The sequence below is a fragment of the Rhinatrema bivittatum genome, chromosome 3, assembly GCF_901001135.1.
Source record: "Rhinatrema bivittatum chromosome 3, aRhiBiv1.1, whole genome shotgun sequence".
Taxonomy (NCBI): Eukaryota; Metazoa; Chordata; class Amphibia; order Gymnophiona; family Rhinatrematidae; genus Rhinatrema; species Rhinatrema bivittatum.
Window position 1 is genome coordinate 391546089 of NC_042617.1, and position 920089 is coordinate 392466177.

The 920089-nt window shown below is 41.8% G+C and overlaps 3 protein-coding genes across 7 annotated transcripts; 1 reads left to right on the top strand and 2 right to left on the bottom strand.

The window, feature by feature from the left end:
• The first annotated feature begins 15111 nt into the window (after nucleotides 1–15111).
• B3GAT2 (beta-1,3-glucuronyltransferase 2) lies at nucleotides 15112–169297 on the top strand. Its single transcript, XM_029595649.1, is given in 6 exon segments — nucleotides 15112–16107; nucleotides 16198–16675; nucleotides 133576–133720; nucleotides 168944–169033; nucleotides 169036–169091; nucleotides 169174–169297. Coding segments are annotated over 6 exon segments (942 nt in total). The 5' UTR covers nucleotides 15112–16021; the 3' UTR covers nucleotides 169261–169297.
• A 435-nt stretch (nucleotides 169298–169732) lies between these two features.
• SMAP1 (small ArfGAP 1) lies at nucleotides 169733–825810 on the bottom strand. 5 transcript variants are annotated; one of them, XM_029595644.1, is made up of 12 exons: nucleotides 825494–825810; nucleotides 647003–647136; nucleotides 641297–641485; nucleotides 592709–592794; nucleotides 553128–553203; nucleotides 493280–493357; nucleotides 486118–486198; nucleotides 273666–273750; nucleotides 196615–196742; nucleotides 181952–182120; nucleotides 177542–177846; nucleotides 169733–170713 (listed from the first exon to the last, which is right to left on the bottom strand). In XM_029595644.1, the coding sequence occupies exons 1-12, from the start codon at nucleotides 825609–825611 to the stop codon at nucleotides 170579–170581; spliced, it is 1584 nt and encodes a 527-aa protein (XP_029451504.1). In that variant the 5' UTR covers nucleotides 825612–825810; the 3' UTR covers nucleotides 169733–170578. The 5 variants fall into 5 exon arrangements, with proteins under 5 accessions (XP_029451504.1, XP_029451505.1, XP_029451507.1 ...); XM_029595645.1 differs by lacking the exon at nucleotides 493280–493357 and having other exon boundaries at nucleotides 825494–825807; XM_029595647.1 differs by lacking the exon at nucleotides 641297–641485 and having other exon boundaries at nucleotides 825494–825799.
• A 51189-nt stretch (nucleotides 825811–876999) lies between these two features.
• On the bottom strand, nucleotides 877000–901420 carry SDHAF4 (succinate dehydrogenase complex assembly factor 4). The gene is made up of 4 exons (XM_029595651.1): nucleotides 901266–901420; nucleotides 887374–887526; nucleotides 879199–879288; nucleotides 877000–877603 (listed from the first exon to the last, which is right to left on the bottom strand). The coding sequence occupies exons 1-4, from the start codon at nucleotides 901330–901332 to the stop codon at nucleotides 877590–877592; spliced, it is 324 nt and encodes a 107-aa protein (XP_029451511.1). The 5' UTR covers nucleotides 901333–901420; the 3' UTR covers nucleotides 877000–877589.
• Between the last annotated feature and the right edge of the window lie 18669 nt (nucleotides 901421–920089).

Sequence of the window (920089 nt, forward strand, 5' to 3'; positions counted from 1 at the left end):
AGGGCTCTCTTCCAGACTCCCTGAAGAAAACAGTAGTGAGACCCTTATTATAAAAGAACAACTTAGACCTGGCAGATCTCAATAATTTCAGGCCTGTGTCCTTCCTGCCTTTTTTTGGCCAAACTGTTTGAAAGTAGTGCTCTGACTCAACTGATGGATTTCATTGAGTCTAAAGAAATCCTAGATCCTCACCAATTTGGATTTAGGAAAGCACTAAGTGCTGAACTATTTAATTCTATCCCTTATTGAGTCATTTAGAAGTGGTCTTGGCCATAGTTTCATCTTGGTATCGCTAGATATCACGGCTGCTTTCAATACCATCAATCATACCAGTTTATTACACCGCCTCCATGAATATGGCATTGCCAAAATGGTGCCTCAATGATTTACCTCATTTGTGACTCATCGGCAGCAGCACTTTGAGTTCAATAACAAGTCCTCCCATTGGGCTGATATGACAACTGGACTGCCCCAAAGATCAGCACTCTCAGCCATGTTATTTAACATTTATTTGGCACCTTTAGTGCTGGCTGGACTGTGCAATGGTTATAAATTAAATGCAGATGACATCTAGTTCTTTGTTTGCATGCGCCTTTCATGTCAGACACAGTTGACTTGGTCAATTATGCATATCATCCATTAAGCGCTGGCTGCTCTGTAACAAGCTATCGATACATTTATCAAAAACACAATGTTTGCTGGTCCAGCATCCTCTGTCTAAAAATACCCATGATACTACTGTGATTGACAATATCGCATTTCCCTGAAGTCCAGCATTTGTAACCTGGGAGTGCTAATTGACCATTCTTTATCTTTTTGCCCATTTGTAAAAAATAGAATCAGGACAGATTTCTTCAAACTGCGAGTGCTTTGCGGTCTCAAACACCTGTTAGATAAAGTCAACTTCCGAACAGTGGTACAGGCATCCATCTTACCTTTAGTCAACTACTGTAATTCTGTTCTTTTGGGTCTACTGGCTGCAACACTCAAACCTCTCCAACTGTTGTTGAATGCCACAGCGTGACTGATTACTGGCATGAATAAAAAAGAGCACATCACGCCAGTGTTATTCGAGTTACATGGTTCCCAATTGTGGAGTGAATTAAATATAAGATAGCAAGCATTACGTTCAACTTGATCTCTTCCGATGCCCTACTGTGGGGTAATGCACTTTTATAGCTATATTGCCCAACCGACACCTTCGTTTGGCAGAATGTGGGCTCCTTGATGTCACTTCACCATTTCATGCCAGGCTAAGTACCACCAGAGAGTGTGCCTTCTCTGTATCTGCCCCAGTGACCTGGAACTCGTTTCCGGAAGCTTTACGGATGGCAGACAGTGCAAAGTCCTTCAAGTCCCTACTAAAAACATGGCTGTTTAGATAAGCTTTTTATTAAGTCCGCAGATGATTTTTTGTCTTATTTTGCCTTTGTATTGTCTATGACTATGACTACTGATTTTATGTAAATGATATGATTATGCTTATGTACATCACCTAGGATATGGGTGATTAATAAATCCAAATAAAAGATAAAAAATAAAGATAAAGATGTCTTTTTCTTGAACTTTCAACCCCCTTTCTAACCACTGACCTCCATATAAGTTCCAAACATGTCCAAAATCTGTTAAAATACTTTTATTGATAAGCCATTTCAGACATTATCATATTCTTCTATGATTCTCAATCCAACCCTCAGTGCAACAGCTAGGTCCCCTTCCACATCTTATGACCAAGTTTACTAATAATCACCACACTATCAAAATTAGTGAAGCCATTGTCAAAAACATCTGACCATCTCATGCTCATTGCATGAGTTTTAACCATGATCACTCCATGCAGGTTATTCCAATGCCTTCAAGGAAGCCTGATGCAGCCATACCACTGCTATTAGGATCATAGCTGCCACTCTGTGCAGATTACCTCAGTACCTTCTTGGAAGCTCATTGCAGTCATACTACTGCTGTTAAGATTGTAACTGCCGCTTCATGCAGATTACCCACTGGCTTCTCCCATGGCCTGTACTATGCTTCTGCTATCCCATCACTTTTTTCAATTAAACACCCTCTGTATTTATCCCATAACTTTTTCTCAATCTAATTTTTATTCTGTAACAGCACATGTCACAAGTTACAAAATTCCAGAACAGAACAATCACACCATATTGTAAACTGCAGAGAGTAAGATCACTTAACAGTTGCAGCTATACATCTCAGAAAAGTCTATACACTATTAAACTGTCATGCACATTTTACAGTCACTTTTATAGAAAAGAGAAAGAGAAGAAAAATAAATCAATTAAAAATAAAAGTATAATCATCCCAACTCCCACCCTCTCCCCAAAGGCCATCACTAGTATTAGAAAAATACATCCCAAACATACATACATACACTGCCTCTTAACATTCATACACCACCACCCTGCTTTCTCTCATATCTGAAGAGGTGGCAGCCAGAGGAACCACGGATGGCAGTACCACTTTCTGAGGACAGGACTGGTGGCAGGTGGGACCCCACTCCACCAGTTGCAATGAACCCCAGTTAAATTGGGGAGAGTGCCATTGAAGCCAGGGGAGTCTGAGGACTACCGGATGGATGGATATCTCCAATACTAACAGTTCAAGTTCTTAAGTATGCAGGGCGCCAGTGTGCAGCTGGACTGGTTCCGTGATAAGGAAGATTCAGCCGGGTAACAGTTCTCCATAAATAGATGCTATACACAAAGAGTCTCTAGTGGATGGGTCTTTATACCCAGGAGCTGGACTAGATCCTTGAGTATGAAATTACCTCCTGCTCCGGAATCCACCAGAGCAAGGACTGGAAAGGACCGGGAGTCCCAGATCAAAGTGACCGGAACAGACAATTGAGGGGCCGGAGAAGTTGCGCCCAAGTTCAGGACCCCTACTGAACTTAGGCCGGGAAGTTTCCTGGACGGACAGGACATGTCTGTAGATGGTGATCAAGTGCTCCACAATACAGACACAGACCAGTTTGTCTCTGCCAGAGGTGCTCTTCTGGTGTCAGCCGCCCACGACCCAACTGCATGGGCTCTTCCATCTTAGCCACAGAAGTGACCCTGCTCGGGGCACGGATAGTGGTCAGTGGTGAATGGGATTCAAAACAAGAGGGCCTCTTGGGCATCTGACTCTCCTGGTGACGCTCTTGGAGATGGTGGTCAATTCGGCCTGTCAAGTCTAAAAGGTCCTCGAGAAAGGAAGGGAGATACCTTACAGCCAGCTCATCCTTCAGCTGTGAGGAAAGTCCATCCAGGTAGATAGCTTGTAGGCAGTCCTCCTGCCAGGCAAGCTCGGAAGCCAAAGCCCGAAATTCGATGGTATAGTCGAAGAGACTTCTTTGACCTTGATGAAGATGTAATAAGCTGGTGCTTGCCACGGCATGCCACCAAGGATAATCGAAGGTCCATCAAAACACAGCCACAAACTGAGATAACTCCCTTAGGAGGAACTCCAACCATTCCCATAGGGAGGAAGTCCTAGCCAGCACCTTCCCTTCAAGACAAGATAGGATGAAAGCAACTCTGGTCAATTCGTCCTGGAAGACAGAGGGCTGCAGAGTGAATTGCATATAGCATTGGTTGATAAACCCTCTGCAGAGATTGGAGTCATCGCTGAAGTGTGGGGGCACTGGTAGGGCCAGCAAGGATCGAGGCATCGATGGTGATGGCTGTGGATGAGGAGGAGCTGGCATAGAAACCGGATTACTGGTGAGGGCATCAAGTCAAGCATGGAGATGGACAATGGAGGAGGCCAATGCCTCAAGAAATTGCTGCTGTTCTTATACCTTGGATGCCAGGTCTGGGATGGCCTGGAGGGCACGCGGCTCCACCAAGTCTATGGCCTTTGCTACCTGTTGCATCGGAGGTGGACCCTTGGGCCAAGGTGGGGTTGATGCAACCCTTAGGTAAGGACCTACGGGTCCCCACCGTCGGCAGGCGGAGTGAGCTGATAGACAGAGGCTGCTGGAGCTTCACCTATACCAGCCCTCGTTCCCCATGGGTTGAGCCTTTGGGTGCCGGGGCCAGCATGACTTAGGTGGGCCTCTGATTGTAGTTGCAGTAGGAGTTGGTTCAGCCCAGAGACAGCAGGTGAGAGATGGTACCGTCTTACTCTGGACTGGGTAATGTCCTGGAAACTCAGGCACCAATGGAATGAAGACAGACAGGGGGTGCCCGAGCAAAAGCAGGTCGAAGCCTGAAGAAACCACATCCAGGGAGTAAGTGGGAGAGGCATCCAAGGGCAGGCTTGAGTCAGGGCTGGCGGCAATCTGAAGGCAGTGGCAAGCAAGGCTGAGGTCTGATCATGGAGATAGTCAAGAGTTAGTCAGGCAAAGCGGAGGTCTGGGACTGGAGATGGGCAATACGTAGTCGGATGAATCTGAGGTCTGGTTCTGGAGATAGGCAGTAGCGTAGTCAGGCGAAACAGAAGTCTGAGTCTGGAGATAGGGAGTAGCGTAGTCAGGCAAAGCAGAGGTCTGGGTCTGGAGATGATCAATGGCAAAGTCAGGCAAAGCGAAGTCAAAGTCCCTGTAGTCAATCCAAAGCATGAAGCAGGGTAGGAACGAAGAGTAAGGAACCAGGAACAATGAGGAACAGGAACGCAGGGTTGAGACAAATTTCTAGGAGGCAACGAGTACTCGACCAGCGAGGAGACCTGTTGCAAAGGCAATGCTAGGGAGCGGAGCCTGAGCTTAAATACTGTAGTCAGGTTGATGTCTTCATCCGGGGCCGTGACTTGGTTCCCCCGCGGTCCCTACTTAAGAATCAATGGTGCGCGCGCCTAGGGAGGGGCACAGCGCAAATAGCAGCGTCTCTCCGCAGGCCATGCGGAGAGGCCTGACAAGAAGTGGAAGCAGGGCTGAGAATGCCGGGGACTGTGGCAGAGCCAGGGGCACCAGGGGAGGCCCGAGGACGGAGCTGACAGCCCACCGCCAGCAACAAGGAGGAACCAAAGGCTGGAGTCACTGTAGAAAGGTGAGGGGGCCATGCTGCGGGTCTACCATGGATGGCACGTGTAACAAAAGGATTAGTGACTTAGGGTAGATTTTTAAAGGGTTACGCGTGTAACCCCCGAAAACCTATCCCAACCCCCTCCCCCCTGCGTGCGCCGAGCCTATCTTGCATAGGCTCGGCGGCGCGTGTATGTCCCGGGGCTTTCCTGGGGGGCTTGTCGGGGGCATGTTGCAGCATCCGGGGGTGTTCCGGGGGTGGGGCCGTGGGCATGGTTCTGGCCCGGGGGTGTTCTGGGGGCGTGGCCGTGGCCCCCAAACCGGAACATGGTACGCCGGCAGCCGGCCCAAGCGTGCGAGTTACGCCTGCCTCAAGCAGGCGTAACTTCTGGAATAAAGGTAGGGGGGTTTTAGATATGGCTGGGGGGGGTGGGTTAGGTAGGGGAAGGGAGGGGAAGGTGGGGGGAGGCGGAGAGAACGGAGGCCGGCTGCACGGCTTGGCGTGCACAGGCTGACGATTTTGCTCAGCCTTGTGTGCGCCGATCATGGATTTTAACAGATACGCACGGCTACACACATATGTATTAAAATCCTGCGTACTCTTGTTTGCGCCTGCTGCGCGAACAAAAGTACGCGTGTGTGTAATTTTGTAAAATCTACCCCTTAGTGAATAGCCGCTGCTTATTATCAACATTAGTAGCATGGGACATATTTAATGTTTGTATACTTGCCAGGTGCTCGTAACCTAGATTGACCACTGTTGGAGATGGGATACTGGGCATGAGGGACCCTCGACCTGACCCAGTATGGCAACTTCTTATGTTCTTAGGAAAGCTTTTCTCCATTTACAGCAGCAAGTGATGGCACTAGGTGCCACTTTTTTCATTAAGTTTCCTTGCAAATGCCTTCTTAACTATAAGGGAGACATGTTTGTGTTTTTTGACCCTTCTCATTTGTGCTTGTTTCTTTAGGATAAATTAGTGATAAACTAATATTTTCCTTTTCCATCCTATAACTGGGGATCCTAGAACTGGGAGGTAAATAATGAGTCTAACAAGAAGAGCGGCCAAACAGGCTCCAAAGTATGATGACCCCCAGGACGTCACCTGGAGGGTATCCCAGGAGATTACGGGAGAGTGCTTCCGCAAGCCAAGGTAGTCCCAGAATGACTGGGTGCAGGGACTTTTCCAGGATAAGGAGCAAAATCTCCTCCTCATGCAGAACACCAGTGCGTAGCGTGAGAGACCTGGTATGGGTGGCGATGGTCCCTGGAAGAAGTCTCCCCTGAATAGAAGACACACAGAGAGGGGGGTCTTTGGGGTTGAACCCAAATCTGAAGTTGCTGGGCCAAGTCCTTGAGTATGAAGTTTCCCCCGGCTCCAGAATCAATCAGGGCTAGCGTTTCGAACTCCCCATTGGGGAGGAGCAAGGTCACCGGAATGGTGCATGGGGAGTCAGAAGTGGTGTCACCTAGAGTTAGCTCCCCGACTGTCCCTAGGTCCGAGCGTTTCCCGGACGCTCGCTACAGCGGGCAAGAAATGGCCCTTGCCACCGCAGTACAGGCATAGGCAAGGGACTGGCGTCTCCTTCTTTCTTCTTGAGAGATAGGCCCCCGGCTCACCTACATGGGTTCGGTGTCTTGAGCCCCCGGAGAGGCAGACAGAGAATTCCCGCTTCGGGAAGGAGTGGTTCCAGAAGTCCCAGGCCTATGAGCCATCCTCCTCTCCCAGAGCTGGCGTTGGATGCGGTGGTCCACGCGGCCCGCTAGATCAATGAGATCGTTCAAGTCGTCCGGGAGATCTCTGGCCGCCAATTCGTCCTGAAGTCTTGGGGAGAGACTTTCCAAAAAGATACCGTGCAAGCTGTCGCTTCCCCAGTTCAATTTGGCAGCAAGAGTCTGGAAGTCCACGGTGTGTTCCGCCAAAGGCCGGTTACCCTGACGCAGTTGGAGCAGTTCTGATGCGGCAGTAGGTTTGCGGGAGAACTCGTCGAAGACCCGCCGAAAGGCGGTGACGAACTGTACCAGGTTGTCCAGGCGGGAGTCCTGGTGTTCCCAGAGGTTGGAGGCCCACGCCAGGGGTCTCCCATCCAGCAGGGAGATAATAAAACTTGTCTTGACCCGGTCCGTCGGAAACTGAAGCGGGAGGAGGTTGAATCGCATATAGCACTGGTTCAGGAACCCTCGGCAAAGCTTCGCATCTCCTGAAAACCGCGAGGGTACTGGCATCTGTATGGGTGCTGTTGATCCGGAGTTGGTCCCAGCTCCAAGTACCAAGGAACTGGAAGCGGTGGCTCCGCCAATGCGGTCGGCTAATCCCTGCACTGTGGCCATCAGGATGTTGAGGCAAGTCTGCTGCTGTTGCAGTCTCTGGGCAATACCCGGGATGGCCTTCAAGCCTGCAAGGTCCGCCAGGTCCATGGCCTTGCAAACTGTTATGGTTGTGGACCCTTGGGCCGGCTGAGACGGTAGATGTTATACTGTGGGAACCCACAGGAAGTGTCACAGCTGGGAGGCAGCGCTGAAGATCCTCTGGAGAAGACTTCACCACTGGAAGCGCAAGGTCCCTCCAGGAGGAGCCCATAGGGACCCGGGACTCTTGGGCTTAGGCAGGACCCTATGCGACCAAAGATCTGGACAGCGGCCAAAGAGGTGGACGGTGAGGACGGCAGGACCCAGGAGGCTGGAAGAGTCTTCACCCTCGGAAGCCCGCGGCTCCCCCGGGAGGAGCCCGTGAGAGCCCGAGCCACTGGGACTTAGGAGAATCCTCTGGGCCTGCAAGTACCGGATACCTGAGGTGGAAGATGAGGCCGAAGTTGTAGTCCAGGAACGAAGCAGGGTCAGAAGCCAGAAGTCAGAGATCCAAACCAGAGCCAGGGGCGGAAGCTGAAGATGGAGTCGTGAGACGGAGCCGGATCAGAAGCCAGAGGTCAGAAGACAATACCAAAGCCAGGAACGGAAGCTGAAGACGAAGTTGTGGGACGGAGCCAGATCGGAAGCCAGAAGTCAGACGTCAATTACCAAAACCAGGGACGGAAGCTAAAGACAAGTCAGGAGACAAAGCCGGGTCGGAATCCAGAAGACAGAAGAGGCGATCCAGGGACTACAGCAGCAACCAGACACTCAGCAAACTGAGGGAACCTCATTGCAAGGCCCCATCCTGATGGAGTTGCAGGGTTTAAATACCCTACAGCGTCTGACATCATCCGAGGCGTCCCCTCTAGTTTTCCCGCGCTGGCCCCTCTAAGACTCCAGCCCCTGGGTGCGCGTGCGCCTAGGGGGCAGGGCCAAGCACGTCGGGCCGACGGCATCTCCCTCGCACAGGGAGAGCCACGGCAGGCCGCGAATCAGGCCTACATGGCCTATGGAGTGTCCGTGCGGGGAGGGCCGGGCCAGCCCGGAGGTAAGAGGAGGGACCGAGGCACAGCCCGGTCCTTCAACAATCTTAGTTAGTGACTGACACCAAAGTGCTCCAAATTTCCTTTTTCATTCACTCGTTTCATCCACTATCTTTTGGTGCCACTTTTTCCGCACCAAAATCACGCTCACTGGTGCTTCACTCGCTATTTTCTTATGGTGCTGTCTGCTGCTGTATATACGCTGTTATACCTCCCAACATCGGCAATGTTTCGGCGGTTGTTCCTGCCCTCTTCAGGGGAATCTCCTATCATGTAAGACACATTGAACTCGTTGCTCAAAAGTAATAACAATTTAAACATTTCTTTCCTTTAATCTCATAGCACTGTCACTCAAACAACCAGACTTACTTTCAGTTTTTTGGCCGTACCTGGCTCCTTCCCACAGCACACTGATTCAAAAATGGCGCCTCTAGCTCAGACACTCCCCTCCAGAAACAAGTACCTTTAAAACAAGTCCCACTCCTTCACTTCATACCAATCAGCTTCCTGTTAAGTATACCGACCAATCGACTTCTTTGTTCAAACCTTCAGGCTGGATAGACCTCAGTTTGAAAATCCACTTCAGTTCTTTCTGCAACAACCTTAAGTTAACGTTGCCTCCCCGTTGATCCTTCTTTAAACTTCTAGCACTGTACATTTAAGCTCCTCAAAGGTATAACCCTCTTCTGTGCAATTTTGCACTAAGGGTGCTTCCATTTTTAAACATTTTAGAGCACTTTTGTGCTCTATGAGGCGTGTTTTTAATTTTCTTACTGTCTTTCCCACATACAGAAGTTTACATGTACACCAAATGACGTAAATTACAGCATTGGTAGAACACGTTGTTCTGGCTGTTGGGACATAGCCCTTCAACTTTTCTATTGGAATCTGAATGTTTGTGTGAGCAACCATACACATAGCACAGGAGTTGCAGGGGTAATGACCCACCTCCTCAGTGCTCATCTCTTCTACTGATTTAAAGAAAGAGTGAACCACTCTATCTTTAATATTGCTGCCACGTCTATAGGCTACCAATGGCTGATCTTTAAATACTGAATATGTTTGTAAAATATGCCAATTCTTTTTAATACTCAACGCCACCTCTTGTATCCCCTCTGAAAAAGGTAGAACACAGGTCAAACTTTTTGATTGTGTTCTCTTCTGCGGGTTTAATAGGAGGTCTCTGTTATTCCATCTGGCCTGTTTTATTTATTTATTTGGTGCTTTTTTAAACCGACATTCATGATGCAATCATATCATGTCAGTTTACAGGGAACCGGGGTACAATAACCTTAAACATTAACATAGCGAAGAGAAGCAGAAGTTACAATAAAACAGGGGTGATGGAACTTGGGGAAGAAGAAGACAAAGCATAAAGTAACTCAAAGACAAGAAGAACAATTATTTGCAGTGTGCTGATTGTTCACAGACAAGCAACGCTGGGGGCCAACAGAAATGGTTGGAAATTTGTCCATACAGACAGCACATATTATTGTAGCATCGTTTTATAGACGATATCATTATCTTGTGGACAGGAGGGCAGGAACAGTTTCAGGAATTTGGAAGTTGGTTGAACACATGTGACCCTTCGTTACAGTTTACATACACCTTTGGGGGTTCAAAGGTTGCATTTTTGGATATTCAGATTATCATTGAATCAGGGCGGTTTTTCTTTACAATTTATAAAAAAAACCCACTGATAGGAATACATTATTAAGTTACTCTAGTTGTCATCCCCGTAAATTAATTGACAATATTCCCTATGGACAATTTCTGCGGTTAAGAAGGCTCTGCTCTACTATTGAAGAGCTCAAGGAACGGTCTAAGGAGATGGGGCAGAGGTTCCTAGATAGGGGATATCCAGAGCAGGTGGTCCGGCGGGCCCTAAAATGGGCCAGATAGAATAACAGAGACCTCCTATTAAACCCGCAGAAGAGAAGACAACCAAAAAGATTGACCTGCGTTCTATCTTTTTCAGAGGGGATACAGGAGGTGACATTGAGTATTAAAAAGAATTGGCGTATTTTACAAACATATTCAGTGTTTAAAAATCGGCCATTGGTAGCCTATAGATGTGGCAGCAATATTAAAGATAGAGTGGTTCACTCTTTCTTTAAATCAGTAGAAGAGATGAGCACTGAGGAGGTGGGTCATTACCCCTGCAACTCCTGTGCTATGTGTATTGTTGCTCACACAAACATTCAGATTCCAATAGAAAGGTTGAAGGGCTATGTCCCAACAGCCAGAACAAAGTGTTCTACCAATGCTGTAATTTACATCATTTGGTGTACATGTAAACTTCTGTATGTGGGAAAGACAGTAAGAAAATTAAAAACACGCCTCATAGAGCACAAAAGTGCTCTAAAATGTTTAAAAATGGAAGCACCCTTAGTGCAACATTGCACAGAAGAGGGTCATACCTTTGAGGAGCTTAAATGTACAGTGCTAGAAGTTTTAAAGAAGGATCAACGGGGAGGCAACATTAACTTAAGGTTGTTGCAGAAAGAACAGAAGTTGTTGCAGAAAGAACAGAGGTGGATTTTCAAACTGAGGTCTGTCCAGCCTGAAGGTTTGAACAAAGAAGTCGATTGGTCGGTATACTTAACAGGAAGCTGATTGGTATGAAGTGAAGGAGTGGGACTTGTTTTAAAGGGACTTGTTTCCGGAGGGGAGTGTCTGAGCTAGAGGCGCCATTTTTGAATCAGTGTGCTGTGGGAAGGAACCGGGTACGACTGAAAAACTGAAAGTAAGTCTGGTTGTTTGAGTGGCAGTGCTATGAGACTGAAGGAAAGAAATGTTTAAATTGTTATTACGTTTGAGCAATGAGTTCAATGTGTCTTACACGATAGGAGATTCCCCTGAAGAAGGCGGGAACAACCGCCGAAACATTGCCGATGTTGGGAGGTATAACAGCGTGTACACAGCGGCAGACAGCACCATAAGAAAATAGTGAGTGAAGCGCCAGTGAGCGCGATTTTGGTGCGGAAAAAGAGGCACCAAGAGATAGTGGATGAAACAACAAGTGAATGAAAAAGGAAATTTGGAGCACTTTGGTGTCGGTCACTAACTAAGATAAGTAGCAACAAGTGCAACTGTGGTTTTAATTTTGGTAACACAAGTGGGATGATTGAAGTCTTTTAAAAAAATTGAAAAAAAAGTATAATCATTGGGAAAGATTAAATGAGGTGACTGTAAGTGCCACATACATGAAACTGGTTGCAGCCCTTTGTAGGCAAGAGCCAGCTGACCGTAAGAGCACATTGTTTTCTGATACAATTTCCCATAAGAATTTTTGAGAGTGTTGAAATTAAGAAACTGTGAATGATAGGTTCCTCTGATATTGTGGTTAGTTAGTTGTAGATTTACATTGAGTAAGCCTAAGGAATACAATAATTTATAGGTATATCTCTTACATCTTCCTCAGTGAATACCGAAGCAAATAATTCATTTATTCTCTCTGCTATGGCTTTGTCATCCCTAAGTGCTCCTTTTACCTCTTGATCATCTAATGGTCCAAATGACTCCCTCGCAGGCTTTTTACCTCGAATGTACCTGAAAAAGTTGTATTATGAGTTTTTGCTTCCATGGCAAGCTTCTTTTCAAATTCTCTCTTTGCCTTCCTTATCAATGCTTTGCATCTGATTTGCCAGTGTTTATGATGTTTCCTGTTTTCTTCATTTGGATCCCTTTTCCATTTCTTGAAAATATTCTTTTAGATATTATAGCCTCTCTCTCCTCACCTTCCAACCATGCCAGTAATCGTTTAACCTTCTTTCCATCTTTTCTTATGCACGGAATACATCTGTTCTGGGCTTCCAAGATGGTATCTTTAAACAACATCCATGCTTGAGCTAAACTCTTAACCTTTGCAATTGCTCCTTTCATTTTTGTCCTAACCATTTTCCTCATATGTTAATATGCTCTGTATTATGCAGTTTAGAAATGTCAAGTTATGGTAGCCTAGGAGGGTTGGAGTAAATTGTGAGAGAAATGTGGTTTTTACAAAAGAACAGTTCTCCTCATAGTGCAATGCTGGTCATAAAGGGACTGAGAGCAAATGACAATGAAACAATATTTTTTTAACTAGTGCAATTATGTGGACATTCCCAAACATCTGTAGAAAAACCTGTCTAACCTCAACACAAATATAAAAGTGTTATCTCAACCCAATATTATTGTTTACTTTTCCTTTAATTATCCATTTCCTCATTGATTTCTATGGAGTTGCTGCATAATTATTTATTGGACTTCATATACCACATGTAAAAACAAATTATCCAAGTGGTTTACACTAAAATAGATTTAACATTCTACCAAATATCAGTATTCTTGAAGCCATTCTATTGAAGAAATATGATGATGGAAATATGGACAAGCCTTTCTGAATTCTTATCCTGGAAGTTGATGTAATGGCTAGAGCATCCTCAGTGTGCTTCCTTTATACAATTCCAGATGTTATTGATATCAGGAGAGTGAATCTGCTCATCCATAAAGCAATGATGAGGGTCTTGTGCAGTTGATAATATATATGGCAATTCAAACTTGGGACCAAGCTAAAAACTCAAATAAAGGGGTTCCTTCAGTTTCTGCAAGATATGCTAGACCTCTGAGAGACCTTTTTTTATAATATATATGGTGTGATTATTGTTGTTTGCAGAACTTGCTGAATAACTTCCTGCTGGAAATTGTCTATGACGTGAGTGACTGAATCCTGATATTATTGAAAGTAATTTGTTTTTAATACCTTAGATGCTTTTCTGTTCCTTTCTGTTTAATGATTTGAGAACTTCAGGACTGAAAAGACAGAACTTTGAACTACAGAGGAATGCAATTATAGCTTGCATATTCTTTCAGTATCATTATTTACTGAACTTCTGCTGTGCCATTACCCTTGTTATCCTTCTGTGTTATTCATCCTGCTCTATTTACAGCCTGCAGCTGCAAATAAGGGCATGGGCTTCTGTCTTGCAAATGTGAGCAGGCTTGGTTTTGAACTAACATCTCTGCTAGTGAATATTAGTGAAGTTTGTTTTCATTATATCCTATCTTGGAGTAACCTTAATAGGCAGTGATCAGATTCCATTCATTGAGGAGCTATCTGTATGAATGTGCCTTAAGTGAAAAAATAAAATAGAAAAAATTATATCTGAGATACTGCTGAGATAGTTTCATTCACTGACATTATCACACAATGGATGATTTTATGTTTATGATTTTTTTTTTCTGAGCAGAGACTGAACTAGTGTATGTGCTGCATACACTAGTTCTCTGTTCCGCTACTGAGCTTGCTAAGCCTAATTGTCTTTCCACTGCACAGATGTTTCCAAATTTGCTGTTCAGTGCATGGTCATCTGTCACTCTTTTTCCCATACATTTCAGCTTGTGTTATATCCATCTTTGACCTCTCTCTGGATGAATCTTTAGGGCAAACATGCCATGTTGAGTATCTTTTCCTTTATGAAATAATTGACTACAAAGCTATGATTCAATTGAGGGCATCTGATAACATCCAAAAGGGTCATATTATCACCAGAAATATTTCAGCTCTGCAATCACTACATCTTCCTGCTCTCCACTGTTTTTATAACCTAGTGATGAAGATTTACCAGGGCAATTAAACACTTGATGTACTAAAAGGTTTCTCCCATTTTGTCTATGGGCAAAATGCCCAGTACACCTGGCCCTTCCATATTACACTGGATACATAACAGTAGACCATAAAGTAGTAATTGCTATGCTTCTGTGAAAGAAAAAGGGAAGAAACATTTAATTTAGTCCAAAAACTCTGAGATTATACAATATTTTGCTATAAAATACTGAATATAGAGTAGGAATTACTGCAGATGCTCATTTGCACTTACCCCAATTCCATTGTTTATGTGAAATGCATTATATAGAGAAACACACATATACACATCTACTCTAGATGTCCTTTGTCATATAAAAACTTCTCTATGTTTAAAGGGGAAGAGGGGGACTAATTTTCTTGATGAGATATTTTATCTTTAAAGACAAAGATGTTTAAAGAGAACAGTAAGAATATCTTCTTCTCCCCTCCCTCACACATGATAACATATACTGACACGCAAGACATAACAAAGCTGGATTGAGCCTTCATATTTAGGATGGTTTAGGTACTGTATTGACACAATTCATATGACTACAAGTTCTTATCTTCTTTTTTTTTTTTTGCAGCACACTGACTGACAGCTAGAATATATGTAGAGCCTGAAAAGAGACACTACCCAGACACCTTTGATCTTAGTGGACGATACCTGCTCTCCATCTCTATTAGACAGGGAACGCTGTGGTGTAATCCCTAAGCTTTCACCTGCGCTGTTTTGCTTTCTGGAGCCTTGTGCTGGTTGATTCTCTGCTGGCTGCTACCCACGGTATACTAAGGCGCTGAAATCTTAACTGGGCTCTCCAGTCTTGCTAGCATGCTGATTTTATAAACGCGGTCTGGTTAAGAGCATTCCTTTTTACATTCTTTACTATCTGTCCACTGCCAGTCTCATTATGATTGTCTCTTTAGGTCTCTTGAGTTCACAGCACGTGAATATTCTCCAAAGATCCTGCAGCGATTCAAGACAGAGTGAGAGGAAGGGGGGTAGAGGAGGAGGAGGCGGAGAGAGAAAGAGATAACACACCTCTCCATCCCGATCCGGCAGTCTTGCTTCTCTCCTCCTAGCATCTCCCACTCCTCACAGTCTCCACCATCAGGGAGATTCATTCCTCTTCCTCAGCCAGCAGCTCGCCGGACTCCATCCCAGACAACCCCAGATCTAGAGCAAGCCCTCCACCAAAGGGAGAAGAGAAGTGATCTCTCCGGCAGCAAAGTCCCACCGACTGTTTACAGACACCAGAAGCCGGGAAGGGACGAAAGAGAAAGCCTCCCGCCCCCAGATTGTAGAGCCCTCTCCCACGCACTGGATTTCACCTATCAGGGACCCTCTCTGCTCTACACTTGCTGCTGCCAAACAACTCTACAGTGTGAAAAAGCAGAGCTCTGGAGGGACCAGAGCTAATCCCCAGGCATTCCTCTTCTTGCCCCTCTCCTACTAGAAACTCCAGGATTTGGATCCGCTGCTGTGGGATAAAAGAGCCTTGGTCAGCATCGGATATCTGATCTCCATTCTGGACTTGTAGTATTTGAATGAATTAAAGGCAAGTGGGGCTTTTTTGTTTGTTCGGATTATGTTTTCTTTCTAATTCCTTGTGACTGCAATCGGAGTTACAAACTGGGTTACAGTAATTGTTTTCCCATCATTTTTTTTAAGGGACTCCTCGGATGCCAAGCTCAAGCGAAACAATAAAAGAAAGAGAAAATTCACTTAAAAGCACGGAATCTGCCAGAAGTGAGGCAGTCACGACGATCGCGTTCTTGGAAATCGCTGGCACTTTTGTGTACCAACACTTGGGGATTCCTCTTCTGACATTTCTGTTGACTTCTTCTTGGGGGGATGCACTGACACTGGATTTGCTGGATCTCTAGACTTCGCAGCCCTTTCTCTGGCCGAGGAATGCACAGCATGGGCAGAGGAGCCGGGGCATGGGAACCCTGAGGGCGCTGTTGGGAAACTCTCTGATTTCTGTGGATTGTTTTTCTTTTCTTTTCTTTTCCCCCCCCTTGGCTCCACGCTTCCTCCCCTCGGGAAGGCGATGAAGTCGCTCTTCTACAGCCGCTTCTTCATCCTCCTGCCCTGGGTCCTGATCGTGATCATCATGATAGACGTTGACACCAGGAGCTGGTCTTCCTCCAGCCGCGGCCACTCGGCTTCCCGCCACCAGCAGCACCCGCTGGCCTTTAACCGCAGACCGGGGCGCGCAGCCTGGCCGCCCAAACCCCCAGCCGGCGGCGGCGGCTCCTCCTCCACCCCCGCCGCCAAAGCCCTGCCCCTCCAGCCGGCTGGCCGCGGCAACGAGAGCCTGCCCCTCATCTACGTCATCACGCCCACGTACAGCCGGCCGGTGCAGAAGGCCGAGCTGACGCGCCTGGCTAACACCTTCCGCCAGGTGGCGCGCTTGCACTGGGTGCTGGTGGAGGACGCGGCGCGGCGCACGGAGCTGGTGAGCCGCTTCGTGGCGCGCTACGGCCCGGCCTGCACGCACCTGCACGTGGCCACGCCCCGCCGCTACAAGCGCGCCGGACTGCCGCGCGCCACCGAGCAGCGCAACGCCGGGCTGGCCTGGCTCCGGCAGCACTACCAGCAGCAGCAGCAGCAGCAGCAGCAGCGGCGGCCGCCGGCCCCGCCCCCCGGGGTGCTCTTTTTCGCCGACGACGACAACACCTACAGTCTGGAGCTCTTCCAGGAGGTAGTAACAAGTGCCAGGGGCGGCAGCGTGGCTGCTGCTTCAGCACCACGGACAGCTCTTTCCCCTTTCCACTTGCCCGCCCAAGCCTTGCCCGCCGCTCTGTCAGATTTAGATGGAGACGACCTTATTAACATGACCATTTTTTTTTTTTACATATGTTGCCAAAGTAACACATAAAGAGCATAATTTGCAAAGCAATTTGGGTTCGCGTGCATAAAACACAAGGTTATGAGCCTAAATGGCTTGTTAGAAAATTGCTTGATGGAGGTGTGTAACCTGATTTCACACCTACTTTGATATACACACACACAAAATTAGCATGCGGGAGGATGAGGGGAAGAGAGGAGTTGGGACTTGTCTGCATACTTTTGATTTTTAAAAGCATGCACATAAACTAACTCACATAAATTACACCCTGCAAAGATACCTTTCAAAACAAAGTTATGTATATGTTTGCTTAGACAATTGGCATAACTCATGCACTTTGGCAACGTATAAGTCACATGGCTTGTTAAATAGTTACTCTTCAAGTGGTTAAAATACAAGGGAAAAATTACAAAACAGTGATAAAAGTAGTAATATAAAATTAGAAAGAACAATCATTCCTTTACCCTTCACCCTGGCACTCATGGTATTGATTAGCACTTAAATGTAGATTCTCTTCAACAATCAGCCTCTCTTTCGCACCCTAGTTTTGACATTTTGGATATAGCAGATGTGTTTTCTCCCTTTTTTGCCTTTACCCACATTCCTTCCTTTAATTTGGTTTCATGCATGTAAACTATCCTTTCTATCTGAATTTGCCCCTCTTTGACACGGTAAGATAATAGCTATCAAAAGATGAGGACCATTTGGCTCTTTGATAAGTTGATGTAATAAAACATGCATAAAAATGTGTACTGAAACTCGGTGCATAATTTCTTGCTGCAGCAGTACAAAAGATTATTCCAGCTGCAGTAAACTAATGGCATTAAATTACTGAAATGCGCCAACACAAAAATGAACAATAATATGCATAGTGTGTATAAAATATGATTTATGTGCACAAATCAAGGTTTTCTCTTACATAAATTATCTTTTATATGCAGAAAACGTATCATGTGGACTAATCGTTTTTTCTGAATAAATCATGTTTTATGATTTGGCACATAAAACAACTGAAAAGGCACTCTATACAGGTATAAAGTTTTTTAAAGTGCTTCTCTTTGGGGCTGTCACTTAGCATGGTTGTCACCATTGTGCACAAAATTGTATGTATAACTGCCTATTATTATATAAGCTCTTTGGGAAGGCCCTTATATTACCACAGTTGTCACCATCATGAACACTCACTGTATATACCAGTGTTTCCCAACCCTCTCCTGGAGGCACATGTAACCAATTGGATTTTCAAGGTATCCACATGAATATGCATGAGATATATTTGCATACCCTGGAGATCCTGGATATGGAAATCTCTCTCATGCCTATTCATTGTGGACATCCTAAAAACCCAACTCGCTAGGTTTGCCTCCAGGATAAGGTTGGGAAACACTAGTCTATGCAACTGTTATCTCATTTTTTTTTCTGATTTGCTATCCAACAGGTCTGCTGCTGGCTGTTCTCCCAGGTCGTATGCAGATCTGGAGAAGTACGAGGTGACAGCAATAGCTGTACATACAGTGAATGATGTATGATGGTGATAATTGCGTGACAATAAATGTTTGCCCCAAAGAGCTAATGTAATGATATTTATACATACAATTCTGTTACTTTGGCTCAGGGATCCTGGGGCAGAGGATCTATGGGTTGGGATCTCAGACTCAGGTGGCCCCATGTTTAGCCCATCTTTTTTAGACTTGGACATTTAATTCCTGGGGGTAAAGATGGAATAAAGATAACTTACATTTCTGGGGCTAGTGTTAGTCTATGGTACTATATCAGCTTGGTCCCAGACCTGGGATTCTCAGATGTGGTGGTTCACCCTGGAGCCATGAGACCTAATCCAGAAATTCCTTATCTGGGACCATGATTGCACAGCACCCTAGACTAACAGCAGCCCCAGAAATGTGAGCTTTGGTCCTCCTCAAACCAAGAGTTACATTTCCAGCATTAAAAAAATAGCATTAAGCCTTCAGGGCTTTAATGCAATTGCTCTGCTTTGGGGAGCAATAGCTAATGCCTTCATTAACATTAGATGTGCATGGAAACACACTAAACTGTACACACATTTTTATGCACAAAACTTCTTGTTAAATAGGGAGTAAAGATTGTTCACAAAATGTGTGTGCACAACCACACATCAGCATATGCGTGAAGCATAGTGCATCTTATTACATCAACCTTCAAGTCTGCTTATGTGTCCCTGTCTACTGTGTGACTGCAGACCTTCCTCTGTCTCTCCATCTTCCACCTTCTCCATTGCCATTGCCCTGTACAGATATCTCAAGCCTGCTTGAATTTTGTCACATTTTGGGTTGTTAACACCTCTGTTAGTAGGCTATAATGGTTTTAAAAATTACTGTAAGAAAAAGTTAGCAATAAGCTAAAAAAAAAAAAAACCCCAGTTATTTATTTATTTTACTAAATAACTACTATGCTCTAGGCACAAGCCTGTTCCTTGTTCCTTCTATGATAAAATAAATGCTGAGCTTGGATGCAGTGCTATGAAGAGATGGTATGATTCACTCAGGGGTGACCTAGAAAACAAGAGAACTAGCTTTTGACTAAATTCAGACTCTGATTTCCCAGGGACTCTCTGTGACCTTAGAAAAGTCACTTTATCTACCTTTACCTCCATTTACCTGACCTTACCAATACTTCTTCTTCCAGCCCCGTCCTCTGGAAGCTGTCATAAAGATCAGCAATTAAAAAAGTTAGCCAGATTTTCTGATTGTTCAGTGGCTACGTGCATGTTTATGAAGTCTAAAGTTTAATCATAAAAAAGGGAAGAACTCTCCACATTTCAACACGATAGTTAAACTATTTTATTATATTTTATTAAAAGAATAGCAGGCCAACAAAACTTAGGATGACCTGCTGTTCACTTAATGGATTTTATGATTTTACTTGAAATACCCTGATAACAAGATGTGCCCCCATGTTTGTACTGTTGATGTTTCTATTCTTTTCCCACCTAGCTTAAGTTTCATGGATAATACTGTTTAACTTGGTTTGTTAAACTATAATTGTCATCTGCTGGGATCCTGTATGCAGTAGAGATGCTACATAAATGGCTGCTATTGTTATTATAAACATGGTTTTTATCATACTGTCAGGAAGGGTGGCACTTTAGTGCACAGAGAAAAAAATGGCAGCTAATGAGTAAGTTGATAGAAAAAGACAGATGGTCAGAATTTCTATGCAATTCATTAGAGAGATAAAGCAGAACTGGAGCAGGTACAAGAGGGATCATTGGAATAATGCAGGTTGATCTCTTCAAAAACTGTTGAATAAGTAAAAGCAAAAGGTACTGATAGTGCTGCAAAGGGCTTCACTGTACTTTCAGCAGGGTACTGCCATTCTGTATCAGTAAATGCATGATAGAAGAGGATGTTTTATGTAAATATACCTGTGCTGGGGACAGAACAATACCGGTGTGCTGTATGTGTGTATTACATTTTCCCATTCGTCACATCATCATCGTTCTTCTTTTTTTTTCCTGCAAGATCATATCTTCGGCATGTGAAAAGTAACAAACCTCATTCTGAAATCTTTGATTTTTGTAGGAGATTGCGTACTCCTGGCTTTGAAACTGTTTAGTTTATCCCATAAGTACAAAGCAGATATGTTTCCATCCAGTCTTTTCAGGATAGAACAAAGGATTTCTTTTATTCAAAGTGTATTTTAATAGACCAATCAGGCTCAGAAAACACTGTGTCCTTTGTTGTGATAAGGACTGTACAGTGCTTTGGACAGAATGCTAGAATATGAATGCATTAATAATAATCATAATTATAATAATAATAATGAGCCTATTACAGAAAACTACTTGGGAAATTAAATGAAATGAGAAAGCCCTATTTTAATACAAAATATCTATTAGAAATACTAGATGAAATAGGAATTAGTAAAAAAAAAAAAAAAAAAACCAGGGGATATTCAGTGGCTCTTTAATGCACTTGCTGTTTTGCAATTACTTTTTTTTCTGAATAATCTAAGGTAGATGGCCCCCAAATCAGCTTTCATCTTCTATTATTCAGCGTATTGCTCCTCTCTCTAATTTATATGAATGATGCCACAGGCAAAATGAAAACTGTAACAGCAGATAAAATAAAATGCCAAAGGAGAATCTACCAGGTGAAAAATTAGATCCCTAAGGTCGTGGCATCTAATAAGGGAGCTGGAAATGCACAAGGAATGTAGAAATGGTCAGTGGGTTAACCTTCAAATTAGAGGCACAACAGGCAGCTTATGCTAAATTATTTATTATTTCTAAAAGAAAAGTCAGCATCTTGTTAGGTGAAAAAAAAATAAAGCTATTCTCAGTACCCTGCATGGTCTCCACATGGATCACTTATACAGAAAGCTATTGAACTGTATCATTTTCACAGACAAAAAACATTCACTAATGAAGAAAGAGCTGGAATCCTGTCGTGCATTAAAGGCTGCTCGAAATAAAATGCCAACAACCTTAAAAAAATTTGTCAATTTAAATGGATTACTTGAAGCTTGACAGATCTCCTAATGAAAAAGACTGATATTTCCCCTGAAGCAATTATCCTTCCGTATAATGTAAGGGAGTTTGGGGCCACAATATGCTATAGATAAATGCTGAACAAGGCTAGTCTTGGAAGGCTCCCTCTCAGTTGAGAGTTGGGTTTCTGAAAGAGAGGGATCTATCTCCTTCTTGCCTTTGTGCTGGACTCCAGGGAGTGATGCGGTGCCTTAATATGAAGAGGCTGGAAAACAGTGCTGGAGGCAGTTCAGGCAATATGGGGCAATGGTTTTTGGCCAACAAATATGTGCTGACTCCCTTATGGGAGTAATTTTGTAACAGCCAGCATGAATTGTAAATCAAATACGATCACAGGTACCACCAATTTTCAAAGGGAAGGTCCATGCATGCTTTCCCTTTGAAAATTATCCCACCAAACCTATCCGCACACATTTACCACCTGCTAATTTTTCCAGGAAAACATACAAACATACAGGCTTTAGACGCGTAGGTTTATGAGCATATCCAGTGGGCAATTTTAGCACAGGTCATTTCAGCATGCTAAGCATTGTTTTACCCATAGAAATGCCTTTGAAAATTACCTGCTTCCTGCCTTACACAAAATCCTCTTTGTAACATCAATTCTATAAAGGGTAATGTAAAGTAAATTAAGTGAATGGGAACCTGGAGACAAATATTCATGAAGGGATTACTAGAGAAAAAAGTCTAAATAGTCTGTTCAGTTTGAAACTTGCTTTTATTTCAGTTAAGGGAAGACTCAGAGAAAAAGAAATGGGAGCAGAGACACAGAGGGACTGATGCAAAAAGCGGCATGCTGAAAACGGACGCTCGTATTGAGCACTTGATTTCCTAATGCGCGCACAGCCACATCCCCTGGGTGTTTGATGCAGTATTTAACTGAGAGGCTGCGCAAAAAAAAAAAAAAGGAGCACTAGTGGAGAACTGTGTGTCCGTAGTGTTCAATTGCATTGGGCACCCACAATTGCAACGGGCACTCACTATGAGGATCCGTTTTAATCCTAACTTCTTCAGGCTGATTTTTTTGTTATTTTGTGGAGGTTGCTGAAGTGCCTTATATTAAGCGCCCCTTGCTATAGGAGTCTAAATTGTGTGGCCATAAGAATTTTTTTTTAAAATCAAGCCGATGTACATTTACATAAGAACATAAGATATTCTATATTGGGTCAGACCAAGGATCCATCAAGCCCGGTATCCTGTCTCCAACAGCGGCCAATCCAAATAACAAGTATCTTGAAAGTACTCAAACATTAAATAAATGTGACTAATGCTGGCAACAAGCAGTGGCTATTCCCTATTGATTAATAGCAGTTTATGGACTCCTTCAGAAATTTATCCAAACCTTTTTTAAATCCAGCTACACTAGTTACTTTAACTACATCCTCTGGCAATGAATTCCAGAGCATGATTGTGCATTGAGTGAAAAAGAATTTTCTCTGATTTGTTTTAAATGTGCTACTTGCTAACTTCGTGGAGTGCCCCCTAATCCTTGTATTATCCAAAAGAGTAAATAACTATTTCACATTTACCACAAGTAGTAAATAAAAGTGTGACAATGATTCTAACTAGGTGGACATACTCATCGTAATGCAGAGGTCTGTATTTTGTTTTTTCTCATGAGCTCTTGGCTCACAAAGTGACTTTATTCCACCTCTGGGGCTGGAGTTAAATTTGTGCGTTGGGTGCCCAGTATTTTCCTGCACTGGGGTTGACAGATAGTAGCCTCATCTACATGGAATTTCATGTGATGGGAGTTATCAGCTATGCATTTGTTAGGGCGCACGTTTTGGGCACACTAATCTCCTTACTGCATCAGGTGCCAGTGAAGCACGCCCAAAACATGCACCCAACTGCACATAAACCCAAGCACTAGGCTGGGCGCACTTTATTGCAATGGCGCCAGAGAGGGAGAAAGGGTGAAAAAAGAATGAAAACTGCAATGCATAGGAAACAGACAGAAAAATGATAACTAAAAGTGGTAATTAATAAGAAGAAATGATACAGAGTAGGCTGGAAAAAAATGTAATTTTTTATTATAAATAAGTTTAAGCATTTTATGATTTAACTAACATTAATTTTCTTAAAATCATGGACTCTACTTCTGAACTAAAGGAGAAGATCAGCCAGGTGAGATAATGGAAGTTCTCTGTCTACTGTAGTGTGGGGCTCACTTCCCTCCTCTCATTTCCTTTCCTTATCACGAGGAAAAGCCATCAGGAGTAATGAGCAAAATGCAGTAGAGATGTGCATTCGTTGAAAACAAATGGCACACTTGAATCAATAAAAGGCCATTTTTGAACAAACTGAAAATAGCCTTGCCTGAAAATAGCCCAAAGTTTTCTGGTATTTTCAGTTCATTTAAAAAATTTAATAATGTCGCCTCCCATGATACCCCAGGCATCCACCACTATTTCCTGTGGTCTCCCCAGGCCCTCCAAGCTCCCCTTCCCCTGCCAATAAGCAGGGCCTGGACTTACCTGGCTGGGCTGAGCCAAGCTCAGCTGGGTCTTCTCTGACCCCCCTTCCTGCTCCCATGCAATAAGCCACCGCTGGGGACCTCCCTGGCTCCCACTTACCCCCTTCTGTGGGGTCTTCCAGTAAGAAATGGGCAGGAGCACCCAATTGACTCTTTAAAAATGGCACTGTCCAACCTTGAAACTGTCGTCAAGTTGTCGACAACAAAATGGAGCTAGTCTCATGTCCGGCCGATGTCATTTTCTCATACAGCCATACAAACAAATGGCCGCACAAGAAAATGGCACTGTCCAGCCCTGAACCCAGTGCCACGTTGACGTCACACCTGGTACAATTCTCAGGGCCAGCCAGCGCCATTTTTAAAGAGATACTAGCAGAGCAGGAGCAAGTAAGGATCACTCCTATTGCTTTATTGCTGGAAGTCCCCCATGGAAGGGGTAAATGGGGGCCAGGGAGGTCCATGGCCTTGGCTCGTTTGCTGGGGTTGGGGTACATCAGGAGGACCAGGTTTAGCCCAGCCAGGTAGACCCAGATGCCAGCTTATTAGCGGTGGATGGGGGAGGGTTAGTGTGACCCAGAGAGACCACAGGAAGCAACAGTGGGGTCCAGGAGGACCCCCTTTATTTAATTATTTCTTGTTTGGAGGTTTAAGTTTATTTTGGTTCAGCAAATGAACCAAATCAAAATACATGTTAAAATGAACCCAAAAGGAAAAAATAATCTAAAACAACATTTTTTGGGGGGCAGCACACGTCTAAAATGAAGGTCGAATGGTGTGCCAGATTCTAAAATAAATGATAATGTATTATTTGTATTTAATAATATTTATGTAGTGCTTCACCGATTAAAAATCACTCAGAGCAATGGACGACATAATACATATAACAGTGCAATTAAAAACACAATGCATAAATAAGAATAAAACATAGTAGCATTACATGATCCAGTGCATTCTTTTCCTTATCAAACCCAAACTATCTCAATGGATACAATAAGTCAGAGAGTAAAGCAGTAAGACAAAACGCCCAGTACCTGTAGATCTCAATATTCCACCCTCCTCAATAACTAACACATCAGATGTTAAAAAGATTGCGACATTAATAAAGATATTAAAAGTTTAGGGGAAAATTCAGACCTTACAATTCACCCTTACATTGAAAATGGCATCCTCATTTTTCATAATTTATTTTCTCCCTTCTCCCACCTCCAATTTTCCTCTATTCCCTAAGATGATTTGCCTAGATTACACCAGTCTCCCTTGTTGTCTGGGGAAGGGAAGAGAAGGGAAATCTCCAGCAGGACTGAGCACTAGGTAGTGTCCTGTGGCAGCTGCAGCAATCATCATCCTTTCTGGAATCTAAGTCCATCACCTTCATGATGAGTCCACACTACTGGTTCCAACAAGCAGGATACTCCATCATGGGTCTGCTGCTTGAAGCGCTCTAACTAGTTGGGAGTATGTTCTGTTTTGTATTTCCCGTTCTTTGTAATAAGTTACGTGGGGAAATTGATCTTCAGCAGCTATGTTACAATTTAGACACGTTAAAAACTTTTCAGTTTGACCAAACCTTTGCAGATTAAATATTTCAGAAAGTGAACATTTTACTTATGTTTGGTATATGTTAAAAGTATACATTGAAAAGTATAGATTGGAAATGCAGTCACACCAGTGGTGTGCATTGTTTAACAATTTAAAATTCACAATGTTGAATTGTGAATTGGGGCCCTCGTTTCAACATTGTAAATTGTTAACCAATGTATACCACTGATGTGACTGCATTTTCAATAAAAGTGTGTTTTTTGAGATATATTGATCAGGACTTTATGTTTGCCACGCATTAGTCCCTGTTGCATATGTTAAAAGTATTACAGATGAATTTTAAAAGCCCGGCGTGCGCATTAATTAGGGGATGCATGAATAAGTCAGGCTCACAAGCATTGAGCGGATTTTAAAAACTGATGAGATATATGCATATTACTCCTGGAGGAATTCTGCACAACTTACCCCTTGTGTGGGGGGACTTCCAGCAAAAAAGAGAGGAGTGATCTTTTCTTGCTCCTGCTCTGTTGGTGTCTCTTTAAAAATGGCACTGACTGGCCCTGAGAATTGTACCATGTGTGAAGCCAACATGGCGCTGGACTCAGGGCTGGAAAGTGCCATTTTCTTGTGCGGCCATATGTTTATATTGTTTGAATATGGAGCAGGCCCAGTTGTGCCATGAGCGGACACCATCCCGCTGCAGCGAAGATGGAGTAGACCCCAGTGTGCCACGAGCGGAGTCCATCCCACTCATGGCAAAGAAAGAGCAAGCCCTGGCATGCTGTGTCACGCCAAAGAGGGAGCAGGCCCTGAAGGTTATGGCATGCTGCAAGCAGAGCCCATCTCTCTCATGGCAAAGATGGAGGTGCAAGTCCCAGCGTGCCTTGAGCAGAGCCCATCCCACTCGTGGTGAAGATAGAGCAGGCCCCAGTGAGAGTGAGTCTGTGAATAGAGGTTGTTCGTGTGAGAGACTGTGAGGCTGTGTGTTGGAATGTGTCTGTGTGTGTGAGAGAGCATAAGTGAGGGTGTGTATGTGTGTGCCAGAGAGAGGGAGTCTATGTGAGGAGATTGTGAAGGAATGTGTATATGTATGAGAGATTGGGAGCTAGTGTGTGTGAAAAAGGGAACGTGTATGTGAGGGAGTGAAGGTGCTTGTTTGTGAGAGAAGGAGCCCCTGTGTATGTGAGAGAGAGAGAGAGAGACTGTGTGAAGGGATGTGTGTGTGTGAAAGAGAGAGAGAGGGAGCCTGTATGTAGGGGTGTGTATGTATATGTGAGAGAGTGAGGGAACCAGTTTGCAGGGGTGTGTGTGTGTAAGAGAGAGATAGGTAGCCTGTGTGAGGGGGTATGCATGAGAAAGAGAGCCTGGGTGTGTGTGTGAGAGAGAGAAGGAACCTCTATGAGAGGGTGTATATGTGCACGAAAGAGGGAGCCTGTGTGTTTGAGAGAGAAGGACAGAGGGAGCTTGTGTGAAGGGCAGTACTGAGAGAGGGGTCAAACTCTGGGAGTGGAGATAAAGTGGAAGGGGTTAAGCCTAACGGGGAAGGGGAGAGATAGTGGAGGAGATGGGGGGCCTGAGAAGGCAAAGTAAAAAAAGGAGACTGGCCAGGGGAGCAGGGAGAGAGGTTGAAAGGGACATTCTTACATGTACTTCTAAGGAAATTCTGCTCAATATATTTAAAAACTCTACATTTTTAATAACTTTTTTCTGTATAACTTATTAAATTAATTACTTAATTATTGTTATGTATATTGTATTATTTTGACCAATATAAAGTATGCAGAATTTTAAATTTTTGTGCTCAGAATTTTAAAATTGTGTATGTAGAATTTTCAGATTTTTTTGGCACAGAATTCTATTCTCCCTGGAGTAGCATATCTCCTGCAGCGCACCCATCTCTAAAGTTTTCAGAAAGGGGTGGAGAATGGATGTGGTTTGTGTGGGGTGTAGACATTCTGAAGCATGAACTAGAAATGTGCACATAAATACTGATGCAATCCGGTGTGTGTCAAGGTCTCCTATGGATGACGTGCAAGTTAAAAATTAAAGAAAACTAGGCAGATCTGGGGGGTTTTAAGGGTTGGAGCTAAATGGGTGGAGTGAAGGCTATCAAACTAGGGGGGTTTGGAGGATTTATTTCTTAACTGGGTGAATTGGGGATGAACTAGAAAAACTGGGAATAGCATTGGCGCGCGTCCCTTTTAAAATCCCCTGATTTATGTGGTAGAAGTGGCATTTGCGCGCACCCCCTTAAAATTTGGTGCATACATGCACACGGACAGGGTATTTTATAACATGCACATCTATATTATAAGATGGCTGTGTGCCTGGGCACAGGCTGACATATGTGCACACACTCGCCGGTTTGAAAGTTACCGTCCCAGTGAGGAATTATTCATTGTGTTTTCTAAGTTGTTTTTTTTTTCTTTTTAAATGGTGGTTTTGAATATATTTTTTTATTCTTAGAGACCACAGCCAGGTATTTCTATTATATTATTGTGCTGGCCCATGAAGTTTGGGGTTTCGACTTTGTGTGGCTGGGTTGCATTATTTAATTAGTTGTTATGTTGATTTATGCTTTTATAATCTAGTGTTTTATATTGTTTGATGTTTTGTATTTATGAAGGTCATGCTTCATTGCTTCAATGATATTATTTTAAGTTTTTTTGTAACGCAGGGTAATGTCTCCAAATGGGTTTGTTTTGCACACCAAGAGGAAGTAAAACAGTTCACTAATGTCCTTTGAGGTTCAGAAACAACAATCTTTTCATTGTGTATGGGCAAGTGTGTCAGCATCACAACAATTAACTTATAATAGCAGCTTCTCGTTCCCCCGACAAGAGCCGTTTTTCGAGAAAACTGCATCGGGAGGGAACCCACAAACAGTTGAAAAGGCATTTGAGAGTAGGGGCTTAAATAGTGCCAACAGTGGAATCCCCAAACAAACAGTTACAACGGGAACGCCTAAAAATATATTCTTGTATGTAGAGCATTCTTTGGATTCTCGCCTATTTATTCACTTGGGGTAGATTTTCAAAGCAGCACACGCGCATCCATGTGCGTGAGGTTCCCGGCGCGCGCACGTGGACGCGCTGATTTTATAACATGCACACGTCAGCGTGCGCATGTTATAAAATCCGGTGGCCATGCGCACATGCACACCAGATTTTAAAATACGTGAGCGCACATGCGGGCGGGTGCGTGCAGGGAGGTGAATTTTCGTCAATTACGCGCGGCAACACAAGTAGGGCTTCCCCAGTTCCCTCCAAGTCTGCTCCAATACCCCTATCTAACCTTCCTACCTTTTCCCCTCTCCTCCCCGACCCCTAACCCCTACCTATTAGTTTTTTTGTTTTGGTTTTTCTACTTACTTCAGCTTCCCAGTTGAAGTAATCTCTGCGCGCTGGCCGGCTGCTGGCGCGCGCTTCCCCGGGACAGCGGCTAATGGCATTGTCCCAGCCCACCCCCTGTCCCCCAGCCTGCCCCTTTTTCAGGGTTCGGCACTTGTGTGCGTATCAGGACTTACACACGTGGACGGGCCCTTTTGGAAATGCGTGTGACCCACACAGGGCTTGGCTATGCACGTAAGTCCCGATTTTTATGCTCGCGGCCCTTTGAAAATTCACCCATTATTTGTTTTGCACACACCATGCTAAGCATGAACCTCACTTATAATGTAGGGCGCGTTGAGCATGAACTCAGTCTCTCAAATGCACTGCTAGTGCCCACTTCAATACTTGCATTGTGCCCAAAAGAGCTTCCTTCTGGAGTTTATAGGCTGAAATGTGTATCAGCAGCATATCAAGGTATGCCTGAAAGTTCCTTTCAATCAGGCTGGTGGTGCCTAATAAAATATTGTTTTTCTCTCTTTCTGCCACATTTTCTTGGTTTCTGATTCCGTCTTTTGATACTTGAAGATCTCTCTTTCCATACGTTGTACAAAATAGTCAGTTGTTACTGACACTTCTATTAGCAATGCTGTGCTTATGTTTTTCTCCTTTACCACAGTGCCTGCATCAAGCTTTTTATCAGTTGGATTAGGAATGGCCCAGGTGATCACACCTTTTTCATTCTCTACAATTCTCTCAGGGCCATGAGCCCAGCACTTTTATTTATACTTGATTTCACACCTTGCTCCAGAAGCTCTGGGCATGTTACAATCTCACTTCTACCATAATAGCAAAACATGAAAATCTGCATTTACAATTAAATAAAAACATATACAATAAACGATAAAATCAAATACCCTGCCCCCCCCCAAAAAATTTAGTTAACTGTTTTTCCTTGTTTGCTGATTTGATCCTTTATAAAGTACTTTTTCCTGCTTTGCACATTATGTTCCCTCTTTCCCCATGTGAGCTGGTAAATTCCTCCTCATTCCTTTTACTCATCAAAATGATTGTCAGAGCTTAAGGATGGAGACGGATTTTGACTGTTCACTTTCCAGCTTCGGCACTTTTTGAGTATTTGAATCGGCTGGGTATGTAGGTATGCTTGGAGACCTTTAATAGATGCATTTCTATGTATAGTTTATTTTTATAAGGCACCTTCAATTTTTATAATGTACAATCTCAGCATGCGCTGATTCATGTAGATTACCTGGTGGGCATAGAGGAATGTTCTTGTTCTTATGTCCAACTATTTGTGATTTTTATTAGGCCAGTCTGCCATTCCAAAACTATAGGAGAGTGCCGGAATTACAAATTGATTGATAGCTCGTATCTTATTTTATGCTGTTAAAGCACTTTTCAATATCAATTTCAGTCTCCTGTAGTATTTTTTTTTTATCTTTACTCTCAGTAATTTATGCTGGACTGTTGCACTTTCTTCTTTTTCTAGACATTTATATATACCTTCCAGCTCAAGTTCTTTTATGTTACAGTCTTTAGTCAAAGAGATGTTTTCAGCTGTACCTAATTTTCCTTTAAGGAAAGTCATTTCAGGACATTTGTCCAGACATCATTCTGATGTCATCTGAGACGATGTTCACTACTCGGAATGGTTCTGGTAAATACTTCACATCATCCAGAAATAGTTGGTGTGATGTTATCTGTGGATCATTAGCCTCTCTAGCATTAACGCTAAATCCATAGCCCAAGGAGTTTAGAAGAGTACTCAGTAGATTAAAATGCCAGACAAAACAAGAGTAATGACTGAGAATCTCCTTGACATATTTCTCACTGAATCAATGCTAGACATGACTAGGGGGTAATTTTCAAAAGGATTTACACATATAAATGTACTTTATCTGTGCAACTGGGCTTTTGAAAATTGCTACAGTATATGCCATTGAATTGTTGATAGGTTTTATTTATTTATACATTTTTATATACCGACGTTACATCAATGATGTCACATCGGTTCACAGATAACGAAAGGAAATAAGCGGGGGGGGGGGGTTGTACTTATTTCTTACAGTGAAACACATCTCTAACAATGCAACATAATGAAACTTGAAGTTCTTGCGTATATCTAACGAGGCAACATGATAAAACAATATAGAAATATAAAATAAATAGAAATGATACGAAACTCTTCTAACGCATCTTAATGGGACTAGAAATGGGACTTACATGCATAAGTGCACCTTAAGTAGGTAGTTTTCAAAGGAGTTACAGGGGTAAATGTAATACTATCGTACCAATTTTCAAAAACCTTTTATGTGCTTAAAATGCACTTTGGCATGTAAAACCTATTGACAATTCTATAGTATATATTGTAGCAATTTTCAGAAGCCCACTTATATGGATGACGTGTATAAACCCAGTTTTAAGCATGTAAATGCCCTTGAAAATCAGGCCCTAAGCTTGTAAATGGGCTTTTGAAAATTGCTATGATAGTATATTACATTTACAGACGTAACTCCTTTGAAAATTACCTCCATATTGTCCATCTTCATAATTCCAGTGGAGTGTAATCTGACCCATTGTCATGGTGAACACAATGGGGTAGATTTCCCACTGTGTGCAGCGCGCGCGCACATGGACACGCCAATTTTTTAACGTGCACGCGTGGGCACACGCATAATAGAAAATCCATGGGCCTTGCGCGCCAGATTTTATAATCTGCACACATATGTGCAGGTGGCACGCACAGGGATGGTAACTTTTGCAATTTCTGCACAGCGATGCGTTTGGACCTTCCCCAATTCCCTACCCCCCTATCTAAACTCCCTCTCTCTTCCCCTCTCCTCCCCACCTCCTAAACCCTACCTTTTTTTTTTTTTTTTGGTTTGTTGCAGAACTTAAGCTCTCCCTCCCACCACCCAGAACCTGCCCTCCAGCCTGCCCCTTTGAAGAGGCCCGGCAGTTATGCGCGTACCGGTGTTTACGCGCGTGGCCAGGCCTCTTCAGAAATTCGCCCGGCGCACGCAAGGCCCGGCCACGCGCGTAGGCCTTTTAAAATCTGCCCTAATGTACTCAACCAGTCCAAGATTCACTTTGTACGTTTCAAAGCAGTAGATTATCCAAGAGTGTGGGATGTTATTGTAAGCTTTTTTTTTTTTTTTTTTATAGTCAACCCATGCTATACTGGTGTCCACCTTTTTTTTTTATTGCTGGCTATGATGACTTTTTCAGTATCAACTGGTCTTTAGTTCCATATGTTCCTCTTTTGTTGTCCTTCTGTTCTGCACCGTGATGTTGACAACTTTTGTGTGATCATATATTCTGTCTGCATCTATTGGGGGATATTGCCTGGGTCTCCCATTGGTAGGAGAAGTGTTCTTCCTGTTAGCCATTGTGGTGTCTCATCTATTGAGTTAGTGTTCTTCCTGTTAGCCATTGTGGTGTCTCATCTATTGAGTTAGTGTTCTTCCTGTTAGCCATTGTGGTGTCTCATCTATTGAGTTAGTGTTCTTCCTGTTAGCCATTGTGGTGTCTCATCTATTGAGTTAGTGTTCTTCCTGTTAGCCATTGTGGTGTCTCATCTATTGAGTTAGTGTTCTTCCTGTTAGCCATTGTGGTGTCTCATCTATTGAGTTAGTGTTCTTCCTGTTAGCCATTGTGGTGTCTCATCTATTGAGTTAGTGTTCTTCCTGTTAGCCATTGTGGTGTCTCATCTATTGAGTTTTGTAGTTTTCCAGATCTTGGTGGCGAGATGTTAAATGTTTGAGCCAAACATCGGACATTCCCTTCAGAACCAGGGCTCTTTTTAATCTGGCTTCCACTTTTTTTTTATTGTTACTTCAGGCCAGTTCATAGTTTTGAAAGTTGCCATTTCCATGTTCTTTGGTATCCTAGGTAGCCTTTCAGCTTCTCTGTTGTGTTCTGCAGGATTCTTATATAAATTTCTCCAGAACCCTTCTGTTTTGGCTTTGGTTGATGGCATTTAAAATTATATCAATGTTCTTTTCTATTTACAAGTTGAATTGCTTTGGGTACTGTCTGAATGTTTTGCATTGATGCTTCTGTTTTCGGTTTTCTTCATATCTCCTCCACAGCTTTTGCACTTCTGTTGCAATTTTCAATTTGTTATTGGACTATATGAATGTAAGATATTCTGCTTGAAGTTTTTGAATTTTTCTTTTCATTTTTATGTCTTCAGTTCTTTTAGGTACTCGTCTACCAGTGACACCTTTGTAGACAATGAATTTCTTCTTTTTTTAATGTTTTTTTCTCAAGGAGGAATTATCTTTATTCTTTTCTTCTGCACTTGAGTCCTTGTTGAGTTTTGCTGTCCAATTGCTCTGGCTCTTGTGTTGCAGCTTTCTCATTCACTAGAATATCTCCTTCACTTGGCTCTGGCTGTTCCTTCACCTCTCTTCTGGCACTTCTCTCCAAATCTCCTCTTTCACTCTCTTCCTCTCTTTCTACATTATCGCTGTGAGCTCACACTGGAATAGCAAGAAAGACATCAAATTAAATAAATAAAAATAAAGGAGGTTCCTTTCCCAAAGAGCTTGCAGCCTAAAGGCCTGATTTATAAGGCCTTTCTGCTATTCTTAGTAAATGAGGCCCAAAGTATGAAAAAAGTAGACAATCATGCATGTGCAGGAGAGAAGTTGCAGGAGTAGGTTGATAGATCACAGAGGTGGTAATGGGCATTATGGCAATTGGTGAAATTCATATCTAAGAACATGGATCCTCAGATGTGACTTGATGGTGAGGAGAGTGGAGAGGCTGGCGCACTGCAAGGGATGGGGGAGTGAGTTTCAGAAGTAGGGAACAGCAAGGGAAAATGCTTGAAATGAACGCAGGAGACAGAGGGCTGAGATGTGAAATGCCTGTTCTGGGCAGGAAGTGTGCAGGAAGAGTTATAACAAGAAATGAGGAGCGAGATGGGGGGAGAATGAAAGGCGTGCAGGGCACTTGAGAGGGAAGCTTGATTTTAATGCAGAAGTAGATGGGGAGTCAGAGAAAAGAGTCAAGAAGCAAGAAAATAAAAGATGTATTTGTTATGCTATGCAAAGTAAACACAGACAAGTCCATAACAGAATAAAATAAACATTTGGGTGCAGTAGGTAAGGGAGGACCTGTCTTGGAAACCTACATTCAGGGATGGTAATTTTCAAAGCGGTGGTAGGGCATACATATGCATGCGTTCGTTGGCTTGAGACCAGGCTCGTGGCTATTTTATAACATGCACTTGTATATGCACGCATGCTATAAAATAGCCTGACCGCGCACACATGTGCCCTCAGATTTATGTGGGCGCGTGCCTGTGTGCGCAAATGCCATTTCTATCACGTAAGGGGGGGGGGTATTTTAAAAGGCACACGTGCCGATGCCATTGTTTGATTTACCAGTTCATTCCCAGTTTGGCCAGTTAAGGGATAGGACTTCAACCCCCCTCCTAGTTTAATAGCCTCCCTTCCCCCCGTTAGCCCCAACCTTCAAAACCCTGCTGATCAGTCTAGATTTTTTTGTTCTCTAACTTACAGGTCATCCATAAGCAGAAGTCAAGTTATGCCACAGGGACCCTGGCATGTGCCAGCACGTATAAGTGTTTACATGCAAATTGTAGATTAAAATCCAGGAATGCCCATGCCCACACCCCTTTTTAAAAACCTTTCGCTTGTGTGCGCAGCGACATGTACACGCGAATCAGGGCAGCTTTTAAAATCTGCTTGGCATGTGCCAGCCCATAATATTTGCATATCCCCTAATTGATGCACATGTTGGGCTTTTAAAATTCACCTTTAAGTGGGTGGAAATGGCAATATGCAAGAGATGACTGTGTTTATGAGCGTGGTTCAGTCACAAATGGCCATCTTATGGATTGCAAGGGGAAAATGTGGAAGATTATGCTACCAGAAAGAGAGACAGAGTAAAATAATCAGTGCAAGAGATCATCAGGGAATGAAGTAAGGATTTGGCTGTAGAATTAGGGAGGGATCTTGGTTGTGCTGTAGAGTGAGAAGTGGCGAGATTAACTGAGGTATAGAAGATAAGGGATATAGAAATCTAATGTGATTCCGTGATAATGGGTCCTGGCAGGGCTGCGATTTCATTGTAACGTAGCTGAGGAGAGACTAAAGAGCATGTCATTGGACTGGACCCTATTGCATTTGAGTTGGAGACAGGGCATCAAGGAGGAGATAGCACAGAGACCAGAACCCCAGGACCCAGTGTTCACTGACAGGCCAATGCAGTACCATGCGCTGGCCACAGCACACAGCTCAAATCAAGAACGGACGCACACTTTGGACGTGTGTCCTTAACCCCCGATGTAAAACAGGGGTTAGCACGTCCAAAACACACGTCCAATCAAGGTTTAGTAGTATGATGACGTATACGTCAGGCAGGATTGAAGCAAAAAAAGATACTTCCATAATGTCTATGAAATGAGAATTAAGGATGTAATGGGGTCATTTTTGAAGATATTTATGTGCATAAAAGCTGGTTTTATGCACATAAGTGGCTCTTTAAAAATAGCTTCAGTGGGTTTGTATGTTAAAGTACTCGTGGAACACAATTTCATGGGTACTTTTATACACATACTAAATAGGTATTCCAGGGGTGGAATTGGGGCAGGATCAGGATTTACAGGTGTACTTTCAGCTTTTGAAAGTACCTGTGTAAATTCACATGCACAAAGTTACTCCTGGCTTGAGGGCATGTGTGACTCTGTGTACGTGTGCCGCAGGGGGTTCCGGGCACACTCAGAAATTCTCAGAGCGGACTTGTGCACATATATTGATTTTAAAAGCCCTATGTGTGCCAAAGCCAGGTGACACATGCATATCTTGGGCTGGCGTGCGCCACACGGATTTTAAAAAGCATGTGACTATGCGCTTATCTCCCGGTCCGCGCACAACTCAAAACGTTTAAAAAGGGGTGGGGCGTGGGCCTGATCTGGGTGGCGCATGGGCAGGACATGGGTGTTCCAGGAAGTTACCTTGAAATGTACGCATATTTATGCGCCAGGGTCCCCCTATAGCATAACTTTACGTCTGCTATGGACAGCGTGTAAGTATTAAACTTTTAAAAACTGGGCAAGTCATTGGGGTTTTAAGAGTCAGGGTTAAAAGGGTAAAAGGAGGATAAATAACAGGGGAGGTTAGGAAATCTGATCCGTTAACTGGGCGAACTGGGAACAAACTGGGAAAAAGGGCTATTGTGTTGGCGCATGTTTTTAAAATCCCCCCATTTACACAGTAGAGCCGCCATTTGCATGCACATGCTCGTGTCCATATAAAATTGTGTGCACATGTACATGCATACAGCCAATTTTATAACATGAGCATATGTACATATGTGCCCACACACCTGTTTAAAAGTTGCCGTCAGAGATTTTAGCCTATGTGGGCTATTTCAAAATGACTCTCAATATGTATAGATTAGAGGAGAGCGGGTGGGGATATGATATATGCATTCAATGGTATTAATAGTGTTCAAGAAAGAAACTTTTTTCAGTGGTAAGGAAATTCATGAGGCTCAAAGGGGGCAGGCTGAAGAGTTATAGTCTCCAAATTTTCCATTGTATTATGAAAATTTGGAATTATCTATGATAAAAAAAAGATTAATTCTGCCAAATTTTCTCAGACTTTCTGTCCAAACCGTCCAGTCTTTGCATTGCAGTCTAAAAGTACTGCCTAATGAGTTGAAACTTTACAGGCAAGAGTTTGCAATTGCACTCACAGCTGGGAATAGTAACCTTGCTAGCTGGATTTACCTAGCCCTTCAATGGCCAACCAAATGCATTCCAGGCTGAAAACCTTCAGCTTCTCTAAATGAAGTTCCAGCATCACTGCCTCTTCTATCCAGCCTGTATCTGCTAAAGCCAGCAAAACTCAATACATCTCTGCTACATTCTCAGGCTTCCCTAGGAAAATGGCAGATCACTGCAGAATGTTCTGCTGCTGCTTCACTGGGATCCACACTCAAGCTCATTAAACTGCTGATATTGTCAGGATGTGACCATTCCAGCCCAGAATTACAAGAGGATCCTATGGCTGGGTCTGCTGGCATTCTCCATTCCTCCGGGCTCAATGATTCTTCCATGACCAGGAGGTTCCATGGCTCACCTTTCTCCACTTCTGCCTCCCATAGCACTGCTCTAGGCAACAGAAGCATCAAAGATCCACACTGCACAAACTGATCCATTGAGCAAGACATCAAGGCACATCTGGGGTCACCTTGATAATACCGTCTCATGCCCTTTTCTCTTTACTATTGAGCCAGGTAAGAAAAACAGAATATGCAAGAAACAGATCTAATCAAACAGCATTCTGGGTGCTAGCTCCAGAGTAGGCTGAAAAGTAAAATAAGGAAATATTTCTTTACAGAATGAGTGGTGGATGCATGGAACGGTCTCCCGAAGGAAGTGATCTAGGCAAAAATAGAAACAGAATTCAAGAATATGTGGGATAGGCACATTGGTTGATGTCCTTGGATTATGCTTACATAGAGCAGAAGCTTCAGTGCTGATTTTGTTAGATTGAACCAGTGCCTTTGACAAAGTAGATCATGAAATTCTATTAACTAGGTTGCATAACAACATACCTGTCGGAAGCAGCATTGTTCAATGGTTCTGGTCTTTCCTTTTGGAAAGGTCTCAGTCTGTTTCATGAAACAGGATTATTTCTGCTCTTTCCATATAAGGCTGTGGAGTTGTTCAAGGAGCATATTTTCTCCAACATTGTCTAATATTTATCTAATTCCATGTTGCTATAATTAGATTATAGAGTCTGAATATATGATGTTATGTTGACAGTCTCCAAATATATTGTTCTCAATCAGATAATCTGACCTTTATGATAAAAGTTAATAATTGCCTAGTGACAATTTCTACCTGAATGAAAGTCAATAAGCTATCCCTTAACCTAAGGCTAAGATGCTTTACCTTGGTAAGACATTTTTCCTTCTGAGTTGTAGTTTGCTTGGGATTGGACATTTCACTGGTAAACTTTATTTCAAGAGTTTGAAGGTGATGTTGATGTTTGACTTTGAAAAGTAGATCCTTAATATTTCTAAGAGTGGGTGGTTTACCTTTACAACCTTAAACCTTTTCTGACTAACTCTCAGTTTAGCCAAGTAATGTAATCTTTAATAATCTCAAAGATTGACTATTACAATTCACTTTTGTTGGGGCTTCCTACTAAGAGCCCCCAGAATGTTGCGGCTCGCTTGATCTCAGGAACTTCAGTCCAGGATCATGTCACTCCAATTCTGGCTGTTTTTCATAAGTTTCCTATTACTTTTAGGACCCAGTTTAAGGTCTCATATATGAGTCCTGGATATGTATCTAATTTGTCGAGTTATATACTCCTACTTGTACTTTAAGGTCAAGCAGTGATTTATGTCTTCATATTCCCTCTTCTAGGGATTATAGATGGGTCCAAACTAAAGCATGATCCTTAATGCATGCAGTCCCTTTTCTCTGGAATGTTCTCCCAAAGAAACTGTGCTTAGAACATAATTATTTACAGTTCAGAAGAGGTTTAAAATCACATTTTTATATTCTGACTTTTCAGGGCTGTACCTGAGTGGCTATTTTAATGTTTATGTTTGACAGCTTTTTTTCTTGATTTTTAATTCTTGTTTTTGGTATCTTGCTCTTTAATGAATTGTTTATTATGTTATTTTTATTGTTATATATAGATTTATGTATTTATGATGTTTTAGTTGTGTTTTAATAATTTGATATGTTTGCAAGTTTTAGTGCATATGTCCCCTTGAGCTGTAGATAGGTGATTAATCCAATCTAAATAAATAAATAAGCAGATCATTAGTTGCTAAGAAGTGAACATAAAACCAGAGATGAAATGGGATTTACAGTATTGTAGAAGTAACTTGGGCAGACTAGATTAGCCATACAGTCCTTATCAGATGTCATAAGTCTATGTTTCTATGCTACCATTTTATTTGCCATTGTAAGACGCTGGGGAAACAGATACCAAAAAATGTAATAAATGTATATGGATACAGAACAAGAACCCTGTTGTGCTGTATTTATAGCAGGGATTCCCAAATCTGTCCTGGGGACCCCACACTTGTCAAGTTTTCAGGATATCCACAATGAATATGCATGAGATAAATTTTCATATACTAAGGTGAATTTTAAACACCCGGTGCACACCAAAACTGGGAGATATGTGCACCAGTCGAGCTGGCATGCACTGAGCAGATTTTATAAGCCACCTGGGTACACGTAAATCTCCCACTGTGCACACAAATAAAAAGTGAAAAAGGAGTAGGGTTTGTGCTGGGCGGGGTGGGGCATGGGCATGTCGGACCCTGGCCAAGAGATGCGCACGTACTTATGCACCCTGGCATGTGCCAAGGTCCCCTGCCACATAACTTTACTTAGAACATAAGAACATAAGAAATTGCCATGCTGGGTCAGACCAAGGGTCCATCAAGCCCAGCATCCTGTTTCCAACAGAGGCCAAACCAGGCCACAAAAACCTGGCAATTACCCAAACACTAAGAAGATCCCGTGTTACTGATGCAATTAATAGCAGAGGTCATTCCCTAAGTCAACTTGATTAATAGCAGTTAATGGACTTCTCCCTCCAAGAACTTTTCCAAACCTTTTTTAAGCCCAGCTACACTAACTGCACTAACCACATCCTCTGGCAACAAATTCCAGAGCTTAATTGTGCATTGAGTGAAAAAGAATTTTCTCCGATTAGTCTTAAATGTGCTACTTGCTAACTTCATGGAGTGCCCCCTAGTCCTTCTATTATTCAAAAGTGTAAATAACCGAGTCACATCTACACGTTCAAGACCTCTCATGATCTTAAAGACCTCTATCATATCCCCCCTCAGCCGTCTCTTTTCCAAGCTGAGCAGCCCTAACCTCTTCAGCCTTTCCTCATAGGGGAGCTGTTCCATCTGCTATAGATGACATGTAAAGTCATAAAACAAAAAGATCTAAGCAAGTCAGTGGAGTTTTAAGGATCAGGGCTAACAGGGGGGAAGAGAGGCTGTTAAACCAGGGGGGGTTGGGAGTCCTAACCCTCAAGTGGGCGAACTGGGAAAAAACTAGGAAGGGTAGCAATGGCATTGGCATGCATCCCTTGTAAAATTTCCCCTCCTTCGTCCATTTATAATTGAGCGCACCTGTACGCGCATCCAGGCTGTTTTATAACATGTGTGCATATGTGCGCGTATGTTATAAAATGACCGTGTCCATGGGCATGGATCAATGAATGCGCGCACATGTGCACCCATGCAACAGTTTGAACGTCCCCGAGTCTCCATGTATATTCATTGTGGATATCCTGAAAACCCAACTGGCTGTGAGGTCCCCCAGGAAGCTCTGATTTATAGTGTAATGTCAGTTTCCATTTGATTGGCATGATGATCCCTGCAATTGTTTGATAACTGCTGAATGTCTGAAAAGAATCTGAAAACTAGGAAGATTTGAATCCACCTTTGTTTACTTCAGAAGCTTTTTCCTCATTCATTTCAGAATTTGTCCATTAGGTGCAATCAGGTTAAGCCTATCGAATCACTCATTAGTGAATCAGCTAGATGCAATGTTTGTAGAGGTTTGCTCCTTCACCGATTATATACCTCACCCAAAAATCTCCTCGCATCATAAGAAGTGCTGTTTGTTAATTTTTCCATCCCCTGGAGCCTGGGTTAAGGAGCAGTGCATCTGAAGATCATATGCCTTTTCATTGCTTATACTGAATACAAAAAATCCTCTGGCACTGCTTTTCTTTCAGTCGCTTAATGAACTTTGTCGGGGATGGAAAAGCATGTGAAGGGTTAAATATTTTTGTTCTTCTGGTAAAGGGAAGCAAGTCTCAAACAGAATCATGTGAGGAACTGTTGCAGGAAGCCAGAGGCAAATAAATTGGAAACTGTGAGGTGTGATAACACTGTAGTTGTATTAAGGAAACACGAGAAGGAGAATGTAATACAGTTTAATCAGTCGACTGAGGCTTCTTCAGTAAGTGGGTGATCAGGTGGTGTAGTGGTCCGCAAGTGAAAGCACTCAAGCGAAAGGGTGAGCAAGTCTTCTCTGTGGAGCCAGCATCAGAAATAATTGAGGACAACTCCCAAATTGTTTTTTTTTGTTTGTTTGTTTGCTTCCAACTTGTCTGATCTTTATTTACACAGAAAAATATTAACAAGGGGCACTCCACAAGCACAATTCGAGTGTACTCGGTTCTAGGTAGTTTTGTGCTGAGCAAGTGGGTCCGTTTCAAAGCTCCGGTACAAATATTTCACATCGCTCCCTTTCTAGATCGGGTTCTCCTGGAAAACTTGAGGATATCAAAGTGTGCCACTTCTTCCAGGCTTCCTGAGATAGAAGATCTTACAGCCTGTGTGTCCATGGGTATCTTTGCTTGCAATCTTTGCACCAGTTCTCAAGGAGGAAATACATTTGTACTTTCCCATTGAAAACTGCCTAAGAAAAAAGTACCTGCAGAGATTTGCACTGGCATTTCCTATAAGTATTTTTTTTTCCCTTCAAAATAATGTGCATAGAATTGAACATGCACAACTATGCACGTTATTGCATCATCCCAGCTCTAAGCCTGCCTGCTTTTCCATGGGTAAATGTACGTGCATTGTTGATCCCCCACATGTGCTTCCACCCACAGAAAGGAAAGGGCATTTTTCAGATAGTTTTTCCCAGGTAAATGGCTTTACAAACTTGCCCTCCCAAGTCAATCTCCTGTACAAATTTCCTCCTACCAGTGGATCCACTTGGAACTTGAGGATCACAATTTATAGTTTAATAGTAAAATCATCAATACATCTTACTCCAATGAAAGATATGCTACTCGGAGTAAAGTTCCAGGATTTTAAAGCTCGTAGCTTCTCCCCAGCTTACCCAAGGAAAGCACCTTCTGACTCATTCATCCCAGCATGCTTGCATTTTAAGCAGGTATTATGCTGTGAGTCCTTTCTTTTCCAGCAATACCATAAGATAGGGTCTAGCATATCCTTAGAGTAAGTGTGTTGGAAGGGTTCCCTTTTACTCAGTGTTTCAGATCTATACTGCTCAGGCATCCTTACAGGTAGGGCTGCATACTTCTCCCAGCAGCTTGCGGCTTCACTAGGAGACCGGCTTCCATGCTGCTCTCATCTCTTCTGGAAATCTGTCTCTCTCAGCTTCATGCAGGCAGCTATGCTCTCAGGCTGCTTCAGATACCAAACTCACCGAACACGCTGAACTCTAGAACATGCTCACATTATCTGTTGGGGACTATCACTGTGGTTCTCAACACAAGGGTACATACTAGGGATGTGAATCGTTTTTTGACGATTTAAAATATCGTCCGATATATTTTAAATCGTCAAAAACCGTTAGGGCCACGATACAATACCAATTCCCCCGATTTATCGTCAAAAAATCGTAAATCGGGGGAAGGGGGAGGGCAGGAAAACCGGCACACTAAAACCCCCTAAAACCCACCCCCGACCCTTTAAATTAAATCCCCCACCCTCCCAAACCCCCCCCAAATGCCTTAAATTACCCTGGGGTCCAGCGGCGGTCCGTAGCTAAATCGGGGGAAGGGGGAGGGCAGGAAAACCGGCACACTAAAACCCCCTAAAACCCACCCCCGACCCTTTAAATTAAATCCCCCACCCTCCCGAACCACCCCCAAATGCCTTAAATTACCCTGGGTAGAGCAGCGGCCCGAAACAGCCTCCTGCTATTGAATCGTGTTGTCTTCAGCCGGCGCCATTTTGCAAAATGGCCGCCGCAAAATGGCGGCGGCCATAGACCAACACGATTCGACTGCAGGAGGTCGTTCCAGACCCCCGCTGGACTTTTGGCAAGTCTTGTGGGGGTCAGGAGGCCCCCCCAAGCTGGCCAAAAGTTCCTGGGGGTCCAGCGGGGGTCTGGGAGCGATTTCCTGCCGCGAATCGTTTTCCGTACGGAAAATTGCACCGGCAGGAGATCGACTGCAGGAGGTCGTTCAGCGAGGGTTCCGGACCCCCGCTGAACGACCTCCTGCAGTTGATCTCCTGCCGGCGCCATTTTCCGTACGGAAAACGATTCGCGGCAGGAAATCGCTCCCAGACCCCCGCTGGACCCCCAGGAACTTTTGGCCAGCTTGGGGGGGCCTCCTGACCCCCACAAGACTTGCCAAAAGTCCAGCGGGGGTCTGGAACGACCTCCTGCAGTCGAATCGTGTTGGTCTATGGCCGCTGCCATTTTGTGGCGGCCATTTTGCAAAATGGCGCCGGCTGAAGACAACACGATTCAATAGCAGGAGGCCGTTTCAGACCGCCACCGTTCCGGACCACCGCTGGATCCCCAGGTAATTTAAAGCATTTTGGGGGGGGTTCGGGAGGGTGGGGGATTTAATTTAAAGGGTCGGGGTGGGTTTTAGTGGGTTTTAGTATGCCGGCTCACGATTTTAACGATTTTCACGATACTTTACCCACCCAAATGGCAACAATATGATTCCCTCCCCCTCCCAGACGAAATCGATCGTTAAGACGATCGAGGACACGATTCACATCTCTAGTTCATACTCTTCTGAAACATAAATATGTAGCACAGGAGCCAGAACAGCAAAAAACACTGATTCTCACCCATTGCCCATGCCTGTAGTTCCCTAGAACCTCTTCTGAATTCCATCCACTTGCTGTTCATACCACAACTCAATTGATCCTTAATAGAAGAGAGACCTGAAGGGTTGCACTGATGAGGAAGGATACAAATAAGAAATTAGATTTAGATGTTAAAACCTAGCTCTCCAGAATAAGTGAGGAGTCCTTGCCTTTAGCTGTCTAGTCATTCCCTCATTATGAAATCATCTAGGCATGGGAAAATGGGCTACATTTTGTCTTTCATGTGTCTTTTTTGTCTCTGCTCGTCTGTGTTCTTTGACTTTGTAGGTAAAAATAAGACCTAGAGCACAAGAATAGTTGGGTTTTTAATGCAGAAATTGATTTCTAAAACCATGATTACTAACTCAGAAAGTACCTATTTGAGGACCTATAATGCCGTCCTATTATTCAAGCCATAGAGACTGAGAATATCCTGACACCTGGCATAGCAAGTCTGGACTTGAAATGCCTATTTTCAGTACTAAATACCTGTATTGGATCCAAAATGCTCATTTTGGCTTCTCTGACTAGTTGTTCTGGGCCAGATAAATTAGATTTATGGTGCACAATGCTTCTCAATTTGAATCCAAAAATAGTGTTTTTACATGATTTGGGTTTCAGTATCATGCTCTGTGCCATTTTATATTCTAAGCACATGTGCTTTTATCCATTGCATTTTATTTACCACAAGAATGGGAACCAAAGTTGTTATTCATATAGACAATGATGTTCTTAGTCAACCAGCTTCCAGTCTCCTTTTTCTTAAAAAAAAAAAAAAAAACAAACATTTTTCCAGGGGCTGGTTTGGTGGCTTAATAGCAGTGCTTACATTCTGCCATACAGGAGGATTTGAATTCTTTTCACATACCCGGATTCTGTCCCTCGGGCCAGCCAGAGCAGGGGCTGTCTCTTTCACAGTTCCTGGGGGAAGGGAAGCCACAGCCATCACTGAACATCTATATACCTAACAATCAGACTTAGGGGCTATGATTTCACAGCATGCTTCCATGACCCCTAGTTGAGGACTATTTTTTTTCATAATGGTCAGCCTAAAGTACCCTGGATAGTTGCAAATCAAGGCTCATGGTTTCCAGCCCTAGTTTTGATTGAGCTGGAAGGAGGAAGAGAAAACTACCAAAACAAAACAGAACATTATTAGTACTTTTTATATCATCTTAAAGTAGATCATTTAAGGGAATATTTTCAAAGTGTGAGTTACATTGGCTTCCAGTTGAATGGTGAATCGAATACAAAATCGGCATAATGACACATAAAATGCTAAGTGAAAACACCTTTCCATGGATGAATGCAATGTTATGTATTTATAATAGAAACCACTTTACATTTTTGAAGGCATCAAAACTGGAGCTTCACTAAAAACATTTTTATAGTGAAGAATTCCACCCATTGTCATCCCAGAGATGGTATCTCTTTGTTACGAATCTCGGCCAAGGGACTCCACGGCCGGGCTCTCACCTCCTCTTCTGCCGGCTCTGGGCTGCTCACGGCGTTCCCCGCTCCTCTCTGGGCCACGGCTGGGCCTCTCCATGGCGGTGTCCCCACAAGGCAGACGCTGCCGGGCTCCCTCTGCAGTCTCCGCCCCCTAGGCGTGTGTGCACACGGAAGGCTGCAATTTAAAGGGGCCACAGCGGGAAACTTCGGCCCGGCCCCTTGAGTGACGTCAGATGCCGGCAAGGATTTAAACCCAGCACCAGCTTTCTATTCTTTGCCTTGCAACAGGGTTCACTCTCCAGAGCTGCTAGTTTCTATTCTTCGTTCCTGCGTTCCTGATCCAGTTCCTTCTTGTTCTTGTCTCCATGTTCCTGCTCCAGTTCCTGCTTGCTCCTACCTCCGTGTTCATGCTCCAGTTCCTGCCTGCTCCTGCCTCCATGTTCCTGATTCAGTTCCTGCTCCGCACTCCAGTTCCTGTTTCTTCCTCGGCTTGGCTCCTTATAGTCCACTGGTCTGCCTGTCTCAACTACTGGTCCGCTTCTCGACTTGCACCTCCACTGTCTGCCACGAACTCTGGACTTTCTTGACTCAGTTCCTCCTCCACCTGCCCCGACCCAGACAGTTTATCTGTGCTCCGTCACCAAGAGACTCCGCTCAGTTCTGCTGTTCTCCTGGCTCTGATCCACCTCCCGGCTATGGACTCCGCTGCAGGTCTTCCTTCAGCAGTCTCTCTTCATCTCCTACCCGGCTCAAGGGTCCACTACCATAACACTCTTAACTTATGCAGAGCTTTTATAAAACCACTGTTATCCACCTTCCCAGACTCCTCGGCAGATGTTCACTGTGTGGCAGGGAGCCACCATTGGACTTTTCGATTCGTGTGATACTAGGACCCGGCAAAGAGATGCTTAGGGCATGTGTACCCATGATTCAGTGCACGTTGGTCGGAGAGTCGGGTACTCGCCCCAATGATAATGTCACATGCTCAAGACTACATAGCCTGCCTGGACTTGGATTCATTGCCTCAGCAAGAAAGTCTCCTGATTCCAGACTTTGGTCTTGCTCAAGCCCTCCAGCCTGGTTCTGTTTTCTCAGCCTTCAGCTTCTCTTCAATCTTTGCCTATGGCTCTGCTGCAGTCTTCAGCTCTACTTTAGCCTCAGCCTTGTTTCAAGCCATCAGCCTTGCCTCGAGCTGTCAGCCTCAAGTCATCAGTCTTGTCCTTGCCTGCCTTGAGCTGCAGTCTGGTTTTTGTATAAACCTTTGGACTCAGTCAGTCTGGCCAGTGCTAAGTCTAGCTCACCTGCTGCTGGCATGGGTCTCAGTACTCTATCTACAAGGCTACGTCATGGCAAGGGGGGCTCACACATATGCAGTTCCTTACAGTTTGCTGAGGCCATGAGCTCAGAGAACATGTCCCCACCTTGGGCCATCACTGCCTTGAACAACCAGATGCAAGAGCAAAAAACAGAATTGATTGATCTCCTGTACTAGTTCATGCAACAGGCCCAGCAGCAACTCAATCAAGTAAAAGACTTACTATGGACCTTGTCACAGCGTTTAGATGTAATACAAGTCCAACATCCTGCTTCAGTCTCAATTCCAGTTCTGGCGAACCTGACACCAGCACCTATCCAGACTGGTGAGTCCTTGATTCAACTACCACCACCACACCTGCAAGGTATGGGGGTGATCGTAAAGCATGCAGAGGATTCCTTAACATTTTCAAGATGCAATTTGAATTACAGCCGGCTTGTTTTTTTTCTCTAACTGGGTCAAGATGACATATATACTCTCCCTCCTGGATGGCCCAGATCAAGCTTGCGCCTCTCTCTTGTGGGAACAAGGTGATTTGTGTTACGACTGTTGCTGCCTGCTCCACTCCGCCCACCTTACCTTTTTTGCGACTCCTCCCATGGTTGATGGATGTCTGGCTGCCGCGGCGTCTTCCTGCTGTCCTCTCCGGCGTTCCCGGTCCGGCTTAGGTGCTGCATCCCGCCATGTTGTCCAGGTACCATAGGGCGCGCGCGCCACGTGGCCCTGCTTCTTATTTTTCTCTTTGGCGCGAACCTCAGGGGCATCCCCCTGTGATGATGTCACACATCCCGGATACAAAAGCATGGGTGTCCCCGTCCACCATGCTTCTTCCTGAGGCCTCCTAGGGCACGCACGTGCATGCTGCCTACGTTTATGAATACGTCATGGCGGGAACCTCGAGGGCGGCCCCACCGCATGACGTCAGTACCTCTGGGTATTTAAACCACCGCTCCGCTCCAATACAACGAGTTAGCAAAGACTTCGGATTTGCTTCTCTGACCGCTTCTAAGCTGCTCGCTTGGATTCCTTACTACCCTCTGAGGTATCTCGCTCCTACGGAAGCTCTGGATACCCGCCCCTCAGGAGCCTCTCACTTCTACTTGCTCTCGGGGGTCCTGTCTGTTTTCTTTCAGGAAACCCTCAGCGCTCCTAGGTACTCGCTCCTCAAGGGCCTATCCTGCTCAGGGGATCCTGCACCGCGGATCATTGGTCCTTCTCTTCATTCCAACATCTAAGGAAGTTATCAGCACTGCTACTCTGTGAGTATCGCTATGCTCCAGCTCTCCTCATTCCATCCTTCAGGTTCACAGCCTATCCTGTGCTGCGGAACACTACTGGATCTTTGCTACATCTGGGTGAGACCATCTACTACAGAGACTGTCTGAGCTATTGTGATATCGCTGAACTGCAGCACTGTCCATTCCATGGGCAAGATTCAACTCAACAGCAGTAAAATAAAGCTTTCTTTCCTCAGTGTCTGCTTACTAGAGTCTAGCCAATCGTTGTGGTTCCCCACGGGGCCTCTCCCCGTGGAAGGAGTCATTGCCACTTTGACCAAGAGACCACAATATGCCACAAACCCAACAAGATCAAAGCATCCAGCCCTCTTACTCAACGCACAATAAAGCTCTGGAATTTGTTGCCAGAGGATATGGTTAGTGCAGTTAGTGTAGCTGGGTTCAAAAAAGGTTTGGATAAGTTCTTGGAGGAGAAGTCTTGGAGGAGAAGTTCTTGGAGGAGAAGTTCTTGGAGGAGAAGTCCATTAACGGCTATTAATCAAGTTTACTTAGGGAATAGCCACTGCTATTAATGGCATCAGTAGCATGGGATCTTCTTAGTGTTTGGGTAATTGCCAGGTTCTTGTGGCCTGGTTTTGGCTTCTGTTGGAAACAGGATGCTGGGCTTGATGGACCCTTGGTCTGACTCAGCATGGCAATTTCTTATGTTCTTATGACTACCCTGGCTGAGTCTTCATCAACCATCTATTGACTAGAATTCTTTACAGATTGAACCATGAGCTCCATCCTGCCGAGAACATTGTATCACTTCATCTTTGTCTCTGGCCTCTTCACTTCGATCCACTTCTTTTGATGTGCCGGTTTTGCCACTTCAGTGTACTTCCTGTTCCTACTTGAATTCTCAACTGTGATGTTCTCCTGCCAAAGAACATTTGTCTGTTGATCAGGACCATTTTCAGTCCTTAACCAAGCTTTTGCCCTTTTCTTCAGTTAAGTATTCTGCTTTGAATGTTTTTTCAGTCTAGTCTCGAAACCAAAGAATTCTTGGATCCTGGGTCTTGGACCCCCATCCCCAAGTTGGTAAATGAATACCTTCTTTTCCTCAAAAGAAGAAGAGAAGAGGCTTGAGGAGGGGGTACTCTTAGAATCCAGCCACCTTCTCAGACTCCTCAGCAGCAAACATTCACCATGCGACAGGGAGCTGCCATTGGATATCCTAACACATGTGATACTATGACTCAGTGAAGAGATGCTTAGGGCATGTGTGCACGATTCGGCGCATGTTGGCAGGAGAGTCGGGTACCCACCCTCATGATGATGTCACATGCTCATGTTATCAAGGAAATTTTCTTTATATCACTTCAATTGTTACTTTGTATACCTACACCCTGTGGATCTGTTGATTTTCAAAATAATTGAAAAACCTGAAAAAATGTTTTTGGGAAGAGTAGGCTTCATATACAGGTAGGTGTCCCCGCACCAATGTGTTATTGGTTATAATCATCAACCTCCTACCACCTCCAACAACAATTTTTTAAAAAAGTTTTGTTGCAATATATTAGCAATAAAGTCCCGTCCGTCGGAATGGAGTGGAGAACAACAGGATGATGCGGTGAAAAGGAAGCAACTATGGCTATTTGAAGTGAAGCAAAATTCTCTAGTGAGGCAAGAATCCTGCAAATTTGGTAACTGCCAGCATGAGACTCCCCTGAAGAAAGACGCACATCTGAAACACGAACGTGTTTGTGTCGGGATTTAATTTCACCTACCAAAGAAACCAACATTAGGAAGTCGCAAGGTACCCGCATTGAATACCATCTTTGAAGAAAACATTCATCCTTTTCCACTAACAGGTTAACATCTATAATACCACGGATGTTTTTGAAATTGTCGGGACTTTATTGCTAATATATTGCAACAAAAATTTTTTTTTTAATTGTTGTTGGAGGTGGTAGGAGGTTGATGATTATAACCAATAACACATTGGTACGGGGACACCTACACTGTATATGAAACCTTCTGCTCTTCCCAAAAAGATGTTTTCAGATTTTTCAATAATTTTGAAAATCAACAGATCCACAGGGTGTAGGTATACGAAGTAACAATTGAAGTGATATAAAGAAAATTTCCTTAGTAATTCTATTTTAAAAATATCTCTTATACAGCGATAGAGCAGTCTTTTTGCTTTTGATTTGATTCGGATTTCAGTGGATCACTGTCTTTAGTGGTTTGTCACATGCTCATGTTAGCCTGCCTGGACTTGGATTTGTTGCTTCAGCAACAAGGTCTCCTGGTTCCTGCTCCTCCTGGTTCCAGTCTTCTGTCTTGCTAAGCCCTCCAGCCTGGTTCCTGCCTTCAGCTTTCACCTGGTTCCATTTTCTCAGCCTTAAGCTTTGCTTCAATCTTTGCCTGTGGCTCCGCTGCAATCTTCAGGTCTGCTTCAGCCTCAGCCTTGTCACAAACCATCAACCTTGTCTGGCTTTAGCAAAAGCATGGATTTGTATAGACGTTTCGACTCAGTCATAGACTGGACCATGCCAAGACTCGCTCACCTGCTGCTGATGTGGGTCTCAGGACTCTACCTATGAGGATGTGTCACGGCAAGAGGGCTCATGCATTCGCAGTTCCTTACAGACCTGACATCAGTGTTTTAAAGAAATTCTTCATCAGGAGACCTGCATCAAAGACTGACAAAAAAAAAAAAATGCACACGCTTTTTAAAGGAAATTTCAAAATAGCAACAACAGTCACATAACAGCAAGCAAGCAACCAATCACATCATGAATAACAGATAATGAGTGAAGGAGTAGCCTAGTGGTTAGAGCAGTGGGCTACGAACCAGGAGACCAGGGTTTGAGTCCTGCTGTCACTGCTTGTGACCTTGGGCAAGTCACTTTACCCTCCATTGCCTCAGGTACAAACTTAGGCATGAATGATGAATCCTGCGAAAATGGGGGGCAAAGGGAGGGTGGGCCTGCGAAAGCCCGCAGCCTTCGCACCACTGTGTACTATTTCAGCGGCCGTGAAAGATGGTGCTGTTTGGCGCCCTACTGCTGACGATAATGTTAGTAACATTATCGCCGACAGCAAAGACTCCACCCCAATCTAATTTACATGGTATCGCATGTGAAAAGGGCCTTTTCGCGTGCGATAGAGGCTTATCGCACGCGATATGGCCGTATTGCATGATAAATGACCCCCTTACATTGCAAGCCCTCTGTGAATAGGGAAATACCTACAGTACCTGAATGTAATCAAATTTGAAGTGCTGAAAAAAGTGCAAAAAGCGGAATATACATCTAAATAAATAAAAAAATATAGAAATACATGAATGAATGAATCAGCAGTATCATTCCAAGTGACTGAAAATGTTTGTTGACACAAAGACACTTGTTTCATCACAGTTTGTTAAAAAGCAAAATGTCTGGCATATCACAAAAAAATCACAAAGTATACAAATGTCCATCAAAAAAGTTATTGAACGAGGAAGTTTGAAGCATGATGGGGCAAAAAATGGAATGTCCACAATTTAGATGTGATCCACACTGACAATTGGCACTTATTTCTCCTCTAGAAAACATAGAGAAGTCCAAAGACTCCAGAAGATTATAACTTCTCGAATAAGCACACCAACATTTGAAAGTATGTGTGCACTGACAATACATTCTAATATTTTATTTATTTATTTATTTGAGATTTTTATATACCGACATTAGTGTCAAACATCATACCAGATTACATTGTAACTAAAAGAAGGGAAATATTTATGAATGATCATAGTAAGTTGTTGACAACAGGTCGAGAACCTTATGGAACAGATCAGTCCTGGCTGTTGATCTTCTTTATTTACTTTAGACTGAAGAACCACTGTCTGTCACAAAATAAAGCACGCTTATATGCTCGCTTAACTACATTGAAAAAAGCAATCAGCTATTATTGAAGCTTGCATTTCAAATTCATGAAAATCAGAGCACAAATGACAGCAGCAAAGGAACTGTTAGAATGGTAAATTATACTGGAAATGTTTAGGATGAAAATTTGAAAAAGATAAACTGGTATTTCTATCTATTGGTTTTAAATATAACATATTGCCTTGCTTCATCACGTACACATCTAGAAAATAAATGGCTGAAATCATGCTGACAAGTAAATTGAATCCGAGGATGACAAGTACTCAGCCATTCAACAAATTCTTGTAACTGAACCAATAAGCCTTTCCACAATAAAAATACATAATCGATAAATCTTTTCCACGAGGCAATCAGCGCAAAATAACTAGAAGTATAAATACAATGGGCTTCAAACATTGTCATAAATAGATTGACAAGAGACGGGGCAAAAGTCGCCCCCATCCCTATGCCTGATATTTGCCCATATAGTTGACCATGAAAAAGAAAAAAAATGTTGTTAACGCACTTCTTGCCAATGACAATATAAACTCTGTTTGTATAGGCTCTGGTTTTGGTAAATCATCTAAGACACAGTCAATCACTTGTAAAACTTCCTCTTGTGGAAGGAATAATTGTATATAATGAAGTCACGTCCAGAAACACCAAAATCTATTATGATACATCCTGATCAAAATGGGCACTTATTGGCACATTAGGTCTTTAAAAAATGTCAACATGCTGTGGAAGGAGATAAAGTAAAGAATCAGTAGATGAAATTATGCCCCAGAGGATGTGTTTATGTATTTTTGGTAATGTGTAGAAGACAGGAATTTGTGGAAAATACTTATTCAAAAAATTAAACTCTTTCTTGGTTAAGAAATCTGATTCGAAAGCCATCTATGTTAATATTTTAATCTATGATTTTAAGACAGTAGCAAGGTCTTCTGTGAGCAATCTGTAACAGGATCCATCCCTCAGTTGACGAAGGCATTCATTCTTGTAGTCATCCCGATTAAGAATTACCACTCCCCCATCTTTATCAGTTTCTGTAATGATAATGGGTGAATTATTATTAAGGCTAATCAGAGCTTGTCATGATCAAGTTAAGTTATCCTGATACCTCAAAAAGACATTCTCCAAAGCTATGTCATCTTGCATTACCAGATATTTAAAAGTACATGAGGCAGGGTCAAATGGTCTTGGTGGGATCCAGAAAGATTGATTACTGACACAAGAAGACTTGAAATAATTATTAGGCTATATTGAGAAAAATATTGTAGAGTGCACATTAGGACAGTAACTTTTAAACAGCCATGCGGGTATGCATGTACGCACATATGGAAGCTTGCATGACTGGACATGACCATTTTATAAAATACTCATGTATATGCATGTATGATATAAAATTGCCTGTACACATGTACATGTGCACCCAATTTTGTAAGGATGTGCACTTGTGCATGCAAATGCTGGCTCTACCACGTTAAGTGGGGGGATTTTTTTAGATATGCACACTGATGCAATTACCAGCTTCCTCAGTCTATTCCCAGTTCTCCCAGGCAAAAGCTCCTGATTTCCTAACTCCCCTAATTAATCTTCCTCCCTTTTACCCTATTGGCCCCGACCCGTCAAACCCCGATGACTAGTTCTGATTTTTTTATTTTAAAACTTACACACCAACCGTAGCAGAAGTAAAGTTACATGGTAGGGGGACCCTAGCACACATTTCAAGTGATCTTCCCAGAATGTCCATGTCCCACCCATGCTCTGCCCAGGTCATGCCCAACCCCACCTCTTTATTGCATTTTTTGATTTGTGCATATACTGGGAGATACCTGCGTATTCTAGCGCTTCTTAAAATATGTGCAATGTGCACCAACCCAAGACACGTGCATATCTCGGGCTTTGGCACGTGTAGGGTTTTTAAAATTCAACTTAAATCTTTCAAAGTCAATATGAAATTGAAAACTCTGATAGGGAACTGCAGGAACAAAAAGTAAACCCTTTATCAGTAAATTCTTATCCTCTTTCATTAGAGTACTTTGAGATAAATTAAAAATTATGTTATCTTTCCTCTCTGAGAGTGAGTTTGTTGCCAGGGGAATCCCTCTCTACCTGTAGTCTGATTGATGTTCATTGATTGCTCTCATTTCCCTCGATCGCATTTGGATACTTTGTCTCTGGATAAAAAAGATATAATATCTTCCGCTCCACTACAGCCATCTGATGAAGATTCAAATGTGATTACTCTCCTTATTTGACCATTGATAGATGGAATATCTGCGATAATCATTCTCATTATGAGCACATTTTGAGAGTTTGAATTTACGCAACTCTTGTCTAAATTGATGCATAGAATTTTGTAGCTCTTTATAATGAAAGTCAAGCACTTCAACCACGGTTGTAGTTTTAAATGTAGCTAATTGTGTTTCCAGCTCTTCTTGTAACAACACAGCATTTTTTTTCTCATTCTTTCAATAATTAAGATGGAATCCCATCCTATGACAAAACTCTTGATGTTCCATATAAAGTTTGGATTCCTTAAATACCCTAAAGCCTCTAGATATTCTGTCATGATGACAATATTGCACCAAAGAATCACCAGGTAGTTCAGTTCATATCAATTTCTTATAAATAGGGATCAAACCCTGCCAATCCAAACCAGTGCTGGTATTAGTTTCCGTGTCTAAATCAGTCTTCTGCTGCAGAAGAGACTGAACAAAATCCTTTGAGTAACTAAATGTGCTTTTCAAAGATTGAGCCACACACTATTTAATCAATCTAAACTAATCCCAATGACAAATCTATTAATATACACAAAACCCACTGGTGCCACTTTTTTATATTTCACACATAAACCTTTTTTAAAAATCTTTTTCTTATATTTTATTTTAAAAAAATTATGAATTAATATTTTGTATTTTCATTAACCAATCCCTAAACAGGATCTTTAAATCCTGGTATGAATCCAAACATCCTAATCTTTTCTTCTCAAATTGCAGAGGTTTCTGAAAAAAAAAAATGGGGAAAAACACGATACATTTTTAATTTTTATGTAAAAAATAACTTAAATATCACAACTTGAGTATCATTTGGCTTCATACTAGGTTTTAAAGATTCTGTTTAGGGATTGGTTAATGAAAATTACAAATATTAATTTATAAGTTTTTTGTTAAATAAAATATAAGAAAAAGATTTTTAAAAAAGGCATATGTGTGAAATAATATGAAACTGGCATCAGTGGGTTTTGTGTTAATATCTTTATAATCCTACACATGTACTTAGGTCCTTGCAGAAAGGTCTTCTGGATGTTCCTTCACTGTGCCAGGCTCATCTGGTAGAGATCTGTGAGCTTTTTCAATAGCAGGACCAATCTTTTTTTTTAACTCTTTTTCTGAGTATCTCTATCTTGTAACATGCACAATAATCATTTCAGAAATTGCTGAAGACACACTTATTCCAGCAAGCTTTTCCATAAACAGCATGGGATCTTGCTATGCTTCTATCCCTGTGATTGAGTTTAGGATGAATTAGAGAAGTTCTGACACTGACCTTGGCAGGAATATATGTCTTACTATATATAGCAGATTGTCTATTTAGCTATTTGCTCCTTGTATGTATTGCTGGTTTTTTTTTTATTTGTTTGTACTTTGTCCACTGCTTTCAGATGTGGATTTAAATGTGGCATATCATTTTTTTAAATAAAATTAATAAAGCCATTTATGTGCACAAATCCTTGTATGTGCCTAAATAGCTGTTACAAAATCGACCAGGGCTTTGTTCACATAAATGTACGCTAGTAACCCGGTTTCATGCCTGCTTTTGCATGAACTCAGAAGAAACATTCTGAGAGAGAGCTGGGGGGACAGAGTCAGCATTAATGCACATACTCTGATTTAAAAATTGTGTGCTCGTCGGCCCAGCCTTGCTGGGGCCCCGATGCCCGAGAGGCTTTGTGGAGGCACCCACTGGTGGTGTATCCCTCCTTGCACAGCTGGCATTGAACTGGCCCAGGAGCTTGCTGCTGTTGCTGTCGCTGGCAGAGGGAGATGGGGCTTGAGCGAAGCCACCGGACCCTCTTTGATCTTGTTCCCTGGGGGGGGGGGGGGGGGGCTTGCACTGTTTGCACTTGAGGTCTCTTGCTGGGGTTCCTGAGGACGGTGCCAACTTGGAGCTGGGCTGGGCCTCAGCGCAGCTGTTAGCGGCAGGATGTTGCTGGTTGTGGCTGCCATTTGAGGCATCAGAGGCCGTGTAGGAGCCAACCTTGAGCTTAGCGGCTGACAGGAGGAATGGGTGATCGATGGTCCCATGTGTGACTGAGGTTGGGGGGGATGCAGCCAATATGTGGATGCTCAGAGTCGACGTTTCTACTGTCAAAGAGCTTCTCATCATCTGAACTGACTCTGCTTTCCCAAGCTGAATCGGGGATCGGGTATCACCCAGCTGACGATGCTGCAGTGGGGCAGGAGAGTCCCATGGCCAGTCGTCTTCCCCGCGATCTGGTTGGCAGAGGCGGGCAGGGATCAGGGAAGGCCAGAGCACCGGGCTTTGAGCCCTGCCAGACACTCATATTCATCCTTCGCAGAATGGAACAATAGCCAGGGTTCAACTTCCACTCAGAGATTGCAAAAGGCAAATTACCCTCCCCCCTCTGACAGAGAACTTGGACCTTTGTTCCTTTTCACCAAAGACCCCCTGGGCTTCTGTGGCAGAAAGGGGGAGGGAGGTCATTATAGGAGGAGAGGGCACGTAGAGGATCCTCTTCAGTGGGGTTCATGAAAGGGCTGGGAGGCCTCCTCGGGGGGGGGGGGGGGGGGCAGAGGAAATGCATCCTCACTGTTCAGGGGGACTTCCCAGATTGCTGGGATGGCTGCGGTCTGAGAGGGGCTGGCCGGCCCGGCCCTCCCAGCTGGGAGGAGCTGAGGTGGATGGAGGTCCCACAGATGTAGGGGTTCTGGGCAGGGACCTGGGGCCATCTGGTGCTTAACCCAAGGGGGTGCCACATAGGTAGTTGCTGGTTTATGCTCCTCCAGAATCCATGGTCTGTGGTGGACAGGTATTCATGAAGACCAATGGTGTCCTGGCTGTAACTGGAGCGTGGTACACATTGTTCTGCCATATGTGCTTCGTCAAGGGGCCCTTCAGTTTCGCACAGGCCACTTTTCTGAAAGTTTCCCCATTGGCATTAGATTCGGAGTTGGTCTGTGGCTTGTAAGGACAGTGTAGTGGAATCATTCAAATGCTTAGAGGATAATAATGATGCACAATGAAGGAACCTTTTGAATAAAGGGAAAGTCTCGAGTGGGAGGAGGGGATGTGATACTCCAAGATGGTAGATTCAGGATTATTATCAGAGGATATTGTTTCAAGGAAAGGGTGTTGCATTCATGAAACACTCTCCTGGAGCAAGTGATAGAGGCTAAAACAGCAACCAATCTCAAGACGATGTGAGATAAACATAGAAGATTATTATTTCTAATAAAGCATAGATATAGGAGAAGTCAAGTTGGTACCCAGCAAACTCTCCAGAGGCTGGCCAGGTTGGCGCAACAGTTCCCGGTGATGGGGTACCTCCTGAGAACAGCAGGCCCCAGAAACTAACTGGAATTTGTGGCCATTCCTTCATGCTCGAGCCAAGAATTGAGCTGTAAAGAGGAGGTAATGAGAGCCTTAGGGTGAATATGCACCGGATGGGAATAAGTAGAATGAAATGGGATTAATTGCCTATGTGCTACTAGGTGTCTTTCGCCTATTTCGAACTGTTCAGCTCTTTTTCTGCATTGGGCATTGGTCCAACGTTCGGGTTTAATAATATCAAAAATTACCTGGACGACTTTATTCATTGCTACGAGTGAGCCCAACTGATGTTCATTCCTCTTCCGCAATTTTCAAAAGAAGATCGAAGGCTCCACCAATTATATCCATTTCTCAGACATCGAGCCCAACTCAGAGGAGATGACATCCAGATTTCGGGAGGATAAAGTGGTGAAGTTGCGGGATAGATCGAGCGAAGCGGCAAGAGCAAAGAAGCTGACTCTCCAAGATTGGCAACCCATTGTGAGCAGCCCGAATTTCACATGTAGAGTGATACCCCAGGAAGGATCTTCCTCAGAAGACTGGCCATGGTGACTGCAGGTGCATGCAGGCCTTATTACTTCATTAGGATATTGCAACCCATGTGCAATGACATCCCCATTTGGGTATTCTTCCTGGCCAACTTTGACAGGGTATCTCAGTGGCTGGAGCTTCCTCTTTCCAGCAGGGATTTAGATATACACTTTGACACCTTAGGAGGATGTAGTTTTGGGCGGTATTTCCTGGATGTGTGACCGCCACACCTGGGCCGGATACTTGGATGGAGGTAGGATTAATCCAGAATATCACATTCCTCAAGTTATTTTCCCATACTGGTGGCTCTAGTGCTTTGGAAAACTAAGCTGCAAAATAAGCAAATCATATTCTGATGTAATAATCAACCATCAATACGCTAAGTGTCTGCGCCTAGCAGGAGCTGAGGCAGATAGAGAAGTACATTGATGAGACCTTCAGGGACATAGTAGCCAAGTCCCAAATCCAGTGTGGCAGCCCCAGTCCTGCCTTAGATCAGAAAGGTCTTCCAGTTGGAGAACATCACCCTGCTGTAACAGGAAGTGATCCTGTAGCAAGGACCTGCTCTCCAGGTGATGTATTGTCCTCTCGCACTGAGGACAAGTCTCCCAGGGCTACTGCCCAGGAGGGAAGGGTTAGGCCAGCCATCTAATTGATGATTCAATTATTAGAAATGTAGATAACAGGGTGGCTAGTGGATGTGAGAACCACCTGGTAACTTGCCTGCCTGGTGCGAAGGTTGCAGACCTCACGCATCACCTAACTATAATTATAGACAGTGCTGGGGAGGAGCTGGCTGTCAAGGTACATGTGGGCACTGACGGGATAAGAAAATGTGGTAGAGAGATTCTGGAAGCCAAATTTAGGATTTTAGGTAGAAAGCTTAAATCAGAACCTCCAGGGTGGCATTATTTGAAATGCTTCCTGTTCCACATGCAGGTCTCCAGAGGCAGGCAGAGCTCCAGAGTTTCAATGCATGGATGAGATGATGGTGCAAGGAAGAGGGATTCAGTTTTGTAAGGAACTGGGGAAACTTTTGGGGAAGGGGGAGACTTTTCCAAAAGGACGGGCTTCACCTTAACCAGAGTGGAACCAAGCTGCTGGCACTAACTGTTAAAAAGGAGATAGAGCAGCTTTTAAACTAGAACAAGGGGGAAAGCTGACAGTCACTCAGCAGTGCATGGTTCGGAGAAATGTATCCTTGAAGGATACTAATGAAACAGGAGAGTTAGGGCATCCCAACAGAGAGGTTCCAATAAAAGTAAAACGTAGTCCATATGCCTATATGTAAAAAATCACCTAACCTAAATATTTCCAAATTATCCCTATCAACTGAAAAGCAGGTTGTTAATACAAACAAAAAACACACTTTGAAATGTCTGTATGCCAATGCCAGAAGGATTTGGTGAGAGAGGTAATGGTGGTGGGACCACTTGGCAATAGTGATCATAACATGATCAAATTTAAACTAATAACTGGAAGGGGGTGGTTAATAAGTAAATCTACAGCTCTAACACTACATTTTCAAAAGGCAAACTTTTATACAATGAGGAAAATAGTTAGAAAAAAACTGAAAGGTGCAGCTGCAAAGGTTAAACGTTTCTAACAGGCATTGTCAGTCCAGATGTATTCCATGCATTAAGAAAGATGGAAGGAAGGCAAAATGATTGCCAGCATGGTTAAAAGGTGAGGTAAAAGAGGATATTTTAGCCAAAAAAAAACTCCTTCAAAAATTGGAAGAAGGATCCATCTGAAGAAAATGGGAAAAAGCATAAGCATTGTCAAGTTAAGTGTAAAATATTGATAAGACAGGCGAAGAGAGAATTTGAAATGAAGTTGGCCATAGAGGCAAAAACTCATAACAACAACTTTTAAAAATATATCCGAATCAAGAAACCTGTGAGGGAGTTGGTTGGACCGTTAGATGACCGAGGGGTTAAAGGGGCTCTTAGGGAAGATAAAGCCATTGCAGAAAGACTAAATAAATTCTTTGCTTCTGTGTTTACTAATGAGGATATTGGGGAGATAACCGGTTCCAGAGATGGTTTTCAGGGGTGATGAGTCAGACGAACTGAACGAAATCACTGTGAACCTGGAAGATGTAGTAGGCCAGATTGACAAACTAAAGAGTAGCAAATCACCTGGATCAGATGGTATGCATCCTAGGGTTCTGAAGGAACTAAAAAATGAAATTTCAGATCTATTAGTTAAAACTTATCACATATCATTAAAATCATCCATTGTACCTGAAAACTGGAGGGTGGCCAATGTAACCCCAATATTTAAAAAGGGCTCCTGGCGTGATCCGGGAAACTATAGACCAGTGAGCCTGACTCCAGTGCTGGGAAAAATAGTGGAAACTATTCTAAAGATCAAAATCACAGAGCATATAGGTCTGGATTTATCAAAATGCACTAAATATCACATGTGAGTCAGCCTAGCTATCAGGGCCCTCCCTCCTGGGGGGAGGTGGGAGGAGAGAGAGAGAGAGCACCTAGCCATAATGCCCTCACACTAGATAGGTATTTATTAGAGATGTGAATCGGAACTGGAATCAGTTCAGATTCGGGTTCCGATTCACATCGTGTTTTTTTTTCCGTCCGGCCCGATCGCAGTTTTGTTTATCGGCTGCGCCCGAGCCGATAAACAAAAAACCCACCCCGACCCTTTAAAACTAATCCCTTAGCTTCCCCTACCCTCCCGACCCCCCAAAAAACATTTTACAGGTACCTGGTGGTCCAGTGGGGATCCCAGGAGCGATCTCCCGCTCTCGGGCCATCAGCTGCCACTAATAAAAATGGCGCCAATGGCCTTTGCCCTTACCATATGACAGGGTATCTGTGCCATTGGCCGGCCCCTGTCACATGGTAGGAGCACTGGATGGCCGGCGCCATCTTTAAATATGGCACCTGCCATAATGGACGGGGTGGGTTTAGGGGTTATTTTTGTGTGCCGTTTTTCCCGCCCTCCCACAAAATGATAAGAGCACCCCCATGAACAATATCGTGGGGTTTTCCTATCATTTTAGGGGAGCCCCCGATTTCTGACAATTTTGAAAATATTGACAATATTTTCGATCGTCCGAAGCCCGATTCACATCCCTAGTATTTATAGCTCTATGGGAGACCCACCTAGTAACTGGAGGTGAGGTTTAGGTATTAGTGTAGGAGTTAGGGGTCACTTTGACATCTTCTGAAGATTTGATGACCTTCGGAGTGAGGAAACTCACCCAAAGATGAGATTTGTGCAATGTTCTCTCAATCTAGCTTGATGGACTCTCTACCTCTCTCTCTCTCCCTCTCCTGATAGCTAGGCTGGATCTCCAGGAGCTTAAAACAGCATTTACGAAAACATCGCCATGTGCAAATATCCTCCCCTTTTTCTCATTTGCATTGCACCATGCTTTATGGTGCTTTTGCACATGTTAATGGCATTTTCGCATGTGTTAAAGGCGTTTTTTGCATACAAAAACACCTTAACGCATGTGAAAACGCCATATAGCACTTTGATAAATGATCCCCATAGAAAGACATGGTTTAATGGAACACAGTCAACATGGATTTACCCAAGGGAAGTCTTGCCTCACAAATCTGCTTCATTTCTTTGAAGGGGTTAATAAACATGTGGATAAAGGTGAGCCAGTAGATGTAGTGCATTTGGATTTTCAGAAGGCGTTCGACAAAGTCCCTTATGAGAGGCTTCTAAGAAATCTAAAATGTAATGGGATAGGAGGCAATGTCCTTTCGTGGACTATAAACTGGTTAAAAGACAGGAAGCAAGAGAGTAAGTTTAAATGGTAAATTTTCTCAGTGGAAAACGGAAAAAAGTGGAGTGCCTCAGGGATCTGTACTTGGATCAGTGCTTTTCAATATATATATATATATATATATATATATATATATATATATATAAATGATCTGGAAAGGAATACGAGTGAGGTTATGAAATTTGCAGATGATACAAAATTATTCAGAGTAGTTAAATCACAAGCGTATTTTGATACATTGCAGGAGGACCTTGCGAGACTGGAAGATTGGGCATCCAAATCTCAGATGAAATTTAATGTGGACAAGTGCAAGGTGTTACATATAGGAAAAAATAACCCTTGCTGTAGTTACATGATGTTAAGTTCCATATTAGTAGCTACCACCCAGGAAAAAGATCTAGGCATCATAGTGGATAATATTTTGAAATCAGCTCAGTGTGCTGTAGCAGTCAAAAAAGCAAACAGAATGTTAGGAATTATTAGGAAGGGATTGGTTAATAAAATGGAAAATGTCATAATGCCTCTGTATCGCTCCTTGGTGAGATTGCACCTTGAATACTGTGTACAATTCTGGTCACCGCATCTAAAAAAAGATATAGTTGCGATGGAGAAGGTATAGAGAAGGGCAACCAAAATGATAAAGGGGATGGAACAGCTCCCTATGAGCAAAGGCTGAAGAAGTTAGGGCTGTTCAGCTTGGAGAAGAGACAGCTGAGGGGGGATATGATAGAGATCTTTAAAATCATGAGAGGTCTTGAATGAGTAGATGTGAATCAGTTATTTACACTTTCGGATAATAGAAGGAATAGGGGGCACTTCATGAAGTTTGCAAGTAACACATTTAAAACTAATCGGAGAAAATTCTTTTTCTCTCAACGCACAATTAAACTCTGGAATTTTTTGCCAGCGGATGTGGTTAGTGCAGTTAGTGTAGCTAGGTTTAAAAAAGGTTTGGATACGTTCTTGGAGGAGAAGTTCATTAACTGTTATTAATCAAGGTGACTTAGGGAATGACCTCTGCTACTACTGGCATCAATAGCATTCTTAGTGTTTGAGTACTTGCCAGGTTCTTGTAGCCTGGTTTGGCCACTGTTGGAAACAGGATGCTGGGCTTAATGGACCCTTAGTCTGAGCCATTATGGCAATTTCTTATGTTCTTATGGTGCCTTACTGTTACTGTTTGAAATACATTGTGCACAAAAGACAGTGGATTACAATTGCACCCGTGAATGCTCTGATACCTGCTATCTAAGAAAGTATTTTTGATAAAAGTATTCTTACCAGATTGTGTATTGAAATCTATTGTGATGGTAGTGTCCCTGCACCTCTTTTTTATATCTTTGTGTATTGCATTTGGGAAGTGTTGCTCTTTTTTGTGCTTTTCATTGATTCAATTTTAGCATGTGGCTGAGTGTACTTAAGAAACCCAGTGCACTTAGCTTTTGTTTATTCATTTTGTTTAATAAAAAAAGTTTTAACTTAATAACATAACCACTTATTAAAGAAAATAAAGCATTCCAAAGATCATAGGACAGATTGTATCTTAGTGTAAAAACCAACATCCCATTCATTGTATGACAAACTAATCACAAGCATAACCTAGCTTTCTAGGCAAATAAAAGGATAAGTTATTATATTAATTCTTTAGAGCGATAGATTAGCAGCAGTTATGGGCAGGGCAATTTTCAATAGCATTCACTCAGGTGAAATGGCCTGGCTGAAAATCAACCTACTCGAATGGGGATAAAATTATGCCTGCAGACTTTTAGTTGTATTAAAAAATGTGATTCCATGGGGAGATGTTGAGGTCACGGGAGGAGTAAAACAGCACACAGAGATCATTGTCATCTGTACGCATGCCACCATTTTGCCCTGGCTCAGCCGCCCAACCACACAAATAGCAAGTACAAGTTCGGTACCTTTCAAGCGGGCACACATTGGGCATGAATGCATCGACATATACCCAGGGACGCAGCCATTTTATAACTTGCATGCGTAAATGCGTGCATGTTATAATATAGCCTGGCTGCTCGTACATGTGTGCCTAATGTTAAGTGGGCACGCATATGGGTGTGCAAATCCTGCTTCTACCAAGTAAGTCGGGGGAATGTAAAAGGAGCGCATACTTATGGCACTGCCAGTTTCACCAGTTCTTCCACCAGTTCACCCAGTTAAGAGCTAAGTCCTCCAACCTCCCCTAGATTAATAGCCTTCACTCCCCCCAGATAGCCCACACCCTTAAAACCCCTCAGACATGGCTAGTTTTCTTTTTTTTTAAACTTATACCTTCTCCATAGCAGAAGTAAACTTACACAGTACTAGACCTGGGCACATGCCCAGATGTGTACATTTTTGCATGCACATCTCTTGGCCCCACCTTGGAATACCCATGCCCCACCTAGACTCCACCCAGACCATGCGCTCCTGTTTTAGTTGGCGTGAGATGTATGCAGGGCGGGAGATACACGCATGTCTGGGCGGCTATTAAAATACGATGGGCACGCACGAACCCGACTTGTTGGTGTACTGGGCTTTTAAAATTCACCTTAAAGTTTGCAGACCCTCTGAGCTTGCATACATTTCAGCTGCTGTTTTTCAAAGGAGGAACAACAAATGTTTTTATTTTTTCCTTTGAAAATTATGCATTAGATATGTTAGTTAAAAGCACCTGTGTGGTTTGCAATTACATGGGCTATTTTGAAAATTGTCCTCCTCAACAAATCCGTGGAGAGCAGACATTGCTCCAGAAATACATCCTCTCATAATCTGAGTGGTGGTATCTTTTCTTTTTTTTTTTTAACACTGAAAGTTATTTTTATCTTCACAGAATGGTTAGCAGTGCTCTAAAATGATTTTGAAACATTGCAGCTTGAGATTTTTGAGACAGCCTGATATAGCAGTGCCAGATGAGGCACCAGTCAGTGGTAAGCCAGACATCACAACATGCACCAGCCTTCTGGAGGTTTCATCTGGTAGCACTGCAGAAATGCTAAAAAAAAAAAAAAAAAAAAGATTTCACAAGTGAAAATGCAGTCTTCAGTCCCAGAACATTTTACATGTGGAAAAAAACACTCCAGGGCATGCAAGAATCAGTAAATAACAGATGATAACGTCACAAACCCTGGGAACGTAGTTAGGCGTGAAGCAAAAGACTAAGTGCCTCTAGCACCGGAAACGTGCACATGAATATTTTTACATCCACCCAAATTAGAACATGCTATTCCATTCCTAACATTTTCCATTGAAGAATAGTTTAACTATCCATTTTGTTTTACTAAAATGTTCAGGTGTTCATACAGAGTATTAGCACTGCATGGAAAGAAAGTTACTAATAATAGTGGAATGCTAACAACACATTTAAAATAAAATTAATTTCAATAAAACATAAGCCAGTAGACATGTTTGACCAGTTTTCTTTTTTTGAGGGGGTAATTTCTTCCTACTGCAGCTTGATCTTTTGTTACATTGAATTATTTATAAACTGCTTTTATAAATCAAACAGCGCGTATAACTCAATCTGGGCACTACCGGGGCTACGGTGAGGCCTCTCCTGGAGTACTGTACTCAGATCTGGAGACCGTTTCTCAAACAGGATAGAGGGAGGGTGGAAACAGTCCCAAAAAAGGCAACCAAAATAGTGTAGAGTTTGCACTGAAAGACTTTGGAGATGAGATTGAAGACCTAAATATGTATATGCTAGAGGAGAAGAGAAATACCGGAAATATGATACAGACTTTTAAGTACCTTAAAGATATAAATGATGCACAAGAATCAAATATTTTCCAATGAAAAGGAAGCTGTAGAACATGGGGTTATGATTTGAAACTCCGAGGGGGTAGACTCAGACGCAACATCAGGGGATATTTCTTCACAGAAAGGCTGGTGGATGCATGGGATTGCCCTCCCAGAAGAGGCGGCGAAGACAAGAACGGTAATGGACATGAGGTAAATACAGAAGATCCCAAATGGCTAGAGGATGGAAATGAAAATAAAGGGTTTAGCTATGGCTAACTTTAGATATAACATTTCTGAATGGGGGTAACTTGCATGGGGCACTACTCTTAACAGAGAGCACGGAGGATAACCTGCACAGTGCATGTTACTTCCCTTAACAGAAACCATGGGGTGGGGATGAAGGTAACCTGCACAGAATGGAAGTTACCACCCAAGAAATTTGCTGGACAGGCTGGATAGCCCTTTTGATCTTTATCTGCCATCATTTGCCATCTTACAGTGCCATGAAACTTCATTTGCAATTACCTGGAGGTGAAGAGAGGTTTTTCCATATTTTACCCGCCAACCTTTCTATCTAGCCCAAACATTGCAGTGACAACATTTTAGCCAAGGGCCACCAATTGCAGCTCCCACAAGAAGCGAGCACAATACTCAGCCTGACCATTAAGCTGCATAAAGCAAGTGAACTTTTGCCCCTGAAGAAACACACAGCTATATGTGAGATGCTATTGGGGGATTGTTTCTGACCCTCTATACTTTTCTGACCACCATATTCAATAAAGAATTGCCTTTGGGTAAGCTATTTGCCTCCTTTTTGCCATAGAAACATAGAAACATAGAAACATGACGGCAGAAAAGACTGTATGGTCCATCCAATCTGTCCATCCATCCAATTAATTTAGCATTATAATTCTCATCATTTCCTTAGAGATCCCCTGTATTTATCCTATGCTTTATTGAATTCAGATACTGTTTTTTGTCTCCACTACTACTGAGATGCTGTTCCTTGCATCCACCACCCTCTCTGTAAAGAAATAGGGCCGGAATTTAAGACGTACGCCCAATTTTCTAACATGCGCGTGCAGCCGCGTGCATGTTATAAAATCTGGGGTTGGCGCACGCAAGGGGGTGCACACTAGTGCACCTTGCACACGCCAAGCCCTAGGGGAGTCCAATTGGCTTTCCCCGCTCCCTCCGAGGCCGCTCCGAAATCGGAGCGGCCTCGGAGGTAACTTTCCTTCCACCCCCACCTTCCCCCCACCTTCCCCTCCCCTAACCCACCCCCCAGCCCTACCTAAACCCCCCCCTAACCTTTATTTTATAAGTTGCGCCTGCCTCCGGGCAGGTGTAGGTTGCGCACACCGGCCAACGGCTGGCCCACGATCCCGAGTACAGCGCCAAATGGCCACTGTGCCTGGAGGCTCCAGCCCCGCCCATGCCCTGCCCCTTTCTTCAAGCCCCGGGACTTACACGCGTCCCAGGGCTTTACGCGCGCCGCCGGGCCTTTTGAAAATAGGCCCATCGTGCATAACCCCTCTACATGCGTAAATCCTCCCGGATTTACAAGTGTAGGGCTTTGAAAATCTGCCCCATATTTTCTAAGCTTACTCCTGAATCTGCACCCTTTCAGGAGTAATTTTAGGAAATATTTCTGCAGTTGTTCTTTGCTCAGTGCACAACACTACCAGTGATCCATTAGGCTTGCCCTTAAACCACATATTTAGAGCAGGATATGTGGTTTACAAGCTCACTTCCCAACGAGCAGAAACTATAAACGTATGTCAGATAAGCGTTCTGGGCAAACATGGAAGGAATGTGGTGACCTCCCACTGTATGGCAGAACTAAGAGCTTTAAACTAGAATATTCAGATAAATACAGCATTAAACATTTTCATAATAATGGGAAAAAAAAGGACTCCATCTGAAAAGCTATGTATACTAATGCCCATAGTATGGGAAATAAAGTCCTGGATCTATAGACAATCATAGAAAAGCCTATCACAGAGATATAGTACATGGAAAACTATGACAGGGATATAGTTATTCCAAGCTTCAATATATTCAAGAAGGACAGGGTAGGAAGAAAGGGAGGAAGGGTGGTACTATATATAAAAAATATTATTAAAGCAACAGAACTGTAGAGCTTATGAGATAAGGAAGAGGGTTCTGTTGGTTACCATAGAAAGAAGGACTTCAACATCCATTTATATTAATATGATATTCAGACCTCCTTTGCAAACAGAAAAAAATGAATTGAAATTTTATGGATAGTATTCACAAATTTGGTATGAATGGGGAGGTGCTATTGCTAGGTGATTTCAGTATCCCAGATATTGATTGGAACATACCAGCTGACATATTTTTTAGAATCTGAGAGATTTTGGATTCTCTACAGGGAGAACTATTCCATCAACTGATAATGTAACCCACAAAGGAGGGGGTGATACTGGATCTGGTGCTTACCAATTGGAATATGCCAGAAATTGTATTTAATTGTGATGATTCAGAGGAACTGAAACAAATCACAGTAAACATAGAAGATATAACAGGGCAAACTTACAAATTAAACAGTAGCAAATCACCTGGCCCAGATGGTATGCAACCCAGAGTTCTGAAAGAACTTAAAAATGAAATTTCAAACCTGTTACTAGTAATTTGTAAACTATCCTTATAATTGTGTATTGTACCTGAAGACTGTAAGGTAGCCAATGTAATGCCTATCTTTAAAAAGGCTCCAGTGTGATTCAGGAAACTATAGAGTGGTAAGCCTGGTATCAGTGCCAGAAAAAATGATAAAATCTATTCTGAAGAACAAAATTACTAAATATATAGGTAGACGTGGTTTAATGAGACAGAGCCAACATGGATTTACCCAAGGGAAGTCATGATTCACCAATCTTCTACAATTCTAAACATGTGGATATCAGTCAGCCATTATATATAGTGTATTTGGATTTTCAGGAGGCATTTGATAAAGTCTCTCGTGAGAGACTCCTGAGCAAATTTAAAAGTTATAAGATGGGAGGCAATGTGCTATTGTGGATTGTTAATGGGTTAAAAGATAGGAAACAGAGAGTAAGATTAAATTGATAGTTTCTCAATGGAGGAAAGTAAATGGTTTGTCCAAGGGAAATGTAAGGGGACCGGTGCTTTATAATATATTTATAGATGATATGGAAAAGAGAGTGATGAGTGAGGTCATCAAATTTCCAGATGGCACAAAATAATTCAAAGTTAAATCACAACCAGATTCTGAGAAATTGCAGGAGGACATTGCAAGCTTGGGAAGCTGGGCATCCAAAGCAGATGAAATTTAATATGGACAAGTGCAAGAGAAAAATAATCCAAACCATAGTTACACAATGTTAGTTTCCATATTAGGAGTAATCACCCAGGAACAGGATCTACATGTCATCATGGACAATATGTTGAACTCCACAGCTCAGCGTGCAATGGCAGTCAAAACAAGCAAACAAAATTATGAATTATTAGGAAAGGTTCTTATGGCCTGGATTGGCCACTGTTGGAAACAGGATGCTGGGCTTGATGGACCTTGGTCTGACCCAGTATGGCATTTTCTTATGTTCTTATGAATAGATAATAAAACAGAGAATATCATAAAACCATGGTGTGACTGCACCTAGCATACAGTGTGCAATTTTTGATCACCACAAGGTTGATATTCAAAAAACATTTATACAGATAATTGGATCATGAGTTATGTGGCTAGAATAAAGCGGAGGCGGTCACATCATAGCGCTGTCCTAAAGTTATCCAGATATACTGATGTCTGGTTCACCTTAGATTCTGCAGGGAAAGAGCTCTGTGGGTGGGACCCTGCTGGGAGAGGAATAAAGGTTTGAGACCAGCTGGGATCAGGAGGCCCTCATCTCCAGGAGAAGGAGTTCCTGACCCTCTCTGGGAAGTTTGTGTTGTGAGTACACTGCAAAGATAGGCAGTCTACTCTTACGTTGCTTTCTGATTACATTAATAAAAGTCTAAGGTTCCTGCTCTAGCCTGTGAAGATTTGCTCGGTATGTTAGAATATACCGTTTTTGCTTTAAATCTTTAAGTGAGCTTTAGTACTCGTGTTTGTGCAGCATTCTGCATTCTGTATTTTTGGTGATAATATATTTTATCTTATTTGCAAACTCTCCTTAATAACCACAGTCCTTAAGAGAAGCTGTGAAAGGACGATGCACAGGAGGATAACATGGGCGCTGTCCGGCAAGAAGCAGTAGCGTCCATGTCCCGGCTTGAATCTACAGTAAGTTTATACTACTATATGAGCTAGAGACTTTATTGTCATCATTATAATTTAAAACTTATTTTCCTCTCTGGCCCCTGAAGCAGGCAGTTATTGTCGAAACACTGGCAGTGTCGGACGGCTTCACAGGACCTAAGAGAAATTGGTTACAACGCGGTTAAGATATTCATTACCAATGCAGTGAAAAGCAATTCAACTCATGATAGTAGCTGCTCGAGTATGGGCGGCTTCATTTATTTTTTGTGTAATAACCTTTCACAGCTTCTCTTAAGGACTGGGGTTATTAAAGAGAGTTTGCAAATAAGATAAAATATATCATCACAAAAAATATAGAACACAGAATGCTGCACAAACACGAGTACTAAAGCTCACTTAAAAAATTTAAGCAAAAACGGTATATTCTAACATTGAGGTACTCCCTTTTGGGAGTTACGCTTAAAGATACCGGACATTAAAAGTCTACCCATAAGGATTTGCATTTTCCTCATATTTTGTTTATTGATTAAATTTCAGCTACCAAATCTTCGACCATTCTCAGTGCTTGAAGTATTTGGCACCTGGGGTGGATATTTCCTTTGGCACCCCCTCCCCATATATCATTTTAAAATTTCCTAAACATTGATAAAATAATTCAAAACAGCAGACACATCAAATAACACCCAATAATTAAAATTAATAAGTATTTTAAAAATCTCTAGTTCTCCATATTTGTCATCCTAAGATTGTCATAGACTGGGGACACATATGCACACATACACAATATGCTCCCTCTCTCTCTCACATACACAAATACACACTTGATGAGAGACAGAGGGAGTGTGTGTGTGTGTGTGTGTATATGTGTGAGAGTGAGAGAGAAAGAGAGAGATATAGAGGAAGCATGTTTGTATGAGAAAGACATACACACTCACACACTTCCTCTGTGTCTCTCTCACAACACAGACATGCTTCCTCTGAATCTCAAACACACACACACATACACATGCAGACCAAAACTGAAATGGAAACCACGACAAGCCAAATTCTGAATGCAGTGCAATAATGAAAAAGCAGAACATCACTATTCCTCAAAACAATACAATCAAGAAATATAAATCAATCAGAATAGTAAAACCATACAAAAAAAATATGCATATCAAAACAGCTGATGAATAGAGTTATCAAACACTAATAAAGTATTTCAAAATAAGACATCACATCTAATAATTAAAACTAACAAGGATAAAAAAAAATGTGTTCGCCATATCTGGGAACTTTAGATTTCTAGTCATCCTGAGATTGTCCTGGCTTGGAGGAGAGCGCACAGACTTTAACCCCTTTCACACACTTATATACAGGCACACATGCTCAGACACCTGTGCAGGCACAGGCACAATCTCTCACAGAAACCCACACAGGCACCCTCTCACGCACACAGGTGCCCTCTCTCGCACACAGGTGCCCTCTCATACACTCACACACCCTCTCATATACAGGCACTTACTCTCACAGGGCCAATCTCTCGCTCTCTCACACACATTTTGGATCTCTTCATCTGCTACAAGCTCTGGGGAAAGGCTGACAGCACCGCAGGGCCTCTTCATCTGCCGCCGGCTCTGGGGAAAAGTCGGCAACACCACAGGGCCTCTTCTGCTGCCAGCTTGGAGGAAACGCTTGCGGTACCACAGGGCCTCTTCTTCCGCCTCAGGACCTCACTTTTGCTTGTGGGGTGTAGGAATTCCATCAGCATGTTACTTCTCTGCGCAGCCGCAGGACCGCAGTAATGGCAGCCCTCCCCCTGTTATCACCCGGGGCGTACCGCCTCCTCGCCCCCCCTTTAGTACGTCACTCACCACTCTCGAAGCTTTCTTAAATCACTTTTCATTCTCTCTACTCCTTCAGGCAGCTGCTAAGGTAAGGAAAAAATGTTAGCATTCATAAACCACAAAAGACTGCAGAAAGGGGAAGACAGGCGACAATATCTGGAAAAGCTACGTAATCAGGAGACTTCAGATGCAAATGGAAGAAAAAAATAGCAAATATAGTAACAGGGGAAGACAAGACTTTGTTTAGAAATAGTGACAGTGATAGGAAAAAGTTCAAAAGTTGCATTGTGATACTCAGTGGTGACAAGAAGGTATATGTAGAGTCTGTTAAAGAAAAGGAGGAATTGCATAATAAATATTCTGGAGGACTAGGCAAAGGCGGATGTGGTTCATCTTCACAATAGTGGAAAAAAAAAAAAAAGGAGGAGGCTGGGAACTACAGGCTGGTTAATCTGACTTCTATGATGAAGACATTAATGCAATTGCTGCTAAAACAGAGAATAGTGCAGTTTCTGGAACCCAATGAGTTACACGATTCAAGGCAGCATGGTTTTACCAGTGGTAGGTCTTGTCAGACAAAATTTGATTAATTTCATTGATTGGGTGACCAGAGAGTTAGATCAGGAGAGAGTGTTAGATATAGTGTACTTGGATTTCAGTAAGGTCTTTGATGCAGACCCACAGAGGTGATTTATAAATAAACTGAGCACCCTTGATATAGACCCTAACGTGACTAAGTGGGTTAGAAACTGGTTGAATGGCAGGTGACAAAGCTTAGTGGTATATGGGGTCCACGCCATGGAGAGAAAATGACGAGGTGGGTGGTACCTTTTAGGAAAACCAATTTATTGTGGCATGAGCTTTTGAGGACATAGTCCACATTGTCAGATGCATAAAATGAGTACAGGAGGTGTGTAAAATATGCATGATGATGGGGGGTGGGGGGGGAGGATACAGAACAAAGAGAAGGCACTGAATAAGGCAGTTGAACCATGGAATGGAGTATATATATTTGACTCAGTGTAGTTGGCGGAGCATGGATTGATTGAAGGGCTGTGTGATATACGGGTATGGAGGGTGTAGTATACGTGGGTGACATTTGGGGGTGGATTTAGTTGACATACGGGTATTTAGTGGGAGCGGATTTGGTGAAAGCGCAGCCGCGGCGTGTTGGAAGAGGATGCCGACAACATTATGAGGAAGTTTGGTGTAATAAGTGGCGAATAGGAAAAGTAAGTAAAGTAGGTTTTTATGGTGGATAATATATTGAGGTGTAGTGTTGCTTTAGATTTTCTGTTGTGAGAGCCTTTAGTATTGATATATTATGATCTTTATGATTTGAGTAGTGATCGAGGCAGGAAAGTTTATTCAATTTTGAGATTGGAGATGAGGCATGTTGAGCCCGGGATGAATATGAAAGGAAATAATATGCTGAACAATATTGGAGGTAAGTGGCAGTGTCAATGGGGTTTATGTGTTGTGGAGTATGTCATGTGATTAGATATGACCAGATGATGTGTTGTTTGAATATTGATTAATTATTATTGGAAGAGATTTGGTGAGCTTATTAAATAAGGTTTTTTGATGATATTTTTTAATGAATAGATGAAACATTAATTTGAGTACGTATGTTAAAAGGAGTCATTGTTTACTATGTATTTTCTGTTGTGAGAATAGAATTTTGAAGAGACTTGCAGTGAACGACTGGATGTGAATCTGGATGTTTTCCCTATATGAATATGTGGTGATTTGGCTAGATGATGCAAGTTAATCCCCTGATGAAACCGATAGTGAAACAAGAGTCTCTTGTCGGGAATATTTAGGAGAAGAGGAAGAAGAATACAAGGGAATATTGGGAAAATTTAGAAAAAGTAGAAGAGGAATTTAAAAGGTTATTTTAGGAACAGGAAAAAGGAGGAATATATGGGTTGTGATATTCCTTGTATGGAATTGTTGTAGTAGTAAATGAATGGTTTTATTTGAAACTTTTGTGCAATATGGATTGTAATGTATTGTGTAACTTTGTGTGAATGTGTGGTATGAGTGATATTTGATAAACATGTAATGTGATATATGTATTATGATATATATATGTGAGATATATGTTTATTAGTATTAAAAAAGAATCTTTTGCTACAAATACATTTTCAAAAAGATATATACAGGTATATGGTACATGTTATTTACTGAATAAGGCAGGACAGGAAAAGAGAGTATTAATAGAATTGCAGTTCAGCCTACTAACAACTGAGGTAAGTGTGAAAAGACAAGATGATCTGAAAATATTTAAGTTCATAGATACCTGTAGTGTGCCATGAAGCCATTTGTCTCTGTTCAAGCCTAGAGTGATGGTGTTAATTCAGCAGTTTCTCTCTAGAGTGTCCATTTGAAGTTCCTTTGTAGGTATATGGCAACCTTATGAACAGAGAGAGAGAATATTCTGGAAGGATGAAATGTTCTCTTACTGGTTTCTGAATGTTGCCAATTCTAATGTCAGATTTATGTCCATTTATCATTTTCCTTAGGAATTGACCTGTATGTCCTATGCAGACAGTAGTGGGACATTGCTGGCAAGTGATGGCATATATTACATTAGAAGAAGAACTGGTGAATGAGCCCTGGATGTTGGGGTTGATGTTGTTGGGTATTGTGATGATATTGGTTGGGTTAATATGTGGACAGAGTTGGCATCTGGGTTTCTGGCAGGGTCAGGTTCCTGAGATGGTATAATTGTTATACAATTTGTAGTTGCTGGTGAGTATCTATTTGAGGTTAGGGGGCTATAGATAAGCTAGGATAGGCTTGCCACCCATGGCCTGTGAGCAGGTGGTATCATTGTCCAAGATTGGCTATAGATCATTTATGACATATTTCAGTGGTTTCAACTGGGAGATATAGTTAACAGCCAGAGGTGGTGATCTGTTATTTTCTTTTTAAAGATGATCCTGTAACAGAGTGTGCCTGGGAATTTATCTGGCACTATTGATCTGTTAGATGGGTACTGTAATTCAAAAAATGTCTGTTATAATTTCTCCAGATGGGAGTCCCTCGCCAAAGTGTCACAACAGAAGCAATTATTCTATAGGACTTGGCTATCAACAATGGACCTTGTGGTAGGGGTTGGATGAAAGCTGGAGGTATGTAGATATGATTGGCAGATGGTGGATTTCTGATATAATATGGTACTTATGTGTCCCTTATGTAGATGGACAGTGATATCCAGAAAGTGGACTTGCCATGTAGATTGTTCTAAGCTCAGGTTGATGGTTGGGTGGTGGAATTCTTTTAAGTGCTTCAAGTCCATGGGTTCAGATGATGAAAATGTTATCAATATATCTTAGGTAGAGGAGAAGCTTCTGAGTGTAGGAGCTGAAGAAATGTTCTACGCCAGCCATGAAAATGTTGGCATATTGTATAGCCATGCAGGTACCTATTGGCAATGCCATTACTTGCAGATATAAGTCCTCTTCAAATCTGAAGTAGTTGTGTGTGAGGACAAAATGGTAATGTTTGTTGGCCAGGTCAGCTGTGGTGGCATCTGGGAATATATTCCTGATGGCTTGTAGTCCATCTTTGGGCTTCAAAATCCATAGTTGCCAGAATACTGGTAACTGGGAGGTAGCCAGTAGAATAGAGGTTCCTCAGAAAATCTGTGGTATCGCAAAGGTTGCTAGGAGTGTTGGTGGCAGAGAGTCTGAGGATGGAGTCATGTAGTCAGGCAATCCTACAGTGAGAGTATTGATGCTAGAAACAATGGGGTATCCAAGGTTTCCTGCTTTGTGTATTTTGGGTAATAGGTATAAAGTGTCTGGTTGAGGTTCTTGGGGTATATCCAGGTAGATCTGTTAGTGTAATCCAGTCAGGAATCCCTTCAGGAGATTGTGTAGGATCCTTCTGGTATTCTCCAGCGAGGTCTGTAAAATGTTGCATTGGAAAGTTTTCTCTTTGCTTCTCATGTATTGTTCAATCTGTTCATGACAACCACAGCTCCTCTTTTGTCAACTTTTTTGATAATGATGCCTGGATTATTTCAGAATCTATGGATGGCTTTCCATTCTATGTGGCTGAAATAGTGGGGCAAGCGGTGCTATTTATTAATTATCTCTGAAAGGACACATCATCAGAAGCATTCTATGTAAAAATCCAGTCCAGTGTTACACATATATGAGGGAATCTATTGGGAGTTTCTGTCTATGTAGTTTTGAGTAGAAAGAGATGGCATGTCAGCATCTTTTTCCATGCATGGCTGTGTGTTGATGTACTGATTGGTATCAAAGTATTCCTTGAGTCAGAGGTGGCAGAAATAGGATTCCAGATCACTGCAGAATTGTATTATGTGTAGATTTGGTGTGGTAAAAGGAGAGTTCCCATGCAAGGACAGTTTCCTCCGCTTGGCTGAGTTATGTGGTTGGACAGATTGATAATGTTAGTGTGGCTCAGAGTATCTGTTGTTTGACCTGGTGTGGAACGTAGGAAACTAGGATGATTTGCCTCTTTCTTCTTCTTGAGAGTGGTGAAATGTTTGTGGTAGATGGCTTGTCTCTTAGTGGAGAAATTCTGTTCAGTTGGTGGAGGGGGGGGGGGGGGTTCAGTAGTATGTCGGTTCTTTATATCATGTTCCAGGTCTGACAGTTCTTTTTTGATTTGGCTCTGTCTGCTGAATAAGATGCAGATTAAATGACTTGGAGAAAGGATAGTACAATGTGCCTCCATAGATTGTATGGTATGTGTATTTTAGATGATTTTTTTATCCTGAGTCCTTTAGGGATGATATCTAGTTGTTTGCATTTAGCTAGGAAGAAGACATCCATATTTATCTGAGCAAGTTTCTTCATGAGGTTGGTGTGTGGCAGGGATTGGTTCTTGTAAATATTTTCATAAGCAATATTGGTAATTGATAGCTCAATCTGTATTTCTTTAAAATTTAGCATATTTTGCATGCATGTATAGCAAATGAAAGATTACATCCATTCATAGAGATGTATTGAACAAGTCCATTACCTGCTATTAATTAAGTTGACTTAGAAAATAGCCACTGCTATTACTGGCATTAGTAACATGGAATAGACTTAGTTTTTGGGTACTTGCCAGGTTCTTATGGCCTGGATTGGCCACTGTTGGAAACAGGATGCTGGGCTTGATGGACCCTTGTTCTGACCCAGTGTGGCATGTTCTTATGTTCTTAAATGAACTCAAAATCTCTATTCCATGTTCATAGTACCATAACCAAATAGAGGCTGATTCTGATTGAAATGTAATCCCAGGAAGGCAGGTGAAAATGCTGAATCAATAAAAAAAAAAAATTATCTCCAATCCACTCTTTCAAATTACCAAATTATCATCTATAAATCTTTTTCAGAAATATTGTTGTTCTGATGGCAAGACAGTGGCTGATAATCCTTTATGTTTGAGTGGGAATGATAAATATAACTTGAAGTTTGTCCACAATGTAACAGTATTAGCAAAGGTCAGAGTACAGAGATTAATGCTTGCGCTGAAGTAGATTCTTCTGATCTTGAGGACTGCCGCTGGCTTTACTTAACAACAGAGCTCCGTGACTGGAAATCAGTTCCACTTTGACTGGCTAGTTAGTTCCAATCCAGAGAAGCACAGAGGGGTGACTAGTTAATGACTGAAACAGGATTACATAAGGTTAAATCGGTTTCAAATTAAACAAAGCATGCAATGGCATTTAAATGAAAAACTGGAGGCATATCAATTTGCTCTACTGGCCTTCCATTGCCCTTTGGGGAAGTAAAATGACCGAGATGGTCTGAGGATGTGGTTAGGGCAGTTAGTGTTGCTGGGTTTAAAAAGGCTTACATGAGTTCCTGGAAGAGAAGTCCATAAACTGCTATTAATCAAGTTGACTTACTGGTAAATTTTAAAAGGAAAGTGCATGCGACCATAAATGCGCATATTGCAGCGCGAGCAAAAATACATCTTATTTTATAAAGTACACGCGTAGCATTTAAAATACTGGTGCCGGGGAGCGAGAGAACACGAGAGAGCAAGAGCGCCTCTGTATCAGGTCAGTCTGATATTCTATATATGGGCACTATTGTGTAGAGGGGCACTTTGAATCGGGGTGGGTTTTCGGGCGGTGGGTTGGGGTTGGGGGGGGGGGGGTGTTGTTACCTCTGAATGTGTGCAGTATGGGGCGGATTTTCAGAGCCCTGCTCGCCTAAATCCGCCTAAATCCGGGCGGCTTTAGGCGAGCAGGGTCCTGCGAGCCGGTAGGCCTATGTTCAATAGGCCTACCGGCGCGCGCTTACCCCGGGACTCGCGTAAGTCCCGGGGTTTGGCGAGGGGGGCGTGTCGGGGGCGTGTCAGGGGGCGGGCCCAGTCGGTGCGGCGTTTTGGGGGCGTGTTGGCAGCGTTTTGGGGGCGGGCCTGGGGGCGTGGTTACGGCCCAGGGCGGTCCGGGGGCGTGGCCGAGGCCTCCATACCCGCCCCCAGGTCGCGTCCCTCCGGGAGGCGTAAATCCCCCGACAAAGGTAAGGGGGGGTTTAGACAGGGCCGGGCGGGTGGGTGGGTTAGGTAGGGGAAGGGAGGGGAAGGTGAGGGGAGGGCAAAAGAAAGTTCCCTCCGAGGCCGCTCCGATTTCGGAGCGGCCTCGGAGGGAACGGGGGTAGGCTGCATGGCTCGGCGCGCGCCGGCTATACAGAATCGATAGCCTTGCGAGCGCCGATCCAGGATTTTAGCGGCTACGCTCGTATCTACTAAAATCCCGCGTACTTTTGCTTGCGCCTGATGCGCCAGCAAAAGTACGCCAATTCGCGCGGTTTGAAAATCTACCCCTATATGTGCACTTTCACTTTGAAAATTGGTATAATACCTATGAGTAAAAGGTATGCAGGGTCTTTCTCCCATTACGGCGAGATTGAAAATGATCCACAAAAAGACCAGAGGATAAGGCTAATTCATTCCAGGATATATAGAAGTGGAATGCTATCAATTCCAAAAAGGCCTGGATTAGAATAGCTAGTGGACCCTCATTAATTGTGGGGGCAGGCATTTACCTCTTCTTCAAAATAGAAGATTCAGAATTATGATTTTTATGACAGCTCAGACTTAATTCAGATGCTGCAGATTGTAGATTTCTACAGTTTCTCCGTGTTTTTGAGTCCCACTGATTTCTGGACGTGTCATCATAGTTTATGTGCTAATTTCTCTTGCTTTCTTTGTCATATAAAGACAGCTTTTGTATCATTTTAAAGGTATTGATTATATTGCTCCAAAGATATGCATTGTTTTTGTTATAAACGGCTCCTGTCTACTGTGTGATTGGATTTTAGCCTTTTGGGGCATTTTTTTTTCTTTTTGCTACTCACCCTTTTTCTTTTTAATTTGAAATCATTTTATTGTAACAGAGAATGGTGTACATGGGAATCTGTTGCACACCAGGACAACAGCAAAGAAATAATACAGCTTATATTTACATGTTTTACCTTTCCTGTATCCACCCAAAATCCCCAACCCACACCCTCATACCCCACAGAAGCCAATCAATAAGGCAAAAAAGAAAAAGAAAAATAACGTCCCTGTTAGATCAGAGGGTACAATCACCATACAATTAAGGATAATTAAGAACCAAGCTTCTCCCTGTAGGGGAGAGCGATTGGATATATTATTCCCAGATGGCTACAAATTTTGATTTACTTTTAAAAGTTCAAGTAATATCTACATTCTACTTGTAAACTATTTCTCCAAGCCCAATATGCGGGACCGTCTTTGTCACGCCACACAGAAAGTCTGGCCTTTTTCCCCTCAACAGCCAGGTCTTTTGGAGGAAAAGACGATCCCCCTTTTCCACATCATCAATTGCTTCTTTACAATCGTATAATACTCCTTCCAGGGATAAAAGAAAGGGGACACTGTAGGATCTGCTGCAGATATCTTTTCAATTTTCCCCCAAAATTTTGAACCATGGGGCATGTCCAAAAATAATGATCCAAAGTTCCCCTAGCGAAACACTTAGGGTAGATGTCAGATTGTAATACTCCCGCTCTAAGCAACCTAAATGGAGGCAGGAGGGCTCTCAGCAGAAGCTTATTTTGCATCTCCCTCAGACTGGCATTCCCTACCAGCCCTGGTATCCTTGCAAGGGTCAACATCAGCTGCTTCTCCTTCATGTGAATCAGATTCTCAGATTTCCATTTTCCTAGTATGGGACCTAGTTCAAGGGGAGTCTGAAACCGTGACAATGCTTTATATAAGCATGAAATGCCCATTCTCCTCTGTACCTCAATTTGAATAAAGTCCTCCATTTGCACTTTGACATCTTCTTGAAGGTTAGCACTGGGCAGACATCGCCAGGAATGTCTCAATTGATTGTAAGCAAAACGCTGCCCTGCATTCATTCCAAATTGGGTTTCGGTCCATCACTTCCCTTTGTAAGGTAGTGGGTGTCATTTCACACTCGCCATCTTTCTTCAGAGCCACTTCCTGCTCCAGAGAGTTGGTGAAAGTCACTGCAAGGGTAACGTTCACAGCTTGGGTGCATATCTGGGCTGTGTAAGCAGGAGGTTGACTGGGCCTTCTGGGTGCATGATTCTCCACTGTGGGGAACTTCCGTACAGCATGTTTTCTTTTCATAGGTAGTGGTATAGCACCGCTGTCTCCAGGCACATTCAGGCTTTCTTGAATCCACCTGTGGCCAGTTGTGTCCCTAGCTGCTTGATGTCCCCATCAGTGGTCGATGCTTTGTTGCTCCTTTTTTTTCCCAAGTGACTACTGATATTAGTTTTTCTCCTGTATGCAGCTCTCAAGGTCGTTGTTCCCTTTTATGATATGAGCTGAGCAGTAGAACCTGCAGCTTAGTTTCTAGGATTCCTACTCCTCACATTTTTGTTAAATGTAAAAAATCGGGGCCTCTGTACCAGGTTTCATTGCTATTGGTGGCTAGCTGTTGATGGATTTGCTTAAGTTAAGCTGTAGAACCTAACAATTGCTAGAATTCTCTGAGACCAATATTCAAAGGAACCAAAAACAGATAACTAATCCAGCTAAATTTAGACAGAAATGATCCTGGATGTTCAGCAGAATAAAGGTCCCGCTGAATATCCCCGATTAAGTCATCTGGTTACATTTAGCTGGGTAACTTTAAATCTAACCGAATATCTTTTGAAAATCACCAGATAGGTTTAATGTTATGTGGCACCAGCACTGTATTGCTGGATAACTTTAGCTTTAATTAGATATATTCAAAAGAATATAGCTGGTTAAGTGCAGCTGCATCTTAAAAAACAAACAAACAAACAAATAATAAATAAATAAAGGTCATGGGCCTAGTGGCCCTATCACAGCCTCCATCTCCCAGCCAGCCAAGCTCAAAATCATGGGACCTGCCAGGCTAAGCCTACAGCTCCCCCTCCCGTTCCCCCCCCCCCCCCCCCCCCCAAAAAAAAAGAACCCTCCTCAAAATCTCTTTGAAAAGAAAACTTTAAAGGGCCAGCACTGGCTCCCCTCCTCCCCCCCAATCCTACCAAAATTAATTCAAAATTTACCCTTGATGGTCTCCACCTCACCTCAACCCTAACCTTCCCAATTTGCCGGGGCTGTGCAACTCAGAGGTCTTCAGTGTTGATCATGGTAGGCTGCTACTGTGACCTGGGCCCAGTGCTTCTAGCATTGCTAGGTGATCAGTGCTGTAAGTGTAAGCTCTCGGAGTTGCTGTTCACTACACTGGTGATTGCTAGATGATCAACTCTGGAATGATAAATTTTCAGCTTTGCTATTCATTGCAACACCGATAGCTTACACTTCCTGTGATGATTATCTAGCCACAATAGAAGTGCTGGGCCAGGGTCACTGTAGCAGCCTACCATGATCAGCACTGAAGATCTTTGAATTGTAAGGTACCAGTAGGGTGGGTGAGCCAGGGTTGGGATGGGAGAAATATTTGCTTTTCAAAGATAAGTTGGGGGGGGGGGGGGGGGGAGGCACTTGCTGGCTTGGATGGGAGATGGCCCATGACCTTTTTTTTTTTTTTTAAACTGTAATTCCACTTAACCTGTTATTATATATATTCTTTTCAATATAGCCGGTTAAGGATAATGTTATATGGCCAAATGTCTCTTGGCCATATCTGGAGATAACCAAATATCGGAGTTAGCCAGCTATGTTTGGAGTGGAGGAGTAGCCTAGTGGTTGGAGCAGTGGGGCTATGAACCATGAGACCAGGGTTCAAGTCCCACTGTAGCTTCTTGTGACTTTAGGCAAGTCACTTTACCCTCCATTGCCTCCGGTACAAGCTTAGGCCTGGATTTATCAAAATGCGGTAAGTACCACATGCGATAGCAATAGGGCCATGGTTTATGCTAATATAGCGTTTATTGCACCACTGGGGGACCATTGTTAATGGTCCCAGAAAAGAGAGAGCGAGAGCGAGCCTGGCCATAATGTCATGGCCCATAGGTAGGTATTTGTATCCCTATGGTAGGCCCACCTAGTAACTAGAGGTGGGGATTAGGTAAGAGTGTTGGGGGTTAGGGGCCACTTTGACATTCTACGTGACACCTACGAACAGAGCAGTGGTCTCTTGTGAAGATTTGATGGCCTTTGGAGTGAGGAAACTCACTCCAAGATGAGATTTGGGCAAGGTTCTCTCAACCTAGCTTGATGTTACCCAGGTAGAGAGTCCATCAAGCTAGGTTGAGAGAATCTTGCCCAAATCTCACCTTGGAGTGAGTTTCCTCACTCCGAAGGCCATCAAATCTTCACAAGAGACCACTGTTCTGTTCGTAGGTGTCATGTAGAATTTAAACCCTAACTCAGGCTGTCTTGGCGCGAAAACAGCGTTAATCACAGACACTAGTGATTAACTAATTACCCATCATTCCTTGGTTGTCAAACTAGAGTCACAATGGCGCCACTAGTAGCTCACTGGACTCAGACACCGCACACAGTAGAAGAACTATACTTTTTTGTTATTGATGTGGTATCGCCCCCAACCAGAGGAGGGGATTTCTCCTCTATTCTCATTAAAAGGGAACAGAAATGGATTTACATTCTGAACACATTAGCCCCAAATGGACTTAATGCCGAGCTTGAGTGGCATCATTTTTTGTGACTCTAGTTTGACTTTTACAGTCAGCAAGTACCCTAGAGGAAGGGAGTTTGGAAGGAACCTTGTAGACAGCACCCCGAGGTATCAAGACCAGCTTGGAGTGCTGGCAGTAGTAGTGATAGTGGCAACTACTAAACACTGAAATGGTTGGAAAAGAGCAATGTAGCAAGGAGAGTAGCCATAAAACCCCCAAGTTATACTTTGAGGATTGAAGTTAAGGAAGAATGGTATCAAAAGCCAGAAGAGTGATGCAGAAGACATGCAAAGCAACAGATGGCCAGAGCAAGAGCAAGAGTCAACAAGAACCATGGGGAAAGGGATTTGGAAGGAAACTCATAGACAGCTGGAACAGCAGAGGAAGCACCCTAAGGTACTAAGACTGACTTGGAGTGGAGGAAGTATCAAAAGCCTCAGGAGTGAGTGGTGCAGCAGGTGTGCAAAGCACTGGAAGGCCAGATCAAGAGCAAAGGTTGGCAAGTACCATAGGGGAAGAGAAGTTCGAAGGAACCTTGTAAACAGTTGGAGCAGCAGAGGAACTCTCTAGGGTACCAAGACTGGCTTGGACTTGCAGTGGCAAAAGTGGTGCTGTCCATTATTAAAAACGGAAACTTTAAGAGCAAAGCAATACCATAAAACCCCCAAGGTGTATCTTGAGGGCTGCGGTAGAATGGTATCAAAAGACCATCCATGTGCAAAGCTATGGATGGCCAGGCAAGTATCTGCATTACCTAAAATGTAATACATTTTGAAGTGGCTGGCCAGTCATGAAAGGTGGCATATAAATTTAAAAAAATCAAAACTTGTTTATTTACACAGAGCACAGTTATAGACTTGAATATGTCATGAACTTGAATGGGAAACAAACGAATGTGAAAATATTATTTGTTTCATTTGTGGGTTCCCTCCATTTCTTTTTAGGGACCATGAATGAAACAAATATGGACTCTGTGTTTTACCCACTTATTTCAAACAAATGCACATCCATACTGATTTGCGAGAACCATAGATTTTGCAGGAGTAGATCAAATTGGTTTAATTGCAAAGTGCAATTAAACATCTTTGAAAGATGTTGAGCATCCTTAACTCAGTCTTGTCCAGAAGCTGAAAATAAGGGACAATCCTAAACACTGTTTGGAAGATTTTATTTTTCTCTCAAATTAATTGTAGAAGGGTCTGTGATAGAAGCTATGTCACTTTGATTGACACCTGTTTTGATCATTGAGCATTTTCCTTCCAGGAATATTTTTTTGTTCATCGTCCTTTGAATTCAAAGGTGACCATATCATCACTGCTTGATTTCATTTCTGTGAATATATGAATGATTGATCAGGCCAGTTTGTGCTTTGAGCTGTCTATGTCTGCTCATGGTCTTCATGTCCCTTTAAATTCTTTATGTTATTCCTGTCTGCATAGAACTGAGTCCAGCATTCAGCAATTCTCAAGGCCTTTGTCACTATGACATTCTGTCAGTCTCTTCTGATCTTGCAGCATGGGTGCATCTAAGATGTCTTGTTGCAGTTTGGCAGGCAGAAGCATAAACATCACTCTAGTGCCACCCCAAAATAACTGACTTGCCACTCTTTTATCACTCCAGTTTCAGAAATTGTATAGAGCAGGGGTAAATGAAACCCCCATCTGATCCAAAGCTTGATGCACTGCTTTTCAAAGTCATTGCTGCCAATCCTCCTCCTTACTACCCCCCCCCCCCCCCATGAGCCTGCAGCAGGAGTAACATTTAAGTGAATGTCATCTCCAGCTGCCGTGGGCTGGTCTCAACATTAGAGCAAATGATCTTGAAGCTCCTATTGAAAGGCCAACCCTACAGCAACAGGAAATGACATTCACTTCAATGCTGTTCCTGCTGCTGGTAGGGCCCCCACAGTTCTCTGTAAGGTGCGCGCCATGTAGGGGACATCCAGCAGCCATGTACAACCCAATCCCAGGGAGAGAAACAGTAGGGGCCTATGCTGCTTTCCTTCTGCGCCTCTCAGCGTATGACAGCTGGGTGAATATGCTCAAAAGCGGCCATTCAAAACATCTTTTGCAATGAATAAGAACAGCCTAGAGGGGGTGCCACCCATGCGTTTTTAACATGCTTACCCAGCTGATACAGATGGAGAGGAGTGACGGGGACAGCAGCACGGCAGAAGACTGTAATAGCAAGATGAGGGAAGGGGGAAGAGAGAAATCGTGAGGGAGGGGAGGGAAACTGTGGGGGACAGCCGCGGTCAGCCTCAGTACAAAAAGTAGGAGAGGGAAGTGCCTCAGAAGGAAGAGGATGAGAAGGGAAAAGAGCTGGGAGGAACAGGGTGAGAAGATAGAGAAGAACATATGGAGAGTGTGAGAAGGGGATGAAGAGCATGTGGAAGGAGGAAGGAAGCAAGGATGGGAGACGAGTCTCTAGAGGAAGGAGGAGTGATGTGCCATGGGTGGGCAGAGGGAGGGTTGAAAAGCTTGTGAAGAGCATAGGGAAGAGGTGAGGAGGGAAAGAAGATCCTCTGGAAGGCGGGCTGAGAAGAAGGGAAGGGTGAGCACATCTTGGGCTAGGGAGTGAATGAGAAGGAGAGAAGAGCGTCTGAAGGGAGGGAGAGAGAGAGTGGATGAGAAGGCAGGAGAGTGCCTGGAAGGAAGGCGTGATAAGGGGCAAAGTAGGTCTAGAGGAAGGAAAGGATGGTGATAAGGACCTGGAAGGTCAGGGAAGGTTTTGAGAGCCAGGGTGAAGAGACAGAACTGTGGAGGAGTGAAAGACAGAGGAAGGGGACAGATCTGTGAAGGAGATGGAAGATTATGGAAATGGGAACAGGGAGAGGTGAAAGAGGGGGAATGGGGAGCTGGGTAGGGAGTTAGAGAAAGAAGTAATAGTCTAGATGCTAGGAGGAACTGAGTGGCAGTGCAGGGAATGGGACTGGTGAGGAAATGCAAGCCAGAGGAAGGCAGAGGAGGGATGGGACAGATTGAGTAAAGAGAGTGGAAGTGGGTGAATGATAGAAAGAGAATAGGAGGCTGTAGAAGGGAAAGATGAAGGAGGAGGAGGAGGAGGATGGAGGGATCAGATGGGAGTGGGGAATGGAAATGGAAAGCTGGAAGATAGGCGAGAGGTGGAGGTGGAAAGAGGAAGGTTACATACCACAGGATGAGAAAAGGGGAGAATGAGAGGTAAAATTTAATTATGAGTAAATAGAGAGTCAAAGGAGAGAGAGATATATAGAGAGAAAGATCAGTGTTGGAGACATGTAGCGAAGGAAGGGATGAAGGCAGGAGGAGATAGATGAAATGAAAAATGGATAAGCAATCCTGGAAAAGAAATTTGGGGTGACAACAGGAAAGTAGAAAAGAGATACTGGAACCAATTCAATTAGAAAAAATGCCCAGATAACAAAGGTAGAAAACACAAATATAATATCAGTTGCTAGAGATTGGAATATTTCAGCTTTGAGAAATGCGCATCTCTTCAAAGTACAGGATGAATGACTTTCTGTTTCTCTTTCTCCGGTACTGCACTGCTCACAGAGTCTGACTTCTTGGGATTTCCATTTCAGTCTTTGTATAGTTCTGATTCTATTTTGTGGTCCTTTATTCTGTGGCACCCCCATGCGCGATCACATCTCTCCTGTGCTCAGATCTCTGTACTGGCTTCCTGTCACTCTCTGTGTACAATACAAGCTCTCCATGATCATCCATGCATCGATCCACGATCTGAACTCCCCATGGATTTCTCCGATAATAAAAATACACACACACACCCCTCTCTCCTGCCCTCTCAGACCATCTAACCAAACAATATTAGATGCCCCTGCGCCAAAGTTCACCCACCTTATGGAAACCAGAGAAAGCGCATTCTTCTCCGCAAGACCACTCCTTTGAAACAGCCTACCTAAAGAAGTAAGATGTCTCCAGGAAAGAACATTCTTTAATTAAGCCCTAAAAACATTCCTTTCCAAGAAAGCGTTCTGCCCATTCCTCTCTCCCTTTCCCTTAAAGTATTCCCCAGATTCTTACTTATTCCTCCCCCCTCCTTTGAATCATGCCATTGCTAACTCATAAGAGCCTGTTTCTCCCCCTCCCAAGAATTTTGTAGTGTACTGTCTTGTCCTCTTTTAGACTTTTGACTCTGTGTGTTTATTTTGTACCCCACTCTGAACGTAGGAAGGGCGGGTAAGAAATGTTTTCAAATAAATAAATAAAACGTGCCATTTCTTTCTCTGCATCATCATCAAAATCCATTCCTTCCTTTCTGAGCACACTACCAGAACCCTTATCCACTCTCTCATCACCGTCAGCTTAGACTATTGCAATCTGCTCCTCACAGGTCTCCCAGCGAGCCGTCTCTCGCCACCACAATTATCCAAAATTCAGCAGCATGACTAATCTTTCACCAAAGTCACTACATCCATATAGCACCTTTTCTCAAGTCACTGTATTGACTCCCTTTTCATTCGCACATACATTAGAAGCTCCTCTTACTCACCTACAAGAGCTGCACTCTTCAGTTCCTCACTATTTCTCCTCTCTCTCCCTGTATCCCGCCCTCGCGCACTCTGCTCATCAAGCAAGTCACTATGCCCTTCTCCTCTACTGCCAATTCCCGACTCTCTGCTTTCCACCTGGCTGCACCGTATGCTTGGAATAGACTTCTTGAGCTGGTGTATCATGCTCCCTCTTTTGCCTTATTTAAATCCCATCTAAAATCCACTTGTTTGAGGCTGCTTTTAAATCTTAGCCTGAATGACTTGCCTCATTAATTATTAACCATTGTCTTACTAAATGAAATTCCCCAAATTTGGGGGTTTTTTTGCCCTGTATGTTTATCATGATTAGACTGTAAGTTCCCGTAAGGACTGTGTCTTATATGTTTTTTTTGTGCAGCACTGCATACATTAAGTAACACCAGAGAAGAGTCAAGTAGAAGAAGTAGTAGTAGTAGTAACATATCAAAGTGCGTTTGGAAGTTCTTTTTAATAGGCTGGCCATGCCCATTTCAATATGAATTATTTCTGTATCTTTCTACATCAGCTCTCGATTCTTTTAAGGTGTTATCATTTATATATTTCTTTGCTTTAATTTATCCAAATTAGAAATCTTACATTTGTGTCAATTGCTTTTTGCAGCTCTTCCTTTGATAGTATTCCCTTTTCCTCCAGTTATTGGCATGCTCTCTGCGTGAAGCCTCTTGATTTAAATATAAGGTTTGTAGCATAAAAATAGTAATACATTAGCTCCCTTTTATCTCCAGGGGTCCACGTTACTGTATCTAGCCCTATTAATTTTTTCTTTGGCTTCCGTGGGTTGATGAACAAGTTCACTGTGGCCTATAATTGTACCAGGGGTGAAGAGCCTGCACTATTGCCACCACCATCATTAGCCCTAGTGCTTAAGCCAAGGGTGGGCACCGTTGTCCTAGTTGATGGGCACCGAGTATGAATTTTTCTTTTTTATTCCTTTCATCCTTGCTTTGCTGAGATTTAGGCTAGATGTTATAGCAAGACTTGATGAAAAATTGTATTCTTCCTCTTGGAAATGCACAGCAATTATTAATCACTGACATTGCCTCTTACTATCTGGGCAAAGGTAAATTTTTATGGTCAGTACCCAACCACCTTGATCTGCAATAGAGTGGACATCAGTCAGAGAGTATATAGTATGGAAAGTGACCTAAGAAAGCTTGAGCAGTGATCAACTTACTTGGCAGCTCAGTTTCAAAAATAAAAATTGTGGAGTTATGCGTTTCGGGTTCAGAAATCTGAGAGAGCAGTGCATGATGTGAAATTAGATGCCAATGGCAATTTGTAATAATATGATCTAATGGTCAAAATTCATCAAGGAACTTCTGTATATGATGTTAGTTGCTTGTTTTTATTGTTATGAATGTTACTCCGTACTCTTCCAAAAACTGTGGACAGTGCGGGATACCAGTTTTAAAGATAAATAAATAAATAACGGACACGGAGTAGGAAAGATCTTGCAGTGATCGGACAATTTCAAGATAGAGAAACAATGCAACAAGCTGATTGCCATATCAAGTGCAATGCTAGTACGCACAGGGAAAGGCATGACTTTATGAAAAAGAGGAAGTGATTATACCATTGTATAGATCCTTAGTGAGACCTCACGTGAAGTACTGTGCCCAGTTCTGAAAGTCTCACTTCTAGAAGGACCTATAGGGAAGGCAGTCCAGAGAAGAGTTATCAAAATAGGGCCTGCACCAAAACCTGAGATAAGAATCTAAATATGTACAGTATACAGGGCAGAGAGAGGAGATATGATAGACAATCAAATACCCAAAAGGGATTACTCATGCACAAAGGTAAGCCTTTTTCAATGGAAAGGAGGTTCTAGGAAAATAAGTCATGAAATGAGGTTGCAAAGACCTCAGGAGCAGTGTCAGGAAACAGTTTTCATGAAAGGGGTGATGAATGCATAGAATGCCCTATCAAAGCAGGTGTTGTAGGCTGAAACAGTACGGGACTTTAGGAATGTGCATTTGTTTTAAATGAATATGCAATCTGTATGGAATGAGGCCATTTTCATTTTCTTTCATTAAATCCAAAAAACATCAATGTTGCCTCTGAAAACCCAGAAAAGATTTTTTGGTTTTGACACTAATTACAAATTACTAATTACAAATAGCACACCCTATTTACCAAAATGAAAAATACAAACCCCCACCCCAAAACAAATAAGCTCCCCTCCACTGAAAAGAAATTTGTAGAAAATACGGACTGAAAGCAAAACAAACAAACCAATTTGAAAATATTTTGCCTGCACATTCTTAAGAGGGCATGGGATATGCACAGAAGATTGTTTATTGGGGGTTTTTTTTGCAAAAGGTGAAGAAATAGTAGAACCACGAGCTAGTGGCACATATTTAAGTTTTTAAAAGTGCTATACTTTTATGATTCAATAATGAGTGCTGGGACTGCCAGAATAATTAGCAAATTGGGTAATACGAAATTTTTGAAGTCCTAGCAAAAATGCAGGCAACCACACAGCCATGGCAGGCTGTAAGTAGAGCAATAACTAGAAATCCGTGCAGAAACGCAGGTGCTCACATAGATGGCAGGCTCCGCGAGAGACATGAGAGGATGGATGTTTGGGCAACGCCATGCTAGTACTCATAATTTTTAAAATGATTACTGTAGAAAGCTCTGATGCTATTTGGGTAACAGCCATGCTAGTGTGGATGGATAGTTAGATTATTACAAAGCTTTTTGATTAGACATGGGAAGGGTGGGTGGCTGGACATGAACTAAGCAGGCGATCCTGTCTGCTCATCTGTGGAAGATGGTAGAGAGCAAAAGACGAAGATGACAAAAAGTGATATATGCTGTCACATCCCATGATAGGTAGTTGGGGGTATATTCTTGCAGCGTGGACAGGGATAGCTGAACAGACTGGAAAGAGCTATAATTCTTTTTCTGTCTTCATCTCCTGTGTGACTATGTAAATGCATACCCTTGTCGTTTATCACTGAATATTTTATAGGGATCAAATAAAGACTTTTATTAGGACCTGTTGGTAAGATACTCCAGATACAAGTTTATTGCAATGTCTGCTTAAAACAAATAATCGTACCCTCTGGATTTGATGGATGAAAGCTTCCAAATCCTTTACAGTGGGGCTTGAGTTAGCAAGCCGATAACTGCGCAGATTTTGATGATTTTTATCTATCCTCAGACAATCTTTGAAGTCTGAGCTGATGAAGCCTGAGTGAGTAGCCTACCTCCAAAGGATTTATGCATGCTATAGAGCACGCTATGGGAAAACAGAGTTCAGCAATATGAGACCAATATTTTAGCAGAAAGCACTGTAAAAGTCAAATGCATTAAGACTTTCATATTATGCCTGTATATTTTCTTTGAGCTAAGGCAGTGTGAACACACAACACTGGTAATAGCTTGGTGTTCTTTTACTAATGGACCATGAAGAAAAAGCCAAAATAAAAAAAAAAAAGAAGAAGTCTAACCTTTCCCTGCTTTATTGCGCTCCGTTCTAGCTTTCTAAATTGGAAATAGGATCTTTCCTACATGTCCGCACTTAATAAATATAAAACATTACTGCACAAGCTCCGTTCATCTTCCCTTCCGTGGCAGTCGCTCTGTCAGTTTTCTAAGGGCTGAAAAGGCCCCCCACCTAGAAAGCAAAAATTAACAAAGCCTTCTGTGTTGTATAAATGTTGGTTCCAGTGGCACATGAAGGTGATTGTAATGCATTTTAATGCAGTTGGGAGCCTTGTAGCAGCAGGTGCTGGCAGTCATTTGTCACCATTCAGTTCTCTCTCTTCACCTATTCTTTGTTTTATGATAGTATTATACACTGCTTCTATGGCATTAATTGTACACCGCCTCGGACGGACCTAACTGCATAGATTAGCAGTCGATAAACTTATCAAATTAAATTCGGGCATCCTTTTTCTCCCATCCCCGTTGTTTTTAAAAGCTGCATATGTTCCTAATTTGCTCCCCTGTTTTCCTAGTATTTATCATGCAGCTACTTACTCTCTTTTCTCCCTCTTCCTCCTAGCCCAGTCCTTCTTCTTAACCCTTTTGTGCTTCTCCCCACTTGCAGCCATCAGCTTTTCTTTTTTTTTTTTTTTTAATGTTAGCTGCTTCTCTTAATTGTTACCCTTTAAACATTTCATACTTTGATAGCAGAGCCTGGATCATTTTTGTTTCTTCTCTCTGAGTGTAAATGGCTAATTTGAAAAGCAGGCAGCAGTGCTTGTAATAGCATTTACAAGATTCACAGGGTCCAAAGTGCTTAAAAAAAAAAAAAAGAGAGGAAAGCAGAATAGAAGTAGAAGATGAAGAGAAAATGAACAGAGGAGGATCCAAGAAAAAGGACAGAGGAATCTGGTAATTCAATAGGAATTAAACCATGGGAGAGAAGATGTTTTCTTCATCAATATGTGGCAAGCATGAGCTGGTAATGAATTTTATAATGGCAAATACTGACCCCACTAGTCAATGAAAGAGGAGACACAAACAAACCCAATGATCCGACTGAAACACACTAAACGTTGGGTCCTAATATGGTATCGTGCACTGTTCCAATCACCATCACCAACAGATTAAAATATCGGAATGCATCAGGTAAAAGTACACAGTTCAAGAATTCATATTGGGCTATATTTTAAAAGCCTTACGCGCGTGGGAGAGGGGGGGGGGGGTTACGCGCGCCAGGACTATTTTAAAAAGGCTTGGTGACGCGTGTAAGTCCCGGGGCTTGCAAAAAGGGGCGGTCCGGGGACAGGGCCAGAGGCCTCCGACACTGCGTCCATTACCGCTGTGTCGGAGGATCGTGTGCTGGCAGGTTGCCGGCAGGCGCAAAAGGTAAGATAAAAGTCAGGGGGGGTTAGAGTAGGGCTAGGGGAGAAAGGTTAGGGGAAGGGGTGGGAAGGTCAGGCTAGGGGGAAGGGAACAGGGGAAGGCAGCTCGGCTTGGCGAGCGCAAGGTGCACAATTGTGCTCCCCCTTGCGTGCTCCGACCCCCGATTTTATAACATGCATGCGCATGTTTTAAAATCGCGTGTCCATGTGCGCACGCATGTCTTAAAATCTACCCCATTGCGAATAAATATTTCTTATAAGCAGATTTCGTAAGCATGTTACAAACAGACCGTCATAATACCCGCAATGGTGGAGCTATTTATTTTGCCCTCACACCTATTGTTGGGTCATAAATAGTCATTGGTCCACAGTTCTTCCAAGTTTTTGGTTTTTGTTTTTTTTTTTTAATTTTTATATGCAAATAAAATGAGCACTTCCCTAAAAGTTTCTCTCTTCAGTCCAATCTAAATGCTGCATACTGATCCTGCGCGAAACCTTTAGATGACGAGTGTCGGATGCCATTTGAATGTGGGACATCGTGGCAGCATTGAACCCCTGGCGCAGAGTCGCCATTGCCTTGAAACATAGCGTTATGTCAGGTCTGCTTCCGTGATTGGACTCAAGAGCTAAAATTTAAGGGAAGTGCTCATTTTATTTGCATATACAATTTTTTTAAAAAAGCTTTGAAGAGGAGCTGTGGATAGATGATTATTTATGACCCGACAATAGGTGTGAGAGACAAATAAATAGCTCCGCCATTGCGGGTGTTATGATGGTCCATTTAAAACATGCTTATGATGTCTGCTTACAAGAAATGTTTATTCACAATGGGGTAGGAACGGAGGAAGGCTGCGCGGCTCGGCGCACGCAAGTTGCATAATTGTGCACCCCCTAGCGCGCGCCAACCCTGGATTTTATAACATGCGCGCGCAGCTGCACGAGCATGTTATAAAATCGGGCGTAGATTTGTTTGCGCCGGGTTGCGCGAACAAATCTACGCCCGCGCGCAGGTTTTAAAATCTGCCCCTATGCTTTTAATGGCATTACCTTAAAAAATCTCTCAAAAAAACCTGTTGGATTTGTGACAGATGGTATTTTTAAACCATATCCATTCTTAATCTTTGCAGTTGCTTCTTTCAGGTTTTTCCTAACCATTTCTCTCATTTTCTCATAGTCTCCCTTTTGAAAGCAAAATGCTATCACTGTAGATTTCCTTAGTGTCCTCCCTTTAATTATCAAGTCAAATTTGATCATGGTATGATCAGTATTGCTAAGTGGCTCCAACACGGTTAGCTCTCACACCAAATCATGTGTTCCACTAAGAATTAGGTCTAAAATAGTTCCCCCCCCCCCCCCTTGTCTGTTCTTGTACCAGCTGCTCCATGAAGCAGTCATTTATTTCATCTAGAAACTTTACCTCCTTAGCATGTCCTGATGTGACATTTGCCCAGTCAGTAGTAGGATAATAGAAATCAACTGTTATTACTGTGTTGCTAATTTTGGGCTGAATTTTAAAAGTGTTGCTCATGTTAAAAGGCCTATATACGTGAGTGTATGGGCCATGTGTAAGCAATGTGTATTTTAAAAGCCACAAATATGTACTTGTGTGGGTGAAAAAAAGGGGCAGGGCCAACATTTATGCACAGGTCTCCTGTCTATTCAATCATTAGTATCCGCTAAATTAACTTCCGTAAGGGAAAGAGCCTTGTCGCTGGCCGGACCAACTATTTGGAACAATCTGCTAATTAATCTAAGATTAGAATTGAATACAGCACAATTTAAAAAAAAAACTCAAAACATGGTTATATCGGCAAGCTTTTGGCACAGAAAAGGATGAGAAGTAATATGATCTTAAGAGCAATGATTACATAGAGCAAGGATAAGCAAACAGTAAGCATTAAGTAATGATTTGAATGGTTGAATTGAATGCATGTATGCTTTTATTTTATTCTGTAATTTATTATTTTAAAACTAAGAAAGTAAGAATGAAAATATTGTCATTGGAGACGTTATTTGTCATTAGTTTATCACAATTACAATAACTATGTGAACAAGCATGTGCATTTCTGAACACTTTGTTAAACATCGAAACTTTGTAAACCGTTGTGATGGCGAAAGTGAACGACGGTATATAAAACTCGATAAATAAATAAATGCATACATATTTTAAATCCAGTGGCCGAAGGGCAAAGCGAGCTATAAGCCATGCATGTTTACTTCTGCTCTTGAGGAGTAAGTCTGCATAAATCTCTGTTTAGGCCTAAAATGACTGGGTGAGGGGTCCGTTTCAATTGTGGGGTGTGCAGGCTTCAGATCTGGATGATCCCGAGATGGACTGGGCAAACTGGTGGACTAATTGGTAAAACTAGGAATTTCCTTCCCGTGAGCATGTTTTAAAATCTGCTTACCTGTGCACATTAAAGCCGACAAAATCCTAAGAATGATACGCGAAATATGTTTGCTCAAATAACCGCTTAAAATTAGTAGCACACATACGTGCTGTTGGATTCGTGGACCCTTGGGCCGATCGGAACCAGAGGATGAATTGCTGTAGATGGTGGCAGCAGTGGCCCCGACCGGGAGGCGGCAAGACAGACTCGTGGATGGCCGAAGAAGGAACTCTGGAAGCCCTATGCGACCAAGGGCTTTGGCGAGGAAGGGGAAGATGATAGAGCTGGTCCCGTGGTGGAAAGGTCTTCGCCCTGGAAGCCGATCCTCCCCCGAGAGGAGCTCGTAGGAGTTCGGCCGCTGGGACTTAGGAGATTCACCCTGGAAGCCGGAGTCCCCCCAGGAGGAGCCCGTAGGAACCCAGCCGCTGGGACTTAGGAGGGCCCGCGGGGACCAAGTCAGATGGAGTCCAAGGTTGAGTGCCGGAGGGTCGTCGCTCGCCAGCCCAGAGTCAGGAACCAATGGATCACAGTGAGCCAGTCCGAGTCCAGGAGCCAAGGAGTCAACGTAAGCCGGTCCGGGGTCAGAAGCCGGAGGATCACCGTAAGCCAGTCCGAGTCCAGGCGCCAGGGGGTCAACGTAAGCCGGTCCGGGGTCAAAAGCCAGAGGAATACCGTAAGCCAGTCCGAGTCCAAGAGCCAAGGGGTCAACGTAAGCCGGTCTGGGGTCAGAAGCCAAGCAGAATCAAACGAGACAGGAACGCAGCAACTGGAGAAAGGGAATACCTGGGAACCTCGTTGCAAGGCAAGGAGATGATCTCGGTGCAGGGTTTAAATACCCTGAGCGTCTAACGTCATCCAGGGGCAGTGCTGTGGATTCCCGCGCTGGCCCCTTTAAGATCCGGGGCCTGCCGCGGAGAACGCCGGCAGCCAGCACGGCATGGGAGCGCCGTTTTCGGGGCCTGCACGGCCCGACCGCGGCTCGGGGGAGCCCGGAGATGCGGGCAAACTGGAGGGGAACCGCGACGAGGTGAGTGGCGGTCCCGGGGACGGCCTGGGATCGCAACACGTGCAATAGGTATACTTTAAATCATACATGCACAATAACGTGCACTATTTAAAATTCCAGTTTATGGGCACCCGCACACTTGTTTTAATGTTACCGTCATTGTTATATTCCCTAATTTCTGTTCGAATTTCATCATCTGTCTGTTCATTCTGGCCAGGTGGAAGGTAGTATAACCCCCCCACTGCTTTCTCTTCCCCTTCTTACATGGATGATACAAAATTATTCAGAGTAGTTAAAGGACAAGCAGATTGTGACACATTATAGGAGGACCTTGCGAGACTGGAAGATTGGGCATCCAAATGGTAGAAGAAATTTAATGTGGACAAGTACAAGGTGTTGCATATAGGGAAAAATAACCTTTGCTGTAGTTACACGATGTTAGGTTCCATATTAGGAGCTACTACCCAGGAAAAAGATCTAGGCATCATAGTGGATAATACTTTGAAATCGTTGGTTCAGTGTGCTGCAGCAGTCAAAAAAGCAAACAGAATGTTAGGAATTATTAGGAAGGGAATGGTTAATAAAACGGAAAATGTCATAATGCCTCTGTATTGCTCCATGGTGAGACCATACCTTGAATACTGTGTACAATTCTGGTCACCGCATCTGAAAAAAGATATAGCTGCGATGGAGAAGGTTCAGAGAAGAGCAACCATAATGATAAAGGGGTTGGAACATCTCCCCTATGAGGAAAGGCTGAAGAGGTTAGGTCTGTTCAGCTTGGAGAAGAGATGGCTGATGGGGGATACGATAGAGATGTTTAAAATCATGAGAGGTCTTCAACGAGTAGATGTGAATTGGTTATTTACACTTTCGGATAATAGAAGGACTAGGGGGCACTCCATTTAGTTAGCAAATATAATATTTAAGACTAATTGGAGAAAATTCTTTTTCACTCAATGCACAATTCAGCTCTGGAATTTGTTGCCAGAGGATGTGGTTAGTGTAGTCAGTGTAGCAGGGTTCAAAAAAGGTTTGGATAAGTTCTTGGAGGAGAAGTCCATTAACTGCTATTAATCATATTGCTTATGTAAATAAACAAACACTGATCATGCTCACATGTCATCATGAGGTTGGCTCCTTACCTCCCTCCCATATTCCATTGTATAGTAATTTATCTTCGTTCTCCCCCTCTTTTTTTCCTTCTCCCAGTTAAGGCATCCTTGTTATAATGTAACTTTATGCGCCTTTAAATTGTCACTTGTTGATTGGTTGGTTATAGTTTCTGCTTAGTTCAATGTAAACCGAGTTGATTTGATTTGTATCAAGAAAGTCGGTATATAAAAGCCTTAAATAAATAAATAAATAAATAAATAAATAAATAAATAAACAATCAAGTTGACTTAGGGAATTAGCAACTGCTATTAATTCTTTCAGTAGCATGGGATCTTGATAGACTCTTGGTCTGTCCCAGCACGGCAATTTCTTATGTTCTTATGAATTTCTATCCATCATGATTCTTCTGCGCATTTTGGGGCAGATTTTAAAAGGTACGTGCGGGGCCTACATTTGTGTGCACTACCCGGCGCACACAAATGTACGCCTGATTTTATAACATGCGCAGCCTTGGAGGGAATATGCCCGGCCTCGGAGGGAACTTTCCTTCCCCCCCCCCCACCTGTCCCACCCCCCAGCCCGAAAAAAGCCCCCCCCATACCTTTGTTGTGGACACAATCTCACTGTGGGAGGATAAAACATCACCTGGAGGGCAAGGATCACTTCCTGCCTCACCAAGATAATGGTCTCCTGCCAGATTATCTAGATCCTCCGAAGCAGCAGAAGGGCAGCTTGACTGGAGTTAGGACCACTCTATTATGTCCCTGAAGGTGTCTTTTATGTGCCTCTCTCTCTGTCCCAGCTCTTCCAGATTAGCAATCTGAGATCAGGAGCCCTTTGCATCGGGTGCACACATACAACACCTCACCAACAGGTAAATCATCATACATGTGGCACTCGGTACAAAACACTGGATGGCCCCCAACCCACTACTGAACGTCTGTCTACATAATTTTATTAAGCTGCCAAAGTTTAAAAGCTAATTATGCAGTAGGCATGTCGCTCAATTTAAGGGGTTTTAAATTATTGTGTCTTTTAAAATTCAAGGAGGTCATTTTAAAAGCAGCAGTTACACGCGAAAATGTAACATACTGTCGTAGAAATTTTAAAAACCCATTTACGCATAAGCGCACTTACACAGTAAATCCTATGGACAATTCCATGGCATATATTGTAGCAAATTTTAAAAGCCCACTCACACGGCTAAAGTGCATTTATATGTGTAAAACCCAATTTTAAGCATATAAATGCTTTATAAAATCAGGCCCTTTAGATTTTAGATTGATAACTAGGTGACTTGTATTAGTTTGTGAAAGACCAATAACAAGACTAAAATTTGTCAATCACTAAAATCAGGGTTAATTGTATGTTATTCAAAATCGCCAATTGACTCCTATTTTGAAGATTTTCCTCCTAACTGGGGGAAAGGAGCATCTATTTAACAGAAAAAGAACCTGAGGTGGTTCGGAATCAAACTAGTAGCTAGTTGCCCAGGAACCGATACTTTCATCTTTTCAGATCAAGTAAGTGACTTTTGTAAACTCACAATTCTAATATTTACAAATTCTAATTCGTGCTCACTAAAGGCCTCATTTTCTAAAGTATCGCAGGCCTGCGATACTTTAGAAGATGAGGGGCGGAGGACCGAAACAGGGGGCGGGCCTGCGCTAGCCGGCAGCGATCGCACCGTCGCGGTGCGATCGCTGCCGGTTTCGCACCCAATAGCTCCACCATAGGAGGTGTAGATATTGGGAGCGAAATAGGCAGCGAAAAGGCACCTACCTTTTCGCTGTCAGCGGCATCGGCGCAGAGTCAGCCTCGGTGACGCCCCGACTCCTCCTCTTCCGGGGCCGACTCCGCCCCCTTTCTGGTATCGCATGCAAGCGGCTTGGAAAATGAGGCCCCAAATTAGCTCAGAATTACCTGTAAATGCACACAATTCTTAACAGTAGTGAACAAATGCTCACAAATTTAATCTAAAAGCATACAATTCTTAACATTGGCAAATATTACTAGCCTTAAAAACCAATACACAATAAACAAAGTCAGTAATAGTTTAACCCTTTACAATATTTGCTTTAAGATTTTAAGTGTTATTTCCTAGCAAGTCCATTAGATGAAGGTTCTGCCATTAGCCCTCCCTCTGTCAAATTTGAGGAGAATCATTGGATTTGTTTGGGTCCCTCTTTTTGTTGACTATTTCATATTATTTGGTGTGGGCCTTTGCACCTCTTTTTGTGCTTTAGTTTGAAACACTGACCCAAATCACTGATGGAGAACAATATTGCTCAAAGCAAGGGCAAATTGCATTTAGAAATTATTAGTGACTCCTAAGTGGTCAAAATTTCCCACTATATGATGAACTTATTTAATAGTTTTCAAAAGGGCACTGGATACCCAGACTTAGCTGGCCAAATTAAACTAATTTTCATCTAGCTTAGGAATTTAGGTTTTCAGCTGAAAATGAGCTTAAATCTAGGTGGTCAAAATATGACCACTTAGATATAAGTGGTCATATATAAGATATAAGATAAAAGTATATCTTATATATAGATATAAGTGGTCATATATAAGATATAAGGGCTCTGGCTCGAAAGATGCACAATCACATTTAAAAAGAGACTCAAAACCTGGTTGTTCATCCAAGCCTTCTCTTGCTCAGACGAACAGTAGAGCCTTCTTTACCCTAGAATCCGTGATGCTGCTCGCCAGTAGAACAATATCCCTAGCATTGCTGTTTTAATCAATCATTCCAATCCAATTTCATATTATTTCCGGGGCCCGGTGTCCCACCCTTAGACATTGAGCCATATACCTTAGTTGGGATCTGGCTTGCCGGCTAAAGTTTTTGTTTCCATTTAGTCCCCCTTGTTACTCGACCCAAGTTATGCATCCTTGTTTTAATGTAATGCGTTCATTTGCGCAGGTTTCTTTGTTATAATGTAAACCAAATTGATTTGTAACTTGTTGCATGAATATTGGCAAAATGCTACTGCAAGACTCATTACTAACACACGCAAACACGACCATATTACCCCCATCCTCAAGGATTTACATTGGCTCCCCATCCTGTCCCGTATACACTACAAACCTTTGACCATAATACACAAGTCCATCCACACCCACAACTCCAACTGGCTCGACCTCCCTTTCACTGCCCCCCTGTCCACCCGAGCCACCAGATCTACCAACAAAGGCACCCTACATGTCCAATCCCTGAAAATGGCTCATCTCTCCTCCACCCGCGACCGTGCCATCTCCATTGCCGGTCCGGCTCTCTGGAACTCTCTACCTGTCCACATGCGCATTGAACCTTGTGCAATTAAATTCAAAAAGAAACTGAAAACACTTCTGTTCAACCATGCCTACACAGAATAACTCTTTCCATTCCCCTTCGTAGTCCCCCCCCCCCCTTTCAGGTGACCGCCCTCTCCTTATATTAAGGAGACTTTCATTGTAAATTGTAAATTGTTTTTTCTATGGTTATGATTTTTCTTGTTTGCTCTATCCTTCCTACTGCCTATTGTTTTACCCCCCGCCCAGTTACATTCTCCCTGTTGAAATGTATTTTCCAAGCTTTAAGTTATTATGTGAACCGGCATGATGTCCCCACCAATACCGGTATATAAAAGTTTCTAAATAAATAAATAAATAAATAAGAGTCCTAAATAAATAAATAAATAAATAAATAACTATAGGATGCTCAGAGCTAGACATCTACGTTAGGGGATCATATACTAAGCTGCACTTGCACATTTCCACACAGATTACATTTCAAATTTAAATTCTGCTTGTTATCTACAAGTGAAAAATATGGTGTAATGTGGATATTTACATGAGCTGATATACATGTAGAAGCATGAAAATGAGCTCATTAAAATGTTAACCAAATAATACAATTTACTGTCAAATCAGCAAACTATGTTATTTGATGGAAAGTAAACTAGACTTCAAAAGGTGTAGCTAACTTTCCCAGGGGAGAATTGAACAGCTCACACTTGATCCAGTGCTCCCGTGGTCTTTTCTTAAAGAGGCTGAATGACCCCCAAACGCACCCCTCAGCCATAATGCTGAAATCCATGGGGGTCTAGTGAGACATACACACACACACACACCCTCCTAACCCCCTGCTTTACACTCCAGTAGCATACGAATAACATTTAAGAATAAAGATCCCATGATCCTGGTAAATGCCCCCAGCTCTACCCCTAACTACTTTGAACAAAATATCTTCCCCTCCCACCTGGACCACTACTCCCATCCCCAGATAGCCTCAAATTCTTACTGTATATCCCTGGTGGTGAAGCACCCCCTAGGGCTCCAGCAGTTCCATTTCCAAAATGGCACTTGCCAGCCTCACACAGGGGCAAACTGACAGTGATCTGGGCTCGGGTGCAATACTGGCCATTGGCCCCTAACCACCCATCCAAGGCTAGGACAGTGCGCTCTGGGCCATCAAGCACTGCCATATTGCATGAATGGTCAGTCTGCCCTTTCTGTCATACATACACACAGTAAGAATTTGAGGGTATTGGGGATGGGAGACCCAAAACGTTTGTTCAAAGAGTGTGGGGCCTGGACACTTGGGGAGGGGAGGGAGTATGACTGAAAACATGGAAACTTTATTCTTAATTTGTATCATTTTCTATGTGAAGGTGCAGCAGGGAAGGGGAGGGAGGGGGGGGGTCTCACTAGACCCCACAGATTTCAATACTACAGCTGGGGAAGGGGGTTGCCTGGAGACTGCACAGCTCCTTTAAAAGATGGCGGCCCCGCATTCCAGGGCTGCCATCGCACAGTGCCTCGGAGAAAATTAGCCCAGGATTCACAGACCTGATGGGAGAAATACTAGAGTTTAGAAAATCTCCCCCTTAATTGGCCAAGTTCGTTCCTTTCAAGAAAATACCTCACATCCAGCCAGCAATCCCACCGCTCAAGTTAACTTATAATAAAAAGTATCTCCTCCCCATCTCATTCACTGTTACTCTGGCGCTGGTCATTGTAGAGGAATGTTATATGCTAGACCAGCAGGAGGGACAGGTTGGGGTAGGGGGCTCTCAAAGTACCATTGTTTTCTTTTTTTACCGATCAGTTGGATGGGAGGGGATTGGGTCCATGTTCAGGGGGAGGTGCTTTTTATAAGACTGGGTGAGTGGGAAGAGGAATTAAGGCATTGTTGGGGTGTTGGTGAGTGGGGGGAAGACGTTTTCTATATAATGTCAGGTGAGAAGGAAGGATTAGGTCACTAACTCTGCGAGATAGCTGGTGGGATTCAAGCCAGATATCTCTGTATCTAGATTGGGCTGGCCAGGTTAGGTGGCCATCGCTGAAAACCAGTGCTAGCTTCCTAACTTTCGTCCTTGGCCTAACCTGCCCTTGGAACCGCCCATTATTTTGAGTGGCTAAATTTAGTCTTTCAGAGCCAGTAGATTTTTAAAGAGTCCAGTTTAGCGATCTAACTCCTTTGTTAGGTGGCAAGGTCCCTTTGAAAATGCACTCCCTGTGGCCTCTAGTCAGTAAAATTCTTGATTTGTTTAAATGGACAAATATCTAGTTTTCTCTTATGCTTTAAGAACATAAGAACATGCCATACTGGGTCAGACCAAGGGTCCATCAAGCCCAGCATCCTGTTTCTAACAGTGGCCAATCCAGGCCATAAGAACCTGGCAAGTACCCAAAACCTAAGTCTATTCCATGTTACTGTTGCTAGTAATAGCAGTGGCTAATTCGTAAGTCAACTTGATTAATAGCAGGTAATGGACTTCTTCTCCAAGAATTTATCTAATCCTTTTTTAAACCCAGCTACACTAACTGCACTAACCACATCCCCTGGCAACAAATTCCAGAGTTTAATTGTGCGTTGAGTGAAAAAGAATTTTCTCGATTAGTTTTAAATATGCCACGTGCTAACTTCATGGAGTGCCCCAAGGTCCTTCTATTATCCGAAAGAGTAAATAACCGATTCACATTTACCCATTCTAGACCTCTCATGATTTTAAACACCTCTATCATATCCCCCCTCAGTCGTCTCTTCTCCAGGCTGAGCAGTCCTAACCTCTTTAGCCTTTCCTCATAGGGGAGCTGTTCCATCCCCTTTATCATTTTGGCCACCCTTCTCTGTACCTTCTCCATCGCAACTTTCAAAAAGATATTCAGATTGCTTAACATATATTTGTGGTATCAATACATTTTTTTAAATAACTGTTTGATTGTTTCATAAGGTCTGGATATTTTTCTCTATAGTAGTAAATTCTGATAGAAATGACTATCAGCATAAGTTAATAAATATCTCCAAGGAAATCTTCAAGTTAGAATTGTGCACAACTGGAGCCTGCAGTCATCTCATGGACTTTGATTCTCACAGGTGTGTTCCAGAAGTAATAGGCAAGCTAGGTATGAAAGTGCAGAATGCTCCTGCACAAGGACTGCAGACTGTACTAGAAGCCAAGATTTTATCCATGCAGAATTGATAGGGCCTTAATTTTAGCTGAAGGAAAGAAAAATGTGCCAATTTCATGGGGACAACACAGTAAACTTCAGGGGCCCCAGTAAAATCACAGTATTAACTCACATATGCTGTACATGGTCCTTCAAATACTGCTCTATGGACCTGCAGAAAGAGGTAAAGAATTTCCATTTCCATTAAATCTGCTCAGAGCTATTTAATTTCCTGTTTCCAGCCTGACAAGTATTTGTTTGCAGAAGTGCGTTGTTGTGTCTCAGATCTCACATTGCTGTCAAACCAGCTGCTTAATCAGGTTGGTGAAATTGATAGCTCAACTACATCATTGTCTCTCAAGCTTCTTTCCACAAATGTGCAGAAAGCTAAAAGCACTGATGAAATGGAATGTTTCACTCTTTTGCAGGGAAGTTTGATGGAGTCACAGGAGGTGTTTAAATTTAACATCTTCTGGGAAACCTATGAAAGCTATGAAAAAATGTCAGCCTTATTGACAATTCTTATCAGGCCTAGATTTCTCAATAGACACACTAGGTCTGTGCCTGGGGCAGCAGACTGGCTGAAGATTTGCTACCTCCCAGCTGTGCTGAATCTCACTCAGCATAGAAAAACCCTCTGCATTGTGAAACAGCCCCTCCTCTTCCAGGCAAGGTGCAGGAAAGAGAAGGAGAGTGAATGAGACTGGAGCAGACAGATCAGAGCAAAGAAAAGCTACTCTGCTTCATAATCCAGCCCTTCCCCTCCTGTCATTCAGTGAAGGGGGGGAAAGAGGGTTTGAGACCAAAGTAGATGAGCAAACAGGATCATTTTGGAGAGGTTAGGAGAGAATGCATGATCATGGGGGATGAGGAGATTGGCTGGCGTGTGTGGTGTGTGTGTGTGTGTGTGTGTGTGTATGAAGAGAGAGAGAGGAAATAGAGGCAAGGTGCAGTGTTTCTGTGTTTGTGTGTGTGAGAGAGATAGATAAGGGATTGTTGTTGTGGAAGGATGTATCTACATTGGGTGGGAAAATAGAGAGGGAATGCAAGGAGGAGCAGGATCGGGGTATGATAGGGATATCTGCATTCTCCCCCTACCCCCACTGCAATTTAAATCCTCCCGTTCATGATGTCAAATACTACCCCCCAGATCTTGGAACCTCCCTTTCCTTCTCTCTCTCCCTTCTCCCAAGATCCTGGAGTTTCTCTTACTCCCCACCTCCTTCCTCAGTCACATAATTTCCCTCCCTCTTCCAACTTTTCCCCATCCCACATTCCCAATTTTCCTCTCCCCCTTTCTTAATTTTTCCCCATCTCCCATCCTCAGTCCTATCTCCTGCTCCTCCCCACATCCCAAGTCCCATATTCCATTGCTGAACACAGTCTCTTCCCTTTGTTGATTTTCTGGTGTTACATTAGTTCTCTCTTCCTACTCAAACCTTTCCCACATTCAGAACACATGAAAGATCTCTCCTGTTCATGTTTTCTATTGTGCCTGCATTTCATCCATCTGACTGAGGGTTTTGATATAGTCTGTATATGTATAGTATGGCTTCAGTATCAGATATCTCAAGGGCTGCTGTGAGGCCACAAAATGGTTTAAAATAAGGCAGCCTCAGACCAATTGTTAGCTCAGAACACAACCATGCCTCCAAGGATCCAGAATGGTCCTCTGGAGATTTAAAAGGGGTTGCTGGGAAAGTTCCAGTTTTTAGGCAATGAGAGGGCTGAGGGCTGCAGGGTGGAGCAAGATCCCAGAGGTGGTACATCTGAAGCGTGACAGCAACTCTCCCAATGTGGTATTTCTGAGGCATAGCAGCAAGACAGAATGGAAGCAAGATCCCCAAGATGGTATATCAGGGGCATGACAGCCAGGCATAGTGCTAAAACTAAGACCCCTAATGTAGTACATCTGGGGCATGGCAGATGTACTACATTAGGGCTATAGTATCCTCCCAGTCGCCCTAGTCAGCGTTTTCAGCCCCACACGGGATTAGTTACCCTTCTTCTCCACCGCCTTCCACAAAAACGCATTCTCTTCTTGCTCTCCGTCCCGGCCACATGATCAGCTAGACCGGCTGCGCCGATCTTCTTTCTGTATGTGTGTGTGGTTCTGTGTGGGTGTATGTGGTGTGTACGTGAGAAAGGAATGGAGCGTCTGTGTGTGAAACAGGGCCCTATACCACCGGCTTCCAGGCCTGCCTCCAGCCTGTGGCACGGAGTCTTCCTATCCAGAGGCCTGTCGCCATGCAGGCCACCATAGAAACAGAGACCCGACACTGCGTGTCCATGACCTATGGCAGTAGTTATTTAAGCGCTCACCATCCTTACGCAGCAGGGTGTTTTGACCGATGACTATGAGAATAAAAAATATGAAATTTTATCCTAGTTGGGATCTAAAAAAAAGGGTACTATAATGGGGGAAACAAGGTACATATCCCTTCTAGTAGGAAGACATACTTTTTAACAAACTTGGTCATGCAGCCTGTTTGATCAACCTTTTTCTTTTAATATCTAGGTGTGTGTTACAGGTATTAACAACCTTTATGTTGGGATTCTGCCAGTTTAAAAAAATGAAATGTGATAATACATATACCTCAACTTTTGTGCTGGTAGCGCAACTTTTGAAAAGTTGGATGAAAGATTAAATTACTGAATGTTAAGCATCCCTCTTCTGGAAAATGAAATTTAACTTAAAGTGGGTAGAGACAAATACTAAAGCAAAAAAAAAAAAAAAAAAAATTAAAGTATTTAAAATGTTCATCTCAGCAAAATCACAAATTTAAGATACTGATGCCAGGTGGGGTTTGGGGTTTTTTTTTTCTGCAGCATAATTTAAGCATGAATTCTAGAATAGTTCCAATCTGAAACGGTTTTTCTTTTTTTTTTTTTTTAAGCCTTTAGAAAATGTATATTTTTAAATGACGAAGACTGGAATCTTCCCATTTAAAAGAGAAGCTAAGGATGTCTTTCTGTTCCATATCTCCCACATGAATAATCATATGACTGATAGTTTGAAGAAAGACACTTGCTTTATTGCCTGAAAGCATAAAACAAGAGAAGCTGTACGGTGTGGGTGGCTGTCCCTTGGGAGGATAGAACCTGAAGGAAGGGTGGCATTTCGCCTTCTGATAGGAATGTGGTTTTCTTATTTAACAATTGGGAGCATCACTTTCAATTTTAGCAAAAAAGTGAAAAATCATGCTGCAAGTCTGAAAGCAAGGTGCTTCTGTGAGAGTGTAATGTGTATATGAGACAGGGAGGGTGCTCCTGTATGTGTGTGGTGTTTTTGTGAGTCAGGGGGGTGCTTGTGTGTGTCAATGTGTGTGTGAGAGAGAGATGGAGCATGTTTTTGGCTGGCTTGTGGCTGTGAGAGAGGGCATGTGTGTGATTGAGAGTTTGTGTGTTAGTGAAATAGAGCATGTGTGTGATTGAAAGCCTGTGTGTAAGTAAGAGAGAGCGAGAGCATTGTGTGATTGAGAAAGACTGGCCAGAGAGGTGACATAAGAACATAAGAACATGCCATACTGGGTCAGACCAAGGGTCCATCAAGCCCAGCATCCTGTTTCCAACAGTGGCCAATCCAGGCCATAAGAACCTGGCAAGTACCCAAAAACTAAGTCTATTCCATGTTACTGTTGCTAGTAATAGCAGTGGCTATTTTCTAAGTCAACTTAATTAATAGCAGGTAATGGACTTCTCCAAGAACTTATCCAATCCTTTTTTAAACACACCTATACTAACTGCACTAACCACATCCTCTGGCAACAAATTCCAGAGTTTAATTGTGCATTGAGTAAAAAAGAACTTTCTCCAATTAGTTTTAAATGTGCCACATGCTAACTTCATGGAGTGCCCCCTAGTCTTTCTATTATCCGAAAGAGTAAATAACCGATTCACATCTACCTGTTCTAGACCTCTCATGATTTTAAACACCTCTATCATATCCCCCCCTCAGCCGTCTCTTCTCCAAGCTGAGAAGTCCTAACCTCTTTAGTCTTTCCTCATAGGGGAGCTGTTCCATTCCCCTTATCATTTTGGTAGCCCTTCTCTGTACCTTCTCCATTGCAATTATATCTTTTTTGAGATGCGGCGACCAGAATTGTACACAGTATTCAAGGTGCGGTCTCACCATGGAGTGATACAGAGGCATTATGACATTTTCCATTTTATTCATGATTCCCTTTCTAATAATTCCCAACATTCTGTTAGCTTTTTTGACTGCCGCAGCACACTGAACCGACGATTTCAATGTGTTATCCACATGTGTACGTGTGAGAAAGACTGATCAGGGAGATGACTGGTATGTGTGTGCTTGTGTGTGTGAGAGAGTGAAAGAGAGAGACTGGTTGGGGAGATGATTGGTGTGAGAGAGACAGAAACTGGTCCTGAGGGTGTGACTGGTGTGTGTGTGTGAGAGAGAGAAGAGACTGGTTGTGGTCCCTAAGGAAGAGGACTGTGAGGACAGCTTCAGCAGCTACTGCTGCTTCTGGGGTGGCCTGCAAGGGAAAGGAATAGGAGAACTGCTGGAGAGGGTAAGTAAAGGTGGCTTTTTAAGTTCATTTTTCTTGATTGACTACCATTTTAATTATTGGGTTGTAGGTGATGTGTCTGCTGTTTGAAATATTTTATTGGTGTTTGGTAAAGCTTTCAAAATTTGCATGATTCTTTAACTATTGGATATTCTATTCATCAGCTGTTTTGAAATTATTTTATTTGTATGATTTTATAATTATGATTAATGATTTATATATCTTGATTTTATTGATTTGTTTCATGAGGAATGGTGAAATTTTTGTTTTTCCATTGTCACACTGTATAGAGTCTGGCGTGATGCGTTTTCCAGTTCAGTTTTTGTCTGCACATTTCTATTTTTACTTTATGTGGCTTTATTCTATATTTGGTGAGGGTTTGTGTTCTGCATGCAAAGACTGAGATGAAGCATTCTTTTAGCATGTGGTTTCTCTGTAGGGATCTGTAGTAGTTTGGCCTGTTCTGTTTTCCTGATAGGAGGTGTATTGATATTTTCGATTCTGGTGTAATATTTGTGGTATTTTTTTTCATAGGTGGGGTTGTTATTCTTGGAGTGTTGGCAGATAGTACTGTGTTGATACGGGAGGACCATGCCAAAACATATCACAATAGGTATGATGCCATATGAATTCCAAGATGCAAAGGTTTCTTGTTGGCATCACAACAGTGCAAGAAATTATCACAACAACTTGTATATTATTTTTACCTCAGAATGTCATTTTTCATGTAAAATATGTTATAAATGCATAATTTAAAATTGTGTATGGGGAGGGGGCACCAGACTGTAAGGTTTGCCTAGGGTGCCTAATACCCTTGCACTGGCCCTGCTTGGACTGGTGCTTTTTAATATATTTATAAATGATCTGGAAAGGGGTACGACAAGTGAGGTGATCAAATTTGCAGGTCTCATGAGGGACCTATATAGGGGCAATATCAGCTCTCTTTTTTTTTCTAAACCTTTTCTCTCCCTATGCAGCCAAGCATCTTTAGCTTTTCTGTGATGACTTTTGTCTTTTATGAGCATCCCCTTTACTCCAGGCATCTAATGGTCCAGCTGACATCCTCATAGATGTGGAGGGATCCCCCCATTTGTGCCTCATTCTAGTGTACTAGTACAAGATATTTTGGGTGGGGCAGACCACAGAAGTTTTATTGTACAACATTTTATTTAAATTTGTAAATGTTTGAACCTGCGGTATTGCTTAGTGACCACTGAATGGCATGTGGCATGATGTTGGATCAATGGTTTGTGGTTTTGAGAACCTGTTGATTTCTGAGGTTAAAAGTAATGGCATGACATGATTGGGTGGGACATGTCCCAGGAAAGTTTAAATATACTGGGTTAAATTGGCGAGAGTTGCCTTTTCAGCTTGGAGTTTGAAAGGAGAGGGACTTCCAGGGTGTGGAGGCCTGGAGTAGCCAGCCCATGGGCTGGTGAGGCCTGGCCTTTCCCCCCAAGGAAAATGACCCATGACTGAGGATGAGAGAGTAGGAGATTCCTCCCCCTGAGGAACTGGCAGGATCAAGGTGTTGGAGAAGAGGCAATTCTTTCACCCTGAGAGAAAAGATACCTGGAAAAAGAGGTGAAGTGTTGACCCATACAGAGGAGAGCCCAAGGGAAGACCAGAGTGTGGAGGAAGCTGAGGAAGCTTGCATTTTGCTGAAGAGAGAGACCCAGGATGATGGGAGAGAAGAGGTAATAGGAACTTAAACTCCATTATCCATACAGAGAGAGAGAAACTTGGAGGACAGAAAGGTATGTCTGTGAGGAGAAGGGTGGATTGAAGGATCTCAATTCTGTTCAAATGTGGACTAGGAGTAGGGTATTCCAAATATTGGGGTACCAGATGGTTTCTTTTATAGAGTATGCTTTGCCGTGTGTATCCCATCAACTCTGATTATTTAGTACTAAAGGTTTTATCTTTACTAAAATGTACATAGTTGCTGGCTGAACAATCCAGAAAATATAAATTTAGGAGTTTTGGTTAAGCCAGTGTGTGGAGTGACTTTGTTTTGAACCTGTATTTTTGCCAACCCTAATGGAGAAATAGGGGGACCAGGTTCATGGAAGGGAAATTTATTCTGCCCCACTGCTTCTAATAGGGTCCACACTTTGCCATCTGCATGACCCAAATTTTCAAAGCCACTAAATAAATTAGAGAGACTGCCCCTTACTCTATTGGGACAGATCTCGACATTTTATATACTCAGTAATTGGGGTTACATAGGCTTTTGCCTTTGATATACTTGAAAAAGTTTTTATTATTCATGTTTGACTCTGTGGCAAACTTCTTATCAAATTTATTTTTGGCCTGCCTTATGAAGGTACCTTGCCAGTAGCTGTGCTCTTTCCTATTATTCTCATTTAGACTTGCTTTCTATTTTTTCAAAGATGCCTTTTTTACAATAACATGTAACAATGCTAGCAGTCTTTTGATCTTCCTTCAATCGTTTTTAATGCATGGAATACATTTTATATGAGCTTCCAAGATGGTATTTTTAAACAAACAATCTCCACTCATACATTTTAATCCTTGCAACTGCCCTTCTTAGTTTCTTCATCACTAATGTTCTTATCTGTGTCCTCCTTTCTGAAGTTGATTGCTACTGCAGTAGTTTAACTTGAAATTTGATTTCATTATCACTATTGCAAGCATCCCTATCATCATGCCCAGCTCCACCGGGTGTGCAAACCATGCAATTGCACAGGGTGGCACACCCATGGGGTAGCATTGGGAGCAGGGAGAAGCCCGTGCTGCCACCTCTGGACCCAGTCCCACTGGCAGCAGAAGAATAGGAGGCCCGTGGTGCCGCCCGTGGTGCCCAATCCCACCGGTGGTAGAAGCAGGATTCCACAGCAGAGGAAGCCCATTTGGCAGTTTCTCCTCTGCTGCTGGCTCCATGGTATTCAATACTCATGGTGCTAGAACTTCCTGTATTCTCGCGAAATGAAAATACAGGAAGTGCTAGCATCGAGAGTGTTGAATTAGCTCAAGGTCAGCACAGCAAGAGGAGCTGCAAAATGGCTGCTCTCCAAACAGAAGGAACAGGCTGGCGGCAGCAGCAGTGGAGGAGGAATTAACCATGGACCCTGACTTCCTGGTCTGCATGTGTGTGAGTAAATGGGAGGCTGCCTGGAATGAGCGGATGTGTGAATGTGAGACTGCCTGTGATGGGGGTGTGGGTGAATGGAAGGCTGCCTGGGATGGGTGTGGGTGTGTGAATGGGAGCCTGCCTGGGTTGCATATGTGTATGTTTTTGTGTGAATGGGAGCCTGCCTGGGATGAGTCTGTGTGTGTGTGTGAATGGGAGCCTGCCTGGGATGAGTCTGTGTGTGTGTGTGAATGGAAGCCTGCTTGGGATGGTGTGTGTGTGTGTATGTGTGTGAATGGAAGGCTGCCTGGGATGGGTGTGGGTATGTGAATGGGAGCCTGCGTGGGTTGCATATGTGTATGTTTTCGTGTGAATGGGAGCCTGCCTGGGATGAGTCTGTGTGTGTGTGAATGGGAGCCTGCCTGGGATGGGTGTGTGTGAATGGGAGCCTGCCTGGGATGGGTGTGTGTGTGTGTGTGTAAATGGGAGCCTGCCTGGGATGGGGGTGTGTGTGTGAATGGGATCCTGCCTGGGATGGGTGTGTGTGTGTGTGTGTGTGTGTGTGTGTGAATGGGAGCCTGCCTGGGATGGGTGTGGGTGTGTGGGTGTGAATGGGAGCCTGCCTGGGATGTGTGTGTGTGTGTGTGTGTGTGTGTGTGTGTGTGTGTGTGTGTGAATGGGAGCCTGCCTGGGATTTGGGTGGATGTGAATGGGAGCCTGCCTGAGGTGTGTGGGTGTAAAAGGGTCTGGAGTATGTGTGGGTGTGGGTGTGTGCGCGTGTATGACAGAGAGAGAGAGAGAGAAAGATTGGGCTGCAGGAAAATGCCAACCTGCCAGCAGCTGAAATGAAGATGAGGGCCTGGGGCTGCTGTTAGATTCCAACCAAAGAAGAGCTGGAGACGCCTGCAGGTTTGTCTGAGAGGGAGCGTGTACGCACGTGTGTGTAAGAAAGAGAGGAAAATGTTTGTGCATCGCACTCCCACTACCCCATGACAATCCCAGGGTGACAAAGTTCCCACATTATGGAAAGTGTGAATTTTTAAAGTCCTTTTTAGTTTTATTTTTCAAGTGTTATTTGCTGTGTCTGCTGTTTTGAAATATTTTGCTGGTGTTTGGGACATTAAAAAAAACTTGTGTATGAGCTTTTAATTATTTGATTTTTTATTCATCAGCTTTTAAAAAATAATATTATTAGTATGTTTTTAGTATTATGGTTATGTATTTATTTCAATTCTTGATTTTTTTGTTTGATGTTTGAGTAATAGTGATGGTTCTGTTTTTCATTGTTGCACTGCATAGAGTGTCTGGCTTCTTGTGGTTTCCAGTTTAGTTTTTCTCTGCACGTTTCTATTTCTACTTTATGGTTGCTCTATTCTGTATTTAGTGCACATCTGTTTATTGTCTGCATGTGTGACTGAGGTGAGGCATTTTCCTAATAGGAAGTGTATTCCGGCTTTCAGAGGGTCAAGCCCACACATCACAATAGGCCTAAATACCATATGGGTTCCAAGGGTCTTTTTGGCAGGGATTTCTGGTTGGCATCACAGCAGTGCATGTAAATATAATGTAAGTGATAATTTTACCTCAGAATATTGTACTTTGATATTTTTCATGTAAAATATAAATGCATAACTCTTAACTGTGTGTTTGGAATGGGGCGGGGGGGGGGGCACGGTGTGCAAGGCTATAAGGTTCGCCCTTGCACCAGCCATGGGTTGGGGGGGGGATAGTGTCAGTTTTTAAAGTTTGTATCACTGAAGGGAGCTGGACTATTTTTATGGTAGGCCCGGGACAGAGAATGAACCGGGGGGGCGGCAGCACAGTAATTGTTCGGACAGGGCAGCAAAAAACCTGGCACCGGCCCTGCCTAGCATCATTATCCTATGCAATAAGTACTATAAGCCCCTGAGAACCAAGTCTAAAGTGGTTCCTCCTCTCATCTGCTCCAGGATTAGCTTTTCTAAGAAGCAGTCATTTATGGCATCTAAAATTGTAACTCCTTTGCATATCCTGATAAGACTTTCACCCAATCAATATTGGGGGTAACTGAAATGTCCCATTATTATATTGCCCAAATTATTAGCAAACAAGGAAACACCTCTGTCATACCCCCAAACAGCAAATAATATATATATTCAAAACTATATCTTGCTCCAAAAAAGAAAAGAATACACTTCAAAGCTCTATTATTTTCTGTTTGAGGAATGTGATACAGCTGTGAAAAGTTTGCTGCAAATTTTACAACCAGATCCAGAAGATTAGAATCTCACTGACAGGGATAGTAACGCTCTACAAAGTTTACTACCTTGATAAAACTGGACACTTTTCAATTATTATTTAAAGAGGAGGTGAATAGGATTAGGGATATGAACCCAAATGGTTCTGCTCTTGATTCTTGTTCACCATGGTTAATGTAGGTAGGCAAAATAGGGTTTAATTACCTGGTTAAGGCTTATTGTCAGTGCCTCTCTATCCAAAGGTAGAATATCCTAAAGGTACCAGTAATCTACTCATTTGTTAAAAAAAAAAAATATATATATATATATATATATATATATATATATATATATATATATATATATATATATATAAAGGATGCCTATTGGTTTATATCTTAAAATGAAAAAAGGAGATAACTCCATATTAAGTACCACCATTAAACAAAGCAAGTTAAAATAAAACTCACATCTTAGATATGATGTATGATGTTGGGTCACACCATAACACAAGCGACTCGGCCCCCGCACATACCTTCAAATTCAGTGTGAACATGCACATTTCATCTCTTGGAACAGAAACATATTTGGTGTGTCTGTTACGCCTGATGAAAATCCTGAATGAGCTGAAACACTAGGAAGAAGTAAAGTTTCCTTTCTCCTAGTTTGGAACAGCAGCTCACTCTCTCAGACATTTTGTACTGTTTAAGTTTGTTATCCTTTTGTACTGGTACATGGGTTTTCTAATATAATTGCATTATGTTTGTTTTAATTATTGACATGCAAGGGGACTGGTTCTTTTGCATAAGAAACAAGGTACTTTGTTTGCATAATTTATAGTAAACTGTGCAGAATATAACTCATTTAAACTTGGATGCTAGACCACCACATTATTCAAATGTAAAATAACAGAAGGTGATGATGCATTGTCAGCACTTTATAAAGCAATTGGGACCCCTTGAGGCCCATAACTACTGCTCCTTAAAGATTTAATTCATTTATGTATGTGATAAATTCAGTGAAATGTTGGACTGATAATTTATTTTCTCCCTTGACCAGGCAGCCCTTCTATTTCCTCTGGGCTTCAAGTTCAATTTGAACTGGTCTCTGCTGTGGCTCCAGTGCCATGATCTTTCTTTGGCAGCTACCCAGGTTTATCTCCTACCATGCTCCCAACTTTTAGCATCCTTCCATCTAGTGCAGTCAGTGTAGCCACTGTCTCCTGATTGTGGGGCGTAGAGAACAGTTCCCTCTAAAACATGGCACAAAACTACCATTGAGCCAAGCAGTAGGCATCACTGTTACGCAGTGGCCAGGACTGCCTTCCCACAGTACTGTGAGTGCTTCCTCTGCAGCATGCCCAGTCTTGGTTGGCCTGAGGAGCAGAAGCATACAAATTAGGTGTAATTGTATGTGGGTAGATTTGATGGGATAATTTTTATAACAGATGTATTGAAAATCATGGCAATTTCTGCATGCATTTGATTTAATTCTTTTTTACTCAACGCACAAATACACTCTGGAATTTGTTGCCAGAGGATGTGGTTAGTGCAGTTAGTATAACTGTGTTTAAAAAAGGATTGGATAAGTTCTTGGAGGAGAAGTCCATTACCTGCTATTAAGTTCACTTAGAGAATAGCCACTGCCATTAGCAATGGTAACATGGAATAGACTTAGTTTTTGGGTCCTTATGGCCTGGATTGGCCACTGTTGGAAACAGGATGCTGGGCTTGATGGACCCTTGGTCTGACCCAGTATGGCATTTTCTTATGTTCTTATGTTCTTAAAGAATGGTTTTATGCATGCAAATGGCTGTTGGACAATAGCCCGGGCTTCAGTGCACATAAAAGTACTTGTGTAGCCAAATTGCATGCATCCTTTAATGCGAGGGGCATTCTGAGCAGCAGTGCTAGGGTGGAGTTGGACCTTAGAAACATCCTTTTTTATTTTGAAAAGTATGTGGCTAAGTTAAGATACACAAGCTAAGCCTTTTGAAGGGGAGATGTAACTGTGCAAGTTAATCTGTGCATCTACCAGGTCAATTACCCATGAATTTTCAAAGACAATGTATATACATAAGTTTGCTTTGAAAATCTGGGATAAAGTCTGGGTGTAAAAAGTAACATAGTAATTGAGGGCAGATAAGACCCAATGGTCCATTCAACCTGCCCAGCAAGCTTTTTTTTTTAATTATTATTACTTTTTAGGGTAGTATCTGCCACTCCATACAGGTCCCCCCCATGCCTTCTGTTAAGGGAAGTAACTGTTGTTTCATGTAGGTTACCCCTTTTCTTCATTTCCATCCTTCAGCCATTAGTGATCCCCTGTTATCGCATGCCCATTTGAATTCCATGACTCTTTTCCGGTAAAGCATTCCATGCATCCATCACCCTTTCTGTGCAGAAATATTTCCTGATACTGGTTCCGAGTCTATCTCCTTGGAGCTTCATATCATGTCTCCTAGTTCTTACAGCTTTCTTTCCATTGAAAAAAAGGCTTGATTTCTGTGCATCATTATTACCATTCATATCTCCCTTGCCTTCTCCTCCAGTTTATATTTATTTAGGTCCTTTAATCTCATCTCATAAGTCTTTTAATGCAGACCACACACCATTTTGGTCACATTTCTCTGGACTGCTTCGACCCTGTCTCTATCCTTATTGAGAACTGAACACATAATTCCAGGTGAGGCCTCTCCAAGGACCTGTGTGAAATTATGAAAGACCCACTGGTTAGGGTGTCTTGGAGTCTTCATTTCTAGGCCAGTTCTGCAGAGTGTAACGCTGTGGAACAGAAAAACAGAGCTAAGCATTTTGTTTTAGTATATGTCTAAAGTCTTATGATATGATTAAGAAATGAAATGAATGATTAAGTCATAACAGACTGAAATAAAGAATTATTTTAAGGCCGCACCTGAAGCATTAGATCATAAATGAACAGCAATTGTTCCCCTTTCTATAGGAAATAAACATGTTTTCCAGATGAAAAAGTGGAAAACATTACATGATGCTCCATCTAAGATGGAGAACTAAAGGACATCTTGTCCTTGGATCAAAAATGGTGGGTAAGATTTAAGATGGAGGAAAAGGGGTGCATTTTAGCTTACATCATACTAATTACTAATAAGTATATTTTTGGATGAAGGAATAAACCCCATCCATGACAGGTCCATGAGGTCATGATGTCATGAGAATATGATGCAAGGAAATGGGTAGTCAAAGAATAATGTATTGATTAGCTATGTATGTATGTAATGAAAACTATATGAGTTGCCTGTATAGGATGTGGGAAGAGCAACTTGATTTGTCAGTTTTGCTATTAGAGCTGTGCTATTTTGGCAATAAAACCACATAAAAGAGGAAGTATTAGTTTAATATCAAATTTTCTTGGTCAAGTCACTCTGCTACTTTAAAAGTTGCTCTAGGAGATAGACCAGGGACCCGGTTGGCAACTCTTATGCTGATCACCTTCTTTTGGAATTCTGGGAAAATAACCACACTTGTATAGGGGCATTACCATCTCTCTTTGTCCTACTGGGCATGCCTCTCTGTATGCAGTCCAGCATCCCTCTGGCCACTGCCTTGTCACATTGTTTCATCTCCTTCAGATCATCAGACACTATCACCCCCCCCCCCCCAGGTCTCTTTCCAGGCCAGTGCACATCAATCTTTCAATCCCTACTACATTGAGCTCCTTTGGATTTCTGCGTTCCAAATGCACAAGACTGTATTTCTTGGCAATGGAATCCCAGCTGCCAAACCTTTAATTACTCCTCTAACTTTCTGAGATCACTTTTTATTCTCTCTATTCCTTCAGGCATGTCCACTTTATTGCAGATGTTAGTATTGTCTGCAAAACTTCCAAGTTTTTCCTTTTAAACTTTCCTCTATGTTGCTCACAAAGTTATTGAACAGAACCAGCCCTAGAACCAATTCCTAAGGCACTTCACTTAACAATTTTGTCTCTTCAGAGTAGGTTCTATTTACCACCACTTGCCGACATCTGCCAGTCAACCAATTTGTAATCCATTCTATCACCTTGGGACCCACTTTCAGGCTACTCATTTTTTTCATGAGCCTCCAATGTGGGACAGTGTGAAAGGTTTGGCTGAAATCCAAATAAATTATATCAGAGTGTTCGTCCTTTATCTAATTCTCTAATCACCCAATCAAAAAAGTCAATTAGATTTGTTTGAAATGACCTTCCTGTGGTAAAACCATGTTGCCTCGAATCCTGCAACCCATTGGATTGTAGATATTTGACTATCTTTTCCTTCAGCAGCATCTCCATTCATTTTTCTACCACCGAGGTGAGGCTAACTGGCTTTCAGTTTCCAGCCTCTTCTCTGCTCCACTTTGTGAAGCAGGGCCACCACTACCACCCTTTTCCAATCTCCAACACCACACCCATGTTCAGAGATTTATTGAATAAGTATTTCAGAGGACCCATCAGCTCCTCTCTGAACTCCTTCAGTATCCTGGGATGTATCTCATTAGGCCCCATGGCTTTGTCCACTTTTAGTTTTGCTAGTTGCAACCAAACATGCTATTCTGTAAATGGGATGGTATCTAGCCTACTGCCATCTGCACTCTTGCCAACCAGCAATGATCCTCCTCCAGGTTCTTCTTTAGTGAACACTGAACTGAAGTATTTAATATTTCATGTTTTTCCTCCTCTTTCTCTACAGAATGACCCTTGTCTCCTTTTAATATTACAATACTTCTTCTGGCTTTCCTTCTTTCCCTGATATATCTAAGGATACATCCCAGGATGCTAAAGGAGCTCAGAGATGTGCAGACTTTACTGGACTGTGCAGAGTTATATAATTATCCTCCGTATACCCAACTCATTTTTTTTTTTTGTTATTACATTTGCTACAAAGATGTCATGACCTTTAAAGATGAAGAGTTCTAGCATCTCTAATGGTCCTGGCGAAAACTAGATTGTTTGTAGCTTATTGGACCAACATAAGAATTATCAAGGGATTGAATAATGCATGAGCTTTCAAAACTGCCCATTAACATTTAAAAAAAAATAAATTATCCTTCAGTATTAACTTTGTAATAACTTTTTAAGACAAAAAGTCAAATCTTTAGTGACAGTGGACAATAAATTCCCATTATTTTAACTAATAGGGATGTGTGACCCCCGATCTAGTATTTTAATTATGTCTTCATAGATTTATTATTTTTAATGAAAAGTAAGTCAACATAGACATTACAAGGAATAACTTTTTAAGAAGGCAGTTTTCAAAAGGTATTTACCCAGATAAAATGACCAAATTTAAATTACCCTGCTCAAACGCATCTATCAGTGTGCAATGGATCCACTCATACGTTTTAACCACATTAAAAAGAGGTGTCCTTATTGAAAGTTCTGCTTTAGAGATACTAGGCAGAGGTACGCTACTTGTATCGTTTGTCATAGAGAAAGATGTTAGCAATGTAATGAAAGCATACTTTCAAAATTTCTCAGCAATGTTCTTTGGCCAACTGGTCAAGATTTTTCCTGACTTTGCCAGACCCACCCAATTAAGGCGACAGGAATTTCTAAAATTGAGACCTCAGGTAGTAGCCCTAGGCTACACTTTTTTACTTAGATATCCTTGTAGATGTCTAATTAAGGGCAAGGGTGAAAGTTTTGCATTTACGGTTATTGAACAGCTGAAATCTTTTTTGAATGCAAGATTGGTGGCCACAATCCCACAATAAGTTGGTAATCGATAACTATGAGGTAGCCATCAATCGTTAAAGCCAGTTACTTTAAATTGTTTCTTTAAAATCTCCCCTGTGATTTAATAGGTTCCATCTCTCAATGTTTCCTAAGAGAACATATAATATCGTTTGTTTGTAATTTCCTGATGTTATCTTTCTGTTTTGTATGTATCCCTTCTTTTTCCTGAGAGTATAATTTATGTATACTTTTTGGAAATCATAATAAAGTGCAAATTTAAAAAAAAAAAAAAGAGGTGTCCTTGTAGGCAGGTTTAAGTGAGTGGAGTAAAATAGCATAGGTACATTTTGTTTTCAGTTCTATGCACATTGTGTTATTCTTTGTGTTATGAGCTTGCAAAAGTCAATTCTTTTGCTGCAGGAAGGCACAAGAGCTGTTTCCTGGAGAAGTAAATCAGCGGTGATAGATTTACCCACCTGCCACTGCCACATAGTTACATATATAGACAGTTACTCAAATGGGAAGGATTAGGAGGGAAATATTTCACAAGAAGAGGCAATTAAGAATTTACATCAACAAGTGCATTAATTAACCCTGATCTTAGCAATTGATTAACTGTAGTCCTATTGTAAGTCATTGACAAACAGATTAAAATAAAGACCCTTAAATTTATTAGGGTATTTTTAATTGCATTAAGCCTCCCCACTCCTTGTACCACTTTAAATTACTTCAACAGCTCAACAACATCAAGATGCAAGAAGCAAGATATGGGCTACCCAGTCTTTTTTTTGCCAAATGCTACACAAGGGGCAACATTCAAAAGAAGATGAGCCCCTAAATTTTAGCCCCTAAGATAGGCTTTTAAGTTAGACACCTAAGTTTTCAGCTGAAAAATAAATTTAGGATTACTAGTTATTTGCCTAGATTTAGACCCCTAAAATGGATGCCTAGTACTGAAAACGATTGCTAAGCTCCTAATTTTTTCTCCCCACCCTAACTCCCAGTAGTCCCAGTAGTCTAATGAAATTGGAAGCCTAAATTTAGGTACTCAACCCTAGTAAAATTTTAACAGGGCCAATAGAGGAGCCTAACTACAAAAATTAGGAGGCTTCATATATGACTACCTACTAGCTGGCAAGAAGTTGTAAGTGTGCACCCCGTGCAAAGACCTTCTGCTTACCAGAGGTGGAGTCTGATCTCTGAAGGATAATGTGGCACACCTGGAGGAGCTGAAAAACAGAAAGATATATAGAGATCTTCAGGGGGCCCCACCTCCAGTCTGGCAGTCCTTCTGTTGCTTTGGATAACCAAGGTCATTTGGAAGTAGATTATCACCTTGATGTAGCAGAAAGTGATCCTGTAGCTAGGACCTGTCCTCCAGGTAATGAGATATCATCATGCACCGAGGATGTGTCTTCATGGGTGTGTTCCCAGGAGGGTAGAATTACGACTGTTATTGTAGTTGGTGATTTAATTATTAGGAAATAGGAATGTAAATAGCTGAGTAGCTGATGAACAGGAGGATCAGTTGATAACTGGTCTGCCTGGCGCGAAGATCACTAAACTTATACATCACCTAGTTAGGATTTTAGAAAGTGCTGGGGAAGACCTGGAAGTTGTGGTACATGCGAGTAGCAAAAATATAAGAAGATGCAGGAATAAGGTTCTGGAAAGCTTTTAGGTAGCAAATATAAATTCAGTATCTCCAGGATTGCATTCTCAGAAATGCTCCCGGTTCCATGTGCAGGAATCCAAAGGCAGGCTGAGCTCCAGAGTCTCCAATACGCTGCTGGATTGCCGCAGCAGAATATTTTGCCCACACGAATGTTCTCTACACCAGTCAACACCCAACAGACTGTTCAATCTATGTGGACAACCCTCAATTGACCTTTCTGTGTCAGAAGAGGACAGAAAGCTGGAAAAGTTTTCTCAGTTCTTCACAATGAACTCAGATCCACACAGAACTCTTTCTGCTCAACTAGAATACCAAGATGGTACAGAAACTGCTCATAGACAGGGTCCATTTGATACTTAATGTACCAGCATGGCTCAGGTAAGTGTGGGTCACATACCTAGTCCAACTGCCCATCAGCCAACACCCCCCCCCTCCCCCAATTGTGTTAGGGGCAGATCCATCCTTGTTAATGCCAAAAAAAAAAAAAAAGATGGCTATATTATCCGCTGTGTCGGATGATTGTGTGCTGGCGCGTGCAACTGGTGCCTGTCCTGAGGCAGACACAAGAGGTAAGACAACGATTTGAGGGGGGCAGAAGGTTAGGGGAAGGGGTAGGAAGGTTAGAATAGGGGGTAGGGAAGTTCTCTTCCAGGCTGCTCTTAAATTGGAGCAGCCTGGGAGGGAACTAGGGAAGGCCGCGGGCATCGACACATGCAAGTTGCACAAATGTGCACCCCCTTGCGCGCGCCAACCCCTGATTTTATAACATGTGTGCAAGTTATAAAATTGGTTGTCCATGTGTGCGCGCCAGATAGCGTGCACACATTTGAAAATGTACCCCTTATTATTTAATTTATGTAGTTAAAATGAATGGCTGTATATTAAAATGGTGCCCTCCACTCAGGAGGAAGGCAGCAGAGAGACATCACTCTCGCATATCTTCCAAGCGAATGGCACCAATTTGAAGAGTATATTAATGGAAGATGATGTCTGGAGGCCTGGTTCCTGGCCTCTGGTCCTGGGTCTAAGCAAGGCCCCAGTGTCAGGACTCTGCCTCCAGGCCAGGCATTTGGAACCCTGCCTCTGGGTCGGGCTCTGGCATTGGGCCAGGGCCTAAGCCAAGGCGTCAGGACCTGGCCCCTGAGTAGGGCCCAGGCATCAGACTGTGGCTGAGCCTGGGCTTAGGTGAAGGCATCAGCATTAGGACCCAGCTTCTGGGCTGGGCCTCGGCATCATGCCAAGTCCTAGGCCTAAGCTGAAGCCTCGGTGACAGGACCTTACCTCTGGGCTAGGCCAAGGCCTCAGCAATAGGACCTGGCCTCTGGGCAGGCTCCCATCGTCAGACCTGGGCCTAGGCCCAGGACTAAGTGTTGGGAGTGGCATGGGTCTGGGCCTATTCGAGGCCTCTGTGATGGCCCTTTCCCACCAGCTTTCAGCTTTCAATCTGAACCAAGGCCTCAATGATATGTCTTGATCTCCAGGCCAGTCCCCAGTGTCAGGCCTAGGCCCCAGTGATGGGACAGGTCTCGGGCTGCCCACATCATTGGACCCCTTACAGACAGGGTAAGTGGAGGATACGGGTACCTCCCCAACATCCTCTTCAGTAAACACCGAAGCAAAGAAATCATTTAATCTTTCCGCGATGGCCTTATCTTCTCTAAGTGCCCCTTTAACCCCTCAATCATCTAACGGTCCAACTGACTCCCTCACAGGCTTTCTGCTTCGGATATAGTTAAAAAGGTTTTTACTTTGAGTTTTTGCCTCTACAGCCAACTTCTTTTCAAATTCTCTCTTAGCCTGTCTTATCAATGTCTTACATTTAACTTGCCAACGTTTATGCTTTATCCTATTTTCTTCTGTTGGATCCTTCTTCCAATTTTTGAATGAAGATCTTTTGGCTAAAATAGCTTCTTTCACCTCCCCTTTTAACCATGCCGGTAATCGTTTTGCCTTCTTTCCACCTTTCTTAATGTGTGGAATACATCTAGACTGTGCTTCTAGAATGATTTTTTTTTAACAATGACCATGCCCTCTTGGACATTTTTTACTTTTGTAGCTGCTCTTTTCAGTTTTTTTTTAACAATTTTTCTCATTTTATCAAAGTTTCCCTTTTGAAAGTTTAGCACAAGAGCCTTGAATTTGCACACTGTTCCTCTTCCAGTCATTAAATCAAATTTGATCATATTATGATCACTATTGCCAAGCGGCCCCACCACCGTTACCTCTCTCACCAAGTCCTGTGCTCCACTGAGAATTAGATCTAAAATTGCTCCCTCTCTCGTCGGTTCCTGAACCAATTGCTCCATTAAGCTATCATTTATTTCATCCAGGAAAATTATCTCTCTAGCGTGTCCCGATGATACATTTACCCAGTCAATATTGGGGTAATTGAAGTCTCCCATTATTACTGCACTACCAATTTGGTTAGCTTCCCTAATTTCTCTTAGCATTTCACTGTCCGTCTCACCATCTTGACCAGGTGGACGGTAGTATACCCCTATCACTATAGTCTTCCCCGACACACAAGGGATTTCTACCCATAAAGATTCAATTTTGTATTTAGTCTCATGCAGGATGTTTATCCTGTTGGACTCTATGCCATCCCGGACATAAAGCGCCACACCTCCTCCCGGGTGCTCCTCTCTGTCATTGCGATATAATTTGTACCCCAGTATAGCACTGTCCCATTGGTTATCCTCTTTCCACCATGTCTCTGAGATGCCAATTAAGTCTATGTCATCATTCACTGCTATACATTCTAATTCTCCCATCTTACTTCTTAGACTTCTGGCATTAGCATACAAACATTTCAAAGTTTGTTTTTTGTTTGTATTTTCATTCTGCTTTTTAATTGATAGGGATAAGTTAGAATTTTTTAGCTCAGGTGAGTTTTTAGTTACAGGCACTTGGACTATTTTTCTAATTATTGGAACCTCACTGTCGGGATGCCCTAATTCTAATGCATCATTAGTATCCTTTGAAGATACCTCTCTCCGAACCATGCACTGCTGAGCGACTGTCGGCTTTCCCCTTTGTTCTAGTTTAAAAGCTTCTTGAGTTGGTGTGGGTTACCTCTTAGTCCACTCAGTATAACACAGAGTCACTGTAGAAAACCTATGTTTATTCTTTTTATAAGCATTCTATCAAGTTATGCGTGTCTTAGAATTTCTTTTATTTTGAACAACTTGTTTATTCTTTTATGAACTGCCAAGGAAGAACAGGAAACAAAAAGGAAAGTGGAAGTAATATCTAAGCTGAAATGATGAGTTTCCAGAAATGTCACTGTCTCTTTTCATTGAAAGGTCTGCTTAGATTTTATGCACTTGACAAATACTAGTTGAAATTTATCAAAACTTTGCTGCCAGTGCACTGGATTTATTGGTAGAAACACTGCAGCACTTTCCATGGGAAAAATACTGGGGCAGGACAGGAACAAGACAGACAAAATTATATTCATTTCCCCCATGCGCATCCTAGACGATACAGACTCCCATTGTACAATTAAATGTGTTTGTAAATGACAGGATGAGATAACAGTAGTTACTGCAATGACTGTAATTTCTAGTATTGAAATCATCCTTACATATCACCACCCTAGTGACCCAGGATGGTAGCTCTCACAAATGCAGAAGTGCATTTTGAAAGTGAGGTAAACAGCATGTGATCATACAAGATAGGAAGACTAAGTGCAGTATACTGCTGAAGAGCATAGCATACCCATAAAATCACATATGGAACATAATGCCCTTCAAAATATGTACTTGGGAACATCCTGATATGCCTGTTTAAGAATTGCCGTAGGCTTTTGAACCATCTGGAGTTTACTGTGCAGCGTTCTCAGCCTCCAGTGGTGCAGCTGTGCCACAGTACAGCTGTAGGAGTGTGTAGCAAAACCAAGAGAAAACACTTGGGGAAAAAATGTGTTCCTAATGATGCTCTTAATGATGATGTTCTATTTTTTTATGTTTCTGTGTCCAAGGGAATTATCAGAGAGAATGTTTGGCCACACAGAAACATCACAAAATATAATCTTAAGCTGAAAGCAGCTGCTTCATGCATTTGAATGAAACTGGATGTAGGGTATTAGGATCAAGGCACTTTTTCCCTAAATATCTTTAATTACATTAGGGAAGTACAATACATGGTTCTCCATCTCTCACAGAAGTATTCTTGGTAGCAGACTGCATTTGATTTAAATTTAACTCTACCTGCTGGAACTGGGAATCTCAAGGTAATTTGAAGATCTGTCTGTTTTCTTGCCTTAAAGAAATTGCAATTTTATACATATTGAGGACAATTTTCAGAATCATTTACTCAGGTGTATTGGCTCATCTAAAAGTTGCCTCCCTCTACCCAGCTAAAACTACTTGTGAGCTTCCACAGTACACACTCCTTTAGCTTGGCAGGGGGAAGACGCAGCCAGGGTGAGGAGATGGTGGGTTAGGAAAACAACGTGAGATTTAGGAGAAAGGACAGAAGCTATTGTAGCATGAAAAACAGTGACATTTTACAAAGTTCTTTTTTTGTGTGTTCCCTTGCAGAATAGATGGACATAATCCTGGAGCACACAAATAAACAGAGAGCATATTTTTTGGGTGCTGAACCAAAAGAGAAACTGATCAGAATTTCTTTTAATGAAAATTAAGCTAACGTGTAAAATAATAGTGGTGCATACACCCTGAATTTTTAAAGCAAAATGATCAAAAGGAACATAATTAAGGCCGCAGTGGAGGACAGAACATAGACCAAGGCTGGATATTGCTCCTCTTCTTTCTCTATGGTTATTTGACAATAGAGAATATATTAAGGATCTGCAGAGGAAAAAAATAATTCCAGCTTGTTCATTTGTTTTGTGGGCATCTTAATTCGTTTCTTTAGTTTCAATAGTTTCAAAACAAAAAAAATCATTTATTTGTTATATACCTTCATTCAGTGCCATTAAGGTCAATGGAGGAAACACTGTAGCTTAATTTGGGCTTCAGAATAAGGGGTTTCTCATCAGTTCTCATGAAATTCGTGGGAAGACATCATCAGAAGGGGGAAAGAATACCAAGTACTTAGACTGTGGCAAAGTGGCACCAAAAGTGGCATGAATAGCACAAGGCACCATAAAGAGCAAAGAGGTAATAGCAGTGGCAGGAGTTCTGCAAGACACCATCAGAGATGCAAAGAAGCAGCAAAAGTGAGAAGGACACTTCCAAGGCTTTAAAAGAAGGCACCAACAACAGTGGCATGAAACCTCAAAGCAGCACACAATGTAAAGTGGCACCGAGAGTGGCATCAACATCCTACTGCACAATGAAGGGGAAGTGAAGCAGAAAAGTTGGCAGGAAAACCTCTGAGGCACCAATAAAGGGATCAAGCAGCAGAAAGAGAAGCATCAACACTCCAAGGAACCATGAGAGGGGCAAAGTAGCCACCCCACCACCCCCCCCCCCCCCACCACACACACACACACACACACAGTGGCAAGAACACTCCACAAAGTAGAAAAGTAGAGTCTGTTATGGCAGTAAGGCAGATTGGTAGAATGTACCCCAAGGTGTAAAGTCTGGTATGACAGCAAGTCTATTGTCAGAGATACTCTCAAGGTGTAGCATGAGGGGGTATAGCAGCAAGGCAGAGTGGCATGGGAGATGGCAGTTTTCCTGTGGAATTTCTTGCCACTTGTTAGATGCAGTGCAAGACTAAGATCTGTCAGTATCATTTTTGTGAAATAAGCATTTATTTAATTTGTTACTTGAGCTTGATCTTGCTACTGGGTAGAATTATGGGTTTCTTGTGAAATGGGCTCTCCAAATGAAACTTTAGTCACATTCAGAACACGGACTTGATTTCCTCTCACTATAACCATAGGGCCGGATTTTCAAAAGGTTACGTGTACCAGGCCTATTTTCAAAGGGCCCGCCAACGCGTGTAAGTCCCGGGGCTTGCAAAAAGGGGTGGGGCGGGGTCAGAGGCTCCTGGCAGAGCGGCCATTTGCTGCTGTGCCGGGGATCGAGCACCGGTAGTCGGCCAGCATGCGCAACTTACTTCAGCCCTAGGGCTGAAGTAAGTTTTACAACAACAAAAAAAGAAAAAGGTAGGGGGGGGGAGAAAGGACAGGGGAAGTAGGGGAAGGGAAGGTGGGGTGGGGTGGGGTAGGGGGTAGGAAAGTTCCCTTCGAGGCCGCTCCGATTTCTGAGCAGCCTGGGAGGGAACGGGGGAAGGCAGCGTGGCTCGGCACGCACAAGGTGCACAATTGTGCACGCCGACCCCCTTACCTCTTAAAATCTACCCCATAACTTTTAAACAGCCATGCGTGTGCACATGTGCACACATTTTCTGGCTCACGTCCAAAGATGCAGCCATTTTATAACACGTGTGCGTATATGCATGGTACAAAATAGGCTGAACACACACACGTGTCTGCAGTTTTAAGTAGGTGTGCACCTATATGCGCAAATGCCACTTCTACCACTTAAGTAGGGGGTATTTAAAAGGCACATGCGCTGACATAATTACCAGTTTTCCCAGTTTGTTCCCAGTTCACCCAAGCAAGGGATAGAACTTCAAAACCCCTTTTTTAATAGCCTCCCTTTTACCCTGTTAACCCTGACTTTTAAAACCCCATCATCTCTTTTTTTTTTTTTTGTTTTGTTTTCTGACTTACACACCATCCGTAGCAGAAGTAAAGTTACCCAGCAGGGGACCCCAGCGCATGCTTGTGTGCATAAGTATTACATGCTAGTTTCATTGTGAAATCTAGGAATGCCCTTGCCCTGCCCTTTTTTGGGGAAAATGTTTTTATGTGCATAGCGGCAAGTACGCATGTACGCAGGCACCTTTTAAAATGTACTCGGCGCACACCGGCTTGACTTGTGTACATATTTCATGGTTTTGGTGCACGCAGAGCTTTTAAAATTCACCTATATAGTTTTCTTGGTAAATTGTGAGACTTGCTTTATTTTAAATAAATAAATAAATAAATAAATAAATAAAATAAAGGTTTTACCACAATCTATAGATGAACAGAATCTTCTCTTTGTTGATTTTCAGGTGTACATGTAATTTTTTTATACTTATATTTGAATTTAAATGTTATAATAAAGCATAAACTTTGTAAAAGAAACATGATGCAGAAAAATGACATACAAAACAAAATTATACAGTAATAACACATCCAAAAGCCTACCAGCAAGAGGAAAAACAAATAAGAAAAAAAGAGGAAAAGCAAAACAAACTAAATCAAGAAATATCATTAAATTAACCCCACTTCATAACAATTTAATTTGACACTACATATAAGGACCAGTTGGTATTAGCATTTTCTTAGAGTAAATAACTGAAAGTTTTTAATTTTCCTGGAACAAAAAATACAAAACAATCATTATTATACTTGACAATACACTTGCAAGGATATCTCAGAAAAAAAAAAGTTGCCCTATAGCTCGGGTTTCCTGCATAGCTCTAGACAGATCAGGAAATATCCTTACATTTTGACCCATAAACTGAACATTTAAAATTTCAAAATAACTCTTCATTACCAAACTCAAATTGTATTCAGAAAAAAAAAAGAAAGAAAGAAAAGAACAAGGAGACCTCATAAACTGAAGAATCCGATAAAGTAGAGAAAATTACATCAACAGAGAATCACTGATTCACTGATCCAGATGGTAAAAAATATACCTTATTAAAGGAGAGGGTAGATTGTGAGAAAAATACCAACATTTCAGTATAATATCTATTTAATGTAACATGAGGAATTTCCCTCACAACCCTTGGAAAATTCAAAAGACGAAGATTTAAATGTCTCAGGCTATTCTCAATAAACTCAACTCTTCTATCAATGGCCTCACAGTCACGAAGAACAGAAACTTGCACTGCTTTAACAGAGTCAACTTCCTTTTCCACAGATATGAACTTCCCAGTCAACTCTTGCTGTTGTTGAACGTTATCTGTTACCAGAGATTCAACTTTCTGAGAGATAACGGTTCCTTCGAAGTGGACTCTGTCCTCTCTACAAGATGCCACTTGACTGCTGTCATTTTTGCTACACCAGACTAATATGGCTATCCTTCTGAAGATTTATCATCAGGGGGGCTCAATCACAGCCGGGGAGACCTCTCCTCCACTTCTTCCAGCAACAGGACCCAATGCCACTCATCCAGACATGGGGGGCCATGAAATGCATGACTGAAGACTGCCCTGGAGGAGGAAAGGGCTCTTAAGGGTAAAAGTGAACTTTCCCTTTCCTTTTAGAAGGCATTTTATGAAAAGAAACAAGTATGAGGAAAACTTGTTGGAGCAGAGGCAGAGCACAGTCCTCTCTTGCTGCCACACTTTACACTTTTCCAAAATGGTTTCTCACTGTAGAGAGTGCAGTGTTGTGCCATGGACAAATTATGAGACTGTAGACACAGGCTTCACACACCCAACAACAGACTGGAAATCCTGTATGATTCAGTCTCTGTGCAATGCTCACCCCACTGGACTGGTGCCCACTGCCCATTTGCCCAGAGACAAAAGCAATGCTGCAACTTTCCCCACTCTCACACCCAGACCCTGCCTCCACCCTCCCCAAGGGAAGAGAAAAATCAGCAGCAAAGTGCTACTGATGGATGGTTTTCTCTGCTCATTATCATGTAGGATGATTCAATAAAATGTGTTTAGCTGAATGCACAGTTTTACCCACACTTAAATGCACATTTTGTGCAGATAAACATTACTCTCAATGCAGGAAGGAGTTTTACCTGCACAAAACATGCATTTAAAAATTTGGGTTCAGCTCAGCGCCCTTGCATGGAAATTCCATGCAAATGAGGGCATTAAGCATCCTCTCCCAGTGCAGAGAGGTGCACTGGCTGAGCACATATTTTCTTAACACTAGAAAATTTACTCCTGGTCAGAGGTGGAGTAAAGTTTCTAACACTGGATCTGCTGTTGGCACTCGACCCCAACCCGGACCGCCGCCATGCCCCCAGCCATGCCCCTTTTTGCAAGCCCCGGGACATAAGCGCGTCCCAGGGCTTGCTCAGCCCACGCAGGGGCAGATTTTCATGCGTAGCCTTTGAAAATCTGCCCCAGAGTGTTTATTTTTTAAGCCTAACCATGAACAGATAGCTGGATAAATTAGGAGCACAACCAAAGATATGCCCCTAAATTAGGAGCACAAGAAATGATTTGCTCCTAAATTAGGAGCATAACAACACGGCAGCGTTTCGGAGTATATGACTGACAGTCGCGGAAAGAAATGTTGAACAGACAGCACACAGCCGGTGCCCCAAACACATTTCGCTTGTATCTGATCATGAACTGACTACATCCATGTCATCCAAATTATACTGACAGCACTTTATTCCCTGAAGCTCCCTAAGGAAGGAGTCACATACTCCGAAACACTGCCGTGTCGGAGGTTGGCACTTCAGGGCAACATCAGTCATTTACATCAATGTGGACCAAGATAAGTGTTATAGCTCCGTGCAGGAGAATACATGAACTGTGGTATAACGCAACCCATGATTGGAAAAGCCCAGTGCTAGACGGGCTTTACACATAAGCCATAAGCAATTTGTGGCACTTTATGACGGTTGCTACATACCTTTATAATTTTATTTATTTATTTAGCATTTTTATATACCGAAGTTCATGTAACAGGTTACAAATCACCTCGGTTTACATTATAACAAAACCGTTGCATAATAGTGCATTACATTGAACAGGGGTGAATCAAACTTGGATCAAGGGTTTAACATAAAGGCAAGTGGAGGAAAATTTAACCGGCGTGCCGGGTGCTAACATAGGAGTATAGCCAGTTGTCTAAGGAGACACTGGTAAGAGAAATTGAGGAGGAGCATTATTATTATACAAGCTCTATTATAGATGAATCTATATTATACAGACTATAAGACTCAGCATCACTTGATCCAGTTTGCAGCGTTTTCTACCCAGACCATGACAAGGCAATGAGGTCATATAAGACTCACTGGGAAGGGCTGGTTGCTATAGTTACTTAAACCTGTTCTCCCATTAAGTCCTATGGCCCATTAACTTTAAAGGGCCATAGAAATGAATGAGAAAAAAATAAATGAAACAAATAGGATTTGTTTTTCCCTGGGATTCTCCCCCCCCCCCCCCCCCCCCCCCATTCAAAAGAAGTAAACAATGTCCCATTTGTTTAGGTTTGCCCATATGTCCCTGGAATATATGAAAATGGAGAGCAATAAAAACACTAAAATAAGCAAAATGTAAGCCTTTCCATTGCCATCTATGTATGCATGCTTGATTCTAGGAGCTGTAACACAAAAAAAAACCCAATACTGTTGAAGGAAAATGATTCTGTCATTTGTCTCTAAGTTAACAGAGAAACCTCAGGGAATATAAGAAAAACGAGGGCACAAGTGATTCATTGTGTTATCGGATTACGCCACACCTGGAAGAAGAAGCATGAGAAATAATTACAGCCATCCTAGGTGTGGTGTAATCCATAATAATGCACTGTTCCCAAGTGTCCTATTGGTATTGCTATGTCTAGATTCTTTGTAAATTGCAATCCAAAGACATCTGTGATACTGTAGTTTTGGACATTACTACTCTGGAATGTATCAATAAGGTCTAAATTCTGACAGAGCTGCCGGTACGCAAATGTAGCCATCACATTGGTACACTGAAGCATTTGCTGTTAGGCCTGTGGGCCTCCCTATCCAAGATATGACCTAATCATTTCATTTCAATCATTTACTATATACCACCTGCTCATCCTTTAAAGTTGGCCGAAGCGGCTTACAATAAAACAAATGCATCTGACCGAGAAACGGGATGGTGCACTCATTATCGTAAGTGTGCCCCTGTGAAATGAGATGTACGAAGAAAGGAGGAAGAGGGGAGATAAGAGATCTAAATACCTCAAATGCACAAATAATGCACGGGAACATTCGCCAGGGGGAAAGGAAGTTGTTTTGAAAAAAAGGTCATGCTATGAGGCTCAAAGGGAGAAACATAAAAGCATATTTGTTCTTAGAAAGGGTGGTAGATGCATGGAATAGCCTCCCAGTGGAACTGATGGAGATTAAAAAAAAATTCAAAAATTCAGGAAAGCTCTAGTAATGAATACGGCGAATCCTTAAATATATGGATGCGAGGGTAAAGTCTGAGACTGGGAAGGTGTGCAGCACTGCAGCAGGACTAGGCAGGCTAGATAGATTTGCAATTCTTCAATTTGCTCTTATTCTCCGTGTTTCTATCAATATTTTCCAGCTGCAGCACGAAACACCATTTAAAGTAATACAAAGTACCTTAAACAATGGTAATTTACAAGAACTCTGTGCCTGAGCAATAATCTGCTGCTTCTGTGCTTTCCACATCTGCATCTGTGTCAGCAGCTGGAAAAATTACTTCTAAAATGTTACATTAGTAGTTCAGGAATTTGCCGATACATAATATTATTGTATGTGGATTCATAGGAAGTGCTATAATGTAAAGTGGTACAAAGTAGAAAAAGGTGAGCAGTTTAAAAGAGCACATTTGGTCTGCACGTACCAGCTGGTAAGAGTGAAACCTGCAGCCCACAGGAAAAGCGCATTCTCAGAATGCAGAATAATGAATCATTTCCAGGAGCTAATCTCCACCCAGGCTTAAATCTAGCAAAATCCACATGGATGTAATTGCAAAGAAATGCAGAGAGAAGTATAATTATTAATTTATGTACTCTTTGAGAAGAGAAATCCTACTTACTGTATATTTGCTGACCAGGTAGAATTTAAGATGTTAATATGAATACATAGTGACCTGAATAAGATGATTTTTCTCAGATAGTGCCTATAAAATCTTATCCGCCTTTTTTTTTTTTTTGTTAAATCTGCAGGGGGCTGCTATGTAAACTGATTTAAAAAGCTAAAATAGGTTCTTTGTTCCCCTCTCGTCCCCTTTCAGTCTGTTATTGTTTTTAATTTTTATTTAGATTTTACATTTCATGACACTTAAAAGTGGACTTCAGTCAGGTACTGCAGGTATTTCCCTATCCCCAGAGAGATTACAACCTTAGGGGCTCATTCACAAAGCCAAAGTGGGTTTTTTTCCCCCCGAGGGGAAAATACCACTGGCATCACAATGCCGCAGTAAATGACCCTTCTGCTGTGCGATTCCTACGATATTTTTCCACACTGGAAAATACTACGGCAGTGAATGCTCCTAGGGAATGCATGATGGCAGCCCCGAGTCTGTGAAATCACCATGAATTAAAAGGGCCGACAGCCATGAGTAAGCCCCCCACCCAGTGGGGTGACCATTGTTCAAAAATTTAAAATAATATAGTTCAAAAGCTGGTACCAGGCCCCACCCCAACCTGGCCCTCAGATGCCAGGACTCCCAACCCAGTGAACCTCTCCCTTACCCACAAATGCGTCTCTGGTGGTGCAGTGGGAGCCTGGATCACCCCTAGGTCTCTAGGCCTAACGGCCACCATTTTTTTAAAATGGCACCAGACAATCCTTTGCTTCTACCATTTTGAAAAATGGCAGCTGCCAGGACCAGAAGGCACTTTGGGCCCCCCCCCACCGGACCACCATGGACTCATTTATAAGTGGAGGCCCTGCAGGTGGGCTGTGGGTGATAGGGATCCTGGCCTCCAGGGGAGAGGATGGGGAACTTCAAAGGAGATTACATTCAGATACTGCAGGTATTTCCCGATCCCCAGAGGGCTTACAGTCTAAGGGCCCTAATTTAAGCTTTTTTTCCCATAGACACAACATGGGAGAAAATCTGTAATAAATAGACCCCTAAGTTTGTACCTGAGGCAATGGAGGGTGAAATGGCTTGCCCAGGGTCACAAGGAGCAGCAGTAGGATTTGAACTCTGGTTTCCCTGGGTCGCAGCCCACTCTTCTAACCACTGCGCTATACTCCTCCACTTTATTTTTTAAAATTGTTGAACAGCAGCCACCTGCAAGGGTAGGAGGTGGGTCCGGCGTTCTATACAGACCTTGGAGGATTTTGATGTCTTAAGGGGAAAGGGCAGGAGGCAGGTTTACTCTGGGGCAACAGCCCCTTTAAGGCATGGTCCTGGGATATGTTAACGTCCTGATGTTCCCGGGGAAGTTAGATACAACTCAAGAATCGTAGCTAATGTGATTTTTTTCAGCAAGCCATCTCATTTGACCAGTGTCCTTTAGGGCAGGGGTGGGCAATTCCAGTCCTCAAGGGCCACAAACCTGTCGAGGTTTTAGGATATCCTAATGAATATGCATGGCATAGATTTGCATACAACTGAGGCAGAGTGCATGCAAATCTCTCTCATGCATATTCATTAGGGATATCCTGAAAACCAGACTGGTTTGTGGCCCTCGAGGACCGGAACTGCCCACCCCTGCTTTAGGGCATTTATGAAGTGATTAGCTTGCATTTGCACGCTAATCAGGTCCTTTAAATACACACAAGGTGCTGGGGCCAGAATAATCTGAGGTATTTGAAATACCTCGCATTATCCCTACACCTTAGGCCACTTACTGTGCAGAAAATGTCCTAATGCGGTTTGGTGAATGAGCCACCATTTGTACCCCAGGCAATGGAGGGTAAAGTGACTTGCCCAAGGTCACAAGGAGCAGCAGTAGGATTTGAACTCTGGCTTGCAACCCTGCTACCTTAACCACTAGCTTACTCCTTTACCATGGAACTTCCTTCACTTGAAAATCTGCTTGCCTCTCTTATCTTTGAAATACTTAAATGAATCTATCATATCCCCCCTATCCTTCTGTGCTCTAGCGTGAACATGTTTACGACAGGTCAGAATCTGGATTTTCTCATGAAGGCTGGTTCCCCCTTTAAGCCTCATGCCCTGTGGAATACATCTCTCCATGCAGCAAACCAAAAGTACATCTTCCAGATCTTGGCTTCCTCTGGAGGATTATTTAAACTTGTCTTCTGCAGTTCTCTTATTGGTGGCAGCTGACTAAGTTTAATATCATATTTATATATCGTAATGTTTATTTAGTCCTGTTTGTAAGCTGTGTGGCACTGTTTGGGAGTAGGAACATAATAAGATGAGCAAAATATATAAAACAAGATTAAACACACTGGAAAACAGGGCAGCTCGGATGATTTTTAAGAAGCATTCTGAATGTGTAGTAATCCTGTCTTTCCACCTCTACCCTGCAGATGCGCACAACTCGCAAAGTGTCGGTGTGGCCAGTGGGACTAGTGGGTGGACGACGCTATGAGCGCCCTATAGTAGAAAACGGTAAAGTCGTGGGCTGGTACACTGGCTGGAGAGCTGATAGGCCATTTGCCATTGACATGGCAGGTAAGTGCCAATGCAGTCTCATTTCATTAAGCTATGTCTTGGCACACTACACTCCCCCAAATTACAACTATACGCTGGCAAACTGAACTTCAAACAATATGCCACATTTTGCAAAATATTCCATAATAATATTCATGTTACAGTCCTCTTCTCTGACATTTTGGGCCTGCTTCTTTGAGCTATTTTCCCTATAAAGAATGGGGGGAAACCTTATTAAAACAAGCTTTTTGTCAAAACTATGACCACCTCCCCAACCCCCAAATCAGCACTCCCTTCCCCCTCTCATGAGCTTAGTCCATAACATTGTGCCCTCCACCTAACTCAACTCCAGGATACTTTGACCTCCCTCATCAGTCTGACCCCACCACTTCCTGCCCCTTCACCGGCCCAGCCCCAGCACAGTGTCTCCACCTCCCTAACCTGACCCCAGTGTATTCTGCCCCTCCTCCCCAGTGCACACTGACCTGCTCACCACAGCTCAGCCCCTCTACACAAACATCCCTCACTGGCCAAACCCCGGCACACCTTTCCCCTTCACTGGCCATCCCTAGAACACATTGGCTCCCCCTTCTAAACCTGACTCCAGCACACTCTGACATGCCCTCCACAGCTCAAACCCGCCCCCCCCCCCCCCCCCCCACACACACTCTGACACCTCCTCACCATCTGGATCCCAGCATTCCCTTAACCCCAGGGTGTGCTAGGGCTATCCCTAGCACACCCTGAGCTCCATCGCTCCCTAGCCTGACCCCATCAATCTGTGTCTGCTCCACAGCTTGATCCCAGAACACTTTCTACTCCACTAACCTGAAGCATGTACTCTCTGTTCCTCTCCCAAGCCTAACCCAAGACACAATCTCCCCCTCCTCCCATTAGCTCACATGAAACTAAGTGCACCAAAACACCAAACCTTCCTAAAAATCCCAGACAGACAAAAAGTCCCCTTCCCCCACACACAAACAAATGCCTGGTGAACCCCAATCTTCCCGTGACCTCCCACCATCCCAGTCCTTACTCTATCAAGGCTCTATGCATTTATGAGAGCAAGGGTGATCCCCAGTCACTCCTGCCTGGCTGCTCTGGGATTCCAAAATGGCCATCGGTAAACCTGAGGCCAGCGCCATTTTGTTGTATGACAGAATACTACCGTACAGCATAATGGTGTGAGAACTGGATTGACTTTTGGCCATTTTAGAACCCTGAGGCAGCCAGGCAGCAGCGACTACGAATCATTCCTGCAACAAAGTAAGGGCTAGGGTAGGTGGAAGTCAGCAGGAGCTCCTGGGAGACTGGCAAGACCATTAATTGATTTCAGGGAAAGCGATGGAAGTTAAGACCCAGATGTTTTTGGTTAGTGGAGTCTGCTGTCGGGAGCACTTATGCACACCAGTACCCCACCAACCACCTAAGCACATTATATATATATGGATGGATATTTATTTTTATACCCTTTTTTTTTCCCCAGTAGTTTCCTTTTGTACCCTTTAGACTTCAGCTTCCATTGAACTATAGCACCATGAGCCTTCATGCCCAACTGTCTGGATATTTTTCCCTGTTTTACATCCCCTTACAACTACCTTAGCCAGGTCATGGCAGTAGAGGGTCAAGTTGCCTGGGCTTCCTTCCAGAAACCTACAGTCGTGGGCTCGAAGTCCAGGCTGTAGGGGTCAACGCTGTGTAAAGCCTGAGACCTCCTCCCTGGAGGGGCTATGAGTGCTGGCTCTGCAGCATCCCCATCACTGGCAGCTGATCCGAAACTCCTATAAAAGCCTCACTTTTTAAAACAAGCATGCAGTTTTGCATATTTACAGGTAATGTGGTGCTAATGAAAGGTAGGTATGTAGACACGTGTTTTGGACCAGAAATCCAAAATAGCCACTGAGCTATTTACTTATTTAAATATTTCTAACTTGCCTTATTCATTGTAGATGCTCAAGACAGGGTACAATAGATCAAATTATGAATCATCACAATTCTAATAAAGCAATATGGCTAACTGCACAGTTGCCATTCTCTTTATTTTTAGCCATATGTGGTAAAGATATGTCAGTTGTACTTTTTAAAAATGTTTATGTAAATGTTTATGTAATTAATTTCCTTTCAAATAAGTCCCATATCATCATGTCAATCCACTTTGAAGTTATGAGCTCCTAGAACCCTAAGTCGTACTTCTTATTTGTGTAATAAACAATGCACATTTTTAACTTTGCATCCTTTCATATTGCAGATGTGCCATGCTGCGCTCTTAAAAGAATTTAGTGAAAGCACTGATCATCCATGCCTTTGGATTCTGCACACACTGATCAAGTCTAAAAGTTCTGAACATATCTGTCATGTATTTAGTCTATAAAAGAAACATCCTTCTGCATGATAGCTTGATATTGATCAGCAACAATTTTGTATGGTTTTTTCATAACTAGTTTCAGTTTAATGCAATGAAACATACATTATACATCAGGGATGTCCAACTTCAGTCTTCAGGATCCATAAACAGGTCAGGTTTTCAAGATATCCACAATGAAAATGCTACACTCTGTATGCACGGCTTTCTTTATATGTACATATATCTCATGCATATTCATTATAGATATCCTGAAAATCAGGCCTGTCTATTGCTTGTAAGGACCAGAACTGGCCATCCCTGCTATACATCGATAGCATATTTTCCAGGAAAGTCAAAACAATTATATATGTGTCCTACAGGATTAAAGTAAGGATTAATATGCCAGGTACATTTCAAACACTGCACTAAACACAGTAGTCCCTTGAATAATAAACAAATTTAGAGTTACAGAACAATACTTGTTCTGTGTCATGAGTCAGCCTCATTTTATTTCTTTCTAAAAGTTTTAGGCCATCTATAGCACATCTATAGGCATCTTACAATAATGTATTTACATTCATAAATATTTGCAAGATCCCGTGAAAACAACAGCCAGGCCAAATGTACCCAGCAAACAGCATCTTTAACACCTGCTCTTTCACAGACAATAGCACAGTTCAACATGCCTGAGGCACTAGGGTCATTTCGGACATGATTAGTCAGAATTTAAGTACAGTTGCCTAGATTTTATGCAGCAATTAAACATCCATCTGCATTGCCTTAAGCTGTGCAACTAGCCCTTAACAGCAGGTGCATAAGTCCCCTTTTCTGGGGTATTGGTATCCTGGCATGGTAGATCCTGGCCTACCAGAATCTTCTCTGACCAGCTTCTTTGACAAGAGAGTCTCTAATTGGCCTCATCTGTTTTTTCCAATTACTACCACCTTCCTGTGGCCAGTACCTTCTTCCTGATTCGATTTAGGCCAAGACTTCCTGTAACTACATCACTCAATAGCCTTCTTTCTTGGGACCACGACCTCTTCCTTAAAGCAGTACTATTTCTGGAGTTCTCTTTATAATGCTCTCCAGCCTCTAACGTGGTTACTTTCTCTTCACCTCTAGATTGTACCCGTTCACATCAGGTATCCAACTCAACACACTGTGGCATTGCTTTGCAAGCTTTGCACAACAGTGTGCATAGCGGGTCAAGTTCCCTGCAACTGCAAACCTTACTCTGAGAACTATTTTTACATTTTGAAGAAATTCTCAAACCGCATGTGATAATTCTGGAAGAATCAACCACGATTTCATGATTCTCTAGTTAAAAACAACCCCCATATTTCCCAGAATGGGCATTCAATGTGAGCTTAAGTAGCTTCTTCCCATATGTGGCCATTTTGATAACCTGCTCTTAGGTCATGTTATTCAAATGCTGCTGTAAATGTTAGGATGAGTGTCATTGACCTATGTGAAGTGAAAAGTTCTTTTGCGCTTCATTCACACTTAGGGGTAGATTTTCTAAATCTACGCGAGCGCGTACTTTTGTTCGCGCACCATTTGTGCAACTTGCGCGCACCAAGCCCTGTGCGCACTGCCCGTTCCCTCTGAGGCCGTTCTGAAATTGGAGCAGCCTCGGAGGGAACTTTTCTTCTACCCCCCGCACCTTTCCCTCCCTTCCCCTACCTAACCCACCCCCCCCCCCCCCCCCGGCCCTATCTAACCCTTCCCCCTACCTTTGTTGGCAAAGTTACACCGGCCGGAGGCAGGCGTAACTCTGTGCGTGGCAGTGGGCTGCTGGCGTGCCATCACCCGACCCGGGGGCTGGTCCGGAGGTCTCAACCACGCCCCCGGAACGCCACGAAAATCGCGCCACCCACCCGGCACACCCCCGACACGCCCCCCTTGCGAAGCCCCGGGACTTAGGCTCGGCTCGTGCAGGGGGGTTTTAAAAGGGTTACATGCATAACTTATGTGCATAACCCTTTTAAAATCCGGCCGTTATTGAGTTACTTGTAGCAGAGCAATGGAAAACACTGAAACATTCTAAAATTCTTACATATTGCTTTCGGTATCTTTCTGAGGGTGAGACAAAAATGTGAAGGCCTCAATCAGCTGTGAGAATTTATTCTATATTATTTTACATTGTCACTTTTCCATGACCAGCAAAGGGAAATCATGCCTTACCAATTTACTAGATTTTTTTCAGGGTGTAAATAAACATATGGACAAAGTTGAGCCAGTTGATATAGTCTATTTGATTTTCAGATGGCATTTGACATAGTCCCTCATGAGAGACTCCTCAGAAAATTGGGAGGTCATGGAATCAGAGGCAGTGTCCTATTGTGAATTGGTAACTGGATAAAAGACCGGAAACAGAGGTTAGGACTAAATGGTCAGTTTTTTGAATGGAGTGCCCCAGGAGTCTGTATTGGTACCTATACTAATTAGCATATTCATAAACCATCTGGAGAAAGGAACAATGAGTGAAGTGACCAGATTTGCAGATGACACAAAATTGTTTTGAGTTGTTAAAACAGTAACAGATTGTGAAGAACCACAGAAGTACTTTGTGAGACAAGAAAACTGGGCTTTTAAATGGCAGATGCAATTTAATGTGAACAACTGCACAGTTGTTAATGTACGGAAAAATAATCCCAAATTCAGGTACATGATGCTGGGTTCCATGTTACGAGTCACCATCCAGAAAAAGAATTCCGGAGTCCTTGAGGATAACACCTTGAGATCTTCAGATCAGTGTGGTCAAAAAGACACATAGAATGTTAGAAAATATTTGGAGAGGAATTAAGAACATCCAAGAACTTATCCAAACTTTTCTTAAATCCAGCTACACTAACTGCACTAACCACATCCTCTGGCAACAAATTCCAGAGCTTAATTGTGCATTGAGTGAAAAAGAATTTTCTCTGATTAGTTTTAAATGTGCTACTTGCTAACTTCATGGAGTGCCCCCTAGTCCTTCTATTATCCAAAGAGTAAATAACCGATTCACATTTATTTATTTTATTTATTTTTATTTTTTATATACCGGAATTCCTGTATGCAATACAAATCAATCTACCCATTCTAGACCTCTCATGATTTTAAAGACCTCTATCATATCCCCCCCCCCCCCCCCCCCTCCTTAGCCGTCTCTTCTCCAATCTAAACAGCCCTAACCTCGTTAGCCTTTCCTCAGACAGGAGCTGTTCCATCCCCTTTAACATTTTGGTCGCCCTTCTCTGTACTTTCTCCAGTGCAACTATATCTTTTTTCAGATGCAATGACCAGAATTATATACAGTACTCAAGGTGCAGTCTCACCATGGAGCATACAGAGGCATTATGACATTTTCTGTTTTATTCACCATTCCCCTTCCTAATAATTCCTAACATTGTTTGCTTTTTTTGACTGCCGCAGCACATTGAGCCGACAATTTCAATTTATTATCCACTATGATGCCTAGATCTTTTTCCTGGGTGGTAACTCCTAGTATGGAACCTAACATTGTGAAACTAGAGCATAGTTATTTTTCCCTATATGCAACACCTTGCACTTGTCCACATTAAATTTCATCTGCCATTTGAATGCCCAATTTTCCAGTATCTCAAGGTCCTCTCTGCAATTTATCACAATCTGTCTGTGATTTAACTACTCTGAATAATTTTGTATCATCTGCAAATTTGATAACCTCACTCCTCGTATTCCTTTCCAGATCATTTATAAATATATTGAAAAGCACTGGTCCAAGTACAGATCCCTGAAGCACTCCACTGTTTACCCTGTTCCACTGAGGAAATTGACCATTTAATCCTACTCTCTGTTTCCTGCCTTTTAACCAGTTTGTAATCCACGAGAGGACATCGCCTCCTATCCCATGACTTTTTAGTTTTCTTAGAAGCCTCTCATGAGGGACTTTGTCAAACACCTTCAGAAAATCCAAATATACTACATCTACCGGTTCACCTTTCTCCATGTTTATTAACCCCTTTAAAAAAATGAAGCAGATTTGCGAGACAAGACTTCCCTTGAGTAAATCCATATTGACTGGGTGCCATTAAATCATGTCTTTCTATATGCTCTGTGATTTTGATCTTTAGAATAGTTTCCACTATTTTTCCCAGCACTGAAGTCAGTCTCACTGGTCTATAGTTTTCCGGATTGCCCCAGACCCTTTCTAAATATTGGAGTTACATTGGCCACCCTCTAGTCTTCAGGTACAATGAATGATTTTAATGATAGGTTACACATTTTAACACATCTGAAATTTCATTTTTGAATTCTTTCAGAACCCTGGGATGCATACCATCCAGTCTAGGTGATTTGCTACTCTTTAGTTTGTCAATCTGGCATACTACATCTTCCAGGTTCCAGTAATTTGGTTCAGTTCATCTGAACCATCTCCGGAACCAATATCTCCCCAACATCATCATTAGTAAAAACAGAAGGAAAGAAATCATTTAGTCTTTCTGCAATGGCCTTATCTTCCCTAATAGCCGCTTTAACCCCTCAGTCATCTAAAGGTCCAACCAACTCCATCACAGGTTTCTTGCTTTGGATATATTTAAAAAGTTTTTATTATGAGTTTTTGGTTCTATGGTCAACTTCATTTCAAATTCTCTCTCAGCCTGTCTTATCAAAGTTTTACACTTAACTTGATAATGCTTATGCTTTTTCCTATTTTCTTCAGATGGATCCTTCTTACAATTTTTGAAGGATTTTTTTTTTTTGCCTAAAATAGCCTCTTTCACCTCACCTAGTAACCATGCTGGTAATCGTTTTGCCTTCCTTAATGTGTGGAATACATCTGGACTGCACTTCTAAGATTATATTTTTAACTCATCCTTGTGTATGTTTGTTTACAGCAGTTTCAACAAACCTGTTGAATATATTGGAAATCTGAAAATATTTTCAGAGATATTTGTTCCTAAAGGTGGACTACTGCTGGTATGTCATATGTTGTAGTCAAACTGGCAAAGTTGTCATATTGAAAAGTCTCTGTATATGATGAGAGGTCAACTGCATTTAGATTATTCACATTCCCTACAGATATTGCACTATTTAGGAATGTCATGATCCATTCCTATTCAATTTCCATCTCATCATCAGTGGCACCTGTTGATACTGCTATTTGGATTCCACTGAAATATTTCAAAACTTTAAATAAGGACTACTTTTTCACCGGATCATAGAACAACATGGAAGAAAATGAAAAGAAGGTATGGTTGATTCTCATAATAGAAGAGCTGGCCAATGTCTAATTCATCGTTTTCACAAGCATTAAAAGAGATGTGAAAATGTCCACAAAGGACTTGAGATATTTTGCTTCTGTATATTTTTAGGTTAATTAAATAGTTGAATACTGTTTCGAGGGATAAGTGAATGAATGAGATTTTTTTTCTTACTGTTGACCCTATTAGAAGCTATTTGTACTGCTCATTCCTGATCATCTCAATGTTCGTAACAGAGCTTACACTTCCTTTCATAATTTGATATACTCCAGACAAACAAAACTTCCTTTCCAGTTTTATAGAACGAGTTTTCCAACTCCTCCATTGGCTCCTGAAGCCATTCTTTTTTTTTTTTTTTTATCATGAACACAGTTTAAAAGGATGTACTTGCTTATGATAATGCATATTTATTCCTTGTTCACATTAGGTTATTTCTGCCCTAGCTATCATCCATCTGGTCAGTTCCACAGAGGTTTGAAATAGCATCTTCATCACTTTTTACTCATGCAATGTTCTGCTTAAGTGCTTGGTCAATCCTTATTGACTTATCCAGTACAAAGGAAACAAATTTGAAATTTTCAGGGACAGCTGGAGGAGATTATTCACATAAACTGGAAATTTTATGTAGTTGTGGTGATCAAAATCAAAGAATGTTGAAACAAAATGCCTCAGTATTTCAACATACAGTTCATAGACGTCTGATCTACAATACACAGATCTACAGTATGCTGATTTTATAACATGCACACGCTATAAAATACAATGCCCACATGCATAGGTGCCCACTCATGTGTGAAGGGGAGGGGAAATTTTGTAAACCATGTGCAGCAACGAGATTGGGCCTTTGCCCAATTCCCTCCCAGTCCGCTCCAATGAAGGAGTGGATTGGGAGGGAACTTCCCTACCCCCCTATATAACCTTCCTCCCTTTTCCCCTCACCACTCGACCCCTAAATCTACCCTACCTATCTTTTTATTTATTTTTAACTTACTTCCTCCTTGGAGTAGAACTAATTTGCGCACGCCGGCTGGCTGCTGGCACAAGTCACTGGGACACCGCAAAATGGCGCTGTCCGGCCAGCCCCGCCCCGCTTCAATAGCCTGGTTCAATTCTGCGCATTCTGGGAGATACGCGCTTGGCTGGGCCATTTCTAAAATGTGCTTGGTGCGTGCACAGCACAGCCATACACGTATCTCCTAGTATTTGTGTGAGCCGGTGAATAAAATTTACCCGCAAGTGATCAGATATACAAAAGTGTCAGAATTTGGAGATCAAGTCAGGTGTTCCAGAATTTGAGCATGGATACAAATACTGCTTTTAACCAACAAATTTCAGCTTAACAGCTTCTTTGGATTATTTCTGTGGGTATACATCCCACATCAGTTTGTACAGAATGACTGTTGTGATCTGATAGACCAACCTTGTTCTGGTAATTGGGACACTTTTATATTAGATTCTGCTATTCCAGTTATACCAAAATTGGACCTCACTAAGGCCTAGATTCATGAAAATGCTATAATTTTCACATGGATAGCACCCACAATAAGAAAAAGAGGCATGGCTATCGTGAAGTGTCGAGAGAGAGAGCACCTCTTTATAAGGCCTTCATAGTAGTCAACTATTTATATCACTATAGGATGGCCAGCTAGTAACTCGAGGTTAGAGGTGTGAATCGTGTGATCGATAGTCTTAATGATCGATTTTGGCTGGGGGGGGGGAGGGAAATCTTATCGTCGTGTTTTGTTTTGTTTTTAAATCGTTAAAAATTGTAAATCGGGGGAGGGCGGGAAAACCGGCACACCAAAAAAAACCCTAAAACCTACCCCGAACCTTTAAAAGAAATCCCCCATCCTCCCGAACCCCCCCAAAATGTTTTAAATTACCTGGGGTCCAGTGGGGGGGTCCCGACGCAATCTCCCTCTCTCTCTGGCCACGGCTGCATTGAGAAATGGTGCCGGTGGCCCTTTGCCCTTATCATGTGACAGAGCAAAGGTAGCGCCGGCGCCATTTTGGTTCCTGGCTCCCGATGTCACGCCTGCAGGAGATAGCCCCCAGACCCCCGCTGGAACCCCAGGGACTTTTGGCCAGCTTGGGGGGGGCCTCCTGACCCCCACAAGACTTGCCAAAAGTCCAGCGAGGGTCCGGGAGCGACCTCCTGCACGCGGGCCGTATTACCAATCTTCAAAATGGCGCCGGCGCTACCTTTGCCCTCACTATGTCATAAGGGCGACAGTCGCCTGTATAACATAGTGAGGGCAAGGTAGCGCCGGCGCCATTTGAAGATTGGCAATACGGCCCGCGTGTAGGAGGTCGCTCCCGGACCCCCGCTGGACTTTTGGCAAGTCTTGTGGGGGTCAGGAGGCCCCCCCAAGCTGGCCAAAAGTCACCTGGGGGTCCAGCGGGGGTCCGGGACGATCTCAGCAGGCGTGATGTCGGGAGCCAGGAAACAAATGGCGCCGGCGCTACCTTTGCCCTGTCACATGTTAAGGGCAAAGGGCCACCGGCGCCATTTCTCAACGCAGCCGTGGCCAGAGAGAGAGGGAGATCGCGTCGGGACCCCCCCACTGGACCCCAGGTAATTTAAAACATTTGGGGGGTTCGGGAGGGTGGGGATTTCTTTTAAAGGTTCGGGTGGGTTTTAGGGTTTTTTTGGTGTGCCGGTTTTCTCGCACCCTATTTAACGATACAATACAAATGCCCCCTGACGATAAATCGGGGGCATTTGTATTGTATCGTGCACTCTAACGATTTTGGACGATTTTAAAATTATCTGACGATAATTTTAATCGTTCAAAAACGATTCACATCCCTACTCGAGGTGAGCTTTTGGTGGTGGTGTAGGGTTTTGGGGCCAGTTTTACATGCAGAGTGAGACGTGCAAGCAGCACAGTAGACCTCAGTGAAGATCTGACGTCATTTGGAGTGAGGAAAGTCAGACTAAGATGAGATTACTTCAATGTTCTCTTGTCCTAGCTTGATAGTACCCTGGTAGCGAGTCCATCAAGCTAGGGTGAGAGAACATTGTAGAAATATCATCTTTGTATGACTTTTCCTCACTCCAATAATGTCAAATCTTCACTGAGGTGTACATTGCTGTTCGTACATCTCACTCTGCATATAAAATTGGCCCCAATACCCTCACCACCACCAAAACCTCATCTCGACTTACTAGCTGGCCCTCTTATAGCAGTATAAATAGTTGACTAATATGTATGCCACCCCCATGAGGTTCTCTCTCTCTCCTTTTCCATTCCTCTCCCCCTCCACCTCTCACCCCCCAAAAATGCCTGAAACAGAATTTGCAATATTTATCGCAAATTATGTTACAGCTGTTTAGGTCATATTGCACAGCTTAATGCCTGCAAGAAAGGTATAGTTATTTCTGATGTTTAAAAGCGTGCAAATAGTGTGTGTTACGCTATCACACAGTGCGATAATGCCATTTTCATTAATTCCTGCCCAAACCCTCCCCAATCCCGTCCCTTTGAATAAATGTGCCAAATTTGCATTCATGCTGCACACTGCAATAAATATCATGTGCGTTATGGTGTTATCATGGGCGTTAATGCCATAACGCACTTTGATGAATGACTCTGTAAGGTATGTGTCTATCCACCTCTTTGCAGAAAACTTTCCTAAAATTTCAATAAGTCCATACAGTATGCAATGAACAAACATGGGGGTAGATTTTAAAAGGTGCGTGCGGGAGTAAGATTTGTTCGCGCAACCCGGCGTGAACAAATCTACTCCCGATTTATAACATGCGCGTGCGCTGCCACGCGCATGTTATAAAATACAGGGTTGGCACGCACAAATCTGCACAAAAATTGGCAGCTGAGCCACGCCGAGCAGCACAGCCATCCTCCGCCCCCCCCACCTTCCCCTCCCTTCTCCTATCTAACCCACCCCCAGCTCTAATTCCCTCCTTACCTTTATTTTACAAGTTACACCTGCCCAGCCATGTTCCAGTCCAGGGGCTGGTCTGGAGGCCGCGGCCACGGCCCCCCGGAACACCCCTGGGCCGGAACCACGCCTGCGGCCCTTGCCCCAGAATGCCCCCGATGATGCGCCGGCCGCGACACGCCTCCCCCAGGAAAGCCCCGGGACTTACACTCCGCCGAGCCTATCATGCGCGCAGGGGGTGGGAGGGGCAGAGCTTTTCGGGGGTTACGAGTGTAACCCTTTGAAAATCTGCCCCATGATGAATACTTTCTTCTCATCATTCTTGAATGGCTTTTGCTATGTTCATTGTTTGATCAGGTGGCTGATTAGGATTTAAAAAGTTAGTGGTATTGATGCTAACATTCATGCTGTGTGTCGCCATCACTAAGAATGTGGAATCTCTATGAAAAAATGGCAAAAATCCAATTAATGTAGGTTCTAGATATTTTTCACAGCAGCATTCTGTTGAGTAAGAACCTCATGCTCTGGCTTCATGTCCTTATCTACAGCATCAGGAAGTTCAGATTCTGTTTTGGATACATAATTTAAGAATACTGCAGAGAACTGTCATGGTATTGCAGGAACTGATCTGTAGGATAAAAATATACAACCTATTACAGATGAAAACAGGTCAAGTATAAGTGCAACAAAATAGAATTACTGAACTCCTGAAAAGTGCTCTGGAATACAAAGATAACCATAAAAGTCTATCATACAGTTAAATTAATTCTGACAATATAAAGAAAAACAAAATCATACTGATATCTTTTTCAATGTGAGTGGACACAGAGTTGAAAATATACATTGCGTACTATGCAAACAAAAGCGTGACTTAGTGTTCAGGAAGCCATAACTTTGGAACAGATGAACACATGAAGGTGCTGTGGGAAATGAAATTTCATTGCAAAACCATTTTTAAAAATCTCAGCTGACATATCTTTATTGCAGATAGCTGTGTGGCTTAAAATAACTAGAATGGTAGGTATGCAAGCAGTCATATTGGAACTGGAGGCCATTTGGGTATTTCCAGGCCAAAATGGAAGTGTCTACATAGCAAGATTTCATCAGTACCACATTAGCTCTATGTATACAAAAGCATGCGCTTATTTATAAAAGTTCAAGTATTCTTGGGATTGCCACTCAACTATAGCTGGCCTGAGAAGCGGAAGACCTGTCCATGGAAATTAAAATTGGGTCCTCCACTTGGCAGGGTACAGCACAGCCACTGAGATGGTTCCATATTTTGACATTCTGATTCACATTGTTTAGTTTTAACATTAATTTGCATATGATACAGTAATTTCTGCTGACAGTCTTTTTCATTCCGTAATCAACACACGCTGTGTAACTATAGTCACCTGGCAGCCCCTGGTATTTTTAAGCATGATTACTTGATCATAAAAAGAATCACTTTCTGTAGGTTATATGAAATGATGACAGTGATGGCAGCAGATGGCTACAGTTTGAAACACCAGGCTTAGAAGGAAAACACCATCTACAACCTTACAGATGAAAGCAGAAAATTTCAAATTGATCTCATCAATCTTGAAATGTAAAGTTAGTGCAGACTCTGCGTAGCTCCATCTAGCTGTCAGTAGTCCGTGCTTGGTTGGTCTTTTATACATACATCTCAACTCCCTGACTGATTCTCCAGTGTACTGATCCACCAACAATTGTTTACCACTGTCTTGTAACATTGCTGCTTTAAAAAATGCTAGAAAACATTACTTTTTATATAGAAGAATGGATGCAAAATGACTCTCTCTCTCTCCATTATATATGCACACATGCACACACACTAGGAGCATTTGTCTCTCTCACAGGTGTATTTTTAATGCAATTTTTTAAGCTCTGGTTTTAAAATAAGGATGGTAACTTTCAAATGGGCGCGCAAGCACACACACACACACACACACACAGGGATGCAGGGATTATATAACTTGCAGGCACATACACCCTCATGTTATAAAATTAGTTGGGTGCAGGCACAAGGGGGCCTAATTTCAAGCTTGTTCATGATCAGCCATGTAGAACAGGTTTCGGCTGCAGAAGTCAGGGAATTCTAAAACTGTTGTGTGTCCACGCCATGACCAGTTTCACCAGTTTGTCCATCATTTTGCTCAGTGTAGAGCTAGGTCCTCAAGATCTCCCTGGTTTAAATAGCCTTCACCACCCCCAATTAACCCAGACCCTTCAAAGCCTTCTGCGAAGCCTGGAACTGGTTTTATTTACACTTACGCTTTGTCAGTAGTTGAAGGAAAGGTACACGGCACTGGACCTGGGCGCGTACGTATTGATCCTGCCCCAACCATGCCCCTTTTTTTGAATCCGAGTGAGACGTGCACACCGCGGGAGATGCGCACGCATCTGGGCAGCTTTTAAAATATGCTGAGTGTTTGTAAGCCCTAAGTGCGCACACAAGTCCCAGTTTTGGCATACGCCAAGCTTTTTACAATTTACCTAAAAATGTATGATGGGAAATAAAACTAATGAATAAGATTTCTAAAGAAAATTAAATATACATTTCATATTAGTTAAAAATAGTGAGAACACACACAGGGCCAGATTGTAAAAGGCCCACGCACGTAAACCCCGGGGATTGGAGGTGGAAAGAAGCGGGAGTTTTTATTTCTTTGAATTGAACAACTGCCCAGGACAGGAGAAGCGCCTTACCCCGATAACTATTTGCCTGCTTTCAGCTGAGATTTGACGCCACATTGAGAAGTGGGGACGGAGGCGGACCCGGAAGTTAATTACTTAAACAAGGCCAGTAGTGGCGCGCAGCAGAGCCGGTGCGCTGCTTAAGCCGCGTGCGTTCAAGGGGCGCACGGATAAGCTGGGCTTAGCCAGGCTTCTCCGGTACTTCGCTGGGACTTTGCAGTGACTGAGCTGGTTTTTTCCTTTAAGTAGGTATTAATTAATGAACTCTCCGTTTTTCCACCCATATGAGATCCTTTTAAATAAACGACGTGGAGGATGTGTAAAATTCAGTAGGCTTTAAAAACATTTCTTCCTTATGCCACACTCTTCCCGGAAAAGGAAGGCCAAGGAGCGTCAAAGCCTCAGACGCTGCAGTGGCCAAACCAATACTGAGACCTATGGACTCACACATTCTTCGTAGGATAAGAATGGAGGCAGAGAGCTCGCTGAACGGAAGGAGGGGTGAAGAAGAGCCATCCACCGTTCCTGAGCTTTTATTATCAACCCTCTCCTCTGAAGGGAGAGCAACACCCACCAAATCCAGCCGACAGGCTCCAGGTGGAGTGGGGGGCAACCTGGATTACTCGGAGGGCAAGACCGGATTGAACCTCCTTTGAAGCAAGCACTTCACCTGGAAGAACAGACGGAACAGTTTACCAACGTGGAGAGGTGGTGAGAAACTCAGACGGCGCGACTAAGATAGTCTCTGGGGGAGAACCAACTGGGCATTCCCTGATACGATTCCAAGATTTGGTAAGACCCCAGAACTTTACTATGGAATTAATATGGGAAGCTATTAATTCATTAAATAAAAACATTGGTACACAATAGTCAATATTATTGGGAAATATGAAAGAGATAGAAAGTAGGGTATTGAAAACTGAGAAAAATAATTTACAGCTTAATAGTGATGTTAGTTCCATTAAGAATGAAATAAGGAAAGTTAATGATATACAATGTGCGATAATAAAAGAAAATCAAGATATACATTATAAAGTTGAAAATGTCACTAAAAGTAAAAATATCCGGTGTATAAATTTTCCAAAAACAATCTCTACCCAAATGCAGCTTTGGAGGAGGTATTTAATGGAGGTATCGGATATACCTGAAACTACACTACCTATTTTATCTAAAATATATTTTCTTCCTCCTTTGAAGAAAACCTCTGAAACTGCACTGGGAGAAAATATACCTATGCAGGAATTAAAATTGGCTCATGAAGATGAGAAGGTAAATATTTCTGAGATATTGGAAAAAACAGAATCTGACTTAGCGAATCCAGCTACTCTTCTTGTAACCTTTATGTTAGAGTCTGACAAGGAATGGATTTTTAGAAAATATTTTCAAAATAGGACAAAAGAGTTTTTGGGCTGTAAAGTCCAAATATTTCCAGATCTGTCTCGTCAGACTCAAAAACGTAGAAAACAATTTCTCCTATTAAGACCTCAAGCACTACAATTGGGTATGTCTTTTATTTTAAATATCCCTGTAAGTGTTAATAAAATTTGAAGGAAGACATATATATTCTACAACAAATCAGTTAACAAGCTTCTTGGTTGAGAAAGGAAAGCCAACGATGAGTTCACCCCCAGAGGCATCATAAAGTGCTGCGAAAGGAGTTAGATCTCCCAATAGTAAAGATATCCTATAGTCTAATTGCTTGTTTTAGTTTATACTGTGTATAAAATTGCTTAGAGAAATGTAAAGAATCTCATTTGAGGGCTTGATAGACAGAATTGAATGAAGGAATTAATTATTTAACATTTGGTAAATGATTATGTTGTAATTAATGAAGTTATTCTTTCATTCCTGTAAACCGTAATCAAGTGTAATTCTACTTGAGTATTATATATAAATTCAATAAATATTAAATAAAAAAAAAAACAAACCCCGGGGATTAATGCACATAGGTGGGCTTACGTGCGCCGGGCCTATTTTCAAAGGCCCGGCCAGGCGCGAAAAGCCCCAGGGCTTCGGGAAAGGTGTGGGGGCAGTGTGATCGGGGGGGTGGGGGCGAGGGATGGCCATTTGCGCTGTGCCGGGGGATCGCGTGCCGGCATGTGCAAAAGGTAAGATAAAGTTTTGGGGTGAGGTTAGGTTAGGGCTAGGGGGCAAGTAGGTTAGGGGAAGGGGAAGGGAGGTTAGTGCAGGGGGTTGGGAAGTTCCCTCTCAGTCCGCTCCGAAATTGGAGCGGACTGGAAGGGAACTGAAGAAGGCTGTGGGTGTGGGTGCAAGTGAGCACCCCCCTTGCGCGCGCCGACCCCCGATTTTATAACCTGCGCAAACCTGCACGCGCATGTTATGAAATCGGGCGTCCATGTGTGTATGCCGGGTAGCGCGCGCACATGGACGCACGTGCTTCTTTGAAAATCTACCCTACAAGATTTAGCAGGAGGAGGAATAAGGATACAGTAAGTGAATATTAATTCAGAAGTATTTTAATCTGAACAAAAATCACAGAACTAGCCATCTTGTTCAAAATATCAGCTTGCCTGTTGACTGGTTTTATTGTATTCTCTTTCAGTCTTTTTCCTAGGACTAATTTCTTGTGTCTTTTTTAAATTTTTACACTTTTTGTTAATAATATGCATGTACCTTTTATTATAACTATGCCCAACCCTGAGTCCACTCTAGCTACTAATGCTTCATGTATATCAGCGTGAAGCTTGAATAACTTCTGTTAAGAAGCAGCACAGCATCTCTTAAACACACTTAGGGGTAGATCTTAAAAACATATGCGCGCGCGAACAAAAGTACGCTGGATTTTATAAGATACGCGCGTACCTTATAAATCCAGGGTCGGCGCGCGCAAGGGGTGTGCACATTTGTGCAACCTGCATGCGCCGAGCCCAGCGCACGCTGCCTGTTCCCTCCGAGGCCGCTCCGATTTCGGAGCGGCCTCAGAGGGAACTTTCCTTCGCCCTCCCCCCACCTTCCCCTACCCTAACCCACCCCCCGGGCCCTATCTAAACCCCCTCCTTACCTTTGTTGGCAGATTTACGCCTGCTAAAAGCAGACGTAAATCTGCGCGCGCCATCACCCGACCCGGGAGCTGGTCCGGAGGCCTCGACCACGCTCCCGGGCCGGCGCCATGCCCCTGGACCCGTCCCCGAAACGCCGCATCACGCCCCCAAAACGGCGTGTCATTCCGCAACGCCCCCGACACGCCCCTTTTACGAAGCCCCGGGACTTGTGCGCGGCGGTGGCCTATGCAAAATAGGCGCGCGAGGGCCCTGCGTGTGTAAATCCAGCCAGATTTACGCGCACAGGGCATTTAAAATCCGCCCCTTAGTTTTTAATGGTGGAAGTGGATATGCAAGAGCAACATTCAAAAAACAATACCTTCTCAGAAATTCAATAAAAATTTAGAACAAACTCCATCTATGGGAGCTCTGCTAATAGATTGTGAAGGAATATTATGTGCATATTATGGCTTTCAGCTCTGATTATATAAATCTATAAATAAATCATATACATTATCCAAACTCTCAGGCAGACACATTGCACAGAATTACACCAATGTCCTTGCAAACACAGTCAATCCGAACTTTACCCCACGCACATCCATCCAACATTCTTACTCTGCCCTCACCTGGCATACTTAGGGGTGGATGAAATAAAACCCATACTTAAAATTGGAGTTAAATGATAGCATGGGTTTTACTTAGCATGCGCAGTATGGTATCTGAATTCAAGAAAGCATAGGATAAACGGTAGGGGTGCTCTGAGGGAGTGGCAGGAATTGTAAAGCTAAATTATTTGGGCAGATGGGCAGACTAGATAGGCCATATGGCCTTTTTTGCTATCATGTTTCTATGTAAATGCTACCTGCGGTCCCCATGGCATACAGTAAGCTAATGGCATGTAAATACCCCATGAGTAAAAAAAGTGTGCTAAAAGTAAAAACTGCATGCCCATAGAAATGCAAATCCATGCTACAAAAAATGGAGAAGAGACAGCTACATGTAATAGAAGTAATGGCCTAGTGCCATTCCAAACATTTACCTCCTTTGGGCCAGAGAAAGCTGAACGGCAAACCCCTCTACCTACCCACATTTTTAAAAAGTAATGGCAGAGAGCGCATTTTCTTCCCTTTTGACTTATTATGAACCTGCATGTCAAAAGAGCACACTAAGCCAGCTGAGCAGCAAACTTCCCTCCTGCCAGCCCACCCCACCTGAGATAAACACATTAAAAGTAGTGACAAAGGGCACATTCTCTTTCCTTTCCTCCCCTCCCCAAACTGTATAGTGAACCAAACACCCACCCACCCACCCAAATAGTGGCCAGGGCACCTAAGTTCCCTTCTGACACCCCAACTCCTGTCCAACAGCCCACTGCAGCTATCATCTTACCTGGATTGGTATTATTCACTTCACTGCTGGCCATTGATTGGTCCTTTCATTGACAGCTGACAGTGAAAGAACCAATCCCAATACAGAACTCAAGTTCACCCTCTATTACTTTAGGAATAAAATTAGGGCCTCATTTATGAAGCATTTTTCTCATAGATGTAGAATGAGAGAAAAGCCTTAGTAAATCAGGCCCTTAAAGATGAATTTTAAAAGCCCGGTGCACACCAGAGCCGGGAGGATACACACAAGTCGGGCTGGCGCGTGCAGAGGCAGATTTTAAAAGCCACCCAAGTATACTTGTCACTAGGCGTACTAATGAAAAATTCCAAAAAAGGGGCAGGGCGTGGGCAATCCTGGATTAAACATTGACATCTGTGTATAAATACTTGCATGCACAGGCGTGCACCAGGGCCCTCTGATGCGTAACTTTACTTCTGCTATGGATGACATGCAAGTTATAAAATATAGTTAAGGTTTGGATCCAACAGGGAAGAAGGAAGGCTATTAAACAAGGGGGGTTTGGAAGTTGTATTCCTTTCCATGCTCCTTCTCTTGTCCTGTGCTGTTTTTAATTGAACTATGATTTTGTGGCTATACTTAAATGACTGGCTCCTGCTTTATTCAATCTGTGAATATTAACAGGGCAAGAGAAGACAGGAAATATATTTTATCATTGTCTTTTTTTGTTTTCCTGGGGTAATAGGATTATTTTTTTCTTTTTTTCTCCTTTTTTGGTTCACAATCATCTTAGAGTATTGGTGACTCCTGGAGCCCCAATGGTCATGTATTAAGTCTCGGATCCCACAGTGGTGGGAGTACATGTTGCAAGTAGAGTCAAAGCGGGATCTGGACTTGAATGGACTGTTCTGGGATATAGAGTTATATACAGTTTGTCCATTTATGGGTGGTTATGTTTGAGTGTGTGTGAGTTGTATGGATGGTAGCATGTGTGATTTTCATTGCTGGGCAAAACAAATTGAGGTAATCCGAGTTACTCCCTTGGGATGCACTCAGGAGTGGGGAGCGGGATCTGAGCTGGGGGATGATCCTTCTCACCTTGATCGATTTTGTTTTCCATATGGTACTCAATATTCTAGAAGATCATGGGTAATCTAACATTTTGTACTTTGAATATCAATGGTTTACATTCTCCCATCAAAAGGAAGAAACTGCTCTCAGATTTGTGAAAAGAAAAAAATCAGTGGCGTTTTTGCAAGAAACCCACTTGGTAGATGATGAGCATGGCAAGCTTCAGAGGGAATGGGTGGGTCACAGCTGCTACTACTCCTCTTACACATCACAGCAACATGGGTTAACTACTTTAATTAACAATGCTATGCATTTTGAATGTAAAAAAACCCTTAAATATTTGATTGGGCGGTATGTCATAGTAGTCTGTGTTTTGCAGGGTGTCAGTCACTCTTGCCAATATTTAAGCCACAAATTCTAATTCTCGTGGCTTCATTATGGAGATTATGGTTCAATTATCTCAATAGGAGGATTATTCCATTATTCTTGGGGGGGGGGGGCTTTAATTTTGCAGACATTCCAAACAGACTGTAAACCTTCCAAAATGCCCCCAAAAAAACAAGCTGCCTTGAGGGTAGGATATCTTTGCCGCAAGCTGCAGTTAATTGACTCATGGAGAACCTTGCACTTAGAAGATAAGGAATTTACCTTTTTCTCCAATGTTCATAATGTTCACACTCATATTGATTACCTATTGATTGCTGAAGTGTTGTTCAACAAGTTATCACAAAGTTATTTTAGTGATGTACCTTTTTCTGATCATTCCATTGTGGTCACCACACACTATTGTTGAAGTCTGGTTAACATAATCAGAGGCATCGGGCAATGCAACAATGGCTCTATAACAATAAAGTCTTTGTTTCTTTCCTCAGGGTCCGCTGGAAATATTATGTTGAATTTAACTTTGCTGTATTGGAATGCAGCCAATGTGGTGATGAGGGGGCATATCAGATTAACAAAAAAAAAAAGAACAGGATCATAGATTATTAGATTTAACAAAGAAACTAACTAGGTTGAAACGTATTTATGTGCAATGCATCTAAGGTTCACCTAATTGCAGCTCTGAAAGAATTGGAGAGCTCTTAACAAGCAAAGCTGAAAATTCTTTATCATATCATAAATTCAAGTTGTAACAATGGGAGCATAAACCTGGTAAGATGCTTGCAAGATTGATAAAACAAACTAGTCAATCTAAAAAACTGGTGTTGCAGTTGGATTTGGATTCACAAATTTTTGAATGCATCCCTTCCATAATACAAGATTTTCAGTCTTATTATGAAAATCTATAATAAGCAGGGAGCAAATATGAGTTGGAGCATCAAGCTTTTTTTTTTTTTCTGATCTGGTGCTTCCCCTGTTAGGATATGTAGGTATGTGGGCCCTGGGCCGAGGTGAGAGATGGTACTGCCCACAGGGAGGAGCCCAGTGAGCCTCACAGTCGGGAGGCGAGGTCTCAGCGGATGTCAGACACAGCTGTGGAATAGAGTCTATATTAGAGAGATAGAGAGGCACTGCCCACGAAGCGGGGAGTGCAGGAGAAAGACACAGTCTGTGCGATGGGGTATGCCCAAGGGGAATACAGCTGTAGTGAAGATATGGCAATGGTCCACAAAGCGGGGTACACCGATGAGGCTCCTCAGTAGAGATGATACAGTGGTGATCTGTGGAGCAGGGCACACCAGTGAGGGGTCCTCAGAAGAGATGACACAGTAGTGGTCCGCAGCACGGGGTACACCGATGAGGGTTCCACACTAGAGATGATACGGTAGTGGTCCATAGAGTGAAGGTACTCACAGTAGCAAAGGTTCAAGGAGAAGCCCCGGGAAATGAAGCAAGCAGTAGTCCAAGGCAAAAGGCCCTCCGAGGAGCGGATAGTCAGAGACAAGGAAGGACCTCCGAGGAGCAGGTACCCAGAGCGTCTCATGCCAAAGGAGCAGGAACTGGAATGGGAGGCCGTAGTGAGCAAAGCGGATTCAGCAATGAGGGAACTCGTTGCCAAGTTGTAGGTAGGCAGGACCAGTCAGCTTAAAAGTCCTGGAAGGATGACATCATCCAGAGGGGATGCCCCTGAGGTTCCTGCCATGATGCGCTTAAGACTGGCCTCTGCGCACGCTCCTAAGGGATTCCGAGGGCAAGATGGTGGTCGGCAGCATCCGCGGTGTCTAGGGGGACCCGGGAACGGTAGGCAGGCCAGCGATAGCTGGTGGAGGTCGCAAGTCTTCCCCACGGAGTCAAAGCTGAATAGAAGGAGGTGAGCAACAGAGGTCGAAGCAATCTGCGACCGTGGGCATAACAGTACCCACCTTCTTAGGGCCCCTCCCCGGGGGTTTTGGTTTGGTTATATCCTCTTCAGTGGCCAGAGGTTGAGGTTCACGCGGTTTCTTAGAGAATTCAGAGAGGATGAGTGGCTTTAACAGCAAAATGTGGAAGGCGTTATGGATCTTAGCGATGTGGGTAGATGAAGGCTATAAGTGACCAGGCCTAGTCGGTGAAGTACTGGGAAAGGCCCAATGTATCTGGGAGCGAAGCGAGCTGAAGGCAGCTTCAAATGAATAAAGCAGGTGCTGAGCCACACTTTGTCTATGGGGTTCAACTGAGGAGCTGCCCGATGATGGGCATCGTAGAATGTCTTTGCTTTCTGATCAGCTTGCTGTAGAAATTGTTTGGTGTGTTCCCAAAATTGGTGTAACTTGTGCGAAGATCCAGTAGAAGCAGATTGGTGGGAGTTTAAGGCAAACTCGGCCCAGGGTAGTAAGTTGGACCAGTAATTCTGCCAAGAGTTCACAAATGCCCGGAGAAACTGCTTTAGGATACGGTTCGTCCTCTCAGTCTGTCCATTGGCCTGTGGATGGTAGGCTGATGTGAGGTCCAAGGATATGTCGAATTTTTTGCATAATGACCTCCAGAATTTCGCCGTGAATTGAACCCCTCGATCAGAGAGTATATGTCTTGGGAGTCCATGGAGGCGAAAGATGTAGCAAATGAATAATTTTGATATCTCTGGGGCCGAAGGTAGACTAAGTATCGCCACGAAGTGAGCCATCTTCGAAAAGTGGTCCAAGGTGACCCAAATGGTGTTCTTGCCACTGGATGGGGGTAAATCCACAATGAAATCCATGGCTATGTGTGTCCACGGCTCACTAGGTGCAGGAAGAGGTTGACGGAGCCCCCAAAGGCAGCCTGCTGGTGGCTTCTTCTGGGTGCAAGTGGAACATGACTCTACATATACATTGTTCCCCCGTCCTCCGGTGCCATTCTTTAAAAACCGAGTATTGATACTCTACATATGCTTGAGCATCTTTTTTCATGGTTGGCCACCAGTAGACTCTCTGAAGTGTGGAAAGAGTTCTAGCTTGTCTGGGGTGGCCTGCGAGCAAAGAATCATGTGTCCAGCAGAGGATTTTCCTTCTGAGTGGTCGGGGAACCACCATCTTCCCAGATGGCACTGTGTGTGTGGCAGAGAGAAGAACCCTCGATGGATCGATGATGTGCCATGGAACATCTTCCATAGTGAACGAACGGGAGAGTGCATTGGCTTGGGTGTTCTTATTGGCTGGCCGGTATCACAAGAAGAAATTGAACCGGGTAAAAAAGAGAGACCAGCGGGCCTGCCTGTGATTAAGGTGTTGAGCATGATGTAAGTACTTGAGGTTCTTGTGGTCAGTGTATACCGTGATTTGGTGCTGCGCTCCCTCGAGCCAGGGGCACCACTCCTTGAAGACCAGTTTAATCGCCAGTAATTCCTTGTCCCCGATTCCATAATTACGCTCTGCTGGAGAGAAGCATCAAGAGAAAAACGAGCATGGGTGCAAGATGTGATTGGCTGAATGCTGGCTGAGGACTGCACCAACACAGATGTCTGAAGCGTCCACTTCGACGATGAAGGGTCGTCAGGGATCTGGGTGACGTAAACATGGTTCTTGTAGGAACGCCTCCTTGAGTTCTTGGAAGGCAGACATGGCTTCAGATGACCGCTGGGAGGAATTGGCTCCCTTTCGAGTCATAGCTGTAAGTGGAGCAATCAGTGTAGAATAATGGTGGATGAACGACCTGTAGTAGTTAGTAAAACCAAGGAATTTTCGAAGTGCCTTAAGACCCGTTGGTTGAGGCCAATCCTGAATACTCTTAGTCTTTTGTGGATACATCTGGAACCCCTGGCTTGAGACCACATAGCCCAGAAAGTGACAGATTCCTGGTGAAAGGAGCATTTCTCCAGTTATCCCTTAAGCATTGTAGAACGTTGGTGACGTCTAAGTGGTGGCTATGAAAGTCTTGCGAAAATACCAGGATGCTGTCCAGGTAAACCATGACACAACTGTAGAGCATGTCTCTGAAGATTTTGTTCATTATATTCTGAAATACCACCAGGGCATTGCCGAGGCCAAACGACATTATCAAATATTCAAAATGGCCATCGCGAGTGTTAATTGCGGTTTTCCATTCATTGCCCCGGCGTATCCTGACCAAATTATACGCTCCTCTGAGGTCCAATTTGGTAAATATCTTGGCTCCTTGGAGCCTGTCAAAAAGTTCAGAGATTAATGACAAGGGGTAGCGATCCTTCTGGGTAATCTCATTTAAGCCGTGGTAATCTATGCACGGCCGGAGCCATCATTTTTCCCCCACAAAAAAGAACCCAGCTCCAGCGGGAGACTTAGAAAGCCAAATGAAGCCTTTCGTCAAATTCTCTTTTATATATTCAGACATGGCCTTTGTCTCAGTCAGAGAAAGTGGGTAGACCCTTCCTCGGGGAGGCTCTGTGTTGGGTAATAAGTTTATAGCGCAATCAAATAAGCGGTGAGGTGGTAAAGTGTCCGTGGCTTTCTTGGAGAACACGTCTTTAAAGGAGGAGTACTGCAGTGGAAGACCCGGAATGGATGTTGTTGTAGCTAGGCAAGGCATCAGGGACACGACCTCCAAGCACTTCCCATGGCAGGAGTTGCCCCAGTGGGACAATTGTAAAGTGCTCCAATCGAACTGTGGTGTGTGCTGTTGTAACCATGGTAGTCCAAGAACCACAGGGTGTATAGCCTTATCCAGTATCAAGAAAGAAATGGTCTCCATGTGCAGTGACCCGGTGCAAAGTTGAATGGGGACCGTGGAGAAGGTAACTTCACCTGGTAACATTTCGCCATGAATAGAAGAAAGTAGCAACGGTGTAGGTGTCTGGACGGTGGGGATCCGAAGGTGTTCCACAAGTTGTCTGAATATAAAATTTTCACCAGCCCGGAGTCCACCAATGCCGGGGGTGTGAAGATTCCAGAGTGTCTGAGTTAATTGAGACAGGCAGTGTCAGCGGAGGAGAGGGTGCGGTCAGGCCTAAGAGAAATCCTCTGGCAGATCCTAGGCCTGGGAGTTTTCTCAGACAGAGTGGACAGGAGGGTACCGCATGTCCCGGTTGGCCACAGTACATGCAAAGCCTTGATCTTGCTGATGATGTGTCTCCTTTGTGGATAGATGGCTGCCATCGTATTCTTCTTCCTCTGTGCTTGGTGTAGCAGCGGTCTGGGTGGATGGTGTTGGGCGAATGCGTGGAACACCTGAAGACATCTTCTTGGATCCCCTAGCCTCATGTGATTGCTCACGCAGATGGCGATCAATGCGACCGGCTAGGTCAATGAGAGAATCCAAAGCTTCAAGGAGTTCTCGTTTGCTGAGTTTTCCTTGATGCGTAGCTTAGAACCTTCTAGGAATATGGCACGCAGGCAGCCCAGATCCCATTGTAATTCCAAGGAGAGAGTCCTAAACTTGATGACATAGTATGTCAATGACCTGGCACCTTATTGCAGATGCAGGAGCATAGATCCGGCGATGGTCTTCGGCTAGGTCGTCAAATACGGAGCGAATAGGGCGAGGAAGCCCGGCAAGTCGTTGAGGATCAGATCCATTCGCTCCCAAAGGGGTGACGCCCAGGCCAAGGCTTTTCCGTACAGGAGGGACAAGATGTACGTAGTTTTAGAAACTGCATCGGGAAAGTATGCAGGTTGTAAGAAAAAGTGCATGCTGCACTGATTCAAGAAGCCCCTAAACAACAAGGGGTCACCTGCAAATCGAGGAGGTGCCGGCAAGGGCACTGGAGGCCGGAACGGTGACACATGTGAAGCATGGCTTGGCTTGACAGGCGTTGGGACCGAGTCCAGCCGATTACTCAGTTGATTTATGGCGTTAGCCAAAGTCTCTAATACATTTTGCTGCTCTGTAATTCGCTGGGCCAGGCCACGGATGGCCTGAATTGCCGAGACCTGTGCCGGGTCCATGGACTTGGCAATCTGTTAGGATTTGTAGGTATGTGGGCCCTGGGCCGAGGTGAGAGATGGTACCGCCCACAGGGAGGAGCCCTGTGAGCCTCACCATTGGGAGGGGAGGTTTCAGCGGATGTCAGACACAGCTGTGGAATAGAGTCTTTATTAGAGAGATAGAGAGGCACTGCCCATGAAGCGGGGAGTGCAGGAGAAAGACACAGAGTCTGTGCGATGGGGTATGCCCAAGGGGAATACCTCTATAATGAAGATACAGCAATAGTCCGCAGAGCGGGGTACACCAATAAAGCTCCTCAGTAGAGATGATACAGTGGTGTGGAGCAGGGCACACCAGTGAGGGGTCCTCAGAAGAGATGACACGGTAGTGGTCCACAGCACGGGGTACACCGATGAGGGTTCCTCATTTAGAGATGACACGGTAGTGGTCCGCAGTGCAGGGTACACCAATGAGGATTCCTCACGTAGAGATGGTGCGGTAGTGGCCCACAGCGTGGGGTACACCGATGAAGGCTCCACATTAGAGATGATATGGTAGTGGTCCGTAGAGTGGAGGTACTCACAGTAGTGAAGGATCCAGGAGAAGCCCCGGAAAATGGAGCAAGCAGTAGCCCAAGGCAAAAGGCCCTCTGAGGAGGGGATAGCCAGAGACAAAGAAGGGCCCCTGAGGAGCGGGTACCCAAAGCGTCTCACGTCAAAGGAGCAGGAACTGGAACGGGAAGTCCGTAGTGAGCGAAGCGGATTCAGCAATGAGGGAACTCGTTGCCAAGTCGTAGGTATGCAGGGCAGGCCGGCTTAAATATCCTGAAGGATGATGTCATCCGGAGGGGATGCCCCCGAGGTTCCCGCCATGACGTGCTTAAGACTGGCCTGTGCGCTTAAGGGATTCCGAGAGCAAGATGGCAGTTGGCAGCGTCTGTGGTGTCCAGGGAGGCCCGGGAATGGTAGGCAGGCCGGCATTAGCTGGAAGAGGCCGCAAGTCTTCCCCATGGAGTCAAAGCTGCAACAGCGGTCGCAGCCATCTGCGACCGATGGGCATAACACTTCCCCAATCTAACCTAGAAGAGACTACAAAATTAAATGCCCCAATTAGGGATCAGGAAATCTTGAATATCATAACTGATTTGCAACTGGCTAAGATGCCAGGGCCTGATGGCTTTGGCCCTGAGTTTTATAAGTTATTGGGAAGTCAGATATTTACCCCATTAAATAATATGTTCTGTCAAACTTGTAAGACTGGAAGCTTTGAACCTGGCCACAATCTGGTAAAAGATGTTTTGCTTCTCAAGCCTGGTAAGGAAAATAGATACTCTGATTTTTACAGGCCAATTTCTTTATTGAATCAGGATATAAAAACTCTAGCAGCTGTGCTTGCTCATAGGTTAAATGGGGTTAAACACTCACTTGCTTGTAGTCCCAGATCAGACTGGTTTCATTAAGAATAGACTTTCCAACAATAATTTGCTCAAGGCTGTATTGGCCCTTCTTGCTTCAAACTAGGTTAGTAAAGATGGGGTTTTAATGAGTATTGATGCTGAAAAAGCTTTTGATATCGTGGAATGGCCTTACTTAATGTGGATTCTGGAAAAATTCAGCCTCAACAATTACTTTACACAATGGCTTCAACTACTGTATAATGGCCCAGGGGCGTAGTTTTTGGTAAATGGTTCACTTTCTGAAATTTTTTATTTGTAAAGAGGTACATGCCAGGGATGCCCTTTGTCTCCTTTGTTTGTTCTTGCTTTGAAATGTCTAGCAATAGGGTTGAGAGCTTTGCCATTGTTTAAGGGCATTTGAATTCAATAGGTTTGGCTCATTTTCAGGATTCAAAATAAATTATACTACTTCAGAAGCATTTCCAATAGATGAATCCTTACTAAATAGGTGGGCGAGCACCTTTCCATTGTTGTGGGCTCTGAATCAAATGCGATACCTCAGAATCAATCTGGCTAGCACGTATGATCAGTTATATCACTTGAATTTTGGTGTATTGTTGGAAAAAGCTGAAATCTTACTTAAACAGTAGCAGTCTCTACCTCTTACACTATTTGGGGAGATGTGCTCTAGTAAAAAATGATATAAATTCCTAAATTTTTATACTGTTTGCAAATACTTCCTATTTGGATTGGAAACAAGGATATCAAGCAATTGCATGCTTTGATAAGTGCCTTTATATAGAACAGCAGAAGAGCAAGAGTAAAGTTTGATGTGTTAAGGCTAGATAAACATAAGGGTGTTTTACATTTCCCTGATTTTCACCTTTATAATGTCTCGTCTTCTATGTCATGTACAGGATTGGGTGTCCAATCACAATAAATTTCATGTTGAGGGACTGATCCTTGATTGGGCGCATCAAATAAACCATGTAATCTGTTACATGGCATTCTGAGGTGGTTTGGGGATACTGGCAATTCTAATTTGTGGCTTTTTTGCCATTCAGAAAGCTTGGAGTTGGTGGAGGAAGTTATTGGGATAAGGTAGGGCTCTTTCCCCATATCTTATGCTAGTGGGTAATGCTGACTTTTCCCCAGGGTTGAACTCCTCTGTTTTTCAGGAGTGGTTTCGGAAGGATTTATTAATGTGAGTCAATGGATTGATTCTGAATCTCTTACTTTATATTCATTTCTTCAATTGGGAAAGCAGTGGACTATCACTCGAACCAGTTTCTTACTTACTTGCAAGGGCATCACTATTGCTTGCAATTGGCGAAGGGAGATTTAGGGCAATTAGCTGTCAATGATGAAGGAGTCTTTTGGGGAAACAGTGCCTAGATATAATAAAATTACTATTTGGTCCATGCATGTTAAGTCGTTGCTTCCTTCTTCACACTTTGCTAGATTAACAGTGCAATGGAGTGCAGATTTGCAGGAGGTTATAATCCAAGTTTTAACAATGCTATAAAAACACTTTTCATCTGCTGTGATGAGAGAAATACCATTCAAACTAATTCATAGAGTTTATATTACCAGACTCTTAGGGTATAAAATGAACCTTTGGCTCTCAAACCTATATATGAAGTGTAATTATCAAGAGGGTAATTTGGGACATATGTTTATGGGTTGTCATAAACTGAATCCTTCTAGAGACAGATTTATTTTACAGGTTTATGGGAATGTCAGTGGATTGGCTGGGGTCTTTTATTTATTTAAATGGAGCCCTTAAAGACTTTCATCTCCAAATGTGTGCATATGTGGCGGGGGGCAAGACGTTTAGTGCAATTGCATTTCTGTTGGCCAAAAAAGTGATCCTTGCCACGTGGAGGAGTGATGAGCTTCCGGCATATAATAGCTGGAAGCTTTTAATGTCTCAAACAGCTACCCTACAGCTCGTGTGAAAAAAGTCTCTTTGGTTGCTCAGAAAGGTTACTTCTTATTGTGAGAAAAGGTGGATAAAATGTTTAACTGCGGAAACTAAGGGGCGGATTTTAAATGCCCTGTGCGCGTAAATCCGGCTAGATTTACATGTGCCGGCGCACCTATTTTGCATAGGCCGCCGGCGCGCGCAGAGCCCCGGGACGCGCGTAAGTCGCGGGGCTTTGTAAAAGGGGCGTGTCGGGGGTGTGTCCTAAAATGATGCAGCGTTTCGGGGGCATGATGCGGTGTTGCGGGGGCGTGATGCGGTGTTGCGGGGGCGGGCCCGGGGGCGTGGCGTCGGCCCAGGGGCGTGGTTGAGGCCTCCGGACCAGCCCCCGGGTCGGGTGATGGCGCGCCAGCAGCCCGCTGATGCGCGTAGATTTACGTCTGCTTTTAGCAGGCATAAATCGTGCAACAAAGGTAAGGGGGGTTTAGATAGGGCCGAGGGGGTGGGTTAGGTAGGGGAAGGGAGGGGAAGGTGGGGGGAGGGCGAAGGAAAGTTCCCTCCGAGGCCGCTCCGAAATCGGAGCGGCCTTGGAGGGAACAGGCAGCGCGTGCTGGGCTCGGCGCGAGCAGGTTGCACAAATGTGCACCCCCTTGCGCACGCTGACCCCGGATTTTATAAGATATGCGCGGCTACGCGCATATCTTATAAAATCCAGCGTACTTTTGTTTGCGCCTGGTGTGCGAACAAAAGTACGCGCTCGCGCAAAATTATAAAATCTACCCCTAAATATTTGAGAGCTTACTTGTATACAGCTGGGAGGGTTGATGGCCAGCGTGCGTGAAAAACGAGGATTACATGTGTGGCTGGGCCTTGCGCGTGCTGCGCACATTTTAGAAAGGGCCCAGCCATGCGCGTAACCCTCGTTACATGTACAAGAGCCAGGCCAAAGAAAAGGGGAAGGGGCGGGGCTTGAGGCACTGGTACAGCAGCCAGTAGCAACTTGCTACTGCTCCTATGGAGGAGCATACTAAATATAAAAAAAACCCCTAATATTGTGAGAAAATCAATCAAATCAAAAATATATACTTATTTCTCACCTGGGACTATGGACTTATATGTTACTTATACTGTATAAGTTCAGCAACCCTCATAAGGCACTCAGTTCCTGGATAATACACCGGGTAACCAATGAGAGCAGAAAATGCTTCTACAGTGCAAAGTTATAATCATCGGTTGCTTAAAGATGCTATTGTCTTGTAGTCGAGCTATGCATATTTTTGAGCTTGTTTTTTTAGCTTGAAAAAAGTTAGTTTAGTATTTAACTTGTGAGTGGAAATCAGAGTAACAAACCCTGTTACAATCCCTTCCGAATGCTGCATACAACTGTAGTCTGAAAGGTCCCTTTCAGGTACGCGCTCCCATACCCCGGCCGGGGCTGTTGTGTCGTCCTTCTGTAAACGGGTTCCTATCAGGTAGTCTGCGCCGCTCACTGTCGAAATGCCCCGACACTGCAGGGTTTCGGAAATATTCCTTCTCAGGGGTGCAGCAAGCTTTTGAGTGCGATAAATTCTATAGGTATGCAGGTAAAGATCTGAGATCAGCGCTGAATTTAAAGAAGTCTTCCTGTCACTTGACTCTCTTTGGAACCCCAGAGGTCAGACGCCTTCGAAATCCTTGCAGTGACAGGAAGACTTCTTTAAATTCAGCGCTGATCTCAGATATTTACCTGCATACCTATAGAATTCATCGCACTCAAAAGGTTGCTGCACCCCTAAAGAAGGAATTATTTCCGAAACCCTGCAGTGTCTGGTGTTTCGACAGCGAGCGGCGCAGACTACCTGATAGGAACCCGTTTACAGAAGGACGACACAACAGCCCCGGCCGGGGTATGGGAGCGCGTACCTGAAAGGGACCTTTCAGACTACAGTTGTATGCGGCATTCGGAAGGGATTGTAACAGGGTTGTTACTCTGATTTCACTCACAAGTTAAATACTAAACTAACTTTTTTCAAGCTAAAAAAACAAGCTCAAAAATATGCATAGCTCGACTACAAGACAATAGCATCTTTAAGCAACCGATGATTATAACTTTGCACTGTAGAAGCATTTTCTGGTCTCATTGGTTACCCGGTGTATTATCCAGGAACTGAGTGCCTTATGAGGGTTCCTATGGAGGAGCAACAGGTAAAATAAAAAAACCAAAGGTAGATAGGATAGGGGGAGGGGAGGAGAGGGGAAGTGAAATGGAGGTTAGGGAAGGGGTAGGGAAGTTCCCTCCTAGTCCACTCCTTAATTGGAGTGGACTAGGAGGGAACTGGGGAAGGCATGCGTCGCCGCGCAAAACTTGCAACATTCTATCTACCCTCCTCCTCTGCGCGCCGGGTAGCGCATACACATGTTTTTTAAATCTGCCCCACATGGATTGTTCAGCTACACATTGGTGGATACATTCTTATCTAAGGATGAAGTTGTGTGGTGAATAGTGTGTATGAGGGAACTTTAGAATAAGGAAAAAATGTTGATGTTCACTGGGCAATTGACATTATTGCTCATGTAATTCATTCAGGTATACTTTGTTATTACTTTTGATTGTGTTCTATTACTCTACACAATTGGGTCTTATGTTTTTATGTCCTTGGTGACTTGGAGATGTTAAAAAAAAAAAATCATAGAAATAGTTATAAAAATAATTAGTTATTAAAATCCAGGAGGATGTAGAAGGCAATGACCCAGTGAACCGCCTAGCCCTCCCCCTCAACAGATATCCATGAAAGATAACCAGAGTTTATGCATTTGACCCAAGAAACATATTTAGAATGGGAATTTTTCAGTCACCTGAATTTGGGAAAAATCAGTTCAAAACGTTTAAGTAAAATGAGGCCCGATAATGGTTCCTAACATTAATGGTGCATAAACATTAATACCTAAATATATTGTGCTAATGGACACCTGTAGATTTCTGAAAGCTTTTATTTATTTATTTAGGATTTTTATATACCGACCTTCTTAATACAAGTATCAAATCAGGTCGGTTTCAAAGAACAAACTGTCCGGTAAGGCGTTACAATAAACAGAGTTTCGGAACATAGGAACATCAATAAATATTACATAGGCAACAGTAACTCGACAAAGTAACGTGGATAAATATGGGTACTAGCTAAATAGGGGTAGTGTAACTTGGGATATACAGTTAATAGAATAATGTGTAGAAGGGCGCAAACATGATTAGTGCAAGAGCTCGACGAACTAATGCATCAACAGAAGAGTGTTACGATCCTCCAAGAGGACTCTTTAGTCCTCTTGGAGGGTTACATATTTCCTGGGAAACAAAGTATAAACAGTACTTATTCTAGAATTCTCTTTCCCTCCTTCAATTTCATTTCAGAAAACCTTTAAGATTCTTTTAGGAGTAGGATGTATTGGCATCACTGTTTCATTGAAATACCAACATGCGTCATTAACTGCAAAGCAACTGACCGTGTCAAGGGCATCAATTGTTTCTACCCTCAATGAAAATGACGCCGATACAGCCAGGGGACTTGAGAAAGTCGAGGATGAAAATGAATCTGGATACTTTTCTCTGTTGTTCACTGGTGGCTTGATTCAACAAAATGCCTTTCCATTATGCCACAATTTTGCTCATAAAAATAATGCAAGAGTTTAAAGCACTGATAACAACATTACCCAATGTATCCACAATCAGTATGATTCTCCAGTCACTTGAGAGTGGAGTAGTAGCCTCCTGGATAGAGCAGTGGGATGAGAACCAGAGAAGCCTGGATTCAAACCTTTTTTTCTTCTGCTTGACATTCCTTTGTGACCTTGGGCAAGTCACTTCCCCCTCCATTGCCTCAGGTACAAACTTAGGGCCCTATTTACTAAGCATTTTGCCAATACATACAAAATGGGATAAAGCTTTAGTAAACAATCCCCTCAGATTATCTGTCCGCTGGGGCAGGGTGCCCTACCAAACTGCACCGGAATTTGTAACTCTCCTAGATTTCAGATTTGAAAAGGTGAGTAAAATAAATAACTAAAATATCTGCACAATAAGAAAACATCTTTCAGTAGGAAAGAATTTCTAGAATAGCTCAAGATACAAGGCTCAAGGAGGTAAATTCAGGAGCCACAATAAAAATATTTCTTCACAGAAAGAGCTGTGGATGCATGATATGGCCTCCCAATGAAGGCAAAAACAATAGAATTCAGAAAACCCTTGGGGGTATGCAGAGAGGATCACTGGAAGCCAGGAAGGGAAAGGACATCCAGAGCTCAACTGTGGTCTATGGCACTGCACCCAAAAAAAATAAATTGTGCAGACTGGATGGGCCTTTCAGTCCTTATTCCATGTTTGTTTTTTATTTACAAAAGCACCAGAAAGGAACTTGAGGGTGATGATACCAAATAAATACTCTTTGGCCACCTGGGAATATGAAATTTATATTTACATGCCAGTAAGGGACAGAATGGTTTGTGTGAGTAATACAGTAGTGCCCAGTGAGTTATTTTACAATTATCTAGGGATAAAATTAAGATCATCATAGATAGTTTTTACTTCCCTTGAAACAAACAAATCTAAGCACACGTCTTTAAGAGTGAAAAATCCGATTATTAAAACCATTTCATATATTCAATTTTTAAAGAGAAGTGTCTTTGTTTGATGTCTACTTTGCTATTTGAAGCCTCAACATTTTATGCAAAAGTACCCTTTTTTGATATTTTATTGGAACTACCACAATCTGCTTTTCACTCCTTGCTTCCTTTGAATCCATTCACAAAGTTGTTGGGGATTTCATTGTGGGACATGTACCATTTCAAAGCAGAACCAACGTCTTGTCTTTTAGTGGTGACCACGTACTGGAAAGCAGGTTCCAAGGAAAACATCCTTACAAACCCCAGAACTGAAAACAGTATTATTATGAGGAAGTTGATCCATGTAACTGTTTGCTCCTGACAAGTCACTTATCCATAGGGATCTTCAGTTTTGGTTTTTATTTTTAAACTTATTCTTCGGGATTTATCAGGGTTTATTATATCAAGAACAAAAACAGAAGAAAATTGGTGGAAAATTTGACTCATTTTTCTGGGTAATTACTGGTTTATTTTGGTGGACAGAAAGCCAGGACAATATAACAATATTAAGTGGATTCTCTCACTCAGCAGCATTCCTATCTCTACCCCCTTCCCCTGCCCAACATGTCCCTGTTTCTCTCCATACCACTGAGAACATCCCTCTTCCCTCCACCCTATTACAATAGCATTCTTCCTTTCTACTAGCGACTCCAGACGTCTCCTCTCTCCTTCGGCAGCCTGCTTACTGAGGCTCCCGTGCTCTGCAGCACTGCACTTCTGCTTTTATGTGGGTCCAAGAGCCTGCTAGGAAGTGCTTCTGGGGGGCATGGCTTCCTTCAAATGCTGCACTGGTGGCACCTGGGGGGGGGAGGGAAAACGGGACTTCAAATGCCATATATCAGTGGCACTGGAGGGTCGGAACATGAAACACTGCAGATGTTTGGCCCACACTGGCTTCCAGCAGTTGCTGAACACATTGTGACATTGCATCTGCAGTTCTGGAGCTGTTCTTTAATCAGTCTAAAATTAGGGTGCATGTCTGTTTACACTGATTGTCACCTTTGGAAAAATCCAGGAATTTATGGGTAAAAATCAGTTTAAACTGAAAACGAAGGATCCTACTTATCCATTCCTGATTTATGGAACTCTCATAGGTCCTCAGCTTCAAACAGTTCACAACTCCCGATATGGAGGCTGCTCCTTAATTGCTCAAAACACCCTCAACTAAAACTCACGAAAAGGTCAAAACAAGAAAACTCAGATGCCCTGAAATTATGGTGCTTGTGAATTTCCACATCTTTAAGTTACACAGTACATTTACTAGCTTCATATGGAATAATAGAACATTATACACAAAGTTTTTTGAGTATTGTAATTTTGCATTTGTTGCCCTGCTGCATAGGAGAAGATAAACCTTCAGAAAACTTTTAAAAGTGAAAATAATAAAAACTCAAACCCACAAACCGAGTTTTAAAATCTGTGATCTAACCTTTATTTTAAATATTTGTTTTACAAAGGATTTGCAGTGAGCCTTCAAGTGATTCTAGCAAATCCTAAAGCTGTCTTCAAGCGTCGGGGGTCACAGCCAGGAATGCAAGAGTATGATTTCTGAAAAAGATAACTACAGTGGAAGAACTTGAGCCAAAAGCAGATAACTGCACAAAGGTACTAAGTCTACAATGACTGCATACATTCCTTTTTCCTTTATTTTTCAGGGATGTCTAATAGCATTTTTTTTTTTTTTTAGATTCTTGTGTGGCACACTCGAACAGAGAAGGTAAATCTAGCCAATGAACCAAAATACCATCTGGACACAGTTAAAATTGAGGTATGATCCAGAGGTGCTAATACATGGACAGTACAAGAACAGGTGTAAGTAACAGCAGAGGCAGCCTTCCTGGTTACCACGAGCAGGGCATTCATGCACTGGATAATCTGCTGCTCTGCAGTACCCCTCACTGTGCTCTGCAATCTACAAATTCTTGCCCAATGCAAATAAGAACCTAACAGGTAGCACAGATGGTGTAAAACTTCATTTGTTGTGCTGCGCTTCTCAACTGAATTTCAGTCCAACTGAACAAGATTTTTGGCTCTGATATTGGAACATTTTCAAAACAGATTATTTGTATATTTGGTATCTGGTCTCCTAATTGATATGATTATGAACAGCTTTCAGAACATAAAATGATTGGTTGCCAAAGTATTTAAGTATTTACATGCTGATGCTTCTTCCAGATGAAAGGTTTCTTTTTGCAGTAGTAGCAGGTTCTATGAGTAGATATGAAACACACACAAACACAAAAAAATGGTCTCTGGATTCATCTTTTTAATATAGGGAAATAACATCTTATCAATACTAGGCACCATAATATGTAAACACAATTACTGCCATAAACCTGGATATACTTTCAAGGACACAATTATTGTTAAATTACCCTGTATGCATATAGTGCATTCAAAATTCACTATCATAGCACTATGTACACAAGTATATTGCCAAATTGCATATTTATTTCACAGGAGGCTAAAATCACAGGAATACGTGACCCATTTTAAAGACTAAACCCAAATTTTTTGTAACATCCAGGTTTATATTCCTTTCACTAACTGTGCTTTCAGTGAAGCACATCATAACATCACAGTGACATGAACAATAAACCAAAAGCTATTTAATACACTAGAAAACAGTGTTCAGTCATACATTTACATTCTATTTATATGATTAAACATTTGTTCATATAGTACCTTCTAGAGGACTGTTGGATAATTTGAAGGGCTGGAGGGAGGGGCAGGTTTGATATTATTGGTGATATTAACTAACATGATTCTTATGTTCCTTACATGGAAACATTATATCTATCTTTTCATTGAGAACAGAACAGACTGTGCATGTTGGTTACGCAGCTTCCTAATAGATATGGTTCATGAAACTTATATACTATGGAAAAGCTGCCAGGGATACATAAATATTCTCAAACTGCTTTTCACTACATCAAATTTAATTGATAAAGACTGACAAGGTCAATTAGATAACTTCTTAATCGGAACGTTTGAGGGAAAGAGGGAGAATATGTACATGGCTAAAATGAGGGACTGTATATGTATGTAAGCAGAAGGAATGTCAGGTAGAGGCTCCGGAGGAGTAGCAGCGTTCATTTCCACAGTTGCGTACTGAGGGTCTGGCCTGTGGAGTTAGCAGCCCATCCTCCCACCGTGCTTGCAGGCTGGCCAAAGCCCATCATGGTGCCAGGACTGTTCAGATTCATTCCAGCCATTTGCTGATTCATCTGTGAAGCATATGCACAAGGTAATTAAGTCTCCACTAAAGCACACGAAACTCCAGACCCCTGGCTTTCAGATTCACCTGCGTGCATCAAATTTAAAAGCCACCCAATCAACACTTACTTGCAAATAACATTTGTGAATAGGTTTGTTTTTTTTCCTTCAGATTATAGCTTTAACTTTTGGGCAAGTTTTAAGGTAAAATAAAAGTACAGAAACTGTTTCCAGGTACATGTAATGAGATTATGGGCAAATATTTGAAAAAATTCTATATAGTATGCAAAAAAAATCCCCCCACTAATTTTCATTCGCTATCCTTACAAAATCATTTTATTCTTTCATGACAAAAATCTTTACATTGTTAATATATAACAATAATAAAACCTTAATCAAGATTTGGTCTCTGTCACAATGTTACTGTTAATAAGGACTGCATTAAAAAAATAATACAAATATCTGTAAATGATAAGTTGGTGGGATGCTGTGATATCAAACAAGCTGTGCAAAGAACGTGACAATTTCTCTGTCTCTAAATCATGCAACAACTTTTATAAAGCTCGTTTGTTTTAGTGTATTAAGGGAATAAGATGATATGAACTTGGCTTGCAAGTGAGAAGAACTTCAGCATTTTTACAATTCTCTATTTTGCATGCAGAATCCTACAAAGAGGTACTGGGAACAGTTACTGTACTGATCCTGAAAAGTATGGATGGCAGCTACACGCTAGTCCAAGCAATGAGGAAACAATGTTGCTCCTTATGGGGCCATTTTATCTGGGTATTTATGTATGTTTATCTAGTCATGTGTTCTGATGGCAAAAGAGAGCCAACATATGTGCAAGTCACTCCAGAATTGTTCTCTTGGTATTCAACTGATTTTAACTTTTAAAAATAAACATGGATTGAAACTTGACTTCTGTCTGTTACAGGGTTTTTTCCCCACTTTGCTTAGCAGCTGTTTATTAGTGGGGATACTGATTAAGCAGGATCCTTGTGAAAGAGATTCCACTGGTGACATGGGAAGAAAGGACCTGTGTGTATGTTTTAAGTCCTGGCAGTTTCCTCCAGCTACTTCAGGCTTTCAACTCAATCAGAACCAGACTCTGCTGAGATTTAGGTGCCATGAGCCTTCATTCTCAAATACCTGGGGCTTCTTCCTTATTTTTTTTTTGACTCATCAGTTTTTTCTTGCTCCCTGGGGGCTTTAATCTCAAATGGGGCTGGGGGATCTGCTTATACAAGATTTCATTTGAATCTTCCCTGGATTTTTTTTTTACTTTATTTTATATCTACTCCCAAACTGATAGTCATAAGAACATAAGATATGTCATACTGGGTCAGACCAAGGGTCCATCAAGCCCAGTATCTTGTCTCCAACAGTGGCCAATCCAAGTCACAAGTATCTGGCAAGATCCCAAACATTAAACAGATCCCATGAACTAATGCCAGCAACAAGAAGTGGCTATTCCCCATTGATTAACAGTAGTTTATGGACTTCTCATCCAAGAACTTATCCAAACCTTTTTTAAACCCAGCTACACTAGCTGCCTTAACCACATCCTCTGGCAATGAATTCCAGAGCTTAACTGTGCATTAAGCGAGATAGAATGTTCTCCAATTTGATTTAAATGTGCTACTTGCTAAAATTTTCAGAAGGCATTTGACAAAGTTCCTCATGAGAGGCTTCTAGGAAAAGTAAAAAGTCATGGGATAGGTGGCGATGTCCTTTCGTGGATTGCAAACTGACTAAAAGACAGGAAACAGAGAGTAGGATTAAATGGACAATTTTCTCAGTGGAAGGGAGTGGACAGTGGAGTGCCTCAGGGATCTGTATTGGGACCCTTACTTTTCAATATATTTATAAATGATCTGGAAAGAAATACGACGAGTGAGATAATCAAATTTGCAGATGACACAAAATTGTTCAGAGTACTTAAACCACAAGCAGATTGTGATAAATTGCAGGAAGACCTTGTGAGACTGGAAAATTGGGCATCCAAATGGCAGATGAAATTTAATGTGGATAAGTGCAAGGTGATGCATATAGGGAAACATAACCCATGCTATAATTACACAATGTTGGGTTCCATATTAGGTGCTACAACCCAAGAAAGAGATCTCGGTGTCCTAGTGGATAACACATTGAAATCGTCGGTTCAGTGTGCTGCGGCAGTCAAAAAAGCAAACAGAATGTTGGGAATTATTAGAAAGGGAATGGTGAATAAAACGGAAAATGTCATAATGCCTCTGTATCGCTCCATGGTGAGACTGCACCTTGAATACTGTGTACAATTCTGGTCGCAGCATCTCAAAAAAGATATAATTGCGATGGAGAAGGTTCAGAGAAGGGCTACCAAAATGATAAGGGGAATGGAACAGCTCCCCTATGAGGAAAGACTAAAGAGGTTAGGACTTTTCAGCTTGGAGAAGAGATGGCTGAGGGGGGATATGATAGAGATGTTTAAAATCATGAGAGGTCTAGAACGGGTAGATGTGAATCGGTTATTTACTCTTTCGGATAATAGAAAGACTAGGGGGCACTCCATGAAGTTAGCATGGGGCACATTTAAAACTAATCGGAGAAAGTTCTTTTTTACTCAACGCACAATTAAACTCTGGAATTTGTTGCCAGAGGATGTGGTTAGTGCAGTTAGTATAGCTGTGTTTAAAAAAGGATTGGATAAGTTCTTGGAGGAGAAGTCCATTACCTGCTGTTAATTAAGTTGACTTAGAAAATAGCCACTGCTATTACTAGCAACAGTAACATGGAACAGACTTAGTTTTTGGGTACTTGCCAGGTTCGTATGGCCTGGATTGGCCACTGTTGGAAACAGGATGCTGGGCTTGATGGACCCTTGGTCTGACCCAGTATGGCGTTTTCTTATGTTCTTATCATGGAATGTTCCCTAGTCCTTATTATCCAAAAGGGTAAATAACCTTTTCACATTTATCCATTCAAGTGTTTCATGATTTTGTAGGCCTCTATTATATACCCCCCGCCCCCCAGCCATCTTTTCTCCAAGCAGAACAGTCCTAACCTCTTTAGCCTTTCCTCACAAGGGAGCTGTTCCATTCCCTTTGTCATTTTGGTTGTCCTTCTCTGTACTTTCTTCAGTGCAGCTATATCTTTTTTGAGATGCGGCGACCAGAATGCCCAGCTCTTTTCATCTCCTGCCTTGCCTTCCCACTGAATCACTGTGCATGCTTCAGGGGACTTTTATATTCCACTGAAGCCCCCCTAACCCCCCCAAAAAAAGGTGAGGTTTTGGCCTGGGGAGGAATCAACCACTTCAAAACCCCCTCCTTCTGCCCATTGCTGGAAAAATACATGGGGATAATATTAGTAACCGGCAAAGCCCAGTCACATCCATGAGCTGGTTAAATGTGAGCTGTATAAGGTCTTACATTATCTCTTAATTTGGTATCTACAACTATTGGGTGTGTTTAAAGAAAGAACATGTAAATAAAGGTGAGCTGGTCAATATAAGATATCTGGATTTTCAAAAACAATTCGACAAAGTCCCTTATGATAGACTCTCCAAGAAATCAAAAAATTGTAGCATAGAAGGCGATATCCTGTTGTGGACTGGTTACAGGACAGGAAATGAAGAGTAGGACTAAATGGTTTTCCCAGTGGAGAGACGTGAATAATAGTGTCCCAGTGACCTGTACTGGGACCAGTGTTATTTAACTTATTCAGTAAAGACTTGGAATTGGGAACAAATCTGCAGATGGCACATAATTTTCTAAGTAGGTAAGAGTGGGTGAAACTGGGCATCCAAATGGCAGATAAAATGTAATATGGGCAAGTGCAAAGTGATGCAAATGGGGAAAAGTAATACCAACTGTATGCACACAATACCAGGCTCCATGTTATAAGTTTGCACCAGGAAAAGGAGTCACTATGAACAATATGCTGAAATCCTACAGCAGCAGCAGTCAAAAAAGCAAAGGATGTTATTAATTATTGGAAAGAAATAGAGAATAAACTGAGAATATCATAATGCCTCTCTATAGATTCATGGTGCGACCTCACCCTGATTATGTGCAGTTCTGGTCTCTCCACAAAAGAGAGAGAGAAGGGTAGGAAAATGACAATGGGGATGGAAAGGCTTCCCCACGAAGAAAGACCAAACAGGCCAGATGACCGAGAGAGGATATGAAAGGTTACAAAGCCATGAGTGAGTGGTATGGAACATGTTAATAGGAAACAGTTATTTATCTTTTCAAACAGTAATAGGAGACATTGCATGAAAATAACTAGTAGCAGATTTAAAACAAATTTAAGAAAGTATTTTTATTAAGCCATGGAATTTGTTGTCAGAGGATGTAGTCAAGGCTAATAATTATAGATGTGTTTAAAAATAGTTTGAAAAATTGTGGCAACCTGAAAGGCAGGCACAGAGAGGGAGTTCAGTGTGTTATTTTTTGTTAGACGTGGAAAGGGAAGCATTGTAATTTTCTTTACCTTCTATCTCTGGTAGGCCAGGCCTCACCACCTGGTGTTTCCAGGATAGGAAATATACCTTCTCAGTCCACAACCTGCCTGGAGAGGCTGCCTCAGTATCTTCTTGGTTTGTTTGAGAAATTCTGGATTTTACTTTTTGGTATTTTTCCCCCCTGGTTCCAGCCCAGGATTTTCAATAGTCACCCATTATTATGCCTGTGCCCAGGGCAGCCAACACTTAGGGGCAGCAGGCTGGCTAACATCCGCTGCCCTCCAACTCTGCAGAGAACAGTCCTCTGCTACCTTGTAAAAGCCCCCCTTACAGGAGTTGAGGGGGTTGAAAGCACCAAAGCTCATCACAGTGAGAGCCCTCCACTGGGAGCCATGCACTAGGGCTCCTTCCGGGAACCTGCAAGCAGGATTGAGGAGAGTGTTTTGATAATGCTGTAAATTGGGGAATGTAGTAAGATGTATCAATTGTTTTATTGCATGGCTGCTATAAAGATCTAGCCTTTTCCTAGGGAGAGTTTTATATTGTATTTTGTCATTTTGCTGTGAAGCACTTTGGGCTCCTCTCTTTATGAAGGAAGGGATGAATGTTATGTTACAGGTTTTGCTATTGTGCGGCAACTCTGACTCCCCTCCCCTTCAAAGGCTGTGAACGTTGTCTCCACAGAATGCCCTGCCCTGGCCAGCTTAGGGAGTGGAAGACCTGAGCTGGGACGTGAACTGTGGTCTCTGCACTGAGTCACCAGGCTGAGCCTTTTCTCTTCCCCTTTCATCCAACCTAGCTACTGCAGCCATGGTCCTTAGGGCACATGTGCTCAGAGTCTAGCCACTGGCTGTTGGCGCCGTGGGATAGCACAAAGCTGCTCCTCTCCCAGGAGCGGTGAATACTCCTGTAACACCCCTGGTCCAAGGCGGTCTAGAAGGGTAGAAGCAGCTCAGGAATCAAACCCAGGTCTCCCACATGGCGGCTTGTTGAACAGTCTTTGAGCCACTGGGACATAGATAATTTTTTTATGGTGGCTTAAACCCAAATATATATAAGTTGGGGTCAGTAGAAAAGCAGAGACAAATGAAACACAGCAAGATTCAGAATTAAAAGGTCTAGGATTGATACACATTACACATGTATATTTTTCTCTTTCCCTTTTTTTTAAAAATATTTAGCTACATCCGGCATTATTCTTGCTGTATGTCAGTATCAAGCAGCATGCTTTTTGCTCAAAGTTACATGGCAGGATCTGTTCCTTACAGTCCCTTTTCCACGTTTTTGTCCTTATTCCTATAGCTACAATACCTTGGGTTTGACAACCACCAAGGAAATAGGAAAGTTGTGGAATGGTTGAGCTGCAAATGGAATGTTCTCAAAACTAAATGAAAATATGTGAATTACTCTCATTAGATGCTCCAAGCTTATCAATCTTCAATGTTCAAATATTAGCTAAGCAACCTAAAGTAGAAAGTCATACAATACCACAGGAATATAACTTATGAATTATAGTCATACATTTAAAAAGGCATAGTTCTATCTTATTAATGCTCATTTTTGTATCCAATAAGATTAGGCAGGGAAATCACATTACAATTTCAGACATAGTTTTTCCTTTTTAATCAAAAGTAATCAGCTATCAGAGTACATAAGATACTATACCATAAAACATCAAACACTGGTTTTTCAAGAGAAACTTGTAATATTTCTCCCTAAAGTAATGCATATGAATCTATGACTATTCATATATGGTTGCACAGTTGTACTACAAAAAAAAAAAAGGTTTCCTCTATTTAAATGTATGATATGCAAATTGTAAAGAACACCGTTATATAAAGGTGACAGACTTAGAATGGAATTCGTTCTCTTTTTACTTATAACCACCACTATTAACACACATGGCAGCAAATCCTCACAGAATAGGAATGCTACACAGCTACAGTTTATTCTGTTAACACTGACCTCCTATTCCAAGTAGCTGTAGAAGAGAGGAAGGGTTTTATATCATTAATTTGACCTGCCACACAGGCTGTTCTGCTTTCCAGCTGGCTAGAGATTTGTGCCTGTATATACACATGGGAGACTCTCAAAGTGTGCTGCAGAGTACATCATGCGGTTGCTCACCTCGTGACACAGAATTTTTTCTTCCTCTACGTCTTTTGTTTGTAGCAGCAGTTTCCAAATGCATGCAAACATATGGTATGAATATTCATTTTGGGCATCCTGAAAACCAGTCCTGCTGAGGGTTCTTGATGGTCAGATTGGGCAATTACTAGTCTACGGTCTGCCAGCACTTGACTGATGCACATCAGCCAGATACATCTCAAAATTGTCTTTATACATGCTGAAGCTGCAAAGGTAATCATGAAAAACCCTGTTTGGTGATGCCTACCTGAGATAGGTTCCATGGAGCCTGCTGGCTTTGCTGCATGCCATACTTATTTGGTGCCGAACTCATGCTTCCTACCATTCCCGCTTGTGGTCCTAGCATATTAGGAGGAAGTCCCATGACACCAGCTTGAACATTTCCCACAAACCCATTGGGAACTCCCATGCCCACCATCATGCTTGTGTTCTGTCCCATCACATTGCCCATCATTCCTGAAGCTGATGGCATAGGCACTCCCATAGGTGGAAAACCTGGAAAGTTAGCTGAAGGTTGTGAAGGAAACGGTACAGAAGATGCCATGAACATACCTACATTGAAGAGGAAAGAAAAGCAGTGCCATTGTAATATATTTATATTTTAACCTTGAATAGCAGATAAAACACACCATTGTCATTTAATCTGATAAAGGCCAGTGCCAGTCATGTCAAAAACTAGGTTAGTTCCATATATAGCAGATGCATGTCAAATCTAAGGTCTGAAAGTGGTGGCAGAGAAAACACTGGCGTTTGCAACTTAAGCAATACAATATACAATCTTCTGTTTATATAAATATATAAAGAAATACTTACAGAAAACATTTCCCTTAATTGATCTAATTAATGCACCATCAAGCCAAAGACTGTCATACTAGGCATTGCGGTCATCAGAAAGCCTTCATTGCTTTATGCATAATCATCAGTCTGAGTCCAGTGAAATTGAAAATGTTTTAATATATTTTGTTTGCAAATAAAAATGCACTTATCTATTCATAGAAGCAAGTAAATAATTTAGCAATTCTGCTTAGAATCCTGTAATGACTGTAGTTGCCCCAAAGTTTGAAGCATATGAAACATCCCCGACACACGTTCATGTTTTGAAGCAGCTCTGCATGAGAGGGAATCTTCTTCTTCTCCAGGGATCTTGCCAGGTACTTGAGACCTGAACTGGCTCCTGTTGCAAACAGGATACTGGGCTTGATGGATCTTTGGTCTATGGCAAGTCTTATGTTATGAAGTCATAAATGCTTATGCTGAAAAGAGATATAAAACGTAAACCAAAATGGCAATCAGCTTGGGATTATTTTAAAAACAGACTGGAGACAGCAACCAGTCTAATGAAATAATAGATACTTCAATTATTTTTCACTGCAATTTCAATACATTCCTTGCTGGTCCAGGTATATTTATGATGTTTTCTTTTTATGGGCGGCTAAGATTAACTATCTTCAGCAATTTCTGGTCTGGCTTAATACTTTAGATCGTTTTCTTCAATTTTCTGTGCAATTTGACTCACAGGGTCCGATACTGAGTGCTGGCCGGTTAAGTAACTTACAGGGTCATTCATCAAAATGTATTATGGCATTAACACATGCGTTAAATGCCATAACACATGCAATAATAATGCTAGTGCATGACACAAATGCAAATTTTGGTAAGGGGTGGGATTAGGGAGGGGTTTGTGCAGGATTTATGAAAATGAGGGGCAATATCGCATGGTTTTAACACCGGAAATAACTACACCATTTTCCTGGAGTTAAGCTGTGCAATATGACTGAAACGGCTGTAATGCAATTCGCAATAAATTTTTTGAATTGCATTTCGGTCATTTCTAGGCTTGGGAGGGGAGGGGGAGGAGAGAGAGAGAGACAGCCTCTGGAGAGACCCTCACAGTATGCAGTTATTTATTTGCCTATAGGAGGGGCATCTAATAGCTCGAGGTGAGGTGCTGGTTTAGGGGCCAGTTTTTCATGCAGGTGAGACATACGAACAGCACAGTACACCTCGGTGAAGATTTGACATCATTTGGCGTGAGGAAAGTCTCACAAAGATGAAATTTTGTACCTTGTTATCTCACCCTAGATTGATGGTACCCTGTTGTAGAGTCCATCTAGCTAGGGCGAGAGAACATAGTAGAAATGTCATCTTTGTGAAACTTTCCTTACTCCACATGACGTCAAATCTTCACCGAGGTGTACTGTGCTGTTCGTACGTCTCACTCTACATGGAAAAACTGGCCCCTAAGCCACCACCTCATCTCGAGCTATTAGATGGCCCTCCTATAGGCATATAAATACTTGACTACTATAAAGGCCTCACAGTTTCTCTCTCAGCACGAAATAAAATAGGAATTATCGCAGGGTGTGAAACGTTTACCGCACCATGTGATTCTACCGATTCGAAGCGCTATGTTACCACTTGGTGCGGTAATTCTAAAATTTCCATAAACATGCCCCTTTTCTTAGCACGGGCGTTATCCATGCGTTATTATAGCATTTTGATGAATCTAGGGGTTAGCTGGATATGACTTATTCAGCTAAGTTACAAAAGATATTCAGCAGTATGGCTATGTTGCTGAATATCCCCATATATCTCGCTACATAGCCAGATAGGTAACGTTGCCCTGATCCGCCCACTGCCTGCCCACAAATTGACCAGCTAAAAGACTTATGAGTGACTTATCCAGTAGCTGCTGATTTTTAGCAGACTACTAGATAGCCAGATAAATCCTACTTAACCGGCTATCGAGCGCTGAATGTGCTTTCAATATCGGGCCCACAGTGTATATCGTTTTTGGTTTTTGATTTTTAAAGTTGGACAAGAATTGAGCATTCTTTATAACGCAAACTCATCATCAGAAATAATTTGTTGAGGTTTTCTGGTTTCCATCCAAGGAAGCTAAAAGTAAACCTGCCAGTGGGTCAATTTTTACATCTGCAGTGTATGTGCTCTGATAAAAGTAACTTCAATTTTTAAGCTCAAGATTTAAGAGCAAGGTTGTTCTTAAGAGGCTCTCTCTTCTCTATTATAAGAGAAGCATACAAGTGCGCTCTACTTATGGAGCGTTTTTGGTTATTGTTAGATCATAAGGATTTTAAAGGTTCTGACCATGTATGTGCGCCATGCTACTTTTATTTAGGAAATATTCTTGCTTCAGTTATTTTCAAGCATTGGCATATACTCTCACACCACACTGTGTTCTCATCTCCTTCTATAATAGCTTACACCCATGGCTGGAACATCAGAGATTAAGTTGTTAGGTCAGATTTACTTGTTTTGTCCTCGGTTCAAAATTCTAACTACAAAGGACACTGCATATTTTTTGAACCAACAATTACTGGCACATTGGTGGAAGACCCTTAGACACACACAGTTACACAGATAAAGGGATCAAATGATTGATTATTATCATTTGTGGTATACTTCATAGTCTGCCCTTGTAATAAAGTACACATTGGCAGAATTAAGAAGTATACAATAACACGGTTAACGGAATGTAAGAGCTGTTTGGCCACAAGGAAACTTCAAGCATCCATAGTGTTCCAGTGTATCAAGTTAGGACACACTTTTGGTGATCTAAGATGGGGTATCCTTGAGAAAATCTCTGGTTTACCATAAGGATACAATATGCAGGCTTGTTTAAATATCAGATTATTTTTGATTTTTTTTAAATTTAAAAACAATTATTCCCCTTGAATTAAATTCTGAAGGGAATGGTAGGCCTTAATTTAAAGAACCTTTTTCTGAATATTATTTTATTGGTGTATATGAAAGTATTTAAATGATAGGTTTTACCGGGCCATTTCCAGGATGACTTGGCACCAAAATGAACAAGATGCCAGTTTAAACAGGGTAAGACTTGTGATCCATGCTGAGGTGTCCTGTGCTGTCAAAATGAATTGAAGTTATCTTCTATTTCATTAGATAAGTTGCCTTCTCTAGTCAGCTTTTAAAATAACCACAAAGCTGATTGCCATTTTGGTTTACCTTTTATATCTCTTTTCATCATAAGCATTGATGACTTGCTTACGCTGGAGAAAAAGATGATTCTCCTGGATACAGAGCCACTTCGAAACATGGACCCATGTTAGGGCTGTTTCATATGCTACAAACTTTGGGGCTACTACAATTGTTACAGGATTCCAAGCAGAAGTGCTGAATTATTTACTTGCCTCTATGAACAGAAAAGAAATATATAAATATATATAAATATTTAAATGTTTTGAACTTCTCTGGACTCAGATAGGTTTATTGTGCAGAAGGCAATGAAGGCTTTCAGATTCCAGTGTGCCTAGCATGTCAGTCTTTGGCTTGACTGTGTAATAAGCATAGATTAATTAAGGAAAATCTTTTCTGTAAGTATTTGGTTGTGCTTTGTTTCCCTTTAATGACACATTTAAGCTAGTTTGAAATTATATACAAAGAAAGTCAATTTGTATAAAAAAAAATCATGGCAGAAGATCTCTCTCCAATTCATTTACCACATGGATTTTACCCTTCTTTAATAATTTAATGCTTTAGGCACTGTATATCAACTAATCCTAAAGTTACACATCTAACATACTACTACACAGCATCCATGCAATAATCTGCTGATCCTCCTTCAAGCTGGTGCACACACACAATCACTTCAGAAATATGTTTAAAAATTGATTACTGGGAGCATTTTGCTGCGGCATGGTTCCTGTGCCATACAGTGATAAGATGGAGTCTTTTGAAAGCTGCTTCTTTGCAGACTCGTCCGATTTTGCTGTTTGCTCAGTGAACAGGTCAAGATCGCCAGATGCTGTTGATACCGGGGCAGCTGCAGGTTTAGTGGACGTGCCCTGTGAAAAAAAAAGGGTCAACACACTCAGACTGCTGCATGAAACTACTAGTGGCAAATACAGCTACTGTACTTCACCTAGCAAAAAGTATGCAAAGAAAAATCTCCTATGAGTAAAACACTGGTTTCTTCAGCAGCAGAATGCCAATATCTATCACATTAACACAGTAACTATATATCACAAGCTATGTGTTTTGACATTTGTCTTTGCACTGCACCAACCTGGTTTGTGTGTCAAAAGGTCCTGTGTTAATTTCAGAATTAAATATTCTATGTATTATGATTCTGTTTCCAAATGATACTAATCAAAAGTTGCATAAAATATATACCCAGTAGAATAAAAATCAATTGAAAGCAATAGTAAAATCACTTTGCTGCTCATCCTTTAGTGATTTAAGCAGGAATGGAGTATTATTTTGTATAAAGTAAATACACTCTGAACATGTGCTGCAAAGCAAGAGACAAACCCAGATTCAATTCATGATCCTGGCTTGGGCTGAGAGTGCTGCTCCTAATGGTCATACAGAATTTCAGGGGAAGCTGTAGACTATGGCCTGTGATTCACGGTCAAAGACTGTTGCTATACTGGCTGGGCTAGATGGGCGTGGGAAAAGGATTAAAATTAGGCAAAAAACCAGGGAAATTCAAAAGAGGTGCTATTGCCAGCAGAAGCTGGTTTTGATTACTGGAAGCCAAGAGGAGGAGGAAGAAACTGTAGGGCTGTAAAAACAAAACAAAAGCCAACAAAATCCACTTTAGCCAAGAAAGCTCATCTGAAATGCGTCTACTGTGCAGCACAATGCTTCAGTGGGACATACTGGCACTCACACAGTGTGTGGATATTGCCGTTGCTGGCTTGCTTTACACATATGGCTGTGGACCCTCCATATTTATAGTATGGATAATAATTTATATGTATGTATTATTAATGCACTGTATGTATATCCTTTCTTAGTTGTCCATTCTCCCCCTACCCTTAAGGTAACCCCGCCCCTCTCCTAACGTTCCGCCCACCTCCAAGTTACAATACCTTCCCCCTTTTAAAGTTACACCCTTTCCAAGTTCCGAGCACCCTGCTCCATGTATTATCCGTTGAGTTCCGTGTAAACCGGTATGATGTGCCTACAAATACCGGTTTTTAAAAGCGTTTAAATAAATAAATATAACACTGCAAATGTGAATGTTATGATACAAACTAAACTGCATGATTTACAAGACCATATTTCAAAAACGTTTGCAATCTAAGGGCCTCATATACTTAACATTTTTCTCATAGAGACAGAATGGGAGAAAAGACTTAGTAAATCAGGCCCCAGGTTTGAGCAAAAGGACATTAAAAGGGAAACTTTCAAAGCCTTTAGCCTGGGTAAAGAGAAGACTTTAACCAGGTAAACTGGCTTTTATAAAACTGCCCTCAAAGCAGCTAAAAAGCCCATGCACTGCTCTACTGTGTGCATTCTTTTAGCTAGACTGAGGTGAGGTGCTTCTGGGGGTGGGACAAGAAAATTAAGCATGTAAACTGCATTTTCAAGTCTATGCATGTTATTTTCCATAGAAAATTTACTTGCACAAAAATCAGGTGCAAAGGCCACCCATAGCAATTTTCAAAGTTAAAGGATGCACATGCCTTCCCCTCTGAAAATTCAGTAAAAAGTACCTGTGGACTGTGCATCTAATAATGTGGTTTGAAAATCATTCCCTAAATGACTTGTGCAAATGAAACATAGAATGAGGCAGGCAGAAGATTTGAATTTCTATATGTGGACTTCACAATGCTATACATAAGCCACTAAAGCAGTGTTTTCCTAAACGTTTCAAACCAAAGGCAAACCTACATTATCACCAAACTCCACCAAGCAAACAGTGCTGATGTGAAGAGGCCTTATATGGCCAAATGAAGAGCATGAGATACACAAAGTTATGGATGTGCTGCATTCCTTTCATTTTGTATTGGTTGGTGTATACTGAAATGAACATAAAATGTAAAAAAAAACCAAACCCAAACAAACAAATAAACCAAAAAAACTCTTCCAAAACAAAATGAAACAAAAAAATACATTTTTTTGGGCTGCACATACTACTGAAAGCCCCACCACTTTCTTTTCCAAATTTTAAACAGAGGAAAACAGAAGCTGAGACAAATCCCATCACAAAGGACCAACTCCCTCTATTATACTAGTGTGTGTGTGTGTGTGTGTGTGTGTGTGTAGGGGAGGGGGGGGGAGCCAGTGTGATGCGAGCAGCCAGCTCACAGGCTGATTCAGTAAACTCCGCGGGAGAGCCAGCACTCCGAGTCGAGCACCCGCATCCCTAGCGCCTCCTTATTAGCGGAAGCGGCGGCTGTCAGTGGGTCTGACAACCGACGCTTAATTTTACAGGCATTGGTTGTCAAACCCGCTGACAACCATGGGTTCGGAAAACGGACGCTGGCAAAATTGAGCATTTGTTTTCCAACCCGCGGGCAGAATTTTTTTTTTTTATTAAGTCGGAGGGTGTACAGAAAAGCAGTTTTTTCGTGCTTTTCTGTACACTTGCCCGGTGCCGTTCTGAGAGTAAAATGTGCAGCTTGGCCACACATTTTACTTTCTGTATTTTGACTGACTAATAGGCTCATCAACATGCATTTGCATGTTGCGGGTGCTATTAGTTTCGGGGGGGGGGGGGGGGGGAGGTGTTGGCTGCGCGTTTTCCACGCGCTATTACCTCTTACAGTATAAGGGGTAATAATAGCTCATCAAAAACGCGCGGCCAAACAGGGGCTAAACGGTGCGCTCTATTGAGCGCACCATTCTGTAACAGCCTGTCAGTTAGTTACCTTGCCTGCTGCATGTGGTTGGCTGCCAGAGCTCCTTCCACTGTACTGCTCCCAGCATTCAGGGTGAGTCACAGGCAGTGCTCAGGGCATGCTCTGTCTGTTCTCATTCAGCCTGGGGATAAGGCAGAGCCGGAAGGACTCAAAGGAGGTGCTTCAGGAGGGTCAAGATGAGGAGGTGCTGTGTGAGCTGCACAAAGTGAGGCCCAGATGTATGTGCCCTGTATGCTGCCAATTAATTAGCCCACTCGGGGACTCATGCTGTAGCTAGGAAGAAGAGGCATGCATGATTACACATGTTCTCAGAAAGGAACTCCTATACATTTAAGAGCCACCACTGTGTCTCTTGTTGCTGCAAGGTGCTGGTCTGGATCTGAGCATCAGGCAGTGGTGACTTTCCCATGGCACATCTGATCGGGTCTGAAGGCACACCGACTGGGAAACACTGCACTAAAATACATTAAACTGCCAGCCTATACATCACCACCACAGTACTCCACCTCAGGCTGTGCTGTATGAGTCGCTTTCATTCTCTACACTTGCTTGCCCAAATACAATTGAGTAATATTAACTGCAGGATCATGTACAGCAGCATCACAATGAGCTGCAATGACTGAATGTATTGTTTGAGGTTACATTACTGTATAAAGCACACTAGAAACCTTATTTTGGTGAAAGGTGCTACACAAATGCAAACTTACTACATGAATGGCTCATTGGTTTCACTTTATTTTTGGTACCATTTGCATCTCACTATGGGGCCAATGTAATAAGCAGAGCTAAAGCTGCCATGAGTTTTTGCGTGTGTACCTGCGCAGGTTTCTGCATGGGTTTTCCTGTGCTAATCTCATGCGAGTATGTAATAACATATTCAGCGTGGGAAAATTGCGTGCATCGACCCGTTTAAAAAACCCGTGGCAGGTTCTCCGCGAGTGCATGCTAATGGCATGCAAAGGAGGCGATTATCTAATCATGACCAATGCAGGGAGCCCTTCTAGGAGGGAGATTTGGTTAGTGCGGGTTTTTATAATGTGGGTTTTTAGCACCTGGGTCAGGGCAGAAGTTAAGTGAAAGCGCTGGTGTGAAGACCATATTTTTTTTTTTTAATGCTCCTGCAGGTCAGCCAAGCAGTGGGCGCAACTGGTAGAGAGAAGGAAGCTTCTCAATGAGGCTGAATCACCAATCTGCATTTCACGCTCTCGCCAGCAGTCGGAGTTTGATCATGATGGGGTTAGATATTGCTCTTTCCACCTTCACATCGACTTCCAGATCACTAATTTATTAATTAAAAAAAAAAAAAAAGGCTTTCCCCCTGGGAATCAATCGCAGGTGTTCACGCGCCGATGGGTGTCCACGCAATTTACTCCATAGGGCCAGGAGTGTGCATTATGGCGCATGCGCTTGGTGTGTATGCAGATTTCTTGCGCATATCTAATTAGCATAAGCGGCTCTTATTACAACCCATGCTGCTGCTGGTCTTACCGCGTGCGCCCAAAAAATCTGTTTAGAAAAATCAGCGTAGATCTCAGCGAAGGTCTTATTACATTGGCCCTTATATATTCCTTTTTCATGAATAATTTGTGACAAATTACTACTGTGAAACAAATATTGAGCCTCAACAGCTTCCTCCTACACAAGTTACAAAAAGATATTGTATTTATTCATTGAAACATCCTTGGCTAACATAGATGCTTGATAAGAAATGATTAGTATTTGCCTAATGAGGTTCCAATAAAGAGATAATTTTCAATACCTGACTGAATGAATTGTGGGGGCAGCAATATCTGTCTCCTGGTAAAAAGCAAATAATACAGCAGCCGTTAAAACGATCTTAATGTATGTATTTCTTTTTAAGACCTTTACACTGCATATTAAATAGCAGGTCTGAGCAACAACTGAAGAGGAGGTGGTCGTCTATGTGGAGTCTTTTTAGAACCATAATGGAGAGAGGAGTGCAACAGAGAAAGCTTTTAGGCAAAGGGAAGCAGAACTGCCTTCAGGAGGGGGAAGGAAAGCAGAGTTACAGGTAATAGGTATTTTCCAAGGATAGCAGGATGCCAGTCCTCCCACATGGGGTGATCATCAGATGGAGCCAGGCACAGAAATTGGATACCAAAGTTTCCAGAAACTGTAAGCATGCCTTACTGGGCCATGTGCAGCTTGCTATGGAGGGGTGGGGACACTTTAAATCTATAATTTAGCTTAAATTTGGAGGAACCAACTCCAAGGGGAGGCAAGTGGGCTTTGTGAGGGACAGACATCCTGCTGTCCTTGGAGAATACTTATTACAGGTGAGCAATTTTGGTTTCTCCGAGGACACAGGATGGCAGCCCTTACATGACCTTACATGACCTTACATAACCAGGGTGATATGTATATTATACAGGAACCTCCGGTATATAAATTATATAAATAAATAAATTATATAAATAAATAAATGTGAGGGGAAAAGGGGAAACCCCAAAACAGTGCCAAAGGTCAAAAACTATTTTCATTGTTAACAAGACCTTTTTTGTATTTTCTGTCTTTTTATAGGGACAGTCTGGAATCAAAATAAGAGGTTCTAGGAGGGCTGGCGTTGGGTTGTATAATCTCAAATACACCTCCCAGGACAGACTGATCAAATCTACTGCTGCATTAGGAGTCTCTGTCCAAGGATTCATATGATGTGAATGTGTGGAGATAACTCCATGCTACAGCCTTGCGGATCTCTTCCATGGAGACTGATTTTAGGTGGGCTACCAATGCACCATGGCTCTGACACTATGAACCTGGACATAGCCCACCAGATTCAGGCCTGCTTGGGTATAATAGAAGGAGATGCAATCTGTTATCCCACTCAAAGAAGTGTGCTTAGTAATAGAAATCACAGGTTTGTTAGTTTTAAAAGAAATAAACAGCTGGGTGGACTTCAGTCCATTCCAAATAGAAGGCCAAGGCTCTTTTATAGTCCAAACGGTATAGCATTTGCTCACCTTTGTGGACCAGGAAAAAAATGTCAGAAGAGCAATTGACTAGAAAAGGTAGAAGACTGACACTGCCTTAGACTGGAACTAAGGATGCATGCACAGAACCACCCTATCATGAAAAACTTGGTGTAAGGTGGATAAGGTGGGCACAGGAATTTACTCACTCTGCAGGCAAAATTGACTACCACAAAAAATGCAACTTTTCATGGTCAGGTACTTCAGCTCACAAGTCTATAAAATAAAAGGGAGCTCTCAACAACTCTGTCAACACCATGCTGAGGTCCCATGACAGCATGGGAGGCTTGATGGGAAGCTTCAACTGAAGCAAGCCCTGCATGAATTGGACAACTAAAGGCTGTACAGAGATAGTTGCAGTAAAAACCAGTTGCACTAACATGAACTCCAACTGAATTGGTCTTGACTCTGAAAAATGTAGAAGGTAATCAAGCAGTTTTTATGTGGAGCAGGAGAAATGAACTAGGGCCTTTCCCTCGCACCAAAAAAGTAAATCTCCTCTACTTTGACCCGTAGGACTTCCTTGTGGAGTGGTTCAATAAAAGGCCAGAAGAATAGGAGAGATATCCCTAGAAAGACTCCAGGGTTGTGGAGCTACCCTCTCAATAGCCAGACTGTAAAGACCAGGGACCTGATATTGGGATGGCACAACAGTCTCCAATATAGAATGATAGGGATTTTGCCAGGCTGCCTGGATCTCTGAAGGACCATCTCCCTTAGGAATGGAAACCAAATCCATCAGCCAAAAGGGCACTATGAGATTCATAGTTCCCTAGTCTCTTCTGAGTTTCAGCAAGATCTTTGTAAAGAGGGGAATTGGAGGTGCAGCTGCAAAGGTTAAAAGTGTATAGCAGGCATGGACATTGTTTAAAAATACAATCTTAGAAGTGCAATCCAGATGTATTCCACGCATTAAGAAAGGTGGAAGGAAGGCATAACGATTACCAGCATGGTTAAAAGGTGAGGTGAAAGGCTATTTTAGGGGAAAAAAATCCTTCAAAAATTTGAAGAAGGATCCATCTGAAGAAAATAGGAAACAGCATAAGCATTCTCAAGTTAAGTGTAAAACATTGATAAGGCAGGCTAAGAGAGAATTTGAAATGAAGTTGGCCACAGAGACAAAAACTCATAATAAAAACTTAAAAAAATATATCCGAAGCAAGAAACCAGTGAGGGAGTGTTGGACCGGTAGATAACCGAGGGGTTAAAGGGGCTCTTAGAGAAGATAAGGCCATTGCAGAAAGACTAAATTTATTCTTTGCTTCTGTGTTTACTAATGATGATGGTGGGTAGATACCGGTTCCGGAGATGGTTTTCAAGGATGATGAGTCTAATGAAATGAACCAAATCACTGTGAACCTGGAATATATAGTAGGCCAGATTGACAACCTAAAGAGTAGAAAATCACCTGGACCAGAAGGTATACACCCCAGGGTTCTGAAGGAACTAAAAAATGAAATTTCAGATCTATTAGTTAAAATTTGTAACCTATCATTAAAATCATCCATTGTACCTGAAGACTAGAGGGTGGCCAATATAACCCCAATATCTAAAAAGGGCTCCAGGGGTGATCCGGGAAACTATAGATCAGTGCCGGGAAAAATAATGGAAACTATTCTAAAGATCAAAATTACAGAGCATATAGAAAGACATGGTTTAATGGAACACAGCATGGGTTTACCAAAGGGAAGTCTTGGCTCATAAATCTATTTCATTTTTTTTTTGAGGAGTTAATAAACATATGGATAAAGCTGAATCAGTAGATGCACTGTTTTTGGATAATTTTTTGGATAATTAAGGGCTATAGCTGTCTTTTTTTAAAATACTAATTAAAAGCTGCTTTATAACAAGGCATGTGATAACAAAATGAAGAACCTATAGACTGTTATACCAACCAAATTCTACTGTAATAAACCTTCTTATATAACACATTTCTTGGCTCCAAAGAGACAGAAATTGTATATGAAAGTGTTTCCTTCACTTCAATACTTTCTTAAGCATACGGAAGTAAAGTGGGTGGAAAACTGAAACCGCTTTAGCAGCTTTTGGCTTAATTCCCATATTAGTAACAAGACTATTCGAGCGGCTCAAACAGATCTGAAGAAGTCTACACTACACTATCAGATCAGACACACTATATTATATGCTGAGATAGTCAAATATCCAAAACAAGTTCTTTCCAAAGCCTTAAGAAGCAGCAATTTTTTGTATAGCTCAATTTACCCTTGCATCTGCGCAAAGTTGTATAAATGGAAAAAGGCTTCTACTACTACTACAACTTCTTTCTAGAACGCTTATATTCAGAGAAACTGTCCAATCTCACAACCCAGAAATATTTCTTACATTTTTTATTATGAAATAAAAGTTCAGCAAATAAGCAGCAGAGGATGCTGTTCTAATGGACCAACAAAATACATTTGTGCTGAGCTTTCGAAAGCTGTACTCCTACCCTGTCAGTGCATTTATAGAATAAGACAACCAAGCACGAAGCCTTCTTACAACAGCTCTCTCCCTCTACGGTTGCCCTTTACTTTTCAACGAAAAGACAAAAGAGCAACCCATAGGGGACCCAGACAATCTCTGAAACCCTGAATTCACACTGGTTCAACAGGAATCAAACAGAAAACCTACGCAAACACATATACGCAGACAAACATCCCACTTATTATAGTAGTCACAAAACCAACCATCAATGCCTTAGCAAGTTGCAATGCACAAGGAACTGGTGGAATACAAGAGTAGCATGTAAAAAGGGTGGTATATAAGTGTAAATGTAAACAAACACAAAATTAACAAGATAATATGTGAATATTGCATGATGTCTACTGACCTCATTTGGTACAGAAATGTGCATATAATTATTTAAACCTCCTCTCCCCCCCCTTCACTGGCGGTGGGTGTTCACCTTCAGAGACCTGCTGAGCACTAGCCAGCCCAATGTAGTGTCTAGAAAAAGGTACAGATCAGTGCTGTAAGGCTCAAGGAATCACCAAACAAAACCAGTCCATAAAAATGGTGTTCTAATGCAAGAAAACATAAATTTAAAGTCCATGTACCAAAGTATAGAAAAAGGCTAAAAAAAATCAGCAAAAGTCTGGAGTTAAAAAAAAAACCCAAACAAAAATAAAAAAGCAGTCTCTTAGATAATTCACAAATCTCCTATGTGGTTACTCACTTTCTCTTCTCAGGTTCCCACTAAGGTCACTTTTTCCTCCAGACCCCAATGAAAAACAGGAAACCACGTCTCCTTTTTCTATTTCTCTCTGGCTTCAGACTATCCCAGGTCAAGAGTTCTAATCCTTCCAAATGTCCTGTTACTCTTACCAGAGAGAACTATTACCTTCAGTGGATTAAACAAAGCCTCTCCAATTACTAAACTCAAAACCTGTCTGACTCCAGGCTGCAACTCCAGTCTTCAGTTACTGCTCTTTATGACTCAAAAAGCCATCCTTTATACCACCCAAAACATGCCCATTCCCTTTGGGGGTTGAATCTTCCTATCACTCAGTCTATACCATTCCTCCTCAACCTCCCTTTGCTTAGTGATAAATTGCATCCTGCTAAGGGGTCTTGCCTCCTAGTGCTGTTTGAATTCTTATTGGTTAAGAATGATGTCTTTATTATGATGTAAATTCTCCTCCTTTGTTAGAGTTTCTTGCTTATTAATATTTTTTCCTGGAGTTGTGTCTGTATCCTATATGTTTGAGGACCAGGATTTTATATGACATTGCTAATTTCTTTTTTTTTTTCCTCTGATTTTGCTTTATTTGAGTCTTAATGTCATAAAATGTTTTCTTTTTCAAGTGGATTTGTGAAATATTGTATTAAAAGTTTAATAAATAAAAAAAATATAAAAAAGAATAATCAAATACAGACAGGTGTCAGTTATGACTACTAAACAATGACACAGTGGTTTTCACAATACTTAATGTCAATTAATGGCAGGGTAGCTCAATGACATCACAATGTGCTCTGACTTCCCTGAGATTTTAACTTCTCTTTATCTTCTTTAGAGAAAATTAACTTGTGTGGCATGTTGCTGTATTTCAAACTATATAATCAAGGACGCAATGTACTAATCAAAGATAGAGAAGCTCAATGATATCATAATGTGCTCTGACATCCCTGAACTAGCCAGTTCCCCTATAGCAAAGGTATCCAACACCAGTCCTTGAGGGCTACAAATTAGTCTGGTTTTCAGGATATCCATAATTAATATGCATATAATTCATTTGCATAAATGGGAGGCACTGCAAGCAAATATATTACATTCATACACATAAGGGATATCTTGATAACCAGACTGAGAATCAGGAGTTGGACATCCCTGCCCTATAGGAATTAGGTAAAAATAAAACCAAGTATATGTGTATAGGGAGGAGAAGTAGGGGGATCAGAGGCACTTCAAAACTAAGTCAGGTGTCACTGGGTACTCTACTATCTGTGACATAAATTTTAATGAAATTGGATGAATGATTCAAAGGTTATTGGGTGTGTGGGGAGAGTAGAGAGAAAGAAGAGCCACACAGACATGATGATTTTATAAGATTAGTTTCCCAAGAGTAAACTAGGCTTTCTCCTACACACCCAGCAACCTTTTTACACACACACACACACACAACACACACACACACATGACGCTGTTCTCAACTCCTGCATTGCTGTCATGACCTCACACTCTTTCAATCCACTTCTACACAGGCTAGTGTGGCCCCTGTGTGCCACAGAGAAGGTGAAGAGTGCCTAATATTTGAGAGATTGGTGTTTTCTCCTAAGGGAAACTGGCAAGGGTATTATGAAAGGGGAAAGGTTCCAGAAGTTTAGCGTCATTCAGTGGTCAGAGGGAGTGCATCGTAACTCTCTGACAGAATACCAGCCACACAACTTTCCCCTTACACACACACACACCACGCTGTTTCTCAACTCCTGCATTGCTGTCATGACCTCACACTCTTTCAATCCACTTCTACACCCTAGGGGCTGGGTTTTGGAAAGGGTATATAACCCTGCTTAGAACATAAGAGCCACCAAGCCAGCAGGAGGCAGCTGTGACCCCTTCCTGGGGTTACAGGGGGAAGGAGGAGAAGTTGGACAGAGATACCCCAAAGGTGTCTCAGAAGCCTGAGAAATGTGGAGAGATATCTAAAGAAGTTAATCTGATACTTTTCAGACTGAATTAAGGGAATTGTAAGGAGGGCCTTCAGGATCAAAAAGGATCCTGTGGCTGACTGGAGTCTCTGAGCAGGGCTGGGGAGCTGCATTCCATCTACAGAAGAGGGAGTGAGTTGCCTTGCAGCCATCCTAAAAAGCATGAGTAACAAATTGGATTTAAACTCTTGTGAATTCTAAGGAAGATGGGCCTAGGCTGAAGAGAGATTTGTATATAGAACTGAGATTTGAAGTTGTTCTGAACTCTTGCAAAAGGATTGAGATTGAAACAACTGATTTTTATGGAAGTGTAATCTCTACAATTTTTGGACTGATTGAACAGTTTGTTTAAATAAATTATCTTTCGCAGGAGCACACCATCTGTAGTGGACAGTGAATTTGTGGAGGTGTTTGGGAGTGTGTCCTTGGCTCAGTCTAGCCCTGCAGTTTATCTGCCCCTAGTCCACAACCCAGCTGAGACTGATTTCTTCATTTTGGGTGAGTTATCCCAGACTCCCCGAAGCTGAGAAGGTGAACCCAGAAGGACAGGCTATATTAGCAAAGCTAGGAACACTGGCTACTGAAGCCTCATCTATTACATACAAGGAATACATACCTGTACTGCCTTTATACAACCCATTCAAGCAAGCACTCTGCCATCACCTACAACACATCCATGCTACAAAGTGCCTTCTAGGCTAAGATGTCCGGCACATCTTCTGCTGCCACTGCTTTGAAAAGGGCTACATATCAGTAACTCATGGAAGCAACTATACCATTTACATAAAGATGGACACACATGGAAGCCAAAGAGTGTCGACTACCACTCATTCTTCTTGCCGTTTCTTCTAAAGGCTGCTATTTTTTTTTAAACTGTTTAATCAACCAACTTACAATACAAAAAATATTCATAGAGAAAGATATACCATCATGGGCACAACTTCCATCGTACACATTTCTATCTTCCATCCCAAGACTACACCAAGGCATGGGATAAACAAAGTCTTCTAAAACATTACACACATCCACAGGCCTGGGCTCTTATTACCAGTATTGGAGAAAGTAACTTAACAGACAGCAACAATATCCCTACAGCGATAGGCAAGGAATAAGCACATGATAACCTCCATGCCAAGGGGCACATCGATTTGAAGATGCCTACCGGGCTGCCCAATAGGGACCCCAAATACTTTCATAAGTAGTGAGTTTATAGTTCAGCAGAGAGGTAAGCTTTTCCAAGTTCACTATGTCTTGTGTTTGCGAGCGCCAGTGTGTTATCAGGGGAATAGATTTTCACAGTGAAGCAACAGTAAAATGAGCAGCACGTATCAGTTGAGTTATCAATTTACAACCATTCCTGGTAAGGGTCCTTTGGTGTGTGATCCCTAGAAGACACAGGGAAGCATCTATTATTGGTTTGGTTAGAATTTTTTTTAAACTTCAGCCTGTATCTCTTTCCAGAAAGTTTGCACATATATACATGACCACCATATATGTATAAATGTGCCTTCCTGGCCACATTCCCTCCAGCACAGTCTACAAGATGCAAGTGAGAATCTAGTATAGAAGAGTGGATATCGATAACTCCATGTAACAATTTGTATATCAGTTCTACTCTCCTGCTGCAAATATACATTTTTTATGCCCTTTTCCAGATCAATTGCCATTGTATCCAGTCTAGCTCTAAGCCTATATCGCTCTTCAACTTGTCCATTAAAGGTAGTGGAACTTCCCCCACTGTCCGAATGGTCCTATATATGATGGCTAAGCGCTTCCAAATTAAATCTTCATCCATCAGCACATTCTCAAATGGTGACGGATCCCTTCGCCTAAAGCCTGCTATTTATCATCCCCATGGAGAACAGGATGTCTGTAGCTGTGCCTGGGCAGCACAAATGTGGTGGAGACAGTACAAAACATGTAGGAAACACACATACATATTCACTACTTGACTCTGTATTAGAGATAGCCACAGCACAGTCCAGTCCAGACCTTTACAGCCAGCACCTCCAGCTATTACCTGCCAAACCTCCTCTATTTGCTTCTCTGGGACTGCAACTGGGATAAGGAGGACTATCCTGGTAGTTCTCCCTGGCTATTCTAGTAAGTCTGGCACATTTTGTTTATTATCTAATTGAGAAGGTAGAGTATGGATGCTTTGTGGAGGAGTTCAACATGTGCTGCCTGAACAAATATGTCTTCACTAGACCAATACTTTGCTTTGTATCTGTTGGACTCAGTCCATTAATGAGTGTCTATCTCTCTATTTTTTTTTTTTTTTTTTTTGCAGATCAGTCTGGACTTCAAGAGGCAGTTGCTCCTGGTCCAGTAGTTGGAATTGATCTGAACCTGATCAATCAGCTCAAATAGGATTAGTGACACTTGTGTGCCCCAGCAGGACTGAACACTGACCTTAAAATCATAAGATCTGCTTATTATTGTTTGCAGGGATAGTAGAAAGGTCACTGAGCGTGATCAGTCCTTCAGAACAAGCCTCAGTAGAAAGGTCATTGAGCCTGACAATGTAGATACAAGTTATAAGATCTACTTGCTAATACTTATAGAAATGATAGTCTTCTTTGCTAATATTTATAGAAATAATAAAATCTCACTAACCCCTGATTCTGCAGTCATGAGGTTCCTTTGCTACTATTTACAGGAATGGGGACGAAGTCACTGACTTTATAAAACTTGAAAGTTTTGATTAGGCTGAGGGAGGGGGATGGTTATCATGCAGAACTATATAAAAATGGTCAGAACTGTCAGAAATCAGATCTCTTCAAGCAAAAGACTTCTGGAGGTTGCAAAGCTGATCAATTCCTGGGGTCCTAATCAACACTGTAAGGAATGTATGCTTTGCTTCATATATAACTGTATTAATTATTGTGTTTGTTCTCTTTATCTGATAATTGCAATTACCCACTCAGTGACTATCTGATAATGCTCAGTGGTTCTGATTATCACTCATTACTCTAGGCACTTACTCATAATAAAACCTTGCTAAGTACCTGGAAGCGAAGAGTACAGACTCAATGTGTTTGGGACCGGTGGGTAAGAACATTTTGGGTAAGCCCCTGGAGCCTGTAAAAAGTCTGCCAGTGTTACAGGTGAACCCTGGTTAAAAGCCCATAGTCCTGGGGACACTGCCAGGGTTTTGGCACCCTGCCATCCAGATACCAGGAAGTAGAAATGGAGGAGTCAAGGATGCCCTGATGGCTCATGGAGTACCCTCAGTGGGCTCTGAAGGACCACTTCTGGTTGGTAGACTTGATCCAGCCAGTGTGTATTTCCCTATATATGTCTGGCATGTTCCAAATATCTTTTTTTTTCAGGCCTTTTCAAAAATGTTTTAGAATGTTTCAAAAGTCCAAAAATAACAGGCAAACAACCCCTTTCATGATAGCAGATATTTAAGAAAACTCACTATTTGGCTGCTGTTCTAGTGAACAAGCCCTCTGAATAGAGAAAAATATTGTTAAACTTTATTTGATGCTCAAAAGAAAATGACAAAATGTATAAGGAAGATATTACTTTTCTCTTACAAGTCTTACCTGGCTTACTTGTGCAGTAGATGTTGGCAAAGGATTTGAGATCATGGGACCAAATATGTCTAAGTCATCATTTAAGGCTGCTATACTGGTGGTAGATCCATTAGTAACTGGTGCTTCAGCTGGACCATCTTAAAAGAAAATAGGAGACGAGTTAACAAAGATGAATCTTTAAAATATCCAGAATTTACAAAGAAAAACATTTGGAGATCATTAAACTAATGCTGAGAGATTTTAAATCAAGATTTACAAAATAATTCGTGAGTACAGTTATACAGCTGGTAATGCTAAAACAAGATCAGCGGGTCCATCAAATAAACAGGGCATTGCTTTATGCCCATCTCTATGGAACAATTCAAAGGAAAGAAAAACTTGCACTGTATAGCCAATTCAGATGCACCAAGAAAACAATCTCTCTACCTCAAATGTGACAATCGGCAAAAGTTCCTATATCTGCACGTTTTCCATATAGCAAATTATATCATATTCTGATCATTGTCCTTCAGTTGTGCTTTGAAGTTATTCAGTACTGTCGTGATTACTGTTTCCACTAGCAAAATGTTTCATAACTTCAGCAGTCTTTGCATAAAGAAAGCTTGCCACCTTTGAAGGTATAACATCCATTTTCCCTTAGGGTGTTCTTTCAACATTTGTAGTAACTTAGTAGATCGCTTTGGCCTTTTCCAACACTTGGATATCTTTTGAGGGTAAGTGCCCCAAACTGAACCCAATGCTCAATGTTAAGTTCAGCAGCATTCTTATACATTGGGAGGACATCATCTTACCCCCTTTTCAACTCCTATTCCTGGAACACGCCCAATTTGGTTTCTGCAATTTGGCTTTATAAAATCTGCTGTCAATAATAACGACCTAGATAATGTACTTGCACCTGCTAATTTATGTCATTCTTGTAAGTATTACCCTACACTAGTCCAAACTGAACCTCATTTGCCACATCTTTATTGCTTTGTCTAGTGCATTCAAATCTGTCTGTCAAAGAAGTGAATCCTGAAGTAAAACTGCAAATGTGATACCATTTGGTATCATTTACAAAAAGAACAGTAGTTTTGCTTACTCCTTTCTTTAGATCATAGATTAAAATGTTAAAATGGTTTATGCCCAAGCACTGAGCCTTCTTTTACCCAAGTCATTGAATGTATTCAAATTAGAATATACTATTAACTATATCCTGCTGCTGTTTCCCCTTTAGCTAGATTCAATCTCATTCATAAATGTCTCCAAATTCCATCTTGTGTAATTCATAAAACCAGCATTTTATATATAGTACCACATAAAGGTGGCACTTTTCAAATAGCCTGCAGAGTTTCAAACTATGCAGGCATTTTTAACACATACACTAAAACTGTCCATGGATTTGTGCAGGCGCCGTTTCTCTCTTCTGACCTAAACACCCACAGAAACACCTTCTTTTTTGCCTGTGACTTTGAAACTTACACATGCTCTCAGTTGTATTTGAGGTGGGTAATTACTGTTTACTTGGACCACTTTTCCCAAGTAAACGGTACCCTAAATTTTTTTTTTAGCAATGTCCACATACATTATACCAAACGTATTTCCTATATAACATTCCTAGAGCATAGCATACAGCTTTGCATATATGTGTTCATAACAGTATTTTAAAATGCCAACAGTTGGTTCTTAAAAACATTTATCAAATAACCATCAGAAATTATCTGCCTAATGAAATACGTTGGTGAGAAAGTGACTTAGTTATAGATGAGAGCACTAAAGGTCAAGAATGTTTGCATAAACAAACAGGCGTCCTCGATTCCTATCCACTGGTGGATTACACTCTTCCTCTCACCCAGCCCAAATAAAGCTGCAACCTATATCAATCAAGTCAATTGCTTGGCAACCTAAAAAAAATGTATGTTCAAAGGAGGAGAGTGACTGTGTCCCTACTATTAGGGTGTAGCAATGAATATGCTGTATTTTTGTATTTGTTCAAAATTTTATTTTAAATATTTATAATTGTAATCCACTGCGTGTTAAGTAATTAGGATCAGCAGAACCTAGGTGCTTTAAAATAAATACAAATGAATGCTGTTTTTATTTAGACCAGTGTTTTACATATTGTCCATGAAGGAAATGCTTGCAGATATCCAAATATCAGAACTCTCTAAGAGGGTTTTAGTCTTCCATGATAAAATGGCCTTGGAAATCCATATCTTCCAGCCCTTTCTGTTATAAGCTATAACAAAAGGATGGCTGGAGGGGGCAATTTCATTAAACACCTGAAACACTGTTAGAGGAGAAGAGAACTGATAGCCAGTAACATTCAGGAAGCACCGCATCAATACTGAACAAAAAGGATCAAGCAGTAACTCTCTTCTGACAGCATAAAATTGGGAGGTATTCAGTGGCCCAGATAAATGATTCCTTAAAATGACCTGAAATAAGAACGAGGCAAAAAAATAAAATAATGAAGATATGATCTCTCAGCTATTTATGTTAATTTACATTTGTAGACCACCTTCCTTGTACCACAGTAAAACCCAAAACACTTTACGAAAAGTTAGTACAATGATAATAAACATATATCAATACATCATTAATCTAAAATGTTAGTAAAATACATTTATACAAAACAGTTGATATAACAAAAATACATCAACTCAGAAACAACTTAAACCAAACCTACTCTTACCAGGAAGGCAAAGCCATAAACTAGCTAACAATATATCCATTTAACATTAGATTAGCTCATTCAAACATATCCTAACATTCTCATCCCACCTTTAAATAATACTAACTTCCAGCCCACGGTTGCTCCTGAGAGAACCCCCAAAGAGGCTCTCTTAGCGTCACCCCTTCAGGAGTGAACTGTCTCTGCAGTGGGGTCGGCTAAATATTTTGCCCCAAATGACATCATAAGGCAGGACCGGGGCATGTACCTTCGTCAGAATTCAAAGGTGAAGTGCTAGAAAGTACCTGTTTTTGCAGTGTTGCACACAAATGACACATTTTGGTTAAACACAATATTAACTACGAAGACTATATTGTAAAACAAGGTTTGACTATTTTCTCACAAACAAAATACACCCAACAATGAAAGGATTCAAGGTTCTCACTTCTGTTCAAGAAAAGACCAATCCCAGTTGCCAGAATTGAAATTTTGGTGAGTATATTGTAACACTTCATTGGCCAAATGACAAGAACTCTACAATCTCAAATACTGTTGCATGAAAATATATGAAAAGCAAAAAGCAAGTTTCCTTATCGTAAATGGTGTTTTCCATAGATAGCAGGATGAATTAGCCATGCTGTCTGGGTGACATCATCCGACAGCATGGATCAGAGCTGTCTCTTCAAGCTAGCAGACCTCTGCTCTACTGAGCATGCATGGCAGTTCCCATGTGATTGTTGATTGCTAGATCTCCTCAGTTCATTCCAAAGCGAAAGAAGGATCTTTCATGAAGTAAGCTATCCAGGAAGTAGAGCAGGTTAGCATGGCTAATGCATCCCTGCTATCTATGGAAAACACTGTTTACAGTAAGCAAACTTGTTTTTTTCCCATCAGTAAGTAGGCTGAATTAGCCATGCTGTCTGGGGAGTCCCAAGCTGAGGGTTGCTACAGAGCTCTGCTCTCATTTACATATTAATTATTTTTTTTTTTGCAACCCAGACTCCTGTATGGACAGCCTTACTTTTTTGTCATTTGTTTCAGGACTGCTTGGCCGACGGAATTGTCAGAGGCCATAAGTTTGTCCAGGCAGTAGTGAGATGTGAAAGTATGAATTGAAGATTAAATTGCCATTTTGCAGATGTGTTCAATTGGTACATTGTGAAGGTGTAACACTGAGGCTGCAGTGGCGTGTACTTGGTGTGACTTTACTGGCCCTCTGCAATGGCAGTGAATTGGAAGAATAGCAGTGCTATATGCAACAGGTGATCCAGTTGACCAACGTCCTCTTTGCTACCTCCACTCCCAGTTTATTGGGGTTGTAAGAAACAAATAATTGGGATGACTGTCTATGCTCTTGAATTCTGCATTTATAATATGTGAAGGCTCTCATGCAATCTAAGGTGCATAGAGTCTTTTCTCCTTCATGTTTGTGTAGTTCAGGAAAAAACGTAGGAAATATGATTGATTGATTGATTGATTGATTGAGGTGAAAGACAGATACTACCTTTGGCAGAAATCTTGGATGTGTACGAAGTACCACTTTTTCATGGAAAAACTGCAAATAGGGTAGAAAATGAACTAAAGCCTGGAGTTCACTTACTCTTTTCGCAGATGTTATAGCAACAAGAAATATAACCTTAATTAGGAACTTTAGTGAAGATGATCCATAGGCTCAAATGGTTCCTTTGTGTAGGTCTTTAAGAACATATTAATGTCCCATGGTATTGAAGGCTTTTGGTTCGGCAGACAAATTTGATTAAAACCTCACATGAAGTGAAACATCAGAGAATGTGTCGATTATAGCTGCTCCATTGTCACGATAGCACTCAAGTGCACTCCAACTGAGGAAGTCAGCAGTCTTGACTGGGAAAGGTGGTGTAAATATGCAAATGATTGTTAAAAGTCTACAAGAAAAGGGATCAAGAGAGTTAGCAATGCACCATGTTGAATAACTGTTCCATTTGAAAGAATAATTACATCTAGTGGAAATGAGAACCTCTTGTATTTCTTCCGGCAAACTCCATTGTGCTAGAACCATGCATTCAACATCCAAGCTGTGAGGTACAGGGATGTATGAAGGGGTGGCGGAAGGATCCCCCTTCCTAGGTCAAAGGTTCTGGACCACAGTTTAGAGCCCTTGGGGCCTCTATTGAATAGTGTACAAGATACACAATACCATGGTTGTCTTGGCTATGCAGGAGCTATTAGAATCATCCTTGCTTTATCTTGGATGCATTTTTGCACTGTCCTGGAGATTAGCAATATGGGGGGAAAATGCCCCTTTGAACAAAAGAGAAGGAAAGAATTCTGGGTTGCTCTGTTGTGACTGGGACAAAGTAAGCAAAACATTTCTACTTTTGTGTTCTGTTCTTTTGCAAAGAGGTCTATCCATGGCCAGCCCCAGTTCTGAAAAATGTCATCAGCCATTTTATGATTGAGAAACTACTTATGGAGGAGAAAAACTATGCATAGTCTGTCCGCTTCTGCATTTGCTATCCCTGGCAAGTATGTGGTTTGAACAGATATTGAGTGATTGTCTGCTCAGTCCCATATTTGGACAGCAGAGTGTCCATGAGCCGGAACCTCCCTGTTTGTTTATGTAGAATATGGCCTCTTTATTCATGTGAATCATGGTGTACTTGCCTCATAATGATGGAAAGCAATTAGAGCTTTTTGAATTACTCTCAACTCCAATAGGTTGATTTGGAAGGTTCTTTCTGAATTGGACCATACACTTTGCATTTTGAACTGTAGAATACGAGTCCCCCAACTCTGCAATGAAGCATTCATTGTGAGAATTAGCTGATGGGGAATTGACTGGAGAGGAGAACCTGCCTCCAATACATTCAGTGTCAGTCACCAAGCTATGCCCTGTTTTATTGAAGCGGTCAGAAGAATCTTAGTGGACAGGGGTTGAAGATATTGAGTCCACTGATAATTGAATCTCCATTGTAAGTGCCTCATATGAAGTCAAGTCCTGGAAACCACATGAATAGCTGCTGCCATATGGCCCAGTAATACCAACACACGATGAACCATTATCAAAGGCTGCCGAAGAAGTTGAGATGCAAGTTGTCTGAGCATCTGAGCTCTTTGCTGGGGAGGTAGGCTCTTGAATGAATTGAATTTATTTTTGCTTCTATGAATTGCAGAATTTGGGTTTGGTGCACCGAATTTTCATAATTTATGAGAAAACCTAACTTTTCTAGACACTGAATGGTGACTGAGATTGAAACGAAGGGCTACCTCCTCTGGGGATGCTATGAGCCAGTCGTCGAAGTAAGGAAATATCCTTATGCCCTTTCAACAGAGATGTACCACAACCACCAATTGACACTTTGTGAAAAGTCTGGGGCAGCTGAGAGTCCAAATGGGAGAACCCAAACGGGAGAACCCTCTTTACCTGGAGGATCGCTCCAGGTACCGAACACAAAATCCACCCGACACATAACGGCAAGAGATTGGGCATTCTCGACAGCCGGACCCTCACTTTGGAACTCCATCCCCACAAATCTGCGCCTAGAACCCTACCTACCAACTTTCCGCAAAAGATTGAAGACCTGGCTTTTCAAACAAGCCTTCCCGGACAACTCATAACTACTCCCGAATCCTGTAACAATGTTACCATTTGGTACTGTAAATAATCATTAAGTTATTTATCTTATCCCCATACAATTCTTTCTCCCCACTGTTCCTCTTTTTTCTCTCTCCCAGTTATTCTACCCCTGTTTTTTTGTAACTGCTTCCCCTTTGCACTAGTTTAGTTCTACTGTTCTATGCACCCCTTGTTCTATGTAAACCAGCATGATGTGACTTGTTCATGAATGCCGGTATATAAAAAACCTAAATAAATAAACCCTGTACTGGTAATGAGAAGATCCTATCTTGAAGAAAGGAATTGCCAACAAGAGGGATGTATCGGGATGTGAGTATAGGTATTCTTGAGAGCAAGGAAGCACATCCAATCAATGGGCTGGATGAAAGGAAGGATTGTGCTGAGAGACATCATCTTGAATTTCTCTCTCTGCAGATGCTTGTTGAAATTTCTGAGATCCAATATAGGACGAAGGCCCACAGATTTTTTGGGAATGAGAAAATACTGGGAATAATAACCCTTTTCATGTTGGGACTGGGGTAGCAACCGAATGGCCCTCTGAGCCAGCAGTTCTGGGCCTTATTTTGTAGGAAAGGCAGATGAGAGGAGTCCAAAAGGGGAACGACCAGATGGGGAGTAGTCGGCCATTGGATGAAATCTAGGTGGTAACCTTGATGTATGGTTCATAGGACCCATTGATCTGTTGTTATGTGGGACCATACTGTGACAAACTGCTGGATTCTGCCCCTAACTTGAATGGTTGACCATAGTGGCTGGGAGACCAAATACTCTACTGCAACTTTGTGGTCGATTGTTGATTCTGCTTTTGTGGTCTTCGGTCCCTCTGATGTCCCTTTGCGTGACATGTCTGGCCCTGTTGACAAGTTTGTTAGTAGGATGGCTGGTGATATGGCAGGAATTATTTGACTAAATTAGAGGGTAAAAAGGACGTTTATACTGTGGGTAAAAACACCTTGCTGTTCCCGGAGGTCAACTGAAGTGGTTAGTGATTGTACCACCACATCTGCTCTTTGATTTGAAAAACTGTTTCCCGGAGCTTATCTCCAAAGAGATTATCGCCCAAGCAAGGAAGGTCTGCTAGTTTCTCATGAATACCCTCCCTTATGATATTAGTTCTTAGCCAAGCCATATGGTGTACAACTATAGATGTTTCTGAAATGTGGACTAAGGTATTGAAGGCCTCATAAACAGATCAGAGAAGGTGACAGAGTCCTGCCTCTAGCTCATGTAGAGGTTGAGGCGTTATTTCTTTTACCATTTCTGATCATATGAACGGTTTCAATTTCTGCACGCACTCATATAAGTATTGCACCATATAGAATTGATGCTGCTCGATCCTTGAGGTGAGTATCACTTGCTGAAAAACTTTGTGGCTGAAGTCATCCTGGAGATTAATTCTGGGAGGTGCATTGGAGTGGAGTCTTGAATTTTTTGCCTTTTTCATCACTGACTCCACTACAACTGAGGTGTGTGGTAATTGGACTATTCCATATACTGGGGATTTTCTCATACAGAACTTTAAATCCTCCTTCCGAGAGACTACTAATCTAGAAAAGGGGGACTTCCAGGCTTTCACTGTGACTGAGTTTAACACGGTATAAGAAGGAAGCTCCATGGGCTCCGCAGGAATGTCTAGGATTTTCAATATGCCTAACACATCTGAGAGTGAGTCAGGCATCTTCTGTACTTCTATGCTTAGAATAGATCCCAACTTTTCCACAAACTGATGATATATAAGATCTTCTGGTGAGGAAGTATGCTCCAGTGGTTCTTCTAGAGGGTCAGAAGGCATATCCATCAAGTCATTCGGTGAGTTCCCTGGAGATTGTTCAGACTGACCCTCAGACTTTGGTGAGGGGAGTGGACTGTGGTCTCCTATCAGAATAGGCGAAGAAGGAGATTTCTCTGGAGTTGGTGATTTTGATACTCTGTTTGGAAACATTTGCTCTGAGAAATGCAGCGGGATATCTTTTTCCCAATGGCGGACTACTGGGATACATTGGCGGGAAAGCTGATGGCTGCATTTGAGAATGCAATGCAGGAAAGAAATTTCCTAGGATTTTGCTGATTGGGCGGGGGGGGGGGGGGGGGGGGCAATCCTTTCTGGCTCTGTCATTCGATGCTGACCATCTAAAGAAGGCTATGGCGGAAGGTATCCTGGAGTTGGAGTAGTGGAGGGCAGTACTCTAAGGTACCAAGGTATTGATAGAGCTGCTAGAAGAATAGAGGAAGATATAGGCTGGAACACTGGATAGATAAAGGCTCCGGCCAGACCTCTTTCTGTCTCAGATACAACTCTTCCTGAAGGTGTTAAGAATCCTTCTTTCATGGAGATGTCAGAGAATCCTGAAAAGACCTCTTTCCTGCTCTGGGATGAGTTTGAAGAAGCACTAGACTGAGGCCAAGTAGGGGATGAGAACGACCTTCCCTGATCTGACATGGCTTTCTGCACCTGGGGTCCTTCCATGGAATGTAATGGGAAAGTGGGAAGAAAGGAATCTTCTTTGCAGCTGAAGAGATTATTACTGGAAGCTTTAGTGCTGGGTGCTTCGATGTTTCCACGGTCTTGTGCTCCTTATGAGCTGTCAGCTGTGGCTATCAGAGTACCCAGAGCTTGAGGTAGGAGTTGTCATACGAGCTGTATGCATCGATGCATTATAAGTTGCATGTGTCGACATTTACGTGTACTATGAGCTGGTTGCTTCAGTGCATTGCATGCTTTTGTGCATCATACGTTTCGTGCTTCAGCACATTGTGCTACAGCTGCTTTGACATGTCATGCGCTTCGACATGCTGTGTTCCATACACTCCAGCACTCCATGCGTCACATGCTTTGGTGTGGCCTATACCGTGTGTTTTAATGCATTGTGCTTTGACACATCCTGTGCTTGGACTTCTGAGCGGCCTGTGGCGTGCTCTTCAATGCGGTTTATACTGCGGCTTTCTTCTGTGCTGCCATAGCCATCTAAAGCTTTGGGCAGTGAGACATAGGCTTCAATGGCAGATAGGATACCTCTGGAGTGCCCATGGATGTGGCCCATTGATGTGTCTGGTTGAGATTTCTTTGGCCCTGAAGAGGACAGAGTCGACCTTTTGTCAGTCTCTCTTGGGGATGGAGTGTAACTTTCTGAGGCTGAAGAAGACCCTTGCTCCCCTGCCAACTCTTGCTCCTTTAACCGGGCAATCTTCTCAGACCTCTGCCTTTGAGTCCGAGTAGACATTCTCCTGCAGTCTCTGCAATTGACCTGGTCGTGGTCAGGCCCCAGACAAAGATAATAATTATGGCCATCTGTAAGCGACATTATGTGCCCATAGGAGCAGTATTTAAAGCCTGGGCGCTTGGACACAGTAGTACTTAAAAGTGTTGTTTAGGGGAACTGCTGATGTGAATAGTTGAAGAAAAGATGAGATGTAAGAAGAGACAGTCTTTCACATGTCTGTGCAAAGCACAGAAAAAACAAACTGAGGAAATCTGGTAACAGGCAATCATGTGGGAACTACCATGCATACCCAGTAGAGCTGGCTTAAAGAGACACTCCAATCTGTGCCGAATGACATCACCCAGTCAGCATGGCTAATTCAGCCTGTTTATTGACGGAAAATAGCCAAAATAGAACAAATGCCAATGGTAAGCATTTTCCTCCACATCTTTACAGGAAATATGAACCTTTATCAAGCGTATTTCTTTGAGATTTACACTCAAATTAGACTTACCACATCCAAGAATAACAGAATGAAAGTCACCCAAGTTCAGTTCATTTGAATACTTTGTGCTCATTCAGATGTGAATGAAACATAAAAACTGAAAAGAATTTCACATATGTGACATGTCTAGGAATCATGATTAAAGTAACTTATGATTTTGTCCTCCAATACAATATCTTTAGGGACTATTGTTTTCTGTTTTTATTTTCTTTTTATGGGAATTTATTAGTTTTTATTATTACAAGAATAAAAGTGGCAAAAATCAGTGGAAAAAATGTCTTGTCATTTTCCAGGTAAATATTTTTGTTCTTGTAATAAACACTGAAAACTTTATGGGAAAAATAAAACAAAAACTGAAAACAAAGGTCCAGGAGTATCTTTAATAGCAGTTAGATTCTAATAAAGGAAACAAATGTGTTTGTTCTTAGCCCATTTATTCAAGAGGAAACAAAATACTCCCTGATGATGATGGTTTAGAATATTCTATAAATGCCTAAATTGTAATATACAGAATGACTTTCTCTACTTGGTGATAATAAACCTATGCAGATATACAGTAAATTCGCATAAAAACAATACAAGGGCTGCCAGCTTTCTTCTATAGGAGAGAAATTCCCTAACTTTAGAATTAAAAAATGTTCTGTTTTCTCTGCTGTCTCCCTCCAAACGATTCCCTTATTCTAATGAATCTCAATGTTGGTTAAGACATCTTCCTCTTACTAAACTTCTTCCTCTAGAACTTGCATATTTTGACATATGAAACAAAACTAAGAGCTGTGAAAAGATTTGACTACAGAAGCCCAAAGAGGATTAAAAATATTCAACGGATGGTGTGAAGACTGAAGCTATCAAGGAGATGAAAAGGGACTGACAGCATGAAACAGAAGTGGAAAGTCACAAAAGCTGGTAAGAGAAGAAAGCAAGCAGTACAGGTCTGCTGCTGCCATTCTACAATATTTATAGAAAAAGCAATACAGAAGCTCTCACCTTGCAAATTAAATGATTTGCCAAATAAATTGTTTAACAATAAGTAATGTTAACAATTATAGAAAAATTCAAAGACACAAAATGCACTGGAGCTGTCACTGTAAAGAAAAGCTAAGTTCTCAGATGCCTGGAATGAAAGCTGAATAGTGGAGCATGTTAAAAATACACTCTTATCAGGCACATACAAACTACAAACTCGGTGAAGTATTAATGAAAAAGATCAGTCCCTCCTCTACTGTTCCATGAAAGTTATTTTCCACTGCTCTTCTATTTTCCCAGTGATTTGCCCAAGGGAAAAATTTCACTTTGGGGGCAAGGGTGCTATTATCGGAACATCAGCATTAAAGATTCAGTGATAACATGAGAAACGTATGCCTGGTTGCCATAGAGAGACTGTAGGGGAGTGAAACGGAACTGAATTTACAGTTCTGTCCTCTTCCATCATTTTTTTTTTTTAAATTGCACAACCTTCTAACATTAAAACTGCACCATGTCACACAAACCTTGCTAGTGGAAAGCACTATTCAATTAAAATTCAGCTTCATTTGGCCCCACGCTATATTTTTACATAAGAATATAAGATATGCTATGCTGAATCAGACCAAAGGGCCATCAAGTTCAGCATCCTGTCTCCAGCAATGTCCAATTCAAGTCAAAAGTACCCATTTCTTGTTGCTCATTCCCAGGGATAACCACTGGTGTTTCCAAATCTAGTAGCCTGAAAATATTGGTTTATGGACTTTTCCTCTAAGAACTTGTTCAAACCCTTTTTAAATCCAGCTATCCTAGATGCCTTGACCATGTCCTCCAGCAACCAATTCCACAGATCAGCTGTGTGTTGAGTGAAAAACTACTGATTTGTTTTATATTTGCTACCTGTTAGGGTAGCAAATATATTTTCCTGCTCCATCCCACTCATGATTTTATAAACTTCAATCATATCCCCTCTTAAAAAGGGAGCCATTACCTTTAGCATTTTTGTTGCCCTCCTCTGCATCTTTTCTAGTTCCGTTTTATCTTTTTTGAGATAGGGTGACCAAACCTGCACATAATACTTCAAGTTACAGTTGCACCTTGGATCGGTACAGTGGTATTATATTTGCTGTTTTATTTTTCATTCCTTTCTGAATCATTCTTAACATTTTTTTTTTTTGCTTTATTGTGTGTTGCTGCACATTAAGCTAAGGAGTTCAATGTATTGTCCACAATAACTCCAAGATCCTTTTCCTGGGTAGGGACTTCTAATATGGAACCCAGTATTGTGTACCTATGGTTAGGAATTTTTCCCCCTTATTTGCATCACTTTGTTCCTGTCCACACAAAATTTCATCTGCCATGTAGATGACCTGTTCCCCAGTCTCTCTAATTCCTTTCGCAGCTCTTCACAATCCGCTTGTGCTTTACCATTTTGAATAATTTTGCATCAGCAAATTCGATCAGCTAAGTCATCATTCTCTTTTCCTGATCATTTATGAATATATTAAACAGCACTGGTCCCAATACAAACCACTGGGGCACACCACTATTAACCATTCACAATGGGAAAAGTGACCATTTAGCCCTAACATCAGTTTCCTGTCTTTTAACCAGTTACTAATCTATGATAGGATACCATGACTTTTTCATTTTCTGAGAAGCATCTCATGAAGGACTTTGTCAAATGTCTTTTGAAAATCCAGATACAGTAAATTGACTTGTTCACCTTTATCCACGTTTATTAACACCTTAAAAAATGTAGATTAGTAAGGCAAGGCTTCCTTTTGCTAAACCAATGATGTTTTTTACCCCCTTAGGCCACCTCTATCCATATGACCAGTAATTTTGTCTTTAAAAATAGTTTGTACCATTTTGCCTGGCACCAATGTCAGAAAAACTGGTCTGTAGTCTACCAGATCATCCCTGAAGTCATTTTTAAAAATTGGCATTACCTTGGCCATCTTTCATTCTTCAGGTACTATGGCAACTTTTAATGATAGATTACAGGTTATTAGAAATAGGTCTTCAATTTCATATTTGAGTTCTTTCAGAACGTGGGGTGAATACCATCAAGTTGTGGTGATTTGTTATTCTCTAGTTTGTCTATTTTCACTATTACATCTTCCATTTTCATAGTGATTTCCTTCAATTCCTCTGAATAAACACCAAAGAAAGTTTCAGCTGTAATATAAACTTAAGCAGACTGCAATGTGGCATGCATTAGTCCTGTGGGAATTCTGTGCACCTGCAGAATTTCGGCAAAATTTCACCCTCCCCTAGATTTCCCCCCTTCACTTTGCAGAATCCAGCGCTATCGGGCTACACAGTCAGGTTTGCAACAATAATGGCTCAGAGAGCCTGGCAGAAGAGATTGGGGCTACCCAGAAGCACATGGAAGACTTGTGGCAGGCTTGTGGGAGGCAGTGCGACACAAATTGTGGGAGGCAGCGCAGTGCAAATATGGCCAAATAATGCTCACTGGTAGCTCCGTGGCATAAATCAGGCCATATCAGGCTTGCAGGAGCAGCGCAGCACAAATCAGAGTGACTCGCAGGAGGCATTGAGGTACAAGTCATGAGCGGGACCAGGCAGCTTGAAGACTCATAAGAACATAAGAACATAAGAAAATGCCATACTGGGTCAGACCAAGGGTCCATCAAGCCCAGCATCCTGTTTCCAACAGTGGCCAATCCAGGCCATAAGAACCTGGCAAGTACCCAAAAAAAGTCTATTCCATGTTACCATTGCTAATGGCAGTGGCTATTCTCTAAGTGAACTTAATAACAGATAATGGACTTCTCCTCCAAGAACTTATCCAATCCTTTTTTAAACACAGCTATACTAACTGCACTAACCACATCCTCTGGCAACAAATTCCAGAGTTTAATTGTGCGTTGAGTAAAAAAGAACTTTCTCCGATTAGTTTTAAATGTGCCACATGCTAACTTCATGGAGTGCCCCCTAGTCTTTCTACTATCCGAAAGAGTAAATAACCGATTCACATCTACCCATTCTAGACCTCTCGTGATTTTAAACACCTCTATCATATCCCCCCCTCAGTCGTCTCTTCTCCAAGCTGAAAAGTCCTAACCTCTTTAGTCTTTCCTCATAGGGGAGCTGTTCCATTCCCCTTATCATTTTGGTAGCCCTTCTCTGTACCTTCTCCATCGCAATTATATCTTTTTTGAGATGCAGCGACCAGAATTGTACACAGTATTCAAGGTGCGGTCTCACCATGGAGCGATACAGAGGCATTATGACATTTTCCGTTTTATTCACCATTCCCTTTCTAATAATTCCCAACATTCTGTTTGCTTTTTTGACTGCCGCAGCACACTGCACCGACGATTTCAAGAGGGAAGCAGTGGAGTGCAGCATATTATTACTGCATCGTCTATAAGGAAGAGGGTAGTGGGCTGTAAATGTTCGCGATGACGATGATCAAAGGGAGAAGGGGAATAAATGGTGAGTGGTGGTTGGGGAGAGGAGGCAAACAAAGACAGTAGCAGAGATCAAAGAAAGATTCATATTTCCATTTTCCTAGGCCAGGGATGGGGGAGTGGAGGTATGAGGGAAGATGAGGTAAACAGGGACAGAAGCAGAGGGAAGGATTCATATTATTTCTATTTGTTCTAGGTCAGAAGTCAGCAACTTACGGTATATGTGTGCCATGGCTAGACTTCTGATGCTCTCTAAATCAGGAAACCAGCTCCAAACCTCATATATGGCAGTAGGGGTCACATTTAAACAAAATCATCTCCTGCGGCACAAGACCAGCCTCACAGAGGCTGCCTTGGATCAGATAGGTCTCCCAGTAGGAGAACATTACCCTGGAATAGCAGGAAGAAATCCTGTAGCAAGAACCTGCTCTTTAGGTGATGACTTGTCCTCTCGCACTGAGTACAAGTCTCCCAGGGCTACTGCCCAGGAGGGAAGGTTTAGGTCGGCCATCATAGTTGGTGATTCAATTATTAGAAATGTAGATAGCTGGGTGGCTGGTAGATGTGAGGACCGCCTGGTAACTTGCCTGCTGGTGCGAAGGTGGCAGACCTCACGCATCACCTAGACAGGATTATAGACAGTGCTGGGGAGGAGCTGGCTGTTGTGATACGTGAGGGCACCAATGACATAGGAAAATGTGGGAGAGAGGTTCTGGAAGCCAAATTTAGGATTTTAGGTAGAAAGCTGAAATCTAGAACCTCCAGGTGGCATTCTCTGAAATGCTTCCTGTTCCACGTACAGGTCCCCAGAGGCAGACAGAGTTCCAGAGTTTCAATGTGTGGATGAAACGACAGTGCAGGGAAGAGGGATTCAGTTTTGTAAGGAACTGGGGATACTTTTGGGGAAAGGGGAGACTTTTCCGAAAGGATGGGTTCCACCTTAACCAGAGTAGATCCAAGCTGCTGGCACTAACTTTTAAAAAGGAGATAGAGCAGCTTTTAAACTAGAACAAGGGGGAACCGAAAGTCACTCAACGTCACGTGCAAGCCCCGGGATGCACGTATGTCCCGGGGCTTGCAAAAAGGGGCAGTCCAGGGGCATGGCCGAGGGCGTGACAGCGGTTCGGGGGAAGTCTGGGGGCGTGGCCGGGGGCGTGGCGGTGGTCCGGGGGCGGGGTTGAGTGCTGCGGCACAGTGGCCCGTGCCAGGGCATGGCACGCCGGCAGCCGGCCGGCACGCGCATGTTACGCCTGCCTCAGGAGGCATAACTTTTGGAGCAAACATATGGGGGCGATTTAGTTAGGGATGGGGAGTGGGTTAGATAGGGGAAGCTGGGGGGGTCCGGAAAAAAGTTCCCTCCAAGGCCGCTCTGATTTCAAAGCGGCCTTGGAGGGAATGGGGAAAGCCATCGGGGATCCCCTCGGGCTCGGCACGCGCAAGGAGCACGTGTGCACCCCCTAGCGCGCGCCGAGCCTGGATTTTATACCATGCGTGCGCATGCTATAAAATCGAGCATAGATTTGTTTGCGCTGGGTTGCGCGAACAAATCTACGCCCGCGTGTAGATTTTAAGATCTGGCCCTTAGGGAATAGCCACTGCTATTAATAGCATCAGTAAGATGGGATTTTCTTGGTGTTTGGGTACTTGCCAGGTGCTTGTGGCCTGGTTTGGCCTCTGTTGGAAACAGGATGCTGGGCTTGATGGACCCTTGGTCTGACTCAGCATGGCAATTTCTTATGTTCTTATGTTCTAAATGACGTTCTGGTTAAAAGTGACTCTTGCTGCCACATGTGAGGCTTGGAGCTAGTTTCCTGATTCAGAAGCAGTGGTGGCTATCGTCTGCTCAGCTGTCCAGTGCCATGCCATGCCTGATTCAGTAGCGGCGGAAGTCAGTCTAGTGCCATGGCACATGTACCATAGATTGTAGATTCCTGGATAGAACAAATGGAAATATGAATCCTCCTTTGACCACTGCTTCTATCCCTGTTTTCCTCATCTTATCCCTCCCCCACCGTGGCCAGCAGGGGACCTCATCCTACTGGTGGCTGTGTGGAGTCTTTTAGGGTTAGTTTTTGGGTGGGGTACTTGCTCAGTAATAAGTGGGGCCCTGAGAGTGTATGTGTGAGCCTGTGTGTTTATTGAGTTATTTTGACAAATAAATGTGCAGAATTTTGCAGAATTTAGACAATGTTTGCGCAGAGTTTTACAATTTTTGTTGCAGAATTTTCAATTTTTTTGTGCAGAATTCCTCCAGGAGTAATGCACATTTGGATTGACATTTTACTTTACCATCCGGGGTCTCCTCCATTTTATTTACTATCCTATTCTCATTCACAATTATCTCAATTACACAATGAGACTGAAGACTATAAGGAGGTGAAACAACCAAGATTAAAGCACCACAGCATCATCATAACACTATTAGGCTTTTTCCCCTTTAGAAAAACATTCTGTGGTGTCCTAATGAAGGAAGCATAACTCTTGAAAGTTAGTCACAAATGTAAGTTTACCCAATAAAAATATATCACCAACAATTTGTTTTCTGACTTATTTCAACAGAAAGGAAAGGAGACATGAAAATCCTACTGTCCAAAAACGGAATGAAAAGGGGTTTGTTCAAATGTAATGAAAGTGCTCCCAATGCAGAAGTAATCAAATCACTGTGTGTAGCATGTATTGGGAGGGCAATGAACAGATCAATTTCATGCAAGCTGTTGGGAAAGGAGGAGGATTTGAAGTAGTTTCTGAATGTAAAATGAAATCTTTCTATATTGATTGGCTATAGATTATTCATATTCATTTTAAATAATTGGGAAAATCTGGTTTCTACAAACCCATGGGCCTACCTATGTTCTGGAAGACAAACAATAGTTCCAACATCACCATCTCCTTTCTCTATATTGCATCGCTTCTTTTCTTAACTGCAGTTGTGGTAATAAAACCCGTTTAGTGTCCTTATCTCATTAAAACATGTTATGTGAAAGCTTGTTGGATACATTTAGCATTCAGATTCTGCTACCACAATAAAATCAATCATTACTGTTGACACTTGGGACACATACCAATAATTTTGAAATTGTCTGCTCACTGCAGTACTGCCCTAGGAATATTAACATCTGCAAATAGGCATATGATGCAATAAACTGATATTGTTTAAACAAAGTGAGAGAGTTCTGGTGAACAGATATCTACAGTATATTCACCGCATAGATTCCTGTTGCATTCTCTTCTTCCCTAATTTAACCAGGTTCCCAAGAGAAACAAAGAAAACAAACATATCTGAAGTGGGCCAAACTAACAAATGAGACTAGACTAGTGGCTCCCAAAGCTGTTTTGACCAGCCAGTCAGGTTTGCAGAATACCTGCAGTAAATATGTATGAACAGAGTTGCATGCATTGCCTCCACTGCATGCAAGTTTATCTCATGCATATTCATTGTAGATATCCTGGAAACCCAACTGGCTGGGATGTCCCACAGAAGAGGTTTGGATACCACTGATTTAGACTGTTCTAGGGTTTGATGTTTCAGCTTTTAATTGTGGCAAAAATAAAGTTAAAATGTATTGAAGATTACACAAGTCACTACTTGCAAAGAGTCACAGCTTGATGCATTAAGTCAGTCAACTAAATTTGCATCACCTAAGTGACACTGCTGTGTAATTTGTAAAAGCTAAATTAAATGTGAGCTCCCCTACAATACAATACAATATAATTTTACCAACCTGCCATGCTGGTGGTAAACAATAGGACCGTAAGTCCTATTAAGCATTTACGCAAGTATGCTGAAAATAATTTTATACTGAATACAAACCACTGTACAGTATTTGCTCACACAGATATCTAATAAAAATCTACATTTTAAAGTTCAGAAGCAGCATAAGGACTAGCATGTTAATGATGTCTAGCAAGTAGGGTAAAGCCTACATTTGCAAGCAGATAGGTAAATGCTACCTGTTCACAATTAACGCAGAAATGTGCTAATATACCTGTTCTTCAAAACCAGGGCAAATAAACAAAGAGTTAAACATTTCTTACATTCATTTTTTCTAAGTCAATACAATGTCAAAGGACTACAGATGCTAGAATATTTGTAGATATCCTTGAACATATCGCATTTGCTCTTTTCACAGGATACTGCATACATACATTTTTGTCTCTTGGAATTCATCTAATCTTACCCCTTATCCCCATCTGAAGTCATAATCCTTTGCTTGTGACAGCACAGTCATTTCTAAAGCAACAGATATGTGGTAATGTGGCAACAAGCTAACTACTCGGTTCAAATCAATTGTTGACAACTCCTTTTCACCCTTCCTCCCACCTTCCCTTTCTCTATCATGTATGCAGTAAGGGTAAGGAAGCTATTATCTCTAACATTTACTCTTCTTTGCCGTAAAGGATATATACAGGGAATAAAACAGAATAAATATCTTCAGAATAAACGTCTTCAAGATATTCATAAACCGTTGTGGCTAGTTTGACGGCAGCACTAAACACTGCCATATGAGATTCAGGTTCAATTCCCGAGCCCGACATTTGCTCCTTGGGCTAGACCTAGCTGGATATGCTGTGGAGGAAGCATTCACAGCCCCTGAGATGAGGGAGGCCCAGTCCTTTTTTAAACCTTTTGCCCAAATTCAGGCTTCACATATATTGGGTTCTGGGGGAATCTGAGGCCTATGTTTCCTGGCCAAGGACAGTTATACTATGATGGCTAGCCTAGATGGGAGGGGAGTTAATAAAAGGGAATAACCCTGGCTAGTTGCAAATAAAAGATGGTAGCACAACCTCAGTAAACCAATTCCAACTGATGTGGAATGTCAAAGAAGCAGGAAGAAACTGTTGGGCAAAAAAAAAAACCCAAACAAACAAAAAACTTACAACTAAGAATAAGAAAGTGAAAGTTGCTTACCTGTTACAAGCATTCTCAGAGGATAGCAGGATGTCAGTACTCAGAGTTAGGAAGACAACCTCATCCAATGGGAAGATTACACCAAAGCTTCTACATGTTTTTGGCATGGTCTACTTACCAATTGAGGGCCATCCACTCACAGAGTCCCTTCAGTTTTTAAAACATTTAACAATATATAGGAAACAACTCCAAAGAGAAGCAGGCAAGTGCTGTGAGAACTTCTAACATGCTGTCTTTGGAGAACATTTGTTACATGTAAACTGCCTTCAATTTCTCTGAGGACAAACAGGATATGCAGTCCTCACAGGAGGGGAATTCCTAGCTTTTGGTTGCCTTAAATGAAAAAGGGGAAAACATTTAGAAAACAGTGCCAACAGGCAAGTGTTTTTGGTGGGAAAAAAAATCCATTTGGTCATTTTATCTTTATTTTTAAAGGCAGCCAGGAAACAATAACAGGACCTGTGTGTGTGTGTGTATGTGTGTGTGTGTGTGTGTGGTGGGGGGGGGGGGGGAGAGAGCATAGAATTGGATTCTGCACTCAAATTGGTTCTGCAGGACAGATTGACTAAACCTGTGCTATCAAGAGTCTATCTAAACAGTAATAGGATGTGAATGTGAGGCCTGAACTCCACATCGCAGCCTTGAAAATCTCTTCCATGGAGGTTGATCTCAGGTGGGTCATCGACACTGCCATGGCTCTAACATCATGAGGCTTAACAAGCCCATCCAGAGTCAGACCTGTCTAGGAATACCAGAAGGAGATACAGTCTGCTAGCCATTCAGGGAGACTGCACTTGGCAATGACAGTTCAAGGTTTATTAGAATTACAAGAAACAAAAACCTAGGTGGACTTCCTAATGGTTTCAGTATGCTCCAGAAAGAAGGCTAAGGCTCTTTTGCAAGCCAAACTATACAACACTAGTTCACCTTTGTAGACATATGGCCTGGGAAATAATATTGGAAAGATGATGGACTTTGACCCTAACCAGTCAAACACTACATTGGGAAAGAACTTAGGCAATGTGCACAAACCACCCAATTATATAGACGATGTTTGGTATTAGGTTGGGTGGCAGAGTGTTTTCTTAGGTTTATCTTATTTAATTATTTAATTTGTTTTATTGTTTTGGTTGTGGGTTGTCATAATTATGTATATATTTTGTATCTCCCCTGAGATTGGTGGTCAGTGTACTATAAATTCTATAAAATAAATAAATAGAATATTATGAAACTTTGTATAAAGTGGATAAATCACTAGGGCCTGGATCTTATGAACTCTGAGTGCCAAAGTGATCACCTCCAAAAATATGACCTTTCAGGTCAGGTACTTCAGCTTACAGGACTCTAATGGCTTAAAGCAGGGGTCGGGAACCCATGGCTCGCGAGCCAGATATGGCTCTTTTGAGGGCTGCATCTGGCTCGCAGACAGTCGCCACACTTTCCCGCTGACCCAGCTGCTCCCCGGTCCTCCTCCGCCCGGGCTTAAAATGCTGTCAGCCCGGGCGGAACGCGGCAGGACAGCTGGAGTCAGCGGCACCGGCGAGCTCTCTTCTTCCCGCCCCCCCCCCCCCCCCGCGGCCCGGAAGAGGAAGTGGAGAGTATCGGCTGCCTGCGCGGCAAGAAGAGGCCACGCTAGTGCGCTCGGCATCGGCCCGAAGAAAAGAAGACTGCAGCGCGGCTCGGAGGAAAATGAAGAGGTTCAACCGCGGCCGATGGGACTCCGCCTCCGCGAGGGCTGAAAATGAAGAGGTTAGCGTTGGGAGGAGGCTGCTGCTGCCGCGAGTTCCCGGGGTGGGGGAGAGAGAGAGTGAATGAGCTTGCTCGCTCATTCACTCTCTCTCTCCCCCACCCCGGGCGGGGTGGGGGAGAGATCATGTGTGTCTGTGTGTGATTGAGAGCTGGTTTAGGTGATGGAGCATGTGAGTATGTGATTGAGAGCCTGTGTTTAAATGAGAGAGAAAGACCATGTGTGTCTGTGTGTGATTGAGAGCTGATTTAGGTGAGGGAGCATGTGAGTATGTGATTGAGAGCCTGTGTGTAAATGAGAGAAAGAGAGGACATGTTTGTAAGCATGTGAATGAGAGTCTGTGTGTTAGAGAAAAAGACAGCATGTATTTATGTGATTGAAAGCCTGTGTGTGTGTGTAAGCGTGAAAAGATAGACAGCATGTGTGTAAATGTGTAATTAAGAGCCTATATAAGTGAGAGAGAAAAAACATTTGTATATGTGAGTGACTGAGAGCATGTGTGTATAGGTGTGTCATTGAGAGCCAGTGTGAGAGAGAGCGCTGGTATGTGACTGAGAGAGGAGAAAGTTCCAAGCAAACCACCCCACCTCCTGCTAATTCAGAACAATCTCAGGACACCTGGATATCAAACGTTCCCAGGTATGCAGAGCAAAAAAATGTTTGTATCCTTATTTTTCATTACTGGGTCTTTGTGTCTGCTATTTTGAAATATTTTGTTGGTATCTGGAAATGTTTTATATGAGTTTTTAATTATTGGATATTCCACTCATCAGCTGTTTCGAAATATGTTCTTTTTGTTAGTACAGTTTTACTGCTGATGATTTTATATTTCTTGATTTGTTTTATAAGGATGTGTGATGTTTCTTTTTTCCTTTGTTACACTGCATACAGAGACTCTGGCTTGTTGCAGTTTCCAATTCAGTTTTTGTCTGCATGCTTCTTGTTATGCGTTTTGGTCTCTTTATTCTATGTTAGGTGAGGGACAGCACGTGATTCAGGTGAGGTTTTCTGCTGGCGTGTAGTTTCTGTGTAGGACTCTATAGCAGCCTGACTTGGTCCGTTTTCCTAATAGGAGATGTATTGGTGTCTTAAGGCATGGTGTAATATTTTCAGAGACTTATTGTACTTTAAAAGTGTGATCTTACATAAAATGCACACATTTACTTGTATTTAGTTTTAAACATATTGTATGGTTCTCATGGAATTACATTTTAAAATATGTGGCGTTTATGGCTCTCTCAGCCAAAAAGGTTCCTGACCCCTGGCTTAAAGGGAGCTTTTATCACCTGAGCAAGTACCACATTGAGATACCATGACCCAGAGGGAGGCATCACCTAAAGCAAGTCCTGCATCAATCTGACAGCTAAAGGCTGTATAAAGATGGCAATAAGTGCCAACTACACTGAGATGAAACCTAATGGAGTTAATCTTCAGACCAGACTCTGAAAGATGTAGAAATTATTCAAGCAGCTTTTGCGTGAGGCAGGAGAAAGGAGTCTAGAGCTTTTCCCTCATATTAGAAGGCAAACTTCCTCCATCTAAAACCATAGAATTTCATGTGGAGTTCTTTATAGAGGCCAGAAAAATTTGAAAATTCTTTGAAATTGTTACTAGGCACATGGATGCTGGTGAACTGATAGATATTATGTATTTGACTTCAACGACATTTGACAAAGTATTACATGAGAAAACTGATATACCATGCAATAGGGGGCAATGTACATTCATGGATTAGTAACTGGATAAATGGAAGAATATGAGTAGTACTGAATGGCCAGTTGTTAAACTGGACGGAAGAACGTAGCAAAATGCCTCAATGGTCAGTACTAGGCCAGGTACTATTCAACATGTTTATAAATGTTCTAGAAGACAGAGTACCAAGTGGATTGTGAAATCTACAGATGATACCAAACTATGTAGGGTAGTTAAAATACAAACTGATTGTGTACAACTACAGAAGAATCTAGAAAAACTGGGAACTTGGGCATCCAAATGGCAAATGGAATTTCATACAGAGAAGTGTAAAGTGATGCACATTGGGACAAAAATACAAACTACAAGTACACGCTGCTGGGGTCCACTCTGCAAAGCTGCTATCAATAGAGGGATCTTGGAATTACTGTGGACCACATACTGAAATCATCAGTACATTGTGTGGCAGTGGCCAAAAAAGCCAACATGGTAGCATAGTAAATGATAGCAGATAAAGACCAAATAACAGGCCCATCTAGCCTGCTCATGTGTGATTTGTATGCGCATCTTCCCAAAGTAGACCAAATTCTCACATGGAACCAAACCATAGATTAGGAATAATATGAAAACATATCTATAACAAATCCAAATATATTATCATGTCTCTGCATAGAGTTCTGATTTGATCACAATTGGAGTACTGTAAACAGTTCTGGTCACCACATCTCAAAAAGGATATGATGGAGCTTGAGAAAGGCAACAGAATGGTGAGAGGATTAGGAAATATCTCACATGAGGAAAGACTAAAACATCTAGGGCATTTTAGCTTGGAAAAAGAAAGATTGGGAGTGGGGGGTAACCTGAAAGAGGTTTAAAAGATCAGGAATGGAAAAAAAATAAACTCCACATAAGCAGTTGTTTACACTGCCTAAAATATTAGGACGTGATGCATCCAATGAAACTGTATGGTAACAGTTTCAAGACAAATACAAGAAAGCATTTCTTTATTCAGCTGACTCCATAGGAGAAGAATTGAATCAGCTGTCACCACATGCAGTCACAGTATGCAGCATAGTATCTTCAATAAAGGTCTGGAATCATTCTTGGAAGACAAGAACATAAACAAATATTAGAGACTGGGTGGAGTCCAAGTGACTCCACCCAGCCGACGGCCGGAGAACGGGAGCACTGGCCTACGATACTTTAGAAAACTGCGGTAATGAGGGGCGGGGGGGGGCGAAACGGGGGGCGGTCCTGCAGTAGCCGGCAGCGATTGCACCTCCGCGGTGCGATCGCTGCCGGCATCGCACCCAATAACTCCACCATAGGTGGTGTAATTATTGGGTGCGAAATAGGCAGCGAAAAGGCTCTTACCTTTTCGCTGTCCATGCCGTCGTCACAGAGTCGGCCCCGGTGACGCCCCGACTCCTCCTCTTCCGGGGCCGACTCTGCCCCGATGTAGGTAGCGCAGGCGTGCGCTAACCTCGCTCGCTATCGCAGGCTTGCGCTGTTAGCGCAAGCCTGCGATAGCCTTGGAAAATAAGGACCAAAGTGAGGCAATTTCAGCTAAAAAGTTTGAATCTCAGGATATTAAATTTTCCTTCCATAAAATTTGTTTCACTGCGAGATCAGTTTAAAATATACATGATGGACTTTCTTCTTTTTTCAAATGAAGTTATACCACCCTCTCAAATATCTATTTTGTGTTTAAAACAAGTGAAACTGCATCAGGGGAACCTAATGCGCCCTTAGATATGAGTGCTGATTTGACCGGATTTCTTGAAGCTTCAGTAGAAGAACAAGTAGAATATCGGGGAACTGTATTGTGTACCTTTGTTTTTTCTGCAGACAGAGACTCTGTCTTAAAGTGTTTTCTCCGTAATAGGGAAAAACTCTTCTTTGGTGAAAAAATTAGAATTTACCCCGATGTTACAAGAAGCACACAAATCCGTAGAAAAAAGATGTTTGATATGTGTCAAGAAGCAAGGCAACTAGGAGCTAAAATAACAATAAGATATCCGTGTAAATGTCTGATGTATATTAACAATAATTGATATGTTTATCATGATCCTCTACAATTGCGTTATTTTCTGGATAATTTTGAAACTGAGTGAGCTGTACCTTAGAATGTTACGGGCATTAAGAATGTATACACCTCTCCTTTAATTGTTCCTTATATTGATTTTGTTTGTTTATGCTCCTATATAACATCTTGGATCTCCTTACTTTCCTATACTGTGTAACCTGTATAATTATTGGAGTTTTTCTTTTCCTTTGATTTTTGCCTTTATTGCCTATGATGCTTGAACATGATATATGATTTATTGTAATTTGAAGGCAAGGATGTGATAGATATGATGTAAAGTTTTGAAACCCCATGTTAATTATGGAAAAACTAATAAACAAATTAAAAAAAAAAGAATGGATTGGTCCTGTCAGACAAATCTGATTGATTTTTTTGACTGGGTGACTAAAGAATTGGATCAAGAGCGCTCGATGTGATTTACTTGGATTTTAGCAAAGCTTTCGATACGGTCCCACATAGGAGGCTTGTGAATAAAATGAAGCTTGCGAATGAGTGCCAAGGTGGTGGCATGGATTATAAACTGGTTAATGGATAGAAGACAGCGTGTGATGGTAAATGGAATCTATTCTGAAGAGAGAACAGTGTTAAGTGGAGTGCCATAAGGATGGGTGCTGGGACCAGTTCTGTTCAATATCTTAGTGAGCGACACTGCGGAGGAGATGGAAGATAAAGTTTGTCTATTTGCAGATGATACTAAGATCTGCAACAGAGTGGACACGTCAGAAGGAATAGAGAGAATAAGACATGATTTAAGGAAGCTTGAACAGTGGTCAAAGATAAGGTAGCTGGGATTCAATGCCAAGAAGTGCAGAGTCCCGCATTTGAGGTTCAGTAATCCAAAAGAGCTGTATGTGATGGGTGGTGGTGGTGGGGGTGTGTGTGTGTGAAAGGTTGTTGTGTATGGACCATGAGAAGAACTTTGGGGTGATAGTGTCTAGCGATCTGAAGATGGCAAAGCAATGTGACAAGGCGATAGCTAAAGCCAGAAGCATGCTGGGCTGCACAGAGAGAGGAATAACCAGTAAGAAAAAGGTGATAATTCCCTTATACAGGTCCTTGGTGAGACCATACTGTGTTCAGTTCCGGAGACCGTATCTCAAAAGGGACAGAGAAAGGATGGAGACGATCCAGAGAAGGGTGACCAAAACAGTGGGAGGTCTCCATCAAATGATTTATAAGGAGAGGTTGAATGACCTAAATATGTATACCCCTCTGGAGAAGACGTGCAGGGAGATATGATACAGACCCTTCAGATACCTGAAAGGTTTTAATGATGTACAATCGACTAACCTTTTCCATTGGAAAGAAATCAGCAGAACTAGGGGTCACTAGGGGTCACCAGGGAGAACGACTCAGAACCAATGTCAGGAAATATTTCATCACGGAGAGGGTGGTGAATACCTCGAATGCCCTTCCGGAGGAGATGGTGAAGACAAAAACAGTAAAATAATTCAAAGGAGCATTGGATAAACATTGTGGATTCCTACAGGCTAGAGGATGGAAATGAAGAAAAAAAACTAATGGGGGTAACTTGCTGGTGCGGCAGCTACTACCCTTAACCAATAAGCCTTTATACTGTTAATGCAACTCTATCATTGCTCTCTGCTTCAATGGTAAGGGGAAAAGAGGAAAAGGGGAATTGGATTCAGACAGCAACCAACAAAGACTCTGATTCTTACAGTCTGGGGAAGCAAATAAGCATGGGGGTAACTTGCTGATGCAGCTGTTACTCTACTTAAACCTGATACTTCTGATTCAACTCCAACAATGCTTTCTGCATCAACGGCAAGAGATAACGAGTAATTGGATTCGGACAGCAATAAACAAGGTTCCTGACTTTTACAGTCTGGAAAACTAATAAGTATGGGGTTGACCTGTATAGCGCAGCAGATACTACCATAAGCTTGCTGGGCAGACTGGATGGACCGTTTGGCCTTATCTGACATCATTTCTAAGTTTCAATGTTTAAGCAGTTATGCGCACAAGCACGCGCTGGGGTCCCCTACTGCGTAACTTGACTTCTGCTATGGATGGCATTTAAGCCATGTAACAGAAAAAAAATATAGGAATGCTTTTGGGGATTTAAAGCCACAGCCAGAATCATGCATTAACGGGGACTGATGCTTTCACTTAGTGTAGGTTCGATAAAGTGAAATCCTTTGTTTTCTTTTGATGGAAGGAGCTAGATGATGGTTTTTGTCTTTCTGGCCTCAATAGGTGCTAGATATTGAGCGAGATCAATTCTTCCTCAACATCAATGCACTGATAGCATTCAATGCAGCTCCTGGGCTCTTTGATGCTAATGAGCAAGACTTATTTTTCTGAAGAGCTTCTCCATGAGATCCATGCAGGAATGATTGCTCTGGGAGTTATCTTCTTACACATGGAACATTCCAAGATGTTGTGGTCTCCTCCCAGGGACAGCCCACATTATTTATGGGGTTTTGTGAGAGACATGATATGTGTCTATACCAAGGGCATGCATTAAAGGCACTAGCTCTTTTCTCTTTTTTGGACATTGTCCAAAAAATTAGCAAGGTGAAATCATACAACTTGATTTTAACAAAACTCAACCAATACTGCTCGATGCAGCTATGTCAAAGAACACAGTGGCAAATGAAAAATCTAAGAAAATTTGTAAATGATCAAATAAAACTACTGTGTGAATATAAGAAGGTTGAGATAAGATGAATCAAAAGGCCCAGCAATGAAAATATATGAAAAATTTCTAACAAATTTCTTAGAGTAAGAATCATGCGACCATTAGATTCTGTGGAAAAACAAATTGAAGGGGCCCTTTACTGGAGTAATCGTCACTGGCTTGGATCTGTCAGATGATGTCATCCAGCTTATATATGAGGACTACACATCCTGCTTATTCTTGGAGAAAATGTATTTTAGAATACATGGAAGCATGCACACATTTATGAAAAGTACATTTACACAATTATAGAAGACAATTGAGAGAATTTTAAATTCTAGAGTAATTGGAGGGGAAAATGAACAATTATTATGCTTATCATTAAATTCAGGATTAATGACATACAATATAATGCAATTTACCATAATCAAACACAAGTCAACAACACTTTTGCTTAGGACTCATCCCTTCTCTGTAGACTATATCAGTAAATAAAAATGAAGCATCAATTGTGACAGTGTTCCTTGCTAAGAAGGTACAAGTAATAGTGATTTTTCATGCTCAATAAAAACATAATGAAATGTTTAACATACTTACTTGTCACACTATCTTTGCTGGTGTTTGACCTACGTCTATTATTTAAAATATGCCAGAATTAAGAGGATCTATCAGATCCCTCCATTCAATTTGTACTAGAAGCTTATAGTCTGCTGTTACAAAGCATATGCTATCCTAAAGCAGTTGATTAAATGTCATATACAAAGAAGTATGGCCTTTTATTTTAACCTCTTGGCAATGGCATTATAATTTTCCCTGGAAATCCTGCATTCTGAATTTGAACTCCCAAGCAGAAACTTCACAGCAGTTGTTTGGAAAAATAACCAGAGAATAGAATCAAGCCAGGAAATTAAAAATCATTTACCTGTGTAAAAATGCGTAGTTAAGAATATAAGCTTATTTTTCTTCCTTCACAAGATCTAACCACAGGATTTCAGTTTTAGGCCACTTTGGTGTTATACTTAACAGACTGTATGAAAAGAAACTTACTAAAAATGCATGATGTGCTAAGGCATACCACTTCAAAAATAAGAACTTTTACTAAAATGGAACATTTTATTTGCAAAATAGATGGCCACAGCTAAAAATAAATTTCAACAACCAGAACCAGGATTCATTTTAAGATTTTGTCATTTTACTATAAAGCTTTCCATGGTTTTGTGTTCAAATATTTGTAAGATATGTTGAAGATTACAGACTGGTAGGGCCCTGCAAACAGCAGACAAAAAGTTATCAAACTCCCTTCTTTAAGGTCTGTAAAATGGTTACAGGAATCAAAAAATATAACAGATAAACTCTGCCCCATGAGAGCAAAAATTATTAAACCATCTATGAAACAGAACCCTTCGTTCACTAAGACTATAAATATGGCTAAAAAATCCTTGAGGAAGTTAGAAAAAAACTGGAGAAAAGCAAAAGCCCACAAACATTAGGGATCTACCGCACTGCATTAAGTCACTACAAAAAAAGTATAGATGCTGCAAAAAAGGATTATTTTAACCAAAAAATTCAAAAATTCTGTCATAATCCCAGAACACTTTTTTCCATGGTCAAAAACCTAACAAAGCTCCCGTCTCAGATTGATAATTCACTACCAGAAGACAAATGCAACGAAAGCCTTGTTTTTCAAAAATAAAATAGATTCATTAATCTTCAATACCTTACTGAAATCTAACCAAGAAGTTAAAATGAAACCTAAGGAAGGAACTAATTGGATCACTTTTGATCTACATCAGCATTAGAGATAGAATCCCTTATTAAAACGTTAAACCTAGCAGGTCACCCTCCTGATGCCATCCCAGTTTTCACACTCAAGACAATTGCCCATGTAATTGTGCCGCCCATTGCCTCGATAATTAATCTATCTCTAACAGAAGGCACATTTCCAGATATGTTTAAAGACACGATAATAAAGTCAATTTTAAAAAAAATCAAATCTTGACTCCATACAACTAAATAACTACCGGCCCATCTCCAACTTACCATTTATTGCTAAACTTATAGAAAAAGTAATACAAAAACAACTCACAAACTTTCTTGAATCTAATAACATTCTTTTTCCCAATCATTTTGGTTTTACAAACAATTTTAATACCGAAACTTTACTAATCGCCATGATAGACACTGTGTTAAGAGGCTTTGACACTGGGCAAGGTTACTTTTTAGGATTCTTAGATTTATCTGCAGTCTTTGATACAGTAGACCACAATACTCTACTTAACCACCTGATAGAAATAGGAATTACAGATACTGTCTTTAAATGGTTTGCTTTTATCCTTAGCAGACTCTCTTTTCAAATAAAAATCAAAAACTCAGTGTCCAATAAAATTCCGCTAGACACCAGGGTACCACTGGGGTTGGCACTTTCAGCCACCCTTTTTAATATATATTTATTACCAGTCTGTCACTTACTTACAGGACTAGGCCTAAATTTTTATATTTACGCCGATGATATCCAGTTTCTTGTCCCCTTTGAAGACACCATCGAAAAACATTTAAGATTATTGTTGTATATTTAAACACTATAAAACAACTTCTCTTACATATGAATTTAGTCTTAAACATGGACAAAACTGAAATTATACTTTTAGATAAAAGATATAGAAATGAAGATATTCCCTCATTAGAATTTGAGAATAACATTAAGATAAAACCGACCATTTTTGTGAAAGACCTTGGAATAATCTTAGATTCCGAACTAAGCTTTAAAAAATATATATCTACCAAATTGCAAGACGGCTATTATAAACTTCTCACGCGCGAAGGTTAAAACCATTACTTGAAATGAATGATTTTAGGACAGTTCTTCAATCTTTGATTTTTTCTAGTATCGATTACTGCAATTCCTTGTTTCTAGGATGCCCTCAATCCACAACCCGTCCCCTTCAAGTTTTACAGAATGCTGCCACTAGAGTTTTGTCTGGGAATAAAAAATGTGACCACATCAAACCTGTTTTAATTTCACTACACTGGTTACCAATTAAATACCGTACACAATATAAAACTGCTTGCATTTTACACATTACTTATGGCGAAAAAACTGAATGGCTAAATATGGCAATCCGCTTACATAGTCCTCAAAGAAACTTTAGGTTGGTAAATAAGGGCTTATTAACAATTCCATCATTAAAGTCAGCACACCCTAGCCAGGTGTGAAATCGAGCGATATCAATAGCCGGCCCTAAACTCTGGAACACATTACCAGCCCAGATAAGACGACAAGCAGAGACAAAGAAATTTAAGACTGAGCTTAAGACATGGCTTTTCGGATGTGTATATGCAGATATTAATTAACAAATGATCTTATGCTTACTGTTTTGGATTTAAGAAACTTTTTAACTTCATGGCTCACTTTTCTTTTAATGTTTGTAATTTATATTGTAGTTGATCTTTTTATGATTTTAGTATTTGTTCTAGCTCTTATTTATTATTTTCTAGCTACTTATTTACCAGTATTTTGATTCTATTAATGAATTTCATTACTTTTATTGTATTGTAAACTGTTGTGAAGGTTTAACTGATTCGACGGTATATACAAAATTAATAAACTAGAAACTAGAAAATTGCAGAGAACATGGCAGATGAAGGATTTTTGAAGGATACTAATAAAACAGGAGAGTTAGGGCATCCAAAAAGAGAGGTTCTAATAAAAGCAAATGTAGTCCATGTGCCATAAGTAAAGAATGATCTGAACTAAAGAATTACAAATTATCCATATCAATTGAAAAGAAGGTTATTAATACAAACAAACACACTTTGAAATGTCTGTATGCCAATGCCAGAAATCTAAGAAGATGGGAGAGTTAGAATGTATAGCAGTGAATGATGAGACAGACATAATTTGCATTTCAGAAACCTGGTGGAAGGAGGATATTTAATGGGACAGTGCTATATCAGGGTACAAATTATACCGCAATGATAGGGAGAATCAACTTGGTGGGGGTGTGGCACTTTATGTCCAGGAGGGTATAGAGTCCAACAGGATAAAGATCATAAAATAGACTAAATGCTCAGCAGAATCTATATGGGTAGAAATCCCATGCATGGTGGGTAAGACTATAGTGATAGAAGTATACTATTGTCCACCTGGCCAAAATGATCAGAGAGATGACAAAATGCTAAGAGAGATCAGGGAAGTTAACCAATTTGGTAGTGCAGTAATAATGGGAGATTTCAATTACCAATATTAAATATTGAATTTGTCCCATGATTTCAGCCTGACAGCACCTAAATGCCAAGGAAAGAAAATGGTTGCAGAGTCTGAAGAAACATGATGGACCCTTCAGCTAAAACGAAACATTTATAAATATCCAGAGATTACTTGTGACAGCAGTGATTGAAAAACTAAAGAGTCCCTGAGGCAGCAGCACGCAAAACGTGATATCACGTCAGACTCTGGACTCTGGCTACATCGAGAAAGGGAAGTATTATCCTCTGTACTTTTATCAAAAAGTTTAAAAAAGAAAAAAAGAAAAATTCTCTTCATATTTATCCCTAAAAAAAAGGATTAGCGGACCGATGATTAAAGGTGACCCCGAGCGACGAAAATACAAGTGAAAATTATGAACTTGTTCAACCGTGGGGTGGTATGAAGGTCTGAAGTAAAATATAAAAATATATAAAAATACTAGTAAAAATATAAGTTAAGAATTTCATGACACATAAAAAAGATAAGAGCTAGATACAATGTGTTGTTCACTTTAAGATTTCAATTACCCCAATATTGACTGGGTAAATGTAACATCAGGACATGCTAAAGACATAAAATTCCTGGATGGAATAAACGACTGCTTCATGGAGCAATTGGTTCAGGAACCAATGAGAGAGGGAGCTGTTTTAAATTTAATTCGTAGTGGAACGCAGGATTTGGTGAGAGAAGTAATGGTTGTGGGGCTACTTGGCAATAGTGATCAAATTTGAACTAATGACTGGAAGGGGGACAATATGTAAATCTACAGCTCTAACACTACATTTTCGAAAGGGAAACTTTAATAAAATGAGGAAAATAGAAAAAAACTGAAAGGTTCAACTGCAAATGTTAAAAGTGTACAACAGGCATGGACATTGTTTAAAAATACAATCTTAGAAGCGCAGTCCAGATGTATTCCATGCATTAAGAAAGGTGGGAGGAAGGCAAAACAATTACCAGCATGGTTAAAAGATGAGCTAAAAGAGGCTATTTTAGCTAAGAAAACATCCTTCAAAAATTGGAAGTATCCATCTGAAGAAAATAGGAAAAAGCATAAGCATTGTCAAGTTAAGTGCAAAACATTGATAAGGCAGGCTAAGAAAGAATTGGAAATGAAGTTGGCTGTAGAGGCAAAAACTCATAATAAAAACTTTAAAAAATATATCCAAAGCAAGAAACCTGTGAGAGAGTCGGTTGAACTGTTAGATGACCAAGGGATTAAAGGGGCTCTTAGGGAAGATAAGGCCAATGCAGAAAATCTACATGAAATCTTTGCTTCTGTATTTATTAATGAGGATGTTGGAAAGATAACAGTTTCGGAGACGGTTTTCAAGGATGATGATTCAGATGAATGGAATCAAATCACTGTGAAGCTGGAAAATATAGTAGGTCAGATTGACAAACTAAAGAGTAGCAAATCACAAGACCAGATGGTATGCACCCCAGAGCTCTACAGGAACTCAAAATGAAATTTCAGATCTTTTAGTTAAGATCTGTAACCTATCATTAAAATCATCCATTGTACCTGAAGACTGGAGGGTGGCCAATGTAACCCCAATATTTAAAAAGGGCTCCAGGGGCAATCCCGGAAACTTTAGACCAGTGAGCCTTACTGCAGTGCCAGGAAAAATAGTAGAAACTATTGTAAAGATGAAAATCACAGAGCATATAGAAAGACGTGGTTTAATGGAACACAGTCAGCATGGATTTACCCAAGGCATGTCTTGCCTCACAAATCTGCTTCATTTTTTTTGAAGGGGTTAATAAACATGTGGATAAAGGTGAGCCAGTAGATGTAGTGCATTTGGATTTTCAAAAGTTGTTTGACAAAGTCCCTCATGAGAGGTTTCTAAGGAAACTAAAAAGTCATGGGATAGGAAGCAGTGTACTTTAGCGGCTTACAAACTGGTTGAAAGACAGGAAACAGAGTAGGATTAAATGGCCAATTTTCTCCATGGAAAAGGATGAACAGTGGATCTGTACTTGGATCGGTGCTTTTTAATAAATTTATAAATGATCTGGAAAGGAAGTTGACAAGCAAGGTAATCAAATTTGGAGATGATACAAAATTATTCAGAGTAGTTAAATCACAAATGAATTGTGATAAATTGCAGGAGGACCTTGTGAGACTGGAAGATTGGGCATTTAAATGGCAGATGAAATTTAATATGGATAAGTGCAAGGTGATGCATATAGGGAAAAATAATCCATGCTACAGTTACACGATATTAGATTCCATATTAGGAGCTACCACCCAGGAAAAAAATCTAGGCATCATAGTAGATAAAACACTGAATTCGTTGGCTCAGTGTGCTGCGGCAGTCAAAAAAGCAAACAGAATATTAGGAATTATTAGGAAAGGAATGGTTAATCGCTCCATGGTGAGACCGCACACCTTGAGTACTGTGTACAATTTTGGTCGCCACATCTCAAAAAAGATATAATTGTGTTGGAGATGGTACAGAAAAGGGCGACCAAAATGATAAAGGGGATGGAACAGCTCCCCTATGAGGAAAGACTAAAGAGGTTAGGACTTTTCAGCTTGGAGAAGAGACAGCTAAGGGGGGATATGATATGTCTTTAAAATCATGGGAGGTCTAGAATGGGTAAATGTGTATTAGTTATTTACTCTTTCGGATAATAGAAGGACTAGGGGGCACTCCATGAAGTTAGAAAGTAGCACAATTAAGCTCTGGAATTTGTTGCCAGAGGATGTGCTTAGTGCAGCTAGTGTAGCTGGGTTTAAAAAAGGTTTGGATAAGTTCTTGGGAAGACCATTAACTGCTATTAATCAAGTTCTGTTAGAGAATAGCCATTGCTATTACTGGCATCAGTAGCATGGGACCTACTTAGTGTTTTGGTACTTACCAGGTACTTGTAGCCTGGATTGGCCACTGTTCAAAACAGGATGCTGGACTTGATGGACCCTTGGTCTGACCCAGTATGGCAATTTCTTATATTCTATCGTGAGCACCACTTTATAGATTCTATTAAAATTTGTGCTTTGGCAGATTATTTATTCTATAGGACATTAGTTAAAACTAATTTATTTTCCTTTTCTATTTATTATTCTTGTAGATGATGGAGAACTGAATTGCTCTATAAGCATGAAAGTTAGGGGCCGGATTTTTAAAAGGGTGACGCACATAAGGTACACGCGTAACCCTTCTAAAACGGCCCTGCGCGTGCTGAGCCTATTTTGCATAGGCTTGGCGGCGCGCACAAGCCCCGGGAGGCGCGTAAGTCTCAGGGCTTGCAAAAAGGGGCGGTCGGGTGCGTGGCCAGGGGCATGGTGTCTGCTCGGGGGCGTGTTCGTGGGCGTGTGGGCAGTCCGGGGGTGTGGCCGAGTCCCCCGACACAGCGGCCTGTGTCGGGGCCTGCCGCGCCAGCGAGCGTAAGTTACTACTGTCCAGAGGCAGTAGTAACTTTTCGAATAAAGGTGGGGGGGGGGGGTCTAGATAGGGCTGGGGGGTGGGTTATGTAGGGGAAGGGAGTGGAAGGTGCGCGTATCTTATAAAATCTGGCGTACTTTTGTTCGCGCCTGGTGCACGAACAAAAGTACGCGCGCGCTTTTTTAAAATGTACCCATAGGGGTTTTGGTTAGTAATATGGTTTGTGGCAGTTATTTGCTTTTTTTTTTTTTTTTTTTTTTTTTTAGTAATCTTTGGTTTTCAAAGATTGGAGTTCTAAGAGTTATGATGAGAAATTATTAGGGATTCATTAAGATTGTGTTAGAAATATGATTTGGGGTTTTTTGGGTCATTGGGTATTTCTGGTGGATGGGAGGAATGTTAGTTTTGGGTGGGATCACAGGGTTAGTGAGAGGTATGGTTGGGTAATAGTTTAGTTGTTGAGTTAATGCTTTATTACGACTGTATATTTTTATGATTTACTGTATTATTATTGATATGATTCCATATATTGTACTCCACATGGATTGCATCTCTGGCAGTGATTAGTGCTAAATAATATATAAATAAAGTAAATGTTTTTGAAGGGGACTTAGATTCAGACAATAATCAACAGGGGCCCCGACTTTTATGATCTGGGGTACTGATAAGCATGGGGTAACCTGCATGGAGCTGCAATTGCTACTCTTATCAGAAAGCATTGATGCTCTGATGCAACTGCAACATCACTCTCCGCTTCAACGGGATGAGGGAGAATGGAATTGGATTCCGATGACAATCATCACAAGCCCTGGCTTTTACAGACTTTTACACAGACGTAACAGAAAAAGCATAGGACTGCTTCTACGGTCAAGTCCATAAACAAAGCAGGTCAAGAAGCTCTGTCTGAATTTTCAAGAAGGCTCTTCACCCAGTAAAAATGTTGCTAGCAGTAATTTTTTATAGGTTATCATAAGGCTTGGGGATAACTGCACAGAGCAGCAATTACTGGGGGTAATTTTCAAAAGGAGTTACATGCGTAAATGTAGCTACTATTGTAGCAATTTTCAAAAGCCATTTACTCAAGTAAAGTGCACTTATGTGAGTAAATCCTATAGACAAGTCATTGGCATATATTGTAGCAATTTTCAAAAACCCACTTACTCAAGTAAAGTGAATTTACTCCAGTAAACCTGGTTTTTGCTCTAGTAAATGCTTTTTAAAATCAGGCCCACTATCTTTAACAGAAACATGGGAGTAACCTGCACAGAGCGACAGTTACTACCTTAAGAAGCTTGCTGGGCAGATTGGATGGACCATTTGGTCCTTTTTAGCCATCATTACTATGTCCTATATAAATCTGTGGAAGCTGTTCTGCAAGCTGGATACAGACCAATGTTCCCTCTGATGGTAATTTTAAAATGAGCGTGCGTGAGCCCATACACGCTTGTATCGGCTTGTGAATGAAGATATGCTGGAATTTTAAATTATGCGCACACCTGTGCATGTATGTTTTAAAATACACCAACCGCATGCTACGTAGGCTGCTAATTTTAAAAGGTCACTCAAGCAAAGTTAGCCCACATTTTCCATAGGACTTTGCCGGCTTTTACGCGCATATGTAAGTGGATTTTAAAACATGCTTACTTGAAGCACCTTCCCATTTTTCCAGTTAGTCCATCAGTTTATCCATTTAGTATCGAGATATTTCATTGCCCTCTGGTTCTTCATCCTGTACATCGCCCATTTGACTCGGACCCCTCACGCTGTGCTATAAATCCTAAAACTCAAGATCTCCAGACTTGCTCCTTATCAGGAGCAGCAGTAAAGTTACGCGGATATCTAACCTATGCGTGCTGCGGTTTTCGGTTTTAAAATACAGAGTTACGTGTGTAAGTGTTGGATACGCCCCTTTATTTCTCATGTACACATGTGTACAGATTAATATATTTGTGGCTTTTTAAAATCCACATTGCTCGTGTATAGCTCACACGAGCATGTGTGGGCATTTTTGCGCATGCACCAATTTTAAAATTGACCTCTGTATTTTTTTTTTTTAACCAGCTGTGTGAGCAAAAAATGTCTTGTGTGCACTGTAATGTACAAATATGCATGTAATGTTCTTTTAAACACCATTTTTTTTCCTTTCCTTGTGAATGCTATGTTTTCCTATGTGCCTGCACAGTTTACAGGGAACATTGGTCCAGACTGCTATCCAACATCCTACTAGCCTGATCAGAACCTGTCCCAATGCCCATCAATGGCCTTTATGATGAAAGGGTGTGGGAGTCCAAGGTTGAGAAATCATGGATATTTATTAACAGCTGCAGACTCCCCTCTTATTTCCCCCCTCCCCCCTTTCCCCAGGATCCGATAGCAGACCTTAGTAGGAGACTGCAGACCGTGGCTTCTTTTGGAACCTGGTATGTGCATATCCCTGAATCTCACTTATAGGTGTCACCATTCTATGAACGCTCTCTCTCTCTCTGCTCAGGGTCTGAATCTGGTGCCTTCACAGAGCTCCTAACCACTCGGGTTTGGGACTTGAACCCAGGTGTCCAGCATGGCAATGCACGACTGCCATTGGGCTACTGGGTATGCCGGAGGAAGCAATTTTTTAAATAAATCATTTTTACCTCTAAAGGGTATTTAGTGCTCTATAATATTAGATAACCACAGATGTGTATTTTAATAATGCTGCCAATCTTGCTAACTGTGCCCTAGAGTACTTCATGGGTTATTGTGCTTGGCAGCCACTGTACTATGTATGTCAATGTTCATCAATGGCTTAAGAATTATTTAGGGTTCTATTTTCTAAAGCTTTTTGCCACTGGCACAAGATCGGAGAAATCCTTTTGAAAACATAGCCCTTGATTCTTAAAAGCTGCTGAATAGCACAAGAAAAAAGGATTTAACATTTTGAAGTTGGAGAACTTTTCTATTCAATAATTGAATTTTCACAGCTGCTTTAGACATTGAAGAGCTCTTTTAATATTTAAATCTTCAAGCTTCGTTTCCCTGATCTCAGAACACACTTTTAAAAAAATCTTTGAAACCATAAAGGCGTTTAAAAAAAATCATCTTTAAAGTTTTAGAACTACTGCTAAGGGGTTTTTGCTATAACGTTTTAGACACAGGGCTGGGAAATAAAGATTAGAAATTATTCAGGAAGTGAAAATATAGTAGGGAATTCATTTTCATACAAAATATCTTCATGCCACACTGGTGGAATTTTTGTATTAGGGTATTTTAACACTTTGACATATAAAAATGATCTAGAAATTCTCAGATACACATCTGACAAGAACTGATTGATTTGAGGACAAACATATTATGACAGTGTCTCAATTTCTGACCCATGATCCATGGTTAAGCTTTGGAGCTTGGCTCCTGGCTTCAGGACCTGTGCTGCAATGACAAGGCTAAAGACAATGGGGTAGATTTTTAAAAACAGCGCGATCGCGTACTTTTGTTTGCGCAGCAGGCGCAAACAAAAGTACGCTGGATTTTATAAGATACGCGCATAGCCGCGCGTATCCTCTAAAATCCTGGATCGGCGCGCGCAAGGCTGCCGATTTTGGGCAGCCGGTGCGCGCCGAGCCGCGCAGCCTGCCTCCGTTCCCTCCGAGGCCGCTCCGAAATCGGAGCGGCCTCGGAGGGAACTCTCTTTCGCCCTCCCCTCCCCTTCCCCTCCCTTCCTCTACCTAACCCACCCCCCCGGCCCTATCTAAACCCCCCCCTTACCTTTGTCCGTAGATTTACGCCTGCGAGAAGCAGACGTAAATCTACGCGCGCCAGCGGACTGCTGGCACGCCGTCCTCCGACCTGGGGGCTGGTCCGGAGGCCTGGACCATGCCCCCGGGCCGGCGCCACGCTCCCGGTCCCGCCCCCGAAACACCGCGTCATCGGGTCCCACGCCCCCTTCCAAAAACCCCGGGACCTATGCGCATCCCGGGGCTCTGCGCGCGCCGGCGGCCTATGGAAAATAGGCGCGCAAGGCCCTGCTCGTGTAAATCCGGGAGGATTTACACGAGCAAGGCTTTTAAAATCCGCCCGAATGGGAAGATGGGCCCTGTTAAAATAGAAGAATCCCAGAGTATCTGTGAATGAAGATGGATCTCAGAAGGAGCTTAAAAAAATGAGAAAGAAGGAACTATCGGGATAGAGAAAAAAATCCCTCAATTTTTGGAGAAGGATGTAATCTCCAGTTGTTAGGTTACAACTAAGGTTTAGTGTTTTTTTAAACTTATTTATGAAATTTAACAAACATTATCAGAAGACACTTTGTTAAATAGAAATACTGAAATTCCACAAACCAATATCAAAGAAGAAAAAACCATATGAAATGTCAACATATAGCCCACTATTATAAAGAAGGGGGAGTGGGGAGAAAGGGAAAGAAATATATAAAAGGGCTAAAATTACAAGTATAGAAAAAAAATGAACATAAGCAAGACAATAGCGGAAGGTTTGTGAATATGGACTTCTTCAAATCCAGGAAAGATCTCAATTGCTCCAGAGTAAAGAAAACATAACTGATCTGGGCAAAAGTAACTAAACATGTGCACTGACATCTTAAAAACAAAGATGCACCATGAGATCTAGTTTCTTGGTGCAAAGACTGAAACATCTTCCTTCTCTCCCGAGTTAATGTAATTGCATTAGTTATTGCTAATATAACACCCCATGAATTACTCTGTAGCTTTCTGAAAATATAATCGAAAAACCATATCAAGAACCTGCCTGAAGACAAAAGAAATCACAACAAATAAACACTAACCCCCTCTATAAACTTATAACCAGAGGTGTAATGCTTCTGTTCAAACAACTTTTTATAAACCAAACAAAATTTGTGAAGTGGAAAAGTGGTAGTTTCATATTTTTAACCATTTAAAGACCTGCCATCCTGGCGGCTTGTATGGTCTTACTTTATCGTATAATCATCATTATACCACCTTCTACCTTATAAGTTGTTGCGTCCGTCGGTCTCAGACGGCTTCGACTTCTGTGCCTCACCTTTCTTCCTTCTCTCTCCTCAAGCCTTGGGAAGATGGCTGTTGCCGCATCTTTTTGCCGCTCTCTCTGGGGTCCCCGGATCAGCAACGGTGTTCGCCATGTTTCTCCTGAGGGCCTCCTAGGGTACACGCGCACACGCCACCCACGTCTTTATCCACGTCATGGCGGGAACCTCGGGGGCGTACCCTCCAAGTGATGTCACGACATCCGGGTATTTAGCCTGCCCTTCGTTTGCTAACAAACTGAGTTAGCAAGGATCGGAGTTAGGATTGGACTGACTCTGGTCTAAGCTGCTCTGCCGCTTCCTTGCTGCTGCTGAGTCTTTCATCTCTAACCTGGGTACCCACTCCTTGGGGGCCCTTAGGTACCTGAAAGAAAGCATATCTGGGATACTGGGTACTCGCTCCTCGAGGGCCTGCTCTCTCTGCCTTGGTGCCTGCAATTCAACTACTTCTGCCTGCCAGGATCTCCATCAATGCAGCTATCTACTTCAGTGAGCAATCTAACCTCGTCAGTCTGTCTCACCTACAGCTCAGCGCTGGGAGTCTGCATCCGGGACTTCCTCTACTACCTTGCGCTGCCTACCATCTATTCAAGTGTGGGACTGGTCTCCTCTGCTGAGGACTCTGGACTACTTCGACTTGATTACCTCACTACTGCCACCCCCTGGCCAGGATCTCCAAGCTGTATAATAAATACAAATTCTCTGTGTCTGTGTGTATAGAGTCTAACCTAGTACTACGGGTTCCTCATGGGGCTCCTCCCCTTGGGAGTGGCCATCACCGCAGTACCCAAGAATCCACTCCAACACCTCAAAGCCATAACATAAGTGAACAGAAACTCCACCATTAAATACTTTTTTCATTTGATGTGATTATTCTTCTTTATAAAAAACGTTGTTTAAACAGAAGCATTACACCCCTAGTTATAAGTTTATAGAGGAGGGTTATAGTTTCTAATTTGTTGTGATATTAGTGTTAACCCCTAAAGTGAAGATTTATAGTATAGTGAAGACAAAAGAAGCCAAAAGTGTAGCTCTGTCAAATTCTTCATTGTCAGATCTTTCCAACAAGTCTGCTAAATTCAAACTATCTTAGATGAAGAAACTACACAGTTCTCAATTTGTTTTGCTCTCTTCTTCATTGGCAAATACTACACCTTGTTCAAAGAAGGGATAGCTTCAGATAGCATAGAAAAATTCTCAAAGTATCTTTTAAGAATTTACAATGAAGAAAGCAAAGCTGTTTTTGGAAAACTTATAAATCAAAAATTCAGTTGCCTGGCCCGATTTTCCAGCTGATTAAAATGCCTATGAATAAGTAATCTGTCTTGAACTAAAGAATCTGTAAATACTTTAACTTACTTTATTTCATTATTGATCTTGCTATTTTCCCTCTAAATTATTTCAAGTCAGCTTCTTGTTTCCCACCCAAACTTTTAATGGAGTATATCAAAGATAGAGGAATTTAACCTCACTATAATGGCCTAGATCAGGGGTCGGGAACCCATGGCTCGCGAGCCAGATATGGCTCTTTTGAGGGCTGCATCTGGCTCGCAGACAGTCGCCACACTTTCCCGCTGACCCAGCTGCTCCCCGGTCCTCCTCCGCCCGGGCTTAAAATGCTGTCAGCCCGGGCGGAACGCGGCAGGACAGCTGGAGTCAGCGGCACCGGCGTGCTCTCTTCTTCCCGCCCCCACCCCCCCGCGGCCCGGAAGAGGAAGTGGAGAGTATCGGGTGCCTGCGCGGCAAGAAGAGGCCACGCTAGTGCACTCGGCATCGGCCCGAAGAAAAGAAGACTGCAGCGCGGCTCGGAGGAAAATGAAGAGGTTCAACCGCGGCCGATGGGACTCCGCCTCCGCGAGGGCTGAAAATGAAGAGGTTAGCGTTGGGAGGAGGCTGCTGCTGCCGCGAGTTCCCGGGGTGGGGGAGAGAGAGAGAGTGAATGAGCGAGCAAACACAGCTTGCTCGCTCATTCACTCTCTCCCCCCCCCCCACCTCCACCCCGGGAACTCGCGGCAGCAGCAGCCTCCTCCCAACGCTAACCTCTTCATTTTCAGCCCTCGCGGAGGCGGAGTCCCATCGGCCGCGGCTGAACCTCTTCATTTTCCTGCGAGCCGCGCTGCAGTCTTCTTTTCTTTGGGCCGATGCCGAGCGCACTAGCGTGGCCTCTTCTTGCCGCGCAGGCACCCGATACTCTCCACTTCCTCTTTCGGGCCGGGGCCTATGTGAGTGTGTGTGTGAGAGTGAGAGTGAGAGATTGCATGTCTGTGAATGATTGAGAGCCTGTACATGTGAAAGAGAGTATGTCTGTGATTGAGAGCCTGCCTGTGAGAGAGAGAGAGAGCATGAATGTAAGTTTACCATTGGGAACCTGTATGTGTAAGTTTGTGATTGAAAACCTGTTTGTGTGAAAGTGTGTGTGTATGATTGAGATCCTTTGTGTGTGAGAGAAATCATGTGTATGTATGATTAAGAGCCTGTGTGTATAAGTAAGGGAGAGAGCATGTGTGTCTGTGTGTGATTGAGAGCTGATTTAGGTGAGGGAGCATGTGAGTATGTGATTGAGAGCCTGTGTGTAAATGAGAGAAAGAGAGGACATGTTTGTAAGCATGTGAATGAGAGTCTGTGTGTGAGAGAAAAAGACAGCATGTATTTATGTGATTGAAAGCCTGTGTGTGTGTGTAAGCGTGAAAAGATAGACAGCATGTGTGTAAATGTGTAATTAAGAGCCTATATAAGTGAGAGAGAAAGCATGTGTATATGTGAGTACTGAGAGCATGTGTGTATAGGTGTGTCATTGAGAGCCAGTGTGAGAGAGAGTGCTGGTATGTGACTGAGAGAGGAGAAAGTTCCAAGCAAACCACCCCACCTCCTGCTAATTCAGAACAATCTCAGGACACCTGGATATCAAACGTTCCCAGGTATGCAGAGCAAAAAAATGTTTGTATCCTTATTATTTTTCATTACTGGGTCTTTGTGTCTGCTATTTTGAAATATTTTGTTGGTATCTGGAAATGTTTTATATGTGTTTTTAATTATTGGATATTCCACTCATTGGCTGTTTCGAAATATGTTCTTTTTGTTAGTACAGTTTTACTGCTGATGATTTTATATTTCTTGATTTGTTTTATAAAGGATGGGTGATGTTTCTTTTTTCCTTTGTTACACTGCATACAGAGACTCTGGCTTGTTGCAGTTTCCAATTCAGTTTTTTCTGCATGCTTCTTGTTATGCGTTTTGGTCTCTTTATTCTATGTTAGGTGAGGGACAGCACGTGATTCAGGTGAGGTTTTCTGCTGGCGTGTAGTTTCTGTGTAGGACTCTATAGCAGCCTGACTTGGTCCGTTTTCCTAATAGGAGATGTATTGGTGTCTTAAGGCCTGGTGTAATATTTTCAGAGACTTATTGTACTTTAAAAGTGTGATCTTACATAAAATGCACACATTTACTTGTATTTAGTTTTAAACATATTGTATGGCTCTCATGGAATTACATTTTAAAATATGTGGCGTTTATGGCTCTCTCAGCCAAAAAGGTTCCTGACCCCTGGCCTAGATGGTCTCCAACATAACTGCTGTCACATTTACATGAACTAGGCATTAGTGGTAAGGAACTCTCATAGTTTACATTCTACCTCATGAACCACACTCAACAGGTTAAGATTCTTGCCAATACCTCTCAACTGGTGTACCATAGGGCTTGGCTCTGACCGTGGCCCTTTTTAATATTTATCTGACACTGTTATGTAGACTGCCATCTGATTTAGGTGTTAAGCTACAAATTATACATAGACAATATACAGTTTTTCGTTCCTTTCACATTATTTTGGGCTGTCACTTTTGAACATATTTCTCAATCAAGAATTCGTTAGTACATAATAAGTAGCCCTCAATATTAGCTAAACTGAGGTGCTAGTTCTTAGTAGGCTCCCTTCTGCAAACATCCCTTATTTTTTCAACTTAGAGGGTCCATAGCTTCCAAATAAGATGCAACTGTATAGTTTGGGTGTAATATTAGACCCAGATCTATTAAAGTACTGTCATATTAAACATCTGATTAAACTGGCCCTTTTTAAACTACAAAGATTGAAACCTCTCTTAGAACCAAATAGTTTCTGGACCACTATACAAGCTCTTATTTTCCCAGCTCTTGATTACTGCAATTCCCTATTTTTAGGCCTCCCAACAATCACACTTAGAACTCTTCAAATCATGCAAAATTTGGCTGCCTGTATCTTGACATGGATTTGTACATGCAAACATACTACTCTCATAGTTCATTCATTACTTTGGTTCCCAATTCAGCCACTCATTCATTATAAGATAGCTATGTTGATTCAAAAACTACTTTTCCATACTACCTCTATCTGGATAAATGCAACGTTACATGTTTATAAACCAAGATCTTTAAATCCGCTAATTGGGGTCTCCTTGGTGCACTTGTCTGAAATGCATGAGCGTACTTTCTCAGTTGCTGGTGCCTCATTGTGGAACTCTCTTCTAGAAGATCTACATCTTATAGTCAATACATGGGCTTTTAAGAAAGGTCCCAAAATATATTTGTTAAAGAAGGCTTTTAATTAGCTTTAATGATGCATGCTTCCTGAGGTCCCAAATTGCTGTTATCCCGCCAAAGAAATGCTTATCACAATGGTGATATTTTTGGTTTGCAAGGAAGTTTTCTTGTTTGATTGTGTGTAGTTATGTTTGTTCTATCTATTTTATGATTGCTGATGTTGTACCCCACTTCAGGCTTTGTAGAGAGCAGGTAATACATTTTTTTAGATAAAAAAATAAATCAAAAAAATAAAATCTGGGGTTTTCATCAAAGGGGTGAAAGACCTGCAATCTTGCTCAGATGAGAGACTCACAGAATCTAAAACAGTACCTTCAGGAGAATCATCTCTATCGTGTGATAAACTTTTCAATTTTTATATGCCGACCAAAACTCCTACTCTGCTAGCAATACCTGCAATTCATCTCCCAGCATCATCACACCATGATGAGTAGAACTCAGGACCCGGATGCTGTGCTTGGGAGACTGGCAGTATTGAGTCAGGAGGGGTTAGAGAAACCTCCTCTACAGCCAGATCAAGCTCTCCTACTCCAGACATGACAACGGAGACCCCCCCCCCCTTCCCCGCAGAACCCAGGCCACGCTCCAGGAAATGATTCATAGTCTGCTGAGTCAAGGGTGCAAAGATACCCAAGGGAAAACTCTAATCTTGCCTTTCCTTTTAGAAGGCATTTTACAGTCAGAAGAAAAACAATCTACCGGAAAAAAGATTAAGTAGGGAAGACAAATGCTTCCTGGAGTCATGCCACAATCTTAACTCCGTCCCCACTTGCTATTTTAGTGTTTTTGTTAAAGGTACATATAGCACCATATAATTTAGGGCACTTTGCATTTGCATGCCTCTTTGAAAAAAAAATTTGCAGTTAACAGGTGGTGTTTTTTATTTTTTTTTGGTTTTTAAATTTTAATTGAGAGAAATGTACATTTGTACTTGAACAAGTGCAATCAATCCAACAGGGAGTAGAACAAAGTGCAATCAGCATAATACAGAGAAGTAATGACAAGTTACACAAAACCTATGAAAACATGAAAAAGGGGTCGTTCCTGTGCATATAGCATAAACAACGGGATAGAAGGTTGTTCTGAACTCTGTAAGAGCAGACCGTTATCATTGTCAATTTCAGAAAGGGCTAAAGACATCTGTTGTCTTTTGCCCCCAGTCCCATTAGCCCTTCCTCCCATTGGACATAATAGCTCACTCCCTTACTGGCATTGCTGCCTTCCCAGCATCTGTGTCCACAAATTTAAAAAAAGGTTCCCAGATCTTTGGTATGTTCTGGTATTTGTTTCTCAAGATAGGTCACAGTTCCATTGAAAAAACTGCCCATATTAACTGGATCCACATTGTCAGACAGTTTCTGTGGAAGTTGCCAGTGCTGAGCTAAACTCTGCCTTGCTGCAACCAGAAAATGGATCACCAATGGCATGACTTCTGGAGTTGCAAGATCCACAGGGAGTGAAATCCCCGTAATGTCACATATCCAACACAACACTTTTCAATGCAGTTTGATTAGGGGGCATGCCCTCACATATGAAAAAAGGAGCCCAGGTCCCCACATTCTCTCCAGCGCCTATCTGATCCACTTAAGCATTATACCCTATCCTCTGCAGCCAGATTTAACATTTTGCATCAATTTTCCCTAAGTCATGCAGACAGAATTCCCATGGGACAGTCTTCAGAAAAATATGATCCCACTCCTCCTCTAGATCTCTTCCCAGATCTTTTGCCCATAGTACATTATGATCTGCTTTTGGGTCAGGTATTTTACTACCAACAAGAACTTTTCAATTTAGCATGTCAACATTTTCTCAAGAATTTTTACATCGTAGCTGAGGAGGGAAATTAGACTATATGAACTACACTTTTGTAGGTTCCTTCCCTCCTTGGGGAACAGTATAACTGAAGCCACTATCATAAACTCAGGGAGAGTATCACTCTTCAATATTCAATTGTAAATCTCAGACAATTTGGGTATAAGAACTAAGGCAAAGGTTTTATAGTAGTTAAGGGTAAAGCCATCCTCACCTAGGGATTTCCCATTCCTTAAGACTTTAATAGCCCTATCTAGCTTGAAATGTGAGATATTACTCTAGTGCTAGTTTCCTTTTCCGTAAGAGAAATCAACTGGACCCCTTTCAAAATGTTTTCTGTGTGAGTTTCCATGCCTATTGACTCCTGTGAGTAAAACTTTCTATAAAATGAACAAAATACTGGGAAATATCAAGAGTTTTGTTGACATATCCTCTCTCATCATCTCAAGGTCTTTGACAAATCTGTTCACTAAGAGAGAATTTAGCTTACAGGCTAGTAGTCTACCCATTTTGTTCCTGTGATCATAAAATTACTTTTCTGTCAATAATGGCATTTAGAAAACCACATTTATGAGTTAGCTTCCTCTTCAAAGAGTCTGAGGGACCTTTTGCATTCTTGAGATCTAAAGTCTTAACTTCCCCATTAAGCCTGGACTCTTCTTCTCTCCTCTTTTTATTGAGGGCATTCTGTAAGGCTATTGTGTCCCCTAATCACTCCTTTGCCCAAACAATGATTCTCATTGACCTCCTTCAGTGCTAAGTATTCCTTGATGTATTTCTTTATAACGGCCACATTTTCATGTCTTCAGAAGGTACTTGTGACTTGGATTGGCCATGGTTAGAAACAGGATACTGGGCTTGATGGACCCTTGGTATGACATATCTTATGTTTTTAAGACCCATTTTCTGTGCCGAAGGACAACTGGGGTCAGAGAGCAAGAAACTAAGTCAGACCATAAAACAACCCCAATCTGTGCAGACACTGTATCAGAACAAGCTGCTGATTCTGTCAAAGCAGTGGGCAGATTAAATGATACAGATGTCTGATTGCTATATTTTCGATGGATTGGAATGTCTTCTTCTGATGAGTCACTAGATGAACTATCAAAGGTTTGGGTTTTAGGCATGGTCTTGTTTTTATCCATCCAAGGGTATATGTAACCTTTAAAATAATCATGTTTATCACGATGAAACTTCCTGATTTTGGAGGCCTTCAGTTCAAGCCAGTATTTATCCATATTCTTCTTGCTTTCAGCAAGTTGTATAGAGAATGAATCTACCACTGAGTGGGTCTTCAGTTCCTCAATCTGTTTATTTATAGATACTCTAATTTCATTAGCAGATGTGTTTGCTGTTTTAATGATTAAAAGCATTAAATCATAAACATACATGTATATACTTATCTTCAAAAGAGTGAAAGAAGGCAATTTCAGCTCGTGGATATAAAGGGACAAGTCACCTCATACTTAGTTTCCCATACTCAAACTAATGCCTTCACCTTCGACATACTTAAAACAAGCAGCTCATCTTCGTCTCCTTGTACATAGTTTTTAGCTATTACAAATCTCTTTCCTTTATCTCCATCTTCTCCCAGTTCATCTTTCCTTGTTATTTGTAACTGCTTTTTCCTGCACGATAGTTCTAGTTGATGTATTTATTCACTCCTGCATGATGTGATTTTTATCATGAATGCCGGTATATAAAAACCTTAAATAAAATAAATAAATACTGTTGAAGCAGAGAGCAATGCTGGAGTTGCATCACAAGTTTAAGGTTTATTGGTTAAGGGAAGTAACAGCTGCATCAGCAAGTTACCCCCAAGCTTATTTGTTTTCCCAGACTGTAAAATTCAATGGCCTTTTGTTGGTTGCTGTTTGAAAGTAATTCCCTTTATCCTCTTTTCCCCCTGCTATTAAAGCAGAGAGTGATAATGGAGTTGCATCAACAGTATGAAGGGTTATTGGTTAAGGGCAGTAACCGCCACACCAGCAAGTTACCCCTATGCACTCTTTTCCTCATATCCATCCTCTAGCCTTTAGGGATTCAGTGTTTATCCCATGCCCCTTTGAAATTTTTCACCATTTTTGTCTTCATCACCTCCTCTGGAAGGGGATTCCAGGCATCCACCACCATCTCCGTGAAGAAATATTTCCTGACGTTGGTTCTGAGTTGTCTTCCCTGGAGTTTCATTTTGTGACTCCTAGTTCTACTGATTACTTTCCAATGGAGAAGGTTTTTCGATTATGCATCATTAAAACCTTTCAGGTATCTGAAGGTCTGTATCATATTTCCCTTGCACCTCCTCTCCTCCAGGTTATACATATTTAGGTCCTTCAACCTCTCCTCATAAGTCATTTGATGGAGACCCCCTGCTATTTTTGTCGCCCTTTTCTGGACCGCCTCCAACCTGTTTCTGTCTCTTTTGAGATACAGTCTCCAGAATTGAACACAATACTCCAGGTGAGACCTCACCAAGGACCTGTGCAAAGGGATTATCATCTTTTTCTTACTGGTTATTCCTCTCTTCTCTATGCAGCCCAGCATTCTTCTGGCTTTAGCTATTGCCTTATCACATTGCTTCACTACCTTCATATCGCTAAACACCCCAAGGTCCCTCTCTTGCTCCATGTACAACAGCCATTCACCCGCTATCACATACAACTCCTTTGGATTACCACACCCCAAATGTATGACACTGCACTTCTTGGCATTGAATTTTAGCTGCCTTATCTTTGGCCACTGTTCAAGCTTCCTTAAATCTCATCTCATTCTCTCTACTCCTTCCGGCGTATCAATTCTGTTTCAGATCTTAGTATCATCCATAAAAAGACAAACTTTACCGTCTATCCCTTCAGCAGCATTGGTCACAAAGATATTGAACAGGACTGGTCCCAACACTGATCCTTGTGGCACCCCACTTAACATCGTTCTCTCTTTAGAGTAGGTTCCATTTACCATCACATATTGTCTTCTATCCATCAACCAGTTTTTAATCCATGCCAACACCTTGGCGCTCACTCTCAAGCTTCTCATTCTATTCACAAGTCTCCTATGTGGGACCGTATCAAAAGCTTTGTTGAAATCCAAGTAGATGACATCAAGCGTTCTTCCTCGATCCAATTCTTTTGTCACCCAATTAAAAAAAAAAATCAATCAGATTAGTCTTACAGGACCTTCCCCTGGTGAATCCAGGCTACATTGGGTCCAGCAAACCTCCTGAATGTAGATAGTTCACTATTCTTTCCTTCAGCGGAACCTCCCATTAATTTTCCCACCACTGAGGTGAGGCTAACTAGCCTATAGTTTCCAGTTTCCTCTCTGCTCCCACTCTTGTAAAGCGGGACCACCACTGCCCTTCTCCAATCACTCGGCACCACTCCCGTTTTCAGGGATCTATTGAACATGTCATGTAGCGGACCCACCAGCACATCTCTGAGTTCCCTCAGTATCCTGGGATGAACCTCATTACGCCCCATGACTTTGTCCACTTTCAGTTTTCCTAGCTCTTCCCATACATTCTCTTCTGTAAACAGAGTTTCATCTATTCTAGCCCCATCCACTGTCTTGTTAACTAGTGACGGTCCTTCTCCAGGGTCTTCTTTACTGAACACTGAACTGAAGTATTTGTTTAATATTTCCACCATTTCTTCGTCTTTCTCCACACATTGATCCTTTTCACCTTTTAATTTCACTTTACCACTTTGGATCTTTCTCTGATGTATCTGAAAAATGTTTTGTCACCTCACTTTACCTCTTTGGCAATCCTTTCTTCCACCTGTTTTGCTTTCTTGATTACTTTGTCTCCCTCAGTTCACCAGATATTCTTCCCTGTGTTCCTTTTTTTTGGGATCCTTTATATTTTTTTTTTAACACTGTTCTTTTTGCTTTTAATTTATTATCCACCTCCTTTGAGAACCAGATAGGTTTCTTAGTTCTCTTGCTTTTATTTACTTTTCTAACATATAGTTTTGTTGCCTTTGTAATTGCTCTTTTTAATTTGGCCCACTGTTCTCCACCTCTCTCATTTTCTCTCAGTTTTCTAGTTCTACATCCAGGTACTTCCCCATTTCAACAAAGTCCATATTTTTGAAATTCAAAACTTGGGTCTTCGCGCGACTTCTCCATATCCTATTTGCAATATCAAACCATACTGTTTGATGATCACTGGTGCTGAGATGAGCACCCACCTGGACATTAGAGACATTATCCCTGTTAGTGAGCACTAAGTTGAGTATAACTCCCTCCTTCGTGGATACCATTACCATTTGTTTGAACAGAGCCCCTTGCGGGGCATCCACTATCTTTCTACTCTGTTAGATTGCGCAAAAGGGATTCTCCGGTCTACATCCGGCAGATTAAAATCTCCAACAATCAACATTTCTCCCTTCTTTCCTTCCTTTTGGATGTCTTCAACCAGATCTCTGTCTAGTTCTTCCATTTGAGTCGAAGGCCTGTAAACCACTCCAGTAAAAGTAGATGCACAATCATCTTTTTTTAGGATGGCCCATAATGCTTCTTCTTTACTCCACATTCCTTGCAGTTCAGTTGCTTGGATATGTTTTTGACATAAAGAGCTACTCCTCCCCCTTTTCTGTCCTCTCGGTCCTTTCGTAACAAGATACAGCCCAGTATGGCAGTATCCCAATCATGAGAATCAATGAACCATGTCTCTGTAACAGCAACAATGTCCAAATCCGCCTCCGCCCTCCTTTCCCTTCTCCTCCTTCTATCCTTTTAATAAGCTGACCAGCCTCTATCTCTTTCCTCACATTACACCTTCATTGTGAGGTGTTAATTGAGCCTTCAGGGACCCACTACGTTGATGCTCCTCGGTGTCATGTTTCTCCCTCAAACCCGAGTACCGGTGCATGAGCTTAACATCCAGTAACTAAGCCTCTAATCGGCCATGTGGTCCTGTGTCAAGAGCGTGCCTGGTTGCAGATGGAAAGTTTCAGGTCCTATACTGAGTTACACACTAAAGACAGCATTAAAAAGAAAACTGCTGTCAGCTTGACGAAACTGTCGCTGGTCTCTTACATTGAGCAGTGCTGATTGTGGTAAGCACTCAGTGATTGCAGTGGCCCGGAACAGCAACTACCTTTTTGGTGCCTGAGGCTTTCGGCAAATGATCCTCCACATACTGATCTGCTGAGGTGTTCTCTTTAAGCAGCAGCCAGCATGAGAAACAGGCAGGGTTCATCTCTTATCTGTCCCACACCTATGAATGGCTTGCCCAGTAGCAACTACTTAAAGTAGCTTGATTAAGGTGGAGATATGGATTAAGCTACCATTTTGTAGCTGGCATGCTAACACTCTCCCCTCCCCCCAGTTAACAGGTATTTATAAGGTATTATTTCACAGCAGGGTGGTGGCCAATAATATTTATTTATTCAAACTTAATTGCTTATTGAAAGTTCAAGGCAATGTACAAAATGAACACATCATAAAAACATAATAACTAATATAAAATATTATGTGAATTAATAAAAAGTTTAATGAATTTTATCCACTGAAATTCTTCTGATAAACAACTGTTAAAATGTAAAAGAAACCTGGGAATATCATCAGGACAAGATCCATACAACTGTAAATTGTTTGCAAAGCACTGGAAGCTCAGGCAAAAAGACCCTATAATTTCCAGAAGGGGATGGCAATAAATATTAAATAGCATAGGAGACAAAATCACTCCCTGGGGCACTCCAACAACCAGTTTGCAAAGGGCAGCACATGGATTAGGTTCTATTAGACAGAAAGTACTTGAAGTACTGGGTGACCCCACCATTAAAACTATTGTCACTCAGCCTTCAAAACAATTTTATGATCAATAGGGTCAGAGGTGGAGTCAGCCAATCAAATCCAGGGAGCCACTAAATCTAGCAGGATCAGCACAGAGGGCCTACTCCTATCCAGGCTCAACCTAAGGTCACCTACTATAACCACAGCAAAAGCCTGATTGAAAAGGATTCAAACCATTTTTATTCAGAAAGGACTCCAGTTGCTCCATCACAGCCTGTTCAATCAATTTGGAAAGAAAAGATAAATTTGATACAAGGCATAATTCTCTACTTGATCTTGATCTAAAATGAGATTTTTTTTTAAACAATCATCTGATAAAAGCAGGAAATTCAGCTTTATTTAGACAGCAATTAATGTAAGTTAAAACAAGTAACAGAACCTCCCCTGATGCTTAAAGGAGATGAGGAGGTCAGGGGATTCCATAGACAAACAGAAGAGCAGGCACAGCTCAACAATATAGAAACATTATTGCTCTCAAGCTGCTCAAAATGAGACCAACAATTTAAAGGGACAGCTGAACTACCAAACGAGTGCCAATAGAGGTTATGTGAAAAACACCTTTCAGATGAATACTTTGAATCTTATCAGTAAAATAATTAGCTAAATCATCCCTATGCAGCAGGGATATTAGTAACAAAATATTGTCCAAGAGTGTAACCAGATCTTTAATCACTGAGTAAAGTTCCTTAGTTTTACTGGAAACAGACTCAATTTTACCTTGATAATAGGAAGACTTTGCCTTGGAAACAGACTTAGATAACATACTCTGGGCCAGATTCATTAAGGCTTTTCTCCCATTTTGTGTCTATGGGAAAAATCCTTAGTGAATCAGATACTCAGAGTTAAAGCTAACTTTACCTATCTCAGAGTAAGTCATGAGCTAAAGCTTTACCAGTGATTTCCATTACTCTCCACTCTTCTCCATATTAAGGGGCAGTTTTACATTGTCTGATCTTAAACATTTTCTTGGGGGCTAAATGATTAAAAACTGAGGGCAAATTCAAATTCTAGATATTAATGCAAAGTCAATTTCCCTAAGCACATTCAAAAATTATTCATGCTCCACCTTCTGTTTAACCTTGACAAAGAAGATTCCCTTCCTACCATCAATTGAAAATGGGTGGTCGCAATGGTAACTAAAAATGGTCCCTCCAAGTGACATGGTATAGATATACTACATTAGGGAAGGACATGAAAGAATCAAAGCTAAAATAAAATACCATATCTAAACAAATGTCCAGTTACATGAGTATAGGAAGAAACAATCTGCTTGAAAACCATGCCAGACAAAAGCAATTGAACAGTCCCCTTATTGAGATAATCTGCATGGGCAACGAAGTCACCTGGGATTAAAAGCCAGAGTGACTCTAATAACCAAGGGGAGATCAAATCTAAAAACTCAATAAAAACGGATCCAACTAAATCAGGGTGGCAGTATACCACATATGGTCAAAGATTTGGTCTTTCCACATCAAACTAACAAATATTCCAGATACTTAAGCAATGTTCCCTCTTATTTTTGTGGGCTGTGTGTGCAAAAATATACTCATGTGCAATGTAGTGTACAAATTTGCATGCTGTGTTCTTTGAAACATCATTCAATTTTCCTTTTCTTATATGTTATGTTTTCCTACCTGCACTTATTTTATGACCTGTGTGAATGCACAGTTTACAAGGAACACTGGCCTTAAGAGTCTGCCATGAGCCTTTAGAAACAGCCAATTCATCTTTAAAAAGTAATGCTATCCCACTCCCTAACTTCCCAATATGGGAGACAAAGAGGTAGGAAAAACTAAGAGGACAGGCTTGATTTAAAAGCATCTCCTCAGAGTCATCCAACCATGACTCTGAAAACAAAACACAACAGACTGCTTTGCTAGTAGATAAAAAATCATAAGTAGTTTAAATCATACTGAATGTGCTTTAAAGAGGAGAAAGGACAGATTAGAGACTAAACCATTTAGGAATTGAATATTCTCCCTAGGAGGGAGAATGAGGTTCTGAAAATGTATGCCTCTATTTAACATATTACTACTTAACGAGTAATCATCAACCCTTCTACCCCACAAAACTTCAATAGAAGAGGATGATTTTCTCTCTGAACCCAAAGACTCCAGAGACAAAGTAACTGTCACCCTTAAAGAATTACATAAAGAGCTAGTGACAGAAGACTGATATCCCTTATTAGTTGAGGTGGATTCACAAGCTGCAGATAAAACCCTTACAACCTGATGCTGAATAAGAAATCTCTTATATGGAGCAAACTGCCTAGCAGCATATTTCCCAAAACCTGACACAATTGGTATATGCGAAGGTTTCCATTATTTACTACCATAACTGAAAAGCAACACATCTTGTAACAAACAAGACATGCAATCTCCTAGAGATTAAAACCCCAAAAAACAGAACCCACGGCCCAAAATTAGTGTCATCAATCTTCAAAATCAAACATTTGTCCCTATCGGCCTTTTCAATAAACAAGCAGCAAGAAAATCAAAACAAAAAGTTCCCAAAGAAAGCAATCCCAGCTTCTATGTCCAAGAGTCTGCTGACACCAGGACCACACAAAAAGTCCAGCAAGATGCCCACAAAGTTGCCCATCAAGGGGCGCTCACCTTTTGCTTGTGGCTTTGGTGAGTGGCTTCCAGCTTCAGGTTACTATTTCAGAAGGCAGCCAGCCAAAGACATCAGCAAGGGGCAGAGCAAAAGCAAGTGGTAAATTATTTTACAAAGGGTGATGGGTGGCAATTACACATCTAGGAAGGCCTCTAGTAACTGCTGATGACAAATGCAGTGGCCCGCCACACATCAGAAATTTTAAAACAGATATTTAGAAGTCCATATTCAGCCACCATCCGGGCAGCAAAGTTAGCTAGATAAAATTATCCGGCTAACTTTAGAGGTATATTCAATAGTGCAGCAGCAGCAGCAGCACTATTGAATACAGCCGGCTATCTTCAAGTCAGCTGGCTAACTTTAGGATGGCTTTTTGGCCTGACCAGACTTAGCTGGCTATGTTAACCGGCTAACTCTGAATATCAGAGTTAGCCATTTAACATAGTCGGCTAACTCACTTCCTCCCAATTACACCCCCAAAACATCCGTAAGCTTAACTGGCTAAATTCTAGCTGGCTAATAAGTTAGCCGGAGAAGTGCCCAAGTATTCATTTAGCTGGCTAACTTCTGCGTTATCTGGCTAAATGCTTCTGAATATGGACCACTTGTAGTTTTAAAAGTATTGTTGGTCAGACTCAAGCTTTCTTTTAAAATTAAACTTCAATATGACTTGTACACCACTAATCAGGTTCATAACTAGGCCAGGTAAGAAGGGTAGCTCTGTCCAGGGCATAAAACTCCCGAGTGAGAGCAGATCGGAAAAATGATTGAAATGCAAGCATTTGCTGACAGTAGATGAAAGGCCTGAAAAATAGAACCCTCCTCGAGCCATCCAGGAAGGTCAGAGATTTGAGAGGGAAAGAGGACCGGGAATCAGAGTGCAAGGGGTTGAATGAGAGGTGCAAATAAGTTTGCTTGCCCTGGGTGCTAAAATATCTAGTTATGGCTCTGCCACCAATAATTACTGCCAACAGGCTAGAAACTGGATCTCTAAACTTTAAATCCTGTCTCCATGAACAATTGTAGAATCTAAGAGTTGTTCCTAAAGGACATTTACTCTTAGCTTCAAACAACAACAGGAAACAGATATGGGAAGCTCCATGTCAGCTGTGGTTTACAACTAGCAAAGTTAACTCTTGCATACCAGATTTTTAAAAATCAATTTATTAATGATTTTATAAATTACATTTGTGCGGCACTCGGTTGCACAGCAAAAAATAAAATGTGTTTAAGTCTGAATTTGTTGTAATTGGGCAAGATGGATCCCTCAGAAATTGAGCTGGTACTATTTGTGTAGATATTTAGATGAACTGTCATGACTTTTTGCCATACATTAGATGTATTAATTAAAATTGTTTGTTCTGCTGGGTAATAGGCTTCTGCTGACAGTGTGACAGATTTCCATTAATTTTTATAATTATATTTTGATACATGCCTTCAATATACTCTACAAGTCTGTAAAATTGACTTAAATATTTAGCATGTCACAAACCTGCCCAGAAATATAATTAATATGGCTGCGGTACAATTCTTGAAAAAAAATGTATACATTGCAGAACCAGTAAAATTTACAACAAACACTTTTGTATTTATTAGTGAATTATCATGAAAGACTGTGCAGGAACAATTTCTGAAAGACATGTCCATTTGTATTTGGTGGAGCTGCCAATTATTTTGAACATTTTCATTATTACTTCACTTATATAATAATTTTATTGAATTGCCATTCCATCACTAACAATGTGGAATCAATATGTTATTGTGCGATCATAGTAATGGAGGAGCAAGGCTAGAAAATGTGTGCTGCACTTTGGTGTACTCCTGACTAAATAATGCCAACGTTTTTCATGCAGCATATGCTGGGATTGTTTAGAAAATCTTATGTGAATGCTCAGTTGTCTGCCACATTCTTTTCTCAATCCCTCTTGATGGTATATATGCCCATCAAATCCCCGGAGGTAGGGGAGAGGCAGTTATTCCAGGATGAATCCTGAGAGAGAGGCTTCCAGGGCCAGGTTGAAGGCTTATTCAATAGTGTGGAGTACCAGTATAACTCAAGGAAATGCTTTGGAAGACAGTCTCTGCAGAGTTAATGTAGAGGGGAAAGCTAAAGCAGTGGTGAGAGTTTGTCACTCAGATGAACCCAAACACCAACCAGAAAATTGAAGCAACTCTCGACAGCACTGGCAGTGTTCATCAAGCTTTGATGGTGCTAATAATAATCACTTAGCATTGAAAGAACCCTGCAGGTACTCCCAGTGCCCTATGGCTCAAAATTGCTTAACAAAGCCACATGGGAAGAAGAGAAGTGGCTGTCTAACATGGATATTTAAGTATGCAAGCATTACAAGAAATTGAGGATAGCAGGTAAAAGGAATTCTGTTCAACCATATGGCTCATTGACAGGAAAAATAATTTTCCTCACAGATAAAGCAAGTCTGCTTACTGCAAATGGTGTTCTTCATAGACAGGATGAAATAGCCATGACACATGGGTGACATCATCTGACGACACTGAATAGAACTTTCTGTCTAAGCTTGTAGAGCTTTTGCTTTACTGAGCATAGCAGGAATTCCCACATGGGTGTTGCCTCATGAGCCCCCTCGGTTATTTTTAGAGCTAGTTCTAGTCAACTTGCTAGGGAGGCAGACAGATATTTAGCATGGCTAATTAGCTCTGCTGTCTACAGAGAACACGTTTACGGTAAGCAAATTTGCTTTCTCCATCGACAAGCAGGGCTGCATTAGTCATGGCATATGGGGAGTCCAAAGTGGAGGGCCGCAATGAAGCATTAATGAAAAAGCAACCTGGACCCCACCATGGAAAGTATACTGGGTGAACAGGCTACATAAAACTGCTTGTCCAAATCTACTCCCACTCTTTGAGATACTGTCTACACAGAATGGGATGCAAGGGGATATACAAACAACCAAGTTGCAGCTTTGCAGACATCTTAGAGAGGTACAGCTCACAGATGAGCAGTGATGCAGCCATGGCTCTAGCTTCATGAGTCTTGATGGTATTTAACGCATATCATGTCTCTAGCATGTCTTGATGTTACATCTACCCAGTCATTATTGGGGTAACTGAAATCTCCCATTATTACCGCATTGCCAAATTGGTTAGCTTCCCTGATTTCTCTTAGCATTTCATCATGTCTGACCATTTTGACCAGATGGATGGTAGTATACTCCTAACTCTTACCCAACTCACATGGGATTTCTACCCATATAGATTCCACTGAGCATTTAGTCTCTTGTATGATCTTTATCCTGGTGGACTGTATACCCTCTCGGACATAAAGTGTTTCCCCCCCCCCCCCCCCCCACCAAGTTGATCCTCCATATTTATTGCGATATAATTTGTACCCTGATAAAGCACTGTCCCATTGGTTATCCTCCTTCTACCAGGTCTCTGAGATGCCAATTGTGTCTGTCTATCTCATCATTTACTGCTATACACTCTAACTCTCCCATCTTACTTCACTGACTTCGGGCACTGGCATACAGACATTTCAAAGTTCGTTTTTTGCTTGTATTAACAACCTACTTTTCAGTTGACAGGGATAATTTGAAAATCTTTAGCTCGTGATTTTTTACGTATAGGCATATGAACTACTTTTTCTTTTATTGGAACCTCTCTGTTGGGATGCCCTAACTCTCCTGTTTCATTAGTATCCATCAAAGATACATCTCTGAACCATGAACTGCTGAGTGACTGTTAGCTTTCCACCTTTTTCTAGTTTAAAAGCTTTCCCCCTTGTTCTACTTTAAACTCCTGCTTAATTCTGTACCTGGGGAAGCAGGCAAGGCTGTGCTTCAGGAAGAGGACAGATTGCAGCTTCTAAGAGACATGCAGTTCCTCCATTTTCTGGATTCTTGATATTTGAGAACATTGGGACATCTGGCCACAATGATAACAATTAGCCTGGTCTTATTCAGTTCAAGACTATAGGTAACAAAAGGCATGTCTGTCCAAAATGCACATTTTCCTACCGCATACACAGTCCTTAAAGCTGCTCACAATGGGTTTTTTCTTGTTGGACATCTTTAAGAAAATTCTTTTTTTTTTTTTAAAGCACTGAAAAGTGCTGCTTGCGGGCTGCTGAGGCAGTGAAGCAACTTTGAAAAAAAGAGATATTAAGAATTTACAGAAAATTGAAGGAAAATATTACAGAGATAGAATACATGTTCGTGTTGATACTTTGATGAAAAAAGATTGGAGGGCTCACACAACAATACCCATGCAGGAATTACTGCACATGCTCAGTAGAGAAAAAGCTCTATGAACTTAGAGAGAAGAGTCCATTCGGTGCCGCCAGATGACATTGTTAAAATGTCATGGCTAATTCAGCCCTACTTATCGATGGTGAATGTAAAGCACATTATCTTAAATGAGAAAAACACATAATATTTTATTTGCTATAACCTGCTTTTTACTATGAAATATTTTGCTAAATCATTTTACCTGAGCAGCAACTATATCAATTCATGACATATAATAGAACTATCTCGCCTTTGAGTCTCTGGCTGTAAATATCTAGCCCACTAACTGGGACTAATTATTGACAAAAAATAATCTCCTTAAAAATCTTACTGAATAAGCTGCACCTAGTAAACTAGTAAATTAATTTTTGCTCTCTGGTACCACCTCCTTTTTCAAATGCACTTTATTTGCTGCAAGCAATATTTTTGTGTAATCAGTGAAAACAGCAGCATTTTAAGTGAAAATAAGAAGTTCAAAATTAGAAACAACAAACAGGTCCTATAAGTGTTAATGAGAATATACAAAATTGATTTTCAGTATATAGACTAGAAACAGATGCAAGTCTCTGCTACAAATCTTTTCCCATTTTGACTACTAGATTGCCTATTAGACGGTATACCCTCTTTACGAATATTTTCTCCTGTACTACCAACCAAATGGATCTACACAGCAAAACAGGCAGTTAGAAGTCCACCAATTTAAGAGTCCAGCTGCTTTTTATAAACTCTTATCACAGCAAAAGAAATGATGCAATAAAACATAGATTAGTCACACATGTCTGCAGCAGATTAACAAGATATTGAAAAATCAAACAATCACACACCCAGAAAGGTAGCAAACAAATACAATAAAAAATACCCTTCCAAGCATTCACTTGAAAGTCTGAGTGGACCTCATATACCAAGGGAACAGGAAGAAGAGCTTTTACCCCATAAAGATAAAGAAAAATCGCAGGTCCTTGTCCAATTTTTGGATGTTCTTATATGCTTAATGCTCATGTGTAGAAATTTCGGCCAAAAAGTTAAAAAATGACTTTCAAATTTCATGAAACAAAATGAGTTTCTTTGTCAGTTGTTATCACACAAACATGGCTAGACAACAGATTAGAACAAAATTCACAGATCGCTGCTTCAGGGACGCTCATCTGCATTTTAAGGAATACTTTTCTTTGTGGGATCCACACTACAAATATATTTCTAAATGTTACTGCAGCATGCCAACATTTAACTTGCCTCCAAGCAATCAACTATATATAGAACATGTGTTATGATATATAAATAATTCTGCAATCACAAACTAGTCATGCATTTCAAATGAACCACTGAAAAAGAAAATACTACTTTGGCAGAAATCTCTCCAACTCCAAATATGACGTGTTATTTGATGTCTGCTGTTGTGAAATATTAAATAGGTGTTTTGGGAAACTCTATTATATTTTTATGAAATTTTAATTATTGACAGACCTATTCATAATTTATTCCTTTTATTCAGGACATGCTAGAGACATAAAATTCCTGGATGGAATAAATGACTGCATCATGGAGCAATTGGTTCAGGAACCAACTAAAGAGGGAGCTATTTTAGATTTAATTCTTAGTGGAATGTAGGATTTGGTGAGAGGGGTAATGGTGGTGGGGCCACTTACAATATTGATCATAACATGATCAAATATGAACAGTGAATAAGTCAGTAAGGCCTGGAGCTCGCTGACCCTGTTTGCTGAAGTGAGTGCCACCAAAAATATGACCTTCCAAGGTCAGGTACTTCAGGTCACAGAGCTCAATGGCTCAAAGAGATCTTTCATCAGCTGAGCTAAGACCACACTGTGATCCGTAGACGCAATGGGAGGTCTTAGGGGAGCCTTCAATTGAAGCAGGCCCCACATGAAACATACAACTATAGCCTGTACAGAGATAGGAATAACATGTACACCACGGTGGCATACACCAATTGCACTTAAGTAAACTCTAATGGAGTTGGTCTTCAAGCCAGCCTTCAATAGATGTAGAAAGTAATCAAGTAGTTTTTGTGGGGTGCAGGAAATTGGATCTTCTGCTCACACCATACGGAAAACCTCCTCCACTTCAGTCCATAGGACTTTCTAGTGGAAGGCTTTCTGTAAGCCACTAGGATGCAAGACCCATCTTCCGAGAAATCGAGCAGTTACAATATTAACCTCTCAACATTTGGATTGTGAGTGACAGGGCCTGAAGATTCAGATGTTGCAACCTGCCTCAAACCTGTGTAATGAGATCTGGGGAAGTACCCAGTCTGATCAGTTTCTGGAGGAGGGGAAACCAAACCTGCCTCACAAAGGTTTAAGAGTTTTTTTTGCTATCGGTGAAGCTGGAGGATATGCATACAGGAGACCTAATGCCCAGAGAGGGCATCTGAGGCTGGTTTGCTGTGTGTCCTGTACAGGGAACAGAACTGAGGAACCTTCCTGTTCTAAGGCACTAGAAAAAGATTCACATCCAGGCTTCACCAGAGGTGTAAGTTCCGAGTTTCCCTTTTGGTTCAGATACCATTTGTAGAGTCTGAAGGCATGACTCAGTCTGCCCGCTATCGTGTTATCCATTCCGGCCAGGTACATAGCCCTGAACACCATCCCGTGGGACAGGGCACATGACCAGATCTGGATCACTTCCTAGCTTGTTGACATTCCAGATTGCTACTTGGTCGTAGGTTTGGATCAGGTCAATTTTGTTAGACAGCCAATCTCTGAAAGTCCTTAGGGCGTACCTGATCGCCTGGAGTTCCAGGAAATTAATTTGCGGCCCAGAGACCCTGAGTGCTGAGCCCATCTACATGAGCCCCCCTACCCAGGGTGGATGCATCCATGGTGAGGACAATTTGGGTAGGAGGACTTTGAAAGGAGATCACCTATTCCAGATTTGAAATTGCTTGCCACCAAGGCAAAGAGTCCTGGAAAGACAAGGTGACTCAGATGCAGTCCTGAAGGTTCTGCGTGGCCTGGCACCACTGCAACCTCAGGATCCGTCGGGCCTCTCTTAAGTGTAAATGAGCCAAGGGAGTGACATGAACTGTCACAGCCATATGGCCCAACAGCCTCAACATGTGCCAAACTGACACCTGCAAGCTCATTTGAATCCTTGCCACAATGGCCATCAGGTTGATAGCCCTTTGTTGAGGCAGGGAGACCTTGGTGTAGCTGTGTCTAGCAGGTCTCCAATAAAGTCCAATTCAAGTGATGCAATGAGATGGGACTTAGGGTAGTTGATAATGAATCCTAGTGTCTCTATTATCCGGATGGCCGAGCACATGGTCTTGTAGGCCCTTGCCCGAGATGTTTCCCTGACCTGCCAACTGTCCAGATAAGGGCAAATGTGAACTCCCAGTCTGGGAAGGTATGCCACCACCAGGGCCAGACATTTCCTAAAGACACATGGGGTTAACACAAGCCCAAACAGCAGCATGTGATAAGTATTGTTTTTTCACCATAAATCGGAGATACTTCTTCATTTGGCTTGGGAAGATCTCTATATAGATGGACTCATCTTTGCTAACCAGGGAGCATAGCCACTCCATTTTTTGCAAGATAGGGATCAGGGTGCCCAGGGAAACATCTTGAACTTTTCTCTTTTGATGAACTTGTTCAAGACCCTTAGGTCTAGGATGGGTTGGAGTCCTCCTGGTTTTTTTTTTGTATCAGGTAGTATCGGGATTAAAATCCACTCCCTTTTTGCCTTGGTGGAACGGGTTTGACCACTCTGGCTGTTGAGGGAGAAGAGCTCCACCAGTAGTACCTCCTGATGTGCGACCAGGCCCCAGAACGGGCTTCGGGAGGGGGGGGGGCAATTTGGTGGGGTATCCAATAAGTTCCATCAGTACCCTTGGTGGACGATGAATAAAACCAACTGGTCTGAGGTTACACTAGGCCACCAGTTCGCAAAGAACCACACAGCATCCACCACTCTGTGATCCTTCCCCAGGGGCACTGAGGAATGGGTTTGAGAACACTAGGCCTACTTGAGAGTGGATTTGACTACCACCAATTGGTGGGGCAGCTGATGCTTGTCAAATCAGAGTCTTCTGGACGAGATAAGTTGCATCCGCATTCCTGTTGACAAAAAGCACTTTGAGGAGGTATTCCCACATCCTAAACAGCAACTCCACAAGGATCTTGTGCCACAATTTCCTTGGGAGGCTCCACAAACTGGAGGATATTAAGCATTTTGTGCCTGGTATTCTCTTCAGTCATTAGCTGAAAGGGTATGGCTTCCGCCATCAACTGGACAAACCCTGCGAAGAAGAGTTCCACTGGTGGGGACTTCTTTCACACCTCTGGAAGACATGAATCTGAGGGGAGTCCATCAGAAACATCATCAAAGACCACAGATAAGTCATCCCCCCAGGGGGTCATATGTGCCCTCATCCCCACTGTCATCGACCAGGGATGGGGCCTTGGGCGCTTGGCCTTTGTCCAGCGGTGCAGGCACGAATGGAACTGGACATGGGGCTGTAAGCCCCAGTGTCTTTGCTGGTCTGGGAGGAGCTTCCTCCTCCAAGGACCTGGCAATAATGTCCAGACTGGCAGGAGGCAGCAGCGGTGCCCAGCAAGACATTGATGCCAACCCAGGAACTGACACTGGCTGGGTTGGTAACATGCCAATGAGCGCATACAGGGATTCCAGCAGCGGCTCAAGGATTGATGGTGCTAGTCCATGCACTGCTTTCTCCACAGCCAGCTGCACGCGCCTCTTCAGTTCCTCCTCAACCAGTGCCTATGCCAACACAGGCTGGGAGGGAGGAGGTATAACCAGATCCTCTTTGGAACCAAGAGAAGAATCAGTGATTGGCATCAGGACTGGCTCTCCTCGCTGCAGGGTATCTTCAGAGGCATCACAGCAGAAGCTGGTACATCCCTATGCCAGAATCATGCATTGATGGAGACCAATGCTGATACTTCTTTGGCTTCCCTCGATGCTCAGCATGTTCTTTCCTGATGCAGAGGTCAATGATGAGGAACCAGACATCCTCAATGTGGAGGAGCCCAATGATGGCCGGTCCCCAGTGTCCTCAATGGAACTGACAGTCCTGCCAAAGTCGATGGCTTGATGTCCACTGGTGCCTATGCCTTCAATACTGATGGATCGGTCTTCTCCCGCCCAAAGAGGTGCTCCAACTTATCGAGCCAGATCTTATGTCCCTTCGGGGACACCCTGGCACATTTTCTGCAAGCCTGAACACTGTGTGATGCCCTAGTGCAGAGGACATATCTATCAAGAGGGTCCATGACAGACATATTCCACGAGCAGCAGGGGCATCGCTTAAATCTTGAAATGGACATGTCATCACAAAATAAAAGAGATGCGAGATTGAAATCGATGGTGGTGGCTGTCGAAGACCAGCAGGCATGAATGCATCACCGCCCCTGGGGTATAGACCATGAAAAGAAACAATGATAAACGTCGAAAAACCTATCTAGGATGCTAATGGGAGAACTTGGAGGCCCCCTCGTTAATTGATTGAGGTAGAAAAGTAAAAATCACAAAAAGAGTTTTTTCAAAGTAGACCAAAAAGTTTGAATATTGAGACTCTCACCCGACTGTGAGAATACAGGCTCCATGGAAAAGTAGAAACTGAAGGGAACCCTGCGTGGACATGTGGTATAATGCATGCTGAGCATTCTCAATGAAGCTCAGCAAAGTTCTAGAAACTTTGACATAAGTTTTCCATTCTGGGTTCCATCTGATGATGTCACCCATGTGTGAGGACTGCCATCCTGCTTGTCCTTGGAGAAAAACATTTTGCAAATATTTTTATATCAACACTGATTAGGTCTGCAATACATTTTGTGGAACCAAAATACTGAAAGTTACGAAATGTGATTATTAGAGAGAGAAAAGAAAGCACATCAAGCAAAACATTTATAATAGCACATGGTAACAGTAGAGGAAATTAGTAAGACACAACTTTAAAAAACTATATGTCAAAGAAGGCCAAGATAACATCCGCAGAGGAACATGTATCCAGCTGGGCTAACACCTCAACTATGGCTATCATCTCGCCAGCCTTCCCAGACCTAAATAATGATCAAAATGAAGGGTAAATTGAGGGTATATCCTTTAGAGCCTTCACTAGTCTTTCCTGGTGCTATGGACTGGTTTATTTTCTGAAGGGAATAAATCCTGGTGGAATTCTTGGTAGGGATGATTTGCTATCTCCTGAGTTGGACATCCCCGAGATGCAGTCTCCCCCCTTCAGCTCCTATTGACACAGATTTGTCAGCAGCCCTCCTGTTTCAGAATGTTTCTTGGCATGTGGTAAGAAGTGGGAGTAGGAGGAAATGTTTTGAAGTGGCATTGAGTTAGAGTTGTCAAGCATAGGAGGAAAGTGGGGGGAGGGCTTTCTGGCGATGGATTCTTGGAAGCCCGAGGATGCCACTGCAGCTGAAGTACTCGGGAGTTTGTATTTGCCTGAATTTTCAGCAACAGTAGCCATGTTTTTCAAAGTTGTATCACAAGTTGTGGAAGCACTTTCTCCAACTGGAACCAGCTAGGTCTAATGGTAAGGGCAAAACAATACATCCTGATAAGGATTAAAATTTAGATTCTCTTTGTCTGCCTTTGGATCTTTAGAAATGTTTCTGCCAAAAACGTTTGATGAAGTTTCGACTTCAGTTAAAGATTTTCAAACTAATAGGCTTCTTTGTAATACATGCTAATATCCCAAAGCAAGAGCATTAACCCTTTAGTAAATCTCATGTTCACTCGGGGAATGTGCATGTGTTACCAGCAATCACAATGTATGCATGTTACCTGCCATGGGATTGTGCATTTCTGGATCTCATGATCTACATCTTAAATGGGGCAGTAGTCTGAGTGTTAAACTCCCTTCTTCCCCAACTGAAACAGATCCCCTCTCTGGAATTAAACCCTTTCCCTCCCCGAGGCAGACCACACCCTACCCCCTTGCCAGAATCAACCCCAACCACTGAGGCAGACAATTCCTCCCCCCTAAATTTAAAGGGGCATCAAACCCAAATGTTATCCCCCTCTGTTTCCCTCACCCCCCCCCCCAAACTTCAAAGCGGGCTCCAAAGTCCACAGCTCCCTCTCTCCCTCCCCCTTCCATATGAAGTAGCCTTACGAAACCCTGGGTAGGAGCAATCCCCAATTGCTCCTGCCTTGGTGGTATCGAAATTAAAAATGGGACCAGCTGACCAGTGGCTCCCCTTTGCCTTAATCTTGGTGCCTGGCACTTTGATTGACCACACATTACAAGTAAAGTTACGTTTATCTTAAGGATTCCTTTTTATGGTTTTAAGTTTCCTTGCAGTCAGTGAGAGCTCCTGTTGGTGAGATAGTGTAGAATGAGATATATCCTATGCTTACTTGCCTGAAGCTGAGGAGTATAACAAGACCATGCCATTGTGAAACTTTTGTCCCATTTTGGAGAAGTGTGCTCATATGGACAGGCCCCTTTGCAGTTTTGTCCATAAATATCTAATGGTGGCATCAAATTACATGTATACAGGAGATGCAAAATTATATACTCTGGTTTTTACTCCTGGGGGAATTCTGCACAAAATAAAATTTAAAATTCTGCAAATAAAAATTTAAAATTCTGCATGCTTTATATTAGTCAAAATAACACAATATACATGACAGTCCAAGTAATTAATTTAAAATGTAATACAGAAAAAAGTTATTACTTAAAGATGCAGTTTTAAATATTTTGAGCATAATTTCTCTAGACGTTCACTGTAAGAGTGTCTCTACCATCCTCTCTCCCTACACCCCTAGCCAGTCTTCTTTTACTTTGCCCTCTCAGGCCCCAGCTCCTCCACCTGTCACTATCTCTCCCCTTCCCCTCTAGGCTCAATCCCTTCCATTCTATCTCCCAGAGTTTGAACTCTCTGTTAGTACGGCCCCTCACACAGGCTCCCTCTGTCCCTCTCACACACACACAGGTTCCCTCTCTCTAGTCAGCCCCCCCCCCCCCTGCATACAGGCTCCCTCTCTCTCTCTCTCGCTATACACATCCCCTCATACAGGCTCCCTCTCTCATGCACACATACACACACACTCACCCCCTCATATAGACTCCCCCTCTCTCTCTCGCACACATATACCACATATCCTCATACAGGATACCTATCTCTCTCTTGCACCCTCACACACGCACCCTCACACAGGTTCCCTCTCTCTCTCTCTCTCGTGCACACCCCCCCCCTCACAGGCTCCTTCAAGCTCTTGCATACACACCCACACAGGCTCCCTTTCTCTCACACACATAGAGCCTCACACAGGCTACCTATGTCTCCTTCACATACCTCTGCACACTGGCCCACTCTCTCGCTCACCCTCCTATATTCAAGCTCCCTCTCTATCTCTCTCTCACACACACACACATCCCTTCACACAGGCTCACTCTCTCACAAATAAACAAGCACCCTCACATACACACAATCCCTTTTTCACACACACCAGCTCTCACATACAAACATTCCTTCACAATCTCCTCACATAAGCTCCCCTTTTCTGGCATCCACACCCACACCCCCTCACACATGCTCTCTCACACCCCTCAGACTCTCAGTGTTACACACACAGACTCACTCTTACGGGGGCCTGCTCCAACTTCACCATGAGCAGGACGCCAGGGACTGTGCTCTGGAGTAGCGCAGAATTCCCACAAGACTACAGGTTGTCAGCCAAGTGGGTGGGTAGGCCCCTTCTCTTATTAAAAATAGTTTAGACAGATATCAATTTGGGTTCAGAGAGACTTATGGAAGAGAAATTTGTTTAGCTTTACTTACAGATGAAATGCAGCCTATGATTGATAGTGGATCAGCCTTAATTGCTGGTTCATTTGGACATCACTGCCACATTCAACACCATTGACATTATCATTCTTTTTTTCATGGTTAGAAAAAAATCAGAATAAGCTTAACTGTGTTAAAATGGTTCACATGCTATGTAAATAATGACAAAAAGTAAGGAGGGGGAAGGGATTATTTCTTATGGAAACTCCTGGACTCCTGGAGTCCGGTGTGATACAAGGATCAGTGCTATCAGCAATATTTAATATATTTCTACTCCCACCAACTAAATAGTTTCTTTGGGGCTTAGTTCTTATATGTATGCCAAAAATATTCAGTTTATTGTGCTTCAAAGCACTTATTTGATGTAAAAATTATGAATGTATATTTATTGAGAATATGTGAGTGAATGATTACCATAGAAACTTAGAAATGATGGCAGAAAAAGACCAAATCATCCATCCAGTCTGCCCACAGCAGCACCTGCTGCACCATATAGGTCACCCCCATGCTTAACATTTTCTCAGACTGTAAAAGTCAGGGACCCTGTTTACTGCTGTCTGAGTCCAATTCCCTTTTTCCTCTTTTCCACTACAGTTGAAATGAAGAGCAATGATGGAGTTGCATCAACAGGTTATGAAGGCAATAGGCTGTTCCTAGTTATCCTGCTCGCGACGAAGATTTCACAGGCCCGGAGGCCGCAAGCAGAGTAAATTGAATTTGCGGCAAAGATGAGTGAGTCCTGGTGGCCGCGAACATAGCCCATCCCTGAAGAGCTGCATTTGCCAGAAGAAGAGAAACAGCATAAGTATATGTGCAGAGGGGAGGCGAAGAAAGCATTTTGGTGGAGAGGGTTGGGAGACATGAGTGCAGGAAGATCTGACAGGTCCGGTGAGAGAGAGAGCCAGTGTGCAAGGGTATGTGTGTGTGTATGTGTGTAAGAGAGGGAGCCTATGTGAAGGTGCATGGGTTTGTGTGCCAGAGAGAGAGAGCCTTTGTGAGGGTGCATGGTTGTGTATGAATGTGGAGAGACTGTGAGGAACTGTGTATATGAGTGAGAAATTGGGCGCAGGTGTGTGTGTGTGTGTGAGGGAGTGAGGGTGCATGTTTGTTTGTTTGTGACAGAAGGAGCCTGTGTCAGGGTTTGTGGGTATATCAAGATGGAGAAGGAGCCTGTGTGCAGGGGTGTGTAAGAGAGAGAAAAGTAGCCTACTGTGGGTGGGTGTGCAAGAGAGAGAGAGGGAACCTATATGAGGGTGTGTGTGCAAATGAGAGGGAGCCTGTGTGTGGGTGTGTGCGAGAGGGAGTCTGTGTAAGGGTACGGGTGTGTGTGCAAGAGAGAGAGGGAGCCTGTGTGAGGGTGTGTGCGAGAGGGAGTCTGTGTAAAGGTACGGGTGTGTATGCAAGAGAGAGAGGGATCCTGTATGAGAGAGGGAGAGATGGAGCCTCTGTGAGGGGCAGTTTGAGAGAGGGGTCAAACTATGGGAGTGGAGGTCTGGGGAGTGAAGCTAGAGTAAAGGAGTTAAGCTTGAAGGGGAAGGGGAGAGACAGTGGAAAGGGGAGGAGTTGGGGCTTGAGAGGGCAGAGTGAAAGAGTTCTGGCCAGGGGAGTAAGGAGAGAGGCAGAAGGGACACTCTTACAGGGGAATTCTGCATCTTTGAGTAATAACTTTTCTGTATTACATTTTAAATTAATTAAAGACTGTGATGTGTATTGTGTTGTTTTGACTAATATAAAGTATGCAGAATTAACAATTTGTTTTGTGCACAATTCCCCCAGGAGTAAACCTGGTAACAGAATGTTGTGGTAATCCCCTGCTAACAAAATCTAACCTTGACCACTGGCTTAGGTACCCTTGAACCTTTAATCAGCTGTGATATTCAATGAACATAACAGGTAGAGAACAATCAGATCATCAACTTGATAACCATTGGCCTGATTTTTAAAAGCATTTACGTGCTTAAAATTGGGTTTTACACGTGTACCGTAAATGCATTTTACCCGTACAAGTGGGCTTTTGAAAATTGCTACATAAGAACATAAGAAAATGCCATACTGGGTCAGACCAAGGGTCCATCAAGCCCAGCATCCTGTTTCCAACAGTGGCCAATCCAGGCCATAAGAACCTGGCAAGTACCCAAAAACTAAGTCTATTCCATGTAACCATTGCTAATGGCAGTGGCTATTCTCTAAGTGAACTTAATAGCAGGTAATGGACTTCTCCTCCAAGAACTTATCCAATCCTTTTTTAAACACAGCTATACTAACTGCACGAACCACATTCTCTGGCAACAAATTCCAGAGTTTAATTGTGCGTTGAGTAAAAAAGAACTTTCTCTGATTAGTTTTAAATGTGCCCCATGCTAACTTCATGGAGTGTCCCCTAGTCTTTCTACTATCCGAAAGAGTAAATAACCGATTCACATCTACCCGTTCTAGACCTCTCATGATTTTAAACACCTCTATCATATCCCCCCTCAGTCGTCTCTTCTCCAAGCTGAAAAGTCCTAACCTCTTTAGTCTTTCCTCATAGGGGAGTTGTTCCATTCCCCTTATCATTTTGGTAGCCCTTCTCTGTACCTTCTCCATCGCAATTATATCTTTTTTGAGATGCGGCGACCAGAATTGTACACAGTATTCAAGGTGCGGTCTCACCATGGAGCGATACAGAGGCATTATGACATTTTCCGTTTTATTCATCATTCCTTTTCTAATAATTCCCAACATTCTGTTTGCTTTTCTGACTGCCGCAGCACACTGAACCGACGATTTCAATGTGTTATCCACTATGACACCTAGATCTCTTTCTTGGGTTGTAGCACCTAATATGGAACCCAACATCGTGTAATTATAGCATGGGTTATTTTTCCCTATATGCATCACCTTGCACTTATCCACATTAAACTTCATCTGCTATTTGGATGCCCAATTTTCCAGTCTCACAAGGTCTTCCTGCAATTTATCACAATCTGCTTGTGATTTAACTACTCTGAACAATTTTGTGTCATCTGCAAATTTGATTATCTCACTCGTCGTATTTCTTTCCAGATCATTTATAAATATATTGAACAGTAAGGGTCCCAATACAGATCCCTGAGGCACTCCACTGTCCACTCCCTTCCACTGAGAAAATTGCCCATTTAATCCTACTCTCTGTTTCCTGTCTTTTAGCCAGTTTGCAATCCACGAAAGGACATCGCCACCTATCCCATGACTTTTTACTTTTCCTAGAAGCCTCTCATGAAGAACTTTGTCAAACGCCTTCTGAAAATCCAAGTATACTATATCTACCGGTTCACCTTTATCCACATGTTTATTAACTCCTTCAAAAAAGTGAAGCAGATTTGTGAGGCAAGACTTGCCCTGGGTAAAGCCATGCTGACTTTGTTCCATTAAACCATGTCTTTCTATATGTTCTGTGATTTTGATGTTTAGAACACTTTCCACTATTTTTCCTGGCACTGAAGTCAGGCTAACCGGCCTGTAGTTTCCTGGATCGCCCCTGGAGCCCTTTTTAAATATTGGGGTTACATTTGCTATCCTCCAGTCTTCAGGTACAATGGATGATTTTAATGATAAGTTACAAATTTTTATTAATAGGTCTGAAATTTCATTTTTTAGTTCCTTCAGAACTCTGGGGTGTATACCATCCGGTCCAGGTGATTTACTACTCTTCAGTTTGTCAATCAGGCCTACCACATCTTCTAGGTTCACCGTGATTTGATTCAGTCCATCTGAATCATTACCCATGAAAACCTTCTCCATTACGGGTACCTCCCCAACATCCTCTTCAGTAAACACCGAAGCAAAGAAATCATTTAATCTTTCCGCGATGGCCTTATCTTCTCTAAGTGCCCCTTTAACCCCTCGATCATCTAACGGTCCAACTGACTCCCTCACAGGCTTTCTGCTTCGGATATATTTAAAAAAGTTTTTACTGTGAGTTTTTGCCTCTACAGCCACTTCTTTTCAAATTCTCTCTTAGCCTGTCTTATCAATGTCTTACATTTAACTTGCCAATGTTTATGCTTTATCCTATTTTCTTCTGTTGGATCCTTCTTCCAATTTTGAATGAAGATCTTTTGGCTAAAATAGCTTCTTTCACCTCCCCTTTTAACCATGCCGGTAATCGTTTTGCCTTCTTTCCACCTTTCTTAATGTGTGGAATACATCTGGACTGTGCTTCTAGAATGGTATTTTTTAACAATGACCACGCCTCTTGGACATTTTTTACTTTTGTAGCTGCTCCTTTCAGTTTTTTTCTAACAATTTTTCTCATTTTATCAAGTTTCCCTTTTGAAAGTTTAGCACGAGAGCCTTGGATTTGCACACTGTTCCTTTTCCAGTCATTAAATCAAATTTGATCATATTATGATCACTATTGCCAAGTGGCCCCACCACCGTTACCTCTCTCACCAAGTCCATTGAATTGTCCATAGGATATTCACATGTAACTGCAATTTTAAAAATTAATAATTAATATGATAGTATGTTACATCTACATGGGTAACTTCTTTCAAAATTACCTCCATTTTGCCCTGTCTCAAACACCACAGTATATATTGGTACTTATATACTTTTTTATTTGTTTGCCAACAAAATCTAATAAGGGTGGGAGAGAGGGTATGCTGACTGCTACATCCAGTATGGAGAGTGCCACAAATTGCTGCAGTTTACATCTTGTTGTATGTCATCATCTTAGACAGTAAAGATACCCCCTCCTGGGTATGAGCGTTCCCACGCTACACCAGTGCTGAAGACAATGACCTGCACGAGGAACGGGTCCGGGATCTGCGCTTACTGTGTACGTGTTCAAGCAAGGGCAGATAGGCAGATGGTGCCATGTTACAATCATCTCTCATGCACTTGGCCCGGATCCTCAAATTTTTGTTAAAGGAGCAATCATACATAGAGGTGTGCAAATCAGAACTTTGTACATTTTCAGTTGAGAGAGCTGCATGGCTCATTTTAGTTAATTTTCAGCTGCTTGGGACACACAGTTCTACTTTAGCTAGCCACTCTATTCTTTTGGATTCCCTTACCTGTCACATATCAGAGTTTTAATCTATCTTTACTGTCTAAGAATGGAAATGCTTGAAAATGCTATGAAATAAATGTCTGTGTTTTAAAAATTTCCCTAGAAGAAAACTGATTTCACCTTATGAGATGGTTAAAAGGCATATTGTTGAAAATTTAAAAATTTTACGGCAAAACACCACGGGGCCGAGCACACTGGTTAACCCACAGTTTGGAAACGCGTCCGCAACCCCTTACGCTTTAAGAGGAATTGCGCGTCCAACAAATGCATGTTGATGAGGCTATTAGTTATTCTCCCCTGATTTAAAAAAAAAAAAGTATGTCTGACCCGCACATTTTTACGATGAAAAGTTAACGCCTGCCAAGAGCAGCCCAAAAAAAATGCACAGAAAAGCTAATGGTTCTGTCCCGGCCTGGCCCCAGCCCCACCCAGACCATGCCCCCGGCCCGCCACTTTGGCATGTAATGGGGTTTCTGCGAGTGGCCAGGTCCTTCCGAAAATGCGCACGGCCATGCAATTAACCCTCCGTTTTTAGTGCGTGGCCTGTTTAAAATCAGGCCGCAAGCTTCTATGAGATTATTTTGAAAATCATATGGCATTACAGCATTAACAAACGTACCTCCAGGAAGTATATTTGAATGATACATAATAGCTTCTTCAAAAATGAATCCTTCTTAAACAATTATTTCAAACCTTTTAGTAAAGATTTTTTTTACATATTGAGTTCTCCATACTCCTTTGCAGATCCCTCCCCCCAACCAAAGAAATATCGCAAACCTATCTATTTACCACTACAGGGTTAACGGTTTATTGTCAACACACAGTATATCTGGTAGGTCCTTGAGAAATGGAACCAAGTCTTTAAAGAATCTGACAATATTTGTAGATCAAAAACTGTCTCTCCTACATTATTTAAGTCAAAGTTTGTTTGCCTACAAGACAAGTAACATATTGTCTTCTAACCAGAGGCAGCAAAATGCTTTTTTTGGTTAGGGGGCAACCAAGCTCTGCCCCTAGCTCCATCCTCACTGCCAATTTCTTCCTTTATGTTTACAGTTAATGTCATTCTTTTATTCTTTCTTTCACACATTCTTTTCATAAGTTTAAAATTATTCATTCCCAGACCTACCAATAAAATACTTGATGCTAGAAAATTGCTAGGGTATTCCTTCTGCCTGTGGGTAGGAATGGCCTACCCCTGGGATAAAGTTGGACAGGCCTGGGTGGCCCACCCCATTCTGACGCCTATGCAGTGTTGCCAACTCTTACTTGAAGAAAGACACTGAGATGCACTGTGAAAAGTCTCCAGATTGGGTAAAATGTAGTTAAAATCACGTTGTTGCACAGTGGCGTCAGAATAGCTGGCGAGCCTAAAATTAGTGGGGAAAGAAGGGTAGCTCACACACACACACACTATCTTGCTGTCTCAGAAACTGACACATACTCACATTCTCTCAGTCACACACACTTTCTGAGACATGCTCAGACATGGACCCACACTCTCGTGCTCTCTCAGATACAGAGACACATACTTTCCCCAGACACTCTGACATATAAACACACACAAACACACAATGCTTCCACTGCTGCTCATGCGTTCACTTAGCAAGTATTCTCTCCTCTAGACTTGTTAACTATCAAGCCAATTAAAGTGCACGCAAGCATGTGCTTCCAAACTGGACGCACATTTTTTGAATGCGCACACAATCACTTCTCCTGGGTGCTTGATGCAACAGGCAAATAAGCCGCCATGCTAAAAAGGACATGCTAGGGATAAATTGTGCGTCCCTAGTGCTTCCATGGCATTGGACGCCCAGGAGATGTGGCTATGTGCCGGTTAAGAAAGCAGACGTTCAATTAATGAGCATCCATTTTCCTAGCCTACTCACAGCCATGGGTTAGGAAAACAGATGCTCAATTAATGGGCATCCGTATTCCTAACCTGACCACGGCAAGATTGTTTTTTTATGCCTCTTCCTGTGGTTCCACAGAAAAGCAGTATTTTAGTTTCTAAGGCTTTATGGTGCGTTTTCAGATGGCTTAGATCGCCCTGGGGCTGGCATTAGGTTTTTTGTGTTAAAACGTGCGCGTTGGGTGCATGGTGATTTTTTTTGCATTGGGGGTAATAGCTAATACCCTCATCTACATGCATTTATATGTGATGAGCGCTATTAGCTACACACTTGTTTGGACACGAGCTTTGGACACGCTAATCCCCTTATTGCATCGGGTGTTAGCTTAGCTTGTCCAAAACTCACGTCCAAGTGCTCATTAACCTGTGCTCTAGGCTCGGTGCACAATACTGCATTGGACTAACAAGGCGCTACAGCTTCATCATATAAAGTTCCTGCCCTTGTTGCCAGCTCTTACCTAGCCTGCAGCAGTCACCTTTACATTTCCTTTTTCCTTTTCAGGCACTCATGTCTCCATTTGCTCTGTCAATGGCTCACTGTACCGCCCCTTCTCCAGAGATCAGCCCAGCCAGCTCACACAGAGGCCTGACTAGCAGGGCAGAGAACTTCCCTGACTCCCAGCAGCAAAAACAAAGATTACTGATGATAAAATATAGCCCTTGCCTTGTCTTCTGCTGCTGTCAGTCTGTCATAAGGTGATAATAAAGTGGCAGTTTCTGGTTTGTTTTTTTTTTTTTGCTGGCTGTGATTTGTTCTCCTTCCAGCAGAGAGCGCTAGTCTGTGATGACATAAGATTATCCAGGGTAGGGGTTGGAGAGGAAAGAGGGCATAGTATTTTCTGAGGAGGGAGGGGGCAGGACCACCAAACATGGCACTCTAGCCAGAGGTCTACCTCTCTTGAACTCTCCTGCAGCACTCTAGCCAAAGGAGGTCTCACTTCAGTACTCTCCTGCAGCACTCTAGCCAAAGGAGGTCTCACTTCGGTACTCTCCTGCAGCACTCTAGCCAAAGGAGGTCTCACTTCAGTACTCTCCTGCACACTCTAGCCAAAGAAGGTCTCACTTCGGTACTCTCCTGCAGCACTCTAGCCAAAGGAGGTCTCACTTCGGTACTCTCCTGCAGCACTCTAGCCAAAGGAGGTCTCACTTCAGTACTCTCCTGCACACTCTAGCCAAAGAAGGTCTCACTTCGGTACTCTCCTGCACACTCTAGCCAAAGAAGGTCTCACTTCGGTACTCTCCTGCAGCACTCTAGCCAAAGGAGGTCTCACTTCGGTACTCTCCTGCACACTCTAGCCAAAGGAGGTCTCACTTCGGTACTCTCCTGCACACTCTAGCCAAAGGAGGTCTCACTTCAGTACTCTCCTGCACACTCTAGCCAAAGGAGGTCTCACTTCAGTACTCTCCTGCAGCACTCTAGCTATGTCTCACTCATTCTAGCCAGAGAAGGTCTCACTTTCTTGCACTTTTCGTTTCCAGATATGTTCAGTAAGTAGGGAGCCAGATGGAAATTTAGGAGAAGGGAGCGATCGTTGCTGGTGTCCTAATTGGAGGGGGGGGGGGGCATGCCCCCACTTTTCTGCTGCCTATGCATCTGCCAGCCAGGAGAACAAAGGGTACATTTTTGATTAAAATGAACAGTTCCTTCTGTCATCGCAAAGGACTGAGAAGCAATTGAGGCAATGGGATAACATAAAATACAGAAAAAAAGGGAAGGGAGAGAACTGGCTTTAGTCAATATAAGTTCTTTTAACAGATTTCCAGTATGACACATGAAGACATGTATTGTGCAATAATCATATAAGGCACTACTGACATTCTGCTCCTAAAAATACCATCTCCAAACAACTTTTGTATTTAAATGTTGAAATGTCATAGTCCATAAAATCTTTGAAGATCACCTCGATAACTTCTCTTTCCCTAAGGAGCTCATTACTAGCATTTCGATAAAGGCACTGTTGCCAACAGACAGACCCTCTTATTAAGATTTCACTTATAGTGGGTTCTCAGCAGGCTTAATCATGTCATTTCAAGCTCAACTAATAATATCTGTTGGCATATGGAAGATAAAGCTATTATATTTGTGTCAGTAAAGGGCTTGTTGTCATTTTATCACCAACATATGGAACAGGTCATCATTTGTTGCTTACCTAGTCCTAAAAGATCAATAGTGGGCTCTGCTGCTTTCTTTGGGCTTGGTTTAAGTTCTAATTGCTGATCTTCTTTCTTCGTTGGCTTCATTAAAAAAAAAAAAAAAGAGAACACATTAGCTCTATTAATTGGATAGTTTAAATGTACAATCTTCAATTTAGCATTGTTTCAAAGATGCATAAAAGTGTTAGGTACAGTACAATACCAGTAGTTAAAAATATGCTTCAGTTTAACAAAACAAATTGTGTGTAATAATGAATTGAGTTGTATATGAAAGATTCATTGCTGAGTTTTAGGCGTCATTGTCTTACAAGCATCAAAATCTTATTCACATATTTCAAAGAAGACATTTACAGAGTATCAGGACAGTTAAGTAAGGTTGAATTAAACAGAAAACCTCTCCTGAGAGAACAAACTCGATCTTTTATATTTCAACTTTAATCTATAACCTGGCAACTTTAACTAGAATGAAAATCTCTTGTTCGAGAACAAAGGAATAACTAGCAACATAAACTTTTGCTGTAACAACTGAGGGTCTGATTACTTTGTGGCACACCAAAGATCCTTGGGGACCTTTTGCAGGACTGGGAATAATTCTAGTTTCACAGCAAAAATCACACACAAGTTGTTAAAATTCCTCATGTAGCAAGAACCTAATTAGACTAAGAAAAATCTTTGTCTCATTATTAAATATACCTATTTCTCATTTAAAAATGTACCTCTGTACTAAATTTATGGACAAGAGATTTTGATATGAGAGTCCAAGAGGATAGAATCAGGAGTAACTTCAGAAATATTTCTTCATAGAAAGGGTAATGGTCTGGGAGATGAATGAAACATCCTTTCAGGTGAGAAAATGCAAGCTAACAGAGATGAACAATTCCTGGAAAATTTTCATAAAGGTCTCATTTTTCCACTTTTGTCTTTGGAGAAATGTATTAAAAACAGTTTTTCCTGAATTTTTTCATGTATTTTGTGCCTTCACATCTCTGGGCAAAAACAGTAATGGATTTCTAGAAAGCATGATACTGATGATTCCTATTTATGAAAAAGTGAATGGAAAGCCAGAGATCAACTGTGGTCTATGGCATACACCAGAAAGCACTGAGAATTGACTATCAATCAAATCAAATAAATAATTATAATGCTAATAAAGTATATTGGCAGACTATATGGTCCTTACAATCCTTATATATTGTTTGATTCTATGGTTTTGTTTTTTTTATTTTTAATTTTTGTTTAATACCAAATGTGACAATGACGGTACTTCTTTACAATATTATGTGAGTTAGCACGAATCATATAGACATTGAACATCCAGCTTAATCATAATTGTAAAACTCCCCCTCTTAAACAGACACTTCCTCCTACTATCTACTTCCCTTATTGCAACACATCTTTAATTTATTCTTCAAGATCTTTTTCTTGCCATGCCCAATATGGACGCCATAAAGTCTCATATCTGTCCAGCTTATCTTTTAGCATAAAAGTCAATCTCTCCATTACTGCAATCTCAGCCACCTTAGCCTTCCATTCTCACACTTCTGGTTTAGCTCCAAAAAAAAACAAACCCAAAAAAACCCCAAAACCAGGTCTTATTCATTGTTCTTTACATCATTTTTTCTTTCGTTATTCCCCATTTATTTGTCCCAAGTTTCTACACCCTGTTTCAATGTAATTGCATTCTTACATGCTTGCTACCTTTATAATGTAAACCGAGATGATATGTAATATTCTACATGAATCCCGGTATATAAAAATGTTAAATAAATAAATAAATAAATAAATAAATAAATATATATATATATATTTAGTTTTCCAATGGTATGCTATCGTCAAGTGAGCTACATGAAGAAGATGATTCACTAGTTTACTGCAACTTCTCATTCTTTTTTGGGGCCAGTGACCCAATTAATATATTTCTGAACTCTCTTACATTTGTTGGCTGCTGATCCGATTAATACACTCAGTCATCGCAGTCCAGAAGAACTATACCTCCTTACATCCTCACCACGGGCATGTAGGTTCCAATCTGCCCACATCCTTTCCAGCATATATTACAGGTGTAATTAAATTTAGCAAAAAATACCGGAGTACGGTATATCCTGTGTAAAAGCTTATATAACAATTCATAACTTTTACTACATATTGTAACTTTCCAAGATCATAACCATATTGATTTCCAGTGTCTCTCATCAAACGTTCCCCCCAAATCTGCATTTCACTAATAAATTAAACCATTTGCAGTTGCTCTTCACAAACAGCTGAATGTATTGTCTTATAAATCATAGCAATCAAATGTCTAGCTATGGATTTACAGCTGATTATCCCCTCAGTCCTCTCACTCTCTTCCAATGATTCTGCTATCGCAGTCATAGAGACCACAGCTCTTTTTAATTGAACAAATAAATATTTAGTACTTGCAGTTATAATAAATTCTCTCCTTTATTCAATAAAAGTTTTAAATCTCCCATCCATCCAGACTTGCCCCAAGAAATGTAAGCTGTTAGCCTCCCAACAAAACCCATATCAGGAGAGAATGTACACGGAGACAGGTGTGGGTTCTGCACTAGAGATGTTAAATACATCCTCAATTCTTCCCCTGTGTACCACAACCTCTGAACCTGTCTCCATACCCAAATAGTATGCCCTACTATGTGGTGATTAAGGGCAATTGACCTCATCTTATGTGCCTCCCAAGGCATATTTAATAATTAAGCCAGACAATACTCCCAAGTAGAACCTTCTTCCAGAGCAACCCAAGATTGCTCTGTATCGACTCCCACCATTCCTGCAAACAGGTTAATCCATAAATCCAATAATACCATTGTAGATTAGGAAGGCCCAACCCACCCACACCTCTTGGATTAACCAATGATCATATTTAATCCTAGGAGTCTTTCCTTTCCACATAAAATTAACTACTGCACTTCTCAAAGCATACAATGTTAATATTGGGACATTGCAAAGAAAATGCATGAAAGGATAAACCAATCTAGGTAGGTATAGCCATCTTTACCAAATTCACTCTACCCATCAAAAAAATGGGCAGCAAAGACCACTTCTTCTGATCATTCTTTATCTTTTTAACAATGGGATCAAAATAGTCTTTAATAAACTGGAGTAATTTCTGGAAATCCAGATACCTATGTATTTAAACCCCTATCTAGTCCTCTGAAAGTGCTCTATATTTAAAGCACTATACAAATACACTCAAAACAATAACTTCCTCATTCTGTACAAAGGAGAATAGCGTTATCAGCTTATTACTTCAAAATCCATAACTTCTTTGTTATGATTCCACACATTTGAGATTAGTAGATCCAGTATGGCAATTTGTGATACAGCTGATTACACTTTTCATTGATTTTAAAATCAAAATGCAAGGTGAATTATTGACTATTGCTTTTTTGGAATTGTGTCTCATAATCTGGACCTTTTGGTTGTTGCGTCTGTTATATCATTATACCATACATTATACACTGCACTGGTGGAAAATGTTTGCATGATGAATGTAAGAGTATTGTTTAATATTAAGTAAAGAAATAATGATCATAATAAACTGATGAAAAAGACTGAGGAAAGAAATCGTGGAACTTATTGTCTGGGTTTGTACACATTTTCAAGATAAACTTCAGATTACAAGAAAATGTTTACCAACTCTGGTACTATCAGAGCTGTCTAACTATTTTACATTAATGAATCTGTATAGTTAATCATGGAGTAAGGATGTGGTCTGTAGTAGAAAGGCAAGTATTGGATTTGGGGCTGGGAGAGGAAGGAGAGGATTAATTGCCATTGCCACTGCAAATATAATGAGTATCTACTTGGATTCAGGTCACTGTTATCCATATCTTCCATTATATTAAGTACACAAAATCTGCATAATTCTCAAAGTGCAGATGTCATTGCATGTCTTTGGCAATTATAATGTTCTGCCAGAAAGCTTGCAACACCACAATGTGTCCATCTGATCCTGGCATCATCAATACTACTACATAAAGTGTGTTTTGAATAATTCATCTGGTGCTCGATTCAGACAACGCAGTACTGACTTGTGACAGGATAAACAAACCCACTTTCTGGCTCATTTTTTGTTTCTCTGTATTCTAGTCTGCAGTTTGTAATCAACTGCTCTATAAACTTTCAATAAAACACAAATATTGAATATTATATGGCTGAAATCAGTCTTCTGCTACAGAAAAATTTCAGCATTACAAAGAGAAATAAGGCTGAATAAAATGAAATGCATTTCAAACATGACATGAAAAAATGAAAATTTCCTTCCTCACACACATACACAGAACAGAACTAAGATAAATGAGAGTCTACCTTAAATGATTCAGTATGTTAAAATTCAGCATGAAAACATTCTTAAGTGAAAAGAGAAAACACCAAAGCAAGAAAATGCAATGCTGTCAGGATTAAGCTTCAGTAAGAAATCATGTTAAATCACAAATGAGCGGCAGCACGGGCTGGTCCCATGCCGCAAGCTATAATGCGGGGGAGAGTCATGCGGCGGAGAAGTCCGCTGGGAATGGGGGTTGTCACAAAGGGGGTGATGGAAAGAGAGGAGAACCAATAGTGCAGCGCTAGCGATTTGAATTGAGGTGGCGCTATTGGTGGGAGCAGGCAAGAATTGGCTGATGCCGTGGTGCTTGCTTGGGAATCGGAGCAGGCAGTGATTGGAGCGGCTGCACAGGATTTTTGGCTTTTCTTGTCAGCCCCAGTTGATTTAAAATCCTAAATTGAGTGTCTGGGGCAGTTAATCAGTGTCTCCCGTGCTAGTTAAGCTGGTCCGGGTGTAAAAAAAATAATTTTTTTTTTAACTTTACCACAGAGAGTATTCCTTCCAAGTATTTCAGGTTTACTGTGGGGATAGTGATTTAGCAGTGGCTGCGATGAATAGGAAGGGCAGAGAGAGGAGTGTCCAGCAGGCAGGTGACGGTCAGCAGAGAGCGGGGAGCAGGAGAACATCGGCCACGGGGAGGCTCCAAGAATCCATGGAGACGACCATGCAGCCAAGTCCAGTATTCTCAGTGCCCCTGCAGTTTCCCCCCTCCCCCCATTCCCCTTATTCTGCCTCGGGTGAGAGCGGGCCGGAAGCGGAACCTACCCCTTCCCCGTCTCAGATTTATAGTTCTGAGGACATCGACGTCCCAGAAATATCATTACTAGTCTCAGGGGATTTGTTCAATATTTCACCCCCCCCCCCGCCCCCCCGCAGCAGGTCTGGAGACTCCTTTTGGAAAGGATAAGAGAGGGGAGGTTATGGAAAAGGGAGTCGACGGTTCTGGGCTCCCTTCTGCCAAGGGGAGGAGCAATAGGAAGGTAACGACTCAGCATCGGGCAAAGCAAGTGAAAGGTGCCCAGGCCAGGGGTAGACGAGTTAGCTTCCAGGTGCAGGAGGAAGTTCATGGTACAGAATATGGGATGCATTTAGAGAAAGGCTACAGTAAGGTTTCTCAGATTGGTAAGAAGCAGCAAGTTGCCACTTTGGAGGATGCATTTTGTGGCTGGGGGGCTGGGTACTATTGGTAGCGCAAGTGTGCAGCGTAAAAGCAGTAGGTAGGCCGGCAAGGGGAAGGTCTGCTGGTCCAAGCATTGGAAGAGATACAGGCTCAGAGTGGCCAAGTTTTTCCACTGATCTGTGCGAACAATGGGGAGGTGCATCAGGTAAAAGGGGTAGAGAGCACAGGGTTGAGGTGGAAGATGAGCTGGAAGAACTGGAGCCCCTCCTAAGCATTCGATGGATTGGCGGCTTGGGTTGGGCAATAGGGCGGGTATGATGCAGGTAAGGAGGGCATTATCCAAGTACTGGGGAGAGGACAGGTCAGGGATAACTGATGTTAGAGGTACGGGCCGTTCTGCTGGCAGATAAGAACATAAGAACATGCCATGCTGGGTCAGAGCAAGGGTCCATCAAGCCCAGCATCCTGTTTCCAACAGTGGCCAATCCAGGCCATAAGAACCTGGCAAGTACCCAAAAACTAAGTCTATTCCATGCTACTGTTGCTAGTAATAGCAGTGGCTATTTTCTAAGTCAACTTAATTAATAGCAGGTAATGGACTTCTCCTCCAAGAACGTATCCAATCCTTTTTTAAACACAGCTATACTAACTGCCCTAACCACATCCTCTGGCAACAAATTCCAGAGATTAATTGTGCGTTGAGTGAAAAAGAACTTTCTCCGATTAGTTTTAAATGTGCCACATACTAACTTGATGGAGTGCCCACTAGTCTTTCTATTATCTGAAAGAGTAAATAACCGATTCACATCTACCCGTTCTAGACCTCTCATGATTTTAAACACCTCTATCATCTCCCCCCTTCAGCTGTCTCTTCTCCAAGCTGAAAAGTACTTACCTCTTTAGTCTTTCCTCATAGGGGAGCTGTTCCATTCCCCTTATTTTGGTTGCCCTTCTCTGTACCTTCTGCATCGCAATTATATCTTTTTTGAGATGCGGCGACCAGAATTGTACACAGTATTCAAGGTGCAGTCTCACCATGGAGCAATACAGAGGCATTATGACATTTTCCATTTTATTCACCATTCCCTTTCTAATAATTCCCAACATTCTGTTTGCTTTTTTTGACTGCCGCAGCACACTGAACTGACGATTTCAATGTGTTATCCACTATGACGCCTAGATCTCTTTCTTGGGTGGTAGCTCCTAATATGGAACCTAAAATTGTGTAACTATAGCATGCGGTTTTTTTTCCCTATATGCATCACCTTGCACATATCCACATTAAATTTCATCTGCCATTTTGATGCCCAATTTTCCAGTCTCACAATGTCTTCCTGCAATTTATCACAATCTGCTTGTGATTTAACTACTCTAAACAATTTTGTATCATCTGCAAATTTGATTACCTCACTCGTATTCCTTTCCAGACCATTTATAAATATATTGAAAAGTAAGGGTCTCAATACAGATCCCTGAGGCACTCCACTGCCCACTCCCTTCCACTGAAAAACTTGTCCATTTAATCCTACTCTCTGTTTCCTGTCTTTTAGCCAGTTTGTAATCCACAAAAGGACATCGCCAACTATCCCATGACTTTTTATTTTTCCTAGAAGTCTCTTGAGGAACTTTGTCAAACATCTTCTGAAAATCCAAGTACACTACATCTACCAGTTCACTTTTATCCACACGTTTATTAACTCCTGAAGATTTGTGAGGCAAGACTTGCCTTGGGTAAAGCCATGCTGACTTTGTTCCATTAAACCATGTCTTTCTATATGTTCTGTGATTTTGATGTTTAGAACATTTTCCACTATTTTTCCTGGCACTGAAGTCTGGCTAATTGGTCTGTAGTTTCTCAGATCACCCCTGGAGCCCTTTTTAAATATTGGAGTTATATTAGCTATCCTCCAGTCTTCAGGTACAATGGATGATTTTAATGATAGGTTACAAATTTTTACTAATAGGTCTGAAATTTCATTTTTGAGTTCCTGGTACTTCCCAGCAAGAAGCCTAGAGGGATAGAGCTTTTTCGTGCATGGACTGGAGGACTGGGAGAGGAAGTTGGCGGCAGAGAGCTGGAAGTCCTCTTTTATGGAGAGAATGTGGGTGAGTTAAAGGAAAAAACATGTTTTAAGCATAAGAAGGATAAAGGAAAGAAGAAAAAGAAGGATGAAAAATCAAATTCTGAGTCAGACAGTAGTTCGGAGGATTCATCATCCTCGTCTTCTAGTGAGTCAGGATTAGAGAGGAGGCCAGGTCCCAGGCATGACATGGGGCACCCAGCTTTAGCTTCCTTAACAGAACTTTCGGAGGAAGTGCCGCGAAGAATGCGCAGGCGCATTAGGAAACATAAATATGTAAATATATTCAAATTGCTCGAAGGTAGAAGGGGAGGGCGGTAGAAGAAGAAGAAAAAGAGTAAGAGAAAGGGAAAAGATAGGGAGACAGGTCCCAAAGTTTCCAAAAATATTTTAAATTGGACTAGAAGATTTCTGAGGCTGGCCAGTGTGGTAGGGCACTTCGAACCTCAGCAGTATGGGTTGTTGTTGGTTTACGCTGACAGTATCTTGGGAGTGTTTAAAGATTATGAAGGTTGGCCTTGGCTCAACTACAATGAGAGGTTCAGAGAGAAAATGGAAGGCAACAGGCATATGTTGTGGGGAACACAAGACATTAACTTGTGGCTGACCCAGATGACAAATAAAGGTGTTGGTGCCCCTAAGGGCTTGGGTAGTGGAGGAGGGGTGAGAAGTATGGCGGGAGCTCAGCAAAAGGGGGGGGGGGGGGGGGCAACAGGTAAACCTAGTAGGAGTGGGGCAGATGTGTGCTGGTGATTTAATAAAGCTAGCTGTTCATTCCCTGACTGCAAGTTCAGGCATGCCTGCGCAGCCTGTAATGGAGCGCACCCAGCAGTCAAGTGCCCTTCGAGCCAAAGCGTGCCGCAGGAGGGGGGGGGGGGGGGGCAAGCAATAAGGTGAGGTTAGAAAAAGCTGCATCTCCAATAGTTCTAATAGAACTTTTGCAGGGTTTAAAAGCGTATCCAAACAAAAAGGCAGCAAATTTATTAGCTAGAGGTTTTTCAGAAGGTTTTCAAATTCCATACACGGGTCCAGGGGAAGGGGGTAGAGTAAGAAATGCTAGGTCAGTAGTACAGTTAAGGGAGGTAGTGGCTAAAACATTGCAAGAAGAGATAGAGTTTGGGAGCATAGCTTGTCCATATAACAATCTGCCTTTTAATAAGATGCATTTATCCCCTTTAGCAGTTATTCTTAAAAAGGTTCTGGGAAATTTCAGGCTGATTCTGAATTTGTCTTACCCTAAAGGTGCGTCTGTTAATGATTTTATTCCCAGAAGCGAGTGTTCATTTGAATATGCTTTAGCACTGGTTAAAAAGGCTGGGAAAGGGGTGTTGTTAGCTAAGGTGGACACAGAGTCAGCTTTTAGATTACTTCCGATTCACCCAGACAGTTTGACTTTGTTGGGGTTTTCATTTGAAGGGAAGTTTTTTGTGGACCGGTGTTTGCCAATGGGTTGTGCTATATCCTGTGCTTATTTCGAGGCTTTCAGTTCTTTTTTTTTACAGTGGGCGACAGAACATGAGACGAGCGAATATAGTATGCTGCATTATTTAGATGATTTCCTTTTTATAGGAAGCGAAAAGTCGGAACAGTGTAGTAGGCAGTTGGAAGATTTTCTGGAAGTCGCGCGCAGGATGGGAATGCATATAGCACAGGACAAAATGGAAGGGCCAATTACAAAGTTAACTTTTCTGGGTATAGAATTAGACACTGAGGCATTGGAGTCCAGATTGCCTCTAGATAAGGTATTTAAGTTAAGGAATTTAGTTAGAGAAGTGGGGGAGCCCAAAAAGATTACTTTGCAAAACAAATGCAGTCCTTAATAGGGGTTTTGACGTTCGCATGTAGGGTTATACCAATGGGGAAGGCATTCATTAGGAGGCTATCTACAGCTACTGCCGGAGTTAGATTGCCTCATCACTTTATTAGGGTAACACGGGCTATCAAGGACTAATTGAAGGTATGGGAGGTATTTTTGGAGGATTTCAACAGTATACGCATAATGCTGGATGGGTAAGTAACAAATAGAGAACTGGAACTGTTTTCCGATGCAGCAGGGTCATCAGGGTTTGGGGTTTATTTTCAAGGTAAATGGTGTGCCGAGCCATGGCACGAGGACTGGGTGGCAGAGGGCATTACAAAGAATATTACCTTCCTAGAGTTATTCCCCTTAGTTGTGGCTCTGGAAATTTGGGGTACGGAGCTTAGCAATAAGCAGGTCGTTTTCTGGTGTGATAACCTGGGGGTGGTACAGGTAATCGATCGGTTGTCAGCAAAATGCTTGATGGTTTCGGTGTTGTTGTGCGCACTAGTAGGCTTCTGTTTGAGGTGAACGTGAGTGTGACCGCAAAGCATGTTGCAGGTGTTGAAAATGTTATAGCTGATGCCCTTTCTCGTTTTAAGTGGGAGGTCTTCAGATCGTTGGCACCAGGAGTGCATTCAAACTGGGAGCAGCGGAGCTAGGAAAGAAGAAGAGTGGACACTAAAAAGGTCTGTAGCACCTAACCCTTGGGCAGCATATATTGCTGGGCATAGGGCAATGATGGAATTTTTGAGGTTTAAAGTATGGAGCAGGGGAGCAGTGGGGGAAGAAGCAGTCGTGGATTACATACTATGCTACGTCCAGGGACTATTCGTTATCCACGGTTAAGTTGCATTTAGCAGGGTTTGCCCTCTTTGAGAAGCTTAGGGGATGGAGGAATCCAGCTTTAAGTTTTCGGGTGAAGCGAATTTTGCATGGATGGCAAAAGGAGCGGGGTTGGGAAGGGGATAGGAGACGACCCATCCGATATACAGATTTGTTAAGGATGGCAAGGTACTTAGAGCAAGTGTGTGGGTCGGCTTTCGAGGCTCCGTTGTTTAGAGTGGCCTTCAGTCTTTGGAGCCTTGAGAATCAATGAGTTGGTAGTGAGTTCTAAGGTAAATGCACGTAGGGCAGGGCTGATGTTGGAGCAGGTGTGGGATCAAAGCGACAGCACGAGGGTCTATTTGAAAAAGTCAAAGACGGATCAATTAGGAAGAGGGTGTTGGATTAGACTGGGCAGAGCAGGTCACAGCTTGGTGTGCCCTGTAAGAAATTTGCAGGAGTATGAGAGGGTTCGTCCTAAGGTCCAGGGATCCTACTTAGTGCATACGGATGGCTTGCCTCTGATGAGTTTTCAATTCTCAAGGGTATTAAAAAGGGTAGTAGAGGCGATGGGAAGTGATGTGAGTTGTTACACCTTGCATTCCTTTCATATAGGAGCAGCCACCATAGCGGCGGAAACCGGCATGGCTGAGGGACAGATAAAAGCACTTGGAAGGTGGAAATCTAAGGCTTTCAGAAGTTATGTATGGAAATAAGGGATAGGAGGAGGGAGAAGTTGATATTAACTGTGGTCTTTTCTTTTGCAGAGTTCATAATGGTTATAAAAAACAGGAGTGTGCTTGGGTCTTGGGCCACTCATTCATTCGGTAGAGCAGAGGGCCAAAAAGTGGCCGAAGGAGAGAATCTGCAATTGGAAAGGCAGAATTGGAGGATGTGCTGGAAAGGAAGAAGGGGCATGAGATGGAATGGGCTGTTATCCTTCTTGCAAGAGCAGGTTAATTTATTTGGGGTCCCCCAACTGTTATTGGTGCATCTGGGTGGGAATGACATAGGACGGGATTCTTGCAAGAATGGCTGGAGATTAAATTGGGGTGGTCTGACATAGTTCATTTTAAATGCAGGGACGAGCCAATTTGGAAGAGAGGAGTTAAAAAAATAAATGGGCAGATGGGGCGATGGGTAGTTCAGCAAGGCGGGTTCTGGGTTAGGCACGGCTGGGCTTGGGAAATCTTGGAAGGATATTTTAGAGGAGATGGGGTGCACTTGCCAGATGTGGGGATAGACTTATTTAACAATGCCTTGCAAGAAGGATTAGAGGCAGCAATTGGAGGTACATAAGGGGGCCGCAGAGGGGGAACAAGGAAGCATAGCTTCTTGTTTGTGGCAGAAACCCGAGCCCAAGTTGAATGTGTTAATATATTGGATGTTAAAAGGACACGGGGGAGGGGGGGCGAGTCTCGTGCAGCTGGGGAGGCTGCTGCACGAGAAGGCCGGAATGAGCTAGTGGGCTAAAGCTCAAGGCCAAGTCTTACCCTTGCTGGGATGTGGCGAGGTAAGACAACGAGGGAAGTACTTAGCTTACCACTGGGACGTGGTGGGAGCTAGAGCATAAAGGAGGGGGAGGGGGAAACCCAATGTTTTTGTCTGACATGTCAGCATGATCTTTATATTGTTCGGGTTCAGGTATGTTAATAAACTGCGGCCTTGTATAAAGCCAAGAAAGTGTTGTGTTTTTATTGGGAGGGACGTTAAGAGCAAGCACAGATCTCGACTCCCGAAGTTATGAAAAGTTTATATAAATTCAGAAACAATAGAATGTTCATCAGTTTGTGATGAAAAAAAAATGTGACAAAGTATTTTATTCCTATTTTTGTTTTCCCAAAGCAATAGTCCATTTCATTTGGAACCAATTTTTAAGACTTCACATGTTTTGCCTGGAACTAATTTGAATCACAGGCAATTGTCTCAGAATGCTTAATTATAGATCTCGGGAAAACCTCAAGTGTGTTCCTACCTCAGTGACAGTCTAACTGGAACACAACTATCGATTTAAAAAGAATGTGCAGAGCATGTAGGAGCCAAACGTTAAGCTAGATCTATAATAACCTAGATGACAATAATCAGGTGTGATAACATGCATAAAAATGAGGTCTGATTATTGTCCAGTTTTACCCTTCACTGTGTGAGTAAAACAGGCATTTTTAAATCTCCACAGGTACTTTCCAGGATATATTTTGCGCCTGCTTTTTATGTAGGCAACATACAGAGGCTTGCAAAAGTATTCGGCCCCCTATAAATTTAGGAGATTTGTGTGGATTACAAAGGCCATTTTCACAGATTGTTCCAAACGGTATGTTTATTGCAAACCAGTATGCTCTTAAAGTCAATTTTCAAAGTCACAATTCTTTATTTCTCTGCATTTTTTGTATGCAGGTACTGGTTGGGTGGTGGGGTAGAGGCAGGTATAAGCCTGGACTCAGGCGACCTGGGGACAGGTGCTTGGAGCAAGAATGCAGCCTGCTGAATGTGGTGCATGCAGCGATGGCATACATGAGGGGTGAGCAAGTTAAAAAAAAAAAAAAAAAGCCAGTGAAGACATGAAGGGATCCAGGCTGGACAAATACTATAGAATACTGTTCAAGTCACTGACCATCATCCACAAAATCATCTATCATCATTCCTCACTCCAACTCACAATCCCGCTCGAACTCCATACCTCCACCAGACCGATCAGATCCGCATATAAAGGTTCCCTCCAGGCTCCCCCAAACAAAGCCATCATTCACAACTCCATTCAAAAACGAGCACTGCCCACCGCGGGACCACATCAATGGAACTCATTACCCCCAGATATACGCCAGGAACAATGCCATCTCTCCTTCAGAAAGAAACTGAAAACTTGGCTGTTCTCACAAGCATTCCCCTGATGAGACACTACTCAACTAGCAATGTAGCCTACTCCGCTCCCATTACCTTTCCTCCTCACCTATAACCACTTCCCCTGCCACTGCCCCATTCCTGGCCCAGGTCATCGCCCCAGTATGATGCCTCCGCAGCCAAGTATCTAAAGGAATCTGTTATGCTCGAATTACTTATTTATATTAAATGTTAATTTAGCTCTCCATGCTAATCAATTGAATTTGTACTATCCTGCATTACTATTAGGTACGTTTTGTTAAACTTTTTTCTCTCTCGCTTAAATATCCCGAATTGTACTCCCTGTTCACTGTAACTTTCTCTCATTTAGTTAAATGGTTTCCCCTAGTTCTACTGTAAACCGGTACGATAAGACTTGTCTTGAACATCGGTATATTAAAAGAATTTAAATAAATAAATAAATAAATAAATAAATAAATGCTGGCAGACTGCTCTGGCGTCTGAGTGGCAATTCAATTAAGAAGTGGCCAAACGATCCACTGCTGCTGGGAGCATGTGAGGAGACATCAAATAGCATCAAGTGCAGCAAGGCTTTTATGATTTTACTGCCACAGGGGCCTGAGATGCCTGGCCAGGCCCATGGACATGGAGACCAGTGAGCCGGGATGCAGCATCAGGCCAGATCTGTCGATGTGAGCTCAAAGGGCATGGCTGGGCTTGTGGTGGGAGTCAATATTGGGTTCCTAAGTCTGTTGGCATGAACCCCCTCCTCCCCAATTTCTCAGATTTGTCGAGGCCCGCAAGAAAGACTAGTAACAGAAGTGAGGGGGGCTTTATCGCTGGTCAAGGTTACCATGGATGTGCCTGATGAATTTATCACTGTTCCTCTTCCTCTCTTCCCCAGTGCTGTGATCTGTAGCAGTCAATGGACTCATGGTGGGGGTAGAGTTAAAGATGTTTAAGAAATAAAGGGAGGGGATAGTTTTTGGCTGTCTTGGCCTCTGTAGTTGGGCATCTGGCCAAGAGCACTGGGCTGATGCTGCATGGTGACAGAGTTGTGTGTGTGTGGGCTGCTGTGGAGTGGCCCTCCATCAGGGTCCGGTTGTAATCCCTTCCCCCATCCAACTGAGTGTTTATTGCTTGGGGTTATGTGGCCACCTGGTCAAGCTGCCCCCACTCCCTCTGGGTGGTTTTAACTCTGGGCAATTACTTGTATTGACGCTGAAAAAAAAAAAAAAAAAAAGCTGAGGCCATTTGGAAAAGGCATGCATGCTGCATTTGTTTCCATTCCTAAGAACATAAGAAATTGCCATGCTGGGTCAGACCAAGGGTCCATCACGACCAGCATCCTGTTTCTAACAGAGGCCAAAACCAGGCCACAAGAACCTGGCAATTACCCAAACACTAAGAAGATCCCATGCTACTGATGCAATTAATAGCAGTGGCTATTCCCTAAGTAAAATTGATTAATAGCCATTAATGGACTTCTCCTCCAAGAACTTATCCAAACCTTTTTTGAAACCAGCTACACTAACTGCACTAACCACATCCTCTGGAAACAAATTCCAGAGCTTTATCGTGCGTTGAGTGAAAAAGAATTTTCTCCGATTAGTCTTAAATGTGCTACTTGCTAACTTCATGGAATGCCCCCTAGTCCTTCTATTATTCGAAAGTGAAAATAACCGAGTCACATCTACTCGTTCAAGACCTCTCATGATCTTAAAGACCTCTATCATATCCCTCCTCAGCCGTCTCTTCTCCAAGCTGAACAGCCCTAACCCTCTTCAGCCTTTCCTCATAGGGAAGCTGTTCCATCCCCTTTATCATTTTGGTTGCCCTTCTCTGTACCTTCTCCATCGCAACTATATCTTTTTTGAGATGCGGCAACCAGAATTGTACACAGTATTCAAGGTGTGGTCTCACCATGGAGCGATATAGAGGCATTATGACATTTTCCGTTCTATTAACCATTCCCTTCCTAATAATTCCTAACATTCTATTTTCTTTTTTGACTGCTGCAGCACACTGAGCTGACGATTTTAAAGTATTATCCACTATGATGCCTAGATCTTTTTCCTGGGTGGTAGCTCCTAATATGGAACCTAACATCGTATAACTACAGCAACGGTTATTTTTCCCTATATGCAACACCTTGCACTTGTCCACATTAAATTTCATCTGCCATTTGGATGCCCAGTCTTCAAGTCTTGCAAGGTCCTCCTGCAATGTATCATAGTCTGCTTGTGATTTAACTACTCTCAATAATTTTGTATCATCTGCAAATTTGATAACCTCACTCGTCGTATTCCTTTCCATATCATTTATATATATATTGAAAAGCACCGGTCCAAGTACAGATCCCTGAGGTACTCCACTGTTTACCCTTTTCCACTGAGAAAACTGACCATTTAATCCTACTCTCTGTTTCCTGTCTTTTAACCAGCTTGTAATCCACGAAAGGACATCGCCTCCTATTCCATGACTTTTTAGTTTTCGTAGAAGCCTCTCATGAGGGACTTTGTCAAATGCCTTCTGAAAATCCAAATACACTACATCTACCGGTTCCTCTTTATCCACATGTTTATTAACCCCTTCAAAAAAATGAAGCAGATTTGTTAGGCAAGACTTCCCTTGGGTAAATCCATGTTGACTATGTTCCATTAAATCATGGGAGGCAAGCCTCTTCCAATAGAAAGAAAGTTCTAGAATAAGAGGACATGGGACAAGGATGAAAGTGGATGGACTCGGCAGAGCTACTCCTTTACTGGGAGGGTGGTGGATGCATGGTAGCAAACTCCCAGTGGGAATGGCGATATCTTCCTGAGACAGGGGATCTGCTGGCCTTACTCGGTGCCAGTTCTCCTCATGTATACTACTTCACTATCTCAGCTACGTTTTCTGCAAGCAGCGGCTATCATATGACTACCCAATATGTTTTAGAGTGGATGATACACACCCAGTATCTGGGTGACCCGGTTATACATGGGTGGGTTTTGTGTATTCCATTGAAGTCCCAGAAAATGGCCAAAGATGTGCACAATTTCTGCCTTGGCAGCTATACTGGTTTCTTGACTTTCTGCAGGTTGCCAAGAAGGGCCTCTTTTTAGGTTTCCATTAGGTTATAACAAGTATAGCTCATCATCAACAGCAGCATGATCATCAGTGTTTATTTATTAACTGCTTTTCCAACAAATGAGATCAGAGCATTTTACAGAATAACCAATCAACACAACTGCTAAAGGCTTAACTAGTGAGCAATGCAAGAGATACAGAAAAACAGAGTAAAGATGCAAAAAACAATTCAACAGTAGTGCTTATCAGATATATTCCTACCAGAGCCCTAAGATCTGCTGACTAGTGCCTTTTGCAGGTACTCACTATTAAAACAGCCCACTTTCAGATAACCTGTAACAGGGACCTTTCTATTATCGGCCCTAGCCTGTGAATGAGTCACCTTGTGAAATGTGGCATATTATAAATATCAAGCTTTTTAGGAAAATGATAAAGGCTCAGTATTTTCTCTTGAGCTAGTCCCATCATTATTAACTTTGCCTTATTTTAATGTCATTTTATGTGGAATTTTATTGTGAACTATGCCTTGCATTATCATGCATGTTTTGCACATTGCTTAGTACTGTATTTTCAAAAAAGCAGTATATAAGCACTGTGGCATTTTGGGCGGGCCATAACATCTGGAACAGCCAAGGAAGATAGCAAGACTTGACTATTCTGGTCAGGATCAAAACAAAACAGTAGCTCATAAAAACACAGAAATGACAGCAGAAAAGGATCAAACGGTCCATCCAGTCTGCCCAGCAAGTTTATGGTAGCATCAGCTGCGCTGTACAGGTCTCCCCCATAATGGTAGTATCTGCTGCACCATTCAAGTCACCCCCATATTTAGTTTCCCAAAATGTCAAAGTCAGGGCCCTTGCTGGTTGCTGTCTGAGTTCAATTCCCCGTTACCTCTTTCCGCTGAAGCAGAGAGCAATGTTGGCATTGCATTACAAGCATAAGGATAATAACAGCCGCATCATCAAGTTCCTCCCATGCTTGTTTTCCCAGACCATAAAATTCACTGTCGTCATTGGTTGCTGTCTGAAACTAATTCCCCTTTTCCCCCTGCTGTTAAAGCAGAGAGCAATAATGGAGTTGCATCAACAGTATGAAGGCTTATTGGTTAAGGGTAGTAACCTCCACACCAATAAGTTACCCCCATGCACTCTTTTCCTCATTTCCATCCTCTAGCCCTTTAGGGATCCACAGAGATTCTGTCTGGGGTTTCCTTCATCCTCCCGTGTCTCTTGAGCCACATCTAATTTGCCTCTGTCTTATACTGTATAATAACTCGAAAGGCAAAAAGCCTATCAAGCTCTGGGGCACTTTGCGGATTGCAGTAACAAGTCCCAATTTTTGCATTTTCATCTATGAAGTTTTGTAACATTTGCTTAACTGTCTGACTGAAGTGCTCCACGAGGCTGTCAGAATGTGGATGGTACACTGATGTACATAGAGTTTTCACCTTAAGCAGACGACAGAGTTGCTTTATTACTTTAGAAACAAACAGGATTCCTTGATCTGTCAGGACCTCTTTAGCAAGCACCAGCTGAGAGAAAACTTTCAATAGGGCAATCGCCACCGGTAAGAGTTTTCATAGTTCTCAGGGGTAGTATTATCTTGTAGCATAATCTAGGATCATGAGAATATACTTATTACCTCAAGTTTTTCTTTCTAAAGGCCTCACAAGGTCCATGGCCACCCTCTCAAAAGGGGTTTCGATTATGGACATGGGAATGTGAGGTGCCACCCTAACACTGACAGTGAGTTGGCAAGTAGGGCAGGCCTGACAAAATCAATGGACCTATTTCTAGAACCCCAGCAAATAAAACTGGGCCAATATTTTCTCTCTGGTCTTCTCCTCTCCCAAACGACTCCCCTTAGCAGGTGACTATGCACTAGTTGCATGACTTTTTGGCAGTGGCCCTTGGGGACTAGAGGTTGCTCTATCAGTTCCCCCATCCACACAGTCCCCTTGATAACTCTGTATAGCAAGTCTCTTTTCATTATGAAATATGGGGAAGCAGGTTGGGTTGCCGGAGCTCCTGGAACTGGCTTACCGTCCAGCCTCTATAGCTGCTTTTGTGCCCACTTAAAAGGATTTGCCTCCCGCTGTGTGTATGTTTGAAGCCCTCCGACTTTCCCTCCCATTCTCAGTTAAAGGAGTCAGGCATAAAATTCAAACTGGGTGGGGGAGGGAGGGGGGGAGCGGTTCTTCCTCTTAACTCAGAGGTAGCCTCCCCCTCTGTCTCTTGGTGAGCTGCAAAACTATACTTGTCCTGTCTCCATTGTCTCCGGGATTTTGGTATTTTTGAGAATTTAGGAAACAAGTCCAAGTCCTCTATAGGGAAGAGTTTGGGGACTGAAAGGTCCTCATTGATGGTGATGGGTGTCCCTATCGTGAGCAGGGTCCAGAGATTGTTAACGTTCAGACACTCTTGCTCAATTAGGACAGGATAGAGGAGCCATGGAAGAACCCCCACTTCTATTTTTTTTTTGTCTTGGCTGATGAATGTCTAACTGCAGTTGGCAAACTGGATATTGTCTATGGTCATCATGTATGCAGGGCATCACCACCACCTTATCATAGTTGATTTGGAAACGTTTCACCAGCTCATGTCAATTGAGAGTCTTCACGCTCCCTGAATCTACCAGGACCTAGTAGAAAGTATGAAGGAGCCAGCCTCTTGCATGGGAATGTCCGCAAAATGACAATAATGCGGAGTCATAGCATTAAGGTCCATAGATGCTTCTTCACGGTAAGAATGGTCCTGGGCGAAATGGCTTCTTTTTCCACAAGCAATGCATGGGGGCCTCCCCAAGTTGGGCACCGAAGTAACGAGCCACATTTTGGCTGGTTCTTCTGGAAGCCGGTGCCTCCGATTATTAGGGTCTCATTGGCCTCTAAGCCCATCCCATAACTCCTCTGGAAGGCATGGTATCTCTGGTATAGAATGAACCTGGCAGTAGACTTTGGCCATTTCTAAGGCCTTCTCTAGTGTCACATTCCGTTGATCGCAGACCCACTGCCGCATGGGCCTTCCGAGGCTATCTAGGAATTGCTCCAAGAGAACTGTTTTGGCAACCTCCATGACAGTCTTCCCCTCTGAGCAGAGCCACTTACAGGCTACATTCCGAAGCCTATGGAAAAGATTTCTTGGATTCTCCCCAGGCTGAAAGAACCCGCTCTGGAAGCATTGACAATAGGTCTCTGAGCCCAGCTCTCTGAAGAATGGCAGTCTTCACTTCCTGGTATATGGCAGTGTCATCGGGGGTCGTGGTCTGGAAAACTGCTTCACAGTCTCCAATTAATGAGTTACCTAGATAGGCAGTTCACCTGTCCTTCAGCCAACTGTTCAGTCTAACAGTTCGCTGAAAATTCTTTAAGAAGCTGTCAGGGTCTTCTCCAGGAGTTATTTTCAGTAAGGCTGTGGCCTAGGAAGGTAGTTTCATCACTGCTGTTTGCACTGCCAATTTTTACTGAGCCACTTGCTCCTGCAGCACCTGCTGCTGATTGATCTGGACTTCTAAAGCATTTTGCAGCTGTTGCTGCCTGGTAGCCAGGACCTGTATTATTTGCTCCATATTTGCCTGCATTCTGGGGGAGGGGGAGTGCTAGGCAGGTGACTCTTCAGGGAAAGGAGAGTGGGAAGAGAGAAAAAAATCCTGCTGGCCTGTCCAGCCCTGACTCACTTCTTGATCTCTATCTATTCCAGGCAGGCTATCCCCTTAGCCTGTTTGTAGAGCCTTTGGGCAACCAGGACACAGGGAAAAAAACAAACAAACCTCTGTGAGGGTCAGTTCCTGTGGTTCCCCTCTTTAGGCCACCTATCCCACTGCAACCATAGCATTTTGAGCCGGCTGCGGCGTCTGGAACAGCCAAGGAAGACAGCAAGACTTGGTTGGTCTGGTTAGAACAAAGATTTATTTACAGGACTTCAAAGAAACAGTGCAACAAAACAGTAGTTCACCTTGCTTTAAACATCCAAAGCAGTTACTCCATACAGGCATACCATGGGGTTAAAGCAGCTCCCCAGGGCCTCTCTAACCCTTCTGGACCCTGATCCTTTATACTGACCCTTTATACTGGGACCCAGAATCCTTTGCAGGACCATGGCTTAAGATGGACTGGGGCAGATGGCTTTAGCATGTGTTTTAAAGTGATTTGAGGGAGTCTTTTGTATACTCCCTCACAAGTACTTTTAAATAAAATAAAATAAATACATAGTAAGATAGTCCAGATTCCAGAATAGCTTAATTGAACAGAACAGTTGCTGCAGCAGCAGCACTTAACTGAACAGCATATATAGCATCTACATAGAAGGAAATTCCAGATTACCAGAATAACTTAATCAGACAGAGCAGTAGCTGTCAGTAGCAGCATGTACACAGGAAGAGGGTCGGGCATATTAAGGATGACACAGCTTTCTAGGGGCCAAAGGCCTAACAAGTAAATTTTAAAAGGAGTGAGTGTGAACCCACAGAAGCACATATTGGGTAAATGAGCAAAAATATGCTCAATTTTATATCATGCGGGCAAATACAAGTGTACCATTTAAAATATCACTACGCATGTATGTGTTGGAGCCTTTACACGTGTACTCACAAGTGCCCGGGGAGGGGGCACGTTATATATCTCCCACTATAAGAGGGGCACTTTTTCCACTCAGTTGGGTTTTGGAGGGGGGGGCAGCATTACAAGGGTCTACAGACCATTGCTTCATAGGCAGACCAATGTAATACCACCACCCCCCAAAACCCACCCTGAGTTGAAATTGCCCCTCATATAATGAGAGAGATATAGAGCGTCAGATTGTCTCTTTAAAAGAGGCTCAACTCTCTCTCTCTCCAGTGTTCAGAAATCTTCTGGCCCAAAATCTTCAGACTTGCACCTCATCAGAGCCAGTAGTAAAGTTACGCAGGTAACATGGCACGCATTGCCATGGTCAGCCTTGCAAAATTCAGGGGTTACGCATGTACCACTTTGTCCATGCCCCACTCCTTTTCTGCCTCCTTATTCTTGATGCACACACAGGTAAGTTCGCGCGTACTTCCCGGCTTCTTAAAATTCATGTTGCTTGCACGCGACCCACATACGCGTGTATGGGGCCGTTTTTGACCGAGCAATGCTTTTAAAATCCACCTGTTAATGAATAGCCAAGTTTTCAGTTTTTTTTTCTGAAGGTTAGAAGGTCTGAAGCACATCCGATGTCCAGTGGTCGTGAACTCCAGAGGGCTGGGGCTGAGCCAGTGAAGGTTCTTCTTGTGCTGATGAGCTAAGCTCTTTATTACATCTGGTGAGCTCATGCATAACTGTGCCTGTGCACTGTACATTACTTTTCAAGCTCTGGCCATCTATTTCATGTATCCAGGCACCCACTCTGCAGCTTGGTTACCTGCCTGCCTTTCCTTCAGCAGGTTATACATACACAGACTCTCTCTCTCTCTCACACACACACACACAGGTTCTCTCTGTCCCATACAAAACACAGGTTCTCTCTTTCACACAAACAAGCTCTCTTTCTCTCACTCACATAGGCTTCCTCTCTTAGGGCTTTAACAAAGGGTATTCCCCAAGGTTCTTTGCTTTCTCCTACTTTATTTAACTTACCTTCTTCTAAGTCAAATTCTCTCACAGTTAGGTATCGCTTTCAAATTCTATGCTGATGATCTACAATTTTTCTTTCCTATAAAGTCCACTATAATTGCAGCATTTGGAAAACTGGAATATTGTTTCTCAAAAATCAATGAATGGCTGTCTTGCAACAGCCTTGTATTGAACCTTAAAAAACCTGAGATTGTGTTTCTCTCATACTCAAATTCAGGGTGTCCCTTCATGTTAAACCATTAAAGATGTTAATATCCTAATTAAATTTGAAGCCTGGGTCTTAGGGATTCAGCTCTTTCTCTATGTTTACAAACTCAGTTTCTTCTTCATAACTGTTTTTTCAAACTTCGTATGTTATGTACTACGATCTATTACATTTCAAGAAATTTTTGAAAACCCACCTGTTTCTACTGGCTTTTCCTCCCTAGCTCCTGCAATAAAGCAAGGATGTGACATTTCAGGTTAAATGAAAAGGCTTTTATGTTTTATTTTTTTGCTTTATTTGTGATGTTGATTTTAATTTTACCTGTAATTGTTGTATTATATATGTCTATTATATATGTTTATTGTAACTCGCTGAGGTCTGTGGATCAGTGGGCTATACATTTTATAAATAAACTCACACAGAGACTCTCTTACACTGTCACTTAAACACACACATATACAGGCTTTCTCTCACAAACACACACCCATAGGCTCTCCCTTTCACTCACAAAACACACATACACAAGTTCTCTTGTTCTCTCACTCCCACACAAACACATGCTCTCTCTTTCTCTCTCACACATATATACCTTGGCTCTCTCTTTCTCACACTCTCACACAAAAGCACAAGCTGTCACACAAGCTCACTCTGGGCTTCTCCCTTGGATGTCAGATGCAAGGGAAATGCAGGTGGTCCCAAAGGGCCTCATTCTTGGCTGCTGACTACCAGGAAACACCAGTGGCCCCACAGGGCCTCTTTTCTTGGCCACCAGCTGCAGTGGAAATGCCTGCAGCCCTGCTGCACCTGTTCTTTAGCTACCAGAAGAAGTGGAAATGCTGACTGCCCCAAAAAGGCCTCTTCTTTGACTCCACCAGTGGCCAAAGACTCAGGGCACCAGGGAAGAGATTCTGGGAATGGGCCTCAAGTGTCCAGTGCTAATGATGCCTCTGAGTACCATAACTGTAGATAACTCTCTCCCAGCTACTGGGAAAAGCCAACAAGGGCCTCTCTGCATTGTTGCTTAGGTTGGCTGAAGGCAACTTATCTGCTCATGACAGAAGTCACAATAGCCCTGGAGGTGCCCCATACAGCTAGGCCACAAAGAGGTAAAGGGGCCGGAGGAAGGGAGCCCTAGGTTTACTTCTTGGCCTAGCTCCAACTCTTTGAATCACTGGAGATGGTGCAGAAGGGTTTCCCAGCGGTTAATAGCACATGAACCATGACTCTTGCTACAGTGGCTCCATTACATGAGAAAGGGGAAATGAAATAATTAATAGGGTAAATCTATTAGGACTCATGGCACCATTACCCCAGTTAGGGCAGGTTTTCACAGAGAGAAGCACATAGGAGCAGGAGGAAGCTATCAAGCAAAAAAATTATAAATTATTATTTTCCTAGACTCTGAGCAAAGTCTGCATCTGAACAGGATTATCTACAGGACTACCATTCCCAGTATCCTCTGCAATGATGCCTAAATCTCTTCTGGCTTCTTTACTAACTTCTGCTAGTCCTTCCTTCTCACCAGTGACAATTGTTGAACACTTTTCATCCAAGTCTGCCTGAGACTTTTCAACTGCTGCTGGCAATGAATGGAGACATCTGGTTGCTGTTCCCTCGCAACAAGCTTTTTATCCAGTACCTTCACCTGAACATATTGCATTCTGTTTCCATATAAAAATCCAACATCACAATCTACAATAGAGATTCCTTATCTGACCCTGGAAAAGTCTAAAATATCCAAAATTAATTTTTGTCATCTCTGCTGTGCACGTTTAACCTTTATACCTCTTCTACTCATATTCACCAAGTCCTTCATTTTCTTTAAGTTCCTTAGATGGTTTGTGTTAGCACTCACTGACCCATTGTAACACTTTTTGTGCCTTACCTCTAGCACTTGTACGGCATTTCCTTGCCACTTTAGTGCGTGTGCTTCTTCCCTTCTTGACCCCGTTTTGGTTCATTTTTCAGCATATTGAGAAAATCATCCTATATTCTTGCTTCTTACCAGACCTTCTTGGAAAGACCTTCTACTCATTTTTATCTTTTCCCCTAATACCTTCTTCTCCTTGTTCTGTTTCTCCTACATACAGTTTTTAGCCATTGTGATTCTTCATTTTGTCTCCAGCTACCATTCTTTTTACTTCTCTTGCCCATTTTCTAATCACCATTCCAACTCATGCAACTCAAACCCTACATTTTGTGCCAACTGCCAACCTTACCTATCATGTCACCTCGTTCTACTTCTCTCCCTCACTATGCATCATGGAAGTACTGCAGTTCTGATGTTAATAAAGTCACATGCATTAATATGTACTTGTTCATCTGCTCTTCAACACTTAGCCATGAGATACAGGTCATTCCACAAGATACTAACTCGCCTGCTGCATTGTACCTCAGCATTTACTTTCTCTCACTTACTCCTGTTTTGTTTTTTTTTTTCACTTTGCTAGATCTAGTCTTTGCGTTTAGCAATAGAAATGATCATATCTTTTCCCCCTGTTTTGGGTATTTCTTGTGTGCCATCCTGGTTTATTTCAAAGTATCTGGGATTACTAAATTGATCTCTCCACTTGCAGGGTTAGAGTGCCCCAGGAATATATGTTCTTGAATCTTTGCATACACATAGCTATTATATTTCCTGCATTGGCTCCTGCTATTTTGGGACGTCCTATCACTACCTCAAAGTTAACATGGAGAAGACTAAGCTTATTTTCCTGCTCTATACTGTACTTCCTATATCACTCCTTCACTTCCCATTTCCAATTCTAGTAATACCTTAACCTTTTCCTCTGCAAAAAACCTTGGTGTCATTTTAACTGATCTTTTTCAGTTTCCACCCACATATCAGTTAGGAAAAAGTGTACTGAACCATCTACTCAGCATTTTTCACATCATCCTTTCCTACCAATATTCTCTGCCAAACTACCAATTCACACTTTGGTCCTCAGCAAAATTGATTTCTGCAACAATATTACTGTAGTTAACCTTTCTGCCTCTTCCCTCTGCCCCCCCCGACCCTTATTCTGAACATATACGCTAGACTTTTCTTTTTTTTCACTGTCAATCCAGATTTAGACACACCCAACCTCATCAGTTTTACTGATTTCATCTTCTAGTATGTAATCCTGTTATGTTCCTGTAAATCTCAGTTCTAAGATCACTATATGTACACTCCTGCACATTACCTTTGTTCTCAAAACCTTATTTTTTCCTGTCATTACAGTTATTTGCATAGCAATATCCCATTTCTATTATTTCAACTTGATCACATTTCAATTTTGAAACTATCCTAATGCTCTGCTTCCTCACTTGCTATGTCCAAAGAATAAAATCTGATCTCTGATTCACAACATGTGGTGTCAGGTTTTAATTTCTCATTTTTCTTCATGTCATGGACTTTATTTCTTAAAGTACTTTGAGTAAAAGGTACCATAAACAAGCAGTCTAATATTCTCTATCCATGCGTATTAAGAAACAGTATTTCTACAGTCAGGGTATTCACTACAGTATTCAGATTATAAATATTTAGAACGGATGCAGGTTGTATTACCATAGAATTGGATATGTTTCTGTACCTTTGATAAAAGTTGATTAATTCTCTCACGAGCCAAAAACAAAATAAAGCAGAATACTCATCATGGCATATCAGAGCAAATACATGAATAGCTAAACTTAACTGAGCACCAAATACTGTATACTGTAGGGTTCGAATATCATGCCACAAATTTCTGATCAGTAGTATCATTTTTGTTTCATTTATGATCTCATTTTTGGGATAGTTAACTACTAATAGTCACTACTGATACCTTACTATTGATTTATTATTCCTATATTTTCTGCGACAAATGGATATTCTCAAATGTCTGATATTCTCTATTAACACACTGCGATTTTACTTTGGCTCTGGTTTTGTGTTGTTCATCAGCTCCTTCTTTCCTCCTATTCTAAGGAAAACACAGTGGAGAGACAGAAGAAGCAGACATGTGATACTGGGAGTCAGGCCAGCTAAGGCTGTGATCGACAGCACACCAGCCCCAGGGAGCTCTTAGTTGCGGTGCTAGCTCGATGAAAATCATTTTTAGCTATGTTTTGTAAATTAGTACTGGGAAGCACCTGGCTACCCAATAATTACTTATAAAGGGCTGTCAAAATGCAGTATCTAGGAAAAGGGACATGCTAACAAATTCTTCACATCCATAATTCAATAAACCATTTTTAAGCACACAAAATATTTTACATATGTTATAATTGGCAACCAATTGCAAACAATTTTTTAGCCAAATTTATGTAAAATTTCACTGTTGCTCATCTATAGCACACATATGCCACACACATTTCAAATGCCTTTATACATTCTAAAGAGTGCAAATCAATACAAAAGAAACTACTGTAAAATATGGAATTAATATGAATATTTGTCTAAATTACATTAAGAAAATATGGAACAAATATTTAGAAATGCATTAATATATGATGAATTACTTTAAACTGTATCAACACTATGTGTTAATAGAAAACTAAGTATTACTTTGAATTCATTCCCTGGAATCAGAAAGTTGAAATGTAAATAATGTTTACCTTGCTTAGTAATGCACAGATTATGATAGGGAATTAAAATCATATAACCTTAAATGAAAAATGGTAAGAGGAAATTAAGTAGATAGAACCTTTTTCTTTATTTTATCTATTTTTTTTTTTTGTTAAGTTGTTAAAACTCTTTATTTCACATGTATGTTTATGCATAACACCAATAAAACTGTTTATACAAAAAGAAAATGGTGAGGACCCAGAAGATTAATTGACTCGACTTTTATAACAAAGCTCGGCCCATGGGAGCAGTTGCACCCAGTCATCCTGGCTAGCTGATACGTAGGCTTTTAGAAAGTTCTCTAAGATTTGATTAACCTTCTCAGTTTGCCAATTAGATTGGGGATGATAGGCCAATGAGAAATCAATTTGAAACATTTTTATTATTTGAATAAAGCTTACAAAATATCAACAGCCCAGTGATGTTGGTACACTTAACACCATGGGACAAGTGACAAAGAGAATGAAAAAAGATATAGGTTATCTCAACCCCTCCCCCCTCCTTTCTCCCCCCCCATTATACGAACCAGAACAGCCACCCATAAGTCCATACTGTGTGTCCTAGGCACCTCATACAAGTTGGGCCAGGTCTGGATCAGGAAAAGAACTAGTAAGTCAGTCATTGAGAATCAAACTCCTGGATCTGTGCAGTAGGGCCTGGACGTACAGATCCCACATCGACAAAAACTTCCGGCGCTGTAGAGGAGAGCAACGAGCGTTGAAATCATCCATGCACATCATATGGTGGAGATGGTTCCGCCAGGCCCAATAAGAAGGGGCATCTGAATCCCTCCAATGTAACAATTTCACTTTTTTGCCCACTTTCATGATGAATAAATGGGAACTAGCACCTTTAATCAGCAGCATAGGAAAATGTTCAAACAGAAAAATGAACAGGGACAAGGGAAGAGAGAACCCCATTAAATTTTTGATATAATTTGCAATATGACCACAGAATCATCTGATAGAGGGCAGGCCCAAAAAGAATGCGATAGCGTGCCTGTAGCTTGCTTACACTTAACACACAAGTCAGAGGAAGAAATTTGAGAACGGTACGCAATATGAGCTGACACATATGCCCTTCGTAAAAAGTTGTACTGCATTTCCTGATAGTACATACCTACCGCTAATTGGGACACTCGTGTAAAGCAGGCCTTAAGGATAGGGACAGTAAGAACAAACACCCCATCTCCGTTCCATCTATCCACAAGTATTGCATATGGGTCTTGTCGTATAAGTTTTTTGAGATTTTTATAATAAAAGGAAAGGGAGGGAGGCCGCGACCTGTCAAACAAAAATAAGGCATCCAAAGAGTGAAAAACCCTGGTATGCATGGATTTGGGAGACAAGGATTGAATATAGTGTTGAATCTGGACCGGCTGCAACTGATACATTGCTTGCAGGTCAGAGAATGACAATATTTGACTTTCCGCATTAAGTAAATGGCCCAACTGAGTAATACCTTTAGACTCCCACAGGCAAAACCCCGTTGTCCCTAATGTCCCTAATGGATAGCAGATAGGAACACATCTGTGGTATCTGCAGCATCTTGGTGACCACTTGCCATGTTTTCCGAACAGGCACTATCGAGGGGGCTTGAGTCAAAAAGGTCGGATGTTTGTCCGAGGGTGACTGCAGTATAAATTTCAAATCCAAAGGCGTGACCAATCCTCGCTCAGCTGAAATATTAACGTAGAATGATTGGTTCATGAGCCAGTCTCTAATAAGGCGTAAGTTCCCAGCCAGATTATATATGCCCAAGTCCTGCATTCCCAGCCCCCCTTCCCCCCACCTCTCCCGCAAGCCAGACAGGGGTATTCTAGCTTTCCCACCTTTCCACAAGTAGGCGTGTAACGCTTTATCCAAATTTACCAGATCTTTGCGTGTAAGAGAAAGTGGCAAAACGTAAAGCCACTTTGGGAAGAGAACCATCTTAAACAAGTTCACGCGACCTCCTAATGAGAGAAACAAGGCCTTCCAAGTGCGCAGTCTTTCCAGGGAATTCTGAATCAAGGGTGGGACAATACATTCATATAGAAGGTCTGGAGAACAGGGAAGCATAATCCCCAAATATCAGATGGACACCTTAGCCCATTGTAAAGGAAAGGTCTCATCCCACCACTCCTGAAGAGAGTATGGAAATGTCAAGGCCTCTTGATTGTCCATGTTAAGGCAGAGGCCGGAGAAAAGTCCAAACTCCCAAATCAATTGCATCAGAGCTGAAAGGGAACGAGCGGGGTCTGTCAAAAAGGCCAAAATGTCATCTGCGAAGGCCGCAAACTTAAACACATCCTTCTGCAGCTAACCCCCCGTATCGCCTGAGTACACTGTATTGCCAAAAGAAGGGGCTCAAGCTGCAGCAAAAATAAAAGGGGAGATAGTGGACAGCCTTGCCTCGTACCCTGGGAGACAGAGAATGTCTCGGATTGTGAATGATTAGCCACAATAAGGGCAGAAAGATCATGATATAGCAATTGAACAGCATCATAAAAAAAGGCCATCAAACCCCATTGCTTGCAAAATATGAAATAGGTATTTCCACTCCACCCTATCTAATGCTTTTTCACCATCAAAACTGATCACCAGATAGGGGGAATCCATTTGCCTAAACATAGCCATAGCCGCCAGGAAAAATGTACACCCCCCGCGTTTTGAGTATTCAGGGGTAAAGAATTTTTGAAAGCTGTGTACTTCATTGCTTTCCCCATCCCAACCTTTCTTTATTAGTGTGCTTTATATATATATTTCTTTTACTATCCATATGAGTATGTTGGTTGCCCTGGCTAACTGACCATACCAGTGTTATTTCTGCATTGCTTGTTTTAAAATAAGAAAACTGTAAGTTTATATTATACTTCACTACTGTAATTTTCCCATGTAATGTTTTGGTTGGATTTACTGTCTACTTACACAATACCAATAAAAGTTAATTACTGTTTTATACTGATGTGATGATTTTATCTGGTCTGTGGTGCCACAAGTGAGAGGTTGTTTGGGAAGGGCACTGAACTGTGGCATCAGAGTGACTGGGACCCTGTCTCATCCCCTACTCGGGCTATGAACACAAAAAGAAATCATAATAATAAATATGATTTCTCATGTGGTACTCCCCCACCCCAAGCATAGGGGTATTTCATAGTCTGGACCAAAGGTGGGGGGGGGGGGGGGGGGGCACAAGTATAAAGTAAAACAAATTTGAGACTGACCAGTTTTCCAAAGTTAGACTTGATATCACCTAAGGAGATGTTCAAAAAAATATATGTTAGAAATTCTTAAAATTGCAGTAGAGTCTCTCCCCTTTATTACAAAATACTATTTGCCATCACCTAAAGAAGTTACAAGAAAGGAAAACAAGGATGAAATATTATTAGCCTCTCCAGATAGTCTTGATTTGAAAAATTCTTGGAGTCATCTGGAGAAATCCACGTGGAAACTGCTACCTTAATAGTTCAATTGCTTTTGGAGCCTAAATGTAATCTGATTATGAGAGACTTTTCTTTAGATACAGAAAAGTTACGTTATGGATATAAAATCAGGATGTATCTTGATGTCGCTGCTACAACTCAAAAAAGAAGGAAGCAATTTTTACTTTTAAGGCCAAGAGTACTTCAAATGGGGGCTATGTTTTTCCTTAAATACCTTGCCAAATGCCTGATATGACAAAGGTTCCCAACCCTCTCCTAGAGGCACAACTAACCAGTCAGGTTTTCAGGATATCCATAGTGAATATGAATGAAATAGATTTGCATACACTGGGACATTGACATTGGGACAGTCCTGAGAACTCAACTGGATAAGTGTGCCTCCAAGAGATGGCTGGGAAACACTTTGATAAGATATAAAAATGTCACATTTTTTTTAGCCTAGTCAGCTTGTATTTTTTTCTTAGCACCAAGACGTTAGGGGATGCCTGTCCAGGCTCTGCTCCATTTGGACCACCTGAGACTGAGGGCTAAACCTCTCATATTATATAATTAGCTGTCGACTAGGAGTGATGTCTGAGATTTCTTTTTTATGAGTTTTCTGGTACTATGTCTATTCATTCCCCTAGGTCTTTGTGGACTATTGTATGCTGTTTCTTCTGTACTGTACCTTTTTGGGTGATTTATTTCAATTGTACTTTGCTTCTCAAGATTTTATCTTGGAACGTATGTAAACTTAATAAAAATAAAATAAAAATAAAAACATTACCACATCTGGATGATAAGTCAAAAGGATGACTCCAATAAAACCTCTGATATTAAAAATACTAGTTATGTGAGCCCTAATGATTTACCAAACTTGTCTTATAAACAGCTTTAGAAAAAAATGCTACTACATTTCGATTGATTTAGTTTGTGAAGCTTTCACTGAATAACAGATAAGCTACAACAGTTGTAAATAGAAATGGTGCTTTATTTAATAATTTTGAGGTGATATATTTCAAATCAGCATTCTGAAGGTGGTGGTAAACAATCCCCCTATCATTTATGCCTCAGGAGATTTCAGAATAACTTAATCTACAAATTGTTTCTTCAGCAGAAAAAATTTGAAACAAAATAAAAATAAATGTTATTTCATATACTCAGAAACATGAAAAAATAGTTTACATGATTAATATGTCTCATTTTAAAACAGAAGAAATTACAAAACTAATTAGAATTTTACAGAAAATGATTTCAGTTGTAACTTACTCAATAACAAAGTGTACATGCAATTCCTTTTAATTCCATGGCCTTTTCTTTGGGGTAGATTTTCAAACCGCGCGATTTGGCATACTTTTGCTGGCGCATCAGGCGCCAGCAAAAGTACGCGGGATTTTAGTAGATACGTGCGTAGCCGCGCGTATCCGCTAAAATCCTGGATCGGCGTGCGCAAGGCTATCAATTCCGTATAGCCAGCGCGCGCCGAGCAGCCTACCCCCGTTCCCTCTGAGGCCGCTCCGAAATCGGAGCGGCCTCGGAGGGAACTTTCTTTTGCCCTCCCCTCACCTTCCCCTCCCTTCCCCTACCTAACCCACCCGCCCGGCCCTGTCTAAACCCCCCCCCCTTACCTTTGTCGGGGGATTTACGCCTCCTGGAGGGAGACGTAAATCCCCGCGCGCCAGCGGGCCGCTAGCGCGCCGGGACGCGACCTGGGGGCGGGTCCGGAGGGCACGATCACGCCCCCGGGCCCGCCCCCGGAACGCTCCCGACACGCCCCGAAAACGCTGCGCGGTTCGGGCCCGCCCCCGACACGCCCCCCCTCAGAAAACCCCGGGACTTACGCGAGTCCCGGGGCTCTGCGCACGCCGGTAGGCCTATGTAAAATAGGCTCACCGGCGCGCAGGGCCCTGCTCGCCTAAATCCGCCCGGATTTGGGCGGATTTAGGCGAGCAGGGCTCTTAAAATCCGCCCCTTTATGAATAAACACATTAGTGTCATTGTTCAAGGTCAGCACAATAAACATTATGATTTTATACCTAGATAAGAGGAAAAATTCTAAGACATTACAATAATCACAAATTGTCTTTTTATTGCTATTAATGCCTTGAGTATACACACTTTAAAAATACATTCAAATAGCATAAATCAAAAATATATCATCAAACCAAAACAGGAAAAAACAGAGCATAAACTAATGATCAAGTACCAGGGCATATAAAGGAAAACAGATCTGAAATAAGCCATTGAAGATTGAGTGTTTTAGAGTTTCTAATACAGCGGAGACATAAAGGAAAATCCTAATGAAAAAAAGTGACATGTATATCGAGAAAGACAAGACAACTAGGATGTTGAATTTTGTGCAGATGTTGTGATGTTCCAAACCTGGGCTGGCACTGTCTATATAGGTCTCTTGTTTAGTTTTATTTCTGACCTTTTGGATGAATTATTCCGTACTTGTCTTTTGATATTAAGTATGATATACTTTTATGAAACTATATTACAAATGATTAATATGTGCTAGCATATAGGGGTATATGTATGTTCTGTCCCCAGCAGTGGGTACATGTTTGTATCTGTCTGTACTGTAGTTTAACTGTTTAGTGAAGTCCTCACTTCTGAGAATTCTTAATAATGAAGCACTGTTTGTTACCTGTGATAAAAATCTGTGAGCCTTTGTCTTTAAGAGGCCCCCCCACCTCTACTTTCTCTCACCATTGGGAGAGCTTGAATCCTATTCAACCTAACTTAAGTTTCCAGGGTGCCTTATAAGTTCAAAGGTCTGCCCTTCATGCTCCCCGTGTGTTATATGGTTCTTAGGCTCGCTGCCATTGGACCCTGTCCTCTGCCTCTAGCTGTGTGGAGGTGTTTCTGTTGGCAGCTCTCGGCCACAAGTCAGTTGCTCCATGCTTGCCTCTGAGTAGCTTTGTGCTCTGTGTTACCCCCTGAAACGGAATGGGTTTCACCTTCCCCCTTATTGCCTTCTTCTATGGGCTAAATCAGCCTCATATTCCTCTCATCCTTCCCACCTCTACAATAACTCCTGCAACACAAGAAACTCCATTCTCCTACCATAGTTCCAGTTACCAAAGATTCTTGCCTGGGGCTTGCATCTGAAGTACAACAATTGTAAGTAAAGTTTACTTGTGCAATAAACAATTTCAGACTTTACAGAATCTTTGTCATGAGGACTGATTAGGGGGAAAATTTAGTTGCCTGGGTAGTAAAACATGGATGTTTTATGTGAGCCAGAACAATGTATGTATTTTGTGCCCTACTGAGATTTGTGGATTAACGGGTTATAACTTTTTATAAATAAATTACAAAAATCTGAATAGATAATTAATGATATAGAGCAGCCTTAGAGGGTAACTGCCCCTAGCCCAATGATTGCTGTTGACTGTCCATTTATCTACAGCAGCCTCTCTTAGACATACCATCATTCCTTCCTCTGAAGAAAATTTCACATTGATGCATTTGCCTTAATCCTAAATCCTTCAGGTCATGTGCTGAAAATATGAATTACTTTCCTTTCAATACAGTTGGAGATGCCGCAAAATTTGCTTTATGATCACCAAAACAAAATGGACAAGATATTGAGATGAAGTTAATGCCTTAAGTCAGAGGTTCTCAATCCTGTCCTTGGGCCCACCTAGCCAGTCAGGTTTTCAGGATATCCACAATCAATATGCATGAGAAAGATTTGTATACAATAGAAGCAATGAATAAAAATCTCTCATATGCATATTGATTGTGGATATCCTAAAAACCTGATTGGCTAGATGTGTCCTGAAGCCTGGGTTAAGAACCACTGCCATAAGTATGTGATATCACAGAATGAAGAGGAAAAGTACAATGAATACTGAGAAAGGAACAATCAGACTTCTTCTAGCATTCTTATGCTGCAGTTAACATGACAGTAATGTGACTAAATATAACTTCAATAATTTTATTAACAAATGTATAGATTTATTTTCTGGGTAAAGGCCACCCAAAACTATGTACAAGAACATAATAAAAGAATGGCTTTCTCTGAGGACAAGCAGGATGGTAGTCCTCACACAAGTGACATCATCAGATGGAGCCCTGACATGGAAAACTTATGTCAAAGTTTCTAGAATATTGGCTTGCCACACTGAGCATGTCCAGTATGCCCTAAATCATATGTCCACGCAGGGTTCCTCTTCAATCTCTCTTTTTGCACAGAGCTGCAGCATTGTGGTTTGTGAGCTCACGCTCTTTGGCGTTTTGGGCTTTTTCTGGAAAACTTTTCCCTTTTCAATTAACATGATTTTCTTCACAGTAGCCGCCTGTGTTTGACGCTTGGTCCCTCTTGGTCTTCCCTGTAGCATTCCTAGTTAAGGGTTTTCGACCTTTATTGGTAGGTTTCCTTTCACGGTCAACTCCCCGTGGCAAAACTGCCCGCTGGCAACTGACACCCATTGCCATCGATTTTGATCTTGCCTCCCATTTGGCTGTGTCTGGATAAAAGCTGTGTCTGGATAAAAGCAATGCCCTTGGTGCCCAAGGGCCATGTCCATCACTGATCCTCATGATGAATGTGTCCTCTGTCTAGGGGCATGGCATGATGTCCAGGGCTGCTGCAAATGCACCCAATTGACCCCAAAAAGATGTTGTCTTCAACTTGATAAGATGCAACTCCTATTCGGGTCAAAGAACTCGAAGCCGGTGGCATTGGCACTGAAGGACCATGGAGCCTCACTGATGGATAACGAGCCATTGACATCAGCAGGGCCATCGGTTGGAATGGCTGATAGAGGCGATGGAAACCAACCATCATCGGGCTCCTCCATGTCAAGGATGCCGGTTCCTTCATCATTGGCCTCAGCACTGGGGAAAAACTGTGTTGACCATCAAGGGAAGCCGAAGAAACAACAGCATCAGTCTCCATTGATGCATGATGCCGGGCAAAGGGATACACCAGCTCAAGCTGTAATGCCCCTGAAGCGACCCCGTGGTGAGGAGAGCCAGTCCTTCATAGGTGCAATGGTCTCCACTGGTCCAGATGCCAGTCACAAATCCTCCTCTCAGTTCCAAAGAGGATCTGGTCACCCCTCCTTCCTCTCAGTCAATGCTGGCATTGGCAATGTTTGAGGAGGAGCTCGAGAGGTGAGTACAGCTGGCAGTCGAACAGGAGATGTGGTACATCGGTCCTGCGACATCAACAGCACCAAAGCCAGCACCGTCCATCTTGTAGTTGCTGCTAGAGAAATTCCATGTGCATATCAGCACATTACTGAACCAGATGTGTCAGTTCCCAGGTTGGCATCAGTGCCCACTGGGGCACCGCAGTCTCCCCTGCCGATATGAGGTCGTGAATGATTCCTAGGAGGAGGAAGCTCTGCCTAGGCCAGCCAAGACATCAAGGCCTGCAGCCCTCCGTCCAGCTCCACCGATCCCTGCTCCTCTGGACAAAGGGTGAACACCCAAGGCCCCATCCCCTATCAATGTCAGTGAGGACAAGGGCCCCTATGACTCTTGGGGGGGCTAATACCAATGGCTTTAAGGGTCGCTCCTCACACCCTTCTCTAGGAGCAAAGAAAGTCTCAGCCTAAGGACTTAATCTTCTCAGGTTTTGTTCAGGTAATGGTGGAGGTCATTCCTTTTCAGTTGCTGACAGAAGAGGATACCAGGCACAAAATGCTTGAAATCCTCCAGTTCATGGAGTCTCCTAAGGTAGAGGTGGTCCTGGTGGATGACATCCTTAAGGAGTTACTGCTAAGGATGTGGGAATGCCCCCTTACTGTGCTTCCTGTGAATAAAAAGGCTGATGGGATTTACCTCATCCATTAGGCTCTCAGGTTCGATAAGAGATAGATTCCCCATCATATGTTGGTAGCTGAATCTGCTCTCAAGAGAGCCAAGTGGTCTCAGACCCATTCCTTGGTTCCCCTGGGGAAGGATCACAGATTGATGGATGCTCTTGGGAGAAAGGTTTTTCAGAGAGCTATGCTCATTGCCCACATAGCTTCCTATTAGCTCTACATGAGCCAGTACTCACAGGACAACTGGAAGCAGGTGCAGCAGGTGACCAAGCAGCTGCCTCAGCAGTAGCAGGACACCCTCATGTCTCTGGTGCATAAGGGCCTGGTGGGCGGAAGACACAAGGTCCAAGCAACTTACAATGTTTTTTAAATGGCATCAAGGGACTCTGCAGCGGGAATTGGCGCCTGCAGAATAGCATAACTGCGGGCCTCGGATCTCTAGCCAGAGGTACAGGAAAAACGTGCTGTCATGCCTTGTACTGGGGAGAATCTCTTTGGAGATAGGGTGAGAGATGCAGTGGCTCAGCTCCGGGACCACCATGAAACCTTCCAACAACTTTCTGCCAGCACTCTGGACCTGTTCTCTGCTAGATGGTTGGCAAGATTGGGGCAGAAGTCATCTTTTTTTCACCAGAGGAAGTACTACTTCCAGTCAGTATCAGGGCTTTGCAGCCATCCCAGGCAGCAGAAAGCTCCTAAGGCCCAGTCGGAGCCTCATTAAACTCCAGGGACGGAGTTTTGACTGGGTTGTAGGGAGCATAGTCCAGTTACCTGTACTAGAGGTGATAGATCTCCCAGTTGGGGGTAGGCTGCAGCTCTTTGTGATTCAGTGGCCCAGTATAACCTCAGACCAATGGGTTCTTTCCATTGTCCATCAAGGGTATCAATTGATCCTATTGGGTGCCCTGCCAAATGCCCTCCGAGCCTGTTTTGGGGGCCAGTAGAGCATCAGGAGGTACTACTAACGGAACTTATCTCCTTCTTAACAGCCAGAGCAGTTGACCTGTTCCACCAAGACAAAAAGGGGTTGGGATTTTACTCCAGGTACTTCCTGATTTCAAAGAAAACAGGACGACTCCGTCCCATCCTAGACCTAAGGGCCTTGAACAGATTTATCAGAAAGAAAAAGTTCAAGGTAGTTTCCCTGGGCATCTTGCTTGCCCTTTTAAAAAAGGAGACTAGCTATACTCTCTTGATCTGAAGGCCACATACACCCACACTGAGATCTTCCCAAGTCACCAGAAATATTTTTGATTCGTGGTGGGAAAACAGCACTTCCAGTATCAGGTGTTGTCATTTGGGCTCGCATCAGCCCTACGGGTCTTTACAAAATGCCTGGCCATGGTGGCAGCACACCTCTGCAGGCCGGGGGTACATGTTTTCTCTTATTTGGACGATTAGCTTGTCAGGAGTACCTCTCAGGCAGGGGCCATCAAATCCATGCTCTTGACCAGCCGGGTGTTGGAGTCACTAGGGTTTCTCATCAACTACCCGAAGTCCCATCTCAGTCTGTCACTTCAATTAGACTTCATAGGAGCCCTGCTAGACACGGCTCAGACCAAGGCCCTCCTGCCTCGTCAAAGGGCCATCATCCCGATGACCATTGCGCAGAGATTCAGCAGAGCTAGCAGGTGTTAGCTTGGCACATGTTGAGGTTGTTGGACTATATGGCCATAACTGTTCATGTCACTCCCTTGGCACGATTGTATATGCACAAAGTCCAATGGACCCTGAGGGTTAAAGAGACCATGCAGAATCTCCAGTATCGCATCCAAATCACATTGACCCGCCAGTTCTCCTTGTCCTGGTAGCAGGGACTTTTTAATCTGGAACAGAGGATCTTTATCCAAAGTCTTTCCACCCAAATTGTCCTAACCACATATGTGTCCACCCTAGGCTGTGGAGCTCATGCCATGGGTCAGCACCCAGGGTATCTGGTATGCCCAGGAATGCTGTTGGCAAATCAATTTCCTGGAGCTCTGGGTGATCAGGTAAGCACTATGGGCTTTCAGAGGTCAGCTGTCCAACAAAGTTATCTTGATACAAACTGACAACCAAGTGGCGATGTGGTATGTCAACAAGCAGGGAAGTGGTTCATGGGAGCTGTCCCATGGGATTGTGCTCAGGGCTATGTACCTGGCCAGAGTAAAGAATGTGTTAGCAGACAGACTGAGTCTTGCCTTCAGACCCCATGAGTGGTCTCTAGACCAAGATGTTGCTGATCAGATATCCCGCCTCTGGGGGAACCCAGATGTGGGTCTCTTCGTGTCCCTTTTCAACAGACAGGTATCTTGGTTCTGTCCCTGTACAGGACAGCAAACCAGCCTTAGATGCCCTTGCCCAGCATTAGGGCAAAGGTCTTCTGTACGCATATCCTATGATTCTCTTAGTAGCAAAGACTCTCAAAGTTTCATAAGGACAAGGGGACTATTATCCTAATAACCCCTTGTTGGCCGAGACACGTCTGGTTTCCACTCCTGCAGGAGTTGTCCATTCGGAGGCTGATCAATCTGGGGATTTCTCCAGATCTCATCATGCAAGATCGAGGCAGGCTGAGACATCCCAACCTCCAGGCCCGGTCACTCACAGCCTGGATACTGAGAGATTAGTTTTCCAACCACTTGATCTTTCAGAAGATAGTCTTAGCTCCTGGTGGTTTCTAGATAGCCTTCTACTAGAAGGTCCTATGGACTGAAGTGGAAGAGATTTTCAGTGTGGTGTGAGCAGAAGGCTCTAGATCCATTCTCCTGCCCCCTACAAAAAATGCTTGATTACCTATTGGAGGTAGGCTTGAAAACAACTCCATTAGAGTTCATCTCAGTGCAATTGGTGCATACCACTATAGTGTAGATGGTACATCCATCTCTGTACAGCCTATAGTTGTAAATTTCATATTTTTCGTGGCAGTCACCTCAGCACACAGGGTCAGTGAACTCTAGGCCTTAGTGATTTATCCACCTCAAACTAAGTTTTATCATGACAGGGTGGTCCTGCATATGCATCCTAAGTTCCTGCCTCAGGTAGTGAGATTATCATCTTAACCAGTCCATCGTCCTGCCAACATTCTTTCCCAGGCCCCATCTGCACCAAGATGAATGAGCCCTGCACAGTTTGGACTACAAAGGAGCCTTAGCCTTCTATATGGAGTGGATAGAAGTCCATAGACAGTCCACCCAACTTTTTTATTTCTTTTGATAGAAATAGGTTGGGCATTGCCAAACAGACACTATCAAATTGGCTAGAAGATTATATCTCCTTCAGTTATGCCCAGGCGGGACTGCATCCTGGGGCTCATATCAAGGCTCATTCTGTCCGAGCCATTCCAACGTCTGTTATCCACTTACGAACAGTTCCCATGGAGGAGATCTGCAAAGCTGCGATGTGGAATTCTCTTCACGCAGTCACAATCTGTCCTTCCAAACCTGTTTGAGGTAGAGAACCCAACTCTCTCCCACCTAGAGCCCGCTGTTTGGGTTCAGGCTGTCTCTCCCTCTTGTTACCATCAACACCATTGTTGTTGTGGCCAATGGCACCTGGTTGGGTGTGTGTTGGTCCTTCTTTTATGTTGGGCGACAGCCTATAGCTAAGGATTCACCCAATTGCGAGGACTACTATCCTGTTTGTCCTCGGAGAATGCAAAGTTGCTTCCCTGTAACAAGTGTTCCCTGAGGACAGCAGAATATTAGTCCTCATGAAACCTACCCACTACTGCGCAGAATTGGATTTCTCCTGTTTTTTGATTTATATCTACATAAGAACATGCCATACTGGGTCAGACCAAGTGTCCGGTCCATCAAGCCCAGCATCCTGTTTTCAACAGTGTCCAATCCGTCTATAATTACCCAAAAACTAAGTCTATCCATGCTAGTGTAATAGCAGTGGCTATTTTCTACTAGAATGGACTTCTCCTCCAAGAACTTATCCAAACCTTTTCTAAACCTACTCTAACTGCACTAACCACATCCCCTGGCAACAAATTCCAGAGTTTAATTGTGTGTTGAGTGAAAAAGAACTTTCTCCGATTAGTTTTAAAACATGCTAATTTCATGGAGTGCCCCCTAGTCCTTCTATTATCTGAAAGAGTAAATAACCGATTCAAATTTACCTGTTCTAGACCTCTCATGATTTTAAACACCTCTATCATATCCCCCCTCAGCCATCTCTTCTCCAAGCTTAACAGTCCTAACCTCTTTAGTCTTTCCTCATAGGGAAGCTGTTCCTTCCCCTTTATCATTTTGATCGCCCTTTTCTGTACCTTCTCCATCGCAACTATATCTTTTTTGAGATGCAGCACCAGAATTGAACACAGTATTCAAGGTGCGGTCTCACCAAGGAGCGATACAGAGGCATTATGACATTTTCCGTTTTATTCACCATTCCCTTCCTAATAATTCCTAACATTTTGTTTGCATTTTTGACGCAGCACACCAAGATGACGATTTCAATGTATTTTCCACTATGATGCCTAGATCTCTTCCTGTGTGGTAGCTCTTAAAATGGACCCTAACATCGTGTAACTATAGCATGGGTTATTTTTCCCTATATGCATCACCTTGCACTTATTCACATTAAATTTCATCTGCCATTTGGATGCCCAATTTTCCAATATCACAAGATCCTCCTGCAATTTATCACAATCCGGTTTTTTGTTTTGTTTTTTTAACTACTCTGAATAATTTGGAGCGATACAGAGGCATTATGACATTTTCCGTTTTATTCACCATTCCCTTTCTAATAATTCCCAACATTCTGTTTGCTTTTTTGACTGCCGCAGCACACTGAACAGACGATTTCAATTTGTTATCCACTATGACGCCTAGATCTCTTTCTTGGGTGGTAGCACCTAATATGGAACCTAACATTGTGTAACTATAGCATGGGTTATTTTTCCCTATATGCATCACCTTGCACTTATCCACATTAAATTTCATCTGCCATTTGGATGCCCAATTTTCCAGTCTCACAAGGTCTTCCTGCAATTTATCACAATCTGCTTGTGATTTAACTACTCTGAACAATTTTGTATCATCTGCAAAACTGATTACCTCACTCATTGTATTCCTTTCCAGATCATTTATAAATATATTGAAAAGCATGGGTCCCAGTACAGATCCCTGAGGCACTCCACTGCCCACTCCCTTCCACTGAGAAAATTGCCCATTTAGTCCTACTCTCTGTTTCCTGACTTTTAACCAGTTTGTAATCCACGAAAGGTCATTGCCACCTATCCCATGACTTTTCACGTTTCCTAGAAGCCTCTCATGAGGAAATTTGTCAAATGCTTTCTGAAAATCCAAATATACTACGTATACTGGTTCAGCTTTATCTACATGTTTATTAACCCCTTCAAAAAAGTGAAGCAGATTTGTAAGGCAAGATTTGCCTTGGGTAAAGCCATGCTGACTTTGTTCCTTTAAACCATGCCTTTTTATATGTTCTGTGATTTTGATCTTTAGAACACTTTCCACTATTTTTCCCTGGCACTGAAATTAGACTAACTGGTCTGTAGTTTCCCGGATTGCACCTGGAGCCCTTTTTAAATATTGGGGTTACATTTGCCACCCTTCAGTCTTCAGGTATAATAGATGATTATAATGATAGGTTTCAAATTTTTACTAGTAGATCTGAAATTTCATTTTTTAGTTCCTTCAGAACCCTGGGGTGTATACCTTCCAGTCCAGGTGATTTACTACTCTTCAGTTTGTCAATCAGGCCTACCGCATCTTCTAGGTTTACTGTGATTTGGTTCAGCCCATCTGAATCATTACCCATGAAAACCTTCTCCAGATCGGGTATCTCCCCAGCATCCTCTTCATTAAACACTGAAGCAAAGAAATTGTTTAATCTTTCTGCAATGGCCTTATCTTCTCTAAGTGCCCCTTTAAACCCTCAATCATCTAAGACTGAAGAGGAACCCCACATGTAAGCATGGTATACAGCATGCTGGACATGCTCATTGTGGCAAATCAAAGTTCTAGAAACTTTGACTTAGTTTTCTGTGTCGGGGTGCCATCTGATTATGTCACCCATGTGTGAGGACTAACATTTTGCTGTCCTTGGAGAACACCTATTACAAGTAAGCAACTTTCCTATCTCTATAAATCCTCCCAAATACAAATTACTCCTCCCCGCCCCAAATAGTACAGGTCACTTTTGATGCCACAGGTAAGTTGCTCAGCTAATGTTATAAGAAAAATCACTGGAAATTGGCAATATCCTTCTTATTAATTTGCTATCCATATCCTCGCATGCAATTCAAGAATAGTGTTTACACAGATCCAGAAAATAATTTTAGGATTTTCATTGTATAGCACTAAGCCATTTAACCTTTCATTCTGAACTTAATTAACTCTACCTAAACAGGTAAGAGGCCCTAGCTACAACTCTATAGTTTAAAGAAATCCCTTACATGTGCCTATTTAAGTTCAGAGTAAAAGCTGTGTTTCTTAATATAATCGATGCATAGAACAAGAAATATTGGTAAGTAAAAGCTTTATTTAAAACACCTCCATGAAACAGATGCATTGGCTTGCAAATTTCCAAGACTGAAAACTCACTGGGAAGAAAAGAAAACATGTATTCATATAACAAGGGTGTACATAAATTTGTATAACAAAACATAATCAATGAGTTCATAATTAAAGTTTTAACACAGGATGATTAAAATAAGTTGTTTAAGGTGATACTCTTCAGTAATTGATAAGAAACTCAAAATTGTCAGTCTGCAGCTCTCTGATTCAATCTCTATACTAACTTGCAAGATCAATGCCTTAACTAACACTTGTGAAGGATACATATATTGAGAAGCATCTTCCTTGAACTTACATTTTACAGAATGAATTTAGACAACATTTATATTGAATGAACTTGTTTGAGGGTATCAAAAATAAAATCATACAATGAGATGTGCAAACAGTTCATGATGCCTTGTTTCCTTTTTTGGTACAGAAATGTGCATATGGTTATAATTACTAACCAATAGCAGGACGACTTTCAAAATATTCAATGGATTACAATGAAACTGAATTGGTTTGGTCCGCTTCCCTATAGATATAAAACAAAAACAGCAATTTGAAATTCTGGGAGCACTGGGCGCTTTGGAGCACATTAAAAGTGTGTGCTGTGGATCACTGGGAGTTCTACCATCTATGACAAAAATTTGTATGACACTGAAAAAAAAATGGAAAAGTTATGGGGAACAAGCTTACAAAGGGCAGGCGGACAAGACAGATGGAAAAACAGACATGATAATTTTATAAAGCCAGCTTCCCTGTAGGAAACTAGGCTTTAAAAATGGTAATAGCATCCATCTTTGCTTGATAAAGTAAAGGGGATAACCCTGTGCAGTTTTAAAATGTATTTAATTTGCTTCTATCTGTATGCTGAAAGTGGCCACAATGTAATTAAAAAAATGTCTTGAGCATCCTACTTTGGATCACTACATTGCCACTGCATGGTAGGCGGTTTGATTTTCACCATCACAATGAACTTGAGAGTTCCAACAAGGATAGATTATGAAGTCTTAATGCCAGTAAATGTCTTGGATTACACAGACAAAAGAGAGCAATTTTCAAAGCCATTTACACAGGGAAAAAAAGCATTCTACCTAGGTAAGTTGGCCATCTGAAAATTGCCCTTCCACAATGCAGCTAGAAGTATGGGTTTTCCTGCAGGTATGTCTGGTTTGGGGAGGAAAACTGTGTTTAGACTGCATTTTCAAATTTATCTATCCATTCATTCAAAAGGTATCCACACAAAAAAACAGGTGCAAATGTCCATGAGTATTTTGTACCCACAATAATTTTCAATGTAACGCTACATGTGTACTTTCAGTTTGAAACATGCAGCAAAGTCAGCTCAGTGTACTGTGGTGCAGGGAATTAAGAAGAGAATGGCAAATAAAACGATGGATGTCATAATGCCTCTGTATCGCTTCATAATGAGAACGCATCTTGAATACTGTGTAAAATTCTGGTTGCTGTATCTCAAAAAAGATATAGTTGCACTGGAAAAAGTGCAGAGAAGGGTGATCAAAATCATAAGTGGCATGGAACAGCTGCCCTATGAGGAAAGGCTAAGGAAGTTAGAGCTGTTCAGTTTGGAGAAGAGACGGCTGAGGGTGGATATGATAGAGTTCTACATAACATGGGCAGCTTGCACCACTGTGTTCTCTCCCCCCCCTCCCCCCTTCCCTTTCACTGTAGAGCCATCCATTAAACACACGTACACCAGGATTGGTGAAAAACAGGCCGCAGCTTTTATTAATTATTAATATAAACACCAAACTTTCGGTACCCGAGTATTAGTGCGTCCATCCAATATTACTATACCGGGCTTCGTACCGGTGTCCGCCATTTTAGCCAGTCCGCCACACGATCTGACCGGCCCCCCGCCATGTCCAAGCCATGGGGCCATCCCCCGGGCAGCCCACGCCCACCTCTACGCACTTCTCCTTCACCTATGGCCACGGTTTGTCCACCGTGTCCTCCAGGCCCCTCCTGGCCCACTAACTCGGGTACCCCCCGCCACCCCTATAGCTGCGACAAATTGTACATTTGGCAATTCTCTTGTTAACATTGTCTTCTAACTATTTGTTCCTATTGATCCTTCTTAATGTGCCCTCCTTTCCCACTCTCATGTTTAGTTGGGTGGGTGGGTGGAAAGCGCGAGCGCCGGCCAGTGAAAAGAGGCCTGGCCCGGCGCTCGTCCCGTACTTAAGGCCCGTCACAGTGCGCCTGTGCGATGACGTCGCCGCGCGGCAGCGTGCTGACGTCATCGCGCCGATGCCGCCTGCCTGCCTCAACGCCCTGTCCTTGCCTCCGTGCTGCTCCCCCCCCCCCAGCCGCCGAGGTAAGCCGCCACCGGGGGACTGGGGGGGGGAAGGAAGAGGGAAAAGGGGGGGGGGCGATCCGCTGGCAAGCGCCCTGTTAAGGGGGCCCTCCCCACAGGCGCTTGTCGGTCCTTTAAAATCATGAAAGGACTTGAACAAGTTAATGTAGATTGGTTATTTACTCTCTCAGATAATAGAAGCACTAGGGGGCACTCCATGAAGTTAGCAAGTAGCTCATTTAAAACAAATCGAAGAACATTTTTTGCCACTCAGAGCATAGTTAAGCTCTGGAATTCACTGCCAGAGGATGTGGTTACGGAAGTTAATGTAACTGGGTTTAAAAAAGTTTTGGATAAGTTCCTAAAGGAAAAATCCATAAACTGCTATTAATTAGTAAGCAATAGTAGCTTGAGATTTATTTAATGTTTGGGTATTTGCCAGATACTTGCGACTTGGATTAGCCACTGTTGGAGACAGGATAGTAGGCTTGATGGACTCTTAGTCTGACCCAGTATGGCATATCTTCTGTTCTTAATAAATGAAATTCCAAAAGTCTAATTTGCCCTAACTAGACTGTAAGCTCTACTGAGAAATGACTTGTATGTTTTTGTACAGTGTTACATATATCGAGGTATGCTATACAAGTGATAAATGGTAGTTTAATGGGAAATTATTTGGGGAAGTATCACATAGGTGGTTCCTGTAGTAAGGATCTGGTGCACAGACAAAGACAAAGAAAATATATGAGCACCTACAGATGCTGCAGCTCAAATAAGCAAACACATGCATTCACACATTGTATAATTCCAATTTGGGTTTGATTTATTCTATAATCCTCAAAATGATACAGTATAGCACATGCTTAGGAACATACACTTATCTAGCCTTTTGCTTTCTCCCTCTCATGCTCTTTTGGTTTGAAGTTCTTGCACCTTGGCTAAAGGTCACATTTTCCAGGTATGTCTCTCAGGGTCTGAGATCAAATTCACTGCTTCAAAATCATCTAATGATTCTTTTGTTGGCAGCTAGAGATATGGTTGAAGTACAGGTTTGCTTCCCAAAAGCCCCTTGTTTTATAGAGGATTGCTCCATAGGCTAGACTGCTTCTTAGTCCTTTGGTGAATATTTTAGTAGCCTATACGTGGGATCTTCATTATTGGTGGGGTCTGGGTGAAGTTTTGACTTCATATTGATTGATGGGCCCTTGGTACCAGGATGGAGTGTCTGTTATCTAGAGTCTCACATCTGCATCTGTTGAGTTTTGTGGCCCCCACCTTACCATGTGCATTCAATGCTGTGCGCCAATGGCTACTGGTCCTTATCAGATATTACATGTGGCTTGTTAGGCTCATATTTGTTCATTGAGTAAAGCTACATGCTGAGACAACTTTTACTATTCTTCTTGAGGCCCAGGGGCATCATATGCTTTGGGCCCCACAGATCCCAACACACAGCGGCCCAAGAGGCCTAGTGGGGTTGTTGCAGACCCTGTCCCATGGTGGCCCAAGAAGACACTCAATGGGATTAATAGGGAGGCCTCAAATGAGAGCCTGAGATGGAGCATGTGAGAGTGTGAGAGAGGTGTTGAGCATGTATGTGTATGTGAGAAAAGGGGAGCGTGTGTGTGTGTGTGTAAGACAGAAAGAGAAAGAGAGAGGAAACGTGTATGTGTATTAGAGAGAGGGAGAACATGTATAAGAGGTTAAGCTTGTGTGTGAGAGGGGGAACATATGCGTGAGCATGTGTATGTATGAGACAGAGATGGAGCATTCTATGTGTCAGAGAGGGAGCGTTATGTGTGAGAGCATGTATGACTGTGTGTGTGGGACAGCATTTGTGAGAGAGAGAGAGAGAGAGAGTATGTGTATGAGAGTATGTGTGTGTTTGTACATGACATGTATTTGTGTATAGAACAGAGGACAAAGCTGTGTGGGCACCATCCGCCCCACCCCCCGCTAATCTACAACAATCTCAGAGTGACTGGAAATCAATACTTGCCAGGTATGGAGAGCAGAAGATTTTTTATCTTTATTAGTTTGAATTATTGGGTGTTATTTGATGTGTTTGCTGTTTTGACATTTTATTGATTTTTGAGAATTTTTTTAAATTTGAATGTGTGTTTTTAATTATTGGATGTTGTTCTATTTGTCAGCTGTTCTGAAACATTTATTCTTTTTATCAGAATGGTTTTACTATTAAGATTGATTTTTTTTTTGTTTAATGTTTTATGAGGAATGGTAATATATTGTTTTTTCCAATGTTGCACTGCACATATAATCTGTCTTCTTGTGTTTTCCACTTCAGTTTTTGTCTGCATGTTTCTGTTTATACTTTACACAATGTTCCAGGTAGTGGAGGAAGTTTGTGTGCTGTTACTGAGGCAATTCCTAAATTGATTATTTTTTTTCTGTGGTGAGTGGTAAAGGGAAATGTCCTTGTTTTGCTCTGCATCCTTTGTTGGGGGAGTTTCTATGAATCAGGTTATTGTAGAATGTGAGGTACAGGATTTATATTGGAATTCTGTCCTATCTTGAACAGACAATTTCTATCCAGAATTTTGATAGATGCTTGCAAATAATTTTTGTGGTAGTTTTACTAGATAGTTGAAACTAGCCAGGGGGATTTCTATTGTTTAGAACATCCTTTTGTCTAGAGATGCCACTGACATACATGCCCAACACTTTGAGTCAATGGTGCAAAATGTTTATAGCGGTGCATCCTACTTAATGAGCGGGGACTTCCTATCCCTCGCTTGGATAGAATTTGGTAAGAAGCCAGTATAGAGAGAGCTATTGGCACCAGGATCAAACTAACAGGGAGGTTCCCCTGTCACAGATCTCATATGATGACTCCCTGATGACAGCTACATGGGAATGTAAAACAGAGATCATTTCTGGGAAGTAAAATTATGTGTTTGTATAGGATTATTCTTGGTGAGGGGGAAGCTGCCAATTGTGAGTTAATGATCAAAATCTCAAGAGGAGGAAAGGACAACAATTATGGACCCATGCCCCAGATTTTTTCGGTACCTAGCAACACCTCTCTTGAGGCCTACCTCTTAGGTTCCAAATTAAGGAAAGACAAACTAAGTATCCTGGACTAACTTATTTTATTCTTATATGCTACACCTATTATCCCCAAGCTCTATCATACAATAGCAGTAACTTCATTTAGGCCTGGATTTATCAAAATACACTAAATATCGCATGCGATAGGAAAAGTGGTGTGTTTTATGGTAATAGGCAGTTTATCGCAATTTGTGCTAATACCTATGCGAAGCGCTAACTTAGCACAAATTGTGATAACTTTTTCGTACTTTGCGATAAGTGCCGGAATTGATGTATTTCCTACATACAACCACTGGGGGAACCATGTTTAGTAGGTTTAAGCTGCTGGAGAGCCAGCCTAGCTGGAGGGGGGAGGGAGGGGAGAGAGAGAGACACTAGATTGGTATTTATATCTCTATGGGAGGCCCACCTATTCATTCAAGGTGAGGTTTAGGTATTAGTGTAGGGGTTAGGGGCCAGTTTGACATTCAAAGTGAGTCGTGCGAACAGAACAGTGCTCTCTTGTGAAGATTTGATGACCTTCGGAGTGAGGAAACTCACCCAAAGATGAGATTTGTGTAATGTTCTCTCAACCTAGCTTGATGTTACCCAGGTAGAGAGTCCATCAAGCTAGGTTAAGAACATAAGAACATGGCATACTGGGTCAGACCAAGGGTCCATCAAGCCCAGGATCCTGTTTCCAACAGTGGCCAATCCAGGCATTAAGAACCTGGCAAGTACCCAAAAACTAAGTCTATTTCATGTTACCATTGCTAGTAATAGCAGTGGCTATTTTCTAAGTCAACTTAATTAATAGCAGGTAATGGACTTCTTCTCCAAGAACTTATCCAATCCTTTTTTAAACACAGCTATACTAACTGAACTAACCACATCCTCTGGCAACAAATTCCAGAGTTTAATTGTGCATTGAGTGAAGAAGAACTTTCTCCGATTAGCTTTAAATGTGCCACATGCTAACTTCATGGAGTGCCCCCTAGTCTTTCTATTATCTGAAAGACTAAATAACCGATTCACATCTACCCGTTCTAGACCTCTCATGATTTTAAACACCTCTATCATATCCCCCCTCAGCCATCTCTTCTCCAAGCTGAAAAGTCCTAACCTCTTTAGTCTTTCCTCATAGGGGAGCTGTTCCATTTCCCTTATCATTTTGGTCGCCCTTCTCTGTACCTTCTCCATCGCAATTATATCTTTTTTGAGATGCGGCGACCAGAATTGTACACAGTATTCAAGGTGGGGGTCTCACTATGGAGCGATACAGAGGCAATATGACATTTTCCGTTTTATTCACCATTCCCTTCCTAATAATTCCCAACATTCTGTTTGCTTTTTTGACTGCCGCAGCACACTGAACCGACGATTTCAATGTGTTATCCACTATGACGCCTAGATCTCTTTCTTGGGTGGTAGAACCTAATATGGAACCTAACATTGTGTAACAATAGCATGGGTTATTTTACCCTATATGCATCACCTTGCATTTATCCACATTAAATTTCATCTGCCATTTCGATGCCCAATTTTCCAGTCTCACAAGATCTTCCTGCAATTTATCACAATCTGCTTGTGATTTAACTACTCTGAACAATTTTGTATCATCTGTAAATCTGATTACCTCACTCGTCATATTCCTTTCCAGATCATTTATAAATATATTGAAAAGTAAGGGTCCCAATACAGATACCTGAGGCACTCCACTGCTCACTCCCTTCCACTGAGAAAATTGTCCATTTAATCCTACTTCCTGTTTCCTGTCTTTTAGCCAGTTTGTAATCCACGAAAGGACATCGCCACCTATGCCATGACTTTTTACTTTTCCTAGAAGCCTCTCATGAGGAACATTATCAAACGCCTTCTGAAAATCCAAGTACACTACATCTATCGGTTCAGCTTTATCCACATGTTTATTAACTCCTTCAAAAATGAGAAAAAGGGGAGGATATTGGGGAAGGAATTTTGGCCAAGTGGGCTGGGCTCACAGTTTTGCGAAGCCATATCGCACGGCTTTAACGCAAATTTTAACTACACCTTTTTCATTTGTGTAATGGAACATTGCACAAATCTCATCTTTGGGCGAGTTTCCTCACTCCGAAGGTCATCAAATCTTCACAAGAGAGCACTGTTCTGTTCATATGTCTCACTTTGAATGTCAAAGTGGCTCCTAACTCTTATACTAATACCTAAACCTCACCTCGCATGACTAGGTGGGCCTCCCATAGAGATATACATACCAATCTAGTGTGAGGGCATTATGGCTAGGCACTCTCTCTCTCCCTCCCTCCCCCCAGGAGGGCCCTGATAGCTTGGTTGACTCTCCAGAAGCTTAAAACGGCATGTGCGAAAAACATCACAAGCGTGATAAAGCCCTATCTCACGGCTTTACGCAAATGAAAAAGGTGTATTAAAATTTGCGTTAAAGCCGTGTGATACGGCTTCACAAAACTGTAAGCCCAGCCCACTTGGCCAAAATTCCCACCCCAATATCCTCCCCTTTTTCTCATATGCATCGCACCAAACGTTATGGTGCTTTCGCATGCGTTAATGGTGTTTTTGCATGCATTAAAGGCATTTTTTGTATGCGAAAACACCTTAACACATGCGAAAATGCCATATAGCACTTTGATAAATGACTCCCTTAGATGTTTAAACTGTGCTAGAATGGAAAACTTGATCTGGACAGTATGACAAACAGCCAATTTTTCTATTAAAATAATAAGACTTTCCCAATACTGCAGGAAGTACAAGATTATTTTACTTTATTTGCACCACTACTAAACCTGCAGAGAATACTAAACCATGTTTGAAAACACTTAATTCTTGAAACTTGACTATTAGAACACATTGTAGTATTTCAAGATTCAGAAGAATTAATATTCTCATGCCATGCAATCCATCCAAAATATGATCTATTAGCATACAATCTATATAGCACCCTGTTTTGTAATTGCAAACATACAAATCCTTTAAGTGTTGACAGGTAGATTAGCACACAGATATCAGAGAATAGTTTTTCATTAAATAAAGGTGCTGCTATGCTCATGAGCCTATACCCAATAACTGGCAAAGCCTTAAGTTAGAAAGGACAATCCCTTCCTCCATGACTAAACAATCCTCTGGAAACTGTAAATGTATATATAGTTTGCATAAGTTGAAAATCAACCTTTATCTATACCCAACAGATATGAACGACTTTAAAAAGTGTGACATATTCCTAGGGATGTTATAAGTCACAATGCAAACTAGTTTCTTGTTACTAGGCGAACAAACTTAAATGTGAAGAAAATGAATTTCTTTCAGGCTAAGACCACGTAAAAATTCTATTACAACTGACTTATGGGATGGGGTTGTTCATATAAATTTCAGATCATTTGAGAGAATTATTTATTTATAAGCTACATATTGGTTCAGAAACATATTTGAACACCCTTTGAGAAGTACATAAGAACATAAGATATGCCATACTGGGTTAGATCAAGGGTCCATCAAACCCAGTATCCTGTTTCCAACAGTGGCCAATCCAAGTCACAAGTTCTTGGCAAGCAACCAAACATTAAATAGATCCTATGCTACTAATGCTGGCAACAAGAAGTGGCTAATTCCTTTTGATTAACAGCAGTTTATGGACTTCTTCAGGAACTTTCCAAACCTTTTTTAAACCCAGCTACACTAAGGGGCAGATTTTCAAAGCCCTACGCGCGTAGTGGGGTTATGTGCGCCGAGCCTATTTTCAAAAGGCCCGGCGGCATGTAAAGCCCCGGGACGCGTGTAAGTCCCGGGGCTTGCAAAAAGGGGCGGGTGGGGGCCGGAGCGGGGCCGGAGCCTCCAGGCACAGCAGCCATTTGGCGCTGTGCCTGGAATCGCGGGCCAGCCATTGGCCGGCGTGTGCAACCTACGCCTGCCCAGAGGCAGGTGCAACTTATAAAATAAAGGCTGGGGGGGAGGTTTAGGTAGGGCTGGGGGCAGAAGGAAAGTTCCCTCTGAGGCCGCTTGGAGGGAACGGGGAAAGCCATTGGGTCTCCCCTAGGGCTGGAAGATGTGGTAAGCCAGCTTGACAAACTGAAGCATAGCAAATCACCTGGACCAGATGGTATAACCTGAAAGTTCTGAAAGAACTAAAAAAATGAAATTTCGGACTTATTACAAGACATTTGTACTTTATCATTAAAATCATCCATTATACCGGACTGGGAGGCCAATGTAATCGCAATATTTAAAAAGGTTTCCAGAGGTGATTCAAGAAACTATAGATCAGTGACTTCGGTGCTCAGAAAAATCATAGAAACTATTATAAAGAATAAAATCACATAACATTTAGATAGACATGATTTAATGGGACACAACAGCATATATTTACCCAAGGGAAGTCTTGCCTCACAAATCTGCTACATTTTTTTCAAGGGATGAATAAATGTGGCTAAAGATGAACTGGTAGATGTGGTGTATTTGGATTTTCAGGATACGATTGACAAAATCGCTCATGAGAGGCTTCTAAGAAAACTAAAAAGTCATAGAATAGGAGGCAATGTCCTTTTTAGGATTACAAACTGGTTAAAAGACAGGAACCAAAGTAGGGTTAAATGGTATGTTTTCACAGCTGAAAAAGGTAAACAGTGGAATGCTGCAGGGATTTTTACTTGGACTGGTGCTTTTTAATAAATGATCTGGAAAGGAATAAAATGAGTGAGGTGATCAAATTTGCAAATGACACAAAATTATGCAGAGTAGTTAAATAAATGCAGATGGTGATAAATTGCATGATACCTTGCAAGAATGGAAAACTGGGCATCCATATGGCAGATGAAATATAATGTCGACAAGTGCAAAGTGATGCATGTAGGGAAAAATAACCCATGCTATAGTTACATGATGTTAGATTCCATATTAGAAGTTACCACCCAGGAAAAAGATCTGAGCGTCATAGTTGATATTACATTGAAATCGTTAGCTCAGTGTGCTGTAGCTATAAAAAAAAAAAAAAAAAGCAAACAGACTGTTAGGAATTATTAGGTAATGAGTAGCAATTAAATCGGAGGATGTCATATTGCCTCTGTATTGCTCCACAGTCAGACCGCACCTTGAATACTGTGTGCTATTCTGGTCGCTGCGTCTCAAAAAATATATTTGCACTGGAGAAAATGCAGAGAAGGGCAACCAAAATAATAAAAGGCATGGAATGGCTCCCCTATGCGGAAAAGCTAAAGAGGTTAGGACTGTTCTGCTTGGAGAAGAGACGACTGACAGGGGATATGATAGAAGTCCACAAAATCATGAAAGGACATGAACAGGTAAATGTGAATCAGCTATTTACTCTTTTGGATAATACAAGGACTATGGGTCACTCCATGAGCAAATTTAAAGTAAATCAGAAAACTTATTTTTCACTCAACACACAATTTGGCTCTTGAATTCATTGCCTTAGGATGTGGTTAAGGCAGCTAGGGCCGGATTTTAAGATGTACGCACAGGCGTACATTGTGAAAGCAATCGGGACAGCATACAATGGTGCTGACCTGGCCAGCCCGCCCGCCCCCCACCCCTCCCAGACCCTGTTACCTAGCCTGCCTTTTGAAAAGGCCCATCACTTGTGCGTTTATCGGGGTTTACGCGCGTGGCCGGGCCTCTTTGAAAATTTGCATGGTGCACGTAAGGTCCGGCCACGCACATAAACCTCAGATTTTAAGCACGCAGGCATTTTAAAATCCGGCCTTTAGTGCTAGAGCTGTGGATTTACTTATCTCCCTTCTAGACACTGTTTCAAATTTGATCATGTTATGATCACTATTGCCAAGAAGCCCTACCACCATTACCTCTCTCACCAAATCCTGCGTGCTACTAATAATTTGATCTAAAATAGCTTCCTCTCTCTGTGGTTTCTGAACCAATTGCTCCATAAAGCTCTCATTTATTCCATCCAGGAACTTTCTCTCTCTAGCATGTCCTGATTTTACATTTACCCAGTCAATATTGGGGTAACTGAAATCTTCCATTATTATTGCTTTAACATTTTGGTTAGCAACCCTCATTTCTCTTAGCATTTCATCATTGTCTTATCATTTTGGCCAGGTACTCTTCCCCAACACACATGGAATTTCTACCCATAAAGATTCTATTGTGCATTAAGTCTCTTGCAGGATCTTTATCTTGTTGGACCGCATGCCATCCAAGTGTAAACGGAGGAACGAATGGTGGTATGTCATAAAACACACACACACACAACTTGTAAAAGCAAGTACTTAGTTTACTAAATATGTAAATAATGTAAACATCAACAAAGGTAAAACAGTATTGCAGCAAATACTGAATAAATCAGTAAATAGTAGTGCAGTAATAAAGCTATGGATAAAGATTTGTACAAAGATACTTCCCTCACAGTCTCCCTTTTGTAAGTCAATGTAACTCGGAAAATCGAGAGACATACAGACTCGGAGATCACATGAAATGTCTAAGGTGCTCTTTCTCTGATGATCCAATTGGACACTATTAATTACATTTCACTTATGCCCTAATTTCTGGCTCTATTCCAAGTTGTGCAAGCTCAGTGAATTCTATTTAGAATTCACAAGTTCATCAGTTTTATGCCCTAAGCTGTGGTTATGCTATGAGACATCTTGCTACTGCAGGACTCCCAGACAGTTAGATATGAGCCTTATCAGGCAGTCAAGAGATGTTTCCTGTTCCTATTCTGGCTTGTTACTTAAGCAGACTAAGGAAAAAAAATACATGTAAAACTATGATGTTTTAAAAAGTCTTATGCTAAGCTTTGCAAAATATATTTTTCTACATTCATTCATTTATTACTTTTGCTCCACTATTTCCCACCTATCACATTACAAAAAGTTCTTCCAATCTACTTATCTAACTCCCTGCTGGTTCCCATACCCAGACATAAAGTACCTGCCCAACCAAGTTGCCTATTCTTATCATAGCAATATAATTTGTACTCTGTTATAGTACTGTCCTATTGGTTATCGTTCTTCCACCATGTCTCTGAGATACTAATTAAGTCTCTCTCATCATTCACTGCTATACACTCTAACTCTTCCATCTTACATAGAAACATAGAAATGATGGCAGAAGACGACCAAACAGCCCATCCAGTCTGCCCAGCAAGCTTTCACACTTTTTTTTTCTCATACTTATCTGTACTCTTGGCCCTTATTAGTAACTTTTTGTTCTAGTTACCTTCCACCCCCGCCATTGATGTAGAGAGCAGTGCTGGAGCTGCATCTAAGTGAAGTATCTAGCTTAATTGGTTAGGGGTAGTAACTGCAGCAATAAGCAAGCTACTCCCACGCTTATTTGTTTACCCAGCCTGTGCCATTCAGTCCTTGTTGGATGTCCTCTGAATATAATTTCTCTTTTCTTTATTCCCCCCTGCCGTTGAAGCAGTGAGTTGCGCTGGATATGTATTTCAAGTGAAGTATCAGGCTTAATTGATTCGGGGTAGTAACCGATGTAACAAGCAAGCTACACCCATAATTATTTATTTACCAGACTATGTAATTCAGTCCTTTTTGGTTGTTGCCTCTATATTTAAATCTTCTTTTCCTCTTTCTCTCCTGCCTTTGAAGCAGAGAGCTACGCTGGATATGCATTGAAAGTGAAGTTTCAGAGACTTATTTGGTTTGGGGTAGCAACTGCCGCAACAAGCAAGCTACTCCCCGGTTTTTTGTGAATGCAAATCCTTTTTACCACATTTCCTCTTGTTGCTGAAGCATAGAGCAATGCTGGAGTCGCATTAACAATGAGTATGTTTATTGAATATTACTTCTTAGTCTTCTGTTATTTTGGCATACAGTCATTTCAAAGTGTGATTTTATTTGTATTAATAACCTGCTTTTCAGTTGACAGGGATAATTTGGAATCTTTTAGCTCAGATGATTCTTTACTTATATGCATATGGACTACTTTTGTTTTTACTGAAACCTCTCCATTGGAATACTCTAACTCTTCTGCTTCATTAGTATCTTCAAAGATACCTCTCTCCGAATCATGCACTGCTGAGCGACTGTTGGCTTTCCCCTTTGCTCTAGTTTAAAAGCTGCTCTATCTCCTTTTTAAAGGTTAGCACCAGCAGCCTGGTTCCACCCTGGTTAAGAAAACCCAATTAGTTTTATAGCTCTTTGTCTGTTAAAACTTTTCACACCATTCTGGAACTGGAATGCAAATGATGTAACAGACTATCTCTAGCCAATCAGATTTGACTGTCAGTTAAACAATTGTAAAGTCATCACTGAAAGATCCCGACAGTTGCAATCACCAAACAGCCCAAAACTTTTAGATTAGGAGCAAAAGTAATATTTTGTTGAACAAAATATACAGATATTGCAAAGACAAACAGCAAAATAGTTGACCATTAGATGTAGGTTCAATTTTACTACTAGCTCATAGATTCTAGAGCTCCTTATTTATGATCAATGAGAATAAAGTAATTATGACATGCCATTATGTATGCGCTATTTCTTTAATGTTTGAAATAAGTTTATTTAATTTTTTTGTATATATACACACATGTATACACATACACTGTACATTCAAAAACCTTAAGCCTCTCTCCTATCTTTCATACTGTATGAACTATAAGAAGAAACATAACAGCAATATATATAATTTAACCTTATTACAAATGGCAGATGTACATTCATATTATTTTCTATGCATCAAGTACTCAAGCTTTGAAGAGTCATTCAGCTTTAAGAATCTATGCTAATAACCAGTACACATAAAATTCATCTCTTAAGAAATGGAGAAAGCAGTCAACTGTGAGTGGTCATTTATAATTTATTAAACAAATCTCATAACCAGCAAGAACATAGACCTCCTTAGATAAAGTAATTTTATAAAATGTAATTTCCATAGATTCATGTTGAGCAGATGTCTCATTCAAATTATTAAAGTCTTTATTAGTGGAAGCTTCACCAGTCAATCTGCCGGCAATTTATAAAGCAAGTCACAGAATATAATTTAATCAAAAATCATTTACTTCCCCACTCCTGCGTTAGCTTCATTTCACTGCCATTTTACATAAATTATAAAGCAGTGAAAAGCCCACATTTTCCAGTTTTCTATCAAGTTTTTCAATTTTCAGTATTTGAATTCATATAACATTTACATATTGCTCAGTATACTGTCATACATCATAAATGCACTAAGAGTAGTTCTACAAACAGCAAAATCATATTTTAATATCTCCATGTAAATTTGATAAAGTCTTCTTAATGTCAGGAAGAGAAATACACAAAAATCAAAATAACCTCTGTCCCCATTATTCTGTACAATTTTTACTGGGTGCTAAAAAGGATACAAAAGACAGCTCAAAGCGTGTTATAACAGAATTAAGTCTACATATAAACACATGAGGTAACAGCACAGCAGATAACAGATATGTTCAAAGCACAAACATTTAGGACAATTAACTTAGAACATATCTGTAACCATATATACCATAGCATGGGAAGAGAGGAATAAGGGAAACCAACATTTAAAATGACTAGGAGTTTAAGTTTCATCTCAGACAATCGACCAGTGTACATCTTGATAAGCACAGTGGGTAGTAAAATACAGAGATATTTTACATACTGGATAATCTACATATCAGTAAATCAGATCATGGGGATCCTTTATTTAAAGTGTCTGAAACAAAACAGCCATCAATTGGATCGTCTTATGTAAGGCAAATGGGAGCAGGTTTGCTTCACATTAGAAGTCAGAATTTGCCTTGTAAGGTGGAATATGTTACAGTTTCTGGACCAAAAGTTACCTTGATGAGCCAGGTTTTTAACAGTTTTCTAGACAACCAGGTTAGGGTCTAATCTGTTGTTCAGTGGTAGGGTTACATAATCTGTTGTTCAGTGGTAGGGTTACATATGGCGGGAAATGATTCTGAGCAAGTTTTCTTTCTGATAGGTGTTGGGCCCAGGTTTTTGGGTGTTGGCACAACCAGATAGGAATATAGTGATCATCCTAGGGTATGGGAAGGAATATATGGTGTAAGGCAAGTGCACAGGTAGTGTGGTACATATCCTTTGAAGGCTTTAAAAGCTAGTACCAGCGTTTTGAACTTGGATCAATGGAGCATTAGACACCAATACCGCAATTTCAGGATAGGAGTGGTATTTTCAAATTTACTTGCATTTTGTAGCAGTAAAGATCCCCCATTTTGTAAGTGTGGGTTGAATTTGTTTGGTAGCCCAACGTAAAACAAGTTGATGTAATCTAAGCAGGAGATCTTACAGACTTGGATGTTATGTTTGCTGGCTCGCAGGATGTCCCTGCAAGCTGGGGCACTCTCTCTCGAATGCCACAACAGTAGGCCTCACTCGCGCATCACAAATGCCACAATCCTCACACCAGTCCTGCTCTCTTTAGGTGCGCACATGTGCCAGCCACCCAGACTTAAAGGGACTGAGGTGGGAAACAGGCCGTGGCACCCTTGGATGACATCATAGGCTTCAACCCTTAAAAGGGCCTTTTGGACATCCAGATCTCACCTCAGCAATGGGTCTCATGCATTCCCTGCAGTGCATATTGCCAGCGTTCCTGGTCCTTGGTTCCTTCGTCCAGTCTTGCCTTGTCTTCCAGTTCTAGCCTTGTCTAGTCTTGCTGTCCAGCTTCGTCTTGTTACCAGGTCCAGTCTCATCCTTGCTGTCTTCCTTGCTCCTATCCTCAGTGTCTCCTATGTGTCCACGTCTCCCTCATCTTGCTGCTCCGGAACTGATCTCTTGCCTGGACCCAATCATTCTTGCTCACTGGCTGCCTTGACCTTGGCTCTTCTCCGACTTCTGTAAGCCTGCTGTCTACCATGTCTTTGGTGTGTCTCTGGACTCTAGCCACCATGCCAGCCCTAGGGACCCACATAAGTCCTACCAGCTGCCAGAATCCAAGGGTGCAATCTGTGGAGAAGGCGGCAGGTAAAGATGAAGCTCCAGAATGCAGGCCTCGGAGGCTTGCCCTCAAGACTGCAAACAACTGAGCTGCAGAACTATGGGCTCACACACCCTGTGTCTGTTAGAGATGTCTGTAGTGAAGTCAGGGCCATCAAAGAAAGTTTGAAGATGGCATAGTTGATGTAGTTGAAAGAAGGCAGATTTAGCTACTGCTAAAACTTGAGCTTCCACAGAGAGCTTATAATTCAGTGCACATCACAAGCTCCAAACTTGATAGCTGAGAGGCAGAGTTGTCCCTTCAAGAACCATCTTATTGGTTAAAATGCAACATTTTTGTTTGCATTTCCACAGTACCTCTGTTGGTTTACTTTGGTGTAGTCGGCCATCAATTTTCTCTACACATTCATTCAGATTAGTAATTGAGATGGCTGGGTTCAGACTAAGTAGGTCTATCGCTGTAAACTGTCAGTATACAAACAAGGTGATTTGATAGCCTTTGATCATTAGCAGCGATCATTTTAAGTACGATACCATTTCTACTTTTCCACATTATTGAGTCAAATTGGAATTGGAATTGTCATTCCTCTCAGTTACTGCACTATTAACTCTTACAGCAGCTGGGACCTATGGGCAGTAACGCTCAGTATAATTGAGACCAGCAGCTTCAAAATGGAAATTACAAGTTATAGCATATCATTTTTTGTCCTACGTGCTCATTCATTTCTTGCTGCAGTTATTTTTCCGCTCAGTCTAAACACTTTTCAAACAATCTATGATCTGGAATGCACATATGAGTGGTGTATTTTAATATTTATTTACTTTACCCTATCTACTGCACAAACCAACAGAGTATCCTGAGATTCCCAGGCTAATCCAGGGTGTACATGACCATCTCTATCCTTGAAAACCAAAAGTAAAGGGAGACTGAACCAGACATCTTTCCTTAATCAAGAAATGATCTTGTAAATATACATCCAAGGGGAAGACCCTAGTCAAATATGTGAATTAACTTGCATCTTCTCTACCCAAGCACCCCCCAAGAAAAAAAAAAACTTTTTTTGCTCAAGAAAATGTTTCTCTCAATTTCTTTTTATTTTAAATAACTTGACTCACAACAGGCATAGCTCGAGAATACAAACATTGATTTACTGTAAAATAAAACAAAAACAAATTCAGGATGGGGATCAAAATGGTGTCCATCCAGTGAACATCAATCAAGTCAGCTCTCCAAGACAGGCTGGATCTTTTGTAAAGTCATTACTTAATTATCTCAGCCTAGTGAAGAAGAGAAAAGTGCATGCTTACTTTTCCAAGTGTTTGACACCCAGTTTTCGTCTCAATGGATATATTCATTAGTACCCCAACGGCTCAAGACTTTATCCAAGGAATCAATGCGTATGCTGAGACAGTGTCCTTTCGTGCATAGAAATGTCTCTCAGTTCTAATAATCAAACTGCACCATCACCACTGGCAGGTCCTCTGGCCTCTGCTGTTTTCCCCAACACCTCAGCAAGACCCACGAGATGACACCAGTTCTGAGACGGCACCAGCAGGGTCCCACTGTGTTGTTTGCTTGCCAAAGTTGCAGGGTGCACACACAAAGGATGCCCTTCTTGCTTTGTGGGGTGCACTGTAAATCGGATAAAGGCTCAAAGCAGTGCTACTACCGCACCGAGTCTTCAAGGCTGCTGCAAGTGCTTTTTTATCCTTTGGAGCCTAGAAGGAGCTCCTGTTGCTATGTTCCTTCCCAGTCTGAGATTAGCAAAAAACTGAATGGGAAGAATTCTTTTAGGAGCAAGAAAGGAGGGACAGGAAGCTATATGAAGTAACTTTTAATTTGAAGGTACTCATTTCTATTACACTGCTAGAGCAGTAATGCCTATTGCTAAGAAGTCTGAATAGCATACAGTAAGGGGCAGATTTTCAAAAGCCTAAGCGTCTAAATCCATAGGATTTACGCGCATAGGTGGGGTTACTCGTGCCGGGCCTATTTTAGAAAGGCCCTGGGACGCGCGTATGTCCCAGGGCTTCAAAAAAGGAGCAGTTAGTGTAGCTGGGTTTAAAAAAAGTTTGGATAATTTCATGGAGAAGTTCATTAACTGTTATTAATCAAGTTGTCTTAGAGAATATCCACTGCTATTACTGGCATCGGTAGCATGGGATCTACTTAGTGTTTTGATACTTGCCGGGTACTTGCCAAGTGCGTGCATGTTATAAAATCAGGGGTCGGCGCGCGCAAGGGGGTGCCCAATTGCGCCCGCCGACGCCCACAGCATTCACCCGTTCCCTCCCAGGTCACTCCGATTTCAAAACAGCCTGGGAGGGAACTTCTTAACCCCCTAACCTAACCTCCCTTCCGCCCCCTAGCCCTATCCTAACACCCCCAACCAGCATTTTACCTCTTGCGCCTGCCAGCACGCGATCCTCCAACAAAGCAGCAACAAAATCCAGAGCTTAAGAACATAAGTTGCCATACTGGGTCAGACCAAGGGGCCATCAAGCCCAGCATCCTGTTTTCAACAGTGGCCAAACCAGGCCACAAGAACCTGGTAATTACCCAAACACTAAGAAGATCCCATGATACTGATGCAATTAATAGCAGTGGCTATTCCCTAAGTCAACTTGATTAATAGCAGTTAATGGACTTCTCCTCCAAGAACTCATCCAAACCTTTTTTAAACCTGGCTACACTAACTGCACTAACCACATCCTCTGGCAACAAATTTCAGAGCTCAATTGTGCGTTGAGTGAAAAAGAATTTTCTCTGATTTGTTTTAAATGCGCTACTTGATAACTTCATGTAGTGCCCCCTAGTCCTTCTGTTATCCGAAAGAGTAAATAACCGATTCATATTTACCCATTCTAGACCTATCATGATTTTAAAGACCTCTTTTCATATCCCCCCTCAGCCATCTCTTCTCCAAGCTGAACATCCCTAACCTCTTTAGCCTTTCCTCACAGGGGAGCTTTTCCATCCCCTTTATCATTTTGGTTGCTACTTGATAACTTCATGTAGTGCCCCCTAGTCCTTCTGTTATCCGAAAGAGTAAATAATTGATTCACAATTACTTGTTCTTGTCCTCTCATGATTTTATAGACCTTGATCATATTCCCCATTGGCCTTCTCTTCTCCAAGCTGAACATCATCTTTAGCCTTTCCTCATAGGGGAGCCATTCTATCCCCTTTATCATTTTGGTTACCATTCTCTGTACTTTCTCCAGTGCAACTATATCTTTTTTTGCGACGCTGTGATGAGTAAAAAAGAGTTTTCTCTGATTAGTTTTAAATGTGCTACTTGCTAACTTCATGGAGTGCCCCTTAGTCCTTCCATTATCCGAAAGAGTAAATAATCGATTCATATTTACCCATTCTAGACCTATCATGATTTTAAAGATCTCTTTCATATCCCCCCTCAGCCATCTCTTCTCCAATCTGAACATCCCTAACCTCTTTAGCCTTTCCTCATAGGGGAGCTTTTCCATCCCCTTTATCATTTTGGTTGCCCTTCTCTGTACCTTCTCCATCACAACTACATATTTTTTGAGATGCGGTGACCAGAATTGTACATGCTACTCAAGGTGTGGTCTCACCATGGAGCAATACAGAGGCAATATGACATTTTCTGTTTAAGTCACCATTCCCTTCCTAATAATTCCTAAAATTCAGTTTGCTTTTTTGACTGCTGCAGCACACTGAGCTGATGATTTCAATGTTTTATCCACTATGATGCCTAGATGTTTTTCTTGGGTGGTAGCTCCTAATATGGAATCTAACATCATCTACCTACAGCATGGATTATCTTTCCCTATATGCGTCATCTTGCACTTGTCCACATTAAATTTCATCTGCCATTTGGATGCCCTATCTTCCAGTCTCGCAAGGTCCTGCTGCAATTTATCACAATCCACTTGTGATTTAACTACTCCGAATAATTTTGTATCATCTGCAAATTTGATTACCTCACTCATCATATTCCTTTCCAGATCATTTATAAATATATTTAAAAGCACCGGTCCAAGTACAGATCCCTGAGGCACTTCAATGTTTACCCTTTTGCGCTGAGAAAATTGATCATTTAATTCTACTCTGTTTCCTGTCTTTCAATCAGTTTGTAATCCACAAAAGCACAATGCCTTCTATCCCATGAGTTTTTAGTTTCCTTAGAAGCCTCTTATGAGGGACTTTATCAAATGTCTTCAGAAAATCAAAATATACTACATCTACTGGCTCACTTTTATCCACGTTTATTAACCTCTTAAAAAAAATGAAGCAGATTTGTGAGGCAAGACTTGCCGTGGGTAAATCCATGCTGACTGTGTTCCATTAAACCATGTCTTTCTATATGCTCTAAGATTTTATTCTTTAGAATACTTTCCACTATTTTTCCCAGCACTGAAGTCAGGTTCACTGGTCTATACTTTCCTGGATCACCCCTGAAACCCTTTTTAATTATTGGGGTTACGTTGGCCACCCTCCAGTCTTCAGGTACAATGGATGATTTTAATAATAGGTTACAAATTTTAATAATAGATTGGAAATTTCATTTTTTAGTTCCTTCAGAATTCAGGGGTGCATACCAATCCAGTCCAGGTAGTTTGCTACTCTTTAGCTTGTCCTACTACATCTTTAGCTGGCCTACTACATCTTCCAGGTTCACAGTGATTTGGTTCAGTTCATCTGAATCATCACCCTTGAAAAACCATCTCTGGAACCAATATCTCCCCAACATCCTCATTAGAAAGAGAATCTAAGAATTAATTTAGTCTTTCTGCAATGGTTTTATCTTCCCTAAGAGCCCTTCAACCCCTCGGTCATCTAACAGTTCAACCACCTCCCTTCACAGATTTCTTGCTTTGAATATATTTTTTAAAGTTTTTATTATGAGTTTTTGCCTCTACAGCCAACTTAATTTCAAATTCTCTCTTAACCTGCCTTATCAATTTTTTACACTTAACTTGACAATGCTTATGCTATTTCCTATTTTCTTCAGATGGATCCTTCTTCCAATTTTTGAAGGATTTTTTTGGGATAAAATAGCCTCTTTCACCTCACATTTTAACCATGCTGGTAATTGTTTTGCCTTCCTCCTACCTTTCTTAATGCATGGAATACATCTGGACTGTGCTTCTAAGATTGTATTTTTAAACAATGTCCATGCCTGTTGTACACTTTTAACCTTTTTAAGCTGCACTGTTCAGTTTTTTTCTATTTTCCTCATTTTATCAAAGTTTCTCTTTTGAAAATTTAGTTTTAGAGTAGATTTACATATTTTCCCCCTTCCAGTCATTAGTTCAAATTTGATTATGTTATGATTACTATTGCCAAGTGGCCCCACCACTGTTACCTCCCTCACCAAATCCTGCATTCCACTAAGAATTAAATCTAAAATAGCTCCCTCTCTCGCTGTTTCCTGAATCAATTGCTCCATGAAGCAGTCATTTATTCCATCCAGGAATTTTATGTCTCTAGCATGTCCTGATGTTACATTTACTGAGTCAATATTGGGGTAATTGAAATCTAAACAAACGTAAACTCTTTATCCACAGTACAACTAATAGTATAACTTCAGAAGAAATGTTGTATCACAATACTTATATTTAGATATTGTCAATATTTAAGCTATGATATGCTTGCGTAACAATTATAGATTAGGGACCTTCATAACATCCATGGTGCTGCAAGTTAATACTTGATCCTCCCTATCATTGTGGTATAATTTGTAGAATAATATAGCACTGTCCCATTGGTTATCCTCCTTCCACCAAGTCTCTGAGATGCCAATTATGTCTATCTCATCATTCACTGCTAATCATTCTAATTCTCCCATCTTACTTCTTAGGCTTCTGGCATTTCAAAGTGCGATTTTTGTTTGTTTTAACAATCTTTTCAGTTGATATCGATAATTTGGAATTCTTTAGCTCAGTGATTCTTTACTTATAGGCACCTTTGCTTTTATTGGAACCTCTCTGTTGGCATGCCCTAACTCTTTTTTCACTAATATCCTTCAAAGATACATTCCTCTGAACCATGCACTGTCGGCTTTCCTTCTTGCTCTAGTTTAACAATAATCATACTTATCAAAAGGTCAACTGCAAATTACAAAATCAAAAATATAAATTGAATAAATTGAATACATACATAAATATAAAATAAATTACAAAGTTGGTTTAAAAATATTAACATTTCAGTAAAATGGAGTTAATAGCCACAACACTATACAATATTAAAAGCCAACAAATCTAGTTCCAATATCATAAGACTAGACATGACTGTTTCTTTAATAAAAACCATTTGAATAAAAACCAGGTCAAATAAACATGACAACCCTTTTCCTAAAAATAATCATTGATTAGATAAACTTCCTTAGGTACTTTGTTCCATAAAGTTGGACTTTTGCAGGAGAAGGACCTGTACCTTGGCCTAATTGCACTACAGAAACTGGAGGGATATTTAGAAGCTGACTTACTACAGATTGCAAAAGGTAGGTAACGGGATACACAATTATTTTCTGGCTCAAACAGGAAAGCCCAGAATCTTTCACAGCTTTAAAAACAAAGGCAGAGATCTTGAACTGCAAGCTATATTCAACAGCAGCAGCAAAAAAAAGGATGAAGTTCTATTTTCCACAAAAAATGCTACCTTTGTAATGGCATTAATACCACAACCCCATCTAAAGTATGGTGTCTACAATGACCCCCAAAGCCTTGAAACTATGAACCGAAGGAAAGTATGAACTATCTAACATCAACCAGATGTATGCATTAGGTTTCTGATAGTTACGTATCCATAAAACTTCAGTTTTGTTTGCATTTAATTGTAGTTTATTAAGCTTTACCTAATGCAGAAATTTTGTCAAACAATTTAAATTTGAAATATCTTCATCTGTTTTAATATCCAAATCAACACACAGCTAAATGTTATTAGCATAGCAATAATATTTATTTCATAGTAGGACAGTTATAAGTTGTTCAAGCAGAAGCATGCAAATATTAAATAAGTTGGATGAATGATTAACCTCTTCAGGACCCCATACCGCAGGGGTTATGGTTATGATCAGCTATTTCCCAGCATAACCACTTGATGCATTCCTTCCAAGAAGGATCTAAGCTACTTTAGAACTATGCAACCAAACCCAATAATGGCCAACTAAGAAAGAAGAATATCATGACCTATAACATTAAATGCAGAGGATAAATGGAGACAAATCAACTATGATGGATGTCCCTGATTGATGGTCCAACAAAGGCTGTCTATCAAGGAAATCTAAAACATCTCCATGCTATATCCAGTACAGAAACCAGACTGAAATGGATCTAAAGCATATGTACAGACTAAACAGTCCTGTAATTAAATCAAAACTGCTTCCTTGATTAATTACCTCTCAAAAGATCCAAATTAGTTTTCTGAATAGGAAGCCAAATACCTTCCTTTTTCAAAGGGGCTAGAATAGTACCTTCTTAAAGGGATGCATTGATACTGTGCTGCATGCATTGCCTCTGGAATCAAAAAATATCCAGGTCAGCACTCATTAACATTCCTTGGTATCCTCTCCATTTATTTACAATCTCAACTACTCTAATTGTTCTCCTGGTAAATGTCCTGGCCATTTTGAAAAAGAAGGCTCCTCAACTCCACCAAACCAGACCATGTCTGTATAACAGCCATGTCTGTATAACAGCCATGGCTATCTGAACAAGTCACTCTTCAATTGAACCACTGCTGCCCTCCTAATTACCTGTATATTTTCCAGCCTAGAGGCATTAGACGAGGAAGTGGCTTTTTGATTTTCTTTAAGAGACCTTTGAATTTTCACAAAAGGAATGTGTCTATTGCCTTACCATATAAAGGTTTTACTATTAATATTTGAGTCTTTAAATCTTTGCTTAATTTACTGCCCAGCTAGTCTGTAATATTTAAATTATTCTCTACTAGTAGCGATGTTGTCCTAGTTAGAGACTGACTTAATTACAACTGTTATACTAGGTGACTTCAATTTTCATGTCAACCAGATTCCACGATCTAACACTTGTGAATCATTCTTAGAGGTGATATCTGCTAGTGAGGGAGAACAATTTGTTAATTGCCTCTCTGCAAACCAAACAACATGAAGGCCCAGAAATTATCAAAGTCTGATCATTCTCTACTTACCATAGAGTTTAAATCCATTTCTAATACTTTTACCACCACCACTGCTCTAGGATACAAAGGTGTGGATTCATTGATTAAGACCAATTCAATAGTAAGCTTCTTGAGCTTTTGATAACCTCACCAATGATTCTGTCATTGCATTAACTGATCTATGGAGTAATTCACTCTATCAGGTCATTCATCAAAATGTGTTATGGTGTTAATGCACGCCATAACGCATGTGATAGTTATCAGAACGTGCAGTGCGAATGCAAATTTTACAAATTTATTCAAAGGGGCATGATTGGGGAGAGGTTTGGGAAGGATCAATTAAAATGAGGGGCACGATTGCACTGTACAATAGGGTAACACACACTATCATACATGTTTAACACTGGAAATAACTACACCTTTTTTCCTGGTGTAAGCTGTATGATATGCCCGAAATGGCCAAAACGCAATTTGCAATAAATATCACAAATTCTGTTTCAGGCATTTTTGGCCATGGGGAGAGGAGAGAGAGCCTCTGGGGTGGCACACATAGTAATCAACTATTTATACTGCTATAGGAGGGCCAACTAGTAACTCAAGGTGGTCTAGGGTTTTGGGGCCAGTTTTACATGCAGAGTGAGACGTACGAACAGCACAGTTGACCTCAGTGAAGATTTGACATGATTTGGAGTGAGGAAAGTCACACAAAGAAGAGATTGCTACAATGTTCTCTCGCCCTAGCTTTATGGACTTTCTACTAGGGTACTATCAAGTTAGGGCGAGAGAACACTGAAGTAGTCTGACTTTCCTCACTCCAAATCACATCAAATCTTCACTGAGGTCTATTGTACTGTTTGTATGTCTCACTTTGCATGTAAAACTGGCCCAGTACCAAATCCTCACCTCAAGTTACTAGCTGGCCCTCCTATAGTGGTATAAATAGTTGACTACTATGAAAGCCTTATAAAGAGTCTCTCTTTCTCTCTCAAATGCCTGCCTGGGCACTTCACAAATAGCAAAGTACAAATATCGTAGGGTGCAAAATCTCTAACGTATGTCGTGATAACCTACCTATGCGAAGTGGTAAGATAGCGCATGGCGCGGTAACTCTGAAATTATGATATCCACACCCCTTTTCTTATTGCAGGCGTTATCCATGTGGAAAGTATCACATTTTCATGAATCTAGGGGTAAAGTTGCTGATGAACTAGTGCATAAAAGGTTAGGCCAGTTTACTGCAGGATTTCTGCACCCTGGTATACCCTCTCCCTACAGGAAATAAAAAGAGGAATCTACGCAGATTAGAAAGAAAGTGGCGCAAAGACTCTAGTCAGTCTAGCCTAGAGGCATTTAAAAATCTCACTCGATTAATATCATGCTGCCACTACTACCGCCAAAAAGTAAGCGAATATCCACTTTGCTAACTAATTATTTTATATTGTAAGCTAACTTGTAACTTCACCATCTCAGGCTCCGAACTTTTCTCCTGTAACCTCTGTGACTACTCTTCCACAATTTTTCTTACCGAATTTTCGAACCAAAGTTTAGGACATCTGCATTAACTTTCCCACAGACAATTCTCCTCCACTGGACATCATCACTTTAGATGGGAGACAAGGGGACAATTTCTCTCCTGTATCTCCCTCAGAGACACGAAATCAATATTAACTTGAATTCTACCTCCTGTCCCTTGGACCCATGTTCTACAGCCTTACTAAAGTGTTTCATTATGACCGCCAATTTCATAGCAAACCTGGTAAATCTGTCTCTTTCCTCTGGATACCTGCCCAAGTCACTGAAAAAGGCATCCATTCATCCGATACTTACAAGTCAACTACAGACCCTACACTTGTTTCAAACTATTGATCAATCTCGTCCTTTCCTTTCCTCACAAAGGCAATCAAGTTAGTTGTTTTATACCAACTCAACATTTCTAGACCAACACTTAGCACTAAACCAGAATCATCTTGATTTTCATAACTCACAAAACACCAAGAGTTTGCTGCTATCCAGTCTAGACACCATGGGGTAGATTTTAAAAAGGTGTGTGCGGGCGTACATGTGCGCGCGCTACCCAGTGCGCGCACATGTACCCCTGATTTTATAACTTGCGCGCGTAAGTTATAAAATCAGGAGTTGGCGCGTGCAAGGGAGTGCACTATTGTGCACCTTGCACGTGCCAAGCCGCGCTGCCTTCCCCCGTTCCCTTCCCCATAACCTGACCTTTCTCACCCCTTCCCCTAACCCTACTCTAACCTCCCTCAAAATTTTTATTTTACCTTTTGCGCCTGCCTCTGGGCAGGCGCAAGTGCGGTAATGGCCACTCTGTCGGAGGCCTCTGGCCCCGCCCCACCCCTTTTGTAAAGCCCCGGGACTTACACGCCCAGCATGCATAACCTTTTTGAAATCCGGCCCTATTAGAAGATGATTTGAGATCTCTATAAACTACATGCTACATGCTATAAACTACATGCTACATGCTTATTTTACTTGACATATTGACATATTTTACTTGACATATTTATATGACATCGTAAATCACTTTGTTTTACTGTCCTGCCTTTCTGCACTAGGAATAGCATGTTCAGTATTGAGCTGGTTAAAATCATTTCCATCTGACAGATCCATACAAGTAAGGGTGAACCTCAGAAACCTCTTTCTGGTCTTCCATCAGTACTAGTGTCCCCCAAGGCTCTGCCCTCTCAGCTGTTCTTTTTAATACATAATGGACACTTATGTCAGCTTCTTGGGAGCCTTGGATTACACTACAGGATATTTGCAGGTCACATTCAATTTTATTTTCCTTCGAGATCCAACTGGGCCTCCACCACACAATTCACATCACTATGCTTGAGTTGGTTACATCACAAGCAACTCTCTCTCAAAACTGATAAATCTGATATTATAATACTTTCACATTTCCAAGATGACAACTCTCCACAGTCTCTTGTTTTTGACAGCCATCATATTCCAATTTCTACTACAGTGCAAAGCCTTGGTGTTACTATTGATTCTGCTCTAAATATGCATTCACACATCAAAACTATTGTCTAGACTTCATTTGCCAAGTTCTGCCTCCTGCATCACTTAAAATCTATCCTCAATTCTGTACTTTTCGAGACAGTCTTTCAATCCCTGGTCTTATGTGGACTTGATTATTTTAATGCCCTTTGCACCAGGCTTCCTGCTAATACTCTGCACCCCCTTCAGATAATACAAAATTCTGCGGCATGCTTATTCACTGGAATAGCAATTCATTAACACCTTACACCTGTCCTTAAATTCTTACATTGGTCTTTTATTTAATTTTTATTCTGCTTTTCAGTACTTCAAAGCAGATTATATTCAGGTAGTATTTCTCTATCCATAGTGGGCTCACAAACTAATAGGGTCATTTATCATTTCACGATAGGGTATTAACACGTGATAACGCCCTCTAATGCACACGATAAATAATGCAATGCAAATGTGTATGCAAATTCCACAGTGAGTATGGGAGGAGTTTGGATAGAGTTAATGGAAGTGAGGGTCGTTAGCATTCGATGCGATACAGCAATGCACAATTTAGTGCCATCTATTTGAGAAAGAGAGAGAGAGAGTCTATACATAGTCAGTCTGACACTCTCTCAATATATACACCACTGTAGAGGGGCACTTTGAATCGGGATGGATTTCAGAAGGTGCGTGTGTGGGGGGGGGGGGGGTTAGGGGGTTGGTGTTACAGAAACATTTTGAGGTATTCATAGCAAAACTGATAACACAAAAGATTTGTAGTCATTATAATGGATGAAAAGTCTAACTAGAGGAGTAGATTTGTATTGTACACAAATCTCTCTCTCTCTCTCTGTCCTGCTGCAATGTATTAATCAGCATGCAAAGTGAAAACTGCCTATGCGATGTGGGAGCCGGGTAATTAGCCTAATCATGCCCCCCCCCCCCCCTTTTTTTTCACAAGTGCTATTTCTGCTATATTTATAGCATTTTGATAAATCTAGGGTAAGTTTGTACTTGAGACAATGCTTCCCATGCACTGATCCTCCAACTCAGGCCTTCTATATGTTCCCCCTCCTAAAGTTGTCCATTTACACAAAGTCAGAGACAGAGCATTATTGATTGCTGGTCCCATCTTATGGAAGCCCTTACCAGCAACTATACATTCCATCAAAGATCAAAAGGACTTTAAGAGAGCTCTAAAAACACATTTATTCAAACTCAAGTTTGATTCTTCCATCTAGACTTTTTCAAGTTTTTTGTCCTTGTGCAAAAAGCAATTAAGAAATTCTAATGTTTCCTATTTGGATTATTTTATTTGATTGATATTGTATATATGTACTATATTGTTTTTTATTTTTACGATGTATGTAAATCGTACCTCACTCTGAACTGTGAAAGGGGGGGTAATAAATACAATACATAAATAGATAATCTCTAGAATTGATTACTTTAATTCTATATTATATTGGTTTGCCTCAAGCTTCCAAGCAAGCTCTTCAGCTCATACAAAATGCGGCAGAACAGGTGGTTAAGAGTGTGAGCCTTAACATATGACTCCTGTTTTGGAGCGTTTGCCTGGCTGCCCACTATTTGGAGATTAAAATTCAAGATTTTTTTTTTGTTTTTATGTGTATTTATGGCTTAACACCTGTGTATTTTAATTCAATTTTAAAGATATACCACCCTATCCAAACTGAAGATCTTCCTCACAGTTACTTGTAGAAGTCCTGTCAGTTCGTTAAGTGAGACTTGCAGAGTCCAGAAGAGAGCCTATTTTGGGGGGGGGGGGGGGGGAACACACGCTTGAGGAATCAATTTCCTGAGAAATTAAAACTCAAACTTCTATTGTGAGATGTAAGACATTATTGAAAGCTCAATTATTCCTCCAAGCTTTTGTATATATCTAATCGGTTTTCAGATTTGATTTGTACCTTGGGATTGTTTTGATCCTATTGGGGATGGGAAGTTTATTTGATGTAAGCAGTTGTTTAAATTATTCTTCGACGGTTAGGGGTGGTCATGTTTAAAAATTTTTTTCATAAAAAGATAAGCTAATGGTAGCAGTCGATGTATGTAATCTATGTTTGTTGTCTTTATACTTGCCTTACTGTCACCTGACAGTTTTATGAATATTTTTTATGCTTTTGTTTATTTATTATTTAAATATTTTGATATTATACTTTTATGAGTCCAAATTGCTATTTTAAACTCCAAACAATAAAGAAACTCAGACCCCTACTACACTTCAATGATTTCCGTACAGTCCTCCAAGCTATTATTTTATCGAAGATCGACTATTGTAATGCGCTCTTACTTGGCATTCCTGCATCACACACTAAGCCTCTTCAACTCCTACAAAATGCCACCGCTCGGATTTTGTCAAACACGAAGAAAAGAGATCACATCACCCCCACACTTATTGAATTGCACTGGCTCCCTATACAGTCACGAATTCTTTACAAAACACTCTCGATCATACACAAGAGTCTAGTCAACTCTAACCTCAACTGGATTAACCCCCCCTCTCACCCCGTACATCCAAGAGACCTACCCGCCCAGCACTCCAAGGTGCACTCCACGCCCAATCTATCAAATCTTTTAAACTCTCCTCTACTATTAACAGAGCCTTCTCCCTTGCCGCCCCCACCTTATGGAACTCACTGCCCCATGATATTCGCACAGAGACTTATACCCCCATTTTCAAAAAGAAACTTAAAACCTGGCTCTTTCGGCAAGCCTACTCCATCTCACCCCCTATTACATAAACCCCCCTGTGAAATGTTAGACTGATTTCCTGGTATGAACGCCTTTATGTCTGCTGATTTTGTACTTTGCACTATCATGTATATAGTTATAGTTATTATTCTATTCCATAGCATCTACTCATTGATGCTTGTTATATCTTAGGGCTCCTCCCAAAGACTATTTATATGTTGCCGAGTTCAATATGTTATCTGTTAATTGTAAGGGCAATGCCCAAAGTTTTGTTTCACTGTGAACCGATACGATGTGCGAACGGATACCGGTATATAAGAAATGTTAAATAAATAAATAAATAAAATGCAGAATATGTAGCGCTAGGCAGATTAGGAGCCACAAAGTGACAAGGCAATTCAGTCAATTGCACAGGATTGTGAAGCAATTTCCACTTTTATTAGTAAACGAGTATCAGAAGGACTGAATCGCCTTGTCACTTTGTGGATCCTAATGTGCCTAGCGCTACACCTTCAGCATTTGGATGTTTTCCATTGAGTGTATTGCTCGTTCTCTCCACCCTTATTTATACTTTTATGAGTGCCTAGTTGTAACCTGCTTAGTATTTTAGATAGGTGGGCTATAAATTTTTAAATAAATAAATTTCTGCCTGAAAGGGAACAGGAGACTGGATCCAACAAAGTTCACATACAAGTCTGTCAAAACATCATTTATTTTACTTGATTAACTGCAATTCCATTTGCATTAACAAAGTGATTTACAAAATAAGTTATAAATCAATTTTAAACAATTAAATAAGCATAAAAATATAATAGTAAAACCAAATGATACATAATAAATGTAAACAATATAAAAGTGTCATAACAAAAAGTAATAAAACTGAAAATCTGTTTATTTAAAAATGATGGTTATAAAGATAAAATCTGCAACAAAACGTAGAAAGGTCTAATCCCCCACCCCTTTGATGTGACTAGTGACCCCCCCCACTGCAGTGGCTGAGGTTATAAGTGATTATGGGGTTTCAGATGGAACTAGAGGTATCACCAGAGATAGGAATACCAGGAGGGAGAAGATAGAAAAAGGAATTCTCCTTCCGACTGGGTCTCCTAGGAAACTGGAATAGGTGTCCAGAACCCATCCAGTAGGACTCCCGGGGGAGAAAGGGAAGGTAGAACACAAAGATAAATAAATGATTGAGGTCATTTAGACAATGATTCAACAATTGAACTTAAGAAAAAAAAACATTTATTATAACATTACCCAGTTAATTCAATACCCACAGACAATTTTGTATGACCCCCACAATTTTTACTTATTCTAACCAAAAAACAAAGTTTGAAAGCTCTCTGTCTTTATTTAGGATAGCATAGAATGAACTTCAGAACTGTCAGATAAGTAACCTTTTTTATATTAATATTAAACCAACTATTTTGTGAGACTAAAGTTAATTGCTTTCACAGTTCTTAATCTTTAATTAACTTGACTCTTTGTGTTACTCTCCTTTTTAGTAGCTCCTGTTCTCCTCGAAACCAGTTTACTAGGTAAGTATATTTATTTGAATGAAATTTTGTTCTTTCAGTTTCTTGTTTATATGTCTTCTAAATTCGAATGTTGCTATACGTTTTTCTTTTTTTTGCGTTTCCTTTTCAGATATCCGTGGTGTCTGTCTCTCAGTTCAGGTAAACGTTTCTCAGAGTTCTTCAAGGTGATATTCTAGCTAGATTATGTGGTATTGTGATAGAAGTGTGCACACTTAACTCTGACTCTGTAGAACTGGTGTAGCTGATTGGGATGTGTTGATTTAAATCTGCTCCTTTGAATTTCATGTGGCTGCAGACTTCTGGACACTGCTCTGCTTTTACTGACTCAGCTTGGTATCTGCTGCTTGAGTGCACATCTACCTTCTTTTATGATGTAAATTCTTTACCTTAGCCTTTAAATAATCAAAATATATATAACCTACCTACTCTAGCAACTGAAGATCTTCTGTATATGTTCTATTATGTTGCTCAGGTTATCTAGAAGGCTAATTGCTTTTATCTAAATGTTAAGATTTTTGGTATCAATAGTGAAAATTGTTTCTATAATCCTTGAGTTATATACTCTCTGACTTAGGTTCCTCCTTTTTTTACTTTATTACACTGAAATTTCACAAATAAAATGATTTTGGGGCATTTAGTAAACTGCTTATAGTGAATCTTTTTTTCTGCTCTTCTCAGGATAGTTTCTACCAACTCCTGAACACTTTAAGTTAGTTATACTTAGGGGATACACTCAGCTGGGTGGTCACCAATTCTTAGCATTTACATTATTTCTCTATAAACAGCAGTGTTGACATACAATTAAAGACTAGCACAGCCTTTATGATTTCCCCATGAATAATGGTACAAAGGGGTGGGAGTATCTCTGAGGATAATAATCAGTATACTTTAAATGTGTTACTCAGTTAATATTTACTATTTTCTTTTACCCTTCTCTTCTTTCAACATTCCTACAAAAACTGAAGAAAATATAGCCACGCTTCAGCTGAATTTTAAAATAGTAACTGAACTTATTCTAATTCTTACCTGAAGATTTCCTATATATTCAAATCAAAATCTACACATTTCCATTCATACACACATACACAATTCAATAGATGGGTTTTCTCATTCCCTCAATGTGTTTTACTGTGCTTTGAGTGAGATTTAGCATCTATATGAGAGGGGCAACAGACCCTTGTGCTTCATTCAAATCCTAAAGTCTCTCTCCCATAAATTTTCACTGTAACCACTGCTCTGCCATGCTGCGAATCATTACACCTGCTGATGTCATGAACAAAAAGTTCCTGAGTAATAGTTTTAGTACTAAATAGTGTTAGTTCTAAAAAAATCCATTTTAACTTTATAGGACATATTAGAAGGACTACCTGTGATTTTTAGTTTTATAGGGGCTCATGTCAGCACCTTCAGAGGTGAGAGATGTTTAGAGTGAATGCTAAACTGGTATTCTTACCCTGACCAATTTATAATATCTTTTTCTGTCAGCTCAGCTCGAAGCACTTAGGTTACCATGGATATAGTACACTAACAGTTTCCAGCAGCTTGAAAATACCAACTTTTACTGAGTGTGGGGGATGGGAATCCTGTAACTTTGAACTGTGGCAGTTAGAGTATTTGAAATAAAAAAAAAAAATGTAAGGGCAAAGTTTAAGTCCAAAAACATGGATTCTCTCACCAATCTTCCCTTAATATCTCTTCTGAGGTGTTCATTCCCCTTTTAAATTTCTTGGGACACTTTATTCATTAAGAAACTATTAGAATAATTTTGTCCACTTTAATAGTCCAAAAACCTTGCTGAGGGCATATTGGGTTTTACAGCATCTTTTCACGTTGCCTGGGGTGTTATAATGATTTTAAAGCATGTGAAGCCCTTTTATCCCTCAATTCCCATATCGACCATTTAAATATGGTCGCCACCAGCACCACCATTGGCCAGCTTTAAAATCTTATTTGAACAATTTGAGCACCCGTTTAAAACAGGATAATTAGGGTCAGTTCAGGGCTCTGAAACCATATGTGCCAGCCTGAGGAGGTCCCCCTGACCTGTGCACACTCTATTTGGCCACAATTTTACTTTTTAAAGAAGATTTGGGGCAAGTTATAAGTTGGGTCAATCAAAGTTCAGTTGGGATCTTGAAAACCAGATTGGATCACAAATTTTTATTTTTTTTCACCTCTTAGAATTGTTTATTTTTAATTTTAAAGTCACCCTCGAGACAGCACGAAACTGGAAGTGCATCTCCGGTTCCCGATCTTGCGCTTCTTGGCACCGGGGACTTTCCCACTCGTCCCCGGTACAAATCTCTGCCTCTTCAGGGCAGCGGCAGTGTCCTCAAGGACCCGCTGCAAAGAACAGTGCCTTAGGGCATTTTTTTTTTCTTTAGTTGCGAGCATTGCAGCTCTTTGTCCCGCTTCCCTGATGTCAATCACAGTCACTGGCCCGGGATACACATACTGCCTACTCCCAAATGCAGCCGCTTTGATCATGGGCTGCTTCAGAGCAGCTGATGCTGCCTCTCCCGGACCCCGGGGCTAAAAATAACTGCTGCCTCAACCTCCATCCTCTTGCACACAGGAATGATGCTTTTAGTGCATGCCCCGGAACAATAAAAATAAAATAAAATAAAACAAAGACGCTGTCTCCTTACTGCCAGGGTCACAATAGCCAGGTAATGTTAAAATGCTAAATGTATTTGCCCAAAGTTTTCCTTTCTTTATTTAAAAAAAAAAAAAATTATATCCCCCAACTTTAATTTTACCCCTGGGTTACAAAGGCATAAAAGACAGGCAAAGGTAGGAAACCTTACTAATAATTCCTACAGGCCTGGGCAAACCATAATGCTTTCGGGTTTTTCTGAAATTTAAATAGTTAAGACTCTTTCCTAATGGTTAATAGAATATTATTCCACAAAAGGAGTTGAATAGCTAAATGCCACTCTCTGAGTGTGTACCAGCTTTACCGCTGTCAGTGGGGGGGATTCTGAAAAGAAATGGAGCAACCAGGTGGGCTGATAGAGAATCAAGTGATTTGCTGAATATTGCAGAGTCCCCCTGAATAAGGACTTACTTCTCAGGGAGAATATTTTAAATTGAATTCAACTGGATAATAGGAGAAGAAATGGTTGCTAGTTGAAGGCAAAATCAATTCTCCAAATTCCTTTTTGTCATTAAAATCAAATTCCCTATGAATATCTATCTTTTTTAGCAAAATAGTTTGCAAATTGATTGAAGTGCATCACAGATGATATACCAGCAAATGCTAATTCACTATTCTGTAGGATCCCTTTAATGAGGTGAAAAAAAAAAAAAACTCCCTAGGAGAATTTCCAGCCTTCAACACCAAGCTAGAAAAATAAAGTTTTTTTTAACCTCAGCAATTGCCTTATGAAATGGTTGCCTGTGGGCAATACAGAAAGTTTTGTCCACCTTTAAGGTGGACTTATGCCAGCTCTTTTCTAGGTTGCATCTTAATTGTTTTAATTAGTGCGACTGAGGTATAAAACAGGGAATGGAATGATTCATTTTAAACCTATAGTTGTGAGGAGCTATTAAATTTAGTACATCTGAGAGAGATGAAGGCCAGGTATCCACTAATTGGTCAAATGGAATAAGACACACCTCTGCACAAAGCCCCTGCAAGGCACTGAGGAAATTATCTTATTTTATTTATTTATTTATTTATTTGCTTTTATATACCGACATTCATTGGGGTACATCACATCGGTTTACATTAAAACAACTGGAACAGTATGACGAGGGTCATATTGTTTTACATTTTAACATTAACTGAGAATGAGGAACTTATACATTTTAACTAACTGGTCAGATTTTGCTTTAGGAGGGATTATCTTAACATGGCTCCCAACATTTATAGCATTGGAGCACAAGTTAAACAGAAGCCGACAGTGGAGTGGTCAGACCAAGATATTATCTCCAACAAAAGCTGATCCACAGCTAAACCAACATCTGAATCCCTCTGAGAGAAAATCAGATCTAAAACATGCCCAGCAATTTGTGTGAGACCCGTCACATTCTGAGATCATCTTAACGTTTCCTTAAGACATTTTAATGTATTTTTGAATGTATTTGTTTGTTCAGATTGATTTGTATTGATTGTATTGTTTATTTGCCTATGTGTGATATATTGGAATACGCTGAAATCTGTGGATCAGCGGAATATACATTTTTTTAAATAAAGAAAGAAAAAAAGAAAGCTAGTGAAGTAAGTCTGAAATCGCCCAAGGTGATAGTTCCTCAGGCTGCATATTGAAATATCCCAGGATAATTAGCCCAGGAAGCTCCAAAATAAAACAGTCACAAAGATCTTTAATAACTCTAAAGGAACTTTCTCAGAGCCAGATTGAGCATGATGCAACACAAGTTGTCTTATTTTCATAGGACCAGAACATCGCAACAATAAATATTCTACACTTTCTATCTGGAAAATATACAATTTCTTTAAAGGAATAGTGTTTTGACACTGAATAGCCACACTATCACCTCAATGTGCTTCTCAAGTTGATAAAAAAAAAAAAAACATTTAAGAAACAAGGCAGATATTTCTGAATCTGCAAAAATAAGTAACTTGTACCAAAGTTTCTATTAAGCATGCCCCTCCCACTTGTCGTCTTGCTGCAGTGCAATATGGAGGCCAATGCTGTAGACTCCTTCCAGCCTGTGTGCTACCAGAACCAGATTGGCATGCACCTCAGCACCCCTCAAGTCACTGAGACTATGAGGCCTCAATGGGCAATTTTTGCCTCCCACCAGCAGAGGGCCTCAGTGGGCCCTTTGGACTATATTTTCAGTCCTCCCATCCCTTTGGCCCCCACCTCCTGCTGGCGACCATCTTGTTCCCTTCTGCACACGGTTATATATCAGGCTTATGGTTTGCACTTTGTCAGCGCTTGGTCCTAGACTGGGTCCTACATTTCATGTTCCTGTTTACTGCAATGGACCATCACTGCTTCTGAGGGCACCATCATGTTTCCAGGTTTGGGTTTCTCATTGCCTTGTGGTTCCTGTTTTTCTGTCCAGGTTCTGCTGGTCACCAGCACCTGAGATTCTGAAGAAGGCAAATGTTTGTTTCTGCTTTTGTTAGAATCCACCAGATTTGTCCAGACTATGCACCGCCTGTTCTTGGCTTTGAAATCACACCTCTGGCTGCCTATGCTATCATACAGACTCCACCATGGTGGTACCTAAGCATATTTATAAATATTGATTGCTATCAATAATAAGATAAAACATTGTGGCAGATTTATTATTCATCCAACATTAATGTACTTCTCAACCTGCACAGCACGGCAAATACCACCATGGGAAGTTTGCTGGGCAGACTGGATGGATCATTGGTCCATTTCTGCCATCATTTCTATGTTTTTATGTTTAATAAATAAAGTTTACATTAATAATCTCTTGTAAATGAAACCTTTTCCAATCTCTATTTTATTTAGGATAGATTTTAATCTAAATTCGCAGAATTCTCATCTGTTTTTCTGTCTTCTCGTTGCCCATTTGTCTCATTTTTGCTCTCTTTCCTCTTATTTATCACGGCTCCTTTGATTTCTTTGTCGGTCCCCTAACCTCTGTTCTCTTCAGTGATTCACCCTGCCCTCTTCTTGTACCAATACATAAAAAGAAAAGAAAAAGAATAAAATACTAATGAACAGACTAGATTATACAGTATAAACATTTTGTTTCCAATACTTTAACATGAGAATAAGGAATTAATACCAAAATACTTTCCCAGAAGTGTACAGAGCTAAAATAATGCATTAGACAGAATTTATTATCAAAATACCAAAAATAAATTATTCTCTCTTAGGTCTGAGGCTGATTCCATCTACTATGGTCTTGGCCATTTTCTGAATCCCTATGGTAGCCTATGAGAATACTGAAAACAGTGTATGATTTCTGACAGGCCAAGCAAAGTTACTGCCAAACAGGAAACAAAGTTCTTCTAGTGCACCTTGGCCCCATTAACCAAAAACAAGCACGTAGATCATAAAAGTTCTTTCTGTATGATACCCTTATAAATTAGTGATTATAAATTTTAGTGATATATATTAATAATCAGCTGGATACAGGTAGCCTAAAAGTAGGCAAACTTTGTGGGATTCATGGTCAGGGAGACTTCTGGTAAACTAGGATGAGTCTCTGTTTTGGCATTTAGAGGAAGTCTTGGTTAAACAGCCAAGCTTTAAATTTTTCCAGAAGGTGAGCTAGCAAGTTTTCCTGTGCAACATTAAAGATAACTTGTTTCATATCTTAGGGCAGAGCAGCTGAATGCACAAGGTCTCATGCATGCTAGTCTAGCTGAAGCCAGTGGTGGGAAGGATAGAAGGGTCTGTTGGGAAGATCAAAGTTTCCTTGTGGGGGATAGAGGAAAATAGAAATTGGAAAAGATATTCCGTGGCCAGTTGATTCTCACATTTGAAGACAAAGCAAAGTGTTTTAAAACTTTATTTTGCTATCAACTGGTCAGTGTATTTGGCCCCTATGAAAAGTCTAGTTGCTATGCTCTGCAAATGTTGGTGATGTTTGAGACTATATTGTACAATGCCATAGAATAGAGAATTGCAGTAGTCAATGCCATTGTTGATCACTGAGGGGCAGATTTTCGAATCCGTGCGCACAAATGTACACCCAATTTTATAACAGCGCGCACATGTATAAAATCCGGGGTCGGCCCGCGCAAAGGGGTGCATACTTGTGCACCTAGCGCGCTGAGCCCTATGGGAGCCCCGATGGCTTTCCCCGTTCCCTCCAAGGCCACTCCGATTTCAGAGGGAACTTTTCTTAATGCTCCCCCCACTTTCCCCTATCTAACCCACCCCGCAGCCCTACCTAAATCCCCCCCCCCCACCTTATTTCACTTTTTACGCCTGCCTCTGGCAGGCGTATCTTGCACGTGCCGGCCAGCCAACCCCCGGCACAGCCACTGTGTCGGAGGCCTTGGCCCCGCCCCCGGATTGGCGCCACGCCCACTACCCCCGCCCCTTTTTCAAAGCCCAAGGACAGATGCGTGTCTCAGGGCTTCTGCGCGCTGCTGAGCCTATGCAAAATAGGCTCGGCGCAACCAGGGGCAGGTTTTCGGGGTTACGCGCGTAACCCTTTGAAAATCTACCCCTGAGTGTATAATAGTATCTAGGTTATGTGGGAGTATTGAGTAGATAAGAAGATATAGCTGCTAGCTGAAAAGGATCAATGAGTATTACTTTGGGAAATCTTAGAAGATAACTTTTAAGCAGGCGTGTGGGCGCACATGTGCACGCGTTTGTAGGCCCGCAACAGGAAACACGGCCATTTTATAACATATACACATATATGCTTGCATGTTATAAAATAGGTGACATGGGTGCATGCCTATGCACGTAAATACAGTTTCAATTGAGTAAGTGGAGGAATTTTGGTAGATAACCTTCCTGTATCTTTGTTGAAATGTGTATCACAAATTATTAATTTTTAGGCACTTAAAACTCTTACTGAACCACGATGAATTTAGAACTGTTCTCCAAGTGTTACTATTCACCAATATAGATTATTGCAATTCTTTATTGTTTGGTCTTCCAAAGCCATCACTTAGACCAGCGGTTCTCAACCGGTGTGTCGCGACACACTAGTGTGTCGCCAAGCACCGGCTGCTGTATCGCGTGTTCCCGGCCTCTCCCGCTGCTCTTTCTTCCCTGCTGCCATTGCCGCCGGGCTATTAACACGTTCAAGCCCAGTGGGAACGGCAGCAGTGCTAAAAAAAAGTTGTGTCACTTGTGGCTGGGCCTTTTCTTCTTCCCGCGCCTGCCCCCCCCCCCCCCCCCCCGTGACCCGGAACAGGAAGTGATACGCGGTGCGCGAGAAGGAGAAAGAGCCGTGCCGCGTGATAAAGTAGCAGTGGCGGCTGCAGCATCGGCCCCCAAGCAATTGGAGCCGGTAATCGGGAAAGGAGACAGCAGCAGCAGCCTCCCACGGCCGATGGGATTCTTCTTTCTTGGCTTGCGGGGGCTGGAGGAGGAGGCTGCTGCAGCTACCATTTGTGCTCGGGGAGGGGCGGGGAAGAGGAAGTGAGTGAGAGAAAGAAGCAGCCAGCCTGCGTGTGATTGAGAGCATGTGTGTGAATGAGAGAAACTGGTCAGAGAGCTGATGTGTGTGTATATGTGAGAGACAATGAAAGTGACTGATCAAGGAGATGACTGATGTGTATGTGAGAGTGTGAGACATTAGTCGGAGGTGACTGATGTGTGTGTGTGTGTGAGAGAGAGAGAGAGAGAAAAATCTTTGAAGTGAGAAATCTGGGTATGTGAGAAAGCATGGGAGTAAGAAGCCTGCTGTTGGGGGGGGGGGGGTGTGGATGTGTGTGAAAGAAAGCATGGGATTGAGAAGCCTGATTATGTGAGAGAGAGAGCATGGGAGTGGGAAGCCTGTGTGTGTGTGCATGCATGAGAGCGAGAGACTGGTTGGTAAGGTGACGGTGTGTATGAGAGAAAGAGACTGGTGTGTGTGAATATGAGAGAAAGAATGTGATTCAGGGAATGAGAAGCCTGTGCAGTGGAGAGCGAGCATGGAAATGAGAGAGAGACTGGTGTGTGTGTGTGTGTGTGTGTGTGTAACAGAGAGAAAGTGATTATGGGAATGAGAAGCCTGTGCATGTGAAGAGAGTGAGCATGGGAGTGAGAAACCTGGGTGTGTGTGAGACACAGCATGTGAGGGAGAAGCCTGTATATGTAAGACAGAACATGGAAGTGGGAAGCCTGTGTGTGTATGCATGAGAGAGATCAGGTGACTGGTGTGTGTGTGTGTGTGTGTGTGTGTGTGTGTGTGTGTGTGAGAGAGAGAGAGAGAAAAAGTGATTATGGGAATGAGAAACCTGTGCATGTGAAGAGTGAGCATGGGAGTAAGAAACCTGGGTGTGTGTGAGACACAGCATGGGAGTGAGAAGCCTTTATATCTGAAAGAACATGGGAGTGGGAAGCCTCTGTGTGTGTATGCATGAGAGAGATCGGGTGACTGGTGTGTGTTTGTGTGCGTGAGAGAAAGAAAGTGATTATGGGAATGAGAAGCCTGTGCATGTGAAGAGTGAGCATGGGAGTGAGAAAGCTGGGAGTGTGTGAGTTACAGCATGTGAGTGGGAAGCCTGTGTGTGTATGCATGAGAGAGATCAGATGACTGGTGTGTGTGTATATGTGTGTGTGTGACAGAAAGAAAGTGATTATGGGAATGAGAAGCCTGTGCATGTGGAGAGAACAAGCATGGGAGTGAGAGACTGGTGAGTGTGTGTGAGACAGAGAAAGTGATTATGAGAGTGAGAAGCCAGTATATGTAAGTAGAACACGGGAGTGGGAAGCCTGTGTGTGTGTATGGCATGAGAGAAACTGTTCAGGAAGGTGACTGGTGTGTATGTCAAAGACTGTTTGGGAGATGATTGGTGTGTGAGAGACAGAAACTGGTCATGGGGGCATGACTGGTATGGTGTGTGTGTGTGAGAGACATGGGCATTAAGGAAGAGGTATATGCAACCAAAAAAACAAAGTATATAAACTATATCCACAATGTGCTATTATCCAAAAGTATTTTTTTGAAACGATTTTTGAAAAATATATATTTTAAAAAATGTATAAGACCGCATCAGCAAGCCAGACGACGGCAGTGAACCCACTTGCCGTCCGGACTACTCGTCATTTGCGGCGTGATGTTAAATATCTAATTTTTTGTATAGAAGCAACTAGATAGCTTTTTAAATATCCTCTGAGTCCCGTGTATAAGTTGAAAAATGCATCCATGACCCGAACTGTCCCAAATAGCACCCCCGTGTATAAGTTGAAAAATGCATCAATGACCCGAACTGTCCCAAATAGCACCCGACAACGGCCGGTGTTTCGCGATCAGAATCGCTTCATCAGGAGCAAATTCACAAAATTGTTACGGCAGATGCTTTCTGATGGACCCAAATGTCTCTTAGTGTTTTGCAGCCGTACGGGACAGAGAGTCTTATACATTTTTTAAAATATATATTTTTCAAAAATCGTTTCAAAAAAATACTTTTGGATAATAGCACATTGTGGATATAGTTTATATACTTTGTTTTTTTGGTTGCATATAGTTTGATACATAAAACAAGTGCTGTGGTTCTTTGTGCTTTGGTTCATTAAGGAAGAGGACCATGAGTATAGAGCTTAGCCTCTACTGCTGCTTCTGCTGTGTGCTACGGCCTGCATGGAAGAGGAGTAGGAAAGCTGCTGGAGGGGGTAAGTAAAGGTGGCTTTTTAAGTTTATTTTTCTTGATTGACTGCCATTTTAATTATTTAATATTATGTGATGTGTCTGCTTTTTTTTGAAATATTTTGGTGTTTGGAGAATTTTTAATAGTTTTTATGAGTTTTTAATTGTTGGATGTTATTCTGTTCATAGCGGTTTAGAAACATTTATTCTGCTTATTAGTATAGTTTTACAATTATTTCTGTGTGAGGATCTATAGCTGCTTGCTAGTTCTGTTTTCCTAATAAGAGGTGTATTGGTTTTTAGGTCTGATTTAATATTTATAGTGTTGCCTTTTCATAGATAGGGTTGCTCCTGTTTGAGTGTATTCCATAATACAGGTGTAAATGTGTGCGGATTAGTTTATGTGCATTACTACAGATCCTGGGAGTATGTTAGGTCGGTTCTGTGTCTGTTACCGAGATGAGATATTTTACTAGCATGTAAGCATTTGTATCAGTCTTATTTGTTGTGTTTTCTCAAGAGGACATGCATTGGTGATAAACTGCTGTCTTTTCATAAGTAGGGCTATTGAGCCTGGTAGTTGAAGGAGTTTGAGTTCCTGTTACTGAGATGACACCAGAACCAGAATATCTTTTTTGTAGGGTGAGTTGTATGGGGAATGTCATAATTCTGCTTTACATCCATTATTATGGGTCAGGGTGGTTCCCGTGGATGCAAACTGTACTTTTACATCAAACCCCGTGACGATCATGGGTCAGTGTGTCACGCATGTGAGAACCATCTGTCAGGTGTGTCCCGACAGAAAAAAGGTTGAGAACCACTGACTTAGACCATTGCAGGTTTTGGAGAATTCCGCTGCCAGGCTCATTTCTGGTACTAAAAAAAAGAGACCATAGCACCCCTGTCCTGGCCGCACTACACTGGCTAGAATTACATTTAAGACTTTGTGTTTGATACATAAAGCAATCTATGCAGAGCAAGTAGACAGGATGAATGCGGTCATACCCATTCATACCCCTCAGCGAAATCTACGTTCAATGGGTAAAGGACTCCTTACGATTTCTTCTATCGCTACTGCCAAACTTACTTTTGTCAGGGAAAGGGCTGTTTCATTAGCTGGTCCAGGTTTATGGAACTCATTACCCACTGAATTAAGGCTCCAGAGAGATTTAAAAGAGTTTAAGAAAGCACTAAAAACATGGATGTATGTACAAGCATTTCAAGTAGAAGTCAGTTAGTATTATTATTTTATGTTAAAGACCCTTACTTTTATATTTAGTATTTTAGTTTTCGTTATGTATTTTTATTTTATTTTAAATATTTATATGATAGATAGTTTCTTTATGATTGGTTTAAAATTTATTGTATTTTATGTTTTATTTTGAAACGTATTTTTGCTTTATTTTATTTAAGAAACACTGTAAACCAGTGTGAAGGTATACACCAACATCAGTATAGAAAATTAAGTAAATAAATAAATAAACATGCACCGACACAATTGCCCATTTCCCAGTTTGCCCAAGAAAGGGATAGGACTTCCAAACCCCCTTGCTTTAATAGCCCTGCTTACCCCCTGTTAGCCCTGACCCTTAAAACCCCGCTGATCTGTGTAATTTATTTTGTTTTATTACTTATACGCCATTCATAGCAGAATTAAATTTACGAGGTAGGGAACCCCATCACGCGCTTGTGCATGCAAGTACTTATGTTCTGGTTTCATTGTGAAATCCAGGAATGCCCATCCCCTCCCCCCCCCACACCACCCCTTTATTGAAACTTTTATTTGTTCGCGTAGCAGGATACACACATATACTCGGGCTGCTTTTAAAATCCACCTGGCGCACATTGGCCTGACTCGTGTGCATATTTCCTGCTTTTGGTGCACACAGGGCTTTTAAAATTCTGTTAGAACTTAAAAAGTCTGGAGGAGAGTTGAAATAGTAGGGTATATGCTTTAGTGTGTGTTCCTGAAATAAAGAGCTAACATAAGGTAAATTCCTAGTGTCTATTTTCCCCTCCTACCCACCCCTAGCTCATTCTTTGATTTATAGGCAAGAGACACTTTCACATTAAAAATCAATCAGCTTTTTATCTAAAACACAAGATTGCCCCAGCCCTTATCAATTATTTAATTATCCCCTTACAGATCACTACCAAACAAAGTGAGTAAACCACTTAAATATAAAGGACTATAATCTTCTCATCCCTATTCCCTTAGCAACCAAAACTTAACTAAGAACGCAACAATATTAAGATGACACGTTCCTGTCTTTTGGATCAAGAATCGCATGCATGATTTCTTTTTAATAGTTGGTGAGAGGTTGTGTGTATGCACCCAGTACAAAGAACTCCTGGCTCTCAGAGAACGAGTCTGATCTTTGGAGGCTAGAGTCAAAGACCTGGAGGAACTGAGGCAGACAGAGAGGTACATAAAGAAGATCTACATAGTAGCCATGTCCCAACTTCAGTCTGGCAGCCTGGTGCTGCCTTGGAGGAGGAATGTCAACCTGGTCGGAGAGTATCACCCTAGTATAGTAGGAAGTGATCCTGTAGCAAAGACCTGCTCTCCAAGTAATGCATTACCTTTTCACACAGAAGACAAGTCTTACAGGGGTTCTGCCCAGGAAGGAAGGATTAGGTCAGCAATCATAGTTGGTGATTCATTATTAAGAATGCAGATAGCTGGGTGGCTGGTGGACATGAGGATCACTTGGTAAATTGCCTGTGTGGTGCAAAGGTGGAAAAAGCATAAACACTGGCAAGTAAAATGTAAAATATTGATAAGGCAGGCTAAGAGAGAATTTGAAAAGAAACTGGCCATAGAGAAAAAACTCAAAATAAAATCTTCTTTAAATATATATCAGAAGCAGGAAATCTGTGAGGGAGTCAGTTGGACCATTAGATGATCGAAGAGAGAAAGGGGCACTTAGAGAAGATAAGGCCATTGCAGAAAGACTAAACTAATTCTTTGCTTCAGTGATTACTAATGAGGATACTAATGAGATACCTGATCTGGAAATGGTTTTCAAGGTGAGTCAGATGAATTGAAGCAAATCACTGTGAACCTGGAAGATGTAGTAAGCCAGACTGACAAACTAAAGAGTAGAAAATCACCCAGATGAGATGGTATACACCACAGGGTTCTGAAAGAAGTAACAAATGAAATTTCATATCTATTACAAGTAATTTGTTTATTATCATTAAAATAATCCATTGTAGGAGGTAGAACCAAGATGGCGGATGATTGAGGAGTAGGATCAGAACGCTCTCCAGTTTCCTCGGTATATTTGCTTTACCGCTGTTTACCTTTCAATTTTCCTTATGCCGCAAACAAAGCATAAAGCCAAGCTCCGTGAGAACCTGGCAGTTCTAGATTCCTCGTATCTTAACCAACGAAGAATTCAGAGCTTCTTTTCCTTGGCGCCGAATATGCCGGGAGAGAGAGCCGCTGAAGGAGGGGATGTGGAGCGAACGTCTCCTCTCATGGCCAAAGAGATCTCACTAAGTTCCGGTGAGCCAGAGCCTCCAACCCACTGGCCGTGTGCAGTGACCGTTGCTGTTACTGCGGCTTCTTCAGCCATTTCCACTGTATGACCTGCAATGCAGATTGATATGGGAGCCATATGAGAAGGATCCAAGGGGAATATTGCAGCAAGAGAGGTTTTGGAGTGCCATTCTATGGCCTATTTGCCCCCCTCTTTATCGGAACAAACTTGCTCTGCTGTTTCAAACTTGGACTTGAATCGGGACACTGACACTGGAATCACTGGAAGGGGTGAGCATGTGGTTCTTTCAGGCCTTTTTATTTATCGAAGCCTAAAGTTATAACTCTTGATGTGCTCTGGGAAGCACTAGTCTCAATAGAGTCTGCAATTGTTACATTATCTCAGATATACACGGATGCTAACAAGCGTACTATGAATATTGAAAAAAAGGTTTCGGAACAAGGAAAGAGACTAAACGATGTTGACAAAAGATTAGCCTCAGCTGAAAAGCTTCAACAGAACTTGGTGCATTCTGAAAATGTTCAGGTTAAAAAGATGGAAAATATAGAAAATTCTTTAAGAGCCCTTAATATTAGGGTTCTTAATATCCCAGTTATTAAATTGATGCCTACGGTGGATATATTTAAGAACTATATGGTTAATAATCTCAAGATACCTTGCCTTTAGTTACAAAGGCCTATTTTCTGCCTCAGAAAGTTACCGAGGACCCACAAAGTGACGGGAATGTTCAGCAATAAATGAGTCTCACAGATGTTTTGGAACTCTCACAGGAAGATCGAGTTGCTCAAAGAGGAACATTGTTAGTGTGTTTTGCATTTCTAAATACAGTTCTTAGGTTTTTCTTCCGAAACAGGTATTCTCTATTTCATGGACAGAAAATATGGATGTATCCAGACATCACACGTATTACCCAGGATAGGAAAAGAAAGTTTCTTACTATGAGATCTGATGCCTTAATTATTTGCTTCAAGTTTATATTACGCTACCCCTGTAAATGCATGGTAAATTTCCAGAATTCTAAATATATTTTCTTTGAGCCGTTGCAATTGCGGGTTTTTTGGATTCTCACCCTAAGTGAGTGATAAATGTAGCCAATGTAGTTGGCATATGTTAGTAGGCGATCAAACCTCTGTTTTCCTTTTTCTTTATTTCCTAGATTTTTTCGCTCTTGGATTTTCCTGGGCTACACCTCCCCCCCCCAAATTTCCTTATAACTGAAGGTCATATATATTTCTTGTAACTTTTAAGGAGTCACTGTATTTAGTTTCCTGTATCTTTATCTTACCTCACAAGTGTAATTGTATTAAATTTGAAATGCAATAAAAATAAAATTAAAAAAAAATTATCCATTGTACTTGAAGATTGGAGGGTGGCCAATGTAACCTTGATATTTAAAAAGGGCTCCAGGAGTGATCTGGGAAACTATAGACTGGTGAGCCTGACTTCAGTGCTGGGAAAATTTGTGGAAACTGTAATAAAGAACAAAATCACAGAACATATAGACAGACATGGTTTAATGGAACACAGCCAGCATGGATTTACCCAAGGAAAGATTTGCCTGACAAATCTGCTATTTTTTTTTTTTTTTGAAGGGGTTAATAAACATGTTGAAAAATTTAGCCAGTAGATTCAGTGATTTGGATTTTCAGAAGAGGTTTGACAAAATCCCCCATGAAAGACTCCTAAGTAAATTAAAAAGTCATGGGCTAAGAGGCAATGTCCTTTTGGAAACAGAAAGTAGGATTAAGTGGAGAAAGGTAAACAGTGGAGTGCCTCAGGAATCTGTAACTGGACCGGTGTTTTTTTAAATATACATGATTTGAAAAGTATAAAAGGGTCTGTTGGGAAGATCAAAGTTTCCTTGTGGGGGTATAGGAATCTTTATCAGACCCAGCTACGATAATTGTCTTAAACACATCCTCTTGCAATGAATTCCAGAGCTTAATTGTGCATTGAATGAAAAATAGTTTTCTCTTTGTTTTAAATGTACTATTTGCAAACTTAATGGAGTGCCCTCTAGTCCTTGTATTATGTGATAAAGATTTGGACAAGTTCCTGAAGAAGTCCATAACCTATTAGTCAAATTGACAAAGGAAGTAGTCACTGCTTATTACTGGCACAAGCAGCATGGTATTTATTTACTGTTTGGGTATTTGCCAGGTACTTATAGCCTGGTTTGGCCAATGTTGGAAACAGGATACTGGTCTTGATGGACCCTTGGTCTGACCCAGTAGGGCAACTTCTTATGTTATTTTCTTTATACAGCGAAATAATCTGGCATGGTGCATAAAGTAAATCTTTACTATCACTGAGATGTGGCTTTCCATTGTTAGATGCTGGTTGGTTTGTACTCCCCGACTATGTACAGAGTCTTTAGATTGTAGGAGGGCTCCTGACAAGGAGTTAATAGTGTTTGCCTTTGTCAGAGTTACCAGAGAAGCTGAGATTTGGAAGGATTTGACTTAAGTTTGTGTTTGTTAAGCCATAGCACCACTGCTGAGAGACAAGTCACTGAGATTAAGAATCAGATAATAAGAAAATGTGGCAGAAAGATCCATAAATATTCTCAATTGTTTTGAGTGCCACTGGCCTGATTAAAAAGAATGTCCAGATGCATCTAGATATGTTGCCTGTGCTTAGAACATCTTATGAACTTCAGGAGGACTCTCTCTTTGGCACAATGCATGTATTAAGGACATTAGCTTTGAATTTGGGAGAATGCGATTATACTCAGCATAACCTGGATTACAAGTGAGGTTCATTCCTTTCAAGGTATGCACAGTAATTTATTTTGAGACATTACCCCCCTTGAGATTCATAGGTGTGGATATTTTGTTGGCCCATGAGATGGACTAAAATCAGTTGATCAAGAATGATTTGAACCGTTGAAGAGCAGACTGCTCAATACAGATGTCTCTCAAGCGTTGTAGCAGGATTAGGTGATTGACAGTGTCAAATGCAGCAGAAATGTCTAATAGAACCAGGAGGGAGACACTACCTTGGTCAGAATGTAAGTAGATGCTGTTTTGTTAAGATGGATGGATGAATGGATTCCCTTCTGTGGTCTTACCTGAAGCTGGACTGGTAAGGGTGGAGACTGCTGGCCTTCTCTAGGAAGTCAAGGAGTTAAAGTAGACCACTTTCTCCATTAGCTTGGCTAGGAAAGGAAGGCTGGAGACTGGGCAATAGTGATTGACTATTCTGAGGTCATTGCCTGGATTTTTCAAAATGGGTTTCATCACAGCCTTTTTAAGTGGGGCAGGTAGATAGCCTTGAATTAACATAGCACTGATTAAAGTGGTTAGCCAGGGGACTAGGTCTCGTCTCAGACTGCAGATGAATTTTGGAGCTATAGGGACTAAAGAGTCAGGGGATTGACTGATCCTTTGGAGAACCTTCTCTACCTCTTTGGGGGTGACTGTCCTGAATTCAGACAGTTGGATGCAGAATTAGGAAGGGGGTGTTAATTGAATAAGTCTGGCCAACTTTGGAGGAGTGTCTGGGAATGTTTATTGCATAGGCCTTTGGGAGAAGGGGAAAGGTTGATGATAAAGGAGGAGCAGATTGTTTGATTCCAAAATTCAACCTATTAGCTTGCTCTTCTCCTGAGGGGCCCTCCATGGTGGTACTAGCTGCCATTGAGTCAGATCTGGAGAATTTCGTCACTAGTTGGAATAGTTTTCCTGAGTGATTCTTTGCTAGTTCAGGTTGTTTGGTAATAGTCTCTTTTTGCCAGCTAAATGCTGTTTTGTATTGTTTGTGAGTTCCAGATACATTCGTTAGTATCTGGCTTTTGTTTTTATCATTTCCACTCATGTTGCCAGGATTATTGCTTGAGGAGTTGAAGACCATTATTGAACCAAGGTCTGGTTAGTTTGGATTTGAGGGTATAGATGCTGAAGTAAATTCTTTAGATAACAGCTGGACAAAGTGTTCTGCTGGCTCCAAAGTGATTGCTATTTTTGGTAGATTAAGGAGCTTGTGAAGCTGTCACTAGTGATAAGGGAAGTATTCCTGGTGAGAGGTCTGGGCTCAGAAATATGAAGAGTTTTGTCTGTTGGGTAGCATAACCTACACTAGATCATGATCTGACCAAAAGATAGGATCCACCATTACTGAATTAGCATCTACCCAAATGCTGGTGGAGTGGAATATCAAGTCTAGAGAGTAGTCACCCTTGTGGATGGTCACTTTTATTAGCTGGCTGAGGCTCAGATCATCTATGTTTCACTGAAAGCTGATGGTGTTATCTTTAGGAGGAGCCTCTGCATGGCTGCTGCAGTCTCCTTGAACAAGGAATTTGTTGGAACACATGTTAAGTAGTCCAAGTGGGAAAAAGGGAGACATGACTTTTTGGAACAAAGTCAGCATGGCTTTACCCAAGGCAAGTCTTGCCTCACAAGTCTGCTTTACTTTTTTTGAAGGAGTTAATAAACATTTAGATAAATGTGAACAAGTAGATGTAGTGTATTTAGATTTTCAGAAGGCATTTGACAAAGTTCCTCATGAGAGGCTTCTAGGAAAAGTAAAAAGTCATGGGATAGGTGGCAATGTCCTTTCGTGGATTGCAAACTGGCTAAAAGACAGGAAACAGAGAGTAGGATTAAATGGACAATTTTCTAGTGGAAGGGAGTGGGCAGTGGAGTGCCTCAGGGATTTGTATTAGGACCTGTAGCAGGCCCTATCCTGTGGAATTCACTGCCAGATTTTCTTCGTCTTATACCATCTAAACAACAATTTAAGACATCACTAAAAACACATTTATTTCAGAAAGCTTTCAATTTTCTTGCTAGTACTGGTTCTTAATTATTGCTGTTGCTCCCACCCTGACCTTCTCACCTATTGGCATTTTTTGTATTAATTTTGTAGCAGAGTTGTGTTTGTGTCATTACTGTTTTTAGTCTTATGTTTTATACCTTTTATTATTTTACCCAGATTATGTATGTTTTAATATTGTGAACCATTTTGATTAATTTTCAATTGTAAAAGCAGTATACAAACACTTTTAAATAAATAAATAAATTTATAAATGATCTGGAAAGGAATAAGATGAGTGAGGTAATCACATTTATAGATGATACAAAATTATTCAGAGTAGTTAAATCACAAGCGGATTGTGATAAATTGCAGGAGGACCTTAGGAGACTGGAAAATTGGGCATCCAAATGGCAGATGAAATTTAATATGGTTAAGTGCAAGGTGATACATATAGGGAAAGATAACCCATGCTTATAGTTACACAATGTTAGGTTCCATATTAGGAGCTACCACCCAAGAAAGAGATCTAGGCATCATAGTGGATAACACGTTGAAATAGTCACTTCAGTGTGCTGCGGCAGTCAAAAAAGCAAACAGAATGTTGGGAATTATTAGAAAGGGAATGGTGAATAAAACGGAAAATGTCATAATGCCTCTGTATCGCTCCATGGTGAGACCGCACTTTGAATACTGTGTACAATTCTGGTCGCTGCATCTCAAAAAAGATATAGTTGCAATGGAGAAGGTAGAGAGAAGGGCGACCAAAATGATAAAGGGGATGGAACAGCTCCCCTATGAGGAAAGACTAAAGAGGTTAGGACTGTTCAGCTTGGAGAAGAGACAGCTGAGGAGGGATTTGATAGAGGTGTTTAAAATCATGAGAGGTCTAGAAAGGGTAGATGTGAATCGGTTATTTACTCTTTCGGATAATAGAAGGACTAGGGGGCACTCCATGAAGTTAGCATGTGGCACATTTAAAACTAATCAGAGAAAGTTCTTTTTCACTCAACGCACAATTAAACTCTGAAATTTTTTGCCAGGGGATGCGGTTAGTGCAGTTAGTGTAGTTGGGTTTAAAAAAGAATTGGATAAGTTCTTGGAAGAGAAGTCCATTACCTACTAATTATTAAGTTGACTTAGAAAATAGCCACTGCTATTACTAGCAAAATTAACATGGGATAGACTTAGGAGTAGATTTTCAAAGGGTTACGTGCGTAACCCCCGAAAACCTACCCAAACCCCCCCACCCGCGTGCACCGAGCCTATCTTGCATAAGCTTGGCGGCGTGCGTAAGTCCCGGGGCTTTCCTGGGGGGGGGGGGGGGGTGTTGGCGGCATGTCACGACGGCGCATCATCCTGGGGCGGAGCCGCAGGCGTGGTTCCAGCCCGGGAGCATTCCGGGGCGTGGCCGCGGCCTCCGGACTAGCTCCCGGACCGGAACGGTGCGCCGGCAGCTGGCCCGAGCAAGTGTAACTTCTGGAATAAAGGTAGGGTTGGGTTTAGATAGGGCTGGGGGGTGGGTTAGGTAGGGGAAGGGAGGGGAAGGTGAGGGGGGGGGGCGGCTGCGCGGCTCGGTGCACGCAGGCTGCCAATTTTGCTCAGCCTTGCGTGCGCCGATCCCGGATTTTAACAGATACGCACGTATCTATTAAAATCCCGCGTACTCTTGTTTGTGCCTGGTGCGCGAATAAAAGTATGCGTGTACGTAATTTTGTTAAATCTACCTCTTAGTGTTTGGGTACTTGCCAGATTCTTATGGCCTGGATTGGCCACTATTGGAGACAGGATGCTGGGCTTGATGGACCCTTGGTCTGACCCAGTATGGCAAGTTCTCATGTTCTTATGTTGGTACCCTGTAGTGTGATAGGTATAAGTGATCTGGCGTGAACTTGTTCCGGTTACTAGGGCTTCCCTCCTGCCTCCAAATCACCTCATCAGGCAGGATGTTTTTGCTGACATCCATTGTGGTGGAATTGCATAAATCAAGTAATATTCACAAAATGTTCACTAGATGGTACAGGGATTAATGTAAAGGTCGTTGTATGCCCCTTACCCTAATTTCCGGTCTTCTTCTCCCTCTCTATTTATTATTGTCTATACCAAGTGATTTCTAATCCCATTCATATGATAAATATTTTCTAAAGCAATACTTCTTGTATTCACTGACTGAGGCTGGATGCTGATCAGGCATTACTATCCCTAACTGGAGCAGCAGAGACACATCTGGCAGTGTCACCCTCTCTTTGTAGATGGCAACAACTAAACAAGCTCATAATGGATATCAATGGCTGTAGCCTTCTACTAGATACCTAACAAAGAAATCTAATTTGGGTGCTCAATCCTACCTATTGCCTTAACTCTTCCCACCTATGGGAGTTGCCATTGACCCCTTTGACATGGCTAGGACATTAGTCTTTCAAGGTCCACCTGTGGTCAGTGGTACCCTCTAGAAGCTGAATTGTCATAGGGGGTGTCCAGATTGGGCAGGAAATCACGCACAGCAAAATTGTTGGCCTCCCCTTCTATCATCAGCTGAACTAGACTCTCTGTGTATCTTCTTGCCTAAATCTACTGGGCTCATCCATTGTCACACTACTGAGTCTTCAGTACAATTGATCCAAGGCCACAACCCTATAGTCATGCCTTCTTCCTTGATTCCTCAGGCCCCTTCCATAGTCTGCTTTCCCCCAGAACTAGGCTTGATTAACAGCAGGGGTAACAAAGTATTTTAATGAACATACAGACATTTGAAAAACCTTATTAGAATTGCATGTCATTAACAACCACATAACTATGAAGAGGTGGGAATTCATCTGCTTTCAGGGCAAGCGAAGAAAGAGTGTAAAAGCTGGGACTGGTGCTTTTAAAACTGCTGCTGGACTGGTTCCCTGGTGATGCAAGCATGCCCCATCCATGGCAAATTGTGAGGTGTGCTGATGGCACCCTCTTATGATATCACTGTGTCCTGTGATGACCAATTGTGAGGTGTGCCAGTACCTGCACCACTGACAGATGTCTGATGCGCTGAAGCCTCAGGATATCCATGCATCAGTCATTGGACCATGCAGCCAAAACCACTGTGGAGTAGTGGTGCTGAGCTCCACATGCTACTCTGGGCAGGAATAAGTCCTAGGTGGCCCATTATTGGAGGCATCCACATACGCTGCCACAGCAGCTACCCATATCTCAAAGCAACTGTGTGAATACATGGAAGGAGAAGCAGCAATGATTAGAGAGTAACATCCAGTTCTGACTTTGGCTTAATCAATGACTACAAAGAATGCTGCTGGAGAAAATATTTAAAAAATTGTTGGGGACAAGTGGTGTCTGGAGATTTCATGACATGTTTGCAGAATCAGGGTAAAGATCAGAGAAGAAAACAAGCAATATTCACTAATCATTTTAAATTAACTCTAGACGAATAAAAGATTGATTACAAATATATGTAAATAATATATGTATCTGGAAAAACTTGTGAACAATAGTTTAATGCTATACAACAGTGTACACTGCATATGTGGGAAAAATAGTTTAAAGCATCAGCAATATGCAGTCCACCTAAAAAGTATCACATATTAAAATACCATGGCATACTGTAATTTGCAATTACCACACTCTGATGCTATTAAAGTAGTCTGTGCTATGAAGAACAGTCCTTCCAAATTAATATTCTCAGCTACTATCCTCTGCTTTCTCAGGAATAATATGCAGGAATACTTCTATTTAAAACTGAAGCATTTATCAGTCAAAATGCATAAGTTACTGCAGAAATTTATGCATAAAGCATCCGGCTGCAGACCTCAGTGGCATTTATATAATAGCTGCAACTGTTAAATAACTTATATACTTATATCATAAGCTATGCACTTTTTGAAATAATTTTTTTTCATGGTCAACAAGCAATGGAACAACTGAGCTGTAATAATTCACTGCCACACACGTAAAAATTATTTAAAAAATTGTCTGACCCTACCATTCCTAAGATTAAGTTTGGAAACAGATTTAAAAAAAACAAAAAAAACTAAGGCCATATCTTTTTTATTGGATTAACAATACATTTTTGACTAGATTTTGAAAGTCAAGAAATATATTCAGTTAATCCAATAAAAAGGTATTGTATTTTTTGTTAACCTTTATTTCCATGCTTTCAAGAGGATTGACATGGGAATCCCAGTATTTTATATAGTTATGTGTAAAAGTTTAGGCACCTTGGTCACAATGTATGTTTCAGTGAATTTCTAAGTGAACAAAAGCTGGCACAATCTCTACATAGTATAACATTAACATCTTTGCAAATTTTAATGCATAATTACTATTTATTTGCAGGGGTTTTTTTTGTTTTTTTTACAGATTCAAAATTAGAAAACAGTGAATATGGAATGTACAAAAGTTTGGATGCCCTTTAATCAGTGCTATTCAAAACATCCTTTGGAAGAAATAACAGCATCTAAAAGTTTCCTGTAGCCAGCTCAGAGTGTCTCTGTTCTTGCTTTTGGAATTTTTTTCCCACTGTTCTCGCTCAGAAATATTCTTAGGTCTCCTTGCATGCACTGTATGTTTGAGATCTCCCCACAGATTTTCATTTTTATTTAAGTCTGGGGACTGCAAATACCCTTCAAAAACGTTCAGCTTTCTTTGCTGTAAGTACTTAATGGTTGATTTTGAGGTATGTTTCATATCATCATCTTGCTGAAATATCCAACCTCTTTTTAATTTCAAGCTCTTCACTGATAGTGGGACAACAGCTTCTAGAATATGTTGATATTTAGGTGAATCCAGTTTTCCTTCCATCTGCACCATATTTCCTTTGCCACTGGCTGCCACATAACCCCCCAAAGCATAATAGAACCACCCCCATACTTAACAGTTGACAAAGTGATCTTTTCTTCAAATGCTTTAAGGGTAGATTTTTTTAAAATATGCGCGCACGCATGATATAAAATCTGGGCTGGCGCGCGCAGGGGGAGGAGATTTAACCAGATTACGCGTGGTACGAGATCGGGCCTCCACCAGTTCCCCCCCTACCTACCTTCCTTCTCCTCTTCCCCTCTCCTCTCCGACCCCTTTGAAGGTCCTACCTTTAGTAGATTTATTTCTGAACTTACGCCAGCTCCTGAGCTGGCGTAAGATGCACGCCGGCAGCTTGCCGGCATACAATCCCCTGGCACAGCAGTCTCCAGCTCCACCCCGCCCCCTGGACCGCCCCTTCCCATCCCCTGGACCGCCCCTTGATAAAGGCCTGGCTCTTGTGCACGTAACAGGGGTTACGCACGTGGCTGAGCCTCTTCTAAAATGCACGCAGCGGGCGCAAGGCCCGGCCGCGTGCATAACCCCCGTTTTTTTTTTTTACACGCAGGGGGCTTTAAAAATCAGGCCTTTAATCTTTTTTTCTACAAATGCATCTTGGGTGGTTGTGACTGAACAGTTCAGTTTTAGTTACATGAGTGCAAAGCACTTTGTTCCAAAATTATTCAGGCTTATTAAAGTTTTGTTTTGCATACTTTAAATGATGACTTTGGTGATCAGGTTGCAGAAAAGGTTTCCTTTAGACCACTCTCCCATGTAGATCACTTCTGGGTAAACAACGCTATACTGTGGACAGCTACTTCTGTGGCAGCTAGCCTTTCCATCAGATCATTTGCATTCATCTGTGGGTTCTGTTCTTCAGCTATAACTAGCTCTAGTTCTATCAAATATTTTTCTTGGTCTTGCAGATCTTGCCCTGACCTCAACAGTTCCATGTAACTTCACAATGTGTTTTTACACCTGAAATTGCTAGTTGGAAGCATTTAAAGAGCTTTTTATAATCTTCTCCTGCTTTGTAAGACTGAATTATCTTAATTTTCAAATATTCAGACAGTTGCTTCGAGGAGCTCATAGTTGTTGAAAGTAGACGGAACCAGAGTATTTGTTAGATCATGGAATTGTCATCACTTAATTGAAGGCTTAGCAAGACAATCAACATTCTGGGCATTTTTAACATTTTTTTTTAAGGAACAATGAATTAACTGCCAGGATGTCCGAACTTTTGCACATGCCATATTCAATTTTATTTTTTTAATTTCTTAAAATCAGCAAATAGTAATTTTGCATTAAACATTGCAAAAAGATGTTATGTTTAACCTTGCTTCATGCAAAGATTGCATCAGATTCTGTTCATTTAGAGATTCAGTTAAATATACAAACGTGCCTAAACCTTTGCACACAACTATAAGTTAAGAGATGAATTTTAAAAGCCTGACGTGCATTAATTAGGGATGAGTGAAGAAGTCGAACTTGCACGCACTGAGTGGATTTTAAAAGCCACCGAAATGCACCTGAATCTCCCGCAGCGCGCACATCTCTAAAGTTTTCAGAAATAGGTGGGTGTACTTTGGGCAGGGCATGAGCATTTCGGGGCGTGAACCCAAAATACTGATGTGACATGGTGTGTGCGGAGGCCCCCTGTCGCGTAACTTTACTTCTGCTATGAATGAAGTGTAAGTTAAAAAAGAAAAGTAGGCAGATCTGCGGGGTTTAACGAGTCAGTGCTAACTGGGGGGGAGTGAAGGCTATCAAACCGGGAAGGGGGGGGGGGGTGGACATCTTCTCTCGTAACTGGGGAATGAATTGGTAAAACAGGGAATGACATTGGTGCATACCCCTTTTAAAATCCCCCGATTTATGCAGTAGAAGCGGGATTTGCACACACGTGCACCCACTAAAAATGTGTGCACATGTGCATGCGGCCAGGCTTTTTTATCATGTGTGTACATAACAACACGTGTTATAAAATGGCTGTATACCTGGGTGCGGGTCTACGTGTGCATGCATAAGTGCACACATGTCCCAGTTTCAAAGTTACCGTCTCCAGTTATAAAATCGATTTTACTGAGATAGTGCCCCTTTCCTTTTAAGCAGAAATAAAAGTTCAGCAAACAAGTTGTACATCTTTTTATTGGACTAACTTAATACGTTTGCAATTAGCTTTCAAGACCTGTACCCCTTTTATCAAGTCAGAGTAGAAAGATTACAAATGGTGTTTGTTATCAAAGCTGTAAAGAGATTTCAAGTAAAAGGGCTTTGGAAATCAGCATTTAAATTACACTCACTCTACAATATATTGAATACATATCAGGACTGATTTATGTAGTTCCTCCTTTCTATTTTTCTCTTCTATCTCTATCGGAACCAGTGCTGGGATCCTGGTGCCACAAACCTTCATTTGCAACTACCTGGGGATTTTTCCCATTTTAACAGACCATCCCCTCCACTGGTCTTAGTCAAAGCGTTGTAGTGATGGTCTTGAAACTGGGAGATATGCACCAAGGTTCCTTCTGGAGCCATATTTCATAGGCTCCAAATCTGGCCATTAGATGTCATCCTTAATGATTACCATAACTCTCCCTACAGCTTCCATTTAGGGGCTGCAGGGTAAGAATTTAATTCCCTGGCATAATACATTTTAACACCAACCTCTTATGTGTAAAAGGCTTAATATCTATTAAATATTAGTCATTTTGCCACATGATTGCAAGCCTCATTGACAACTAAATAGTAGCATAGTAGGTTATAAAAGAAAAAGACCATATCTGGTCCATCCAGTCTGCCCATTTATTTTAATTAATCTGGAAAACCAAACTTTGCACGTTCGAGTTGCAAGTGCGTTTAGACCAATAATATTTTAGCACTGCCAGTAAATGGGAATAGTAAATCACTCGAAGGGTTTGCAATGTGGAAAAAACCTTGATAAATTGGCTCCACTGACTAAATCAGTCATTCATTAAAATAATAAAATCTTGTCAAAAAAGTATACATGGGGAGGACAATTTTCAAAGCCATTTATGTATGTAAATAGCAGTTCATATACATAAATGTACTGTCATTAAATTTCCCACCTTCAATATAGCTAAAAGTATACACTTTCAGGCCGATACAATAAAGCCGTGTGGAAAATGGGCACTCAGTGTTTGGTGCCCTCTTTCCTAAAGTGTGCTCAACCACCTCTCCTGGGCATGCGATACAATATTTAAATGAGGAGTCGTGCTAAAAAGGAGGCACTAGGGACAAATGTGCGCCCCCTAGTGCCTCTTTGGTAGTAGACACCCAGGAGAGGTGGCTGTCAGAGGTTAGGAAAATGGATCCGTGGCTATACTAAGTCAATGGATGTACAGAAAAGCAGTATTTTCTGCTTTTCTGTACACTTTTTCGGGCGCAAATTTTTTTTTTTTTTTTTTGGATCTGGAGTGAATAGCTAATAGCCTCATCAAAATGCATTTGCATGTGATGAGCGCTATCAGTTTCGCGTGGGGATTGGATGCTCGTTTTAGATGCACTAATCCCCTTATAGTATAACGGGTTGTGGATGCACGTCCAAAATGTATGTGCAACTGCAGGTTAAACTGTGCGCTCAGCTGAGCACATTGTATTGTTATCAGCCCGACTGTTCCAAACTGTGTGTACTTATCGCCATGTTTATAGGAAGCATTCCCCACGGCTTATGAAGGTCAGGAGAGGAAAAAAAATGCAGACTGCATTTTCAAATCTATGCTCATTATTTTCCATAGAAAAAACTTAGGGCCGTACTATCATTTCAAAACAGAACAAAATTGTGTTTTTTTATTTTGATTCATTTTCAACATCACTACCACTGCCAAACTGAAAAAAACAAACAAAAAACAAACAAAACTTACTGGTCCAGATCTCAGTCCTTCCTGCTGCCACCAAACCCTCTTAAACTAAGTCTTCCCCCCAGCCCATCCAAACCTATCAATTATCCCATCGAGGGTCTGTGGGTCTTCCAAGGGCAGGCATGATCCCTAGAGACACTCCTGCCCTGCCACTCCGGCTTTCCAAAATGGCAGCTGATCAACTCTAGGCTGGTGCCATAATGTTGAGGAGCAGCCTAGTCAGGAGAGCAGCAGGCAGAGAACCAGGAGAGCCAGGGTTTACATCCTGCTGACACTCCTTGTGACCTTAAGGCAAATCACTTCACACTACATTGCCTCAGGTACAAACTTGCAAGGTCATTCATCAAAGTACATTATGGCATTAACGCCCGCAATAACGCATGCGATATTTATAGCAGCGCGCGGCACGAATGCAAATTTGTCAAATGTATTCAAAGGGGCGGGATTGGGGAGGAGTTTGGGTGGGCTTAATGAAAATGAGGGGCATTATCGCACAGTGTGATAGTGCAACACACACTATCGCACGCTTTTAACGCCAGACATAAATACACCTTTTTTGCAGGCATTAAGCTGTGCAATATGCGGAACGTTTGCGACACCACTACCAAAACCTCACCTCGAGTTACTAGCTGGCACTCCTATAGTGATATAAATAGTTGACTACTATGAAGGACTTATAAAAAGAGTCTCCCTCTTTCTCTCCCTATATATAGCATTTTGATGTACCTAGGTCTTAGTTTTGTAAGTCCTCTGGGGACAGGGAAATATCTACAGTACTTGAATGTAACTCGCATTGAGAAACCAATGAAAAGGAATGAGCTAAAACCAAAACCGAAAATAAAGTTTGCATGACAGAATGGAGCCGTGCTCAAATGACTGTCAGCCATTTGGAAAGCCAGAATAGTGGGACAAGAGTGATTGGGGATTGTTCCTACCTTGGAAAACCCACAAACCTGCGATACAGTAAGCTCTGGGATGGGCGGATGTCAGGGGGTAGGGCCTGGCGAGGCTTTGCTTAGGCAGGTTTAATGGGCAGAGTGTGGGGATATTTTTATTTAGTTTTGTTTTTCAGGGATTTGTTTTTTAATGTTGTTCTGGGTAAATGAAAAAGTGGAATAAAAAAAGAAAAGTGGAAAAAAAATTGAACTAAATTTTTCATGTGTACACCCCTGAATCATGCACAAGAAGCTGGTGCAAATATCTATAGGTATTTTGTACTCACAGTAAGTGTCACAGTGCAAATAAATGTGCACTCTCACTAAAAATTGGTGCAAGGTTACTCACATAGATCTAGATTAATCAAAATGCTATAAATATAGTGAAAATAGTGCCTGCAATAAAAAGAGAGCATGGTTAGGATAATTTGCAGCCTGCCGCATCGGATAGGCAAATACTGCATGAGGTGTTGTGTCAGTGTGTTGCATCACTGCACAGCTCGTTGCATCAGTGCTACTACAGTGCTACTACAGTACTCTTTCTGCAGTAGTGTTGCCAACTGGCTCCACTTTTCAGGTCAGGTAAATTCTGTTCTGGTTTGGAACACATAACGTGCAAGGATTTCATCCGATTTCCCTACAGCTTTTCCAAGCAAAACCAAGACTATCAATACCAGCATGCATAGGAGTAAGACCAGGACTGGATCAACATATCCAGGAAATCTGGATCCAGTTGGAAAACTGAGTCAGCAGTGGCTCTAAAACTGGTGATGCAGTGGTGTCAGCTGTGTCTTGGCATGCCCATGTGACAGTAAGTCGACCCAGTACAGGTGTATAAGTTCATATGCACACGTTTATCAGCTACAGAATGAGGCAGTAAAATGTCTATCTGTACCTTTAGGCTGTGCTTTTAAGCTTCTGAGCTATTTGATATATACAGCATTTCTAGAGCTGTAGCTCTCCATGCTCGAGGACCAGCTGGGGTGGCATCACACTTGTGGCACTATATCATCCATATGTGAGTACTAGGATGGGGTCCGCAGAGGATGGCAGGCAATCCAGACGGTGCTAGCTAGGCCAAACTATGAACTCTGTGTTTGCAGTCATTCACCAACTCAGCTGCCACACATGCCTCTTTTAGTGTCACTATAAGGCAAAACACATTATGGCAGCCACATGTATTTTATGTCACATTTCTTTCACAACTGTTTTTCCAATACACTGTACAGCTCCATTGTGAAGAAGAATCCAGAGTAGGCATACATGTTTTTTTGATACATAGTGACCCAGACAGAGAAGCAGTGAGAAAGAAAGTTGATAGCAAGGAAAGCAGCAGCTAACAGTCTACTGGCCTCCCTTCCCTGGAAGGGGATGTGGTAGGTGAGGCCTATCAGGCAAAATAGCGTTGTATAAGGGTTTCGCGAAGCTGGCTGCCACTCAGTGTGGTGTCTTCGGCTCATGCATTAACACATGGTGGATCCGGGGGGAGATCAGGAACTATATCCATTCATAGTCCATGGTATAGAGTGAGATTATAGAAGACACAGCAGAGCAACACCATATCTCCAACTTTGGGTGGGGGATACATTAAAGCTACACCTGTCTTGTCCAAACAGCGAAATCGATTTTTGAGAACTCCGAAGATGCATTCGATGGCACAGTAGGTAGCACATAAGGCCTCGTTGTACCTCGTCTTTGCTGGCATGTTAAGAATGGCAGCGGGAGTGAGAAGCCAGGTCCTGCAACTGTACCCAGAATTTTCTGTGGCAAAGCCAGATTTAATCACAAACTTCCACCTGTTCACCACTGTATTCCAGCGTACCTTACTTGTGCACACACAAACACGAAACAATCGTATCACTGGTCAATAATTCATATAAATCAATCTAGCCAAGTATATGTAGGCCCCTCACTCTAAGGGTCTGTCAAAACATACAGACTCCTAAATAGGTATGGGGCCACCTTACTTTAATTATAAATCATTTTTAAAACTTTTTTGAAATTTTTTGCCTTTTTTCTAAAATGTCAAGCAGACTAAACAATGCTCAGCATTCAATCACCGCTTTTTATAGCACGAGGGTTTCAAAAGATACGAGAGGAACCGTCAATACTCATCTGTTCCCATATTTTGGTTGGTCTCCCTCTCCCCGACACGCGCGTGTTTCGAACCCGAAGTTCTGCCTCAGGGGGATATCCTTCTGTATCTGTTTAGTAAACGATTTGCCCAGCTTCAAAGTAGCGATTTGCCTTCTTCATTTTCTTCTTGCTTCTTATCATTTCTTGGCATCTTTTGAAGTATCTTAATTTTTTCAGCGGCCGCGTCCCGCCGCCCTTGTATTTAAATGGCATCCCGCTGAAAGTGAGACTCTTATAGCCTGGACCGGAACTTACGTCATCACAAGCAGTTTCCCTTCACGTCCAAGGTGCCTTATCCATCTATATGATCCTCAAGGAGTGTTCCCATTCAATCACACCACGTGTTCACAATTATTAATATTACTGCTCCACAGAGCATTTATTTATATAGCACAACGGGCGTTAGTTCTACTCAATCCTCGTCTCAAAATTAGAGATCGGGTCTGGCATGCAACTAAGTGTCCTCTATCACGTCCGCTTATGACGTCACCGGGTATTGTCACAAGAGTCCTTAATCTTCCAAGTGTTAATCTTCATCAGAATTGTCCTAAATCTCCGGGCCGTGCCTGTTGCCCTTCTATTTAAAATGCAATGTTTTGATAGCCCTCCTTCATTTGGGGTATAAGCTTCGAAAACTCCGACTGCATTAATGCCCAACATAAGTTTGTTGATTTGAAATGGCTAGTTGTGGAACAGGTGCGTTGTGGCCCACGAGGTGGGGATATTCAAGCCCGCTTAAACATGCGGGAACAGTTTTGGATTTACTGGCTAAACACAATAGATCCGGCGGGTTTGAATGAAAAGATAAACTGGTATTCCTTGATTTAGATCCCGCCGGCTCTTACTGATAACCTATGCCAGTTTTTTAAAAGGATGTGCAGTTTATAGTGATTGAAAAACTCTGGAGTGATATTGGTGTGCTTCCTATAAAAGTTATGCAGTCGGAGTTTTCGAAGCTTATACCCCAAATGAAGGAGGGCTATCAAAACATTGCATTTTAAATAGAAGGGCAACAGGCACGGCCCGGAGATTTAGGACAATTCTGATGAAGATTAACACTTGGAAGATTAAGGACTCTTGTGACAATACCCGGTGACGTCATAAGCGGACGTGATAGAGGACACTTAGTTGCATGCCAGACCCGATCTCTAATTTTGAGACGAGGATTGAGTAGAACTAACGCCCGTTGTGCTATATAAATAAATGCTCTGTGGAGCAGTAATATTAATAATTGTGAACACGTGGTGTGATTGAATGGGAACACTCCTTGAGGATCATATAGATGGATAAGGCACCTTGGACGTGAAGGGAAACTGCTTGTGATGACGTAAGTTCCGGTCCAGGCTATAAGAGTCTCACTTTCAGCGGGATGCCATTTAAATACAAGGGCGGCGGGACGCGGCCGCTGAAAAAATTAAGATACTTCAAAAGATGCCAAGAAATGATAAGAAGCAAGAAGAAAATGAAGAAGGCAAATCGCTACTTTGAAGCTGGGCAAATCGTTTACTAAACAGATACAGAAGGATATCCCCCTGAGGCAGAACTTCGGGTTCGAAACACGCGCATGTCGGGGAGAGGGAGACCAACCAAAATATGGGAACAGATGAGTATTGACGGTTCCTCTCGTATCTTTTGAAACCCTCGTGCTATAAAAAGCGGTGATTGAATGCTGAGCATTGTTTAGTCTGCTTGACATTTTAGAAAAAAGGCAAAAAATTTCAAAAAAGTTTTAAAAATGATTTATAATTAAAGTAAGGTGGCCCCATACCTATTTAGGAGTCTGTATGTTTTGACAGACCCTTAGAGTAAGGGGCCTACATATACTTGGCTAGATTGATTTATATGAATTATTGACCAGTGATACGATTGTTTCGTGTTTGTGAAAGCCAGATTTAAGCCATCAATCATAGCATAGTCACGTGCAAACCACAGCATCCTATAAGAATGTATAAGGTAGCCTGTACCTTTTCCCTGAGCCTTAAAGGCCAATTTGCCTAGCCTAATTGCATGTCATAGTGTTCAGGGCCAGTATATGTGCAAGATACCAGTGGCCAAAAGTAGCTCTGCTCTTCTGGACTACTAAATCGCATATGGGTATTCCAACAATTGCTTGCTAGGCCCTCACAACCGAGTTAAGGCTACTGGTGTGTAGCAGGCTTCCAACCTTGAAGCAATACATAAGAGCTGCCACACTTGTGTTAGCTGAAAAATGGTACTTCCTGGTGTGATTGCAAATGTCCCTGCTGGTTCTGTAGTATGCCCTCCATATAAACCAATTTGTGAGGCCCGACACAGGGAATATACCAGGCCGCCAACATGCACAGGACATTGCTTCTGATTGAGGTGTGTGAGGTTCAAGACAAATTGTGGCCAACATTCTGGATGAAGCTTCACTAACCAGCCACAAGTGATCGTGCAGTACCAGCAGTGTGGACACTTCAAGCTTGTCATTAACCAGTGAGATTTAAATAGCTCCCGATTGAAGGATAGGAACAGGGCTATTATGAAATTTAACTCATAGAAAGTGCATTGTTTGCCCTCACAAGGTTAGCAGGCCTCTGCAGCATGGGGAGAAAAAGTCAGGCCCTGAGCCAATAGCCTGCAGACGTAACTTTACAAACCACTTGTCATGGCAGTGATGCTTTTCCTCCCCCCACCACCCTCTATGTCCGTACTGTTTGCCACAAACACATAGCCCTAGATGGAATATCGAAAGAAGCGTCTCTCTTACCTATGAGCCAACTGTTCACCATACAGGCCGTACGCAACTTTTTTAAATTTTATTATCTATTTATGCAATTTTACAAACATAATTATCAAGTTATTTACTTGAACAGAAATACAGGTGTTTCAGTTGAATTAAATCATACTGCATTGCCACATATAAAGGTAAAACTATAATGTTTTCTGATACACCTGTCTTACAAGCTCCCAAAAGGTAACCAAGATTACACTTCCTAAAGAAATTCTTATAACTAACACAAAGAAATTTAGCTATAGGACAGCTTTATCTTACAGAGATCAATTTCCATTTAAAAAGCTCTTCACTCTGGGCCTGGGGAAGAGCTAAACTGCAGACCTTCTCTACTAACCAGAAATTCCATTAACTGAGATGGCTGGAAAAATACATATGATACTCCTCTATGTTTTATCAGGCATTTACATGGAAATTTTAGGATGAAGAACATACCCAATTGGACCACTTTTGGTTTAAGCAACAGAAATACATTTTTGGGACTGCCTAGACAAGTCCGAAAACATTTGAGTCAAAAACATCTCTAATTGATTTGAAAAATATTTTTTAAACAACCAGACTTTGTCAGTCTTCAATAAGAAAGTCACAATCAGTGTAGATGGTCTCACCATATTACTTTCAGAACCTTCCAAGATTGCAGAGATATCAATATTTGATGTTTCCACTGGTTGTAATTCCTGCATTCCATTATTATTGTCCTTTGTACTTTTCTTCACTGGTGGAAGATAATAAATCTTGGATATAATTGGCAATGTTGTCTTGGGGATTTTCAACACCTCCATTAGATATCTCCGCCATAACTCTTTCGGAGAGGTCATTGGCAACTTTGGAAAATTAATACAGCGGAGGTTCTTTGCCCTTGAAACATTTTCCATGTTCTCAATTTTATACTGCAATATCTGATTTTCTTTAATTAAGACCTATTGTAAATTAGTAGCATTTCCAATATCCAATTTTACAGATTCCAACTCTCCATTCATCTGATCAGCTTCTTCTTCTACCTTCTTAAAATGACACAGATCAACTACAGGGCTGACACATGACATTAAAGACTGCGTGATAGGAGGAGTATATTCTCCCTTGCTTTTTAATTTTCTGGGGGACACCACTATCACACTCTCCCCCAACCCTACTCACCCATTAGTGCTGCAAGTAGTCCATGTGATTTAAAGAAAATAGCTAGCCATTTCCTGGTATACAAAAAGGTTCAGAAACACTGGCTTAGTATATTGGTGACCAACTCTAGGCTTCAAGAGCCACAAACAGACTTGATTTCAGAATATCCATAATGAACATATAAGAGATCGATATGCACACAATGGAGGCCGTGAATGGAAATCTATGTCATGCAGATTCATTGTGCATATCCTGAAAACAACACCTGTTTGTGGCTCTTGAAGACTGGAGTTTGCCACCTTTGCTTTAATGCATTATCATGTGATAATATTTTTACGTCTGGGATACTTTATCAATATATGTTATGCCATAGCTCCATAAGACTGAATTTTACGTAGTGTATATGGACCTAAGCAAAGCTTTGACAAGGGGATTTGCTATATATGAAAATCTTTTGTCTTTTTGTACGAAAATCTTTTTGTACGAAAATCTTTTGTCTATATGACTGTTGACGCTATTGTACATATGGCTATTGTCGCTATTGTAAATATACTGTACATTACTTTTATTAATATTGTTTAACTTGTCCATTGTAATATCTGTTACTATACTTTACTGTTTATTTTTAGTTTCTGTTCCATGTAAAGGCATCGCCTACTAGTTCTGAGTTAAATGTACACCGATACGATGTGCAAACGGCTATCGGTATATAAAAAATGTTAAATAAAAATAAAAAATAAAAATATGCATTTTGTACATATGTGAATAAAAGAGAATTTTCCTCCTAAATGTCTTCTTTATAAGACACTGAATTATTTTGGATTATATAACAGCTTGTCAGTTACTTAAGTGGGTGCTCATATGGGAGTAAAAAAAAGTGTAAATCACAATAGAGGGAAGAGTTATTATTGGGAATAGACAAGGTCTGATCATATTATCCCATCTGACACACATGGAAGTTGGCTATTTGTACCCTGAAATTAAGACAATAGATCACTAAAAAATGCAGACTCTCACCTTGCCTCTAGCTTAGTTCAAACATGGACAGCTTTAGTGAGGTCATAAAAAGGAAAATAAAATAAAATAGGCCAGAGAAAGGAGATGTGGAAAGGGCAGGCATACATTTACTTAACCAAAAAGCACATTTCAGACACATGAGCTGACAGGCATGAATTTTCAAGCATTGAGAGAAAAAAAAAATATGAATTTCAAACCTACTGTCTAAAATCATAATAGAAACCCAGTGTGTGCAAATATAGCTCATTTATATTCATTATGGATAGCGTGAAAACCAGAAAGGCCAGGGTGATAAGGACTGGATTGAAAGCCACTGATATAAAGATTTCTCTTACATCAGTTAGAAAGCAGGAATTCAAAAATTCATAGTGACCTTATTGCCCAGGAAAGAAATGCACTCAACATACACTCCAGAATTCTCCCACTAAAAAAAAAATCCTTCTCTCATCTTTCCTATGTATCTCCCCCTAACACATGCTTTCTGATTCCTCCCCCCCCCCCCCCCCCCCCCCACCATGCAGCTCTCTTTCTTCTCCACTCCCCTTCCACTGCCCTTTCATGCTCCTCCTTCCCCTATCACAGGACTCTACTCCCTTTCCCTCTTTCCCCACAACACTCTCATTCACCTAAAGTCTTCTCCTCCTCCTCCTCCTCCCAGAGTCCAAATGGGACTGAAGACACCACCACCTACTCCAGGGGCTGATCAGGCTAAAGATGCAACCTCCTCCAGGATCCATGTTGCCAATCAAAATCCACTTGTTCCAGGCAAGGGGGCTACTGAAAAACTGGTTAGAACGTGATTTATGGGCACATGAGAACAGACACTTCAAGAAAATTAAAAAGTAGCCCCAAAACTGTGATCTATCTTCCTATCCAAAAGCCCACTGTTAACTCAATAAAGCCCTAATTTTCAGAAGCCAACGCAAGTAAATTTCAGCAGTTACGCACGTGGCCAGACCCTTTGGAAAATGCACCGAAGTGCCAGGCCTCAAGAACGGGGCAGACTAGGGGGCGGGGTCTGGGACAGGACAGCGCCATTAGCTACTGTCCTGGGGAAGAACGTGCCGGCAGCCGGCTAGCGTGCACAGTCTACTGATGCTCCGAAGAAGCAATAAGGTAACTTACAAAAAAAAAACAAAAAACTAATAGCTAGAAAGGGGTTAGGGGTCGGGGAGGAGAGGGGAAAAGGTAGGAAGGTTAGATAGGGGTATGGGGAAGTTCCCTCCCAGTCTGCTCCTTAATTGGGGGAAGCCTTACTCGCGTCATCGCACGTTGCTTTTTAAAATCGTGCATGTTTTAAAATCAGCGCGTCCATGTGCACATACCGGGAACCGCGTGCATGCCTTTTAAAATCGATCCCTAAAGTTCTTGTGGCTGGGTTTTATGAACTGAAGGACCCTAGATCATGAACGCATCAAACTTGATGCATTCTATGTAAACCGGTAGGTTGTCCACAACTAATACCGGTATATAAAAATGTTTAAATAAATAAATAATGATAATATGAACTCTTGAAGCTAAGGTGGATATAGTTAATGGCTTAGAATTTAAACTTCTGCCTACTGGATGATAACATTAAGTAGGACAGAATTTAAAGGCACTGGAATACAGGTTTATTCTGTTAGCAGTAAAACTACAGACCTATTTCAAATCTACTCTTCATTGAAAAAATGAGTGTGATCCAGTTGTCAATATTTGTTGTCTCATTCAAAGTGGTTAGACTCATAGCATTCTGGTTTCTGAAAGGGACACAGAACTGAGACAATCCTAGTGGACATCATAGATGACCTTTGTTATATTCTGGATAAAAGAGATTCCTCATTGTCAATTCTGCTCGACCTCTCTTTGATTAAATGACCAGAGGACCTGGGACTTAGAAAGCATGATGTGGAATGGTTTTGTTCTTACCTTGATGGAAGAATTTAAAAAGTGTCTATGCGAGATACTATATCTATGGAGTTTGGCATTAAACACTGTTCAACATAAATTAAAAAAAAATAACTATATAATTCAACAAACAAAAATCAAATGAAAGGAATGGAGGAACATTCATACAGCTGCATCACTGAAAAAGCAATATACTAAAACAGAAAACAGCAGTCAAATTTAGGAAAATTATTTATAGCAGACCACCTTCCCAACAGTATAATCAACAAAAATAGATAATTACAAAAATAAAAGCAGTATACCATAGCAACAATCTTTTCTCTTCACAGACTTTGTTTTGCTGAAGGTGCATCAAGGAGGGCAAACATACCTAATCAACCAATCTATAAGACTGACAAGCAATTTTTTTTTTGCAGAAAGTATTTGGAAAAGGAAACCACAAAAATACAACTGTAAAAAAATAAAAATAAAAATTATCACCAAAACTTGAAAGCTGCCATTATCTTCATACAGGACTATCTTGTATCATATTCAAACAACCTTACACTAAAGTACTAGACTAAAGTGTAGAGTTGTTGAGCAAGATGGTGCAATATGAAAATGGTGGCAGCTTTCAAGTTTTTGTGATGTTTTTATTCTTTTTTTTTTTAATGCTTACAATTTGCCATTTCTTCCTCTACAAACTGTCGTCTACATTTTTTTTTTTATGTCTGTCTTTATCATATCCCCCCTCAGTCGTCTCTTCTCCAAACCGAACAGGGCTGTTCAGTTTGGAGAAGAGACGACTGAGGGGGGATATGATAAAAGTCAACAAAATAATGAAAGGACATGAACAAGTTAATGTAAATTGGTTATTTACTCTCTCTGATAACAGAAGGACCAGGGGGCACTCAATGAAGTTAGCAAGGAGCTCATTTAAAACAAATCGAAGAAAATTCTTTTTCACTCAGTGCATAGTTAAGCTATGGAATTCATTGCCAGAGGATAAGGTTACAGCAGTTATTGTAACTGGGTTTAAAAAATGTTTGGATTGGCCACTGTTGTAAACAAGACACTGGGCTTGATGGACCCTTGCTCTGACTCAGAATGGCATATCTTATGTTCTTATGCCCCCTTAATGTACCTTCAGAGAAATGTGGTCTATATCATAAGCCTTTCCAGACCCTAATTAAATCTCATTTCAACGACAACCACAGTCAGACATTTTTAGAACATTGTAAATAATTGATCTGTTAAATTCCTTTAGACTTTCCTCCACCCAGTTTGAACATCCTTGTTTTATTGTAACTTCAGATTTCTCTTTTCACTTGTCACAGTTTTTCAGTTTTTATTTTACTTTACATCCCCCTGCTAAATGTAAACCAGCATGATGTGATTCTTATCTTGAATGCCGGTATAGAAAAATGCTAAATAAATAAATAAATAAATAAATAAATAAATATCAGTGCGAGACTATTCTGAATTGGTGGGGTGACTTGAACATTTATGCTTTTATTTCTGTAATTATCTATTTTTTGTTGATCAAACTGTTTGGATATTATTTTTTGGGAAGGTGGTCCACTATCATTATAGAGGCTAAATGTAATAGCCGTTTTCTGTTCTAGTATACAGTGGGCTTGATTGTTCAAACATGATAAAGAGATTATGAAAGTTTCTAGAAGGCATTCAGTTGGACCTGATCTTGGAAAGCTCATTATTGTCCTCCTCTTGATATGCTTGTCTACCTGCCATATTAGAAAAAAAATTACAATTGGCATAAAATTCTGATGGAAAGTGGTGACAAACTACAAGATGGGAGATTTTTATACACCATCTTAAAGAATTCCACTGTTTTAAGATGTTAATAGAAGTCTTCCAGATGATGCAAGGAGTAGATCCAGGATATCTAGCAAATAAACTTAATAACATAAGAACATACCATACTGGGTCAGACCAAGGGTCCATCAAGTCCAGCATCCTGTTTCCAAAAGTGGCTAATCCAGGCCATAAGAACCTGGCAAGTCCCCAAAAACTAAGTCTATTCCATGCTACTGTTGCTAGTAATAGCAGTGGCTATTTTCTAAGTCAGCTTAATTAATAGCAGGTAATGGACTTCTCCTCTAAGAAATTATCCAATCCTTTTTTTAAACACAGCTACACTAACTGCACTAACCACATCCTCTGGCAACAAATTCCAGAGTTTAATTGCGTGTTGAGTGAAAAAGAACTTTCTCCGATTAATTTTAAATGTGCCACATGCTAACTTCATGGAGTGCCCCCTAGTCTTTCTATTATCCAAAAGAGTAAATAACTGATTCATATTAACCTGTTCTAGACCTCTCATGATTTTAAACACCTCTATCATATCCCCCCTCAGCTGTCTCTTCTCCAAGCTGAAAAGTCCTAAGCTCTTTAGTCTTTCCTCATGGGGGAGCTGTTCCATTCCCTTTATCATTTTGATCGCCCTTCTCTGTAGCGTCTCCATCGCAACTTGCCTGGTATATTCCATTGCAACTTGCCTGGTATATTCCAACCCATGCATTACATTTATGCATGAAGCACTTTTATGAATACCAGCTCTGTCAGAATATAGGCCACAAAGGTGCTTTCTCCTAGACAGACCCTATGTTTTGGAAAGCCTCCAGATTACCGGTATCTTTCAGGAAACAATAGAAAACTTTTTTTATGTTGTCTTTTCTATTAGAGAGGAAGGGGACTTGAAAAAGTAGACTTTAATGATCATGATGATATTGTAGGTAAACTTGGTTAGCTCAAATTGGTTCTCACTATATTTGATTATGTGGGGAGAGAAGAGGGGGCTTTTATCATTTTTATTCTGAAGATGTAATCTGTTATGCCGTGTTATATAGATGATATTATTGTAACTCTTATTTTTGGTTACTATGTTTGTCTTGGTCATGATTATAAGCAAATGCTATGTATACAATTTTTTTCTGTTTTGTAATACTGCATTGACTACATGGAGTGTGGTTTAAGTCAATAAGGCGAAACTAGAAATTAAATAACATAATAAATGAAGATTAGGACCAATATTACCCATTCCATCTGCCCACTAAAGTGTTACTTCTTGCCATCTGTAATAACAGTTTTCAATATCTAATTAGTAATTAAAATGGTTTCTTTTTGCTTCTAGTATTCCTTTGTCTGGCAAAATTCTCCTATTTTAGGCTTCTGGTTCCATTTGAACAGACACTACCAGGGCTATGGTGCCAAGAGTTTTCATTTGAAACTACTTGTGTTTTTTCATTAATTTTTAACCTCATCTTCCCATCCATAATCTATCCCAGATATAAGAATACCAGTCATTGGCTAGGAATGACAGATCATAATACGCTTGGAAACCCGAGTCTTTGCAATGGATATCACTGTTTGATGATAGGTGGGACTTGCTCCCACCAGGAGATGTACCAGCCGCTCCATATTGTTTGCTCCTTAACCTGTACATGCCGCAAGCTTGGTGAGTCTCTAGGGATGAAGAGTTACAGAAAAAAAACCCAAAACATTTCTGGCCTGTCCAGCCCTTACTAACTGGTTATTTCACTAGCTGCTTCAGGCAGGCTAAACCCCTTGGCCTGATCTAACAAAGTCCTGTGTGGCTCTGTGGTCAGGCCCCAGGAAAAGAAAACAAATTCTTCTCTGTGGGCTCTTGTCTGTGCTTCCCACTTAAAACAGAACTCCCACTGCTACCACTATATGTGATCACTTGGGAGTCACCACGAATTGGAAAACAGCCAGGAGTACAAAAAGGAGGCCAACTCCAACTGATTGTACACAAACTATTTATTTATCAGCGCAAGCCAAAATACAGTGTAGAGGCCACTTACCTTAGCATTCTTACAACAATCAAGTAAAGGCAGTTCTTGCATGAGCTGGCTTCCTGCCTTCTCCCTTCTGGGCCCTACCTTCTTATCCAAGGCTGCAGGGATCCTTCTTGGCCCAGAATCCCTGGCAGTGATGGCTCTCAAGGAGGACCAGGCCAGATAGCTATGGCTGATCCTTTAAGGCATTTTGAGGGAGTTTCTTATACACTTCCTCACAACCTGCCAATCACAAGAGTAAATGTTTCTGAAATAGAATCTGTCTTTTCTGCACAACAGTAGACAGAAATTCTGCTGAGCCATCAATACCCCTACCACAACACAGAAATGTTACTCCTATCCAATACTGATACTATTCTAAGAGGATCTGATACAGGCACACATTACATGCTAATTCTGCTAGACATCAGTTCGTCTTTCAACACTATAAATCATAACATTCCTCTAAACCACCTAGCTATTGCTGGAATATCTGGCAATGGCTATTACAGACTTTCAGATACTTGAAAGGTTTTAATGATCCAAAGACAACGACAAACCTTTTCCGTAGGAAAAAAATCAGCAGAACCAGGGGTCACGATTTGAAGCTCCAGGGAGGAAGACTCAGAACCAATGTCAGGAAGTATTTCTTCACGGAGAGGGTGGTAGATGCCTGGAATGCCCTTCCGGAGGAAGTAGTGAAGACCAGAACTGTGAAGGACTTCAAAGGGGCGTGGGATAAACACTGTGGATCCATAAAGTCAAGAGGCCATCAATGAAAAGTGGGTGGCTCGCCAGAATGACGGCTACTGCCTGGAGATAATACCCTTATTCAATAAACATACACATGGTTACTGTGACTCCAACATCGCTCTAAGCTTCAACAGCAAGAGGAAATGTGGAAAAAAGGATTTGCACTCACAAAGCGGGGAGTAGCTGGCTTGTTACGGCGGTTACTACCCCAAACCAAATAAGCCTGATACTTCACTTTCAATGCATATCCAGCATAGCTCTCTGCTTCAACGGCAGGGGAGAAGAAAAACTGATACTTCACGCATATCCAGCATAGCTCTCTGCTTCAACGGCAGGAGAGAAGAAAAACTGATACTTCACGCATAACCAGCATAGCTCTCTGCTTCAATGGCAGGGGAGAAGAAAAACTGATACTTCACGCATATCCAGCATAGCTCTCTGCTTTAACGGCAGGGGAGAAGAAAAACTGATACTTCACGCATATCCAGCATAGCTCTCTGCTTCAACGGCAGGGGAGAAGAAAAACAACCAATAAGGGCTGAATAACATAGTCTGGGTAAAACAAATAAGCATGGGTGTAGCTTGCTTATTGCGGCGGTTACTACCCCTACTACCCCTAACTAATCAAGCTTGATATTTCACTTAGATGCAGCTCCATCACTGCTCTCCACATTAATGGTGGGGGTGGAAGGGAAATAGAACCAAAGAGCTAAGAGAAACAGATAAGTATGAGAAAAAAAATGTGTGAAGCTTGCTGGGCAGATTGGATGGGCCGTTTGGTCTTCTTCTGCCGTCATTTCTATGTTTCTATGATGTTTTCTTGTTTCTCCTCTTATCTTTCTGAATGTTCCCAACAAATCCATATAGCTGTCTCTTCTTCCTCTTAGCACCCCATCACCATGGGTGTTCCACAAGGTTCTGCTCTTTCCATCGCCCTCTTTAATATTTATCTAGCTCCTCTCTGCTGTCTTCTCTCAACTCTGGGTCTCAATTACAAAATCTACGCAGATGACATTCAGTTCTTCTTCCCTCTTAAAGCTTCAAAGACTGCTACTGTTAATTTTTCCATACTCTGTCTTTTAATTATTAAAAGCTGGTTAACCCATAACTGGCTAGCACTAAACAAAGAAAAGAGAAGTCCTATTTTCAGTCGCTGTATTAAATATGATATACCATACTCAGCCTCTTATAATAAACAAACATTCCACATATCCAACAAAGTACATAATTTAGGGGTGATATTTGATTCATTACTATCCATGAAACCACACATACCTCATTCATGAAACTAAAAATGTTGCTACACATTAAACCATTTTTAAACCAAACTGATTTCAGAACTGTTCTTCGATCTTCCATTTTTTTCTTCCATAGACTACTGCAATCCCCTGTTCATTGGTTTACCACAAGATACCCTCTCTGTGCCTTACAAATCACTAAAATGCAGCAGCATGCCTACTAACCAACTCCAATATCCACGACCACATTACACCAGTCCTTTTTTCACTTCATTGGCTCCCAGTACAATGGAGAATCCAATTCAAACTAACCACCATTATCCATAGCTAATGTTCAACATAATATCCCCCCTTCCCTCGGGCAAAAGCCACTCTTAAGTTATAGACACCCAATAGAACTTTACACTCTTCACAACAACAGCTACTCGAAATTCCGTCACCCCACTTTGCTCATCTTGACTGCACCAGAAAACAAACTTTCTCAATCACAAGTCCAATCCTGTGGAACTATAACTATCCAGCTTCACAATACTAGTGATCCAAAGGGAATCAGGAAAGTCCTAAAAACATTTTCTTCAACCAAGCCTCCAAAGATCTAATAGCCGACCCAAGCAGCTAATTAGCAAATAAATCTCCTCTAAGCAGGGTCCTTTACCTCCCTAATAAGCTTTGCCCTGACAATCTTGTACATTTGATCAGGTTATGTTTGGTTTTGAATTTTATGGATGTTTTTATGTTACCCATCTCGAATTTTGGAGGGTGTGGGATAAAAAAATAAATAAGCAAGCTCTAAAATGATTTTAAGGATGATATATTTAACAAGTCAGACTTGTTTCTAAGCTACAAAGCTTAAAATATGGTCACATTCTTATATGCTCTAGCACAGAATCTAACCTAAAGATGCTAAAGCAAACTAGGAATTTTGCCTAATGCAATTTAATAGCTTTTTCTTTTTCTATTATCATCTTCTATCAGACCAAATTTAAGTAGTTGCTAGGGTTTAGAGATATATTTTGGGGGAAGAACAACTTTTCTTGTTATAGTTAGTATTCTTACTTCAGTATTGTTATAAAATAAATCTGAAAAGCTCATTAAGAATTCAAGATTTTAAAGTTATGTTATATTAGGATAGTAGAACAAGCTAATCATTCCATTACTCCAACAATTGATGACCTTATCTCAGATCGACTGCTACCAAAAGATTAATTCTAATTGGTCCTACCAGGGAGGCCTATGAATCTGTAGTAACATGCTGGGGAGTTAGGCATAGGAAAAAATATCTATTTGCCTACAATAAGGAAAACAAAATTATCAGCTAAGTAATTTCTCCATTTCCTAGCGTGTAGCCAGATGAACTCAGGACCAATGGGATATACAAAAGCTACTCCTGAACCGGGCGGGAGGCTGCCCGTGGCCCACTTAGTACTGCCCTTGCAAAGGTTGTGTCCTCCCGGGCCTGGACATCCAGGTGGTAGAACCTGGAGAAGGTATGTATGGAGGACCACGTCACCACCGACTGATCTTGGCAGGCGACAGCAACTTGGTTTCCGCCCAGGACACTGTCTGGGCCCCTGGAGAATGGGCCTTGACTTGTATAGGTGGAGGCTTCCCTGCCTCTACGTAGGCTGCCTTGATTATTTCTTTGATCCAGCGGACTATGGTTGCCCGCGAGGCCGCTTCCCCCTGTTTTTCCCGCTATGAAGGATGAATAGGTAGTCCATCTTTCGTACAGATTCCGATCTTTCCAGGTATCGGACTAGGAGTCTGCCAACATTTAGATGGCGAAGAAGGTGTAAGTCTTCCAAGTCCTTATGTTCATCTAGAGATGGCAGCTAGATGGTTTGGTTTAGATGAAATTGAGAAACCACCTTCAGAAGAAAAGAGGGGACAGTGTGTAGCTGTATGGATCCCGGTGTGAACCTGAGGAACAGTTCCAGACAGGATAGCGCTTGAAGCTTGGAGATGCGACGGGCTGAACATACTGCCATTAGAAATGCAGTTTTCAGGGTCAGGAGCTGTAGTGACAGACCGTGTGTAGGTCTGAAGGAAGTTCCCACTAGGAAGTCTAGTACTAAATTGAGATTCCATAGGGGCACCGGCCACTTTAGTGGTGGTCGGATTTGTTTGACCCCTCTCAGGAAGCGTGAAACATCTGATGCCGTCCACTTTGGCTCTGAAGCAGGCCAGCATGGCCACCTGAACCTTGAGGGAGTTGAGAGACAACCCCTTCTTCAAGCCGTCCTGCAGAAATTCCAGGATCATGGGGATTTTGACTGTTTGCGGAAGGATCTCGCGATCCTCACACCAGGCTTCGAATACTCTCCATATTCGTATATAAGCTAGAGATGTGGAGAACATGCATACTCGGAGTAAGGTGTCAATCACTGCCTTAGAGTATCCGCTCTTCTTCAGGTGAGTCCTCTTAATGGCCAGATCGTAAGAGAGAATCGAGTCACGTCTTCGTGGAGGATTGGTCCTTGCCAGAGAAGGTCCCTGTGTGGAGGTAGGCACAGAGGGTTCCCCGCAAGAAGTCTTCGCATGTCTGCATACCATGGTCTTCTTGGCCAGTCCGGGGCCACTAGAAGTACTAGTCCCCTGTGGTGTTCTATCTTGCGGATGATCCTGCCCAGTAGTGGCCATGGGGGAAAAAGCATACAGCAGGTCTTCCTGTGGCCAGGTCTGGACAAGGGCGTCGATTCCCCAGGATTGCGGTTCTCGTCTACAGCTGAAGAACTTGGGAACTTGGGCGTTGGACTGGGTTGCCAGTAGATCCATGGCTGGGGTTCCCCAGTGGTTTACTATCAGCTGGAAGGCTGTGGTCGACAGCATCCATTTCCCTGGATCTAGGCTCTCTCTACTGAGGTAGTCCGCAGAGACGTTGTTTTTCCCGTGATGTGGGAGGCTGAGATCCCTTGCAGGTTTTTGTTTCCACCCACGCCATGAGGGGGTCTATCTACAGAGACCTGGTTCCTCCCTGGCGGTTGATGTAGGCAACTGTTGTGGCATTGTCCGACATGACTGACAGACTCGCTACGGAGTCTGTGGCCGAATCTGCTCGGGCTTCCAGCCAGTTTATGTCCCATCCCGACTCTTCCTTGTCCCACTGTCCCTGGGCCATCTGTTCCTGACAGTGGGCTTCCCACCCTCGCAGGCTCGCATCTGTGGTGAGCAAGACCCAGGTCGGTGAGGATAGTCTTATTCCCTTGCTCAGGTGGTCCTCCTGTAGTCACCATTGGAGCTATGTCCGAAATTCTGCTGGTAGCTGGAGGTGTATGGAGTAGTTCTGGGATGTCAGGTCCCATCATGACAGTAGGGAACGTTGTAGTGGGCGCATGTGGGCCCTTGCCCATGGAAAGACTTCCAGGGTTGATGTCATGAGACCGAGGACTTGGAGGTAGTCCCATACCTTGGGGCGAGCATAGTTCAATAGTTTTCACAATTGACTTATCAGTTTCCTTTGAAGGGGTTAATAAACATGTGGATAAAGGTGAACCGGTAGATGTAGTGTATTTGGATTTTCAGAAGGCGTTTGACAAAGTCCCTCATGAAAGGCTTCTAAGAAAACTAAAAAGTCATGGGATAGGAGGCGATGTCCTTTCGTGGATTAGAAATTGGTTAACAGACAGGAAACAGAGAGTAGGATTAAATGGTCAATTTTCTCAGTGGAAAAGGGTAAACAGTGGAGTGCCTCAGGGATCTGTACTTGGACCGGTGTTTTTCAATATATATATATAAATGATCTGGAAAGGAATACGATGAGTGAGGTTATCAAATTTGCAGATGATACAAAATTATTCAGAGTAGTTAAATCACAAGTGGACTATGATACATTACAGGAGGACCTTGCAAGACTGGAAGATTGGGCATCCAAATGGCAGATGAAATTTAATGTGGACAAGTGCAAGGTGTTGCATATAAGGAAAAATAGCCCTTGCTGTAGTTACACAATGTTAGGTTCCATATTAGGAGTTACCACCCAGAAAATGATCTAGGCATCATATTGGATAATACTTTAAAATCATCGGCTCAGTGTGCTGCAGCAGTCAAAAAAGCAAACAGAATGTTAGGAATTATTAGGAAGGGAATGGTTAATAAAACGGAAAATGTCATAATGCCTCTATATTGCTCCATGGTGAGAACGCACCTTGAATACTGTGTACAATTCTAGTTGCCACATCTCAAAAAAGATATTGTTGCGATGGAGAAGGTACATAGAAGGGCAACCAAAATGATAAAGGAGATGGAACAGCTCCCCTATGAGGAAAGGCTAAAGAGGTTAGGGCTGCTCAGCTTGGAGAAGAGACGGCTGAGGGGGGATATGATAGAGGTCTTTAAGATCATGAGAGGTCTTGAACGAGTAGATGTGACTCGGTTATTTACACTTTCAAATAATAGAAGGACTAGGGGGCATTACAGCAAGTAGCACATTTAAGACTTATCGGAGAAAATTATTTTTCGCTCAATGCACAATAAAGCTCTGGAATTTGTTGCCAGAGGATGTGGTTAGTGCAGTTAGTGTAGCTGGGTTCAAAAAAGGTTTGGATAAGTACTTGGAGGAGAAGTCCATAAATGCTATTAATCAAGCTTACTTAGGGAATAGCCACTGCTATTAATTGCATCAGTAGCATGGGATCTTCTTAGTGTTTGGGTAATTGCCAGGTTCTTGTGGCCTGGTTTGGCTTCTGTTGGAAACAGGATGCTGGGCTTGATGGACCCTTGGTCTGACCCAGCATGGCAATTTCTTATGTTCTTACATTTTCAAGGATTTTTAGCATAATAGGGCCAACTTTAAAAAGCCTCTAAAATGGCTAACTTAAGAACATAATAACATAAGACGAAGGGTCTGACCCAGCCAGACGAAGGGTCTGACCCAGCCAGATAATTTTTAGACATAACTGGCTAGCTTTGAATATAGCTATTTATGTAGCCACATACCAAAAATTAAAAAAAATGTCCTGCAGGAGCTTAGCAGCCTGCATCACAGAATCCCACCCTCCTACCCCAAAGTTAGATAAACAGGCCCTTTCAGGCCAAGCCCCTCTACCCCCACCTAGTCAATAATTTTTTTTAAAAAATCTAGGGCGGCTCGCCAATCTAGGCCCCCCCATACAGATAAGCAAACTTGACAGCAATGCCTCCTATCCTCCTCTCCCCTTATCCTCCCACTTAATCAATACCTTTGCAAAGAACTTTCCGGCTCTGGGATCTTTAGAAGTTGCTATGATCGTTCTATGAATGAACAGCAATACTAGAGCCAGAAAAACCTTTGCAGAGGTACCAGGAGGATAAGGGTTATGGTGGAAGGGCTTGGAGAAGAAAGAAGGGAAGGGGGAATTTCTGACAGATTTGTCAAACTGGGGAGAGGGCAGGGGAAGGGGGTAGATCATTAAGCTGACCCCAGATTTTTTTTTGACTACTTGGAGGGGGTTGGCAGGTCTTGGCCCAGCAGAGGCCATTTATGACTTTGGTTGGAGGTCTGCAATTTGGGCCACCTGGCCCATGCTGGACTTTTTGAAATTTTTTTATTTTTTTTTTTAATAGAGTATGGCCACTTAATCCACCATAGCCAGTTAAGTCAAAAGTTATCCAGGAACAAATACATGAGTAGTTTGGACCTACTCCAGGGCACAACTGGAGTTATCCAAAAAACGTATTTAGTTAATTCCTAATATAGGGAACTGGAAAAGTTTCCCAGCTTACTTGTCCTTGCCACGGAACACCACTGAAATGCCCATTACTTATTTGACAAAAAATTATCTGGATTAGTACCAGAAAAATTGAAAACTCCTCATTTAGCTGGATAACTCGTAAGTTATATGGCGAAATGCCTTTGAATATTGGCCTCTGAAGTTTGGGCTTAAACTTTTAAGACTATCGGTCATTTACTAAAGTATCATATAATTCATTTTGGAACTGTGTATTCCTTTTTCTAGTTAAGTCATCATAAGTTTCACCTTTAGTCACTGATGAGGAAGTAACCAATGTCTAAAATTTACATTACCTTTTTATTGCTTTCTAAATAAATGAAATTTTGATTTTAAGAGAATAATTGTATTACACAGATGTATTTTGATGCCTGTTGTGCGTTTATTAAGATGTCTTTAAAAACAGACTAGGAACTGGGTATCTACATCACTTGGAAACAGCTTTTCAATACATGCTTATTAAAGATACTGTTGCAATAAGAGTGTATGAGCTGCCAGGAAAAATTCATATCTGCAGGTCTACTGCACGCTATCAGCAAATTGCTAACATTACTATTTCTCCTTATGGGAATTCTCAAATGTTTATGCAATCATTTAAAGCTTTATTGCAAGGAAGGCAATAAAAAGGGAAAAAATCCAATTACTTTATGCACAAAGCCTACAATTCCTGCCTAATGAGAGCAAACTAAGACTTTTGTTCAGCAAGCATGCAGGCATTAAAAGCACTAGTGAGTAAATTGGATGCAACTTTGAGTGGAAAAGAAATGAAAAAAGTACTTTCTTGATACAATTCTGTTAAAAAGTTAACCTCACGAAATCTAAACATGACCATATATTTGCACGCTCTTAAACTAAATTAAATGAAGTTAGGTACTGGGACATTAGCCTTATTTAAAATATTTGACTAAATATAGTTAGAAAATAGATTTAAATATCATATTCACTTTGAGGGATTTTAAGAATTAAAATGGCTGAATAGATGTAGCTACTGTAGCTATCTTTAATGAATCTAATAATTAAAATTTGGGAAGGGAAACAAAGCAGAAGGGAAATATTTTACTCACAGTGCAAACACTTTTTATCCTCACATTGGTTGAGTCACAATGATCAGCAGAATTAAGAATGAGGTAAGTACAGTATCTCCAAAAGAGTAATATCTGCTTATCCTTTGAATTCCAATTAACACTTTTTAAAAGTGATTCCACAGAGGTCGATATTGAAAGCTTTTGCCTGGGTAACTTTTAAAATTATCCAAACATAAGAACATACCATACTGGGTCAGACCAAGGGTCCAACAAGCCCAGCATCCTGTTTCCAACAATAGCCAATCCAGGCCATAAGAACCTGGCAAGTACCCAACAACTAAGTCTATTCCATGTTACCGTTGCTAGTAATGGCAGTGGCTATTCTCTAAGTCAACAATTAATAGCAGGTAATGGACTTCTCCTCCAAGAACTTATCCAATCCTTTTTTAAACACAGCTACACTAACTGCACTAACCACAAATGTGAAAATCTCTCTCCTCCCTGTGCTAAATTTTGTCTAGGTAACTCATTACCTGGATAAAATGCAGTTGAATAAGAAGAGATTGTGATGGAGAGCTGGTTATGTTAGCAGGGTAAATCTGGTCAGAAAAAGCAAATCTGCTTACCTGTAAACAGTGTTCTCCATAGAATATGTAATGAATCAGCTTTAACAGGTGGGAGATGTCATCCAACAGCACCAACATGGACAAAGTTCTCACAGCCCAAAGAAAGCATTGCTGAACATGGAAGGAGTTATGGTGCATGGTCACTGCTTTGTGAGCCTCTCAGTCTCTTCTATAGCTTCAGTTTTAGCAAGGTACTCGATTCTCCGGGGAGGCGGGCAGATATTAAGTATTATTGATTCATTCTGCTGTCTGTGGAGAGCTCCATTTACATGGAAGCAAACTTGATTTCTCTATCGCAAAGCAGGTATGTATCATCCATAACACATGGGGAGTCCCATGCCGTGGGTTCTGTTGTGGAGCAACAATTTAAAAAGCGGCCCCACCAGATAGAGAGTGGACTAGTGGGTGAACAGGCTGCATATATAATAGCTAGTTCAAAGTTAGTGTCTCCCCAGGGCATGTTGTCCAGACAATATGGAGTTGTAAAGGTGTGCACAAACCGAAAACCGGACGCTCAATTTTGCCGGCGTCCGGTTTCCGAGCCCGTGGCTGTCAGCGGGCTCGAGAACTGACGCTGGCAAAATTGAGCGTCGGCTGTCAAACCTGCTGACAGCCGCCGCTCCTGTCAAAAAGGAAGAGCTAGGGATGCGCTAGTTTCCCTAGCGCCTCCTTTTCCCCGTTTTTACCGCGTCACCTAATTTAAATATAGAATCGCGCGCAACGGCAAAGGGCCGGTGCGCGCGCCGGGAGAGTGGGCGTTCGTCCGCTCTCCCGCGGACTTTACTGAATCAGCCTGTTAGATCTGAATTACACAGCCTGTTAATATAATAGCCAAATGCCACAGGTAATTTCAAACCTCTCATTACAGTCAAAGATTCCCACTGAAGAATCATGGAACTTGCTCCTTGAATTCCAATTGTATAATTTAACTTTAAAAAGTAACATTCTCTAAGGGGCAGTAGAAACATGGTGAATCCTTTTATGAAGATTTCTTGCTCAATAGATTCCTCTTTAAAAGGGCTTCCTTGTCCTATGCTGCTAAAAGAAATGTCTTATTGCAATATATATATAAGGCTAGATGCTTCAGGGCACACAATTTTGTGCTGTGACAGAACCCCCAAGTCCCTTTATTAGTGTATAATTATGAGCCATACAACTGTGCAGCGCTTTTAGTACTGTGCATTTGTACACAGGCAACACTTAATTACACCTCTCAAACAGAGATTCAAGGTGTGGGTAAGAAAAGAGATAAAAGGTGGCCTGTTCAAATTTGGATAATCAAACAGAGAAGTAGAAATGGAAACATTATTACGAGCAGCCTTAAAAACAGTTTGATGAAAGGAGATTGTAAAGGATATGTCTTTTGCTTTCAAGTCTTCAGCATTCTATCAGTATACACATAGTACAAACTAGCAAATCCTAAGGGATAAGGCAGTGTCTACAACCTCTGGCAACTGAAAGAATACTAAATCCAACAAATATTGATTACTCATCCAAACTGCTGTCAAACATATGGATTAAGTGATGTAAGTATAGTCATTTAGTGTACTTACAGCACTGAAGATAAGGGATTTGAATTGCTTATTTAAGTTCCTTTCTGTATGTATGAGAGGAAGCCAATTAAATACATGTCTTTTATAGGAAAACAAATAAACTTTATGTATTGATTTAAAGTTGTATCTGTTTAATTGTTTTATTATTGTTTACTTAACTTGGACAGCATTTTTCCTCCTCCAATTAAAACCACATAAGCTATAATTTTCAATTTTAACAGTTAATCACTTTCTGTAGCTGCTTTTCACTTACTGAACACTGCATATATCATAAACAAATCAAGTAACTATTTTCAATGTTTCATAGAGAAACTTAGTGTAAATGTACAGATGCATGTATTATCAATTTTGAAATTGACATTATTAATTCCTTCCTGTGCTAACGTTACTATGGAGACTAACGTTTGGCTCGCCACAGGATGATCCCACAACTGGTCACACTCACCACACCGCCATGCTGTCGCCACTCACCACACCGCCATGCTGTAGGTGTGGTGAGTGTGCCTACTGATGATGTCACATGGCTGGGGAATTTAACCCCCAGCCACGCTCCATACGTTGCCCCAGCAACAGGTCCTACTGCAGCCTTGCAGTGTGTATTACTTTACCTTGTCTTCTTACCTTGTCATCCTGTCTACCCTTGCCTGCTTTGCTCATTGTTATTCTTGCCTTTCCTGTGATCCCTTTATCCTGCCTAGCAACCTGGTCCATGTTTTGTCTCCCCATGCCTTATCCTGCTGGACCCACCCTTGTCTTGGTACTCGGTGTCTTGTCTGTCTTGGCCTGATTCTCAGTTCTGACCTCTGTTACTGATACTGACTACTCTTCTGGATTGCTGCCTGCCCTAACCACAGCATGATCCCAGATACTGCTTGCTTGCTGTCTGCCCGACCTTGGACTGGACCCAGATACTGACTGCTTGCTCCCTATCCCGACCTTGGCCTGGACATCTTTGCTTACTGCCAGTTCTGACCTCTGCCCGGGTCTCAAATTCATCTGACCATGTCTCGCAGGATTCTCACCTAAGCCCTGCTGGCCCCTGGAACCCAAAGTCTCAACCTGTGGGGAACAAAGCTGGTATACGTGAAGCCCCAGCTCCAGTCCCAGCAAAAGCGAATCCCCCAGCTGTTGGCGTGGGCCTAGTAGGTATGCCTGCTAGGCTGCGTGAACCATGCCACTGCCCAAGGCTCACATTCATGACAGAAATAGAGCATTGCTATGAGTGGTCACTTGGGAATGGTGGACCATACAAACAACACCATCAGGTATTGTCATCTAATTTTAATTATACTGCTTGGATAAAACAGATTTAATTTAGAGGTCTATCTAGTAAACTGCATCAAAACTGTCAGGTTAAGTCTGTTAACCTGCTCATTTTAATGCTGGTGTTAAAATGTGATTTAATTCTTTATATACCAAGCTTATTGGATCCATGTGCTTAAAGAACCACATTAAAATTTACACAGCCCTTTGACACGAGTGCTTTGCCTCCAAATAGCAGCAAACATGTTCCTGAACACTAACCAAATCAGAATGAAAGGGCTTGTTAGCCTAGAGGAACTCTCTTCCCCTACCCATTCCATGTCTCCCAATTCCCCATCCAGGAACCCCCTTCACCCCTCCTGACTTAGCTGGTAGAAAGATAAAGTGCTACCATTTACTACCTCTAGTGACACTTCTGAAATACAGCATCAAATCCAAAATGGTGCTGTTAATGGAGCAGTCTACAGTGGCACGGCACTAGTTAGAGCCAGTTCAGAAACATTACCGGCGCTGCTAAGAGGCAGGACTTTTCTACTGTTTGCCAGAGGCAGAGGGGAGAATGTGTCTACATGCATTGGGATTGAGGCTGCTGAGTCAGAGGGTCCTTATTTAAATGGGGAGGGTACTGGCAAGGAGGGATCAGTTGTTTTTGCTTTGCAAAGTGAGGGTGGAGGATATCGATTCATTTTCCTTGGGGGCAGGGAGGTCCAGGACACTGCTTTCCCCCTTGTTAACTGATAGCATACCAAAAATTAATTATACTGATCCCCCTCAGGGGACTCGTGGTTCTGTGGCTGTGAGGGAAATCACATAGTCTGTTGCCAGATAATTCACAACCTGACGCATAATCAACAAACTTGAAGCTCCCCCACCTCCTAATTTAATCAATGGTCTGAAGAAAGCTACATGATTCCTGCCTTCAAGCTGCCTGCAGGGAACAGGAGGGGACTGAGGGTTCGGCTGAAGCACATTTGTTAATCAAGAGAGCAGTGAGTCACTCTGGCTGACTAATTGAAGTTAGACTGGCAACAAATTCCAGAGCTTAATTGTGTGTTGAGTGAAAAAGTATTTTCTCCAATTAGTTTTAAATGTGCCACATGCTAACTTCATGGAATGCCCCCTAGTCTTTCTATTATCCGAAAGAGTAAATAACCGATTCACATCTACCCATTCTAGACCTCTCATGATTTCAAAGACCTCTATCATATCCCGCCTCAGCCGTCTCTTCTCCAAGCTGAACAGCCCTAACCTCTTAGCCTTTCCTCATAAAAGAGCTGTTCCATCCCCTTTATCATTTGGTCGCCCTTCTCTGTATCTTCTCCAGTGGAACTATATCTTTTTTGAGATGTAGTAACCAGAATTGTTCACTGTACTCAAGGTGCGGTCTCACCATGGAGCGATACAGAGGCATTATGACATTTTCTATTTTATTCACCATTCCCTTCCTAATAATTCCTAACATTCTGTTTGTTTTTTTGACTGCTGCAGCACACTGAGCCGACGATTTCAATGTATTATCCACTATGATGCCTAGATCATTTTCCTGGGTGGTAACTCCTAAAAGGAACCAAACTGTGTAACTGTGTAACTACAGCATGGGTTATTTTTCCCTATATGCAACACCTTGCATTTGTTGACATTAAATTTCATTTGCCATTTGGATGCTCAATCTTCCAGTCTCACAAGATCCTCCTGCAATTTATCACAATCCGCTTGTAATTTAACTACTCTGAATAATTTTGTGTCATCTGCAAATCTGATTACCTCACTCGTCATATTCCTTTCCAGATCATTTATAAAATATATTGAAAAGCACCGGTCCAAGTACAGATCCCTGAGGCACTCCACTGTTTACCCTTTTCCACTGAGAAAATTGACCATTTAATCCTACTCTCTGTTTCCTGTCTTTTAACCAGTTTGTAATCCACAAAAGGATATTGCCTCCTATCCTATGACTTTTTAGTTTTCTTAGAAGACTCTTATGAGGGACTTTGTCAAACACCTTCTGAAAATCCAAATACACTACATTTACTGGTTCACCTTTATCAACATGTTTATTAACCCCTTCAAAAAAAATGAAGCAGATTTTTGAGGCAAGACTTCCCTTGGGTAAATCCGTGCTGACTGTGTTCCATTAAACCATTTCTTTCTATATGCTCTGTGATTTTTATCTTTAGAATAGTTTCCACTATTTTTCCCGGCACTGAAGTCAGGCTCACTGGTCTACTCTAAATGGAAATGGAAATGTACCAAGTCTGCCTGTTGCCCATGCGAAGGGACCTCCCTACCGCCCCAATTATATCTGAAAATCTACCAAAGCCCTGCTGGTCAACCTTTTCTCTTCTTTGGGAGTTTGAATGTGCCATAACGCCACTCTGTGAAAGTCATCTCCTACTTTTGGGTCTCTAACCTTACAGGTAGACGAGTATAAAAGTTTCTGTATCCAGACTTACACCAATGCCCCTAATTTCTTTTACTGTGTTACTGCCATCTTTATCTGTCTCAAGTTTGCTTAAATTCTGCCATATTTTGCTTGCTACCACTTTTACTGGTAGGCTATTCTAGGCATATACCACCCTTCCAGGAAAGACGTTTCCTCTGTGCTTCCCTCTTTCAAATGTCATATCATGTATCCTTGTGTTTGCATTTCTTTTTCTAGGAAAAATGCCAATTTCTTGTACTTTACTAAAACCTGCCAAATATGTTAATGTTTCTACTATATCCCCCTTTAACTTCTTTTCTACAAAAGTATGTTTTCAAAAGTTTAAGCATATCTGTGTTGTGCTGCAGACCCTGTATAATTTTGGTAACCATTGTCCATACTGCTTCCATTCTTCCAATATTCTTACAAATGAATTGCCTTCAAAGCTAAACACAGTACTAGAGGTAGAGGCTCTTAATGATCTGTGCAAGGGCAATATTACCTTTTTTATTCTGCTAGGGATGCCTCCCCTTTATGCACCCTATTAACTATAACTCTTCCAAATCACCTGAGATTATTACATCTGAAAACCCTTCGTGTTTGGTAGCTGCTTTGAAATTCATGAGTAAGTGACCAGATATGGGCAGAAATTCACCTGTATAAAATTACATATGCTCCTGGAATGCTTTTGGCTCAATCTGCACACAAAACTGAGTTACATGTATAACTATGACTTTGAAAATTACCCCCCCATAGTCACACAGAACAGATGGAGACAATAGTCAACCCAACAGATGTGGAGAGAGACCACTGTGTGTAGGAGCTGAAGTGCGCTCTGGTAACATCACTTTCCACCTTCTCTTATTTTCTCCAAGCTATCTAACTGCTTAGCTTATTGTTACAGAGAAGCCAAGATATTTTATTTCATTTCATCCTGATAGACAGTTACCTTATTTCACCACTATGCACCGCATCAGTAGGTAGTGCTTCCCTGCATGTCTTATATCAGGCAGATGAATGGCTCCCCAGGCCATTGCACACCCTAGTGAGAAAGCTCATAGTAGGGTGGGCTGGCTTGGGATCAGAGTGTAATGCTCCTGTGGCTGATTGTGCTAACAGTTTGTGTCATTTTAGGGATTTGCTGGTGTGGATTGCAGGACACTTGTTTGTGTTTTTGAGGCGAGCACCATGCAAGGAAGGGTACCCTGAGCACATATTTGGGTTTGGCGCCTCACAACACGATGGTGCAATGGCTAGGCAGAGGAGGAATGTGTTGGGGCCAGCTCAATCCCCTTATGTGTCACCTGCTGCTCAGAGCTGACTTCTCATTCACAACATGAGAAATGACATCACATTCATTTCATTCCTGAAGCCTGGCACGAGGGTTGTGTGATCCAAGATTGTCCTCCATCGCCAGTGCCTTCACTCATGGCTATGGAGGCATTATATGCAGAAGTTTAATAAGCAGATTGGCAACTTCGCCAAGTATCGTAGTGGTCATCATACTAAGCACACTTGGCTCTGCATCGAGTGTGAGGACCTGCTCCGCATGATGGTGTTCACCTATCGGATATGGCTCAGGACCTTTTCTTAAACACCTTGAGATGGGCCGTTCTTAAGGTGGTGCCTGGGGTTTAGTCCATAGGCCACAGCAACTGAGTGGGAAAATGTCCCAGGTAAACCTTTTTGGTTACCCAGGCCCTATGGCGAAGGTACCCAAGCCGGGAAAGAGTTTTCCAATTGGAGGCAGTGCATTGTATGTCTGTTATGCTATTATATGTTCTACTAGGGACTGTCTGCCATCAAGGCTGGGTGGCCCTGATACTGCGGCAGACCAAATGTCCCCATCTGTTGGGCAGTCATCTTGTGGTGGGATAACCAGGAATGCCCACGAGGAGCACCTCTCGGAAGGAAAAGAATTTATTTGCCTGTGGCAGGGCCCAGGTCCTCAGATGATGCACTGCCTGCCACTTGGTGCCTGGTAGAATAACCTTTGTTTTGGCTCAGGTATTTAGGTTTTTACTGTACTTCTGTTTAACCTACAATAAAGCAGCATCCATTTTACACCATCATGCAATCAGTCTCTTTTGATGTGTGAGGTATCAGAGTGTGTGCAGCCTTCACCCTCTCCTTCATGACAAGCTGGTCACGGTTACCAAACTGGAAGACTATGTAAAGTAATCATTTACTTTATTGTAATGTAACTGAAGTCTATTAGGTTTGATCTTTTGCTGATTAAATCATGTTGTGATCCAGGCTTATTTGTAACTATTTTGCCTGTAGAAAACAATCTTGATATGTTCAAAAGTTTTAAGTGCCTTTTTCTAGATTTCATGCTGGGGGCTTTTTATCGACCTGTTCTGAAATCTAACTGAAGCAATACATCTACAAACACTAAGCAACCCAATATCTTACCACTACTAAAGCATCTTTTCTTTCTGTTTTAGTCTTTGAAAAAAAAAAAAAAAAGACTTCATTACAAATGAACAAAACCATATTTTTAAAGATTTTAAAAGTTTAAGAAAACAATTAATTTCTCCACAGTGCATACTGCATTGTAGATGATAGCAGAAAAGACCAATCAGCCCATCCAGTCTACCCAGTTCTCTCTTTCCACAAGGATATATCACAGCTGCCAACCATAAAATGTAACTACTTGCAAGATATCACTCCCCATTCAGGGCAGTTTTTTACTTCCTCCTTAGCACACCATCATTTTGTTAGATGATCATGCAAGACACCTTATTTCCTGTACTTCACACCCAGTATCCCACCCTTCCCTGTCAACCACAAAGCTATTGCCTGAACATCCAGCAGCTTAGGTCCCTTCCATAGCTGAGAAACAGACCCAGCTACAAGATTACCTACAATTCAGATTCTGAAAATGTTATTGGCATGACAATTTTGTGTATTACCAAATATACAGAATGATTTAAACAGCTCTTCCCAAACCTGTCCTGGGGACTCCACAGCCAGTCAGGTTTTCAAGATATCCACAGTGAATATACAAGAGATAAATCTGCATATCATGGAGACTCAGTATTTGCAAATTTCTCTCATGCATATTCATTATGGATATCCTGAAAAACCCAACAAGCTGTGAGGTCCCCAGGACAGGTTTGGGAAGCCCTGGATTAAAATAAAAGAATAAGAAAAGAAAGGAAAAAATTACAAAACGGTAATAAGTTAAGTAAAGGTACAGGTTATGGAAAGTTTAGCACCAAGGATATATCTCAGGTTATTGTGCTGCTCTGTATTGTCAACTAGGATATCTAGTTATATTAAACTTGTAGTCTGCTAGACAACTGCTAGTTTCATTCTATAATCACAGTCTATGTGCACATCCTGTGCACCTCTTCCAATTTACTTGTTTTCCCCTCAACTCCATTTCTTGCATTACCATTACATTTATCTACCTTCTGCTAGAGATAATATCTGACCAGATGATCCTACCTTGGAGGAATAACACTGTTATGCAAGTCTTTCCTAATTCTTACTATAGGCTGGACTCCCTTGCAGGCTGCCAGGTTATCACCTGCTAGGTGAATCAGAATGAGATGCAGAGGGGAATTAAAGTTGGTATCAACTGATCCCTATATTGATGCTTACATTCATAACCTCTATCTTTCTTACTTTACATCTTCTTGCCTTGACTAAGACTTGGCTTTCCCCTTCAGTTGCTGCTCTGTCGTGGAGGTTGTCTTTTCTCTCACAAACCTCACTCAGTAGGCTGTGGGGGTGGTGATGGATCGCTGCTCTCCTCCTCCTGTAGGTTTCAATCCTTTCTTCCACCTCAGACCCACTTTTTTCCTACTTTGAAGCTCACTCCATCCACCTATTCACCCCATTATCTCTCTGGGTAGCTGTGATTTACCTTCTGAGAAATCCCCCTCCTCCTTTCTTACCAACTGTGACTCCTGGCTTTCCTTCTTTGAACCATCTTTCTTCCCTTATTCTTGGGTACTTTAACCCCTCTGATTCTTATGTCTCAAAACTTCTTGCTTTAAACTCCTCATTTGGTCTTCAACTCTGCTCTACCAACCTTATTCACAAGCATGGCCACTGCCTTCAGTTCTTTCCCTGTCAGACCATCATCTGATAGCTTTCACACTAAACCATCCTCTCCCACAGCCTTATCCAGTCACAATAAAAATCTTCAGGAATCTCCAACTTGTTGACCCTTCTGCCCTCTCCACTACTATCTCATCTCTCCTCTCCTCCACTACATTGTCTGAATTAGTTAATGAGACAGGTTTTTTTTGCAACATTATACGCTCCCCACGGCGGGGAGGTGCCATGATGCCATCGGATGATATCATGGAAGCTCGGGTATTTAAATTCCCATCCTGCAAACAGCTGAGGCTTCAGCAACAAGTCTTCCTGCATTTCTGTTGGTGTTTGATGCTACTTGCTCTTGTTCTCAAGTCCTGCCGTGTTCCTGTCATGTCCTGTCCTGCCTCTGCCATGTTCAAGCCTGTCCATGCCTTGTTCCTAGTCCATGTCTTGCTCTTGTTCCCTGATTGGTCCCTGCCTGCCTTGTCCTCTTATTCCCACCTTGTTTGCCTCCTGTCCCAGTCTCTGCCTTCCTGACCCTTCCTTGCCTCCTGTTGTTCTTATTCCTCTCTCGTTATCCTGATCCGTGCCTGGACACTGACTCTGCCTGACTGCCATCTGCCCTGACCCATGCCTGGATACTATTTGATTGCCGCCTGCCATGACCAGTGCCTGGATACTGACATTGTCTGTTCGCCACCTGCTTCGACCCTGCCTGGATTCCAACGCTGTCTGACTACTGCCTGCCCTGACTCTTAGACCACTGTCCTTGCTATGGACCTTTGCCTAAGTCTTGCTGGTGACAGAACCCAAGGGTTCAACCTGTGGGTGAAGTTTCCTGCTGGTCAGACCCAGTAGCATGATTGCCTGCTGTTGGTGTGGACCTATCCTGTGCCAAAAGCAGGGTAGTACCAACCATGCCATAGCCTAAGGACTCACACACTGACACCAAAATGTGCTTCCTATGTTCTTGTGCATGGTCTGACTAAATTTCCATGCCCAAGCTGACTTCATACATTTCAAATTCATGCTGACCTTCTTCCGGTCTGCTATTGTACTTGCCAAGCAAGAATACTATGTCCATTCAACAAACTCGCTTGCATCCAACTCTCACCATCTCTTTGCCACATTCATTTCTCTCTTCAAAGTGCCTTCATCTCCCATAGCCATTTGCCTAGACTATAGCTGATTACTTCCATGACATGTTTCACAAAATTAGTCTTGAGTTCTCAAACTAGGTCACCTCTACCTCCTTCTCACCCATTTTATTCCTCTTTCATTCCCCTAACCCCTGCCATCCTCTCCTCATTTTCTGAAATCACAGTGCAGGAAACTGCCCATCACCTCCTCCTCTTGCACACTCATTACTTGTTCTTTTGACCTCATTCCCACCCAGCTCCACAACTCTATTTTCCCTGCAGTCATCCCTTTCATCTGACACATCCTCTGTCTATCCTGCTGACTACAGCATGCTGTGATCACACAACATTTAAAAAAAAAATCCTCACTGGACCTCACCTGCCCTGTTAACTAATATCCCATTGCCTTTCTAACTTTTGCTTCCAAACTAACTGAGCATACTGTTGACCTCTGCTATCTTGACTTGGGACAAAAGAAAATCAAGCCATTCTCAATCCATGCCAGTCTGGATTTTGCCCTCTACATTCCACAGGAACAGCCCTTGCCAAAGTGTCCAATAAACTGTTTATGGCTAAAATCAAAGACCTTTACTTGAATCTTATTTTTCTTGACCTATTTGATGCTTTTGACACTATTGATCACCACCTACTCCTTGATACTCTGTCTTCACTTGGATTTCAGGAATCTGTCCTGTCTTGGTTCTCTTCTTACCTCTTCCATTACACTTTTAGCATGTACTCTGGAAGATTTCTTCTATCACCATCCCACTATCAATTGGTGGGCCTCAGGTTTGCTCCTGGGCCCTATTCTCTCTGTTTAGTAATTCCTTTGATGTTCTAATCATCTCATGGCTTTCAATACCATCTTTAAGTTACTGATTCCTATATTTACCTCACAATACCGAAATTTCAGCAGAAATCCATTCCCAAATCTTAGCTTGTGTGTCTAACATTGCTTCCTGGAAGTCCCACTGTCACAAACTAAACATGGTCAGACAGAGTTCCTTTTCTTTTCCACAAACCCACTTTCCCTTATCATCCTCTCTCTAAATCTGTGGTTAACACTGTCATCCTCCTAGTCCTCTCTGTAAGCTTGGGATCATCTTAGACTCTTCTCTCTCATTCTATGCACAGATCCAAAACACTAAGATGTGTCTGTTTCACTACAACATCGTCAAAATCTATTCCTTCTTTTCTGAATATTCATTTCCTGTTTAGACCACTACAACCTTCTTCTTATAGGTCCCCCTATGAACCATCTCTCTCCACTACAATCTATCCAAAATTCAGCTATGCAACTTATGTTTCACCAAAGTCGCTATACCCATATAACCCCCTCATTTCAAATCACTACATTGGCCTCCTATCTGTTTCTATATCAGTTTAAACTCCTCTTACTCACCTACAAGAGCTTTCGCTCTGCAGCTTCTCCTTATCTGTCTTCTCTTATTTCTCTCTGCACCCCTCCTTGTGAACTCCATTTATCAGGCAAGTCACATCCATCTGTGCCCTTCTCCTCTACTGCGGGTTCCAGACTCTGAGCTTTTCATCTGGCTGAACTGTATGTTTGGAATAGGCTTCCTGAGTTACTGCGTCATGCTCTCTTATCTTATTCAAATCCCAGTCTAAAATCTAATTTTTCTGAGACTGCTTTTAAATCTTAACCAGACTGTCTTGCTTACAACCTTATTGATATTAACCATTTTCATAATAAATGAACTTCCTAAAGTCTCATATGCTCGGTATGTTTGTCTTGATTAGATTATAAGCTCTACTGAGAGGGGACTGTCTCTCATAAGTTTCTGTACAATGCTGCATATGTAAATAGCACTATAAAAGTGATAAGTAGAAGTAGAAATCCTATCTCATTGTGCACATTTCCCATCCAGTGCATGGCATTCTTTTTGGTTCTAACCCTAAATGCTCTCCTCTAAAATATACATATTTAGGTTCTTAAGTCTCATCTTGTATGGCTTTTGCTCTATTTTGGTTACCTTGCTCTAGACTGCCTCCAGCCTGTCTATATGATCTTCACGTTGTCCAGGTTCAAGAAACATTAAAAGGTTTTGCTAAAAATTACCTTTGTCACCAAAAAAGGTTTTGTGGCAAGTACATTGGGAATCAATGACCTGAAGTCAAACGACAAGGTCATATATGATTTTACATAGACTTTCGGAAGGAAAACAGGCCAATAAGTTTGCACTTCTACAACAGAGCAGGGGTGGCCAACTCCGATCCTCGAGATATGCACAATGAATATAGATGAAATAGATTTGCATACAATGGAGGCACTGCTTGCAAATGTATCTGTGGATATCTTGAAAATCTGGCCTCTTTATGGCTCTTGAGGATCGGAGTTGGCCACCCCTGACACAAGTCCGATTTCTATCTATAAAGTTTTATGTAAGCAATAGCTTCCCACATACAGATACACATGTATTTGGTAGTCAATAACTTTTCCATAGTTTTCACTCATGTTTACTACATTGCTTAAGTTCCTTTCCAATCCCAAAGGGTTGTCCAACAGTATAATACAAAGAAATACAAATAATAACATTTATAAACAATGTAACATGTTCAGTAATGTATTATGGCTCAGTATTTAGAATTTCAATTAGACATCTCAAAGTTATTAAATAGTTCTGTACAATAGGTCAATTTTAAGGGCTTTAATGAAAACATCATAACCAGTGGATAGGAAACCAATATAATTTACAGTTTCTTACCTGACGTAATATAAATGAAAATAACTGTACAATTAGAGGTCTTTGTAATATCTCTTTTTCTTCTAGTTTTCTTTTCAAATGAGGTTATTAATATACATTTTCCTTTGCTCTTTTTCTTGCCTTCTGCAAGGTCATTCTCTTACCCTTTCCAAATTAAAGACTCAGAGATACTCCCAGCTGGCTAAGAACAGATAGGTGTGGAAGTAATACAGTGCAAGTCTTCTCTTTAGAAGTATGGAGTGGTTTTCAATAAGTCAATGTAATACAACCACTATAAATTGCATTCTCCCCTTCTACCTTAAAATAACATTTGGAAATCTGTTCAAAACTTTATAAAAATTAAATTTTATTTTTCTTCAGTGCTTTTCTTCACTATTGGGAAATCAAGTCTAACAATTAAACAGAAGTAGCCTTGTGTTTAGAGCTACAGGCTGAGAAACTGGGAAGCCAGAGTTCAAAACCCGTTGACCTCATGCAAGTCACTTCACATTCATTGCCTCAGGCCCAAATTTAGGTTTTAGCCCTGTGGTGACAGAGGAAATTCCTACAGTACCTGAATGTAACTCACTTTGAGCTACCAATGAAAGCATAAGAACTAAATTTAAATAAATAGTTCTAACCAGTTGCATTATGGGATGACTTCCAACAGGGTTCTACAGAAAATCATCCTTTAATACAATGGAGTGATTGTGCTCTACTCCACATTCTTTTCAATGTAAATTAACAGTAGTAATCTCTAGACACTGCATTCATGCTGTACAGCAAGTAAAACTATCCTGTTTAATTTAGAATCTTTGTCTTTAGCTGATCTTATTCTAGAATGTGATTGTCTATTCTACAGCTATCTTAGCAGCAACCATCTTCTTACATCATCTTCTATCCTTCCAAAATCTTACACATTTGTACTGATATATATGATCATCTTTAAAGGCAGTCTCACAAATATTGTTTCCCCCCATTCCCCCTCCCCCCCCCCCCCAACTTCACAGCTAACCCAACCAATACCAATTAATATTTTTCAGCCCAAATGTATGCAATATCCCTGAGATACCCATGGCCCTTGAGGACTGTGCACCTCTGATCTAAAATATACCTAAGCATATTTCTTGCCTTTTGCTGGTCTGTTTTGACTATCACCTCAATCATGTTTGATTTCTTTTCAGAGGACAGAGTTGCTGTCCCTTATGGCATTGCTGCCTTCAATCAAATCATTGTGCATAAGTAGTATAGTTTCAAGGCATATAGAATTCATGTCCATCACTGGCAGTAGCCAAAATAGTCAATAATTTATGTTTCAGAAGGGAGTTTGTGTCATTCGTTTCAAGTGTTGGACCTCCCCAACTGTAAGCTTTACACTGTGGAGCTGTTTTTCTGCAACCTAGGACTGCTTTTAAAGTACTGACTCATTTGACTATTCTTTTGGAAATTCTCATTTTGGCTATCCGTAATCATGCTGAAAATTACATTTATAAGATTTCAGTATCCTAGTTCAATTACTCCATCTAAAAGGTTAGTATTTTCAGTGTTCCCTCTTAATATGCCTGATAGTCATAAATGTCTCCATAAGCTCTGACAGTGACATAACCTACAATTCAATGGGCGGTTGTAGCTTTTAGAAAAACATGATGACACCATCCAACTATTTTACTGTTTTATATTTGATAAATCTAAAATAGAGGGTAATCATTTTCATTTGAGAGGGGTTCTGGAAGCCAAATTTAGGATTTTAGATAGAAAGCTGAAATCCAGAACCTCCAGGGTGGCATTCTTTGAAATGCTTCCTGTTCCAAGTGCAGGTCCCCAGAGGCAGGCAGAGCTCCAGAGTTTCAATGCGTGGATGAGATGATGGTGCAGGGAAGAGGAATTCAGTTTTGTAAGGAACTGGGGAAACTTTGGGGGAAGGGGGAGATTTTTCTTAAAGGATGGGCTCCACCTTAACCAGAGTGGAACCAAGCTGCTGGCACTAACTTTTAAAAGAAGATAGCGTAGCTTTTAAACTAGAACAAGGTGGAAAGCAGACAGTCACTCAGCAGTGCATGGTTCAGAGGAATGTATCCTTGAAGGATATTAATGAAATAGGAGAGTTAGGGCATCCCAACAGAGAGGCTCCAATAAAAGCAAAAGTAGTCCATGTGCCTATATGTAAAAATCACCTGAGCAAAAGATTTCCAAATTATCCCTAACAACTGGAAAGCAGGTTGTTAATACAAACAAAAAACAAACTTTGAAATGTCTGTATGCTATCTAGAAGTCTAAGAAGATGGGAGAGTTAGAGTGTATGGCAGTAAATGATGAGATTGAAATAATTGGCATCACAGAGATCTGGAGGAAGTGCTATATAAGGGTACAAATTATATCGCAATGATAGGGAGGATCAACTTGGTAGGGGTGTGGCACTTTATGTCCGGGAGGGTATAGAGTCCAACAGGATAAAGATCATACAAAAGACTAAATGCTCAGTAGAATCTATATGGATAGAAATCCCATGTGTGTTGGGTAAGAGTATAGTAATAGGAGTATACTACCGTCCACCTGGACAAAATGGTCCAACAGATGATGAAATGCAAAGAGAAATCAGGGAAGCTAACCAATTTGGCAGTTCAATAATAATGGGAGATTTCAATTACCCCGATATTGACTGAGTAAATGTAACATCAGGACGTGCTAGAGACAAAGTTCCTGGATATAATAAATGACTGCTTCATGGAGTAATTGGCTCAGGAACCAATTAGAGAGGGAGATATTTTAGATTTAATTCTTAGTGGAACGCAGGATTTGGTGAGACAGGTAAGAGTGGTGGGGCCACTTGGCAATAGTGATCATAACATGATCAAATTTAAACTAATAACTGGAAGGGGGACAATAAGTAAATCTACAGCTCTAACACTAAGGGGCAGATTTTCAAAGGGGTACGCTCGAATGATACGCGCGTACCCCCCGAAAACCTGCCCCAAGTTCCCCCTGCGTGCCCGAGCCTATGTTGAATAGGCTTGGTGGCGCGCACAAGCCCCGGGACGCGTGTAAGTCCCGGGGCTTTCCTGGGGGGGAGGGGGGGGCACTTGGTTCTGAAAATCTACCCTTTTATGTAAAATTAAATTATGCTAGTGTTTGTAAATGTTAGTTATTTAAATAATGCAATACACACACTGTGACTTAGATTCTTTATGGTCATTTAATAATGAATCTCTATTAGCATATAATGTTCGTTTATATGTTCCTCTTACTGCCATTTTTTAATATCCATGGTCCAAAAAATGTCTCGATAAATCGCAGTCTTGAATTTTAAAGTACTCCTAATTTGAACAAATATGTTGGTGGCTAAAGGAACTGACTAGTGGTGAAATTTGTCTTCATAGCTCTAGGATGAAAACTTTCAAAATTTAAAAGATTGTTCCTTTCAGTATCCAGAAATAGTATCTGATCATAACTGTATTCCGTCAAGAACTCCAAATTGCTGTCTAAAGAACTGAGCCATTGATGAACTTCCTGTAATTGTGACAATAAGGAATCCTAAATAAATAAAAAAAAAAAATCAGTGCATCTAATCCACATGGTAATATATTGAAACCATTGGGAAATCTGCAAAGTGAGGTACGTATAAATACTTTAAAATAAAATAAATAAATAAACTAGCTAAATCTGGTGCCAGTGTAGCTCCTGTAGCTGACCGTGGACTTGAAGATAAAAGTTCATGTTGGAAATAAAAATAATTATGGTACAAAATAAATTCTGCCGACTTGACAATAAAATCAGATGGAATCTTTTGGGGACTAGGACTAGTGTCCAAAACAGCTATTATTATTTTTTATGCTTCTAATTGAGGAATGTTTGTATACAATGGTTTAACTTCCATAGTAAGCAGTATTGTCTCATCTGAAATAACCTTTATTTTACTTAACTTTTTAACATGTGTGATGAGTCTTTAATGTATGAATGAGCTAAAGTGACTTGGTGTTTCAAAAAATAATCCACAGACGTAGATAAAGGTTTTAAAACTGATCCAGCCACTGATACTAGTGGCCTATATGGTGATTTTTGTATATTTTTATGAACTTTGGGCAAAGTGTAAATAACCAGAATCTGAGGATGTGCAACTATTAAGAATTCTGCTTCTTTACTTGTAATAAATCCAGCTTGTGCTCCTTGTGTGGCAACCAAATTAATTTCAACCTTGCAGTTGTAAAGTAGGACCTTGTAAAATCTTATAATAATCTGTAACAAAGTTGATTTATAATTAGTCACATATTGGTCCTTACCTGTATCACCTTTATAATTTTACTATGAGATAAGTGATAGATGTCAATTTTCAGGGACAGTTACTTTCAAACCCAGAACACAGGAGCACATTAGCACATGTGCACCAACACAAGCCAAGGGACACAGCCATTTTATAAATTGCACACATAATTTTACATAGATGCACAAATTCCCGCTTCTACCGCATAAGTCAGTGGATTTTAAAAGGTGTGTCCACACCATTACCTGTTTCACCAATTTGCACAGTTAAGAGCTAAGTCATCCAAACCCCTCTAGTTTTATAGCTACACTCCCTCCAGTTACCGCAGACCCTTAAAACCCTTCATGGGCAGCTAGTTTTTTTTATTTTTTTTAATTTGCATCTCCTCCATAGAAGATGTAAACAAACATGGCACTTCACCTGGGCATGCTCCAAGCAAATAAGTATTTTCATGCACATCTCTTGACCCTGCCCCGAATTCTACACACCACACTGCCAAAAGAAGAGGCTGATGTTGGTCTGGCCGATGATTATATTATGATCACTGATTTATGCTGCCCCCCCCCCCCCCCCCCCCCCGGCCTCCACTTCTCCTCTTGATCCAGTCTCTTGGTGTCCTGAGGTGGAGCCCCACCCTGGTTGTGGCCTCCCCACTCTATATGGGATGGATTGGCTCCTTTACCCTCAAGATGACCTTCAGATTATTTCTGTTCCACTTTTATATTTGCTAAGGTATAATGGCAACCTGCTTCTTAACATTTCAAACAATGTTCTGCTTAGTTATATGTGAAACAATGGGACTATTAATAGTTCCATCTAACTTTATTACTAAGAATATGTCTTGAAGGTGTGTGTGCCCAAGAGGGAATGGATAGGACTCCCATTGTAGCTGGCGATTAAATCATTAGGAATATAGATAGTTGGGTGGCTGATGAAATTTAGAAAATGGTTTCAAGCACATTTAAAATGACAAAATAATTAGAAATTAGTTTCAAATGCATTTGAGAGAAAGTTAAATGAATGCTCTACTGCATGTATGAAAGTAATGAGAGCTGACATTCCTCTATGGCTGGATGTAAAGTTATGGGTGTGGGAGCAGTAGAAAACTATACTAGTAGTGAGAAAAGAAGTTATTATTTCAATACCACAAAACCATTATGAAAATTAATACAATATCTGAGAACATGAAGAGCCTGAACATTTTTATTTAAATGTACTGTATATGAAAGGTAGATGTGACATAACATACTACTTTCCAGTATTTTTGGCTCTAAATAACTATATTAGAGGATTTTTACTATAACAAAACTGACTACTTCAGTCAGCACTGCATAATTGTTGAAAATAATTTAAAACTCACAAAGTATTAAGGGAAAATATTTTGCAGATTCTGTAATTGTGGATTTTGAAGAAAGAGTAATAAAACTTCAAACAAAATATTTTAGTCCATTAAGATTGTCATGCTTTAATAATATACAATCCAGCTAACCCAGGGAGACCATTAAGTTTTAGTGACATTACTGATAGCATACATTATACCTCACCTCTGTAAAAGCCCGCTGAAGTCATTTAACTTTTTATTTTTGGTTAAATTGTTTCCTTTGAAATGTAAATATGTCACAGCCATACACAATAGTAAACTAGAGATATGTGAGCATGGATCACATACTTTGAAACGAGAGTTCTGTTCCCTTCCTAATAATTCCTAACATTCTGTTTGCTTTTTTGACCGCCGCAGCACAAGGAGCCAAATATTCCAATGATTTATTCACTATGATGCCTAGATCCTTTTCCTGGGTACTAACCACTAATATGGAACCTAACATTTTGTAACTATAGAATGGGTTATCTTTCCCTATATGCATCACCATGCACTTGTCAACATTAAATTTAAACTGCAATTTGGATGCCCAAATTGCAGGTTCTCCTGCAGTTTATCACAATCCGCATGTGATTTAACTACTTTGAATAATTTTGTGTCATCTGTAAATCTGATCACCTCACTTGTCATACCCCTTTTCCAGATAATTTATAAATATATTAAAAAGCAATAATCAAAGTATAGATTCCTGAGGCACTCCACTGTTTACCTTTTCCACTGAGAAGACTCAACATTTAATGCTACTCTCTGTTTTCTGTCTTTTAACCAGTTTGTAATCCATGAAAGGACATCACCTCTTATCCCATGACTTTTTAGTTTTCTTATAAACCTCTCATGATGAAATTTGTCAAAACCCCTTCTGATAATCCAAATACACTACATCTACTGGTTCACCTTTATCCACGTTTATTAACCCCTTCAAAAAAATGTAGCAGATATATGAGCTAAGACTTTCCTTGGGTAAAGCCATGTTTGCTGTGTTCCATGGCCACCCTCCAGTCTTCAGGTAAAATGGATGATTTTAATGATAGGTTACAAATTTTTATTAATAGATCTGAAATTTCATTTTTTAGTTCTTTCAGAACCCTAGGGTGTATGCCATCCAGTCCAGGTGATTTGCTACTCTTTAGTTTGTCAATCTAGCCTATTACATCTTCGAGGTTAATTGTGATTTTGTTCAGTTCATCTGAAACATAATCCTTGAAAACCATTTCCCGAACCAGTATCTCCCCAACATCTTCAATAGTAAACAAGGAAGCAAAGAATTAATTTAGTCTTTCTGAGATGGCCTTACCTTCCCTAAGAGGCCCTTTAACCCCTTGATCATCTGTCTCCCTCACAGATATCCTGCTTCGTGTATATTTTTACAAATTTTTATTATGAGTTTTTGCCTCTACGGCTAACTTCATTTCAAATTTTCTCTTAGCCTGTCTTATCAATCCTTTACATTTAACTTAACAATGCTTATACTGTTTCCAATTTTCTTCAGATGGATCCTTCTTGCAATTTCTGAAGGACTTTTTTTTTTTTTTTTTTTTTTATAAAATAGCCTTTTTCACCTCGCCTTTTAACCATGCCAGTAATTGTGTGGCCTTCCATCCAAATTTCTTAATTCATGGAATACATGTGGACAGCACTTCTAAATAATATTTTTAAACAATGTCCATGCCCGTTATACACTCAACCTTTGCAGCTGTATCTTCCATTTTTTTTCTATTTTCCACAATTTATCAAAGTTTCCCTTTTGAAAGTTTAGTATTAGAGCTGTACATTTACATACTGTCCCCCTTCCAATCATTAGTCCAAGTTTGATCATTTTATGATCACTTTTGCCAAGTGGCCCCATCATCGTTACCTCTCTCACCCAAATCCTGTGTTTCACTAAAAATTAGATCTAAAAATGCTCCCTTTCTCATCAGTTCCTGCATCCTTTGTCCTATGAAGCAGTCATTTATTCCATCCAGGAATTTTAACTCTCTAGTATGTCCTGATGTTATATTTACCCAGTCAATATTGGGGTAATCGAAATCTCCCATTATTACTGCACTGCCAAATTGGTTAGCTTCCCTGATTTCTTAGCATTTCATCATCCGTCTCATTTATTTAGACATTTTATGTACTGTTGTTCCATTTATAGATCACAACAATTTACAAAGTGACATTCACAATTATAATTAACAGACAAATATGGACTGTTTACAGAGCTGGCATGAAAAGACAGGCATTTATCAAATCTATCAAATTCAATTTCTAGTACATATAAACATTGATTTAGTACAAAAGGCAGAGAGATCGGATGATGAAAATACGAAGTTATAGTTTTCACGTCTTAGTGAGTTGTTTTGAGGATCTTGCATGCTATCGTTTGATTTACTCTTCAATGCCTATCATACATAATTGAAAATGGGTGGATGGAAAAGCTTCATCTATGCTCAGAATATATATCTGAATATCATCAGTATAGAGAGAATAAAGGACCCCTAACTCTTGCAATACATCACCCAATGGACGCATAAAAATATTTAAAAAAATCAAAGACAAGGACGATCCTTGAACATCAGAATCACTATATTTCCAGGATTCAAAATTTTCCTTTTACCGAACTTGAAATTGTCTACTTCTCAACAATTAATCAAACCAATGCCCAATTGCTGTAATCTATATAATAACATCTTATGTTCTTGTGTTTCTAATATCTAAAAAAGTAAAAAGTAATACAATTTTTTCAAGTGCATCCACCCTATTGCAGATCTTGGTATATTCTGCAAAACAATACAGTTTTCCTACTAAACCTTTTGCAATTTCACTTATCAAAATCCTGAAGAAAACCAGCCACAACATTAATCACCAAGCCACTCCACTGATAACCTCTCTTTGTCCTTGGTGAATAGACCAATACTCTCTGATGTCTATCACTCAATCAGTTTTTATCTAGTTAACCAACTTAGACCCATCCTATGCTGCTCCAGTTTATTTATGAGCCTCCTGGGGGGGACAATACAGACTATCACACTATAGGTAAAAAGGAAAAAATGGATTTCTTTATGTTTCTAAAATCAAGTCTCCCCAGAAAAAAATATATATTGGCTATTTAGTACAGCATCTTATATTTTCTTAAAAATTAAAGGAAAAAAAAGCCAGCATTTGATCAGGATCACAGAAAAGAGGTACATAGCCTTCATGGAAAACTATCTATTTAGTAGAGTATCAGTGAAAAAAAATTCCCGCATCAGAAACTTGCCAGATTTGCAAGAACCTTCTTCTAGGCTCAGTGCTTCCTAAACTTTTATCCGGTTTACCCCATTTTAATACTTAAAATTTCACAGAACCCCACATGGAAAATAAAACAGCAGATCTTCTCTTCCTCTTCCCACTCCCAAATATGAAAGCAAAATAGCAGTGGAAAAAGCAGTGCATCCTCCCAAGCCCAGGGCAGACCACTGCTGACAGCCGCAGATCAAAGTGGAGGTGCATGTGGGGAGGGAAGAGCCCTTTTCTTCAGACACCCATCCACGGATTTTGTGATCCTATTTGGGGTAACCTCAGTTCTAACTTGAACTGCTTGCACCCGTGCCACAAAACCTCATATCCTTATGGCAACAAAAGAAATAACTCATTTAAAAGCAGAAAAATTACATCCAGCTACAGAACAAAAGGAACCAAGAATTAATATTGATACATTAGTTTCTATTTTTTGCTTTTCTTTTAGGAAAGAGTCTAAAAATCTAAAAGTAGTACAAAAAGGAGGAATCTGTTTTCCAGTAATTAAAGCAGAGACTTTATCAGAAGCAACTTTCCTGTCTTTTGCCAGCATAGCTTTTATTTTTTGGTGTGGGGTGGGGCGAGTAGGAAGGCTTATTTTCTCCTCTCAGGCAGACAGATTTGTTTTGACTAAGGAGGGAAGACTCATCTGTAATATTCCTGCCAAGTATTCGCAACCAAAACTTTTTCTACTTTTAGAAAGTATACAAAACATAGGTTTCTAGGTTGGCCACGCTTTCTAAATTCTCCAACTTACGTCTTAAGGTGACACGGTCTCTTACCAAGACATTTATGTTGGCTTCCATTGGGTTAAAGTTCTTTTTAAAAACTTCCACTCTTGATCGTTTCTGTTGGCTTTTATTCCTACAATATGATATTTTTGGGCAAACCAGAAACATCAAATGTATTATTCTCCATTTTGGAGTCTGCTGCAGCTGCTAGCTGACCCATTACCCTCCTCAAGGACTCTAAAGTAATCAACTGTGAGGGAGTTGGCATTTGATGCTCCACTCATGAGACTATTTTATTTGTATTTATTTATTATATTTCTAACCTATTTTTCCAAAACATTTTGCTCAAATAAGTGAAAACTATAATGCAAAAATGTATTATAAACCAACAATGTAATTCCGAGGTCCCCTAACTTTTCAAGAGAAGGGACACATAGGCCATTTCAAACACTGAGAGGGCTGGGGGGGGGGGGGGGGGGGGGGGGAGGGGAGAGATCCTCCTCAGCTTTTGCTGAACCAGGGAGGAAAGGAGAGAGCCCCAAAGAGAAAGGGAGAGGAATATATATATATACCAAAACAGTTTACAGATTAAAAGCATACATAGAATGTAAACAGGAGTGGAGAAGTAGCCTAGTGGTTAGAGCAGTGGGCTACGAACCAGGAGACCAGGGTTCGAGTTCTGCTGTTGCTCCTTGTGACCTTGGGCAAGTCACTTTACCCTCCATTGCCTCAGATACAAACTTAGGCCTGGATTTATCAAAATGCACTAAGTATCGCATGCGATAGGAAAAGGGGTGTGTTTTATGGTAACAGGCACTTTATCGCAATTTGCGCAAATACCTATGCGAAGCACTATCTTAGCACAAATTGCAATAACTTTTTCGCACTTTGAGATGTGCTAGAATTGTTGTATTTCCTACATACAACCACTTGGGGGGACGCTCCTGGAGAGCCAGCCTAGCTATCAAAGCCGAGAGAGAGAGACTAGCCATAATGCCCTCACACTAGATAGGTATTTATATCTCTATGAGAGGCCCACCTAGTAACTCGAGGTGAGGTTTAGGTATTAGTGTAGGGGTTAGGGGCCACTTTGACATTCAAAGTGTACGAGACTTCGGTGTCCAGATTGACCAGCACTTAAACCGGAAAAAACACATCAACTTTGTTCCAAAGGAAGGCTTTTTCAAGCTCAAAGTTATGAAAAAAACTCAAACCCCTACTTCACACCCATGATCTCCGCACAGTCATTCAAGCAACCCTCTCCACCAAATTGGACTACTATAACTCCCTACTTCTAGACCTCCCCTACTCTACTATAAAACCTCTCCAGATGCTGCAGAATGCCGTTGCCAGAACCATTACAAATGCCCGTAAATCTGACCACATAACCCCCATCCTTAAGGACCTCCATTGGCTCCCATCTCCTCCCGCATCCTCTACAAAACACTCACCATCATACACAAATCCATCCACAATCACAACTCCAGCTGGCTCGACGAGCCCCTCCACTTCATACAGTCCAACCGCCCCATCAGAGCAGCCCGTAAAGGTACCCTCTACACCCCTTCCCTTAAGTATGCGCACCTCTCCTTCACAAGGGAGCGAGCCCTTTCTATTGCAGGCCCCACCCATTGGAACTCACTACCCACGAATTTCCGCCTTGAGCCATGCACCATCAAATTCAAGAAGAAGCTAAAAACCTGGCTCTTCAAACAGGCTTTCCCAGATTAGGACATATCCCCCAACCTCATTGCAACAATATTATGCTACCAGTTTTAATTGATACGTTATTGTTTACCTGTCTCTTGCGCTTCTCTTCTCTCCCTTCTCTATCATGTAACCCGTTACGCTAGTTATTGTTCTCCGTACTCCCATTCCCTGCCCTTGTTCAATGTACTTTCTACCTATTGTTTGATGTAAACTGACATGATATACCCTCTAATGTCGGTAAAGAAAAGCCGCAAAATAAATAAATAAATAATAAATAAAGTCAGACGTACGAACAGAACAATGCTCTCTTGTGAAGATTTGATGACCTTCGGAGTGAGGAAACTCACCCAAAGATGAGATTTGTGCAATGTTCTCTCAACCTAGCTTGATGGACTTTCTACCTGGGTACCATCAAGCTAGGTTGAGAGAACATTGCACAAATCTCATCTCTGGGTGAGTTTCCTCACTCCGAAGGTCATCAAATCTTCACAAGAGAGCACTGTTCTATTCGTATGTCTCACTTTGAATGTCAAAGTGGCCCCTAACCCCTACACTAATACCTAAACCTCACCTCGAGTTACTAGGTGTGCCTCCCATAGAGATATAAATACTGATCTAGTGTGAGGGCATTATGGCTAGGCACTCTCTCTCTCTCTCCTCCTCCTCCTCCCACCCCACCCCAGTGGCCCTGATAGCTAGGCTGGCTCTCCAGGAGCTTAAAACAGCATTTGCGAAAACATATAAAACTGTGAGCCCAGCCCACTTGGCCAAAAATCCCACCCCAATGTCCACCCCTTTTTCTCATTTGCATCGCACCATGTGTTATGGTGCTTTCACACAAGTTAATGACGTTTTCGCATGCGTTAAAGTCGTTTTTTTGCATGCGAAAATGCCATATAGCACTTTGATAAATGACCCCCTTAGATTGTAAGCCCTCTGGCGATAAGGAAATACCTACAATACCTGAAAAAAAAAAAGTGTGAAAAGCGGAATATAAATAAAATAAATAAATAAATAAACATAGTATTGAGGGGCAATGGGGTGACACCACAAACCTGCCCAGCTGGAGGGGTTGCTTTGTTAGGGTACTCCAGAATCCCCAGGAAAGCATTAAGATCAGCCACCCGGACAGTACACACTGCTGCCACAGTGTTTCCCCCCATTTTTTAGCCCTGACTGAAGAACCTCTGTAGTACACTAAGACCCAATCAGCTATAAAAAATAGGGAATCTGAACCTGGATTCTCCAAGCTGTAGGCTTGGTCCAACTGGTTATGTTCTTTGCTATAGTTACTTCCGTTGTTCTGCTGACAAATATGTTTGCACTTGGCCAGTGACATTGTGATACATGGAAAGTTGGCTCAATAGGTGCAGCTTCTGATTTTAGATTTTAACTGATAAACTCTGATAACACCCCTGAAGCAAAAAAACTAAATAGGTGTTTATTAGATAAACACTGGAAAAACATTACTTCTCCTAGTAGTCTCTTACCATTCCCCTTGCCTGCCTTCAAGCTGATTCTCTATTTTTGTGCCTTTTCTGTGCTGATAGTTCCTCAGCTACACAAAAGTATGTATTTGAATCAATCAGTAAAGAAACCCAGGAATAATATCGGTGCTGCAAAAACTGAAAACACCACATTTTTTTGTACCCGCAACATGGAAAATAAGCACCTAAATTTACAGGGGCCGATATTCAGCTGCGGAATGGCTAATTAAGTTAACCGGAAACACCTATCCGGCTAACTTAATCGGGATATACCTAGCTATATTAAAAGTTAGCCGGCTATGTATATCCAGCTAACTTTAGACCAGCCCTATGGCATGGCCAGAGTTAGCAGGATAGGTTAACCGGTTAACCTATCTGATTAACTCCACTACTCTCCTCTCCAGAATTCCTACTTCCTGCCCCAGGAACTTCCCCAACTTATCTAGCTAAATTCTAGCCAGTCAAGTCATTTAATATCGTGGCTAAGCCATTTACACTAATAGCTTTTCAGTTTTCCGTCTAAATGACTTCTGAATATCAGCCTCACAATTTATAAACACCTAAAAACAGAAGCTCTAATTATGGGGTACATTTCCATGCTGTGGTAAACAATAACTGTTTGAGAGAGACTAGAGCTAGGAAGATAAGCATCTGTGTGCACCCTCAGAATGGTTACGTGTAAGGGGAAGTAAAGACTTGTATGTCAGATGGCATTTCTCCTTGATAGATTACTACATCCTAGGACTGGAGTGCTGGGAACACTAGTAGAGATGTTAGTAGGTTGGCTTCAACATCTTCTCCCATCTTCTCACAGATGCCTAGTATGTAGTAGTAGTCTGTGAAGGTTACTAGAACCTTGGATTTAGCACAAGCGATGGCTGCTCCCTGAGCTGTATTGGAGCCATTTTGTAGGGATAGTTTGTCAGTACTGGCAGATTCACTGATTGGACAAGCTGGGGTTTCTGTGTGGTGCGAGAACTGCCATGACCTACAGGTTTTCCTTAGCATGTTAGTGCATGCTAAGGAAAGTATTAATTGTTATATGTTAACTTCTGTATTTTATTGTTCTTCAAATATGGATTTGTTATTTAATTGTATCAGAGATCCTCAAACTATGACCCAAGGGCTGGATGCAGCCTTTAACTGAATTTCATCTGGTTCCTGGCAGCAACAGCAGAAGGACCTTAATCTGGCCCTTAGTAATGATGACAGAAGGAGCTTGATCTGGCATGCAGTGGCAACAGTGAAGCACATTCTGCCTATACCCCCAGCTCAGGTACTTGAAGTTGGAACTGCAAGTAGCAACACATCAGAGCGGTATGGACAGGACATGCCAGTGCAGGGCCACCACTAATTGGCTGCATTATGCATTGGTGCATAAGTGCTACTTGTGCAGGTGGAGCCTCTTGGGCCAAAGACAAGAAAGCTGAAGCACAGCCATAAGCGGTGTTCAGCTGCTGTGGAGGGCAGTGCAGATCACGGGGAGAAAGGCACTGGTGGTACCAAGCTATGGGTTCTGCCAGGAAAAGTCAGGTAAGCACAGTAGTGTCTGGATCTCCCAACCGTGCCGCCATCTCTTCAGAGCTGTGGGGCAGGGTGTATGGACATTGCTCTCTAAGGATGCAGGCTTTAGAGATACAGAATGCAGAAATTTTCATTATTATAACTCAGATATCAAGTCTGATTTGTCTCCTCCTTGTCTTAAGGTCTCCAGAGGAGATTGTTTTGCTTATACCGCAAATCTGGAGTGTTACAAGTAAAGAGAGTGAGAGGAAGTGGAAAGGGGAAGAAAGTATAGAGAGAACAAGTGTGCATGAGGGGAGTAAGAGTGAGTGCACCACACACAAACACCTTTTGCTGCTATCCATCCACCCACCCACCCTCCCTGGTTCCTTAGGTAGATATTGGGGAAGGCAGGTGGCACTGTTGGAAGAGTTATCAACTTTGGAGAAACCTAGAAATGTTATTACTGAGACCCTATCTGCCACACCCCTACACATTTTTTTTAAAATAATGTTCCTAATACCAATAGAATATTTTCAAGCAGCAGACACGCAACACTCAATAATTAAAATAAGGATTGATTTCCAGATTCCCTGAGATTTCATAAGGGTTAGCAAGGGGGAATCTGGAAATCAATCCTTATTTTAATTATTGAGTGTTGCGTGTCTGCTGCTTGAAAATATTTTATTGGTATTAGGAAAATTATTTTAAAAAATGTTTATATGAGTTCATTATTGGATATTCTATTTGTCAGCTGTTTTGAAATATTCTTTTCATTAGCATGGTTTTACTATTATTGTTTTATATTTATTTTGTTTGATGCTTTATGAGGAAAGGTAATATTTCTGATCATACAAAGTCTGGCTTCTTGAGGTTTCTATTTATACTTTATGGACACTTTATTCTGTATTTGTTGAGGGTCTGTCTATGTTCTGCAAGTGTGACTGTAGTGAGGTAGCCTGCTAGCATGTAGTTTCAGTATAGGGATCTATAACAACTTGGCTTGTTCTGTTTTCATAAAAAGAGGCGAGTACTGATGTTATAGGGCCTGGCATAATATTTTTAGTATTGCTTTTTCTAAGGCAGGGTTATATAGTAACTTGGTGAATGACAGCAGATAAAGATCTAAATGGTCCACCCAATTCCCCCAGCAAGGTACATAAGAACATAAGAAATTGCCATGCTGGGTCAGACCAAGCCCAGCATCCTGTTTCCAACAGAGGCCAAACCAGAACACAAGAACCTGGCAAATATCCAAACACTAAGAAGATCCCATGCTACTGATGCCAGTGATAGCAGAGGCCATTCCCTAAGTCAACTTGATTAATAGCAGTTAATGGACTTCTCCTCCAAGATATTTAGGGTTTTAACTGCCACTCATTGCAGATTAACCCCATGAAGAAACGTTATGCTTAAAGTTACCATAGATTACCCCATTTCCATCCTTGGATTCTTTGTGCTTATCCCATGCCCTTTTGAATTTCGCTACTGTTCTGGTCTTCACCACTTCTTCCGGGAGGGCATACCACCCTTTCAGTGAAGAAATATTTCCTGACCTTGTTCCTGAGTCCCCTGGAGTTTCATATCATTACCCTTATTCCAATCACTTCTTTTTCATTTATTTATTTAAAAAATATTTATATTCCACACCTTCCATAGTTCGGGGCTGGTTCCAACTATACATACATAACTAAGAGAACATAAAAACAAAACAAACAAAAAACAATCATATTAATAAAGTGCCTGGATACCCCATGGGACATGCTGCCTGGGTGCTGATGCAAAGAGGGAGGAAAAAAATTAACTGTCTGCGGGAAAGCTCTTGTAAATATTCTTTTGTTTCTTTTAAGTAACACAAAGGTAATTCCAAAGAGTTGGTCCAGCGATGGAAAAAGATCTTTTCTGAGTAACAGAGAACCAGGCTGATCGGACAGGAATAGCCAGCAAAAATTGAAATGAGGCCCGTAACATTCTAGAGGGAGTAGGTATCTTAAGAGCTGAGATTTTCCTCTAGGAACATATCCAAACCCAATTATACTAACTGCTATAATCACATCCTCTGGCAATGAATTCCAGAGCTTAACTATATGCGGACTGAAAAAGAATTTTCTTTGATTTGTTTTATGGAATGCCCTTCTATTATCTCCGAGAGTAAATAGCCGATTTACATTAAATTATTCAAGACCTTTCATGATTTTGTAGACCTCTATCATATCCCCCCTTAGCCGTCTCTTCTCCAAACTGAACAGCCCTAACTTCTTTAGCCTTTACTCATAGGGCAGCTGTTCTATATCCCTATTCATTTTGGTCGTGGTGACCAGCATTGCACACAGAATTCAAGATGCGGTCTCACCACGGAGCTATACAGAGGCATTATGACATCAAACCTTTTATTTGCCATTCCCTTCCTAATAATTTCTAACATTTTTTGATCGCCATAGCACACTGAGCCAACGATTTCAATGTATTATCCACTATGATGTCTAGATCTCTTTTCTGGGTGGTAACTCCTAAGATAGAACCTAACATTGTGTAACTATAGCAAGGGTTATTTTTCCCTATATGTAGCACTTTGCACTTATCCACGTTAAATTTTATCTGCCATTTGGAAGCCCAATATTCCAGTCTCACAAGGTCCTCTTGCAATTCATCACAATCTGAGATTTATCTACTCTATCAAACCTTGAATCCTGTCTCCAACAATGGACAGGTGACACCTCACCAACAAGCTGTTCAGGGAAACTATCACCTTTTTCCTGCTGGTTAAGAATCTCTATGCAGCCCAGCATCGCTCTCTCTGTCTCTCCCTATAACAACCAGTCTTGTCAATAGTGTCCGATGGATCTGAAGGTAGCAGAGTAATAACCCAGAGGCCTGTGTCCCAGTCCATGCACATCAGTCTCTCCCCTTCTGCGCCCCCCCCCCCCTTTTTTTTTTTTTTACATACAGCTGCTTTGGATTAGTGCAACCTAAATGCATGACTCTGAACTACTTTGCATTGAATCCTAATTGCTCAGAAATGGCAAGTCATGTATTTAACATAAGAACATGCCATACTGCGTCAGACCAAGGTCCATCAAGCCCAGCATCCTGTTTCCAACAGTGGCCAATGCAGGCCATAAGAACCTGGCAAGTAACCAAAAACTAAGTCTATTCCATGTTACCATTGCTAATGGCAGTGGCTATTCTCTAAGTGAACTTAATTAATAGCAGGTAATGGACTTTTCCTCCAAGAACTTATCCAATCCTTTTTTAAACACAGCTATACTAACTGCACTAACCACATCCTCTGGCAACAAATTCCAGAGTTTAATTGTGCGTTGAGTAAAAAAGAACTTTCTCCGATTAGTTTTAAATGTGCCACATGCTAACTTCATGGAGTGCCCCCTAGTCTTTCTATTATCCAAAAGAGTAAATAACCGATTCACATCTACCCGTTCTAGACCTCTCATGATTTTAAACACCTCTATCATATCCCCCCTCAGCCGTCTCTTCTCCAAGCTGAAAAGTCCTAATCTCTTTAGTCTTTCCTCATAGGGGAGCTGTTCCATTCCCCTTATCATTTTGGTCGCCCTTCTCTGTACCTTCTCCATCGCAATTATATCTTTTTTGAGATGCGGTGACCAGAACTGTACACAGTATTCAAGGTGCGGTCTCACCATGGAGAGATACAGAGGCATTATGACATTTTCCATTTTATTCACCATTCCCTTTCTAATAATTCCCAACATTCTGTTTGATTTTTTGACTGCTGCAATACACTGAACCGACGATTTCAATGTGTTATCCACTTTGACGCCTAGATCTCTTTCTTGAGTTGTAGCACCTAATATGGAATCTAACATTGTGTAACTATAGCATGGGTTATTTTTCCCTATATGCATCACCTTGCACTTATCCACATTAAACTGCAATATTGGGGTGCAATAATCCAAAGGAGCGGTACATAATAGGGTGGGAAGAAAGACTGATATGCACAGATCAAGAGGGAGACCACAGGGTGATAGTATGTGATGATCTGAAGGTAGCAAATCAATGTGACAAGATGGTGACTGAGTGCTGACAGTTAGTGCTGTTTTAATAGGAGATTTACTATATTGTAGCTGCAATTCAGCCTAGAACATACCTGCACCCAACATGTGTTAGAAAAAACCTAATGCCATATGGGCTCCAAATTTCTTTTTTTGCAATGCTTTTTGGCAGGTACCACAGCAGTGCATGTAAATATAACATATATGTTGTAAGTGTTATTTTTCTTCAGATGACTGTACTTTGAATGTCCTTATTCATGTAAAATCTTATTATCAATTGATCATTTTTAATTGTCTGTGGGGAGAGCCAGGGTGAGAAGGGTGCCAGGCTGTAAGATTTGTCTAGGGCACCTAATAACATTCACTAGCCCTGTTCCTTTCTAGTGTGTACAACTCAGAACACTGCTGGTTTCTGGTAGAAACTTTTTTTTCCACTCGTTTGTTCCTTCTGCTCCTTTGGGCCTCCGGCTCAACAGAGACTAGACTGTGCTGAGCTATAGCACCATTACCCTTCACACAATTATCAAGGACTTTTCTTCCTCTCCTTTTTTTTTTGTTTTTAATTATATTCCTCTCCCAATTCAGCCCAGATACCAACAGTCCTCAGCTTAGGGGCCACAAACCATAGTTTTCCCTGGCTAACATGGGCCTTTTAGCCATTAGGTGCCACTGTTAATTGATGGCAGAAACTTCCTACAGGGGATCCAGACACTGCTTCCAAAGCATCCTACCTCTGGTTGGTCCATAGAGCAAAATCCTGGACTAGGAATTAGATGCAAGTCATCCACAAGGCTATGCATCACAATTGCTACCAAACTGTCACACGGCATTCTCTCTCTTTTTTTTTTATGTACATAAAACAGTTGTGTAACTATGTCTCCTTGAAAACAACATAACATAAGTAAGTAACTGTCAGCAGATAAGGACCTCTTGGCCCACACTGTATGTTCAACTGACCTTGTCAACTCAATCTTGCCTTTTGTCCAACTTTTATTACTACTCTCTGATGATGACAGTGCTACAAAGAAGCTATGTATTCTTATCTTTCATTTGAATGCAATCTTTGCAAAAGATTGTGCAATATTACCGAATTAGCTTCTATTGTTGAAACGTTTTTATTGAATTTTCCAAGAACCACAACAATACAACATTACTGTGAGGCGTGTAGTCTGAACACCTCACAGTCCAAACAGTACAACAATATAAGAAACCAAGAATTCCCCCCCCCCACACACACACTTCCCAACCCTCTCAATCCCCCTCTGAGTGAGTGTTCTTGATAACAAGCCATTCAGATTCAGCCATTAATCAAATAACATTATCTGGTGCGTAAGTTATGCCCCTACTCGTTTAAGCATTTAGGACTAAGATGCGGGCCTTATGTGACAGCGACTGTATATACAACTCCCACCGTGCGAGGAATCTACGTCTATTCTGAGGGGATGATTGGGACGCCAACTTCTCCATGAGCATCATCTGATGTAGCCCGTTCCTCCACGTCCAAAAAGAGGGGGCTCCAAGGACCTCCACTGTATAAGAATCATTTTTATCCCTACCAAGCAGGCCTTGCGTAGTAGCATGCGAGCGCCAGAATCACGGATACGTATTGGGGAGATGCATCCAAAGAGTAACCACAACGGGGAGATTGGGAATGCCTTATCCAATAGATCGGCCATATATTCTGCAATCCGCCACCAAAAGCGAAAAATAGGCGGGCAGGTCCAAAATGCATGGGACAGCGTTCCTAGTCCCCGGCCACACCGGGTACATTGTGCCGTGGACCCCGGTATAAAATGTGAGGCCGTTTGTGGAGATATATAGGCTCGATTAAAGAACTTAAACTGCATCTCCCGATAGTACATGCTATCCGTTGTTCTGGCTATTCGCTTAAAGCATCCACGCAGGATGGAGGCCGTCACCTTGAAGTCCCCATCCCTATTCCAGTGGGCCTCCAACACTGAACAGTGATCTAACTCCAGACTCCTTTGCAAAGATTTGTAATACCAGGATAATGACGGTGTCCCTTTGTCATTAAAACGGAACAGATTGTCTAAGGTAAGAAATACCGAGGGACTTCTACTATCTGCTAGCAATGTTCGTATATAATGGCGTATCTGGAGATAGGGAAAAGTATGTGTAGCTCCAAACCCGTATGTGGTCATGAACTCTCGAAAGGGGAGTGGAGTCCCCTCCATCGTCATCAAGTGGCCCAAATATGTTACCCCCCTATCTGCCCATTTACGAAAGTTGGCGGAATAACTTCCTGGGCTAAAATCTGCGTTCCCTACTACTGGGAGGAGGTATGCACACTGCGTTTGTGTCTTCAATAATTTTGTAACTCTACGCCACGTCTGTCTCAGGGGACGGACCAACACTGTTTGGGCAAGAAAAGGCATTAGAGGTGCTGCACTTGACTGCACTACATAGGCCGGTGCCATCGGATTCATCACTGCCCTATCTGCCCCGAGTGGGGTATAAACCGTCTTATGTAACAACCAGTCTCTGATAATTCTGAGATTGCTGGCCAAATTATAGGCCACCAAATCTGGAAATCCCAGGCCCCCCTGGCTCCACCGTGCTTGCAACCAGGCCAGTGGCACCCTAGGTTCCCCCCCCCCCCCTCCAGAGAAATCGCCTAACAGCACTTTCTATTTTCTTGACATCGTTCTTCCTCAGTATTAAGGGTAGATTTTGGAGTGCATAAAGCCATCTAGGTAAGATTGTCATCTTAAACAGGTTTACCCTGCCACTGAATACCCCGGTACACTACCAAAAATACCTTCTGCTGCACATCAAGAGCAATACCCCCCCCCCCCCCACAAATGTATGTATTTGATTCAGTTGGAAAAGGTAATTGATAAGAGTACTTGCCCCACAAACACACCTATTTTAGGTATCCCCAAAGAACCATAATTAGCTTGAAAATAATCACCTAAATATACAACTTATAAATACCTAAAATCAGAAGCCCTATAAATAATCCATTAAATAAGCCATACAAAGCAAAAAACAAATTATGACAAAATAACAAACAAGGTACTGCTCCCTCTGTAAATGGATAGTTTCACAAGCATGTATGGCCATATTTACTGCCTTTGAAAGAGAAGTAGGAGTGGAGGAGTAGTCTAGTGGTTAGAACAGTGGACTATGAACCAGGGTTTGAGTTCCACTGTCGCTCCTTGTGATCTTGGGCAAGTCACTTTACCCTCCATTGCCTCAGGTACAAACTTAGATTGTAAGCCCTCTGGGGGTAGGGAAATACCTACAGTACCTGAATGTAATCTACTTTGAAGTGCTGAAAAAAGTACAAAAAGTGGAATATAAATCTAAATAAAATAAAATATATCCAATATGCTGGTCACAAAGTATGATATATATTAATTTTCTATTGTATGTAACAGTCTGCTTTAAAAGTAAAGAAAAGGCAAAAGCTTGCTTGATTTAAAGTCACAGACACCACAACAACATATAACAACTGACTTTTTCTTAATAGGTTAATTATCTCATCTTGGCACTGAATTGTTGAAAGAAATAAACTTAATTGTAGAGTGATGGTGACAGAGTCAGGGCTGGTGCAAGAGTATTAGACACCCTATGTGAACTTTCAGCCTTGAATCCCTGTTACCTGTCCCCACCCCCTCAAGATTTTGATGGTCAATGATGACCTCCACTGTTAAGGCACATAGTGGGACATCATATTTTTAAATATTAAACACATATTTACATTTTTTATACAAATATGTTTTAGAAACCATGTCACAATACCTGATAAATGTGTCATCTGTGATATTTGAGGGCAGACTTCAAAAATACATATATTTATAATTAAATAAATAAAGGAAAGCCTTACCTCACAGGCTGAAAGCAATCTGTGAAGTATCTGGCTGGGTTGAACTTTAATGTTTTCATTTACTGCTCTATGTTTTAACAGCAATTCACCTTTTTAATCAAAGATCTCCCGAGAATTTATTTTTTTTTACATTTTTACTTCATATAAAATCTTTTCAAATGTCAATTGTACTTATACAAATTAGATGAATCTTCAATTCCTGACACAGGCCCTGCATCTCCTTTAGGAGAATTTGAAAAAAATCAGGCATCAACTGAGAACTTTAATGAGTCTCATCATCCTGTACTTATCCAATTTGGAATATGTTCAATTACCATTTCAAAAAATTTAATATGCAGTACAAATTTCAAAAAAATTCTGGGATCACCTATGATTATAATTAGAGCCCTCGCTTCCTTGTGGAAGAAGTTTCAAGATTAAGTGTGGCAAATTTGCATATTTTTGCATATATTTTCAATTTAAAATGTATTTTTTTTTACTTTATAAAAATAAAGGCATTTTCTGACACTTCCAGTTAATTTATTTGGTTCTTTGTGAGAGGAAGAGGAATCTTAGAGAATGTGGCTGGGAAGGAAGGAGTAGAAGAGATCTGGGAATGGGAAGCGAGGGACTAAGTGGGAGGGGAGAGAAGAGGGATCAGAGATGGGGAAGTAGGAAGAAAGGGAGTATTGGGGATGGGAATGGAAGAGGAAGAAAGAGGGAAGACCATGGATGGAGGTGGAGAACGAGGAGGAGGAGTAAAGATTGGGATGGGATAAAGGAAGGAAGCCATAAGCCCTTCTGCAAATCACACCCTATCCGCTCTTTCCCTTATCCCCCCTTCCAAAGTCCCATTTGATCCTCTCATTCTCTCTCTCTTTTACTTCCCTTCATCACCATCCCCTCACTTTCCCTCATTCACTTCCTCCCCCGCCCTCACAAATCTCTCACTCTCCCCATTTTCCTTCCACACCCCTCACAATCCTTGGTTCCCTTTCTCTCCACTCCACCCATTTCTCACTCACCCCAGTTTCCTCCCTCCACTCACCCCAAGAACCTCGGTCCATTCACTCCCTTCCTGCAGGGGAGTTGCTACAGTAATTACCTGTTATAAAAAACAGATAACATTTACTACATATTCTTTGGTTTAAGGGAGCAAGAACTAATACCTTTCTTGAAGTTGATAATGAAGTTTTATTTTAGCAGCATAAGTATACAATGGTTTTACAGTTTATATAATTCGTTTTAAGTTTCTGGTTTAACATAGCAGATCACTGTTGTGAAAAATATAATAAGAACTCCTGCATTTGAGCCAGAGCCAACTTGTACTTAGTAAATGCAATGCCAATTAACTAACCCAGCTGAAATAGTAATTAAGCCAGTATCCTGTCCTAAGTCTGCACAGTAATAAGGTCACACTCCTGGTAAATCAGGGATCCTGTCTCATGGTATGGAGGGAATTCAGCTGTACCTCTGGCTGGCAAGGGATAGGTTAACGCCACAGTCTCAGACAGGACCCAGAGCCTTCACAGATACTTCTGTAAGCTGTGCAGGCAGGAACGAGGTGAAGGGCTTAACTTGCCAGGGCTTAGGCAAGCAGCAGACCAGCAGGTACTCCACAGTTATGGAGCAGAGCTGGGCTACGCTTTAAACCCAGTCTTGGTGCCAAGTTCCCTAGTGTAGAATTCATGTGAATGGCAGCGATGAATAGCGAAAATTTCCCTTGAAATAGAAAAGGGGAAAAATTGCTGCAGTTAAGGAAAGTTCCTCGCCCTCTTGCAAACTTTAAGTCTAAAGTCTTTTCTCTTCTTAGGACTTCATACATATTCAGATACATATGGTCCAATGTGATCCTGACTGGATGTTATAGGCATGTGATTAGTGGCTCCTGATGGGACTTTGAGTCAAAATGTATGTGCATATTCTCACAGAAATGCTAGCAGGTTCTGGAGGTTTCTCTCCGGAACAATGCTCACTTCATGGCTTGATACAAAGTTTTGGTGAAGGCTATGAATTAGTAGCATAAGTTCTAGAGGTCCCAGCCAGATTGTAAGATGCAGACAAATGTCTGATATGAAGAACAAATGCACTTTATTCTTATTAGTTTTTCACAGTCATTAAAAGTGAAACTGTAGAGGCAATCACGTGGCTAAAAATTCCATCTTATGTTGCACAGGCCTGCATTATGGCTCAGTCTGTTCCCAAGCCTGCAAAATCTTGGTTCAGTTGCACACATCTTCCAGAGTGACTGGCTTATGACCTCCCCTCCCCCCCCCTGCAATCCTTGGTTCATTCACTTCCTTCCTCCCCATCAGTGATTCCCAGTTCATTCACTTCTGCTTTCCCTCCCCCATAGTGATCCCTGCTTCATTCATTTCCCCACCTTCCCCTCTCCCCACAATACCCAGTTCATTCACCCACACCCACTCTGCCGCGTGCCCCCCCCCCCCCCCCCCCCCACACACACACAATTTACTTGCGCTCCCACTCCCTATTGTAAAACAGGTGGCGGAGGATAGGGGCCTTGCAACTCCTCCAGCATTTCCTCCCTCTTCCCCTGCAGGAGTCCAAGCTTCCCGCTATATACCACGTGGTTCAAAACACGACATTTGGGCCCCCAGCAGGGGAGGAGGGAGGGAGTGCCCAAGAAATAAACCTCGATCTCCTACATGTTGAGCTACTGGGCTGGTCTCTGTGCTTATTCCAATAAAGAAGCTGGTCAATTTTTTTAAAATCCTGTTTACTATGTTTCTTAGTTTCTGATTTACATTTGTCTGATTTAAAATGCCAAATGGCCAACAAATGGAAGTCATATTGGGGTAGATTTTAAAAGAAGCGCGTGTGGCCTACATGTGCACGCGCTACTTGGCACGCGCACATGTATACCCGATTTTATAGCATGTGCGCAGGCGCGTGCATGTTATAAAATTCGGAGTCAGCGAGCACGAGGGGGAGCACAATTGTGCACCTTGCACGCGCCAAGCCGCACTGCCTTCCTCCGTTCCCTTCCCCCTAACCTGACCTTCCCACCCCTTCCCCTAAACTTTTCTCCCCCTAGCCCTACTCTAACCCCCCCCCCCCCCCCCCCCCCCCCCCCCCCGCCGGACTCTCGTCTTACCTTTTGCGCTTGCCTCTGGGCAGGCATCCTCCGACAGAGCGGCAATGGCCGCTCTGTCGGAGGCCTTTAGCTCTGCCCTGCCCCCGGCCCGCCCCTTTTGTAAAGCCCCAGGACTTACACGCATCCCGGGGCTTTACGCGCGTCACCGGGCCTTTTTAAAATAGACCCAGCGTGCGCAGGACCGGTTACATGCGCAACCTTTTTAAAATCCGGCCCATTCTGTTCAGTTCTAACAACATACAAATTACAATAAATTTTCTTCACCAGTTCATGTTTTTCTATCAAACCATGGCTTTAAAAGTTAAGCTATTTTCATAGCTATGAACTTTATGCAATATTTTATCTATTTTTATAAGAAGAATTGGGAAGAAAGTTTACTAGACTTGTGGTAAATGAAACCTGAGCACTGCATCAATGAACTGCAGAAATGATAAATATAATTTGTGTATAAGTCAATAAGGACAACAGAGCCTATATCTCTGATCACCATGGAAATGAAGCTATTTTATAGGAATATATAAAGAATGAATCACATCAAGGCAAGTTGGTCTTCATGTCATCCAACCTAGACAACTGTTAAGTACAGCTCAACTTTTCTCTAAGCCTTGCTCTTCCTATTCATCAAAGTATTAGGTTTTGAGTAAAATATGTAAATGAATGCTTAACAATTAAATATTGTAATATATGATAGTGCCGTCTAATGAAAATTCTATTTTGATAAAAAAAAGTATATTGTTGCAAAATGTTTCAATAACTCACAAAAGCTATCAGTCCTTACACATTTTATTGAGGCACTTTTTTTTATTTATATTCCACCTTTCAGGTACTTCAAAGCAGATTACATTCATGCCCCTATCCCCAGAAGTCTTACAATCTAAAAGGTGAATTTTCAAAATGTTCCTTGTGTTAAAAATTAGCATATACGTGGCGTATATGCTATTTATAAACCTCAAACATACATGCGTAGGTACAGGCTCTTGAGGATATGTGTAAAAAATGGGCAGGGCCAACATTTACACATGGAAGTTGCTATTTTATAAGAAATTTACGCATGTAAATTTGGCAGCTTACTCGCGTATATTTCCACCTGCTCTTTCTCTGGAGTGATATGATGACTGGGTGGGCAGTCTGGGTGAACTGGGGGGAGTTCAGGCTGAAGGGCCTCGTTGTCATGGAGAAGGACTAGGAAAACAGATGGACTAATTGGTAAAACTGGTAATTATATTGCCACATGCATGTTAGAAAATCTGCCGAATTACACACGTAAAAGGCAATTTACAAGGGATAAATGCATGTAAATTACGCATGTAACTTCTCTCCGTATATATTTTAAAGTAAAAAGAAAAAATACATGCATAGAGTAGATGTGCACCACTTAGCAGGATAATTCCAGCTTTGCCGCTACTTAGCCAGATAAATCTGAAAAGCACTACTTATCTAGCTAAGTAAGACTTATCCAGCTATCTTACTTAGCTGGATAAGTAGCGCTTTTCAGATTTATCCAGCTACTTAGGCCAAGATTAACTAAGCTGGAATAAGGTGATATCATGAGTTAAATAGCAAGTAATGTGGGATAAATGTGGTTTATCACCCAATAGACAAGAAGATTTCCTCCCCCTATGAAAATAAGCTACTTTATATACATTAGCATGCATAAAAATGCCTAATGCATGCAAAGCAGCTTATGCATAAGCAATCCTATGGTATTAAAATAACTTGGCTGACTAAAAAAAAAAATGACAGCCCTGTTATTTTAGCACATTTGAGGGAGGTGTAGTTATTTTCCCAAGGGAGCATCAGGATGCTAGCACAGGTCCCCTATGGTCCTGTGGGAAAATTAAAGGGCCAAGGTGCCCGAAACACCCCCACCCCAAATCTGCCAAAAATCACCCCTGGGCTCTGCCCCCCAAAAGACTCCCAACCCCATACTTCTAAAAGAAGTCATTGATTTTCAGTGGGGGCCCAGAGCATCTTCTAGTTCCAGGTCTGTCAATGCCATTTTTCAAATTGATATTGACCTGCCCTTGCTCCTATCATGTGACAGATGCAAGGTTCGGGGACCAGACTCAGGCCACATGGTCAGACCTGCCTCAGAATACGGGGGGAGGGCAGGAATTCGGTCATCATTGACCCCCAAGGTGATTCTGACTAATTGCAGGGGGGGGGTGTGAATTTTTGTGTCTCAAGCCCTTTAAGCTATAACAGTCCCAGCAAAGGTGGGCCACCATCACACAGGTAGATCCTGTACTTTGTCGAGATTTTTGTCTCACGCTTGTGGCATGATAAACAATCGCACCACAGTACTGCCATGATAGTTTGTCGGGGAGGGGCTCTATAAGGCTGGGTGCCTCCCCTCAGTGATATTTGGCCCTTTCCGTGATAAGTCAGAAAAGCATGGGAAGTTTATCTGGCTAAGTAGTCTAGTAGCAAGACATTTTTAAAAAATGACAGATATGCTTATTTGTAGCTAGACTATAATATTTATTTATTGCACTTGTATTCCGCAATGTCCAAACAATTTTGATCGGTGTGGTTTACAAAATAACAAACATATTCAGCATTAAAAATAAAACATGTAAATGCTAAATTAGTAATATAGTAAATTATACATTACATTTTTTTTCTAATGTCTCTTGAGTAGGAAAAGCTTTTGAGCAGGACAGCTTGTGACACTGGGAGAGAGCATTATGCTGGAAATAAACAGCTATGGCAATATCAGATCCAGAACGCAATAGATCAAAGAGGCTAAGTCTGAATACTCTTGGAAAGGCAATTAACAAGGCCAGCAAAACACTAAATATTTCTAATATCCATAGCAACCTAGAATAGGGCTTTTGGTGCATCATTTGTCTTTGTGCACTAATGCATATTTTTTTCTTGATTTGAAAACTAAATTAACATATAGAACATTGGTGATCAAAATGTAAAGTGGAATGCAATTGCATTTTTTGCATCAGAAATCTAAATTACAAATATGCAGTTTTGAGGCAGGAGGTGCAGCCAAACTAGACAGAACTTGGCGTATTAAGAAATTCTTGATTATTTCATCTAAATTCAGACTAGAATCAGAATTATAAAATAGCATGTATATAAGGCATCTGTTGCTTAATCAGTCATTAAATGTACCTTAAGAGTTATTCAATGAACTATATGGGAAGGCCAATAGAGAAGTATTGATTTAAAGATATGGTTGGAGTGTGAAGAACAGAATAGGGCAGAAAGAGAAATTGAATGTTGAAATGGATAAGGCAGATATGTTAGAGAAGGGGTAACATGGTGGTTGTTTTTTTTTAATTAAATATTTTGTTGTTTATATGTATGTATAACAGTAAGCTGTTATTGAGTTTTTTTTGTTTTTTGGGGGGTTTTTTGTAAACTGCTTTAGTGGGATATCAAATTTATATTTACAAATAAAGTAAGGCATCCAGGATACCCTCAATTCTGAACTACTATAAGCCTGAAGATCTCCTATCCTGCTGCTGTTTTCAACTGTTCCTCTTTCTTCAGACACCTACTGCCACCACATACTTTTGTGTGCAGTAGCATAACATTTATGCATACTTTGCCTAGTGGTGTCTCATTCAGCGGTTGCCATGGAGCCAGCAGGACTTTCACGACCCTCCTACTGGTGAAGATCAAGACCCTGCAGAACAGAAAGAGATTCATTCTGAAGGATCAGGTAAGCATGGTCAGAGAGTTTGCAGTTCATGCACTGGAAGAGTGATGAAGGAGTTCAGCCTTCAAGGGGGTTGGGGCAACACGTAGGGAAGAGTGAGGCCCAGGGCTTAAAATTGGGGTTGGATTTTCATGTTGGGAGAGCTTTCATTTTGGGGTCGAAGCTTCCTGTTGAGAGGGCTTGAAGTTTGGTGGGGGGGGGGGGGGGAGGAGGATTTAAGAGCATGGATTGGAAATGGCTGTACTTTCACGAGGAAGATAACACAACATGAGTCGGCGGAGACTGAGTTGAAGAATGAAACCCCTGCATTAACTTGCCCTTAAACTCTGGGCCTGGTGGCATGGAGGATATTAACAAGTGGCATGCATACTAAATAATGAACATGTGTTCTGAGACAGGTATTACATTTTAGGCTTTAGTGAGCCTATGGAGTAACACATATCAAACTATTTCCTGCATGCCCACTAAAGCCTAATGCATATGATGTTGCCTAATTTAAATCTGAGTATATGTTAATTTTAGTGCAAACTTGCTAACATGTCAATGGACTGCTTTAGCATGCATGAATCAAAACAATCAGAATTTTACTTAGAACATGTCCTCCTACAGAGGTGCTCAAGGCATGGACCACCATAATAAAATAATACAATATCAAGTGAAAACATAATAAAATACAACATGAGTTACAAAGGTTAACACAATAAATATTAATCGACAAAAACACTATTATAAAATAAACCAAGATAAGAAATAAAGATGAGTTAAAACAGATATAATAACCATTAAAATTCATAGGTTAAAACTCTAAAACATCAGATGCAAATACCCATCAGAGCATAATTGAAAACTTCTAAGATAAAACAGCAACATTCTACATATATATACCATAATAAAAATATTTAGATTACTCTCTGAAGCCCTGGAGAAAGAAACCCAGATCTCTATAATATACTTAAAAGAGATCAAATCAGATATATGACATGCTTGAGAGGATGACAAACCAAAAATAACCAAACAAAATCCACATAGTGAGAAAAATCCACAAAATATCAAACACCACCCATATATACCACTATATCTTACTTCAATAAAAAATGTTTTAATGAGGATAGAGATGGTTTCATATGATGTTGTTAATGATATCAACCAGGTTACCTTAAAACAAACATAAGAATAATCATTAACCGCCTATCTCCTTTTTGAAAGTCAATGTAGTGTATCAACAAATAGTGATATATCATCAAAAACAATCCATCAAAGCTGTGATCTTTTCTTCATTAAGAGCAAAAACTTAAATGTGAATGTCTTTAACAGCAGGGATACTTAGCCAGTTTTTTTTTTTATGATCCCGATCTAGCCAGGTTTCGGAATAATTTTCCTTCTTCAGGGGACCTGACACGGCCAGATGATAAATGTTCTTACATCAGGCTTTCGTTGAAATCAATCATATCCCAGCCAAATAACCAGCATAGTTGTGTTGAACTCCTTTTTAAATCCGTCGTGCGTCCGGCATTATAGCCAACAACTATATGACTAACTACAGCTTTGTGAATATAAATAATAGTCACGGGACTAGGTAACTCTCCAATCAGAATGAATCACATCATAGCAGGAACAGGCAATCACAGTTCTCATTAAGACATGCAGAGGATGTTGTACATAAAGTGAATATCCAAAACTGTTCTCAATAATTTAATATTTTAGACAATTTACCACCACATGGAGTCAAATTTAGTTGTTCAAGGATAGTCCATTTTAAATCCTCAAATCGATTATGACTGGTTATACAGTGGGAGACTAATGTCACCTGGTTATACAGCGGATGACTAATGTCACCTGGTAAAGGTTGACATTAGTCTAACCTTTACCAGGTGACTGGTCCGGCCACATATACTTTAGGGCATGGACAAATGATAACATAAATAACATTAGATGAATGACAATTAGTGTTAGATTTACGTTTCACATGATATCCATTAACAGAATCTTGCCAAAACAGTGCATTAATGATACTTGGTATGGTTACCTGATGATTGACTGCATTTGTCCAAAAAATAAGAATGAACAACACAGTTATTTGATATTTTGTGGATGCTTGAGAGGGTAGGAAGTTCCAAAGAGATGGGGCCATGCATGTGAAGGATCTATTCTGGGTTCTAGCTAACCTGGCATCTTTCATAGCATATAGTGCTAAAGTGCCTCTGTCAGCAAAACAATTGATTTGAAAAATAATCTGACCAAATCTTTGTAGAGACTTAAAGGGCAATATCAGAATTTTAAATTGTTAACTGCCTTAAGAAACAAAATGAACTAGCCCATTGTGTCTTGATGGCGTGTCTATCCCTATAAAAGATCATGCAAGTAATCTGGGGGTTATTCTAAATAATGCATTCAAATTAGATATATTTTTAATATAGTCAAGTTTATCTAATTTGCATGAATTATTTAGAGTAATCCCCAGATTCCTTACATGATATTTTATAGGGATAGACACCTCATAAGGACCAAATGAGCTAATTTGACTCACTAAGGGGAAGGAATTCACTTAGAGAGCATCAGTTTTACTCTGATTTAAGGACATTTTATTTATCACTATCCAATTTCTAATCTCTTTAAGTGCAAGATTTGCTATTTCTAGTACTATATCTCTGGACTATTTAAGTTTTCAGTAGTATGGAGCTATGTAGATATATACTGTACCCAAATATAACTTCCCTTGAGCTACTAATGAAAAGGGGTGAGCAAAATACAAAACAAAAATTCATCTGATGGCACCATATTATATCAATTAAGGGTTTCAAGCATATGTTAAATAAAAGTGATTCAAGAATGGAGCCCTATGGGACACCATATCTAAGCTGATGGGATGTAAAGGAAAATCCACCATAACCAACTGACTGAAACTTTCCAATTAAAAATGACTCAAACCATGACAACATATTTTCAGCAAAACTGCTGGCTGATAGATGTTCTAACAATATTTTATGGCCAATAATTTCAAAGGCCAAACATAAATCAAGTAGAACAGTAGAAAGCTAACACCTTTAATAAGTGCCATCATCATATCATCCAGGAGTCAATTCAGTTTCTGTGCTGAATCAGGACCTAAACCCAGATTGTTTATCATGAAAAAATGTAATCTCTGTTGGTTGACTGGATATTTGAATGGCAAGTGCTCTTTCTATTAACTTGACCAAAATGGCATGTTAGCAACTGGATGAAAATGTACTAATTCAGTTGGATCTAAGTTACAATTTTTCTGGATAGGTCATTTAACCACTGACTTCAGAACATTAGGCAATACCTCATCAGTTAGTGAAGCATTAAAAATTTGTACAGACACTCAACTAAGCCTTTTTTTTTTTTTTTTAAACAGTCTAATGAACTGTGGTGGACATAGGTCAAGTTACATATTATTGGATTAGAGCAGTTCAGAAGATTTATAACGTCTGATTAAGTTATCAGTTAAAATGTATTTATAAGTTCAACAGGAAGGGCTGAAGAGGCAAGCTGAGTTGATAGAACCTGGAAACTATCAATTTCTTGTCTGATGTGGGATACTTTTTCAGTTAAAAAATTTAATTATTCACACACATTATTTGACCCTGCAGGTCAGGATGCATAAATTCAGTTGCCTCAGGCTATTAACTTCTCTAAACAGCTCTATGTTAGAATTTTTGATTGAGCTACCTTACTATGAAAACTGGCCTTTTTTGCATGTTAAAGCTTTTCATAAACTACAGCTCCTAAGCTATTAGTGCACTGACCACTAAATTGGCCTTAGCAACCTGGTAGCTATTTCAGTTTCTCTGAGACCAGGATTCAAATCCCACTGCCAATCCCTGAGACCTTGGGCAAGTCACTTTACCCTCCGTTGCTTCAGGTACAAACTTAGATTGTGAGCCCTCGAACAGAGAACTAACTACAGTACCTGAATATAATCCGCTTTGAAGTGCTTAAAAATGGAATATTAAATAAATAAAAATCTAATCTGCGCAATTTAATTCCTGTACAATGCAATAAACCTCACTTGATCTCTGGCTTACCTCTCATATTTTTGCAACAAGAGATCCTCTGAGCTTATCCCATATTTTCTGGAATTCTGTTACTGTTTTTTGCCTCCATCTCCACTAGAAGGCCATACCATGCATCCATCACCCTTTCCCTGAAGAAATATTTTCTGTTACACCTGAGTCTATCCCCTTAGAGCTTCATATCATGACCTCTTGTTCTAGACCATTCTTTCCACTGAAAAAAGTTTGTTTCTTTTGCATTAATTATACATTCAAGGAATGTAAACATCACTTTATGTCCATCTCTCCCCATTTTATCTCTTCTCTAGAGTATGCATGTTTAAGTCCTTAAGTCTTACCTCATGGAACTTTTGGTGTAGAACCTACACCATTTTAGGTGCCTCTCTCTAAACCATTTTCATGGAGATCATATGATGCCGTGGCAGGAGTAGGACATGACTCTGTTCTGCTCCTCCTGCCATTAGCCCTAATCCTTGCCCTTTTTTCAGCTTGTTCCTCTCAAATTGTTGTCCTGTGCCTGAGGAAAAGTCTCACAGGATAATATCAAGCTGTTTAGCTGCTGCAATGGCCACCAAACCTACTTGCAAAGAAAAGGATAAAGTGCAGCCTACTGATAAATAAAGAGGCAGCCTACTGATAAATAAAGAGGAGGCAGCAAAACACTGCACGGAGCGGCAGTAGCCACAGAGGCATTCACGGAGCGGGATGCCAGTGGCCAGTAGTCGGTGTTCCACCTTCAGGCAGCAAAACACTGCACGGAGCGGCAGTAGCCACAGAGGCATTCACGGAGCGGGATGCCAGTGGCCAGTAGTTGGGGTTCCACCTTCAGGCAGCAAAACACTGCACGGAGCGGCAGTAGCCACAGAGGCATTCACGGAGCGGGATGCCAGTGGCCAGTAGTTGGGGTTCCACCTTCAGGCAGCAAAACACTGCACAGAGCGGCAGTAGCCACAGAGGCATTCACAGAGCGGGATGCCAGTGGCCAGTGGTTGGTGGCCAGTGGTTCACAGAGCGGGATGCCAGTGGCCAGTGGTTGGTGTTCCGCCTTCACGGAGGGCTGCCATCTCCAAAAAAAAAAAAAAAAACCAATAACAAGAAACAAACAAACAAAGCAGGGGTGGGTAGGAGTATGGGGCAGGGGTGTGGCCTGCTTGTTGCGGCGGTTGCTACCCCTGATTGAGCTGGATGTTCACTGGGATGCGGATACGGCGCTGCTCTCTGCATGGTGGAGGGGTGGAAGGGAGTTGGGGCCGAAGGGTGATGGAAGCCAATAGTGATGGGTGGGAGGGAGAAAAAGGGTGGGGAAAAAAAAATAAATGGATGAACTGCGTGGCTTGCTGGGCAGACTGGATGGGCCATTTGGTCTTCTTCTGCCGTCATTTCTATGTTTCTATGATCCTAAGATGGCGAACTACAACTGCGCGGCTGGCGATCTTCTTAACAATGCAGACCTGATACAGGCAGTGACTGCGGCAGTGGCAAAAACCTTAGACACCAAATTCGATCAGGTTTTTGCAAAATTTGATGAGATCGTGGCGTCTGTGGATGTGGTAACCCGCTGGGTGAGCAATGTGGAGCAGTATATATCAGACACAGAGGATGGCGCAATCAAGAGGAAGGATATGCAGGCCAAAATATCACCTTTGGATAATTGTGTCAAGGACCTAGAAAATCATTCCTGCCAGAATAAATTTGCGTCTGGTAGGCATCCCCGAATAGACTGTGGAGTATGAGCTACTCGTTTTTTTGGAAATATGGCTGGTTTCCGAATTACAACTGGACACCTCGATGGGCCCAATATTAATTGAGCGGGCACACAGATTGGGGTCACAGCCAGACAACCAGGCGAGACCTTGGGTTGTCATGCTCACTTCTTAAATTTTACCCATAAGATGGCTGTCATACAGGCAATCTGAAGGGGCTAAACCACCAAAAATAGGAGATCACTGAATTTTATTTTTTCAAGACTACTCGGTGAAATCGATAGGCCTGCGCAGAGCTTTCTCGCATGTCTGTACCTCGCCCAATCTCATTACTTAATTTTACCCTTAAATTATTAGCTAAACGTTTGGCGGACTGTTTAGCTATTCATTTACCAGCTCTTATAGCAGAACATCAAGTAAGGTTTGTGCAGGGGGAAACATTCAGCATTTAATTTTCAAAAGGTGCAGGCCTCCATCTCTCAATGCCTTCAGGCTAACATTCCTTCTTTACTTATCAGTTTTCATGCTGAAAAAGGGTTTAATAGGGTGGATTGGGAATATTTGTTTTTTTGTAATGCGGGAATTAGAATTTCAGGACTCTTTTGTGATGTAGTGAAATTATTATTCTCTTTTCCCAAAGCACAAATTTAGTTATTGGGCAACTAACTGAGGAATCTGATATACAACGGTAAACTTGTCAGGGCTGCCCCTATCAATTTTGCTTTTATCCCTGGAGCCCTTGTTATGGTTGATCCAATTAAATAAGGTAACGGGAATTCCTGTTCGTGATCAGGAATTTAAAATAGTGGCCTTTGCTGATAAATTGCTAGTCCACCTTTCCAAACCCCGAGAGTCTTTGAGTTGTTGAACATGATCTCCTTATTTGGCTCTTTTTCTGATTTCAAACTCAACATGGAAAAATTGGAGGCCTTGGACTCCTCCTGTCAGGTGAAGTCTATGTGGGGAACAGATTTTCCACTGCATTGGACGTACAGTTCTTTCCGCTATTTAGATATAACAAGCCGTTAAGCCCGTCACAACGGGCTACATTACATTTTTGTTTTCGGTCCATTTTCGAAAACAGCACCCTCCTACACTTTTTCTCCCTCATTCCCCCTTCCCCCTCAGTCACTCACCCCTTCCCACCCCTCAGTCTTACTCACTCTCTGTCTCCCACTGCCTCCTTCCCCTCACTCTCACCTCCCTCCCCTTCCCTCAGTCACTCCCACCTCTCTCCCCTTCCCTCAGTCACTCCCCACCCTGTCTCAATCCCATCTCCCTCAGCCCTCCTCCACTCCCTTTTTCTCTGCTCCACAACTTCTTACCCTTCCACTTACTCACATCCCTGTCTCTCACCTCTCCCTCATTCTCACTCTTCCCCACCCCCTACCTCCCTCCCCCTCAGTCCCTCCCTCCCTCTCAATCAGTCCCTCCCCCTACCTCCCTCCCACTCAGTCCCTCCCTCCCTCTCACTCAGTCCTCCCTCCCTCTCAGTCCCTCCCTCCCTCTCACTCAGTCCCTCCCTCCCCCCACTCAGTCCCTTCCTCCCTCAGTTCGTCCCTCCCTCCCTCTCTCTCTCCTCCCTCCCTCGCTACTGGCCGCCGCTGCCGCCGCTCCTCGTCGTCATTCGCCGCCACCGCCGCTGCCACCGGACGCCGCCGCCCCCCAACGCCGCCGCTGCCGCTGCCCCCTGACACTGCCGCCGCCACCGGACGCCGCCACCGCTGCCGCTGCCCCCCGACACCGCCGCCACCGCTGCCGCTGCCCCCCGACACCGCCGCCGCCATGTTTTTTTTTTTTGACGCTGGCTAAGACCGACGTCCTTGCCCGCACATGCGCAGTAGAGCTGTGCTCTACTGCGCATTTGCGGGCCGTCGGTCATGGCCCATTTATAAGGTAGATTCTTACTTTGGATCTACTCCAACTGTACAATTTAATTGGGCTCCGCCTGTTAAAAAAATATGAAAGATAAATTGTTATAGAATTCTCTACCATTGACCTTGTTTAGGCGTATTACGCTTTTTAAAATGATGTTGTGGCCTAAGTGGCTTTACATGCTGCAGATTTTCCTATTTATCTACAAAGAAGGATGTTCTGTTGTGTTATGCCTGCTATTTACGTTTCTCTGGCAGCGGAATTGGGCCCGAATATTGATTAATCGTACATTGGGGGGGTGGGAAGGGGTATTGGGGGTTCCTAGAATTGAGCTTTATAATATAGCTTGCATATTGCGTCCTTGTGGGATTGGCTCTTCAATACATCGACATTTACTCCTCGAACCTGGGAGGAAAGGTGGGTAGCGCTTTTAGGGCTTTGTTTTATTCTACACTCGGATCTCTCTGTTTTGCCCGCCCACATTAAGATGCATTACAATGCTTTATCCATTAAGCATGCAAGACGTTTGCTATGTTTTAGGCTATACCATGACCACCAGGAGTCTGTCTTTATACCCTTACAAGGCAATGGGAATTTCTTACCGGGTTCGCAATCTAAAGCTTTTATTGAGTTGGCGTGGGAGGGGCTATGTCATGTTGTGCAAATGGTAGATACAGAAGGTCAATTTATTTCTCCTCAAGATAAGGAAATTCAATTTGGGATGAATATGGGGCAACATTTTGTTTCCCATCAATTGAGACATTACTGGAGGTCTCTGATGAGCAATAATCTTCAGGAACACTTTAAAACACAAGTTGAGGAGTTTTGTCAAATTGGAATGCAGACCAAGATGGGAATTTCTCATCTCTATAAGGTATTATCTTGGCTACAAGACCCACTTACATTTCGATCTTTATTAAATAAATAGAAGGCTGAACCTCTAATTCAAATGACGGAGAAGCAATTGATTTCAGCTTTTACAAAAATACCAGGATTGGTGGGGAATGTGACTCTAAGGGAGATGCAATATAAATTTTTGTTCAGATTCTATATGCACCCATTAAGGTTGCTTAAAGCAAGACTCCTACAATTCAATGTAAGTCCCAAGTGTTTGTCAGATAGGGGCACTTTGGGTCATTATTTTTGGATGTGTTCTGTAATCCAAGCCTTTTGGGACAAGTTGCACAGGTACCTACAATATGTTGTCAGGGGTTATTTCTCCCTTACCCTGGAAGGTGGGTTATTTGATTGTAAAGAAACATTTGTCACTGTTGGTGGGGGAGACTGTCCTTTTTTGCATAAGGCTTGGTTGTTGGGGAAGAAAGCAATACTCTCCATATGGTGTACTGCAGACAGTCCTGCATATTGAGCATGGAGGAATAGTTTGCATTCTTTAATGCAAATGGAGAATATGGACACCACCAGATCCTTTACATACAAACTGCAGTGTACAGCTATATGGGACAAATATGTCTAACTGCTTTCCCCGAAGGTGAAAAGTATGGAGCTTAATTACCCTTAATGATTGGTGCCTATATCTTCTGCTATAGAGCAGGGTTGGTCAATAAGTGTATATTGTTATGTTTACTCTCTCATTTGTGCATCTGTTGCCAGCTGTTCAAGGGTGGGGTATTTGGAAGGGATGGGAGAGGTGGGATGGGAAGGGAATAGACGAATATATCGTCTTTACCTGCTGAGTATTATCATATCATTACCTTGCACTACTGTGTCTTATTTATTTATTCTCTTGGTTACTCACTACCGTTTCATTTTATTATCATATCTTTCCAGGCACTACTGTGTCTTATTTATTCCCTTGATCACTTATTTTACCGTCTCTTATTTATGTACCATCACATGTATCCACATAGGCTTATTTATTTACTCTACTATACTATTTCATTAATTGGAAGAAATGTATATATTGCATTGTTCAATTTTCCCCCTATTCCAGCTCCAAGTTAATTTTCCCTGTTTTATTGTAACTTTCTCACACACGGTATTGATACACTGTATTTAAAGTTTCACAGTTTATTGGGAATATACGTTACGCTATGCTTTACACACATTGTTAATTGTAAACCGGGTTGATGTGATATCTGTCATGAAACTCGGTATAACAAAAATAATAAATAAATAAATAAATAAATAAATAAATAAATAAATAAATAATATTATAATATGTCTGTAAGCTGTCATTTGATCTCTGCTTGTCCTGGTGTGCATTAGAGTTCCTTGTACATCAGTGCTTTTTTGTAATGTTCTTGTTTACAATAAAAAGATTTGAAATAAACCATTTTCACTCCTTCTCTAGAACTGGACACAAATGAGAGCTCATCAACTACCTGTAAAGAGGCATTGTCATCTTTTTTATACTAGGTATGCCTCCCCCTATGTACTCTAATATTTCTCTGCTTTATCTCGCTATCTTGAAGTCTTCAGACATTACCATTCAAGCAGGCCGATGCAATATCATTGCATTAAAAATGTGCAGCCAAACTGAGTGCATATTTTTTGAACACATGCTCATCCACCTCTCCTGGGCGCTTGATGCAATAGGCAAATGAGCTGCCAGGCAAAAATGGACACTCCACTCCCCTGCCCCCCTCCCAAGCCCAGAAATGGCCAAAATGCAATTCGAAAAATGTATTGAGAATTGCATTACGACTGTTTCGGTCATATCGCACAGCTTAACGTCAGGAAAAAAGGTGTAGTTATTTCTGGCGTTAAAACCATGCGATACTGCCCCTCATTTACATAAAGCCCACCCCTTCCCAAAATTTGCATTCGCACCATGCTATAGTGCTATTATCGCATGCGTTATTGTGTGCGTTAATGCCATAACACATTTTGATGAATGACCCTGTAAGAAAGCTCTGAAGGAGTCCTCCAATTTAACACATAATAAGCAGCATATGGCCCAATAGTGTGAATCACTGTTCTTTAAGGTTGCCAACTTTCAACTGTGAAAATTCCGAAACCTTACAGATACCAAGTAAGGTTTTTGATAATGTCCTTCCACATTCACACGACTATTATTGCCACTCCACCGATAGTAACATTGTAAAGACGGCAGATAAAAACTAATTATTTAATATCCTGCACTTCTAGTCCTGAAAATAAATAATCTGTGTCCATAGAAAGGCCCCAGTAAAGATGCAGAGCAGAGGAGGATGTTTCCTCTTACTATTCGACAAAAAAATTGTGGATAGGAGGGCAAGCACACCAGGTAATCAATTAATAAAGATATGCTGCAAAACTCCTTATGAATGGTCTGTAAATCTGCAGTAAGCTAATGAAGCAAATAAGATTCAATCTTCCTTAAAGATGTATACATAGCAATTTTTAATTAAACTCAGTCCCCTGACACGGGACCGTGTTTCACATAGGATGCATTGGTAGGGATGGCTTGTATCAGAGAATCTTTAACTTTTTACATAATCAGAATATCTTTCAACAGAGATTCATACCAGAGAAGAGATAACTGTAATGCCATGAACACCAGGCTGTGAACAGCAGGTTTAAAGAATTAGAATGTTTAAGTCCATATAGAGAAAACTGTGTAATCAGGAGCTTATGAGCATTTAAGAATGCAGTACAAGTGTGGCTATTCACCATACAAAAAAAAAAAGAGTATTCAAATTTTGTCATCATCTCAGTAACATTGACACAAACTCCATCCTGTAATAGGACTCTGTGAAGCAACTATGTAGCTAACCTATCATTCTCAAACAAGCACTAACATCCAGAACTCAAATAGCAATAACCCTACCTATGAAAAGGTGGCACTGTAAATATTGCAATGGGCCCTAGAACTCCAATACACCTTCTACAGGGAAAACAGAAGAAAGCAGATGGCTAACAATCCCTGCACAAAAATTACATACTAGCACCACATTCACACATGCAGAACATAGATAGACCTTCACTAAATACAGATTAAGAGACCAGAGATTAGAAATATTAAGATAAAAACTGAAATGGAAATCCTGAAAAGCCAGACTCCACACTAAGTGCAACGGTAAAGTACTCAAAACAGAAAGCATTTCCTTCCCTGCTGAGCAAAACGAAAGGATAAGAGATGCATACTTCCAAAACATAAATATTCCAATCAGTAAATTAAAAATAAAATCCTTTCTTCTACCTTTGTCTGGACATCTTATTTTTTAAGTTGTGCTGATCCCAATTTCTCTTTCCTGCTTTTACTATGACCTTATCCAAGGTCTCCTTTTATTTTTTGTTTCTTCTCCTCTTTTTCACTTCCTCCTTTGCATGGCCTCTGAGATTGATCTTTTACTTTCATCTCCTTTTTTCATTTCTTTTCCTGCCTCTAGCCACTCATAGCTAGATTTCATCCCTTCTTCTTTCTCCTCAACTTTCAGTCCTCAATCTTCTCTTTTTAACTCTCACAAGCTTTCTCCCACTCCCACCACCTTCTCAATCCATCTCCCTGCTTTCTCTCTTTCCCAGTCTCCTATTTGCCACTCCCTAGTCCCTATTTCCACTCTTTATTCATCTCCTTCGCCTCTAATCCTCATCAGCACTCTCTCCTCCTGTTTTTTATGTCATTCCCCTGCTTCCTGCCCCTTTCTTTTGACTTTTACCTCCTTCCCAGCATCCAAGCACCCTAATTTGTCCACCTCTTCAAGTTTATTCCTGCTATTTCACCTCTCTATAACACCCCATCCTTAACCTCTTGGGGGGGGGGGGGGGGGAGTGCAGAAACGTTCTCCTCTCTCTGAAATACACATACTTTCCAACACATTCACACAAACTCGATTATTCACACATGCATGCATACCTACAAGTCCTCTCACCCCTATACAAACACATTCATACATGCTTTCTCTCCCTCTCTCAACACATACACATACATACATACCCTCTCTTCCTCCCCACATATACATACATACTCTTCCTCCCCACATATACATACATACATGCTCTCTTCCTCCCCACACACACATATATATACATGCTCTCTCTTCCTCTCCACACACACATACATGCTCTCTCTTCCTCCCCACATACACATGTGCATGCATGCATGCATGCTCCCTCTCCCCCACAGCATGCTCCCACGCCCCCTCCATACACATGTATGCTCTCTCAGATTTATTTTTTTAAGCGATTTGTTTAGATTTAATGATTCACCAGTCCTGCAAGTACATAAAAGTTCCATGGTCTGTTTATTGCTTGCTTTGCTTAGTCTAGATCAGAATTTTCCAAGAAAGAAGTCAAATCACTCTGATATGAAAAACTTTTAATTGAGGCACGGGTATATTGACTATGAAAAACCTAGAGAGTTAGTGTTGCCCAATTTTGAAATTCCATCATAGTGTGAAGCCGAAGAGCTAGTACATAAGTGACATGAATCTATATCTTGAGCTGCTGAGCATCTTGCTCCAGTGAAGTAAGTTACACCGTGTTGCACTTCAGTCACTCCTTGGTTTAATAATGAGACCACAAAAGAAAAGCAGAAACTATGAAGGGCAGAAAGATACTGGCAGAAGTTTTGTACCTCTACAGATAAGTCAATCTATATAGACCTTTTTAATAGTTATAGAAAATGCATTGAAACAGCAAAAAAATAAAATATATGTATTACTATAAGAAGACACGACTCAAAAAAGAACTCCAACAATTTCCATCAACATCAAATCCAATATGAAAAAGGAAATATCAATCTCCCAGCAATATTCTAACAAATATGCCGTTTCCCAATGAAGTTTATAAATTTTTTTAATTTTTATTTTTAATTTATTTGATATCTAGCCGCATCATCAAGCCTGACAGCTTGATGATGCTTCTCCAAACGAGAGCCGCCCGGTCCGGGCGGCTCTCGTTTGGAAAATCATAAGAGAATACGCTGTCAGGCTTGATGATGCGGCTAGATATCAAATAAATTAAAAATTAAAATTAAAAAAATTTATAAACTTCATTGGGCAACAGCATATTTGTTAGAATATTGCTGGGAGATTGATATTTCCTTTTTTACTATAAGAAGATACAGACAGCTGGAAATTCACTTAGCCTCTTTTTAATATAGTTTTACACCTTACAAAAAGTTCTAACTTCTCATACTTGGATTCAGATAAAGCATTTACCATTAGGTATGAGACATTTCCCTGGTCATTCTCTCAAAAAATACAAATAGGGTGCCTTCCTGCTGATGTCTGGGATTTTTCCAGAGTTGAGAGCTAACTATTGGGAGGAATTTCAATGTTTCCAAATCAGGAATAGTCAGCACCTTAAATAATTCATTATGTGCACTGATTTTTTCTCTAAACTGGTAAATTCCTCTTTGGCTGAACATTTTTATCCCAACCTCCTGAAAAAAGTAACTAACTCCAATTTTAAAAAATCCTAAATTACACCAGGATGATCCATTAAATTATCATTCAATCTTATCACTGTCTTTTCTTTCTAAGATCATTTAAAAAATTGATTTTAAAACAATTGCTTTTTTTTTTTTTTTGGTTAATCATGATATTCGATACTTATCAATTCAGATTTTTCAAAACGATAGCACAGAGACTATTCTTCTCACAACTATGGATATCTTCAGGGATGGCTTTGAGATGCCCACTAAATACATTTTAGTCTCACTGGACATCTCAGCCGCATTTGACACTATGAACCACCAATTGCTGTTACCCCTTTTAAAGGGCATAGTTATCTCTGGCTGTGTACTAAACTAGTTTGAATCATTTCTCACTAATCAACTATCAAGTAAAGGTTAGTTCTCAAAATTCTGAATGGTACCCCATTACCACTGGGATTTCTCAAAGGTCAGCGCTTTCTGCCCTATTAGTTAACATTTACCTTTGTCCAATCTGTAACTTACTCACCAGCTTGCAAGTAGATTATAGATTCTAAGCTGATGAGATGCAGATTTTTATTCCTGTTACAACATCATTTACTAATGTCTTTAATTTTGTAGGTCTTGACTTAAGCTCTATTTGGGTGAAGATGCATGCTAATTAATAGGCTCTTAATATTGATAAAACTGATCTAATAATTCTTAGCAGATTTCCATCAAATAATCTCCCAATTTCTTTCAAATCTGAACACTGGTCATTGAAAAAAAATCACCTACAGTAAGGAATTTAGGAATAACCAGAGTTGCTTACCTGTAACAGGTGTTCTCCTTGGACAGCAGGATATCAGGATATCAGTCTTCACACATGAATATCATCATCAGATGGAGTCCAGCACGGAAAACATGTCAAAGTTCTGGAACTTTGACCGTACACGGAGCATGGCCAGCATACCCTATATCATGCGTTCATGCGAGGTCCCTCTTCAGTCTCGTAACTTAGAATTACATTAAAGAAAAGAGAATAATAGGATACCCCAACTCCATGAGGAGGCGGGCGGGTTTCGTGAGGACTAACATCCTGCTGTCCTAGGAGAACACCTATTACAGATAAGAACATAAGAAATTGCCATGCTGGGTCAGACCAAGGGTCCATCAAGCCCAGCATCCTGTTTCCAACAGAGGCCAAACCAGGCCACAAGAACCTGGCAATTACACAAACACCAAGAAGATCCCATGCTACTGATGCAATTAATAGCAGTGGCCATTCCCTAAGTAAACTTGGTTAATAGACTTCTCCTCCAAGAACTTATCCAAACCTTTATTGAACCCAACTACATTAACTGCACTAACCACATCCTCTGGCAACAAATTCCAGAGCTTAATTTTGCGTTGAGAGAAAAATAATTTTGTCCGATTAGTCTTAAATGTGCTACTTGCTAACCTCATGGAATGCCCCCTAGTCCTTCTATTATCCGAAAGTGTAAATAACTGATTCACATCTACTCATTCAAGACCTCTCATGATCTTAAAGACCTCTATCATATTCCCCCTCAGCCGTCTCTTCTCCAAGCTAAACAGCCCTAACCTCCTTCAGCCTTTCCTCATAGGGGAGCTGTTCCATCCCTTTTATCATTTTGGTTGCCCTTCTCTGTACCTTCTCCATCGCAACTATATCTTTTTTGAGATGCGGCGACCAGAATTATACACAGTATTAAAGATGCGGTCTTACCATGGAGCGATACAGAGGCATTATGACATTTTCCATTTTATTAACCATTCCCTTCCTAATAATTCCTAACATTGTTTGCTTTTTTGACTTCTGCAGCACACTGAGCCGACGATTTTAAAGTATTATCCACTATGATGCCTAGATCTTTTTCCCGGGTGGTAGCTCCTAATATGGAACCTAACATCATGTAACTATATGCTTTATTTTAATATTGTAATTATATGGTAAAGAATTTAATGTTATAATTACATAAGTCTCTAATTTAATTAACATACATTTGGGTATTTTATACAAGTTTTATCAATTTTGCATTTGTTTTACTGTATTACTGAATTTGATTTTAAGGAAGGATTTTATTTGTTTCTTTCTGTGATTATAGGATTATGAGACATTTATGGTGACTTCTGGGTTTTAACTGCTGGGGTCTGTTATGCTATTGATTTAAACCCTGGGGATTAAGGGATTGCCTTTTTTAACAGGATTTAAGGATTATAATTGTTGTTATTTGCTTTGATCTTTACGTTGTTACTGAATAAGTTTATAAGGTAATAAATCAAATTAAATCCATCTGAGACTAGCTTTGGAGAGCTATGCTCCCTTTATCAGGTCAGTGCAGAAACATTACAATGGTGATGTGTGGTGGTTTGCTTTCAAAGCTGTAAAAGGTTGTAAAATAAAAGGATTTTGGGAGAGTGGAGAAAAAGGGTGAAATGTTTACACAGAGTGAGTAAAAAAAAAAGGGAGCTAAAAGACAATTTACAGCTACCGGAGGACTATGGCTGATAATGGGTGAAAAAAAACCAATGTTCCTATTAAGTCTCAAAAACAAAGGACTCTCGATTTTCATAGGTGTGAGCATGCTTTGCAGACAAGAACAGTTATTCATCATCCATGTATCTGTTGCAAAACACCACCTGTACACATGCACTGTACCAAGGAACTTGTTTGTTAATTTGTTTGTATTCCAGGCACAACTCATCTTATTCTATAGCTGGAAGTTAAAAACGAAATACGTCACTTTGTTCAATCTGGTACCCAAGCACAGGTCAGAAAATGAGGCAGTTTTCATTCTTCCACTAATTCCCAGTAGACCTTTCTAAATTTCAAGCTACAGACAAGGTCAGAGCATATCTATCTCTGAAAAATATGCATGCCTTTCTGCTAAATCACTAGATTGCAAAGAGCAACACTATTTTTAAGAAGGAAAATCTTTATGCAAATCTAAGTGGCATATTATTAAATTCGACAACAAAACAAAACTTACATACTAACTTACAAAAAATGTATGATAGATAGTAATAAATAATAAGAGAGAGAACTAATGGGTCATGGTAGCTTGACAGCAAGATTTTGCTTAGCAGAAAACACATTTCGTTGATCTGTTACATTAAGAATAACCCTGAAACAATTAACCTATTTTTTTCATCCATAATAAGTATAAAATGTTTGAACTTTGCTTTCCTGTCTCCTAAGCATAAGCCATAAAACTGAGAAGGGGTTAGAGTAGAAAGCCCATCTCTTAATTCTAAGACAGATGCGATACGCCCTAAGCCTGCTAGCCACCATCACTTTCAGCCGCTAAGAGGCTGCAATTACTGCAAACCTTTCCTTGTTCACTTCACAGTGATGAGAAAAGGCTGTTCACTTCTCGGCCCACTTTTGGCTAAGATCCAAGTGCAGGGTCTGAGCTACAAAGGATGGTCCTTTCTTGGTCTTTGGGCTGACACTGAAAACCTGTACAATATTTGAGGAAGGGGGGGAGTTAATGGTCCGCCATCCATGATGATGTTATAACCATTGCGAAAACATAAGGATAAAAAAAAAAAAGAAGCACAAAACAAAGCACTCAATTGTGACTGCCTTTCTACTATTTCTAGAACAGTACTACACATAGTTTAATTTCCCTGTTAAATGTAACTTTGCTTTTTCATGTTCAACCTTTTGTTTTTGGTTACTGTTCTTGGTTCAGTTCCCCTATTCGATGTGAACCGACCTGATATGGTCTCTACCATGAAGGTCGGTATAGAAAAAGTGTTAAATAAATAAAATAAATAAAAATAAATATGCAAGCACTGCACAAACACACTGATGGCCCCTCCTCTGCAGAGTTTACAATCTAGTCAAAAGACATGTATGAGACAAATACGTTTTGGGAAATGTATAATAGAAAACTGACCAATATCAACAAGGCTAGGACAATAGAAAACCAGGGCTTAAGATTTAAAAGCAGGCTCAAAAGTTGGGTGTTTAGATTGGATTTGAATGTGACCAGAGAGAGGATGATGCACCAACTTAGGTAGAATATTTCAGGTATATGGTATAGCAGAGTGGAAAACAGGGAGTCAGAGTCAGCAACAAAGGATCAGGACACACAGAAGTATCTTGCCCACTGAACAGGATTTGTGAGGAGGTGCAGGGACAGATAAGAGGAGGAACAACAGAGTAAATGCACTTATAGGTGAGTAAGAAAAGCTTAAGCTGTATATGGAAGCAAATGGGAAGACTTGAGAAGAGGGATTTACATGATGTAAGCAATGCTGGAGGAAGCCAAGTCATGCAACTGAATTTTATATAGACTGTAGTGGAGAGAGACTGTTCAGTGGGAGATCTATGAAGAGCAGGCTGCAGTAGTCTAGCCAGAAGGTAATGAGAATATGAATAAAAGTTTTGGTAGTGTGTTCATCATTAGCATCAAGAAGAACTTAGCATTCATCAAGACCCTCTAGCCACCGATGGTGTTGGTTTGACCCCACATTATTCCTCGCTTAAGGGTAAATTTTAACATGCCTGTGCATGCCAATACCTGGAGATATTCATGCCACGGCCACGCGTGTATCTCCTGGTACACACAGAAAAGTTAGGTTTGAAAAAAGGGGTGGGCCAGGGATAGGGTTGGGGGAGGGCATGGGACAGCCGGCCGTCCCTCACAACTTACTGCTGCTCTGAAGAGCAGATAAGTTTAGGAGAAAAAGAAAAAGGATAGTTACAGGGGTTTTAGGCAGGATAGGGGAAAATGCAGGCAGGTAAGCTAGAAGGTTAGGAAGATCCCTCCCAGGCCACTCCTTTACTGGAGCGGACTTGGAGGGAAGTGGGGAAATAATCCTATTGCGTCGCCGCTCGTTTCTAAGAACTCCCCCCTTGAGCACGCGAGTCAGCACTTGCACGCACCGATATAAAAGTGACCGTTCATGTGTGCGTGTCTATGTGCGCGCGCCGCGAACTGCACACACATGGATGCCTGCACGGTTGTTTTAAAATTTACCTTTTGGTTTGGAGAAGAGAGAAGAGAGAATTCCATCAAAGGCATTGAAAAGAGCAGGCAGAAATTAAACAAGAGGTGGGATCTTGAGCATGGGCTATAGGGGACACGTTATCATACACAAGGATATATCCACTGGTTATGCAGGATTGTACAGGCATGTATCTGACGTTGGGTTAGGTGGGGGGTAGGGACCAAGTATTACTTTGCATCCTCCTTTCTATCTGTTTTTGGATCGACAAAGCCACACCTCTACCTAGTCTTCCCCTGACTGCACATCTCCTGCTAGCGCCAGACCATAGGTTTTAACCTAGTTTATATCACAACCACGGTTCCCTCTAAGCCATGCGCATGTGCACAGGGATCATGAACCCGGTACACATAGCAAAACATAGCGTGCATAAGAAATCCCGATATTTGAATTATACTGGCTCGCAGTGCACAAATTTGAACTTGGCTTATAAAAAGTTGCACAGAAAGAACATTTTTGCGCATGCAGGCTTTCAAAGTTTGAGGGAACATTGAGTGCAACCTCACTAACTCTAAATGTCCCAAAGTAGATGATTAGGAATGCTGCTACAAATCACTTAGCCTCATAGGTATTTCATGCTACCTCAAGCAGGATCTCCATCCTTTCCCCAAGATGCTTGTCATTATGGGCCAGAGTACCTTTTCCATTATTTGCTTTACCATGAATGCCCTAATGGGGCATTAATTTTTGCATCCCATGCCATGAACAGCAATACTTTGCCTCCTGATCTTTTATGCATCTTTCAAAAAACAATTAAGACTTGTTTTTTTTAAAACCAGCCTTACTTAATTTACCTGATACATTGAATATGGTTCTACCCAGCTTTTTGTTGCTATTACTGAAATGATTTTTAAGCTTGCACTTTTATAAAACTTTTGCCTGCTTAATATTCAGATTTTATGATTGTCATTATTTTTTCTTGAAATTATATATCTCATTGTATTTTACTTATGTATTTTATTTTAAAACACTTTGATTTCAAAGATGAGCCTTCGGATCCTCTGCTGCTAAAGGAGGGCAGGGGCTGAAAAGTTCATGGTGTCTTTTACTGGAGCTGCTAGGAGAAGTATGCAGATGAGCCTTCAGTTCTTCTACTACTGGAAAAAGGAATCCAGAGGACACCTCGAGCCATCTAGGCTTCAGCTTTCACAGCCCCCATACTGTTTCCAGAGCAGAGAAGTGGAAGGCTCAAGTGCATATTTTTCCTAGCAGAAGATTCCAAAAGATACCCACGAGTTGTCTAGGCCTCATCTTCCACAGCTCCTGCACTTCATCAGCAGAGGATAAGGCTCATCTGCATACTCCTCCCAGCAATCCCAGCAGAGGACTCTAGGCTTTAGCTCCCACAGCCCAGCTTCCACATTCCAGTAGTAGAAATTCAGAAGGTATGTGCCAAAATACCACTTCTTATACATTTTCAACCATAGATGGGTTTAAAAAAGGTTTGGATAAGATCCTGGAGGAAAGTCCAAAACTGTTGTTAATCAAAAGGGAATAGCTACTGCTTGTTGCTGGAATTAATAGCCTGGGATCTATTTAATGTTTGGGTATCTGCTAGGTATTTGCAATTTGGATTGACCACTGCTGGAAATAGGATACTGGGTTTGATGGACCTTTCGTCTGATCTAGTAAAGCATATCTTATGTTCTTAATGAAATGGATGGATTTTGGTGATGTTATATATAAAGACACTAAAGTAATGGCTCACTTCCTCAAATTAATACAAAATAATTAACAAGAATCCTTGAGGAAAACTGCAAACTTGCAGATTTTGTATTCATAAATCTCTATTCAAGGTGCTTTCAAAAAACCAACAGGGAATGATATCAGAATAATTAGTGCTTCCAATCTCATGGGCTCTTGCCCTTACAGGGCTACAACCCCTCTCTTGTATGAGCACTATCTGATCACATCACTTACCACTTCCCATATGGTATGGGAAGTGGTAAGTGACCCAGAAAATAATAGCAAGAAAAGCGATTGCGATTTGGCATAAAAGAGATAAGTTCATATATAATAATAAGAGAGGTGACTACACTATAAGAGAAAAGTTAACATATGACTTAAATGGTAAGGTGAGGTGTGAGTTTTAAATGGGTCATTTTTAACGGGAGGTTTTTGCACATTAAAACAGAAAAATATATAAATAAAAAACCAAAAAATACCATATGGGAAGTGGTAAGTGACGTGATCAGATAGTGCTCATACAAGAGAGGGGTTGTAGCCCTGTAAGGGCAAGAGCCCATGAGATTGGAACCACTAATTATTCTGATACCATTCCCTGTTGGTTTTTTGAAAGCACCTTGAATAGAGATTTATGAATACAAAATCTGCAAGTTTGCATCTGGGCTAGTATTGAGTTGGCCCCCTTTACCCCTACTAATATCAGCTCCCTAGCCCTTACCCCCCGCCCCCTACATATATATATATATATATATACACACACACACACACAAAAGCCCAAATAAGCAGAGGTTCTGGACTGATGACTGTTTTCCACAGTGATACAAAAAAAGGAAAGAGGGACATAGGTTTTGGGAGAGATCAGAATTTCTGTCTTGACCCTGTTAAATTTAAGGTGGCACTAGGACATCCACACTGAGATCTGAGGCTGGATTCTTTGTGGTGGAGAGAGGTAGATCTGGAGAGAGTCAGCATAAAGATGATACTGAAAAACAACGATTAGAGCAACAGGGGAATGAGCGCAGAGAAAAAAAAACAAGATCCAGGACAGAGTCCTGAAATACACCAACTGCTAGTGGGATAGCAATGAAGGAAGATCCATCAGATACGTTAACATGTGAATTTTAAAAGCTGGGCATGCATCAAGCACTAGTGTGTGTCCACCCTATTTTATAACATGGGTAAATGCATGCACAAATGCCAATGGACACACATTTCTCATCGGAATAAAAAGGGGTGTGGTGTGGGCAGGGAATTCTGGGGCAGGGCCAAGAGATATGCACAAGTACCTATGCACCTGGGAGTACGAACAGGTCCATTGCTGCATAAATTTACTTCTGCTATGGAGGAGGTGTAAATAAAAAAAAAATACAGGCATTTATGAGAGGTTCAAGGGGTCTGTGGTTACTGGGGAAAATGCAGGCTATATAACCAGTAGATTTGGGAAGATCTAGAACACTGGGCAACTGGTAGATGAACTGGTGAAACTGGTCCTCGCTGGACATGTGTCTTGTTTTAAAATGCAGGCAGCTGCACGTCCGTAAATTGATTCACACTGCTTGGCGCACACAAGCTTAAAATTGTGCATGTACATATACGTGCTTAGTCTATTTTATTACATGCATGCAGGTTATAAAATGCCTGCGGTCTCTGGGCACACGCCTACACACACATATATATGTGCACCTGCTTGAAAGTTACCATCTATAAAGTGCAATGGGAAGGGTCATAAAAGAACTAAGATGGAGCAGAGTCCTGAAATCCAAGTGAGGACTTTCTCTCTTGTAAAACAAACATTTCACCCGAATAAAATAATCCTTTGAGACAAAAATTAAATATATAAAAATACATTCTAACAAGAGAGTCAAATTTGAGTCATTTTTCCTGAGAACTGTTTTAATGCTATTATTAAACACAATTAGCTGGAATGGAGTACTGTGGCGTTTTCTGAGCATTTTTTTCCACGCTCCTTACTCTTGGACACCAAGTCTGCAAAGGACTCTGGTTCTCCATTAGCATGAGAAGTGCCTAGGAAAACAGAGTTGAAGATTCCACAGTCATAGGCTGGTGTAGCGCAAGGTCAATAGACCCTTAAGGCCTGATTATAAAAGGCCAGCGTGCATAAAAAAATGGAGGTTACGCGCACGGCCAAGCCTTGCGTGCGCCGTGAGCATTTTCGAAAGGGCCCGGCTTCTGCGCATAACCTCTGTTATGTGCAGAAGTGCTGGGCCAACAAAAAGGGGTGGGCCAAGAGCAGGGTCTGGGAGGGGTGGGGGCCGGCCGGGACCGCAGCCATTAGACCTTGTCCTGGAAAAGCACCCACCGGCAGACGCGTGGAAGATACTTCTGCTGAGGAGGTGCAGTAAGTATTAAAATAAAAAAAATGGGGACAGCTAGGGTAGGTTTAGGGGTCAGGGAGGAGAGGGGAAGAGGGAGGAAGGATAGGGTTAGGAAAGTTGGGCAAAGGCCCAATCACATCGCTGCATGTGCTTTTGAAATTTCTCACCCCCCCCCCCCCCCCCCCGGCGAGTCATGGGCCACCCACACATGCAGATGTTAAAATCTGACGCCCATGTGCGTGCGGATATTGCATTTTATAACATACGCGTGGTGACGCATTCATGTTATAAAATGATTGCATCATGTGCATGCGCGCTTGTTTTAAAATCTACCTTTGCATGACTGAGGACAGTTTAACATCATGTATCCCCTTATGAGCCAATAAACTACCGTATGTTATGGATAACATCCATTAAAAATCGATACAGATGTAAGCATGTTTAGGCACCCTTGGAGAAACTGTATGTTTCAATGAATATTTAGATTAACAGAAGCTGACAACCTCTACATAGCATAAAGTTGTACATAACTTTCTACAATTTTTATTGCAAAATTATTATTTACCAATTTTAACATATTGCAAATAATAAAACAGCGTCTATGGTATGTGCAAAAGTTTAGACACCTTTCCAGTTGATTCATCAATTGGAATTATTAGGAAGGGAATGGTGAATATAACGGAAAATGTCATAATGCCTCTGTATCGCTCCATGGTGAGACCGCACCTTGAATACTGTGTACAATTCTGGTTGCCGCATCTCAAAAAAGATATAGTTGCAATGGAGAAGGTACAGAGAAGGGCAACCAAAATGATAAAGGGGATGGAACAGCTCCCCTTTATGAGGAAAGGCTGAAGAGATTAGGGCTGTTCAGCTTGGAGAAGAGACGGCTGAGGAGGGATATGATAGAGGTCTTTAAGATCATGAGAGGTCTTGAACGAGTAGATGTGAATTGGTTATTTACACTTTTGGATAATAGAAGGACTAGGGGGCACTCCATGAAGTTAGCAAGTAGCACATTTAAGTCTAATCAGAGAAAATTCTTTTTCACTCAACACACAGGATGTGGCAACAAATGTGTGCAATTAGGGGCAGATTTTTAAAAAGTATGCCCGCGCGTACTTTTGTTCGCGCGACCGGTGCAAACAAAAGTACGCCGGATTTTAATAGATACGTGCATTGCCGCGCGTATCTTTTAAAATCCGGGGTTGGCGCCGAGCCACGCAACCTGCCTCCGTTCCCTCCCCCCCCCCCCCCGCACCTTCCCCTACCTACCCCCCCCTACCTTTGTTTGAAAAATTACGCCTGCCCAAGGCGCGCCATCACCCGACCCGGGGCCTGGTCCAGAGGCCTCGGCAACACCCCCCGGAACGCCCCCCAAACATTGCCCCCCCCCCCCGACATACCTCCTAGCAAAGCCCCGGGACTTACACGCATCTCGGGGCTTAAGCGCGCCGCCGAGTCTATTCAACATAGGCTCGGCGCGCGCAGGGGGAGCTTGGGGCAGGTTTTCGGGGGCTACACGCATATCTTACACGCGTACCCCTTTGAAAATCTGCCCCTTAGTGTAGCTGGGTTTAAAAAAGGTTTGGATAAGTTCTTGGAGAAGTCCATTCATTGCTATTAATCAAGTTGACTTAGGGAATGGCCTCTGCTAATACTGGCATCAGTAGCTTGGGATCTTCTTAGTGTTTGGGTACTTGCCAGGTTCTTGTGGCTTGGTTTGGCCTCTGTTGGAAACAGGATGCTGGACTTGATGGACCCAGCATGGCAATTTCTTATGTTCTTAACATCTGAGCATGCACTATCATTTTGAAGTGTAAAATACTGTATATAAAAGCATTATTACACTGGCAACCTTGAAGGCTATTATTCAATCAAATTATATTTTTCTACTCCAAATTAAAAAATACATATAAATGATGGATTAGAAAAGTTCTGTTAGATTTATCCAGTTTATGCTGTAAATTTGGGTCATTCACTGGTCAGGAAAAAATGACAGGTTTACAAACAGATCAGAATACAATTATATTAAAAATATTCTCAAGACACAAATAATGTATTTGTAAGCAAACTATTGCATTCTAAAGCGATGGTCCATGGACAGATGTACTAATTTAATTGTATTCTCCATTCATAAAGAAATTGTTTGTTAGTACTATAAATATAAGGAAAAGTACACTTTCTACTGGAGCATTTAAAAAAACAATTTTATTAAAATGTAACTCTCTGGAAATTATTCAGCACAAGTATTCTTACTTCCTCCAATGCAGTCAAAAATAGGAAAAGAAAAAGGCACTAATCGAAAAATGTCTCTTATTTATTATTATATGGATTTTAACTTTTTTATAATTTTTGTTTCTAGCTGGATGAACTATATATCTTAATCCAAAGAGCACCTCAATTAATAATTTCCAATGACTGCACCAACATCTATAGACAAGGGCAGAACCAACCAACTGAAGGTTGCCCTGATAATGAACCTGATCAGCCCACCAGATTTTTTTTTTTTTTTTTTTTTTTTAGTGCTTTTCTGTCATCAGAACATTATTGGTACATTTGATTCTCTACTACTGACACACATAACACACCCTAGTGCCAAAAGTCTGCAATTCTTAAAAGGATCATTACAAATATCACTGAAACTCAAAATGTAGTGCTCAACACCACATACACGCACACACAAACATTAATTAGTATACAGTAGACATTTAAATTGGTAAGTTGGGGGAGGGGGGGTTTGCTTTAACCACCAACTGATACTGTATCTCACTTGAAAAACACATTGCCTGCTCTCAACCTTTAACATATTGTACCGTCTTCCACAAAACTTCCTACATGCTTGGAGTGGCTGGTAAAGGGCAAAATATTTGAGAAAAAACCCCTGTATAAAAATGTATATCTATTCAACAAATTCTTTTCACATTAAATAGTCACGAAGCAAAAACATATTGAAAATTTCCTCCATAATTGTTTCGAAAGTGATGCCATTATATTTTCTAAACCAAGAACTTTTACAACTATGTTATGAATACATAAGAACTTACTTAGCAACCAAACCCAATTCAGGTTTTACTCTTGAGTTTCCTTGATTTTATAAATTTCAAAAAAACACATGCATTAACTTTGTGTGTTTTATATTCCTAGTTATGTGCAATTGTACAGTGTGAGCAAGATAATAGCAAAACATCTAGCATCTAATTCTCAAACAATTAGTAAACTGCTACCTGTTACAAATTTACTTCCTATTAGTTAAAAATGGTCCATCAGACTGGTAGAGGCTGGCTTTTGCAGCAAAAAAAAACCCTCAACACAGAACCACTTAAAAGGATTTGCTACCATTGTATGGCTACAAGAAAGATCTCTAATAAAGGCAGCAGTATTTTAAGAGAACAGGCTCTATAAATTCAACCTTTTTTTTTTTTGTATAGCCACCTTTCCAAATGATGCTCAAGGTGGCTTACAGCAGTCATAGTACTCAGGTAAAACAAGTCCCTGCTCAAAACAGCTTATAATCTAAGACAGCTGTTCTCAACAGGTTTGTTGTCACACTTCCCGGTCCCCCACTGGCCCAGCTGCTCCTGCTCCAGTGAACTGGAACTTTTGGAACGCGGCAGGAGAACTGGAATAAGTAGAACCAGTATGGTCTCTTCTTCTCACCCCTGCAGCCCGGAAGAGGATGTGAAGCGCAGCGTGGGAAGAAGAGATCTTAGGGACAGTCTCTGTAGAGTTGGCCCAAGGAAGAGCAGCAGCACTGGCTGAAGAAGAGCAGCAGCACTAGCCCAGAGCAAAACGAGGAGCAACGTCAGCCCCTACAGCCGAGGGGACTCCTTTCTCGAGGCCGAGAGGGCTGGAAGAGGAGGAGACTGTTGCTGCCGCTAGTTCGGTGGGGAGAGTGAGTGAGTGAGCGAGCATATGTGTTTGAGATCGAGTGTGTGTGTCAGACAACATTGTAGGTGTGTGATTAAGAACCTGCTTATGTGAGAACAAGTGTATGTATGATTACGAGCCTGTATGTATAAGAGAGCGAGCATGTGTGCAACTGTGATTGAGAGCCTTCGTAAGTGAGAGAGCAAGCATGTGTGTGACTAAGAGAAAGGAGAAATTTGCAAATGACCCCCTCCCCCTCCTAATTCACAACAATCTCAGGGCACCTGAAAATTGAATGTTTTTTCAGGTATGGAGAACAGAGCATTTTTTTATTATTATTATTTTTAATTATTGGGTGTGTGTCTGCTATTTTGAAATATTTTATTGGTGTCTAGAAATTTTTTATATGAGTTTTTAATTATTGTATATTACATTCATCAGCTGTTTTGAAATAATCTGTTCTTTTTATTAGTATGGTTTAAGTGCTATTGATTTTATATTTCTTGCTTTATTTTACGAGGACTGGTGATTTCTCTTTTTCCTTTGTTGCACTGCATACCAGCGACTCTGGCTTGTTGTGGTTTCCAGTTCAGTTTTCGACTGCATGTTTCTATTTATGCTTTATTGTCTCTTAATTCTTCGTTAGGTGAGGGTCTGCACATGTGACTGAGGTAAAGTATTCTGCACCATGTAGTTTCTAGGTACGGATGTATAGCTGCCTGGCAAGTTACATTTTCATAATAGGAGTATTGGAGTTTTAAGGCCTGGTGTAATATTTTCAGAGTTGCCTTTTCTTAAGTAAAGTGGTTACTATTTGAGTGCTGGAAGTTGGGTGTTGGTATGGGAGGTTCACTATTTATATAATTTATGTTCAGAGAGAGTACTCTTATTTTTCCCTTGTGTCATTCTTAACAATAAAAGTAATATGGGGCCTTTTTTTTTCTGCTGTAGATTGTAATGAGCAGTGTGTCACACAGGTGAGAAACATCTGTCAGGTGTGTCCCGACCGAATAAAGGTTGAGAACCACTGATCAAAGACAGTAACTTCACATTGGCATGTGTGTGCAACAGCCTATGCCCAGGGATGTGGCCATTTTATAACTTGTGCCCATATATGCATGTTATAAAATAGCCTGGTTACATGCACATGTGCGCCAAATTTTAAATGGATGCTCACATGGGCACGTAAAATCCTGCTTCTACCGCGTAAGTTAGGGGATTTTAAAATGGGGGCACACCCACGCCATTGCCAGTTTACCAATTAACAGCAAGGTCCTCCAAACCCCCCTGGTTTGATAGCCTACACTTCCCCTAGTTACCCAAGACCCTTTAAACTCCTCAGAAATGACTTGATCCTTTTATTTTATAACTTACACATCATCCATAGCAGAAGTAGTTACGCAGCAGAGGACCTCGGCGCACACCGGGGCGTGTAAGAATTTACGTGCACATCACTTGGCCAGGCCCTGAAACGCCCATGCCCCCACCCACACCCCTCCCCTCCCCTTTTTAGAACCTTTTCAGATGTGTGCACAGCAGGTTTTACACATGTATCTGGGTGCTTTTAAAAATACAGTCGGCACGTGCAACCGCTCCTTCGCACATCCCCTAACTGATGCATGTGTTGGGCTTTTAAATTTCACCTTTAAGTGAGTACCTGAGGCAATGGGAGATAAAAAGCTCTGGAATTTGTTGCCAGAAGATGTGGTTAGTGCAGTTAGTGTAGCTGGGTTTAAAAAACATTTGGATAAGTTCTTGGAGGAGACGTCCATTACCTGCTATTAATCAAGTTGACTTAGGGTAAGGCCTCTGCTATTACTGACATCAGTAGCATGGGATCTTCTTGGTGTTTGGGTACTTGCCAGGTACTTGTAAGCCTGGATTGGCCACTGCTGGAAACAGGATATTGGGCTTGATGAACCCTTGGTCTGACCCAGTATAGCAATTTCTTATGTTCTTATGTTCTAATGTACACTACTCAGAAATAGTGTGCACTGAAAACAATAGAAAAAACACAAAACTTCATGTTTTGTCTCATCGTTTCATTTTGAAAATGACAAGAAATGACAATGTCATATCTATGTTTCAAATAAATTGCATCCCTACTGAACACTAACATTCCATCTGCTACATAGATTTGCAAAATATATTTTTCCTTCTAGAAATGTTTTAAAATAGATCCAAAAGCATTAATGGCATGTACAAGTTAAAAGCTAGGTGCTGATCAACTCATTCTAAAATCAGTGAAAATCACTATTTTATAAAAGATGTCATAGAATGGCTATGGGGCCTGCTTGGTAGCTGTTTACATTTCCAGCATTCTGCATCTACTGTTTCCCTCTGGAGCAACTGCTAAAAGGGCAGGAAGATGAGTAGCCTAGAAGCCAGAAATGCTGCAATTGTGATCTGAAAGTTTCATGAGCCCTACAGGCTTGTTTTGCTGTTGTGCAACAGTTTTTATAAAACCAGTCATTTTCAGCTTTTTAAAGAAATATTGTATAGCATATCTAACAGCAATCATTTGCTCTTTTCCATTTTTTTCTTGTTCTTTTTAACAAAATATTCTTATTTAAAGACTCATTTCTGTCTACAAGTGCCCATGTCACTCTGAGAAATATCAATAGCCTCAGGCAATCAGAGAGAAAATATGTTTGACAAGTCAAATCTGAAACATGCATGTGCACGCCCACCCATGTATATGGATGCACAAAAATCTAATCCTTTATTTTATAACCCGGTGTATATGATATACACGTTATAAATTAAGCTTAAATGAACTCTGCAATATGCACATGCATGTAAAACAAAATACATGCAAATACATCTGCACTTATCCAGATAAATTTGGTTTTAGCTGGCTAAGTAGCAGCACTTATTCAGATAAGTTCCGATTTATCCACCTAAATAATGGAAAAGCTGCTACTTAAGCAGGATAAGTCTTAAAATGCTATTTAGTCAGATAAGTCTAAAAAGCATTACTTAATCAGCTAAGGGGCTCATTCACTAAGCATTTTTCCCATGGTCACAGAAAAGCCTTAGTGAATCAGGCCCTAAGTTAGACAGCCAGATAAGTAGTGCTTTTTAGACTTATCTGGCTATCTGACTTACCCAGATAAGTAGCGTTTTAAGACTTACAGGTCAATACAGTAAAGTGCGGCCGCGGTTACCCTGCTCCTAACCCGCTTTCTACTCACTTTTCGGCCGCGTTAGTCCAACCCGCGATACACTATCCCCTTTACCCCATTCTTACCGCCTCTTTAAATCACCGGGTAACCCCTTCCGCCCGCGGCATGTATATTAGATGTAAACGATCGAATTAGCTATTCCCTCCCATACAGTAACGCGCGCCCCGACTATCGCTTTTTTACCCTGCCGTTTTGCCGCGCGTTTAACCTGCTAACTTCCCGCCTACCCTTACCCCTGCGTTAGAGGCAGGGGTAAGGGTAGGCGGCAAACTTTCCCCCAGCCCCCGCTCACCTGCCCTGGCCGCGTCCATGGGTGCTGGTCTCCGGGGCAGCCCCAGTCCTCTCTCCCCTCCTCCCGAAGCAACGAAAGCGGAAAAAAGCGAAAAAAAGAAAAAAAGTAGCAACGAAGCGACTTACTTTTCTTGCAGCCCTCCTCCGGAGACGGACATCGACGGAGACGGACTGTATACTGTAAAGAGCGCTATACAGTATACTGGGTGCGCTGGCCTAACGCTTCACAGACGCTTCTTGGACGCAGCTTGCATTTGCAAGCTATTTAAATACAGTATCAAGCGGTAGATGAGCCAGACTGTGCATGCGGCAACCGCGGGTGCGCCCGGCACTAACGCAGCTCTTCCTACCGCTCCTTACTGTTTCGGCCTGTTAATTGGGTAAGTAGCATCTTTGCTGCTACTTAGCCAGGAAAATCAGAACTTGCCCGAATAAGTGTTGCTACTTAGCTGGGTAAGTTGGAACTTGTCTGGATAAGTGCCACTTTCAAGGTTTAGTGAGATAAATCGGAGTTTATCCAGATAAGTAGTGTATAATTGCTATACTTGGGTATTTTTATGTCCAATTTAAAAATATATGTACTGAGATTTTACCTGTGTAATTTACTGCATTTCCCTTTGTAACTTGGCTTTTAGGAGATTTTCTAATATGTGTACAACAATGAAATTACCAGTTTTACCAATTAGTCCACCAGTTCATCCAGTCCATCAGTAGGTCATCAAGATCCTCCTGGCTCTTCATTCTGAACTCCCTCCATTTGACCGAGACTCCCCACTCAGTCAGTATTTCACTTTTAAGACATTTATGATCACTTACTCCAGATATAGAGCAGGTATAAATTTATGCAAATAAACTGTCAAATTTACATGCATACATTGCTTAAAAATATATCAATTCGTGTAAATGTTGGCATGCCCTTTTTTACGAATGCAAATTAATTTACATACCCTTAAATACACATATATTTTGAGGTTTATAAAAAAGCATATCCATGAGTATATGTTATTTACACATAAATGTGCTGATTTTTAAGCACACCAGCTCTTTGAAAATTCACCTTTAAGTGAGTAAAAATCACAAAAATAAATGCTATGGATAAGGAACAGGTATTTAGAATGCATTAATGCAAAAATAGGTGCACCGTTTATATTGGTTAACCAAAGCAAGTTTGTCATATTACTAAAAGCACATGATCAAAGGGATATCTTTGCTTTTTGTTTCTTACAGAAAGTCAGTGTTGTGCTGGAGGTGGACCCTTGGCCTGGTGCAGGATTGGTATGGCCCTCTGGTCGGACCCAGAGAGCGCCTGCAACCAGGAGGCAGAGCACACAAGGAGACAGAGGCTAGCTGGAGCTTCACCAATAGCAATCCGGGGTTTCTTCAGGTTGAGCCCTTGGGTACCCAGACCTGGACTTAAGTGGGCCTCCGAGGGTCTCCCCGAGAGGTAGCAAAGGGGTGTACCCACCATGAGCAAAGGTGCACAGCTGATGAAGACAGGGTCACTGGAGACCTCTTGGATGAGACAGGAAGTGAAGGTCCTCCGTCTATTGGTCTGTTCAAGGAGAAGTCACGGTTAGTATCCGAGCAGGCTGGTCTGGTGGTCATGGAAGCGTGATGGTGAGACATCAGTAGTGGAGGCGACGTGGGTGTTGTGGGATAGTTCTGCCCACGGGAGGAGGTTGGGCCAGTTGTCCTGCTGATCATTGACAAATGAACGAAGGAATGCTTTAAAGGACCGATTGGTCCTCTTGGCCTGGCCGTTAGCCTAGGGATGGTATGCCGAAGTCAGGTTCAAAGATATATTGAACTTTTTACAGCGAGATCTCCAGTATTTCGCGGTGAATTGCGGGCCACGATCAGAGACTCTCTCTTGTAGAAGTCCATGTAGACGAAAAACGTGGGTCAAGAAAAGGCGAGCCAACTCCAAGGCTGATGGGAGCCCCGGTAAGGGGACAAAATGTGCCATCTTGGAAAAACGGTCTATTATGACCCAAATTAGTGTATGCCCCTTGGAAGGGGGCAACTCTACGATAAAGTCCTTAGATATACTAGCCCAAGGTTCCGTAGGTGCAGGAAGCGGTTGGAGAAAGCCCCAAAGACGCCCAGTGGGGGGCTTCTGCTGAGCGCAAACGGGACAAGAGTCCACATAATCTCTGGAATCTTTGACCATCTTAGCCACCAATAGTGTCGGCGGAGCATCTCGAGCGTTCGAACTCGGCCGGGATGGCGAACCAATTTGGAGTCGTGAGCCCAACAAAGTACACGCTCTTCTCTAAGGCGACAGGGCACGACTGTCTTACCGGCTGGTACGTGGTTGTGACTGCCATGGATATGCAAGCTGGATCAATAATATGTGCTGGGCTGTCTGGAGTATCCTCTGGTTCTAAGGAACGCGAGAGTGCATCTGCGCGGAGGTTCTTTGCGGCTGGGCGATATCGAAGCTCGAAGTTAAAGCGTGCAAAGAATAGAGCCCAGTGGGCTAGCCTTGGGTTGAGTAGTTGGGCCTCCTTCAAATGCTCTAGATTCTTATGATCAGTAAAAATAGTTAACTTGTGTTGCGCCCCTTCGAGCCAGAGACGCCATTCCTGGAGGGCGAGTTTCACAGCCAGACGTTCATGATCCCCGATCATATAATTTCGTTCAGTAGGCGATTTGTGGGAATAAAATGAGCATGGAACAAGAGCTCTGTTGGTGGAGTACTGGCTCAGGACCGCCCCAGCCCCAATGGCGGATGCGTGGACTTCAACATTAAAGGGGCAGCTAGGATCCGGGTGACTGAGACAGGGCCCGGTATGGAAGGCTTCCTTCAAAGCTTGGAACGCAGATTGTGCCTTGGGGCTCCAGACCCGAAGGTCAGTTCCTTTTTTCGTCATGGCGTTGAGTGGAGCGGCCAGCGTGGAGTAGTCTGCTATGAAGTGATGATAATAATTTGTGAATCCTAGGAATCTTTGCAGTGCTCGCAACCCTACTGGCTGGGGCCAATCACAGATGCCTTGGAGCTTCTTTTGGTCCATGGTGAACCCTTGACTCGATATAATGTACCCCAGAAATGGAAGGCTGGACTGCTCAAAAAGGCATTTCTCTAGTTTGGTATAGAGTTGGTGGTCTCTGAGTCGTGGGAGAACCGTCTGGACGTGGGAACAATGAGATTCCAGATCTTTGGAGAATATTAGTATATCGTCCAAGTATACTACAACGAATGAGTACAGGAGGTCTCGAAAGATCTCATTCATTAATCGTTGAAAGATGGTGGGAGCATTGCATAGCCCGAAGGGCATAACTACGTATTCGTAGTGTTCATCCCGCATATTAAATGCAGTCTTCCAGATGTCTTCCGATTGAATTCAGATTAAATTGTAGGCTCCACATAAGTTCAACTTTGTGAAGATTTGAGCCTCTTGCAGCCGATCAAAGAGCTCACTAATGAGCGGAAGTAGATAACGATCCTGCCAGGTAATGGCGTTCAGACCCCTGTAATCAATACAGGTTCTGAGACTTCCTTCTTTCTTTTTTAAGAAAGAATCCTGCACCTGCCGGAGAGGTGGATGGTCTTATGAACCCTTTGGCTAGGTTCTCCTATATGTATGTAGACATTGCTTGAGTATCTGGAAGTGACAAAGGATAGGTTTTGCCCTTAGGTGGTGTGGACCCAGTTCAATGGGGCAATTGAACTTCCGGAGTGGTCGCAGAATATCGGCCTTCTGCTTAGAGAAAACATCTTAGTATTTTAAGGAGTGGGTAACCCAGGAAGGGTTGTAGAGGTCAATACTGACACCGACGGGGACACCCGTTGTAAACACTAGTCTTGACATCGAGGACCCCACTGGGTTAATTGAAGGGACTGCCAGTCGAAGTGGGGCGAATGTTCTTGAAGCCATGGAAGGCCGAGAACTATGGGGTGAACCGATTGTTTGAGGATCAAGAGTGAGATCTCTTCCTTGTGGAGTGTACCCACAGTCAGCAGGATAGGCAGTGTACGGTGAGTGATACGATCTGGTAGTGGTTCCCCAAGAATGGAAGCAATGCGGAGTAGTATCTCTAGCTGTTAAGTGGGTAGCTGGAGAAGAATGACTACCTCCTCGAGCATGAAGTTCCCACCTGCCCCAGTACCTATGAGGGCAGTAGTGGCAAAGGAATGCATCTCCTTTAGGAGGGAGACAGGTAGCAGCAGTTGAGGGCCAGAAACTGTGGCGCCCAAGCTCGGGAACCCCGCCGGGCTCAGGCTCTGGAGTTTCCCGGGCGCACCGGGCAAGTCTGGAGAAGATGGCTAGAACCCCCACAGTAGAGGCAGAGACCAGTCTTTCTTCTTCAGAGGCGTTCCTTGATAGTAAGGCGACCCCGGTTTATCTGCATGGGTTCCTCCGGTGGTTGAGAACTCGCAGGTAGAGCCTTCAACTTGGGGCTCATAGACCGAGGTAGTCGTAGGGCGGGAGGTCGGACAGCCTTTACCTCCTGGTACCATTCTCTGAAGCGGTGGTCTATTTGCCCAACCAGGGATATCAGTTCCTCCAAAGATGTAGGGATTTCACGGGCAGCCAACTCATCCTTCAAGATAGGAGACAAACCCTCTAGATAGAGTGCCCGCAGGCAGTCCTCCTGCCATCCCAACTCAGTTGCCAGGGTTCGGAACTCCACAGTGTATTCGGAGAGTGAGCATGATCCCTGACGGAGATGTAGGAGGTGATGGCCGGCAACCGCCTGTCAGCCTGGGTCTTTAAAGGTGCATCAGAAAGCAGCGATAAATTGTGGAAGCTGCTGTAGAATGGAATCTGAACATTCCCAAAGTGGGGAGGCCCATGCCAGGGCCCTCCCTTTAGGACGAGAGAGAATGAATGTGATCTTCGTCACTTCATCCGTAAAAAGAGTAGGCTGCAGTAAGAACTGCATGTAGCATTGATTGATAAAACCAAGACACAGATGAGGATCCCCATTGAAACGGGGTGGAGCTGGGAGGGCCAGCAGTGCCCGTGAGGGCAATGAAACAGAAGATGGGCAGTGAGCAAGAGCCCCTGGGTTGGCCATGGCAGATTCCTCTAGTTGAGAACGCAGTTTTTCCCTCAGAGGTGGCCAATGCTTCAATGAACTGTTGTTGCTCCCAGACACATGTCGCTAGACCCGGAACGGCCTGCAGGGCAGAGGACTCTGCCAAGTCCATGGCCTTGGCAACCTGTTGCACTGGAGGTGGACTCTTGGCCTGGTGCAGGATTGGTACGGCCCTCTGGTCGGACACAGAGAGCATCTGCTACCAGGAGGCAGAGCACACAAGGAGACAGAGGCTAGCTGCAGTTTCACCAATAGCAATCTGGGGTATCCTCAGATTGAGCTCTTGGGTACCCGGACCGCCTGGACTTAGGTGGCCCTCCAAGGGTTTCCCCGCGAGGTAGCAATGGGGTGTGCCCACCACAAGCAAAGGTGCATGGCTGCTGAAGGCAGGGTCACCGGAGACCTCTTGGATGAGACAGGAAGTGAAGGTCCTCCGGGCGAGATAGGCAGCACCTATTGGTCTGGTCAAGGAGAAGCCGTGGTTAATATCCGAGCAGGCCGGTATGGTGGTCACGGAAGCGAACAGAGTGTCTGAATGTAGCGCAAGTGTTAGAGCCAAGGTATCCATCCGACAGTGGTCAGCCAAAGCAAGGGTCAGTTTCAAGATCAGTCCGAACGTAGTCAAGATGAGTAAAGGTCAGTTCCAGGCAGCGGTCAAACGTAGTCAGAAGGCAGGCAGTGGTCAGTTCCAGGCAGCGGTCAAACATAGTCAGAAGGCAGGCAGTGGCCAGTTCCAGGCAGTGGTCAAACGTAGTCAAAAGGCAGGCAAAGGTCAGTACCGTGAATCAGTCCGAGAAGGTACAACAGGAGGATGAACGAAGAGCAGGGATCAGGAGAGATGCTGGAACACAAGGAGGACTACAGGAACGCAGAAGCACTGGAAGAGGACAGGAAGACAGGAGCACGGGAACGCAGGAACACTGGAACGAGACTGGATCGAGGAAGCAGGAGAACAGGAACAAGGAACAGCAAACTAGCTACACCGAAGTGTCGACCCGATTGCCAAGGCGAGGTTCTGGGAACGGGACCTCGCCTTATATACAGGAACTATGTGATGTCATCATCGGGCGCTGTGGACCGGGTTCCCGTGCTGGGCCCTTTAAAGGGACGCGCGTCTAGGGGCGGGGCCGATGCTGTGGAGGTCGCCGAGCCCCAGCATGAGGAGCGCTGAGAGTGGGAAGGCCCCGACGGGCCTGGGGAAGCCTGGGAGCACCGTGGATGGTAGGAGCTGGCCGCGGCACCAAAGACGAGTAGCCGGAGCTGGTAGAAGGGAGTGCAAGGTGAGCAGGCCCGGTCTTGGCACCAACATGGCCGGGACGCGCAACAATCAGTGGAATGCTAGAACAATCAGGGAAAGATATAATCAGCAAGAAAAAAAAAAGGTTGTGGTAATTCTTTACTGAAGTTTATTTAAAAATTTTTATACTGCATAATCTATAGCTACAATAAAAGTGGTTTACAAATTCACATACACAATAAAAAATCAAACAAACAAACAAAATAATCTCGTCTAGCAAGTTACTGGTGAAACTCCATCTGGAGCATTATGTACAGTTATGGAGGCTGCATCGCTAAGGATAGGGACAGAACAGCAGGAGGGCTACCAAAATGGTGCAGAGACTGCTCCTTATACTGAGAGATTTATGTACAGTACACCTTGGAGCAAAGCAGAAAGAAGAGGGACATAATACACAAGACAACATTCTTTTGTTTTAAAACGGATTTTAAAATGTGAGGATTTCTTCACAGAATTTGAAGTAAAAGAATGGAACAGCCATGCTGTGAAGGCAGTGGAAGTTAAAGACTATGAACATTTTTTAAAAGTATAGGACATGTATTGGTGGGAAAGCAAGGATAAAGGCAGATATTAAGTGGGGTTTAAAGTACTGCATCATGCCAGGAAAATGGGCAGATAACATGAAAATAAAATTAGTTAGCTGCCTTCAGTTTCTGTTTCTAATGATTTTTCAGAGTGTTACCAATTTTCTAAATAGATATTTTACCTCCATACTGTGCCTTTTATGATGAGGGGAGCAAACCTTCTGAGCCACGGCCCTCCTTCCTTACATACAGTTGATACGGTGCCCCTCTCCAAGATGGGTTACTTCATATACATGCACACATACATTTATTTATTTACCATCGTTATGTGGTACAATCACCACTGTTCACAGGAGATAATATTCATCACTAAATACAATACAACTATACATAAACATAAAATTAACAATGTTTCTTGCTTAAAATATCATCACCACCTATTAAAGCATTCTCCCTGTTTCTATCAAAAGGTATATACACACATACACTATATAGCAACAGTTACTGTTCCTTGTGAACCGGGGTGATATGTATATTATACAGGAACCTCCGGTATATAAATCATTTAAATAAATAAATAAATATACAAAAGGTATCCACACTTTGTTGGTATGCCAGCCAGTATCTCAGAGCCCAAGTTTTATTTTTCTTCAAGTTGCTGAAAGGACATAAACATACACACCATGGGCACAGAGACAGACAGACAGAAAGAAACAGATATCTTATACCCAAGATAGACACAGACACCGAGCAAAACAGACACAGACATCCAGACACAGAGAAACACAGATTCCCCATACCCAACACACAGACAGACACAGAGACATAGACATATCACACCTAGACAGAAAAACACAGACACACTACATCCAGACACAGAGAGAGGCGTAGATACAGGAGGACAGATTATACACAGCTCTAGACTGTGCAATATTGATATCTTCCATTCTCTGTTAGCAATGTAATGACTACATTATGTCTTGAAACAAAGTTCTGTTTTATATTTTACTGGAGGTCATCTAAGTTATTTTATGGTTTCAAATAACTATTTATGTAAACTTGTTATCCGCTGAACTCTGTGGATCAGCGAGCTATAAATTTTATATATACATAATAATAAATAAGAGAGAGGCAGAGACATATCACACACAGACACAGAGAGAGACAGAGGCAGACAGACCACATCACACATAGAGATATAGGCCACATGCACAGGACAAGCACAGAGACACACACTCTACATCTAGATAATACTTAGATAATACCTAGATATAGAGAGAGACACATTACAGACAAATGGAATTGGCTGGAAAAATTTTTATAAATCTTAAGCTGCCAACCAAAATTGTTCAGGAGCTGAGAAAAAACTCTGTCCTACCCTGCCCACTTTTCTTTGCTTATTTACTGTTTTTAATAACTTTTTCAGTTTTTCTCTCTATTTTGCATTTTCCTTAGTTTGCTCATCTTTTTCAGTTTCTCATGTTTTAATTTGCGTATTTAACTTGTTTACCCTTTTTGCCTTTATTCTCCTTTCCCCCACCTCCTCTCTAGTCTTTCTGGCCCCTTTGTCCATTTCCCTCTCCAACTCACCACTTCTTTTCCCCTGAGTAAGCAGCAGCTGTGATCTCCCTCCCTGAGTAGGGACCCAATCAGCAGCAGGAATTCCTCCTGAGCTGGGGTCAGAGGGTGGCAGCTCTTCCTGGGCTATAGAACCCTGCAGTGGCTCCTCCCATGTCCTAGTTCTGCCACAGAGTAAGCAGCAAACCGCCCAGGGCCTCCATAGTGAAAGCAACATCTCTCCCCAACCCACCTAAAGAGACATATGGCTAAGCTGTAGAATGCTAACAGTGATATCACTATGCTCAGACACTATCTCCCTCCTGAGCCTGCAGTGCTTCCATGGCAACAAAACTTGACAGCATAACCATTTTTTCTAGTGTGCCACCCTTCAGGATTCTTCATATTCCTCTGGGGGATAATAGAAGGACTAGGAGCACTCGAAGTTAGCAAGCAGCACATTTAAAACAAATCAGAGAAAATTCTAATTCAACCAACTCAAAATTAAGCTCTGGAATTCATTGCCAGAGAATGTGGCTAGGGCAGTTACTCAGCTAGGTTTAAAAAAGGTTTAGATAAGTTTCTGGAGGAGAAATCTACAAACTGCTATTAATCAAGTTGACTTAGAGAATAGCCACTGCTATTACTGGCATTAGTAGCATAGGATGTATTTAATGTTTAGGTACTTGCTAGGCACTTGTAATCTAGATTGGCCACAGTTGGAAACAGGAAGTTGGGTTTGATGGACCCTCAGTCTGACTCAGTATGGCAACTTCTTATATTCTTTTTGCTCACCCCTGTTTTAGATGGGCCTGAGCAAGCATTGCCTTATTTGACTAACTGATACTACTGAAAGAGAAGAATTCATTTCAGACCTTTGTATTTCACTAACCACCATGCAAGCTGAGTATAACAAATCTATGTAGTGATCTGACTACTGATGTAAGATGCAAGACAAAGCTGACAGTTTGGAGATCATCAGAATCACACCCTGCCCATCAGTGGAAATAAACAGGAAGACAAACAAAATCATATTTTAAACACAGCCTAAATGCATTAGTGATGATTGCTGCTGGAAACATCTTGGGCAACAAGGTTCATAATAGATTTTTCAAGTGATCAGTTACAAGGCTTGTCCCTCCTATCTTCTTGAGTAGCTCGATTTGAGAAGATTCTCTCAGCTGATTGTGAATCTCAAATGTTACTTGACTCAAATATGGAAAGACACTGTGATGGTTTTTCCAATTTTCAAATGAAGTGGTAGCCAGATTATCAGAAAAAGGCAATACTAATTACTGTAGAAACCCATTGTTAGTTTACTTTGTCCTCATTTTGATCCATAAATAAGAAAAAAAAAATGTGACGTCACTTTCCAGAATGATGTTTCACTATGAAAAGTTTCTAGATAGCCCCATTATCTTTCATGTTTGTAAGCTCTTTCTATAAACATCCCAAGTTGTTTCTCAGCATTTTCTTATTTCTAGCTTACAGAATAAACATGGAAATTTTATTTTTCTAGGAATCATTACAGATGATTCCTAGAAAACCTCCTAGAGAAACACACACCAATAGCTTGTAAAGGTATGTAAGGAAATACAGCCCTTACTGGTAGAACATCAGCCAATGAATTCTTTAAAAAGAGGAATCTTCTAGCAATGGGATGTTCAAGAGCACGTTGTGTATCTAAATGGCTGGAGCATCCATCTGCAAAAAGGGCAAGTCGGTATGGAAGTATAAATGGTGACTATGAGTTACAGTAGTAGTCAGAGGGAGCTTTTGGAGTTAAAATATAAAGAGACATCTTGAAAGGACTCGGGGGGAGCAGCCAAGAGGCTGGGCTCTGCTCAGGGGTCCCACTGGGTTCTGCAGGAGCGGGCACTCTCCTGTAAGACTGGTAAAGAGTGGAAGGAAGCAGAGCTTAACCAAGAAATTGGGGCGAGAACTGCCTTTCACATGCTTGAAACCAGAGAATAATTGTGCACGAAAGAGTAAGGGGATTCTGCAGTTTTTCTTTGAGTGTGAAGAGATAAAAGCTTTTCTTCTGGAAAAACACCAGGATCCCATTGTGTGGAAAATTAAGAAGCATAAGAAACTTCATTTGGGGGGAGGGGGTATTATAGTTATAAAACATGAAAAACTGCAATCATGAAAAGCAAATGTATCAAAAATCCTTCTATTCAAGTAAAAAGCAGCTCTCTTGCACTAAAAGATGCAACAGTAGTTGTTCAGATGGAAAAGCACACTTTTTGCTTATTATGAATATTCAAGAGTCAGTTCTTCCATGGCCTGACAGCTCACAACTGCGTTCAACACATCCATATAGAGCAGCAGTGGCAGTGGGAAGTGCATGGAATCTCCTCTGCAACATCAATTAGAAAGATTTTGGTATATACTCATATGAGGTCTCAGTATTCATATATTACTTGTGTCAAAAATCAGGAAACCTACACTGTCGCAGACGGCTGCGACTGTTCTGCCTCACCTCTCTTCTACCCTTTTCCTCCTCCTTGGGAAGAATGGCTGCCTCCGGTACTGATTGCCGAAACTCTCATCATCTCCGACACAGCATGGGCGTCCCCATCCGCCATGCTTCTTCCTGAGGCCTCCTAGGCGCGCATGCGCCACCTACGCTTTTCAATACGTCATAGAGGAAACCTCGGGGGCGTCCCCACCGCATGACATCAGTACCTCCGGATATTTTAACCTCCGCTCCGCTATAGCCCAATGAGTTAGCAAGGACTTCGGTTTTGCTACTCTGACCGCTTCTAAGCTGCTCGCTTGGATTCCTCTCTACCCTCCGGGATAACTTGCTCCTAAGGAAGCTCTGGGTACCCGCTCCTCAGGGGTCCCTCGCTTCTATCTGCCCTTCAGGGTTCAACTACCTAACCTAGGACACCCGCTCCTCGGGGGTCCTATCTACTTTCTTCCAGGATCCTTCGGCGCTCCTAGGTACTCGCTCCTCGAGGGCCTATCCTGCTCAGGTTACCCTGTACCTCGGACCTTGGTCCCTCTCTCCATTCCTTTACCAAGGAAGTTACCAGCACTGCCACTCTGTGAGTATCGCTACGCTCCAGTTCTTCTTATTCCACTCTTCAGGTTTGGCTTATCCTGCGCTGCAGAACACTACCCAACCTTGCTACATCCGGGTGAGACCATCATCTATAGAGACTGTCTGAGCTTACTGTGATATCGCTGGCCTACAGTTCTATCCCCCTTCCTTGAAGCAAGATTCAACTTACATCAGCAGTACAATAAAGCTTTCTTTCCTCAGTGTCTGCTTACTAGAGTCTAGCCTATTGTTGTGGTTCCCCATGGGGCCCCTCCCCGTGGGAGGAGTCATCGCCACTTCGACCAAGACTCCACAATATGCCACAAACCCAACAGATTGCTAACTCCATGGACTTGGCTCAACTCGTGGCCTTGCAGGCCATTCCTGGCATAGCCCAGAGGATCATCGAGCAACAAAAGTCTCTGGAAAGCCTAGCTACTGCCTTCAATCATTTACATGCACAATGGAATACTTCAGCAACTCCAGTAAAAGAACTGCTGTTTCCGATGGTGACTGTCAATACCACCATAGCGTTATCTACGCCTACCCACTTCACCGGTGAAGCACGGATGTGTAGAGGGTTTGTCAAACAATGCAGTATGCATTTTTCTTTACAGCCTACCCTCTTTCCCACGGAAGTTTCCAAGACCACCTATATCCTATCTCTACTTGAAGGAAGAGCCTTGGCTTGGGCTTCACCACTATGGGAACGTGAAGATCCTATCCTGAATGACCTATCAGGATTTCTGAAACTTTTTAAGTCTGTCTTCGATGACCCGGGTCGGCAGACCGTCGCTGGATCTGCTCTGCTTAACCTCCAGAAAGGTAATAAGCCTCTTACAGACTATGTGATCGAATTCAAGACTTTAGCAACCGAACTACACTGGGACACTGGATGTCTATGTGCTATCTTCATGAAGGGCCTCTACTCTCACTTGAAGGACGAACTGGTGGCTCGTGATCTGCCTGATATCCTTGAGTCTCTCATGGAATTGGCTGGGAGAATTGACCGCCGTATTTGAGAACGAACTCAAGAGGGTAAGAGTCCTCGAAAGTCTGCCTTGGGAGCTAACCATCCTAAACCTGTGCCAATTGCCTCAAGCCTACTGTCTGCTCCCTTAGAAGAAGACGAGCCTATGCAACTAGGCCGAAATCATTTAACTTCTAAAGAAAGACATTTTCGCAAATGCATGGGATTATACATGTACTGTGGCCAATCAGGCCACGCCGTCCAAACCTGCCCCATCTGTCCGGGAAACTGGCGGGCCTAGGATCTGCAGGAGGTCTTCTCCTAGGCCTCACCTCTCCAACTCCTCCATTATCTTTACCAGTCTCACTACTCTGCGGAAGCCTTGAATTTCAGACCCTCGCTCTCATAGACTCCGGAGCTGGAGGAAATTTCATCTTAAAACGCTTAGTAGAACATCTACAGATTCCTACCACACCAATAGTTAAGCCATTGCTATTGTCTTCAATCCATGGGGAACCACTTCCTGGAGAAGTTTCATTAATTAGCCAGGCCACTGGCCTGTGCACCTGAGCTTTACACTCTGAATCCATTTCCTTCCTCGCATTGGAAAAGGCCATGCACCCAGTGGTTCTTGGACTGTCTTGGCTACAAAATTATATGTCACAGTTTGATTGGGCTACGCTAGAATTATCTCAGTGGGGACCTGGCTGACATGGTCAGTGTCTCGCAGAAGTCTCGCCACTAATTTGCGTGCCCACTACACCATCGTTACCTGGCTTACCTCCACAATACGCCTCCTTCCAGGATGTCTTCTCTAAACAAGCAGCAGATGTACTCCCTCCGCACAGAGTTTTTGACTGCGCTATAAACCTGAAACCTAATACGGAGCCTCCAAAGGGAAGAGTTTACCCTCTTTCTGCAACTGAGACTAAGGCCATGTCCACCTATATACAAGAGAACCTTCAAAAAGGATTCATCAGACCCTCCAAATCCCCGGCTGGTGCAGGATTCTTTTTTGTAGGGAAAAAAGATGGCACCTTACGTCCCTACATCGAGTACAGGGACCAAGAGTCCACAATATGCCACAAATCCAACATGCACATCACATCCATCTTTCACATATGTGATAGAATAATCTCCTGGTTGTACAGATCTGTATAGGGATACCAGATATCATGAGAAAAGCAAACAGCTATGAAATCCAGAAAGATATATGTCATGTCATGTCTGGATTCAAAAGGGTGACTTTTGCTATTCCCTCTTCTTGCTCCTTTTATAAAAATTGCTGTTCACTGTAAGTAATAAGTGCACCATGTGCCTCAGCTGTACATACAAGGCCCCTTTAAATAGATCTGTTGCAATAACCTGAAGCTGCATTGCATACTATACATCTTCAAAGATCCACGACAGCAGGAGAGGGCAGGACCATTGTCTGTGTAGCTGCCATTACTGGTCTTCCCAGGCTAGTAGTGAGATTCCACAGAATATCCCTGATGGGTCCTCCTGCATGCTCCAGTAAGTATTTGTGTGTTTCCCAATATCAATGAGTGTTTGACATGTCAGGTTCTCACACAATATTGTGTGAGTTACCAGTAACCATGTGTGTTACCAGTAACGGTGCCTTTGTAAATTTGCTGTGGCCTTATTTAGGCCCTGACCTGAATCTTTTTCTCTCATTTTTTTTTCCAGGCTGAAACCCTATGGCCACCATCGTCCTAGTCCAGAGGTCAAAGCAGGCCATTATTCCATCTAGCTTCCAGGGTGGACCATCTGTAGACTCCCTGATATTCTAATGGCTTCTGGAACATCCAGAAATATACAAGAGTCTATGAGGTCAGCAATGGCAGATAACACTTAAATCTTTTATCTTTAAAGCTATTACACTGGTATATAACTGTTGGAAGTCAGTAATTTTTATTTCTTAGTGGATAGACCTTCGAACAATTTTAGATTTGATTCTGGGTTCAACCAAAAAAAAAAAAATACAATTTCAGGCATCAGCACATAACACCTTCTGATCTAAAAGGCAAGCCAACAAAAAACATCAGGCTGTAATGAAAACTCAACAACTGTTTTCAGTGACATCATGATGATAAAAATTATGGTGTAAATCAATTAATAAATCTTATTAAACAGACTTTAATCATCATAATCTTTTAAACTGTATTAGAAATGCAGGTTAAAATACTTAATTTCTAAAATTTGTAGAATTGACTTCAGAAGTAAAAATTGGAAATCAAAGGACTTATTTACGAACTTGACATGACTAGTAATTACTACTTTTAACTGAATCACTGGACCTATTTTAATCTTATATATATTTAGAAGCTTACCTACCTGATCATAAAGCTTAAGTCACAAATAATAATGACCAACATACAATGCTGGTTTTGTATTTGTTATTAATTGCAAAACTTTCTAATTAGATGATTCAAAACACTCGGTTGTTCTGTAATTATATGGCTTGCATATAGTTTCAACAATCTTCAGCTCATGAGAAGGTATTCAAGATAGCCGGGATCCGTAGTTTTGGTCCAGTTTTCATAAACGTTTAAAAAAAAAGATACCTTACAAAGGATAATTAAATGGGAAGATATCTAGTTTTACTCCTTCCTTTCTAGCACAAAAGTCAGTCATCAGAGGCATGGTTTCCAATGCTTCTTCTATACCCACTTGCCCTTATTGAAATATACACTAATATCAAAACTGCTGTGCTCGTCTTTGACTGGGAGAACACAATGAGGCCTTCTTCAGGTTACTTCACATGTCACTTTCTGATTAATCACTGTGCGCCACAGTTAAGATTTATACTTTTCTTTCCTACCAGGCATGCAGCTAAAACTCTACTACTACTTATTTCTATACATAATGCAGCACTGAATAGATATACATAGGAGTTCCAAAAACTAAACTATTCTGGAGTATGATACCAATCCAATAAGATATTTTTACAACCAGTATATTGCATTCCACCATTCTCATTTAACAAGTTAGCAGTTTTGAGTCCTTATCTCCATGCACTAGGTTTGGCGGTAAAACTATCTTTGCTCTTTTATTTCCTTTCCTGAACAAACCCCAAAGTTGTTGAAACACAGTTATTAAAGTAGAAAGGATACTTTCAATGTTCATTTTTTTCACAGAGATAAGCAGTGACTTCTCATATGTGCTTCAAGTAAACTAAACTTATTTAACTACTTTACTGGAAGCTAGCTTAAGAACGCTTCATTATATACCCAAGAATGAAATGACTGCAAGAAATACATTTTATTTAAAATACTATGCAAACCAAACATGAATTCAAGAAAAAAACATGCCTTTAAATGGCTAAATTGTAACCAATGGGGCACTTTTGTTGTCTGACAGCCATACTTGTTAACCCACAGGAAGTCCCTTACCCTAATAAAGCAGCACTCAGTTGGTAGAAATAACTTTGATACTCTACCAATTCCAAAATACTCTAGGAATAAATGTAATGAACCTTGCCATTATGATTCATTTACTTAAAATTCAACTCTTTCCAACCAGCTCTAATTTACTTGCTTTCTAAATGACAGACTCACAAAAAGGAAAGAGATGCAATCACTCGTAAAGCCTTCTTAAATAAATGAAAACGTAATGTTACCTTTTCAGTTGCTAAAGATTTAGGAGGTTTTTCTGATTCTCTGTCTCTCTTTTTATCTTCCTTCCTTTTATCCTTTTCCATCTATAAAAGCAATGTTATAAAGACAATTATTAATGGTGCCTTATGCAAAATTGAACTGAACAGAATTAAACAAATCAATATTGTAACAGTGCAAGTAAGGACACTGAGGAATAATTCGCTGACTGAATAAACTATTTGCATGTGCTTTGTACTGCCTGAAATACAACAGCTGGGCAGGGAGACTATATGGTTTGGTGAATTTTCATATTAAACAGGGAGTATAGTTTTAATCTACTCAAAAATAAATAAGAAAAGAAAACTAATAAAGTAACCAACTAGAAATATCTAAGACTGAAAAAATTCAAAATGCTATCTTTAAGGACTACTGAAGAAGGGATTTTAGTATTCTTGAAGGCTTGCTTGAAAGATGTTAGCCTTCTATAATATTAGATGTTTCCCGTTATTTGAGTGCGTTTCTTTTACTTAATCTGAATTTGTAAAAGATACAGATACAAAGTCTTTCATCCTGATGCTACCAAGTCAAATCCAAATGAGATAGTGAAAAAGACAATATTATTTGTCAACCAATGTGAAATCAATGGATGGTCTCAGCATGAGTCTAGGTGTCAATTGACAGGTGTCAATATCACTTAAAAATCATTATAATGGGGAAAAAAAACTGGTGCCCTTCCTGGCAGTTTTAGCCAAGGCAAAGGATAGCCTATGGAGACTAAATTATCCACTCAACTGTAGAGATGGCATGCCAAAGTAGGGCTGAAGTACATTGGCAGGACAGTACATAACAGCTTGCAGAGTCACTGCCTATGCTGTACCTGTTCTGTGGATAAATCAAGGACCTTCTGTTTCCAGTGCATACAAGCATCTTTCATAAAAACTGACATTCACTAAAAATATTTACATTTAAAAAAAAAAAAACAAAAAAAACTTTGCAGGTCAGGATAGAAATAATATTCTCTCAATTTGCCTTGCCTAACTAACATTATGGTGAAGATTTTAGACTTGCTTCTGGATCCCATTCAGTTTAGAAACTTTCAGGATTCTTTGATCAGTTCAGGAGATTATGTTTTGTTTTTTAATTTAATGCCCATAGCATTTGCATGAAAAAACAATGATATGAGAAACAGAATACAAATGAATTGAAACTTATAAAACATAGAGCCAATTTTTTGCCAATTATATTTTATATGGTCAATAAGTTAACTAAATATTCCTTTGGCCAATAGATTTTAAAATTATCAGAAATACTTAAACTTTAAAAACTGCTTAGGAATTGCCCTGTCAGTTGACTATAGGGTTTAGTCATATCATGGAGGTGATGCGAGTCAGGATCTAGGTGAGAAAAAATGCAGCTACCACTACTGCAGTATCTCCTTGTAGTGCTAGAGTGGAGCTGAAGAGTTCATTCTTAGATTTCTCTTCTAGCCTTCTACCAGGGAAAGCAAAGTTCCTTACCTCTAAAAGGTGTTCTTCATGGACAACAGGTCAAATGAGCAACACAAGTGGGTGATGTTATCTGAAGGTGCTGTTGCAGAAGTGCTCTCTCAGAGCTCAGAAAGACAAAGTTTCTCTACAGCCACATTGCTCAAGTCTCTTCAGTCTTTTCACTAGCAAACGTCAACTCTTTGGGGAGGAGGTTGGAATTTGTGGCTGATTTGATCTGCTCTCTATGGAGAACATTAGTTACAGATAAGCAACTTTGCTGTCTCTGTGGACAAGCAGGGTCAAATTCAGCCACACAAGTGGGGATTCCATATCTGAGGGTTGTGTATGAAATACAGTAATTTGAAGAAAGTTGGGATTATATAATCTGGTTGAAGAGTGGATGGAGGGAGAGTTGAAGCACTTAGCTAAACAGGTACTTCAGCAATTTCTGCCCAAAGGCACAGTCGCTGCAAAAGTCCTCTTCTAGATAGTAATATTTGACAAAAGGTATAAATGGATGATCAAGTTATTGCCTTACAAATTTCCTGAATGAGTCAAAGTGCAGATGAACTATACAAGTTGCGATAGCTTGTATTTGATGAGCTTTTACTTTATTTGCAAGGATATACAGTTCGATATCCAGGTTGAAAGGTTTGTTTGCTTTGTTTTTTTGTTTTTTTAACTCTCACCCTTGCTTTTAGGAAACAAATAGGTAAGAAGACTTTCTATAAGATTTAGTTCTATTCATGTAAAATAGTAGAGCTTTTCTACAATCCAATGAATGAAGTGAATGCACTGCTTTGCTAGAATGAGGTTTTGAAAAAAATGTAGAAAGTATTATAGACTGACAGATGGAAAGGAAAATTGATACAACCTTTGGAAGAAACAATGTAGTTCTCAGAACTTATCCTATTTTTTAAATTTCTGGGTATAAGGGGAGTGTGCTTCTAAAGTTTGTAACTCACGCACTCTTTTTTTGGATGTTACTACTATTAAAAATAGCACCTTTCAAGCTGCAAATTTTATATGTGCAGTTGCCAAAGGCTAAAAGGGAGAAGCATAAGGCTTGATAAGACTAGGTTAAGGTTCCATTGTGTGAGAGGGCTCTTAATAGGAGGATCAAGATGGAGTAGGAGTTTAACCAATCTGGCTACTTTAGGGAGGTAAGATACCAGAAGGCCTTTTAATATGCAACAATGGCATTCAAATGTACTGTTACAGAATTGGACTTTAGTCCTGATTTAAACAAATCAAGATGATATTGAAGAACAGATGAAGTTGAACATTGGAAGGGATCTTGGTTTTGAGCCATAGGAACATCTAATGGATGGTCTTCTTGCTGTCAGCAGTATTTCCTTTACATCTGAAGGCAAAGGCATTGTATTCAATATCCATGCCATGAGAGCTAGAGATCGAAGGCTGGTGTGAAGAAGTGTGCTGTTGAATTATGTTAAAAAAGCCAAGCGAAGTGAAAGCTGGATTGGCTTGGTGAGTATTAATCTTTGTAATCATGGGAACCATATTTGGTGAGGCCAAAGAGTGCTACTAGTATCATCTTCTTTTATCCATTCTTAGTTAGTAAAATGTCTTGGCAATAAAAGGAACTGGTGGAAAAGCATACATCAGTTTTCCTGTCTAAGATATTACAAAAACATCTGATGGTATGGCATCTGAGGCAGGCCTCGTGGACCAACAGAATGGAAGTTTGTGATTAAAGTAAGCTGCAAAAAAGATCTATGTAAGTAGTTCCCCATTTGAAAAAAAAAAGACTGTAGTATCACTGGGTGAAGGGACCACTTGTAAGGTTGAAGGTGAAGACTCAACTTGCTAACATTGAAGCAGATACTCGAACCACTCAAAAGGTTAAACATGATGCCTCAAATATGGAATTGGGCAATACACTAAAGCATTTACCTCAATGTAATCCATCTCCTAGGCAAAAAAAATATTGCTACTATGCCATCCATCTGTATCTCAATTACTTTTCCTTTTATGAAGAGTTTGAATGCTTGGAGAGCATTAAATATGGCTCTTAATTCCAGGATGTTGATGTACAGTGTTTGCTCATATCTGGAACAAGTTCCGTGCAAATAAATTGCACCAAGTTCAGTGCAAATAAATTGTATCAATAAATTGCCTGGAGGAGTCTGTGGTTACAGTCATCTGACACTGTGAAAGAGAGAATAACCAGCCAGGAAATGAGATGGACAAGCTCATCATTTCAGAGAACACAGAAGAGGAGAGAAAAGTAGAACCTTATGAGACAGGGGTTAGAAGTATTGATTCCAATATAATTTTAGATGCCATTGCGCTATTCTCATATGTAAGCAAGAAAACGGAGTAACAGATTCTGACTGCCACGTAACATAATATGTCCATTAACATTCTGGCTGGAATTCCCACCTTCTTGGAGAGGGACCCAGGTAACTGCATCAATGTGTTCATTCTGTAAAAGGGGAGAAAGGCTTTTCCTTTTCATCTATCCAAGAACGTTCCTATGAATTCCAACTGGATGGATGGTGTAAACTGGTATTTTTCTTAGGTTCTCACAAACACCAGAGCAAGGAGGGTGTGAATAGTATATCTTGTGTTGACCTTCCCTTTCTGTATCTGCTCAATGTTAGCAAGTTGTGTAAGTATGGAAAAAGTAGCACACTGTTTTTTCCTGATGTGCCCAACAGCAACTAGGCATTTAATGAACACTCTTGGAGCTGCTGGGAGAACTTTGTACCGAAAATGTTCTTTTTCTACTGTGAACCAGAGGCATTGCCCTATGATTGTGATGAATGGGTATGTGTGTGAAAATGTCCTTCGAATCCAATGACCTAAGCCAATCACTGATTTCTAAGCGAAGCAGAACAGAGGCTGATGTGTTCCTTCTGAATTTCTCCCTTTTTAGGAATTTGTTTAGATTTAGTGATGTCCATATTCAGTAAGCCAGAAAGCAGACAAGTTATACAGCTAATGTTAGCCAGAAAATCTGTCACGGATATTCAGCACGATGAACATCGTGCTGAATATACTTGCCTAAGGTTATCTGGCTATATGCTACTGCTCTATCAGAAGCAGTGATGGAAACACTGGGAGTGGTAAGTGTGTACCTTGTTCCTGGTAGGGGATTTTAAGGCCCCCGGGGGAGAGGGGGAGAGTCGGCATAGCGTATAGGCACTTTGGATAGGTGGAGGAGTCTCACACTCTTCTTGTAACAATGTGATTACATGCGTGAATTTAATCATATCCACTCCTGGATGTTGCTGATTATATAAAAAGTTTGGCATAGTGGTATACAATTGTAAGGGTTTCTTGACTTTACTAGTAATTAGGCCTTTCTTTTAAAAAAAAAAAGAGGATTTTTCCAACAGGGGGTGTAGGTGTGCACGTGAATGGCAAGAGTTCCATCCCTCAAAGCTTGGGTCAGTATCTAAGGAGTAAAAAGGATGAGGCCTTAAATCAATAGGAGAGGAAGTGCTTTGGAGTGGTTGAAGACATCAGAGAGAGTAGCCAAGGGCTGAGCTTTTGGATCTCAAGGAGAGGGTGAGCTCCTGTAGGACTGGTGAAAGGTGGAGAAAGGGAGGAATCCAATCCAGAAATCGGGGAGAGGACTGCTTTTTACAAGCCTGCCACTAGAGAGTGAGTAATTAATAGTAAGATAAGAATGGGATCCTGTACTTTTTCTTTGTGAAGCTAAAGAAATAAAGATCTTTTTGGAGAGACACCAGGATTTTAGCGAGTTGAATCTCACTTAAGAAGAATAAGGATTCAAGCTTGGATTTGATTGCCTGTGAAAACTAAAGAACTACATCCTGTTTTGAGGGTTTTTTTTCTAGGGATTTCCCTTAATTATGTCACTACTAGACTTTTGATCAGTAACTATTTTTGTTTGGAACACATTCTTTGGTGTGGACTTTTGAATCTTTTAGTGGCCCTACCCCCAAATCATAGAACCTGATTTCCCACACCATGCATCAAGTGGTTCAGTGCTCAGCAAGGCAAGGAAGTGTGGTTCCCTTCCTGGGGTGGGGGTTACACAATTAAAGTGCAACAGTAGTGGTACTTGTGAATTGAAAAGCTACTGTGACCTGCTCCACAATGTCCTATGTATTCTTTGCAATTACATTGACTATGGAAAACAACAAATTACAGACATGCTGAGAAATGACTGAATAAGTTCCCTCAACCATATTTCAGAAGAGTTTTTTACATAATGTACATCTCTGCTATAAGGTACAAACTTTTCAGAGCACCATTTCTATCAGAAGCAAATTTAATGTTACTTATCAAAAGTGAAATCCAAAAAGAAAAAAGCTTTGCAAAATTCTAAACAGACCTTCCCAATGCCTCAAGGGAATATAACAAGACCATAGACTGGGCTTACAGAGTAATCTTGAAAATATATATTTTTTTTTTTATTTCTTTAACAGACAGATACAGAACCAATTACTGCAGAAAATGGAAAAAAAATCTTCAATTATTAAAGCAGACACAGAAAACCAGGGCACTAGGCCAGTATTCATATCATAAAAGCTAGATAGAGGCAATATGGTTATTTGTTCAAAATTGAATGACTGGTGACATTAAATAGGGCAGTGGTGTTCTGACCAGTTTTTTGGGTCCTCCTTAGCCAGTCAGATTTTCAGGATAGCCCTAATGAATATTCATAAGATAAATTTACATACACTGGAGACCAGAGACCTCATGTATATTCTATTAGGAATAGCTTGAAACTCAGACAGGCGGTGGGGTGGGAAGGGGAAGGAGCCAAGGACCTGTTTCATCATACTCATATGGAAGCAGAATGACTTGGGTACTTTACTCATCTCCAGAAGGAACAGTGCATTAACAGAGTAATTGTAAATGCCATTTTGTGAATAAAACAGAGCTTCTCTCACAAAAATCACCTTTTATAACGCTGCTCACCCTATCTGCAGATAAATATATAAGCACATACCACCTATACCCATGTACCTTTGCCTGCAATGAGAGGAGGCGATCCCAAGGGCAGGGTTTGGAAGGATAAGTGTGCAAGTGTAATTTTAAAATGCTAACATGTTTCAATATATGTATTGTATTCCACTTAGCATGTGCCATCATAAGTGGAATAAAATTATTCAAATAAATAAGTGTGAATGTGTGCAGGTAGATTTTCTGGGATAGCACATTTGAAAATTTTAAATTCTAGTAAAAGCATCAATTAAAACAATAGATGCAGGTGCTGCAGTGCATTTGTAAAATCATACTCCACACCCAAGGCTGGGAGATACTTTGGGATTCCTGCTTAAAGATTGCATGGTGCCAATTCCATTCTCGGGCAGATATCCTCAGCTTTTAAAAAGATCAGTAAACAATCCCTAAACACTATGAGGTACAGTAACCAATTGTATAACTGTATTATGAAGAAGGATTGAGGCAATTAATAAAACATCCCAAAAGGGTAAATTAGCTGGAAACCCTCCTGAGCCAAATCTCTGTGCTATAGACTCATGCTCACTTATATAAGTCTGGGGAAAGATGAAGAAAGTGTGATAGGGATCTCTAGCCGGAATACCAGAGGACCCCCAGACAAAAACAAAAATGAGATTACTAAAGATTAGGAAAATGATGTTCCATCAGGTTTGCAAATCATCTGTGCAGCACAACACAACTTGCTGTCTGCCAAAAAAAAAAAAAAATAAAAATGACATGCTAGAAAATAAGATACCTCTAATTTGTTCTTCTCAGCAGCAGCTTGCAGAGAAGGAGAAGATGGCAAAGCCTGAACAGCATCAGAAGAGGACATCTGTACAAAGCAGATGAATGATGAGAAGAGAACTGAGTCAGCAGATCAGAATTAGATTACAGAGAACACAAGCATTTTTTCTCAACAGAAACACCAGCTCTTACTAAAAGACAAAAGAAGAAAGCATAGTGAAAGCATTCACATTTTTTGATTCCTGTATTACTATTTCTAAAAGAAAAAAAAACAGAAAGCAAGCAGGTGTTCTCTAAAGACAGCAGTTCACAAGTTGCACACACAAGAGTGCTGAATGGACAAATTCTTCCACAGCTTTCTGAACAGGCATAAAAGCCTTTTTACTGCTTATGCATAGCAGTTCCTGCAGTGTCACAGCCCCCAGGACTCCCCTTGGTTCTATGTAGTAGCTCTGACTAGAGAACAACTCCAAAGGGGAAGAGAGAAGGTTTGCATGACCGGTGAGCGACTGTCTTCAAAAAACACCTGTAATAAAGTAAGCAAATTTGCATTCTCTGAAAACAAGCAGTTCACCAAATTCACAAATATGGGCTTCCACAGCCAAGGGTGCTCTTCAACAAACAAAGGTAACAATAAAAACCCCTCTATTGAGCAGGACATAATTTTCGTTGGGGGAAAAAAAATCTTTACATTTTGTAATTTTTTTTAAACAGGGAAGACAATCTGAAATTATAAAATAGGCCCTGACTTTAAAAAAAAAAAAAAAAAAAGACTATGGAGAATGGACAGTCTATACTCACTGTCACACTGAAAGGTAATGTCTAAGTTCTATTGAGAAGAGACTATTGAATAAGCTCCATAATGTAGCCTTTTAAATTTCCTTTTCTCCATGAGTTTATTGTGAACCGGTATGATGTGTCCCATGAATATCGGTATATTAAAAGTTCATAAATAAATAAATAAATAAATAAATACTTGTATTCTGTATATTCCAAGGATCACAGAGGATTCCAAAATATATACATATCATAAAATAAGTAAAAAGAAAACATTTACATAAAATTAAATAAACATAAAGCAAACTGACATAGACAGAAAACAAAGTGCTGCTTAAAATACTGAAAGTGTAACCATCCTTAGCATTCATTAAACTGTCAGAAAAATCATGAACCAAATTAAAACAATCTAGTCTCATCATCACCTCAGTGGATGCAAACATTAGGTGGCCCTTACATTATGAGTCTTAACAGATCACTCTCAAGTCAGATCTGCACGGGCATAACAGGAGGAGATACAAACAACTGATCAATTTAAGACAACACACATGCCGCGATCTGGTAGGGTCCAAAAACACAAATAACTGGATGGATTTTCTATGGGTATGAGTCTGCTCCAGTGGAAACGTATTAACTCTTACAATCCATGGAACAAAGAGCCTGAGCACCTTAATCGACCTGTAGCCTAGGGAAAAATGATGACAGGATAATCAACTGATCAACATGGAAGTTCAACACCACTATAGGCAGGAACTTGAAATGAGTGCAGAGTACCACCCCATAATGAAGAACTATGTTAAAAGATGGTCAAGTCACTAGGGCCTGGAACTCACAAAAATGCCTGAAATGAACACCACCAACACGACCTAGCAGGTTGAGCTGACGAGTCTAGAGGCTGGAAGGAGGCTTTCATCAGCTGGTAAGAATCATATCGGTGTCCCCATGACACTGCAGGAAGATTCAACTAAAGGAAGTGATGAAGGAACCTAACCACTAGGTATTGTGATAAGACATGAAAAGGGGCCTGTATGTTAGATTAAGAATTGATCTTATAAGAATCAAAGTTGCAGATGACAAAACCAGGTCTAGCAACAGAGGTGACCATCAGTACTTTTAACTGATTTCAAGCATGCTTTAGACAGATATGGAAAAGAGTGATAGGAAAAGGTTGGTGGGTAAGGACAGTAGGGGGTTGTGATTGGGATCTGCTGTTAGCTTGCACATGGAAATATGTATGTTCATCTACCCAAAGTGGAAGCATCTCAACTGGCAAACTGCATATGCCAATTTGGTTTTATCTATCTGGACTTTAGCTCACTGGCAAGGAAAGACAAGAGCCTATTCTTTTGGGAGCAAACCACTCTAGGCAACATCTTCAGGCAGATATCACAGCCAAAGGTATCCTGGCCTTGTACCAAAAACTGAAAGCAAATCTTGTAAAGGTCAATAATGGACATTTTCTGTTTGCAACTGGAACAGAAATAGCAAATATGGTAAAACAGGGGGGACAAGACCTTTTTTTTCTTATTTTAGATATGTTAATGATAGAAGAAAGTGCAAAAGCTGCACACCAGGAACCCTGGAATTATCATTGACAAAGACCTATCCTTTAAGAACCACATCTCAAATAAAATCAAAGAAGGATACCACAGACTCCTTACCCTAAGACATCTTAAACCATTTCTCAACACTGATGACTTCAGAACCGTCCCTCAGCTTCTTATCTTCTCCACCTTCGATTATTGTAAATCCCTACTAATGGGAATACCCTTCTCTTCCCTCAAACCACTCCAAATACTTCAGAACTCCGCTGCTAGAGTCCTAACTGGAACAAAAAGAAATGACCATATTACGCCCATTTTATCCTCACTTCACTGGCTCCCTATTACTGCACGAATTGCATACAAATCCATGACTATCATCTACAAAATCCTTAACAACTATCATCAAGGCCTAAACACCCTTAACATAACTCTTCAAAACTCCTCAAGAAATCTACGATCCAGTAACTCAAACTACTTATTAATCCCCACCATCAAAGATGCTCATCTAACATCAACAAGAGAAAGAGCCTTCTCCATCGCCTCCCCCAATCTTTGGAACACTCTACCTGAAGACCTGAGAACTCAACACAACATAAAAACCTTCAAAAAAGACCTAAAAACTTTACTGTTTTGCAAATTTTTCACAGACCCTCAATAATCTGCTCATACCAACTCTCAAATGAACTAAGAACTATAATTTACTATCTAACTCATTTCCCTCCTCTTCCAACCTTACATTACTTCCTAGAATTGTTATTTTATGTTTTACTGTAATGTTCTCAATGTTATAATAATATTTCAAAATTTCCTTAGATATATTTGTTCACTATGTAAACCGTTATGATGGCTTTACCGAATAACGGTATATAAAACTCTTCAAATAAATAAATAAATAAATAAATTATGAGACTCAAAGATAAAAGGGGAGGAATATGTAAAGGCTGTTCAGGAAAAAGCAAAGTTGCTGATCAAATATTTCTGTTCGGTGTTCATTGTGGAAGGGCCTGGAACAGGACCACATAAACCAAACACAAATAAGATTGGAAGTGAGGTAAACATCAAATCGATTTTCAGAACAGTGTGTTCATGAGGAGTTAACTAAACTTAAAGTAGGTAAGGCAATGGGGCCAGTTAGGATACATCCAAGGGTACTAAGTATAACGGACCTTTAATTTCCCCTTACTAAAGGAGTGTACCATTAAGCTGCGGAGGTTAAATAGGAAACGACCGAGAGACTTTTAGAGGTTTTGCTCCCCCATTTTGGAACATGCAGATGGCATGTCCTAGTTGTTTATCATCCCAAAGCACCTACTATCTTTGCGGATTTTTAGTTAGACTTTCAAGCAGTCAGGACCTTGCAGCTTCCTGCTGTGTAATTGTTTTCTCAGTTATGCGATTTGGAGTAAGGAAGTTTTCCCATTTAGGAGCCAGCCTCAGCTGACTCATCCATCCAGCTTTTAAGCTTGCTTTGGACACTTAAGTCAATTTTTGAGAATTCCCTATGAGAGCCTTGATATCCCTTCACAGTGGATTGGGGCATCTGCTGCGCAAGGTTAGATCATGTGTGAGGGAAGATTCTTGCAGTCTTTTGTCTTTCCTCTAGAGGATTTAAGCTGTCCGGCGCCTCAGTGCAGAGGAATTATACTTTTTCATTAACTGTCTTGTTGCACCATCTCCTCTGTTTGGAGGCAAGGAAGTTTTATTCCACCCTTCCTGCTTCTTGCTTAATGTTTCCCTTTTTTGGGTGCAACTAATATTTTTTTCCACTTGGAAATGATAATCCATGGTACCTGAGAGTCAGTAAGAAGGAAGAAGTCTTTCATCCAGGAAGAAACAGAAGTATTACAAACTCTTTCTAAAGCAAGGGATCCAGTAAAAGTGCACTACCAGGAGAATCAATATACAACATAAAGGTAACAAGAACTTTGCTGCTACTAAGGGAAGTTTTACATAAAAGGTTGAGAAGTGCCCACCAAAGGCTACCTAAGGAGTTAACAGAATGAAGAAAGAGAGTGAAGTACCCTTCTAATTCCATCTGAGGTGTTTCTAAAGGATTTCTTGGTAGATATTAAATCTGGGACTAATTTCTGATTAAATACTGGGACTTTATATTTTCTAACCACTTTCAGCGGGAAGATTTAAAAATTTAATTGTGAGGTGGAAGACTGAACAAATTTCAATCTACATAATCTGAGGAATTTAAGTGGGAGAAGAAGAAATTTCAGTGTAAATAAGGAGTGCTTCCAAAGTGATTAAGAGACTTTGCTAGAACAGTGATTCTCAATCTTTTTTCTGTCGGGGTACATCTGATAGAGAAGTTCTCACATGCATGACACACTGAATACATGACTGTCACAAGGCTAAATGTAAATGTACATTTTGCATCCACAGGAACCCCCACCCCTGACTCTCAGCAATGGTTATAAAGCAGAACTAGGACATTCCACGTACAACTCACCATACAAAAAAGATATTCTGGTGTTATCTCAATAACAACAACACAAACTCCCTCTACTACCAGGCACAATAGCCCTACTTATAAAACGACAGCAGTTCACCACCAATACACCTATTGAGAAAACACCACAAATAAGGTGAGGTATTTTACTAGCCTACATGCTAAATACCTCACCTCGGTTACACACACAAAATCGACTTTCACCAAGTATAGGACGACCCCAAATTATAAATATGGAGACAGAAACTGGAACGGAAACCCAAAAAAGCCACTCTACATGTAGTACAAAACTGGAGAAACGGAAACAGAAATATAGCACTTAATATAGTACCAGAATCTGCAATAATGTGCACAAACTAATCCGCACAAAGTTACACCTACATTATGGCATGCACGCAAATGGAACAACCCTACCTATAAAAAGGCAACACTACAAATATTAAACCAGGCCCTAAACACCAATACATCTCCGATTAGGGAAAGAAAAAAAACCAAGCTGCTATAGATCCCCACATAGTTTTATAGTTGTAAAACTATATGAATAAATGTTTCAAAAGAGCTGATGAACAGAACATCTAACAATTAAAAATAAATAAAAACTCTTAAAACATATTTTAAAAATCTCTGAACAATAAAATATTTCAAAACAGCAGACATATCACATAATAACCGATAATTAAAATGCCAGTCAATCAAGAAAAATGAACTTAAAAAGACACCTTTACTTACCCTCTCCAGTAGTTCTCCTACTCCTTTCCCTGGCAGGCTATACCAGAAGCAGCAGTAGCTGCTGAAGCTGTCCTCATTGTCCTCTTCCTTGGGGGCCACAACCAGTCTCTCTGTCTCTCTCACATACTCACACACACACATACATACACACCAGTCATACCCTCAGGACCAGTTTCTGTCTCTCACACACACCAGTCACCTCCCTGATCAGTCATTCCCACACATACACACATCACCTCTCTGACCAGTCTCTCTCAATCACACAATGCTCTCTCTCTCTTACTTACACACAGACTTTCAATCACACACATGTTCTTTCAATGACATGTTCTCTCTCACACACAGGCTTTCAATCACACACATGCTCTATCACACACACACACACAGACTGAAGCACCCTCCCCCTCACGTATACACCACACACACAAAAGCACTCTCCCAGTTTCAAATACACACAACACACACACACTGTGGCCCCCAGCTGAACAGCTCAGTCTTCGGCCCCCGCCGGCCTGGTCTCCAGCGGCAGCAGTGCTCCATTCTTTGGACCCCGCCAGCCTGGTCTCCGGCGGCGCCCAGCACTCCAATCTTCGGCCCTCCCTGGCTTAGTCTCCAGCGGCAGCAGCGCTCCGATCTTCAGCCCCCACTGACTTGGTCTCTGGCGACAGCAGCATTCCGATCTTCGGGCCCTGCCGGCCTGGTCTCCGGCGGTGCTCAGCACACCAATCTTTGTCCCCCCGCCGGCCTGGTCTCTGGCAGAGGCCAGCAATTTGATCTTAGGCCCTGCCAGTCTGGTTTCAGACGGCAATAGTGTTCCAGTCTTCGGCGGCCAGTGCGCTGATCTCCACCCCACCGAATGCGGGTAGCACGTAACACATCTGCCGGTGCTTGCTGACACACTGATTGAGAATTGCTGTGCTAGAAGATGTGCAATCACAAGTTTATTTTACCTGCTATCTAATTATTTATTTCTGATAATCAATCAAATGAGAGAAGTGTAAATATTACTCAATCATTTAATGAAACTATTAGTAAAGAAGCTGGAAGCCACCATTCTTCTCCTGTGTGTTTACTGGATGGAGAGACAGTGTAAATTGGCAGTGCTGTGAAGTAAAGGATGGAAATAGGGCTTAGTGCAAAGATGCAGAATATAAGAGTTATTCTTTGTCCCCACACTCAGGAGTGTGGACCTCAGAGAGTAAATCTATCCACTGGTAAGGAAAAAGGTTTTCGTAGAGACATTGGAGTAGTTGTGCATAAAGAGTGTGTCCCAAGTAAAGCATCTGTCCTGCCCAGGGTTTTTGGGTTTTTTTCAATGCTCTTTAGAATCTGGAGTAGTTCTGGAGGACTGGAAAAAGGCAGATGTGGTTTCTATTTATAAAAGTGGAAGTAAGGAGGAGGCTGGAAATTACAAGCCAGTTAGCCTGAACTCTGTAGTGAACTAATGAAATTGCTGCTAAAATAGAAGGCAATGCAATTTTTGGAATCCAATGAATTGCATGATCCAAGGCAGCATAGTTTTACCAGAGGTAAATTTTGTCAGACGATTCTGATCAATTTCTTTGATTGGGTGACCAGACAATTGGATCACGGAAGAGCACAGGACGTAGTGTATTTCTATTTCAGCGAAGCTTTTGACACGGTTCTGCACAGAAGACTAATAAATAAACGGTGCACTCTTTGTATGGATCCTAGAATGACTGACTAGATTAGAAACTGCCTGAAAGGGAGGTGATAAAGGGTAGTATTAAATTAAGTTTTCTCTGAGGAGGGGGTTGTTACTAGTGGTGTGCCTCAAGGATTGATTCTTGGACCCATTCTTTTCAACATTTTTGTGAGCAACATAATGGAAGGATTGTCAGGAAAGGTTTGTCATTTCACCAATACAAAAATCTGTAACAGGGTGGACAGCCAGGAAGGTGTGGAAAACATGAGGAGGGATCTAGCAAATGATAAATAATCTGGAAAGGGATACATGTGAGGCAATCAAGTTTGCAGATGACAAAAAATTATTCACAGTAGTTAAATCACATGTGGATTGTGATAAAATGCAAGACAGGAAGACTGGGCATCCAAATGGCAGTTGAAATTTAATGTGGACAAGTGCAAGATGATGCATACAGGGAAAAATAATCCATGCTGTAGTTACACAATATTAGGTTCCATATTAGGAGCTACCACCCAGGAAAAAGATGTAGATGTCATAGTGGATAATATATAGAAATAGTTCAATGTGCTTTTACAGTCAAAAAAGCAAAAAGAATGTTAGGAATTATTAGGAAGAGAATGGTGAATAAAACAGAGGATGTCATAATATCTCTATCGCCCGATGATGAAACCACACCTTGAATACTGTGTGCAATTCTGGTCACCTCATCTCAAAAAATGATATAGTTGCACTGGAAAAGGTACAGAGAAGGGTGACCAAAATGATAAAGAGGATGGAACGGCTGCACTATAAGGAAAGGCTAAAGAGGTTATCGCTATTCAGGTTGGAAAAGAGAGGGCTGAGAGGGGATATGACAGAGGTCTATAAAATCATGAGAGATCTAGAATGGGTAAATATGACTCAGTTATTTTCTCTTTCAGATAACAGAAGAAATAGGGGCTCGCCATGAAGTTAGCATGTAGCACATTTAAAACAAATTGGAGAAAATTCTTTTTCATGCAACACAAAATTAAGCTCTGGAATTCATTACCAGAGGACGTGGTTAGGACAGTTATTGTAGCTCAGTTTAAGAAAGATTTGGATGAGTTTCTAGAGGAGAAGTCCATAAACTGCTATTAATGAAGTTGACTTAGGGAATAGCTACTGCTATTACAGGCATTAGTAGTATGGGATTTATTTAATGTTTGGGTAGTTTCCAGGTACTTGTAACCTGGATTGGCCACTGTTGCAAACAGGATGCTAGGATTCATCAACCCTCGGTCTGACTCGGTATGGCAACTTCTTATGTTCTTATGAAGCTCAAGGAATGGTCTAAGGTGTGGCAGTGAAGATTTAAGCTAAAAAATGCAGAGTAATGCATTTAGGGTGCAAAAACCCAAGGGAGACACAGTATTGGAGGTGAAAATATTCTATGCACAAGGAAGAGCATGATCTGGGGTAATTGTATCTGATGATCTTACGGTGGTCAAACCGGGGGATAAAGTGCTGATAAAAGCTAGAAAGATGCTTGGCTGCATAGGGAAAGGAATGGTCAGCAGAAAAATGGAAGTGATACTGCCACTGTATAAGTCCATAGTGAGACCTCACTTGGAATATTATGTACATTTCTAGAGACCACACCTTTAAAAGGATATCAACAGGATGGAGTTAGCCCAAAGAATAGCTACTAACAGACAGTGGTCTTCGCTCTAAAGCATATAGGGTTAGACAAAGATCTAAACATGTATACCCTAGAGGAAAGGCGAGATAGGGGAAATATGATAGAGACATTCAAATATCTCAAATGTTTCCATGCACAAGAAGTGAGCCTTTATCAACAGAAAGGAGGCTCTAGAACAAGGGGTATTCAATGAGGTTGAAAGGGGGAAGACACAGGAGTAATCTTAGGAAATATTTCTTTACAGAGAGGGTGTTGCATGCATGGAACAGCCTTCCATTGGAAGTAGTGGAGGCAAAAACAGTATCTGAGTTCAAGAAAGCATGGGAGAAATACTAGTGATATGCATTCGTTTAAAATTAAACTACAAAATACGATGAATAAGGCCAATTTGTTTCATTTGGGGCCCCCCCCCCCCCCAGAATGAAACAAATCTTATATGTTTGTTTTGTTTTAAACTAATGATTTGGGCCTAGCTCTAGGACCGAAACCTGAGCTTTCCTACAACATAGGCAAAGACCCAAAAGTAGGGACCGTGGCCTAGGCCCATGCGTGAATCCAAGGTCTTGGCAGAGGCATGGGCTGATGCCGGGGCCTCGGCCGAGACCCCCAAAAATTAAACAAAAAAACAAAAATTTACCTTATCCATTGGATATCTGACAAAGGCCAGGTCCCGATGCTGGGGTCTAGGCCCGGATCCAAGCCAGAAGCTGAGACCCAACCCAAAGGATGGGTCCCGACACAGGCCGGGTCCTGATGCCTGAGCATAGGCTGAGGCCCAGACCCAGCCCAACGCTATGCCAGGACCCAAACTGGAGGCCAGGTCCCGATGCTGGGGCCTCGGTCCAGACCCCCAAAAATTAAACAAATGCCTCCGGGTTGGGTTGCAGCATTGGGTCTAGGTCTGGGCCTCAGCCTATGCTCAGGCAGCAGGACCCATCCTCTGGGTCAGGCCAAAGCCTCAGCTTTGAGTAGGTTGAGGTTGCAGCGACCTACTGTGCCCTTGGCCCTCACAAGCCCGAGCCTTCAGCCTGAACTTAGGTCGAAGCTGGCATATCCCCACTAGACTCGTTAAGTGGGGGCCGGGAGGATCCCTGCTCTGGCATTTTTTCGGGTGGGAGGCCCCAGGAGGCCTTGTTTTCGTTTTTTCGCCATTTGTTTCTAATTGCTTGATTTGTTTTTTTCTCGTGAATGTAAATGAATCAAACAATCCACGAACTGAAATTTGTGGAAAAACACTTCCCGAAAACAATTTTTTTCTCCTGCACATCCCTAATAAATACAGGGGATCTCTAAGGAAGTGATGAGAAATATAATGCTAAATTAATTGGATGGATCGGCAGACTGGATAGGTCATATGTTTTTTTTTTCTGCCACCATGTTTCTATTTAAGCCACTGGACTGATTCTTGAACCTGGTGAGATGAAATCAAACAAAGAAGTTTTCCTCTATGCAAAAATGGTTCAAAGATATGAAAACATTAGTCTGGGTGGTCTGCTGCATAGCCACACTGAACCAAAGTCCTCTGGCTGGATCAGCAGAATGACAAAAACATTTTAAAAACTTGAAAAATGTCAAAAGAACTAACTAGAGAAACCTAGAGGGATTTTAAGCAAAAAGGCTTGTGGGGGATAGGATAAAGATTCTTGAGCTCTTAAGGGCTGCAGAAGCAAACGTATGTCCAGCGGTCTCACCAGACAAATATGAACTCAAGGAAGACATGGAGTATAGAAAACTACCACACATCAGCCCTGATAGTTCTGGAAGAATCCATCTGTTCTGCACCAAGCAGAGTCACATTACCCATCTGTGTGTCTATAGTGAACTGCTCGTCTTCAGAGAAAAATCATTTATTTTCATTAGGACTCAGCTAATGGTGAAATTCACTGCAGAATGTAAAATAAGATTTAAACTCATCACTAGCATGAGAAAAAGAATTAGGTTCCATCTATTCCTCCATTAGATCCAATATGTCTGCTGAAATATTAATGCTCTGAGCCATGGAGGTGCATTACTAGAGAGGATCTTCATTCTTGTTCACTTTAACAAAATGTTTATTTTAAGAATGAAAAGGAGAAGCAGATCTGAAGCAGTTAAACTAAATTTAATTAACTTCTAATGAACTCATTTCTGTTTGAGGGTAAAATTAAAGTTGCAGAAAGCAATATAGGCTGCTAAAATAGAATCCAAGTAAAAGAGTTAAAGACATTACAAACCATTCTGTAAATGTTTTTTCTTCCTTCAGGTCATTCTTCCTTAGGATCAGTGTGCACAACCCTATTTCCAGTGCTGAATAGCCAGAATTACCCAAAGGTATTACAAAACTGTTATATATGTAACCGATGTAATTTACACATGAAAATGGCTTTCAGCTACAAGCATTTCTGCACATCTTTGCTACCTGATTTTTGCATGCTTGCCTGATCACTTTAATGGAAGCATTATCTTTCCTATTCCCTTTCCAGATAAAAATGCATCTAAAAATACCTTTAAAAAATGTACAGTAGATCTTCAAGGCTATAGAAACTGACATTTCTACACAGTCTTGTATTATTAATAGTGCCCATGAGGGAAATGAAAAAACATATTGAGCTATTACACTACATGCCATTATGCCATCAAAGATCTGTTGTTTATATAAGTAAAAATTCTTTATGGAGATTTTTGTTATCAAAATTCGTTTTGACAGAGCTTTTTTATATATAAAATAAGGCTTTACATACAAATATATGCAATAAAATATTTTATGTTACCTCTTTGCTAAATAATACATGTCCAACTGACCAAGTCTAATAGTAAGGAATAATTATCATAATTATACTACAAATAGTTATTTTCAAGAACATGTTACAACAATCTGTGCTTGTGACAAACATTAATCTCATATGGATGACCAATAAATATCCAGCCAAAGTACTTATCCATCATATATGACAACTGCATTTTCAGCAATTTTAAAAATTTGAAATGAGCAATTAATTTAAATGTTACCTTCTGTCACATTTCTATTTTTAGACTGACAGGAGGAGCTGTCCAGATGGAGGTGCTGAATACTGTGCATACACCTACCCCCCAAAAAACCACACTTTAATAAACCCCTAAGTTATTGGTTATTTTTAAATTTAAAAACTATATTTGCAGGCCAGATGTAATAACAATGTACCCTATAGACGCAAAATAAGGAAAATCCTTTAGTATATCCAGCCCACAGTATGATCAGGTGTATGTCATTGTGTCTCACTTGCATGTACAAGTGGCAGATAGAAAGGTGCTGTGTTGGTTCCTTGAGAGTCCTGGACCTGTAAAAGTGCATGTGAGGCAATTTTGCTTTGTATGGGGAAAGTCAGCCCAAAGTTGTTTTAGATTATTCTTGCCTCCAGCATTTAAGCAGCTATGTTTCTGCTCAAATGCACCAGCCCAAAGTTCATTTGTATCTTTCCCGGTTTCTGCAGTTAAAATCACATTTTCTTTTGAAGCAAGCATATCGCTTCAACATTATTTAGTCTTTTCGAGCAGTATGTGCATTGAGATGGCTCCAGTGCTATTTCTAAAGAGAAGTGCAACCTGAGGATATCAGAGGACATCAGCTAGTGATGTCAACCTTGCATAGTAACCTATATTTGCAGCTCTGAAAAGAAATTCAAAAATAACCACAACTCGAGCTACAAGTACTTTAAAGGATACAGACTTTTCTAATCATACATGGCTTGTAAAGGTAATTGTGATTAATATGAAATGGTCTCACACTGAAATCTGTCCCATAGACTTCAATGATTTAGAAAAAATAAGCGGCATGCTGTATGCACAACTTAAAAAAATGCTTTTTTTAAATGTTGAATTTGATGATCCTTTGCTAGAGGTTGAAGCAATTTAAGAGACAGAATCTGGTTTGTCTACTTATGAAAGTATTTGGCTTTGAATTAATTTATCATTTTGACAGGCTCTTATTTTCATCTAAAAAGATTGGGAAAAGTGACAGCCTCAGTGAAATTTTATTTAAAATTTTCTTTATATATTTAATAGAATTGAAATATATCTTAAAAAAGTTCAAGAGAGGAAGTTTACAAGTTTACGTAAAGGAATATTTTTTTTTTAAATCTGCAAAACAGAAATAAAGTTGATTGGTGAGGTAATCCTAAGCCGGATACAGAAAAGATGGTAATAAAAAGAATCACCCCACTTTCCCCACCTAAATGTGTTTCTATATGTGAAATTTAAAAGTGATTGGAGAATGCTGTTTAAAATCTAACCCCTAGATTCATCATTTTGCTATAAATTTCACATGAATAGCACCCACGATAAAAAAGGTGGTTAGGGTAATTTGAGTTTCCGCAACGTACGCTATTTTAGCCATAACGCGCATTAAATTTATTGCACCCGCAATATTTTCACTTCGCAGCCTGCAAAATGCCCAGACAGGCATTTCCTTGTTTGGGGCTGCTCCTGGCAAAAGCGAGAGACACTCTTTATAAGGATCTCACATTAGTCATCTATTTATACCACTATAGGAGGGTCACCTGGTAACTCGAGATGAGGTTTTGGTGGTGGTCTAGGATTCTGGGGCCAGTTTTACATGCACAAGCAGACATTTGAATAGCACAGTATACATCAATGAAGCTTTGACGTGATTTGGAATAATGAAAGGAACACAAAGATGAGATTTCCTCAGTGTACTTCTGCCTTAGCTTGATAGCACCCAGGTAGAGAGTGCATCACGCTAGAGTGACAGTACATTGTAGAAATTTAATCTTTATGTACCTTTCCTCATTCCAAATCACGTAAAATCTTCACTGATGTGTACTGTGCTGTTCGTACGTCTGCCTATGCATGTAAAACTGGCCCCAAAACCCTAAACCACCACCAAAACCTCACCTCGAGTTACTAGATGTCCATCCTATAGTGCTATAAATAGATGACAAATGTGTGCCACCACAGAGGCTCTCTCTCTCTCTACTCTACTCCTCTCCCTCTCCACTCTTCCAATCCAAAACAAGATTCGCGAACCCTGTTTTGGGCATATCACACAGCTTATTTCCAGGAAAAAAGGTGTAGTTATTTCCGGCATTAAAACATGCGATAACACACGTTACGCTATCACACACATTAATCATCCCTCATTTTCATAAACCCCACCCAAACTCCTCCCCTTTGACTAAATTTTCAGAATTTGCATACGCATCGTGCAATGTGAAAAATAACGCATGTATTATGGCATTATCTGGGCATTAGGGCCCTACTGCTCGCGATAACACCCTAAAACATTTTGATGAATGACCCTGTAAGATTGTAGCTCAAAGGAGCACAAAAGGAGAACAAGGTCATAGCGGAGATTTTAATTGAATTCTTTGCTTTGGTCTTTACCTAGGAAGATGCAAGACAGAAGTGATATTAAAAGGTAATGATTCAGAGGAACTGAAACAAATCTCAGTGAACTTGGAAGATGCAATAGGGCAAACTGACAAACTAAAGAGAAGAAAATCACCTGGACAAGATGGTATGTATCCCAGAGTGTTCAAGGTACTGAAAAATAGAATTGCAGGCCTACTATTAGTAATCTGTAAACTATCATTAAAATCAGCTACAGCACCTGAAGATTAGAGGGTAACCAACATAAAGCTAGTTTTTAAAAAGGCTTCCAAGAGTGATCCAGGAAACTACAGATCAGAGAACCTGACATTTGTGCAGAAAAACATTGTTATAATTATTAAAAAGAACAAAATTACTAAACATACAGAGAGACAGAGTTTAATGGGACAAAGCCAACATGGATTTAGCCAAGGGAAGTTTTGCCTCACCAATTTGCTACTTTTTTTTAAAGCGTGAATAAAGGTGAGCCAGTTGACATAATGAACCTGGATTTTCAGAAAGTTTTTTGACAAATTACCTCATGAAAAACTCTATTAGAATTCAGCCGCCTTCCCAGAATCCTCAGGTTCAGACACTCACTACACGGCAACGAGCCGCCAATGCTTGCTCTGTCATGTGTATTACTAGGACCTGGTGCATAGGGAATACATGTGCATGATTCTGTGCACTCTGGCGAGAGAGTTGGATAATCACCCCAATCTCACTGAACCCCTGTTTACCACCCTCTTGGTGTCATCAGTTTCTGGGAAGCCTTTGCTTGACCGAACAGTTTGTACCACGATTCCACTCCATACATGAACAGGCCTCCTTCACCAAGAGACCATTTGGTTCTATGTGTTTTCAGGTTGATAAATGAGATAATATTTGGTCTTCCCTGGTTAGTTATTCATCAACTTCTCATTGACTGAATCTCACTGCAGTTGGCGAGCTGGGGTCCTACCTGCCACCGCAATGTTTAACCCCCACATCTGGCCTTCTGTCTTGTGCCTGGACCGTTCATGCTTCTCAATGCCAGGGTTGCTGCCACAATATATGGAATTCTCTGATGTTTTCTACCCTAAAAATGCAGATGTGCTACACCCTCACAGAATTTATGACTGTCCGACCGAACTTCAGTCAGGGAAAATGCCCTCTCCCGAGGGAAAGTATACCCACTATCTGAACCAAAGACCAAGGCCATGTCACAGTACATTCAGGATAATCTGGCTAAGGGTTTAACCTGACCATCATCGTCCCCGCTGGTGCTGAATTCTTCTTCGTGGGAAAAATGGATGGTCTCTTCAACCGTGTATTGACTATCAGAGCTTAAACACGATTACTAAGAAGAACTGTTACCCCTTACCACTTATCTCTGAATTCTTTGATAGGCTGAGAGGGGCCCGAATCTTTACTAAATTAGACCTGCGAGGTGCGTACAATTTAATTTGCATCAGAGAAGGCGATGAATGGAAGCCCTCCTTCAATACCCAAAACCATCATTACAAATATTTGGTCATGCCATTTGGCCTATGTAATGCACTTGCAATCTTCCAGATGATGGTAAATGACATTTTTTTTTTAGATCTGCTCCATTCTCATGTCATCATTTATTTAGATGACATCCTCATCTACTCAAAAATCTTGGAATAGCACCGAGCTCACGTTAGGCAAGTGCTACAATGTCTTAAACAGCATCAGCTCTACGATAAACTGGAAAAATGCTAATTTGAGCCTAAGGAACTTCCCTTTCTTGGGTAGATTTTGTCCTCCACAGGCTTCCATAATGATCCAGAAAAGTTAGCTGACATTTTTCACTTAAGGCTCTCCAGCGCTTCTTAGGGTTTTCTAACCTCTACTGACAGTTTGTCCGAGACTATTCTTTCCTAGCGGCACCTCTCACTGTCCTTCCCAGGAAGGGAGCAGATCCTCAGGTTTGGAATGAGGAATTTACCCATGATCCATGCCTTTGCTATCCTGATCCCACCCGACCATTTATCATAGAGTTAGACACCTCCACACTTGGGTTAGGAGTCATTCTGCTTCAATGTGACCCTCATGGTGTTCTTGTTACCTGTGTCTTTTTTTCAAGGAATTTCTCTCCGGCAGAGAGGAATTACACCATTGGTGACAGAGAACTCTTAGCAGTTAAATTGGCTCTCAAAGAAGGGTGCCATTTATTGGAGGGTGCCCCATTCCCGGTAACGATCTACACTGACTACACAAATCTTAAATATTTGGCTCAAGGCCAGCATTTGAATGTTCGATTTGATTTTGAGTTACAGTATCGCCCAGCGGGAAAGAATCTACTTGCTCAAGCTCTATCCCGTTCTTTCCAAGACGACAGTCTTCCAGAACCCTTGACATCTATTATTGATCCTGCGAAGATCCGCCTGGCCACCGCCTTGACCATACCCCCAGGGAAAATGGCAGTACTACGACACTTTAGGAAATGGGTCCATGATTCTCGAATAGCCCGGCCTCACAAAGACTTTTGAACTGCTCTCCCACTATTATTGGTGGTCTCAACTGCAACAAGATCTTAAGTGCTAAGTGGAATCTTGTCCAAACTATGCCACAAATAAGATGCCCAAAGCCTGACCCTGGGGTCTATTACAACCGTTGCCTACTCCCAAGGGATCATGGACCCACCTTGCCATGGATATCATCATCGATCTCCCGCCTTCAGACGGTAACACTACCATCTGGATGATTGTGGACCAGTTTTCAAAAACGGTTCACTTCATCCCACTTCCAGTGCTAACATCTGCTCCTGAAATAGCTTGTCTGTTTATTCAGCACATCTTTCAGTTACATGGCCTACCTATCTACCTGTGCAGCAAATTTGGTATCACACCTTGACCTTTTCTTCCTCGTATCACCCACAGACAAATGGACAAACTGAAGGGACTAATCAATCTCTCAAAGCCTTTTTACGGTCCTACAACAACCAAAGACAGGATAACTGGTCCTCTCTGAGCGGAGGCCTGCCATAACCACATCAATAAATCTACCGGCTCATCCCCCTTCTTTCTAGTATATGTACACCATCCCCGGATTCCGGTATCACTGACCACAACCATGGAATGCCTAGCTGCCAAGATCCAAGGGTAAGAATTACTAGACCTCTGGCATTCAACCCATCAGCTCCTGAAAAAGGCTGCAAACCTTTCCAAAATACAGGCGGATAAGAAACATCGGTTGGCCCCTCAGTTTCAACCTGGAGACTTAGTCTGGCTAAGCACGTGCAACCTGAGGCTTCACATGCCATCGCTCATGATCCTCACTTCTTCAGACCCTTCCCAGTGATCAGTTCTATAGGCCAGGTAGCTGATAAGCTTAAATTACCACCTTTGCTACATATTCACAAAGTGTTTCACGTATCTCTGCTAAAACCTGCAGTACTTTCGTGGCCCTGCAGCCCACCACACCAGTCACAGGAGATGCCAGTAGAAGAAACAGTACAAACTTGCAGAGACCTTGGACTCAAGAAGAGTCTGCAATAAACTACAGTATCTTGTTGCTTGCAAGGGTTACGCTCCTGAGGAAAATTCATGGGAACCGACTTCTAACCTACAGGTCCCCCAATTGCTCTGCAAATTTCACCGTTGATATCCCACAAAACCCAGGTCCAGGAAATTGGGAAATAGACTTTGGAGAAGGGATACTGTTAGAATTCAGCCGCCTTCCAAAACTCCTTGGCTTCGGACTCTCACCGCACAGCAGGGAGTCGCCATTGCATGCTCTGATGCACGTATTATTAGGACCCAGCAAAGAGACGCATACAGCAAGAGTTCATACCTGTGCGCACAATTCTGCACACTCTGGTGAAAGAGTCGGGTAGTCGCCCCAATGATAATGTCACATGCTCAAGACTACTTAGCCTGCCTGGACCTAGTCTCCTTGCCTTGGTACCAGGTTCCTTGGCCTATTCCTTTTCCTGCCTCATTTGTTGAGTGCTTGGTTCCAGATGCTGTTTGTGCCTGCCTGCTGCCTGTCTCGACCTTGGACCATTTTAGATTCTGCTTGCCTGCTCCCTGCCTCGACCCCAGACCAGTTATTGGATTCTGCTTGCCCGCTGCCTGTCTCGACCTCAGACAGGTTACTGGATTCTGCTTGCCTAGTGCCTGCCTCAAACCTGGACCAGTTTCTGGATCTGCTTACCCGCTGCCTGCCTCGACCCCAGACTGCTTCTGCCTGATTGTGCTTTGGGATCCACCTAAGTCCTGCTGGCCCTCCAAACCAAGGGCTCAACCTGAGGGAATGATGGTTAGTATAGGTGAAGCCTCCCCAGGTCCCTTTTTGGCACTTCTGCCTGAGGTCAGGCTCATAGGTGCTGCTTCTTGCTGCCTCATCACACCGGGGTCCACATTACCACCTATAGTCCGAAAGTGCTTACAGAGTGACCCCAGGGCTACTTTCCTGACACCAGCAAGGGCTGTCCCCCTAACACTCTTGAGGAAATTAAAGTCATGCAATAGGAGACAATATTCTATTGTGGAATGAGAACTGGTTAAAAGAAAGAAAACAGAAAGTAGAGAAAGGTGAATAGTGGAGTGCACCAGGGATCTGTACTGGGACCATTGCTTTTTAACATTTTTAAATGACCTAGAGATGGGAACAATGAGCGAGGTGATAAAATCTGCTGATACAAAATTATTCAAAATTGTTAAATCACAGGAGGATTGTGAGAAATTGCAAGAGGACCTTGCAAGGCTGGGCATCCAAATGGCAGACAACATTTAATGTGAACATGTGCAAATTGATGCATTTAGGGAAGAGCAATCCAAACTATAGCTATATAATGCAAGGTTCCACATTGACAGTCACCACTCAGGAAAAGGATCTAGTTAGGTGCCATGGTGGATATGCTGAAATCCTCTGCTCAGTGTACAGTGATAGCCAAGAAAGCAAATAGAATGGTAGGAATTATTAGGAAAGAAATGGAGAATAAAACAGACAATATCATTATGCCTCTCTGTTGCTCCATGGTGTGACTGCACCTCAAAGTATTTTGTGCAATTCTTGACACTGCATCTCAAGAAAGATATAGTAGCAATAAAAAAAGGTATAGAGAAGGGAACAATTCCCTTATGAGGAAAGGCTAAAAAGGTTAGGGCTCTTCAGCTTGGAGAAGAGATGGCTGAGGGAAGATCTGATAGAGGTCTATAAACTAATGCATAGAGTAGAATGGGTAAACGCAAATCGGTTGTTTACTCTTTCAAAAAGCGCAGAGTAGGAGACATGCAATGAAGTTACCAGGTAATACATTTAAGACAAATAGGAGAAAATATTTATTTTATTCAACACATAATTAAACTCTGGATTTTGTTGCCAGAGAATGTGATAAAAGCTGTTAGTGTAGCTGCGTTTAAAACAGGTTTGAACACATTTCTGGAAGAAAAGACAATAAACCAGCATTAAAGTGGACTTGAGGAAATCCACTGCTTAGCCCCAGAATAAGCAGCATGGACTCTACAGTATCGACCTTTTGGGACCCTGCCCGATATTTGTGACCTGGATTGGCCATTGTTGGAAACAGGATTCTGGCAAATCTTATGTTTTTATGATGTGGACAGTTCAGCACTATAAGATATTCAAGCTGACAGAGTAAAAAAATGCAGATTTCATTAATCTGGTACTAGCCTATCAATTTGAGAATGACAGGCTGGTTAGTCAAATCTTGGTGGTGAGTAAATTAATGGAAAAACTGCTAAAACAAAGGATAATGCAATTTCTGGAATCCAAATTCTCCTTGTTTCTCTTGAGGAAAAAACTCAGAGAAATGTTTGTATCCCTTCCAGAATAGAATACATATATTTAATCATGTAGATTTGAAAGGATGCCTAAGTGCATTGCTTCCTTGGTGTTGAAAATAGTCAGAGTTAGCTTGGTTTCTGAGTCCTTTGGAACTGATGTCTTTGGTGCTGATGAAAGTGTACCAGTCTTCTACTTAATGAGAAGATGTCAAACAATCTAAATCTCTGCAACTTGATCCCCCAGTTGATATCTTTCAGCAGATGCCACAATCAGGGACATCATGCTCTAATCCCAAACTGTGTATGCATATTTCATTATGGTCCGTGATGGACATCTTTGGACTGCAGCAGGGGCAAAATTTGAATCCACTGAACATCTTCACTGTGATAAGGAAAACAGATGAAGCAAACTCAAGGATAAAACTTTTACACAATTTGGCAGAAGCTGCAAAAAAAAGGCTTCAACAAGAAGAACAAATACTCAGGGTCAAGCAGCTGCATCAAAAAAATAATAAAACTTCAAAGAGTAAAAAAAAAAAAAAAAGTTATGATACTACTGGATAAGAGAAGAAAAGAGCAACCATGGAGGTCTAGACACACAAAAAATTAGTAGAGATGAGAGGACATACAAAGGAAGATGAAGGCTGAATGTTACGGTGAATAAAAACAGACTGAGGGGGCTTCATGAGGTAGTAGTTGCACAAGAATCCCCATGCATGTCTGCTATTCCAAGCTTTTTCAGAAATCTCAAGGTGATGCTGTGTATTGGGGCCATCAGATGACACTACTCACATGAGTGACTGGTCACTCTGTTTTTCCTCAGAAAAAGTTAGGTACAGTGCTTGAATATCGGCATATTGTTGGAGCGTGAATTACAGATGCATTAAAATAGGGATAGGCCTGCATTAATGAACAGGCACACTAGGCTTGTGCCTAGGGTGACAAAACTCTAGATTGGCTCACAGCAAAACAAAATTTGTCAGCTCTCATGAAGTTGAAGAAAGTCATAGTCTCCAGATGCAGACTGCTGCAGGACAGAGGAAGAACCACTGCCCCTCACCATCCTGAGGTAGCCAGTGGTGGGGCTGAATAAAAGGATGCTACTACATACTGAAGTGAATGAGAGTTGCTGCCATCCCTACTTCTTTTCCTCCAGGGTATACATATCTTTAGGTCTGTCCCCATATACTTTATTATGAAGATCCTTGACCATTATAGCAGCTACCCTCTGGACTGACTATTCGATTTATATCCTTTTGAAGATATGATATCCAAAATTGTACACTGTACTCTAACGGGCAAATTGCAAAAGCCGTGCAGACGTCCATGTGCGCGCGGTTCCTGGCGCACACGCACATGCCAATTTTATATCGATGCGTGCAAGGGGGGAAATTTTTTAAGAAACGCACGCCAACGTGACAAGGCCTTTCACTAGTTCCTTCCCATTCCGCTCCAATAAAGCAAAATTGCTTACCTTGTAATAGGTGTTATCCCAGGACAGCAGGATGTAGTCCTCACATATGGGTGACATCATCAGATGGAGCCCTGGTACGGAAAACTTGTGTCAAGAGTTTCTAGAAACTTTTGGCTGGCACTGTGGGCACACTGAGCATGCCCAGCATGCCATGATATTCTCAGCCATAGGGGTCTCCCTTCAGTCTCTTTTTTTCCACCTTGCTGTAGCAAAGCACATCAGGAGCTCTGGAAAACTAATTCCCTCACATTTATCAGGGAAGAAAACTTTTCAGTTCTATATTCTCAGTCACAATTTCATCATAATTGGGTCTCCTTTTCACATAGTCTCGGTGAGTACAATTTTCAAATACTTTTTGATCGATTCCGGTCACCTCAGTGTCGATTCCCGCCGGTCGTCGACCGTTATCAGGGCAAAAAATTATTATGGCTTCAGGTTTCAAAAAGTGTCCGGACTGCAACCGAATTATGTCGATCACGACCCACATTATGTTTGTGTTCTTTGCCTGGAATCAGGCCATGACGTCCGAGCCTGCTCAACTTGTGCCCAAATGACACCAAAGGGCAGATGAGCTTGGCTAGATAAGCTGGAAAAATTATTTTAAAAGATTCCATCATCATCGTCGACGTCTTCACCAAGGATAACTTCTCCTTCGGCATCGACACATCGAGATGAAAAACGACTCGATGACCGGCCGTCACTGGCGCCATCCGAAACCTCGATAGCTTCATCTTCGGCATCGAGAAGCCATCGTGAGAAGAAGCGGCATCGACATCGGTCTACCGAGCCAACCGATGAACAGCCGATGAACAACTCCTCAAAGAACTTCTGCCAATTGGTAAGGTCCTCTCTCAGTAGCTTGCTGATTTGCAAGTGGTGATGCTCGCGGGTCAGCGCCACAGTGGCTTGGATCAAATAATGCAAGAATACTCTGCCCATCAGAATAACCCGCACTGCAAAGGCCAGGCATTTGATCAAGGACTTCATATGCTTCACCCTGTCTTTTCTGCTATGCACTGTAACTGATATCAGTTTGGCTGGCTTCGCTAGCTTATCTTGAGGGAGTCTGGACTCCATGCGTATGGAATCCAACTGAATCCCAAGGAATGTGACAACATGCATTTTGCGCTGGGTCTTGTTGTCTGCCAATGGGAAGCCAAACTTGTGTGCTAATTCACAAAATCCTTCAAACAACCTTGCTCATTCAATATGTACCTCCTCTTCCAATGAAGAGAAAATCGTCTAGGTAATGTAACAAGGATCTTAAGTTTGCCACTTCTCCAGTGGCGCAATATAGAAAAGAGCTAAATTCTTCAAAGTAAGCGCAGGACACGGAGTATCCCATTGGCATACATCTGTTGTAGTAGTGAAACACTAGCAATGCAAAGTTGCCAGGGTGCACTGGCAACAGTCAAAAAGTTGACTCTATCTGCTTTGCCATGAGCACTCCTTGCCTGCACTCTCTGAGCAGCTCCAGTGCAGTAACAAAGGAAGCACACTGCACTGAGCAGCACTCCTCACGGATAAAGTAATTCCCTGAAGCCCCTTCTGGGAAGGATAGGTTGTGAATTAGCCTATATTTACCAGGCTCCTTCTTCGCTCCGCTGCCAATGGGGATAGGATTAAAGCAATAGATCCCAGCTTGACCTCTTTTGCTAGTTTTGCTCTGATAATGCTGGCCATCTGGCACGCAGGGAGGGTGTGTTTGCAACGTTTCCCGCGCAATGTTGGCCATTGTATGATATGACAAAATCCTCCCGGAAACCGTTCAGGAACATACTAACTGCTTCCTTATTAGGATAGCATTTTAACAAAGGAAGCATCTGTCGCCAGTGCACGGTTCTCTCTACTTGTGGTCTTTATTTGTGCATTTGTTGGCTGGGTAGGCAGCCGCACACCAGTTGCAGATATGTCTATATCTGCAGTTAGCTGCTAAGCATGAGCCCCTGTTAAATCTCCAGCATACATCACTGAGAATCTGTGGTCGCTTTCATTACCCCCCTTTGGGCGGGAGTGTTACAAAATGGTGTGAACTTGTTTTAGCGTCAAAAACCCTGGCTGTCATTTTTGCCAGCCATAAGCCGACATCATGTGGAGTGCAACTACTGCCGGCCATCCTTTCTCAGAAAGCCTCATTGTAATTCAACTAGGCAAACTCACTGTATTCTCTTTAGACACTCAGAATACAGTCCATGTAACTGAAGAAGAGCTGTACTATGTTAGGGTCCATACAGACGATTACTGAGGGCACAGAAGCTGTATATATTGGACTCCATACTTATATTGTACACTTGTATATAATTAACCTCCTCTATCTCTCTTTATTTCTTCCAACCCCAGGTTCATTAGCCCTTGTTAATTGTAACTGCATCTCTTCATCACGTTTATTTATGTTCTTGGTTGTATTCTTCGCACCCCTGTTTTTTGTAAACCGACATGATGTGAACGATTTCATGAATGCCGGTATAAAAAAAACCTTAAATAAAAAATAAAATAAATAAATGTGAATAAAGAATTGCACCCAGCTGACCATATCTCTTTGCAAATGCATGTGAATTAGGCTATTAGCTATTCACTCCAAATGCAAAAAAAAAATGTGCATCTAAGACACACATTTTTGCACTCAGAATTTAATGCCTGCCGGAGCAGTCGTTAATTGCTAAGCGCTCCAAAAAGTAGTAAAGAAAAGCGATATTAAGTAGAAGGAACAAATCTTTAAAAAATAATAATAATTAAAAAAAAGCGCTGGCAATAGGGTGCAGGAAACAGACGCTCAGTTGACAAGCGTCCATTACCTGAACCCCTGGCTGTGCACCGTTTAGGGAAACCGACACTGATAAATACGGCGTCTGTTTTCCTAACCGGCGGACGACAGATGCTCTGGCTCCCATTATCAAGGATGCACTCAGGGCGCGCAAGCATGCCTAGCGCCTCCTTGATAACACGACCCCCTAATTTAAATCACTGCATGGCGCCCCCAGGAGGGGCGCATTAGGAAAGCAGGTGCTGAATGTTTAGAGCCCGCTTTCAGCACACAAATATTGCATCAGCCCCAAAGAAAGGAAGGTTCTGCTGGAGTACCTGCTGGGACAAAAAGAGGAATTTATTCTACAACACCCCCCCTCCCCCCTGCTTGCGCTTGTCCCTTGACTTACAACCCTGTGGCCTCACCTTCCCATGACCATGGAAACAGACTCACCTTGTTCAGACGACAACGCAAGCATTGGCTCTGGGACCTTTGGTGCTTCCGAAATGCTGCCACTCATGTGGACTCCCACCTTCTGCATGAGGGCACTCACGCTATTTTGTTTATTTATTTATTTATTTGTTTGTTTATTTTGCAGTCGTTTCTATACCGTATTATCACAGAAGGTCAATGCAGACTGCTTGCATACTGGTTGCTCTATAGCTGGCAGGCACCGTGCCTCCCTTGAGGTGGAATCTAGAACTGCGTTGATGTCTGCTGCAGCAGGGCTGTTCGTAATTGACGGGGGCAGGCACTGTACTCCCTTGTAGCTCATATGCCTCTGATGTGTGAGGTAATCCCTGCAGCAATATCATGGTAGAGAATACCTGTGTGGTGAATATAAGCTTCTATGATATGTGGACCTAGCAGCAGGTGCATAGCTCAGGGTTCTCCCCCTATACCCTATACTACACCAGATAATAAACCTTTGTATCGATATCCATCGTGGTGTCTGTATTGCGGGCTATGGTTTCCCTAAGACCTGGCAGATGGTGATCACAATGCAGCCCAAGAGAAGGATCTATGCCTAGTGCTGGCCTTGGCATTTGCTTTCCCTATGCTAGCCTACCATGGTCTTTCTGGAAGCACGAGTGCTGTTCTAGATGTTACTGTTTGACTGGCATCCTGCATCATGTCCCTCTGGGAGTCTATCCTATCCTCTTGTAGGGTGTCCCCGCTAACTGCCTCCAGGGGTGCATTCTTTTCACAGTCCCGAGGTGGGTTGGCCACCTGTGGCAATGGTATAGTTGCTATGGCGTCATCTGGTCCCACAGCACCCCTACCCTGTGCTTTTCCTTCACAGCCCTGAAGGTTTCTTATCGGGGTACAGGATTCTGTTCCAGGGTCGGCTTTCTCCTGGTGTTCCCACCCCTCCCAGATCTTGGTGAAGGCCCGGATGCTTTACTCTCCCCCAACTTCCAACTCCCTGCTGGTCAGAAACAATAGCAGGCAGGTGGTCCATAAAGGTCAGGATTGGTTTGTTCGAACTCGAGTTCCAACTCGATGGGTACCATGCTATCAGGAGTCGGGGAATCCATACAAATGTTGGCACTCCACTACATGCACAGGCATTTATTAAAGCCAACCGTCCGCCTCTATGGTGCAGCATTGGTCCAAATAAGCCAAAATGGATTCATTTTTAAATGTCATTATTTACTTACTTATTTATTGATAGAAGTGGAGAAGGAACCTTGCTGGCCTTAATCTGGGAGGGGCAGGGACAAACAACCCTGCAGTAATGCTACTTACAGAAAGCAGAAATTTCTATATGCCCTTCTGATTGAAAAACTTTAACACCTCCCTCCCCCCCTCCTTTTTTTATTTTTTAGATGTATATGTATCATCTCTTTGCCTTCTACCCTAATGGCTACCACCTACCCTTTCCTGCCCTTCTACCTCCACAAGTGCTGGTGAGTAGGCAGCGTCTGTCTCTAATCTCCCTTTTTTTTTTTTATATTATGTTCATAATGCAATTTCCAGGCATCTCCTGTCTTTTGCATTGCTGCTGCCATCTGTTGCCCACTGAATGGCAGAGGAAGGGGTGGTTATCGGGCTGATGCTGATTGCTAGCACACGGACAGCTAAAATGCTGTGTCCACCAGAGCCAGGTGGAAAAGGGGCCCATCTTTGCTAGCCGGCGGAATTTGAATCTCCCACCGGCCAGCCCCTCCCGGTTATGGTAGACACGGCCCTGCTCGACCAAGCCGATGGCCCAGCACTGGGTCATGTCTATAATGCTTCATCACATCCAACTCCAAGCCAATTGGGTGGTGCCACATCGTTCAACCAGTGCACGATCCGCCCTGCACGATGACGGTGCCATGCTGGAGGCTGCTCCCCGGACCACAACGAGGTAAGTATCATCTGCGGGTAGGGGTGACTGCCCAACCAGGTGCCCATTACTAGTGGCACTCACATATCTGCGCTGGGCGGCCACCCAATATTATTATTCGTATCTTATTCATGGCTGGGATGCCAGAATTAAAGAACGGGACATCTTCAAATTACTGTCGATGGATGAGAAATTGACAGGCAGATGTATTAAAAATAATTTACTGTTATGAATGCATCATAATGAGCTAAGATTTAAACTGTCTCTTTTTTAAACTTGCTTGTACAAATTAAAAGAGCCATCTGGATTACTCCTCTACTCTGTTTTTGTACCTTTTTCATAAAAATGACTCCTCAGTTGCACAAAAGTATGTATTTAATTCTACTGGAAAAGGTAACCAACACCAATAGACACTGATTTCTTGGTACTAAGACCTCAAATTAGCTGGAAAATAAACACTTGAATTTACAATTTAAAAACATCTAAGAACAGAAGCCCTAAATATAACTCATAATGAAGGCATCAAATAATCAGAGGAAAGTGGAACAGAATAGGGAATAAGAAGAAAAGTGTTTGATAATGAATGAGCAAGGAGGATAGAAGAAAACAATATGATGGGTAGGAGAGTATTTTGAGAACTGTGTACAAGAGGACGAGGTAAAGAGATGAAAAGACAAGTAAAAATGTCTTTAATATCCATAACAACCTTCAAGAATTATACCAAAAACCTAGTAGTGACTGCTCAATTTATACTCTCTTGAAGTGCAACAGACCCCCATCTGTCCCCCGAGGTGGCTCTGGCCCCCAAAAGAGAAAAAAAACATTAAGAGAAATCATGCGGCGATGGCCTGCATCCTTCCCTAAAGCCACAAAAATGCCCCCACAAACTCAAAAAAACCCTCCCTACCATGCACCCCACCCTTCCAAATACTAAAAAATCCCTGGTGTCCGGTCTTCACACCCCCACCCCCAACAAAACAAATGACCCTGGTGGTCTGTGGAGAGGAAAGTTGGACCCCCTCATACCTCTTAAAAGAATCATTTGTAGTCAGTGGGGGCTCAGAGCACCCCTAACTCCGGGCCCATCAACACCTAGGCCACGTAGCCCGAGTCCAGTCCAGCTTATGCATAGGCAAGCCTATGTAAATAAAATATCACAGCTAACTTTTCTAGGTTTTCATAGGCTGCCTATGCATAAGCTCATTTGCATACATTAGGCAGTTTTACACATGCAAATACATGCAAAGCAGCTTATTTCCATAGAGGGAGGAAATCTTCAGATATATCACGCAACAGTGCCATGATATGGCGGTATCATAGCAACATAGTAATGACAGCAGAAAAAGACCAAATGGTCCATCCAATCTACTCAGCAACTTTCTTATGGTAGTAACTGTCACTCCATGCCAGTTACCTTGAAGCCAAACCCAAAGCAAAATTACTGGAAGCAGCATTTTTACTGAGTGAGCAGCCTTCTCAATAATTCAGACAATGCTTCTTGAAAGTGCTTTGCTTTTAGACTTGGCCATGGAAGCAGTCCTGTGCTTTTTCCCTAATGTCTGTATACCAGTACCCCAGACCATAAAAGTCAGGGCTCTGAATCCAAGTCCCCTTTTTGTCCCCACCAACAAAGCAGAGAGCAATGTTGAAGTTGTGTCAAAAGCATCAAGGCTAATTGGTTATGGGTAATAATCCCCATGTCTTCAGTTAAGAGCAGTAAATGTTGCTTCATGCAGTTTACTCCCATGTACGCTTTTCTTTATTTCCAACTAATAGCCGTTAGGGATCCACAGTGTTTATCCCATGCCCTGTTCAGAAGGTTATTCCAGTTATCCACCACCCTCTTTGTTGAAGAAATATTTCCTGATGTTGGTTCTGTGTTGTCCCCTCTGCAGTTTCATCTTGTGACTCTTGGTTCTACAGTTTCCTTTACAACAAAAAAAGTTTGAAGTTCGTACATCATTAAAACCTTTCAGGTATCTAAAGGCCTATATCATATCTCCCCTGTACCTCTTCACTTCCAGGGTATATATATTTAGATCCTTCAGCCTCTCCTCATAAGTCTTCCAATACAGACCCACACCATTTTGGTCACCCTTCTCTGGACCGCCTCCATTCTGTCTCTATCCTTTTTGAGATACTGGCTCCAGAACTGAACACAGTTCTCCAGGTGAGGCCTCACCAAAGGCCTGTACAAGGGCATTATCACCTCCTTTTTCTTACTGGTTAATCTTCTGTCTATGCAGCCCAGCATTCTTCTTTAGCTATCACCTTGTCACATAGCTTCACTGCCATCAGATCTACACAAAGAAGCCAAAAAGGAGACAGAAATAGCATCTAATGTGCATTACATAATGTTTAACTCGCGATATTGCCTTATCTCGGCTTAGCAAACCTAGGCCTTGGATGGCAATCAAATATTTTAAGAGCAAGGAAAAGAATTTTCCCTTATAAGTTTTTTTTCTGCTATTTTTGCTTTTCTTTGCCCTGCTGCTTCCTCCAGCCTTTTTCTCCTCCCCTCTCCCTCAGCTTCTCTCCATTCCCCCATGTCAGTTTCTTCTTTCCTCTACCGATTCCTATGGGTAACCACAGAGGGGCCAAGGGAAATAACCTGCCCCCTCCCACCCACCCCCAGATTTTAATGCCTTTTTTTTTATCTTTTTTACTATTTTCATGACCTTTCTTGTAATTTCTTTTTGGTTTTTCCCCTCTCTCCAAATAATTTTCTTCAGACATCCCCTTCATATCCCCTCCCCTTCCAATCTCTTCCTGTTCTCTCCCCCTCCCCCCACAGCAGCAGTGGAAGTGGAGATGGGCTACCAGCAGGTAGAGAGACCAACTGCATCAGTAATCTCTCTCCATAAAAGCTTGGCCCTAATTTGATTCCACTAACAATGACATAAAGCCTGTTCACATTTACTGAGCTTGAGAGAGGGGTTTCTCAAGGGCTGAAAAATGAGCTTTCTGGATGTTATCAAGGAATCTACACAAAGAAGCTAGAAAAGAGTCAGAAAGAGCTACTGAGGGCAGGAAAGTGTAGAATACTAGACAAATAAAGATACAAGGTGAATAAAACAGGTGTAATCAGAAACATACAATGTACAATAATATAAATATTAGATCATATCTGAGAGCCATGGAAAATGTTAACAAAACAAAATGACAAGTAAAGTTTCTCGGATTCTGCACTGAAGGTTATAATGTAAATGCCAATGTGTCCAAAGGGAAAAATAAATGATTCAATGTTAGGTACTGCATATAAAAGCCCATAAGTACAAAAGGTAGATCTGTTCAGGGAAAACACAGCAAGTCAAAGGAAATACAGAGATCTAAGTCTGGGGTTTTTGAGGGTCAGGGCAGAAAGGACAAACCAGGCACAGAGATCAGTCTGGAGGTCCAGCACTAATAAACTTGACATTCTGAAGCTGATAATCCAATTCTGATACAAAAATCAGAAGGTAGGAAAAGCAAGTTTCACTGCAACAGGTCAGGTCAGTGAGCATATGAAGCAAGCAGAATCAAAAGGGTCCTAAAGAAAGATCTCTTTGGGTACATTGTAAGTAATAAGAAGAGCAGTTAGCAATAAACGTGAGAGACTGAGTTCATACTCAATATACCCTGACTTATGAGTGAAGTTCATGCCTATAATGGTATGTGTAAACCTATTTGGAGAGACTATCCCATGAAAGACTACAATGTTTCTTCCTCAAACATCAAATTATATTTTCCATTTTGCAAATTCTGAATGTTTTTATTTTCTATATATAATTATAGTTAATAAACCAATCCAAAATAAAAAGCAAAAGAGCAAGACAAATAGCAAATGATTTTAAATATATAGCACATATATGGTAATCATCTCAAAAATCTTTATACCAGATTTGACCATTTTGTCACTCATGCTTAAGAGCTTGTTCAATGTTGTTCACTCTAAGATTTTTCATATACGTGTCTTCAAACAGTGGGTATTTAAGCAGGTCTTGCATTGTTTAAGGTTTATTGCTGCAATCTCAAGTGACTGAACCAGAGATATAGCTCCACATCTTTATCAGTTATTTGGAGCATCCCAATCCAGTGAATAGACAGTTGAGACACTACCATTTTTTCCATGGTTCATCAGCCACAGGTGGTAGGGGATCATAGCAGAAGTGTTTCACATCACAAGCTCTGTTGGCTAAAATCTAACTCTGCTATCATTTAAACCACTTCTTGATGACCTAATTCACATCATTAGAGATATGAAGAGCACCTCCCTTTCATATAGATTTTAATGTCATTTATTTTTGTAAGGCATCCTGCAAAAAATCATAATGCTAACGCAAATCGAAATAAATAATTAAGAAGCCAGAAAGATGCTTGGCTACATAGGAAGAGGAATGGTCAGCAGAAAAAGGGAGGTTGTTACGATCCTCCCTGTTGCTGCGCTACAGGTGGTCTCTCACCTTCCACCGGAGGCCGCTCCGAAGCCAGGGCCTCGCCTGTGTTCCTTCCGGGACTTGCTCCAGGGCCAGAGAGGCCTAGCTGTGCCTGTGGCTTGCATGCCAGCGTTTGGACTTCCTGTTTGGCGACGCCCTTCTCCTAGGGGCCGGCCCGCAGCTCTCCTCCTTATTTATAGGGCCAGCAGTGGGCGGTCCTGGCAAGCTCCTCCCAGGGAGTTGCCTACAACCTCCAGTATTTAAGGACTTTCTTGTCACTTGCAACTGGCCTCCGGATCGGGCTCTACAGTTGCCTGTAACCTTGCCGATCCAGGTCTTCCGTGATCGCCTATGCCTTGATGGGTCCCTGTCCAGTGTCTCTGCCTTGATGTCTGTTCCTGACCTTGCTTTGATGTCTGTTCCTGACCTTGCTTTGATGTCTGTTCCTGAAGCTGCCTGATTCCGTTCCTGTTCCAGTTCCGGTTGTTCTGCCCTATGTCCTCGTCTGGTTCCTGAGCCTTCTGTCCTGTTGGGCCCTGGAGTGGCCAACAAGAGGGATTCGTCCCCCGGGCTCTTGAGCTTCTGTTCCTGCCAGCCGACGGGGCTTCGGATGTCAGTATCCCAGCATCGGAGTTCCTGCTCGCCTGGATCTTCCCTGCACTCTCCTGTTCCCAGCGTGGTCCGCGACCAGCCTTCCTGGGCTGAGTAGGGCGCGTATGGGACGGGGTGGTCCGCGACTCAGTCCCGTGGGTGGGCTGAGTAGGGCGCCCTCAGGGACAGTGCCCACGTCTCCTTCCTGCCCTCTTCTACAATGTCTCGCTTCAGCCTTGCCCTGATGTCTCCGTCTTGCTTCAGCCTGTCTTGGATGTCTGCTTCAGCCCCCGTCTGACGTCTTCAGTGTAAAGGACTCTGCCTGCCCTCGCCTCTGTCCGGCCTGCTGCCCACTGCAGTTCCCAGCGGCAGGTCCGAAAGGGCCGGGAACAGTCGGAGGACCGTTCATCAGTCAACTTCCCAGTGTTGGCTACCATGGGCGTGCAGGTCCGGCTGAGGGTCAGACTCTGTGCCTGCTTCTGTACCCGCCTGGCTCACCATGCCTGCCCAGCTCACCTCCCACGGTGTGGCTGGGGCTCCTCCCTAGCTTTCGCCGTGGCCCAAGGGCTCACCACCAGCTCGAGACGACCGCGCCCGCGCGCGCTCGTAACAGAGGTGACATTGCCCCTGTATAGGTCCCTTGGTGAAATCTCACTTGGAATACTGTGTACAATTCTGAATACTGCACCCTCAAAAGGATATAAACAGGATTGAGTTGGTCCAGAAGGTGGCCACTAAAATGGTCAGTGGTTTTCGTTCTAAAGCATAAGGGGACAGACTTAAAAATCTAAACATATACTCTAGAGGAAAGGCGAGACAGGGGAAATATGATAAAGACATTCAAATATCTCAAAGGTTTCAAAGCACAGGAGGTAAGCCTTTTTCAGTGGAAAGGAAGCTCCAGAATGAGGGGTCTTGAGATGAGGTTGAAAGGGGGTACGACTCAGGAGTAATCTTAGAAAATATTTCTTTAAAGAGAGGTTGGTGGATGCATGGAACAGCCTCCCAGTGGAGGTAGCAGAGACAAAAATAGTATCTGAATTCAAGAAAGTGTGGGATAAAGGCAGGGGATCTCTAAGGAAGTGATGAGAACTATAATGCTAAATTAATTGGAGGGATGGGCAGACTGGATGGGTCATCTGGTCTTTTTCTGCCGTCATGTTTCTATGAACCACCAACTCTGAAGCCCATTTCAAAACTACAAATGTACATTTTTACACTGAAACATCAAAGTGATGCTTCTAAAAGCTTAAGTGCAAGAATCTAAGCACTGAATTCTCTAAACACGTAATAAAATTTACCAGGAAACCTGGCATTTACAAAAAAGGGTCTCCAGTCAGTCTCATTTTAGGAATCTTCAGGTTGACGTGGACAGCTTGGGAAATTAAATGGCAATGCAGACAAAATGAAAGGTGATACACATTAACAATTGTGACAAGCATACTGTGCATAAATTAGATAAGAAAACTAGTAGTAGCAGCTCTAAATAAGATCTCTGTCAGCATTCATGATCAACTACAAAATCAAGCCTCAGCAAGTATAGAATCTATTTTTTATTTTATTTTTTTAATTTGTATTCCGCATTGATACATGGTATGCTCGAAAAGAATTGTAGTCATGTCTGTGCATAGATAAGAATACATAAAGAAAGAAAAAGCTCAGACAAACAGAAACTGTTACACTCTGCTTCGGTCCCACATATCCTACTCAAGTAGGAACTATAAAATTTATGAACACAGTCATGTAACAGGCATTCCAGTCTGATTCGGGACCAAAAGCATACATTATATGCGGAGAGAATGGACAAGACAGCTGCTCTCTCTCTATTTCTTGATCAGAGTCATTCACCTTCATTAGAACTTACAGTTTTTCAAATGCACAAATAAAAAAAAATAAAAAAATTTAAGAGTGTTCTTAAAAGCCGTTGGGCAACTGATTGTACATGAAGATTCAGGCAAAGAGTTCCATAGGTGTGCACCTCTCTCTGTTTATTGTAAGTTGCACCAGTTTTGGAGATGTACTTCTAAGATATGCAAAACAGTGTCAATCCAGATCAGGGAGTTATTACTTATTAATTTGTGTATAAGGGATGCAAACATATATACTTGTTTCAAAGCGAGTAACTACATGAATGAACTGTGTTATTTTTCACCTCTACAGTGAAAATTGTTGGTCTCCCTATCTCAAGAAGATACAACAGAGCTAGAAAAATTAAACAGAAGAATTGTAAGAAAAATCTATCATACCTATGGATATTTATTTTGGAGAGGAGAAGAGACAGTTCAAAATTTCTGTTCACAAATGCTAGAAGGGGGTCCAAAAAATATTTAAATTATGATGACAATTTTAACTGTTCTCCTTCAACAAACAAAAAACACACTTTGAAATGTCTGTATGCCAATGCCAGAAGTCTAACAAATAAGATGGGAGACAGAGTGTATAGCAGCAAATGATGAGATTGACATAACTGGCAACACAGAGACTTGGTGGAAGGAGGATAACCAATGGGACAGTGCTATATCAGGGTACAAATTATATTGCAATCATAGGGAGGATCAACTTGGTGGGGGTGTGGCACTTTATGTCCGGGAGGGTATAGAGTCCAACAGGAATCATACAAGAGACTAAATGCTCAGTAGAATCTATATGGGTAGAAATCCCATGTGTGTTGGGTAAGAGTATAATGATAGGAGTATACTACCGTCCACCTGGACAAAATGGTCAGACAGATGATGAAATGCTTAGAGAAATCAGGGAAGCTAACCAATTTGGCAGTGCAATAATAATGGGGGATTTCAATTACCCGAATATTGACTGGGTAAATGTAACATCAGGACATAGAAACATAGAAACATAGAAACATAGAAATGACGGCAGAAGAAGACCAAACGGCCCATCCAGTCTGCCCAGCAAGCTTCACATTTTTTTCTCATACTTATCTGTTTCTCTTAGCTCTTTGGTTCTATTTCCCTTCCACCCCCACCATTAATGTAGAGAGCAGTGATGGAGCTGCAACCAAGTGAAATATCAAGCTTGATTAGTTATGGGTAGTAGGGGAAGTAACCGCCGCAATAAGCAAGCTACACCCATGCTTATTTGTTTTACCCAGACTGTGTTATTCAGCCCTTATTGGTTGTTTTTCTTCTCCCCTGCCGTTGAAGCAGGGAGCTATGCTGGATATGCGTGTAGTATCAGTTTTTCTTCTCCCCTGCCGTTGAAGCAGAGAGCTATGCTGGATATGCGTGAAGTATCAGTTTTTCTTCTCCCCTGCCGTTGAAGCAGGATATGTATTGAAAGTGAATTATCAGGCTTATTTGGTTTGGGGTAGTAACCGCCGTAACAAGCCAGCTACTCCCCGCTTTGTGAGTGCGAATCCTTTTTTCTTCTCCCCTGCTGTTGAAGCAGAGAGTTATGCTGGATATGCGTGAAGTATCAGTTTTTCTTCTCCCCTGCCGTTGAAGCAGAGAGCTATGCTGGATATGCGTGAAGTATCAGTTTTTCTTCTCCCCTGCCGTTGAAGCAGAGAGCTATGCTGGATATGAGTGAAGTATCAGTTTTTCTTCTCCCCTGCCGTTGAAGCAGAGAGCTATGCTGGATATGAGTGAAGTATCAGTTTTTCTTCTCCCCTGCCGTTGAAGCAGAGAGCTAAGCTGGATATGAGTGAAGTATCAGTTTTTCTTCTCCCCTGCCGTTGAAGCAGAGAGCTATGCTGGATATGCGTGAAGTATCAGTTTTTCTTCTCCCCTGCTGTTGAAGCAGGGAGCTATGCTGGATATGCGTGAAGTATCAGTTTTTCTTCTCCCCTGCCGTTGAAGCAGAGAGCTATGCTGGATATGCGTGAAGTATCAGTTTTTCTTCTCCCCTGCCGTTGAAGCAGAGAGCTATGCTGGATATGCATTGAAAGTGAAGTATCAGGCTTATTTGGTTTGGGATAGTAACCGCCGTAACAAGCCAGCTACTCCCCACTTTGTGAGTGCGAATCCTTTTTTCCACATTTCCTCTTGCTGTTGTAGCTTAGAGCGATGTTGGAGTCACAGTAACCATGTGTATGTTTATTGAATAAGGGTATTGTCTCCAGGCAGTAGCCGTCATTCTGGCGAGCTAGAGACTTGCTAGAGACTTGCTAGAGACATAAAGTTCCTGGATATAATAAATGACTGCTTCATGGAGCAATTGGTTCAGGAACAAACAAGAGAGGGAGCTATTTTAGATTTAATTCTTAGGGGAATGAAGGATTTGGTGAAAGAGATAACGGTGGTGGGGCCACTTGGCAACAGTGATCATAACATGATCAAATTTAAACTAATAACTGGAAGGGGGACAATAAGTAAATCTGCAGCTCTAACACTAAACTTTCAAAAGGGAAACTTTGATAAAATGAGGAAAATAGTTAGAAAAAAACTAAAGGTGCAGCTGCAAAAGTTAAAAGTGTTCAACAGGCATGGACATTGTTTAAAAATACAATCCTAGAGGCACAGTCCATATGTATTCCACACATTAAGAAAGGTGGAAGGAAGGCAAAACGATTACCATCATGGTTAAAAGGTGAGGTGAAAGAGGCTATTTTAGCCAAAAAAACATCCTTCAAAAATTGGAAGAAGGATCCATCTAAAGAAAACAGGATAAAACATAAGCATTGTCAAGTTAAGTGTAAAATATTGATAAGACAGGCGAAGAGAGGATTTGAATTGAAGTTGGCCTTAGAGGCAAAAACTCATAATAAAAACTTTTAAAAATATATCCGAAGCAAGAAACCTGTGAGGGAATCGGTTGGACCATTAGATGACAGAGGGGTTTAAAGGGGCTCTTGGGGAAGATAAGGCCATTGCAGAAAGACTAAATGAATTCTTTGCTTCCGTGTTTACTAATGAGGATGTTGGGGAGATACCAGTTCCGGAGATGGTTTTCGAGGGTGATGAGTCAGACGAACTGAAAGAAATCACTGTGAACCTGGAAGATGTAGTAGACCAGATTGACAAACTAAAGAGTAGCAAATCACCTGGACCGGATGGTATGCATCCTAGGGTACTGAAGGAACTAAAAAATGATTTTTCTGATCTATTAGTTAAAATTTGTAACCTACCATTAAAATCATCCATTGTACCTGAAGACTGGAGGGTGGCCAATGTAACCCCAATATTTAAAAAAGGCTCCAGGGGCGATCCGGGTAACTATAGACCAGTGAGCCTTACTTCAGTGTCAGGAAAAATAGTGGAAACTATTCTCAAGATCAAAATCGTAGAGCATATAGAAAGACAATTAATGGAACACAGTCAACATGGATTTACCCAAAGGAAGTCTTGCCTAACAAATCTGCTTCATTTTTTTTGAAGGGGTTAATAAACATGTGGATAAAGGTGAACCGGTAGATGTAGTATATTTGGATTTTCAGAAGGCGTTTGACAAAGTCCCTCATGAGAGGCTTCTAAGAAAACTAAAAAGTCATGGGATAGGAGGCGATGTCCTTTCGTGGATTACAAACTGGTTAAAAGACAGGAAACAGAGAGTAGGATTAAATGGTCAATTTTCTCAGTGGAAAAGGGTAAACAGTGGAGTGCCTCAGGGATCTGTACTTGGACCGGTGCTTTTCAATATATTTATAAATGATCTGGAAAGGAATACGATGAGTGAGGTTATCAAATTTGCGGATGATACAAAATTATTCAGAGTAGTTAAATCACAAGCGGATTGTGATACATTACAAGAGGACCTTGAAAGACTGGAAGATTGGGTATCCAAATGGCAGATGAAATTTAATGTGGACAAGTGCAAGGTGTTGCATATAGGGAAAAATAACCCTTGCTGTAGTTACACGATGTTGGGTTCCATATTAGGAGCTATCACCCAGGAAAAAGATCTAGGCATCATAGTGGATAATACTTTAAAATCGTCGGCTCAGTATACTGCAGCAGTCAAAAAAGCAAACAGAACGTTAGGAATTATTAGGAAGGGAATGGTTAATAAAACAGAAAATGTCATAATGCCTCTATATCGCTCCATGGTGAGACCGCACCTGGAATACCGTGTACAATTCTGGTTGCCGCATCTCAAAAAAGATATAGTTGCGATGGAGAACGTACAGAGAAGGGGATGGAACAGCCCCCCTATGAGGAAAGGCTGAAGAGATTAGGGCTGTTCAGCTTGGTGAAGAGATGGCTGAGGGGGGATATGATAGAGGTCTTTAAGATCATGAGAGGTCTTGAACAAGAAGATGTGAATCGGTTATTTACACATTCGAATAATAGAGGGACTAGGGGGCATTCCATGAGGTTAGCAAGTAGCACATTTAAGACTAATCGGAGAAAATTATTTTTCACAATAAAGCTCTGGAATTTGTTGCTAGAAAATGTGGTTTGTGCAGTTAGTGTAGATGGGTTCAAAAAAGGTTTGGATAAGTTCTTGGAGAAGTCCATTAACGACTATTAATCAAATTTACTTAGGGAATAGCCACTGCTATTAATTGCATCAGTGGCATGGGATCTTCTTAGTGTTTGGGTAATTGCCAAGTTCTTGTGGCCTGGTTTGGCCTCTGTTGGAAAAAGGATGCTGGGCTTGATGGACCCTTGGTTTGACCCAGCATAGCAATTTCTTATGTTCTTAACATGGCTAAAAGTCTACTTGTTTTTTCACAATGCAAGGACTATTAGACACATTGAAAAGAGAGGGCAGCCCAGCCACTGGCACTGGAGAGCAGCGCGGAGAGTGTGCGGAAGGTGCTCCTGATCCCCACGAAGACAGGAAGCTGCTCAGGTGGGTGCCAGTGCCAATCCATCAGTCGCTCCCTCTGCCCGCTCATTGCTCGGTGACTGCCCACCTCCAAGTGCGGAAGCAATGCCACTGGACAAAAGAGAGGGCAGCCCAGCCACTGGCACCAGAGAGCAGCGTGGGGAGCATGCGGAAGGCATTCCCACCCCCAACAGAGAAAGGAAGCTGTTCAGGTGGGTACTGGCGCCAATCCATTAGCCCTCCTTCTGCCCGCTGACCGCCCACCTCCACTGCTGGCATTCACTAAAGTGCGGCTGCAATGCCAAAGGTGTTTGCACCGACATGAGCGCGCCCTTTGGCACGTGCACGAAAGAAGCACCTGAAGTGACTTCTGAAGCAAATAATTTCTTTCCACAGCAATTAACCTAGCAACCTTTAAAATGGAGCTGATTCGCTCCATTGAAACAGTCACTACACGAAGAAACCACCAAAATCAGAGAACTGTGAAACACAAGCAAAAAGAAAAGATAAACCTGATCTATCCCACGATAAGTACCAATTCTCCTGGCATCTCTTCCAGCCTAATGTTTACTCTACTACTACTAAATGCTCAGTCGCTAGCAAAAAAAGAATCCCTCTTTTAAATGGCCTGCTAGAGGAACTAAACCCCACTACCTTCTGCATTACTGAAACATGGCTGAAAGGACTGTGATAACATCCTCTTAAACCAAATTGATTACCCCAGCTATGAAAGAATACACACGCAAACCAAATCTTGCAGGAAGTGATTTTTGTACAGCAAAGCAGGTGGTATTGAGGCAGTTGGAAAATACATTTCTCATGATGATTGTCTTTTTCTGACACCCTGGCACCAGTTAGAAAATTTGGGATGGAACAGAGGGGAAATGCAGCATGGGAAGGGTGCACCAGATAGCCCAAGTTTATACTGCTTACTTCAAGGAGATAGAGTGAGGAATACCTCCACTGGACACTGCCCTAACCCATCTCACTTCTCCTACATCAAAAAAACATGTCAATGATAATATATAGTATATTTTGAACTTATATACTGTATTAGATGTACAAAATAGATCTAACAAGAGTATAGCAGTGCTATTTGCCAATACCTATACACAATTTTAAAAAATACAAATAAAATGCACATAAAATATAAAATAAATTAGTACTTTACAAAGTAATATTCCAGTATCTAAACAAGATGTGTTTTCCCCTACCCTGTAAATTTATCAAACCATTATGTTACTGTTTAATGTTTCATGTATATACCATCCCCCCCTTATACCCCAATTCAAATGTCTCTACCATTTTTCCTGTTACCTATCCAATCCCAGATCCCCGTATTTATGCTAACATTGTTTTTTGTCATCTGTAAAGCCTACATTGCAAAGTTCACATTGTTATTGTTATCTGTAAAGCTCCTTGCTATTTTGAGTTACCTGTGAACAGAGATGATGTTCCCAACATATCCCGGTATATAAAAACACTTAAATAAATAAATACATACATACATACCCTGGTTCTTCTCTTCTCTCCCTCCACCCCCTCTTTCTCCTGCTTTGTCTTCTTTGTTTCCATTTTCTCTTTTCTTCTATGCTTAATTATTGTTTCCATTGTCTCTCAAAAATCTTTCTTCAATAATCTCTCCCTTCTTTACCAACACTTTCGCTTTTTGCTCTCTCTCACCCCCATCTCTCATCTTTCATCTCTCTATTTCCCATGTTTCCAATCCCCTGCTTTTATTGTCTTTGACCTCAGAGGTCTTACTCTCTTTTTTACTGGTTCACCATATCACTCCCCGACTCTGCCTTCTTCCCAGTAATCCATCTTTCTTGTTCTCCCCCACTTTCCAGTCCATCTCCCTTTCTCTAGCTTGCATCCTCCCCCACAACATACACATCAGCATTCCATTTCCTGTCTTGTCATCCCTCTGCTCCTGTTCTCTTTCTTCACCTATTAGCACCTTCCTGTGTATGCTCCCCAATACTCAGCCCCCATCTCCCTTCATAGTTTTTCCCAACTCTTACCACTCCATCTCTCCAGTCTTGATCTCTTTCCCATAGCAATTGAGGAGCAGAAGCAAGGCAATCACTATAAGCAGATGACTCAGAAGAGGCTGCATGTACCACAAAGATAGTAAAAGTGATGTACTTCTGGCCCCAGCAGCTGCCTCTTCTTCCTCCTAGCCCTGTACAGGCTTCATTTCTAATTGGGAAAGCTCAGGAAATAGAAAGACAGGAAACAGCAGCAATGGATACAAGAAGCATCATGTTTTTCTTGCCCCAATGCGTGCCTGCTGCTTCTGGTTTACCTCTGCAACTTGCTACCTCTCCTGTTTTTCTCATACTATGTATTTTTGGTGGAAAGAAGGATCATGCAAGCATTATTCGTGCACTGATCATAAAACAGGATTGGGGGGAGGTGGGGGGGGGTGAACGACTGCTAGCAAGCCTTGACAAAAATGGCTGTTTAATCCCTTTGCTCTCCTCCCTTGACCCCCCCACCAAAAAAATTTTAAGCTGAAGAGATTTAAATAAAAGGCACTCCAAATGCCACAAGCAGCTGTATAATCACTCACTCGATATAGCTTATTAAGAAAAGGTGCTCTCTGAGCTGGATTGGTGGTGCAGTAGGATAGGTATAAGATACGCAGCAAGGAGGGAGGCAGGCCTCTCCATGGCTGGAGTACTGCAGGCACCAGAACTGCTGGGGTATCCTGATTGCGCTAGTTAAGCTGACTCTGGCCTGCAGGAAAACACAAACGGGTCGATACAGTAAGGCCGCGGTAGAAACAGTGCGGCAGTGTCAGGCGCACCCTTCCTCCCCGCACGCACAGCTCTCTTCACTAAGTCCCCGATACTCTCTTCTAATCGCATGCAAATGCATGCCGCGGCTTTAAAGCGTTAGGGAAGGGTTATGCCCGCGCAACCCATTTTACTGTATAGGCGCTTAATACAGCGCCTATACAGTAACCTGGGTGCGCTGGTACCTGTCATTTCAAATGGCATTTGGAATGACAGGTACCAGGAAGTGTAAAAAAACACGAAAAGTCTTTGTTGCTTCGTCGCTGTGTCTCTCCTCCCGGAGCAGGGCGCGAAAGCAGCCTTGCTCCGGGAGGAGGTGAGGCACAGCGGCGAAGACAGACGGGAGAGGAGAAAAAGCAGAGCCGAGCAGAGCCGAGCAAAGCGAAAGCGTGCGAGCAAAGCGAAAGCGTGCAGCAAGCCGGCGAAATAGACCTGCGAGCAGAGGCAATAGCAGCAGTTCGGTAAGCCTGGCACCCTCCTTGATGTAGTACGTCCCGGATGCCCCCCCCTCCCCAGCGCGCCCGCCACTACCCCTTTCATCAGCTGCATCCACTGCGACCCGGCAGTCCCGTGAGGCCTACAAAAAAAAAAAAAATCCCCGACTCTACCCCCCCCCCCCTCCTCCCGATCGGGCAGGTAGGCGGCGGCGAAAACCAAAGCAATTTTTTTTTTTTTCAAAAAGCGACATCACACAATGCATAAAATAATTTCTCCAGCCTTAAAGCGACTTACTTTTGGGATCTGTCAAGATCCCAAAAGTAAGTCGCAAAAGTAACTTACTTTTCTGAAGCCATCACGATCGTAGCTCAAGACGAAGATGGCCGCCTGCACGGGGGAAAGCGTGCAATTGGCCGCTGAAGACGTGACGTCACGTCTTCAGCGGCCAATTGCACGCTTTCCCCGTGCAGGCGGCCATCTTCGTCTTCGTCCGGAGGAGCTAAGATCGTGTTCCTGATGGCTTCAGAAAAGTAAGTTACTTTTGCGACTTACTTTTGGGATCTTGACAAATCCCAAAAGTAAGTCGCTTTAAGGCTGGAGAAATTATTTTATGCATTGTGTGATGTCGCTTTTTGAAAAAAAAAAATTGATTTTGGTTTTTTTTGCTTTTCGCCGCCGCCTACCTGCCCGATCGGGAGGAGGGGGGGGGTAGAGTCGGCGGGCCAGTGCGGGGGCGCGGGAGCCGGGGATTTTTTTTTTTTGTAGGCCTCACGGGACTGCCGGGTCGCAGTGGATGCAGCTGATGAAAGGGGTAGTGGCGGGCGCGCTGGGGAGGGGGGGGGGGCATCCGGGACGTACTACATCAAGGAGGGTGCCAGGCTTACCGAACCGCTGCTATTGCCTCTGCTCGCAGGTCTATTTCGCCGGCTTGCTGCACGCTTTTGCTTTGCTCGGCTCTGCTTTTTCTCCTCTCCCGTCTGTCTTCGCCGCTGTGCCTCACCTCCTCCGGGTCGCAGTGGGTAGCATGGCGCTGTGAGGGGGGCGAAAGGGTATATACCCATGAACGGATTTGAGTGGGAGCGCTCTGTGAAGCGGGACATGCCCGTGAGGGGCATAATGGGTGGATGCAGCTGATGAAAGGGGTAGTGGCGGGCACGCTGGGGAGGGGGGGGGCATCCGGGACGTACTACATCAAGGAGGGTGCCAGGCTTATTGTTTTATTGTGTTTGAGTATCTTAAGCGGTGTCGATGGATTTGTTACACAGTCCTAACTCCTACTAGGGGGAGGCGGTAAACTAACAGGTTAAGGCCGCGGCAAAACAGCGCGTTCCTAAGGAGATAATATCAGCGCCCGTTATAGTATCGGAGGGGAATAGCTAATTCCTTCATTATACAGCTTTTTCGTTCATTTACATGCTGGGTGCGGAAAGGGTTAGGTGTTTATTTTAGGAAGCGCTAAGGACGCGTGAAACTGGAGACTGTATCGCTGGATGGCCTTACTCGTCTGTATTGTGCGCTCCCAGCACGTTACAGACGGGCAATCTTTAACTGCACGTTACTGTATCGACCTGAAAGGGAGGTGGAAAGCTGGGGCAGGCTGAGGTGCACAGAGAGCTGTGCCAGTGGAGGATAATGGACAGAGAAGATGCAGTATAATGCAAACAAAAGCAAATTCAGATGGCAGGATAAACATGCTGTTTAATTAGCCATTGAGGAGGGAGGAAATGTCAGGACCCCTGCACTGAATGTGTAATGCTGAATCAAGCAGTGAATTTTAAAGTCTGCTCATGCTGTGTGCTTCAAAAGTGCTAATGAGTCAGCAGAATTGCCTGAAAGATGATATTTAAGTGTGAAGGAAAAGCTTTTCCTCCTCAGCTAAAGAGTAGGAATGGCAATGAGTATCTATGGCCTCAGAAGTAACATCTAACTCTTTGCTGGTGATGAGAGATGAAGGCTCAGAAAGAAAGCTGTGCATTTTTCTCAATTCTATCAATCTACAGAGTTCACAGAAACAGCAGGAAGAAGGGGTAAAAGTCCTCTTATCACAAGCTTGTTGTGCACTCAGAATGGAAAACTCAGTAAAGCACTGCAAATAAAAAGGAGACATATAAAATATTTTAAAGGAGGGGCGTCCTATGAAATAATCATACCTTGACTAACCAACACACCTTTAAGGGGAAAGCTATATGACAGAAAGTAGTTTGGGGATCCTGAAAGCTGCAGACAACTAGAGAAGCTTAAAATACGAAGACATATAGTGTTGGGGATTTTCAGTTCTGTTTATGGAAAGTAAAACAAGCTACTTCTCTGTCATTGCTAGTTCAGCACAGTTCCTAGAGATCAGACAAGAGACAGGAAAACATGTCTGAAAACTCTGAATAGCACTCCTGCAGGTGTGAGTAAAGGCAGTGATTTACCAGTAACTAAGTCAATCTGGCTGCCTTAGTTCAAGAGATCAAGATGTTGCAAACAAACCTGTGTAAAATAGTGAGTTTAAAATCTGAGCTTAAAATAGTAGATGGATGACCCAGAACAAAATACACATTGGTGAACAAATTGAATATTAGTCTTATTCCAAATGAAGATTACATTTTTTGAAGCTATATTTAGGGAAAGTAGAGACAAGCAGGATGACTTTGAAAACAGACAATGCTGTAATATTGAGCGTTCTGGGGATACCAGCACCAACTGAGAGAACAAAGGATGAGTTTTGGATAATTAAAGATCTCCAACTTTTGTGCAACTGGAAGTATAGGTGACCTGAAACTGGAGAGCCCACAAAAGTGGAGGAAACCTACAGAAGAGGCGTAATTATACTAGGGCTATTATTGCGTTTTTTCACTATTTTAAAGATAAACTTTAATGAGTATGAGAGTGAAGGAGACTATATGCTTTCAGGGACATGAGATATGTATCTTTTCTGATATTTCTTAGCACACCCTTCAGAAGAAGAAAGATTTCCACCCTCTTATAAAGTTCTTCAAAGAGAAAGATTTCAGATATTGCTGAAGATTCATCTTTACTCTGTTCTTTTCCTATGAAGGCACTAACACATTACAGAGGTGGAAGACAGTTTGGATCCGGTTGAAAAATTTCAGAGTTGTTTCAGTTCCAACTATCAACAAGGTAGCAAAATTGAATGGAATGAAAATTATCTATCCCTAAGGGTTGAAACGATTCCAGTGGCAGGAAGCAGTTATGCAGGTCTAAGGCAATAGATTTGTGTATGAAGCACACAGACCTGGGTTGAAATTGCTGATGACAGAATCGGGAATTCAGAACTCTGGAAGCTATAATTTAGTTTCTTCAGAGGTGACATTTTTGAACAGAGACATTTTGGTCAAAAGATGAAAAATTCTTTTGTATTTCAATGGCTCAATTTAATCCATCAGTGCTTCTCCCTACCACCACCGGATGCACTTTTTTAGAATTCAACATTGGCAAATATTTTTCTCTGCCTTGTTTTATTAAGTTTGAGGCATTGATAGTGGATGTTTGTTTTGTTAAAAGATGTGGAAGGGGGATGTATGGAGGACTAATGGAGAAATTACTTACCTGATAATTTCGTTTTCCTAAGTGTAGACAGATGGACCCAGGACCAATGAGTATAGTGTGCTCCTGATAGCAGTTGGAGACGGAGTCAGATTTCAATCTGACGTCAGCCCTAGTACATATACCCTGCAGGAAGCTCTGCTCTTCAGTATTCTATTCGAAAAACAATTGTGGATATATGTGTTACGATTCCTCCTGTAGCTGTGCCACAGGAGGCCTCTCACCTTTTCCCTGGAGGCCGCACTGAAGCCGGGGCCTTTCCTGGACAGTCTATCCTGGTTTTGCTCCATGGCCTGGGAGGTCTTCCTTGCCATCTGGGCCTGCCTGAGCCCTGCTCTGCTTCCTCCTGGACTCTCTGGTTTGTGTCTCGCCCCGTCTTTCTAAGGGGCCGGCCCACTGCTCTTCTCTCTAGTTATAGGGCCAGTCGGGTATGGCCCATCTAAACTCCTCCCAGGGAGTTGCCTGCTTCCTGCACTATAAAAGGACTTTGCTTTCAGTTCTGCCTTGCCTTGGAGTTACATGCTCCTGGATGTCTCGCCTTCCAGTGCGCCATCAGGCCTTTTTTTCATTGGAGCTCCATGTCTCGTCTTGATGTCCGTCGCCTGTTCCTGAAGTCTGTAATCCAGTCCTGATGTTCCTCGCCTGTTCCTGATGTCCTGTACCCCAGGTCCCTTGTTGCCTCCTTTCTAGCGTGCCATGTTGTGGTCTGTGACCAGCCCATGGGTAGTGGCTGTGTAGGGCGCTTATGGTACAAGGCCATCTTCACCTGCGCAAGTACAAGCCTCTGGAAGACTTCTGCTTCAGTCCTAAGTTGTCTTAGAATCCTTGCTTGCTTCTGTCCCAGTCTTTGGAGTCCATGGCACTGCATCCGTTCATGCCAAAGACTCTGAATGAACCTGTGCCATTCCAGCGTGGTCCGCGACCAGCCTAGGATGGGCTGTGTAGGGCGCGCCTTGGTACAGGCTTCTACCGAATCTTCGCCATGTTCCAGCTTCAGTTTTCCACACCTCGTCTAGAGCCTGCTTCGCATGCAAACGTGGTCTGCGACAAGCCCATGGGTAGTGGCTATGTAGGGCGCGCTGCGTCGCAGTCTCAACCCAGACCTTGATCCTGCTTCTAATACCTTGCCTGCAGTACATCGTGCCCGAGTCTTCGTCTGTGCACCCAAGTACCTCGTGCCCGAGTCTTCGTCTGTGCACCCAAGTACCTCGTGCCCGAATCTTCGTCTGTGCACCCAAGTACCTCATTCCTGAGTCTACATCTAGAGTCTCTGTTTCGGAGCCTCTGTCTGCCCTCATCCTCAGTCCGGCCTGCTGCTTCTTGCCAATACCTTGTGGCAGGTCCAAAAGGGCTGGGAACGGTCAGAGGACTGTTCAATAACCAACACCATTGTGTTGGCTCCAGAAGCATGCAGGTCTGGCAGAGGGTCAGACCGTCCACCTCCACCCATGCTGGGACACGCCTCACCAACCCTCGGTGCTGCCTTGGAGTCCTCTGGGGTAGTGCCGAGGCCCAAGGGCACACACAATCCCCTAGTGCTCCCCTTCCGTAACAGAATGCAAGGCCTTCTCGAACAGGAAGGCCAACAGTAACACAATGCAAGGCCTTCTCGAACAGGAAGGCCTTCCGTAACACATGTGACTGAATAACTTGATTAACTTGGTTAACTTTGATTAACTTGAATAACTTGGTTAACATGATTAACTTGAACTGGTTGATGTGGTTATAGCTGGAGACCGCCAGTGCACTCAACCGAGAAACGTGTCTTAGAGGGAAGCTTGGCTTACCCGTGTTTGTCTTGCTCTCGGGGATTGTCACCCAAGGTTTCCATGTTTGTCGGCAGCCATGGGCGGGATGCTGAGTCCATCTGTCTACACTAAGGAAAATAAAATTATCAGGTGAGTAATTTCTCCATTTCCTAGCATGTAGCAGATGGACTCAGGACCAATGGGATGTACAAAAGCTATTCCCGAACGGGGTGGGAGGTTGCCCGTGGCCCACTTAGCACTGCCCTTGCGAATGCTGTGTCCTCCCGAGCCTGAACATCCAGGCGGTAGAACCTAGAGAAGGTGGGAATGGAGGACCATGTTGCCGACCTGCAGATCTTGGCGGGTGATAGCATCTTGATTTCCGCCCAGGGCACTGCCTGGGCTCTAGTGGAATGGGCCTCGACTTGTAGAGGTGGAGGCTTGCCTGTCTCTATGTAGGCCGCCTTGATAACTTCTTTGATCCAGCAGGCTATGGCTGCCCGTGAGGCCGCTTCCCCTTGTTTCTTTCTGCTGTGAAGGACGAATAGGTGGTCCTTCTTTCGTATGGATTCCGACCTTTCCAGGTATCAGACTAGGAGTCTGCCGATGTTAAGATGGCGAAGGCGGTGAGATTCTTCCAAGTCCTTATGCTCGTCTGGTGATGGCAGCGAGATGGTTTGGTTTAGATGGAAGCGAGAAACCACTTTTGGGAGGAAGGAGGGGACCGTGCGTAGCTGTATGGATCCCGGTGTGAACCTGAGGAACGGTTCTCGACAGGACAGTCCTTGGACCATTTCTTTTCAACATTTTCTTCAATGTCAATGCAGAAGGATTGGAGATGGTCCAGAGGGTGACTACTAAAATGGTCAGTGATCTTTCTAAAGCATACGAAGAAGTTTATAGCCTAGAGGAAAGGCTAGATAGGGAAGATATGATAGAGATGTTTAAATACCTCCAAGATTTCCATGCATAGGAGGCAGGCCCTCTTTCAACAGAAAGGAGGCTCCAGATTGATGAGTCATGGTATGAGTGTGAAAGAAGGTAGAAGCAGGAGTAATCTTAGGAAATATTTCTTTACAGAAATAGAGTAGTAGATGCATGAAACCGCCTCTCCACAAAGATGATAAACACAAGAACAGTCTCTGAATTCAAGAAAGCATGGAATAAACACAGGGGATCTCTTAAGAAATGGTAGGGACTATAAAGCTAAATGGTTTGGATGCACAAACTAGATAGGATTTATGGGTTTTTTTTCCATCAAGTTTCTATGTTTCTAAAGTAAATTAAAGAGCGGGAATATACATAGCATGTTGGGCAAGGCCAGAACAAGCTGTGTTTCTGCAATACCCCTACCCCTTCCTTCCTGCCACACAGCCAGATGCCGAAGCTGCTTCCTTCCTGCCAGCATGAGCAGATGCTAGTTCTTTTCCTTCCAGTCAGTCCCCCAGTAACATTGATGTTGCATCCCTCTAGCAGTAGATGCATGATAGGATGCAGCTGTCCTCCATTTGTAGCTTGCTCACTCACCCTGCAGAGCCAAATTCTGCATGCAAAGGGAATTCTGTGTAAATACTGCTTTGCACAGAATTACTCCAGGAACACAGTTCATATAAAATGAGTGGTTGTGTTTGGGAGAGCTAAAAACATTTTTTATACAGCACAGATTGTTTCTTTAACAATTTCAAAATTTGAAATCTGTAAAAACTGCAGTGTATTAACTTTTCTGAGGAACAAGAACAGCTATAACAAACTAGTCCCAATCCCAGTTCTAATATTTCCAGTCTGAAATAAATTAAATCAAAGGAATAGCACCTAAGTTAGGCTGTGTGCTCGCTACCCACAAAAGCAATTCAGATATTTTAGAAATGTAACTTTATCTCCATGTACCCATTAGTATTTTAATGGGAAACATTTACTGCTATGTTAATTATCACAATGTTGGAGAGAATTTATTTGAAAACAGACATTTTACTTATAAACTACCACTGATGACAGAGGAAACCTAAGTGGAATGGTTAATAGAACACACATCATTAAGCCAAGTACTAGATCATAATGTACTACTAAATGCACTGTCAGAAAATAAAATAATGTCATTGTTAACAAATGATAGATAACATATTTACCTAATACAGCAGTATCAGGCTTAAATTCTGACCTCTCATCTACAATACAGTTCACCAATTACTTCCAACTTTTTTCAACCTCTTTTCCCATTATCTCATTTCAAAGCATTTTCCTTCTATCTCTAGAAATGCCAACTATAGTTGAATCTCTTAGGAATATAGCTTGTACCCAAGGGAACACAGCTAAGTTAGAGTACTTGAAAGAAAAAAATTTACACTTCAAGTATGTACTTGAAACACTATTTACAGTGTAAATGCTATGATGTATTCAAATGACTGTTCAACTGCCAAACAATCACAACTGAAAATCTGTACATACATAGTTATATACTGCTCCATGTCTGCATCTACACTTCTTTTCTGACATATATCATGAACAAACATTCATATTAATATAATAAACCAGAAGTCTTAATCGTAGGGGGGATTTATGATTTGTTAACCAAGAACACAACTTTTTTTTATGACAATACTGTTATTTTATGTTACAAATAGAGAAATAATTCAGCTGGCTTTAATAAGATACCAGAAGGCAGCATTCTTCAAAGAATGCAAAGCTCAAGGTCACGGGTCATTACAAGAAGCTTAAAGGCAAAAGGCTCAAAAAGAATGCCATTAAACAAAGTTACTTACCTATAACAGGTGTTCTTTGAAGACAGCAGTTCACCAGTTACCAAAGTGGGTCACATGACTGCACTTGGTAACAAACGACAGAATCTCCTAGAGCTTTCTGGAAAAGGCAAAAGCTTTCCTCTGTTTGTGTATAGTAGTTCCCACTATACGCTGCCATGGCAACGTGGCTCTCTCTATTTCTATTATTTTGCAAGGAAAAGAATTCCTCCAAAGAAGAGGCAGGTAGGTTTGTGTGGCTTGTGAACTGTTGTCTTCAGAGAACATCTCTGTTATAGGTAAGCAGTGTCACTTTCTCTGAAAGCAAGCAGTACGTCATGGTCATACAAGTGGAATTTCCAAACAAAGGGAAGTTTTCAAAATGAAAAAAGGGAACAAAAAGATCAACAATAGGTAGGAAGTATTTTGTTGTAAAAAATACTGTTGTGCTGACCAACAGGAAAAACAAGTATAAAACATGACTGAAGAATAGACAGAGTTAGGTTCTAACCCTTAAAGAAGCCATAGAGAAAGGAAATGCTTACCTATAATGGGGATTCTCCATAGACAGCAGGATAAATCAGGCATACTAGCATGTGAAGTCATCTGATGGCACTAACATGAACCAGCTCTTAAACATTAAAAAAAAGAAATCTAGAAAGTTTTTCTGAGCATGTGTAGACATGCTTATACAGTTGTTGCCTCACAAAATTCCGCAATCCTTAACGAAGCTTAGGAAAGATGGGAGGGTATGTCTGATTTATCCTGCTATCTATGGAGAATCCCAATTACAGGTAAGCAACTTGCTTTCTCTGTTGACAGCAGGATTAACACTAGAACCGCCAACATATTTTGATTAGAACTGTCACCGGCATGTTTTTGTGCTGCTATGTTTTCAACCTCTAAAACTGAAAGAAAATAATTGATTTTAGTGTACAAATTGTTGTTCTGTAAAAAGTAAAGACAAGAATTCAGTATTTTGTCTATTTATTTCAAAATAAAATCTATAAAATGTACTGAAAACTGCCAGGAGTGGCTAACTCCCTAGCACACTGGCCACACAAAAATATGCAATTATGTAATAGGTTGTATAATTGAAAGAAAACAAATTATTTTGGTGTATGAACTGATACTCTGTAATAAATAAAGACAGGAATTCCTCATTTTGTCTATTTATTTCAAAGTAAAATCTAAAAATGTATTAAAAACTGCCAGGATGGACTAACACCTTAGAACAGCCACTGGCACAAAAATATGCAACTATGTTTTAAACTCTATAAATGAAAGAAACATTATTTTGTTGTATGAATTGATGTTCTGTAATAAGTAAGGACAAGAATTCTGCAGTTTGTCTATTCATTTCAAAGTAAAATCTGAAAATGTACTACAGACCGCAAGAGTGGCTAACACCCTAGAAAAGCAACATGCATGAAAATATGCAACTATGTTTTAGGCTCTATAACTGAAAGAAAACAAGAATTACTTACAATACAAATTTAAATATTTCTTTCATGTTTTATTGCTGTTTTTACAGGTATTTGATGACATTTTTCACATCAAAGTATAGTTTCCTTAGAACCACTGCAGACAGATTGTTATGCAATTGAGAAGTATAAATGGGATACATAATTGCAGCAGGTTGCAGCTCCATGACCTTTCATCATTTATTTTACATATCCACAATGTAATTCAAGCTGGGCCTATATATATTGCATAGTTCATATAAAGATTCCTATTATACAATACCAGCCTTATTATACAAACAGCTATCTTATCAAACAAATATCTGACACTGTACCCACTTCCCTGGGAACGTGAACTAAGGACCTAGCATGTCATTACTAATATAAGATTACATGATGACCTTCAATTCCTGAAAATTTTAGCCTCCCAACCTCTTCAGTTCTTGCTCCACACCATAGAATACATTTTCATGCTGGTGAATGACAACCTCATAGCAGGTGGAAATGGAGGTATGGGAGGGGTGGAGGGAGTTGCACTGATTTTGAGAATCACCAGCATGACTGTCAAAGAGGTCAAAGTACCTCAAAAGCTAAATCAGGACAAGCAGAATGCAAAAAACTTTTACTGGCATGACAATATGCCACCACTAGGGTGATTGACGTGGAGTAAAAAATCTGAATGGAATGGAGGACTACAATACTCAAAAATCAAAGGTAATCAAAATATTGCAAATTTACAGAATCTCAGCATGCTGCTATCATGTACACTGACTGGGCAATCCTTTAAATCTTTACTGGCATAAAAACATGTCAGTGGCAGTTCTAGTAACAGTCACAGTGGTGGGGAATCCAAAACTGAGTTGCTTAAATTTGATTGAATTTTAGTCTGTTGAGAAACCTGGAAGATAGATATAGAGGAGTTGACTCTTAATTGAAAAGACTTTGCAGAACTACTTGACCAAAGATCTCATCTTTTCATGTCATATTCACTAGGTAGTAGTGGGATATGAAAATGTGCATTGAGAACCATTACTACCTAGTGAGTGAACACAAAGGGGCTACTGATGATGCCATAGCTCTTACTTGAGGAGTTTTCACGTTGAAAGTTAGATATATTCCTGTCAGGCCATAACAGTGAGACATACAATTTGCAAGCCAAACAGGGTTCCTTTTGCCACTGCAATTCCCGATCTGTTAAGGTTGAAAGAAACAAACAATTGGGTAGACTGATGATGAGGCTAAGTCCACTTTAAGTAGCAAGAGCGTGCATGGCCTGTTCACCCTTGGAAGCATAAGAAAGTTAGCAGAACTATGGGATTAAATGTAAAACTGACACGACTTTTGGAAGAAACTTCCGGTGAGCCTGCAAGACTACTCTGTTGTGGAAGAACTGCAGGAACTGAGAATAGGTAACTGGTGCTTGATGTTCACTTATTCTGCAAGCCAAGAAAACTGCTAATAAGAATAGCACTTTCCATATGTGTTTTAACTCCATTGATCTCATGGGCTCATTAGGGGGCTTAATAAAATGGTTTAGGTCCCAGGGACCGGAAGTATGGAGGTTTTAACAGGGCCGACTCACCTTGTGTGGGGAGGGCCCCCCCCCTTAACATGGCGCCCGCCGGAGGGGAGGGCCCCCCCCCCACCATGAGGCAGGGCCCGTTCGCGCGGCGGCTCAAGATCCTCCGGCGCGATGCTGTCGGCCCCTGGGAGGGGCGGGGCGAACCGGGGCGGCGTCAGCGCGGCATCGGCGCGATGACGTCGGCTCCGGGAAGGGGCGGGGCGGCATCAGCGCAGCATCGGCGCGCTGACGTCGGCCCCTGGGAGGGGCGGGGCAAAGCGCGTGATGGCGCTGACGCGCCGTCGGCGCGATGACGTCGGTCCGCGGGTCTCTCGCGAGACCCGGGGCCTTTAAGACGCCGGCGAGCGCGGGCCTTGATCCTTTTTCCTGGCCAGCGCTCGCCAGTTCCCCACCCACCCGCCCACAGGAGCAGAAGGAGGGCTGCCATGAAGGGACGGGGTAACACGAGACGGCGGAAAGGAAGGACAACTTTGCATCTTGATAATAAAAGAAGGGCTCGTCGCAGCATGGCGGGGGGTACCCGAGCCGGTAGGTAGGTGGGGACATCGAGGACACGGTCAGGACGGACCGGAAGTCCTAGGTAAAAGAAAGTGCATGTATTCAGGCGTGGGCAGCCTGGAGGAATGGCCCCGTGGCTGTGGCACGGCGCGGGGCCGGTAAGACGGTGGCGGTCTGGCTTAAACGGCGGACGCCGGTTTGACGCCCGGAATGCACTAGGGTTGACGTACCGACAGCTCGGGTACCAGTAATGTAATTATGTTGATTTATGCTAATTAATGTTAATAAATGCTGCGGCCTTGTTTCACCAAGCAATGAGTTTCTGTGTGATGTGTGGGGGCGGCTGTAAAAGGGGGAGGGGGGGGACGACACGGAAGTGCGGACTGCCAATGTTAATGTTCCACAAGTCTTTTATGAAACTATTCATCATCAGTTGTGACACCAGTCAGCCTTCTGTGAATAGTATGCAGACATTGCATGCAAGTGCACTTTACTGGGGATGTATTTAGCTCTGACGATGAATAGGGGAAACAAATATTGAAGTAGAATTTTTAGATCAAATGTGAAAGGATTATAATTGTTATGGATACACCATATTGAAAATCTCTTATACTTGCTTCCTGGAGGCAAAGAGAATGTTCTCCATTTCTCTGGTTAGCTGGAAGAAAGATACTATCTTATGCTCAACATCCATGCTGTCAAGAGATGTTGGGTGGGGCATTTTTCTCTCATTCTGAGTTATCAAAGTATAAATTTCATTTACTAAGATGGGTAGCTGAATAAAACGTTGACAGAGACAGAGATACCACACCTGTTGCAGCCATGCTGGGGCTATGAAGATGATCTGGGCTCGATCTTATTTCACCTTCCAAAATGTGTTTCAAATTTGAAGATATGGACTATAGGCATACATGAGAGACCTATGACCTAAGAGCTTGATCATATCTGAAGCTACTCTGATGGCATTTGGTCTCCTGAAGCGGAAGATTTGTAGTTTGATGTTGTCTTCTGTCACAAAGAGCTCTATCTCTGGGATATCCCACTGTTTATAAATTTGATTCACAATTGCTTGATCACTCAAGTGGTTCTATGATTTGACTGAATACGTCAGCAATCTTGTTCTGAAATCTAGTAGATATTTGGCCAACAAAATGATTTAATGAACAGTGGGCCCAAATCAAAATTTTTATCACTTCCTTGAAAAAGTGTAAGATACAGTTCTTCCTTGCTTATTTATGTACAGAATTATTACTTGATTGTCTGTTTGGATTAAAGTAAGTTTTTGCTGACATTTTTTGACTTGCCAATGCTCATACAGCCTTGTAGGCTACTCTCAGTTCAAACAGATATATCTGATTCGACCTCTCTATACCAGAACTCTTCAGAGCGTAAACTGAGCAGGTGTGGTCCCCATCCTGTCTCTGTTGTGCCTCTGCAAGGACTACTTGGTATTGTGATGGTTGCTATGGAAAAACAAGAGCATTGTCAATTTAAATTTGTCTACTAGTGAAACGCCCCGTTCATCCAATCTGTAATGGAAATGTGATGTGACAAAGGTTGCTTAATCTGATCCCATTGAATGCGTCCCATTCAATAGGTGCTCAAATTCTAAAGACACACTAACGGGGGTGACATGGACTGTGGATGCCATGTGCCCTAGTAACAACAGAATCAACTGCACAAATAAATTGTTTCTGCTGATGAGCAGATTCACTAAGTGCACTATTGTATATGCCAGGGGTGGCCAACTCCTGTCCTTGAGAGCCATAAACCGGCCATGTTTTTAGAATATCTGTAATGAATATGCATGAGATAGGTTTGCATACAATGAACGCAGTGCATGCAAAACTATCTCAAGCATATTCATGGTGGATATCCTGAAAATCTGGCCTATCTGTGACTCTTGAGGACTAGAGTTGGTGACCCCTGGTTTATGCCCTTTGCAGGGTAAGAAGGCTTTCCCTACTTGGGCGTGTACCAAAGTCCCAATGAAGGTGAAGGATTGGTTAGTATTAGATGGGATTTTTTAAAATTTGTGATAAACCCAAGGGATTATAAGATATTTATCACTTTTGGCAGACTGTTGGGTTTCTCTGGGGATTAGCACTTTATTAGACAATCTTCCAGTTATAGAAATACAAATTTCCCCTATTTTCATAAATAAGTGGTTTCCATTGCTAGATGCACTGTGAAGTCTTGTGGTGCTAAAGAGAAGCCAAATGGAAATACTCGATACTGGTAATGGATTCTGTTTACCATAAACCTTAGAAATTTTCTGGGAGAGGCTGGATAGGGATATGCATCTTTTAGATTTAGAGAGCATAACCATAATTATAACTATACAATGCAAAGTTCTACATTAGGAATCACCACTCAGGAAAAGGATCTAGATGTCATTGTTGAAAATACATTGAAATCTTCTGCTCAGTGTGCAGCAGCAGCCAAGAAAGAAAATAGAATGCTAGGGATTATTAGGAAAGGAATGAAAAATAAAACAGAGAATATCATAATGCCTCTGTTTCGCTCCATGCGGCAACTTCATCTTGAGTATTGTGTGAAATTCTGGTCACCACATCTCAAAAAAGATATAGCAGAATTAGAACAGGTATAGAGCAGGATGATCAAAATGATAAAGGAGATGGAACAATTCCCCTATGAGGAAAGGATAAAGAGGTTAGGACTCCAGCTTGGAGAAGAGACAGCTGAGGGGAGATATGATAGAGGTTTATAAAATAATGAGTGGAATAGAATGAGTAAGCATTTATCAGTTGTTTATTCTTTCAAAAAGTAGACTAGAGGATACACAACAAAGTTACAAGGTAATACATTTAAAACTAATAAAATAATTTTTTTTTTACTCAACGCATAATTAATCTCTACAATTTGTTGCAAGAGATGTGGTGAAAGCTAATAGTGTAGCTCTGTTTAAAAACGGTTTGGACAAGTTTATGGATAAAAAGTCCATAAACCATTATTAAGGTGAAATTGCAGATATCCACTGCTTATTCTTGGGATAAGCAGCTTGGAATCTATCTAGCCCTTGGGATTCTGCCAAGTACCTGAGACCTGGATTGGCCACTGTTGGAAATAGCATACTGGGCTACATAGACTCTTGGTCTGACTCAGTATGGCAAGTCTTATGTTTTCATTACACAGAAGCTCTGTATCCTCACAGAATAATCAAACTAATCAAAATAGAGAGGATATATCTTATTTATTTTCCCTTTTATCTCTACTTTTAAATTTATAGAAACAATACCATCAGAACTAGTCCAGATCTGATTTTATCCACTGCCTCTCGCCACGCAATGGGCCGCAGGCAGTTTCAGCAGTTTGTCAAGCACTGTATTTTAATCATTTGGTGTTGTTTCACGTTTACTCTCACAATTTTATTTAATCCACTTAAAAACTTTATTTTTTACCCCAAAAACCAACAATTTTTCATTAAATCCTAAAATTTTTATACTTAGCTCCCACTGTAGATTTTATTTTAATACTGTCCCGACATGAGCCATGTTTTGACTGTTTCCAGTCTTCGTCAGGGGGTGCCTTGTATCACAAATTCTTATTTGCCTTTCCAACGCACTAGTCATTCAATTTAACCTTCAAGGAATATCACTGCATGCGAAATAATTCTGCTATAATTTCAATTCCAACAGTAATGGCGCCTCAGCGTTCAAACGCCATTACTGTTGGAATTGAAATTATAGCAGAATTATTTCACATGCTTGACAAACTGCTGAAATTGCCTGCGGCCCATTGCGTGGCGAGAGGCAGTGGATTAAATCAGATCTGCACTAGTTCTGATGGTATTGTTTCTCTAAGTCTTATGTTTTTACATCTACCTATTACGTGAAGGACAGTTTGAAGCAAATTCATCTTAAATTTATTTTTGTAGAAGAACTTGTTTAGATCCTTCAGGCCTAATGAGAGACTCAACCTTCCAAATTTCTTGGGTTTTGTTATGATTGGCAGCTCGTAGGACAGCCCCCCGCAAGTCTCCTCACTCTCCCCAGATAGTGCCTGGATAATATCGGAAGCAAAGAATGGTGGTCTTTCATAAGTTCCACTGCTTATCTCCAAAGAGATTTCCACAATTCCAGAGTACATCTGCAAGACTTTCCAGCAAATGTGGCCACCTGCTAAGAGTATCTGTGGGCATCAGTAGACATGGCAAAGGTTCTCTCAAAAGCATTGTAGGCTGTAAGGGAGAGATGTTTTTCACATTCCTCATCTGTTACTATAGGATGATGGACTGTCACCTATTTCTCTTGAGAGAGAAATTCTAAATTACTGGGTGCCTTCAGGATTGTGTGCAAGTACAGCATCATACAGATCTGGTGATACATCTTTCCAAAGAAGTCTACAGTCAGAATCACATCCTGGGGGTACCAAGGTGCAAATTATTGATTTTCTGGTTCTTTATACAATAGATAGATTGTATAGTTAACTTTGGACAGAGCAGAATCTCTTGCACTTCCTAGCTCTTGAGGCCATGCAAAGACACATTAAAGTTTCAAAATGTATGCATGAGATTCTGTCAATTCTCTTCTGTTCCTTGATTAAGTGCTCAAGATCAAGTTGTTTGCTTAAGTAGGGAACTGAGTTTTTTCTAAATTCATGTACCTTTCCTTAGATGAGGAGTTTAAAGGCCTTTTCAGCTTAGCCTGGCCACCAATAGCTGATGCACAGGCCCTTGCATCCAGCCTTCAACACTGGCTTTGAGTGATTTAAATTTAGTTTTCCAGCATGAAAGATTTGAAGCCTATTCTTCCAGGCCTAAACCACTCTGGGTGACATTTTTGTGCAGGTGTTACAACCAGAGTTGTTGTGACCCTGTCCCTAGCAATTATAGTAAATTTTGGATGGTCAGTAATGGATACCTTCCTGTTTATATTTGGGACAGAATTGAGAAACAGGCCATTGGCATCCAAACATGATAAGGAAAGTTGATAAGATAGAATCAAATAATTTTTCTCCTCAAAGAGTCTGGAGAGATGGAAAAGATTCATGATGAAAATAAAACATGGGACCCAGCCCAGCAGGGTCACTGAAAAAAAAAATAAAACTTAGAAAAATGCCCACAAATATGGAGAGTTTTGACAGAGAAGAAGAAATTCTTTCAATTAATTTTGGGGCTGCCACATGAGAATATGTTCCCAACAATGTCCGTGCACAAACTGGAATGGGACAGAATTGTAGGAAACAACAATGCCTTTCAGAGAGCTCTGGAATATTCTCTCCATTTAGTGCTCAGCATCCATTTGTTTTATAGTGAATTGCTTATCTTCAAAAAATATATATTTTTTCTCTCTCTAGGAGGGTGGTGAACACCTGAAATGTACTCCCAGCAGACGTGGTAAGAATCAAAATGACGACAGCATTCAAAGGCAAGCATGAGATTGACAGAAAGGGACCTTAGTGAGTATCTTTAGGGAGAAGAGGTGCCAGGGAGAAGACCACAAATAAAATCAGACCTCCAACAGCATAATAGACAGGCACAAATGGACAGGTTGAGTAGACCGGGTGTCAACATCTTCTATATTATCTGTATTCCCAAAAAATTAAAAAGAAGAAAGTGCCATGCACTCAATCTTTGAATATAATTGCCCTATACAATCTTTTTTTTTTTTTTTTTTTCAGCTTTACTAGTGCTGGCTATTTCTCCTAAGTCCATGACATTACTGAACCAGTGTTACTAAGTGGCTAAACAGGTGTTTATTATTTTATATATTTTATATATTAAATAATTCACTGTCCAACAATTTTATGATATTTTCTTTATTTATATTAAATCTGCACAAAACACTTTTATCTTTATGCCAAGTGAGAAACAGAATGGCTATTTGAAGACTGAGTGCTTTCAGCAATCTGTAGATAAACACAATTGCCTAGAGATAACTTCTAAAATGGATTCTTCTGATGAACTATTATGTTTTAAGATTCTGGATTACACAGCACAACATTTTTTCAATTTTATTCTACAGAACTATTCAACAAAAACATGGCATGGAATGGTATTGGTTGGGTACAAGAGCTGAATGCTTATTTCAAATACTGGTTGGTGAAATGACAATGTACATATCTGTCTTCTGTCAAAAAAAAGCAAACAGAAACCATCACAGTACTAGTGGTCAGACAGAATTTCAAAACAGGCTCTTTACTGATGTGAGAAAAATAAGTAATCTAATATATTATAATACCATCATACAGAAGGGACAATGAACTTTCGTAGTATACACTGCTAAATATAACTGTACTGTGTTATCATTGGTCTTAAATATGGTCTCTTGTGATCCCCATAAATAGCAATATTAAAGCATCTTCATGAAAGTTTCATTATAACGAGTAACACCACTGCATATATCCACTTTCCAAAATGGTACTCAGTATCAGAATCTTGTGGAGTGTGGCACTATCCCCTGATGCAGAACATTTTCACCCATACACAGAGCTGTGTATGGGTTCTCTTGATATATAATATTTTGCTGACCTCTACATTCCTTTGATGAAATAAATATTTTTGTACTCAAGTGACTGCACAAATTTTAGAATTTTGTCTGACCAATATTGTTGTGGTGGTTTCTGGTTTGGTTTTTTTTTTCACAGTGCTTAACACTAACTTGTTTTGATTTCCTTTTCCATTACAGATCTCTCTTCTGACACTGAAGCACATCTTGGCTATGCTCAATGGAATTCACTCTCCATTGACATCACATATGACTTGGATTTTCTAAAAAGAGGAGTCATCATTCTGATCTTCTTAATAAAACACCCCCTACCCCCACCCTGAGTCCAAACAGGAAAAAAATATTACTTACATTGATGGCATTAGCTGCACTTTTATCATAGTATTTCTTCCTTTCATATTTATCCCTGATGAAAAATTCCACAGATCTAAGAAAAAAATAAGTTAAGGGAAAAAACAGTAACAAAACGCAAAACATGCAGTAGAAAGTACAGAGCAATTATACTTAAAAAAAAAAAAAAGTTTACAAAGAGACATTCACAATATAAAATCATCGATATATATAGCACATTTAGCAAACAAGATGTCTGTCATTGGGAGTGCATGTGCATCCCACCAGCCATAGCCCAGCCTCTGTGCAGATGTCAGGACATGTGCATGTGGGCTAGCAGCAGACTGGTGGAGTGTGTATGCATATGCTAATCTCAAATAGAAAGAACCAAACACAGTCTTCTCAAACCAAAGCAAACAAGACAAACAAGACAAAAAAGACCCTATATATTATTTTCAAGCTGTATCCACCAAATAGCAAGTGAAAAAAGCAGAATGTCCCGTTCTTATCAAAAACTTCGGAGACGTTTGCGTCCGGGATGAAGCATCTGTCCTGAAAATCCCTTTGAAATTCATTCCTGAAGAAGCAATAGTGTTATCGCGAAACACCGGCCGTTTTCGGGCTTTATTCTTCAACTGCACCTCGGGGAACAGATGTGTGTCTTTCTTTTTTGGAAGAACATTACAACAATTTTTATATAGTTGAGACTTTGAAAAACACTTTGTTGCACACATACCGCAAATGACGAGTGGTCCGGACGGCAAGTCACAATACTGCCGTTGTCTGGCTTGCTTAAGATTATGCTTTTTTCACTTGCTATTCGGTGGATACAGCTTGAAAATAATATATAGGGTCTTTTTTGTCTTGTTTGCATATGCTAATGCCATACACACTCTACCAGCCACTAACTGGCCTGGGTATAGACATCGGATCCTGAATAGGAAGGCGGCAGTGGGACAGGTGAGTTGCATGAAAGACAAGGCAGACAGAAAATTGAAAGGCAGGAAAGGAAAGAGATGCAGGGTCCTACAGGGTGTACAGAATGCTTGGGTTGGGCTGCAGAGGGGCGGAGACAGTGTGTGCGGGGGTGGGGTCAAGTGATGCAGACGTCAGGCTGTGAGGGGTTTGGACAATGCTGGAGTCGTAATGGGGAGGGAAGGAGAAATGACTGTGGAAGTCTACATGGAGAAAAGTGGAGGAAAATGATGGGGGTCAGGCTGGGGGGTACACAGGGTACTGTGGTCAGGCTGGAAAAAGGAAGAGGAGAATGAAAGGGAAGAGTGTGCAGGGGTCAAGTGAGACCATGGAATTGGGAAGGGAGGGCTAGATATGCAGTGGGGAGGAGAACTGGACTGTGCTGAAATCATGTCAGACCAGAGAGGGTTCAGAGTTGCCACAGCTGGGCTGTGGAGGAGGCACAGAAACTGCTAGTTAGGTGGGTCATAGTTCTGAGGGAATACCAGTGAATGCTGAGCCAATTTGGAGAGGGTAAGTGGTGAGGCAGAGCTCCAGGCCAGGCTGGAACTGGGAGGGGGGGGGGGGGGGCAGGGAGCAGAGAGTCCTGGGACAGGCTGCGTCATGGGGGGGGGAGGGGTGGAAGCATAGAGTTCTGGGACAGGATGAGGAGGAGGGTTGCACTATGCTGAGGTCAGAAGGTCCTGGGTCTAGCTGAGGAGGGAGTGGCTGCAGCAGGGGGACAGTGATTGGGCAGGGAAGAGGGTCAAAGAATGCTGGAGTGGGCTCTGGGTGAGTCTGCCTATGCTGCAGTTGGGCTGGGGAGGGTGGGTGAAGTGACCATTGGGATCCAGATAGGGACGGGTAGAGGAAAGTGCTGAGGATGGGCTGGGGAAAGGTGGGTCACATTGTGCTGGGAAGAGAGAATGAATGCTAGCACTGGATTGGGTTAGGGGATCACAGTATGCTGGGGTTGGGTTGAAGAGGGCCATTCAGTGTACTGAAGTTGGACTGAGGAAAGGAGAAAGGATTGCTGGGGTCAGAATATCCTAGGAGTTGGGCTGGAGAGGGGGGAACTATAGTGTGCTGGGTGTGGGCTAGGGAGGAGGGTCATTGTGTGCAGGAGTGAGTAGAAGAGAGTGCAAGTGTTAGCCTGGGGAGGAGTGGCACTAATAAAGGCCTCCAGGGAATTTCAAGGGTATCAGCTAATTTACAAAGAATACAAGCAGCAAGTTTGGAAATATATTTATAAAAATAAATTAACCTATTGCCTTATCCTAAGCCCACAAAATGTATTCTGCCAATGGCTCATTACTTAATAAAATCTGTGCCCACATTTTACAAAACAGAATTATAGTTTCCAATCTGATGCATTTCAAGCTACCTTTCACAAATCTTTATAGTAAACAAATAAATTATTAGACTTGGCAGATATGACCTAATGAACTGTCTCCTGATAGTATATTGTAATGAGTAATTGAGAATGGCCCTATCACATTCACTAAAGTTGCAATAAATGTGTATGTGCGTATGAGTGTGTCTATAAAGAGAAACAGAACTAGATACATACATATATATACAGATATATTTATATAGAGAGAGTGCAAGAACATACAAGTTCTGCAGTGTTACATTTATACCTCATTTTTAAAAATGTATATTGTACATAAACATTCAAAGCACAGTTCTCTATTAACATATTCTGGAAGCAGGGATCAAGGCTTTCTGATCCTCTCTCCATTGGGAACAGCATCTGATGACTGGAGTCAGAGATATTTCGTATTATCTGATTTACACTATGCATTAAACTTTGATCACAAAAAAAATTCAATTGTTTGTCTTATGAAACATTCATGATTTCATAAAATCCATAGCTGAACTACACAAATATTAAATAGAGCAAAAATATCCCCCTGGCAAAAAAAAAATCCAATAAGTACACACTGTACTGCGGAAAAGAAAACAGCAATGTCGCTCATATGAAAAAAAACTGGATGAAAACAGAAGCAATAAAAGTCAAAAAGTCTAGTCGATAATTAGTACAAATGCTTAACCTACATGTTGTTAATGGCAAAATGGCAAAGCATTAAGGAATACAGAGCTTAGGGGTGGAAAATTTGAATGGCAATAAAAATAGCCCTTGGCTTATGTTTTAATTTCACTGGAAATGGCTTTGTTTTATGGCTAAGATCATAAATCTAAGCCAATTCAAGCCTTAAATAAAATTCTCAATGTATCTGGAGTAAGGTAAACCCCAGTATTACATACTGCAGAAAGACTGTGGATAAATATGTGCTTCCTAGTAACTGATCTAGGTCAGAATCTAAATACTTGGTTGGCATGACATTGAACTAATCATTTCCCTGTTTAACACTAAATCCCTTTTATTTATAAAACTCAAAGCTGTTCTTAAAAGATAATGGGATGCTCTCTAATTGATTTCTTTCATATTTCTTTTTTTTTTTTTCCACATGAAGGTTAAAAATGTTAGGGTCTAACAAACAGATCTCTCTACTGATCCTTATTTGTACATTTTAGTTAATTTAGTTTCCCTCCCTGAAAGGGCTTCCAATTTCTGATGCTAAAATTATCCAAATTCAATAAGTTTAGAAGACATGATACTTGATTTTACATTGTTTTGGAGCATTTTCAGATTCCAATAGCTGATATTCACATGCAATTTATCCAGGTCTTAGCTTTTCAATCTTGGATGAATTACTATAGGAATTTGAATTACCTTAAAACATTATTTGAAACACTACACTGAAAGACACCCCTTGCTGTCAGTTACATTTAAGATAGTTGTATTTTTATACGGCAAGAAATACAACTTTACAATAAACCCAGACATCCATTTTATGGTGTCTGATCAATTAGGATCAGATAACCATGGTATGACTGCATTGGGCTTCTAAGACTAGTGCAAATTGCATGGATCGGCAGTTATAATCCTAACTTATAAAGAATAAAATCACAGATAGACAGACATGATTTAATGGGACACAGCCAGCATGGATTTACCCATGGGAAGTCTTGCCTCACAAATCCGCTACATTTTTTTTGAAGGAGTGAATAATCATATGGATAAAGATGAACTGGTAGACGGCATTTGACAAAGTCCCTCATGAGAGATTTCTAAGAAAACTAAAAAGTCATGGGATAAGAGAAAGAAGTCCTTTTGCGGTTTGCAAACTGGTTAAAAAACAGGAAACAGAGAGTAGGATTAGTCTATTTTCAAAGTGGAAAAAGGTAAACAGTGGAGTGTCTCAGGGATCTGTACTTGGACCGGTGGTTTTTAATACATTTATAAATGATCTGGAAAGAGGTACAAGTGAGGTGATCAAATTTGCAGACATAAAATTATTCAGAGCAGTTAAATTACAAGAGGATTGTGACTGCAGGAGAACTCTGAAAAGCTGGAAAACTGGGCGTCCATATGGTAGATGAAATATTATGTGGACAAGTGCAAGGTGACGCACATAGGGAAAAATAACCCGTGCTGTAGGTACACGATGTTAGGTTCCATTTTAGGAGTTATGACCCAGGAAAAAGATCTGGGCATCATTGATATTAAATAGAAATCATCGACTCAGTGTGCTGTGGTGGTCAAAAAAGCAAAAAGAAAGTTAGAAATTATTAGAAAGGAAAATGCAAATCAAATGAAGGATGTCATAATACCTCTGTATCGCTCACTGGTGAGACCGCACCTTGAATACTGTGTGCAATTCTGGTCGCTGCATCTCAAAAAAGATATAGCTACACTGGAGAAAGTACAGAGAAAGGAGACCAAAATGATAAAGGGCATGGAACAGCTCCCCTATGAGGAAAGGCTAAAGAGGTTAAGGCTGTTCAGTTTGGAGAAGAGACGGGTGAGTTGGGATACGATAGAGGTCTACTAAATTATGAAAGGACTTGAATGGGTAAACGTGAAACAGTTAGAAAATAGCACATTTAAAACAAATCAGAGAAAATTCTTTTTCACTCAATGAACAATTAAGCTCTGGAATTCATTGCCAGAGGATGTGGTTAAGGCAGCTAGAGTAGCTGGGTTTAAAAAAAGCTTGGGTAAGTTCCTGGAGGAGAAGTCCATAAACTATCAATAAGGAATAAACACTGTTTGTTGCCGGCATTAGTAGCATGGGATCTATTAAATGTTTGGGTACTTGCCAGGTAATTGTGACTTGGATTGGCCACTGTAGAAGACAGGATACTGGGCTTGATAGACCCTTGATCTGACCCAGTATGGCATCTTATTTTCTAACGGCAATGGTTTAACTGAATTGGGTAAGCTGTATGAAGTGACCATTATTAAAACCCAGATTTCAATGACTGAATATTTTGGCAATAGGCTTACTGATTTTGGAGGCCGTGAAAATTGTTAGAAAGCTTAGTTTTAATACATAGCAGAGGACCCAGTTATTGGACTTAGTGTTGGTGTTGCAAAGAGGACAATAAAAAGGGCTGAATTGGACTACCAGTGGTGGTGATAAAGGCTAGTGCTTCAACAGATTCTGGACATGCTTGGGACTAATATGGAGGGCAGAAGTAGAAAAAGAATTGAAGGTTCAGGTAAAAGACATGGAGGAGAGGGTTAGGAGTAGACGTGTGTTGGCTTACATATAGATGCTGTATGTTTATCTACCCTATGTGGAAAAATCTCAATTGGGCAAACCGGATAAGCCAATTTAGTCATTACTATAATTTACCTTTGGGCCGATTGAGTAAATTAAGCTCGGCCGTGCACACTGTTCAACACGCTTTTGGCTGCGTGTTTTCGAGGTGTTTCTATTACTCCTTATACTGCAAGGAGCGTCTATTACCCCCTTATACTGTCTATTACCCCTTATACTGTAATGCATGTTGATGAGGCTATTAGTCAGTCACCCAGCATTCTGTAAGCAAAATGTGCGGCCAGTCTGCACATTTTACACTCATAAATTAACGCTTGCCCAAGGGCAGACGTTAATTTATGCTCAGCCCAGAAAAGTGCACAGAAAAGCAGAAAATACTGCTTTCTGTACACCCTCTGACTTAATACCCTAGCGATATTAAGTCGGAGGAATCAAAAATGTAAAAAAAAAAAAAAAAGTGCCAGCCGGTCTGGTTAGGAAACGGACGCTCATAAAATTGAGCGCAGGTTTCCTGAACCCACTGACAGAGCCACCTCTCCTAGGCCAAGGAGGCACTAGGGGCGCGTAATCTTCCCTAGCGCCTCCTTTCAGCGTGACCCCTCATTTAAATATAAGATCGCGCGCCCAGGAGAGGTGGCTGGGCACATGTTGGGAGAGCTGGCGCTCAACACGGAGCGCCCATTCTCCCGCGATCTTTTCTGTATTGGGCTGCTTGTGAGGTATGTTGCTGACATGCTGTTTATACTGGTAGTATGGGTCTGCCTTTCTCAAATTTATTCCAAATTGAAGTCTTGGAAAGTCTTCTGTGCTGGTGGAATTGTCACATACCTGCAAACAGTGCACATATGTGGTGGCTGCACTCTAATTAAGTAACTACTGGTACAAAGCATTTGAAAATTAACAGCGTTACTAAAACTAGGTTTCCTGGCATGTGTAAACTGGTACCTGTGAGTATTTTATGACACATTGTCATAATAATTTGTCCATAATGTATCTCTTGTAGCTTTAACAATTCTGAAAACGTAAATAAGATGAGCTATTTTAAATAAAATATATCACTAGGTTAATCTCAAAACACCCAAGAAAAAATATAGCAACTGGATACAATCATCTGTATAGCTTTCAAAGCCAGAACAAAACAAGAAACACTTAGCACTGAGCCCCATCCCTTTTGCCTAATAACTTTTACATCAAAGGTGAAATCTTCCTATTAACTAGGCAAAATAAAGAAACTAGTATAGTATTTTATTTACAGAAAATCAAGGTTTCTTACTTGATACAAATACTGGAACTAGAATATTTCAATGACAGATATCCAAGCTTTGAATTTTCTTGTGAAGCTGCAACATGTGTAAGGTGGGTGATAATGCTGTATTAGATTATGCTCTGCATATTAATATGACAGATGGCTAAAGGAAAAAAATGTCAATTGGATGCAAAACAAAGAAACTTGCCAGCTGAAGGAATGCAGAGTTGGTATCTAAAGACAGAGTATAAAACACTGATGTGGGACTTGTGACTCGTCCCCAAAAGAGTTGACAAAAACAAAGTCTGTCTCTTAAGAATAAGAGGACAATAAAAACTGTAAGCCAATCAACAAAACAAAAGTCAAACTCTGACCAATCCACCTATAGGCATCTAACAACCAACCAGCTTGATTTACGACAAAAATGGAACTGGTCTCTAAGGACAACAATACAGTTAGAAATGTAAGCCAATCAACAGAACAAAAGCTAAACTTTGAGCAATGAACCTATGAGCACTGGGAAATCAACTAGCTTGATTTGTGATGAATGCTTAGCAACCCCAAAATATGTAGAAGCGAAAATAAGGAGAAAAGCAACAATATTTCAAACTCCTACAACAGCACAGAAAAATATAAAATGAAGACACTGCCAACAGACAGAGGGAATCAACACAATCAAACAGGGAATTATCACATTCATCACGATCATCAGAACCATCTTAAGAGCATTTTAAAGAGAGAACCATTCACCCATACAGACCAAAGAAACATTTTAAGAAGAAACATCTCCAGCAGCCTTCAGGGAAAGACTGCTCACAGACAACGATAAGAAAGGAGAAGCACATACCACAACAGTATAAATCTGAAGAATCCCCACAGCTGATTTTGAAAAACTCAACCCCTGAAATCTCCATTTATGATCAGATGTAGATATAAAATTTGGTATAGAACATTATTCTCTGATGCATATTCTTCCATGAAAATCTCCAAAAATATAGCTACAGCAGGTAAAGTACATAAAAGAAATTATGACTGTTATTGTTATTATGAATCTGTAAGGAAGTAACCTTGAAATTTTCTTTTATAAATAAAAAGTCCTTTCACAACATTATAGTAACAAAAGTAGTACATTTTTAACCCTTTGGTGCAATCTAGTGGTAGTTGAATGGTATTGCGTTCATAATCCATCAACTGCAAGGTATGCCAACTAATAACCCCCCTTTTTAAATTATGTATGCCTGTGTCATCTACTCAAACTACATGTTCACGGTGAAGCTGCAACAGCAGATTAAGTGCAGTTACTTCCACTCTTATGAATTACTGGATACATGCATGTTTTACAGATCCTGGGGATGATTGTGCACACAAGAGCAATCACCTGTTTATCCAGATGGATAATATTCAAATAAAAATTTATGTAAGGCAAATATAATAGTACTGCTTTGAAAAAAAAAGGCTGAAATGAAAGCATTCCCACACAAATTTGTAAATGAAAAAAGTATTAATTCACTTGACAGACTTGAGACTTCATATAAATGCATAAAAAAAGGAGATCCCTGTTTACATGTAGACAAACTTGCTTTCTCGGTTGACAAACAGGCATGAATTAGCCATTAGATTTGGGTACTTGCCAGATTCTTGTGGTCTGGTTTGGCCTCTGTTGGAAACAGGATGCTGGGCAATTTCTTATGTTCTTATGAGCCCCAAGCTGATGTTTACAATATGGAGCAATTAAGACAACCGAGCCCCCCCAAATGCAGAATGGACTACTGGATTACCAGACTGAGCAGAACTGCCTGCCCAAAGTTTAGGAACATGGTGGAATGGTCTTGTTGCATTGCAAGAAATATAGCAGATATAAAAACATTGTAAGAAAACAAAACATATGATATGATTGGTATTATGAATGTCGGTATAAAAAAGCCCTAAATAAAAAAATAAAAAATAAAAGCAAAATAAAATCAGTCCAGCACAAACAAAGCACAACACATAGTGAAAGAATCTCCGGGACTGAGATAACTTCCCAGCAGCAGCACCAGATATTATAACGCCACATTGGGAAAACTTCACAAATATATTTAAAAGAAACTAAATACCAAAAAAAACTAAGTAAGCAAATAAGCAACAAGGATTCCACAGGTATACCGAAGTGAACCAGGACTGGACCCTGAGACAAAGCAGTGCAGAATCTGTCCAGTGTCCAAGTAACGGACGTCAGTGCTAATCGCAGGGGTAGGAATACGTAAATTTGGTGCAGTACTCAGGAGTATTACATATAAAAAACATCATGCCCCAATACCACAGATTTGCCATTTGCAGTGTTTTTTTAATTTGTCTGGATACAGCATGGCATACTGCTAATTTAATTTTTGCAGTTCTCACCTAACACTAGTGAATGCTTGACATTTCCTCTGCACTTCAGAGGAAAAATCTTGGGAAAAAAAATAGTTACTTGATAGTTGATCTCCTGGGACTCACTGGCTGCATTTAGTATTAGCCGCTTGTTAGTAACATTATGCAATTTAATAATGACAGCTCAAGGTCAACCATTCTGGAGGGAGAATGAGCTAACAGGTGCTATGTATGGTATATTTTAATGGCTCCCTTAGCACGTTAGTTGAAGCTCCAGTAGCCATTTTGAAAAAAAGGTCACAGTGTCATTACCTTCCACTTTCTACAAGATACCAAGAACTCAACGGGACCTATTTTCTAGATCATCAATCTTTTATAGGATGGAGAGAATTTCTTTCTAGCTTCTCAAGTTTGGCTGTTGCAGATATAGTGGCGATTTCAAGGTCAATGAACTTTTGTTTTTGCTCATTCAGTTTTGCCATGTTGTCTTTCACAGACTTCTATTTGTGCAACCTTTTTAACAATAACACCAAGGCAGGAGTCAAGCTTTTTAGATATTTTATCAGCAAATGTTTCCATCGGTGCATGCAGATAATCAGCCTGCTGTCTCCAGACTCAGCGGCATCAGGTAAGTCATCATTTTCTGAGGCCAACTCCAATGCCATGATCTGTTTTTATGAACAGGTCTTTTTGTCAATTTTTTAGTACACTTTAACAAAAAGGCAATTGCAAATATATATCACATATATCATGTCAAAACAGAAAAGTGATATAACAATTTATATATAAATTATTTTATTCATACAACAAAATACAAAATATGTAAAAAAAATCTTTGAAAAATACACAAACAAGAGCTACCCACCCGATATCTATAAAATATCACACTACCATACACACAAACATTCATACACCATAAAACAGGTTCAAAAGAGCCAAATATCTCCCAACATGTTTCGCTACATAAAGCTTCTTCAGAGGAGTCCACAATATTCTTAAATCCAAAATAGAGTTGGTGTTCCTGTATATTTTAATCTTGAAGGCATCAAGACTTTGTTATTCTCTATCATGAACGCTGATCCATTTCCCCAAGAAAAATGATTCACATGTATACATCTTTTCAAATCTACATAGAAAATAAATAATAATAAAATAAAAAGCACCCAAATTACAAAAACACATTTAGAAATAAACCATAAAAAAATAAAAAATAAACCTTGAAATACAGTATGTTACATATATCCCTGTAAGTTGATAGAAACATCGTTATCTGCATTTTTCAGAGAAAACATACATCTATACAAAATAAATGGAGAATTAATGATATCAAAAAAAGAAAATCTTTATAAAATTTATAAAAACGGGAAAAAGTTGAACCCACCAAAACTCCAAAGACTTTAGTGTAGAACAGGTCTACTGCAACGGGACTGCCCTAACGCTTGTCCAAACAGGTTGCCATCAATATCCAATCAAAATATATAGTATGGAAAAGCCAATCAGAAATCGCCAATTCAAAAACATGACGCCCAATTAATCCTATCACTTTTTTGTTTTGGCTTATTATATCTGTGATATATATTTGCAATTGCCTTATTGTTAAAGTGTACCTTTAATTATGTTTAATTATGGCACATTCTACTGATTCAGTATTTAGTTATTCCAAATCTGTGTCAAATTCTTTGTTAAAGACTGCTCCCTTATTTGAAGAAGGGACCGCTTCTTTGGGAGATTCTCATTGTTCTAATTTGACTTGCTTACAAAAACGTTTGGTGAGATCCAATTTACATGCTTCCACTTTAGTTGAATATCTGAGGGTGAAAAGGATCCCAGAGGATTGAGAATTCATAAAGAACCTCATTTCTTTGGATGATGCAGTTTTTGTTACATGAAGGAATTCTATTCTAAAGAGGTGATCCATGGACTTAATGATCCTTATTGTACAGATGACTCAGACTTTGATAATTGAAACACAAAAACAAATTGATGTTCTGACAGCTACTCTAAGAAGCAATATGTCCATGGAACCTTTTGACAACAAATTCGACGAGTTAACTCAAATCATGGATGCTTTCTGGGACAAGTTGAAGCAAACCAACTTAAAAAATTTAAACGGGATGAAACAGACTATACACATGGATATGTTTATCCATGGTGCAATAAGAACGCTAATCATTTTAAATCTAAGAAGACTGCATCTTTTGACTCTTCTTCAGGAGAATCATCGGGAAATAAGGATAATCATGTGGCTTTTTTGGATAAAGTTCAACAATCCAGATGTCCTGTGGAGCGATGCAGAGGTCGTCCATCTCGCAACCACAGCCCAATGTGATTGGATGAATGGACTCGACCTTAGAAGAATCTTTTGATTTAGGTGGCGATGTCCTTTTGTGGATTGCAAACTGGCTAAAAGACAGGAAACAGAGAGTAGGATTAAATGGACAATTTTCTCAGTGGAAGGGAGTGGACAGTGGAGTGCCTCAGGGATCTGTATTGGGACCCTTACTTTTCAATATATTTATAAATGATCTGGAAAGAAATAAGACGAGTGAGATAATCAAATTTGCAGATGACACAAAATTGTTCAGAGTAGTTAAATCACAAGCAGATTGTGATAAATTGCAGGAAGACCTTGTGAGACTGGAAAATTGGGCATCCAAATGGCAGATGAAATTTAATGTGGATAAGTGCAAGGTGATGCATATAGGGAAAAATAACCCATGCTATAATTACACAATGTTGGGTTCCATATTAGGTGCTACAACCCAAGAAAGAGATCTAGGTGTCATAGTGGATAACACATTGAAATCGTCGGTTCAGTGTGCTACGGCAGTCAAAAAAAGCAAACAGAATGTTGGGAATTATTAGAAAGGGAATGGTGAATAAAACGGAAAATGTCATGATGCCTCTGTATCGCTCCATGGTGAGACCGCACCTTGAATACTGTGTACAATTCTGGTCTCCGCATCTCAAAAAAGATATAATTGCGATGGAGAAGGTACAGAGAAGGGCTACCAAAATGATAAGGAGAATTGAACAACTCCCCTATGAGGAAAGACTAAAGAGGTTAGGACTTTTCAGCTTGGAGAAGAGACGACTGAGGGGGGATATATGATAGAGGTGTTTAAAATCATGGGAGGTCTAGAACGGGTAGATGTGAATAGGTTATTTACTCTTTCGGATAGTAGAAAGACTAGGGGGCACTCCATGAAGTTAGCATGGGGCACATTTAAAACTAATTGGAGAAAGTTCTTTTTTACTCAACGCACAATTAAACTCTGGAATTTGTTGCCAGAGGATGTGGTTAGTGCAGTTAGTACAGCTGTGTTTAAAAAAGGACTGGATAAGTTCTTGGAGGAGAAGTCTATTACCTGCTATTAAGTTCACCATGGGGTGGATTTTAAAAGCCCTGCTCGCGTAAATCCGCCCGGATTTATGCGAGCAGGGCCTTGCGCGCCGGTGCGCCTATGTTCCATAGGCCTACCGGCGCGTGCAGAGCCCCGGGACTCGCATAAGTCCCGGGGTTTTTCGAGGGGGGCGTGTCGGGGGCGTGTCGCATCGGTGCGGCGTTTTGGGGGCGGGCCCGGGGGCGTGGTTTCGGCCCGGGCGGTCCGGGGGCGTGGCTGCGCCCTCCGGAACCGCCCCCAGGTCGCGTCTCGGCGCGATAGCGGCCCGCTGGCGCACGGGGATTTACGTCTCCCTCCGGGAGGCGTAAATCCCCCAACAAAGGTAGGGGGGGTCTAGATAGGGCCGGGGGGGGTGGGTTAGATAGAGGAAGGGAGGGGAAGATGAGGGGAGGGTGAAAGCGAGTTCCCTCCGAGGCCGCTCCGATTTCGGAGCGGCCTTGGAGGGAATAGCGGCAGGCTGCGCGGCTCGGCGCGCGCCGGCTACATGAAATCGGCAGCCTTGCGCGCGCCGATCCAGGATTTTGGCGGCTACGCACGTATCTACTAAAATCCGGCGTACTTTTGTTTGCGCCTGATGCGCCAACAAAAGTACACGAAGGCGCGCTTTTTGAAAATCTACCCCCTAGAGAATAGCCACTGCCATTAGCAATGGTAACATGGAATAGACTTAGTTTTTGGGTACTTGCCAGGTTCTTGTGGCCTGGATTGGCCACTGTTGGAAGCAGGATGCTGGGCTTGATGGACACTTGGTCTGACCCAGTATGGCATTTTCTTATGTTCTTATGCTCTTAGTTGTGAATTTATCTTCATATGTTCTTTCCCCTTAGAATTTTGGGTTTTGAATCATGGCTTATCGTTTGCACCGACCTCATGATATGATCCATTTCGGGTGCGTTTTGCTTTGCAAAAATGTTTTAGATTGATGCGACTAAAAATCTTTTTTTGGGAAGATAATGGTATAAATAATGATGGCTCGATTGTGAGAAAATCTTCAACATGGATGCCTCCTGGCCCTATTCATCAGCTTATGGCGGCATTTGAACAAGTTGTTGAACGGGATCTTATTTTGGCTGAAACACAATTGAAATATCCATTTCGGAATTTGACAAGGGAGGAGCAACTTGCATTAAAACATCTGTGTACCAGGGATGATTTAATATTTAAGCCTGCTGATAAGGGTGGAGCGATTGTGATATTAGATAAGACTAAATATCAGCAGGAGATTTATCGTCAACTTCAGGATAAGAAATTTTATTGTAAATTATCTTCAGATCTCACCCATTCTCTGGTTATACAGATTTCCGCTTTGGTTACTGAGGCCCTTAGTGTTTGTTGGGTGACTGTTAGAGAAGCGGCTTTTCTTGTGCAGCATAATCCCAGGATTCCATTTTTTTTTTAATGTACTCCCTAAGGTACATAAATCTCTGATTTCTCCATCTGGGAGACCTATTGTCTCTGGTATAAGTTCGGTGCTGGAGCTTTATTAATCTTTGTTGATCGTTTTTTACAACCTTTTGTTTCTCTGGTGCATTCCTATATCACAGACTTTTCTCATTATATTAAGGTTTTGGACGCGCTCCCTAAGATAACGGGGTCTGTTTTCCTTGTGTCAATGGATAATTGGATATTGAATCATTATATTCTAGTATCCTGCAGGAGGCTACTATACAGTTGATAGAAGAAATTTTGGAAACTCGGGTTAACAAGAGGATCTCTACTCATTTTCTTGTGCAGTTGGCATCAATTGCTTTGACTTGAAATTATTTTTTGTTTAAGGATGAATTTTTTCAACAAATACATGGCCCTCGATTTGGCATGTCTGTATGTTTCTGTTTTTGAGGAATGTTTTGTATACACTTCCTCTTTTATTAGATTTGTTAAAAATTTGTGTCATTATATTAATGATATTTTTATAATTTGGTCAGGATCACATTTGGATTTTGACAAATTTTTTGCACAGTTGAATCAATTTTATGCCAACCTCAGATTTACATACAACATTCAGACACAGCATATTTCTTTTTTGGATATGATGATACATATAAATGAGGGTATCCTTTCTACCATGATCATAGAAAAGACACTGATAAGAATAGCCTGTTGTACTTTAGTAGTTTTCATCCCAGATTTATTAGAGAAAATATTCCAATTAGTCAGTTCTTTCGGGTAAGAAGAACTCACTGGGTGGCTCTCTACTCTGCTGTCAGCTAGGTCTCAAATCCTTGCAGCACAGACATCTAAGGTCTGGGCCCTAATGCTCAAAGCAAACAGAACACCACAAAGAAGAGCCCTGTACTCCAGGCAGCAGATGAGGGTGAAAAGTGGACAGGTGGGGATGGGCTAGAATAGGGAGCAGAGAATCGTCTCTGCCATTCACTGCTGTAATGCTGGATCCCTGTTCCTGTCTTTCCCTTCCAGTTGTCCTCGGTGCTGTCTGGTTGTCATGGGGATAGGAGGGAAGGAATGGAGTAGCAAACAGGAGATTTGAGGTATTGTTCAATAGCATCAGAGCATGTGCCCAGGGAAGAGAATCATGCTGAGGCTGCCAGCACTGCAGCATAGAAAGAACTTTCCCATGGCACACCACTGGTTGAGAAGATTTGCTCTAACCATTAGGATAATCCTCCACTCTAGTTTATAATTCAGGCCCAATCCTGTAACAGTTTACAAAGAGGTAGCATATATAGATAGGAGGTCCAAAACTGTTGAACACCATGCCAAGAGAACTAATGCTGCAAAGGAACTTAACATTTTCAAAAAAGATCTAAAAACATGGCTTTTCATCCAAGCATTTGAGAGTGAATCAACTAAGTAACTAAATGAGAAATAATTAATCAGAAAAAAATGTTTCTTATCCTTTGACATGTATTTTGTCTTCTATTGATTTATTTTACATTTTATGTTTTAATATGCGCTATTGAAAGTTGTGGTTTTTGTTGTTGGTTTTTTTGTTTGTTTGTTTTTTTAACTGTCTGCTGTAAACTGCCTTGACTGAAAATAATAGAACAGTATATAAATGAAATAAATAGATAGATATATTGAATAGGGTGGCAAAAAACCCAATCCCTAAGGAGCACCTATCTCAATTAACTTCCAAGATAGTTACTATTCGTAAGTTTTACTTGTTGTGTACGATCAGATAAAAAAAGAAATAAACCAATTTAATATTGAACCAGACAGACCTAAATCCTTAAGGCAAGAAAGCAGAATCTAATGATTGACCATATGAAAGGCAGATGAGATCTCTAACACCAATATGTATTTATAGCCCAGGTCAAAGCCACATCATACAATATACAAGCTCAAAAGAAATAACATTTCAGTATTGAGATTTTTGTGTAAACTGAACTGGAACTATTCTAAAATGGAGTTTATCTCTAAAAAGTCAATCAGCTGTTTTAAGACCACTGACTCAAGAAAAGGATGGGAGGAGGTAGGTCGATTACTTGATAGCAAAGGCAAATGCGTCAAGGACTTTTTTTTTTTTGTTAATACAGGATGTATGGAAGCCTATTTTAAAGCAGGGAGCAAGTAACCTTCAGCCAGTAAAACATTCACTATAGATATAATTGTAACGAGCTTGGTATCGGTGGACCCTTAGTGCTGTGGCATGGATGGTGCAACCTAGTGGGCGGGCCAACTAGGTCCACACCGACAGCTGGCAGATGCACCCTGTGGCGAGACAGACAAACTTTACCTACACCAGCCACCTCCCCAACCGGTTGAGTCCTTAGGTTCTGGCAGCTGGCAAGTCTTAGGTGGGTCCCTGGGGCGGTCAGGCAGACAAGAATGCAATGACAGACCAGGGTGAGAATTAGCAGCAGCCAAGAGATAGAGAGGACGGGCCAGAGGTCATAGCAAACAGCAGACAAGGTGTGATCAGATCCAAAGCAAAAGTTCAGGTCCAGGCAGCAGACAAGGCATGAGCAGATCCAAAGCAAAAGTTCAGGTCCAGGCAGCAATGTAGGGATGGTCAAGGTCTAAGTGAAGGTCAGAATTTGGAAAGTGAAGCCAAGGGGAGACAAGGAGAAACAAGACAAAGACATGGACCAAGACAAAGGCAAGATCACGGCAAGGGCATGGCAAGGGAAGGTGGCCAGGATAGAGCACTGGAACACAGGCAACACACACTGAGGCTCAAGGCACATCAGACCTGTTGCTAAGGCAAGGAGTCAGGGCTGGACTGTCCCTTAAATGCCCTGATGCTAGTGATGTCATGAAAGGATGCCATGACTAGCTTCCCACCTCAGGCCCTTTAAGAAGGGAGGTTGGGAGCTGGCAGCGTTCCTGCAGTAGAGCACAGATTTACTGACATGAGGAGGAGTTCATGTTTGCAATAATCTATGTAATTGTATTCATCATTACTAATGAGGAAGATTCCCATACCATTAAAACACCTCTGGAGTCAGCTTCCCCAGATATTATATTTACTAGAAAACTCTTACAAATTTGTGACACCTTATTTGTGAATGAATTCAAAAAATCCATGCAACAACTAGGATCTGAAGTGGACTGGTTGTCAAATCTAGATTATTTGGAACAGATCTGACAGTAGCAAACCACTAATGTGTGTTTCCTTCCCCCTGTGCAACTCTCAAAGAGATGCTTGAGTGGAGGACTAGCCTAGCAGTTAGAGCTGTAGGCTACAAACCAGGGAAGCCAGAGTTCATATTTTGCTGCTACTCCTTTTGACCTTGAGCAAATCACTTCGCCCTCCATTGCCTCAGGTACAAAGTAACAGGCCAATGCAATATCATTGCGTAAAAAACGTGAGTCCAAACTGGGTGCACATTTTTTGAATGCGCGCACATCCACCTCCCTGGGCACTCAATGCAATAGGCAAATGAGCTGCTGTGCTAAAAGGGACGCACAATGGATAATTTGTGCGTGCCCAGCGCTCTACATCGGGCACCCAGGAAAGCGGCTGTGCATCCACAACAGCCCGGCCAGAGCTCCCGCCCCCCCCCCCCCCCCAAGCAGGGCTATTCCCGATTAGTCCTTTTCCCTGACTTGTGACAATAAATGGACCAATCGGCATTAAGTGAAAGAGCGAATAAATTGATATTAAGTTATTCACTCCTTCAAATCGGGCCTGAACTTTGGGTTCTTCCTACTGTATCGCGACAATACTAATAGAAGGAACCACAGAAAGCAGGATTGTTTGGTTTTATTCATGAGCCCTTGAGCATGGCATGCTTTAACGCCTGCTCCCAGGCAGGCATTGAATTTGCCACATTAAAATGGGCACCTTGGCTATTTTTGTCATTGCAGGGTAAAAGCTAATAGCCTCATATACATGGAATTTGCATGTGATGAGTATTATTAGCTGTACACTCGATTGGACGCGTTTTGGATGTGCTAATCCCCATATTGCATCAGGCAGTCTAGCGCATCCAAAACGTGCGTCCAACCACATGTTAAGGGGTGCGCTGATCTGAGCGCCCGATATCGCATTGGCCTGTTATATTGTGAGCTTCTGAGGGCAGGGAAATACCTACAGTGCCTGAATGTAATCCACTTTGAAGTGACTGAAAGGTGGAATATAAATCAAATAAATATTCTTCAAGTGCCAAAGCTGATTGCAAATTTCTTCATTGCTGCTCCAATAATCACAAAGATCATTTAACAAAACTGGCAAGAAACACTACAGCATGTATTCCCTGGCTTATAACGACTGAGCAAGCTCTATCTGGTGCAGATAAATTATCATACATGGCTTTAAATCCACTTTGCACGAAGAGTTGAGACAAACAGTTAAGGGTTTCACCAATAGCTACCTGTAACTGTAGCAAAGAGCCATAAGCTTGAAATCTGCTTTGAAGTGACACAAAAGATGGAGTTTATGTAAACAGAATTATTATTATTACAATTCAATGTCATGAAATACCAGCTGTTTCTGCCTGCAGCATGGTAGTGTAATGACCAAGCCATTGAATATATGAAAACAGCTGATCATCCTCCTCAAATGCCACCTATGGCAACTATGATATACCAGTTCTCCCCCACCCTGCTCTCTGTTTTCCTCTGTCATACCCTACAGCACACTAGTACAATGAAATACATATTTATCAAAGACTGCTTTACAGCATGGACTGAAGTAATGTGGTAGCCCTGTTAATTCATTTGGATATGTACAAATAAAAGACAGAAAACAAGTTGAAGGTGATAAATAGAGATGTGCTTCGTTTAAAGATTTCAGTTCGGGCACTCCGCGGAAAATTTAGTTTTCCCACGGTTTGTTTTTCTTTTTTTTGGCAATTTTCGACGAAGTGCGTAAGTGCACAGTAATGGGCCTTTCTGCGTACTAACAACCAGTTAGTGCACACTATCTCAGCATTAGTGCGCAGTACACCGAACGAGATAGTACACACTAGCTAGATGTGAATGCGCACTAAGTATGTAATAGTGCACTGTAACTAATGTTAGTGCGCACTAAAATATGCAACTTAAAAATTAAAAAGTATCAATTCAGAGGAGTTCGTTAGCTAGAAAAACAGTGCGCACTAATTGGTATTACTGCACACTAAGAGATATGCAGTGCGCAGTAACTCTGTTACTGCGCACTGTTAGTTTCGTGTTAGTGCGCAGTAACTCTGTTACTGCGCACTAACATGAAATATGAATTTTGCCCAAAATTTCGGCAAAAATCGCTTCGTATATCAGTGCTACCAAACCATAATGAATTAGACAATATCGTTGACTAGTGAAGGATTTCAAAGGGGCGTGGGATAAATACTGTGGATCCATAAAGTCTAGAGGATGTAAATGAAGAGAAGAGGCATGGGGGTGGCTTGCGGGAATGACGGCTACTACCTGGAGATTAATATCCTTATTCAATAAACATACACATGGGTAATGCAACTCCAACATTGCTTTATGCTTCAACGGCAAGAGGAAATGTGGGAAAAAAGGATTTGCATCCACATAAAAGCAGGGAAGTAGCTAGCTAGTTAAGGTGGTTACTACCCCAAACCAAAAATGCCTGATACTTCCAACTTTCAATGCTTATCCAGCATAGCTCTCTGCTTCAACGGCAGGGAGAATGAAGAAAAGATGATTTATATTCAGACAACTACCAACAAGGTCTGAATTACATAGTCTGGGTAAAACAAATAAGCATGGGTGTAGCTTGCTTGTTATGGCGGTTACTACCCCGAATCAAGCCTGGTACGTCACTTAGAATACATATCCAGCAGAGCTCACTGCTTCAACGGCAGGGGGAATGAAGAAACGAGGATTTGTATTCAAACAACCAACAAGGACTGAGTTGCACAGGCTGGGTAAACAAGCGTGGGAGAAGCTTGCTTATTACGGCGGTTATTACCCCAAACCAATTAGCTAGATACTTCACTTAGATACAGCTCCAGCACTGCTATCTACGATGGCGGGGGTGGAAGGGAAATAGAACCAAAAAAGTTATTTAAAGGGACAAGAGTAACAGAAAAGTATGAAAAAAAAAATAAGTGTGAAAGCTTGCTGGGCAGACTGGATGGACTGTTTGGTCTTCTTCTGCCATCATTTCATTTCTATGACATTGTCTAATTCGTGAAAAATGAATGCACATCCCTAATACTTAACCATTTGTGACTAGCTTTCAAAAGTTATGCTGCCTTCAGTAGGTCAGTACAATTATGGTGTAAAGAGCTTTAAAACAAACTACCCACAGAAACATTCTCAACAGGGTCCTGTCCAACAAGAAGCTGAAAATGGATTATCAGAAAAGACCATTCACAAACTCCAGTTAATATAAAACTACACAGCTCGAATGATAGAGAACCCGCATGACCATTATCACATTCATCCTTCAAAAATTACACTGGCTACCAATCTCCTACTGAACCAAATTCAAAACCCTGATGCTGATCTTTAAGGCTTTCAGACACAATGGACCAAGTTATCTGAGAGAGAGGTTGGCCTCTAGACACCTTCTAGACCTCCAAGATCCTTACTCAGAGCCTCTTAATCATTCTGTCGACAAATAAAGAACTCTCTTGGGAGAAGCACCTTCCTCCTGGAACAAGTGTTTATTGGAACCAAGGGCCAGAGTCCCCCTTAGAACTCTGTGAATGGGGGAGGGGCCGTTATAATGACAATTATACCCCACAGTCAGAGAACCAAAGCAGCAATCATACCAATATAAAGAATAATTCAACTCAATTAACAAATAGAATAACATCAAACTCATATAAAAATGTTCCAAACACAAAAAATATTTCAAGACAGACACATTAAATACTCAATAATTAATACTAGTAAGGATTTTAAAAAATTCCCCACTCTCCATACCTGGGAACTTTAGATTCCCAGATGCCCCGAGATTGTCATGGATTAACAGGCAGAGAGGAAGTGTTGGGGGGGGGGGGGGTTGTTGCACACACCCATGTGCTCTCTTTCTCTTACCCACACACATACATACATGCTCTCCCTCACCTATCCACGCAATGCTCTCTTACCCACACAAACAATGTGCTTTCTCTCACCCACACACATTCATGCACTCACTCTCACAGACTCCCTTACATACACATGCACTTACTCTGGCTCCCACACACAAACGTTTACTCACTCTCACTGGCTTCCTGATACACACACATGCACTCATTCTCACTGACTCCCTCACACACACACACACACACACACCCCAGACAAGTTCCCATTCATTCACACACACACACACACACACACAGACCCTCCAGGCAGGCTTCCATTCATTCTTTCACATCCCTAGACTAGCTCCCATTAATTCTCACAAATACAGAGCCCCAAGCAGGCACCCATTTATTCTTACACACACAGACAAGCCCCCCAGGCAGGCAGGCACCCATTCATTCTCACAGACATACACAGACCCCCAGGCGGGCACCCATTCATTCTTACACACACATACAGCACCCATTCATTCTTACTCACAGACCTCCAGGCAGACTACCATTCATTCTCTCACACACACGGCAGCCTAGGAGCCTCTCTTGCTCCTCCACTGCTGCTATCCTCACCGCCACATGCCAGGGAGAAGCAGATCCATTGTCCAAGCATGCTCTGTTGCTCTCTGCAGGCCATGCAGTATAAAAAATTCATGGGTGTAGCACTTCCTTCGTGCTGATCTCATGTATTGTGAGATCAGCACAGAGAAAGTTCTGCCCTTGAAAACGTTTAATACCACAAGGCCTGCACATACTACGAGTTCAGTTTGCCTGGCGGTACAGATGTGCAGCTTCTGCACAACCAGGCAAACCAAAGAAATGGGTCTCTTATTGTCTTTGATACCGGTGGGATGAGGTCCACTGGCAACCGCACAGGCCCCTCTATGGCTGGGCAATGCTCTCCGCTTCCTGCCCCGCTGCTTTCTGAGGGGGACCTCACCTCCGGCTGCCATCCAAATCAAAGTCATTAACAAAGGCCTGCGATGTCAGGACATTGTTGATATTGAAGATGCCAGCGGGCCAGATCTAATGGGACAAATTGAGGAGGAAAAGGGCTGGAAAAAAAAATCTGTCGTCATCCCGGGGTTGGTCCACAGGCCACTGTTTACCCATCCCGCCCTAGAACTCTCTCCCTGAAGAGCTTTGTTAAATGAAGGTCTACTGACATTTTAGGAATCAAGTAAAAACTTGGTTTTATCACCAGGCCTTTAATTCCAAACCCATAACTACCTCCCATCCTGGAAAGCAAATAAAAATTAGTTTTCCTCTATGCCTTAAAATCACTAAAATTATGCGACACCATTTCAGAGAACCTTTAATTACTATAAACTGCCTGGTACCATCTAGAGTGCCCGGAACTTCCTGCTATAACCTATTTCCTTGCTATGTCGTCTTTTTTCACTTCAGGTATAGTTCCTACTGTTCACCTTTTCAGACTGGACTTGCTAAGCTGCTACACCTACCACTCTAATGACTGCTATGATACATTCTGATATGTTTTACTCCACCTTGGGTGAATTTCTTATTCAAAAAGACAGGTAATTAATCCAAATAAATTATACAACTGTTCTTCTGTTCAAATAAACTGCAAATGTGCAGCCTGTTTTATAGCTTACACTAAAATAGAATTAAACACTGATAAACAGGGTCTTTGGGTATTCCATGCATCACATACTGGTAATATGTGTGTTTACTATTTTAGATTTCACTGCAGTTGGTTACCATGTCATAGACAGTTAAATTACCAACTAGTCCCATAGAACTAAATCTTCATTTTCCAGACACATCCCACTGACAGTAGAATAACTTTGAAAAGCTCAGACAACCTCAAAGGAACAAAACTGTTGATTAGCTCAGCTGCACAATAGATCTCATGGAACTGAAGTAATTAAAAATCTCAGATAAGACCAAAAACCCTAATAATGAAAAGCTTAATGTAAAACTTTATCATTTGTCATGCAGTGGTACATACAGCCTATAATTAACCACATCCCACAAGAGAAATTACACTTCCATATCTTCACAGTAGCATTTGCTTGACTTTTGTAAACTGAAAAGCTTTAAAAAAAAAATGACAAATCCTATTAGGGTAGAACTGTGAATCTGTACAATGTTGGATGAAAACAGAATCTTTTAAGTCTATTTTGTGCCAGCTGTCTAAAGGATATCCTCATTTAGTTCAGTTTTTCACACCTGATTAGCTTTTGAGATGTATTTTGTAATTGTTTTGAACCAAAAAACTGAAAATTTGAAACTAACTTAAGGAATAACAAAGTTATTTACTGCCACTTTTTGCTCTTCAGCTTACTATAATGAAACAGAGATTTGGAAGCAAAAGAACCTAATCACAGATCACTCAAAATCAAAGATTTCATGTGCTCATTAAAAAATTCATATTATTCTGTGAGTGGATGCTTTTTCTACCTTCCAACATACATAATGTTGGGAAAAATTATATAAAAAAGGATCGATAGCCATCCGTCTCTCTGTAAGCACCATAACTCTCCAAGAAAAAAGAGATGGAAATTTACCAAAATTGGCATGCAGGAAGAATGTGTATATCAGACACTGCACCTCCCAAAAAAATTCCCATTGCTTTCTATGGAAAACAATGGAGATTTTCAAGGAATTATTACTTGCTTTCCTATCAGATTACTCAGAACCAGGGTACAGGATTACAGAGTATGTTTAATACATAATAAATATGAAAACATAGCATAAATTACATAACACACCAAAATGATATGGATCGAAGGTCAATGTGTTGGGGTAAGAGAGGGGTCGGTGGTATGGGGTAGTCTTACGCTTGCTTGAGTGACCAAGCAGATGCTACTGGCTATGATGGGTAAGCTTGGTGGAAAAGACTGTTCTTTACTGTCCAGCAGAATGTCAGTGACCAGCCTGGCTTCTGTCGGGAGAGAATTCCAAAGCTTGAAGAATGAGAAAACATGCTTATCCGGGCCAGCCTGGAGTCCTTAGAAGCAAGGACATCTCTCTTTTGAATCTTAGGCTGCAAGGGAGTTTGTAGAAAGACAAGTAGTCTTTCAGATAAATTGTGCCTTGGCTGTTTCGTAAAGGCAATGCCAAGGACTCTGAATTGAGTCAAGTAGGGGAATGGTAGGCAGTCGATCTCTGTAGTTGCAATCAGGTAACATCTATATTGCAGCACTATGAGCTAACTGCAGACATGTCTGGTGGTTTTGTGGGAGACCTACATACAGTGCATTATACTAGCCTAGTTGAAATAGGATGGACACATATCAGAGTGGTCAGGTTGTATCGATCAACTTTTGGTTTTATATGTTCTTAGTCACCTTTTTCAGAGCATGTTTCTTGGGCTGTCCAACAGTAACACAGGCACAGCTGGTGAAAACCAGAGAGACTGCTTTCTTGGTGGCAGCTCCTAACATCTGTAATTCCCTTCCAGGGGTGGTGTGTTTGATGGAGGATTCAAAGGCTTTCAAAGCAATGTTAAAAACTCATTTATTTAAGCAAGCTTTGATTAAACTTTCACAGAGATTTTTTTTCCTGCTCTTTTGTTTGAAGATGATGATTTCTATTGTCGGGTCTTGTTTGCTTTAAATTGTGTATGTAAATTGTAAATGGCTTAGGAATCTGTAAGCAATTAAACAAACAAATAAAAAAAAGTGTAGTGATTTCAGTTTTCAGGTTTAGTTCAGTTTCCAGGACACTACCCTGGCTTCAGACCACAGATTTTATTGAGAGCCAATTTTAAGTCTTGAAGTAAGGAAGTAAGGAATGTCTAGAGTTAACAACTGTTTTGCTGGTGGTTTAGTTTGAATTTATTTGAGGTGGCCCATTTCCAGATCTCTGCATAACAGCTGATGATCTGGAGTATGGTGGCAACTTTGTGAGCTCCTGGTGACAAAAAGAACAATAGTTGGCGTAGAATTGACAAACCATTGAAGCTCAGATTTTGTAATCTTACCAATCAGTAGCTGGATATATATGTTGAATGAGATTGGAGAAAGGATTGATCCCTATGGTACACTGCAGGACAGGGGTTTGACAAAGGAAGAGTCACTCAGAATAACCTGCTGTGTTCTACCTGTTAGAAATAACAAAAAGAAAATATGATGCCAATGCCTGATGGCTTATTTATTAGTATATCATGGTCAATGGTGTTGAAGGTGACTGGGAAACTGACGAGGATCAGGAAATAGATTATTTGCATCAGAGGCCCTAAGAATGTCATCTAGCAGGACCATCAGAACATTTTCTGTGATGTGACCCTTCCTGAAACTTAACTGGAAATTGTTCAGGCATTGCCCTTCCTCCAACAGGGTCTGGAATTGATGGAAGATAACTTTTTGATGATTTTGGTCAGAAGTGGAGTGTTTGATATGGGCCTGAAGTTGTCTAAAGTCTTGGGGTCTAGGGAGGCTTTCTTAAGGCCTGGACAAACATTTTTGTGTGAATATGTGTGTGGCTGGCATAACATCTTTAATTAGAAAGTAGTTCAGCAACTGTGCAATCCAGTTAGAAAGGCTGTTTGGCTACTTTTACTAATTTAGCTGCACAGGGGCCAAGTTGATGTCGGAAAAAAATCTTTACAACTTGGTTGCTGGAGACTTCTAAGAAATGGGAGAAAAAGGCAATGGTAGAATCTGATGGCCAGGTGTTTGAGTTATCTAAGTCTGTGTATTTTTAAGATTTTGTCAGTGAAGTGATATGAAAATTTCTGCATTTGACATTGGAGAGTAATCATCTGTCATACTGTGGATCCATCTGGAAGATGCCTGTATAGATTCTGAATAGTTCTTTTGTGGTGTTCAGAGCACTGGTGATAAGTGACAAGAACTGGGATTTCTTTGAGAGAATCACTGTCATTTGTTTTGTGTTGGTTGCATTGTTCAGAATCTGTTTTACGACAGATTGTTTCTAGGTGTCTTTCTTGCCTTAGAGCAAGGAACTCACTGCTGAGTTCACTGCTGAACCAGGGCAGAGACCTGTGTTGCTTGGATGCACAGGGTTTCTTGTGAGCTAGTTTATCCAGAACCCTTGATACTTCTGAGTTTCAGTGTTGTATCATGTCTTCCACTGTGAGTTGTGGTAAGGGTTAATTGTGAGATGGTGGATCTCTAGAAGCAGTTTTGGGGTAATATGTTTTATGCTGTGGGATCTTTGCACAAGTGAAGACAGTCGATTCTGAGCACAGTTCACGGTCAGTATCTAGTGTCTGACAAGGATAATGGGGTGGTGTGTAAATTTTTGTTACTTTGGGAGAGAGTGGTAAAAAGCATGAAGATGAGGCCAAGAGTACGAGTGGCATGATGTGTAGCCCCCGCTATTCAGTGCAAAGTCCAAGGGCAGCCATTCTTTGACCAGTTTCCTAGCGGAAACATCAGAATGGAGGTTAAAGTCTCCCAGAATAACTAGGAAGTTGGTGTCTAGTCGAGTTATTGCAGTTAGTTCAAGAAAGTCAGAGAGATGGTCAGTGTTTTCACGGTGTAAGTGGTATACTAGTAGGTAGGCAAACAAACTTCTTCTTAGCTTCTGATACAGTTAACAGGCATTCACAGCAGATACTTAAAGGCTGCAGGCTGTATTAGGATATAGGTGATATGGAGGTGATCATGCCACTGTCTTGCCTTCCATTCCTGATTTGGAGCAGGATTGAAAAGTTGAGGGCAAAAAGCTGAATAGCGTTTATTCTTCCATCTTCGAAAAACATTGTTTTTGTGAGAAAAACAGTCTGCTGATTCTTCAGATGCCAAGTTTTGGATGGTGGGTATCTTATTGTTAACTGGTCTAGCATTCAGGAGAAACAGGGAACAGTGGTACTGGGCACTGATGGATGGGATTCATGAGAGGCAGTTCTGGTGTTGTAGTGCTTTCAGCTCCCATTACAAACATGGCTTGTAAAGGAAAGCAGAGAAGAGGTAGTGAAACATTTTTTGACATGCCACACATGAAGTCATTCTCGTTTTCTTAAGTTTTTGATTTTTTATCATAGGCAGTTTTATAATTACTAACATTATAAGCATGACATTTGTGCTTTAACCTTGGACTTGTTTTCTTAGACACACAGACAAAAATGCTGAGCTACAAAGTTATAGAACACATATAAGGCCAGTTGACATTTCAACTAATTGTGAGCCATAGATAAAATCATTTACATATGAGGTGAAGATAATTAGCATGGAGACTAAGAGCAAACCATCATTTGGCCATTCAGATTATTTTTTTTTTTTTAAAACAGAAAGCCGATCACAGAAATCCTGACAATTATGTAACCTAGTTTAGGGGTTGAAAATATAAAACTATAAGACCTATAAAAAGTCTTGTTATCAGTGAAACATTTGAGAAGGAATTTATGTTGAAGCCTTGCATGACATTTTACCTCTCCATAAGATGCCTTATTATATAATATTTAAGATTTCTATTATTTATAGCATTTAAATAAAATTTTTCTCTATAGCTGTTGGCTCTAAGCATCTATTTTCAGAGAACCACAACAGATGGTGGTCCATCAGGACCTGGAAGAGACAGTACGTGAAATTGCCTGCTTGGCTGATCTGTTTAAGGGGGAGAGGCACGATGATCTTTTCCTTACCTTCATCCTCTCTCCACTGCCAGCTGGCTTTCTCTCGCCTCTACTCCGTGCCAGCAGAGGAGGCATCCCTGAGTCTGGACCTTAGACAACCGCCGGCGCAGAGAATAGTTGTTGAAAATCCCTCTGGGGCTCCAGGGGATGACGTCACTTCCGGGGCTGAAGCAGAGGGAGCGGCATTCCGACTCTCGCCGCTGGAACCGTGCACTTTGTCGGCATTTTCCCGAGCAGGTGAAAGCGGGGTACGCCTTGATGGCCAGCCCCTAAAGGTCGGGGAGATTGGTCTGGACAGTGCAGTAGGGGATATTTTTACCCAAGTTAACAACGGTGTTGGTGACAGCGGTGAGTTATTTAAAATCCTTTCACGGCCCACAGTTGTAACATTAGAGGCCCTGTGGGACCTTGTGGTTGGCTTTGGAACTAACCTTAACACTTTGAATATTAAAACGGATTATTACACTACTAACTTTCAGAGAAACTTTCAAGATATAGCAAACTTAATTTGATGTCTTCCAGAATTTCTAAATCTGAAGGAAATATTAAGCAAGTACAAGACTTTAATGCTGCAACAGTAAAAGACCAAGAGGCTATGGCCAAATGGATAGAATTTCTGGAGAATAACATCAGACACCTTAACCTGAGGATTCTTAACTTTCCAAGGGTAGTTGGCGAAATCCCGTTTACCACTTTGAAAAAATTTCTTCAAGAGGTCTCAGATTTTCCCATGGACTCAGTACCGTCAATAAACACTTGCTTCTTTTTACTAAGCCTAAAATGCCAAATATACCAGCAGATATGCTATTTCAAAATGATTTAACTAATTTCCTTGAAAACTCTTCTATTGAGGTTACTGATAGAGGAACACTGTTAGTTTCCTTTATTTCTTCTATGGATGTAAATGCTGTGATGAAAAACTACTTTAGGAAATATCCAATTACTTTTTATGCCTCATCTGTAAAAATATTTCCTGATTTAGCTTCGACAACCCAAGTTAGGCGTAAAGGATTTATTGCTATTCGTCAAGAGGTTGTTGCTTTAGGATTTTCCTTTATGTTGCGTTTTCCACGCAAATGTATCATAAAAAAAGGAGAAGAGTGTTTAATTTTTTTCACACCTGAACAGCTAAAAATGTTTGTAGAATCCTGAAAGCTTCTCACTTCGTCCCGTCACCTTCATAATTAAAATTAGTAATGCTGGAAGTCTATGTTAAGCCATTAAACCTTAGTCATATTTGCATTTGTATATCTCCCTGTAATTTCCTTTCTCCCCCCCAAAAGCAGTGTATTCTGTTAACTAAGTGGAAGTGTTTATTGCCATAGTATTTGAATTTAACATACATATTTGTAAGAATTGTATTTCTCACAAATTTCCATACAAATTGATGTTATGTTTGTAAAAATCTCATAAATAAAGAATTAAAAAAAAAAAAAAAGAAAAAGAAATTATCAGGTAAGTAGTAATTTCTTCTTTCTTAGCATATGGATAGGTGGATTCAGAACCAGTGGGTTGTACCAAAACTAGTCCCGAACAGGGCAGAAGGCTGCCCGCGGTCCAATCAACACTGCATGCACAAAGGTTGTATCCTCCTGGGCCTGCACATCCATGCGGAAATGCTTGGAAAAGGTATGTAAGGAGGACCACGTCACAGCTCGGCAAGTATCGACGGGAAACACTGTCTGAGCCCTAGTGGAATGAGCCATAATCTGACCAGGAAACAGCTGCTCAGCATCCAAATACGCAACCGTGGCTACCTCCTTAATTCAGCGAGCTATTGTAGCCCGCGACGCTGTGTCACCCTCAAGATGTGCTTCTTGACATTCAAGGGCTATAACGTGATATTCCTCCGCATCTCTTTCCCTGTCCATAGATGGCAGGGAAATTGACTTAATCAAATGAAAATCTGAGACAACTTTTGGCAAAAAAGATGGAACAGTATGCAACTGTATCACCCAGAGTCACCCACAGAAGAGCTCCCAGCAAGACAAGGCCTGCAGTTCAGATACTCTATGTGCAGAACAAATTCCACAAGAAACACCGTTTTCAAGGTCAATAACCTCAAGAAGAGGGTACAATTGATCGAAAAGTGGGGCCCACCAAAAATCCAAAACTAGATTAAGACTCCACAAAGGCACCGGTACCCACAAGGGAGGACGAAGATGAGCCTCCTTTTAAGAAACGGGTCACATCTGGATGCGTCGACAAGGGTCCACCATTCACCTTACTCCAGAACAGGCAAGAGCTGCCACCTGTACCTTTAATGAATGAAGAGCTAACCCTTAACTCGATCCATCCTGAAAAATTTCAAAATGAGCAGGACCTTAACCGAACAAGGAAGAACCCCTCAATCTTCACACCAAGCCTCAAACACTTGCCAAACCCGCACATAGGCTAAGGAAGAGAACTTTCTCGCTCGTAGCAAGGTGGTAATTACTGCAGTAGAATACCCACACTTCAGCAACCGAGTCCTCTCAATGACTATACCGTAAGACAAAATTGAGTCGGATCTTCATGAAGAACAGGCCCCTACCATAGCAGATCCTTGTGAGCCGGAAACTGGAAGAGAGGGTCCACCAGGAGCCTTCAGAAAACTGTATACCATGGTCTCCTGTGCCAATCTGGTGCCAGCATAAGCACTATTTCTGTGTGATTCTTGATCCTTCCAATCATTCTGCCCAACATTGGCCACGGGGGAAAGGCATACAGCAGCTTCCCTCTGGCCACTCCTGCATGAGGGCATCGATGCGCAAGAACTTTTGATCTCGCCTATGACTGAAGAAACAAGGAACCTTCGCATTGTGAGAAGTCGGCCCCAGTGATTCACTATAAGCTGGAATGCCTCGTTTGACAATTCCCAATCTCCTAGATCCAGACTATGACTACTGAGAAATTCGGCTCTTACATTGACTTTTCCTGCAATGTGCGAGGCTGAGATCTCCTAAAGATGCACTCCCGCCCATTCTATAAGTTGGGCTAGCTCTTGGCTCCTCCCTGCCGATTGATGTAAGCCACGGTCATCGCATTGCCCAACATTATCCAGACTTCTCAACCTTGCAAGCCATCACCAAACTGCTAGCATGCCAACCAGATGGCATGGACTTCCAGCCGATTGATGCTCCAGAGAGAATCTGCTGTACTCCAGCGGCCTTGCATTGTCAACTCCTGACAGTGAGCTCCCCAACCCTGGAGGCTCACATTTATCAAGAGTTCTAGCCAGTCCAGTGATCTTAGGGAAAAACTCCTTTCTTAGAAGATCCAGTTGTAACCACTACTGCAGTTGCATGCAGGTTTCCCTCGGAAGGAGAAGCCGAATCGAATAGTACTGAGACTGAGGGCTCCAAAGAGCCAGCAGAGTGCACTGAAGGAGGTGCATATGCACCTCTACCCATGGACCATCTCCAGGGTTGGTGCCATCAAACCAAGTACCTGTAGATAAGACCAGGCTGTCCGGCAGGATCACCCTGCCCTGCTTCATGTCGAACCGAACACCAAGATAGTCTAAGGACTGGGATGGCCGAAGATTGCTTTTGGTCAGGTTCACTACACAACCTAGCTTCTACAACAAGAATTCACCATGCACAAGACCTGAAGGCACTCTTCTAGACTCTTGGCCCAAATCAGCCAATCGTCTAAGTATGAGTGAACCAGAATCCCATCCTTTTTCAATTCTGCCGCCACCATCACCATAACCTTGGAAATGGTTCCAGTCACAGTGGTCAATCAAAAAGCAATGCTCGAAACTGATAATGATGTCCAAAAACTGTGAAATGCAAAAATCGTTGATGCTCTAGCCAGATGGGAATATGAAGTTATGCATCTGACAAGTCAAGAGATGTAAAAAACCCCTCCGATGGTACTGTCATTATCATTGAGCATAAGGTTTCCATGTGAAAATGAGTCACCCGCAAATGACAGTTGACCCCCTTGAGACCTAGGATGGGACTAAAAGAGACCTCCTTCTTGGGCACAATGAAATAAATGGAATATTGGCCTGCATTTTCTTGTGACATGGGCACTGGAACTCCAGCCTGCAGGCTGACAAGCCTTGACAATGTACCCTCCACTACCTGTCTCTTCTGCAGAGTTGCAGGGAGACACCATGAAAACGTTCCAGTGAACACTGTGAAGCTCCAGGGTATAGCCATCTCTCATCACCTCCAGAATCCACTGGTCTGACATGATCTTGATCCACCTCCGATTAAAAAAAAAAAAAAAAAAGAGGCGCGACCCCTTATCTCCTCTTCCTGGGGGTGGGTCGCCACACCTTCATTGGGAGGCTTGGGTGGTTCCACTACTTGAACCTACCTGGAACGAAAGGACTGAGAGCTACCCAAATGTCAAGCCCTCTGAAAGGTCGCTCTTCTGTAGGGTCGAAAATGTTTGACACCCATAATATAACCTCTCGTGCTGGAGAAGCGCAACATCCATTTCTTAACTTCTGGTAATCGAGGAACCTGGGACTCATCCCACTTATTGGCATTTTTTTTTTCAGCTCTCTCCCAAATAAGAATGAACCATCAAGGAGCAATATCATATGGTTAGACTTCAAAATTGCATCGGCTGACCAACTAAGCCATAGCTGACGCCTAGCTGCTATTACAAAAGCCACCCCTCTGGCAAAAGTGCAGACCAAATCACGCCTGCATCTGCCCAAAAGGTGTCTGCTGGTTCCATCACTGTCCTGGAATTTATACCAGATTCATCAAACTCCTGTAGGGAGATGCATGTCCACCATCTGCTGGAGATGGAGAATACTGGTGAGTTGATATCAGTGCAAGGGTATATATACTATGATGTCAGCTTTGCTCCATCTCCATCTGCTGATAGAGGTGCATAACCCACTGGTTCTGGATCCACCTGTTCATATGCTAAGAAATACTCGCTGGGCAAAACAGAACTATTTTCTCTATATATCACGTCACATAACACTAAATAAGAGAAAAGTGTGCAGTTTTATTATCATAATTTCAATATTACTTCAGGAATGTGTTCAGAAATATAAAACCATACTCACACTCATTCACACCTTAAAATTGTCAGAGTACACAATAAGGCCAGCATATGTATTTACCATAGATCTGTGCAATGTTATAATACGCATCTAGTACAACATTAACCTAATTCCCTGTGGACGTGTCCACTTACAATCTATTCAATGCTTAAATACATGGTACATCTGTATTCATCATCAACATCTTGAATGCTGGCTCCTCTCATGTAATTCTTTATTTTGGAAACCTCCGTTTTAAACTTGATTGTATTGGTGTGGTCTGACCCCAACAAGTGGCCCCTGTTTCACATGCATTTGCTTCCTCAGGGGGACTGCAACCACTGAGAAAGCCAAACATACATATTAATCTTGAAACCCCAAGTCACCGAACACATTCACCATAATCATCTATTAACCAAATCTTTACCTCAAAGATGTTTATGCTTAATTTATTTTCCAAGCTGCATCGATCTTCTTCTGTTTCCCATTTTTTCCAAAATTTTCTGACCACTCACAAACAGCATTTCCAAAGACCGTGTTTCATCAAAATCTCATCAATAGAAATCTATAACATACCAACATTCACATACTGAATATGAAGGTACAAAGAATTTAACCATACCTTAGTCAAGTAGCAAGTACAATTTGTTAATACAATTGGTGAAATTAGTATTGACAAAGAGTTATTTTCGATTTAATGGCGTGGTTTACAAACAAATAAGGGGTATCCCTATGGGGTCTCCATTAGCTCCCACGGTAGCGGGATTGTATGTGGCACAGTATGAAAGTCAGTATATATATTCGTCAAAATTTTTTGATTGTATTACAATCTGGAAACGATATATAGATGACTTGTTTTTTCTGTGGAAGGGTGATGAGGACACACTGTTAGAGTTTCAAACTTATATGAATCAGTGTGATTGCCATTTACAATTTACTTTTGTGAAAGATGTTTTCTCGGTGGCTTTTTTAGATATGAAAGTGATCAAAGGTAAGACCAATTTTGAGACCACGGTATTCAGGAAATCTACGGATAGGAACACATTGCTCCATGCCACTAGTTTTCATCCTAGGAAATTAAAAGAGAACATCCCATGTGGCCAGTTTCTTAGATATAGGAGGTTGTGCTCTACCGTTGAAGAATACAAATGCAAGGCCCAGGAATTATCTGATAGGTTCGTGGAACGGGGTTACAGTAAAAGGTTAGTTAAAAGGCATATAAGAGAGGTTTATATGCAAATCGTGAGAACTTGTTAAGAGTGCAACATAAAGAGAAGATCTCAAGAATAGTATGCACATTACCGTATTCCTCTAAGACATCAGCCATTAAACAAAGTATTATAAAACATTGGGTAATTATGTCAGCTTTACCTAATTTTTCAGAATTACCTATTTTTGCCACTAAAAAGGGCAAAAATTTAAGGCAGAGATTGAAGAAGAGGGAACAGGTTAACGTGGAAGCGCTATCCTTGGGCCAGTTTCAGTGTGGCCACTGCTCGGTATGCACCAATGTGCTATCAATTAAACAGTACCAGTTTAAGAGATCCATGCGCCCATATACATTATTAGGATATTACACCTGCTCGTCTGAGCGTGTTGTATACGCTATAGTGTATCCTTGCTCATTAGTATACATAGGTCATACAAATAGAACAATAAGACAGAGAATAATAGAACATAAGAGTTGCGTGAGAACTATGAAAGAATCTGCCCCATTGGTGCACCACTGGTTACAACAAGCACATACTGTTAATGATATAAAATTTTTTGTCATTAGGCAGTGTAATAATTTTGAAGGGGATACTCAACGATTGTTGACGCAATGGGAACAATAATGTATTTTTGAATGGCAAACCCTTATTCCTCAGGGCTTGAATGTTGAAATTGAGTGGAATGCTTTTTTCTAAGATGTAATAATGCAATCCATGAGCAGTTTATATACATTGAGGTTACATAAACGGAGGGATTGTTGGAGTGATATGCGGGGGATTTAGTCAATGCAAGTGTTGATTATTGTTTATGATTGTGTCGAGGGGGGTGTATGGTTGTTGGTGGTGTCATGGTGAGTTCGTTTTCTGGAGTGGCAGCATCGAGAAGTTGCGCTTTTCAAGCGTGCTTATGGCACTGTAGGATTAAAAGTGAGTTTGTTTTGTGGAGTGGTAGCATCGAGAAGTTGCGCTTTTGAAGCGTGCTTGTGACATTGCAGGATTAAAAGTGAGTTCTGAAATATAAGTGCGGAAGGGGTAGGTTAAGTTGAGAACACTCTGACGTCATGCCGTAGCGGCTGGTCACGTGCAACGTAATAGCACGTGAATTGGTACGCTTGGGCGGGTGCCCTAGGCTTAAGCCTTAAAAAGTATCATTTGGGAAAAGTTAGAGCAAGTGAGTAAACACGCGGCGTAATTTGTATTTGTGGTGAGGAGAGTGGTTTCAATCGACTGTGTGTATGGTGCGCCGGGGAAACGGTAAGCATGGTTGAATTTGTTGTAGCCCGATGTCCAGAAGGTGAATTTTGGTGTATTATAGGTATGGGTTGGGTTGAGAGCATTTAGACGCCATGTTGTAAAGTTCAGGTAGGTGGAATGCACTTATAGGTAATCTGAGCTAAAAGGAAAAAAAGGATTAATTTGGGAGAATTTGACCATGTGAGTAAAATTAGGATGTAAGCATGTGGGGAGAGAGGTTTCAATTAGTCTCTTGCATGGTGTATTGGGGATTTAGTAAGTGTATGGTGGAGTTGAGATTCAGGGATACAACTAAGGTATGGTTAAATTCTTTGTAGCTTCATATTCAATATGTGAATGTTGGTATATTATAGATTTCTATTGATGAGATTTTGATGAAACACGGTCTTTGGAAATGCTGTTTGTGAGTGGTCAGAAAATTTTGGAAAAAATAGGAAACAGAAGAAGATCGATGCAGCTTGGAAAATAAATTAAGCATAAACATCTTTGAGGTAAAGATTTGGTTAATAGATGATTATGGTGAATGTGTTCGGTGACTTGGGGTTTCAAGATTAATATGTATGTTTGGCTTTCTCAGTGGTTGCAGTCCCCCTGAGGAAGCAAATGCATGTGAAACAGGGACCACTTGTTGGGGTCAGACCACGCCAATACAATCAAGTTTAAAACGGAGGTTTCCAAAATAAAGAATTACATGAGAGGAGCCAGCATTCAAGATGTTGATGATGAATACAGATGTACCATGTATTTAAGCATTGAATAGATTGTAAGTGGACACGTCCACAGGGAATTAGGTTAATGTTGTACTAGATGCATATTATAACATTGCACAGATCTATGGTAAATACATATGCTGGCCTTATTGTGTACGCTGACAATTTTAAGGTGTGAATGAGTATGAGTGCGAGTATGGTTTTATATTTCTGAACACATTCCTGAAGTAATATTGAAATTATGATAATAAAACTGCACACTTTTCTCTTATTTAGTGTTATGTCATATGCTAAGAAATACATGTTAAACATCTTGCAAATCAGACTTTATAAAAACATTTAAAAAAAAAAAAAAGGCGGCTTTCAGTTTTCTAAAAATTGTATAATCTTCAGACAATCTTACAGCAGGGGGCATATTATTACAGAGAGCTGGACCAATTTGAGATGGGGGTAGGCAATCTGGGTAGGAGGTTGTGTATTATGATATAGGATCCTTGTGCCACTGGGGTGGCTTGCTCTTTAGCCTCCTCTTCAGATGGATTATCCTTTCCGGGAGGTAACAGAGGGGTTATTATGCTCACCCTGACCAACACCTGCCTCATACATGCCTCCAGGCACTGATGAGGGGATTCGGATGGGCTTCTGGATTATTTGATCAAACCTTTGCCCAGGTGTATGCTTCACAAGGACTCCACAATCTTCATCCCTACTTTCTCCTCAGCCATGTTTTCTGTGTTGGTCTATGTCGTTAGGTATTATGTTTAATGCCAGTGGGCCTCCTCCCTCCTGCTAGCCTCTAGACTTGCTCTAACATTCCCCTCATCATTGAGAGATCCCCTTCTCCATGGGGAGGGAACTGTCTCTTGAAGGTGAGCGGCCAACTACTCTCTGGTGGCCAATAATGCGGCAGCAGTGGCCCCAAAAGCCACTACAGATCCCCAGAGAGGAAAGCCCACTTCCTTGGGAAGAAAGTTCCAATGATTTTCCCACTCCTTCCATTATTTCACCCCCAAGGGCCTGCTTTATAGCAGTAGAAATGTCCTCTTCAGGGTGCAGGATATTTCTTTCTCAGGGGCCATCAGTGGCAGTGATATGTCCCTACCGAGGTTCAGGATCAGTCAGGGTATCATTCTCCTTGTGGGTGGGAACAGCTGGGGCATTCTCTCCTGAGCTGTTGGAGATGACCAAGATATTTTCTTCCTAGAGATCAGGGGCGACTATTACTTTCTCTCTCCCCATTGGTCTAGGAAGGCTGGCACTCTCCTTCCAGGGATTTACATATGATTGGAGTGTCCCCTTCTGGGGGATTCAGGGCAGCTAAAGATGTTCTACTCCTGAAGGTTGGGGAGCACATCCCCAGCTCTTGTGGGCATGGCCCCCTGGACCGAGGTGGAGTTGGTACAACCTGCAGGGAGGAGCCCTGCAGTCTCCACCATCGACTGGAGGAGCTGGCTGTGGCAGAGCCCCAACTGGAGCTTCATCTATGCCAGCCTTCATTCGCCTTAGGTTGCCCCTTGGGTGCCGGGGCCAGCAGGACTTAGGCACAGGCCTCTATTGCTGAGGTGGATAATAGAGTCACAGGCCAGGGTCCGGGCAGGCTGAGTACAGGCGTTGTCCAAGATAGGCAGCAGTCAGGGCAAGTGGCATTCCGGCATGGTCAGGAGTCGGCCAGTGGTCAGAGGCAGGTAGAGTTCAATCATGGATGAGACTCAGGCAGTGGATGGTGGCAGGCGGAGTTCAATTGTAGTCAAGTGGCAAGCTAAAGTCAGAACCAGAGATCCATCTGAGGGAAGACTAAATGGATAGGCAGGCAAGGAGGTGAGGAACAGCACAGGTGAGAAGGAGAAGACACTGAAGAACTGAAGACCTGACCATAGGACGAAGACGAAGAACCCGGGGACGAAAATCAGAGACTGCCAGGACAAGGACCAAGAATGCAGGAACACAGGAACGAAGAACAGGAACATGCAGAGGCAATTCGCTATACCAGAGGTGTGGAATGATGGGAGCAAGGCTCTTTAAAGGCCGAAGGCAGTGACATCTCACCGCAGATCATTTAAATCTGAGGCAAACGCGCGCGTGCCTAGAGGGTGCATTGAGCGAGGTTGGCGGCACCCTACCATAGGCAGCATCAGGCCTGTTAGAGTGCAGTGGGAAAGGGGTGAGTGTGGCCCAAGTAAATTGTCTAAGGGAAAAATAAAGCACATATAAATAAATAAATAAATAAATAGATTAATTAATTAAACCAAAGTCCACAAAAGAACTGGAGATAAAAAGGACAATTTATCTTGAGTTCACCAGCAAGACTTCTCTAGCTTAAGCCTAACCTTTACTAATTTTGCAGAGGCAACCAATCTCTAAACAAAGGCTGCAAGCAGTTCTACTTCTGGGTCCAAATAAGCTTTCCCTCTTGGCTCCCCATTTGGTTCTGTCTCCATCTGAAAGGCAGTGCTCTCTCTGGCTTGACACATGCTGATTCTGTAAACAGCCTTAGTTGCATCTCCCAATTAGTAACACATCTTTCCCCTAGCTGCTACCTTAATTCTAATTAATTCTCTGCTAAGAATCTCCAAACTACATTTCCCAGCAGCACTATACTTCCTGTTCTTTCTGGCTTTACAACTCCTTTACCAACTCCTGCTTACTTTTTCCTTTTTTTTGGTTTTAAGGTTGACTGGTCTAAATCTTCTTGAGGATTTTAAGATGAGGGTATCTTCCCCTATCCTTTGTCTCTTACACCACCTAATCTGAAATAAAAACTTATAAGAAGTGCATATCAAACAAACTCAAAAAATAAAAAATGCATTTAGTGAAATTTTTCTTACCTTACATTATTATACTCTAAGTGTGTTACATGAGCAAAAAAAATATATACAAAGGTTTCATAAAACAAAACAAACAAATTAGAAAATAAACAAATACTCAGATAGATTACACAAATGGTACAAAACTCTGAAAGATACCATGATTTTATGCCAGAGGATACCATTGCTATCCAAATGAGAGTCATTTACCATAAATGGTTCACTTTCTTGCTCATTCTGAATGCAGGATACATGACCCAAAGCAAAAAATGTAAAGGAGGATGCCACAATAGTAAAACACGTTAAATGCTTAGGACAAGAATAAACCCTCAGAAACACAATACCCATTATAGAGAACAAAATAACATCTCAATAGCTAGTCACAGATATTTTGAGTTAGCCCAATTCCTGCAACTAGTTTGTTGACACTTAAGTCTGCATTAGAAAGAAAATAAATATATTTTGCCACTTGCTAATTTTAACTATAGGAGAATCACAATTGAATGAAAAGATGCTTTCTCCTCCAAGGGATCAGAGTCCTATATTTTATCAGCCCATGCAGCTTCTTACTGGTGGTTTATGGTATTTAGAAATCACTATAAATCACTATAAGGGATGATGCAAGAACCTGGAGCATGATGGGGCAGTTTTTGCTACACAAGAACTTTTTGATTCCTAACAAAGAACAATGGAGTTAACAGAAAAAGATGGCAAAGAAAAGCCACAAAGAATAGCAGTGTCAGGATACTTTGTAAGCCCCCCTTTGCCTGTAAAAAAAAGAAAGGGGAATCCTTGAAGGAGGAGAAAGGAACTTAAAAGCTGGCAGACAACTTAAGTTAATGAAGCACTTAATAAAGATTTCAAATATATTAATACTTACACTATAAGAATTTTTTGTTTTTTTTTACTGTAAATGAGAAGCACTTGTGCACTACTTGAACTCTACATATATCCTATACTTTGTTTTCCCATAAAATTTGGGAGTTAGAGAGTACAATTTTTTACACAGTTAATACAGTCAAAAAGATAAGAGATAACACACAAAAGGATACTGGTCTGTTTGCGGTCTTCGAAAGTTTTCTGGAAGATTTGCTTCATAACATAGCCTTGCCTTGGTATTTCCCATGTCCTGCATACACTAAAAAAAAAAAAAAAAGAGAAAAAAAATGTTAAACTACAGTGTATCAATATCCTTTTTTAAAAATAATCTTTATTCTGTATCCGCACAATACAATAACACATGAAATATATCAATATCTTTTTAAACACATTCTGCACCACAAACGAAGGTGTATGCAATGCTTCCACAAGGTTCATTCTATTAATGCAGGCACAAGGGCCACTTCTGCTCAGCTACGAGATGGAGAGCCTCAGTGCAACCAGATCCTCAATCAAACATATTGAGCTCTACCCAAAACAGTAAGAGGGCAATTTTCAAAGGCATTAACCTGAACAGATTGCCTTGTTTGAAAATTGTCCCTCTCACATATGCTAAAAGGATATGAGGGTTTCCATAGCAAGACTACTTCAGCCAAATTAAAAAGAGGAGTTTCTAAGGTTGTATTTACATTGGGGATTATTAAATGATGACAGACTGTTTTATCCCCAATCAGCTCCCTGCAGAAATAGCAGGAGTAAATGCACACAGGCACTTTGTACATGTACCTTGTATGCAATTTTCAATTTGAAAATTAGGTACAAGGTCTGCAGTTCTATAGTAGCTTCATACTTTACAGTTATACAAGTTACTGAAAAATTCCCCCCCTAAATTACAGCATATAGCAAAACAAACATATTTTGCTACCAGTTTTCATCAGCAGGTGACTATGACCACTAAACTTTAGAAACAGTGTAACAGAAATCCAATACCTAGGTGCTCAACAACCATCACAAAAATTTGACCGCCAATATAAAAGGGATTTCCGCCAACCTAATATCGAAAGAGGGGGGTAAAATCCCAACAGCCTGATCACCCTGGTGACAATTTGACTCCTAGTACTGCTCCCTCCTACTGAGCTGTGAAGTAAAGCAACCACTGCTGCAGCCTGGCCCAGTCCAGCTCCCTCCCTGCTATGCTGCGGAGTAGAGAAGCTGCTGTGACCAGCACAGCTCCTTCCTGGCAAGTGGAAGAACCAAGCCCACTGGAGCCAGCAAGGTTAGGTGGAGAGGGAAGAAGGCTGGTGGGAAGATGGAAAACGCAGAGCAGTGGGAAGGAAATGAGAAAAGCCAGAGGGAGAAGACAACGTGCAAACAAAAGCTAAATTACATTTTAAAAAGAGCAAAAACTATAAAAATAAAACCATAAGAACTTTTTTCCCTGGTTTCTGAACATTTGGGCTAATGCCCAAGTAGTCTAAATATGTTTTCTTCCCCTGAATATAAGATATTATATGAATCAATAACGATTACCATACTACTGTGTTTAACATATCTGCCATGTGAAAAAATCAATCTAATCTAATAACTCAGAAGTAGGATCCATAACACAAAACACATGCTGAAGACCAAAATCCTCATCTTGAGGTGAGGATCTATGGGGATCCAGAGTGAATGAGATCTAGAGTTAGAGACATCTGAATTTAGGCAAGTTCTGTTCCCTAAACATTGATGCTTTATATTTAAATAGCTGCTATTTGTAGACTTCAAATTTTAGCTTTTATTTAGTATACTCTGTTGTTGCCACACTAAATTTATTATGCTTTATTGGCTTTCTCTATTTATTTTGTACGGCTTTATCTCTCTGTTATCCACTTTGTGCATCTTTTTGAAACACAGAATGTAAAGGAAATAAATGAATGAAAACGCTGGTGACACCTCCGATTCTTGCATTTGCATCATGTTGCTGGACTCTGTTCAAAAACAGTATGCTATGAACACAGACCTTGGTTTTGAATAGAGTTCTGTGTCATGTTTTATTTAAAGGCTATAAGTTGTTTCTTCTCCTTTTGGAACTACTATATCTGATAGTTATAGGAAGGGTGCCTGCTATGTCCCAAAATTTCATGAACAACAATACTGATAAAATTCAGTACATTTTATAAACATCAGTAGCAGTTTATTAACTAAATGAACTGACAAATTATTGATGAGATCTCATTTGAAGAAATGTTTTGGAGGCCGCAGTTCTGGAGAACATAAATAAGAGTACAGTGTCTTCATTGGTGGTGAATCTGTATCATAAGCCCCAGGAAGCCAGGCTTATGGACCCTTAACTATACTAGAAAAGGGGTTGGAGAGAAGTGACCCTTACAGTAGGAAAGGGCAATATAAAGAAACATTCAAATACTTCAGTTATAAACTACACAGAAATGTCATGTACTTTTTACTGGAAAAGAAGTTCTAGAATGAGGTCGTAGACGGACAGACTGAGGAGTAACAATAGGAAGCATTTCTTTACAGAATAGGTAGTGGATGCATGTTGCTGATGGATGCAAACAGCATTCAGGAATTCAAGAAAACATGGAATAGGAACAGAAAGCCCTTGATAGGAAAACAAGGGTAAAGTTAGAGATCAAACAGAAGCTGTGATTTACACTGAATAGGGGAAAAGGCAGCATGAATGAGCATAGAAATCAATACCTGCTGTCAATTTCTGTTTCTAAAGTACCTTCCTCCCAAAAGAAGCAGACCAAATTTGCAACAATTGGAAAACAATCTCCAGATAGTAACACAACAAAGTTAATTGTTTAGATTTAAAATCTAATAAAACTGCTTCTAATGCAATGCATCTGCTTTGTATAGAGTTGAAAGAAGTGCATTTAATCAATACCTAATGCCAATGAATGTACCCCTGTGAAAGACAATGTTCAAGATAAAGATTTCTGTTGACAGAGTGGCATTGCAATGATTAAGGCTCCCATTAACTAATGATTTCCTTCCATTTAAAGTCAATGGTAAAATTTCTTGGTAAAAATAACAATACACAGAAAATGCCATATCATCCTTGTTGGAGAAGGAATAAAATTTGAGTTAACGAACACTTCTCCAGAACAACTACAACATTCCTGAATAGTTCAAAATACCGTTTGAACAAAGCAACTGTCACATTTCAGGACATCCTTAGTACTTGTATAAATGGAGATTTGCTACCTACTTTGTGCAAGAAGCTTGCAAAAATACTGCATTCAAAGCAAGTAGTAAAAGTACTCACCAAAGGTGTGGAACAAACATTTTAATGTTTCCAAAGTGCAATGCTGCAGAGGGGAAGAGAGGACATGAAGAAATATAGAAAAAGTAGAGGTCTTTTGGGGTAGGAGGATGAAGCGGCAGGGGACTGGGGGTTTGAGGACTAGGGACTGAGAATAACAACCAAGATGAGATATACAGAAAAACAAAGGTGGTAAGGGTAATAAGATGAAGTGATGGGAAAACAGGATATCGATCCCTCTCCCACCTCCCTTTGTCTCTCTTTCTCCCTGCCATCCACCTCAACTTGTCTTCTCTGATCTCAGTCACCTTTTTCTACCCACTGCCCCATCTCCCCTTACTATCTTTCTCTCCTCCATCTCCCAGTATCCTTTCTCCCATTATCCTTCTATCCCATGCCACTGAAGTCATTCCCAACAGTACTGACTCTTGCTGTCTGGTCCCACAGACGTCCACTTCAAAGCTCACAGACCAAGCTCCGATGATGATCTCTTGAGAAAGCACAAGAAATACTGGCCTGCAAGTTTTGGAATTAACATCCACAAGACTGAACAGCAGCAGAACTATGAGAGGCAGTGAGCTGTCAGGAACAGGGAAGAGCTCATGCTTCTTTACTGCAGAGTGGGAGGGTGGAACAGGCAAAGAAGAAAGGGTGTGGAGAACTGAAGGTAGGAGTAGGAGTAGAATCACTGACAATGGATTGAGTGAGCAACAGCCGAGGGAGTGTGCAAGAACCAAAATGTAGGGGGATAGTATGGAGGATTAGAAGATGCATTGTGCAGAAGGAATGTGCAGAAAAAGCAATGTGTAAATGTGTGAAAACTGCAGTGATGGGGGTGTGCAAAGGAGTTATGATGCGAAAGTATGGAGGAAGAAGGATGAGTAGGAGTGGCAATGAGGGGCAAGGCCATCTTTAGATCGGTGCGAACAGTGCAACAACACAAAAGCTACAGGGCCCACACAGCAGTTGCACAACACATACATAAAAAAAAAAAAAGACAATGTGGCGCAGGATAACCACGAAGCAGGGATGCAGCTGGTTCTGGGAGAGCACTGTCAGCAACTGTAGCAGCAAGGAGTCCGTGAGCACAGCTCTAGTGAGCCAACATGCACCCTCAGGGCTTACACCTCTCCTCCTCATACATGGGAGTTCTCGTCAGCAAGGAACCCCGCGCGCAGGAAAAAGATGGGAAGTGTGGATAATTGTGGTGTGAGAAAGTGCAGTGCTTGTTGAAGGGCTATGAAGGAAAGAATGGCAGTAGTGGAGGGGTGACCATGGGGGAATGTATGAGTGAAGAATCACCAGCAGAGGAAGGGTTGAGATCTACAGCTGTGGGAGCAGCAACAGTGGCTGAAGAAGGGGAGCATGTGGAGGACTGCTGGAAAATTCCAAACATGTGCGCTACCTGGCGCGCGCGCACATGTACGGCGCGCGCATGCTCCTTTTAAACTCTACCCCAGTATGCACAAGATAGCAGTCCTTTGTATTTTCCCTTTAATGAAGGGCTACTGCAGATTTCTTGAAGATTATTACTGTAAGAGAGCACTGTAATCACTTACCTTATGAAACTCTGAAAAAAAATTGTTTTAGAAATGAGGACTTCATTTGTATACGTTTTGATGCGGTACACTGATAGTGGGAGTTTGACTTTTATTGCTAATGCATGCACACAGTTCCTTCCGTAACATCACTGCAGCTCTATAATTACAGCTGTATCCCTGCAATGACATCAGAAGCCCAGTTCTCACAAACACATGACTAGTGGAATAAAGCTCAATATAGCAAAACAAGAAAATTATTTTTAAAGCAAATGTGGTGTCCAAAGTCATAGTCGCCTACAGTGACTATGGTGTTCATTTACAGTAACGTTGTAAAATGCAGTTAAAATTGCATGGGAGGTGGGGAGATTGTCCGTTACAATTCAACTTTATTCCAAAGTTTAGTCACCATTTTACTAGGTTTTTCCAAAATAAAATCTACCCAGCTCCAATTCAGCTACACAAACTCCAGTCTGATTTGTGAGTTAAAGCTACAGGGAATATCCTTCAGGGCAGGAAGCTAAGAACAGTAACAGAACTGGAAAACCATGGAAGAGCTGTGCATTCATAGTGAGCTACACAAAACTTATAGAACAACTTGTCAGTGCTTAACTATTACAAGTTTGATAATGAGACTACAGTCCTAGCCTATTTAGTTACACTGTTGATTTGTATGTTGAACACTCCTTGCTAAGCTAATGGATAGGTAGGCAAATGTAATATGGTTTAATCATATCTTGATCTGCCCACATATGAACATTTCTAAAAGCTTTGCTCTTTTGATTTATTGATGTTGGCAGATTCATGTGATGTATTTAGCATTCTTGCTCAACCATCTAGTCATACTTTATTTTAGATATCTTCTTCTCATTTGCACCAGGTGACCAACTGATGATATTCTCTCAGGAGGTGTAGTCTTTAACGATTTATGGTTCATCTATAGAGTTCTATCCAAAGCACCTTATAAAGAATAAGCAGATAAAAAAAAGTGCAAAACATTAAGTGACAAGAGAAGCACAGAAAAGAGTGAGTTTAGAGTTTATCACAGATAACAATGAGGGGGCATCCTGCATACCAAATGGCAAGTTGTTGCAGACATGGGATTTAAGGCAGGAAGAAACATGGCGTTTTTAGTATGGGGGATACAGAGAAGTGTACAAGTTTTAAGATCAGAGCAAGAAAAGGGGAAATAAAACAAAGAACAATGAGAAGTTAGACCATATGTGCACTTGTTAAGTCAGAAGCAGTAGTTCAAACTGAGCATAATTTTTATTTTATTTTAATGGCTCAGCAGCTTCCTCCTGCTTTTTGTCTTCCAGCTCAATCAGAAAACAACCTCTGCTGAACTATGCTAGCATAATCCTTAATTCATAACTACCTGGTGGGGGAAGAGAATGCCCACATTTAGAAATCATCTCCAGCCCAAACATCATAGCAGCAGTCCTTAGCCAGGGACCACAGAACCCTGCTCTTTAAATAATCCAATAAGTATGCACCCTGAATCTTATTTGTTTCTGTAATATGAGAACATACTCTCTCCCCACAAGAGCTGTAAATGTTACTTCCACAGCATCTCCCTGTGTTGCTGGCCTGAGGAGTAGAAGCAAGGCTCAGGAACTGATTCTAGCCTTCATATGTCAATGCACAGCACTGCCACTAAGCCCCTGGGCCAGCTTGAACATAAAATTTCATCAGCAGCTAAAGCGGGAAGAAGAGCAGCAAAGTGATGTGACATGGGAGCTGGGAAAAATGCATGCAACAGAATTCTGGAGTAACTAAAGAGGATATAGTTAAGAAACATAGAGACTAGCAAGAAGACTGCTGCAATAATCGAGGTGTGAAAAGTACATAGCAGCGGAGCCAACAGGTATCAAAGGAGCAAATGATTTGGGTAAAACCTCAGCCTCCCACCCCACCCCCCTCCCCCACAGGTAGAATGCTACTATCTTCACAGCAAGACCTCAGCTGAACATCCTGGACCTAGTGTGCTCCATCTGAACTCTATCCATAACTGCCCACTGTGATGGCGTCTGAGGCCCTCCGGGCTTTGGAAAAGCAGGAGTACCTGCTAATACTGCCTGTCTTGACTGTTTGCTGTTAGCCTGTTCATTTTGCACAAACCACTTTACCTTCACAGCATTGTTCTCTTCCCAGCAAGACCTCAGCTGTCCATCCTGGAGCTGGTATGCTCTGCCTCGACTCTGCCAACCCCGAAACCATTGGAGGCTTGTGGAGCTTTGTAAAATCTCGTCGGGCTGGCAGGCACATCAGCAAAGGGCACACCCCTTTGCTTGCAACTTTAGTTGTATTTTATTTTTAAGCAGTTGCCATTTCTAGCTTAGTTATTTCTATGGTATCTCTTTGTTTTATAATCTCTGAAGATTCTACTATATACCTGGAGTCTTAGCAGATTTCTTCTATCTTGGGTAATGGCCGTTATGTGACACACCCTAAGGGTATGTTGCCTTGCACTAAATATTGTTGTGAATATATTGCTAAAACATGCAGTGTCAGCTCAGTAAGTTTTGTACCTTATTTTACATCATTAGCCATGAACTACATTAACATATGTTCTATCAAGCGCAAGACTGGTGGGTTTTTTTTTGTTAATACTAGACAACAGATTAGATTTGTTACTGCTTACAGAAACTTGGTATCAGCATTATGATACTGTTATTCTTAATTCTTTAAGTCCTCCAGGTTAAGCACACTTTCATCAAACAAGAGAAGAGAAACAAAGTGGAGGTGCTATTAATTATGAGGAGTCCTTGAATTTGCACAATTTAAAGCCAAGCATTTTGTAAAGACCCGTAGGGCAGATGTGAGCCTGAACAGCTGAAGTGCTGATTTCCCACCACAAATCGGAGATGCTTCCTGTGACCGGAGAAGATCTTGACATGAGGGTATGCGTCATTTAGGTCAAGGGAGCATAGCCAGTCCCTTTTTTGTAAAAGGGGATCAAGGTTCCCAGGGAAACCAACTTGAACATTTCTTTTCTTAGAAACTTGTTCAAGGCCCTTACGTCTAGGATGTGACTGAATCCTCATGTTCTCTTTGAAAACAAGAAGTACTTGGGTGGCGGTGCACCTCCGCAGGCTGGGAGTGCATGTTTTGCCATATCTAGTTGATTGGCTGGTCAAGAACAACTCTCAGGTTGGAGCTGTCCATGCACTTGACCATTTGGGTGTTGGAGTCACTGGAGTTCATTCTCAGCTACCCGAAGTCCCATCTCAGCTCGTCACCCTCTTTGCCCTAGTGGTAGGGGCTCGACTGCTCTGGCCATTAAGATGAAGGTGAGCTCTGCTAGTAGTACCTCCTGATGCACTAACAGCCCCCAATATGGGCACTGAGGGCAATATGGCGGGATATCCAATTGATTCAATTAATACCCTTGGTGCACGCTGGACAGAACTCACTGGTCCAAGGGTATACCGAGGGCCACTAGTTTGCAAAGAACCACAGCCCGCTGCCAACTGGAGGATCCATCATCTCGGGTACAGGCAACTAGTTTACACTCCCTGCAGTCCAGTCAAAACCCCGTCCCCAGAGTTGACCGAGGAGCCGGCTGGTGCTTGGGGGCTCAACTGCCTGGGACAGCCGCGGAAGCAAGGAGGTGGAGGATAGTACTTCCTTTGGCGAAAGAAAGACTACCTTGGCCTCAGTCTTGCCGGCCTCCTGGATGAGGAGGATGGGTCCAGAGTACTGGTGGAGAATTGTTGGAGGGATTCATGATGATCCCAAAGTTGGGCTATAGCAGCCCTTACCCTATCTCCAAACAGATTCTCTCCAGTAGACTCCATGTCAGCGAGTCATTCCTGTACCTTTGGTCGGAGATCTGAAGCCTATACCCATGCTATTCTGCGGGTGCCAATTCCCACTGCAGAGACTCTCGATGCCATCTCAAAAACATCTTAGATTGCACAGACCTCATTTTTTGTGCACTCCAGGCTCTTATGTCACAGCGACATGAGGGTGTCCTGACTTCCTGCACCTGCTTCCAGATGTCCTGCAAGTACTGGCTCATGTAGAGCTGGTAGGTGGCAATGCAGGCAACAAGCATGGTGCCTTGAAATACTTTCCTCCCAAGAGTGTCCATCACTCTATGGTCCTTCTCCAGGGGAGCTGAGGAATAAGTCTGAGAGCGCTTGGCCCTCTTGAAGGCAGATTTGACCACCACCAACTGGTCGGGCAACTGATGCTTACTGAATCCATCTACCTTCCTACTGACGAGAGGCATGTGATGGGGGTTTTCCCATATCCTCAGCAGCAACTCCTTAAGGATCTCATGTACCAGCACCACTATGATCTCCTTAGGAGGCTCCACAACCTGAAGGATCTCAAGCATTTTTTTTTTTTTAATTTTTATGAATTTCAAAGATTAATACAAGGAACACCTTGATTTGAAATAGGCTGTACATGACAGATGAAAGGAAAAAATCAAGTTACATTGTGAAAATATTCATACAACCCCAAATATTAAAAGGAAATAGAGGGGAAAGTTACAATATCGAGCAGATAATCAAGAAATACAGCAAAAAGAAAAAATTGAGAACCACCAGATCCTATTCTAGTTTACCGGTTCTAAACCTCTGGAGAGTCTAATAATGTACGTAGTTGAGAAGGTTAAAAAAATATGTAATTACCATTTTTATATCTGACCATACATTTACATGGATATCGAAGTTGAAAGTAGCCCCCTTTGGCTTGTACCTCAGAACGCAATAATATAAATTCCTTCAAATTTGGGTTACCCTAGTTAGATCAGAATAAATCCAGATCTTTTGTCTACAGAACAACAAAAAGCAATTGTGAAAAAAGAAACGCAAAGCATTATCTCTATCTGTAGGAAATGCAAATTTAACTAAGAGGGTCCCTCTATATGTAATTTCAAAGTCTTGAGATGATTGCAGGAAATCTGATAAATCCAACGAAGCTAAATTTTCTTAAGGCTCTCCCATCTGCAGCTTAGATATCATATATGCCTTAGTTATCACCGGCATAGCAGTTTCAAAAATCTTCAAAATCTGAGATAGATAGTTCCTAAGCAATTCCAATGGAGAAAGTTGTTTTATAATAAGAAAGTTTATTATCCTCAAGTTTAGTGTACGTAGATTATTTTCAATGTTCTCTAACTTTGAGTTTATTAACTCAGACTGAACAAGCTGATAAAAACATAAGAACATGCCATACTGGATCAGACCAAGGGTCCATCAAGCCCAGCATCCTGTTTCCAACAGTGGCCAATCCAGGCCATAAGAACCTGGAAAGTACCCAAAAACTATGTCTATTCCATGTTACCATTGCTAGTAATAGCGATGGTTATCTAAGTCAACTTAATTAATAGCAGTTAATGGACTTCTCCCTCCAATAACTTATCCAATCCTTTTTTAAACACAGCTATAGTAACTGCACTACCACATCTTCTGCCAACAAATTCCAGAGTTTAATTGTGCGTTGAGTGAAAAAGAACTTTCTCCGATTAGTTTTAAATGTGCCACATGCTAACTTCATGGAGTGCCCCCTAGTCTTTCTATTATCCGAAAGAGTAAAAAAACATATGTTGAACCTAAAAAAAACCCAATGTTGAACCTTTTCCATTTTTATCATTTGAGATTCAATCTTTTCAATCTTATTTTCTTGAACCAGCAATTCAGCAGAATTTTGTTTCAAGGCACTATTAGTTTCCAAGACTAATGAAGCTAATGAGGAAATAGAGGAATCCAAATTGACCAAGGCATTCCAGAGGGTTTCTAAGGTAATAATGTCTGGATTAGATATATTTAAATTGCCAACCTGTACATTTGTTCCTTCTCCAGTCGTCAAAGAAGTTATCCTGCCATGCTCCAAGGTCAGTCTCTGTTCCACACTTACAGGCACAGGAAAGATCACACCAAGGCCCTCATTCATACAGGCTTTTTCCACAGCTTGCTCCGCTACCCTCAGAACACTCGGGGTTTCTGTTCTGTCCGCGGACTCCTGCCATGTATTATTCCCCGACAGGATCCCTTGGACGTCGCTCAAGGATCCCCTTGGAGCCGACATTCCTATCCTTGGAGGAGATGGTGTTTCCAGTGTTCCTGGAATTAGAGAGATTTTGTCGGCCAGTAGGGAGGGACTCTGCCCGGCATCCCTCTCCACAGTGGCCATCGCTCCAGGAATTCAAGCTGGTGTTGTGCCGAACTACTCTACAATTTTAGCATGCTCTGTCCCAGATAAAGGAGAACTTGAAACATTCTCCCGTAGTCTTGCTTTGCACTTAGTGTGAAGCACATAGATCACAAGGAAAGAAGGAAATTCCACAGAGGAGCTTCACAGCGTACTTCTCAATTGGCAGCCATCTTGCCGATCTTAAGCATTTTGTGCCTGGCATCCTCCTCCATCAATAACTGAAAAGAGACGGCTTCCACCATCACCCTCACAAAACCTGTGGGGGTCAAGTCCTCAGGCGAAGACTTCCTTTGCTCCTCTAGAGGAGAAGGGTCTAAAGGGAAGCCCTTAGAACCCTCGAAGGAAGACTCCGAAACATCATCCCCCCAGGGGACACAAGGTTCCTCATTCTCACTGTAGGTGACAGGGGATGGGTCCCTATGTGCTTAGCCTATGTCTAGAGGTGCAGGCACTGGTAAAACTGGACTGGGGGAGGCAGGCCTTGGCACCTCCACCGGCCTCTGTGGAGGAACAGACACCAGCTGAGACAGTAATGCACCAATGTACATGTTGAGCTTCTTCAGAAGCGGTACGAGGACAGACAACGGGTCTAGTGCATTTGTGCCACAGGACCAAAACCTTGCAGTGCCCTGTCCAACACTAGCTGGACTCGACGCTCCAACTCCTCCTCGAACGTTGCCAATGCCAAGACTGACTGGGAGGAAGGAGGATATCTGGTGGGAAGTTAATCCCACTGAATATCCAGGACACATTATCCGGTTAACTTTAGCCATATAACTTGTCCACTAACTGGCCTACTGAATATGCCCCATCCCCCCAATGTTATTTTGAAATAAGGAAGTCTCCCACACTGTAAAGTTGTCTAAGACTAATAGAGAATATTTATTGATATCGAGTTCAAAAATTAGGATTAGCTTTTGTGTGCATTTGCTGTAATAACTTAGGCTATGATCATTCTCTAGTATGGGGTCTGTTCTGATGCTGCTACTAAATGCAATGATAAAGATAGTGTTGGTATCTCCTCCTCGAATAGAAGTATTGCCTCCTATAGGGCTCATGCTGATCCTATCTGGAAGTCAAGGATTGTTCAGGCATAATCGCTGAAAGAATAAGGAGGGTAGAGTAATGATATTTAACATCTACTGTCTCCTTTACTTTGTCTCCAAAGAAATTCTTGCTCATGCATGCATTTTTTACAAGCTTCTGATGCACATTCTCACAAAGTCCTGAAGTGAGTAGCCAAGCCATCCCTCTGGCCCTAACAACCGCCAGCAGTTCTGAAAGCAGTATCATAGTTATCAAAGGTTGATCTGATTAGATGTTTTCCATATGCTACATACAGCTTCTTGAATTAATAAGTGGGCCCGTGCCCGGAACCCACCTGTAACCGTCCGCAGCAGCTGGTTGCACCCAGCCAGTAGGACTCCGGCATCTTGGCGAGCAGAGCAGTGGCTCAGTTTCCCCTCCCTCCCTTTCTCGACCCGGCTCGACGGTGACGCAGCCGGGCAAGGGGAGGAGGGAGAAGCAGTCATGGGCGGATAGCGTTGCAGCCCAGCATCCAGCCTCTTTGCTCCCGGCCAACGTTCCAACATTCAGAAGAGGGCCCTGGCACAGAGAGATGGGGTGGCCGCATGGCATCAGAGAGGCGTGGCTAGCTCTGGACGTGGCACAGTGGGAGCGGGTGATGGTAGTTTGCCGGAGGCTCAGGGCTTGGAGTGAGCTACTTATAAACCAAAAGTTTAAAGGTTCACATTCAACTTCTGCTTTATTTAAATGCTGCCGCTGCCTGGAGGGGAGTCAGGGGGGTGGGGTGGATCTGGCAGGCCCTCCTTGTTTTTGAGCCCTGAGGGGCTCTTGTGCTGCTTGCGTTCCAGTTCAGCGAGCAACCCGGTGGCTAGTCGCTGGCAGGGTTGTGTCTCTTCTGAGTCCCAAGGCTGCTGCAGGTTCGGGGGGGGGGGGGGGGGGGGCGTTTGCCGGGATGCCAGAGGACAATGCCGGCGTGGGATGTTGCTGGTTGTCATTGTGTCAGGGGTCATGGAGGATCCGGGCTTGGGCTCGGCTGCTGGGGCAGGGAGTGGGAGGTCAATCGTGCCAAGTATGGCCTAGGTGGAGAAAGGTACAGTCTCAGCTGGTGGCCCGGGTAGGGCAGTGCAGCGCCAGATGCATAAGCTCCGCATTGTACCGGGGGCTGAGGATCGCTTAGCTTGTGATGCTGCGGTGGGGCTGGAGAGCCCAGCAGACTCCCCCCTTGGTCCAGGTGAGTGACGGGATGTTGCTAGTTGTTGCTGCTGCCATTCAAGGCACCAGGGGTCATGGAGGAGCCAACCTTGGGCTTGGCTGCCAGGGCGAGGAGCAGGCAGTGACACTGTTCCCCGTGTCTGTCGACAGAAAGTAACACATGGAGATGGTATCTTCAAATCTACCTGCACAAAAAGCAGGTACAAAGTTTGCGGGCACTTTTCTTTTGCCTGCAAATTTTGCACTAAATTTCAAAGAGAAATTAAGCACATACTTTCTCTTTGAAACTTGGTGCAAAGTCTGCAAGGACAAAATACCTATGGACTTTACCCCAACTGAAAATTTCCACCTAAATGTCCTTTAAACTTGTACTGTTGCACTGAGCTTTTAGTCCTGAGTCCGTGAAACACTGTAAACAGAACTGTCTCACAACCATTTCCCCCTGCATCTCAAACATACCAAAGCGGAAAGGTGTGCTACTTTATTATAACTATGCCAGATCTGTGAACTCTCTCTGAGAGCCTACTCTTCAGCTGTTTTTGTTATAAACTAATCTGTGTCCTAATGAAATTACTACATTAGCAGCTTTCAAATACAGCAGCAGACAAGGCAAGGAATTTCCTAATCAGAGACAGCTTGATTGATATTTTCCATCAAACCTGCCAAGAGTTATGGAGTGAATATAGCCATCATTGGAGCAGGAGGACCCTAGAGAACAGCCTAATCTACTTGATTAGCAACAGCATTAAACTTCTGCTAACAAAATTGTTCAAAAGAGATAAAACCATACTAGTCAGGAAAACAGCCAGAATTCAAGTAAATGTGTGTGTTCCATATTACTGACACTTTCACTCAACGAGCAAGACTTACATTATGTAAATATATGTTATAAAGAATATATATTTTAAAGAAAAAAAATAGATCAGATCAATGCTCTCAAGAAATCAACTAAGTTATTAACAGGATCATTCATCAAAATGCGTTATTGTGTTAACGCCCGTGATAATACCATTACGCACACGATAATTGCGGTACCGTATGGCACAAATGCAAATTTTTTGAAAGGGTGGGATCGGGGAGGGGTTTGGGTGGGATTACTGAAAATGAGGGCATTATCACACATTTTTAACGCTGTAAATAACTACACCTTTTTTCCTGGCATTGAGCTGAGCAATATGCCCGAAATGGCCACAACGCAATTTGAGATAAAGACTGCAAATTGCATTTCGGCCATTTCTGGGCTTGTGGAGGGAGAGAAAGAGCACATGCCTCTCAGGAGGCCTTCACAGTATTCAACTATTTATATCACTATAGGAGGGCCAGCTAATAACTCAAGGTGAGGTTTTGGTGGTGGTTTAAGGTTTTGGGGCCCAGATGGACATGCAGAGTAAGTTGTACAAACAGCACAGTTCACCTCGGTGAAGATTTGTCGCCATTTGGAGTGAAGAAAGTCTCACAAAGATGAGATTTCTACAATGTTCTCTTGCCCTAGCTTGATGGACTCTATAACAAGGTACCATCAAGCTAGGGCAGAGCTGTGTAGGTGGTCCATATGCAATCCCACCATTACAGCAGATGATCATCTCCCCGTTTAAAGCGGTACCCAAGAAGGCAGGCAATCTCATATCCAGTCAGTTGTTCGGTTAATGACTTTATCCTACGGGATGAGGTCTCTGTAACCTAATCCTCTTTTGACAATGCTCTGCTCATCCTTAGGAGGTGCGGCAGAGGGTCATTATTAACTAAGGTGGACATTGAGTCTGCGCTCCACCTTTTACTGGTGCATCCAGAATCTTTCCATTTGCTGGGTTTCAAATTCATGAGATTATATTACTATGACAAGTGTATGCCAATGGGCTCTTCTATCTCATGCGCATACTTTGAGATATTCAGCTCATTTCTACACTGGGTAGTTGCTCTTTGAGGGGAGGTGGACTCAATTGTCCATTATCTTGACAACTTGTTGGTTCATCTGTCCAGGCGGATCTTCAGTCTGTGACAGACTGTTCCAAGTATTTCAGTCAGTGGCTGGAGAATTTAGGGTACCTCTAAGCTCACGATAAATTGCAAAGCCCTTTCACCCTACTTATATTCCGGGAATAGAGCTTCTTTCCCAGACTATAATTTGCAGGCTCCATTAGGATAAATTGAGGGCCTTCCAAGGCCTCCTGACAATTGCAATCTGCTCTCCCAAACTCTTGTTGAAGCAGGGTCTTTCTAAGATGCCTCATTCTTTCTACCAGAGGCATCCGGAAGGACCATCACCGTGTCCAGATCACAAATGTAATACAGGAAGATCTAACGGTATGGTCCTCATTCCTTAACAGTTTCAATGGGATCACAGCCTGGTTACCACCCCCAATTTCCAGCAATGATCTCAAATTGTTTTCAGATGTGGCCAGCTCTACCAGATTTGGCGTGAACTTCCAAGGCTCTTGGTGTGCCAGTGCGTGGCCACCAGACTGGGTACAGTGTGGGGTCACGAGAAGCACCACTTTCCTAGAGCTCTTTCCTATTGTAGTCACCCTGCATATTCGGTGATCCGAACTGAGCAATAGGAGAGTGGTGTTTTGGTGTGACAATGCCGCTGTGGTTGAGGACATTAATTCTCAGTTGGCCAAGCGCACGCTTGTTTCCAAGTTCTTGCGCGAGTTTGTGTTAGCATGTTTGAAGTTGAATATTGCAGCCAGGGCTCGCCATGTACCAGGGGTCAATAATGAGATCACAGATTCACTCTCTCATTTCAAGTGGTCCCGCATTTGCGAGCTGGCCCTAGATGCAGAAGTGGAGGGACAGCCAGAGCCAACATTCCTCTGGTCCTGCGGAACAGTGCCGCATTCGAACTGCTGCAGAGATCTATGGCCTCTGGAACATGGAGAGCATACACAAGACACTTTGAGGCAGTAACCGCATTCCTGCGGGGAGAGGATGGGTAGGAGGGGTCATTCCCAAGGACCTGATGGTAGAATACATGCTTGAAGGTATGAGCACTAGCGTCTCAATAGGTTCTGTAAAATCACACCTGGCGGGGTGCGATTGCCCATAGTTGCCAAACTATGGGGATGGCCCAATCCCGCATCCTATTTCACTGTTAAGTGCATGATGGTGGGATGGGTTCGCAGTGAGACCTCCTGGCTGGATGGCCAGCACCCTACCACATACAGCCAATTACTGTGGCTGGCTATCCCGGTTGTAGTAGCATCCCCTTATGAAACCCTCCTCTTTCAAGTGATCTTTAGCCTGGCCTTCTTCATGGCTCTGATGGTGGGAGAGCTTGTGCCATCCACAAGACATGTGTCCAATCTCTCCAGCCTACCTTTAGTGCTGGTGGCACTGTCGGGTGATAGCACTGACCTCTGTATCCAAACATCCAAGACCAACCAGGTTGGCAAAGTCTAGCTGCTGTGGTACAGGGTTTAGCCAGTTGCCCACTCAGGAATGCTGCTGCCTACCTATCGTCACTGCCGCTGGGTGGGTACCACTTCCTGGTACATGTTGACCTTCACCCCTCAGTCATTTTCAATTATCTGCGGTCCTCCATAAGTCACTTCAGGCAGCAGGTCTTCAGTCAAAACTCTATCGCACCCATGCATTTAGAATTGCAGCTGCCAGCAGTGCAGCAGATGCTGGTCTCCCACGGTGTGCTATCCAGCACCTGGGCAGATGGCAATCGGCAGCATATACCTTCTGTATTCGGTTAGAGGATGGTACCCCAGGAGGCACCTGCATCTAACTCTGTCTATTCCTCTACAGGCACTTCTAGGAGGTCAGACGTTATATGGGTGGTGGGCCAATTGTTTGTTACCAAAGCTGCAGGAAGTGTGCGGAAACAAAGAATCCCGGGCTCTTGGCTGAACAACCCGCTTCTACTGAAAACTCTGTGGTTTGGCAAGCCAGGGATGTGATAGAGCTGGTGGCATTCCTTCAGCAGCTGCTCGCAAATGTCCAAGACCTTCATGAACATCCAGATGTGATCGTTATCCATTTGGGGGGCAATGACATCAGTCAATATCCCACATATCGGATGCTGCTAAGGGTTATAATTTGCAACCTGGCCCTCAACACATCTTGGCTACCCCATTTCACCTTAATGTGGTCCAAGATCATCCTGTGCTTCAGATTCGTGGACCAGCAGGGGACAAGGGGGAGTGGCTAGACTCAATAGTCAGGTGGGCAAGGTGGTATCCCTTCTGCAGGGACATCACATTCAACATGACTGGATGGGTGTCTCATGTGCAGACTTGTATGAGAAGGATGGTGTACATTTGTTTAACTTGGGCATGTTGCTATTTTTAAACTGCCTGGCAAAGGCGTTGTTAACTACCCTAACTAACCTGACTTCATTTAGTTCTTTGAACGAGTTTTGTTAAGGATGTGGTGCTCTACTGGTAATCAGTTATGGTCCTTGGGTTGGGTCTTATCCACAGACTCATGAGGTGGTCTGGTGTACAAGGAGCAACTGTGGTGGGTGCCTGAGCATCAAAAGGGGAGGAGAAGCATTTGATCGGCCCAGTGTTGAGCCTATTCAGACCTCCTTTCTAGGGCATGAAGGTGAGCTAGGGCTTGGCAATCTACCGGCAAGGCCTGTTCACTGAGGCAAGGGGCAGAAAGTGTTGAAGTGTATCAAGTTGAAAGACTCGATACACTTCCACACATCCAATAGACCCACCAGATCATTATACAAAGGCACTCTCCACACTCCCTCTCCTAAATATATACACCTCAACTCCACAAAAGAGCATGCCATAACCACTGCTGGCCCTTATGCTTGGAACACCATGTCACCCGAACTCAGACTAGAGCAGTGTGCACAGAAATTCAAAATAAAACTCAAAACATGGCTATTTAAGCAAGCCTACCCTAACCTCTGTACACATTAACCCCCATTGATCTCCTTCGTTTTTCACCTAGCACTCTCCGCTATCTCCTCAAATTTCCCTCTCTACTTTAGCATCCCTTCCTACCCTCCAGGAAACTTGCTCTTTGTTGTAGAAAACATGCTACTTTGATAAGCCCCTGTTTCTTGCTACCATAGACTTAGAAACATAACATGTACATAATTTTACCTTTTTATTTCCCGCTAATATATCCTCCATCATCAGTGATCTTTTCTGTTCTAATTCAATTCATCCTATCTATAGTTATATTCTTTGTCTCAACTCCCAGTTTACTATGCTCTTGTTTTTTTGTAACTGATTATTAACTTGTTACCCTTGTTCCATATAAACCGGCATGATGTCCCTGATGAATGTCTGTAAAGAAAAACTTTAAATAAGTAAATAAAATAAATAAATAGTGCAAATGTGGTTCAGGGAGATGGGGCAAGAGACTCTGGCTGGTCCGGCACAGGTCGGGGGGGGGGGGGGGGGGGGGGGGGGGAAACAGTCGACAGGGGAAAGCGTTGTTGAGGCTCAGCACCTGGTTTTACAGTTGCCATTTTGGAAATGCCATACATTTCCAAAAGTGAAGCCGTGTCCACTCCCTTAGTTAAAAGACCTTTCCCCATCCAAATAAATGACAGTCTCTGATGTCTACCTCCCATTTTCCAAACCAAAAATAGATAGCTGGTGCTCTAGGGGGGTCTTCCAGATCCCCACCCATCCCCAAGCCTCCCTCTCCCCTTACCTCATATCTTAATAATCTTTGGTGGCTCAATGAGGGCCTGGATTGCCCCTTAGCTCTAGGCCTATTGGCACCATTTTTAAAAATGGCGCCGACCTGGCCTTACCCCATCACATAACTGGGCAAAGTCCACGGATTCGGCTAGGCCATGTGGATAAGGTCAGGTCGGTGTCATTTTGAAAAAAGGTGCCAATGGCCTTGAGCTAGGGGGCACTCCAGGACCCCACTGAGCTGCCAATGATTGAGATTTAAAGTATGGTGAGGGAGAGGTTTTGGGGTGGGGTGGGGATCTAGAAGTCCCCTCTAGAGCAGCAGGCATCTATTTTTGTTTTAGGGGTGATGGTTGGGGGTGGGGGAGCTCCTAGACATCAGGAATTGTCATTTATTTGGATGAAGGGAAGATCTATTAAATAAGGGGGCTTTTTCCCATTGTAAGGGGAAGGGAGGAAGCTATCGCCACACGGTTGGCATCACTCATTTCGTTTTAGTTAGAGGGGGCTAGTAACACCTCAGAATGTGGTAGGGGGATGGGCGGGGATTTTTGAAAACCCCCAGGGTAATTGCTTAAGCCTCTGAGGGAGAAGCATGTTTAGGGTCCTTTAAGCGATGTTGGCCCCGGAAGAGGTGGGTTGCCATCGTGTGGGAAGTGTGCTTACCTCAGTGCAATTTTTTTGTCACGAGTTTGTACTGAGATAAAATATTGCGCCTTGGTAATTCTGTAATAATCTGTCAGGGACAGGTCATATAACGCAGGGACGGACCCCAAAACACACACACACACACACACACACACACACACACACACACAATAAACTATAGTAACAATGACTCTCCCTCATTATTTGCTTTTTTGACTGCCACAGCACACTGCACCAAGGATTTCAAAGTATTGTCCATGATGACACTCAGATCCTTTTCCTGGGTGGTGACTCCTAATATGGAATCTAACATTGTATAACCACAGTGTGAGATACTTTTCCCTAATTGCATCATTTTGCACTTGTCTACACTGAATTTCATCTGCCATTTGAATGCCCAGTCTCCCGGGGTCCTCCTGCAGTTTTTCACAATCCACTTGTAATTTATATCTACTGGATCATCATTATCCAAGTTCATTAATTCCTTCAAAAAAATGTAGCAGATTGGTGAGACAAGACTTCCCTTGTGTAAATTCATACTGGGTGTCCTATTAAATTATGTCTTTCTAAATGTTCTGTGATTTTGTTCTTTAGAATAGTTTCTACTATTTTTCCCAGCACTGAAGTCAAACTCACTGGTCTCAAATTTCCTAGATCACCCCAGTGCCTTTTTTTTTTTTAAGAATGTTGTTACATTGGCCACTCTCCAATCTTCAGATACAATAGACAATTTTAATAACAGATTACAATTTACTAGTGAAAGGTGAACTGAAGATAAAAGTTGCAACTCTGCAGATATCTTCAATGGACATAGCTCTTAGGTGAGCCAATGAGGTAGCCATGGTTCTTACTTGATGAGGCTGTCCAGAGCACAGGAATGTGTGATACAGTCTGCCAGTCAGTTCGACAACATGAATTTGGCAACAACTATTCCCAGTCTGTTAGAGTCATAAGAGACAAAGTATGTGAAACATGATGATCTGGTTGAGTTCTCTTCAGATAAAGGCCAAAGCTGTATTACAGTCCAGTATATGGATGGCCTTCTCCCCTTTATGTGCATGAGGTTTTGGAAAAAAATATGGGCAAATGAAGTGCCAAAATCACTTTCAGTAGAAACTTGAGGTGAATGCGGACCGCCATTCTGTTGTGGAAAAACTATAGTTACGGAGAGTATCAATGCTTATAGCAGGACTGATGCTGGTTTGCAACAGTATGGATGGGAGTGGGGTAGTTGCCATCCCATTTACAGAAGAGAATGTATGGGAAGAACTAGGAAAACTGAAAGTGGACAAGGCCATGAGGCTGGATGAGGTACATTCCAAGATACTAAGGGATGTGCTAGTAGGACAACTGAAAGACCTGCTCAAGAGATCCCTGGAAATGGGAGTGGTGCCACAAGATTGGAGAAGAGTGGTAGTAGTCCCGCTTCACAAAGATGGCAGCAGAGAGGAGGCTAGAAACTACAGGCCAGATAGCCTTATCTCAGTGGTGGGAAAATTGTGAACTATCTACAATCTGGTGGATTGCTGAACCCAAGCCAACATGATTTCACCACAGGAAGCTCCTGACAAACGAAAATAATTGATTTTTTGCTTGGGTGACTAAAAAATTAGATCAAGGTAGAGCAGCTGATGTGAACAACTTGGATTTCAGCAAAGCTTTAGATACAGTCCCTCACAGGAGACTCATGAATAAAAGGAGAAGCCTGGGAGTGGGTCCAAGGTGGTGGAATGGATTACAAATTGGTTGAGTTACAGTAGACATGTAATGGTAAATGGAACTTATGCTAAAGAGAGAACAGTATGAAGTGGAGTACTTCAAGGATCAATTTTGGAACCGATTCTATTCAATATCTACAGAAGCAACATTCCAGAGGGAAATGTTTGTCTTTTTGTGGATGATGCAAAGATATGCTCAGAGTGCATATGCCTGAAGGAGTAGAGAGAATGAAAGTTATTTAAGAAAGCTCAAAGAGTGGTCAAACATTTGGACTAATTTTATTTTGCTATCTAAGGAAAACACCATTTGCGGTAAGCAAACTTGCTTTTTCTGTCAATAAGCAGGCTGAATTAGCTATAACTTTTGAGGAGTCCCAAGCTGAGGGTTGGCGCAGACATTGCTTGCCTCAGTATCTGATATTTTGTTCCCTCAGGTTGACTCACTAGCTTAATGAGCTAACTGTGGGTGTCAGGTGCTCTGCTGGTTCACCTCCTTTTTATCTGGGAGAAAATTTCACGTGAAGAATGTGTACGATAAGTGCAAAGAGCTCCAAGCCCTTAAAGAATGAGTCCGATCTCTGGAGGCTAGAGTAACAAGACTTAGAGGAGCTAAGGAAGACACAGAAATATATAAAGGAAACCTTCCAGGACATAGGAGAGAAGTCCCACCTCCAATCTGGTAACCCCTGTGCTGCTTTGGAGCAGAAAGGTCACCTGGAAGGAAAGCATCAGCTTGATGAGGCAGGAAGCAATCCTATAGCTTGGACCTGCCCACAAGATGATGCAGTATCCTCTCACACCAAGGAAAGGTCTCCGGGGCCACATGCCCAGAAGGGAAGGGTTAGGATGGCCATTATAGTTGGTGATTTAATTATTAGGAAGGTTGATAGGGTGGCTGGTGGATGTGAGGATCATTTGGTAACTTGTCTGCCTGGTGCAAAAGTGGCGAACCTCGTGCATCACATCAATAATATTTTAGATAGTGCTGGGGAGGAGCTGGCTGTCTTGATACATATGGGTACCAATAATATAGGAAAATGCAGGAGGGAGGTTACAGAAGCCAAATTTAGGGTTTTAAGCAGAAAACTGAAACTACAGCATGGATTTATTTTCCCTATATGCAACACTTTGCACATTAAATGTCATCTTCCATTTGGATGTCCAATCTTCTAGTCTCACAAAGTCCTCCTACAATTTATCATAATCTGCTTGTGATTTAATTACTCTGAATAACTTTGTACCATCTGCAAATTTGATTACCTCACTCATTGTATTCCTTTCCAGATCATTTATAAATATATTGAAAAGCACCGGTCCAAGTACAGATCCCTGAGGCACTCCACAGTTTACCCTTCTCCACTTACAAAATGGACCATTTAATCCTGCTCTCTATTTCCTGTCTTTCAACCAGTTTGTAATCCATGAAAGGACACCGCTTCCTATCCCATGACTTTTTAGTTTCCTTAGAAGCCTCTCATGAGGGACCTTGTCAAACACCTTCTGGAAATCCAAATACAATATAACTACTGGCTCACCTTTATCCACGTTTATTAACCCCTTCAAAAAAATGAAGCAGATTTGAGAGGCAAGACTTGCCTTGGATAAATCCATGCCGACTAGGTTCCATTAAACTATGTCTTTCTAGATGCGCTGTGATTTTGAACTTTAGAATAGTTTCCACTATTTTTCCCAGCACTGAAGTCAGGCTCACTGGTCTATGGTTTCCTGGATCGCCCCTGGAGCCCTTTTTAAATACTGGGGTTACATTGCCCACCCTCCAGTCTTCAGGTACAATGGATGATTTTAATGACAGGTTTCAAATTTTAATAGATCAGAAATGTCATTTTTTAGTTCCTTCAGAACCCTGGGCTGCATACCATCCAGTCCAGGTGATTTGCTACTCTTTAGCTTGTCAATTTGGCCTACTACATCTTCCAGATTCACAGTGATTTTGTTAGGTTCATCTGAATCTTCACCCTTGAAAACCATCTCTGGAACCGGTATCTCTCTAACATCCTCTTTAGTAAACACAGAAGCAAAGAATTAATTTAGTCTTTCTGCAATAGCCTTATCTTTCCTAAGCGCCCTTTAACCCCTCGGTCATCTAACAGTCCAACCGACTCCTCGCATGCTTTCTGCTTCGGATATATTTTTTAAAGTTTTATTATGAGCTTTTGCCTCTACAGCCAACTTGATTTCAAATTCTCTCTTAGCCTGCCTTATTGATGTTTTACACTTAACTTGACAATGCTTATGTTTTTTCCTATTTTCGTCAGACGGATCCTTCTTCCAATTTTTGAAGGATTTTTTTTTTTTTTGGCTAAAATAGCTTCTTTCACCTCACCTTTTAACCTTGCCGGTAATCGTTTTGCCTTCCTCCTACCTTTCTTAATGCATGGAATACATATGGACTGTGCTTTTAAGATTGTATTTTTAAACAATGTCCATGCCTGTTGTACACTTAACTTTTGCAGTTGCAACTTTCAGTGTTTTTCTAACTATTTTCCTCATGTATCAAAGTTTCCCTTTTGAAAATTTAGTTTTAGAGCTGTAGATTTATATATTGTCCCCCTTCCAGTCATTAGTTCAAATCTGATCATGTTATGATCACTATTGCCAAATGGCCCCACCACCATTACCTCTCTCACCAAATCCTGCGTTATTACCACACCAGCAAGTTATCCCCATGCACGCTTTCTTAGTTTCCTTTAGGACTTGGTCGCAGAAGCAGTCCTGTGCTTTTTCCTTATGTCTGAGTAACAATATTCCAAAACCATAGAAGATGGGGCCCTCGGTTGTCATCTGAATCCAATTTATCTTTTCCCCTTGCCATTTAAGCAGGGAGCAATGTTGCAGTCGCATTAAAAGCAAAGTATATTGGTTAAGATAAGTCATCTCCATGCCTTCTGCTAAGAGTAGTAACCGCTGTACAATCAAGTTACTCCTCTGCACACTTATCTCATTTCCATCTTCTAGACTTTAGAGATCCACAGTGTTTATCCCTTTGAATTCTTTGACTGTTTTCATCTTCACCACCTCCTCTGGAAGGGCATTCCCGAACTCCACCACCCTCTCAGTGGAGAAATACTTCCTGACATTGATTCTGAGTTGTCCCCCCTGGAGTTTCATTTCATGACCCCTATTTCTACTGTTTTCTTTCCAATGGAAAAGATTTGAAGTCCATACATCATTGAAACCTTTTAGGTATCTGAAGGTCATCTAAGCTACCAAGTCGAGGGAGGAAAGGTCAAGATGAAATAGACATCCCTCTTCTTGAGTTAATAAATATGGATCTGATCCAAGGGAGAATTGGAGAATGACTGGAAAGCTGTACTAGATTCACAAACCAAACTTGTCTAGACCATGTTGGAGCTATGAGGATCAGATGACTCTCTCCTTCAGTACTTGTGTACCATTCTAACTATCAGTAGAATCGGTGGAAAAGCATACTTGAGATCTGCTTTCCAGTCAAGTAGAAAAGCATCCTGAATAGATCTGAGTTTGTTGGGAAGAACGGGGGAAACTTTTCTAATTTTCTGTTTTGCTCTGACACAAACAGGTTGACTGCAAGAAATCCCCAGAGACTGTTCAGACTGTTGGCTATGGATCGCTGAAGAGACCACACTCATGTGGATGAAAAATTCTGCTGATGAAATTCTGGGATGATAGGTTGCTTGCAGTACAGCTTAATGTCTGCATGTCCATTCCCATATTTTTTTTATCAATTCTTGGCACAGAGTCCAAGATCCTGTGATTCCTGGTATGTTAACATAGAAAATGGCAACTTGATAGTCTATTTTGATGAGAATGCTCTTTCCCTGAAAGAGGCGAGTGAATATTGTTAGAACATACCTTATCGTTTTTAACTCATGGAAATTGATTTACAATTTTTTCTCCAGGAATTATGACCCTTGAGTTCAAAAGGGGACTGTGTGGATGCATCTGTTACTAAGGTTAGGTTGTATCAGTGGACCCTTGGACTGGAGTGAGATTAGCTCTATCTGCAAATAGGAGTTCTGTAAGTTTTCACCGCCAGCAGGCAGACCCAGGTGAAGCAGAGCCCACCTTTCAACTTTACCAGCTTACGTTCCCCACGGGTTGAACCTTTGGGTGCCAGAGCTGGCAGGACTTAGGCGAGATTCTCTGCTAATGACTAGGGACATGGTCCCCAAGACCAGGCTAGAGTTGCAAGCAGACAATGATCAGATATCTTTTTTTTTTAAATTTGGATTTATATTCCACTTTTCGCACTTTTTTTCAGCACATCAAAGTGGATTACATTCAGGTATGGTAGGTATTTCCCTATACCCAGAGGGTTTACAATCTAAGTTTGTACCTGAGGTAATGGAGGGTAAAGTGACTTGCCCAAGATCACAAGGAGCGACAGCAGGACTCGAACTCTGGTCTCCTGGTTTGTCACCCACTGCTCTAACCACTAGGCTACTCCTCCACTCCACTCAAGAGTCCAGGCAAGGGTCAAATCAGGTATCCACCTGAGGGAAAAAGAGAGGGATGGATAGGGCTGAGGCAGGCTGGGCTGCAAGGCAGGAGCAGGTTGAGCAGAAGCAATATACACTGCCACATAGCTAGACCTGCTGCAGAGGCAGTGAGGGAAAGGCAGAGTGTGCCCTTTATACAGCTAAGTGCATATCATCAGGAGGCACCGCGGGACTTTTCCTGCCGCAAGCCCTTTAAGTCTGCCTGAGTTTGGCACGCATGCGTCTAGGGGAGCATCAAAGGGTCGCAGGAGCAGCGACATCCACCCATGCATTGGCGGTGTCCTGCCATACTTCCAGGAGGCCAATATTGGGGTGAGTGACCCTGCTCACAGGGCCACCCATGAGCCAGGAAATGTAAATGGTTACTTGGCAAGGAATTGTTGCAGTAGTGCTCCTTCTTGTAGAATGAAAGGGTTGAGTCACCAACTCAATTCCTGCTTCATTTCTGTTGAAATTCCCACTGTTATTAGGGGCTGGTCCCATTGGAAATGAAGGTCCCACTACAAGAGACATAATTTCAGATGGGTCAGTGGATACTATGTCAATTGCTGCTGCCATGTGACCAATAACCAGCAACACTTCTCTGGCCATTGACTGATCTGTGTTCAATAGTCTGTAAGCCAATGCCCAGAGAGTTTGTGCATGATCTACAGGAAAGAAAGTTCTCTCCAGAAGAGAATCTATCCACACCCCATATGATTTTCTAAGATGGAATCAGAACTGATTTCTTTAAATTCACACTGAAGCCAAGCAACTCGAAGACATGTATTGATTTCTCCAGGGAGATTAGAACTCCCTCTTGGGAATTCACTAACATAAGCCAGTTGTTCAGGTAAGGGAAGACCTGGATGCTTTAGCAGTGTAGATGCACTGCTACTACAACTAGACATTTTGTGAACACTCTCTGTGCAGCTGAGAGGCCGAAAGGAAGCATTTAGTATTTATAATGAGAAGAATCCACCTCAAAGTGTAGGTATTACCAATGGGAGGAGTGAACAGAAACATGAGCATAAGCATCTTTTAGATTGAGAGCATACATCCACTCCCCCTTTCTGGATGAAGGGGAGAATTGTGTGGAGGGAATTCATTTTGAATTTCTCCAAGAGTATATGCTTGTTCAGCCTTCTTAAATCCAGGATTGGACTTAGTCCCCCAGATTTCTTGGAGGAGGAGGAAATTGTGGAAGTAGAACCCCTGGCCATGGAGGAACTGGTTCTATCGCCTACTGTTCCAAGGAGTGACTCCACTTCCAGGGAGAGCTGCACCAACTGAGATGGATATGGATTGAAAATTGAATAGAGAGGAAGCACAGGAAGCCAGGAAAAACACAAGTGATATCCAGGTTCCAAATCTTGAGAACACAATGGTCTTTGATAATCTTGTGCCACTCTACTTTGTAGTGAAGGATTCTACCCCCTACCAGAGAGGATAGGTGCTAGGTATAAAAGGTGGTCAAAACCTTGGCCCAGGCTTGGGCCGGATCTGTTGGGTTGATTTTGATTTATGGCATTCAAGCTATCAAGTGCGAGTCTGAAGTTGTTACAGAAGACGAGGAGGCATACGGTAGCACTGGAATTGTCAGAAGGGGTGTCTCTGGATATAAGGTCCTTTAAAAGCATTGAATGGATGCCTTGCAGAAGACTGCTGTTCTGGTCTCTTGGAGAGGGACAGTACCACCAAATGCTGTGCCTTAATTTGAGCCACTGTTTCTTTAAGCTTTTCTCTGAAGAGGTTTTCACAGAGGCAGAGTACATCTGCCAACTTTTTATAGACATCTTCATGTTTGGTATGGCTTCAACCAGGTCATGTAGCAAGCTGCAATGGAGTTCGAAAAGTAGTATGACGTAGTATTAAATGACTCATAGACAAATTGAAGAAGATAGTATACACATTCTTTGGCAACCAATAGTGGCTGAGGGTATGCAATTCCATTATCATCAGCAGGAAGAAATGGCTTCAGTTTTTATACACAGTTTTGTAAGTACTGGACCATGCAGAATTGATGAGCATTGATCCCTTCATTAAGTACAGAGCTTTGAAACATTTTTGCCAAAATTATCCAGTAGCCTGGAATCCTTCCCTGGTGGCGTATTCGAATATATTATTTTTAATCACTCTTTTAAAAGCTAATTCTACCACAACTGATAGATGGGGTAATTACACTAGTCCAAAGCCTGGGGATTTCAGAGCTCTGTACTTGAGGTCAAGTTTCCTTGTTAGTGGGGCACAGGAAATGGGCTTTTCTTACATGCTCATTTGTAAATTTTGCAGAATATGATGAACTAGAATCGCTGCTATGTTCGCTGGACCTTTCAAAACCTGGAGGAGGCCCAAGACATCTACACAAGGATTTTTACTCTTACGTACATTCATTCCCAGAGCTTTTCCTAATTTGTCCAGAAACCTGGAGTAGGAAAGGTCTTCTGGGGGAGACGAGTATTCCGGAGACTCTGGAAGAAGATTCGAGGGAATTCCCATCAAACCCTTTTTGGAGCCTAAAGGTGAGGGAACACTGATCCAGAGATCCAATGATGAAGCTGGTGACTGAGGAGAGGGTCCTTGGTCACATCGGAGAAGAGAACTCCTGGTGCATATCCTTGGCGTGGCTAGAGTCCACTGCTTGCGAATGCTATGAGCAAAAAGCACCTTGTGGGAGTTCCGATGAAAAGTCCACATGCATTGGGGATTCTGGAATTCTCTCTCATGAAAGTAAAGATGACATCTTGGAAAGGAAAGGGTGTATGTACCCTTCTTATCCTTAACTACTAATGAGGTAAATGAAATCTTTCTCCAATTCCACTACTTGGTTAAATGACTGACGTGCTCTCTGACCTGGTGTGGGTGATAGAACATCATCTTCTGATACTACAGTGGATTCCTGTATATCTTCTGGGCTTTGAACTGGAAGCCGACTGGATACAAAAGGCACTAGAGAGCAAATGGGATCTGGTGTTTCTAGATGCAATCCCTGTGACAGCAATTTCGTTGGCAAGATTGCTCTAGTAATCAGTGATGGAAGATAATCGTATCCCCTTCTGTTCCTATGCATATAATTGCATAGGAAGATCTGCAGTACAATGCATCGATGCTTCCAATGATTTAATGGTCAAAGGCGCCAATAATCGTTGTTCTGAGGTTCTACGCATCAATGAATTTTGTATCAACAGTACCGATGACTTTTGCTTAGATGGCAAGAAATCTTGTGCATCAACATTGCTGAAAGGCATAGACAACACCATACCATGCATCAAAGGAGCCATTGCACTCTATCCCTGTTGCGACCATCTGTCTTCGACGGCTTTGCCCCGCCTACCTCTCACTACTTGCAGCTCCTCCCGTTCACCTCGGACTACTGGCTGCCGTAGCGTCTGTTTGCTGTCCTCTCCGGCGTCCCCGGACCGGCTTTGGTGCTGCCTCCCGCCATGCTCCTCCAAGGTACCTTAGGGCGCGCGCATGCACGCACGCCACCCTCATCTTTATTTCCACGTTGGCGCAAACCTCAGGGGCTCCCCCTGATTTGACGTCACGCTGCCCGGATATTTAAGCCTACAGTATTTGCTAGCTCATTGAGTTAGCAACGGTAACTCTAAGGATGGGATTTGCTCTCCATACCGAAGCTGCTCTGCCACTCCAGCGTTATCTGGAACTCTTACACCCTTCGGGGTTGCTAATGGGGTACCCACTCCTCGGGAGCCTCTTCTGCTTTTTTCAGGTGCTATTAGGAAACCGGTACTCGCTCCTCGAGGGCCCATGTTCACTGAGTCACTGCCTGCATCTTCAAACCCTTCTACTTGGAAGACTTCACTAACAGTTTTCATCTGTGAGTACAACTACCATCTATTCCACAGTACTGCTTCACTGGAACCAGGTACTCGCTCCTCGAGGACCTGCCCTCTGTTCCGGTGCCAGACCTCTCGTCTAGTGGAATCTCTGTTGCTGCTACATGAGTACAATACAACTGAGTCTCTCTGCTCTAAGGGATCAGGTACTCGCTCCTCGAGGGCCTGCTCTCCCTGTCTCGGAGCTTCTCCTATTTCTACCTGGGACTCTGAATGCTTCTTATCGTGTACTCATAACTCTCAGTTTCTTTCCACTACAGCACAACCTAGCAGAGGATTCGCTGTTCCAGCGTTCTATGGGAGACCTGCCCAGCCGGGCTCAACATCTACTACTCACTACTGCCACCTCTGGTGGTTTTCAAAACTGTTTAATAAAAGATTCAAATCTGTGTTTGTGTATCCAGAGTCTAGCCTGACACTGTGGTCCCTCACGGGACTGCCCCCCCTGGGCGTGGTCAGCTGCCACAGTGTCCAAGGATCCACCCAAACATCAATAACCCTAACAATCCCTCTGAGCTTTTTTGGTGCCTGATGCTCCAGTGGCCCTGCAGAGTGGTGCCTCTTTTTCTTCAACTCATGGCGACTATGTTTATTCCCGAGGATTCAGCTCCACTGATGGGGGAGATATTTTAGAAGTTAGTGTTCAACAAGACTGCACTTTGGGAAGAGGACTGACTGTGGCTTCTATGAGACTTATGCAGTTTCTCCATTTTCCAAACCCTGGACCTTTGTATTCGCAGGGACAACCATTGACAATTGTAACAATTGGCTTAGTCATGGTTTGGACCCAGGCAATTTAGCAGAGTTTGTGTCTATCTGTAATCAACATTTTTCTGCCACAAATACAGCTTTAAACCCACTTACTGAGGCTTTTTTCTTGATAGCCATTCCAACAAAAAATTTATTTTTTTCATTTGTTTATTTATTTATTTATTTTTAAAGAAAAATAGCACCGAAAAGTGCTCTTTGGAGGATTCTGAGGCAGCAAGGCAACTTTAAAGATAAAAGTTTTGAAAATTTCTTAGAAAAAAAGCAAGATAGAGATACATATCTATGTTAGGGCTCAGATGGAAAAAAGATTGAGGGGGCTTATGAGGCATCACCCAAGTGGGAATTCCTGCACATGCTCAGTACAGCAAAAGCTCTACTAATTGGGAGAGAAAGGTCCATTCTGTGCCATTAGATAAAGTCATCCACATGTTATGGCTAATTCAGCCCTGCTTATCAAAGGAAAATAAGCACACACCTACCAGCAGGCTTTCTTTAAAGTTTTACAAAAAAAATTATATGGTAGTCCTTTAAAATAATGCCCTGAATATGACACACGCTGCCATGAGCGGTAAATGAACTTTTCTATCCACCAACAGCAAAACTATACATACTGTAGCAATCAATGTAAGAAAATATATTCTGGGGAAAGAAGAATTAATCATTAGTTCAAATGTTTAGGATACAAATTAACATTTGGCAGCTGCAGCCAAAGAAGCTCTTGGGTAGGTTAGTCAGTTTGACATCATTAACTAGAAAATTAATAGAAACACTAATTAGAGAGATAGTACTGTAGAACACCTGGAGAGAAACAAATTGATCAAGATAAAGCAGCAAGGATTTACTATGGGGAGACACCTCTGAGAATATGCTAGACTGGGACAGACATGAGCAGCATCTTTGTCATGCTTTTATTAAAAGCCTTTTACAAAGCAACAGAAAAGATAACAATGAAATAGGACATCAGACGTCACATGGCCATGAACATTAAAAGGGATTTAAAAGGATTCAAGCTGGGGAGGTACTGTAGTGGCAGCAGATAATTGCTAGGGTCAGTGTTAGGGCCATTACTAATCAATTTTTTTTTTCCACCAGTGATCTGAAATATGACACTGGCAAAATGAGACCTAGGAGCTGCTGTGGTGGAAATGACACCATCAATTAAAGTTCCTTCCCCCATGCTGCTGGAAGCCTTTCACTGCTGTTCCTGCTTCTGCTCTGCTACTTGTCACGCCCCCGCTGGTGTTATTGTTGGGCCAACCGTTAGAGCTGGGCCCGTTCCAGGGGTAGAGGGAAAGAGATGAGAACAACAGGCAAGATGTAAGCTGGGCGCTGCTCTGGGGGAAGTAGATTTTGCCATTAAGCTCTCGCCTCTGCTGCTGGAAGCCTTTCAATGATGTCCCCGCTCCGCTACTGACCATGGTCGCTACTGAGGTCACAATGCTGCCAGCAATGGGCAGCTGCTTCCAAAGAGGTGATACCATAGGGGCTGCACCTTTGGGAGTTCCTTTGGGAGCAACTAGGAACATTTTTCTGAGTGAAAATATTAGAAGTCAGCTGTCCCCAACCTCTTTTGAGAGGAGGGCGTGGAGAGGATAGTTTTCGCCTTGTTATTTTTTATGTACCGTATTTTTCGCTCCATAAGACGCATCTGACCATAAGACGCACCTAGGATTCAGAGGGGTAAAATTAAAAAAAAAAAAAATTGTGCTAAACCGGCTCTGCGTCTGGGCGTCTTATGGAGCAAATTAGGGGAGTGCATAGCTTTTTTTTTCCTCCCCATTTTGTTTTCGGGTCTGGGGAGGGCCATTTCGGTCCACTCCCCAGATCAGAAAACTTTTCTTTCTCTGGGATCCCCTCCCCCCCCAAAAAAAAAAACCCCATCCCAACCCTTTAAATTAACAACCCCCACCCTCCTGACTCCCCCAAGACCTGCCGATTTAATTTACCGCAACCCCCCACCCTCCTGACCCCCCCAAGACCTGCCGACTTAATTTACCGCAACCCCCCACCCTCCTGACCCCCCCCCCAAGACCTGCCAAACGTCCCTGGTGGTCCAGCGGGGGTCCAGGAGCGGTCCGGGAACGATCTCCAGGGCGTGGGCCGTCGGCTGCCAGTAATCAAAATGGCGCCGACGGCCCTTTGCCCTCACTATGTCACTGGGACCGACCAATCCAGCGGTCGGTCCCAGTGACATAGTGAGGGCAAAGGGCCGTCGGCGCCATTTTGATTACTGGCAGCCGACGGCCCACGCCCTGGAGATCGTTCCCGGACCGCTCCTGGACCCCCGCTGGACCACCAGGGACGTTTGGCAGGTCTTGGGGGGGGTCAGGAGGGTGGGGGGTTGCGGTAAATTAAGTCGGCAGGTCTTGGGGGGGTCAGGAGGGTGGGGGGTTGCGGTAAATTAAGTCGGCAGGTCTTGGGGGGGTCAGGAGGGTGGGGGTTGCGGTAAATTAAGTCGGCAGGTCTTGGGGGGGTCAGGAGGGTGGGGGGTTGCGGTAAATTAAGTCGGCAGGTCTTGGGGGGGTCGGGGGGGGGTTGCGGTAAATTAAGTCGGCAGGTCTTGGGGGGGGTCAGGAGGGTGGGGGGGTTGCGGTAAACTAAGTCGGCAGGTCTTGGGGGAGTCGGGGGGGGGGGTTAGATTTTTGTTTGTTTTTTTTTATATTCGCTCCATAAGACGCACATACATTTTCCCCCCACTTTTGGGGGAAAAAAAGTGCGTCTTATGGAGCGAAAAATACGGTATATCTTATTGTAAAGCCACTCTTTAGGGTCATTTTAGAAAGGCAACAAAGATTAAAAAATGAAATGTGCAATTTATTCAAGTACATATATGCCACTATTAGCCTAAAGTCAAGATGATATTTGTGACAGAATAAAACAGATTTCAGAACTCAGGACACTAAGACAGAAATGAGAATAAAGTAAACCTCAGCTTAAACCTTCTCACTCAGTTACTTCTGCAATAAATTTGTTAAAAGAAAAGAAAATAAAAAGAAAGGAAAGGAAGCAGGGGTGTGTCTAGGAGTACAGTGTGTGCTTACTTTTTATTTTAATCATTTCTATTTTTTTCTTTGGTTGATAGTTGTGATCCATCCTCCTTCAATTATCTGAAGTGTTAATTCACATTAGGGAGCAACATGTGGAATAGAAGCCTTGTGAGCCAATTTTCTATAGAAGTGCCTATAAAAATTACTATACTAATACCACAAGACTCACTCAGGTAGCACATTATAGTTATGGGTGAGTAATGTCTAGGACTGCAACAAATTATAAAGAAAATATAAAATTTAAAAACACTGGGGTACAAATGCATTGTTCCTGGGCCCCCAAAAAAGACAAGAGAAATGGGTGCACACTTATTTTGTTTGTATTTCTTCAATTTGATTTCTTGCCTTCCAAGCACATCCTCTCAAGGCAAGTTCTAAAACAAAATTAAATCAACAATAATTATTCTTCATACAGTCATCCAAATAAATAAAAATATAAATACAAAATAACTTCAACCAAACACCAGCCTCCCATCGAACATTACCATTCAATCCTGATCTGAATGATGAATAATTCAACCCCCAGTAATCAGAACCATCAATCCTGGCCTACACAAAATATCATCTGAATAGCCATTACTGAACGTCAAAAAGTTAGACTCCTCCCAGATATCCAGTGGTACCACATTTCAAAGACTAGGTTCAATGATATTAAAGGCTGACTTTTGTGTAGTGACAAGCCTCACCTTAGATAAAGGAGGAACAACCAGTAGATCTTGCTGAGACCTCAAATTTCTTACTAGCACATAAGAAATCAAGAGGTCCTTTAGATAAGCAAAAGAATGACTGGGCATTCCTTCTCCCATGGATAGAGTTCTGCCACAATAACCCTGTGGGGAGCTCAACGGGTTCTTCCCCCATTTTTCTGGTCTATGGTTGTCACTTCTGGACACTCTTGCCTATCCCAGAGTCCGTTACCTGCCCAGTTACTAATGTAATGGGTCAGGACCTCCAAAAACCGTGGCAGAAAACTCATGATCTCCTCAAACAGGCGGCTGAGCCATTCAAGAAATAGGCAGATAAAATATGCCGCCCAGCACCCCAACTCCAGTCGGGAAAGTTAGTGTGGCTCAGCATTAGGAATCTGTGCCTCAAGACACTTCCTCTGAAGTTCACTCTGAGGTTTGTGGTGCCCTTTTCCATAGTTCAGCAGATGGGGAGATTGGAATTGCCTCCCACACTTCAAATACATGATGTCTTCCATATGCCCTGTCATGGCTGATGAGATTCCCACACAAACCCACATAGGTAATGACTGAGAAAGTCTCTCTATGCGAAGTTCAAGAAATCTTGGATTCCAGAAGGATCAAAAACAAAGTGGAGTATCTCATCTCATGGAAAGGCTTTGGCTTCAAAGAAAATTCCTGGGAGCCCATCTCAAACCCCCAGGCCCCTCAACTGCTGAAAGACTTCCACAGACACTTTTCCCCAGAAGCCCAAACCTATGGGGTTGAAGTGGGGGCTTTTGGGGAGGCACTGTCATGTTTGGCTGTTTGCAGAGTAGGCCCACAACTGGCCACTCTCACTGCCTGAGTCCTCCATGCCCCGCAGCTCTGACACTAGCCCCTTGGCCAAACTGGCATACTCCTTAGGCACTTATATTTTATACATGCAGTGACAGAAAACCCAGATCCCAGCACCACAGGATGATATCACGCAGCTGGGTATTTAAACCCAGCTGCAATTCCAGCTAGCTGCAGCACATGTCACTCTGCATTCCTGTTTACGTCCTTGCCACGTCCAGCCTTGCCTCATCTGTCCTTGTTCTCCCCCCTTGGCCTGATATCCTGGTATCAACTTCTTGTTTCATACTTGAACCTGACTTTGTTTGCTGGCCCTCTGGACTTGACCTTAGCTTCAGACCTGACCACATTTGCTTGCAGCCTGCCCCAACCCTTGGCATGTTCTGGTATCGTCTGCCTGCTACCTGCCCCTACCTTGGTTTGTTCTTGGACTCTCACTTGCTCAACCTCCCAGGGACCCACCAGGGACCCTGCCAGTTGCCAGTACCCAAGAGTTCAACCTGAGGGGGAGTGGCTGGTATAGGTGAAGCTCCAGCCTGTCCCATTCCAGGGCGCGCTTGCCAGCTGTTGGCATAAGCCTCGTAGGTTCGCCTATGAGGTTGCATCAACTACACCACAGCACTAAGGGCTCACAGGCACCATCACATCACAGGCTCATCACAGTTTGTCTTGAATAAGATTGGACGTATCTTTCTAATATATCTTAGAGAAAAGAATAAGGCCAAAAGCACCGCCAAATTCTGAACTACATCTTTTGGCTGCAATTCAATGCCCATAATCAAAGGAAAGATACAAATGTTATCCCTTCTAGAAATCCACAGCAGTTTTGAATTTTGACAATTTAAACTTAATATATGTGTAGCCAGTCAATTTGCTATCCCTGCAAAGCAGGAATTTACTTTTGCAAGTGCCGTAACTTGATCATCCCCTGCCACTGTGTACAGCTGAGCATTGTCAGGAAACCTCAAAGCTATTATTATTGCTAACAAAGGGGTCAAGTAAATATTGAATAATACAGATGATAATAACGATCCCTGTGGGACTCCGCAGTGATGTTTCTAGGGAAATGATGAATCCCCCTGCCCTTAACCTATTTGTCCATCCTAGAAGTAACTTAAACCACTCAGGTAGAATTCCACCAACAACACCACTTGGCATCTGATTTAAAAACAACACATTAACCACTGTACCAAAGGCTGCCAATTAGATCTAGAAATATCAATAAGATGTCAAGATCTGGCTTCAATTCCTGCTGGACTTCATCTGTTATTGCTAACAGAACAGATTCTGTTCCATGCCCTAAATGAAAGCTAGATTGACAAAGATTTTAAAAAATGGCATGTTCATCTAAAAATTCCATCAACTGGGCCAAAACAACTTTCTCTAATACAAAAAAAAAAACAAAAAACAAACAAACATGAAAGATCGTGCTGTAGTGTGCAGGATTTACAGCATCCAAATCCTTCTTTTTGTAACAGAGGCTTGATAACTGCTTTCTTCAAGCATCCTGAAAGGCAGCCAGATTATAAAGAACCATGCACTATTTCCATTAGCCATGGAAATAAATCTGCCCCCAACAATTTAATCAAAGTGAAGGGTAAAGGATTCAGAATACAAAAAGCTGTATTCACAGACCTCAGTGCTACTTGCAACTGTATTGAGGACATTAAAAAACAAAACAAACACCCAGTTGATTGAACACACTCTAAAATATTCAGGTCCTTCCCTACAGATTAATACAGGACTTGGCAGAAGGGGTCCTTTATCCCTTCAGACATAAAGTACAACCCTGAGGAACTAGGAGGAGAATTCAGAGACTAATTATACAAGTCAGAAATTGATCCTACCTTAGACTCAATTCCCTGGTTGCTCCAGATCAGATTACAACTGATCTAGCTGTGAACAAACCAAGTTACCACTCTTACCCACTGAAAAAGACAAATGGTCTCCACCATTTTATCATAACAGATTGCAAAATATTTACAAGTCAATCCACCTTCATCAAGAACCGATGGAGTAGAGACTAAAGAACTAATCAGTTAAAAGTCTTTTTGGATGATTTTGGTCCAAATTCAACTGATTAGAAAAAAAAATTGCATCTTTGCAGATTTAATAGCTGTTTTTAGTTTTGTGAGGATTGTCAACATCTACTTAAAACTTTGTCAGACCTGTGTTTTTGCTATTTATGTTTCAGTTGATGGGTCTGATGTTTAAGCAGGCATCGGCCCTCACGGAATGAAGGGGTTTTCTTCCAGATCTGAACCCCATATAACTGTTTAAGAGAAAGGGTATAAATGGAAGCCAAAATCTCATCCCAGGAGTCTATCATAATTTGTAATGATAAACAACTGAATTTGGGCATAAATGTAGCTAAATGACTACTCATTTACATAGATTTGTTAATCGCTTAACACTACAAAAGGTTTAAGCGATATACAATAAAACATACATAATAAAATAAAAAATTAAAGCATACAAAATATAAATTAACAGTATGATACATTCAAAAGTTAAAATGAACAATCAGGCGCTAAAAAATATTGGATGTACAAAATTAAAGTGTGTTATATGTATGCCAGCTTAAATAGAAAGGTTTTTAAAAGTCCCCTGAATGTTTTTAACGAGTCACATAACCGTAATTCTATTGAAAAAGAGTTCCAAAGAAACCAGGCCTGCGACAAAAAAGGCACATTCTCGAGTGATGTGAAGAAGTGCAAATTTTGGTGAAGGGATGCCTAAACAGGCCTCTTTGTGAGGAACGCAAATGAATGGATGGTTGGCATACCTTTAAAAGGGCGTTGAATCATGGGCATGAGTGATTGTGCATCGATTTGGATACTGTCATGCCTATTTTATATTTGATTCATTCGTTAATTGAAAGCCAGGGTAAGTCAATCAGGACTGGGATAATATGGTCATCGCGTTTTATGCCTGTGATTAAACGAGCAGATGAATTTATAAGCATTTGTTATGGTTGTAGTGCAGAGCTGGGAAGGCCTAGGTAAAGGCTATTACAGTAATCAATGATTGGAAAAATGGAAGCCTGTACAAAAGTATGAAATTCCGATGCATGCAGCAACTTTCTGAGACCAGATAAGACGTGTAATTTGAAAAAACCCTATCTGACTACTATTTTGATATGTGGAAGAAAGGATAAGGCACGGTCAAGTAAAACCAGAAGACTTGACTTGATTTTGAATTGGAAAAGGCTAATTTTCTAAGTGAACAGTATTGTCTGAAAAGGTGGTTTAGGAACTATGGACACAAAAGAACTCTGTTTTAGACATGGTCAGCAAACGTTTGTTTTGTTTTATCCAAGCTTTAATGATGGCGAAGCAAATAGTCACATGTTCAACAGTGCTTCACCAAGTGGAATGTAGATGCAGCACAAACTGAATATCATCTGCGTAGGAAGTTATAACTATCAGAAAGATTCAAAACAATTTTGATAATAGGAGCCAGATAGATGTTAAACAGAACAGATGAAAGGGAAGATCCTTATGGTACACCTGTTCTAATAAACGAAGCAGAAGAAATTTCATTATTTTGATGTACTGTGAATGATTTGAGAGAAAAGAATGGACCTCCTGCCAAGCCAATTTACTGAAGACAGAAAAGAAGAATATCATGATCAACCATATTGAAGGCAGATGAAATGTCAAAGGAGACGAGAGGGGTCAGGTTGGGTGGGGTCAGATTTTTTAAAAAGGCCCTTAAAGGGGTTCTGTCCTAGCATGCCATTATCTTATTCAGCCTGAATTTTAATAAAAATATGATCCAGCCGGGACAAAAGAATAGAAACAATCTTATCTTGAACCACTATGTCAGAGGAGGACCAAAAAATCAGGTCCAAAGTGTGGTCTTTAACACATGTAGGGTCATGAATCAATTGGGTCAACCCCCAAATCAGTTAATAATGTAATAAATTCAGTAGCTGAACTATCCATTCTAGTATTTAGTTGAATATTAAAATCCCCTAACCAAAGAAATTCCCTAAAAGATCAAACTAACCCTGTATAATCTCCAATAATTCATATGTGGTAGAAACTCTGATAGTTTATATGTATTTATTATTTATAAATATTTGATAGTCTGCATTTGTTTTTTCCAGGAATGGTCTCAAAGCAGTAGAAGCAAAACATGCATATCTATCTCATGCATTTTCATTGTGAATATCCTGAAACTCTGTCTGGTTAGGTGTGCCCCAAGGACTGGGTTGAGAATCACTGCACTAGAGAACTCTGATCCTCCCGAAAAGGCCTTCTTTCATCTCCCCCCATGACTTCCATAAAACTGATCTGCACAAGACTGAGGACCTTCAAACAGGTTTCACTATCCCTGGACTTTAAGCCATTACAACAGCACACAATAATATAATGTTCTAATGTACCTGTTCTAATTAGAACAGGTACATTAGAACATTATATTATTGTGTGCTGTTGTAATGGCTTAAAGTCCAGGGATAGTGAAACCTGTTTGAAGGTCCTCAGTCTTGTGCAGATCAGTTTTATGGAAGTCATGGGGGGAGATGAAAGAAGGCCTTTTCGGGAGGATCAGAGTTCTCTAGTGCAGTGATTCTCAACCCAGTCCTTGGGGCACACCTAACCAGACAGAGTTTCAGGATATTCACAATGAAAATGCATGAGATAGATATGCATGTTTTGCTTCTACTGTATGCAAATTTCTCTTGTGCATATTCAATATGGATATCCTGAGCACCTGACTGGCTAGCTGTGTCCCAAGTACTGGGTTGAGAGCCACTGCTCTAGTGGGAGTGTAGGAGGCAAAGAGAAAGGAGAGATTTTCTGGGGCTGATGTTCACATATTTGAAGATGAAGTAGAGGGTTCTGAATTTTATCCTGGATTCTATTGGGAGCCAGTGTAGCCTGTATAGGACGGGCCTTATGTGGTCCAGATGCTTTGACCCCTATCAAGATTCTTGCCAGTGTTTTTGCAAGAGTTGCCAGCATTTCAATCTGGTCTGGGAGATATCATTCAGGAGTGAGTTACAGTAATCTAATCAGCTGGTGATTAGTGCATAAATAATAGAAACAAGGTTATGCTAATCGAGGTAGTTGCATGGTTTTCAAATCTGGCAGTGGTACATAAGAGGAGGCTCAACTACCTTAGAGGAAGACTCAGAACCAATGTCAGGAAGTATTTCTTCACGGAGAGGATAGTGGATGCCTGCACTGCCCTTCCGGAGGAAGTGGTGAAGACTAAAACTGTGAAAGATTTCAAAGGGGTGTGGAATAAACACTGTGGATCCATAAAGTCTTGAGGATGTGAATGAAGAGAAGAGGTATGGGGGTGGCTTGCGGGAATGATGGCTACTACCTGGTGATTAATACCCTTATTCAATAAACATACACACGGTTAATGCGACTCCAACATTGCTCTCTGCTTCAACGGCAAGAGGAAATGTGGGACAAAGGATTTGCATTCACAAATAAGCGTGGGAGTAGCTTGCTTGTTGCGGCGGTTACTACCCTAAACCAATTAAGCTTGATACTTCACTTTGAATACATATAAGGGTAGATTTTTAAAAATTGCGCGATCGCGTACTTTTGTTCATGCACCAGGCGCAAACAAAAGTACACTGGATTTTATAAGATACGCGCGTAGCCGCGCATATCTTATAAATTCCAGGGTCGGCGCGCGCAAGGGGGTGCACATTTGTGCAACCTGCGCGCGCCGAGCCCAGCTCACGCTGCCTGTTCCCTCCGAGGCCGCTCCGATTTCGGAGCGGCCTCAGAGGGAACTGCGAAAAGCAGACGTAAATCTGCGCGCGCCGGCCGGCTGCCCCGCTCCGTGTTCCGGTCCCGGGGGCTGGTCCGGAGGCCGCGGCCACGCCCCCGGAACGCCCTCAGGCCGAAACCACGCCCGCGTCGCCGCCCCAAAACGCCGCGTCACGCCCCCGAAATGCAGCGTCATTCTGCCACGCCCCCGACACGCCCCCTCCCGCCCCTTTTAAAAAAAACCCCAGGACTTACACGCGTCCCAGGGCTCTGTGCGCGCTGGCGGCCTATGCAAAATAGGCGCGCCGGCGCACGAGGGCCCTGCGCGCGTAAATCCAGCCGGATTTACGCGCGCAGGGCATTTAAAATCCACCCCATACAGCGCAGCTCACTGCTTCAACGGCAGGGGGATGAAGAAAAGAGGATTTATATGAAGACAACCAACAAGGACTAAATTGCACAGGCTGGGTAAACAAATAAGCGTGAGAGTAGCTTGCTTATTGCGGCGGTTACTACCCCTAACCAATTAGGTTTGATAATTCACTTTTATGCAGCTCCAGCACTGCTCTCTACATCAACGGCAGGGGTGGAAGGAAATTAGAATCAAAAAGTTACCAATAAGGGCCCTGACCTCAGCGGTCAGAGTAACAGATAAGTATGAGAAAAATAACTGTGAAAGTTTGCTGCGCAGACTGGATGGGCTGTTTTGTCTTCTTCTGCCGTCATTTCTATGTTTAGATGTGCAATTTCATCATGAGATTTTGGTCACGTTGAACCCCTAGGCTTCATGAAGATTCTTTGGGCTGAATGGGAATTCCTCATAAGGAAGGTAGAGATTGTAGAGAATGTCCATGGCGACTTAGCCAGAGGAGTTCAGATTTGGAGGAGTTAAGTTTGAGTTTATGGTTACTGAGCCATTCAATTTCTGCTGTAAGATAATTATTTAGATTGGCAATGGGAGAGGCTTGGTCAGATTCTTTTTTAATGCAATGTTAGATTTCATCTGCAAACAGTTGCTTTTTAGGTCACAGACTGAGCGAATGTAAGTAATGAAGATAACTGGGGTGAGAACAAGCCCTGAGTCACTCTGCATATGAGGTGTTTAGGAGTAGATAAGTTTGTTGGTCAACAAAACAGACTGAGTTCTGTTGGATAGAAAAAATTCAAACCATTTAAGGGAAGTACCTTCAATGCATTCTAGGTACTGAATAAAGAAACTGTGATTGACCATGTCAAAGGCTGCAAAAAGATTTAATAAGACTAGGATGGAGTCACTCCTTTAATCTAAATTTAGATGAATACTGTTGGTAAAATCCAATAGGATGGATTTGGTACCATGGCCTTTCCTGAAGCCAGATTGTGGGGATGCAAGATCTTGTCCTCTTCAAGGAAGTCAAGGAGTTAGAAATAGATTATATTTTCTACTATTTGTACAAGAAGGAGAGACTGGAGACTGGGCAATAGTGATAGATTATTTTGGGGTCAGAGCCAGGTTTCTTCAGGACAGATTTGATTATCACTTTTTTAAGTGTGTCAGGAAGAAATCCTTGAGATAACATATCATTAATTATATTAGATAGCCACAGGGTTAGGCCTTCAGGTTCCAAATGAACCTTAGGGGAATTGGGTCTAGCAGGCTAGGGGATTGACTAACTCTCTGAAGGATGTTTATTATTTTTTGGGGAGTGATGATACTGAAGTCAGACAGTGTTATATTGTCTGGGAAGAGCTGTAGTGCTCCTGTAAGAAAAGAGGATAAGGTCATTGAGGAAGGCAGGGTGGAGGGAGGGAGGAATCAAAGGAGGAACATGTCGCTAGGATCTTATCCATGAAGAATTTATCAAAGTCTTCTGATGTTTGGACTCCTGAGATGGTAGAGACGGTTTAACATTCAGGTATAGAGAGAGCTTCTGTACTAGTTTGAAAAGTTTTCATAAATGATTCATAGAACGTTCTAGTTGCTCGGAGATGTAGTCTTTTGTAACCTGTTGAATGGATGCTTTATATTTTTTGCATGTACTCTGCAGTTATAGAGGCTGCTATCTGTTTTGGGTTTCCTCCTCGCTCATTCAAGTTAACAGAATTGTTTCTTGAGAAAGAGATCCTCATGGAACCACAGGGAGTTTCTGGGGGTCAGATGGGTCTGGGTTTAAGTGTAGCTACGGTATTAATTACTGAAGAGAATTCAGACTAAAGTTTCTGGTGGGTTGGTTGTAGTTAAAATTTCCAGAATGTTGAGGAGTCATTCAATACTTTTGCTTATATGGCGGATAGGTTCCTAGAGGATGGTTTTAGAGCAAAAGCAAAACATTTTTGCTTTGGGATAGGAATGGTGGCTGAGGTAATGGTCTGACCATGAGATTGGGTCTACTGTTATAGTGTTGGTGGCAAGATTGATGTTTGGGGAATGAAAGATTAGGTCTAGGGAGTGGCCTGTTTGCGAGTAGAAACCTTGATTAACTCAGTGAGTTTGAAATCATCCATTTTACATCAGAAGATAGCTGTGTTGCCAATGGAAGGATACTCTGCATGGCAGTTGAAGTCTCCTAGAACTACAAGTTAGTGAGATAGAGTGGCCATGTCACAGAGGAATTCTGAGAACTTTAGAAAGGAGGCTGGGTGAGTGTCTGGTGGATTGCTTGGAGATATCCCATGTTTTATCACTGAAAGTACCAAATTGAATCATAATAGCCAAAGAATTATGCAGACCAGTGTGCTGACAGGCCAAAACACTGTCACAGCTAAGAAAACAAACCTTGCACAGATGAGAACTTTACACTGAAGGATGTTTATCAAGTGCCTGTGTAAATAAGACCAAGATGAGAGACAATGCAGCACAAACTCCTAAGCAGGAGTCATGGACTGGCCAAGGAAACTCCAAAGGTCAGAAAGACCCCCACCCTTGGATGAAGGGGGGCAGTCTGAGACAGAGAAAACACTAATGCTGGCATATAACTTGATGGAGGGCAGAGAGCCTGAGTTCAAGTGATCCACTGGCTTCGGTCCAAGACGTGGCAGGACACCCCCCCCCCCCCCGAAAGAAATGGGGAGGGGGAAAAGACCCTCCACCCACTATGATTATGCACAAGCTTATGTATATTTATCAGCTGGAAAGTATAAGACAAGGGGGCAAATAAGAAGAAGGGAGGGACCCTGAAAGAAAGAGCAGACCCGAAGCAGGCCAACACCCCCTGCTATAGAGGAGGGAGAACACTAAGGTGTGGCCAGGAGATTGGAGAGAGGGGAGGCCCTGCCCAGGGTCTGATGATGGAACCAAGCCTGAGGCAACAGGGAGCCGAGAGCAGTCTGACAGCTCTACCAGTACAGGACCCAGAAAGCAAACCCCCAGACAGCTGGTAGCTCTGCCAGTACCAGACCAGAAGCAAGTCTCCTTCCCTGCCCATATTCTCCAGCTCTCCAGCTGGAGCTTGCTGCAGAGGTAAACAGGGAGATTGCCTGAAGTTGGGACCAGGGGAAGTAAGTTAGCCATAAGTATTAATATATTAAGCTGGCTAAGGTTTATGGCATGCTTGCAACCACCCATGACACAGAACTTTCTTAGGGAAAATTGGTGCTTAGTGGCCAGGATGTTAGAGACAGGAATTGTTATCTTCTAAATGCTAAACCCTGCCAAATCTGATAAATAAAAGTCTATTTCTAAGGAGAACACGTTATCTTTTTCCTGAACTTAGGATCGTGAAGTAAAGTGGGAAGGTAACTGGAAGTGTCCTGTAGTAAACAGGTTCCTGCACCCCTAAACTTACTTGCAGGCTGGTAGATCAGGACAAGTTTAGGTCCTTTGTTACCTTGGACACTTAAAACTAGGCAGTCAGATTTATCTATTTGTTCGACAGCAACTAGATCAAGAATTGATAACACATGGTTCAGGATGTGTGGCGTATTTTATAGCCAGGTGGGCAAAGTTGAACGAGGGTAACAGTGTCACTCTGTCTTGCCTAGGTCTTCATAAGGCAGAAGATGTGAAGAATGAACTATTTAATGAGGTTCAGGATGTGGTGAGATTTGTTTGTTGATTGTGCATTGAAAAGATCAAGTCGTAGTAACAAGGAAGAGTTTTATGTAAGTTTGGGCAGTTCTAGTATTGCAAGATGACTAGAAAGAGATGCCTTGTGCAAGGCTGATTGGGTAGCTGAGGGGTTCTTCTGCCCCAAGTCACCTGTAGAGGGAGAGAGACCCTTTTAAGGCACATTCTGGTGGTGTTACGTGGTCTTAGTAGTGAAGATAATGCAAACTTTCTCCACCAAACACTAGACTATGCTGTTGATACTGTTTAGGTAATTTAGGGGTGGAATGTTTTTTATTATCATTTTTTTCCTTTCCTTCTCTCTTCTAGATAGTGGGGTAGCTTACAGTTTGGATAGTATGAAGAGTTCCAGGTTGAGTAGACAGCTCAGTGCACATGCATGGGAACTTCTGGCCAAGGAGACATTGCAGGGTTCAGATGGAAACATGAAATCCCCATAGCAGTTATCCCTATTGGATTTGTAATCAGATAGTTACACAGTTACTGGCTAATTTTAAAAAGAATGCACATGCAACCATAATCACAGGTATTGGCATGCGAGCAGAGATATGCTGCAATTTTATACCATGTGCACATATATGAGTGTATCATTTAAAATACCCCTGCCACGCATATTTGTGTTCATGATCTTAAGAGGTGGCTCGAGTAATTGTCCCATGTGTATTGCTACCAGAGCTTTAGCGGCTTTTACTTGCATATGCTCACACAGGGGGGAAAATGTTTTTTTCATGTCCTTACAAGTGGGAGAGGAGAGAGAGAGAGGGAGGGAGGGAAAGAATGAACAAACTGTAGAAGAGAGAATATGACACTATATATACCTACCACTGTAAGAGGGGCACTTTCAACTCAGGGTGGGTGCGGTGTTACATTGGTGTACTACAGACCCTTGCACCCTAGCCATGGGGGAGGGAATGAAGGACTTGAAAAGATAAATGTAAATCGGTTATTTACTCTTAGACAATACAAGGACTAGGGGGCACTTCATGAATTTAGCAAGTAGCACATTTAAAAGAAAATGGAGAAAATTCTTTTTCATGCAAAAATAATTAAGCTCTAGAATTCATTGCTAGAGGATGTGATTAGTGTTATATATAGTGTCATACTGTCTCTTCTACAGTGTTCTCTCTCTCCCCCTCTCAAGTATATATGGTAGTTCAGCAGTCTTGAAGACCCCTCTGATTCTTCATCCTTTAAGCCACCCACTTGACCCTGAACCCTCATGCTATGCTGAAATCCCTAAACTCGAGATCTTCCGACTTGCTCATCAGGATTAGCAGTAAAGTTACACAGTAACACACCAACTCGTGTGCAATGGTCAGCTTTTATAAAATTCAGAGTTACACACTTAACTCTTGGTCCTGCCCAGGAACATCCATGCCCCGCCCTTTTCCCACCCCCTTGTTCTTGATGCATACACAGGTATGTACACGCGTACTTTGTGGTTTCTTAACATTTGTGTCAATTACGCACGGCTCACATACGAGTATACTGGGTCGTTTTTGAGTGAGCAACGCTTTTAAAATCTGTTAGGTGGATGGACATGGACTCAGAGCAGAGGCAAGTGTTGTTCCAGATGCTTCTGAAGTTGCGCATGAAGGGGCATGCCTTTGGCGCGACTCTTCTGCGTTGGACCCACCAGTGGGAGAGCTCACCTAAGGCAGCTCCTTAAGGGGCCTCAGTTGAAGTAGGACAATTGGGATGGTACCAGGCAGCAGCTAGCCATGTTGAGTCTACCCTAATAGTGTAGTAGTAGTGGTGTGAGAAGGAGGGAGAGGGCCCTGAAGAGCAGTGAGGGCAGAGTCTCCTCTCTTCACCTCCTGAGGCCTTGGGAGACCTCCTTCTACTAATAGGCCCATGGGGTTCAGAGATGGAAGTTTTGCAGTTAAACATTTGATATCTCCCAATTGAGTGGAAGTCACCAACTCTATCTTAACCAAATCTGAGAAGATATTTTGTCAGTCCACCTTCCCATCCCATAGTTCTTGCTCTATAACAAAAAGAATAGCCCTGTGGACAGACTTCCTGCAGATTAATTAGATCACTCTCTACTACTGGATTTGCATGCACTACTTAAATTGTACGCAAATATCTCATGAATATTCGCTCGGCATATCCTGAAAACCAGGCCCATTTGTGGTTTTTAAGGACTGGAGTTGGCCATCGCTGACTTGAGAGCTGGGACAAGCATCCCTCAAGCACAGAGACTCTGGAAAGGCAAGTAAAGTGAAATCCATAAACTCTCCCAGGTCAATGCTGGCCCAGCAATAACATCCTTGAGGGCAGGGCCTGGAGCTAGGCCCCAATAGTTTCGCCTTTCTCCTCCTCCTTCCAACTCAAATAGAATCAACGCCGAGATCCTGGAACCATGAGCATTCCTTTATAACTCCCCAGGGATTTTTTTTCCCCTGTTCTGCTTTTGCAGCATCCCAGCCCCAGCCGAGATGCGGTGTAGAAGATCGGATCTAACCAGGAACCCTCCACATAGTAGTGCATCTAACTGCCACCGAGCCATCAGGCCAGCCAACTGGCACACACTAAAGTAATTCTGCAACAGCACACTCTGACTAAACTTTGCAGGAGGAAAAAGTACAAACGCATATTTATAGTAGCTATAGTAAACTATTCAGAGTCTCAGACAGGGTATAGGGGGTGAGAAAAATGGAACAGAGTCAATAACTCTCACTTAGTTGTATTAAATTTAGACCAAATCTCAACAAGGCAACCACTAACATTAAAGAAAAAAAGCAAAAAGAAGAATGTATACTAGCCACATAGGATAAAAAGGTGCCCGCTCATAGCCTCTCCACTAAGCAAAATCTTTAGATAAAGACAACACCCTTGGTGCAATTATAAGCCATGGACCCACTGCAGCAAGAGACAGACCACAATACCTAATGAAAAAACTGAGAAAATATAAGAGCTGTGGGACTCCTGAAGATAGAAAGCCTAAAATTAAATTGAGGGTATGAAAAGAGCCTACCAAAAACTGAGAGAGTAGTGCTATCTAAGGAAAAGCTGCAAAAAGCAACTGACATAAAATTAAGACCTCTAATTGAACAAACAAAAAAAGATAGAAAAGTGATATCACCTTAAAGCTGAGTGATGAGAAAGAGAAAGAGGAGATCCACAGACGATTGCCAGAACAGCTAAACTGTTGCAACAGGTGAGACACCAGTAAATAATGAGGGGGCAACACAGGATGATGAGATCACTGCAAAGCTGGCTGAGAAGCAAGAGTCAAGATGAAGATGGAAGAGCCGATAGCCGATGTCCTGGAAATTGTGATGGATAAGTATGCTGGGATCCAGAAAAGGGAAAGGCAGCCTAAATTAAATCTGGCATCCAACATAAAATGTATGATCAGCAATGTTAATGAGGCCAGAGCCTGCAGAAAGGGATCATCAATAGATATTACAGACGTAAACCTGATGCAACATTGTGTAGCAAAAATCATTACTGATAAAGCCTTACTAAAAAGGACTTGAGGCCAAAGAAAATAAGAAAGAGAACTCTTCTTCCATGGAAACACCATATAGAAAAAGGATATTTAAAAGGTTCAAAGAAGGATATTTAAAAGGATCAAAAATATTGATGACTGTACCCAGGACAGAGGAACCAGAGACCATATCTAAAATACAGTTTCAAGTAGTAAACTTTCCATACTGTTAAAATGTCTTAAATTTTCAAGGCCCTTTGCACTGCAATACTTAATTCCCAATTCACAGTTCATATATAGACCACTGATAAGAACTAACATTTTGCAGCAAAAACCCCAAAAAAACTGGAAGCTGACTTTGGTTTCCAATACTTTTACTGAGATTTTGTAAAATGATAAAATGTCCTTACAGCCATTCAGTTCATTTTTTTTTTTATGTTATAAATGCTTTAAAAAAATGTGTGACTTCTTTCAGACTTGCTTAAGTTTAAAATATTAAAGCCAATTAATTCAGTCTTTAATCTGTTCCTCCCATCTCATTGGTACAGGGCAAGTTAATGCTTCCCTCCCAATGTTGGTGAAATATTAAAGTTGAAATCCATTTTATACAGTTATTTATCTCCTACTGCTTTCACATGGTTTTCTCCTCTGAACTCTAGTTTCCTCACAGTACCTGACTGGCATCAAGTATCAGAATGATACTCTGGTTACTCCTCTGCTCCAAAACACCATAGATATTCATGGGCCCTATAGGGGATCCATCCCAATTCCTCTCTCCTTCTCTGGATGGCTGTAAGTCAACACTCCTTTGGATACTGAAGATCCACAGGTTCCTTCTCAGTAAAGGGACCTCTCCCTTTTGCTGTTAGAACAGGAAAAACAAAAGTAACTGAGTCCCCTGGGTACTCTGAACTCAAATAAATCATCATAAATATATAAAAGGGATAGGGAGAGTGGACAGAAACTCCCATATCTAAAATCAAAGTCTCTATGGAGAAGTTAAGAGTCAAACAGAAAACAACAGAGGACATACTCCCTCTGGAAAAAAAAAACAAAACTATATACCAGAGGAAATTACCAAATACTCTCGTCTACAAGGGAGAGCTCTACATCCTCACTACAATTATTATGTTTCCTCCCAAAACAAAAATAGCTTGCTCCTACACCTGTTCCTAGTAGGGATCTCTACAATGAGAAAGATTCAAAACATCAAGCTAAAGTATGCTGCAGTAACAGAAGATGATCTTTAATTCATATGCTCCAATAAGATGAGAAATTGTTATTGAGCTCCAGTCCTCAAGAGCCACTGCAGATTTTAATGAATACACCGTTCAGGTAATCTCTGGTTGCCCTTTGTCTGCACGCTGGCTTCCAATTGAATTTCGGATTCATTTTAAAATTTTGACATCAGTCCTTCAAAGTTTATATGGAGAATACCCGCTTAAATGAAAATTCTGGTGCACCTGTATTGTCCACAATGAAATTTGCTTTCTGTGAATCAACAATTGCTGTCTATTCCAGGCAGCAAGGAGATGTGCTTAAGGCAAACTTCACAGCAGGCTTTTTCCCAAATATCCCCTAGTTTATGGAACTCTAATATTTAAATGTTTTTATCATATATCCCTTTTCCTTCTTTCCTCCAGTATCTTAGGCCTCTCTTTGTAACATTTGTATTGGTGGCCTTGTATCATTTTATTAGTGCTTATTTAACTGAGCGTACTTGTTTAACTGAGTTTTCCCAGTTGCTTTATTACATTAACTATCTGCTTTGAAGTCATTTGAGGTGATTACTCCTAGATGTTTTTCTTGTTTGACAGTTTCCAGTTCAATTCCTTAGCAATGTAACTAACAAAGATATTGAAAGGAACTGGTCCCAGAATGGACTTCATTTAGCACCACTCTCTACATCTTGCAACTAAACCAGTTCCACGCCCAGTTTACAACTTTTTGACCTACTACCAATATCTTCAGTATGGCTTTTGCCATGGTTTTGCATAAAAGTCCAGATAGGCAACATCTACTCATCTACTGCATCTCTCCAATTCACCACTTTTGTCAGCTTATGAAAGAACGCAACCAAATTTGTCTGGCAGGATCTTCGATTGTGATACCTTGTTGTTTAATATTCTGCTTTTTACTTGTTTCAATGTGCAGTAGTATCTTTTTCTTTAGTAGGGTTGCCAAAGTTGTGCTTTCTACTGAAATTAGATTAACAGGTCTGTAGTTACCTGTCATTTCCCTATCCCTACTTTTGTGCAGCGAGACTTCATCCACTCTCTTTTTGACTCTTGGAACCTCCTCAATCTTCAGGGGACCATCTTGTCTATAGTCCAGTGCAGTTATCAGTCTCTCATCCTTATTTTTAAATTCACCTCTCTTTTGCTGTTCCTTTATCAAGTTTTGATCTACATGTGGTTGCTGAAGTACGTAGTTTTGTATTTCTCACTGTTTTTGCACATTTGCCCCTTGTTTCCTAGTCTAGCTTTCCAAAGAGATTTTTTTCTCTTGTTTTGCAAATTGTGTTGCTTCTTTCTCCATATGTGCTGGTAGAATCTCACTCATTCCTCCTTTTCTTTGGAATGTTTATCCAATTTTAAGAAGGGAGACAGATTGTGGCCATTTACCTTTGTACTGCAACACATTTTGAATATTTGTGCTGGTCAATGATGTTATAAATACCTGGAAGCCTATTATTGCTGCTCTCTATGTATAACATTTCTATATAAACCCATTCCTTTTTCAGCTGTTGGGATGTACAGTCTTGGCATATACTGGTTCATATAGATTAGCTCAGGAATGGCCAACTCAAGAGCCACAATAGGCCTGGTTTTCAGGATTCCTACAATGAATAACCATGACATACGTTTGCACACAATGGTAACAGTGCATTCAAATCTGTCTCATGCATATTTATTGAGTATACTAAACATTAGACCTACTTGTGGCTCTTGAGAACCGGAGCTGACCACCCCTGGATTAGCGGGTGGAAATGAAGGAGGTTCTTATTATTCTTACATCCAGTTGGTCGAGATCTTTTTGTGACCAGTCTATTATGCTAAAGCTATATGAAAGTGCAGGGATTACAACTTGATTTATGAATTGTAGCTTGTTCTATGGTGTATTAAAACAATTTTCAGTATCCATTTCCTATAGTACACTTTGTTGATCTTTTCTCTCATTAATTTGTACTGGATTGTTACACCTTTCTTATAGTCAATCCATGCTATCCTGAGGTTTTGATTTTTCTTACAACTGACAATGATGGCTTTATTGAACATCAGCCGGTCTTTGGTTCCATGTGCTCCTCTTTTATTGCTCTCCTGTTGTACTAATTACCATGATGATGTTAGAGTTTATGTGAACATATATACTATCTGCACCTATTGCAGTAAACAGCTTATAAATTTATATAAGTAACTTAACAGTTTCTGGGAAGATTATTTGGGATTTCATTTTGAAGGAGACATATTCTTCTCGTTAGCCACAAAAATATAAGAAATCATGTCTCTGACAGTGGCCACTCCCAACACTTCCTAAGCAACCTGTATGAAATGCAAACTGGCTTGCACTACCATACAACAGCAAGTGGAAATCTGCAAATTTATGGTCATTGCCTCATAGGCCTGTTTCAGAATAGCCTCAGTCTTTGATCTTGGGCATCCTTCAGGGCTGCTCCACCTTCCACCAGTATGGTGGTCCGTTTTTCACTGAGCACACCACTGCATCCACCTTTGGAAAATGCAACTGGTCCCATGCCTTAGGGTCCAAGGGGTAAATATCTGCCAAGGATCGTCCCTCTTTAAAAATTGCCTCCAGAGCACTCCACTCCAAATCTATCAGTTCTTGTACCATTTCGTGGAAAGGGAAAAAAGCAGGAAGCCCTCCGCAAGCTGACCATAATAGGATCTTTCTTTTGCATCTTAGTAGTATCCAAAGCTGTCCCATCACAGCCTAGCGCCTTTGGCATCTGCGAGATCAGCCCAGAGAACCCTTCCCAATGGAAGAGTCACAGGATAGTTCTATGTGGCTCGACATCCAATTGAATCTTACTCTCTTCCAATGCCATTTCCATGGTGTCTGCCCTAGAAGAACCAAACTCTCCCAAGAGTCCTCAGACAGATCTCTGTCTTCTTCCTCTTCTTCTCTCCAGTCCTCCCCTGCATGCCTTTTGCAGTTTAGTATGATTGGATGGAAAAGCAGCAGAGGCCACCCACAAGGTGAGTGACTTGGAGCAAGACCTCCCCCATGGGTACCCAAGCGCAAATCATCCTGCCCCTTGCAAAAGGACTGCAAGTCCTTAAAACTTTCAACCCAAGACAGGGCTGAGAGGTCCATGCCCATTAGCAGGGAGGGGCAAAATCACTTCTGAACTCCCTCCAGTGGGTACAGGCGAAATAGGCTGTAGCAGAGGAAGGACAAGCTCTTCCCCAACCTGGGAAGGCGCAGCTAAATCCCCCTTCTCCCTGGGTGGCAGTCTCCCCCATCTCTTGCATCTGTGACCCTCCCCCTCAGGGATAAACTCCCATGGAGGCACTTCTCCCTATGCCTCCAAACACCTCTGGCACAAGCTGAGGGACAGTTTTGGACTGATTGCCCTCATGTGACAAGCACCATATATTGTATGACGATTCCCGCGATGGCTGCCTGGCACCATGTTGAGAGCTCTGTTGAATGCAGTCTGCCTGCCGCTCCTGAAATGGTGCCTGCCATATTCGTGCCACACTGCTGCTACTGTTTACACTCCTCAAAGGCTGCCAAAAAAACATACTCGTTCTCCAAGCTAGTGACCTCCCCCACCATCAGAAACATTGCGGTTCCAAGCATGAGATCAGGATAATGGGGGGTTTTTAACCTCACTAAAAACTTTCCCAGTCAGCTGTGCTGCTGTGAAGTCTCCCTGAAATCTCAGACACCTGCGATTGAACAAAGGAGAGAAGGACGACAACCAGGGTAAAAAGATAGAAGAAAAAAAAGACTGAGCCCAGGGCTTCCTTACCCTTATTCAATTGCAGGCGCTAAATGGTGAGGAAGAGGGCCACCAGCCTTCACCTCCCCAAAATCTCCCAGTCTTATTTCCTTCTTCTCTCTTTTTTTTTTTTTTTTTTTTTAAATACTGGGCTTTCTCTGAGGGAGTAAGACCTTGCTTTCACCTCAGGAGCGCCTTCAAACCTGCCCAATACCTGGCAAGCCCATGTCTGTATGAGAATGCATGTCCACCATCTGCTGGAGACAGAGAATACTGGCAGGTTGTCATCTATGCAGAGCTATATATGTGATGACATCAGTGATTCAATGTTCTCAGTCTCCATCTGCTGGTTGGAGTGCATAACCCACTTGTGTGAACTGGCTTCCCTGTATGAAGAAGAACTGTTATTAATGGCAGTGACTTATTTTTCTTTATGTTCTCCACATTGCTGGCACAATAGGCCTGCACCAATAGTGATGGCTCTCCCAGCCAACTACCCATAATCCCAACACATAATGACCACTTACAATAGCAGTAGGTTTTTCTCTGGCATTGCACCAATGTCGTTGCACAGTGGAACCTTGTAAAATGGCAGTGTGTCCAGCTACCTTTGATATTACATCGCCAAATTGTTTTGGGGGGCTTTTGGTAAGTAGCACCAGCATTTTACTGGTACCCCTCATGCTGGAGACAGAACTAGAAGTCAGAGGACATGGAGAGATCCGTAAATGGAAAGAAGTTCATCTGCTTGACTTGCACGTTTGCCTCGGTCTGCGCAAAAGAAGCTTAAAACACCGTGGGGTAGGGGCTATCCAGTGGAATATTGGAGAATACATGCTTAGAAAGCAAATCCTAAAACATAAGCAGTTCTATAAAATCTTAACGCATGTGGCTGGCCCGGTAGTTGTTGGTAGGTGTTGTGCACCGCCATGTGGAAAGTCCCCAGTTCAATCCCCAAGTTGGGTCTTCCGCTTTCCCAATCAGCTGGGGATGCTGTGGAGGCAGCATTCACAGTTGCCAGTGGGAGAGAGAATCATAGTCATTTCTTAAAAGGTGACACCAGGTTGCCAGATCCAGGGTTTATGATTGCAGGGTTCGGATCAGAGCCCTAGTGCATGGCCCCCAGCCCAGGGCTGTCACTGCAATAACCAGATTAGGTATAATGGGTAAGGGAGTTTCGAGGGGGATATAAATGGGGGAAAAATTCCCAGGTAACTGCGCATGAAGGCTCATGGTACCAGATTCCCAGCCCTGATTCAGGCTGTATAAAAGGAGCAGGAGGAAACTGCCAGATCAAAAAAAACAAACAAACCTCAACATATTTACTAAACACAAAAATACCTCCATGAAAATGGCCTATAAATATAGTTACTTTAAGCCAGAACACTGTAACTTACAATAAGTTGCTTTTACCTGAATCTGTTCTGGTGTCCACTGGTCCAAGTTGACCGATTTGACCCTTGATATATGAACCCCAAGATTTCGATGAATTCCAGCACATCTTATGCAAATGAACACACCAATGTTCCAGGAAGCCCATCTTGGACCTAAAGCAGAATAGAGGAAAAAAAATCATTAGTTCATTTGTGGAAAACAAAATAATATTAAAAAAAAAAAAAAAAGTTTGCCTCTAACAGTTCAACAATTCAGTTAACCAAGATGGATACAAACACACACACATACGTGAAAGCTTGAACCAAGACTGACAGCAGCAGCTTAGGAAGAAAGACTTGTCTCCGAGCTAACTCTGACTGGTTATAAATCACCCATGAAGAGAGTAAATGTTTTTTCGATCTCTCCCCCAGTAATTTTAACTACACTTGTCTACCTGTTTGAGGCTAATTTATGAGAGAGAAACTTTTCACTCAGCACATTCAAGTCCAGAATCCCAGGAAAGTTCATAGAACAAATGTTAAGTCTCTTATTAAGGGTGCAAAATCTCTTTCAAAATATACACTAGTCCCCCTTGATTCGCTGCAATAAAGGCAAGGGTTAGTGGGGATGAGAAGGAAAATAGTTTTTATTTAAATTTGTACCACATATGAATCATTTACTGCAAACGTTTACATATCCCCAGCATATATTTATCCAGATCATTGGTCTAAAAAGAAAACAAACTAGTGTTTAAGCCATACTTGCATAGCAAAGCATCTTTTTTATTTCAGGTCTTAAGTTTCATATACATGTATATCACACTGCCTCAGCCTGACAATATAATAATTGGCTGGGACTAATTAATAATATATACATAAAATATGTAAATGACCAAATATTCAAATCTAATTAGTAATGAAACATGGGCCAACAGAGACTCCAAAAAAGCATTTAATTTTAGATCTGTTTGAAAAAATAAACATTTTAAAAAGTAAATACAACAGGTGTTTAAAAACACCCTTAATATAGGAATATAGCTCGTTTGACATAAAAATGGTATAAAAAGCATAAACACAGATATGAAAAATTCTTAGCTCATATCAAAAAATGGAAGAAAAATCAACCAGAATGTTTTACAATAAAATATGTACCCTGAAAGTGGAGGAAAAGAAAATATGAGATAGAAGAGAAATACATCAAGTTTTAGAGCTCAAATAATATATTAAATGACTCATCATGATGGTGTGTTTCATACAAACCCTCCCTAAGTTGTAGGTAAGTATAAGACTACTTTGGTATTAATGAATTTCCATGATGCACTTCTTTTTGTATAGATAAATACCCTTTTCATAAACATATTTTAAAACAATGTGCTCTGGTCCCAATATAACACAAGGCCATCCCCTTAAATTTTTCCATCTCTGCCTTTTTTCTTCTGAAGCATCCAATCTACTTTGCATACCTCCTTCAGAGGGAATCTCTACTGGATATGTAACCTCAGTAAATGAGCTATATGATGAGATGACCTTTTGTTGTCTTACAGAAAGATAAACTCTTGTGACATCTGCTAAAGGCATGTCTATGTAGTGAGGTGCATTTTAGTTCTGATGTTTAGCCACATTTCGTTACAGCAAAAAGCATCCATTTTTGAGGGTGTGTTTATCTGTCAGTCTGAATTTTGGATTCTTTATTGTAGAATTAAATATCTTTAAAATAGCCCGACTCAGGCCGAGTTTCGCCCTCTTCGAGCTGTCTGCAGAATCACTGCTTTGAGATGCACAAAAAAAGTTAAGAGATTCTATGGCAACATTTACAATTACCTTTGCTGTTTGCATTGATCGCCTCTGTTTGGTATACCTACCACAGCAATATTGTTAAGTGACCACAGCACCGTATTTACTTACACCACGCTTCAGAGACCATCTGATGCCTCTCATATACACTCTATTTGAATAATCAAGAATTTTTAATTGATGAAGTTGAGCCCCTGACGCAGCCCCATTGTAAGAGGGCGAAACTCGGCCTGAGTCGGGCTATTTTAAAGCTATTTAATTCTACAATAAAGAATCCAAAATTTGGATATTTAGGCTTCTAATTCTCAACTTATTGCCTCCACGGCTTGGTTAGATAGCCTTCTTTGTTGCTTTATCAATCTATCTGTCAGTCTGTCCATCAATATGCATGATAGACATGGCAAACTGTGCTTTAGCTGAAATTTGGCAAGGGAGATCAGGACTAACAGTTATCAAGCAATTAAGTTACAGTTCCCTGATAGCTTCTATTGTCCATCCCCTGTGCCAACTCACTTGTTGAGAGGAAGGGAAATGCACCATTGTATCATGTTTGCATGCACTTTTCCATTTGTTTTAAATTATGATAGGCAAAGTATCTTGATATATTCACTATGTGAGATTACACAATTCTTTGCTTATAGTATAAGGACAAAGAATAAGTGTTAAGGTTCCAGAAAGAATGGAGTTGATGTTCATCCCTATGATGAGTATGGGACATGGTAGAAATTTTTAGTTATTTAGTGCTTTTTTATACCGACATTCATGATACAGATCATATCATATCAGTTTACAAGGAACGAAGGGCACTAACGTTAACAGACCCATAGAAGAAGGCGGAAAGTTACAATAAAACAGGGGTACTGGAACTGGGGAGGATAGAAGCCAATAGCAGAAGATAACTTGTTAACTATAACAATAACAATTCATTTACAATAGATCATTTACAATATCGATGAAGGAAAGCATTTGAAAAAAGGGCATTAGTATATGACTATTTCTGAGATGGGCCGGAATTAAGGGAAGGCTTGTTGAAACAGCCAAGTCTTGAGTCTTTTTCTGAACGTCAGTAGACAGGGTTCTTGTCTTAGATCAGGGGGCAATGCATTCCAGATGGTTGGCCCCACTGTCGAGAGGGCTCGTTCTCTGGTGGCTGCATGAATGGTGGAATTGGTTGGTGGGGCGCGTAGAGATCCCCTGTAGGCTTCTCTGATGGGTCTCGAAGAGGAGTGAATTGTGAGTGGGTATGGAAGATCGATAGGGATTTGGTTGTGAATGGCTTTGTGAATGATGGTGAGAGACTTGTGCAGGATTCTGAAGCTTACAGGTAGCCAGTGCAAATTTTTGAGGATGGGTGTGATGTGGTCTCTTCTGTTGGAGTTTGTTAGGATTCTAGCGGCCGCGTTTTGAAGCATCTGCAGAGGTTTGATGGAGGAAGTGGGGAGACCCAGTAGAATCGAATTGCAATAGTCTAACTTGGTAAATATAATGGCCTGGAGGACAGTTCTGAAGTCCTGAAAGTATAGAAGCAGTTTGTGTCTTTAGTACTTGTAGCTTGTAGAAGCAGTCCTTGGTTGTTGGCTGATGAACTTCTTTAGATTTAGCTGGTTATCAATTATAACTCCCAGATCTCTTGCTTGGCTGACCAGGGAGTTGTTGTGGGTCAGTTGAAGGTTCTCGCTATGGTTGGGAGATATAAGGAGGAGTTCCGTCTTAGAAGCGTTCAGAACCAGGTTTAGGCTAGTGAGGAGGAGGTCGATCTCTTGTATGCAGTTGTTCCAAAACTTAAGTGTGTTTGAAAGGTATTCTGTTATAGGGATCAGGATTTGCACGTCGTTGGCGTAGAGGTAGTGTTTCAGTTTTAGTTTAGTAAGCAACTGGCAGAGGGGAAGAAAGTAGATATTGAAGAGGGTGGGAGACAGGGAAGAGCCCTGAGGTAGTCCTCGTGGGGAACTAATGCATGGGGACTCTTTATTGTTGATTTTGACTTTATAGCCTCTGTTGCTGAGGAAAGACTCGAACCATCTGAAGGCGGTTCCTGTTATTCCGATGTCAGCTAGCTGATTTAGGAGAATGGCGTGGTTCACCATGTCAAATGCCGCCGAGATGTCCAGAAGAACTAGGAGGAAGGAGTGTCCGGTGTCCAAGCACATGATGAGGTGGTCTGTGAGGGAAATGAGGAGGGATTCTGTGCTTAGCGATTTGCGGAATCCATATTGAGTTGGGTGGAGTATTTTATGGTCCTCGAGGTAGTCTGATAGTTGGGTATTGACTAATTTTTCCATAATTTTGGCAACGAAAGGCAGGTTGGAGATGGGGCAGAAATTGTTAGGTTCCCTGGGGTCTAGGTTCAGTTTCTTAAGAAGGGGTTTGAGTGTGGCTAGTTTTAGAGCATCTGGGAAGATTCCTTGTGACAGCGAGCAGTTTATGATATCTGCCAGATGCTTGGAAATGGCGTCTGGCACCGATAGGAGCAGTTTAGTTGGGATTTGGTTGTAGGGGTGGGTAGAAGATTTCATTCTCTTTATTAGGGATTCAATCTCTAGGGCGGAAGTCGGATCAAATGATTCAAGTAAGGCTCCGGTGTTTGAGGAAGAGATGGAGATAGGAGTTGGGGTAGAGCTGGAGAGCAGGAGTGTTAGAAGGTTGGAGATTTTGCTCTGGAAGAAGGTTGCCAGTTCGTTGGCCTTAGCTTGTGCTTGGTCGTCTGGGATGGGCGGGGTAGTGGTTTTTGTGAGATCAGAAACATAGGCGAATAGGGCCTTGGCGTCGAATACGAGGTTGTGGATTCTGAGGGCGTAAAAATCTCTTTTTGTTCGTAGAGTGAAGTTCCTGTAGAAGTGGCGGGCTGATTTGTAGGCCACTAGTGTGCCGGGGGAGGGGGCCTTACGCCAATTGTTCTCCTTCTGTCTAAGGTTTTGTTTAAGTTTCCGGAGTTCATTGGAGAACCATGGTTGTTTCCTGTGCGGTGTCCGATTGTTTTTTTTGGTAGATAAAGGGCATAATTTGTGGGCTACCAATTCTGTGATATTGTGCCATGAGAGAAGAGCCGAGTTGGGGTTTGAGACATCTAGGTTAAGAAGTTCTTTTGCTAGATGTTCGCTGAGGACCTCAGGGGTGCATGGTCTCCTAAAGTGGAATGTTTGTTGGGAGGGGTTAGAGATGGGGCTCTTTTTCATCAAGAGGGTGGTGGAGATCAGTGAGTGGTCTGACCAGGGGACTGGATGCGAGACAGTGAGTAGGTGAGCATACCAAGCAGGTGAGTGGTGGTAGAGAGGATAAAAGGAGTACAGTAGGTGAGTTAGTAGAGGGTAGCCAAGGAGAGAAGATGAGAAAGAAGGAGGATGCATAACTGAGCAGAAGGAGAGGAGGAGAGAGGGAAATGTATGTTTTATTGATATGTTCTGTATGCTATCGCAATGATGTGTCAGTTTCTTGTAATCCACATTGAAACAAGTGGTATCCCAACAGAAGCAGGAACCAGAACTCTCTCTGTAATAGTAGCTGAAAATAAAGAACTGAGAATGGCTCATCTTCACCTAGATATTACTGAATGCTCTAAACTGAACACTGATTTATTAATGCCCTCTCTTGGAAGAGAAGTGTCTTTTTGCTATTGCAGCTTTCTTTGCATATCACCTTTCAGAGTCTGAGTCTTGTACCCCTTACACTAGAGAATATTTACTTTAATGACTGGCTGGAAAAATATAAAACTTTAATTATACTCAAACATTGCTAGCAAAATACATACCTACAAACACCATGTCTTAAGAATTTGGCTATTTAGAAACATAATCCAGAAAAAAATACTACAACCATGATATTTATTTCTATTTCATAATAACCCAAAACATGATAAAAATAATTCTTGATTTGCTTATACACAGTCTCTTAATGAATAATAATATAGAATAATTTATTTCAGTCAACACACAATGAAGTTGTAGAATCTGCTGCCAGGGGACGTGGTCAAAGTTAAAAGTATAGCTGGGTTTTAAAATGTTTTGACAAGTTTATAGAGGATAGGTCAATTAACAATTATTAGCTGGGCAAGCATGAGGATTGCCACTTCTTAACATCTGGGAATGAGCAACAAGGAAGGGAAATTTCCATTAACTTGTGCCAGGCAATTCCAAGTGACCTTGATTGGACACTGCCGGAAAAAGATGCTGGGCTCAATGAACCACTGGACTGACTCAGCATTGTACTTGCTATAGAAAAATAGAAACATGTCAGTAGAAAAAGATGGTATGGCTCATCCAGTCTGCCTATCAACCCAAGCAATCCAGCTTTATAATTCTTATCATCCCTTTAGACTTGCTTGTATTTATCCCATGCTTCCTTGAATTCAGATACAGTTTTTATCTCCACTGGGAGGCCGTTCCAAGTATTCACCACCCTCTCTGTAAAGAAATTTCCTAACATTACTATTCTTTCTACCCCCTTTCACCCTCAACCCTTTCTTTCTACAACCTCCTTTCCATTGAAAGAGGCTCACCTGCTGTGCATGGAAACCTTTGAGATATGTAAATGTCTCTACAATATCTTCCCTATGTCGCTTTTCCTCTGGGGTATAGATGTTTAGATCTTTAAATCTATCCCCATATGCTTTAGAACAAAGACCTCTGATCATTTTACTAGCCATCCTCTGAATGGACTATCCTGTTTTTAGCCTTTTCAAGGTGCAATCTCCAGAACTGTGTACAGTATTCCAAATGAGGTCTCACCAGGGTCTTACACAGGGGCAATATCATCTCCCTTTTTTTTGCTGACCACTCCTCTTCCTATGCAGTCAAGCATCCTTCTGGCTTTTGTTGTTGCTTTATCCACCCATTTGGCCATCTTAAGATCATCAGATACAATCACTCCAAGATTTCACTCTTCTTCATGCTTAGAATTTTACCTCCAATACTGTACCTCTTACTTTGGTTTTTGCATCCTAAATGCATTATTCTGTATTTTGTTTAGCAACAAATCTTAGCTGCCAGACTCTAGAACATTCCTTGAGCTTCGCTAGATTCCTCCTCATGTTTTCCACATCTTCCTAGCTATCCACCCTGTTGCAGATTTTGGTAACATCACCAAAAAGACAACCCTTTCCTAACAATTCTTCTGTTATGTTCCTCATGAAATATTGAAACGAACCAATCCAAGGATCAAATCCTGACGTACACTGCTAGTAATACTTCCCTCCCTCAGAGAAGAATTTGCAGATGGTCTCCAAAGTCTCAAATCTAGACCAAGAGGTTAGTGTTATCACAGAGGGCCAGGAAGAGCTCGTCTCGGTGGCTGATTCCCGAGAAACTGGAAGTCAGAGTAGAGTGGGAGTCTCCCTTGTGGATCCCAGTGACAAAAGATGTCAGTTTTTTTGGTTAAGGAGTGCATTTCAAGGTCAGATGGCCCAGGGTGTCTGGACTACAGAGGAGGCTAGGTGGTTGATCAATTGCTTAGAGAAAAGCACTATGGAACGTGCTCTTGCATTTTGTCCCTCTTTTGAAGGGGCAAGAGGTCAGGATTTATCAGACAGCATGAAGGCTGTGGCATATATGAATCATAAAGAAGGGACCAGAAGTCTGCAGGTAGCACAAGAGGCAGCCCAGTTGATGCAGTGGCAGAGAGTCATGTAAGGGTTCTTTCAGTAGCCCAAAAAGTGAGAGTAGAGAATGTGCAAGCAGACTTTCTCATCCAGAACTTTCTAGATTCAGGGGAGTGTTTTCTGTTAAAATAAGAGTTCTTGGTGATAGTAGACAAGTGGGGAGAGCCAATGATAGATCCAATGGCCTTCCACAGTAATGCCAAAGTGCTCAACTTCTTCGGTTCAGAGGAAGGAGTTAGTGGATGCACTGATTCAAGCGTGGCCAGAAAAAGGCTTTCTTTATGTTTTAGTTCTGCTCTATCATGGTAAGGTTACAGGCTTGATACCATTTTGTGTGTACTAGAGCTGGGGTAACCAACTCCAGCCCTCAAGAGCCAGAAACAGGTCTGGTTTTTAGAAAAGTCACAATGAATATGCTTGAGATCTATTTGCATATAATGGAGGCAGTGTATGCAAATCTCTCATTCATATTCATTAACGATATTCTGAAAAATAGGCCTGTTTGTGGCTTTTGAGAACCAGAGATAGCCACTTCAGCACTAGTGAAAGAAGTATTGTATCTCTGTAGAAATATGTTATTAATAAAAGGTATCACTGATGACATCTTGATGAGGTCAGCAGTCATTCTCCTCATCTAATCACAGCATCTCCATTATATTTTTAAAAAAATCAGAAAACTCTTACCAAGTGACTTTTTTCTTTATATACTGTGATACTTTTATTGGACCAACATAAGCATAATGCAAAGATGTCTACCAGCTTTCACATCCCCTCTTCAGATGGTCACATGTTAACGAACTTTATAGACTAGAACAAACGGAATTCCAATAATGCAGGCAGGCTGAGAGATCCTATTTCATGGAAGGACCACAGGGGTTGAACTTTATCAGCGTTTTGTTTTTTTTTTGAGCTGAGAGACAGTCATCTGTCTATTTTTACTTGAGTTCAACATTATCCGGACATCCTGTGACCAAACTGGGAAACCAAACTTACTTTTGTATAGAGAAATCAGACAACAAAAAAATTTGAGACCTAAGCAGGGAAAAGGTAAAGGCACAGAATCAAAGATGATGTCAGAAGCTGAAAAAATAGTTTGGAATCAAGAAGAACTAATTAAAGAAATCTCTAAAAATGTCTCTTCAGTGCTGGAAGACAGGCTAAGCAAACTAAAGTCATCACTTGATGAAATCAGAAATTTCTTGCAATCCTCTTATGATTCATACATATGCATAACAGAATAGCTAAGGATTACATTAAAGCTTAGGAGTCTTTCCATAATATTCTTTCGACTACGGTAATCAAATTAAAAGACAGGATATTGCCCCCATTGGATGTGAATGACTAATTCACAAGTGTGTTTGCTCAGTACAGAACATGTTGTGAAGTCTGAGGGGTAAGTGGTTAGTAGTCTTTTTCTTGTGATATATGTGCTGAGGGTCGGTGGAAGCACTAGGCGAACTAGGCCTGGGCCTGGGGTGCCGAGCATTGGTATACTGAGGGGAGGTCAGGGAGAGCCAATGCGGCCGCCGGTGGACCTCATCCCACTAGCGGCTGAGCAGTAAACTACCGCTGTGCTGTGTTGTGTGCTAAACACACATAGCAGGAAGATCGGCAGGGACCTGGTGGAGCTCATGTCACCACAGCCCGAAGAAAAAGGTTGCGTCCAAACCTGCAGGTGCTCCTCCTCCTTCCTGCTGGAGCCACACGGACAGGGAGGAGGAGCATCAGCCGTGTGCAGAAGAGGAGCAGTGTTTATAGTCTTCCAAGAATCTCAAGTCACAGCAGACTGAGAAGAGGAAGAGGCCCAGTAGCAGGGCCGCCTCCGTGGATCCCTCATTGCAGGCGGCCCGAGAAGATCAGGGCCGCTGCAGAGTCCATCCTGAGGCGACCCGTGAAGAGGAGGTCCAGAGGCAAGAGAGAGGCTGAGAGCCTGTAGAGTGTGTGTGTGTGTGTGTGTGTGTGTGAGAGTGAGTTGAGAGACTGTGTGGGAGTGAGGACATGAATGTTTGCAGAGACAGCATGTGAGAGCCTCTGTGTGTGAGAGAAAGACAGCATGTGACAGTGAGAGCCTGCGCTTGAGCAAGACAGCATGTGGGAGTGAGAGAGAGCCTGTGGGTGTGAGAGTCAGACAGCATGCGCCAGTGAGAGACTGTGTGTATGAATTATTGTATGAGAGAGAGCATGTGACAGTGAGAGCCTGTGTGTGTGTTTCAGAGAGAGAAAGCATGTGAGAATGAGAACCTGACTGTGTGTTTGAGGGAAGAAGATAGATGGAGAGAAAAGAAATAGAAAAAAAGACAAAATAAAAGGAATTAGCAAAAAAATAAGAAAGGGAAGGTGGAACAAAAAAGCCTGTGACCAACCGATTAGAAAACTAAGATCAGACAGCAAAGGTAAAAAAAAAAAAAATTACTTTTTACTGATTGGCACATGTAAGCTTTGGGAATGTGTAAGAGTAGCACTTTCTCTATGCGGATCTCACAATGTACGAGATCAGTATGGAGGAAGTGGAAACCCACGGGGCCTGCACAAAGGAGGCAGCAGAATGGGTTTCAGTGCCAATAGCAGAAATCAGCGCCTCCCCAATAGCCATGCGATAGCAGTGACAGTGGCAGCAGAGGAATGAGAGAGGCTCTGAGGTTGCTGGCAAAAGAAAGAGAGGGGGTCTGCCTTTAGTGTGTGCATGTGTATGAATGGGTGTCTTCATGGGGTTTTGTATGTGTGAGAATAGGTGCCTGCCTGTGTGAAAATGAATGGGAGCATGTGTGTGTGAAAATGAATGGGAGTGTGTGTGTGTGTGTGTGTGTAAAAATGAATGGGAGCGTGCGTGTGTGAAAATGAATGGGAGTGTGTGTGTGAAAATGAATGGGAGTGTGTGTGTGTGTGTGTTTGTGTGAGAATGACTGGAATCTTGCTGGGTATGTGTGTTTGTATGTATGTGAGGGAGCCAGTGAGAGCATGAGTGTGTATAAGAAAATCCAGGGGAGTAAGAGTTTGTATGTGTGGAGGGGGAGAGAGTGTCTTAGAGCCTGAGAGTGTGTCAGTGTCTGTGAGAGCGAGAGGTTATGGTGGATATAAGAGCATGAATGTGTATGTATGTGACAGTGTATGTGTGAGAGAAAATAGACATGTGAGTATGTGTGAGAGAGAGAGGGATAACCTCCTAATCCTCGACAATATCAGGGTGACTAGAAATCAAGAGCTCCCACATATGGACAGCAGGGGCTTTTCAAAATCCTTATTAGTTTTAATTATTGGGTGTTATTTGATATATGTGTTGTTCGGGAAATTGTAAAAAATGTATATGATTTTAATTAATAGAAATTCTATTTGTCAGTAGTTTTAAAATATTCTTTTATTAGTATGGTTTTACTATTATAACTGATGCTTTATGTTTCTTGATTTTATTTGTTTTATGAGGAATGGTGGTTCTGTTTTTCCATTGTTAATACACAGTCTGGCTTCTTGGGGTTTCCATTTCAGTTTTTGTCTAATTTGTGATCCTTTATTTTGTATTCTGTATTTGGTGAGGGTCTGTCTCTGCTCTGTGTGTGTGACCATGATGAGAGATTCTGCTAGCATATAGTGTCTGTATGGGGATCTATAGCAATCGGGTTTGTTTTGTTTCCTCAGTAGGTGTTGTATTGGTATTCTAGGACCCAGTGTAATATTTACCCTTGCTTTTTCACAGTTAGGGTTATTGCTGTTTGAGTCCTTGGTGTTATTACTGTTATGTTACGATGGGATTGCAATATAGATTTTGAGTGTCTTTTTTGTGGGGTAGTGGAAGGTGTTTGTGCTGCTGTTACTGTGAGATGACACCAGAATTTGAAAATATCTTTTAGTATGATGAGTTGTAAGGGAAACATCCAAGCTCCATTGTTTGGGGGAATTTCAGTGGAAGCTGTTAAGCTCGAGTAGTGGACCCTTGGGCCGACGGGAGGATGGAATTCCTTAGGAGGGCAGTCCGAAGGTTCTCCCGTCGGGTGGCGAGGCAGAGCAGAAGACGGGACGAGCTGACCCTTGGCACTGGAGACTGAGGCGGCAGCGGAGACTGATGAAGAGACGAGAAGAGGAGCTGTGATTCACCCCTGGAAGTCTGTGGTCCCCCCAGGAGGAGCCCGTAGGGACCCAGACCGCTGGGACTTAAGTGGACCTTTGAGAGGTCAGGTGTCGGTGTAAGGGCTGCCTGGAGCTTCGCCCTGGAAGTCCGCAGTCCCTCCGGGAGGAGCCCGTAGGGACCCGGGCCGCTGGGACTTAGGTGGGCCCTTGGAGACGGTAGTCTTGAAGGAGTCCTAGGTTGAGTGCCAGAGGGTCGACGCTCACCAGTCCGAAGTCGTGTACCGGAGAATAACCGCTTGCCAATCCGAAGTCAGGAACCAGAGAATCACCGCAAGCCAATCCGAAGTCAGGAACCAGGAACACCAAGACGAAACAGGAACCAGAGTCCAAGCACAGGGAATTCACAGAAGCAAGAAGACTAGACAGCGTTGGAGGACGTTGCCAAGTCACTGGATAAGCAGAGGAAGCTGCTTTTTATACTTCCCCTGCCCTGGCTGATAGAGAACAGGTGAAGTCATTTAAAGGGATTGGGTCCCTTTAATTCTGTGGGGGGGGCGAGGGGGCTCGCGCCTAAGAATGGTGGCGGCCATTTTGGATTTCCCCCGCAGAGGGGAGACGTCGCTGGGGGGAAGCAGGACGGCTTCCCCTGCAACGGGCAGCGCCGGAGGCCGCGCGAGCACGGCAGCCCGAGTCAGAGCCCTCCCCCGGGGCTCCCGCTGTGAAGGAACGCTGCGAATCAGGTAGGGGGCCGTGGTCGTGGGGCGCCACGGCCGCGGAACACAACAGATGCACAGTGTTACAGAACTGGAGGTGCAGGATTTATATTGACATTCTGTCCCTTCCTATATATTCCAGACTTCACTCTCATAGCCATATAGAATTAGTTGAATGAGGCTATCAAATAATTTTATAGTGTGAAACTGACCAGCTTTTTAAAATTACGCAGAAGACCCTTTGGACTTTTTTATTAACACTTTTTATTTTATAACCAATTTTAAAGCAGGATGCATGCTATAGAGGTGGGTGTGATGAAGAAATGTCATTTTGGCTCCCCCCCCCCCCCCCACAAAAAAAAATTCTTCTGTCTAGAGATGCCACTGATTTTCTGTGACCTTAAGCATTAGTACAAGAAGGATTAAGGGGGATGCTGGAGAGGCACACAAATGCATTAGCCCCGGGCACCGGAGACCCTTGGTGCACCCTGGGTGCGAGTCATATGGGGCCACAAGCGGTAGCAAAGAGGAGTGGAGATTTGGCGGGCCGCAAGCAGTGCCCAACCTGCTCGCGACCTAGAAAACCGCACAGCTGGCGGGCGTGATCGAGAATGAGGTAGGAGTCGGGACCGAGACGGTGGGGGGGGGGGCTCAAGGGAGAAGGATCGCCTAGGGCGCCAAATCCCCTTGCACCGGCCCTGTATATGCTGTCATGGTAGTTATTTTTCATTGCAAAATTGATTAGACTAGTCTTTGTAATTTTTTTTTTTTACTTTATTTTTATTAATTTCAAAAATATAAGGAGTACACCATTCTTACAGTAAAGGACAAAAGGATATACAATCCACAAAGGAAATAAGTACTATATAAAAAAGAAAAATAGATATACATGAAATAATTATTGTAGACCAATCATCAACTAAGGAAATAAAAGGAGAGGGGAGGGAAAATAATAGGAGAAACCAGGAAAAAGAAAAAAAAATTAACTTAACATGAATCCAGCAGAGATAACTTTAACATGGATCAACTACTAGACCTAATTGTTCCCTGAAAAGGGAGATGGAACACTTCTGGAATTGATGAAAGATTTAAGTTATTCAGGCAAAAAGAACACAAAACATTCATTGCGAAATCCAATTTATAAGAATATCTAAGAACAAAAGAACATCCTAAGAAAACAGCCTGAGACCTTAAAGCCAGAAATTCTTTTCAACTTTCTTGTGTAGAACAGGCAAAATAAAAAATTGTTTGTCCATAAAACAAAGAGAAATATTCTTAAAGTATCTTTTCATAACCTTGCTCATGTCCTGTTCAGGAATGCTCAATCTCAGCACCAGAATCTTCCAGGAAACCAAATTTTCAAAAACATTAGGTAGACATTCAGATTGAGACTGCTGAGGGTTCCTTTTATTAGGTTAAAAAATAAAGTACAACTTGTTGATAGAAGGAAGCATTTCAGGATGAATGTGGAGATTGTCTAGGAAATACTTCTTCAGGGTCTGGTAGGAGTTCTCACCCACCACCTTGGGGAAGTTCAAAAAATGCAAATTTAAATGCCGAGAATAGTTCTCCAAATTCCCAAGTCTGTAGGATAGATTAGTTCAGGCCTTAATCAAAGAAGCGTTAAAAATCTGAATATTCCCGACTACAGCCTCAGTAGCAGAGATTTTAGTTTGAATTTCGGAAAATTGGGTGTCATAATTATTTCCCATCAACTTTATTGGAAAGATGGTCTTATCTTGGAATTACAATCTTCATGGAATGCCCTAAACCTACCATCAAATCCCAGACTGCATCTAGTGTGACCACTGCCGGTTTCAATGGAAAAAGAAGAGATTGGAAAAGAGCCGAGAAGGCTCAGATCTTGGAGCATCAGGTAGCTTCAGGGCAAAAGAAACATCTGAGTCACCCTGGATTTCAGTGGGGGATGAAGAAGCCAGATAAGCTGAAAAACTGGCTCTCCCCGTGTCTTCAGTCGGCGACTCAGACAGTGGCAATTCCAGCGCCGAGCCTCCGTACGCCACCCCCTCCACAAAGAGTGATGAGCCTCCACGTGCAGCGGAGAGAAAGCGAGTCTCTGCACCGGTGGTAACCAAGGATCTGGGGGGCTGAGAGAAACCTCTCCTGGCAAGGCAGATGCTGCTTCACCTGCCGGAAAGGAAAGGTGGTAGAAGCCGCAATCCAGGCAAGAGGCGGAAGACCCACAACTCTGCCTTTACATTTGGACGGCATAATGGAAAAAACAAAGCGAAGGTCACAGAGAACAGCTCCTGCATCTGGTCAAGCCACCATCTTGCCCCGCTCCCAGTCTTTATACTTTTAATATGTTCTTTTGCCCTAAGTGCATTTTATTGTTACCTCTTTCGTTATATGATATTGTGGATTATGTCATTCTTTTGATGTACTTATGTCATATCTCTAAATAAACATTAAAAGAAAGAACAAGTGAAAGCTGTTTGGCAAAGGCAATAAGTAATCAAAAGAAAAAGCAATTTCACCAATCCTTCCAAAAATGAAAATATACAATTTTCTACACCAACCCTGTGCTCACATTCTACACCTCATCAAAAAGTGATTTGGTGGAAACAGATATATTCCCTCAATCATACCTTTAAAATAGATTTTTTCAGTGCAAACACTCGGTTCCTGAGCTCTTTGTTAAATTTAGCAGAAAAGCATATACCCTACTATCTTCTTAAAACAAATGGTTTTCTGATAAAATACTTCTAAAACATACAATTTAAAAAGCATTATTGCAATCTGGTTCCAAACACACAAAAAGCTTGAATTAGCACAATTCTGAAATTTGTCAGCAACAGTACCAGTCAAGAGATTTATTTAAAATCATTTATAAACTGCTTTTCATCAACAATTCTCATTCTAGGTGAGCAACATAATACAAATATTTCAGATTTCAATCAGACATAATATATAAACAAAATTTAAAATAATCAAAGATAAAATTATAATAACATAACAAAATGACAAATAAATTACCCAAAAGCTAATAAACAAATGATGTTTTAATTTTTGCAGAACTCATTCAATTCTAAAATTGAATGTAATTCAGAAGGAAGAGCATTCCAAGATATGTGGCCTATCACTGAAAATGCCTGCTCACGGGTGAAGACCAATCTGCCCTCTTTAACAGAACATATCACTAATAGATCCTGTAACTGTGAGTGCAGCATGCATGTCGGTACATAAGGATATAAAATATCCTTTAAATATCTAGGTTTCCACTACAAAACTTTAAACAAAATTCTATATTGCACAGGTAGCCAATGCAGTTGGTCGAAAAGCAAACTTGAAGTAATGAGCCATGCTGATGAAAGTTGGATCAATTGATGGATCTGCAACTGTTTCTAAGGCAATCTGATATACCAGGCATTACAATAATCCAAAGATATATTAATAAAAGTTTGTACAACAGTGCTGAAATCAACAAGGGTCAACACATATGTCAACCTCCTAAGTAGCCTCAGCTACTGATTTTAAGAGAGAATTCAACTGCTGAACAACTGACAAATGTGAATCAAGCAAAACCCCAGATTTCAAATAAAGCCTGAGAAAATGAGTGAAATTCCATTATAGACAAATAGGTAGCTCATTCACTACAGCAGTTTGACCTAAAGCCTCCAATTTTCCAATATTAGGAGAAATACAATTACTAGACAGTCAGAAATTAATATCCTGCAAAAATGATGACCATTGTTAGTATCAAAGAATCTGTATATTGTCAGCATATATCAAAACATGCATTCCCCACTTAGAAATGATGGAACATAATGGCTGCATATAAATATTTATTTATTTAGGCACTTTTATATACTGAACATATCATATACACTTCACATCTGTTTACATAAAAGTTGGACAAGCCATTAATACTTTGTTCTAAAAACTCATAATAAAATTAAATTAAAATTAAATTAAAATGGAACATAATTGAATTAAAACCCCGTAAGGGTCTATAGATTTATATCTCCTAATAACATACTTAACTATAAATTACAAAATAATAAAATACAATTTAAAATTTAATAAAACCATACATGATGGTACTATCATATAAAACTAAAAATTAAAACATACTAAGTATTTTAACTAGAGCTAAGAATTCCTAGGGGGAGTCCCTGAAGGTGTTAATCTGTCTTAATGAAAACCTGCTCAAACAACCATGTTTTAACCTGTTTCTTAAATGTCTGTATGCTAACCTCTAATCGTATATTGGGTGGGAGAGAATTTCAGAGTTTTGGCCCAGCCATCGAACATGCCCTTTCCCTGACTGCGTTTAGGTGTGCTAATTTCGGTGATGGAACTGTGAGTAATGCCTTGCCCGAAGATCTCAGATTACGAGCTGGAGTGTGCATGTGGAGAGATGCATTCAACCATTCTGTGTTGTCACATAAATGGTTTTATGAATAAGGCTCAGACATTTATACTGGATTCTGGCCTGTATAGGGAGCAAATGTAACTCCTTCAAAATGGGAGTAATATGATCAAACCTCTTGACATTTGTCAACAGGCGCGCGGCCACATTCTGCAGCAACTGCAGAGGGCAAATAGATGATGCCGGAAGGCCCAAAAGAAGAGAAAAGATTAAATAGCACATCCTTGAGGGACTCCGGATGTAAATGGTTACCAGGAGGACGAATACCCAGCTAACCTAACTCACTGCTGACAATTTAATAGGAAGTCATGGAACCATCATAGCACACGGTCCCCTCTACTTATTGAGGAAAGCCTATCTAAAAGGAGAATATGATTTACCATGTCAAAGGCAGCTGAAACATCTTAAAAATTCATAATACAAGACAACTCCTTGTCCAAATAGCATAACAAATTATATAGTGTAACATCAGCAATGTTTCAGTAGTTATGTTTACGAAACCCTACTTGATAGCTGTTTAGAATATTGCTGTCCTCTTAAAAAAAATCATTTAACTGAATCAGGACAGCCTTTTCCAGAATCTTACTCAAAACCAGAAAATTTGAAACCAGTCAATAGCTAGAGGAATTTTTAGAATTCACTGCACGCTTTTGAAGTATGGGGTGGGCAACTGCATATTTTAACAAATCAGGTACCCTAGTATTTTGAAAGGAAAAATTTATCAGATCAACCCTAATTACTATTAAAGCTTTTATAATAGATTGTTGCGTTCGTGCCTGTTCTCGCCCTCGCTCCACCCTCTCTACCTTTGTGGCGACTCCCTTTGGGTCTGACGGACAGATGCTGCCGCGGCTTGTCCCTGGAATCCCCAGGCTGGGCCTGACGCTGCGGATCCACCATGTTCCTGATGACATAAGGGCGCATGCACGCGCTCCAGAGTTTGTACCGGCAAGGGCGCAAACCTCGGGGGTGTCCCCCCGTAGTGATGTCTTTTGCTTCCAACTTAAAAGGTCTTTGCTTGCAACTACAAATCAAGTTAGCAAGGGGAATTCTTTCTCCGCTGCTCTGCCTCCACAAACTTACCTAGGGGTACCCGCTCCTTGGGGGGGGCCCCGCTCTCTCTTCTTGATTTCAGATTGCTAAGACGGGATCCGGTACTCGCTCCTCGAGGGCCTACATCCCTGAATGCTCAGAAGACTCCTTACTACCTGGAAGCGATTGCAGACGTGAACACAGTGAGTTCTATTACAGATAGGAACCGGTACTCGCTCCACGAGGGCCTATGTTCCTAATCTCCGAAGACTCCCTTCTGTCTAAGACATTAGCGCAGGTATGGAGATCATGAGTCATTATTGCAGATAGGAACCGGTACTCGCTCCACGAAGGCCCATGTTCCTAAATCCCTTCTCAAACTCTCTTCTATATCAGAAGCTATCATATACCTATATCTTGTGAATTACTATTATAGATTACAGATAGGAACCGGTACTCGCTCCACGAGGGTCTATGTTCCTAAAACCCTCCAAAGACTCTCTTCTATTACAGAAGCCATCTCATACACAGATATTGTGAATTCTCATTCCAGACTGCATATAGGAACCAGTACTCGCCTACGGCTCCTGTTCCTGAATATATTGAAGACTCTCTGCTGCACAGAAGCCATTACAGTTCTCTACAATTGTGAGTGTATCATCTACTACTGGTTATGTATCCAGCATACTCTGTCTACTCGCTACATATAGTCTCTCTCTACAGCTCATCAACCCAGAGACCGCAATTCCAGAATGAGGGACTTCAGCCCTGCCGGGCACATCAGCTCACTATTGTCACCTCTGGTGGTTCTACTTCCTGTCTAATAAAGAACTATCTGTGTTTGTCTCCATAGTCCAGCCTAGCCGGTGGTCCCTCTCAGGATATCCTCCTAGGGGCGCTGTCATCTGCCATCGGCCCAGGGATTCACCAATTTACCTTAAGTGTTCATTCTTTACACTACTAGAGCGGTATTATACAGACTGCCACAATGTGGGAAGCCAACCCACCACAGATCATTAACTCTGCCTACAGAGTATTACAATTGTTAGCTCTTTCCCTTGGCAGGGTGATCCATAACAGATTGCTAACTTCCTGGCGGACTTATAACAGATTGCTACTCCTAGCGCAGGAGATTGATAACAGATTGCTAACTCCTCCCTCTCCAGGAGGAGATCCATAACAGATTGCTAACTCCTCCCTCTACAGGAGGAGCTCGATAACAGATTGCTAACTCCGTGCAGCAGATTTATAACATAGATACAAATACTTAGGTTTCAAAGCTGTTCTAATTTAACCTTTTTGTATTTGTCTAATCCATGCACAACTTTTGTGTGTGTAATTTGATTTAGGTATGATGTCATATCGAGTACCAGGAACACACACTGTCCTTGTTGCCAGTTTTAGGCAGTGCATATTCCTATAACTCAATAAACTAGTCCCAGAGTTTTGTTCAGAAAAAAACTGAACATCATTAATATTTCTTTTGTATCTATTGCTGTTAAATGATCTAAGTACCTTGGATCCTTATAAGGAGTTTGATTCTGCATTGATTTCTCAATTTTCTATTAAAGAGCTGAGTAGACAGGAATGGCAGTTAGGAGGTTGGCAGCATCTTTTAGTTGGATGAAAATCAAGATAGCATCTCAGAGTAGGGACATTTGGACAGAGTGCACAGGCTGTCTCCTCAACTTTATTCTCAGCTGCCTGAGAGTGGTATGGATTATAGAGCTGAACAATTGGTCTGCCATCATGTTTCTATTATGCACAGTGATGTGCAGCTAAAGATTAGCTGCTGTCACATTGCAATGACTAGTTTTCAAGGAGTTTCCTTTGCTTTGTAGAACTATCAAATGATCATTTACATTTTTTCTTTTCGACTTAGCTTTACTATTTTCATTCTTATGCAATACTAGTAAACCGTGACTGAAAAAAATAATTTCTACAGTGAAGAATCACAGCATTTCTACTAAAAATCACTTAATGAAAATGAGACAGTGGGCTCTCTGCCCATGTGACTGCTTGAATGACTTCCAGCTTGCATGTCCCCAGCTTTCTAATTAAAATCATTTTTACCTTCTCAGTTGCTGCTCTGTGCATACGGCTTGTAAATGTCAGGCTATGTTTCTAAATAATAAATAGACTGAGAAAAAAAATTAAGACTCAACTATTAAACTCTAGTAGCCATATTGGTGATGGAGAAAACTAGAGTGTGTGCAGACTGTGCTACCTTTTAAACTAAGTGACTACAAAGAAAAGAGTAGAACATGAGCTTTCAAGACCACATGGGTCTCTTCAACTTACGACGCAGTCTGCAAGGTCTTAAAAAGCTCATGTTCAACATCATCTTTTAGGAATGTGCATTCGATAGATTTATTTTTGGATTTAGGGCACACTATATTGAAATAGGGCGCACAAAATGAAAACAAAAATTTCCCAGAAATGAAAAAAAAAAAAAAAATCTGTGAAATGAATGAGGAAAGTTTAAAGGAATACAAAAAACATTTAACAGATATTTTCTGCTTGCACACCTCGATCATCTTTGTTGCTGGTTCTTTAAAGGAATCAGATTTTCGAGAGCACAACTACAAAAAGACATTGACAAGGCAAAGGTCATTAAAAAGGATACCCACAAAAATAAACCATACATAGAACTCTGAAGCCACTAAAGATATACCGTATTTTCGCGTGTATAGGCCGCGGCTTATACACGGATTTACATTTTTGAAGAGAGGGGTGCGGCCTATACAAGGGTGCGGCTTATCTAAATCTGTATTTACATAGGATAGACTAGGATAATCTATATAATACCTACCGGTATTCTTTATATATTTTTTTTAGTTTGCTTGTGGAAAGTAATACCGGAATGTTTACCACTGAAAGTAGGAGCAATAACGAGCACACTTCAAATTACCGTATATAACAGTTATTAAATCTGCCGTGTAAGAATGACGCTTAGGCATAGTACGGTATACAAGGGTGTGGCCAATGTATGGGTGCGGCCTATACAACAACTTGCTGACATAGACACCGGATTTCCGCAGCTTAAACATGGATGCGGCTTATACTCGTGTGCGGCCTATACACGCGAAAATACGGTACTCACTATATGATACAAACATTCATATATTGAGTAGGCATCAATAAAGTATTAGAAGGAAGCATTTTCCAAATAATGAATAGGTCAAGGCATGGAGGTCATCATATGAAGCTGAAAGGAGGCCAGCTCAAAAAATATGAAAAAATGTTTTTTCACGAAGAGGATGACAGACATCTGGAATAGACTTCCAGCAGAGGATATAGAAGTCAAAGCAGTGGCAGAATTCAAGCATGCATGGGACAGACATGTAGACGTCTATATTCAAAAGCCATTTAAATGTCTACCCGGTGATATTTATCTCTATATACAGCTAAATTCTAGCCACATAAGTTGGGGGCGTTCCGGAGGCAGGCAGAAGGTATTTCTGGGCGGCGCAGAGTTAGCTGCAAAAGACATAATTGGCTAACTTTAAAAGAGCAGGATTTATCCAGCTAACTAGCAGAGCCGCACAGCAGCTGAAAATGTACCCCAATGGGACCTTAGAGGCAGAGGGAGGTCAAAGATTACAGACTGAGCAAGACCTGTGATAGTATAATAGTCAGACACAAATAGGTAAGACTAAGAGGACTAAGTGGTCTCTTTCTGGTTGACATCATCTACATTTCTAAGACTCCAAATAAAGAGTAAAGTTTTGAAAAAAAAAAGTTATACTAAATTATAATTTATTCTGCTTAAAAACAGAGATTTCCTTCTCCAAACCAAAAACATGTGACATAGTATGGAGCAATTTTAATTCCATTTGATGCCTAAAATATGTAATTTAAAAGGGCTACTCATCTGGATAACTAAAAAGAATATTTTTATAATTTAATGAAAATAAGTGTCAATAAATTATTTCAAACTGACAGACCTAAAATACAGTGTAAGTGGAAAAGAAATCTATACATTATATATAGATTTTGTTATACTTATACTGCCTAACTTAAACCAAAGTTCGACCCAATACATAATAATTAGGAGAGATTTTAAAGTTGTTTTTATTTGTTTTAATGGATCTGAGAAATAGCAGAAAAAAGAAGTCACATAATATTCCTTCAAGGAATGCATGAATATGCTTGTATTGTTTTTATTTTCCATTTTTAAGACAATTTAATCATAAACCTAGTTTAACAACTATCTGTGCAAGATAAGTTATAGGAAGAGTACACAGTTTGAAGCTCATTTAGGGGGGACTAGATGAATCAGGGAAATGGTCACATCATACAGAGCCTTTCCCCTCTTGGCCACTAGTTCAGATCCCAGCTAAGGTTGCCTATGTGCTATGTGAAATGTGACAGCAGTCTGGGTTCATTTCCATGAACTTTAGTAAAAGCATTCACATCATGGCTCTTGTCAGGTTCCTATGAATCTGGATTTTGATGCACAGTTGTCACTGACTTAAGACAAAGAACAAGGTGAGAGAACAAGTACTCAGAGTTAAAAACATTTTAAAATCCTGAGAGAAAACTTCCTCCCCAAGCCCACACACATTTTTCCCTGGTTTTACATATTCCTCATCCAGATGGCATGACCAGGTGACAAGTACTTTTGCCAACCCAGGAGGCTGGAGGGAAATCTTTTCCTAGACTTACCCTCATCTATACTCTTTGACAACTAGTGAATGCTGCAGAAATTATAGCTATCTATCTTTCCTCCCTCTTAAGTTCAAGTGCAACATATCTACAGCCAGATATCTACATGTAGCCGGATAACTTTAAGCAAGTAAATTCAGCGAGATGTTTATCCTGCTGAATATACAGGACAAGTTATCCGGCTAACTTTAACTGGTTAACTTGTCCAGTAAACAGTCTAATGAATATTGGCCCCTTTGTTTTTATGAACTGTTATTTTATTGGTTTTTAGGTCTGTTAATATTATTTGACCTTTACTGGTTTTATGGATTTTGATTAACTTTGTATATTTCTTGTAATCCGCCTAGTATGGTAAGATAGGCAGGCTATACATTTTAAATAAAGTACAAATTCCCAAACCCTGCAAGTCCCATCAGACAAAAGAAAGGAGACTAATACAAATCTCCAGCATTATAGCACAGACTGAAATAGTGAAATGTCCTCAGCACAAACTGGAGACATATTACTAAGATGAATAGCCAGAGAGTGGGTCCCAAGGTGGTAGACTGGATTAGAAATCAGTTGGGTAACAGACAACAGAGGGTAGTGGTAAATGGAATTCACTCTGAGGACGAAAGGGTGATTAATAGAGTGCCTCAAGAATTAGTCATGATATCTTTTTGTTCAACATCTTTGAGAGTAATATTATATCAGGATTAGAAGGAAAGGTTTCCTTAAATATCTCTTCTCAACTTAATATGGCATCTGCATCCCAAGGTCTGGATAGCATAGTGACTGCTACGCTCGTCAAGGTTATCCCGATTAATGTTCAGTCTATTAAATGGAAGAGTGCAAATTCATTTTTACTTTTGAAGCATGTTGGATCTGCTTTCTCTCTCTTTCTCTGAAATTTGGCTGTAGGAGAATACAGAAACAGCACTGTGCTTAACTTCCCACTGGCTTATTCAGCACTAGCTTAGAGTAGGCAAAGACAGAAAAAAAGTGGTGGCATTGATCTTTACAGACTCTTGTCATTCACTGCGGTTCTCATCTGTCAATCCCCAGGCATAGATTGTCTCCTAAATAGAGCACTAGGGGTAGGAGTTAGATGTGCTGCTGATTTATGGGGCCCTTCAGGCACCAGTCAGTTCTTACTGGAATCTACAGGAGGTTATTGCTGAAATTGTGATTTGCTCTCATATTAAAATAATCCAACATGATAGTATCAAGGTAGATATGACCCTGGGGGCTTCAGTAGCCAAGTTTCTCTCTGCCATAGGGGATTTAAATATCTGTAGTTAATTAATTTTCCTACACACAATATGGGCCACACTACTGATCTATGGTTTGTTCTTTCTGTAACACAGGACCCATTTTCCAGGGACTGGAAGGTATCCCAGTTTCTTGGTCTTACCATCAGTTAAACCAGGGATGGTGAACTCCAGTCCTCAAGAGCCACAAACAGGCCAGGTTTTCAGGATATCCACAATGAATATGCATGAGGTAGATTTGCATACAATGGAGGCAGTGCATGCAAAGAAAGCTATAGAATGAGCATTTAAGTGTTTCCATTGATATATTGACCCCAGAAAAGGTTAAAGTGGTACACCAGAATAAATCAGCACCCTGCCAGATAAGAGATCTTAAGAATGCAGCACGCCGCTACTACCACAAGCGGAGGAAATCCAAAAGCAAAGAAAATAGGCAGAGTTGGAAAAATTGTTACTGGAGGCAAAACATGACTATTTTGCCAAACACATCCAGGATGGCATAAATCACCCAAAGAGCTGTTTAGGACAGCTGAAGGGCTATGTATAGCAACTGCTACCTCCAGTGCTGGAGTGGGTAGTTTGGATTGTGATTCTTTGGCTGCTCATTTTGCTAATAAAGTTTTGGTTAGTCATAATGAGTTTAACCAGCTGGAATCAAGGTGCTATTTTCCAAAAAAAACGCAGAAAATGAAATCTATACCATAGTTCACATTCTATGGAGATGTGATTTTGAAAGACAAAAGAAATTCTAACGTTAGTGTGTCTGAAGATGTCCTTATACCTAGCAGCTGACTTAGAACTGGTGCGGACCAGGGGAATCAAACTGTTTAATTATAGCCTTTCAAAGTTAAAAAGGAGAAATGCGCACAAGCAATTTGTTCTATTATAAATACCTCTTTTAAAAAGGGTTTAGTCCCTCAGGTGCTTAAGATTGCAGCAGTTCAATCACATCTTTAAAAAACAAAAGTTAAGCCCCCCCTAAAGAAAACCCAGATAGCTACCACCCAGCTACCACTTCCAATTTTTATGATGCAGATCATGGAAAAAACAGTGCTAACTAGGATCGAGGTTTTGCTGATGACCACTCTACCCTTGATGTCCACCAGTCAGAGTTCAGATACTGTCATAGCACTGAATCCCTTCTGGTGGCAATTGTAGATTATTTTCATTTGGACCTGGATAAGGGCTTGGAGGCTGCAATTGTGCTTCTTGACTTAAGCTCTGCCTTCCATACCACAACTTTGATCTGTTATTGCAGTGCATATCAGTAAAGAAATTCACTAGGTAGGCACTGAAGAACAGTAGTGTGGGTCATTTTTTGGAAAACAGAAAGCAATATGTCTTTTCCTCATGGTATGCACTGACCAGGAAAGGAACCTTGGGGTGATATCATCTGATGATCTCAAGGTGAGAAAACAATGTGAAAAGGCATGGACTACAGCCAGAGGACTGCTATAGACTGCATAGAGAGCGGCATACTCAGCAGAAAGAATGAAATGATAATACACCTGTACAAGTCCTTGATGAGGCCTCTGTTCAGTTCTGGAGGCCATATCAGAATAAGGACAGAGTTTGCACCAAATGTTTTGTAAGACTTGAGACCTCAATATGTATAACCTGGAGGAGAAGAGAAACAAGAGGGATAAGAACATAAGAAAATGCCATACTGGGTCAGACCAAGAGTCCAATCAAGCCCAGCATCCTGTTTCCAACAGTGGCCAATCCAGGCCATAAGAACCTGGCAAGTACCCAAAAACTAAGTCTATTCCATGTTACCATTGCTAATGGCAGTGGCTATTCTCTAAGTGAACTTAATAGCAGATAATGGACTTCTTCTCCAAGAACTTATCCAATCCTTTTTTAAACACAGCTATACTAACTGCACTAACCACATCCTCTGGCAACAAATTCCAGAGTTTAATGGTGCATTGAGTAAAAAAGAACTTTCTCCGATTAGTTTTAAATGTGCCCCATGCTAACTTCATGGAGTGCCCCCTAGTCTTTCTACTATCCGAAAGAGTAAATAATCGATTCACATCTACCAGTTCTAGACTTCTCATGATTTTAAACATCTCCATCATATCCCCCCCTCAGCCGTGTCTTCTCCAAGCTGAAAAGTCCTAACCTCTTTAGTCTTTCCTCATAGGGGAGCTGTTCCATTCCCCTTATTTTGGTAGCCCTTCACTATACCTTCTCCATCGCAATTATATCTTTTTTGAGATGCGGCGACCAGAATTGTACACAGTATTCAAGTTGCAGTCTCACCATGGAGCGATAGAGGCATTATGACATTTTCCGTTTTATTCACCATTCCCTTTCTAATAATTCCCAACATTCTGTTTGCTTTTTTGACTGCCGCAGCACACTGAACCGACGATTTCAATGTGTTATCCACTATGACACCTAGATCTCTTTCTTGGGTTGCAGCACCTAGTATGGAACCCAACATTCTGTAATTATAGCATGGGTTATTTTTCCCTATGGGGCAGATTTTAAAAGCCCTGCGCGCGTAAATCCTTCCGGATTTACGCGCGCAGGGCACTCACGCACCTATTTTGCATAGGCCGCCAGCGCGCGTAAAGCCCCAGGACACGCGTAGGTCCCGGAGCTTTCTAAAAGGGGCGTGGACAGGGCGTGGCTGGAGCGACGCGGCGTTTTGGGGGCGGCAACGCGGCGTTTCGGGGGCGGCGACGCGGGCGTGGTTTCGGCCCGGGGGTGTTCTGGGGGCGTGGCCGCGGCCTCCGGACCAGCCCCCGGGACCAGAACACGGAGCGGGGCTGCCGGCCGGCGCGTGCAAAGGTACGGGGGGTTTAGTTAGGGCCAGGGGGGTGGGTTAGGTAGGGGAAGGGAGGGGAAGGTGGGGGGAGGGTGAAGGAAAGTTCCCTCCGAGGCCGCTCCAAAATTGGAGCGGCCTCGGAGGGAACAGGCAGCGCACGCTGGGCTCGGCGCGCGCAGGTTGCACAAATGTGCACCCCGTTGCGTGCGCCGACCCCGAATTTTATAAGATACGCGCGTATCTTATAAAATCCAGCATACTTTTGTTCGCGCCTGATAAGAACATAAGAAATTGCCATGCTGGGACAGACCAAGGGTCCATCAAGCCCAGCATCCTGTTTCCAACAGAGGCCAAAAACCAGGCCACAAGAACCTGGCAATTACCCAAACACTAAGAAGAACCCATGCTACTGATGCAATTAATAGCTGTGGCTATTCCCTAAGTATAATTGATTAATAGCCATTAATGGACTTCTCCTCCAAGAACTTATCCAAACCTTTTTTGAACCCAGCTACACTAACTGCACTAACTACCTTCTCTGGCAACAAATTCCAGAGCTTTATTGTGCGTTGAGTGAAAAAGAATTTTCTCCGATTAGTCTTAAATGTGTTACTTGCTAACTTCATGGAATGCCCCCTAGTCCTTCTATTATTCGAAAGTGTAAATAACCGAGTCACATCTACTCGTTCAAGACCTCTCATGATCTTAAAGACCTCTATCATATCCCCCCTCAGCCGTCTCTTCTCCAAGCTGAACAGCCCTAACCTCTTCAGCCTTTCCTCATAGGGGAGCTGTTCCATCCCCTTTATCATTTTGGTTGCCCTTCTCTGTACCTTCTCCATCGCAACTATATCTTTTTTGAGATGTGGCGACCAGAATTGTACACAGTATTCAAGGTGCGGTCTCATCATGGAGCGATACAGAGGCATTATGACATTTTCCGTTCTATTAACCATTCCCTTCCTAATAATTCCTAACATTCTATTTGCTTTTTTGACTGCTGCAGCACACTGAGCCGACGATTTTAAAGTATTATCCACAATGATGCCTAGATCTTTTTCCTGGGTGGTAGCTCCTAATATGGAACCTAACATCGTGTAACTACAGCAAGGGTTATTTTTCCCTATGTGCAACACCTTGCACTTGTCCACATTAAATTTCATCTGCCATTTTGATGCCCAATCTTCCAGTCTTGCAAGGTCCTCCTGTAATGTATCACAGTCTGCCTGTGATTTAACTACTCTGAATAATTTTGTATCATCCGCAAATTTGATAACCTCACTCGTCGTATTCCTTTCCAGATCATTTATATATATATTGAAAAGCACCGGTCCCAATACAGATCCCTGAGGTACTGCACTGTTTACCCTTTTCCACTGAGAATATTGACCATTTAATCCTACTCTCTGTTTCCTGTCTTTTAACCAGTTTGTAATCCACAAAAGGACATCGCCTCCTATCCCATGACTTTTTAGTTTTCATAGAAGCCTCTCATGAGGGACTTTGTCAAAAGCCTTCTGAAAATCCAAATACACTACATCTACCGGTTCACCTTTATCCACATGTTTATTAACCCCTTCAAAAAAATGAAGCAGATTTGTTAGGCAAGACTTCCCTTGGGTAAATCCATGTTGACTATGTCCCATTAAATCATGTCTTTCTATATGCTCTACAATTTTGATCTTGAGAATAGTTTCCACTATTTTTCCCGGCACTGAAGTCAGGCTCACTGGTCTATAATTACCCGGATCGCCCCTGGAGCCTTTTTTATGATGCGTGAACAAAAGTACGCGATCGCGCAAATTTTTACAATCTACCCCTATATGCATCACCTTGCACTTATCCACATTAAATTTCATCTGCCATTTGGATGCCCAATTTTCCAGTCTCTCAAGGTCTTCCTGCAATTTATCACAATCTGCTTGTGATTTAACTACTCTGAACAATTTTGTATCATCTGCAAATTTGATTACCTCACTCGTCGTATTTCTTTCCAGATCATTTATAAATATATTGAAAAGTATGGGTCCTAATACAGATCCCTGAGGCACTCCACTGTCCACTCCCACTGAGAAAATTGTCCATTTAATCCTACTCTCTGTTTCCTGTCTTTTAGCCAGTTTGTAATCCACGAAAGGACATCGCCACCTATCCCATGACTTTTTACTTTTCCTAGAAGCCTCTCATGAGGAACTTTGTCAAACGCCTTCTGAAAATCCAAGTATACATGATAGAGACACTGAAAAGCCTGAAAAGTTTTACTAATACACAAAAAGCGAACCTTTTCCAATGGAAAGGAGGTTGCAGAATGAGGGGTCGTGATGGAAAAATTCTATGAGTATAGATTCAGGAACATCCAGAAATATTTTTTCACAGAAAGAGTAGTGGATGTCTGGAATGCTCTCTCAGAGGTGAAGGAGATAAAAATAATGGAATTCAAAAAGGATGGGATAAACAAAGAGGACCTCTAGTGGCAAGTGGATAAGGAAATATTGGGGTAACTTGTACAGAGCACTATTTCAGCACACACCAGCATTGAAATGACTATATTGTGCTTCCAAGAAACACAGGGGTAATCTGCATGAAACAGCAGTTCAACCCTAAGCAACTTACTCGGCAGACTGGATGAGTCAGTTTGATATTTATCTGCCATCATTTACTATACTAACAATGACACTGTCAGGGGCTGATAAAATTGAAGTGCATATCTTTTGTTTCCAACCATGAGTTAGTATTAAAGTTCTGCAAACTGAAGTGAGAGACTCAGTCACAGCTCATCCAAAATTCAGCATGATGGGTTGATCCCATTGTCTCAATTTCTATACTTTTGCTGCTGTACTATAAAAAGAAATGACAGTACGAAAGGCAATTTAAGAAATGATGTCAAATACAATGTTTCTTTTTCCTCAGAAAATAAAAATAAAATAGAGAATTTTCATTTAAAATTCAAAATACTTACAGTAGTTGCATCACATTTAGAAGGATTTTTTAAAAAAACATTTTGAGATGTAGCAACAAAAATATGCAAACTTAAATTGGATTGGCTGATACTGCTGAGGGCCATTAACATTCAAAATTTGAAAACAAATATATCAGTTATTTCAGTGCAGCCCAACAAAGCTCAATCGTACCAAATCCACATAAAAAAAAAAATAAAAACCAATGAAACTGGAAAAAAAATATTTTAAAGAGCTTGACATAATGCAACACTATTTAAAAAAAGAGTCTTCCTTTCAAAAACAAGTCTCTTTGCCATGTTGATAGTAAACCTGTAAGCATAAAAAACTATTTTTATTTTTCTTGGACACACTTTCATCAGTAATGTGATTAATTAGTAAACAGCCTCTAGTTGAAGACATTCCCTCACTTGTACAATTTATCAGAACAGTGCTTTTCTATTCACCTTTTCTGGTCTCAACAACATTGATTTACTGCAGCAAGTCAACTCGAACAGCTGAAGTGCCTTCTTTTATTTTCCTTTAGCTTCTTGAAATATAGCTTCCATAAATTAGTCAACATCAGCCATCCACAGCATGCACATCTGAAGCTAATTAACAGCATCACCATCTTACAGAGCTGTCCTGACAGACAGATAAATGTAATAGAGTGCTGCAAGCCATGTCTTTTGCTTTAGCTTCAATTTAAAATGCATCAAAAAAACCCCAAGAAACTGCATTTTCTCCTAGCCAAGTTTATATGCAAGCTTTGCAAATGACATTGAAAATTAGTGGTAAAGTAAATAATAAAGCAGATACTGAGAAGATGCTGAGGGAATTACATAAACCAGAGAAATGGTATATAAATGGCAAGTGTGTTTCAATTTAGTAAGGTTCAAGCTACGTCAGATTTTCACATCAGACCACCAAACATTAAATGAGTTAAAGAAAATTTCATAAACTAGCTTGGTAGAAATGAGACCTTGCTAAGGCCATCAGATGTTTAAGAAAGAAAGATTTCAGGACTACTAAAGTATCTTCTTTAACCAAAGTTAGGTAAGGGCATTTTCCATGTTTACAGCAACTACACTATTTACTTGGAAAACACAAAGACTAAGGGATATGGTAACAGCAGTGAATGTAGCAGGATTTTTAAAAGTTTTGGGCCAGGTTCTTGGAAGAAAAGTCCATAAGCCATTATTAAAGTGGACTTGGGGCAATCCACTGCTTATCCCTAGGATAAGAAGAATTGAATCTATCAACTTTTTTGGATCCTGCCATGTACTTATAACCTAGATTGGCCACATGTAAACAGGATATTAGGCTGAATAGATTTTTGGTCTGGCACAGTATAGCTACAAGTACCTGGCAAATACCAAAACACTAAGTAGATCCCATGATACTAATTCCAGTAGTAGCGGTGGCTATTCTCGACCTTTTTCCCATTGTGACACACCTAACGGACAATGCTCACATGTGTGACACACTGCTTATTATAATGCATGGCAGAAATTTAAAAAAAAAAAGGGCCCAGCATTACTTTTATTGTTAAGAAAGACACAAGGGATCAATAAGTAATCTTTCTGAACAGAAATGACATATATAGTAAATCTCTCATACCAGAACAGCACCAACTTCCGGCACTCAAATAGTAACCACCTTACCCAAGAAAAGGCAAAACTGCAAATAACACCAGGCCTTAAAATACCAATACACCTCCTATTAGGAAAACGGAACTTGCCAGGCTGCTATAGAGCCCTACATAGAAACTACACGCCAGCAGAATACTTCACCTCAGTCACATGTGCAGACCCTCACCTAACAAAGAATAGAGAGACCATAAAGCATAAATAGAAACATACAGACCAAAACTGAACTGGAAACCGCAACAATCCAGGACTCTGTATGTAATGCAACAAAGGAAAAAGAGAAATGTCACCAGTCCTCATAAAACAAAACAAGATATAAAATCAATAGCAGTAAAACCATATTAATAAAATGAACAGATTATTTCAAAACAGTTGATGAATGGAATATCCAATAATTAAAAACTCATAGCAAAAATTTCCAGACACCAATAAAATATTTCAAGAGAGCAGACACAAAGACCCAATAATGAAAAATAATAATGATAAAAAAAAATGCTCTGCTCTCCATTCCTGCAAACATTTGATTTCCAGGTGCCCTGAGATTGTTGTGAATTAGGACATTGGGGGGGGGGGGTCCAGAGATTATTTGCAACTTTATCCTCTCTCTCGGTCACACACAAGCTCTCTCTCACACACAGGCTCTCAATCATAGATATACAAATTTTCTCTCATTCACTTATGTAGGTTCTCAATCACAGAATTATACACATGTTCTCTCTCTCCCTCTTATACACAAGGGCTCATAAACATACATACACATGCGCTCACTTACACATACAGGTTCTCAATCACACACTTACATACATGCTGTCTCACACACACAAAGGATCTCAATATCACACACATGCTTCTCTTTCACACATACAGGCTCTCAATCACTCACTTACATACATGCTGTCTCTCTACACACACACACAGGATCTCAAATACATATGCTTGTTTGCTCACTTTCTCTCCTCCCATGAAAGAACAAGTGGCAGCAGGCACGGAGGCTGACGTTGCTGCTCTTTTTGCGCATGTTATAAAATCGGGGGTCGGTGCAAGCAAGGGGGTGCACACTAGTGCATCTTGCGCACGCTGATGCCCGCGGCTTTCCCCCGTTCCCTCTGAGGCCGCTCCGATTTTGGACGCTGTGCTGGAGGTCTCTGGCCCCACCCCGCCCATGCACATAAATCCTATGGGGATGGGAGGTGAAAGGAAAGAGGAATTTGGATTCAGAGACAACCAATATGAGCCATGACATTTTACAGTCTGGGGTACTGATGTGCAGACATTAAGGAATAAACACAGGACTGATTCTATGGCCAAGTCCATAAGCAAAGCACATCAAGCAAAACTGACTGATACATGGGGTAACTTGTACAGCGTAGCAGATACTACCATGGGAAACTTGCTGGATGACTACATGGACCATTGGTTCTTTTCTGCTATCTTTTCTATTTGTGCCTCCACAGCACTGCATACATCTAGTTGCTCTATACAAAGGAATAATAGCAGAAGCAGCAGCATTTTAAATGGCTGGCAAAATGAATAAGTACCTTATTTAAGTATAAATATTAGATAACATAAATGCTTAATCCTTGGGTGCATTATTTTTAATCTATAAATTCCAAGGAAATAAATTATATGAAATTAGAAATAATAATTTCCCTCCTTCCTTAGTGATACTTTTAATTGTTTAGTTTTATTTAAGTGTTATTGTTTCCATATTTCTTCTCTACCTATATAGCCATTTTTGTTTGTAGTGGTTTACTGTGATTCCACATAAAAACTGAATATAATTCAGTTAAGAATCAATTTTACAAGTAGTAAAGAGAAAAGGAAAGGATATATAAATAATGCTAGCGTTAAGACGGACTAGTTATGTATTTTATATTGCCATTATCTTAACATTTATTTCTATTGCATTGTTATTGTATACATTGCTTTGTAGTGTTTGTATGCTTCTTTGTATAGATGTTACAACCTGCATTAGTAATATATACATTTTTAAGTTAAATGTAACTTAAATTACAAAAACGACGGAAAAATAGCTGCCACTCTTCATTCCAACCAACAGCATGCAGTATGCACCTTGGAAGATACTAGCTCCAGGGCTGAAGAAAACGAGCAGTTCCTGTGCCATGCAGGTAAAACCATATGAGGACAGGAGACATCAGAGAATGCAGACAGCCGGAGTTTAAAAAAAAACAAACCTCTAAGGAACAAAGGAGGAAGAAGAATGTATATCCTATGGTACTGAATATAAAAATCATCTCACTTTTTAAGGCAGAACATTAACATTTCATGAAATTAGTATGGTCTCTAAAAGTCTAATGATTTCTTGCATTTGATAACCAGGAGTCAAAAATATGGGCTTTTAGAAATATCTCTGAAAATATAGCTCAGCACTGCTAGGTTAAATGGCAAGCCCTCAGCAGAGATCGACCATTAACATTTCCTAGCAAACACTCATACTGGCATTTTCAGAAATACACTGAGGAACAGACTGTTTTAGCAGGGAAAAAAAAAAGAAAAAGAAAACAAAGTTATCTGTTGATATATACACATCTGTTGAAGTTTACAGAAAGAAAATTATTTCTTAAAAAAACCACTTTAATAAAACGAAGCCAGAACTGGAAATGCCCTCAAGTTTAGGAAGCTTTTTAGTCAGTATATTGAATTTCAAGTCACATTTCTTTTCTGCAAGACTGAAGCACAATTTAACATTTATCTTGAGTTCCCAAAGAAAAGATGGGATCATGCTGAGAATTTCCTATTATGTTCATCCCTCCTAAGTGAACAGAGTTTATATGCATACCATTTTAATCTAAGACATCAGATTTACTGTTTCCATGCAGAACCAGAAGGCTAATGTACTACAAGGTGCAAAATTTCTAGGGCAAATTTCTACAACAAATGTGGGCAAAAATAGGACCAGAAACCGTGCACACATTTTTATATGGTAGTAATATCCCCACAGCAGGCCAGCTATTGAATACCATGCTAAGCTAGCAGTACTATTTTGCTGGCAGAAGAAGCATCCTAAGACTTCAGTATAGCAGATCTGCAATGCAAATTCATTTTATACTGGGACTGATGTCTCAGCTGCAACCTCCTTTTTTTTTTTTTTTTTTTTTTTTTTAAACATATCAGGGTAATGCTAACACAGCGTCAAATATCTCAGCTCCCAAAAAAAACCCTTTAAAGAAGATTCAACGGGATCGCTTTCTGAGTCTACTATGCAAAATGTCATCCCTTAAGGATTACAAGGGTCACGTTTGTGGTATCTTTCCAAGTGCACTGAGGTCATTCACCTATTTTATTTTATTGTTCAATACTTAGAGAAAGCTCTCTATAAAGGGAAGGGGAAACAAAGCAGAAAAGGTGGCAGGAAAAACCCCAAAACACTAATAAAGGGGCCAAGCAGCATGAAGAGTGGCATCAAAACACCAAAACAACATGAAAGGTGCAAAGCAGCCCTCTAGACTGCCAAGAACAAAACAAGGTGTAAGGTCTGGAGTAGAACAGCAAGGCATAATGGCAAACAGTACTCTAAGGCGTAAAGTCTGGACACGGCAGCAAGGCTGAGTGGCACAAAGTCCCCCAAGGTATAGCATGAGGGGCATAGCAGTAAGGCAGAATGGCATGGGAGATGCCAGTCATTCTGTTGAAGTTCACTTGCCAATTGTCAGATTCAGTACAAGAAAATGAACTGGGATAAAGTTTCATTTTCTAAAAATAAGCTTGTATTACATTCCCTGCTTGAACTCGATCTAGTTGCTGGGTGGAATTTTGATTTCTTGTGAAATGTCCTTTCTGAAGGAAACTTATCAAATGCAGAACATGTCAATGGTTTTTAATGAGTGTGGTTTAGTTCTTCTAGTAAGTTGTGACGGTTGCTTTATTTAGTAACCTTTTCCTATATTCTGTAGCTGAACTTTGGCTGTTCCATTTCCTGATTTTGCATCAGTTTTCTCTCACTATTATAACTTATCACATTCAGGAAATCAAAAGAGCTACTCTTGAACATTTTCTCTCATGTGCCTGTATTTCCTCCTTCTGGCTGAGGGCTTTGGTGGACAAACCACACCAGTATAATCAATCAAAGAGTGCGAGAAAACCAGGCTGGGATTGTGGAGGGTTAAGAGAAAAGAAAGAACTACAGAAAAAGTACCATGATAGTAGGAACCTTTCTCTCTTGTCTTTTTCACATTTTTGCACAGAGGACAAAAATTACCCTAGTATAACAAACTAAGAAGAAAGCTAGTGTGGGAAAAACACCTCAAGGCTCCAAAAGAGGGCACGAATAACAGCTTTCTGATATGGCATGAGGCAGCAAGTCCACAGCAGGAGAAACTTGTTTCTTTTGTCTTTTTTTTTTCACATTTTTGTTTTGGGGACAAAACACCCCAGTTCAACCAACCAACCAACAAACAGGGTGGAAGAACCAGTCCCTGGACAAAAAGTCCATAAAACATTATTAAGATGGAGTTTTAGAAATCACTGCTTATCCCTGGGATAAGCAGTTTGGAATCTATCTACCCCTTGGGATTCTGCTAGGTACTTGTCACCAGCAGGTTGTACTCTGTGCACTAGTTCTGACTGACTGCTAAGCTGATAGGCTCCACAATACAACCTGGTAAACTTCAGTCTCTCTGCTGTTCATATAGCACACACTGCCAAAGCAGAGATAAAATCAGTAGCAGTGCAGCAACACTCTCTCCACTCTCTTCTACCCACACCCAAACCCTCCATCCTCCCCAAGGGAGAGGAAAAACTGCTACGCAGAGCTACGGCCTGTCTTACTCTGCTAACTGGCACAGAGGGTGACACTAGCAGTGGAACACAGACTAAACTGGGCAGCAGCCAAAAAGTTGTTTGGTAAAAGTTCAAATTAAGAACTCTGTGAAAGCTCAAAAACAGCAACCTCCCAAGACTTCTCAAACTTGTTTAGTCTTCAAGATCAGCATCACTAGATACAGACACAGCAGTGATGGGTTACATTAAAAAAAAATGCTTCACTGCAATACGTTGTCTCTGTTATCTCCTTGACAACAGAGACACATCCTACCTAGAGTCTGACAAGGCGGTAGTTCACATGTGACTAACTGGGAAGGAGCTGACTTGGGGCTGGCTGCTATACTAAGTACAGTCCACTAAGGAGTGCAAGAAAACTTCTAGGTCCAATAATTTTATCTTCAAAAATATTTATTTTTATACGTTCAAAGGAGCCACTCCTATTTTGAATTCATGCACAAATAAATGACTGCTTCAGGGGCCGCTTCAGGGTCCCCCTGAAGGGTCCCCCTGAAGCAGTCATTTATTTGTGCATGAATTCAAAATAGGAGTGGCTCCTTTGAACGTATAAAAATAAATATTTTTGAAGATAAAATTATTGGATCTAGAAGTTTTCTTGCACTCCTTAGTGGACTGTGTTTATGAATTGTGGAGTGCAGTATTGCTCCTTCTTTATATTTGGATATCTCCGGTGCTATACTAAGTAACAATTCCTAACTGTATTACACCTGAATTCCCTTCAATTGATTTCTATGGCCCATAGAATTCAATAGCCCATAGAAATGAATAGGACATGAAATGAACGAGATGAATGTAATTCATTTAATTCAAGAGGACCCCCCGCCCTCCATTAATTTCGGGATCCCACAAAAGAAACAAATGGGGTGATCAGGTACAAACTTAGGGGCTGCTGCAATACAGTGCGGTCAGCCAAGCGCACTGTTTAACCTGTGGTTGGACGCGTGTCCACAACCCCTTGTGCTATAAGGAGATTAGCACGTCCAAACCCCCCGCAAAACTAATAGCGCTCATCACATGCAAATAATGTTGATAAGGCTATTAGCTATTCTCCCCAGATCCCAAAAGAAAATGTGCACCCAACTCGCACATTTTTACGCTCAGAAATTAACACCTGCCCAGAACAGGTGTTAACTTCTGAGCAGCCCACAAAAGTGTACAGAAAAGCAGAAAATACTGCTTTTCAACATTAAAGTCCTACTGCTACAGAAAGCCTCATTCTTCAATAGAACAGCCTCCTGTTACTTAAGGCCGCATTAATATCTATATGGATAAGGACCATATCTGTCAGCCCACGAACCCCCACAACTTTCAGGTTTACATTTCTTGCCCTCCACTGAAGGAAGAAAGTGAAAATCCATAAGCAACCACACCTTGGGGTAATAATGCGCATTGGATGTATGCTTGGTCCTCATAAAACCATGAATAAACGGAATTATAATTACAAAAGAGTAAGCCTTCCATACCAAGAAGACTAACTGCCAGAACCCAAAGAGTAACAACAATACCTATGAAAAGGCAACATTGCAAATATTACCCCAGGCCCTAAATACCAATATACATCCCATAAGGAAAACAATACAAGCTAGGTTGCTATAGATCCCTAAACAAAAAATACATGCTAACAGAATACTTCACCACTTAGTATTTCTTAGTACCAGGCTTGCTGAACTCAGATAGATCCTCAACAAATGCAGAATTAAGGTACCATAAATTATAAATAGAAACACACAGATAAAAACTGAACTGGAAACTACAACAAGCCAAACTCAATATGCAGTGTAACAATGGAAAAACAGAAACACCGCCATTCCTCAGAAAACATCAAAGAAAATCAAGAAATATGAATCAGTCATAACAGTAAAATCATACTAATAAAAAAATATATATTTTAAAACAGCTGATGACAAACATCCAATAATGAAACACTCATATAAAAATTTTCAAACATTTCCCCAAAAACCAATAAAACATTTCAAAAAAAGCACACAAACACCCAATGATTAAACTAATAAGAAGAAAGAAAATCCCCCACTCTCCATCCCTGGGAAATTGATTTACGGTCACTCTGATATTGTTGTGGTTTAGTGTGGGGTGGGGCTGCATGTATACGCGTTCTCCTCTCTCATTCACATGCCCTCTCACCATCAGTCTCATGCTCACACATACACACGTTCACACATATGCACGCACACTTGTTCACTAGCTCTTCTCTCTCTTTCCAGAAGACACTGGCTGCAGCAGCCGCCACTTGGCCCAGGGATGACAACTCTTTCTTCAGACCGGGAAAGTCCACATTGCTCCACCTCCTGCTCCTCTTTCTTAAGTAGTGGGACCTGATTATTCCTGCTCCTGCTTGCTATTTCTGGCCCTGTGGCCTGATGGTACTCTCTCGCCTGCTCTTTTGGCCCCGCAGCCCAAAGCTTCACCTCCTCTTTTTCCTAGGTCATGGGGCCAATGATGCTGTGCCTCCTGTTCTTTTTCTGGCTCCATGGCCTAACCCTATACTGCCCCCTCTTGCTTCTTTTTCATATGGCCACAGAGCCACCTGTGCTTTACCTCTTGCTTTTCTGGCCTTACAGCCCAATACGTCACCGCTTCTTTCTCTTTTTATGAGGGGGGGGGGGGGCTGCCAGTGCTTTGCCTCCTGCTCTACTGGTCCCGCAGCCTGATTCTTTATTGCTCTTTTTTCTTCAGGCCTCGGAGCTAACGGGGCTCTGCTTCCAGCTCTTTTGACCCCCCACAGCCCGACCCTGCAGCACCTCGTTTCTCTTCGGCTGCCAGGGCCCATGCTGCACCACCTGCTCCTTAGGGCGAGATTGCTCCTCCTCCTTCCCCCTGTTTCCACTGGCTGTTTCCAGGCCTGCGGGGTGGTGCGCTATTATGGCGCCCCCACGGCAGTAGCGCTTATGGTTGTGGCTTCATTGATCATAGGCTAGCTATGACTCTGTCATATGTATTCAAATGCATCCAATGAACATTCCACTTTGTATACCCTAAAAACCAGACCCGTTTGCGGTCCTTACTGAGAACTCCTGTGTTGGGCCCCTCAGTGCAACAGGCCTCTACTGTTTTCTCAGTTTAACTTATAATGTGATAAAGAGGAACTCTATAAACAAAAAAAAGTACCGAAGAAAGAAATTCAAATTAGGGAGAAATTAAGTATGGAACCATCTTATTCATGTACAATGTATAAATATCACTATTCAGGGAGGCAGAATGAGCAATTCATCAGGGTTTTCAAAAATCTATTTTCCCTACTCTGGAAACTACCCCCATAACTGTTTCCTGAAACCTTTACAGATCACTAATGGGTTCATCTGCCACACAAAACAGAATAATCAGCCTGTGTAATGCAAAGAGAAGATTCAGCTGGGAAGTGTGCAGGCAAAATAAACAAGTTCTAGTGATAGAGTGTAAACATTTTGCTTTGCTCATAAATCTATTAAAGATATAGTTATGCCTTGGCTCACAGAAGAACACTCAGTACTGTACTCTTCAAAAAGATCCACAGGCACAAGTAACCGCATGAAAGATGAAGAGTCCTGTAAATAATATGCTCAATATCATACGAGGGGATGAGGATGAACAATTTAAAAACAGGTCCCACTCGGATTGAGGAAGACAGGACATACCTCTCAAAATATATCAAATCCATCACAGAACCATTTAATATAGCAGATGAAGCCGGGCTTAGCACAGCAAAGTTTTACTTTCAGTTCTCTAACCGTCTTTGCTTATTATTTAATAGGGCTGTCCGTAGAAAACGAATGCTACAAGAAATTTACATAACACTAGTACAATAAAGAAATGGGGCCTGCTCGGTGGCAGAGCTGCATGCACTGCCATGTGAAGGTTCCCTGGTTCAACTCTTGGCTCAGATCTTCCCTTCTGCCCCTGGGGGCTGGAGGAGTGAGTCGTGGTCCTCAATAAAGGCGACACCTGGTGGCTGGATTTAGAGCCTATGATATGGGGGTCTGGAAGGAGCCCTGGTGCATGGCTTCCAGCCTCAGGACTGCTGCAGCAATGACCAAGCTAGAAACAGTTGGGAAGGAGTCGTCGTCATCTATTAAAATAGGGGGAAAAAAATCTCTGGGTAAATGAAGGCTCATGGCTCTAAAATCCCAGTCACTGAGCTGAAGGAAAGAGAAACGAGCAACTACTGAGCCAAAAATGAAAAAATCATGAGATAAAGAAATACTACAAAAATATATGATATATGGAAAAACTGCCAAATGCCACAGACCTCACAGTGAAACATCCTAGGTGCAGTTTGTTCAGAGCAGGAAAACGTGACAACTTTCACTCAGGCTTTGCAGAACAAAACAGCTTGTAGTTCCTTTCAAATTCAGCATTACTTCGTAGTACCAGGCTTGCTGTCAATCATAGAAACTAATCAATTGATGGCAGATTAAGACTGCCAGGCCCATCTAGTCTACTTGCTTTCCCTATTTACTACAACATTGCAGACTCTACTGGACCTCTGGTTTCGTCCCTGCTTTTCTGCTAATTTCCCTTTAATGTCTGACCCATGTCTTCTTGAATTTCAAGAACATTTTTGTTTCCACTGACAGATTATTCCATGCATATGCCATCCTGTATTGGAAGAAATACTTCCTTATGATTCTTCTTGGTCTACTCACTTCCAGTTTCAGATTCTAGAGCTACTTTTCAATCAGAGGATGTCTGCCTCAGGTTTCAAGGATTAAAATAAATTCAAACAAATGTTATAAAAAGCATATAGGTTCACAAACACCACCAGCCACATTATGCATTTCCAATGCCATTCTCTACCTGGGGGTGCATATAGATCCTAATATTGATAATCTGTATCCACTTAACTAACCAGGACAACTGCAACACATTTTTAAAAAAGTAATTATTAGAAAGATACTTGTGTATCCACTATAAAAATGACTACCCAGCTTACTACCTATAATGGAAGCCTTGCGGGTAACCTGCACAGAGCAGAAGATACTACCCTATAAAAGCATACTGGGTAGACTGGATGGAGCATTTTAGTCTTTATATGCCGTTATTTACTAAATTACAATGCTACATATACTTATTCACCATGTTGTTAGCACAATTCCTTAACATATTTTGAACAAATCAATTTAAAAACTATATTTAATACAAGAATGGGGAAAAATGAGAATTTCTAAAAGGCCATGATTGAAGCCTAGTTTTAAGGATGGATTGGGATTTCAGAATTTTTAAATTATACTACCAGGCAGCAATCCTAAGAGGCTATAGCAGTCACTGGGTTGACCTACAGAAAATTACTGGAGTGCATTGACTTGCTCCATTTGTTGACAAATAAAAATCCTCCGAACTCCTAAAGCCTTTCTATACAAACTGCTTTACAAAGCAGGAAAATATTAAAAGGTAAATAATAATACCCAAAGAAATATCCCCCAGGCAGTATAATTTAACATATGGAAACATACTTATTTGACCTACTCATAAAAAGTATGAACACCTTTAATAACACATTTAGGGAAAACATTTTTATCTCTTTGCAACAGCTGCAAACAAGACTACTATTTATTTATTTGATTAATAAAGGCCACCTTTCCATTAAACTTTGCATAAGGCTATATAACAAACATTACCTCATCTACCATCCTTGCACTGACTGATTCTATTTAAATTGTCATCCTTAATGTATAGGTTTCTGCACAATAACTCAGCCCCTTGGATTAATGCAATATTGTGCATATATAGACCTTCACGCCCATAAAAATATCTACTGGAAGTCCCCAATAATGGACATGATAAGAGAGAGCTTTTCCTGTGGCTGGGCCATTACGTTAGAACCCCCTTCCTGAAGAACTTAGATCCATCAGTACAAAACAATAAACTGCCCAGCTGTTCTTCACATAAAACAACAAACCTCAAAACTAGAACAGCTGGAAAAAAGCTTTTTTCATTCAACAATATATAAGTAAACAAATTTTTATCATCAATTAGTACCTTTCAAAACCAAAAACTTCTTATAGTTCTATAAATACAATTGTTAAATACACTGCCCTCCCTTTTAAAATTGAAAACCATATCAAAGCACACACACATTAGCATCACCCCTCTCCACTTAATATATGCATCAAAATATGCAATGCGATTCAAGACAGATACCACAAAGTCTGTTCATCAAACATTAATATTAAAAAAAAATACAAAAAAATAAAAATCATTTTGTTACTAGCCCCATCATCGTCGAAAAATTAATACAATCAGTTTAACCCAGATCTCTGCTTCCAAAAAGACATATGCATACAGTGTTCTCAACCTATTTTACAACTCCAAAGCTTAGTTTTGCTTAACAGGAAGCACCAACTGTAAATGGTCCTGTTGGCTGTAAGAACATCAAAATGTATCTGAAGACTGAGCCATTCAAATTCCACCAAAGGCGGACTAAGAACACTGGGAGAGGCCAAGGACGACCTGCTTCAGTAATCAATTCCATATGCTAGTCAATGACTCTTGTACATGATGTTATAGTTCTCATAGAGAAAAGGGACATCACACTGTCAACCTTTTTAAAACAGCAATATAGCACACTTTGCCATGCCCATTATTAGATTCTCTGTTCGCTTTCCAATTTCTCTGTTAGCTTCCCAATGTTGCAGCATTTGCATCAGGGGAATAAAGCCATCAATCTGAAAAATCATCATCGTTATAATGACTCCATATCATATACTTCACATTTGGCATAAACAATCTTTTAAAACTACCTACCACTGTCCTCACCATTTACTCTTAGTTCAAGCATGGTGGTGCCAAACGTTTTCTACAACATCAGATTACAAGAGTAAAGATTCCACAACCTGAGGCCTGCTATGGAAAACATTCAGTCTCTTTATTTGCATTAGATGTATACTTCACGTTGTAGGCACAGTTAATAGTCCTTTGGTTTTGTGATCTTCGTGTTTGGTGTGGTGTGTATGGCTGGAGATTCATGCCTATTAAGCAGGGGTTTCTGCATTTTTTGCTGCATGTTTTATCGAGGCCCAGTTCCTGTACATGCCCCACTGTCGGTCTTTTAGGTGATGAGATACTGGAAAGCATAGTGGGCCTGCTACTATGCTTTTGAAATCAATTGAAACTGATTTTCATCTTTGGAAAAAAAAACTGGGAATTTATCGATGAAAATCTGTTTAAACTGAAAAAGAAGACTAAATACTTCAAAACACTAAATGCACTAAAGAATAGGATGGGACTCTGGAAACAACAACAAGAAAGTAAAATTAACCTGGCACAGACTAAACACTCAGGTAAGATTAATGCTACAAAATACAAAGTTTACTGTTCAATCACAACTGGCGTTGTACTTGAGTTATCTGCTTATCTTTTATTTGCTTTGAACTTTTAAGTTATTTCAGGGCAGCAAAATGAGCAGTATTTTACTTCTGCAGCATTTCCTTCGTTGAATAAAAAAGGTCATTACTGAGCAGTTGCTCATGTGTGTACTCGTAAGCATCATTAGAAAGCTTTGCTATATAAATACTATTTATACAACTGTAAGATATTACTGCTGCAGAGAATACAGAACATGTAGCAAAGTCAGGTCCTTGGCATTTGCTTTAAAATAAAAAAAATGTACATGAGCAAGTTTTCTTTTTTTTTTTTTTTTGTGACCAAGTTCAATTTATTTATTTTTACTAAATATTTTTTTTTCACAGAGCAGATGTTCATGAACTTGGGAAATTACTGTCAGCTTAACTTCACACAGGCACATCATAATTCCGTATCTGTTCTAGTTAAGCACCCTATCACGCCAGTGACAGAACTAATATTTAGATAAACACAGCTTACATGTCAAATTACCAGAAGATAGGTTTAATGTACTATCATAAACCACGATCATGCTCGCTGTATATTCCAGGCACTAAAAAGCCAATCTTTCTGAATAATAGACTCTATTTGAGCCACCAGCTTAATTTGTAACTTTCTTCAAAGGCACGTTTGAGAACCTTGCTCAATGTTAATAAATATTTAAAAGAAACAGCAAGTTTGCTTACTTCTAAACAGGGTTCTCCATAGACAGTAGATACATTTAACTATTTTGCATGGCTGACATCATTCAAAGGCCAATATGGAGCCAGCTCTCACAGTTCAGTTTAGACTTTACTGAGCATGTGCAGGAGTTCTCACACATGTATGCTGCCTTATGAGCCCCTCAGTCTCTTCCAGAGCTTAAGCTTTAGCTAGCTAGTCTACTTTCCAGGGAGGTGGGTGGCTAATAAGCATGGCTAATTTATCCTGCTGTTTAACAGAGGACCCTGTTTTCAGGTAAGCAAATTTAATTCTCCGTCTACACGTATTAGCCAGTACTTGTGGGGCAGTACAAACTTAAGAGTTGTGTATCAGAGCCAATTACTTAAAGACAACTCAACCACAACAGGTGGAGAGCAGACTACTGCAAAGATCTGCTTGTCCAAAGTTATTGTCACCTCGGGCTATGCTGTCTATATGGGATGTAAAAGTATGAACTGAAGGCCAAGTAGCAGCTTTGCAAAAGCCCTCAATACAAGTGGCTCTCAGATGAGCCACTGAAGTCACTATGGCTTTCACTTTATTTGCCTTGACAAAGTCCGTAATCTGTACTTCAGCCAGCACATAGTATGCTATTCAGTTCGCTAGTCAACTGGACATAGTTTATTTGGCAACTGCCTTTCCCAATCTATTATTTATTTATTTGTGCATTTTACATACCGTCATTCCAAAAGAAGATGACAACGATTTACAAAAGCAACATTCATAGAATAGGTCAATACAACTTCTAAAACCTGTTAACTATAGGGCTAGGATAGTCATTTGTGATACATAATTTCCATTTCAATAGTCTTCATATATTAAATCAGAGAGATGTCTTAATGCACTTTACACAATCAATGCCCAAAACTATTTTTACTCCAGAACCTCCAAACTTGTACAACACACATCAAAATATACACAGGTAACTGGTATCATTAATCATCAAACACAATGTGGAACCACATGAACAAATCACCAATTATGTTATCTCTATATCTGTGGGACCTCTGAACTACGTGACTTTGCATAGATGAGTATACCTTTGAGACATCTACGGGACTTTGCATAGATGAGTATACCTTTGGGATATCTACAATTAACAAAGTATTTTAAGTGTTACAAAGTGGCCTATATTTATACAGTTTGGCTTCATTTCAAGAAATAATGCAACTAGGTGTGCGATATATGTAGTTACCAACGACGTTTTGGGTCTATAAATATTTTAAGAAAAACAAAAACCATAAAAAAATTCTAAAAATTGACCTCCTGATTAATAAAAGCAATTTGGACCTGTACACTACAAAAATGAGTCTGTATGCGTAACAAACTCACGTAGTTCAGAGGTCCCACAGATATAGAGATAACATAATTGGTGATTTGTTCATGTGGTTCCACATTGTGTTTGATGATTAATGATACCAGTTACCTGTGTGTATTTTGATGTGTGTTAATGCACTTTACATCACTCATTTCTTGTCGTTCATTCTTCTAACATTATCAGTGTTTATAATCTTGTTGTTTTCTGCATATTGATATTTGGTGTTAGATCATATGAATTTTTGAAGAGCCAGGTTTTCAGCTCATGTTTGAAGCTCTGTCTGTTATCAGATGTAACATCTCTGGAAGAGAATTCCACAACCTGAGGCCTGCTATGGAAAACATTCGGTCTCTTTATTTGCATTGGATGTATACTTCATGTTGTAGGCACAGTTAACAGACCTTTGTTTTGTGATCTTAGTGTTTGGTGTGGTGTGTATGGTTGGAGATTCACGCCTATTAAGCAGGGGTTTCTGTCGATGTTAAAAATTAGTGTTAGCACTTTATAATGGATTCTGAATTGTACTGGCAGCCAGTGCAGAGCTATCAGCGAGGGGATGATGTGGTCAAATTTCCTTGTTCTTAATAAAAGTCTTGCTGAGGCATTTTGTAGTAACTGTAGTGGTTTTAAAAATCCTGAAGATAGGCCTAGTAATAGGGAGTTGCAGTTATCTATGTTTGAGAATATTAGTGTTTGTAAAACAGTGCGGAAGTCCTGGAATGTTAGAAGAGTTTTCAACTGATATAATATTCACAGCTTGGAGTATCCTGTTTTAATTAATTTGTTTATGTGATTTTTCATTGTAATGTTCTCATCAATCTGTCTTCCTAGGTCCCATAGTTGTTCAGAGGGTGTAATGTGAAAATTACCCAGGACTAGGGGGTGGTGGTTTAACTATAGAAGGGTTTCTCCTTAGCCACACGATTTCTGGGTTTTTTGTGTTTAGTGTTAATTTAAGCTGTGACAGTTCTTGCTGTATTGCCTTCATGTATGTTGAGAGTGTCAATGCTGGATTTTCAATTGATTTGGCAAATGGAATGTAGAACTGTATGTCATTTGCATATAAGAAGAAGTTGATTCCTAGTTTTGTTAATAGTGTACACAAAGGAAGCATATAAATGTTGAAAAGTGTTACCAAGAGTGCTGAACCCTGGGGGGGACACAATTGTATTGATATGGAATGTGTCAGATATGTAGTTGCTCAGTTTGATTTGGAATGTCCTATCAGTTAGGAAGAGAACCAGTTGAGAACACTTCCGTCTATTCCAGTTTTTCTCATCTGATGGCAGAGCAGGATATGGTCCACAATGTCAAAGGCTGCTGTTAAATCTAATAGAACCAGGATATAAGATTCATCATTGTCAAACCCCTGTAGTACAGGGTCCATTAAAGATATGAGTAAAGTTTCTGTTGAGCGATCTTTTCTGAATCCAAATTGGTTTGGGTATAGAATATCATTGTCTTCTAGGTAGTTTTCCAATTGAGATAACACTGCTTTTTCTAGAACTTTTGCAATAAAAGGCAAGTTGGATATTAGTTGGTAATTGTCTCAATTGTCAATTCTGCCAGTTTTATTTTTTAGAACTGATTTGATCACAGCTTACTTCGCCCAATAAGGGACAATCGTTCTGAGAGCAAGTGGTTGATTATGGTTGCGATTGCTGGAGTGATTACACTGTATACTATTTTCAGGGAACTCACCAGAATTGGGTCTAGTGGGTGGATAGCTGGCTTAATTTTGGTAATGATTTGATTTATTTTGATTTTAGTTACTATGTCAAATGTGTTCCATTTAGGCTGCCCATTTTTTTCTTCAGGTTCTTTAGATGGCAAGCAAGTGGAGAACAGTGTTTTTAACCTATTTATTTTATCTAACAAGGAGGTGGCATATTCATTGTAGGCATTCTTTGAGAAGTTGTAGTTACTTGAGTTGGAGGAAGATGGGTCCTTGATTAAGTGTCTGACAGTTTCAAAGAGTAATTGGGAATTAAATATTACCCCATGAATCTGTTTTATATAGTAGTCTTTTTTTTTTTTTTTGCATTATTGATTTATGCATGGCATTTTCACTATTGTTTCTCAAATTTTCTCAGTGTCTGTTTGGTTCGTCTTAGTTCTTATTTGTATCATGGTTTCTTTTGTTTAGAGGTATTTTCTGCTTTTTGGAATGTTTTTGTCTGTATTGGGCTTAGGTTATCTACAATATCATTGACTATTTTTTCCCAGGAGTCAAAAGCAGAGGAGGCGTTAGCTGGATTAAAATCAATTAGCTTATTTTTAATTGATTCTTCAAGTACATCCAGTTCTTTCTTTTTTCTGAAGGTGAAAGTGTGGTTATTATTGAAATTTGTTTACTTTGCATTGAAGAGGGTTATGTCCACTTTTATTAGTTGGTGATCAGACCAGGGCAATATTTTGGGGGAGGTATTGATTAGACAAATATTGTAGACGGCAAATATTAAATCTAGGATATGTCCTGCTTTATGAGTGGGATTGGTTACAATTTGAGACCATCCCATTGCTTCCATTGTATCTAAAAAGATTTCACATGCTGTGGTTTTTGGTGTTCTATCTATATGTAGGATAAAGTCTCCTACAATTAGTGTAGCGTCAGGTGATGGAAAAGCTTTACTGAATAGTTTGATTTTTGGTGAGCAGCTTTTTAAGAATTCCAGGGGGTGCAATAGACCATTCCTATGTTTAATTGTGGTAATTTTAGTATTGCCACCTCAGAGTGTGTTAATCTGTACTTTTGTAAGTTATAAATTTAAGTTACTTTTTTACAGATTATTAGTAGCCCCCACCTTTACGTTTAGGTCTGGGGAAATAAAAGACATCATAGTGGGTTGATCAATTTGATTTAAGAGTACATTATATCTTTGTCATTCAACCAGGTTTCATAAATGCAGAAGATCGTGGGATTTAAATCCTCTAACAGATCATTTATCTTTGGTATTTTTTTTTTATTTTTTTTTTACAGTGACTGGACATTCAATAGTAGCAGTGTAAACATTAAACAGGACGAGATTACAAGAGAGTTGTTACTCATCATGGGGGAAGATCTGCCTTGTATTTCTTATTTAGGTCTTTTTTTGTGTTTTCCTTCTTAGTTCATATGCCTTGACCAAGTATGGGTTCAATAATGTGTATTTGCTCCATTGTTAGGTTGGTTTCTGTCAAGATGAAAGGTTACTGTTGTATGTGCACCACAGGCTAGCATCTCAGGCATGCACGAAGTGGCACACGAAAAGGCAAGCTCCTTTTTTGTGCTCCTTCGTGCGTGCGCCAAGGGCATACGCCTCATGGCACAAGCACCTCTGGCGTCGCTGCCGCAATCTTCAGATCAGGTGGGAGGGCTTGCAGTGGGTGCGCTGCTGGTGGACAGCTGCTGTGGCATCAGCTGGACCCTCATCTCCTACCTCGTTCCGGGGGGGGGGGGGGGGGATAGGAGCATTCCCAGTGCATCCTGGCCGCAGCCCCTGGTCAGGAAGGGAAGGTGCCAGTGTAGGGGGCCTACCTTGCTGATTTTCTCTCTCCCGCGTCACCGCCGCAACCTTCAGTTCGGGGGGGGGGGGAGGGCTGGTGGTGGGTGGGCTGTGGATGGGGAGCCACTGCGGTGCTGGCTGGTCCCTACCTCTTCTACCTCATTCTGGGGGGGGGGGGGGGGATAGAAGCACTCCAAGTGCATCCTGTCCACAGCCCCTGGTCAGGGTGGGAAGGCGCTGGCGTAGCAGCCTACCTGGCCGAGCTTCTCTCCCCCATTGCCACCACGATCTTCACGTCTTTTAGGATCAAAGGACATGAACAGTTGAAAAGCTTCATGGTGAGATTGAGTCCTCTTTAGGTAATACATCAGTGGTCTCTTACAGTCCAAGGCATGAAGAATCTACTCTTTTTTGAGCGCATATTGTCTTGGAAAAATATAGGTAGCCCAATAGCTTCATTAATATGGAACACAGACACCACTTTCAGTTGAAACTTAGAGTGAGCTCCTATCCTATTGTAAAATAAATTGAAGGCATGGTGAATATGAAACCAGAGCCTATAGTTCACATACTCTTTCTACTGAAGTGACTGCCATGAGAAACAACACTTTCCAGATGACAAACTTCAAATGCAACAGGTTTGAAAGGAGGTTTCATAAATTCAGCTAGGACTACACTGAAACTGCCATCATGCAGAAGCAGGAGTAGTGACAAAGAAAGAATCATATGTGCATGGCCACTAGTTTGTCTGTCTTTGACTGGCAAAGTTTAAGGAACCCTGCTAGGCTTGCTGCTCCAGCTGGTGGCTCTGTCATGTCTTTGGCTGGCAGGGCCTGGGGAACCTTGCCAGCCCTGCTACTCCAGCCATCAGCTCCTCCGTGTCTTCAGTTGGAGAGGTTTTGAGAACCTCACCAGTCCCACTGCTCCAGTCACCTTCACACGAAAATTCTTGGGGGGGGGGGGGGGGGAGGAAGGGGGTTTGCCTGCCTGCAATGTCTGGGTCATAGACAGAAAACTGAAAACAAAAAAGTGCTTTAATTTCATAAAATGTGCTAAAAATTAAAGAAAATCCCCCATTCTCTCAACACAATTCAAGAAGAAAAATTGAATACTACAAGGTACACCACAAAATAGAAAGGATATGAACAATTTAAAATTCAGATGTAATAACACTATTCAGCTAATCTTATCTCTAAAGAAAATATGGTGGATGACATGTTAGAAGCTCATGTTTTAGAAGCCCACAATCCAATTGGCAGCATGATGGACCCTTCGGTTACGTCACCCTTAAGCCCTGGATATTCCTATAAGCAATCTAGTGTAAGTCAGAAATTGGGGAGGTTCCATTCAAATGCAGCCCCTCCCTTTGAGGGTGTTGGGATGGTCCGCCTTCCAGCTTGCACCAATGCAATCTGGGGGCAGTGCAGCTTTGAGTTAGAATTAGAAGGTAGTGTGGAGCTTTTTCTGAGTTTGATTTTTCAGGTCCAATCAGAGGACCTGGGCAAACCCTGCCTGGAGATCCTAGTCAGGGTCATAATGGTTTTTCTTTTCCAGATGATTCACTGGCTGGTTGGGATTTTCCTTCTGGGTTGTTTGAGTTTTTTCAAATTTTGTGGTAGGAGCCTTGTGAAACATCAGGGCATCTCCTGAGCATGGGGAACCCCGTGTTTGGGGTGCCCAGGGATAAGGAATACCTGTCCTAGAGATAGTGACCCACTGCAAGGAACAACTCTGATGTTAAGATCAGTTTTGGGATCAAAAGACATTTTTGTTAAAAGATCTAGGAAGAAGATTTTGGCAACCCCCTTCTTCCTGCCCTGATAAGGAACATCGAGGGTTGCGTGTTTCATGGGACCTCTTTTCAACTTGAGATTCATTTACAGTGCATGAGATCAAGGAGAACTGAGAAAAACTGAGTAAAACAATTTGAGTTACACTTGAGCTCACTCATTTGGAGTCTTCGCCCCTGGAAAGAGAGATAATTGGGAATCTGTGCAGAGACTGTGTGAGGAGAGACATCTCTGCCATCCGAATCTGTCTTCTCATCCCTCACGGAATGGATGTTGAGCACATGATAATTTCTTCCCTGATCCCTTCTAAAGAAGTGGAAAAAATCTTGATCTCAACCAGGAAATTTTAGATCAGGAAGGCTTATGTCTTGAAATGGAAGAGATTTTTGGCGTAGTGCCAATCTGGACCTCTTTGCTTATTGCCCAAGAATCCAACTTCACTATTTATTTTCTCTTTCCTCATTGGGACTCAGCATGTGAAAGTATGTGGTTATGGCACCAAGGTGCACTATACAGAACTGATGGTTTCAAGCATCACCAAAAAAGACATCTTCATTCCAGCTAACATCCTAATGCAGTGGGCCAATGGTTGTCCTAGCTTATCCCACTGACACCAAAGGCCCCACTGTATGTCTCTCATATGCAAATGAGCCAGTGGAATACTGAACTACTACTACTATATGTATCCTAGGACTAATTGGGGGCCTCTGTTTGAAGGAATACCTCACCCATTTTGAATAGGAGAAGCTCCAGAGCACCTCTCCATTCTTCAGAAGCCAGAAAGTCAAAGAAATTCTTCACCAACTCAGTGAGTTGATTCATTGGTTGTTATGGTCTTTGGGCCAGAGCTCGATAAGAAACATCCTCTTCTGAGACCCAAATAGGATCTTCCTCTATTTGCTGTAGTAAATCTGAAGTACTTGGCACCAACAAAAAGAAGGGCTCAGAGGCGCTACGCACTATTTAGATAGGCTCTGCTTTTGAAATTCATGTATCTATGCCAGTAGAATATCATCAGGTTCCTTTTTCATTGACGCCACAGATATAATGGATAGTATCGGCAGCAGAGTTTAAGCCTCCATACCAACAGTACCATGGAATGTGAGACCTTCCATGCCATGAAAGATGACTAGAACTGTGGTGTGGTGCTAACAGGGGTCGAGCTGCCAAAGAGCCACCATTTATTATACCATATTGCTTCTTTCCCTTCAGTGCCAAAGAGCTCTGCCTTAGGGACAAATCTCGCATAGATGCCAATGTCTGCATCTCTTCTAACATCAAGTGCTTCTGTGCCTTTTTCAATCATGTACCTGTTGCAGATTCAGAGCCCAGTACGGGAGAAGGGGGAGCTTTTGCAGTGAAACGGTGATAGGAGGAGCACTTGTTCAATTTTATACGGTGAAAGCTCAAGCAGGCTCTGCTCTGAGAGGAGGAGCAACTTCTGTGACCGGACTTGTGGGCATGTTCCTAGAGTGCCCTCTGGAGATCCTGAATTTCCCAGGCCCACAATTGCTGAGCTATAGGAGACTTTACAATTGTAACAGTTTTCCATGTTGTGGTTCAGGACCAAACACTTGTAACAAACTTCATGGGCATTGGTGATCGACATTTAGCACTCGCAGGTGCAAGACTTGAAGCCACTAACTGGCTGCTTCTTGGGTTTCTCCCCTGGACGTCTTGAGAAGAAGCAGCAGACATCCTACTACGAGGGTAGCACTTAAATGTGCTGTTGAAGGGCTGCCAAAACAGTGGGAAAAGGAGACAAAAAAAAATATATTGAAAAATATTGAAAAATCTGAGAGAGGGTCACATATCTATGTGAAAATGCAGACCAAATCAGGCTGAGGGGTTCAGGAGGGAGCACGTGTGCAGGAACCACCACACATGCTCAGTAAATTCTTAATGAGCTCAGAGAGATGGATCTGTTCAGCACCGTTGACATCACCCTCATGTCATGGTTAATTCAGCACTGCTTGTCAATGGAGAGAAAAAAGAAGCCGAAGGTTTGAATCATTTTCTCAGACTCCATGCAATTCAGCTGAAACTGTAGGTTTTTTTCTTTAGTAGTACCAACACAATGGCTTTGGCAGTCCAACTTCCATAGTATAGCAATTATTTTACTTCAAGTATGAGCCACAGCTTCTTTAATTAGACTAATCTGTTAAAGTAGTATTTCAACACAGATAATCCAACTGCCAACTGTGATGGAATACTATGCCAAGCACTGTGCAGACCTACAATGTATTTTATAGTTCACTTTTGTTCAGCCTCTCCTCTTCCACTCTTTGCATATTACAAATGATCCACATATGGTGCAGTTTAGTTCACTTTCCTCCTCCCTTGCCAGATTCACATATCTCCACCTTTTAACTGGCTTCTTTGGTATAGACCTTCTCAGATTTGCTAAGGAATACTCATTCTTACCAGTTTATCATCTTTCTTCACTGTGCTAACCCCAAATTAGTCTTAATATCAGACATTACTTCTGCATATTTGTTATGTACCTTCTCTGCGAAGTTTAAAAAAGCTCTTCAAAATCTAATTGCTCCCAAATTAAAAGCCAAGTCCTCTCTCATGTCTTTGAGCCCATTTCCAGTTCACTGTATTTCCTTGCCACCATTCATCTGGTTTAACATAGGCTGCATTGTGAAGAAGTTTGGATAAAAGTGCTTTAAAAATGTAATGAAGTTTAATGTTGTCCACCCTTCAGTATAAAAATAACTTTTAGTAAAGCTGTTACCTCTAATTTTGGGAGCAGTGAAAGGCAGAACATTCTTTTTTCTCTTTTGCATACATCATACTCTTTTTGCACTACCTGGTTTTATGTTTAATATAAATGAAGAGGCCTTCCCAAACCTTTCCACAGCTAGTCTAGTTTGGTTTTTTTTAGGTTATCCGCAATATATATGCATGAGATGGATTTGTATATATCAGACACCCTGTTTATGTAGATTGATCTCATGCATATTCATGGTGGATAGGCTAAAAACCTAACTGGATATGGGACCTCCAGGACAGGTTTGAAAAGCTCTCCTATAGAGCTTGCCATTGGTCTAAGACCTCAAGCCACTGAAAATTAAGGAATACAGACCAAAGAAAATTAGATAGGAAGTAATTTTTTTTTTTTAATTATAAATGTACCAAATGGGGCATGGTCAAATATAGGAGATTATTATAGTTTTGCAGCATCAGTACATTAGCACTCCTAGGCCCTGAATAGAAGAAAACAGAGGCAAAATCCATAATGCAGTTATTCTCTGGTGCACTATGCCACCACTGATGATAGCTAAACATGCACTCAACACAGACAGCATTACAAACTAGGTTATAGGGAGAGATCCTTCTGGGCACAAAAAATACATTAGTCTCAACAATTAAAATTGGACATCAGTTCAGCAAAGCAACTGTAGAATATTAATTCTCTGTGTTTTCCTGATGCAGATTCATTCTCACCAAGTATTAGACAAAAGTCATTGAGCTTGCTTTGGCAGTGAGCCAATTCGGATCGGAACCAGACACAAAAAGAAGATGATGCCCTCTGTCATTCTTCAACCCTATTTTTATCCAAGGAAGGTTTAATTTTACAAATGTTAAGAAGCTATGCAGTCCATGAAAAGAAGAAAAAAAAAAAGCAATTATATCTGTCAGAAGAGATAAGATGAAAGCTGTCACGCAGCTCTGAAGTACTGAACACAATGTTAGCCTGAGCAAACAAACAGGCACATTTAGAATTTAATTCTGTTGCTCCAAGAACCTGCCCAGTAATTCTATCTGTAAGACTTTCAGAGAGGCATACTTTTCCTTTCCCCACTTAACTAAGTAAACACAATAGGGAGTGCATGTCCTGTGTATTACACACCGCACACTACTCAAAGGCTAATTAAAAGGTCGCTACCAAAGCCTTACAGCAGCAGTCTGTCTTCCCTGAAAATCATTATCAGCAAAGACAGAGCTGATGCATATTTAGTACTAATTAGTAGCCATATACCTTTTTTAGCCTCAGGCTACATTCTGAAAAATTATAGCTGCTCTCTCGCACAGATTCAGTCAGAAAGTGGTTGGAATCCAGACCTATCTAAGGAAAAACAGAAATTACTTCTACCTGTTAGGTTTTAGGTTGCTTTGTGTGTTTTTGATTTTTGAAATAAATTGGACCTTGCACAAATCTTTTTTGTGGGATTGCCTTACTCTATAAATACAAACACTAAAAAAAAAAAAAGTTAGAAAGCGTCAACTAGTTTGGATTACTGGTCTTAATGTAGTACCAGTATAAATTATATATTTCATATGTACCCCTGGGCTAGAGTTCCCCAATAGGGCCGTTAAAGCCATACCTCAAACACAATCTCAGATGCCTACTGTCCTTTTCTGAAGTTAATTAACTCTCAGAATTCCCTGATAAGGGGAAGATTACTCTTCTAGGTCCTGTGCATTGCTTGAATCTTAATCATTCAGTTCAAGCTCCTTTTTCTCACCTACAAATGCCTTCACTCTGTAGCACCTCACTACCTCTCCTCTCTTATCTCTCTCTAGACCCACTCCTCCGATAAGTTACTCCTGTCTGTGCCCATCTCTACTACCAATTCCACACTCCGTGCTTTCCACCTGGCTGCGCCGTGTGCTTGGAATAGTCTTCCTGAATTGGTGCATGTTTAAATCCCCTCTAAAGAACCACCTTTTTGAAAACGCTTTTAAATCTTATGCCCGATTGTCAGCTTTTAGTCTTGTTAACTTTTTTTCTTTTTAACCATTGTCTTGCTTTATGAAATACCCCAAGTCTCTTGTCCTATATATTTGTCTTATTAGATTATAAGCTCTATTGAGCAGGGACTGGTTTTTTTTGTATGTTTTGTACAGCTCTGCATATGTTGTGTAGTGCTATAGAAAGTAGTAGTAGTAGTAGTATTCAAGTCCATTATAAAAGTACTAATAATCACACTGGAATCTGATGTGGTGTCCAACTTTAGCTTTTACTGATTAAGAATGGAAAGATGATAAATGGATTCTTCACAGCTCTTGATATTTTACAGAATCCTTGTACATTTTAGACCTTCAATAAATTTATGACCTTAGGCTTCCAGTAAAGCTACTCTGATGTTAAAGCCAATTCCAACCACTGGGGCAGTTTGTGACTTCTCTGCCAATAGCTATTTTTGCTCCTCTCTTCCCTTAATCTCACTGAGAAGAGCATGGACGTGCCACTGTCTCCTTTTCCCATCTTTCACTCCTCCTCCCTGGGAATGAATGAGGATTTATTCCTCTATGAAGACATTGATGATGCACTGGTTCTCCCTCTCTGTAAGAGACACCCTTCCTCAAAATGTTAGGAAAAGACTGAGTCCCCAGTCCCTAGGGTACTCGGATAAAAGAAAACTTCTTAAGAAAAAGGGGAAACCGAAACAAGAGGCAAGAAGGGTAGAAAAAGCTTCCTCCTCACAAAAGAAAGGTTTCCAACAACCATGGCCAAAATGAGGAAACAGCATTCTGCTTGATTCACTTAACCCAAGTCTAAATCCTAGAGACCCCAGGTCCTTCCGTAGCAAACTAAACCCTAGATGAGGCGCGAAAAAAAAAAAGGGGCAGGGGGGCGATAGTGGGCAGACAGCCGCATCGTGGCGGTGCGATTGCGCCGCACACTAATATCCCCATAGCGCCACGGGAAAAGGTGTGTAGTTATTTCCCACGGTGCTGCCAGCGATAATGTAAAAAACATTATTGCCCACAGTGCTACTGGAAAATAATTCCACCCAAACCCCACCCACTCTCCTCTCCTTCCCCTAATTAGAATAATGCCACCACGATGCATTCGGTATTGTGCGCAGTAGGGCCTCGTCACGTGCGCACAATACTGGCACATCGCAGAGCAGCAAACAAGACCTGTGGCCCCCTACAAAAGTCAATTAAAAATTCCACAATATAAAATGATGGCAGGGATTTATATAGACTAGGAGCTCACTGATGCATGCTCCCACATGGGTGAGCTACAACCCACCCTAATTATACTGTATTGTTCCCCTTAAAGATGAGCTATTCCTTAGTAGAGATCCTTTAGGATTTCTACACAAAAAATATAAAATGTCAGATTAACAAGTTCCACACAAAACTACTTTCCAGGACGCTTGTATGTGCATCCATGGAGATCCAGAAAAACAACACTCTTGTCAGGACTCCCTGGCATTGCCTGACATATACTGAAAATTTGGTGTCGATCCGACATTAAACACAAAAGTTATTGAGGGGGCGTTGGGGAGGGAACAAATACTCACACAGACATAGTGATATCTTAAGCTCTCTTCCCTCCAAAAAGTAAGCTAAGAAGGTATGAAGGTAAGCAATAGGTTCATGTTTTAATAAAATCTTTGCTTCATCCAAGCACTGCCATGGAAAGGGAGTCAGGACCTAAGTTCGATCACTGGCTCAGGTCTTCCGTCCCCATCCCCCCACCACCACCACCACTACCACCATCATCATTGGCCAGGGATACCATGAAGGCAGTGGTCACATTCCTTGGGGCAAAGCAGCCATAGTCATCACACAATGGCAACATCTGGTAACCAGATGTAGTGTTCATGGTTGCAAGCTTCCAGATGAAGCCCTGGGTGCATGACTCCAGCTGAAGTCTGTCACTGCAATTACCAGACTAAATTATGTTGGAGAAGGATATAACATATGGAAAAGAATCTTTGAGGTAGTTGTGAATGAAAGTGCATTGCACTACATTGCAGCCCTAGTCTCAATTGAGCTGGACACCCAAAGAAGTATAAAGAAGCTGCCAGATCAATCAATATATAAATACAGTTTTCCTTCATTTTATAAGAACGAGAGTGAATAAGCAAAATAGGGGAAAGATGTAAGCTTCCCCAGAATATCAGCTTGTCTGTTTCTACACTCTATTGCTTTTCTTTTTGGTCTTACTCATACAAACACAGAAAATGAGAATGGATTAGGAATACGAGACCCATCTACTCTGCCCATTCCTGATGCAATTGCAGAGAACTGACCCGATATCAGACTATCTGCACATTTTCATTGCTAAGGATTCTCCATGCTTAATCCCATGCACTCTTGAAATCTGTAATTCTTTTGGCTCCATAATCTTTTCAATGAATAAACATTTTCTTGTGATACTCTTGATCCCACCCCTTTTGAGTCTCATACCATGGAGGCATGCTTACTTCTTGTGAAATATTTATATCTAAAATAAATAAAGAAGGGTAAGATGGCATCCAGTTTAACATTCGTGTGATGAAAGTATGTGAAAAGCCTTAAACCACAAAAGTAATTTTCAAAGTGAATTTTATTCATTCAACATATCATTCCAACAGATACGTTTTAAGGACAAAAAATTTTGCAAGCAAGTGTATCCCCTGACACAAACGTGTTTTGCATAGCATGTTTCTTTGGAAGAGATAAAACACTACAAACACAAATAGGAAAAGTACAATCAATACCCATTCAAACATATGGATAGTGAAGAGCCCCTTAGTAAAACAAAAAATAATAAAACCTCATACCTTTTACGGGAGGATTTATGAACTCACTTTATTGCGACATGGCAGAATGAAACTGAAGTAATTATGCTTCTACCAACAAAAGATATAAACAATCAAAAAAATGCAGCAACTGGTCACATGATCTGGCCACTCCACTAATGGCTTTGTCATCAGCCAATCAAAGGCTGATAGTGACCAGGATAACTGCAGCATCAGAAAATCAAAATATCACAAAATAGAAAAGTCAGAAAAAAAAATATTTTACAAAATATTTTTAGAAAACATCCTTTTTAAAAGATATTTTCTAAAAATGTTTCTTAAAAAAAAAATGGAGTCCATTCTATCTCCTGATTTAAACCTTGCAGAGATAATGCTTGTAGAGTGAAAATCCATCGCTGCTCCTTTTGGAGAAGCAAGTTGTCAAAATCTCCCATCCTAGTCTGCAAGACACCTGTTCAATGGCAAAAAAACCATAAATCATCTATTTCATGATGGTACTCTTGCCAGTGGGAGACTAGCAGGGCCTCAATTCGGGAGCGGCGAAGACAACTGCAATGCTCCAGGAAATGTGTCTTTAAAGTCCGTATTGTTTTGCCCATGTACAAACAGGGACAAGGACATAAAATCACATATACAACACCCTTAGAGGTACAATCTGTGGACAAATTTAACCAAAACTTGGCTGTTCCGCCAAGCCTTCCCAGATCCCTGGGACACACATTAGGTGTTTAATCTACTCACGAACAATGGAACCTCCTTCCTCCCCTGATTACCTGATCTGCATGGATACTTCCTCTAATATGTGGACTAACACTAGACTGGAATTTGTTATGTCTCTCTAACTTAATCTAAGTTGATGCCCTCTTCGGGCCTTTTTCTTCCAGCTGCCTTAGCTTCCAAGTTCACGATCCTCGTTAAAAGTAACTTTTGTTTCCTTTATCTCAGTTATATACCCCTGTTCGATGTAAACCGATCTGATATGGTATTTAACCATGAAGGTCGGTATAGAAAAATGTTAAATAAATAAATAAATACAGTCAAAGAGAGGAATAGAGGAAATGCCCGACAGAACCTGCGGGGTTGGTGCCCTTTGAAATTAGTGTTAGAATAGGATGAAAAGAAAGTGGATGAAATCAATTTCTCAAATTGTGGCCCTGTCTAAAGACAAATTGTGGTGCAGTGGCAAAACCTGGTGGAGAGTAAGAACATCCCAGTGCTTTTTGATAATGGCACAAAAGGGGACAATCCTTCGCAAAAGCAGTAGAATAAAAGTTAATTACTCAGTGGAGGTTGAAGTGGATGGTAGAGCTAACCACTCACGAAGTGTAAAAAGCACCTGCTTGAACATAATCTTAATAACACGTCAAGGGTAGCCTCTTAGAAGAAACGTATTGGCCATTTCCTGTGCTTAAATTATAAAATCTGAGCGATCTGAACAAATCCAACATCGTCTCAAAAATTGACCCATTGGGCTATTATCGTGCGGTGTCCATGGGTGATAAAAATACCTTGCTAGCATATAGTAGTTATCAGTGTCTTTCCTAAAAATGGAAGCATAAAAAGTGTCATCATGAAGTCGAACCATCATATCTAAAAAAGTAACCTGTGATTTATAAATGCAATGCATGAATTTTAGACAAGGATCACGGATGTTTAACAAGTCTAAAAATAAGTAGAATTGAATCAAAGTGCCCTGCCAGACTAAGAAAACAGTCAATAAAACAAAGTCACTTGATAATGAAAGATGAAAAAAGAAGACTCCATTAACCATAGTGACTCAAATCTGGCCACATATAAACAGGAAATGTCAGGGACCATTGTAGCCCCCATTGCCATACCATAGATCTGTTGTGGAAGTATCCTTCAAACATGAAATAATTCTGTGTCAATGCTATCCTTGTTAAATCTACCAAAAAATCTGTAGGAATCACAGGGTTAGGAGGCCGTCATTCTAACACATTCCTGACCACAGTAATAGTCTTCCTGGGGTCTGCTCATGTTTACAGCCTCAATGACTAAAGTGGCCAAATATGCATCACTCCCATCAGCTAAATTAACAGTGTTAAGAATCATGATGAAATGTCCTGAATCCTTAACATATGATAGTGATAGGGGCACAAATGGTTGAAGAAAAAAAATCAACAAATTTCGATAACAGTTCAAGGACAAGCCTATGCTCATCACAATGGGGTGGCCCAGGGGTTTCCCTAGGTTCTTGTGTACCTTGGGGAGCACATAGAACACTGGTATCAAAGGATTCCTTTCTATCAAAAAATTGGCTTCCTTAGATGTTAGAAAACCTGAGTCAACCTCAAGCTGTACCATCGTACTGATCAGTTCAACAACTGGGGAGTGTGATCTGCATCAAGTTCAACAATAAAGGAAGAATTAGAGAACTGGTGGTTAACTTCAGCCACATGGTCAACCTGGTCCATCAGAACTATCCCACCCCCTTTGTCACCAGTGTATCATTTTATGAAAGGGCACGAATGCAAACTGCTCAGCGTGGGATAGTTGTGATGAGATCTAGATAATCAATGCTCCTGTTCTGCCAGGTCATGTAAGACCAGCCTTTCAAAAGTTGCAATGACAGGATCGACTGGGTCGGGGGTATCCAGCTGGAGCAGCGACACATTACTGAATTATCAGTTGAGGCTGGTTGAGAACACTGGGGAAAAAGAGAATTTGAACCGGTCTAAATGAACTTTAATGTCGAATGGATCATAAGAGATTATTGGAACAATTGATAGTCCATGTTCCAGCACCTGATGCTCAATCGGATTCAAAGTATAAGATGACAAGTTGAAGATCAATGATCCAGAAGTAGTGCATAAATCTCGACAGGACCCTTGGAGGTTCACCAGTGTTCTTGACATTGATAATTGAGCCGTGACTGAGAACCAGGGAAACCAAGGTTCCAATGCTGCTTCTCCCACTGACATGTTTTGTCTGAGGTCACAGGCACTTCAACCTCTATTGTCTCAGGTACCAACTTCAATTGTTCAAGCCTATTTGAGGCAGAGAAACAATTATTAAAGAGTACCTAAATTCTACCTCGCCTTGAGCAAGGTTTGAAAATATGAGTAATTAAATTTTTAAAACTCCCAAATCTAAATCCCTGCTTAATAATTTTTCCATAAGTGTTAATCCTCTGCTTGATAATGAGAAGCATGCATCCTTTACTATATTCATATTCCAATTTAAAAATATATTTTCCTTAAATCTACACTTGAACAGTCCAGATTCATGCTATTCCTTCAAGTCAGACTTAATTCCTTAATGGGAGATATTGTCAAAAATGAGGTCTAGAAATTGTTTGGTTTTCAAATGTAAGATCAGGTACCTTAAATGATTTCACATGCAGTTACAACTAAAAAATATAAACAAGAAAAGAAGTGAAAAACAATCATTTGCATGGACTTTCTAGAATGTTTCACACTACCCAGTTGAAAATGATCTGAACTTCTGCAGTGAGAGTATTGACCGGTTCACATAAAAAAGATCATATTACACCCATATTAATAAAACTTCATTGGTTACCCATAGAACAACGAATACAGTACAAAACATTATGCATACTACATAAAACTGTTTATGGAAAACAAGTTGAATGACTAGCTGCCTCTGTAAGAATCCACACACCAATCCGTAATCTCAGGTCAGCTAATAAGGGGTTCTTATCTATTCCATCTCTAACCTCAGCCAAATTAACATCCGTTAGAGATCGAGCCCCTATCATTAGCTAGGTCTAAGCTCTGGAACTCCCTGCCAGAACAATTAAGACTTGTGTCCAATTTAAAAACTCTCAGAAAAGCTTTGAAAACGTGGCTATTCAACCAGGCGTTTAATACCAGTCCAAGCTAAGAGATATATTCTGAAAAGCTACAATGCAGAAATCTTTGTCTATAAATTACTGGGTTGATATAAGTTCATGAGTAGTTAATTTTTTGTAATTTTTATTGCTTGAGATTTTACGGATTTATGTAGAATGAATTTTTAAATTGTATTTTTGGGAACCGAGGTGATGGTACTCCAACCAAACATCGGTATATAAAACCTTTTAAATAAAATAAATAAATAAAATAAACTTCGTCCGGTTCTAGTCATTTCCAATAAAATATATAAGATCATGGAACTTCTCCCCCAAGTGTGGATCCCATCAGTGAATCTTAAGGGAAGTTAATCATGCTTCTGGACAGAGATACATAATTGAACCAACCCCTAAGCAGTTTTTACATGCATAGCACAAGAAAGTAAATTCACATTAAACTTCTAATTATTCATAATTAATGAAGACACAAATAAATACAAATTTGTGCTCAATCTTACTCTACTTGAATGCTAAGGGAACTGCTCGATGAAGCCTCCTACTAAGTAAATAAAAGAAAGGACAAATACATTCCACTGTAAGGATCTGAGTGGCAACTTATAAAACTTAAAAGTTCAAAAACAACAAAGGAATAGAGATAACATTGCTCTTTTCATACAAGGTGTAGTCCAAATTGCTTAGTTATTTTATATTAGCTATGCATACCAAAAATCAGAATGTGTTACATATATATTTTCTCTCTCTAATTGTTTCTTAGTTTAAACTCTCTACTGTCTTCCATTGCCCAGGTTTTATGCTCCCTGTTTAATGTAACTTTACTTTCTACCTTGATGTTAATTGGTTTCCCCTCAGTTACATTGTAAACCGGTACGATAAGACCTAGTCTTGAGCATCGGTATAGGAAAAGAAATTAAATAAATAAATAAAATAAATTACAAACTTTATAGTATCACAGGAAATACGTAAAGCATGACAGATGGCAGTCCTCCAGAAATTTCAAAATAAACTGGATCACAAATATAAACAGACCAAGTACTAAAGTCTCTAGCCACCCTTCAGATATCTATACAAGAGAGCACTTTTTATCTGAAGACTCATATCCCAAAATTTCCAATATCCAGAAAAAAAATGCATTGTCCATACCATGTTCCATTATATATTATTCATTATTCCAAATCTGTGCATCCAAGGAGATAACATAACCCAGCATCTCAGCTTCACTCTGCCTTGCCCACAAGCCCTTCATTTGCAGTCACAGTTATGGCAGATCTGCAGCATTGCTCCTCTTCTGTTTCCAGCAATTCTGGCACTGGTGGTAGTAATGGGCCTAAAGACCTTTAAGAACTGAATCTGATGCAAGTGTGATGGTGGATGTTGCAAAATGATCAATCCAAAAACCTGCTTTCTTCAGGGGGAAAAAGTCCATAAAGTTGCAAGATTGGCTGCTGCTTTAAAAAAAAAAAAAAGCGTGCTGCTTCTCTGACTGCCAAAACCCCAATGAGACACAATAAGGTCAATATTCAAAACTAAACATTTAAATGCCTAATTTAGAGTAGATGGCTAACTTGGATAACACGGAGTTAGATGGATAACTTGCCATTTAGATGGATAACTCAATATTTCTTCCACCTACTTACCACTTAATTGTACCTCTCTTATTTAGCTGCCGTATCAAGGAGTCAATGGGAACATGTATCTGGTTTATGTTAATGGAGAGGGCTAAATTTCCATTGCCTCAGTTTCACCTTTTCTTGCTTGTAAATTATCTGCCTTCTTCTTCACCTCTTTTGAGCAATTCTGGGAATGCAAGGTGGTGGCCATGGCTGCTTATGAAAATAATGAAGTGATTACTCTGGAAAGTCCCTTATCCCATCACCCCCATTATAACACTTCAAATCTTAACATCTAGTTGGCTCTTACTGAATGCTAGCTGGCTTAAAATGATCACAAATGTACTAGCTCATAGTCTCAAACAAATATAGGAACTCCATATGTATAGCTTCCCACTTTTTAGGCACCATTTTTTTTTAATTATTATTATTATTTAGCACTCAAAAGTTTTTCTTTGAACAACCATTACTTCTCCCGTTATATGGAACTCCCATTACATGGAAATTATACATTATCTGGAACAACGCTGGTTCCAACATTTCCAGATAAAAAGTGCTCTACTATATTTTCAGATTTTTCTTGTTTAAAATGTATTTCTAGACACGCATCAATATATTTTATAAAATGGAAGTAATGATTTTGAGAAATTATAAAAACTGGAAATATACTGGCTGTAAATTCTTTTAACAACCAATCTCCCATCCCATGAAAATAATTATAGTGAAATTTCTTTCCAACTATCTACCAAATTGAACTTGCCTAGTGCCCAAATGGGGTTCAAGGAGGGGAGTGGGTGGGTTCCCTGTTTATTCTGATTAGCCTGGCTCCTGATACATTCTTAACAATATAAATTACTTACAAAATCTCAAATAATTATATATTTGTATAATGAAACCCTGTCAAACCAATTAAAAGCTAGGAATAAAATCAGTATTCAGCACTGCAGAAATAACTTCTTTCACATTCCATCAGAAGGTTGGAGTTAAAAGTGATTAATGTCATCAATCAGAAAATGTCACATCAATCAGTCTGTTGCTTCATTAATTTGCATCAGCAGTAGCATTTTTGTAGTCAGTTACCAATTAAGTTATCTTTTAAAACACTACCATTTGCTGTTCAAGACACGTTACAGTACACTGGATCTCCCGAGTGCATGCTAGGAGCAAATGAAGCAGGAAAACCAAGGGGTCTCAGCAGCAGAAGTCTGAGAAATGTCTCGGCAATGTTATTACGGCAGTAACAATTAATAGGCAGTCTGCAATTAATATACTCATTTCATTTTTCTGCCTAATCTGAACAGCAGTTGTAAAATTAAGCATTTCATGACAAGTACTAATCTTTAGCATAAAAATATCAGTTTTCTCTTTAAATAGCCATATGTTCAAACTGAGAATGTTCAAAGTGGAATTAACTCCTTATTAGCAAGAGATTCTACATAGCAAGTAGAAGACAGATTACAAGATATTTACACTGAACTATATTCATGGCTAGAGAAAAAGGTTGTAGTAAAATTATGTTTCTTCTTACTTCATAGAGGTTTCTAACTTTTGGGTCAAGTTTTCTGATTTCATGCCTACAAAACAGAGTAATTGTTTGCAAGTGTTATAATTGGGTGTATTCTGGAGAAAAGACAGGATTAATTCTGTGAGCTAGTTTAAAGTTATTTATTTGCCAATGTTAGAAGTGTGAGTTTGCAAAGATCTCTTACTTGATCTCAAAAGGTAGTACTGGATCCTGGACAACTAGATAGAATCAATTAGTGATGTAGAATAACGTACAATTAACCCTTTTTATAGTGATGGCCTCATGTTTCTCCTGTTCCTGTTTAATCACAAGCTATCAGTCATCTGGTAATCAAAATTTATTTATTTATTTATTGTTTTTATATACCGGCATTCGATCTGAGATATCACATCGGTTTACATTCAGGTACTGTAGGTATTTCCCTATCCCCAGAGGACTTACAATCTAAGTTTTGAACCTGAGGCAATGGAGGGTAAAGTGACTTGCCCAAGGTCACAAGGAACGACAGCGGGAATCGAACCCTGGTCTCCTGGTTCGTAGCCCGCTGCTTTAGGCTATTCCTCTTCCCTGAGGTCAATATTCAAAGTGTGTTCAGCACAAATTAGCCAGATAAGCGGGACTTATGCAGCTAAGTAGCGGCTACTGAATATACATATACATTCAGTGGCCGCCACTTTGCCATACAAGTCCCTTTTACAACTACAATGTATAAAACAAAACAAATGGGCGTGTATTGGACGGACTGGAGCCAGAGCAAGTTAGATGTATAATTTATACATCTAACTACCAATATTCGGACTTAGGAATATAAGCGTGCATTTAAGTTTACACGCCCCATAGAGCAGGTCTAAGCTTAGCTGGGTAGACTTATCCAGTGAAGTGCACACATATAAGTGTATCTTCAGCGGCTTCACCGTGCGCTGAGTATATATCGTAACTTATCCGGCTAAGTTACTTAAATGGCCAGCTTTGAATACTGACCTCCTTAGATTTAAAAGACAATTAATAAAAATAAAACCCTTAAATTGAGACAACCACTCTTTAATCAGCTTTCAAAACTTTAGCAACACAAAAAAATTAAGATGCAGACAGCAGTCCAGCAGCAAGGTGGAGGCTATCCAATCTTCTGCACGGAGTGCCACATGTCTGATTATCTACCTGACTCTCAGAGAATGAGTCCAATCTCTGGAGGCCAGAATGGCAGACTGAAAGCTGCTGAGGCAGACAGAGAGGTATATAGAGGAGAACTTCAGGAACATATTAGAGCCATCCCAATTCCAGTCTAGCAGCCCTTGTGCTGTTTTGGAGGAGCAAGATCACCTAGCAGGAGACCATCATCTCAGACTGGCAGAAGTCCTGCAGCTAGGATCTGCCCTCCAGGTGATGCTATATTCTCTCACAGCAAGTATGTCTCTTCAGGGCATATGCCAGGGAGGGAAGGGATAGGCAGGCCACTGAAGCTGGTGATTCAAACATTAGGAATATAGATAGCTGAGTGGGCATAAGGATCGCTGGTAATTTGCCTGCCTGGCGCAAAGGCAGTGGACCTCACATATCACCTAGATAAGAGTATACTGAGTGCTGGTGAGAAGCTGACTTTTGTGGTACATATTGGTACCAATGAAAAAAGAAGGATATGGGAAGGAGGTTCTGTATGCTAAATTTAGGTTGTTCAGTAGGAAACTCAGATTCAAAAACGCCAGGTTTGCATTCTCAGATATGCTCCCCATTCCAGTGCAGTACCCCAGAGGCAAGCTGAGCTCCAGAGTCGCAATGAATGGATGACACTATGGTGCAGGGAAAAGGGCTTTAGATTTGTCAGGATCTGAGGAACAGTCTAGGAGAAGGGGTACCTATTCCAATGGGGTGAAGTCATCTTTAACCAAGCTATTGGCACTAACATTTAGAAAGGAAATAGAGCAGCTTTTAAATTAAACCGTGGAAGAAAGCAGTCAGTCACTCAGAAGTGTATGATTCAGAGGGAAGTATATTCCAAGGATACTTTAAAAACAGAGAAATTATCATATCTCAGTACAGAAGCTGTGGTCAACGCCAAGATAGCCCAGATGGATGTAGATAAAAAGTGCACCAAAGTGAATGATTCTAAACTGCCTGCATCATTTGTTAATAAGCAGGTTGTGAATACAAAGAGAAATTAAAGTACCAAAAATAACATTTTAAAATCTCTGTATGCAAATGCCAGAAGTCTGAATGGTAAGATTGGTGAGTTAGAAGATTTGGCATCACAAGAAGATACAGAAATTATAGCCATATCAGAAACATGGTGGAAGGAGAATAATCAATGGGACACTGATACCAGGGTATAAATTTTATCAACATGTGTAATAGTGGTAAGGGGCAGTCTTGCAGAAGTTACTTTTATGTATCACACAAAGGGTTAATTTAGCTCCTAATGAAATAGAAATAAGGTTATTTTGATTAACAGTTATAGGCTGCAGTTTTGTGCTTGCCCAAAATCACTGAAAACATACCGTTACAGCCCCCCCCCCCCCCCCCTTTCCCTCTAATCTGTTTAGAAGAAGACTGGAATATTTGAAGGTCTACACAGAGAGATACAAAATACAAGATGGAGACAAGATCTAGTCAGAGAATAAGACCACTACTTAGATGTGAACGCAAACAAACTGGCATTTAGGGAGTTAAAATCTTGTAGTTGAAGCATAGTACAAGCAGCTCTGCTGGCGCTGAAAGCTGGAAAACACCTGGCATTTTCAGTTTATAAACTGCACATATAGATTTTCAGACCCTATGTATATGCGTGCAATTTTGGCTTTCGGGGCACACACTATCATCTGTTTTGGTATTGGTTTTACAGTAGTGTTTGCTTCTAAAATAATAGTTATACGATTGCTTTTATTTACATGACATTAATGATATTGATTTTATTTTTTTGGATGTCAAGCAGAATGTGTTAGCTTTAGAGAAATTGCAAAGCTAGTCTCCTGCAGGATAAGGATCCTGTGATAGATTAAATGTACAACAGAATTCTTATGGATAGAAATCCCATGTGTGTTGGGGAAGAGTATAGCGATAGAAATATACTAACTTCCACCTAGCCAAAATGATAAGATGGACGATGACATGAGAAATTAGGGAAGCTAACCAAAAAGGCAGTGCAGTAATAATGGTAGATTTCAATTACCCCAATATTGACTAGGCAAAAGTAACATTAGGACATGCTAGTAAGATAAAGTTTCTGGATGGAATAAATGACAGCTTATGGGGCAATTGATTATGGAACCAACAAGAGAGGGAGCTATTTTAGACCTAACCCTTAATGGAGCGCAAGATTTGGTGAGAGAGGGAATGGGGGTGAGGCCGCTTGGCAAACATGAAAATATTTGAATTAAATGACTGGAAGGAGGACAGTAAGTAAACCCACGGCTCTAGCATAAACTTTCAAAAGGGAAACTTTGATAAAATAAGAAAAACAGTTAGAAATAATTAAAATGTGCAGCTACAAAGGTTACGAATGTATAAAAGGTGTGGACATTGTTAAAAAAAAAAAAAAACACTTTAGAAGTGCAGTCCAGATGTATTCCACGCATTAAGAAAGATGGAAGGAATGCCAAACAATTGCTGCTATGGTTAAAAAGTGAGTTAAAAAGAGGAAATTTTAGCAAAAAGATCTTCCTTCAAAAAAATGGAAGAAGGATCCATCTGAACAAAATAGGAAAAAGCATAAGCACTGGCAAGTTAAATGTAAAACACCAATAAGATAGGCTAAAAGAGAATTTGAAAAGAAGTTGGCCACAGAGGCAAAAAATTATAAGAAAAACCTTTAAAAATATATCCGACGCAGGAAGCCTGCGAGGGAGTCAGTTGGACCGTTAGATGATCAAGGGATTAAAAGGACTCCTAGGGAAGATAAGGCCATCACGGAAAGACTAAATTAATTCTTTGCTTCGGTGTTAACTGAGGAGGATGTTGGGGAGATACCCATTCCAGAGACTGTTTTCAAGGATGAGGCAGATTAACTCACCCAAATCATGGTAAACCTGGAAGATGTAGTATACCAGATTGACAAATTGAAGAGTAGCAAATCACCTGGACCAGATGGTATACATCCCAGGGTTCTGAAAGAACTTAAAAATGAAATTTCAGACCTATTATAATTTGAAATCTATTATTAAAATCATCCGTTCTACCTGAAGACTGGAAGGTGGCCAATGTAACCTTGATATATTAAAAAAAAAAAAAAGGGCTTCAAAGGTGATCCAGAAAACTATAGTTCAGTAATCCTGACTTCAGTGCTGGGAAAAATCATGGAAACCATTATAAAGAATATGATCTCAGAACATATAGACAGACATGATTTAATGGGACACAGCCAGCATGGACTTACCCAAGAGAAGTCTTGCCTCAAATCTGCTATATTTTTTTTGAAGGGGTAAATAAGCAAGTGAATAAAGGTGAACTGGTAGATGCAATGTGTTTGAACTTTCAGAAAATGTCTGATAAAGTCCCTCAGGAGAGGCTTAAAAAAAAAAAAACTAAAAAGAGGAGGAGATGTCCATTTGTGGATGGAAAACTGGTTAAAAGACAGGGAACCAAGCAGGATTAAATGGTCTGTTTTCACAGTGGTAAAAGGTAAATAGTGGAATGCCTTAAGGATCTGTACTTGGACTAGTGCTTCTTAATATATTTATAACTGATCTGGAAAGAGGTATGGTAAGTGGAGTGGTCAAAATTGCAGATGACACAAAATTATTCAGAGTAGTAATCATCACAAACAGATTGTGATAAATTGCAGGAAGACCTTGCGAGACTGGAAAATTGAGCATCCATATAGCAGATGAAACATAATGTGGACAAGTGCAAGGTAATGCATAGAGGGAAAAATAAACCATGCTGTAGCTACATGATGTAAGGTTCCATTTTAGGAGTTACCACCCACGGCATCATAGTTAATATTACACTGAAATTGTCGGCTCAGTGTGCTGTGGTGGTCAAAAAAAGCAAACAGAATGTTAAGAATTAAGAAGGGAATTGCAAATAAAATGGAGGATGTCATAATGAATATTGCTCCATGGTTAGACCACACCTTGAATGCTGTGTGCAATTCTGGTCGCCGCATTTAAAAAAAAAGATATAGTTGCACTGGAGAAAATACAGAGAAGGGCAACCAAAATGATAAATGGCATGGAACAGCTCCCCTATGAGGAAAGGCTGAAGAGGTTAGGGCTCTTCAGCTTGGAGAAGAGACTGCTGAGAGGGGATATGATAGAGGTCTACAAAATCATGAAAGGACTTGGACAGGTAAATGAGAAATGGTTATTTATATTTTCAGATAAATACAAGGACTAATGGACATTCCATGAAGTTAGCAAGTAGCACATTTAAAACTAATCGGAGAAAATTCTTTCACCCAATGTACAATTAAGCTCTGGAATTCATTGCCAGCGGATGTAGTTAAGGCAGCTAGTGTAAATGGATTTTAAAAAGGTTTTGATGAGTTCCTGGAGGAAAATTCCATAAACTGCTATTAATCAATAGGTATTAGCCACTGATTGTTGCCAGCATTAGTAGCATGGGATCTACTTAATGTTTAGGTACTTGCCAGGTACTTGTAACTTGAACTGGCCACTGTTGGACACAAGAAACTGGGCTTTATGGACCCTTGGTCTGAACCAGTATGGCATATCTTATCTTTTTATGATCTTATTTAAAAGGCCCCACATATGAGAGAGAATGATTTATAAAATGGTAATTAGAAGTAGTGGATAAAACAGAAAAATCCACCATTTCAGAGTTGTCCTGAAACACGCAGTAGTTTTTTCTTATCAGTTAGTTTGGCAATACTTCCAAGGAGAGCTAGTAGACCAAGAAACTGTAGAGCGCATATGCCACCCATAAGACCCTAACCCACGATGGGAGGGGCATTCTCCTGAGAGCTGAACTGAGAGAAGCTGAACTGAGAGAAGAATCAACTCTTCAACAATCCAGAGTTTCTGGTGCCATTTCAGCTCTCAAATGAGAACACTTGTAGCCACTGACTGGAGAGATAAGAGGGTGCTTATCCAGGAAAGTGACCACTTTTTCTTAGGCCATATAAATAGATAGGTGTTAGCTGGTGAAGATTATTTACCCTGCTCATTTATGCTTGTGTAACCCTTTTTGGTTTGTTATTGTCTCAGACATTCTTATAAGCATCTTTTTGTGCATATATTATAAGGAAAATATAACTTTTCTTACTTTCACATAAGCCATAGTCAGGTGTCAATATTTTCTTAGTGTGTTTATGTGATCCACACTAAAGGGCAAAAGCCCCAATCCTTTCACCCATAACATGACAGGGCACATGAAATCTGTGCATGGGTGGCACTCTATGTAAAAGATGGCTTATAGTCAAGCATAAAATCAGGGAAAACATTTTTAACATACTAATAGACACAAATACCTAAGTATCTAGAGTCCATGTGGAGACAACGCAGGCAAGACTGGAGAGATGAGGCAAGCAAGGCTGGAGAGACGAGGCAGGCACAGGATCAGGAATGCAGGAAGCAGCAACTCACTATACACTGGATGAAGGCAACCCGTTGCTGAGGCAAGGAAGGAGAGTCCCAGGGACTCTTAAGTAAGACAGCAGCTGGTGACAACATCTAAAGGCGCTGTGGCTTTGTCTTGCTTCAAGCCCTTTAAATGCAGCCAAGTTAGGCGTGCACGCACCTATGGAGGAGCAGCAGCAGCAGTGATCCCGACTGCATCCTGCCACACGCGTGAGCTCCGATGGTGACCCGCCACAGAGGGAGGCCCGCTGTCTGCGGTATTGAGGATGAGTGCTATGTGGAGCAAACATAGCATTAGAGTTCTACAGCTTGGAGAAGAGACCCCTGAAAGAAGATATGATAAATGTCTATAAAATCATGAATGGAACAAATCAGGTAAATGCAAATTGGCTGTTTAGTCTTCCAAAAAAGACAAAGACTAGAAGACACTCCATGAAGTTACTATGTAGCACATTTAAAACAAATTCATTGCCAAAGGATGTTGTAAAACCAGTTAGCATAGATGGGTTTAAAAAAGGCCTGTACAAGTTCCTGGAGGAAAAGTCCATAAACCGTTATTAACTAGGAAACAGCATCTACTATCTGTGATCCCGCCAGGTACTTGTGACTTGGTTTGACCACTACTGGATACAGAACACTGGACTTGATGGATCCTTGATTTGACCCAGCATGGCAGTTTTTATGTTCTTAAACATTATTTGGTAGTGCCACTGTTTTAAGGACAAACTGCATCTGAGTTCCACAGAACACGTGGGTCGTAATGGAGTAGTATCAGACCAGTGTTTCCCAACTTTTCCAAACCCAAGACACACCTAAATTAACAAAAATGTTGTGTGGCACACCAGCCTCTACACAGCAGGCAATATGGACAGAGAGAAGACCCACATAGGTAAAAGATGAGTTAGGGAAGCACTGAAAAGCTCATCAGTCTTTCTTCCAAATTTTAAACAAAGACACACATGAACCCATCACAACAGGCCTTCTCCCTCATATATAACTGCAGAAGAAGGAAGATTTCAGTGTGATGTGAGCAGCCAGCTCATTTAATTACCTTAGCTCCAGTTCCACTGCTGCTCTCCCAACATTCAGAATGAGCTCCATCTAGTGTTTAGTGCATGACTTTTTTTTTTCTGCTATAAGAGGTTATAAATATTTTAAATAAAGAAATAAATAAATCTCTTTACCTGGGGATAGGATAGAGGCTGGAAGAACTCCAAGGAGGAGGCATATTGTGTAATGTGTGAGATTTATCCTTGGCTCACTTGATCAGGTGAGATGGCACACTGGTTGGAAAACAGTGTATTAGACAACAAGCTTCGGTGCAAGGAACACACAAACTGTGTAAAGATGGTATTTATTTAAATTTATAAATCACAGTTTCATAAAGCTCAGGGTGATGTGGAGCAAAGATTCTTGGGTATTAATTATGCACATGAATTAAATCTTTACCAATGGAAAGAAGACAGTAGAACTAGGGGACCCAATATAAAGCTTCAAGGGGGTAGACTCAGGAACATCAGGACATATTTCTTCACAGAAAGAGTGGTGGATGGATGACATGCCCTCCCGGAAGAGGTACTTAAGACAAGAACAGTAATGAAATTAATTTATTTAATAACATTTATAGCCCGCTTATAGGAAACCAGCTGTGCTAAGCGGGTTAATTCAAAAGGGCATGGGATAAACGGAGGATCCTTAATGGCTAAAAGATGGAAATAAAGAAAAAGGGGGTAACCTGCACCAAGAGACAGTTACTACCCTTAACAAAAGCCATGAGAGTAACCTGCACAGGCAGCAGATACTACCCTAAGCAATTTGCTGGGCAGACTGGATGGACCACTTGGGTCTCTTTCTTCCATTATTTACTATCAGGCCGATACAGTACAGTGCGCTACGGTGGAGCGCACTGTCAACCCGCATTTGGACACGCGTTTTCGACATGCTAGCTTTACCCCTTATTTAGTAAGGGGTAATAGCGCGTCAAAAACACGCGTCCAACCCCCCCCCCCCCAAGACTAATAGCGCATGTTGATGACCCTGTTAGTTATTCCCGCGCGATACAGTAAGTAAAATGTGCAGCCAAGCCGCACATTTTGCTTTAAGAAATTAGCACCTACCCAAAGGCTGGCGTAAATTTCTGCCGGCGCCGGGGAAGTGCACAGAAAAGTAGAAAAAACTGCTTTTCTGTGCGCCCTCCAACTTAATATCATGGCGACATTAAGTCGGAGGTCCCAAAAGTTAAAAAAAAGTTAAAATAGGCCCGCGGGTTGAAAACCGGACACTCAATTATGCCGGCGTCCGGTTTCCGAACCCGTGGCTGTCAATGGGCTCGAGAACAGACACCGGCTGTCAAAATTGAGCATCGGCTGTCAAACTCACTGACAGCCACCGCTCCTGTCCAAAAAGAGGCGCTAGTGTCCCTAGCACCTCTTTTTACCGCGGACCCTAATTTAAATAAATTAATTTACTGAATCGCGCGCACAGGAGAGTGGCCTGCGCTCGCCCGCGATTTTAACTGTATCGGCCTGTATGTTACTTAAAAAAAAAAATAACCAGAGCAACCCTGTTTTACAACAGACAATACCTAAAATGGCAAAGCATGTTCTGCAGAATGTTACTCCTTAAACAAGAGAAAATATAATTGAGAAATGTGTCTGCTATAATCCCATTGAATTATAATGGGCATAAAAGGCAGAGAGGTACCATGTTTTGTACATTCAGTAATGCATGCTGTAAATGGACACTTCAAAGACAATTGCCTCATCTCTACCTCCCTTCACTCTGATTTCTTTTTGTCTATTACCAAATTAAATATTTACATAGTACAGATACTAAAAAAAAAATTAAAAAAAAAAAACCAGCACTGACTGGTATACAAAAACATCTTTATTAGGTTATATACAATCCTATTTAAATGAAAAGCTTTTAATCTGTTTTATTCTGTTATAAAAGTTAACACATAAGCATTTAAAATAGCTATGAGTAAAGTCATTCAAAAGGAAACAACTATATTAAATGTATCTTGCAGGGATAGAAGGTCAATCAGACTAATTAATGCTTAATGAACTGTGCCCAGCTAAAATGAACTGCCACTGAACATTCCTGAATACAAGAGGTCTATGGACTAATCATGGTATACTGGATTATTTTTTTTTCTTATTTTTATCTGCTGGTTTTATCACCCAATGTACTAATGATATGCAGAATGCAGCAGCAGTACCATGGCCGTGTTAAAGACAGCACGGCCATGGTATGATGAGCGTGGCAGTGTTGTCAGTCTCCTTTCACTACTGAAATGAAAGGCCGGTTAGTGTAGGGAAATTTCCCCTTGCTCCAGCAAACAGAAATCAGACCTCCAGGTCTACCACTCCTATCCTAAGCAAATTATTGGACCTCTAAGTCCATGACTCTCCATCCCCAATCCCTAAGTAGCTAAACCAAGCATGTGGAAGTCGGTGTCAGTACTGCCGATTTCATGCCACGGCAAGCAGGAAAGAAATCAGCTCCTTCCTGCCTATGAAGAATTGGAGGGTCTTCTGACCAGAAAACTGCAGGGTTGGGGAGGGAGTACACAGGCTCAGAGTCCCAGTAGCTGCTTGGGAGAAGGAAAGGAGTGGGTACAAACCCAGAGGCCCTTCTTAGACTGGGATAGCCATCAAGGCCCATGTTGGTTCTAAAGAGCAGTGAGTGATCCAGGCATGGAGGGATAGCTGGGCTGTCAAAACTCATTTGGAAATGAGAGTTTAAGGGTTTTCAGGCCCAGAGGATTGAGTTAATGCTGACAAAGTTGCTCAAGTTAATTAAATCTTCTGAAATATAGTAATCCTTTGCAATGTTAATAGGCCAAGTTAGTCTTCCTATTTATAAAAGTTGGATACTACAGCTAGCGTTAATACCTAACAATGTAATTTTTCTAATTCATGTCATTTGCATGCACATTAACGTTACTGTCTTGGAACCTGTGGTAAGAGCACACATGTATTAAATAATATTATTATAATAATAATAATCTAACACATATAAAGCAAGACATTTTTAATAAGATAAGCATATGGTAGGTACAAGCTTCATAGTGCCTAACTTGCTAAAAGTAGCCCCCACTTGAAGCATTACACGTCAGCTTCCTATTTCCTTTTGTTGTTGCTAAGAACCAGTGCCACAGGCAAAAAGGACATAGAAATGGGATGCTTTAAGTCAAGGTTGGCAGCAGCTGTTACTGACAATCAGCTGAGCCATACAGAGTTTTTAAGTGACAAATGACAACCTTCTTAAAAAACAATTTGTAGCTGACAGGGCACATTATTACTGAATATCATACATATACCCAGAAATAACATATAAAGAGCTAAGAAAAACTACTTTATTTATCGAAAGTGTTATCTTTAACCGAGTACTAAGAAACTGAGCTATCTACACCGATAGCTGGCATAACAACATGAGCAAAACATAACCAGCAATGCCATTTTTTTATATACTATTGTTGAAAATATAAGTGTTCTCAGTAAATCTTACATACACCTCTAGTTTTCAGGATATCCACAATGAATATACTCAGATATAATTTTATATATATGTTCTAAGAATAAGGATAACTTGTATAATTTAGTTACCCTGAAAACCAGATCTGTTTGCAGCCTCCAAAGACCGGAGTTCAGAATTATTGACCTAAGTGATACAGAAAGGGGGGGTGGGGAAGAAAAAAATACTCTTGCATTTTAATCAATAAAAAAGGTAAAACATGAGCCAGAACATCAAATTACAGCCTTACGCGTGTTTCAGGCCAGATAGATGTGCAAAGGGAGGCACAAGGGGCGAGTGTGGTGACTATTCAAGTGATCTCTCCTGCCCAGGCTGGATGTATTTGTGGTTAGTACAACTGAATGAGGCTGAATTTGGAAAGGGATTGCAATAGAAGAGTCACCAAGACAGGGAGTCTCCGATCTTCTGCACTACACCAATGTGATACTGGAAACCTTGAGAGGCTTAGTTCCACAGGGACTTTGAAGTGCACTGGGCCCCTCATATAGAGATCTGCCATAGGTCTAACCTACAAAGCCTAACATCCTCAACACGGATAGGGCTGATGACTGCTGGCTCTGCATGATTCCCTCCATTGTGGATGCCATATCTGGGCTCCTGCTGACAGGGAGGAAAACCACTTCTCAAGTCAAAGCATCTAAAAATTCTGAGATGTCAGACTCACATTGGATTTGGAGTTTGATGACAAACCCCCAGTAACTTCTGCTTCTAGATGGTGTCGCACATGGATTTGGTCCACCTCCACCTGAGATATAACTTTGACCAGCCAGCTTTTCAAGAAGGGAAACATGAAATCCCAGCTTGCACAGAAATGCAATGCAACAGTTTTATTAAAATACATGGAACTGATTCAAGGCCAAAAGGCAGTACATGGTAGTATGGCAACACATCCCCAGGACCAGGATGATGCGACCATAAAAATAGGGTGCAGGTCTGGGTAAAACAATAAGGAAGCATAGGACACTGCTTTATTCTGACTCAAAGACAAATACATTGATTCCCAAGACCAGTGATATTCATTTCCAAACCGTGGGGGCTGCAAATGGGTCAGGTTTTAAGGATACCCCTAATGAACATTCATGAGTTAGAGAGTGTATGCAAATCTCATTCATGTATTTATTTAAAATATTCATATACCACCTATCTAAAAATCCTAAGTGGCTAACAAATGCAAATACATACCAGATCATTCATTAGGAATATCCTAAAAAACTAACCCATTTGTGGCCCTCAAGGGCAGTCAGTGAATACTGTTACCCTAGACTCAAATTCAGAGCTCAGGGTTTAAATATTTAAAAAATAAGGGTATTCAACTTAAAGGTGAAACATGCACACTAGAAGATTACTTTCACTTTTAACTACTAAATAAAGAAACAGACCATGATGGCAGATAAAAACAATATGGACTAGCAAGTCTGCCTGCCTACCTGAAATACTGATATGCAGACGTAAGGGGAAAAGCACAGGACTGCTTCTAGAGCCAAATCCTAATGGAAATGAAGAAAACGTGTATGGGGGTAACTTGCTGATGCGGCAGTTACTACCCTTAGCAGAAGGCATTGATATTACTAAACTAAACCAATAAGCCTTCATGCTTTTAATGCAACTGCAACATTGCTCCCCACTTCAACCACATAGGGAAAAGGAGAATTGGATTCAGACACAACCAAGAAGGCCCCAACGTCTTCGGTCTGGGGTACTGATACGCAGACATAAGTGAAAAGGGACAGGACTGTTTCTTCGGCCAAGTCTATAAGCAAAGCATTTCAAATAGCACTATCTAAATTTTCAAGAAAGCTTATTACCCAGTAAAAAAATGTTGCTAGCTGCAAGTTTTATCGGTTATCATAAGGCTTGGGGATAACTGCATAGAGCGACAGTTACTACTTTAAGAGAGACATTTATTTATTTATTTAAAAAACTTTTCTATACCGTCGCTAAGTTATATACCATCGCAACAGTTTACAAATAGGCACATAGACTAAGGTAAGTAAATGTAGGATATCTTACATTCTAACAGGTGCCAATAAAGTTCGGTTACAATTTCATAAATAAAATCATTATTTGAGTAATGTTGGTCAAGTCCAGGTATATTATTGAGTTACTATCGCTTTGAAATATTACTTCTTAAAAGTAGGATTGATTAAATTCATTCTCATCTGCATTACCTTGTACTTTCATTCTCTACCCTCCACACTCTTTAGTAACCTGCACAGAGTGATAGTTACTACCTTAAGAAGCTTGCTGGGCAGACTGGATGAACCTTATGGTCCTTTTCTGCCATTATTTCTATATTGCCTACATCTCCTGCTCACCTTTACAGACCCTTCCTCTCCCTCAGAGATCCTCTGTGCTTGTCACATGCTCTCTTGAATTCTGATACTGTCCTCATCTCCACCATCTCCACAGGAAGGCTGTTCCATGCCTCCACCACCCTTTCTGTAGAGAACATGTAAATCACAGGGTACAATGTAGATGAATACATTTCTCCAAGTACACTCTCCTTCCTGTAGCTTGATTCAGTTCATATCAGCTTCAATCAGCATATCTTTGCCACCACTTACAGTGGCTGGACTAATTTAATCCTTAGTTTGCAGGTATATATAGATTTGATTAGCTCCTCCCCAGGGAAAGGCAGCTCAGTTCAACCATATTTGAGCTTCCTGATATTTAGATGAATGAGAACTTCTCAAAATTTGATCTTTCTAGGTACTCCCATTTGGCTTTTCATTTGCAATCAATTAATTTGAGTTCTTTCTGAAGATGTTAGGTTTATTATAAAGTCTGGCTGGCTCTGAACAATTCTGCTTCAGTATCCAGGAGTTATTGGTTCAAGACCTGGTTCTGACATTTATTTTAGTGATGTCTCTTTCCATTATAGAGACTATAGTTTCCCTACAACAAATCAAATACTTCCTATGACTTGTCAGTGATTCTCAACCCTTTCCTAAGGACAAACCTAACTGGTCTGGTTTTCGGGATAGCCACAATGAAAATGTATGAAATGAATACCCAATATATGCAAATCCCTTATGTATATTTTATTTAACAGATTTATAAACCTTCTCTAAGTGTGCTTCAAGGGGAGACAGACCAGTGGGCAGCAGTGAAGAAGCAGAAATATAGTAGCAGCATAGTAAGCCAAAGTTGTTTGCATGCTAAAGTATGTCAAAGATCAGTATTAAGTTTCGCTTCTGCCTTCTATTTATTTATTTAAAATATTTGTTACCTGCCCTTCCACAGTTCAGGACAGGCTCAATTTACAAGAAATCATATAATCTACAAGAATTCAATACAAATAGCATATTTGAGATAAGATAGTAGTAGTTGAAAAATGCTATGCAAACAAACTAACCCATTGGTTGCAGGTTTGGGGGTGATGTATATAACCTGCTGCACAGCCTCAAGCTCTGTATGTACTTTACTCTGCTATCGTATTCTGCATTGCTCCATAAGATCTATCAATAAAGAATTTCTTTTTTGCTGACTGTCAGTGTTCAGTGCTTATTCCAGCAGTAAGAAGCACCCATATTAGCTCCCCAATCATCAGGTCACTCAATGTGGTGCACATCATTAAAAACCATAACAAATTGGTATGCAATATCACAATAAATCTAAAAAATGTAATTAAAAAATCTAAAATAGATGCAGATACAAGGCCGAAGCTCAAACACAATATTCATAATTTAGCTTCAACTAAGAATACCCTGTGGAATATGCTCAGATGCCAGAGTATCTTGAAAACCAAACCAGTTAAGTGTGTTTCCAGAATGTATTTTATTACAAACATTTTTTTTTATGTTTTACCACTGAGGCGCTCAAAGTAAGTTACAATAGTGAATAACAGCGCTAAGAACCACTGCTCTGTGAGTGTATGCTTCCTTCAAATACAAAGAATATAGCCAATCTCCATTGTTTCACATGGGCATTACAATATTTTAGGGAAACCATTTTGAACTTTTCTTTCATAAGGAATTTGTTCAAGGCCCTTAGATCTAGGATGAGATTGTATCTTCCAGTTTTCTTTGGGATCAGAAAATATGTGGCATAAAATGTTCACCCTTTCCCTGCACTGAGACAGGTTCAACCAGTTTGGTCTGCAAAAGGGAGGAGATTGTCAATCTGTGCAGGGTCTGGTACTTGCTGAGCATTAATGCTCTTCTGGAAGGGCAATTTGGAGGGGGTTACAAATGCATAATTTGTAGCCCTCTTTTTATCCATAGGGTATAATGGACCAATGGCTTCCATAAAGCCTTAGGTTCACACCCATAGTGAGGTCTTTTGGAATGAAAACTGAAGTTATGGCTATAGACTCTGAATTCAGTTAAAAACACATCATCCGTGGTTTTGAAAGGGTAGTAGTTTTTCATTTTAATGTCTTTATATATATATATATATATCACTTCATTTATTTATATATCATTTCATTTTTATTTATATATCACATATATCCTGATAGAGTGAGTGGATGAGCACTGCTCCCTTGGAGGCAGATAGATACTTAAGGAAACAGAAAAGGGTTTCTTAGCCCTCACATGTTCAAAATCTGAAAAGGATAATTTCTTGACTTGAGACATATTCCTTTCCTGAAGAGGAAAGTTCTTCAGTGGGAGGTCATATTAACAGTGCTCTTCAGAAACAATCTACCCTGACCTGTAGGGGAAATCCCAAAATTGTTAAAACTCACTCTCTGGAAAAACAGGTCGTGACATCAGAACAAACTGAACAAATTGCTGATCCATGAGTGGACAGCCTCCTAACACTGCAAGTTAACTATCGGGGTCATGGGGCTGGTAGGCCAAGAGGGGCTGCAGAAACTTCCCTAATTATGTAAATTCAACTCCAACTCTGTGTACTTAGCATTAACCCAGACTGTTGGCACAACGGTGTGAGGCACCAAAGAAGAGGCAGCAGTAAGCAAATTGGCTCAATCTCTAAGCAGGGTGAAGCTAGTTGATGTCTTGCAGCTCTATATATGCTGAGCAACTGCCTCTCCAATTTACCTTAGAAGGTTCCTCCTCAAAAGATTAATGAGCCAAAGATTTGATAGCCCTCAGTAGATGGACTAGCCTTCTCTATATTCTCTTTGAGGAGTGCCATAAGTTTGAAGCTAGGCCTTCAGAGACTGTCATGGATAGAAAACAGAGCTAGTTTCCAGGTACAGCTGTTTCTGGGGTCAGAGAACAACCTCCAGGATCCACCGGCTCTCAGAACCATGTATCAAAAGGGATCAGTGGTGATGCTTCCATGTCTTTGCATAATTGTTACACCATATCCCTTCAGCTCCAAGACTGAGCATTTATTTATTTGTAGAGTTTTATATACCGTTATTCGGTAGAGCCATCATAACGGTTTACAAAATATGCAATTAGCATACAAAATATGCAATTAGCATACAATCAAATGGAGTTAACATGGTAGTTGGGAACAGTAGAGTATTGTGAACAGTAAACATTTTTTCTTAGTAGTTGAATAACAGAATAGTGAGGAGAACATTTTCAATGAACTTAATGAATCAAGTGAGAGAGCAGGGAGGGGTGAAAAAGGAGGGTACATCAGGAGAGCATGAAGAGGAAGATTATGCTTGCGAGTTCTGTTGAGGGCTGGGATGATCAGGTGTCAGATAGTTAGAATAGAGTTTGCGGAATAAAAATGTTTTTAGGTCTTTTTTAAATGTTTTCAGGATGTGCTGGGTCCTCAGTTCTTTGGGTAGGGTGTTCCAAATTTTGGGGGAGGCAATGGAAAATGCTCTCTCATGTAGTTGAAAGATGAGCGTCTCTTAAGGTGGGGATGTTTAAGAATCCTGCGTTGTTAGAGCGTAGGTTTCTTTGTGGGTTTTGGGGGATTATGTTTAAGCCTTTTAGTCCATGAAGATCATCATTTAGGATTTTATGAATGATGGTCATTGATTTGTAGGTAATTCGTGCAGAAATAGGTAGCCAGTGAAGAGAGGATAAAATGGGTGTTATGTGTTCGTTTCTTTTTTTTCCTGTAAGGATTCTGGCAGCTGAATTCTGCAGTATTTGGAGTGGTTTGAGGGATGATGAAGGGATTCCAATAAGTAATGAGTTGCAGTAATCGAAGGTGGAGAAAATAAGCAGCTGCAGGATGGTTCTGAAGTCAGAAGGGTTGAGATATGGCTTTATTTAGAGTCTGATGCTTAACATGAGCTAGGAGAGCAAAATTTCTTATTTCTCTGGAGCCTATGTTTTGACCTCAAACATTGTAGCTCCATTGTCCTTTTGCTTTAATACCATCTTTGGCATTGGTTCAGTGGATTCTTAAAGATACCATTGAAGTCTCATTTCATGGATTTTGATTGCTTTTTTTTGACATTGTCAGTGTAGATCTTGCAAAGGGTCAAATCATGGTCTTTACCCAAACACTTGTAGCAGGTCTGACAATGATCCATGATGGGCATCTTCTGCTTGCATTTGAGACAAAAAACTGTAAGCCACTGGGCTTCTCAGACATGCTTTGAAAAAATGTTGAGGAGAAATTAAAAGATAAAATTTTTACTGAGAAAGATGGCTCAAAGACAAAAATTCAACTGGGAGCCACAGCCTAAAGCAGGCCTTGCTGGCAGGACAATGAAAAAAATAAGAAAACGTCTGAAGTCAAGAAACCTGATTAGGGTCATAAACATTTTCTGAAGGAAAATGACTGAAGAAAAAAAATCCAAAAACATCAAAATAAACACTGCAAAAGAGTTAAGAGTAGCAAGGTAATGGCTGCTCTGAAGAAAAAAAAAGCCCATCTCGATGTGCAGAAATAAAATTAACTGAGTCAAGATGGGAAAGTAAGGGACCATGGGAACTACCACACATACCTAGAAGTGTTTTCTATCATTTCCTAAAAAATGCTGGAAAAAGCCCAATCAGCACCAAGTAAGGAAGACATCACCTTTTCTTCAGAGAAATATTTATTTAACAGTTTTTATATACTGGCATTCATCAAAGATATCACGTCGGTGTACAATGAAAAGAATCATTACGCCAAAGGCGTTTGACAAGAAACTCGTTGGAAAATATGGGAGTAAAATATATGGACAACATTATATAAGATTTACAGGGTAGAATCAGTAATATATAAGATTTTTTAAAGATAAGAGTACAGGAAAAATATATACAGGATAACTAACAACGGTGTGCAGATATAACAGTGCAAGGTAATATGTACAAGATAAAGAACAGCGGTATGCATTAAAGCTGAAGAAGAGTTTGATTGAGTTTGACTGAGGAAAAGCTAGTGTGAGGAGGGACAATGGAAGTTAGGGAGGCCGGGGTGTAATATTAGGTGTAGGCCTGTGTGAAAAGCCACGTTTTGAGTTTTTGCTTGAAACTTTGAGCATATTTCTTGGCGTAGGTCAGTAGGCATTGAATTCCATAATGCGGGACCAGCTAGTGAGAGTGCTCGTGCTTTGGAGGATGCAAGGATAGTGAGTTTAGGAGAGGGAGAGTGGATGGAGGCGTGGTATTGGTTTCTGGTAGGTCTAGAGGAGGAGTGGAATTAGAGAGAGTCCTTAAACCAGTACATGTCGGGGTTGTATAGTGCTTTATGAATGATTGAAAGTGTCTTGTATTGTATGCGGGAGGAGACTGGTAGCCAGTGTAGTTCTTTTAAGACAGGTATAATGTGTTCATTGCTGCGTGTATTGATGAGGATTTGGGCAGCAGTGTTTTGCAGAATTTGTAGAGGGTGGATGGCGTTTTTGGGTAAGCCTAAGAGAAGAGAATTACAGTAGTCTATTTTGGAAAATAGCATAGCTTGTAGAACGGTGCGAAAGTCAGAGAAATGAAGCAGGGGTTTAAGTTTCTTTAGAGTATGTATCTTGTAGAAGCACTCTTTGAATGTTGAATTGATGAATTTCTTGAAGTTGATTTGAACGTCTAGTGTAACCCCTAAATCTCAAACCTGTTGGGAGAAGGAGATGTGGGGTGGCAGCATGTGATCTAGGGAGGGGGTGTGGGAGGGGGTTGTAGGGGAGATAAGCATGAGCTCAGTTTTTGCGGTATTGAGGGCAAGATGGATGCTGTTTAAGAGTTTATTGATTGACAGTAGGGTGGTTTCCCAGGTTTTGAGGGCTTTGGGTAGAGAGTCAGTGATGGGAATGAGGATTTGCACATCGTCTGCATAAAGGTAGTGTGGAAGCTTGAGATTGGATAAGAGTTGACAGAGTGGTAGGAGGTATATATTGAAGAGGGTAGATGACAGGGAACAGCCTTGTGGAACACCTTGGTTAAGGGGGATTTCTTTAGACTCATGGTCTCCAATTTTGACTTTGAAGTTTCTATTGCTGAGGTATGAGGTGAACCAGCTGTGGGCGACTCCAGTTATTCCGATCTCATTGAGCCGCTGGAGGAGGATATTATGGCTGATGGTGTCAAAGGCCGCTGAGATGTCTAAGATGGCTAGGATATAAGATTGCCCTTTATCTAGTCCTTTGATGAGGTGGTCAGTTAAGGACAAGAGGAGGGTTTCCGTACTATGATATTTACGAAAACCGTATTGGGAAGGGGAGAGGATTTGATGATCATCTAGGTATTCGGTGAGTTGCCGATTGATGGTTTTCTCTAGGATTTTTGAGATGAATGGTAGATTAGAAATGGGGCGGTAGTTAGAGAGGTCAGTTGGGTCAAGCTTAGGTTTTTTTAGAATGGGCTTGACTATTGCTTGTTTAAGTGGGCTGGGTACTACTCCTGATTTGATAGATGCATATAAACTTTCTGGCTATCTTATTTTGTATGTGCTTCCACAATTGGCTCTCAAACAAATGTCAACCAAAACCGGCAAGAAGCAGCAGCATCCATGTTCCGGCTTGAATCCACACAGCCTTTCCGGCCCCTGAAGCAGGCAATTATTGCCGAAACACTGGCAGTGGCGGGCAACTTCACAGGAACCTAAGAGAAATTGGTTACAACGCGGTTAAGGTATTCATTACCAATGTGGTGAAAAGCAATTCAGCTCACGACAGTAGCTGCTCGAGTATGGGCGGCTTCATTTATTTTTTGTGTAATAACCTTTCAAAGCTTCTCTTAAGGACTGGGGTTATTAAGGAGAGTTCACAAATAAGATAAAATATATCATCACAAAAAATATTGAACACAGAATGCTGCACAAACACGAGTACTAAAGCTCACTTAAAAACTTTAAAGCAAAATCAGTATATTTTAACATCGAGGTACCCCTTTTGGGAAATACCCTTAAAGATACTGGACATTAAAAGTCTACCCATAAGGATTTGCATTTTCCCCATATTTTGTTTGTTGTCTATCATAAACAAATGCCAATAACCAATGAAAAGAAAGACTTGTCAATATCTTCATAAAAACTGGTTATTCCATATTTTGCAGTCTTCCAGAGAAGTCACATCTTGCGGGCAGATGCTTGATTCATTTGGTGGAAGCACTGCTAAGTTATGATAAAAGTTGGGTGGTAGATCATGAAAGTGATCCTCTGTCCACCTAAAATGTTTCTAATAAAAAAAAAGCATCATAAAACAACTTTTTATGCAGATCCTTCTAGTATGAATAAAGAAGAGACCAAACTTTTCCATTAAACTATTACTGCCTTTTCATTCACCCCCTAGCAGACAGACACATCCTTGAGCCTTTAAACCCTTCTGATTCTTCATTTTTTTCTCTCTCCTTAACATTGTGATAAATTACAGGAAGACCTTGCGAGACTGGAAGATTGGGCATCCAAATGGCAGATGAAATTTAACATGGATAAGTGCAAGGTGTTACATATAGGGAAAAATAACCCATGCTGTAGTTACACAATGTTAGGTTCCATATTAGGAGCTACCACCCAGGAAAAGATCTAGGCATCATAGTGGATAATACATTGAAATTATCAGCTCAGTGTGCTGCGGCAGTCAAAAAAGTAAACAGAATGTTAGGAACTATTAGGAAGGCAATGATGAATAAAATATAAAATGTCATAATGCCTCCTTATTGCTTCACAATGAGACCACACCTTGAGTACTGTGTACAATTCTGGTCGCTGCATCTCAAAAAAGATATAGTTGCACTGGAGAAGGTACAGAGAAGGGCAACCAAAAGATAAAGGGGATGGAACAGCTCCCCTCTGAGGAAAGGCTAAAGAGGTTAGGGCTGTTCAGCTTGGAGAAGAGACAGCTGAGAGGTCTTTAAAATCATAAGAGGTCTAGAACGGTAAATGTGAATTGGTTATTTACTCTTTTGGATAATAGAAGGAATAGAGAGTACTCCATGAAGTTAGCAAGTAGCACATTTAAAACTAATCTGAGAGAATTCTTTCACTCTACGCACAATTAAGCTCTGGAATTTGATGCCAGAGGATGTGGTTAGTGCAGTTAGTGTAGCTGGGTTTAAAAAAAAGGTTTAGATAAGTTCTTGGAGGAGAAGTTCATTAACTGCTATTGATCAAGTTGACTTAGGGAATAGCCACTGCTATTACTGGCATCAGTAGCATGGGATTTCATTAGTGTTTGGGTACTTGCCAGGTACTTGTAAGCCTGGATTGGCCACTGTTGGAAACAGGATACAGGGCTTGATGGATACTTGGTCTGACCCAGCATGGTAATTTCTTATGTTATTATATTCTTACTACAACAGATTCCCTTACTGTTAGATACATTTGTACACTAGGATTTGTTATATAGAATGGATAGGCTGCTCAGCCCAGACAGCAAAGTAGTACAGTATGCAGACTTTGAATACATTTCACCCACACTATGAACAGACAATGAACAGCACAGACTAATTTGTCATGTGACACAAATATTGCCCAACCTTAAAAGGACAATATAATACACTCAACCTTTGGCTTAAGAGGGGGTTTAGATAAGTTCTTAGAGGAGAAGTCCATTAATTGCTATTAATCAAGTTGACTTAGGAAAAAGCCACTGCTATTACTGGCATCAGTAGCATGGGATTTCCTTAGTGTTTGGGTACTTGATAGATACTTTGGCCACTGTTGGAAACAGGATTCTGGGCTTGATGGACCTTGGTCTGACCCAGCATGGCAATTTCTTATGTTCTTATGACATTAAAACCCCCTGTCAGACAAACACTTAAGGGTAAAATTTAATTATAACACGCAACATTGGTTAACATACAAATTTTACATCTTAGTCGTCGACGTACGCCGATCAAGAAAATCTGGAAGATCTACTGGTAAAAATATCTCTTTACTTGCTGCGGATTTGCTCATATTTTACACAAGTGCAAAGCCAAAGAATTGCTTGCAATACATGAACAGCATGCCAAGTACATTCAGACTGCTATAAATATTCATTTTAAAAGTCCAATTTTTAACATTTGTTTCATAATACAAATACAGTTCATGCATTTTAGTATCCTTAATGGAAAAGGAGGAGAGATGGTCACCATGATGAAAAGTGAACAAACTGCAGCAAATGGATTCAGTGACATCACTGACCCCTTATCAATCACCATCTGAAGTATAAGCAGAGGGTCTTTCTAAATGCACATATGACTCCACAGATCAGAAGCTAAATTAATAAGAAGCAAAAGAGAAAAAGCATGCATTTGAGAGGCTGGTTAATTCTTCAACAGGCAAAAATCAAGAAATTCTGAACAGGATGGAAGTGGGTGGCAAGAGAAAAGGCAGCGGAGGAACTGTGCATCTCAAAGCCCCAAGGGAGGATGTTTTAAGGCTCATGAGTGTAATTAGCTTCAAAAGATCAAGACAAGTATGACAACTAAAGAGACAATGGTATTGGCGTCTGCAGCTAGGAACTGCACATTGAATGGAGCACTAAATTCAAAGCACTGTAGCACAGATGCTATTCTTATACAAAGCTTGAGAAACTTAATGTACTTTGTATATCAGCAAGCTAAGAATAGGATGATAAAAACAGCTCTCTTACACATATACAAGGGAAAGAGAAAATATATATCATCTCATAGATGTTACTTTATATAACTAAAGTAAAAGTCCTTTGAAATGTACACAAAATAGGCTAGAAATGCACTAAAACAGTATCAACAAATAATTTTCTGGGGGGTTTTTTTCTTGTTCTTGTTAACCTTTATTTCTGTGCATAGTCACTCAGATTAGAAACTGATTTTGTCATTTCTTGTCATTGCCCACTTACATGCATTGGCAAAAATATACAACAAACATTGTTTTAAATTAAATCAGTGGCTAAAACTTAACCCACAAACTCATTGTGGATGACCAAAATATATTTAATTTGACATGGGCTTTAAAAAGAAATATTAATAAGCAAATGATAGGTGTACTAGTGCCTAGATTTTCAGATATTGCCTGTGAACATTTATATTGTTGCCAACAATATGGAATAGGGAAAAGGTTGTTTTCATAGTGCAGTAAATACTCACAAAAGAAAAAAATAGGCTTAGAAATTTCACAATGGCTACTAAAACAAATCTATTTAGATGAAACTTTCAAAATTGTATTTGGGCTTAGTCAAACCCAAAGGAGCAGGAGGATGTTGCTGAGCAGTAAAGCAACAGCTCAGAACAGCACAGATCTTAAAACTGTGGGTAGACAATTTTTCCTCTGGATGGAAAAAAAAGCAGGCATGTCTCCGAGCATGGCCTGAATACTGAATTAGATGTGTACGATTTCTGCCTATTCAATCATAATATATCATTTGATATACACTAAAGCCAGAATTCTGTTAAAAGCAAAACTACAATATCTGTTTTAATCTGAGGATAATAGCTAAACTTAATTGCTCATGTTTATTCATAAATCAAAATTCTTATTCTGCTATATATGTTTCCCACTCTTGTACAGTCTATGGTCCTAGCCACCCCTTTGCCATGTCACCTGATCAAGGGCAGTTCTCTTACTTGAACTGCAGGCCTCAATATCCTGGTGAACAATATTGATCCATGTCTTCTTAACCTTTCTCTGGGCTTCTTCCCCTTTATCCACAGTTCCTGAAGACACAACTTTCATCTCCTTTCCATATGACCAAACCTCACCTATCTTCTTTCCTTCATCTTTCCTGCCATCGGAGTCATCTTCAGCCTTGTCCTAATATCTTTATTCCTGAATTGCCTATTCATGTCACCCAAAAAATGCAGTGTAGCATCTTATCTGTCGTATCCATTGCTTGCTCTTTCCTTCCCATACTCCAACACGCTACTCTACAGACCTGTCATCTTTTTTTTTTCAATTTACAATTTTTATTGAAGAAAAGTGCATGTAAACAGACATCAGAATTTACAACCAAAACACTGATCATAAACAGACCCTGACATATATGACTAGAAAGGGACACACATGCCACCTTAAGATATGAAAACAGACTCATATCACACAAAGATTATCGTCAATCCACATACTATAGACCTTACAGCCCCTCTAGTTTTAGAACAGAATGACCAACCCCTATCTCAATATTTTCCATAGCGCCCCTCAGAAGCCCCCTCCCCCAACCCCCCCAAATATTACTGATCTTTAGAATCTCGAGAAAAGTCCTTGCCAAGAAAGCTGGCACCCACCAAGACACGTATCATCATAGCCTAGGCTCACAAGAGCTCTGAGGGATCTGATAATATAATTCACAGCCTCCTAAATCCTTTGCTTTCCTTTCCAACTGACGTAACTGTGAACTCTGGGTAAATTTGAGAAAATATAGGTCTTTTATCTTACTCAGACGGTATATCACATTTAGACGATTAACAGCCATAGCAATAAGATGGGGCCTTGGGCTCCCTCCAGGCTGATGCCAATACGCACCGAGCTGCCAGCACAACTTGTTGAATAAACAATTGCATATACTTAGCTTGTTCCACTGGTAGATTCAATAACACATTTTTGGAGGACAGAGGAAATGCTGACTCAGTAATACAATTAATTAAACATATTGACCTCCTTCCAAAAATCCCTAACAACTTTACACTCCCACCACATCTATTTAATAGCTTTTATATACCGTCGTTAAGTGGGACCATCACAACGGTTTACATTTCATACACTGTAACATAATAAATATCAGATTAAAAATACATTGAATAATTACTCAAAAATAAAACCTAATAAAATTATATAAAAATCAATAAGAGTATAAAACATCATTCATAATATAAAATACACAAATACTAAAATCCTAATTACAAAGAAATAAACAACAAATAACTACTCTAAGAATCTCCTTTCTCGGCGGTAAAAGCCTTTGTATATAGCCAGGTTTTCAAATCCTTCTTAAATTGCCTGAGGTCATGCTGAAGTCTGAGTTTCAAGGGCATGGCATTCCAGATTTTTGCCCCTGTGAGTGAGATTGCTCTCTCTCTAACCTGAGTTAGATGTGCTGTTTTTACTGATGGTATCGGTAATAGGCTTTTATTTGTGGATCTTAGATTCCTATGAGGTGTGTGAAGACGGATTGTTGTGTTAAGCCAGTCTGCATGCTCGTAATATATTAATTTGTGTAGTGTACTGAGTATTTTATACTGTATTCGATATTCAATTGGAAGCCAATGTAATTCTGCTAATATTGGTGTGTTGATATGAAAGAATGTTCCCACCTCATCACAGCCTTTCCAACACCGATCTACAACCTCTAAGGAGAACCTATGTAAACATTCTGGAATTAAATACCATCTCAAACACTTTGTAAATATTCTCCATTAAATTGGTGAGATGGAGCATTTTCCTGTGCACAAAAAAATTAAATCTAATTCCTCTTCAGGAAAAACTTCACCCAAATCGTTTTCCCAAGCATTAATATGGGTTGGAGAAACGCTCATTTCTTGGTTCAACGTATATTTTTTTATATTACCACTTTGATCCTATCAGCATTATCACACATGGTCTCTAAAAAAAAAAAAAAAAAAAAGATTTCCCATGACCAGGTCAGCTTTCAAATTCAGTGTACCAAAAAAATTCCTAAGTTGCAAGCAGAGAAGCCCATACTTATTTTTCAATGTTTCAAAATCCATCAATCTCCCATTGGCCCAAATATGCTGTATTTTATGAATCCTACCCTGTTTCCAATGATGAAATGCAATTGAGAAATTGAGAGAAGAAAATATGATGAAATAAAAAAAGAACTATAAAAATACTCCCTAGAGTGGACCAAGTTGCACTTCCACTGTGTCCAAATGTTCAAAGAATTTTGTAAAGAAGGAGGGGGTATTACCCAAAGGTCTCGGATTTCTTTGGTTGCCAGGGCAATGCAGTAATGGGCATTAAACCCAACATTGCCTGCTCTATAGGAACCCATTGTTTTATCTCCCCCCTCTTATGCTAATCCACAACTGCTCATAGTTGCGCTGCTCCATAGTACCAAAAAATATTGGATACCTTCCCCTTATTTCTGGCTGATATAAAACCTTACATGCCATCCTAGGAGGGTATCCTTGCCAAACATACCTCATTATTCTTTGTTTCCACTGTTTCAGCAAATTATTAGAGATCCTAACAGGCAATGTTTGAAACAGATAACAATTTAGGAAGAAGAATCATTTTTACTGCAGCAATTCTACCCAACCAGGAGATATGATACCTGTTCCACTCCTCCAAATCTTTGCTAATAGAAGATCACAAAGGGGGATAGTTAAAATGGAATAAATCCTCTAGCTTCGCCCCGATATTCACTCAGATATTTGAGCTTCTACTTTGCCCATTTAAACAGGAATTTTTTCCTAATGTCATGTTCATTTACTGGCGGAACTGTAATATTTACAATTTCAGATTTATCCCAGTTTATCTTAAATCCTGATACCCTACTAAATTTCTCAAATTCCTCCACTATACCTCCAAAGCAACTACTGGATTTGTAACTGTGAAAAGAATGGCATCCACAAATAGTGACAACTTGGAAGAATAATCACCATTATCAACTCCTGTGACTTTAGGATTGGCCCGTATCACAACAGTAAAGGGCTCTAAAAAGATTGCAAATAATAAAGGGGAGAGAGGGCACCCCTGTCTATTAACCCTACCAACCTGGAAAATATCCGAATAACCCCGATTAATTTTAATATAAGCTTTGGAAGTCTCATAATTTCCGAATCCATTGCACAAAATAACCCCCAAATTTCATCTTCACTAACATTTTGAACAAAAACAGCCAATAAACCATGTCAAAAGCCTTTGCTGTGTCGACAGCCAAAAAAGAAGATGGTATGTTCTCTTTTCTCACCCACCACATAATATCTACAATTTTTCTTACATTATCTATCACCATCTGGCCTGGAATAAAATCTGCCAGGTCAGTGTGAATGATAGAACAGATAACAGAATTTAGACAGTTGGCTAATATTTTTGCCAATACTTTCAAATCAAGATTAAGGAATTGGGCGATAAGACCAGGAAGAGGAATCTCTACCAGGTTTGGCCAAGATGGTAATCCCCACCACATTAGAATCTGGTAAGAGTGAACCATCACTTCTTAAAAAGCTCTTAAAAACATATTTGTCAGAGGTGGAATAAGACAGCCAGAAAAACAATGATAAAATTAGGCAGTGAATCCATCCAACCCAGGAGATTTTCCTATTTTCAAATTCTTAATGGCCTCAGCCACCACCAACTGCGAAATTTCCCTATCCAAGCTAACCTGAAATGATTCTGACAGCATTGGTAAATGAATCTCCTTCAAGTAATTATCTACCCTATCTAGCTCAATTAGGTCATCTGTACTATAAAGATGAGAGTAAAATTGTAGCATTCCTCCATTAGAATCTTTCATTTTAATTTTAACATTATTCTGAACATTACATTTCTTTAGTTTACTGGCAAGCACTTTCCCCAACTATAGTATCAGACTCCAGCTCCATAAGTATATCCCTAACACCAGATCACTGGCCTTTCACTAATGGATTTAAGGTAAGTTTATGTAACTGTTCCAAGCTTAAAATCGGACTCTTCAAAAGATCCCTGGTTTTATCTTTTTTTTTTTTTTTTTTTTTTTAAATGAGGCCCTAGAAATCAATTTTCCTCAGTACCAAATAGCCATTGGACTACCTTCCCCGTTATCATTAAATTTCAAATATTCCTGAATTTCCATTTTCAGATGCTCCACATAATATTCGTCCTCCAACAACGAATCATTTAAATGCCAAAATATTTAAGGTTTGTTTATTTTTATACCGTCATATCGGTAAAACCATCATAACGGTGAACCATAAATTAAGGCATGGAAATACAATATTAATAATAATCAATTCATAAAACAAATAAAATAATCAATGAAGCATCATAAAAGAGCATCATAAGAACTTAAATTTAAACCTTTAAATTAATAAAATACAGGGGAAATAAAAGTAGTAAAATACAAAGTGACAATGTCACTGTGATTCTGTGTAGGCACATTTAAATAAATATTGTTTTAAGTTCTGCTTTAAATTTTTTAATATTAGTTTGCAATCTTATTTCTTCAGGCAAAGAGTTTCACAGTTTTGGGCCTGCTATAGAGATTGCTCATTCGCGAAGTTGACTAAGTTTGGCCGATTTGATTGTAGGTACTGTTAGAAGTCCTTTGTTGGCTGACCATAAGTTTCTCTGCGGGACGTGTAATCGTATCGTTGTGTTCAACCATTCAGTATTTGAGCCATAGACTATACTATGAATTATGCATGCAGTTTTGTACTGTATACGATAAATCAGAGGCAGCCAATGTAATAAGATGAGTATAGGAGTTATATGGTCACCTTCTTTTGTGCCTGTTAAGACACAAGCTGCAGCATTCTGCAGGATTTGCAGAGGTCGGAAGGCATTAAGTGATAATCCTAATAAGAGGGTACTACAGTAGTCTATGTTTGCAAATAGTAGTGCCTGGAGGACTGATTTAAAGTCATTGGGTTCTAACAATGTGTTTATTCCAGGATAGTTCTGAATCGATAGTGACCCCCAAGTCTCTTGCATAGGGGGAAGGTTTAATTTTTGTATCATTATTAAAAACGGAAGTTTTCCCTTTATCATAATTATGAAACTCAATAATTACCCAAACAGGCGAATGATCCGGACATGTGACTGCCTCTATATCTGCTTCTTTAACTCTATTAACCCACCCCTTATCCACCAAAATATAATCAATCCTAGAGTATAGATTGTGATGACTAAAAAAAAAAAAAAATATATAGTTCCTCACTTTCAGGTTGCAAGACCTCCATATGTCAAAATAAATCACACTGATAAATAAGTGAATTTAGTTTATCACATGCCATCTGCGAATCCAAAGCATTTCCCATTAAATTATCAATGGAAGGGTTCTTAGTAAGATTAAAATCACCACCTAATAACAAGCAGCCTTCAACCTTGCCCATTAATATCTTACCCAATGCTTCAAAGAAGGAACCTGGTCCCTATTAGGGGCATATATATTTACAAGCATATATGTCACCCCTCCCTCAGTAATCTGAATGGCTTGCACGCACGTTGTGGAGATTTTAAAATACCCGCAGCCATACAGATATCTGCCTGTACATGCACAAGAAAGACTTTTTGAAAAAGGGACGGGGTCTGGGCGGGTCAGGACAGCGCCATTTCAGGCACTGTCCGGCTGAAGCGTGCGCCAGAAACTATGGATCCATGCAACTTGCTGCTGCTCCAGACTGCGGGTAAGTAACAAAACAAAAAAAAAAACTAGGATAGGCAGCAGGGTTTTAGAAGTCAGGGCTACTAGGGGAATAGGGAGGCAGGTTAGGTAGGGGGTTTAGGAAGTCCTCTCCTTTACAGGGAACAGGGAATAGGGCCGACAGTCGCCACACGCAGGTTATAAAATCCCCCACACCTGTGCGCCAATATAAAATCGAGCGCGCAGGTAGTGGATTTTTATAACATCCGCACGTTGACACGAACGTTATGAAATCGTCACGTCCATGTGCACGTGCCGGAAACTGCACGCACATAGACGCCCACGCAGAAATTTGAAAGTAACCGCCTTAGCCAATAAGATGCCTACCCCAGCATATTTTCCTTTATTTGTACTTTCAGTCAAAAAACTTTGTATATACTTAGAGGATTACATCAAGTACTCAAAACAACTTTTCAGATGTGTCTCTTGCAACAAAACAATCATAACTTGGGTCTTGTCGCGATCTATTCTCAAGGGCCTCTAACTTATCCTGCATTTGCACACATTCTTCTTTAATATCTTTCTGCACGTTCATTTTAATTATAGAATTGGCCTGAGTTTCCACTATTTTCAGTTTCATCGACCCTCCTGCCTAAATCCATCATCTCCTCCTTCAAATCTGCCATCATTTCTAAAATTTCCTTTTTATTATTTTTAAATGTCTTGGCGCAGTTTGCAGAAACAACTCTAAATTCTGCACGGGTCAGAGTATTATTCTCAGAGAGTGTTACTGTGTCATTGTGACTACCTGAGAGTTCAGCATCCGCTTCCATTTCTCCACCAATTTTGGAGTATGAAAATTGGTGAAAGTCCACCAACTTCCTTTTTCCAGCCATCAAATGCACTTTAACAGCACTTAACAGAGCTTTTCCACTCTACCTTGCTGTCGGATGGTCATGATATAGAGAAGATTTGCCCAATCGGGAGAGGAGCTCAAATCCAGGCAACCATCTGCACCAATGACATCACTTCCCGACCTGTAACCTTTTACACCTTTTCTTTTAACCAGGCTGGAATTCCCTTATCACAGTTACAGCCGCTCACTTCTCTCCACTTTAGCTATCAGATGGTCTTCACTTGGAATCTATTCTGCAAGGCATTCACTTGCGTTTACTGTAGCTCCTAAGTACCTAAATTCTCAGCTCACCAGCTCTCAAACATTCCATCTTATCACCTTCATCTATAAATTTTGCCACGATGCAATGCCTTGTAAAAGTCTTCACACACTTGTATATTTTTTACTAGGGATGTGCAGAGACATATATTTTCATTTTGGTTCATTTGTTTCTTAGGTCACCTCCATTCATTTGGTTCATTTCAAACAAAAAAAAAAAAAGTTTCCATTTATTCATTCCATTTGTTTTCATTTCCCATTAAAGTCAACGGGGGAGGCAATGCAGCCTATTTTGAGCTTCAAAATTGGGGTTTTCTAATCAGTTTTAATGAAATTTTTAGTTAGGCATCATCAGAGGGGAAATAAAAATTCAAGGCACCAAGACTGTGTCAAAGTGGCACCAACAGTGGCATAAATAGCCTAAGGCATTGTTTATATAGGTAAAACTACTAGAAAAGGCACGAGTCCTCAAAGGCACCACGAGGAAAACAAAGCAGCTGGAAAATTGGCAATAACATCCCAAGGCTTCAAAAAAGGGGCACCCATAGCAGTGGCATGTACCCCCAAAAGAAACACAAGCAAGGCAAAGTGGCACCAAGAGTGGCATGAACATCCTAAAGTACCATGAAGGGGGAACAAAGCAGAAAAGGTGGCAGAAAAACTCCCAAGCACTTCAGAGGGGCAAAGTAGCACAGAATGGTATGAAGACTCCAAGACACCATGAGAGTTGCAAGGCAGTCTCCCACAGTGACAAAAACACCCTAAGTGTTGAACCTGAGGCAACACAACTGAGTGGTAGCAAGACCCCCAGATAGGTATATTATGGGTAAGAAAGCAAGACAGAGTGGCAGCAAGACCCCCAAGGTATAGCATAAGGGGTATAGATGCAAGGCAGAGAATTAGTAAGACTTCCAAGGTGTAAAACCAGGAGTAAGGCAGCTTCACTTTGACTGGACCTCCATCCTGTCTACTTGCCTACTCTTCCTACCCCCGTCCATCCTAGCTACTAATTCACTCAGAAATTTCTTGGTTGCTATAGGTAACTGTGTCACTGCAGCACTTTTCAATGGGCAATGGACTTGAATGGGAAACAAACAAATGGGAAAAAAAATTTTGTAGAAATTTGTGGGTATTCTCCATTTCAGAGTCCACGAATTAATCAAAACGGTCTCATTTGTTATATTTTACCCATTCATTTCAAATAATGCATATCCCTACTTTTTACATTGTGCTGTCTCAAAAATACAAATAAAAATGCATTAAAAGTAGAAACTTTGCTGATGTTCACAACATACTCTGCACTTTCATCATGAAAATACAATTACAGAAATTACAAGATTACAGCATAAAAAAAACAAAAAATCTTGATTACATAAGTCAAATTAGCCCCAATTCAAAAAAGCGCCTTAACAAGATCCTTAATAAGGTAAATAGAACCTACTGGTAGTAGTTGAGTTGAATTGAATATTCAGCTGTTTCTGTTGTATGGAGTGAATGTGAAGCAAAGGCCAAAGCATGCTGAACCAAGGAGCTGCTGAAAGAAGTCCATGATAATGTTATTCAAAGATACAAATTGGGGGAAAGCTAGAAGAAAATTTCCATATGTTTGAATATCTCCACCATTGTAAAGTGGAAACAGAGCTCAAATCTGTTTGCCCAATCGGGCAACTCTGCTTTCTCCTAGGACAAGCAGGATAGTAGTCCTCACACATGGATGAATCCCTACAGGCTGTTTCCGAATACACTTTGCTTCACATTCACTCCATACACTTTGCTGCAGCAGGAACAGGAAGGCTTGTGAAGACTGATGGAAAGATGGCTAGTGAAAGTACAGGCAGATGCTGGAGGAAAACTTGTTTCAATCTGCCATAGACCTGGGACTGGGAAGAAGATTCATCTTTCAGCAGGACAATGATCCTCAGCACAAAGCAAAAGAAACAAATATGTAACTCAGCAATAAGAAAGGAATGTCCTTGAGCAGCCCAGTCAAAGCCCAGAACTGAATCCAACACAAAATCTGTGGCAAGACTTGAAGACTGCAGTCTACAAACAATCCCCAGCCAACTTGAAAGAGCTTGGGCTATTCTGCTAAGAAGAATGGGCAAAATTGCATCATCCTGCTGTGCAAAGTTGATAGACATTTATCCTAAATGACTCATGTTGCAAAAGAGGCTTCACCAAATATTGTGTCAAGGATTGTGAAGACCTTATGGGGTGGGGGGGGGGTTAATTTCTGTAATTGGTCTTTCATGATGAAAATGTTTAGTATGTTGAATAGATGAGTGAAAAATGTCTACTTCAATGCATTTTGATTTGTATTTTTAGACAGCAGAATATGAAATATGTATAAGGATGTGAAGACTTTTATAAGGCACTGTAAATTCCATTTTTGTTGTAGTAATCTTCAGTCCTCCTATGCAATGTAACCATCTTTCCAGTTCTTTTTCTACTTCTCCTCTGCTCTCTGAATTTAACATAATGTTGTCGGAAAACAACATACACTATGGACCTCCTTCTGGATATCCTTCATTAATGCATCCAGCACAAAATACGAAGAAAAAGGAACTTGAGGCTAATCTTTGCCTCACTCCAACATTTGACTAGCATGCTTACTGCTGTTCCACACACCGATCTCTCTATCCTGGTACATTGTGTTCCCCAGACATAAGTACATCTCAAGCACACCTCATTCTCTCTCATGCACCAACAAATCAGTTCTCAGAGTACCCCCTTGTACACTTTCTCCAGATTAACAAATACCATATGCAAATTCTACTTTTCTTGATAACTAAAAATTTCATTAAAACTGATTAGAAAACCCCAATTTTGAAGCTCAAAATAGGCTGCATTGCCTCCCCCGTTGACTTTAATGGGAAATGAAAACATATGGAATGAATAAATGGAAACTTTTTTTTTTTTTTTTTTTGAAATGAACCAAGCCCTCTGGGGATAGGGAAATACCTATAGTACCTGAATGTAAACCGGTGTGATATCTCAATTGAGATCGAATGTCGGTATATAAAAATAATAAATAAATAAAATAAATGAATGGAGGTGACCTAAGAAACAAATGAACCAAAATGAAAATATTTGTCTCTAGCTTGCTCGTCAATGCAAAATTAGCATCCATGGCTGACTTTTCTTGGCAGAACCTAAACTGATTTTCACTGGTCATTATCATACTCCTTATCCTCTTTGCTATGATCCTCTCCCACAACTTAATCAGGTAACATTATCCCTCTAAGCACAACTCCTTTCCTTTTGAAAATAGCCTGGTGTGTTCTCCCTTCCATTCATTTCTCAATTTTCCTTCTTTCCAAATTGCTCTGTATAACCTTGTTAATTCTTCCAATCCCTTCATTTCCTTCAGTGCCAAAATTGCCACTTTATCTGGACCTGGGGATTTTCTTTGCTTTGTCTTCATCACCTCTACAATTTCTCCTTATTTATTCCCTCAGTTATCATTTTCTGAGTGCCCTGCTAGTAGTTCTTTTCATGGGTTCTCATCATTCAACAGCTCAAAATATTTCAGCATTACTGTTTTATTTTGTTTTCAATTTTAAATAATTTGCCTTCATTATCCTTGAAGAAAGTCAACAGGTCAAAATCTTTCTTCCCTTCACTGGCTCTTGTTATTGTATATGGCAACTTCTCCACTTCCCTACAGTCCAACTTACAGTACAATTGTATATATACCATCAAATTTCATTCTATTTTTTAGCTTTAAAATTTAGGTCTGCTACACAGATTAACAAGCCATGTCTACAGATTAACAGTATTTCCTCATTTTGTATAAATTATCTTTATCCAAAGCTGTATGGCATGACAAGGGAATAAACGCATTAAAGTTAGATATCTAGCACTTTACTACTTGAATACAGGAAACAGACCCATACCCTTAATTTAAAAAAAGGCTTTCAAACAGCAAAACTGACCTCAGCACAAGTATTTCAGATAATGTTAAACTGTAAGTCCAAATAACCAGCTTCCAAGCAGTGTGTAAGAGTTCCATCTTGTGGAGAAGATCTGCATAGCATATATAATGAAAACTCCAAATACACAGTTTTCTATATATTCACTGCACAAATTCCTATTTTAAAAAATATCTACTAGACAGATCCTTTTGAACTAATTTAGAAAAGAATCAGAGTCACTTACTCAGAAGATAGGAGCAATTTTGTAAAAATAAAAAACACTATGAAGCTTCAGATGTAGAGTTGGACCTTGACTAATGAGATTCTCGTCTTATTTCTAGTGGTACTATGTACCAAGCTTCACATGGGTAGTATAGAATTAAGGTACAATGTTCTTATGCAATATCACTTCTTTTTCTACTTTTTCAGCTTTCTTAGAATGAGTAGATAATAGTAAGGCATGACATACAAAAAGAGACCTCATGAATTAGCCATTCCCTTGGATAAAGCAGTTGCTTACCTGTAACAGGTGTTCTTGTAAGACAGCAAGATGTTAGTCCTCACACATGGATAACATCATCAGATGGAGCCCAGCATGGAAAACATATGTCAAAGTTTCTAGAAACTTTAACTGGCACACTGAGCATGCCCAGCATGCCACTATCCACGTATCCATGCGGGGTCCCCCTTCAGTCTCGTAACACAGAATTACACAAAACTAAAACAGAGAAAAAACACAACTCTGCGGGGTGGCGGGTGGGTTTCATGAGGAACAACATCCTGCTGTCCTAGAGAACACGTTACAGGTAAGCAACTCTGCTTTCTCCTAGGACAAGCAGGATAGTAGTCCTCACACATGGATGAATCCCTACAGGCTGTTTCCGAATACAAGCAAGACCAACACGTACCCAACCAGGTGCCAACGGGCACAACAGAGATGCTGCTGGAAACAGCGGGAAATGGCCTGAACACGAAAAAGGGCCCTAGGCAGGAAGATTGGGTTCTACAGCTGAAAGAGATTCCAGAGGACAGACTGGCCAAAGCTGCTATCGTGTCTGCCATCCCTGTTCAAGCAGTAGTGAGCAGCAAAAGTTTGGAGGGAAACCCATGTCACAGCCTTGCAGATCTCAGACATGGGGACCACCGAAGCCACCATAGCTCTGACAGGATGAGCCCTGGCATGGCCCCCAAGCTGCAATCCCGTTTGCACAAAGCAGAAGGAGATGCAATCCGCCAGCCAGTTAGGCAGGGTTTGCTTAGCGACTGCAATTCCCAATCTGTTTTTATCGAACGAGATGAAGTGCTGTGTGGACTGCTTGTGGCCTGCTGTCCTGTTGCGTCCATCGGACTCAGACGGCTTCATCCCAAATGCCTCACCTCAATATTCGCTTTCTCCAGCAGCCTCGGGAAAATGGCGACCGCCGCATCTACTTGCTGCACTCCCCGGCATCCCCTGAACGGCTATGGCAAGGCATTGCCCCATGAGTCACCTGAGGGCCTCCTAGGATGCGCGCGCACTACCCACGTCTTTATTCCGAAACTGGCGCGAACCTCGGGGGCGTCCCCCTCGAGTGACGTCACAACATCCGGGTATTTAGGTTGCCCATTTGCTGACTGACTGAGTTAGCAAGGATTGGATTCGTCCGGTCCAAGCTGCTCTGCCGCTTCTTGCTGCTGCTGGAAGCTCTTTCTACCCTCCGGGGTTCTACTAACTTGGGTACCCGCTCCTCGGGGGCCCTATGCTTCTTTCCAGGTACCTATCCAGTATCCAGGTACTTGCTCCTCGAGAGCCTGAGTTGTCTATCATGGTGCCTCTACTATTACTTCTACCTGCTGGGAACTCCACCATTACAGCTACAAGAGTGTGAGTAATCTAACATCTACCAATCTGTCTCACCTCATTGGAAACCTGCATCGGAGCTCCCTATACCACCATTGTGGGACGGGTCTCCTCAGCCGAGGACCCAAGACTGCTGCAGGAATCTACTCACTACTGCCACCTCTGGTGAACTCTACAAGCTGTACAATAAAAACTCTCTCTGTGTTTGTGCGGAGCTTCTCCCCGTGGCAGTGGCCATCACTGCAGCACTTAAGAATCCAAACACCTCAAAACCATAACAGATTGCTAACTCCATGGATTCGTCTCAGCTCACCGCATTGCAGGACATTCCAGGCCTGTCCCAGCAAATCTCCGAACAACAGAACTCGCTGGATAGCTTGACTGCGGCCTTTAATCTACTGCACTCACAGATGAACGCCTCTACTACCCCAGGTAAAGAAGAAACACCGCCAGAAGTGACGCTTAAGACTGTTGTACCCCTCTCCACTCCTACATGCTTCTCAGGGGAAGCTTGGAGATGTAGAGGATTCATCAACATGCATTTTGCCCTGCAACCTAACCATTCTCCTACAGGGTATGCCAAGACTACATATATCCTGTCTTATCTGGACGGAAGAGCACTGGCTTGGGCTTCTCTGCTATGGGAGCGCGATGACCCCATCCTGAAGGATCTTACCAGGTTTTTAGAACTGTTCAAATCTGTGTTTGATGACCCTGCCCGGTACACTACCACAGGATCTACATTGGTTCATCTGAAGCAAGGTAATAAACATTTACCAGACTTCGCCATAGAATTCAAGACTTTGGCTTCAGAGTTAAATTGGGTCTCGAGATGCTTGAAGACACTCTTCTGTGAAGGCCTGAACTCCCGGCTCGAGAAATGCCCGAGACCTTGGAGGACCTGATGAAGTTGGCCACAAGGATTGATCACCGACTTCGGGATAAGGTTCAAGCGGTCAAGAGTTCCAGGAGACCTAGCCAGGGAGAAATCCGAGTCAAGACCATATCTAAGCCTACTCAGTCTAATCCTGTTGCTGGCGAGGAAGAACCAATGCAACTAGGCCGCAGTCACCTGACTTCTAAAGAGAGAACAACACGAAAAAGATTAGGCTTCTGCATGTATTGTGGACAAGCTGGCCATGCTGTACAAACATGCCCAATCTGTCCGGAAAACTAGCAAACCTAAGTCCTGTGGAAGGACTCTTCTTAGGTCTAACTGCACCCTCTCCTCCACTCTCTCTTCCAGTCTCCTTGATATGTGGACCACTTGAATTTCAGACTCTTGCCCTAGTGGACTCAGAGTCAGGAGGAAACTTTATACTAAAACGTCTCGTGGAACATCTGCGGATCCCCACCACTACCATGACGTCTCCGCAACCACTATCCTCTATCCATGGAGAGCCTTTACCGGGTGAAGTAACTACTTACAGAACCAGTAAGTTTAAGGACAGGCGCTCTCCATACAGAGACTATTTCCTTCTTTGTGCTAGAGAAGGCTATGCACCCCCTAGTACCTGGGTTACCGTGGCTGCAAAAGCACATGCCTCAATTCAACTGAGCTACTCTGGAGCTTTCACATTGGGGTCCAGATTGTCATGGCAAGTGCCTGAAGGAAGTCTCTCCTATACCCTGCATGCCAATGACCCTGTTGTTGCCTGGGCTGCCACCTCAATACGCATCTTTTCAAGATGTATTTTCTAAAGAAGCTGCTGATTGTCTACCTCCACACAGATCCTACGACTGTGCTATCAACTTGAAATTGAATACTGATCCACCGAAGGGAAGGGAAGGGAAGGGAAGGGTCTACCCCACCCACCCCCCACCCCCGTGGTAGAAAATAAAGCAATGTCTGAATACATTCCAAGAAAATCTTCAAAAGGGTTTCATAAGGCCATCCAAGTCTCCTGCTGGGGCAGGTTTCTTCTTTGTGGGGAAGAAGGATGGAACCTTACGTCCATGCATTGATTATCATGGTCTAAACGAGATCACGGTCAAAGACCGCTATCCCTTACCTCTCATCTCAGAGCTATTTTCAGACTACAGGGAGCCAACATCTTCTCCAAGCTTGATCTTAAAGGAGCATACAACCTTGTTCGTATTTGTTCAGGCGACGAATGGAAGATAGCGTTTAATATCAGGGATGGACACTGAGTACTCATTGATGCCCTTTGGCTTGTGCAATGCCCCAGCTGTCTTCCAAAACATGATGAACGGCATCCTGCGTGACCTACTCTACCAATGTGTCGTGTAAACCTAGACGACATCCTGATATTCTCTCAAGACCTGAATACTCATAAGGAGGATGTCAAGAGGGATTTAAAGAGACTGCGGGAGAATTGTCTATATGCAAAACTGTCCAAATGCGAATTCCACAAGGAATCTGTACCTTTCTTAGGGTACATAGTGTCTAACAAAAGGTTCCAGATGGATCCTCAAAAGCTGGAAAGCATTCAGAAATGGACTCAACCCACTGGTCTAAAAGCTCTTAGACAATTTCTGGGATTCACTAATTATTACAGAACCTTCATAAAGAATTACTCCTCACTAACTGTGCCATTAACAGCTCTGACAAAGAAAGGTGCCAATGTTGCCAATTGGTCTATTGAGGCTGTCACTGCATTCCAAAAACTGAAGGATGCTTTCTCTACTAAGCCATGTCTCCATCATCCGGATCCTGCACGCCCCTTCATCATGGAGGTTGACGCCTCAGATGTTGGCGTAAGGGCTGTGCTAAGTCAGACCTGTGACTCCAAGATCCTACGTCCATGTTCCTTTTTCTCCAGACGCTTCATGCCGGCAGAAAGAAATAACGGCATTGGAGATAAAGAGCTACTGGCGATAAAGATGGCGTTTGAGGAGTGGCGTCCCTGGCTTGAAGGCGCTCAACATCAAATCACAGTTTTTACAGACTATAAAAACCTAGAATATCTTCGTCATGACCAGCGCCTCAACCATAGACAGGCGAGATGGTCCCTGTTCTTTAACAGGTTTGATTTAGTCTTGAAATACCAACCTGGAGATAAAAACATCAGAGGGGATGCTCTCTCTCGCTCCTTCATATCTGAAGACGTACCTGATGCTCCGCAACACATCATTGACCCAGAGAGAGTCATTCTTTCTGCTACTCACCCTGTGCCCTCGGGCAAAACAATTGTGCCTAACAACCTCTGGAAGAAACTACTAGCATAGGCTCACGCCTCTAAATTGGCTGGACATCCCAGTCAATGGAGAACTCTGGCGAGGCTACAACAATACTACTGGTGGCCGCTATGAAAGAAGACGAGTTTGCCTACGTGGCGGCCTGTGCCAACTGTGCCAGACAGAAACCTCCACCCGGACGTCCTTGGGGCCAGCTTCAACCACTGCCAGTGCCAGACGAACCGTGGACGCACATCGCCATGGACTTTGTGGTGGACTTACCATTCTCTGGGGGCAACAATACCATCTGGGTAACAGTGGATCATTTCTCAAAGATGGCTCACTTTGTGGCGCTTCCTGGCTTACCAACTGCTAGTGAACTTGCAAAGCTTTTCATCAGCCACATTTTCTGCCTGCACAGTGTGCCTAAATACATCGTCTCAGATAGAGGTGTACAATTCACAGGCAAATTCTGGAAGGCTTTGTGCAAGAAGTTTGATATCACTCCCAACTTCACTTCATCTTACCATCCTCAATCAAATGGCCAAACAGAGTATGAACCGTACCCTCAAGCAGTTCCTCCGTGCCTACGTTAATTCATGTCAGAATGACTGGGCTGAACTGTTACCATGGGCCGAGTTTTCCATCAACTCCCACCCAGCAACATCTACTGGATCAACACCATTCGAAGTGGTATATGGACGACTACCTTCACCACCTTTTCCACTTCTGCTGTCAGTGTCGCCCCGGCAGCTCAAGCCACTGCCGATGAGATTCAACAACTTTGTAGGAAGACCAAGGAGATGCTATTAAAGCTGGAATCTGAGCTAAAAGGGGCTATGACGCTCATCACTGTAAGGCTCCTGACTTCAAGCCTGGTTATAAAGTCTGGCTGTCTACAAAACACCTTAGACTTAAGCTACCATCAGCTCGCTTCGCTCCACGCTATGTCGGATCATTTCCCATCCTCCGACATCTTGGCAACCTCTCATACAGTCTCAGACTTCCCCCAGCAATGAAGATCCATAACATGTTTCACGTCTCTCTACTGAAACCGCTCATTCTCAACAAATTCAGCACCAAGACATCAGATCCACCTCCTGTTGATGCAGAAGAGAACATCAAGCACAAAGTGGATGCAATACTTGATATAAGGAAGAAAGGCAGAGTTTGGGAATACCTCCTGTCATGGGAGGGCTATGGACCAGAAAATAACTCATGGGAACCTATGGCTAATATCATGGACAAAGAGATGCTGAATCAGTATCACCGATCTCATCCTCGGAAACCAAAACCAGGTAGGGGGTCTGGAGGAGGCCCTTTGAAGGGGGGTACTGTTGTGTCCATCGGACTCAAACGGTTTCGTCCCACATGCCTCACCTCAATATTCGCTTTCTCCACCAGCCTCGGGAAAATGGCGACTGCCGCATCTGCTTGCCGCACTCCACGGCGTCCCCGGAAAATCTATGGCAAGGCATTCCACCATTATTCACCTGAGGGCCTCCTAGGGTATGCGTGTGCTACCCACGTCTTTACTCCAACATTGGCGCGAACCTCGGGGGCGTCCCCCTCCTAGTGACGTCACAACATCCGGGTATTTAGGCTGCCCATTTGCTGACTGACTTTGAGTTAGCAAGGATTGGATTCGTCCGGTCTAAGCTGCTCTGCCGCTTCTTGCTGCTGCTGGAAGCTCTTTCTACCCTCCGGGGTTCTATTAACTTGGGTACCTGCTCCTCGGGGGCCCTATGCTTCTTTCCAAGTGCCTATCCAGTATCCAGGTACTCGCTCCTCGAGGGCCTGAGTTGTCTATCATGGTGCCTGCTATTATTACTTCTACCTGCTGGGAACTCCACCATTACAGCTTTGTGAGTAATTTAACATCTACTCGTCTGTCTCACCTACAGCTCCTCATTGGAAACCTGCATCGGAGCTCCCTATACCACCATTGTGGGACGGGTCTCCTTAGCTGAGGACCCAAGACTGCTGCAGGAATCTACTCACTACTGCCACCTCTGGTGAACTCTACAAGCTGTACAATAAAAACTCTCTCTGTGTTTGTGCATCTGAGTCTAGCCCAGTACTGCAGTTCCCCACGGGCCTCCTCCCCGTGGGAGTGGCCATTACTGCAGCACCTAAGAATCCACTAAACACCTCAAAACCATAACACTGTCCGCTCCAGGTAGAAGGCCAAGGCTCTCTTGCAATCCAAGTTGTGCACTGCCCATTCGCCCTGTGCGAATGAGGCCTGAGAAAAGAGGTGGACAGGACGATTGACTGGTTCAGATGGAACGCCATCACCACCTTAATGCAGGAATTTAGGGTGTGTACAGAGAACCACCCTATCATGAATGAACTTTGTGTATAGTGAATACATCACCAATGCCTGAAGCTCACTAAACCTGCGCGCCAAAGTGACCATGACCAGGAACATGACCTTTCAGGTCAGGTACTTCAGGTCACAGATGTGCAGTGGCTCAAAAGAATCCTTCATGAGTTGAGCCAACATAACATTAAGGTCCCGGCACACAGCAGGGGTACACAGAGGAGGCTTTAACTGAAGAAGACCCCGCATAAAGCACCCCACTATGGATTGCACAGAGATGGGTGAACCATCACTCCCCTGATGGTAGGCACCAATGGCACTCAGGTGTATCCCGACTGAGTTGGTTTTTAAGTCAGCATCGACAAGTGCAGCAGATAGTCAAGCAGTTTCGGTGTAAAGCAAGAGAACATGTCCAACCCGTTACTCACGCCACACGGCACACCTCCTCCACTTCAGGCCATAAGTCTTCCTGGTGGAAGGCTTCCTGTAGGCTACCAGGACCCAAGAAACATCCTCCAACAGGACAAGGGGATACAAGATTAGCCTCTAAACATCCAGGCCATTAGGGACAATGCCCTGAGGTTGGGATGGTGCAGCCTGCCCAGATCCTGCATGACAAGATGCAAGGAGGTCCCCAGACTGATCGGTTCCCTGACAGCGAGATCCCGCAGGAGTGGGAATCAAATCTGCCTCGGCCAATGAAGGGTTATGAGGATCATGTTTCCCTTGACCTGCCAGAGCTTCAGGAGAGTCTTCAACACTTGAAGCAGAAGATATGAATACAGGAGGCCCCTGTCCCAATGGCAGCAAAGGAGTCTGTGGCTTCTTGAAGATGTCATGTATGGGAACATCTACCACTTCCTTAGGGGCATCAACGAACTGGAGAACCTCCAGAATCTTGTGCCTGGCATCCTCTTCCATCAGAAGCTGGAATGGAATGGTTTCTGCCATGGCCTGGATGAATCCTGCAAAGATTATGTCCTCAGGCGGGGTTCGGCACCGCTCCTCTGGAGGAGACTGGTCTGAGGGAAGATCCCTGGAGTCATCGGACAAGGATTCTGAGGTATCACCCCCTCATGGATCATACGGGGCACCTTCTTCACTGAGACACCAGTGGAGGGTCCCTGCCCAGGCCCTTCGGTTTGGGCACAAAGGACACCTCAGGCACCAAGGCCCCCGAAGGACCCGGAACTAGACAAGGAATACTGGTCATGGAACCAAGGGCCTCTGCAGTGCCGCGGGCTGTGCCGGGCCCTCCTCCTCAGAGGAACCCACTATTCTTTTTCCTCTTGGTCCAATCCTTACCAGAATCCAACTAACCCTGCCTCTGTGTTTCGTCCCACGTCTATATTTTAATCTGATGCCACTTGCCCACTGCTACAGCTTTCCTCTTTTTTGCACTGGCCAACAGGAAAGCAGCAGCATATCTTCTTCTTCTGGCATGTGTGGGCCAATGCTGTGTCTTCCTACCCCCGGCCTGTGTAGGTTGGAATAGTGTTAAGAGCTTTGCATTAAGGACCCACTGTTATGTAGGGCCCTGGGCAGCTGCCCCTTTTGCTCACAGGTAAAAGCAGCCCTATGTGTTTCCAATGTATTTCAAAGGCAAGAAGTAATGCCATTGTAAACTCCACTTTTATACATTATTCTACGTTAATTTTGAAACACACAAAGAACTTGGTTCACAAACAGATCTCAAAAGGACACAGGTGATACAGAAACACGTGCATGTGCTTATTCACTGCAGTACATACCCAGAATGCTTTCATATAAAAGATATATCAGCAAGAAAATGCATCTTTCTTTATATTATGTAACCGCTCACGGGTGGAGTTCTGCTGCTGGAGCTTCCTCAGGTGGTTCTTTGCTGCAGTATCCTGATGTCTCACGATGTCTGGATGTGGCTTTAAGCAAAGGTGAGTCCATACACACTCAGGTTGTAAGCAGAATTGTTCAGAAAAGCCGTAGGCTTCCCAAAAATAAAATCTAGCCAGGTGGTGCCCGCAACCTATACCCCAGCCTACATTAGCACTGGCCTTGAACACAGTTCCAGGAGTTTGACCTTATCCAGAACCAACAGCCCCTTCACATTCGTGCCCTCCAACAATGCCTGTCTCTGCACCATGGCCTACACCAGAAAAGGCTTTTAAACCACGGCGCTAAAGCTGGGCTCAGTCCTGGCCCAACGGTTCCTCCAAAACAGACTTCAGTTCCACCTGTGCCCATTCCAACCCCATTGTTTATAATAGCCAAATCCTCAAATGCAGTTCCCTGAAGCTTTGCCTTCTTTTTAGGGGTCTAATTCAGTTACTATCCCAGCAGCACCCTTCCCTTCCCCAGTTCCCTCCTCCGCCTGCCACTCCCACCAGTCTCGTATATGTGGCTGCTCTCTCTAAAATGAGCCCAGCACCTACCATATTTTTCGCTCCATAAGATGCAACTAGGATTCAGAGGGGGGATATTAAAAAAAAAAAAAAAATTTGTGCTAAACCGGCTCTGTCCCCGGGCATCTGTACGTTTTATGAAGCAAATTAGGGAGTGCATAACATTTTTTTTTTGTCCCCATTTTGTTTTCAGGTCTGGGAGGGCCATTTCGGTCCACTCCCCAGATCAGAAAACGTATATCTTTCTCTTTCTGTGGGAACACCCCCCTCAAAAAAAAAAAAAACCCATCCCAACCATTTAAATTAATTAACAACCCCCCATTCTCCTGACCCCCCCCCCAAGACCTTCCAAATTAATTAACTACAACTCCCCACCCTCCTGAAACCACCCCCCCCCCCCCCCCCCACCAAGACCTGCCAAATGTCCCTGGTGGTCCAGCAGGGGTCCGCGAGTGATCTCCTGCACTTGGGCCGTCAGCTGCTAGTAATCAAAATGGCACCAACAGACCTTTGCCCTTACTATGTCACAGGGGCTACCGGTGCCATTGGTCGGCCCCAGTGACAAAGTAAGGGCAAAGGGCCATCGGCGCCATTTTGATTACTGGTAGCCGACGGCCCAAGTGCAGGAGATTGCTCCCGGATCACGCCTAGACTCCCGCTGGACCACCAGGGACTTTTGGCAGGTCTTGGGGGGGAGGGGGGTCAGGAGGGTGGGGGGTTGTAGTTAGATTTTTAGTTTTTTTATATATTCGCTCCATAAGACGCACAGACATTTCCCTCCACTTTTGGAGGAAAAAAAAAAGTGTGTCTTCTGGAGCGAAAAATACGGTAGTTCCTGGCCTTGCTCAACTTACTCTCCCTTCAGTCTCTTTGCCCTCTAGGAGTTGTAGTCCTCCCCTCCCCCGGCTGAGCTTCTTTCTAACTCCGCCCTCATCTGCATTTCCATTCCTTTACAGCTGTCGTAATGGGACATATCTCTCATTATAAAAATTAAAGTGGTGGAAAAATACTGAAAACATTGAGCAGCAAATCTTTTAGGAACCAGGAGAAAATATTTTTGTTACTCAATTTCTATATTTTTCTTTTCTCACTCCAATTCTTTGGTTTTGATTTTTTTTTTGTTTGTTTTGTTCCCCTCACTCCAGGCTCTCCTTTCCCTGTTTCTAGTCCCCCCACCCCACAACTTTCTCTCCCTCTCAGCAGCCCAATTTCCCTTGCCATGTAACCTCACATCCCAAATACCAGGCCAGAAATAGCAGAGCCATACTTTCTTCACCACAGCTCAGCAGCAAGGGATCCAAATCAGACCATAGCAGTCATCTTCAGGGGTCCACTTAACTGTAAATCAGCCTCTTAATGTTTTCATTAGCTTCTGTGGTCTCTCTATTGTTCCAGTGGATCAATGAACAGGTTCACCATACCCTACAGCTGCTGCACCAAAGTCCTCATTGTCACCTAAAGATTCAGCACTATCTCTACCAACATCATTAGCTCTAGCACTTAGGCTAAGTGTGGGCACCCTTTTATCCTCGAAAACATGCAGCCAGTATGCAATTTTCTTTTTATTTCCTATCATGCTTCAGTAGTATTTGTCTGGCTGAGTTTTAGTCTAGATATTATGCAACAGAGAGTCACTACGTCAAGGTATTCAGCAAGACTTGGTGAGAGACACTTCCTCCATTTATTCCATCTAATTACTCTCTCACCTCTAGAATCCCACCCTCCACCCAGCAGCAAGGGGTCCAAATCAAACCACAGGAGTCACATCTCCTGGAACAAAGCAGACCTTCTCGGTGGCCTGGTGGCAGGGCCAAACAGGATCATAGCAGCGCCTCCTTTTCCACTGCTTAGCACCAGGCTCAAGGTTTTTCCACCCCTGCATGGCTCACCATTAAAAGGATTCCTCACATTCTGCATACTCTCCTTTTCATTCTGGACTGCTATTTTAATGATCAGGAAATGCATTTAGAAACTCCTCCCATTGAACCACATCCATCACTACAAATCTAAGTAAACCACGGCATTGCAGTGCTGAGCCTTCTAAGAACTTCCCACAGCCATCATGCTAATGCATATAAACCTGCTGAAGACTGAGCAACAGAAAGATTTCTTCAGAAAAATGTAAAATACCTAAGAAATAGACAGAATGAAACCAATGAACAATATCAAACGTATTCAACAGAGCCAAGAGACTAATCTGATGCTCATGCTTTAAACATAGTGGTGCAGTAGTCACATTTCACCAGAAGAGGGCAGAAGTGAACTATAAAGTTCAGTTTGATCATAGCTTCATTACAAAAGCAGGATGACCACTCTTATGGTCATTTTTCAAAATTTCCTTAAATGTCTCGCAATGCTTTTTTAATTGAAAATGTGTCCTCCTATACTCTAAAACAGTGAATCAAACAGGGGAAGCATTACTAATCAACAGAACCTGTGTGAAAGGTAGTACCTGGCATCCTAACAGCAAACCCACCCTATCTCTATTGATGCTTAGCTAGGGCACTTCTTATTGCCCTACACATACAGTCGAGATGCCTTTAGAAAGAGTAAAATGATAATCTGGCCAAAAAAAGTGACAAGAAAAGAAAAGAGAACAACAGAAACAACAACAACAAAAAACAAAGGACTGTGTAGAGGACATTACAGTAGCTGCTGGAAAAGCTGGTCGGCGAGCTGTATATGCAGGTTCCTCTGTCATTCGGTCAGCACAAGGCCCGGAATCTCCTCTCCAGGAGCACAAAGAGCACCTGGGTACCCCTAGTGGGCCAATAATTTGGCAACTCTTCAAACAGATATTTAGCATCGCTTACAGATTGGCACTTTGGTCAGTTGACTGCAGGAGAAGAAAATAAACAAATGTGCAGGGCTGCAGATCCCAGGAGCACAGAGAAAGATCCCCTTCTCAGGCAAAAAAATTACATTTAAAAACAAAATTGCTTCTGTGCTTCTTTTTGCAGGTTTCCACTTGTTTCTCATTTCTCCACAGTGTATTCCTCAGGTTTATATTTCTAGGTCTTAGGCAATGATGCTTCATCTCCATTTTTTCATGAAATGATTTGGTCAGTCATTAGCGTTAAAATGCCATATTTTTTTTTTTAAATTGCACATTTTGCAAAGAACATTCTTAAAAAGTACCAATATCGCTTTTCTATATTAATGGCATTTTCCACTCACTCAGCTACTTAATCCCAGATACAGGGAATCACATCAGATGCACTGAAATATGAGACCAAAATAGATCTGCTTCTCAAACAACTCTTGAGAAAATATTGTACATATCAAAACAGTTTATAGCTTACTCTGAGCTACACATTCAGTTATGAGACCAATTAATAATAAACCTTTCTACATGCTCAGGTGCAGGACTTGTCTGAAACAGGCAATGGTAAGGGTCTCCATTCACTTACCCAGGTAATCATGGAATGCAGGCGAACACAAGAATGCAACCTGCGGATTTTGATACCTAGTTATCTCAAACAGGGAATAACACTGAAAAGACTTGCTTTGTGATGGGTTTTCTAGCATAGTCAGAAATGGGTCCCCTATCGACAAAGGCTATCTCTTCACTGGAAGAGCTCACTAAAATGGATTCTGTGAAAAGAAGCAGACACCTAAAAACAAACAGAATTAGCTGACAAATGTACTCAGGAAGAACAGGTGCATTTTATCAGTTTTCCTGTATATTGCATTTTAGCCCCTCAGACTTCAAAGTATTGCCCCCTCCAGCCTCAGTTCCTTACTGAAATTCCCAAGTACAGCTTTAACTTCTCTCAGCAGTTATTATCTGATCTCGTGCCAGTTCATTGCCCGAATTTAAGCATGAGACGCAGAAACATGTAAAAAGATGACTGAATGCAAGAATGCTTTCCAGAGACAACCGATTTATAAATTTTTATGGAAATTAATTTATGGAATTTATATTCCATCTTTCAGGTACTTCAAAATGGATTACATTCAGATATTGTAGGTATGTCCCTATTCTCTGAGAGCTTAAAATATAAGTTTGTACCTGAGGTAATGGAAGATGAAGCGACTTGCCCAAGATAACAAGCAGTGGCATCAGGATTTGAACCCTAGCTTTCCTGGTTCACAACAGTAGCCAAGGTCAATGATGCCGTAATATGCTAGTTATATGCCAGCCCTAAGCAGCCTGCAGAGAAGGAGAGGAGTGATCCTGAGGTGGACAGAGCACAGAGCTGAGCAGAGAAAAGCTACTCTGCTCCCTAAACCAACTCCCTACCTTCCCTTTTTGTCCCTTGAAGAGAACAGTGGGGAAGAACATAAGAAATTGCCATGAAAGGGTCAGACCAAGGGTCCATCAAGCCCAGCATCCTGTTTCCAACAGTGGCCAATCCAGGCCACAAGAACCTGGCAATTACCCAAACACTAAGAAGATTCCATGCTACTGATGCAATTAATAGCAGTGGCTATTCGCTAAGTAAATTTGATTAATAGCCATTAATGGACTTCTCCTCCAAGAACTTATGCAAACCTTTTTTGAACCCAGCTACACTAACTGCACTAATCACATCCTCTGGCAACAAATTCCAGAGCTTTATTGTGCGTTGAATGAAAAATAATTTTCTCCGATTAGTCTTAAATGTGCTACTTGCTAACTTCATGGAATGCCCCCTAGTTCTTCTATTATTCAAAAGTGTAAATAACCGATTCACATCTACTCGTTCAAGACCTCTCATGATCTTAAAGACCTCTATCATATCCCCCCTCAGCCGTCTCTTCTCCAAGATGAACAGCCCTAACCTCTTCAGCCTTTCCTCATAGGGAAGCTGTTCCATCCCCTTTATCATTTTGGTTGCCCTTCTCTGTACCTTCTCCATCGCAACTATATCTTTTTTGAGATGCGGCGAACAGAATTGTACACAGTATTCAAGGTGAAGTCTCACCATGGAGCGATATAGAGGCATTATGATATTTTCTGGGGGTTTTTTTTTAAATTTACTCTTTATTGAAATATTTATTCAATTATATACAACATCACATTTCTGTGCATAACATAGGCAATTCAGTGTGAAAGAAATAAACAATTTACATTCATACTTAACCATATACTTCAACCTTCACAATGAAAACAATAATGGTTGGAGGCCTGACAAAATTATACTCAAATCAAATATTAGGCTTCAGGGGAAGGGGTTGCTAATTCTATATTATTGGACTGTACTATTGCTGGTATAGGTGTTCCTAGGTTAACCTCACTTTTATCCCTTAAAAAAATTTCGAGGTGTGAAGGTTCCATAAAAATATATTTTTTCCCCTGAAAATTTATAAAACACTTGCTCGGATATTTCAAATAAAAGGTTGCACCTAATTCCACGGTTTTATTTTTCAGAAGTAAAAATTTCTTTCTCCTTGCCTGGGTAGGCCTGGATACATCTGGAAATAAAAAAAACCTTCTGCCCACAGAATGGAATATCTTTATTTTTAAAGAATTTCTCTAATATAAATTCTTTATCCCTTTCCAGTACAAATGATACAAATAATGTTGCTCTTTTATTAATTATATCGATGGATTCCTCCAAAAAGGTAGAGACACCCAAGGTGTCCTCTGCCTCCCTCCCATTTGCATTACCAACTGGGACCGGAAAATAATATATTTTAGAAATTAAGGGAATTTCTTCACAAGCCAAATTCTCCCTTAAATACTTCTGGAACATCTCATAAGGTGCAAGCAATCTAGTAATAGGGAAATTCACAAAACGCAAATTCCTAATTCTTATAATGTTTTCTATATTTTCCAGCTCATTATGCAGCAATACATTATCAGATGTATGTAAATTTTCCATTAATTTAACATTTTGCAATTCCAAATTTGTATTTTCCATTAATATTTCTACTTCCCTCAATTTCTTTCCTTGTTCTTGTATGGCAACTTTATTCCCATTCACAACAGCTGAAAGGGAAGAATTCATCATGGAAACGTTAGAGTCCACCTTTAACAGCATCCTCCACAGATCTCCCATGGTAATTTTAGATTCGTCCACGGTATTTGACCGTAGGCTATCTATTTTAATTGTTAAAGATCCTTCACCTGCTTCGAGCTGTTCTAGCCCTAGGCAGGGAGGAATCGCAGTTTTCGGTGACAGATATACATTCAAAGCCACTTACTTGTGCGACTTCAACGTCAGATGTTGCTCCTGATCTTCTTCCTATGGGCTGTAGAGGTGTCGGTCCTGTGCCGGGACTTAAACAAACATCAGAGATATCTCTGTCCAAGTCCTTCTGCGGCATATTTATCCTGTGTAGATGTGAATCCATAGGGCCTGTTACCTGTGGTGCCGGGGATGAAGTCACAAGCTTCGCCTTTCTTTTCCGCCCCATAAATTTACAAATAAAGCTCAAAAGCGACAAAGGCGATCAAAGCCGATCTAAGCCGCGCGCGCCCCTTCGGCGCGTGCGGCTTAGGCTACTCGCCGCAGCGCCACGAGCTTTTAAGCTCACGGTCCTCCGCTGATGATGTCACAATCGGGAGCCCCGCAGGTGCGGGCCAGTTCTCAATCACTCTCCCTCGGGTCAGCTGGGTAGGTTGGTGGCAGCCCCTTCTCACCACAGCAGCAGGCCCCACTCTCACCTCCACACCGCGGGCTTTTAAGCTCGCGGTCCTCCGCTGATGACGTCACAATCGGGAGCCCCGCAGGTGCGGGCCAGTTCTCAATCACTCTCCCTTGGGTCAGCTGGGCAGGTTGGTGGCAGCCCCTTCTCACCGCAGCAGCAGGCCCCACTCTCACCTCCACACCGCGGGCTTTTAAGCTCGCGGTCCTCCGCTGATGATGTCACAATCGGGAGCCCCGCAGATGCGGGCCAGTTCTCAATCACTCTCCCTCGGGTCAGCTGGGCAGGTTGGTGGCAGCCCCTTCTCACCGCAGCAGCAGGCCCCCGATATTTTCCGTTTTATTAAACATTCCCTTCCTAATAATTCCTAACATTCTGTTTGCTTTTTTGACTGAGGCAGCACACTGAGCCGACGATTTTAAAGTACTATCCACTATGATGCCTAGATCTTTTTCCGGGGTGGTAACTCCTAATATGGAACCTAACATCATGTAACTACAGCAAGGGTTATTTTTCCCTATATGCAACACCTTGCACTTGTCCACATTAAATTTCATCTGCCATTTGGATGCCCAATCTTCCAGTCTTGCAAGGTCCTCCTGTAATGTATCACAATTCGCTTGTGATTTAACTACTCTGAATAATTTTGTATCATCCGCAAATTTGATTACCTCACTCGTATTCTTTTCCAGATCATTTATATATATATTGAAAATCACTGGTCCAAGTACAGATCCCTGAGGCACTCCACTGTTTACCCTTTTCCACTGAGAAAACTGACCATTTAATCCTACTCAGAAATCATTAACTTCGGGGAATTTTTACATATAGGCACATGGACTATGTTTGCTTTTAATGGAACCTCTCTGTTGGGATGCCTTAACTCTCCTGTTTCATCAGTATCCTTAAAGGATACATTTCTCCAAACCATGCACTGCTGAGTGACCCCCTTGTTCTAGTTTAAAAGCTGCTCTATCTCCTTTTTGAAAGTTAGTGCCAGCAGCTTGGTTCCACTCTGGTTAAGGTGGAGCCCAGTGCAATGTCAGGCATATCCAGAAATGAGTTAGAAGGTATATCTGTAGAACCCTCATCTGAAAGTGAGGGTTAACTAACTTAGGACCCCAATGATGATGATGAAGGCAAACAGGGGGCTCCACCAGTCATCTTAGAGAGGAAAGCCCTGGTCAACCATCTCTGAACAGCTCGACTCTGTGGCCAATGAATGAGAAAATCAGGAACCACCTTTCAAGGGTTCCGAGGATGTGTTCACCCTGATGGGTGATAATTGGACTCTGTTCTGAGGGATTACTGAAGAGCAGCAGCTGGATTATTCTGTCTCTTTAAAGAAATTTCTAATTAGACCTGCAGTCTGGTTGAACAACTGATGTGTCCTCTGACCTGGTTTAGGTAGTGGAACATCCTCTCTACAGACAAGAATAGGTTCCTCCTTTTTTTGGAAGGCAAGCAACATATCTGAGCTGAAGTATCTAATCAGAAGTCTCCGCTATCAACATAGATGGAATGGGGGCTGTGTTAATGGGAGAGTGTACATAACTCCTTCAGCAGCTGGCCTAGAATGGCCTGCATAAAGATGCTTCCTGTGCATCAAGTGCCTCATTTGTTGATGCATGCATCAGCTGAGCAGGTACTAAATTTGACTTCTCTAAATTGTCCAGAAAAGTCCAAATTTTATAGAAGCCTGGCCATCTTGTGTAGGGAAAGCTTATTCTTGAGATCTTGTTGCGATTAGCCAGTCATCCAAGTATGGAAAAGAGCTTGAATCCCCTGACAATGAAGGCATGCAGCTACCACCTAAGGCATTAGGTAAAGGCTCTCGGAGCTGCCAATAAGGCAAATGGGAGTAGCTTGTACTGGTAGTGGGAAGAATCCATCTTGAAGTGAAGGTAGCACCAAGAGGAAGGTAGATGTTTGTTCAAGGGTCCCAGATCCAGAATGGTCTTCAATCCTCCTGATTTCTTGGAGAAAATATGGCAAGGAGAAACCCCATCCATTCTGGGACACAAGTTCTATCATTTGTTGGTGGAGAAGCGATTGTACTTCTCGGTGAAACTGCATCAAACAACCTAAAGGCTCCATGGAAAAAGAAAGACTGAAAGGGCCTTTGCATGTCCGCATGGTGTAGTAGCATGCCCAGTGAAGCTCAGTCAAAGTTCTAGAAACTTTCATATAGTTTTTTTTGTGCCAGGCTCCATCTGATAATGTCACCCATGTGCAAAAACTGCCATTCTGCTTATCTTCAGAGAAAAGGTCTTACTGAAATCCTTGTATAGTACATCTACAGAAATTCCAGATCAGAAACCAAAGAAAAAAGCTCACTGTAATGGATGACTCTGCCATCAGAGGCACTAATCCTTTCCCTTGCACAAATGCAAAGGGAAAAGTGGATAACAAAACTCAACTAAAGAGGTCACAAGAGGAGTCCAGGAACAGCAGTAACCTGAACGAAGAAAGCTGGAAAGCTATGAACACAAATGCTCGTAGTTTGGGCAATAAAATCCCAGATCTGCAAGCCCTTATGGTGGAGGCGGACTTGGACCTTGTTGCTGTCACGGAAACGTGGTTTACGGAATCTCATGACTGGGATACAGCAATACCAGGCTATAACTTGTTAAGGAAAGACAGAGAGGATAGGAAAGGGGGAGGAGTGGTTCTTTATGTTAGAAACAATATCCAAGCATTTGAGCTGCAAGGAAGATGGGGCAACGAAGAAGCATTATGGGCCGACCTAAAAAAAGATGGGACATCCATTTTTATTGGAGTGGTTTACAGGCCTCCAAACCAAAAAGAAGAGCTGGACAGAGATCTAGTTGAAGACATCTAAAAGATGGGAAAGAAGGGAGAAGTGGTGATCGTTGGAGACTTTAATATGCCAGATGTAGACTGGAGAATCCCATCAAAAGAATCTAATAATAGTAGAGAAATAGTGGATGCCCTGCAAGTAGCTTTGTTCAAACAAATGGTTATGGAACCCACGAGAGAAGGAGCTATACTCGACTTAGTGCTCACTAATGGAGATGTTGTCTCTGATGTCCAGATGGGTGCCCACCTCAGCACCAGTGATCATCAAACGGTATGGTTTAATATTACAAAAAGGATACGTAAAAGAAGCACAAAGACCCGAGTTTTGCAGTTCAAAAACACAGACTTTGATGAAATGGGGAAGTACCTGGAGGAAGAACTAAAAGGCTGGGAGAACGAGAGAGATGTGGATCAACAGTGGACCAATCTAAAAGGAACAATTACCAAGGCAACTAATCTATATGTTAGAAAAGTAAAGAAAAGCAAAAGACAAAAGAAACCTATCTGGTTCTCAAAGGAGGTGGCTGACAAAATAAAGGCTAAAAGAACAGCGTTCAAGAAATATAAAAGATCCCAAAGGGAGGAGCACAAAGAAGAATATCTGGTAGAACTGAGGGAGATGAAGAAATTAATCAAGATGGCAAAAAGTCAAGTGGAAGAGAGGATTGCCAAGGAGGTAAAGAGAGGTGACAAAACATTTTTCAGATACATCAGTGAAAAGAGAAAAGTTCAAAGTGGTATAGTGAAACTGAAAGCTGGAAAGGATCAATGTGTGGAGAGAGATGAAGAAATGGCAGAAATATGAAATGAATACTTCTGTTCTGTGTTCACTAAGGAAGACCTGGAGAAGGACCATCCCTAAATAACAAGAAACTGGAGGGGAGTGGAGTAGATGTAACTCCATTTACAGTAGAAAATGTATGGGAAGAGCTGGAGAAACTGAAAGTGGACAAAGCCATGGGGCCTGATGAGGTTCATCCCAGGATACTGAGGGAGCTCAGAGATGTGCTGGCGGGTCCGCTGTGTGACCTGTTCAATAGATCCCTAGAAACAGGAGTGGTGCCGAGTGATTGGAGAAGAGCAGTGGTGGTCCCGTTTCCCAAGAGTGGGAACAGAGAAGAGGCTGGTAATTACAGACCGGTTAGCCTACTTCGGTGGTGGGAAAAGTAATGGAGTCACTGTTGAAAGAGAGAATAGTGAACTATCTACAGTCGGGAGAATTGATGGACCAGAGGCAGCATGGATTCACCAGGGGAAGATCCTGTCAGACAAATCTGATTGACTTTTTTGACTGGGTAACCAAGGAATTGGATCAAGGAAGAGCACTCGATGTCATCTACTTGGATTTCAGCAAAGCTTTTGATACGGTCCCACACAGGAGACTGGTGAATAAAATAAAAAGCTTAGGAGTGAGTGCCGAGGTGGTGGCCTGGATTGCAAACTGGTTGACGGACAGAAGACAATGTGTGTTGGTAAATGGAACTCTCTCTGAAGAGAGAGCGGTTTTAAGCGGTGTACCACAGGGATCGGTGTTGGGACCGGTCCTGTTCAATATCTTTGTAAGCGACATTGCGGTCGGGATAGAAGGTAAGGTTTGTATTTTTGCGCATGACACTAAGATCTGCAACAGAGTAGACACGCCGGAAGGAGTGGAGAAAATGAGACGGGATTTAAGGAAGCTGGAAGAGTGGTCAAAGATATGGCAGCTGAGATTCAATGCCAAGAAGTGCAGAGTCATGCATATGGGGAGGGGAAATCCGAATGAACTGTATTCGATGGGGGGAGAAAGGCTGATGTGCACGGAGCAGGAGAGAGACCTTGGGGTGATAGTGTAATGATCTGAAGTCGGCAAAACAATGTGACAAGGCGATAGCTAAAGCCAGAAGAATGCTGGGCTGCATAGAGAGAGGAATATCGAGTAAGAAAAGGGAAGTAATTATCCCCTTGTACAGGTCCTTGGTGAGGCCTCACCTGGAATACTGTGTTCAGTTCTGGAGACCGTATCTCCGAAGAGACAGAGACAAGATGGAGGCGGTCCAGAGAAGGGCGACCAAAAAGGTGGAGGGTCTTCATCGAATGACATACGAGGAGAGATTGAAGAATTTAAATATGTACACCCTGGAAGAAAGGAGGAACAGGGGTGATATGATTCAGACTTTCAGATACTTGAAAGGCTTTAACGATCCAAAGACAACGACAAACCTTTTCAGTCAGAAAAAAATCAGCAGAACCAGAGATCACGAGCTGAGGCTCCAGGGAGGAAGACTAAGAACCAATGTCAGGAAGTATTTCTTCACGGAGAGAGTGGTGGATACCTGGAATGCCCTTCCGGAGGAAGGGGTAAAGACCCGAACTGTGAAGGACTTCAAAGGGGCATGGGATAAACACTGTGGATCCATCAAATCTAGAGGTCGTGAATGAAGAGGGGGTGGTTCACATACAGTATGCCGAACAAGCAGCAGCCCTCAAGATAGAAGGGCTCAGAATAAAAGAACAACAGGAAGCTGCTGCTGCCACAGCTGCCGCCACAGCCACCGCCGAAGTGCGCAGAAAGGCTGAGCTAGAGATGGCCTTAGACCTGTTGCAGTAAAAGGGAGAAGCAGCAGCCCTTGAAGCCCAAATTAAAGGTCTTGTTGTGGGGGGGGGGGGGGGGGGGGGAGTTGTCACAGCCACAAAAGTAGTGGACGCAGGGATCAATAACCAGGGCCTGCGAGGCCAGGGGTGGGAGGAGGCGGCAGAACACTGCACGGAGCGGCTGTAGCTACAGAGGCATTCACGGAGCGGGATGCCAGTGGTCGGTGTTCCACCTTCACGGAGCGGAAGGCTGGAGTGGCATTCATGGAGAGGGATGCCAATGGTATACCACCTTCACGGAGCAGAAGGATGGAGGGCTGCCATCTCCAAAAAAAAAAAAAGCAGAGGGATGGGTAAGAGTATGTAAAATTACCGGTGAGGACATAGGCTATAGGTATTGCCAATTATTAGGCTTGTTCAATATTTGTTGATTGTTATTGTGGCTCGCGAGAATGAGCGCTACTACCTGGAGATAATACCCTTGTCAATGTACATACACACGGTTAATGAGACTCCATCATTGCTCTAGGCTTCAACAGCAAGAGGAAATGTGGAAAAAAAAAAAAAGGATTTGCATTCACAAAAAAGCGAGGTGTAGCTTGCTTGTTACGGCGGTTTCTTCCCCAAAACCAAATAAGCCGATACTTTACTTTCAATACATATCCAGCATAGCTCTCTGCTTCAACGGCAGGGGAGAAAGTCTAATACTTCACTTTCAACACATAGCTCTCTGCTTCAATGGCAGGGGGAATGTGGAAAAGAGGATCTGTATATGGACAACAACCAACAAGGTCTGAATTACATAGTCTGAGTGGACAAAGGCATGGGTGTAGCCTGCTTATTGCTGCGGTTACTACCCCTAATTAAGCTAGATATTCACTTGGATGCGGTTCCGGCACTGCTTTCTACATTGGTGGTGGGGTGGAGGGGAAATGGAACTAAGGGGTACTAAAAGCCAGGCGTAACAAGTATGAGAAAAAAAAAAAAAAAAGAGTGCATGGCTTGCTGGGCAGACTGGATGGGCCGTTTGGTCGTCTTCTGCCGTCATTTCTATGTTTCTATAGTGTCCTCCCTGATCACCAAGTCAAAGAAATTGATTAAATTCGTCTGATAAGACCTAACTTTGATAACACCATGCTGTCTCAGGCCTTACAATCCACTGGATTCCAGAAACTGCACTATCCTCCGTTTCAGCAGTGATTCCATTAGTTTGCTCAGGCTAACTGGCCTGTAGTTCTCAGCCTCCTCCTTTCTTCCACCTTTTGTGCAAAGGAACCACATCAACCTGTCTCCAGGCCTCCAGAACTACTCTGGACTAAAGAACCATTGAAAAGGTCTGCCAGCAGAGATGCCAGAACTTTTCTTGATTCCCTTAATACCCTCAGATGTATCCTATCCAACCCTATCACTTTATCTATTTTAAGTTAGTTGGCTCCTCACGAACACAATTTTCTGATAATTGATTGAGGTTTACCTCATTTCAAATCTTATTTGTGTTCCTTTTATGTGATCTTGTTCCTGGTCCTTCCATAGTGAACACCATACAGAAATATTTGTTAAGCAATTTTGCTTTTTTCTCATCAGGCTCTACATATTCCTCTCCATTACAAGAATCTCACAATGCCACTTTTGTACTTTCTTCTATCACTATCATATCTGAAAATGTCCTGTCCTTTGGTTTTACTGTATTAGATTTTTTTCTTCCATTTGCATCTTCACATTTCTGAGTACTTTCCCAGCTTCTTTCAGTTCTTCCAGATATTGTCGCCTGTCTTCCTCTTTCTGCAATCTCTTGTAGTTTATAAATGCTAATCTTTTTTCCTTATCTTTTCAGCTACTTCTTTAGAAAACCATGGTGGCCTCCTTATCCTCTTTCCTTTAGTTACATTCCTAACAAAAAGATTAGTTGCCCTTATATATCCTTTTAGTTTTGCCACTGCTCTTCTACTTCTCCTAGGGTTTCCCAGCCAGCTAACGACTTCTTAAGTTACTCCCCCATTTCAACAAAGTTAGTTTTCCTGAAATCTAGGATCCTCACCTTTGAATGAGCCCTCATCTCTTCCACTCTAATACTGAGCCATACCATCCAATTATAACTGGATCCAAGATGCTCATCCACTACAACATCAGAAACATTGTTCCTGCTCATAAACACCAAATGCAGTATCGCCTCCTCCCGTGTGAGTTGTTACCTGTTGACAAAACAATTCTTCCTGCAGAGAAGCCAGGATATACCTACTTGTATAAGACACTGCAGCTGGGATGTCCCAATCAACATCCAGAAGATTAAATCCTGTAGCAACAGCACCTCTCCATTCATAACAATTTAGTGAAAATCTGCCATTATATCTCTAGCCATTTCTTCTGCCTGTGATGGAGCTCTGTATATTACACCAATAAAAATAGGTGTTCCATTCTCTCTTTCCAGATTAACCCACAGTGCATCTTCCTTATCTCATAAACCCTGCAATTCCATTGCTTTATTATTATTTTTTATATGCCGTGCAATGCCTCCTCCCTTCCTTCCCACCCGATTCTTCCTGAATACATTTCAGCCCGGTGTAACTAGATCTCTCTCTGTCATGATTTTCAATGTACCATGTCTTCATGACAGCCATGTTTTAAGTTTTGATTTAATTTTTAGCTATTTTCTTTTTTGTTTCGATGACTATATCTAAGACAGTTTATACTATACTATCCCATACTATTAGCATTAGTATACACAGCTTTCCATATGTTGTGCTTTTTTTCCCCCATGTCTATATCCGTATTTAATGTTTTACTTACCTTAAGGCTTTGTTCGCTCATCCCTGACAATACTAGTTGTGAAGTGTGTATGTTACCGGAGGTCCCACACACTCATCTTCTCTCCTCACTCCATATTCTTTCCCAGGGATGGATATGTGAAAAGGGGGTATTCATAAGCAATGAAGGAGAAGGATGTCCTTCCCAGAGGTCATCAGAGATTTGATGACCTGGACCCCCTGCCCAGATGCTCCCTTCACCTCAGAGCTAACGCAAGCCCTACAGCAGCAGGAACTCATTGCAGCAAATTCAGCGCAGGGCCTGGCAGCCCTGCCCCTGCTCTTACCCAGATCTCCTGATACCACAGAAACCCATGCGAGAGCCAGGGCGCTGCTGGGCCTGTTAGAGCAAAAGAGCTCCCAGGCCCCCTGATGAATTTGCTGCACTGAGTTCCTGCTGCTGTAAGGTCTGGCCACTCTGCAGGAAAAGCGACACGGGGGGGGTGAGGGAGGGGGAGGGAAAGGCCTGGATAGCAGCAGAGTAGCAGCAACATTCCACTTCCTACAAAAACTGCCACTGGAGGCAATCGCCTACATTGCCCTAATGCCTAAATCTGGGCCTGCTCTTTCCCCCCTCAGGTTCTCACACACCCTCTCCCCTCCCAATGTACTATTACACACTTTCCCTACCCCACTCCACTTCCGCATGCTGTTCTCCCCTGCAGGCACTTCCACTCCAACACATTCAATCCATGAACATTAAAATTAAGCATCAACATAGCTCTAAAGTCTATTCAGATCCATTCATGCATCCCCAACATTATGCAGCTCCTTCCTCTTTGGTTTATGTTACATTAGTGTATTCATTCTAGTGAATACTGAACAATTCCACATCACTTATAATCACTACTAATGAATGCTCAATACAATATATGTTCATTTTTGCTACTATTTTCCTATTAAATAGCAAGTAATTTCAGCTTAAGAGATAACAAATGAACCAGCCTCTCCACACAAAAGTCAGCAACTGTACTTTAGGCAGCAGTCGGATCAGTCCTCGGTAGCTCTCTCCTTTATAGTGGTTTAGTCCTATTGCTCAGGACATAAGTGCCAGCTCTATGAGTGCTGTGGGAGCTTGAGCACCCCAATACAAAGTATTATCTGATCTGCCTCCCAAGTCACCTATTCAGTCTTTTCTCTGAGCTGTAGTGGGTCCAGGAGACTGAAGAAGATTGACACGAGAGGCAAATCTGACGCTGAAACAGCTCAAGCACCCATGGAGCTAGCACCTAGGAGTTAGGGTCCTTCTTAGCTGGCAAATGTGGCTTCTCAAGTACAGGCTCAAATTATGGAGTTAATTCCTTTAAGCAAGCTGTTGATCTTCTCCTTGCACTCCGTCCTACGTACTGAATCATCTGTTACAGCTTTACTGCATCTACTCAGTCCAGCCATGTATTGTTCTGGCTATGGAGGGGGGAAGTATCACAGATTTCTGCTTCCTCATCATCTTCCTTCCAGGTGTTCCCTTATGTCTGATGTGTCAGCATCCTTTCGGTTCATCTGGTCACTGTACATCTGGTCCTTCAAAATGCATCACTCAAATCTTATCTCAGCATTTGTACCCTTCACAATGCACACTCCTTTCTAACTTACCCTCTGGGTTCACTTCTTTTTCCTGAGCCCAAGGTCCTAGCAGTCTCAGCAAAACCCAGGTGCAGTTGGTTTTAAACTCTGTGCAAACTAAAATGTACAAACTTCCCCATGAAGCTGTAAAATATAGTAAAGTGCTGGAAAGGAAATTTGCATGCTTAATTAAATGAACGCCTCCTCTGTTGTTAAATATGGGTAGGAATCTTCATTTCACATCAATCATTTTTATAAACAAGGAACCAAAGAGCTGTGGCTGCCATGTTAGTCTACTTAGATACGTAAAATTAAGGGCCAAAAAACAAGTTGCAGGTGGTACAGATGTATAAAGTCAGTCCAATAAAAAGGTGAGATATTATCCTCACGTCATCAGGTCTAACGGTGCAGTTACGCTGGCTTTAAATAATACAGCTCATCTCGGGCTTAGGCTGCCTATACGTGCCACAACCGCTCAGTAAAATGGAAGGGGAGGGTGAATGCCAGAAGCGATGAGACCGTAAAACAATATAGTTGGAAAGACCTCTCTCTGACAAGGGGAGAGAAAGCCAGTGTCCCTATTAAGTGTGTTTATATTTTATTCCAAATGATCATGAGGTTAATAAAGTAATGATCTTCCTTTGAGACGTGAACATCGACTGAACTGTCATTCTGTTTTCTCTGTAATGTTTTATATTATTTCTATGTTTGTTGTCAATTTTTGGTTTGTTTCACTGATGTAACATCCATCTTCACATTTTTTTTTTTTTGCCTTGGATCATATACACAACATTTACAGATAAGCATGAATGTGATCCTTTTATTGTGAACATCTTTAACATAAGGGTAGCTGTAGAATCCTGTTATATGTACTGACACAACTTGCACTGTGGTGTCTTGCAGAGTTGTGTATCATTTTCTTCTATGTGGAGCTTACTCATAAAATTTTGTTTCAGGTCAGGTCAGTAGACTTGGATTGGGGAAGCAAGAGATATGGATTTTTTTTTTTTTAATATGTCTCTAGCTGGAACCACTGCTTTAACATGGCTACAAAATTTGGCATACTAGTACAGATAAACAAATCACTGCATATTGTATAAAACCACAGTAAGCTCAGCTACCTAAACTGAATTACCTATTCAAGCAATGCGTTAATGCACATGTACATTTTTATACACTGGAATATTTAAATTATACATTCAGAGGTCCATATTCAAAAGCCAATTAGACAGATAACAATATTTATCCTTCTAAATGGCTTACCAGGCTATTGAATATAGCCAATTAACTAATTAAGATATCCAGCTATATTCAACAGAGTGTTATCCAGATCTCTCAATGACAAAGTCACAAGAACACAAACATTTGACTTGTGCCAAATCCTTGTGGCTCAGAAAAGACAGTGAAAAAGCTCCTGAACATATTTACAAAGTATAATTATTAAGTTGGTAGCTGCTAACATTAATAGGATTTCAAGCATTTTCAATTAGAAGTTGTACCTCCTGAATGCCAGCAAAACTGGACATTAGTATCACCCTGGGCACTTGTACTGTAGATTCACAATTTGGTGACCCACTTTATATTGAACATAATTCACAGGCATAACATTTAGAAATAGCAGGAGTATACTCTCCTTACTTAGGATAATGTTACCAGCACTTATTCTTACTTTTACTATGTTCTAAAGGAGCCACCTTTACTAAACAACTAAATGTGCTAAATATAATCCTGTCGTTCTGTGTTTCTTTATGCAGTAGTGCACATCTTCCTATAGCTTTTCTCTAAAGTTACTAAGCAGTCACTCTCTGGAGAAAATATGGAACATCCCTCAAAGTTTGTTCCAGTTGCAAAACATTAAACAAGACTGAGATAAAATAGTCAAAATAAGGGTGCATGTTTTCCTCTTACAACCAGATTAACACTTGTCAGCTGCTGTATGAGATCATGCAAAGTATGCCATGTCTGCAGGAAGTCTGCTCACCACTACAGCAGGATGCAGAGCTCTAGTCCCTGTGCCTTATTCAATTACTGTGACACATGTATGATTTGTAACCAAATCTTGTCAAAGCAGCTTAGGAAAGGATGCGACTTTCCATTAACCTGAATCAACTCAGGAGAGAGAAAAAAAGCACACCTCCATTTGCACACACAAGAGAGAAAACTCAAATGGTTTACAGTAGAGCATGAAGATCAGAATAGCTACAGGTCTGGTTTGGAGTCTTGCAGTATGCATGAAAAATATATTGCCAACAATTTGGTAACAGTGACGCAAGACATATAGGAAGGATGTGTGGTCCAGCATTTAGAGCAGTGAACGACAAATCATGAGAGATCCTGAGTCCTCACAGTTCAAATTCTGTTCCCTTATTATGTGACTCTCAACATAAAACTATCTCCCTGTCTTTTCTACTAGTTATATCATATCGAACTTTATTTTTCCCTTTGAAAGCTGGCACACCAGAGACTAAAACCAATAGCTAGACTTTCCATTCCAGAACAAGCAGTATGCATGTTAATCAAGTACTGCACTTCAGTTTATAAAGTGAACCAGGATTCTGTTTGGATTAAAAATTCCACATTGAAGCAAAATTATTATATACCTGCCAAAATGAGTTGCGCACATACATTATCACAAAGTTGAGGTGGAGCATCACGGTTTACTGCTGAGCAAATGAATGGATCTCCTAAGCAGTGGCACGCATCAACATCTAACATACAGTATCATCGCTAAGTCACATAAAATGCTAAGCAGTATCTAGTACCCAAGAGTTCTGCTGCATCAGACACCCCACTTCTATGAACTGCTTCAGATTCATTTTTCGTGGCATCACATTTTGTCCTTGGACATACAAGGTGAGTGAAAGTCATGATCAATGATCTCACAATGATTTCCTTAGTGCCCAAAGGCATTCCTCAATACCATAAAAATATTTTTAGATACTCCACCTTATGGAAGCAATCAGATACAAAGACCAAACATGAAATAAGTAGGTGGCTGCAGTTTAGGCTTGCCCAGCCCTTTAAAAATCTACCCCTAAGCATAATAAAAAAGCAATCTGGTTCATAAACACCTTACTGGAGGTAAAACAAAGCTTATGAAAAATGTATGCCTTTGGCATTCAGTTTAAGACCACAGTACTTAAAGACAAATATCATCTCATTCTCAATGCATATAGAGACCAAGTAAAGAAAGAAAAGAAAGATTTTTACTCTTCTAAAATATAAGCTGCGTCCAATAATCCTAGAGAACTATTCACTATTATACTGAAATTAGCTTCTAATCTAAATCTAAAACATGACTTATTTAATGACGATCAATGCGATATTTTTGTTAACATGGCCAAAGCAAATTTAACTAACATTCACAATAGTGTTGCAAATTTGAAAGTTGAATACAAACATGAAACTGCTCCCACTGACTTAAAATGGGAATCTTTTAACAATGTAAATCTGACTGTTGTAAAGATTATTTAGAAGATGAACCCAGTATCATGTCTTTTCAACGATTGTCCCACAACGATAAAAAATTTGAAAGAGGATATTACATTATTTATGACTCAATTAATTTATCCCTAACTGAAGGCTCACTTCCTCCAAGCTTAAAACAAGCCTCCATTTATCCAGTACCTAAAAAGAATTCAGACCTTTCCAATCTTCTAAATTACAGACCAAATCTCCCTCTCTTTCATTTCCAAACTAATTGATTCAGTTGTGTTAAAGCAATTATCAGATTTAGATGATCATCTGTTAATTGACCGACAACAGTTTGGCTTTAGAAAAAAATGTAAATACTGAAACATTATTAACCTCTTTCACTGATACCATCATCCGTGGATTTGATTAAAGGACTACTTATGTCCTAGTACTACTTGACATTTCTGCAGCATTTGACACTGTAGATTAGATCATCAATTATTATTACACCATTTATCTGCATTAGAAATCCAAGGCACTGTTCTAACATGGTTCAATTCATATCTTTCAGAAAGAACGCTTCAGATTAGAGTAGGTTGTTCTCACTCAAATTGATATAATGTTACTACTGGAGTACCCTATCTGTGACTTTTAATGTCTACTTGGTCTCTTTATGCAAATTACTTGCTGGCCTTGGCTTTTATTATAAGATCTATGCAGGTGATATCAGGGCCTGTGGAAGCACCAGGCGAACTAGGTTGTGGGTATGATTAGCTGGAGATATATGCCAACAATATTCAAATATTAGTTCCAATAAAAAAATCACTAGAAGAAATATACAAATTAACAGCCACTTACCTAAGCAGCATAAAGGAAATACTAAACAACTTAAAACTCATCCTCAACAAGACTGAAATGATCATATTAGACAGAAGGAACAACTCTCCTCAACTATCACCACTCAACCTAATGAACCAAAATAAGGTTTTATCTCCAGCCAATCATACCAGCAACCTTGGAATAATAATTGACAGGAAACTTTCTTTCAAAAACCATATCACAACAAAAATCAAAGACGGATATCAAACTACTTACACTCCGTCATTTAAAACCTTTCCTTTCCACCAATGACTTCAGATCAGTCCTTCAATTACTCATTTTCTCCAACAGATTACTGTAACTCACTCCTTTTCAACCTACCTCTAAACACTATCCGACCACTCCAAATCCTACAGAACGCAGCTGCAAGAATCTTCACTGGATCCAAAAAGCATGACCACATCACTCCAACACTTATATCTCTACAGTGGCTACCAATAAGATTCAGGATTGAATACAAAGTACTTTAAATTTTCATAAAATTATATATGAAAAGGAAGAAAACTGGCTAAGCTCCTCCATAAAACTACATACCCCAAACAGGAACCTCAGATCAGCAAATAAAGGCCGTCTAAAGACACCACCTACTCGTTCCAAACAACTTACCTCAACCCAAAAGAGAGCAATCTCCCTAGGTAGCCCAAAACTTTGGAACTCTCTCCCAACCGAACTCAGGAAAATCTAAAAACCTTCAGAAAAGATATAAAAACATGGATGTTCAACAAAGCATACCAACTCATCCAATGAACAACACAACGCCAACCCCCTTCCAATCTAACCGGAAGAAAAAATGAAACTCAACACAACCATGTATTTTAACAAATTGAAACATAAAACTGAACAATAACTAACTTGTATATGATACCCCTATGTTAACAACATTTTTTAACCTTTTTGAAACCCTTGTTATCCCCTTAACCTTGTAACCTTTGTTTTTTTGTAAACCGTTATGATGGCGAAACCGAATGATGGTATATAAAACTCGATAAATAAATAGATGTATACTACTCTAAACAGAGGCTCTAGGAGCTAGAATGCATGAGACCAGCATGGGAAATGCTTTCTGGAGCTCTGCTTTTATAGTTTACTGCTCTTTGCAGCTCACTGAACTCCACTGAAGCCCATCACATTTCTTTGAAAGATCTGCCCAAAACCATGTGTCAGCATCAGTGAAAGTACAAGAAAGGGCAATTAAGAGTGCACAGTCCAGTACCCCAGTGATGCTTAAACAGTCACTTCCTACATGGCGACACAATATTAGTTTGCTCACCAACGTCCTTTTTTTTTACATTTCGATACAAAAACTAAAAAGACTAAATTGCAGGACACCTGGCCCTTCACAAAAGAAATATAGATGGCGATCTCTTTTCAACCACAGTTGCAGTAGCAAAAGTACATCCAGAGGGCCCTATGTGCTAAACATTTTGTCCACATACATAAAATTGGAGCAAACTGTTAGCAAAGAAGCCCCATAATGATGTACACACACACCAACCTATTCCTCCCTCTTTCAGAAATACTCTCTTCAGCTGTTCATGATGCAAAATTATATATACATATTCAGCAAAGCATGCACAACCCTGTGCTAGCTCTGGCTTTTAAAGATTAGAAGCAGAGCATGAAACTTGCAATTTGATTTCCTGTAGGAGGAAGAGTGGATTTGGGAGTTTAGAAGCCACTTTCTGGTATATGGCTGAATTTAAATTTCAACTTTTTCTGTCCTTGTTACTCTGGTAAAAACTGTAAAAGCGAGAGCTCTCTGTGCTATACTGCATAATGATCAGCATGGTACATTCAGTAATGAGCAAAAGAAAAGCTGCCAGACTGCTTACCACTTTTAAATCAATGGTCACTTTTCAGAAGCATCCACAAAGCCCTACATATTTTTGTTATCAAAATGACATTTAATATAATATAATGGAACCTGCTCATCTGTGCTTTTTTCACATCATCCTTTTCTAAGTGCTAGTGTGATTAAAAGAAAAATTGGCAATAACAGATGCCTGACTGCTAAAAGCATCTCAAGAGTAACACGTTCTTATATGAGAGACTTAATTTGCACAAAAGGTAATATACTCAAATATAGACCAAATTATATAGACTAAAACCCCATAAAAACCAGTGATTTCCAGACAAAACTTTCAGAATACATAAGAAAGTGTTAAAATGAAAAGGATTCTAATCTGCCTTTAGATTGCTAAACAGTTTCTCAATTAAAATGTTAACACAAACTTGCATTTTTATAATGGCTAAGAAATGGCTGAAAATTGTACAAGTAGTGTTTGGAAACCAGGGTAATAAGTCTTCATAAATCTGACTGGTAATTTTGCTGCCATTATGGAAAACTGCCCTGTAGAATTTGAAACATGATACTCAAGAATGGGAGAAAAAAAATTCCCAGGACCTACAGCATCTGGTTAGCAATTCGTAGAGGTAGACAAGTGAAGGAATTAAACATTTGACTTGGGAAATATCACAAAGATCAAGGGTTTTAAAGTCACTGGAAAATATGTGTACATCACACAGAGTGAAACGAGAGCAGGCAGAAGGAGGGGTTTATAGAGCTTTTGAAACATCGGAAAGATTTTTAGTAGAAAGAGAAGAAAAAACACTGGGCTTCATATTGCTATATCCAGGGCCATATCAGGGCAGTGTGGTAGCACAGCAGTCAGTGAGGGAGTGGGGCACACCAGACAAATGAAAATTTCTGGTCACTACTTCAAACTGAAATAAAAAAAAAAAAAGAGCTCGACTTATGCAGTCTGTCCATTTTCTCTATCTCCTGCAAATTATCTTACTGGGTTTCAAGTTTTAACCTTGCTTTTCCACTACTAAGCAGCCTCTGTGTCTGCTCCAACATTTTTTAACTCAGAAATTCTCACAGCCCTTCATAAAAAAAAAAGAAATTCTATTATACCTCTTCAGCCTTTTTGTTCTAATATGGGTGTTCTCAAGCCCAGACCTTGAAGACTGCAAAACAAGCCAGATTTTCAGGATGCTCCAGTGAATAGTCAATGCCTATATATCTGCCTACACTTGGTCCAAGAGCCACATGGATTTGCATATTTTGGACACTCTGAAGAACAAGGCCCGTCTGTGGCCCTCAAGGATTAGAAGTGAACCTGTTCTAGGGCCTCTATTCCATTGGGGGGGAGGGTGGAAACAGTGCCAGCAAAAGAAAAATGAATAATTCAATTGGCAGTGAGACAAAACATTATGCTCATATTGTTGTTTCAGTTTTTATTTCATTCCCGAGGGGAGGCTCACATTAGAATATTTTTGAAAAATCATACTTCACCATTCCTACCACTAATAATCTAAGCAAATTTGGTTAGTTGGTGTGCTGATATGTAGACATACCGGATTATCGGTAAGGTTTGAATACAGCATAAATAACTGAAGAGTGGCTAACTACGTCTGCCTCAGCCTGTGCATCATCACGTAAGCCTTTGGGATTGTTTACAGGAAAGAGCAGTGTAACCAATCGGAGTCTGCCTTAAAACTGCAGATTGGTTAGACTACTGAAACTGTCAACTTTTCATTTCTTCACTGTGTTGCCACTCCTTTTAGTTTTTATTTTTAGTTCTTCCTTATCTGTCCTCTTACATTTTGGTCTTTTTTTTCCCCCCACAATTTATTTTTTTTTTGTTATAAAAGTCTTGCACATTTTATTATGGCCTGTTTGAGGAACATGCTTGTCTGGCTCCACTCTATTTTTACTGTTCACCTTCCGGAAATGTGGAGAAAATACATTACCAGTATATGTATATATATATATATATATATATATATATATATATATATATATATATATATATATATATCCTAACCTCATATTTAATGTTTTGACTCATTTTATTGCATCTGGATTGTAATTTTAATTATAATCCACACAGGCTCATAGGAATAGGAGAATATAAAATATTTATAAATAAAAAAATAGAACTTGTCATTTTATTTCTGCCATTTTATACTGCTCCATCTTACATGAGCTCAAGGTAGTGTACAACACAAATAAAAAGACAGCAACATTAACTACAGTGTGGAGTATAAGATATAAAAAAGGTGATGCAAGACAGAAAACAAAGAAACCTGTCACAGTGCCACTGCAAGGCTCTCAAAGAGACCACGACCTTACTGGCACAGTGAAATATTTTATTGGCTAACATGTCCTCCAATCTCAAAATATTTTCACTATTTATTATGGAACATTAATTTTATAGTCTTCGCTTTCACTTACCATAGAAGTATACTAATGTATTTTTTCTTATTAATCCTAAAAATCTATTAAGTAAAACATTCTCAAATTTTTCACATAGATACTAACTCTGCAGAATCAACACTCAACATATGTCACAAAATCACCTATTTGGCAAATAAATTTCTTGGAACATAAACATGATTCCTGAAACATGCTATAGGTCTCCAACAATATGATTACAGCAGTCAAGCTCTCTATAAGCATGTTGACAGACTCGCTCTTTATTCAACAAGTTAAGTTGGGGTGGTTTATATTTTGTATCCAAAATTTTATTTAGTAATTATTTGTATTTTGCTAAATCTAACCACCAAGTCCCTAATTATATACGAAATTATAAATTAGAACTTTAAAAAAAAAAAAAAAGAGAGCTGGCCTGGTGGTTCACTGGCAGTATTGTGCTGTTCACTGCCACATGGAAGTTGATCAATTTAATTCCTGGATCAGATCTTCCACATCCCAGGTCACAGCTCCTGAAGGGGATAGAGGGCATCATGGTCATTGTTAATGGTGATACCTGTTGGCTGGATTTAGAGGCCATGATACATGGCTCCATTTGGTGCTGGGGTCCCAACTTCAAGAATGTCTATAGACCAGACTAGAACAGCAAGCGGGTCTGTCTATTAAAATAAGGGGAAATTGGCAAGCAGTTGAGAATGAAGATTCAGAGCACCAGAATCCCAATACTGGTTCCAATTGAGCTAAAAGAAAAAAAGAAAGTCAGAACTACCTGGCCAAAAAGAAACCAAACATCACAATAAACTGCAATTTTCCATATGCAGAAAGAAATATCTCCTGCTGTAAAAAAAAACAAAAAAAATACCACTCATTGCATTTTCCTATAAGGGTAAATAAATAAGAGAGACTACGGTCATGTGATAAACTGCAAGAGTTCCTCTCCTTTTTTTTTTACGGCCTGTACTTTGCTATTGTAATGATCTCAGTATGGTCTTGTAAGTAAGTTTAGGGGTGCAGGGACCTGTCTGCTACAGGACACTTCCAGTTGTCCTCACACTTTACTTCACGATCCTAAGTTCAGGAGAAAGATGACATGTTCTCTTCAGAAATAGACTTATTTATCAGATTTGGCAGGATTTAGCATTTAGAAGATAACCACAATGCCTATCTTTAACATCCTGACCACTAAGCACCAATTTACCCTAAAGAAAGTTCTGTACCATTGGTGGTTTCAAACATGCCATAAACCTTACTCGTCCCTGTTCCCAACTTCAGGCGATATCCCTCTGTTCACTTCTGAAGCAGCTCTGGCTGTAGTCTGGAGAATGTGGGCAGGGGAGAAGGCTGGCTTCTGGGTCTGGTACTGGCAGAGCTACCGGGCTGCTCTCCACTCCTCATCACCTCAGGACTGTGTGTCACTCCAACTCCAGGCAGGGTGTCTCCTTTCTCCGGTCTCCTGGCCACACCTAGTCTTCTCCCTCCTTAACAGCAGGGGGTGCTAGGCTGCTTCAGGTTCCCTTTTTCTTATTTGCCCCCCCCCTCCACCTTATACTTTCCAGCTGATAAATATGGATTATAGATAGTCCACAATCCTTTCCTTCAGAAAAATCTCCATCAATTTTTCCACCACCAAGATAATGCTAACCAGCCTGTAGTTTCCAACCTCCTCTGATACCACTTTTATGAAGTGGGACCACATCCATCCTTCTTAGTCCTATGGGACCATGCCCGATTCCAAAGATCTATTGAACAGATCACATTTGGGCCGATACAGTAAAGTCCATGGGAGAGCGGCGCGCGCACAGGCCACTCTCCTGTACTCACGATTCACTATTCAAATTAGGCCCGGCAGTAAAAAACAGGCAAAAGGAGATGCTAGGGACACTAGCGCGTCCCTAGCGCCTCCTTTTGGACCGGAGCGGCGGCTGTCAGTGGGTTTGACAGCCGACGCTCAATTTTGCGGGTGTCAGTTCTCGAGCCCGCTGACAGCCACGGGCTCGGAAACCGGACGCTGGCAAAATTGAGTGTCTGGTTTTCGACCCAACAGCCGCAGGCAGACTTCAAATTTTTTTTTTTTTACTTTTGGAAACTTTCGGGGCCTCCGACTTAATATCGCCATGATATTAAGTCGGAGGGTGCACAGAAAAGCAGTTTTTACTGCTTTTCTGTGCACTTTCCCGGTGCTCGAAGAAATTAGCGCCTACCTTTGGGTAGGCACTAATTTCTGTTTTCTAAATAGCGCGGGAATACCTAATAGGGCCGGCAACATGCATTTGCATGTTGCAGGCGCTATTAGGTTCGGGGGGTTGGACGCGCATTTTCGGCCCCTTACTGAATAAGGAGTAACGCTAGCGCGTTGAAAACGAGCGTCCAATAGAGGGTTAACAGTGCGCCCCGTTGGAGCGCACTGTACGGTATCGGCCCGACTGTAAGTATAAACCCACAAAAGCGCAGCAGTTACTTCATAAGCTCAGCTTGCCTGTTTCTTGGCTTTTTTGCATCTTCTTTTGTCTTATCCCTAAATTTCTTTTTTTTGCCCTGATGAATTTGATCTTATTTTATGATAAAACAAACATATGTCTTATTATGGCCAAATCTCTCTTTATAAAGTTCCTTCCATGCCCTTTCTTTTCTTATTCCTTATATCAGCATGATGCCTGCATGACAGTATGATAAACGGCAGCCTACGCAATGGAAGCCGAATAGACTTGGTTTTCATGATAAATACATGTAAATTATCTGGGCTCTTAGATCAAATATATACAGATGTCTCCCGAATGTTTGTGGCCCTCGAGGACTAGTGTTAAGACCCCTGGACACATTTTCATCATGATTGGCATGGCTAAATAGGAGGCCTTTCCAAAAAATGTTAGACGAATGCAATAAAATGTCAGAATAAGAAAAAGAAGGATCTTAACAGTTTGTTCTAGCAGCTAAAAATTATTTTGCTCAAACTGCTGCTTTAATTAGTAAATGAACAGAGGCGCATGTCCACCACCTGCTATGGTGACAGGTTTAACTAGAGATACTATTGTTTCACACACATTTGACTAAGCCTAACACAGTGACTCATCGTGATCATCCTAGAAGAAAAGTAGCATTTCTCCATTCCTGATGAATGCCTCCTATAAATAAATACATGTGCCCTTTAGAAATCCTTCTAAACTAAATAACTACTAGCCACATTCACATCTTTGATATCAGACTTCAAGGATTCTTTCTTTCCCCTACCATTTCACTCTCTCAATTAATTCATACTATTCTAAGCCTCAGGTTGCCTGCCATAAACTATGAAAGTTAATATATTGGAACCTTCGCTTCACAGGTACAAAAATCACATAACCATTAAAAGTTTATTTTCATACATTTTATGGCATATTGGGGGGGGGGGGGGGTGTCCTATCTGGGTGAGCGAAATAGGTCATTCCATACTGTATTACAGAAAGAAGCAATTCTCTAACATGATTGCAATTAAAGGAAGCCCAGAGCCATACTATGTCTGAGCACTGCCCTCCATGGGCAGTGATTTATTAGCAAAAGGGAGCATAATGCTGTTACATAAGTCATACCAGCTGCAACAAACTCACCAAATCTAACTAAAGCACTGCTTCGCCTAAATCAAGAGGGAATAGTTACTTTAAGCTGCTCAGAAAACATTTCTATATCACAAACACCAGTGAGTAAATATTAACTCATACACTTCTAGAAACTGATGTGTTAATTGGATTTTTAAAAAGTGGATAAATCAGAAAATGACATATGTTATAACACTAGCTATCATTTAGGAGCAAAATATACAGGGGCTGATGTAATAAGCAATGGTAATGCTGTCGCAGGTTTCAGCTGGTACTGTATGCACATTTATTCATGCAAACCCTAGACAGGTATGTAATTAGCGTTTGTGCGCAGAAAAAAAACGTGTGTATAAACCCACATACCAAACTGCGGCTTGCTCTGCATGAGTGCATGCTAATGGCATGCTAAAAAATCTGCACAGATCTTATTACATTGGCCCCACTAGATATAGTTTGAACAGTATCTAATATTGGAAGAGAATTATTTGTAGGAAAAAATTATACATACATAGCTTGAGAAAGGCACCTTCTGATGCTAAATTTGCAAATTCTAAATTTGAACCAGCTGCACATGCCCATTTTCTGGACAATTATTTATCATTTACAAAAAGCTCAAAACATACATTAACCATGAAATATCACCCATTTCCACTAAGCCACATGCTTAGCCCTGTTTGCAAAGCTAAAGGATTATTTTATTTTGACCCATTTCAAGCTTCTCCAGACTTGATGAATTTGCAGTACATACCAGTGCAACCCATTTTAAAGGAGAAAATTTAGAATGAGCTAGTCTGAAGCCATATTTTGCACTATGCAAATGTAAGTTCTGTGCTGTTCAACAAAGCCAAGGGTAAATGAAAAATAAACCAAGTGGATAGAGGACAGTCTTACACACAGTTTGGACATTAACATAAACTCCAAATGTTCAGAGTAGAAAACAGGTTGACCTAATCTAGATTCTAGCAACAGAACTGTTCAGTCAAGAAATGGGCATAGTTCTTTGATAAATGCCCTGCTTTTCAAAGTTTTTTTTAATCATAGATGCTTGTACTGTAATAGCTGCAAGCTGCAGAGTTTATGGGGTATTTCCAGTCCCTCAGGAAATGTGACTTATACGACAGCTCTTCAACTGTGATATTCTTTGTTTGTACAATGCTTTAAGGGGAAAAAAACCACCAAAACTGCAATGGTGCTTTGATTTAAAAACTCATTTCAACATTTTTAATTTAGATTGGAATTTAAATGTTAAACTCATAAGTATTACTACACTTTAGACTCTATACAAAAAATTGCTACCAATTTTATTATATATTCCAGGAATAAGAACATAAGATTTGCCATACTAGGTCAGACCAAAGATCCAGCATGCCCAGTATCCTGTTGCCAACAATGGCCAATCCAGGCCATAAGTACCTGGAAGGATCCCAACAGATAAAGAGATTCCATGTTGCTTATCCCAGGGATAAGCAGTGGATTGCTCCAGTCCACCTTAATAATGGTTTATGGACTTTCCCTCCAGGAACTTGTCTAATCCTTTTTTAAATCCAGCAACACTAACAGCTTTCACCACCTCCTCTGCCAATGAATTCCAGAGCTTAATTATGAATTGAAAAAACATATTTTCTACTATTTGTTTTAAAATGTACTACTTAGCAACTTCATTGCAGTTTCCCTACTCTTTGTAATTCTTGAAAGAGTAAACAGATTTGTGTTTACCCATTCAATTCTGCTCATTATTATATAGACCTCTATCATATCTCTGACCAGCCGTCTCTTCTCCAAGCTGAAGAATTCTAACCTCTTTAGCCTTTCCTCCAAGGGGAAACATTTCATCCCTTTCATCCCCTTCTCTGTACCTTTGCTAATTCCGATATACCTTTTTTGAGATGTGGTGACCAGAATTGCACACAATACTCTTGATATGGTCGAACCATGGAGCGATACAGAGAGCTAAAGCCAGAAGAATGTTGGGCTGCATAGAGAGAGGAATATCGAGTAAGAAAAGGGAAGTGATTATTCCCTTGTACAGGTCCTTGGTGAGGCCTCACCTGGAGTACTGTGTTCAGTTCTGGAGACCGTATCTTCAAAAAGACAAAGACAAGATGGAGGCGGTACAGAGAAGGGCGACCAGGAAGGTGGAGGATCTTCATCGGATGACGTATGAGGAGAGATTGAAGAATCTAAATATGTACACCCTGGAGGAAAGGAGGAGCAGAGGTGATATGATACAGACTTTCAGATACTTGAAAGGTGTTAATGATCAAAAGACAACGACAAACCTTTTCCATAGGAAAAAAATCAGCAGAACCAGGGGTCACGATTTGAAGCTCCAGGGAGGAAGATTCAGAGCCAATGTCAGGAAGTATTTCTTCACGGAGAGGGTGGTGGATGCCTGGAATGCCCTTCCGGAGGATGTGGTGAAGACCAGAACTGTGAAGGACTTCAAAGGGGCGTGGGATAAACACTGTGGATCCATAAAGTCAAGATGCTGCCAATGAAGAGTGGGTGACTCGCCAGAATGATGGCTACTGCCTGGAGTCAATACCCTTATTAAATAAACATACACATGCTTACTGTGACTCCAACATCGCTCTAAGCTTCAACAACAAGAGGAAATGTGGAAAAAAGGATTTGCACTCACAAAGAGGGGAGTAGCTGGCTTGTTACGGCGGTTACTACCCCAAATCAAAAAAGCCTGATACTTCACTTTCAATGCATATACAGCATAGTTCTCTGATTCAACGGCAGGGGAGAAGAAAAACTGATACTTCACACATCCAGCAGAGCTCTCTGCTTCAACGGCAGGGGAGAAGAAAAGAGGGTTCGCACTCACAAAGCGGGGAGTAGCTGGCTTGATACGGCGGTTACTACCCCAAACCAAATGTGCCTGATACTTCACTTTCGATGCACATCCAGCATGGCTCTCTGCTTCAACAGCATGGGAGAAGACTGATACTTCACGCATATCCAGCATAGCTCCCTGCTTCAACGGCAGGGGAGAAGAAAAACAACCAATAAGGGCTGTATAACATAGTCTGGGTAAAACAAATAAGCATGGGTGTAGCTTGCTTATTGCGGCGGCTACTACACCTAACGAATCAAGCTAGATATTTCACTTGGATGCAGCTCCATCACTGCTCTCTACATTAAAGGTGGGGGTGGAAGGGAAATAGAACCAAGAGCTAAGAGAAACAGATAAGTATGAGAGAAAAAATGTGTGAAGCTTGCTGGGCAGACTGGATGGGCCATTTGGTCTTCTTCTGCCGTCATTTCTATGTTTCTATGTTTCTATATTATGATATTCTGTTTTATTCTCTATTCCTATTCTATTTGCTTTCCTGGCTGCTACTACAAATTGAGCTGAAGATTTCAACGTATTATATATGATGACACCTAGATCCTTTTCCTAAGTGGTGACTCTTAATGTGGAACCTTGCATTGTGTAGCGATAATTTAGATTGCTCTTCCCTACGTGCATCATTTTGCATTTGTCCACATTTAATGTCATCTGTCATTTGCATGCCCAGTCTCCCAGACTTGCAAGTCCTTTTTCAATTTCTCACAATCCTCCTGTGACTTAACAACTTTGAATAATTTTGTGTTATCTGCAAATTTGATCACCTTACTTGTTCCCATTTGCAGGTCATTTATAAATATGTTAAATGCAGTGGTCCCTGAACAGATCCCTAAGGTATTCCATTATTCACCTTTTTCCACTGACAAAATTGACCATTTAGCATGACTCTGATTTTCTATCTTTTAACCAGTTCCCAAGCCACAACAGGACATTGTTTCCTATCCTATGACTTTTTAATTTCCTCAAAAGTCTCTCATGAGGGACTTTGTCAAACACATTATATCAACTGGCTCACCTTTATCCACATACTTATTTACATTTTAAAAAAAATATAGCAGTTTGGTGAGACAAGACTTCTCTTGGCTAAATCCATGTTGGCTTTGACCCATTAAAATAGGACTATCTATATATTCAGTAATTTTTTTCTTTATGATAGTTTCTACCATTTTGCCTGGCACCAACATCAGGTTCACTGGTCTGTAGTTTCCTGGATCACGCCTGGAATCCTTTTTAAAAATTTGCATTATATTAGCAACCCTCCAATCTTCAGGTACCGTATATGAATCTAAAGATTGTAGACATAGTATATGAACTAAACTATTTCATTCTCAGTTCTTTCAGCACTCTGTAATGGAGTAGCCACCTCATAGTTACAGCAGTGGGCTGTGAACCAGGGAAACCAAGGCTCAAATTCCATTGCTACTCCTTGTGATCTTAACAAGTCACTTACATTCCATACTTGTAAGTCCTCTGGGGATAGGGACATACCTACAATGCCTGAATGTAATCCACTTTGAAGTGCCAAAAGGCAGAATATAAAGTAAATAAATATGCAAATATATACCATATGGTCCAAGTGATTTGCTACTCTTTAGTTTGTCAATTTGCATTATTACATCTTCCAGATCCATAAAAATTTGTTTCAGTTCCTCTGAATCATCACTTTAAATATAATTTATGGCATAGGTATCTCCTTTATGTTTTCCCTCGGTAAAGACTGAAGCAAAGAATTAATTTAGTCTCTCTACTCCTTTCACCCCTTAATCATCTAATGGTCCAATTGACTCCTCCTTAGGCTTTTTGTTTCCAATGACCTTAAAACGTTCTTAAGAGATTTTGTTTCCATAGCAAGCTTCTTTCCAAATTGTCTCTTTGTGTTTCTTATTAATGCTTTGCATCTAATTTGCCAGTGCTTATGTTTTTTCCTTTTTCTTCATTCAGATCCATTTTTTGAAAGATGTTCTTTTAGCTATAATAGCCTCTCTCACCTCACTTTATAACCATGCCGGTAGTTATTTTGCCTTCTTTTCACCTTTTATCATGCATGGAATACATCTGATCTGGGCTTCCAAGATGGTATTTTTAAACAAGGTCTATACCTGCTGTAAATTCTAAACTTTGGCAGCTGCTCCTTTCAGCTTTTCCTAACCATTTTCCTAATTTTATCATAGTCTTCCTTTTGAAAGTTAAATGTTAGTGTCCTTCCCCCAGATAGCTAATCAATGTGATATGATCACTATTGCCAAATGGAGCCAAAAACAATAACTCTCACACCAAATCCTGTATTCCATTAAGATCTAGGTCTAAAATAGCTTCCCCTCTATTTAGTTCTTGTACCAGCTGCTCCATGACATATTCATTTATTCCATCTAGGATCTTCACCTTCTTAGCATGTCCTGATATGACATTTACCCAATCAATACAGTGGTAACTGAAGTCACCAATTATTACTGTGCTGCTAATGTTGTTAGCTTCCTTAACTTCAGTTAGTATTTCATTGTCGCTCTCTGTTCCTTAAGGTAAAACATCCCCAATGCTATTTTATTTCCCTTTTCATCTGGAATTTCTATCCATAATGGTTCTACAGTGCTTTTTGTTTCCTGCAAAACTTTTATACTGTTTAATTCAATGCCTTCTTTAATATATAGTACTATCCCTTTACCAATTTGTTCCATTCTATTCCTACAAAATAATTTGAACCCTGGTATCAGTGTCCCATTTGTTAACCTTCTTCCACCAGGTCTCTGAGATGCCAATTATATCTACTGCTTCATTCAATGCTATACATTCTAACCTTCCATCTTATTTTTTAGACTTCTAGCATTTGTATACAGAAATTTCAAAGTATGTATTTTGATTGCACTAACAATCTGCTTATCAGTTGAAAAAAGTAATTTGGTGTCTTTCAGCTGTCTGCTCATTACTTAACAGCACCTGGATCACTTTTGCATTATTGCAACCTCTCTAGCAGGAAGCCCTAATTTCCCTGTTGTGTTAGTATCCTTCAAAGATACATAATTTTGAACCATGCACTCCTGAGCAACAGTTGGCTTTCCCCCAGTATAACAACAAAGATATTTTGTTATGGTCTTTTTGATCTTTAAGGCTGTATATATCATGAGTTTTCCGGTGATGACGCTGAGCAGAGCAGACATCATGAGCTCAAGCTCCCTGGTTTGCAGTAGCATGTAGTTTTCTCTTCATAATTTTTTGGATTGTTAACTCGTTTCTTAATACTTACCTTTACATGGACAATTTTGTTATTAGGAAATCACAGAATATATCAGGCAGGAAAAAGCAAACATGCATGCAGAAGGTTAAAGCCACTATTGATGATAAAATAGCATGGAACCCACGAATGCTCTTGAAGGTATTTCAGAGGCAGTAATGAAGGGACTTACTCGTGCAGTCTCTGCAGCGGTGAATGACCAATTACGAAAAAATTCAGTCTTCTCTCAACAAGCTGCATGAGAAATTAGAACACTCGAGCAGCATTAACTATGCTTGATCAAACTGGGACACAGTATGCTGAACATTTGGACACCATTGATTCCGCCTTTCTCCAGCTCCAGAAGAAAAATCAGCTATTGGAGGAAAAGAATGATGATCTTGAAAATTGGAGCATAAGGAATAATATACAGGTTCTGGGTCTACCTGAATTGTTACAGGGTGAGCCCTTACTGCACTGGTGTGAGTCGAGTCTCACGAAGTTGTTGGGCCTGGATCTTAGCCAACATCTAATTCTTGTGGAACGTGCACATTGGGTGGGCCCTTTTATTGATAATGCTGCCCAACCCAGGCAAGGGGTCATATGCTTTCTAAATTTCATGGATAAGCTGCAAATTTTGAATGCATATAAGGAGAAAAGGAATTTACAATATGATGATGCTAAGTTGCTGCTGTTTCCTGACTATCCTGCAAAGCTTTTGGCAATACACAAAGAAATCACTCCATTTAGCTCTCAGCTGTTTCACAGGAATATCAAATTCTCACTGAAATAACCTGCTAAACTGAAAGTTTTTCATGACAGAGGGACGAGAGTTTACGTCAAAACAAAACATGAAAAATTTTAAAGGTGAATTTTAAAAGCCCGACGCATGCCAAAACCAGGAGATACACGAATACGTTGGGCTGGCCCGCACAGTGGGGATTTTAAAAGCTGCTCAACTACGCACATATCTCCTGCTGCACTCATATGAAAAGTTCCAAAAAAAAGGGACAGAGTCTGGGAAGGGCATGGGCATTCCTGGCTTTCAACTTCAAATTAGTGCATAAATACTTACGCGCACAGGTGCACGCCAGAGTTCCCTGCAATGTAACTTTACTTCTGCTATGGAGGACGTGTAAGTAATAAAATAAAGATTAATAAATAGATCGGTAAAGTTTTAAGGCTCGGGGCTAACAGGGGAGAAGGGAAGCTTTTAAACTAGAGGTGCTTAGAAGTCCTATCCTTTACCTGGGTGAACTGGGAAAACTGGCAATGGCATTGATGCGCATCTATTAAAATCCCCCCACTTACATGATAGAAGCAGCATTTGCATGCATAGTCGTGCGTCCACATCCACTTAAAATTGTATGCACATTTGCGCACGTTCAGGCTATTTTATAACATGCGCGCATTTACGTGTGCATGTTATAAAATGGACATGGTCCTGGGCACAGGCTGACAAACGTATGCACATGTGCCCCTGCGTGCCTGTTTATAAGTTACTGTCTTATTGAGCATTTATGAGTTTAAGATGACTGTGTTATCTTGGCTTCATGAAATATTTCAACTTTTTTGTTATCGTTGAGATCACTTGAGCTGGTTCTTCGTTCTGCTAGAACTCTGATTGCCAGAAGGGATTCCCTTCATCATGTTGGCACGTGAAGAAGAAAAATAAAATTTAAAAAAAAAAAGGAGGATCTTTTGAGATTGGCTGCTGCTTCCTGGAGTACCCCCCTGAAACCTGCGCATCTTCCATCCAACTAGGGCTGAAGATTGAAGAACCTATGCTGGACTTGGTTTTTGTACTTCTTGGGGGGATATGGGCTGTTTTTCAGATTGGGGGGAAACTGATTGGGTGGGTGGATATAGTTTGTGAGTGAGAATGCAGTGCATATGTATGGTTGCTTAAGTATGTATTATTTGTTTTGTGTTTTTCTTCTTGAGCTGGTAGTATGTGAGCACTTCTCTTTCCTTATTTCTGGATGTGGATTTTGGCTGAGGACCCCCGCCTGGGAGCATTTGGTTTCACTATTTGACTCCTTATGGTTTGTGGATTATGGCTAGGTTTAATTTATGTTCTCCGAAAACCACTCTCCTATCAAGCGCAAATAGATGTTAAATATGTTATATAAGAAAAAAGCTAACAGTTTATCTGCAGGAAATGTATCTTACTAACAGTGAACATCAAAAATGATGCCAAGAATGAGTGGGTCAATGTTTCTTTTCTTACTTTTCCGACAGGCAGTGTGGGGTAGCGATTTTGATAATAAGAACACACTTTGTGTGTTAGAGTGTCCATTTTCAGACATTCAGGGACATTTTGTGATTGTTTTGGGTTCTCTGTATGGTCTTAAGGTTTTATTGGCCAATATTTAAGCCACAAATCAATATTCTAAGATTTTTTTCTCTAACTTAGGTTCCAAGATTTCCTCACGGAAAGGCTATACAGTTTATCTAGGGGGTGAATTTTATGTCATAGCTAATCCTCCAATCATGGATAACTCACCCTCTAAAACACCTAAGAAAAAACAAGCAAATATGGGAGTTGGGTTTCTCTGTTCTGAACTGGGTCTTGTGGATGCCTTCTGTTCATAAAGTGTATTAACACATAGATTATATTTTGATGTTCAAATCTTTTTTTTTTATTGGGTTGATAGCTGCAGAGTTCACTGTCATCCCCTTTTCGGGCCATTCAAAAGGTGGCAATGCAGCTGTCCTTTTTAGGGGAAAGGAAAAACTCCACCATGTGGCATATGTCACCATTACTATACGAGGATAAAGAGTTTGTTACTTTTTTGCACGACAAATAAGAATATGAATTAGTAAATTCTATGGATGTGAATCCTTTAATTTTTTAGAATGCCGCAAAAACGGCGTTATATGGTCACATTATTTTCTATCACGTCCATAAGTGCAAACTCAGGAATGTGAAAAGACTGAACCTTTACTCTCAGCAGGCTACCTTCCACCGCGCAAATATCTACATTGTTAAATGACATTAAAAAACAATTATCGTGTGTGCAGAGTTAATGCACTTTTAAGCATTCATGCTCAAAAGAATTTATCATATTATCATTATAAATTGTATCAGTGGGGGGCAAAAGTGGTAAATTGCTTGCTAGATTAGTAAGAAATGCAACCCCAAGGAACCTTATTCATATTACTTATAATAGTGACACAATGATACTGCTCCTGCCATAGTATGAGCTTTTGAGGCTTATTATAAACAATTATACTTGGCTGGTCACTTTTCTGCTGAAATCTATTGTTGCTGTGCAGCTTCCCCTCCACCAGAGGACCCCATGAGCTCAGCTCTGAACTATTCACCAGCATTCTCTGGCTCCTGCCCTCAAGCCTGTGCTTCAGCCTCTGTGCCAGCAGGGGCTCTCTCCCTTGGCTATTGCAGTCCCCCTTGCATGCCTGCACCACACCCAGACTCCTGCCCTATTTAATCCAGTCTATCCTTCCCCTCAGTGCTTCGGCATCGAGTCCTTCTTGGCTCCTTGCTCTAGCCACCTCTGCCTTGCGACTTTCTCAAGCCATTCCTAGCTTTGTCTCATGGCCTCTGGGCTTTCTGACTCCAGGCTTGCTTTGCTCTATCTACTGGCCTCTGGGCCTTCTGAACCCAGCTTGCCTTTGTCTTGCCTTGTGACCATCCGACCTTCTGTTCCAAGCCTTGCTCTGTGGCCTTAGGGCCTTCTGGTTCCTTCTTTGCCTTGCAGCCTACACTAAGTCTCTCCTGACTCCTGGCCTAGCCCTGAGACTCCTAGGTCTCTTCTATGATACTAGGCCTTTCTCTGTCCCTGACCTGGACTAGCCCTGAGACTCCCTTGGTCTCTTCCTCGCTTCTAGGTCTCTCTGCCTTGCCCTTGCAGCCTTTGGGCTTTCTTGTTTTCTGTTTTGTATAGTATTTCTCCTGGTTTGTCCTGATCTGTTTTCCCTAGTCCCTGTTTCCAGAGTCCCACTTCCACTCAGTTCCAGTCTGTTCCTATGGTTACCTGCACTCTGCCTTGGAGCTCCATTCCTGCCAGAATCTCGCTCCACAGCTCCATGCCAACATCACCGGACCGCTCATGCTTAGGCTCCAGCCTTGTCACCCTGCGCCACTCCAGGAGGTGGTGTCTACTATACCCCCTCTACAGCTGCCCTTCACAACATTAAGAGTTTCTTAGATCTTCCTCAATTGAGTGAAGAACATAAAATTTGTCTGAAAGCTCCTATACAATTGGCGGAGTTTCAAAGAGTAATTTCTCAATTGAAACTGGCCAAGTACCCAGGGCCTGATGTTTTTGGGCCTCCAAGATATTTTTCAGTATGCCGGTCAGAAAGGTTTTTTTTTCATAGAGATCAAAATCTTGCTACAATAATTTTATTCCTTAAGCTGGGTAAGGAAGGATTTGAACTACCTAGAGTCTTTTCATCCAATTTCACTCTTAAACCAGGACATAAAAATATTGTCTGCGGTACTGACTGCCCGGCTTAATCATGGGATCTCTACTTTTTTTCAACCCCGATCAAATGGGTTTTGTGAGGGGTAGACTATTTCTAATATTTTAAAATCCCTATTGACTATCCAATCTGGGGCCAAAGGTGGCTCTGAAAGCCTATTGATTGGACTGGATGCGGAAAAGTTTGATAGTATCATTTGGAGTTTTTATGCATATGATCTTGGGGAACAACAACTTTGGAGATTCTTTTCTTCAGTGGATACGGTGGTAGTGTAAAAGGCCAAAAGCTCAATTATGGGTTAATCACGTACTAATCTCAACAATTTGAATTAGAACACTCTACACCACTCTATTTTTTTTTTGTTCTTTTTTTGGAATCACTTGCCATTAAATTAAAATCATTTGATAATTTTCAGGGAATTACTGTGAAGACTGTGACTCCAAAGCAAATAAAATTAAGTTTGCAGACAATATGCTCTTAATTGGTGGAAACCCTCGTGTGTGTGTCCTGACTATATTGTAGGTAATCTCGAATTTTGGTAAGTTTTCTGGATTAAAAATTTACTATGAAAAATCTGAAGCCTTTCTTTTAGATACAGCCTTTAAGAATAAGTGAGAGGGACATAAGAACATAAGAAGTTGCCATTCTGGTCAGACCAAGGGTCCATCAAGCCCAGTATCCTGTTTCCTGACAAGTATCCAAACATTAAATAAATCTCAAGCTACTATTGCTTATTTATTAATTGCAGTTGATGGATTTTTCCTCAGGAACTCATCCAAACCTTTTTTAAATCCACTGACACCCAAATTTTCAAAGCACTGCACACACTAAAACTGGGGGACATGTGCGTGGCTGGCCCGGCCACGTGCGTATCCCCCAGTAAGCGAGGAAGTGCGGCCTGTCTCAAAGGGGTGGGGGCCAGCCGGGAGAGCAGCCATTAGGCCCTGCCCGGTGTGCATAACTTAACTTCTTCATCGGAGCAGAAGTAAGTTCTAAAACAAAAAAAATTAGGGTAGGTAGGGGTTAGGGGTCGGACAGGAAATGAGACGAGACGAGAGGAGAGGGGAAAAGGTAGGAAGGGTAATTAGGGGGATAGGAAAGTTCCCTCCCCCATTGCGCTCCTTAATTGAAGTGGACTGGGAGGGAACTAGGAAAAAGTCGAATCACGTCACTGCACATATATTTAAAAATCCCCCCCTGCGCATGCAAATGGGGCACCTGCACGCACATGTGCATGTTATAAAAATTGGCGCGTCCATGTGCTCGCGCATATAGACACCTACGCATTTTTTTATTTTTTTTTTTTAAATCTACCCCTAACTGCTGTAACCACATCCTCTGGCAATGAATTCCAGAACTTAACTATACGCTGAGAGAAAAATAATTTTCTTTGATTTGTTTTAAATGAGCTACTTGCAAACTTCATGGAGTGCCCCCTAGTCCTTCTATTATCTGACAGCAAAAATAACCAACTTACATTAACTTGTTCAAGTCCTTTCATGATTTTGTAGACCTCTATCATATCCCCCCCCTCCTCAGTCATCTCTTCTCCAAAATGAACAGCCCTATCTTCCTTAGCCTTTCGTCATAAGGAAGCTATTCCATGCCCCTTATCATTTTGGTCGCCCTTCTCTGCACTTTTTCCAGTGCAACTATATCTTTTTTGAAATGCGACAACCAGAATTGCACACAGTATTTAAGATGCGGTCTCACCATGGAGTGATACAGAGGCATTATGACAACCATCATTTTATTTATTTATTTATTTATTTTGGATTCTTATATACCGACATTCTTGTATAATATACAAATCATGTCAGTTTACAATACAACAGAACAATCGCAGCAGAGGCATTACATTGAAACATAAAACAAAGCGTCTAATATCCTAGCTTCTAAAAAAAAGACATATAATACAATCACTGCTAAGGCGTAACATGAACCATAGTGTCTAAAAGAGTATAAATAAGCGAACATATGAACAAATGCTAATATAGCATAACTGGGGTCCTAAAGAACAATGGCACTTTAAAACTTTGAAGCATAATAATAAACAAACACATGATCCGTGGATTTTAACTTTCCTGCTTAAGAAGAGTGGTTCGGGATACTTTGGCAGGAAGATGACACCGGGGGCAAAGACAAGGAAGGTTAGTGTGGAGAGAGGGCAGGAAAATAGGAGAGTGCTGTTGGAAGGGCGAAGAAAGAGGAATAGGCTAAGAAAAGGGAGAAGGAGAGGGATATTAGCTCCCAATTGTGGCCTATAAGATCCTTTAACCTGTGTCCGAGTGGTCAAGGGGTTCCAGGAAGGCTTGTCTGAAGAGCCATGTTTTTAGGAGTTTCTTAAATGATTTGTTGCATGGTTCTTGACGGAGCTCCGGTGGCAATGAGTGCCATAGGGTGGGTCCCGCTGTCGAAATTGAACGCTTTCTTAGTGAGGATTTGATTGGTGGGGCGTATAATGATCCTTTGTATGCGTTTCTGATTGGTCTGTTGGATGTATGAAGACGGAGTTGAGAGCTAAGTTTGAGATGGGCGATGCCATGAATGTCCTTATGGATCATAATCAAAGCTTTGAAGGTGATCCTAGATTTTATGGGAAGCCAGTGAAGGAAATGAAGGATGGGTGTGATATGGGCTCTCTTGTTTGAGTTAGTGAGTATCCTTGCCGCAGCATTCTGGACCATCTGAAGGGGTTTGATTGTTATCGCTGGGAGACCTAGTAGGAGAGAATTGCAGTAGTCTAACTTTGTGAGGATAATTGCCTGAACTACTAAGCGGAAGTCTCTAAAATGCAGGAGAGGCTTCAGATTTTTGAGAACTTGAAGTTTAAAGAAACATTCTTTAGTTGTATTGAGGACGAATGATTTTAAGTTGAAGTGATTGTCGATCCGAACCCCTAAGTTTCTGACGGAAGGGGAATGGTTGATGAAAGTTTTAGCGAATTGGGAGGCGCTTTGAGAGTTTAGGAGAGCATGGTTTTCGTCTGGCGAAATGATGAGGATCTCGGTCTTGTTGGGCTTGAGGATGAGGTTAAGGCTGGTAAGCAGACTGTTGATGGATTGTAGGCAGCTGTTCCAGTGTGCCCAGGTTTTTTATAAGGAATCAGTGATTGGAAGAAGAATCTGTACGTCGTCAGCGAAAATGTAGTATATTAGTTTGAGGTTGGAAAGTAATTGGCAGAGTGGCAGTAGATAAATGTTAAAGAGTGTGGGGGAGAGGGATGATCCTTGCGGGACACCCAAGGTCGATTTAATTGGGTGTGATTCCTTGTTATTGATCTTGACCTTGTAAAATCTATTCTCCAAGAACGATTTGAACCAACTGTGGGCTTGTCCTTTGATGCCGATATCTGATAAGCATTCCAGTAGGATGGAATGATTAACCGTATCGAAGGCGGCCGATAAGTCGAGGAGAGCTAGAAGGTAGGGTTGTTTTCTTTCCAGATTGAGAAGGATGGTGTCCGATAGAGAGGTTAATAGGGCTTCAGTATTTTGGGATTTTCTGAATCTGAACTGGAAGGGGGAGAGAATGTTGTTCTCCTCTAGGTACTCAGACAGTTGTTTATTAACAATTCTTTCCATGACTCTGGAAATTAAGGGTAGGTTTGCAATTGGACGGAAGTTGGCCGGGTCAGACATCGAAAGGCTGGGTTTTTTCAGTAAAGGTTTTAGAATGGCTAGTTTTAGTTGGTCTGGAACTCTTCCTTGTGATAAGGAGCAGTTAATGATGTCTGCTAGCGATTTTGAAATGATATTAGGGATGGAGAGAGGTAAGTTTGAGGGAATTGCATCCAGCGGATGAGAGGAAGGTTTTTGCCATTTCATTGTTTGCTTTTTTGATCGCCACAGCACACTGAGCCAACGATTTCAATGTATTATCCACTATGATGTCTAGATCTCTTTCCTGGGTAGTAATTCCTAAGATAGAACCTAAAATTGTGTAACTACAGCATGGGTTATTTTTCCCTACAAGCATCACTTTGCACTTGTCCACATTAAATTTCACCTGCTATTTGGAAGCCCAATCTTCCAGTTTCGTATGGTCCTCCTGCAAGTTATCACAATCCGCTTGAGATTTAACTACTCTGCATAATTTTGTGTCATCTGCAAATTTGACCACCTCAATGATGATAGCCCTTTCCAGATCATTTATAAATATATTAAAAAGTATTGGTCCAAGTACAGATCCCCGAGGCACTCCACTATTTACCTTTTTCCACTGTAAAAACAGACCATGTAATCCTACTCTCAGTTTCCTGTCTTTCAACCAGCTTGCAATCCACAAAAGGACATTGTCTCTTATCACATGACTTTTTAGCTTTCTTAGAAGCCTCTCACACAGGACTTTGTCAAACACCTTCTGAAAATCCAAATACATCACATCTACTGGTTCACCTTTGTCCACGATTATTCACCCTTTCATAAAAATGTAGATTTGTGAGGCAAGACTTCCCTTGGGTAAAATCCATGCTGGCTGTGTCCCATTAAACCATGTCTATGCAAATGTTTTATGATTTTATTCTTTATAACAGTTTACATGAATTTTTCCTGGCACTGAAGTCAGGCTCACTTTTCTATACTTCCTGGATCACCCCTGGAGCACTTTTTAAATATCTGGATTACATTGGCCATCTTCTAATCATCAGGTACAACGGATGATTTTAATGATAGGTTACAAATTAATTCAAATAAGTCTGAAATTTCTTTTTTTTAGTACTTTCAGAACCCTGATTTACTACATCTTTTTGATCACTGTGATTTGGTTCAGTTCATCTGAATCATCACCTTTGAAAACCATCTCCCCAACATCCTCTTCAGTAAACACAGAAGCAAAGAATTGTTTAAGAACATAAGAAATTGCCATGCTGGGTCAGACCAAGGGTCCATCAAGGCCAGCATCCTGTTTCCAACAGAGGCCAAACCAGGTCACAAGAACCTGGCAATTACCCAAACACCGAGAAGATCTCTTGCTACTGATGCAATTAATAGCAGTGACTATTCCCTAAATAAACTTGATTAATAGCCATTAATGGATTTCTCCTCCAAGAACTTATCCAAACCTTTTTTGAACCCAGCTACACTAACCACGTCCTCATCTTCCCTAAGTGCCCCTTTAACCCCTCAATCATCTAACAGTCCATCAGACTCCCTCGCAGGCTTTCTGCTTTGCAGTTTTGCCTCTATGGCCAACTGTTTTTCAAATTCTCTCTTAGCCAGTCTTATCAATGTCTTATATTTAACTTGCCAATGATTATGCTTTATCCTATTTTCTTCTTATAGATCTTTCTTCCAATTTTTGAATGAAGATCTTTTGGCTAAAATAGACACTTTCACCTCACGTTTTAGCCATGCTGGCAATCCCTTTAAATTGGCACTGACTAACATGCGTTATCTGGGAATCGTTTTGGCCCATTCAGCTTCTGGATTATATAAGTTAAATATTGTGTCTACTTTAGAGAATTCAGGCTTTATTGAATAAATGGAAGTTCCTTCCTCTGTCCATTTTCAGTAGATCTGCACTAGTGAAAATAATGATCCTCCCAAAGATTTTGTATAGGATACAAATGCTTCCACATTCTGGGTTAAGGGTCAGAATATTTAATTTTTTTGATCTCTCATTTCCTGTTTTCTGTGCAGGTCCAAACCAGCCCATTTACATTATGATATTTTGCTATTAAACAAACACCATGGGGGCCTGAAATTATCAAACCTTCGCCTTTACAATGTTGTTGGGTTGTTCAAATGTATTCATAATTGGATTTCTGGTGGCCACAAGCATGATATCGAATTTCTGTCACATGTTTACTAATTGTAACAAATTGAATTCCTATTGGCAGAAAATATTTACTTTTTTGGATAGGATATTGCAATGTAAATTAGAAAAGACTTGTTTGCTGATCTATTTACTTATTTTTTGACAATATCAATGAGAGAACATTGCACAAATCTCATCTTTGCCTGAGTTTCCTCACTCCAAAGGTCCTCAAATCTTCACAAGAGAGCACTATGCTGTTCGTACGTCTCACTTTGAATGTCAAAGTGGCCCCTAACCCCTACACTAATACCTAAACCTCACCTCGTGTTACTAGGTGGGCTTCCCATAGAGATATAAATACTTATCTAGTGTGAGGGCATTATGGATAGTCTCTCTCTCTCTCTCTCTCCATCTCCCTCCCTCTCTCTCTCTATCGGACGGGCCCCGATAGCTAGGCTGGCTCTCCGGGAGCTTCAAAACTACTAAAACCAGCATGGGCGAAAGCATCGCAATGTGCAATAAAGCCCAAACGCAACCTACTGCACGGCCTAACGCTAATGAAAAAGGTGTAGGGCTTCACAAAACTGTGAGCCCAGCCCACTCCCGCCTGCAAAAATGCCATAACGCAATTTGATAAAGTTTGTACCTGAGGCAATGGAGGGTAAAGTGACTTGCCCAAGGTCACAAGGAGCAACAGCGGGACTCGAACCCTGGTCTACTGGTTCATAGCCCCCTGCTCTAACCAATAGGCTACTCCTCCACTCCTGATTAATAGAAGTTTATGGATTTCACGTCCAAGAACCTATCCAAACCTTTTTTAAACCCAGCTACTCTAAATGCCCTAATCACATTCTCCGGCAACGAATTCCAGAGCTTAAATGTGCATTAACTAAAAAATAATTTCTCTGATTTGTTTTATATGTGCTACTTGCTAACTTCATAGAGTACCCTCTAGTCCTATTATCTGAAAGAATAGATAACTGATTCAGATTTACCCGTTCTAGACGTCTCATAATTTTATAGACCTCTATCATATCCCCCCGCAGATATTTCTAACCTATTTAGCCTTTCCATCCCCTTTATCATTTTGGTCGCCCTTCTCTGTACCTTCTCCAGTGAAACGATATCTTTTTTTTTTTTTTACTTTATTAAATTTCTTAACATTTTCCATTGAAATAAGAAGGATATTGTGAATTACATCAACATAGAATAGGCAAGAAAAAACAAACGTAATATCACCAAATACAGTGCACATTATGGGAAGCACAATCATTAAGCAATATTCAAGAAAATATCCAACTGATAATTCAGGAGATATATAATATTTTGCCAAACTATCCAACTTGGAAGCTGCTATAACCCTATCCACCTTTATCTAGAAGAAAAGTTTCCAGATGACCAGGGTCTGAAAAAACAAATGTATTCTTTTGAAATGTGATCAAACACTTGCATAAACGATATCTTTTTTTGAGATGCCGCAACCAGAATTGCACACAGTACTCAAGTAACATGCATGAAGTGATATAGAGGCACTATGACATTTTCCATTTTATTCACCATTCCCTTCCTAATAATCCCTACCATTCGTTGCTTTTTTTGACCACTGCAGCACACTGAGCCAACAATTTCAATGACTCCTAGATGTTTTTCCTGGGTTGTAACTCCTAATCTGGAACCTAGCATCATGTAACTAAAGCACAGATTATTTTTCCCTATATGCATTACCTTGCACTTGCCCACATTATATTTCATCTGGCATTTGGACACTCAATCTTCCAGTCTTGCAAGGTCCTCCTGCAATTTATCACAATCCACAAGTGATTAACCAAACTCAATAATTTTATGTCATCTACAAATTTGATCACCTCACTAGTAATATCCCTTTCCAGATCACTTATAAATAATGAAAAGCACCAGTCAAATTCCTGAGGCACTCCACTGTTTACCTTTTTCCATTGAGAAAACTTACCATTTAGTTATATTCTCTGTTTCCTGTCTTTTAATCAGCTTGCAATCCGCAAAAGGACCTTGCCTCCTATCCCACGAGTTTTTAGTTTTCTTAGAAGCCTCTCATGAGGAACTTTGTCAAACACCTTCTGAAAATCCACATCTACTGGTTCACCTTAATCCACATTTATTAATTTCTTATGAAAAACATAGCAGATTTGTGAGGTAAGACTTTTCTTGGGTAAATCCATGCTGGCTGTGTTCCATTACACCATGTCTGTCTATATGCTCTGTGATTTTGTTTTGTTTAATAACTTTATATTTATAGAAATTTGTATGAATGAAAACAAAAACAGTGTACTGTAAGCACAAAACATTGGATAAGAGTGCAGAGCATATAATCAATAAGCTATGATTAACTTAGACATTATGTGTTCATTTCTATCAAACAGCCAAATTGCAATCATGAATCCATAGCCATTTCTCTCCAGTTCCAGTATGGATTCCATATCTGCTTATAAATATCCATTCTATTCTGGAGCATGCAGGTTAATTTCTCTAATATAGCTATTTCAATAAGTTTGGACTTCCATCAACTTCTAGAGGGAATACATTTCCAATGATATGCAATCGTCAAACGAGTGGCATATAACAAATGGCCAACCAATTTCATATGCCCTCTCATTTTACATTTGTTACCCTATTTGCCCAGCAAATACAAAGATGCATCAGCAATCAACGATTGGTTGCAGAATGCAGAAATACAATCAGTAATTTCAGACCTAAAGTTTTGTATTTCGAAGCAGCCCTACCATATATGAAGGTATAATCCCTCTCTACCACATCCCCTCCAGCATAGTGAGCTGGTATTACTGAAGCAAGTATAGAATACAGGTGTGCGGCACAGACGATGTAATAATTTAGAAAGCACCTCATACCCTTTTTGTTTTTTATTATTACAAATAGAAATATTCCTAGCAGCTTTCCAGATAGGAGCCAGGGATTGGAATGCTAAGTGAATTTCCAAATCAATATTCCATTGTCTGATAAGATGACTGGCCGTGGTATCCTCCCCCAAGCTCAGATCGGACAGAAATATACAAGTCTAAAATGAGGCACCTGGGCCTTACTTTACAACTAAGTATACCCTCCACCCCTTCACAGTCATCCACTGCATCATAATTCAATTAATATTTTGAGATATATTTTCTTAGTTGAAAATAAAGGCCGCTAGTAGTAGAGCTTGGTATCTGGAATTCCCTCAGTAAGTCTGTAAAAGACTTGAGGCTATCCCCACCTATTAATTGTCCCAAAAAAACAAAGGTACCTCTTTTCCTATTGTTCTACATCTGGGGAAAAAATGAGCTTAGAAAGTTCTGGATTCCAAGACAGAAGGGATGTGTAAGACCATTGTACATCCAATATCTTAATCTTTGATTTAACAGACTCCATACTCGGAGGGTATGAGCTATGATCAGATGCCCTCGCACACACTGCCTTTAAGTATTGAATGTAGGAGACATATGCAAAAGAGCACCCAAGCTACATCCTCGTGCCGCTCCTATTTCCATAGAAAACCAAGTCTCTGTGGGATCAGTTCCCAACCATACTCACAAACAAACCAATCTACAAGACCAATGGTACTACAGAAAATTAGGTAATTTAAGGCCCCCTCTCTTCCGAAAGGGAACCATAACATCATATTTAAGTCGTGGAGGTTTGCCTTGCCATATAAAAGTTGGAAACCTCACCCTGAATCGCTTGTAAAGCTCGCAGAGGCACATCACATGGTAAGTGCAAGATGGGATATAACAACCTCGGTAGCAGATCATCTTAACCAAGTTTTCTCTCCCACTTCCTTAAATCTGCCTTGCTGGCATGAAATATAGGGCTGTAATTAATTTTATACAACTGCAACAAGACTTTGGGATCCATATACCTAAATATTTGAATCCGTCCTTAGATTCTCGAAAGCCATCCAGTGCCTGCGGATGCCTTCTGTTTGGGCCTACCAGTAGATATTCTGATTTAGAGTAATTAATCACATAGCCGGCCGCCTGGTGAAAGTGTTCTAAAAGGTCCAATAGCACTGACAGGGATTTAGACAACTTTGAGAGAAATAATATTTATTTAGATTTTTATATTCCGCTTTTTGCACTTTAAGCACTTCAAAGCGGATTACATTCAGGGGCTGTAGGTATTCATCCACATATAAAGATATTTTATGACTGTCATTCTAGAAAGTAAACCCCTCAATAGTGGTAGACTGTCTGATAGCCTGTACTAATGGTTCTATAGCCAAGTCAATTAGCTTCGTTCCCCTCCATATTGAAAAGGAAGCAGATAGTACCCCATTGGAAACAATCCTAGCTGCAGAATTAATGCAAAGCACTTTGATCAATGCAGTAAAGCTATATGGGAAACCAAAGCGCCTCAACACTATAAACAAGTATGACTAGGACACACGGTCAAAGGCTTTATCGGTGTCCACAGATATAATAGCCCTGGCTGCCTTTTTAGAAGCGGTGAGGTATAAAATATTAAACAAATGCTGGTATTGTTGGCTGACAACCTTCCCTTAATAAATCCAGTTTGACCCAGGTGCATTAACCCCAGCATCAGGTCTTCCAATCGAAATTGCAATATTTTTGCCAAGAGCTTACCATCGGTATTGATAAGGGAAACAGGACGGTAAGAAGCACAATCCAATGGGTCTTTAGATGCTTTGCAAATTAACACTAACAATGCTTCTGTTAAATTCCCCACTCTGGGTCCCGGTATACACAAATAATTAAATAACTCACCCAATAAGTGAGTCAGCTCATCCAGGGAAACCTTATAAAATGCAACTGGATAGCCATCGGGTCCAGGATTCTTCCCCCCCCCCCCCCTTGAGAGCCTTAACAACGTTCTCCACCTCCACTGTAGTAATATCTGCCAATAAACAGTGCATCTCATCCTCAGAGAGCGTTGGAAGCTGCAAGCCCTCTAAAAAGGAGCCTACAACATGCTCTGCAAAAATGTTCCGCAAATAAAGTATTATTGGCCAGGAGTAATTGTATATTCCCCTGACTATCCCGAACCCCATATATAACAGAATTGTCTCTTTGTCTGTTGATTATCTTTGCCAATAGGGAACCTGCTTTGTTGCCAGATTCATAATAACGCTGTTTAGTGTATCGCAAACTTTTTTAAATCTCAGAAACTTGTACAGTTTTTAGTTGATCTCTCACTAAACCCAGTTTTTTTTAAGTTTTGGACGAGCAATCCTTTTTATGTCTCTCCTCTAACTCCTTAATCTGATGTTCCAAATCAGCCTGCTGAGCTTTCTGCTTTTTATTCTTATGTCCCTGAGCACAGATTTCAATGATCCCCACCGAACTGTGGGATTGTAATTTGCCCCTGGGTTATGCCTAGGAAAATCCCTCATTACCTCTATAATTTTTTTTTCTGAATGCTTTCTGACCCAATAAAGAAACATTCAACTGCTATGGCCTACCTGTCCCCGCCTGCACTCCCACTTTGTGAGATACAGAAATGGCATGATGGTCAGAAATAGCGCAGGCTAATACGTCCAAATCTATAATAGAAACAGCCAGGGTCTTGTTGCATAAGAAAAAAAAATCAATCGGCTGTACATACAATATCTGGGAGAGTAATATGCATAATTCCTACATCTCGTATTCCGTGCCCTCCAAGCGTCAACTAAATCATATAGCCGCATCAATTCTTGAACCCCGCTCCCACTAGTCACGTTGTGTGCCTTTCCCGCCTGATCTATCTATGCAAATATCTATATATTCATTCCAGTCACCACCTAAACACAATCTGGCAGTATCGAATCCCAGGAGAACCTGCCGTAGTTCGGCATGAAATTCCACCAATCCTGTGCTAGGGTCATAAATACAGTGGACCCTTGACTTATGACCAACTTGTCCAGTTTTGAGTTACGACCAAAATTTTTCTATTTTTTGGTGGGGGGGGGGGGGAAGAAAGAGAGAGAGGCTAGCCATTATGCCCTCATAATAGTTAGGTATTTATACCCCTATATGAGGCCCACCTAGTTATTCGAGGTGAGGTGTAGGTATTAGGGGCCACTTTGACATGCAGAATGTGACGTACAAACACAACAGTGCACTCTTGTGAAGATTTGATGACCTTCGGAGTGAGGAAACTCACCCAAAGATGAGATTTGTGCAATGTTCTCTCAACCTAGCTTGATGTTACCCAGGTAGAGAGGCCATATGCAGATATGGTAAAGGAACTGGTGGAGGAGGTGAAATTGTTGTTTCTGGTAGGCTAGGCACATTTTATAACCTTTTGATGAGTACACTAGGAAATTATTGGTGTTTCTGGTAATTACAGACATTATACAACCATTTTTTATTATAGAAATGGTTAGGTAAGGAGTGCTTTTGGGAGGTTTGGAACGCATTATGGGTATTTCCATTATTTCCTTTGGAAAAAATAGTCTTGACTTACAACCAGCCCTCTGGAACCAATTGAGTTCGCAAGTCAAGGGTCCACTGTATTCACATAGGTAATAGTTTGCCCATAGAGACCCCTTCCGGGTCACAACAGGATCTATGTACCTATAGTAGAGAGTTTTTCTTTATCAAACTATAGACCCCCACAGAGATGAATAGGAAGCTGGGTAGATACTGCTCATCCTCTTCAATTTTTCATGTTTCTGAGCTTCTAAGTGAGTTTCCTGCAAAAACACCAAGTCCGCTTTTTATTTCTTCAAGAACTGTAGAATCCTAGACCACTTAACAGGTGTGGCTATCCCTTGTACATTTAAAAAGATTAGTTTAACATCTGCCATGATGGAACTTAAATTTGTCTCTACAATATGTGATATGCACACCCTCACCCAACTGACTAGAAATATCAGTCTGGGAAATAAGCTGTGCTGCTCTAGGCACAAGATCTCTATGTACAGTACAGAAAATGTCCCCTCCCACAACCACATTCCCACGAATACAAACTAGCCCATAGAACCACCCATACCCCATCCCATTAGCCATCTCTGACAAACACCCCCTCCCTTCCCCACCCCTCCAAACCCTGCCCCCTTACATCACACATAGAAATAGTTTCAATGGCATTACCCCTTACCCTCCCCCTTTCAGGCGGTAGATCCTGGCATCTCCAACCTGCAAACCTCTCTCCCACCATTACCCCCCACTCCCAAATAGGTAACGAGCTCCTCCAGAGTACTAACTGGAGTTTGGAGGCCATTACCTCGTGCCAGAGCCAACCTGTCGTCCCCCAAAACTACAAAAACAAAAAACAGAGAAATAAAAAATACTTTCAACATTGCTCCCAGTCTCCCACCCCCCCTTTCAAGGAGATGAAATTGTGCACGCCAAACCAATACCCCCCCCCCCCGCCCCCCAAGGCATGCATGGAAGAACAGACTCCCAACCTGGAAACTCTGTAATGAGCTGATTATTCTCCCCGCCTTTATGCATATATAACTAAACAACTCATAGCAAGGAAGAAGAAACATTTTCCCCACCCAATGAGCTCTGGTAGGCTTCTCATCTAACAGGGAGAAAAACCAAGAGTATATAGGCTAAAACGCCAATTGGATTTGTTAATTACCGATGAATTGGCTCATATACTAGACTGGTGTAGAAGTTTCAAAAATAATGTGAGTAGAAAGGCCACTCAACATCAAGTGGCCAATAATTATGCAGAGAAAACAGAAAGAGACTTAACTCAACACGTTGGAGGAACGCGACAGTCAGGAAAGGAGAAACGCGCATCTCAATAAAAAGCCACTGTGTCTGAAAACGCGGGCAGATCCCCTCTTCAGGCTACTCATTTTTTTGTACTTTCCAACATTGTCAATGTATTTGTCAAGGTAAAGCATATCTCATGTTTAAATTGTTTTCGTGTTCATTATTGCTGTAACATACTTAAGTCTGCTTGAAAGTAATTGTGCCATGATGGCCAAGCATTGACAACAAATGTATTGGCACTCACGCCATAGGAGTGCATAGTCTGTAATTGATCCATGTTTAACTTATCAATACTTATTAGTACAAGGGTCACATGATTGTTTGAGCCACATTTGTTAACATTAAGATGCTCATTTATTTTAATTTTTTCTGTGAATGATTAATAAACATTTCTGTTTTAATTAATATGTGTGAAGCTTGCTGGGCAGACTAGATGGGCCATTTGGTCTTCTTCTGCCGTCATTTCTATGTTTCTATGTTTCTATATCAACAATACTAGTGCTCTTTTATCCATTTCTTTGGAATGTTTTTCTGCCTATATATATATATATATATATATATATATATATATATATTTTTTTTTTTTTTTTTTTTTTTTAATTTATTTTTTTTAATTTTTTTTTTTTTTTTTTTTTTAGAAAGGGAGGGGGGGAATGGATCCATTATAATGCAGTAATGTGTTTCTGCCTTTCTTGTCCTTCGTTCTAAAATTTAGGAGATAAGATTGGTGAGGCTTTCAGTACATCCCTTGCTCTTTTTTTTTTGGGCATATTAGACCTCTCCATGTCCACACCGCCTGCTTCATAGAAAGTCGGGGTTTGTGTGTCTGTGTGTCAGTGAACAGGAAACAGAAGAATTTAGTATGACCTTGGGCAAGTCACTTCACCCTCCATTGCCTCAAGAACAAACTTAAATTGTGAGCACTCTGGAGCAGAGAAAACACCTACAGTACCTGAATGTAACTCGCCTTGAGCTACAATGAAAAGGTATTAGCTAAATACACTAAATAAAATAAATATGGTGCTGGCAGCTAGCTTGGTTACCTTGGCTGCCACATACAGTATGGCTTCCAGAGTCCCTCCACTGCCACTGCTCTTAACACTTAGGTTGTCACATTCAGTGCTCAATGCATGATCTCTCTGTCTCCCTCAGCCTGGGCATAAGATACAAACTGGAATAACTCAAAAAGAGGAGGCTCATGGGGAGAGAATAAAAAGGTGCTGAATGCAATGAATGTGCAGTGTAAAGTAAGGCTATCCATGCCTTGCATGCTGCCCATTAATTACACACTCTGGGGCTCATGCGGTAGCTAGGAAAAGGTATGTATGATTACACATGTTCTCAGAAAAGAGTTCCTACACATTTAAGAGTAACTACTGGTGTCTCTTGTTACTGTTAAGGACCGAGAGCAGAGCCCAAGGGTTGGCCTGGATCTGAGCATCAGGCAGTGGTGACTTTTCCCTGGGACATCTGATCAGGTCTGAAGGCACATTGGTTATGAAATATTAATTTAATCTTTATTCTGTATTCATCAGCTAAAGACAGTGTAACATCTCTGCTATTATTAGCAATATCAATTAAGCAATATTTATTCAGCAGCAAAATGCACAAATGACAATGGAATACAATATAACATATCCATAGTAATGTATTTTTAACTTACATTTTATTACTAATAATTACAAAGATGTTACACATTGATATAAGCAGCCCATCAAATGACTAAAGCTTGATACAAACCTGCAAGGGCAAGTCGTTATTGCTGCCTTTCTTGCATTGACAGATACAATCAATGCATTAAAACTGACTCAAAAGATAGCAGGTAAGAATGCTGATGCACATAAGTGCTTTGACAAAAGCATCCAGTATCAGTGTTACAGTCTGATCTTCACTTATTTTCTCAGTTACAATTTAGACAATTCAATTTTAAAAGATATAAGTCAGTTACTGTTCATGCCTTTGAGATTTTCAGTAACAGGAAAACAATTTGATATTAAATTCCCTCTGCAATGATGATAAAGAAATATATCTCTTGAATATTTTAGGCATCAGTTCACCGTCTAACCTGCCTTAGAGTCAACCAATGCTATGCTTAATGGAACCGTAACATTATCCCACCACTCAACCTTTATCAGTCAGTGAGCTACATTAATAGTAAGTCACAACTAAAGAATTTCCCCACTTTGTATCCAAGGGGAAAATGTTTACTAAATCTAAAGAATCACATCCAAATGTTATTGTTACACTTAAGCCTCGATACTCCTAAAGACATTTCTCTTTGAAAACAATCACAAACACACATACAGTACATAAGAATGAAATGAAAAAAAGAAACTGATTTTGCATTGTTACAATTTTTTTGTTAATCATTTATTAACAGACTATTAATAAAAACCCATCCAAGGATTGGAAAATACTGAGAAGTATAGGAAGTGTGTAATTAAGACATGTGATAGTAAAGAGACCATTGAGCTCGGGGGTACTGTGTGATAGTAAAGAGTGGTTTGACAATTGAGCGAGAGGGGCAGAGCTGAATAGTATAGCCAGAACTGAATTCACATATGTGATATTAGAAAGTGGATTGAACAACATAGAGAGAGAGGCGGAGCAGGAGAGTACAGGGAGAGAGAGGTGCTGAGCTCAAAGTTCCGTACAGAGAAGGACAGAACTGGACAGAGGGGTGGAGCTGGAGTGTACAAGGAGGGAAAGGGGTGGAGCTCAAGTTTCAAACCGGTGTTGCAGGTGCAGAGAAACTTTCCTCTTTATTACAGTAAGATTTCCTGTGCTCTTTCCATCAAGGCTGCCATGTTTAATTTCAAAAGAAGCGAGAGATTGTTTAGCTTTGCCCTGGTTCAGCTCCTCAGAGGGAGTGACCTGCCGAGCTGGATTTCTCCCCCTTCCTGATACATATATTCAGGAATTCCTGGAGACAGCAAATGAGCCTCCTCCTTGCCATTAGCCCCCTCCTGAAATCGTTAATCTGCAAGGAAGATGTTATGGAAAGTTGCAGGCAACACGAGAAATGACAATATTCTCATCAAGCAGCAAAGAGAATGCACCTTTTAACTGGAGAGCTCATAAAATGACAGGACTTTAAGAGGAAATATTCAACAATTTTTGTGAAGCATCACTCAAAAACTAAAATAAACTAAAGCTGCTTTGTTTATTTTAGTCTGAAATTTTTACCCAGTACCGCTAATTTAACCTTGAAATTTAAGTGTTATCTACATTTGATTCTATGGGGTCTAAAATTTCTGAGGTGAGAGCCAGCCTGGTTTGACTATCAAACCTCGACTTATTATTTTGTTATATTTATATAGCTATGCAAGCAGAGAAGTGCCCAGACAGGCTTTTACCACTTTTTGGGCTGCTGCTGGAGAGAGGGGGAGATACTCTTTATAAGGCTCTCATATAAGTAAACTATTTGTATTACTGTAAGAGGGGCAACTAATAACTCGGGATGGGGGTCTGATGGTGGCCTAGGTTTTGAGGGGCAGTTTTATATGCACAGTCAGAGGTACGAACAGCACAGTGCACATCAGTGAAGATTGGATGTGATTTGGAGTGATGAAAGATATACAAATCCCATTTGGGCACAACGCACAAACCACAGCATAAAACCAGGAAAAAAGGTGTAGTTATTGCCGGTGTTAAAACCCACGATAACGTGTGTTACACTATCACACACAAAGCTAAGCACCGCTCATTTTAATTTACTCTGCCCAAACCTATCCCATTGGGGAAAAATTTTAAAATCTCCATATGCATCTCACGATGCTTTATTTATGACGGGCGGTTAGGGCCCTAATGCGATCTGAAAAACGACCCTGCTAGATTGTAAGCCCTCCGGAGATAGAGAAATACCTACTATACCTGAATGTTATCCACTCTGAAGTGATGAAAAGTGGAATAAACATCAAATAAAGTTGGATCTTCCGCTCTTTGGGAGGCTAAGAACAAGGAAAAAGTCCTCAGATAGTTGCCAGCTCTGGTTCTAACTGAATTGGAAGTACAAAGGAATAAGGGGGAAAGTGACAGTTAAAAAAAAAAAAATGAATTTCTGGAGGAGTAAAAGCCATGAGGACACACGGCTGAATATCACAGATGGCACCTTTTAAAGGAAAATCCCATCAGTGAGTCACATATGCTCTCAACATTTAAAAAAATGAGTTTCCAAATGCATGACCATGTATTTCTATTTGAATATTTATTAAGTACAACACTTGAAGGGGATGCACATATAAACGGTCACCCAGAAACATTAACCAAAAAAAAAAAGAAGAGGATTTTACAAAATGTGTTTAAAGTTTGTCCCAAAAGATCATGCATTCTTTATTATGTGAAAAGATTCTACATACAGTAATGAAAACACTCACACGGTATCAATCAGGGTGAAAGCTCAGGGCTGACAATATAAAACAGATTTATACCACAAAGATTAAAAAAAAAAAAAAAATACAAAAATTTCCAAAACACAGCATTCCTGGTTTTTTCTAAATAAATGGCTACTCGCTCTTTAAAACCAGAAAAAGTCACAAGGTGCGTGCATTTCCAGGACCACAAAAGCTAAGAGACTGCAATCTATTGGAAGGTGGCAAAGGATGTAAAGCATGAATTGCTACAAAGAAAATCTCTGGTCTGGGTGTGAGGAATCTTGGTGGATAGTAGTGATGAAACCAGTTTCTATAGCTGTAGAATCACACAGTCAACTGAACCAAAGGCTCACGAAAAGTTAACTTCGTATACCACTGTAAGAGGGGGCACTAGAAATTTGGGGTGAGGTGGGTTCTGTGGGGGGCAATTTTACATGCACAATCATACATCTGATCAGCACAGTTACCGTCAGTGAAGATTTAATGTGACTTGGAGGGATGAAAGGTGAAAGAAGAGTAGATTTGTACCATTTACTCTCTACTTACCTTGACTGAGGCTGGGTAGAGAGTACATCAAGCTAGGTAGAGAAAATATGGTAAAAATCTGCTCCTCTTTCACCTTTCATCACTCCAAATCACATTAAATCTTCACTGATGGTAACTGTGCTGTTCGTACGTGTGACTGTGCATGTAAAACCACCCTCCAAAACCCACCTCACAAACCTCCCCCCAAGTTCATAATGTCCCCTCTTAAAGTGGTATAAAAAGTTCAAATATAAGTAAGCTTCCACAGAGGCTTGCTCTCTCTTCCCAAACCAGCATTTGCGATAAATACCATTTTGGCCAGTGATGCACAGCTAACGCAGACATAACGCGTTACTTTATCGCTTGCCGTGTTAACCAACCCTCATTTCCATTTACTCCACCCAAACTCCTCCCAAATTTTAAATTTGCATACGCATTTTGCGATGCGGTATTGCTCACGGGCGTTATGGCATTTTCGCGGGCGTTAGGGCTCTAACGCAGGTGATAACTTTGTACCTGAGGCAAGAGAGGGTAAAGTGACTTGCACAAGATGCAGCAGTGGGATTTGAACCCTGGTCTCCCTGATTCGTAGCCTGCTGCTCTAACCACTAGACTACTCCTCCACACTCTGGTTACACAGGCCCCACCAAGCAGTCTCCTCTGGACAAGCCCAAAAAGGAACAGAGAGATCGGAGGGAAATAGAGCACCCAGAACAAGCACCCACCAGAAAAGAGCTTAATTTCAATAAAACTTGCTTCTTCGAACAGAGCGTGTCATTATACACGTCTGTGGAATTCCTAACCACCTTGTGAACTACTAAGATTTAAATGAAGCTTTAAAATGTAGCCAACAGCTAAGAAAGTACCCACATTATGTATACATTTACTTATCACACACATCATTCTAGAAGTTGATGCCCAGGCTCATATCCTACCCTTAAAAACATCCTTCCTTCACATATTATGGCCTCAATTCCACAACATTCCTGGACCACATAAATGGCTAAATATTGGATAAAATTCCATTCACCGGTTTCCAAAAAAAAAAAAAAAAATTGTCTTTATCTTATAATTAGAACATAAGAAATGCCATGCTGAGTTGCTCTAAGGTCCACAGAGCTCAGCATCCTGTCTCCAATAGTGGCCAGCTCAGGTCACAAGTACTTCTTTTTCTACACATCTCACAATTTTTGCAGACTCAAAACCTGTACAACTATTTCCAGATCATAAAAATATTGAAGGGAGTTTTTCCACCTTTACTGCAATAGTTGTATAAATTTATAATTTTCAGAACGACTGTGCTGGAAAAATATTTACCAAAAACAAAAAAGAAACTTAAGCACTTGGGGAAATTCTTCTTTTTGTATTTTGCTTGATTATACTTTTTCTGTTTTGTCAGTTTGGGGAGGGGTTATTTCTTTTACTTTATTTTTAGAACATAGCAACAAGAACGTAAGTGCCATGCTGGGTCAGACCAAAGGTCTATCAAGCCCAGCATCTTGTCTCACACTGTGGCCAATCCCAAAAAATAAATCCAATTTCATGTTACTGACTCCTTGGGACAAATGATGGCCTTCCTGGAATCAAGCTGGTTAATAAAATTAAGGTCTTTTCCTCTAAGAACTTATCCAAACCCTTTTTAAACCCAGCTATGCAAGTTACAGTGACCACCACCCTCTGGAAACAAATTCCACAACTTGGCTGTGCATTGCATGAAAAAATACTTTCTCCAATTTGTTTTACATCTGCTGTTAGTTTCAAGCAGTATTCCCAATTCCTAGTACTATTTAAAAAGGGTAAATAATCATTCCCTACTAATCTGTTTCACACTGCTCGTGATATTATAAATCTCTAGCATACCTCTTTTCAATCAGCTCATCTCCAAACCCAAGGCTTCAGCTTCTGCACTCACTTGTACAAATACTGCTCTATGTAAAGCTGATGAGCTGCAATCTGACCGCTAAGCATTGATCCCTGGAAGATCTTTCTCTCCCCAAATGTATCCAACAACATGGGGTCCTTCCCAGGATCTGCATTAGAGTGATTACTCTCTTACTATCCCCAAGCTCTTACTATCCCCAAGCTCGATATAAGAGCCTACCCTGACTCTTAAAACAGTTGTTATCATTATCCTAAGCACTTCGTTCCTTAGTCTTTTTCTTTCCAGCAATCTTTGCTTCCAAGTTTTACCTCCCTTGTTGAATGTAACTTTGTTCTTCCTGTTACCTACGGTTTCGTTACAGTTCCCCCTTTTTGATGTAAACCGACCTGATATGGTCCCTACCATGAAGGTCGGTATAGAAAAGTGTTAAATAAATAAATAAAAATAAATAAATTACAGGTGTGCTTCACAGGTTTCACCATGGATTCCAGCATTACAGATTGGTGGATTAGTTAAACTACCCAAACACTGGAGAAGCCTGCATCTTAAACTTTAAATCAAGCTTGGGGCCACTGGAAGGCATGATATTGACAACTGCCACATTCTTATCTGTAGGTCCTCGAGGAGCTTATGCACCAGAATAGATGCATAATCCTCTGACTGCTGAAGAAACTGAAACCCAAAGAGATCTGCTCTCGGGTCTTCTTCCGGACACTGATGGACCGTGTTTTCACTAACTTATCCAAGATACATGAGTAGCAGAGATCTTCCAGAGAAGACATATGCTGAGGCAACCAACTTCCAGGCACTCACCCACGTCCCGTTCCCCCTCTTCCAGGCAGTCTCCCTCTCTTATCCTCTCCACCTGCACTCCCCTCCCCTTCTATGTGGCCCGGTGGCAATGGGCAGATGTGAGGTGCTGTAGCTCTTCCCGGGTTTGGCTGACACCATCAGTTGCTCTGCTTGAGCCAACACCAGCTGCTGAATTTTAGTCGTCTGGATAACCTGCTACCCAGGGCTTTTCCAGCTCTGCAGGAAGTATTTGGAACTAACCAACATTTCTTTAAATAAATGAATGCCTTTAAAATGGCACTTATCTTTCTGCAGGCAACACAGACTTGTACTTATGCATATTTTATGAAATAATAGAATTTCATCTACATTTAAAAGGAAAGAAAGAGCATTAAAAACCAGGTCTTGAAAATAATCTTTTTGAAAAGAAAATACCAAGTAAAATAAAAATGCAAAAAAAAAAAAAAAAAAAAAAAGAAACTGATAAAATTTAAAACCAAAACAGATGGCATAAATGACTGAAGTATAAAGAGAAAATACAAGGTCCATGGATACTTTCGCACTCTGGATTGCATCTCATAACTTCCCTGATCCTTACAGTGATTCTGGAGACCAACAATGGCTCCTACTGAAATGTGTCAGACCATTTTATGATCACAGAATTGTGACCACGTCTGGAAAATACAGAGTATTTGATCTTGAACTGCATACATGCGAATTACATTGTTTTATGCTTCCAGTGTGGTACACTTCTCTTTTGAAACTATTTTAAGAAATAATACTGAGGAAGTTATTTTTGTTTGGGGGGCAGGGGTGGGCAAGGGTTTGCCTTAGTTGATTTTCCTCTTGCTCCTTTGGACTTCCAGCTTTAATATGTGTGATTTTATTAAGAATTGTAACCCACCTAGAACATGTGCTGCATAGGCAGACTATAAGTATTTTAAATAAATAAACAAACAAACAAACCAATCAATCATGTACTGGGCTATGGCACCATCAGCCTTCACTCACAACTAGCTGTAGTTTTGTCCCTCATTTCTAGTCCTCTATTTCATCCCATCTAGCCCAGCCATCAGAGACCTCAGAACATGGTTCCCCAGGAATCCAGAGGGCATGGAATACAAGGCTCACTTTTGTTACTAAGCGATTTCTTTTCCAGTATACATTACCAAGCTTGTTTTCACTCTGGCGCATTCACCGACTCTGTTTCTTACTATAGAAAATATCAGCAGATATCTTATTGCCGATAACCTACAAGTGGCAAAGCCAGTAGCACATACCAGTCATAGCTTTTTTTCTGTTGAGTACAATGGGATACACCTTTCAAGAAAAGGAAAGAAGATCTTTGTTTGAAAGACGAGAGTTTTAAACTAGGCTCACTGGGGAATGATAAAAACTCATAGGTAAGCAGGACAGAGGGTAACTGGAATACGGTACTGGGAATGGCAATGTGCATAGACAGTCTTGTATTAGCAGATGGACACACTTAAGCAATAGTAAATTGGAAGCCAGAGATCAACTGCACTCTATGCACTGCCTCAGGAATCACATTGGCAGACTAAACTGGCATTACACTCTTATCTCCCATCATATTAGAGTTAAAGGTAAAGGGAAGCTAGACCATGAATGCATTTAAAAGTAAAAGCAAGAGGGAGGAGTTAAGATGGCAGCAAGCAGCCATCCTTCTTTTCACATTGTTACCAGTTTTCTTTTTTTGGGACTTTCACTGTGCCCTTCAAACATACGGACAAAGTAGGGGTTTTCCTGCTGAGCCCGCTGGTCCAGCAGAGGTTGGATCGGTTTCTGGAACACAATCCAGGTGTGCTGGAGGGGGATCTCCATTGCGGCATCAGGTGGGGGACCACCAGGAGAAGAGGCTCTGCTCTCCCCTCCAGATTCGATTCCGCCACTGGGCCAAGAGTAGCGATTCTGGCACAGGATGAGCAGCGGCTCCAGGAGGTTCATTCTACTGGCACTTTCATTTTCCTTCATTATACTTGCAAAGGCCTAATCGAGTGAATTATACATCTAGTTTTCAGTTTTAAAGTGATTTTCACCCATAAATTCCTGGATTCTTCCAAAACTAACAATTGGTTTAAAGCAAATTTTCACCCTAATTTTAGGCTGATTAAAAAGCAGCGCCAGAGCTGCAAATTCGGCATCTCAAAGCCTCCAGCAACTTCCGGAAGCCAGTGAGTGCCAAAACACCTGCAGCATTTCAAGTCCCCCCACCTGCGAAAGCGCTTGCCCTCCAGTGCCACTGATGTGCCGTTTCAAGCCCCGCCTCCCCCTCCCCCCAAGCAGCCAAAGTGCCTGCCGCTTGGTACCACCAATGCAGCATTTGAAATGGGCCATGCCCACTAGAAGCACTTCCTGGCCCCACAAAAAGGAAGTGCGGTGCTGCAGAGCACGGGAGCCTCAGCAAACACGCTGCCGAAGGAGAGAGGAGATACCTGGAGCCACGACGAATAAGGATGAATGCTGTTGCAATGGGGGGGGGGGGAGAGGAGAGAAAGGGATATAGGGTAGGCAGGGGATGGGGTTAGAGATAGGGATGCTCCTGAGTGGACGAGTGGGAGAATCTGCTCAATACTCTTATTGTACTGGCTTCTGTACACCAAAATAAACTCCAATATTTACCCAGAAAAATAACGAGTCACATATTTCCACTGATTTTTCTCATAATAAACCCTGATAAATTCCAGGGAATTGAAGAAAAAAAAAAAAATGAAGGTCCCTAATAAGTTAAGATCTTTTCTGGGTTACAAGAAAATAAGGGGCTGGGAGGGTGATATCAACAGCTAAGAGTTTGTTTATAATTGCTCAGTCTAAGCGACAGCTTTTCAGTGTTAAAATTTGTTTCTATTTCTTGTCCTCCCCATTTTTTTTTTAAATATTTGTAGGCTATGATATGAACTTATATATTTAATTAATTCATGTGGTATTTCTTGTTAGTTCTAATTTTCTTTAGGACATTCAACATATTTCTTTTATCAAGGTTTTGTTGTGAAATAAATTGGAAATATTCTATAAATAAAAAATAAAAGTAAAAACAAGAAATCTGAATTGACAGCAGTACTGAAGAGAAAAGCAAGGACAGGGCAGCGAGAAAGGGTAAAGCATGAATGTAACAAAGAGAGATAAAGATGATGTGCAGCAGCGTTTTGCAGAATTTGAAGGGAACAAAGAGGAAGGTCAGGAAGACCAGCCAGCAGAATATTACAGTAATTCAAGAGAAAATCAAAGCATAAAAAAAAGTGCAACAGGCATGACAAGGAGAAAAAAAAAGTGTCTTTCTTTCTGTCAATAGTGTGACAGGCTAATCAGACTGATAGATTTTATAGGTTTCATTTGGGGAATGACTGTGATTAGTGTTTATTTTATTTTGATGGTAGGTATAGTCTGGACAGATATATACTCATACTTTAATTATGGCAATTGGCCTCTGCCCAGAATAGTGCTATAATACCCTAGTTTGGGCTAATGGCTCCTGCATTTTCTTCTGGTTTATTTTTTATGACACTGCTTGACTGCTTTGTATTTTTTATTATCCATTGTTTATCTTTAATTATTTACTTAATATTATTTGGGTTATGTAAACCGTATGATGTTGAATTGTCACTGTTCACCAAATTGTTCATGTTATGATGATCCTAATTAATTACCCTGTTAATTGGATTAGGATTTGATGATTAATTTTTATTGGTATGTTATTTTGTAATATCTTGATTTATGTTGTGGCATGCTACAAATAGATTTAATAAATAAATGAAAGTAGGGAAGAATAGATTTTCAAATATTATAAAGTTGATAACAGACACCAGCAGAGACTGGAAATGTGATTAGAAAAGGGAAGGAAGGGATCAATGGATGTTTTTAGGAAGCAACTAAAAAGATGATTATTTCCATGAGAGTTGGCAGGCTAGAGTCTGAAGTAATGTTTGCTCATGGTTGTGCCGGCATTTTATTTGTACTGTTTTGTCTGTCTATTTGTACTGTTGGATATTTATTCTTTTTATTGTGCACCACTTAAGGCAATTAATCTAGTATTTTTTTTTCCAGAAATAAGTTCTCTTTTGGTGATGTGATGGATGCATCTTGAACAGCCATGGACCAGATTGGTGATGTATGTGAGCTCATATATCCAGTTGTTAAAGCCAGGTTAACTTGTCCAAACTTCTTTGCATTTGAGCCTAAAATTGGACAAGTATTTGTGTGAGAAAAAAAAAAAAAAAAACCAGATCAGTGAATGGTTTCTTCATTTCATAATAGCAAATATATCCAAAACCGATTCTGCTTTTTCCTTCTAAAGCTCACATTTTTCACCTTGCCCAAGGGTATTTTTCTGTTCACTCCTCATTGCTTCCTTTTTCTAACTCAATCCATAATCCTGGTAACATTTTATTTAAAAACTCGCAAGTAAATTTTCAAAGGCCCGTGCATGCAAATACCAGTAGTTACGCACATAGCCAGGCCCTGCACACACCACGCACATTTTCTAAAGGGCCCGGCCATGCGCATAACCACCATTACACACACAAGTGCCGGGCCGGGGTAGCACACAGCAGCCGGCTGCCAGCGCAAGGTAAAAAAATAAAAAATGTAAGAGTTAGGTAGGGAGTAGGGATCGGGGAGGAAAAGGGCAGGAAGGGTAGGATTAGACAAAGGAAAGTTCCCTCCTTAATTGGAGTGGACTGGGAGGGAACTGGGGAAGGCCCGATTGCGTCGCCGCACGTGGCCTTTTAAAATCCCCCCCCCACCGAGCGCGGAGGCCATCTGCCCACACATGTGCATGCGGATATTGTATTTTATAACACAGGCCGAAGCGCGCGTGTTATACAATAGCCACATCCATGTGCGCTCGCCGGGAACCACGCACACATGGACCGGCGCATGCTCCTTTGTATAGAGGTGCCACTAGAGCTCTACCAAGGACTGAAGATAGTTGCTGTTACTGCAATGACCCCTGCCAGTTAATGGAGCAACAATGAGGGTAAGTCTCAGAAGAGACTTCGGGTAGCTTGCTTATTACGGCGGTTACTACCCTAAACCAATCAAGCCTGATACATCACTTTGAATGCATATATAGCGTTGCTCTCTGCTTCTATGGCAGGGGAAAATGTGCAAAAGAGGATTTGCATTCAGACAATCAACCAACAAGGACTAAACTTCATAATCTGGGTAAACAAATAAGCGTGGAGGTAGCTTGCTTATTATGGCGGTTACTACCCTAAACCAATTAAGCCTGATACATCACTTTGAAAGCCTATACAGCATTGCTATCTGCTTCAACGATAGGGGGAAGTGAGGAAAACAGGATTTACATTCAGACAACATCCAACAAAGCATTGATCTGCGCAGTCTGGGTAAACAAGCATCAGGGTAACTTGCTTGATGCGGCGGTTACTACCCTTAACCATTAAGCCTTATGGCTCACCTTTGATGCAACTCCGACATTACTCTCTGCATCAATGACAGGGGATGGCAGGAAATTTGAATCAAACAGTTACCCACAAGGGCCTGAACTTGGTGGTTGATGAAACAGATAAGTATGGGAAAATAAGTGTGGGAGCTTGCTGGGCAGACTGGATGGGCCGATTGGTCTTTTTCTGCCATCATTTCTATGTTTCCAGCCTGCCATCTGGAATGTAAGGAGTATTATTTCAGCATTTTATACAGTTACCAGGACACTTTATAAACAAGTACAAATACATGACCCAGATAGCTTATTATTTAAAGAAGGTACCTGAAGCATTGGAAGATAAAGTAATATGGCCAAGATCTAATAAGTCTCAGAAGCAGGATTTGAACCTAGGTCTCCTGTTTTCTCAGTCCACTATTCTAACCACTAGACTACATGCTCTTCTCCTTAAATAAAAGGAGATGCTGGGATATAAAAAAAGTCAGAGCACAGAAATACAGATACTTCCAAAAGACATTCAGCTGGAGGCTGCCTTGGACGTGTGCACCAGGCTTACATCACATCACGCATTACAGTGTTTCCTCCAGCTAAGTTAACTGCAGAGTTACAAGTCACATTTTGACTTGTGCAGTTTTACTATTTAGGGTGCACTGGCTATGACAACTTCAAGAACTTGCCAATATTAGTTAGGTTAAAGAGACAAAATGACGTGCCCAAGTTAGTAGGAGAGTCAGAATTAGGATCCAAGAGCTTGTACTTCTATGGCAGCTCCTATTCGGCAGACCTTCATTAACTTAACTGTTTATATGCCTGTATTTCTGCTCACTGCTCTGTAATTATGATCTGACTCTAGAGTTACAGCAACAACAACAATACGCAACCAGGTTGTAAGGGATAGGGCAGGTACAAAATGCAACTGGACACAAGCTAGGTGAATTCTTCTAAAGAGGCTGGAGTTGAAAGATTTGAGATTTAGAAAGAATATAGGGTGACTAAGACTGCACAAGAATACCTTCATGCAGCATTTATCCTAATCCTTGCATATGATATGCTGGACATACCCCAATAATTCATACAAAGCCACCTTTTATAACCACTATTTTACATCACTTTGACCGAGACATGCATATTTCAATAGCTCCTTTCCTATCCTTATGAATTTGTATACATAAACTATTTCCTGTACAGCAAAACAATAGCTAAAGCAACAGAACCCACCCCTCTGGGTAGGACAGCCATCAGAGAAATTTTGTGTCACATCGCTGAATGAATCATGCAAGCAGTCTGTTCAGGAAAGTCTCTGTTGCCCATAAAAAAAAATGTCTGGCAATATAGAGAAAGGAAATACACTTGCTGCTATACATGGAAAAGAATTCTGCCACCAACAGAATGGAAGAATGCCTTTTTAAAAACGAAACAAAGAATTCTGGTGAAATATATATGACTAGCATTGTTATAGCTGCTTAAAATATATCCTACCTTACTACTCAAGGCAATAAAAGTTAGGCTGAACTAAAGAAAGTGTGCCATGCAGCCAAACATTGGCAGGTTTTTTCCCCCATTGTCACCTCTCCCCCAATCACCAAAGTCTCAGCACCAAAAAACAAATATTTCCATTATATGCATAAATTTTACTGTTTCTACTGCTCACTTATCTTCTTGTGCACATACAGTTCTCCTGGTACTACTGCCAAAATGCAAGGGAACAAAGTGCTCAAGAATGGCTATAGTTAGAGAAAGAAGGGAGAAAAAAAAACTGTATGTGAATAAAATAATTACAGAACAAGAAAAGTAGGAATTTCTCCCGTGCATTCTAGGATCTGGAATACCAGCTGGGTACTCCAAATGGTCATGGAACAGAATGGCTGTTTCTGTTTGAGGTGCTGAGATACTGTGCGGAAATCTTGTGAACTCCATTCATCATGCAAGTTACTTTTACCTATACCCTTCTCCACTGCCAATTCCCAACTCCATAGATTCCCTAAGTTGGGGTGTCATGCTCCCTTCTCTGACCTTATTCAAATGCAGTCTAAAAACCCACTTTTGATGATGCTTTTAAATCTTTTAACTCATGATTCTCCTCCTCACAATCTAAATAAAAAATCTATTGGTTTAATCTATTTTCTTATTTATTTATTTATTTTAAGTTTTTCTATACCGGCATTCACAATAGATATCGCATCATGTCGGTTTACAATTAACAAGTGGATAGGTAACAAAAAAAGGTAAAAACTAATATTTATCTTAATAATAATAATAATAATAATAATAATAAAACATTAAACAAGAGAAGGCTAAGGTATGCAGTTACAATGAAACAAGAGAGTAATACAACTTGGAGCATAGAAAAGAAGCAGGGGATTAAATGAAATGAAATTTCATTTAGTAAATGAAATTCCCAAAGTTTCTTTTGTCCTGTATGTTTGTTTTAGATTATAAACTCTACAGAAAAGCAACTGCCTCTTATTTGTCTTTGTCCAGCACTGCGTACATTGAGCAGAGCTATATAAAATTGATAAATTCGTAGTAGTAAACCTCGAAGTGCCTAGATTCCAACTTTGTGTCAAAGTTTTCACCAAATCTAAAGTAAATCTAATCACATGCACTCATCTCTCAAACAATGATAAATATGTCATGTAGAATATGCCAAATTATCATACTGAAAATATCACTAAAAAGCTTTTCCATTATTTAAGATGCACTATGAACACACAACATCTAGTTTGTCATCAATTAACTTTGTGTGCAGGGTGTTAAAGAAGGTAATTTCTAAAGCTCTGCATGTACAGAAAGCACTGCTATACATAAAATAAAATAGGAGTCCTATTTTAGGTACATTTCTATATAATGTTTTACATCACAAGTCCAGTGGGTCAAGTAAGGTGCAGCATGCAAAGGAACACTCTTCAGTCAGTATTATGTCCAACTACATTTCATTCACGATTAAAAAAAAAAAGCCCCTCAAAAAAATATAATTCTTCAACCTATTTTTTATTAAGTTTTAAAAAGTCATATCTTTTTCATTCTCATGTCTCCTCTCACCCCAAATGGTAAAAGATGGGTTAATAAGGCCATACTGTCAAGTCCAATTATAGAAAAAAAGGCTACTTGTCACGCCAGTGTGCCATGGCTTCTACACCTGATACATTCATCTCCAGTTACACTGATTACAGTAAAGAAATACCTTGCTCAACCCTTCTGTAGCAAATCAATCTTCACGTCAAATGAAGTAATTCACTCTGGCCTTAATCACACTTTCAGAATAACCAGATCAATTCAATTCTCTGACTGACATGATATGAAAAGACACACATTTGTACACCTTCATGGGAAAGGGGTTTTAGCACTGCAGTTCCCTAAAGGAACCAGCTCCCACCAGCCTCACTGTACAAAACAACTGGATGAAGTCGAATATTAATTCCTCTTCAGCCAAAGACCAGAAAGTCACACAGAGGCAGACACCCTTCTACACCTCCAAGTTTTAGAGGTTACTGGAGCCACCTGAGTCACCAGGACACTAAGATACAGAGAATGTGAGACAGAAGGTAAGAGCTGGACATTATAAGCCTCACTCGATAACAAAGGCTTTTTTCCATGGGTGCAGAATAGGGAAAAGTCCTTTTTGAATAAGGCCCACTGTGCCCAAACCGAAATCAGCAGCTGCTTGCCTGCAAGAGATCTGTAGCTTCCATATGCACATACACATGAACACTTACAATCATGTAACTACATATGCATACACGAATATCATACACACATACATGTAGATACATATAGGAATATCTATAAATACGCACAATTATAACTATATACACACAATGGATGTGCAGGTAACTGTAACAGGTATACATATAAAAACACATATTGTAACTATACAGAGCCACAGACTCACACACCAATATCTACCTACTTATTCCCCACCATCTCTCGCACACTCCAACATATAAAACACATCCCCCCCCCCCCCCCGACACTCACTGTCAGCTACTTCCCCCTCCCCTGACATATACTGACATCAACACATATACCCTTGCCCCCCCCCAAGCCGCGGCGGGCGTACCTTTGGCCTCGCAGTCGGCGCAATACTTGTTATCCTCCTCGCGAAGCATGCGGGAGAGGATGGCCTGGTGCTGCTCATTCAGCTTCTGCGCCTTCTCTCGCTCCGAGCGAGTGGTCATCCTGGGTGCGGTGCGGGCCTCGCAGCCGACGGAAGACAAGCAGCAGGTCCAGAGCAGAGGCCGGCGAAATGAGAAAGCAACCTCAGCTCCACACAGTCACCCGCAGCGTCGCCGACACTTCCGCAACCGCCGGAACTACCTCCGCCGGCTCGGCTGCTTGCGCGCGGCGCTGGGGCTCTGCACAGGAACTCTCCCGTCCAAAAAAAAAAAAAAAAAAAAAGTAGTTCCCGCTCACCGACGTGCGCGCATCGTGAACACAGAAGGCTCTGCGACCGCAGTGACTTCAAAACTCCAAGAGTCTGACTCGCGCCGGCCCGTCGGAACACCGGTGCTTCAGTCTGTGTGGCAGTGGCAAAGATGATCTTGGATTCTTCCGCGGACAGGTGATCTAGAGGGCGCGGCCTCCGGCAGGAAGTGACGACTTGACACACCTTTGTGACGTAATGGCAGAATAGGAATGTGACAGCGTGTTCCAAGGACTGACGTGCCAGAGCGCTGTCCGCGAACCTGTCAGCTCACGTTCCAGTGGCACAGCCCATAAAGCTGCAGTAGTCTACACATTCCTTGACATCGCAATAGTAAAATAGAAACAAATAAAATATTTTTTGTCTTTCTTTTTGGATTTCCTCATTGAGTTCTGTTCTTTTTCTTTTACCAAGTCATTTAATTTCTTATATATTTTTAAATGATTAGGAATAAAACAAACTCTTTTTAGGCATGCTACATTAAGTAAAGGGACACTTAACCCCTGGTCTCTCAAATTTGTCTTGCAGAGTCTGCTTTTCAAAATAGCCAAAATGAATATGCATGAGATAAATCTGCATACATTGCAGACCCAGTATATGCAAAAGTATTTTAGGCACATTCACATACTGGGAACTTTCTGTCAGTCTCCCAGAGACTCAGGAAATATGCATCCATTACCAGGTTTCAGCAGAAACACTAAGAGCTCCCAGCTACTCTGTTTACTGTTCTAGCCACTCCCCTTTAGCAAGTTTGTAGGTAGAGGAAGGATAAACATGGAGCACACACTCTGCAGGCAGGATGTGAGGAGAAACTCCAGCTGTGATTCCAGGACTTGGGACTCAGCTGAAGGAAAGGTAAGGGTCTACAAGTTTCTGAGCTGTGACTTATAAGGGGATAGTAGCAAGAAGAGTATTGGTATCAGAGAGGGAGGAAGGGAAAGAATACTGGGGTTGTCCCTGGAGGAAGTAAAAGTGGTGGTGGTGGTGGTGGCGGCAGAGAGAGGAGATGATGTAGATTAGCAGGAAGAGGGTGGAACAGAGAAAGTTAATGGGATGAGGGTAAAAGGGGATAGACTCGGGAGTAATCAAAGGAAATGTTTCTTTACAGAAAAGACGATGGATTAATTGAATGGCCTCCCTGTGGAGATGGTGAAGACAAGGGGGCCGATGCAATAATTTTCACGGAAAGTGGGCGCTGACGGCTGCCAGTTATGAAGACCGACGCCGGTAAACTCTGCATCGGTTTTCATATCCAGCCATCTGCCAGTAATGAAAACGGACGCCGAATCGGCAGTCTGCTGAGGTATTTTTTTTTGTTTGTTTTTTTACTGAAGAAGTATAGAAAAGCAGTTTTTTCTGCTTTTCTGTACTTCTTTTACATGTGCTCAGCTATTAATGCCTGCTCCAGGCAGGCGTTAATATCTGAGCGATAAATGTGCGTCTGAGACAGTGTCTGAACTCAAGAAAGCACGGGATAAGCACAGAAGATCTCTGAGGTAATAGTAGAGATTAAAAACCTACCCTTTTATTTTAATTATTCTGTAAATTACTTTATTGTCATGCCAAAAAAGTTAATTTAATCTTGTAAAGCTGAGCATTTGGTGTGAGAAACTAGATAGATCATCATGTTTGCATGATATGTAAAGGCTGGGCAGGCTTTGTCTCCCCCAACCGCCATTAAAATAGGGGCGGGTCACGCTTCGCTGGGTTAGCACTCATAGCAGCAGAGTGGGGGTGGGGGAGCAGGCACCTCGGGAACTGTTTTTTGTTTTGGTAACAATTTTGAAATCCAGGCTTGCCATTGGTTCCCGAGGGCAGCATGGGTTTCTTAGCAAAGCTTTACCTTCATTTCTGGGACTTTTGGCAGACCGGGCAACGGGTTAACAATCTTACCTGTGTTCTCTAGTCAGTGCTCCTGGTGTTCCGGTTGATGGGAGTTTTGTTCTGGAGGACGCGATGGGCCATCATAGGAAGGACCGGGAAGCCAATGCGCCTAGCGAACTTCCTCCCAAGGATCAGCTGGAAGCCTCCCCATCTGTGGTGCGTCGTTCAATACTTCAGGACTCCTCCGTGGGGGCGACTTTCCATGGCCTGGCAAGTGCTGTGCTTGTTGACCCTCCAGCAGGTTTAGCAGGGTAGGTTTCTGGGCCGGAGTCAGGCTCTCCTGCCCCTTTTCCTGAGCCCGCCCCCTTTCCTGCTAAGGACGATTCTGGGCAGAGCGGCCCAGAGTCAGTGGAGCCTGCGTTGCTTTTACTTTCTCCTCCTTCCCCCCCCTCAGCGCTCCCGTTAGCGATAATTCCATTGGGGCGGAGGAGGGACTTTCATTAAATGCTTCTTGTGGAGATTTTCTGTTCCCTCCAATATATCCTGGAATGAGCTGAGGCATACCTTCGTCTTTGCGGTCCCAAGCCAGGTATGGGGTTCCCCCTATTGGTGATGCACCTTCTATTCCAAAGTTACTTCCTAGGTTGGCTCCAATGCTAGTTTGAGGCGCAGAGGTGTCCCCTGTTCCCCTCCTCCTTTCCAAGCCTGCCGAGGATGGGGTTACCAGGGGAGGAAAAGGTAAGGGCAAGGCATCCCTGCTTAACACGGCTAGTGGTGGGAAGCAGGTTCCTGGCAGTGGGAGTCACATTTTGTCCCCGGGCCTCAGTAGCATTGCAAAGAAGGCAATAAGGCGGGACATGAGGCGCTTCGGTCCGAGGCCTTTGGCCAGAAGCCCTTGGACAGGCGGGTTATGAAGCATAAGGGCAAGGGCTTGCGGGGTGCTGCACATCATTCTGCTGTGAGGGGCGGCCCCCTCCAAAATCCAACTGGGAGTTTGGAGCAGCAGCAGATCCCTGCAAATACTTCCGTTGACCTTCCCTTCCTTATGGTCAGTGATCAGGTCGAGGGGCCTATTAGGGTGGTCTAGGGTGGGAATTTTGGGGTTGGGGAGGTTTTGGAGGATGGCCGGCATTGTATGGCAGTGAGTACTTGGGTGGGCATGATCCAACAGGCTTATGGGGCCTTGCTTGATCAGGCAGTGAGGGTATGGATCCTGAACCAGAAATTAGCAGGCGGTAGGAAGGGGTAGGCAGCAAGCTCCTCGCCTACGGAGGGGTGCCTCAGTGTATAGGGGCAGTCTGGCGGGCTTTGTTCCTCATGTTTCAGGTGCAGCAGAGGATGAGATATTGCCAGGGACCTCACAGCAAGAGGCATAGAGGACAAAGGACGTTCCAGGGGAGACAGTGGAACAGGGTCAACAGAGTAATCAGACGGCAAGCATTGCGGAATCAGCATCAAGTGAAGGAGCGCGTCAACCGAGAGCAGGTGAGGCTGGGTCTTTTCTAGAGGAGGAGGATCAGGGTGAGGATAAGAAGAAAAAGAGGCCTAGGAGCTCTAGTTCTTTTTCCTAGTCCCGGTCTTCATCATCTTCTTCGGATGAGCCAGGCCCTGGGAAGGGAGTGCAATTCGGAGAGGGTCCTAGACAAGATATGGGCCACCCAGCTTTGACGTCTTTAACAGAGTTATGGGAGGGAGTGCCTGGGAAGCTTGGAAGATCAGAAAGCGCAGGTACGTGAATATTTTTAAGTTGCTGGAAGCTAGGAGAGGTCCCTACCAGGAAGGGGAAGAAGAAGGGTAAAGAAGGGAAGTCCGGACAGAAAGTCTCTAAGAATATAGTTAATTGGGTTAGATGTTTGCTGCGTTTGACTAGTGTAGCTGGGCATTTCGAACCATCTCAATACGGTGCTTTGTTAGCTTATGCTGACAGCATATTAGGAGCATTTAGGGATTACGAAGGATGAGCTTGGCTTAACTATGACGAGTGGTTGTGTGATAAAATGGCAGGGAATTGTTTTATGTCATAGGGTACACAAGATATTTGTGGTTAACCCAAATGACTAATAAAGGAGCAGGTAGCTCGGGTAAGAGCATAGGGGTTGGCAGGAGGCAGAGTGGGGGAGGGATACCTAGTTCCTTTCATGCCTCGAGTGGCAATTTTAAGTCTGCCGTCTCAGCCAAACCTCACTCGGGACGGTCGGATGTTTGCTGGAGGTTTAACAAAACAACTTGCCTGTTCCCAGATTGCAAGTTCCACCATGCATGTTCCACATGCAGAGGGAGTCACCCAGGGTCAAAGTTCAGTCAGGGTCAAGCAGCTATTTCAGGCAGGGGTGGCAAGCAGTGAGGTTTTGTGTAGTAAAGCTGACTCACCCATTGTTTTGCCAGTTTTGGGGTTTTGGCTAGTTCAGTATCCTCCAAAAATATATATGTAAGCCTCTGTGGAAATCCCCTTAGGATAATCACCAAAATACAAACAAAGAGGATTCTATGTATTCCTGACAAAACTCTGGTTTCTGGTACCCCTATCCGAAGTCTAAACCACTTTTTGGTTTACTCCAATGGAGACAAGTACCGTTTGCTTTTGTTTTATTTTCTTTATTAAATTTTCAAAATGATTACAAAGCATTTAATATCTTTGCACAGAAATCTAACAGAAACAAATAATTATCAATCAAACTGATCTTTTACCAATTAGAAGAAAACATTATTTTATACAGTCCACTAATATAAGGGGCAGAGATCTGTACAATAGAAGCCAAGTATTTAATCCAAGAAATAAAATCTAAGAAATGGCCAATAACTTGCATCCCTCATTTCATAATTAATTTTGCTGGGAAATTGGACTTACTATAGGTGATGATGCCCTCATCACCCTATTTTGGGAGTGGAGCCACGCTTTGAGCTGTTCGGGGTTTTGAAAAACATAAGTATTGTTGTTAAATTTTACAATGCACCTACATGGGTACCTTAGCTGGTAAGTGGCTCCCAGTAGCCTTGCCTCTTGCCTTAAGGCTAAAAACCCCTTCCTCTCCTGCGTGGCTTTCGCCTGATCCAGAAAGATCTGGATGAATTGGCCCAGAAACTGGGTCCCCATATTCTGGAAGTCATTTCTCATTATTAAACCCTTGTCTTTTTCCTAAATAAAAGAAACTAACAAGGTGGCTGTTCCCACAATTTCTGCTGCCGATGATTCTAGAAAGGCTGTCAAGTTCCCCATGTCCAGCTGGTTACAGTTTCCGTCTCTTTGAGATCGAGAATAAGGTAAAAAAATAAACCTTATTAAAGGCAGGAATATCTTCTGAAGTAATGTGCAATACCTCGATCAAGTACTTACGTAGAGTCACCCTAGGAAACTCTCCCAATACTTTGGGGAAGTTTAACAGTCTTAAGTTTAGCCTCCTGAGGCGGTTCTTCAGAAATTCAGTCTTTTTATTTAAAGCTGTACAATCTTGTACCATAGCAATTTGCAATTTCTGGATATCTTTAAGCTGTGTCTCAATTTGCTGTGTTTTATTCCTTTGCTCAGTCAATTGCAGATTGTGGTCTTGGGTTACCGAGTCCAACCGTGAGGAAATTTGGGTAACCTGAATCATAGCCCCTTGGATTGCCAAATTTTGCTGGGCCAACAGCTCCCAAAGCGCGTCCAACGTAACCATTGGTGGCTTAGAAGGCATAACTAGCCCCTGTTGGGTTCGCTGGATCGATAGCTCTGGTACTAACATATCGGGATTTATGGCAAAAGTTGAAACGATCTTACCGCCATTCTGTTGATTCCCCTCCAGATTTAGAACCAAACTCGGTCCTGCTGTGTCTCCTTGCCGGGATGATACACTTCCCGGTGCCTCAACCGCGACTGCCCCCTCCATGGTTCGCAAAGACCTCTGTGGCCTCTCTTGTTCCAAAGTAGTTTCCAGCGGTAGCAACGAGGATATCACCTGAGGAGATCTCAGCATTGGAGGGCTCAGTGTAAGTTCCCCAGGCGAGGTGGCGGCTTCTTTACCATTCTCTCCAACGGGGACTGGCGTCTCCTGTTTCGAAATGAGGTGAGCGCATTTGGTAATGGTTTCTTTGTCCTGCGGGAAGAGAGGGTGTTGAGGGGTAGACCCTCAATTTCCTCTTTCGCTTCAGGGGCATATTCGATAAGGAAATTTAATTCTCTAAGAAAAAGAAAGCGGGAGTTCCGAAACACCCTGCTTCCGTTTTTATTTTAATAAGTGTAAGAAACTCCCATCTCGTGAAATATCCAATTACCTCTTTTTATTTTTTTTTATTATAAAACCCAAAGTACTATCCCATGTCAACTCTACTTCAAAAATACTCTACTCAAGCTGTGTAGATATTAATCCAATCGAAACTTATTGCTTGCAACCGGCAGTTCTAAAGGCTGGAGTCCCTCTTTTAAAAGTAGAGCTGCATGCTTGCCCCGATGCGATGCATCTGCTTCAGGAGCTGGAGAGTTAACAGCATGACGGCAGTGGGAGGAGTCAAGAACTTGGGGTGTGTAGCCAACAAGAATCCCTAGCAAACCTAGAACACATAGGAATATTCTCACATTGGACCTGATTATCAAAAGCAAGGCTTGGGTTTATCTTCTGCCTTGCCAGTCCCCTCCCCTGCAGGTTGAGCCCTTGGGTTCTGGGGGCCAGTAGGGCTTGGCATCTTCTGCAGAACATCATGGTTGAAGGTAAGTCAGGGTGGATGAGGCAGGTCAAGCACAGGCAGGAACTAAGGTCAGACACAGGCTAGACACTGTGGCAGAGACAGGCTGGAAGCTGAGGACTGGATACTGAAACAGGCTAGAGGAGGCTGGACAAACAGGGTAGACACAGGCTGGAACTGAGAACTGGATACTGGGCATGGGCATGACTGGACACAGGTTGGGCAAAAGACTGAACGGGGACTGGGACTGGAGGCAGACACAGGCTGGGGACTGGATACAGGCTCAGACTAGGACTAGATATAGTGTACAAACTGAACCAGGGACAAACGTAAGGACTGAAAAACAGACAAGGATGGACAGAACGGCACAAGACAGAACAAGGATCGGTAAGGATAAGACTGGACTAGATAGGAACAGGACTAGACTAGACAGAATAGGCAACAATGAACAGGGAAGCACAACAGGGCACAAGGTTGGGAATGAGAACCTAGCAAGCCTGGAGGCCCCAAGGTAAGGCAGAGAGGCCCAGGGGGCCAGAGAGCAAAGCAAGGAAGCCTGGGAGGCCAAAGAGCAAGGCAAGGAGGCCTGTGAGGCCACTGACCAAAGCAAGAGGCCACTGGACAAAGCAGAAAGCCTGGGTAGGCTGCAAAGCAAGACAGGAGGCTTGGGTAGGCCGCAAGGCAAAACAGGAATGAGGGAACAAGGTGGCCAGGTCAGGGAGCCAAGGTGACTCGATGAAGAGGCAACTAGGTAATGACAAGGAAGGGTTAAATCGGGCTGAGGGCTTAGGCAGAAGTCCTTGGCAAGGCTGTAGGCAAGGCTCACTTGAGGACTCCTGGTGGAGGGAAGACTGCCTGCCCAGCAGGCTGAACCTTGGCATGGAGAGCCATGCACCAGGTGAAACCGTGACAGGGTTTTACATGTATACATGGACTTTACCCGTGTAAGTGGGCTTTTGAAAATTGCTATAATATATGTCATTGAATTGTCCATAGGATTTACCCGCATAAGTACACTTTATGCAGGTAAATGACTTTTGAAAATTGTTACAATAGTAGTTACATTTACATGTGTAAATCCTTTTAAAAATTACCCTGTTATGTTTGGCCAGCCATGGGACAGCCCTGCGACTGGCCGCACTGAACCATAATGCCTCGACCAGGCCGCTGCCATCTCCCACTAGGCCGCCCGTACCTCACCTTCCCCTAGGCATGCACTTGCACACTCTGCCCATACTTATCGGCCCCGAAATGGGAAACATTTGCTGGTGCACTGTTCACGACATCAGCGCAATGGATATTTAAACACAAGCTGGGCTCTAGCTAGATGCCTCAGCAACAGGTCTCCTACTGCCCAAGCAGTTTGTGCTGTCTCCTTGCTTCGCTTTGTCTCCAGCCTGCCTTACCTCTCCTCATTGTATCCAGCCTGCCCTGCCTTGCCTCGTCATGTCCAGCCTGCCTAGCTTTGTCTCTCCAGCCTGTTTCATCTCATCCAGCCTCTTTGTCTCATCAGTCCACCTTCCTTTGTCCCTGTATTCTTCTCGGACTGACTACCCGGATCTGACCTCTGCCTGGAACTTGACTGTGTGTTGCCTGCTGCCTGCCACTGCCCTTAGCCTGGACACTGACCATTCTTGCCTGCTCCCTGCCACTGCTCTTAACCTGGACACTGACCATTCTTGCCTGCCACCTGCCACTACCCTTAGCCTGGACACTGACCATTCTTGCCTGCCACCTGCCACTACCCTTAGCCTGGACACTGACCATTCTTGCCTGCCACCTGCCACTACCCTTAGCCTGGACACTGACCATTCTTGCCTGCCACTGACCTTAGCCTAGACACTGACCATTCTTGCCTGCCACCTGCCACTGCCCTTAGCCTGGACACTGACCATTTTGCCTGTTGCCAGCCACTGTCCTTAGCCTGGACACTGACCATTCTTGCCTGTTGCCTGCCACTGCCCTTAGCCTGGACACTGACCATTCTTGCCTGCCACTGACCTTAGCCTAGACACTGACCATTCTTGCCTGCCACCTGCCACTGCCCTTAGCCTGGACACTGACCATTCTTGCCTGCTGCCTGCCACTGCCCTTAGCCTGGACACTGACCATTTTGCCTGCTGCCAGCCACTGTCCTTAGCCTGGACACTGACCATTCTTGCCTGTTGCCTGCCACTGACCTTAGCCTGGACACTGACCATTCTTGCCTACCTCTGATTCCGGCCTGGACAGTGGCCACTCTCAATTGCCGCCTGCCCTGACCCAGCCTGACTCCGGACTCCCCATCTCGCCATACTCTGATGGACTCTCGCCTAAGTCCCGCCCATCCTTGGAACCCAAAAGCTCAACCTGCAGGGAAAGGGGCTGGTATAAGCAAGTCCCGACCCAGGGTTCATCTGCCTGCTGCCGGTGTGGACCAGGAGGATTCACGCTCTAGGCTGCACCAACCACACCGCAGCCCAGGGTCCACCTCCCCTTTCACCCCCATTATTTTTAGATCTTCTTCAGCTATTAATTGCTTAATTGTGACTCATATCAGATTAAATAGAAACTGAAATGCTGTTCCTCACCCCAGAGGAAACCTTTTTTAAGAGTTTTTCATTGAAAATCTTAGAGGGTTTTTTTTCCTGGTCAGCCCCACTAAGTTACATCATATCATAGTAAATGACAGCAGAAAAAGAGCAATCAGCCTATTCAGTCTGCCCAGGTATTTCTGTCCACACTGCAAGAATATATCCCAGTTGCCAGCCACAGAAGCTTGACTGCTTATAGGATATCACTCCTTATCCAAGTCAGTTTTTATTTTCCTCCTCATGATTTTTCTATCTTCCTGATATAACAAGGTCTGGGACTGCTCTTCCTCTTTCTCTTTTTTTCTTTCTGCCCAGTGCCTCATTCTTACCATGCAGTCCACAGGAACTCATTCCATTATCCAACAGCAGAATTATGACTGTAAATCGAAAAACTAAGACATGTAATGGTGGCTATTTTTCAACTGTATTCTCAAATTATTCTTAAATGTAATTTTCTTTTTGAGTTATTCTGAGAAACAAGGGAATGAAAGACTCGCATGGAGTATTTAGCTAGAGAAGTAGAAGCTCGCGCTATGCTTCGGTCAATTTTTATCAAAATCGACTGGATAGGAGGCACTGCTGCTTGGTAAAGTGTATAGCACTGCATGCATGTCTTATGTGACAGCAGGGGCTCGGTTCCAGCTGTAAAAACTCAAAGAAGCATCTCACTGGAGAGTTAAGACAATTACTTTCCACTATCCATCCCCAAAAAGCATGCCTGTCACTTGAACTTTATGATTAATTTACCTAGGCTAAGTCTGGGCTCAGGTTTTTTTTTGTTTTTTTTTTAATTCTTTATTTGTCAATTTTCAAACATAATATACAAAGCATCCACTTTGAACAGAAATATGGTCTACAAAAGAGTATCAAATTAAATCACATTGAAAATAACAATAAAGGAAATATTATATCAAAACTCTTTTGTCTTTTTATACCCATTTTACCACTAACTTGTGGGGGGGCAGGTAACTGCGAAAAAATAGGAGTTTCTCAAAGAAATATCTTTAATAAATAGTGGCGCTGAAAGATGTTAACCTTAATCTAATATATAGATCAGACATTGGTGTTTATTTGGAGGGAAGCTTTTTTCCCTTCAACAAAGTTTTTGAGATGTTCAGGTTGGTAAAATATATGAGTATTTTCACCATGCTTAACTATGCACTTACACGGAAAGCGTAAGAAGTAGGATGCTCCTAGAGCCAAAACTTCTGTTTTTAGCTCTAGGAAAGCCTTCCTTCTCTGTTGGGTAATTTTCGATACATCTGGGTATATAGCAACATTAGCCCCCATGAAGTTTTTATTGGACTTCTTAAAATAAGCCCTCATTATTACTTCCAAGTCCTTATCATTAAAGAAGGAGATCAGGAGAGTAACTCTCTCCACCACCTCGTACGCAGAAGATTCCAGGAATTCTGTAAGATTCTCCAGGACATTGGGAGATGTTAACTGTCCTCGTTGAGATCTGCGAACAGGTAGAAAATAAACTTTGTCGAGTGGGGGAGAATTATCTGAGGAAATATCTAGAACTTCCGAGAAGTTAATCATAATCCGAGGGATTTCTCCCACCACCCTTGGGAAATTCAGTATTCTGAGATTTAAATGTCTGTTCGCGTTCTCTAAGTATTCAATCTTGTTATTCACAGTCCCAAAGTTCTGCACCATAGTAAATTTTGGGAAAACTAAATTTGAAACCATAGAAAAATTGAACAAAATGGAAGAAGAGCTGAAACAAGTTAAACAAGTGTGGGCTCAGGTTAAAGTGTCCAGGAAGACCCTCATATTCCATGAGTCTGACTCTGCCCATGGGTAAAGAATGAAGAAGAAAAAAATACATTTTTTTTCAGTTCTGAATTGTATTTTCTTTTGGCGGTTTGTCAGCACTTACTGAGCAGTTTGATATCCTGGGCATTGTGGCCACCTGCCCTGGGTACATGTGTACATTTTATTTCACTTGTGGATGACCCGTTGTTAGCGATATCACTTTGAGTAATTCATAATGCTGTCTGTGCAGGCCCAGAAACCGAGTTATCCCATCCATTCTCTCTAAGGCTGAGAGCGGGTTGTTTGCATGTGGAATTCTCCTTTCAGAAAAGCCAGCTTTGTTAAAGGGATGCTGGCAGAGCTGGCAAAGATAGTATTGACTGGAATTTGGGTAAACTTTTTTTTTTTTTTTTAATATTCGGCCTTTTCTGACACTTCAAAGCAGATTACATTCAGGTACTGTACTTGTGACTATGGGAAATATGGTGAGTTCATATGGCCCTTGTTCACAGTTGTGTTGCAGCAACGTGCAAACGGATGTAACGCTATTGGCCAATCCGGCCTAGCTCCACTAATATTCTACTAACATTAGCAAAGTCAGCCATTCGGGTCACTCTTGGAAACAGGATGCTGGGCTTGATGGACGTTTGGTCTGATCCAGCATGGCACATATTATTTTCCAATTACAAAGTGTCACTCCAAACTCTTCCAAAGTTCTGTAACTGTCAAGTTAAAATTTGTTTTGTAATCCGCCTTGAGGCCATTTATGGAAAAAGACGGAATAGAAAATGTCTTTAAATAAATGTATATGTTAAACATAAAAAAGAACAAGTAAGAAAAAAAATTGCAGAGTTGTTTGCATGAGCGCTTGTTTTCTTAATTAAAAAAAAAGATAGGAAAGCATTATAGGGTAGATTTTAAAAGCGCAGGTGCACACACGTTATAAAATCCAGGGTCGGCGCGAGCAAGGGGGTGCACAATTGTGCACCTTGCACGCGCCGAGCCCGCTCCGAGCCGCGCTGCCTTCCCCCTTTCCCTCCCAGGCCACGCCAAAATCGGAGTAGCCTTGGAGGGAACTTTCCTACCCCCCCCCCACCCCACCTTCCCTTCCCTTCCCCTACCCTTTCCCCCCTACCTTTGATGGCTTCTTTTTTTATCTCGATATGGCCGATATGGCAAATATGGCCGCTGTGCCGGGAGCCTGACCCTGCCCCCGGACCAGACCGCCCCACCCCCTCCCCACCCCTTTTTGCAAGCCCTGGGACTTGCACGTGTCCCGGGGCTTTACGTGCGTCGCCGGGCCTTTTTAAAATAGGCCCGGCGCGCATAACCTTTTAAAAATCTGGCCCTATGGTTGTAAAATATGCGTAGCCCCTATCCCGATCAGCTCTTGGGCACAGTGTCTCACCGGAAGTATCAGGACTTAGGGCAGGCCCCATGACTTCCCAGGGGTTCCTGCACAGGGAGGAAAGAAAACAGTCTTCCAAGGCCCTTAGGGTTTCCTCTCACTGGGGTTCCTCCACTCGTCAGAACAGTCACTGCCAGAACACCACACCGACTCCAAAGTTTGCTATTCAGAAATAAAACCCTTTACTGGTACTGATAGCAGATAAAGCAAAGTCCAAAAAAATAACTGGTGTGCCAAAAGCTAAGCAGCACACTGCGACAAAGTCCAGATTATCCAAAAATAAACCTCTGCCTCTCTCCTTTCCCAGTGGATACACTCCTCTCCGAGTAAGCTCTTGGGTTAGAGGCCCTCCTCCCTGGGCCTCTTCCCAGGACCTGTTTGGCGGAAATCACTCTCCTTCTCCATTCCATAGCTTCTCATCCACCAGCACTCTTGAGCTTCTTTTTGAACTCTTTATCAGGCAGTTACAACTCCAGAACCCATGATCAGTGGAGCAGTTTCTTCTTTCTGGTGAAATCTCCCTAAGGTTCTCTTTTCTCAGATTCCTCTTTCACTCTGGCAACCTCTAGGGAGTTCTAGCTGTTGAACCCCAAGACCCTCCTCTCTCAAAGGATCCTGGGCACCCTCACCTTTGCCTGGAAACGCTTCTTCCCTTCAGGCTTCCTTGGTGCTTTCCCAGTGGAGAGAAAGACCTGCTTAATTGCCCTCCACAAAGGGAGACACCCATCCTTCAGCCCTGTGTTAAAGCTGACTCCTCTTCCTGGACTCTTTAGCCCGTCCTTTCTCGGGAACCCCTCTGACTCTCTCAAAGTGGTCGCCTGAGTGCTAATAAATTACAGCACCTCCCACAGGGGAGTGCCAAGACCCACAGACACACCTACCTGTGCTGACATCACTACTGGCAACCAGGCCTGTGGAGGCCACTGTTGTCATACTAGCAAGGGGCAGAATTACGGCCCCCTTACACAGTCCCACCACTAACCTGGGCATAGCTGCCTTTAGGCCAGGGCAGGCAGTCACAGTTTTGGGGGACCCTGTGCTGCTGCCCTCTGATATCTAAAAATACCAAAAATCAATTGCACCAATGTCTTCGAGGGATTTCCACTATGCAAATTGATCCAAAACCAAATCACCTCAGAATAATTTTTAGATGTATTATATTATTCAATCTACTGCCCCACTACTGGGTTATCAACTCTGCAATTAAATTTTTTTAATGACTCTGGAGTCCGATCACCCCACAAGTCAACATTTCAAAACATAAAACATTTTTATGTGGAAAGAGGAAAGGTTGAATGGTGAAGGAGTACTGTTTGTACCCTGGAGAAATTACACGACTCTTTGATGGATTACAGAAAGTAATTTTTGCACACCGACACTTAATTTGAAAAGGAAACAACCCCTGAAGAAAGGTCCTTTGTCGGACCTGAAACGCGGCTGTGTCGGGATATTCTGCACTCCAGATAAGTCGGGACATTCATTTGACAAGCATGCTTTTTAAAAATATATATATTGTTGTGCACAAAAAAACAACAAAAAAAAGGAAAAGTGTATACATACACAGTGGAGTTATATTTAGTGCATGGCATAGACACATTAAAATATTGGATGGAGGAGGAGGGTTGATGATTATACATCCAGCGAGTTCACCCATGTGGGGTTCATTACTCTAATATATGAAACCTTTCCTCTTTCCACATAAAAATGTTTTCTGTTTTGAAATGTTGACTCGCGGGGTGATCGGACTCCGGAGTCATTAAAAAAATTTCATTGCAGCGTTGATAACCCAGTAGTGGGGCAGTAGATTGAATAATATAATACATCTAAAAATTATTCTGAGGTGATTTGGTTTTGGATCAACCCTCTGATATCTAACATCACTTCCCATTTCTTGCAAGCGCTGGTGGGGGAAGAGCTGCAGCAGCCTCAGCTCAGAGACATTTGCGATGGAACAGAAGATACAATGTCCCCCCTCCCCCTGCTTTTCAATCTCATAGCCCGTTCCACTCCCCCTCTATCCCCGTCCCAAATTCTTCACTATTTTGGTTTGAGGCCTTTGAGCATGAATTGCTCCAGGCCTGCAACCCACTAGGGTCAGCCCTACCCCAGGGCACAGACCCACTTTGGAACTAAAGTAACAAAGTATGTCAGAACTTTTGTGAATAGGACATTTTTTGTCTCAATATACAGGAATTCCAATTTTACAAACTAATTTATGAGGAACTCTGTTACAGTTAGATGCAACGGCTGCTGAATCTCTGTTTTGCTTTTTCTTTTCTTTTTCTTTTTTTTAATTTCTCCAATATTGAGCTAGATTAGGGTAATCAAACACGGTCCTCGAAGGCCACAATCCAGTTGGATTTTCAAGATTGCCACAGTGAATATGCATGAAATTTACTGCATGCAGTACCTGCATTATATGCAAATAAATCTCATGCACATTCATTGTGGAAATCCTGAAAACCCGACTAGGTTGTGGGCCCCTGGACGAAATTCATAATTTTTATGGGAAAACATTAGTTTGGTCCTAGCTTTTAGACAGGTATATCTATCTGAAAATTTGGTTTATTGTAGGTGAACTGGTTCAGAGATATTATGTACATCAGTATTTACCAGCCGCCTCCTGGAGGCACACCTAGCCAGTCAGGTTTTCCAGATTGACACAATGAATATGTATTAGATAGATTTGTATACCCTGGGTCTCCAATGTATAGAAATCTATATCATGCATATTTATTAAGAATATCCTAAAAACCTGATGTTATGGTTATGTGTGTTTTGGTGGATCCTTGGGTGCTGTGGAGATGACCACGCCCATGGGGAGGAGCCCCGTGAGGAGCCACAGCACTGGGCTAGACTCGTACTGCACAAAACACAAAATATTTCTTTATTAGACAGCTTGAAGAGAGCCATCAGAGGTGGCAGTAGTGAGGCAGCCTTCGGGGCCTCGGCAGAGGGAGCCCTTCTCTCCTTGATGACGTCAGGAGGTTCTGCAGCAGGTTTCCCAGCTAGGAGATACTGTGGATGAGATAGACTGAGAGTTAGAGTACTCACTAGGTGTTTGCTGTAGCTGTGCGATTCCACCAGGTATGTTGTAGAAGGTACAGGCACCGAGGCAGGGAGAGCAGGCCCTCGAGGAGCGAGTACCTGTTCCCTGTAAGGCACCTAAAATAAAGCAGAGGGCCCCCGAGGAGCGGGTACTCAGGTTAGCAGTTACCCCAAAGGGTAGAGAGAGAGCTTCCTGCGGCAGCACGAAGCGGCAGAGTAGCATAGACAAGAACGGATTCGAGTCCTTGCTAATTCAATGAGCTAGCAAACTAGTGAAGGTAATATACCCGGATGGCGTGACGTCAGCATGAGGGAACAGCCTCGAGGTTCGAGCCAAGGGTGGTACAAAGATGTGGGTTGCGCGCGCGCACCCTAGTAGGTACCTGGGAGGAGCAATGGCGGGAGGCTGCACCATAGCCGTTCCAGGGACACCGGAGAGGTTGGCTTGACGACACTGCAGTAGCCATTTTTCCAAGGTAAGCGGGAGGAGCCGTGAATAAGGTGAGGCAAACGGGGCAAAGCCATCTAGGACCGACGGACACAACACCTGACTGGTTAGTTGCACCTCCAGGAGATGGTTGAGAAATACTGGTGTACACAGAGAAAGCGAACATATAAATGATTTTTTTAAATATTAAATTCTGCCAGTTAAAATATTCTAAGCATCATTAAAATGAACTAGAAACATTAGAAATAACAATATCCTTTTAGAAAACAATTGCTTTCCCCATTATACAAACCTTGACACTGTCCCTTTAATAAAAGAATTACTGATGATACCTATGTATGGTGCCGAGGAACCCACACCCAGAGAAACAGATCATTTTAATAGCCATTACCACACACTTGGAAGAGGAAGAGTCATTCTGTTCTGAGCTGGCATAGGTGCATTCAATGGAGAATCTTCCCAGGAATATCTTAACTTGGCATAAAACAGGGAAGGTGTTGCACCACTTGACCTGCTTATACCAGATGGTTATAGTATCACTGAGATTTTCAGTTTCAGGACTCAGACTCCTTGCAAAACTGCTCTGGATAAGGTTTGTTTGCTAGTCAGGATAATTTACTCTGCCCCTCTCTGTGCCACTCTCATGCAAATTATTTGGAATTCATAAAGATGTTCCCAGCCAGTAAGCTGCTATGTGAACATTTCCTGAGTAGTGGCTTGTTTGGGTTGTGTTTCCTGAAAAAAAAAAAGACCAGCTCAACATGCATCTCTCACTGTCTACCAGTAGAGTTTTCGTAAAGGAGTTATGCTGCTAAATCCGTTTGTCGAGGATTTAGCCGGCAGTTAATACCAACATAATTATTAGGCTTCCTCCTTGTCTTTATGATTTTTATTTAATTCCTTTGATAAATAAGAGAGAGGCATCCCCCATCTCTGTTATGATGCTGCTGCAGGACAAGCCCGTGAGCAGTCTCTCACCTCTCACCAGCCTGACACCGCCATGGGAGCCATGGCCATCTCCTGGCCTTTGAATCCTGCTTCTTGTTCAAGTCTGCTTCCTTCTGAACATGTGTCTGACTCCAGTTTCTGGCCTGTAAATCCAGCTTCCAAAATATGCCTGCTTCTGTGTGAACTGTTCCTGACTCTAGTCCTTGGCCAGCAACTGCAGCTTACTACTCAAGTCTGCTACTGTATCTGTGTGCAGACCACCAGAATTTTGACCATCTCCAGACTGTCCTAGACCCAGTCAGAGCACCCTCCAACCTGGGGCTCAGCCTTGCTCTGTGTATGTGAGTATCCAGAGGGCAAGAACCTGACAATGTGTTAGCAAAATAAAACACAACACATTGGATTGCTGACTTCAAAATCTTCTTTTACGTAGTTGTAGATACAAATATTTATGTACTTGCAGAATATACAGTTCTTCTGATACTCTAAGGGGTAGATTTTCAAAGGGGTACGCCCGTACGATACACGCGTACCCTCCGAAAACCTACCCCAAACCCCCTCTGCACGCCGAGCCTATTTTGCATAGGCTCGGGGACGCGCGTAAGTCCCGGGGCTTGCATGGAGGGGCGTGTTGGGAGGCGTGCCGTGAGTGACGCGGCGTTTCAGGGGCGGGCCACCAGTGAAGCGGCGTTTTGGGGGCGGGCCCGGGGGCGTGGTTGAGGCCTCCGGACCATCCCCCGGGTCGGGTGATGGTGCGCCAGCAGCCTGCAGGCACGCGCAGATTTACGCCTGCTTTCCACAGGCGTAAATCTGCCAACAAAGGTGGGGGGTTTTTTTAGATAGGACCGGGGGGGTGGGTTAGGGAGGGGAAGGGAGGGGAAGGTGAGGGGAGGCGGAAGGAAAGTTCCCTCCGAGGCCGCTCCGATTTCGGAGCGGCCTCGGAGGGAACATGCAGCTCGCGCTGGGCTCGGCGCGCGCAGGTTGCACAAATGTGCAACCTGCGCGCGCCGACCCCGGATTTTATAAGATACGCGTGGCTATGCGCGTATCTTATAAAATCCAGCGTACTTTTGTTCGCGCCTGGTGCACGAACAAAAGTACGCCCGCGCGTACATATATAAAATCTACCCCTAAGTCTACGGGCAAATTTTTCCAACATAACCTTCACTCAGTCTGTTAAGACAATAAAGCAGCGGTTCTCAACCAGTGTGCCGCCAAGCACCGGCAGGTGTGTTGAGGCTCCCGGTGTCCCACTGCCTCACTTGTGCTTCCCTTCTCCCCAGGAGCAGGGCCAAAGAGACTCTGCATGCCATCGCCAGCTGAAGAGTGGAGAGACCTGTGCACTGCCGCCGGAGGCCAGGCCGGTGGGGCCAAAGAATGGAGAGACGCTGCGCGCTGCTGCCGGCGGCTGAAGAGTAGAGAGACCTGTGCGCCACCACCAGAGGTGGGGCCGAAGAGCGGAGAGACCCTGTGCACTGCCGGAGGCCAGGCTGGCGGCGGCTAAAGAGACGTTGCATGCTGCCGGAGGTCAGGCCAGCGGTGGCTGATAAGCGGAGGCCAGGCTTATTGGGCCAAACAATTGAGATGAAGCTCCAAGTGAGTTTGTGTGTGTATGTGTGTGAGTGTGGTAGAATGGTGCCTGGGTGCATGAGTGAGAGCTTGTGTGTGTGTGGTACAATGGGTGCATGAGTGGCAGCTTTGTGTGTGTGTGTGGTAGAATGGGTGCCTGGGTGCGTGAGTGGCAGCTTTGTGTGTGAGTGTGGTAGAATAGGTGCCTGGGTGCATGAGTGAGAGCTTGTGTGTGTGTGTGGTACAATGGGTGCATGAGTGGCAGCTTTGTGTGTGTGTGTGTGGTAGAATGGGTGCCTGGGTGCGTGAGTGGCAGCTTTGTGTGTGAGTGTGGTAGAATGGGTGCCTGGGTGCGTGAGTGGCAGCTTTGTGTGTGTGTGGTAGAATGGGTGCCTGGGTGCGTGAGTGGCAGCTTTGTGTGTGTGTGTGTGTGGTACAATGGGTGCATGAGTGGCAGCTTTGTGTGTATATGTGGTAGAATGGGTGCCTGAGTGGAAGCTTTGTGTGTGAGTGGTAGAATGGGTGCCTGGGTGCGTGAGTGGCAGCTTTGTGGGTTGTGATAGAATGGGAGCAAGAACATTTGTGTGTGATTGAGAGCTTGTATGTAACTGACAGAGCATGTGTGTGATTGAGAGAGAGAGACTGGTCAGTGGTGATGTGTTTCTGTGAGAGAGAGACAGACTGGTCAGAAGATGACTGGTTGTGTGTGTGTGTGTGAGAGAGCGAAAGAGAGACAGAGACTGGTCAGGGAGGTGACTGGTGTGTGTGTGTGTGTGTGTGAGAGAGACAGAGACTGGTCAGGGAGGTGACTGGTGTGTGTGTGAGGAAGAGATACTAGTTAGGGAGGTTACTGGTCTGTGTGAGACAGAGACTGGTTGTGGCTGTGGGCCCTAAGGAAGAGGACTGTGAGGACAGAGCTTCAGCAGCCACTGCTGCTTCTGGTGAGTGCTATTGGTCTGCAAGGGAAAGGAGTAGGAGAGTTGATGGAGAGGTAAGTAAAGGTAGCTTTTAAAGTTTATTTTTCTTGATTGACTGCCATTTTAATTATTGGGTATTATGTGATGTCTGCTGTTTTGAAATATTTTATTGATATTTGGACAATTTTTAATAGTTTTTATGAGTTTTTAATTGTTGGATGGAGGAGAAGTCCATTACCTGCTATTAATTAAGTTGACTTAGAAAATAGCCACTGCTATTACTAGCAACAGTAACATGGAATAGACTTAGTGTTTGGGTACTTGCCAGGTTCTTATGGCCTGGATTGGCCACTGTTGGAAACAGGTTGCTGGGCTTGATGGACCCTTGGTCTGACCCAGTATGGCATGTTCTTATGTTCTTATTCTGTTCATCAGCTGTTTTGTAAGATTTATTAGTATAGTTTTACTATTATTTCTAAGTGGGGATCTATCTATAGCAGCTTGGCTTGCTCTGTTTTCCTAATAGGAGGTGTATTAGTGTTTAGGGCTTGGTTAAATATTTGTAGTGGTAAATTACTGTCTTTTCATAAGGAGGGGTATTGTGCTTGCCAGTAAAGAGAAAGCAAATGTTGCTTACCTGATGTAACAGGTGTTCTCACAAGACAGCAGGATGTTAGTCCTCACAAATGGGTGACATCGAGGATGGAGCCCTGTACGGAAAACTTTTCTGTCAAAGTTTCAACAAGCTTTGACTGACACTGGCACACTGGGTGCACCGAGCATGCCCAGCCTGCAATTATCCCTGTGAGCCACAGGTGTCTCCCTCAGTCTCGTCTTATAGCTAAAAAGCGCAAGCGAAACTAAAATAAAAGTATGCAGACCCAACTCCGCGGGGTGGCGGGCGGGTTTCGTGAGGACTAACATCCTGCTGTCCTGTGAGAACACCTGTTACATCAGGTAAGCAACATTTGCTTTCTCACAGGACAAGCAGGATGGAAGTCCTCACAAATGGGTGAGTACCGAGCTGAGGATGCCCGGGAATGCACCAGATACACCGCAGATGCGCAAAGGCGTAACGACTGAGGTGGAAATGGGAACGGAGGGCATCCGCAACACCATAATGGGTTCATGGAAGGATGTTGGGTAGTGAATTGAAAAAAGTAAGAGTAGGCGGACTGGCCAAACATGGAGCATGCCGGCTAGTCAAATGTAAGCAATAATAGGCTGCGAAGGTATGGAGAGGACTCCAGGCTGCAACCTGATAAAAAAGTACAAGCAGCAGTAACCAAAGGGAAGCTGTTAAGGCTAAGACGGACACAACAGTATGTGGATACCCACAGTGTTGTAGTGAAATGTCTGCTTGTTGGTAGGAAAGGAAATATAGACCACTTAATCAGAAGGATTAGGTCTGTGTGGCCACTGGAAGTAGCAGCTTGACCCTTGCATGAAGGAAAGAGTCAAGTGGAATTCACATGGAATGCAGTGCAATGTAGATAGAATGTAAGCGCAGCATTACTGTCCAGGAATGTGGAAAACCCAGTCTCTCCCTAGGGCGAGAGAGAGAGGTTAGGAAAAATTAATAGAGTATTTCCTGAGGAAAGGAGATACAACATCTACCTGAAAAGGATAGAAAGTTGAATGCGTAGAACTACTCAGTGGCAGAGGAACGGAGTCAGGTGAGTATGGAAAGAGTGCATAACTCACGGACCCTGCTGGCAGGAATGACATTAAGAGGGAAAGAAGTTCCCTTGCCAAACTGTGGAAGAGAGGAATGGAAAGGCTCAAACGTAGAATGTATGAGACTTATAAGGAGAATATATATGTTCATTCCGTGATTAGAGAAATAGAGGCGGCTTGATCAGTGGATAATCCATGGTAAGCCGACTCAGAGAGGATTACCGAAAACGGGAACCCAACTCCCAAAACGATACACCTCCTAAGAGAAAGGTGTATCTATGTGGAGGATGTCTGGAGAACAGAATCCGAGGGAGTAAGAAAAAATGGTGGAAAAGTAAAAGGGGTAATACCTCTTTTTTTTTTTTTTTTTAAGCGTCAGGAGGTAAAGCCTGCCATATTAAACGGCAAGATTTATGTTTAGAAGGTTTTGTGACGCTACCAGAACCTAAGAACATCAGTAAGTCTATGATTTGGGACTGACTGGTGAGAGAATAAAAGGTTACTGATATGATGGATTGAGAAGTATGGGAAAGCATACTGATCTCAGTCAGGGAGTGGGGAAAAGAATACTGAACCCCATCCCAGTTCAACATTAGAAGAATGCTGGCTACGAGAGGCAGCAGAAGAGATATATTGAAGAGGCCTTTGATGGAAGAAAAGGCATCTAAGGGAACGCATAGGAAACATGTGCAGGGAGCAGAACCTGTGCATCGTATGGAATGATGCAGACGCCGAGGAAAGTTTAGTTAAACTCAGCGTTAAAAGATTTGCCCTGTACACATGTAATTGAGACCATTCGAGAGGATAGAACCTACGTGGAGAAGGTCTGATAGAGCGTTCATTAAATCTCTTAGATATGTGGCCCAAGGACGCATGAAGTGAACAAGGGCCAAGGGTAGAGCTGCGCAGCTGTCTAGCAGAGCAGCTAAGAGGTAATGCGTGCTTATGAGTTGGAAAGCACATTGTCCCTATGCTGTCTGTCTGTATGCACAAAGAATTGTTGCAAAAGCAGTATTGGAAGGCATAAGGGCATAACTCATGGGTGCAACGTCCAGGAAGTTTATGAGAAACTATGCTGGAGTGCAATAGATGCATAATGGGTTGACAGCTTTCAGGAGAAACTTTATAACCCTAAGGAATTGCGAGCATGAGTCGAAGGAGACTAGGTCCTAGTTCGAACTGGGATAAGAATCAGGGACGAAAGCAATGAAACCACTTAGGTCCATTGAGTATAGAATGTCACTGAATATAACCCATAGCAGTTTTGAATTATGAGAAAAATGCATAGTGGGAAGAAACCCCATAGCCCAACCATGAAAAGTTGAAAGGCTGAGGTTATGGAAAATATGCGCAGGGACATATAACAATGTATCAGAATGTCTGTGCGCATGCTGGACAAGAGGGTCTTAAGACTGTGGTGTTCAGAAGTGTTACAGAAGGGATTTATGGCAGTGACAGTAATCCCAGTTAGTAAATGTATAGTGAGTCCTGAAAAAAGTGAGAGCTCCTTGCATGTACTGAAAGTGGTTAGCAGTAGTCTATGCAAGGAAAGTGAATGATGTTACACTCCGCAGAGAAAACAGCATTCACCAACAGTGATGCAAGAGACAGTTCACTTACCGAAGCTGGTGCCAGCGGCAGAGCTTGGGGTTGTAATGTTGACTCACCATAAAGCACATAGAAACATTAAAATAATGTACTTACTGCAGTATGGAATGATGGTAACCAAAGATACCATTGTACCTGTGACGTCTAAAGAAAGTTGGATTTTCTTAGGTCCAGGATGTGCAGAGAGTAACTATTTTCTGTTAAAAGAAAGAATAGTGCAATTAAAACTCCCCAACCCCCCTCCCTTCTCCCCTCTGCACTTCGTAGCGCCTGGGGGAGTGTACCGGGACTTTGGTACAAGGTGGGGTGGCCGCTCTGATATCTGACCAGATGGGAGACCAGGAGGTGTCCCAATGGAGGATATCATGTAGGCTCCTGCAGGTGTGTGAGCGGTAAGTGGTACCCGCATTTCTGTATGCTGTACAAGGAGACACTGAGACCTGTGGCCAGGCCTCAAGGTGGACTTGTACATGGGGCAATGGTTGCTGAATCTCATGTTTAGCAGATCAGCCAATGCAGCTGGACCTTGGTTGGGAGGGAACCAAGAGTCAGAGCATTGGTCGGCACAGGGACTTGTTACTGACAAGAGAAGAAGCCCTGCTGCAATCCCAAGAAGATAGAGGGGTTCTCCTGATATTGTGGCTAACATAGCTAACATAGCGATATGTGACACTAATACAGTTCTAAAAGGCACATGACCCAGAACTTTTCGAACCACGGTCCGAATGGGAGAACACAACTCTATGGGAATGCCGCCGAAGCGGGTACTTACCATCCGACGTGGATCGCCGCAAGACGAGCCGGTGAAGATTGTTGACTCCGACGGTCTCCGGAGTCCTCGAGGGTAAGGCCGGGGACGTAAACGTCCATCTCGCTCTGAAACCCGGTATGGTGGCACAGGTACAGAGGAGACAGGCCAGGCGTGAGTGGCGTTTAGACTGCTAAGTGTAACAGATGGCCATAGTCCCACACCACTTGACGGTGGGGCACGCCAGGAACAGAGGAGCCCTAACGGAACTCATGTTCCCTTCCCTCGTCACAGCGGCTCGATGTGTCGTGACGCCAATGCAGAAGCCGTCGGACCTGGATCCGGAAGTTCTGGATCACCAAGGACTGCCAAAACTGTAGGAACAGTGCTGATGGCAGTGGTGATGTCGCTCTGCCCGAGCGTTGTCCAGCCTGGAGAAGGATGGCACCGATGTGCTGGATGGCATCAGCGGCGGACGATCACGATGTCGGCGATGATGGGTGTCACGGTGCTCGGCCCGGTCTTTCCCCAGCGCCGAGATGGAAGCCCTCGTCGTCCTGGAAGGCGATCGATGACGAACTGTCAGCACGCCTGCTCTGCTCCTGACACAATGGAGTGTCTTAAGCTAATACGGGGCTTAAAAAAGAACCCAAAGCGTGGAGCAATGTGAGGAGGCGAGGGTATTATGTGGCGGTGCTATGTCGGTATTGACGATATTGAAGGCAACCTAAGGGGCTTCGAGGATATCATCAAAATGGGTATGAAAAATCGTCGATGACTGGCCAGGAGAATGATGACAGTGACGGGCACTGACAGCAGTGGCATAGGTATCTTTGAAACGATGTGGAATCGAATAATCGAAAAACATTGCCGTTATTGAAAAAGATACCGGCATTGACTGAGTCGAAGTCGAATCAATAGGGCGTCAAGGACACCGAAGGAAAACGGAGGTGTCGAGGGCATCGATGCATGGAGGCGGGCATTTATGCCGTTTGTGGCATGGCCACGGGCATCAACTATAGGGCCACAGACGTTGACGGTATCGATTTGGACAGACTCAGATTTCCAAGTGTACATGGCATCGGTGCCCCAGACACGTGTGTCGGTGGCATCGATATGGACACGTATGGAATCGATGGCATGGATCTCCCAGTCGATGAATTCCATCCCGGCATCAACGCCAGTCCTGGAATCGGCATGGGCATCGATGCCAGCCATAAGGCTGGCATTGGCATCAACGCCCATCCACGGAATCGAGCCGGCATGGATACCCACCGATGGGACCCACCTGGGCATCGAATTTCACCAATGGGAGCAGCCTGGCATCGACTGCCCTCGATGGATGCATTCTAACATAGATGCCCATGGATGAAACACCTGGGCATCGGTGTCCATCGATGCAAAAGGACCTGGCACCGATGCCATCGACGGACGGCCATCCGGCACCAATGCCATCGACGGACAAGCCATCCGGCACCGATGTCCATCGATGGGGACCATCCGGCACCGATGTCCACCGATGGGGACCATCCGGCATCGATGCCCACCGACGAATCGATGTGGCACCGATGCCCACCGATGGAAAAGGGCTGGACATCGGTGGGGAGGATGGGGCATCGATGGCATCCCCAAAAGGGGGGGTGGCATTGATGAAGTGACCCTGGGATCGTTAAAAAGTGTCTCGGGCAGCGGTGGCGGCAACCCGAGTATGCATGGCAGTGACTAACAGCGTGTGCGTCAATGGCATGCATCCGGGTAGGGACGGCACCGAGGAAGCCCAAGGAAAAAAACAGTGCATAGGAGGAAAAAGCCTGGTAGCACTGAAAAGCAAAAAACATGGATAAAGGCATCAGGGCACCGTGGGGGGAGGGGCGCTGATGACATATAAAAGCCCAGGGCGGTTTAGGAGGGTCCCGGTGTAGCGATAGGGTATCGACTGCGTGAGGGTACCAGGGAACGAAGGACTTGAAGCTACAGAGGTCCTAAAGTTAAGGAAAAAATCCCTACCCCACTAGCATAAGCAAGCAGAGTGTCACAGAGATACTTGCAAGCTGTTTAAAGCTAACTGAAAAATGGGGGAAGGGAAGGCTTCAGTCAGTTAACAGCCTTAAGATAGTGACAGGAACCGACCGAAAAATAAGAATTAGTACTCACCGAGCGTCGTAAAAACGTACGCGGAGGGAGACCTGTGCAGGGAAAAGTGTTTTTTGAAGTGAAAAGTTAAGTGTTTCCATGAGGTAATTAGTTAAAAAATCCTCACAGAGCTCCAACTGCTATGCTGACTGCAGAGCGGAAAAAAGAAGACTGAGGGAGACACCTGTGGCTCACAGGGATAATTGCAGGCTGGGCATGCTCAGTGCACCCAGTGTGCCAGTGTCAGTCAAAGCTTGTTGAAACTTTGACAGAAAAGTTTTCCGTACAGGGCTCCATCCTCGATGTCACCCATTTGTGAGGACTACCATCCTGCTTGTCCTGTGAGAATTTGTTTTGCTTTTACTGAGATGTCATCAGATCCAGAATATCTTTTTTTGTATGGTGACTGGTTGTGGGCCCTAAGGAAGAGGACTGTGAGGACAGATCGTCAGCATCCACTGCTGCTTCTGGTGAGTGCTATTGGCCTGCAAGGGGTCGAGGGAGTTCCTGAGGATGCAGAATGTATATTTACATTTTGTCCCATGACGGTCACATGTTCAGTGTGTCACGCACTTGAGAACCATCTGTCAGGTGTGTCCCGGCTGAAAAAAGGTTGAGAACCACTGCAATAAAGTATTGTCTTCTACACACCACAGACATAGTCTTGGGTCTTTGCTCCCTTCCCAACAGAGAATAATTATTGTGTTCCAAGGGATCTGGTATCTCTTGTGGAGCTTAGTTACAAATCCTGAGCTGGATAGATCAAGGACTTTGTTGAGTTCAATCCAAAATCATACATGGCAGCATCTGAAGGATTTGGACATGCTCTTCACCATTGGTCTGGAATACTTTAGCTAAAATTGCTAAAGTGCATTATGAGCCGTTAACATATGTTAATTCGTTCACATTAATGGTCCATATTAATTACAGGTAAATGAGTTCTGCATTACTTTACAGGCATTTAAAGTTAGCAGATTAATGTGGACATTATTACAATAACACCACCAAAATCTAACTAAACCTTGGGGAGATGTAATTAATGGGTCTGTGTTCACTTTTGTGAGTTTTAGCATTAATTATTTTTCTACGTACGAACAGGTAATGAACTGTTTTGCATCTCATTAACATATGTTTTTGTGTTAAAACTCTTCCAAAGTACTTTCATTTTTGAAAAGTTCTGGTAAAAACATGTTGCTGTACACAAACACTTGCCACAGCTTTACACTTTAGCACACGTCGTTTGATAGGGACAACGTGCTTTTACATGGGTTTAATTGGCTCCCATCTGTCATGGGGCCCTGAAAACCATTGTAAATAGTTATAAATAAACCCACAAGAATAATTTTGGTGCTGAACCCTGGCCTGTGGAGTACTTCCTTGTTGCCTCTACTGCCTGCGACTACAAAAGTCTCTAAAGGGTACACAGGGTAAGTGCAACAACAGGTCACAAATTCTGTTCAAAGTGGAATCATCTGGAATCCTAAACATGGAGCTAGAATCAAGGGACTGCAACTGACCAGAAGGGATGTAAGAAGATATGCATTTTATGCAGGAAAATCGGTATAAAAAAAACTTAAAATAAATAAATAAATAAATAAGAAACTGAGACACCTGGAATGGCTGAGACTGTCTACTGGATTTTAAAGTGGAGTTTCTTTTCTTATACTTAAATAGCTTCTCCAGGTAAGAGTAAGATAAGTGCGGACCCCCTAAGGAACAATCAGATAGAGGACATTGATTGATCAGGGTAAGTCATGCAGAAAATGACAGCAGAGAATAATGTGGAAACATATTCACAGACTTTTGAAAATATAGCCTAAAGAGTCTTGACCACAGACTTAGTGCATCTTTTCTTTCTTTTTTTTTTTTTTGACAAGGTAAATTTTTTTTCCCTTTGCTGCTTGGGGCTTCCATCTCAGTAGAAACCAGAGCTGGGATTTGCTACCACAAGCCTTCATTCACAATTGCTTAGAGATTTTTTCCCTCATATTTTATATCCCCTCCTACTGTTCTTTAGTGCAATCATTGCAGTAACAGTCTTCAGCTGGGGACCATGCACCAAAGCTCTCGTCCAGCGACTTGGCCCGAATCAGCCAGTCGTCCAAATATGGGTGCAGTAGGATTCCATCCTTTCTCAACTCTGCCAGACCTACTACCATTACCTTGGAAAAGGTTCTGGGAGCAGTGGCCAGACCAAAGGGCAGTGCCCAAAACTGAAAGTGGTATCCCAGAACTGAGAACCGCAGGAAGCATTGATGATCTAGTTGGATGGGAATGTGGAGATATGCTTCGGAAAGATCCAGAGAGGTCAGAAATTCCCCTGACTGCACAGCCATTATCACTGAGTGCAATGTTTCCATGCGAAAATGCTTCACTCACAGATAATGGTTGACGCCTTTGAGGTCCAGGATGGGATGAAAAGAATCCTCCTTCTTTGGCATAATGAAATAAATGGAATATCGCCCCATATTTTCTTGAGATGTGGGCAGTGAGACTACAGCCCTCAGACAGAGAGGCCTTGCCAATGTAACCTCCACTGCCTGCTTCTTCTGCGGGGAGCAGCAGGGAGACTCCATGAACACGTCCTGAGGAGCACGGCAAAACTCGATCACATATCCTTCTCGTATCTCCTCCAGGACTCACTGATCCAACGTGATCTTGACCCACCTCTGATAAAAAAGAGAGAGGCATCCCCCATCTCTGTTATGATGCCACTGCAGGACAAGCCCGTGAGCAGTCTCTCACCAGCCCGACACCGCCATTGGAGCCGTGGCCGATGCTGCCGACACCTGTTTCTCTGCGGCCCTCGGTCCGCCAGCATTTCTCTTCTTGCGGCAGAAGTACAGCTGATGCCTCCAGCCTTCGTGGCTCGGTGCCGCCGATGCTTCCGGCCCTTTTGTGTGGCTGGGACCTGCTGTCAGGATAGTCTCTGTGGCTGGAGCCACCTGCTGCTGCCTTGCTAATCTTCATGGCAGGAACACACTGACACTTCTGCTTCCTTAGTGTGGCTGGGACGCCACCGATGCTGCCTCTCCTGTCCTGATGCTGACTCCTGCTTAGGTGTGCATGCATGCTTCTCGTTAATTTAAAGGGCCCACAGTAGGAAAAGCTGCGTGACCCTTGCTGATGATGTCTCTGCCATGTCCTGCCATCAGCCCTATAAAAGGGCTCTCTGTCAGTTCCGCGGAGCCTTCGCAAGGAGTGTACATGGTCATCCATGGTATGCCTTCCTTCAAGGTCATCTCTCTGTCTTGATGGTCTTCATGTTCCTCATTGGATGTTCCTGATCCTCTTGTTCCTTTTCCAAGTTCTGGTTCCGTGTTCCTGGTTTCCTTGTCCCTCGTCAGAGCTCCTTCATGTTGCTTGTCCAATGTTCCTGGTCTCTTGTCGGTTCCTCGTCCAGTCTTCTGAATTTCCACCTCGTTTGAATCTTCAATCAAGTTCCTGATGTTCTGGTCTTCATTCCAAGGTCAGCCTTCTGGATTTTCCCTCATCCTTCCACCAGGAGTGCCAGCATCATGGTCCGTGACCAGTCCATGGGGATTGGGGGGGGGGGGGGGGTAGAGTGCTTCCTGGCATAGGGCTTGTTTCCAAGTCCTCGGAGGCCATCCGTGTTTTTAGAGTTCCAAGTTCCAAGTCAAGTCTTGAGTTCCTTGTTATGTTCCTAGTTACAGGCTCGTGTAGCTTGTTGTCAGCCAGCAGATTCCCTTGTTCCTCATTCCAATCCTTGTTCCTCATTCCAAGTGATGTCCTGACTCCTGTCCTCCTCTGAGCCTGTCCTGCTCCCCACGTGATCCATGACCAACCTGTGGCAGGTTGTGTAGGGTGTGCAGCTGAACAACATGGTCTGTGACCAGCCCACAGGGGGCTGTATAGGGCGCGCAGAGGTGCAGTGCCCCGGGAAGGTGAACTCTTCCTGAACCTGAGCCTTGTCCATGTTTCAAGTCTCCAGAGACTCCATCTCAAATTCCAAGAGTCTTCCAAGTCTTTGTCTGCGTTTCATGCTATGCCATGTCCTGTCCTCAGCCTTCATCTGTCCTGATACACAAGCCATTCCCAAGCGGCAGGTCCAAAAGAGTTATCAAGTGGCCAGAGTGCTACCCCAGAGACCAGCATTGCGTTGTTGGGTCTCACTCAGTGCATATAGGCTCAGTGGAGGCCTGAGTGTGTCTTGTTCTTAGTTCCAAGCTATGTTCCAAGTTCCAAGCCCAGCCCGTGCCTGGACATACTCGCCTCCCACATTGTCTCCCTTGGAGCTTTGTCTAAGGTTGCACCATGGTTCAAGGGCTCACTTTCTCTCTCGCAAGCAACTGCATCCCTGCACTCGCAACAATCTCCTGTTCCTGGGGATGGGTCAGCAAACCTTCACTGATAGGCTCGGGAGGTTCCCCTATCCAAGCCTGTGCCTCTTCTGGGTTGTTGGGGATGAAAGGACTGAGACCTACAGAAGGGTCGAGTCCTCTGAAAGGTTGCTCCTCTATAGGGTCGAAAACACTTGGATCCTCTAGCACGACCTCTCATGTTAAAGGAGTACTGTGCATCAGCTGACCAATTTCTCAACCATAACTGACGCCTGGCTGCTAGTATTGAAGCCACCCCTCTGGCTGAAGTGTGGACCAAAGAAGGCAGCAGCTGGTTCTAAAACTTCCCTGGAGTTTACACCCCAGAGTCATCAACCTCCTGGGAGAGAAGCAAACAAGAGTGAGCCACCAAAGAACAACAAGAAGCGATCTGCAAGGTCATTGCCACTGCTTCAAATGCTTGCTTAAGGATAGTCTCAATCTTTTTATCATGAGCATCCCTCAAGGCCGCTCCTCCTTCCTCGGGAACAGTGGTCCGTTTCGAGAATGCACACACATGTGCATTTGCCTTTGGGAAACATAAGTGCTTTCTTACCACTGGATCCAGAAGGTACAGGCCTTCCAAAATCTGAGCCCCTCTGAAAATAGCCTCTGGGGCGCCCCACTAAAGACCAATCAATTCTTGAATGGCCTCCATTACGGAGAAAAAACAAGATGCTTTACGCAAGAAACCAAAATGGGATTTCTCTTTGGCTCAGACACTGAACCTGCCCCAGGAACTCCAAGCATTTTCAATGTCTGGGAAATCAGAGCTGGCAGTTCATCTCTATGAAAGAACCACAACATAGTTCTATATGGTTCTAATGTGGAGGGAATTTCACCATCCTCAAGAGAGTCAGGATCGGCGTCATCATCCATGCCATCTGGAGGTCTCGCTCCCGCTCTAGGAGTAAGCCGGCGCTTTACAGAAGGTCAAGGCAAAGATCCTACCTGTACCTCTGCTCTGGGTGCACGGGACAAGGCTGAGGACTGCACCTGAAGAAAGGATTGCAACCCCTTGAAAACCTATACCCATGAAAAAGTAAAAGTATCCAGACCAGGCGGTACCTGAGGTGTACTCACTGAGCTACTTTCCCCAGCTGAGGAATCAGTTAGGGGAGTTACAAAATCAGGCACCCCCTCCTAAATTGTCTTTACCCAGACTCACATCTGGCTGGGAAGAACCAGGCTTATTGAAATCAGAGGAAGACAATTCTCCCTGAGCCTCCAAACAGTGTTGGCACAAATTAGCGGGCACTCCTGGCTGGGACACCCGAATATGACAAGCAGTGCAAAGAGAAAGATGCTTAGGTTTCTTAGGTACAGGCGCCATTATGGCCAACAGTGCATTGAGTGGCGGCCAGAGGCTTGTATTTAGCTGTTTCTTTTTATATGTGTACTCAACCTAGGCGCCCAAAAATTATGCGTCCAACAAGGTTCTACTTGTGTGCAGAGGAAGGCGAGTGGCCACCACGGCGTCGCTTAAAGTGGATGCACAGACTACAAGGCCAGACTGTGCGTCCAAAAACTGGGTGTACAACCTGGGCGCACTGCTAGTCGCACAAGCTGGACTGTCAATCCTGTAGAGCAGTGGTTCTCAACTGGTGTGTCGCCAAGAACATGCAGGTGTGTCACCACATTTCCCGGTCCCCCGCTGCTCCCCGGTCCTCTTCTGCCCGGGCTTAAAATGCTGTCAGCCCGGGCGGAATGCGGCAGGACAGCTGGAGTCAGTGGATTCAGCATGGTCTCTTCTTCCCGCCGCCCCCCCCCCCCCCCTGCGGCCTGGAAGAGGAAGTGGTGAGCAGCGGGTGCGTGCGTGGGAAGAAGAGACCATGCTAGTGTGGTCAGAATCGGACCGAAGAACAGAAGAGAGGCGCAGTCTGAAGAATGTGCAGTGCAGCTCGGAGGAAAATGAAGAAGAGCGTCAACCCCCGTGGCCGATGGGACTCCTCCTCCGCGAGGGCTGAAAGTGAAGGAGGTTAGGGTTGGGAGGAGGCTGCTGCTGCCGCTAGTTCCGGGGGGAGGGAGAGAGAGTGAATGAGCAAGCAAGCATGTGTGTATGTGTGTGAGTGAGATAGCATGTATGTGTGTGATTGAGAGCCTGTATATGTGAAAGAGGGTATGTCTGTGATTGAGAGCCTGCCTTTGAGAGCGAGAGCATGAATGTAAGAGAGCCTGCCTGTGAGAGAGAGAGCATGAATGTAAGTTTACAATTGGGAACCTATGGGGCAGATTTTAAATACTTGCGCGAGCGCGTACTTTTGTTCGCGAAGCAGGCTGAAAGCAGGCGTAACTTTGCGCGCGTCGGCCGGCTGCCCCGCTCCGTGGTCCGGTCCCGGGGGCTGTTCCGGAGGCCGCGGCCACGCCCCCGGAACGCCCCTGGGCCAAAACCACGCCCACGTCACCGCCCCCAAAACGCCGCGTCATCCCGCCACGCCCCCACCACACCCCCACCACGCCCCCGCCAGGAAGCCCCGGGACTTACGCGCGTCCCGGGGCTCTGCGCGCGCCGGCGGCCTATGCAAAATAGGCGCGCTGGCGCGCGAGGACCCTGCGCGCGTAAATCCAGGAGGATTTACACGCGCAGGGGTTTTTAAATCCGCCCCTATATGTGTAAGTTTGTGATTGAAAACCTGTTTGTGTGAAAGAGTATGTGGGTATGATTGAGATCCTTTGTGTGTGACATAGATCATGTGTATGTATGATTAAGAGTCTGTGTGTATAAGTAAGGGAGAGAGCATGTGTGTCTGTGTGTTGTGAGGGAGCACGTGAGTATGTGATTGAGAGCCTGTGTGTAAATGAGAGAGAGAGAGCATGTTTGTAAGCATGTGAATGAGAGTCTGTGTGTGAGAGAAAAAGACAGCATGTATGTGTAAGTTTGAGATTGCAAACCTGTGTGTATGATTGAGATCCTTTGTGTGTGAGAGAGATCATGTGTATGTATGATTAAGAGCTTGTGTGTATAAGTAAGAGACAGAGCATGTGTGTCTGTGTGAGATTGAGAGTTGGTTTAGGTGAGGGAGCACGTGAGTATGTGATTGAGAGCATGTGTGTAAATGAGAGAGAGAGAGCATGTTTGTAAGCATGTGAATGAGAGTCTGTGTGTGAGAGAAAAATACAGCATATATGTGTGTGATTGAAAGCCTGTGTAAGTGTGAAAAGATAACGTGTGTAAATGTGTAATTAAGAGCCTATATAAGTGAGAGAAAAAGCATGTGTATATGTGAGTGACTGAGAGCATGTGTGTATAGGTGTGTAATTGAGAGCCAGTGTGAGAGAGAGTGGAGAAAGTTCCAAGCAAACCACCCCTCCTCCTGCTAATTCAAAACAATCTCAGGACACCTGGATATCAAACGTTTCCAGGTATGCAGAGCAAAAACATTTTTTTATCCTTATTTTTCATTACTGGGTCTTTGTGTCTGCTATTTTGAAATATTTTATTGGTATCTAGAAATGTTTTATGATTTTTTAATTATTGGATATTCCAGTCATCAGCTGTTTCGAAATAATCTGTTCTTTTTGTTAATATATTTTACTGCTACTGATTTTATATTTCTTGATTTATTTTATAAGGATGGGTGATGTTTCTTTTTTCCTTTATTACACTGGATACAGAGACTCTGGCTTGTTGCAGTTTCCAATTCAGTTTTTTCTGCATGCTTCTAGTTATGCGTTTTTGTCTCTTTATTCTTTGTTAGGTGAGGGTCAGCACATGTGACTCAGGTGAGGTTTTCTGCTGGCGTGTAGTTTCTGTGTAGGGCTCTATAGCAGCCTGACTTGATCTGTTTTCCTAATAGGAGATGTATTGGTGTCTTAAGGCCTGGTGTAATATTTCAGTGTTGCCTTTTCTTACATAAGGTGGTTACTGTTTAAGTGCTGGAAATTGGTGCTGTTTTGGTGTGGGATGTTTACTATTTATGCAATTTCTGTTCAGACAGAATATGTATCTTTTCCTTGTGTCATTTTAAACAATAAAAATAATTACCGGACCTTTACTTTTTATTTCCACCGTGAATTGTAATGAGCAGTGTGTCACACATGTGAGTGTGGCCTGTCCGGTGTGTCACGATGGGAAAAAGGTTGAGAACCACTGCTGTAGAGGGCAGTCTTAGAAAGTACGTGAAATGTCGTTGCGGCCTACCATGCGACGCACAGAGAAAAGCCTCGGAGCGGGGCCTAGTCTAAGGAGGCTGCTCAATCCGCTAGGCTGCTCACATCCCTCAACCTCCCACGGAGTGGGATGAATGTCGGACCGGTGCGCCGAGCACGGAGGCCGGGGGAAGGAGGAAGCCCTACACAACAAAAACCTCCTTCTAGGTCTCTGTATAATCCTTTTTTTTTTTTTTTTAAACTTACCGGAGCTCAGCCTTTCCTGGCTGAGTACAGAGATGGTCTCTGGCTGTGGGGGGAGAGGACATGTGCTGTCACCACTGCGCACGGCTTCCTCCACCTGCTGCCTTTCAGCTGCTCAAGCAGCTAAGTCCATGCCGGCTGAAACCAGCTACTGGCCCAAGACACTCATCTGAGGGACCATGGAAATCACCTCAGGAATTCTCAACTGTGTGAGGAACCATATGGTATCACCGCAGGAGAGTGGGACGAATTTATTTCCTTAATTCTCCTTTTCTTTAAAATGAAGCAATCCCCAGAGGGGAGATGCATGTCCCTTGTTTTACTATTGTTTGAAAGAGTAAATAACCTTTATTTACGCATTCCAGTCCATGTATGATTTTATAAACTTCTATCATATCCCCTTTCAGTTTTCTCTTCTCCAAGCCGAGGAGCCCTAACATGTTTAATCACCCCCTGTATCATTTAAATTTTAAGTGCATACTTTTGAAAATGCAAAACCATGCACATAAGTGTAAACACCTCCCCAACCATTTCCACAGTAACTTTCCTGCTTAGTCTGGGTAAAAAAAGCCCCACTATACCTGCACATACGTAATGGGGTAGATTTTTAAAAACTGCGCGATCGCTTACTTTTGTTTGCGCAGCAGGCGCAAACAAAAGTACGCTGGATTTTATAAGATACGCGCGTAGCCGCGCGTATCCTCTAAAATCCTGGATCGGCGCGCGCAAGGCTGCCGATTTTAAGCAGCCGGCGCGCGCTGAGCCATGCAGCCTGCCTCCGTTCCCTCCGAGGCCGCTCCGAAATCAGAGCGGCCTCGGAGGGAACCCTCTTTCGCCCTCCCCTCACCTTCCCCTCCCTAACCCACCCCCCCAGCCCTACCTAAAACCACCCCCCCTACCTTTATCCATGGATTTACGCCTCCCGGAGGGAGACGTAAATCCACGCGCGCCGAGACCCAACCCGGGGGCGGTTCTGGAGGGCGCGGCCAAGCCCCCGGAATGCCCCGGCCCGAAACCACGCTCCCGGGCCCGCCCCCGAAACGCCGTGTCCCACCCCCAAAACGCCACGTCGTTCGGCCCCGCCCCGATACACCCCCTTCCAAAAACCCCGGGACCTACACGCGTCCCGGGGTTCTGCGCGCGCCGGCGGCCTATGGAAAATAGGCCGCCGGCGCGCAAGGCCTTGCTCGCGTAAATCTGGGCGGATTTACGCGAGCAGGGTTTTTAAAATCCGCCCGAATATGTTTACCTCCATGTCGAGGAGGGAATTTTATAACGGGTCATTTTTGCTGGTAAAGTACAATTTTAGCTGTGGAAATACCTTTGAAAATGACCCTCTAGGAGGCTGATTTTCAAAATGTGATTTACGTGCATAAGATCCTCTTTAATGCATGTAATTTGCGCTGTGAACATAACCCAGGAGTTCTGAGTGTTAAAAGTAAGTATGAAAAACGACTTCATGCCTACTTTTATCCCCATCTGAAGTAGGCATTCCAGGGGCTGGAAAGTATTTATATGCATACTTTCTATTTTCAAAAGTGAGCGCCTAAATCTATGTGCACAAAGTTATGCCTGCTTGGGAGCAGGCATAACATTATACAGATATGTCTGCGCTTGTAACTGGCAGCCCGCACATTTTCAAAGCGCCTTATTCAGGCTAAAGTCGGTGGATAAAAATACCCACAAATTTTAACCCTTGCTCTCTAAAAGGGGACAGGATTATAGACCTGAGAAGGATTTATTAATTTGTTTATTCCCTTCATTTTGTATAATAGCCCCTATATCACAATAATAGTAAATTTGATATACTCCGCCTTTTATAATTTAAAATCTGATTTACTAAGGTTTTGTTCTTAGTCTCTTTTTATGGGGAAAAAAATTAATAAACCACTCTGTGCTAAGCTCTGTCCTTGTGGTATGTTGGTGGCTTCTTTTTTTTATTTGTTTTGCACTAAATCCTGGCTTGTGAAGTACTTCCTAGTTGCTTTTACTGTCTCTAGCTACAGAAACCTTCAAAAATTCTGTGCGGTATGTCCAAGCATTGATTGAACAGCAGGGTTCGTTTTTCATTTAATTAATAAGAAACCTTTGCATAATTCAGAACCGTGTAACCGCTTGCAGCACTGGCTTGAACTGATATTTTTAAATATATAACCTGTATCATTAATTTGGAAGGCAAAGCAGGCCAGAGGACACTCAGTTACAGAAGACCAATAAAAGAAAGGGAAAAAAGGGAAAAGGGGCAAATAGCAACAGAGCAAGTGCAAGAGTATTTGACGCCTTAGGACGAACCTTTGATTATGCACTCCCCTCCCCAGCTTACCTCTAGTGCAGCACTCCCTCCTACCAGCGGCAGTGGCTCCAGAACAGTGCATCTTTTTTTTTGGCAGTGTTAGCTCTGGCACCGCACCCTTCTGGGTCTCATGCTGGCAGGATTTTGTTGCCCCAAAGCTAAACCCAAAGGTAGGCACTAGTTTCTGCCGGCACCAGGAAAATGCACAGAAAAGCAGTTTTTACTGCTTTTCTGTGCAACCTCCGACTTAATATCATGGCGATATTAAGTCAGAGGTCCCAAAAAGTAAAAAAAGTAGAAAACATTTTTTTAAATGGGCTGGTGGCTGTCGGGCCGAAAACCGGACGCTCAATTTTTCCGGCATCCGGTTTCCGAGCCCGTGGCTGTCAGCGGGCTCGAGAACCGACGCCAGCAAAATTAAGCGTCGGCTGTCAAACCCACTGACAGCCGCCGCTCCGGGTCAAAAGGAGGCGCTAGGGACGCACTAATGTCCCTAGCACCTCCTTTTGCCTGTTTCTACCGCACCACCTAATTTAAATACAGAATCGCGCGCATAGGCGAGTGGGCGTTCGTCTGCTCTCCCGCGGACTTTACTGAATCGGCCCGTTACACAGTAACGCACATTATCTGGATGCTGAAAGCAAGGGAAGAGAAGATCAGGCGAGTGGAAGGAGGGGATGTAAATTAAATCCCAGGCATAAGATACTAGCAGAAAAAAAATGCAATTGACTGGGTGCCAATCTAATAAATGTTTTGGAATACCCGATAAAAATGATGTGTTTGCTTGCAAATGAATAGCTGGATTAGATAGAATCACTGGCACAGCACAAGTAAGGCAGACATGGAAATGCTATTAATATTGTACATTTGCAGAAGACATGGCCAGGTTTGTCAAGGGCAAAAAAAAAAAAAAAAGATACAACTGAGAGAAGTGCAAATGCAGGAGTCAGTGTCATCGGAACTGCTGTGGAGGTGAAAATGGGCATACCAGACCAAAATGTGCATCTCAGGACAACACTGGCTCAAAAAAGTACTGGCTAATACAGCTGCTGCGTAGAAATGGAAGGGAGGAATCTAAGCACAATGCATAGGACTTGGAGGAAGAGTGGCAAAATATACAAAGCAGACAGGAGTACTGATGACATACGTTTGGTCTGGAGTAATAGAACCACAGGGCCGAATTTTCAAAACATTTACATGAGTAAAATTAGCATATATGCACATAAGTAACTTGTACTCGCATACACACTATTTTATAAACATCAAAAGAATGCGTGTATTTTCAGTCTCACGTGCATATGGCTTTCTGGGCCTAGAGCTACACATGAAAATTGCTATTTATAATAGATTCACACACACACACACATATGTCAACTGATATGCATAATTTTACACTGCTAATTATCTTGCGCAATTATCCCTCTTCTGTATTGTTTACTAATGTTTGGGTGGGAGGTCTGGGTGAACTGGGGGTAGTTCACAATGAAGAACTGGGGGGGTGTTTCTCAATGACCTGGATAAGGACAGGATGAACTAGTATAGGTTGTGGCAAACCGGTGATTTCAATTACGCACCACACGTTTTAAAATATTTCAACGTCTACATGTTCTATGTGAGAAGGTCACAGTTTTTTCCATGCATAAAAAATACAGGGTTATGTTTTGAAATCACACACTTTCAATGCTTTACAGATATTCGCATGTAAGGAAACATACACACATATGTTGGGGTAGACATAGCATATTATATAATCTGCGCAAACCTGATACAAGCAAGTTATAAAATACTGTAGTGGATCTCCATGAAGCCATATACGCACAATATATGGGGCTATGCAGCCGGGGCCGGCGGAAGCACTAGACGAGCTAGGCCTCAGCCTAGGGCACCGACCATTAGGGGGTGCAAGCGGTGACGTGTGCATTTGAATCTCCACTCCTCTTTGCTGCCACCACTCGCAAAAAGTAGGAGTCAGGGCTGCGACCAGGGGGGGGGGGGAAGGGGGGAGTGCAACTTGGGGGAGGGGGCAGCGCAAGGCAGAAGGTGCCTAGGGCGCCTAATCCCCTTGCACTGGCCCTGCATACAGCGTTGTTTGAAAGTTACCCTCATAATGTGTATGGGCGGGAATAATGCAGACATAGTGTAAAGTATATTGTATACTATTTGTTGAGAGGAAGGATAATGTCATGGTCTGGCAGGCTGGGTATGGGATCTCCCCCCTCATAAGTGACACAAGATTGCAGAGCAGGACTAGAGATGGTCTTCTACCTAACCAGTCCCCTCCTCCTTGGGTTGAGAGCCTGCAGGTTCTGGGGTCCAGTAGGACTTTCCTTCTGGAAAACATCAGGGTGGCAAAATATTAATTGGAGACCCAAGCTGGCAGACAGGAGCTGGATTATAGGCAGGGCTGGAGACAAGGCTGGAAGCGAAGGCAAGCAAGAGCTGGATACTGGCAGGGCTGGGGCATGTAAGGACTGAATACCAGGCTGGAAGCGAAGGCAAGGCAGGCTGGACAGGAACAAAAGCAGGCAGGGACTGAACTGGACAGGACAAGGACTGGACAAGACAAGACTACACAAGGACTGGACAGGACAAGATGAGACAACACAAGGACTGGACAAGGACAGGACTAGAACAGGTAACAATAAACAAGAAGGCCCAACCAGGGCCCAAGGCAGGGCTAGGCGAACCTAAAAGCCCGAAGACCACAAGGCAGGACAGGAGAGCCCAAGAGGCCACTGGGCATGGCAGGTGGGTCTGGAAGGGCGCAGAGCAAGGCGGAGAAGCCTGGAAGGGCACAGAGCAAGGCAGAGAGGCCTGGAGGGCCACAGATCAAGGCAGGAGGCCAAGGTAGGCCACAAGGCAAGGAAGACAAGGATGGCCAGGTCAAGGAGCTGAGGTAACTCGATGAAGAGAAAAGGAGGGCATGGACAGGCTGGGTTAAGTAGGACTGGAGACGCTGCCTCATGGGATCAGTGAAAAGGTGGCTAGCGCAGCTGTGAGGGAGGCTCACTGATGACATCTGTGTAACAGATAATAACAAAGTGCATAGCCCAAATAATGCAGGCATAGTATACTGTGTATGTGTAGCCCCCTTCCTGGTGCATTGGTTAGCTGAGGGGGGCACACTCAATAGCAGGGCTCAGTTCCAACTCAGTCCTGCTAACTCGGTGTGAATTCTCTGAAAGGGACGGGGGAAGATTAATTTCCAGGACCAGAAGCATTTAGATGTTGTTAACTAAGGAGTCGCTGAACATGAGGTGTAATGTTCCAAAAATTAAGTCTTTATTGAAATAGTCAAAAATCAATCGGGATCTGCAGGGGGAAAAAAGTTGTGTTCATTTTTTGGGTGATTTATTTTGTTTTATGTTTATTTCGGTCTAGTAATTAGCCAAAACAAAATAAACATTACATTGAAAGAATATAAAACAAAACAAAAAGAAATGACCTCCTTCTGCCCCTGCTTACACTACTCGAGGGTTTACAAGAAAGAAAGGGACAACATTGCACCTGCCCTGCTAACTCTGATTTAACAATGGTGCCATAAAGCGATACAGGGAGGCTGCAGGAAAGCCAGAAGGGAGTCGGTAAACAGTGTGCGCTATTTGCAGAACCAAAACATCCAAATAACTTTCACATTTATCAAAATGAGTCCATGTTCAATTTGTTCCATTCAGAATGAACCAAAAATGAACTCATTCAACACATTTTATCCATTTGAGTGAAACAACTGCACAACTCTATAAATTAGGACAGGTGCCTTTTATAATCTTTGTATGCTTAGAATCCACCGTAGATGCTGGAGTGTATCAAGGGGTTTACTGATCCTTGCTATTACAACATTCTGGCATCCCCTCGCTCCTATGCTAGGAGTTGAGGCTGCCTGGGACAGATAGTGGGCTTCCTGACCCAAAGGACCTTGTGTGGTACCTGCTTCTCCAATGCTTGAATCTCTCCTTCCTTCTCCTCGACTCCTTTGGATTCCTGGATCTCTGGATACAGAGCACCAGATGGGCAGCTCTGTTTTCTCCTTTCCTTTTCTCTTTCCACATATCTAGCACCCTCTGGCTAGGCACCTTTCTCAATGGGTCCTGTGTAGATCTTTGTTCCCCTTGAACTCCAAATAGGATTCTTCTTCCCGCATAGAAGGATGTACACAGAAGTTCTCTCAGAGCAGGGATACGCTCCAGTCTAAGGATGGAACCAACTAAATACCACACTTCATCCCTACTACATTCCGTAAATGTACTAGAACACCCCTGTAGATCTATATCACCCCTGATTACATTAGTCAATCTATGTGTCGATCTATAATATGTATGTTGTATGTTCACACTAAGTCAATGTACATGTCGATCAAAAGTTACGCATGTCATGTTGTAAGCCATTGTGATCTTCATTTGGAACGACGGTACATAAAATGGCTAATAAATAAATAAAGATCCATACTTCCTGACCAGGTATTTACCTTTTCTGAATTCTTGTAAAAAGGTTTTCCATTTAAGAACATGAATAATAAGATTTGGTTGAAGCGGTGTGGCGCTGTACAGATCAGTAGGTCTAAATGTGTGCATGTGGTTTTCCTGGGCAAATTTTCAAAGTGAAAGTATGTGCGTCCTTTCACTCTGAAAATCAGTGCACAGTACATGGGTAAAAGGTACCCACAGTATCTTGACAAGCAGCTAAACTCCGTATTTGACTTTAGTCATGCAGGGGGACCAGCTTCTTAATTTTCAAAACGTTAATTTGCAAAGTAATTGAAGAAAACACTGAAAGCTTTCTGTAAATACTGAGATGAAATCAAGAACAGTGCACAATTAGTGAGCCCTTTTGTTAAAACTTCAGGTTCAGATATCAGTGCAAAAAAGGATAATGCTTCTATCAGGATATAGAGATAAGGGAGGAAGTGTGTAGATTGATGGCTTACATCTTTCTCTAAGATGGTACTCCTCTCTGGCTAAAAGAGGGTGCTCTGGGTGAAGAGGGGACCAATAGGAAAAACATAGTTAAATTAGGAAGTGCAGGTAAGGGGGAAGCACCCAGTGAAAGTGACCAATGCAATTCCTATGATATACAGAGTCAGATGTTTTGAGTGATGGATACTGCCACAAGTCAGGAAATGAGTGTGACACATACAGTAGGTTACATGGCAGAAGATGCAGACTTTTTACTAACGGAGGCAGTTAGAAAATTATTCCTACAATGAGGAACTGCAGTGGAGGGGGTTAGACAGAAATAATAAAATACCATCCACGAAGCTTTGTTGCTTATCTTAAAAGATCACTTGCTAGAATAGATCATTTTAACATCCACTGATATATTTATACAATATTCATTTGATTCTCTTGTCCCCAATCATCTCTTCTGTAGGCAAAATAACTCCAGTTCTGCATGATCTTTCAACACGCGTGAACCCCCACGTGCCATTTATTACTGGTTGACTCCATGTCACCTACAACAGACTGATCCAGTTCTCCTTTTCTCCGTGATACTTAAGGAAAAATATACTGGCTTTTATAAGGAAATCTGAGCTCCTTCTCCATGCATACAGGGAGGAAAGGATAAGCCAAAATGATAAGGGGAATGGAACAACTTCCCTACGAGGAAAGACTAAAGAGGTTAGGACTTTTCAGCTTGGAGAAGAGACGACTGAGGGGGGATATGATAGAGGTGTTTAAAATCATGAGAGGTCTAGAACGGGTAGATGTGAATCGGTTATTTACTCTTTCGGATAGTAGAAAGACTAGGGGGCACTCCATGAAGTTAGCATGGGGCACATTTAAAACTAATCGGAGAAAGTTCTTTTTTACTCAACGCACAATTAAACTCTGGAATTTGTTACCAGAGGATGTGGTCAGTGCAGTTAGTATAGCTGTGTTTAAAAAAGGATTGGATAAGTTCTTGGAGGAGAAGTCCATTACCTGCTATTAAGTTCACTTAGAGAATAGCCACTGACGTTAGCAATGGTAACATGGAATAGATTTAGTTTCTGGGTACTTGCCAGGTTCTTATGGCCTGGATTGGCCACTGTTGGAAACAGGATGCTGGGCTTGATGGACCCTTGGTCTGACCCAGTATGGCATTTTCTTATGTTCTTATGCCTGTCCTAGGTGACATCTGGGAATGCTATAATTATCTAGTACATGACCGTTTATAAAATCTTTTCCAATATTTAAATGTCCAAAACTGAATCCGCTTTTGTGAAAAGGACGTGAACTTAAGCCCCTGTGCCACGATGCAGCCGACACAACCCCGGGCCTGGCTGTGATCCATGCTGCTGGCGGGTGAATGCCTCCTGGCATGGGCTAGGCTGAAGCTGAAGACTGGAGCCTTGGGACAAACTGAAGGCTCAAGCACAGGTGAAAACTTGGAACAGGAACAGACAAACCAGAAACAAGGAGACCTTGGATGAGAACCAGCAACCCATACTGGTCTCTGGGATAGCCCTCTGGCCACTCAATAAGCCCTTTCAGACTAACCATTTAGGAATGGCTTGAGCGTAGGAGACTTGAATCAGTAAAGAAGGCGAAGACAGGACCACAAACCACGAATAAAACTCTGAAGATTCAGACAGGACTCTGGAGACACTGAAGACTTGGATCAGTCTCTGAAGACTTGGGACACAGGAAACAGGAAGTAGGAGACCAGGACCACAGGAAACAACAGACCTTGAAGGACCTGGAGACCACAGGAAACGTTTGCGAAGGTCTAGAGCAGTCACATCATCAGGAGGGGCCATGGGGCTTTTCCCACCACGGTCCCTTCAAAACTTGCCTAGGGAAGGCATGCCACATCGGGGATCACCGGTGGCTGATTCAGGGTCACATGGAGAATAGGTGGTGTTTTTCCTGCTGTTGAGCAGCTACACAGGTCTGCGGCAACAGTAGTGTTCCAAAGCCACGAAGGATGTCAGACGGCATCTCTCTCACTGCGGGATGCAGCAGAAAGGTTAAACGGTGTCAGCGGGGAACAGCGTTGGTGGCATCTCAAGGCAATGCTGAAGCAGAGGTGGCATCTAGGTGAGTCAGGCCACTCAAGGGGCCCTCCTGCAAGGAGTATTGCAACAGTATCCTTCCTTAAAGCCCCACCCTCTAGCCTCCTCTCTTTGGCTTCGGAAGAGACATAGGTAATCCCTTACCAACAGGGGCTTGAGGGGCAAACACAGGATCCAAAGATATGTGGTTCAGAAATTGAAGCAAGAAACCATACCGGACAAGCTGATCTAAGACATAGCTGCAGGGTTGGATGAAGACATGGCTGCAGACTTTGACAAAGACATGATTTGAAACACACTGAAGAACAAGGCTGAAAAACTTGAACAAAAATCTGGATGCAAGCGCCTCTTGCGGGATGTAGACAGAAAAAACAAACAAACTAAGGAATGAGAGTCAAAGCATGGAAGGCCCGTTGCGAGAACACATTCACCGAACTCATGGCCTTCACAATCTGTTGTGAAATGAACGTGAGTCCCTGTGCCACGATGCGACCAACACAACCCCAGGGCTGGCCGTGGTCCACACTGCTGGTGGGTGAGCACATCCTGGCATGGGCTAGGCTGCAGTTGAAGACTGGAACTTTGAAACAAACTGAAAGCTCAACTGGAGGTGAAGACTTGGAACAGGAACATTCAACACTTGAACAGGACAGATGAACCAGGAACTAGGAAACCTCGGATAAGAACCAGCAACCCATACGGTCTCTGGGGTAGCCCTCCGTCCAATCTGCAAGCCCTTTTGGATTAACCATTTAGGAAGGGCTTGAGCATAAGACAGATGAAGGCAGAGGACTCTGGACACTCATGACAAGACAAGGCTGAAGACTCTGAAGATACATGACAAGATGAAGGCTCTGAAGACTTGGAACAAGATGAAGGCTCAGGACTTAGAACAGATTTTAGACAAGGAATCCAGGCAAGACAAGAGACCAGGCAAAAACTGAAGACAAGTATTCCTCTGACTGGAATAAGCTCTATGAAAACCAGGGACAGGAAATCTGAAACTAGGGACTCAGGAAGTAGGAACTCGGAACAGGACTCAGAAACTTGGAACTCGGACTCAGTAATTTGTACTCAGGAGACTTAAACCAGCAAGGAAGGTGAAGACAGGACCACAAACTAGAAGCAGAACTCTATTATCCGAAAGTCTAAATAACCGATTCACATCTACTCGTTCAAAACCTCTCATGATCTTAAAGACCTCTATCCTATCCCCCGCTCAGCCGTCTCTTCTCCAGGCTGAACAGACCTAACCTCTTCAGCCTTTCCTCACAGGGGAGCTGTTCCATCCCCTTTATCATTTTGGTTGCTCTTCTCCATTGCAACTATATCTTTTTTGAGATGCAGCGACCAGAATTGTACACAGTGTTCAAGGTGCGGTCTCACCATGGAGCGATATAGAGGCATTATGACATTTTCCGTTTTATTAACCATTCCCTTTCTAATAATTCCTAACATTCTGTTTGCTTTTTTTGACTGCTGCAGCACACTGAGCCGAAGATTTTAAAGTATTAGCCACTTTGATGCCTAACCTTTTTCCTGGTTGGTAGCTCCTAATATGGAATCTAACATCGTGTAACTACTGCAAGGGTTATTTTTCCCTATATGCAACACCTTGCACATGTCCACATTAAATTTAATCTGCCATTTAGATGCCCAATCTTCCAGTCTTGCAAGGTCTGTATCACAATCCGTTTGTGATTTCACTACTCTGAATAATTTTGTATCGTCTGCAAATTTGATAACCTCACTCGTCATATTCCTTTCCAGATCATTTATAAATATATTAAAAAGCACCGGTCCAAGTACAGATCCATGAGGCACTCCACTGTTTACCCTTTTCCACTGAGAAAATGGACCATTTAATCCTACTCTCTGTTTCCTGTCTTTTAGCCAGTTTGTAATCCACAAAAGGACATCGCCTCCTATCCCATGACTTTTTAGTTTTCTTAGAAATCTCTCATGAGGGACTTTGTCAAACGCCTTCTGAAAATCCAAATACACTACATTTACCGGTTCACATTTATCCACATATTTATTAACCCCTTCAAAAAAATGAAGCAGATTTGTGAGGCAAGACTTCCCTTGGGTAAATCCGTGCTGTGTTCCATTAAACCATGTCTTTCTATATGCTCTGTGATTTTGATCTTTAGAATAGTTTCCACTATTTTTCCCGGCACTGAAGTCAGGCTCACTGGTCTATAGTTACCCGGATCGCCCCTGGAGCCCTTTTTAAATATTGGTGTTACATTCTGTAATTAGAGATAGATTTAGGATTTAGTGCCCCTAGTCACTGTTGGTTCTGTTGCCCCCTGTCACCCCCCTCTCCTACTGAGGTTAGACAAGAGTGAACAGAAGATTTAAGGCACAATCCTTTGTTTCTTGTGGCAGCTCAGGGGTAGCAGAAATTTAAAAACTCTGAAGCAAATTGGTAAACATTGCTATCTTTTATATTACATTACAAAAGTTAATTATTTTTACAGGTCATTAGTATAATTACTACAATTTATGTTATATTGATGAAGAAAAGTGATCATAAGCATCAGTACAAGAAGAAGATCTCAGGATGAAGAGAGGAAGGGAGGAAGATTGGGAATGGGGTAAGGAGAAAGGAGAAAGGGAGAGGAGTACGAGATGGAAAGAGGACTAGAGATGCAGAGGATGGGAGATGCGGAAGTGGAGGGAGAGAGAGAGTTTTCATGGATTGAGGAGGGACTAGGAAGGGTGGGGGAATGGGTTCTAGGATCTGGGCAGAAGGGAGGCAGAAAGGAAGGAAGGGTAGTTCCAGGATCTGGGGGGGATTGAATCCAAGGGATGGAGGATTTGAATTGTACTGGGTGGGGAGGTGTCCCTACCATGCTCCAGTCCTGCTCCTCCTCACATCCCTTATTATTCCACCCAATATGACACACCTGGCACCAATCCCTTCTCTCTCTCATACATGAACACTGCCCCCGACCCTTGTTCTTCTCTCTCTCTCACACACAGACGTACGCTCCCTAGCCGATCCCCATGTCATCCCTTAGCTTCTCTTCCCACCCTCCAATGATCTCTACTCAGCCCCTCCTAATCTCCCCAAAACGATCCCCCTTTGCTCTGTCTGCTGCAAACTCACAGCCCCTCCTCTCCTGTTTCCTGCATGCTGCCTAGAGGGGCAGGGCTGGATCAGGAAAAAGAGAGCCACCCTAGGCACAGACCTAATTAACCTAATGACAAATCCAGGCCTGTCTGTAACTGTTTACTGCTGTCAGTAGCAGGTGGGAGGATATAGCCTTCCATTGTCCTGGCAAGGAAGCAGAGCTTCCCTCTGCCGGTACTGGGATGGCCTAGTAACTATTAGCAGTTTATGCCCTGTGAAATATCTACTTCATTCATCACTAGGCTTGGCACTAAAACAACAGGATAGGAAACAAAGGAGTTCTGATGACCTGCCTGATCAGTACATGCTATTTCTGACCTTCTTACACCAGTCTGAATCCCTTAATTCTGACAGAAATTCATTGCATCTGCATCAGAAAATATTTTAAACTATAAGAATGGATAAGTCCAGCTTAAGTTGCAAAACAAGAATTCTTCTATCAAGTGATACATCCTTACTGCCAATATCCCGCACACAGCACTGCACTGAAACACAGCGGAGTTCTGTTACAGACATTTTCCAAGTTACATTAACAAGCTGAGCTCACAGGAATATGTGAACAACAATTTTTGACATCTTCAGGAGGACTGGGGTTCAGGCGTGGCTGCCTCCTCTTGCAGCGCTCTTAGCATCACCTTGAAGAAGTTGTCATTCAGGACTCAGTGCTCGTGTCCTTCCTCATCCCCTGGTATCCCCTCTTCCCATATTCACGCACTGAATGCCCTCATTCCTTCAGTCAACTTTCTTACCCTCTTAGTTCTATAAATTCGTGCACGTCTTACCCCTGCTACCAGGCCTCCTGCCCCTTTCTGCCCCCTGACCTCTACTGGCAGCACGCTTGGTAAAGGGTTTCCCAGGCAATCATAATTTTATTTAAGGATAAACAAAAGGTTCCTTCAGGGGCATCAGAGTTGCTTCACTCTACCCCAGGGTCACCTGGCTAGGTCCTGTTGTCAGTCTTTGTCAGAGCTGGGTCAGGCTTATAAGCCTGCCAAGTAATTCCAGTATTCCCCTCCGGCTTCTGTCCTTTAACAATGTCTCTTGAAAGAAGTGCAAACTTCCCAGCTTTAAGTCTTAACTTGGGCATGCAGAAGCTTCCGGGCATCCGTTCCCCCCACCCTGCCAAAATGATGCACTACAAGGTACATAATGCTCTTTTATTGAGTGGATGAAACGATCACAGCCATACAAACATGAACTTAAAACATCAACATTCAGAAATACTATAAGCAAGCATAACCTTCCCCTCTCTAAAAATGTCCTATGCCCCCCCCCCCCCCCCCCGGCAAGACTTCGTGCTGTTACCCCTTGCTTGCCGCTGCTGTCCCAGTGAGGCGGCAGCCCTCCAACCTTAGGCTCCATGAAGGTGGTACCTATTGGCAGCGCGCTCCGTGAATGCCGCTGTGGCCACTGCCGCTCCATGCAGTGTGCTGCTGCCGCCTCGCCCCCTCCCCTGGCCATCCCTGTAGGCCACGCTTATTCATTCCTTTCTTTCTTTATGCCAGACTTCCATTTGGTCACCCCCGGACAGGCCATCATCTCGGTCTGTGCCATGACCTGCATATAATCATTTTTTGCCAAATATTAGGCCACTTGCACCCCACTTCATACGCCCCAACAAGCTTCCAAACACCAAAGCATCCCCCCTACGTGCCGGTGGCTAGCCTCTGACAGCTGGCTCCTGCCATGAGCGAACAATGGCAATGCAGCCCTGAAGTAGCCAGCAGTTTAAATGCAGGCTAGCTAAGCTCACGGGCTTCTGGCTCAGGACACTCACCCTTATAAAGAAAATCCATACTTAATTTGCTGGGCAGACTGGATGGACCTTCCTCTGTCATTTACTATGTTACTATGTAATTTAATTCTGAGCAGGGTTCTCCTTTCAGTGGGTCCCTCATGCAGCACTTCCACTTTACTTTAGCGACTTTCTCTCTAGCTGCTGAGCTTTATTTAGGGAGGGCCCCATTCACCCTTCCTCTTCCGCCCTCCTTATTGGAGGCAGCTGGATCTCCTGGCAGAAGTATAGATTTTCTGCTGGCAGTCCTTCATCCATGAGAGGGGTATTTATTTACCTCACTACAAGCATGTTTTGACAAGGTGAGCAAAATGGGTGGCAAGAGAAAAATAAAAACAAAAGGACCTAGATTGTGAGCAGAATGAAAAGTTAAAGCTGAGAAGGGAAGGGAAGACATAGCTGTTTTATTTCAAGTTCTCCACAGCACAGCCTTGGCCGGAATCAGAGAAACTATGCAAGTACATTCCCCATTCAGATAACTTTATTGGCATGATAATTTTACATGTGCTGCCAAAGAAATTTGCAGAATGATTAAAATAAAAGGGTAGGAAAAGAAAGGGGAACATTACACAATGGTAATAAGTCCATTTAAATAATGGATTTTTTAACTTTATAAAATTAAGCCATTTTCTGGGTCCAGTTAATCTGTTTGGTTCTTTATTAGAGGAAAAAGGGATTTTAGTGATTGGGGCTGGGGTGGAAGGAGAGGAAGGGGAAGATGTTTGGGAATGAGAAGAGAGGAGATTCCAGAGGATTCTTATGAAGGAATCTCTTAGAAGGAATCTTAGGTAAGAGGGGAAGAGAGATAAGGGATGGAGGAGGAAAGAGGGAGAGGGAGCAGAGGATGGGGGATTCAGGGAGGATAAAGAAAGGTAATGGAAGGAGAGGAAGGGAGAGGAGTCAGGAGTGAGATGGAGGAGGAAGGCTCAGGGATGGGAAGAAGGGAAGCAAGGAAAGAGTGGGAGTGGAAGAGAAGGGGTGAAAGATAGAGGAAGGAAGCCACAACTCCCCCCAATCACACCTATATCCCCCCCTTCCAGAGCCACTTTGATCCCTTGCTCTCCCTCTTTCACTTCCTCCCCTTACCTGATCCCCTCACCATCCTGGCTCCCTCCCCATCACAAATCCTATTTCACCCCCGCTCCTCCCAGGAACTCCTCACAAACCCTGGTTTATTCCTTCCGCCCTGTTATCCCCAGTTCAATTTCTCCTTCCCATACCCCATTTCCAGTTCAATCTGTCCCTCTCCCCCAATCCCCCATTGGTTCACTCCCTCCTCAGGTCACGCTGTCCCTCCCACCCTTTGCAATCCCTAGTTCATTACTCTCTCTCCCGTTCCTGCCCCCATCCCCAGTTCACTGTACCCCTCCCTTCTCCTTTTCCCCGTCCGTAGTTCACTCTGTCCCTCCCTCCTTCACGATCCGTGGTAGGTTCCATCCCTCAACATGATTGCCAAGTCACTCCCTCATCACCTCTCAAGATCCCCCCACTCACCCACTCATTAACAGAAGCAGACGAGCAGCCTCGCAGCACCTCTGGCTCCTTCTTCTCCTCCCCGGCGTCGCGCTCTGACATGTGGTTCAAAGCAAGACGCTAGGGCAAGGGAGGAGGAAGAGGAGATGCCAGAGGCGCTGCAAGGCTGTTCATCTCCTCCTCCTCTTAACTTAACGAGTGGGTGAGTGAGGGAATCGAGATGGGGGGGCACAGAAGGGAAAGTTGCCCCTCTCACACTGCCACCAATGATTTGCTTCTGGGGCAGGCAGGTAGGAGATGGGCAATGCGCTGAACACCATCCCACTGCCACCAATGCATATTGTTAGAAGGTCCCGGTCTCCCATGGCAATTTGTCCAGGCTTGGCTAAATCTGCAGCAAGGGCCTAATTTTGCAGCCCTTACTGCAAACTGTGGAATTGTGGGGTCCCTGGCTATGCTTTATGACTCTGAGGTCTCATTTAAGGACTGCAATATTCAGATAGTGTAACTAACTGATACCTTTTATAGAATCATATAAAAGTCATGTAACCTTAAATAATAATTATTTCCCCTTTTCTCTCCTACTTAGTACAGCAGAGAAACTACCCTCCATGTAAACCACAGAAGCACACATTCCTCTCAGTATTGACCTTTGCCCGTGGTTGCAGGCTCCACATCAGCGGTGCTGGCTGCAGGTGCTGGCATGGCCCAGGTTGCCCCACACCAATGGAGTCACTTGCTATAGAAAGATTAAAAGTAAGAACTGAGTGTACTCATAGTGTTAAGGAAAGAGCATGCAAGTAGTTCTTCAAAGTCAACATCACCTTACTAAAATTTAACAACTGAATTTAACATTTTATAAAAATACTAGCTGTACCCGGCCACGCGATGCCGTGGCTCAGTCTGGTTTCATTTCACAATGCGCATTAGCTCTGCTCCAGCCGTCCCAATTCCCTCCCCCCCTTCCCCGGCGGTGGACGGACTGGCTCGGCGACTCTTTTACCCTTTCCTCCTATGTGTAACTGTCCAGCAGTCCCTACTCCCTCCCCCCCTTCCCCAGCGGCGGAGGAATGGGCTGAGCCATTTCTCGTAGCGGCGACTCGTCTGCCCTTTTCTCCTCCCCTCTGTGACACCCAGCACGTAGCGCAAAGCTCTATGGTCCGCACATGCTCGGTAGAGCTGCTCTCTACTGCGCATTTGCGGTCCGTCGGTCAGAGCCCATTTATATTGTAGATAGCGTGTGTTGCTTTAACGTCCAACAGATGGCGCTGTTTTTCCCAAAAATCATGTTTTTACCTGTCACAGGTGTGACATCTATATAATCTAGGTATATAAAAACACGCGCGTATTCGAATGCAAGGTTGTGTCAAAATTTCAAAGCAATCGGTGAAGAACTTTCGGAGATTTAAGATTTTGAACAAACGAACATTTACATTTTTATTTATATAGATTGCAAAACACAATGTAACACTAGCAGACAATGGGCAATGCAGTGGGTACCACTAGCCTTCCTTACATCCTAATCTAGGAAAGCACAAAATGAAAAGGAAATGGCAACATAATAGAGGTCACTAGACAAGAAAAGGAATATATGGGCATGCTGCTGCTGAAGTGCCCGGCCCATAACATTTAAAACTTTTTGATGCAGAAGGGAAGAAACACATGCATTGCATACAAATTCTTAGACACTCTAATGTGTCACAATCTTCAAGTATTCAGAAACCCCAGGGAGGATGAAGAGTTAGCTGGACCTCCACAAGCCGCTCATTCTTGTGGAATCTGAGGTCTCCTGTCTTCTTTTTACAGGTCCCCCACCTCTCAGGGAAAGGAGGACCTGCAATTCAATTCCTCCTGGAGGGCCTTCCAGGCTGCATTTTTTTACTTCCTTATTAGGGCAGCAGCCTGCAGGGAATAATATATTCATCTCCGGGAGGAAAAGATGGGCAAGGAGACCCACATCCTCCCTTGTGAGGTGTGGATTCCTGGACAGAGTCCTGCCCAGCGAGGACAATGAGGGAGGGTAAGCCATTAATTGCCACAAACTGAAAAAAAAAGGAAATAAAGATCTGATGAAAAGGATTTTAGAATACAATAAATCAATCAAAACCATATAGAGTCATCATAATTCTGGGTGCCCGATGTTTCCTAGTACCTCCCTATTAATGTGCCTGGATGTGCACATGTTGGAAAAACGGGTGCCCAGTTTGGATGCACATTTTTACCCACATGATATTGCATCGGCCCCTTAAATTGTGAGCGATCTGGGTACAGGGAAATACCTACAGTACCTGAATGTAATCCGCTTTAAAGTGCCTGAAAAGCAGAATATAAATGAAATAAATTGCCTGCCTTAAGACTCATGCACTGAATCTAAAGCAGCAGCACAAGCTAGATTCCCCAAAACATTAACTCACTTGGTTCATGGCTCTGAAACTTTCTTTGGAGCTCATGTTCCATTTTTGTCTGTATGTTTTTACACTTTTCTGAATAAAAGGTGTGTATCTTGATTTGTAGCCGCCCTTGCATCCTCTAGGAATACCAGTGAAAAATCTTCAAAGGGATAGCCATGCTAGTCTGGTGCAGCAAAAATGACAGGAGTCGGGTGGCACCTTATAGACTAACTAAGGTATTAAAGCATAGCCATTAGCAATGGTAACATGGAATAGACTTAGTTTTTGGGTACTTGCCAGGTTCTTATGGCCTGGATTGGCCACTGTTGGAAACAGGATGCTGGGCTTGATGGACCCTTGGTCTGACCCAGTATGGCATTTTCTTATGTTCTTAAGCTTTCGAGGACAGACTCCACTTCTCATGCATCTGTCGAAATGGACTCTGTCCTTGAAAGCTCATGCTTTAATAAATTAGACTACAAGGTGCCACTCAGCTGCTGATATTTGCCGCTGCTGCTCGCAAGAGGTAGGAGTCGGGGCTGCGAGCGGGTGGGGGGTGTGTATGCATGTCATCTGTGACATGGAGTCATCTGGTCACCCAGCCCTTTATTCCTTTATAAAAATGTCCTTCCCAGAGTCCAGTCTTCAGCCGAAGTCACGTGGGCAGTGTGATATCTACATGGGTTTCTGAGAAGGATCAGTATACCAGTGGCTCGACTTGTGATTCAAAATGGTAAGAATACATTTTTAAAGCTCTTCCTTTTTAGTTATGCACTCATATCTCCTCAAACAAGGGAAAACAAGCTGGTCGGTGAAAAAACAGCCTTTATTGGAAAAAGCCCGACTCTGGCCAAGCTTTTTCCAATAAAGGCTGTTTTTTTTTTTACCAATCAGCTTGTTTTCCCTTGCTTGTCAGTACTTTGGATCGGCTTCCGATTTGTTTCCTGGGTCCATCCCTCATATCTCCTCAGGAATTAAATAGGACAACAAAAATGGAGGCTCTTAATCCTTTTCTTATTTTATTTGAAAACTGAGATATCTAGAAACAAAGTTTACTAATATAACAGCTATGAACAAAACTTATGTTACTATTGTTTTTAATCTATTGACATTCAATCATGAACTGCTTTCTGGAAAGGCAGTAAATATTTTTAACAATTAAATTAAACTTAAAATACCATGCTATAATTGCACTAAAGAGCTTTTACATTCCTGCATGTATTTGCATTAAAAATCTATGCAACGACCTTTTCTCTCCCAGTCTCCATAACGAGTAGGTTCAAGGCCTCTGGGCCCACCTCTCTCCTTGGTCACAGGATTGATGCCATCTGGAAACCCTGCATAAAACACAGGAAATTCAGGAAACACTCTGCACAGATTTCACATTAAAAATACCATGTAAAATGACTGCAAAGATGCAAAATGAAACTTATTGTAACCCTAGAATACCAGTTACTACATTTCTTTAAATGTGGATCATTAATGGTTTTGGAACGGCTGTTAACGCATGCCAGTGATCATCAGCACAATATTACTTCCTGCCCACTCCATGATGGTACTGTGGGCAAAGACAAGATGAACACCTGGGAGACTGCCAATATAGGGTAACCAAATGATTTTACTATTAATCTGAAACTACTGAACTCAAGAAGTCAGAATTGATGAAATGTCAGTGAATGCCTTTTTGTTCTGAAGTGTTGCATGCAGTAATTAATCTTAATGGACAGGGCAACGGAAACAGACCAGTTAAACTAGCAACTATCAGTCCCCGAGTGACTCCCGTCTATTGTTAGTTAATTCCAGAATGAAGTTGCAGGTTTAACCTGCTTTCTTTTGGTTACAAGGCCGAATGTCACACTGAATGTAAAGTACTGAAGAAATATTCAAACAACATTGAGAAAATGGTATAAATATATGAACTGAAAGATTGAAATTGAAAGGAGAATGATATTCTACTATTATGCCTATAAATCTCATTTAGATTGTATGTGTACTGCAGTTTATTTATTTTATTTATTTAAGTTTTTTATATACCAACATTCAAGACGATAGTCCCATCATGCTGGTTCACAAGAAACAGGGGTGCAATTATAATAAACTTAACAACTTGAACAATGGTGCAGAAAAAGCAGTTACATGTAACAAGGAAATATAAAACTAGGAGTAAGAAGGAAAATAAAGATCAGATAATTACATATAATAACATTGTAAGAGGTGGCTGTTAATGATATTACTAGCGAAGAGTGTTGATTGATGGGAGTTAAATAATGTTGGAGTTAGGAAAGGCCTGCGTGAACAGCCAGGTCTTGAGTCTTTTCTTGAAAGTTGAGATGCTGGGTTCCGTTCTAAGATCTGGGGGAATAGAGTTCCATAAGGTAGGACCGGCTGTGGAGAAGGCCCGGTCTCTTAGCGTAATGTGACTGGTAGTTTTGGCTGGGGGTACTTGAAGTGATCCTTTGTAAGCGTCTCTTGTCGGTCTTGTTGAGATGTGTAATTGGAGGGGGATGTGAAGATCAATTGGGGCTAATTGATGGATGTTTTTGAATATGGTGAGAATATGGTGAGAAAGTTTCTGTCTAAGTATGAGTGTCTCCCTTCCCCTCCTTATAAAACTTTTAAATGGCTGGACCTAGCTCAACTAAACTTGGTGTGGAGCTAGGTCACTGGTGGGCATTAGATTTTTTGACTTTCTAAAATTGGAGAATTATTTTGGCAGTGCAGGAGGGGGCAAGCTTGACACTTTTGCCATAGAAAATACATTGGGAATAGATCAGAGATTAGATAAAATGTTGCTCCTTCTACTACTTTTTTTTTTTTACGCTAAATAGAAACCAAAAATGACCACAGAGGCCCATGAATTCTGCCTGTTCCTGATATAATACAGCAGAGCTTGTCTGATTTTAGGCTTTGCCCTTGCATATTCTCATCTAAGGTTCCTCTGTGCTTATCCCATGCTTTCTTGTTATTGTTCTGGCCACTGTGAAGAAATATTTCCTAATGTTAATCCTGAGTCTAGAGCTTCCTTTCCAGTGAAAAAAGCATATGACTTAGACATTTAAATACCTCAAAAGGTATAAATGTTCTTCATATTTCGCTTTCTTGCCTTTCCTCTACAAGTTTTCCAGACTAAGGCCCAAAGGCTGTATCCAGCCCCAAGAGCAATTTTTATGGCCAAAACACTTTCTTGTACGCAGCTGAATTGGCCTATGGAGCAATGTTTATAATTTTTTTTCAACCAGGCACAATGACAGGAGAATTAGGAAATCTTATGTGAGTTAGAAAAGTCTGCAGTGCTGGCAGAGTCCCCAACCTCCAATAGTAAAAAAGGAAGTCTGATTCTGTGGTGCAGAAGTCTGCTGGTGGGAGTCCCCAACCCCCGCCAGCAGGCATCTCATGTCAGATGAGGGGTTCAGGTATAGAGGGAGAGAATAAGAGAGCACAAGAGTGTAAGAGGGTATGTGGAGAGTAGAAAAGGAGTGTGCCACAAACAGCATCTTGCCATTCACATTCTCCCAGGGGTCAGATGCAGATGCTGAGGAAGGGGGAGGCAGGTGGTAAGGTTCCCAGGAGCATGGCAGGGTTGCCAAATTCCTAGGAATACTTTTACTGACACCCTATCTGCCCATACCTCTGCAGGAATCCTGCCTTCTCTCTTCTCTCTCGTTAAGGATACAGCAATACCGGGCTATAACCTATTAAGGAAGGACAGAGAGGACAGAAAAGGGGGAGGAGTGGCTCTTTATGTCAGAAACAATATCCAATCGAAAAACCAATCCAGCGGGGTTGATAACATTGAGATCTTATTCATATAGAATAAAATAGGAGGGGATTGGTTTTTCGATTCAATATATGTGGTATAAATCCCTTTAAAAAAAAAAAAAAAGTGTAGTGCGATTGATTTTTAGAAACAATATCCAAGTATCTGAGCTCCAAGGAAGATGGGGCAAAGAAGAAGCACTATGGGCAGACCTAAAAAAAAAAGATGATGGGGCATCCATTTTTATTGGAGTGGTTTACAGGCCTCCAAATCAAATGGAAGAACTTGACAGAGATCTGGTTGAAGACATCCAAAATGATGGGAAGGAATGGAGAAGTGGTGATTGTTGGAGACTTTAATTTGCCGGATGTAGACTGGAGAATCCCTTCTGCAGAATCTAACAGTAGTAGAGAGATAGTGGATGTCCTGCAAGGGGCTCTGTTCAAACAAATGGTAATGGAGCCCTCGAGGGAGGGAGCTATACTCTATTTAATGCTCATTAATGGAGATAATGTCTCTGGGTGTCCAGGTGGGTGCCCACCTCAGCACCAGTGATCATCAAACGGTATGGTTTCATATCACAAACAGGATACGGAGAAGAAGCACGAAGACCTGAATTTTGCAGTTCAAAAACACGGACTTTGATGAAATGGGGAAGTACCTGCAGGAAGAACTAGAAGGCTGGGAGAACGAGAGAGATGTGGAACAACAATGGACCAAACTAAAAGGAGCAATTACCAAGGCAACTAATCTATATGTTAGAAAAGTAAAGAAAAGCAAGAGAAAAATGAAACCTATCTGGTTCTCAAAGAAGGTAGCTGACAAAATAAAAGTTAAAAGAACAGATTTTAAGAAATATAAAGGATCCCAAAGGGAGGAGCACAAGGAAGAATATCTGGTGGAACTGAGGGAGACAAAGAAAGTAATCAAGACGGCAAAAAGTCAAGCAGAAGAAAGGATTGCCAAAGAGGTAAAGCGAGGTGACAAAATATTTTTCAGATACATCAGGGAAAGGAGAAAAGTTTAAAGTGGTATAGTGAAACTGAAAGGTGAAAAGGATCAATGTGTGGAGAGAGACGAAGAAATGGCAGAAATATTAAACAAATACTTCAGCTCGGTGTTCACTAAAAAGGACCCTGAAGAAGGACCTTCGCTGGTTAACAAGAAACTGGAGGGGAGTGGAGTAGATGTAACGCCATTTACAGAAGAGAATGTATGGGAAGAGCTAGGAAAATTAAAAGTGGACAAAGCCATGGGGCCTGATGAGGTTCATCCCAGGATATTAAGGGAGCTCAGAGATATGCTGGCGGGTCCACTGAGTGACCTGTTCAATAGATCCCTAGAAATGGGAGTGGTGCCGAGTGATTGGAGAAGAACGGTGGTAGTCCCGCTTCACAAGAGTGGGAGCAGAGAGGAGGCTGGAAACTACAGGTCGGTTAGCCTCACCTCGGTGGTGGGAAAAGTAATGGAGTCGCTGCTGAAGGAAAGAATAGTGAACTATCTACAGTCAGAAGAACTGCTGGACCAGAGGCAGCATGGATTCACCAGGGGAAGGTCCTGTCAGACAAATCTGATTGACTTTTTTGATTGGGTGACTAGGGAATTAGATCGAGGAAGAGCGCTCGCTGTCATCTACTTGGATTTCAAAGCTTTTGATACGGTCCCGCACAGGAGGCTTGTGAATAAAATGAGAAGCTTAGGAGGGAGTGCCGAGGTGGTGGCCTAGATTGCAAACTGGTTGACGGACAGAAGACAATGTGTGATGGTAAATGGAACTTACTCTGAAGAGAGAGCAGTGTTAAGCGGAGTGCCGTAAGGATCGGTGTTAGGACCGGTCCTGTTCAATATCTTTGTGAGCAACATTGCAGATGGGATAGAAGGTAAGGTTTGTCTTTCCGCGGATGATACTAAGATCTGCAACAGAGTGGACACGCTGGAAGGAGTGGAGAGAATGAGTCGGGATTTAAAGAAGCTGGAAGAGTGGTCGAAGATATGGCAGCTGAGATTCAATGCCAAGAAGTGCAGAGTCATGCATATGGGGTGTGGAAATCCGAAAGAATTTATTTGATGGGGGGTGAAGGGCTGATGTACATGGAGCAGGAGAAAGACCTTGGGGTGATAGTGTCTAACGATCTAAAATTGGCAAAACAATGTGACAAGGCGATAGCTAAAGCCAGAAAAATGCTGGGCTGCATAGAGAGAGGAATATCTAGTAAGAGAAAGGAAGTTATGATTCCCCTGTATAGTGCCTTGGTGAGGCTTTACCTGGAGTACTGTGTTCAGTTCTGGAGACCGTACTTCCAAAGGGACAGAGGCAGGATGGAGGCAGTCCAGAGAAGGGCGACCAAAAAGGTGGATGTCTTCATGAAATGACTTATGAGGAGAGATTTAAGAACCTAAATATGTATACCCTGGAGGAGAGGAGGAGCAGGGGTGATATAATACAGATTTTCAGATACTTGAAAGGTTTTAATGATCCATGGTCAACAACAAACCTTTTCTGTTGGAAAAAAAAAAATCAATAGAACTAGGGGTCATGATTTGAAACTCCAGGGAGGAAGACTCACAACCAATGTCAGGAAGTATTTCTTCACGGAGAGGGTGGTGGATGCCTGGAATGCCCTTTGGGAGGAAGTGGTGAAGACTAAAACTGTGAAGGATTTCAAAGGGGCATGGGATAAACACTGTGGATCCATAAAGGCAAGAGGAAGGGAATGAAGAGAAGATCCATGGGGGTGGCTTGCTGGAATGGAGGCTACTACCTGGTGATTATTACCCTTACTCAATAAGCCTTCGCATGGTTAATGCAACTCCAACATCGCTCTCTGCTTCAACAGCAAGGAGAAATGTGGAAAAGAGGATTTACATTCACACAACATCCAACAAGGCACTGATGTGTGCAGTCTGGGTAAACAAGCATTGGGGTAACTTGCTTGACGCAGCGGTTACTACCCTTAACGATTAAGACTTATGCTCACTTTTGATGCAACTCCAACATTACTCTCTTCATCAATGGCAGGGGATGGCAGGAAATTTGAATCAAACAGTTACCAACAAGGGCTCTGAACTTGGTGGTTGGTGAAACAGATAAGAATGGGAAAATAAGTGTGGGAGCTTGCTGGGCAGACTGGATGGGCCGACTGGTCTTTTTCTGCCGTCATTTCTATGTTTCTATGTGAAATCACAAAAAGGGCCAGACTCCAAGGAGAACTCCCCGCCACTCCATCGAAACTCCAAGAGGGACTGCCCTCACTTCAGTGATTTGAAATGTTGCATGCAGCTTTCATTTAAAATGTTTGGGGACCCCTCCATAAGTCCAGTTTCATAGGGTGGATAGTAAAGACTCTGCATCATTTTGGACTGCCTCCACTCTGTCTGTATCCTTTCAAAGGTCATGACCTCCAGAACTGGACATACTACTCCAGATGAGGTCTCACGAATGACATTGCCTCCTTTTCAGTGTTTCAACCAGGACTGAAAGCATTATAGCTGTGATCCAATCTGTTCATTTTGTCTGGTGGTCACAGTAACTTCAGCAAAAAATTCACTGACTGGGCTAAAACTTGCAGGGAAAATGAAGAACTGTCCTTGCACCCACACTATTAAAAATGATCTTGATTTGATAAGGATGAGGTCATTTTCAATAAGGTCAAGCTTTAAATATTGATAGCAAACAACAGTACACTATACTGGAAATAAAAAGCAAAAGTTGAAAAATAAAATACAAATAAGGAGCACGCAGATGACGAAGGCAGATCAGTCCAAAATGTGTAGAATAATTGGGAAGGCACTGAATCGATCTACCAATACTGAACAAAGCAATGGCAAAGGACCTAGAGTTAAAGGGACAGGACAAAAGTTAAAGGGACACTGAGTAACACAGGCAAGACAGTACAAAAAAAAATGAAATGGTTAGAGAAACCCTGCCCATTCAATCTCTTAATTTATGCCAGCTGGATGCAAAGAATGTAGCTTATAGGTCAAATATTGTTTATACTGGATAAAAAGATTGGAAAAATTGCCTGCTTGTGTGACGGCATGATAAATCTGAAGTCGGTGACCTCATGATGCACCTCCAACCTGTGTGCCACCAAGATGACCTCCAAACGAGACTGTCAAATACAGCTGCAATGTTCAATTATTCTTGTTTTCATCTGGGTGGTAACCCCCCCCCCCCATAACAGAGCATGAAAAAATGATATAAATAACCTCTGAAGAACAACAATTGATATAATAATTAAGCTTGTACCTGTAATGGGAAAGAGTGGGCAAATTCAGTTAAAGAAAGCAAGAATGGGCAGGTTTGACAGCAGCCACATGGGGCACGAATGGAGAACTGGACAATAAAAGGGTGCATCACTGAAGATACTAAAATATCCCCAATGAAAAGCAAACCTAGGCAAATTACTGAAAACAGCATGGGAGGCTAATATTGGCCAATAGCATTTCACGACGGCACAATTTGCCCACATAGCCAGAATATGGCAAAACAGAGGCGATTCTGTCTGGAGCAAGGGCAGATTATTGAACAATAAATCATGCTTAAAAGCAAACTTTATACTGCAAGATGGGTATCCCCTAAACAAATCATTAGTGGCCATCTGTCGCTCCTGCACAATAAATTCTAATCATGAGGAGCAAAGTTGACAGTCTACAAAACTTTTCAGTCAGTTTCACGAAATAGAGTATCAAGGAAAGATATCTGCGTCAAATAATGATTAGGTGTATGTTGATTTCAGGAACGCAAAACATTGCATAGATCAAGATCCTATCATGTATGTTTTGTTTTATTTTGCATAGCCTTTCTATATAATAGTCTGTATAGCCTTGATTTGTCCTGTAATGCATTTTTGCTTTTTCATAGTATTTTGTCCCTCCTGACACAGCCTCATGGGAGAACACTGTCCATATTCGGGGATTAAACATTGTATATTACTACTCTGTTCATGAAACTTTGAGGTGTCTTTTGCTGAAATTGAAAGATTTTTTAATTGAACACTGAATGCTAATGGACTGATCTTAGGAAAGGTACACACACACACACACACAATCCCTACACTTTTTTGTTGATTTTTAAAATTATCCCATGCCTCATGCACACCTTGAAATCCTTCTGTTGCATCTTTTTAATTTCTTTATAACCAGCTTCTCCATTCTTTCATAATCTCCCTTCCAATATGAAGAAGCTTGGAAAACCAAATGGAATTCTCCTAAGTCAAACACAAACATCTCGTGATAGATCCAACACAGGTCCCTGGCTTTGATTTTCTGCATTACTTATGGGCAATTCTAACCCATATTCATACGAATCATGGGATACTTGGAAACTTAATACCCATAGAAAGAAGAAAGAATCTTCAACGGGTGATTGTGGCCATCATAGCAGACTATGGAACATATGACGATTCTATTCCCAGTCCACAAATATGAAGGCAATAGCACAGCGGTACATGCTGCAAATTGTGATGTGTCTGGTTTAAGTAACTAAATGTAAAATTAAAGATCCCATATCTGTCAGCCATACAAAAATGACAAACTTTTGTTTAGATCAGTGTGAACATTTTGAGGTCACCATAGGTTTTTTTTAACTGTCTTTGCTCTGTCATACTGTAACTGCAGCAATACTTATTTAATAGCACACAACATTCCTCTTGAAACAACTTACTCTGCAGAGGGTCCGTCTCTGTACTCGGCTGCTCCACTTCATCGAAACGTCCTTGAGGTGTCTTAGGTTTCTTAAGAGGCTGCTTATCAGGTTTCAATTTTTCTTCTGAACTAGAACTAACCTCTCTCCCAGCGCTATACAGTCCACCACACACTATAAAAATAATTAATTATATTAGTATTTTGTTTTTGTATATTTATTGTACAATAACTGAATCCATCCCTAGTGAGACTAAAAGTAGGATTAAGTTGGTTATCAGAATTTTCTATGAATTGTATTTTTTTAATATGTATTATTTTCTTGATTATGAAATGTATATAGTTATATGAATCGTATTGATACTGTATTTTATTAATCTGTTTGTAAGCTGATTTCTGTGTTCCCATTGGGTTCAATAAAGCAAGATATAAATCCAAAAAGATAAACAAATAAAAACAACACTTGTTAAAATATTAAACATAACTATATTGATTACTCCTTAAAAACAAGACAATCTAAATTTGTGAATTTTCATAACTACATGACACAATCTATAAACTCTTATTGCTTTTAATAAAGCTCCATCATGTATGCAGTGCTGTAGAAGAGAAGTGAAATACAAATAAAAAGATTTTAAAAGGCATAATACTGCAGCAAATCCCTACCCCAAGGAGGGATTACAATCTATGAGAAAGACGAGATGTTGCGTATTAGGGCATAGAAGTAGAGTTTCAATCCAACTATGATGACTCCAGCACTAAAGACTGCCACTGGTATATTGAAATGGGATAACTTTTGATTATGTTTCCTTTAGTAAGGTTGAAGTTGCTTTCCCAGATTAGAAGATCCCATTGCAATCTTGACCTGTGTCCATCTTGGGTGCTTACTCAGTTCAAGGATGATTTACTTCCCCATTTGGTTAAATTAGTTAATATTTCCCTAGCCGAGGGTGTAGGTTCCTTAGTTACCGGTATTAAAAAAAAAATCAGTAATTCAGCTGGATCTTAAAAGAATTCGCTCTCCTCAACTTGGCTGAAAGTTATAGGCCAATTTCAAATCTCTCAACATTGGGGAAGCTTCTCGAAAAAGCAGTTTTTAAACAACTGAATGAGTTTCTTTGTGATCAAAGGCCTGCATAACAATCAAGGCGGCTTCAGAGCAAATCACAGCACAGAAACTCTATTAGTTTCTATTAATGACTACCTTCTGCAAACATTAGATGCTGGGTCAGGAGTAATTGCTATTTTACCTACACATTACTGCTGTTTTTGATTCTGTTAACCATGTCTTATTATTAACAAGGCTCAGCAATGTTTATTGTTGGTTTGAATCCTTTTTAAATTCCAGGTCGCATCAAGTAAAAATTGGTCATTCTGGCTCTTCTCAGTTTCTAATAACTGCTGGAGCACCTCAGGGGTCAACTCTTTCTTCTGCTCTTTTTAACCCCTTTATAGGCTCTTTTAGAATTGCTCAATATAGTTTTTAGATGTTTTACGGATGATATTGTATTTTCTGGTATAGAATGATGTTTCTGCCACTTTTGCCTTAATTAGGAACTGTATATCCACTGTTACTGATTGGACAGCTAGGAATGCCTTATTTTTTTCTGTCTTTAAAACCAGAGCTCTCTGGTTTGTTTGGCCACGAGCCTGTATAGGTCTTGTACAATTTGCTTTTAACAGAGAGAACAATATGTTTTCATTTTGACTCCAATTTAACTTTTTCACATCATTGGCGTATGGTCCTTACTACTGAATATTATAAACTTAGAATGCTCCACCACCTTCGGCCATTCTTGGGAGTCTCTGATTTCCATATACTTGTCCAGGCATTTATTTTTACTGCAATTCCCTGCTTTGGGACCTGCCCCAGTATCAATTGCGCTCCCTCCAACTTTTGCAGAATTCAGCTGCGCAACTGATCTTTAAAGCCCCTAAAACTGCTCATATTACCCCCTTTGTTAAAAGAACTCCATTGGCTGCCAGTTTAGCAAAAATTAAATTTAAAGCCCTTAAAAATTAATGTAAGTCCCAATTGGCTACAACCCCCTTGTATTTAAGTAATTTAGTTAGTGTCTATACACCTAGAAGAGCTTTTATGTTCTGGACATTTACATTTATTGGCTATCACAGGGGTTAAAGAGGCCATTTTACAATTGACCTGTATCCAGGCCTTGTCCATTATTGGCCCAGGGCTGTGGAATGCACTGCCCAATGAGCTTTGGCTTCTCATTGATTTTAAGATTTTTAGGAAGAAACTGGAATTTGTTTATTGAGGCTTATTCCTGAACATCTTGTATTATGTATACAATAATTATTTTTGGGCCGATACAGTAAAAACTGCGGGAGAGCCGGAGCGCCGAGGCAAGCGCCTGCTCTCCCGACGCGCGCCCAGAAGCGGCAACTGTCAGTGGGTTTGACAGCCGACGCTCAATTTTACCGGCGTCTGTTTTCGAACCCGCTGACAGCCACGGGTTCGGAAAACAGACGCCGGCTAAATTGAGCGTCCGTCTTCCAACCCGCGGGCAGATTTTAACTTTTTTTTAAATTTTTAACTTTTTTTTATTTTGGGGCCTCCGACTTAATATCACTATGATATTAAGTCGGAGGGTGTACAGAAAAGCAGTTTTTTCTGCACACTTTCCCTATGCCGGCCGAAATTAACTTCTGCCTTTGGGCCGGCATTAATTTCTGAAAGTAAAATGTGCGGCGCGGGAATAACTAATAGGCTCATCAACATGCATTTGCATGTTGCGGGCAATATTAGTTCGGGGGGGGGGGGGGGGGGGTGGGTGTTGGCCGCACGTTTTCGACGCACTATTACCCCTTACTGTATAAGGGGTAAAAATAGCACGTCGAAAACGCACGGCCAAACCGGGGCTAAAGGTGCGCTCGGCCGAGCGCACCATACTGAATCTGCCCATTTGTTAATTGATTCTTATATTATGTATGTATTATATGTTCCATTGTACCTCACTGAGCATAACAATGTTACCATCAGCAGGCTAGGAATATGGTAAATAAAATGGATTTCCTGATACTAGTAATCCACTAACTTAATTATTAAATGTTTAGAACTTTTATAGCACCTGAGCTCAAAATGGTTCCCTATCAACATAGCAGATGAGAATAAGGAATTTTTCTTTTATTTGCTTTATATTCCACTTTTCAACACTTCAAAGCAGATTACATTTAGGTACTATGATTCATTTACCCAACTTAATACTAGAATATTTACAAAGGATTTTCCCACCCCAAATGGAACAAAATCTGTAATTAAATTATTTCTTTCTACCTGAACTTTTAATGCAATCTAACCTGACAAGTTTAAAATTATTTTTGTTGATGTGATCTTCGGTAACTTGGTTATGGAGAGTAGCCTTTCACTTTGGAGTGGCAGGCATTGTACTTACAGGGAACATTAGTTAGCCTATTTTCCAAAGAAAATAAAGTTTATGAGATCACAATGTCTCCATCTGTTTGTCTGTGCACTTTAATAATTTTTGTGTCTAATGTCCTATCCATACCAAATTTTCAGTAAATGCCAGGGAATCCATGTCTATGTGAATGCATGCATCCCAAACATAATCTCCATTAGTTCTACATAAAACCTCTTGTACTTTTAGTATTTATAGATCCCTGTTCCTGCTATTGCTGAATTAGTGAAGTGATTTAATTTGAGATTTCTATTTTGCTTCCCTCACAACCTGTAAGCAGGAGCCTGAACAAAAGCTCTGATTTTGTCTAGAACCTAACTAAACTAAATAAAACAAAAGGATATTGAGCCCTAATGTTTAAAAAGTTTTCATTTATTAATTTACATATTATGTTATTCTTTATTTCTAAGCCACTTTTGTAAAAGACCCTAAGCAGCTCACAAAGGAACATACCGAAATGAACACAAATACTTAAAATCAAGCATTTAGCAGCCTGATAAAAAAAATAAAATAATGCAAATACAATTAAAACAATATAGTAAAAACAAACATTAAAATTCTCATTAATTCAGATAAAAGATAAACAGCTTCAAATAAAATTAATGTCAAGAAAGGTTATTGGTGTTTAGGAAAATGCATGGATAATAGGTTTTTAATTGTTTTCTAAATAGCTTGGAACACTGAGTTAAGCATATTTCTTTGGGTAAATGATTCCAGTAATATGATGCTGCAACAGAAAAAGCACAGTTATGGAATCAGTAAGTCGTACTTGATACAGCGATGAGACATCTAATGGAGCTTTAGAGATGATCTTAAAGCTCCTGCAAGGCAATAAGGCTTCAACATGGCAGCAATCCAAGGAATAGTAAAAATCTTGGATTAGGCTAGCGATTTTATAATTGATCCTCGACTGAACGGGGAGCCAATGGAGATCTGCCAGAACAGAAGATCTATGATCACGCTTGGTAGACCAGGCGAGCTGACACATTCTGCAAAAGTTGGAGCGGCTTGGTGACAGACGAAGGAAGGTCTAGGTATAACCATCATAGTAATCAAGAATGGGCTTCCTATATATGCTATAGACAAATAAAAAAGAAAAAAAAAAGAAAATTGTTAACTGAAGCAAGGATATGACTGGGAAATCCGCTGGATATGACTGGAGCTCCGCTGCTGCTGCTGCCGCCGCTGCTAAGAACGCGAGGAGGATAGGCCTGCACGTTCGGCGCCCAGACTCGTCGAGGTAAGTCCTTTCCTATTCCCTTGCCCCCGGCGAGTCCAACCACCGCCAGTCAACCGCTCGGAGACCCGCCCACCAACAAAAGACAGCCAATTAACAGCCTGAGAGAGTCTTTTAAATTCACTGTCCTGCAGGCGCTCCCACCTCCCATCTCCTTCTCAAAGGTACCGCAGAGCATACCCAAAGTTGAATATCATTGAAAGGAAGTCCTGAGAATTTGTTGCGGGAAGGAACTGAAGGCCAAATTAATAAAGAATTTACTGAGGAGAGAAACGGAAAAACTCTTCGCACTGCATCCAGCACTCTTCATCTGATTCAACACTGCAACACAGAAACTAAAACTTTATCCAGCACTCCTCATCCAGACCGCAATCAACCTCAATCAACATCCAGCACTCCTCTACCTGACATCAGTCATCCTCATTCAACATCCAGCACTCCTCTACCTGACATCAGTCATCCTCATTCAACATCCAGCACTCCTCTACCTGACATCAGTCATCCTCATTCAACATCCAGCACTCCTCTTCCTGACATCAATCTTCCTCAATCAACATCCAGCACTCCTCTACCTGACATCAGTCATCCTCAATCAACATCCAGCACTTCTCTACCTGACATCAGTCATCCTCAATCAACATCCAGCATTCAACTCCGATTTCGCTCAACATCTAGCACAAACACTCGTAAGATGGAGAAACCACCTAACCTTCAACACCACAACTGTCACAAGCACCTAATTAACATCCCACTTATGAAAAATAGCAAAAACTTACTTTGCCTCACCTTTCTTCTCATTAATGCACAATCATTAACCAAAAAATTCATGTTAATATCTGACATACTACAAGAAAAAAACCCTGACTTCATCGCCATAACAGAATCCTGGTTCAAAAACACCGATCAAGTCATTTTGAACCAACTTGACAACAATGCCTATGACACTTTCTCAATCCCTCGCAATTACCGAAGAGGAGGCGGCCTTCTTCTACTTATCAAAAAACATTTCTCAATGAAAATGATCCCACATAACCTCCCAAAACAATTCGAAGTTGCACTCTTCGACTCACCAAATCTACAAATCTGCCTTGTCTATTGCCCACCTAAGCTTCTCGATAGTAACATCTCTCCGCTGCTCGAGTTCCTTATTACCTACATTAATTTGAAAAAACCTACAATCATTCTTGGTGACTTCAACCTTCATATAGATGTCATCCCAAGATCTATAAATTGCCAAACCCTCATTGACATGCTTTCAAGCTTAAACTGCTTCCTTCAAGTGCATGACCCCACTCACAAAGCAGGTCATACATTAGACCTAATCTTCACTAATAACTACTTCTCCAATACCACAATTCTCCATAGTCCAGTTCCATGGTCTGACCACCATCTTCTACTATGCAAGACTCAAATAAATTTCAACAATCCAACCTACACTAAGGACACACAAAATTTCTTCAAATATCGACCACCATTTCAATCTGATCTTCTCCTACAAGAACTGGGTTTTCAGCTTTCTAATCTCGACCTCTCTAACATAAAAAACGCCATCCAATCCTGGTTTCATATTACTGAAGAAACTGCTAACAACATTAACCCAGAGAAAATCAAACGTCTAAGGAACAAAAAAGAACAGCAAAATCCCTGGTATAACACCACTCTTAAAAATATGAAAATGGCTCTCAGGAAAATCGAAAAAGAGTGGCAAAAAAACAAACAGCCATTATTACAGCAGAAATACCGCACTCATCTAGCTGCCTACAAAAAAACCATCCAGAACACAAAACGTGATTACTACAGTAAAAAAATAAATAACTCTACCAACAAATCTAAATCACTGTTCAACATAGTAAACAACCTCATCGTCGAAAACAACAATCCCATTACCTCTGATACAAAAAATTTGAGCCAAGACTTAGCCATCTTCTTTAAGAACAAAATTTCAAAAATCTCTGATGCCTTCAACTCCCCTTCAATCATAGAAAAGCAATCTTTATCAAACATAAGTCCCTGGCTTGAATTCAATACTATCTCCAACTTGGAAACAGAGAAAATGTTGAAAAAAATAAACCCTGCACGCCATGACATGGACACCATCCCAACCCGAGCTTTAAAGGAAATCGCTCATCCCTTAGCCCCAACAATAACAGCAATCATCAACAAATCTCTTACTGAGGGCGAGCTTCCTACTAAACTAAAAATTGCTACAATCACACCACTACTTAAGAAAAAAAACCTCAACCCAAAAGATTTAAACAACTACCGCCCAATATCAAACCTTCCCCTTTTTGCTAAATTGACAGAAAAGGCGGTTCTGAAACAACTAAATGAACACCTGGACGACCACAAAATTCTATTTCCCACACAACACGGTTTTAGAAAAAACCTCAGTACAGAAACCCTTCTACTCAATCTTTCTGACACCTTATTAAGAGGCTTCGATAACAAACTAGATCACCTTCTGATCCTCCTCGATTTGTCAGCAGCCTTTGACACTGTGGACCACAAAAGGCTTATTTTTAGCCTGGAATCCATCGGGCTCGCTGGAAAAACCCTCAACTGGTTTTCCTCTTTCCTTAAAAACAGATTTTTCAAAGTTTCCTACAACAACTTTTCATCTGAGGCCATCCCTCTGGATACTGGAGTTCCTCAAGGGTCGGCTTTATCACCTATTCTCTTTAATATCTACCTTCTTCCTCTATGCCATCTTTTAACAAGCCTTAACATCATTTTCTACATGTATGCTGATGACATACAACTACTCATTCCCATTACTTCGTCTTTAGAAGAAACAATGTCAAAAGCAGCCTCACACCTAAAAGCAATACAAAATCTGCTGAACAATCTAAAATTATGCTTAAATATGAGCAAAACAGAATGTATACTAATTACAAGAAAAAACTTTGGTATAACTTCCACTCCTCCCTTCCAATTTGACAACATTCAAATTCAACTCAAAGACAACGTTAAAGACCTGGGTTTCTGGCTAGATAATGAGCTAAATTTTAAAAAGCACATCACAACAAGAACAAGAGAAGGCTTCTACAAAATTCAAATACTCAAACACCTAAAACCGCTGCTTCATCCCCAGGATTTCAGAACCGTTCTTCAAGCTCTCATCTTCTCCAGTTTGGACTACTGCAACTCCCTTCTGATAGGCCTCCCTAATTCAACCTTAAGACCACTGCAGTTACTCCAAAATGCAGCTGCCAGAGTCCTGTCTGGTAAAAGAAAAGCCGACCATATATCCCCAGTACTCCACAACTTACAATGGCTACCAGTTAAAAAAAGAATAGAGTACAAAGTACTCACAATCCTACACAAATCAATTCACAAAGCTGACTACTCTGCCTTGGACAATATTATACACCTACATAAATCTTCACGTACAACAAGATCTACATATAAAGTTCAGCTGGATGTCCCTTCATTACCTCAAGCCAAATTATCCTCCACTAGAAATAGAGCCATCTCTATCGTAGGCCCAAAATTATGGAACTCACTACCTCAACACCTCAATTCGCAAGAAAACTTTAAATCTTTTAAAAAAGATCTTAAAGACTGGCTACTCTCACAGTCTTACAATGGCTGCTCACCCAATGACAACAGAACATAAATCTTTTTCATATCCACCTTCACGTTCTTTTTATGTCAGCAATCCCCTCCTTCTGTCTTTCGTCCTATCTCGCAGAAACCTTTTCTTCTCATTAACGGTATCAACCGTCAACTTCAAGTGCTGCTTACACTCATATCTATTGTTCAATGTATTGTTCAATATATTTATTGTCTTTATTAAGTTAATGTTCTGATTCATTTCTCTGTTACACCGTTATGAATTTAAATGTAACTGGTTTGTTATAATGTAAACCGGAGTGAAGGCTATGTCAGCTGTACCTCGGTATATAAACAAATGCTAAATAAATAAATAAATAAAATAAATAACTGCTCACATCCTACAGTTCTTAGACTCAAAACAAGGTGCAGAACTGACAAATGGAAAATATCCCCAAAGCAAAGGGTCAATTACTATTAGAACAGATTATTGAAAATCAAAGAACTTAATTGTTTACAGTCTTCCCCAACAATATAAAAGGAAGACAAAAAAATCTGAGCTGAGAACTGAATAGTCAGTAAAGTTCAGCAGTTTGCTGGACAGTGTGCAATTATGAAGCGGCAAAGGGAAAAGCAGGGGGAATGCTCCACCCTGCAATATGCTTTCAGAGTGGCAGTCTATCAGGGCATTACCAGTGTAACGGCTTCCCAACACTCCATCACTTATGCACAGCAAAGCAAAAGAAAACCTTCTTTCATTATCAGCACACACACATCAGCAAAGAAGGAAAAAGAGCCACTAAGCTTGGAGCATAACAGTTAAAAAGGTATTGCTGCTGCTGGGTCTGTTTAAGAATACCACATGCAGATTTGGGCCAGAGGATTTCATTAGAATTTAATTTGGAGTTCTGTATTGGACACTTCCCAGTAATAAACTGGCTGTTGTTTCAAGATATTGTATTTCTGTCTTTTTCTCTTTTGTATCTTGATGCTATTATCTATGCAAGAATATTTGTGTATTTATTAAATGAAAATTTTATATTATAAAAAATGTAATTTTGGATTTGAAACATGCATGTACTGTTTACATTTGTTCCTAGACCTTGGGTAGTTTTATCACTCTGAAAACTGGGAAGTCCACAGATAGATACAGGAGCCAGCTGGACAAGATGGGCAATTTCCATGAAAATTTGGATCAAAATAGAGATTAAATGTCCCAAAACCAGACTAGTAAAATGATTACCTTTAAACTGAGTTTAAATTAGCATCAGTAATGGATGAAAATTGGAACTCAAATCAGTCCCAGCACCTTCCCTAATCCATATTACAGCCTAGGATCTGGGCACCCAGCATGGATCCAAGATGCCAACTGGCCCCAGACTCTCAGTTTCAGGCAGCAGGGGAATGTTAGTTTATTGGAAAGCCTGATCTAAACACCTAGCTAGATGCCCAGTTTCTGTTCCACATCATATCCCGATTTCAACTAGTCTCATTTTACCTTGTTAATGCCATTACCTTCTAGTGATCCTGAAGCCCAGAAATTTATGGCATTTTCTGGAACATCTATGAGGGCAGGTAGACAGAAGGGAATTGTACACATCTACATACCTTTGTCCGATTGCTTAATATACAAAATAGGAAAATAATCCTTACACATTTTAAACTAAATAAAGGATTGGCTTGAAACCACAAAAACATCTCTTGGATTTAAAAAACTTTATTGGTATGACAGCTTGCACACATTAACAATGCAACCCACAAAGTGGTCCAAAGGAGGAGCTTAATCCATAGCAAAATGGAAGAAAAATGAAATATTTGCAAATCTGCCAAGTCTCCTGCAATCAGTGGGAGACTTCCACTTTGGTGAGTCATCTCCCACTGAGAAAGCCCAAACCCCAGCCCTGCAGCCAGACTGTTGGAAGGGAAAGGTAAGAATGGCGCCAACAACTGAAAGTGCAGGACACATCCTGTACTATGGCCAGAACCTCTGGGTTCCTGTGGCAAGTTTTTCAAAATTCTGCAGCAAGCATTACATTCTGTGGCAGATTTTTCAAAAGTCTTCAGCAATTATGCTGCAAATTTGCTAATTTTGCATAAAAATTCACATCTTTCACCAAGCAAACTAAATTTTGTACTGAAAATTTTTTACAGTGTTAAAGAATATTTAAACTAAATACAAGTACAAAATTTAGCAAAAATAAAATCAGCTCTTTATCAAAACATAAGTTACAAACTTACAGGCCAATGCAATATGATGTGTGGTTAAACGGTTGCTCGTATTGAGCGCCCGTTTTCCTAATGCACACAAACATCTCTCCTAGGTGCCCAATGACGTATTATAATGAGCTGTCACGCTAAAAAGGACGCGCTGGGGATTAATTGTGCATATCTGTAGCACTTTGCATCGGGTGCCAGGAGATGCCAGTGTGCAGGTTAGGAAAGCAAATGCTCAGTCCAAAACAGATGCTCAGTCCAAAAGCAGCAGCCCCATGGCCGTAGTGGTGGCGATGAGAATGCTTTCATTAGTGTAGTAGAGTGCTGATGACCAGACCTCTCTCAGTCCCCAGAACTTAGAGTTGTAGGATGTAACCTTGCACACAAAGTCCAAAAGCAGCAGACCCAAGAAGAAAGTATGTGTTGCAGATCTCCATCCTAGCAGTGTGAATATGCCTTCATCCTATTGATAAGAGCTATCTAGAGTTGATGGACCTGCCCCCATTCCCGCTCCTGTGATTCTGCTGCTATCAAGAGAGTAATAGATACTTAATTAGCTTGTTACTGCATAATTTAAACCTACCACTTAATCAACAAACCTTTATTCTCCACTTCCTAATTCAATAATCTGAAGAAAGCTACAGGATACCTTCCCTCAGTCACAGATCTCCCTCTCTCTGCTTCCTGCTCCAGCCCTCTCTTCCACCCCCTTCACAAGCAGCCTGTAGGGAACAGGAGAAGAGAGGAGTAAGGCTGGACCAGAAATATTTCTTTTGAATTGTAATAGTGCAACCAATACTTTCTTGAGAAAATCCTTATCTGAGTATATGAGCTTATGTATGGTAAAAATAGCATAAACGATTCTGAGAGTATTACACAGAAAAATATGAGCACTTACACTGGGACAGACAAAAAAAGGGGCTGAATTAGCACTAGTTTGAACGTTGTCAGCACTAATGCCACTCACCAAGGCTTTTATGAATTGAAATTAATGCTCTCTCTGGCACCTGTGGAACACCAGCAGTTCAGACTTCCTAAACACAACCAGATCTTTTTAGCTGGCACATGACTGGCCATATATGCAAGTGCAAGAACCTGTGTATAAAGATGAAATTCTTCTAAATGGAGTTCACTCCATCCAGGAATTATAATCAAACCATCTGTGATTTAAGAGCCTTTTGAGGGATTAAACTTTCTCTGCTTCCACAGTGGGGGGAAAAAAGGGGAAATTTGATTCAGATGACAGCCAACGCTGGGCCCTGACTTTTATGGTCCAGGGTGCAGATATGCAGACATTAAGGAAAAAGCACAGGACTGCTTCAACGGCCAAGTACAAAAGTAAAGCAGATTCAAGCAGCATTGTCTGAATCATCAAGAAGGCTGCTTACCCTGTAAAAATGTTGGTAGCAGTAATTTTGTTATGGGTTCAGACAGTTGCTTGGTATTATTAATATTACTACCCATCACAAAAAGCTTGGGGATAAACTGCACGGAGTGGCAGTTACTACCAGAACATGCTGGGGCAGACCGGATGGACCATTTGGCTGTTTTCTGCCGTCATTACTATGTATGATTGCTTTCTTGGTCCACTCCAACTTCACTGCTCCCCTCCTGTTCCCTTCAAGATGTTGGGGGAATAATTTATTGTATTTATTTTAAATTCTTATATACAGACATTCCTGTAAAGCATACAGATCATACCGGTTTACAGTACAACAGAACCGTTGTGTGGGAGCGATACAATGAACATTTGTAAATTTGAATATTAGAGACACCAGTAACAAATAAAACCCTTATACATATGCATAATACAACCCCGGTACCAATTCAACAGAATAAATAGCATATAACAGAATTCACAAATAATAAATAAATAATGGGAGGGGAAAGGGCCTAGAGAGCAGCATGCTTCTTTTCTGGTCCAGCCTCACTCCCCTCCCCTCCTGTTCCCTGCAGGCTGCTTGCGAAGGGGGTGGGAGAGAGGGCTGGAGCAGGAAGCAGAGAGAGGGAGATCTGTGACTGAGGGAAGGTATCCTGTAGCTTTCTTCAGATTATTGAATCAGGAAGTGGAGAAGCTTCAGGTATGTTGATTAAGTGGTAGGTTTAAATTATGCAGTAACAAGCTAATTAAGTATCTCTTACTCTCCTGATAGCAGCAGAATCACAGGAGCGGGAGTGGGGGCAGGTCCATCAACTCTAGATAGCTCTTATCAATAGGATGAAGGCATATTCACACTGCTAGGATGGAGATCTGCAACACATACTTTCTTCTGGAGTCTGCTGCTTTTGGACTTTGTGTGCAAGGTTACATCCTACAACTCCTAGGGTCTAAGAGAGGTTTGTCGGTCATCAGCACTCTACTACACTAATGAAAGCATTCTCATCGCCACCACTAATGCCATGGAGACAGTAGGCTGACACCAGGCCTTTGTCCTCCTTGGACTGTCTCTACTTTTGATTTTAGGCTCCCTAATGGCTGGGTATGTTGCAAGCGGAGGAGCAGTGCATGATATGCTGGAAAAGTGTGCCTCCATCTGGAGCAGAACTCCTCATTAAGAAATGGATGCAATATCATTACTATGCACAAACCTACAGTTAATCAAAATAGCAAATTCTATCAAACACTAGGAAAAAAAATATATGTGTCTCTACCAGAACTAATGTGCCAGGCTGTAAATCTCACCCCGGGATAGCTCTTCTAGTGTTTTTTTATATGCGTTTTTTATTTGGTTTTAATGTTTTTTATGTTGGCTGTAACCCACCAAGTACTTTGGATTGGCCAGGCTATACATTTATTAAATAAATAAACCAGTGTAAGCAGTACATTTTGTTTACCATGCCTAGATGGGAATGTGCTCACCACGGCATGAAGAGCCCACAAGAACCCAATCTCTGCCCTCTTGTCGGTGCTGAACACCACACATCCAAGACTAGGAGAAATAGAATTTTTTTTTTTTTTTAGGAAAAAAAAAAAGGAAATGCTTTAAATTCCAATTATGTGATCCGCCCGGGTCCTACCTTTAGGAAATGGCGGAAAATCAAATGTTTACAATTTAAATACGTTGAACTAGAAAATGTATAAGAAAACAGGGCAGCTTAGCGAGAGCCCAAAAGGTGCGAAAGGGTCAACCAGCGCCAGCCAAACAAGCGACCCAGTCATGTGGTGCCAGGGGGAAGGGGGGGGAGGGTGTGCTGAAAAATCCTCCTTTTACAAACTGCCCTCTGCTTGGGAACACGTCAGGGAATGCGCGGCACCGTAGCATTTCCTCGCACAGCTCAGCACTCGTTTCAGCGCCCGAGATGGTTTTGCTCTCCCAAAAGCGGAAACCGTACACAGGCTAAGCACGCGCACTGGCCCCGCCTACAAGCAGCTCGTTACTGAACGGGGACTGCTCAGCGCTGGTCCCAAACCCGGGGCCCCAGGCTCTCCTCTTCCTCCCGGCTCGTCCTATTTTTATACATAATACAACTGACCTGACGCCTTCCGAGAGCGAGCCAAGGAAGCCCCGAGCCGCAGTGCGCGCACGCCCAGGGCCGCCATGATCGGCCGCAAACCCCTGCTCCTCCCCCGCCCAACTGCCGTTCCGACAAGCGAAAAGCTCGCCCGCTTAAGGTCAGCTGTAAACTGTTTCCGCATTGGCCGCCGCGGGAAAGGCCCGGCTGCCTCAGCACTTCCGATTGGCCAGCGCTGAGAGCCTCGGCAGACTGAGCCTGCAAGCAGCTGAGGGGGCGGGGGTAAGAGGCGATGTTCTGCGTGTAAAATGAGAGTGGAGGCGGGCATGCGAAGTACCCCTAGGAAATAATAAGCAGAGGTTGTGAAGATTTTCAGTTTAAAGCATTCCCCTTGTTTTGAAGGAAGCGGTTAACGTTGCATGACATAAAACCAATAAACTCGAAAAACAGCATCCAGACAATAGCACCTCAAGGGGTTGACAGAGTATGAGGTTTGTTAACGGGCAGGGATAGAAATAATAATGAGTGTTAAAATTGTACACTGAAAGTGAATACATAGGTGCTTAATGTTCACACTATTTTTTTATTCCCACTACCGAAAGCTATATATTCATTTGCATTTATAACCTGCCTTTTTTAATATGAAAATTCATTCAACATCCTTTACAAACAAACATTCAGGCTGATGCAAGTTTTGGATGCACGTCGATAATCCCTCATAGAATAAGGGGTAGATTTTAAAAGAAGCGCGATCAGCCTACTTTTGCTTGCGCATCAGACTCAAGCAAAAGTACGCTGGATTTTAGTAGATACGCGCGGAGCCGCGCGTATCCACTAAAATCCTGGATCGGCGCGCGCAAGGCTATCGATTTTGTATAGCCTGCGCGCGCCGAGCCGCACTGCCTCCCCCCCGTTCCCTCCAAGGCCGCTCCGAAATCGGAGCGGCCTCGGAGGGAACTTTCCTTTGCCCTCCCCTCACCTTACCCTCCCTTCCCCTACCTAACCCACCCACCCGGCCCTGTCTACACCCCCCCCCTTACCTTTGTCGGGGGATTTACGCCTCCCGGAGGGAGACGTAAATCCCCGCGCGCCAGCGGGCCTGCTGTGCGCCGGGCTGCGACCTGGGGGCGGGTACGGAGGGCGCGGCCACGCCCCCGGGCCAGAGCCACGCCCCCGTACCCGCCCCCAAAACGCTGCCGACACGCCCCCGGAACGCCGCGACGACCTGGCCCGCCCCCCGACACGCCCCCCTCCGAGAACCCCGGGACTTACGCGAGTCCCGGGGCTCTGCGCGCGCCGGGAGGCCTATGTAAAATAGGCTTCCCAGCGCGCAGGGCCCTGCTCGCGTAAATCCGCCCGGTTTTGGGCGGATTTACGCGAGCAGGGCTCTGAAAATCCGCCCCTTAGGGGATTAGTGCATCCAAAACATGTCCAAAGGAGCACGTAGCAAATAGCAATCACATGTAAATGCCATGTGGAAGGTATGAATTAGTACCCCCTGAAGTAAAAAATAACCATGCACTGGACGTGCACATTTTACCCCTAAAAAAATGTAACACGAGCTCTGCACTGGTGTTAAGGCTTGAGGCACCCCAAAACCTGAGCAGAATAGCAGAAAATACTAGGGATGTGCATTTGTTTGGAGCAAAATAGGAAATATCTTTAATTTTCTATTTCCTAGCGTGTAGCAGATGGACTCAGAACAAGTGGGTATAGTGTGCTCATGCTAGCAGTTGGAGACGGATCTGACGTCAGCACGGGTACCTATACCCCCACAGGAAGTGAAACAACTCAGTAATCTTCCTTGCAAAAGCTGTTATGGATATATGTGTACTGACCGATCAATGAATTAGTGAAACAGGATTCCCCTGACCGATTGATAGTAGCTGGAGACCGCCAGCGTTCCCAACCGGAAGGCGTCGACACCTGGTAGAGTGGACGCTCTCGTGTAAGAAATGACATGCCTTACCTTGAATTGAGGAAACCCCATGTATACTGGCAGCCAGGCGGGATGGTGAGTCCATCTGCATACACTAAGGAAAAGGAGATTATCAGGTAAGTAATCTCAACATTTCCTAGTGTGTAGCAGATGGACTCAGAACAAGTGGGATGTACAAAAGCTACTCCCGAACTGGGCGGGAGGCTGCCTGAAGACCACGTAGGACTGCCCTCGCAAATGCTGTGTCCTCCCTGGCCTGGACATCCAGACGGTAAAATCTGGAAAAGGTATGGAGGGAGGACCATGTCACCGCCTTGCATATCTCCGCGGGCGACAGCATCCTAGATTCTGCCCAAGAGGCCGTCTGCGCTCTGGTAGAATGAGCCTTGACCTGCAGAGGCGGTGACTTCCCGGCCTCTACGTAGGCCGCTCTGATAACTTCTTTGATCCAGCGGGCGATGGTGGGCCGTGAGGCCGCTTCTCCTTCGCTAGAATCCAACATAGATCTTCCTACCTCACCGAGAACGTCCACTCTCTCCATACTGTTGACAACTCTACTTCACAGAGCAACAGTACCAGTTCAACAAATCCTCACTGATCTAGCACATATGGGGTGGCCATCTACATGGTTCCAAACACATGCTATATCTGCAATGAAGTCTCAAACATCAAGGGACTCAATATCTACATCCCCTGTCCGCACCCATTTCCTTAACCAGCAGCATGGAAAGTGTCCTACAGTGCGGGCTACTCCCACTTACACTATCGACGGTTCCCCTCTGAGATACCTTCTACATCGGATGATACTCACCACAGTTGCATCCCCCAGGCGATGGAAAATTCATCTGGACAATTTACAGACATGATCTATGGACATGTACGTACATACGCTACATATCAACCTTTGGGAATTCAAGGCGGTAAGCAACGTCCTTCGAAGACTCCCTACAAGAGAAGGTAGTTGTGGTGCACATGGACGACCAAGTGACCATGTTCTCTATCAACGAAGAAGGAGGCTCCGGTTCATGGAACCTTTACAAGGAAACTGTTCAAATACTGGAGTGGGCTCACTAAAGATCCATCTCACTACACGCAACTGATCTGCCGGGCGATTCACAGTTCTTGAGCGTACAAGTTCAGCAAAAATGTTTCATCTCCACAAAGGGGTTCTGAATCCAGCCGTAGCTCATGCTTTTTCTCAATGTGGAATCTCCCTTCCGTTGATAAAACTAGACAACTTTGCTCAGTTTATCCGAGCCCACTCACGCTTGCTCCAGACGCCCCTCTCATCAATTGGTCACACGTCCTACTCTATGCATTCCCTCCGATTCCACTAATCTTTCACACGATCCAGGGATGCATCATGGACCAAATGGATCTGATTCTAATCGTGCCAGCATGGCTGCGACAACCCTGGTACTTTTACCTGCTACGACTATCAATCCGCAACCTGATTGCCCTGGGGAACAGTCCACACTTTCTCACCCAGGACAAGGGAACACTACTACATCCTTTTTTCACTCCTCACTACACCTTATGGCATGGAGATTCAAAGGATCGCTTACCAGAATTTGTGCATTTTCTCCTACCCTTTAGGACATACTATTGTCCTCTAGAAAGCTATCAACCAGAGGTCATGCTACGCTTCCTGCTGTACATCACTGGGTATCGACCCATTAACTTGCCCGCCTGAACGGCTTCTCTCATATCTCCATCTGCTTTACAGCAAGGGCCTTGCTACGTCATCGCTACGAGTTCAGTTAAGCGCTATGGCAGCTTATCACACCCCTCTAGACGCAGAACCTATTTTCAGGTCACTCCTTAGTGTCCAGATTTATATAGGGTATACTACACCTTCGTCCACCTGTACACCAACCACCGGTACCATGGGACGATAATATAGTTCTCAAACAACTAATGCTTTTGCCCTTTGAACCTTTGGTCACTTGTCACCTTCACTACCTTTCATGGAAGGTGATTTTCCTGGTTGCTTTAACTTCCGTATGAAGAGTTGGTGAATTGCAAGCCTTAGTTCACTACTCTCCTTATCTTCAATTTCACCATGACAAGGTGACCTTGCGTACTCACCCTAAATTTCTGGCAAAGGTGATCTCCAGTTTCCATATTAACCGGACCATCTCCTTACCTACATTCCATCCAAATCCTCATGCTAAAGCCAATGAGGAAAAAAAAATGTACACACCTTGGATTGCAATTGTGCACTCGCGTACTACAAACCGCGCACGCTCACCTAATCAACCTTCACAACTATTTCTTTCACTTAATCTGAAAACTCAAGGGTGTCCAGTGATAGAAATAACTTTATCCACATCGAACTTTATCCACATCGAACTTTATCCACATCGAACTTTATCCACATCGAACTTTATCCACATCGAACTGTATCCAGTTTCATTATGAGCAAAAAGTCACAAACTAACTGCGACCCTAAGGTGTATCAGGTGCGTGCCAAGGCAGCCTCAATCGCCTCTCTACATCAAGTTCCTATCATAGACATGTGTAAAGTGGCGACATGATCCTCACTTCACACCTTCACATCCCACTAATGTTTACATAAACAAATGGCAAATGATGCCCTAGTGGGGCGGACTATCCTACAGAAGTGCACAGATTCCTTATAATTACAGCCTTCATGGGAACTGTCCGCTATGTTTATTGTATTGAGCAAAAATAAATAAATAAATAATTTGTTTTAACACATCACCTGCTCAATACGTCAGCTAGGGACTCCCATACAGCATGGCTAATTCAGCTGCTTATCTACGTGAAAAGAGCAAGTTTGCTTACCGTAAACGGTGTTTTCCATAGATAGCAGATGAATTAGCCATGCTGACCCAGCCACCCACCTCCCCAGACAGTTCTAGCCACCTACCTTGCTTTGATACTGAGTGAAGTGTCTGAGGTAATCCTGTCACTATAGAGGAGGGAGGGAACACCTAGCTAAAAGACTTTGCTAGTCTTAGAGAACTCTGCCACCTAGTGGCACGGAGGACGTACCCATACAGCATGGCTAATTCATCTATCTACGGCAAACACCGTTTACCGTAAGCAAACTTGCTCTTCTGGCAACTGAGATGGTTTCCACTTTAATGCTTACTGATTAAGCATGGAAAATTGATGAAATAATCCCAGTTATAATTCTGTTATTTAAAAATCCTTTTTACAGCATTAGTTTCTTCTAATGCATTTGTGACTTTAAGATTCCAATTGATTTATTCTGTTACTGATGTCAATTGTTTTTATTCTTGATCCATTCCAATTAATAGGATAGTTTTGGAGCTTCCTTCCTGAATTTGATGGATAGGATAATCTTTTCCCAATTTAACAGGTGAATTTTAAAAGCTCTCCGTGTGCCAAAATCAGGAGATACGCGCATATATTGGCTTAGCATGCACCACATGGATTTTAAGAGGTGCCCGGATACTCATATATCTACCGGTACGCCAGTGGCAGGATATGGGCATGATCTGAGCATGGGCATTCCAAGAAATGTGAATGAAACCAGTGCACAAGTATTTACACACACAAGTTCGTGCCAGGGTCCCTATCCATGTAACTTTACTTCTGCTATGCATGGTGTGTAAGTCATGAAACAACAAAAAAAAAATTAGGCTAGTCAGCAGGGTTTTACGGGTCTGGGCTAATAGGGTAAAAGGGAGACAAGTTAGCTGGGGGTTTAGGAAGTCCTCTCCTTTACTGGAGCAAACTGTGAACCAAATGGGGAAATAGGTAATTGTGTCAGCACGCTTATCTACTAAAGTCCCCCGTCCTCCCCACTTACATATTCGAGGCAGCATTTGCATACAGATGCATGCGTCAATGTAAAATTGTGCGCACATGTATGCGCATATAGCCAGTTTTATACCATGTGCATATATACGCGTGTATATTATAAAATTGCTGCATCCACATGCGCGAACCGGTAAACGCGCATACTAGTGCTCCCGCGCACAGGTCTTAAAATTTACCTTTAAGTGTACTAAAATTTAGGAAATGGGTAAAAGTACATCTGTTTCAGAAGGTATTTGACCAACTGAACCAATGAGATTGAGATTTTATTTATTTATTTATTTATTTATTTAAGGTTTTTATATACCGGCAATCATGAGAACATATCTTGCTGGTTTACATGAAACGGGAGTGCATTAAATACATCAAACTAGAACTCAGGTGACCGAAAGTACAGTTACAATTAACAAGGGTGGCAGAACTTGGTGAAGAGGAAGAAAAAGGAGAGAATAAATGGTTAAACGATATACAAGTCACATTACAAGTTATGTACAAATGGCATGATTAATGGCTGAATGTTTTGAGGAGTCCTTGGGTTGTGTCCTTGGATTGTGTCATTAAATTGTGTCTTGGAAAGCTTGCTTGAATAACCAAGTCTTAAGTCTTTTCCTAAAAGTTGGGAGGCAAGGTTCCAGTCTGAGATCTGTGGGCAATGAATTCCACAGAAGGGGGCCAGCTGTGGAGGTGGCACGATCTCTTAGGGTAATGTGTCTAGTCGTTTTTGCAGGGGGAACTTGGAGTGTGCCTCTATAAACATCTCTGGTAGGTCTTGTCGAGTTGTATACTTGGAGAGGAAATTGAAGATCGAGGGAAGTGCATTGATGTATAGTTTTGAAAATGATACATATGGTTTTGTACATGATACGGAAGTATACGGGTAGCCAATGTAGCTCTTTCAGGATGGGAGATATGTGGTCTCTTTTTCTTGTGCCTGTTAGTAGTCGGGCTGCTGAATTTTGCACCATCTGTAATGGTTTGGAATAGGAAGAAGGCAGACCTAGCAATAGGGAGTTGCAATAGTCTAATTTTGAAAAAATGACTGCCTGGATGATCGTTCTGAAGTCTTGAGCATGGAAGAGAGGTCTTATCCTTTTCAAAACCTGGAGTTTATAGAAGCAGTCTTTGGTTGTTTTGTTGATGTGTGCCTTGAAGTTTAGCCGGTTGTCCAATAACACTCCTAAGTCTCTAACTTGTGCAGTAGGTAGGTTGGTGGGAAGAGTAATGTTAGGTGTATTGTTCTCGGGAGAGATGAGTAGGATTTCTGTCTTGGAGGAATTTAAGATGAGGTGAAGGCTGTTGAGAAGTTGTTTGATTTTTTGGTGGCATGATTCCCAGTAGTCAAGAGTTTTAGAGTATGTGTCTTTGACGGGGATGATGATTTGAATATCATCTGCGTATAGGAAGTACTTTAGATTGAGGTCAGTGAGAAGTTGGCAAAGAGGAAGCAGGTAAATATTGAATAGAGTCGGAGATAATGAAGAACCTTGTGGGACTCCTATGGCAGAGTCAAATCTTGAGGATTCCTTGTTTTGGAGTTTAACTTTGTAACCTCTGTTGTTGAGAAAGGTTTTGAACCAAGATAGGACGGTGCCTCAGATTCCTATGGACGATAACTGGTTTAAGAGGATGGTGTGGTTGACCGTGTCGAACGCTGCTGATAGGTCTAACAAGATCAATAGAAAAGAGTTTCCTTTGTCGAGGCCCAGTAAGATATGGTCTGTCAACGAAGTGAGGAGGGATTCTGTGCCTCGATTTTTACGGAAGCCGTGTTGTGGGATGAAGAGAAGATTGTTGTCTTCGATGAAATCTGAGAGTTGAGAGTTCACTAGTTTTTCCATGATCTTGGCAATGAATGGGAGGTTAGCTATGGGGCGGAAGTTGTTAGGGTCCTTCGGGTCTAGGTTGGGTTTCTTTAGGAGCGGTGAGATTGAGGCCATTTTAAGATCATCTGGGAAGGTTCCTTGGGCTAGAGAGCAGTTGATGATATTTTTCAATGAAGTGGCTATTGTGTCTGGAATAGCTAGAAGAAGTTTGGAGGGGATGTGGTCTGCAGGATGAGACGAAGGTTTCATTCTTCTCAGGATGGTTTGTATCTCCGTGGAAGAGACGGGTTCAAAGGTGTTTAAGCTGACGTTTTTGTGGGCAGGTTGTTGATATGTCTGGAGGTCGGCTGTATTGGAAGGCAGTTGTGTTAAGAGATTGGTGATTTTAATGATGTGTTATCTCATGTTATCAGGTAAAATGATGGTACTGTAAATACATCTTTGCTGCGTGAATTGTTAGACAATTTTCTAATGAATTTATGGTGTTCATGTTTTAACTCAGTTTCTGGCATGTTTTATTTTATTTTTATTTTCTTTTTATTAAAGTTTTAACAATCTTACATACCAAGAAAACAATCTTGACATATAAACTCTGCAGTAATCAATATCAATTTTACATAGTTATTACATCATCAGATTAATTATAACCCTATCATATCCCAATCACAACTCAATATTTCAGAATAAAGAGGTCCCCTATACTAAAATCTTATTAAAGGATCCACAAGGATCCTTTAATAATGTTCACAATAATAATAATTATTTATTATTTATTTATTTATTTATTATTATTTAATAATGTTCACAAGGGAGTGAACAAAGGAGTTGTTCACTCCCTTGTTCATTGTAAGACATATGTTGTCATTGTTTTCTACTTGTTATAATGTAAACCGGAGTGATAAGTAATTCTGTTACCTGAACTTCGGTATAAAAAAAGTTATAAATAAATAAAATAAATAATAGTACCACTATAATTAATAAGCATCTACCTTTCAAACAGCTGAGAGGAGAAGATTTCTATGTGAGAGATAGTATCAGTGTATTTAGGGGGTTCTTGGGTCTAGCTGGAATTCTATTCCTTTACCCCCTCTTTTACTCTAACTTTATCAGACAGGAAATTAACTAACTGTTCTTGAAGGAAGAAGAGATAGGTTGACCCTTTATATCCAATTTGACATCTACCGGGAAATTTCAATAGGAAACTTGCTCCTATTTGTTGTACCAGAGATCTTAAAAGCAAAAATTGTTTTATTTTCCTTTGTGTCATTTTTGACACATTGGGGTAAATCCTCACCTGCATGTTCAAAACTGTATACAGTCTGTATTTAAAGAATAATTTAAATACCCATTCCCTATCCATTTCTAGTGCAAATATTATCATGGTACTAGATTCAGCTAAAGTGGAATCTGAAGTTTCTAACATTTCTGTCAGATTTAACAATGGGTTTTCTACATTAATTTCAAGGGTTTCTCCTCTGTTCCCTCCTTCCTTTTTTCTTTCTAAAACTTTTTTCCCTTGTGGGAGATAAAAAGCTCTCACCACTGGGGGTATATATTCCTTCTGGTACTTTCAAGATCTCAACTAAATACTTTCTATACATCTCTTTTGGAGATATATGAGCTAATCTGGGAAAATTAACAAATCTTAGATTCCTTGCTCTTAATGAATTTTCCATACTTTCCAGTTTAACATTTTTGTATTATCCCTCATTATAGATTGTTGAGACTCTTTATTTGTATCCATAAGATTTTTAATCTCTGTATTCTGCACCGTAACACTTCTCCTTACCTTCTCTATTGATAATAATCTTACTTCATGGTTTTGTACAGCATCATTTATAGGAGGAATTATTTCAGCTATAAAATTTCCTAAACTCTCAAATGCAGTCCCATAAAGATTGTAGAGTAAATTTAGCAGGTTTCTGTAATGAGTAAGAAGGAGTTGAGGAGTCAAGTCCAACAATTAATCCTTGATCCCCCCTCACTGGACTGTCAGCAGACTCGCCGGGTCTCAATTTCCTGACGTCCTCACTTGGTTCTCCCCGTTTAGGAGACCCTGGTCCTTCAAAACTGCAGGCAGCTTCGGCTTGCAGCATATCAGACTCCGACTCTGGGGCCCTGAGTGTGGCAGGGTTTGCGGGCACCTCTCTCAAAATCGGGGATAATGAGATGTAAAGTCAGGCAGTGGAGCTTGAGACAATTCTAAAGCTCCCTGCACTAGCGACTACACACCAGATTCAGCTCCTCCTCGTTTAACATGTGCGTCCATTGGTCCAGATTTTTTAGGGTTTAGGGAGGTTCCAGGGCATACCTTCTCCTTAGCCCTTCTTTTTCTGACACTATGAGGCATTAAAAATAGAGCAAAGTCCAAGTCCACACAATACAGCGGTTTAAATTGTATCTATTGGTCCTTTAATAAGGGAGGCGTAAAGTGGGTTCACTAGTTTTCCTTCAAATAATTTCAAGAAAAAATTAAAAAAATTATTGCTTGCCAGAGGTGGAGGAGATTCGGTTAATAGGTGTAATTTGGAGCAGATTCATACAAAGCCGCACCGGTGGCTGCGTCGCGCCGCAGGGGGGACGGCCTTATATCTCCCAGGCCCGTCCAGTCCCACCCCTATGACATGAGCGATCCGATAAGTTAACGGAGGCCTCAACTGGGCTAGGTAAGGTAAACCCTTCGTCCAGCCTCAACCTCCTCAGGAAAATTGCATCCACTCTCACCTCCACCTCCTTCTGGTATGTTTTCTGATGTTTTATCAGTTTATTACAAATTTGTTTTGCATTTTAGCTTTTTATGGATGTTTAAATTGTTAACCACTTAGAAATGCCGATAGGCAGTTTAGAAATGTTTTAAATAAGTAAGTAAATTCCAATTTCTCATTCCTTAGTGCAGTTATTCAGTCATTCCTCTTACTCCTCTTCAACAGCTTCATAATGTGGATGTAATTTACAGTGGATGCATGCCACTGTTTCTGCTCCAGATTCCTCTCCTCCGCTTAGGGATGAATCCACATTCAGTCCTTTCCAGGACTAACAGTAGGCCATAGGTGCTCTCTCTCTGTGAGACACCCCAACTCCTCTAGAATGGAACATACAGAATCCCTAGCACACTCAGGCATATTGGAAAAAATAAAATAAAACCTTAACAGAGAGAGAGGGTACCTAAAAAGTTCCCAAAAGAGACAGTAAGGTTAAGCAAAGGTACCCTTTCTATATTTCCCTGCCCAGGTCTCATCTCAAGGGTCCTTTCCTAAGAAAAATAAAGAAACAGAAGCCAGCCTAGAGCCAAGTTGCCCCTAGGATGGCTAACAGTCTAAGTTGATGGCATTGCTTTATAAACACTAGGGACTCTTTTTTTTTTTTTTTTATTTGTTTAGGTCCCTGCTGTGTTATCACTTGGAATACTCTGTGTACAATTCTGGAGACCACAATTTCAAAAGGATATAAATTGATTGGAGTTGGCCCAAAGGGTGGCTACTAAAATGGTAGATGGTATTCATTCTAAAGGATATAGGGATAGACTTAAAGATCAGAACATGCACACCTTAGAGCATGTTCTAAGGTGTGCATGTTCCTAAAAGGTTCCTAACCTTTTTGGGAGCATGGTCCCCTTTTCAGCCTCCAAAATTTTCACAGACCCCCCCACATGCTTCCCTTTCATTTTAACCTGCAGTTATGTTCCATATATAGAAAAGTGATTAATATATTAACAAAGAAATAATTATATGCACATCAGGCTCATTCATAATATATATAACTTGTTAAATAATGCTTACTGATATAAATGGAATATATATTATACAGCAGAGCAGAGAAATGTGCAAGAATGTGCTTATAACTAAAGTAGTGAAACTACAGGCAGCCACAGACCTGATCTGGACTGGGAGAGGCAGAGAGAGAGAGAGTGGCAGGGTGAGAGAGACAGAGACTGGTGGAAGGAAAGACAGAAACTGACCAGGATGGACTGGTGGAGAGAGAAAGACAGCAAGTACGATTGCTGGAGGGAAAGAGGGAGAAACTGGTGGAGGGAGAGACAGACTGGTAGAAATGTACTGAGAAACTTGGTAGAAATGGACTAGTGGAGGGAGAGAAACTCAGGATGGAATGGTGGAAGGAGAAAGAGAGGACCTGGTGGAAGGGAAGAGATTGGTGGGGATGGACTGAGGAGGGGGGGGGGAGCGAGAGAGACTCACAGGGTAGACTGGTGAGGGAGAAAGGGTAGTCTGGTTGGGATGGATCATGAAGCAGAGACAGAGACTGGTGGGGGAAGGAGGGATGTTTGAGAGAGGCCCACATCACAAAAAGGGAGATGATGTGAGAGATTTGGTGCACCTATCCCTCCCAACATGGTATTTTTTATTTTTATTTATTTTAAAGAAAATCATCTGTGACAGAAAACCACCCTGTTAGTTGGATCTTGGCAGGGGTCCAATGGCTCTCTCTCCACACGTGCCTGTCCCCCAAATTCCATACATGCAGAGATAGGACACCCCCACTCCTAAAACAAGATGCACTGCTACAGCTGTTTTGCACCATTGTCACCAAGTGCTGGGTATGTATGTCAGTGGTATCTCTAGAAAGAACCTTATAAGGAACAAGGAAACCCCCTGGCCAGTTTCAGCTATCTAAGAAAACTATCAAAATTATTCAAGTGCGTTAAAAAATAAAAATCCTTCTCTATAAGAATGGGACAAAATCCCAATATAAAACCTGCACTTCAAGTTCTACGGTGTCCTGAATTCATAGAAATTCCCCAAGCAAAGAGTGCAGAGTAGAACAAGGGCATTTCCCCTTAGCATTCACCATAAAAATAATCAAATTCTGGTGTCATCTCATTAACAGCAACACAAACTCCCTCCACTACCAAGCGTGTATATGCCCGCATGGTATAAAATAGGCTATATGCTCATGCATGTGCGCACAATTCTATATGGACGCGCACGTGGACGCGCAAATGACATTTCTACCATGCAAGTGGGGGGATTTTAGTAGGCACGCGCACCTTCCTAGCCCCCCTAGTTAATTAGTCTCCCTTTTACCCCATTAGCCCCTAACCCTTAAAACCCCACTGATTAGCCTAATTTTTGTTTTGTTTTAGGACTTACACACCATCCATAGCAGAAGTAAAGTTACGCAGTGGAGGACCCCGGCGAGCGTTGTGCATGTAAGTATTTACACGCTGGTGTCATTCATAAATCCTGAAATGCCCTTGTCCTGCCTAGACCACACCCATGTCTCTTTTGTAAAAATATTTGTGTGCGGATACCAGCAGATACCTGCGCACGCGGGCACCTTTCTAAATCTGAGCGGTCTATGCCGGCTCAACTTCTGCGTGTATTTCTCGGCATGGTAGACACTGGGCTTTTGAAATTCACCCCTAAGTGTGCCTGCTCTTTAAACAGTGAAGCTCAGTTATATTGCATGCATATATTTTTAGTGATTTTTTTTTGCAAAGCAAAAGAACAGTCAGCCATACTTACTCTAAGCAAGAGTAAAACGATTCAGGGCAGAAGTCTCAGGCCCCTTGTAGGCAGGACCAGAGCAGATCCCAATATTGGGCAGAATAGATAGGCTCGGCCTCCTGTGCACACTCATTTTGGGGGGGACCTTTACTTAGAAGTTTTAAAGTGTTTCAAAATAAATCAAAATGCCCCTTTATATGACAGCAGACATTTGTGAAATCCTGATATCTGACTGCTATTTGTCTATGGAAGGCCCTAGTCTGCTGGGGTCAATTGAATCTTGCATTATGAAGACAATGCATTAACTCATGGCCATAGAGCACCTGCAGTGTACACCTCGTTGTTGCTTTGCACTTAAGTGTGAAAAATCACCCAACATTCAAAAGTCTGTACATGAGAATGTGTCAAAATATCTGCTCTGAAGTATAAAGTTGTTGTGTTAGTTCACTTAGATATGTAGAAACAAGCTAGTCTCATAGGTATTAAGTTAGTCCACCTACCACTTGCTTGTTAATCTTTATTGCTGTGTGCTCTAAAGCTTAGAATCATCTAAAAAAAACATGTTTTCCTGTCTATCATCAAAATAGCATTGACAAAAGAACACAAATGGCATTGAATCACTCTCCCTCCATACTGCCCCCGTAAAATATACATTTGGGGAGAATTACCTTTTGCCGGTCAATACTTTGACCTAATCATGAGCTGTCGTCGTTCAAAGTTAACAAAACAGTCATGTGCATGATGGCAATCTGTGCAGTTGAATGCTTGGAACATACTAAATTGCGGTCAGAAAGTTGACTGCTTTTCCTTCTGATGCACTCCATCTTTTTCAGTTTAGTGCCTGTTCATTTTTGTGACAGAACACATGCCTGAACATTAACATTCCAAGAGGGTCTAATACAGTTTGGGACTCTGGCTGATAAAGTCACCAAAGTCCTCGGCTATAATAATCTGTGAACATGTTGCTGGGGGCAATTTTTCCATTTACTTTGCCCTCCACACTGACACTCCTGCTCAGTCAAGGGCAAGAGGAATTTTAAATTCAGTAATCTGCTTCAGACTAGAACCACAGCCATGGAAAAATATTTGACATCTTTCTAGAGCAGAGCTTTCCAAACTTTTCATGTTGGTGACACACTTTTTAGACAAACATAATTTCACGACACGGTAATTCAGTCTACTAGTAAACCAGAGGTTAAAGGTTAAACGAACGAAACATATTTCAACAATTTATGTATGTTTCCTTAAATATATACATAAATAAAATGTTTCACGACACAACCTCTCTCATGAAAACCTTAAATTTATATTAAAAATATATATTCCAAGATTCATGTTATTGTTATAATTTATGAGAAACAATAATAAAACAAATTGTCTGTCCCCCACACACTCATATCTCTCCCCCTCAAGCACATGTCTGTCCCCCCAGCACGTTTGCCCCCCACTCACTCATTTCTCTCCCCCCCAGCACATGTCTGGCCCCCACACTCATGTACCTCGTCTTTTTGATTGTTGCCAGTTAAGTGCTTCACTCCCTTCCATGATCACCAGACACTGCTGCTTGCAGTCAGTACTCCTCATGGCCAGGCCTCATTGACAGCAGCAGCCAATGCAAGGATGGCTGGGCTCGTTCCACCCACCAAGCCCCCCCAAAAAAACGCGATTGACAGCAAAAATCACCCAATAAGCAACCCATAAACTGAAAAAAAAAAAGTGAATCTCTAGGGAAAAAAAAGCCCAAACTCGCATCAGAGTTGACCGGGCTTGCGCGACACACCTGCACACTGTAGGCGACACACTAATGTGTCCCGACACACAGTTTGGAAAGCTCTGTTCTAGAGGCTTATGGCTTCCATTAGCAGCAAATAAACACAAGGGTAGATTTTATGTACAGTAAAAACCAAAAATACAGGAATGCATGTACTTTTTGTCTGCCTGGAGTATTGCCCTAGTGGTCCCCAAAAATAAATACACTAGACCCAGGCCAATAGGAAAGGACAGGAGATTTGGGGTGAAGCAACCAATTGTGCTGGTCACAGCAGAGCATGAGAATGGTGAGCTCAAAGGTGGAGCACTGCCCACATGCTCTCCCCGCCACAGAGAGGCGCTGCACCCTGTCCTCCTGCTGACCCTTGCTTATATGCTGTTTCCGCCCGGTGTGAAGTTCTCCTCTCATCATCATTGGGAAGCTTGGCCAGAAGCATGTGAAACTCCAGCTGAAACAGCCAAGGCTACTGAAGACCCCGATGCTAGAGCCATCTCTCTGCAGGAGGTGGTGAGGACTTAGTCACTTGCTGAAGACTGCTGCACAAGAACGACAGGGGCTTGGCAGCCCTGACATAACCACCCCATCCCCTGCTACCACAGAAGAATAATGATGAGGGGGGGGGGAGGAGGGGCATCATGGAGGCCCTAACACTTCCACAAAATTGTACTACTTTGTTCCCTCTTTCTCCCTCCATTCTCTGAGCAGGCTGTGGGGCATTTTGCCCCCTCTTCCCATCACCATTATCCCCCTGGTGATCCCACCAGCAGGTAAGCTAAACCCTCCCTCTTTATCCAGGGTCCAGCATCCTTTGAATGAAAGCAGCAGGGAGGAGGAGGATAGAGAGATGCTCCTGCCTGGGAAGGGAAGTGGGGGAGAGACAGGGGATGCTACTGGGCTCCAGGGAATAGTGAGAGGATCCTAATGAATGCTAGTCCTAGGCAGAGGGTGGTGGAGGGAAAAGAGGGAGCAAAATAGTATGAGGGGTGTGAGATGTTATGTTGGGGCTGCCAAACTCCTGTCGGAGGGGGGGGGGGGGGGGGGGTTACAGACAACAAAGATTAATAAATGATTTTGTGTTTCTATTTAAAAGTTTTTAGATACTGCCTATACATGCTTGTGGTCTAAGCGGTTTACAAACTAAAATCACATACATAAAAGTGAGTGTAAAGCACATAAAACAAAATAAAATACATACAATCAAGTAAAAATATAATACAGATGGGTTAAAAGGCTTAAAATTAAAGAGATAATCACGGTATAAAGCAAAGAAATATAAAAAAAAAGAGAAGGCGAGTGATATTGTTAGTCTGTGTATGTTAAGTTAAATTCAATACAACAAAGATATGTTTTATATTATTTTAGGCTTCCTTACTGCATTCTTCCCAAAAAAAGGAGATCCAAACTGGTTTACATAGAAAAAAATCAATATAGCATAATACATTTCAAAATATAAATCAATGTCAATAATGAAAGAAACAGGATACTAATTAAAGATCCCTAACAAACCATATTCTATTTATTTTTGGGTTAGTGATTCTAATTTGGTTCTTATATTTGGGATCTTTAATATTTTGTTTCATTACTGATGTTTATTTATATTATATTATATTATTTTGAATTTATTACGCTATGGGGTACATTTTAAAAAACTGCGCTCACAAACAAAAGTATGCCGGATTTTAAAAGATACACGCGTAGCCGCGTGTATCTTTTAAAATCCGGGGTCAGTGTGCGCAAGGCTGCGCAAAATCGGCAGCCTGCGCGCGCCGAGCCAAGCAGCCTGCCTCCGTTCCCTCCAAGTCCGCTCCGAAATCGGAGCAGCCTCGGAGAGAACTTTTTTTTTGTCCCCCCCCCCCCCACCTTTCCCTCCCTTCCCCTATCTAACCCACCCCCCACCGGCCCTACCTAAATCCCCCCCGCCTTGTTCGATGGAGTTACGCCTGCCGCTGGCAGGCGTAACTTGTGCGCACCGGCTGGCCAGGCCCTGACACAGGCCGCTGTGTCGGGGCACTCGGCCACGCCCCCAGACCGCCCATTTTAGCAAGCCCCGGGGTTTTGTGCGCACCGGTGGCCTATGCAAAATAGGCGCGCCTGTGCGCGTAAATCCAGCAGGATTTACGTGCGCAGGGCTTTTAAAATCTACCCCTATATGTTGCTGGAAAAAAAGTTTGCAAATGTCCTAGGATGGTCTATTTTAGCACAATTTAAATTTAAAACATGATTAGATCCTAATCTAAATCTGGATAAGAGAGAAAGATAACCTCAAATAAATAAGACAAAAACAACATTTTGAGTTATTCAGCACAAAGATTTGCAACAATAAGTATCCTTGTGTTAAAAAACGTGAACCCTACTTGGATGCATCCTTTCGTTGATTTTAAGGTGTTTCATAAATCAGTTTGTACTTCCACGTCTGTGATTTATGCAGTTATTTGTGCAGGCCCAAAGGTCTATATTGGACACATAAATGGACTATCTGCATCCGTTTGATTGAAAATCACAAATGTTTGCATACGAAAAAACAGGCACCGCATGGTCCAACACTGTTTGGACAAATTACATTCTTTCATTCAATTTAGGTGGACTGCTATTGAAGTAGTTCCAGTATCACAGAGGTGGAGCTCGTGAAGCATGACAATTCCAGAGAAGAATTTTGGATTTTACATTAAACACTGTTCAGCCTCAAGGATTAAATGAAGACCTTGAGTGTGCTACTGTGACTGGAATATGGAAGGCTTTAATTTTTTGTTTTATTAATCGAATCTTGATTGGCTGTCCAGACATGCCAGCACTATGTACATGATGTCTGTTTTTCTGCACAGGTCATGAAAATTTGGAGGCACAAAATGGCGCTGCACCCCTGATGCAGACTGATTCAAAACACAGGACCTGCATCAGGTTTTGCTAACATATTGATATTTATTATGAAGAAGTCATTGAAAAGTACTTTTTAATTGCATTTCAAAAAATTCTACAATTAGTTTGAACTTGATAGAGTACAGTATTTTGACAGCGAAGTCTGGGGCGAAGTTTATTTTATTTTGTTTTCAGTATGAAGACCTCCCTATTCCTGTGTTTCCATTGCCATGGCTGGAAGAATTTTCTGAAGGAGTAAAAATATATATATCCAAGTTTATTTCTACAGTGCTACCTTTTCAGTATTTGGTTTTGTGCATACCATGACATGAATGAACCTTACTCAGACTGGGGTACGTTGGCTATAAACTCAATCTCTGAACTTTACTGCTAATGCTTGTCTTAGTACTTATATTGTGCCAAAGAGCTTCCTTCTGAATTTCAGAACATGTAATATGTACACAGTACAATCAGGACTATTTCTGTATTTGTCTACCACATTATTTTGGTCTCTCATATCATTTGGTACTTGAGGATTTTTTCTTTTTCCAAATATGGCATAGAATAGTCAGTGCTCTAGGGACTGGTGTAATATTTGCAATGCTGTCTTTTTTTCATAGGCTCTTCATCCAGTTACAGAGGGCAGGGCCAAGGCTGGGGGCACAGGCACAGCCCTACCCCCACAGATTTGTGAGTATCAGCACCTTTTTTTTCTAGGGGTAAAAGGAAAAAAAAAAAAAAGCACTGCATAACTGCAATGTATTTTGGTCTTTATTACATCGGCCCTCACAGTGAGGCTGATGCAATAAAGTGCACCCAGCCTAGCACACAAGTTAATGAGCAGTTGAATGCGCGTTTTGGACGAGCTATAGACTAACACCCGATGCAATAAAGGGTTTAGCATATCCAAAACACGCACACAAACAACTGCGTAGCTGATGGAATTTACATGCGTTGAATGCTATGTAGATGAGGCTATTAGCCATTATCCCAATGCAATAAATCCCCAGGCACCCAATGCACACTTTTTAATGCGGAAAATTCAACGCAAGACCTGGAGCTGGCATTAAAAGTCATTCCAAAATACTATTCTCTGTGGTTCCTCTACAGAGGAGGAACCACAGAGAACAGTAGAGCTACTGCTTTTGGAGAGTAACAATAAGGAATTAAGAAATGGATCA

Bases quoted from the DNA above. Each gene is read 5' to 3' on its own strand.
- SMAP1 (XM_029595644.1), bottom strand. From the start codon at position 825,611: ATGACCACTCGCTCGGAGCGAGAGAAGGCGCAGAAGCTGAATGAGCAG. The intron at 553,204-592,708 runs GTATCCTTTTGT...TTTTTTTCTTAG, and splicing joins CGAAGACCGCAAACAGACCA to ATCTGTGGAATTTTTCATCA. The intron at 170,714-177,541 runs GTAGGCATCACC...TATGCTTCACAG, and splicing joins CTCCATGGAACCTATCTCAG to ATGAATCAGCAAATGGCTGG.
- SDHAF4 (XM_029595651.1), bottom strand. From the start codon at position 901,332: ATGGCGGCCCTGGGCGTGCGCGCACTGCGGCTCGGGGCTTCCTTGGCT. The intron at 887,527-901,265 runs GTCAGTTGTATT...TTATTTTTATAG, and splicing joins TCGCTCTCGGAAGGCGTCAG to TGTGTGGTGGACTGTATAGC. The intron at 879,289-887,373 runs GTAAGTTGTTTC...TGTTTTATGCAG, and splicing joins AGAGACGGACCCTCTGCAGA to GGTTTCCAGATGGCATCAAT.